Raw genomic sequence first — 975,175 nt, forward strand, 5'->3', positions numbered from 1 at the left:
CAGTGGTGGCGGACAAGTTTGTATATACGGTACCTATCTCTGTTTGCAGGTACGTGGTTCGGGTGTAACTTCATTACTTACCCGTAATGAACTTACACCTGAAGACGCAAATATCATCGGTTCGATCTTCAAGTCGTTTTTGTTAATCTGTGCCCGCCAAACATGCCGGTACTTTTCGGAAAATCGCAGTTTGCGTTCTTAATTTTAGGTAATAACTTTCGGCAAAGAGAACACCCTGACGCTCTTCGTGGACTGTTATATCAACTTGCCTTACCAGCAGCTGATAATTGCTCCAACTTGCATCGTTAGGCAAAACTGAACGAGCGCATGCACGAGGAAACAACACGGCAGCGGTCGGCCACTGAGTCAGTAGGTACCCAGGCATGTCGGTGGCGCATTTTGGAAGTGACGAAACAGTGCTGCGTGACGCACGTGTACACTATGTATACTCCCGTCCTGGTCTCAAACAGTAGAGAACTACCACGAGTATTATCAGAGATCCTTTCCTTGGCAATTTCCTGCTTAAAAGTTCGAGAGATCTCTAGTGCGGACTTCTTAATCATGCCAGTTCTGCACATGTCAGTCTCTGTTTCCTTCCCTTTCCTCTTAACCAATAGTTCTTTTTGGTTTGGCCACCTGCTGCTTTCTAAGTATTTACCAGTCAATTTCCTGGTTCGCTTCCTCAATTTTGTGTCGACATTCTTCATGTACAAGTAGCTGACAACCTTCCTAGCCCAACGCTCCTCCCCCATTTCTCTCAATCGCTTTTAAAATTTTATCTTGCTGCTAGTTTCCCTGCCCTCAAATGATGTCCATCCCATATCACCTTGCACTCCCTGATTTGGTGTATTCCCGTGAGCGCCTAAAGCAAGCCTACCTATTCCACGTTGCTTAATTTCTAATCTTGCTTGAACTTCTGATCGGTGGCTAAAAACGCAGACACTTTCACCGGATGGTGCTGCCACCTATAGCCCGATCCCACCGCAATTAGCCACCTGCTCAGTGAGCCCATGATTTTTAGTATAAACGGAAGTGGCATTTCGAACAGGCCCTTTGCCACCTATCACCCCCTCCCCCCCAAGTAAGCATATTTGCTGTTAATCCGTGCTGCGTCAGGAAACGCAGAACCTCTCTCCTTATACTGCCTCGCGCAATGAAGCCCTAGCTCTCGCCATTCGGCTCCCGACATTATGCACATGGTGCCAATTGCGCGGAAACGGATGAACCGTGATATTAGCCCTGGTGTTCGCGGTTAACTCGTATAGACGCGCTCCATCACGAGCCACCACCGATTCTTCGATCGGCTGTAAGATATACCCACCAGCTGGCGTATCCAGCAACCGCTCTCTCTGTGCCGTATGCTAAGCCTTCACAATTTGATCAAGAATATTTTGCAAACTCAGCTGCAACAACATATCATTTTACGTAAAATGGACATATTTATGATTTGGAATATAAATTAGGTGGCTTTACAAGCTGGAAGATATACGATTAGAAGGCAAGCCAAAAAGAAGACAACAAATACATGTGCCGATGTCTTTTGAAATTCCAGCCCCACGGCTTGGATCGAGGATCAGAGAGCCCCGTGTGGCCACGGGATGTGGCTTTTTTTTGGGGGGGGGGAGGGGGGGGTAGCGTGGTTTCTCATGTACGTGTTTTACAAGATTCACGGTGGTAAGCTGTTGGCGTGGTATGAAAGAACGACGGATTGAGCTTGAATGATGTGTAGACAACAGAAGAAAATTTCGCCACGGAACTAGAACAGTTTGGTGAAACAGCACGGCTTGAAAGGCAAACCACGGCGCACATGTTCCATGCATGATGCAGTGCAGATGAAAGCACTATGCAGATGAAAATCCAATATTAATTAGCAAAACGCCTATGCGCCATAAACACCGTACAGATAAAAGCGCGGTGCGTTTAAATACATTTTTGACGTATACATTTTAGTTCTCCCTCACATCTCGTGGCTATGTTAAAAGCAGGCGTGCACGTATGCAACCGCACACTCTGCAATCAGCGGGCAAGTCTCCTCCCCCTGATGTGACAGGCGTTTCATGTACTTCCAGTGCGCCTCGTTTGCTCATGCACACTCTACCGCAAAAAAAAAAAAAAGTTGTGCGATACATGACATCATCATCATCATCATCATCATCATCAGCCTGACTACGTCCACTGCAGGACAAAGGCCTCTCCCATGTTCCGCCAGTTAACCCGGTCCTGTGCTTGCTGCTTCCAATTTACACCCGCAAACTTCTTAATCTCATCTGCCCACCTAACCTTCTGTCTCCCCCTAACCCGCTTCCCTTCTCTGGGAATCCAGTCAGTTACCCTTAATGACCAGCGGTTATCCTGTCTACGCGCTACATGCCCTGCCCATGCCCATTTCTTCTTCTTGATTTCAGCTATGATATCCTTAACCCCCGTTTGTTCCCTAATCCACTCTGCTCTCTTCTTGTCTCTTAAGGTTACACCTACCATTTTTCTTTCCATTGCTCGCTGCGTCGTCCTCAATTTAAGCTGAACCCTCTTTGTAAGTCTCCAGGTTTCTGCTCCGTAGCTAAGTACCGGCAAGATACAGCTGTTATATACCTTCCTCTTGAGGGATAGTGGCAATCTACCTGTCATAATTTGAGAGTGCTTGCCGAATGTGCTCCACCCCATTCTTATTCTTCTAGTTACTTCAATCTCGTGGTTCGGCTCTGCGGTTATTACCTGCCCTAAGTAGACATAGTATTTTACCACTTCAAGTGCACTATTACCTATCTCGAAGCGCTGCTCTTTGCCGAGGTTGTTGTACATTACTTTTGTTTTCTGCAGATTAATTTCAAGACCCACTTTTCTGCTCTCCTTGTCTAACTCCGTAATCATGAGTTGCAATTCGTCCCCCGAGTTACTCAGCAATGCAATGTCATCGGCGAAGCGCAGGTTACTAAGGTATTCTCCATTGACTCTTATCCCTAACTGTTCCCATTCTAGGCTTCTGAAAACCTCCTGTAAGCACGCGGTAAACAGCATTGGGGAAATTGTGTCCCCCTGCCTTACACCCTTCTTGACTGGTATTCTGTTGCTTTCTCTATGAAGCACTATGGTAGCAGTTGATCCCCTGTAGATTTCTTCCAGAATGTTTATATATACTTCATCTACACCCTGATTCCGCAGTGTTTGCATGACGGCTGATATTTCTACTGAATCAAACGCCTTCTCGTAATCTATGAAGGCTATGTATAGTGGTTGGTTATACTCTGAGCATTTCTCTATTACCTGATTGATAGTATGAATGTGGTCAATTGTTGAGTAGCCTGTTCGAAATCCTGCTTGTTCCTTTGGTTGATTGAATTCTAATGTTTTCTTTACTCTGTTAGCAATTACCTTTGTAAATAGCTTGTATACTACAGAGAGCAAGCTGATCGGCCTGTAATTCTTCAAGTCCTTGTCATCTCCTTTCTTATGTATTAAGATGATGTTAGCGTTCTTCCAAGACTCTGGTACTCTTCCCGTCAGGAGACACCTCGTAAACAGGGTGGCTAGTTTTTCTAACACAATCTGTCCTCCATCTTTCAGCAGATCTGATGTTACCTGATCCTCACCAGCAGCTTTGCCCCTTTGCATGCTCTCCAAAGCTTTTCTGACTTCTTCTATCATTACTGGTGGGGTGTAATCTGGGTTACTGCTAGTTCTTATAGTATTAAGGTCGTGGTTGTCTCGGCTACTGTACAGATCCCTGTAAAACTCCTCCGCTATCTTAACTATCCTATCCATATTGGTAGTTATTTTGCCTTCTTTGTCCCTTAGTGCATACATCCGACTTTTGCCTATCCCAAGTTTCCTCTTCAATGCTTTGACACTTCCTCCGTGCTTTGACCTCCCACATGCTTTGACCTCCCACATGCTTACGATACATGACACTTGGGTTTAATTCGGTGTGTCTGTATCGGCATGGCGAGTAGTGCAAACGCTTCTTGAAGTTTCGGTTTTGAATGCTTGTGCAAAATCGTGACATCTTGCTTTGAGCTGAGAACGTGGCAACAGTTTTTACACTAAGAGAAGTCGTGTAATTTTCACTCTTTCCTCACTTTTACAGACACCTGACATACCATATGTTTCTCCTTTTATTGTGATAGCAATTATGTGGACACTCTCGGGACACTCTCGGCTGGATTTTGCCGCTGGCGTGGACGTCGGCGCCATACACCGTATATGTATACGTATCAATATATAAGAAAATGCAAAAAAGAAAAGATCCAGAAAGAAGACTCCGGGTCGCGGAATCGAACGTAGAACCTCCGCGTCGGGAATGCGAGGTGTTAAACACTCAGCCACCGAGGGGTACCTCCTTCAATGTTCAAACGGCAAGAAATTTATATCTACCACTTACCGCTGTTGGCGGGCATCTTGGGGTCGTGGGGAGACTATCTTGTTTTCAGCATTATTACCAAGATGGCGCTATGAGCGCTCGGCGTATGTCAACTATCACGCGTACTTTGGCAAGCGGAGAGGGGGGAAATAGACGCTCCCTCGCGTGCCCTTATTTCCAGAAGGGGAAGATAATACGTCTTGGCTGGCGTTGGGCTTGCACTGGGGCGACTCTGTTGTAGTTACGGGCGCACGGAGGTCACTGCAATCGCTGCACAGCCTCCGTTTGCGAAAAAAGGCGCGCTTTTTAGACACAGCGAAGTAAAAACTAAGACGCTTATTCGCGCTCTTCTGAACCTGTTAGTACGTTTCGTGCATCATTTGTGCGTGAGAAACGCGGGGCATGTTTCGATCTGTTTGCCATTCTGCATGTGACCTTCTAATTTGTTGATATCACGTTCATTACTTCACCTTTGCGGCAAAGCTGTGACTTTTTTTAACTTCTTCAATTTTCTTTCGGCTCAATATTGCAGTCTTTCAACGATTAGAGGCTCACCAGCTGCTATTCTACTTTTGCCATATATACACGAAGATATAACATTGATCGTCAAGTTTTCGATGCCTTCAAACAAAAAAAAAATGGGGGGGGGGGCAAGTGTGGTGCATGAGTAACTGATCACTCAATGTTTCCTAAAGCTAAATAAGCAACCCGCGTTGCTAGATAGCAGGTGCAACAAGTGGGCTGTTTGCACCACTTTGAGACGCTTCTTGGCTTTGTAGGTGCGCAATTGTGGAATGCTTCAGATAGCCTATTCTTTATGTATGCGCTGCTGGTTCGTGTGTGTGTGTGTGTGTGTGTGTGTGTGTGTGTGTGTGTGTGTGTGTGCGTGTGTGTGTGTGTGTGTTGTGTGTGTGTGGACTTTCCGCAATGAACATTTCGCTAGAAGTCCTGTCTGATTGTTCTCATTGATGTTTTTACCTTCCAAATATTATGAACCAACTCGCCCGGCACGCTACATTAGGGATGTCATGTTTCAGACATGGTTGTGACAAATCGTAATCTGTAGTTAGTCGAATGAAGTCCGCGATAGTAACGGGCGAAGGAAAGGCACATTATTTGGTTTGATAGCGCGGTGTGGAACATCACACGGAGGGCAGGACAAAGTACCTAGGAAATACAAGCCCCCAACTCCAATGTTTTGTCCGCCTTCACCATCTGTGCGTTACTTGAGACAAATGTATTTTACGGTCCCCAGAGACCGGAAAACTGCACCAGGAAAAAAGTGAGGAACGTTTGCACTGGTCATCGCTAGCGTGCTTCCAGGCCCACTGAAAGGCGCGTTGCTTCGAGCTTGCTTTTTAACCAAATCCCATGCATGCGTGGAATGTACCACAGAGGTGACTCCGGTGCTCAAGTGGCCTATTGAAAGCCAAGATTCTTGATGTCTTGGTCGTCGACAGGGCACGAAGTGCGCAGATTGGGATGCTCATAGGAGAGGTTGATTTGAGGGCCAGAATAATTCCACCGCATGGTGCTTGGGTAGCAGAGTCGTCGCGTCCGGCCATGGCCTGACATCGGATGCCAGTATAGCTGCAAACTCCAGATTCCGCGAAAATGCAAGTTCTCAGACACAAGTCCAAGCGTTCTTTGCAGTGACGTCAGAATATGAGGCTCTGAGCTTGCAAAGCGATGGTGCTCTGTTCTGTGGGATTCATCACCCTCCGTCGATGGACATCGACAAATTCTTAGATTTTATATATGCAATTTTAGAGTTTGCATCATTTCATACGTATCGTCTTGTTATTGGAGGCGATTTCAATATTAACACTTTCTCACAAAACAAATCCCAAAACGAATTTTTCAATACTATTGCTTCATGTTGATTCATTAAGAATATTACTACTCCCACAAGAGTATCGCCAACAACTTCAGCTATTTTGGACATTCTAATCATTAACGTATATACTTGCGTCAGGACCGCAGGTACAATCAGCTGCGATATTAGTGACCACTGTCTGATATTTATGGCATACGTAAGTTCAACAGAAGCAAAGAAGGCTGTATGTAGCACATTTTTCCACCAGCCTATTCGCAATGTTCATAGACTGTCGCGGCGCCTAGCGGAATTCAGGAGCGTTCTTTCAAAAATGATCAGTAAGCAGATGCTCCCAAGGTGCCTTGTTTGGCGGTGCTAGCCGCAGTGTTAACGCGTTAGCAAGAAACGAAAAGAAACCACTTTGTATGTTTCGTGCATCAGTGAATATACTGGACCATCCGTGACACGATAAATCTGATGCGTTCCTGCGAGACGGAAAGTTTTCGTGAAAATACATGGCAACTCGCGCTTTTGATTATAACCCACAGAGTACACATATTAGCTTCGCGAGATTTTCTGCAGCCACTTTGGATAGTTGAATGTTAACGTCTCACCATTTCACTTAAAACTCGCCTTGTTTTACGTGCGTATAGCATTCGTCAGTGTTTTTGTAGGTTAAAAATCTCACAGCATTCATTGCAAGTGGAAAGTAGCACATGGGGCTCGCGATTCGCACTTCCAAACCTTGACCTACGCTGCGCCGCTTGTTTTTTACGTTCGTTTGTAGATGGCATAACACTGCAAGTGATTCATTTATTGCCGGGTATCGAAGCGAAATGATCCGCGCATCTCCAGATGAATGTGGTGAGTGACGCCGTGTGGATGTTGTGCGTGGTGAATGTGGTTGGTGCTATCGAAATTGTTTGACAGAGAGAATTCCTCAGATTATTTCCTACAGTGATGTTCAAAGAAAACGTCTTGACGTCGAGAATTTTTCACTTGACGTAGATCGTTGTCAACGCGCTGTGAGTGACAGCGACGATGAACGATCGGCTGCTAGCTCCCGAGCAGAGAGTTGCACTTCACGTCCCGTCGTGCGTTATTGCTTGTTCCCGCTCGTAAATCACTTTGATTGTATTGTACAATATCATTCAGTGGGCTCAAAATAAATGCGTACGTTTTCTTGTGCCTTGAATGTATCCCAATTACGATAGATGTTACAAAGCGCCGCATGCCGCCAACACGCTCGAGCTCGACCAGCAAAGTGAAATGGTTAAAGCAACGACGTTGTCGTTCGAAACATTTTCGCAATTTTGACGTTGCGAAAAGCTTCGTTTCGATATCGGATTCGTTTCGATATCCTTGTTCCGATCGCGCCATGAAACCTGCAACATCCAAGTGCAGAGAATCGCGCACTGATAGAGTCTAATCATGGCTGTGACACAAGTGCTACCTAATGGGAAGTTGAATGCTTGTGCTCCGTTGAAGAAGCAGCTATTTGACGCTTACAGCGCAAGTAATTATGACGTAATATGTTTGCAAACCATCGCTACGTTAAACTATTCGCTAGTGGCCTATTACTGCGGCAAATCCGCAACAGGCTCGGCACAAATGATCCCGGAGGGCCGTTCAGTTCATACGTGAATTGTGGTTCGCGCAGTTGTTTGTAACACGCACAGGATTACGCAAAGCATCGTAAGTACCTCGATCAGCTCACACCACCACCCTTTGCACTGCGGCAAGAAATGAGGTAGCGAACATTCAGCAGTTCCTATTGGTTAAGGAAGTACTTCGGTTCGATATACATTTATTTGACGATCAAGATCGAGTTCATCCAGTGAAAGCGGCGCGGGGAGTACGTCCGTGCATCCTATGTTTTCTTATGCGAGTTCCAATTGATCATTCTTCTGCAGCCATCTTGATTGCATGGCGCGCCACCGTGGGCATTGCGATTAACTCAGTCATGATTCGACTTATTTCGATCGAAAATTGAAAATACTAACTGCGATTAGTTCTCAGTGAAACTACTGCAGAAGCCGCGTACAACACATTCATGAAGCTCTTCAGTGATAAATATAACAGCTGCTTTTTAATGTGGAGAAGCGCACACAGAAGCCTAGGAATAATCATTAACTAAAACGCATGATCAAAGGAAAGCACGAACTTCATAATTCATTTTTAAAAGCACGGGACTTTAATAGACTGCTGACTTTTAAAAAGACTAGAAACCGTGTAAATGCCTTACTGAAAAAAAAAACTAAAAAGTAACACTACGAAAAACTTTTCCAAACTGGCTTAAGTTGGAAACCTGACCCCATATGCAATATAACTATTTCTTTCCTGGGAACAAGCTCAGGGGCCAATTTATTGCAGAAAATCATCGTCAACAATAAATCACTGTCAGGGACAGCTCTTTCAGAACACTTTAGCGAACATTACGCGTCAGAAACAATCAGCTGACCACCTTCCATGACCTAGTCGTGCATACTAGAACGAACTAGAAGGAAATGTTCGGGAAAGGGCATTTTTTTCAGCCCATAGTTTGCTCGGAGGTGCATAAAGCTTTCACCTCATTAAATAAGATACATAAAGCTTTCTCCTCATTAAGGAACAGTAAAGCTACTGCTATTGACAAGATCCAAGTAACACCCACAAAATATGTCATCGGCGTTATCTGCCCGTGCTTGGTGTATATATTATATCTCGCGATTAGTTCAGGGACGTTGCCTAATAAAATAAAAGAAGCCATGTTTATTTAAAAGCGGTGATAAAAACAACGTCGGGAACTACAGGCCTATATCAGTCTTGCCTATATTTTCAAAGGGCCTAGAAAAGATAATTTTATATCGTCTTCATAGTTTTTTTGAAGCATGAAATCATGTATGAATGCCAGCATGGTTTCACAAAGGGCAGGTCAACTGAGTCTGCGCTGCTGGCACAAAAAGATCTCATACTCGGAAACATGAATATGGGAAGGTTAACTCTTGGCATCTTCACTGATGAGAGCAAAGCATTTTACTCACTCCTTAATGACACCCTTAACAAAACTAGAACAATATGGCATACGTGGGTCGTTCACTAACTTTGTGATCATACCTTTCCGACCTCTAAACAAAGCGTGTAGTTGTAAATGGTTCTGCGTGATCTTTTCGCCCATGAGTGACGTGCCCCAGGGAAGCATCTTGGGGCCCTTTTTCTTTAACGCACATATGAATGACTTACCAAATACTGACAAGTCGATGGATTTTGTTTTGTACGCAGATGACGCTAGCCTGTTTGTTTCATATGATACCTAATCAGACCTGTTTTCACAAGCGAATAGTGTGACGTCCAAAGTGTACGAGTGGTAATTGTGCAACACTGCAACATTCTACAACTCATCGTAAAAAAATAATGAAAAGCTGGTGTTTTCGCTGCTAAAAACAAATGTGTGTCTTACGCCGATTCCCACTCACTTGATGTGGTATAAGAACAAAATTTCGGGTGCGGTGTTTTCTAGAAACATGATATCGAACTCTCACGTAGACCTCATTGTAAAGAAGTTGTCTGCTGCACCATTTAAATGCCGTCAAATGTTCACACCTCGTGTAATGTTCCAGTACCATTATTCCCTTTTTCGATACCTTTTTCGATCCAATTACCTTTTTAGATCGCACCTTAGTATGGTCTACAATCACAAAACGAAACATTGATAGGTTATTGCTGCTTGAAAAGAAAGCTATTCGGTGCATCAATAATTTCCATTATTTACATCCGACAAAAGCGCTGTTTCAAAACAACAGAATTATTACTGTGAAATATATTTACGCATACCGCCTACTACATCCACATTATTTTGCAGATAAAAAAACTGCGCACTTTCTAAAGAAATTGTCAGCCCTCGCAGAACGAAAGAGCACCCGCGTAACATGAGCACGCGAAAGGTGGTTCATAAAGCGCAATTGAAAAAAAACTACTGCACTCAAACCCTGAGCTACAATGTACGCAAACACTTAAATAAACTAAAGGAGTGCGTATTTACAAAAACGTAATTATCATGCAATGACTTGCCAGCTTGATGTATTTCTCTTTAATAAATTAAAGATGTATGCCTAAAGCTTGCAAATTTCCCTTGTATCAATGCTTCCTACAGTCTATTCGTCACAAGCATGTTCTTTTTTCTTTTCTTTTTTACGGCTGCTTTTCTTCATATAAACTTTTTCCATTGTAGCAGAGCAATACTTTCCTGGTGGTCACATTAATCCACAAATATTCTAACCTGTTCATGATACGCATGCATGTATATGTATTTACAACAGCGAAAAGCAATGTTTGTACTGCACACATGTGTGCACTGCTGCTGTTGACTGGTCGCGGCCCCTTAGCTTCGTACAGATGTATGCTTACCGCTTTCTTGCTAGGGTAGCCTTCAACATTGGCATGTTCTAAATAAAATTCGACTTGACCTATTTTTGTCACAAACGAGCGTTGAATCAGACGTGTGCCGCGGCCTCCAGAAGACAGCATCAAATAACCGTTCATGTCGTTCTAGCAAGAAAACAAGCATCAAAATGCGCCCAGGGCATGCCCTTGCCCTCTACACAGGTGACAGCCAATCGGCACAGATCGGGAGAGTTCGAGACATCGGAGTGGGGCCTGCGATCGTCTCCGCAAACAAACCGACGAGACGAATCTCTTTCCCCTGGCTGTCACAATTACGTGGAATGTTCGCGAAACCGGAAAGATTCAAACTAGAGGTGACGGAGGGTAGCACGGAGGTGAAATTGACCAAGAGGTTGTGATGTTCAAGTGGTTTGACTGAGTGTCGTGTAGTGCAGCCAGTCGATGTTGATGATTTTGTTATTTGTACTTGGTACCTATCGAGTGCGGAACTTTGTGTGATGCTTGTACTGCTTTCACTGACATTACGCTTGTAGCCTGTAGTGGTACTAACTTAAATAAACAACATCATCGAAGAACTTAGGAAACGCGTGTCGTCCGTCATTAGTTACTGTTCTCCAACTTCTTGCTTTCCTGAGTTCCATTTCTTTTTTTCTCTTCAGTTTCTCTTTTCAGACTGGTTCGTCCTCCCCGGCTTCTTATGCTTACACCTCCTGATGTAGTACTTAAACACATTACCTATTGAAGCGCGCTCAGTTTGTCCTGATGATGCTAGGTACCAAACTGTCTTGAGAGCGCCGTTCTGAGATGCCGTTTTAACCACCGGAAACGGTCCATAAAACTGATCATTGGCAGTGCGGATTCCTTCGCACGATTAGAACTAAGTCTTTCAATTGTATATACGGAATGTCACTGTTGCGTCTCTTGTCAAAGTTCCTCTTCATCCGCGGTCGATAGGAGTTGCCTTGGCTCTCGCCTTTTTTGGCTTCTCTGAGTACAAGCTTTTCAAGGATGCCAAGCTCGTGGTCAGCGGGTAAGGTAGGGACCAATACAGAGGCAGCAAACAAAGGACTACATCCTAGGCCACTTTTCAGGATTGGTGTGACCGAAGCCGTCATGTCCCCCGACTCTAGACTATCATGATACAGACGGAGTATATTAGAAATCATTGTCAATGCTGCGTTATAATCCCCGTCAACAAACTTCATTTCCTCGGTTCCTTCCCATAACTTGGCGCAATTTATTTCTTCAGGTTGTTCGCTTGTCTTGCGAACCAGTAATCTGAAGAATGCACCTGCATCTGATAGCAGAGGACTAGGGAGATGTGATATCTCGAAGTCAAATTGTTGTAGGTAGTTCACCCATTGAGCGATTCAAGTCTTTAGTTGTGCCATGCATAGTAGATGTGTGAAAACTTTATGATCAGTAAATAGGGTGAACTTCCAGGTGGATAAGAAAGTACTGGATCGCTTTTAAAACAGCCAAGCTAGGCTTCTTTTTCAGTGGCGGTATAATTAACTTCGGCAGGCTTCAAAATATAGATGCAGAAACCAACTGCGTGGTGTTTTTGATGATGAGGTATTTGTGACGGCTTCTGATAAAGAAATGCATCCGTTGCATAGATCGACGCGTCAGAATTGAGCACAAAGGCATGGAGAAGTCCGTTATATGAAGAATCGGATCTGATGATATCAGTTTGACTACTTCATTGAAATCTTTTTCACACTCCAGGCTCCATTGAAAAGGGAAGTCTTTTTGCATCAAACGTGTGAGGCACCCGGCCTTTACAGCATAATTTTTTATGAAAGACTTGAAATGCCCAGCTAAATCAAGAAATGCCCGCAGAGAGTGGATATTGTATGGCTTGTTCAACTTCGCGATTCTTTGAACTGACTCCTGCTTTCTGCTTTTTGTAGTCCCGCCAAAGAATCGGCCGAGGAACACAACTTTGCCTTTAAAAAAAAAAAGAACATTTCTTGAAGTTCACTTTGAGGCCACCTAGAATAAGAGCACTCAGGACCCATGAAAGATTACTTTGATACTCTTTTTCTGTCTTTGGAATAATCGGTATATCTATGCATACATTACAAACGATACATAGCAAAATATTCCGAGACAGGGCTTCAGTATACCATTCATTATATCTTAGAAACAGGCTGGAGAATTCTTCCATCCAAATGCTAGGCGGTTATACTCAAACAAGTGAAATGGTGTGCATTTCTTGTGTCCCCAGTCAAAGACACCCTTGCATAAATCAGTGCAGAAAACCAGCGACATCCACCCGTTTCGTATATAATGGTATCTCTCCTGTGCATGGGGAATGATATAAGCTCCGTTGAGAGAAACGAGAAAAAAAAAAGGAAGGCAGGGAGGTTAAATAAGCTCCGTTTGGTGGTTGAGTGCCCTATAATCTGTACAAAGATAGAATGCTCAATCCTCTTTTGGGGCGATACCGATAGGTGAACCAAAGGGCAAGGCAGAGGGTCGAATGATATTTGGGTCCAACCTTTCCTGCAACTCTTTCTTCAGCTATGTCTTCTTTTATCTTGACATATTATACCAAGCTCTTTGTACCACGGTTTTATCAGCTACTTCAAATGGCACTTGATAGGACTTCCTTTCTGGAGGGTAGCTTCCAATGCAGATGAGCTCAGGGTACATGGCTTCGATGTTTTATTCGCAGTAAACAACTCTTAATGAGCGTGGTGTTGAATTCTTCGTCTTCCTGGGGGACTAATCTTCAACTAGCACTTTGTCATCCCAGTAAAGGTTAATTTTGAGCAGCGTCATGCTCGGGCGAGAAAGTAGAAAGTAGTACGTCACGTCTGGCATTGCCAACACAGTGCTGATGACAGAATTACCTTAGAATTCAATCACTACAAAGGCCCAATAGTTATTTGAGCTCACCAAGCTATCATATTCTTGTGCTCGAATGACTTTACCAGCATGCAAACGACTGATGTCGAGTCGCTCCCTGTTAATGATGGACACAGATGCTCCACTATCCACCAATACATTCATTTTGACACCATCAATTTTCACTGGTATATGGAGCAGGCTGGGCGATATTAAATACACCGTCTCCGGGCCGCCATTGATTTGATTGAAATCTCTGAGTTCAGGCAGCAAGGGGTGGAGAGTTGGGTTATGCGCAGAGCTGTAGGGAGTTTGAACACTGTCCTCGTCGGCACGCACACATTTGCCTGTAATATCTATGCAGCTACTTGCATACTGACTCGTACGTAAGTGGGCAATAATGTTGCACCTCTCATGTCTTTTACAGAGTTTTCTTTTCTCGTGACAGCCCTCCATGTTACCTTTCTATCCTCGGGACAAATTCTTAAGGCATTGCAGAAGCTCGACTAGGGTCCTTAGATCCGTCAACTCAACTTCTATTCAAATATATCTAGATAACCCCTGCATCACTTGGTCTAAAACAGTCGGCAACGAGAGGTTACGCTGTGCAGCACATGACGTTTCTCCATATATAGTATTATAGGGGGGATCTAGATTTGTACTAGTAAGTTAGCGATCATCCCATCTTTACGTAGTACTATAACTTCCAATGCAGCAAAAAAAAAACACTCGGTTTTATTGCTCTCAAGAAAATCATGCCTTGTTTAGACGCTGCAACTCGTCCCCCTTTTTAACGATGACATCAAGATAACGACGAAAGTTTTGGATTGGGTCTTCATCCTATAGCTTATCATTCTTTTGCCACGCATATTCATAAAGAAACAATAATTGTTTAGCACTCTGGGCGCTTTCATAAAGATATCTGGCTCCACCAGTCTTTGCATTGCTGGAGCTCTGCTGAGTGCATGAAAAAGCGTTTTCATTATAGCTGACAATTCTTTGCCATTTCTCGTAGCTGCTATTTCATAATGTTTATGAATAGGCTCACCTTCTCTTTAGCAGTCTCTTGCGAGAGCCGTGGACATCAGATATGATGAAGGACAAGCTCTCCTAATGCCTGTAGACTCAGATCCACCTTCACGAATTTCATCTGAAGAAGGTATACCCGTGGCCAACGGCAGCTTACTTCATCACTTTCTCAGTTCATACTGCAAAACTCAGATTACGAGGAAGGTCCGTTTTTGGCTCGTCTTGAAATTTGAAAACCGCGAAGACGACATGCTGCGACGAGGTCTAGTCAACGAAGAACTTAATCCACATGTCCGCCTTCAGCCGCGCCAAAATTGTGTAGCGGTCGTAGGTTAAATAAACAGCCCCATCGAATAAATTAGAACGAACGGGTGTCGTCCACCATTTATTACTGTTATCAAACATCCTCCTCTCCTGAGTTCCATTTCTCTTCTTCTGCAGTTTCCCTTTCAGACTGCTTGTTGTGTGGTAAACTCTTGGTTTTAACTTGGTCTGACGACCAGAACTGGCATTGTTGGTGCACTAAAATGACCTACACCTAAATTGTGCGTACTTTCGTGGTGCGTTTCGGTGGGCCGAAACGTCAGCCATTGTTATATGCCTGGAAATTGCCACCCCATAAACGGAATCCGTTACCCTTTTTATTTCAGGTGAGCCAAACGGGCAGCATTCATGGAGAGTATTTAAGCCCACTTTGTTAAAGATTGGTCTTTCTAGGAAGAACTGTTCCCATATTTGGTGTAATAGGCACTTCTAATAATGATTCCGAATCGCACCTGTAATGCGCTGCTACGAAACACTTTATTCACGGCCCACTTTCGTGCGTAGCAATGCGTGTGAAAGTGTTTCTTCTAGGAAGAGTGGTGGCGGCAGAGCGGGCGCGAAGTGAACTAGGTTCGGGACGCAGCTTGGCGGAATGATACAGGCCACACTAGGGATCCTTCATAGCCCGCACCTCCACTTTTACCCAGCAGCCGTGCAACGGGCATCCACTAGACGCGCGTTAGACGCGCTTATCGGGTTTCAACAGAAACCGACAAATGTATTTGCTTCGAAGAGGGGCGTCGACGTACGTCGACGGCCTTGCACGAAAACGTTAATGTACGTGAAATTTTGATAGCTACACTTCATAGTGCGCACCATTTCGGATAGCACAAGGTACGTTGAGGAGAGCAAAATAGTTTACTGTTATTTTACTGCAACCCAGGACTGTAGAAAATGCTGCCCACATTTTCCCACCGGGGGAACTCGAGTAAATGCGTCGCACAGCGGTGGGCGTATCACATGAATGTTGCAGAATTAGGTATGATTTGGAAATGCTTAATTGTTATTTTGTTTTTATTATTTTTATTTATTGAATGAAAAATCATTGCCTTCAACGTCAAGCGAAAGACAAGTAAAGACGCCCTTGACTGAATTCCGAACGTCCGATCCAGTGCCAACATATACGGGGAGGCCAGTGAGTGGTTGTGCAGTGCAAGCAGTCGTATTTTAAACGCGGGACATTTCTTAGTCGCACGATGCCGCAGTTAGGCGCTGGAGGTGGCACCGTCCACACCCCCACTGTGCATGATCACGTCCTGCAATCATGCACAGTGGGCGTGTGGACGGCAACAACTTCGTACTCCACGACAACTTCCTGAGGCAGCGCAGTCAAAGTTACGTGAGCGGAGCTTCTGCAGAGATGATGCTACCCAAGTAGTCCGTTTTTGGGCGATTTCGGTTTCGGTTTTGCAAGTGCATCAAACATGTATACATTTTCACACGAACACATAAAATAAATACATTTTTTGCAGGAAATCGATAAAATGTTCAATTTTAAAGGGACATCATGAACGAGAAGTTTTAATCAAGCGTTCACATTCATTTAAGAAAAGAAAAACAGAGTGAATGATGATGAGTGGGTTGAAGCGTCCGCCCCTGCGTTCGTCAGTGCATCCATCTGTAGGTCCGTCCGTCCGCTGGCTGTGTGTGTCTGTTTTCCATCCATTTGTCTGTCTTTCTGTCCTACCGTGCGTGCGTCCATTAGTCTGTCTCTGTTTTTTCACCCGCGTCTATTTATGCGAGCGTTTGTTTGTCCGTCCGTCCGTCTATCTGTTTGTCTGTCTGTATGCACGTCTGTCTGTCCGTCCACCCGTCCGTCTTTCCGTCTGTGTGTCTGTCCGTCCGTTCATTCGTTCGTCCGTCTGCCTCTGTCTGTCCGCTGGTCCGTTAGTTCGTCTGTATCTGTGTCTGTCCGTCCATCCATCCGTCCTGCTTCTGTCTGTCTGTCTGTCTGTCTGTCTGTCTGTCTGTCTGTCTGTCTGTCTGTCTGTCTGTCTGTCCGTCCGTTCATCCGTCCACGCGTCTGCTTCTGTTTGTCTGTCCGTTGGTCCGTCTGTCTGCCTATCTTTCTGTCTGTTCGTCCGTTTTTCTGTCTGTCCGATCATCCGTCCACCTAGGGTACACTCCAAATGCCTGGATATATAAATTAACACGGCGCACGACAACAAGGCCACAAAAGAAGAAGGGACAAACTGCAGTGCTGACTCGCAACTGAATTTTTATAGGAAAACATGAACGGAAAAAGAACACTTCCACCTCCACACCCATGTGACCAGACTAAGACAAAAAGAAAAACGCCAGGCCGGCACAGATGGCACAGCACAGTCACAGCGAAAGCTAGAAGAGTGGCCGTTCAGAACGTTTTCTAAACGCTCATTGGGTAACTGCTTCAAGCAACTTGCTGGGTACCTACTACTGCATTAATAATTATTTCTGGATAGTATTACAACATTCCCTATGCTATCCTTCATCATTCTTCTGAGAAGTGTGGTATCCGCTAAACACTTGCAAGGAATTTCGTGCCAATTGTTCATGCAGTGACTGACGACGATGAGGAATTATGCCTGAAGTGGATATGCCGCACAGTCAATAGGTGATCAAGAACAAGCTCTTGTAGTGGGTTGGATGACCCCCTCGTTGTGCTATTCAGATTATGTGAGGCCTTGTTATTCTTTTGCTGTTCTAAAACGCTTCATTACACCGACTCGCTCGCTGGATTCCGTGCCGACCGGTTGTGCCCTCGCAATCTCCGACGACAGCGCAGCTCTGGCCGACTGGGTTGGTCCTACGCCACCTCCTGCCGCCGGTCCCCTACGACGACGACAGCGCAGCTCTGGCCGACTTGATTAGGCCTACCCCATCTCCTGTCGCCGACAAGAGCTCTCACCAGTGGTGCCCCGTCCTCGGACTCCTGTGACCATGTTTCATCCTTCCTATCTCTATTCTGTCGTCGCTCGCTGTTCCTGCGCATTTTTCTCTCTATATATATACTCTTACTCCTATCATTTGAGTCCCTCCTTACCCCTATCCCTTATGAGCTACTGTTGTGGTGTCGCACCAGATGCAGACAGTTATGGGGCTCACTTTTCTCTTCTTTTCCCTTTTATAACCGTAATCTCTCATTACTTCTATTAACACGATCTTTTTCCCGACATCAAGCCTGTCTATCGCAAGTTTGCTAACAAGTCCCAACACCGGACTGGCTCAGTGGTAGAATACTGCGCTGGCACGCAGTGGACACAGGTTTTAGCCCCACTGTACTTTGTACTATGTTTTTTTTACTTAATTCTGCGATTGTGGATACGGACACCGGTGGCGGCGGCAGCGGTGGCAGCGGTGGTGCCAGCTGGCGGCGGCGGACAACTACAGCACCGCGTGTGACCCGAGTTTTGATCTCATAACAGTTTTCACTGTAAAACAGATCAGCAGACATATTGATGAATAAAAAAACTATGATGCACCCCACATGTACTTTACAATAGCATAAAAGTAAAGATATTGTGCTATCTAAGAACCCAACTTTGCTATCATGTAGGGCTAACGAAGGCACGCTAATTCATTGTTCGGCCCTTTTTTAGGGGCCAAGTTCCTCTTAGTCTAACCTTGTCAGGTGTAACGCGTAACCGAGAGATGAAGAGACGAGAAAAAAGAGAAGGCAAAAAAACATGGACGACCATATCTCATCTCATTTCCTAGATGGCGTTACTCCGCCGCTACTCTCCGAAGGGCCACTAGCCTCCTATTTGCTGCTGCCTGCGTTTTACCTGAGTGTGTGGAGAACGAGTGCCTCTTTCAGTCTCTTGGATAGTCGCCGTTCGTGGCGGATCATTGGTGGAGCATGGCCGAAGCAGAGCGGCGGGTGCGTCAAAGATGCTCGCGCTCATCTTCCTTGGCGCGCGTCTCGTTGGTGTTACCCGTGCGCCTTCTGCACTCTTGATTGCGATCGAACGCATGGACGCAGGCACGGACGGACGGACACACGGATGAATGGACGGACGGACGCATCGCCTCACTCATCATCATTCACTCCGTGGATATGCTGTGATTTTTCGATATCATAGGCTTAATTATTTCTCGCGTGGTTTGATCTCTGTGTGTCACTAGAACTTTTGCTTCATGAAAGATGAGTGCGCAATGGCACTGCGCGCACCTTGTTGGGATACATGTGAGTACACATTTCCTTGCAAAGAACGTCTGTGTTTAACAACTTAATGCATCTACTTGTTGGCCTATGTATACATGACCACAGGAAAACGGCAAAATATACACAATACCCTTCCTGCACTGTACAAAAAGTGCTACGTGTTTGACCCCTCTGCCTTCTTTAGTTAATCCTGAAGCGCATTTCTTAAGTTTCCGTTCAATGACGTGTTGGAAGTTATGCTCACACTGTTGGAAATTAGCTCTCACACTGTCGTCTGTTTTTCCCCCATCTTGACTGCCAAGTATCTTTCCTTCACGCTCAAACTGAGCTGTGCAGTATCGTTTTATCATGCACAAACTCGCCGAGTCAGCAGTACTTGACGGGTAAGATGGTTTGACGAATATGACACGCTGGTCAACACATGAATAATGCCACAATCTCGTCGCTTATGTCGTCAAACTCTTCCCACTCGACAGTGGCACATGACCACGGGCGCGAATGTGCCACTGGTAAGCGGCTATGTGCCACAGTTGATTGACCCTTAGTATCTACCCAGGAACAACAAGAACAATTTTAAAGCGTGAGCGTTAGGCAATACCCGACATCGGTGGCATCGACGCAACGAAGGCATAGAATAAATGTCAGTGTTAAGAAAAACCTGACATAGGCAGCGTTGACCTCCCGAAGAATGCAAATAAGTTTCAAGGTCCCAGCAAGGAAGAGAACCCAAGCATTCTGCATGGCATTCAAGCATTTTACCACAGGCCAGGTCTCGGAACTACTTTTTAAAAAAAATTGGCAGAACCCACGTACAGTGGGAATCGATGATATGCGAAGCATGAATGAGAAATGTTAATATGTCACTTTAAAATGAGCACAACGTTACCAGGTGGAGATAAATGATGCCGTACATGACTTCCGTGTCATTATTATCATGTTTGGAAGCGTTGTTTACCTTCGTCATCTATTCACGTCACGCGATACTAAATTTAGTATATGCGGAGCTAGCGAAACGGCCGCGAGGACGCTATGAGCGTGGTATGTTATTATGTCCTTACATGACACGCGTGTTAGGATTATCATGTTTGCACCAGTCACATACTTTGGTCGTCCATTGACGTCACGTTAACAACAAATTTGGTATATGTGGAGCTAGCAAAACAGCCGCGAGCGCATCATGAAGGGCCCAATATACTCCAATGTAGCATTGACGCGCGCGCACGCTGGGTACAGTGACGCTACGTTAGCAAAACGCGAGCACTCTATAGTCTGACGATAGGTGCGACCGGCGCTAACAGCGTCCGTCGGCGCGGCCCGATGGCAACCGGCGCGAAATGCGACATGCTCCATTTCCCGCCGATGCGTTACTTAGAAAACACTGCGTCTCCCTCTTTTCGTGACGTAGGGACGCCGGACGCGCTAAACGCGCATGCGTCAAAGCAACGCAGCGCGATGTGCACCGGCAAGTACATGGCAGTACCGATGCCTGGCGTACGCCAGGCACCGGTACTGATGGCGTGATCTGACTGCGTGACCTGACAAAATGAACGCCGGTGAGCTCGTGCACTGCGTCACGTAGGAATGTATTGGCGCCTTGTAGTCATGTAGTCAGGCATGTAGTCATGTTCTCACATGACACGCATCTCATGATTATCATGTTTGCACAAGTCACATGCCTTCTTCGTCCATTGACATCACGTAATACCAAATTTGGCATATGTAAAGCTAGTGAAACGGCCACGGGCGCAGCATGAGTGTGGTATGTAGTCATGTTGCATGACACCCATGTTGTGATTATCATGCTTGTGTCATTTACCTGTGTCGTCCATTCGCGTCGCGTAATACCGAGTTTGGTACATGTGAAGTTATCGAAACGGCCGCGAGCGCATCATGTAGTCATGTTGTTACATGACGCGCATCTCATATTTATCATGTTTGCACCAGTATCATACCTTCGTCATCCATTCACGTACTCTAATACCAAATTTGGGGTAAATGAAGCAAGAAAAATGGCCGCCAGCGCATCATGAGCGTGGCATGTAGTCTTGTTGTTACATGACACGCATATAATCTTTATCATGTTTGCACAAGTATCATACCTTCGTCATTCATTCACGTCCCGTAGTACCAACTTTGGTATAAGTGAAGCTAGAGAAACGGCCGACAGTGCATCATTTGCGTGGCATGTAGTCATGTTGTTACATTATACGCATCTCATGATTATCATGTTTGCACCAGTCTTATACCTTCGTCGTCTATTCACCTACCGTATTACCAAATTTGGTATATGTGACGCTAGCGAAACGCCCACGAGCGCATCATGACCTTGGCATGTAGTCATGTTGTTACATGACACGCATGTAATGATTTTTATGTTAGGGTCTGTCAGTTGTGTTCGCCACGCAGCCATGTTATACCATGCCAATTTTGCAAAATATCATGTGAACAAAACCACCGCAAGAGGAGCAAAACTATGAAGTGTAAATTATGACATTCATGACTTACATATCATGATTGTCATGTTATGACTAGTCAATAATGTTCTTCATGCAGTCATGGTGTGCCATGTCAAATTTGGTATCGATATCATTATCAAAACGGCCAGGAGAACTAAAGGTCGTAGGCGGCTAGATAGATAAAGAGATAGATTGATAGACCGGTAGATAGATAGTAGATAGATAAATAGATGGATAGATAGATAGATACGCGCAAAGTCACCGAAGTTCGCTAAGAAACGCTTCGCATTTAATAGGCACATCATCGTGAAACGTCAATAGTGATTGCAGTTCTGCCTACCCCATTTTACAAACATTACCTATGTACTCCTTTGATACAGCCGTTACGTCGGGTTAGCACCTATTGTGGTTATTTGCCATGCGCTGAAGTTGATTTATGTAGCAGTGTCCAGCATCAACATCTTTGCAAGCATGAGCGCTTCATATCAGCTTCTGGTGTAACTAATACGGATGTTCCAGTGGACATTATTGCGAAAGTGCAAACAACTGGTTGTATAAACATCTGCATCTCTTCAACGTGCCTGTGCGTGCAACATTTGTACATATATTTAGCGTAATTTCATTACGTGTCTCTCCATAGAAAAAATTGCAACACGGTCACCTTTCCTCCGCATGCTTTGCATAACGTCGATTCCCAGGTACGTGAGATCTGCCGAATTTTCAATAAATAGCGCAAGCGAGTTCTTCTTCTTTGCCCTGTCCATAGTCCTTACACGCACAACTACCATCATATTTCTTGCCGCAAGCTAGTGACATTTGCGCCCCTCCGAAAGAGGCATCGTCCCGACGCGCAACTTAGGCGCTCTACATAAAGTGGTCACACCAACACAGCAACCGGGAATTACAGTTTCATACGCTCGACGCGCACGACTTCGGGTAAATGTTTTCGGCGCTTAGAACTACAATTACTGCCGGGAACAACCTTGTAGTTCAAGTCGTTCAGACGCCGTGTCACTCTGTATGAGCCAAAGTACCGTCTTTTAAGACAGTCCACATCGACGTACCGGAATCTAGACCCATACCTTGTCGCGTGGTGTGTAGCTATATAGTGAACTTGTGTCGGGGGTCATACTGTTGTGGATCTTGATGCTGCTGATGACAGATGCGCACGCGTGCGACCTGTCAGGCTTCCTCGGCGCGTTGAGTGAATTCTTAGGCGTCTATATGAATGTCATCACCCTCAAGCGGCAACATGGCGTCCAACGTTTTCGTGACTTCACGACCATGAATAAGACTGAACGGTGTCATTTCAGTTGTTTCTTGTCGAGTGGTATTGTAAACAAAGGTCACGTACGGCAATATCTGATCCCAGTTCTTATGTTCCGTGTCAACATACATACAGGCCATGTCTGTGAGTGTTCTATTAAGGCACTCCGCCAGTCCGTTTGTCTGCGGATAGTACGCAGTTGTTCTCCGGTGAGCTGTACCGCTGAGTCGGAGAACCGACTTCAAAAGCTCGGTGGTGAAGGCAGCTCCTCTGTCTGTGATTACTGCAGTTGGGACGCCATGCCGAAGGACGATGTTGTTGATAAAAAAGTGAGCGGCTTCTGCTGCTGAGCTGGGCTGAATAGTTTCAGTCTACGCATAACGAGAGAGGTAATCCGTGGCAACAACAATTGATTTGTATCCCTGTGGTGAAAGTTGGAAATAGGTCCAGAAAATCTATACCAACCTGGGCCAACGGCTTTGCTGGTTCTTTGACTGGATGTAAAAGACCGGCTGCTTTGCTGGGAGGCACTTTGTGTATTCGGCAATCGGTGAAAGTTCGATCGTGATGTTTAACAGCAGCAGGTAGCTTTGGCCAGTAGTACTTGCATCGAAGTCGGCACAATGTTCGGGTGTAGCCTAGATGACCAGAAGTGTCTTCATCATGGCACGCGTCCATAATTTATTTTCGAAGGGATGCAGGCACGACGAGCCAGTCCGTGTTTTCAGTTGGAGAGAAGCTTTTCTCATAAAAAACATCATTCCGTAAGCAAGAACATGGTAGTCCTCTAGCAAATAACCGCGGCAAGTCTTTACGTCACCATTCTAAATAATGAGTGCTAACAGCTCAGGTTCTATTGCGCTGCTCTCCTGCAATAGTGATCGTGTTGACGACTTCCAAGAATACCGCGTCAACGTTCTCGTAATCAGGAGTGACAGGCTCGACAGTTGACCGCGAGAGACAGTCAGCGTCAGTGTGCCTCTTCCCGGATTTATAGATGATGGCCATGTCGAACTCTTGAAGCCTAAGACTCCAGCGCGCCAAACGTCCGGATGAATCTGGTGAGCCAGCATAGAGAGTGATCATCGCAACCACCTTGAAGGAGCGGCCATAAAATATGGACGAAATTTGATGACCGCCCACACCGCGGTGAGGCACTTCTCGGTAGCCGCGTAGTTCTCCTCCGTGCGAGAGAGAGTTCCGCTGGCGTAGGCTATTACTTGTTCACAGCCGTCTTGCCGCTGAACCAGAATGACACTCATTTGGTGCTGTAGCCTTCCAGAATCTCACGGGTGTCCATAACAGTAACCTCTTGGAGCTTCTGTCTTTTTATATCAAGTCGACCTTTGTATCTTTTAATGATCGTAAATACATACAGACTAGTGGTGTCTGCATCGGGTCATGCCTCGCCCCGATCCTTAGTGACATATACCTTGCATATCATGACCTTTTGCTGATGATGATATATGGTGTTTTTTGGCGCAAGGGCCATTTGATGGCCAAAGAGCGCCAGTTCATGGGACAATAGATGTGGACAATGATTGTGATTAGCGGCTGTATAAGGGCCATAAAATTCCTCGCGGTAATGCGGGTAAAGACATACAATTAATGAAATCATGACCATGCCGTGAAAGGTGTGTGTGGTGCGAATAGATGACAAAAGTTAATGATAATAAAAACGATGGTGGACATGTATGGCATTAGCACAAGTACGTGCCTCACTCGTTCATACCCTTGCGTCCAAGGGCCGTGAGGCAAGTGCTTTATTGTGTAGCCACCACAGCAAAAACCTCTCTAGAGAGGTCGTGCTACGGTATGCCCGGGTATATGATGTGAAAATTATGAATTTCCTTTAAAAACGCTAATAATGATTTGTGACTAAAAAGCGGTTCCCTTCCGACGAACATTGCAGGGTGTAAAGGTATATGTTGTCGGTAGGGTGATGGAAAGTGTTGTTTTCTTAGAGTGTCCAATTGTTTGCACTAAATTAAAATGTGAAGAACTGTTAGTGCTTCACCACACCTGTCACACAATGATGGATCGCCACCGGACAAAAGATATGAGTGAGTCGTGTATGTGTGTCCTATCCTGAGCCTCGTTAATGTTACCTCTGTATGACGTGATTTTGATACTGGTGGCCAATGGCCAAGGTGTGGCTTGATAACGTGTAGTTTGTTTTGTGTGTGTGTATCCCACTTGCTCTGCCAGTAGTCCCTGAGCTTTCGTTTGAGAGACGGCTTAAGATGAAGGGCCGGGATTGATATGGATGTAATGGCGGTGCTTTCATGGACGGATGCAGCAAGCTGATCCGCCATCACGTTGCCTTGAATCTCACGGTGCCCTGGCACCCAGCACACAACATCATGTTGGTTGAGTGTGTAGAGTGTGCATAAAATAGAGTAAAGTGAAACGAGGACAGTGTTTTTTTGTTTTTTAAGACTGTGCAGAGCCGTTACCACACTGAGGGAGTCTGTATAAATTACCGCTTTTTGTATTTGTAATTGTTTGATGTGTTTAGCTGCCACAAGTATCGCGTAAGCTTCCGCTGTGAAGATACTTGTGCCTGGGTGTAGAGGGCCAGCATCCGAAAAGGAAGGGCCAACAGCAGCGTAGGACACAGAGGAGTTAGACTTAGAGGCATCTGTAAAGAACTCAGGACGTGTGTATTTGTGTTAAAGTTCCAGGAAGTATGTTCGAATATGGGCAATAGGCGCATGTTTAGTAATTTCTAGAAAAGACATATCGCAATCTATAGTCTGCCACTGCCACGGTGGAAGGTATGCTACAGGAGCCATTAAACTGTGTTCGAGTTACACTCCAGTGTCCTCAGCTAGACCCTTCAGGCGAACTGAGAAGGGCTGCCTCATTGAAGGTTTGTTTTGAAACAGAATGGAGCTCGACAAATCATTAATAGTAGAGTATGAGGGGTGACTCTTGTCTGCTTTCTCCTTAAGGAAATATACAAAGGACACGTAAGTTCTTTGCAGATGAAGCGACCACTCATTTGACTCAATGTAAAGACTTCCTACGGGGCTGGTGCGAAAAGCTCCCGTAGAAAGGCGAATGCCCAAATGGTGCACGCAATCCAGCATCTTCAAAGCACTTTGAGTCGCAGATTGATAAACAATGGCCCCATAATCTAAGCGGGTGCGAATGAGGTTCATGAGGCATTTCCTGTCACTACCCCACGTAGTACGTGACAACACTTTTATAACATTCATGGCTTTTAAACATTTTGTTTTTAAATACTTTATGTGTGGTACGAAGGTCAACTTGTTGTCCAAGATTAAGCCTAGGAATTTATGCTCCGCATTCACAGACAGACGTTGGCCGTTCAGTTCAATGTCGGGTTCTGAGTGCATGCCTCTCTTTCGGGAGAACAAGACACACGTGCTTTTCCTGGGTTCAGCTGGAATCCGTTTTCCTCTGCCCATTTGGAGACCTTGTTTAAACCTAACTGAACCTGCCGCTCACACATTGCTAGGTTGCATGACTTAAAGCCAAGCTGGACGTCATCGGCATATGTGGAATAGAACATGTTGCGGGGGATGGACAGGTGCAAGGAATACATTTTAATAATAAAAAGTGTACAACTAAGTACACCACCTTGCGTTACTCCCATTTCTTGCACAAATGTTTGCGAGAGAATACTGCCCACACGGACACGGAATTTTCGATTGTACAAGTAACTCTCGATTATGGAAAGCATTCTACCGCGCACACCCAGGTGAGACAAGTCTCTTAATATGCCAAAACGCCATGTTGTGTCGTAGGCCTTCTCGATATCGAGAAACACTGAGAGGAAGTATTGTTTGTGGACGAAAGCGTCTCGGATCTGTGCCTCGATACGCACCAGATGGTCGGTGGTGGATGTACCCTCTCGAAACCCATACTGAAATTGGTCGAGCAGATTGTGTGTTTCAAGGAAATGTAAAAGTCGGCGGTTTATCATTTTTTCAAAAAGTTTACAAAGGCAGCTGGTTAGTGCAATGGGCCTATAACTAAACTGAGGAAGGGTCCTTGCCCTGTTTCAAAATAGGGATAACAATAGCCTCTTTCCAGGAAGCAGGGATGGTGCCTGAAAGCCAGGTAGCATTGTATAGAGAGAGTAAAGTTTTTCGCGTTTGGAGCGGCAGGTTTTTCAACATTTCATATGTGACACGGTCGTAGCCTGGAGCGGAATTACTGCAAGAGTTTAGTGATGTTTGTAGCTCAGCTAAGTTGAAAGGTTGGTTGTATGCCTCGTAATTTGTGCACTTGAATTCTAGTTTATGCTTTTCTATCTTTGCTTTGTATCTTTGCGAAGCTTCAGTGTAGTGTGATGAGCTAGACATCTGCTCGTAGTGTGCACCGAGAAAGTTCGCTTGATCTTCCAGGCTGTCACCCTGTGTGTTTACGAGTGGGAGTGAGTGTACTTGTCTTCCTGCTACCCTACGAACCATGTTCCAGACTTTAGCCTCTTGTGTATATGAATTTATCCCTGATAAAAACATGTGCCAGCTTTCTTTTCTGGCCTGCCCACGCGTTCTCCTGCTTCGAAATTTTATTTTCTTAAAGCTCTCAAGGTTTTCCGCTGTCAGCGAGTTCCGCAGCAACCTCCATGCCCTGTTCTGTTCCTTTCGCGAATTCTGACACTCAGTGTTCCACCACGGAACGTGTCGTTTGCCGGGCAGTCCAGATGTTTGTGGAATGCACTTGGCTGCTGCGTCAGTAAGAAAAGCCGTGAAGTACTGCACAGCTTCATCTATGCCTAATCCGCATATGTCAGTCCAATTTAAGTGAGTAAGCTTTTGAAATTGTTCCCAGTCGGCTTTGTTTACCAGCCCTTTGGGAACATCTGGAGGACATTCATTTATTGGTGTACTCAAAACTAAAGGGAAATGGTCATTTCCGTGTGGATTATTTATGACTTTCCACTGAAGTAATGGTACAAGTGAAGGAGATGCGATACTGAGGTCTATGGAAGAGTAAGTTTTGTTGGCAAGGTTATAGTATGTTGCCTCTTTCCTATTCAACAGACAAGCACCCGATGAAATGAGGAATTGTTCAATGAGACGACCTCGTGCATCACAGCGAGAGTCACCCCACAGACCATTATGTGCGTTCAGGTCCCCAAGGACCAGATAAGGTTCAGGTAGTTCGTCAATTAAAGATTGGAATTGAAGTTTTTCAAGACGGTGGTGCGGAGGTATGTACAAAGAGCAGACTGTGACAAGTTTGTTTGGGATAACTGCTCGGACAGCCACCGCCTCGAGGGAAGTTTGAAGGGGTAATTGTGTACATGCTATACCTTGACTAACTATAACCGCTACACCACCGAATGGTGGCATGGCATCATCTCTATCCTTTCGGAAGATTACGTAATTACGTAAAACGTTTGTGTTTGCTCGTTTTAAGTGTGTCTCTTGTACACACAGCACTCTTGGATTGTGTTCATGGAGGAGTTCTTGTAAGTAATTGAGGTTTCGAAGAAGGCCTCGGATGTTCCACTGTAATATTTCTGTCTGCATATTTAAACAAGAGAGATGCTGCTGTGCGTACAAAGAGTATCCTGTGTTGGAGTGAGCTCGTTAATTCTGGTGGCAGGATGGTCGTCCGGCCCCGTTATCGGTTTTTTGTTTTTCTTGGCGCGCTCCAAGGAGGCGCGCCGCTCTTTCGGTACCAAGGGTACCGTTGTATTCATTGCCTCCTCAGAGGCACTGGATGCCCTGTAGAGAAGCCAAGATCGTCTGCCAAGATCGAAGCCAAGAGTGCCTGGCGATCGTCTGGGCCCTTAAAAAGTTTCGACCTTATTTGTATGGTCACCCATTCGATGTCGTCACCGACCATCATGCACTATGCTGGCTTTCATCATTGAAGGATCCCTCAGGCCGTCTCACCCGTTGGGCTCTTCGCTTACAAGACTACGACATCCGCGTGCTGTACCGCAACGGACGCCAGCATGCTGACGCCGACGCCCTCTCGCGCTCCCCTCTGCCTGAAGGTGGTGTGCTCTGCTCAGTATCCCCGGCTGCTGTTTCTGCCATTGATGTTGACATCATCGCTACCGAACAGCGAACGGATAATTCGATCGGCCCGCTCATCGACTTGCTCTCTGATCCATCCGCAACGCCATCCACGCGTGCCTTGCGTCGTCAAGCTCGCCATTCCGCCATCCGTGACGGCCTTCTACACCGACGCAATTACGACGCCGATGGCCGGCAGTGGTTACTTGTGATACTCCGCAGTCTGCGGTGAGAGATATGTGAATCCTTCCATTCTGATCCGCAATGCGCGCACTCTGGAGTATTCAAAACCTACCGTCGCATTCGACAACGCTACTTCTGGCGCGGGATGTACCGCTACGTGCAGCAGTTCGTTCGCTCCTGCCTCGCTTGCCAATGCCGCAAACCGTCAGCACACATGTCGCCAGCCAGTCTGCAACCGTTACCTTTCCCTGAGCGTGCGTTTGGGCGCATAGGTATCGATTTGTAAGGACCACTTCCTCTGACGTCGGCTGGTAACCGCTGGGCCATCGTCGCCGTAGATCATTTAACGCGATACGCCGAAACCGCCGCTATCCCTGCGGCTACTGCGCGTGATGTTGCGTCCTTCCTACTGCATCAATTTATACTGCGCCACGGTCCACCTCAGGAGCTTCTCAGCGATCGAGGCAGTGTCTTCTTGTCAGAAGTCGTCGAAGCCATTCTCATGGAGTGCCATTCTGTCCACCGCAAAACAACTGCTTACCACCCGCAGACGAATGGTCTGACCGAACGCTTTAACCGCACCCTCGGCGACATGCTTTCGATGTACGTCGCCTCCAACCATACGAATTGGGATACTATACTGCCCTTCGTCACCTACGCCTACAACACCGCCTCTCAGAGCACGGCCGGTTTTTCACCTTTCTTCTTGCTGTACGGAAGGCACCCGTCACACACCATCGACACGATACTCCCGTACACGCCGGATCCATCTGAGTGTGCACCTATTTCCCGAGACAGCCAGGCTTGTTGAAGAGTGTCGCGAGCTGGCCAAGACATTTACGACGCATGAGCAAGAGCAGCAGAAGAGTATTCGTGAAGGCTCCACCACTTCTGAACCCACGTTCCTTCCTGGTTCCCTTGTATGGCTCTCAATCCCGACCTCTGTAGCTGGCCTTTCTTCCAAACTACTCCCGAAATATGAAGGTCCCTACCGTGTCATCGAGCGCACATCTCCAGTCAACTATCTTGTCGAGCAAATTGAACAACCTTCGGACATGCGCCGTCGCGGGCGCGACATAGTCAACGTGGAGCGCCTGAAGGCTTACTCTGACCCGCTCGTAGTGACAAGCTGTTAGGTCGCCAGGCGGCTTCCTCTTCGACCCCAGGGTAATTGTAGAGAAGCCGCCGAACACTGAAGTGGGTCAAACTATCAAGTGTTCTCTAGTGGGTCTACCCAAAAAAGGACGCCGCTCGCGCTGAGAGTCCGTGCTTGGCCGTTACTGTCGCCATTGTGTATACTCGCTGTGTACCTGCTAATAAACGCCATAACAGCCCGCACATGCGAGCTGGTGGTTTAGATTTTAGGCCTCGCCTGGTGAGGTGAGGCCTTGAGACCAGAGGACCCTGGAGTCTCCGGCCTCAATTTGCTTGGAGGCAGAGTAGACTGAACTACTGCCGCCTTGGGGGCAGGCGCCACAGCCGATGGCTCGCTCTGTGCTGGCCGAAGGGGTGGCGAGGGCTGGTGCGGCGTTGCCCCCTGACGCGCCGCATCAGCATATGTTGTGCCGTAAAATGGCGACACTTTTCGTCTTGCTTCTTTGAATGTGATGTTTCCTTTGACTTTAAGACTGATTATTTCCTTTTCTTTCTTCCAGTTAGGACACGAACGCGAATACACGGCGTGTTCCCCGTCACAATTCACGCAGTGAGGCGTAGTAACACAGTTATCAGATGGGTGGCCGTGGCTACATCTTGCACAAGTTTCCTGACCCCGGCCGTTCTGCGAGCCATGACCAAATCGTTGAAATTTATAACACCGTCTTGGATTGGGCATGTAGGGACGGACAGAGAGTTTGATGTAGCCTGTGTCTATAGATGAAGGCAGTGTGCTAGATGCGAAAGTGAGTATTAAATATTTGGTAGGTATTTCTTTGTTGTCGCGTCTGATGACGATTCGTTTCACATCCGTGACATTTTGCTCTTTCCACCCTTCAAGCAGTTCCTGTTCAGTCATTTCAAGAAGGTCTGCTTCTGAAACAACTCCACGTGTGGTGTTCATTGATATATGAGGTGAAACGGATACTGGGATATCACCAAATGCTACGAGACTGCCAAGTTTTAATAGTGATGTTTTTCAGGCAGCTCAAGGAGAAGGTCTCCGCTAGCCATCTTTGTAACCTTGTATCCTGGGCCGAAGACATCAGTCAGAGATTTCGCAACAAGAAATGGAGATATGGCTCTGGCTTGTTTTGTTGAATTTTCGCTGTGCGCAACATGGAATTTCGGAAAGCATTGTCTGGGTTGGTTGAAAATTGATATGTCATCGGTGCGTCCCCTCTTAGGCGGAAGACGATCTAGGAGACGGGGAAGTGCAGGTGTTCCCATAGTAGTGTACTTTTTTTCGGCAGCAATGGCGACCACCCACCATAGAGTCCAACCAGGGGACGCTGAAGCACTTAATAGCATAAGGCTGCAGACGCCAGCCGTACATTGCCACTATAACCAAATATAACTACTCAAGATTGAGTAATTACACAAGGTTAACCCTTGCCACCAAGAAAATTGGAAGTAAACAGAAGAGAGAAGTAGACAGGAGAGACTAAAAAAGAGAGTGATAAAGACAAAGTTGTAGGGGAGAGAGATAGGAAAAGGTGACTGCCGATTTCCCCTGGGTGGGTCAGCCCAGGGGTGCCGTCTACGTGAAGCCGGGGCCAAAGCGTTGTGTTGCCTCTGCCGGGGGGCCTTAAAGGTCCAATCACCCAGCATCGGCTCAACCCCCAGGATCCCCTTTTCCCCGGACACGGCAAAGCCACGCACGGCTAAGCGTGGGAGGGAGCCAAAACTTCCCCGTTAGCTCGGGTCCGTGGTGTCGCTACACACCAAACGCCTACTTGCGCAGGCGCCCCTGCGGGGCGTTTGCTGATGAGCATGCTTGACCAAAGTATTGTCACCCAAATATGTCGTTACGTAGACGACTTTTTAATTTTGATCGGCTGCAGCGACGCTGCCTGCCAGCACCTAACCGACGGTATTGTAATGACATTTAAAGAATGTTTTAAACCGCTTTCATTGACTCATGAGATGCTAGTTGACAACAGCTTACGCTTTTTAGATTAGAATTTATTTCTTTCACCTGACCATGTGTGCTGGCTATTTGAACCTGGAACTGGAAAACCTGTTTTACCCTATGACTCTTCCCATTCCAAGTTAGTTTAGCGAAGCTTCACAAATCTTTGTCTCATCAATCCTCTTAGGAAATCTTGTCATCATGTCATGCAGTGCAGCTTTGCAGCTCAAGCTGAAAGGCTTTTGAGTGCTGGGTACCCAGCAATCCTACTGGCATCTATAGCTGAAAAGCTATTAAAACAGATAAAGAAAGGCTGCAACTCCGAGGCTCAGCCGGAATCTAACGACTGAAAAAGACCCGTGGTTTTACCCTACGTGCATGACATTTCCCACCGGCTAAAAAAGATAGGGGAGAAATGCAGCGTCAAAGTGGTGTTTTCAGCGCCGGATAAGTTACAGCGGCTTTGCAAAGCAGTCAATCCTCTCAATTCACGTACCACTGGTTGCTCAACCAAGCACAAAACTTGGTTTGTGCCGTGTGTAGCGGGGGTTGTTTACGCGATTCCACTCTCATGTGGTAAGTGGTATTTCTGCCAAACGGAGCGCTGCCTTAATGAAAGGCTAAACGAGCACCATTATAATGTTCACAAAGCAATACAGGGCCACATTGGAATTCACTGCCGCGATTGTGGATGTTCCCTCATGTTTGATCAATGTGAAGTGGTTAAAAAGCCCCCGTCACAATATACTCGGGAAATTATAGAAGCGCATTGTATAGCAACAGCTGGCATCATGTGTATTAGCGCCCCTTCCTTGGTTTTATCTGAACATGAAGTGGCCTTCCTTAATCAGGATAACCGCCTATGAATCTGTGATATGTGACGGTGCCATGTTGTGTGTAATCTTGTCATTGCGTTAGGGTGGTTTTGTATGCTTGCGCCGGTCTACATATCTGATGCAGTTTGACAATAAAGCTCAGTTGGAAGTTAGCGCTCTGTCCTCTTGTGTCGGTCTGCTTGGCCGTTTCTTCTTCCCCGTAATGCGCTATACCAGTTGAAGTACCCAGACTAACATTGCCAGTATCAGTGTGAAGTGTTGTAGGGGCTTCCTGGTCGAAGCGCGCAAGGAGTGGAAGTGCTTGCAAATGTCGCCGTAGTTCGTTGAATGCCATTTGCTCCTGTTCACCACAAAGGAAGGGGATGTCCTCATGGATGAGTCGTGCCAATGGAGCCTCAATGGGCAAAAAGTCCTCGATAAATCAGCGGTATATAGGCGTACAGCCCCAATAAGAATCTCACGGCCTTTTTGTCACGTTGTGCAGGAAATTTTGCTACGGCGTCTATTTTTGCCGGGTCAGGTCGGACACCCTTGTGACTGAAAACGTGGCTTAAGAAGCTGAGTTCATTGAAACCAAAATGACATTTTTGTGGTTTTAAAGTAAGGCCGGCCGAACGTATGGCTTGAAAGACGGTGAATAAACGACTGAGATGTTCCTCTAATAATGCTGAGAATACAATAGCATCGTTCAGATAGACCAAGCTTGTTTGCCACTTCAGTTTTGATTGCACGGTGTCCAAGAGACGCTGAAAAATGGCTTGCGCTGAGCACAACGCAAAAAGAAGCACCGTAAACTCATATAGGCCATCGGGCGTCGCTAAGGCCGTTTTTCCACGATCTTTCTTGTCAACCTCTATCTGCCAGTTGCCGCTACGAAGACCCATTGAGGAGAAATAGCTTGCATGACGCAGCCGATCAAGCGAATAGTCTATGCGAGGCAGGGTATAGACGTCTTTCTTCGCGACTTGGTTCAACTTGCGATAATCTATGCAGAAGCGCAAGCTGCCGTATTTTTTCTTGATCAAACCTCGTGGGACGCCCAAGACCTTTTCGAGAATTGTAAAAAGTCATCCTCGAGCATCTTCTGTACTTGCTTCTGAATCTCTTCATGTTCTTCGGGACACGATAGGGATTCTGCCAAATCAGTCGCGTGTTGTCTTCAGTAATGATTCCGTGCTTGGTGAATTGTGTTTGCTGCACCTTTGACGTACATGAAAACGAGTCTTTGAATCGGTGTATCAGTTCAAGCAGGCACTTTTTATCAGAGGGCGGCAGCGCGCAGCAGATGTCTACCGACTAAGTATAGTCGAGGCGGGGACAGTCACATCATCCGGTTGCAAGGCAAAACGATCGCCGGCTTGGTCTACATCGTCATAGGAGGCAATTGCGGTGCCCATCTGGATTTGACGGCGCTCATTGCTGAAGTTTGTGAGGAGTAGTTCTGCATGTCCGTCAGTAAGCGCCAAGACGGCTCTTGCGATAGAAATGCCTTGCGTAAGAAAAATAGCAACTACGTGCTCCGCTTCACATGCTTATAACAAGGCCACCCACTGGACACCGACAAAAAGCAGCAGAATCTCGGTGGGAACGTGATATCGTCGGTTATATTCGCCAACGGCTGTGTTGTTCGTCACGGCTGTTGGCGACATACGAATGTGCGCAAAACGTGATCATACGTTCAGGGATGTTGATAACAGCGCCACTATCTTGAAGCAACTCTATTTACAAAATTAGTTCTTTGCAGCAGCCTGGCAACAGGACAAAAGTAGTGACGAATTGATTGATTGATATGTGGGGTTTAACGTCCCAAAACCACTATATGATTATGAGAGACGCCGTAGTGGAGGGCTCCGGGAATTTAGACCACCTGGGGTTCTTTAACGTGCACCCAAATCTGAGCACACGGGCCTACAACATTTCCGCCTCCATCGGAAATGCAGCCGCCGCAGCCGGGATTCGAACCCGCGCCCTGCGGGTCAGCAGCCGACTACCTTAGCCACTAGACCACCGCGGCGGGGCAAAAAGTAGTGACGAAGCTGCTCTCACCGATGTGAAGTCTACCAGTGCCCGTTGGAGTCTTCAGCTTACCACCAGCACTCCTTATGTGCGGTTCTGTCCACGGTGTCTTAACCTTTCTGAAGGCGCATTCACACTGAGCATTCCGGCCACCGAAAGTGCGCCGAATCCGATTCGGCAGCTGCCATTTCCACCGAAAGGGCCATCTCCGCGACGATGGCTGTCGGACCATTTTTTGCGGTGTCTGCCGCCGAATTGGTCGAGAAATTTAAAAAAATGGCGGTGAAGCCCTACTCACTGGTCACGTCGTAGTACACGTAACGTAATGTTGTAACCAACGGGAGTGTAACCCACTCTGTGCCTATACTTCAAGTCCATATATTGTGGGAGAGGTGGCCAAGCTTGTCGTTGGCGTCACCGAGTTTGTCGCGGTGTTGCAAAGCAAGATGAACCCACCAACGCCGCTGGCGTCGGCGTTTTTTCTGCTCTTCATGCATTAAAAGACGGCGACTTGCTAAGAAATTATATAGTACTGCTTCTTCTTGCTTCTTGCGTATGAGACTCATCGAAGTTCAGACCACCTGATAGCGCAGTGGCGTTTGCGAGCCGCGACAACAACCAGGTGACAGCGCATCCACGCCGCGTTCGCCCCATTGTAGATGGCATATTCGGCGGTGCGGGGCGCGTCCAGTGCGAACGACACTGCGTTTCGGCGCCAGGAAACTTTTACTCACTGTAGAAAGCGGATGCTTTAGTGTGAAATATACACCTTTTCACAGGAAGGAAAAAAAAACACCGCCATGATGGGCTGTGCGCGGGAGTGCAGAGGCTAAGGGCGCAGCGTTGTCAGTGCATTTTTGAGGGCACGCGCCAATTTGCACAGCCCAAGGAGGGCTATGGCGGCGCCAAGGGAGGCGTTTATGAAAAGGTGAATAGAGGTAAGGCGGTCGGCGAGCTCTTGTCGCATGATGGATAAGTCAGCGCCAGAGTCAGTGCTGTGACGTGATGTCCTTTTATGAGAACATCAAAATCGGCACGTACTACAACTTCATCGGCATTCGTATTCGTCATCTTATCCGCCATCATTGTCGTCGTCATATTTTCTTGCGGTGGAACTGGAGACTTTTCGGTGTCTTGATGATTGATAATCTTGCCCCCATAGGTCATAGCAGTTAGTTTCCCCGGCGCGGGCTTGGCGAATGGCCTCTGGGGATGGCCGCGTAGCTCTGATAGTTCGGGGAAGTGTGACGCGCAGGTGATGGAGATCACCAGCGACGCAATGGAGTTGCTTGGCCAGTCGACGGTTGATCAGCGTCGTTGACGTGACGGTCATCGAAGGGGAAAGAAGCGGGGCGAGAAAAGTTGCTGAACCCGAAATCGTCATGACGGCAATAGCGGGCAATGTGGCCTGATTCCCCACAGCGGAAGTATAAGTCGACGGTCGGCAGTGCGCGCGGCGAACTGGTGGTCGTCTCACAGAATTACATTGCCACCAAGGCACGGCAGCGCGTCGTGGCTCGAAGGGCGTCGCCTGAAATAACGGTGAACGTCGATGGACCACATCAGCATGGCTCGCCGGATGTGGCTGAGGACTTGGCGCGGGTGGTGTGAAGGCTTGCCTCGACTCCTGGCGGACGATTTCGGCAACAAATGCGACACGCGCTTGGGTAGGAGGAACGCAGAGGGCCTGAATTTTCTGATCATTTGTCGCAGGGAACTTTCGAAGACGGCAGAGTTTTGAGCTGCAGCACTTACTTCCGTGTCGTTCGGCAGGTGGTCAAAGTGTTGGCATTGTTGTTGCCGGGTGCGCTCGATGACAGTCACCTCTCTTATAAACTCATGTACTGTTGTACGCAGATTTAGAACGAGGCCTGTGAATACTGGTTCCTCAACTCCCCGCATTAGGTGACGCATCTTCTTTGCCTCGGGCATGTCAGGGTCAGCTCGTCTAAACAGACGGATTGTACCCTCTGCGCGCCATGGTGACTGTTTCTTTGAGTTTTTGCACGTGGGCCTCGATCAGTTGCTGTGCGTGATACCGTCGGTCCGCGTTCAAGAATATGTCAAAGAAAGAGAGAAACAACTTTATTGATGGCATAGCAAGGTCGGTAAACTTAATTTGCCGGTGGTTCGAGGGGTGGTGGCCAAAAGCTTGCCACGACCATTTCGGCCCAGTTAACCACTTCTGCCTGAAGACGGTAGTTGCATGACGACTGGAGCAATTCCCACGACTCGAGGGAGGAAGCTGGCAGTATTGCTCTTGGTGTGGGGTTACCCTCGCATTCCCAAAGAATGTGATTTTGGGTAGCTTTCACACAGCTGCAATGCGGGCAGTTTGGTGTAATCCCTTCTGGATAAATTTTACACAGCCGAAGAGGGCTGGGCAAATAATCTGTTCGGATTTGCCTTCAGATCGTGGCCTGTTCCCTTGACATATCTGCCTGCGGGGCCGCGTATGTCTTGCGGTTCTCTCGGTAATACGCTGTAATTTCGTTATACGTCGTGATCTCTTCCTGTGGGAAGTACAGGTTGGAGGGGTCCACGTCCCGGCTGAATAAACCTCCGGCTACGCGGTAGGCCGCCCCATTCCCTGGATTCCCTGTGTGAGCGGGCACCCATATAAGTTGTATTTTATTGTCTCGTTTCTTATTTTTGATAATTTTGGCAGTGATCAGCTCAACACAGCCCATCGTAAAATTCATGAGTGCTCTTTTCGAATAACTCGGGGGGAATTGGTAGCCGGAATTGAGGTGGCCAGCACGATGGCGGCCTTTTCTGCCTCTAATGCTAAGGCCGTTTTTACGGTGGCTGCAGTAATAAGTTCCCAATTGCCGGTCACCGCACATATGGTGTAATGGTCTCTCACTTGTCCAGCGGCGTCAACATGCAGAACGTCTGGGCGATCCTGAAATTGTTTTGCGAGGTTTTCCGCTCTTGCCTTTCGTCTCTCGTCATGTATTCCTGCCAGAAATTTTTTGGGAAGGGGTTTAATTATAATGTCTACACGAGTTGCCACTGGCAAGAAAACGTTGTTGTTGAGCGTGCCACAACTGCGTCGTCCGAGATGGTTGAGTGCGTGCAAGCCTGCTTTGGTTCGTGAGAGCCTTTCGTCTTGGGGCGTTAAATGCCCTTCTAATAGTTCCTCCTTTGTGTTGTGGATACCAAGGCGCAGTAGTTTTTCAGTGCTTGCGTATCTGGGAAGTCCTAGGGCATGTTTATATGTTTGTCTAATTAGAGAGTTTAGTTTTTCCACATCCTTCTTTCTGAGTTGGTAGTAGGGGAACGAGTAAGTGACTCGACTGATTACAAAAGCGTGCATTAACTTGCATAGGTCGGATTCCTTAATTCCCTATTTTTTTGTTGTCACTCTCCTTAGAAGCCTAGTCGTTTGCTGCACGGATCTCTGTAACTTGCTGATAGCTTCTGTGTTATGAGTGTTATGCTGGATGAGCATTCCAAAAACCCTGATTGTGCGAACAGTGGGGACAACGTTCCCATTTACTGTGATATCAGTTGCGGAGCGTGCTCCACTGTAGGGGTCATCCTTCTTGTTTTTGGTTTTGATTACTAAGAGCGCGGATTTGTTGGGAGAACAAGAAAGGCCCACTTTCTTTACGCACTCCTGTACAGTGTCGACGGCTGTTTGCAACGCGTCACAGATTTGCCCATCTGAGCGTGTGCAGGTCCATATGGCGATATCATCAGCATACAGCGAGTGCCTAATGTGTGAGATCTGATTCAAGAGAACAGGCAAACCACGCATCGTTATGTCAAAGAGGAATGGTGATAACATGGCTCCTTGTGGAGTGCCCCATGTTCCAAGGGTGATTTTGTCGCTTTTTAGGTCGCCAACGGTTATTTCAGCCGTGTGTTCATGCAGAAAAGTTCTGATATAATTGTAAGTGCGACTGCCAACGTTCATTTGGGCCAAGTTGTCAAGTACAGCAGCATGGGACACATTATCAAATGCTTTAGTGATATCCAGGCCCAGGATGGTCCTGGTAGCCGCTGTGTGTCTAGGATTTAATATATCATTGTGTAGTTGCAGCATTGAATCCTGTGTGGATAATTGCTGGAGAAATCCCACCATCGTGGGGGGTAGCAGGTCCCTCGACTCAGCATAAGCTGTTAGTCGTCGTAGAATTGCATGTTTCATTACTTTCCCTAAACTTGATCTAAGGAAAATAGGCCAAAGATTTTCAAGACTCAATGTCTTGCCCGGTTTGGGAATAAATATTACTCGAGCATGTTTCCAACTTGGAGGTAGTGTCCCAGACACCCAATGTTTGTTCATAAGGTCAGTAATTGCCGTAATAGACTTGTCGTCTAGGTTACGCAATATTTTGTTGGAAATTGATCATCTCCTGGGGAAGCCGTTGTACGAATACTATTCAAAACAGCTCGTATTTCCGCCTTGGTTATATCTCTATCTAGCTCATGGTTAGTATTTCCGGAGTATTCAGGCATTTTTGACGAGTCTACCTGTGTGTTTAAATACCTGTTTTTCAGTTCTTGCACTAATTCATGGTTGGTGCCCGTGTCTTTGTAAACGAGCTGATGAATTTTATTGCGCGACGCACTTTTAGTCTGCTCAGGATCCAATAAGTGCCTGAGGAGATGCCAGGTGTTTTTATTTTCTAGCTGACCGTTGAGTCTGTCGCATAGCTGATGCCATTGTGTTTGACTAAGTTTTCTTGAGTACTCCTCGATGGCGCTGTCAATTTGCGCTAGTCGGCGTTTCAAATTTCGATTGTGGTTTTGGCGGAGCCATCGGCGATGTAAGGTGGCTTGTGCTTCACACAGGTGCACAAGCTTCGAGTCCGGGACGGGGCCGTACCACTTTATTGGCGTTTCGCATGTAGCCTGTTTAGCATCATTAGTGAGATCGGTAGTCCACTCATTGCGATCTTCGATAGTGATGGTTAAAGCGCTTGTCTCTCAGGAATCAAATGAGATCCCTTTTCGTGTGTTTAGAAGTGAATTTTGTTTTTTGCAGCATTTAGTGGGTACGTTGATGGAAAGCAGATAATGGTCGCTTCCTGAATGTCGTTCAGTATTTTTCTACGTACCTGCGTAAGTGTTTTTAACAAGTGTAAAGCCGGGGGTTGTGTTGCAACTGACGCTATTCCCAATCCTGGTTGGTCGGTCGGAAAGCGTGATTAGGGTAAGACCCAAGTCACTAATCGTTTCCCATAGTTTAGTGCCCTTGCGGTCACAGTTGGGGTATCCCCCTTCGGTATGTTTGGCATTAAAGTCACCCATTATTATCAGCTGTGAGCGACCCGGTATTCCGCTAACTTTATTTAGAAGGGAAGCAACGTGGGTACTAGTATCTCTGGGTGCCCTATACAAATTTAAAACGTATACACTGCTATCTGAGCGTTTGTGGGGGAGAAGTTCTACGAAAGTGTGAGTTATCTCTGGATATTGCAAGTCATGTTGGGTTGCCGTGAGATTGCGTTGCACCAGTATGGCAGTAGCCGGTTGCTTACCGGCAGTGGTAAATTCGTTGAATGTGGCATATCCAGACAGTTTCGCGGGATAACCTATCTCCTCTAACGCAATTATATCAGGGGACGGGTCGGTGGATTGGAGGTGACATTGCAAAGCTGCCCGTTTGTTGCGGCAGCTCCTGCAAATCCACTGCCAGAAGTGCGTGCTAGTCACGTTGCCCTGACAGATTGGGTCGAGGACATTTTGGGACTTTTGTGAGCAATGGGCTGCGTGGGAGTTGAGGACGGTGTCTGTGATGTGATTACGCCGGCCGCAGCTGCACTCTCGGTCAGAGCGGGAAGCGAATCTAAGCGAGCTGTAAGGTTAGCGAGGGCCATACCAAGGGCACCGATACTCTCAGTGAGCTGTTGGTTTTGAGTTGTTTGCGCCCTAGACATTTTGTCGAATAGAATTTCTAGCCTTTCAATTCGATCATTGATTTGTGAGACGTACTGGTCTGCGGTCGTAATTACGGCTGTTGGTTCGGCAGCCTTACGTTTCGTGCCCCTGACCACATCTACATTCATTGTGGCAGTGTTTTCATTTTGCGCGGCACAGACCTCGATCTGTTTGGTACTGTTTGTAATAGTGGCGCTAGCGGGCGCTTGTTTGCGTTCCAATTGTTTAATTTTATCATTAGCGGCAGCCAATTGTTGTTGCAATAGTTTGACCTGTTCTGCCAACTCCGTCACCTGTTGGTTTTCGAAGGGTTGTGTCTGCGGCTGTCACTGCTTGTCCGTCTGCCAAGCAACACTCTTTGCATGTGGGACGGCTGGAAGTCTGTTGTGGTGATCCCGGGTCCTGGACGGGGATCGTGAGCGGGCACCGTTGTCAGGTCAGGTAGCACTGGTGCTCCTTCCGCCAAGTGACGGGAAAGAATCTTGACAGTCCTTATTGTCGGTAGTAGTACCCTCGGTCTGGTAGTCGGAAAGGTGCTGAGTTGCTTTGTTGGTGCTCTTGTCGTTTCATGGACGCTTCCTTTTCAGGAATCGGTATTTACAGTTGCGACTGCCGGTTAAGTGGCCGCCTTTAAAAACGACGCATTGCACCGGGCAAGTGAGTTTTTCGCTGTCGGTAGGTTTCGGGTGGCTTTCGCCACAACGACGACAGTTATCTTGTTTTGGCTTCGGACAAACGTCGGTCCTATGACCAGTTTGTCTGGAATTAAAGCACGCCTCTACCCGTTTTCTGAAGAGAAATATCAAGGGCATAAAAGCAAGGTAGCGGACATGCTTGGGTAGGGTATGACCAGCGATGATTCAGATGAAATATCTGGTCTTTCCCAGTCGCCAAGCGCTTACGATGTAGATAGTTGGATTGCGGGCGCGAAGCGCGTTGAAAGTCTGGTCATCCCTTTCGAAGCTGTACGCATTGAATATTATGCCTCTAACCAAGTTGTCGGGTGCAGGGGCATACACAGCCATGGCACAGGATTGGTCGGCAATTTTCACTTGGGTAATCTTCAGGCAAGCCATTGCATGGTTCACATCAGACGTGCTGACAGTGATAGTGTTGTTGGTCGGGTGAATGCGCATCTGGTCGGTGTGAAAGAGTGCGGGTGAGTCGAATCCGGCAGTGGCGCATAAGACTTCAGAGAGGCGGGCTGGTCCAAGATTGGCTTGGCGTAATAAACTCTGCGGTCGCAGGTCTACTTTGTAGTCTTCCGGCGGTAACCGTGGCAGTGGGCGTCGCTTTGAAGCGGGCGGTGGTGGTGCACGGCAAGGAGTCGGCTTGTCGCGTTGGGTGTCAGCGGTCACATTGTCGGCCGCATCTGAGCTTTGCTCGGGATCAGGACGGCTATATCGGCGTTGCATGGCCAACGCAGTATGTGGACATGATCCGTCAGTAAGCTCTTCATCAGTTATTGGCGTTCCTGTTACAACTTCCATTTTCCTGTCTGGGACGCGCTCTGGAAGCTAACGCTGACAGAGAAAGGCGGCGTCTTGTCGCAACGACCCCGGAGTAAGAGTAAGCACGGCTAGAGTGTACTAGAACTTTTGAGTGGTGGTGGTGGGTGGTAGTGGTTAGAAGATGAGAAAAGGCACCTAATTTCTGCAACCCGGTCGGGAGCACGGCGCAGTGCCTAAAACTTTTGAGTGGCGCGACCGAAACGCTTTCCCCTTGCTTTCTCCACCCCCAACTTGTGGCGAAAGTAGCGGCGGCGCTGCCATCGCCCAATCTACCCACTTGGTTTACTCGGCTGGCTCGGCGGCATGGCCGGCATCTCGGTTTTAGTCGCGAAATGACGAAGAAGCAGCGTCTAAACCATTGTTACGCGCCAGGTTGCACAACTGGATATCCGCGTGTGCAACAAATTCGGAAGTTATCGCTTTTTAAGGCCCCGAAAGACGAAGAACGACGACTTCTTTGGGAGCGGAACCTCCATCGGCTTGACAAGCCACTTGATGCCGATTGTGCTGTGTGCGAGTTACATTTCGAACAGCATTTCATTGTGAGAGACTACGTACATGTTATCAATGGTGTTCAAGTCCGAATTCCTAGGGGAACGCCGACACTTGCCCCTGATGCAGTCCCGACGATCTTGCCCAACCTGCCTGCATATTTGACGCTCAAAACTCCGGCTCCGCGGACCCAAACAAAGCGGTGGCATCAGTGTGTGCCGGCTGAGAATGACAACAGAAAACGGCGACGCATTAGCACTTCTGCACAGCTCCTTGTGGATACCAACGGTGCAACTTCTTCAGATGGCGACGAAGCTGACGAGACAAGCTCAAGTCCCTCGTCTGACGCGGTTGTCACTCTCGGTGACCTTCGTGGTCTTGTCCTACCATCAAAGTCATGGGCGCTGCACGAGTTTCCTCGATTTGACGGCGTGTCGTACGTAGCGTGCTCACTGAATCCTAGCACTCGTGAACTTTGCATTCAACGAGCCGTATACTTCACCTGTTTGAACAAGTCGCGGGATGAGAAACGAAGAAGCGCACAGCAGCACCTAAAATTGAGTAGGCTATAAAATGCTACAGTGGCGTAAAAAGGATGTCATTTTTCGTGCATATTTTCTTACACACTTAATTTTTGGACGGTACACCAAGAAGAAAAACCATTTTTCCTAGCTTGTAAGCGAGAGAACGTGCAAATAATGACGCGAAATCTCAAAATAAATCTATGATCTTGAATCTTTTTGTAATAAACCTGTGATGGTAAATTTAGCAGCATTAGGGATCTCGGTGCATAATTAATCAATCTAAGCCAATGCATTGTTACACTTCAGTGTCCCTTCAAACGATGTTTCGACCATAACATCTTTTTTTTATTTAAATGCATTTTGGAAAGACAACCTAAACTCTGTCGTTTTGTTTGCTTTGTTTTATGTTATCTTTTGTATCCTGGCTCTATATTTTACGTTTTTTACAATTTACCTAAGTCCAAATGTATTGTTTTTTAAATATGTAAACCTTGCATATTTATATTATCAATTAAGATTATCATTAGTTACGACTTTGCTTTGCAGTATTGTAGCGTTTTTAAACTCTCAAAATATTCGACTACTATGTTTCACCTAAGACATTCTTCTGCAGTATTACGTATTTGCATTTCTGTGGGTCCTACAAGAATGAATCTATTCCCATATTTCAAAACCAAAAAGAGGTTTGGAAAAACTCTGCTGTTCTTCAAATGATATCAATAAAGCCTACTTTTTTGTCGTGTGTGCACGCAGCCACAAGCAACGAGCCTTTTATTTGAGTGCAGCTGTGGTGTTTTACGTGGAATCGACCAAGAGTTCTTCGTTTTGTGTGCAGCATATTCCTTTTCTTGTTTTTTTTTTGGGGGGGGGGGGCGCTTCTGGTGTGTACCGGCCAGCTGGTTTCTTTTATAAAATATGTACACTTTAAAAATTAAAAAAAACGCGCTCGTTATATTGTACAATGTACTATGCTGCTTCGGGCTGCAGTGCGGTCAGCAGCAACTTCAATAACAATAATGTCAAATAACGTTCATTTGCGCGAAAAAGGGGAGGTATGTGAATAAGAAAAAAAAAGAGGGAGATCATCTTCACACCTGGCGCGACAGAGAGGTACCAACACGTACGCGGAACGCCTGCCAGCCATCGGCCCGGGTAGATTGGTCGACGCCAGCGCCACCGCATCATTCCACGCCCAAACGGCCGCTCCCAGGCAGCCGCTCGCGCCACTCAAAAGCTTCTAGTACACTCTAGCACGGCGGCCCAGCGTAGTCGGGCATGGTGCGTTGCGTTCAAAGCAGCAAAACAACGACTTGCCGGTGTGAAGTGGCGATTTCCAATGGTGCTTTGTGTCGTCTTAAAGCGTTGGGTCACTTTTCAGACGTAGAAAAGGAAACTTGTGGCGATGCAGCAAGGTGAAAATTATGGTGACCCCCGCTAGTAATTGCAGTGGACGATCACCGCGGGTTCACGCTTAGCGAGCCACAGGGCCGCTACTCCGTTTACTCGCGTGTAGCGCACCGCTCCGCGCGCGCTCAACTGATAAGGCGTTTAGCGCGGCGCGGCAAATAGACAGTGTTTTAATGTAACAGTACACAACACTTTATTGCCTCTGGCGGCACCCCGAACAACAGCACAACGTCCGCTCCCGGGACGCGGGTAGCAAAGGCACCCGCACGCGGACGTTCACAATAAGGGGAAAACCGCGAGCACGTCGCAGCTGGCAATGGCGAGCTTTGACACGCCGGTCGGGAAAAGGTCCCTCGCGGCTATGCTGCACACTCTCACGATGGCCACTGGGCCTGGTCGCGAGTGTTAGGGCAAACCTCGTACGCGCTGGGCCTACGGCAAGTGCGGCTCGTTGTGGTACGACCACTTCAAGCACTAGGCACCGCTGTGGGCTTAGCGTACGCTACCAAAGCTAGCACTCAAGTAAACACGCCTGCCGAGGTGCCCAAGGCCACCCCAGGCAGGCTACAGTCCGGCGATTCCCAAAGGGGACGCGGACGAAGGAAAACACGTGCTTACCCGGCGCCGACCAACGGAGAAGAGAGCGCTCCCTCGGCGCGCGCCGGGCCCGCACGTGGCGCCATCTATCGCCACGTGGTGTTAACAGAGCAGGAAAGCAAAGGGTGTGGCCATGTGGCGGAATGCCCGCGAAATGGTCGCGGGCGCGCCTCAGATCCCCACATCCTCCTCTCCTTAATTCACCCTATATACCGGTCTGCAAAAGCAGCCGGTCGTCGCCCATACATACAAAGCGTCATGCAATGGGGAACAGCTAGCCTCAGCCTCACTCTGCAACTGCTGCTGAAGAAAAAACAACAACACAAGAATACACTTGACAAGTACAATGGCTCCACGGAAGAGGGGTAACGGGAGTTCATGATGCTCACGCAAGAGCGCGTCCACGGCTCGGAGGGGCAGCGTCACGTAATGTCTGACTTGGGTGATTGCGTGGATGCGAGAGTTCAAGGGGAGGGTTCTGGTTGAGGCCTTCATGCGAGGAACGGGCTCACCTTCGTTTCGTGGATGTTGACGACAGCCCTGCGAGTCCGACGAACGCCGCCTCGGTGGATGTTCGGATGGACCTCGCTGCGACAGCCGGCCCTTCTGCTGGAATAATGGTCGCCAAATCCATTGGCTGCGAGGCGTCCTGCGGCGTCGGTCGAGTCGTGCACAGCGTCTGTGACAGCTGGCCTCGTGCAGGAGCCTCGTGCAGGTTTCCGAACACCTCCAGAGTCCAAAGTGGTGTAGGGGTCGGTGGCTTTCTAAGTTGTCACCGCACGCACACACACACGCACACACACCTCCGAAGGTCGGGTCTCTCCAAACGCGCACCGCAAGGGAAGCGTAGAGTGTCATTTGTCCCTCTCCCCACGCTAAAGCATCAATTCACAATCCCCTCCTCCAGCGGGAAGAGAAAAAAGAAAACACAAAAAAAAACATCAAGTAAACAACACTCAAATGACAATCAGCAGTAGTAGCTGGGCGGAACAGACTTCTTTGCAAGCACTGGCTGTAAAGAAGTTAGCTAACTGAGACTAGAAAGTAAAAATGAGGGCCTTCGGTTGCGGAAATAAGCCCACCGTCCGGCGCGAAATCACTAAGGTGACCGCTTCCTCAGATTATTCCGGTGCGTGGTCCGAATGCGGTCCGCCGCGCCGGGTGTGCGCCGTTGCTTGCGCGAAGAGCCACTGGGCGCTGGCGCAGGCTCGTCAGACCTCGACGCAAAGGCTTTCAGGTCTGCGATATGGGCACGGCTGAGTTTTCCCGAAAGCGGGACTTTCAGCAAGTACGCGAGTGGAGTCCAAGCTTTTTCCACTCGGTACGGACCAAGCCACTTTGGAGCGAGCGAAGTTGAGAAACCCTTGCTCGCGTCGCTAAGAGCGTGGTTGCGCTTCAGGACGAGGTCACCCACCTTAAATGAAAGGTGGCGACGTTTTCAGTCGTAGTGGGCCTTTTGCTCGGCCCTGGCCGATGCCAAACTTTGCCTCGCTCTACTGAGAGCTCGGCAAAGCCTATCCCGAAGTGTGGAAGCGTAAGCAGAGCAGTCTGCCGGTTCTTCCTCGTCTCCGAGCTGGCATTGCATGACACTGGTCACCGGATTTGCCAACTCCCTTCCGAAATTAAGGAAGGCGGGAGAGAAACCAGTAGAGCGACTCTCGGAGGTTCGGATTGCAAACGCGAGTTCACTCAAATGGTCTGCCCAGTCGCTTTGACTTTCGGCAAAGGCCGCCAACATCGGTTTGAGCGTACGATTGGTTCACTCCGTCAAATTGGACTGGGGATGGTAGGGCGAAGTCGTGCAGTGATCTATTCCTAGGGAACGGCACGTATCACCAAACACCCGAGCGGTGAAATACGACGCATTGTCCGTGATCAATCTTTTCGGAAAGCCGAACCATCAAAACACTTCCTGTAGCCTCTCTAGCACCGCTCGCGCTGTCACTTTCCGCAGCGGAAACAGCTCCACCCGTTTGGAAAAATGATCCACAACTACCATCAGATGTATGAACCCCTGCTTACTCCTGGGCAACGGCCCCATTAGATCGCAGCTGGCTACTTGCCACGGACGCTCACTGACAACCGGTTTCATCAAGCCGGGCGGCTTGCCACCCCTTGATTTCACCGTTTGACAGACGTGGCAGGAACGGCAATAGCGAAAAATGTCACGCTTTACGCCAAGCCAAGTCACAACCTTGCTCAGTTTCGCAAAACTTTAGAGCCAACCAGGTGACCGGCAATGGGCTCGTCATGAGAGGCTCGCAACAGTGCGGCTCTCAGATTTTTGGGCATAGCCACCTTAAACGGGTATATGGACGCGTCGTCAGTGGCTATATACTTCAGCAGGAGCCCGTCATGGTCCAGCAAAATGAATCCGCCGGGGACTCAGCGACACACGCTGTTTCAGCCCCCTAATCGCGCCCGCCGCAGAACAAGCAGCGTAACGGCGCGCCTCTCAAGATGGTTTAACGGCGCCCGCCGCAAAACAAGCAGCGTATACGGCGCTCCGTCCCTCCGAAACTCGGAACGGAATCACTCTGCTGAGCCTTCAGTAGCTCTTCGCTGCCGAAAGCAACTCCCATTCTCCCAAATGGTGGAGTCTGGTATCGCGCCCACTCAGGATCGCAGCAACCGCCGCGTGCACGGCATCACGGGTTCGCTCTCGGCACGGTGGCCTTCGGAAAGTTCCCCCCGCTCGGCCGCTACGCAGTGCGCCGCTTACCTGGATAGCAGCCAAGGTCGTCCTCATGGGGATTCCCCCTTTTTGCCGCTGTTTCGCCCCCGACGCTTGCCAGTGCTAAGGCACCGCGAGCGGCCGTCGCACCGGAATCCAGGTTCTCGGCAGACAGCAGGGGGCACGAGATAGCGCGTCAGCTACCACGTAGGAGTGTATTCACCACAAAAAGGGGTGACGACACAGGCGAGCGCCGAAAAGCGCCCGTCGATAGAGGTGGTGGCCTCTTTGTGCAATGCGGCATGCCACGGAGCAGACATGTTGCGACGAGCCCGAATCGCGCAGGCGAACTGGCTCGCTAAGACTAACCAAAGGCTTAATCAGCTTTTGATGCCGTGTTGGGTACCAGGCTGCTAGCCAGCGGGCAAAATTCGGCAACGGCTGAGGCCGCGGTGCCGATCTGCGCCCCGGAAGCTCCACTGAGAGCCGTTTCGGAGCGCTGTGACATGGAACTGCCATGCATTCCAAAGGGAGCAGTAGTAGTCCAATTTGCCCTTGTGCACTGTTCGGGTTGGGCTATGGCCCCGGACCCAAAACACGTTACCTCTCCAGTGGGAGCTGATACGTAGCGCCTCGTGTCATCCCGACTGGGGCTTGTGACAAGTGAGGGTGCGCGATTGTGATGCTCAAGGGGGCACTGGCCCTGTTCTCGAGCAATGCGGTATCTGCTAAAAGCGTCAGCGGACAGAACTCACGCGGAGCAGACATAACGCAGGCAAACGCGGCGAGCCTGATTCGCAAAGGCGGGCCGACTCGGTTAAGACTAATCAAAGGCTTAATGAGCCTTTTATACCACGTTGGGCGCCAGTGTGGTGACCCCGCTCGTAACTGCAGCGGACGATCACCGCGGGTTCACGCTTAGCGAGCCACAGGGCCGCTACTCCGTTTACTCGCGTGTAGCGCACCGCTCCGCGCGCGCTCAACTGATAAGGCGTTTAGCGCGGCGCGGCAAATAGACAGTGTTCTAATGTAACAGTACACTACACTTTATTGCCTCTGGCGGCACCCCGAACAACAGCACAACGTCCGCTCCCGGGACGCGGGTAGCAAAGGCACCCGCACGCGGACGTCCACAATAAGGGGAAAACCGCGAGCACGTCGCAGCTGGCAATGGCGAGCTTTGACACGCCGGTCGGGAAAAGGTCCCTCGCGGCTATGCTGCGCACTCTCACGATGGCCACTGGGCCTGGTCGCGAGTGTTAGGGCAAACCTCGTACGCGCTGGGCCTACGGCAAGTGCGGCTCGTTGTGGTACGACCACTTCAAGCACTAGGCACCGCTGTGGGCTTAGCGTACGCTACCAAAGCTAGCACTCAAGTAAACACGCCTGCCGAGGTGCCCAAGGCCACCCCAGGCAGGCTACAGTCCAGCGATTCCCAAAGGGGACGCGGACGAAGGAAAACACGTGCTTACCCGGCGCCGACCAACGGAGAAGAGAGCGCTCCCTCGGCGCGCGCCGTGCCCGCACGTGGCGCCATCTATCGCCACGTGGTGTTAACAGAGCAGGAAAGCAAAGGGTGTGGCCGTGTGGCGGAATGCCCGCGAAATGGTCGCGGGCGCGCCTCAGATCCCCACAAAATGCAGAGTCCATGCGAAACGTGTCCGTGAGCTTTGGCGACCTCAGCGTCTCCATACGTCAAGGAGCATTCGACGGAAATTTTCCGAAGATAGGAAAGTAGCCTCGCGGTTCTCACACCACACACGCGCGCTATTTTCCAGTGCGAAATATGCATGGCCAAGTTTCTGTTGTTCGCTCCAGTTGCTGGATACAGCAACGCGTTCGAACGGTTTAAGCCAGTCCTCGACATCCTCATACTCTTCTCCACGGAAAATTTCAGGAACGCGAGGATGTTCAAGAGTCAGCTGCGAGGGAAGGGCTGTTTACGATGGAAGGAAAGCTGAGGATGTAGTAGGAGCTGCCATGCTGGTAAGAGACGGTACAGGTGCGGATTCCGGACTCAGGCCTAGTAGGCACCGACTGAATCAGTGCACTGGAGTGGTGACGAGGGGTCGAGGCTCTGGACTAGCTGAACGGGTACGAGCTAGGATCTCCTGCGTCGGGCTCTACCCCCTCCACCAGTGTGAAGACGTCAAAACAGGTTTTGCCACAGAGGTAGAGATACCAGAAGCAGGTCGGTCTCTTTTACAGCAAAAGCTGTTATGAGATCACAAGTCGGGTCACGCGCCACCGTATTTGTCCGCCACCGTCGATGCCGGTGTCCGTAACCATATCGCACGAAAAAGCAAACAAAAACTAGCGTCATTAACGCAGTGGGGCTCGAACGCGGTTTCGCTGGGTCCCGTATTCTACCACTGAGCCACGCCCGTGCTTGGGTCTTGTTGGCAAACTTGCCTTAATCGGGCTTGATGTTGGGAAAGCAATCGCGTTAATACGACTCATAAAGCGTTTAAAAACAGCGAAAGAACCACCTGTCGTCGCAGAATGCGAATAGCGTAACTAGTGGGTCGTCCAATGTTCCAACCCATTACAAAAGCTTGTTATTGTTCATCTATTAACAGTGGCGCATACCCACTTCAGGCATAATTCCTCATCGTCGCCAGCCACTGCATGAACGATTGGCACGAAATTCTTTGGAAGTGTTTAGCGCATTCCACACTTCTCAGAAGAATGACGAAAATAGAATAGAGAATGCCGATCAACTGCAGTAGTTACCCATTGAGTGTTTAGAAAAGGATCTGAAAGGCTGCTCTTGTAGGTGTCGCTGTGACTGTGCTGCGCCTTACGCGCAGGCCTGGTGGGATGATGATGATGATGATGAGTCTTTAACTTTGCTGGCCCTCGCCCACAAAAGGAGATCGGCCAGGAACCGGGCGGCAGGATCATCAAGAGAGTCAGTTATGAGTCAGGCATTCAGATAGTCTCGTACCCGGAAATAATAATAACAATAAACTAACCGAGTGGGCATGGGAGCAACGCTACGAGGCGGCTCACGAATATTTTTCATCTCTGCCTGTTACAGCTGCCGTTCGTTGTCGACGCATGCGCTGTCGGTTTGCCCAAGTGGCTTCCCGGTGACGCTTATCGTTCAACGCCGATCGTCTCCGAACCAGTGCTACATGACGCACGCTCCGACATGCCGTGGGAGACCACCCTGACGCAAGTCCCTGTGGCTCCCCCTGGATCAACCTGGACATCTTCGATTACGTCAGCAACGCCGCCTGATATAAGCGCATCGGGCCAGCCGTGCCACTTTAGTGGGCATGGGAGCAACGCTACGATGTGGCTCACGAATATTTTTCGTCTCTGCCTGTTAGAGGTTAGTGAAGCTCCTTGTAAGCGCTCCAATAACGCTTTTCTTGTTTCATTCCCATGCCCACAAGTGCTCTTACAACATGTAAATGAGTGCTTTGATGTGTTGAAACTGTTACTGTCGGGGGATGTGGAGCTTAACCCGGGGCCGACTAAACCTCGACAGGGTGGCACGCAGGTGTCCGAAGTACCACCGGAGCCTACGACCGATGTTGTTATAACAATGCTGAGGGACCTCACAGCCCGTTCAAAGCTGATCGAGGATGGTCAGGCGTGCATACTCGATTCCATCGGAAGCTTAACGTCAAAACACGCTGAACTGAACGCGACGGTCACAAACATATCTGAGACGTTAAGCTCCATGGAAAACAGGTTTGAAGTTCTGGAAGAGCATGCTGAAGACATAACTACAGTAAAAGAATCTATTGGCACACTTCAAAACGAAAATACTTTGTTAAAAGTACGTTTGTCAGACCTGGAAGATAGAGTGAGAAGGGACAACCTTTTATTTTTTAATGTCCCTGATAACCCCTCGGAAACATGGGCGGACTCTGAAAAGGAGGTCAAAAGATTGTACTTGACCAAATGTTGATTAATCTTGTCGATAGCGATATCGCGCGTGCGCATAGAGTTGGTACATTGCATCGCGACAAAGCTCGACCAATAATAGTAAAGTTTGCAAATTACAAAACAAAAGAAAAAGTACTCAGTGCAAAAACCAAACTTAAAGGATCAGACATCACAATTAGTGAAGACTTCTCGCCAGCTACCCGACATGCCCGTAAAATTCTAGTAGACTTTGCGAAACGCTCAGCGCCAGATGAAAAATTCAAACTCCGCTATAACAAACTCACTTTAAACAATAAGTGTTACGAGTATTGCGAGGTAAGCGGTGAAGTAAAGGAAAAATGCAGAAACCCCAGAGCCTCTAAAGCTCTGCATTCAACTCTCTTTCCACATGCATCCACAGAATAGCTCACCGTCCGTCCACATAACGCGCCGCGGGCGCCAAGTAACATTTCAGTTCTTTTCACTAACATACGAAGTGTAGTCCGTAACCGCGATTCTATTTGTTGTGCTGCTGACACTACTGCCGCTGACATTATTGTATTAACTGAGACTTGGTTGAACGAATCTGTACGGGACAGTGAAATTTTTTCTGCTCAAAAGTGCTACAATATTTTCCGATGCGATCGCTCCTCAAAGCGTGGCGTTGGTGTCTTAGTTGCTGTTAACCACAATTTTGAATGCTCACAAGTCAATGTCACTACAAATCTTGTGTTCACTTGCGTCCAAATATCTGTTAACTTCACGAAGTTTCTACTCTGTGTATGTCATCGTCCGCCGTCTACGCCACTAGGCTTTTGTAATGATCTTCACGACACTCTTAACACCATTCACATAAAGTTTTCTAATCAGCAGATATTTCTTTTCGGTGACTTCAATTTTCCCGATGTTAATTGGCAGTCACCCGCTATCTCAAGTGAAGAAACATGTGAATCATCAAATTTTGTGGCACTCTATTCAACGTTTTCTTTGACTCAGGTTATCAATGAGCCAACAAGAATAACTGATTCCACGTCTAACACACTTGACCTATTGTTAACAACAGCTCCCGATCTTGTCACCGACATCAGCTATTTACCGAAAATTAGCGATCACTCCGTAATACACGTAATGTTAAATGTCCCAACTCGTTTGTCCCATAATAACCCTAAGGTTATTTACGATTACGGAAAGGCTAACTTTTCGGCCATTAATGATGGGCTGAAGATTTTTCAGGATGAGTTTCTTGTTGGTTTCGACGAGAGATCGGTCACTGAAAACTGGCACCTGTTTAAAAGTACAATTCACAATTTAATTAAGCATCATATTCCCCAAATTGTCATTACCACTAACCGTCAGTTTCCATGGTTCAGCCGTGCATTAAAACGCCTTGCTAACAAAAAAAGGCGTTTCTTCATCAGAGCAAAGCGGTCTCGAAAATCGGAGCACTGGTCAGCACTTAAGGATGTCGTATGTACATATAAAAAAGCTTTAAAGCAAGCAAAACATAAGTTTATGAATGTTACATTACCTGAACTTCTTTCCGCAAACCCTAAAAAATTCTGGAGTCTGATTAAGGATACAGATGATTCGACAATTTCTCTTGTTGATTTGCAGTCAAACTGAATTAGCAACGCTGATTGCGCCGCCGCTCTGAATGACACGTTTGCAAAAACATTTTCCAGTTGTACTAACTCGTCACTCCTTGCCTGTCACACTCATTATGATTTCCCCATGGACCCTGTTCATTTTGATTTTGATGGCATTGTACGCATTATTGAGAGCCTAAAATTATCTTCTAGTTGTGGTCCCGATGACATTAATACAAAAGTGCTCAAAAACACCTCGGTTTATTCTGCTATAATATTGTCCAAAATATTTAATCAGTCTCTTCAGTCAGGGGAGATTCCAGATGACTGGAAAATAGGTAAAGTGATTCAACTCCATAAATCTGGTGACAAACATTCTGCTTCGAACTATCGCCCCATTTCGTTAATGAGTATTTCTTGTAAAATATTTGAACACGTCATCGCTTCCCACTTGGCAAAATTTCTTGAATCATTCTCATTTTTTTCACCTGAGCAACATGGCTTTGGGAAATTATTTTCGTGTGAAACGCAGTTGGTAGCCTTCACAAACGACCTTCATTCTGTGTTTGATAATGGTTCCGCGGCTGATTGCTTATTCATAGACTTTTGTAAGGCATTCGATAAAGTTCCCCACAGCCTGCTTCTTCACAAACTAAGCCAACTGAATATCGACCCTAACGTTCTTAAGTGGATTAAATGTTTTCTAACAGACCGCTCTCAATTTGTTCATGTTAATGGTTTTAACTCTTCAACTCTACCTGTCACTTCAGGCGTCCCACAAGGCTCAGTTTTAGGTCCACTGCTTTTTCTTATATATATTAATGATCTGCCTAGCAATCTGACTTCTTCTGTGAAACTTTTTGCCGATGACTGTGTTATTTACCGCGAAATAAAAAAAGCTACTGACGTTGCTTTGCTTCAACAGGACCTTGACGCTATCGATAATTGGTGCTCGACTTGGCATATGACACTTGATATTAATAAATGTAAAGTAATGCGGTTCTCACACCAACGTAAATTAAACCCTTCCTCTTACAGTATAAGCAGCTCCCCATTGCTACCAGTGTCGTCCTATAAATACCTCGGGGTTATTTTAACAGCAGACTTGAGTTGGAATATGCATGTCTCCTCTATTATCTTAAACGCTAACCGGACGCTTGGTTTTATTCGGCGACATTTTTCTCTAGCCCCCGATTCTGTTAAACTTATTGTACAAGTCACTTGTTTGATCTAAACTCGAATACGCGTCTTCAGTACGGGACCCATGCAATAATTCACTAATAAATGCACTTGAAGCAACCCAAAACAGAGCATCGCGTTTCATCCTTCACGATTACGTCCGTTTATCAAGCGTAACCCAAATGAAAGCAACTCTATCTCTTGAACCACTCACACTGCGCAGGAAGATATCGCGCATGTGCCTTTTCTTTAAAATCTATAAATTGAACGCCACCCTTAAAACTGCTCTCATCTTACCCCCTGCTCATGTTTCATTGCGCATAGATCATTCTTGCAAAGTTGGTATCCCGAAATGTTGCACTGTAGCATATTAAAATTCGTTTATTCCTAGAACTACATCAGAGTGAAATCGCCTGCCACCATTCCTAGTGCTTACTAACAATATTGAACAGTTTAGGAAAAAAGTGTATGATTACTTCACTTCTGTGTAGCTTGAGCTTTTTTTTTCCACAGTAATGTGTCATATGCATGCAGTTGTCAATGTTAGTTTTGTTATCTTTTTATGCTAGAGGCAATACCTGTGTAGATTTGTGTTAAACTTTTGTATACTTCTACGCACCGCTGGATACTTGTTTGTTCAGTGCTTTTGTATATTTGCTCATATGTGTGTAATGTTTGTACAATTCGAACACCTTTCAACACCCTGATCCTGTACCACTCCCCTCAACAATGCCCTCTGGGTCATGGGGGTACCTGAAATAAATAAATAAAATAAATAAATAAATAAAAGGTAATCTTTTTGTTGCCATTATGTACGCACACACGGCAGAGCAAACCTCCCTGTGGCTATAACCTAATGTAATCCCTCCGAAGGATAAAATTACTGGCACGTTTATTTTTATACCTAGCTTCTCAATTGGTTTGACCAGGTATCTTTTCATTTGATAAGAATATCGTTGACAAGATAAAAAGTAATGATCTATTGATTCTGATTCCTTGCAAAAGAGACATAACGGAGATGCTTTGAGTCCAGCTTTATGTAGGTAATAATTCAGGTGCGGAATTCTGCATCGTAATCTGGTGATTGTAATTTCTACCTGCCGAGATACACACCACTGTTTTTTCCAGCAAAATCTTAGATGTACGAAGTCTCTGACTTTATTGAATGATAATTGTTCTATTTCAATGTGCAAGGAAGCATTTATATATCTGAGTGCGGTTACATAGGCGAAATCAGGTAAAATAGGTAAGAGTGGTCCGCTTAAACATGCTTTGGATAACGAGTCTGCCAACTCATTTGGATGAATCCCACAGTGGCCAGCTACCCATAGCAAGTGGAAGTTTTTCAGGCTCGCAGGTAATAAACTGCTAATCATACTCAATATTGTCAAGTTTTTTGCTGTAGATAGTGCAGTGCATACTGAAAGGGAATCGGCAAATATGGCTGCTTCTGATTCGCTTGTAGCAAGTTTACGAAGTGCTAGAATTATAGCAAATAATTCAGCGATGAATATAGGAGTGTAATCTGGTAATTGAACTGAAAAAGACCAGTCGAGAGAAGTACAGAAGATGCCTACTCCAGCCTTTTCGCTTAATACGGATGCATCCATCGCAATAATGTTGTTTATGGACAGATGAGCCAAGTAATCTTGTAACTGACTATTTAAATATCGAAGGGGCAGCTGTTTCGCATTAGAGGGGAAAATATTATCAAAATTAATTTCAAGTTTTGAAAGAGGCATCCTAGTTAAGGCAATCTGATAAATATTTACATTCGGAGGCTCTAGCAGCGCTTGGACGAACCTAATCTGAGGGGAGTGTAGTCTAGACCATTGCGTTTCGAAGAATGCGGTGGGTTCTTGAATAAAAAAGTAAGACGCTTGTCTCAGAGGCGGATTGTATATTTTTAAGGAAGTTTGAACTGTAAGTATTCTAAACCAAGTTAACAAAGATGGAAGACGCGCTTCCACATACAAAACATTATTTGCCACAACTTGGGAAGTCCAAGACACAAGCGCAAAGTTTCTCTATTTAAGAATATTGACTGTCTCATCTTGTACGCCGCGCTGCCAGAAAATAATACGCACCTGAATTCCATAATAGGCTGTACATACATCTTGTAAATCATTATCTATGAACTCCTTCGCAATCCAGTTTTTCTGTTTCCCAATTTTCGTAACCACCCCAAGGCACGTGACGCTTTACAGCCAACCTCGTCAATATGGCTTTTCCAATTTAGCGTCGTATTATATACGATGCCTAGGTATTTTAGGAAATCTACCTGGGAAATGAGCTCGTTACGATACATCAGGGAAATTTTGACAGGATCCTTAAAAGAGAACGGCAGAAGCGCACTTTTTTTGACGTTCAATGACATATAGATATTATCAAGCCATGCTTCTAGCATGTTATTCTGTAATGCCCGATACAATGAGTGCAGATTACAGTTTGTTGCAAAGAAAGCAATATTATCATTATACACGTAAATTTGGACATCCCGATGAGTTGGAATGGAACTTAGTAATATGCTGAATGAAACAGGAAATAATACTGAGCTCTGAGGTACACCTCGTGTCTGCTTATCTGTTCTGTTCTGTTTTAACTGTTTTGCTGTGGAGAGGTTGAGGTGCATATTGCCTCAGCTACTCCATATCACAAAGTTCTGCGACAAAAAATAAAATAATAATACAGAACAGTACCAAAAAATTAACAATACAGAAAAGAAAAAAAAACCTAATAGCACACTGAAACCAGTTCAAATACCATGCCAATACACAGTTTTCTTAGCGCAGTTCACACAGTCATAAACTATTTGCATGCACACATTGCTATTCTACTGTCAGTTTATACATGACCACATTTTATATACACCCATCTCTGGCTGTCTGTCATAGGCGCTTGTCCAGTCTGGTCTCCATTAAAATGTCTGTCAGGAAGATTATTGCCTTTTTCTGGAGATGCATCTCAGGCCATGGTCCAAGTAGTTTCTTTATTGTGAGGGGCCGTCTGTCCAAACTTGCTAATTTGTTCTTTAATTTTTCTCTTTCATTCGCGTATTTAACGCACTCCAAAAGAATATGGCGAACATTTTCTTCTGCATGACCACAATGGCATTCCGGTGAATTGGATCGATGTATCTTGCGCAGGAAGCTGTTTGTGTATGCTACTTCCAATCGAAGTCGGTGGATTAATGTCTCTAGGTGTCGTGGGAGGTCTGTAGTTACGAAAAATTTTCTGTCTGAATCAACTTCATAAAGTACCGTTTCCATTTATTTAGGGCTCTCAAACCACTTCTCCATCAAACAATGGTTAGCTCCTTGCGTTATAAAATGTCGAATATCCGCCCCAGACATAGGGGTTGCGCAATCCCGTCCTTTCTTCAATGCTTTCTTCGCGAGGCTATCAGCTTCTTAACTTCCCTTTATTCCAATGTGGCTGGGTATCCATTGGAGTACGATGTTGTGACCCTGCGATGAGGCATATTCCACAGTTTCTGCAATACATTGTGCTATTTCACCATTTTTGTAAAGTGATCTCACACTTCTGATTAGCTGAAGAGCAGGTTTGCTATCAGTGCATATCACACATTTTCGCAGATAAGCTTAACTGCTTCAAATATAGCCACCAATTCTGCTGTCGTCGATGAAGATGTGTGCGATAATTTGTACATCTTTTTCTGAATTTCGGGTATAAAGACCGCACAGCTGATGCTTCTTCAGTGCATGATCCGTCTCTATATATCTTCGTTTTTTCATTATGCACTACATGAAGCTGATGAAGTACCAACTGTTCCGCTACTAGAGGTCCCATGTCTGCTTTCTTCTCTATGCCGTCTATTTCACGGATAACGTTGAGAAGTGGCAGCATCCAAGGTAGTTTTGAAGGTTTCCATTGTTTAAATTCTAGTACTACTGCTTGAAATGATGATATACTATCCTGTAGTCTCGTTGCCATCCTTTGTGTTAGCGCACCAGATAAAAAATGACTTTCATGTTGCGTGAAAATTCTAAATAAATTTCGAGATGTTTCTTTAGATCGAAGTACTGCCAAAGGTGGCTCTCGAGCCTCCGCATACACTAAAGCACTGGAGGTTGACCGTGGTAAACCCAGACATACCCTCAAGCTCCTTGCCAATAACAAGTGAAGTCCCCTTTCGGGTGGAGGCTGGAAGTCCGTGCAGCAAAGGCAGGGAGTAAGTTACGATGGGGCGTATCCAGGCAACATGTAGGGCTAATAACGACTCTGTAGTACCACCCCATTTGGCCCCACAGAGATGCCGGAGGATTCGAATGGCCTGATTCACTTTTTGTTCAAGGGACTGGACATGAGGCGACCATGTTAGTGTCCGGTCTAAAATTACTCCCAAGAATTTATGAGTTTTAACCATCTGAATAGGCTGAATTTGCAGAATAATTTGGAAATTTTCAGGTCTTTTTAATTTAAATGGAAGTATGGTTCTATCTTTTAGAAGAGCATCCACCCAAGAAGCAATAAAATTCTGTGTCCTTCAGAAACTCAGTAATTCATGATGTTATATATTTTAGAAAGCGATAGTCTTGCATCGGCTGGATTAGAATAGGATACTCCACTTTATCGTACGCTTTAGCTAAGTCTAGAGTGTCTAGTGCACAGTATTGAATTGAATTGAGTTTTATTGACATAAAGATAGTGTACAGTATACAACAGTGTAAAAAAATGCATCTGAATCCCTAGCCAAATGCTAGTTGGGATTCATTAAAAAAAGTAATTTAGAAAAGGGCATGTCATTTACACACAAAAGAAAGTTTACAAATGCAAGTATTTTACACATGGAGAACTGAACATAACGTAATGAATTTACAGTGCTTGGCGAATGATCATGGATGCAGGCAGAAAAAAAAGAAAAAAGAAAGGTATCTAAGGCATTGTTTGAGAACATATCAAACTTCACAGCAAATAATTGAGTACATTGTGATATATGAAAACTAATCATGACATGTATCTGTATAGCATAACAATACTGAATAAAGACTGAAAGAAAATAGATTCTAATGTATACATAAATATTATATAATTGCAGATAGGCGTGTACGTAAGTATTGTAATAGTGTGCTACATAACTTGTTTTGAAAATGTATTTATAATAACTTTTTCTAGCATTTTATTATAGGGTGTCAAATTTTATTTAATAAATATTTTTTTTAGTGCAAGAGAGAAATTCTGACGTTGAACTCGTGCCGATGCTGAGCCAGCCGTATGTGACTTTCCAAATCCACATGTGCACACCAAATGGAGTATCCCGACCTAAAGCAAATTTTTCTGGGGTTTAATATTGTATGTTCATCGATATAGTTCATTATATGGCGAATCAAGACTCTCTATACAAGTTTGACTAGGTTAGACATTAGTGAAATAGGCCTTATGTTATCCGGAGTAAACTCCATTCCCTGTTTCTTAAGTATCGAAATCATTTTGGAAGGCTTCCAATCTGCCGGAATCTCAGATTTTTTCAGTGATTAACGAACTATATTACGGATTTTATGTGGGGATATTTCGTAAAGCACTTTTATAATTGTAGAGGTCACCCCATCAGGTCAAGAAGCAGCGGGGAGCTTCCTATGTTTGTCCCTGAAACACAAATCCTCATGCAGGCTTGTACCCACACGTATACCTAGATGGATATTGCCGCATTCGATCAAAACATGTTCCATCGTTTCCTTAACTCTCCCACAGCATGTACATTGCTGTTATTTTTTACTGAATCTCGCTTTATGACTACGCCTCCTAAGGCAACCCAACCTCGCTTGGAACAGTAACGCACTTCCCTTTGAATTATCATAAAACCTCTCCCGCCTTATTTCGTTATTGTCCTTCCGGGAGTTACTGAGAGCCGGCTTCTTTTCCATCACTGTCATCCAATAAATTCTTTTTGCGTCTCTGGCTTTTCTCTTCATGCTTTTGTTGTCGGGTAGCCCACACATCCAGCCGTATATTAACTGGTCAGCTTCCTAGTTTTTTTTCTTTTCTCCACATTGTGTCCACGCTCTTCCTATACGAATACCTGAAAACCTTCCCTGCCCATCTAATCTCCTTCATTTTCCGAAGCCTCTCTTGAAATCTCATTTAGCTATGAGCTTCCATTACTTCAAAGCCTGTCCATCCCATATCCCCTTTACAGCATTCGTCGTCTTCCCGTGAGCGCCCAATGCGAGACATCCCATAGTCCTTTGATTTACATCCATTCCTGACTGCACCTCAAACTTCATGCACACCACTGAGTTCCCAAATGGTAGCCCTGGAAGCATTACACCTTTTCACAGACCTCAAAGGATTTCTCACCTATTATATCCCCTAAACGCCCTGTGCTTCATTCCTTTGCTCCGGATGTTTTTCCTGCATGTATCTCCATATATGTATCTCCCTGATTTGCCCATACTCCGAGCTACTTGTACTCGCTTACTTTCTGTATTTGTTGGCCCTGTATTGAGACCGCTTGGTCTTTGTAATGATTGAATGCCATCAATCTACATTTTGTTGCTCTAAATGCTAGTCCGAAAGCTTTGCCTTTTTTCTACTTATGTACACCAGCCGCTGTATATCGTCTTGACTGTCTGCAAATAGGATAATGTCGTCTACTTAAACTAGACCTGGAAGCTTCTGCTCAACCGTCACGCCAGTCTGTTTGTGTGACAGATTAAACTCCATGTTTCTACCTTTCAGCGCTTTTTCCATCCTCACCATGTACACCATGAATACCTGCGTGGACAAAAGAGATCCCTGTCTGAGCCCCTTGTCAATTTTAACACTGTAATGGCTACCTATTCCTTCCCATTCTATGCAAACTGTATTTTATCGGTATGTTTCTCTCGAATACAGTATACAGTCGTCACACCTATGCCCACTTCCTTCAATATGTTCCACAAAATTTTCTGATTAACGCTGTCATACACCCCAGTGATGTCCAGATAAGCTACGTATGAGGGCTTTCTTCTATTTTAGATATTTCTATACACTGAATAAGAACCAACAGGTTATCGTCTAACCGCCTGTCGATTCGGGATTCATTCTGAAGTTCCCCCCAAGTATCATTTTGCTGTGCCCACGTTTCTATATTTATTTTACTGCCTGCATTGCGGGAGACGCGGCGAGCGCTGGAAGCGATCGGACGCGTCTGCACCGTGCTCCGGTGTTTTCCGATGCTTCAGTAGGAAGGCATGCCCATAGATCAACGTTTCTTATACGAATGGTTTCCTCAAGTCATACCGGTCCCGAGGATACAACTTTCAAATAGATATTGGTCACCATTTTCAAGTAAGCTTTTCATCTTTTCACGCCTCGCCGGCAAGCCCCGGCACTGGACGCCTAGGCCTAGCGACGCTGCACCGGACGTCGCTCTGGCGGCCGCCGGGACACCAGCCGACATGAAAATCAAGGTCAACGGCGTCGAAATCTCTCTCGAGGAATGGTCATAGAATTCCTGGACACCACTTCAAGGTTTCCGAGCCCAGGCGAAACGTCACCAGGCACTAAAGCCACAAGCCCAAATGAACAACGCGCGAGCAAGCGAAGCCCCAAAAACTTCACTAACCTCCCGGCCTCCACCGGAACTGAAACGCCATCTCTTGCCAAGACTGCCGTAGCACACGTACCACATCGTGGAACGCCCCAAGACACCCATCGACCTCACGCGCACATCACCTGGAGACTTGCAAAACTTGCAAAGAGCACTACTAAAGCGGCATCTCTGTGTGACCTAGACCCCACCAAGCGTGACCAAATAAATACGCATACAGCCAACGAATACCTTCACCGTTAGCGTGGCTACCACCGACCGAACAATCGCGTACCAACGCATCACGTGAATACTTCTCGGAGAAGACCGGCAGATTGAGCTACACATGTACGCCCCACCACCCGACGATGCGATACGAGGCATCGCTTTTTACGCCCACACGTTCCCCGCCGATGATGAGACACCGAAGGACCTTCAAGAAAACAACCCTGACTACCGAAAGTAGGTGGCAGACGCATGGGAAAAACGAAGAATTTACTTATAATGCTGCTCGGGGCCCACCTACTTCGATGGCTTCTACACCGTGGAGGTCTCATGCGAGTATACCCTTTCTATCCCAAAGTAGACGAATGTTTCAACTGCCGGAAGACTGGGCACCGCTCCGATGTGTGCCCTCAACCTAGGAACCGACGCTGCCCGCGTGGCTGAGAAAACCACGAGCCACCGCCGTAAGGAATGTCACCAACATGCCAAGCACGCTGTATCGTCTGTCACGGAGGAAACATGACTAACCGCTCAAGATGCCAGTACCGCTTCGTCAAAAAGCCAGAGCCACTTAATGCCGCACAAGCAGAAAAGACGCTACAAACCGAGTCACCAGCGATGCAGCCAACCTCAAATGACGATAGCCCGCCTGCCTTGGACGAGTGTAACTACCCCAGTCTCAGGACATCACAAACGCCGACGAAACGAGACAGCCGATCGAAGTCACGATCTCGTCAGGGTCAAGAAACCTCCTACTCAAGGTCCAAATCAAGAACCAGATCATGAAGTCACATTCGGCATGTCGATTTATCAAAAGCATCACCAAGCAACCCTAGTGTGGCATGGGCGCAAAGCCCAGCGTCTCCGCTTCCATCATCTCACGCGCAGCCATTGAAATCAAGCGCCTCAACGCATGACCCGCTTGTCAAGGAACTTACGCAAACAATCGGTGCGTTGAAATCTCAAATGGCGACGCAACAAGCTCAGATCAAAACGCTGCTTGCGCAGAACCACTCTCTAGAAAGCAGACTGGCAAAGGCCGGCCAGTCCATGCATAATTCAACTGCACAGCCCCAACCACCCGCAGCAGCCAAACGTAAAGCAACGACTTCCACGGAAACGCTGCAATCCAAAGAGGACATGAAGGCGAGATTTATTCAAATGGTCAAACCATCCGTTGCCGAAGCTCTCCGCACGACAGTCCATGTCACGGTCGCCGATGCTGTTCGCGCCGCCCTAACAGAAGCCTTTGCAATCGTAGACTCAGGCCTAATGATTATAGAGACACGATTCTCAAACATGAAAGCCACGGTAAACAACACCGTAGCCGGATTAGAAGCACTCAGAACTGCCACAGACACCAGTTTTGAAGTAATTGAACAGAGCACCAGCTATCATACGCAACAGAGTGTCCTCTCACTCTCCCACCCAGCCCAATGAACCCACGACTCCCTCAAGTAATGCTCCAGCTGATACATCATGGCCAGCAACCACTTGACTATATGGCAGTGGAACTGCAGGGGCTTCCGTAAAAAGAAAGCCTACCTGCAGCTACTCGTACAAGAAACACAACTGTCGAATTCCCAAACGCCTCCAGACGTCATCGCATTAGAGGAAACAACAGCTGCTATCTCACTCCCGAGTTTCATCGCTTTCCAACAATTCACTGACCTGCACAACCAAGAAGCCCCAAGTACAGTTACGCTCGTTCACAAGAGCCTCACGGCGAAACAACACGACTTAGAATTTCTGGACATACCACACACGGTTGTGGAAATTCTTCTGCGAAAACGCTCGCATCGGTCAGTCTTTATCCTCAACGTATATTGCGCACCCCGGGCATGCACCGACGACTTCAACCTGATTTTCCAGAAAACCACATCGCTATCTCTAGGCGCACAACTGCTTATACTGGGAGATTTTAACGCCAGGCACCCTGACTGGGGCTACCTGTAGGCAAGCAAACGAGAGAAGAAGCTATGGCAACTAAGTCAGGACCTCCGTCTCACCCTACTAAATGATCTGCAGCAGTCACCGACATGCATATAAAACAGCGTGTGTAGGGACATGTCACCCGATCTTGCATACTGCAAGAATATTGCGCAGGCCAGATAGGAGAACACCTGTAAACTCGCTGGTAGTGACCACTACATCATTTCCATCCATGTACAGACGTCCACTGCCAAGAGAGTACCCAAAGCACCTGCTCGAATCATGGAGTGGCCCAAATTTAGAGACGTTCGCGAACGTGAAGCCCCGGAACGCATAACAAACATCAAGGAATGGACAACCTCACTAAACGACCACGTGCCACGCACAACGCGCAAAAGTAAAGCAGCAGAGGAAACGCCTGTCCCAGACTCTCATCTTCTCCCCATGTGGGATGCACACGCAAGCCTGCTGCGCAGATGGCAGAAGCAACGCTACAACAAGAAACTGCGTCGCCGCATTCAGACCCTCTCTGAAGTAATAGAGCGGCACTGTACCTACCTCGCCCGCCAACAATGGGGCCAGCTGCGCAACGGACTCAATAGACAGCTAGGCAACAAGAAGACGTGGCACCTGTTACGCCACTTACTGAATCCCAACGACTCGAAAACAGCCGCGCGGCACAGACTTAAGCGACTTGTCCACCGACAGCCTGGATCAGACGAAGATCCACTTAACCGACCTGGCGGACAAATACATCAATCAAGCCAACCAACCAGCGACACCACTACCACCCTATGGAGGTAAACCAAACCCAACTCTTGATGCCGACATCACAGAAACCGAAGTGTATGCAGCCATTCTAAAGCTTCGCACAACTTCAGCACCAGGTCCAGACGGCGTCTCCAACAAAACAATCCGCAACCTTGAGGCAAGGTCAGTAATTGCCCTCACTGAATATTTCAACGACTGCTGGCATGCCGGCAGTATACCAGAAGAATGGCAGCACGCGAAAATAGCGTTTATATCAAAGCCCAGAAAAAGGCAGATTTATCAAATCTTCGCCCCATCTCGTTAAGTTCATGCCTGAGCACACTTTTTGAGCGCGTGGTCCTGGCTCGGCTGGAAACACTTGCAGATGAGCAATACCTTTTCCCTCCAACCATGCTCGCTTTTCGCGCCCACTTATGTAGTACTCAAGACGCCTTCCTACAAATCTACCACGATTTATTGAAAGACCCTGTACGTGCGGGCACGCGAGCAATGCTAGGCATTGACTTGCGCAAGGCGTTCAATAACGTGACACATCAAGCGATAGCCCAGCACCTGGCTTCAACAAACCTTGGGGAACGTATTTACATGTGCGTCTGCCCCTTCTTACAAGGCCACACTGTGGAACTTTCCCTGGATGACAGCAACGCCATGAAGCCACTTGCCCTATCCAACAAAGGCACGCCACAGGGAGCCGTTCTTTTACCTTTCCTCTTCAACCTTGTAATAAGCCAACTCCTACAGTTACTAGACCATATACCCAACATCCGACACACCCTATACGCGGACGACGTGATGGTATGGACCAATGCCGTCTCTGACGGACAGATCGAGGAGGCACTGCAACGCACCGTGGACACAGTGGCCGAATACGTCGCGCGTGCGTGTCTTGAGTGTTCATTGGAGAAATCGGAACTCATCCTTCTTCGTACTCTTGACTACCGTAAGGTTAAACACCCGCCACTACCAACCATCACTCTCAAGATTGCCGTATCCAAAATACCAATAGTACAGCACATGCGCGTCCTCGGCCTTCACGTACAAGCCGGTAGGAGCAATACCATTGCACTAGAGAGGCTTGCGGTCACCGTCACTTAGACTGCTCGTCTATTAGGAAGAATCTCTGCACGGAAACATGGCACGAAAGAAAATGAACTTCTCCAGCTGTTAAATGCCTTCGTAACCACAAGAATCACTTAAGCCTTACCGTACCTACGACTCCCCAAGGCTGAAAAAGAAAAAGTTGACAGACTTATTCGCACAGTCCACAAGACCTTCTTGGGCCTCTGCCGCACCACATTGACCACGCACCTCCTCAGTCTTAGAATTCACAATACACTTGATGAACTTATCGAAGCACGCCCCGCCGCGGTGGTCTAGTGGCTACCCCAGTTGATAAAGACCCCAGTTGATAAAGAGCTTACCACGATGTGTGCCGGCTCCATACGCACACAGGACCCACCCGAGGCTGAAGAAGCTGCCATAGCACTCACCGCAATTGCCGGATTTGAAACAATCATTTGTGACTCCAAATATGCCATCACCCGCTTTGCCCGTGGCACTATCGCCCCAATACATTACACAACTTTCAGCGCAAACCACGCCTGCAGTTTTCGAGAACCGTCAGGACTGTAGTAGATAATTCTGATAAGATCACGCCCACTCCGCGAACTGTACAGATTATTCTAGAACCTGCGTCACCACCAGCGATAACGCTAGAACATTCGATGGCAAGAGTATAAATGCCGACGCACTTCACCGCTTGTCAGTAGTTGATCGACGGCCGACGCTCCGTTTGCCGCAATCAGACCAAGACTGCTACTGTAGTCCAACTTTCTGTTTACTGGGCACAGATTCGCCCGAATAAGTAATTTATTATTCGATTCACAGTGTGCTGCATTCGTGCACGTCACGTCCCCGTGACATCTGGTGGAGGTGTGGGGTCGTGACATTGGAAGACTGGGATTGACGTCGAAAGCTAAGGGAGGGGCTTGGTTTCTCTGAGCAGGTTCTGCAGAATCGGCGACTGCGAAAGCACTGGTGGCTTCCACGATTTCTTTGATGTATGCGACCGTCGTTCCTTTGTTCACGTGTTTGTATTCATTGCTACAATTTGTAATCATAACCGTTGCTTTGCCTCCCCGCAGGTCTGCAATTCCTCTTGCGACGCAAACATTGCGGGTGATCAACAGGTGCTGACTGCCATCAACGACGCCTTCCAAGTCAGGTGATTTAGGGGCGCTGACTGAAATAATGACGCTGGAGTGAGGCGGAATGGTGACTTGTTCTTCCAGCACATACAAGGCATGGTCTCCTGATGGCGTGCGCGGCGGTAGTGCTTCTTCTGTGGATAACTTATGGACTTAGTTTTTAGGTTGACGATAGCACCATGGAGGCATAAGAAGTCCATGCCAAGGATGACATCTCTCGAGCAACGCTGCAGGACTACGAAGTCTGCAGGATAAATACGGCCATTATTGGTGACTCTCGCTGTGCAGATTCCTGCAGGCGTTACGAGATGACCTCCGGCTGTGCGGATTTCGGGGCCTTCCCGAGCTGTCCTAACTTTCTCCAACTTCGCGGTGAACGGCCTACTGATGATGGAATAGTCGGTGCCAGTATCGACGAGAGTGGTCACACTGTGGCCGTCGATAAGAACGTCGAGGTTGATAGTTCGCCGTCTCGCATTACAGTTAGGGCGTGGCGTCGGGTCACGGCTGCGTCGGCTTGTTCCGCTGCTTCCATGTTGCGTCGTCAGGTTACCTTCGGTAAAAGAGGTTTTGCCGTCAGGACTTTGCCTGGTTGGCGTCGTGTTGCCGTCGTCGTCGGAGGATATTCGGTATATAGTTCGTCGCACAGCAACCGCACCTCCATCGGTTGCTGCCCTTAAAGTTTCCCGGATACGGGCTAGGAGACCGACCCCGCGTTGGGCCAGAGTACTACCGGTGGTGCGGTGACATGCGGTGGCTGGGTGACGGCGAACGGGAAGGACTTGGTGGTGCTCACTTAGTTCCTGTCAAGTAGTCGGCGATGTCACGTGGCCGTTCCCCTGGCTGTGGACGTGGTGCATTGACGGCGAAGCCACGCAGTCCCATCTGTCGATACTGGCAACAGTGGTAAGTGTGCCTGGCCTCGCCGCAGTGGTAGCAGAGCGGGCGGTTGTCAGGTGCACGCCAAACGTTGGTTTTCCCTGGCGCACTGTGCTGGCCCGCTGGTGAACGGTAGGACGTCGGTGGGGCTGGTGGCGGCGGTGGAGTCTCGCGACGGAAGTGCGATGGGGTGGCGTTTTGGCGTGTGCGTGGAGGAGGGGTGTGGCGGCGGGCTGTAGCAGCATAACTCATGACTTGCAGCTGCGGCTCTTGAGGCTGAAAAACGCCCAGTGATTACTGGATCTCCTGGCGTATGACGTCCGCGATGGATTCCACGTGAGGCTGCGCTGAAAGAAGTAATTTTCGCAGCTCTTCTTGCACGATCACACGGATCGTCTCACGCAAGTAAATGGTTCCTAGCGCTTCAATGCCGGCGTAGCTTGTAGACGAGAAGCCACGTTTGTATTGCCGCGTGCGCATCTCGAGCGTCTTCTCTATCGTAGATGCTTCTAAGATGAATTCGGCGACCGTCTTTGGCAGGTTTCTGATCATCCCGGTGAAGAGTTGCTGCTTTACTCCTCGCATGAGCAGACGGACCTGAAGGGTCCTTCAAGGTAGCTACCCAACACAAGGCGTGGGACGCCATTCTTCTGTACGTGACTTTCACATACAACATGGCGGTGCAGGATACGACGTAGATATCTCCATACAAATTGGTCTACGGAAGAAGCCCAGCAACGACGCTCGATGCCATGTTACCCAACTTCACCGACGAAGAAAACCTCGATGTGAGTGAGTACCTTCAACGCGCCGAAGAAGCCCGACAACTCGCGCGTCTTCGTATCAAGAATCAACAGACGACCGACAGCTGCCGTTACAATCTTCGACGACGCTTCGTGGAATACCAGCCCGGTGAACGTGTTTGGGTGTGGACGCCGATACGTCGACGTGGACTCAGTGAAAAGCTTCTGCAACGGTACTTCGGACCGTACAGGGTGGTTCGACGTCTCGACCCACTTCATTACGAGGTTGTCTCCGACGGCATCACGTACTCTCGACGACGCCGATATCGACCTGAAGTCGTCCATGTCGCACGCCTCAAGCCGTTTTGTGCGCATTAACAAACTGAAACAGTGTCTTTGTATTATTGCTGTATCGTAATTTATTCATTGTACTTTCATGCATTATTGTTGTGCCTTCATCTTTAGTTCGAGCATCGGGACGATGCTTTTTCAGAGGGGGGCAATGCCACGTTTTATTCCTCAAGTTTTCTTGTCGCCCCAATACAATACACAATTCTCAGTGCAAACCACGCCTAAAGTTTTCGAGAACCTTTAGGACTGTAGTAGATCATCTCGATAAGATCACGCCCAGTCCCCGAACTCTACAGATTATTCTAGAACCTACGTCACCGCCAGCGATAACGCTAGAACATTCGATGGCAAGAGTATAAATGCTGACGCATTTAGTCGCTTGTCAGTAGTTGATCGACGGCCGACGCTCTGTTCACCGCTATCAGAGCAAGAAGGCTACTGTTGTCCAACTTTCCGTTTACTTGGCCCAGGTTCGCCCAAATAAACAATTTATAATTCGATTCGCAGTGTGCTCCATTCGTCCACGTCACGACCCCGTGACGATATAGATATCCCCAGGCAGTATGTGGTGCATTAAAGTCCCCTGCTATAAGTACTAGATTTTCTCCAGCCTGGCTGAGGGTTTTTTGGAATAGGTTTTTAAATTTATGCTTATGCTGCGAAAGGTTGCTATAAATGTTCAGAATAAATGAGCCACGCCCTGTATTCTTTTGCGGGAGGTGTTCCAATAAGATATTGTCAATGTGCACTATCCCCGTGTTGAGTTGCACGCACGCGATGCTTCTTTTCACCAGCGTGATTAATGCCCTTGTCTCCCCTTCGGCATAGCCAAATGATCTGCATCCTGCTAGCTTTGCAATACCGTGTGTTTCCTGTAAAATGATGACGTCCGTGTTATCTTTGCTTTTTAACTACTGCTGAAAAACTGACTTTTTTGTTTTCGTAACTTCTACAGTTCCATTGCCACATTCGGAAAGCTTTCTTTGGCCACGTTATTACGGTTGTGACCATGGAATGGAAGTGGGAGGTTGGAGAGAGGCTGATCTTATATTGTTCTGTGGTTGAGAATTTGATATGAATTGTGGCGCTTCTGCTGCGTAGGAAGAGAGTCTATTGCCTGATAACTGCTTTGTTTCTAGAACGTCTAATCTATTCATAATCGTTGCTATTGCCTTAGCCATTTGGTTCAATATTTTGTCCCGTTTTTCATTTATTTTTGTATCTACTCAAGGGTCTTTTGTATATCACATAATGTTCTATCTACCATCGTGTCATCTTGTTCCACACTTCTCGCTTGAGCTTTGCGTTCGAGAGGAGGGGAATCATCCCCTTCGTCTATCTAGTTTTCCGGGACTTCAGTTATTTCTGTTGTGCTCGCATGTGGAGTGGGAGTTACCTAGCTTACTGGGCATTTTTTTTCTCTCTGAGGCTTTTTATTTCATCACTCATGCGTGCTAGCAGTATCCTCAGCTGCGCGCTCTCGTGCTTTAGTTCCCTTAGCTCATAGGTAATGGCAGTCTCTCCGTCAACCCATGGACGCGCGCCCTCGACCACGTCTGCCCAGCTCACCTTAAATTTTGGGTCTCCTGTAGTGGGTGGCCTTGTTGTGGACCTAGGCCTTGATCGGGAATGGCTACGTATTCCCGGTTTTCTGGAGTCAAAATGGGATCAAGATCAACGGGTTGATGGAGATCTTGATTTGGTGCTCGACCTTGTTCTGGACCTGGAGTGCCGTTCCTTTGCTTCTGCAAGACCAAATTTTCCGCGTAAATCAGCCTTCTATTCTCTTGATGTAGAGTCTTCATAATCTTGTTGTCACTCCTGTTACAGCCTTAGCAATTGTTTTTGCTTCACAATGAAGGGCTTTTTGAATTTGGCCTTGCATGTCCTGTCTGCGGTGGCATGGTCCGCACCGCATAGCTGGCATTTGGGTTCGCATCGATGACCTTCATCGGGTTTGGTGTTCCACAAGCGGCACAAAACTTGTTGTCAGGATTGGGACACAAGTCTCCCCGGTGTCCAAGTCTGTTGCATTTGCGACAGAAATCCACTTGTTTCCTGTACAGTGAGCATCGGAGCAGAGATACCCTGTATCGGATAAACGTGGGCACTTTGTGTCTGCCAAAGAGCACAATCACTGTGGTAGTGTTACTGAGTCTCTTCGCTGCTATCACCATTGGATTTTCGGTAGTAACTATAGCTGCTGTGATGTCTCTTGGACCCTATTCGAGTGGGATTCCTTTCATGACTCCTTTGGCTGTCATGTCCGGCGCTGTCTCGTAAGCATTCGTGTCGTAAAACTTGTCTTGAACCTTGATACGTCTTATAGTCTGATATTTGTTGGCATGCTCCCGATCTGGTGTACTGGCAGTCAGAATATTTTGAGAGTTGTTGGGGCGGATGATATCCTCCTCCCGTTCCTCTAGAGGAATGCCTGCCGCATCTTGCATCTCCGCTGTTAGGTTAACCACGCCATGCTCAGATATTTTGATTCCTCCGTTGGTCTTATCACAATCTTTCAATATCCTCTTGGTAAATGTGGCATCCTGATTGCTTTGCGTGCTTGGGCTAGTCTTCCTTTTCTGGGTGCATCGTTGCGCTCGACAGGCCGCGTCGGCGACGAGTTGCTCTCGTGATGTTAGGATGCTTGCCGGCTTGACGTTCTATTCCAGACCTCTTTCCATCCCTCGCTCTTATCCAATTCTTCCTCTGTGATGCTGTGTCCCGCTACGGTGACTTCCATTATTGTGAGAGTGATAAGCAAATGTTGAGAAACTTGACTGCACGGAATGCCAGCCGCAGCCGGAAAGTTGCAGGAAAGGTGCGTCGCTGTTCACCAGACGCAAGGCTTGGCTGCAGACGAAGCATCAGCGGGAACGCTGGCGGCGCGCCTACGGGCGTGGGGCCAGGCTTCCTGCTACGCGTTCCTGGCACAAAAACGGCCGCATCTTCGTGACAATCGAAATTCTCACCTGGAGCTTCGTGTCCACTGGTTCCTGGTGATGAGCTCGTTCTGCTGATGTAGAATATCTGATAACGCTTGGTAATTTTTGCCACGAAAACATGCGAAAACCAGCCCGGAGTAGTGCGCTTAAAAGTTTTTCCTTCGGCCTTCTTCGAATTGAAATTCCCTAGTGCTACTTATTCCCCTGTTACACTCTTTTCCATACTTTTACTCTACGGAGAAGAGTCCTGGGCGACCTTTTTAAATGAATGTGCTGTTACCTTACGAATATCAACTCGTGCTTTGTACCCTTCCAATTTATTTCCTCCTTCATCTACCCTATGGTGTTGCATTTTGACATACTTCCTACCAAGCTCTTTCAAATTGCTTTGAAATGTTCTAGCCGCTGCCTTCTTCTTTTCGTGAATATCTGTCACCCAGCGTTCGCGTTCAGCTTTAATTTTTGTCTCGACCAATTTATGTACAAGGTTTTTTTTTCTAGATAAATTTTCCATATTTGGTTGACTTCATCTTGTGGCCGTTTCTACCTTTTTGCCTGTCTGTGCTTCCATGTTGCCTAACGTCGCTCCTCAAACGCTTCCGCCTTTCTTTGTTCCACCAGCTTTTTCGCTTTCCCTTTCATTTCCAGCAAGTAGTTTTCTCCGCTTTTCCCATCTTCCTCGTTATTACCTGTAACCGCTCACCATACTTACAGTCTTTACCTGGTAGTTTTCCTACTTCGCCCTCGACTCTTGCGGCTGTATTTGTTATTTGTGTGTCATTTAAATATGAGCTCCCAAACCTTGATTCTATGTTCAGATTTTCAGTTTTATATCCCATTCGTAATGTTACGCATTTATGATCACAAACCAAGCTGTTAATGTCTTCCTCGTCTATTCTCATCTCTAAGTGTGTCATAAATTCTGTCATAAGACGGTGATCAATGCTCAATTGCCTCTGTCCAACTTACAACGTGATCAGCCCCTCACATTTAGGCCTCGCGTTAACTGCCGTCTGTTTTTCCCCGTTCTTGGTTCTATAGCATCTTTTATTCACTCTCAAACCGAGCTGCGCTAAATCAATATCCTTTATCATGCACTAACTCACCCAGCCAGCAGTACTTATCTCAAGACTATGCTATGTTGCTCGTTGAGATCTATCAATAAGCTACCGTTGGTGTCGGATATCTGTCAAAGTACTGTATGTGAGCATTCATGTTTCCTAGATTATTTCGGACCCTTCACCGAAATCTTTAATATCGGTGCCTATGCAATTCACTATTTCCAAACTCCTTTCTTCGCATTTATTTCCCGTCCACAAGCAAGCTACACCTAGCAACGTTTTATTTACCCTTACTATGCTCAAAACCCAGAGGAGCTCTGAACACGGTTGCTTCACTTTATCTCATTTGGTTTTCCTATGGATTATCATTCCAGCACCCTCACCTTTCCTTTCTTATACGATCCTGTTGCATCCTTCCCAAGTATAATTCAGAATCTATGGTGGCTCTTCCTAAGGTTGTTCTTAAACACACTCTAAGGTGTGTTTCTGTAACCGCATAAATACCTATTTCTTCCTTGTTTAACAGCTCCTCAATTTCTAACCATTTCATTTTTTTTCTGCCACCCTGCATGGTAATGCAACTAATTGCAACACTCACCTTCTCTTTTCTTTTACATTTTCTCTGGTTTTCGCTGTACCACCTGCCATAGAGTCACCCTGGTTCTTTTACTCTCTACTAGCTATCCTGGACCCTGAAGGACCCGCGTGCCCCTCCCCCCCCCCCCCCCCCCAAAAGCTACTGTGCATCCTGCAAGTCACCAACCCACCTCATGACCTAGCCTCCTATCGAAGTGAATTCTGTCTCGTGGAAAACCACACCACCTATGTATCTCTCTGTTTATTTAGACTACCTCAAAGCATTTATTTAGACTCATCTGCCATATCTATTTGTATACATCAATGACCGCTCTTTTGTAGGTTGCCGTCACACACCGCTGTAATGTGCATATCATTATCTGTACCTGAGGGGAAATGGCACGCATTTCACCGACCCCTTTCGCCAATGTGGTCGCTAGTCCTGCCAATTATTCATTATAGACATCGTTTAGACCACCAGAAATTATCACGATGTTTCGTCCATTGTGGCTTTAGCTGTGAGTTTTGTGCTCGTTTGCCTCAACACTGCTTTCAGCTTATGTCCTGGGAACGTCCCTCATAAAGCCCTCTTTTCGCCTCTTACCCCTTCTTTGATTGCTTCTGCACCTCAAATTGGATTCGATTCCCCAGCAATTACCACTCGTTGTGACTTTTCGACTAGAGTGGGCCGCGCCTGCAGGTTACTTGCGCTTGTACCGCCGGCTGCTTTGTCCTCCCCACCCCCACACCTACTTTGTGGAAGCTGGGTCTTGTGACCAATAAACTGATTGAAGCTGTTTTTGTGAACCTGTTTCTCCTTTCTCCTCCGCCGTTCTGGGAGCCGGTGCCCTACCGTTCTTGCCGTTCGTTGTTCCTTTGTTCACCTTGCCCACCTTCGCTAGTGCCTCCTCGCCTTTCTCCCATAGCCTTCATTTTTTTTCTTGCTCTGTCGCCAACACAGTCTCCAGCAACGTTGGTCTCCAGCTCCGTGATTCTCATCATCAGTTCACTCCAGGCAACCATCATTTTCTCCACTTTTCACTCGACCTCACATTGTCTACACTTGGCTTAGCTTCCACTGCATTCACATCCACACTACCCTGCATTTTCAAACGCACCCCGCATCTTGAACATTTTTTTCGCCATTTCATTTTTACAGCCTTTTTGACATGAATTCAACGGTGAATAGATGGATAGATTGACATGACTGTACCCTTTAGATCGGGTGGCGGCTAACGTCACCCAGCCGTAATACTTGGTGAACTTAAACTATATTTATTTTTTATTCCTTTAAATAGCTAAGTGGATGACTGGTACTTTGCAGTAAAGTGTCTAATTTTCACTGGTGCCTTGATTTTAGCCACCAATCAGATAACCTCCTTACAGTTATTTCTACCCGCTTAAAGTCTATTTTACCCTCCCTATTCCTAATCCCCGGTTCTTTGAAAAACTCGGCGCCATCATCCTCACTATTAGGGTGAAGCCTTTTACTGAACATTATCAAGTTTTCCGCAATTTCCTCCTCTCCACAAGCACTATATACCGTGTCTACCCCTTCGTACTTGGCCCGGTATGTCTTGGTTCGCAATACTCCCGTCTTGACCTCAAAAAATAGATAACTACCCGAGAATCATCATAGATTGTTTTCTTGGCAATTTCCTGCTTAAAGATTTGATAGATCTCTGTTGCGGACTTTCTAATGATGACAATTGTCGACATGTCGGTCTCCATTTTCTTGACCTTCATCGTAACCGATAGTTCTTTTTGGTTTGACCCCTTGCTTTTTTTGAAGTATTTAGCCGTCAATTTTCTGGTTTGCTCCCTCCATTTTGTGTCGACGTTCCTCATATAGAAGTAGCTGAACACCTTCCTAGCCCAATGCTCCTCCCTCATTTCTCTCAATCACTTTTGAAACTTTGTCTTGCTGCCAGCTTCCCTGTCCTCGAATGATGTCCATCCCATATCACCTTGTACTCCCTGATTTGGTGTATTCCCGTGAGCTCTTAAAGAAAGTCTACTCATTCCACGTTGCTTAATTTCTAATATTGCTTGAAGTTCTGATCTGATGCACAAGACCGCATTGCCGAATCTTACACTGCGAACCATGACCTCTTACCTAAGTCCTCACACAACATCATACCTATTGTACTTCCACAGCCCAATTTTTCATCACCCCTGCATTCCTGTTACCTTTACTCGTTACGTGTATTTCGTGTTCCCTTAGGTATTCGGTCCCATTGCTTATCCATACGCCCAGATAATTGTATTTATAAGTTATCTCTAGCGTGACCTTCTGTATCCTGAGCTCACTACCTTCATAATCATTAAAAATTATGACTGCTGATTTTTCCTTACTGCATCTGAAATCTAACCTATCTCCCTCATTAATGCACATGTCCATCAATCTCTGCAAATCTTCCTTGTTGTAGGCCATTAGCACTACATCATCTGTGTACATCAACGCTGGTAGTGCCTGTTCAATGAGTTTTCCTTGTTTGACGAAAGACAGGTTGAAGCCAAGTCCACTTCCTTCTAATTTGGCCTCTAATCCTTGTAGGTACATCATGAATAACAAGGGTGACAAAGGACACCCCCGTCTAAGCCCCCATTCTACCTCTGTGGGCTTGGATACCTGTTTTTCCCAGGTCACTGTCATTTTATGTTACTTTTGTAGATATCGTTTAAAAGATTAGTGACTCCATCTTACACATCTAGTGTGCCCAGTATTCCTCACAATTTCTCTTAAACCACGCTATCGTACGCTCTCTTGATATCCAAAAATGCTAGCCACAGGGGCCTGTGTTCCTTCTCTGGTATTTCGATGCACTCTGTCAGAGAGAACAGATTGTATTCTAACCTCCTGTGTTTCCGAAACCCATTCTGCAGTTACCCCAGCACCCCCTCATCCTCTATCCATGCCTGCAGTCTTTCTTTTATATTATGCATCGCCAGCCTGTAGACCGCTGATGTCACTGTTATAAGATGGTAGCTGTTTGTGTCAGTTTTGTCCTCCTTTCCATTATAGATCATGCTCATCTTGCTGAGTTTCTATTCATCGGGGACTTCGCTATCGATTATTGTTTCGCTCGCTGCCTCTCTCAATGTATGCTTAGACTTGGGTCCTAATGCCTTTATCCGCATAAATGGGACGCCATCAGGGCCTGTGGATGTATTACTAGGAACCCTGTTCTCAACCTTTTCCCAGTATCGTTGTGAAAATGGAGCCACTGCACCACTTGATCTATCCTTGTCTATTAAGGTGCATAAGCCAATTTCTTGTTGAAATTTTCTGTCAACCTTGTTCTTATATATTCAATAGTTTCGTCCCCTTCTAGCCTAACGCCTTGAGCTGCAGTTATAAACCTCTGCACGAGGCTTGTCTCATTCTTTAAGGAGTTTAGATGGTTCCAAAATTTTGCAGCTGCCTTTCTATCTTTTAATGTACTTCTGCAAGCCATTGAGCCCCCTTTATTGTAATCTTGTCATTGATCAGAAGGAATGCTTCTCTTCTACGGCTTAGAAAGAGCTCCCATTTTATCTCAACGTTATCTGTTGGTTCACCCCGCTGCTTAGCACCTATGTGTTCCCTATAATCTTCCTGACGTGTTGCTATGGCTCTCTTAACTTCCTCATGCCACCAACTCTTGCGTTTGTGTCTCCTTTTCCGGGGTGACTTGTCACGTGCCTCAGTAAGCTCTAGCTCAAACAGTCTGATTAGATTCGTGTATGTCCACACTAGTTTTATAATCCTAAGTGATTACTTTGTCAATTTGTTTAGTAGCTGTTGCTATTTGCCTTTCTGGATATAAATTCACCTGTAGTTGCTCATCTTGTTTCCTTCCCACTCTCATTGCTCTTCCAAAACTTAGCTAGATGCGTTTGTGATCACTACTCACGCTTATGGAGCGACATTCATCTATGTTCATCCCCGGAGCCTATCATATATCCTATGTGACATCAGTGCGTAATCTATCGTCGATTGCAGACTTCCTACCATTCATGTTATTTGCCCTTCACACTTCTCAGCACTGTTGGAAATATTGAATCATGCCTCTCACACATATCCATGATAATTTTGCCTTCGCGTCAGTATACCCATATATATCTTCTATGTGCTCATTCATACCTCCTTCTATAATTACCTCGCACTCTCCTCCTAAATCCTCAATGAACTTTGTTATAAACTACACCATTGCCTGGTTTTTCTCTCTGGCCTTTGTTCCCGTTTACAACTACACCAAACCAAGGACTGTCATCTGCCTAGCTACTTTCCTCTTTAACCATGAAAGTCTGGGGCATACCTGCTTGACTTTTTGCCAACCCATACTTTTATGTATAAATGCTCCAATTCCGCCCGCTTTTTTGTTGCCTTCTGTTCTATTGGAATATTCCCATACGTAGCCCGGATCGCAAGGTGGTTGCTTCATGTCCCGAAGATGTATCTCCACAACCCCATACGACCATCAGCTCTTCTTGCCCTAACTGCTCTTCTATTTCTTCCCACTTTAACATAGTTCTGCCATCTTTGGATTTGTGGGGTTTAACGTCCCAAAACCACCATATGGTTATGAGAGACGCCGTAGTGGAGAGCTCGGGAAATTTTGACCACCTGGGGTTCTTTAACGTGCACCAAAATCTGAATACACGGGCCTACAACATTTCCGCCTCCATCGAAAATGCAGCAGCCGCAGCCGGGATTTGAACACGCGGCCTGCGGGTCAGCAGCCGAGTACCTTAGCCACTAGATCAACGCGGCGGGGCTATTTCTACCATCCTGTATGTTAATATAGCCTATGTGTGATTTAGCTCGGCCATTGTGCTTACGTCGACTTCCTCTCCCATAAACCCCATTTGTCTTGAATATTGGTGCCCCTTTAGAGTCGTCTTTGGCTACACTGTTGGCCTCAGGGCTCTGGGTCCCCCTAAAACAGACGTAGTTTGACAACCTATCCCGTTACCGACCCTTCTGCCCGTCGCCCCACTATAATGAATGCCATCTCGTGTAAAGGGGCGAGCGCCGGGCTCGTACACGTCTTGGTTCACCTCCATTACACTGTATATGAGCTTCCGGCTCATACCCCTGAGGACACAGTTGGTCTGCACTACCCTCCTTTCAATCCCACGAGACTGCCCCCAGGCCTCTGGGACGGTGCATATGATCACATGCACACTTCCAGAGGAGTCGCGGAGTCTACGCATCCCACCTTCTAACTATCTCTGAAGGTTCTGAGTCTTCCCCTTCAGCACATCATTTAGACTAGCCTGAATAATGACGAGATTTCCGCCCTCTATGATGTCCTCTACAACCTCCTGAGCTTTGGCCTGTGCATCCACCATGCACTTTTCTGATTGGGCCTCCACCTTCATTCTCCCCATCTTCCTTCACTATCATGAAAACGCCATCCCTAACCCTGGCTACGTTAGAGTCCCCCACCACTAGGACCCTCCTACGCTCCAATTGCTGGATTCCCGTTTGCAATGGCGCCCCTGTTTGCTTCACCTGTTTCTCTCTCTGCCATGCGCCCTGTGTTCCTGCTCTGCTCGAAGACTGCCGCGCCACAGAGCTGTGTGACCTCGGAGCCTCCATGCTGTGACCAGACACTGCAACTCGCTGACCTTTTTTCTCGTCTGTTCCTCCCCATCTGTCGCCTTCTCCGCTACCCACGCCTTCCATATCACACCGCTCGGGGCCGGCGCGAAGTGCCATTAGCTTCTTTACCCGCTGCTCGAGCTCGGTCCGCCCTTCTCGTTCTCTTCTAAGGACGGCCTTCATTTGCTCTAATATGCCGGCGGTAGCCTTCTCCCGCTCATGCGACGCTTTGAGCTGTTTCTGAAGTTCTATTACTCCCGTTCTACCCTCAGCTCCCCCTGCAGTTCCTCAATGCTAGCATCCACGCGCCGCATTGCCGCCTTGAGTGCCTCGCACAGCCTGCACACGAAGCTCACCTTCTCCGTGTTGGCCAAACTCGTTAAAGCTGTCTAGTCCAGGTAGCACCAGCACTTGCATTGTTCGCACTGTACCTAGTCACTTTCGCCCGTGGTTTTTCTGGCCTCCTTAGCCATCGCGCGCCCGACCATCGGACCGAACACTCGACAGCCCTAAGCTCAACCTTAATCCCGCTATCCAGCCGCTTCCGCTATCTCTCCTACCTCAACAACTACTTGAAGCTGCCGCCTACACCCTACACACACGTGTTCAACTTCACTAGTAGTTTCTCACGAGGTCCACTTCGTGTTCGGGTCTTAGTTTAACAACTAACCGTGCGCACCAAACTTCTTCAAAACGGCCGCCTACCCCGTTCACGTAGCCAGCGTCACGCAACGTTGCCTGTGGCCCACATCCACAGTACCCGCAACGCAAGTTACCGAAGATTGATTAAGGAAAAAAATAATTGTGTTTATAACAGTTACTTCAACCCCTCTAACAACAAAACGAGCGCAAACAATACAATTTAAAGGAAAACTTATCTCTCTTTCGCGCTACTCCTGTTGGCCTCTGCCTTTGTAAACAGCATGGCGTCACTGTGGGCACTCCGCCCACCATACCCTCTCGCAAAGCAGGTGCTGGTTGGCAAGAAAGTTCCACCGGTGGCATCGTTCTGTATAGCAGAGCTGTGTGTCTGCATTCCTTCGACAGAAATTTCTATATTGCTATGTTCTAAAGTCACAGATTTTTAATGAAGGGGGTCACGGAAGGGTCACTGCTCATAGTGTGGAAATTTGCTCGTCGTTGTTGGATACACGTAAAAACTTTATTTAGAGTAGCGAGAGACGTGACTAGCACGCAGTGGGCGTCACCCACGTAGATGGCAGCCTTAAAGAAAATTTGATCTTTTTCGAAAGCGAAAGTTTTGAATGTACAGGGTGACTGGCACTTTGAGAAATATTTGCATGGCGTGAATGTAAACTTATTCAATTTCCATCGTGGCATGTGCGATGCAGTTTTCAACGAGGTACAGCATTGGTGACAGTATGGTTTTGAGCTGCTGTGCGCGACGTCATGGATGAGATTCTCTCTCATTGTGCGAAGGTCTGATCGGAGATGAATTAAAAAAAAATTAGAAACACATCTTGTGCGTTAGGCTGAGGTTAACACATCCTCATGAAAATTAGAGTGAAATTCTGCCTCTGTGTTTCTCAATAACCCAGTGAAAATTCATGTGATGCGAAACCCGACAACTTATTAATATATATTATTATCTGACACAGTTGCATTTGGCACCTATAACGTGTTTTCGTACCCATATTGCTCCTTTAGGCCTGATACACAGTCTAGTAATGCTCATTGTCACTTCATAATGATCGATCCGTAAAAGTACAAGATAGATAAGAAATGAAAATCGCCGCTGTGTTCATTAACACGTATAAGATATCCAATAATACAAGTTATAGCCGTGGTGAAGCGTATATGCAGATTCGGATGCCCTACAACATGCTTATGGCTCATTTGTAGTCGTACATATCACCTGGAGATCATGTACTTTCATTTTTCTGCACGCCGCGCATACGCTGAAATGTACCTACTCGCAGATAATCGCGTCAAATATATTTTTACCTTGACTAAAATGTCAGTTCATAAAGTTCCATCGACAACCAGTTACTGCAACCGGCCCACAACAAATACCATTGTTTTCGTAAACAAGACGCATCGTGTTATTCACACTGCACACACCACGCACAATATTCCCCGTTTCACCGTCCGAAAAGATGAACCAATATTGTCCATGCCTTTCAACGCACACTACACGCCACAGTAAACACTGCACATTTTCGAAGACGATGCCGTTCCTCGCACAGGCCGCCACGTGTGTTCACTTCTCCAAGGTAAACAGCCAGCCAGCGCGGTGAATATTTCATCATGCAGTTGTTCTCTGACACATACCACAGCCACTGTGAGATGAAGATTAAGATTTGAAAAAGAAAAAGAAAACTTGCCCCAAGCACCGAGTGACTGCACCCCACTCGGTGCTCAGCCACCGGCGGGAGTGTTTTGCCAACCACCGCCTTGCACGTGCACCGGTGACGTCACGCTGTGACGTACCCCGGCACAGGTTTAATATACCTCTACCGGTGTCCACGAGAGGGGAGTGCCCACTAGAGTAACTGTATATGATCCCTACGGGACCAGAGTAGCGCATAGGTCCGCTATCTCGCCAGGCTAGCTACCAGCTATGCGGCAAAATCACCCCCTGTTTTTGAAGGCGACCCGCCGGCCGTGCTCTTTTAGGGGCGAAGCTCCTTATGGCGTGGCTTGTGCGTCCCTCGTAGTACGTAACCACCAGTGGCACATACCCGAAATAGCGGTCCTTACGATTTGGACCTCCAAGGTGGTTCCAGTGAGAGATTTCTTCTGTGCGTTGTTGAACAATAAAGATAGTGCTCAATGCACATGTTAATGGCTGCTAAGGGGGAATGAGAGACAGGAGCATTCGGCCTTTAGGTAACGCGCACGCTGCGATCCCCATTAGCAGCTATTGGCATGTACATTGAGCACGATCTGACAAGAAAGGGTTGCTACGTTATACTCGCTGGTTGTAACCTCCTTGGTTTTAGAAATGTTTAGCGAGCGTTGGGCCACATAGCAGTGAATACAGTGAACTAGTATATACCATGAACTCGGGGTGGTTAAAGGTGGGAAGTAGACCCGAAGCGCAAGCCGTAAGAAAGTGTGCGTGTGTCACCTCTCGTTTAGTCCTTTGAATGTCCGCTGGATGGCGGTGCTTCTTTATGGGGAATATATGATGAAAAGATGCGAGATGGTGGTACTTGGAGTGCTGAATAGATGGACGAACGGACACACAGACAGATGCATGGATGGACGCATGAACGGACGCAGGCGCGGATGCATGGACGAACGCAGGGACGGACGCACAAACAGACGCACGCACGGACGGGTGGATGGACGCATGGACGGTTACACAGACATACGCAGGAACGGACGGAAGCAAGAACGAATGAACGGACGAATGCTTCGCCCCACTCCCCATCATTCACTCCGTGGATATGCTGCCATTTTTTTTTTTGCCATGTTGCATGTTGACATACTAGCTGGGCTTGCGTGTCCTTTTGCTCTGATTTGATATGATATGTGGGGTTTAACGTCCCAAAACCACCATGTGATTATGAGAGACGCCGTATGTGGAGGACTTATGAAATTTCGACCACCTGGGGTTCTTTAACGTGCACCCAAATCTGAGCACACGGGCCTACAACATTTCGCCTCCATCGGAAATGCAGCCGCCGCAGCCGGGATTTGATCCGGCGACCTGCGGGTCAGCAGCCGAGTACCTTAGCCACTAGACCACCGCGGCGGGGGGGTCCTTTCGCTCTGTTTCCAGTGCTTGAAGGTCACTTTTCTGCCCGAGTTCCAACAAAGTGCAACGTAAGAGCTGACTAAATAGCGTGGGAAAAAACGTGATGTTCTTGCTCATAGTGTGGCGAAAAGTGCACAGCGAACATTATCAACTTCTTTTGTCTTGGGACATTCACAATTTGCAAATTTTCGGAATTCAGTATTCACGTTACGCTGGTGAAATATGCGATATTTGTTGACCTTGACGGTACACGAAATCGCCCGATTAGTCTCGGTAATTAAAACCCAATGAACAGCCACACCCAATTTAAGCTTTCGAAGTGAGTAAGAAAATAACAGTACATTTCTTGCACAATTCGCGTTGTGTGACGCACGGTTGTTACATCACTGTTCTAAAACAATTTATTTCACACAAAAACGCAAATTCTTACCCAATATGCAGCCTACATAAAGTCAGTTTAAAGCACGGCCCGTAGTTTTGGTGTAGCTTTGCGACAGAGTACTCTGCTTCCACGTGAAAGACCCGGGTTCCATTCGCAAATAAGACAGGTATGTTTTTTTTGCGTATGGTTTTTTTAAATTCATGCAATAGTGAAAATTTTTACCGAACATGCAGCCTTCATAAAGTCAGTTTAAAGCACGGCTTGCAGTTTTCGCGTAGCTTTGTGGCAGGGTACTATGCTGCCAGGCGAAATACTCGCGTTTGAGTCGCAAATAAGACAGGTATGTTTTTTTTCGTATGGTTTTTCTTTTTTTTTAATTCATGCAATAGTGATCACTGACACCGACGGTGGTGAACATCTACGGGACTGAAGTTTGCCCTTGTGATGTCATAAGAGCTTTCGGTGTAAAATTCAGCGACATCCACAACTGCGCCCTTATAGCTACGTCAGTGGCGAATAAATATATTTCGTTTGCATGAAGATAGGTAATCCGGCTCCCTTTAAATAGATATAAATGCGCAACAAAGAACAAGGCAGTTCTTTTTTTTTTGCACATACACCACAAACGAAGGAGCGCTGAGCAGCTGGTGAAACATGTATTATTAGTTTACCCAGTTATTGTAACATTCCGATGGCTGTAGTGGTAGAACTGCCGGCCTGGTGTGCACATAGAGCTGATCCACAGTCACCCGCACGCATACATGAACCACATTCAGAAAAGGCGCGAAGACCAACCAGATTCAGTTTGAACTTGACTGGCGATCATGGAGGAAGGAAAACTGAGGAGAGGCCCTCGCTGCTAGAAGTGTTGAGTGGCGTGACCGCGCCTCGCTGCCTGATGCCTTCCGCGTTGCCTGTAGCGGCGGCGCTGCAGTCGAATAGTACAAAAAGCTGCGCGCCGCGCGCTGGAACAGCTATGCGCTCTGGCATCCCCGGTGTGCTTTTTTGACGTAGATTTCTTTGTACCTGCCCGAAATTCATGTCTAGCACGTGACGTCATAACCCTTGAAGTATTACACGCCAATCTATTGAATTTGAGCTCCATACAATTCTTTGTGAGAGATAGAAAATTATTTAGAAAGGGCGTGTCTTATTTTGATTTCTTCTCTTAACTCTTTTTTGTTGAGCAGGCGTCTACAATATTAAAAATAACAGAGTCGATTTATTGGAAGCTGTGAGATGAAAAAAAAAATACCGTGTCAAACGCACGCAGAACCAGGAGGCCGTACGTAGAGAGGGGTGAAAAAGAGAATCTCATCCTCCTACATCGCGAAACGTCTTCGTAATTTCACTTTTCACGGTATACTAAAATAGTTACACGTATTCACAGTGACCACCAATTGCCCAAGTTAGTCGTTCTGCTGCACTCCCTCCCCCCTAAAAAAAGAGAAAAATCCTGGGTAGTTTTGCGGCAAACGTCTACAGTTGGTGAAGCTGAATATAGCGTGCTTCTGTACTAATGCGCACCGCAAGTTTCACATCTTCGACAATATGAGGTCTCAAAGCTAGTTTAAGTCTAACGTAGTTGGACGAAAAAAATGCATGGCGTAAAAATGGCGGCTGTTCTAAGGGGCATTGCATGAATATTTATATATAGTTGAAATAGATGATCACAGTTTCTTCTGACAACCGTAATAAAAATGATAAACTTCGAGAATAGTGCTGTATAGGGAAGAAAACAATAATTTATTTAGTTATTCTTAACAGTTTCGGCTGGTGGACCAGCCTTATTCGGAAGATCTAAGCGAAATGATACAGGTTCTCGCAGCAGAGGGACACCCTCACAGTTTGGAAGACCCCAAAGCGAGAAGAAAACAAAAGAAAAAAAAAACGAGACAAATGGGTTAACGTGACAAGCGACAGACAACAAGAAGACGAAGAGGAAGAAAGGAGCGAAGGAGAGCCGCCGGTAACTAGGGGTAGATAAGACGCGCCGCCAGAGGAGGTGACCAAGGAAAAGGTGAAACATACTGCTACTTACTAGGGATGCGAGTAAGCGGCAATATGTTTCACTTTTTGTTTCACCAACGCCTGCCTACACTTTTATTTGAAAAATGCTTTTATGTGAAAAGTTTTTGCTTCACCAACGCCTAAAATGTTTCCCCAACGCCTGCCTACACTTTTGACACTTAATAAAAGAACTACACCTATGGTACTTAACAGCGCCATACATTTTCTCGCTTGCAACGGCGTTACACATATATAATATTGGGAAAGCAGTAAAATTTAAGCTGTCGAAACAAAATGAGAATCGATTACAGTGAATTTACGCAGAGTAACAGACGGGCTATGTTTACTATTCTATGTTTACTATTATATGTTCAAGGTAACCCCTTTCGCACAAAGCTCTTGACTAGGAGGTATAGGCGTTCTTTCAGATCGGCTCCCTGGCTTGGCCTCCTGGAGCTTGAATAGAAGAAGCAACTTGAGAGCGAAAGCATGCGGTTGAAACAAGAAGCCTTTCAGAAAGCAATAATTATTATCTTCCGCGAAACTGGGATGATAAAACTAAATCTTCACCGATATAAATGCTATGACATCATTACTTATAATCGGGTTCCTCATGAAACAATGAAGCGCATGTGGACTTACTTATATGGGGACTTATACACGCGTGGGTTTTATACTTCCCTCTTTGTAGCACGCCGGTAGCCACTTATGATGTAGCACCGCTCAAAGCGCTGCTTGAGTGAAAAGCTAGGCTGACCCATGCAAATTCTGATTGTATATGTCTTCTTTTTTTTTTTGTCGGCAGGCTCTTGAAACAGTGAATGTTCCGACGCAATTTCTGCGTGACTGCATGTTTACTCGTGCACTATTGCACTTAGCAGGTGCACGTACACTGATAAAGACTCTGAAATACATTAATCGCGCTAAAAACAAGCAAATACACGCTTTCACGGGCTACTCGCGCGCGCTCCCAATGCAGGCGCTTCTGAGATCTTCAGTACCATGCGACTCCATTGGCGGCGCTACTGTCACCCGCCGGAGAATTAGCCGAGATACGGCGCGGGCGGCCGCCTCGTTCACTACACTGCCCCCTTCTTGTACACTGTACCCTCGCTATCCAAGCGACAGAGAAAAAAGTGTGGTAGAAGTCACGTGCTCTTTCGCACTGGTTGCTATGGCAATGTGGGCATGCCATCGATGCCCCGTCATAGCCCCGTCGTGTCGCGTCCTCGGCAAAACACCCCTTTGATTGGCTTGTTGTCTGTGAATCGGCAATTTTATAAAATCGTTGTGTTCGCGGATGACGAAAGGTTTTAGAAGTTCATCCTACAGTGAGTGTGTGTGGTCACGGCTGCGTGCACAGCATTCAGCGTGCCATAGCGAGGGGTTTTCGAAGCCCGCGACAGCTTCCCCGAGAAGGCTTCGCGCCGCAACTTCGCTGTTTGCTTTCGACACCGTACTGCTGCACTCCTCCACAATGAAAGGATACATTTCCGAGAACAGAATGACACCTCTGGTGGCTCTTCATGTTGGAGACAGTAGTGAGCCGTTTCCATGCGCGACGGTAACGATTGGTAAGCATTGGCCTGGTGCTCTCGCTGAAGGCTGCATCTTCAAGAGTAGAACAGACGTGCCTAACCCAATTGTGTTTGACACAAGAAGGCGATTTGCGAAGCTTCTTGACGTGTTCAGATTCCATTGAGTTTTGTGTGAGGTAGTTTTATATTGGCCGAAATTTTCTTCGAAGCAGTCGTACCCGACCGACCACCCCGCCTCGCTGTAGCTTGATTGAAGTGCCAACACGTTGGTGCGATTGTATGAAACTCTATGGTGCGAATGTTATGACGCACAGATGCAAGGGATAATCTGAAAGTGCAACAAGCTTCTATGGAGGAAGGCCAATGCCGATGGCACTGTTAAATTATGTCGCGTACCCTTAACTTACCCATTCACCTGAAAAAAAAAAAGGTCCACCGCGATTGCCCTGCCGATATGCATAGTTTCTTTCTTGCATTCAGCTCAATAGGCTTGAAGCGCGTAACTGGAAGTTTATTTGAAAAGTCCAATAGGAACGTTTGCACTCAATAAAACTTTGTTCCATTTTGGCTTTGAAGACGACGAAGCTGTTGCTGCTTGGCTAAGTAGCTCTGTCTGCATTTATCGTTTATTTTTGTTTATATTACGGCTCAGCACTGCTCAAGACGCCGGACGACTCGAAAAGGTACCTGCCGTATCGGCGACCGACGGGTACTGCACAGCCCGCCGCGTCGAAATGTGCTAGAAGAAACGAAACAAGCATCGAGGAGAGCGCCGCCATGACCTCCCAAGGTGTGACACCAGGTCAGAAGCACCAGCTGGCTGGCGCAAGCATACCTGACGGCAAGCGACAACACAGCATTGCATCAGAGGACGAATCAACTGTCGTCGGGGACCACAACGGGGCGAACCTCACAGATCAAGACATGGACGAGGGTGGTTTCCGCCTTGTGCGACATCGCAAAGACAGGACGGTGGGCATTCCTGTGCTAATTGCTCCAACATCCGAAGGAGCTAACTTGAGGCAAGTGAATCCTATTGACCTATACTCGGAAATTGAAACGATTCTCGGTGGAGCCCCAGTTAAGAGCCGTTTCACAGCACAGGGAGCCCTGCTCTTGGATATAGAGACAGAACACCAAGCTAATATGCTTCTAGAGACCAATACTATCTGCGGCCTTGCCACATCTGCCCATGTACCACACAGCTACATGAAAAATACATGCATTATAAAAGGGGTCCCAAGATGGTACTCGGACGAAGAGCTGTTAACCTACCTGAGACCTCAGGGAGTATACCATGCAAGAAGAATCATACGACGAGTCCAAACCTCATCCACCGAATGGGAATCAAGGCGCACTGACTCTGTAGTTCTCACATTCGCTCCAAATTCGGAACGCCCAGAGAAGATCAACCTTGGCTTCACCAGACACGAGTTGGTAGACTACGTGGAGACGCCACCACGCTGTTTTAAATGTCAGCGTTTTGGACATGTTGCTAAGCACTGTCGTGGGGAACAAAGGTGTAAGCGCTGTGGGGGGCCTCATGACTTTAAGAAGTGTGCAAGTAAAGAAAAACTTGTGTGTGCAAACTGTGGCGGCGACCACCCAGCTAGCTACGGCTGATGTCCAGCACGAACAGCTGCGCAGCGAAGAAATAAGACGTTTGCCCTCGGCCCGAAGACTGTGAACGAACCATCGCTCACAAAGAAGACGTCCGGCGCGCCACAGCATGGCGGTTCGGATAACGAGTACGCAGGAAAATTTCCGCGCCTAAAGCCGACAAGAGCTGGTACTGAGTCAACGCAAGTGCTCAACGCTGGTGGGAAATGTATCGCGAAAGAGTCCACCAAGCGCACCTACGCTGATGCACTGAGCCCACCTCAAGTACCATCTGGAAGCCAACAGCAAGAAAACTTCGAGCACGTTATTCGCGCTCTGTTTACCGCACTACGTTCACACGTCGCTAAGATGCCTGCGAGTTCAACGAAGGATATGTTGGAAGCAGTCCTGGCTCTAGAGTCAGTGTTACTTTGCTCTGCTTCCACAAACACACAGTAGAATAATGGCAATGTCTTGCCCACCTGGTCTATTTCGTCCTTCAAAAGTGCCCTTAATAATGCAATGGAACTGTGCCGGTCTTCTAAAACGCCTGTGCGAACTCAACCTTTTCCTGCGCGACATTCCAATACCGATTCTAGCCCTCTCCGAAGCCGGTCTACCGAATGCAAGGACGCTCCCAGAATACACCCGACACGGCAACCCGAGCATAACGTCGTTTGCAAATGGAAGCGCAATGATATACATAAGGCGGGAAATCCCTCACGTCGCCTTACCAGTGCAAGACCTCTGTTCCAACTCACTGGAAGTCACTGCTGTGCAAGTGTGCCTGGGAAACCGAAAACTGAGTGTGGTATCGGTGTACATAAGCCCACGAAAAAAGGTCTCTATGGAGACTTTCCTAAAGGACCTTTGCACTCGATGTCCCGCACCTCGAATAATCTGTGGTAATTTTAACGTGCACCATCCACTCTGGGGAGATAAGAGTGTCGATTTTCGAGGCAAGGAACTTCTAGCAGCTGTGGATGCTGCCGACTTATGTGTGGCGAACGATGGTAGACCTACATTTTTCAGGCCACCAGATTCATGGAGTGCAATAGACCTTGTACTTCACTCCACGGACCTTCTGGTATCATCGACCACGGCTCCAGACAAGATGGGCAGCGACGATTTCCCCTTCTTCACCAATATCCTGGGATTTCAAACTGCTGGTCGACAATTCTGCAATGTAACACGCTGGGACACCTACAGAGAAGTGTTGGACAAATCCGCTGGTGAGCTGTTCGCAGATATGTTGCAAGGCAAGTGATCAGCAACTTCATTGCTGAAACTGCCCGACCATTTTCCTGTTCCTGACTTGAAATCGAAGAACCTCTGCGCAGCACGTAGACGGGCGGAGCGGAAATTAATGAGAACAAAAGGAAATTCGTCTGCGAAAACCGAATATAACAGGATAAACGCTGCGATTCGTCGCCATACAAAAAAATTAAGACGAAATCAATGGGCCACTTTCTGTGAGAGTTTATCAACGTTTACGTCCTTGACAAAGATATGGGCAGTAATAAATAGTCTTTCTGGGAAGATCCGAACACACAGGCCATTCGAAGCACTCGCTTTGAAACAAGGGATAGATTTGCAAACCCTTGCAGAGGATTTCGCAGACGTGTGCATATCTGGTACATCAGCAGGAGCGGCGATTCCTCTGTCACCCCAGTTTTTTCACACGATGGATACGCCATTCACCTTCTGAGAGCTGGATATGGCACTTAGCAAATTAAGAAGACGCTGTGCCGTGGGTCCCGATTTGATCAGCAATCAAGTGCTGACAAATCTACCATATGAGCGAAAAAGGGCCCTTTTGGACATATTTAATCATGTCTGGAGCACGGAAGAGATCCCATTTGTTTGGAAGACAGCTTGGGTGGTGCCAGTCTTAAAGTCCGGAAAGGATCCTGCGAGCCTCGCGTCATATCGACCGGTATCTCTTACATCATGCGTATCTAAGCTGATGGAAAGATTAATATGTACAAGATTAACTTGGTACCTTGAACAAGGAAGACGATGGCCATCGTGTATGACCGGATTTCGCCCACGACTGAGTGCCCAGGACAGTGTTTTGGACCTATTAAGCCACATTGAGCACCACCGTGTCAGCGGACTCTCGACACTCGCCGTCTTCATGGACGTTGCCAAGGCATATGATTGTGTGCTTCAGGCAGGCATCGTGAACGGGCTCCAAGCCATGGGTGTGTCGGGAAATGCTCTTCGGTTCATACATGAATTTCTCAGAGACCGTTGTGTCCGTGTTAAGCTTGGAAATGTAATGAGCGAAGAGAGACGCGTTTCCCTCGGCGTCCCACAAGGAAGTGTTCTATCTCCCTTGCTTTTTAACGCTGCCATGGCCAGCCTTTCCGACACTCTGCACTTAGCTCTGAAAGCAGTTAAAATATCCACCTACGCCAATGACATCTGCATTTGGATCTCAGGGTACCAGCACAAACGTTTGGCACGGATAGCACAGAGCGCCATTTCAATCATTGAGCGTCACTTGTTGACACTCGGCCTATCTTAATTAGCGGAAAAATCGGCCTTCATGTTCTTTCCGGGAGCGCGACGGAAGTCAACACGTCTGTCGCTGAATATTCGAGGCCACTCAATTCGTTGTGCAACAAGTGTCCGTTTTCTGGGCATTACCATCGACAACAAGCTATTATGGCGACGTGCGGTTGATGGTATAGTCACTGCATCAGTGCAAAGGATCAACGCTCTTCGTCGCATGGCAGGGGTCCGTTGGGGCAACAATCTTATGTCCATGCTTAAATTAAATGATGCGCTTATAACAAGCCGCATCATTTATCAGCTGCCCCTGATATCACCATCCCCAAGCCAGTTCGAACGCCTAGAGGCAGTGCACAGAAAGGGCCTTCGCTTGGCGATGGGAGTCCCTCAGGCGGCTTCAAACACGAAGGTCATCAGTGAAGCCGAGTCTCTGCCGCTCCGCCTTTTGGCATCTCAGGCCTTATTGACGCAGCTGTCAAGACTGGGCGAGTCCTTCGCAGGCACGGCGCTTCTCCGGTGGCTAAGAGAAAGAACTGGCTCACATTTCAACGCGGCACTAAACACATTTCATTATTTAGGCCTGAAACTGCCTAAACGGCGCCCTATGGACCCGCCATGGTCTTTTGTGGATGTTGCGTGCAACTTCAGCGTACCCAAGCTACCAGCGAAGCACACCATTCCAGCCGCGGAAGCAAAATTTCTTGCGCTGGACCACTTGAGCACCATGTACCGCGGCCACCTACAAGTGTACACCGACGGATCAGTGTGCACACAGACGGATAGCTGCGCCGCGGCTTTCTGCATACCCTGCCTGGGCGTGTCATGGTTGGGCCGCCTGGATCGCGTGGTTTCGTCCACAACGGTAGAAAGCGCTGCAATTACGGCGGCTTTGCGAAAACTGCGATCCTTTTCTGCACGAGATGTTGTGCTGATGGACTCCAAATCGGCGCTACAAAGACTGCATCGTGGCCTACCTCAAGAAAAGTTCACCAGGCAATCTCTGGCACTAATCAAACACCTAAATGGCAAGAGTTTTAATATAAAGTTCCAGTGGATCCCATCCCACGTTGGCATTGAGGGCAATGAAAAGGTTGATGCCCTTGCTTGCGAAGCACGTACATCGTTTCCAAAAGTAAGAATTCCCAAGACTTACCAGAACAACAAAGATGTGATACGCAATCATTTCAAGGCGATCTACAAGTTTCCACACCAAGCATGTGTAATTCATGGACTTTCTCGTGAAGAAGCGACGCTGTTGTACCGCATTAGAACCGGCTCCGCATTCACCCCGGCCTGGTCATTCAAGACTGGGAGATACGCTTCCCCGTTCTGTGCCTTCTGTGGTGACATTGGGGATATTGAACATTTCATTTGGCTTTGCCCACAGTTTGATGTGCAAAGAGCAGCGATGATCCGCACCTTGCGAAAAGGCTGTCATAGACACCGGACGGTTAATGACATCATCTTTCCTGAAGGACCCGCGGCAACTAGGAGGAACGTGCAACGAATTTTGTTAGTCTTCCTGCGAGACACTGGGCTGTCTGACACGTGGTGACATTTTCCAAATTCAGGAGATGCTCAGGCAGAACAATTGCCGGCCATGCAGGCCAAGCTAACCCCGCCTGCTACTACAACAACAACAACAACAACAACAACAACAACAACAACCACCACCACCACCACCACCACCACCGCCACCACCGCCGCCGCCGCCGCCGCCGCCGCCGCCGCCGCCACCGCCACCGCCACCGCCGCCACCGCCGCCGCCGCCGCCGCCGCCGCCGCCGCCGCCGCCGCCGCCGCCGCCGCCGCCGCCGCCGCCGCCGCCGCCGCCGCCGCCGCCGCCGCCGCCGCCGCCGCCGCCGCCGCCACCACCACCACCACCACCACCACCACCACCACCACCACCACCACCACCACCACCACCACCACCACCACCACCACCACCACCACCACCACCACCACCACCACCACCACCACCACCACCACCACCACCACCACCACCACCACCACCACCACCACCACCACCACCACCACCACCACCACCACCACCACCACCACCACCACCACCACCACCACCACCACCACCACCACCACCACCACCACCACCACCACCACCACCACCACCACCACCACCACCACCACCACCACCACCACCACCACCACCACCACCACCACCACCACCACCACCACCACCACCACCACCACCACCACCACCACCACCACCACCACCACCACCACCACCACCACCACCACCACCACCACCACCACCACCACCACCACCACCACCACCACCACCACCACCACCACCACCACCACCACCACCACCACCACCACCACCACCACCACCACCACCACCACCACCACCACCACCACCACCACCACCACCACCACCACCACCACCACCACCACCACCACCACCACCACCACCACCACCACCACCACCACCACCACCACCACCACCACCACCACCACCACCACCACCACCACCACCACCACCACCACCACCACCACCACCACCACCACCACCACCACCACCACCACCACCTTCCCCCGTGCTGACGATGATTCGGGCAATGCAGCGACGGCGTCAGAAAACACAAAATTGGCCTGAGCATCAGCTTGTCCGCAATGCATGATTGCTGGCGGCGCCGGCGGCGTTGGAAAACAGTTGCGCTACTCTGGTCCTGTAGGGACCATATACAGCTACTATAGTGCCCACTAAAGTCCCTGAAAAGCAAAAAAAAAACAAACAAACTAAAGTAGCGCCATTTGTGTCAATGTGCAGGCTCCACTCCCCATAGAGTTTCTCACAAATACCTAGAGGGAAGTGTGTGCGCCACCATCTACGCGAATTTTTTAAGGGGCGTTGTTGGAGCACTGGGGAATGACGGTATATGTGTCTGCGAAGCTTGTGTTGGCTGGTGCTGAGCGATGCTTCAGCTCAAAAGCGAATACGACTGCGCAAATAAAGCTTCTCTAAAACAAAACGTTCATAAGCGGACCTAATTCACGTGCACTATATGCTATAATGAAAGTCCATTCTCCTTGACGGCACAACCAAACAGTGAAGGAAAGAAACAGACGGCATAAACGTGGCGGAAAGAACGCTCGCTTTGTTGTCTGCCTGCCACGTTTAGCAGTCGTTGGTTACTTCTTACGCTTCGTAAAATTGTACATCAACGTAGATGGTGCTAGTGTTAAATACAACACGTTTCTGTGCAGTGACAAAAATAAATAGCTTATTACGTGCTCTTTTAGTAAGAAATTAATCATGTGAACCTAAAGCTAGACGTGTCTTGTAGGTGTACAAATCCGAGTCATGTTCGAAGCTCACGTATTCCGTGATTTCCTAGCATCCAGCAGCTCTCTAGCACCAGATTTCCCTCTAGGTATCATTGTGAGAAACTCAATGCCGCTTTCCTCGCGAGCATGGCAGATAGTAAACGACGCTAGTTGAGAGGCTGTATTGCTCCTGGCCGCAAAGATGGGCGTGTGCTAATCTTTCCATTAGAGCTCATTTGGGCACTGCGGCTACAGGCAATGCACCAAAAAAGTCATTGAGGATAAAAAGTATAAAAAGTACCGTTAAATACAACGATCTGACGTGTATATAATCAGGTTGCATGCAGTGGCGAGAAACATCAGAGCAAGCACGCAATACTCAACGCGATAGCCCACCGTATGCGTGCAGACGTGCTCAGCGGTGATGCTCTCGATGGCACCACCACTGTTGTCCGTGTAAACTCGGCGGTGCTGTAAGAATATTCAGCATGACGCACTAGCTTTTGTGAAGGTATCGCAAACGCCTTCATGTTTGTCCACTTTCGCGAGCACGCGCTCCACGAACAGACGCCATTGGCGTACCCTTTCAGCATACCCGAGGCACGGCCACTCGATGAACACACGGCGCAGCAGTTCCCGAGCTGCCCAAACGTCTGGTACATTCGTGGCGCCCGCGTGCTTTCGCCACGGCCGCCGGGATCAGGTGCGTGCGGCGGTGTTTCTCGGCGCAAGTGTCTATGGGAGCTGCAATGCACGGTGCTTCAGCGAGCATGGGAATGGTAAGTAATACACACATTTGTATAATCTTCGTACTTCTGGCCTGCTTTTGGCTCAGTGTGTGTTCATGTGGCTTGAAGCTGTTTTCTCACGAAACAAAAATCAGCAAATGTTGAGCGTTTGCGCTTGGCTGCCCTAATCTTTGAAAATTAGTTTCCCAAATTGGGTCACGAAGTTCAAAAAGGTTGAATCTTTCTTTCAATTCAAAAACGAAACGCTGCGATAAACAAAGCCACAAGTACCCTTCGCCGCCCGCAAGTAGGAAGACTAGACAAATGTGTGTACTACCCATAATTCCCATACGAGGCCTTCAAACCAAAGCAATGCCCACGATGTTGCCAGCAAAAAAATAATGCACAATGTTGCCCACTAAGAAGTAGCCCTTGTTTTGCGCATGCGTGAGAAATCTGGGGACGTTTGCGTCATGTTGTTTAGGTACAATCGAGAAAGACGATATTTCGTGCATTTGTCCCCATAGATTTGTAGGCGCAGGCGTGTTGCTGTCTCAAGCTCGCGCACTGCGGTTCTCTGGCCTTGCTCGAACGAAGTTTTTCTTACACCACGCTTTGTCTCCACGAATGGTACAGCTCTCTTGTAGACAAGGTAGCACGCAAATCACTGCCCCGTAGCCATTTTGTCAACCCCAGGGTGACTGTACTACTTGCTCAATCGACAGACGTAGCGAGCAGCAGTGCACTGCCTTGCTGCAAAAGGTAGACAGTCAATTGTTTAGTTGTCCTCTGCGTGGTTGATGGCTATCAAATATGTATTGGCCAGAAATACATTTCATATTAGACCGCATGACATAATAAAGAGCAATGCTGCCCGGATTCGAGAACACTTTATCAGAGGCTTCCAATGTAGATAAGCATTAAAGAGCTGAATTATTTGGCGCCTGTTATAGCACCCTGTAAAATTGTCTAACTTGCTCCGAGTCATCCTTTATTCATGCTAATATGTGACAATGGCGAAATTAAATTGTGTTTCGCGTTGGCCATTTAGGATTTGAGAATAACGTTGGCGTAATTGTAATGGCCTCAAATGATTAGGTTGAAATATACATACAGACACTTTTGTGCAACTGTTCTGTGCTTAGTTCCCATAGAAAACAAAAATGATTGCTTCAAGCTCATCAAAAGAACAAACACCTTTATTCTCCGTAGCGCACGTACAAAGGCAGTGAGGCTGAAATTGTTATTATCAGTTTAGTAAATTTGTATTTACTGTGTGCCTTTCCGCAGTGCACGTGCATGACAGTGAAACCATACTTGTTATTGTATTGAATTGTTTGCTTTTCTTGCAGGAATAGAGGTGAGTGTTCCAAGTTCAAAACGGTGCGTATTTTTCTTTAAGTTAATGGTACAACTTAAATTTTTCTTGAATCATGTGGAGGCATTTGTGATTGACTTGCCACCAAAATCTCAAACTGTCATATTACGGAATAACACGTCATCTTTTGGTGCTCTCTACACACTGCTGTACCAGGAAATCGACATGGAGGCTGCCCCTCATGTGAATACATACTGGGTGACAGATGCGCCGTGGGATGAATCTGTAAACAACTATTCAGTCAAGCTGACATCCTCAAAGCCCAGAGATTGGGATGACGCATTGACCCAAATTTACTGACACACTCACTGCTACGCTCCACAGTGTACCGAGACAAGTGCCCCTGGAGCGTAGTGCCGCCAACACTTACACATAATATGTACGAGTGCCCTTCATGTCCCAGTGAGGTGAACTCAATACAGACCTACACAATACCACATTGTTCTTTAGAAATGCAACTCTCTGAGAAGGCCATGAAGAGCTTAGTCGTTGCCTTAGACCAGGCCCAGTAAGCTGGTAGTCGATGAAGCCCTCAGAGCCTTTCGCTCATACCACATTGGTCTTTAGAAATGCAACTCTCTGAGAAGGCCATGAAGAGCTTAGTCGTTGCCTTGGACCAGGCCCAGTAAGCTAGTAGTCGATGAAGCCCTCAGAGCCTTTCGCTCTGAAGAACGCTTCAGCTAGATAAACGTTTGCTCTGTTCTTGCTACAGCCCAACATATGCAAATTTGTTTGGACACTTCGCTTTGCTAACATCTGTGGCATCTCCTCCGGGTTAATTTAGACCAAAGCCTGCCAGAGACACTAGGAAGCTTTTGCTTCTCAAAGTTTGTTTATTTTCAGCTAGAATCTGATTTTTCAATATAATCTACTGAGTAAACTTGCTTTAATAAATTGAAAATATAGCATCTCAATCGATTTAACAAAACTGCAACCAAAAAGCAAATGGAACGGCGACTGCAATGTAGTCTTTCATTATTAAAGCGCCAAGTTGGGCTTGTCAAACATTGTTCTGGGGCACTGCCGCACATTTTAATGCACTAAAACATGTCTAACCAAAAAATCGATAGTTCGGCTAGTCGGTGGCTTATGCTTGAATGTAAAAACAGCACAAAATTACAGACAGACAGGTGGAAGAAGAGATGACATGGCGTTGAGCTCGCAACTAAAATTTATTATAACGAACACACATGTATCAGGCAGAGGACCTAGTCACATGGCACACCATGGCGACTGCGCAGCATTCCTTCGTCTTTGTAATTTTGTGATGTTTTACAGCAAAAGATGTTATGAGATCAAAACTCGGGTCATCTGCCACGCCGCAGTTGTCCGCCACCGCCGGTTTTCGTAACCAATATTCCGGGTTAAGAAAAAAAAACATAGTACCAAGAACACAGTGGGGCTCAAACACGGGTCCGCTGCGTGCCATCCCAGTATTCTACCACTGAGCCACGCCGGTGCTTGAGACTTGTTCGCAAATTCGCCTCAGGCGGGTTTGATGTCGGGAAAGCCATCGCATTAATATGAGTAATAAAATGTTTTAAAACAGCGAAAGAACAACCAGTCGTCGCACAATGCAAATAGCGTAACGAGTGGATTATCCAATGCTCCAACCCAATACAAAAGCTTGTTCTTGATTACCTATTAACTGTGAGTCATACCCACTTCAGGCAAAAATCATCGTCGTTAGCCACTGCATGAGCAGTTGGCACCCAACTCCTTTCAAGCGTTTAGCAAATACCACGCTTCTCAGAAGAATGATAAAAAATAGCATAGCAAATGCCAGCCTACTACCCAGAAACTATTATTGTTAATACCGTAGTGCCTACCCAGCAAGTGTGCTTGCAGCAGTTACCCAATGAGTGTTTAGAAAAGTCCCCGAAAGGCCGCTCTTCTAGCTTTCGTTTTGACTGTGCTGTGCCTTCCATGGAGGCCTGGCGTTTTGTTACATCCAAGCATGCGTTACTGTCGAAATCATGCTTGTCTAGAGTCCAAGTAGTTTATCCAGCTGCCCTTCTTTTGCAAAGGTACGCGCAGTGTGATGCCCCAGTGATAGCGCACACAGTCATATGAGAAGATGCGAAAATTCAAATGTATCAGATTTCCAAGAGCAGTAACTGGTTTAACTAATGAAAAAAAAAGAGATGCAGATATGAAATTTACGAGACAGATTAGTAAGGTTGAGAGCTGGGCTAGTTTGTGACTGATTGTTATGTTGTATCTTTAAGTAGCGCACTCATGACGCAGACAAAGGAAACAAGAATGTCGTGACTTTCTTGTACCCTTTGTCCACGTGAAGAGTGGGCTGCTTCACCATATGGTATACTGATTAGACTACTCTGTCTCATCCTTGTTGAAAATTTCAAATAGAATACGAGGCACACTTGACTTCAAATGAATCATGAAACGGTTTTTGAAGTCTTGTAAGAAATTGGGCTACATGATCATTAAACGAGTTGAACCACTAATGAAGCCACATACTGTATGTCAAGGCACCTACAACAAATTATAGATATACTCTCCTTTTTGACACTGCTTTGCCTCCTGAACTTGTCAAAGAACCAGCCATTGCTGGCGACTGCAGGGCGCTCGATGGGTCAGGCTCCTTTGAATGCGCCGTCGGGCAAGAGATTGACTGATATGTAGGGTTTACCGTTCCAAAACCACCATATGATTGAGAAACGCCGTAGTGGAGGGCTCCGGAAATTTCGACCACTTGGGGTTCTTTACGTGAGCCCGAATCTGAGCATACAAGCCTACAGCATTTTTGCCTCCATCAAAAATGCAGCCTCCACAGCGGGGATTCGATCTTTCTACCTGCGGGTCAGCAGCTGAGTACCTTAGCCACCAGACCACCGCGGCGGAGCCTATCGTGCAAGAGAGACCAAACACATAACGCGAATAAAATCTGCTCTTCCACACTACCACCCGTTCTTATTTTGTTCTCTTGAGCTACTACAATATCCAAAGGCAGGTGGACAGACAGTGTCTGAGAATAATCGGCATTAACTTGTGCTATGTAGTTGTGTCTTGAGGAGTGATGCTACCGGTGCACTAGCGTGGATCCTGGAGGTCTTGAGTGGATAGTGAGAGCCCGACACTCACTACAGCTGAGCTGAAATGACTCCGCTTGCCAGATGCCTTACACAATGTTGAAGCCTTACAGGTCACCACTTGCTAAATTTGTGGCACATAATTCAGCTAGGCCAATCAGTGGTGTCCAAAAAAGCAAATTTGGCGATGAGCACTCTCAAACACTTTTGGTCAACAAGGAGCACGTTGGAAAACAGTCGAATGACACTTGCCACCAACTATAAGTTCCAAGAATACTGTTACAAACGAATCGCAGTTATTCAAAGACCAGCAGCAGTCACTCATACTTTGTATCATGGACTGCTGCACCTAATCTCCAAACGCATTTTTATTCTGTATGTTTAGGATAAAACATCTTTTCGCAACTTCGCCATTGTCTCCCTATCTTACAGTCACACGACGAATATGAAGTTGTATGTCATAATCACCTTGCATGCAGACTACAGCCACTTGAAAATATTTGCCTTTGTAGATTTCCCCAAATTCTTCTCACTTCAAGTACACGCAACTTACTATCAGCATGTTGAAGTAAACGCTAATAGTGACTACATTCCATTCAGGTAGCCGTGTTTATCAATTGACTTGGCGAGGGAGCTTCAATGGACCTCTTAAAAACAAGTGTCCTCTTAAAAACAAGTGTAAGGAACCCTTATGCTGTAACAAGTGTTTGTGTAATGATCATGTTACTGAATTGAAAATGCTCCACTGCAATGTGTCAGCATCACTAGTTGAGATACATTTTTGGCATCAGTGATCGCTTCAAAAAACCCACCAAAATTTTACGAAATTTGCACAAAAGCACGGTGGAGCACTATGTTACAGTGAAAGCTCGTTAATACGAACTCAAAAGAGACTATAAAATTTTTCAAATTGGCGGGCAGTTACTACAATGAACAGACATCACGTCACACGGTGCGGCAAGAATCCATAGAAGGCACCATTGTACTCGTTCCGGCTGATTACGCTAATTACGCGTACACTGCACATTTGTGGCAAGTCATATAATAATTTAACTTAATGCTCTAAGAGTGAACAGAATTTGATTAGTCAGGGATACATCACATACAAACAGAGACGCATTCACGTGAGCAGTGGGCCAAAGTGGCAAAATATGCGAGGCTATTCCTGTTCCAAAACACATTCATTTACATGGCAGAGTTAATGCGATCAAAATTTAGTCTTTCTTGATTAGTTTATTTAGAACAATATTGAAATTTGTCTGAAGGAACACGGCTAAAGGCAAACATTGCCGCACTGGGTCGTGCCACCTATACAGCAGTAGCAGCAGACAAACTACATTGACAACCATAAAAGCATAGATGGAAATCAATTACTACACTTGTTTTACACAGATGGAAGTCATGAGTAATTTAAGTGATGATTGAAGGCCAATTTCTGCGAAGGTGGCCGAAAGCCAGAGCCTTTCTGTTTGAATTAGCCGTTGTTTGTTGATACCGATGCATTCGAATTATTGGAAGTTTTCCCCCATTCAAATACTTTGGGCTAATCCCGGCTGCGGCGGCTGCATTTCCGATGGAGGCGGAAATGTCGAGGCCCGTGTGCTCAGATTTGGGTGCACGTTAAAGAACCCCAGGTGGTCAAAACTTCCGAAGCCCTTCACTATACGGCATCTTTCATAATCATATGGTGGTTTTGGGACGTTAAACCCCACAAATCAATCAATCATCAAATACTTCGGGCTGCGGGAGGACCAAGGCGTCAGTTTGAATTGACTGTAAGTTTGAATTAACAGAGTTTCAATTAATAAGATTTTACGGTACTATGTGCCAGGCCAAACTGCAGTGACATAGCTTGCTGAGAGAATAAAATTTTGTGAGTGATGCAGCATCAGGTACAGTCTTCTGCTGAACTTTGTTTGCAGCTGCTGGCTGGGCACCTGTTTCGCTATCTCCCTCAGGAAAAAAAACTCATCTTCACCTTTATTTGAATGACTGTTTCTTTCTTGCAATGTTTAAAACATCACTGGCGTAAGCAACGAGCAGGACCTAGAAATCATTCCGAGAGCACAGACAAAAGTGTAATAAATGGTGTGGGATACCTATGTGTGTGGGAGAATGGAACACAAAAGATTCTGGCTCTGAAATTTTGGTTTCAGGGGACCTTTAGGTGCCACAATCAATCTATGCGCAGGCCTTGTTGATAAAACAGATGCATTTTCTCACTTCACCATTCTGCTTAACACTAAATTGGCTGGCTATGAACATCTGCAGCCACGCCACTATGGAGCGTCTATTGTTTTCCAGTGAAACCCTATTACACTACTATGTATAGACATTGTAACTGAACAACCATATGCACGAACATTGTTAAAGATTCACTAAAACCTGTGGATAACAAGCTGTTGCCCACTTTCAGCATGTATTATATGTACCAAAGTGTGCTGCTATTGTGAAATATGGTGCAAAAGATCGTTTTAATTCATGGCCTTGGGAGAGACTTTTGCAATGCTTACTCTGATTATGGACTGAAATTTTTTAACAGTTTCTATTTGTTTTTTGACGCCTTGCTCACTTGGTTTAGTGAATATGCTTGGTCAATATGAATTTTAGAAGCTTTGCGTGCAGTCTGAATATCGTTAAATATAAAAACTAAACCAAATTTCCACATTGTAATTTTTATTGACATTTCAGGAATAACATGATCAGGCGACTAAAGTACGTGACACTTCTAGATGGAAATTACATGTTCAAGAATGGTTGCAAAATCTACAAGGAGGATATTGGCATTCTCCTTGTGCCATCAGCTGTTACAACATGTGCGAGCTGCAGAGGTGAACACACTGTAATGTGAACAGGGCCATGTGCATGCACTGGTACAAGTCTGTTCAACTGTGCTATAGAGGATAAAAACAATTTTATTTAGTCATTACGCACCAACTGAAATGAACGCCAAAGATCAGCCCCACCAGTGTAAGAAGATTACTAGAAGCCTGCATATCGGCCTTGAGTCCTTTTTACTTGATCGTAATTGCTTATTGTTTTGCTCTATTTTTGTATGCATTTACCTGCCAGGCAATCGTCATCTAAAATCAGTGTAATACTTCCGTGTTCTAGCACTACCAAAAATGAAGAAATTAGGTGGGGAACTAGTGAGGGCAGCATTCGTAGCGTGTCCACGGGTCTGTGTACGCAAAACGAAAAATGACCTAGTTGGTACATTGCATGTGTACTAGCATTAGTTGCCCCTTTCAAGGTATCACGGTGACAGTCTGCTGTGTGTTTCACGGAGGCTTTGTGATTTTTTAAAGTGAAGCAGAACTCTTTCAGCGCAATGTTCTCCCATGAGGTGTTCGCAAAAACTCTATGGGTATGCACCCAAAGAAGCAAATATATGCTAAGCAGCTCCCAGCATAGCATAGCTTCGCATTGTGTATAGTATAGCAAAGGGTGGGAAAGGGAAACGAGGGTAAGGAATGATCTTAGGAGCAGTAGGGAGCATAAAGTATAGCATAGTCTATCATAGTATAAGGGGCCAGAAGTTACAAAGTCGCCCCCTAATGGATGCGTCTCGCATGCGTACTAGGTAGGACAGTGTCCGCACACTCTTCATAAATTTGACTATCAGCGCTTTATAAAAAGTCCCAGTTTTGCCAAAAGGGCAAAGCAGTGAATGCAATAGCAACATTATCCAGTGTTTTACGAAGCAAGGCTAGCATACTTAGGAGCAACATTAATTGCAGTAAACGTGCACTTGTTAAGTAACCAAGTTTCCTTCGGTGTGGTCACAGCAGATGACCACAACAAAGCTCGTGCGTAGTGACAGCAATGAAGAGAAGCGCCTCGTGTGGGCAGCGCATGCTTGTACTAAAGGCTATACGTCGTGTGTCGCCGCTGGTGGCAGTTTATTATGTGTAGAGCGCATGTATATGTAGACGGCCATTCCAGGTATTCTTTTGGCATCGTTTTTAAGTGTGAATACACTTTATAAGCGACCACAAACCATCCACCGCCGTCGGCGGCGTCCGCAGTCTTCTCTCTACCTTTAAAAGAAAGAGATCTTGGCGGGCCGCAGCGCGACGCTCTACCGAATAAGCCACGGACGCGACGCCGATATCGGTGTCAGTAACGCGCCTTATACCCCCTCCCCCTTCGCTCGCTCCTCCGCTCTCCTTGCTCGCTGCAGCTGCGCGCGCACCCCTCTCTCTCGCGCGCCCGCCTTCTCTCTCAGTCTCCCGACGAGAGCGGGTCGTGAGGGGGAGTAAAGTTAAAATCCGTTGGCATTCGTCAGTGAGTTAACGTAAACTCCCCCGTGTGATCAAATTGTCATTCCCAGGAACCATTACACCATAAAGGCACCATAGTGTGATTAATAAATACAATAGTGCGAATTAATAAATACCCCTCATAGCATCACCCCGTGTATTCGCTCTTAACCATGCTCACCCTCGGGGAAATGCTTGGGAGTTTTTTCGTGTTGATAGTGCAGCCCGTAGAAGCTCTCGCCTGCTGTGCGGGCAAGAGCCGGGTGCTGATCGTTGCCGCGATAACGCGGCGACCATGGATCTTTCTTCCCTATTCGCTCACGAAATGAGTGCGTGCGCAGACGACTCAGCGGTGTTCGCTCCGCAGAAAAAGGAAGCTAGCGCATCCTTCCCTGTATATATACATATATATATATATATATATATATATATATATATATATATATATATATATATATATATATATATTGTGAAGAAGAAAACGCATTGTTGGCAAGCAACATCGCCACCGCTTGGGTACTGGGTGCTGGGCTTCGCTCGCTCGGCTCGTGCTGATCATCGCCGGCATCTGCTTGACCGTTGCTCTTGTCCGATCGTGTTTCGTCGTAGGACCACCGCCGCAACAGTCGCCAATAAACCCTTTTTCAATTGGTGGAGGGTGCTGACATTCCCCGTCGCCTGAACCTGGGTGCTGCCATTCGCCGTGGCCTAAACCTGGAGCTGCGCAACCGAACGCTACCTCCCATCATGGCTACCAACAACGCACAACCTGGCTCTTCCACTACATCCCCCAGCAACTCCGGCGTTCTTTGTTTGCGAGAGCCCAAAGTCTTCAGCGGAGCTGATGAGACCGACGTGGAAGACTGGTTCGCTAACTACGAACTGGTGAGCGCAAACAACAAGTGGGATGACGCGGACAAACTGGCTAACGTCATCTTTTATCTCACTGACGTGGCCGAAATGTGGTATAACAACCACAAAAACGACATTACGACGTGGTCCATCTTCAAAACATCGTTTGCTGACGTTTTCGGCCGACCCGCTGTCCGCAAGTCCAGAGCTGAACAACGCTTGCGGACTCGCGCACAGAAGCCATCTGAATCGTTCACCAGTTATATCGAAGACATTATTGGTCTTTGCAACCGCGTGAACAACGCCATGCCCGAGTCGGAGAAGATTCAACACATCCTCAAAGGGATAAATGACGGCGCATTTCAGATGCTCCTGGCGCGCAATCCTGCCACCTTTGCGGAACTTGTGACGTTATGTCAAAGCTTCGACGAGTTGAGGAAGCAGCGCGCCCTGACTCGGCCATTTTCCTCACACGCTGACTCACTATCAAGTCTTACTTCTGTTCCTGATTACTCAACAACCCTGCAAGAGATCAAAGACTTTGTGCGTGAAGAAGTAGCTCGGCAGCTGTCGTTGATTCCCTTCACGCAGCAGCCGCCTTCCTCTCGTCTGCCCTCCCCACTCCGCGACGTTATTGCCGAAGAGTTAGCTCAGGCTGTTCCCATCGCTGCCCACCAGCAGCCTGTGGCCATGCCTGTTGCCCATGCGCCGGCTATGCAGCCCGTGGCCGCGCCTCTTACTTATGCCCAGGTGGTACGCAGCAGACCTCGCCAGCAGCTTTTGCCACCCATGCCTGCAGTTGCTCCCCACTCTACCCCTCTTTCGACACCTTGGGCCGCACCGCGAGTCAGCAATTCCTGGCGCACTGCTGACAATCGACCGATCTGCTACGCCTGCGGTACTCCAGGACACGTGGCACGATATTGTCGTCGTCGCTTCCAATCGCAACACAACACTACTTGGCCGTTACCGTATGACCCGCAGCCCACGCACCTACCTGCTCCCTATCCTTCACCGCAGTATGGCTACACTAATCTTCCCGAGTCTCAGTCACCCCGGCCCCCAGCTCCGACTCACTCTCCCCGCTCGCCGTCTCCTCGCAGGCGATCTCTGTCCCCAATGCTTCCCCGACACGCTTCCTCCAACCGGGAAAACTGAACGCCGCAGTTCCAGAGGCAAGAACTGCGCCGTCATCGAAATGCCCAAGTCCTCGCAGTTCACCTGCTAACGTCGTCGCCATATCTGTCGATGGTGTTTCTACCTTTGCCCTCATCGACACAGGTGCTGCCGTTTCTGTTATAGCCGCCCAGCTCTGCCGCTCCCTACGCAAATTGACCATGCCGCTCTCTGGACTATCGCTTCGTACGGCTAGCGCACAACCAGTTCGACCTCTCGGCACCTGTACAGCCCGCATTTTCATCCAAGGCTCTATGTACGTTGTCGAGTTCATCGTCCTTTCGGCGTGCTCGCATGACGTTATCCTCAGGTGGGACTTCCTGTCACATCATCATGCCGTCATCGACTGCGCACGCGCTGAAGTTCAATTTTCGCACCTGTCTGACGAACCTTTGCACGAAACTCTTGAGCGGTCCCCAAAACTCGTCGTACGTGAAGACACTGAAATTCCGCCAGCCTCTCTTGCCGTTGTCCCTGTTTGCTGCGATGACCATAACGACGCTACAGTAATGTTTACACCTTCCGACATTTTCATGAGCCGCAGAGCCGTTTCCTTGCCTTTCGCTACACTCGACGTCACTGCGGGCCGAAGCATTATTTTCGTCCACAAACCCCTTTCTGCACCGCTTACGCTACTTGCCGGCGAATGTCTCGGTCGAGTGGAGTACCTCGATTCCTCTTTATTCCTTAACATGCCAGACGAATCGTGCAGTAGCGCCTCGACCGAACTTCATGCCCTTTCCCCACTGGAATGCCCACCGAGCTCATCGAGTGACACCTTCTCGAGTTCCATCGCCAACACCTTAAGTGCCCATGAACGCGCCGAGCTTCTTAATCTCCTCCAGCACTTCGCGAATTCATTCGACGTTTCTCAGCCGCAATTGGGTCGGACTTCCGCAGTGCACCACTACATTGACACCGGTTCACACCAGCCATTGCGTCAAAGACCGTACCGTGTCTCTGCTGCAGAACGTCACGTCATCAACGACCAGGTCGAAGAGATGCTATGCCGTCGCGTTATTCAACCATCGCACAGTCCTTGGGCATCTCCTGTCGTTCTAGTTCGAAAGAAGGATGGATCGATTCGATTTTGCGTCGACTACCGGCGATTAAACAAGGTGACGCGGAAAGACGTCTATCCACTACCGCGCATCGACGACGCCCTTGACAGCCTCCAAAGAGCCGAATTCTTCTCCTCCTTAGACTTACAATCTGGATACTGGCAGGTTCCTATGGCAGAAGCTGATCGCCAGAAAACTGCGTTCATTACACCAGATGGCCTGTACGAATTTAACGTAATGCCATTTCGTCTTTGTATTGCTCCTGCCACGTTTGAACGACTTATGGACAACACACTGCGTGGACTGAAGTGGTCTGTGTGTCTATGCTACCTCGACGATATTGTCGCTTTCTCTCCCGATTTTCCTACACATCTGCTTCGGCTTCAACTGGTTCTGACGTGTTTAACCAACGCTGGGCTCCAACTGAACCTTAAAAAGTGCCGCTTTGCCGCGCGAGAGCTGTCCATCTTAGGGCACATCATGTCCAAGCATGGTGTTCGACCCGACCCTGCAAAATTGCGAGCAGTCGCTGAGTTCCCGAAACCTACTACACTGAAAGAATTACGCAGTTTTGTCGGACTATGCTCGTACTTCCGGCGCTTCATGCGAAAGTTTGCGTTGATCATGTCACCACTGACCAACCTCCTACGCGGTGATGCAGACCTTTCATCCTGGTCTTCTGACTGCGACGTCGCGTTTGCCACGCTCCGTAGTCTGCTAACATCTCCTCCAATTTTTCGGCATTTCGACCCCACAGCTGCAACGGAAGTTCACACAGACGCTAGTGGGGTTGGTCTAGGCGCCGTCCTCGCCCAACGCAAGCCGGGCTACTCCGAATACGTCGTCGCTTATGCGAGTAGCACACTTACTAAAGCTGAGGCCAATTACAGCGTCACTGAAAAAGAGTGCTTGGCGCTAGTGTGGGCGCTTCGCAAGTTCCGCCCTTATTTGTACGGTCGCCCATTCGACTTGGTAACGGACCACCATGCACTTTGTTGGCTCGCCACATTGAAAGATCCTTCTGGCCGCTATACTCGGTGGGCACTGCAAATCCAGGAGTACGACATTCGTGTCATCTATCGCAGCGGACGCAAGCATTTTGACGCCGACGCCCTGTCGCGTTCGCCTTTACCTCCCGACTCGGCCTGCGGAACCACTGGTACCAACTCCGTCGCCTCTCTCGACCTCGACTCCTTTACCAGTGAACAACACAAGGACCCGTGGATCGCTTCCCTCTTTAACTGTCTCTCTGGATCGTCAACCACTGCGGTACCTAGATCTCTCCGACGTCAAGCTGCACATTTCGCCATTCGTGATCGGCTGCTACACCGACGCAACTACGCCCCCGAAGGTCGTAAGTGGCTCTTGGTTGTCCCGTGCAGCTTGCGATCACAAATCTGCGCCTCCTTTCACGACGATCCCCAATGTGGTCATGCCGGAGTTTTCAAAACTTACGAACGCATTCGCCATCGCTTCTACTGGCGCGGAATGTATAATTTCGTTCGAAAATTCGTTATGGGCTGCCCTGACTGTCAACGCCGCAAATCACCGCCTTTCCACTCGTCCGGTGCGCTTCAACCGCTTCCGTGCCCTGCCAAACCTTTCGATCGGATCGGAATCGATCTCTATGGCCCTCTACCGACAACATCAGATGAAAATCGGTAAATCATAGTCGCTGTGGACCATTTAACACGCTACGCTGAGACCGCCGCCCTTCCAAGTGCCACTGCGCGGAACGTAGCATCCTTCATCCTTCATCGCTTCATACTACGACATGGTGCACCTCGAGAACTACTAAGCGACCGAGGTCGAGCCTTCCTATCAGAAGTCGTCACGTCTCTGCTTTCTGCATGCCATGTTCATCGCAAGACCACGGCATACCACCCGCAGACTAACGGGCTCACGGAAAGATTTAACCGCACCCTTGGCGATATGCTCGCCATGTATGTGACATCCGATCATACTAACTGGGATCGCTTTCTTCCATTCATCACGTTCGCATATAGCACCGCGACACAGTCTACCACTGGATTTTCACCTTTCTTTCTTCTTTATGGACGTGAACCATCTCACACCATCGACACTCTCCTTCCATACCGTCCTGACGCATCCGAATGCCCATCTGTGTCCGAAGCTGCCCGAAATGCGGAAGAGTGCCGTGAACTCGCACGCACCTTTACGTCACAAGAACAACAGCGCCAGAAAGAAAACAACGCCGACTCATCACAAAGCCCCAGCTATTCCCCGGGATCACTTGTATGGCTGGCTGTTCCTTACCGAACCCCCCGCATTTCCTCAAAACTCGTTCCAAAGTACGAAGGCCCATACCGCGTTTTGGAGCAAACCTCGCCGGTGAATTTTCTCATCGAGCCACTTTCCCCATCTGACGACATGCGCCGGCGTGGACGTGACATCGTCCACGTCGCCCGCCTTAAGCCATATTATAGCCCTCTGCCTCCAGACTCTTAGGTCGCCAGGATGGCTCTTTTTTGGCGGGGGCAAATTGTGAAGAAGAAAACGCATTGTTGGCAAGCAACATCACCACCGCTTGGGTACTGGGTGCTGGGCTTCGCTCGCTCGGCTCGTGCTGATTATCGCCGGCATTTGCTTGACCGTTGCTTTTGTCCGATCGTGTTTCGTCGTAGGACCACCGTCGCAACAGTCGCCAATAAACCCTTTTTCAATATATATATATATATTATATATATATATATATATATATATATATATATATATATATATATATACATACATACATACATACATACATACATACATACATACATACATACATACATACATACATACATACATACATACATACAAATACGTGAATAATGGCAGCAGAGGTGCCAAAAACCAGTCAACACTGTCCACATAATTGCTATCGCAATAACACATCGCTTGGAAGCTGTGAGTAATTTCTGTGAATACTGTCAAACAGAAGGAGTTTTTACCATCAAAATATTAATCTTGGATGAAAAAAAAGCACAGAGTTCTTTACAGGCACTATCTGTTTATAGAAGTTGTACAGTGAGTGCACATTTTGCCGAATAGTCACAAAAGAAGGCTATCCCAGAAGTCTTCTTGCATAAAATGCCGGAAATCCCTGAAAAGTATGCCCGTACACTGGTTTGCCTCAATAATGGGATGGTGTGGCCGCAGCATAAATAAGCATCTATATAACTGTATACACACACAGCTGTTTTCGCATAGACATAGTCGAAGCTTTTTGAAAATGATTTCCTTGAAAAAAATTAAGAAATTCGCACTGCCTTGTACCCACCTTTGGCAAGATTTCATTTTTTCTAATTTGTTTATTGACATTCTTTATTATTAGATTACTCAGGTGATATTTCATTCTACATGAATCTGTCTTCTCAGTAAACAGTATCTCACTGATTTTTTTATCCCGGTAGATTGAGGGTTTGGGGCTTAGACAAACGTAATATGCTGTGCCTTCTTCTTTAACTTGATTCTTATCGTTCCAGCTCCAATCAAAAGAATGTGCCAGTATTATCTATAGCATCGAAACGGGCATCGACTAAAACATACCACACAGGCTTTTGCGGCTGCTTTGAGTAGTAGCAGTATACGAGGTAAAAACTTGGCATGTTGTTTCATGCAAAGACAAAATAAAGATGACAACAATGTTTATTGAACTAGTTTGCTAAAAGACTTTAGTAGAGGAGGACCTGCATGAGCTAAATCTCAGTGAAAAACATTGAAGGAAGTAGTCGCAGAGCACTTTAGAAGTAAGTTTTATAGGCTGAAATGGAATAGTTCACCATATTTGATCATTATCAACATTTCTTGCATTAACTTTACAAAAGGGCCTGTGTTGATTTAGCGTCTCAAAACCACCACGTCCTAGGGGAGGGCCCCGAAAATTCCGACCAGCTGGACTTTTTTAACGTGCACTAAATTTGAGCACATGGGCCTACAGCATTTTCACCCCCATTGAAAGTGTAGTCACCGCCGCCGGGATTCGATCCGGCGACCTAACAGTCAGCAGCCACAGCAGTTTGCAGTCACCTTAGCCAAATGACGACCATGGCGGGGCAGCCCGCTTGCTTTCCAGACATTGTCTTCACCTCTATCTATTCTGAGCTACACCTTTAAGAAGGTCATACAATGTTATCAACTCTGGCTTTCACATATAGACAAAACCCAATAGGGCCCTCTGGAAGGCAGAGGCGCGAATCGTCCTTTGTTGTAATATGAAAACTGTTTTGTGCCTAGGAATAGTATACACTTTGACCCCATTTGCATGGGGAAGTGCCAGCACGTTGAGAAAAATTTCTGACATTTTCCTCATGGTATGGTTGTGCCAAAAGCTCAAAACCTAACCCTACCCATCTCAAAAAGACTGGGACGCAGGCTTGCGTGGCCGCTCCGACCCGACTGCCTAGTGGGTCTAGGCCATCGCTGATGTCATTGGGAAGAGGGAGCCCACCTAGTGCTTGTATGGGAAGTTTCTTGAAGGGCCTTCAATCTCCTCGAATATCTTTTCAAACACTCAAATAAACATGCGCATCGTATGTAGAATGTCATCACAATCAACGATGCCACACGTGATGGCACTATGAGCCATCCGTGTGCCACGAATTTCAAGAAAAAAAATCCGTGCCTTCCCGGCCTCCTTGTGACGCACAGCTCATTCTGACGCACATCGCATTCATGCCCTCGATGTTCGTTGTGTTTCCTGCGTGTGCCACCTACCTGCGGCAAACATTATTCTAAGTACGTAGAAACCGCACGTACACCTGCATGCCACGCGAGAGTGGAGGGGGGGATGAATCTTTTCGAAAAGACAGAAAGGTAAGAAAATGGTGTGTAGAGAGCACGATAACTACCCGTCATGTGATTACACCTCAACCGATACACTCGCGAGGGAATCGAAGGGACAGTGAGAGTGAAGAAAATTAAGGAGAGACAAACAGACAGACACAGAACCTTATTGAGGTCCTGAGGAACACTACCCCAAGGAGGTAGAGCAGCGGGCCACTCCCACGTCGAAACGTGTTGGCCGAGCCTCACCGCCTCGTCGCGGTCCTTCATTGAGCTCCATTCCTCTTCGGTTATGTGTCGAGAACCGTGTGATGAGGGACACTGCCAGAGCATGTGGTCTAACGTAGATACGGTGCCACAATCTAGGCATGTTGAATCAATGCTTTCAATAAACTGGCCTGGGGAACGAAGACTGGGGTAGAGAGTAAAAAAAAATATTGAGGAACCCTTAAGCTTCGCCTTTAAGAGTTGAACGCGATAGTGAAATCCGGGCCCTAGTGTGCCCTTCAACCACTAAGTGCATAATTATTAATATGTTTTGTTACACACACACACACAAACACACGCGCAAGTGCGACGTATCTATAGTAATGATACAGGTTTTTTGAACTGCACGTAGGTGTGACACTTGTATTTGTAAATGGTCACATTCCGTCATCCGCCTTGCGTTAGTTATCTGGCACTTGTTCGACTTGTTCTTCTGGAGACCAGTTCCAGCCAACCGCAACAAGCATCGCCTTATGGTCGGTGAAATGTGAACTGCAGTACTTCATTTCTTTAACGGTGTCGTGAGAATGAAAAGCTAAATTTATGCAAGTATTGTGGTTTGTTGAAATGGCCTTTCCTGAAGGGGTATAAAGTCTCACAATGCCTCACAGATGGCAGCACATGATCTAGCGTTTGCTGTTTGCTTGATCAACTCCCCTGGAAAGGCATGATATGTGTTCGGCTAGATGGGCGTAGTTGTACATTTTTAGAGCTGTTTGAAAGTTCCTGTGTGTTTTTAGCGGCGATGGCTGCACAATCCCGGCCTTTTTTGACATAGTTTGATTGCCTCCCAAATGTGTCTACAAATCGCCGAATGGGCTTATTTTCGTCGTGCCACCTGTCGAAGAAAATGTGTTAAGGAGACTCCTTCTACTACATGGTATTAATGTAGTGTTTTCTTCCCTAAGCAGATGCAAGTAAAATCGTGGTGTTGTGATAGGACACCTGCTTGCCACACGAAGCGGTTCGATCCTCAATGCAACGAAAAATTGAATTTTTTTATTTGCTCCTTTCTCGATTTTTCGCTCACAACTAATGGTGCCAACGGTGTAATTTGTGCCATCTCGTTAATACGAGGTAAAAAATAGTGGGTGGGTGTGAAGGGAGAGGGGGGGTTATATCAAGGAGGCCTAAAAAACAGGGTGACGGGCGGAAAAGCACATAGAGGGGTGCTCAGCGAAAGGGCAAAGTGGCTTTGAGAAAGGATACCGGTGAAGGGAAGAGTGAAAGCAGTGTTTTGATAGTCAAAATACCTGTTGACACAATCGTGAGATGGTGCCTTCATAAGACAGTGTTTTCTTACTTTTTGAAACACCATCCTGAATCAGTGGGACATACATGTCTCACATTTTTGTGTGATCTGGCCTGAATTTGACAAAGTTTATTTCATATTTAATGGAGAAAATCAGTGCCGTTCTGAAAGGCCTAGGGAACCACTCTCGGGCAGATAAGATGACAATGATTTTGTTGTAGTTTATGTCAATATACCACAGCCGGCTTTTATACCATTGTCAGAACTATAGGGGAACCTATGTAAAGTTAAATTGACAAGACGTCAAATGTGCTTGATTGGTGAAAAATCCTGAAATTGTATGGCACACAAAAACAATAGGAAATGCGACGGGACAATCCGCTGTCTTTCTTAGTCTACGTCTTTGACATATGCCACACATTTTTCCCAATGAAAAGGCAAAGTTTGTTTTTTTATTTGAAAGTGGCAAGTTGCTTTTTAACTGGTTGTTTATCACTTCTGGGAATAAATCGTTCCGCAATCGCTTTATTTCTGTCGTCTTAAATTTCAAATGTACTGTCGTTGAGAGTGATGCCTCAATATTTGTAAGGTGGCACCGCCCTTTTGGGTATTCATCCCCCCCCCCCCCCAATTTTTTTTGCAGGCTCTCTATAAAAAGTATGATGAGGAAGCAATATGCTCAGTAAGCATTCACAATGCTTATGTTACATAAGGCCTCCAAGAATCTGGCCAAAGGAAGAGCTGTGGACTCTGTGCTCTCAATTCGTGCTGTAATCTCCACAGCAAAGTCGATATTTGCTGAAGATCCAAGTGTAAGAAGCTCAAGCAGCAGATGACACCAAGAAATGATGTATGCGATTCAGCTTTAGAGGAGCTGAAAATAACAGTAGAAAAAATAAAATAGAAGGTGTATCCACAGTGTTTATGCACTTTTATTTTACTATGACAGTGTAGATTTAAATGAACCTTCTGGAACTTGGTGAATAGGTGGTTATGCAGAAAGCTGTGGAAATACAAAAAGCAGCAATTTCTTTGTATGCCCTTCTAAACAAGTGCAAGCATGCAATTTTAATTGAACTAGATCACCAAAGTGAATGAGCTAAACATAAATTACGTATTATGCTCTCAACGCCAGTGTACAAAGGAGAGTGGTTAATACATTTACACTATGAAATGTTACGCTAGAGAGCTTGAGAATATTCATAGTCTGGGCTGTTGGCAACTGAGCTGAGTGGGTGGTTCTATGCAGATGCTCTCTTCGGCAGGAATGAATGGAAGAAAAGGTTTGTGTGATAACTTGGCACTTCAACTTTGATGTGGCTACCTATTCCCATTAAGGTGTACCAAGCAGTGTGACACCCCGACTTACACATTTTCTGCATTTGCACTCCTTAAAACAACATGGTCATCGACCTCCATGCTTCTTTGACACAGTTACTAGCAACTATGCTGGCGTGTGACGCTATTGTATATGTTGTAGAAATAAAAAAAATGGCAGAATGGGTGCAGAGTTGGCATTTTGCTTTCACTACAATGCATATTGTGACGTAAAGGTGCCGCCAGTAGGAGAGATGAGAAAGCACCATTCCTTTTCAAGCATTCAGCAGAAGTTCAATAGAATCTGTGCAGTATTAAGGAAAGTACTTTAAGGGCTTACTTTTCTGTTGATAGACAGAATAATAATGATAACAAACAGAAATGGCAAGGAAAGTGTGAAAGATATTATCTGTAGTAATTATATGTCCCAAGAAACTGTCTTTTTGACCACTTCACATTTATATGATGATTGCTACAAATAACGCCCTTGAATGTTGTTTGGCATTTGCGTCTGTTAGTTTGAATTTATGCAGCATTGTATTCATGATGGTTTTACCCACTATGCTAACATTGAACCGCTTTTTAAGACAGCAAAAAAAAAATTTTTTTTTGCAACGATAGGAGACGCTAGGTGGCGTCGAGCGGATCGGACGCGTTCGTCTTGGCTCCTCAAAATTTTGCCTGTTTTTGCGTTAAACTTCGTGGCTTCTTTAAAGCAAACGCAGAGTGTGTCTGGAAGTATGACGTGATCATTTTGACACAAAGTTATCGAGACAACGACACCGATTTCTTCCCTTCTGAAGTAACCAAAGACCTGGCATGCCCGGCCGCCAGGCTAGGACTAGCGGCGGACCGGGGAGCAATGCATCGACTACCAGCAATTCTCCTGGGCGTGCCAATGAAGCAGCCAATAACCCAACGGACGACGACTAGGTAACGACAAAGGAAGCCATGGACACGGACGATCAAGATTTGAGCACAGAACTGGGCTCTGCAGAAGATTTCGTCAAATGCTCCCCCTCGTCTGACGAGGTGGTACAAGTGGAGTCAGCCAGCGGCGACGCGAGCGAACACCATGAAGCATCAAAGGGAGCTGACGACGAGTCGAAAGATGGTCAGTGGCAGCTTGCTCTTTCATTACGCGAACGTAAGAGACTGAGGAAGCAAGCGCGGGCCATGGAAGATCCCAGACAAGTTGGTGATTTTCAACAAACTTTATCACTATCTTACAAAAAGAACAACTAATGACTTAGCGTCTCTGGCAGACAGCAGCGTCAGAGACAGCGAGAGGAACGCGGTGGAAGTTACGGAACGCCTGAGCGGGCGTGCGGGAGTAGACGCGACGCGTCGGGTGCCATGAGAGGCCGCCGAGGCTCACGTGCGACGCCTCTACCCAAGAATGATATGAAAATTATTATACGACCCAAACCAGGGCTCGTGGTGAGAGACTTAAAAACATATGAAGTGGCACGAGCGATTGTACATGCATGTGGAGACGCGGAAATATGCAGAGGTGACAAATTCCGACTGCACTTCCGGAATGGATCCAACATTATCATTACAAGTACTCCGCACGAGCACGTCGCCAAGCAAATTCTGAAAATCAAGGCGCTCGACCTCAAGAACACCAGACATCTCGTGAATACCTACATTTCGACACGCGAGGGGTTTCTCAAGGGAGCTGTGCATGGACTGGAACGTGAAACACTAGAAGAACTTCTCAACAACCTTAGAGTACGCACACAGGGCATCATTCGTGCAAGCACGCATGTTAGAAAAATCTGAGACGGCAATGATAACCTTTGATGGACCCATTGTGCCGCATTTTGTGTATTACCATGGTGGTGAGATGCCATGACTACCATACCAACCCACAAGACAATACTGTAAACTGTGTAAAAGCCAAGGCCACAGGACAGACCTCTGTCCAACAACCACTGTGAATGTGTTTGGCGGCTGCAGGCTTAAAGACCCTCCAAAAGACCACGAGTGCGTTCCCGATTGTGCACTATGTGGCGGGGATCATCCAACGGTGGCAAAAGAATGCACTAAAAGGCTTAAGAAAGTCCCCCAACGGGGAAAAGAACAGGTACAGCAGCTTAGACACGAAAAGGGACAACGACTTCCAGGAATACTGAAGCGTAGGTGGTTCAGCACCGAAAGGTAGGATAAGGATTTAACGGAGAGGTCCGACACAGGATCACGCTCCGGATCTCGATCCAGTTCCCGCTCGAGATCAAGGTCCAGATCCAATTCCCGAGACCACTTCAGCTCCAAAGGCAATTGGCAAGAAGAAAGCAAGACGAAAAAGAACAAGAAGCTCAAGAAGACACAGCAGCAGCAGCAGCAGCAGCAGCAGCAGCGGCGGCGGCGGCGGCGGCGGCAGCAGCAGCAGCAGCGGCAGCGGCGGCAACAGCAGCGGCGGTGGCAGCGGCGGTGTCAGCGGCAACAGCGGCGGCGGCGGCGGCGACAGCGGCAGCAGCAGCAGCAGCAGCGGCGGCGGCGGCTGCAGCAGCAGCAGCAGCAGCAGCAGCAGCGGCAGCGGTGGCGGTGGCGGCAGCAGCAGCAGCAGTAGCAGTGGCGGCGGCGGCGTTTGCAGCAACAGCGGCAGCGGCGGCGGCGGCAGCAGCGGCAGCAGCAGCGGCAGCGGCAGTGGAGCGGCAGCGGCGGCAGCATCGGCGGCGGTGGTAGCGGCGGCGGCAGCGGCGGCGGCAGCCTCAGCAGCAGCGCCGCCGCCGCCGCTGCCACCACCACCACCACCACCACCAGAAATTTAGGGTAAGCTGTGCAGGCAGCAGCAGCCTCGCAACCTCCTCTAAACCAAGCGCAATCAACACACACACAGCTCGCGCGACTCGAGCGAGAACTAGAGTTAATGCGTGTAAGAAGGGGGGATTTAGAAAGGGAAAATAGGCAACTTAGAAGCCAACAAAAGCATCAGCAGCCACAACCACATGAGAAACCCACTCAATCTTTCTCGGCAGGACAGCAGCAGCAACAGCAACAAAGCGTATCAATATTGAACGGCGACACTGTGGTGACGATAGCTATTCCGAAAGAAGCCGTAAAAGAAATAGTTCCCTCTGTCATAATATATGGCGCGCGGGGTTAAAATATACAAAAAACAAAACAGTGCGCCATGCGGTGGCGACTTGTGTGTCAACCCTTTTGAATGTGGGCGCCGTGCGGGTGCGAATCGCGTACGTGCCGTGCGGTGGCGAAGAGGACGGTGATCGTGCGCGCGGGCGAATCGCGTATGCGCCGTGCGGTGACGAAGAGGACGGCAATCGTGTGCGTGGCGTGCATCGAGACAGGGTGAGCAGTGCGTGGGCGGTGCGCGAGGGTCGGAATTCCAAGGCTGGGCTATCCTTCGCTGGGCGTCCGGTCTATGGGAGAACCCGGAGCCCTACCTCGTGCTGCCTCTACTTAGAGCGCTTCCGCCTGTTCCGCTACGAGGAGATCGGGCCAGGGAACGTGCACGAGGCCGGGCCAAGGCGTTGATGCTGTGTGCAGACGGGTACACTCAGGGTTCGGCCCACGAGCACGCACAGGCCGAGGGCGTCCACCGTGGAGCGGGTCCCTTGGGCGCAGCGTCCCGGCATCAACTGCCGCGGAGTGGACCTCCAGGACATCACGCGGCCCGACCAAGAACTGAGCTACGGCATCGGACAGACGGTCTACGCACGATGTCCTCGACTCGGCGACCTCATCGGCTCCGACAAAAAACTGTACGCTACTGCTTGACTATTTCGCGTAGCACCCCTTATGTCAAATGTAACTTTTACTATTCGTTGAGTCCGGTCGTGTGTGTAAAGATGTCCTACATGTGTTTGTCCACTTGCGTGCTGCATCATTCTTTCGGGAGTGAATCCTGAACCCAAACATAACCTCACAAACTGGCGAGCCTGCCAAGATTCGCTCAGTAACAGTGAAAGAAAGCAGTTTCACTCGTGTAACAGCACACGTTCGACTCCAAAATGGACTTAGAAAAGCTTACCGCTGTAGGGATTCAACTCGGGCTGACAGGCACAGAACTGAGCCCGTGGATCGAGGCTCAGCAGGCAAAACAAAGGGATGATAGAGCTACAGAACGAGAGGCACTGAAAGAGGCTGCGGACATAGCGCGCTTAGCTGATGAGAGGCAACGTGAGATCCTCCAACTAAAACTACAACTTCAGGAAGGAGCTCGGAATGTACCGGCTGCAGCTAATGACGTTCTGCCTCGACCCAGCACTTCATCACCACTTAACCCACAGAAGCTACTTCCTCTCTTTGACGAAAAACGCGATGACTTGCACGCGTACTTGCAGAGATTTGAGAGAGTAGCAACCGGTCAGGATTGGCCACAAAATAAATGGGCCCTGGCTGTGAGCATGTGCCTCACGGGTGACACCTTAACTGTGATCGGTAGGATGACTGCCGCCGATTCATCGGACTACCAGAAGGTGAAGAAAGCCTTGCTGCAGAGGTTCCAATTTACGGCGCAGGGTTACCAAGACAAGTTTCGAAAGGCAAGAGCTGCGGACGGCAAAACTGGAACGCAGTTAGCCGTGAGAATTGCGAGCTATTTTGATCACTGGATCGACATGGCCAACGTGTCGAAAACGTACGAAGGGGTACGTGATCATATAATCTCCGAGCAATTCCTACGCTGTTGCCAACCGAAACTACAGGTTTTCCCGCTCACTTTAATCCAAGTGCCAGCCCAAATAATCTGCACGCCTTTGAAATAATCTGAGCGCCGAGCTATTTAATCCATGTGCCAAATATTAAATCCAAGCGCCAACATATTTAATCCAAGCGCCAACTCACTCAGGCCGCGTGCCATTGAATTTAATCCAAGTGCCACTGTGTTTAATCCAATTGCCAATGACTTTAATTCAGGTGCCAGTCACTTTAATCCATGCGCTAGAAACACACAGTTAGCCACTATATATAGTATAAATGTCAGAATAACGTAAACATGGCGTCACAGCAAGAACTTTTCCATTGGCTATACATGGTAGCGCTTATGAAATGAAGTGCGCAGTGCAACTTCCCCTAAACATTTTGGTGTCATAGCTTCAAAATAAAAAAAAACAGTCAGTAGTAATTGCATTTATGGGTACACAAATGTATTTGCTCATAGAGTCCATGTTAGTCTTTATTGAATTGCTACTGCTTCATTACACTTAACCATTTCCACCATCGCATATGCATAGATTCGTGTCGTCTGCTGAGCAGACGGCATTTGGCTACTTATGCGCTGAGGCTATCGCAGTCGCCTGCTCAGCCCAGGGAGAACAGTGACCGACAGAGGATATTCATTCGTTCTTGAAATCAGAAATAACAAATTAAAAATACCAAACTTGCATTTATTCGGGTTCTGGTGGAAATAAGTTCTTATAAAAGCATCAAAGTAGATACTCCGGTTTTCATGTAACAGACGACGCTTATTGTAGCTGAAGCGTGTTTACTTGAAACGTGTGTTTTCATACGGGGAAAATTGCAGACGAAGAGAGAGCTTTGCTTGAAGCCATGGCTGGACGCAAACGAGGACCACACTTTAACAACCCCGACGAACCTCGTCGAAACAACAGCAGAGTATCGGTGGTCGACAGGGCTAGGATTGTGGACGTTTACAGGCGTGGTGGTGACTTAAAGCAACTGGCCGACGCTCTAGGCATCAACATTAAAACAGCAAGATCGATTGCCGCTACCCACAGAGAAACATCAAAGCATGGTGGGCGTTCAAAAAGGAAGTTTGGAGATGACGTCGTGAGTACTTTGAGACGAATTGTCGACGAAAACTGTACATTTACATTGAAGCAAATAAAGGAGGCCCTAGAGAAAGAAATGCCAGGAGTAACAATCAGTGCAAGCACAGTCGACCGCTTGCTGGATGCCCACTGCTACTCGATGAAGCTAGTGACGCAGAGGCCCACAGATCGCAACCGTGACGATATCAAGCACAGCCGCATGCTGTACGCCCAATGGCTGCAGTCTGATGGACCGCGTGTTTGCCGCTTCTATTTGGATGAGACTAACTTCAATATCTGGTGTTCCAGGAACTTCGGCAGGGCAGCTAAAGGACAACCAGCTGTACACATGACCACGACGACAAAGGAAGTGAATTTGAACATTATAGCATGCATGTCCGCAAATGGAGTTATTCACTGGACTGTGGTGGACAAAGTTCATTGGGTTGTTTTTAATGATTTCCTCAGTGATGTTTCGGCCCGCGTAGAACGTGATGAGCCAAATACCGAAGCTGTATTCCTTTCTGATAATGCACCTGCTCACGCTCGAGCAGAACAAGCGGCTTTGGCTAACTTCATGCACTCTATTAAGCGCCTGCCAGCGTACAGTCCCTTCTTTAACCCTATAGAAGAAGCCTTCTCGAAATTCAAGTCACACGTGAAGGCCTACCTGAGCGAACGTCGTAATTTAGCTTCAGTGACACCGCAAGGCATGACGAAAAAGGAGCACAGGCGTTCTCTGCTGTTGGATGCGGCTTGCCACTCCATGCAACAAATACACCGCGTGGACTGCGCGGCCTTTGATCGGCACAATTTCTCTTTCGTGCCTGCCGCTTTTCGTGAAGATTACTTGTGAACATCCGTCTCCGAGCCCTATGACACAGTTCTGTTTTAATGAATACACTAACCTGTGCCTATGCTTCATTTCTTGATTAATTAGTAGTAATCACTCTTGTTTTCTTGTTTTCCTGTATATGTATATGTATGTTTGTGCACACACACACACACACACACACACACACACACATATATATATATATATATATATATATATATATATATATATATATATATATATATATATATATATATATATATATATATATATATATATATATATATATATATATATATATATATATATATATATATATATATATATGTGCCCCGCCGCGGTGGTCTAGTGGCTAAGGTAAGGTACTCGGCTGCTGACCCGCAGGTCGCGGGTTCAAATCCCGGCTGCGGCGGCTGCATTTCCGATGGAGGCGGAAATGTTGTAGGCCCGTGTACTCAGATTTGGGTGCACGTTAAAGAACCCCAGGAGGTCTAAATTTCCGGAGCCCTCCACTACGGCGTCTCTCATAATCATATAGTGGCTTTGGGACGTTAAACCCCACATATCCATCTATCATATATATATATATATATGTGTGTGTGTGCGTGTGTGCGTGTGCATGTGTGCGTGCGTGTTCGCGTGCGTGCGTGTGTGTGTAGAGATAAAAAGGAAGGACAGAACAAATAATTTAGTGATTGCACTGAATCCGCAAGCATCCAATGTGCAATGAGAGGCATAATGCCGCGCAAGAAAACACGTACACCAAAAAAAGAAAGCTAGGCCCAAGGTCAGTTGCGTGTTATTATCATTTTATTTCCTCTGTGTTCGTTCAATCGCATTCGTCAAGTACGTCACAAAACTAACAAGCTAAACGAACAATCAGTACTTTTCGTATCATTGGAGATATTTAACTTTGTTTGAATAAAAAATAAGAGCATACAATAATGTAAAATAAAATTTTTATTGCCACATCAGGATGATCAGTTTACGTTTCATGTTCACTACAGAAAAAAAAACATATTGGAATATTCTCTGATTCACAGTGCGTGCCGCGCGACGACTTCCTAATTTCTTGATTATGCAGCTGTCTTTGACCCATCCCTGCCCGCGACCATGCTTTTGATCTCTTAGTATGCGTTCCGGCACTCCAATAAACATAGTGTGTCGTTCGCAATACATGACCTGTCCTGGTCATGTAATGTTGTAGTGTGTACCAAATCCAACTATGAGCTTCAGTGACGGATACTGAATTACATTGCACTGTAAAATATTCAGTAATATGCTCCTGCGTTTTTTCGTTTTCATTAAAATTATTTCACCTGGGTCAAGCACTCATAATGCACACTTGCGCATAGCAAAGTATATAAGCACTCCAAACATGGCTTAAGCGAACCACGGCAGTAATTTTTTTCAAGAATACTACCGGCGAATACAAATAATAATGATTGATTCTACCTTCCGACTATTGTGTTTTATACTGTAGGAACTGCATTTCAATTGCACTGCCGTTTTTACGCCCCGTATTCTGGTTTTTTTTTGCGTGGATTAAACTGACTGGCACCTGAATTAAAGTCATTGGCAATTGGATTAAACACAGTGGGACTTGGATTAAACTCAATGGCACGCGGCCTGAGTGAGTTGGCGCTTGGATTAAATATGTTGGCGCTTGGATTAAATATTTGGCGCATGGATTAAATAGCTCGGCGCTCAGATTATTTCAATGGCGTGCAGATTATTTAGGCTGGCACTTGGATTAAAGTGAGCGGGAAAACCTGTAGTTATCTTCTTAAAGGAGCGAGAGGGCAAATCACTTGACGAGCTTGCTAAGCTAACTGATCGCTTCCTTGAAGCAGAAAATTTACCAAACATTGGAAAAGATCCTCATACCGGGCAGGGTTTCAGTGGGAAACGTAATGAAGCACCCCGGAAACCGCAAGTGAAGAGCATGTGCTGCAATCGATTCGGCCATTCAGCTCCCGACTGTCACAGCCAACCTAAACAAATGGTAAAGTGCAACTTGTGCGGCAAACCGGGACACACAGCTGAAAATTGCAGAGGTCAACGCGCAGATAACAAACCGACTTCGTCCTGTGCATTCACAGAAGCACAACTGACTGGACCTCGTCAGGGCAAAACATCAAAGTGCCCACGAAAGCAAGCTAGCCGCTCAAGTAACGACGACGAGAGCAGGAAACCCGCCGTACATTTCCTAAGCGACGGGATGCCAGTAGTTGAACAATGATTGCTAGGACGAAAGGTTCGCGTGCTTCGGGACACAGGCTGCAATACAGCAATTGTCAGGCGAGAGTTGATTCCTGAAGAGTGCTTGACGGGCAAAACAAGCAATGACGTTTTGCTTGATGGCTCGAGTAGTCGCCTCCCCGAAGCCATAGTACAAGTGAAAACGCCTTACTTTTCAGGCAGTATAAAAGTGGCTTGTATGAACCACCCACTGTACGATGTGGTTTTAGGAAACCTTCCAGGCGTCAGAGGACCATACGATCCTGATTCGGACTGGGAGCGAGCAGATGCAGCTGAGGAAGAGTGGAAAGAAACGAACGTGACCAGGAACCCTACACAGGCTTCAAGCGTGGCTAAATCCAAAGCTCCGCAACAAAAACAAAACAAGATGCGTCCCTTGTACGCCCCTGAAGTTGTTTCGAATGACATTACAAAAGCGCAACTCATCGAAGGACAGCAGAATGACCCGAAGTTAAAATCACTTTTTAATAAAGTGAACAAAGAATCTAAATCTGGAAAAGGCCACAGCTATGATTTCGTTGGAGAAAATGGATTACCCTACCGTCGTTATCGCCTTGCGACAGGTAGAACATTTAAGCAGGTGGTAGTTCCAAAGGCGTTTCGACGAAATATTTTAGAAGTTGCCCATGAAAGCATCATGGCTGGGCATCAGGGAATCAAAAGAATCACCGATCGTATTTTGCGAGAATTCTACTGGCCTGATTTACACGGAGACGTAAAACGCTTCGTGAAGTCACGTGACATATGCCAACGAACAACACCTAAAGGAAAAATAGGAGTCGCTCCATTGGGCAACATGCCTCTGATACGCAAACCTTTCGAAAGAGTCGCAGTGGATCTGATCGGCCCCTTTTCACCAATGTCAGACCGAGGAAACCGATACGTTCTGACCTTAGTTGATTTCGCAACTAGGTATCCCGATGCTGTAGCACTGCCTGCAATTGACGCCGTTCATGTTGCCGAAGCGCTTATAGAAATGTTTTCTCGCATTGGTTTGCCCAAGGAAGTAGTGACCGACCAGGGAGCAAGCTTTACCTTCGACTTAATGAAAGAGGTTAGTCGACTCCTCTCCGTGAAGCTTCTCAAGACGACGCCATGCCATGCAATGGCGAATGGCCTAGTCGAGAAATTCAATGGCACCCTGAAGATGATGTTAAGAAGAATGTGCCAAGAGAGACCACGAACATGGAAAAGGTACCTCGCCCCACTGCTTTTTGCGTACCGAGAAGTACCACAGGCAAGCCTCGGGTTCTCTTCCTTTTAGCTTATCTATGGTCGTCATGTCGGAGGACCGCTGACAGTATTAAGAGAGCTGTGGACGAATGAGAAACTCGACGGAGAAACACGGACAACATACACGTATGTCTTTGACTTGCGCAATCGGCTGGAGGAGACGTGCAAGATTGCGCACGAACAATTGGAGAAAGCTCGCGCCAAGCAAAGAACATACTACGACAAGAAGAGTTGTCCTAGGAAATTGTGTTCAAGCGACAAAGTTTTCATATTGTTGCCTACTGACTTCAATAAACTTCTAATGCAGTGGAAAGGACCATTCCCAGTAATTGAGCGAAGAAATGACGTGGATTACGTCATTGACGTCTTCGGGAAAAACAAGATATTCCATATAAATATGCTCAAGAGGTACGAAGAGCGGGAGCCTAGCGAGCCCCAACAGGTGTCAGTTGTCACAGAGGTTAATGAAAACACCACCGAAGGACAAGATGAAGGTAACCCTATGCCAGTACTGAACCTGCATCGCACGCGATTTTGGCACCGATGTCAACGTATCTACAGACCTCACAAGGAGCGGACTGCATGAGTCGTGCTTAACATGTAGCAACAAACTGAACCGCACAAACTGGAAAGCGTGTTGTGCATTAACTCTTTCTTCCCGCGCGTCTCTCTTAAAATAGTTGTAAACAACTTTCTTGAAAAAGAGGGTAGTGTCATAATATATGTGCGCGGGGTTAAAATGTACAAAAAACAAAACAGTGCGCCGTGCGGTGGTGACTTGTGTGTCGACCCTTTTGAATGTGTGCGCCGTGCGGGGCGAATCGCGTATGTGCCGGGCGGTGGCGAAGAGGACGGCGATCGTGCGCGCTGGCGAATCGCGTATGTGCCGTGCGGTGGCGAAGAGGACGGCGATCGTGTGCGCGGCGTGCCTCGAGACAGGGTGAGCAGCGCGTGGGCGGTGCGCGAGGGTCGGAATTCCAAGGCTGGGCTATCCTTCGTTGGGCGTCCGGTCCATGGGAGAACCCGGAGCCCTACCTGCTGCTGCCTCGACTTAGAGCACTTCCGCCTGTTCCGCTACGAGGAGATCGGGCCAGGGAACGTGCACGAGGCCGGGCCAAGGCCTTGACGCTGTGTGCAGACGGGCACACTCAGGGTTCGGCCCACGAGCACGCACAGGCCGAGGGCGTCCACCGTGGAGCGGGTCCCTTGGGCGCAGCGTCCCGGCATCGACTGCCGCGGAGTGGACCTCCAGGACTTCACGCGGCCAGACGAAGAACCGAGCTACGGCATCGGACAGACTGTCTACGCACGACGTCTTCGACTCGGTGACCTCATCGGCTCCGACAAAAACTGTACGCTACTGCTTGACTATTTCGCGTAGCACCCCTTACGTCAAATGTAACTTTTACTATTCGTTGAGTCCCGTCGTGTGTGTAAAGATGTCCCACGTGTGTTTGTCCACTTGCGGGCTGCATCATTCTTTCTGGAGCGAATCCTGAACCCAAATTTAGCATCACGCCCTCCATCGTCGAACAGGTCATGGGGCAGGTAGACAGAAAACTCGACGTGTTGGAAAGAAAAATTCAAGCGCAACAGATTGAACTCATGAAGGCGTTGAGAAAGCATACCAATGGCAGCCACATAAGGGAAAAAGCAGATGGAAGGAGGAAGCAACAAAATGGAGAAGGCAGGGAGGTTAACCAGAAAGACATCAGGTTGGCTACCCTACACTGGGGGATTAGGGAAGGGGACAAGAAAGACGAGAAAGAGGGAAGAGAGGGAAAAGAGAAAAAGGGTGGGGAGAGACTGACAGTAATTTCACTGCAGCGTGTAGAACTCTACTGCATGTCAGAGGCGTTCACACAAGCCTGTCTTTCTCAGGAAACACAGCAGGGCTTTCACTGCCTTGTGGGCTGTTGAGGCATGTGGACGTTGCTGTAATAGCACCTGCACAGAAAGAGGCCGATCATCCAGTCGCCGCATCGCGTTGGCAAGTACTTGTCTATCTGAGGCAAATCGAGGACAATGGCACAGCAGGTGTTCGAGCAGGTGTTCGTCGGTGCCGCAAACATCGCAAGCCGCACTGTCAGTAATTCCGATTAACGTGGTATAAGCTTTCGTGAAAGCAACTCCCAGCCAAAGGCGATAGAGAAGCAAAGCTGCACGTCGATGTAGGCCGGGTGGAGGCCGAAGTTGTAGTGAAGGGTCGAGTTCGTGCAGTCTTGTACGTCGTATGCTTGGTGTGTTCCACTAAGTCAGTGTGAGACTGCGGGCCAGTTGACGAATCTGCCTCGCCGCATCCGCTCTTGAAAGCGGAATTGGAACTTTGTTCGCTTCTTTATGTGACGTGCGAGCAGCATGATCTGCAGAATCATTGCCAGCTATACAACAATGCCCAGGTAATCACTGAAAGACGATGTCAGGGCCTTTTTGTGTTAAACGTTGGTGAAGTTTCATGGTTTGGTAGGTCAACTGGTCGTGGCATCCGCGTCAGAGAACTGATATCAGGCACTGTAACGGTGGTTTTGAGTCAGAAAACACAGCGCATTTACCTCGTCTTTCTTCTGAATTGATGAGTTCCAGTACCTTGCGCAGAGCCTGGAGTTCTGCTGGGAAAAAGCAGATCGGAAAAAAGCAGATAAGGCATACAACAGGCCAGGCCTACTTAATATGACACAAGAAGCTACTGACAATGCATAAGGAACTGAGAAAAACTACGGGAGAGTGTGACATATGGCAGTGGAACTGCCGGGAATTCCGACGAAAAAAGGAACAGCTTTCACAGCTGGTGGCCATGCAGCCGAGGCCACCTGCTTTGATAGCTCTCTAAGAGGTGGGAATAAGGCCAAGCATGCAGAGCTATGATACTCATGGTGAAGCTGTGAATAATAACAACAAATGGAGAGTGGCGACATTAGTCCACAAATTTATAACCGCAATACAGCATAAACCAATCAAAGGAGTCGAAATCCCCCATATCATTATGGAAATCCTATTTAAAGAGACGAAAAAGAAAAGCATTTTCATCCTGAACATTTAGAGCCCACCTTGACAAAGACAGGCAACTTTCGACAAACTATTTGAAGATTCAGCAAAACTAGCTAAGCAGAACACGCTCATAGTGGTGGGGGACTTCAATGCAAGAGACCTAAGCTGGGGATACCTCACTCAGGATGCCAAAGGCAGAAACATAGCCCAGCAAATTGAAATTAGAGGTATGACACTCCTGACGGATCCAGCATTGCCAACAAGACAAGGAAACAGTACCTCCAGATACACGACATCGGATCTAGCTATGTGCAAAAATTGTCAAGAGGTGGAATGGCACAAAACTCTAGAAAATCTAGGCAGTGATCATTACATATTATACACCACTATACACACAGATCAGATACGTAAAAAGATTGGCGTTGCCAAAATAACTAGTTGGCATGCGTTCAGAAAATCACTGGAACAAAGGTTGACTGCTCAGATATAATGAACTTGAGTGATTGGTGTGACGAAATAAAGCGTCAAAAAGACAGGTACAGTAAAGAAATAACGCGATCTAGCAATGCCCCTGAGGTCGACTCACACCTACTACATCTTTGGGAAGCAAGAGGAAGCCTTTCGAAAAGATGGAAAAGACAGAAACGTAACCGTGAATTGAAAGAAAGAATCAAAGACATCACCCAGCGCACAGAGGATTACGCCAATCAACTAGCTGCAACTAATTGGGCCGATTTCTGTGATTCACTCAATGGAACACTGACTACGGCCAAAACATGGGACATACTGAAAGCCATGATAGACCCCACGAAGACAAAAAATGAAAACAGTAAAGCCGTTGAAAGATTGCTGCACTTATACCCTGGTACAAAAGAGGACCTCATTCAAGCCATGCATAAAAAATGCTTTGGTGAAGACGGAGCGACGCCTTCATATCAAGGACGGTATAAAGGATCACCGCAACCTGATTTAGACAAGCCTTTTACGGACGCTGAGATAAGAGCAGCCATATTTAGTAACAAGAAGAACACAGCCGCGGGTACAGATGAAGTCACCAATGGTATGATCAGGAACCTAAATGAGAAAGCCATTGAAGCTCTCACTAAATACATAAACATTGGCTGGCTGGAACTGTCTCACCAGAATGGAAACATGCAATTGTGGTCATGGTGCCTAAACCAGGAAAAAACTTGCCATTGAGAACATGAGACCTATCTCGCTCACGTTCTGCTTAGGAAAAGTCTTTGAAAAACTGGTGAACACCAGGCTCCTCAACCATCTCGAGAAGAACAACCTCATGCCCGAAACTATGTATGGCTTTCGCTCACACCTTTCTACGCAAAATCTTCTACTACTTTTAAAAGAACAGGTATTAATGGACATCTCTAAGGTTGGGGAAAGTGTCGTTATGGCAGTTGACATGAAGGGAGCCTTTGATAACATCAGTCACAAAGCAATACTAGAAGGTCTGGAGGAAGCTAACTGTGGAGAACGAATGTTCGGCTACGTCAAAAGTTTTCTTAGTCACAGGACTGCAACAATCAAGCTGGGAGATTGCGAATCCGACATCATAAAACCTCCAAACAAAGGAACACCCCAAGGAGCAGTCATTTCACCGACACTTTTCAATGTCGCCATGACAGGCCTTGCAGGAAAACTCAAAGATATTGCCGGTCTACAACATGTGATATATGCAGACAATATTACGGTATGGACAACCACAGGCAGCCTAGCAGAGAAAGAAGATAGGTTACAACAGGCAGCTAGCACCATAGAAGAGTACGCAAGGATACGGGGTCTTCAGTGCTCAGCTGAAAAGTCAGAGCTCATTCGTTTCACGAAGAGAAAAGCACGGAGGATCGACCCGAATCTAAAGCTGGGAGTCAAGCTCGACGGAAATGTCATTCCGGAGAAAGATACTGTACGCATACTAGGAATGTGGCTTGAAGCTAATCAGAGATGTCTGCACACACTAAATCAACTCAAAACATCAGTAAAGCAGATCTCAGGCATAATCTCGCGAATAACAAACAACCATAAAGGCATGAGAGAACAAGATACCCTAAAATTGGTCAAAAGCCTTGTCAACAGTCGCATTACATACTCGCTTCCGTATCAAATTATGAACAAGGAAGAGAAGGAAAAAGCAAACCAAATAATTAGAATGGCCTACAAGTCAGCCCTGAGATTACCGCGGAATACTTCAAACGACAAGCTACTGGCGCTTGGTCTTCATAACACAATTGAAGAATTATCCGAGGCCCACTTATTAGCGCAAGAAAAATGCCTTCTCCAGACCCCAACGGGCAGAGCAGTCCTAACAAAACTAGGGCGCGATACTTTATTACAAACACACCAAGAAACTAAAGAAGTATCAAGCGAATTTAGAGAATGGTACACCGTATTGCCAATACCAAGCAACATGGATCCTACTCTGCATGCTGGAAGAAGAAAGGCAAGGGCTGACTACATAGACAAAAAGACAAGATTTTCGAACACTGCCAGATTCACTGACGCCACGCCTTATCAGAACAATGCAAAGAGATATGTGTGTGTAGCCACTGACCATAGAGGGAAAATTACAGCCTGCGCTTCAATAGATCAGGCGTCGACAACACAAGCAGAAGAGGTTGCCATAGCACTCGCAATAAAAGAGGGATGGACGAGAAACGCTCCATTAACAATCATTACAGATTCGCAAAAAGCTTGCAGAAACTATCTAAAGGGCAAAAATGGAGCACAAGCGCTCCGTATATTGGTTGGGACAGGATGGGACCCCACAGTGAATTACGTACAGGCTGTGACTTGGGCACCGCGGCACGAGGGCGTGACAGGGAACCTGCGCGCGGACGAGGCGGCACGAGGCTTCACAAATCACCGAGCCACTCAAGCCAATGCAAGTGATGACCCTACACACCTGGACCCTTGTTTCGCAACGATTTTAGAGTACTACAGAGAAAATAGGCAGCTGTATCTACGTCCTCATAGCAAGCTCAGCGCTGCGGAGGCAACAACGCTAAAAAAAATACAGACTAACACTTACATAAACCTGCACACTCTTCACCTGATCTACCTCACGGCGTACGGAGATATATGTTCGTGGTGTGGAGCCACCCCAACACTCTTTCACATCACGTGGGAGTGTGCAGAGCACGACGAAGAGCACGACACCACTGGCACATGGGAAGAATGGGAGGCGCTGCTGTCTAGCCCAGCCATAGTGGATCAGCTGCGACTGATCCACAGAGCTGAACGGATGGCTCGCGCCAGTGGGGCCCTGGAATAGGGGCACCACCCTGCCGGACAGACTTCGCTCTGCACCCCGTATATTCCTCGAGGCACTGGAGTTCAAGCCTGTCTGGGCTATGTATATAATAAAGTTTTGTACTACTACTACTACTTGCAACGATACTGAAGAAAGTTGAATACTGCAGTAAAGTAATTGCCCACAGTTTTTTCTGAACTGATTTCCATATCGTGTCATTGTGATTAAACGAGCATGCCGCCGTATTTTCCGCCTGTTGAGCTGTGCATGCGTACGCGCAAATTTATGAACCTGCAAAATAAAGAAAATAGACTGTGCGTCTGTTTTTTCAACCACCGCGTTCACGTGTGCTCGAGATGGTTGGCTACATTCGCTGTCCACACACAGTTGTGCTAATAGTGGCGAAAACAGAAGCTGGTTTGCTTATAAGTGCACCGAGAATACACCAACGGCTGACGCCAGTATAGTATCGACAGCATCCGGTGGGAGGCTGGCTCGCTTTTGCCGCTGTGGCGAAAGCCTCAATGGCTTCGAGTGGTGCAGAAAACATGTAAACAATGCATTTTATGCAACTTAATTTTAAAACAGCAAAAAGACGACCCACACAGAAGACTGGACAACACGAGCACTGTCTTATCTGTGTTTAGTCTTTGCGCCGTTTCAAAGAGAACCCAAACCAACTAGCCGAACTCTCGCTTTTGCTGCAGTTTATGCAACCACGGGCCACTCCCATGAGGGCGTATTAAGCATTTTTTTTCTGTGCGTAAAAAAAAAGGGGGGGGGAGGTAAGGCAATGTCTGACCCTACGCGCGAACGACTGCGATATCGTTTTAAAATTTAGTTAGAAAGTAGCCCTAGTTCGCAGGAATCGATCGAGACGTGAAGACATGCGTCGAAAAGGTACGTAGTTTGTTTCCCTGAGGTCTGTGTTTGCGCAGCTCACGTTTTTTCACATAAAGACCCAGACCTTGGTCGCTAACGCAACGTGCAAGCGGCGAAGCATAATTCATAAAATGCAACGACTGCGGTATCCGTGAGAGCAACAGATAATCGCTTTAAGACGCTGACCGCGGCGCAAGTTCGTGCAGGATACAGCGACGTTTTGCTTACCTTCTGATGACCAGTAGGCGAAGTGTCGCACATCAAATATTGACGCTAGATGTTCCGGGTGGTGCAAAATATGATAGCCACGTATGTATTCATATACATTTCACAATGTAATATAGAACAGCGCTAAAGCTTCGACGTTAAACGCACGCCTAGCAGCCAAAAAGGTAAACGGGAAGTCGCCATGACACCTATTGCAGGATGCAGGTGGCGCTTCGCGCAATCAAACACCAAAACCGAAATCGCGATTTTATAAGCATCTTTGATTGACCTGTCATTCGCGGGCACCAAGCGTACAAGCAGAAAACAAACTTTTCTATACAGGAAAAATTCATTACTGTGAACATTTGGCTAAGCTCAAGGCGTTGATGTAAGATATCTTAGTCTCAAAATTTTTCATCCTAGCTGAGGCTTTGTGACATTTTCATTTGTAGAAAGCAGCCATAAATAAATAAATAAATGAAAGATCGTTGGAATATGCAACCTCATGCTGACTGTTGGGCAGTGGGTATTCGGCGTGAAGTTCAAAAGTTTGCTCTTGAACCTTTTTCTCCATTTCATTATTCAACTTTTGATTGCAAATACAGATGAAATACTCCATTGAGATAATTTTTCAACCCCTGAAAGTTCGTGGCAATTGAAACATTACAAGCTTGTCATAATATGTGCTGCGCGGGCGCGAAACAGAAACTAAAAAAAACGACAATAGTGTGCCGTGCGGTGGCGAAGAGGATGTGATGTGTGCGTGTATGTGCCGGGTGGTGCCTACGAGGAAGACGAGAGCTCGTGAGGCGCGGCCTCGAGCGTGAGTGACCCGTGCCTTCGGCAGTGCGCGAGGTACGTCGTTCGAGGCAGGACTACCTCGTTGGGCGTCTGGCCCATAGGTACGACCCAGGCCACGTCGCGACACTCGTACTAGCCGAGTGGACAGCTCAGCCTCCGCTAGACGACCGGTCTAGGAGAGCTGGCGCCTGGTTCCTGAACCTGTCCTTGTCCCGCTGGTCGTGGAGAGCTGGCGCCGGGTGCCTGAACCTGCCCTTACGCCGCTGTTCCAGGAGGGCTGGCGTGGGTTTCCGAGGCGGACTACAGGTGCTCAAGGGCACAACTCCCCGCCGCCGGAACACGTGAGTCGTCGGCTCCAGTTCGTCGACAGTGGCGCTGGGCCACTGGAGTTCGACGCGGCGACCCTGCGTCTCCCGACTTCGTCACTGCAGGTGACGACGCCGCCCATCGTCGACTTCGCCACTGAATGTTGCCGACGGGGCATCAACGCCGGCCCAGGCTACTACCCCGACGACCTGAACTGTAGGCCGAACGTTCTACTTATTCATTTAGTTTAGCCGCGTGTTTTTGTGTTAGGAACTTCGTAATGTGTGGGTTGTCCATGTGTGAAGGGTACAATAGAAGTTGGACGTGTGTTTGTGCACTGGCGTGCTGTCTGATTCTTTCTGGAGCGGTCCTGCCCCTATAACATCACAAACTGGCGAGCCTGCCAGGATACGCTCGTTAAACCAGGGAAAGAAGATAGTTTCGCTCGAGGCAGACACACGTTCAGACTGCACCATGGACTTGGAAAAACTCGCCGCTATAGGGCTCCAACTAGGGTTCTCGGGTGCAGAGCTAAACAAGTGGATTGAGGCCCAACAAGCTAAGCTAAGGGATGAGAGAGCTGCAGAGCGAGAGGCAGCCAAAGAAGCTGACGAGAGGCAGCGTGAAATTCTGCAGCTTAAGCTAAAGCTTCAGGAAGGAGCTCAGAATATGCCTGTAGCAGCTAATGACGCTTTGACTGCGCCCAGCACCTCCTCACCCCTCAATCCGCAGAAGTTACTGCCTGTATTTGACGAGAAACGCGATGATCTGCACGCGTATCTGCAGCGATTCGAGCGCGTAGCCACAGGACAGGATTGGCCGCAAGAAAAATGGGGTCTCGCTGTTAGCCTGTGCCTAACGGGTGACGCGTTAACCGTGATAGGCCGAATGACTGCCGCTGATTCGCTGGACTACCAAAAAGTAAAGAAAGCGCTACTGCAGAGATTTCAGTTTACGGCTCAAGGCTACCAAGATAAGTTTCGGAAAGCACGAGCAGCAGATGGTGAAACTGGACGACAGTTAGCAGCAAGAATTACCAGTTATTTCGACCATTGGATAGACATGGCAAACGTATCCCAAACCTATGAAGGTCTAAAGGATCACGTAATCTCTGAGCAATTCTTGCGTTGTTGCCATCCAAAGCTGGTTGTTTTCTTAAAAGAGCGAGAGTGCAAGTCACTAGATGAACTCGCTAATTTGACGGATCGCTTCCTTGAGGCGCAGAATTTGTCTAATATAGGAAAAGGTCCTGACCCCGCGAAAGAATCCAGTGGAAAGCCTACCGAAGCGTCGCGGAAACCGCAACTCAAGTGTATCCTGTGTCATCGTTTCGGACATTTGGCTCCTGACTGCCGCAATCCACCTAAGCAGATGCTGAAATGCAAGTTGTGCGGTAAAACGGGACATGTCACAGAAACTTGCCGAAACCAGCATGGGAACAACAAACCGAGTTCTTCGTGCGCATTTAGCGAACCTGACTCTGCCCGGGCTGGTGCTAGAAAAACAGCCAAGCGTCCAGGAGGGAAGATTCCTTGCTCAAGTCACCACGACGACAAGAACGTGCAGGGTACAATACGTTTCCTGGCCGACGGGATGCCAGTGGTCGAAGGTCTGCTGCTAGGAAGAGAGGTTCGAGTCTTACGCAATACGGGATGCAACACGGCAATCGTCCGACGGGAGCTCGTTCCTGATGTGTGCCTGACGGGCAAGAAAATCAGTGTCGTTCTCCTAGACAGGTCAACTAGCCATCTCCCGGAAGCTATTGTACAAGTCAACACGCCGTACTTCACAGGGATGCTGAAAGTGGCTTGTATGGATCAACCCCTCTATGACCTTGTGCTGGGAAATCTTCCAGGCGTCAGAGGACCATACGATCCAGATTCTGACTGGAAGCAGGCGACTCATACCCAGGTGGATGAGTTACCTGCGCAAGCACACCCGACCAAGTCACCTGTCACCTCAATATCTGCTTCTTCAAGCGTGGCAAAAACCAAAGCCAATCAACAAGGTCAAGAAAATATCAGGCCTTTGTACGTGTCAACAACGCTCTTACCTGACGTTACCAGAGCCCAACTCGCCGAGGAACAGCGAAATGACCCGACACTCCAAGCTGTCTTTGCTAAAGTGAATAAAGAGTTCAAATCGGGAAAGGGCCACTGTTACGATTTCATCGAAGATAAAGGATTGCTTTATCGACGCTACCGCCTTGCCACTGGCAGGACGTTTAAACAGCTGGTCACTCCGAAAGCGTTCCGGGTAGGCATACTGGACATTGCTCATGGCAGTATCATGGCGGGACACCAAGGCATCAAAAGAACTACTGATCGTGTCCTAGAAGAATTTTATTGGCCTGACCTGAACGGAGACGTAAAGCGCTTTGTCAAGTCTTGCGACAAGTGCCAGAGAACTACCCCTAAAGGAAAAGTTGGAGTCGCACCACTAGGCAACATGCCTCTTATCCGGACACCTTTTGAAAGGGTCGCGGTTGATTTAATCGGCCCATTTTCACCAAGATCGGACCGTGGGAACCGATATGTTCTGACACTTATCGATTTTGCGACTCGCTACCTTGACGCTTTAGCATTGCCCGCAATCGATGCAGTTCACATTGCGGAAGCACTCATCGAGATTTTTTCCCGCATCGGCTTGCCAAAGGAAATCGTCACCGACCAAGGGGCAAGTTTTACCTCAGAATTAATGAACGAGGTTAGCAGGCTTCTCTCCGTGAAGATGCTAAAGACAACCCCATATCATGCGATGGCGAACGGTCTCGTGGAGAAATTTAATGGCACCCTGAAGACAATGCTAAAGAGAATGTGCCAAGAGAGACCTCGATCTTGGGACAGGTACCTAGCTCCGCTACTCTTTGCATATAGGGAAGTTCCACAGACAAGCCTCGGGTTCTCTCCGTTTCAGCTCATTTACGGCCGCCACGTCCGAGGACCGCTAACCGTGCTGAGAGAACTGTGGACAAATGAGGGGCTAGACGCAGAAACGCGGACGACTTACACCTACGTCTTTGATTTGCGCAATCGCTTAGAGGAGACTTGCAAGATAGCCCATGAACAGCTGGAGAAGGCTCGTGTGAAGCAGAAAACCTATTATGACAGGAAAAGTCGCCCTAGAAAATTATGCCCAGGCAACAAGGTTTTAATTCTGCTCCCGACTGACTCCAACAAGCTGTTAATGCAGTGGAAAGGGCCGTTCCAAGTCATCGAACGGAAAAATGATGTCGACTACGTCATCGATGTGTTTGGGAAAAACAAGATTTTTCATATCAACATGCTCAAAAAATACGAAGAGCGCGAAGTGACGGAACCACAACAGGTGTCAGTTGTTGCAGAGCTCCACGAAAATCTCCCCGAAGAAGAAGACGAAGTCAAACAAATGCCCATATTGAGCTTGTATCGCACGCAGTTCAGCACGGATGTCAAGCTATCACCACACCTCACTGCTGAACAAGTTCAGAATGTGCAAGCACTTTTTCAAGAGTATGCGGACATTTTTTCTGACTTACCAGGGAAAACAGCACTCGTGGAGTGTTCGCTACGTCTGACCTCCAATAAGCCTGTGCATGTTCCGCAGTACCCCATCCCCCTTGCCTTGCAAGAAAGAGTAGAAAAGGAAGTGCAAGAGATGCTGAAACTCGGTATTATTGAGCGGTCTCAGTCGCCGTACCACGCTCCCATTGTCGTGGTGAAGAAACCGGACAACACGATTAGGTTGTGCATAGACTTCAGAGAATTGAACAAGATTCTGGTCCCCGACTGCGAGCCAATACCACGCATCGATGTAGTTCTTGCACTTGTTGGACAAAAGCAGTTTTTCTCCAAATTTGATTTCACGAAAGGATACTGGCAAGTACCGATGGATCCAAACAGTCGTGAAAAAACTGCTTTCTCCAGCATGTCTGGGCTCTATCACTTCCTCTACATGCCTTTTGGCATTAAAACGGCGCCAGCAGTATTCGCGCGCCTTATGAGATCAGTACTGGGTGGTGTTGACAACGTTCACCATTATTTCGACGATGTCATCATTGCGACCGATACTTGGCAAGAGCACATCGACACCCTCAGACAAGTTTTTGAACGAATTAACCAAGCTCACCTCACCATAAAACCAAGTAAATGTGAGATAGGAGAGCGAAGCATATCCTTCTTGGGACATCGAATCGGGGAGACTACAGTTGAACCGCTTCTCAAAACGCTAGACAAGATTCTTGCCGCAAAACGACCTACAACCAAGAAAGCAGTGCAGTCGTTTCTTGGCTTGACCGGCTATTACAGGAAGTTTATACCGAACTACGCCGAACTGACCAAGCCGCTGACGGACCTTACAAGAAAGGGACAAAGCCACACTGTTTCATGGGGCGCACATCAAGAGGAAGCGTTTACGGCCCTCAAGAAGAAGCTCGGTGATGCTCCCATCCTCCTCGCTCCCGACCTCTCGAAGGAGTTCGTTCTTCGTACGGATGCCTCCAATACAAGCCTGGGCGCAGTATTGCTCCAGATGGGAAAGGGCCAGGTGCTGCATCCAGTTGCTTACGCAAGTCGTAATTTATTGCCCCGAGAAACCCACTATTCAACAATAGAACGGGAATGCCTTGCACTTGTTTGGGCAGTGCAACAATTTCATATTTACCTCTATGGCAAACCTTTTGTCATTCAGTCAGACCACCAACCATTACAGTATTTAAATTCCGCCAAACACGTGAACAACAGAGTGTTGAGGTGGAGTCTCCTTATGCAGGAGTACTCATTCACAGTTCATTACATCAAAGGTTGTGACAATGTTGGAGCCGACTACTTGAGTCGCGCATAACTGCCGTTTAGGTAGCAACGTGGTTCTTAATACTACTAGCCCTCAGTCGTGAATAGTTGACTCCTAGTTGCGACATAGCAACCCTACTTGTACGGTAGTTTTCCAACCGAACTGTAAGCAGCCTTCTGTGAACATTCTGCTACTATGTACATGCGACCCCTGAGACAATGCAGTGCAGTGCAGGGACCGTGCAGTGACCGTGCAGTGCAGTGACCATTCGTTCGCCCCGCGCCCTTGTAGTAGAATAGTTGCAAACAACTTTCTCGGAAAAGGGGGTGATGTCATAATATGTGCTGCGCGGGCGCGAAACAGAAACTAAAAAAAACGACAATAGTGTGCCGTGCGGTGGCGAAGAGGATGTGATGTGTGCGTGTATGTGCCGGGTGGTGCCTACGAGGAAGACGAGAGCTCGTGAGGCGCGGCCTCGAGCGTGAGTGACCCGTGCCTTCGGCAGTGCGCGAGGTACGTCGTTCGAGGCAGGACTACCTCGTTGGGCGTCTGGCCCATAGGTACGACCCAGGCCACGTCGCGACACTCGTACTAGCCGAGTGGACAGCTCAGCCTCCGCTAGACGACCGGTCTAGGAGAGCTGGCGCCTGGTTCCTGAACCTGTCCTTGTCCCGCTGGTCGTGGAGAGCTGGCGCCGGGTGCCTGAACCTGCCCTTACGCCGCTGTTCCAGGAGGGCTGGCGTGGGTTTCCGAGGCGGACTACAGGTGCTCAAGGGCACAACTCCCCGCCGCCGGAACACGTGAGTCGTCGGCTCCAGTTCGTCGACAGTGGCGCTGGGCCACTGGAGTTCGACGCGGCGACCCTGCGTCTCCCGACTTCGTCACTGCAGGTGACGACGCCGCCCATCGTCGACTTCGCCACTGAATGTTGCCGACGGGGCATCAACGCCGGCCCAGGCTACTACCCCGACGACCTGAACTGTAGGCCGAACGTTCTACTTATTCATTTAGTTTAGCCGCGTGTTTTTGTGTTAGGAACTTCGTAATGTGTGGGTTGTCCATGTGTGAAGGGTACAATAGAAGTTGGACGTGTGTTTGTGCACTGGCGTGCTGTCTGATTCTTTCTGGAGCGGTCCTGCCCCTATAACATCACAAAGCTACCACGCCCAGCAAGTAGCTCTAGCTTTTTGTGCCGTACCACAGAGACTGTATTTCAAAGCTTTATTGAGAAAAATGCAATGTAGTGAAAAGAAAGAGCCACTGTCCCCATGGTAAGGCCCTTGTCAACCTCTTTCTTTATTCGAACAAACTGAATAGATCTTAACGTTGATTGTGCTACTCCTAGTCTTTTACGCAATTGTCAACAAAAATGCTGCAGTTGAGCGAGCATTAAATTTGTATGTTAAATAAGGTTTGAAGTTTAGATTACGAAAGTCCGTGGTGCACTCGAAAAAGAAGAGTGAGAGACGGAGACTATTTGAAACAAAATGTTTATGATATTTCTTTCCCTAACCAAAACGAACCAGTTTGGGTTATGTATGTATTGTTACTAAGGCTTCTATTCTGGATGTGAAAACATCCTAAACACTTTGTTTCAACTGGCCAGTGCATCATTTTCGTTCCGTAGTTCAAATAAATTTTAAGCTAATAATTGCACCAGGTGAAAGGTAGAGTAATCTATTAGAGACACTCACAACTTCAGTTATAAAGACTGCTTTATTTTGGCACAATAAACACAGTTCACACAATTAAACTAAAACGTTTAGAACACCCTGCCTCAAAAGATTCTTACACAATAGAATGGAGTGCACGTACCTGCTGGGTTGGGTGTCTATGCTTGTGCAATTTGAAGAACTTACAGCAGGGGCACCTGCACAAATACAGGCTATTTTTTCACACACGAAACTGTACGCAAAAACCTTATTGCGTTCATTCTCATAAATATGAATCACAAGAACTGTTCATTAGTTTAATGTAGGGTTAAAAGGTAGCAGGGTCAGTACAGGTTTCAGTAGCCCAAATACAAGATACTTTAAGGCGCCACTGAAGGTTTCTTAAGGATATAAAGCACCGTTCCAAGTAAAAATTTTTTTGCAATATCCACGCTTCCAAACCAACATGGTTTGGAAACATGATTATTTACAAATTAAAAATACAAAATTAGTATTTTGCTCACACACACTTTATCAAAGCTTTGGCTGTATGGAAACGGTGGATACTGTTTGAGCTAAAAGATGTGTGACTTCACCTCGTCAGCTACTTTCATAACAGAGTTTGATATGAAAGAGTAAAACATAACAGAACTGGTTGAGGTGAAGTCAAGTCACCCAGAGAAAAGTTGTAAGTGGACCAGGTGAAGAGATGAAACTAATAGCAGGAGACAAACAAGGTTAAAAACTGGGTGGGAGCCATCACAGGAGCATGGCCTGTGCTCTCAAAGTAATCTGACAATAACTTACATATACACAACAGCTGCTCTAGTCCATATTAGAAATTATATGCGAAAATATTGAAGATTTTTCTAAGAACAAAAATACATTCAGGAAGTTAAAGGGCCGTGCAAAATTACTGTGCAATTTCAACTGTTTTCAAAGGATCCAGGCATTTGTACACACCCTGAGAAAACCACAAGCAGGTTTCAATCATTTACATATGGTATGGTTAAAAGACAGCCACAGAAATGCATTTTGTATAAATCTACATAATGGTGTTCATGCAATTTGCAAGGAGACTGAATGTGGTAAAGGTTAGTGGTGCTCTTACGCTGCCTATAAGTCAATAAGAGTGCTAGCACACCGCACGAGCTAAAGTTAAACGAAAGGCCAAGGCAGAGTAAATAATATGAAGTTTTTGTGAAGTTTTTCCAGGTATAACTGAGTAAAAAGCTGTGATTTCCTTCTTACTTTACAGAGATCGGTTTTTATTCACTCTAATAATATAGCCTTATAGCATTAGCTGATGAGGCTGGACTCTACATATACATTGCGCATACATGCATACATGGAGCAATGAACTCAGCGGTCAGTAGGGTACTTACATACCAGATGGCACTACAAAAGAGGGTGGATCACGTGGGTCACGCACAAATTTTCTGAGCAGCGACACTGGCCACCTCAGCAGATTTCCTAGTCTCTACACTTTCAAAAATCGCAACCCAACATTTGCGAAAGACCTGCTGAAAGACATTTGCTGAAAGACCCTACAAATGTACACCTCTCTTTACAAATAATTAACAGCAGAGAAGGTCATCAACAGGAGTAAAATTCAAACTGGAGTTTATATCATTAAAAAAATTAAGCCCCATGTTCTTTGTGTGCTATCTGAATTCCTGCTTCTACTGCAGAGGAAGTCTTACACTCTATTTAATTAGCTGGGGCTGCTCAAAACATCCCTCACCCTGGACACACACAGAAATGACCCTGACACACACGTTGGAGCAGAGAGAGGCGCAAGTGTTGAACGGGCGGCTAAGGCCAGTGGGGCCCTCGACTAAGGCTCCCCCCCCCCCTCCATCATGTCACTAATATTGCAATCAAGTTTGTCTGTTCTGCACAGTTTTCTCACACATAATTGTTCAAGCCACTTCTCGTCAGGTGGTCAACTCATATTCAGACATGGTACTTCTATCTAGTTTTAGGTTGAAGCTTGTGGCCATGAAAAATTAATATATTATTAACTTTTCCTGTCATTTTGACGTCTGAGCACTCTTACAGTGGTCTATATGAAACGTGCATTCAATGTGATTAAAGTGTTTTCTTTTTGACACCCTTTGGCAGTTCAGGTGCCTCCATCTCTCTTATGTTGGACAAGCCTTCTCGGATGCCTTCATCTAGTCGGCACTAAGACCGTACACCAACTTGGAAGCATATACTGGCTTGATAGAATATTTGAAACAAAAACAAATAGAAAATTGTAAGAATTTACGTATTGTTGGTCACAGTTCCCTTTAGACCACATGGCAGAATGCTGCTTGTGCAGTAAATGAGTAGATAGACCGGTGAATTGTTGAAATTTCCTGTACTTTTTTATTGCCTCATCTATATGAATGAACCTTGTTTGCACTACAGAAAAAATTGCAGCATGGGAGGCCAAGGTCATGTCTATCATCTTCCGATGGCGTGCTGTGGTGTACTTAAAAATAAAAAAAATAGGGAGGAAAATTTTGAGAGCACGGTACAATTGTAACATTCAATGAAACTGCAAGATGCAAAAACAAAGCTTAGGAGAAAGCTCTATTAAGGCTTCTTTATTCTAAGATAAAGTAGGCATAATAGCGACACATACAGCTCTCTTAAGCTATGAAAATTTGCCCAGAGTAGTTTCTACTCACTCTTTCCTCTCACCTTGCATAACAACAATCTCGCCACACAGGGGCACACAGACTTTATCATGTATGATCTTTCATGGTATTACTGTGAATGTCCTGTAGTCATCAACTACACCACTCATGCGAAGAAGTGATGATCAGCACACTCTTTTTATAAAAAAGAAAAAACTGACTAGTAAATGCAGACCAATTATTTACAAGTAAAATGTGCTGATAAAAACTTTTCCTTGTTACGTTCAGCTAACATGACCTCGGAAGCTCGTTGCAGATGCCAATCACAGAAGGACGTATGAGAGTTAAAGGTGTTTGTTTTACCACACATGCACTCGAAAGAGATGATTATGCACCTTCATAACATAAATGGTGAGACTCAAACACTTGGGCGATGGTTTTGGTCTTTGATTGTACTCGTGAAACAATAATAGGAGTTTTGGTGCACTACAGTGTAGAAAGACACAATGGACCGAATACAATTGGCGACAGTGAGCGCTGAATTTTATACAATGTTTATTGGGAAATAGCACGTATGTTGATACCATTCTGAGAAAATTGAGGACCTAGTTTACCCCACACAGGTAAGAGTCACAATGCAATGCGCACATCATCGGCGAAGTAACTTTGTCAGCCGTCGTAACCTGGGCTCCTTCCCTTGTACCGAAGTTTGCTGTGGCACTCAGGGAGTCAAGACCAGCACAGCTTTCTTTTCTACGTAAGGTTTCGCATGAAGCCTCTGACGGTGATAGTGCACGTTGTCTTCGTGAAGGTGGAAACATTCTTTACAGTCGCAAAAACATTAAACCCGACCCAACCGTTTGATGAGCGGCTTCTTTTCTACGCGACCACTCTATCCACTTTCTCCTGGCCGATAAGGAAGGTGGTTTTATGATTTTACTAAGAAAAAATATTTGAATCAAAGTCAAGAGAAGCGATTTCTGCAGTCTATCCTCACTCCGATGTTTCATTGAGTAAACAGAAGTCTTATGCAAAAATACTGTGTGACAAGCTTAACCTTACAAATTTGGTTAAGGCAATCGATAAGAGCAAAGACAATTTTTAAATTTCTTTTTTAGTGCAAAAATGCACAAGATCAACGTAACTTTTTGGGCCATTGTCTCTGAATCTGAATCAGCGTAACCTCAAGCTTTTAATGATAAATGATCCTTTGATTGTGACTAAATAACCAGGTTTTGGACGTCTTTGACACTTTCACTGACAAGTGCTATCAGGCTTTATAGATTGACATCAAAGATCTTTTTTATACCTTGCCTCATAACCTAATCCTTGAGTGTGTTGAGCATTCTACTGAGAAACACGGTTTAATTGCTTCCCAAAACTCTGCAAGGATTTCTGCTAGCGGTTTCTTAGAAATTCCAAGCTTTTATTAGCAGTCTACGTATGTAATGTTTGAAGCGATCCCGCACCTACAGAAGAAACGTATGCACTAGTTCCGACATTGCTCGGTTCTTAGAGACCCACTTCTTGTTCACTTCAATTGTGAAATAAATGGTCCGATCACCGATAAAAATGTTCCTAGCATATTCCAATATGTATCTTATGATTACCTAATTGTTCTAAATTGTGACCTGCGTGACTTAACTCTACAAAGCAAAGTGCTACTTGATGTGTTTTTCAGTGTGATGAGCCCATTCAGCCTAACCCATGAACTCGTAGTAAATGGCCAAATTAGATTTTTAGATATCCAGTTTAGTTTTGCAGGTGTTAGCATCTGCCGGTGCCGTAAACCATGCACTAACATACCACTACAGCCTCTGAAGTCCGCCTTGTTAAGCGAGCTATTGCCATGTCGTGCCTCAGACATTATGGGCAAACCTCGCCCACATTGTACTTCAATCAATCAATCAATCAATCAATGAAGCTTTATTTTCATAAATAGATATATGCAATTACAGGGATTATTTGGACCGATAGCCTAAAGTGGCTAGTGGACGGTCCAATACAATGTGCAACATAAAAAAGTGTACAGGTCAGCTCTGAGGTAACAACATAAAAAAAACAATCATGTGATACAGATAACACAGTAATACATTTTTTCTTGCAGATATGCATACTTATTAGCTTGCAGCTAGTTTCTATACATAGACACTTATTAAAAAAATACAATGAAAATCGAATCACACACACATGCTTACATGTCTTGACTCCACAGAAAAAATGATTTACATGCCATGCTGAAATTACGTGCCGTTTTAATCTCTAGGGGGACCGTGTTCCATATTTTTGTTCCACTAAACTGTATCAGTCTTTCTCCGTAAACATTAAAACATTTGGGCAGATTGAAATTACCATTCGAAGCATGTCGCGTATTGCGTTTAGGAATTGAAAAAAGATCAGCAGGCAAAGGTGAATTTCTATTAATTATGTTATTTACTGAAACAGCAATTTTGTAGTCACGCAACATCGGAACCGAGAGAATGCGTTGTGATTGGAAAATATTACTTACTGATTCACCTTGGCCTATGATTTTCAGTGTACGCTTTTGAAGTCGTTCAAGAGTTTTTAGATAACTGTTGTACGTCACACCCCACGATTCCAGACAGTAACCTATGTGACAATGACACAATGAAAAGTAGAGTGTGCGGAGTATAGCTTGTGGAAAATATTGGCGAGCTTTTATTAGAGAATAGCAGCCATAGGCTAGCTTTGCGCACACACTTTGTACTTGCTCATGCCAGTGTAAGTGTTCATCAAAAGTGACGCCTAAATATTTAAAACAAGGAACTTGTTGAATAGGAGTGTTGTTTATTGCTAGGTTAAGAGATTCAGCGTCAATATGTTTCCTACGAGAGTGAAACACCATATACTTTGTTTTAGTACAGTTAACTGTCAGCTGATTCCTGGCAAACCATTCCGAAATGTTCGATAAATCGGTCATTGCGTCATTTTGTAAATCTGCTAAGGAGTGTCCTGTGAAAACTAAAACAGTGTCGTCCGCGTACATCAGTGCCCTTGACCTTTGTAGGGATCGCGGGACATCATTAATATAAAGAGAGAACAATATAGGGCCCAAAACTGAACCCTGTGGCACCCCGCATTTAATATAACCGTAGGATGATTTGATGTCACCAATGACTACCTTTTGTTTGCGTGCCGATAGATAACTAGAAAAAAAATCAAGCGAGTTACCTTTTATCCCATAAGAATGCATTTTTTCCAGTAAAATGGAATGACTAATAGCATCAAATGCCTTTCGTATGTCTAAAAATACTGCTATTGCTATGTTGTTTTCATGTAGCGCGGAATTAATATATTGCGTAAGCATCGAAACAGCAGTTGAAGTGGACCTGTTTGCAACAAAGCCGTGTTGCTGGGGACAAAGTACATTCTGTTCACCCAGGAAGCGCCTTAATTGCGACGAAATTAGTTTTTCAAGCGTAGTGTTAATACTACTCAGAACAGATATTGGTCTGTAGCTGTCCGGAAGATTCCGATCACCAGATTTGTACACTGGTATTACTTTGGCGGTCTTAAGTATACTAGGATAAGTTTTAGAGGAAAATGCATGATTAAATATATGGCATAAGGGACCACACAATACATCAATATTCTCCTTTAAAATCCTTGATGATATGGCGTCATGTCCAGCTGCCTTGTTCCCTGGTAACTTATTAATTACTTGTCGGATGTCATCCTCAGTTACATCACATAAATCAAAATTATTGGTAACAGTACAGGATGCATTTAAATTCTGCATATGAGTAGGGAACTTCCTCGCAAGGCTGAGACCAATATTAGTAAAGTAATCGTTAAAGTTGTCGGCCACTTCACGAGTTGGATTATCAGGTGTAATGCGTTCTTTGACGTGACGTCTTTAACAATCTGCCATATTTTTTTTGAGTGACGTCTTTAACAATCTGCCATATTTTCTTCGTGTTACCATCATTTTTTTTCACTAGGTTGGTATAGTAGCACTTCTTGGATTTTCTTATCATTGCTACTGACTTGTTTCTGTAAAGCTTAAAATTTTGATGGTAGTATTCATTGCTCCTGTTATTTTTCCATTTGTCGTAGTAAAAATCTTTCAGCTTCAAAACCTCAAGTATATTTCTATTCATCCATGGACATATGGCATGGTCATAATTTCGGCGCGAACAGCTACGCGTTGATCGTTCAATGACATCCATAATGCATTTTACAATGTTATCACACTCGACGTCCACGTCTTCATCATAGAGGGCATCAAAATTCGTTCCTTGTAGTAGTTTTTGCACGGAATTATAGTCGACACGTGTTGTTCGTTTAATGGCAGGTATGGCAGGAGCACAAATGTATTTCTGGGGTAAAAATAGAAAGGTGGGATTGTGATCCGCAATAGCAACAGCGTATACGCCTGCCGATACATCCAGGTCAGCGTTACACAACACGTGATCAATAATCGACTCCGAGTGGTCTGTTATGCGAGTGGGTGATAAAATAACATTTCTCAGATTAACTGATTGTAGCAAAAACACGTAATCATCACATGTATCTCCAGACACGTCTATGTTAATATCACCGCAGACAATAATAGGTGCTTTAGAGGCCACAATGGGTATCATGGTACTTTCCATCACAGTAATGAAATCAGCCACACTGGAAATTGGTGGACGATATATTACACCGATGATGACACCATTCTGAAGATGAATAAAAAGAGTCTCTGCCGATGAACTGCAGCATGAGCTATTGCTAAGGTGAACGAAACTAAAGCAGTCTTTGATAAATAGCGCCACACCCCCTCCTCGTGTAGCACTGTTTCTAGGTTGCGAAAGCATGACGTAGCCGGGTAAATGAACTGATTCGCTTTCTCGAAGCCAAGTTTCAGTTATAGCGATGACATCATATTTAAACGAGTGCTGTGATAAGTACGAAAGCAGATGATCGAAGTTCTTTTTTATGCTGCGAATATTACAATGTAATACTGCGAAATGATCCTGCTGCAGCCATATGTTTTCAACCTCAGAAAAAGAAAACGCCATTTAAAAGTATAGGAAACTCCAGGTTACAGAAACAAGCAGGCAATCCTCAAACAACTTTGGAAAGATCCTCAGCACATGTGACGTGAAGCACACGTGAATTATCCGCCTTCCGCATCAAAATCTTTCCACCAGTTACCCAGGTGTACTTCCACTTTTTTTCCCGCTTTGTCTTTAGAGCGGCTGTTAGCAATTCCTTGTTTGCCGGACACAAGTGCTCATTTATGTACACTGGAGATGCGATGCCCTGAAAACCTAAAGCTGTCGTGTTAAGTCGTTGCTTCTTAGCAGTCTTCAGAACATTATCTTTCACAGCTCTCGAAAGAAACCTAACTATGATGTTAGGTGTTGACGCGTTCCTTGATGGCACTCGGTGCACGACGTCTATATCTGTTTCTTTGATTTCAACTTTCAGGTAGCTGGCAAGCTGTTGCATTGTGGAGACCAAGTTTTCCCCCTCCATCACAGGAACTCCCTTTATTTCTAGGTTATTCTGTCTACTATATTGTTGCTGAGCAGTGAGTTCCTGTTTTATTTCCTTAATATTCTTGACGAGGCGACTGTTTTCGCTTTTAATCGCGTGGTTTTCTGCTCGCACCGCAGCAAGTTCTTTCTTTGTTTCGCCAAGTTCCACCCTGAATTGCTCAACTTCTGAAGCCTTTGGGCGTCAAACTGAAAGGCTGACTGGTGCTGGCTACCTCGAGCTACTCTTCATGTCAGTTGCAGACAGCCTGCTTAAGAAGGTACGCCACCACCCGCAAAGTTGAGAAGCCGCCATTGCACCACGCGGGCAAAAGGTACAGATGTTAGCAAAACGAGTTGTCCAAACAAGCTTGTATATGTTGGGCTGTAGCAAGAATAGAAGGAACATTTATACAGTTGAAGCGTTCTTCAGAGCGAAGGGCTTTTATGACTTTATCGACTACCCGCTTAACGGGGCCTGGTCCAAGGCAACCACTAGGCTATTCAAGGCGTTCTCAGAAAGTTGCATTTCTAACGACTGATGTATTATTGTGTTGGGCTACATTGAGTTCGCTTCGCTGGGACATGAAGGGCACCCGTATATATCATGTGTAAGTGGTGGCACCACTACGCTCCAGAGGCACTTGTCTCGGTACACTGTAAAGCGTAGCAGTGAGTGTGTCAAAAAATTTAGGTCAATGCGTGATCCCAATCTCTGGGCTTTGAGGATGTCAACTCGACTGAATAGTTGCCTACAGATTCATCGCATGGCGCATCTGTCACCCAGTATGTATTCACATGAGGGGCAGCCTCTATGTCGATTTCCTGGTACAGCAGTGTGTAGAGAGCACCAAAAGATGACGTGTTATTCCGTAATATGAGAGTTTGAGATTTTGGTGGCAAGTCGATGACAAATGCCTCCACATAATTCAAGAAAAATTCAAGTCGTTCCATTAACGTAAAAGAAAATATGCACTGTTTTTAACTTGGAACGCTCACCTCTATGCCTGCAGAAAAAGCAAACAATGCAATGCAATAAGAAGTTTGGTTTCACTGCTATGCAAGTGCAGTGCGTAGAAGCACGAGGTAAAGTCAATAACAAATAGATTTAACTGGCATTCACACGTCCGGCTTCGCAGCCGCGCATGTGCACTACGGAGAAGCACACAGTAAAAACAAATACAAATTTATTAAACTGAAATGAACAATTTCGGCCTCGCTGGCTTTGTACGTGCACTACGGAGAACAAAGGTGTTTGTTCTTTTGACGCGCTTGAGGCAATGATTTTTCATTTCCATGGGAACTAAGTGCGGTACAGTTGCACAAAAGCGTACGTATGTATATTTCAATCTAATCATTTGGGACCATTAAAATTACACCAGCGTTATTCTCAAATCTGAAATGGCCGACGCGAAACACAGTTTAATTTCGCCATTGTCTCATATTAGCATAATTAGAGGATGACTCGGAGCAAGTTACACAATTTTTCAGGATGCGTTAACAGGCGCCAAATAATTCAGCACTTTAATGCTTATCTACATTGGAAGCCTCTGATAAAGTATTCTCGAATACGGGCAGCATAACTCTTTATTATGTCATGCGGTCTAATATGAAATGTATTTCTGGCCAATACATATTGGATAGCGATCAACCACGCAGAGGACAACTAAACAATTGACTGTCTACCTTTTGTGGCAAAGCAGTGCACTGCAGCTCGCTACGTCTGTCGATTGAACAAGTAGTACAGTCACCCTGGGGTTGACAAAATGGCTACGGGGCAGTGATTTGCGTGCTACCTTGTCTACAAGAGAGCTGTACCGTACCATTCGTGGAGACAAAGTGTGGTGTAAGAAAAACTTCGCTCGAGCAAGGCCAGAGAACCGCAGTGCGCGAGCTTGAGAGAGCAACACGCCAGCGCCTACGAATCTATGGGAACAAATGCACGAAATATCGTCTTTCTCGATTGTACCTAAACAACATGACGCAAACGTCCCCAGATTTCTGATGCATGCGCAAAACAAGGGCTACTTTTTAGTGGGCAACATTGAGCATCAATTTTTTACTGGCAACATTGTGGGCATTTCCTAGGTTTGAAGTATGGGGGCTAGAAGGGGAGGTGGCGTCAGCGCCCATGCGCCGCCGCAGGGAAAGCGATTCGTCGTTTCATGACACGGCCGCGGTAGCCGGGGTGGCGCTCCGGCCAGCTCTTCGATGCCTGTCGAAAGCGAAGCGAGGGGGTTGGCGCTGTTTCTTCCGTCGTTTGTTTACCGTTTCGCGCACGTGTTTCTTTGTGCCTTACAGGCTGAGTTCGTCGCTTTTTGTGTGACAAGTATCTCGCACAAACTTATTTCCAGTCAGTACTGAGTGCGGTGATCTAAAGCGCAATGAGATCTGGCGTGAAACGGAAAGCGTCGCAGACGCACTGCGTCGCGCCCGGCTGTTCTTCGGGCTACGTCTCTGCGAGGAAGTCCGGTCGGCAAGTGTCGTTGTTTTCTGTGCCCAAAGACCCTGAACGCTTCAAAACCTGGCAGCGAGCAGTGCCACGTGCGGACAAACCACTGGAAGCAACCTCAGTTCTTTGTGAGCTGCATTTCGACGAACAGTACCTCGTGCGGTTTTTCACCCACACTATCAACGGTGAGACAGTGCGAATTCCTCGTGACCGACCTAAGCTTACGGATAATGCAATCCCCACCATTTATCCGAACGTCCCTGCGTATTTATAAAAGAAACCGCCCCAGAAAAGAACGTCGAGGACGTCTACGGGGGGCCTACCTGCAAAGATTCCGCGGTGTCAAGGAAGCGCCTCTGTGCAGGACAACGCTGCCGACTCCCATGAAGACGGAAGCTTTTCCAACTCTCCAACCGCGCTTGATATCGCGAGTTGTGAACGACCAAGTGCCTATTGGGCGAAGCACAGGATCGCTGGGGCGAACAGTGCTACAGCATTCACAGTTTGTGCCATGAATAACGGTAACCTCGCCTTAGAAAAAGTCGTTCTCTTCACTGCAAACGAGTGCAGCGTTCAAGCGAAAGTTTCCGTTCAAGCCACGGTATTGAAGAACGTACTGGTCAGTAGCACTGCAATGGCGCAAGAGCTGCTTGCGGAAGCGGATTCTCTGATACCGTGCAAAGGATTCGGCGAAAAGGGCGAGTTCGCTGCTAATCCCAAACGCCAAGAAAAGACCTGTGGTGGGAAGACTTTCAGCATGTCTTGCCCCGGAGTGGCACAAGAACTAGGCAAAGCCTGCCCATAGTGTAGATACCTAAGGAAGCTACTGCTCAACCAGGCCTCCTACAAACGAAGGAAGGCACATGCTTGCACCCGGCCCCTTTCATACAAGCTGAAGATTCGGAGCATGCAACTGAAGAGGACGAAATCGAAAATTCTGAGAGTGAAGTTGAACATCGAGAAACTAAAAAGGAAAAATGCAAGCGAAGATTCCTCGGTGTTTGTGGATGCCATCAAATCCCTGCCCTCAAAACAGCAGCAGCAGGTAAGAGCATGCCTAGCAGCGGCGAAGCGCAAAAGCACCAAAGGAATTAAATATGACTCTGAATGGGTGCTTGAGTGTGCAGTCTTGTGCATGAAGAATCCGAGGCTCTATGAGCACATAAGAAAGCATAAGATCATGGTTCTTCCATCACGTACGTGTCTCCGGTGCTACTTAAGAAGTTCAGAAGTGGCTTTGGCCTCAGCAGCAAAGTTTTTGCTGCTGTAAAAGAAAAAACAAAGTCGATGGACCCGTTTCAGTGCCACGGCGGCCTACTCATCGATGAAATGAAGCTATCGGAAAACTTGAGTCTTGCTTCTACTCTACTCTACTTTCAATGCAGCCTTTGTATGAGTTGTGTAAATATGTTCAAAAGCGATCACCATAGTTGAAAATGTATGAACATGACTGACTTTTTTTTGTCGTCGAGATGAATTGGTGCCGTACTCAAATGCAAACGTTTTTATTGTATTTGTGCATGTTTTTAATGAAGTGAAGTGCTTTTACCTTTTCCCCCAATTGCAGACTTCATGTTTTTATTCTGCTTTCAGTAAAATGTGTTCTAAATTTGCAAAAAAATAATCTGTACTTAAAAACTGAACAGTCTTTCTTTTATTAGTTAAAGTGATGTGCTGCAGTCGCAGATACAGACGCTTTCTGTTTACGTGCAGTTATTGATTTCTTGTCAGTTGTTTGGATTGGAAAAAATAAATCGTTTTTTATGCTTTGTGTACTCATTCAAACAGCGGGTATGGTCTCTTCCTTGTATTTTATCGAAACTAACGTCGAGTGCAAAATGGGAAGTGTGGAGTAGAGCATGGAAGTCGGAAGCGAGGGATCAGTGCCGTTCGGGATTGCATCGGTCATGCGTATCGGAATAGCACACTTCGACGTGCTCAGTACGAGTTCCGAAGTATATGCCACTTAAGGCCACTTGCGTGCTTAGTAAAATTAGACTTGCGCGTGCGGCGAACTTCTAATTTGCGCTTCCGCCGCGTGCCCAGCCGTAGAGCGAGCGGCTGAGCGGGCATCGAACTACGACAAGCAGCGCCACCGTGCGCCAGGCATGAAACGGCGCATCGCTTTTGACCGGCCCTTGGCGTCACCTCCCCCTTCTTGCCACCATAGTTTGAAGGTCTCGTTCATTCCCCTGGTCGCTGAACGATCGCAGCGCCAGAGGCCCCTGTATATAATTTAGGAAACTCAATGGTCATAGTAACACCGCCGCGCCAGCTCGATCAAGGCGGCCGTGCTTTGGCATTCGTATTTTCTTGGTGGACACTCTAGAGGCGCTGCTGTGGTTGCTGGGAGGGGAAGTTGAGGCGAAGGGGTGCAGTTGGCGCTACTTCAGTTTTAAATGCGAAGCATTTCTTAGCGATCTTCGGCAACCTTGAGCGTATCTATCTATCTATCTATCTATCTATCTATCTATCTATCTATCTATCTATCTATCTATCTATCTATCTATCTATCTATCTATCTATCTATCTATCTATCTATCTATCTATCTATCTATCTATCTATCTATCTATCTATCTATCTATCTATCTATCTATCTATCTATCTATCTATCTATCTATCTATCTATCTATCTATCTATCTATCTATCTATCTATCATTACTGTATGACGAGCATATCTGACCAGTCATAACGTGAAAACCATGACATGTATGCCATGAATGTCATGATATACATTTCATGGTCTCGCTGGTCTTGGGGTTGTTTTGTTCACATGATATGTTGCAAAACTTGTGTGATATTGCATGATTGCATGGCGAACACAAGCGACAGACCCGAACATGAAAATCATGACATGCGTGTCATGTAACAGCATGACTACATGCCCAGATTTGGGTGCACGTTAAAGAACCCCAGGTGGTCGAAATTTCGGGAGCCCTCCACTACGGCGTCTCTCATAGTCATATGGTGGTTTTGGGACGTTAAACCCTAAATATCAATCAATGACTACATGCCACGCTCATGAAGCGCTCATGGCCGTTTCGATAGCTTAACTTATACCATATTTGGTATTAGAGGGCGTGAATGGATGACGAAGGTATGATACCGGTGCAAACATGATAAACATGAGATGCGTGTCATGTAACAACATGACGACATGCTACGCTCATGATGCGCTTGCGGCCGTTTCGATAGCTTCACATGTACCAAACTCGGTATTACGCGACGCGAATGGACGGCATAGGTAAATGACACAAACATGATAATCACAACATGCGTGTCATGCAACAACATGACTACATACTACACTCATGATGCGCCCGCGGCCATTTCGCTAGCTTTACATACGCCGAATTAGGTATTACGTGACGCCAATGGACGAAGAAGGCACGTGACTTGTGCAAACATGATAATCTTGAGATGCGTGTCATGTGAGAACCTGACTACATGCCGCAGTGAAGGCGCCAATACATTTCGACGTGACGTAGTGTTGTTGTTGTTGTTGTTGTTGTTGTTGTTGTTGTTGTTGTTGTTGTTGTTGTTTCTTTGTGCAAATGGGTCGTACCCAAAGAAGGGCATTGGCCGATTATAAGGTGAATTCGCCCTAAACTTTCAGCAATGCGTCATTCCTACAAATTTTTGTAACCTAATTTTGATTTGAAATACCGATATCAAGTTTGCAGAAAAAAAAGAAGAAAAATAGTGAGACAGTAATTTAGCAAGAAAATCGTCTAGTCGCAGTTATGTATTTTTGAACGGCGAATAAAACATCCCTGTGGCTGAAACCCAGTGTAGAGGCTCCAAATGAAAGAAGATCAGGTTGTGATAGTTGCAAGCCCAGTCTTTGAAGAGGTGGTGCTAGTATGCTTTGCCTGAATAAATCGAAATGGCGACAATGTAATAAAAAATGACTGATCGTTTCCTCTTGATTACAGTAAATGCACATAGGGGAATTCAATATGCCTGATCTATGCAAGTAAAAATTGAGGGAGGTAACGCGGCAACAAAATTTCGTGATGACAACTTCCATCATCCTTGAATTAGTCAGTTCACTGCACCAGGGAAATAACAAGTGTTTGTACTCTGGAGAAGCCGTCAGTGCAGGGTCAGATGAATTTTGCCTGATTTTAATTGTGCGAAATCGCGCCACCGTAATGTATACTGTATGAGGGAAAATAGGAATAGTTGGTGTCGAAAGGGATGCCTTCGCAAGATAATCAGGTGTTTCGTTTAACAACACAATTTGTGCCCTGGTGTCCAGATTAAATGAATACTTCGGAGATGACAGGGAATCAATGATTTAAAAAGTTTCACTATAGGTGAGTGACCAGATGCGGACAGAGAAGAGCACACTGATAATGAATCAGTTATGACTGCTACGACTAGAATGGAAATATTTACCTTTCGCAAAGCTTAAATTATTGCCGTGAATTCAGCCAGAAAGACAGGAATAAAATTCGGTAAGCGAAGTGAAAATGACCAATCAAGTACGGGGCAATATATTCCAACGCCTGATTTTTCATGTGATTGAGATGCATCCATTGCTATAATGACATTTGTTGGCAGAGTAATTAAATGGTCCTGCAATAAACCATTTAAAATGCCTGTAGGTAATAGCTTAGCGTGAGTTGGGAAGATATCATGGTAAACAATTTCTGGAGAATTTTGTTGCTCAGTTAAAGGAATCAGATCACGAACGTGTACATTTAGAGGCTCAAGTAACGATTGAACAAATACTATTTGTGGTTTGTGAAATCTGGGCCAATGCACGGAGAAGAATAGGTCAGGATTGGAAATAAAAATAATTTGTTCAGAGTTAAACGGTGCTTCATATAGTCGTAAAAATGTCTGCACAGTAAGAATGTTAAAGCGACATAATAAGGTTGGTATTCGTGCTTCAAGCTATAACACTGCATTTGCAGTATATTTTGGAAGTCCTAAGCAGAGCCGTAAAGCCTCTCTTTCCAACAGAACGAGCGGCCGAAGTTTGTAGGCTGTCACACCAGAAAAAAGAAGGCAGCCAAACTCCAACACAGGTCGGACATACATTTTATATATAATCAAAAGTGCCTTTCTTCTCATACCTGATCTACAATTGCTCAACCTCCGCAATACGCCCATCGCGCGTACTGCTTTTGTCGCGATGTATTCAATGTGAGGGCGCCAATTTTGATGTTCATTATACATAACTCCAAGATATTTCAATGATTGTACTTGTGGGATATCTTGAAGCTTGTAATTATTTGATATGTGCACGGGATCTTTGATAGGAAAAACGAGAATAGCACATTTACTGGTATTCAGGTTCAACATCAATCCATCCAGCCAATGTTCTATTTCATTAAGATATGCTTGCAAGATAGTGTAGAGACAGTGGAAGTGATGTGCCATAGCAAAGAAAGCAATGTCATCGGCATAAACATAGGTTTTCACATCTGAATGAACGGGGATGGTACTAAGCAATATGTTGAATAAAACCGGGGAAAGTACGGACCCCTGAGGTACACCTCGGGTTTGCTTGTGCTTACAGGAAGAGAAACCGCCTTGATAACAATAGAATTCTCTTCTACTTAAAAATTCCGTCATCCATGCTACTACATAAGGTGGAACTCCATGACTCCATAACTGATTAGTCAAGATAGAATACTCTACACTATCGTATGCTTTACATATGTCTAACGTTACTAAAGCCGCAAAGTGCTTTTTGTGACGGGCAATATGAATACGACTTTCCAGATCTACATGTACAATCCATATGGAATATCCAGATCTAAAGCCAATTTGGGAAGAACTCAACAGTTGTTTCTCGTTAATAAACCTAATTATACGACCATGAAGCACCCTTTCAATAAGCTTTACTACATTAGATGTTAAGGCTATCGGTCGTATGTTGTCTAAATTATAGCCTGCCCCCTGTTTCTTAAGCAATGGTATAATTTTCGCAATCTTCCATTCAGAAGGGATCCATGCTCTTCTAAGGGAATAATTGACGAGACCTAATAGATCGTTCGGATATTCCCTGTGAAGTATTTTTAGCATTGTATTTGTTATTTCATCGGGGCCTGGTGCTGCATTTGGCAATCTTTCCATAGCCTGATTCAATTCGGAAGTCGATATTTCTGTGTAGTCATAGATGGTTGTTGTGTAAGCCGAATTAGGAAGATGCATTGAGAAACTGTTTTCTAATTCTTTAGCCAACTGATTCAATGATTCCTGTAGTTCCTGTGAGGTGTGAACTACTGAGTCAACGTTTCCTGGTATAGGGGTCTTCTTCCTACCACGAAGGAAATTGAATAAAGCATGCTTGTTATTTGATTTAGACAGGTACTCGAAATGTTCTTGGTCATATTGCTCTTTCGCTCGTGATACAGGGTGTTTAAATGTTGCCGCAATGAACTGATAATCCTTACAATTTTTTGGACTCTGATTACATATAAGTCTTTTCCATGCAGCTTTTGTTCTTCTATAATCTCGTGTGCACTCATTATACCACCATCTACTAGGTTGGGCACTTTTGGATGACAACGAAGCAATTACAAATTCTGAAGTGTTCTTGGAGATTTTTAAAGCAGAACAGAGATTTCTGCCGAGGTCTTCATTTTGACCACTGGACACTGCCCTAATGTTGGAACGCAAGCAGTCTTTAAATTTTTTGTAATTGATCAATGTTTTCTCTGTGCTTTCAATAGGTTTCACAGCACATGAGATTTCAAAGTATACAGGAAGATGGTCACTGTTTGAAGAGAAATCAATTGTTTTCCAAGATTTTATTTAAACACTTGGGCTGCAAAACGTGAGATCTAATACCGATCGTGTCCGTCCACGAATAAATGTAGGCTGTCTATCGTTTAGGCAGGTAAGGTTTTTATTAATCATCCAATCCCACAGAATAGTACCAAAAGGGTCTGTTCGAAATCCCCATGAAACATGATGTGAGTTGAAATTACCAGTCAGAAGGAAATCATTCTTGCAATTAGCTAAGGCAGTATGTAATTGTTGAGTATTATGCAAACCCGCTGGAAAATATGCGTTTATAACTGAAAAAGGGTGGTGCCCTGGCAGACAGAGGTCTATTGCCAAAATTTCACAGCCTGTGGACATAAGCTGAAAAGCTATGCTCGCTGTGCGGCAAAATTTATTCGAGACTAGTATAATTAGACCACCTCCTAGTGATGGACGGTCTAACCGAAATGCTCTAAAATTGTTTAAATGATAATTCTTAACAGGGTTAAGCCAGGTTTCTTGTAATAAGATTATATCCGGATATAACTGATTAATTAAGCCAAGTAAGTCAGTAGAAGCAGAAATCAAAGACCTACAATTCGACTGTAGTACTTTCAAGGTATCTGTGTTGACGAGCGAAACACTTCAGCAACGGCAGCTTCTAAAATACTCTCCTTAATAAGTGCACTGGCATTTTCGCTACCCTTTTTGGGTTTTGTGTTTGGGCAAGGAGATATTAAAGGAGATCCAGTGCGCTTCTGACGCCTGAAATCTTGGCATATGTTAATTTCATTCTGATCCTCCGCGTGGGTCGACGTAGAAGGTGCGGACAAAATTGGGGTTTTCTCCTCTCGGGATTGCCGCTGTGGGGCTAAATTCGGTACCTCTTCCACTGCACAAGGTGCCGACTTGGCCATCGGTACTGCTACTGCAGAAGCCAGCTGTGTCATCTGTGAGCGAAACACTTGAGAGATGCACTCACTTACGCTCGTAACTATGTGTTCCAGCGCTTTCGACATCGCCTTTTCTACTGCAGCCTCAATAAGATTAAGAATCTTCTTTTCACTTAGTTGTTCGTGCCTCGACGCGACTCCGGCATATCCAAAGGCCCTATCCTTCACAACTTTTATTGCTTCTCGCCGCGAGCAACGACCTCTGTCCATGATTTCTAGAAGTTGCGTTTCATTAGACCTTGTGGTGCAGTTCAGATAATCGGCCGCGCGATTTCCGGCACAGAGGCCGCACTTTTCGGTTACGGCGTTGCACTCCTTCGATGGGTGGGTATCGCCACTGATGCGGCAACGTGAATTTGATTTACAGGCCCCGGCACTGTGACCAAAACGCCAACAGTTTTGACATTGGAGAGAACGAGAAGCGAGACGTTCGACTCTGAAAATGAGCGGCCATATTTTCAACTCAGATGGACAGGAAGTGCCGGCAAAGGTAGCAATAACTGACTCAGTGGGGACTTTCTCCCCGTTAACTAATCGGTTGCATCGGTACACAGCTATGACCCTAGCATCAGACAGCTTTTCCAGAGTCTCAGCGGGCGTTAATGTAGAGTCGACTCCTCGTACAATTCCCTTAGTGCACGCTGAATGAGGCGGGATAAATGCACTCACCGTAAATGTCTTGCATTTTAGTATGTCAGAAACGCACGAAGGATCTGACGATCTGCACACCAAACCACCTCTTCCGAACTGATGAACATCACTTATCAGCTGAAAGTGCGGCGTCATGGCCTGCAACTCCACCTGGATCGCCTTCGGGCTGTTGAGCCTGATAAATCCACCACTCGAGGGCACCAGCGCAACAGAGATGCTGCCAACACCACTGCGGAAAAAATATTCCAATGGCACTTCGTCATTAGGCAAGGAGGCTGACCAAGGGCTGTGCCCTTGGCCAGGAGATGAATTAGACATTATAGCACTAATTCGATTGCTTAAAGAAGTAATATGCAACGTCAGCTAGTTTCAACAGGTCAAATTCACCCAAAGCTCAGTCAAACCACCGTCCGAAAGAGTCCGAAAAGACGAGCCCGGATTTCAAAGGCGTCCAATCCAATCCTTCTTCTGACGCAGTGCGCGAGCTGGCCGGCGTTAATTTTGTCGCGTCACGCCAGGGTTGCCACGCCAGGCGCCGGTCCTGCCATGCATAGAGAAAGAAAAAAGACAAGAGAGGACACTCCGCGAAACCTGGCCTCAGGAAGTGCGCCACGACTACGTAACGAACTAGTACTCTCACCAAACGTCAGAGGACGCAAGCGCAAAAAAACAGTTATAATCAATGCAACAAAACTGTTTTTACAAAATAATAATTATACGCCCAAATTTGGTATGTTATTTATACACAAAAACAATTTATTCAACACACCTTACGCGATTATTTTTCTTCAGCCGTACTGTCATAAACACCATCCACCCAGCGACAAGCCCATGCATGACTGACAGCGGGAAGCTTTCGTCGCTATCGTCAACGTCGGCTGCGTCGGCGTTTTCGTGCGTGAGATAACAGGTGAGGCACGTTTTCAAGCGAAGCTTGTTGAACGACATGTTGTTGGGCTTGTTGGGTGATTTTTTCAGAAAACGGTTACACCTGCGCGAATAATACACCATGCAACAAACATAGAAAGATGCACACACACACGTTGCGCTTCGTGTGTGCGAGTTTGTTTCTTACGTGGCGTCTCATTCATGCAGTTGTAACCTTTTTCTGAAGCTTGTAAGGACGGGAGGATCGTTAAAAATAAAGTTTGCGGCTCTATGCGGCGGCTAGACGGGAACATTGTGCAACGTATGCAGTATAGCAAAGGCGGCACGGCGTCAAGCCGAGGCGACGCGTGCTGCGTCTGCCACGGACGCGAGCGTCTGTGCGCTGAGCATAGCTGGGCAGCTAGGTCATATGCTCAGTGGCTCGGTGCAAAATATTGAGAAGCGTTCGCTGGGCCTCGCATGCTTCACGACGCGTTTCCCGAAGGCTCGGAACACGAATAATTCTTGGTGTGCCGGAGGCAAATCTGGACTAGCCAAGTGGCCATCATCTTCGTTTCTTCGCTAGCCTTCTGCCACTAGTGCAAGCTGCCCACAATTTTTTTTGACATTTCCAATATAACTTTACCGCACAAATTTCAACTACGATTTTTCTTCCCAATGTACTGCTGATACTGCGTACGCACGAAAGTGTTCTAAAGTTCCCAGGCCGCGATACCATTGCATTACAAGGGATAGCGGCCTGGAAACTTCTGAAGATCTTTGTACGTGGTCTTGACGTCTATCTTTGTAAGTCAGAGCTTTATGGGTCAAAGATGTATCAATGGTTTTGTATTGTGCATCGATTAGCTAATCATTCAAAGGGGTTTGCTGGTACACTTATGACGTGCACATATCTTTTTCGTAATTTGACAGTGAAGCATCGACTTACTAACATTTTCAGACCGCGCTGATGCCATGCCGTCCGGCGGTCCAAGCAACGGCAGCTACTGCTGTGTATCGTGGTGCTTCAACAATGGCAGAACCCACAAGAAGCCTGGGACGAGTTTCTTCCGCATACCACGGGACGCAGGTGTGTTAAAGCTTTTGTATGGTTTGCATGTCTTTAGGCTTATTGTTCATACTTGCTCAGTGAGGGTAACAAAAAAAATCACTATTCAAGCGCTTCCCCTTTCAGCTGATAGTTCATTGCCAATGCAGTATGAAAGCATGGATGCAGTATGCTGGACGCGATGATCTCCTGAGTAAGCTAGCCAGCCTATTGTACGCGACGTAGAGGGTTTGTAGCGACCATTTTACTGCTCAAAGTTTCATGGACCCTGGGCACACAAGGCTTACAAGAATGGCTGTTCCCAGTGTGCAACCAGCTGCACCATGTAAGTGATTGACTGAAACTCAAATATGTGCAATAGCAGCCACTTGTATTGAATCAGTGGCGACAGTTAACCGCGAAGATCTTTGTAGCCGATGGAGAAACCTCACTATAGAAGTAACACTTGGAAAGTCTTAAATTTTGTGTATTGTGGGATATCACCTTCCTAACAGCAGCTTTACATTTCTGTGGTTTTTTGATGCTCTTTACCTGCGCAACTATTTTTGAAAGACTTTAAAGGGCTATTTCACGTTATCTTCAAACCTGAGTGCACATGTACATATACCTTTCATCAGTGAAAGCTGGCACTGTTGATAATTCCAAAAATCACAAAGTACTTGTTTCCTAGTTGGTGCCTTCTCTTTTCTTCCACGTTCGACCAGTTTATGCGTTTGAAAGAGCTGTTTATGTTTCCCCATGCTACAAGCTTTGTAACTTGTACGAACTGCACATTTATGCAGGTTCTCTGAGCGTCGCATCAAATAGTGACTGTGACATGACTGCAGAAGCTGCACTACAAGGTGCGGATGAGCTTCAGTTTGTGTTATTTTAAGCCTCTTACTGACACATTGTCGTAATTTCATTTTTTCAGGACCTGCGGTAGAGGCTTCAAAAAGCGGCTCCCACACATTGAGGTGCCCCGATGAGCAGGGTGCATTCAGTGTCGCGATTTCTTTTTTTACCCAAATAGACTGTTGACCAAACCTCTGCAGGTGGCAGCTCCCCTGTAGCTGGTGAAAGAATTTCCGCTGACTTCGTCTTGCCGGAGAAAACCTTAACCAGTCGTTCAGCTGTCACAAAAGGAACTTGTGTGACCGGTAAGTTGTATGTTCACTTCAACACCAGAGTGGATTGATATAGAGACTTCCGCAGGCCGCTCGCAAGACTGTTCCGACAGCACTGTCCGAGGCACTGAACAAGCTTTCGAAGACCCTCCAGAAGACGTCTCCGCCAACAGCTCCAGCCTGAGTGCCCTAGAGAAAATGGTGACTATGCTGTTATTGCAGCTGTTTTTATTGTGCTATTTTATGTTTAGGACGTTCTGAGGAAACTATCCTCAAAAGGACACTACGTGTGCACTTACAAAATGTAAGGGTGGGCTCTCAGTGATTTTCATTTTTTTGTGCATTGTCAACATTGTGAATGGTTTATTTTTAAGTAGTGGAATCGAAAACTTTGCACCACAGAAAGTTGTGCACCTTGGGTCTGAAAGAGCGAGGAAAGTGCTCGCATGGGATTAGTTGTTCTTCGCTTTTACATCCATTTTTTTGTTTATTGCAGTGCGTTCCTGTGTGCCAGCGACAATGTCTCCATCAATGAAGTACAAGCAAACCATTAAAGATCTGCAAGCCAAAGTAGCAGCACAGCGGAAAACTACCAAAAGACTGTGGAGACAGCCTCACCAAGCACCATCATCGACTTCAAAGGCCCTTGGAGTTATCCGACCGCATGTCACCGAGGAGGTTTTTAAACTTCTTTCTGCACATGTTCACTTGAGGCCCATACGCAAGGGCAAGCGGCTTCCCGTGTGGTTCAAGAAATTCGCTCTTCACTTAAACTTCCGAGGTCCGCGAGCATACTGATTTCTGGCTCCATATTTTTCTTTGCCCTCCCGGCCTTCAATAAGGATGTGGATAGCTAATGTAAAGATGACTCCAGGCATAGATCCAGGAATCCTTTCTTCCATTGCAACAAATACTCAAGCTTGGAATGAACGGGACCAAGTGTGCGCTTTAGTTTTCGACGAAATAGCACTCAAAAAGAATTTGTACTATGATGCTGCAAGAGACGTTGTCCAGGGTTTTACAGAAAAAGGCCCTTATCGCACTTCAACCATTGCTGATCTAGCACTGGTTTTTCTTCTTGTTGGTGTTTCGAGAAAGTGGGTTCAACCGGTTGCTTTTACTATAGGGCACACATCAACACCATCTTCTGTTATGCATAACTTGCTGGTGTCACTCATTTTGGAGCTTAGGAGCATTAATATTGCAGTGAAAGCAGTCATTTGTGACCAGGGCAGTTCAAATGTAAGTCTCGCTAACCAACTAAGAGTGACTGTAGCAAAGCCTTTTTTTGAAGTTAATGGTGAGCGGGTGTATTTCATTTTTGATGTCCCGCATTTCATTAAAACAACGCGCAATAATGTCCAAGCACACAAGTTATACATTGGGGGTGACATCGTTAACTGGTCGCACATTGTAAGCCTTTACCAATCCTCACACGAGTTGCGGTTGCGATTGGATCCAAAGTTGACTGAACGGCACGTTCATCAGAAACCTTTTTCTAATATGAAGGTCAGCAGAGCAACTCAGGTCCTCAGTGCATCAGTTTCGATTGCTATCACGGCAATGGTGTATGCGAAGGTGCTGCCTGCCTCCGCCATCACTACAGCTCAATTTTATGATCGTATGGACAGGATTTTCGATGCCTTGAACAGCTCGAGTAAAAAAAAGAGCTTCGCAAAAGCTGCGGCACGCAATCATGAAAAATGATTCAGAGCTGATTGACTTCCTCCGAGGCCAGCTTTCCTGGATTGCATCATGGCAGTTTGTTGGCAGACGTCAACCACAAACCATCGTAGGTTGGAAAATTACAATTCAGGCTATTTGTCAACTATGGGACGACCTCTCCAAAATTACAATTTTGAATACCTGTTAACACGCAGGCTTCAACAGGATCCTCTGGAGAACATATTTGGCCACATTAGGCAAAAACAGTTGCAACACCAACCCCAATGTAGCACAATTTATTTGTGGCCTGAAGCACATCTGCATAAGAAAACTCTTCAAGCTGTCAGAATACGGAAATGTCGAGGATGATGAATGTGACCTCCTCCAGGAGCAGCTCTCGCCATTCTCCCTCACCAGTGCGTCTCTTGTAGATAATGAGGAGTGTGCACAGCCACAGCCTGACGACTTTCCCGCTCTACAAGATTTCTCTGAACTTGCGACCAACATTCACTCCCATATTATCGATGACTCCGCTGCATATTATGTAGCTGGTTTTCGCATCAAACACTTCCTTCGGAATGCATGTGACAGTTGCAGTTGCCCACAGTTACTGAAAGACGACAGTGAGACGCTTAAGGGTACCCACCAGTATTTCACAATGCTCAAAGCATACCACGTCCCCAGCAAACTTTTTGGGAATCTCACTGTGCCATCAGAAGCAGCTTTTGCATACGTACAACAACTTGAATCTCACTTTCTTGCCATGATTAAGGCCACTGCACATCACCTAAAAGTGTGCGATATTTTGTATCACCATCTGTAAAGTGTTGGCGATTTTCATTTCTGCTCTGCTGGGTGTCGCGCGAAGTTTCTGAAAATGTTTTGCCGGGTTCGTTTATGTTAGCATGTGCGTTTTGTGAACCGAAACTTAGATAGGGTTAAATTCCAGTCTTCAATCTCAGGCATACAGCTTGACAAGTTCAAAGGTTAGCAATTAGCGGTGGGTTTACACTAAAGTATTCGAGTTGAGCCGAATCCTACAATAGCTTTGTTATGTTATTACTTCGTTACAGCAGACTTCATTATGGTCTTATATGCTTATATTCAGTTCAAGTGGTCTAAGCACTCCTTCGTTGCATGCATTGTTTTGGTTATCCGCTATGAGGAGTAGGGACACTGTGTAATCGCTCGAAGTGATTTGCATAACCTTAAAAAGAATGTTGGGTATTCTGTCTGTATTTTTGTAGCAAATGCGGGCGAACTGTACACTTTACTGTGGGTCGCTTGGTCACTGTGTATGCTTTATCTCTCCAGCTCAAGTAATATATCGACAACAAAACCGCTTGTTGAAGTGCCTTCGAGTGGGTAAGGAACACAGTATGAAGTGGGCACGGTTCACGTTATCACGCTTTTTGTATTTTAGCTTCTCATCAACCTCCTCATCTCGCCCATGAAAATTTTCAAAAGAATACCCAAACGTGTAGCGTTTGATGGGGCTGCAGACGCTGCCATTTTATTTTTATATAGCTTGTGAGTGATAACGTAGGATGTAGAGCCTTTGTGAAAAATAATGAGCCAAAGTGGTTTCCTTCTGCTATTTATTAGCCCTGTAATACCGCTCTCGTAGCACCAATTAAGGTCCACAATTCCGGATAAGTGATGACTACAATCTATTTTAGCTCGCAAGCGTCACAGCAACACCCAGACGCAAATCACTTGGGATCTTAAGTTTTTGATGAAGGCGACGCATAAGAAGAGCCACAAGATCTGCCAGTGTTGTAGCATAAAGTTTGTCTTTCACGTAGTGAGCAAGCTGCAAAGCCCTACCTTTCTGAGGACAAGCAGGCATCAAGTCTGCTTTTTTTCATTTTGGGCTAGTTTGTTAAGCACAGCCAGCACACTGCACCTTTGCCTTTCTGCTATATTGTGTCGCGTGGTTTCTGTGCGCTCTTTTTTTCTATGCATTATTTCGGTTAACCCCAGGCGTGATTTGCGACTTCATTTCTGTGTATATGTCACTTCTTCCTTCTTCATCAGCATTGTGCGCTGTGTTTTTGCCATAGATCCTTACTTACCCACTGGCCTGGTGTGTCATACTTCACCAGCTTCTTGGCTTCTGCCAACTCTAGCTATGTGTGCGTTGTCTGTGTTCTCTCTGTATTTGTTACAATATTTGTTACAATTTATTTGTAAGGCGAGATGCATTTGTTGTCTACCTTTGTCATATTGTGCTTTTTATATTCTCAGACTCTACCTTGCATTTGAATAAAACATTGCGGATACTCTGTCTCTTTGACTGATATATACATTGATCACTTGTTCAAAAAGAAAAACACAAGCGCGATGAATAAAACCGTAGTGAATTATCATTACCTGCATCTCTTTTTATTATAACTTAATCGAAATAAAAATTACGTCACGACCAATTCGCACGAACCACTGAACAAAACAAAACAGGGAATCGCTAAATCAAAACTACCTACAAAAACTATCCATTTGGGCGATGAAAAGTGGTCTGAAATCATGAACTTTCGTCATAGCCAAACGTCGGTTACGCAAAGTAATTCAAAATTTGCGCCAGTGAAACCGAAACAGGAAGCGCACGCCACTTGCTCTCACCAACCACCAGGTTTGCTAGGGTCGGTTGGGCCACTGGGGTCTACGGGAGTGTCCACTCTTAACCTTTTTTTTTTATTTCTCTGTGGGCGTGCGCCGCACTGCGTTGCTTTGACGCATGCGCGTGTCGGTGCGTCCGGTGTCCCTCCGTCGCGAAAAGAGGGAGACGCAATGTTGTCTGCGCAGCGCATCAGCGTGAAATGCAGCATGCCGCATTTCGCGCCGGTTGCCGTCGGGCCACGCCGATGGACGCTGGTCGTGCCTGGCGTCAGGGCTCGCGTTTAGCTAACGTAGCGTCGCTGTGCCCAGCGTGCGCGCGCGTCAACGCTACACTGTGTATTGGGCTCTTCATGATGCGCTCGTGGCCGTTTTGCTAGCTCCACATATACCAAGTGTGGTGTTACGTGACGTCAATTGAAGACAAAATATGTGACTCGTGCAAACATGATGATCCTCACACGCGAGTCATGTAAGAACATGTCAACAAACCACGCTCATAGCATGCTCGCGGCCGTTTCGCTAGCTCCACATATACTAGATTTGGTATCACGTGAAGTGAATAGATGACGAAGGTAAACGACACTACCAAACATGACAATCTTGACACGAAAGTCATGTGTGCCATGATTTACTTCCCCCTCGTAATGTTGGGCTGATTTTAAAGTGACATATAAAAACGTTTCGCATTCATGCTTCCCATATCATCGATTCCTACAGGACGTGGGATCTGCCATTTTTTTTTTCAGGGGCTTTATTGTCCACGAGAGGGAGCGCCTCTGTCTGTGGCGTGGGCGGCCGTGGGGCAATAGATGGTTTCGAACGCCGGCGCCAGCGTTCGCGCCGGCTCCTTCATGTTTTTCCGCAGTTTTGCGAAACGTTTCTTCTTTGGCAGTCGTGACATAGCTCAACGCGACGGCAACAAGGTTTGTGGAGTTGTGTGCTGTCACAATAATAACAGCGATTCTCCTGAAACAATGTTTATACGTTTCGCAAAGGCTCACTGGGAGGAGAGACGCGAACTTCCGATACGACTTGTTCGCTGTGACTTGTGCATTCGGATGTTCCGTAGACTTTCACGCCACTTCGCGGCTGCCAGCGTACTTTTTTCAAAGAGTATTGAAGTAGTGGTTGGCAGCGGCATTCACAGCATGTGCATGTACGTCTTGGCTGGCGTTGGGCTTTGACAGAGTGTTCCTGTTGTAGTTACTGGACGCACAAAGGTCGCTGCAGTCGTTGCACAGTCTTCGTTTGCGAAAAGGCTGCGTTTTGAGACACAACGAAGTAACAACTGAGACGCTCATTCGCGTTCATCTGTACCTGTGAGTACGTTTCGTGGCTCATTATGCGTGAGAAACGTGGGTCACGTTTTGATCTGCTTGCCATTGGACACTGACGTTCCCATTTGTTGCTATCGCGTTCATTGCTTCGTCTTTGCAGCAAAGCTGTAACGTTTTTCAAATATGCGTAAAAAATATCAGCTACAGACCTTCACGCCACAACAGGTGATGTGTTTGGAATTCAGGACCTCTTCGAGGCATCGTATCCGAGTTTCTGAAGCCTCTAAATCACGCATAATATGCGACTGCAGAAAGAGTAAAGCCATCACAGAGCAAAAAAAATCAAAAAAGAAACAGTGCAGGCCACATATGTGCTCAGCCACTCCGACCTTAACCGATACTCTCTGTGGGCGCCATATTGAACCACCCTGTGCGCCTGCTATAGGCGATGAAACTTGCAAATTAAGCTGTTTCGGGCCCTCACTTACGTTGAATCGAATTCAAAAAGTGATTCTTTAGTTCTCTTTACTTCTAAGACAGCCTTTGTAGTTGTAACACAGCCTTGGTGGAATGAAGTGGGAACCCTTAGAAAATAGCATGATTTGAAGTAGGTATTTCGTGGGCATTGATAAGGCCTGTGAACAAAAACATTCAGTCTACCACCCACCTATTTCCCCATCACCTTAGAAGAATTCTGGACACCTCGCTCATGTGAACACTACCAAAGGTGCGATAATATTTATACGTATTTTGCGCGTTTTTACGCTTCACAGCAATAACTATGGAAAGCCAGTGTTGCCCAGGCGGCACACCTACCCTTGTTCTGTGCGCGCCTGAAATTTACACGATGCTGCCCTGGCAAGCTGTCCGAGAAACATTTAGCCGCACAGAGCCGCCGCAAGGTGTACTACGGGCAAGCTTCAACGTGCCCCCGTACACGTCACGCGTGCTGAACGCATGGTGAACGTGGTGTGGCTCTACCGATGGCTTTTCCTGATGCGCGTCTTGTTGTAAGTACTTTGGAACATGCAAGACCAGCAAAGAAGTGAACACTTCGCTGAAAACTGCAACACAGCAGGCGAAAAGCGATGCCAGTGATTATTCTCCGCTATATACGGTTTCAGCGATGTGGTGTGCGCGGTCGGATATTTTCGCGAGACTGTCTTGTCGAAAGGATGGAGGTGGTTTGATGTGAAGTACGTCTATGAAGAGCAAGAAAGTGCTACCTTTCTACGTAGTGCCAAGCATTGTAGGGTGTGAACTTACAAGTAAGTGTGTTCAGATAGCTCTTGCGAAGCTCGTCGTACTGCGCAGGTCGCTCGTACTATAGTGCGCCCGTTTTGAAGTAAATTGCTTTCTCATGCAGTACTGAGGTAGCATTCGGCGAAGAGAACATCACATTGAATAAACGACAAAAGCCACAGAGCAGAGTAGTAGAAACAGAGACAGAGAGCCACGTCTCTGCTCTCTGTCTTGTTTTCTACTTCCTTGATTTTACCGATTTCGACATTTTGTAGCTTCTTTTGTAGTTAGCTAAGTACGCACCAACTTGCCCAAGCAACTCTTTTTATCACTCACCTCCTAATACCTTCAGATTGAATGTCGTTCGCGCGGTGCCATACAGATGAACGAAATGGCATTCGTCCAAATGCCATTCGTCACCTAACGTCGTCGGCAGAACTCATTCGACTAAGAAATGCGTACTCTCGACGGCACAGCTAATGAAGCAATTATATAAAACAACATTCGATTTGACTGGAAGGAGACTTTTCGCGTCTTTTATTTACACTAATCACTTAAACAAGTGCTCGAAAACGTTTCTTCAGCTAGTATAGACGCTTTGAAATAAACGCGACAGGCGCCATCTTTTTACGCTGCAGATCTGAATAGGTTTGGCTCAAGTTGCTACACGGTCGGTTGCAACGTCGTGAAACAAAGTAACGAACAAAATCTAACTGCAGCGTACCATGCTTATTTATACATTTATTTATTGTCTGTTGTGTATAAAGCTTGTAAACGCTTGCTTATTTTTTATTGCTACTCACCCAATGCTCACGAGGAAGGTGCTGTGATCGATATCATCAAGCCATATGTCATTGGACATGTAGCAGCGCCACCGAAAAAAAATGTAATTTGGGAACTGAATGCCTTCGCTACCGAATGTCATTTTCTATGCCCGTGTGGCGCAGGCATAAGACAACCATCACAAGAAAGCCCACTGTAAAATGAAGTCGACTCGCCGTCGTGTGCAGACCATTCGCAAGCATGCGGTCAGCCGTCGTCTAAGCATGATACCTAAAAAAAAGAACGCCTTTGAACAACCTAGTGTTAATTGACTTTGTGTTGGTTCCATAGTCGACATGCGTTCTGTGGTTAGTAAAACAACATGCGTAGATGATCACGGTTTTTATTGCGGTAGCGAATCATATGGGCACTCTCGGCTGGATTTGCAGCCAGCGTCGACGTCAGCATCGCCATCACTGACTGTATATGTATGGGTATATACATTTATGCATAGAAACGCAAGAAAGAAAATTAATTCATAAGAAGACTCCGGCGCGCGGAATCGAACGCGAGACCTCTGAATCGTGAGTGAGGCGTTCACCGCTGAGACATGGAGGAACAGCTCCTTGAACGTTCAAACAGCAAGCTATATTAAAGACGATAGTCTTTCTTGAGGACCTTCGACAGAAAAATTTTAATCTGTCTGTCTGTCTGTCTGTACATTTGTCTGTTTGTCCGCCCTAACGATTCATCAAACATCAAACGGCCGACTCCATCGCAGTGCCCACCAATATTGCTCAAGGTTTAGGGTTCATCGTTGTGCGATTGTCCATTAAAAAAGCGAATATCGCACATGTTTGAGGCGCCATAACAACATGTATATGTTTTGTATGTCTGCCTTTATACTAGAAGAGACACACACAAGTAACTCTAAGAACTGTAGCGTTTAACGCGCTGCGCTTACAGTGCAACGCGATGCTCAAGAAGGTGTTTCCAACGCTTTGCTACGACGGCACGGTGGTGGCACCTGCCCGTCACTTTGAATTCTACACCTTATCACCTCTGGAACTGGCGCGCATCTTTCGCCGTGGTCGCGCACGCCTTCGTTTTCGAAAATAACTGCCAGATGACGCTCGTGCCTAACGTGCCTAGGTGCGCTTGTTCACCTCCATTACACGCTCGAGGCACTCTAACGCAGCGCCTTCAGAATACCATTCACCAATTTTCTTCCGCAGAACATCCAATAAACGTTTGTTCGCTCCCTCCAGACGCAAGACTATTGTCTTTCGACGACTTTTACAGTGTAACATGTAGATTCTGGCCAATTTCTTTATCTACCACTGGACGCTGGTGACGGGCACTTGCCGCTGGTGACGGCCATTCAGTAACCAGATCGTTCTATTGACAAAACCGCCTACTTTGCGTATGGTTTCGCCGTTGTGGCCATTGGCTAACAGGTGCGATCCCAGTACACTAATGTTGTTAACTTGTGGGATTACGGTGCCGTCCGATGTTACTACTTTAATATCTTGGTCTGCGCGCTCGCTGGAAGAATCTGCGTTCTTGGGTTTAGGGCCCCTGCACGTAGGTCTATAGAGAAGGTGGTCCGATTTAGCAACGGTAAATTTGAGGCCCGTGTCGCGATGGTAGTCCTCTACCACGTCGACCGCCTCCTGCAACGTTTGCTCCATCCGTCCGTCATTCTCCTCGGCAACCCAGAGGTTGATATCGGCGTAAAAGCTGTGGTGGATGTCTTCTATCTGAGCTAATTTTCGTGGTAACCCGACAAGCACGAGATTAAAAAGCATGCGCGATAAAAGCATGGGCGACCTGTAAGGACATTTCGTACGTAGTGGTACGTTCTCTCGCCCAGTCCTAATGCTCACATGCTTTCAAGTATTGTGGCCTGTTTAACGTTGGTGAACGCCTTTTTGAGGTCGAGCCTGAGTATCGCTTTCGTAGATCGCGTGGTACTGTCTATGATATCATGTTTGAGTTGAAGCACAACGTCTTGCGTGGAAAGGTTACGACCGAACCCCAGCATTGTGTGCGCGAGCATGTCTCAATCCACGAGGTAGTTGGTAAGACGAGCGAGAACCGCGTGTTCCATGTAGGAACCATCGCAGGAAGTCAGAGATACCAGCGCAGGAAGTCAGATATATCAGTCGAAGATGGTCAATCTCTCCCCTGTTTGCCTGGTTCGAGGATCACAATTATGCGTGCCGTTTTCCTCGAGCTCGGTATAGCGCCAGCGATACAGCACTCGTTTATGTAAGCTATCAATTGTTCTATCAACTCATTGTGCAAGCTACGCAGTGTTTTGTTTGTTATTCCGTCCGGGTCTGGTGCCGCTTTTGTGTTGAGCTTGTACAGTACCGCCCTCACCTCCGCCACACTGAAGTCCTTGTCTAGCCCAGCGTTACTATCACGTCCGAATGCCGGGTGCGCGATGGGGCTTGAGGACTTAAATTAATAGCTTCGCACGTCATCAAGAAAGTCCGTGGACGTGTCTTCGTACTCGTGCAATAACTTGCTTAGCTTATGTGCGTGCGCTGTCTCCTCCGGAGCCAAGGGATTCCGGAGGAGATGCCACGTCTTCGCCAAGACCAGCTGTTTTTACATCCAGTTACACGTCTCCGCCCATGGCGCTCTACATACTTGTAATGCATGCTCTTCTATATCCCTGCTTAACCGTGAAATGCGTCTGCATAGCTTTTGGTCCTGCTTTTGGTTCTGCTTCCGGGCCGCATTGCCTACCGCATTGAGCCTCCCGTTCCACGCATTGGTTAGATGAAATAAGTCTGAACTCTCATGCAAAAACTGCTGAATTACTGCGTATTATTTTCCACAGAGTTCTTGCCAATGAAATTCAAGAAAATACTTGAGTTCTTGTTCTTTGATTTAATAAAAATAAGCTGCCATTTCTGGTTGATTACCCACAAATTGGGAAAATAAGACAAGAATAAAAAAAACATGCAAAAAGCCATCAAAAATAAACCACAATAAAACAGATCACATGAAATCCACAGTACTCAAGTTTGAAGCGCAGCGCTTTGAAATGAAGCCCATAATGCTGGAAAACGATGCACGACAAACGAAGAAAGCGCGGCCACCGGGAACAACTCTTCACCATCCCCGAAGGACAATCTATCAGAATAATTGACGACGCGAAGGCTCAGCTGTTTGCTTCCTGCATAATTTAGCAAAAAATATATGTATACACTTGAACTGCAAATAATGAGAGAGGCACGAAAACTGAGAGCACTGAAGCCGTGGACACTCGATGAATCCTATACAGTCTGTGCGTCTATGAGAAGAACCAGGTTCTAAAGCTGAACACACACACATACAAAAGACAGGATGAGCGTTCGATATCAAGAAGCAAATCCCACGTAGTCTGCTGTAATACAGCCGCTACAATATAAAAATACACCTACTTGACGCGAACAAAGTTCAAAACTCACCAAAGTTTTCTGTATACAGCCTGTTTTAAGAGATGTGTCCAATATTGTTTAAAAATTAGCAACAGACGCTATTTGCTCACTGTCTTTACAATTGCTTTATCTGTAGCGGCAGGCATATTCAGCAGGTTGAAGACATCGATTGGAACAGTAATTAGGAAAGCTAAATTATTTACTTTTTAAATTAGTGGAGGTAGGCAGTGAAGTCAATTGAGAGAATTGAAGTCCTTAATGCGAAGAACACATTGACACCTTGAGATATTGGGAAAGCGGCCTCTAGTAGTAACGGCAAAGTAATGAAATTTTCCAATATTCTGCGGCGAATCCGAAAACAAAGGACCAATGAGTGCAACAAGCAGACGAGTACAAGAAGGCCACTTTTAAAAACAGAGGTTATAGGGCTGCAGTTTTAACGCGATAGCGTTAAAGAGCTCGTGTCGCAGAAAACTCGCCGCCCGCGTCGGCCCTGTTGGTTGTGCGCGAAAAATCGTCTGTGCGTCTGTGACCGAAAAATGAAGTTACCGAGATAGCCGTCTAAGGCCGCTACTTGTCCACGCGTGCGCGCGATCACACTGAAAAAGCCGTGCATCCGAAGAAAAAAACGTGCTCAAGGTCACAAGGCGTGGTAGTTTCTTTGCCCTGCCACCCCTCCCTGGTTAGCTTCCAGCGCTTTCGTCGGGACGAGAGCAGAGATAATGCAATTGCAGCATACGACAAACTTTTGTAACTCCACTCGCACTGGACGAATTCTTAAAATTTTGCGGCGTTGAATTCGTGAGGCAATAAGCTCTGCTAGTGAATTCATTCCATGGTAAATAGAAAAAAAGTGTTTCAGGGCCCCTTTAACGCCTTTTGTTTGACAGGTGTCACGATGAAAACGAGCACATATGTCGATAATAGCCGAATGGGCTCTTTGGTGATTATTCGGCGATAATGGCCCAATCTACTCTGTGCGTGTTTGTGTGCGTGCCTGTGTATGTAACAAAACATATGAATGAGTATGCATTTAGTGGTTGAAGGGTGCACTAGGTTGAAGGGTGCACGCAGGATTTTGCTATCGCGTTGAACTCTTAAAGGCGAAGCTTAAGTGTCCTCCCCCTTTTCCCCCGTCTGTTAACGTATGTGCGTCATGCGTGCTGTAATTGCGAGCACAGCCCACACACCCGAACAACGAAGTCGCTTGATGGTTGCTGTAACAACGCTGCCTTATTTCAGTTGCGCTCATTCGTGTTTCGGATTAGCCATATAATTGGGGAGAATTTCATTATTTCGCAATTATTACTACAGACCACTTTTCCAAAACTTCAAAGCGGAATCGATTATTCGCATGGCAGACTTCAATTATCTTATTTGACGTAATGGTCTTGCTCCCCTAATTAAAAATTAATTATTTAGCACTGCTAATTACTGTTACTAGTGATGTATTCAAGCCTCAAGACACCTGCCGCCATGGAGAAAGCAACTGTCATGACAGCGAGGAAGTAGCATGTTTTGCTGGTTTTTAAACAATATAGGACACATTTCTTGAAACGCCCTGTATTTCAAAATCGATAGCTCTACGCTTGCTGAAACATGCAAAAGCAATTTTCGACCAAAAATATTTGAATCCTGGTACTCTGGTAGATGGTATCCTGAACTACCACCCTGATCATTGCGTAGTTTTATCACATAATAAGGCTGAATATTACAGTCCCAGTTTAGTGTGTGCTCATCGTCATACTTCCAGCAAAGTGGGCCCTTACATTGCATGGTTGGGGCCTGTAGTGGTAGCATGTAGGAAAGCGTAGCTTCACCTAATTTCGAAAGTAATTTTCGAGATAAATTCGCATTGATTTTGTCTTTTTACTTTGTACTACTCGCTCTGTTTTGATACTTGTCGCAGTGAACATTTTCAATGTAGTCATTGTATGAGCATGCATTTCTTCAAGACAAATGGCCTCAATCAAGCACAAATAAGGAAAATTTAACTACAACGTAACAAAATAAATAAGCAGTGAAAGGGACAAAACTACGCCACTTAAGCCACTGCATTTTCACAGAATCAAGGAAAGGCCGACCAGTTTACTCTACTTACAGGTCTGCGCTAACGTCCGGAGGTCACAGAAGCAGTGATGTCCCGTGCAGGGAATTTTTCCCTTTTCAAAGAATTTTCGCCTGTCATTTTGAGCTGAAAGAAAACTATGAATCTTTCTGATGTTGCAGGGAATTCTAGGAATCGTTCAGTTAGCCCATGAAGACCGATAATTAGTGGTCACAGTAGGCCTTCATCTGTTGTAATTGATTCTGGTGCATGCAGAACGCAAGCATAACCTTTGACATATGTTTTTGATGTTTATGTGGAGTGACTCCTAGCTTAGTGGTGTTAAACTTGAATCTTACAATATGCACTGTACTAACTGTATATGAATTAAAATAGTCATGCTTTCGTTGTGCGTCAGTGCAGAGACTAGCCATGATTTCAAAAGTCTTCAGTACTTGAGACACATGTATTTATAGTATGTGTGTGCGTGGATGGGGATAGAAATTAGTACTGTTGTGCAGGGAAGTATGCTGAGAATTTCGTCAACGTTTACAGGAAAACATATATGACATATGGAATTTTCATGTTTCTGAATGGGAATCATTGGGCGTAATAAGGAACATCACTGCACAGAAGGTGATCAACGTGGAGGCGTCACAACGTGCGTACCAGGCTTGAAGAAATCTTCTTTTCTCCTCTTCTGTTCACAGGCCAGTGTTGTTGCATTGTCCAGGTAAAAACTACGTCTCAGCACTGCTCGCACTCCCGTCTTCCGCCTCAAGGAACTCCAGTCACACAGCCGGAATTAGAAGAGAAAAAAATGCAGCAGGATAGTGCTCTCTCTCATGGTCCACTACCTCTAGTTTTTCTAAAAGGTGCTTTCTCCTTTCTCTCTTTTTTTCACTAACATGTCACCTCCGTCTGAATACTTTGTGCCAGGCTGCCATATGGACTAACTTCATTAACTTCCTTCCACAGAAACTTCGAGCGCTCCACGACACGTCCTGCCAAGCAACTCCTCAATTTTTTTTCTTGCATTCATTGTTCCCAGTATCGTCAGTTTCTTTCGTCCCTCTCTTTCTTGTCCTGAAAGCACCCCGTCCCCCGACGAGCCCAGTATACTTCTAGAATATTGTCTCAGATACCACTTATACAATAAAAATAACTTTTTCATCAGTATGAGGGCGTGTGTGCGTTCTAAAAGTCCGTATCAAGCACATTGCCCTAGCTCAATCGACTACATCTCTAAAGAATTAACGCTAATTTCAATTGTATGTGTTATATTAATTCAGATAACTATATACCAAAAATATTTTTTGCGCAGTGGTACACCACGACCGGACGTTTATTGATATGAAAAGTGGATAAATATTACCGTTTATGTGTACTTGTCTCACAAGACCAAAAAGATTTTTAACCACATATGTTTACCAATGACAATTATTAACTTTTTTTAAAATCAACCCAAAACTATCACATTTTTATTGTTGCATATCTAATTAGCGCTCGAAATAATAGAGGGACCTGATTCAATTTACCGAAGTTATTATGGCGTAAATGTAGCGCAAAAAAGACGAGAAAAAGAAAGTGAACGCTAGAAGCGCTTGTGATGTTCACTTTCTTGTACTCTACTTTTTTGTGCTAAATTTACGTCATAATGAATGAGCACCAACTCTGTCACCTATCTGCTTTGCTTTGTCGAAATCATCTCAAGAAAAAAAATCCCGTATTACAAACAACGCATTATCGGCATTCCGCTGACACTTTACTGACGTCTAGTAAAATTTCCCCAATATTGATCACATGCTTGGTTTATGAACCCAAAATCATTCAATCTTAGCACTACCTGATAAAAATAGCACAGGTAATTCAAGAAGAGCTCACTCCCCAGTTTTGTGCCACACCTGCGACCGCCGGGTTGCTCAACATTCGCGAGATCACGAAGTGCCGTTCGCTGCTCGGAACCACCTCACGATTAAGGTTCCCACCACAGCGTTCTGTCGATGACAACCTTCGTTGCCACATTTAGTCGCCTGTCATATCCCCCGGTGCGGCACTACAATGGTTGTTGAATGTATTTCATGTCCTGAAAGTTTCATTGCTTTTCTCGGGTGATAATGTAGCGTAGTGTTCTGGTCGCTACTTGGTCCCCACCGGATAGAGGATCGGCACGTACACACAGCATCTCCATAGACTCTCTCCTAACTGATTTATTTGGCTGCAACACTTTTATTTGACGTTGTACGCACTTGTACGCTACAGAACTCAGACGCAATCGCTGCAACCTGCTCTCGCGGCGTCCTCTGTGTGACGATCCCCCGGCTCTCCTGGCAACATAATCAGAGCCCACCCGGAGACTAGAAAGGACCACACAAACTACTACTAAGTGGTTCTAAGAGAGAAAGGAAGAAAAAAGTGGGCCCTGAAATTGTCTGCTTCAGCGAGCGACACCTCAACAGTAGCTCACAAGGGAGGGGGGTGAGGAGGCATTGAAAGGATAGGAATAAAGGTGTAGAGAGAGAGAAAGAGGCGTGAGGTGGTAAGCCAGAAAGTGACGGCATATCGAGGGAATAGGAGAGATAGTAAAGATGGAAACATGGTCACAGGAGTCCGAGGACGGGGCACCACTTGCGAGAGCTCTTGTCGGCGTCAGGAGGTGGCGTAGGGCAAGTCCGGTAGGTCAGAGCTGCACTGTCGTCGAAGGTCGGTGTCAGGAGACGACGTAGGACCAGCCCAGTCGGCCATAGCTACGCTGAAGTTGGAAATCGCGAGAGAAGAACCCATCGGCACGGAATCCAGTGAGCGAGTCCCACACAAACGTCTCCGTTGACGACTCAAACTGGGTGGAATGAATTCAAACAGGCACATCCAAGCGCGGGGGCCTCCATTGAGTTTCACCACGAGGACCGCTGTCAACCTAAAGTATAATGAACTAAACTAAAGTAAACACACACAGAAAACTACCGCGACGTCCGTTTAGGTTTCCGCAGTGTAGTGCAGCTCCCCCGCAGGCTGTCCGGAGCCGCGGAAAGCCGTTGGCGGCCCTCTACCTGAAAACCAGCCCCTCGTAGGAAGAAAGGCCCCTACGAGGAACGTTCCTCGCAGGCAGCTTTCTACGAGAAAAACAGAGCAAAACCACCTCAACTCTACTCCTGGGAGACCCCGCGACATTGGAACCAGCCAAAAGGTAAAAGAAAATCGCTACATTAATGTTTAAGCGACAATACGAAAACTAACCGTGACCCTTCTCATATCAAGGACGTAATGACGGAGTTAGGAAAGCTAACTGCTGACCAGTCAAAGCTGATCGACGAAGTGTTAGGCTTAAAAAGCAAGCCACAAGCAACCGACGAAACCTTATTCGCAACTTTCACAGATGGTGGCCATGCCTTGCGGCCTCCGTCGTAACTGTCGTTTGGGAGATGCCCGCGCAGCCAGCCGTTCAATCGGCCTCACTTTGGTTGTTCGCTTGTGCTTTATATTTTGTCGCAGGCAATTTTTTCTACGGAGATTCTTAATTCTGTAGTCAACTACCGATTGATTGATTTGTGGGGTTTAACGTCCCAAAACCAGTTGTCAACTACCGAAGTCTGATGATACTGCGAGTTGCAGTAGCAATGGTTTACTTTTTATTATTTGCTTACTGTGATCTACAGGTAGAAGAATCACGAAATATGATAGATGCCGCTCTGCACACGCCGCGCAGTCAAAGACGAGGTTTCCTGCTTTTCACGAGCAGTAACCGTGCAAGAGAGGAAGAGACAAAAGAAACGTTTGTACTCGCACCATTTCAGTCGAAGAATAAGCACGCTCAGGGTTTTCCTTCAGGTGGGCGCAAAGGCTCGTCGAAGTTCCCCACGTCTTTATTATATCACTGTTTTTGGGTGACATTTCCTCTCCATCTGCACTCACCCGTACGCACGCGTGTGAGTAGAGGCGTAGAAGCACTTCTTACAAATATGTTTTTTTTTCATCAATCTTTTTTCGTAGACTGTTGGACTTTATATTTATTGTGCACTCATCACATAATTTCACTTGCTTATTATGTTATTTTTCTTGCTGTGCACACAGGCCAACCATAATGGGGGGTGGCTGACAGTGATTAGTGAAGCAGCTTATCCGCCGATGTTTTCGTTGTTGTCCTTCACCTGGAAGGCTATATATGGTAGAAATAAGTGTTTCAATTGAAATTAATAAATCTATGGTTATGTAATCAGCTTCCAAACATGCTAGAAATTTCGGCACCTGGTTTACTTCCTCATTGATCATGCCTTATCACGTAAACACAACCAAGTTTCTTTTGTTCAGAAGCGCGTTAAAGCAGCTTTTCTCCCATGCAGAGCAATAACAGGCTCGAACACCGACGTCAAGACTTACTGTTTGCTAGATCATGCGAGTGGATGGTTGCACTCCTAACAGCACCAGGGATTATTTTGTAGTCGTGCATCAAAGCTAAAATACATGACAATAAGGAAGGCTGCCACTTTTGCTTCCGTGCCAGATGGCTCGGGCGCACTAAGCCTCGGAAAAGCGCAGCCATCCACTCGTATAAGCTATAAGCTAAGAGTGAACTACTGTACTAGTAAGCAACAAGTGTTTCTCTACCACCTGCAGGTAAAAAAAAATGACTACGATTCCATAGGGCCAGTCACACACGCAAAGCCAGCGAGAATAACCCGTCGATCGAAGAAACGACCCCTCCTCCCTTACTAAAGTAAATAAGTCAGTGCAGTGCGTGAACTCACCTTCAGCGTTTTGTTGGTTCTCAATTCGAACCATGGCTCGTGCATGTATTTTTATGGTTGGCAAGTCAGCAGACACAATACTTGGATAGTGTTCACAAAGCTGTGCGTTCATTCCTTCGCACCTGAGCTAACGATGTGACCGACGTTCAAAACTTCTTTTCCTTCAGTAATACACCGCACACGTGTTTCGCAACATCCAGTGTTATACATGCCAGAGTCAATGACCTTCTAAAGCACAGCTTTGCAACACAGTGGCTGCAACCGAAATTACTAAGCAGTTCGAAGTGACGGGCACCCCGTCGGCGGCCGCCGGAGCGCCGGCTGCACGATCCCCCAAACGACAACCATGTTGGACTTACACTAGCGCCCTCTTTAGGCGGTGAAAGTTGCGAATACAACCTATGTAAGTGCATGATTGATTTAGAAGAGCATTACAAAGTCATCTCTACCTTACGAACCGACCTAAATACAGTAACAGCAGATACCACTCAACTGGCAGGCCAGCTCGATCGCCTTGCTTCACAAAGGGAAGATGCCGAGAACAGGTCACGTCAGAACAATCTTATATTTTATAACATCCCCGATCCCAATGCGAGAGAAACCTTTGCTGAATAGGAGAAAATCGTTACTCGCCAGTGCAATGAGCATTTAAACGTCGTCGTTGATCGCAATCACATTGAACGTGCACATCGTCTTGGATGCCACTCAGAGCGCTATGCTCGGCCACTCATCGTATAATTCAACTGTTCCAAAACGAAAAAATTGTTCCTTCGAAACGGCCTAAAATTTGAAGGAAGCCAATACAACGTCGTTGAGGATTTCTTGCAGTCCATCAATTTAGCTCGCAAACATTTCATCGCTTTCACCAAATCGAAATCCTCGTCGTATTCTCTGCGCTTCAAAACATTGCACATTGAAACTAAATGATACGCGTTTGACCGTTCAACAGAATCTGTTAAAGAAATAGCATAGCCATTGCCCAGTCATCAACAAGCGTCCTCCCGCCCGCTGCGTTCTCCACAATCCAACTTGTCGCTTTCAGCTATATTAACTAACATACGCACATTTCTTCCAAATAGTGACCTCATTTCTATTCTGGTTTCGTCATTTCACAATAGTTTTTTTAATATCACCAAAAACGTAGCTTACAGGAGACGTAACGGACAGTAAAGTCCTCGCTGACATATCAAACTTTAAACTTTTTCGAAACGATCGCAGGGGCACGAGGGGGGGGGGGAGGGGTACTTGTTGCCGTGAGTCAAAGCATCTACTGTACATCTGTAAACTTTGTATCTGATCTTGAAATTCTGTGGCTTAAATGTCATGCGTCACCTCATTCGATTATACTAGGCGCTTGCTATAGGCCCCCCTCAAAGTGCTCCCGACTTCTCTTTCAAGCTAAATAACTTACTTAATGAGATAACATACAAATACCCTAATATGCATGTGATTCTGTTTGGAGACTTTTCTTAGTATCGTTTGGTCAAACGCGCATGCTCCAGTGGCTACACAAAAGGAATCGAAGGAGTTTCTTGAGCAGTGCTAAACTTTAATTTAACTCTTGTGGTCACTACCCTGACCCGTGTCATCGGTAACTGCCAAAATATTCTAGACATTGTCCTAACAAACTACCCTGAAGGCGTCTAATCTATTACGTATCGTCCCGAAATCAGCAACCACAAGGTTATTCATGCCGTCTTTGTGGTAAAACGTCTCTTAACCCTAACTGTTAAAAGACTATTTGTTTATATGTTAAGAAAAATTATGAAGCAATTAACCATGAATTAAGGCAGTTTTATTCCACATTTGAAACCACCTTTCCTTCTCATACAGTAGATGAAAACTGGCGTAATGTTAAAGATGAACTAAACAATTTAGTAGACACATACATTCTTCTAATTACAATATCTTCTAATTCATCCAAACCTTGGTTCGATAAAGCACCGAAGCGATTAGAAAAAAAAAAGACTGCGCTCCTGCGCAGCCCAGCCACTAACACACCTGATGCATAGAATGCGTACAAAGACAATTAAAGTGCTAACATGAAAGCCATCCGTCATGATAAACGCTTGTTCTTTCACTCTGAATTACCCAACGTGCTTAAGAACAACGGTAAACAATTCTGGCAATCTTACGCCCGTGTTATCCACATATATACCCGACGGACGCGTGCAAAGCGTGCGGGGAAAGGGCCGCACTGCAGCACATGCTTTAGGAGTGTGCTGGAAACGTTGACGTCACTACCGCCGCTCCCTTCGCGACGCATGTTAGGCAGGGACAAACTCCGAAGCCAATTGCTGCTGTTACCACCGCGCGAGAGCAGGGGCCGGCTTCCGCCACGGCTGCGGTCACCGTTGCCCATCGGCGGCGTCAGTTGCGGTGCCGCTAGGAGGCGGCACTCACCAGCGAAAAGCTGGGCGACCAGTTTTGGGTCGTCCGGCAAACTGAAAATGTCCCCCGGGTCCAAGGACTTCGAGTGGTCAGCAGAGGCGCCGCCATCATAATCGACAGAGAGTGGGAAGGGACAGGAGTAATCCCCTCTTCCCCCACCTCACCCGTTGAAAGAAAACTACCGGAATTTAAATAAAGTTTATTCAATCACTCACTCAAGTTATAAACACTCGTGACACGCGCTTTGTTACCTTATCAAACCAGTCAAGTGATGCGCTAACAGACGCTGAACGCACCCATGTCTTCAACACCGCATTTGCATCAGTGTTTACTCAAGAAACTGAAGTGTCATTTTCTGTTTCCCATGCCGCCTTTGATTGTACTATGCCACCAATTACATTTTTTTCTATCCGGTATTTCTTCCTTAATAGACTATATAAAACTCTCGTCGTCGGCTGGTGTGCATGATATTGCACCAAAAGTTCTCAAAAACGCGAAACATATTTGTGCAGCATATCTGTGTGTTGTTTTCACAGTCACTTGCAACAGGCATGCTACCTCTTGATTGGGAACATGGAAAGATAGTTCCAGTTTATAGATCCGGTAATAAGCAGTCCCTATAAACTATCACCTCATCTCAATAACCTGTGTCTCATGCAAAATACTTGATCATATCATCTATACACGTATTACAAGCTTTCTCGATTCTAACCACTGTTATTGCGATAGCTATTATATGAACACTCTCGGCTGGATTTCGCCGCCACCGTAGGCGTCGACATGGACTTCCGTGTCTATGTCATGCACCGTATATGTATACGTATCTATATTGTAAGACAGTAGCAGCGTTGGGGTCTCGACGGCGTTTATTAGGCCGAATCGCCTGATCAACGCTTCGAACGAAGACGACGTTTTTTGTGATGATGATCATATACAGATGAAGAAGATGAAGGTCAAACGCTGTGAATATTGTGCTTACACTAATTTGTACGCATTGCATACGCATTGCAGAAGATTGGCCAATTAAAGGTGAAGAGGAGAAAAAGAAGCAGAGACAGGGGACCGATGCCCTGTCCTCGCGGTCCTCGCTGTCCTTGAGGTTTCTTCCGGTGCTTCCTGAGGCCTGAGCGTCCGGTTTCAATTCGGGATTTACCCCCACTGCTACTGAACACCTTCGTGCTTCCTCCTGTGGGGGAGCGGCCGGATGGGGTAGTGCTGTTAAGCCTATCAACCTGATGTCTCTCTCCTTTCCCGGCCAGGCATATTCTGCCTGGTCGGCTTCACTTCCTAACAGTGATTTGCCAATCGATCTGTTTTTGCGTAAAGGTCTGAAGCGCGTTCTCGTGGCCCTGGTTCCAACGAACGGCGAGTCTATTCGCTTGCAAAATCTGAAACTAATTCGGGAAGAACTCCGGAATATTTCCGATTATTACCAAATGATTACTGAGTTGCGTCAATTTGAACGTGGAGGCATCCTGTGCGGCTTGCCAGACCAGGCCTGCATCACAGATCTTCCAGAATGCACAACGTTTGCCTGAAATCCGGTGAGCTGTTTCGTACCTGCCCATTTGGCCTGTGTGAATGGACTAGTTCGAGGAGTGGACTTGAGCCTTGCACCACCCGAAATACTTGAAATGTTTGCGGCCGCAGGAGCAGTCTGTATTTCGATGCTCGCGAAACGTTGAGAACAAAAAGATCCCCACAGAATCAGTGATCGTGACTTTTGCCGGCATATCTCGACGAACCGAAATTAAGGCATGGCCACTAATTTATCGTGTAGATGCACTATCCCCTCGCCCACTGCAGTGCAAAAAATGCTGGAAGTATGGGCATACCATCAAGTGATGTAGATCGAATGCGAGGTGTCGCACATGCACTGACAAACATAAACCCGATAAATGTTCAACCCAAGAGGTAAGATGCTGTCTATGCAGAGGAAATGACGCGGCTGACGATGAAAGTTGCCCCATGAGGACATGTGAGTTGCAACTTCTAGAGATCATCGAACAACAAGGATGCTCCCGGCGTGAGGCCCGATCTATTCTTTCTGAGCGCTCACGTGGCTACGCCTCCGTTGCCAACCAGGCAAACCAGATGCTTGAGTCATCGTTGCCTGATCTAATAACATCAACTGTGGAAAGGGCCATGACGAAGCCTATGGAATCTCTATTCGTGAGCCTAACGGAATCATTGGCAAAAATAGTGAGCACTCAGTTGAATAAAATCTTGCAGGGTGATTACCAACCTACCGTGCCCCCTCGTCTACCTTCACCAGTTAAGGTTACTGATATTCCATCAAAACCAGGCTCTTCGAAGTCAAAGCCAGACATGCCAAACTCTGGCCGTAAAGTAATTATGCCTCTCGTATAGGACATAGATTCGAGCTCGGATTCCGATTCTCATGTCTCACAACCAGAACAAATGGACTCTGACTCAAGAAGTATGAAAAGAGGCACAACAAAAGAGACACAACTCCTGAGGCACAACGCTCCTCAATTAGTCCTAAATCAAGAAACAAGAGATATCAGAAGGAAACCCCACCAAAAAAGCATTAATTAAAGGATAGGATCTTAGAGAAAGCAGTGAGTGCTGCTATTATCTCTTCAGAATAGAGAATTTAAAAGTACTACAGTGGAATTGCCGCTCCAGTTTTTCAGCAGCTACAGACTTACTTCAACTTTGCGATAATGATTCCCCTGATATTGTTGCTTTACAAGAAACTTGGCTTGCAGAAAATCAGTATTTTAGGATTAAAAATTACCGCACATTTCGTCTAGACCGCTCAACTCAGGGTGGAGGTTTGGCAATATTTATCTCATCTTGATACGCTGAAAGCCAATCAATGAGCTAGCGCTGAGAGGGAAAGTACAGGAATTCAGAGCCTCGCTTCAGAACAGGTACTCGGCTCTTAGTGAGGAAACCAACCTTAGCATAGATACAAGGAATGATAATTTGACGAGTATCATTACGGAGTGTGCAGTGGAAGTTGGAGGCAGAGTAGTTAGACAGGACACTGGCAAGCTTTCCCAGGAAACGAAGAATCTCATTAAGAAGCGTCTAATCATAAAAGTCTCAAGTACAAGAGACAAAATAGAACTGGCAGAGCTTTCGAAGTTGTTTAATAGGCGTAAGGTATCCTATGTAAGAAGGTATCACATGGAGAGCATTGAACACGCTCTAAAAAATGGAGGAAGCGTCAAAGCAGTGAAGAGGAAACTTGGGATAGGCAAAAATCGGATATATGCACTAAGGGACAAAGGAAGCAAAATAACTACCAATATGAATAGGATGGTTAAAATAGCGGAAGAGTTTTACAGAGATCTGCACAGTAGCCGGGACAACCACGACTTTAATACTATAAAAACTAGCAGTAACCCAGATCCCACCAGTAATGATAGAAGGAGTCAGAAAAGCTTTGGAGAGCATGAAAAGAGGCAAAGCTGCTGGTGAGGATCAGGTAACATCAGATCTGCTGAAAGACGGAGGACAGATTGTGTTAGAAAAACTAGCCACCTTGTTTACGAGGTGTCTCTTGACGAGAAGAGTACCAGAGTCTTGGAAGAACGCTAACATCATCTTAATACATAAGAAAGGAGATGACAAGGACTTGAAGAATTACAGGCCGATTAGCTTGCTCTCTGTAGTATACAAGCTATTTACAAAGGTAATTGCTTACAGAGTAAAGAAAACATTAGAATTCAATCAACCAAATAAACAAGCAGGATTTCGAACAGGCTACTAAACCATCGACCACATTCATACTATCAATCAGGTAATAGAGAAATGCTCAGAATATAACCAACCACTATACTTAGCCTTAATAGATTACGAGAAGGCGTTCGATTCAGTAGAAGTATCAGCCGTCATGCAGACACTGCGGAGTCAGGGTGTCGATGAAGCATATATAAACATCTTGGAAGAAATCTACAGGGGATCAACTGCTACCATAGTGCTTCATAAAGAAAGCAACAGAATACCAATCAAGAAGGGTGTAAGGCAGGGGGACACAATCTCTCCAATGCTATTTACCGCGTGCTTACAGGAGGTGTTCAGAAGCCTAGAATGGGAACAGTTAGGGATAAGAGTTAATGGAGAGTACCTTAGTAACCTACGCTTCGCTGATGACATTGCATTGCTGACTAACTCAGGGGACGAATTGCAACTCGTAATTACGGAGATAGACAAGGAGAGCAGAAAGGTGGGTCTTAAAATGAATCTGCAGGAAACGAAAGTAATGTACAGCAACCTCGGAAAAGAGCAGCGCTTCGAGATAGGTAATAGTGCACTTCAAGTTGTAAAAGACTATGTCTACTTAGGGCTGGTAATAACCGCGGAGCCGAACCACGAGATTGAAGTAACTCTAATAATAAGAATGGCGTGGAGCACATTTGGCAAGCACTATCAAATTATGAGAGCTAAAGTGCCACTATCCCTCAAGAGGAAGGTATATACTAGCTGTATCTTGCCGGTACTTAGCTACGGAGCAGAAACCTGGAGACTTACAAAGAGGGTTCAGCTTAAATTGAGGACGACGCAGCGAGCAATGAAAAAAATGCCGCCATATCCACGAAGTGAATGATGATAAGTGGGCGAAGCTCCGGAGGTAAACCATGAATCCTCCGTACATTTTGCCCACTCGATTTTATTGCAACGCTCCACCTAGCGTACGTCGCCGCACTATATCGAACGATGACACGCGCCATATGTGGCATCATTCCTATTTTATAACACCTCGCATCTTTCATAATCAACTACACGTACCGCCGTCTTGTTTATAACATCTTGCATCTTTTGGATGGATGGATAGATAGATGGACGGACGGACGGACGGACGGACGGATGGATGGATGGATATGGCTGTACCCTTTAGATCGGGCGGTGGCTAGCGTAATACTTAATGCCGTCAGCTACAAGTACCACCATCTAGTGAACACTGCAAGAACTGAACGAGAGGTGGCTACATACAGGGGACGCACAGCCCACGCCTTAAGGAGCTTCGCTCCTAAAAAATGGTAGGTGTAACCTTAAGAGACAAAAAGAGGGCAGGGTGGATTAGGGAACAAACGGGAGTTAAGGATATCATAGCTGAAATCAAGAAGAAGAAATGGACATGGGCCGGGCATGTAGCGTGTAGACAGGATAACCGCTGGTCGTTAAGGGTAACTCACTGGGTTCCCAGAGAAGGCAAGCGGGTTAGGGGGAGACAGAAGGTTAGGTAGGCAGATGAGGTTAAGAAGTTTGCGGGTATAAATTGGCAGCAGCAAGCACAGGACCGGGTTAATTGGCGGAACATGGGAGATGCCTTTGTCCTGCAGTGGACGTAGTCAGGCTGATGATGATGATGAAGATGATCTCATCTAAAATCACCCATAGAGCTAAAATTATTTATCAGTCAATGACTTCAGAAAGCGAGATTTTAGCACTAAGCATTACTATTCCTGGGTTCCTCCCATTCTCATTTAATAATGCTTATTTTTCTGCGGGTGTTCTAAATTCTTCCGTGCTAGATACTGCAGTTCACCATTGTCAAAAAGACATTGTATTAATAGGTGACTTGAATTCTCATCATATTTTGTGGGGTTTAAAAACTGATCTGAATGGCAAACGTTTATGGGATTGGGTGAACAAGAATAACTTTATATGAATAAACACCAAAACTCCTACTTTTATGTGTAATCAGTCCTCCTCGGTACTCGATCTAACTTTTTATAGCGCTAACGTCTCCATCTTATCATGGTCTGTGATTAACTCGGGAACAAGTAGTGAGCATATGCATATATTGTTCGAGGTGGTATGTCCAATAACCTCCAAGAATAGATCTTCCGTAACACATGTAAACTTTAATACTTTCGAGAAATTGTTATGAGGCGCTTTATCTAACCCAACGAATGATGCAAAACTAGACGCCATCAGAATAAGCGACATTTTAAAAAAGGTGTTAAATAAATCAAAATTCACCATTGAAAGCTCTAAACCGTCTACCAACCCTTGGTGGAATGCAGACTTTTCGCGGACTTATAGACTAAGAAAAGCTGCATGGAAAAAAATGATCTTTAACCAGTGTCCCAGGACCTTGAGTGATTATAAGTATGCGTCCGCTATTTTTAAGAGAACCATCGCTAATACGAAGGACAAATTTAACCACAACCGATGGGAGTTCCTGTCAAAGCCGGTCAATAGAAAAGCCCTTTTTCGCTTTCTGAGAATTAAGAAAGTTCTTACAGTAGTAAGAAATATAGAATCTGTTGTATCATCGCCAGTTTAACTAAAGGCCCTTCTATAAGATATAGCTCAGAGCCTAAAAAGTCGCTTTACGACACTTCTCTCATATCAAGACCAGTCGCCCTTAGGGCTGAGGATTTTGAAGAGGCTACACGTGCAGAATTAGCAAACGTAGTCAGGATACTACCCAATTCTGCTCCGGGTCCTGATGGCATGACGACGTCGGTGATAAAATCAGTACATAAAATATACCCACTTGGCCTACTCAAAATTATCAATCACTCACTTAGAAGCTCTTGGATTCCACCTTATTGGGGAATGACAAAAGTGATTCCAATATTAAAAAAAAGCAAGGCGCTGGGTTTACCTTAGATAATATCAGGCCCATTGCACTTACATCGAACCTAGTAAAACTCGTTTAAAGAATCTTATATAGACGTATAGATCGATGGATGTCAGAATAACTGACACTGAGCCCATGCCGAATTGAATTCAGATGTGGTTGCTCCATTTGGTGTGCGCACGTGGATCTCGAAAGCAGAATTCAACTTGCTCGATATCAGAAACAATACTCCGCTTTGGTAACCTTAGATATCACAAAAGCTTATGATAGCATGGAGCATGTGAAACTGCTAGATTCACTTCAGAACTTAGGACCGCCTCAATACTTTGTGGCCTGGATCCATGTTTTATTAGATGATAGAGAATTTTACTGCTCGCAATCTGGTGTCAACTCTTCAATATATAGGCAAACGAGAGGTATACCGCAAGGGTCAGTACAATCGCCCTTATTATTTAATGCACTGCTATGTGCCATTCCCATACAGGAAGATGTACAGGTCTATGTGTATGCCGATGATATCGTATTTTTTTTGCTGCGTCGGCGGACATTCACACACTGTACCTGATTCTGCAGACATACATGAATAGCCTGGAAAGGTGGCTGGAGGATATGAACCTATGCCTCAATACAAACAAAAGTACAGTCACAGTTTTCGCACAAAATCCCCCAGTGTAAATTTAACTAATGTACCGAGAAGATGCCATACTTCAGGCCAAGTCAGTTAGGTACTTGGGGGTAACCTACACCGAAACACCTAACTGGAGTCCCCACATAGAAAACATGGCTGCTAAAGGAGCACGTGCCGTAGCGATGCTGCGCAGGCTCAGTAATTATCGTGCCGGTTTGCGTAGAGACGTGCCCGTTATGATATATTGCATGTACATCGACCAATACTTGAATTCGGCTGTGTTTTGTTTTCTGGCACTCCGGCCTACAAAGTTCGACCACTGATTCTGCTAGAACGCGCATCTTTACGCTATGCTTAGGGCTACCTAAATATGTTGCCAACAATATCCTATACGAAGAATCCCGCCTGCCCTCTCTTATCAAAAGATTTCATATTATAACAGTACGTACATTCCTTAAAATCTATGCATCACCTCAGCGGAGGTCACAGTATGTGTTCATTAACCAGCAGACCTCATTCTTCAACCACCAATGGTGTAAATTACGTTGCCCTCAAGTAATATTTACACAGAAACTTTTGGATCCTTAAGAGTTATCCTTCGGGAAATACTTGTGCTCAACACTGTAGATGCAATCAGGATTGAATTTGACGATATATATCCCAAGAATGCCAAAAATTACCATATAAGTATATAGATGGCATTTTGGAAGATCATTTGGCCAATCTAGAAACATCCATTCTGATAGCGACTGACGCTTCTGTTTATGAAGAGAAGGCTGGCGTAGGAATCGTATCATCCTCTCTAGATGGGGCTTTCTCAATTCGATTACCCGACTTTTACACCTATTTACCAAGCTGAACTACTGGCAATAGTCTTAGCATTGCGTAAAGTGCCGCAAGATATATCAGTGGTGATTGTTCTAACAGACTGTCTCTCGGTCTGTACTGCCTTAAGCTCAACTTTTTCGCGTACCTTAGAAACTTTCTACACGCTCATTCCGACACATGTGCGACTCGTCCGACTAGTTTAGATACAAGGCCATAGAGGTTTAGCTCTGAATGAGCATGTGGATGCGCTAGCTGCATCTTCTCTTGATTTTCCTGTTTTACCGATTTTGCCTACTTCGGAATATATCACAGCAGCACGCTTTGAAAAACGCACAACGGCCAAAAACTTTGAAAAATATCCTTTGTTTGTATCAGACTACCCACAGCTAAAGTTCCCTTGGGAGAACAAGTGGTGTTCATCAAGAAAGGAAGAAATAGTGATAACCAGGCTGCGTTGTCGAGTCCCCTAATTGAACTTTTACCTTCACAGGTCGGGTCTGGCACAGTCGCCTTGGTGCCTTTATTGCAATCAGAAGGAATTTTTGGAGCACTTCTTTTTGTCATGCCGAAAATTGAAAACTCAAAGGAAAAATCTACTAGAAGAACCCTTACTAAAGTTGGGCTCAAACTTGAAACTTCCGGTGATTCTTTCATTTGGCGCAGTCGCATTTGAATTCAGCCACAGGAGCGTATTTACCGCTGTTACAAATTTCTTACGAGAATCTAAACGAATGGAATGCTAAAGATAAATAACTTCCGTTGTTTTATGTGTAATTTTTTCTTTTTTGGGTTTATTAGGTTTTTTTTCAAGGTTTTTTGTTTGTATAGGAATTTAACACCTTTATATTATTACATATATTACCTAATTAGTACAACCCTCTCTTTCAAGAAGTGAACTATTTAAAAAGCAAGGCACCGTCCCATTCATGGCATATCCCCCTAGGTGGGTTGCGCCAAGGTGTTGAGGAACCAACCAACCAACACTAATTTCCCCCTCGCACGGAAGCGGCCTATGTGGCCGCTGTTTATGACGGTGGTGTACGTCACACGAATGGTTTTAAGCGCGACACGTTAACAACCTCCGTGACACGAAAACGGCCGTCAGAAGGCATGACAAGAGGGGTTACTCGGTAGTTAACAGTAGACGTCTGCTCGACTATAGCGTAGGGGCCGATGAAACATGAGTGAAACTTATCACACAGGCCGGGAACCCGCGTTGTGGTCCACAACAGTACTTTGTCTCCAGTATTGAAGTAAACTACGTGGTGGACGCCATCCTAGCGAGTCTTCCGCTCTTGTTGACTTGCCTCTGTATTGAGGCGGGCGCGTCGGCGACAATCGGCCAGGCGAGAGATTAAGCGTTCACTCCATAACGATGACGAGTTCACAGGGACGTCCAAGAAGGAGATGTTGAGTGGAGATGTCGGTTGACGGCCATAGACGAGAAAGAATGGGGAATAGCCCGTGGTGTGCTGCGTAGCGGTATTGTACGCAAAAGTGACGAATGGCAGGATGGTATCCCAGTTGGTGTGGTCACCATTGATATACATAGATATCATGTCGGTCAAAGTTCGATGGAAGCGCTCTGTGAGGCAGTTATTCTGGGGATGGTAGCTGGAAGTCGTCTTATGAATTTTATTACATGCGTGGAGTACTTGTTCGAGTAGTTTCGAGAGAAACGGCTTGCCGCGACCGCTCAATAGGATGCGTGGTGCACCATATCTTAGAAAGATTGCCTCCAGAAAAAATGTGGCAATGTCCTCTGCTGATCCTGAAGGAAGTGCAGCTGTTTCGGCGTACCTTGTTAACTGGTCAACTTCTGTGACAATCTAGCGCTTGCCGCTAGCTGATATTGGTAGTGGTCCGTAGAGGCCAATGCCAATGACATCGAAGGGAGCGTCAGGACACGGGAGAGGTTGTAGAAGACCAGCTGTGGAGGAAGTGGGTCGCTTGCGGCGTTGGCAGAACGAGCATGACTCAACATATCGCGCTACGCAGGTGGAAAGCCCAGGCCATGCAAAGCGACTGCGGATACGTTCATAATTTTTTTGAAAACAGAGATGACCATCCTTGAGGTCATCGTGAAACGCCTCCAAAATGTGCGCCCTTAGGGAATGAGGAGCTACAGGAACCCAGCGCTGTCCTTCGGGGTGGAAGACAGAGCACTAAAGAATGGAGTTTTCAGTCTTGAAGTTCCGCAGCTCTCGATGGACGCGGGCGTTGGGAGGACGAGATGAGCCTTGAAGGCGCTGCAATATAGAGCGACGGTAAGTGTCGCTGTGTTGGTGGGATGCAAACGTCTCGTTGCCGAAGGTAGCAAGAAAGTCGAGTGAATGGCGAGTCAAGAAAGGCGAGTGAATGAACTGGCGGAGGCGCTTTGATGGGTTCAGTCACAGTTGGCGACAGGCCAGGAGTGCCTGATGAGGATGGTAAAGGACAGCGGCTAAGGGCATCGGTATCGTAGTGTTTCTTGCCGGACTTGTAGGTAACGTCAAACTCGTATTCTTAGGTACGAAGTATGCAGTGACCGAGACGTCCAGACAAATTCTTCAACGTCGTCAACTAGCAGAAAGCGTGGTGGTTAGTGACGACGGTAAAGTGGCGGCCGTGAAGATATAGTCGAAACTTCTGGATAGCCTAGACAATGGCGAGACACTCCTGCACTGTGATGGTGTAGTTTTTCTCCGCTGCTGTGAGGGTGCGACTAGCATATGCGATCACACGCTCGCCATAACACTCTGTTCGTTGCGAAAGTACAGCGCCGAGTTCGTGTCCGCTGACGTCAGTATAGAGGAGAGTGGGTGTGGCGTTATCAAAATGACAACGCACTGACTCAGACGTGAGGGCACGTTTCAAGGTGTCAAAAACTATTTGGCATTCGTCCAACAATACGTACGACGCTTCCGAAGAAGGGAGTTGGTGAAGTGGCGCAGCAATGGCGGCTAAGTCTCGTATAAATCGCCGGAAGTACGACGCAAGGACAAGAAAGCTTCGGAGCTCTTTGGCGCGTTGAGGTACCAGGAAGTGAAGAACTGCGGTAATGTTGCCGGGATCAGGCCGGATTCCATCTTTGCTGACGAGATGTCCGAGTACTTTATTACTTTTGCTAGCAAAGTGGCACTTTTTGGCGTTGAGCTGAAGGCCAGCAGCTGCGAGACACGTTAAATCTTCATCTAGGCGCTGCAAGTGCTGTTCGAATGTTGAAGAAAACATGAAGATGTCGTCAAGGTAACATAAGCACGTTTTCCATTTAAGGCCCCGCAATACAGTGTCTATCATTCGTTCAAACGTTGCTGGCGCATTGCAGAGGCCAAAAGGCATGACGTTAAATTCGTAAAGTCCATCGGGTGTGGAAAAAGCAGTTTTTTTCCTTGTCATCTTCATGCATTGGAATTTGCCAATAGCCAGAGCACAGGTCAAGGCTTGAAAAATATTCCGCTCCTTGTAAAAACTCTAAGACATCATCAATGTGAGGCATGGGATATACGTCTTTTCTGGTTACTTTGTTTAATGCGCGGTAGTCAACGCAGAATCGCACGGAACCATCTTTTTTTCGCACGAGAACGACAGGTGACTACCAAGGCCTTGAGGAGGGGCGGATAATGTTTTGCCTAAGCATATCAGCAACGTGCTTGTCGATGATCTCGCGTTCGCTGGAAGAAACACGGTATGGTCGACGACGGACAACAGAAGTTACGTCGGTGTGTATGCGATTAGCCGCCGCAGAAGTCTGGCTTAGAGCAGTGGAATGTACGTCGAAAGAAAATTTATGCTTAGACAACGACGCCAGTAGTTCGTGTGCTTGCGGGAGAGTGAGATCCATGCTGATGGCATTGACGAGAGTCGTAGTGTGTGGACCACATGCTGGTATTGAACGTGATTCCACCAGACTGGTATGTGAAGTCACTACAGAGATAGGTTGTGTGTCCACGCTGGAAACTACAACAGTGCCCTTGGTCAGCAGAATCGGCGCATTGGTGACATTCAGTGCAGCGAGAAATGCGGTGCCGTTGGAGAAGTGGACAAGACTTGATAAAGTGCAATCTTTCTGGTTAGACAACGGGCTGATGGACTGACTAGGATGTCACCGTGATCAATGGAGTCAGACATAACGATAATAACGTGCTCGTGGTTAGGTGGCACAAGGAAGTCATTGGTTATTTGTAGTCGGTCACGTGATGATTTCGGGGAGATATCATCTGTCTCTCGCATATGTATGAGTCGTCGACAAGAGATGGAAGCAGCAGCATCAGAAAGAAAGTCCCATCCAGGGTCATCCTAAAACAAGCATAAAAGCACAAGAAGCCAGCACGGCAAACTGAATATGATGCCGGATACCATCAATGAAAACTCTAACGGTGCACTGTGCTGATGGCCGTATCGGCGAGTCCTTTGCACTACGTAAGAGAGTGCCAGTATAAGTTGTGGTAACCTTACGTAGACATGAACACAAATCCGCATGAATAACAGAAATAGCAGCCCCCGTATACACCAATGCTTGAACTGGTACCCCTTCAGCATACACTAATAACAAGTGCCGGGCCCTCTGGAGGTCTTGGTGTTTGTTCGAGCGATGCAGCTTTCCCTCAAAAAACTGCGCCAGCTAGTTTTCTGAGTGGTAGTCTGAAGTAGGTGCAGCCGGTCTCAGAGGAGACGTTGAGCGTCGCAGAGGTGAAGGGGACCGGTGGCGTCCGGGATAGCAGGGGTGAGGTGCAGCGAGTGGAGAAGTCGGAGAGAAGGAATGTGTCGTAGACGGCGTCGGTACTGGTTCGGGGATGGTTCCGAATATCTTTCGTAAACGTCGTAGCAACGGCGTTCATCCTGTTGGCGCTTGCGGCAAAATCGTGAAATATGGCTTCGAATGCCACAATAGTAACATATTGGGTGAGGCGAGCGCCAGGGGGCCTAGAGTGCTGGAGCTGTCACATGCGCTGGTACCGGCACTGGGACAGGTGAGTGTGGTGCAAATGCAGCTACGTTGGACGGCGCAGGAACAGGATGCGCGTGCTGAACCAAGGCAGGTGGCATGGCAGCGACTTGCGCATACGTCATGGGTGGCGTTGGGAGCGCCGGAGTGTTCGATGGGAGAGTGCTAGTCATGGATGAGAGTTCCTCTTTGATGATGTCTCGCAGACCAGCAGATGGAGAGCGAGGCTGAGGGGCGGGTGCACATGACATCCCTTGCGCTTGAAGTTCCTCGCGAATCAGAGTGCGAATCAGCGTGCGCAAATCCGCATCTGAGGAAGGCCGGCTGTCACTGGCGTCTGGGTAGTCTGGGTGCAATCGAATGGCTTGTAGTTCATCAAGATGTCGACATGTGGTGATGACGTCCTCAACGGTGGTGGGGTTTTTGATAGCCAGAGCGTTAAATATGACATGGCCTATCCCTCTGATGACGTGGCGAACACGATCAGCTTCTGTCATCGCCGAGTTCACGCGGTGGCAAAGGGCAAGGACGTCTTCAATGTACGAAGTGTACGTCTTCCCGGGATGTTGGGCACGCCCATCGAACTTTCGTTTCGACACTTCGGAATGGATGTTCGGTTTCCCTAAAATCCTACGGATTTTTTGAGCAAAAGTAGGCCAATTCGGGAAGCTGCTCTCGTGGTTAAAAACCATGTTTTCGCGACATCGGACAGATAGAAGGCGACGTGACGAAGTTCTTGAGGCTCATCCTATTGGTTATAAACACTGGTCCTGTCGTATTCTTTCAGCCATACTTCGACGTCGTCACGTGGAAGACCAGAGAAGATGGGTGGGTCACGCTGCCGGGCGTGGACGATCCCCGCAGGAATAATTTGTTGGACAGGGATGCTGGATGTTCCGGGCAGCGGTTCTTGAGCCATGACAGCGGACGGGGGAAGCAAGCGGTGACCCGAACGAAGCTCCAGGTGAACGTGACGTCGGAGAGGACTTGAGGATTTAGGCAGCCTCCACCACTCTTAAGACAGTAGCAACGTTGGGGTCTCGACAGCGTTTATTAGGCTGAATCGCCTGATCAACGCTTCGAACGAAGACGTTTTTTTGTGATAATGATTATATACAATTAAAGAAGATGAAGGTAAAAAGCTGTGAATATTGTGCTTACAATGTATTTGAAAACGCAAGAAAGGAAAAAAAATCCAGAAAGAGGACCCCAGCGTGCGGAATTGAACGTGGGACCTCCGCGTTGTAAATGTGAGACGCTAACCACTGAGCTACTAAGGTGTTCTACCTTGAATGCTTAAACGGCAAGCTATTTATATCTTCCACTTACTGGTATTGACGGGCATCTCGGCGGAAAACTGTCGTACTTTCAGAGTTATCAGCAAGATGGTGCAGTGAGTGCGTGGTGGCTCTCACCTCTCACGCGTACTTTGGCCCGCGTAGAGAATAAGCGGATCTGCGCTAGATCGCAAGCCCATATCTTGCAGTGTGGAGAATAGTATGTTTTGGCTAGCCTTTGAGTTTCATCGGAACGATTCTGTTGTAGTTACCGGGCGCGCAAAGATGACTGCAGTCGCTGTACAGCCTCTGTTTGCGAAAAGGGCGCGCTTTTCAGACACAGCGTAGTAAAAACTGATACGCTTATTCGCGTTAATGTGTACCTGTGAGTACGTTTTGTTCATCCTTTGTGCATGAAAAACGCGGGGCACGTTTAAATCTTCCAATTTTTTGCTATCGCGTTCATTGCTTCTGCTTCGAGGCAAAGCTGTGATTTTTTTTCCTCATCCATCACAGCATGGCTTCAGGAAAGGGTTTTCGTGCGAAACGCAGCTAGCCATGTTTGTTCACGACCTGCATGGAGATCTGGATCCTAACTTACAGAATGACGCCGTTTTTTAGATCATTCAAAAGCCTTCGACAACGTTTCTCATGATCTTCTACTAGTAAAAATGATGCGTTACATCTAAGTCCTGATATTTTAGCATGAATTAAAGTAATCTAAAGCAATCGCTCACAATACGTCTTAGTTAACAACCATATAGTGCTATCCCCGTAACTTCAGGTGTCTCTCAAGGGTCTGTACTTGGTCCACTGTTGTTCCTAATTGACATTATTGATCTACCATTCCAAGCATCATCTATTATTCGTATGTTCGCAGACGATTGCGTAACTTATCGTACCATTACTAACGTTTCCGATAACGCGTCTCTCCAAAACGACTTGCGAATTGTGCAAGAATGGTGTAACCTATGGCTAATTGAGCTAAACCCGTAAAAATCTCCACCGCCATAAAAATCTACTTATTTTTTCTTGCCAAATCGCTTGCGCTAACCTTGAACTAGTTCCTTCCAACAAATACCTTGTAGTAACCCTTTGCAGTGATGTAACCTGGGCGACCCACATTACGAACATCATTTCATCTGTCAATAAAACATTTGGGTTTTAAACACTCCACCTACACCATGCCCCTCAACATGTAAGAGTACTTGCTTTTCAGTCTCTCATAAGGTCAAAATTAGAATATGCATCGCCCATTTGGAACCCTCATTAAGAATATCTCATCAATCAACTCGAGTCACTTCAAGATAGAGCTACAAGGTCTATTCATTCCAAGTACTCATATCAGATCAGCATACCGGCACTTAAAACAGAACCCAGTTTATTATTACTCGCATCTCGTCGCCGCACTGCTAGTATTTGTCTTTTTCACAAGGTATTTTACAGCTCCCTCGGTAAGCCACCGTACATTCTCCCCCCAAAACGCATCGCCAGTCACACCGGTCACCCGCAACAAGCTGCTCGCCCACGTGCCCGCACCGTCACTTTTTCGTCTTCATTCTTTTTTCGTGCAGCTACAGACTGGAACGCCCTTTCCAATGACATCATAGCCACAACCTGCATTTCCACATTTTTGACCACTTCAGCCGATCACTTTCCAATGTATTAAAACATGGCTTTTGTTTTTTATGTGTGTATCCACCCCTTGTGTAATACCCCTTCAGTGAGGTCCTTAAGGAACAAAAATGAAATGAAATGAAATGAAAGTGCACAGAACGATTTCCTTTTCTCAGAAGCGGCTGAAGGCTTCGCACAATCCTCACTGCTCTGGCTTGGTCTGTGCCATGTCTGTTTGTGGGGAAGGACGGCTGCTTGGTGGTGAGGCTGCCTGCGTCGCTCCTCCAACAGCCAATGAAAGCCGCTGAGCGATGCGACGGAGTAATTGCGGAGCATCCACTGGAGCATAAGCGATGCGTCAGAGTAGTGGTGGTGTAACCACTGGAGCATTATCGGAGAATCGGCCCCATTTTCCTATGGTTTCTTTCGTCCATCACCCACCGTAGGAAAAGGCTGGAAAATCAATCTATATGCTGCGGTACACTCCGGTTTGAGTGAGGTCGCCGGAGCAGAGCGGGAGCATCGTCCCCCAACTCCTCTCAGCTGGGTATATTTTTGTTTCGTGTGCTCGTGTAGAGGGGCACACCTACACCTCATGCGCGGTTGGGCACATTTTTCCAAACACCAACACACGCCTCCTGGCTGATCTCCCGTGGTGGATTGTGACATTCTTCCGGGAATCATCATCAACATAATTTTCTTCTTCATTCTGCCATTCTTCCGGGAATCATAATCATCATCGTCATCTTCTTCAAAACACAATGGTCAAGAATACACTCCCCTCAGATTAGGCTCTTTCAAGTGCGCCTAGAACCCATGAATGTAAATATCATCCAAACTACCTCAACAAGTATACTCAAGTCCGAACTTTACATAGTATTTGATGATATTTTCCCTTCTAATGCAAAACAAGTGCCTCTGAGATATTTAAGTAATCCGTTACAAGATTACATGACTCATCAGTCCACAAAGGCCAAACCCCATAAATGCGAAAATGCATGCGACAGCGTCGAGCGATGCTATCAGCGACGAAACAGGGCGTTCGCGCGACGTATCGCGTGGTAGTTTTCGCGCGATCGCTTGGTTTGCCAGATTTGGAAACTGTCACCCATCGCCCGGAAGTGCTGTGCTCAAAGCACCGGAACAGGATGTACATGACTGACGTATTGCCGGTTCTCTTCTTGTGCCGCAAAATCACCACCTCCTCTCATGCTCTTCTCCACCCGAGTCACGCGTGCACAATGAAGAAATAACGTAATGTTAGGCACGTGCACATAACAAAAATGTCGCCAGGCAATAATAAGCACTTTCCGTTTAATTACGCAACAATAGATTTTATTTTTACATTACATACCGCTCACTACGCAGTTTTCTTCGTACGAGTAGACGGTCTCATGCAAGCAACGGTGGATTTCGCTCACCGAAGCCGTCGCGTGAATGAGGTTTGCCTGCGCTAGCGACTGTTCGCACGAAGGCAATCTACGTCGCGTCGCTGGTCGCTGTCGCGAGTATTTTTGCGGTTATGGGGTTTGTCCTTTATCAACATCAATGCGACGGATGCATCAGTATGGAACGAAAAGGCTAGAGTAGCCACTTTCTGTCCTTATCTCAACTGGTCTTTTGGAGTTAGATTACCAGATTAAATTCAAACAAGCATTGCTGAATTATTCCCTATTGTTCTCGCACTTCGTGAACTTTCTGCAAGCCGATAGCTATAGCGCGAGAACAGAACGACGACAAAGAGACGATGACCAAGAGCGCTCGTGTCCTTCTTGTCTTTTTGTCGTCATTCTGTTCTCGTGCTATAACAATTGTCTTGTCATACCAACTAGCCCAAACTGCCACACTTCCTGCAAGTAATTCAGAAGCAGTCATAATTACTAATTCTCTTGGAGTATGTACTGCAAAAAAAAATTGAAGTTCTTTAGTACATTTACTAGTTCAATACCAGCAAACCTAAGTAAAATCTATTTGCTCTGCGTACCTGGCCACCGCAGGATTTATCTGAATGAGATGACAGATTCATTAGCCCCAGAATGTTTAAGCGGACCCCTCTTCTCAATTTTACTTGAAATGGCTAACGTGACAGCACTAAAATTTAGAATGGGTTGCTTGTGCAAGAAAGTAGGAAAATTATCGTTGAATAATCTCAGAGGCATTGCGCGTCTAAACTTTTGTTGGAGTAAGCAGTGGTGTGTATCTCGGCAGTTAGGAACTACAATCACCAGATTACACTGTAGAATTCCGCATCTCAATTATTACTCACATAAAGCTGGGCTCACAGCGTCTCCGTAATGTCTATTTTGCTGAAAAATAGAAACAATAGACAATTTCTTTTCATTCTGTCATTGATACTCTTATCAAGGAAAAGATACTTTGTCGATCTAAACGAAAAGCTGGATTTAGAAATGAATGTTGCAGTGATTTTATCCTTGGGATGGACTACATCAGGCTTAAATCGACAATTGCTTTTCATTTTGTCACTAATATTCTTATTAAGGAAAAGACACATTGTCGATTTAATTGAAAAGCTGGATTTAGAAATGAATCTTGCAGTGATTTTATCCTTCAGACGGAATACATCAGGCTTTAGTCGCATGGACGTTTGCTCTGCTGTGTTTGCAGACATAATACAAACAAAAAATATTAACTTGTTAGTATGTTCCTATTCTTATTTTCGGCTCTGAGCCTATTTGATTACCTGGCAACTTGATCGTGCAGTGTACTCATTCCTTAGTTATATTTTATTTTATGAAATCGAGTATCATTGAAAGTTTTTAGATCAATATCTCATTAAGTTGAAAGTCCTGCTGCCCTGTTCTTTGCTGATCCCCCTTGTGGGTGGGTGCCAGATATGTGAGTGGTTCGTCATCATCATCATCATCATCATATGAGGTGTACACAAAGAAGAAAATGGGTAACAGCCTTCGCAAGGCCACGACACTGGGCAGTACAGGCCTCACGAACAAGGAGCGGAAGAATGTGCGTCAAACTTGGCAGGCATTCTGTAAATCCAAGCAAGACTACGGGGTGCTGATATTCATTGAGTTCTTTCAGCGATACCCTTCGTACCTGCCGCTGTTCCCTTCTTTCCGAGACTTGCAGCTAAAGGACCTCGTCTGCAATCACAGGTGAGCACGCGGGCAACGAGCCATGACTACTGCAGAAAAACTGGACTGTGGTAGGCACCAATATTTATTTGCATTTGGTGCAATGGCCTTCTCTCTATTTTTAACTCACATTAAATACAGTTGTTCGAGCATTCAAGCACCTCACATTTCGCCTGGCAAATCAAAATATACGTCACCTCAACCCCGGTGTGGTAGGTGTAGGTGACGAAAAAAAATGGTAGGTGTAGCCTTAAAAGACAGGAAGAGAGCAGAGTAGATTAGGGAAGAAACGTGGTTTAAGGATATCATAGCTGAAATCAAGAAGAAGAAATGGACATGGCCCGGTCATGTAGCGCGTAGACAGGATAACCACTGGTCGTAAGAGTAACTAACTGGATTCCCAGAGAAGGCAAGCGGGTTATGGGGAGACAGAAGGTTAAGTGGGCAGATGAGATTAAGACGTTTGCGAGTATAAATTGGCAGCAGCAAGCACAGGACTGGATTAACTGGCGGAACGGGGGACAGGCCTTTGTCCAGTAGTGGACGTAGTCAGGCTGATGATGACGATGAACAATGACAACACCTCCTCCCCTGGATCCTCGGTCTTGCGACAGGCAGTATAATTGGGGGGCAGGAACTCTGTATCTTCAACTGATTCACTTAACCAGGCTTCTGTCATGCTTACAACATCCGGTTCATGTTCAAAGAGCGCAGCCTCAAAGAGTGATGACTTGTTACTGATACTGCGTGGATTAACATTCATAACTGTTAACTTGTCAGGAAAAATTTCTACTGCCATCCAAGCTGGTGTCTTTCTCGTAATGGCGAGCGTTTCGGCACTCTTTACACGAATCAGTGGAATTGTCCCAGCAATACGCCTTGCCGTCTACGTAGACCTTATCGTAAGCTAGGCGCACCCGCTTTCCACTCAACTTCTCGTCTTTAGCGCTTTCCCAGAGGCACTATCTGCTGTGTAGCACGCGTTTTGAAAAGTCATCACTGATTGAGACGTGCAAACCCTTTAGCTTGTAACAGTTACGCATAATTTTCTGCTTTTCCTTGAAGTCGTATAGTCGGAGAATGACAGGTCGCGTTGTCTGTCTTTTTTCCAATGCGGTGCATACGCTCCACGCTTTCAGGCGATAAACCGATTACATAAAAAAAAAATGTTCTGTACCACTATCATCAGGTATTCCTGTCTTTCCTTGTCTTGCTCATGCAGGCTGAAAATAACAAGATTATTGCGGCGTTGGGAATTTTCAATGTCATCAACCTTTCTAGATGACACTTCGACTACTTCGTTGAGTCGGGTTGCTGTTTGTTGTGCGTCATCCAGTTTAGATGGAGAGGACTCAAGTTTAGCTAGGCGGTCTTCAATATTTTTTATGGCAGTACCATTTTGTTTTACTTCCTTTTGGACTGCTCTCTGATCACGTTTAATGTCGGCTAATGTTTTTGACTGCTCCTTCAAAGTTTGCAAAATCTGCTCAAGTTTGCATTCTGAGTTTTAGCTCAGGCCCGGATTCAACTTGACGTCACCACTTGTGACAAGCTTAAGAAATATAGACCGGAAATCGCACACTATAAACGCCAGTGTTCGGGGGCACGGCACGACTATTAGTGAGTTTAATGTGAATTTAAACGTGGAAGTGTCAGTCAGCGCCACCAGTAGCCTCCACGGCGAGTGTGACACACTCTTTATGAGCTTGGCATCTCACAGCACGTGGACATTTTACGAGCTGGCAGTTCAGCAATAGTCCCTCGTATACAACCTAAAGGCACCAAGGCTGCCAGTGCGAGATCCTCGTTATTGAATTAGGGAAAGAAGTGTCTACTTAAGGGCTCGTTTTTACGTGTTTTGACAAAATAATATGGCGATCTAACAGACAATAATGCCAAGAAATGTATAGGAGAAATTATTAGACCGAATTGTAATGTGAATGTGAAGAAAGATAAGTGGGTGAGAAGACTTGCCGTGGGTAGGAACCGAACCCCCCCCCCCCCCCCCCACCCCATACACGTGTGTGTGGTTGGTTTGCTTCCTGATATATATATATATATATATATATATATATATATATATATATATATATATATATATATATATATATATATATATATATATATATATATATATATATATATATCATACTAGATGCGAGACACGTGGCATGACTCACACACCTTACTTATTCCGTTTTGACTTCTTCCTCATCTGCTTCTACTAAGCACCACTTACTTCGTACGTCACATTATTCATTCTGCCCTCAAAAGAAATCACGAGTTACGAGTAAGTAGGAGTAAACTAGGAGAGGCTTAAAAAAGAGAAATATCAAAATGCACAATTGATTTCAATGTCCCTTGGAGTTCCGTAAACTCGCAAGCACTACAGGGGAGAGGGCAGTAGTGCAGTAAATGCTTAGTTCTGGTGGGCTATTTATAATTATTTATAATCATTATTGTTCTGGTGGGCTATTTATAAAAATGAATAAATAAAACTAGTAGTGGTTTAGAAGTCAGAAATATCAAAATGCACAACTGGGTCCATGGTCCAGTGGAAGTCCGTAAACTCGTGAAGACGTCAGGTGAGAGTCCAGTAGTCCAGTAAATGCTGGAGTTCTGGTGGGCGAAGCTGGCTGTTGCATCTTGGAAAACACAAGCACACCTTGCACGGCCAAACTGCTGATGACACTGCTTGCATTCTTGCGAGGAATAAACGTGGTGTGAAGGCTTTGGGGCACCAGCAGCATCATTTGCATAGGCGTCGTGCTCTTTGTCACGATTGGTACACATGCGGCACCACCCGTTTGCGTGTGGTACACCAAGGTGGATGCGGTGATTTTTGCGTCCTAGCGGAACACAGGGTGTGGTTTCGGCCTTCTTCGTCGCTTTGTGTCCAGTTGTATCAGTAGCTTTGATTGTAGGCTGAGTTTTGATCTCTTCTGAGAAAAACTTGGATAATGTTCCATTTCACTAAAATGTCTTGAATTATGGCTTGTTTGTCATTAGCGACACATTTTGAATTTGTCATCGCTTCACTTGACCCGCTTGCAGACGCCTCTGTTTAATCCTTGAGTGTTCTTGCAATGATGTTTACGTTCATCGTCATCCTTGTTGGTGCAGCCCTTCAAGTCTCCGTCACTCTTAGACTTGCTTTTGCTGGCATTGATGATGTTGCTGGGGAGACACATCATGATGAAATAGTGTGTTGAAATACAAAAAAATAATGAAAAGTGTTAATATGACAGGGTTGTCGGCGTATTGTTTTTTTATGATTGATTGATATGTGGGGTTTAGCGTCCCAAAACCACCATATGATTATGAGAGACGCCATAGTGGAGGGCTCCGGAAATTTCGACTACCTGGGGTTCTTTTCAGTGCACCCAAATCTGAGCACACGGGCCTACAAAATTTCCGCCTCCATCGGAAATGTAGTCGCCGCAGCCGGGATTCAAACCCGTGACCTATATGTTAAACCCCACATATCAGTCAATCATTGGGTGATGGTTTACAGCCCTGAATGGAAACTATGCGGTCGGTTGTAAGCTCTAAATGTACACTCGCTTGCTGGATTTCCTGCCGACCAGTTGTGCCCCCGCGATCGCCAACAACAACGCAGCTCTGGCCGACTGGCTCGCCCTACTCCATTTACTGACGCCTGCAAGAGCTCTCGCTGAGTGGTTCCCCGTCCTCGCACTCATGCGACCATGTCCATCTTTCCTATTTTCTCGTTGCTGCCGTATGTGACGGTCCCTGCACCTCGCTTTTTTCTTCTCCTTCCTCTATATCTATAGCTTTTAATCCTTTACCCTATTAATGTTGTTTTTATTTTTGTGTTTTATTTATGTTTTCTTTTGTTTTATTTCACTTTATTTTATTTCTTTATAACTTTATCTGTTTTATCTTAATCTACTTTATTTTCGTTTTCATTATTATTTTTGAACTTTTTACTTTACTGTTATTTTATTTTAAACTTTTATTTTTTATCCTATACCTTTAATAGCTACAAATGGCGCTGACTGACACTCCCACGTTTAAATTCGCTTATGTACCCAATAAAGCGGCTGGGAAGATAGCCGCCGTGGTAGCTCAGTGGTAGAGCATCTAAGACGTTATTCGAAGGTCGCAGGTTCCGTTCATGCTCACGGCAAGTTATCTTTTCACCCACTTTTCTTTCTTCGTATTAACATTACGATTGACCTGTATATATATATATATATATATATATATATATATATATATATATATATATATATATATATATATATATATATATATATATATATATATATATCCTTTCTCCTTTCAGCGACCAGTTTGTTTGTCCCTGTCAGCTGCGCTTCACTTTCTGACGCTACCGCCATATTCACGTCATCTGACATCTTCCGTAGCCGCCACCACACATTGCTGCCATTCGCCGTTCTTGCGCTTTGTCAAGACATTACCGGAATATTTATTTCCAATCCGAACTCATTCCCCCTCAGTTTGCGCGACAACGAGACGCTCGGCCACATTCAGTTTATCGAAAAAGGTACTATCGTGCCTACCGATTTCTTCGACACCAACGCTAATATGGCTGATACGCCTCCAGGAATTCGATATACGCGTCGTCTACCGATCGGGGCGAAAACACTCTGACGCAGATGCGCTTTCACGATCACCAGTGAAATCTTATGATGCGGAAATATCAGCCCTTGACCTTCCCCTCTCTGCCGTCAGCGTCACAGACATGCCATCCGAACAGCGGAAGGTCCCTTGGATTGTCTCGCTCTTGAATATGCTTTCTGACGCATCAACTTCCGGTTACCCGCGTGCTCTTCGCCGCCAAGCAACGCATTTCGTCATACGGGATGGCCTCGTATACCGTCAAAACTATCAAGTGGTGGGTCGTAAATGGCGGCTAGTCATACCCAGCCATATGCGGTCTGATATCTGCGAATATTTTCATGCTGAAGCGCAACACGCACACGCCGGTGTGCTAAAGACGTATGAGCGGATCCGCCAACGTTATTACTGGCAGCGTATGTACACGTTCGTACGCGAACACATTCGCTCATGTTCCCTGTGTCAGCGGCGCAAGACATTTCATCATTCACCCGGTCAACTACTGCTTTCATCATGTCCTGCACGCTCATTTGACCGTGTTGACATTGACCTATACGGCCCGCTACCATGCTCTGTTGGTGGTAATCGATGGGTTATTGTGGCTGCCGACCATCTGACAAGGTACGCCGAAATGGCAGTGCTACGTACGGCTGGTGCTCGTGACATTGCAACCTTCATCTTGCATCGGTTTGTTCTTTGTCATGGTGCACCACGGGAGCTCCTGAGTGACAGGGGCCACGTATTTTTGTGCGAAGTTCTGCAGCAGCTCTTACATTCATGCCATACGGTACACCACACATAAACAGCCTACCACCCTAAGACGAACGGCCTAACAGAACGTTTCAATAAAACCCTGCGAGACATGCTCGCTATGTATATTGATTCCGACCACTCTAATTGGGACGTTGTTCTTCCTTTCGTGAAGTATGCCTACAATACGGCGATTAAATCAACAACAGTCTTTTCTCCAATTTTTCTTTTATATGGTCGTGACCCATGCAGCAAAGTCGACACAATTTTGCCATACAATCCTGATGCCCCCGAGTTCAGCCAAGTTTCTGAAATGGCCGAACATGCCGAAGAGTGACGTCAGCTTGCATGGTCCTTCACGGCCGATAATCAAGCCCCCCCAAAAAGATCGCCACGACCGTGATCATCTTGTTGAGGACACTTTCCCCGTCAGTTCTCTCGTGTGGCTTCGACTGCCTTTCCACCCTCCTGGACTGACTCCCAAGTTTGCACCGAATATACTGGCCCTTACCGCGTCATACAGAACCCTTCTTCTGTCACCTGTGTGGATGAACTGCTCAAGCCGTCCGCGGACAAGCACCGCCTTGGTCGTAAGATGGTGCACGTCAGTCGCCTCAAGCCCTGCTACGACCCTCCTGTTCTCTCGTCACCTTGAGTCGCCAGGATGGCTCGTCTTCGTCGCTGGGGTATTGTATTGGGGAATTCGCAAGGCACTGACTAGTGGGAACATCTCTGAGTGCGAAGCGCGGGCGTGCGCACGAGCTGTAGACGCTGGGCTGCTCGAGCATTTTGGTCCGTACCGGCTGCCTGCCTACTACCTGGCGTCGCTATTAAACTCCTTTTCAATATATATATATATATATATATATATATATATATATATATATATATATATATATATATATATATATATATATATATATATATATATATATATATATATATATATATATATATATATATATAGTTACGCGAAGGTACACGCGAAAGTAGGCGTTTGAAGATATATTTACACAGCACTAACGCGCAAGCCATGATGGAGAACAAGATCTCTGCCCTACACCAAAATCCCGTCGTCTTTCTCCGCCTCTATCTAACCGCTTTTGTGGGACACTGTCTCATGACATATCCCCGGGTGCTGAAGCACCGTCCCGGCTCTTTCTGTGATGTTGCCGAGTGGTAAAGCTTAAGGCGAGATACATGAACAATGTCTGTAGACAGTGAAGGGGAGGAGGAGGAAGACTCGAGCGGGGCTATCTCGTAAGTCACATCTGTCACCTGGCTCAATACGCGGTAGGTTCTCGAGTAGCGGGAAAGCAATTTTTCAGAAAGTCCAACGTGCCTAGTCGGAGTCCATGATAAACAAATGGGCTACAGCACTCTAAAATTCCTAATACCCTTGAGCACAGAAGCTGGCAGGTTTTAACTTCTTCCCAAAATTCATAAGAAAGATAATCCCGGTAGACCAATAATTTCTGGAATTGGAACAGTGACTGAGAACCTTTCCCGTTATGTAGATAGCCTCATTAACACCATTCCGTCCTGCTTTGCCTCTTAAATTAAAGATACCAATCACTTTCTAACAGATAATCTTGACCTACAGGTTCCTCAAAATTCGTTTCTCGTTACGTTTGATGTCATGTCACTATACACTAATATCCCTCACTCAGATGGCATCGAGGCAGTTATCTGCGCGTACAACGATTGCGACGCCGAAAAACCTGTTTCCGCATCTACGTTAGCTACGTTGCTTAAGCTCATTCTCGAACTTAACAATTTCGAATTTGATGGGACACATTATGTTCAAGTTAGCGGTACATCTATGGGCACAAGAATTGGTCCAAACTACGCAAACATATTTATGGGGCTCCTTGAAAACAAATTTCTTGCAAATTGTGAATGTAAGCCATTTAACTATAAGCGGTTCATCGACGACATTTTCCTAATCTGGCACCATAGTGAATCGCAACTTCTTTCTTTCATAGCAGGTCTTAACAACGCTCATCCAGCGATTTCTTTTTCGTACTCGTATTCACCTGTGAACATAAGCTTCCTTGATGTCATGGTTACTCTACGTAACAGGAAGCTGATAACTTATCTTTACAGGAAACCCACGGATGGGCAGCAATATTGTCACTTTAGTAGCAGTCCCGTGAAACGCAATAAAACTAGTATTCCCTACAGCCAAGCAGCCCGTTTTAAAAGAATATGTTCTGACAGCAGCGAATTTTCCCGCCACGACGAACAACTTCGGAGCGCGCTCGAAAAACAGAGCTATCCGGCCAGCATAATCACAGACGCCATCAAACGTGTAGAGGAGCTCGACTGTTCAGATCTGCTGAGTACTAACAGAAGACCCAAAGATTGTTCGCGGACTAACCTAATTTCGACACATGGGGCTTCAGCTCCATATGTGAACCATACTTTAAAGAAGCATTTCAACATTTCATTACAGAGCGAGCGGCTCAAAGGGATCTTTCCAGAAGAACCACGAGTGGTCTACCAATGATCGCAAAAGCTTCGCGATTTACTAACCTCATCTAAAACCACGTGTTCAGATCATGAAGGCTGTCATCCCTGCAACAAACCAAGTTGCAAAGTGTGCGCGCACATGACGACATCTAAAACAGTTTTAAGTACATCGTCCAGCTTTTCATAAAAAATAAATGGAAACTGCACATGTGGTAGTATGAACGTCATCTATCTTCTCGAGTGTTCGACATGCAAAGCTCAGTACATATGTCAAAGAGAGACAAGTTTCAGAATTCGTTTTTATAATCACCGTGCACATGCCGTAAGCCTCCCTAATCTACCGCTGTCGAAGCACGTCAGTATGCCTGGCCATGCTTTCGACAAAATTAAGGCCACTATTGTTCAGTCTGGTTTCAAGACAAATCACGATAGGGAAGTGAAGGAATCCTTCTTGATCCACAAATTTAACACCATTCGTTCAGGTATCAATGAAAACGTAGGAAAGCTCACCTGCCTCGCACTATAATAACACGACTTCTAAGATTAGTAAAATATTTTAGTGTATATTAAAATGTATATTAGTCAACCATGGTATCTTTACTTCAAAGCTCTTTTACATGTCCTGCCAACCATACTGTGCCCCACGTGTTGATGCGCAAGGAAAATTTAAACTTGTATATTCATGCACCCGTCGCATGTCAGTCATCTCAACACAAGGTTGTGACAGATTATCATTTTTTTTTCACTTTGATTGTCCTAGCTGCTGTACCGAGAGTTCATCAAGTAAGCCTATAGAAACGGCTGCATTGTATCATACCTACTTACTCTGACGAAGGCCGTGCCACGGCTGAAACGTTAGTAAAGCTTTTTCAAATGTGCTATCTGCAAGTTCATACAATAAATAAATATATATATATATATATATATATATATATATATATATATATACAATTAGGAATAAAGGAGCACACCTACGAAAATTTGATAGTTGTTTACTCTACGTTTCGGCCGTGGCACGGCCTTCGTTGGCCGCTTTTATGGGCAGGCATGAACACGTCAGTACAAAACACGTGCGATCAGCATGTGAGTGTCACAAAAATTCTTTGAAACAGCCGTGACTACACTAAAGAAACCATTAAAAATGTAATACAATAGACAAGATTGTGGGCATGTAAAAGGAATTTGTAACATTCACCATTGACGACGAGGCTCACGCATGAAAAAAATAATAAATAAACATGTGATAACCTTTAGGAAGTATAGAATCCGTTAGCGATGCTTCTTTAAATATTTCTCAAAATTGCGGACGTCAGGGCATCGTGGAAAGGCATGACACTTTGCCTACGCATTCGTTAATGCCGGATAACAGACTGTTGAATTTGTGAATCAGGAACGATTCTCGAATTTCGCGATCATGGTGCGATTTTAAGCCCGATTCTAATAGTGTCACCATAATCTTGTCAAACGAATGACCTGGTAGATGAAAATGCTTAGACAATGGAAGACGTGGCAAACTGTTTACGTGTGATTTGTGGTTGTTGAAACGGATGCGAAAAGATGTCTCGGTTTGACCGATGTATTGCAAGGGCAGAGTGAGCATTCAAGTAAGTAAGTGATGTTGCTGCTATCGCAGTTTAAGTCCTCTTTAATGCTAAGTGAAAAGTTAGATGCCGTGCTTTTAGCAACAGTCGCAGTGGTCATGTGCGCACAAACTTTACATCGCATTTTTTTACAGGGGTGACAACCAACTGGAGCAATGAATCTAGTCTTGGAAGAAGTTACCATGTCGCGCAAGTTCTTTGATCTCCGATATACAACCCGTGGCGATTCAGTGAAATCGTCCTTAAGCCGATCGCTCTGTGTTAGTGAGTTGTAATGTTTTCTGATTGTATGCGACACGCTAGGAATAGATGCAGAATGCGTTAGAGCGAGGTTGGTTCGGGAAGGTGGCGCTAATCGCTTGTCCCTACTGATGAGCTCTTTCCGATCGAAGCATTTGGCCCGTTGGAGGGCGTCGTCAATTATTTGTGAAGGATATTGTTGTTCGGTTAATGCTTTACGGAGCTGGTCCCAGCTGCGAGTGAAATACTTGTTGTACAAACAAATTCTTTTAAAACGGATAGCTTGGCTATAGGGGATACTTGTTTTGCAGTGTTTGACATGACTAATTTTAAAATGAAGATATCTTCGTCGGTCAGTGGGCTCTCTGTATAGGTTTGTCGTTAGTTTACCATTGCTTAAAGCTACATTGACGTCAAGGAAATTTATGGTGATTGCTGAATAAAAGTGGGAAAAGGAGATGTATGGTTTTACTTTGTTGAAGTCTGCAATGAAAGAATGTAATGCCGCTTCACCATGGCGCCAAATTAAGAAAATGTCGTCAATGAAGCGTTTTAAATAAAGTGGTTAAAGGTCACGGGTGGCGAGAAAGTTATTTTCTAGAATGCCCATGAAGATGTTCGCATAATTGGGACCTATTTTTTTGCCCATCGAGGTGCCGCTGGTTTGAACATAATGTTCACCGTTAAATTCAAAGTTGCTAAGCTCGAGTATCAGTGATACTCGAGCTGAACATACGACAGTGTTGTGAAATTTGTTATGAGTATTTGTGCGCTAAAACTGTTACTTAGTGGGGATGTTGAAAAAATCCGGGACCCACTAACGCTGAATTATTGCACAAAATTCTTGATAATCAGAATCTGCTGCAAAATGAGTTAGCCGACTTGAAAACTAAAACGGAAAATATGATAGCTGAGACGAGGGAGTTGTTTAAGCAGCTTCAGGTTCAGGTCTCAGATCTGAAATCTAATATGACTGGCTTAGGTTGTCTTGAAAACTCAGTAAAAACGTTTCAGGAGTCTGTGAAAAATCACGCTAGCAAACTTATCGATACTGAAGACAGAAGTAGGCGCTCAAACGTAGTTATTCATGGTATCCTTGAGGATCCAAACTAGACAGATACTGATCTGAAGCGTAAAGTTATTACCGAAACACTCGAAAATAGGCTAGGTGTTAAGTGCATCTATATTGGCCGTATTCGCAGACTTGGAAGGACTGGATTCAAAAGACCAGTAATAATGTTTATACAGGATCATAACGAGAAAGTAGCGATTTTTAAGAATGTTTCAAAGCTGAAGGGATCAAACATTTTTGTTCAGAATGACTATTCTCAAGTCACTTTGAAAAAAAAAAAAACGTGAGCTATTATGGGAAAGTGCGAAGCATGAGAAGTCGCTCGGTAAGAAAGTTTCACTTCAGCACGATAAGCTACGGATTGATAATGATATATTCATCTGGAATAACAACAAACCAATGTGAGATAACTTCTGATTTTCGTGCCAATGTACATTCTACTTGACAAGTCAAGGAAAGGCTTGTTAGATTACTGAACATTAACACACCAAGTATAGTGAATAAAACTAATCAATTAGAATCGGTTCTTTTGTCGCACTCCCCACATGTTATTGTTTTAACGGAAACCTGGCTACATGATAACGTTAGTGACAAGGACTTAATCCCACCTGGCTACAAAATAATTCGAAGAGATAGAACCTCTAGGGGTGGTGGTGTGGCCATTGTTGCTAAGTCGTCTGTTCAGGTAATTTTGTTGATCCAATCGAAGGACACTGAAAGCCTCTGCGTTAAACTAAACATTTATGGTCATGTCTTTGTTTTATGTGCCGTTTTCAGGCCACCTGCCTCAGCCCCCCATTACTTATTAAAAATTAGTGACCACAATTCACAATTCAGTAAAAATAAACTTCTGGTGGTTGGTGATTTCAACCTACCAGGCATTGACTGGGATCTTATCAAATCGGGTGCCGGTTCTGTACGTGACGCAAACATTGTTTTTGATTTGATGCTTATACACAATATTGTACAAGTAGTTTGCGAGCCTACTAGACATGGAACCGGTATCGACTCGCTCCTTGATCTCGTCTTTCTTGATCGTTCCTTTTCTAATTACCATGTATCTGTTGAGCCTGGCCTATCTGACCATGATATTGTGTCTGTACACTTTTCGTTGAATGTTAAACATACGCCTGACACGCATGCACCTGCGTTTGTGAAGGATTTTGCACGAGCTGATGATATCAGTGTAGTAGATTATCTTGAATCTTGCTTTTGCGAATTTTGCGCAAGTGACGTCCTCGAGCTTTGGACTAAGTTTAAAGCCATGTGTTTATACTGCATAGATCAGTTCATACCAAAAAAACGTGTAAACTCAACTAAACACACACCCCGGGTGAACAGACGTACCATTCAGTTAAAACGTAAAGCCAAATGATTACAAAAAAAGGAGCTGCTGCCGTTAATTTAACCACTGTTTGTACAGCTCTGTCGGAATCTATTACAGAGGCAAAGAAGTTTTATTTCTGCAACACTTTACCTAACTTTATAAGGGAAGATCAACAGAAGTTTTCGAACTTTATTAAGGAGCAAAACAAATCAATAACGAGCATTACCCACGACGGTACTGCAATAACTGACCCCAAAAGCATTGTTAACCTTTAAATGCCCACTTTCACAGTGTCTTTTCCCCGCCTACTCACCCTTCTTTTCAAATTTCACGGTCCTCCTTTTCGGATATCAATATTTCTCAACAAGGTGTGCTTAACATGCTTCTACGATTGAAGACGAAATCTTCCGTCGGTCCTGATGGCATTCCCAACTCCTTCCTCCGGCGTTACGCTGGACCACTAAGCAAATTTCTCGTCGCAATCTTTCAGGTCCCTCTAGAATCCGCGATACTTCCACCCGACTGGAAAATTGCACGCATTGTACCAATTGTAAAAAAGGGCGACCCATCTTCAGTTTTAAATTACCGTCCAATTTCTATTTTATCATCTTCTTGCAAAATGATTGCGCATATCGTTTCTGATTACATTAATAACTTTTTAAATGAGCATGACATTCTAACTTCTTTTCAACATGGATTTAGGAAGGGTCTTTTGACCATCACCAAATCAAGTACTGTCATACATTCTTTCGCTTCTGTTCTTGACAGAGGTGGACAAATGGACGTCATCTTTCTAGATTTTCAAAAGGCTTTTGATGTAGTTCCTTATGACAAATTAATCTGCAAATTAGAGTTCCTTGGTTTTCCTGGCTTCATCTTATTATAGTTATCTGCTTATTTAATTCATCGGAAGTGTGTTATCATTGACGGACAACAATCTGACTCTTTCACGGTAACCTCAGGGGTCCCTCAGGAAAGTGTACTTGGCCCACTATTATCCATTATTTATTGCAACGACATAACAGATGTCATACAAGCCCCAGTAAATATTCGTCTTTTCGCAGATGATTGCGTTATTTTTAATGAAATAATAACGTTGAAGACCGATGCTTGCTTAGTGCAGCCTTAAACAGTATTTTTAAGTGGAGCAATAAATGGGGCATGAAGCTAAATTCTTCTAAGTCTGTGCTCCTGCGTATAACTAAAAAACAGTACCCCTGATGTTTTCATACTCCATTGGCCAAGACTCATTGATTGAAGTTAAGGAGTACAAATATCTTGGAGTTACCATTACTAACAACCTCAACTGGAGCACCCATATTTCTAATACCGCCTCTTCTGCTTTCAAAAAATTATGTCTACTTCGACACAAGCTTAAACATGCATCCCAAGACGTGAAAGCTTCAGCCTATAGAACTTTTATTAGACCCTAGTTAGAATACGCCTCCATTATTTGGGATCCTTTCACCAAAACCAATATTATTTGTCTTGAAAGAATGCAGAGAAAAGCCATGTGATTCATTTTTTCTAAATACAGCCGTGAGGATCCTGTGACGGATCTTATACGTTCTAACGATTTTCACACACTTCAAACGAGGCGCAAAATATCTCGACTGTAGTTCCTCCATTCTTTGTTAATTCGTAAAATTTTTATAGATCCCAGTCCACACTCAACAAGCGTCTCCAACACACTCAAACAAGCGTCTCCGGAACTCACGCGCATTGTCACTAACCATTATGAGTCATCCGGAAAACAGCTAAGGAACAAAGAGAACCAACTCTTTGCTACGCGGAATTTCACTGTCGATGAAAGAGCGTCGCTTGATAACTACAGGCAAGAAAAGATACGCGAGCTCGGCAACAAAAAATATAAAAAGTTGATGCACGATAACATTTGCACAAGTGTCAGCACTCCCGATGACGCAACGTCTTCAGTGCATTCGTCCTCCGCAGAAGCTGTAAATATAGTAAATATTTCTAGTGCCACGTTATCGGCTGAAGAATTGAGCGTTCTTTCTCGTGGTTTGAACTTTTGTCCTAGCACTGGAGGATACAATGTATTCCAACTAATCAGTGACTTGCACAATTTTGAAAGAAGCATGCGTTTACGCGAATACTTTCATAATCGGCCACCATCTATCAAAACAACATTTTTTTTCTACTAAGCGCTGGACTCCCCCTTCCCAAAGGGATAAATGTATCGATATTTACATCCGAGCAGTGCAGCGAGATGTACTCGAAGTATACAAGAAACAATCGCCGTTTCACCGCAACCTAAGCGACAAAGAAAAACAAGCGATCCAGACCCTGGCTTGCCGAAACGACATCGTCATCAAACCGGCTGATAAAGGGGAAGCAATCGTAATAATGAATAAGGCTGATTACCTTCGTGAGGCCCACAGGCAAATAAACGACCACACATTTTACAGACATTTGAGCTACGACCCAACCGAGGAATTCAAGACCAAAGTAAAAGAAACTTTAAAAGAGCTTGTAAGAAAAAATAAATTTCCAGAAACTGCGCCTAAATCCTTAGTCCCCCTGAGTACGGTAGCTGGTAGATTTTATCTTCCTCCTAAAATTCATAAACAAGATAATCCAGGCCGGACAATATTTCAGGAATAGGAACCATCACAGAAAGCCTGTATCGATATGCAGACAGCTTAATTAGTTCAATTCCTCCTAACTTTTCTTCATATATCAAGGACACTAATCACTTTCTGCGTGACATTGTATAAATGCGTGTTCCGAGTGAGGCTCTTCTGGTCACACTAGATGTGGTGTCACTGTACACAAATATACCCCATGCGGACGGGATTCGTTCTGTACTGCAAGCATACAATGACTCGGTAAATGAGAAATCCATCGACGGTACCACCTTGGGTACTATTTTATCACTGATACACGAGCTTAACAACTTTGAATTTAACGGTGAACATTATGTTCAAACCAGCGGCACCTCGATGGGCACAAAAATAGGTCCCAATCATGCGAACATCTTCATGTTCGCATGAACATTCTAGAAAATAACTTTCTCGCCACTCATGACTTTAAACCACTTTATTACGAACGCTTCATTGACAAAATTTTCTTAATTTGGCACCACGGTGAAGTGGCAATTACATTCTTTCATTGCAGACTTCAACAAAGTAGAACCATGCATCTCCTTTTCCCACTCTTATTCACCAGTCACCATGAATTTCCTTGACGTCAATGTGGCTTTAAGCAATGGTAAACTAACGACAAACCTATACAGGAAGACCACTGACCGACAAAGATATCTTAATTTAAAAGTAGTCATGTCAAACACTGCAAAACAAGTATACCCTATAGCCAAGCTATCCGTTTTAAAAGAATTTGTTTGGACAACAGGGATTTCACTCGCAACTGTGACCAGCTTTGTAAAGCATTAACCGAACAACAATATCCTTCACAAATAATTGACGACGCTCTCCAACGGGCCAAATGCCTCGATCGGAAAGAGCTCATCAGTAAGGACAAGCGATTAGGGCCACCTTCCCGAACCAACCTCGTTCCAACGCATTCTGCATCTATTCCTAACGTGTCGCATATACTCAGAAAACATTACAACTTACTGACACAGTGCGATTGGCTTAAGGACATCTTCACTGAATCACCGCGGATTGTATATCGGAGATCAAGGAACTTGCGCGACATGGTAACGTTTTCCAAGGCTAGATTCATTGCTCCAGTTGGTTGTCACCCCTGTAAAAAAACGCGATGTAAAGTTTGTGCGCACATGACCACTGCGACTGTTGCTTAAAGCACGGCATCTAACTTTTCACTTAGCATTAAAGGGGAATTAAACTGCGATAGCAGCAACATCATTTACTTACTTGAATGCTCGATCTGCCGCATGCAATACATCAGTCAAACCGAGACATCTTTTCGCATTCGTTTCAACAACCACAAATCACACGTAAACAGTTTGCCACATCTTTCATTGTCCAAGCATTTTCATCTACCAGGTCATTCGTTTGACAAGATTATGGTGACGCTATTAGAATCGGGCTTTAAATCGCACCATGATCGCGAAACTTGAGAATCGTTTTTGATTCACAAGTTCAACAGTCTGTTATCCGGCATTAACGAATGCGTAGGCAAAGTGTCATGTCTCCACGACGCCCTGACGTCCGCAATTTTGAGAAATATTTAAAGAAGCATCCGTAACGGATTCTATATTTCCTAAAGGTTATCACATATTTATTTAGTTATTATTTTTTTCATGCATGAGCCTCGTCGTCAATGGTGAATGTTACAAATGTCTTTTACATGCCCACAATCTTGTCTATTGTATTACATTTTTAATGGTTTTTTAGTGTAGTCACGGCTGTTTCAAAAAATTTTTGTGACACTCACATGCTGATCGCACGTGTTTAGTACTGACGTGTTCATGCCTGCCCATAAAAGCGGCCACATACTCGTATTTCTTTTAATCCTGACGAAGGCCGTGCCACGGCCGAAACGTAGAGTAAACAACTATAACATTTCCTAATTATATTTGCACCGGACCCACAGAATTTTTTTTCGAATCATATATATATATATATATATATATATATATATATATATATATATATATATATATATATATATATATATATATATATATATATATATATATATATTTACATATTGTAGTGGGGAATTCGCAAGACACTGACTAGTGGGACCATCTCTGAGTGCGAAGCGCGAGCGTGTGCACGAGCTGTAGACGCTAGACCGCTCGAGCACTTCTGCACGTACCGGCTGCCTGCCTACTACCTGGTGTCGCTACTAAACTACCTTGCCAAGTGGTGGAAGTGTGCTGGGTACGCAAACCTGGAACTTCAAAGCCGGAAGCTGCCCACTGCATCAGCAATGCCTGATCAGACGACCGAGCAAGACACCACTCAGCAAAGCACGGCCCAATCTCAACTGGCCATCGTATACCTACCACCCTGCGCCAACGGGATCCCCCCTTCTTCAGCGGCACCGAGGACCTAGATGTTGAAGACTGGTTGGAGATGTTTGAAAACGTGAGCGCCGACAAGTGGGATGACACCTCGAAACTGGAGTATGTCCCATTTTATCTCAAAAGACGTCGCCAGCCTGTAATTCACAAGCCACCATACTGAATTAACCACTTGGGCCGCTTTCAAGACCACCCCTGCTGCTGTGTTCGATCGCCCCGCAGTGCTCAAGCTGCGTGCTTAACAGCGTCTACGCGGACGAGCACAAGGACGGGGCAAAAAATTCACTAGCTATATTGAAGATGTTATCGATTTATGCCGGCGCTTTAACTCTGTGATGACGGAACAAGACAAGATCAGGCACATCTTGAAAGGAATAGACTATGATGCCTTTCAAATCTTGCTGGACCAGGGCCCAAGTACCGTATTCGAACTTGTGACCTTGTGCCAGAGCTTGGAAGATATTCGCGATCAACGTGCATCAGTTCGGAGGTCGACGACAGCAGACGACTCTCTCGCTGCCCTGGACGTCGGTGGTGACACCACCCCGCTGGAGCAGATAAAAGATTATGTACGCGAAGAGGTCACACGACAGCTTTCGTGTCTCTCGTATCTGCCGACTACCGAAGCACCAACGAACCGCCGAACGCCGACAATCAGACAGGCCATTCAGGAGCAGGACTCCGAGGCATTGCCATTACCTACGTCTGCCTCTCCACCCACTCCTGTTGCCGCGTGACTGAATTATGCGGCCATCGCGGCAATGCTTCCGCCTCATCTGCCATTGTATACGCCACAACCTGTGCGACCTTCCACCGCACCGTTTCTAGCTAGACAGCAGCACCCGGAAAATTCTAGGCGCACTGGTGACAACCGGCCCATATGCTACTTTTGTGGAATTCCAGGTCACGTTACACGTCTATGTCCTCAGCGCTTCGCAGTCAATGCACCAAGATACCCCGACTACTCGTTTCGGCCTCCATACCACGTGCCTCACGTGCCACCTAAAGTTCAGGAACGCGATGCGCAAGCTGCTCCCGGCACCCAAACCTCCGGTTCTCGACATTCTACTTCGCGCTCGCCTTCCCCTTCAACAAGTCGTCATTCTGTGTCACCTATGCGTCGACGACCCACCTCCATTGAGACGGAAAACTAACTGCCGCAGCTCCGGAGGCACGAGCTGCGTCATCGTCTAATCGTTTAAGTCCTCGCCTGTCTCCCGCCAATCTTATCGATGTAATCGTCGAAGGTTAACGAATACTTGCACTCATCGATACCGGTGCCGCGGTATCTGTGATTAGTCAAAGACTCTGCCGCTCTCTTCGTAAAGTGGCGATGCTTTCTCCCGTGGTTTCTCTTAGCACTGCAAGCGCCTAAAAATTTAGCCCGTCGTGGCATGTACAGCAAAAGTGGTTATTCGAGACGTGTTGTACATCGTTGAATTTCACGCGTTGGCTTCATGTTCCCACGATGTCATCCTAGGATGGGATTCTTATCACGTCTTCACGCCACCGTGGACAGCGCTCGGGCTGAAATGGGGCTGTTACCGTTTCGTGATGCGCCTTCTGTTGATGCGACCGTATCTAGTGTGGCTAACCTTGTCGTCGCGACGGACCTAGACCTTCTTCTTTTCAGCGCCCAGTTTGTCCCTGCCTGCTGCGCTTCACTTTCTGACGCTACCGTCCTATTCACATCATCTGACATCTTCGGTAGCCGCCACCACACATCACTGCCAATCGCCGTTCTTGTGCTTTGTCTAGACACTACCGGAATATTTATTTCCAATCCGAACTCGTGCCTCCTCAGTTTGAGCCGCAACGAGACGCTCGGCCACATTCAGCTTATCGATGAAGGTACTATCGTGCCTGCCTATTTTTTCGACACCAAGCCGAATATGGATATGAACGCGTTGTTTCCTCACTTTGCTTCGAACAGCGGGACGTCCGATGCATTTCACCGTTTTATTGACAGCCATCTCACTCCGGCTCAACGAGAGCAGCTTGTTACCCTGTTGCACGAATTCAGGTGTTCGTTTGGCTTTCCCCAAGAGGTGCTAGGAAGAACGAACACCGTTGTGCACACAATTGACACAGGGAAGAGTACTCCTTCGAGCCAGTGCCCCTATCGTGTGTCCCTGCGGAGCGTCGCGTAATTGCAGAACAAGTAGATGACATGCTACAGCGTGGAGTCATCAAGCCTTCTTGTATACCTTGGTCTTCACCAGTTGTACTCGTCAAAAAAAAGAATGATTCGATCCGGTTCTGCGTAGACTACAAGCGCCTAAACAACATTACGAGGAAAGATGTTTACCCTCTTTTCCGCGTAGACGATGCTCTCGATTGCCTCCAAGGTGCAGAATTCTTTTCCTCTCTTGACCTTCGCTCAGGCAATTGGCAGGTCCCAATGGCTGAGTCTGATCGTCCAAAAATGGCGTTCGTCACAACGGAGGGTCTTTATGAATTTACCGTAACGCCATTCGGACTCTGCAAAGTGCCCGCCACATTCGAGCGAACGTTGGACAGCATATTACGCGGTCTCAAATGGAACATATGCTTGTGCTAACTTGATGACGTTGTGGTCTTTTCACCCGATTTCACTTCGCATTTCACTCGTCTGCGTAAGATTCTACAGTGCCTTACAAACGCCACGCTTCAGCATTTAACCATATGGTGTAGTAGCGCAAATTCACGGGGACGAAGAGGACAAGAAAACACGACACTCGCTACTTAGTTCAGTAGGGTTGAGAGCTGGGCTAGTTGGTGAGACATCATTTAACCATATGGTGTAGTAGCGCAAATTCACGGGGACAAAGAGGACAAGAAAACACGACACTCGCTACTCTTTTTCTTGTCCTCTTCAACCCCGTGAATTCGCGCTACTACACCATATGGTTAAATGATGTCTGTAGCGAGTGTCGTGTTTTCTTGTCCTCTTCGTCCCCGTGAATTAGCGCTACTACACCATATGGTTAAATGATGTCTCACCAACTAGCCCAGCTCTCAACCCTACTGAGCCACGCTCCAGCTTAACCTAAAAAAAAATGTCACTTCGGGGCTAAACAACTTACCATACTTGGTCATGTCTTATCAAAAGCCGGCATCCTTCCCGACCCTGACAAGCTTCGTGCTGTTGCTGAATTTCCTAAGCCGACTACAGTTAAAGAACTACATAGCTTTTTGGGCCTGTGCTCCTATTTTGGTCGATTTGTCCAGAACGTTGCTTCCGTAATTCCTCCGCTCACCAAACTCTTTGCTGGCCCTGCAGATCTTTCGAATTGGACAGCAGCCTGTGACGAATCCTTTACCACACTGCACCAACTCCTTACCTCACCACCCGTACTGCGTCATTACGACCCTACTGCGCCGACCGAAGTACACAGGGATGCAAGTGGCGTCGGCCTTGGTGCAGTACTCACGCAACGCAAACCAGGTTTTACGGAGTATGTGGTGGCCTAAGCCAGCCACGCCCTCACTAAGGCAGAAGCCAACTATTCTGTTACGGAAAGAGAGTGCCTGGTGATTGTGTGGGCGTTAAAGAAGTTTCGCCCCTATTAGTACGGCCTAACTTTTGATGTGGTAACTGACCATCCCGCACTCTGTTGGTTGGCTTCACTGACAGATCCTTCTGGTCGCCTCGGACGTTGGGCACTGCGCCTCCAGGAATTCGACATACGCGTCGTCTACCGATCGGGGCGAAAGCACTCTGACGCAGATGTGCTTTCACGATCACCCGTGAAATCTTATGATGCGGAAATATCAGCCCTTTACCATCCCCTCTATGCCGTCAGCGTCACAGACATGCCATCCGAACAGCGGAAGGTCCCTTGGATTGTCTCGCTCTTGAATATGCTTTCTGACGCATCAACCTCCGGTTACCTGCGTGCTCTTCGCCGCCAAGCAACGCATTTCGTCATACGGGATGGCCTCGTATACCGTCAAAACTATCAAGTGGTGGGTCGTAAATGGCGGCTAGTCATACCCAGCCATATGCGGTCTGATATCTGCGAATATTTTCATGCTGAAGCGCAACACGCACACGCCGGTGCGCTAAAGACGTATGAGCGGATCCGCCAACGTTATTACTGGCAGCGTATGTACACGTTCGTACGCGAACACATTCGCTCATGTTCCCTGTGTCAGCAGCGCAAGACATTTCATCATTCACCCCGTCAACTACAGCTTTCATCATGTCCTGCATGCTCATGTGACCGTGTTGAGATTGACCTATACGGCCCGCTACCATGCGCTGTTGGTTGTAATCGATGGGTTATTGTGGCTGCCGACCATCTGACAAGGTACGCCGAAATGGCAGTGCTACGTACGGCTGGTGCTCGTGACATTGCAACCTTCATCTTGCATCGGTTTGTTCTTCGTCATGGTGCACCACGGGAGCTCCCGAGTGAGTGGGGCTGCGTATTTTTGTCCGAAGTTCCGCAGCAGCTTTTACATTCATGCCATACGGTACACCACACATCAACAGCCTACCACCCTAAGACGAACGGCCGAACGGAACGTTTCAATAAAACCCTGCGAGACATGCTCGCTATGTATATTGATTCCGACCACTCCAATTGGGACGTTGTTCTTCCTTTCGTTACCCATGTCTACAATACAACGATTCAATCAACAACAGTCTTTTCTTCATTTTTCTTTTATATGGTCGTGACCCGTGCAGCACACTCGACACAATACTGCCATACAATCCTGATGCCTCCGTGTTCAGCCCAGTTTCTGAAATGGCCGAACATGCCGAAGAGTGCCGTCAGCTTGCACGGTCCTTTACAGCCGATAATCAAGCCCCTTCAAAAAATCGCCACGACCGTGACCTTGTTGAGGACACTTTCCCCGTCGGTTCTCTCGTGTGCCTCCGACTGCCTTTCCACTCTCCTGGACTGACTCCCAAGTTTGCACCGAAGTATACAGTGGCCCTTACCGCGTCACACAGCACCCTTCTTCCGACACCTATGTGATTAAACCACTCAAGCCGTCCACGGACAAGCGCCGCATATATACTTAAGGGCTCCTTTTCCCGTGTTTTAACACAATAATAATGAGATCTAACAGACCATAATGCCAAGAGAATGCATAAGAGAAGTTAATGTTATTTATTAGACTAATTGTAATGTAATTGGGAAGAAAGAAAAGTGGGTGAAAAGATAACTTGCCGTGAGCAGGAACCAAACCTGCGACCTTCGACGACCTTCGAATAACGCGTTCGATGCTCTACCACTGAGCTAACCACGGCGGCACCCTCCCCAGCCCCTTCATTGGGTTTGTATATGAAAAGAAACTTCGAAGTAGATATATATATATATAAAAATATATATATATATATATATATATATATATATATATATCAGAGTCCTTCAACATCGTTACAATATATATATATATATATATATATATATATATATATATATATATATATTATAACGATGTTGAAGGACTCGGGGGGTAGTAAAACGTATTTATTAAAGGGCGAACTTGTGCCCAAAACTCAAAGTGACTATGGTCTTAGCACGTTACAGCAGAACACCAAAGATGTCTCCTTCTTCTACTTCTACAAGAAAAGTCCCAAGCGCGTGGCGCACATTAGCAGGGGCCAGCTGGGTTCTCGTGCTATCATCATCGTCTCTGCGCAACACTAGACGGCGCGCATGTATGTCCCTGTGCGCGCGGTGATGGGCGCGTTGTTTGAATGCAGGCACTATGTCGTGGCATAATCCCCCTTCTCATACGCATCGTCCCGATGCGTCAGGCAATGTATAGATTCGTGGTAGGCGTCACTGGTCTTCCGGTGACCTTTCATAGTAAGGCTTCATCCGGACTACATGTACAGCCTATGTAGGGTTGCGGCGTTTTGAGCTCCCGTGTATAGCGGATCTGACTTGGTAAGTTACATCGCTTACACGATGAAGTACTTCGTAAGGCCCGAAGTAGCGGCTAAAAAAGTCCACGGCGATGCACTGGGGTCCATATCCATACTCTGTCACCTGGTTGAAAATGCGCTTCGGTACGACGCTGATTGTACTTATAGGAGTCGATACACTGTTGGCGGCGTATTCTGTATCTCGCCATCTGTGGTGCTTCCTCGGCTCTTTGCAGGAAGTCGTCTAGGCCAGGTGGATTGCTGCTTTCATCATTCAGTGGTAACATGGCATCCAGTGGAGTGGTGACTGTTCGGCTGAATACAAGTTCAAATGGTGTCACTCGCGTTGTTTCTTGAACGGCAGTATTATATGTGAACGTGATGCAGGGCAATATTTCATCCCACAGTTTATGTTCGACGTCGACATACATTGAAAGCATATCACTCAGAGTTCTGTTCAAGCGCTCCGTTAGGCCATTTGTTTAAGGATGGTATGCTGTAGTTCTTCTCTGGTCTGTATGGGTCATTCGCATCAGACATTTCATTAGGTCTGCAGTAAAAGCTGGGCCACGATCTGTAATTACGACGCTGAATGCACCATGTCTGAGGACTATGTTGTTGATGAAGAACTTGGCAACTTCAAGAGCTGTTGCAGTGTACAGCGAGTCAGTCTCAGCGTAGCGAGTGAGATAGTCCGTGGCTACGACTATCCACTTCTCGTGTGCAGTCGATGTCGGAAACGGGCCTAGGAGATCCATACCGACTTGTTGGAATGGGGCATGCTGTGGTTCTATTGGCTGGAGGAGGCCTGCAGGTTTCACAGATGGATTTTTGCGTCTTTGACACTCACGGCAAGTTTTCACATAGCGCTGAACTGATGATAACAGTTTTGGCCAGTAGTATTTCAGGTGAATTCTGGCGAATGTACGGCTGACACCCATGTGTCAAGATGTTGGCTCATCATGACATGCGTGCAGAATCTCGTTTCGTAAAGGTGCAGGTACAACGAGTAACAACTTGTCACCATAAGACTTGAAGTTCCTCTTGTAAAAGACCCCTTCTCGAAGACAGAATGGAGGGAGCCCTCTGGATAAAGTGCGTGGGACTTCAACGTTGAGTCCTTGGAGACGCTGTATAAGCGGCAGCAAATCGGGGTCATTTTTTTTGTTGTTGAGCGATTTCTGATGCCTGGACGAAACCTAGAAACGGGAAGTCTCCTTCCTCCGGCTCACTCGTCTCCACTGGTGCGCGTGACAGGCAGTCAGCATCGCTGTGCTTATTCCAGATTTGTATACCACAGTAACATCGTACTCTTGTAGCGTAAGGCTCCACCTGACGAAGGCCGGTCCCCGGCCGTAACGTTGGCAATAAAGCATCGTTTTTCGTTTGCTCGTTCGCTTCTTCTGGTGACTTATATATATATATATATATATATATATATATATATATATATAAGGGAAAGAAGTGTATACCTAAGGGCTCGTTTTTCCGTGTTTTTAACACAATAATAATGAGATATAACACACAGTAATTCCAAGGAATGTACAGGGGAAGTTATTAACAATGGAATGTAAATAAGAAGAAAGAAAAGTGGATGAAAAAATTACCAACTGTAAGCAGGAACTGCTTACAGTTGGTAATTTTTTCATCCACTTTTCTTTCTTCTTATTTACATTCCATTAATGTTAATAACTTCCCCTGTACATTCCTTGGCATTACTGTCTGTTATATCTCATATATATATATATATATATATATATATATATATATATATATTGAAAGACGCAGGCAGACTAGGTACGGCGAGCAGGCAGGGCGAGCAGAAGCGTTTATTCTGCGATGTCTGGCTCGGCTCAGAACCACACCAAGAGAGAGAACGATGATGATGGGTATGTGTAAGTGAGAACGATGATGATGGGTATGTGCAAGTGAGAACGATCAAATGCTTGGAATGTGCTTACAATTTCCCCCCCCCTCTGCGAAGCGGCCAACCTGGCCGCCAGTCAGAGATCGGCCGAACGAGTAACAAAAGGCTTCATGCGTGAGACGTGAACTATTTCCGTGCTGCGCAGACGGCGGTCAGTGACAGACTGAAGCGGGGTGACGAGGTAGTTAACTGGAGATGTCTGTCGTACAACGGTGTATGGGCCAACATACCGGTGAAGAAATTTCTCGCAAAGGCCCGACGCTCGAACCGGGGTCCATAGTAAAACCTTATCGCCAGCATTAAAGGCCACGTCGCGTCGTTTTTTATCACAGCGATGTTTTCTCTCCTTTTGGGTTGCTTCCGTGTTTTTGCGAGCAATTTCACGGCATTGTGTGACTCGGGCTGCGAACTCTTCTGGGAGCGAGGTACTGCTTGGAGCCGGTGCAAAGAAAAATGCCGTGTCGAAGACCGAGGAGGCAGATCGGCCGTACACGAGAAAAAACGGGCTGTAGCCAGTTGATCGTTGTACCGCAGTATTGTATGCGAAGGTGACAAACGGTAAAATGTTATCCCAATTTTTGTGGTCAGGATGCAAGTACATCGATATCATGTCAGAGAGTGTTCGGTGGAAGCGCTCGGTAAGGCCATTCGTTTGCGGATGGTATGTAGAAGTGGTTTTATGCACTGTATTGCACGCCTGCAGGACTTCATCCAGGACCTTGGAAAGGAAGGCTTTGCCACGGTCACTCAAAAGGACGCGAGGGGCTCCGTGGCGCAAGACGATGGAGTTCAAGAAAAAATTGGCGATTTCTGTGGCGGTAGCAGAATGAAGAGGTGAAGTCTCGGCGTATCTTGTTTGATGGTCGACTGCAGTGACGATCCAACGGTGACCGGAAGGTGTCAACGGCAAAGGACCATACAAGTCTATTCCGACAAATTCGAATGGTGTGGTGGGACAGGGAAGAGGCTGAAGGAAACCAGCAGGCGGGGATGTGGATCGCTTGCGGTGCTGACACAACGCGCACGAGCCCACGTATTTGGCCACCGTTGTGGACAAGCCAGGCCAGAAGCAGCGCGTCTTGATGCGATCGTAGGTCTTGTGGAAGCCTAGATGACCGGCAGCAATATCATCGTGGAATGCTTCCAAAACTCGAAGACGAAGGCAGCGGGGAAGAACTGGCACCCACTTGTTACCGGTGGGATGGTAAATGTAGCGCTTAAGCACACCGTCCTGAAGGCGAAATTGTCGAAGCTGGCGTCGCAAGCGGCTGTTGGGTGGTTTAGTGACACCGCGAAGGCGATCAATGAAAGACCGACAGTAGGAATCTGCCAGCTGAAGTGAACGTAAATCGGAGTTCGAAGATAGCTGCATTGGATCCAGCGATGCGAGCGATACGTGTTGTGAGGCAAGCTGGGTGTCAGAGTCATTCGAACGCGATGCGGTGGACGTATTGTCACGAGAGAGCGAAAGTGGGCACCGGGACAGCGCGTCGGCATCATGATGACATTTGCCAGACTTGTACGTAACTGTAAAGTCGTACTCTTGTAAGCGCAGTATCCAGCGCGCAAGACGTCCTGACATATTCTTCATTGATGAAAGCCAACAGAGTGCGTGGTGGTCGGTGATGATGGTGAAGTGCCGACCGTAGAGATACGGGCGGAATTTCTGTATCGACCATACGATAGCCAAGCACTCCTGCTCCGTGATGGTGTAATTCCGCTCAGCTGTTGACAGAGTCCGGCTAGCGTAGGCCACAACCTGCTCTTTAGAGGTGGAATCACGCTGCAGAAGGACTGCTCCAATGCCTTGTGCGCTTGCGTCAGTATGGAGTATGGTAGGCGCTCTCTCATCGAAGTGGCGCAGCACTGGTCCGGAAGTCAGGCGTTCTTTCAAAATTTCAAATGCAGATTCGCAGTCGTTGGACCATGAGAAAGGAGCACCAGTGGCCAATAACTTATTTAGCGGAGCCGCTAAGGTAGCAAAGTTGCGTATAAAGCGACGAAAATAGGACGCGAGACCAAGAAAGCTGCGCAACGTCTTTTGGTTGGACGGTCGAGGGAACTGTAGCACAGCTGCGATCTTCTCGGGATCTGGTTGGATTCCGTCTTTGGAAACGACGTGACCGAGGACTTTGATGCTTTTGCTGGCAAATGTACACTTCTTTGTATTTATCTGAAGGCCAGCCTTGGAGAGACATTGTAGCACCTCGTCTAATCGTTGAAGATGTTGGGCAAAGGTACTTGAAAAAACAACGATATCATCTAAGTAACAGAGGCAGGTCTTCCATTTTAGGCCACGAAGAACAGTATCAATCATTCGCTCAAACGTGGCTGGAGCGTTGCACAAGCCGAATGGCATTACATTAAATTCATAAAGGCCGTCCGGTGTGGCAAATGCAGTTTTTTCTTTGTCAGCCTCGTTCATGGGGATTTGCCAGTAACCTGATCGTAAGTCAAGGCTCGAAAAATAGTTCGCCCCTTGCAGTGTGTCTAAAGCGTCATCAATTCTAGGCATAGGATATACGTCCTTGCGTGTGATCTTATTTAACGCGCGGTAGTCAATGCAAAAACGAACAGAGCCATCCTTCTTTTTAACTAAAACGACTGGAGAGGCCCAGGAACTCGAAGAAGGTCGTATTATATTTCGCGATAGCATCTCGTTCACTTCTTTTTCAATTATTTCTCTCTCTGATTGCGAAACCCGATATGGGCGACGGCGTATCACACGAGAACCGTCGGTTTCAATGCGATGTACAGCCGCGGAAGTCTGACTCAGTGTTGTGGTACAGCTATCAAAGCAGGCTTTGTGCTTAGCCAAAAGGGCCAATAGTGCTTCAGACTGTTTTGGTGTGAGGTCTGAACCAATGACAGGTCGAAAAGGGAAAGAACGTGAACCTGGAGCTGGTACTGGTGACGAAGACGGGCAGAGTGTCGCGATGGAGGTCAATGGAGAGAAGTCAATCTTTGCCACTGTCATTCCCTTGGGCAGCAGCACAGATTCTGCAGTTGTGTTAGAAACGGGCAGAAAAGCGCAGCCAGAGGAAAACCGGAGGAGGCAAGAGGCGACGAGAATTCCACGGGAGGTGCAGCGAAACGAAGGAGCCACAAGTGCATCACCGTCGGTTACTTGGGTAGATGCGACAGCTATCACGTGTTCGTGACCAGGGTGCAGGACGCAGTCTTCAACAATGACCAAGTTGGAGATCGAGGGTGATGAAACTGGAATGGGCGCATCCGTTGTATCCGTTATGTGAATGACGTTCTCTTTAAAGGATATAACAGCGGAAGCAGAATGCAGAAAGTCCCAACCAAGGATAAGTTCATGAATGCACGTGGGCAACACAATCATCTCGATGTGGTGACGTATACCATCAATAGAAACACGAGCCGTACACTGTCCGTCAGGTTGAATCAGCACGTTATTTGCCCCACGCAACACAGGTCCCACATAGGGCGTTCTGACTTTACGGAGGCGCGAGCACAAGTCACTACGCAAAACAGAAGTGGTTGCACCGGTGTCAACGAGAGCTTGCACAGGAATACCTTCAATAGTCACTGACAACATATTAGCTGGGCGAACAGGAGGTATTTTTGTTGGTCGACGGGACGCAGTTTTCCCTCCAAAAACTGCAATCCTTAGTTTTCCGAAGATTGGTCAACAGGACGGGAGATGATTGGACGAAGTGGCGATGCGGAGCGGCGATAGGGCGATGGAGAGCGTCGTCTGGAGGGGCGGTATTCCTGATGTTGACGAGGGGACACTGGAGGAGACGGAGACCGGTACTGCGCGGACGGGTAGGTGTCTGGAGCATAAAGATCTGGTCTTCGGAACCGGTCTCGTTCGAACTCAGCATAGCCTCGTCGTTCCTCTTGCTGGCGGCGACGGCAGTAACGAGAAATGTGGCCTCGTATACCGCAGTAAAAGCAAACAGGACGGGATTGACGCCACTGAGGATACAAGGGTGCAGCAGTCATTCCACCTCGCATAGCAGCCAAATGGCTACTAGCAGTATCCGTAGAGCTAGATGCCCCGGGAGCAGGCGGAATCGCAGCGATCTCCGCATATGTGGGCATTACCGTTTGAACAACCGGTGCTGCCGGTGTCGACCTGGGCGTCACATCGGCGTATGTGGGCATCGGGCGTGCTGGCGGAGCGACCGGGGATGTCGGTGTCGCCATTGCCGCTAACTCCTGCTTAACAAGATTCCGCAGGTCGAATGGTGGAGACGGAGCGGAGGCGACAGTGGACCGCTGCTGTTCAAGGTCTCGAAGTTCTTCCCGGATAATTGTGCGGATAAGGGTTTTTAATTCAGAGGGAGGCATCAGGCGTGGATCACTGTCTTGTTGAAGCCGAAGGGACTGCAACTGGTCAAGGCGTTGGCATGTCGAAATGACGTCGTTAACCGTAGCGGGATTGCCAACAGCCAAGGCGTTGAATGCGATTGGGCCGATTCCTTTAAGGATGTGGCGAACGCGCTCATCTTCCGTCATGTCTTTATTCGCACGGCGACAGAGGGCCAAAACATCCTCGATATACGAAGTGTACGACTCATGTGCCAGTTGTAGACGCACAGCCAGCTTCTGTTTCGCGGCTTCGGAACGACCCGATGAGCATCCGAATATTTGTCGCAGTTTGTTGGCAAAGGTCGACCAATCAACGAAGTCAGTTTCGTGATTAAAATACCAGGTTTTGGCTACGCTGGTCAAATAGAAAGGAAGGTAGCTCAGTTTCTCTGCTTCGGTCCATCGATTGGCTGAACCCACACGGTTGTAAAGGTCAAGCCATTCCTCGACGTCGTCACCGCGAAGACCCGCGAACACGGGCGGTTCGCGCTGAGGGCTGGTGACAGTAGATGAAGAGCGGGCAGCCGCCGGCGTAGGGGCTGTAGCGTTAGGGCTAGGCGTTAGGTGCGATGTCTGCATACCTGTGTGGGTGGCTGGGTGCAATCGGCGACCAGATCGGAGCTCCAGGTGGGAAATGAACGTAGGAGGACGTCGGGATCTTACCCCGGCACTTCCACCACTCTGAAAGACGCAGGCAGACTAGGTACGGCGAGCAGGCAGGGCGAGCAGAAGCGTTTATTCTGCGATGTCTGGCTCGGCTCAGAACCACACCAAGAGAGAGAACGATGATGATGGGTATGTGTAAGTGAGAACGATGATGATGGGTATGTGCAAGTGAGAACGATCAAATGCTTGGAATGTGCTTACAATATATATATATATATATATATATATATATATATATATATATGGTTTATTTCGACGTTTCGGCCTAGAGTCTGGCCTTCATCGGGATCCTGATGAAGGCCAGACTCTCGGCCGAAACGCCAAAATAAACCATGTTTTAGACCGCTCACGGAGGATCTACTGGACTATATGCAACGCTACGGCCACTCAACCACTATGCTGTGTGTGGTGGTTGAGTGGTGTACCTTGTATATATATATATATATATATATATATATATATATATATATATATATATATATATATATATATATATATATATATATATATATATATATATATATATATATATATATATATATATATATTATAAGGGGTTTATTGAATAAAGCCAACTGCCTGGATCAAGAGGCGCCAGTCACTGTCATGAGCTCAGCTCTTCGTCATAGTCGTCTTTCAGGGGTGCTCCAACTAGATATAGTCTCTCTCCCTCTTCCCCACTACATTGGCCCCGGTGGTGAACAGGAGCCATCCTGGCGACTCACGGCGAAGCTAGCACAAGGGGATTATAGTAAGGTTTTAAGCGGCTGATCTGAATTGTCTCACGACCACGGCATTGTCTGTCCTCGGCAGGTGTCACTGGTTCGACGACGAAGTTGACCGGTGACGTGCATTGAACGATGCGGTACGGACCGTTGTACTTGGGTGCAAACTTTCGGGAGAGGCCGGGGGACTGGAATGGAACCGAAAGCCATACAAGTGAGCCTACGGGGAAGCTGTGAGCAGGCTTGTCTTGGTCAAGTCGTTCTTTTTGGAGACCTCGTGTGACGGACGTAAGTGAACGCGTTAATTGGCGGCACTCTTCAGCACACTGAACAAGTTTGGAGGCTGGGCGGTATCCTAAAGCATCTGGGCGGTAAGTAAGTATCGTGTCAAGCGTAGAAGAGGGCTCACGCCTGTACAATAGAAAAAAAAGGTGAAAACCCAGTAGTTGCTTGCGTGGCCGTATTATACGCATACGTCACGAAAGGGAGCAGCAAGTCCCAATTAGAATGGTCGGAGGATATGTACATAGAAAGCATATCACCGAGCGTGCGGTTAAAGCGCTCTGTCAAACCGTTTGTCTGTGGGTGATAGCTTGAAGTGATGCGATGAATAATATTGCACTCACTGAGAAGCTCCTGGACGACTTGCGATAGAAACGCACGCCCACGGTCGCTAAGCAGCTCACGTGGCGCGCCATGGCGAAGGACAAAGCTACACAAGTTGAACAAGGCGACATCACGAGCAGCACCGGCTGGCAAAGCGGCGGCTTCAGCGTAACGGGTTAGGTAGTCAACGGCCAGAATAATCCAGCGATTTCCCGCAGGAGTACAAGGTATTGGGCCGTAGAGGTTGATGCCGATTCCATCAAACGGCCGAGCTGGACACGGCAATGGTTGTAATTCACCAGAAGCATGACAAGTTTTCCGTCGCTGACACTCAGTGCAGGACCGTATGTACTTCTGGACGTACGAGTACATTCCACGCCAGAAAAATCGTTGACGAAGCCAGTCGTATGTTTTCAAAACGCCAGCGTGCGCGTTTTGAGGGTCTGCTTGGAAGTACGTGCACATGTTGGAGCGCAAATGGCGAGGTATAACAAGAAGCCATTTCTTACCATCCGGCTGATAGTTGCGACGGTACAACATGGCATCCCGTATTGCATAAGGGGGAATTTGCCGACGTTGTGCACGAGGTAAACGCTGGCGTGGTGTCACCGAAGACGAGCAGAGAACGTCGATGAGCGAGGCTATCCAAGTGTCCTTGCGTTGTTCCGAAGGCATGTCAGTGGTATCGATGCTGCCGATGGTAGCTTCGGCGAAGGAAACAGGTGCAACGGCTGAAGGAAGGGGCAAACGAGAAAGAGCATCTGCGTCGGTGTGCTTGCGGCCTGAGCGGTAAATCACGTGAATATCAAATTCCTGTAAACGTAGCGCCCAACGTCCAAGCCGGCCCGAAGGATCCTTCAATGAAGCGAGCCAACAGAGTGAATGGTGACCTGTAACTACATCAAATGGTCGTCCATATAATTAAGGACGAAATTTTCGTAATGCCCAAACAATGACCAAACATTTCTTTTTGGAAACGGAGTATTTGTGCTCTGCCTTGGTTATGGTGCGACTGGCATACGCAACTACATACTCCGAGAAGCCAGGCTTGCGTTGAGCAAGGACATCGCCAAGTCCTATGCCACTGGCATCCGTGTGCACCTCGGTTGGAGCAGTAGGGTCGAAGTGGCGTAAAATAGGTGGTGAAGTAAGGAGATGGCGTAATGTTGCAAAAACATCATCGCATGCTGACGACCAATCAGAGAGGTGTCCATCGCCAGAGATCAGCTGTGTCAGTGGTGCGATTATCGAAGCAAAGTTCTTCACAAAGCGGCGAAAGTGCGAGCATAGTCCGACAAAGCTGCGAAGCGCTTTCACGGTCGTAGGCTTCGGGAACTCAGCGACAGCACGAAGCTTCTCTGGGTCTGGAAAGACGCCCTGTTTTGAGACAACGTGACCAAGTGTTGTGAGCTTCCGAGCTCCAAAGTGGCACTTCTTGATGTTTAGTTGAAGGCCTGCGCTAGTGAGGCAGCTCAAGACTTCGCTGAGACAATGGAGGTGGCTGTAGAAACCAGGGGAGAAAACAACGACATCACCCAATTAGCACAGGCATGTCTTCCATTTTAGCCCACGCAAGACGCTATCCATCATCCTTTTGAATGTGGCTGGCGCATTACAAAGGCCGAAGGGCATTACATTAAATTCGTATAGCCCATCGGGCGTCACAAAAGCAGTATTTGGACGATCTGATGGTGCCATGGGGACCTGCCGATAACCGGACCGTAGGTCTAGTGAAGAGAAGAATTCAGCACCTTGCAAGCAGTCCAGGGCATCATCGATGCGCGGCAAAGGGTATACGTCTTTAATCGTGACTTTGTTTAAACGGCGGTAATCGACGCAAAAGCGAATTGAGCCGTCTTTTTTCCTCACAAGTACCACAGGTGAAGACCAGGGACTGCTGGACAGCCGAATGACGCCACGTTGAAGCATGTCGGCCACTTGCTCGGTGATCACACGACGCTCAGCAGGAGATGCATGGTAGGGGCGCTGTCGCAGAGGCGCCTGGGAGCCGGTGTTAATGTGATGGACAACGGTGTGCGTTCGGCCTAAGGACGTCTGCTGGCAATCGAACGAGCCGCGAAACTGGTGAAGAAGTTCTAAAAGCTTTGCGCGGTGTGGTTCTTCAAGTTCGCCATCAATTGAGGCGCCAAACAGATGATTGTTTTCGTGGACAATTGAATGGGCAGATGGCGTCAATGCATTAATCTGCAAATCACTTTCACCGTCAAGGTCGAAGATGGAGGAAACGTCTAAGTCTTGGAATGTTCCAATAAATTCTCCGCGACGGAAGGTTGTGGGAGACGGCAAGGGATTTGTGACAAATAGGTAGCGCCTGCCGAAATATCTACAACTGAAAACGGCAACGCGAGGCTCTTGCGACTTTGGAATGTTTGGGAAGGCATAAACAACACTGCAGGCTTAGACACATCGGCACAAGATACGGGAACAAAGACTGTGCTAGCCGGTGGTATGTCGATGTCGTCAGCGACAAACAGCTTGTTCAACGGAAATTCCGGAGACGAGGCACACAACGCAGAGAAGGCCACTTCAGCACGAGCACAGTCGATAACCGCATGATTACGAGACAGAAAATCCCAGCCGATGATCACATCATGAGAACACACCGTAGCACATGAAATTCAACGGTATACAAAACATCCTGGATGAGAGCGCGGGCGGTACAGGCAGTTGATGGTAGAATATGGTGAGCACGGGCAGTACGGAGGGACAACCCCTTTGGCATCGTGGTAACCTTCCGAAGCAGGCGACAAAGTTTTAAATCAATTACTGAAACGGCAGCACCAATCCCCACAAGCGCAAGGGTACGGTAACCATCCACAAAAACGTCGATGAGGTTTGTCGGAGAAATGCGAGGACTTGATTCTTTCGACGACAACGCAGTTCGTGCCTCCGGAACTGCGGCATCTAGTTTTCCGCATCTGAAGGGCAGGGTCGACGGCGCATAGGCGACAGGGAGCGACGTCGGGGGGATGGAGATCGGTGACTGACTGAGGGAGGGCGGTCGGGTGAAGAGGATGCCTGTTGACGTGCCGTGTTGTTAAAGCGCCGAGAGTCGTGCGACAATCTTTGCATGGTGTAGCTCTGAACGAGAGGGCGGTGGCGGCACAAGCAAGCCACATGTCCTGCGTAACCGCAAGAATAGCAAATCGGGCGGTTGCCAGCGGTACGCCACGGATTTGGAAACGCTGCAATCGGCCGGCTGAACGGAACTCGTGATGACCGAACAGGGATCGGTGATGAAGCATAAGTGGGCTGTGGAGGTGCTCTGGCTGCAATGACTTGCGCATACGTCAAGGGTGCGGCCTCCAGAGGTGGTGAACGAGCAAAAGGCAAAGCGTCCACTACCTCATCTCGTATGACGTGCCTGACGTGCTACGTGACTTCGTAGTTCCAGCTTCGAAGACTATCCAGCACTTCCACCAAATTATAAGGGGGTTTATTGAATAAGACCAACTGCCTGGTTCAAGAGGCACCAGTCACTGTCACGAGCTCAGCTCTTTGTCGTAGTTGTCGTTCAGGTGCTCCAACTAGATAATGTCTCTCTCCCTCTTCCACTCTACAATATATATATATATTGTAACGACGAGAAATAAGACACAACGCCTTTGCTGCAGGCCGGCTGTTCTTATTCTGCTTCGTCTTCGTCCTCTTCCTCCTAGCATGCGAGTCTGTGCCAGAGAGAGTTCCAGTTTCGGTTTTCGTCATTACACTCGGCCATGACTGCTAGCGCGCAAAGGGCAATTTTCTCTGGAGGGCGGCACTGGGAGTGCCGTGGTAGTCTGTCATGTGCACGCCTCGAGCTGTCCTGTGGAACTGTCCTGTACTCTGGTGGACGACCCTGGCTGTGTCGAGGTGGTCGTTGCAGGTCGCGTCCGCGCGGCAAGTTAATGTAGTCACCTGGAGAATGTAAACCCAGCAGGTGATACTGGCTGGTGCGGAGTGATCGCATTGGTGGCGGACCATCGCGATGACTACCCCTTCGCTGCTTGGATGACATTGCAGGGACACCAGTATGCAGTACTGCGGCCCACACTGAGCGGGGACGCCTGCGTTGTTCAGAGCGAGGGAAGGTACGATGGGCTATATCGATAGATATCAGCGACATCGCTGTGTAGACTTTGCGCGTAGACTTGCGACGCAAGTCGTGCTCTAGCGTCTTCGCTGATGCACTGCTGGTCGAAGTGGAGGTTTTTGCCAATCCGTCACGTGCGTTCATGTCGACATGGCCAGTTGCCTCGCCATCCGGAGCAACCGTGAACTGCACCGGAATGACTTCGATGGCATCCTCCTCAGGTGGAGTAGGCACTTGTGGCTCGTTAGGGAAGACGGCATTTGGCAAGTTACGAGCGTCCACGCACTCGGCCAATGACGGCAAAGGTGGCAGGGGATGGTGCGGCTCCTTACTATGGGTCAAACTGGCCGTTGTGACGTGTGCTTGGTCTCCGGCTGGTTGTGAAAGAGCCGCCGTCGTCACGCAGCAGGTCAATGGATCCAGGCCATTTGGGGCTGACCAGCTTGGAGGCTGGCTCACTGGCTTCTGTGCTTTATAGGCGGTCCTAAGTTGGGTCAAGGGTAATTGTGTGTCAGGTGTCGACGCGGAGTCAGAGATCTGCCCGGAGGAGTACACCGTCCAGCTTGTCTCGATGATTGCCGCAGGGTACTCTGGGAAGCTGTCCGGGGAGGGGGCACGCGGCACAGCTGTAGGGGGGCGCGGCGCCTCGTGAGGTTGATCTCCGAGGTAGGGCAGGTTGGCAGAGGGTGCAGCTGCCTCGTCGTTGTGCTTCTCAATAGCCCCTTGCTCGGTAGTGGCGAGGGTAGAATGAGAGGTAGCAGTGAGGTCAGACTCAATTCTTCCAAACGCAGCAATGAGCTTGGCGCTCCAGTCCGCCCAGGACTGCTGCCGCACGCCTTCGTACCTGTGCCACGCAGCAGCAGGATTTTGAAGGCGGTCTAAGGCCACGCACCACTTCTGATTGTCGCTCCATCCCTTGCGAGCTCCGAGAGCATTGATGGTAGCCACCCAATCGACGGCATCGTCCTGGAAGCCGCGAAACTCGGGTAGCTCGGAGGCAGCCGGTGGTGGTGTCACGGCAGGCGAAGCTCCAGAAAATAGCGACGCCACACAGCCAAGTTGGTGTGAAAGAGCCGCGAGAGTATACTGGAGCTTGCTGCGGCTCTCGGGGGAAGTTGTTGAATGGTCTTGCGAGGCGGCCGCGGCCAACGCCTCATCGATAATGTGAAGTCCCGGCAAGGCAGCAGGGAATATCGCAGAACTCGACGCTGTCAGGGCGCCGACCTCGAGGCGGAGTCGCGCAATGGTGCGCGAAAGCTCGGTGGCACTCTCGGGCGGCCCACATGCGGAGCCAGTGGGGACGTGTTCCCCGATCAGCGTACTCACTGCTGTGGTACCCTCGGCCGAGGGAGCTTGAACAGCACCCCTGAGCGGCTGAGGTGCCGATGAAGCACTGAGCAGGACGTTGTCGCAGTGGGAAGCGTGAACGGCATTCCCGGTCAACGACAGGCCATGTACTGTCGTGGTGGGGCCGGGGCAAGCCTGCCCAGGAGCCATCGAGAAGGCCTGGACGCCGTCCCCGAATGGCGGCACAGGTGCTCCCGGCTGCAGGAGGGCTGTCGGCTCCATGATCGAGGAAGCGTGAACAGCGTTTTTACGATGAGAGAACCACGCTGCCGATGATCCACGAGGGTACGGACAGGTGGCTTGTGCCGCAGGGTTCACTTGTCGACCTGTGCTCACGGCACAATCCGTGGCGAAGGACGCGTAGACGGTGTCCCTTTTCATGAAGAAATACCGGTGATGGGTATACTAAAGCCGCCGAGGAGGCCTTGGCGCCATCCCCGAACGGTGGTGGCAGTGGCGGCAGGTGAACAGCTGCTGAGGAGGCCTTGACGCCGTCCCCAAGCGACGCTTACCGCATCTGCATGTCGGCGGGCGTCCTGGATGACGAAGCCGGGACGTATGACGTCTTCTTCGTCGACTGCGCCATTGTAACGACGAGAAATAAGACACAACGCCTTTGCTGCAGGCCGGCTGTTCTTATTCTGCTTCGTCTTCGTCCTCTTCCTCCTAGCATGCGAGTCTGTGCCAGAGAGAGTTCCAGTTTCGGTTTTCGTCATTACAATATATATATATATATATATATATATATATATATATTTATATATATATATATATATATATATATATATATATATATATATATATATATATATATATATATATATATCAGTGCGCTTTCACATATTCAATGTTTATTCAGCCGAATGGGAGTCCTGTCTTTTTCAAGGCATAGTAGATTTACACATTTTCGTGTCTTCTTATGGACTGTGACTCGGATAACGTCATACAGCTTCTGGATTGTGGGGTATGTAACATGCAATACGTGGGCCAGACAGACACCGCGTTTAGAATTAGATTCAACAACCATCGGGCACATGTACGTTCTCTGCCAGGCTTTCCACTTTCAAAACACCGTACATTAAAGAACCACAGCTTTGATGACATCAAGGTTACACTATTGGAAAGCCATTTTTTAACAATTAGGGAGTGGCAATTTTTATCTACAAGTTTAACACAATAAAGAACGGACTAAATGAACACCCAGACACTCTGTAAGCATTACGATCACTAAAAGACGCAAACGCTCCTCTCTAATCAGCACTCTCCCTCTAGCCTCCCGCTACAACAATAATATTACCCCTTAACAATGCTTTTAGCCTATGCATCTGACAATATAGAAATGGTTTGCCTCTTCGAGCACAGCCGGAACGCACAGATAAGTGGTCCCGGATGTCGTACAGTCCACCCCCTTTTTTTTTCTTTTTTTCTTTTACTCTTTTTCTTCTCTGACAGGAGCCTATGCACATAATTAATATTGATACAAAACAGCCGCTAAACACGGCTGCATGAAAGAGGAGGACGAAGTGGGTTTTCCGTTGGATGCTGGTCTGACGCCATCGTGCTCGTCGGGTTCTGTGCGCTGGAAATAGATTATTAAACAAGTTACTCGTAACAATATTGGTGGAGGTGCGGGGTAAAGGATAAACGTCTTTTTTGGTAATTTTGCTAAGGTGCCGGTAATCGACACAAAAGCGCCATGTTCCATCTTTCTTTTTAACAACGACGACTGGAGAAGCCCAGGGGCTGCATGAAGGCTCGATAATGTTTTTCGCAAGCATTTTGCCGACTTCATGTTGTAATATTGCACGCTCCGACGCCGACACACGGTAGGGGCGTCGGTGAATGGGGGTTGCATGGCCAGTATTTATGCGATGGGTGACAATGGTCGTTTGGCCCAAAGAGTTGCTGGCAAAGTCGAAAATGCTACGATAGCCCTCAAGAACGTGGCAAAGCGCTGCAGCTTGCTCAGACGTGAGGTCCGATGACACCATTCACTCGATGTCGGCGCCCCAAGAACGTGATGGAGTGGAACCACTGACTGAGCTGCAGCAATCGTCAACTCTGAAGAGCTCGACATGGTCATCTTGGAGAGCAGTAATTTTGGCCAGGGAGATACCCTGTGGCAGAACTTGGGTGGTGAGTGAAAAGTTGACCAGCGGAAAGAAGGTGCGGTTTCTCTTAATCGTCAGAATCATATGCGGCACAGCAACCCCATGCGTAAGCATCACTGCAGGAATTGGGGCCACCATGTAATCACCATCAGGTACTGGCAGCGTGGAGGATAAGTCGACATGTGTGACAGAGTTAGGAGGGAGGCGCGTGAAATCAATGCAGCAGAGGCTGGTTTGCGGTGGGCCTGGCGGCTCGGAAAAGAGGGGTAAATCGAGATGGAGATAGCCAGCTGAACAGTCTATGAGGGCAGAGTTGGTGGCTAGAAAATCCATACCGAGAATGAGTTCATGAGGGCAATGTTCGATAACGGCGAAAAGAGCGACAGTGCTTCTCTCCCCAATAGACACTCGCGCAGAGCACATGCCAAGAATTGCAGCAGTTCCTCCATCGGCGACTCGTACAGCTCGGTTGAGGGCGGGCGTGACAACTTTTCTAAGTCGGCGGCGAAGGTTAGCACTCATAATGGACACATGCGCGCCAGTATCTATCAATGCACTGACACGAACATTGTCGACAGTAACGTCCAAAAGGTTCCGGTTCGTTGTTAACGTTAATCGAGAATTTCTTACGAAGGTCGTCAACGCAGCTCCATCTCCATAAGCTGCACAGCCTAGTTTTCCGGTCGGAGATGCTGCGAATAGGTCGGGGAGGCAGCACGGCGTCGGGGGGGGGGCGACCGGGGCTGACGACGAGCAGGGGACGGTGACCGGTCGTAGCGAGGTCTGCTCAGATGTGCTGTAGGAGCGGAAAATGTGGTCGGGGTTGATGTAGAAAGTGATGGGGACGACTGGCGAGCATAAGTGGTGTGATACTGAGGTGCATAATGGGACGGTGACCCCAGCAGCTGCTGCAGTGACGAGCGATATGACCAACGCGTCGACAGTTGAAACATATGGGCCTGTCATCAAGAGTACGCCATTCGGACGGATTGCGTTGTATGCGAGGTGCAGAAGGGGTACGATAAAAAGGCTCAGCAGAGTATACAATAGGAACAGGATGTAGGTTGACATTCGATAGCTCTTGATCGTTTGTCAGCTATTCTGGACGTTTTTCGTCGAGCCAGACTCCAGCTTAACGCCTCCAAGTGCCGCTTCGCTCGTCATCAAATTTCCGTGCTCGGTCACTTTGTGGATGCCCAAGGCGTGCGTCCAGACCCAGAGAAAATTCGCGCAGTCACGAACTTTCCCGTTCTGAAGACCACGTGAACAGGTGTCAGGTTGGAGCAGAAGAGCACCTATACAACGGATGCTAGCGTCCTTATGTAGGATGATCGGTGCGACCTCATCGAAGTGGCGGAGTACAGGTTCGGACAAGAAGGCACACTTTGACAGGTCAAATGCCATTTGACATTCTTCCGACCACAAAAAGGGCACGTCGGAAGCAAGCTGGTGCAGTGGAGCCGCTATTCATGCGAAGTTTCGTATAAAATGGCAAATATATGAGGCGAGACCAAGAAAACCTTGCAACTCCTTCGGCCTTTCGGGGCGCGGAAAGCGAAGCACATCAGAGATTTTGTCCGGATCAGGCCAAATTCCGTCTTTGCTCGATCACGACGTGGTCCAAAACCTTGATAGCTTTTGTGGCGAAACGGCATTTTTTCGTGTTGAGTTTGAGACCAGTGGCGGCAAGGCACGTCAGAACGTCATCCAAAAGTTGCAGGTGCTGAGGAAACGTTGACGAAAAAATGACGATGTCGTCCAAGTAGCAGAGACAGGTCTTCCATTTAAGGCTGCGCAGCATGGTATTGTTCATGCGCTCAAATGTAGCGGGTGCGTTGCACAGCCCGAAAGGCATAACGTTGAATTCGTATAGCCCGTCGGAGATGCGAATGTGGTTTTCTCTTTATACTCTTCGTGCAGAGGAATTTGCCAGTATTCAGAACGCAGGGCGAGACTGGAAAAGTATTTCGCGCCTTGTAAAGAATCCAGGGCGTCGTCAATGCCAGGCATCGGGTACAGATCCTTGTGAGTGATTTTTTTAGCGCGCTGTAATCGACACAAAAGCGCACGGATCCATCGTTCTTACGAACGAAAAGCACGGGCGACGCCCAAGGGCTTGATAACGGTCGAATTACCTCTCGTTTCAGCATGTCAGCTAAGTTTTCTTTGATAAGTTTTCTCTCAGCAGGAGACACGAAGTAGGGCGGGTGGCGTACAACAGATGTTCCGACTGTGCGGATTCGATGCGTTGTAGTAGTAGTGCGGCCCAACGTCGAGGAGTAAAGATCGAAGGAACTTGCGTGTTTCTTTAACAGAAGAAGCAGCTGTTGCGTCTGTGAAGGTGTCAAGTCGTCGCTAATGGCTGCACTAAAGGCGGAAGAAGCAGGCTCACCACTAGGGCTGTCGTTAGAGGAGACTGCATGAAGTGGCGCGATGCACGCAGGTACGGGATTTGTCACGAAGGCCACCGTGGTGTTCTGAGGCAGCAGAATTTTTTCGGATGTTGTATTCACAGCGGCGACAAGTGCAGAACCATTGAGAAACCAAACTACACCGGTAGCGAAAATGATGTCTTTACCGACGCAACTAAACGATGGTGAGACCAAGACGTTACCATGGTTGATGTACTTTGAGGTAATCGTTACAATTCGCTCTTGACCTGGTGGTAGTTTTGTATCTTCCGCAGCTCTCAAACGAAGTGGCCTCTGGGGGTCGTCGTTGCGCGTGCAGTCCGTGTCGCTGAGGTGGACGACGCGTCGGCCACAGCAAATAGCCGCGGATGCAGAAGAAAGAAAATCCCACCCTGAAATTAGTTGGGGAGAGCAGTCAGTCAGGACGGCGAACTGATGTGGTGTCGGATACCATCAATAAAAATGCGAGCTGTACAGAAAGTGGAAGGGCGAATGGTATACCCCTGGGCAGCAACCAACGTGGGTCCATTGTAAGGGGTCATCACTTTTTTCAGACGTTGGCCGAAATCAACACGCATAACAGGAAACGCCGCACCCGTGTCCACCAGAGCATCCACGTACACTCCTTCCACTACCGTCGAAATCATGTTGCACGGGCCGGGCGGAGGAATATCAGTCCTAATTCGGAATGCAGCTTTTCTCCCAGAAACTGGGTCACTTAGTTTTCCGAATGAATGGCAGTGACGAATGATGTAGGCCGAAGTGGGGAGGAGGAGCGGCGAAAGAGTGGTGGTGAACGGCGTCTAGAATTCCGGCTGTTCCGAGGTGCACTCGATGTGGGAGGAGAAGGAGACCGGTGTGGAGGTGATGAATGGCATTGACCTTGATAGTACATATCTCGTTCACGCAAGTCGTAACCACGGCGCTCGTCTTACTGGCGCTTGCGGCAGAAACGAGAAATGTGGCCGCGATACCCACAGTAATAGCAGACGGCGTAACGAGCGTTATGATGGGGAGTAGAAGGCGTTAGGGGCACCTGGAGATAGCGCGCTCAAGTGGGCCAAAGAATTGACCGGGAATGTGGCAGCAACTGACGCGTGGGATGGTTGCGGCAATGTCACGTGTACGTTGCTCGTCGGCGCGGCAGCGACTTGAGCGTAGGTTGATATGGTTCTAGAAACAGGTGGCTGTACGAGATCAGGGCCGGTCAGGGATGTAAGTTCATCCCTAATGAGGTCACGTAAAGGAACTCCCGAATACTCTGTTGAACGCGGTGAAGGAAGTGTGAAGCCCATAGACTGCAATTCTTCTCGTATAATTTTCCGAATGAGGTCACGCAGTTGGCCATGGTACGTGGAGTGGTGGTCGCCAATGTCCGTTTGGAGACAAACGGAGTCCAGTGAATCAAGGCGCTGACATGTCGTGACGACGTCAGCGATGGTAGCTGGATTTTGCGCAGCGATGGCATTAAAAGCAACAGATCCAATGCCTTTCAAGATGTGGCGCACTTTGTCCGATTCTGGCATAGATGAATTGACACGCTGGCACAGTGAAAGGACATCCTCAATGTAGGAAGTGTAAGATTCGTCGGGATGTTGTCGGCGAGTATCGAGGGTCCTCTTGGCGACGGCGGAACGAATGGCCGGTGTCCCAAAAACATGTCGCAGCTGGTGCTGGAAGGTCACTCAGTTGGGTAAGTAAATAAAGTGGTCTTCGTCACACCGGTAATGTAGAAAGAGACGTAACGGTGCTCGGCGCTATCATCCCAGTGATTAGTAACACTCACGCGGCTGTACTCATCGAGCCAGTCTTCCACGTCTTCCCTGCGAAGACCGGCGAAGAGAGGGGGATCACGCTGTTGGCTGTGTACGTAAACAGGAGGTGCGGCTGAAGACGGCGGGGGAGAGATGGCAGCAGCGATGGCAGCAGCACCGGAAGGCTCGTTCGGTGATATGCTGCCAGAGAGTGGGGGCAATCGGCGCCCCGAACGCAGCTCCAGGGAGTCGAGCGAAGTTGGAGAAGAACGAGGACCGTAAGTCCACCTCCACCACATATGACGTCTGGGTTGAGACAGCATTTATTCAGCCCAAGGGCTCAGCAGCGAACGGGCAGTCTGAGACCGAGCGTGCATGTACACGATGATGATTGTGGTGATACCCAGTGAAGATGAGGACAAAGACCCAGGCGGGCGGTGATGATATGATAATGAATATATGAAAAGAAGCTCATTACGAATGCTCACTATATATATATATATATATATATATATATATATATATATATATATATATTGTTATGGCGTTTATTAGCAGGCACACAGCGAGTATACACAATGGCAACAGTAACGGCCAAGGACGGACTCTCAGCGCGAGCGGCGTCCTTTTTTTGGGTAGACCCACTTGAGAACACTTGAGAGTTTGACCCACTTCAGTGTTCGGCGGCTTCTCTACAATTACCCCGGGGTCGAAGAGGGAGCCGCCTGGCGACCTAACAGCTTGTCACTACGAGCGGGTCATAGTAAGCCTTCAGGCGCTCCACGTTGACTATGTCGCGCCCGCGACGGCGCATGTCCGAAGGTTGTTCAATTTGCTCGACAAGATAGTTGACTGGAGATGTGCGCTCGATGACACGGTAGGGACCTTCATATTTCGGGAGTAGTTTGGAAGAAAGGCCAGCTACAGAGGTCGGGATTGAGAGCCATACAAGGGAACCAGGAAGAAACTTGGGTTCAGAAGGGGCGGAACCATCACGAATACTCTTCTGCTGCTCTTGCTCATGCGTCGTAAATATCTTGGCCAGCTCGCGACACTCTCCAGAAAGCCTGGCTGTTTCGGAAATAGGTGCACACTCAGATGAATCCGGCGTGTACGGGAGTATCGTGTCGATGGTGTGTGATGGGTGCCTTCCGTACAACAAGAAGAAAAGTGAAAAACCGGTCGTGCTCTGAGGGGCGGTGTTGTAGGCGTAGGTGACGAAGGGAAGTATAGTATCCCAATTCGTATGGTTGGCGGCGACGTACATCGAAAGCATGTCGCCGAGGGTGCGGTTAAAGCGTTCGGTCAGACCATTCGTCTGCGGGTGGTAAGCAGTTGTTTTGCGGTGGACAGAATGGCACTCCGTGAGAATGGCTTCGACGACTTCTCACAAGAAGACACGGCCTCGATCGCTGAGAAGCTCCTGAGGTGGACCGTGGCGCAGTATAAATCGATGAAGTAGGAAGGACGCAACATCACGCGCAGTAGCCGCAGGGATAGCGGCGGTTTCGGCGTATTGCGTTAAATGATCTACGGTGACGATGGCCCAGCGGTTACCAGCCGACGTCAGAGGAAGCGGTCCATACAAATCGACGCCTATGCGCCCAAACGGACGCTCAGGGCAAGGTAACGGTTCCAGACTGGCTGGCGACATGTGTGCTGACGGTTTGCGGCGTTCGCAAGCGAGGCAGGAGCGAACGAACTGCTGCACGTAGCGGTACATCCCGCGCCAGAAGTAGCGTTGTCGAATGCGACGGTGGGTTTTGAATACCCCAGAGTGCTCGCATTGCGGATCAGAATGGAAGGATTCACATATCTCTGACCGCAGACTGCGGGGTAATACGAGTAACCACTGCCGGCCATCGGCGTCGTAATGGCGTCGGTGTAGAAGGCCGTCACGGTTGGCGAAATGGCGAGCTTGACGACGCAAGGCACGCGTGGATGGCGTTGCGGATGCATCAGAGAGCAAGTCGATGAGCGGGCCGATCGAATTATCCGTTCGCTGTTCGGTAGCGATGATGTCAACATCAATGGCAGAAACAGCAGCCGAGGATACTGAGCAGAGCATATCATCTTCAGGCAGAGGGGAGCGCGAGAGGGCGTCGGCGTCAGCATGCTGGCGTCCGTTGCGGTACAGCTCGCGGATGTCGTAGTCTTGTAAGCGAAGAGCCCAACGGGCGAGACGGCGTGAGGGATCCTTTAATGATGAAAGCCAGCATAGTGCATGATGGTCGGTGACGACATCGAATGGGCGACCATACAAATAAGGTCGAAACATTGTAAGGGCCCAGACGATCGCCAGGCACTCTTTCTCCGTGACGGTGTAGTTTTTCTCGGCTCTCGTGAGTGTACGGCTTGCATATGCTACGACATATTCGGAGAATCCGGGTTTGCGCTGCGCCAGGACAGCGCCGAGGCCTACACCACTGGCGTCTGTGTGCACCTTTGTCGGGGCCGTAAGGTCGTAGTGGCGTAGAATGGGAGGAGACGTCAGCAAATGGCGGAGCTTCGCGAACGCGTCGTCGCACTCAGACGGCCACGAATTGAGGGGCCCGTTACTTCCAAGGAGCTTCGTCAGCGGTGATATAATCGTAGCAAAGTTTCGTATGAAGCGTCGGAAGTATGAGCACAGGCCCACGAAACTACGCAGTTCTTTCACGGACGCAGGTTTGGGGAATTCAGCCACGGCCCGAAGCTTGGCTGGGTCAGGAAGAATGCCATCCTTAGACACGACGTACCCTAGGATGGTGAGTTGCCGTGCTGCAAAGCGGCACTTTTTCAGATTTAGTTGCAAGCCGGCATCGCTCACACGTGCGAAAACTTCTTTAAGACGTTGGAGATGCGTGGAGAAATCTGGGGCGAACACAACAACGTCATCGAGGTAACACAAGCACGTGTGCCATTTCAAGTTGCGCAGAACGGTGTCCATCATGCGCTCAAAGGTCGCAGGTGCTATACATAGACCAAACGGCATGACGTTGAATTCTTACAAGCCGTCGGGTGTGATGAACGCAGTCTTCGGCCGAGCGTCATCAGCCATGGGTACTTGCCAGTACCCTGAGCGCAGATCGAGAGAAGAAAAAAATTCGGCTCCGTGAAGGCTGTTAATTGCGTCATCAATGCGCGGCAGTGCGTAAACATCCTTGCGAGTGATCCTATTGAGCCGTCTGTAGTCCACACAGAACCGCACAGAACCATCTTTCTTCGCGACAAGAACAACAGGAGACGCCCACAGACTGTCCGAGGGCCGAATGACGTCGCGTCTGAGCATATCATCAACCTGCTCGTTAATTTCCCGACTTTCAGCAGGCGACACGCGGTAGGGACGTTGCCGTAATGGTGGATGGGCACCAGTGTCGATACGATGTGTAACAGCGGACGTGCGACCGAGAGAACTTCGCCCGACATCGAAAGAAGATTGATATTCTCGCAGCAGGTCCAGAAGCTGGGAACGCTGTACCGACGTAAGATTGTCATCAATGTAGGGGCCAAATACATCAGGAGACGATGAATCATAAATGGAAACAGCGCTGACGGTACACGAACTGGGACAACGCGAGTCATCAGGTACGTCCAGGACTTGTGCGTTATCCACTGGTTCCACTCTGCCGAGACATTTCCCTCGAACCAAGGTAACAGTGTACGGGGATGGGTTGGTCACAAAAATAGCGGCGTTGCTCTGGGTGATTTGCACGGTCGCGAAAGGTACTAGCAACCTTTCCATTCGGCAAGCACGGTCGGATGGCGAAACGAGTGCAATTGTGTCGGAGAGTCCAGCGCAGTAAACAGATACACCCATCGCCGAGCTTGGAGGCACTGTGGTATCGTCTTTGACGAGAATCTTGCTCAGTTTCGAGGGTCTGTTTTCCGGCGTCAAATGCGAGAAGGGTGAGAGTTCAATTTCGGCAGCGGCACAATGAATGACGGTGTCGTTGCGGGAGAGAAAATCCCACCCCAGAATTACGTCATGAGAGCATGCAGGAATGATGATGAATTGGCCGACATACAGAACGTCCTGAACGACAACGCGAGCTGTGCACTCTGCTGAAGGATGGATACGATGTGAACCGGTAGTACGAAGGGACAACCGAGAAATCGGCGTCGTCACTTTTTGAAGCAAGCGGCAAAAGTTATCGTCCATAACGGATACTGCAGCTCCAGTGTCAATGAGAGCAGATGCATGAACACCGTCCACAAGCACGTCTATGACATTAGATGGGCGGCTATGAGGGCTTTCACATCGCAATAGCATCGCAGTCCTTGCCTCGGGGACTGCGACGACTAGTTTTCCCGCTCATGAGTAGCCGAACTTGGCCTCATGGGGGACAGGGAACGACGTCGTGGAGATGGTGACCTTCGAGGAGATGGACTTGGGCGAGGCAGCTGTGGCATAGACGGTGGTTCGTCGTGATAGGGACGGCTGAGGTGGCCAGCAATAGGCGAAGAAATTGGAGCCGGCTGTACACGATGGCAATAACGGGCTACGTGACCGGCGTAACCGCAGTCAAAGCAGATGGGCCGGTTGTCGGGTGTGCGCCATCGGTTCGCTGGGGTAGGTCTTGTCCATGACGCAAGAGCCGATGGACGGAACGGTGGCTGGAAAGGCTGCAGGGGGTGCTGGAGCTGAGTCTGAGAGGTCACGTCAACATAGGTAGCCGGCATAGCCGCTGCAAAGGATGGAGGTCGTGCAACAGCTTCGGCATAAGTCAGTGGGGCGGGTGGTTGAACGACTGGAGGCGGCCTGGCGACCACTTGGGCGTAACTGGGGGGCGCAGGGGCCGGAAGCTGTTGTGGTTGGTACGCAGGCATGACCTTCGCTATTTCCTACTCAATCGCTCGGCGGATGGGTGGAAGAATGGTAGGGGCCGATTGTTAAGCAGCCGGTGGGCGGGCAAAGGGCAGGAGAGAGAACTTCCGCGCGATTTCCTCACGTATGAAGGACTTGAGGTCTGCCAGCAGTGCCACCTGATCACAGCTCGCCTCCAAGCCTGCAAGCCCTGCATCTCGTGGTGTGGAGCGACGGGTCATCGAACGCTGGCGGCGGAGCTCTTCGTAGCTCTGGTACAGCGTGATGACCTCAGCTACTGTGCCTAGGTTTTTGGCAAGCAGCATCGTGAAGGCATGTTCGTCAATGCCCTTCATGACGTTCCGGATCTTGTCTGATTCGGACATGCTGTCGTTGGATTTCTTGCAGAGGTCCAGGACATCTATGTAACTGGTGAATGATTCACTGGCCTGCTGAGCGCGTTCGCGTAATCGCTGCTCGGCTTGCAGCTTACGAACGGCAGGGCGGCCAAAAACGTTGGTGGTAGCGGTCTTGAAATTGGACCAGGTTGCGAAATCGGACGCCTGGTTGTTGTACCACAAGCTTGCAACGCCCGCAAGGTAGAACACCAAGTTTGTCAACTTGCCGTCCTCGTCCCATTTGCTGGGGACGCTCACGCGCTCGTAAATAGCAAGCCAGTCCTCCACGTCAGTGCCATCGGCGCCCGTGAAGATGGGTGGATCTCGGATCCTGGGGACATCGGGACAAGGGGGTGGCATGGGAGGAGGCGTTTGCTGAGAGGCGTCGTGGTACATGGTAGATTGCAGGGTACGTGAGCACAGTTCCCAGGGCATCAAAGGGGATCGTAGCACTCTCCACCAATTTGTTATGGCGTTTATTAGCAGGCACACAGCGAGTATACACAATGGCAACAGTAACGGCCAAGCACGGCTTGTCAGCGCGAGCGGCACCCTTTTTTTGGGTAGACCCACTAGAGAACACTTGAGAGTTTGACCCACTTCAGTGTTCGGCAGCTTCTCTACAGTGTATATATATATATATATATATATATATATATATATATATATATATATATATATATATATATATATATATATATATATATATATATATTGAATTAACTTGAAGATAGCACATAAGAAAAGGATCGTATTTACTAACGTTTCGGCCGTGGCACGGCCTTCGTCAGAGTAACTTGACTTACTCTGACAAAGGCCGTGCCACGGCCGAAACGTTAGTAAATACGATCCTTTTCTTATGTGCTATCTTCAAGTTAATTCAATATAGAAAATACCCGGACCTGTCGTGCCTTCCCTATATATATATATATATATATATATATATATATATATATATATATATATATATATATATATATATATATATATTTATATATATATATATATATATATATATATATATATACCTCAAGCGAGTGTCTTCTGTCGATTCAGTGATAAATAGAAATTGGCTGGAGCGGACGAACGTACGAAAACTGTTATCAATTCCTACGTTTCGGCCAGGGTCCGGCCTTCGTCAGAGAATACATTGCAAACGAGAAATGTACTGCTTATATATATTGGGGGCCCCCAACACGTGCATATTTAGTATCTGTTATCGCATATATGACAGCTGCATGCAAAGCAACATGCGAAATATCACGATTGTAATTGCCTTTGTGTATCCTTCTTCGACCCCCACCTTATCTAATATCCCGTCAGGGGCCCTTAAAAGAAAATAAATGATGATGATGATAATGATGATGATGGAGAATAAAAGGGCTATATTACAATATAACAATGTACGTCGAAGTCTGCGCAGCAATACAGGGCTACATAAAAGGTGTTGTATGTCGAGAAAGGTTCAGACCCAGCTTGGCAAAAAGTGCTTTATGAGGCAGGTCTGGCTGCCGGTTAGCGCGTGCGCGAGCTGCTAACACAGCCACTGATCGTCATCGTCTTTTTTAGTCACTGCTGAGCATCCGTCATTCAGATTCATTACAAATACTCCCTGCGATATTAGGAGCCATTATGGCGACCTAAGGACAAGTAAACACGGGAGGGTCGTAGCAGAGCTTAAGTTTCGACACGTGGACAATTTCCTGGTCACGACGACGTTGCTCAGACGATGGTTCTAGTAGCTCGATGAGGTAATGGACCGGTGATGTTTTTTGTAGTATATGATATAGGCCATGATACCTGGGGACCTACTTTGTGGAAAAGCCAGGTATAACAGAAGGGACACGCAGCCAGACGAGCGAACCTGTATAGTAGGAAGTAGTGTTAATAGATGCATCATTGTGGTGCTTTTGGGGTCCTTGGTCTTGTGCTGTGAATGATCTTGCCAGTTGTCGGCACTCTTCAGCGTATGTAGCGGCTTGAGACAGAGTCATGGACTCGAAGAAGTCAGATCTGTACGAAAGAATTGTGTCCATAGTGCAAGAAGGTTCGCGTTCGTAAATGAGAAAAAAAGGAGAGAACCCAAAAGTGCTTTAAAGGGTGGTATTATAGGTGAACGTGATAAATGGTAGGACTCAGTCCCAATTGAAGTTGTCTGATAAGATGTACATAGACAGCATGTCAGCCATGGTGTGGTTGAAACCTGCTGTCATGCTATTGGTTTGGGGATGATAGGCACGTGTAGTGTGGTGAACGACGCGGCACTCACGCAACAATGCTGTCATGACGTCTGACAGGGACACGTGACCATGGTCACGTAATAACTCTCGAGGTGCTCCGTGAAGTAGTGCGATGTTGTGAAGAAAAAGGAGGCAACGTATTTTTGGTGTAGACGAAATAACAAATGAAGCTTCAGCATACCGCGTGAGGTGGTAGACGGCAACTATGATCTAAAGGTTACCGTTCGCAGTGTTGGGAAGGGGACCATAGATATCGATGCCGACATGATCGAATGGTCGGGAGGGGCAAAGTATAGGGATAAGGTACCGCCAGCGCGATGAGGGAGAGTCTTTCGTCTGTGGAACGTGAAGAAGGTTCGAATGTACTTTCCATTAAAAGGCTACATGCCACGCCAGTAATATTGGAGCCGTATGCGTATATGAATCTTCAGGAAACCTGCGTGATCACTTTGGGGGTCGTCATGAAACGTGCAACAAATGTCAGATCGCAGATGATGTGGAATAACGAGCAGCCACTAACGTCCACCGGGTGCGTATTTGCGTCGGTACAGCACGTCGTCGCGAGTGGTGGAGTACTCGACTTGCCGACGCAACATGCGAGTAGAGAGAGAAGCCGTCCGTCTAGCCAGGATGTTTAGAATCAAAGCAAGCCAAGGATTCTTGCGTTGCTGAGATGGCATGTCGGCAATGGTGACGGCAGTGGTATCACAGATGAGACTACCACAGCAGGCAGGGTCAGGAGGTACGGGCAAACGGGGGGGGGGCGTCTGCGTCCGAATGTTTTCGTCCGGAGCGATAGACCACGCGAATATCATTCTTGAAGGCGTAACGCCCATTGGGTGAGGCGACCACTTAGATGCTTCAGTGACGACATCCAACAGATGGTGTGGTGGTCAATCACGACGTCAAAGAGGCGCCCGTACACGTAAGGTTGAAATTTCTCTTTCGACCAAACAATGACGAGGCATTTCTTTTCAGTGACGGAATAGTATGTTTCGGCTTTGCTAAGAGTTCGGCTTGCGTATACAACCACGTACTCTTGGAAGCCTTCCTTCTGCTGCGCAAGAACAGTGCCTAGCCCGACACCACTTGCGTCGGTGTGGATCTCTGTGGGTGCCGATTGGTCATAGTGTCGCAGAATAAGCGGCGACGTGAGGAGGCGGCGCCGTTCGAAGGAAGAGTCGTCACAGGTGGCAAACCGGGGCGAAAGGTCTCTAGAGCCGGCGAGGAGCTTGGTCAAAGGAACGATGATTGTCGCGAAATTGCGGACGAAGCTCCGGAAGTAGGAGCACAGGCCTAAGAAGCTTCGGAGCTGTTTCCTGGTGGCCGGGGCGGAAAAAGATGAAACGGGTGTAAGTTTAACAAGGTCAGGAAGAACGCCGCCCTTCGAAACCACGTAGCCAATGATCGTAAGCTGTCGCGCGGCGAAATGGCACTTCTTCAGATTCAGCTGCAGCCCCAGGACGGAGAGACTAACGAGGCTTTTCTCAAAGCGGGTTGAATGGGTTGGGAAATCAGTTGAAAATACGGCAATGCCATCTAAATAACAAACGCAAACTTTCCATTTGAGGCCTCGAAATATAGTGTCTATCATTTGCTCGAAAGTAGCAGGCGGAATGGCATGACTGTGAATTCGTGCAGCTCGTCGGGCGTGACAAAAGATGTTTCTTCGCGATCGGCCTCTGCTATGGGTACCTGCCAGTATCCTGAGCGCAGATCTAATTAAGAGAAAAAGTCGGCTCCTTGTAAGCAGTCCGAGGCATCGTCATTGCGTAGCAGTGAATAGACAATCTTGCGTGTGATTCGGTTGAGACGTCGGTAGTACTCGCAGAACCTCATGAATCCGTCCTTCTTCTTCACCAGCAGAGCTGGAGAGGCCCAGGGACCGCTTTCCGGTTAGAATATGCCACGTTTTAGCATATCCTCGACCTGTTCATTGATGACACGGCGCTCGACAGTTGACACACGATATGGATGCTGTTGTAGTGGTGTCTTTTGGACAGTATTTATACGGTAAAGAACAGATAACAACAGATGACGCTCGACCTGAGGAAGGCTGATTTTGGTCAAAGGAGACTCGGAAACGCTGGAAAGCTTGATCAGCTGTTCCTACTGCCCAGGCGTGAGATGGCAATCAATGGACTTGCGAAATACATCCATAAGGTCATTGGCATCAGTTGCGGGTGTAATGGCACAAGTCAGTAGGAATTGCCAGTCTGGATACATTGGGTCTTCAAAAACACAATCTAAGGTCTTGAGGTTTCCCAGGCATTCGCCGTGTAGCAGGATGTATGAACATGGAGAAAAGTTGCACGCATAAAGTATTACCGAACCATTGGAAAAGTTGATGACGGCAAACGGGAGGACGATGGCTTGGTGGTGTGCACTGGCTATAGATGCATGGTTGGAACAGAAGCGTCGAGTTAGTGGCAGCAGGGCAGAACACAGGCACTAGGACGGCGAACAAAGGCGCGATGCGGACATCAGCCGCGGCAAACACTTTAGAGGGACTGTGGTGGCCAATATCAGGGCACAGATTCGTCAACGTGAGTTCAGCATGAGCGCGTTCGACAAGGGCCTGATGGTAGAAAGGAAATCCCATCCTAGTATGACGTCGTATGATGAACGTGGAAGAACAACAAACTTGACGCCGTAGCAAACATCTTGAGTAAGAACACGTGCCGTGGGCGCGATGAAACTGAGCCGTCGGCGTGATGACATCCAAGGTGGCAGTAGGCAGGGCAAGATTCGTAAACGGCGTTGTAATTTTTACTATTGCTATTATTATTGAAAAAGGGAAAGAGGTGTATACAAAGGGCTCGTTTTTCCATGTTTTGACACAATATTTATGAGATCTAGCAGACAATAATGACAAGCAATGTATAGGGGAAGATATTAGAACCAATGCAATGCAAATGAGAAGAAAGAAAAGTGGGTGAAAGAATAATAACTTGCCGTGAGCAGGAATAAAACCTACAACTTTCGAATAATGCGTTCGATGCTCTAGCCACCTAGCTATCATGGCGGCTATTCTTCTAGCCACTTTATTGGGTTTATATGTGAGTTTAAACGTGGGAGTGTGAGTCAGCGCCATCTGTAGCCACTGCAGACAGTGTAGAACACCGTTTCATGAGCCTGTGTGGCGTCACGTAGCACGTGAACTTATTGCGAGTGGGCAGCTGACCAATAGTCCCTCGTATAAAATCTAACGGCACGAAGTCTGCCAGTACGAGACTTTCGTTAATGAATAAGGGAAAAAGGTGTATACATAACGGCACGTTTTTCCGTGTTTTGACACAATAATAATGAGATCTAGCAGACAATAATGCCAAGGAATGTATAGGGCAAGTTATTAGAAGCAATGTAATGTAAATAAGAAGAAAGAAAACTGGGTGAAAGAATAGTAACTTGCCGTGAGCAGGAATCAAACCTACGAACATTGATTAACGCGTTCGATGCTCTAGCCACTGAGCCATCACGGCGCCTATTTCTTCGGTCACTTTATAGGGTTTATACGTGAGTTTAAACGTGGGAGTGTCAATCAGCGCCATCTGTAGCCACCGCGGCGAGTGTAGAACACCCTTTTCTGTGCCGGTGTGGCGTCACGTAGCACGTGAACTTATTACGAGTGGGAAGCTGACCAATCGTCTCTCGTATACAACCTAACGGCACCAAGTCTGCCAGTACGACACCCTCGTTAATGAATAAGAGAAAGAAGTGTATACCTAAGGGCTCATTTTTCCGTGTTTTGACATAATATTAATGAGATCTAGCAGACAATAATGCCAAGGAATGTATAGGGGAAGTTATGAGAACGAATGTAATGTAAATTACAGCAGAATTACTTGTTCTGTTTAGCCCACGGCGCGCCATCTCTGTAGTTCTCGATTGTGCGAAAATGCTATTGAAGTTGTTGTTATTAGCAGGTGGTATTGAGACTAATCCTGGACCTAGGAATGAAAACTGTGTGGTGCCTATTGACGTGCTTGATGTACTGAAGACGTTGCAAGCTGGGCAGTCGGCCATTCTTGAGCAGTTAGGTTCAATCAGATAAACCCTTGCGGCACATGAAAAAATGTTCAATGACCTGAGCTCGTGGTTGAGCGAAATAAAATCTGACTTACTATCACTTTCAAATGTTAAGTCTCAAATTGACACCATTGAAAGTGTTGCCACTAACAGCGCTGCTCAGGTAACTAGGATGTCTGACAGGATTAGCCACATAGAAAGCAGATCTCGAAGATGCAACCTGATCTTTTACGGGTTTAGTGATGTGCGAAACGAGGCGTGGTGTGTTAGTGAAGAACTGGTGATTGATCTCTGTCACAAAAGCCTGGGCATTACTATTCAAAGTCGTGACATAGAACGTGCCCACAGACTCGGAGCTTATCGCGAGGGGAAACGGCGACCGATAATAGTAAACTTTTACCACTTCAAGGATGCCCCGCCGCGGTGGTCTAGTGGCTAAGGTACTCGGCTGCTGACCCGCAAGTCGCGGGTTCAAATCCCGGCTGCGGCGGCTGCATTTCCGATGGAGGCGGAAATGTTGTAGGCCCGTGTGCTCAGATTTGGGTGCACGTTAAAGAACCCCAGGTGGTCAAAATTTCCGGAGCCCTCCACTACGGCGTCTCTCATAATCAAATGGTGGTTTTGGGACGTTAAACCCCACAAATCAATCAATCAAATCACTTCAAGGATAAAGAAGCACTCCTTTCGTCTAGCAGTAAAGTGAAAGGCACAGATTATGGCATCAGTGAAGACTCTACCACGGAAATTCGTGCAGCCAGAAGACACCTTATCGAATTCGGAAAAGCGCTGCACTCCCCGTATAAGCTCCGTTATGACTAGCTCATCTGTAGCAGTAAAACATACCTTTTTCATCAGGCTAAGCAGCTGGTTGTCGAACGTCAGGCCTAGCAATAAACGCAAAGCCACAAAGGCCAAATCAGAGTGTTAAGCATTATCTCTCGCTGCTTTACACTAACATTTGCAGCCTGATGCCAAAACGTGATCTGTTATGCACCTTGATTTCTTCATCTTCAAGCAACGTCGTTCTGTTGACGGAAACGTGGCTAACCTCTAACATACTTGATTCCGAGATTCTTCCTGATCTACCATATTTTGACATCTTTCGCAAGGACCGCTTTGATGATAACCGTAGGGGCGGTGTGGCGATCGCCACACATCGTTTGCTTAAGTGCTCTGTTGTAAATCTAAAAACTTCTCTTGAAATGGTTTGGACGTGCTGCCACGCCACTTCACCGCGCATGTTAATCGGCTGTTGATACCGTCCACCAAGCGCCGAAAGCTCCTTTCTTTCGTCTTTTCATGAAGCATTGTTAGAACTAACAACGATGTATTCCAACATTCCCGTCTTAATATTTGGAGATTTCAATTTTCTTCAATAGATTGGAGTAATGTTTCGTCATGTCTTGCACAAAATAACATGGCTACAGAATTTGTAAACATATGTTTGCTTTTTGGCCTCTCACAGCTGGTCAATAAACCTACCCGAGTAACCCAACACTCGTCAACAGTCTTCGACTTCCTTTTCACGTCACAACCCGATAATGTGCCCCCCCCCTTACGTATATCTGTGGTTTGAGCGACCAAAACATCATTCATGCAACATTTCCTTGCAACATCTTAAAAAACAAGAAATCTAAATGAAGTACTCACGCTATGCGACAAAGCCGATCATTCCAGCATCAACCTGTGAACTTTATGTTTTTCACAAGAAACTTGCCCTTACATATCGGCAGCATTTAACTGAGAGCATTTGGATACTATTCAAAGCCGAAATGCTGCGTTTAATGAATATTTACATCCCAACTATCACTATAAATGAAAAAGGGCGTTCCCTCTGGTTTAACAAGTCTTCAAAGGGCTTTAAAAGTAAAAAAGCGATTGTTTCGAGTTGCTAAACTAACTGGTTCATCCTCGGCCTGGCAAAAGCATAATGAGGTCGTTAGAGAGTACAACCTAATAAAAGCACCCACCAAGCACGACTACTATTCCGCTACCTTACCGAATATGCTGCAGTCTAACCCGTGGCGTTTTTAAAAAACTATTAAGTCTGATAATAAAAGTGCCATTTCACTATGTAATAACACGGGGACACCCACTGCGGATTCCTAAGTTTCCGACGCAGTGAATCTAGCGTTTTGTTCAGTGTTGACAAAAGAAAGTACAGATGCATTACCACACTATCCATATTTCAATTTTCCTCCAATTGAGGGTATTTATTTCATGGCAGGGGGCACTGTCAAGGTCATTGACTCCTTAAAGTGCTCTTCATCCTGCGACATTGACAGAATCAACGCGAAAGTACTAAAATGTACAAAATATGCGTGCAGTGCGATTCTTTGTATTATTTTTCAGCACTCACTTGACACAGGTACAGTTCCAGATGCGGAGGACAGGGAAGGTCGTTCCAGTCTTTAAAAAAAGTGACCGGTCTTCCCCTGGAAACTACCGTCCCATTTCCCTCACCAGCATATGCACCAAGATCATGGAACACGTCATCTACTCTCAAGTTGCTCATTTCCTAAGCTCGGTGAACTTCTTTCATTCAAATCAGCATGGTTTCAGGAAGGGTCACTCATGCGAATCTCAACTTGCTCTATTCATTCATGACATTCATTTAAACTTAGACAGTAACATTCCAACCGATGCTCTACTCTTAGGTTTTGAAAAGGCTTCGATAAGGTTCCTCATTCTCGTCTTTTGTTGAAATTGTCGCGCCCATACATACATCCGCTTGTTCGCAATTGGATTGAGTGTTTCTTAACCAACCGAAAACAGTTCGTATACGCTAACAGCTACACATCATCCACTTCATCCGTTCTGTCTGGTGTGCCCCAAGGCACTGTTCCAAGACAGCACCTCTTCCTAATCTACATAAACAACCTGCCATCTACTGTATTCTCTGAATTACGTCTTTTTGCAGATGATTGCGTCGTGTACCGCCCTATCAATAACTCCTCCGATGTTTGTACTCTTCAGGAAGACCTACTTCGTATTCAAGAGTGGTGTACCTCATGGCTCATGTCACTGAACACCAGTAAGACCGTGAACATTTCATACCATCGTCGACCCAACCGTGCACCCTCCACGTATAAGATTAATAACAGCATTATTGCTAATGTGCATTCCTTCAAGTACCTAGAAATTCACCTGTCTCAAGACTTATTTTAGACAGATCATATAACCAACATTATCAATTCAGCGAACAAAATGCTTGGTTACCTTCGCCGAAACCTTTTCATGGCTCAGTCACAAGTAAGATTACTTGCATAAATAACGTTCGTGCGACCTAAACTTGAATATGCCTCTGCTATCTTTGACCCCCACCAATCTAATCTCACTAAAGCTCTTCAATCAGTCCAGAACTGTTCCGCCAGATTTATCATTTCTGAGTACTCGTATCATGCAAGCGTTTCGTCTGTAACGTCTAAGCTGGAGCTGGTGCCCCTTGGCTCTCGTCGCCGCATCTCACGCCTTTGCCTCTACCACAGAGTCTTTCCCACCATGCCTCGTGACAGTCAGTTGATTCAACTGACGCATCGTACATTCCGAACAAGCCACCTGAACGCAGTTATTTCACCCCGTACCCGCACCACTACATTCCATCAGTCATTATTTGTCAGAACTGCCCGAGACTGGAAAGGCCTTCCAAAAGATGTTGCACTTGTCCATGATGTAGCACCCTTTCGATATACTATCGAACATACATAAATTGATGCCTTTGGACTTGCCTCTGTGAAATGGATTGCCTTATTTTTATTGCCGCCATTTGTATCTACATTTTCTATTTTAGTCCTATTGATGTTTATTGTTATATTTTTATTGTTTTTTCTTTACTTATGAGGCCCACCCCTCATATAATATCCCTCGGGACCCTTAAGGTATCAATAAATGAATAAATAAATAAATAAATAAATAAATAAATAAATAAGAACAAAGAAAAGTGGGTGAAAGACTATTAACTCTCCGTGAGCAGGAACCGAACCTACGACCTTCGAATAATGCGTTCGATGTTCTAGCCACAGAGCTATCTCGGCACTATTTATCTAGGCACTTTATTGGGTTTATATGTGAGTTTAAACGTGGGAGTGTCAGTCAGCTCCATCTGCAGTCACCGCGGCGAGTGTAGAACACCCTTTTATGAGCCTGTGTGGTGTCACGTAGCACGTGAACTTATTACGAGTAGGCAGCTGACCAATAGTCCATCGTATACAACCTAAACGCACCGAGTCTGCCAGTACGAGTTCTCCGTTAATGAATAAGGGAAAGAAGTGTATACCTAAGGGCTCGTTTTTCCGTGTTTTGACACAATATTAATGAGATTTAGCAGACAATAATGCCAAGGAATGTATATGGGAATTTATTAGAACAATGTAATGTAAATAAGAAAGTAAAGTGGGTGAAAGAATAATAACTTGCTGTGAGCAGGAATGACACCTACGACCTTCGAATAACACCTTCGATGCTTAAGCCACTGAGATATCACGGTGGCTATTCCTCCAGCCACTTTATTGGGTTTATATGTGAGTTTAAACGTGGGAGTGTGAGTTAGCTTCATCTGTAGCCACCGCGGCGAATGTAGAACACCCTTTTATGAGCATGTGTGGTGTCACGTAGCACGTGAACTTATTACGAGTGGGCAGCTGACCAATAGTCCCTCATATACAACCTATACGCACCAAGTCTGCCAGTACGAGACCCCTCTTAATGAATAAGGAAAAGAAGTGTATACCTAAGGGCCCGTTTTTCTGTGTTTTGACACAATATTAATGAGATATAGCAGACAATAATGCCAAGGAATGTATAGGGGAAGTTATTACAACAACGTAATGTAAATAAGAATGTAAAGTGGGTGAAAGAATAATAACTTGCCGTGAGCAGGAATCAAACCTACGACCTTCGAATAACGCGTTCCATGCTCAAGCCACTGAGATATCACGGTGGCTATTCCTCCAGCCACTTTATTGGGTTTATATGTGAGTTTAAACGTAGAAATGTCAGTCAGCGCCATCTGTAGCCACCGCGGGGAGTGTATAACACCCTTTTATGAGCCTGTGCGGCGTCACGTAGCCCGTGAACTTATTACGAGTGGGCACCTTACCAATATTCCCTAGTATACAACCTAACCGCACCAAGTCTGCCAGTACGAGACCCTCGTTAATGAATAAGGAAAATAGGTGTATATCTAAGGGCTCGTTTTTCCGTGTATTGACACAATATTATTGAGATATAGCTGACAACAATGCCAAGAAATATACAGGGGAAGTTATTTGAACCAATGTAATGTAGATAAGAAGAAAGAAAAGTGGGTGAAGGAATAATAACTTGCCGTGAGCAGGAATCGAACCTACGACCTTCTAATAACGCGTTCGATGCTCTAGCCACTGAGATATCACGGTGGCTATTCCTCCAGCCACTTTGCCCCGCTTGGTGGTCTAGTGGCTAAGGTACTCGGCTGCTGACCTGCAGGTCGCGGGTTCGAATCCCGGCTGCAGCGGCAGCATTTCCGATGGAGGCGGAAATGTCGTAGGCCCCGTGTACTCAGATTTGGGTGCACGTTAAAGAACTCCAGGTGGTCAAAATTTCCGGAGCCCTCCACTACGGCGCCTCTCATAATCATATGGTGGGTTTGGGACGTTAAACCCCACATATCAATCCTCTAGCCACTTTATTGGGCTTGTACGTTAGTTTAAACGTAAACATGGGAGTGAAATTCAGCGCCATCCTTGGCCACCGCGGCGAGTGTATAACACCTTTTTATGAGCCTGTGTGGCGTCACGTAGCACGTGAACTTATTACGAGTGGGCAACTGACCAATAGTCCCTCGTATACAACCTAACGGCACCAAGTCTGCCAGTACGAGACCCCCGTTAATGAATAAGGGAAAGAAGTGTATACCTAAGAGCTCGGTTTTGCGTGTTTTGACGCAATAATGATGAGATCTAGCAGAAAATAATGCCAAGGAATTTATAGGGGAAGGTATTAGAACCAATGTATTGTAAATGAGAAGTGTACCGGTGCACATCGGCACTAGCTTTGTGCCAGGGAGAGAAAAGACGACGAAGTTCGCGTGTCGCGCTCTCGGCCTCCTGCTTTCTGTGCTGCAGCAGTCTTGCTTGCCCTGGCGAGTTTCTTGCTGAAACTCCTCTGAAGAACACGCTTGTTACATTTGGTGGAGCGCTTCTGGGTCGCACCCCTTCTTGTCCTGGAGCTCCGCAGCCGTACTTTACCATCTGCCTCCGGAATGGCCGAGGACGCTGCTGCTTCCCAAGCACCACCTACGGTCATGTGTGTTGGGACGCTTCGTCAACATGACCCTCCGATGTTCAGCGGCAGCGACGAACTTGACGTCGAAGACTGGCTGGTAGATTTTGAGCGTGTTAGCGGTCCCAACAAATGGGATGACCCTGCTACGTTGACGCGCGTCAGCTTCCATCTGACCGATGTTGCGAAGCTATGGTACTGCAACCGTGGAGCCTAGTTCACCACCTGGTCAGCATTCAAGCAAATCATCGCTTCGTTTTCGGTCGGCCTGGAGTGCGCAAGTTTCTCGCCGAACATTGCCTCCGTGTCAGAACCCGAAGGAACAGGGAGACGTTTACGAGTTATATTGAGGACGTCATTGATCTATGTAAACGCGTGAATGCATCTATGGCGGATCCTGACAAAATACGGCCTATAGTGAAAGGCATGGATGACGATGCATTTCATATGCTGGTAGCCAAGTGCCCTCAGACAGTAGCGCAAGTCATTGAAATGCGCCAAAGCTTTGACTAGCTGCGCAAAGAGCACCTCTCTACCCGTCGCGCCGGAATTCCCACTGTGGGACTCTCATCTTTGGAAGCTAAGAGCACTGGCGCTGAATATTCCACCTTACTGCCGCATATTACACAATACAACCGTGAGGAAGTGGCTCATCAGCTCTCTATTGCCACGTCTGTCACCGAGAGTCCCACGGCACTGGATCACTCGCTCCGTCGTGCCATTCAATCTCAAGTTGCTGAGGCGGTTTCACCTCCTGTACCACCAACGCAGCCTGCAGCGCCTCTCTCCTATGCCGAGGCCATTACCCGTTCTTATGCTCGACCGTCGTCAACACCATCCGCCCCAGTCACCAACTTCTACTCGCCACCCCGCCCTGTTCCCCCAATACGCCCGGATTTCGCGCAACCCCTCTCGCCTCCCGGACCCCCTCACAACCCTTGGTGCACTCAAGACAACAGGCCCATCTGCTACGCCTGCGGCATTCCTGGCCATGTTGCGCGTCACTGTCGTCGTCAGCGCAGTGTTTATGGCAATGATTACAACACCGACCCCGACTACATGCCACAGCAGTCAGGATACCCTGTTTCCGCCGACTCATCGGGCGCTCATTCGCGCCGTGCCAGTTCCCCCTCACGTCGATCTCCTCCTCCCCGGCGCTGCTCCATTCCTCCTATGCTCCGCCGTACCAACCCCACGCAAGAGGAAAACTAAGAGCCGCAGTTCCTGAGGCACGAACTGCGCCCTCGTCGAAAATTTCAAGGCTTCATCTTTCGCCTCCGAACGAGATCGCGGTTATTACTGATGGTGTCGCGACGAACGCTTGTGTCGACACAGGAGCTGCCGTTTATGTTTTAAGTACACTTTTGTGCCGCAAACTGCAGAAAGTGACGAAACCCGTTTCTGATATTTTATTACGGACGGCGAGTTCGCAGCACGTTAAGCCTGTGGCGGCGTGCACGGCACGTCTTGTTATCAACGACGCATTCTACATTGTGGAATTCGTTGTCCCACCAGATGCGTCTCATGACGTGACCCTCGGTTGGGACTTCCTTTCTACACATGATGCGCTCGTTGACTGCGCTGGAGCTCGACTCGCTTTGTCCCCTATCAGTACCACAGTCATCGACGTCCCAAGCCCAGTGCCTAAATTGGTTGTCGCAGCTGACGCTATCATTTCTCCGTTCTCTGCCACCCTGGTGTCCGTTTCCTCTGACTCAATTTGTGATTTGACCACCCCTTTACACCGTCTGAAGACTGTGCACACTGATGGAACCTCATACTCCCGTTTGCCGTCGTTACCCTTGTGCATGGTGCCGGTGTGGTCTACGCGTGCAATCACTTTCCTTACTTGACAAATCTGTTACGCGGCGAATGTGTGGCACATCTAGACAGTTTTGAGGCCATCTTCCCTTTGGATGCAACGTGCGAAAAGATACCGTTGACGATAAATGCCGTCACCTCCGCCGCGGCTACAACCTCCCCTGTCCAAGACATCCTCCTGCGTAGCATCGATAACACGCTTACGCCAGTCCAGCGCACAAAGGTTGTTCAACTGCCTAAACGCTTTCGTACCTCTTTCGGCGTTGGCCAGCCATTATTGGGGCACACGTCTGCAGTGACTCATCATATTGACACCGGTCATCATGCTCCCCTGCAACCGCGACCCTTCCGGGTATCGCAGGCCGAACGCCGAGTTATTACCGACGACGTCGATGACATGCTGAAACGTGGCGTGATTCAGGAATCGGACAGTTCCTGGGCCTCTCCTGTCATGCTGGTGCGGAAAAAAGACCGTTCAATAAGATTTTGCGTTGACTCCCGCCGCCTAAACAAGATTACGCGGAAGGATGTTTATCCCCTACCCCGCATCGACGACGCCCTGGAATGCCTTCAAGGAGCCGAATATTTCTCATCACTGGATTTGCGCTCAGGCTACTGGCAAGTGCCCATGGCAGAAGCCGACCGTCCGAAAACAGCGTTCGTCCCCTCTGACGGTTTATAAGAATTTAACGTAATGCCTTTCGGCCTTTGCAACGCGCCTGCTACCTTCGAAAGGATGATAGACACCATTCTCAGAGGCCTCAAATGGTAGGCCTGTCTATGCTACTTAGATCACATAGTGGGTTTTTCTGCAGATTTCCCCTCTCATATCGCTCGCATTGAGCAAGTTCTCGAGTGCCTCACTAACGCCGGCTTGCAGTTAAACCTGAACAAATGTCATTTTTGCTCCCGTCAGCTTACCATACTAGGCCACGTCATCTCCAAAGAAGGAATCTCGCCAGATCCTGCCAAACTTCGAGTGGTTGCCGAATATCCCAAGCCCAGCACTCTAAAGGAACTCCGAAGCTTTATTGGGCTGTGTTCATATTTTTGGCGCTTCATCCGCAATTTCACCTCCATTATATCCCCCTTGACACAGCTTCTCGCCGGCAGCAACGACCTCTCAGCTTGGAGTGCCGATTGCGATGAGTCATTTACGAAGCTTCGCCTACTCCTCACGTCTCCTCCAATTCTGCACCGCTATGACCCCAACGCACCTACAGAAATACACACGGACGCTAGCAGTGTCGGCCTTGGCGCGGTACTCGCCCAGCGAAAACCAGACTTTGGCGAGTAAGTTGTAGCATATGCCAGTCGTACCCTCACAAAGGTAGAATCAAATCACTTCGTCACAGAAAAGGAGTGTTTGGCAATTGTTTGGGCAATCGGTAAATTTCGCACCTACCTGTATGGGCGTCAGTTTGATGTTGTTACCGACCACCACGCGCTGTGCTCTCTGTCGTCCTTGAAAGACCCGACTGGACGCCTGGTTCTCTCGGCTTTACGATTACAGGAGTACGATATACGTGGTATTTATCGCTCTGGACGAAAACACTCGGACGCTGACACCCTATGTCGATCGCCACTGCCTTCCGACACTGCCGGTTCACCAGCCACCACTTGTTATTCATCATCTCTGGCCATCACCAACATGCCGGAAGAACAGCACAAAGATCCCTGGATTGCTTCCCTGCTTGACATTTTGTCTCAATGGGCCCCAAACTCCGCCTCACGCACCATACGTCGTCAAGTCCAACAGTTTGCACTTCGTGAAGGCTTGCTGTATCGTCGCAATTACCTGACCGAAGGGAGCAGGTGGCTCCTAGTGATCCCCCGTCATTTACGCGCGGGCATTTGCAGTGCCTTCCACAACGACCCTCAGCGCGGTCACGATGGCTCGTTCAAGACGTATTCGCATCTTCGCCTGAGGCACTACTGGGGAGGCATGTATGGAAACGTTCACCGGTACGTTCAGTCGTGCCCTGCGTGCCAACGTCGCAAGGTTCCTACTCACAGCACCGCTGGTCCTTTACAGCCATTGCCCGGCCCTGCCCGGCCATTCGACCGCGTCGGAGCCGATCTCTTCGGTCCACTCCCGATCACTATTGATGGCAACCGCTGCATAATAGTCGTCATCGACCACCTCACACGGTACGCAGAAACATGTGCGTTACCAGCTGCCACCGTGAAAGACGACGACGCCTGGTTCATACTTCGTCATCTCATTCTGCGCCATGGGGCCCCACGTGAATTACTTAGTGACCATGGCGGCGTCTTTCTCTCAAATGCCATCGAGGCTCTGCTCAAAGAATGCCGCATTGTACACCGTACCACTTCCGCATACCATCCTCAGACTAATGGCATGACGGAACGCTTCAATCGTACCCTTGCCGACATGCTGGCAATGTACATGTCGGAAGACCACACAAACTGGGACCACGTACTTCCTTTCGTCACCTACGCTTACAACTCTGCGTCTCAAACTCCCACTGGCTTCTCTCCTTTCTCCTGTATGGACGTGAACCTTCATGTTCTATGGACACCATTCTGCCGTACCGACCGGACGTTTCTGAGGGCAATCCCATCTCTCAAACTGCTGCTTACGCTGAAGAGTGCCGTAAACTGGCTTGCTCGTACACCACGCAAGATCAGTCGCGCCGAAAATTCCGTCATGACACAGCTGCGTCTGATGCCCATTACTCCCCGAGAAAGCTGGTTTGGCTTTGGGTCCCGTCCACAACCCCCGGACTTTCTATTAAACTTTTGTCACGGTACCACGGTCCTTACCACATACTGGAGCAGACATCTCCCGTAAACTACCTCGTCGAGCCGGTCAACCCATCACCCGATCATCGCTGCTGAGGCCGCGAAACAGTCCACGTCACGCGACTTAAGCCCAGGTACGACCCATTTCTAGCATCTTTTTCTTAAGTCGCCGTCGCCAGTATGGCTCCTCTTTGTGTGGGGAGGAAATTGTACCGTAGCACATCGACGCTAGCTCTGTGCCAGGGAGAGAAAGGACGACGAAGTTCGTGTGTTGTGCTCTCGGCCTGCTGTTTTCTGTGCTGCAGCTGTCTTGCTTGCCCTGGCTAGTTTCTTGCTGAAACTCCTCTGAAGAACACGCTTGTTACAGAAGAAAGAAAACTGGGTGAAACAATAATAACTTGCCGTGAGCAGAAATCGAGCCTACGACCTTCGAGTAACGCGTTCGATGTTCTAGCCACTGAGCTATCACGGCGGCTATTCCTACAGCCACTTTATTGGGTTGATATGTGAGTTTAAACGTCACAGTGTCAGTCAGCGCCATCTGTAGCCACCGCGGCGAGTGTAGATCACCCTTTTATGAGCCTGTGTGGCGTCGCGTAGCACGTGAACTTATTACGAGTGGGCAGCTGACCAATAGTCCCTCGTATACAACCTAACGGCACCAAGTCTGCCAGTACGAGACCCTCGTTAATGAATAAGGGAAAGAAGTGTATACCTAAGGGCTCGTTTTTTCGTGTTTTGACACAATAATAATAAGATCTAGCCGACAATAATGCCAAGGACTGTATAGGGAAAGTTACTAGAACCAATGTAATGTAAATAAAAAGAAAGAAATGTGGGTGAAAGAATAATAACTTGCCCTGAGCATGAATCAAAACCATGACCTTCTAATAACGCGTACGATGCTCTAGCCACTGAGCTATCACGGCGGTTAGTCCTCCAGCCACTTTATTGGGTTTATATGTGAGTTTAAACTTTGGAGTGTCAGTCAGCAGCATCTGTAGCCACCGTGGCGAGTGTAGAACACCCTTTTATGAAAAAACGCACCGAAGAAAGTAAAATGGTGCACTAAAACAGCGCCTCACGAATGCGTTACGAGCAGGCTCCAATTGGTGGATAGGCACTGTGGTATACTTGGTGAATTGTTTCAAAGTAAGTCACCTCGCGTATGCGTTTTCTGTCTCTTTTGTGCCATGCTAATTACGTATTTACCTCCTGCGACAGAATGGTGTAAAGGGGATACTAAGTACGCTCTATGTGCAAACAAAGAATGAAAACATAGAGTGCACTGAACTGTATCTAGATCGCCAATGTAATTGTATACGCACGTTCACATGAACTCAATTGTGCTATTCTCACTGCACGCAGTAACATGCAGTTCGCACTCGTTCGTAATTGTCATCGTCGTTTGACTGCCGAGAACGCAATCAGTGATAAGCCCCTTTTAGTAATAACAGAAGGCATGATATCGCATTCAGTTGGAACTGAGGCTGCAGGTGATTGCCTCATATGTGGGGTTTAACGTCCCGAAACCACTATTTGATTATGGGAGACGCCGTAGTAGAGGGCTCCGGAAATTCCGACCGCCTGGGGTTCTTTAACTTGCACCCATATCTGAGCCCATGGGCCTACAACTTTTCCGCCTCCATCAAAAATGCAGCCGCCGCAGACGGGATTCCGTACCGTGACCTGCGGGTCAGCAGCCGAGTAGCTTAGCGACTAGACCACCGCGGCGGTGCTGAGGCTGCAGGTGCTTATTTCAAAACGATGGGGCCTACAAGTCAGCCCACTTGCAGGTTCCGAGCACATGGTTGTGCCGTGGGCCACCAGATTGCGGCTGTGGTGGACACGCTTGATGACCTGGACGTGATGACTGAGCTAATGCGCAAGATTGCAGTCAACCACACGGCTAAACCGGGCTTGACACCCGAACACTTCGAGCACCTACTGCACGTGATCCTGGTGACCATGCAGACAAGCTGTCCTGAGCAATTCACGCAGGACGTTATAGCGGCATGGATAAAACTATTCGACGTACGTAAGCTATGAACTGGGCATGTTTGATTGTGAAAATGTAACTGTTTGTTTGACCGCCTATAAAGTTTTGCTCATAACAATACAATGAGCACTTAAAGCAAGGTGAATCGTAGTACGCATTTTTTTCGCTTGAGAGGTTCAAAGAGTCCGTGGCCCAGAATATACGCAATTGGCGTCGTTGGTTCTGAGTAATCAAATCGCTCTTGTTTGGGAACTGAAAATGAAATAGATGCTAATAAATATTAGAATCATTCAGCTCAAATGGCAATCAAATTTGGCAACTCTGCATGGCGTTAAGGTGTACAAAACTACGCTAGTGCTTGACCCTGCTTCTAAAAAACTTGCTGTATAGGCATCACGTAATACCAGAGTGCTTCAATACTTTTACTGGCCATGAACCTTCGGCGAAGGTTTGATATAGGGACAGGAGCAACCGCTAGGTGTGACCTCACCCGCGGCGGGGCATCAGAGCGGCCGCATCGCTGCAACTGTATAGCACGCGCCGGAGCTGTGAAACGTTATAAATGTAGCCGTGAAGGTTTAATACGTCTTCACAGTGGTGTTAGCTTCAAGGAAAATCGGGAAAGTTCTAATACTATGAAAATTAGCGTCGTAGGAGGCCTTGAAGTTAGAAATTCGAAGGCATGCTGATTTCACCCTAAGATGTGCTGCAGCAATAAAAGCATGCTTCTTTTTCTTTTTTGTTGAGTCATTTAGTGAAAATTTGCGGACAATCCATTATTCTTTTACGACTTTGGTGGTTCTTAACAGGTCGCGGAAGTGCAGTCACAAATTTTGACAGCGCATATCCAACCTTTCAGGCTACGTATTGCTTCAGTGCTTCTTGATTTACATGGGGAGTTTAACGTCCCAAAACCACCATATAATATGAGAGACGCCGTCGTGGAGGGCTCCGGAAATTTTGACCTCCTTGGGGTTTTTAACCGGCACCCAAATCAAAGCACATGGTTCTACAACATTTTCGCCTCCATCGGATATGCAGCCGCCACCGCCGGGACTCGATCCCGTAACCTGCGGGTCAGCAGCCGAGTATCTTGGCCACTACACCACCGCCGCGGGGCATTTAGTGCTTCTATATACGAAGATGGACAAGGTGCCCCACCTTACTTTACCAGTGTTCCGAAATATGCCGACAAGCGCAATGACGACGCGATCAGATGCATGTTGCTGACTGGAGGGAGTCAGGCTTCGTGTTCTCATTATTTGCCTGATATCGTCACATTTATTAACTAAACTTTTAAGCAATGAAAGTGGGCTGAAGATACCAATAAAAAAATTGCTCATCGGTTTACAAAGCGTCCGATAAGATAGCTTCGAGTTTTATATCTGACAATTCTTAGTGATTTCCTTTTAGCTGAAAGTGGCAACAAAAAGCAAAAAATACCATGTGAGTGTGCGTGATGTTGTAGTGCTCCCTACGTTCTGAGTACGAAAGACGTTGGCACGATTGTGCTGCCTCGACAGACGCGCAACGATGGGGGTGGCTTTGGGATGAACACGTTTCGCTATCTGTCACAAGAGCGATAACCCTTGTGCCTGCTTACCGCTGTCATGAGCCGGTGCGAAGGAGGCCTATCGTTCGTACGCGGAACGTTAGAAAGGACCGAAATCATGGTACACGTAGGTGCGCCTGTGGGTTTATCACGTGCTATTTTAAATGCGAATGCAATTCTTACCCCCGTATTCAGAAACGTTAATTGAATTGAAACTGCCTTCATTGTAGAACGTTTGAAACGCATCTGTGCGTTTGTCCTGCCTTGGCACCACCTAAAGATATCATGTTGAAAATCATTCGTGCTGCGTTGAAGTAGGCGGCAAGTCAAGTTCAAGTCAAGTAGCGTTTCTGAATGCGAGGGTTAGTCGTGCTATGTCAGGCATCCGGCGTAGTCCGCGGCAGAGCGTCCGCGGCGTCCACGGCAGTTCTCCGCTCTCACTTTCTCGCCCAAAGCAACAGCTGCGGGCGCACGCGCTTATACTCGCCCATAGCAACTGAAGCATGTGCTTTGAGAAAGTGTGGAAGAGAGTAGGTGCAGTACTTCGCAACTCCGTTTCTCGCCATTGGCTCTCTCTCCTCCCTGTGCCCCACTTTCTGGTCCGCTCGCGCCCCACTCTCTACCATTCCCTGGCTGGGTGCCTCTCAAGAACACCCGGAAATGTGTGCTCGAGACGCCGCTGTGAAACGCGAGACGAGAACGCTGTTTTGTTCACTTCATAGTAGTTTTAACGGTGCACGCTAGCTACTGGAGCTGGAAACGCATACGGCATTTTTCGCGACAGAAAAACAGCAGGTTCAGTGAACGACGCTATTCGCTGCACGGCGTAAGAAAAAAAACTGGCAGATCTCACGTACAGTGGAAATCAATGATATGCGAAGCGTGAATGGAAAAGGTTGATATGTCACTTTAAAATCAGCACAATCTTACGAGGTGGAGGTAAATGATTCCGTACGGGACTCGCTCGCTGGATTCCATGCCGACCAGTTGTGCCCTCGCGATCTCCGACATCAGCGTAGCTCTGGCCGACTGGGCTCGCCCTACGTCCTCTCCTGACGTCGATCTCCGATGACAGCGTAGCTCTTATCTACCGGACTTGCTCCACGCCATATCCTCACGTCGACAAGAGCTCTCGCAAGTGGTGCCCCGTCCTCGGACTCCTGTGACCGTGTTTCCATCTTTCCTATCTCTCCTATCTCCTCGATATGTCCTCGCTCGCTGGCTTAGCGCATCTCTCTTTCTCTCTCTCTACGCCTTTATTCCTATCCTTTTAATCTCTCCTCACTTCCATTCGTTGGGAGCTACTGCTGAGGTGTCGCGCCTTGATGCAGACAGTTGCGGGGCTCACATTTCTCTTCTTTTTTTTTCTTATAAACATAAACACTCCCCCCTCCCCAAGCGTACATGACTTCCGTGTCATGATTATCATGTTTGGATGTATCGTTTACCACCGTCATCTATTCACGTCACGTGATACTAAATTTAGTATATGTGGAGCTAGCGAAACGCCCGCGAGCACACTATGAGCGTGGTATGTTGTCATGTCCTTACATAACACGCGTGTCAGGATTATCATTTTCACACCAGTCATATAATTTGTCCTACAGTGACGTCACGTAACACAAATTTTTGTATATGTGGAGCTAGCGAAACGGCCGCGAGCGCATGATGAAGGGCCCAAAATACTCCAATGTAGCGTTGACGCGCGCACACGCTAGACGCAGCGACGCTAAGTTAGCAAAACGCGAAAACTCTAGTCTGACGTTAAAGGCGACCGGTGCGACCAGCGTCTGTCGGCGCAACCCGACGGCAACTGGCGCGAAATGTGACATCCTGCATTACGTGCCGATGCGTTACCCAGATAACACTGCGTCTCCCTCTTTTCGTGATGTAGGGACGCCGGACGCACTGAAACGCACATGCGTCAAAGTGACACAACGCGGCGCGCACGTGCAAGTATATGGCAAGACTGGCGCCTGGCGTGTAGCAACGCCAACGTGACGCAACGGAATGAACGCCGGCGAGCACGCACACCGCGTCACGTCGAAATATATTGGCGCCTTGACTGTTTATTTATTTATTTACAGGCACCTCAAAGACCCCAATGAGTGGGGTTTTACATGAGGGGTGTTGAAGCACGAAATTTACACAACTGATCAACAAACACAAAAAAAGAAAACAAAAACTGCACGAGCGTATCACGAAAGGGTATCAAGCACGCTCTGTTAATAAAGAGCATACAATGCCAACCAACGAAGCATACCAACGAAGCATAAAAAGCATACAATGCCAACCAGCGAAGCAGATAACACCACTAAGGATAATCGCATACATGACACAAAAATAATCAATACAGAAGTTTTTCAACGGCAGCTTTGAACTGAGTCGGGTTTGTTTTGGTGACGACACTTTCAGGAAGGCTGTTCCATTTGATGGCTGTCAGAACAGGAAATGAATTTAGATAGGCGGTCGTGCGTGCACGAGGTGGGTATACTGCTTTTGAGTGGTTGAGGCGATTCGATGGGTGGTGAGCAGTTTTTATGTGGAGGCTTTCGCATGATAACGAGTTGTAGAATTTGTGAAAGAGGCAAAATCGTGCTACTGTACGTCGTGTTTTGAGACTTGGCAATTTAGCTTTACGTTTAAGAAGTGTTACGCTTGTGTAATATGAATAATCGGAAAAGATGAATCTGGCCGCACGGTTGGGAAGGGATTCATGGATGGTACTTGAGTTAGCTTGTGGTAAGTCCCAGACTGCACACGCGAATTCCAGCTTTGGGCGAACAAGCGTTTCGTAGGCCAATAATTTAACTGTGGACGGAGCCAGGTTAATGTTACGTCGGAGGAAGCCCAGCGCGCGATTCGCGTCACTGGTAGTGCGATTTATGTGGGATGACCATGTAAGGTCATGAGAAATAAGAAGACCTAGATATTTAGTGGACTAGACAGGAAATATAGCGGAGCCACTTAAATATTTGTACGTGGAATGGGAGTGACGCCTGTGGAATGACATGATGGATGTTTTGTGAACGTTTAACACCATGAGCCATTTGTTGCACCATTCGTCTATCTTTCTAAGGTCTTGCTGCAATGCTACGCTATCACTGGGATCGATAATAAGGCGATAAATGACGCAGTCGTCCGCGAACAACCGAATGCTTGAAGAAATATTGTCTGGTAGGTCGTTGATATATATGAGAAAAAGTAAGGGCCCAAGGACCGTCCCTTGAGGAACACCTGATAGGACAGGAGATAAGGATGAAGAACTGTTGTTAGCGGAGACAGACTGCTGTCGGTTAGTTAAAAAGTTTGAAAGCCATGCGAATACATGTTCGTCAAGGTTTAAATGTGAAAGTTTAGATAGCAAACGCTTGTGGGGAATTTTGTCGAAGGCCTTCTCGAAATCTATGAAAATAGCATCGACGGGGACGTTAATGTCTAATTTAGAATTAATGTCACTTAGGAAGAGTGCCAATTGAGTGTCGCAGGAGAGACCTTTTTGGAAGCCATGTTGATTGGGATGAAAGAACTTTGCGGATTTCAGAAAGCTAGCTATGTGCGTGTAAATGATATGTTCCATTATTTTAGAGCAAACACATGTAAGAGAGATTGGACGAGATGCGTTATCTGAGGCTTTCTTGGGGACAGGTACCACTTTTCCTGTTTTCCAATCTTGGGGAACAGAACCTGTTGAGAGGGACTGCTGGAAGATATGGCTAAGAATGATGCTAGAGAGGTGTTTGGTGTTTTTAAGAATTTTTGCATTTATGCCGTCAACGCCTGAGGCCGAAGATAGCTTCAGGGAGTCAATGACGTTTGAGATGCCGTGTGGTTGGAATGTAATGCTGGGCATGATGGAGTGCAATTTAGTAGAAAGGGACACAGGGCCGTCGTCTGGCTCTCATGTTGCATGTAGTGACGTTCTCGCATAACACGCATCTCATGATTATCATGTTTGCACGAGTCACATACTTCGTCATCCATTGATGTCACGTAATACCAAATTTGGCATATGTAAAGCTAACTGAATGGCCGTGAGCGCATCATCAGTGTGGCATGCAGTCATGTTGTTACTTGACACGCATGTCATGATTATCATGTTTGTGTCATTAACCTATGTCGTCCGTTCGCGTCGCGTAGTACCGAGTTTGGTACATGCAAAACAAGGGAAACGGCCGTGAGTGCATCATGAGCGTAGCCTGTAGTCATGTTGTTACATGACACGCATCTCATGTGTATCATGTTTGCACCTGTATCGTACCTTTGCCATCCATTCACGCCACGTGATACCAAATTTGGTATAAGTGAATCTTGCGAAACGGCCACTAGCACATCATGAGCGTGGCATGTGGTCATGTTGTTACATGACACGCATTTCATCATTATCTTGTTTTCGCCAGTCACATGCCTTCGTCACCCATTCACGTACCGTAATACCAAATTTGGTATATGTGACGCTGGCGAAAGGGCCGCGAACGCATCATGAGCATGACATGCAGTCATGTTGTTACATGACACGCATGTCATCATTTTCGTATTAGGGTTTGTCGCTCGTGTTCGCCATGCAATCACGTCATACCATACCAGTTTTGCAACAAGCCATGTGAACGAAACCACCGCAAGAGCTGTAACACCATGAAACGTAAATCATGGCATTCATGACATACATTTCACGATTTTCATGTTAAGACTAGTCAAATATGTTTTTCATACAGTCATGTTATGCCGTACTAAGGTTGGTATCGATACCATTATCGAAACGGCCAGGAGAGCGAAGAGTCGTAGGTGGCTAGATAGATAGATAGATAGATAGATAGATAGATAGATAGATAGATAGATAGATAGATAGATAGATAGATAGATAGATAGATAGATAGATACGCTCAAAGTCACCGAAGTTCGCTAAGAAATGCTTCGCATTTAAAGAAGAATCACAGCATATCCACGGAGTGCGTGATGATGACTGGGGCGAAGCGTCCACCTGTGTGTTCGTTCTTGCTTCCATCCATCTTTGCGTCCGTCCGTCTTTGCGTCCATCTGTGCGCTCGGCCATCAGTCCGTCCGCCCATTCATCCTTCCATGCGTCCGCCCGTGCATCTGTCTGTCCGTCCGTCCGTCCGTCCATCTAGTGAACACTCCTAGTACCGCCATCTCGCATCATTTCATCATATATTTAGCATATAGAAATACCACCATCCAGCGAACATTCCAAGGACTAAACGAGAGGTGGCACTCGCGCACGTTCTTAGAGCCTGCGCTTTATGTGCACATCCCACCTTTCACTGCCTCTAGTTGATGGCTATATACTTGTTCACTATAGTCATGGCACTGCGGCCCAACTCTTGCTAAACCATGCTAAAACCAAGAAGGTTACGCCCAGCGTGTTTAACGTGGCAACCATTTCTGGTCAAATAGTGCTCAAAGTGCGTCCTTCTGATACTAGTCTTTTTTTTGGTAAGTATCAAATTCAAAGTAAAATTTATTGGAGATTAAGCCAACAATACGCGTCTGTACAAGTCATTTCATCAGAAATAACTATCTCTTTATTTGTGGTGAGCATGCGCAGGTTTTTTTCTTAATTGAAAACGGTGTGCGCGCGCCGCTCCTGTAGTCCGACCGTAGATGTGGCTACCTACTACTAAGACGACGACTACATACATCGCGGACGCACGACTCACAGCGTAGAGAGCTTCGCCTCCCCCCCCCCCCCAAAGAACGCATTATTGTTCTAACCATGGATTCTCACTTGCAAAACGCCATTATGGGCGCTACGGAATGCGTTTACATTTCCTCACGATTTCCTTCGGGGAAGTGGGGGAGAGTAAAACTTTATTGAAGGGGAAAGGGAGAGGGGCGTTTTAGAGCCTTTATGGTTGGGGCCCTACGTCCAGGGCTCCACTGGCCTTAGCCGCCCGCCGGACTTGATCCAGTAGTGCGAGCTGCACTCCTGGGTCCGAGCTAGCGAGGTGTGCCTCCCACTGCTCCATACTAGGTGTTAAAGGTTCGCCGAGAAAATTGGTTATGTCGCTTGGTTTACGATCGCACCCCCACGATATGTGGTAGAGAGTCGGTCTTCCGCCGCACCACGGACATACAGCCGGGTAAAGAGTTGGATGTATCGCGTGTAACTTCAGTAGGTGCGGAAATACATCCGTTTGAATTTTTCTAAGGTCAGTGGCCTCTTCCCCATTAAGGGATCTGTGAGGTGTTCCACATTTTTGACGCGTGAAGCGCTGGTGAGCTAGAATCTCCCTAGGTAAAATTGGCATGGTCAATGAAAGAGATGGATTCTCCGCTCGGTTACAAAACGCACGAGCTAGAGCGTCCGCCCTTTCATTGCCTTCGAGACCTGCGTGTCCCGGGCACCAGATCAAGCGATGGTGGTGAGTGAGTTTGGATCCTAGCAGCCTCAGCCCCATTGCTGGAAGGCGGCCCCTTAAAAAGAGCCGGCAGGCTTCCTGGGAGTCGGATAAAATAACTGATGGCTCCCCTCTACGCTCCTGAAACCTTAAGGCTAAGGCTATGGCCATCGTCTCCGCCTTTGTAGCCGAGGTCGTGCGTACGGAGGCACTCGTTAGCAGCGTCATGTTGTTGTCGACAACAGTAATTATGTGTCTCTGCCAATCGAAACTGGCCGCATCGACGTACGCGACATTTGAAGCTGAGCCGAATTGCTTTCGAAGCCAGTTTACCCTCGCAGTACGTCGCTCAGCGTGAAAGTCGTGATGCATATTTTTGGGCACCGGTGCGATTGAGATTCGCCTGCGGACCTCTTGGGCTACGTCGACCAGCTCCTCATCAATGTGCTGTGGGTGGGGCGAAATTCCTATTCTAGTGAGTATCGCCCTGCCTGCTGAAGTTTCACTTAGACGATTCCTCTGAGACATGAGGACTGCGGCACTGAGCTCAGCATAAGTGTTATGTATACCGAGAGCTAGGAGCCGCTCGGTCGGTGTGCTGGTGGGTAGACCAAGTGCTGCCTTAAAAGCGCTTCTAATGAGCACATCCACCTGGCTCTCCTCACTTCTGTCGAGTGAGTGGTACGGTAGGCCATACGTCACTCTGCTCAAAACTAAGGCCTGGACAAGCCGGAGAGTATCCTTTTCTTTCATGCCTTTTTTATGATAAGTGATGCGACGGATCATTCTAGCTATCTGTTTAACCGTAGTCTTTAAGGTGGTTATCGTGTGACTGGCTTTGCCATTGCTTTGGACCCAGAAACCAAGTATACGGGCCTGAGTAACCTCGGCTATGGCATGGCCGTCTACCTGTAAGTTTATGTCACCGTTACTTTTGTAATACTTACTGTGTATTCTTATGAGTTCAGATTTTTCAGGCGCACAGCTCAGCCCACTTTTTCTTGCGAACTCTGCCACAGCTGTCGCAGCAGCCTGGAGGGTCTGCTCTTTCAGCGCCAGTGAACCCTTCGTAGCCCAGAGTGTGATGTCGTCCGCATACAATGTATATCCAAGGTGCGGGATTGCTTCGAGCTCGTGAGCAAGTCTGCGCATAGCTATGTTAAAGAGCAAGGGGGAGATGACTGCCCCTTGCGGTGTGCCTTTATTTGGCATCGAGAACGGCACCGACCTCGTGTCGCCTATCCCAATAGTTGCCGTCCGCCCAGAGAGGAAGGATTTAATGTAGTTAAATGTACGCTTTCCGCAGCCGATTGTGTTGAGTTCAGAGAGAATGGCCTCGTGCGAAACATTATCAAAGGCCCCTTTGAGGTCGAGGGCCAAGACCAAATGTTCGCCTCCCCTGGGTACGCAACTCATGACCTCTTCTTTTAAAAGGAGGAAGGCATCCTGGGTTGAGAGTCCGGAGCGAAAACCAATCATGGTAGCGGGAAACAGATTTTCTTTTTCAATGTAATTTTGAAGCCGTGTCTGTACTACTCGCTCGTAGAGCTTGCCCATGCACGAAGTAAGCGAAATGGGCCGCAGGGCTCCGAGCGATGGTGCTTTACCGGGCTTTGGTATAGTTATTATTTTGGCTTCCTTCCACTCCGGAGGAACGTGACCTTGGGACCAGCAGTGGTCGTTAAGAAATTGCGTTATCTGCTCAAGAACCTCAGTGCTGAGGTTTCTTATCATAGCGTTTGTTATACCATCCGACCCCGGCGCAGAGTTCCGATTGGCTGCCTGGGCTGCCGCGAAAACCTCTTCTTTCGTGATTGCGGCGTCTAATGTGGCATTCTCGCTGCCGATGTACTCTAATGTACATGGCGGAACCACATCAGTACCGATATAACGGTCTTTAAGCGCCTGGATCAACTCTCCGTCGGTGCCGGGGTAGCTGTGTACTATTCTTTGAAGAATGCGGTTCATGGAGGACTTAGATTTGTCCGGCTCCAGCATGTACCTCAGTATCGCCCACGTCTGGCTAGTCCCTAGTGTACCGCGGAGAGAACCGCAAAACTGCACCCAACCATCGGTGGCAAGTTTCGTTGCGTATTCATTCGCTTCCTCCGACAGAGCAGCGATTCGCCTGTAGAGGCAGCGGTTGAGGCGTTGTTTTTTCCATCTCTTGATCAGGCGTCGCCTACTATCCCACATGTGCAATAGGTGCCGGTCTATCGCAGGCGCCTCAACTGTGCGCGCTATTTTCTTAGAGGTGGCATCATGCGTTTCTCGAATGAAAGCAACCCACCCACTGACATCACAGGGCGTTTGCTCCGGCAGAGGGCGCTTTCGAAAGGTCACCCAGTCTGTCATCACAACGTCACCAGCGACACGACGAACTTTTGGTGATGCTATAGAGGTGCTAAGAATATAATGGTCACTACCAAGGTTTTCATCGAGGTTTGACCACGTGGCATTTTTAATGTTGAAGGTGAAGGTCAAATCAGGGTACGTGTCCCTGCTAATGCTATTACCAAGCCTGGTGGGTGCTGTTGGCAGAGTGATAAGGGTAAAACCTAATTTAGACGTGGTGTTCTCTAATAACACTCCCTTGGGTGAATCCCGGACGTAGCCCCAAGCGGTGCTCGGAGCATTAAAGTCGCCCACCACCACTAATTGATCTCTGGTGCCAACGGCTCGAACTGCCTCGTTTAGGAGTGGGCCGAAGTCGTCTTTCCGGTTTTTGGGAGGACTGTATATGTTTAAAATTTTCGTTCGTACTTTTCCTCGTTTTTGTGGGAAGACATCGATAATTTGGTGATTAATGTCAGTCTGATCGTAATGGTCTAGCGCGACTGTCATGAAGTTACTCACCAGCGCTGCAACGCGGGGGTATTTTGGATCGTATAATGTGTAATATCCCTGCAATTTGACGGGACGGTTCCCAACTTCTTGCAGGCATATTACATCAGGTGGGATTAGTGCCGAATGGATGTAATTCTGCAATGCCGCCGCTCGTTTGTGGAACGTGCGACAATTCCACTGCCAGATTTCTAGGTGGTCGGAGTTTTGCGTGGAATTAGTTCGCGCCATGGTGACTACTGCCTTTATTGGGGGGTGTCTGCTTTCTCCGTGATTCGACGGTCCTTCGGTAGTGGACTGCTCGCGGAGGTAACACTGACCCGCTTGTTGATGGCACGCTGAATGCCTACAACTGAGTCATTAACGTATCGTCTTTGTTGTTCCGTTTCTGCTGCAAACTCTTTCCTGTACTCCGAAAACATTTGATGCATTTGCTGCATCATCTGCTCTCGGAGTTCAGACGCTGCTCGTTGCTGTTGTGATTGGAGTTCTCGCATTAAGTTCCGCAAGCTCTGCAACTGTTCCCCCATCTGTAACTGGCTAACGTGGGCCTCCTCGCTAAACCTCTGAGGTATGTCTACTTTCGCCGTTCCTCCCTCCAAAGAGTGGGCTACGGTTGCCCTGGAGATAGCATGAGTGGCGTTGTTGTTCGCCTCTAAGGCGTTAAGCCTGGCTTCAAGTTTGGTTTCTAAAGATGATATGATTTTGTGGAACTCCCGGCGTTCCTCCTTAATCTGGCATCGAAGTTTCTCGTTTTCTAAAGCAAGCTGCTTATTCTCGGCAACCATTTTCTGATATTCGGGATTCTCAATTAAGGGAGCAGATGGAGACACAATCCTCGCCCAGCTCACCGTGTTTGCTGGCTGGCAGGCGGCTGCCTCCGTCCCCTCTTTGGGCGGCGTCAAGATTTGTACCAGCGCTGTCTTCTTCTGCTGCTGATGCTGCTGCTGTTGCTGCTGCTGCTGTTGCTGTTGCTGTTGCTGCTGTTGCTGCTGCTGCTGCTGTTGTTGTTGCTGCTGCTGTTGCTGCTGTTGGTGCTGCTGCTGATGCGGCTGTTTGTTGAGTCGTTTTCTGGACGCAGACTGGGCTCGACCCTTTGAGGAAGCCCGTGACTTGGATCTTGAACGTGAGCGTGATTCCACTGACGAGTCCCGCTCGGAGCTGAACCAGCGTGGATGGTGCCTCCGTTTTGGCTGATCCACTCGGGACCTCCTAGGCGGAACGTGTTTAAGCTTCTTCTTGCACATTTTGTCACCTGTCATATGGTCCTCACCACATATCACGCACTTAGGGGTACACGCGTGTCCTTGTGCGGGTTCACGTGTTCCACACGTGGAGCATACATTGGCGTCGGGCGTTGGGCACACGTCAGTTCGATGCCCTGTGGAGTGGCATACCTTGCAAGCCTGCCTCGTAGGCTTGTGGGGATAACAGATGGCTTCCGCTCCCATGAAATAGACGCACCTAGGCAGTGTGCTGCCCGTGAAGGTAATGATGGCGGTCTTCGTAGATCCGAGCATGCGTGCCCGCTCAATCTTGACCCCCTGTGTTCTCACACGGAGATTCGCCATGAGTTCTGCTTGAGAAGTCCCCGACGGAATACCATGGACTATGCCTCGTAGGACGTCCTCAGGATCCGCCACATACGAGTTGAATGAGTGCACTCGTCCCCTGATATTCAGATGCGTGATCTCTCGCAGCTCTTTGGCTACATGCTCGTGGGGCGTCGATACGATGATAATATTCGAGCCCGGGTGGACGCGCAGCATGAAGCTACCACCGTCGAAGTGTCGGTGGCAAGCGTCTATTACAGCGGTGGAAAGTTCGTAGCCGAGTATGTCTTTTACGGCGAGGCCTTTGTGAGGCCTAAGGATGATCTTTATGTCGTCCTTTGGCAGGGGCGGGAGCGGACGGCGACTTCTCGTACGACGTCGGCGCTTCACCTGACTTCCCTGCTTCGGTGGGCTGCTTGACGAGGCGTTGCACTCCACAGCTTCTAACGCGTTTTTCTGGTTTTTCTTCTGGTTCTTCTTTTGCCGGCGTGTCAAAACCGTGTGCCAGCCATCCTCCGTCCATGCGGCACCATCGTGGCGTTCCCCTGCAGACACATTGTCGACTTCTTCGGACGAACCCTGCGGTGACCAGGTCTGAACGTCCATTTGAGTGGTTTCTGTAGCAGACTCCTCATCTGTGTGAATCAGTGGCTGCTCCTGAGGAGACCTCGGTGTTTCCTGAAGAGCGTCCATCCGCCGACGCTTGAGACGCGACCACGACGCAGAAGCCGCTATGCGGCGGTGCGTCTGGCCGGGCGCGACGGTCGCTGCCTCGAAGTTTTCAGCTTGCAGAAAACCGAAAAACAGCCACTCACCGCTGAAATTCGACGTTCACTGTTCGCTGTACTTTCACGAATCCGATGCACTTCAAACAACCAGAAATCGCCGAAAAACCATAGAAAATCTGCGGAGCCGATGCGACGCGCGTCCGCACACCGTGGCCCCCTAGCGGCCGATCGAAGTGGGGGAACTTTTCTTAGGGGCGAAGCTCCTTAAAGCGGCACCTGTTCGTCCCTCGTCGTAGTCGTAGTGCGTAACCAGTCTTATGTTTTGATCTGGAAGGTGGTGCCAGTAAGAGATTTCTCCTGTGTGTTATTGAACAATAAAAAATTCGCAGCGTGCCCATTAACTAGAAGCCGAATTTTCCTGTTTCTCATTCCAAATTAGCAGCCATTGGCATGTACATTGAGCACTATCTGACAAGAAAGGGTTGCTACGTTATACTAACTGGGCATAACCTCCTTGGTTTTACAAAGGTTTAGCGAGCGTTGGGCCGCAGTGCCATGAATACAGTTAACTAGTATATACCGTGAACTCAAAGTGGTGAAAGGTGGGAAGTAGACAAGAAGCGCAGCCGTAAGAAAGTGTGCGTGTGCCAATGTCCGCTGGATGGCGGTGCTTCTATATGCGGAATATTAGATGGAAATGTGCCAGATGGTGGTACTTAGAGTGTTGACTAGATGGACGAACGGACACCCAGACGGATGCATGGACGGATGCACAGATGGCTGCACGGATGAATGGACGCATGAACGGACGCAGGGGCGGATGCATGGACGAACGCAGGGATGGACGCATGGATGGACGTGCGGATGCACGCATGGACCGTTACACAGACGGACGCATGGATGGACGGAAGCACTCTCGATCATTCACCCCGTGGATATGCAGCCATTTTTTTGTATTTCGTGGGCATTTGTTGTTAGCACAAAAACACTTCTGCTTAAGAAATATAAAGTGTGAAACTGTCTAGTCGGACGTCTTGCAAACCAATCTACAACTTTCTCATTGAAAGTTTTGGCTTATCTTCGTTCCTTCAGAAGTTAGTTGAAAGGTTCTGAGTATACAATTGGTCAGAACACAAAAAATAATCTGATTCACTCAAGACAACTGCAAGCAACATGCATTTGGTCACGTCGTAATCGCGTGTTTCGGCATATGTTTAAACTCTGGCTAAACACAGCTGGGACAATCTGTATATTCTAACATTGCCCCGTATTTAATAAATCGAGAGCCACTCTGAATGAATCAGTGCTTTTAAAATAGCAAGCAATGAGTAACAAGTATTTCATCATGCGTCATTTCGCTCGTTTTTGTATATTGTTTTGCGTTAATTTATCGATACGTTGCCGTAGCGCTTTCTAGTTTCGGTTGGCAATGCAATGTAGTTTCCCACTCATTTAGTCTGCTGTGTAGCTTACTCATGCAATATTTTTCCTATTTTTTATTGTTATCTCTGTTAAGTCGAAAGCCCTACATGTCTCCTCAGACGTGAAATTTGGCCGACGTCGTCCCGCGCTGGTGTCGTCATCTTGTGACACAAAAAGTAATCTTCTTGTGCTCATGACGCATCGATGTCTAAAGTATTTTTCATGCTTTTACAGCCTGCTCAAGTTCAGAACAGCTTTTTGTTGCAACCTGTCTTGCGCCGTCATGTTTGCAAGCTTTTATTCGTAGGAGTGAAGTTTCTGTTCCGTGCCACGAATGTGTGCTTTGACTTTTTCAAGCTGTGAGGAGCTGCATGTAGCTCCGTATGTCTTGAATTTCACCTACACACTTTTGATCATATCGGTGCCTGTATAAAAGAAAACGGCAAGCTTTTCACTTGTCGAGCTTCCGTATTACCTACAGGCATGCAACCAGAAAGAAGCGGCGAGTATGCTCACATTGTAAGATATTTAGCTCAACTTTCACTCTCGCAATGAATCATACAAACACTCACACAGCCATCCGAGTAACACACAGGACACTGAGCGCTCATATCTTACAGTATGGCGAAAACCAACTAGCCAAACAACAAGTTTTATTGAAGTATGCTGACCTTCATTTAAAGTGTCTTCATCTATTGTAACTATGTCGAAAGGGCTCATGCACAGTATCGATGCAGCCTCAACAGTCTCCAGCTTAGCTGACTGTTCTCAGTGACGCTTGGTAGGTGGGTGAGGTCTGCATCGTTTTGCACTATACATATACGCTGTGAGGTCGCGGAATTTCCTCGGCACAGCATTGGCAAAAGTGGTGACTTCTTAACAACACCTCCGATCAGCCACTGATCCACGTGAACTCTCATCGAAGTGCTTTTTGCACATGCGCACATTCAGGGAATCAGACGTGAAACCATCAGTTTCTTGTTGCGGCATTGCGTGCTTTCACTTTTATTGCGCGTTCACTTTTATGCGTTTCATTGCGCGTTCAGTGTCTATAGGCAGTGAGAAATTTTTCGTCATTTCTATTGTAACCAGATCGGCAACCAGATGCGTCGACAGACACCGAACATAAATATTTATTGATGTAGTGACTGGTCTTTTATATGTATTGCCGGCTTCATGGTTGTGAGACCAGTAACACGATTCCGATACACCCCTGTTTTTGTAGAGGAGCACAAAAAGAAAACAATATAAAATTAAGGAACTTGCCGAAATTCTCTTCCATAGGCGAGACGAAAGTGCTCTTTTCTAGACCTCGCACTACGACCAACACCAGTTTCTTCGCCGACGGGTGGCTGGTTCTCCTCAACTTCTGAGCCTAAGGGTCTTATTGCCACAGGGAGTTTCGGAGGATTCCCTGACGCATGACCTGCTTTCGGTGAGGCTGATAAAAACCACGAAGTGGATAGATTTGGTGCTGGTGATAATTCAAAGTGGGCACTGTCCTGTCGCCGTCCATTTTGTGTTTCGCGCGAGTATTGAGCGCAACGCATGTTTTCCGGCTGTGCTGCTGCAGCACCTTCCCAGTCGTCGTCATATGTATAACGTTTGCTGAAATTCTCTTGGATCTTAAGCAAGTGTTGGCGGTTTCGACGAAGGTGGCCTTCATCTTGCTTGCGGACTTGATAGGATCAAGGTGCGAGCGGTTTTTCAACCCTCGCTTTCGTAGTCCAGCCATATTTTCTTAGAATTCGTATTTGATCTTTTTCACCTAATTGTGGGAGTGGGTGCTTTGATCGGCTTTATTGTGTGTGCTTCTTGACCTGAGGAGTCTGGCTGTCAGCAAAATCTGGCAGTTGTCCTCTCAGCTTTCTGCCCATCAGTAGCTCACACAGTGCTTTCCAATTTTCCAGTGGTGCCATTCTGTAATTTGGAAGAGCAATTCATAAATATTCTTTAGCAAACAATGCTATCTTGAGCGGACGGTTCATTACTGGCGCTCCATTTTCTGCTGGGCCAGTTGGACGACAGAACCCCGGGCTTAAAAATATGTGCCTGAAGTCACACGTTCTGGAGAAGGAGCGTAATTATTCTAACACAAACTCTGGGCCACCAACTGTGCACACTTCGAGTGGAATGTCGTGACGCGCAATGGTTAGTCCAAGTTGATCAATTACATGGCTGATCGTCGTTCGTGAAAGGAGCTGAAATTCAGGGTAGTTGGAGTACGCGTCATATACTGCAAATTATGTTTTACCGGCGTGTTGAACCCGGGCTCAAGGTAGATAAGGGGGATGGCCCGTTGGCAACAGCGGTTCATCTGGCAGACGGTATAAGCAAATCGTCTGCACGTTACACATTTATGTACCGATTCCGCTGTTTGTGCGCACATGCCGGGCGAGAACATCAGTAGCCTTGTCACACTTTTGCATTTCGCTATCCCTAAGTGCCCTTCATGAACCCGTTGTAGCCTTCCTTTTCTGAGCTTTTTGGAATTACGACCTTTGATCTCCGAAGGAGTACGCCTCTAAAGCGTGTTAGCTCTTCTTCGAAAGGTGCTAAAGGTCCTATATCTCTACGGCCGCTTTCCAAAGCCTCGATCACTTGCCTTAGGTCATCGTCTGTTTTGGTCTCTTCTGCCAGGTGGTCCATTATCGCTGGTCAGACGAGGCTGTTCAGCACCGAGGTCAAATGGATTGTGGCATCATCAGCATTATATTCACTGGCGCTGTCGTCGCTGTCTGCTATCTATGACAGTGCATCAGTCAACCTCAAGTCCTTTCCGGAAACGTTCTGCAGCGAGTTGTCAAATGGCATTAAGCGCAAGATAAAAAAAAACGCTGTAGGCGAGGTAGAATGTCACACAAGTTCTTTTGGGCAACTGGGAGCAAGAGTCGGTGATCTGTTTTGACTGTCGTGTGGAAGCCAATTTCGAAATCACAGAATCTTTCACATGCGTATGTTACCCCGTGCGCTTCTCTTTCTATTTGGGCATATCTTGACTCGGCCTCTGATAACGACCGTGAAGCGTTGGATGCTGGACGCCAGTTCTCTTCATGTCTCTGTAGAAGGGCAGCGCCTAGCGCAAAACTAGACTAATCTGGTTTGGACGGATCAAAAGCCGCGAGCACAGGCGCAGTTGATAAAAGGTCAAGCAACTCTTTCCATTCTTTATTGTGCGCACTCGTCCAGTCAAACAAATGATCACGTTTTAGCAGTGAGCGCAACTTCTGAGTCTTCTCTGAGAAGTTTAGTATAAACCTGCTGAAATAATTTACAGCACCAAGCTGCTATGTCACTCCTTGCTTGATATATCTGTGGGGTTTACCGTTCCAAAACCACCATATGATTATAAGAGACGCCGTAGTGGAGGGCTCCGGAAATTTCGACCACCTGTGGTTTTTTAACATGCACCCAAAGCTGAGCACACGGGCCTACAACATTTCTGCCTCCATCAAAAATGCAGCCGCTACAGCCGAGATTCGAACCCGTGACCTGCGGGGCACTCCTTGCTTGGACGTCGGTAGTGGCATGTTAGCTACGCAGTTGACCAGCTGTGCATCTGGTTTGATGCCGTCTTTAGAAATGAGGTTACCCAGCTAGTGCACTTCCCCTACGCCGAAAACGCATTTTTGACGATTGAAGGTAAGGCCAGCCACTTGCGCTGCCTTTAAAACTCCCCGAAGACGCATCTCATGCTCTTTCTGCGTTCTGCCCCACACAAGCACGTCGTCAATGTAGACTCGCGTTCCTTCTAGTCTATCGAACACGTTATTCATTGCCTTCTGAAACACTTCACTTGCTGTTCGAATTCCAAACGGTGGTTTTAGAGGCGGCAGCGTCCATATGGAGTGCCGAATGTGCAAATTCTCGACTGCTCGCCATCGCTCTACCACATTTCGTGGGGGTGTTTAAACTGACCACCCAATTTAGATACCTTTTTTAGGTCAGTACAAGCTTTCTGATACATTCGAGCAATGGGAGGCACAGCTCGCCAGCTCTGACCCAGAGGCGCAGCTTGAACTTCTGCGTCACGTCAGGCAGGCAGCAGCAGCCAGTGGAGCCCTGGACTTGGGGCGCCACCCATCAAGCTCATGACCCCTGTCCCAAACTCTTGCGAATAAAGTTTTTCCTTCCTTCCTTCCTTGACGACGCGTTGTCAGTTAGCATCCAATTTGCTGAAAAAATTGGCTCTCGCCAGCTCTGACTCGATTTCATCTCGGGAGGGGAGTTGATGTGCTCCTGTTTTAAGCAACAATGAACGTGCCGAAAGTCCATGCAAATGCGCAAAACACCATTCTTTTTGAGGACAATGACCAGAGGACTTATCCAGTAAGAGGGCTCCTCTACCTTTTCATGGATGTCGTGTCGTTCCATGCGTGCAAGCTCAGCCCGCAGTGGCCCTCGAATGGAGTGTGAAACCCGACGCGCTGGCAACGCATTTGGTGTTGACCCTTTTTCGAGGCGTAGGCTGGAAGTTTCCTTCAAACATCCCAGGCCGGAAAACACTTGTGGAAGTTGGATGATGATCCTGGACTCCAGATGCCCTTGAACCTGCAGGCACTGTGTCCACGAGATCAGACCGAAGCGTTCACAAGTGTCCAGTTCCAACAGGGCTTGCTTGCCTTTCTTGACGATGATGAAATCCGTTGGCTCTTCGATTTCGCTGGTTCTTAGCGGCAAAGTGACAACTCCCAAATTTTTGATTATGCCACTGCCGTTTGCCTGTCAATACCGTTGCTGAAGGTTGAGTTGTCGCTTTCTTGCCGAGCTTGCCATAGAGTGTGGAAAAAGTTTGGCCTGCGTGCCTGTGTTCACCTTTAGCATTGCGTCATCATTACCTAGCTATGTGGCAGCGAACCATTCTGAGTTTCTTTATACATCTTTGACGCTCACCACTAAAACTTGAAACTCGTCATCGGATTCATCGGCTTGTTCGTGTGGCACGTTAGTGTGACGGACGATTTGTTGAACACTCTTTCGAGCCTTGCAGCAAACTGCGAAATGATTCTTTTCATGGCAGACGCCAAATGTCTTGCCCCATGCCGGGTATATTCTTGGGGGATGTTTTTGCCCACAGTACAGACATTCCTTTTTTGATGAGCTCACTTTTGTCCCTATTTTTTTCCTAGAGTATTGAGCAGAGCTTCGCTGTGTTCCCAACCTTGGTTTTGGCCCTCAACAATTTCGACCATTTCACAGAACTAGATATGCTTTTTTCAACGTGAGGTCCCACTCTCACAGAAGTCTCGCCCTCAATTCGCTGTTTTTCGTGTCGCACACCAGTTGGTCTTGGACCATGGAATTCTTCAGCTCTCCAAAGTTACAGTACTTTGACTTTAGCTGAATATCCTTCAAAAATTGCTCGAATGGCTCATATTCAAGTTGCGGGCGTGTTCTAAATACATAGCATTCGCATGTTTCATTTCGTTTCGGACTGCAGTATTCCTCAAACTTCTGGACAATAACAATATATTCTTCGCGTAACTCATTTGTCAGTTGAAGTGTGTTAAAAACATCGATTGCTTCCTGACCTGCAACGTTAAGACAAATTGCCGCTTTTTGGGTTGATCGACGTAGCGCGTTTAGAAACATAGGACAAGGGAAGGGACAGAAGGGAGCGCTTACTTCCAACAAAATCTTTATTTCGAGGAGTCTACATATATATGCTCACGAAATTCGAAGACAACAGATAAACAGATAAAAAACTCTCCATTGCCATGCGCTAAAAACTTATGATCTCAAAAACGACAATTCTTTTTCACAAAGACCGAGAGAAGGAGTGCTGACGCAGTTCAGCCCTAATCTACTAATCTTTTCTGCTTCAATAATCTCCCTTGTCACTTTATTTCTGTTTTTCCCTATTATTACCGTACCATGAAAAATGGTTTGCAGCCACACGTGCTGCAATGTAGTGCCAAAAAACCATCTCGACCATTTCTTACGTTGCAAGCGTGTTCGCGGAGCCGGTCATTAATGCACCTGCCAGTTAGTCCTATGTAGTATTTACCGCATGAAAGAGGTATCTGATAGATTATAAATTGCGCGCATGTGACAAAGAGTGTTAAGTGCTTTTTAGAGCATCCCGGTTTTGCATGTGAAACAACTTTCATACACAAGTACGAGAGCTTTTTCGAGGCAGAAAACACCACTTTTACATTGGCCCGCTCCCCAACCTTTTTCAAGTTGTGGGAGATTCCAAGCAGATAAGGCACTACGGCAAGCTTCTGACGTCTTACTGGCTCATCATGAGGGAGAGCTTGCTGCAAGGACTGAAGCTTCTTGACCAGAATACCCGCGACGGAAACCTGTACGTGAGAGGGGTAGCCAGCGTCCAGAAGTCGTTCTGCTTGTGCCTTGAAACTAGCTGCCATCAGATGTGGACAAGACCTCTGTATGGCGTTACTAAAGCACATATTTACAATGCCTCGTTTTACGAGCTTAGTATGGTTGGAGTGGTACGGAAGCAAGGGTTTGTTACTCCTCGGCTTGTGCATCCAACAAATGTGGTCTAGGTGAAAAATGAGAGCGATATTTAAAAATCTGAGAGTGTTATTAACAGGCAACTCATGGGTTAAAACAAGGGTACTAAACCGCTCCTTGATGAAGTTGAAGATATCTAGGGCACAAAAAGTGGGGTCACAGTCAAGAAGAATGAGGAAGTCGTCAACAAATCTAAAGATGCGCATGATTTTATTGTCACTAAAGTCACCGGAAACGGTTCTGTTGAGCTTGGCTAAAAACAAATCACCTAAGATTGGAGCAATACATGATCCAAAAAAAATGCCCTCTTTTTGAAGGTGGGGCTTCCCGTTCCATTGAATAAAAGTAGATTTCAAATAAAAGGATAAAATTTCTAAAAAGCTACTAGACGATATACCAGCACTATTCTGAAATGTTATGCTACCAAGCTTGTCAATGCACTCTTCTACACAACTAAGAATCGATTTGTGAGGCAACGAATAATACAGATCTTTTACATCCATGGAAAAACAACACATGTGCTGATTCGAACGAGGTCGGACGAAATCAAGAACTTGATGAGAATTTTTTACAAGAAATGGGTCATCTACTGTTAATATACCAAGCTTACTTTGTAAAAACTACGCAACAATTTTTTGCCACGTGCCATTTTCATGCAGTAAATACTACATAGGACAAACTGGCAGGTGCATTATAGACTGGCTCCGCGAACACGCTTGCAACGTAAGAAATGGTTGAGATGGTTTTTCGGCACTACATTGCAGCACGTGTGGCTGAAAACCACTTTTTTATGGTACGGTAATCATAGGAAAAAACAGAAATAAAGTGACAAGGGAGATTATTGAAGCAGAAAAGATTAGTAGATTAGGGCTGAACTGTGTCAGCACTCATTCTCTCGGTCTTTGTGAAAAAGAAATGTAGTTTTTGAGATCATAAGTTTTTAGCTCATGGAAATAGAGGGTTTTTCATCTGTTTATCTGTTGTCTTCGAATTTCGTGAGCATACATATGTACACTCCTCGAAATAAAGATTTTGTTGGAAGTAAGCGCTCCCTTCTGTCCCTTCCCTTGTCCTTTGTTTCTAAACGTGCTACGTCGATCAACTATGTCTTACAAACATGCCCAACTTTATACTCTAGTCAATTACCTTTCTAGTACAACGAGCCCTTTTATGTGTTCTTCTCCTACTCCGTCTACAACGGCTGCGTTGATAGCCCACACCACTTGCCGTGCGCGAAGACTTACGTTCTGTATGCGGAAGAAAATTTCCCCTGATGAAGTTCAAATATTCTTTGGTGGGTTCACCCCTTCCGTCGGACATGGCATAAGAGTGTGCAAGATTCTGAGGACTGAGTTCAGAAGGCAAGTGCGACTGCTAGGGTAGTGGTTTTCGCTTCAAATTCTGAATAGCAGCGATGATGCCAAGCGAAGAAGACAGCTTCATGGACTTCAGCGCGCCATTCATCAAACTACAGAGGCCATTTGGGTCTGTGATCTGGCTCGTCTGCGAAGTCAGGCTAGATCGGCACCAAGAGGGGATGATAAAGGCAAGAGTAGCGTTTACAGGCTGGAGCCGTTACAGCTGCCCCCGAAAGTGTCGAAAACCCTGTCACTAGGACCGAAGTTTGCGGTAGAGCCAAGCCTTTCCGCACCTGAAAGGCTCTCCTTGGTCCGCCAAATTTCTGGGAAGGCAACTGACTCGGAACATGACCGGTGTGTGTCAGCAGGTGTTGATGTGCTCCTTCGTTCGAAGCAACACTCTTCCAAATTGCCGCTGAGAAAAGTGGAGGCCTACCTTAGGAACAACGCCCTCACCGTACTTCCAGCCGACAAGGAAGGAGGGTTTGCTGTTCTTTCTTACAAGCTTTTCAGTTTTAAAGCAAGTGAAGCTGTTTCATCTGTTTTCAAAAGTTACGACAATGTTGTTCTTTCTAAAGTCAAGTCTCAGGCAAAAAAGATGTGTGAAAAGCTCGACCTCAGGAAACTTGTTAGTGACATACCAAATAGCAAAAAAGATTGTCTTGAGGTATTCTTGAGTGCGAAAACACATAAGGCTGAAAAACCATTTCGTGTTATTGTTTCAGAAAATGGCACGTGGCAAAAAATTGTTGCGTTGTTTTTACAAAGTAAGCTTGGTCTATTCACAGTAGATGACCCATTTCTCGTGAAAAATTCCTATCAAGTTCTTCATTTCGTCCGACCCCGTTCGAATAAGCAAATGTGTTGTTTTTCCATTGATGTAAAAGATCTGTATTATGCGTTGCCCCACAAATCGATTCTTAGTTGTGTAGAAGAGTGCATTGACAAGCTTGGTAGCATAACGTTTCAGAATAGTGCTGGTATATTGTCTTGTAGCTTTTTAGAACTTTTATCCTTTTATTTGAAATCTACTTTTATTCAATGGTACGGGAAGCCCCACCTTCAAAAGGAGGGCATTTGTATTGGATCATGTATTGCTCCAATCTTAAGTGATTTGTTTTTAGCCAAGCTCGACAGAACCGTTTCCGGTGACCTTAGTGACAACCGAATCATGCGCATCTTTAGATTTGTTGACGACTTCCTCATTCTTCTTGACTGGGACCCCACTTTTTGTGCCCTAGATATCTTCAACTTCATCAAGGAGCGGTTTAGTCCCTAAGTAAAGTGTGGGATTGGGCTAGTTGGTAATCCATATAAAACTTCTAGGCGCTTAAAACTTCAGACAACTAACATAAGAGACAAGGACGAGCGCAGACTTTCAACTGATTTTATTACTACTACGACACACATATATATATTAGAAAGAAGATAAGCAACACACAAAATCAAAAGGCGAAAAGAGAGATTGCAAAAACATCACGTGCTCACCCTGGGCCCTCACGTGCCCAGGGTGAGCACGTGATGTTTTTGCAATCTCTCTTTTCGCCTTTTGATTTTGTGTGTTGCTTATCTTCTTTCTAATATATATATGTGTGTCGTAGTAGTAATAAAATCAGTTGAAAGTCTGCGCTCGTCCTTGTCTCTTATGTTAGTTGTCTGAAGTTTTAAGCGCCTAGAAGTTTTATATGGTTTAGTCCCGTTGTTTTAGCCCATGAGTTGCCTGTTAATAACACTCTCAGATTTTTAGATATCGCTCTCATTTTTCACCTAGACCACATTTGTTGGATGTACAAGCCGAGGAGTAACAAACCCTTGCTTCCGTACCACTCCGACCATACTAAGCTCGTAAAACGAGGCATTGTAAATATGTGCTTTAGTAACGCCATACAGAGGTCATGTCTACATCTGATGGCAGCTAGTTTCAAGGCACAAGCAAAACGACTTCTGGACGCTGGCTACCCCTCTCACGTACAGGTTTCCGTCACGGGTATTCTGGTCAAGAAGCTTCAGTCCTCGCAGCAAGCTCTCCCTCATGATGAGCCAGTAAGATGTCAGAAGCTTGCCATAGTGCCTTATCTGCATGGAATCTCCCACAACTTGAAAAAGGTTGGGGAGCGGGCCAATGTAAAAGTGGTGTTTTCTGCCCCGAAAAAGCTCTCGTACTTGTGTATGAAAGTTGTTTCACATGCAAAACCGGGATGCTCTCAAAAGCACCTAACACTGTTTGTCACATGCGCGCAATTTGTAATCTATCAGATACCTCTTTCATGCGGTAAATACTACATTGGACAAACTGGCAGGTGGATTAATGGCCGGCTCCGCGAACACGCTTGCAACGTAAGAAATGGTCGAGATGGTTTTTTGGCACTACATTGCAGCACGTGCGGCTGCAAACCACTTTTTCATGGTACGGTAATGATAGGAAAAAAAAACAGAAATAAAGTGACAAGGGAGATTATTGAAGCAGAAAAGATTAGTAAATTAGGGCTGAACTGCGTCAGCACTCCTTCTCTTGGTCTTTGTGAAAAAGAATTGTTGTTTTGGAGATCATAAGTTTTTAGCGCATGGCAATACAGGGTTTTTCATCTGTTTATCTGTGGTCTTCGAATTTCGTGAGCATATATATGTACGCTCCTCGAAATAAAGATTTTGTTGGAATAAGCGCTCCCTTCTGTCCCTTCCCTTGGCCTATGTTTCTAAACGCGCTACGTCGATCAACTATATCTTACCGACATGCCCAACTTTATACTCTAGTCGCTTTCTGGATCCTTGTGCGTTCCAGCGTCGTTGTTGTAGCTTTGAAATACAGCTCCATTCGTTGGCGAAATTTTGTACAGGTTTCTGCTGGAGCTTCAGAGAGCACCAAAAGCTCGGGGGTGGCAACGATTCTGTGTTGGCGTTTCAGCTGGTGGGACGTTGGGCTCGTACTTCTGACACCGTGCGTGGACAGGCCGACACAATAGACCCCGAACAAAAACCTTTATTGATGTAGCCACTAATATTTTATATCTAATACCGGCTTCATGGCTGTAAGACTACCAGCAATACAATTCTGATACACCAGATATAAAGCAGGTATACGGCAACCTTCCCGATCTTCAGGCCCCGCACACTAGGCACATTAGTGATCATACGGTGAAAATTGCGTGATGATGCGCCACAATATTATGCAGTGATCCCATAGCGGCATTAGCAGCCAGCTGCACTTCAGTCTGCCCATGCCCCACGCAGAAATGCAGGGTGCCTCACGGCCTCCGCTCGCAGCGCACAAAACTTTCTCATAGAGTTATGGCCCAGCTTCACGACCAGTAAAATTAATAGAGGACTCTGGTAATACGTGAAGTGTGGATGACACGTATAAAATTGCAAGGCACTTGGGTAGTTTTGCACCAGACGTTACAGAATCTGAATTTCGCAACGAGTGGGTGCTTATAAGGCTGCCCCTTTAAAAACCCTCAAAAAAGAGACAAGATTATCAGCAACCACGTCAACAAAGTGTCCCGCCGCATGCATTGCCTTCCGGCGCGTAATAGGTGAGCTATGGTGGGGTTGAACACGACACTTTGCCGGCCTCCATAACTGTAAACAAGAAAAAAATTATACCCATTTGGGACGAATTGGGGGATGATACTCCTGCTCTGCTCCGGTGGCATCATTCAAACCGGAATGTACCGGAGCACGTACATTCGTTTTCAATCATTGTCCTCCAGTGGATGACGGCCGACTCGAACCGGAGGAAAACGGGGCCAATCCCCTGATTATGCTCCGGTGGTTGCTACGCAACTGCTCTCCAATGGATGCTCCGCAATCGCTTCAGTGCATCGCTCAGCGGCTTTCATTGGCCGTAGAAGGTGTGACGTAGGCAGCCTCATCACCGGGCGGCCGTCGTTCCCAACAAACAGACATGGCGCAGACCAAATCAGTGTAGTGAGGATCGTGCGAAGCCTTCGGTCGCTTTCGAGAGAAGGAAATTGTTCTGTGCACTTTCTGGACATCACAGGCGACTACAAGCGGCCATCAAAAGTTGTCATCGACAGAAGGATGGTGTGAGAACCTTAATCGTGTGGTGGTTCTGGGCAGTGACCAACATGCTGTACAATCTCGCGAGTGTTGTGCACCCTGACGTTCACTGGTGAGGCGTAAAACGGGTAATTGAGCTCGTCTTGAATTACCTGTGTTGTTCTTTTGAGTTAGTGCTAAGATTAAATAATGTTGATTGATTAACTAAACATGTGACCAATATTTGGCAAATTTTACAAGATGCCAGTAAAAAGTCAGTGAAATTTTGATAATGCGTTGTTTGGACTAGATGTTTTTTTTCTTATCATAACTTTGGCGAAGCGAAATGGAGAGGCGAGCGAGTTGGCACTGATTCATTATGGTGTAAATGTAGCGCGAAAAAAGTAGAGGACAAGAAAGTGAATACACAAGCGCTTGTGATGTTCACTGACTTGTCCTCGTATTTTAGAGCTACCTTCACGTCATAATAACTTCGGTAAACTGAATCGAGACACTGTATTATGTGAAACGCTGATTAGATATGCAATATAGAAAAATATCATTGTTTTGGGTTGATTCTATCAAACGTTAACAATGTCATTCGTAAGCATATGTGGTTAAAAATCTTTTTGGTCTTGTCACTACACATAAACGGTAATATTTGTCCACTTTGCAGATCATTAAACGCCAGGTCGAGGTCTAACACTACGCATAATTATTGTGATATATCGTGTAAGCTGAACTAATACAACATGGATAACTGAAATTAGCTTTGTTTCTATATAAATGTAGTCTATTGAGCTAGGGCAATGTGTCTGATACAGACATTTTGAACGTATCCATGCAGTCATATGGGTGAAAAAGTTATTTTTCACCAATATAAAAAGATTTTCTGAGATGCTATTCTAGAAGTGTACTGGACTCTTAAGGAGACGCGGTGCTTTTGGGACAAGAAAGAGAGGGGCGAAAGAAACTGGTGAAACTGGGGACGAGGAATGTGAAAGAAAGGGAGGGTTTTCTTGGCAGGACAAGTCATGGGGCACTCGATGATTCTGACGAGGGATTAGTGATTTTAACCTATTCCGCAGCCCAGCTCAACATTGTAAGACGGATGTGGCATGATAGTGAAGTAACGAAAGAAAGCAGACGGCATTTTTTCGAAAAACTGGCCCTATTTGACAATTTTTTATCGCTTTTAGAATTTTATCTCAATGGAACTTTTATTATGTTTGACGAAAAGCCCTTTCTTCAGCGGCAAGGAATCTGCATTGATTCCTGTGTCGCACCGGTCCTTTGCGATATTTTTTATCGGATGTAGATAGGGAGTTGGACAATGCTTTTAAAGGGGGGGGGGGAGGTTTTAAAGGTTTTAGGTACGTTGACGATTTTTAGTTCTTTTAGATAAACAGGGTGACCTTACATCCCCTGATTTTATTTTAAACGTTTTTATAAGACTAGAACGAGGGCTTTCCTTTACGGTTGAATTGCCTCAAGAAGCTTGTCTGCAGTTTTTAGACTTAAGCCTCACGTGGAACGATGAGCATCTTTGCTGGTATTATCATCCTCGTGTTGAGAAGCAGCTGTTGCCGTACGATTCTGCCCACTCAAAGATTGTGAAGAGGGGCGTTGCGTCTCTTTGCTTAGAATCAGCGCTAAAAAGGTCATGACCACACAGCATGAAACTTAGTTTCCTTAATCAGGTGAGCCGACTAGAGGCTGCTGGGTTCCCTCGATCGGTCATTACGGCCGTTGCTGAATCACTTCTGCAGAAGTTTAAACGTGGAACACGGGAAGCGATGACTGCTACCCAGCCCTTAAGGATTAGGCCACAAGTTGTGCCATATATCCATAAGGTCTCGCACAACCTTAAGAAAGTCGCGGCAAGGCTTGGCGTACCGATGGTGTTTTCCGCACCAGAAAAAATTGGAAGACTGTGCCAACGTGTGTGCGATAGAAAGAAGCGCGGCTGTCAGAAGAAACATAAGAGGGCCTTCGTTAAGTGTTCCATGGGGGTTGTGTACTCCATACCCTTATCCTGCGGAAAAGTGAACATTGGCCAAACCGAACGGTGTATTAATGACCAATTAAGAGAACACGCCCAAAAATTAACGAAAAGATATTACAAGTATGCGCACATGGTTGCGCATGTCATCTCGTGTGGTTGTGACGCACGATTTTCCGAGACGAAGATTCTGGGCAGAAGCGCAAGTAAAACTGCACGTGAAGTGTTAGAGGCGTTTTTCATTGAAAAAAATAAAGATCACTGTGTAAGCGCCCCTTCAATTTCGTTATTACCAAGCGAACTTCAGTTTATCGCTCTAAGGCTATGATATTGATTAGCTGTACGTTTTGATAATGTATGCTGTTGGCCTTCTTTGGTGTGTGTGCGCACAATGTGTCCTGTATATATTGAAGCCTTCGAGCTATGAATAAATCAGTTGGAAGTGAGCACTGTGTGTTTGATGCATGGGTGTGTGCGTGTGTGAGTGATCGTGTCAAGTTTTCGCACTCGAATTAACTTTTCGAAAGTAACTATGTAGGCATGTGAACAGAAAAAAAGAAAAAAATCTGCGAGTGGTTCTTAAGATAGAGAAAGGAAGAGAAAAGTGAGCCCCGTTATTGTCTGCTTCAGTGAGCGACACCGCCACAGGGCTCACAAGGGATGGGTGTGAGGAGGGATAAAAAGAGTAGAAGTAAAGGTATAGAAAAGAGAAAGAAGTCTCCGTGGCGCAATTGGCTAGGGCGATCGGCTGTTAACCGATAGAAAAGAGAAAGAAGAAGCAACAACAATCGGAGGGGATAGGAGAGACATGAAAGATGGAAGAACGGTCACTGGAGTCCGAGGACGGGGTACACTTGCGAGAGATGTTGTCGGCGTCTGTAGATGGCGTAGAGCAGGTCCAGTAGGTCAGAGCTGCGCTGTCACCGAAGACCGTCGGCGACAGGAGGTGACGTAGGGCCAGCCCAGTCGGCCACAGCCACGATGACGCCGAAGGTCGCGAGCGCGCGGGGCGCGCGGGCGCACAACCGGTCGGCACGAAATCCAGGGAGCGTCTCGAAAAAAAAAATCTTCAAGCCTAATAAGCACGTTGTCACGTATCCACGTGGGCCTATGTGTTGAGTAAACTGGTCGGGCTTGCCTTATTTCCGTGAAAATTCAATGTGCTTAGGTGGCGTAATTTTGTGACTTTTATTGTTTATTTATTTTGTTACGTTGAAGGGAACTTTTTTATTTCGTGCTTGAGGCTGTTTGTCTTGAATAAATACCAACTAATGCAATAACTACTTAGAAAACTGTTCACTACGACAAGTATAAAAACGAAGTGGGCAGTGCAAAGAAAAAAAAACCAAAAAACACTGACAACTCATGTCAAAAATTATTTTCTAAAGGAGCTGAAGCTACGTTTTCCTGAAGACAGGCCGCCAACAGTTAAACTGTAAGAGCCCATTTTGCTAGAAGTATGACGACGAGCACGCACCAAAATGTGACTGTAGTAATCAGCAATATTATTTGTTAAAATTAAAAAAAAATGATCGGGAGGAGCATTTCTGATGCCATCCGCGAGAGTACCGAAATTCGAATGTTTTAGTGAAAGAGTGTTTTGGAGTAATTGAGCAGAGATAAACTGTTGATTTAGAAATGAATATAATACTTTGGACAGTTTTTGACTTTGTTCACGTCAGGGTGGTGTGTTTTTATCATTGTAGCGGGCAAGAGTAGAGACGAGAGACGACGAGGAAGGCGGCCGACGGGGCCGTGCCGATCTCGCCACTTTATTTTATGCCTGAAGTGGACCCGCAGCGGCTGCAAGCGTCCGACACGCCAAGCGCGTGAGCTCGTTCTGTTCTCCCGCAGCTCGAGCTAAAATCAGCTGTGCGAGAGGCGCCGTGCGGTGGTCAGGAAATGATGATAATGATGATGATGATAAGGATATTGGCACTAAAGGGCTTCCCTTCCCTAGTGCTTTACGTGATGTGAAGGTATATGAGAAACGAAGGAGTGACAAGTACCATATGCGTGAACGGCAATCCGTGAGGTGTTCGTTGTTGCGAAGTCCAGGTTGTCAACGTGGGTAGGTCATCGGGAACTAGGTGGGCTCCGGTGGGCGGCCATGGGAATGGCGCAGCGGACGAGGGCTACGACGAGAGCACGCTTCTGGAAGGAGCGAGTGAAGCGGATAGCGTAGAAATGAGCCGTGTGCCGAGAAATTCCGCAGTGCTTCCCAATGAAATTGGCACACACACAAGCTCATGCGTTGCTGGCAATTCTTGCGCACACTTGTGCGAATGTCGGCAAAAGAGAGTGGTGCGTTTGCGTAGCATGTCTACACCAGCTGGTTTAGCTACGTCTGAGCAAGTGTCGCCGAGACTGTGGGCGACGCAGGTGGCATGTCGATGGTGCTGGTAATAGCATTGGTGACGGCAGATTAGTGGCTGCTGTTGTCTGTCGTGTATGCGGGGGAGCCGCCAATAGTGTGCGGTAGATGGACGTGACTTCACCAGTCGTAGTACGATGCCGAGAAGTTGTTGATGAGCTGGAAGACACGTCAGCGGTACTCGGAGGTTTAGTACGTGCAGGAAAGCGCGTGTCTGGGGTAGCTGGTGATTCGCCTGAGGGCGAGTCCGGTAGGGCATACGCGGTCTGCTTTACGTGTGGCAAGCCAGATGGGTGGTCCTCGAGAGTTTCGGCAATGGTTTCAGCATTCCGCACGTTCGGCCGTGGCTGGTGAGGGGCACGAACTTTTCCTGCAGTATACGTCAAGAGTGATGTTAGCGGCAGGTGGCAGGACGCGCCGAACACTGAGGTCGATAGAATGTCGCTTCGGGGCATCGTCGAGGTCAAAGCCTCCAGGATCTCGAGGTTGATAGCGGGCACCACCATGTCTATGCTCGTGGCAGACTCCAGGGCGTGCAGCGATGTTGTCGTCATGGAATCTGAAATGTCCCCGGGATTGTGGGCCGTGTAAGTCGGGCAGGACGTGCGGGTGGCGAGCATGCCTGAAAGACAGGCAGCCGAGGGCGTCAAAGAAACACGCCTCATGGCGCACTGGTCACATTCAGCCCGAATGTCGGTAAGCTTGGCGGATGAGCAGTCGGGCGCGGGACTCGCGTCGCTAGTGGCCGTTGTGGAGTCTCGCGGCACCGAGGTGTCGTGTGCCATTAATATCACGAAAGGCGTTCAGGAGGTAGGCACGTTCCATGGACCATCGTCCATAGGCTCCGAGGGATCGCACCTCTCGGAGGGGAGGTGAATCGTCCTGGGGGCGTCGCCTATCTCGTCCGTGTGATCGGGTGCAGGAATAGATGTGCTTGCTACTACATCTGATATATTTGTCGTAGCCGGGGTAGTTACGTAGCGGTCAAGGCCGGTTGATACCGCTTGCTGTGACTCGCGAAAAACCTGGAAGTCGCGGGTGCATGGACGTGAATGGTAGACGAAGCCGTAGGAGGCCAGCACCTCAGAGCAGAGGCCATCGTAAGGCTTGACTGGAGCTTGAAGTGGCAGTGAATTGACGCAGCTCTACCGGAAGGGCGTCAAAAAATGGCTTGCATCAGCGGCTGGTCCGTGACGCCATTTAACGCAAGAACGGCGTCGAGCTGCATAAACCATACCTTGGGGTAGGTACATTTAAACGGCAGCACTGGCGGATAGAGTCGCGGGGACATGGCAGCCGATGGCTCGTCGATGGGTGCCTTCTTCAGGTCACCACTGTAGCGAGCGAGAGTAGAGACTAGAGACGACATCGAAATGGGCCGACGGGGCCATGCCAATCTCGCCACTTTATTTCAGGCCTGAAGTGGAGCCGCAGCAGCTTCAAGCGTCCGACACGCCAGGCGCTTGAGCTCGTTCTGTTCTCCCGCAGGTGGAGCTCGAATCAGCTGTGCGAGAGGCGTGGTGCGGTGGTCAGGAAATGATGATGATGATGGCACTACGTTATGTAGTGGCTGTCTCGCACCGGGTTACATGAGATGTAATTCTTGATATTGAACGCCCATCCTCTCTTGTGTGTGTGTGTGTGTGTGTGTGTGTGTGTGTGTGTGTGTGTGTGTTTGTGTTCACTTTCACAAGTTGGTTCTTCTCATAGACTCAAAGACTGTATAGGATTTACTTAGTGTCCGTGGCTTAAGTGCTCTCAGTTTTCGAGCCTTTCGCATGACTTGCAAATCTCCTGCATAACTATTTTTTGTTAAATTATGCAGGAAGCAATAAGCTCAGCCCTGCATCGTCACTGAATCAGATGGATGGTTCGTCAGAAATGGCGAAAAAAGCGCGGCCTGGTGGCCGTGCTTTTTTCGTTTGTTCTGCAGCATTTTCCTGCATTATGGGCTTCATTTCGAAGCGCTGCACTTCAAACTTGAGTGCTGTTGATTTCTTGTGATCTGCCTTATTGTGCTTTATTTCTGGTGGCTGTTTGCATGTTTTTTATTGTTGTATTCTTTTCCGTAATTCTGGACGTTTGATGAAAACACTCAAGTGTTTTCTTCAATTCGATCTGCTAGAACTCTGTGGAAAAAATACAAAGTAACTCTGCAGTTCCTGCACGAGAATTGAAAAATCCTTTATCGTACCAATTCGTAAAACGATCAGCATGCAATAAATAAACAGTAGAGCAAACACTTCAAAAATGTTCATCCCACTTACTGAGAGATTTCCGCTTGGGGGCCATGGAACGCGAACGCACGTCATATCGTCTCCGCAGTTTTTCTATGATTATCGGCACGATATCGCAGTTCATAGCTCCATTTTCACAACAGTGGACAACGGAAGTTCTGGAGATCTTCTGGACACCACGTTTTCACAGGTGGGCTGCATCTTTTTGGTGCAACAACCGTGTTTTCTGAGTCACCACGTCTACGCGGCAGCTAAGCTCAGTGAACTCGAACTGGACGCTATTGTCTCCACCTCTGCGGTGGTGTGGGGAGCCTGACCGAATGCGCCATAGGAGCTGTTCGGGGTTCCCCGTTCCTCTTCGAAGGCCCGATTGATGCCGAAATTGAGGTCGTAACTGTAGATGGAGAAGATATCACCAGAAGATTTTGAAAAAAGGTCAGGCTGGTGCGAAGAGCGAGAAGGCGCCAAGACGCAGGTCGACCGGGAGCCTGGCTCTAGGAAACAAATGGAATAATGAGCGGTATGCTCGACAAATCATCAAGGCGAGTGGACTGCCCAATCTACCGACGGAAGATTACAAGGTCATTGTGCATCCGCGGGGTGGGCTTAACGGCTCAGAATACAGGATGGATCGCATATGTTGCTGCCTGTGCAACGCTGTGGGGGTTGGCCGGGAGGCGGCTGTGGAAGACAGTATGCGCATCCACAATACGCAGAAAATACTCGTCATCAGTACACCGTCTGAGGATCGAGCCCGAAAATATGGAGCCATTACCAAAACTACGAATACGTCAGCAGGAATTTCAGACCTTCACGTACATGGCAGCCCCGGAGAACACGTCTTAGGGACTGAAACAAGGGGTGTCCAAGGAAGAGAGCCCAGAAGACATTCTCAGCAACTTGATCACTCCACATAAACCAGGAGTCATTCATGCGGAAAGAATGGGGAATACGGACAATATTATTGTACTGTTCGAGGGAATTCGCATTCCGAGATATGTGAGGTATGGAGCAATGCTCGTTAAGTGTACGCCCTACAGGTAACACTTCGATATCTGCTACGGTTGTGGGAGACTTGTACATAGAGTTGACGTGTGTCCCTACCACAACGACAAAGTGTGCAGGGGATGTGGAAGTGAGAATCCAGCGCAAGATTACAGTTGTGAAGTGGAATGCAAGTTATGTGGCAAAGATCACCCCACAAGAGACAAGAGATGTAAGGCAAGGCACAAGATACCGTATCAGGTTAGGAGACGTCGCTGGGAACGAACGAGGTGAGACGAGGACGAAGCACGAGCAGAGTGCGCTGAAGCCTGCTACCAGTACAAGGAAGTCGGCGTATGACATGACAACGACTACAACACAACAACCAGCTAGCAGCTGGACAAGGACACTAACAGGCAAAACAGTGGGAATGGCCTCGCACGAGATCACACCGCACCCTTCACAAAGCTTAATGGGTGAAAAAGTCGAAGACAGTCCAGGTCCCGCTCCAAAACAAGATCACGATCAAGGCCAAGGTCCCACCCAAGAGCCACTCGAGGGACTGGGAGCACACAGATGAGCTTTGCAAGTGTAATCTCCGGCACTGCCCCTCCAAGTAAAGTTATAGGGTCTGCCTTGGAAAAGAAAATGCTGCAGATTAAAAAAAAATGTTGCAACAGATTACTAGAGAAAACCTAACGCCTAAAGAAGATATTAAGCAACTGAAAAAAGAAAATGTTTAGTATCGGGGCCTTCGACCTCGCCATCCTCTATGAGTTCTTGTGTCTCCTGCATTGCTTTTTGAACAGTCTCGCTGTGAGCGGCAGACTGGAGCTTTTGTACGAGTTCGTATTTTGCGTGAATCTGGGCCGGCATGCATTCCGTTTGCTTTTGCATGGTTTGTATCGTCTGTATGGTTTGTGTCGCTGCGAACGCTGCTGGTTGCAGTCTGCTCCCTCGCCGATGCAGAAGGGGGCTCCATTCTGGGTGTTGCTTTGCGCGTTCGCGCGGTTCAAATGGGTCTTGGATCCAATGATTGACCAATCTGTGCCCTTCAGGAACTTTTCGGGGGAGATCCCCGTTCACTTGGACTTTCATGGTTGATGGGTGAAGAGGGCGCCAGCGTCAGAAGAAACGCTTAGCGTGTCTCCTTGGGTGGCTGGCTTGTGTGAGCGCCGGGTCAGTCAGGCGCAGTTCATAAACCTCTCGAGTTCGACAAGAAATCCTTTTGCCCACCGACTTTCACAATCCTAGTAGAATCCTGGTAGCTTTCACAACATGTTGCAAAATTTATGGGCTGAATCACAAAAAATTGTTCTTGGAAGACGGAACTGACGTGATACTCATCCGCTCTCTTCGGCAACCAGCGCGTTCCAAGCATTCTCAAATCATACCGAATTACGCAAAATTCAGGCGATACCGTCATCACTCTGCGACGCATTTACTCTAGTTTCCCTGGTGGGAAGATGCTGGCGGTTTTTAAATGTGAAGCATTTCTTAGGGAACTTCGGTGACATTGAGCGTATCTATCTATCTATCTATCTATCTATCTATCTATCTATCTATCTATCTATCTATCTATCTATCTATCTATCTATCTATCTATCTATCTATCTATCTATCTATCTATCTATCTATCTATCTATCTATCTATCTATCTATCTATCTATCTATCTATCTATCTATCTATCTATCTATCTATCTATCTATCTATCTATCTATCTATCTATCTATCTATCTATCTATCTATCTATCTATCTATCTATCTATCTATCTATCTATCTATCTATCTATCTATCTATCTATCCGCTTACATTTGTGTGCTCCCGTGGTCACCCCCTTAATTTGGCGTGAACCAAAATAAGCATGGGAGGGTAAGATGGCTTGAGGAATATGACGCGCTCGTTAAGACATCAATAATGTCGCAATCCCGTCGCGTATGTCGTCAAACACTTCCCGCCAGACAGTTGCACATACCCACGGGTTGGTATGTGCCACTTGTATGCAGGTATGTGCCACAGGTGATTGACACTTAGTATCTAGTCAGGATGGACGAAAACACACATTGGCATTATTAGCGCGTAAGCGTTAAGCAATACCCGACATCGGTTGCGTCGATCCAACGAAGGCATAGACAAAATATCAGTGCTAAGAAAAACCTGACTTAGGCAGCGTTGATTCCCCGAAGAGTGCAAATAATAAATTTCAGAGTCCTTGCAGGTATCGAAGCAAGCATTCTGGGTGGCAGCCAAGCATTCTACCACGCAGCTATGCCAGGTCTTGGAACTACTTTTCAAATAGACGCTAATTTTCGTGAAACGTCAATTACGGTTGCAGCGCTGCCTACTCAATTTTATAAACATTACATATGTACTGTTTGATAGAGCCTTCACATCGGGTTAACGTCAATTGTGTAGTCGGTTGCCATGCGCTGAAGTTGATTTATGTAGCCGTGTCCAGGGTGAGCAACCTCGTGAGCGTGAGCGCTTCATATCAGCTTCTGGTGTTGATAATATGCATGCCCCAGTTGGCATCATTGCGCAAGCGCAAACAACTGGTTATATAAACATCTGAAGCTTTTCAACATATGTCTGTGCGTGCAACATCTGTACATATATTAAGCGTATTTTCATGACGTGTCGATCAATAAAAAAAATTGGCAGCATATCCACAAAGTGTATGATGGAGAGTGGGGCGAAGCATTCGTCCGTCCATTCGTCCTTGCTTCCGGCCGTCCATGCGTCCGTCTGTGTGACCGTCCATGCATCCATCCGCACATCCGTGCGTGCGTCTGTTCCTGCGTCCGTCCCTGCGTTCGTCCAAGCATGCGCCCCCGCGTCCGTTCATGCATCCATCCATGGATCTGTCTGTGTGTCCATTCGTCCATTTATTCAACACTCCAAGTACCACCATCTCGCATCTTTTCATCATATATTGCCCATAAAGAAGCACCGCCATCCAGCGGACATTCAAAGGACTAAACGAGAGGTGACCCACGCACACTTTCTTACGGCTTGCGCTTCGGGTCTACTTCCCACTTTTAACCACATCGAGTTCATGGTATATACTAGTTCACTGTATTCATGGCACTGCGGCCTAACGCCCGCTAAACCTTTCTAAAACGAAGGAGGTTACGCCCAGTGAGTATAACGTAGCAACCTTTTCCTGTCAGATAGTGCTCAATGTACATGCCAATGGCTGCTAATGCGAAATGAGAGACAGGAGAATTCGGCTTGTACTTTCTTACGGCTTGCGCTTCGTATCTACTTCCCACCTTTAACCATCTCGAGTTAATTCATGGTATATACTAGTTCATTTTATTCATGGCACTGCGGCTCAACGCTCGCTAAACCTTTCTAAAGCTAAGGAGGTAACACCCAGCGAGTATAACGTAGCAACCCTTCCTTGTCAGATAGTGCTCAGTGTACATGACAATGGCTGCTATTGGGGATTGAAGCGCGCGCGTTACCTAAAAACCGAATTCTCCTGTCTCTCATTCCCCATTAGCAGCCATTGGCATGTGCATTGATCACTATATTTTATTGAGCAACAACGCACAGAAGAAATTTCTCACCGGCACCACCTTGGAGGTCGAAATGTTATACTTGTTACATACTACAGCGGCTACGAGGGACGAACGGGTGCCGCTATAAGGAGGTTCACCCCTAAAACTGCAACACGGTCGCCTTCCGCCCGCATGTTTCGCATAACGTTGATTCCCAGGTACGTGGGATCTGCCGAATTTTTCGTCATTGCGATAGCAGTTATAGGGGCACTACTGGTGGGTTTTTGCAGTCACCGTCACTGTCATCTTTTAAAATATCGGCAAATTTGAAAACAATGTGCTATGTATCCCGAGTTGTCCGCGCGAGTAAACACGTGGGAGTGATGTGCATGAAGCTGACGGAAGCAGAGATGGAACTAGCCAGCAGCCTCCGACGCAGGAAGAGCTTGATGTTATGTGGGGTTTAACGTCCCGAAACCTCCATATGAATATGAGAGACGCCATAATGAAAGGCTCCAGAAATTTCGACCACCTGGGGTTCCTTACGTGCACCCGAATCTGAGCACACGGGCCTACAACATTTCCGCCTCCATCGGAAATGCAGCCGCCGCAGCCGGCATACGAACCCGTTACCTGCGGGTCAGAAGCTTAGTACCTTAGCCACTAGACCAGCGTGGGAGGCTAGAAAGAGCTAACGCCAGCCCACGTGCGAGGACTGCCATCGATGGCTCCTCAAGAAAAAAGCAAGCAATGGGGAAGTGCCTCACTTGTCTTTCGTTGGGTGACAGCGCGTAATAAGGGGCCGGTGAAAAGGAGGTGGAGGGAAGAGTAGTTCTCTCGTTTTAGCAGGAGCTGAAAACTTTAATCAAAAGTAAGTTATGCTCCGTTTTAGAGTCCACCTGTGACTGTCAGCATTTCTGCAGCTGCAATGAACAAATCTTGCACTGCTTTGGTGCTTTGTTTTAGATTGCCATGTTAAGGGCTAGCCTTGTGCAGTGATACACCGGCGTTCACGCTGGTATCAGAACAGCTGCAAGACAGCTATAGAAAACCACCTGCGCCGTCCGACCGCCCTTTATACTGGTCAGTGTGATGCAGGTTTACGGTTGAGTAAATTGTTACTCGGAAAGAATGCCTCGGAGCTAAGAAATAACGAAACCATTTAAAGTAATAAAAGAAAAGGAGAAACTTTACGCATAATTAAGAGAAAAAAAGAGATGAAGTTGCAATTTACAGACACCGAGTCTAAGCTGACAAACTGAAACATGTCCTGTAATTTGTTCAGCTATAATGTTTATGAAAATCAACAGTCACTGGTTGCGTTGATGGTGGCGGTGGCTTGGTGGGTTGAGGCAGCGGACGCTGGCGTTGTCTCAGCAGCTGGAGTCACGCGCTGACAGGCACGGCGACGCTTGGCGGAAGACAAGGTAGCCCTTGCCTTAGCAAGAACTGCGGCCGCTTACCGATGCTGGCTCGTTTCTAAGAGATGATCACCACCCGGAAGGTTCTACCCTCCACGGGTGGTTCGGGACCGGAGTCGAAGCTCGGACACCTGGGATGTGACCTTGAACAGTCACGGCCAGAACGAACACCTTGGACGTGACCTTCAACAGTCACAGCCGGAACTCTGCAATGCCGCGTACCTCCGAGTACACCGTGGGCAGCTGGAGCGTCTTGGCCTTGCCTGACTTCACGCGGTCGGGTCCAGAACCCGACACCGCAGTCACGCAACACCCAGGATCTTTACTCCAGCCAGCTCGATCTCGTTCTTCCCCCCTCGACTTGTCTTCCTCTTCTTCCCTCTCGTGCATTGGCAGCGCAACATTTCGCGCAAACTTTCTCTTTTTTTCGGTAGGCCGCAGTTTCATGCGTGACGTTTCGCGCCAAAGACATCATCGTCTTTCCGCCACTCATTCGAGAAGCAGCACTGCCGTCGCCTTCAAGCACGTTGAACATAACACCACGGTGCCACCACACTTCACAGACACCACCACTCCACTATACTACATCACAATAGGCCCCTTTTGGGAAAGTTTTTCTGCACGAAAAACTGCTGCTCAGTTCTTAAATTAAGACACTCAAAACACACACTCACACAGTTCACTACATCGTCCAAAGTTCCACACTCACTAACCACTATGTGCACACGAAGCAAAAAAAAGTATGAACTCATGTGGCGGATAATGAAAATCCACAAATCAGCCTGTTTAGTACACCACATTTTTATATATTTTTTTTATTTTATTTTTATTTCAAAGTACTTTACAGGCCCCATGGGGGGCATTGAGTAAGGGGGGCTGTACATATATACAAATAAACTGGAAAAAAAATATACAAGACAGACAATTGAGCAAGGGGGGAATACATATAGACACCTCAAAATGAAAAAAAAGTACAAAAGAAACAATTGAGTAAGGGACGTAATACTTATATACATCTCAAACTAAAACAAATACAAAAGAAACAATTGGAAAATAATAAGTCAAACAAAAAGCACCAACATGTACAAAAGTTCAACATGTACAAAAGATACACGCATAGTAACCGTGGGCGAAACACTGTATTTGCTGCGCATGCAGCGGCCACAAGGCAGAATCCTCGCGCACATGAATGTGACAATCACAAAAATGAACCAATACGGACCAATGAATTATGATACGGCATCTACTTGCTGAGGCTTGTGAAGTGGCTTGATAAGATATGACGGAATGTGTCAAAGTTTGTCTGGTATGCAATGTCGTCTGGCAAACTGTTCCACAGACGGATAGTACGTGGAAGTGCGGACTGATTGAACGCGTTTGTTGAGCCGTATACACGGGAATAGCTAAGATGATTGTGTAGTCTACGTGAAGTGAGATATGGTTTTTGCAGACCAGTAACGGTGATTCGAGAAGAATGAGTAATTTTATGAAAGAATGACAGCAGGGCAATGTCGCGACGAATGTTCAAGAGTGGGAGTGAAAGTTCCTGTTTGATTTGTGATATACTAGAATGCGGACTGTAGTTATTGGCAATGAAGCGGCTTGCTCTATTCTGGATTCTTTCTAATGAGTCAATTAAGTATTTTTGATGGGGAGACCAAATCGAACAGGCATATTCTAGTTGAGGGCGAACCAGTGTCAAGTAAGATAATTTGCGAATGCCTGATGGTGCAGCTTTCAAGTTACGTCTCAAGAAACCTAGTGATTTCGAGGCGCTGGCAGAGATTGCCGTAATGTGGTCGGACCAGGATAGCTTAGGTGTCAGTATTACGCCCAAGTACCGATATTGTGTTGCAGTCGATAGAATGGAATGATTAATACTGTAAGAGAATTCGGATATGCTAGGTTTACGTGTGAACGACATTACTTTGCATTTTGAGACATTTAGTGTCATCAGCCATGCACTACACCAACCATTAATTACGTCGAGGTCGTTTTGGAGTGACAGGTGATCGTCACTGTTCTTGATTGGACGGTAAATAATGCAGTCGTCAGCGAACACCCTGATGCAAGAAGAGACATGTTGCGGAAGATCATTGATGAATATGAGGAAAAGTAATGGCGCGAGTACACTGCCCTGTGGTACACCTGAAGAAACGTCAGATAGGGAAGAAGACAAATTGTTAACTGTTGTGTATTGCTGACGATTCGACAGGAAATTGCGAAGCCATGATAATGTACGGGAGTCTAATTTCAGGGCGGAAAGTTTCGATATCAGGCGACAGTGTGCAACCCTGTCAAACGCCTTCGAATAGTCGAGGAACACGCAATCAGTTTGATAATTATTGTCCATATTTGCATGAAGCTCTGTGGTAAATTCAAACAACTGAGTCTCACACGAAAAGCCCTTTCTGAAACCATGCTGATTTTTGAAAAAGAAATGATTGGATTCCAGATGCCTGTAAATATGTGAAGCGATGATGTGTTCTTGAATTTTACAACAAATACACGTAAGGGAAATAGGACGGTAATTTTCGCATGAGGTTTTATTTCCACTTTTGAATATTGGAACTATTTTCGCCAGCTTCCAGTCAGACGGTATCATGCCTGTTTCGAGAGACTGCCGGAATATATGAAGTAGTATTTTGCTTGTGACCGTTACCGTATTCTTTAGCACCTTTGAGTTGATTCCATCCACGCCGCATGAAGACGACAACTTAAGATTATTTATGGCTGTAATTATGCCTTCTAATTGAATATCTATTGGTTCCATGAATTGGTAATCGAACTCAGCTACGTTGGGTATGTTGGTACTGTTCTCTTTCGTGAAGACAGAGGTGAAAAAGGAATTAAATGCTGTTGGACACTGGCTAGCTGTGAGAGGGACGTTGTTGCAGTTATGCAATGAGATGTGTTGGTTTTCGCTGGATGGGTTTATGACTTTCCAAAATTTAGCTGGGTTGTTTTTCAGTAGTGTAGGTAGATCATTAGAATAATACTTTTCCTTAGCCTTACTTAAAGCTGTGCAATATGCTTTTATGCAGGTTTTATATTTAAGCCAAGAAGAAGAACTACCCGAGCACTTAGCATTATTGTAAAGCCGTTTTTTCTTATTCCGCATTCTCAGAAGCTTTTTATTGAACCATGGATTTGATTTACCATTGCTAATTATAACCAGTGGAACATGCTTGTCAACTAACGTACACAAAACTTGCTTGAAAAGTAGCCAGTTCTCTTCTACGGATCTATTGTGGAAACACAGCAGGAGAGTGTTTTCGGAAATTAGCCTTAGCTTTGTGTTAATTGCCTGATAATCGCCTTTATTATATTCCCGAATTTGTTTTGTATGTACACCGGCTACGGGAAGGGGTATGTTTATATCTACTTGGAGTAAATTATGGTCACTGAATCCGTCCAGGTAATCTGTATTACGTATTGTTTCCGGAGCGGTCGTGAGGACAAGATCAAGGGTGTTCGTACCACGTGTAGGTTTCAGAACAGTTTGAAAGAGGTTGAAATCTAGAGTTAAGTCAAGAAATTCAGTTGACATGTGACAGGGCGATGACAGTGTGGCCCAATCAATGAGCGGAAAGTTGAAGTCGCCTAGTAAGTAAATGATATCGGCTTGGAAAATTTCAGAAGCGTTGTTTATACTGTCACGTAGCATATTAATGAAGGAAGAGTCCGAGTCCGGCGCACGATAGCAGCAACCTACGAGGATTTTGGAGGAAGGGACTGTACAAGCTACCCAAACTATTTCGAGGTCAGAATTAGTGTTGATAAGAAATGAAGTAATGGTTTTCCTTATGCCGACCAGAACACCGCCTCCTCTTTTACCAGTGCAATCACACCTGTAGATCTGATAAATGCTGGCTGAGGTGAATATTTCGTTATCACTGATAGAAGGATTTAGCCAAGTTTCCGTGAATGCAATGACATCAGATTTACTGTCATCCAGAAAAGCAGATATCAAATCCTGCTTCGACATAATGCTGCGTGTGTTAGCGATTGACAGCGACAATGAGGTATTAGCATTGTCAACTAACGTACACAAAACTTGCTTGAAAAGTAGCCAGTTCTCTTCTACGGATCTATTGTGGAAACACGGCAGGAGAGTCGGCTGCTGTGCATCGTAGTCGGCTGCTGTGTCTGTCGTGACTGTTCATTTGTTTGAATGCAAGAGAGTCTTCGCTATTTCTCGCCACCCCCTCAGCGTACAATGTTAAGTAAAAAAAAGAACTACACATCAAGTCAATGTTACATTGCATGTAACTTCTTCAACTGTTCACATGAAACACCCTTTCGTGGTCCACAATCAAAATCCAAAGGAAACCACCAGAAAATTGAATTTGACGCTTAAGTTGTAGTGTCCCAGACAAGACGTTCAATGGCCATAACCAGTTGACAAGAGAGAGGAATTCGACGCCGGTGGAAGAATTGTAGACCGTAGGCTCCTCTGAACCTAAAGCTGCGTATTACCAGACGCCCAACCTCTAAATCACAAGCATATGCGCTGGAATGGCTGTATGCCAGTAGAAAGCGTTGCCTCTAGGCGCGCCAGAACAACCACGTCTGAATGAATTCATCCTTCCCGGGAACGCCTTGCTTGAGCTCGTAAGCCGACAATCGTTCAGACACCTTTGGAGAAGCGACCTCTTCAACCCAAGATGTCAGAGAGCACCAGTCGGCGTCCTTCCTCGTACAATGACCTGCTGGACATTACTGCCTTCGGGTACACTTTCCATCACTTCAGTTTTTATCTTGCTTGTTCATCAAAAATTTCCACCCTTCTGCCTGAGTCATCGTGACTACCCTCATCGCCACATAGACCAGACCTACATTGCAACTCTACTCTCTGTTTTTCAACAAGTGTTTTTGCATTTTGCTCCAGTTTTCTCATGAAAGCATCACCTGCAATTTCTCGAGAACTCAAGCCTTCTCTCTGTATGGGCGAGTTATATTCATCGTGAAACGCAGTGTACATAGCGCCTGTCGCAACATCCTGTGGCCCAAAACAATAGGCAGAAACTAGATTGAAGCGTTCATTACGGCATTCGCCGGCGTTAGCTAGGAGACCTTTTACTGCTCCTTCAGTGGAGCTCTTCAGGGACAATCCTACCTCTGCATGAAGCGAGCTTGACTTCTCGCAGGTTTTAACACACCCTTTACATTGAATGGAAGGTTCTTGTTCCATGCTCATGAAGCATTCCCGTGCTTCAATAAGCTCCTCAAGTCTCCTAGTTTCTTGGCTACCCACCTCCCTGTCATACTCTTCCCTAGTTTCGTTCTCTAACGAAGGGTCATGACGAGGTACAGGGTCAGCCTGACATAAATTCAAATTGCTCGTGATGTAACTGCTGTCAGAGCACACCTCAGCCACTTGTTCACTCCTCTGTATTCCCACCTGCCCCTTTTTTGCCATCGCAAGCTTGAGTCACCGCTCGAGTTCTAGCGTCTCTAATTCGAGCTTTTCTTTCGCCACCTTTCGCTCTGCAGCCCGTTGCTCACGCTCTCTCTCCATCCGCTCCTCATACCACAGTCTGAACTCCGTTCCGTTCAGACCCATGTGTTCAGCCAATTCTAATATCTCCCATGTGCTGGTCATTGCTTGCACTGCATCCGAAAATCCAGATAAAAAGACGCCTTTGTCCTGTCGCGGAGGCCGTTTTGTGATGCAGGTTTACGGTTGAGTAAATTGTTGCTCGGAGAGAAAGCCTCGGAGCTAAGAAATGACGAAGTCGTTTAAAGTAAGAAAGGAAAAGTAGAAACTTTAAGCATAGTTAAGAGAAAAAAAGAGATGTTGCAATTTACAGACACTGAGTCTAAGCTGACAAACTAAAATATGTCCTGTAATTTGTCCAGATATATGACATGAAAATCAACAGTCAACAACAGTTTATGAAAATCAACAGTCACCGGTGGCGTTGATGGTGGCAGTGGCTTGGTGGATTGAAGTGGCGGACGCTGGCGATGTCTCAGCAGCTGGAGTCACACGCTGGACAGCACAGCGACGCTTGGATGAAGACGAGGTAGCCCTTGCCTCAGCAAGAACTGCGGCCGCTTACCGATGTTGGCTCGTTTCGAGGCGATGATCACCACCCGGAAGGTTCCGTCCTCCACAAGTGGTATGGGACCGGAGTCGAAGCTCGGACACCTGGGATGTGACCTTGAACAGTCACGGCCGGAACGAACACCTTGGACGTGACCTTCAAGAGTCACAGCCGGAACTCTGCAATGCCGCGTACCTCCGAGTACACCGTGGGCAGCTGGAGCGTCCTGGCCTTGCCTGACTTCACGCGGTCGGGTCCGGAACCCGACACCGCAGTCACGCGACACCTAGGATCTTCACTCCAGCCAGCTCTATCTCGTTCTGCACCCCCCCCGCCCCCGACTTGTCTTCCTCTTCTTCCCTCTTGTGCATTGGCAGCGCAACCTTTCGCGCAAACTTTCTCTTTCTTTTGGCGGGCTGCAGTTTCATGCGTGACGTTTCGTGCCAACGTGATCATTGTCTTTTCGCCACTCAATCGGCAAGCACCACTGCCGTCGCCTTCAAGCACGTTGTACATAACGCCACGGTGCCACCACATTTCACAGACACCACCACTCCACTATACTACATCACAGTAAGCGACGACAACGTAGACATTATAGACTTTGGGGCCTAGCTTCACTCACTCGTCATCATTCACTCCGTAGAGCTCTGTTGTTGTTTTTTAGGGAGAAGCATCTTAAGGTCTCAGCGTATTGGCGTGCATCGTAGTCGGCTGCTGTGTCTGTCATGACTGTTCATTTGTTTGAATGCAAGAGAGTCTTCGCTATTTCTCGCCACCCCCTCAGCGTTCACTACGTGGGAAAGGAGAATGAACTAACTGTGGCGCGCAATCGTTTATTGGCCACCCCGTAAGTATAGGCGGTAGATCTTGACAGGCAATGTAGTGCCGGTTGGAGATTTATCTTGTGCGTAGTTGAACCAAAAACATTCGTATAGCGTGCGTTAATTAAAAGTAGACTGCGAAGTGTTTTTGCTTTGGTTAGACCCATGAACACTTCGTGCTCGCCCCTGCCCAGATTTTACGTTAGTAGACCTGGAGCACCCTTCCCTACATACCACTTCGGCACTTTTTTTTTACATTGTGAATGTGCTGCGCTCCCGTCATTTCACCTTTCTGTGGTTTGTCGCAGTGATCTCCGTCATACTTTCAAATATGTAATTCAATTTGTTCCACTGTCTCGCAGATACGTTACTGCTGCACGTTTCAGACTCATGTATTGCATTTTTTCCCTTTTTTTTTTGTAATGCTCCTTTTACTCAATGCTCCCCGAGGAGCCTGTAAGGTACTTGTAAATAAATAAATAAGTGCTACACTAGCGCCACCACAAAAAGCAGAGGCAAGCATCGCCGCGTATGCGCGATTCTCCCACGGTGCCATCTCTAGTTTATTTGTCTATATTCTTTGTCGACATACGGTGTTTACATTCAGACGCATTTCCTCACGAATACATCTGCAGTGAATGCGTGGACAACATATTCTGTGTAAAACACCTTGTATGCAAAACACCCCCGCCGCGGTGGACTAGCAGCTAAGGTACTCGGCTGCTGACCCGCCGGTCGCGGGTTCAAATCCCAGCTGTGGCGGCTGCATTTCCGATGGAGGCGGAAATGATGTAGGCCCGTGTGCTCAGATTTCGGTGCAGGTTGAAGAACCCCAGGTGGTCGAAATTTCCGGAGCCCTCCACTATGGCGTCTCTCATAATCATATGGTTGTTTTGGGACGTCAAACCCCACATATCAATGTATGCAAAACAATCTCTGTATGGGCAAACGAGGCTTTCTTGCAGCACAGTTCAAACCACAGTTTTTATATTCAGCTTGCGGAAGAACGAATGCACAGCAGAGAGCCAGATCTCCCACTCAAGTCTCTAGCTTTCATCGGGTACCGTTATGTCTTGGCGAAGCGTACATAATAAAACAAAATGTTCATGAAATGTTGAAAGGCACTCATGCAAGTATGCCTACAGGGGTTTACTCCACCCGTAGGATAAATTAAACAAATCGTTTAAACGCTTACGTACAACATGAGCTTTGCAAGTATTGTTGGAAAGCTATCAAGGTGGACTCTTTACCATTCAATAGGCGCTGCTGACGCTCTTGCGATCAGGTATTTCCCTTACGTAATTGTTCCTGTGCACGTATTATGTGATGCAGGTGGTCATGGCGGTGACAAAGCCGGCATTCAGCGCAGTCACTGCACCTGAGGTTCGTATAGATATTTTTTTATTAAAGCAGTACACTATTTTTAAAAGGGTTTTACTTGCGCTTACTGATGCGCATCAAAGGCGGGGACAAAATAAGGAACACAGAGGACCAGACGAGGCACAAACTAACAACAGTTCATTGGTTAAAAATGTGACCCTCCTTATACCCCCATCTAACTCTAATTGTCTGTCGCTCGTGTCTTTGCTTTGCTTCTTAATACGCAATCAGTCACAACCACGACGTCAGACGTCAGTATAAATAAGGTTAAATTTCTGGCCAATAAACTGTAGTTAGTTTGCGCCTCGTCTGTCCAACCTTGTTACTTCGCATTATTCGAAGGTCACAGGTTTGGTCCCTGCCCCCGCAGAGTCATCTTTTCATCCACATTTATTTCTGCATATTTACATTACAATAACTTCCAATAATATTCTCTATACTTTCCTTGGCATAATTGCCTGTTAGATCTCATTATTATGGTGTCTAACAAGGAAAAACGAGGCCTTGAATATACACAGTGCTTTCTTTATTCTTGTGTCGCCGTGTCTTGTGCGCATTCATCCCCATCAGTTCATCGAGCCTCAGCGTGTTTTATACAGCTGTGGCGTTACTGTGCACCGATTATACACATAAGGCGTGGCTGATCTCCCTACATATAAATTGGTATAACAAGAAAGTGAAACGTGTCTTTAGGAAGGTATTTCATTCATTTCATTTCATTTCATTTCATTTTATTTACCCTCAGGGCCATATGGCATTATAGAGGGGAGTGGAAATAAAGTTTACAAGGAAAAGGAAAATACAGCATGAGAATATACAGCATAGAAAGTACATATTATACAGCAGAATGTACACCAGAGAAAATACAGCTTGAGAATAAGCAATGCAGCAAACATAAAAATAAAAAAAGTAAAGAAAAACTCCTGATTATACAACAGTAGCTGTGCAATGACGGTGAACATAATACAATTTTGAGTAACGTTTAGCTCATACAATATTGAGTAAGGTTTGACGGAAAATATTGTTATTAGTAATAGTGACGATGTCTTCGGGAAGGTGGTTCCAATCTACTGATGTACGAGGTATAAATCATTGAGAAAGACACTGGGAGTTGCAGGATGCGATTCAAACCTTATGACGATGGTCGATGCGAGGGGATATGTACTGAGGATTGAGGAATAATTGGTTATGTAGGGTGGAATGATGGAATAATTTGTGAAATGTACTCAAACGAGATATTTTCCGACGAGATGGAAGGGACGGAAGGCCTAGGCTGGATTTCATTGAACTGATACTGGCGATACAATTGTAGTTAAAAAGTATGAAACGGGCGGAGTTATTCTGTACGCGCTCAAGTGAAGTAACCAGGTTATCGTGGTAAGGATCCCACACTGATGATGCATATTCAAGTTTAGAACGTATTAATGTTTTGTACAACAGAAGTTTTAGTGCAGAAGGTGCTTTTGAAAAGTTACGACGTATGTAGCCTAACATGCGATTAGCATTATTAGTAATGTATGCGATGTGGGGTGCCCAAGATAAGTTAGATGGGATAAGAATGCCCAGGTATTTATACGAGGAGACTGGATCAAGCGGGAAGTTGCTTAAGTAGTATGTTGGTGGGGTGTTAGCAGATCTAGTTACGCGCATTACCTTACATTTAGCGATGTTTAAGTCCATTCGCCATGTGCTGCACCAAGCTGCTATTTTGTTAATATCGGATTGGAGGCTTAAACTGTCAATATTACTAGTTATTTCACCAAAATTGACGCAGTAATCTGCAAAAAGATGAATGTTAAAAGAAAGTGAAGACGTGAGGTCATTATTATAAATTGGAACCAAAAGTGGACCAAGAACTGACCCTTGCGGTACACCTGAGTGGACCGCAGCAGATGACGAACTGTGATTGTTAGCAGTAACATATTGAACACGGTTAAACAAGAAACACTCAATTCACTTTTGTAAACTATTGTCAATATTTAGTAGGTTCAGTTTGAACAGTAGTAGTTGGTGACAGACTTTATTAAAAGCCTTACTAAAGTCTAAAAAATGCTATCAGCACATAATGAACGGTCTAAAATGTGATGCAGTTTGTGAGTGAATTATATGAGCTGTGTTTCGCATGAAAAATGTTTGCGAAAACCATGTTGTGCTGGTGTAAAAAAAGAATTCGATTCAAGGAAGTTAATGAGGTTGGTGAAATAGACATGTTCTAATAATTTGCAGGAAGTGCTTGTTAACGAAATAGGGCGATAATTTTTTGGAGAGTGTTTATTGCCTGACTTAAAGATTTGGACCACCCGCCCGATTAGCCATTGTGTAGGAATAGTTGATGTATCTAAGGACTGTTGGAAAATTTTTGTTAGTATCACTGAACTGGAAGTAACGGTGCTTTTCAGAAATTTGGTACCAATATTGTCATGGCCAGGAATGAGTGAATAGGCAAGTTATCTGTGAGTTTAGCGATACATGAATGATCAATGGAAATTGGTGACATGGCAGTATAATTGAAGTTTTGCACATGGGGTTGGATGACGTTAACAACTCGAGAAAAGTTGTTTTTAAAAGTGTCATTAAGTAGATCGGCGCACATGTCAGTAGGAACAGGATTGTAAAAATCATCTGCTTGAACTATGGTGCTATCTGGTAAAGGGTTAATTAAGCGCCAAAATTTACGTACGTTATTTGCAAGCATATCTGGGAGAGTTCGAGAAAGGAAATGTAATTTAGAAGATTTTAAGGCAGTAAGGTAAGCGTTGTGCGCTGCTTTGTAAATTGCCCAACGCTCTTCAGAAGGCGCTAGTTTTGCTGATCTGTAAAGTCGTTTTTTACGGTTAGATAGGCGTTTGATGTAGGTGTTGTACCATGGTGCCTGGTGATTAGAAATGATGGTTCGGTTAGGAATGTATTTCTTAGTAAGTTCGTCTACCTTTGCAGCAAAAATATCTCAGTTCGATTGGACAGAGCGATCACTGAACTGGATAAAAAAGGAAGCAACGAAGTTCGATAGTTCGTCATTAATGGCATCAAAATTTGCATAACTGTAATCGACTATGAGTTTTTTATTTTGGTTCGTTTTCGGGGTTCGTTTGGTTTGTTTATTTGAGCGTTTATTGTGCATTTTTGTCAGAAAGAGCAACAAATTGAGAGTGCACGTTAGGAACGGCAAGCATGCACCTCAAAACTTGCAACGCACACTTCAAGCAGAAAGCACGCATGAAATTAGCATATACAGGACGAGCGTGGACTAGCAACTGTCACAGCGCGACACATAAAGCGTGCTGTTCAAACAGAATGAAACCCGTAAGAAACGAACGTACGAGTACACAGAGAACAAGCCCGAACTACTGTCAAAACTTCCTGTTTCGTGTGTCAGCAGCGCGCTCCTTTCGAAAACGCTGCCGTGCACCGTAGGAATTCGCCCTTTACCGAATTACGTGCCTGATTAGCATGCTAGCACCAAAAACAAGGCTTCGTGGAGGTGACGACTTTAGAATGTTGCTTGATGTGAAACCACGGACGGGGAGGTTCTCGATGGCAAGGGGGGAGGGGATTGTTCAAGAAGTCGGGCGTAGAGAGAGGATTGTCTCAATTAAAAAATAATGTTATCAGATGGCTCGCCGCATAAAGAAGGTATGCACCTGCTCGAGAATTATACAACCTGAAACTCAGTAAAAATGCACTTGAATTGATTAACGAGCAATTTTGAACGAGACATAAAGGGCTGAAACCATTAAAGAGAGAATAAGAGAGAGAAGCAATCCTGTGTCTGTTCTGGAAACAAAGAGCACCAAATAACTTTGGCCCTTGATTTCGTCGGACAACGAGGACAAAATCAAGCGAGTTCGCTAGCAGAAAAGACGAGCACGCATTCCATTTGCTAGCTATTTTCTATTTCTCATATTTATACCAATTCCGCAAAAATGGTTTCCAGAGCGAAAAAAAAAAGCCGTGTGCAGCTTGACAGCTTTTTGAAACTTGTACGTGTGATGTATTTCTAATGGTTAAAAATAACTGTTTCTACGGAAATAGAAAATAACAAACAGAAGAGCACTCTCGCTGCTTAATTACCCTTTCAGATGACTTGCTCTGACAGTGGTGGTGTGCATTGTCAGGGTTCTAACACCACCTGGAAAAAAATATTTCCGGACAACCCCAGCTTTTTTGCATTCCTTTGTGCTGCAAGCCACGCCTATAAAGAATGCGAAGAATGCAGCTGTTTACACTCGCAAGCCGCTTGCCGTAGAACTAAAGCTCTCTTGTGCAAATAAGTTCTGCGCTATCCTTCGAGTTCGTGGAAGAACATGTTTAGAAAGAAAAACTGACAACATTCCGATTTTTCGGCAAGTAAACAGCTTCTTTTCAAGAAATCTGTATGAATTCTCTTGGGGCTTAGTGCTACAAGCAGGTTGTTGACAACTTATCTTTCTCTCTAGTGTTGCTTGCGTTACTCTGGTATTTATTCATCGTGGCTGCATTTCGTTCGGTGCTTTCACAGTATTCAGTCTGCAGTGATTTCTCGACCCGAGAAAGTGGTCGTACAACCTTCAGTACGCGCAGTAGGTACATAGATATATATTATTCGTGTGATGGTGTATTTCTGTGTTTCGTATTGCAAGTCCCGTTCGGGCAAAATGTTAGGTGTTTCTTTTCTTTAATGCTGAAGCAACGCTGAGCTGTGGGCTAAAAGACAAAAGAATACGGCGAGGGACTACCTCATCATCAAGGACAAGTATCCATTGACTGTCGTATGTTGCAGACTTTTCCCCGGTGAGGAGTGCGTGCCGCGTAAGAAATATATTGTCCTGACTCTAAGCTTGCTTTTTTCGAGGACCATTCTTCCTACTTAATTCCAAGTGCACAGAAGCCTCGCAACAATCCTGATTCATGAGCTGCACTCCTACGTCAAGCATCAAGGAAGCGAAAAGCGGAGACGAACGAACCAGATGTCGATGTGGCGGCTTCACAGGATGCTATCACTATACAAAAAACAGTGTTTGCCCTCAAACAATGAACAGCAATGCTCATCGCGTGGGTCGATACCTGGGTATAATAGGAAGATTATGCTCCCAAGTGTCTTACGTTGTTTAAATTGTGAAAATGTGCAGCGATTTCTGAAAGAAGAGGAAAAGGCGTCCAAATACTATTGCGCTGCAAGCACCACGTGTGTGTTAAAAACATGCACAGGAGGAGAGAAAAGGCTGCGGCGAGAGGCGTGTACTACATTAGATGCGAAGGCCGTAAGAAGCAAGCACGCAGGTGAAGTCTAGCCCGGCCATGGCGGGACGGGTCTAGTTCATCTTGCGCCCGCTCTGGCTCCACTGCTTCTTCCAGGAGAAGTACTTTTAAACGCATTTCTACGCGGTACAGTAGGCCGTAAATAACGCGTTTCGTAGCTGCGTATCACATGTCCAACTCAGAATTGTTATTAAGAGTAGCTATTTCACCACATATCTGAACAGTTTGCCATACGAGGGCCAATCATTCGTGGAGTATAGGCCTCAATACTGTCCGTGAATGCTGCCAGTTTGACTCGACTGAAATGAAACGGGTCGCTGATTCCGTTCATCGGGAGGCAATCCGCAGCCAGATTCCAAGGGCTGACGTATCGGTCCACCAAGTCGCACTGCGAAATCACACATAATTTAGGTGTAAATTCCTTTGGTGCATTTTTTGTGGTTTTAGTGGCTGCAGTCCAAAGACCCGGTTAAAAAAGCTACAGTTTACGACACAAACGAAATATGTATTCCCAGCAAAGGCATAACAGAAACTTGCACACTTGGCAGCTAGCAATTACAACTCGCAAAGTCACTTGGAAACTGCGCAAGAATACTAAGCAGTTCCAAATATTCACCACACGCGTGTACTCCCGCAATTCTTTGAACGTGTCTCCGAAATCTCTCTTCAATGAAACAATGAAACGAACTCCCAAGCTGCTCGTCGTCGTGGCGACACCCTTCAACAAAGTACTCCAGTGGCGTCTTAACTCGATTCTTCAACATCGACTGACTGCAATAAACGAACCACGCACACTGCTCAAACATCACAACTTCTCAGTCGAATTCACCACTCGTCCTACCCTCCGACACCTCGAGTTTGGATCCTTACTGGTTTCGCGCACATTCAAAGTAATTGCAACAGCTAGGGGAAAGGCTTTTGTCTCACCAATTCGTAGACGTAGACAATAGTGCCCATAAGAGGCCCCGCTTCGATGTCTCGATTTCTCTCATCTGTGCTGGTAGGCTGTCGCTCTCGCCTGTGTATAGAATGAGTGCAAGCCCTGGGCACCTCTTGATGCATGTTTTCTTGTTTTATTACACGCGCCGTGAAGGCACTTTTTGGCAGGGGACTGGATGCTGTCCTCTGGAGGCGGCAAAGCGCGTCTGCTTCAGCTTTCGTTTGTGACAAAAATATGAGCACTGTTATGAATATTTTGTATCCGGATACGCTTCTTGGAACTCTACATCGCAGGAGAACACGTTGTGCTTCAATGTAGCGTCTTTTTTCGCGTTGGAGGTGCTCAGCGGCACACAACAGCTCCTTGGCGTCACACCACAAAAATACCGCCTGCCACACACACGGGCACGAAAGAATCGTGATAGATCGAAGGAAACATGGGGAAAACTGCCCCCCCCACACACATTCGAACACACAGAAAAAAAAATGGGAAGATCCCATACACACTGGGAATCAATTTTATGTGAAGCACGAATGTGAAATGTTGATATGTCACTTTAAAATCAGAACAACGTAACGAGGTGCAGGTAAATGATGCCGTGCATGACTTCCGTGTCATGATTATTATGTTTGGATGTGTCGTTTACCTTCATCATCTATTCATGTCACGTCATACCAAATTTAGCATATGTGGAGCTAGCGAAACGGCCGCGAGCACGCTATGAGCGTGGTATGTTGTCATGTTCTTACATGACACACGTGTCAGGAATATCATGTTTGCACCAGTCATATGTTCTCTCATTCATTGACGTCACGTAACACCAAACTTGTTATATGTGGAGTTAGCAAAATGGCGGCTAGCGCATCGTGAAGGGCCCGATATACTCCAATGTGGCGTTGACGCGCGCGCACGCTAGGCACAGTGACGCTACGTTAGCAAAACGCGAACACTATATCATCTGACACCAGGCGCGACCAGCGTCCGTCGGCGCGGCCCGACGCAACCGGCGTGAAATGCGGCATGCACCGTTTTGAACTGATGCATTACCCAGACAACACTGCATCTCCCTCTTTTCGTGACGGAGGGACGCCGGCTGCGCTGAAACGCTCATGCGTCAAAGCAACGCAGCGCGGCGCGTGCCTGCGAGTATATGGCAGGACCGACACCTGGCGAGGCAACGACGGTGTGACGCGACAAAAGGAACGCCGGCGAGCACGCGAACCACGTCACGTCGAAATGTATTGGCGCCTTGACTGTCGCATCTAGTCATCTTCTCACATGACATGCATCTCATCATTAACATGTTTGCACAAGTCACATACCTTCGTATTCCAGTGGTGCCACGTAGTACGAAATCGGCATATGTGAAGCTAGCAAAACGGCCGTGAGCACATGATTAGTGTGGCAGGTGGTCATGTGGTTAATGGATACGTATGCCGGGATTTTCATGTTCAGATGTGTGATTTGCCTATGTCGTCCATTCGCGCCACTTAATACTGAGTTTGGTACATGTGAAGCTAGCGAAGCGACGTCGAGTGCATCATGAGCGTAGCATGTAGTCATGTTGTTACATGACACGCATCTCATGTTTATCATGTTTGCACCAGTCACATACCTTTGTCGTCCATTACACGTATTGTAATACCAAATTTGCTATATGTGACGCAAGTGAAATGGCCGTGAGTGCATCATGAGCGTGACATGTACTCATGTTGTTGCATAACACGCATGTCATGATATTTGTGTAAAGGTCTGTCGCTTGTGTTCGCCATGCAATCAGGCCATAGTATATCCGTTTTGCAGCATGCCATGTGAACTAAACTAGCGCAAAAGCTGCAGGACCATGAAATGTGAATCACGACATTCATGACATAGATATCAAGATTTTCATGTGATGACTAGTCAAATATGTTCTTCATACAGTCATGTTATGCGATAACAAGTTTGGTATTGTTACCATTATCAAACGGCCAGGAGAGCTAGAAGTCGTAGGCGGATAGATAGATAGATAGATAGATAGATAGATAGATAGATAGATAGATAGATAGATAGATAGATAGATAGATAGATAGATAGATACGCTCAAAGATGCTGAAGTTCGCTAAGAAGTGCTTCGCATGTGAAGCACGAGAAAGGACACGAAAAAGGTCACAGACACGCACAAATCCTCACGCAACCACATTGTAACATGAAGTACGATCCGCTTTGATGGGTGAAGCGTCAGCGACCTCCCCCCGCTCTCCCATCCCCCGAAAACAGCCGAAACTACCAACCCTGCCCAGTTGCGCTCGCCCATTGCCGGCGACGCGACCAGTGGTACAGTTAAAGTGGCTAGAAGAGTGTACTAGAAGGGGGTAGTGGAGGGAACGAGGCGGTGGCGCCGCATCTTGGCTGAGTCTCCGGCAGGGGACAGTAGCGGCGGCACTGTAGTCCCATGGTACTGAAGATCTCAAGAGTGTCTGCATTGGGAGAGCGTGCGCCCGAGCCTGCGAAAGCGTGTAATTGCTCGCTTTTAGCGCGTTCCATGTGTTTATGAGCGTTTATCAGTGGACCCCCTGCTACGCACCACGGTGCACGAGTAAATATGTAGGCACGCCGAAATGGCGTCGATACATTCACTGTTACAAGAGCCTGCTGACCCAGAAAAAACAAATATGTGAATCAAAATTTGCGTGGATTCGCCTAGCTTCTTACTCAATCAGTGCTTTGAGCAGCGCTACATCATAAACGGCTACTGGCTAACTACAAAGAGAGGTGAAGTATAAAAACCGTCAATAAATCATACGCTCGTTTTGTCGGCAGTCTCTACGATATCCAGATCACAGTGTTCCTCATATGAGGCTACATGCGCTCGATCGTTTCACGAGAAACCTTCGTATAAGTGACGTTGTCACTACATTAATCGGCAACGACTCTTTTTTTATCATGCCAATTGTCCAGAAGATAAGAAGTATTGCTTTCCGAAAGGCTTAATACATATTAAACTTATTAAAACCAACACATGAACATATTAAGAAGTTCCAATTGTAGATATATAGCCCGTCTGTTAATCTGCGTAAATTCATTGTAACCAGTTATCGTTTCGTATCGACAGCTTAAATTGTGCTGCTTTCCAAATATTCTATTGGCGTAACGTCGTAACGTCATTGCATGCCAGCAAATTTATGAGGGTGTTTTGTATTATAAGCGTAGTTATAATAAGTGTCAAAAGTGTAGGCAAGCAGCAGTGCATTTTGTTTGAGAAATGTACCTTCCTTGTATATGTACACATGTGAAACACACACACACACAGACACACACACACACACACACACACACACACACACACACATATATATATATATATATTTATATATATATATATATATATATATATATATATATATATATATATATATATATATATATATATATATATATATATATATATATATATATATGACGCTATGATGAATGGGCGACGTGGCCGCGCTCATACGCCATGTTTATTCCGTTCTGCACTTCTTCCTTCTCGACCTCTACTAACCATCACTGTCACACGATTCCCCCTCCCCCCGAAAGAAGGCATGGATTACGCACAACAAAAAGTAAACAAGGAGAGGTTGAGAAGTCACAAATGTCGAAATTCACAATTGGTCTCATGGCCCCGTGGTGTTCCGTAAACTTGCAAAACTTCAAGAAAGAGTGCAGCATCCCGGTAAATGGGGGAGTTCTGGTGGGCGAGGTTCGCTGTGGCGTTCTGGAGAAGGTAACCGCGTCTTGCAAAACTGCACTGACCATGACGTGACTTGAGCACCTGCGAGGAACGAATAAGGTTGGAAGTCCTTGGAGCATGTTAAGGTCGAATGTCGTAGGCGCAGAATCCTCTATCGTACGCGCTGTATTCTGTGTCGCGGCTGAGACAGAATTAGTTCTTGCAGCCTGCGTGTACAAGAACTGAAGTTCAAGGAATTATGTCTATGTTCGTGCATTGTACAAATCATAGCGTTCAGTCTCTTTTGTAGTTTTCTTTGGCGTTGGCTCCGTTGTAGTGAACTAATGGGATGGTGTCTGAATCTTTGCGTGGTAGAACTGGTGACTTCTTGTCTTGTTCGGTGTTCCCTGAGGTTTCGGAGCTGTAATCTTAGGCGCAGTCTTGATATTTTGTGCCAAATGCGTTTCTGGCGCCGATATTTATGCAAAGATGCCTGACGTCTTGAATTTGTTTCAAGAGGCTGACTTTGCGTCGCCGTCCTTGTCGGTCTATCCGTTGGAGTGTCCGCGATTCTTAGACTTGCTTTTGCTGGCGTTGCTGATGTTGCTGTGGAACGCATTGCGGTGAGATCCCTTCTTGAACATCGCGCTCGTTTTCTTCACAACTTGATGTGGGGCCCAGTCGGCAGCTGGTAGTTTGTGGGCTGTTGTCATGCACTTCGGGCAATGAAGATAATGTTTCAGAATCGGTAGAAAGTTCTTCAGAAGCTTCTTCTACCCTGTTCACTATAAGAAGCTCGTGCGCATTGCAGCGTGCGACGTTCGATGCGTCGGATCCTTTAGTGTTTCTTCCACTGTCGAGTGTGTATGGACTGGATGGCGATGCATGAACCCGTGTGGAAGGAGCATGACTCGACAGGGTATTTTCCCGATGCGCCAGGTCATCTACCATAAATACGGCGTCCTTATAAGGCAAATGGTGAGCGTTAGGAGCGCTTGAAGAACCGCGTGATGAAAACCCAGGTGGTGAACCACGTATGTCAGAAGAAGAGTGAACGGCATCAGGTGGTTGGGCGACGTCTCGGGTCATATGCTGAAGCGATGACTTCGCAAATGTGACTTTCGTGCAGAAGGGAGGCGCGCTCGATGGCTGTGTTTTTCCCAAAATACGCGTTGTCGTCTGCCACTGAACTTGTGTGCTACTTCGTATTTTGTCAGAGGTCGAATCTTGTTGTGCATTCGAATGGTTGAAGACTGCCTGTAAAATTGACGACTGAGTGCAGTTGTCTGTCGATGATGGGTTACAAGCAAGTCTTCGTTGTAGTCGTCATCGTATTTTTTAAACCAAACGATCATTTCTTGTTTTATCTTTTGCCAAGACTCATCGTTGTCGAATATGTGGGTGAGGTAAAATTTAAATGCCTCACCCACATATTCCGGTCGCTGAAGTTCGTAGTCGCTGAAGTTCGTAACCATATCCCGTTCCGACCAAGATGCAGCGGTAGCGTGGAACTCGAACAGGTCGAACCAGTCCTGTACAGGTCCATCGTCCGCTGCTCCGGTGTACTTGGGGATGGGAAGGTCAGTCGATGATTCTGTCATGGTGCTGGTCGCTGTGTGCGGCTAGGAGATGATTCCGTAGTCGGCGTATGGTCAGGGCGTCTTGTGTAGAATTGCGTCGATGATGAGACACTGATGAAGTGGCTGGGAGGTCTTCATCCTCTCGGCTCGTGTGACGCTATGGTGAATGGGCGACGTGGCCTGGCTCATACGCCATGTTTATTCCATTCTGCACTTCTTCCTTCTCGACCTCAACTAACCATCACTTGATAAGTCATATATATATATATATATATATATATATATATATATATATATATATATATATATATATTGTCACGAACAAAACAAGACCCGCAGCCAGGAGTTCACTTGAACCAGAGCAACGAAGATGTTCTCTTCTTCTTCGTGCCCAAAAACGCGTATGAGCCACCGTGGCTCGTTTATCAATGGTGGCATTACCCCCTCTCCCAAGAAGCATCGTCCTGATGCTGTACATGAAGGCAAAAAAAAAGAAAATTAAGTGAAAATTAGCATGTGAGCAAAATGAATGGCGTAAGGCGGAATAACGTAGTTGGTTGTGGGGACAAAAGTTAGAGAAATAAGAAAAATAGGAAAAATGTAAGGAAAGGACGAAACAAAAAGAAAGACGCGAAGTTACTAATAAAGTCAGTCACTCTCTGGCGATTCACAGCGCGAAAAGTATGGTTTGAGACGTGAAACGTGAATGACTTCAGTTTGCGGGGTGAAACGGGAACGTCTCGAATTGCCTTGTGGGAGAACCTCGTAAGTGACGTCACTGAGACGTCGCACAACCTTGTAAGGGCCGAAGTAGCGGCGAAGAAGCGTTTCGGAACGTCCACGCTGTCGGATAGGGGTCCACACCCAGACTTCATCACCTGGCTTAAAAATAACTTCACGGTGGCGAAAATTGTAGCGGCGCGCGTCTGCGGTTTGGTGACGTTGAATGCGGTGACGAGCAAGTTGACGGGCCTCTTCTGCGCACTGCGCGAATTTGGCGGCATCCGTGTGGTATATTCCTAAGTTGTCGGGCAGGAGCATGGCGTCGAGCATCGTCGTGACGTCACGACCGTGGACTAAGCGAAAAGGCGTGAAACCGGTACTTTCTTGAACAGCAGTGTTATACGCAAAAGTTACGTAGGGAAGTATGGTGTCCCAGTTCTTGTGATCGATGTCCACATACATTGACAGCATGTCTGCAATTGTCTTATTGAGTCGTTCAGTCAGCCCATTTGTTTGCGGGTGGTAAGCCGTTGTTTTACGATGTTCCGTGCCACTTAATCGCAAGACTTCCTGCAGCATCTCTGCGGTGAAAGCTGTCCCACGATCAGTTATGACGACAGCTGGAGCACCGTGACGTAAGACGATGCTGTTAACAAAAAATTGGGCGACATCTGCTGCGGTGGCTTTTGGAAGTGCCTTGGTTTCACAGTAGCGTGTTAAGTAGTCTGTAGCGACAACAATCCACCGGTTTCCAGACGAAGACGTGGGGAATGACCCCAGCAAGTCCATGCCAATCTGATGAAAGGGCGCCTTTGGTGGGCCAATTGGGTGCAGTAGTCCCGCTGGTCGTAAAGGTGGAATCTTACGTCGCTGACAGTCGCGACATGTGCGAACGTAGTGCTTCACAGTCTTCGCGAGACGTGGCCAGTAGTAGGAGCGTTGAATCCGTTGCAGCGTGCGCGTATAGCCGAGGTGTCCGGATGATGGCTCCTCGTGACACGCACGTAAAATGTCACCACGAAGCGTAGTTGGCACAACAAGCAGATACATAGCTTGTGTAGGATGAAAGTTCTTTTTATAAAGCACTCTATCACGGAAACAAAAGGAAGATAGTGAGCGCGCAAAGCTTCGGGGAAGGTGGGAACTGCGTCCTTCCAGGTAGTCAATGAGCGGGATGAGCTCCGAGTCATGACGCTGTTGCTCCGCTAAGCTGGTCGCTGATACGGCAGAAAGAAAAGTGTCGTCGTCTTCAAGGTCAGTGTTGGCATTTTCGACCGGTGCACGTGAGAGACAGTCGGCGTCGGTGTGTTTCCGCCCAGATTTGTGGACGATTGTGACATCGAAATCTTGTAGCCGAAGGCTCCATCGTGCTAGACGACCTGAGGGATCTTTGAGATTCGCGAGCCAACAAAGGGAATGGTGGTCGCTAACTACCCTGAATGGGCGGCCATACAAGTATGGGCGGAACTTTGTTATGGCCCAGACAACAGCGAGGCATTCCTTTTCGGTTGCAGAATAGTTTTTCTCCGCTGGGGATAACGTTCTGCTCGCATAAGCGATCACGCGCTCTATGCCATTTTGCCACTGAACTAATACCGCTCCTAGTCCAACGTTGCTGGCGTCAGTGTGTAATTCCGTGTCAGCGCTTTCGTCAAAATGACCTAGTACAGGCGGAGCCTGGAGGAGGTTTCGGAGGGTGTCGAACGCATGGCACTGATCGGGACCCCAAACAAACGAGACACCGTCTTTTGTAAGCTTGTTGAGGGGTTCAGCAATCTTCGAGAAGTTTTTGACAAAGCCCCGGTAATACGCACAGAGCCCCAGAAATCGGCGTAGGTCGCGCTTATTTGTGGGCACGGGAAAGGTGGCAACGGCGCGGGTTTTCTCGGGATCTGGGCGGATGCCAGCATGGCTCACAACGTGACCAAGGAACTTCAGTTCTTCATATCCAAAATGACATTTGTCGGGTTTGAGAGACAACCCCGCTGTTCTAATTGCCTGAAGAACTGCATAAAGGCGTTGGACGTGTTGTTCAAACGTGTCTGCAAAGACCACGACGTCATCAAGGTAACCAAGGCATGATTGCCATTTGAGCCCCGTGAGAACCGTATCCATCATTCTTTGAAAAGTAGCTGGCGCTGAGCATAGACCGAAAGGCAACACTTTAAACTCGTACAGACCGTCGGGAGTAATAAACGCCGTCTTTTCGCGGTCGCGCTCGTCCACTGCGATTTGCCAGTAGCCGCTACGCAAATCCATGGAGGAAAAATATTTAGCGTTGCGTATACGGTCCAATGAGTCATCTATCCGGGGTAGAGGATAAACGTCCTTTTTGGTGACCTTGTTCAGTTTACGGTAATCAACGCAAAAACGCAACGTACCATCCTTCTTCTTTACTAGCACAACTGGCGAAGCCCAGGGACTGGTCGATGGCTGAATGACGTCGTCCTGAAGCATCTGCTGGACTTGGTCACGTATAGCATCTTGCTCTTTTTGCGACACCCTATAGGCATGTTGTCGGATGGGTCTCTCAGTAGGTTCCGTGATGATACGATGTTGAGCAAGTGGTGTCTGTTTAACCCTTGACGTAGTGGCAAAGCAGTCTTGAAATGAGCCGAGTATATGCAAAAGGCTTTCTCGTTGAGCCGAAGGTAGTCTCTCGTTTACGTCGAGAGTGCTCACGAAGGCCTCGTCAGGGTGGCCATTCGATGAAAATGAAGCTAACGTAGATGGACCATCGGCATCGGCAAGTTCTTCACAATATGCAATGGCAGTGTGTCTCGTTAGGTTGCGATATTCGTCGCTGAAGTTCGTGACCAGCAGGTGAGCATGCTTATTGCTAGGCTGAATGATTCCTCGGGCAACACAGATTTGTTGTGAAATAAGGAGAGACAAATTGGCCTCTGCAATTACCGCGTCAGACAAGTCCTGTCCCAATTCTACTTTGACAAAGAGGCTGCTTCGAGGTGGGAGAGTCAGAGAATCGTCGGTAACACGGAGCGCTCTTTTCCGGAATTGCGTACTGTCAGTTGCAGCGCAAAAAGGATCCTCGAACGACACAAGTAATTCACGGAGGTCGATGACGGCGCCGTATTCACGAAGGAAGTCCATTCCTAGAATGACTGGCCGAGAGCACACGCGCAATACGAGGAAAGAGCCCGCAAATGTTGACGTACGTATTCGAATGCGTGCCGTGCACATACCAGTAGGCGTCACCAGATGGCCACCTGCCGTGCGCAACTGAGGTCCTTGCCAAGGCGTCATAACCTTCCTCAGTTCAGATGCCAGTGTTGCGCTCATTACGGAATAGTCGGCACCGGTATCGACGAGGGCGTTAACAGCATGATTGTCGACGAAGACGGCAATTTCGGCAGAAACAATCTTTTTGCTGTCGGAGAACACTACAAAACCGGAATCGCCCTCGTCTGGTCGTTGCGTCGAAGGAGGGTCTTTTACAGTTTGCCGGGCCGCGACTTCACCCCCAGAAGTCGCCGTTCCTAGTTTCCCCTGCGGGGACTTGGTGACCGGCTCCTGAAAGGAGCGGAAGACGATGAGGGCAAACTGGGTGACGTAGACCGGCGAGGCGATGGTGATCTCGATTGGTGGTGCCGAATAGTCGAAGGAGTACGTTGGCCCGTGAGATAGGCTTCAATTTCGCGGGGGCGCTCACCGTAGCGCGGGCATCGAGCATCAGGGTGGAAGCCGCAGAGACCTAGTTGCCGGTATTGACAGTTCCGGTATACGTGACCCGCTTCGCCACAGTGATAGCAGAGCGGACGGTTATCCGAGGTGCGCCACGTGCTTGCCTTGCTACCACTTTGTCTTGAGATGGACGGCGGATAGGTGGGTGGGCTCGAAAACCTTGAGCCGAGAGGTGGGCTTGAAGCAGTGTCGTGAAATGGCTGCATAGCCTGGTACCTTGGCCGCATAGCAGTATCTGCAGCCGGTGGCGCAGGGGATCGCAATGCCGCTGCGTATGTCAGGACTGGGGCCTCGGGAATCGGCGGTGCGATTGGGGCTAGGGGTGTGACGGCCTGTCGGACTTCTTGTCGGATTACATCCGCGAGGGCTGACACGAGTGGATGGGATCCCACTGCCTGCAGCTGTCGCAATTCGTCCCGAACGATACTTCGAATGAAGTCTGCGAGGGTCTGTCTCTCGCTGTCAGAGCCGATAGAGCATGTGGTGGCCGGGATCTGGCGTTCGTACTGTGACGACCGCTGCTGCAGCGTACGTTCCATCGTAGCCGCCTCACTGATCAACTGGGCGACTGTCGTCGGTGGATTGCGCACGAGCCCAGCGAAAAGCTGTTCTTTTACTCAGCGCATTAAATGGCGCACCTTCTTTTCCTCAGGCATGGCAGGGTCCGCGCGCTTGAAGAGTCGAAGCATGTCCTCGACAAACATGGATACACGTTCGTTCGGCCGTTGGTTTCTGCTGGATATGGCTTGTTCGGCCCTCTCCTTCCTTTCGGTGTTGCGATAGGCGTCACGAAGCTGTCGGCTGAACTCTTGCCATGTTGCAAAGGAGCCCTCGTGGTTCTCGTACCACGTCTTCGCAGAATCCTCCAAGTAGAAATAAACTCGGCGCAGCTTGCGAACATCGTCCCATTCGTTGATATTGGCAACCCGTTCAAAGTGGTCTAGCCAGTCATCAACATCCTCAAAGATGTCTCCATGGAACGGCTTTGGTGTCTGTGGCACGTGGAGAACATGGGCGAGAAGCGAATCATGGCCATCGCTGGTTTGGACCGCCTGGCTTGTGATCGCAGTTGCCATCTTTCTGGGTGTCGATGCCAAGGGACCAAATTCAGGGGGTAACCCACGCAGGCGGCGGCTGATTCTTGCTCTGGGAGATGTAGCTGTCTCCACGATGGCCGACACAGCCGAAGTACACGTACCCAGCGTCTCCACCAGTAATGTCACGAACAAAACAAGACCCGCAGCCAGGAGTTCACTTGAACCAGAGCAACGAAGATGTTCTCTTCTTCTTCGTGCCCAAAAACGCGTATGAGCCACCGTGGCTCGTTTATCAATGGTGGCAATATATATATATATATATATATATATATATATATATATATATATATATATATATATATATATATATATATATATATACACATATATATATATATATATATATATATATATATATATATATATATATATATATATATATATATATATATATATTCATGCAATGTCCTTTTGCACATCTACTAATTTAGGCAGCGCATTTCTTGGCTGACTACGTTAGACTTGAACTGGTTTTGAGACCTTATACTCGAAATGAGAAATCTAGAGTGCGCACTTGTGGAGACACGCTATATTCCGCTTCGCCAACTGTAAACTATTGACGCAGGGCTACCCAGAATTTTTTTAGTGTGTATAGTGTGCAGCAGATTGCCTAACTTTGGCAATTGGTGGTATCTGTTAATGCATGTAACTATTATAGTATACCCTGAAAAAGTTAAATTACAAAAAAATTTCGTGGTGTAGGTGGTTCACATTTTCTTCCTCTCCCCTCTTTATTTGTGGCTTTCTGGTTCTGCGTGCGTGTGACACAGTATTTGTTCTTTAGTGTCACAGCTTTTTAAACACAGTAACTTCCGATAATTCGAGTCAGTTAATCTGAATATTGTAGACGCCTAACCAACGAAGAAACAGCTAAGAGAGAATAATTCAGTATAAGACACACCCTTTCTAAATTATTTTCGATCTCTCTCAAAGGCTTTTATGGAGCTCAAATTCAGTAGATTGGCGCGTCATACTTCAAGGGCTATGGCATCATGTGCTAGACATGAATGATGGTCAGGCACGAAGAAGTCTTCATCAAAAAACCGCGACGGAAGAGCCGAAGTGGATAGCAATTCCTGCCCGCGGCTCATTCAGTACTATTCGACTGCAGCGCCGCCGCTCGGGCAACGCGTAAGGGATCACGCAGCGAGGTGCGGTCACGCCACTGAACACTTATAGTACACTCTAGCACGGTCACGCCCATGGAGGAAGGAAAGGTAAGGAGAGGCCCTGACGTCCCTTTTTGTGAAGCCGCGATGAAGCCGGAAGTCGGCCATATTGATTGGGCAAATTCTCCTCTCTTGTTTACATATGAATGCGAAGCAGAAGGCGCGACTCCCCCTCTGTCTCAAAAAGCACGTGACCTGCGCGCCGCGTGCGCCGGTGCTATCCGAAACCAACGGAACGGAATTCAACTTCTCCTGCCGCGATACGGTTGATGAAATCTCTGCGAATGGCTGTTGTACTCTTGCACTGCCGGCGTTTATAATAAATACGGCAAGTTGCAGGTTAAGCTTTTTTTGTCTGATGTGTTCTTTGTGAAAATAAAGATGATATTTCGAACATTTCCGCGCGATGAACCAGGCACCGAAATTTGTACAGCTTCTTTCAGATCACTTTTTCCTTTTTTTGCGCTTCTTTTCAGGCTTTATGAAATTTTCGGTCAGGCTGTGGGCTAGGCACAGTTTTGATGGACGCAGCCAATTTGGAGTACGTATACGCACGCTCGTTCCGTGGTGTCTAGTTCAGACGTCTGGTTACAACCGCCACCGGAGGAAAATCGCATAGCTAACAATGCCGCAAAAAGAATGGATGCTGTAGAACACCTGCAGGACGCCACAGTTAGGTGCGAGGCCCATGAAAACGTGCACACCACCGCTGGACCACCTGAACGGTTCCGCACCGCCCTACATCAACAATAACAAAACGCCGCCATTGTGTGCAGTGAATATGGCCGCGCGTGACGTAATTACCGCCACAATTTTTACGCCCTGCGCCGGCTGGGCATGCCCTCTCCTTACCTTTTCTTGTTCCGTGGTCACGCCACCAAACACTCTACCGGTTCAGTGACATGTCCATAGAGCATATGGAGACGAAAATTAGACGCGTTCTTAGCACCGTCTGGATTGCAGCGGCAGCAGTAAATATAGAAGAAAATTACTATTTTACTGACAACTGAACAAGTTTCATTATCTTCTGCACTCAAGTAGCTTTTTTGAACAAATATTAACTGAATATATTGCTTGTATAAATTATAGTTTTGTATAAAACTAAATGGGTTTCAAAGCATCAGGGCGTTTTGATAGGCGGCTGGTCGTTCGTGTAGCAGACGACACCGTCTTCACCGTCGTCGTCTGACTTTGCTTCATGGCTGTCTACCTCTCATTGGAGCAGCTCCCTGTCTCAATTCCTCTCGTTTCCATATAGTAAAATGCAGTAAACTACTTACAAGACGCTCACAAGTCTTGTATACTTATTTTAGCAAATGAGTGATGCCGCATGCAGGCCGAGCGAAATGACAACGCTGGTGCCACAAAATTGCGGCAGTAAATTGATCCATCCATCCATCCATCCATCCATCCATCCATCCATCCATCCATCCATCCATCCATCCATCCATCCATCCATCCATCCATCCATCCATCAATCCGTCCATCCATCCATCCGTCCGTCCATCCGTCCACCCGTCCATCCGTCCATCCATCCATCCATCCATCCATCCATCCATCCATCCATCCATCCATCGATCCATCCATCCATCCATCCATCCATCCATCCATCCATCCAACCATCCATCCATCCATCCATCCGTCCATCCATCCATCCAATCTTTCTATGCGCCTAGGACTTTTATCTCTGATGGACGTTTTGATTATGGCATCGATATGAAAATTTGTATGGCATAACATGACTGTATGACGAGCAAAAGAGACTAGTCATAACATAAAAATACTGACATGTATGTCACCAATATCATGATTTACATTTCATGGTCTTGCTGATTTGACGGTGGTTTTGTTCACATGACAAGTTCCAAATCTGGTAAGGTACGACACGACTGCATGGCGAACACAAGCGACAGACCCTAACTTGAAAATCATGACATGCGTGTCATGTAACAAGACATGACAACATGACAACACGCCACACTCATGATGCGCTCACGGCTGTTTTTGTATACCAAATTGGGCATTACGGGACATGAATGGATGATTAAGCTATGTGACTGGTGCAAACATGATAATCATGATATGCGTGGTACGTAATAACATGAGTACATGCCACGCACATCATGCGCTCGCGGCCGTTTCGCTAGCTCCACATATACCAAATTCGGTATTGTGTGACGTGAATAGACAACGAAGGTAAATGACACGTCCAAAGATGATAATCGTGATATGCATGTCATGTAAAGCACGACTACATGCTACGCTTATAGCGTGCTCGTGGCCGTTTTGCTAGCTCAACATATGTCAAATTTGGTATTACGGGAATTAATAGAAAAAGAAAGTAAATGACATGTCCAAACAAGATGATCATGGCATGTGTGTCACGTAAAACTTGACTACATTCTAGGCTCAAAGCACGCTCGCGGCCATTTCACTAGGTCCAAATATACCTAAATTGGTATCAGGTGACCTGAATAGATGACGAAGGTAAATTGAAATTGACCTCATTCTAAGTACACACTTAGACATTGTACAGTATGTAGAAGTAGTTTGCAAGATTAGATGCAGTAACCATAGAACGGTTGTACTCACCTAGATATACAAAAAGCAAAGACAAACAAATGATACGCAAGAATCAAATTACTTAACTGGCGGTGAGAGGAAAAATACAGGAATTCCGAGTTTTGTTTCAGAATCGATTCGAGGTACTAAATGAGATAACTGACGTTAGCGTTGACACAATGAACGATAGTATTTCTAGTATCATCAAAAAGTGTGAAATTGAAGTTGGAGGTTCAGTCACTAGAACTGGCAAACTATTTCAGGAGACGAAAAATCTTATTAAAAGACGACAAACGATGGAAGCTCCAAATGCAACCAAAAAATAGAGCCAGTGGAGCTTTTGAAGTTAATGAATAGGCGTAAACTAGATGACACCAGAAGGTATAACATGGAAAGAATTGAGCCGGCTGTAGAAAGCGACAAAAGCCTAAAGGCTGCAAAGGCAGGCTTCTGCATAGGCAAAGCCCGGATGTATACATTGAGAAACAAGGAAGATAATGTCATAACCATTATGGATAGAATAGTCTAGATTGCGGAGTAGCTCTACAGAGAGCTGTACAGAAGTAAAGAAAAAACCAGGATGATATTGTGAGAACCTATAAAGTCCAAGATAATTTGAAATCCTACGAGTAATGACAAGGGAAGTAGGGAAAACCCTAGACGGAATACAAAGAGGTAAAGCTGCTGGTGAGAATCACGTAACATCAGATCTGCTGAAAGATGGAGGACAGATTGTGCTAGAAAAACTAGCCCCTCTGTTTACAAGGTGTATCCTTACGGGAAGAGTACCAGAACCTTGAAAAATACCAACATCATATTCATCCAAAAGGAAGGAGACTTCAAGGACTTGAAAAAGTACAGGCCGATCAGCTTACTGTCTGGTCTTTACAAACTATTTACAAAAATAATGACTAATAGAATAAGACAATATTAGAGTTCATTCAGCCAAAGCATTAAGCAGAATTTTGTACCAGCTACTCAAGAATAGACCATATTCATACTATCAATCCGGTAATAAAAAATGCGCTGAATGCAACCAACGCATATAGATAGCTTTCGTATATAACGAGAAAGCGTTTGACTCAGTTGAGACATTAGCAGTAATGGAGGCACTACGGAATGAGAGCACCTCCTACATGCATACGTCAATTAACTCACGGCCCTCAGTCCCCAGTAGCTGTGAAGCAACTGACCACGGCGGTGTTCAGATCTGCAACGCAGCAGAGGGCGCTAAGAATCTCTGGATCTGGACAGGCCACCATCGGAACCTGAACTTGGCAACGTTTAACGCTAGAGCCTTATGTAGTGAGGCGAGTCTAGCTGTACTATTCGAGGTGCTAGAGGGTGTGAAATTGGATATAATAGGGCTTAGTGAGGTTAAGAGGACATATGAGGCCTATACGGTGCTACAAAATGGACACGCCCTTCTCTATTGTGGCTGGACTGACAGAATAGAACTGGGAGTGGGGTTCCTAATTCACAGAAACATAGCTGGACAATAGAGGAAGACATAGCATTAATCAAAGGTTGGTAGGTATCCTAATTAAACTCAATAAGAGATTCAAGATGAAGCAGGTCCAGGCTTACGCGCCTACATCCAGCCATGACGACGCCTTACTTGAAAGCTTCTATGAAGACGTAGAATCGGCAATGAGTAAGTTAAAAACACAGTATGCTATATTGATGGGAGACTTTAATGCAAAGGTAGGGAAGAAGCAGGCTGTAGACCAGGCAGTAGGATATTATGGCATCGGTACAAAAAATGCCAGAAGAGAGCTACTAGTAGAATTGGCAGAACGCAATAATTTACGGATTTTGAATTCCTTCTACCGACAACGGGGAAACCGTAAGTGGACATGGAGGAGCCCTAATGGCAGAAATAAGAACGAAATAGACTTTAAAATGAGTGCACACCCAGGCATCGTGCAGGATGTGGACATGGTTGGCAAGGTACGATGCAGTGACCATAAAATGGTACGGCCTCGAGTTCGCTTAGACTTGAAGAAGAAACTACAGAAACTGATACCCAAGAAGCCAATCAATGAGCTAGCACTGAGAGGCAAAGTACAGGATTTGAGAGTATCGCTTCAGAACAGGTACTCGGCTCTTATTGAGGAAACCAACCTCAGCGAAGACAAGGAATGATAATCTGACGAGTATCATTACGGAGTGTGCAGTGGAAGTTGGAAGCACGGTAGTTAGACAGGGCACTGGCAAGCTTTCCCAGAAAACGAAGAATCTCATTATGAAGTGTCAAAGCATGAAAGTCTTAAGTACCACAGACAAAATAAAACTGGCCGAGCTTTCAAAGCTGATTAATAAGCATAAGGTATCCGATGTAAGAAGCTATATAATGAAGAGAATTGAACACGCTCTTAAAAACGAAGAAAGGGTCAAAGCAGTAAAGAGGAAACTTGGAATAAGCGAAAATTGGATGTATGCACTAAGGGACAAACAAGGCAAAATAACTACCAATATGGATATGATAGTTAAAATAGCGGAGGAGTTTCACAGAGATCTGTACAGTAGCTGGGACAACCATGACCTTAATACTAAAAGAACTAGCAGTAACCCAGATGACACCCCACCAGTATTGATAGAATAAGTAAGAAAAGCTATGGAGAGCATGCACAGACGCAAAACTGCTGGTGAGAATCAGGTAACATGAGATCTGCTGAAAGATGGAGGACAGATTGTGTTAGAAAAACTAGCCACCCTGTTTACGAGGTGTCTCCTTACAAAAACAGTACCAGAGTCTGGGGAGAGTGCTAACATCATCTTAATACATAAGAAAGGATTACATGGACTTCAAGAATTACAGGCCGATCAGCTTGCTCTCCGTAGTATACAAACTATTTACAAAAGTAATTGTTAACAGTGCTAAGACAACATTAGAATTGAATCAACCAAAGAACAACCATGATTTGTCTACTTAACAATCGACCACATTCATACTATCAATCAGGTAATAGAGAAATGCTCAGCATATATCTAACCACTATACACAGCCTTCATAAATAACGAGAAAGCGTTTCATTCAGTAGAAATATCAGCAGTCATCCAGACACTACGGAATCAGGGCGTCAATGAAGCATATGTAAACATCCTGGAAGAAATCTACGTTGAATCAACTGCTACCATAGTGCTTATTAAAAAAATCAACTGAATACGAATCAAGAAGGGTGTAAGGCAGGGGGATACAACGTCGCCAATGTTCATTACCGCGTGCTTACAGGAGGTTTTCACAGGCCTAGAATGGGAACAGTTAGGAATAAGGGTTAATGGAGAGTACCTTAGTAACCTGTGCTTCACCGATGACATTGCATTGCTGAATAACTCAGGGGTCGAATCGCAACTCAGGACTACGGAGTTAGACAAGAAGAGCAGAAAGGTAGGTCTTAAAATTAACCTGCAGAAAACGAAAGTAATGTGCAACAACCTCGGAAGAGAGCAGCGCTTCGAGATAGGTAATGGTACACTTGAAGTTGTAAAAGACTATGTCTACTTAGGGCTGGAAATAACCACGGAGCCGAACCACGAGATTGAAGTATTTAGAAGAATAAGAATGGGGTGGAGCACAATTGGCAAGCACTCTCCAATTATGACAGATAGATTGTCACTGTCTTTCCAGAGGACGGTATATAACAGCTGTATCTTGCCGGTACTTAGCTACGAAGCAGAAACCTGGAGACTTACAAAGAGCGTTCTGCTCAAATTGCGGACGACGGAGCGAGCAATGGAAAGAAAAAAGTTAGGTGTAAACTTAATAGGCAAGAATAAAACAGAGTGGATAAGGGAACAAACGGGGGTGAAGGATATCATAGTTGAAATTAAGAAGAGGAAATGAACATGGGCCGGGCATGTAGCGCGTAGACCGGATAACCACTGGTCATTAATGGTAACTAACTGGATTCCCAGAGAAGGCAACAGGGTTAGGGGGAGACAGAAGGTTAGGTGGGCCGATGAGATTAAGAAGTTTATGGGTGTAAATTGGCAGCAGCAATTAATAACTGGCGGAACATGGGAGAGGCCTTTGTACTGCAGTGAACGTAGTCAGGCTACAGTGTACTAGAAGGGGGCAGTGGAGTGAACGAGGTGGCTACGCCACATCCCGGCAAATTCTCCGGCGGGTGACAGAGGCGGCAGCGCTGTTGCACATACAAAGATGCACATACAAACATGCACATACAAAGTGTTTACGTCCGCCTACTACTTGATGACCATTGAAGGGAAACGGACGAAGATTAAGGGTAAAGAGCCGACCGGCCCATTAACGGGAAACCCTTCCTTTACGCACGCCGCACGCCGACCGACCCATTACGGGGAAACCCCTTTCTTTACGCACGCCGTCACGGACCCTCCCGGCACCGCGGCGACAACCTTGGGTGGCCCGACACACGTCGAGAACTGAACAGCACGTGATAAGAACCGTATGTGGACGTACACGGACAGTGGGTTTCGTTCTCAGTGCTGACAGTGGTTCTTCCTCTTTTTTACTTTCGTTCTTTTCTTTCTTTTTCTTCGTATTTTTTCTCCCCCTTTTTGTTTTTTCTTTTTTTCTTTTTTTCCTTTCTTTTTTTAGTTCCCTCTCACTCTCGCAAACATCTTTCAAGGCGAGAGGAACGCGGCAGCAACGAAGTTTAGAAGTTCATGTCAGTATAACTCATCCCCTGATGAAGGGAGGACCCCTCACGAAACTGTTGAGAAATAAATATATTTATCCTTGTTGACAACGCTCCCGTTGTGCCATATCCCATATATATATATATATATATATATATATATATATATATATATATATATATATATATATATATATATATATATATAAATATATATATATATATATATATATATATATATATATAAATATATATATATATATATATATATATACATATATATATATATATATATATATATATATATATATATATATATATATATATATTTGTGTGTGTGTGTGCGTGTGTATACAAGTACACGCATTTAAGTCACATGTCACCGCCCCATTAACATGATCCATGCAATGCCCCTTAGCATAGCTGCTAATTTCGGCGGTGCATTTCTCGTCCGACTAAGTTAGTCTTGAACTAGTTTTAAAACGTCATACTGTCGAAAAGGTAAAATTGGCAGTGCGCATTCGTACAGAGACATGCTATATTAAGCTTCACCAACTGCAAATCCTCGGCGCAAAGCTAGCACCCAGAATTGTTTTGAGGGGGGGTGCAGCAGAACCACTAAGTTTTGCAATTGGTGGTCGCTTTGAATGCTTAGTTATTTTGTATATTGTAGACACCTAATTAACGAAGAAAGAGTTAACACAGAAGAAATCGATCATTATGAGACAGCCTGTTTCTGAATTATTTTCGATCTCTACAAAGCTCTTATGGAGCTCAAGTTCAGTAGATTGGCCTGTCATATTTCACAGACTATGGCATATGTGCTGGACATGAATGATGGGCAGGTGCGAAGAAATCTAAATTAAGAAAGCGCGACGGAGGAGCCGCTACGCATAGCAGTTCCTGAACGCGGCGCGCGGCTCTGTCAGTACTATTCGACTGCAGCGCCACCGCTGCGGACAACGCGGAAGGGATCAGGCGGCGAGGTGCGGTCTCGCCACTCAACCCTTCTAGTACACTCTAGTCAGGCTGATGATGATGATGATGATGCTGATGGTGATTATGAACCCTAGATAAACATATTGGAAGAAATATGCAGACGATCCAAAGCCACCATAGTTCTTCATAAAGAAAGCGAAAGAATCTCAGTAAAAAAGGGTACGAGGCAGGGAGACATAATCTATCTATCTATCTATCTATCTATCTATCTATCTATCTATCTATCTATCTATCTATCTATCTATCTATCTATCTATCTATCTATCTATCTATCTATCTATCTATCTATCTATCTATCTATCTATCTATCGAGCCGCTTAAGTTTGGGTGCTTTCGTGGTCGCCCTCTTAACTTGGCGTGAACAAAAATTAGCATGGGAGGGTAAGATGGTTTGACGAATATTACGCGCTGGTCAAGACATGAATAAAGTAACAATCCCGCCTCGTACGTCGTCGATCACTTCTCGTCAGACAGTGGCACATACTCACGAGCGGGTATGTGCCGCTACTAAGCGGGTACGTGCCACAGGGGATTGATACTTAGTACCTACCCAGGAACGACCGCAACACAGATGGGCTATTTTAACGCGTGAGCTTTAAGCAATACCCGACATCGGTAGCGTCGACATAACAAAGGCATAGAATAAATGTCAGTGTTAAAAATAACGTGACATGAGCAGCGTTTATCACTCAACGAATGCAAATAATAAATTTCGGGGTCCCAGCAGGAATCGAAGCCAAGCATTCTGCGTGGCGGTCAAGCATTCTACCACAGAGCTACGCCAGGTCTCGAAACTACTTTTCAAATACAGGCTAATCGTCGAGAAACGTTAACAGTGTTGCAGTGCTGCCTGCCCAATTTTTTAAACATTACATATGTACTCCTTTCATACAGCCGTCACGTCGGGTTAACGTCAATTGTAGTGAGGTGCCATCTGCTGAGATTGATTTAGGTAGCAGTGTCAAGGGTCAGCATCTTCGCGAGCATCAGCGCTTCATGTCAGCATATCAGCTTCTGGTGTTGCTAAAACATATTTCCAGCTGACATCGTTGTTTAAGTGGAAAACTGGTTATATGAACATCTACTACTTTTCAACATATTGTCTGCGTGCAACATTTGAACGTATTTTTAGCGTCATTTCATGACGTGTCATCAAAAAAAATGCAACACGGTCAAATTTCCTCCGCGTGCTTCGCATAAAGTTGATTCTCAGGTACGTAGGATCTGCCGATTTTTTTTCCTTTCCATTGCTCGCTGCGTCGTCCTCAATTTAAGCTGAACCCTCTTTGTAAGTCTCCAGGTTTCTGCTCCATAGGTAAATACCAGCAAGATGCAGCTGTTATATACATTCCTCATGAGGGATAGTGGCAATCTACCTGTCATGATTTGAGGCTGCTTGCTGTATGCGCTCCACCCCGTTCTTATTCTTCTAGTTACTTCAATCTGGTGGTCCAGCTCCGTGGTTATTACCTGTCCCAAGTAGACATAGTTTTTTAACACTTGAAGTGCACTATTACCTGCCTCGGAGCACTGCTCTCTTCCGAGGTTGTTTTACATTACTTTCGTTTTCTGCAGATTGATTTTAGGAGCTACCTTTCTGCTCTTCTAGTCTAACTCCGTAATCCTGAGTTGCGATTTGACCCCTGAGTTACTCAGCAATGCAATGTCATCGGCGAAGCACAGGTTACTAAGGTACTCTCCATTAACTCTTATCCCTAACTGTTCCCATTCTAGGCGTCTGAAAACCTCATGTAAGCCCACGGTAAATAGCCTTAGGGCGATTGTATCTCCCTGCTTTACAACCGTTGAATTTACGCGTTGAAATTACGTGTGCTCAATAAACAGTGCAATAATATGGTGAATTTTTTCGGCATTGCCGGAGAGTGTCTCCTTCGGAGCGTAATTCAAGAAGGATTCCCGGCGATCATTCATGTGGCGGCTTTTACTGCAGTTGGCCACATGAAATATTGTGCCTTTAATGTATATTTTTTGCTGTAATATAAACATGTTGCGCCATTTATGCGCATGCGCATCCCTCTGTCAACTATTTGTAGACAGAGAGAAATGAACATCCTTAGAAACAGATAAGAGTCTTCACAGGTGGGTAGTCTAGTCCAGAAAACTGTGGACTATCTCCCTCCTAAGGTTGATCAAGTCGCGAGGCAAGCCTCAAAGCTGGGCTTCTTTATTTGCTCAAGTTGACTGCCTTACCTATCGAATTGTTAGAAGCCACCACGATTGTTTCAACCTACCATAATATCGGTCTGGTGACGCTTGTGAATTGAGGACTAAAGAACTATTCATTTCTTGCACTCCCAAGTCAGGCCCCTTCAAAACCATTTCTATACGCCCTCGTTGACTCATGGCAGCTAAGCTATAAAGCAGCCGCTATTCAAGTCCTTGTGTAAGAAAGATCATTATATATTTGAGGTGGGAGCAGCACACGATCGGTACATAAAGCGTTTTGTATTTGATTTTTCCCTGCATCTGCGTCACGTGTGATGTAAATTTCAGGCCAAGCGAACCTCAATAACGGCATCACACAGTGATCTAACGTTCTAGAGGCCCTGCTGAGCAGTAGATTTATATGCGATGTCCGAGTGCAAGGAGCGAAAGCGCTGCATGAGCAACGCTTTCGATGAAGTGTCAAAATGGTTGTGATGAGGTATCCCAAGAAAGACTATCGTCTTTGAAAAACGCTGATGATGACGCCAGAACAACAGTTCAAATCCAGTATTCACCGATGCTATAAAAAAGGCACCTCACATCACGAAGGCAGTGTTCTTCGAAAGAACTCATGCGGCAGATGTACATAATCTGCCGCACAACAAAAGCAGTGGCCACTGACTTTTGCACAAAGCATGGCGCTTACCTTGGTGTATCATAAAAGGTGCATAACCATTTGCAATCTGGTTGTTATAGGCGCAACATCAGGCATAGCACCAGCACACAGCGAAGAATACAAAGCGCTCGCAACGTTCACCACAAAGAGCCGCGGCAAAAATTTTGCGTGAACGAAATAGAAAAGTACCAGCCAGACGCAATATCCACGCGCCTCTAATATTGTATTCTGATGGCGCCGTCGGAGCAATCGTGTGCCAATCGTAGAATGGTGGTTGGAGCTAACGAGATAGTCGGAGTGAATCCAGAACCAGAGCCACTTCGAGGAGCAGGATAAGTTGCTCCGCCGAAATCGCCGGAGCGGAGAGGAACTCGGCGTGACGCACTCCATTTAACACGTTTGCCTGCTCGGGAGCGTGTCACTCATTTTCACAGAAGCGGCGGACAACATCGGGGACTCGGCAAATCATGCGGCATTGCTTCCGCTGCTCGACAGCGACAGCTCCGAGTCGGAAAGCTCCAGTTATTCTTTCACGGGTGACTCATCGAACAGCAACTCTGAAACAGCCGCGTACGAGCAAGAGTTTGACAGAACTCGCCAACGGAATTAGCAAAATCTAATAACTGCACGCAAAATATTCTGGCCAACTCAAGCTGCTTCTTGCTGCCATGCTTGCCCCGGTGACGCGGATGCGCGGATTTGGACGCTTTGCTCTACGCCCGAGTTGAGTGCTCACTCACAGAGTCCATGGGCTGCTCAGACTTTGTCACTGGACTGAGCTTGTATTAGGACAGCACATATGAAACAAGGAAAAAGAAAAGACGACACAGACGTCCCGAAAGGTACGTGCTGCTACCTATCTTGACGCCTACCTTTATTGACATCTGTGTATTTTTCTGTTTTATTTTTCGTATGTGCTGCGCTAACACAAGCTAAGCCGATGGATAACAACTCGCCCGAGCCACAACAGGGGACACGCTTGCTGGGTTCCGTGCCGAACGGTTGTGCCCCCGCGATCTCCGAAGACAGCGCAGCTCTGGCCGACCGGATCACCCTCCGCAATCTCCTGACGCCGTGAAGCTCTCGACGAGTGGCGCCTCGTCCTTGGACTCCTTAGACCGCGTCCCCGTCTTTCTCTATTTTGTATTTACTTGTAATTCTATTTCTCCTAATCTCTCCTTATCCCCTTCCCTCGTGAGCAACTGTTGAGGTGTCGCGCTCTGATGCAGACAGTTACTGGGCACACTTGTATCTTTTTTCTCTAATTTAGGAACCACTCCCCCACTCCCCACAACACTTCTTTCACTGGAGTTTACCAAAGTTCGACCTCAAAGGAGACCAATCGTAGTGCAGAAACAACCGCGTATAGTGAGAGGACGCGAAAGGGACGAGGAGGGAAAGAGGAGGTCGGCGCGCAGCCGCGAGATCAGTGAAAAGCGACACTTTACTAAAGGGCTTTAGTTGCCGCCATGAGGCAAGCTGTCTTGGTGACATTAGCGGCCAGAAATGCTAGTATTCACTTGTTTATACGTACAGCGTTTCTACCGATTCGTCAGTTCGTAAAATTGAGACATCTACGGTAAGTAGCAGTAGCCTGTCCACTTATTTCTATGCGATAGAAGCGAAACGAGCTGCACGAGAGTTCTGCGTGGGCGCCCTCGTTGCCTTCGACGGAAATTTCCATGCAGCGTGTGCCACGAAAGAAGTTGCCCAAAATAGGATAATATCCCACCAACACTGAACGAAAAAGTCGGAGGGAGAGCGACTCAATCCTGTACCCACGATTCCCAGCATGCTTCTGCTTCATTTGAATGTTTTGGCTTCAAGATTGTCGCGTAGCCGTGTAGCACTCTCTTTAATTTTTTCCTTCCTCCACTCCCACCGGCATGGCTGTGTGTGGCATGATATTCAGTAAAAGAGATAGCGCGACAATCACGCTGACGTCCCTGCACTGTTTCTTTGGAGATTTTCGCAAATGCCGCACATGTATTTGTGACACCATACCCGTTCTGGTAGCTGTTTTAATCAGTGCTGTTATCACGCACTGGGCACAAACTGGTCCTGGACTGCAGAAAGCTGAAGTGAGAGCTCGGTGCTTTTAGGGGCCCTTTCCCAGTGCTGTTCTGCGCTGAGCTGCGTGCTTCGTAACGCCGGGCACTGTCAGAGCACGTGCGTGAGTGTGCAGTCATCTACCCCGCAGCTAGGGCATCCTCGGTTTATGACAACAAAAATTGGCAAATGAGCGTGGTACTATATGGCACGAAATTAGTTTCAACGTACATTGTACGGTCGGCGGTTTAGTTTTGCTAAAAATTGTTGTGAAGTGAGAAAATGAGTACATATATTTTTTACGGGATATTAATAATTGAACGGCATGCATACCATCAACATAAAACATGGTGCACATTTTTACGGTCGATTTTTTTACAATATTATTGTGCGTCACGTCTACAGATGAGTTGCACGAAAAGCTTGTTTAAAACAGACTACAGCACCTGTCACCGGTCTGTTTATAATGAGATGACAATAGCTTGGAACAACAATAACTAGAATTCCAAAGACAGCGGCCAACCAGTGTTAAAGAGGCCAGTTTTCTTGCGATAGCAATTATATAAACACCGTAGACAAGCTTTAGTCGTTGCAGTCATTCTATGCATACAGTAAAATTTAATGATATCTCCCGCGCATCGGGTGGTCTACCAAGGGTATGAATACACGACCGGGATCAACATACTCAGCTGAAGCACAGGTCGACGTCACCCGATGGGTGAATGTGATAACAGCTCCGCGCTAATGAGGCCTGCTGTTGAACCAGAGAGAAAACACTTAGTTCGTCTTGAACGAGCATGAAATGAAGCGAGGAAAAAGAAGTGGGTGCATTGATCTTTCTTTATAATAGTTCAGTGCGGTCACCTGCGCGCGTACTATCTAGGACGGGGTCAATTGTCGAGTGAATGTCACCAAACGACGAGCGAAAAGTCGCGAAAAATCTCAATTTTTCTTGAAATGTCGTCAAATAAATCAGCATTTTATTATGTGTGTGGCATGCTGGTAATAAAGATTGCATATTATGATAGCCTTGTAAGGTACACTGCCATCCAGTTGCGTAAATTGTGATGGCATTTTAATCCTAGTAGCATGTCCAGCTTCACTATGAAAGTGTATGGGGTGTCTGGCTCTCCAACTAACCTTAAGATAGACTTTTTGACACACGAATTACCGGTCATTATGAATGGAACGCACATAATATCATTCACAACATCATTGAACGTTCACAACATCACAGCCCGTTGGTTTTAAAGATGAAAAAAGTCACAGCTTTGCCGCAAAGGTGAAGCAATGAACGCAATAGCAACAAATTGGAAGGTCATGGCGAGCAGATTGAAACGTGCCCCGCGTTTTTCACGCACAAAGGACGCACGAGATGTACTCACAGGTACAGATTAACGCAAATAAGCGTCTCAGTTGTTATTTCGCTCTGTCTGAAAAGCGCGCCCTTTTCGCAAATGGAGGCTCTGGAACGATTGCAGTGACCTTTTTGCGCCCAGTAACTACAACAGTATCGTTCCGACGAAACGGAAAGGCTAGCCAAGACGTACGATTTTACCCACTGCGAGATAAGGGCGCGAAATCGAGCGCACACCCCCTTATTTTGTTCGTGGGCCAAAGTATGCGTGAGAGATAAGAGCTGCGGCGAACTCACTGCGGCATCTTGGTCATAATGCTGAAAACACATTATCCCCCCCCCCCCTCCGAGATGCTCGCCAACAGTGGTAAGTGGTAGATATGAATAGCTCGCCGTTTGAACGTTGAAGGAGGTACATCTCGGTGGCTCAGTTGTTAACGCCTCGCATTCATGTCGTGAAGGTCCCACGTTCGCTTCCACGCGCCGGGGTCCTTTTTCTGGGATATTGTTTCTTTCTTGCGTTTTCTATATAGATACGTATACATATACTGTACATGACATCGACGCCGACGACCACGGTGACGCTGACGGCGAAATTCAGCTGAGAGTGTTCATGTAATTGCTATCGCAATTATATGGTAAGCTTCCTGTGAAAAGCGCAACTACGTTGGTTGTACAGAAGTTTACGTCGTCATACATGAAATAAAAGCTTGAAAATTAAAATGAAAAGAAGCTATCAGAACGAAGTCTTAGCCTCCTGAAACCCGATAAGGGAAACTTCTCGAATATATCGGACATTATAAGACAGCGAACCATGGATTTGAAATGAACCAAGAAAAAAGAAAAAAAAAATGTCGCTTATTCGTTGGCATTACATTGAGCATAGAATGCATTACTCAGTGAAGACTATAGTCTAAAATTGCGAAACGTTTGCCATGTTGCCATCCAGAAATTCAGGTCTTGCCAGGCCCTTCAAATTCACCGATTCGGAGAAAAGTGGCAACCGCGGAAGACATCAGTAGGCAGCTCGTATACCTTTATGATTGCTGCGCTCTCAACTCAAAGAGTCTGGGCGGCAATAGCATGACTCTTTGGCGCGGTGGTAACCTCTCATACCCACATTTCTCAGCAATACGTGAGATCAAATCCAAACTAGTTAGCATTACTTCATGTAACATTACAATTTCTTGCTATCACAATTATTTTCAGCTGTGACTTTTCTGTGCACTGGGCATATGGGTAAAAGGAACTACAGCAGCTAGCATTTATATTTAACAGTTTTCGAACACGGTGGTGCTTTAATGTTTATACATACGAATAAAGATGAACGGAACACTCTCCTTGTCGAGCATGGGGCACTGCCAAACGCACCATGAACCTGGTAATTCGTCATGGAGGAGGTCTTTTTTGCGTGCGTTTGGGAGACCTCGCGTTGAGATAAGAGGGTGCCACGTGCAGTATGTAAAAACTACCATTTGCATGCCTTCTCCAACGACTACTCGCCGTTGCATTCACTGTTTCATGGTGCATGGTAGCTGTCCACTGAACGATTATCCCTCAGTCAACGCGGTGACTATCGTCAAATGAAAGGACCTGCTGTTCTCCACAAAGCTGAATACAACGAAGCCAAACATGAAGGAAAGTCCGACGTCGCCGATGCGTACAGCATTCGATGAGGCACGGTGCTGAAAAAGAGAACAAGTTACCTCAGGAAGGCTGCCTAGAGGCTTCATATGAAAATGTTGAAGCGGTACGTGTGTACCGTATTCTCTCGGAAATAACCCGCCCTACATTTAAGCTGTCTTCCCCCCACCCTCGTGTTTTTCGTCAACTACTAATCAGCCGAAAGTTAAAAAAGCTAACCAGTGGCACGAAGCTTTTTTTTTTTTTTGCCAGATTGTAAAGCAATGCGGCGAAGCCCAGTTGCACGTTGAAGCTGACACCGAAATTTCATTTTTTATCAAAACTTTTATTTTGAAATATTTAACACATCAAAGTCATTCAAAAAAATTTCGATTTTCTTATGTGCGAATTCGACTGTATGTGATCACATTTAAAAGACAGGTCATGTAAAAATGGACTCGATAGAAGTTAGTTTGATCAGCGTCTGACGTAGACCACCACTCGTGCCATGCATCACCTCATGTCTGTGCATGCGCAGATAAGGTTTTGTGTTTACCTTTAATTCAGTTGATGATGTGTGCCTTGGCAGTCGGCGTTAGTTGTGCTCTGTTTCTTCTATCCATGATTGCACGCCCTGTTTTCTTAAGATGTCTGTCTGTGCACGTGAGTGGAAATAATCGGCGAAAGTCGTGTTTATTTCACATCCCGCCTTTTGTTCTTCACAGGCGACGGGCTCCAAGCAAGGTTGCACTGACGATACGTTGCAAAACACTGGTGGCTGGAGCAGTGGCACGTCTTCCCAGCTGTGCACGGCACCGAGTTCTAAGCGCACCTCGTCGGACAGTGAGTTTACCGCAGCACCTAGCAGCGTCAGCCTGCCAACAGTTCCTCTCGGCGTCAAGCAACAGTTGTGGCGGGAACCGGCACGCAGCAGGTCTGAGAGCACGGACGCCGAAAGCACCGTCGACCTTCGTAGCCGGCCCTAATGAAACGCCGCATCGGCATCGATAAAGATTCACACACTACGGCACTTTCAGAGTACATGCATCTATCGATTCCATCTCCCATGAAGCGCAGTTGCCGTGCACACGGCCCCTTACACGTCTCGCGCTTCCTAGCTCCTGTTTTTCGTTGATACGTTAAATCGAGAGTACGAAAATAAAAGCACCATATTTACGATTGAGATACCGGCGCTTAGTTCAGGTTTATATAGTTAAAGCACTGTAAGCATTCCTATTATCGTTTCCGTTATGTTGATGTTCTATAGACTTGAAATTACAGCAATATTGATAGACCTTAATGAAAGTGAAATATACTAATGCAGTTTTTACATATGCTCAGCTCACGTTGTCATTTCAATGGCATTATTACCAGTAACTTATATATATGAATCATTGTTGAATGAGACTTGGCATCAACATTCGATACCCATCGTAAGAAGGGCTGAAATATGCACGCCGACTCATATATATTGCTACATGTATGCATATTGACATCCTATGGGGCTAACCGCGTGTATTGTCCGTAGAATAGAACGAAGGCCCGTCTTTGATCGGTCCCTGATTAACCAATCACACCGCAACTACTGCTCATAATATATTTTCGGTAAAGTCTCGTCGATCCTCTCATGTAACATATTCGGTGGAGACCGAAAGTTCCCCGTACCCGGGGAGCCTACCAGTACCCGTAGCATTCACCCTCCAGCCATGGCTTCCAATGGCAACAACCCATCACCGTCTATACCTGGAGCGGCAGTCACTACATACCGGACGATGTCCCACCACCATGATCTCGGTTCATTTTCTGCACAACCTGGCCTTGACGTCGACAACTGCCTCCTCATGTACGAACGTGTTAGCCAGACTCACCAATGGTACCCTACCATGATGGTCACCAACGTAACATTTTACTTAGACGGCACCCCGCGGGTGTAATGCTTCGACGCCCATGAGACTGAGCTTACCGGCTGGCAGATCTTCACGAAGCGACTACACGACATCTTAGTGAACTCGTCTGCTCACCGAATGGAAGCGCAAAAGCAACTTGCCACCCGTGTAACCGAGTCATATGTCTCGTACGCTCAGGACGTGCTCCCGTTGTGCCAGAAAGCGGACGAGCAGAGCAAATGACCGAAAGTGAAAATGTGGATCCACATACTCAAGAGCATCGCTGACAACGCTTTCAACTTGCTCGTGTACACCAACGCCACGACCGTCAATCTCATTAATAAGGAATGCCGTCACTTCAAAATGGCCGAAATTCGCGGTGTTCTTCGTTAATTTTCACGGCTACCCAACACGGCTATCCCATCAACCTGCACCAGTTTCGGAGCCACACGCCGCTTACAGGAGAACGTGACATGTATCATTCGACGGGAGATTAAAGCGTCAAGTCTGGCGCCACTTCATACACTTCCACTCGACCATGACACCGTCTAAACAGCTCCGGTAGTCTCCGTTATTCAAGTCATCGTGAGGTGAGAAATTGCAAAGCTCGGTTTTCCTGTTGCCTGCTCTGTCTCCCGAACCGACTCCAGACCGATGACAACAAATGCACCCTGCCGTGACCTGTATCTGCTTCCGACATTCCGCAATCATATGAAATGAAGAACTGCGGACATCAAACCAATCTGCTTCCACTGACTCCGGGCTGGTCACGTCTCCCGCTACTGCTGCAGCACTTGAACGCCTCCACATTTGAGTCAAATTTCTTATTCTCCTCGCCCATGCGAGAACCTCCGTCGGTATTCGCCCAGTCGTGTGTATCCTTCTTCCGACGCCCCCGAGAGCGGCTTCTCCACTCATTCGCCGTCACCTCAACGTGCCGCTTCCCATCGCCCCAACGACGCCGCTACCACAGCCGGCCAACTAGGGATCCTCTCGGAAAGAAAACTGCATCATACATCTCCTGGAGGTAGTGTGGCATCAAGCGCGACTGACCCCCATTGACGCTGCCTACTAATTAGAAAAATTGATTGAAGTGTATATGGACGTTCTTTCTTTGACGGCATTAGTCGATACTGGTTCTTAAAAGTTCATAATCAGTGCTTATTTGTGTCGCATACTCAAAAAGTTGAGAGATCCCACGTATAGTGGGAATCAATGATATGTGAAGCACGGATGAGGAAATTAGATATGTCACTTAAAAATCAGCTCAACGTTTTGAGGTGAACATAAATTATGCCGTACATAACTTCCATGTCATGAATATTATTTTTCCACGTGTCATTCACCTTCGTCGTCTATTCACGTCACGTGATACTAAATTCGGTATATGAGGAACTAGTGAAACGGCCACGAGCGCGCTATGAGTGACGCATCTTGTCATGTTTTACAAGACGCGCATATCATGATTATCATGTTTGTACGAGTCATGTACCTTTGTCGTCTATTCACGTCACGTAATACCAAATTTGCTATATGTGGAGCTAGTGAAACAGCTGCGAGCCCTCTATGAGCATGGCATGTAGTCATGTTTCACAAGATATGCATGTCAAGAGTATCATGTTTGGACGTGTCATTTAGCCTCTATCTACATTTACGTCCCGTATTATCAAATTTGGTAATGTGAAGCAATGTTACAATCTTATTTACGGTGCTCGAAAATTTCTCTCATTACATAATTTTCCGAATATACTTTCTATCAATGAAAGAACAGAAGTTCTTTGGCGCTAACAGCATGGAAAAACGACAAAAGAGGTAACGGAAGAAACAGACTGGCGCTAAACTAACAGCTGCTTTATTCTTTTCACAGCATCGCATATACATGCAAAAAAACACATACATTTCGAGTGCACGCGTAGCTTCGTATTGTAGACGTAACAACACATACAATACCATAATGCGTCACACCAGAACCCCTGCAGGCAAACGAGTAGTGCCATATCGCACAAGTAAAACGCAATATTCTAACCAAAAAGTGTACGCTAAAACTCTTATTTGGTGGCACGCAAAGGAATAGAGGTATCACCGCTACAATCAGCACCACCTTTTCTAGTGTGATATACTTTCAAAGATCTCCGCGCATCTTATTTTTTACTTGTGCTAAGAATCAGCCCATTATGAAACCACAGCGCACAGTCGATGCGGGGGTTCAAATGAGCAACAAGATGAGCCCCTTTGTTCACTTTGTTAGCTATTTTCTGCGGATGTTCCTTAAGTCGGTTGTTTATGCATCGTTCTGTTTGCCTGACGTAGATCTGGCCACATACCAGCGGTATGGCATATACCAGACAGACAGGTGTTGCAAAAGATACAGCAGACATCATGCGTTTATTATTTGGCAACCATCTTTGCTAGTATCGTAAGTGTGGGAGCACATCTTCGAGAGCTTGTTGGGCGCAGGAATGCCTGTTACCAACTTGCTTGAGTTGATATGGAACCTTATGTAAATAAGGCATCACAACTGGTCTGAATGGTTCACGTTCAGAGGCAAGGCTGCTGGATAAAAAAATGACAGCATATTCACGGAGTGAATGATGGAGAGTGGGGCGAAGCATCCGTCCATCCATTCGTTCTTGCTTCAGTCCGTCCATGCGTCCGTCTGTGTGGCCGTCCGTGCGTCCATTCGCCCGTCCGTTGTTCGTGCGTCTGTACATCCATCTGTGCGTCCGTCCATGCGTTTGTCCATGCATCCACCCCTGCGTCCGTATATGCGTCCATGCATCTGTCTGTGTGTCCTTTCGTCCATCTATTCAACACTCCAATTACCACCATCTCGCATTTTTTCATCCTATATTCCCCATATAGAAGCACCGCCATCCAGCGGACTATCCAAAGATTAAGCGAGATGGGGCACACGCACACTTTCTTACGGCTTGCGCTTCGTGCCTACTTCCCACATTTCACCACCTCAAGTTAAAGGTATATACTATTTCACTGTATTCATGGCATTGCGGCCCAACACTTGCTAAACCTTTCTATAACCAAAGAGGTTGCGCCCTGTGAGTATAATGTAGCAACCGTTTCTTGTCAGATAGGGCTCCATGTGCATGCTAATGTACATGCCGTTGACTGCTAATGGGGAAAGAGAGACAGGAGAATTTGGCTTTATTTAATGCGCACACTGCGAATTTTTTATTGTTCAACAACATACAGGAGAAATCTTCCACCGACACCACCTTGCAGGTCACAACGTAAGACTGGTTACAAACTACGACTACGACCATGACTACAACGAGGGATGAACAGATGACGCTTTAAGGAGCTTCGCCCCAAATACAAGGTGTGGTCTGGTGTGAGCCGCCGAAACAGCGGGGCCATGGCGGGCCAGACTGCACCTGCGCGCGTTCCTTTCCTTACGGCCTTCTCACCCGTCGCGAAAGCAATGGGAGAGAGTCAGAGTATGTTTCGCCACCCGTCGGCGGTTGGGGCCCTGCGACCCTGATCTTATATCTCTTACGCGGCGCACACCGCATGAGAATTTTGCTTGATAAGAAACCACGGAAGCGGGGTTTCTCGATGGCAAGGGGGGAGGGGATTGTTCAAGAAGTCGGGCGTAGAGAGAGGATTGTCTCAATAAAAAAATAATGTTATCAGACGGCTCGTCGCATAATGTACGACGTATGCAGCTGCTCGAGGATTATACAAACTGAAACTCAGTAAAAATGCACTGGAATCGAGACATAAAGGGCTGGCAACGATTAAAGAGAGAATAGGAGAGAGAAACAATCCTGCGCCTGTTCTGGAAACAAAGAGCACCAAATAACTTTGGCCCTTGGTTTCGTCGGACAACGAGGCCGAAATCAAGAGAGTTCGCTAGCAGAAAAGACGAGCACGCATTCCATTTGCTAGCTATTTTCCATTTCTTCATTTTCACAAGTTCCACAAAAATGGTTTCCAGAGCGAAAAAAAAAAGCCGTGTGCAGCTTGACAGCTTTTTGAAACTTGTACGTATGATGTATTTCTAATGGTTAAAATAACTGTTTATACGGAAACAGAAAATAACAAACAGAAGAGCACTCTCACTGCTTAATTACCCTTTCAGATGACTTGCTATGACAGTGGTGGTGTGCATTGTCAGGGTTCTAACACCACCTGGAAAAAAATATTTCCGGACAACCCCAGCTTTTTTGCATTCCTTTGTGCTGCAAGCCACGCCTATAAAGAATGCGAAGAATGCAGCTGTTTACACTCGCAAGCCGCTTGCCGTAGAACTAAAGCTCTCTTGTGCAAATAAGTTCTGCGCTATCCTTCGAGTTCGTGGAAGAACATGTTTAGAAAGAAAAACTGACAACATTCCAATTTTTCGGCAAGTAAACAGCTTCTTTTCAAGAAATCTGTATGAATTCTCTTGGGGCTTAGTGCTACAAGCAGGTTGTTGACAACTTATCTTTCTCTCTAGTGTTGCTTGCGTTATTCTGGTATTTATTCATCGTGGCTGCATTTTGTTCGGTGCTTTCACAGTATTCAGTCTGCAGTGATTTCTCGACTCGAGAAAGCGGTCGTACAACCTTCAGTACGCGCAGTAGGTACATAGATATATATTATTTGTGTGATGGTGTATTTCTGTGTTTCGTATTGCAAGTCCCGTTCGGGCAAAATGTTAGGTGTTTCTTTTCTTTAATGCTGAAGCAATGCTGAGCTGTGGGCTAAAACACAAAAGAATACGGCGAGGGACTACCTCATCATCAAGGACAAGTATGCATTGACTGTCGTATGTTGCAGACTTTTCCCCGGTGAGGAGTGCGTGCCGCAAAAGAAATATATTGTCCTGACTCTAAGCTTGCTTTTTTCGAGGACCATCCTTTCTACTTATTTCCAAGTGCACAGAAGCCTCGCAACAATCCTGATTCATGAGCTGCACTCCTACGTCAAGCATCAAGGAAGCGAAAAGCGGAGACAAACGAACCAGATGTGGATGTGGCGGCTTCACAGGATGCTATCACTATACAAAAAACAGTGTTTGCCCGCAAACAATGAACAGCAATGCTCATCGCGTGGGTCGATACCTGGGTATAATAGGACGATTATGCTCCCAAGTGTCTTACGTTGTTTAAATTGTGAAAATGTGCAGCGATTTCTGAAAGAAGAGGAAATGGCGTCCAAATACTATCGCACTGCAAGCACCACGTGTGTGTTAAAAAACAGATGCACAGGAGGAGAGAAAAGGCTGCGGCGAGAGGCGTGTACTACATTAGATGCGAAGGCCGTAAAAAGCAAGCACGCAGGTGCAGTCTAGCCCGGCCATGGCGGGACGGGTCTAGTTCATCTTGCGCCCGCTCTGGCTACACTGCTTCTTCCAGGAGAAGTAATTTTAAACGCATTTCTACGCGGTACAGTAGGCCGTAAATAACGCGTTTCGTAGCTGCGCATCACATGTCCAATTCATAATTGTTATTAAGAGTAGCTATTTCACCACATATCTGAACAGTTTGCCATACGAGGGCCAATCATTCGGGGAGTATAGGCCTCAATACTGTCCGTGAATGCTGCCAGTTTGTCTCGACTGAAATGAAACGGGTCGCTGATTCCGTTCATCGGGAGGCAATACGCAGCCAGATTCCAAGGGCTGACGTATCGGTCCACCAAATCGCACCGCGAAATCACACATAATTTAGGTGTAAATTCCTTTGGTGCATTTTTTGTGGTTTTAGTGGTTGCAGTCCAAAGACCCGGTTAAAAAAGCAACAGTTTACGACACAAACGAAATATGTATTCCCAGAAAAGGCATAACAGAAACTTGCACACTTGGCAGCTAGCAATTACAACTCGCGAAGTCACTCGGAAACTGCGCAAGAATACTAAGCAGTTCCAAATATTCACCACACGCGTGTACTCCCGCAATTCTTTGAACGTGTCTCCGAAATCTCTCTTCAATGAAACAATGAAACGAACTCCCAAGCTGCTCGTCGTCGTGGCGACACCCTTCAACAAAGTACTCCAGTGGCGTCTTAACTCGATTCTTCAACATCGACTGACTGCAATAAACGAACCACGCACACTGCTCAAACATCACAACTTCTCAGTCGAATTCACCACTCGTCCTACCCTCCGACACCTCGAGTTTGGATCCTTACTGGTTTCGCGCACATTCAAAGTAATTGCAACAGCTAGGGGAAAGGCTTTTGTCTCACCAATTCGTAGGCGTAGACAATAGTGCCCATAAGAGGCCCCGCTTCGATGTCTCGATTTCTCTCATCTGTGCTGGTAGGCTGTCGCTCTCGCCTGTGTATAGAATGAGTGCAAGCCCTGGGCACCTCTTGATGCATGTTTTCTTGTTTTATTACACGCGCCGTGAAGGCACTTTTTGGCAGGGGACTGGATGCTGTCCTCTGGAGGCGGCAAAGCGCGTCTGCTTCAGCTTTCGTTTGTGACAAAAATATGAGCACTGTTATGAATATTTTGTATCCGGATACGCTTCTTGGAACTCTACATCGCAGGAGAACACGTTGTGCTGCAATGTAGCGTCTTTTCTCGCGTTGGAGTTGCTCAGCGGCACACAACTCCTTCTTGGCGTCACACCACTAAAAACCGTCTTCCACTCACGCGTGCTCGAGAGAATCGTAATAAATCAAAAGAAACATGGGGCAAACTGCCCCCCACACACATTCGAACACACACAAAAAAAGGAAGATCCCATACACACTGGGAATCAATTATATGTGAAGCACGAATGAGAAATGTTGATATGTCACTTTAAAATCAGCACAACGTAACGAGGTGGAGGTAAATGATGCCTTGCATGACTTCCGTGTCATGATTATCATGTTTGGATGCGTCGTTCACCTTCGTCATCTATTCACGTCACGTCATACCAAGTTTAGTATATGTGGAGCTAGCGAAACGGCCGCGAGCACGCTATGAGCGTGGTATGTTGTCATGTTCTTACATGACACACGTGTCAGGAATATCATGTTTGTACCAGTCATATGTTTCCTCATTTATTGACGTCACGTAACATCAAACTTGTGATATGTGGAGTTAGCAAAATGGTGGCTAGCGCATCGTGAAGGGCCCAATATACTCCAATGTAGCGTTGACGCGCACGCACGCTGTGCACAGTGATGCTACGTTAGAAAAACGCGAACATTCTATCATCTGACACCAGGCGCGACCAGCGTCCGTCGGCGCGGCCAGACGCAACCGGCGTGAAATGCGGCATGCACCGTTTTGCGCTGATGAGTTACCCAGACAACACTGCGTCTCCCTCTTTTCGTGACGGAGGGATGCCGGCCGCGCTGAAACGCTCATGCGTCAAAGCAACGCAGCGCGGCGCGCGCCTGCCAGTATATGGCAGGACCGACACCTGGCGAGGCAATGACGGTGTGACGCGACAAAATGAACGTCGGCGAGCACGCGCACTACGTCACGTCGAAATGTATCGGCGCCTTGAATGTCGTATCTAGTCATCTTCTCACATGACACGCATATCATGATTATCATGTTTGCACAAGGCACATACCTTCGTATTCCATTGGCGTCACGTAGTACCAAAATCGGCATATGTGACGCTAGCAAAACGGCCGTGAGCACATTATCAGTGGGGCAGGTGGTCATGTTGTTACATGACACGTATGCCGGGATTATCATGTTTGGATGTGTCACTTACCTATGTCGTCCATTCGCGTCGCTTAATACCGAGTTTGGTACATGGGAAGTTAGCGAAAGAACTGCGAGCGCATGAGGAGCGTAGCTTGTAGTCATGCTGTCACATGACACGCATCTCATGTTTATCATGTTTGCACCAGTCACATACCTTCGTCGTCCATTACACATAGTAATACCGAATTTGCTATATGTGACGCAAGCGAAATGGCCGTGAGTGCATTATGAGCATGGCATGTACTCATGTTGTTGCATAACACGCATGTCATGATATTTGTGTAAAGGTCTGTCGCTTGTGTTCGCCATGCAATCAGGCCATAGTATATCCGTTTTGCAGCATGCCATGTGAACTAAACTAGCGCAAAAGCTGCAGGACCATGAAATGTGAATCATGACATTCATGACATTCATATCATGATTTTGATGTGATGACTAGTCAAATATTTTCTTCATACAGTCATGTTATGCGATACCAAGTTTCGTATTGTTACCATTATCAAAACGGCCAGGAGAGCTGAAAGTCGCAGGCGGATAGATAGATAGATAGATAGATAGATAGATAGATAGATAGATAGATAGATAGATAGATAGATAGATAGACACGCTCAAATTTAATGAAGTTCGCATGTAAAAGCACGAGAAAGGACACGAAAAAGCTCACAGACACGCACAAATCCTCACGCAACCACATTGTAACATGAAGTGCCATCCGCTTTGATGGGTGAAGCCTCAGCGACCTCCCCCACGCCCCCCCCCCCCCCCCCGAAAACAGCCGAAACTACCAACCCTGCCCAGATGCGCTCGCCCATTGCCGTCGACGCGACCAGTGGTACAGTTAAAGTGGCTAGAAGAGTGTACTAGAAGGGGGTAGTGGAGGGAACGAGGCGGCGGCGTCGCATCTCGGCTGATTCTCCGGCAGGGGACAGTAGCGGCGGCAGTGTAGTCCCATGGTATTAAAGATCTCAAGAGTGTCTGCATTGGAAGAGCGTGCGCCCGAGCCTGCGAAAGCGTGTAATCGCTCGTTTTTAGCGCGTTTCATGTGTATATTGCCACGTTTCATTTCCCAAGTTTTCGTTATCGTCCCAAAACACCACACGATTCTCAGCGCAAACCGCGCCTGCAGTTTTTCGAGAAGGTTCCGGACTGTAGTAGATCATTCCGATAAGATCTCGCCCACTGTGCGAACGGAACAGATTGTTCTGGAACCTACGCCACCGCCAGCGATAACGCTAAAACATTCGATGGCAAGAGTATAAATGCCGACGCGCTTCGCCGCTTGTCAGTTGTGGTTGATCGAAGGCCGACGCTCCGTTCGCCGCTATCAGTCCGAGACTGCTATCTGTGCAAGACTGCTGCTGTAATTGGACTTTCCGTTTACCGGGCACAGGTTCGCCACAATAAACAGCTAAATCCCAACAAGAAGTCTCCTGTCTTCGGCCACGTCACGACCCCGTGACATCTGGTGGAGGTGCTGCTTCGTTCATGTACCGGACGCCCTGTCAAGCCGTGAACCCAGCCCACGTCGCGGAGAAGACACCGACGCCAACCAGGAGCAGCGAACAAGCCGCCGACAGCAAGGGCTACCACCGGAGTACGGGCTTCTACAAGACAAGGCGCGGAAGACCAAGGCCATGACCGCGACTGCAGCGACAATGACAACCGCAGCGTCCCAGCCCACGATGGTCATTCATCAACCCAGGGAACCACCAATTTTCCATGGGTCATCGTTCGAAGACCCGGAGTCCTGGCTAAAAACATACGGCCGTGTGGCCGCCCTCAACCACTGGGACCATGACGAAAAGCTGCGTCGTGTGTTCTTCTATTTGGAAGACACCGCAAGGACCTGGCTCGAAAATCGGGAGTCCTTGCTCCGAACGTGGGATGTTTTCTGTGGCGCATTCCTGCAAACGTTCGCGAGCGTCGCTCGCAAAGAGAGGGCCGCTGCTTTATTAGAGACCCGGGTTCAGCTACCAAATGAAAAGGTTGGAATTTTCACACAGGAGATGACCCGCCTATTTTGTCACGCTGACCCAGACATGCCTGAGGAGAAGAAAGTTCGTTTCCTCATGCGAGGTGTCAAACAAGAGATCTTCGCGGGACTAATGAGGAATCCACCGAACACCGTCCAAGAATTTGTATCCGGGGCGACCACCATCGAAAAGCCCTGGACATGCGCACCAGACAGTATAATCGTCGCCTGACTCCAGAATGCGCTGCTGCTCAAGCCAGTGACTCCGACAACCTGCGTGAAACGATCCGAGCGATCGTGCGGGAAGAGCTGCGCAAACTGTTGCCTTCGGCGCAACCTCAAGTGGATTCGATCGCCGACATTGTGCGAGAAGAAGTTCGGCAATCGCTTCGAATTTCCCAAACACCGCTGCCCGAGCCAGAAACTATGAGCTACGCCGCTGCAGTGCGCCACAACGCTCCTCCCTTCCACGCCGAAACGCCGCCCCGTCCCACTTCCGTCGCCAGACACCACCGCCGCCACCACCCCCACCGACTACCTACTGTTCGCCAGCGGGCTAGCGCAGTGCGCCGAGGAAAACCGACGTTTGGCGCACCCCTGACCACCGCCAGCTGTGCTACCACTGCGGCGAGGCCGGGCACACTTACCGCCGTTGCCAGTACCGACAGATGGGACTGCGTGGCTTCGCCGTCGATGCACCACGTCCGCAGCCAGGGGAACGGCCACGTGACATCGCCGACTACCTGACAGGAACCCAATGGACACCCCGAAGTCCTTCCCGTTCGCCGTCACCCAGCCGCCGCATGTCACCGCTCCCCCGGCAGTACTCCGGCCCAACGCGGGGCCGGTCTCCTAGCCCGTACCCGGGAAACTAAGGGCAGCAACCGGTGCAGGTGCGGTTGCTGTGCGACGAACTACCGCAGATCCTCCGACGACGACGACGCCGCGACGGAGCTTTCCGAACACAATGCCAACCAGGCAAAGCCCTGATGGCGAAAGCTCACTTACCGAAGGTGGCCTGACGACGCAACATGGAAGCAGCGGAACAAGCCGACGCAGCCGTGACCCGACGCCACGCCCTAACTGTAATGCGAGACGGCGAACTAGCGACCTCGACGTTCTTATCGACGGCCTCAGTGTGACCGCTCTCGTCGATACTGGAGCCGACTATTCTGTCATCAGTGGGTCGTTCGCCGCGAAGTTAAAGAAAGTTAGGACAGCATGGAAAGGCCCTGAAATCCGCACAGCCGGAGGTCATCTCGTAACGCCTGCAGGAATCTGCACAGCGAGAGTCACCATTAACGGCCGTATTTATCCTACAGACTTCGTAGTCCTACAGCGTTGCTCAAGAGATGTCATCCTTGATATGGACTTCTTATGCCTCCATGGTGCTGTCATCAACCTAAAAACAAAGTCGATATCGTTATCCACAGAAGCAGCCCTACCGCCGCGCACGCCTTCAGGACACCATGCCTTGAATGTGCTGGAAGAACAAGTCACCATTCCGCCTCGCTCAAGCGTCATTATTTCAGTCGGCGCTCCTAAATCACCTGACTTCGAAGGCGTCGTTGAAGGCAGTCAGCATCTGTTGGTCACCCGCAATATTTGCGTCACAAGAGGAATTGCAGAGCTGCGGGGAGGCAAAGCAACGGTTACGCTCATGAATTTCAGCAATGAGTACAAACATGTGAACAAAGGAACAACGGTCGCATACATCGAAGAAATTGTCAAAGCCACCAGTGCTTTCGCCCTCGCCGATTCTGCGGGACCTGCTCAGAGGAACCAAGCCCCTCCCATAGCTTTCGACGTCAATGCCAGACTTCCGAACGATAAGCAAGAACAGCTCAAGGCCCTGCTCCTGCAATACGAAGATTGCTTTTCGTCGTCATCGCAAATTCGGCAGACCCCAATCACGAAACATCGCATCATAACCGAAGAAAATGCCAGACCACTCCGTCAGAGTCCGTACAGGTTTCGACGCAAGAATGTGAGGCCATGAAGAGACAAGTTGATGAAATGCTGCGGGATGACATTATCCAGCCGCCCAAGAGCCCATGGGCATCCCCCGTGGTGTTAGTGAAGAAAAAGGATCGGACCCTACGTTTCTGCGTCGATTATCGCCACGTGAACAAAATCACAAGAAAGGACGTGTATCCTCTCCCACGAATAGACGACGCACTTGATCGGCTCCATAACGCCAAGTACTTTTCGTCAATGGACCTCAAGACTGGCTATTGGCAAATCGAAGTCGACGAAAGAGACCGAGAGAAGACGGCGTTTATAACACCGGACGGCCTCTTCGAGTTTAAGGTGATGCCCTTCGGCCTTTGCTCAGCGCCTGCAACTTTTCAACGCGTTATGGATACAGTACTGGCAGGATTGAAGTGGCGGACTTGCCTTGTGTACTTGGACGACGTCGTCGTGTTTTCCTCGAGTTTCGACGAACATCTTCGGCGCCTTGAAGCTGTACTTCAAGCCATCAAGACGTCCGGACTCACACTGAAGCCAGAAAAGTGCAGATTTGCGAATGAAGAGCTCTTGTTTCTGGGGCACATTATCAGCAAGTCTGGAATTCGTTCCGATCCACGGAAAACAGCCGCCATCGCCGACTTCCCGCCGCCCACTGACAAGAAGGCCGTGCGCCGATTTCTGGGCCTGTGTGCCTATTATAGGCGGTTCGTGAAAAACTTCGCCCGCATCGCCGATCCTCTCACTAACCTTACCAAGGCTGACGTGGAATTCAAGTGGGAAACGCCACAGGAACACGCTTTCCAGGAGCTTAAACATCGCCTCCAGACGCCTCCGTTACTTGCCCATTTCGACGAATTCGCCGAGACAGAAATACATACTGACGCAAGCAGCGTAGGTCTTGGCACCGTTGTTGTGCAGAGGGCTGACGGACTTGAAAGGGTTATTAGTTACGCCAGCCGATCGCTATCCAAAGCAGAAGCAAATTATTCCACAACAGAAAAGGAGTGCCTCGCCATCACCTGGGTTACGTCGAAATTTCGCCCCTACCTCTACGGCAGGCCCTTCAAAGTTGTGAGCGACCACCACGCCTTGTGTTGGCTAGCCACCTTGAAGGACCCTTCAGGTCGCCTCGCACGATGGAGCCTGAGACTTCAAGAATATGACATTACTGTCATTTACAAGTCCGACAAAAAACACTCCGACGCCGACTGTCTCTTTCGTGCGCCTGTCGACCAACCGCTACCCGACAACGCGGATGACGACTACTTCTTGGGAACGATAACTACAGACGACTTCGCTGAACGACAGCGGGCTGACCCGGAACTTAAGGCCCTAATTGAATACCTCGAAGGCAGGACCGCCGAAGTCCCGAAGGTATTCAAGCGCGCACTTGCGTCGTTCTTCCTACGAAACGGTCTTCTACAAAAGAAAAACTTTTCACCGCTTCGAGCTAAGTACCTCCTTGTGGTGCCTTCAGCTCTGCGACCAGAACTCCTGCAGGCCCTGCACGACGATCCGACGGCAGGGCACCTCGGTGTTTCTCGCACGCTCGCGAGGATACAAGAAAGGTACTACTGGCCACGTCTTACCACCAACGTCACTCGTTATGTGAGGACATGCCGGGACTGTCAGCGACGCAAGACACCGCCGACAAGGCCAGCGGGACTTCTGCAGCCAATTGATCCACCTTGCCGACCTTTCCAACAGATTGGTATGGACCTACTAGGGCCGTTCCCGATGTCGGCTTTCGGAAACAAGTGGATCGTGGTAGCTACCGACTACCTCACCCGCTACGCCGAGACAAAAGCCCTGCCAAAAGGTAGTGCATCCGAGGTAGCTAAGTTCTTCGTCGAAAATATCGTCCTACGTCACGGCGCCCCGGAGGTCCTTATCACCGACAGAGGAACGGCATTCACTGCCGACTTAACTCAAGCGATCTTGGCATACAGCCAAACAAACCACCGCCGGGCGACAGCGTACCACCCACAGAACAACGGCCTCACCGAGCGGCTTAACAAGACGGTCACCGACATGCTGTCAATGTACGTCGATGTCGAACACAAGACGTGGGACGCCATTTTTCCGTATGTGACCTTCGCATACAACACGGCCGTGCAGGAGACGACGCAGCTATCTCCATACAAATTGGTCTACGGAAGGAGCCCGGCAACGACGCTCGATGCCATGTTACCCAACGTCACCGGCGAAGAAAGCCTCGATGTGAGCGAGTACCTTCAACGTGCCGAAGAAGCCCGACAACTTGCGCGTCTCCGTATCAAGAATCAACAGACGACAGACAGCCACCGTTACAACCTTCGACGACGCTTCGTGGAATACCAGCCCGGTGAACGTGTTTGGGTGTGGACGCCGATACGCCGACGTGGACTAAGTGAAAAGCTTCTGCGATGCTACATCGGACTGTACAGGGTAGTTCGACGTCTCGGCCCACTTGATTACGAGGTTGTTCCCGACGGCATCACGAACTCTCAACGACGCCGATCGCGACCTGAAGTCGTCTATGTCGCACGCCTAAAGCCATTTCATGCGCGTTAACAAACTGAAACAGTGTTTTTTGTATTATTGTTTCATCGTAATTTATTCATTGTACTTTCTTGCATTATTATTGTACCTTCATTTTTAGTTGAAGCATCGGGACGATGCCTTTTTTGAGAGGGGGACAATGCCACGTTCCATTTCCCAAGTTTTCGTTATCGTCCCAAAACACCACACGATTCTCAGCGCAAACCGCACCTGCAGTTTTTCGAGAAGGTTCCAGACTGTAGTAGATCATTTCGATAAGATCACGCCCCCTGTGCGAACGGTACAGATTGTTCTGGAACCTACGCCACCGCCAGCGATAACGCTAGAGCATTCGATGGCAAGAGTATAAATGCCAACGCGCTTCGCCGCTTGTCAGTTGTGGTTGATCGAAGGCCGACGCTCCGTTCGCCGCTATCAGTCCGAGACTGCTATCTGTGCAAGACTGATGCTGTAATTGGACTTTCCGTTTACCGGGCACAGGTTCGCCACAATAAAGAGCTACATCCCAACAAGAAGTCTCCTGTCTTCGGCCACGTCACGACCCCGTGACAATATGAGCCTTTATCAGTGGACGCTCCTGCTACGCACCATGGTGCACGAGTAAATATGTAGGCACGCCGAAATGGCGTCGATACATTCACTGTTACACGAGCCTGCTGACCCAGAAAAAACGAATATGTGAATCGAAATTTGCACAGATTCGCCTAGCTTCTTACTCAATCAGTGCTTTGAGCTGCGCTACATCATAAATTGCTACTGGCTAACTGCAAAGAGAGGTGAAGTATAAAAACCGTCATTAAATTATACGCTCGTTTTGTCGGCAGTCTCTACGATATCCACATCAGAGTGTTCCTCATATGAGCCTACATGCTCGATCGTTTCACGAGAAACCCGCGTATAAGTGACGTTGTCACTACATTAATTGACAACGACTCTTTTTTTATCATGCCAATTGTCCGGTAGATAAAAAGTATTGATTTCCGAAAGGCTTATTACATATTAATATTATTAAAACCAACACACAAACATACTAAGAAGTGCTAATTATATATATAAAGCCCATCTGTTAATCTGCGTAAATTCATTGTAAGCAGTTCTCATTTTGTATCGACAGCTTAAATTGTGCTGCTTTCCAAATATTCTTTTGGCGTAACGTCATTGCAAGCGAGCAAATTTATGACGATGTTTTGTATTATAAGCGTAGTTCTATTAAGTGTCAAAAGTGTAGGCAAGCAGCGATGCATTTTGTTTGGGAAATTTACCTTCCTTGTATATGTACACAGTAAACACACACACACAGACATAAATAATATATATATATATATATATATATATATATATATATATATATATATATATATATATATATATATATATATATATATATATATATATATATATATATATTTATATATATATATATATATATATATATATATTCATGCAATGCCTCTTAGCACATCTACTAATTTAAGCGGTGCATTTCTTGGCTGACTACGTTAGACTCGAACTTGTTTTGAGACCTCATACTCGAAATGAAAAATCTAGAGTGCGCATTTGTAGAGACACGCTATATTCCGCTTCGCCAACTGTAAACTATTGACGCAGGGCTACCCAGGATATTTTTAGTCTGTGTAGTGTGCAGCAGAATGTCTAATTTTGGCAATTGGTGGTATCTGTGAATGCATGTAACTATTTTAGTATACCCTGCAAAGTTAAATTACGAAAACATTTCGTGGTGTAGGTGGTGCATATTTACTTTCTCTCCCCTCTTTCCTTGTGGCTTTCTGGTTCTGCGTGCGTGTGACACAGTATTTGTTTTTCAGTGTCACAGCTTTCTAAACACAGCTAACTTCCGATAAATCGAGTCAGTTATTCTGAATATTGTAGACGCCTAACCAACGAAGAAAGAGCTAAGAGAGAAGAATTCGGTATATGACACACCCTTTCTAAATTATTTTCGATCTCTCTCAAAGACTTTTATGGAGCTCAAATTCAGTAGATTGGCGCGTCATACTTCAAGGGCTATGGCATCATGTGCTAGACATGAATGATGGTCAGGCACGAAGAAATCTTCATCAAGAAACCGCGACGGAGGAGCCAAAGTGCATAGCAGTTCCTGCAAGCGGCTCTTTCAGTACTATTCGATTGTAGTGCTGCCGCTCGGGCAACGCGTAAGGGTTCACGCGGCGAGGCGCGGTCACGCCACTCAACATTTCTAGTACACTCTATCACGGTCACGCTCACGAAGGAAGGAAAGGTAAGGAGAGGCCTTGACGTCCCTTGTTGTGAAGCTGCGATGAAGCCAGAAGTCGGCCATATTGATTGGGCAAATTCTCCTCCCTTGTTTACGTATGAATGCGAAGCAGAAGGCGCGACTCCCCCTCTGTCTCAAAAAGCACGTGGCCTGCGCGCCGCGTGCGCCTGTGCAATCCGAAACCAACGGAACGGACTTCAACACGCTGTCCTGCCGCGATACGGTTGACGAAATCTCTGCGTATGGCTGTTGTACTCTTGCACTGCCGGCGTTTTTAATAAACACGACAAGTTGCATGTTAAGCTTTTTATGTGTTTGATGTGTTCTTTGTGAAAACAAAGATGATATTTCGGACATTGCCGCACGGCGAACCAGGCACCGAAATTTGTAGAGCTTCTTTCAGATCACCTTGTCCCCCTTTTGCGCTTCTTTTCAGGCTTTATGAAATTTTCAGTAAGGGTGTGGGCTAGGCACAGTTTTGATGGACGCTGCGAATTCGGAGTACGTAAACGCATGCTCGTTCCGTGGTTTCTAGTTCAGACATCTGGTAACAACCGCCACCGGAGGAAAATCGCATAGCTACCAATGCGGCACAATGAATGGATGCTGTCGAACACCTGGAGTACGCCACGGTTTGGTGCGAGGCCCATGAAAACGCGCCCACCACCGCTGGACCGCCTGAACGGTGCCGCACCGCACTACATCAACAATAACAAAACGCCGCCATTGTGTGCAGTGAATATGGCCCCGCGTGACGCAATTTCCGCCACATTTTTTACGGCCTGAACCGGCTGGGCATGCCCTCTCCTTACCTTTCCTTCTTCCGTGGTCACGCCACTCAACACTCTACCCGTGGGGTGACATGTCCGTAGAGCCAATGGAGACGAAGATTAGACGCGTTCTTAGCACCGTCTGGATATCAGCGGCAGCAGTAGAAATAGTAGGAAATTACTATTTTGCTGACAACTGAACAAGTTTTATTATCTTCTGCACTCATGTAGCTTTCTTGAACAATTAACTAAAAATATTGCTTTTATAATTTATAGTTTTGTATAAAACTAAATGGGTTTCAAAGCATCAGGGCGTTTTGATAGGGCGGCTGGCCGTTCGCGTAGCAGACGACACCGTCTTCACCGTCGTCGTCTGACCTTGCCTCATGGCTGTCTCCCGCTCGTTGGAGCAGCTCCCTGTCTCAATTCCTCTCGTTTCCATATAGTAAAAGGCAGTAAACTACTTACAAGACGCTCACAAGTCTTGTATACTTACTTTAGCAAGTGAGTGATGCCGCATACAGGCCGAGCCAAATGACAGCGCTGATCACACAAACTTGCGGCAATTAATTGATCTATCTATCTATCTATCTATCTATCTATCTATCTATCTATCTATCTATCTATCTATCTATCTATCTATCTATCTATCTATCTATCTATCTATCTATCTATCTGTCTGTCTATCTATCTATCTATCTATCTATCTATCTATCTATCTATCAATCTATCTATCTATCTATCTATCTATCTATCTATCTATCTATCTATCTATCTATCTATCTATCTATCTATCTATCTATCTATCTGTCTGTCTGTCTGTGTCTGTCTGTCTATCTATCTATCTATCTATCTATCTATCTATCTATCTATCTATCTATCTATCTATCTATCTATCTATCTATCTATCTATCTATCTATCTATCTATCTATCTATCTATGTGTCTGCCTGCCTGTCTGCAAGTCGGTTTTTCGGTCTATCTATCTATCTATCTATCTATCTGTCTATCTATCTATCTATCTATCTATCTATCTATCTATCTATCTATCTATCTATCTATCTATCTATCTATCTATCTATCTATCTATCTATCTATCTATCTATCTATCTACTTCTTTTATCTCTCCTGGACGTTTCGATTATGGCATCGATATGAAAATTGGTATGGCATAACATGACTGTATGACGAGCATGAAAGACTAGTCATAACATGAAAATACTGATATGTATGTCACCAATATGATGATTTACATTTCATGGTCTTGCTACTCTTACGGTGTTTTTGTTCACATGACAAGTTTCAAATCTGGTAAGGTACGACACGACTGCATGGCGAACACAAGCGACGGACCCTAACTTGAAAATCATAACATGCGTGTCATGTAACAACAAGACATGACAACATGACAACATGCCGCGCTCATGATGCGCTCACGGCCGTTTTTGTATACAAATTTTTGGATTACGGGACATGAATGAATGATTAAGCTATGTGACTGGTGCAAACATGATAATCATGATATGCGTGGCACGTAATAACATGAATACATGCCACGCACATCATGCGCTCGCGGCCGTTTCACTAGCTCCACATATACCCAATTCGGTATTGCGTGACGTGAATAGACAACGAAGGTAAATGACACGTCCAAAGATGATAATCATGATATGTATGTCATGTAAAGCACGACTACACGCTACGCTTATAGCGTGCTCGTGGCCGTTTTGCTAGCTCAACATATGTCAAATTTGGTATTACGTGAGGATAATAGAAGAAGTAGGTAAATGACACGTCCAAACAAGATGATCATGACATGCGTGTCATGTAAAGCTTGACTACATGCTAGGCTCATAGCACGCTCGCGGCCGTTTCACTAGCTCCACATATACCTAAACTGGTATCAGGTGACGTGAATAGATGACGAAGGTAAAATGAAATTGACCTCATTCTAAGTACACACTTAGACATTGTACAGTATGTAGACAGAGTTTGCAAGATTAGATGCAGTAACCATAGAACGGTTGTACTCACCTAGATATACAAAAAGCAAAGACAAACAAATGATACGCAAGAATCAAATTACTTAACTGGCGGTGAGAGGAAAAATACAGGAATTCCGTGTTTTGTTTCAGAATCGATTCGAGGTAGTAATGAGATAACTGACGTTAGCGTTGACACAATGAACGATAGTATTTCTAGTATCATCAAAAAGTGTGCAATTGAAGTTGGAGGTTCAGTCACTAGAACTGGCAAACTATTTCAGGAGACGAAAAATCTTATTAAAAGACGACAAACGATGGAAGCTCCAAATGCAACCAAAAAATAGAGCCAGTGGAGCTTTTGAAGTTAATGAATAGGCGTAAACTAGATGACACCACAAGGTATAACATGGAAAGAATTGAGCCGGCTGTAGAAAGCGACAAAAGCCTAAAGGCTGCAAAGGCAGGCTTCTGCATAGGCAAAGCCCGGATGTATACATTGAGAAACAAGGAAGACAATGTCATAACCATTATGGATAGAATAGTCTAGATTGCGGAGTAGCTCTACAGAGAGCTGTACAGAAGTAAAAAAAAACCAGGTTGATATTGTGAGAACCTATAAAAGTCCAAGATAATTTGAAGTCCTACGAGTAATGACAAGGGAAGTAGGGAAAACCCTAGACGGAATACAAAGAGGCAAAGCTGCTGGTGAGAATCACGTAACATCAGATCTGCTGAAAGATGGAGGACAGATTGTGCTAGAAAGACTAGCCACTCTGTTTACAAGGTGTATCCTGACGGGAAGAGTACCAGAACCTTGAAAAATGCCAACATCATATTCATCCAGAAGGAAGGAGACTTCAAGGACTTGAAAAATTACAGACCTATTGCAGAGACCAGACTTACTGTCTGGTCTCTACAAACTATTTACAAAAATAATGAATAATAGAATAAGACAATGTTAGAGTTCATTCAGCCGAAGTATTCAGCCGAATTTCGTACCAACTACTTAACACTAGACCATATTAATACTATCAATCCGGTAATAAAAAATGCGCTGAATACAACCAACGCATATAGATTGCTTTCGTATATAACGAGAAAGCGTTTGACTCAGTCGAGACATCAGCAGTAATGAAGGCACTACGGAATCAGAGCACCTCCTACATGCATACGTCAATTAACTCACGGCCCTCAGTCCCCAGTAGCTGTGAAGCAACTGACCACGGCGGTGTTCAGATAGGCAACGCAGCAGAGGGCGCTAAGAATCTCTGGATCCGGACAGGCCACCATCGGAACCTGAACTTGACAACGTTTAACGCTAGAACCCTATGTAATGAGGCAAGTCTAGCTGTACTATTCGAGAAGCTAGAGGGTGTGAAATTGGATATAATAAGGCTCAGTGAGGTTAGGAGGACAGATGAGGCTTATACGGTGCTACAGAATGAACGCGTCCTTCTCTATCGGGGTTTGACTGACAGAATAGAAATGAGAGTGGGGTTCTTAATTCACAAAAACATAGCTGGACAATAGAGGAAAACGTAGCATTAATCAAAGGTTAGTAGGTATCGTAATTAAACTCAATAAATGATACAAGGTGAAGGAGGTCCAGGCTTACGCGCCTACATTCAGCCATGACGACGCCTTACTTGAACGCTTCTATGAAGACGTAGAATCGGCAATGAGTAACTTAAAAACACTGTAAAACTATACTGATGGAAGACTTTAATGCAAAAGCAGGGAAGAAGCAGGCTGCAGACCAGGCAGTAAGATATTATGGCATCGGTACTAAAAATTCCAGAGGAGAGCTACTAGTAGAATTCGCAGAACTCAATAATTTACGGATTTTGAATACCTTCTACCGACAACAGGAAAACCGTAAGTGGACATGGAGGAGCCCTAATGGCGAAAATAAGAACGAAATAGACTTTATAATTAGTGCACACCCAGGCATCGTGCAGGATGTGGACATGGTTGGAAAGTACGATGCAGTGACCATAAAATGGTACGGCCTCGAATTCGCTTAGACTTGAAGAAGGAACGACAGAAACTGATACGCGAGAAGCCAATCAACGAGCTAGCACTGAGAGGGAAAGTACAGGATTTCAGAGTATCGCTTCAGAACAGGTACTCGGCTCTTATTGAGGAAACGAACCTCAGCGTAGACAATGAATGATGATCTGACGAGTATCATTACGGAGTGTGCAGTGGAAGTAGGAAGCACGGTAGTTAGACAGGGCACTGGCAAGCTTTCCCAAGAAACGAAGAATCTCATTAGGAAGCGTCAAAGCATGAAAGTCTTAAGTACCACAGGAAAAATAGAACTGGCCGAGCTTTCGAAGCTCATTAATAAGCGTAAGGTATCCGATGTAAGACGCTATAACATGGAGAGAATTGAACACACTCTGAAAAACGGAGGAAGAGTCAAAGCAGTGAAGAGGAAACTTGGAATAAACGAAAATTGGATGTATGCACTAAGGGACAAACAAGGCAAAATAATTACGTATATGGATATGATAGTTAAAATAGCGGAGGAGTTTCACAGAGATCTGTACAGTAGCCGGGACAACCATGTCCTTAATACTATAAGAACTAGCAGTAACCCAGATGACACCCGACCAGTTTTGATAGAAGTCAGAAAAGCCTTGGAGAGCATGAAAAGACAGAAAACTGCTGGTGAGGATCAGGTAACATCAGATCTGCTGAAAGATGGAGGACAGATTGTGTTAGAAAAACTAGCCACCCTGTTTACGAGGTGTCTCCTTAGGAGCACAGTACCAGTCTGGGGAGAGTGCTAACATCATCTTAATACATAAGAAAGGAGATGACATGGACTTGAAGAATTACAGGCCGATCAGCTTGCTCTCCGTAGTATACAAACTATTTACAAAAGTGATTGTTAACAGTGTTAAGACAACATTAGAATTGAATCAACCAAAGGAACAAGCAGGATATCGAACAGGCTACACAACAATCGACCACATTCATACTATCAATCAGGTAATAGAGAAATGCTCAGGATATATCCAACCACTATACAAAGCCTTCATAGATAACAAGAAGGCGTTTTATTCAGTAGAAATATCAGCAGTCTTCCAGACACTACAGAATGAGGGCGTCATGAAGCATATGTAAACATCCTGGAAGAAATCTACATGGAATCAACTGCTACCATAGTGCTTCATAAAAAAGCAACAGAATACGAATCAAGAAGGGTGTAAGGCAGGGGGATACAATCTCGCCAATGCTAATTACCGCGTGCTTACAGGAGGTTTTCGGAGGCCTAGAATGGGAACAGTTAGGAATAAGAGTTAATGGAGAGTACCTTAGTAACCTGTGCTTCGCCGATGACATTGCATTGCTGAGTAACTCAGGGGTCGAATCGCAACTCAGGATTACGGAGTTAGACAAGAAGAGCAGAAAGTTGGGTCTTAAAATTAATCTGCAGAAAACGAAAGTAATGTACAACAACCTCGGAAGAGAGCAGCGCTTCGAGATAGGTAATAGTACACTTGAAGTTGTAAAAGACTATGTCTACTTAGGGCAGGTAATAACCACGGAGCCGAACCACGAGATTGAAGTAACTAGAAGAATAAGAATGGGGTGGAGCACATTTGGCAAGCACTCTCCAATTATGACAGATAGATTGTCACTGTTTTTCCAGAGGACGGTATATAACAGCTGTATCTTGCCGGTACTTAGCTACGAAGCAGAAACCTGGAGACTTACAAAGAGCGTTCTGCTCAAATAGAGGACGACGGAGCGAGCAATGGAAAGAAAAATGGTAGGCGTAACCTTAAGAGACAAGATTAGAGCAGAGTGGATCAGGGAGCAAACGGTGGTTAAGGATATCATAGTTGAAATTAAGAAGAGGAAATGAACATGGCCCGGGCATATAGCCCGTAGACCGGATAATCGCTGGTCATTAAGGGTAACTAACTGAATTCCCAGAGAAGGCAAGTGGGTTATGGGGAGACAGAAGGTCAGGTGGGCCGAAGAGATTGAAAAGTTTGTGGGTTATAAATTGGCAGCAGCAAGCATTAACTGGTGGAACATTGGAGAGGCCTTTGTCCTGCAGTGGACGTAGTCAGGCTACAGTGGTACTAGAAAGGGGCAGTGGAGTGAACGAGGTGGCCACGCCACATCTCGGCTGTTTCTTCGGCGAGTGACAGTAGCCGCGGCGCTGTTGTCACATGGTACTGAAAATCTCCGGAGCGTCTGCATTGGGAGCAGGGGCGCCGTAGCCTACGAAAGAGTCTAATTGCTAGTTTTTCGCGCGTTTAATGCGTTTCTGAGCCTTTATCAGCGGGCGCAGCTGCTACGCGCCATGATGCACGAGTGAATATGCAGGCACGCTGACATTGCGTCCATACATTCACTGTTTAATGAGCCTGCCAACCCACACACACAAAAAAAGAAAATGTCAATCGGAACTTGCACGGATCCGGCTAGCTTCTCACTCAAGCAGCGCGTGAAGCTGCGTTACATCATAAGTAGCTACTGGCGAACTACAAAGAAAGGAGAAGTATCAATACTGCTATTAAATGATATGCTCGTTTTGTTGGCACTCTCTACGATATGCAGAGCACAGTGTTTCTTATATGAGCCTTTATGAACTCGATCGTTTTACGAGAAACCCGTGTATGGGTATCGCTGTTACGACATTTATAATGGTGACGACTCAAATTTATCATGCCAGTTTAGCGGAAGATAATAATTATTGGTTTATGAAAAGCTCAATACATATTGAACATATTTAAAAAACACACTAGCATGTTAAAAAAGGTCAATTGTATATATAGCCTGTTTGCTAATCTGCATTATTTCATTGTAACCAGTTCTCATTTTGTATCTACAGCTTAAAATGTGCTGCTTTTCAAATAATCTATTGGCGTAACGCCAGTGCAAGCCAGCAAATTTATGACAATGTTTTGCATTATAAGCAAAGTTCTATTGTCAAGTGTCAAAGTGTAGGCAGGCAGTGGTGCATCTTGTTTTGAGAAATTTAATTTATATATGTACCCGCTAAACACACACACACAATATATATATATATATATATATATATATATATATATATATATATATATATGAGATCTAACAGGCAGTAATGTCAAGGAATGTACAGGGGAAGTTATTAGAACCAATGGATTGTAAATAAGAAGAAAGAAAAGAGGATGAAAAAATAACCAGCTGTGGGAAGGAATCGAACCTACCACCTTCGAATAACGCGTTCGAGAGCATCGAACGCGTTATTCGAAGGTCGTAGGTTTGATTCCTGCCCATGGCTGGTTATGTTTTCATCCACTTTTCTTTCTTCTTATTTACATTCCATTGCTTCTAATAACTTCCCCTGTACATTCTTTGACATTACTGTCTGTTAGATCTCATTATTATTGTGTTAAAACACGGAAAAACGAGCCCTCAGGTATACACTTCTTTCCCTTATATATATATATATATATATATATATATATATATATATATATATATATATATATATATATATATATATATATATATATATATATATATATATATACGTGTGTGTGTGTGTATACAAGTACACGCATTTAAGTCACATGTCACCGCCCCATTAACATGATCCATGCAATGCCCCTTAGCACAGATGCTATTTTCGGCGGTGCATTTCTCAACCGACTAAGTTATTCTTGAACTAGTTTTAGGACGTCATACTGTCGAAAAGGTAAAATTGACAGTGCGCATTCGTACAGAGACATGCTATATTAAGCTTCACCAACTGCAAACCTTCGGCGCAAAGCTAGCACCCAGAATTTTTTTGAGAGGGGTTGCAGCAGAACCACTAACTTTTGCAATTGGTGGTCGCTTTGAATGCGTGTAAATATTTTAGTATAGCTTAAAAAGTTAAATAATACAAAAATTTCATGGTGTAGGAGGTTCAGGTTTCCTCTCTCTCCCCTGTCTACTAACTGCCTCCTGGTTCTGCGTGCGTTTGAAACGGTATTTTTTTTTATTCTCACTGCTTTCTGAGCGCAGCTAACTTCCAAACTATCGGCTTAGTTATTTTGTATATTGTAGACACCGAACCAACGAAGAAAGAGTTAAGACAGAAGAAATAGATAGTTATAAGACAACCTGTTTCTGAATTATTTTTGATGTCTAGAAGGGCTCTTATGGAGCTCAAGTTCAGTAGATTGGCCTGTCATGTTTCGCGAACTATGGTATATGTGCTGGACATGAATGATGGGCAGGTGCGAAAAAATGTGAATCAAGAAAGCGCGACGGAGGAGCCGCCACGCATAGCAGTTCCTGCACGCGGCGCGCGGCTCTTTTAGTACTATTCGACTGAAGCGCCGCTGGTGCGGACAACGCGAAAGGGATCAGGCGGCGAGGTGCGGTCTCACCACTCAACACTTCTAGCACGCTCATGATGCTGGTGATGCTGATGATGGTTATGAACCCAACACAAACATATTGGAAGAAATATACAGACGATCCAAAGCCACCATAGTTCTTCATAAAGAAAGCGAAAGAATCCCAATAAAGAAGGGTGTAAGGCAGGGAGACATAATCTGCTCAATGCTATTCCCCGCGTGTTTACAAGAGAACCTTCCCCGCGTGTTACAAGAGGATTCAGGACCTTACAACTGGGAAAACCTAAAGATAAGAGGTAAGGGAGAGTAGTTTAGTAACCTGTGATTCTCTGATGACATGGCATTGATGAATAACTGAAAGGACGAATTACAGTTCATGATTACTGAACTGCACACGGAAAGCAGAAAAGTAGGTCAGAATATAATATGCACGAAACTAAAGTAATGTGAAAAAATTATGGTAGAAAACAGCAATTTCTGATACGTAGAGAGACACTGGAAACTGTAAAGGAATATGTCTACTTAGGACAGGTAATAACCAGTAATAACCATGGAGCCGAACCACGGGATTGAAGTGACTAGAAAATGAGAATAGGTTGGAGCACATTTGGCAAGCACTCTCAAATCATAACTGGTAGATGGCATGCACTATCCCTCAAGAGGAATGTATATAACAGTCGCGTCTTGCTTGTACTTACCTACGGAGCACAAACCTGGTGGCTTGCAAAGAGGGTCCAGCTTAAATTCAGGACGACGAAGCGATCTATGGGAAGGCCCTAGATGTAAGCTTAAGAGATAAAAGGAGAGCAGAGTGGGTCAGGGAACAAACCGGGTTTGAAGATATCATAGTTGAAATCAAGAAAAAGAAATGAACATGGGCCGGACAAGTAGCACGTAGGCAGGATAACCAGTGGTCATTAAGGGTAAGTGACTGTACTCCCAGATAAGGCAAGCTCACGAAGGGGAGACGGAAACTTAGGTGGGCCGATGAGAGTGAAAAGTTTGCGGGTGTAACGTGGCGAAGAAAAGCACAAGACCGGGTAGATTGGCGGATCATGGGAGAGGCCTTTTCCCTGCAGCGGGCGTAGTCAGGCTGATGATGATGATGATGAGCCTTTTATTGAAACTCACGTGAACGCATTCTTTATTGTTCAGTACCACGTCATTGTTTTTGCACCATACTTCACGTGACTGCAAGAGTTGATAGCTCGTGTGTTACCGTTCTCGTGTGTTACTGTTCTTTCGAGCACTGTCTCTCTAAGATGATTCTTCCCTAATGGCAGAAAAATAGCGTGTGTTTCGTAAAATCATCTGCGTGATACGCGATATCACAAATATGTGAAAACCAGTTGCGTTGAAATTCATCATCATCATCATCAGCCTGACAACGTCCACTGCAGGACAAAAGCCTCTCCTATGTTCTGCCAGTCAACCGGCCCTGTGCTTGCTGCTGCCAACTTATACCCGCAAACTTCTTAATCTCCTCTGCCCACCTGAACTTCTGTCTCCCCCTAACCCGCTTGCCTTCTCTGCGAATGCAGTTAGTTACCCTTAATGACCAGCGGTTATCCTGTCTACGCGCTATATGCCCGGCCCATGTCCATTTCTTCTTCCTGATTTCACCTATGATATCCTTAACCCCCGTTTGTTCGTTAATGCACTCTGCTCTCTTCTCGTCTCTTAAGGTTACACCTACCATTTTAAGCGAAGCATTTCTTAGCGAACTTCGGCGACTTTGAGTGTATCTATCTATCTATCTATCTATCTATCTATCTATCTATCTAGCCGCTTGAGTTTGGGTGCTTTCGTGGTCGCCCTCTTAACTTGGCGTGAACAAAAATTAGCATGGGAGGGTAAGATGGTTTGACGAATATTACGCGCTGGTCAAGAGATGAATAAAGTCACAATCCCGCCTCGTACGTCGTCGAACACGTCTCGTCAGACAGTGGCACATACTCACGAGCGGGTATGTGCCGCTAGTAAGCGGGTATGTGCCACAGGTGATTGATACTTAGTACCTACCCAGGAACGACCACAACACAGATGGGCTATTTTAACACGTGAGCTTTCAGGAATACCCGACACCGGTAGCGTCGACCCAACAAATGCATAGAATAAATGTCAGTGTTTAAAATAACCTGACATAGGCAGCGTTTATCACCCAACCAATGCAAATAATAAATTTTGGGGTCCCAGCAGGAATCGAACCCAAGCATTCTGCGTGGCAGTCCAGCATTCTACCACAGAGCTACGCCAGGTCTCGGAACTACTTTTCAAATAGATGCTAATCTTCGTGAAACGTTAATAGTGCTGCAGTGCTGCCTGCCCAATTTTTTAAACATTACATATGTACTCCTTTCATACAGCCGTTACGTCGGGTTAACGTCAATTGTAGTGAGGTGCCATCTGCTGAGATTGATTTAGGTAGCAGTGTCAAGGGTCAGCATCTTCGCGAGCATCAGCGCTTCATATCAGCATATTAGCTTTTGGTGTTGCTAAAACACATTTCGAGCTAACATCGTTGTGCAAGTGGAAAACTGGTTATATGATCATCTACAACTCTTCAACATATTGTCTGCGTGCAACATTTGTACATATTTTTAGCGTCATTTCATGACGTTTCTCTAAAAAAAATGCAACACGGTCAACTTTCCTCCGCGTGCTTCGCATAACGTTGATTCTCAGGTACGAAGGATCTGCCGATTTTTTTTTCTTTCCATTGCTCGCTGCGTCGTCCTCAATTTAAGCTGAACCCTCTTTGGAAGTCTCCAGGTTTCTGCTCCATAGCTAAGTACCAGCAAGATGCAGCTGTTATATACATTCCTCATGGGGGATAGTGGAAATCTACTTGTCATGATTTGAGACTGCTTGCTAAATGCGCTCGACCACGTTCTTATTCTTCTAGTTACTTCAATCTGGTGGTTCGGCTCCGCGGTTATTACCTGCCCTAAGTAGACATAGTTTTTTACAACTTGAAGTGCACTATTACCTGCCTCGGAGCACTGCTCTCTTCCGAGGTTGTTTTACATTACTTTCGTTTTCTGCAGAATAATTTTAAGACCCACCTTTCTGCTCTTCTTGTCTAAGTCCGTAATCCTGAGTTGCGATTCGACCCCTGAGTTACTCAGCAATGCAATGTCATCGGCGAAGCACATGTTACTAAGGTACTCTCCATTAACTCCTATCCGTAACTGCTCCCATTCTAGGCCTCTGAAAACCTCATGCAAGCCCACGGTAAATAGCATTAGGGAGATTGTATCCCCCTGCCTTACAACCGTTGAAATTACGCATTGAAATTGCGTCGGCTCAATAAACAGTGCAATAATATGGTGAAGTTTTTTCGGCATTGCCGGAGAGTGTCTCCTTCGGATTGTAATTCAAGAAGGATTCCCGGCGATCATTCATGCGGCGGCTTTTACTGCAGTTGGCCACATGGCTTTATATGCCTTTAATATATATTTTTTCTGTAATATAAACGTGTCGCGCCGTTTATGCGCATGTGCATCTCTCTGTCAACTATTTGTAGACAGAGAAAAATGAACATCCTTAGAAACAAATAAGAGTCTTCGCAGGTGGGTAGTCTAGTCCAGAAAACTGTGGACTATCTCCCTCGTAAGGTCGATGAAGTAGCAAGGCAAGCCTCAAAGCAGAACTTCTCTATTTGCTCAAGTTGACTGCCTTACCTATCGAATTGTTAGAAGCCACCACGTTTGTTTCAACCTACCATAATATAGGTCTGGCGACGCTTGTGAACTGAGGACTAAAGAACTATTCATTTCTTGCACTCCCGAGTCAGGCCCCTTCAAAACCATTTCTATACGCCCTCGTTGACTCATGGCAGCTAAGATATAAAGCAGCCGCTATTCAAGTCCTTGTGTAAAAAAGATCATTATACATTTGAGGTGGGAGCAGCACACGATCGGTACACAAAGCGTTTCGGATTTGATCTCCCCCTGCATCTGCGTCACGTGTGATGTAAATTTCAGGCCAAGCGAACCTCAATGACGGCATCACACAGTAATCTAACGTTCTAGAGGCCCTGCTGAGCAGTAGCTTCATATGCGATGTCCGAGTGCAAGGAGCGAAAGCGCTGCATCAGCAGCCCGCAATACAGAAAGCGTACAGTTCATGGTTGCGAGACCCGGGAAAAAAAACCTTCTCAGCAGAAAAAAATATGTTATGAAATCTCATAATAATGTATACAAAAATACGTGACTGCTTCGGTGAAACGATATTTTTTTCGAGTTATTTTCTCAATGAGTAGCCGACAATGACCACTGCCGACACTAGGAGGGCTCGATTTCCTTGCTATCTTGGGGGGGGGGGGGGAGAGAAGCGCCTCCCCTGCCCCTTCTCTCCTGGAGATAGGCCGATGACGGAAAAAGAAAACTTCAACCTTCCCACTCATGTGACCACACTGAGGCAAGAAAAATTAGACCAGCTGATGATTTGAAACATTAAAAAAAACCTTGATTCATCCCATGTGCACTATTTCACAGCAGAAAAGTTAAGATGTGCCACACGAGAAATAATTGAATCATTTAATATTTAAAAAGGGAGTGAAAAATGCATTAGCGTGCCTTCTATAGAACCACATTATATGGAGGTTAGGTTCCTAAATAGCACGATATCTTGACTTTTATGATGTTGGGGAGTACACCTGGAATGATTGTATCAAGGTTCTTTGGTTGTTCAAAATGTCAGCTGATTTTTGCTTTGATGTGGTCACATGAGTGTGGATGTTGGAGTGTTCTTTTTCTGTTCACGTTTTTTCAATAAAAGTTGAGTTGCGAGTCACCGCTTCGACTTGTACCCCTTCTATTGTGCCTGCGTAGCCATGCGCGGTGTTAAAATATGTTCGAGTACTGTGACTAACTGGCCCAGGTTTCAGTCCTTTTACAGAGACTAGCTTGTATGATCTGGCTAGGCGCTGCAAAATCGCACGTCTAACCTTTTATTATAATTTTTTCTATTCTTTGCCCTTAGGTAACCAATACATTAAAAGTGACCACCGCACTTCTCGCGACAGTCGTCGTGACGCATTCTATATAGTGCAAGCTCATTATTCACCTTTGACCAATCGTTTTCCCTTGCGCAGCCAAGCACTGGAGTGACCTGCCGACGTAAGTCGCAACCATTATGGACACCGAAGCATTCAAGCGGCTCATCGAAATCATCCCATAATAACTATCATTATACTGATAGCCTCTCTATCACCCAGCTCCTGATGTGGGTGATAGAGATATAACCTTGAAAGTCCCAAGGGACCTTCTAGGTTATAAAATGAACGAATTACTCCTAAGTGTGGATTCCCTACCCCCCCCCCCCTTTTTTTTCACTGACCAAACTTGACTTGGAACCAGCACGAATAAGTGTCACGCGTCTCTTTCTCCATTCGTTAATTTACAGCTCCACCCACTTGCAAGCATAGAGGGGAAGCAACGGGAATAACCGGCGGTGGATACAGAGAGGCACATCAGCCCAGTCCACCAACCATTCGCTTTAAACGGACTCTTAACAATGAAAAGCGCAATGAAGAAGTTTCATCATCGCACGTAACTGTAGACAGCGTAAGGCCGATTCTGTAGTTGTGCATTTCAGACTGAATAGCAGTTGCCGACGTGCGAGGTGACGGAACTTCAATTGAATATTCGGCATACTGAGAAAAACTCGTGTTTTACAACACACAAATAATCGAGAAAAAATAGCCGCGTACCTGCGTGCTTCAGTGGCAATGGTCGCCGAGAGGCGTCGTTGTGTTCTGTCTGGAGAGAGCGAATAAAACATTTGTTGGACGTTCTGCGCGAGGTAATCAGTGAGTAGGCGATGCGTGAGAGATGAATGCCATTCAGAGGTGGTTTCAAGAAACAAAAGTCTTTCTAGAACGCAGAACGATGCCGTAGGCGGTAGTACCGTATCGTTTTAGTGAAGCGTAGAAAACACCCACCATTTCTTTCATAGCGTCGCATCGTCAACGCAGCGTAATATGCACTGTGGTCTTAGGAGTTACGTATCTGAGCCTTTTTCATATAAAAACACTGCAAAATACTTACCTATTGACGTTTACCTGAAATATGCGTAATCTTTGCTTTTTAATTGACAATATTCACAAGTGTGAACGCAGCAAGCAGATCAAGATGGCTGGGCGTTCCGTAAGTGTTTTGTCCTAATCGTGCGACAGACCAAAATGGTTGCGATGAAGTATCCCAAGAAAGACTATCGTCTTTGAAAAACGTTGATGATGACGCCAGAACAACACTTCAAATCCAGCATTCACCAATGCTATAAAAAAGGCACCTCACATCGCGAAGACAGTGTTCTTCGACAGAACTCATGCGGCAGATGCACAACATCTGCCGCACAACAAAAGCGGTGGCCACTGATATTTGCCCAAACCATGGCGCTTACTTTGGTGTATCATAAAACGTGCATAACCATTTGCAATGTGGTGTTTATAGGCGCAACATCAGGCATAGCACCAGCACACAGCGAAGAATACAAAGCGCTCGCAACGTTCACCACAAAGAGCCGCGGCAAAAATTTTGCGTGAACGAAATAGAAAAGTACCAGCCAGACGCAATATCCACGCGCCTCTAATGTTGTATTCTGATGGCGCCGTCGGAGCAATCGTGTGCCAATCGTAGAATGGTGGTTGGAGCTAACGAGATAGTCGGAGTGAATCCAGAACCAGAGCCACTTCGAGGAGCAGGATAAGTTGCTCCGCCGAAATCGCCGGAGCGGAGAGGAACTCGGCGTGACGCACTCCATTTAACACGTTTGCCTGCTCGGGAGCGTGTCACTCATTTTCACAGAAGCGGCGGACAACATCGGGGACTCGGCAAATCATGCGGCATTGCTTCCGCTGCTCGACAGCGACAGCTCCGAGTCGGAAAGCTCCAGTTATTCTTTCACGGGTGACTCATCGAACAGCAACTCTGAAACAGCCGCGTACGAGCAAGAGTTTGACAGAACTCGCCAACGGAATTAACAAATCTAATAATTGCACGCAAAGTATTCTGGCCAACTCAAGCTGCTCCTTGCTGCCATGCTTGGCCCGGTGACGCGGATGCGCGGATTTGGACGCTTTGCTCTACGCCCAAGTTGATTGCTCACTCGCAGAGTCTATGTGCTGCTCAGACTTTGTCACTGGACTGAGCTTGTATCAGGACAGCACATATGAAACAAGGAAAAAGAAAAGACGACACAGACGTCCAGAAAGGTAGGTGCTGCTACCTATCTTTACGCCTACCTTTATTGACATCTGTGTCTTTTTCTTTTTTTACATATGTGCTGCGCTAATACAAGCTAAGCCCATGGATAACAACTCGCCCGAGCTAATAGGGGACTCGCTTGCAGGGTCCCGTGCCGAACGGTTGTGCCCGCGCGATCTCCGACGACAGTGCAGCTCTGGCCGACGGGATCACCCTCCGCCATCTCCTGACGCCGTGAAGCTCTCGACGAGTGGCGCCTCATCCTTGGACTCCTTAGACCGTGTCCCCATCTTTCTCTATCTTGTCTTTACTTCCAACTCTATTCCTCTTAATCTCTCCTTATCCGCTTCCCTCGTGAGCAACTGTTGAGGTGTCGCGCCCTGATGCAGACAGTTACGGGGCACACTTGTATCTTCTTTTCTCTCATTTAGGAATCGCTCCCCCACTCCCCACAACACTTGTTTCACTGGAGTTTACCAAAGGTCGACCTCAAAGGAGACCAATCGTAGTGCAGAAACAACCGCGTATAGTGAGAGGACGCGAAAGGGACGAGGAGGGAAAGAGGAGGTCGGCGCGCAGCCGCGAGATCAGTGAAAAGAGACACTTTACCAAAGGGCTTTAGTTGTCGCCATGAGGCAAGCTGTCTTGATGACATTAGCGGCCAGAAATGCTAGTATTCACTTGTTTATACGTACAGCGTTTCTACCGATTCGTCAGTTCGTAAAATTGAGACATCTACGGTAAGTAGCAGTAACCTGTCCACTTATTTCTATGCGATAGAAGCGAAACGAGCGGCACGAGGGTTCTGCGTGGGCGCCCTCGTTGCCTTCGACGGAAATTTCCATGCTGCGTGTGCCACAAAAGAAGTTGTCCAAAATAGGATAATAGCCCACCAACACTGAACGAAAAAGTCGGAGAGAGAGCGACTCTATCCTGTGCCCACGATTCTCAGCACGCTCCTGCTTCATTTGAATGTTTTGGCTTCAAGATTGTCGCGTAGCCGTGTAGCACTCTCTTTAATTTTTTCCTTCCTCCACTCCCACCGGCACGGCTGTGTGTGGCGTGATTTTCAGTTAAAGAGATAGCGCGACAATCACGCTGACGTCGCTGCGCTGTTTCTTTGAAGATTTTCGCAAATGCCGCACATGTATTTGTTACACCATACCCGTTCTGGTAGCTGTTTTAATCAGTGCTGTTATCACGCACTGGGCACAAACTGGTCCTGGACTGCAGAGAGCTGAAGTGAGAGCTCGGTGCTTTTAGGGGCCCTTTCCCAGTGCTGTTCTGCGCTGAGCTGCGTGCTACGTAACGCCGGGCACTGTCAGAGCACGAGCGCGAGTGTGCAGTCATCTACGCCGCAGCTAGGGCATCCTAGGTTTATGAGGCCGGGTGGAGGGCCGTGGTCTCCCGGTACACGAGTGGGCGTGGCCAGCAACTGTGGCGGGCGCCCCCTTTAAAGGGTGTCTAACTAGGGTTTTCCAGAACCAAATAATGGTTATTTCACCTGACCTGTTCCTAAAGCACAGTGTACGCCTTCACACAGTTAATATCAGTTTGTATAGAGTCCTCAGAGTTTACCAAACGACACGGAGGTGACGAGATCAGCCACAGAGGCCGCATTTAAACGAAGGCGAAATGTTGGATGCCCGTGAGCCTGTGGTTGAGGCACATCAAGATAACCCAAGTGGTCAAAACTTTCAGAGCCCTTCGCTAAGGCGTCTGCTATAATTATATAGCCAGCCATTTTGGGCCATAAAACCCTATCCTTTATTATTAATATCATAATTGGCTCGTTCCTCGTTCCACTATTGCAACCAGGACGCTCGGCAAAAATCAATTTCAATGAAAAGTCTGAGAAGATTACATTTTTATATGGATCTGTTGTATATTATTTCCTCATAATATTTAGTGCAGTAAAATATATGCGGATGTGATTATCATTTGAAGTTCAGAAAATGGTGGGAATCCAGGTACAAAACAAAGTCACAGCATATCCATGGAGAGAATGATAATGAGTGGGGTTAGGCGTCCGTCAATTCATCCAGGCGTTCATCTGTGCATTCGCTTATGAGCATATGTATCCGTTCGTGCGTCCATCCGTCTTATCGCACACACTTCTATTAGACAAATGCCCTCTAGGAAATGAGATGAGAAATAGTGATGAAATAGTATTTATACTGTTCGGGAGACACTGATGTTTACGCCTGGCGCAGGACAAGGTGAGTATACTAAGACGAGCTTCGCCCCTAAAGAAAAAAATGTCCTGTGAATGAATTTTTTTCGCACAATATTCTAACACTTACAATCTCACGTTTTTCGACCATCATGATTTATTTAAGTTAGTTCGTTATGGTAAGTTTCTGTTTTTTTTTTCGCTTTTTAGCACGTAAGCTATTCGAGCGAATTGTACGGTTTTCGGTACTGTTTCTACAAAACACAATTCGTATAAAATATACCGATTAGTTTTATCACGCTTGCCATGAAACTGACTAACTTCTAATATTTCTTTTGTTTTTGATAAATCAGTTTTGCTACTGGCTTAGCCTGCTTTGGAGCAGCTTTTGGAGCAGACAAAAATGCGTTTTGAAGCAGAAGAACTGGCTTTTGGAGCCGATATTGCTAGAGTCCATTTTAGGACGCCTATTGTGTTCACGAAGAAATCCGTAAACAGCAGTTCTGTGGAGCCGATGTTCCATCAAGCAGTCTTGCGTTCCTCAGAACATAGCTGTTTTGTTCTAGCCTCGAGAAAGACAAGTCCGCTTGTCGAAATGTAGGCCCGACACAACCTTTGTTTACGGATGTCTTCATCCACCCCTTCTTTACGTTTTTCGAATACCTTGTTCGTGACACACGAATGACAAATTTACAATGTGCTGCACGCTATTCAAGCATAATAGAGTAAAAAGGAAAAAAAAATAACCAGCAGATAGCCTCACCACATTTATTAGACAACGCCAATTATAAAATTTGAGACCACAGCGCCTAATTATAACATGACTGAAGATCAGTTGACTGACAATTTTTCAGAAGCCAGATTTTTCAGACATGCTTAAAAATTCGGACAATTTCACGACAGCATCACAAGCCCTACGGAGTTCTATGGAGAAGAACATTTGAAATTTTGGACACTGAAACTATTCAGCGTTCAATTTTTTGGAATTTCAGCCTACATTGCCGGTAGAAAACAGCGTTACTTAAAGTTTCTACCTTCGCTATGTCTATGACCTCATAGGCTTAAACAAACACTTTCAAAAATCGTTCGGCGTCACAGTAATGTCCGAAAGTCAGCTTTGCCACAATTGAAACATGAAATAACGTGAAGGAGACAAAAAATTCTGAAGTGACCGGTAACTACAGTGTCTGGTATATTTTTAGACACTGTTACAGTGTACTAGAAGGGGGCAGTGGAGTGAACGAGGCAGCCGCGCCGCATCTCGGCTGATTCGCCGGCGGGTGACAGTAGCGGCGGCGCTGTTGTCCCACGGTACTGTAGATCGCGTGAGCGTTTGAATTGGGAATGCGCGCCCGAGCCTGCGAAAGCGTGTAATTGCTTGTTTTCAGCGCGCTTATTGCGTTTCTGAGCCTTTATCAGTGAACGCACTTGCTACGTGCCATGGTGCACGAGTGAATATGCAGGCACACTGACATTGCCTCCATACATTCACTGTTTCAAGAGCGTGCCAACTCAGAAAAAAAATGTCAATCGAAATTTGCACAGATACGCCTAGCACCTAACTCAATCAGCGCTTTGAGATGCGTCACATCAAAGGTGGTTACTGGTGAACTACAAAGGACGGAGAAGTATCAAAACCGTGAACGCTCGTTTTGTCGGCAGTCTCTACGATATCCAGGGCACAGTGTTTCTCGTATGAGCGTACATGAGCTCTATTGTTTCACGAGAAACCCGAGTGTAAGTAACGTTGTCACAACGTTAATCGGTGACAACTCTTTTTTATCATGCCAGTTCTGTGGAAGATAATAATTATTGCTTTCCGAAAGGCCTATTGCATATTAAACTTATTAAAACAACACTGAAACATGTTAAAAAGTGCAAATTGTATATATAGCCCGTCTGTTAATCTGCGTGAATTCATTGTAACCAGTTCTCATTCTGTATCGACAGCTTAAATTGTGCTGCTTTACAAATATTGCGTCGACGTAACGCCATTGCAAGCGAGCAAATTTATGACAATGTTTTGTATTATAAGCGTTGTTCTATTATTATCATCAAAGGTGTAGGCAGGCATTCCTTGTGTATGTACACAGTAAACACACAAACACACCCGTATATATATATATATATATATATATATATATATATATATATATATATATATATATATATATATATATATATATATATATATATATATATATATATATATATATATATATATATATATATATGTACTTAATGCTTCTTAGCACAGCTACTATTTTAGGCGGTGCATTTCTCGTCCGACTACGTTAGACTTGAACTAGTTTTGAGACCTCATACTCGAAAAGGTGAAATCTACAGTGCACATTTGTAGAGACACGCTATGTTCCGCTTCGCCAAATGTAAACTATTGGCGCAGGGCTACCCAGGATTTCTTTTTTTTTTTGAGGGAGTGCTGTGTGCAGCAGAACGCCCAACTTTGGCAATTGGTAGTTGTTGTGAATGCCTGAACTATTTTAGTATACATTGAAAAGTTTAATTACCAAAACATTTCAGGGTGTAGGAGGTTGAGATTCCCTTCCACTCCCCTCTTGTGGCTTTCTGGTTCTGCGTGCGTGTGACACAGTATTTGTTCTTTAATCTCACAGCTTTCTGAGCACAGCTAACTTCCAATAAATCAGCTCAGTTATTCTGAATATTGTAGAAGCCTAACGAACGAAGAAAGAGTTGAGAGAGAAGAAATCAGTATAAGACACACTCTTTCTGAATTATTTTCGGTCTCTCACTAGGGCTTTTATGGAGCTCAAATTCAGTAGATTGGCGTGTCATACTTCAAGGGCTATGGCATCATGTGTTAGACATGTATGATGGGCAGGTGCGAAGAAATCTGCATCAAGAAATCGCGACAGAGGAGCCGAAGTGCATAGCTGTTCCTACACGTGGCGCGCGGCTCTTTCAGTACTATTCGACTGCAGCGCCGCCGGTGCGGGCAACGCGGAAGGGATCAGATGGCGAGGCGTGGTCACGCTACTCAACACTTCTAGTACACTCTAACACTGTAGTTCCAACAGTGACATTTGGCCCAGTTCGGCTTGGCTTGGCCCGGGTTGCGTCTTACAGAGGTGCACCGCGATGTCATTTTCAACTGGAGAACCTAAATTAGTTTGGTTTCTGAAAGGCGGAACACGCCTTTTGGCGCAGACTCGGCAAATTTTGAGGAAATATAGCAGCGTGTAGCAGCCAGGGCGATTCGGCAAAGTTTGGCGCAATTGGCGCAACGGTAGAGTTACTGTTAATTGCGGCGCATAGACTCTAAATTAGATTCTTAAACTTGGTGAAAACGCCACTTCATTCTATGTTGGGACGTTTGTAGCACACTAAGGCGGTCAAAAAAAAAAAAACATTCAGATGAAAAGCGCATGCTATTGGTGTCATAGTGAATTCAATCATGAAAATTTTACTAGGAGTAGTTTTTGTTTAAGTGGAGAAAAATATTTTGAAAATTTAGTGCACATGTCGCATTACTTAGCTATATGGCAGCCATACAAATCAACAGAATTTGTTGCATAAACAGAGTGGAGTGCGTTCGCAGTAGAGGCTTTTAGGTTATTTTGTTAGTTCTTTTTTTGTATACTACGTATCAATGTGATGATAAACACGTTGACGTGTTGTTGAGTATTCAACTTAACGCCCTATCCGGTCTCCTTTTTTGTTTGTCTTCTATCAAGGTTGCGTCCTTAATATTTGTCCAGGCCTCAAGTATTCTCGCCCCCATCGAAAATGCGGCCGCCGCGGCCGGAATTCGATCCCGTGACCTGCTGGTCAGCAGCCGAGTGCCTTAGCCACTACACCACCATGGCGGGTCACTCAGACCTTTTTAACTTAACGCGATGAGATTGATCCGGAGCAAATACTGCCAAACGCCATCATGCCACGTGGGGAGATTTCAATCCCGTCGGCCCTGGTCCTCCGTTCTCGGAAAGGCATTGACGCACAGTTGCGCTCGCCAGTGCTCCAAATAATCTGACTTTGTCTAAATCAGTTAAACGCGCACATTTTGATAAAGCGAGGTGAAAGTTTTGATCAGGCAATATTGAGCGCAAAGTGACACGAAAACGAGAAAGGAGGACTCAGAACTTGCGCAAACTTTAAACGAAATGAAACCAGCACGCGTTGTGTCCTGCCTTCTCGTCCTTGCGTTAAATATTCCCTTACCAACGAGGCCGTATTAGATTGCACCAGGCCACGCCTTGTAAATAGCGAATCAAAACAAGTGGAAGAACGATGACAGATTAAAACACGTATATCAAACTGAAGCAAGTCGAACGTCTTATCGGCTAGACAGCCAAGAGCGCCGCTCATAACGTGCTTTACGGCTTCTTTTCTGCCGCTGGAGGCCTTGTGTTAGCACTCTTCTGTCCAACTGACGGCGTAGGTTTGGGTTGCTGCGCTGCAGGAGGCGCACGGGAACTCGGCTTGGCTGCAGGAGGAGCTGGGGTCGCTTTCTTTTGTTGTTCGGACGGCTTCGGAGTTGTCCGTGCCTTGGCTTCCGGCTCCTTCTGGCTTGATTGCTGCTGCTGCATCGCAGTTTGCATTGCTTGTGAAATTTTAAACAGAAAAAAACAACTACGCTCTTGTTACACCCTGTAACGCCAACAGTGAAGCACACAGTATGCCTGAACCGTTTAAGAACCTGGTAGCCGGAGCAAACGTCATTAGGAAGGCTAAATTTCAGAGCACATTGCGGCGACGTCCGCTTTAAAACATTCAATTATGATTACAGCTACCGAAGAAAGCACAAAGACGGGAAACGTAGCATCGGCGTCAAATGAAGAAACGCTTAAGAAATTGTAGAGCGTGCACCATCCAGCCATCTCCGTGGACACGCGCAGTGCTATCACGCTGGCGCGCTTGTCTATGACGATAGCTGGACGGGATGCATTGTATCATTGTAATGCTTCCCGCTATTCGCATACTCCGGTAGTACACCAACACATTCGCATGTAATAGCACTCTATAGTCTGGAATATGAATCTGCACAACTAGTTTGCGCCAATCCTTCAGCGTCGGTAATGACCAGCGCGCTCCTCGAAAGCCGGCTGATTACAATCCGAAAGGCTTGAGGTACCTCTCAACCGTGAACACACTTATAGACAAAAAGTAACTGTTTGCTGTACCCACGCCACTAGAGAGAGTAAAAGGTAACCAGTTGCCTCTACGTTACTTACCACTATTTTTTTAGCACTGCAAGTCAATAACGAGCTGGCCCACCTTCTGCAGCGCTTTGCGCCTTTATTTTGCATCCTCTATCATATTTTTTCAAGCATCGTCATTGTTGCTGAAAACTATAGTTAGATGGGGTCGCCAAAGACATCCATGGCATTGTAACACACATGAATACTTTGCTCGCTTCATGCTAGCCACATTTGCGCCATTCTCACGTGTTGTGACAACATTAAATGCAGTGATTAACAGCTGCTGGCGCACTTTGTGTTTTATTATCAACACTTTTCTCGGTGATGTGTACAAATTGATGTGACGCCTTCATACTCCTATTAACCCCGAGAAGTTAGAGTGGCGTTGCCAGATGCGAGGCCTGGGTGATGCCACGGCAAGAACTTTTCGACACCCACCGTTGCGTTCCTACAAGCACTGGCTTAGTACGTGGTCCTGCTGTTCGCGTTCGCTTTTTTCCTGTCTAAAGCCACATATGAATGACGGAAACAGCCTCCTGTAATAGTCCTGGCTAAAAAGAGATTGCTTTTGCCTCTGCCAACGTTGCCCGCACTCAGTGCCACAAAAATTGGAATCACGTTTGTGTCACGCTGCTAAGAATGTGTCTCATTTCCGGCCTCGACAGCCAATGGAGGTGGAAAGCAAGAACACGTTTCTACTTAGATATAGCAAAATTATTGCTGCGTAATTATGACGTGATTTGACCTACGACACACCATCGTCACATCATAAGTTGTTCAGATTGATTTCAAAGGGACCCTAAATTAAGTTATTAAGTCGACGTTGATTCTTGAAATGGTGGTCCGGAAACCTCGTAGTGTTACTTTTGTTCCAAGGAAGGGCCTATTTTGAAATAAAATCACGTTTCAGTGGTTCGCATCAGGTTAGCGTACTTCAAATTATCCGCCTCAAGAAGCGAACCGACCGGTCCGTCTCACGTCAGTGTTGCCGTGCACAACGTTGCCCGGCTTTACTGCGCTAGTAGCAGCAGACCGAAAGCAGGGGGAGACACAGCAGCAAAAACGCCCACTGATCAATTTTCCTCCGTTGGCTCCGAGATCGCAGACGCTTTTGTTTCAACTGCACCCCGCTATATGGCACCATTTGTCCCGTGTAAAAGTTGAATTTTTGAACCGCTCACGCAATTCTCCATAGTAACGTTCGGTGGTTCTTTTTTCCTTGAATCAAACAGAAAAGAACAAGTAGCATTTTATTGCGTGTCTTGATGCACGGAAAGTTGTTTATTTAGTGCAGTCAGATCGATTTCTAGTGATTAATTGTAGGCGGTTCGTCTGAAGTCATCGGGATCATTTTAAAATGTCCTACTGCGGTGCTTGTGTTCTTGTGCATTTACCTTAATTTCTCGGTAAGTAGGGCACTGTTGTTGATAATATTGTCGTTTTAGGTGTTGTCATACATTGAGCTTTCACACTAACGTAAAATATTATTTGACTTCAGTGTCCCTTTAACAGATAGGGGGGTTTCGCCGGCACGGTGGTCACTTTTATTTAACGCAGCCGTGTATCTACGGACAGCGTTCTTGCCGGTGTGCCAAGCACAGCGCACGCGTGCAGTATTGAGTTCCGCAAAATATCCAGAATGCGCTCACCATACCACTGCAGTTGTTGTGTCACTTTTTTTGCGTATTCTTGCTTCGCCACCATATATTCTTTAGTGCAACATTTTTCTCGCAATACTTTCGGTACTTCGTTTCGCCGAAATTACTGAGGCTTGGTGTGCTTGAGGTTGAGTGCGAAAACTTTTATTGCTGTCAGATTGCGTCATCGTGCAGCATTGTAGCTATTATACGTTCATGCGTGCCGTTTTAGGTAGCCACCCCATCGATGGGTTTTGCTATCAGTTCATTAGCTTTAAACATCAAACTGTATCTATTGACATGAAGTGTCAAACCAGTCATCAGCTGAGTGAGGCATAGGAGTTTTGATTATTACGCGGGCCACGTCACTACAGGTGAGTGTGCCATCGAAAAACTTCACTTCCACCACGGCATTTGTTTTGTCAACGTTTATATCTGCGGTGCTCGCGCCTAGAGCTTACATTACGCTTTGTAGCCCGGCAGTAGATCGGACCAGCATTTCACGAACATTGGTGTTTAGGACAACATAAATTTTGGTGACTGTTGAAATTAAATTTGTGCATAGAATCGAACTACACAGACTCGCAGCATTTTCGAAACCATTGTGTGTGCGGCCGCAATTCTCCCAATTCGTTTAGTGATTGCTTATGACAATTTTATGTGAGTCTCCTGTTGAAGAAAGCACCATTTGGCGAAATCACGTGGCTACCTTGCTGAGGCAGTCGTAACATTCGTGGTAAACGACAACGCAGTTACTGAATGAAAACGTCTGAATTTCATTTCTAGTACATCGACATTCATGTTATCACCCCCCCCCCCCCAGTCTATGCCTAGTTGTATTGACGTTCTAACCGCTTAGCACAGTTGTGTAGCACCAACTTGTTGAGTAGGCAGTGAAAGCAAACATTTCGCTGTACTGCATCACGATCTTCACAGAGAATCTCCCGTTCACACGGGACATTGCCTATCCTATGCTATATTATCAAAACTTTGTACAGCCTAAAACACTTTCACTAGTCATGGAACCTTCCACCTGGTAACTTGAAACATTTGCATCGCGAAACTGAGGAGTAACCACTACCGTGTTGTTAAAAAGTGGGCCCACAACGGGCACCGAAAAGGGCGAGAAACGGTGGCGGAGCGGGCGAGTCCTTGCCGTGACGTCACATCAACATGACAGCAGGGACGCCAGAGTTCGTTCTAGGAGTTAACATCAACCCTAGTTATGATGGCTATCTGCTCTTGTAATAGTAATCAAAGGCCTTCGCTGAAGAGTGATCTTTTGCTATTGTATAATCATCTGGTCCTATAGGACTGTTGCCGATGGCTTATTTTTATCCTCCTTTCTCCTGCTATTTTTTTTTGCATTCTGTACTTTCATTTACAGTGAACTTTTTTGTCAGCTTTCTTTTTTTGCACTATTCCTAGGTTGTAGTTACTGTCAAAATATTTTTTTTTTGTATTTCACCTTCACCCCTTTACATACTGTAACTCACTTTGATTTGATTTATATGTGGGGTTTAATGTCCCAAAACCACGATATGATTATGGGAGACCCCGTATTGGAGGGCTCCGGAAAATTTCATCACTTGGGGTTCTTTAACGTGCACCTAAATCTCAGTACAAGGGCCTACAAAATTCCCGCCTTAATCGGAAATGCAGCCGCTGCAGCCGGGATTCAATCCCGCGACCTGTGGGTCTGCAGCCAAGTACCTTAGTCACTAGGCCATCGCGGTGGGGCTGTAACTCCCTTTTCTAGCATGTATTGTGCTTACATGTTCATATGTCGCATTGCATTTTTCATTTCTAATATATATATATATATATATATATATATATATATATATATATATATATATATATATATATATATATATATATATATATATATATATATATATATATATATATATATATATATATATATAGATATATATAAGTTATCAGATGAAGCAGACAAGCAAAGGAAAAGTGATGCTTTATTGCCAACATTAGGGCCGGGGACTTTGTCAGGGCATACAACGAAGGCCAGTCCCCAGCCGTAACGTTGGCAATAAAGCATCGTTTTTTGTTTGCTCGTCCGCGGCATCTCATGGCTGATAACTCGACCGAATCCAGGAATCCAGGAAGTCAAGTAATATATATATATATATATATATATATATATATATATATATATATATATATATATATATATATATATATATATATATATATATATATATATATATATATATATATATATATATATATATATATATATATATTAAACGTATTATCTGTGCCACCCCCTTCCACAATGCCCCTCGAGGGCTCTCTGTTAGGTACTGTAAATCAATTAGAAAAAAAAATAAAATGTGTTCGTTGAGTTACGTTTCTGCCTAACGAATCGTTCACACATCACAACTTTTTTATAGCAATTCTCCGCATGTTGCTTCCTATGTGCGCAATGAAAGTTCTCCGGGCACGTCTGACCAACGTTCGGAGATACGAACCCTGCTCTCGACGGGCTTGGAAGCTGGCTTCGCCTCCGGCTCTCGACTGATCGGTGGCGGGCTCGGGGGCGGCACGGTTTTTGGCTGCTCGACTGGCTCGAAGCGTTGGCCTCCGGCGGGCCTGCTCGGCCCGAAGGTCACCGTGGCGCGGTACAGCTGAGATCCCGCATCGACAAAGGGGAAGGCGGCCCAAGAACCGGGAGCCGAGGCATTGCGAGCCTCTACTGCGGCCACAAACTGACGCACGTCTTTCTCGAGCAGATCTGGCTTCTCGAAGGCGGCGAAGTGGCCGCCGCTCGGGTGCTGCTCGAAGGTGACAACATCGTGGTACACGTGACCGATGAACGACTTTGGCAGCGCCAAGAGATCTTCAGGGAACACTGAAAATCCCGTGGGCACAGTGACGGGCACCCTGCACAGCCATTGTCTTATTGATTATTAATGCGCTACATAATCTCAATACAGTTATTATATACTTTACATCGGAAAACGCTTGCATAATATGGATTGAAGCAAGAAACATTGCGTTCTAATGCTGCTACACCTTCAGGATGTTTAAGCAAGAGGTCAAGATTTTGAAGTTGTGCGAGTCCTCCCTTTAGCAAAAATACATCAAATAACATATTTATTCAAGTTAACGAGTTTCTATTTCATCCTTCTGCATTGCAACAAAAAAGCGCCGGTAGCCAAGCGGGCATTTCTGCTGTCAGCCTGAAGAGTTTAAAAATAGCATGTGACGCTTAGAGTGACTCCGTGCAAAATATAACAATGGCACTGTTACTAAAGCTTTCAACGCTCATAGGCTTAACATATTTCGCCATCTTTAAAAATAAAACCTGAACACCTCCGTGCTGCCTGCGATCGTAACGTTCAACTGCAAATTAAGAAAAGTAATTAGTGTAACACAAACATTCATTGCAGTAGCACAGATAATTGGACTGGTTGGTATTGGCTTCACATTACGAGAAGTAAAAACAAATACGTAAGCGCACCCTCCATCACGTTAACAGAAAATTAATTTTCATACTGCATCATCACCCTGAGGGTTTGATCTGAGGCACGTGTTTTATAGCCCAATTTTTTTTTGTTTTTTGTCGTTTCACCTGCCAGGTCACGCAACAGAAATGATATATATATATATATATATATATATATATATATATATATATATATATATATATATATATATATATATATATATATATATATATATATATATATATATATATATATATATATATATATATACCTACCTTTGTTTCGAATAAACTTTAGTTGCGAGTAGGCGCTCTTGGTCTACAGAATACCAATCAACAGAATACCAATCAAGAAGGGTGTAAGGCAGGAGGACACAATCTCCCCGATGCTATTTACCGCGTACTTACAGGAGGTTTTCAGAAGTTTAGAATGGGAACAGTTAGGGATAAAAGTTAATGGAGAGTACCTTAGTAACCTGCGCTTCGCCGATGACATTGCATTGCTGAGTAACTCAGGGGACGAATTGCAACTCATGATTACGGAGTTAGATAAGGAGAGCAGAAAGGTAGGTCTTAAAATAAATCTGCAGAAAACGAAAGTAATGTACAACAACCTCGGAAAAGAGCAGCGCTTCGAGATAGGTATTAGTGCACTTCAAGTTGTAAAAGACTATGTCTACTTAGGGCAGGTAATAACCACGGAGCCGAACTACGAGATTGAAGTAACTAGAAGAATAAGAATGGGGTGGAGCACATTTGGCAAGCACTCTCAAATTATGACAGGTAGATTGCCACTATCCCTCAAGAGAAAGGTATGTAACAGCTGTATCTTGCCGGTGCTTAGCTACGGAGCAGAAACCTGGAGACTTACAAAGAGGGTTCAGCTTAAATTGAGGACGACGCAGCGAGCAATGGAAAGAGAAATGGTAGGTGTAACCTTAAGAGACAAGAAGAGAGCAGAGTGGATTAGGGAACTAACGGGGGTTAAGGATATCAAAGCTGAAATCAACAAGAAGAAATGGACATGGGCCGGGCATGTAGCGCCTAGACAGGATAACCGCTGGTCGTTAAGGGTTACTAACAGGATTCCCAGAGAAGGAAAGCGGGTTAGGGGGAGACAGAAGGTTAGGTGGGCTGATGAGATTAAGAAGTTTGCGGCTATAAATTGGCAGCAGCAAGCACAGGACCGGGTTAACTGGCGGAACATGGAAGAGGCCTTTGTCCTGCAGTGGACGTAGTCAGGCTGATGATGATGATGATGATGATGGTGATGATGATGATGATGATGATGCTCTTGGTCTGTGCAATTTCCTGTTGTAGTGTCCGTGTCTGTGTGCGCACCCTTAATCAGTTGAAAGAGAAACACTCTTACCGGAAGGTCTTATGGTCCAAGAAAGCAATTATAGAGACAATTCGTTCGAACAAAGTTTCATTCTGATCGCATTAGCAAGCCTAGGGTACGTTCAAAAGGACCTTTTTTTCTGAATATGAGCTATGCTGTCTCTGTAAGCAAAATAAGCGTTGATTTGGGCGGGAGTTATCTAGTCGCACAAGCACTCGATTCATCCTCCTCACCTAGTGGGCCGGGTCATGCCACCGGCGAAGTTTTCCTTGTAGAAGCGCGCGCTCGACCCAATGCTGTCGGTAAGCCAGTACAGCATCACGTTGGCCAGCAGTTCATCGTAGGTGTATTTGTCAGTGAGGCCCCCGTCTTCTCGGTCCACGTTCGCACCGACTGTCCAGGTGGAGAACTTCTCGAGGATGTAGGCTGCCAGACCAGCCGGAGAGTTGAGCAGAGCCAGACCTATGCATAGGATGGCAGCCCTGTAGTATCGCTTTTGATTTCCATTTAGATCTCATCTCACGAGCAGGGAAAGTTACCGTGTGACACAGAACCGGCTAGAACCATTGTTTTAGGAAAACCGACGAGGCAGCTCGATCGCAAAGCAGCCTCGCGAGGCATGATTGGCGGTGGTCAGTTTCAAAGGTCCTCAATATTCTGCGGATTGGGTGCAGATGATATTCAGGGCATGTCTTGCTTCCAAAGATATTTTGTTCAATTATATCTACAGTCGTTTCTGGTTAATTCTTGTTTCGTACCTGCACGCAAGAATGCGGTCGAAATTGTGTGTGTATTAGCACGATACCAGCAGAGCCCAAAAAATTGTTATTCTGACGCCAAGAGCTCCACCGTTCGTAACAGCCTTTTTTCCCGTGCATCAAGGAAGACAACATCGCTTCGTTTTCTGCTAGTGTCCAACAGCTGGTTTTTGCTACCAGATATAAGCAGCCTATACGTACGAGAACGTATAGCTTATCTACCTTATTTCACTATGCTTCTAATGCAATGCCCAAAATTATACATATACACGCGCAGGCGTTTCGTTGGTATCCTAAAACGTATAAAATATAATTATATGATGTTTTTACGTTACTTAATGTTTTAACATCACTTGCTTTTCATCGCATGATGTGGTCTCGATAGCTTCAAAGAAGACAAGGAATTACCACTATTAACAAATCGATTGCATTAGTGACATTGTGCTAACAAATTAACATACGCACAAGTTGTATCACTTTCAGAAAATAGCTACGATGCACGGCATGCACTGTAAAAGAATAGCAAGCTTCTTCGAATGGGTGTGTTCGTGTACTGCTTCCCCTCTCTTCCTAGTATTACTTGCAAATACGTAGTAGTGTTGTTAGCTTGACAGTCCCAGCTTTTTTTTCTGTTTTTGACTAATTGTCGACATTCAATTGGGTTTTAATCAAAGGGGCAGGCAAGGCCTGCGAGTACCCACGTGGGAACAGCCGGGTTGGCGCGGGAGAGACTCTCCCCTACGTCGGCAATAGACCTCAATAAAGTTGCTCTCGCTTTCTCATAGGAATTGGTGCAAATAAAAACAAAAGGCGGAGGAAATAAAGATACAGATATATTACAATAAAAATATAGGCACAGTCTATACACAGGTGGCGGGACATAGGTGGCTAAGTAGGTAACGGGATTGAAACTACGTGAATTTTAAAGGGAACTAGAGCAGAGTGCCTACGGTAGCAAATTTCACAGCGAAATGAAGAAGCTCGATTACGAGCATAGTTATTACGCATCGTTAAAAAATGAGCGATATCATTTTCAAAAACAACGCGACTGTAAGAAATCTGCAATGTTGGCAAGCAAATCTAACTCTTCTCGTACGCCCTTTCAGTTTAGGAGTATGGATCTGCTGTGTGGAAGTCTGCCATAGTAGCGTTTGTGGACGCTCCAAAGTGAATTCAACGCCGAACTGCCATCTTCGTCTTAGAGACGTGTGGAAGGAGGGAGAGCTGCTGCACTACAGTGAAAGCTAAGCTTAGACGAGAACTGTTCTCTACCTGGCCAGTAGTAACAAACTGATATTATTATCGCATTGAATTTACTGCAATGACACTGAGCTTCCATGTGGCTTTCTCCTACAAACAGGTGGTTGTATGCTTTTCCTTTCTGAATAGCACTGGAAATTTAAAGGAACCTTACGTAAAGAAACACCTAAAAGCATACTGATCCTGGAGTACGCTGCCGAATAAACATGCAATTCAACATTTTTTGTTTGCACGAAAAGTTAACCAGTGACGCAAGCTAACTGAAAAGGAAGTGCACTGCATGAACCAAACACTGCTGGGTAATTTATGAAAGATTATTAACAAGAGCACACTTTTTCCCTCTTGCTTAACTTTCAAGGCCGAGATAAGTTAGAAATAAATTATAAGAAATTTTTTCCAACCACATATATTTTATGCGGAACAGCGAACTACTGCTATACACATAGCAAACTTGGAAAATTCTAGCGAAAAACTAAGCACATTAAAAGTACTTTTCCATTAAAGCGCCAGGTCGAATTCGAAAATAGCAGAGCTTACATAATACCAGTCCAGATTTGTATGGCGGAATGTTTCTCTTTGGCGAGACTGAGACGAGCATCAGACGATGCAGGCAGGCACCGCGAGCGCCGACTACTCGACCTGCAGTGTCGCTTCTCCGTATTTGTATTGGTATGCAGCCTCGTTGAATACCAGGCGAGGACATGCATTGGCTGGCACATTGACGCAAAAGCTTCGAAACAGTTTATTTCATTTGTAAACAGTAAGAAAAATGGCTACTGAATGCGCCAAAACTCAAATAGCCGTAAGGTAGCCATAGAACCAACGTGAAATTAAATTTTCTTCACCGTGTCGCCAGTAGCCATCAATGGCAACTCTGGCAGCTATTACATACGAAACGTACGTAACTGACGCGAAATACATACGTATTTACGTATCAAGCAGTAAATTACGTCAGTCTAGTTATTACAGCGCCATGTTTTCGGTGTGTCCAATTTTTCTTAGAATTAGGAGGATAGTTTTTGGACTTTATTTTTCGGAAAAAATTCAGCGTTTATCGTAGTTGACTTTCGTTAATTTCCAGTACTAAAAAAATGGTACTTATATTGCTTCATACTGGATTATTGATGATAATTGTGTTTTTTCATCACTTGATTTTAACCCTGCTATTAATGCAGCTGTTGATGTACACTGCTGCGAAGGAGGGATCCGGAGCTGCTCGTCAAACTGCAACTCAGTTTTCCCCAGCATCTTCTTGATTAGGGATTATTATCATTTTATTATTATTATTATTATTATTATTATTATTCTCAGTATTCGAATACTTTCGACGAAATGATAACTGAACACTTAATCCTGTGAAGCCACTGAGTGTACTTCATATGTGCGGGGAGGTTTTAACGCGCAGACACATAGAAGCGCCAATACTGCAATACAAAACACCCATACGCTGTCTCACCACTGTGGTTCAGCACTACCAAAACTACAAGGTGTAAGAAAGTCATGCACTTGCGCAGCGAAACGTAGTTCCACATACAAGCGCCTTAATATTGGCAGGGTTGGCTGCCAATATTAACGAGAGGAGCCACACGCACACTTTCTTACGGCTTGCGCTTTGTGTTTACTTCCCACCTTTAACCACATCGAGTTCATGGTGTATACTAGTTCACCGTATTCATGGCACTGCAGCCCAACTCTCGCTAAGCCTTTCTAAAAGCAAGGAGGTTACGCCCAGCAAGTATAACGTAGCAACCCTTTCTTGTCAGATAGTGCTCAATGTGCATGCCAATGGCTGCTAAGGGGGAATGAGAGACAGGAGAATTCGGCTTTTAGTTAACGCGTACACTGCGAATTTTTTATTGTTCAACAACACACAGAAGAAGTCTCCCACCGGCACCACCTTGGAGGTCAAAATGTAAGACTGGTTACACACTACTACTAGGACTACGAGGGACGAACAGGTGTCGCTATAAAGAGCTTCGCTTCTAAAACAGTCATACTAGAGCCACGAGCAGCGTCGGAGAAAACCAGCCACAAAGGGAAGTTATCCACCTGCTTAAGATTCTAGCAGTCTTCAACAGAGCAACTAACTTACGCTTCTTCAAGTTCCCGGTGTAGCTTGTGTTTAATAGCTTACTACATTTTTAAGTTGATTAACTAGCCATAATGACTACGATTCGGTGAGTAGACGCCGTGAATACGGTAGTTTAAGATTCTACCAGTATTCAACAGAGCAACAAACTTACGCTTCTTCAAGTTCCCAGTGTAGCTTGTGTTTAATAGCTTACTACATTTTTAAGTTAATTAACTAGCCATAATGACTACGATTCGGTGAGTAGGCGCCGTGAATACGGTGAGCAGACGACACGACGCCAATGAATATATGGGGAGGAGCCAAGCACCCTTCCTGTTGGCTGAGGAACCTGTAGCTTCCACAGCGCTGAAGGGAACTGAAGGAAACAGAGCATACATTTGTTGATAGTACAAGTATAAATCTTGCTGTAATAGACGCCAGAATACATTACGGGGTCTTCGTCACTGGCAGGGGCACTCTCTTTTTTATTCATGATTGTTAGCTTTCAAATTGCCACTTGAACACTGCAAACGCCCTCTTATATTCGGAGCTTAACGAATGAATGCGAAATGTTAAACTTTTACTGACGAGTGTTTATCAGTTTTTTTTTTGAAATTATCTGACAACACGGAGCCCTATTCATAACTTAGTTAAGGTGCTGTGATTTATTGTGAGCAATGACGACATGCGGCTGGCTTAATTTAGAGTGAACAAAAAAAAAAAAACGTCTGCAATCTGTTAGGATCTTCCAAAATACGAAAAGAAGTACATCGAAAATTAAGACTGTTCCCATTAGTTTCAAGCCATTGGGACGTGAACAATACTGGAAGATGTAGTGAGACAGTTGGTATAATTAGGGATGAGCGATTGGGGACTAATTGCTCATTTGACAAAATTTACTTGAAATGAGCGTTTGGGGCCCTGGGAAATGATACTAAAGTAAGTTCCCAAAAAATCATTTGGTATGGCAAAAAATGCAATTTTATACCAATTCTCTACCAATTCTACAATTTCCTAAATGCTGTAGACCTAACAAGAATACCAGCAACTTCTTTGACACAACTTTTCTTTGTGATACAAAACAAGTGGCGAGCTACCCTATGTGTATGCTACTTAATTTGCCTTTGAAAGGTGAAGCTGAGCCTCATAAAAGTAGATGAATTTAGACATCGATATCTGCAATTTGGCTTTCAAATGTTTTAAAGGGTCTGTCATACACTATTATAATTTTAGATTGTGCTGAAACATGTGTGGTTTACAAAAAAGAACATTTCTACTTTTCCCAAAAATCTTTTTGATTAATGCCAAGGACCTTGTCTTTGACACTGCCTAAAGAAGGGTTGCATTGTCCGAGTATGTGACAAATTATAATGAGGGCTCCATGGAAAAAATCTGCTAAACACTAACCGGTGAAATTCTTGAGAATTCAAATTTGTCTGACGAACTCCAATTTTAATAGAAAAGTCGTAATTCAAAGAGTATTTTCAACACTGAGAATCACCAATTCAAGAGGCGCATCTCCATCAGCGGCAGTAACCTCGCAAAATATGCTTCCATTAATTACGACAAGCTTAAGGCTGTAATACGAATAAATGTAGGTTATTCTATTCAAGTATTTATACTTGCATGTACATGTGTATCTGTGTTCGAGCCTTCCAGAGGTCTACATACAATTAGTGTGTTTTGCACACTTTTGTGTTAAGATATTTCATCTCAGATTTCCGAGTAATGAGAGTAATAATAATAATAATATGCTTGTTATGTTAAGTAATAGCAGAGGCTGGTACGAAAAGCTGAGAAGCACGCTCATTCGCTCCTACCCCTCTCCCGCCAAACAAAGAAGTACACTTTGGCCAGTTTACAAAATTGCCCACATAGAGCCTTATTATCGAATAAATAGGAAGAATGCGAAAAAAATGAATGTATAGAGAAACGTGATTATCAGGAACAATGCAAAACAATTCCTTTAGAAATTACTTTATATGAGCCCATTGTCTGAGTCTTTATTTCAGACATGCAAACAAAAATACATGACTGAGGAGGAGGGAAAAGTGCCACACAGTCGCGGCTTGACGTTGCTCCACTCCCCCGGATACATCGGAGCTGCGGTATGCACGAAAACAGAAATAACACAGGCTAATGTGCAGCCTAATAAACAAAAACTCAAAAGCAGAAAAACTCGGTGCACAATAAAACGGGCAATACTACAAAATCATATCTCCATATCTATTCAAATAAGGTTGTGTACACAAAATATAATTCAAGTGGTGCAGATTTGCACACATTAACGAACCAAGTTTCTAAGAGAGTTAAAGGAAAGTTAGCGTATCGAGGTGTGAGAGAAGCCAAATTTATTAAGCAATGAAGTCAATGCATAGTTTAGGGTTTGAAAGATGTAGTTAGTCCGCGGGTGAAGTACAAACCAGTACTCGTGTTGCATTGTATGGTAGTAAGAAATGTTGGTGTGGAGGTTAGCGACCTCACAAAAGAACAATTTGCCGTGTTCAATCTGTGATTTGTAGAGCTATAAAAAACGATGATAGTACATGTTGGTTAAGTGCATGATACGATAGGTGGTAAACAGTGGTTCAGAATTCGCTCTGTAAGGCACGCCAGCAATCCCTCGAAGGGCATTTTTCTGCATTGAGATTAGTTTACTATTCCTTGTTTTTGTTTAACTTTCCCATACTAATACGCATTACTTTAACTGTGATTCAAACAGGGTGTGGTACAACGTAAGCTTTACCTTTGCAGGCAATAAATGCTGGAATTTTCTCAAAACACCAACTACACGTGCAAGCTTACTTCGAAGATGTTCTATGTGGCCATCACTGAGCATGAATTCATTAAAGTAGACTCCAAGAGCTCTTACGGTGTTAGTAATTTCTAGGGCATTCCCTCCTAAGGTAAGTGTGGCTCTGACAGAAATAGCTTGGTTTCTTGGTCTGAAAATGATGCTTTAGTTTTTTTGGAGGTAATAAGGAAGGACTTTTTAAAAGAACAAGTATTTAACTTATGATATAATTGTCAGTTCAAGCGCACGAATAAACAGAAAGGAAGAGAGGACAAGCGCTTTCTCGCAACTAAACTGTTTATTAGAAAGGGAAGAATATATATACAGGCATTTGAAAACAACGCATGCATGTGAAGGCAAAAAAGTACACCTGGGTACATCGAGAACACAGGGTAAAAGAAGACAGATTATCTCGGAACATAATCTAGAAAACCAAACTCTCTTACCCTGTGTTCTCGATGTGCCACAGGTGTACTTTTTTGCCTTCACACGCATGCGTTGTTTTTAAATGCCTGGATATATATTCTTCCCTTTCTAATAAACAGTTTAGTTGCGAGAAAGCGCTTGTCCTCTCTTCCTTTCTGTTTATTCGTGCGCTTGAAGTGACAGTTATACCATGCATATCCAACTAGCCCAATTTTCGATTCTGTTGCTATATAACTTATTTATGACGATATTGGCCCAATCTATCAAATCATCTGCATTTGAACCCGACAAGTATAACCTTGTGTCATCTGCGTATATAATATATTGGACACTAGTGTCTATATGTATCAAATTTAGTATATATATATTGAACAACAAAGTACCAAGTTGGCTACCCTGAGTGACACCATGTTCTACTTTATTACAGGACGAGTGGTGGTTATCGATAGTCACATACTGAGTACGATTACGCAAATAACTCGATAATAAACCTAATGCATTACCTCGGACACTGCAAGCTGGAAGTTCTAAAAGAAGGTTTTATAATTAATTCTATCAAACACTTTTGCAAAATCTATAAATAATTCTAAAGTCACTAGTTTTATTTCTATATAATAAAGAATAAGTTCTTTTTGTTTGAGCAACGCAACTTCCGGAGACGATCTTTCCCTGAAACCGAACTGTGTACTGGTTACTAGCCCATATTTTTCGAAAACAATTTTGAAATACGCACAAAAATACCTCGCTCTTATTCCTTGAAAAAATTGGTAGAATAGATATGGAACTATGATTACCGAGGATTTTTTTAGTATTTCCCTTATGAAGAATAATCACTTTCGCATTTTTCATTTCTGATAGAAATGTACCAGTACTGAGGGACAAGTTATAACTATGATTTCAGAAGAGACAAATGACACCAAGGACATGTAACACAGGTCTCATCGTTGGACCAAAAGCGTCCGCACATTTGCTGGTTTTTATACGTCTGAAAGCGGCTAATACTTTATAGTTATCGCACTCAATAAGTGCCATGGTGTCCTGTGCACGGTTTTTCATGTAATCGAGTGTGCTGAGGTCATGCTCACTTTGAACCAGGGACGTAAAGTATTCACTGAACTTGTCAGTTAAGTCTCTCTCAGCGTAGCTGATACCATCAATCGTTAGAGAAATAGGTAAGCACATTCGTTCAGATTTTAGCAACATGTTTAACCTATTCCATGGAATCTTTTGATCACTAATGCTTAAATATAAGCGAATGTGATACTCTTTTTTAGATTTTTGCATTGTGCTATTCAAATTATTGCAAACTTTTTTTAAAAGCTATGAAATCGAGATGTTCGCAAATCTGTAAAAATTTCTGATATAAGTTGATTTTCTTGGATATCATTTTAAGGATGCGGGACGTCATCCAAGGCTTATGAGCCTTCTTCGTTTTTTTTCGTAACCCTGTATGGGAATGCGTTGCTATAAAACAATATAAAGTATTTAAAAAAAGTTACGTGCCTCATCTGCAGTCACGTGGATATACAGTGGCGTCCAATTAAATTTTCACATCACGCAAAGAAATTCTTTCAATAAATTGATGTTAATAATTTGTGTCTGAAATAACGGTTCATGTGTAATTTTGTCAGAAACCAAAAATACATTGCTCAACAGAAGCACGGGGAGGTGATCACTCAATTCTCTGTTAATAGCCCCTGCAAAAACATATTCGGTGGATTCATTAGTGATTATCAAGTCGAGTGCAGTTGCAGATGATGTGGCAACACGGGTCAGTACAGTGATAACATATTGAAGAAGATAATACTCAGTCAGAATCAACAACTGTGTGCATCTTTGAGAATTTTCAATAATATCAATAATGAGATCACCTCCAAAGAAAATTGTATATTAGCACTGACACGCAAATTCAAAAACACTTTCAGTATAAGAAAAGAAATCTTTAGTGCGACCACATGGGGGGGCGGTATACAACAACACAAATTATTTTACCAGAAAGCACACATAATCAGGTGTAACGTAATCAGGTGTAACAGCACATGAATGTTCAATCCTGTCCGATTGCATGTGCTTTAGCAACAGAAAACATATGCCTTCACCACATTTACCAACACGATGCAAATAAAAAGAACCATAGTTATAAAGAGCAAAATAATCATTGTCTAACATCCAAGTTTCAGTCAACCTTATGGCAACAAATTTGAAATCGAATTTGCAAAGAAACATTTCTAAAAGATCTTGTTTACCACTGATCGATTCAATGTTAATGTGCAGCACTGATAATTTAGATTGAGTAACAAGTTTGCCAATGTTATTAGGGGAAACATACTGGGAATCCATGGTGGATAAGAAAGTGTACAAATGGAATTATTGCAATACACAGCTAGTCGCCTTGTTACACGGCCAGTCGCGTCAAATCCTCTGCGTGTTGGATAACATGAGCCTCTTCTCCGTCATACGTCGTTCCGCGCATGAGTTTTGCCATCGCGGTGTCTTGCATACTTGAAGGCATTGTGATCTGCCCATTGCTTTGCGGACTGCAGCAAAATCTCATTGTGTTGTGTCATGTTCTTGGTGATTGACACTTTAGATCGCCCCTTTCTTTCAGTCTCCTATTTCCCTGCCGCCATACACTTTTTGTTTCCAGTTTTACAAAGCAAACAATGACTCCTGGAAGCTTCCCAGTCTTTGATGGTAGCCTGTACAAGGCTTACACGTCGTATTTCAAGAGGACAGGAAGATTTAAGGATTGCCCAACCACGTTAATCTTAGAGGGCAAATTTTTCTTGTCAGACTGAGCTATACCATGAAAAATTAAGTTCTGTGTGCGGCTTCTCAATTCAAGTTTATGTACCGCTAACTTCAGCTCCCTAATCTGCACGGAGTTGCTCTGGTCTTCGAGCTTACCCACACGCTTGTCTAGGTGTTTTATTTCGGCGTCCTGCTGATTCATAGTTTTTGGAATCTCATCGGACTTGTCAGACAGGAGAGAAATGGCTTTAACAATGCTGCCAACTTGCACTGGAAGGTTATCAAGCTTATCGAGTCACTCTCGAATAGTAGTTAGTGGAGCACACACATCCTGGTCATTCCCTCATTCACCACTAACCTGCTCCCTCAGGCGTTGCGAATAGCGATTTGTGCATTTCCATGAGACGAAAAGAGCTTCAGATTTGTTCTTAGCTTGTGCTTCACTAAGTCCTCAGCACTTACCCAAGTTATAGGATTTTTCACATTCAAAACATGCTAAAAAGCGACTAAGGGTGGGAAGTGGTTTTTGCAGCAACTTATAATGCAAAATTAAATAGCGAATTTCGAAGCATTGGCAATTTGCGTGGTATTAACACGAATAAATGACAAATGTTCTAAAAGAACCCGAAGATATGGAGCTCCAGGAGTAATGACGCAATTTATGACTATAGGTGCAAACAAGTGCAGCTTGCTTATAATAGCAGTGCACCCGGCATAGTACAGTAGATAGAAATGACAAATGCGCAGCCAGTTGCATGGTGCGGCAACCTTGGTCATCCGATACACTGCAAAACTTGAGAAGACGATCATCAGTGCCGGCCGCTCATGTAACGTCAGATTTGCTTCAATCGGGGGCAAGCTTCCCTTGCTTGGGTTTTCGTCAGATGATTAAGATGACGAGTGTATTGGTGAGGAAAGCAAAAACCATTAATCGTCAACAACATTCATATTAGGCCGAAACAGCTGTGCCCGTAGCATTTTAGCGAGGAGCTCAAACAGCACGCACATGTTTCTTCTTTGTTGCGATGCCCGATGACCTAAAGCATAGCCAAAAATGCTTGGCTCGTATTATTCTCTCCAAGCACATCACAATAAAGTTTTGTAGCAGCTAAATTCCCAGAGCATATAGGTAGATCTTGGACACTGATATGTTCAAAAAAACAGCTACACTAAAGCCAAATATCAGAACATGGCAAACGGAACTCGATTTGAAATTGCGACCTCTGTCAGCATAACAAGAACTTCTGGCATGGTAATTCAAAAATGACTTCTTTTTGTATGAGCTGGTGCTTAGCTTGCTTAGGTACGGATGACTGAGGCGCAAGAAACATACTGTGAAAAAGGGAGGCACAGTAGAAAAAAAAGAGCAGCGCTGACTTCAAGCTGTTTAATGACAGTCTATGAACCGCACAGAAAAAATGCATCATCGAGCCTCAAAGAAATATGCCTCATCTCTCCGGAGGGAACCCTGATGGGATGCGCAGCAGGAGCGGTGCGCACGGTGTTGACTCGGTTGAAACAGGCGTCGACGCGATTGCTGGGAGAACAGTTTGAAGCGAAACAAGGTTTAGTGTTTGCTCGAGTAAATGTTTGTTTTGAACGTGAAAACAAGGAAGGCGGGTTGGGTTTCGTGTAGGTCTCATCGCAAATGAACAAGCCGGAAGAGTAGACGGATTTAGTTGCGCGTTCTTGTTCTTGTTGATCGCTTCTTTTGCTTTTTTCTCAAAGGAGCGTCTGTACAAGGCCACAAACCCGCCTTCTTTATCGGACTGTATTAAACAGAGTTCATTGTCTCTAAAAAATGACACTACACGTTGCAACACACGCACTTGTCGTCCAGTGCCGGCCTTGGGGGCAGCCTTGTATAGACTGACAACACATTCTAGTAGGCCACGTTCGCACTGTTCAAAGGGCACCTTCCTTGCTACTTGCAGATCCCACACAAGCAGTTCCTGTACCGTAACCAGAGGCGCAAGACCATATTTCGGTCGCTTATTGAGAAGGTTAGCTATGTTGTCAGGAATTCTGGTTTCAGCAATATGTACGTTGTTTTTTTTAGGGGCAAAGCTCCTTAAAGCGGCACCCGTTCGTCCCTCGACGTAGTACGTAACATGTCTTACGCTTTGACCTGCAAGGTGGTTTCGGTGGAAGATTTCTCCTGTGCGTTGCTGTACAATAAAAAATTCGCAGCGTGCGCGTTAACTAAAATCCAAATTCTCCTGTCTCTCATTTCCCATTAGCAGCCATTATCATGTACATTGAGCACTATCTGACAAGAAAGGATTGCTACGTTATGCTCGCTGGGCATAACCTCCTTGTTTTTAAAAAGGTTTAGCGAGCGTTGGGCCACAGTGCCATGAATACAGTGAACTAGTATATACTATGAACTCCAGGTGGTCAAAAGTGGGAAGTAGACACGAAGCGCAAGCCGTAAGAAAGTGTGCGTGTGCCACTTCTCGTTTAGTCCTTGGAATGTCCGCTGGATGGAGGTGCTTCCATATGCAAAATATATGATGAAAAGATGCGAGACGGTGGTACTTGGAGTGTTGACTAAATGGACGAATGGACACACAGACAAATGCATGGACGGACGCACGGATGCCCGCACGGACGGATGGACGCATGAACAGACGCAAGGGCGGATGCATGGACGAACGTAGAAACGTACGTACGGGCGGACGCACGAACAGACGCACGCACGGATGGGCAGATGGACGCACGGACGGTCACGCAGACAGACGCATGGACGGACGGAAGCAAGAACGAATGGACGGATGGATGCTTCGCCCCACTCTCCATCATTCACCCCGTGGATATGCTGCCGTTTTTTTCAGGGGGTGGAAGTCTTGGTAATACTCCTCAGCAGGCAAGAGAGCATGCTGTTCCACGCAGTTTCTATGGAAGTACTCACCTTCAGCTCTCTTGTAACCAGCCATGCCGGAAAAATAGGTGTGACACAAGCACCTGAAAATGTCATTCAGCATCTACACTTGGTGGCCCAGCTCAGAACGCCAAATCTTACACGTTCTTTTCCTGCGGCCTCAAGAAGTGGCCCCATCTGCTCCTCCATTTTTCATGATGAGTTTTTTGCGCCTCAGTGATCCGCACCTAAGCAAATTCCGGCACTGTATTGAGTAGTAACCATTAACGAGTGGATGCAAACGTACCGATGGTGTCAGGCTTTGTGGCGTGCAGGTGCATGTATCCACTTTCTCGCAGCAGGTACTTCAGCTTTGGCCACAGGGGCAGCGCATAAGCAGCCACTTGCCGCTCTCCGTCGGCCAGCACCACGGAGGGATAGAAGGAGCCGACCAGCATCTTGAGTGCCATCAGCGGGTTGAACTCCACATCCATCATGTTCATGTGTGCCCCGAGCACTCTGCACGAGACGTATTCTGAAACATTCATACCTGTGGCATCGTGTGTTGCGACAATGCGTGCACACGCTACACTCGTTGATCGCTGGATTACCCACATCTTCATGCAGTTATTCGCAAAGGGGGACCGATATCGTTTCACTGTGATACGAGGCTCCAAAAAGCGTTAGAGCCTCTGTCACACAAATTAGAAGAAAAAAACATTTGCAAGGAAATGCTAGAGCGTTATCTTTAAAAGGGCCCATCAACACTTTCTTATTATAATCAAGAAATGAGCTTGCTATCCGAGTTTATTGCTTTATCGATCAATTGCCAGACGCGTTTTTAAAATAATTTTCAAATACAAACAGACTTGCATAGAACTGTGGCACAATTTATGTGCTCACTCACATCTTTTTCATCGAGAAGCGCGGTGGAAGCACCAGAATATGGGGGGGGGGGGGGAGTGACGAAGAAGCAGGAAACTACTTTAAAGCACAGAATTTTGAAATATGAGCTTGAGGGAACTTTGGTGCTACGATCGCTCAGCCATTATGAGAAATATGGGTAGTACATGGATTTGCCTAGTCTTCGTGTTTCTGGGCTTCGAACAAACTCGTGGCTTTGTTTACTGCTGTGTTTTGCTTTTGTTTTGAATAAAAGAACGGATCATTGAGAACTTCGCGAAACGATATAAATTGGTGCGCCTAAATAGTTAAAGTGGTGTACTGGAACTGCAGACTTTCCGAGCTCCGGCTTGCAAAAAAGCGGTTCCAAGCTACCCGAAGCCAGACAGAGGTGTAAGAACGAAGATTAGACAACTCCGTGCATTACCCGACATTCCCACGCTGGCTTAAGCGCCATGCGTTGCAGCTCCCATAGACACTGGTGGCAGAGTTCCCCCGAGTATATTCATGAGAAACTCTATGCTTCGGAGAGCCTTATGACCTCGACCGTGCTGTATCCACCATCCCTGTGATTTCGAAGAGCGCAGGATGCAAAATCGCGCGTTCAAGTAACTGCCGCGTGGTGGCAGCATCGTAGCGTTCCCGAATTACGAAACAGTCGATTTCACCGTTAACCTAAACTTCCAATATATCGTATCTGAGCGCACCCCAACTTTATGCCTTCTCGGTTCGGAGAACGGCGACTCAGCGCGGCCGATGACCCCACTGTAGGAGGGCGTTCTTGACTTCCCGCTTTTTCTTGGCTTGTTTTCCTCAACAATAGGCGAAGAAACAGGTGAATGTGCTTTGCCTGCTGCATGCAGCCACCGAAAAATCTGCCCCAGCCGAGGCTTAACACAGCTTACTCCGGTGTCCTCCTGACCTGAACTCCAATCAGACATCGCACAAAAGTACCGAATGCTATGTGAATTTAAAAGTGTGCAGCATTTCTTAGGCGCACGATGTCGCGCTTCGGCGTCGGCGCCATCCACACACAAAAAGGCAAAACTACCCGAAAAAGAAGTAACGGGGCCCAATAGGCGCGCGCAATGAATAGATAGATCATTGAGGAGGAACCACAGAGGGAAATGTGCCGCGTGTAAACAGCTTAGTCTCCAAACACGCTCCACAGGGATGAAGCACCCGGGGAATGCAGGCAGCGCGCAAAGTGTTGCCAAGGTGACTAGCCGTCCTCCTCCTCCTCTCCTGGCTCAGTTTTTCCCCGTATTTTGCTGGCGACGGTTCGCGTTGCGTCGCAGTCACTCGACCACGGCCGCCTGGATTCGACGATCTAGGAATTACGACGGGGTGCTTGTGTGTACGCTTGGATCAGCGTGGGCTGCTGCTTTTAAGTTTCACTGCACCCATTAAGTCTGGAGCAAGTCTCGACACGTCACCACGCCGCGCTGTATATCTCTGGCTTCGAGATAGTCACGACCAACATACGACAGCAACAGTTGGGAAGGCCAACATGGCAGCCGAGAAGACAGCAGGCCGATCAGATATATACTTCAGTCCGAGTCAGGGCAGAAATCAGCACTGGATTTTTTCGCTAGTAGGTTATCATTCTTTATTCTACTCTACTTGTCGCGTGTGCGATACGGATTGCACTTGCTGGCAATGGGCTCGGTCGTGTTGTATATCGCGCGCACGAAATGTACCACGAAGGTCAGCTTGGGCGTCTGCAGTTCGCCTGTGCTTTGCAGCCACCTGGAAATTGGCTGCCATTGCCGTCGGCCTCCCATACGCTCGCTCATCGAGTGCTCGCCTGTCTTCGCCGCCGCGATGAGCTCCGGGCTGACGATATTGGGCTGAGACCTCGTCGCTGTATTGGGAGTTGTCGAAAACACGTTGCGGGTTCTCGTAACGAGCTTAGTTGTAGTATGTCGCTTGCTGTAAGTGCACCATCACGGACTGGCGGTGCTTTCGCTAGCATCGGAAATCACTGAAAATTGGTCGCCATTACAGTTGGCTTTCCCGTCTGTCGGTCGCAAACAGCTTGGTGCCGTCCGCTGGCCGCGGCGGCGGACTCGCGTTTGCGCACTGCACTCGCTCGAGTTTGTGGAAAAGGGCCGCATTATCGTCGATTTCTTCAGCGCTAGCTCCAAACCAGCTGGCGCTGTTCGTGGCGGCGGCCAAGCGTACGCTCACTCTCCTGTTCGAAGTTCACTGGCGGCAGACACTCCGCGTGCAGCGCCGTGTTTGGTCTCTCGTTCGCTTGCTCGAGCTGAACGACATCGCTCGCTTAGAACGCTCTGACTTCTTGGCGGCACGGTGGTTCGCGGAGTTGTGGCTGCGGCCACCGCTCCTAAGCTGTTGCGCTACGGGAATCTAAACGAGTCTGTGATGATGTGTGACATCACGGTGATATTATTAGCATGTGATATATCACGTATGTTTTTATTTCACCTTGCACGTATTTCTCATATGCATTCGTATTCATCCTCTGCCACGTGTGACTCACTATTTTACATACTTATTGTGCAGCCGTGGGCACACGCCGAAGGCTGTGTGCGCTGGCGTCTGCGATGCCTGTCATCCATCTCTTTCGTCAGAGCAGCTTCAGAAGGAATGTACGAGATGTGAAGGTAAAGTTATTTGTGTGTCATATTTACACGCATGTTTTATATTAACTTGAATGTACTTGTCATATGCGTGCATCTTCATCTTCTGTCACGTGTGTCTAACTATTTTTACTGTGCCATTGTGCGTGCCGCCGTGGGAATACAACAGGCAGAAAGCTGCGTGCGCTGGCGGTTGCAATGACTGTCATCTAACGCTTCCGTCGGAGGAGCTCCCCAAGGAGTGAACAGGATTTGACAACTAGACTGGACTTGTACACTTTACCATGAATTCACTTAAAAGAATGGATAAACTTCATATGTAGAAAAATAAATGATTTTGATGTCTCACTTTTGTCTTTTGTTGTTGCCGTGACTGCGAAAGCAGTTACACGTAGGTGGCTAACTACTTTTTCACGTGTTTTTTTCTGCGCTATTTGTTGCTCACTGCGCAGAAAAACAGGCGAAAAAAGTATTAGGCCTGGCGGAAAATAAACAAAAAGCAATGTTTGAGCTGGGGATAAAAAGTTCATCCGATTGGAGTATTTGAGTGGATCAACCGCTCGTACGGCGAGGTGCGACTGTGAGGACTAACGGTTGCCCGGTAAGGTGTAAATGTGAGAATTAACAGTTGCCCTATAAGGCGCAAATGTGAGGACTAAATGTTAGCCCTTTGAGGTGAATTGTGGGACTTACGGTTACTCATTAAGGTGTAAATGTGGGGACTAAATCTTTGTTCTTTGAGCTAGTCTGCGGGGACTAACTGTTAGACCCGGTGCCGTTAATCCTTAAAGGAATTAATGGTTGTGGCAACCCCATTGGTCCCCAAAAGGACGAACCCCACACTCTTTAAACACCCTTTTGCCTTAGAGTGCACCTCCACTGCGCATTTTCGTCTCGTCACCCTCGGATGCGGGCCGGGTCTATATATGAGCGGCAGAGCTCGCGTTCTGAATTCATTCAAAGGCGTCTCTACTTGGCTTTCACTTGATTTGGCTCTTTGCTTGACTCGAGTAGACGCAACACTCTTCATACCCCCACCACTCTGCGACACATTTACTCGAGTTCCCCCGTGGGAAGATGCAGGTAACAATTTTTTTCAGGCACCTTTGTTTCTCTTCGTATCAATCTACTATAGAACGGTCAGTCAGTCAAATAACTTTATTGAAGTCCTGAGGGGCTGATTCCCCTAAAGGGGCAGGTTCGGCAGACAGGCCGCAACCACGTGGGGACGGGCAGGACGAGCCCCACCATGGGCCCTCTGGACTGCCCGAAGTTGGACGTCACAGTCAAAATTATGTGTTCGCCAATGTAACTGATCACAGCAACCAATGCTTTATGAAGTGAAATAAAGTTCCCACCACCTAAAATCATACAGTAATCCATCACATGATGGGTTCCAAACTGGGTTCCGTGAACGCATCTTACGGTTCCGCAAGCACCCAGAGCGAGTGCATCCCACTTCCGTTTTACCCCCATTAGCAACTATAACATTTCTTCAGACAAGCAAATTTACATTGAATTTTCACTTGAACGCACGCCTCATCCACGCATGGGGCGTGGACGAGGCGTGGTCGAGGCAACACTGAAGACTCGTCGTTTTGTGCCGCCACAGAACGTTCATAGATTACGGAGCCGCGGACACAGCACGCGTGGAGTGCTCGCGAGAACAAGTTCAAACTAAGGAGGTTGAAAGAAAAAAAAAGTCTCCTTGATTAAAACGACATAAATAGGTATCGGTGGTTTATTGATGGCTCATGGAATGTCGGTTGTCAGGCGGCGCAGTTTTCACGGACGCCTATTTGCCACTCTTGCATGTAGGTTTCGTGATTAAAACGCGCGTGTCGCTTAGTGCTGGCTATAGTCTCAAAGAGCACTTAGGTTTGCTTTACAATTGGTGTATCGGTTGATGACAGTTTCCTTATGCGACTGGCATTCCCCCCTTTCTGTTTTCTAAACCAAATAAATAAAACGGACGTTTGTACGTTCAGCACTTGGTTTGCGTGAACACATATACTCAGCGCAGTGCCTGAAGGTCGGCGAGCGCCTTTTACGTGAACAGACGAGTGGTGCCTGCAGAGGAAATTACAGGTTCTACATCAATGGCAAGATTTAAGGAAATACAATAGGCCAGCGCGGGCAGTGTTAATACAGCAGCTGCGCGCGTCAGAAACTTCAATGCATGGTCTTCTCAAGAGGAAGTATGGATTTCACTTTCGGCACCCTGAAAAAGCAGTTTGTGTTCCCCAAAGCAAAAAAGTTTGACAACCCCTGTCCTGGATAAACCAGAATGAACAAAGAAATTAGTACAATCAATTTCCGCAGGAACTAACTATATTGGTGAAATGATGCATGCGATCTTCAGCTGGGCGGCGTATTGTTGTATCAATCAATTGTGCCCAGTAGCCGCGTTTCAGAAGGGCACAGCATTATATATAACACAATGACTTTTGCGTTCCGAATACATCTTCTGGTAATGTGACGCTGTATGATCCCTAAAAAAAATTCGTTTGATTTCGTCAATTTTCACCGAAACGTACAGTCACGAGAAAATGTGTGGAAAGAGCAGACGTAGAAGAAAACATATTTGGCGTTGAAGGCTTGGTAAGAAAGGCAAACTACTTAGCAGGAAGAACGGGCGAATACACGCAAGTGTTACTTACCTGTCAGAGTAGTACGTAGACATGAGCTTGGCAATCATTGCGCCCCAGTCTCCTCCTTGTACGTAGAATCTCTTCCGTCCGAGACGGTCCATCAGCTTCACGAACACACGCGCTGCCTCCAAACTATTGAAACCTGCATACAGGTTGTGTTGTCACGGCTTGGGTGAATCCTTTGTCCGTATTTCCACAAACAAAGCTGCAGCCCAATAAACGGTTCCCATCAAAATGGCGACAACGCTTTTGTGCAGTAAAACTGCCCAGTGTCAGCTATACAAGCAGCTTAGCGGACATCTTCGTCTTCAATTGACAAAACACATAAGCAAATCGGTAATGTTTCAGAAGTGAGTGGGAGTACAGTAAATTTCAATGTCAAAATAGTGACTTTCGAAGCTCAGTGAACATCAATAAAATATGCGTTTTTTTATCTTTCCTGGCAAAGCTCTTTCATTCCTAAATATTGCAAAAAATTTGCTTTAAACGTTATATAGGATGTGAAAATGCTAGTTGCAGCACAGAGCTTGGTAGTTCACTGTAGCAGTTTCGCACAGCCATATAATGCTTCCTCGCGATACTAGGCATCAAAATATTCGGTACATGTTCCTTCAGATTACCACAACGGTTTTCCCAAACGGACCCCCCAACCCTTATTTGTTCGTTCAATTTTCAGAGAAAGCCTATTATCTTGTTTTTCATAAAGGCAGTGCCTAAATTTACTCTCTTTTATTGTAGCACAAAAAGAAACTTGACAAAAGTTCCTCCTTTTCCTTGGAAGTCATTTGTGATGAAAGCATCCTGACTGCGATAATGAAAAGTGCTAAGATCTCTGACAGACGAATTTCAATTGCCAATTTGCCATACACCAAGAAAGTCACATAAATCACCGGCTAGATTTAAGAGAATATTTACGGCATCTAAAGATAAACCAAAAGCGCGTAAATCTGTGCTAGTCAACGACGCTTCAAAATAAACAAAAAACGAGTCATTGACAACACGAGAGTTATAGCGTACAAAGTGTTGTTCGTGAGCCCTGCTCCTGTCTAAAGCATTCCGAACTGATTCATGAGCATGTTGGTTTTCACAACACTTCTGAGGACCAACTCACTTCTTAAAAAGGCGCAACATAGAAGCTTTAAAAGATTATCTTGTGCCATCATCACGCGCATAGTATAATGTGAATTAGAATTTATAGGAAGTGGTCTTGCTAAATAGGTGGACAAAGAAAGTGTAGCCTTTATTTTGTCAGTCCATAGTGAGAACCCAACCAGCTCTTCGCCGTACTTTTTTTTTTCAAATGAGTATGCAAAGGAATGAATCAGCTCACCCACCAAAATTGCTTAAAATGATTTGATAAAAGACAGTTTTAACGCACCCGTCTTTCAGTTCAGCGCCATCGTCGTTGCCGTTGCTCTCGGTAGCGTACGTAACCAATAGGCATGAACAAATAAAATGAAAGAAGAAACAATGGCATTTGAACCTGGGCCCTCTGCATGGCAGTGGAGTATTCTAGCATATGGGCGAAACTCCTAAAGCCGTGGGTCTGTCCCTCCTAGCTCCTACGTGACCACCTAGTTCGATGACTCATTCAGCAGGTTTGGAGAGACAACCATAGAGACAGACGAAAGGACGGACAGACGGACGATTCACGGTTTGCCGATAAAACCCTCCGAAGCTTCACCCCACTCATCATCATTCATTCCATGGATATGCTGTAATTCTTTCTTTAATACATGGGGATAACGCCCTCAAATGTCGCTATCTAGGCTGATGCTCATTTGCAAAAAGACAGGCGTCATGCAATGCAAGGAATTGCGTTGACCTATGTAATACAGGGTGGTAAAAAGTAAAATAACCACTCACCTCACAACGCTAACCGGACCGAGCCCGGGCACGAGGTGAAAAGACGTCGGGCTGCCGAAGCCCGGTCCACGCGCCAGGCTAGGCTCGGACTTTTGGTCTACTCGGAGTCCGCACAGACGTGTAACATAGACTACATTGTCAAAATCAAGACAAGAAGGTTCTCTGACCCACACAGTGCCATTGATGTTTCAAAGCGTGGCAAACCCGTTGCGAGCGAGCCACCGGCCTATCACGTCTTCTTCGTGTACAGCCTTCGGTATTTGAACGCGTCATGCCTTAAAGCAAGACTGGACTAAGGGCTTCCAAGACAACTCTGTCAGAGCGCTCAAGGTAACCAGCCGGCGGCTATTTTCGCACTTTCCGTCGAACGGAGTGGGTCTGGTGTCTGGAGCATTACCCCACAGGGACCAAAAGTGATAGAGTAGGTTCCCTAGTCGCCAATTGCCGAAGGTCTCGGTGCTCGCTCCGTGCCTTGGGAAAACATGGGAGCGTAGACTGCCTGCCTGTTGCTCGCGGTTGTGGTTCAAGGTTTACAGTTCGCGGCAGGGACAATAGAGGAGAATGAGATGCGTGGCAGAAAGAAAAAAGCGGCGATTATGTTGGGCAAGAAAAGCTGGAAGGTATTGAGAAATAAAATACTACCACCGTGAAGATGTTCCAAGCAGTTTTCTTTCTCCGGGTGCAAATGTTTTGCCGATTGACAACATGGGACAGCCTCAACGCCACTGCGCCGGCGCAAGTGATACCGGCAGCAAATGACGCAGGCGTAACTCGCTGAACCGGCTGATCGTGCAGTCGTTCCACTGTGAGGCTACCGAGAAAGTTCTGGCGGATTGGCCGCGCCTTACCGCAGCATTGCCACTTGCGGCTACCAAGTCGACCGACGCAACGTCATCAGCAGGCCTGAAAAGTTGCCATAGTAACTTGCGCCACTTCCGTGAAAATAGAGGCACTGCATCCGTCCTGTTCGAAACACCTTTTCGTTTATGGGTGCACGTGAGTAGAGCACCTCCACGTCACTGTAAAAAGTCGAACAATGTTTGGCTGCCAGTGCTTCCACGCTCACAGCTTTTTGCCTCAATTATATTTTAGTGTGTATTCATCGCCAGGTTGTTATTCATTAGCCTCTTGAATTGGGCTGGTTGGCATATACTGACAAAAACAGCGCTGTGTTTGTGTCTTCTCGTCTCTGTCCTGTTCCAGTGCGGTTAGTTCTTTCTTTGTTGTTCAAGTCCTGGGATGTCGAGCTAAACCGTGGTCTACCCCACCAGACGACCGTAACAAAGAATTCCTGCAGATTGTTAAATCGCTACATGGCAAATTTGATGCCAAAGGTGAAGAGGTGATCTCTGGTCTGAGTGAAGAGGCTAAGCATTCAATGGAGAAGTAAATCGTCGATATTGACAACAGACTTTCGGCAGATGAACAAAGCATTCGACCAGCTGGGAGCTGGGGGTCAACCGGGGGGGGGGGGGGGCATAGCGCTTCAGATGGCCGTACTCAACTGACGCCTTAATGAATTGGAAAGCCATTCACGTCGAGAAAATAATATTTAATGAACCCTTATATTTGGTTTTCGCGACAAATAATTCGGACGAAGAAGAGTGAACAGTATGCACGCACACTTCAACTGTGTTAACAGAAGACCAAAGCGGATCTATAAGAACAAACAGCAGCCTGACACGGCCGTACATATCACAACAAAATTACGAAGGATAATCGTACCTATAAAACCTACAGTTACAACGTCAAGACGCAGCAGATGTTTATAAACAATCTAACCAAGATACACAAAGGCATGCGCACAGACGGACACCGAAAATACAGTAGACTTTCCCACATTACTACTATAATTCGATACCTACAACCATCTAAAAACTGCAGTTCCTTAGAAATCCGTCAGCGAAGGCATCCTTACGCATTTGTCACTGCTAGCAATGAAGAAGACTTCCATAATTTTTTTTCATTTTGTCGTTTCACTTGCACAGCATTACTCTATCTCTTAAGTTCGTTGTACATCCGCATCACCTACAGAGCAATATTTCATGGCAGCGTAGATATCACTGCTGAAAGTTGGGCCCAGTCAGAGAAAAAAAAATGTGCTTGTTATTGAATTCAGCCTTAAGCGTGAACCGCAATTGCAGCGACGAGCGTAATTCTTAATCCGCAGACTTGGCCGTTTCTTCGCTAATAGGCGCAGACCTATTATCATCCAATTTTTGTCTTAGCTAAAAGAAACGATTCTGTCTTCCAGAAACGCGTTAAAATAAACTGGTGTGTCTATAACTGAAGACTTTTGTAAGGCAAATTTTTCACTCTGATGATTATTAAGCTATACATCAACGAAAAATGTTACATCTACTCGCCTGATATAGCAGGGTCTGCGAACTGCGATTGGGCAATGCTCCCACTGCTGCTGAAATGTCGTCGGTTGTTACGAACCGCTGTTCTGATGCGTCTTTTGTTTTCAAAGTTGACCATCAAGAACGCAACCAGTCTTCTCAAGGTGTATCATTTTTATTCTCAAATGTGCGCAACCTATTCAATAAACGCGGCGCTCAAGCACCTATTTTTCATTCATGCGCCGCAGACGTGGTTGCACTGATCACATTGGTTGACCGATCAAATTTTCAGTGAAGAGTTCTTTCACTATGACAAGAATTATGCTGTGTACCGCAAGGGCTGCGATCTGAAACTTGGTGGCATCCTCATTGCTGTTGCTGACCACTTAGTGTCCTCTAAGATTGCACTGACGACATCCTTACAATTGGTTTGTGTGCGTGCTGTCTTAAACTACCAAAACGCACTGCTTTGTGCTTGTTGTCAGCCACAAAATACACCAACTACTTTCTGCAATGAACTGCATCACGTTTCTAATTTTCTGGTTTCAGAATTTGCCACAAAGAGCAGCACCAGATGCGGACCAAGGCCTCCTCAGTGAAGCGTCGGAGGCTGTGATTTCCCAGCCAGACCTCGCTGACCAGCCAGACCCCGCCGCGCTCGAGTGACTGCAACTCGTCACTCGAGCGCGGCGGGCTGTTCAGGCCAGAGAGTTCCTAGAAAAAGGAACCCTCCCACCCTCATTCACAAGCTTTACTCGATAAATGATTTCTCTCACTCTCTCTTTCTTGGAATTTCCACATTCCTCATTGTCTCTTTTGGGTGATTTCAATTTGCCGAAAATGAATTAGGCCTCGCAGTTTCTTTCGGTCATTGGTTCGTCTGTTGAAAGTCAATCTTTCATTGACCTGTGCTTGCATTTTAATCTCACTCAACTTATTTGTGAGCCTACCAAAACTGGCAACACTTCATCAAATACTCTCGACCTGGTGCTACTCAACAACTCCAACACAGTACAATAATTGAACTGTTTACCCAGAATAAACTATTATTGTCTGTTACAATTTTTGTAAAGAACCACGTAACATGTGATACAAGCAATTCAAAATTTATCAGAGATTATGCGAGAGGACAGTGCACTGCAACTAACAAAAAGCTTGCACTTATCTTTAACGAGCAGATACCAGATAATTGGATCTTGTTTACAAATAAAGCCACGTAACTTGTTGCTGAATATGTTCCACTGTGCAAGCAGAAAACGTTCTCCTTCGTTTTCAACATCAAAAGAATAAAAAGAAAACTCCTTTGTCGACTTGCGAAACGCACTTGACGTTCTACGCGTTGGAATGATTACTGTAACACACTGCACCCATATCGCATCGCGTTATGTGAATCAAAGCCCGTCTTCATTTTTACATATCTACCTTCACTTCTTTCCCCCAGTCCAGCGAAGTTTTAGAGCGCTTATCAAATAAACAAATAACATATATCTTACAGGCTCTGACGATTGCACAATGAACAATGAAGATTGTCGCTCCGACCACAGCTGTGTGAGCAAGAACAAGTCGTTTAGTTTGCTTTGTGACGGAGATGAGATAGATGAATGCATCATCACCACCACCATCATCATCATCAACAGCCTGACTACGTCCACTGCAGGACAAAGGCCTCTCCCATGTTCCGCCAGTCAACTCGGTCCTGTGCTTGCTGCTGCCAATTTATGTCGCAAACTTCTTAATCTCATCTGCCCACGTAACCTTCTGTCTTCCCCTAACCCGCTCGCCTTCCCTAGGAATTCAGTTAGCTACCCTTATTTACCAGAGGTTATCCTGTCTACGCGCTACATGCCCGGCCCATGACCATTTCCTCTTTTTAATTTTAACTATGATATCCTTAACTCCGGTTTGTTCCCTAATCCACTCTGCTCTCTTCTTGTCTCTCAAGGTTACACCTACCGTTTTCTTTTCCATTGCTCGCTGCATCGCCCTCAATTTAAGCTGAACCCTCTTTGTAAGTCTCCAGGTTTCTTCTCCGTAGCTAAGTACATGCAAGATACAGCTGTTATATACCTTTCTCTTGAGGGATAGTGGCAATCTACCCGTCATGATTTGAGAGTGCTTGTGAAATGTGCTCCACCCCATTCTTATTCTTGTAGTTACTTCAATCTCGTGGTTCGGCTCCGCGGTTATTACCTGTCCTATGTAGACATAGTCTTTTACAACTTCAATTGCACTATCTCGAAGATGAATGCATGAGAACTTGCCATACTGCGGCAGCATGTGATGGGTTTACCTTCAATACTGAACACGTTGGAGGATGTGAGAAAAATATGGACGCCAAAGACGCCATTCGGATTGACGACTACATAGTGTATGAAAAAGCAAAATGTGTCTTTGCTGCTTCTTTGACAGTTTGGTAGAATTTTTCAGGTCGTTGCCAGTTAATTAGGCACAATGGTTTCTTTTCTTGTTTTCGGTTATCTGAAAAAATATGTTTTTGTTATTTTTGCTATTTCAATTCTCTTCGCGTCAACTAAGCTAAAGCATCTTCTTCTATTTACATCAGTGTTCTTTGTTTTCGTTTATTTCAGTGGCTTGCTACATTCGTTTAATGACCTTGCATAAAATATTAGGTGCGAAGTTTCTTAAGGTCGATCTCAGTCCGGAGTGCAGCGTGACCACCCTTAGTGCGCATGCCCATTCCTTCCCCTCTTTCTCTCCTCCCCTAAGCTTCCCCTCTCTCATCTCGGACCGCCCACGCAGGCAGCATCCGCTAGCGAGTTTTTCTGTAGAACCGACTGCTTGCGCTGCACAACTGTTCACTGCTACCCCGTATAAATATATTTTCTCTATGCGTTCTTGAAGAACAAAATTCGCAGCGTGTGCGTTAACTAAAAGTGAACTGCGGGCCTCTTGTGTCCAGTCGGCGTTTTCTGTCTCTATTGCCCTTTAGCAGCGATTGGCATGCTCCAGCAGGAAACACGAGTTCATCACTGCGTGCTTTGCAGCTCCCCAGGTTTTGAATGCGAAGCATTTTTAGCAAACTTCGGCCATTTTGCCCATATCTATCTATCTATCTATCTATCTATCTATCTATCTATCTATCTATCTATCTATCTATCTATCTATCTATCTATCTATCTATCTATCTATCTATCTATCTATCTATCTATCTATCTATCTATCTATCTCTATCTATATCTATCTATATCTACCTATATCTATCTATATCTATGTTTATCTATCTATCTATCTATCTATCTATCTATCTATCTATCTATCTATCTATCTATCTATCTATCTATCTATCTATCTATCTATCTATCTATCTATCTATTTATCTATCTATCTATCTCTATCTACCTATATCTACCTATATCTATCTATATCTATCTATCTATCTATCTATCTATCTATCTATCTATCTATCTATCTATCTATCTATCTATCTATCTATCTATCTATCTATCTGTCTGTCTGTCTGTCTGTCTGTCCGTGTGTCTACGACATTTAGCTCTCCTGGCCGTTTCAATAATGAAATACATGCGAAAATTGGTATGGCATAACATGACTGTATGACAAGCATAAATGACTAGTTATAACATGAAAGTCATCACACGTATGTCATGAATGCCATGATTTACATGGCATGATCTTGCTGCTCTTGTGATGGTTTCGTTCACATGACATATTGCAAAACTGGTATCGTATGACATGACTGCATGGTAAATAAAAGTGACAAGCCCTAACGTGGAAATCATGACATGCATATCATGTCAGTCATGACTGACCGCCACGCTCATGATGCGCTCCCGGTCGTCTCGCTAGCTTCACATATACCAAATTTGATACTACGTGACGTGAATAGACGACAAAGGTAAATGAGAAGTCCAAACATGATAATCATGACATGCGCATGATGTAAAACCTGACTACATGCTACCCTCACAGCGCGCTCGCGGCCATTTTCCTAGCTTCCCATATACCAAATTTGGTATTACATGACGTAAATGAGCGATGAACACAAATGTCAGGTGCAAACATGATAATCATGACACTGAGTTCAAGCACTAAGTAATTTACATGCCTACCACTGCTGATGCTAGTATTGCAAACGTTAGTGGTGCCATCGTTACGCTACTATAAACAACATACTTGCATCTTATCTAAGTACTTGAGTGTGCATAACATTTTTGCTTGTGTTTACTGTGTACTACATTCACCCGCCTCGTAACGTTGTGCTAAATATAAAGTGACATTTTGACCTTTCTCATTTGTGCATCGCATGTCATACATTCGCACTGTACGTGGGATCTGCCAATTTTTTCTCTTGCGCAACGCCGCGATGAGCGCCAGTGTCATCGCAGCCGCCATAGTAAGCATTAGCACCCACTGCTTCGCATCTACATAGGTGCCCTTTCATGGGATATGGCGTAATTTTTTATAGTACACGCTAGAAAAAATGTCGTTCATAGCTTTCCGTTTTCTGAAGCTATTTTGCATTATTTCTTCTCTTCTTCTCCTTCAGTCGTGGCATTCTCGCTTCGCTTACTATACCTTAATGCCTCGACAGTCTGATGTTCTTAAACATATGCATTGAAATATCAATTACAAAAAGTTGGCACTAAAAGGTTTCCCTGAAATCGTTGTCGAAAGACTATAGTCTTGCGTCTGGAGAGAGTGAACAAAGCGTTTATGTAATGTTCTGCGCAAGAAAATCAGTTAATTGTGTTCTGGAGCCCCTGCGTTAGAGAGTCTCGATCCGTACAGCGAAGGCGAACGAGCGCATCGAGACACGTTAGATACGAGCGCTATCTGGCACTTATCTTCGAAAACGAAGGAAGGCGTGCGCGTCTGTCTCGGAGGCGATAAGGTGTAGAACGCAAAGTGACGGGCAGGTCTCCGGACTCGCACACCTGCTGGAGGCGAAGAATGCGCTGAGAGCGCGATGGAAAAAGCAGAACCTAAACAGAAGGCTGTGACCTAAACTAAGAGAAATAAAAAGATCGAAGTACATTCCAGATAGCTGAGTGCGCAACACTGGGACGAGGTTTGTAATGAGGTGGATGCTAAAATTAGACTGGGAAGCAAGTGGAGCCTTCTGAAAAACCTATTCGCCGACAGCAACAAACCGACCACGAGCAATGCCCGGATAATGTCGATAGAGTCGTACATCTGCACACGAATGAAAGCACTAGTCTCCAGGACCTTGCTGACACCCTGGAATACATGTACCTGCCGACAGAGAGAAAATCAGTCCTCTTGCATGACCAGACACGCGAGCACAAAGGGACACCTCACGGTCGCTGGATCATCTATTCAATGTCTCGGAGATTGGGCACGCTTTTCTTGGCCTAAACAGCCGCTCGACCACTGGTCCAGATGGAGTCCCTAACAAAGTGCTCAGAAATCTAGATGACCAAGCCATCCAAATCATTACGAACAAAACAAACGAAATACGGACTGCGGGCTCTGTACCGCATGAACGGCAAACTGCCAATGTATTTTTCATCCCCCAACCCGAAAACCACTCCATGCCGAGAACTTGAGAACAATTTACCTTACTCCGTGTTTTAGAAAGGTCGCCGAATATGCCCTTTACAACAGAATTGCAGAGCACATCGAATGAAACAGCCTTTTTCGCCACAATCTCATAGGCTTCTGAAAATCACTACCTACACAGGACGCCATGCTCCTCATCAGGAGCGCAGTCATAGACAATAAAACGAGGGACGTAAAAGTAAAATTCCACAACTATGTCAGATCATTTTAGGAGCCAAGCTCCTTAAGCTGTGGGTCGTGTGTCCGCGATGTATGTATGTATGTATGTATGTATGTATGTATGTATGTATGTATGTATGTATGTATGTATGTATGTATGTATGTATGTATGTATGTATGTATGTATGTATGTATGTATGTATGTATGTATGTATGTATGTATGTATGTATGTATGTATGTATGCATGCATGCATGTATGTATGTATGTATGTATGTATGCAGTAGTAGTAGCAGTAGTAGTAGGTAGCCACTTCTCGTTTAGTTCTTGGAATGTCCGATGGATGGCGGCACATCTATATGATGAATTTATGATGAAAAGATGCAAGACTGCAGTACTTTGAGTGTTCACTTAATGAACGAATGGACGCACAGACAGACAAGTAGACAGATATACGGACGGATGGACAGAGAGACAGATTATTGATGGAGGAATAGACGGGCGCACAGACGGACGGATGGATGGACGCACAGACAAACACACGGACACACACGCACTGATGGACGCACGGACGGACAGATGGACACACGTACGGACGCATGGATGGATGGGAGCAAGAGAGAACGGACGGATGGAAGCGCGGATGGACTAATGGATGCTTCGCCCACTCATCCTTATTCACTCCGTGGATATTCTTTGATTTTTCTGACCCACCGGCCACCATAAAACATCGGACAGAACATAAGCCGAAGGCACAAGCTGGCAAACAGCGGCACCACCCAATGGTCGTTGCTTTCACCGCTTCTTCTCAACATCACTATGCACAATCTGTTGAACTAACTCTCGAAAGTCCAGGAGGTAGGACACACGACTTACGCGGGTGACATTACCGTCTGGTCTGCAAGCGGCCCACTAGTCAATCTGGAGCAGGAACTACGGCATGCGCTGGATACCACAAGAGCTTTCCTTCAAAATACGGGGATGAAGCTATCTTCCAGCAAATCAGAGCTCCTTTTGTGTAAATACAGCCCCAGGAAGGGACAGCTCCTTAGCTCTCTCCCTGTTTACCTACACATGAAGGATGGAGGCAGTATCCCAAAATACAACACAATCAAGGTCCTGGCATGGTCGTTGGTGCTGACAGCGGTGACAACGTGTAGGCCCTCAAAATTTCAGAGAAGAGTGTCCTCAACTTAACCAGGGTCTTAACAAGGGTCTCCGGTAGAAAGGCTGGTCTGAAAGAGGACAACCTCATGTGGGCATTTCACACCTTTCTCATCAGCCACGTGACGTATGCTGCCACATTTCTCAACTTACTGGAAGGATACAGATCTCAACAAAATTGCTACATCAATTAGAACAGGATTGAAAACGGTCCTGAGCCTCCCTCGCAACACTTGTACAGAACGACTCCTCCAGTCGGGCGTGCACAATACAGCTACCAAACTCTTTGAGGCAAAGCGGCATGCATAGACTAGTCGGCACTCACTCTCAGGGGTGGGCAACGAAATTTTGTTAGAAGCTGACTTTCAGACCCTCTTTATGCCGCCAGTGAAGCCCCAACTTTGCACACACGCCATGAAAGTGATAGCAGTTGATCCGATTCCCAGAAACATGCACCCGGCCTACAATGAAGAACGCTAAAAGCGAGAGCCAAGGCAATATTCGCCAAGATAATATGCAACAATGCGCAGGTTCTCTTCGTTGATTCTGCAAAATATCGGAATCGAGGCGCCTACGCAGTCTCCATGGTGGACGCCCACGGCTCGCTTGTACCCCGGTATAGTAACCAACTTCACCCATGAAGCAGAAGAAATGGCCATTGCGCTTGCGCTTCGAAGCTGCACGGGAGCGCCTGTGATTTGCTCGGACTCTAGAACAGCCATAAGAACGTTTTCGGCGACCTTGGTCTCTTCCAAGGCAGCTACGGTTGTTAACAGGCTCTTCAACCACGAGACGAAAGAAAAAAAATCCCGTCCTCACACATCGCAAGGTAAACATGGGAAACATTTCCGGCTTTCCTGGCTGCAATCCAAAAGAGCGGGCACCGAGAACTCACTTTCTGCGTCTGCGGTCCGCCACCTTGCTTCAATGCATCCAGCAAGATCCTCGACCACAAGCACCTTCTCGTATAATATACCAAACTCACCTCTCATCACAGATTAGAACGTCGAACTTTTCCTCACCCTCACACAAATCTCAAAGGAGCACAAGCAATAACTTGCAGATAGTTTCAGGCCCGTACATACACCACACCAACGACACTAAGCAGGATCAATCCTGACTTCTCTACTGTATGTCCACACTGTGGTCAAGAATATAACGATTCCAACCACATGTTCTGGCTGTGCCCTGCCAACGTGCATACAGACTTATCTGACTAGTGCTCCTGGGGCTCCGCCCTTCAAAGCACAAAGCTCATCGCTCAGCTCAAGGCTGCCCAGAGGACCCGTGCCGTCGGCGAAGAACTTTGTTTACCAGTATCGACCTGTGTGGAGCTGCCGGATTGATTGACGGGCCTTTCGACACCGCTTTCTTTCTTTTCATGACCACAGTAATGTTCATACTCACTCCCTCAGTCGTTGGTGTCCGGTATTACGCATCTACACGTGATTTCCTTTAGCGGGAGATGGTGTAATTTATTCAAACCAAACCGTTCGTAGCAATTGTCAGTTATAACAACAAAAGGTTTACGGCTCTTGAGTGTATATATTTGTAGGTTTGATCGTAGTGAAAGCGGCATACCTTTTTTGTGCGGCGCTTCGGAGAATCCGTATCCTGGGATGGAGGGGCAGATGACTTCGAATGCGACCCCCTGCTTTGGAGTCGCCAGTTCTTTGGCGATTTTCAGGAACTCGACCACAGATCCCGGCCATCCGTGGATCATCAGCAGTGTGTACACTTTGGTCTGCATCAAATGAGACATACGGAATAACTCGCAACTAGCAGCCGATGCATGGCCTCGGCTGCCGTTCCCCACGCCTTCAAACTTTGAACTACAAGCGATGAAAGAGAAACAGCACTAACATGTAGTCTTTTATGAAATTTCCAAAGCACAATATTGGCGATGCAAGTAATATCGGGGAGATCACGCAGGCATTCGCCGTCGTAACTATCAGGTGATGCTGACAGTGAAGCCACCAATGATCGCTCTCGTATGTGAACGATCAAAACGTCCTGTCAGGTCCTTTCAGGGATACCGCATCCGCTCATGTTAAGAAAGGTGGTGGTCGTATATAGGCATGTGCAGGAGGGGGGAGGCAACGGCTTGTCGCAGCGCCCCCCCCCCTCTACGTATTAGGTCTATGAATGGACATGGCCACTTGATCTCGCCGCTTTGATGAGGCCTGCCGAGTCATCTCCCGAACAAAAGAGCGCGCTTGAAAGAAAAAGTTGACTGAGAGGTCACGACAGTAGGTGAGGGCGATGCATATTGGCGAGGTAATCGCCCTTGCACTACACGTCACACAATAGTGTAATACCAGTCATCATCCCTCTTTTGTCACAGTCGTCTCCTGCCGTAGTGCGGTCAGCATACCATGCCGTTTTGTTCTTCCAGACTGCTGTTATGTTTGCAACTCCACGCCCTTTATCAAGAAGCTACTGAGCTCATTCCTGGCCGTCTGAGTGGAGGTCTTAGCAGCTCGCTAGAAAACATACTCAGACATTTACGGAAACCACTTTTTCACAAAGTCCTCCGTTCTCGAACTGTTGCAATATTTGAGTAATAAATTATGCCGTGCGTGAGACTGAGTCATAACTGATAACTGTTGTTGATAACTGTTATATATATATATATATATATATATATATATATATATATATATATATATATATATATGATTCAAAAAAGAAATTCTGTGGGTCCGGTGCAAATATAATTAGGAATAAAGGAGCACACCTACGAAAATTTGCTGTTGTTTACTCTAGGTTTCGGCCGTGGCACGGCCTTCGTCAGGATTAACAGAAATACGAGTATGTGGCCGCTTTGATGGGCAGGAATGAACACGTCAGTACAAAACACGTGCGAACAGCATGTGAGTGTCACAAAAATTCTTTGAAACAGCCGTGACTACAGCAAAAAACCATTAAAAAATGTAATACCATAGACAAGATTGTGGGCATTTAAAAGGCATTTGTAACATTCACCATTGACGACGAGGCTCACGCATGAAAAAATAAATAAAAACTAAATAAATATGTGATAACCTTTAGGAAGTATAGAATACGTTAGGGATGCTTCTTTAAATATTTCTCAAAATTGCGGACGTCAGGGCATCGTGGAAAGGCATGACACTTTGCCTACGCATTCGTTAATGCCGGATAACAGACTGTTGAACTTGTGAATCAAGAACGATCCTCGAATTTTGCGATCATGGTGCGATTTAAAGCCCGATTCTAATAGTGTCACCATAATCTTGTCAAACGAATGACTGGTAGATCAAAATGCTTGGACAATGGAAGATGTGGCAAACTGTTTACGTGTGATTTGTGGTTGTTGAAACGGATGAGAAAAGATGTCTCGGTTTGACCGATGTATTGCATGTGGCAGATTGAGCATTCAAGTAAGTAAATGATGTTGCTGCTATCGCAGTTTATGTCCCCTTTAATCCTAAGTGGAAAGTTAGATGCCGTGCTTTTAGCAACAGTCGCAGTGGTCATATGCGCACAAACTTTACATCGCGTTTTTTTACAGGGGTGACAACTAACTGGAGCAATGAATCTAGTCTTGGAAGAAGTTATCATGTCGCGCAAGTTTCTTGATCTTCGATATACAACCCGCGGTGATTCAGTGAAGATGTCCTTAAGCCGACCGCTCTGTGTCAGTAAGCTGTAATGTTTTCTGAGTATATGCGACACGTTAGGAATAGATACAGAATGCGTTAGAATGAGGTTGGTTCGGGATGGTGGCGCTAATCGCTTGTCCTTACTGATGAGCTCTTTCCGATCGAGGCATTTGGCCCGTTGGAGAGCGTCGTCAATTATTTGTGAAGGATATTGTTGTTCGGGTAATGCTTTACGGAGCTGGTCACAGTTGCGAGTGAAATCCCTGTTGTCCGAACAAATTCTTTTAAAACGGATAGCTTGGCTATAGGGGATACTTGTTTTGCAGTGTTTGACATGGCTACTTTTAAAATGAAGATATCTTTGTCAGTCAGTGGGCTTCCTGTATAGGTTTGTCGTTAATTTACCATTGCTTAAAGCTACATTGACGTGAAGGAAGTTTATGGGGACTGGTGAATAAGAGTGGGAAAAGGAGAGGGATGGTTCTACTTTGTTGAAGTCTGCAATGAAAAAAATGTAATGCCGCGTCACCATGGTGCAAATTAAGAAAATGTCGTCAATGAAGCGTTTGTAATAAAGTGGTTTAAGGTCAGGAGTGGCGAGAAAGTTATTTTCTAGAATGCCCATGAAGATGTTCGCATAACTTGGACCTATTTTTGTGCCCATTGAGGTGCCGCTGGTTTGAACATAATGTTCACCGTTAAATTCAAAGTTGTTAAGCTCGAGTATCAGTGATGAAATAGTGCCCAAGGTGGAACCGTCGATGGGTTGGTCATTTACCGAGTCATTGTATGCTTGGAGTACAGAACGAATCCCGTCCACATGGGGTATATTTGTGTACAGTGACACCACATCTAGCGTGACCAGAAGAGCCTCACTCGGAACACGCATATTTACAATGTCACGCAGAAAGTGATTAGTGTCCTTGAAATATGAAAAAAGTTAGGAGGAATTGAACTAATTAAGCTGTCTGCATATCGAGATAGCTTTCTGTGATGGTTCCTATTCCTGAAATTATTGGCCAGCCTGGATTATCTTGTTTATAAATTTTAGGAAGCAGATAAAATCTACCAGCTACCGGACTCAGGGGGACTAAGGATTTAGGCGCAGTTTCTGGAATTTTATTTTTTCTTACAAGCTCTTTTAAAGTTTCTTTTACTTTGGTCTTGAATTCCGCGGTTGGGTAGTAGCTCAAATATCTGTAAAATGTGTGGTCATTTAATTGCCTGTGGGCCTCACGAAGGTAATCAGCCTTATTCATTATTACGATTGCTCCCCCTTTATCGGCCGGTTTGATGACGATGTCGTCTCGGCAAGCCAGGGTCTGGATCGCTTGTTTTTCTTTGTCGCTTAGGTTGCGGTGAAACGGCGATTGCTTCTTGTATGCTTCGAGTACATGTCACTGCACTGCTCGGATGTAAATATCGAGACATTTATCTCTTTGGGAAGGGGGAGTCCAGTGATTAGTAGAAAAAAATGCTGTTTTGATAGATGGAGGCCGAATATGAAAGTATTCGCGTAAACGCATGCTTCTTTCAAAATTGTGTAAGTCACTGATTAGTTGGAATTCATTGTATCCTCCAGTGGCAGGACAAAAGTTCAAACCACGGGAAAGAACGCTCAATTCTTCAGCCGATAACGTGGCACTAGAAATATTTACTATATTCACAGCTTCTGCGGAGGACGAATGCACTGAAGACGTTGCCTCATCAGGAGTGCTGACGCTTGTGCAAATGTTATCGCGCATCAACTTTTTATATTTTTTGTCGCCGAGCTCGCGACTCTTTTCTTGTCTGTAGTTATCAAGCGACGCTCTTTCATCGGCACTGGAATTCCGCGTTGCAGAGTTGGTTCTCTTTGTTCCTTAGCTGTTTTCTGGATGACTCATAATGGTTAGTGACATCGTGTGAGTTCCAGAGACGCTTGTTTGAGTGTGTTGTTCCACCTGGAGAGATTATTGCTAGTCATTTCAGACGTAGCAGGCCTTAAGTTACGGCTTAAACCTTTAGGTACTGTTGATGTAGCAATATACATTTTTGAGGTGGAAGCATGCAGGTCGCAGCGAATACGCTTTTCGATTACTTTTCTAAGCTTCAAAAAGTGCACTGAGGCATCCGCAAAGGGAGTCTTACCCCGGCTAGGTGGTAATCATTCGGTTGCTTGGGTAGGATCAGGCCGCTTGCTTCTGAATTGGTACCTTGACTGGGACGACGTGGGACTGCTTGGAGGCGGAGAAGCGGCCGGTGTTGCCTTGCTGCTCACTGGATTGTTCGTAACCCTGTAAAAAGACACTGCTTTGTCTGTCATCGTCGTGGTAATTGTCCTTGCTGGTGTCTTGTTTCTCGTTGTCAGGCTGGTCGTTGCGTTGGTTGAAGGTACGCAGCTTGGCGATGTCTTTTTTGTTGGTGTCAACTTATTCACTGCATCTCTCGCCATGGCCTTGTTCTCAGAAGCCCTGCTGGTCGATGGCCGCCTTGTCGTTGGCTTGCTTGTCGTTGCCCGGCTACCATGTTTGTTGTTTACTGTTGTCGCACTTGATCGGCCTGTCGCTGAGCGAATTTTTATCGCTTCGATACCACTTGGTGGCATTCTCGCAGAGGGTGCCGTCACTTTCTCAGATGACGGAAGACTGTCGTGAGAACGTGCTTTCGTGGCACGAGGAACATTACAAATAGTTCCGCTACTTGTGCAGTATTCCCAAGCAGCCGATGACGCATCACGTGGGTTTTTGAAGCACAACTGTCGATAGTGACAGACGAGTAGCGCAAAGCCCTCGAAACTTGGGTGGAGACCATCACTTGCGAGCACGTGAGATGGCGGGAGCCATTCAAATCTATGATCGACGTGAAATACAAGCTTTGAACATTGTCCAAAGTTCCGAAGAAGCTGGTTGAAAAATCTTGCAGACTTGTTGCAACGTTGCACAAAGGTTTCGTTTCTGCTACCTTGACGGCGGTTGCACGATCGTGGCAGGACCAGGCTTGCGTATATTCGAAGTATAGCGGGGCGCCGTTTCGTTACGATATCCAGCATCTCGCGGTACCTGGCAAAAGCCACGTTGCCGGAACGCTTTGGGATGTCATTGCTGCCAACGTGAAGGATGAGCGTTTCCGTTAACGGAGGGACAAAATCCAATAGTGAACTTACATCACTGATGGTAGCACCACTCTGAGAGATGAAGGCTGGCATACCCGCATGAAGCAGATCAAAATGCTGGTATAGGTATTTCGTCTGCGGGTCACCCAAAATAGCTGTCGATATGGCACTCTTAGGGTATTTGCAGTCAACAATTTTCGTAGTGGCTTTTCCGGGACCCATAGTAGTAAAATGATTCAAAAAAGAAATTCTGTGGGTCCGGTGCAAATATAATTAGGAATAAAAGAGCACACCTAGGAAAATTTGATAGTTGTTTACTCTACGTTTTGGCCGTGGCACGGCCTTCGTCAGGATTAACAGAAATACGAGTATGTGGCCGCTTTTATGGGCAGGCATGAACACGTCAGTACAAAACACGTGCGATCAGCATGTGAGAGTCAAAAAATTCTTTGAACACATGATGCGTCATCGGCTGCTTGGGACGACTACACAAGCAGCGGAACTATTTGTAATGTGCCTCGTACCACGAAAGCTCGTTCTCACGACAGTCTTTCGTCATCTGAGAAAGTGACGGCACCCTCTGCGAGAATGCCACCAAGTGGTATCGAAGCGATAAAAATTCGCTCAGCGACAGGCCGATCAAGTACGACAACAGTAAACAACAAACATGGTAGCCGGGCAACGACAAGCAAGCCAACGACAAGGCGGCCATCGACCAGCAGGGCTTCTGAGAACAAGGCCATGGCGAGAGATGCAGTGAATAAGTTGACACCAACAAAAAAGACATCGCCAAGCTGCGTACCTTCAACCAACGCAACGACCAGCCTGACAACGAGAAACAAGACACCGGCAAGGACAATTACCACGACGATGACAGACAAAGCAGTGTCTTTTTACAGGGTTACGAACAATCCAGTGAGCAGCAAGGCAACACCGGCCGCTTCTCCGCCTCCAAGCAGTCCCACGTCGTCCCAGTCAAGGTACCAATTCAGAAGCAAGCGGCCTGATCCTACCCAAGCAACCGAATGATTACCACCTAGCCGGGGTAAGACTCCCTTTGTAGATGCCTCAGTGCACTTTTTGAAGCTTAGAAAAGTAATCGAAAAGCGTATTCGCTGCGACCTGCATGCTTCCACCTCAAAAATGTATATTGCTACATCAACAGTACCTAAAGGTTTAAGCCGTAACTTAAGGCCTGCTACGTCTGAAATGACTAGCAATAATCTCTCCAGGTGGAACAACTTACTCAAACAAGCGTCTCTGGAACTCACGCGCATTGTCACTAACCATTATGAGTCATCCGGAAAACCGCTAAGGAACAAAGAGAACCAACTCTTTGCTACGCGGAATTTCACTGCCGATGAAAGAGCGTCACTTGATAACTACAGGCAAGAAAAGATTCGCGAGCTCGGCGACAAAAAGTAGAAAAAGTTGATGCGCGATAACATTTGCACAAGCGTCAGCACTCCTGATGACGCAACGTCTTCAGTGCATTCGTCCTCCGCAGAAGCTGTGAATATAGTAAATATTTGTAGTGCCACGTTATCGTCTGAAGAATTGAGCGTTTTTTCCCGTGGTTTGAACTTTTGTTCTGCTACTGGAGGATACAATGAATTCCAACTAATCAGTGACTTACACAATTTTGAAAGAAGCATGCGTTTACGCGAATACTTTCATAATCGGCCTCCATCTATCAAAACAGCATTTTTTTTACTATGCACAGGACTCCCTCTTCCCAAAGGGATAAATGTCTTGATATTTACATCCGAGCAGTGCAGCGAGATGTCCTCGAAGCATACAAGAAGCAATCTCCATTTCACCGCAACCTAAGCGACAAAGAAAAACAAGCGATCCAGACCCTGGCTTGCCGACACGACATCGTCCTCAAACCGGCCGATAAAGGGGGAGCAATCGTAATAATGAATAAGGCTGATTACCTTCGTGAGGCCCACGGGCGATTAAATGACCACACATTTTACAGACATTTGAGCTACGACCCAACCGAGGAATTCAAGACCAAAGTAAAAGAAACTTTAAAAGAGCTGTGAGAAAGAATAAAATTCCAGAAACTGCGCTTAAATCCTTAGTCCCCCTGAGTCCGGTAGCTGGTAGATTTCATCTGCTTTCTAAAATTCATAAACAAGATAATCCAGGCCGGCCAATAATTTCAGGAATAGTAACCATCACAGAAAGCCTGTCTCGATATACAGACAGCCTAATTAGTTCAATTCCTCCTAACTTTTCTTCATATATCAAGGAAACTAATCACTTTCTGTGTGACATTGTAAATATGCGTGTTCCGAGTGAGGCTCTTCTGGTCACGCTAGATGTGGTGTCACTGTACACAAATATACCCCATGTGGACGGGATTCGTTCTGTACTCCAAGCATACAATGACTCGGTAAATGACCAACCCATCGACGGTTCCACCTTGGGCACTATTTCATCACTGATACTCGAGCTTAACAACTTTGAATTTAAAGGTGAACATTATGTTCAAACCAGCGGCACCTCGATGGGCACAAAAATAGGTCCTAATTATGCGAACATCTTCATGGGCATTCTAGAAAATAACTTTCTCGCCACTCGTGACTTTAAACCACTTTGAATTTAAAGGTGAACATTACGTTCAAACCAGCGGCACCTCGATGGGCACAAAAATAGGTCCCAATTATGCGAACATCTTCATGGGCATTCTAGTAAATAACTTTCTCGCCACTCGTGACTTTAAACCACTTTATTACAAACGCTTCCTTGACGACATTTTCTTAATTTGCACCATGGTTATGCGGCATTACATTCTTTCATTGCAGACTTCAACACAGTAGAACCATCCATCTCCTTTTCCCACTCTTATTCACCAGTCCCCATAAACTTCCTTCACGTCAATGTAGCTTTAAGCAATGGTAAACTAACGACAAACCTATACAGGAAGCCCACTGACCGACAAAGATATCTTCATTTTAAAAGTAGTCATGTCAAACACTGCAAAACAAGTATAATCTATAGCCAAGCTGTCCGTTTTAAAAGAATTTGTTAGGACAACAGGGATTTCACTCGCAACTGTTACCAGCTCCGTAAAGCATTAACCGAACAACAATATCCTTCACAAATAATTGACGACGCTCTCCAATTGGCCAAATTCCTCGATCGGAAAGAGCTCATCAGTAAGGACAAGCGATTAGCGCCACCTTCCCGAACCAACCTAGTTCTAACGCATACTGCATCTATTCCTAACGTGTCGCATATACTCTGAAAACATTACAACTTACTGACACAGAGCGATCGGCTTAAGGACATCTTCACTGAATCACCGCGGGTTGTATATCGGAGATCAAGGAACTTGCGCGACATGGTAACTTCTTCCAAGACTAGATTCATTGCTCCAGTTAGTTGTCACCCCTGTAAAAAACGCGATGTAAAGTTTGTGCGCACATGACCACTGCGACTGTTGCTAAAAGCACGGCATCTAACCTTTCACTTAAGATTAAAGGGGACTTATACTGCGATAGCAGCAACATCATTTACTTACTTGAATGCTCATTCTGCCACATGCAATACATCGGTCAAACCAAGACATCTTTTCGCATCCGTTTCAACAACCACAAATCACACGTAAACAGTTTGCCACATCATCCATTGTCCAAGCATTTTCATCTACCAGGTGATTCGTTTGACAAGTTAATGGTGACACAATTAAAATTGGGCTTTAAATCACACCATGATCGCGAAATTCAAGAATCGTTCTTGAATAAAAAGTTCAACAGTCTGTTATGCGGAATTAACGAATGCGTATGCAAAGTGTCCTGCCTTTCCACGATGCCCTGACGTCCGCAATTTGGAGAAATATTTAAGGAAGCATCCCTAACGTAGTCTATACTTCCTAAAGGTTATCACATAATTATTTTTTTCATGAGTGAGCCTCGTCGTCAATGGTGAATGTTACAAATGATTTTTACATGCCCACAATCTTGTCTAGGGTATTACATTTTTTAATGATTTTTTAGTGTAGTCACGGCTGTTTCAAAGAATTTTTGTGACACTCATATGCTGATCGCACGTGTTTTGTACTGACGTGTTCATTCCTGCCCATAAAAGCGGCCACATACTCGTATTTCTGTTAATGCTGACGAAGGCCGTGCCACGGCCAAAACGTAAACAACTATCAAATTTTAGTAGGTGTGCTCCTTTATTCCTAATTATATATATATATATATATATATATATATATATATATATATATATATTCAGCAGGAAGTTCAAGGGGTCTGGTACGTATAAAGAACACAAGCGAGTACACGTACGAAAGAGCAATACTTTTATGCCAACGTTTCAGCCGTGGCACGGCCTTCGTCACCTTTTTGACAATAGAATTTTTTCTATTGACAATAGAATAGAATTTCTATTGACAATAGAATTTTTTCTAGAATAGAAACCTTTTTGACAATAGAATTTTCCCTGACGAAGGCCGTGCCACGGCTGAAACGTTGGCATAAAAGTATTGCTCTTTCGTACGTGTACTCGCTTGTGTTCTTTATATATATATATATATATATATATATATATATATATATATATATATATATATATATATATATATATATATATATATATATATATATATGTGTGTGTGTGTGTGTGTGTGTGTGTGTGTGTGTGTGTGTGCGCGCGCGCGTGTGTGTCGCTACAAAATCGAGACATGTCGTGATCCAGATGCCATGCGTTTATTCTAATGCCCGCGCACTTCCTCTTCGTCGGCTTCTCGTAGAATCACCTTGTTAATGCGTCACACTTCCCTCTCCCCTCGAGAAAGTCTCATTTCAGAAGGTACAAAATAACGCCACAGTTTGCTAACATGCGCGATGTCAGAGTTTCTACCTAAGGGTAGCACGGAGCGGTTGATCTCATAGTTCACTGTTGAGACCTTGCGTAGAATCTTGTAGGGTCCTTCCATGACGGAACTCAGTTTGCCGTTGTTGGGATGCCATGGTGTCTCGTAAAGGACAAAGTCACCGACTTGGAACTCCATCGGAAGAAATTTTCAGTCATAAATGACTTTGTTCTTATTGTGGTAGGCAATAGAATTGGTAACTGCAGTTTTTCGCGCTTCTTCGACAGTTTCTTCTCGTTGTTCCAGTACAGTAGGATAAGATTTAATTCCATACATCAGGAAGGAAGCTGCGTAGCCGGTCACTTCGTGGGGTGATCTGTTGTACTCATCAATTACCTCCGGAAGCAGCTTAGTCCAAGACTTCTGTGGTTCGTCATTGATCTTACATTTATGTCTCGTTACGATAGTCTGGTTTGTCCGCTCGTTACTGCCTTTGCATTGTGCATGATGAGATGAGGTGAATAGTTGGTGTATACGATTATGTTTTAAAAACTGCTTGAGTTTTCTTGCAGTAAATCCTGTCCCACGATCTGAAAGGAGCTTCCATGGTTTTCCAAAAGAAAAAATTGTTTTTAAGCATGAAATGTAGGCGTCGCTGTTCTCAGTTGTATGAGCAAACGCCCATACGTAGCGAGTCACATGATCAATAACCAAGTGTATTAAACCTTTTTGACGAGCCATATCCAGAAAATTCTCCAATGGTGTCTATTGCAAAGAGGTCGACGGGCTTTTCAGCTGGAGGCAGTGATTCAAGCGTCCCAAACTTTTTTGTTTTCGTCTTCTTGCATCTCTGCATGTATCACAATACCGAATGTAAGTGGAAACATCGGTTACCATATGCGGCCAATAATATTGCGGAGACAGGAGTGATCACGCCTTCTTCACTCCGACATGCCCAAAATGTTGATGTGCATTCTTCAAAATGGCTGGGGGTAGTTCATGAGGCACGTATATTTTCCGTAGTCCTTTTCTCTTGACGATGATGATGTTATTTACCAATGAATGCGTTCCTTTTGGACGCTCATTGTTGCATCGCTGAAGGTCGTCGTCTGATAGAAAATTGACTATTGGGGCTCTGGAGAGTGCATCTACTTCGACATTACTTGCGCCCTTTTGATGTTTGATGTTCCCATCATACATTGACAGTTTCAAAGACCACCGGAAGAGACGACCTTGAGGATTTTTAACATTCCACCGGAGTGCAGAGTGATCTGTTTAAACAGTGAATGACTTTCCATGAAGGTAGCAACGCCATTTATCAATGGCATCTACAATGGCAAGACATTCTCTTTCTGTAATAGCATAGTTCACATCGTGCTTAAGTGGTTTGTGGGAATAGTAGGCAACAGGATGTTCTTTGCCTTTGTCATCAGGTTGTTTCAGCACTGCACCGATGCCTTCGCCAAATGCGTCACAGTACAGAGTACATGGTATCGAAGGGTCGTATATGCGAAGCACCGGTTTTTCAGTTATCCGCTTCTTCAGTTCACGAAAGGCTTGCTCGCATGCTTCTGTCCACACCCGCTTGCTGCCTTTGTGGAGTAGTTTTGTGAGTGGAAGAGCGTTATCGCTGAAGTGGGGGATGTACTGACGGTAGGTGTTTACAGTGCCCAGAAAACGCTGGAGATCTTTTTCTCGCTTTGGTGTCGGAAGTTTGAGTATGGCAGCCACATTACTTTGCTTAGGTGTCACTGTTTCTTGTGAAATTTTGTGGCCCAGGTATTCAATGCTGCAGCGTGCAAATTGGCACTTTTTTCGTTTGAGTTTTACGTTCTCGGTTTTGAGAGCTTTCAATGGCGCCTCAAGGTGTCGTGTATGATCATTAAATGTCTCTGAGTATACAACCACATCGTCAAAGTAATTACTAACATTGGTGAGCTGATGTCTCGCTTTTATTGATTCCATGGCTCTTTCAAATGTAGCTGAAGCGTTCTTCAACCCAAACGGCATTACCAACCACTCAAAATGACCATCAGGCGTGACAAATGCAGTTTTCTGAACACCGTCAGGATGCATTTGGACATGCCAGTATCCCGACGTTACGTCCAACGTAGTGAAAAACTCCGCCTTTTCCAAGTGGTCAAGAATATCATCTATACCTGGAATCGGTTGAAAGTCAGGTACCATTATGGCATTGACTTTCCGGTAGTCAATACATAGACGATTGCGTCCTTCACCTTTCTTTTCTGCTAAAATGACAGGTGCGGCGTAGGGCGATAATGAAGGCTTCACGACACCTTGCTTGAGGAGAGCGTCAGCTTGTTCGTTGATCTCCACTTTGTCTGCCTGTGAACATCGGTATGGTGCTCGACGAATAGGGACAGCATTCGTAAGTGCAATGCTTTGTTTCTCAGTAGTGATGCACCCAATATCTGTCTGTGATTTCAAAAATATCTCGTCATACTTGCTTAAAAGAGAGTCAAGCGCCGCAGACTCATGCTCTGATAAGTTTTCTGAAGTCAGGGTTCGCATCAGCGGGGCTTGAATGATTTTCTTTTCATTGTGATGCGGAAGGTTCATATTCTCACGTGCTTGTGTCACTGACTTGCTTTCCAGATTTACAGAAAGATTGAAGTACGAAGCGCTGTCCAGGCCAAGAATTAATTGCGTTCTCACGCCTCGCAGCCCATGTGCATTAACTTTCGTTATGACGTTCCCAATATGTAACTGAATGTTTACGCGACCCAAAGTTCGAATGCTTGATGCAACTTACTGGACCATGATGCTGGAGTCTCTCATCAACTGAAGTTTTAGCTGTTTGTACACATCCTCGCTGATACAAGTAATTGTCTCTCCTGTATCGAGAATTGTATTTACCGGCTTTTCGTTGGTGAGAGCACCGAAGCGTAATAATGAAACTCTGGGTTGCCCTCCTCGTTTCCCTGTTGAGTATCAATAGCGGACACATTGCCGCGGCATGGACATTCGTTGTGCCAGTGAAAGTGTCGTGGGAAACCAGCAGCTGAGCAGTATCTACATTCGTTTTGCGGGGCACGCGGTTAAGAAGTTATTGTTGGCTGCTGCGGTCTGCTGAAGAGACGTGGAGCTCTTGATGCGATACTAGCGTTACGAGTGAAGGAAACTCCTCTCACCCGTTTTAAAGATGTCTCGACCCGTTGAGCAGCGGTGAGCCACTCTAATGACGAGTTGAAAGACAGTCCGGCGAGCGCCAGTTCCACATCAGGAGGAACACCATCAGTCAGTCCAGAAATGATGTGGCACTCTTTCAGGTCAGCCAAGGAACCCAGTCGCCTTTTCTCGTCGTAGTAGTCCTTGATAGTCTACCCTCCTTTCAGTCGGTAGTGAATGAAGAGACGGAAGGCATCTCCGTCAGTCGTAGCAAAGCGGGCTTGCATGTCACGCTTGATATCGTCCCAAGTTGTCTCGTCATTGCCGAAAATCTCTGTCAGGTACCACTTGAACGCTTCCCCTTCAATGTATTCGTTGAAGTGACTGACCCGATTGCGGTGAGTCCATGACGCCTCGGCTGCCTTCATGTCGAAAAGAAGAAGCCACTTGTCGATGGGGACGTCTTCTGGTGTTCCCTTGAACTTCAGTATGTTGAGCGTAGGCTTTGGCTTAGCCATTGCACGTTGATGAGGTCGATCCTGTCGACTTGTGTGACGCTACAACATGGAGACACGTTGTGGTCCAGATGCAACGCGTTTATTCTAATGCACGCGCACATCCTCTTCAGCGTCTTCTCCTAAAAACACCTTGTTAATGCGTCACACACACACACAAACACACACACACACGCACGCACATATATATATATTACATTACATTTCTTCTAATAGCTTCCCCTATACATTCCTCGGTATTATTGTCTGTTAGATCTCATTTATATTGTGTCAAAACACGGAAAAACGAGCCTTAGGTATACATCTCTTTCCCTTTCACACACACACACACACACACACACACACACACACACATATATATATATATATATATATATATATATATATATATATATATATATATATATATATATATATATATATATATATATATATATATATATATATAGTGGGAGTAATAATTCAATGGGCCAGTTAGTCTTCGTGAACGTATGGAATATGGCACAACGGGAGCGTTGTCAACAAGGATAAATATATTTATTTCCCAACAGTTTCGGGATCGCGGGTTCAAATCCCGGCTGCGGCGGCTGCATTTCCAATGGAGGCGGAAATGTTGTAGGCCCGTGTACTCAGATTTGGGTGCACGTTAAAGAACCCCTGGTGGTCGAAATTTCCGGAGCCCTCCACTACGGCGTCTCTCATAATCATATGGTGGTTTTGGGACGTTAAACCCCACATATCAATCAGTTTCGGGAGGGGTCCTCCCTTCATCAGGGGATGAGTTATCCCCTGATGAAGGGAGGACCCCTCCCGAAACTGTTGGGAAATAAGTATATTTATATTGCTACGATACTGAGGATGCGCGTGGAAGAAGAGGAGAACGAGGTTGGCACGAGCAGTGATCGGCCAGATCCCTGGACTCTCGCATTGATCATCTCCTGTAAATAAAGGCATCCATCGTACCGTAACAAGATTGGTGGAGGTGCGGGGTACAGCGGAGCGATCCAAGTCCAACGATCACGGAAGCGCTACCTCAAGAACTACGCCGAAGCCGCCGACTGGCTGGTCTACCACCGCTCTCTATGGATCCGATTGCTGACGGCGACACCACGCACTCTTCGTCTGGCGCTGCGTGGCCCCGGCACATGGTACCACGGAGCTTCTCAGGGAGGGTCGGAGAAGACGTTGACGAATGGCTGAAACACTTCAACCGTGTGAGTAAATACAACTGTTGGGATGCGGCCTCCCGGTTGTCCAACGTCGGATTGTTTCTTCAAGGAACGGCGTTGGTGTGGTTTGAAAACCACGAAGAAACAATAATGACCTGGGAACCGTTTGAGAAAGAAATAGCGAGCTGCTTCGGGGACCCATTGATGAAGAAGAAGCGCGCTGAGCAAACTTTGATGCAGCGTGCTCAAGTCCCCGGTGAAACATGCACAACGTACATTGAAGAGATTTTGAAATTGTGCAAGTCTGTAGACCCACGCATGAAAGAAGACGACAAGGTAGGGCATCTTCTCAAAGGGGTTGCTGAGGATGTCTACAATTTCCTCATCGGCAAGGACACCTTGGCGTCTGTAGCGGACGTAATACAACACTGCCGCACGTTTGAGACACTGAAGGCTAGGCGCATCACTCCCAAATTCGGTAGACTTGCCAACGTCACCACCGTTGCAAGTGTCGACGTCCCTTCAACATCCCCCTGTGATCTTGCCTCAATGATCAGGCAAATCGTACGCGAAGAACTTGGACGACGTGATGCTGTCAACCCGCCGAGAGCACCTGCTATCAACACCTCCCCGCCATACGACGCAATGTGTGCTGCCGTTGATGCCACGCTATATGATGTGCCCCAATCAAGAGCACCAGAGCCCCCAACCGACAACTTACATCATCGCCGGGGTTTCCAGAACGCCTCCCGCCAACCACCTACAATGGTGTCTTCGTGGGACGATCATGGGCACATGGCCCCTCGTGGAAGGTTTCGCGACGTGCGTGAGGCCCCTGCGTGCTATAACTGCGGTTTCCGTGGACATGTGGCTCGATTCTGTGGTCAAAGGCGTCGCCCTCAGCAACGCTACTACGAGGGACCATCACCTTCCTCTCGACAAAACCGCTGGCGCGGTGGTATGCGTTCAATGCGGGACGTGTACGATGCGGACGGTTTCCAGCAAACGACCCACAGTGATACGCATGTAGGACGCAATTTCCACCGGAATTTACGCAACGACTCGCCTTCCTCCGTGCGAAGCTTGACGCCCCCCACAACACGCCGGTTCCGTTCCCCATCTCCTGGTCGACGCGTCACCTCCCCGTCTCCGGGAAACTAGGTGGTGCGGCCAATGGAGGTGAGGTCGCCGAACATTTGTCACTACATCCGCCTATGCCTCCACCCGTTTTTATGACTCAAAATAGGGTCCCCGTGCTTATTGATGGACTTCCTACGATGGCTTTGATAGATACTGGAGCAGCTGTTTCAGTAATGAGTCTTAACTTCAAATTGCGGCTAGGGCATAAAGTGATGTTTCGCTGGGACAGTTGTGCATCATTTCGTGCAGTGAGCGGGGAGACATTGTGCCCGATCGGTGTGTGTGTTGTTAGTGTCACTTTGGGTGACAAGGTCTTCGAGGCTGAATTCGCCGTCCTGACCAGCTCCACCCATGACATCATCTTGGGCATCGATTTTCTACGCGAGTGCGGGGCTACTGTAGATTGCGGTGCTGGCGAGATTATGCTATCGGCATTTACTGACGATCCTAGGTGTTGTCAAGGATCTATCACCGTCATTGAGGACGTTGTCTTGCCGCCCAACTCAATGAAGACCGTACGCGTTGACGCCTCTGCCTCGGACACCGGAAAGTTTGATGTTCTTGTGGAGCCCATTCCTCTTAATTGCGCCAAGAAAAATGTGCTCATTCCACATTGTGTTCTGTCGATCAGTGATGGGCGATCGGCCTTATGGGTGTCGAACTATTCAAATGAACCTGTTATGCTACCCGGCGGAATGCGACTCACCCGCTTCAAACAAAATGTGACTAGTTTCATTGCATCTTTTTAAGTGACGAGAGAGTAGATCCTATTTGTGCAACGTACCATACAGAAGCCAACTTTCTGAGTATGGTAAACAAGTCGCTAACATCAGAAAAACGTCAAGCTTTGGTCGAAGTCCTTGCGAAGCACGCTACTATATTTGACTTTGCGCAGAAAAAAGAGCAAATAAGTGTACCCGAGTGGCGTACTCGCCATGGGATTGACACAGGATCCGCTCACCCTATCCGGCAGAAACCATACCGTGTCTCATCTGCGGAGCGCAAGGTCATTACTCAACAGGTAGAAGAGATGTTAAATAAAAGGGTTATTCAAGAGTCGTGTAGCCTTTGGGCTGCCCCTGTGATTCTTGTCCGAAAGAAGGATGGTACATGGCGATTCTGCGTGGATTACAGACGGTTCAACTCTGTTACTAAAAAGGATGTCTACCCGCTTCCCAGGATTGATGATGTCATCGATTGTTTACATTCGGCATCGTACTTCTCATCCGTGGATTTGAGATCTGGTTATTGGCAAATACCCATGCACCCGAATGACAAAGAGAAAACGGCCTTCATAACCCCAGATGGTCTATTTGAATTCAATGTAATGCCGTTTGGCCTATGCAACGCTCCAGCCACGTTTGAGCGCTTCATGGACTCTGTGTTACGTGGACTAAAGTGGGAAGTTTGTCTTTGCTACCTGGATGACATTATAATATTTGGCCGTACATTCGATGAACACAACCATCGTCTAGACATTGTTCTCACCTGCCTTGAGAGAGCTAAGCTCACCCTGAACTCTAAGAAGTGTCACTTTGGCAGCCGCGAGACTCTCGTTCTCGGTCACCTGGTGGACAAGCATGGCGTTCGACCCGACCCCCAGAAAGTCGCAGCAGTCAGCAGCTTCAAACAACCTCAGTCGGTACGAGAGTTGCGAAGCTTTTTGGGCCTATGCTCGTACTTCCGTCGCTTCGTGCCCAGGTTCGCCGACCTCGCTTACCCTTTGACGTCCCTACTCAACAAGAACGCTCCTTTTCGGTGGTCAGCGGAATGCGAGTCGTCTTTTTCGCAACTCAAGTTTGCTCTTACGTCAGGGCCCGTACTTCGCCACTATGACCCATCTGCTGCCACAGAAGTTCATACCGACGCCAGTGGTGTAGGTATTGGCGCCGTATTGGTCCAACGCCATGGAGCTGCTGAACACGTCGTTGCCTATGCCAGTCGCTGTTTAAGTAAGCCGGAGCGAAACTATACTGTCACAGAGCAGGAATGTCTCGCGGTCATATTCGCCGTGCACAAGTTTCGCCCTTATATCTATGGCCGCCGATTCTCGATTGTCACGGACCACCATTCTTTATGTTGGCTCACTGGACTACGGGACCCATCTGGTCGTCTTGCTCGTTGGGCATTACGATTGCAAGAACACGACTTTGAAGTCTGCTACAAGAGTAGTCGTCGTCATGCCGACGCTGATTGCCTTTCACGACTTCCCCTTCCGACAACCGAGTGTGACGCTGACAACTTTGATGAATATTTGGCTGTAGTGGATACTCCGTTCCCCGACCTAACAACTTTTCGAGCAGAGCAACGCAATGACAACAGTCTCGCTTCTTTCTTTGTTTCCGGAACGAACGGTCAACGTGGTTTCGTCGTAAAGGATGGCGTTCTCTACAAAAAGAATTATTCCGGCGTAGGCCCTCGCCTACTTCTAGTTGTGCCTACAAGTCTTCGGCAACACGTACTTCGAGCAATGCACGACGACCCAACATCTGGCCATATGGGTTTTTCTAGGACATTTTATCGCACGCAAGAACGCTTCTTCTGGCCGAAGATGCGTAAAAGTGTGACTGCATACGTTGCGAGCTGTGAGCAATGTCAACGCCACAAGCGTCCTACAACTCCGCCAGCCGGACTACTTCATCCCATAGCACCCCCGAGTTCACCATTTGACGTCGTAGGTGTCGACCTGCTCGGCCCTTTTCCGCGATCAACGAACGGCAACCGATGGATTATTGTGGGCGTTGACCACCTCACACGTTACGCCGAAACTGCGGCGATTCCTGCGGCAACGGCCACTCAAGTTTCACAGTTCATGCTGTCACACGTTATATTACGCCATGGATCCCCCCGTGTCATCATCAGTGATCGCGGGCGGCAATTTGTTGCCGATGTAGTTGAAGACCTCCTCCGTCTTGCTTCGTGCCATTTTCGTCACACTACCCCGTATCACCCGCAGGCCAATGGTTTGACGGAACGAACAAATAGGACTCTCGTCAACATGATTTCCATGTATGTTGATTCTGGACACAAAACATGGGACGCGATTTTGCCATTTATAACTTTCGCCTACAACACTGCACAGCACGAAACAACGAGGTACAGTCCATTTTATCTGCTCTACGCACGCCAACCCCGCACAGCTCTTGACACTATTCTTCCTTTTTCCGAGACTGATCAACCTACTCTCGCCGAAACCATTTGCCGCGCAGAAGAGGCCCGGCGCATCGCCTGTCTTCGAACTTTCGTCTCACAGAAACGCTCCAAAAACCGTTACGACAGAAGTCACCGGCACGTATGGTTTGAGAAAGGGGATTTGGTGTGGCTTTGGACGCCGCTTCGCAAGCGCGGCCTCTGCCAAAAGTTTCTGGCCAACTACACCGGTCCGTTTGTTGTCTTGGAACGTCTAAGCGATGTCACGTACGTGATATCTCAGCTGTTGTCAACTGGACGCCGCTCAAGCAAGACCAACGTCGTTCATGTTGCCCGTTTAAAACGCTATCATCATCGCAACGAAGCCTAACTCGCCCGGTGGGCATCGTCTGCAAAGGGGGAATTGCTACGATACTGAGGATGCGCGTTGAAGAAGAGGAGAACGAGGTTGGCACGAGCAGTGATCGGCCAGATCCCTGGACTCTCGCATTGATCATCTCCTGTAAATAAAGGCATCCATCGTACCGTAACAATATATATATATATATAGAGAGAGAGAGAGAAAGAGAGAGAGAGCATCGAACGCGTTATTCGAAGGTCGTAGGTTCGATTCCCGCTCACGGCTGGTTATATGCACTCGCTTTTCTTTCTTCTTATTTACATTACATTTCTTCTAATAACTTCCCCTATACATTCCGAATAACTTCCCCCATACATTCTTTTTTCCCAAACACGGAAAGACGAGCCCTTAGGTAGACACTTCTTCCCCTTTTATTTATTTATATATATATATATATATATATATATATATATATATATATATATATATATATATATATATATATATATATATATATATAGTGGGAGTAATAATTCAATGGGCCAGTTAGTCTTCGTGAAGGTATGGGATATGGCACAACGGGAGCGTTGTCAACAAGGATAAATATATTTATTTCCCGACAGTTTCGGGAGGGGACCTCCCTTCATCAGGGGATGAGTTATACTGACATGAGCTTCCAAACTTCCTTGCTGCCGCGTCCCTCTCGCCTTGAAAGACGTTTGCGAGAGTGAGAGGGAACTGGAAGAAGGAGAAAAAAAAGAAAAAAGGAGAAAAAAGACGAAAAAAGAAAGAAAAGAAAGAAAGTAAAAAAGAGGAAGAACCACTGTCAACACTGAGAACGAAGCCAACTGTCCGTCTACATCCACCTACGGTTCATATCACGTGCTGTTCAGTTCTTGGCGTGTGTCGGGCCACCCAAGATTGTCGCCGCGGTGCCGGGAGGGTCCGGGACGGCGTGCCTAAAGAAAGGGGTTTCCCCGTAATTGGTCGTTCGGCGGGCGGCGGGCGGTGTGTGTAAAGGAAAGGTTTCTCGTTAATGGGTCAGTCGGCTATTTACCTTTAATCTTCGTCCGTTTCCCTTCAACGGTCATGAAGTGGTAGGGGAACGTAAACACTTTGTATGTGCATGTGGAAAAAAAAAGAGGGACAGTGTACACGTACGAGTCAGTCAGAAAAAAGCATGGTCTCCAGCTATCAATCTTTGTCACCAATTTTCTCCTGGCTTACTTCTCGGAGGCAGTTGAGTTTTCCAGGGTCCTCGTTGATACCGGCTACTAATGTACGAAATTTGAAAATAAAATATGCCTCACGCTGTTCGCGCTCGCGTCTGTTTGAAAAACCGGACTGCAAAAGAGTTACGCTAATATTTTTAAAACTGTGGTTTGGCAGACGCAGATGTCTAGATAAAGGTAGCTTCGGCAGTGAAGTGGCGTGGTACCGGTGATTATTGAACCGCAGCCGAAATGGCGTGTCTGTTTGGCCGATATATTCTTGTCCGCAGATGTTGCAATGTAGCATGTATATTACGTTACTGGAGTCACAATTAAGGCTTTCAGTTATGCAGAATTTGAAATCCGAGAAGTTCGCTTTGGATTCACGTGTTGTGAGCATCTGTGGGCATACCTTGCATCGAGATTTTCCGCAGGGATGGCACCCTGATTGAATTTTGGGGGTGTTTGTTTTTGCCCTGACAAGAATGTCCTTCAGATTTTTATCCCGGCGGTACACCACGTGAGGTGGCTTCGCGAAAATAGAAGTTAGTCGTTTGCTTTGCCTGATTATGTTGAAATGGCGGGAAAGTATGTTGTTGATTCGTGGCGCTGATGAGGAGTAAGTTAGTACAAGGTTCGTTTGAGAAGTCGTTTTAGGTACTTTGTTTGGTCCCTTAATTATATCATTCCTGTTCACGTTGCGAGCACGTAGTATGGCATCGTCAATAATGTCTTCCGGATAATTTTGTTTCAATAAGGAATGCTTTAGGTGTTCCGCGTGTCTGTCGAATTCCCGCATATCGGTGCATATTCTTCGGTACCGGTAGGCCTGAGAATATGGAATACCCATTTTGCAATGCTTTGGGTGGCTGCTGTTGAAATGTAGGTACATTTGACGGTCTGTAGGCTTTTTGTAAAGGTTTGTTGACAAGCGGTCATTTTCGACCGTGACAGTAACGTCCAAAAAGTTAATGCTAGTTTTGGAAATTTTGTGCGTGAATCTTATTGACGGGTGGCATTTGTTAAAATCCTCTATGAAGCGGAAAAGACTTCCCTCATCATGGTTCCATATCATAAAAATATCGTCTAAGTATCTTCTGTAGTAGAAAGGTTTCAAGGTGCGTCCCTCAATGAATGGGATTTCAAGTGAAGCCATAAAGGTGCTCGCGAAGTTTGGGGCCAAAACTCAACTGCCTACGAGAAGTAAGCCAGGAGAAAATTGGTGACAAAGATTGATAGCTGGAGACCATGCTTTTTTCTGACTGACTCGTACGTGTACACTGTCCCTTTTTTTTTCACATGCACATACAAAGTGTTTACGTTCGCCTACCACTTCATGACCGTTGAAGGGAAACGGACGAAGATTAAAGGTAAATAGCCGACCGACCCATTAACGAGAAACCTTTCCTTTACACACACCGCCCGCCGCCCGCCGAACGACCAATTACGGGGAAACCCCTTTCTTTAGGCACGCCATCCCGGACCCTCCCGGCACCGCGGCGACAATCTTGGGTGGCCCGACACACGCCAAGAACTGAACAGCACGTGATATGAACCGTAGGTGGATGTAGACGGACAGTTGGCTTCGTTCTCAGTGTTGACAGTGGTTCTTCCTCTTTTTCACTTTCTTTCTTTTCTTTCTTTTTCGGTCTTTTTTCTCCTTTTTTCTTTTTTTTTCTCCTTCTTCCAGTTCCCTCTCACTCTCGCAAACGTCTTTCAAGGCGAGAGGGACGCGGCAGCAAGGAAGTTTCGAAGCTCATGTCAGTATAACTCATCCCCTGATGAAAGGAGGTCCCCTCCCGAAACTGTTGGGAAATAAATATATTTATCCTTGTTGACAACGCTCCCGTTGTGCCATATCCCATATATATATACATATATATATATATATATATATATATATATATATATATATATATATATATATATATATATATATATATATATATATATATATATATATATATATATATATATATATATATATATATATATATATATATATATATATATAACGGTAACAACGTAAGGTTTTGTTTCGGTAGTTTAGGTCATAGTCTCGCCTTTGTCAAGAATGAGGTTACACGCTGTTCGCACTCACATTTATAGTCATCATCATCATCACCAGCCTGACTACGTCCACTGCAGGACAAAGGCCTTTCCCATGTTCCGCCAGTTAACCCGGTCCTGTGCTTGCTGCTGCCAATTTATACCCGCAAACTTCTTAATCTCATCTGCCCACCTAACCTTCTGTCTCCCCCTAATCCGCTTCCCTTCTCTGGGAATCCAGTTAGTTACCCTTAATGACCAGCGGTTATCCTGTCTACGCGCTACATGCCCGGCCCATGTCCATTTCCTCTTCTTTATTTCAACTATGATATCCTTAACCCCCGTTTGTCTCCTAATCCACTCTGCTCTCTTCTTGTCTCTTAAAGTTACACCTACCATTTTTCTTTCCATTGCTCGCTGCGTCGTCCTCAATTTAAGCTGAACCCTCTTTGTAAGTCTCCAGGTTTCTGCTCCGTAGCTAAGTACCGGCAAGATACAGCTGTTATATACCTTCCTCTTGAGGGATAGTGGCAATCTACCTGTCATAATTTGAGAGTGCTTGCCGAATGTGCTCCACCCCATTCTTATTCTTCTAGTTACTTCAATCTCGTGGTTAGGCTCTGCGGTTATTACCTGCCCTAAGTAGACATAGTCTTTTACAACTTCAAGTGCACTATTACCTATCTCGAAGCACTGCTCCTTTCCGAGGTTGTTGTACATTACTTTCCTTTTCTGCAGATTAATTTTAAGACCCACCTTTCTGCTCTCCTTGTCTAACTTCGTAATCATGAGTTGCAATTCATCTCCTGAGTTACTCAGCAATGCAATGTCATCGGCAAAGCGCAGGTTACTAAGGTATTCTCCATTAACTCTTATCCCTAACTGTTCCCATTCTAGGCTTTTGAAAACCTCCTGTAAGCACGCAGTAAATAGCATTGGGGAGATTGTGTCCCCCTGCCTTACACCCTTCTTGATTGGTATTCTGTTGCTTTCTTTATGAAGCACTATAGTAGCAGTTGATCCCCTGTAGATTTCTTCCAGAATGTTTATGTATACTTCATCTACGCCCTGATTCCGCAGTGTCTGCATGACGGCTGATATTTCTACTGAATCAAACGCCTTCTCGTAATCTATGAAGGCTATGTATAGTGGTTGGTTATATTCTGAGCATTTCTCTATTACCTGATTGATAGTATGAATGTGGTCAATTGTTGAGTAGCCTGTTCAAAATCCTGCTTGTTTTTTTGGTTGATTGAATTCAAATGTTTTCTTTACTCTGTTAGCAATTACCTTTGTAAATAGCTTGTATACTACAGAGAGCAAGCTGATCAGCCTGTAATTCTTCAAGTCCTTGTTATCTCCTTTCTCATGTATTAAGATGATGTTAGCGTTCTTCCAAGACTCTGGTACCCTTCCCGTCAGGAGACACCTCGTAAACAAGGTGGCTAGTTTTTCTAACACAATCTGTCCTCCATCTTTCAGCAGATCTGATGTTACCTGATCCTCACCAGCAGTTTTGCCTCTTTGCATGCTCTCCAAAGCTTTTCTGACTTCTTCTATCATTACTGATGGGGTGTCATCTGGGTTACTGCTAGTTCTTATGGTATTAAGGTCGTGGTTGTCTCGGCTACTGTACAGATCTCTGTAAAACTCCTCCGCTATTTTAACTATCCTATCTATATTGGTAGTTATTTTGCCTTCTTTGTCCCTTAGTGCATACATCCGACTTTTGCCTATCCCAAGTTTCCTCTTCACTGCTTTGACGCTTCCTCCGTTTTTCAAAGCGTGTTCAATTCTCTCTATGTTATACCTTCTTACATCTCTTACTTTACGTCTATTAATCAACTTCGAAAGCTCTGCCAGTTCTATTTTGTCTGTTGTACTTGACACTTTCATGATTTGACGCTTCTTAATTAGGTTCTTCGTTTCCTGGGAAAGCTTGCCAGTGTCCTGTCTAGCTACCCTGTGACAGCATTTATAGTATTTTGTGCGAAACTTTAGAGGGAAAGAACAGCATAAAAGAAAGCAAAGAAAATAAAAAGAAGATGAAAACATAAAAAATCAGGATCAGGAGTCACTGCACTAAGTGGCGTCGTGAGTGCTTATTTTCTTACAAGCACTGCGTTCAGTGTATATTTAGGTAGTGCTTTTTCGTGTAAACGGTGGGCGGCTATGGCAAGAGCTGTCCCGCTCTAAGGGGGCACCAGGTAGCGTCGCCAAAAGAAGGGAGTGGGCGTTTAAGGTGAATACTGTTTTATTGTGAAAATCCGCGTTCGGGGGCTCTTATGCTATGGTCCCTAGAATATAGTAGGGACCATACTTCTACTACGTTTCATACATCAGGTGCAACGTTGTGGAAGCTATGCAAGAAGTTCGAAAAGCAAAGCGTATAACTCCACGCGTCTCCTGGTCCCTCGCGTTAAATCTGATTAGTGCCAGTGCACCCACGCATTTCTTTGTGCTCCCTTTTGGCGTGACAGGTGAAAAGAAAAAAGCGAACCTGCGACCTTCGAATCGCATTATTCGTAGGTCGCCGGTTCGGTTCCTGCTCACGGCAAGTTATCTTTTCACCCACTTTTCTTTCTTCACATTTACATTACAATTGGTCTGATAACTTCCTCTATACACCCCTTGGAATTATTGTCTGTTAGATCTCATTATTATTGTCAAAACACGGAAAAACGAGCCCTTAGGTATACACTTCTTTCCCTTATTCATTAACGAGGGTTTCGTACTGGCAGACTTGGTGCCGTTAGGTTGTATACGAGGGACTAGGGGTCAGCCGCCAGCTCATAATAAGTTCACGTGCTACGTGACGCAATACAAGCTCATAAAAAGGGTGTGCCACACTCGCCGCCATGGCTACAGGTGGCACTGACTGACACTCCCAGTTTAATCTTACATATAAACCCAATAAAGTGACTTGGGGGATAGAAGCCGTCGTAGTTCAGTGGTAGAGCATCGAACGTGTTATTCGAAGATCGCAGGTTCGGTTCCTGCTCACGGCAGGTTATCTTTTCACCGACTTTTCTTTGTTCACACTTACATTACAGTTGGTCTAATGGCTTCCCCTATACACTCCTTGGCATAATTGTCTGGTAGATCTCATATCGCATTATTATTGTGCCACAATAAAGAAAAACGAGCCCTATATATATATATATATATATATATATATATATATATATATATATATATATATATATATATATATATATATATATATATATATATATTGTAAAAATTCATTGGACGTCATCTTCCTCATCTGTCAATAATCATCATCAGTCTTCGCCCGTTCTTCTTCATCATCGGCGCCATCTTGCTGTTGCTTGAATAAAGCGTCAGCTGAACCGTTGTATTTCAAGTGGTGGAAGGTGCTTCCCGATCTCTTCGACCTCTCTCCATCCAAAGCTAACTCCTGGAGCTCCGTTCGGGACGTCGCTTACGCCAACAGAGCACCATGGCACAAGAGCAAGCCCAACCGAACCACCCGCCGGCGCAACCACCAGCCGCCAACCCTAGCCCGGTCAACAACCCCCCTCGGGAGCCTCCAATCTTCTCCGGTCTGCCTGGCGAAGATGTCGAAGACTGGCTCGACAACTATGATCGTGTAGGTGTCTACAACAAATGGAACGAGGCATCAAAATTGGGACGCGTCCAGTTTTGCGTCTCTCGGGTTGCCAAGACGTGGTTCCTGAATCATGAGAGCGACTTCCGCAAAGTACCCACCGTGTTCCACAATGCCCCCAACCCGCTTCGTATGCACAGATCGCTTCAATGCAACCCTCGCCGTCTCAAGTACCACCACCTGTGCCTGACCATGAACATCTCGCACCTCTAGTCGCCCGTCCACCAAACCCAACCTACCATTCTTCCTGGCGGGCCCCACGGTCTATTTGCTACTACTGTGGAATTCGAGGACACATTTCCCGGGTATGTCGACGTCGGCAGCAAGATGAACGTCGTGGGTATGCCACTTTTGAACGAGACGACACATGTGCTCGAGGTTACTACCATTATGCCGACAGTCGTTCCAACCACCGATCACCGTCTCCTGTGCGCATTTCCAACACGACCAACAATACCCGTGCATCCCGACCACGCTCCCCTTCGCCACTCCGACGCTCTGTTTCACCACTTCGGCCTGTCACTCAACTGGCGGCCCAGCGATCGGAAAACTAAACAGTGCAGTTTTTGGAGGGAAAACTGCATCGCGGCGAAATGACCCAAGTCCTCCTAAACGACCGTCAAACATGTTATTGGTAACTGTGCAAGTTGTGCGGGTGTTGGCTTTGGTGGACACGGGAGCAACTATTTCAGTTATGCGTGCCGACTTGTGTTCTCGATTGCGGAAAGTGTAGACACCCTACCTTGGATTATCTTTGATTGGGGCCAATAGAGCAATAATTAGACCATCGGCCCAATGTACAGCACGTGTCTTCATTGATGGTATTCGTCATCACATCACCTTCGCTGTCTTAATTTTATGTGCTCATGAGCTAATTTTAGGTTGGGACTTTCTCTCATCAGCATCTGCATTAATTTCTTGCCGTCAACGTGTAGTCGAAATGACCGAGACCGATCACTGCAGCGAACGCGTCGACGAAAAACCATTGTGTTTCTTCACAGCTTCCGAATCCATACTGCTCCCGGGTCAGGAGCAACTCATCACCATCACTTCTCCGAATATTGCCAATGGTGACGTCCTTATCACTCCTTCCAGCAGCTGTCTAGCTCGCGGCGTAGTAGTCCCCTCCAGCCTGGTGCGGTTCAAAGACAGTGCTGCGATAATCCTTGACCTGAATCCTACCCCAGAGCCTGTCCTCCTACCCCAAGGCTGTGCAGTGTCATGTTATGTGGATACCCAACCGGTATCTTTGGTCCCTCTTGACGCCTTGACAGCTCAGCCACAACAGGACCAGTCTGTTACTTCCTTCTCCTTTGCTCTCGGGATAAATCCTGACCTTTCTGCTTCTCAACGTGGGGCGTTGCTAAATTTGCTAAAGAAACACCAGGCATCGTTCGACGCCAATGCTTCGGCACTAGGACAGACCACAGTTGCGCATCATCGCATCGACACTGACGGTCAGACTGTTGTACGCCGTCGTCCCTACCGAGTCTCCTTGGCCGAGCGCAAAATCATCGAGGAGAACGTGACCGATATGCTAAAAAGAAACATCATACGACCCTCTACCAGTTCTTGGTCATCACCCGTTGTGTTGGTACAAAAGAAAGATGGATCGGTACGATTTTGTGTTGATTACCGCGCGCTCAACAAGATTACCCGAAAGGATGTATATCCGATGCCCCGTATAGATGATGCACTTGACTCATTGCAAGGCGCCCAATACTTCTCCACCCTTGACCTTCGGTCCGGGTATTGGCAAATACCGATGGACGAAGCAGACAAAGAAAAGACCGCCTTTTCTACGCCGGACGGTCTTTACGAGTTTAACGTAATGCCATTCGGCCTATGTAATGCTCCCGCCACCTTTGAAAGGATGATCGACACTGTTCTTCGTGGCCTCAAGTGGAAAACTTGTCTATGTTACCTCGATGATATAGTCGTGTTTTCTTCCACTTTTGCTGATCATCTGCGACGCCTAGATCAAGTGCTCACATGTCTCTCCAATGGTGGACTTCAACTAAACACAAAGAAGTGCCATTTTGGCAACACAGCTATAAAAGTTCTAGGACATCTCGTTAGTAAAGATGGCATCCAGCCCGATCCTGACAAAATTTCCGCAGTCCTCAACTTTCCGCGACCCTTTCGAACCAAAGAACTACGCAGTTTCCTTGGAATCGCATCGTACTTTCGCCGTTTCATTCGCAACTTTGCCATTATTGCCGCTCCTCTCCACAAGCTCCTTGCCAGTACCGCTTCCTTCGATTAAAATGATCAATGCGAAGCCTCATTTCAAGAACTCAAGCAGGCACTGACATCCCCACCGGTGCTTGGTTATTTCGATGACAGGGCACCTACAATATTACACACTGACGCTAGTGGACAAGGAATCGGCGCCGTACTCCTCCAGCGCGACCATGCCTTTCGCGAGAAAGTTATCGCGTATGCAAGCCGCACTCTGACCTCTGCAGAGAAGAGGTACTTGATAACCGAACAAGAGTGCTTGGCTGTTGTCTGGTCCGTCCAAAAATTTCGTCCGTACCTACATGGTCGACATTTTACTGTTGTGACAGACCACCATGCTCTTTGCTGGTTGTCCACAATCAAAAAATTGTCGGGACGACTTGGCCGCTGGATTCTCCGATTACAATCTTACGACTTTGACGTCATCTACAAGACTGGAAGACAACATCAAGATGCCGACGCTTTGTCACGGTGCCCTTTGCCGCAGTTTTCGGCGCACGTCACATCCCCTTGTCAAATTGGCTATACGGAGGACGCCTCGTCGATATCAGCCATTTCTTTCCTACCTTCATCCACCCGTCCGTCAGTACTTACTACTCACCAGCGAGCCGATTCTTACTGCACTGACATCATCGGTCGGCTTACCAGCGCTTCATCTTCCCCTAATGCCAGGCTCCGGAAACAACTCCGATTATTCAAGTTGGAGGACGATGTGCTATATCGATACATTTTCCACCCGGAAGGCCACCAATGGGTTCCCGTCGTACCACGCGCACTACGCACTGAAGTTCTGCGCGCTTCCCACGACGACCCGACGTCAGGACACTTGGGTTACTACAAAACATACGAGCGCATCCGCAGTCGATTCTTCTGGCCAGGTCTTTCCACGGCGGTAGCTAAATATATCGCCTCGTGCGCACTTTGCCAATACCGCAAGCGGCCCACAACTGCTCCAGTCGGGACCCTACAACCACTTCCTTGTCCATCAGAGCCGTTCTCCGTCGTCTGAATTGACCTCTTCGGGCCCCTCCCAACTACATCAGACGGCAAGAGATGGATCGTCACCGCCGTTGATCACTTGACCCGGTACGCTGAGACGGCCTCGATCACTTCAGGAACTGCTTCGGAAGTAGCAACTTTCTTCTTGAATGCTATTTACTTACGTCACGGAGCCCCTCGTGTTCTTTTGAGCGACCGGGGCAAGGCATTTCTTTCAAGCACGCTCAGAGAAGTTCTTCAAGCATCAAAAACAGATCATAAAACAACATCTAGCTATCACTCGCAAACCAATGGCTTAACGGAAAGATTTCATCGCACGCTGTGTGACATGCTGTCCATGTATATCCGACCGGACCATCGCAATTGGGATGCCATACTTCCCTTTGTCACGTATGCATATAATACGTCAGTTCAACGAACCACAGGCTATTCTCCATTTTTCCTAGTATACGGACGCCAACCGACATCACCACTCGACGTTTCATTCTTTTCTGGCCCCGTCAACTCTTCACCATTCGTTTGCGACCAGTTTCTGTCCCGTGTTGCTCGATGCCGTCGTCTTGCCCGTGTAAACACCGAAGCTAGCCAAGAAGATCGCAAACATCGTTACGATGCCACTCACCGCGTCGTTCTCTACCGCCCTGGCGACGATGTACTTCTTTGGACTCCTGCGCGAACGCCTGGCTTATGCGAGAAGCTTGAGTCACGCTATCTTGGCCCCTACAAAGTTGTCGAACAGACCTCACCGGTGAACTACCTTGTCACACCTGTTCATGTCCCCACTGACCAACGCTGCCGCGGGACAGAGATTGTGCACGTTTCGCGTCTCAAGCTCTATCGTATGCGTTCCCCAGCGTAATTCGCGGCCAGGCTGGCCGCTTCCGTCGACGGGGGAAATTAGTGTAAGAATTCATTGGACGTCATCTTCCTCATCTGTCAATAATCATCATCAGTCTTCGCCCGTTCTTCTTCATCATCGGCGCCATCTTGCTGTTGCTTGAACAAAGCGTCAGCTGAACCGTTGTACTTCAATATATATATATATATATATATATATATATATATATATATATATATATATATATATATATATATATATATATATACGTGTGTGTGTGTGTATGTGTGTTTGTGTTATAGTGCTTTATTGCTGCAAGCGTACCCAGAATTTCATTTATGCCTTTTTCGAGGGTGTTATATCGGGGTGTTTGTGGTATGGCTCACGTTGGTCACGTTCCCGGTTTGATATAAATCCTGTTTCAAAACGTGTAGGTGACCATTTGTCGAATGAATGGCCGGGAAGGCTAAGGTGTTTTGATAGAGCTTGATATGGGGCTCATTTTGCGTGGGCTCTGTGATTATTGAAACAAATCCTGAAGGGTGTTTGTGCTTGTCAGATGTATTGAATGCTGCACACGTTGCATTCAAGTAGATATACCACATTCGAGGAATGGCATGTGAGATCACCTCGTATGTTAATTGAAAACTTGGATTGTGCGCTGCTTGCCTTGCGTGTCTCTCGCATCACTTTACATACAAGACATCGAGGCTTTAGACAAGGTTGCCATGAACCATTGGAAGCTGAAGTATTGATTTGAGAGTGTATGAGTGTGTCTAAGAGCTTTCGCGTTCATCAGTAAACGACGCCAAGAGCCAATGGGAATGCGTGTTTCTGACGTCCACTTTGTTCCATTATGATGTAATGCCGTTTATGGATTATTTTAAAGTTGGGGAAGTTAGTGCTGTAAGTTAAACAATTGTGTGTCTGTTGCAAGTTGCGTTGTGGTTATTGAGTGATAAGAAGGTCATCTGTCCCATCACGCTTCAGTTTTCCAGCGTTTTGAATAGCGTCATCAATTACATGAAGGGTATATATTTCTGTTCATTGAGCATGAGTTCTAGCCTTTGTGAGCTCACGTGGAAACCGGCGTTTTTAAGCAATATAGCTTAGAGCGGTGGAACTGGCCATATGGAATCCTGTTTTACAATGGCGTGGATGATCATGTGATTCGTTTTCTACAAACATGCCTGCACTTGAGCCCCAGTGCTCTGTGGGGCACGTTCGCAACATTCGGCTGTGGTGTCCACCCCCATAGATTTTCACCACGCGCCGAACACGTATGACAGCGATGGGACTCTTCCCTGGCACCAAATCAATGCCCGATTGCCGTGCTCATGCGTCACATGATTGTTAGTCGCGTAACTACAAGTTGCGTGATGTTACGTGATTTTTAGACGTGTGAGCATCGTTACGTGTTTTTTAGCCACGTGACTGCTTGTTACGTGAATTTTAGTCTTGTGACTATAGTTGTTACGTGCTGTTCATTGTTACGCAATCATCAATTGTTATGGTATAAGCTGTTACAATGATTATTAGTAGTGTTTGCACCAAGCGGCGCAACGACAAGCTTGAATCGTTGCGCTTTTAAAAACGTCATTTGCAGAACACCACCAGTAATTGACTTCTAATATACAATGGTTTGTTCTCTCCCTTCTTCGCCCTTCCTAAAGATAGGGTAGCAAACGGTAGTCTTCTGGTTAATCTCTCTGTCTTTGCTTTATCTTCATATCTCTCTTCTCCAGGAAACACTCATGGTAAACGGATGCTAGCAATCAAGACAAGCACAATCATGCAGGTGTGCCGTCGCACGTAATTGTTCACAGAGGAAATCGGATTCTATACTTGTGCATTTCAAATTGATCAACGCTTGCTGATGTGTGAGGTAATGGAGTCTGGACAGAATATTCAACATGTGGATGACAACCTACCTATTCTTATAAAAAACACAAATATCTGAGAAAAAGAAACGTTGATGAGCAGATAGGAAGCATCTTTTATAGTCAGCATAAGGGGATGCATTGATAAAAGCGATATGAAAGGTGCCTTACTTCGCAAAGAAGCAATTTTGTAGTCTCCGAACGGAGTTGTTTAGGCCGATGAGCAGCAATCGCTTCTTGCGCAAGCCATCACGCTTACCATAGGTTACCAACAACAATGTAAAACTATTTTCACTCGGGTTCTTGCGTGTGGAGACGCAGCAGCACGGCACAGCACCAGCGAGCAGCGAAGAAAACAAAGCGCGCGACATTCGCTACATGGAGCCTGGGCGAAAAATGGCACGAGCGAAGAAGAAAGTACAAGGATGGCCAGATGCACGCGTCTCGAAGGGCAAAGGCGAAGAACACTAATCATTGTGCACAGAAGGCGGCGGAGAACGGGAAAACGCGAAGGGAGCGAGAACTGAGAGCGCGCGGTGGCGCGTACAATGGATGACGGTATGTTTACCAAGATTAAGGGGCTTTAGCGCAGCGCCTTCAGGATTCCATTCAGTGATCGTCTCGCGCAGAACCTGAAATAAACGTTTTATTTACTCTCTATAGAAAGAAGACTGTCGTATTTTGACGACATTTGCAGTAAAATACGCTGATATGCCACCAATTCTTCTTGTATTTATAGCACTGGAATCGGCCATAAAATTGATTGATTGATTTGTGGGGTTTAGCGTCCCGAAACTACCATATGGTTATGAGAGACGCCGTAGTGGAGGGCTCCGGAAATTTCGACCACCTGGGGTTCTTTAACGTGCACTCAAATCTGAGCACACGGCTCTACAACATTTCCGCCTCCACCGGAAATGCAGCCGCCACAGCCGGGATTTGATCCCACGACCTGCGCGTCAGCAGCTGAGCACTTTAACCACTAGGCCACCGTGGCGGGGCGGCCATAAAACTGCAGGGGGTTCTTTCACAAGAAAGAAGCCTCTGCAGCAATTTATGCGGTCGCATTCGGAGAAACCACACATCATTCTCTTACAAGAAACATAAATCGATAACGTCACGTTTCCCTGTTACACCTATGTCTTAAAAAAGGCAGATGCTTTGGCGCGCTGACAAGCATTAGGTTGATTCACGTCGTCTACCACCTTAATACGGCTTCGTGAAAATCGAGCACTTCGTAATATACATCATCCCTGGACCCCCTAAAGGAGAGAGAATCTTTCTTCTCAACATATACAGCAGTTCTACGGACTTGAGAGAGCGCTGCAAGGCTCCCCTATCCAAGGACAGGGGTCTAAAAGGTCACCCCTGATCATAGCGGCTGATTTGAATGCACCATCCTTACCAAACTCGGGGCTACCCGTACGACGCTCGTACGAAGGAGTACTTCTGGAGAGAGGCAATGAGTCAGAACCTAATGCTAGTAACAGACTCTGCGTTATTCACCAGATGGGGTATTTCGTCCACTTGGGGACACGACACGACACCTCACTTTTGTGCGGAATGTGGTAAAAGTGAAGTGGATCCAGTGACCTCAACGTGGACTTTGGGAGCGACCACTACCTCCCGCTGATTGTACTGCAGGTTGAGCTCCGAGTGAACGACAAGGTCTACTTCCACAAGTTAAGAAAGGAGAGGTCTGAGGGTGACGAGGAGCTCGGCCTCGAATGCTAGACAGCGTCGGTAAGAGAGGACACCCAGCTTGCCACCAAGAGCCTCCCTGTAGAAAAAAATGGGCAGCAGACTGGCTCATCTTTTTGAGGCCAGACAGAACCTCCTGGCCAGGTTGAAAGGGAGCGCCTCCATTGTAGGCTTTCCCAGAAGATTCCCGGTGTTAAAAGAAGCAGTCGGGAATACTGTGAGGTACTTTTTAAACAGCAATTTAAAGTGCTTTGCGATTCAGTAGACGCACACATGCGGAGGGCAAGCCCTTGGAACCTCCTAAAGCAGCTGTTGAATTAGACAAACACTAAATCGAATCACAGACGTACACTGACCCGCATACTTCAAGCAACTTGGCAAAAAACCTTGGGCAATCAGGTACTGACAAATTAGGTTAGCAAGTGCCTGTCAATCACCCCCGGCCCACCACTTCCTGCCCCAGATTACGGAGAGGGCGCTAACCCAGACCCGAATGTGGAATCAGGAAGTGAGGAGATCAGGCAGGCAGTGCGTCACTTAAACGGCAGGTCGGCCCCAGGTCCAGAGAAGATCAGGAACAAGGTCTTGATAAACTTTAATGGCAGGTTGGTGGAGTACTTCACGGATATCGTCAATCGTGGCGTGGAGGAGTGGTAGTGTCCCGCAGCTGTGGAAGCCTGCCACCATCATCCTCATTCTTAAACGAGATAAACCTCCCAGCCTCGACGATCTCCGGCCCTTCTCGTTGACCTTATGCGTGCGTAAGGTGGCCGAGCATGCTACTCTGAACATGGTAAGCCGACCACATACCTGGACGAACGTGACTTTTACTCCCCCACTCTCCACACGATAGGCTTCAGGGTGGGTCTATCGACACAAGACACTATGGGGTCATTCCAAGTGAAACGTACCAGCCCGAAATTAAACCATCAGCGATTCTGCTGAAAAAGAATTGAGCTGAAATTGATTGCGATTGTGACAGTGATTGTTATTTAGGAGTGATTTTAGATAGGTATTTTCGTTCAAAAAATTGTGTGCTCACGTGACCACTCTTCAAATGTGCCGGCAAAAAGGAAGTTAGGCGGAAATAACTTATGCGTATGCAACCTTCAAACTGGTTATGGCGACACGTTTAGTTTTGAAGCATTATGAGGTCCTTCTTCTGTCACATGTCGTCACAACTAAAACATATATCACTTCTGCGGTTTAAATTGGCTTAGCGAATGAGCAAGAAAACACGAGAAATCAGGCAATTTTTGTAAAAACAGCGGCAGCACTCCAGCGCCAAAACTTTTTTCTTGATTTTTTACCACTTGATGTGCAATCTGCTGAAAATATTTTAAACATATATAAACAAACATTTCTAGAGAAAAAAAACGTTACGAATTTGACACAAAGTGACTTTTTGGGGCCATTCATTCTTAAATTAAGCCTCAAGGTCATCGTGCTAAGAATACATGCGATAGTTTATTATGTGATCCAATGCCTTTTATTTTGATGTGGAAAATTTTATTCCTGTAAATTTTGTTTAAAACGAAAAAGAAATAATTTTTGATGTGCACAACTAAGTGCGCTTGTGGTGCGACAATTTGTGAGCACCGCAAGAAACTTCATCTTCGCCGATACACTTCGAAAATAGCTTGAAAGCTGTTTTTGGACCCATTTTTTCGACATACAAAACGCTGTCGAGAGTCGACAATCATCAAAATACCCATCCTTGTCTTGACCTTGTTCCAAGAAGCCAAATCTGTTAAGCACGCATGCGTATATATTTTATATACTGCTCACAAGAATGCGCACCTTGAACAAGAGCTCAGTGCGCTGCCCACAGGAAGTGAATGCGCACCTGGAGGGCCATCTGCTGAAACAGATGAAGTGTTCTTACACGTAGATATTGATAGCGAACCGGAACTGGCGCCGCATGGGTGACAGAAGCGTGGAAAAGCAACCGGGCCAGAAAGTACAAAGAGGGCTCCTACATTGCCAGAAATTGGTCAATCAACTACCTGCGACAGGTGTGAGGACTTTGGCCTTGCTTTCAGTAATTACGTGACCTCAATGCAAGATATTGAAAAATTTTTGCAAGAGGAAATGAGGGAAAAAAGCTTCAGTACCTTACTTTGGCCCCGCAGTCTTGGCCTCGCGAGAAACCCAAGCAGTTTTTTGGCGCGTCGGAAAGTTCACGAAGCGTTGGTGATCAATGCTTGCGATGGGATACTGGGTACTGATATAAAAGACATGGCTTTAAATCAGTGAGGAAGTAAAATAATCAATCAGGGACTTATATGACGATGATTCACTGACATACTGCTTACCAGGAAGAAAGGGCACGTTGCAAGGCAAACAGAAGCGTCTTATTTTGCTTAATCTCAAAGGGATCCATGGACAATAAAAAAAATGATTTACATTTTAAAGTTCGGGTTCTCCCATGTGCCTCTCTGCGTCCCCGCCACTTCTTTGTCCTGGCTGGTGGGAGTGGCACACGCACACAGTGTCCGTGTGCATTAGCCACCAAAGCTGTTAGGTAATGCTTCATGCCAGTGGCCTCAAACAAACAACTGAAGAGCTCTTGGCTACACTGATATGCGGGCTTAATAATGAATACTGCATGTTTTGCAAAGGCGCATCGTGCCCCGGCACAGCTTATGCAGTGATTCTCCTTCAGCAAAGCTTCGCCCGTATTTTTGAGAGCACAGATGACATACATGTCCAGCAATGAATAAGCATAGTTCGCTGCTCACTCGAAACCATCGTTCTCACACAAGAATTTTCTGAAAGGTTTGCAGACATGATGAAACAGCTGAAGACGCATCATTTTGTTAGCAAACGGCAGTTTGGGCACTTCCGAGAAATTAGGTCAAGTCATCAAGGGTGCTGTTGTGGTGATGGATTTAGCCGAACATTGCACTTTTATACTTTAGCACGCGCCTCAGTCGAACCACTGTGTGATTGCACCGGCCACATTGCACCCTGTAGTTGCCTATTTTATTGATCAGGAAATCACCCATGCAGGTGTTTCTGTGCGACGTTTTGCCGTTTTTTTTTTTTTACATTGTCCGGAGCACGACACATTCGCAGTACACGTATTTCAGTGCGAAGTACCGGATGTTGTGAAACGAGATCTGCCACAAGTGAAAATAATCCACTATTTTTCTGATGAAGCTCCCACTCAAATTTAAAAAAAAAATGACTTTTTGAAGCTTTGCTACCACGAGCAATACCACAAAATTTCGTCAGAGTGGAACGTATCTGAGACTTAACATGGCAAAAGTGCATGCGAAAGTATCAGCGGCGCAATAAAACGTCTGGCAGCAAAAGCAAGCCTATAGAGGCATGACGGTGGTCATATTCACACACCATACAATCTATTTCTGTGGGCTAACAATAATGTAAGGAGAATTACAGTAATTCGGGTGCCTCATTCACCAATTCAAGAAAAAAAAAGGCTCACTTCGAGATTCGCCATGGTGCTAGCTGTAAAAGGAACCGAACGACTCCACTATTTCAGACCGTCCATTCTTTCAGCCCTTCATATTGCCCTACATCGTTCTCCAAAACTCGCGAATTTAACCGAAAAAGCCGGTATGATTGACAAGGTAGCGTATTCGATATTGCAGATTAGGGTGTCAACAGAGGTGTCACAAAGAAAAGAAAAACGTGAACGACAAAAAATTACCTTACGGAAGCCATACCTTTCTTTTTTATTATTGGTAAAACATGAAGCACTGTTTTTCTGCGAATATCAAGTACTTGAAAATAAAAAACAATTTGATTCACGCACCAATAGAATATAAAATGAAGCAGCCTCGGTGAATGGATACCGTTGCTCATGTTTTGTATGTCGGCATTACCTTCCGTAGTGCCGATAAAGCCAGTTATGAAGAGAAACAAGCAAGTTGGTTCTGATATATTTACACTGATGCGAAGCGACCTAGCCAGAACTTGATTGAACAGCTGACGTGGTCCTGATGCAAGCCTGAAAAGCCCCAATAACGAGCTCATGCTTTACAGGGAAGACGGACATCGCTACTTCCTAGCCGTGACGTTTGTCATGCACATCAAATATTATGTTTTGTCTTAAACAAAATATAGAGGAATGAAATTTTCCACATTAAAATAAACGACATTGGATCACGTATTGAACTACTCATGTATTTTGAGCACGACGGCCATGATGCTAAATTACGATTGCACCTCCTTGAAAGGGTCACTTTTTGTCAATTTAGAAAGGTTTTTCTCTATATGTGTTTGCTTATGGACGTTTAGAATATTTTACCAGATGGTACATCAACTGGTAAAAAATTGAGAAAAAAAGCCACAGCTTTGCAGCAAAGACGAAGTAATGAACGCGATAGCAACAATTTGAAAAGTCACGCACTGAATGGTAAGCAGATAGAAACGTGCCCCGCGTTTTTCGCGCACAAATTACGCACGAAACGTACTTACAGGTACGGATGCACGCGAATAAGCGTCTCATTTGTCACTTCGTTGAGACTGAAAAGCGCGCGCTTTTCGCGAACGGATGCTGCCATGATTGGAGTGACCTTTGTGCACCCGGTAACTTAACCAGCCACCTCCTGACACCTCTCCCCGACGACGACGACAGCGTAGCTCTGGTCGACTGGATTTGCCCTACGCCATCTCCTGTCGCCGACAAGAGCTCTTGCCAGTGGTGCCCCGTCCTCGGACACCTGCAACTGCGTCCATCTTTCCTGTCTTCTCCTTACTTCCGTCTTTCGCTGTCCCTGCGCCTCCCTTTCTCCTTACTCTCTCTCTCTATCTCTTTACCTTTTAATCCTATCCTTTTAATCCCTTCTCTACCCCCATCCCTCGTGAGCTATATACTGTTGAGGTATCCCCCCACCCTCTGAGAGGCAGTTACGGGACTCACTTTTCTCTTCTTTTCACCTAAATTCACTCCCCCCCAAGCAGAATCGTTCCACGTAAAGCCCGAGGACAGCCGAGGCGTACGATCCTCCCCCCTCCTCACCTCTGCGAGATAAGTGAGCAGGAGGGAGCGTCGCTCCGCTTCTCTAAGCCGGGCAAAGTGCGCGTAGGAGATGAGAGCGGGTGCCGCTGCGTGAAGTGGTGACATGTGCTCATTGCGCCGTCTTTCTGGTAATGCCGAAAACACAGCAGCGGAAAGAGGTTGATATAAATAGCTTGACGTTTGAACGGTGGAGAACGTTCTCAGGGGTGGCTCAGTGGTTGACACCTCGTTTTTACGATGCAGAAGACGCAGATTTGATTCCGTGTGCCGGAATGCTTTTTTCTAGATTTTTTCTTCCTTTCGTTTTCATATATATATAGATACGTACACGTATACAGTGCATGACATTGATGCCAACATCGATGCCAGCTGCGGCAAAATCCAGCCAAGAGTGTCCATATAATTGCTGTCGCAATAACAATAATTGCGGCTAGAGCGCTGTTGTTGTTTGCACAAAAATTGCCTCAATCCGCGTGTTTTCTTGTTATTTTCCAAGTCTATTGAGGCTGTAGAAGTAATATATGGTTTTAGCTGTGACGTCACGAAAAAGAACAATGACAACAAAGTGCTTCAATACCTGATGTGTCGCCATACCCAGCTTGAAGGTTGCATACGCATAAGTACAGTGTACTAGAAGGGGGCAGTGGAGTGAACGAGGCGGCCACGCCGCATCTCGGCTGATTCGCCGGCGGGTGACAGTAGCGGCGGCACTGTTGTCCCACGGTACTGTAGATCGCGTGAACGTTTGCATTGGGAATGCGCGCCCGAGCCTGCGAAAGCGTGTAATTGCTCGTTTTCAGCGCGTTTATTGCGTTTCTGAGTCTTTATCAGTGAACGCACTTGCTACGTGCCATGGTGCACGAGTGAATATGCAGGCACACTGACATTGCCTCCATACATTCACTGTTTCAAGAGCCTGCCAACTCAGAAAAAAAAAAAATGTCAATCGAAATTTGCACGGATACGCCTAACACCTAACTCAATCAGCGCTTTGAAATGCGTCACATCAAAGGTGGCTACTGGTGAACTACAAAGGACGGAGAAGTATCAAAACCGTGAATAAATTATACGCTCGTTTTGTCGGCAGTCTCTACGAGGTCCAGAGCACAGTGTTCTTCGTATGAGCCTACATGAGCTCAATTGTTTCACGAGAAACCCGAGTGTAAGTAACGTTGTCACAACGTTAATCGGTGACAACGCTTTTTTATCATGCCAGTTCTGCGGAAGATAATAATTATTGCTTTCAGAAAGGCCTACTGCATATTAAACTTATTAAAACAACACTCAAACATGTTAACTTGGCACCGTCACATTGAATCGGTTTGTTCTGAGTCATTTAAAAAAACTGTGTTTTCTACGAGCAAAGATGCATAAATCACTGAAACACGTAAAGGTGCTTGCATACCACACATATATTAGACCTAGACTGGAATACGCCTCTGTGGTTTGGAGCCCTCACCAGACACACTTGGTCACCAAGTTAGAACGTATTTTGAGGCGTGCAGCTCGGTTTGTGTGCTCTAGATATAGAAGGCGGGATTCAGTAACTGATATGCTAAATTCATGCAATTTAGAATCACTGGAATTTCGAAGACGGAAACAAAAACTTAAAATATTATTTCGTATAATCCAAGAGATCTTCAAAATACCTAAAGACGAGTACATACGCCTTCCCAGAAAACGTAGCACTAGATTGAATCATGATGACCCCATTGAACCTTTCAGCGCTCGCACTGACATCTTTCGGTGGTCATTTTTCCCGGATGCTATAGAACAATGGAATTCTTTACCCCAACATGTTATTAATAGTACCGATGTGCAAACTTTTGACAGAGAAATTGATGCTTGTTTTGGTAATGGTTGAAGTACTGCCCATTCTGTTTTCCTGTGTTTATTGCTTAGTGGTTTTTTTAGGTGTTCTGTTTGTACTCATATTGTACTCCCTCCCTGTTATGACCCTCAAGCGAGGGTTGACAGTATAATTAAATAAAAAATAAATAAATATAAAAAAATAAAAAGTGCAAATTGTATATATAGCCCATCTCTTAATCTGCCCGCATTCTTTATAACCAGTTCTCATTCTGTATCAACAGCTTAAATTGTGCTGCTTTCCAAATATTCTATCGGCGTAACGCCATTGCAAGCGAGCAAATTTATGACAATGTTTTGTATTATAAGCGTTGTTCTATTATTATCATCAAAGGTGTAGGCAGGCAGTGGTGCATTTTGTTTTGAGAAATTTTCCTTCATTTTATATGTACACAATGAACACACGTACACACACGCCCTGCCGCGGTGGTCTAGTGGCTAAGGTACTCGGCTGCTGACCCGCAGGTCGCGGGATCGAATCCCGGCTGCGGCTGCTGTATTTCCGATGGAGGCGGAAATGTTGTAGGCCCGTGTGCTCCGATTAGGGTGCACGCTAAAGAACCACAGGTGGTCGAAATTTCCGGAGCCCTTCACTACGACGTCTCTCATAATATTATAGTGGTTTTGGGACGTTAAACCCCACATATCAATCAATCATCACACACACACACGTATATATATATATATATATATATATATATATATATATATATATATATATATATATATATATATATATATATATATATATATATATATATATACATATATATATATATAGGAAAGAAGTGTATATTTAAGGGCTCGTTTTTCCGTGTTTTAACACAATATTAATGAGATATAACAGACAGTAATGCCAAGGAATGTACAGGGGAAGTTATTAGAACCAATGGAATGTAAATAAGGAGAAAGAAAAGTGGATGAAAAAAATAACCAGCCGTGAGCAGGCTGCTCACGGCTGGTTATTTTTTTCATCCACTTTTCTTTCTCCTTATTTACATTCCATTGGTTCTAATAACTTCCCCTGTACATTCCTTGGCATTACTGTCTGTTATATCTCATATATATATATGTATATATATATATATATATATATATATATATATATATATATATATCCCTGATGAAGGGAGGACGCCTCCCGAAACTGTTGGGGAATAAATATATTTATCCTTGTTGACAACGCTCCCGTTGTGCCACATCCCATACCTTCACGAAGACTAACTGGCCCATTGAATTATTACTCCCACTATATATATTTATTTTATTTATTCATTTATTTATTTATTTACAGATACTGCAGGCCCTACCCGGGCCCATGCAGGAGTGGGATACAAACAATACATTCAAGCAATAACTAGTAATACACTGGAGTACAGGGCATAAATGAAAGAGTACATAACTATCAAGTACAAAAAAGTCAAATATATTTTCTCGCTGTTCAACAGAACTGCGCAAAACTAAGAATATTTTCAACATTTGTAGCCGGATGAATTGCACTATTTTCAGCATACTTCACTTATATGGTGAAATTAATCTTTTCTATCTATTGAGTGAATGAAGCCGTCGAGGCAGCATTCACTACTTCCGCAGGTAATGCGTTCCAATGAAAAATTGCGCGAGGAAAGAGAGCGAACTTGTGGGCATTAACGTGGCTGGGTGGCTGCCTAAACGTTTTGTTGTGATTTGTCCTGGCTGAAAGTTTAGAAGGCTGCTGAAGGTATCGTTCCCGTGATAATTTAAAGTCCCCGTGATCAAGTTGATAGACGAATTTTAATCTGGATATTATCCTGCGCTGTTCTAGTATTTGTAGGCTTGCCCTATTACGTAGATTAGTTACGCTATGTTGTCAGGAGTAAGCGGAATATATAAAGCGCAGAGCTAAATTTTGGACCCTTTCTATTTTCTTAATCAAATATTGTTGCCAAGGGCTCCAAATAATGTCGGCATACTCTAGTTTTGGTCGCACGAGTGATTTATACGCTTTTAGTTTTAACGTGGGAGGAGTGTTACGCAGTTTTCTTTTCAAAAAGGATAATTTCTTCAGTGCACCCGGACACACATTTTCAACGTGCGTTTCCCAACTGAGGTTACTGGTAAGTGTAACTCCCAGATATTTAACCCGATCAGCTCTCGTGATTGCAGCATTTCCTATGAAATATGTGAAATGAAGGGGTAACGTTTTGTTGGTAAACGTGACGGAATTTGTTTTTGAACGATTTATTTTTAGTCCCCACCTTATACACCATTCGTTAATTGAGCGCAAGGCATCATTAAGTTTAATTTGGTCTTCTTGGTTATTTATGGATGTGTACACTACGCAGTCGTCCGCAAATAGTTTAATCTGGATCGGTGGCTCGACACAAAAATAAATATCATTAATATAAACCAAAAAAAGAAGAGGTCCGAGGACTGAGCCCTGCGGAACTTCCGAATGCACTGCCAACTCTTTCGAGAGACAGCCATTTATGGTAACACACTGTCTTCTGTTACTCAAGTAGCTCGCGATCCATGCTACAACCTTCTGCTCAATGCCTATAGCTAATAATTTTGTTATTAAATTCTGATGGGGTACGACGTCAAAGGCCTTGGAAAAATCCAAAAAGATGGCATCGGTTTGACCTTTCAAATTAAGCGTTCTAATTAAATCATCAGTTATTTCAGCCAGTTGGGTGACGGTCGACAAACCAGACCTAAATCCATGCTGCTGGGCATACAGTAGTTTGTTATTTTCTAAGTAAGTGATCATGGCCTTAAATATAATGTGCTCAAATAATTTAAAGCAAGTACTAGTTCAGGAAACAGGCCTGCAATTGTTAACTTCCAAAGTGGAGCCCGATTTCTGTACCGGAATTATTTTTGCCGAGCGCCAGTCATCAGGAATAACTGCAGCGTCTAACGATGCAGTGTAAATGCGATGTAAATATTTTGCCACCAAAACAGCATATCTACTCAAAAAAGTATTAGATAGTTCGTCCGGACCAGGTGATTTCTTTACATCTAGTTTGTGTAAAAGGCAAAGGACTCCATCCTCAGTGATTTCCACTTCTGGCATAAGGCTATCAGAGTCATATGACCGCAACTGAGCATGCGTGGCTGCCCGTGTAAAAACGGACTGGAAAAAGACATTAAATTTGTTGGCAATGGTAGTCGCGTCAACAATACTTTTTCCCGCGACCCTGATCTCTGAAATGCCTCGTTTATCTTTTGACAGATAGCGCCAAAATTTTTGGGGTTCATTCTTCATGAATGACGGTAGAGTATCTGAAAAAAAGCTTTCCTTTGCCGATCGCGTTAGTTCTCGCAACTTAGAAGTAAGGCTTGAAAAATCACTCGTGTTCCGACGCTTGCGCTGACGCTTAATTTTGCGTTTCAAATGAATCATTTCTCTCGTGAACCACGGATGTTCCCTATTAACTCGTTTCTTTTTTAACGGCACATATCTTTCCTCGCAAAAGAGAACAATTTCTCTAAAATTTGACCACATTTCATTGACATCATTAACTTGGCTAAAACAATCAAAGCGCGATTCCAAGTATTCTAAAATAGCGTTATCATCCGCATGAGTGTAATCTCTCACGAAAGTATCCGACGGTCTAGTAAATGAACGTGTTCCTGAAACAGGACATGACACAGCAAGCAACTTGTGATCGGATATTCCTTCTTCTACATTGGCTGAACAACCTTGGAACGAGCTGCTAACCAGTGCCAAATCAAGGAGGGATGATGATAAACTGTCAACCCTGGTAGCCTCAGAAACTAGTTGTTGTAAGCAGAAGTTGAATGCGGTCGTAATCAGTATATCTGCACTTCGAGATTCTTTGCCATCATAAGAAAAATCAGCCCAGTTTATACCCGGTAGGTTGAAATCTCCTGTTATTATAATCCGGGATCGAGAAATTGTATTATCTGCAAGGTAGTCTTGAATGGCTTCTAAGTATTCGGGCGAAGAACTCGGTGGTCGATACACGCCCCCTAAAAGTATTCTTTTACCAAGAAATTTAATTCTGCACCACACGCTTTCGTGGTTGTTGATGCCATCCAAAACAGTAAATGCGACGTTGTTTTTAATGGCGATTGCTGCTCCTCCCCCACGTGACTCCCTATCTTTGCGAATAAGCTTGTAAGAAGACGGTATGACTTCCGAATCTTGCACATCTGCATGTAGCCATGTCTCAGCGATTACTAAGACGTGTGGCTGATAACAGGAGATAACGTCTTCAAGGGAACTGGCTTTGTCAACAACACTACGCGCATTCAGTGAAACAACTCTGAGAATTTTGCTCACAGGCTGTCATTTTTTACTGCTGCTTCTCTTGTTCACTCGGGTTGTTGCAGAATGACCAGGATTCCGCCGGGCCTGCGCATCTCGTCGTGTAACTTCCAGCCGTTGGTTTGCAAGCTCGTCCCAGATATAAACTTTATCGTCTACTTTCAGTTTATCAAACAAGAGCGAAACCTTTGCTCCATTAGTTTTTTCCACTGCTGCCGAATGCCACAACCTGCGGCGTAAGTCGCGAACTCTCTTGGAAAAATCATCAGATATGGAAATCTGTGTTCCTTTTAGCTTGAAACAAGCCGACATAATTGTAGTTTTCTCAGAGTAATCAAATAGCCTTAACATAATTGGTCGGTGTTTCCCAGCACGTTTAAAACCTACTCTGTGGATGCGCTCTATCGAATTCGCTTCGACGCCGAGTAAGTCCTTAAATACTTGTTGTTGAACCCTGTCTTGCAGAGATTTGTTATCTTCTTTTGATTCTTCACTTAAACCATAAATCATCAAGTTGTTTCTTCGACTTCGGTTTTCAAGGTCATCAACTTTAATCGTAACCTCGTTCACTAGTTCCCTCGTCCCCTTGCACGCTGCTTCGTGCTCAACCAGCTTTTCCTCGCATTTTTGTAGCCGTCCAAGCTCTTTTTCAATCGACGCTATCCTTTCTTGAGCACCACCTATAGTTATTTCCACTTGTTTAAGGTTGGCAGAAAGCATGGTGAGCGTCTTATTGGTTTTCGTTTGCTCTTTTAAGATTTTTCTAAGAAGCTGACTGTTTACATATATATATATATATATATATATATATATATATATATATATATATATATATATATATATATATATATATATATATATATATATATATATATATATATGCAATGCCTCTTAGCACAGCTACTATTTTTATGCGGTGCATTTCTCGTCCGACGACGTGAACTAGTTTTGAGACCTCATACTGCCGAAAAGGTGAAATCTACAGTGTGCATTTGTAAATTTGTAGAGACACGCTATATTCAGCTTCGCCAACTGTAGACTATTGGCGCAGAGCCACACATGGCAGATTTTTTTTTTTTTTTTGAGGGGGTGGGGTGTGCAGCCGAACGCCTAACATTGGTACTTCGTGGTCACTGTGAATGCGTGTAAATATTTTAGAATGTCCTGAAAAGGTATATTGCGAAAACATTTCGTCGTCTAGGTGGTTCAGATTTCCTCCCTCTCCCCTCTTTACTTATGGCTTTCTGGTTCTGCGTGCGTGGGACACAGTAATTCTTTTTTTTAATTTCACAGCTTTCTGACTACAAGTAGCTTCCTATAAAGCTCTGTTATTCTGAATATTGTAGACGCCTAACGGACGAAGAAAAATTTAACAGAGAAGAAATCAGTACAAGACACACCCTTTTTTAATTATTTTCGATCTCCCACAAGGGCTTTTATGGAGCTCAAATTCAGCAGATTGGCGTGTCATACTTCAAAGGCTATGGCATCATCTGCTATACTTGAATGATGGGCAGCTACGAAGAAATCTGTATCAAGAAAGCGCGACGGAGGAGCCGAAGCGCACAGCAGTTCCTGCACGTAGCACGCGGCTCTTTCAGTACTATTCGACTAGAGCGCCGCCGCTGCGGGCAATACGGAAGAGAATAGGCGGCAAGGCGCGGTCACGCCACTGAACACGTCTAGTACACTCCAGCATAAGTTATTCCCGCCTAAATTTTTCTTTTGCAGCACATTACAAGAGTGGTCACGCGGCCACACAATTTTTGGAACAAAATACTTATTCACTCTCACATAGTTACCTTTCATCTCAGTGTTTTTTAAGCAGAATCGCTGGTGGTCGAATTTTCGGCTTGGACGCACTTGGAATGACCCTATGAAGCTCATCAAAGACCAAGTCTTTGATAGCAACACAAGGTATACATGAATCATACTGAGAGTGGCAGGGCTAGCAGAGGGCCCTCGACAAAGTTCCTCACTGCTTCGTGCTGAGTCACATCTCGAGGCTTGGGGTTCGCGATCGCTCTCACCATTTCTGACTGAAAGATGGGACATTCTCAAGATGGGTGACCTCGCTTTGTATCCAGTAAGGCTTGGCTTCAGAGGGACGCCACAAGGTTCAGTCTTATCATCGACTTTCTTTATCTCGCCATGATCGGTCTGTCTCAAAGACTCTGAAGCCGACGTCATTAAACCTACTATCACGCAGACGAGATTACCATATGGTGTACTGGAGGCAGTGACTATGGTTATGATTATTTTTAATGGCGCAAGCGCCAATTGATGGCCGAAGAGCACCATTTCGATTGACTAGAGATATGAACAATGATATTGATACACAACAGCCGGCACAGCTTTGCTGCAAGAAAGAAAAAGACGACGTTGGTTGCTGGTTGTTGATGAACTGTCGCCACAAACTTGCGCGAACATCTCTTGATCTTCCGATTGTGCCAATCATGCCTCCTACAGCCTATGTAACAGCAGCGAGGTTTAGAAAACTTTCCCTTCTTGAAGACTCATCAAAAACCATGATACCGAATCCAGATTTCTCGCACCTGCACTTCACATGGAATAATAAATGGTGTCCCACGCGTAAATTGGAAGTCTTGGTAACAAAATTACGTTGCCGTGTACCACCTCTTAATTTCTACTTAAACAGGTCTGGTCTGGTGCCATCCCCTCTGTGCTCAAGCTGTAACGAACCTGAACATATCGACCACTTTCTTATCACATGTCACCGATTCAAAAATCAAAGAAAAAACTGCTTCAAAATTTTATTCAGAAAATTAGGAATATCACTTAATACTCCCAATATTTTGTCTTTTGGGGCCATTTCATTGGGACATAGCGACAGGAACATCTACGGGGCTCTCTGCGAATTCATATATAACACAAGAAGATTACCCTGCTGAGTCAGCCATCAGCTCTCGAATTTTACTAGTCACACTACCACTTATTATTTAGCTGATACACTGCAATGATTCAACTTTCAGGAGAATTTCATATAACGATTCCACCACAAATATTCAACAAATTCTATTGTTTCTCCCCCCCCTCCCTTTTTTCTTTTTTTTAACATTGCGCCAAATTAATTTCACAGTCAAAACACGGTATTCATATTCCCCTAATCTAGAAAATCTATAGGTATTTACTTGCATTAACCACCGGCTTCTTGGCCCATCCCCCTTAGTGGGTGAGAGCCACAAAAGAAAAGGACAAGCAAGCAAGCAAACTGTCGCCATCTTGTTCGCCGAGCACGGTCCATCGTATATAATTTATTAAATAACTTACTCGTAACATTATTGGTGGAGCTGGACGACTCCCGTACCTCGATGGAGACGCGCAGCGGTCGCAACACCGGGGACTCTTCGGCTACTTCAACTGCCAGTGCCTTATCACCGCCGGCCTCTCGAGCCGAATCGACAACCTACGTCACCTTGCCACCCCTGCGGGATCCTGGCACTTTCTCCTGTGACGGTACCATCGACGTTGACTCCTAGCTGCACCGGTACGAGAGGGTCAGTGCTACCCACTGCTGGGATCCCACGCTCATGCTCGCCAATGTTGTGTTCTACCTCGACAGCACGCCGCGGACATGGTGCGAAACCAACGAAGCCGAAACCACAAGCTGGGATCTTTTCAAATCGAAGATCCGTGATCTTTTCGGCGATTCATCTGGTCGTCAGCTTGCTGCCAAGAAGACTGCCAGACGTCTACTGAATCGTACGTCTCATACATTCTTGACGTCTTGGCGCTTTGTAGCAAGGTCGACTAGCGCATGCCAGAAGAAGAAAAAGTTAATGACGTCCTCGAAGGGATTGCTGACGATGCCTTCAACCTGCTGGTTTTTAATAATGTCACGAGCATCGACACTATCCTGACAGAATGCCGCCGTCTAGAACAGGCTAAAGCCCGCCGCGTCACCCACGGCATCACGCGTCTGCCAAACGCAGCTGCTACTTCCTCTTGCGATGACGCCGTCCGCCCAGTTCCCTATGTGACAACCACACCCGCATCATTCGTCGCGAGGTCGAGACAGCTCAACCAGTAGCTACGCCAGTTCCAACGCCTGATCCTTCATCGACCACTATCTCACTGATACAAGCCGTAGTTCGTCAAGAATTATCGAACGTCGGCCTACACCCCGTTCAACCAGTCTATTCTGCTAAGCCTTTTATCGTCATCCCTCCACTCCTCGCTTTGGTTCCAACTACTATCGACAGCGCAATTTGGCCGAATGGCGTACACTAAACGACAAGCCTATATGTTTCAGCTGCCGACGTGTCGGTCATATCGCTCGCCACTGCCGCAATCACTGGGCTCCGCCGGCACACTATACGCCTCCTACCAAGGCCACTTCTGCCCACCAGTCGTCTTCAGAATTTGATTTTGATTCCCCTATGCCAACCACATCCTCTGATTCTGCCGCACCTTTCACGAGACCTCACTACGCCCGCTCACCATCCCCTGCTCGCCGTCAATCTCGTTCGCCCCCCCAACGCCGTCCTGCCTCTCCGACCTATTCGCAACGCCCCCGACCGGAAACTTAGGCAGTGCAGCTTTTGGAGGTGAAGCTGCATTGACGACGACCTCTGCAAGAAATCCTCGTGTAACATTAGCGACCACCCGAAATCTGTTGAACGTTACTTTAGACAATGTACCTGTGCGCGCGTTGATCGATACCGGCGCGCATGTGTCCATAATGAGCGCTGCTCTTCATCGCCGCCTAAAGAAATTTATTACACCCGCCTTGAACCGAGGCATTCGAGTCGCCGACGGGGGAACTGCCACTATTATTGGCATGTGCTCTGGCCGTGTGACTATCGCCGAAAGAAGCACTGCTGTTCTTTTCACCGTTATAGAAAATTGCGCTCATGAAGTAATTCTAGGCGTGGATTTTCTAACCGCTCACTCGGCCCTTATAGATTGTTCAGCCGGCTGTCTTAACCTTGAAATGCCTCTACTTTCTCATCTGACAAACCTACCCCAAAGCCGCCTTTGATGCATTGATTTCTTATGCCTTCCGCCTAACTGTGTCACACATATCGACCTCTTCTCTACGCCACCTGTACCTGACGGCGATTACATGGTGGCACCAATTCATGCCGTGATGCTTACGCACGGCGTTGCTGTTCCGCACACCATTTTGACAATTGTTGAAAACCGCACATGCCTTCCTATTGTCAATTTTTCCCTCACTGCCCAAATTCTTCCACAAGGCATCTGCCTGGTCGAAATTACTGCCCTATAAGACCATACGGTTCAACCCAACAGAGTGGATGCTTGCTGCACCTCAGAATATGAACCAACTCTATCACGTTCATTGGGCGTCGACGTTGACCACATGGTACCATCAGACCTCGCTCCTGATCAAGCGGAAGCCCTTCGTCACGTCCTGGAGTCCTATAGTGACATTTCCGACTTTGCCAGCATGGCCTTAAGCCGAACGAGTGTTGTTGCTCATCGCATCAATACTGGTGACGCAAGTCGCATTCACCGACGTCCATACCGTGTTTCCGCGTCCGAGCGTACAGTCATACAACAGGAAGTCGAAAACATACTTGCAAAAGACATAATCGAGCCCTCTTGTAGCCTGTGGGCTTCTCCTGTCGTCCTGATCAGAAAGAAGGATGGAACATGGCGCTTTTGTGTAGATTATCGGCATCTCAACAAAATTACGAAGAAAGATGTTTACCCGTTGCCTAGAATCCACGATGCCTTAGACTGCCTTTACGGTGCTATGTATTTTTCCCCTATCGATCTTCGATCTGGCTATTGGCAGATGGACGAGATGGACCATGAGAAGACCGCATTTGTCACTCCTGATGGTCTTTATCACTTCAAAGTTATGCCTTTCGGTCTCTGTAATGCGCCAGCCACATTCGAAAGAATGATGGACTCATTGCTCCAACGGTTTAAATGGTCGACCTGCTTATGTTATTAGGCGACGTTATCGTTTTCTCGCCCACATTCGACTACCATCTCGGGCATTTAACGGCGATTCTTGAAGTTTTTCGTCGAGCCGGACTTCAACTGAACTCGTCGAAATGCCACTTCGCTCGTCGTCAAATAACCATACTTGGCCTCATAGTCGATGCTGCAGGAGTCCGCCCAGATCCTCAGAAAATTCGCGCCGTCACGGACTTTCCTGTTCCGAAGTCAACACAAGACTTTCGCAGTTTTGTGGGCTTGTGCTCCTACTTTCGACGATTTTTTAAGGACTTCGCGATCATTGCACGCCCACTCACAAACCTCCTGGAGCACTGATCAAGCCTCATCTTTTTCCCAGCTCACGACGCTCCTTACAACACCGCCGATTTTAGCTCATTTTAATCTATCAGCTCCGACCGAGGTTCGCACTGACGCTAGTGGGCACGGCATAGGGGCAATGCTATTGCAACACCAACGCGGACATGACCGTGTTGTAGCATATGCAAGCCGACTGCTATCTACCACCGAGCGCAGCTATTCAATCATGGAGCGTGAGTGTCTCGCTCTTGTGTGGGCAGTCGCCAAGTTTCGCTCATGCTTATACGGGCATCAATTCCGGGTAGTCACCGACCACCACGCGCTCCGCTGGCTGGCCTCAATCAAGGATCTCACAGGACGCCTCACTCATTGGTCCCTACGATTACAAGAATACACGTTCACCGTAACGTACAAAACAGGGCAGTCACATCAAGAAGCGGATTGTTTATCACGCTACCCTGTGGAAGAAGCTGCCCATACTGACACCTTTCCAGACCTTCGGTATGTGACGCAACTACTCAAACTTGGCCACGAACAACGCCATGATGCTTCCCTGCGAACCATTATTGACAAGCTTGAGTCAATGCCTCGCGACGCATCTCTACAAATGTTCCTGGTTCAATAAGGGATCCTGTATCGCCGTAACCTCAATCCATATGGCCATGACTTGCTCCCCATCATACCAGCACATCTTCGTGCGACTGTCCTCAACCAGCTTCATGACGCTCCTTTGGCGGGCCACTTGGGCGTCTCTCGCACATACAACCATGTACGTCGTCGTTTCTTTTGGCCTGGTCTTGCCTGCTCTGCTCGACGCTACGTTGCCGCTTGTGAGCCCTGCCAGCACCGCAAAAAGCCATCTTCCCTACCAGCTGGATTCCTTCAGCCGATCGACATTCCAACTGAACCTTTTTTTTTTTAGTTGGCCTCGACCTGGTTGGCCCATTCCCGATCTCCAGCTCAGGCAACAAATGGATTTCTGTCGCCATTGACTATGCGACACGGTATGCTGTCACACGAGCACTTCCGACGAGTTGCGCAACCGATGTGGCGGACTTTCGGGTATATGATATTATTTTAGTACACGGAGCTCCACGCCAACTTCTCAGTGACCGGGGCCGGACCTTCCTATCAGCTGTCGTTGATGAAATCCTGCGCTCTTGCTCTGCCAAGCACAAGTTCGCCACTTCGTACCATCCGCAAACGAACGGTCTTACGGAGCGCCTCAACCGCACCATAACCGACATGCTTTCAAACTACTTAGCGGCCGACCACCAGGACTGGGACGTTCATTTGCCATTTGTGACATTCGCATATAATTCGTCACGTCACGACACTGCCGGCTATTCACCATTCTATCTTCTATACGACCGAGAACCCACCCTAGCATTTGACACCTTGCTGCCCTCAGTCACTGAGTATGCCGGCGAAGCCATCGCGCGAGCCGACCACGCACACCAACTCGCCCGCAGCCGTCTGCAGGCGTCACAGGAGCACCAAAGACAGCTCTACGATTCCCATCATCGAAACATGCACTTTTCACTGGGTTCCCTTGTCCTCCTCTGGTCCCCCACTCGGCGCGTAGGCCTTTCTGAAAAACTGCTGTCACGCTACACTGGACCATACCGCGTCGTTCGCCAGGTGACTGACGTTGCATACGAGATTGTTCCAGCCAATTCAACGTCATCATCGTCACCTTCAAGTGACATCGTGCACATAGCTCGACTCAAGCCTTATCACCCTCCTTTTACCGCATCCGAGTTGCTCAAGCACCGAGACGGTGCTTCTACCACAGGGGGGTTATGATACACAATAGCCGGCACAGCCTTGCTACGAGAAAGAGAAAGACGACGTTGGTTGCTGGTTGTTGATGAACTGTCGCCATCTTGTTCGTCGAGCATGGTCCATCGTATATAATTTATTAAATAAGTTACTCGTAGCATTATGATGCGTGGCTGTAAAGGGGCCTTAAAATTCCACGCGCTAACGCGGGTTAAAACATGGAATAAAATCATGACAGTGGCGTGAGATATGTGTAGTGAAAGTGGATGGCAAAATGTCATGATAATAAAACCATGATGGAGATGTATTCACCCGCAGCCACGACCACGGTACAGAGCTCGTGCTACAGATGATCTCAAGATATCGGGTGAAAGCTATGAACATCTTTTGAAAACATTAACGTGTTTGCAGTTTAATAAGCGGATCCCTACCGATGAGCATCCCAGGGTGTAGCGGGAGCTGCTGTCGGTAGGGCAGTAAAAAATGCTTTTTTCTTGGAGCATCTAATTCATTGCACTGGACGAGAATGTGGATAACCGTAAGTGGTTCTCCACATCTCTCACAATATGGTGGATTGCCGGTAGATAGAAGACATGAATGTGTAGAGTGTGTACGTCCTGTTCTGAGCCTTGTTAGTTTTACTTCTGTGTGTCATGATTTTGATAGTGGCGGCCAAATACCAAGTTGCGGCTTAATAGCATGGAGTTTATTGTCTGTGTGTCTATCCCACGTGATCTGCCAATACCCCCTGAGCTTTCGTTTTAGAAACGGTTGCAAGTCAAGTGCAGGGATTGGTATTAATGAATTGGAAGTATTGTCTTTGGCGGAAGCATCCAGCTTGTCGGCCAAAACGTTCCCTTGTATCTCGCGGTGCCCTGGCACCCAACAGACAACGACATGCTGTTTTGATGTGTACGGTGTGCACAGAGTGACACTAGCACGGGATGCTTGCGTTTTTTGGGAATTGTCAGGGCTTTGACCACATTCAGGGAATATACACAATATTACCGCCTTTTGTAATTTTATCTGTTTGATGTGTTTTACGACCGCCAGAATTTCGTAAGCTTCTCCTGTGAAAATGCTTGCATCAGGATGAAAAACGCCGGCCTCGGAAAAGGATTGGCCTACCGCTGCATATGACACCGAAGTGTTTGACTATGAAGCGTCGGTAAATAACTCAGGACATGTGTATTTATGTTGTAGTTCTCGGAAGTATATATGTATGTGTGCAAGTGGTGCATGCTTTGTGATTTTAACAAAAGAGACAACACAATCTATAAGCTGACACTGCCACAGTGGCAGATATATGCTGCAGGAGCCATCAAACTGTGTTCTAGAAAATGCACACGTGTTTCTTCGTCCAGGCCCCTTACACAGAGCGAGTAGGGCTGCCGCAACGAAGGACGGTTCTCGAACAAGCCAGAGCAAGACAAATTATTACTTGTGAAATGAGAGGGGTGTTTCTTGTCTACCTTCGCCTTCAGAAAGTACAAAAAGGACAGGTAACATCTTTGTAGGTGGAGCGACCATTCATTCGAATCCACGTACAGGCTCTCTACAGGGCTAGTACAAAAAGCACCCGTAGAGAGGCAAAATCCTAGATGGTGGACAGGGTGAAGAATCTTCAAGGACGATGGTGTTGCCGACTGATAGATTAGAGCACCATAATCTAGGCGTGTGCGTACGAGGCTTTTATATAAATTCATCAGGCACTTCTTGTCCCTGCCCCCCGTAGTGCGTGGCAACACTTTCAAAATATTCATTGTTTTAAGGCACCTGTCCGTTAAATACTTGATGTGTGGGGTTAATGTTAGTTTTGTGTCTAATGTTAGTCCAAGAAACTTGTGCTCGGTCTTCACTGGCAGAGGTTGACCATGCGGGTCAATGTCGGGGTCAGGATTGAGGCCCCTCTTTCGGCTGAACAAGACACAAGTGCTCTTTTGCGCGTTGAGTATAAAACCATTCTCATTTGCCCATTGAGATACCTTGTTCAACCCTAGTTGAACTTGACGTTGGCACATTGATATGTTGTATGATCTGTAACCAATCTGTACGTCATCAGCATACATGCAGAAAAGAATATTACATGGGAGAGACAGGTGCAATGAATTCATTTTAGCAATGATAAGTATGCAGCTCCTCGTGGCACTCCTGTTTCGTGGACAAATACTCGAGATAAGACAGTGCCTACTTGGACACAGAATGTACGGCTGGACAGGTAGCTTTCGATTATTGTCAGCATTCTACCCCGCACACCTAAATGTGACAGATCTCGCAATATACCAAAGCGCCATGTAGTGTCATATGCCTTTTTCATATCGAAGAACACAGAAAGAACAAATTGCTTATGAGCAAAAGCGTCACGAATTTGTGCCTCGATATGGACAAGATGGTCAGTGGTGGACCGAGCCTCTCGAAACCCTCACTGTATGGGTCAAGTAGGCCATTAATTTCAAGGAAGTGCATCAGGCGCCTGTTAATCGTTTTCTCAAAGACCTTGCAAAGACAGCTGGTTAACGCTATTGGCCTGTAGCTGGAAACTGAGGCCGGGTCCTTGCCTTGTTTTAGAATTGGGATAACGATAGCTTCCTTCCAGGCTGAGGGTAGCTCGCCGGAAGACCATATCGCATTATACAGAGCGAGGAGAGCTTTCTGGGTTTCAGTGGGCAGGTGTTTTAACATTTCATATGCCACACGGTCGGGGCCTAGGGTAGATTTATTGTAGCAGGTAAGTGAGGCTTGTAGTTCAGCCAAACAGAAAGGTTCATTGTATGCCTCATGTGTTGTGGGCCTGCGCTCTAATCTGTTTTTCTATTTTGGTTTTGTATAGTCGGAACGCTTCCCTATAGTCTGATGAGCTGGAGACCTGTTCGAAGTGCGCTACGAGAGTGTTAGCCTGGTCTTCCAAACTTTCCCCTTGTCATATTTGCAAGATGTTTCAGCGCGCGAACAAAGGAAAAAGGACAGGGTAGACAGAAAGAGCGCTGACTTCCAACTAACTTTATTTCACAGAGTGGCAAGAATATATACTGCTAAAAAGGATGATAACAGAGCATGAAGGTAAAATGCACACCTAATCTGCACATCAGTAACAAAACACGTGTGACAGGTCCTCTATTGCCTCAAAGCCCAGCTAGGTAATCACGTTCAGTCTGTGATAAAGCAATCGTTGATGTGCCTACACATTTATCTCCTAGCAAGTGTATTTTTTCGGCTTCGATAATTTTTCGCATAAGCTGGTCCCTGTGCCTTTCCAATATTGAGCATTGATCAAAGAGTGGGGTGCACCCACAATCTCGGCAATGAATGCCAAGATGCCCTTGTACCACATTGTGCACATTGTTTCGGTGTTCTCGGAGGCGGTCATTTATGCACCTGCCGGTTTGCCCGACATAGATGCACCCACACGTCAGTGGAATCAAGTAAACGACTCCCACTGCGCATGGGACGTAGCGTGCCCTGTGCGCGACAGAGCACGAGGCAGAACTTGCACGAGGTGCATTGACCCGTTTGCAAAGCCTCTGCAATTTTTCCGGGGCAGAAAAAAACCACGAAAACGTTGGCGTCTCGAGCAATCTTTTTTAGCCTGTGTTATACGTCGTGCACGTAAGGCAGTACGACAGGCCGGCTCTTTCTGACACTGTTTCGCTTATCCGGTTTGTCGCCTCGCTTCAAGACAGTGACCAGCTTTTCCGCCACCGAAACGAGAACATGCGCGGGGTAACCAGCTTTGATAAGCCGCTCTACTTGTAGAGCAAAGCTGTGGTGTACCATGTGGGGGCATGACTTGTTTAAGGCATTGGCAAGGCAGAGGTTAGCGATGCCCCGCTTGACCAATTTTGAGTGGGCTGAGCTGAAAGGCAGAAGAGGCTTGCCGCTTCTTGGTTCATACATCCAGCAAACATGTCGGAAGTCTAACAAAAGCTTCAAATCTAGAAACTTCAGGTTGTTATCAGTGGGTTATTCATGGGTTAGAACTAGTGGTTTCAGGCACACTCGGAAAACAGTCAACACGTCAGAGGAAACGGTCTGAAAATTTTGACTATCGCATTTCAACAACACTAAGTAATCATCAACAAAACGGCAAACTTTAAAAACTACAGAGTTGTCAAGCTTGTTTGACAAGACACGATCATGATGTGCTAGAAATATGTCACTAAGAATGGGTGCCAAGCATGAACCAATACATATGCCGCTTTTTTGTAAGTAGTTTTTGTCCTCCCATGATACAAAAGTGGCCTTCAAATAAAAACTGAGTAATTCTAATAAGCTGCTGTTGGGAATTCCAGTACGCGTTTGAAACGCTGATGATCCTAACCTGTCTATGGATTCCTCTACACATTTAAGTAGTTGGTCATGCGGCAAAGAGTAATACAAGTCCTTAATATCCACAGACATTGCCTGGAGTCCTGTGTTAGTTCGTCCAATAATGTCAATAACAGCGTCAGAGTTCTTGACCAAAAAAGGATCGTCTATTGTTATATGTTTTAGCTTTTCCTGCAAGAAAAGTGCTACAGAAGACTTTTGCCAGGTCCCCCTTTCTGTTACAATGACCCGCAATGGGCAGTCAATTTTGTGAGTTTTCGCAGAAAAGAACAGGTCAAGGCTAAGCTTTTTGGAACTATCTATCGCCTTCGAAAGCTTTTGAAACCCAAGGGCCCCGGTAAGAGTTTTTGCACGCCTCTCAAGCTTATCCAGACCAATCTCATCATTCTCGTTAAAAAGACACTGCATTGCCTGCAGTTGTCAATACAGGAAGCACTGTCGCGTACCTAAAGGCACATTCCTTGTCACTTCTGCCGGCTGACAAGGAAGGTGGTTTTGCGGTTCTTCCTCGTTCGATGTTTAAGGTGAAAGCTATGCAGGCAATGCAGTCTCTTTTTAACGAGAATGATGAGATTGGTCTGGATAAGCTTAAGAGGCGTGCAAAAACTCTTACCGGGGCCCTGGAGTTTCAAAAGCTTTCGAAGGCGATAGATAGTTGCAAAAAGCTTAGCCTTGACCTGTTCTTTTCTGCGAAAACTCACAAAATTGACTGCCCATTGCGGGTCATTGTAACAGAAAGGGGGACCTGGCAAAAGTCTCTAGCACTTCTGCCTAACCTCTGCCTTGCCAATGCCTTAAAGAAGTCATGCCCCCACATGGTACACCACAGCTTTGCTCTACAAGTAGAGCGGCTTATCAAAGCTGGTTACCCCACGCATGTTCTCGTTTCGGTGGCGGAAAAGCTGGTCACTGTCTTGAAGCGAGGCGACAAACCGGATAAGCGAAACAGTGTCAGAAAGAGCCGGCCTGTCGTACTGCCTTACGTGCACGACGTATCACACAGGCTAAAAAAGATTGCTCAAGACGCCAACGTTTTTATGGTTTTTTCTGCCCCGGAAAAATTGCAGAGGCTTTGCAAACGGGTCAATGCACCTCGTGCAAGTTCTGCCTCGTTCTCTGTCGCGCACAGGACACGCTACGTCCCATGCGCAGTGGGAGCCGTTTACTTGATTCCACTGACGTGTGGGTGCATCTATGTCGGGCAAACCGGCAGGTGCATAAATGACCACCTCCGAGAACACCGAAACAATGTGCACAATGTGGTACAAGGGCATCTTGGCATTCATTGCCGAGATTGTGGGTGCACCCCTCTCTTTGATCATTGCTCAATATTGGCAAGACACAGGGACCAGCTTACCCGAGATATTATTGAAGCCGAAAAAATACACTTGCTAGGAGATAAATGTGTAAGCACATCATCGATTGCTTTATCACAGGCTGAACGTGATTACCTAGCTGGGCTTTGAGGCAATAGAGGACCTGTCACACGTGTTTTGTTACTGATGTGCAGATTAGGCGTGCATTTTACCTTCATGCTCTGTTATCATCCTTTTTAGCAGTATATATTCTTGCCACTCTGTGAAATAAAATTAGTTGGAAGTCAGCGCTCTTTCTGTCTACCCTGTCCTTTTTCCTTTGTTCGCGCGCTGAAACATCTTGCAAATATGACTACGCACCAACTAGCCCAAGTTTCCACTCTTGTGAGTTACATTTCCCCTTGTGTGTTCACTAGAGGAAGTGAATGTGCTTTTCGTCCTGCCACCTTACCAACCGTGCTCCAGACTCTCGCCTCATCTGTGTATGAATTAATGCCTGATAAAACTTTTTGCCAACTTTCTCTTCTCACCTGTCGGCGCGTCCTCCTTCCTTGTGACTTGACGTTCTTAAAGTTTACAAGATTCTCGGCAGTCGGCGAGTCTCTAAGCAACTTCCATGCTTTATTTTGTTTTCTTCACGCATCATGGCACTCATTATTCCACCATGGGAGTTGCCGTTTCCCTGATGGTCCACATGTTTGGGGACTACATTTCGTTGCTGCATCAACCAAGAAAGCCGTAAAGTAGCACACAGCATCCTTTATGCTTAACGCTGCCATGTCCGTCCAAGTTAATACAGTCATTTTTTGAAACTTTTCCCAATCGGATTCGTGGGTGAGCCATTTGGGAACCAGTGCAAGAAATGTATTTGTAACTGATGTGCTGATAACGATAGGAAAATGGTCACTTTCATAAGGATCATTAATGACTTCCCATTTAAGTAGAGGAAGGAGTGATGGGAATGTTATGCTGAGGTCTATTGCTGAGTACGTATTGTTAGCGATGTTGTAATATGTTGCCTCTTTCTGTTTCAGGAGGAACGGACCGGAAGAAAAAAGGAACTGTTCAATCAGGCGACCTCGCGTATCGGAGCACGAGTCACCCCAGAGGCTACCATGTGCATTAAAATCCCCTAGGACAAGGTAGGGTTCTGAAAGTTCATCTATGAGGGAATTTAATTCATGCTTTTCAAGACGGTGTTGTGGAGGTATGTAGAGAGAGCAGAAGGTGACGAACTTATTCAAGAGAACTGCTTGAACAGCCACTGCCTCAAGGGATGTTTGTAGTGGTAGGTGTGTGCATGCAATTCCTTGATTGACTATAATGACAACATCACCGGATGGCACAATGGAATCATTCCTGTCCTTCGGGAAAATAACGTAATGACGTAAAAAGTTGGTGTGTTCAGGTTTCAGGTGTGTCTCTTAAACGCACAGCACCTTAGGTGTATGTCTGTGTAAAAGTTCCTGGATATCGTCGAGGTTTCTCAGCAGTCCTCTGACGTTCCACTGCAGTATTTGTGTCATTTTAATGTTGTGTGGTGCTGTTTGTACTAAAGTGTTGCGTTAGGTTACAGGGCATTTTGGGGGCCCCGTGATTCGAGGTTTTTCTTTTTTGGCGCGCTCCAAGGAGTTGCGCCCATCCTCCGGGGTCTGAGAAGCCGGAGGAGTGGGACTTGTATCCATCACCTATTCTGAGGTGATGAATGGTGCCTGCTCGGCAGTCAAATTCACCAAACTTTCGGACGTAACTGCGCTTGCAGTGGTCCGAGTTTCAGCAGACACGGGGGTCTGCTGGCCCTGTTTGTCAGGTGGCGCTGCAGTATAGGCTGCTCAAGCCGGGGGCGCTGGCGGCACGACCGCAGCCGCACACTGTGTGACATTCGCGGGTGCCGAGACATGTGGCGCAGCGCCCCGGCGCGTCACCTCTGCGAAGGAGGGATACGATGAGTTGTGTAGTCCGAAACGTTGTCATGCTTCTTGGAATGAGAGATTGAATGTGACCTTAAGTTCTACTATTTGTTTCTCTTTTTTTCATGCGGGGCATGATCGTGAGTAGGCAGCGTGATCTTCTTCACAGTTCTAACAATGAGTTGTTTCTGAGGTGCAGTTGTCAGATATGTGTTGAATGGATGCGCACTTTGCGCAAGTGGCACGCCCTCTGCAACTCTGCGATCCATGACCGTAACGTTGACACTTGAAACATCGACGAGGGTTGGGAATGTATGGTCTTACAGGGAGCTTACAATAGCGGGTTTCAATTGATTCTGGTAGGTCACTTGTTCCAAAGGTAATTATTACTTATTTTGTAGGGGTCAATTTGTTGTTGCACCTTATTGTTATTCGTTGGACTTTGACCACGTTCTGGTCCTGCCAACCTTCGAGCAGCTCACTTTCACAAAGCTCAGTAAGATCATCTTCGGACGTTACACCACGGACAGTGTTCATGTACCTGTGCGGGACCACCGAAACGGGTGTTTCCCCAAACTCTACAAGCTTAGACAGCTTTTCATACTGAGCTTTGTCACGAACCTCCAGAAGAAGATCGCCACTTCCCATCTTTGTCACTTTATAACCTGGGCCTATTGCTTCTGTGAGAGTTTTGGAAACGAGGAAATGTGAAATGGCTCAGACTGTCTTCTTTTCGCTTTGACTGCTGATAACATGGCACTTTGGGAATGTCGGCTTTGGTGTGTCAGGCAGGAAAGTGTCTTCGGTGCGCCATATTTTTAGGGAGCGATCAGGAAGGGAGGGAAAAGCTTTTGCCATAAAAATAGTATAAAGTTCGGCGGCGATGGTGGCCATCCACCACAGAGCCCAACAAGGGGACGCTACAAGGTTGATTAGTGAAAACTTGGAGACGCCAGCCAGGCATCGCCGCTATAACCGAATATAACTACCCAAGGTTGGGTAACTACATAGAGTTAACCCTCGCCGCCAGAAAGTTTGGAAGTAAACAAAAAATAGAAGACGACAGAACAGATAAAAAGTGAGAGATAACGACGAAGATGTTGGTAGATAGTGATAAGAAAAGTCGACTGCCGATTTCTCCTGGGTGGGTCAGCCCAGGGGTGTTGTCTACGTGAAGCGGGGCCAAAGGGTTGTGTTGCCTCTGCCGGGGGGGCCTTAAAGGTCCAATTACCCGGTGTCAGCTCAACCCTTAGGATCTCATTTTTTTCCGGACACGGCAAAGCCACGCACGGCTAGGCGTGGAAGAGAGTCGAACCCCCCCCCCCCCCCCCGTTAGCACGGGTCCGTGGTGTCGCTACACACCGAACGCCTGCTTGCGCAGGCGCCCCTGCAGGGTACTGGAGGCAGTGAAAGGCGAACAGAGTATGTGCTACAAGAAGCTGTGGCGGTCACAGAGATTCACCTAAGACCGGCTGGTCTCCGCTCCGGAACGTCGCGGAATTCGGAACTGATTCTGTGCAGGCTCAAGCGCAAAGGCCCCAAACCTAGAGATAGGAATCCAATAAAGGACGTCAGCATTACTCTTGGGATAGGTAGGGCTGCCTCGTACCAAAGGTCGACTCCCTACGGGTTCTGGTTATGACCATTGAATCAAACGGCTCCAATAGACCGATGGTAACAAAACTCGCTAGAAAAACTCACGGTACCATCAGAGTGATAAGGGTTGCCAAGTTGAGTATTTCACCGACGAAAAGTTAGTCCACTCCTACAGCGTTTCTAGACAACAGCGACAACAAACGACCATTGTCCACATCCCACAAAACGTACGCCCCGAGCATAACAAGTGTAAGAGATGGGTTAGGGCAAAGGATCTTCTAGAAAGCGCTCAAGAACACGCCTGGAACTATTGCTTCGTCGATGCGGACTATAGTATCCCGAGGGGAAGTCGTATGTGGCAGTACGTATCCATGGGTCACAAGGCCAGAATCACAAACTGGGCAACAATCAGGACGACGGTGGCTGATGTAGCGTAGCAAGTGGCGATTGCGTTAGCCTCGCTGGACAACAGGAGGTCCACAGTTAACAGCGACTCAAGTTTGGCAGTCAGTGCATTAGCCAAGAGCAGCATATCATAACCAGCTTTGCGGTTCCTTCGGGACAGTGATATTAATCCACAAACACTCGTTTGGTTCCCAGCTCACATGGGACGGATTGAGAGAACCCCGTCCATACTCAATCAACCAGCCCACATACCTGTGTGAGGACTAGTACACCACGTAGCTTCTGGTGAGCCCATAGCTGAAGTTTTAGAGATTCAGGATCCTCCCACTTTGTATATTGAACGGGCAAAACACTTTCACCTGGCGTGGAGACAATACCTTCCAGCACACAGAAAATTTAGCAGGCCTCAGACTCTGACATTCAGACTTTTTCAGATCGGGGCGTACCCTAACCGAGCGTTATTGCGCAAGATACATCCTGAAATTCAACCAATACATGTTTCTTGAGAGCAGCTATAGCTAACTTGAAACACGTGCTCTGGCGGTGCCCCACGTTATGCTGTGGCGAAGTCATCACGTCGCGCAAATGCGAGGCTGCCATTACCAGCTCCGAACTCAAACAACAGTTATGGGCAGTCTGACGGGTCCGCGACGCCGCAGAGAGACTTGGTCTTCCTGTTCCGACGTGGGAGCGGCCCACAACGTGCTAAAGCGCGTTCCGAGGGGCGCAATAAAATTTTCCCCTCTATTTTACTGAATTGAGCCACTGATCTATTTGATTCAAAGAGAAAAAATTACGGCATATTCACGGGGTGAATGATGATGAATGGGCGAAGCTCCGGAGGGATTCATCGGTAAACTGTGAATCTTCCGTGTAATTCGCCCAGTCGATCATCATGTAAAGACGTGAGAAACGCTGTGTGTGTATATACACAAATCAACTTGTGACATCATTCCTATTTTATAAGATCTCGCGTCTTTCATCAACTACAAGTACCGCTTTCTAGTTTATAACATCTTGCGTCTTTTCATCATCAGCTACAAGTACCACCATCTAGTAAACACTACAAGAACTAAACGAGAGGTGGCTACATACAGAAGACGGTACCGCCATCTAGTGAACACTGCAAGAACTAAACTAGAGGTGGCTACACACAGGGGACGGTACCGCCATCTAGTGAACACTGCAAGAACTAAACTAGAGGTGGCTACATACAGGCTACAGGGGACGCACAGCCCACGCCCTAAGGAGCTTCGCCCCTAAAAAGAACTGATTTGAATAGAGCTTTTTGTTTTATTTTATTACCTCCAGTGTATAGCTAACCAAAAAAATACTGGCTACGCCATTGTTTGCTAAGCCCTCATTTGAAAGGGGGCTGCTAAGGTACCGTACATCTTTATCAGAAATACGCATTGAAAGAATTATACGTACCTTCGCGTGAGCCTTTGGCCTGGCGTACATAAAATGCACGCGAATGCCTTCTATGGTGGTATGGTAGTGCTCATAGGCGTTGAGTAGGCGCTCCTGCTGACGCCAGTCGAACCGATCCTTCCAGTGGTCAACGACTCGGCGAAGTTCATGCGCGTTGAAGCCGTACTCGAAGCGGCTCTCCTGAAGGGGCTCGGCAAGCTTCGATGACGCCAGCCGGCGCTTTAGGTCCAGCAGTGCTTCTTCAGGGGCGTGTACCGAGAACTTAAAGATCACCGGGTTGTCCTCTGGGGCGGCGCGCACTGAATCAGACAAATTGTGCTTGGTCGTCACACGGTGGAGAAATACAGCGAGGAAAAATGATGAAAAATAGCAGTGCAATTTCATGCATCCCTTGTACTATATGTATTTCTAGAGATGAGCCTCAGAACAAGATACCAGACTCTTTTTTTCTTGACATTTTCAAGCCGCGCTCACCGGTAAGGACAATTTTCGTTAAGAAGCGCATACACCGAAGGCTACTCTGAATGCTACTTGACACAGACTGCATCAACGCACCATTTAACCTGAGCTCTCCATTCTCCACGTGCACACCAACGCATTACCTGGGGTGATTCCACGAGAGATCGACACGGGTCCAAAAGTTGATATTTTAGATTTCATTTAGTATTTTATATTTCGTGCACCTCTCACCAGGTAGCCCGAAAGTCAACTTCGTTTTATTATTAACGCCATAACTTACGAGAAAAAAAATATCAAACTTCACCAACACGGAGGCACCAACTTCGTCACCTGTCATTTTCGAAAATTGCAGATGCTATAAAAGGAAAAATATTTTTGTTTCAAGGAAGATATTTTTTACATGAATTGTATGTCTAATGAAGAATGAATTCATACGGTTTCGAGTTTGCAGACCTTAAGAAAATAGCTTTTAGAAATGTCTAATTTTGCGACAGTGTAAAATAAGTTACGTATCCCCCCCCCCTTTTTTTTTCTCTGAAAGTAATGCAAGCAGCGTTTTCAAACTTGACACGTTTTAATGATATAGTGTGCTCATTAGGTACATAAATTATTGCTCCCGTAAGGCAAATGTAAATTTTTATATATTGCCTCAAAGTTCTCATATTGGCAAAAGTGTACTCCACTGAAATTTGAATGATAAAAAAACCCCACCATCGTTTTTTCTTAAAATCTTGTAAATAGACAACCGAAGGCCTTAATACAGTAATATAGAAAAACATGTTGCATTATTTTGTGTTTAGCGACAATATTCGTGGTACAAATCAGAGCTTTTTGAGAATGCGCTGATAAGTGGAGAAATCTAGAAATCGGAACGGAAAAGCGGCAATGAGCTTCAAACGCGAGTAAACGTGACCGCATTTAATGAAGAAAGGCTGTTTTAGCAGATAGGAGTAACTATTTTGAACACGATATTCTACAGTATCTGAATTTACTCTTTTACGTAGAGCACTGAGACTTCTAATATGTGGTGCCTCTCCATTACTGACATACAGATGGAGCTGCTTTGACGACCATGTGTTTGCAACACGTTGGGTAAGAGGATTGAATGTTGAATGAGTTCATAAACGATTCATAACAAATTTTTATCATTTGGGGCACGAAGACTGCCGCATTAGACTGAAGAACACGCTTTAGGGCAAGTTGTCATCTGTCGTCTGCTCTACAAATGAATTGCTGTGCGCCGCATCTCGGAGGCAATGCTTTGGATCATATGGTTCAAAGTAGGGACAAAGATTACGCCTCCGGTAATTTTATCGACAAAAACATTGTGAAATTCATTTTAACGTACTATACTTCAGTTTTGCATTCGCACTGCGGTTACTTGCGCACGCTGTTTTACGTCTGCTCTCATTAAAGGTGAGAGACATAGGAACAGACTACAGTTAGATCACTTTCGTGCTGCTGGTTTCACGCATAGTTGCATTACCAGTAATTTGAGCCTGAAGGAGCGTGGCGATGGCTGACCATTTCAGCCGGGATAGAGTTTTTTGTTCAGATTACCTGATGTTGCATAAAAAGAAAATACCCCATCAAAGAAACTTCCGCAAGCTCGAAGACATCGGCCTGTTTGCCCTCCAGAAGTTTTTGCCGAAAGCTGCCCGCCATGCACATAACAACGACCACGTCTGCCAGAACTGCTTCAGACGCCTCAGAGATATGCTGTCTTCGTCTAATGGCTTCTCAGCTGAAACAGCTGATCAGTTTTTGCCGGAAGAAGAAAAAGGCAGAAGTCAAGAGTGGTGCGTAAACACGCCTGAAGCATTGTCATATATGCGACTGGAGAAGCTGCATGCGCAAAATAGCAAAGTTCATGCAGAGCCAGGAAAACTTAGCAGCAATTCTACAGTAACCATGAAATGTCACCATAACGTGTGTAACCGCCACTTTCAACCATCAGATTTAAAATGCAGTGTGTGTGCCCAAAGGTTCAAGAACTTCAAGGAAGCCTATGAAGCGTGTTCTTCGTATCAAGAGCGCATGCGTTTGTTGACACCGTTGCCGAGCGATATAGAGCGCCGAAAACTCCAAGCGCTTATACCAAACTTGTCAGCTTACATGATATACAGATCCCGACGCTGGCGCGCAAAACACGGGATATGGTTGGCACCAAATGCGGTAAAAAGGGCATGGCTGAACACAATGGACGTCCAGGCAGCTATGGCTTACTACTTTAAAGATGAGTATAGCTGCTCTCGGCAGAGTCATAACAAAAAAGATGTAGTATCTGTTATCATTGACGGAAAAATGAGCTTGTTTCAAAAAGGTTTATGACCCGTTCGGTGCAAGAGGCTTACTGTCTCTTCAGAGAAGCTAATCCGAACACGTCAATTGGGCTCTCAAAGTTTCATTCACTGAGGCCAAAGTCGGTTCTTTTTGCACCACACCAAGAAGTGTGCCTTTGTATATACTGTGCTAATGCCACGGAGTGTGTTTCTGCCCTACAAGACGTCACCGATGGTGCCTACACGGCGGACTTCTTGAAAGAACTATGTCTTTGCAGCTCCCCTACAAGTGATCTTTTTTTAGGCCTTTGTGACTATTGTGCTAAGGAGGACGCTCTGACAGCCACATGTTTAGGAATTCCTAAAGATATTGAGGTAGCCTATGCAGTATGGGAAAATTGCGATCTAGTAAAAAAAAACATCCCAGGCAAGTGCTTTTCTGCGAGAGCTAAGTCTATGGCTCCTGAAGTGGATTACCCATGATTACATAAGATACATTCAAGAATCAGCAATACGCAAGGCGAAAGAAAACCAAGAAAATGAATCTTGCATTTTCCACTTTGATTTCGCCGAAAATTGGACAGCATTTTACCGAATGAGGTACAGTCGTATTACTGGCACAAAAGACAGGTGTCTATATTCACGTGTGTTGTGACAAGGAAGCAATCAATTCAAAGTTTTGCCGTCATCAGTGATGACACATGCCATGATGCTGCACATGCCTGTTTTGCTCTACAAATAATCCACAACTATATGAAGGAACAACCTAAGCCTGATACGTATGTTACTTATGTTTCTGATGGTGCATGCAGTCACTTCAAAAACAAGTACCAATTGTTCGAGTTATGTCAGGAAGATCATATATCAACAGAGTGGATTTTTTCGGCCACAGGACATGGCAAGAACTCTTGTGACAGCGTTGGTGGCCTACTAAAACATCAGGCTACGCTCTACAACCTCAGAGCGGCAAGCTCAGCTGTGATTATGTCATCATCCCAAATGGTGGCGCAAATGAGCGCGAAGCTCAAGAATGTCAAGCTGCTGTGTGCAAATGCAGACGACCTAGAAACATTCCATCAGTTTAAGAAGAGCCAGTGGAAATTGTTGCCACGTCTTCCAGGCATTCCTTGGCATGTTTGGCTAAGCACATCCGAGGGCACTGATCGTGGTCGTGTTTTGTTAGCGTCACGTACTGCTAAGTGTGATCTGCAAAAGATGCAGCCATTTTGAGCGCATCTCTTGTTTCACGCAGTCACCACCAAAATACCAGTGAAGGTACTTCAAGCACATATGGTTTTTCTTGCGAGACCCAACACTTGCGTCGGAACATTTTCATGTTTGAGTTTATCTGCAAATATAGACAGATGTTTTGCAACTGCGTTACAGTGTCGAAGATTTCCTCCATTAGAGTTGTGTTATCAGGAGCATAAATGCGCCTTCATGGGTACGTATTTGTCACAGTGCTAAAACAGCCTTTCTTCACCAAATGCGGTCACATTTACTCGCGTTTGAACCTTATTGCCGCTTTTCCATTCCGATTTCTAGATTTCTCCACTTATCAGCGTATTCTCGAAAAGCTCTGATTCGTACCACGAATATTGTCGCTAAAAACAAAATAATGCAACATGTTTTTCTATATTACTGTATGATGGCCTTCGGTTGTCTATTAACGATATTTTAAGAAAAATCGAAGATGGGTTTTTTTTATTATTCAAGTTTCAGTGGAGTACACTTTTGCCAATATGAGAACTTTGATGCAATATATAAAAATTTACATTTGCCCTACAGCAGCAATAATTTATGTACCTAATGAACACACTATTTCCTTAAAACGTTTCCAGTTTGAAAACGCTGCTTGCATTACTTTCGGGGAAAGGAAATAGGGAATACGTAACTTATATTCAACAGTCGCCAAGTTAGACATTTTAAAAAGCTATTTTCTTAAGGTCGGCAAACTTGAAACCACATGAATTCATTCTTCATTAGACATACATTTGAGGTAAAAAATATTTTTCTTGAAACAAAAATATTTGTATTTTTATAGCATCTGCGATTTTCGAAAATGACAGGTGACGAAGTTGGTGCCTCCATGTTGGTGAAGTTTGATATTTTTTTTCTCGCAAGTTATGTCATTAATAATAAAACGAATATGACTTTCGGGCTACCTGGTGAGAGGTACACGAAATATAAAATGCTCAATGAAATCTAAAATATGAACTTTTGGACCCGTGTCCATCTCTCGTGGAATCACCCCCTGGTAATTACACAGAAGGCTTATTACAAAATACTTGGGTCTGACTCATCTGGCCTTAGGCGGAGAGTACGGGGGGGGGGGGGAGGACTTGAAGGGCTCGGGCCATCTACAGGCTGTATCATGGAGTGATCTGACCATAGGTGGAGAATACAGGGTGGGGGAAGCTGAAGGGCTCGATCCTTTTCTGGGCTGTATCATGGACGGGTCTCACTATAGGCGGGGAGAACGCGGAAGGGCTCGGGTCTTTTTCGGGTTGTATTATGGAGAGCCGAGCCCCCCTGGTATGGCCCCAGGATATATTTTTTAGAGCTTGGCTTAGGCTCCCATTCATCGCGAAATGACGATTGTCTATCGTGCCATGCAGCGCTTTAAGGGGGGACTACTTATACCCGTTCCTTTACATTTCATGCTTTTAAAATTCATAACACGAGGCAAAGGATTGGTTGACACTCACGACGTGCTAAAATTGAACACCAAAAGGCACACTGTAGCACAAGTAGGACACACACAAGTGCCATTTAACAACTGCTTATTCGATGGAAATGTGAGAAACATATATGGGGTGAAAGTGAAAAGAAAAGAAAGAGCGTAAACCTGTGCAATGCCCGCCACAAGAAAGCCACCATCTGCACGACATCATATCTGGCATTGTCATCTATTTAAAATATCCACGTAAAAAAATATATTCATCATTGGACAAACGAATAGATGGCGCACTAACACACCTGTCTTCACCGAGCCTGCGCATCATGAAAGCTTCAATAATTTCGTTTTCCTTTGTTATTTAAAAAAACAATATGTGTCTTCAGATATTGTGTCTTTGTGTCTTCGGATATTGATAAAAACAATGTTGTGTTCGAAATTTGGCCCACAATGACACTTCATGCAATGGGTAGCTAAGTTACCGGGGTGACTAATGTTCTTGCAGTTGTAATCATGCTCGTGTAAACGTGAATCAAGACACCTATCAGTTTGTCCAACTTACCAACTTCCGCATGGCAAAGGAGTACCATATACAACATTTTTTTCTTGTGGTACAAAGATGTTGACATGCTTCACAGAACATGTTTGGTTGTTCTTTTATTTGTTGGCATTTACTTGGTGCAAAAGTGAGAATAATTTGTGAGGTGCCGTGAAGCTCATGGGTATGCCATGCCTACTTGCAATTTTTTTTTTAGTCCGAGCGAAATGCCGCGAACGTACGGCATAACAATAGGCCTCTCTTTTGAATTCTCTTTTAATACTACGTTCATTTTATGCGTGTTGCCGATGGCTTTCAAGAGCCTCTCAGCCAAGACAGTGATAAAGACACCCGCGTAATCACTGTCTCCGAGTCTAGTAAACTGCTTCATCAAACTTCGCGCTACCATGTTGTCACAGGACTTTTGACAGCAGTTTAACACGACACGTCGTTTCACAAGCTTGGAGTGACCCAGGCTACAGCTCAACAAACTTTTATCCCATCTAACATCATATTCCCAGCTCGTGTGTCCCTCACCTTGTGAAATTGTGATGTCTAAAAATTTTATGTCAGAACTTAGGGACAACTCGTAAGTGAAATCAAGACCATGGTATGTACTATTGAACATAACGACAATATTGTCGGGTTTTATGCAGGCAGTTTTTGACCTAGAAAACCATAACAAAAAACCATCAATGTAATGAAAACATGCCACAGTGCCGTATCCTTACAATCGGGGTTGCAAATCGCGGTCTCCTTTCACCATGTACAAGTTCGATAAGATCGGTGCCAGGCACGATGCGATGCAGATACCGTCCTTCTGAACAAAAATGGATCCATGAAATTCCACGTGCAGCGACCGTAGGTAAATGCGCAGCAAATATAAAAAAAATCACGAACACTAGTCCCACACACATTTTGAAACCTAATAACCCCTTAAGCGTCGTTAATGGCCTCAGTTCGTGGGATGTTGTAATACATGTCCTTCACGTCCATAAATATTCACGTGACCGACTGTCCCTTCTTTAGGAATTCAATAACACCATTTGAGTTGCTCACACCAAAAGGGTCATCCCCTGCGATGAGTTTCAACGTTCGTTTAAGAAATCTAGCTATAATGTGCTGCCAAGTACCTTTATCTTCAACGTTCATCCAGAACAAATTTTCTTGCTTGTGTGTTTCAGTAGTGAAGAAGGGCCTCAATGTCGTCCCGTTACAACCCTTAAGGTCTTTTTTCAGCTTCTGTAGTCCCAGTTACTCACACAAGGTGGCGGCTTTCTTGTGAATGTTCTTCAACGATGCGCCATCGAGATCCACTATTGAGAAGTTTTTTTTTTTTTTCAACTGCTTCCCTAGCCTTATCCAGGTGTTGATCTGCCCACCTAACTACAAATCTTCCCGTCTTGGCCGACAATTCTAACGTCAGGTCCTGATATTTTAAAGATTTTACCACGTTTTTCATATTCTCGCTTCTCTGTCTACGCAAAGGATGTTCGTTGACACAATTGATACCCTCTACAATGCAAGCATATTTCACATCTTCTGGAACCCTACGTGCCACGTCGTGAACGAAGCTCAAAAGTTTTAAAGGTTTTCAATAGGGTTGCATCGCAAATTTAAGGCCTTCGTTAAGGATGAACTGTAACTTTTGTGGTAAGAAGAGCGCCAAGAGAGCCTGGCACCGAGGTCGCGTAGGGTATCGGAGGTCACAGGATGACAAACATGACGGATTTGCACGGCTCTCGTACAAAATAAGTATGGGATATGCATGTACGCATCAAGAAGATGAAAGTTATTTGTGTAACAGACATCTATCTATCTATCTATCTATCTATCTATCTATCTATCTATCTATCTATCTATCTACCGTGCTCACCCCCTTAACTTGGCGTGAATCAAAGTAAGTATGGGAGAGTAGGCTACTTTGACGAGTATGACGCGCTGCCCAGGACATAAATAGTCACAATCAAGTCGCCTACATCGTGAAACACTTCCCGCTAATAACTGGCACATACCAGCGCGAGGGTATGTTCCACAGGCATGCCGGTATCTGACATCGGTGACTGACACTTAGTATCTACGCAGGAACGACGAGAACCCACATGGGCAATTTTAACGCGTGAGGGTTAGGAAAAACCTGATAACGACAGCATTGACCCGACGAATAATGCGAACGATAAGTGTCAGGGTCCCAGCAGGAATCAAACCCGAGCGTTCTGCACGACAATCAAGCATTCTACCACAGAGCCACGCCGGGTCTCGGGAACTATACTTTTAGATTATACCCCAGTGTTCGTCAAACGTTATTTGCGGTTGCAGTGCTGGCTGCCCAACTTTACAAACATTGCATGAGTACTCCTGTGATACAGCCGTCTCGTTGGGCTGACGTCAATTGTAGTTACGTACCATGCGCTGAAATTGATTTATGTAGCGGTGTCAACGGCTATCGCGCTCGCGAGCACCAGCGCTTCGAATCAGTTTATCGCTTATGATATTGCTAATACTTGTGTTCCTGTTGACATCGTTGCACACGTGCAAATAACTGGTTATACAAACATCTGCTGAAACTCTTCAACATATGTCTGTGCGTGCAACATTTATACATATGTTTAGCGTCCTTTCATGACGTCTCGTTCAATAAAAAGATACGTGACCTTTCCTTTGCCTGCTTCGCATAACGTCGATTACCAAGGTATGTGGGTTCTGCCGAATTTATTTATTTGTTTTATTTGTATTTCTAGACTTTACAATCACGTACGGGATTATTTTTCGCTAACAACCACCAACGCCGACATTGACGTCGGCTTTAACGCTATGGCATCAAATTGACAAAGGAAAAGGACTTGCGGCCATCAACACACTAGCTGAACATTGATTGAAGTTGAGCGACTGCCAACGCCACGAAAAAACAGCTATGAACCCGCCTTCTCTTGGAATCTTTATTAAGTCGACGCTTCATACCATACCGTCATTCAGAGACGTGGAAACTCACCCGACACACCGGATCATTGCGCCAACATACTACGCTCATTGATTGATTGATTTATTGATTGATTGATCGATACGTGTGGTCTAACGTCCCAAAACCACCATAAGATTATGAGAGACGCCGTATGGGAGGTCTCAAAAAATTTCGACCACCTGTGGTTTTCTAACGCGCACACAAATGTCATCTACTACGCATATAAAGCCCTTGATGAATATGGTGGAACCGTTTAGTATCAAACCATTGGCTCTTTTTCTTACTCGTTGGGTTTTTTCTAGTTTGATTTGGATTGAGGCACGTGCTTATTATAGAAATGCACTTTGTGGTTCAGTTCCGGTAAGACGTTATAGCCTGGTACGCTTTATGGTTACAGTGTCGTTGGACGCACTGGCTGAAACCATTGCTACCCAAGGGCATAACGATTTTTCTCAACTCCAAGAGAAGCGTGCAGTGAGGGACGCTCTATATACCATAATCGGTGAAAGTGTTCGTTATTCAAAAAAAAAAAAAAGAAACCTTCGTAGAAGCACACGGTGTGATAGCTTTTTGAGCTGTTCGTTTGAATGCTTCCCCACTAGATTTCCTGCTTGCACTTTTTGTGTACGCAATTCGACTGCGTGAAAAATCCCAAGAACTTACTCGCCTGTTGCACATGTCTGCACGACACGCGTGGTGAAAGCGCGTTCATTTTTGCATGCGTGCAGTGCTCTCACCATTCTTTACGCTGGCGGTCCCCCAGTAGCCCGTCTTATTGACCTTAAACGGATCGGGGCCCTGGTTGAAGAAGCCAATCAGCACCGCAGCTACAACGCCGCACACCAGGAAGCATATGAACACCCGCCGGCACATCTGCAATACAGCGATAGCACACGTTGCAGTGAAATCTTGAATCAAGCAAAAGCACTGACACTGTTGAAATACATATTTCCTTAGTCAAATTCTCGCCAGTTCGCACAATAAACCGTGCAGTTGTTTGTAATGAACTTATTCGACACTCGGGGATGACATTCTTGGTCATTGATTGATTGATTTGATTTGTGGGGTTTAACGTCCCAAAACCACCATATGATTATGAAAGACGCCGTAGAGGAGGGCTCGGAAATTTCGACCACCTGGGGTACTTTATTGTGCACCCAAATTTGGGCACACGGGCCTACAACAATTCCGCCTCCATCGGAAATGCAGCCGCCACAGCCGGGATTTGATCCGGCGACCTGCGGGTCAGCAGCCGAGTACCTTAGCCACTATACCACCGCGGCGGGGCATTCTGTGGTCATGCATGCATGATAGCTTGGAAGGCAATGCTATCGTGCATCTATCTCCACATGGAAGCAGTCCCAATGGTTTTGACATCACTAAAGGATTCGGTGGTTCTTGGGTATTATACAATGTAGTTGCGATATAGGACACTTGGTTCGAATCGTGGTATCTTTTTTACACACTCCCTCAACATGGGAGAGCTTGATTTCTTCGATGCGCACGTCAGGCACGAAATACAAATTCGCGAGCCTAGAATGCGCCGACGCAAAATCCAAAATCAGTTTAACAGAACTTGGGGAGTCCGAAGAGGGTGAATAAGGACACAGACAAAAGAAGGCACATTCAAGACAACGTAGCGCTAACTTTTAAAAATTTATTACTCGCTGATCTTGCTAGGGTATGTACCAAGGTATATGGGAAGTGGTAGAGTCACTTCCTGAGAAGCCTATGTATCCAGTAATTGGCGATTCATTGCCATCGTCGTCACCTACGAAAGAAGGGGACAACTAACAGTAAATAAAAAATAAAAAGTGACGTCACAACACGAAGCCTTAGCGACGGCATGCACTTGCCCTACATGGCATAAAGTTATTTTTTTAATTGCTGATGTTTTACATGCCTTTTGGTTAATACGCGATTTTATCGCGTCTTAATGCAACACCTTCTTCATTCTTTTCAATGCCAATGCAAACGCGCTGTTGTCAACTGCAGCCGTCGTTCCGCCTGCCACGCTACACGGGGGAATGCGCTGCTTGCGTCACACATGCTTCAAAGCGATTTCCCATGGAGATGTGACAAACCTGTTTCACACTCCAATATACGTCTGTCAGATTTGCTCCTCCGTGCTCCTTCTTTGTATCTGGCGGACATTGACAAAACTGAGGAGGCAGTGTTTTACGGCTTTACGTCAGAGGAAAGGAAGACCAACAAGAAAAATTGAAGAAGCAAAGTTGTCTTACTACCCAAATCGTGGGCTTGCAATATACACCAAAAACTTTGACGAAATGTGATACAACTGTCCGTGAGTACAATAGCGCAATAATTCAAAAACTCGCGGTGTCCAATCGTGGAAAACCGCCGCAGTGACAGCAGCCTAGAGAATATCACTTTAGAGCATTTTGTCGCTTACCATGTCACATTCATCGTGACGCAAGACGAGAGCACATCAGCTGTGCGCCAGAGTTGGTGTTCATCGGAGTGGCTATTTAAACATTCTGTGGGATAGTTCAGCTCTAACAGGCAACGCCAGTGAATAGCACACGAATAAAAAAATTCCGCCATATCCACGAAGTGAATGATGATGAGTGGGCGAAGCTCCGGAGGTAAACCTGGTAAACCATGAATCCTCTGTACATTTTCCCCACTCGATTTTATTACATCGCTCCCCCTAGCGTACGTCGCCGCACTAAATCGAACGATTGCCTTCAACCAATGACACGCGCCATATGTGACATCATTCCTATTTTATAAGATCTCGCGTCTTTCATCAACTACAAGTACCGCTTTCTAGTTTATAACATATTGCATCTTTTCATCATCAGCTACAAGTACCACCATCTAGTAAACACTACAATAACTAAACGAGAGGTGGCTACATACAGGAGACGGTACCGCCATCTAGTGAACACTGCAAGAACTAAACTAGAGGTGGCTACATACAGGGGACGGTACCGCCATCTAGTGAACACTGCAAGAACTAAACTAGAGGTGGCTACATACAGGCTACAGGGGACGCACAGCCCACGCCCTAAGGAGCTTCGCCCCTAAAACAACAAAAGTATGCAGTGAATCCACACGTAAAAGTGAGCGATACGTCGTTGACCCGGCAAGCACCGACCTAAACACAAGCCCTGATAGCAGACCGCCTGGATACGCCTCCCGTTTGTTGTGGAAATCGGCAAAAAAAAGAGGCACTCATTTATTTAGCCAAATGTCAGATGAAGCAATTATTAGTCAACTTTGGCATTTATAAAACACGACTACTCGAAGAAAAAATTCCATTGAGTTTTTGGTTTTGGTTATATGTCCCCTCCTCCCCTCGTCGTGCTTCAATAAGCGGCGGGAGTTTATGCCCGTGGCAATGCGTTTTTGACACTTATCGTTCCAAGTTTCGTGACCGATACAGTTTGAACATATATGTACTCACGCAACGTAATACGTCACATGTGCATAGCTCCCAAAACTATAAATTGTAACCTATGCGCATACATCAACCCATAACAACACTGTATCGTACGCTTTCAAATACGAAGCACTTTTTAGCGAACTTCGGTGACATTAAGCGTACCTATCTACACTCTAAAAAGTAAAAAAAAGGAAATTGGGTATCCCAGTCGCTCTTTTAGAGGAGTAACTAACCTGCCACACCCATTTTGGGAGTAACTGCGAAGGAGTAACCGCGCTCTCGCAATTATTCTTCAAAGGAGCAACAGTTTTGCACAAAAGAATCAGGTTTCGATTGACTTAACCAGCCTTTAGAGGTACGTGCAGGCATTTGATTAGATGTACAATAGATGTGCAAGCATCACATTCAGAATTGAATGTCCAAACATGATAACCATGACATGCATGTCATGTAAAACATGACTACATGCTACGCTCATAGCGCTCGCAGCCGTTTCACTAGCTTCACTTATACCAAATTTGGTATTACGGGACATGAATGGATGACGATGATACATGACTGGTGCAAGCATGATAATCATGACATGCGCGTCATGTAAGGACATGACTAAATGCCACGCTCATAATGTGCTCGCGGCGGTTTAGTTAGCTTCACATACCTAATTTGGTATTATGTGACGTGAATGTACGAAAAAGGTAAGTGACACATTCAAACATGATAATCATGACATGCATGCCATGCAAAGCATCACCACATGCACGCTCATATCGCGCTCGCGGTGGTTTCGCTAGCATCACACAGACTAGATTTGGCGCTACATGATGTGAATGGACGAAGAACACAAGTGCCAGGCGCACAGATGAAAATAATGACATGGAAACCATGTACGGCATAATTTACATGCCTACCACTGGTGGGGCTGGTATACGCGGCGAGATCTGCGAATACCAACCTACTGCCGCGAATAGGTGGCAGCACCGTGTACGCGCAAGTGTGGATAGGCGGTTGGTGGCGCGTATACAACTATACACGCAACGGCGCTTCATTGCATGCGTTTTGAGCCGAATGTCGGCGTTTAAAATGGGTTCACTACAGTTTACTGTTAAATCTGCGCTCTTCTCTGCTGAATCGGTGCGCGACGCCTATGCAACGTTAACATTACCCGCCAGTAAAGCGCATTCTGCCTCTCAAAGGGATACTCGCCCTGTTAGACTGTCGTCGCGCTTTCCCACTAAATGACGCCTTTGATGTGTTGTTTGCACGTGGTTAGCTGGCGTTCCGCCTGCTGCGCACTGCTGTAGCGTGACTGAACTACTTATTTTCATATTTGTCATCTGCGTACTAAAGAAAATAAAGAAAGGTCGTAGAAAGCCGGCATATCTGTGCGATTATTTCAGTACAACCATCCGCACCTTTAACGCATATGATTTCTTTTCTCTCATTCTGTTCACTATGAAATGTGGGACAGTCGATGAGTCTAGTAAGGAAAGCCTAGTGGCTGGCGACGCTTTTCGCTACGCTGTGTTTACCAGGTGTACGCACATGCTCTTGCACCAGTAAAAATATAAAAATCTTATGTAAGAGTTCAGCAGAAAGATTTAATCGATAGATTACGTGCATGACATTACTACAACAAAAGCCTAGTTTAATGGAACAAGCATGTTTCGTTTTTGTTTTTTTAGACAAAAAGTTGTCACTATACCTTCTGTCGGTCACTAACAATGCCACACAAACGCTGAAGACAATGCAAAAAAGATTAAAATTTCAGTAACATTATGCGACTATATATAAAACGCATTCGTCTGATTGAATTTTCAACGTCTTGGCTCTTTAAAGCGCTGTTCAATCTAAGCACACGGTTGCGCGCTGTAACCCTTCTTTAAGTACAGGTCAAATACCGATGTGTCACTGTTTATGCAACAGTAATATTTCTATGCAGTGGTACCACTGCCAGATTGTATGTAGTGATACCACGGCTCCCTGCATGATCGATAAACTACAGCGCTGTTGTAGTGCACTTACCAACAGCGCGCAAATGCATAGACTGCAGCATGCTTTTTTTTTTATGACCGAGCCGAAATAAAACGCTGCATTGACACAGCATTTATTAGTCCTCATGCTTGGAAGGATGGCAAGAGAATTTTGCGATGTGCTTGAAACAGAAAGCGGCACCCGCTTCGAAATTATTTTGGTGAATGGAAGGTACGACGACAATAAGCAGCCCTCTAGAAAGTTGCACTCACCGATCTTATTACAATGCACATGCAACCGAGCAAGGCCAAATGCCTTCGTACGTCCTTTCAGCCCTACGTAAAAACATTTACACTCGCGCTGACGTATGACCGAACAAACCACATTTTGGGAACGAGCATGACGTACACGCATATAGAAACACGATGCGGCTTGCAGACGACGCACGGAGCAATTCGCACATGGCCTCCGAGATGGCGGGCGCACGGTGGGTATTTCTCCGGCCGTCCCAATCACACGGAGATAGCATGTTTCCAGTGGTGGGTGGGCCCCCTCTTTTCTCCGCACCACGGCGCTACCTCGTATGGTCGGAAAAGCTGCCGCGTTGTTGGCGAAAACTTGCATCCGGCGAGAAAAAAAAAATGGGTTTGCGCTATTATATAACTTCGCACTAATTTGGGAATGTCGGGCCAAAGTGTACAAGAGGCAAACTCAATGCTGGGGCGCATATATTCTCAAATGGGCTTTTTCTGCTGTAGATTGGTGCCGCCCATATTATAGCACTTATAATTGCGATGCTTCTGTATGAGATTCGCATTTGCTGGGAACTAATTGTACTTCGAAGCTTGCAGGCTATGTAAAATGAAGGGCACTGGCGAAGAAAAAAAAATGACAGCCCGATCAACAAGCGAAGTCAGAAGAGTGCCGCATTCTACTCTGACGGGTTACACTAAATTAAAAAGGTTGCTTTTTCTTTCTTGTCGTGAAACTAGTGCAGCTATTTATTATAACGCCGTTTCAAGAATCTTCCCGTTGAGCCGCAGAAGCAGGGTACAGAAAAGAGGGTGCAGGTGGTGGCCATGTGTCTAGACTATGTCTAGACTGAACGTCGCTGGTTCTGCGACGACCACAGGCTGGTTACAGGCACGTTTTGGTCGCTTATGGTCGCCCATTTTGAACTGTGAATTTTACAATGTTCAGTGGGTAATGTAAGAACGAACATCGAAATTTCTTGCTTGTTCAACAAGTACGCAACACGCATTCAGACTTTGATGTACCTGGTATAAAGCAGTGCGGTATTACAGAGCAGGGGTAATTTAGACTTTTTTTCTTTAATAGCCTACCTCGGCGAATACTTACTTTTGATTAGAAATATGCCGTTATGCTACACGTGCGATCCTTTGATTTCGATAGAGTCGAGAGTACAGTAAGTTGAACACGACACTGATATTGCCATTGTGCTACCAATACATATCCGAAATTCAGATGGCAAGAGAGGAGACGATAACTACTCAGGCACTTTCACTGTGAAAGACGTGAGGAGTGAATGTAGGTTGGCTAATCGAAGCTTTATACTAAATTCTGGCAAAATTAATTCACACGTACATTATTTCAATGACATGACCATGGCACCCTGTTACGCTTCGGTTGATCATTTCATAAATATCAATACGCGATATAATAGTAGAAGTATGGGTCAGGGTGGGAGAGCAATACGATTCAACGACGATAATTATTCCCTTTTTCCCCCATACAAGTCTCCAGATGAAAGGAACAATACTAGAATGTCTCTATATTTCTCAAACCAAGGTATTTAGCACCGAGACAAAGCGGACCGTAAAAAAAAAAGCAATACTGCCTCAGACGAATTCATAGCTCCTTACAATTACCTATCATGAAAATTACCTATCAGGAAAATGCAGCAGCTGTCATGCTTTCTTCGCAAATTGGACCAAAACCATTGCAGTAGCGAAAAAAAAAATGCTTTCCTTCAGTTCAGCCAGAAGATCCTGGCAGTAATTCCTGCTCATAGGCGAAAAAAAAAAGAGAAAAATGTGCACGCTAGAATCCCGTGCGCTCTGCTGTATGCCATGGTCTGAGCTGCCGCCGGAACCCTCACTCAATGCACCCTCTCGCGGTAGCCGGGCGGGCACGGCGATTGGGACAGCCGCAGAGAAACACGCCGCGTGCCCGCCGTCTCGGAGGCCATGAACCACACTTCACCCCTTCGGCCAGTTGGCGCCAGGCTACGACTCTGCTCGATCTCGCAGCCAATTGCAAATGTTAGTGGTGTCGTCGTTACGCGACTATAAGCAACATACTTGCATCTATTCAAACACCTGAGTGCACGTAACATTTCTACTTGTGTTTACTGTATACTGCATCCATGCGCCTCGTGGCGTATGGTGGATTTTAAGTGATATATCAAGCTTCCTCATTCGTGCTTCGCATATCATCGATTCTCCCTGTAAGTGGAATTTGCCATTTTTTTTTTTGCCAGTGCATAACCAAGGAAAACCGTTTATCTCTAATACACCCTTAATATAACGCTAGATGACGTGTATTCGCTATAAACGTTTTTTTTTTTTCGTTACGCTCTAGGGGAAAAAAGTGTTCAATACAGTGTTGTCATCTGTGGATATATGCGCGTATAGCTTAAAATTTGTAGTTGTGAGAGCTATGCACATGCGACGTATGACGTAGGAGTACATATGCTAGCGTGTTCAGCGAGTAATGAACTAATGGTGAAGGTTAACGCTGTGTTGTCCTGAATGCGCCTTCTTTTGGCCACGTCCTTAGTCTGCGTTACCATCCATTATTATGTGAGGAATCCGCCGAGCACGCACAAGGACTCCTGAACCGTACACGCGGAGGTCCCAAAATTTAATTACTTCCTTTATTGGCACCTAAACATGACCGCATGCCTTCGAAAATATTTACCACATTTAAACTGACCTGACTACAACGGCACGGTTCAAGGATAAATTTCACTCAAGCATTGCGCTACATTGCAACCAATGCCCCCGCGGAACTTGTGTGTTTTAAAGCAACTCGGCACGTTGAGAGAAAAGCGGCAATTCCGAAGTTGCGTTGGCCCGTTCGTATTGACAGCGAAGCAGAAGACGGGGAGGGAAAAGTTCTCGGGGGAGGCCGATTGGTAGCATTCACCGTTTCTTTTTCGTGCCTTACATTTTCGTGGCTTACAAGAACACAGGTGGCAAGTGCAGCACCAGTCCCCCCCCCCCCTCCCCCCCCTTTTTTTTTAGTCAGCAGAAACAAGATTCGCGGGTTATGTGTGGGCGATTGGAGCACAGAAGCGTGGCATCCGTGCAACACTAAATGGACACCAAAGTGAAGCAATGAATGAGTTACAATTAATAAATTGTACATTAAGGCCTTTAATGCACCGAACTTCACCATCATGAGTCGGTTAGTGGAGGAGAAAATCTATTTTGCGCCTAAAACGCCACTCTTGACATCACGCATTTCAGTGTGTTTTTTCGTATTGTGGAGGCATTGGCTTTACGAAATTTTCACAAACACAGTTAAGTGTGTAGCTCCCTCAGAGGACAAGGTACTTGCTTTATTTTTACTAATTAGGAACTACGTAGCGTTTAGTAGACGATGTCAACCTACAGCATCACGACGTTTGATGCAGGAATTTCCAAGTGAGGTCGCCACGCAGCATGCCGTCGTTAGCCCAATCTAGACCAAACGCCGGAAAATGACAGCAGCGATATTGCTCCCATGTACAAAAAACACGGTAGCGATACTTTCACCAACATCGTACCGATGTCTGAAATATGGCGTTCAACCGATGAGGGCTTGCGGGCTTGTCGTCAGTATTTGAGGCCGCTAAGTGTTATTGCGCAGTTTATGATGCGTGACATTGCATTTGTAGCACAGTAAGTTTGTTCCCGTTATTTTAAATACCTTCTAATTGATTTTGTGAATAGTAATTGGTAGCTGCCGAGTGTGCAAGTTTGCGTGATGCCTTTGCTCAGAATATATATTTTGTTTGTGCCGAAAGCTTTAGCTTTTTAACTCGGTCTTTGGACCGCAACCGGCGTTGTTAATGCACCAAAACAACCAACACTTGAAGTATGTGTGCTTTCGCGGTGTGTTATGGTGGGCCGGTACATCAGCCCTTAGAATGTATTCCCAGATTGCCCCCCAATGAACGGAATCAGTTATCCTTTTCATTTCAGGTGCGTCAAACGGGCCGCATTCATGGATAGTATTGAGGCCTATACTCTACGAATTATTGGCCCTCCTAGGGCAAACTGTTCACATTTGTGGTGTAATAGGTACTCCTAATAACGATTCAGAATCGAACCTCTGATTTGCAGCTACGGAACACGTTATTTATGGCTTACTGTACCGCGTAGAAATTCGTGTGAAGGCGTTTCTGCTGGGAGAAACGGTGGCGCCAAAGCGGATGCGGGGTAAACTAGGCCCGTCCCGCCACTTCGTCGGCACACAGCAGACCGTACCTTGTTTTCTATCCAGCGGGTGGTCCAGGTGTCAGTCAATGAGAGCCAGGAAGGTACTACACAGCACAGGTGCTACACAAGAACCTGTACAAATACCTTCCATTTGCACAAACAACTTGTCGTTAAAAAAATGAACGTGGCTCCAAGATGAAATTTCAACAGGGCCAAAAAACTGTCTACCTGGAACTCCGGCCTGGTTAATGAAAGACACAGACCCATTGTTCTCTATGCACGCACCCGAGTGTGGGGTACAGAATAGAAAAGTCATGGACAGAGAAAAAAAAATGTTCTACAGAGCTATTGTCCTGAAGAAACGCAATTGTATAACATGAATTTTTCACAGCGAACGGGTCGTCTAACCCAAGAGTGTTAAATTATTTCAGCAGGCAACGACTGACCTTACCTGCCACGTACTATTTTCGCTCACAATGGTCCTAAAAGGCATCTCCGGTTTGTGAGTTTCAGCGTTAAAAATGCAGACCGCTTATCTCTCTTGCACTCACGAATGCTCTTTGCCAGCCTACTCAGTCCGTACTCATTACACAAGGCAACCGCCTTAGACTTTACCTTGAGGGCGGAAAGCCTCACTTCCTTGAAGTTCTTTCGTACGGCATCAGCGGCCTTGACTTCGAAGATCCCTTTCTTCATGAGCACAAATCCACCTTCTTTATCCGAGCACGCACAAATAATTCTTCCTGAGAAAGCACACCACTCCCTCCGTGGAGTCACGCCCATTACGACGTCCTTTCAGAACCATCCTTAGCAAGTCGTACAGCCTAGAACCGTCCTTGGCAAGCCGTACAGCTTACGTACAGCCATATCAATCTATCCATCCCTCCATTCAGGCGGGCGTTTCAAACTGACGCAAAATTGTTCTGTATCAACTAGCATTAATTATACGATGCGTCAGATCATTTACGATATGATTTCGGTGTTACCAGTCGCAAAGCTACAAATTACTGTAAAATACTCGCAAACAAAACTTGCGCTGTCAGGGGTCCTTCAACTGGAAACAAATTCCAATTTATAAGAAACCCTCTTTGTCGATGATGCCAGGTATCACGGTGGGGATCAGTTCGCTATGTCGGTCGTTGACGAGGAAGGTAACCTGGTTAATGCAGCCTCTGTTTATACAAAAAATGCCCATGTGGCAGAGTAAGCGGCGATCACTCTAGCTTTTCACAGCGCAAAAGCCCCCACTGCTGTCTTCTCGGACTCACGTATGGCAGTCAGATCTTTCTCGAATACCTTTGTGTCTGAACAGGCAAATAGTATTGTGGCAAAAGCACTTCAACAAACCCAGGAGTGCAACGAAGGAGGGTACTACATCGCGCGGTTTCCAGCCCATCTAGATGGTTCAGTTAACCCGCTCGATTGTAACCGTAACGAGCAGGAACATCGGGTAGCGCACGATTTCAAGTGCCCCGCTGTCGCGGATAGCATGCTCGTAACGAGGTCGACATTTACAAAGATCGTTGTCTACTTTTCCTGAAGTTGTTTCCTACTACCGTTTGGCCAGAAAAAAAAAAATCTCCTGCCCCCTACCCCGATTTTTCCAAGCCTCAGGCGAGCACATTCAGACAAATTCAAACCCGTTCGTGTAAGCGGATAGAACCCGACCATTAGCAGTCGTGCCCCAAATATGGCCACGACTCATGTTCTTTTAATCACTTGCTCTGTATGTACTTAGCCCTTAACGCTTCTCCACCCATCACGAAGGAACAATCAGATGCATCTCTGAAGACAGCAAGCAGCCTTCATACACAACGCCGGGCAGCCAGGCCGTCCAGAGGGCCCACGACATCACGACGGAACTTCAACTTCCGGTCCCATTGTGGGCGGGGTTACCGACTTGATATGGCGGGAGGCTTGTGGCAACGTTTTTAGAACAATTCAGTTTCACAGCTCCGCTCCCAAGGCGGCCGTGGTGGCGGTCACGCGAACTAGTGGCGCTGCAGTCACGCTTTTCTTCACTTGCTCCTGATCGGGCGCGCGGACAGGCGGGTGCTTTGGCGGGCGCGCGTCGTTCGAAGCGATTTCGTTCCCCACACGTGCGCCTGAATCTTCCGGTTTCCGAATCTTCGCTTTTTTGTTGTGAAAATGCCTTCGTGTTTTGCGCCGGGATGTACGAGTGGCTACAGAAATTACGCCGCAAATCATCATTTTTTTACCCCACCACGTAAGGCCACGGAGTTTAAACAATGGGAACACATGCTGCACCGCAAGGACAGGCGCCTCACGCAAAAGTCCAAGGTATGTGAGAGACATTTCGAAGAGCAAGACATTGTAAAGTATTTCAAGCATGTTGTAAAGGGCCAGGAGGTTTTAATTCCCCGTGGTAACTGGAAGTTAGTGCCAGGAGCGTTGCCGCGTCTCTTTCCTGGCTTGCCGGAGCACATATCTAAGCCAAGAACGACGACATACACGCGAAAATCACCGAAAAAGTGGAACGAAATCGGCTTGGAAGCATCGGCGGAAAGTGCGTCTTGTTCGAGTGGCTCGTGTGGAGAGGCCTCTGTGTCCTTAGGCGATTCGCTTGGAGCAGTGGGCATCACGCCACCACCTAGCACCTCAGCAACGAACTCCTCCGGTGTTTGTCTGAACGAACTGGTGACAGTGCCGTTACCTAGTAGGGACTGGAAGCTTGAAGACATCGTCGATGAATGTTCTGGGCAAACTTGCGGTGTTTTTTTCGACAGGCGACTTGTGGCAGGGGAGCTCAAAGTGAGCAATGCCGTTATCGTGAAAAATTATGGTAGCTGTGTTGTGAACGGTTACAACAAGATGCACAAGCAACTGCATAAGACTGTAGACAGCACTGCTAGCGTCGAGCACCTGCTCAATGAGACAGATAGCTTGAAAATCTGTTCAGGCATTCAGGTAGCTCACACTGGTGTGACAGGAAAATTAGAAAATGTCCATCACAAGCTGTGTTCTGTCCTCACAACCCGACCTGTATGTGATCGGTGCCTACGCCTCCAAAGGCAAATACGAGCAAGAAAGCCAATGAAGGCAGCGGTGAACAAAAGCAAAAAAAAAATGCGAAACTTGACCAAAAAAGTTTTCCGAGCTGCAGCTGCAAGGGAGAAGGGTAAGCAAGAAATCACACTGCTCAAACAGGGGCTTGCGAAGGCTTCCTACCAAGGAATAGAAGAAGCTTTAAGTGGCCTTCCTCACTTGCCACGCCTGGCATTCCTGACAGCACTGAAGTCACTCAAAGCAAAAGCTCCGTGTGGCATGCGGTATAATTCTGGGTGGATTTTGAACTGCTTGATGCTGAGAATTTCAAGTCCACGGGCATACAAGCTGATTAGCGAGATGAAAATGTTGCCGCTGCCTTCTCTTAGCCGCTTGGCACAAATTTTGAAAGGCTTGCCGTGCAAGTACGGCTTCAACCCCGTTTGTCTGGAAGCTATACAGAAGCAGTTTCATGGAAAAGCAGATGAGCAAAGGTTGGGGTCTTTGATCTTAGACGAGATCAAGTTGCGCCAGGCATATGACTTCAACAAATGCAGCTACAAGATGGACGGATTTGTTGATTATGGAGGCGTCACGAATGAAGGAACCAACCAGCTAGCCGACCATGCGCTGGTATTGATGTTTGTTCCTCTGTTTGAATCCTGGGTACAGCCAATTGCAGCGTTCGCGACAAAAGGTGCTGCTCCTGGCAAAATTTTGGCGGAACTAGTCCTGGAAGCAGTGGTGCGCCTTCACAAGCATAATGCTACAGTCATTTCCATTGTGAGCGATGGTGCGGGAAACAACCGGTCAATGTGGCAACAGCTAGGTGTTAGTGGCAGCATGGCAGCACCATGCCATAGGATTGCCCACCCGTGTCTCCCTGATGGGAAGTTTGTGCATTTCATTTGTGATGTACCACATGCCATCAAATGTGTGCGAAATCATCTGCTCAAGCACAAGTATGGCCGGGTGGGTGGCAGAACAATAATTTTCTTTTGTGTCGCCTTTTACCTTCGCATATATTAAAATCAGTTCTTTTTGCATTTCCAGGCTGGAGAGAACCGCATTGATTTCTCCCACTATCAGCTGCTTTACGAAACTGAAAAGAAGAAACATCTAAAAGTTGCCCACAAGCTAACTGAAGCTCATGTGCAGCCGACAAACTTCCAAAAAAATTAACGTGAGACTTGCAGTTCAGGTGAGCACTAGTCAGTGATGAAAAACTTTGTAATGCTCTGACGGTGTTACTGTATTGGACAACTTCCTTGAAACATAAAAAAACTACTTTTATACTGCAGCTTTTTAGCCGGAGTACAGCCATTGGCCTCCGTGTCTACAGAGAAGAGGGCACTGATGGCTTTCAGGACACAGCTGAAACAGAGGCATTCACACAAACGATAAATGATTTATTCGATTCCTTGAATGCTAAGCTCCCTAAGGAAGGAATCAGAGCCAACTCGCCGAAAATCCAGGTGAGCGACACGTTTAAACCGTGGTTCATTCGCCTTTTCTTCAGGTTAAACTGTTTGTGCGGTATTATTTTCCTTGAGTTGATTCATTTTAATGATGTAGCATTCTGTATTTCTCTCAATTTTTCGCAGGTCATCAAGGACTTCCTTGTGATGCTTGACACCACGGAATTTAACCACAATACGAAGAACACGCTCTTGTTCGCGTCGCGTCAAACCACGGAATCTCTGCGCGTGACGTTGCTTTCTACCATCGACATAATTGATGAACTACACAAGGCCGGTGTTCCATATGTTCTCACAGCAAAGCTGAACCAAGATCCACTGGAGGTAATGTGCCCTGGGCCTTTGTACCATATGGAGTCGACTCAAATATTCAATGTCAAGAAATGTGTTAAAATGCTTTCTTTCACAAAGTGTGTGAATTTAGCGTCTTGCACTAAATACCATGGCGTCGGCAGGATTTTCCTGCCGTTGCATCGCAGAGTAAGGGGGAGAGGGCGGGAAGAGGGGAAGTGCTGGTGTGGCTTACGGTTAGGGAAAGGTGCCCCTCTTTTGCAATATACACGGGCCAATTCCCTTGTTTATACTGGGCATACGGAAATGTGCTTGATGCGAAGTTTATTTGTGTGTGCAGATTTTTTTTAGGAATCGTCTAATGGCATTTTAAATGCAGGGCATTTCAGCAACTCACGATGTGACCCGCGTTGAGTAGCGTAGTCCGCAGCCAGGCCACTACACTATAAAAAAAAATAGCAGTAACCGGCGCCCGGTTTCGATCCCATGACCCTGCGGGCGGAACGCGAGGTACATGGTGCTCTTCCCACTGCGCCACAAAACGTCAACGCAATACACCCACCCCCTATGCGACGCATTTACTCAAGTCCCCCTCGCGGGGAGATGGGTGCATACCCACTTAGGGGGATTGGCTAAGAAGAGCTGTGGTAGAAAAGAAAATGATGGTTAGGAATATAAAGCGGGTATCGGCGCTCTCTCGTCAGCAGTGTGGTTAGGGCTTCCTAAGGTTAAATGGTGATTGAGTGGGGAGAGATAGCAATGATATAACAACCAGCAGAAACAAGTGCAACAACATTAACGTTACGCAAACTACTTAACGTCGTGCACCCCCGGAAATGCTCTGCATTTGATCGTGCCCCTCGCGAGGGGGATGTCTCTTTACATTTACACTGTGCTTACGTGGTCTTTAATTTCTTTTCTTGTCTGTAAACGATGCCCTTCAAAACAGTTTTGCGCGATCGCGTTCTTTCTTACGCAAACATTGCTGCCGTTCCTTTGTCTTCTTTTTTATCCCTCAGCGATGTTTAAACGTCTTTCTTTTGCAGAGATTTTTCGGAATAGTCCGGTCATTCCACGGTGACGACGACCACCCCACGATTATTCAATTCAGCCAGATTTATCGCCTGCTGTCCCTTTTTACACCTTTGAGAAACGCCGTAAAGGGGAACTGCTCTGGACCGGCTGAGGGCGTCCTCGTTTCAATTCATGAAAGTCTTGCTGAAAAGGCGAAAGCGGCAGCTGAGCTAAAACTCGCCGTTGAAGCAAAGCTGGATAAGAAGCTTCTGGGGATGGTTTGTACCGAGGACGTTTGCTGTGACGAACGGGATCATGGGTACCAAAAAGCTGGAGCACATGAGATGGTGGTGTACTATCTAGCCGGTTATGTGCACAAGAAAATCACGAAAACAATAACGTGCGAAGAATGCTGTGCGTTGCTCACAGCTTCTCCCGATCAGTTCAACTCCGAGGAAACACAGCTCAACCAGAGGCGCCTGACAGAGTTGAGGTCATTCAAGCCAAGATGCCTTCGAGAGGCCTCATTTAGGCTGTACGCATTAATTAAGGAAGTAGAAGAGGTTGTGCACGATACGCTTGAAACGTCGGCAGTGTTCGGGGATATTTTCTGGATGGTATTGGACAGGCTTCATGCGACTGCACTGCCTGCAATTGGTTGTAATGAGCACCATGAATTCCTCACCGCAAAGATAATCAAATGCTATTCTTTGATGCGCATGCACTTCTTCTCTCGAAAGAAGAACCGTGAACTGCTTGTCACGGAAAAAGTTCAAAATGCAAGAAAAAAAGCTAAGCTGCTTTGAGCTGCCTTTCTTGCTCAGGGAACGATGCAATACTATTCTGTATGTGCAAGAAAATATATGTTCCTTCTGAATTTGCCATTTTTACTTTCTCAGTATTATTATTCTCACCATGTTATCTTCAAATAAGATTCACGGGAATAGGAAAGGAAAAAAAACACCGAAATCAGATTGACGAGTCTGTTCGGTAAACGGCGCATGACTATGTGGCATCAGAAACGAGCACTATGCTTTTAAAAAGTTTTACTGCATGTACGTTTTCTTTGAAGGGTGTCTTTTTTTTTTTTTACAGTTATGCTCGCGCGAGGCCGCCTATGCCCATATAAGAATGTACTGGCGACGGTAGCTATAGATGGAGCCCAGACACGTAATTCCACCAGATGAAAATGGGCGCAGCAACAATGAAATGCATGTATACGAAGAAACTGCTGCTTTGGCACGAACTGTTCCGCCAGCAAAGCGAAACGCTTTGAAATGCGAGCGTTTCCTCCGGTTTCCTCCGCGTTTCCTCCGGTGTAGCAGACGACGCGCAGAGTGCGGAGCAAAGCATGCCTACAGCGCCCCTAGCGGCCGCGACACGCTATGCGGCCGCGCCGGATAGTGGGCGCCTATGGGAAGCTGTGAAACTGAATTGTTCTAAACGTTGGCTTGTGGGTCCCCAAAATATCTGTCCCTCAGGACCTAAATAATGTTGTCAAGTCATGTCATTTAATTGACGCGCCAAGAGCACACGTCGGCGGTGGCGGCGGCCGCGCGCCGATCAGTTGGCGGCGGCGGCGCAGCAAAAACTGTTGGCGGCGACGCGCCGCCAACAGTTCGACGCACACCTCTAATTGTGCCCCACAGAATCTTGGCCCCATAGAGTTTCATGTATGAAACTCTATGCTTGCCCCATTCCTCTTTGTGGGTGAGCGCAAGTTATCTAAGGTCGGCGCCATCATCAAAAAACAGTGCGAAGCAAGCGCCACTAGCGTCGCCAGCAAGATAATTTGCACAGTGTCGCGGCTAAAAGCACAGCAGGGTCCCCAAGATTTTTCTTTCGGTTTCTGACGATTAGAAATTAAATTCGATGGGATTGACCCGTGTCATGAGCGTTCAGCCTGCCGATGGTTAAGATACACCCTCCGCAGGGCAATGGAGGATCGGCACTGGACAGTGGCTACTTGGCGGCCGACAACATGCGACCGCCGGACTCCATGCGGCCCGAAAAGAGCAAAAGCCCCGAGAGCAACCCGGACTTTGCCACCATCCGCATCGTCAGCCGCGTTGTGCTCTTTGTGCTCAAGAAGTGCTGGATGGTGTGCGGGGTCTCGTTCGTCTCCATATTCGTCATCTACTGGTATTGCAGCAGCATCCTAGCGCTGCTCCTGTTAGTCTTCGCAATTACAGGTACGAACGCGGCCGCGCGCTGACAGCGACGGTGTTGTGTCGCTGTTCTTGTCAACTAATTAGACCGTCATTTTTAAAGTGGTTGTCGGGTCGAAGGGCGGGAACTCGAGACATGAGGCAGAGTACTCACCGTGCACGTTGCTCAGGCGTGGAGGAAGGAGACGCGCTGCCGATCGGCGTGTCCTTGTCGCGGTGGAGAGGGCGAACCTGTCTTGGAAATGCTCTCCGCCTACTTTCCTCACCGCCTGCGCATCGCGATGTGTGTGTAAATCGCGTACTCAAAATGCCCCCCCCCCCTTCCACCCTCCCTGTCGCCTAGGATCAAGTGAACGCCGTAGACAATATTATCCGCTGTGCAAGATAATAGTGAAGATATTTATAACTGAAGCCACCCTGCTGCTGTAGAGATAGCGGGTCAGTCTCCCACACGATGCCAGCAACGCTCGCATTCAACAGTAAAACCTGGAAACTGGCCGCTCACTGCGGTTAAATTGCAGCGAACTGGATGTGAATCGAAGGACTGAGAGACGCCCCGCGGGGGTCACTCACGTTGAGGCCGTATAAGCAAGTTTTGAGGTTGTGGGTAGCCCTGGGAAAAAATGATGCTTGAAGAGGGGCTAAGGAACTTGAAAAAGAGTTGATGGGCTGAGAAAGTGTTTTGGTATTTGTATGAGAAGAACATTGACACAAAACGAGAAAAAAGTAACTAGGAGACTCAACAGCAAGTATTCGGCTAGCAGTGTAAGCGATGTGGCAGCAAAAAGTGTTAAGTGAAAAGCTATAGAGTCGCACAGGAATAATTGAATGGCAGCGACAGAAAAAGAACTGCCCTAAGTAACAAGCGAAAGGGAAAAACAGGAAATGAGGCATTTTATGATAAATCAAGGCAAGGGCTTTACTGTTTAAAGAGAGGTTAAGATGCCTTATAACACATAGTTATAAACTGAGGCAAAAAGTTCCCCTTCGTGGCTCGCAATGAAAGCTCGTAGAGAGAAATTCATGAACACGGGGTGTGTGCCAATGTTTCACCGCCAAGTGGACTTCACTTGACAAGGACACATGTCGAAACTTCGAGCTCCAGCACACACACACCTGTTTACGAATACCTTGTAGTTGCAAAGCAGGATTCAGTAAAGCAGAACGCACATGTCATGGAAAATCTCGGAAAATATTGTGGCATGTTCTGATTAATTGTGGAGGTATCCACCCAGGTGAACGTTTCGGCATGAGCCAACACAAAGCATTGGATTGAATGTACAACAATGGAAGGCTATACACGTCACCAATTGAAATAAGAAGGAAATGATTAGGTGTATTGGTGGCAGCAAAGTAAAGAGGCAGGACAAAAATCACTAGTTGGATAAATGAGAATGTTCTGCCATAAGAGGCATAGAGTAGGGCTAAGAATTTGTGTTTAGATGTGAAGCTTCTTAGGGTGGAGCTCAATTCGGTGGTTAGTGTGATCACGTTTACTGTGAATGCACGTCCCCTCCCCTCTCTCCCCTCGCAATGCCAACACAGGCAGCGTCTGCTAGCTAGTTTCTTGATTGAAAAACCCGACTGCTCGCACTGCACAACCGTTCACAGGCCACCAAGTGTATATAGGCTCTAGATTTTGACCTCCAAGGTAGGGCAGTGGAAGATTTCTATTCTGCATTGCTGAACGAAAAGTGGACTGCTGCTCTCTGTATCTAGTCGGTCTGTCTCTTATTGCCCATTAGCAGCGATTGGAATGTTCCAGTAGGAAACATTGATCCACCACTGCGTGCTTCGCGCCTCCCCAGGTTTCTCTCTTGTGCAACGCTACGATGAGCGCCAGCACCAGTGTAAGCGTTAGCACCCGCTGCTTCGCATATGCACATAGTTCTCTTTAGTGGAGGTGGTGTTATTTTTAATATCCTTATTTCTTCTGGTAAGGCTGATTTTAATAAAGTAGATTAGGTGATGGGTCTATTAAAACTTCTTGAAAATTTATGCTTTTGAGTGGTCGAATACATTTTACTGCCCCATTATAACAAAGAGGGTGCTCATGCCATCCATTCATCGATGTAATGCAAGTGCAACACTACTTTGGGGCATTCAAGTTATGTTGAAGCACATTGCCTAACGATTAGATGCTGTCCTGCCGACACTAGGAAAAGTATAGCTGCTCAAAAAAGGACGACACATTTATTCGTTTTAGTAAGGAAACGGAGTGAAGTGGTTCATAGAATTGTTGTATTCAGTACTTTAGTGGTCGTTTCAGAGTGCTTTTCCTGTGCTGTGAAGGTAATCAGAAGCTGCCTTACCTCTTTGTTATGCCAGTAAAAGAAGTAATAATACAGTATTCTTACCATCTGGGTATCTCCTTTATCCTAGCAGTACGGCTTAGATGCTGCTTCAGTGGGAAATTTGTATTAATGTCATGGACAGCGTTTCATATCAAGCACTTGAACACCCATGTTATTTGATGCCTTACATGTCCAAATCAGACTTTAATGCTAGCTGCACATGTCACAGTGTAGTCAGGTTTCAATTAACTTTGTGCCTGATCCTTGGATTCGTTGAATGCCATTGACCCTTTCACTGCCGGGTTTTTTCAGCACTGGTGCACACTCTTTGCTGTTTATTGTTTTTTTCCTGTACGTTGTGCAGGAATTTTCGGTGAGCCACACAGTAGAATGCTGCTTAGGACATCCAAACATTTTATAGGGGATTGTCTTTTCAAAATAAATGTAGCACTCATTTCAAAACAATATAATAATGAATGAAATAATCATTTCTAAATAATATTTATCCATTAAATTGAGAGTGTCTGAGACACTGATTATTCATTTAATTCGGAGTGCAAATTAGTCAAGAGTCTTCTGTCAAATAGCGCCTCCACATGGCATGTGGACTCGCCATGGCAGTGCTGCTGGGCTGGATATGTGAGCTGATGTGCAAGTGTGTGCATCCTGTGTTGTAACTACAAGTTGTATTTATTTATATGTTCTCTTAGAGGGAGACACCTACATTATTTTGTACAGAAGTGGCCTCGAGAGTGGCAAGGAGTGTTTTAAAGGGGCAAAACAAGCATAGGGCGAGTTCGCAGGGCTCCTCATCGCCCATGTGTGATTGTGGCATTGGCAGTGAAGGAGTCCGTTTGTCTCCTATGACGTATTTCACTGTTACTGTTGTAGCTCTTTTGTGGCTCAGAACATTGTATGTAATAAGAATATGCGTGATAATCGTATTCAGGTCTCGCACCACAGAGACAACAAAATTGGTCCATGTTTCTATTGTGTCATACACATACCTGCCAGCTATTCTGAGCTTTCCGTAAAGTTTATCACTTGAGTTATACTGAAATATTGTGAATAGTTTGTCAAATTTGATGCAACATAAAGTCTACTCTGTGAGAAACTTTCCAGACTATGATGCCAAACAGAGGTGTGCAAAACCTTTGACCTCTCGGTGGGTATTGAAGAGCACCAGAGGGATAGCTAGTTGAAAAGAATTTATTCAGCAAAGCTGCTACAGTCGGTAAATATGCCGAGTAAACATTGTCTAAAGACAAAGATAAATATCAAGTTTTCTTTAATAATGTGCATATGTATCCCTCAAGGGATGCTTGTCGAGAACAGATATCTAAAAGAAAAAATTCGTGCGTTCCCTTCTTTGTTACATCTTTACTGTCATGATTTGGGAAGTTTTACAATTTTTACGAAAGTTCGCACGTCGAGGAGAGGTATGCGCACCCTTGCACAGCTGCACCAACTACTCGGAAAATCCTGTGTGAAAGATAAAGCAAATAGCGAGCTGTTCTTTCTTCTTGCCTGTGCCATAACACTTCATTTATGTCTACTAGACTTGGAAGAGAACATTGTGATTTTAGGAGACAGGCCTCTTTTGCAGTCTTAATTTTTTGCTGATTGTATGCAAGTTGTCTAGGGATACTGCTGTGTAACACTGTATTTCTGCAAGACATGAATACAATAATGACACCAGGCAGGAGAATGAAATCGAACAGAACAAAGTTTGTCGTCTATGCTCGGTAAATTCCTTTTCTTAGATGCCTTATTTAGCTATTTACTCATTCTTGTACCCGCAGTGCCATTCAAACATCACAGTGTGGGAGTATACAGAGCAATTTGAAGAACCTATGGTACTCCAGGATAAACAGTGCACTATGACAAGAGTTACGAAAAATATGCCATACATCAGAACAAGCGTTGGTAGACTGAAAAAACACGATCAAGAGCTCTAAGCAGCAAAAGTGGGCACATGAGTGTACATCACCAACGTACGAGGGAACTTTCTTGTACCGAGAGAGAAAATGGTATTGCCACCGTACTAATATAAAACAAATAAAAGCCATGTAAAAAGAAATAAACTCTGTATAATATACAAAGTGACCTCAGAACAAGACTTCAAAGAGCAGCCGTAAATGCTTCATTATTCAATATGTTGAATTTGGTAGCAGTACTAGCAGGTAGTCATTTTTATTCTGAAACTGTTTTGAGGAAATAAAAACATCAGTTGTGCAACTATTTACCCAGAGATCAGGCTACAGCTAGTAGCACCGTCACTTCAGTAGTGTGAATAGGCTGCGCACATACAAATGTACGCAGTGATGCTTATTCGTGAGCAGTGTGAGTCGATTGCTAGCGAATAAAATGCATTGACTGCAGCCTACTCGTAATATGTTGTCCATTGCCAAATGGGTGTACGAAACTCACAGGATGTTACTATCGCTTATGAGAGAGATGCAGTCTGGCATTGAAAGCGATGTTCACTTTTGGGAACTACCTGTGTTTTAACACTTTGTCAGAGTTGTCGTATTTCTTTTTCTAAGTGTTGACCTTGTGCTTGCAAACTACGCACTGCTGTAGTGTGACTGCACTCATTACACTCAGAACTCGGTATAACAAACTTGGAACAGAATTAAATATTGGCTATAAAGAAGCAAATGAAGAATAGTTTTGCGTAAGAGACAGTGTTAGAAATAAACCTTCATAATTAATTTTTAGATATGACTTACATATTTTCGTATGAGATGCAACTTTGATATAAGGAGGTCTGAGTGTATTTGCTTCATGCATGCTGGTCTTAGATACTAAAAAAAAAGAAAGATACTATATTATTGGGCGATAAGCTAAACGAACCGAAAATACACATTCATATTTTTTTAGGGGGGAACAGCACAAAAACGGGATGAGGAAAGAACGACCACGCAACGCAAGCGCTGTTATGGTCATTTTTCTTTGTTTCGTTCTCACGCTGTTTCCCCCTCAGTAGTATCATGTACCAACTGGCCCTGCATGACACCCTTCTGCAGTCATAATTATTCCTATTCAGTTATTCATAAAATAGATGTGGGACAGTTGATTTGCTTATTCAGGAAGGCTACATGGCTGACAGTGCTTGTTCTTACTCCAATAGCAGTACAAAAAGGTAACAGTGCAGCACATAGCTTTCTTCGATTGATTATGTGCTAGACAGTAATGCAACAAATGTTAGGTTATTGGATGGGACAAAGGTATATTTTTTCAAGCGAATAATATCCACTCAAGATAGGGTGAAAAAAAAGGAAGTTTTGTGTGAAATTATATGACATAACTCTGAGGCACGTCAGTTGAATTAATTTTAAATATATGGATTCTTTAAAGGGAACTCAAATCTAAGCACAGGGGTGTGCCTGCATTATTTTTGCCCAAAGTTAAAATTGAGCATCATAATCATCAGCCTAGCTACGTCCACTGCAGGACAAAGGCCTCTCCCATGTTCCACCAGTTAACTAGGTCCTGTGCTTGCTGCTGCCAATTTATACCCGCAAACCTCGTAATCTCACCTGCCCATCTCACCTTCTGTACCCACCACACCTTCTGTCGCCACCTAACCCACTTTCCTTCTCTGGGAATCCAGTTAGTTACCCTTAATGACCAGCGGCTATCCTCTCTACGCGCTACATGCCCGGCCCATGTCCATTTCTTCTTCTTGATTTCAACTATGATATTCTTAACCCCCATTTGTTCCCTAATCCACTCTGCCTTCTTCTTGTCTCTTAAGGTTACACCTACCATTTTTTTTTTGCATTGCTCGCTGCGTCGTCCTCAATTTAAGCTGAACCCTCTTTGTAAGTCTCCAGGTTTCTGTTCCGTAGCTAAGTACCGGAAAGATACAGCTGTTCTATACCTTCCTCTTGAGGGATAGTGGCAATCTACCTGTCATAATTTGAGTGTGCTTGCCAAATGTGCTCCACCCCATTCTTATTCTAGTTACTTCAATCATGGGTTAGGCTCCGCTGTTATTATCTGACCTATGTAGACATGGTCTTTTACAACTTCAAGTGCACTATTACCTATCTCGAAGTGCTGCTCCCTTCCAAGGTTGTTGTGCATTACGTTCGTTTTCTGCAGATTAATTTTAAGACCTACCTTTCTGCTCTCCTTGTCTAACTCTGTAATCATGAATTCCAATTCGTCTCCTGAGTTACTTCGCACTGCAATGTCATTGGCGAAGCGCAGGTTACTAAGGTACTCTCCATTAACTCTTATTTCTAACTGTTCCCATTCTAGGCCTCTGAAAACCTCCTGTAAGCACGCGGTAATTAGCATTGGGGAGATTGTATCCCCCTGCTTTACGCCCTTCTTGATTGGTATTCTGTTGCTTTCTTTATGAAGTACTATGGTAGCAGTTGATCCCCTGTAGATTTCTTCCAGGATGTTTATATATGCTTCATCGACGCCCTGATTTCGCAGTGTTTGCGTGACTGCTGATATTTCTACTGAATCAAGCGCCTTCTCGTAATCAATGAAGGCTATCGGTAGTGGTTGGCTGTATTCTGAACATTTCTCTATTACCTGATTGATGGTATGAATGTGGTCGATTTTTGAGTAGCCTGTTGGAAATCGTGCTTGTTCCTTTTGTTGATTGAATTAGAATGTTTCCTCAACTCTGCTAGCAATTACCTTTATAAGTAGCTTGTATACTATGGAGAGCAAGCTGATCGGCCTGTAATTATTCAAGTCCTTGTCGTCTCCTTTCTTATGTATTAATGTGGTGTTAGCATTCTTCCAAGACTCAGGTACTCTTCCCGTCAGGAGACACCTCGTAAACAGGGTGGCTAGTTTTTCTAACACAATCTGTCCTCCATCTTTCAGCAGATCTGATGTTACCTGAGCCTCACCAGCAGCTTTGCCACGTGGCTTTAAATTTATTAGGAGATCAGTGTGAAGAGACTAAACTTACGTCTGCCCTGTTGAGTCCCTGGCATCATTCCAATGCCTGGCATCATTCCAATGCAGTTTCACAAGAGTTTCACTTTTGCCGAGGTTTTCATCGGATGGTAACAAAGTCGTAATTGTAACTTCAGTGACACCTTAGATTTTTCGCAGCTCCTTTGAAAGCATAATGATGCACACAAAAAGGTATTCTATGTCCACTTCAACCATGCATGTTTCCAGCAGCTCGTGTTTCATTTCGGATAATATCCACGCGTGATCACGCAACGTGGTCGCTGATTCGAATGTCGATTTCGTTCTTTCGACAGCTCGCTTGGTCTTCATAATATTATACAATACCCACTAGGATCGAGCATGTTTTTAGTTACGCTGAGGTTTGCCCCTGATAACTCCGGCAGACTTCGCAAAATCATAGAAAATTTTATCGCTGCCTTGGTTCTTTTTTTAACTCGTTCTTATAGCGGCAGCTATATATCGGGTGCATGCAAGGGTGTAATATTTTACGTGTTAAAATCATCATATTGCCAGAAGGCAGTAGTGGGATTGGGGCATAAAGCGGTAGAGGGTCTCTGCTTGTAAGACAAGTCTATGAAGTGGATAGAGAGTGGTCCCAGCCCGCCAGTGTGTCAGCCATTGCCATCGCAAATAAACGTCGTAAATATCCACAATTATATGTTTCCTTGTAAGATTATTTGTGCAGGTGCGGGGTAAGTTTACCTGGCTCTCCCGGCACACCAACATGGAACTTTGGAGTGGTCACCACTTTCATTCTCCTGCAATGGCTCGACAGGCCTACCCACAAGAGCAACAGCAGCCGCAGCAACAGCAGCCGCAAGTAGCAGCTGCCTCCTCTGGTTCTCCTGCCTCTTCTGGTTCTCCTGCCTCCTCTGGTTCTCCTGCCTCCTCTGGTTCTCCTGCCTCCACGAGACCCCGGAACCTTCTCAGACACAGGCAAGGACAAGGTGAATGTCGAAGATTGGGTCGCATTGTACGAGCGCGTGAGCGAATACTATAGGTGGGACCCCACGTTGATGCTGGCCAACGTTGTATTTTACCTGCGGGATACAGCACTCACCTTGTATGAGAAGCATGAGTCGGAGTTGACCAGCTGGGACATTTGCAAAATGAAGCTTGTTGAGTTGTTCAGCAGGCCATTTGGGCTACAGCAGGCCGCGAGGAAAGACCTTGAAGGTCGCGTGCAGACATCGACGGAATCGTATGTATCTTATATACAGGACGTATTGGGCCTCTGTCGAAAGGTGGACAAAAACATAAGCGAAACTGACAAAATCGCCCACATATTAAAAGGAATTGCCGACGACACCTTTAACCTGTTGATCGCTAAAGATTGCGCCACCATCGACGTGGTGGTGAAGGAATGTCAGCGCTTCGAGCACGCCAAGAACCATTGTAAAACCCACCAGTTTGCGCACTTGCCTAATACTGCAGCCACTTCGACCTGTGAAGACTGCCCCAGGTTCACGCAAGCGACATCATTCGAAAATGTCACCCGGATCGTTCGCCGCGAACTTGAAGCAATGGCTCCTGCAGCCATCGCTTCCAACGGCCCTCAAGATAAGGCATCCACCGTTTTCTTCGTCCAAGCCATCGTTCACCAAGAAATAACAAGTCTCGGCATCGCACCTGTTTGTGCTGTTCGCACTACTGAGAGTTCAGCTTTGGTTAACCAGATCCCGGTGTACCCTTCACGCTACCCTTCCCCCTACCAGAACCCTGCTGAATGGAGGGCGTCGGACGATCGACCGATCTGCTTTCACTGCTCTCGCGCCGGACACATTGCGCGCTACTGTCGCAATCGTTGGACGTCCAATTCATCCGGGAACACTGGGACATGTCGCCGCTTTGAAGACAACTCTCGTTGGTTTTCTACTCGGTACGATCCCCAGCCTACTGCTACTAACGCTCAGGGCCGAAGGTTCAGCTGGTCACCATCACCCCAAGGTCTCCGATCTCTCTCGCCGATGATTCCTCGATCCAGATCCTCTGCACGACCTGGGCCCTCAACCTCGGGAAACTAGACCATGCAGCTTCCGGAAGTGACGCTGCATTAACGACTTGGTCTGCAAATCCTCTGTTGACGATTTCTACACGCCGCAATATTTTGGACCTTTTGGTGGATGACATAACCGTTACAGCCCTCGTAGACACTGGCGCACAAATTTCAGTCATGAGCGCAGCTCTCTATGAAACTGTGAAAAGTGATCACGCCTCCTTTTAAGTGTGCAGTAATGCTTGCCGATAGGAGCACATCTACCGTTCTCAGCATGTGCACCTCTCGCGTGTGTATTGCTGGCCGTCAGATCGTCGTATTGTTCTCCGTGCTTGAGCAGTGCCCACATGACTTGATTCTCAATCTCGACTTTCTCTCTGCACACTGCGCTCTTATCGACTGCTCGACGGGTCTTCTTCAGTTGGAACTGCCTTTTGACGCCGCTGTTGCCCGTGATGCTCAAAGTCGCCTTTGTGCCACCGAGTTCATCCATCTTCCGCCGCAAGCCGCGACACGTGCAGCTCGTGTGGTATCCGTCTGTGCGCGATGGTGAATATGTCGTTTCACCCATTACCCACGTTGTGCTAAAGCATTCCATTGGTGTCCCGCACACCGTTGTGAGAGTACGCCACAACCAGACCTATTTGTCTCTTTGGAACTTTGGTTTCTCTGCCCATGTGCTGCCTGCTGGTATTAAACTAGGCATCGTGTCGTCGTTGAAAAAGTGTGATATCTCTGAACTGTCAGCTGAGCAACCTACTCCTCACGTCAACTTGCTCACTGCGCCTAACCTTTGAAGCATTGACATTGCCAAAATGATAGCACCAGATCTTTCGCCCTCCGAAGCATAAGACCTCCACCGTCTCTTGACATCCTATACGGACGTATTTGATCTAGACAACCGCCCTTTAGGCCAGAGATCAGTTGTGACCCATCACATCAACACTGGCGATGCCAACCCAATACATCGCCGCCCTTACCATGTCTCCGCTGCTGAATGCTCTGTCATCCAGAAAGAGGTTAAGCAAATGCTTGCCAAAAGCGGCGTCGAACAGTCATCTAGTACTTGGGCATCCCCGGCCGTGCTTGTCAAGAAGAAAGAAAACACATGGCGGTTTTGAGTCAATTATAGACATCTCAACAAGGTCACTAAAAAGGACGTTTATCCCTTACCAAGAATAGATGACGCCCTTGACTGCCTTCATGGCGCAAAGTTTTTCTCGTCCATTGGCCTTCGATCTGGTTGTTGGCAGATCGCTGTTGACCCACGAGACTGAGAAAAAACAGCATTTGTAACCATCAATGGGTTGTATCAATTTAAAGTAATGCCATTTGGGCTTTGCAATGCGCCGGCCACCTTTGAGCGTATGATGGATTCCCTTCTGCGCGGCTTCAAATGGTCTACTTGCTTGTGCTACTTGGATGATATAATTGTTTTTTCACCGACATTCGCGAGCCATCTTGAGCGACTGTCCAGTATTCTCCAAGTATTCCGCAACGCTAGTCTCCAGCTGAACTCTTCCAAATTCTGTCTCGGCCGTTGCAAAATAAATGTACTTGGTCACCTCGTTAACGCATCTGGGATACAGCATCCAGCTGAACTCTTCCAAATGCTGTTTTGGCCGTTGCGAAATAACTGTACTTGGTCACCTCGTTAACGCATCTGGGGTACAGCCCGACCCGGACAAAATTCGCGCTGACTTCGCGCTGACTCAAATTCGCGCTGACAGCCCTCACGACTACGCCAATATTAGCCCACTTTGATCAGACCGCACCGACAGAAGTTCGTACTGACGCGAGTAGCCACGGAACCGGTGCTGTTTTAGCTCAGCGTCAGCATGGACGTGACTGCATCATCGCCTACGCCAGCCGCCTTTTGTTCCCTGCCGAGAACTATTCCATCACCGAAAAAGAGTGTCTTGCTCTTGTTTGGTCTGTCACTAAATTTCTCTTGTACCTCTTCGGACGCAGTTTTACTGATGTAACCGATCATCATGCGCTCTGCTGTCTTTTGTCGTTCAAGGATCCCACGGGACGTCTCGGTCGTTGGTCTCTCCGCCTCCAAGAATACACCTTCTCGGTCATGTATAACTCTGGTCACATCCATCAGGACGCCGACTGCCTGTCACGGTATCCAGTGGATCCACCAGATGCCACAGAGAGAGCTACTGAGGTTTGCATCTTATCATTATCAGACTTTCTTGATATCACTTCTGAGCAATGCCATGACCCAGATTTACTTTCCATCATAGACGGCCTGAGTTCCGCTACTCCATCCACTTCTTTGAACTTGTATTTCCTTCATGAAGGGGTTCTCTACTGCCACAACATGCGCCCTAATGGTCCTGACCGCCTTCTCGTCGTGCCTTCCCATTTGCGTGTAGATGTTCTCCGACAGCTTCACGATGAACTTGCCGGTGGTCACCTGGGAGTCACCCGCACTTATGATCGCGTCCGGCGCCGTTTTTTCTGGCCACGTCTATATCGCTCTGTGCAAAAGTATGTCGCCAGCTGCGACCTTTGTCAACGTCGAAAACGACCAGAATCGCTTCCACCTGGCCTCGTTCATCCTATAGAGGTCCCTGCTGAACCATTCTACCACTTAGTGCTCGACCTTCTCGGGCCATTTCCGACTGCTGCATCCGGGAACAAATGGGTTGCTGTGGCGACAGACTACGCGGCACGTTACGCGATCACCCGCGCTCTCTCAACCAGCTGCGCTACCGATGTTGCCGACTTCCTACTGCACGCCATCATTTTGCATCACGGTGCTCCTCGACATCTCGTTACTGACCAAGGCCGATACTTTTTATCTCGCGTTGTCCAGGATCTTGTACGTTCCTGTTTCACGAACCACAAGTTCACAACAGCATACCATCCACAAGCTAATGGATTTAGAGCGCCTGAATCGCACTATCACCGACATGTTGTTGATGTATGTTTCTCCAGATCACCGCGACTGGGACGCAACGTTACCCTACGTCACCTTTGCTTACAACTCCTCCAAACATGACACCGCAGGCTATTCCCCGTTCTACCTTCTTTATAGGCGTAAACCCTCTCTTCCTCTCGATACACTCCTTCCCGCTGGTTCAAGCTCCCCTGTCTCATACGTCCGCGATGCCATAGAACGAGCCGACGCAGCGCGACAGATTGCCCGAGAACGGCTCACACTTTCTCAAGCCTCTCAGAAAGATCGGTACGATCGTCGCCACTGTGAAGTTTCGTATGCACCCGGTTCACTAGTACTCGTGGACCCCTTGTCATCACATCGGCTTCTCAGCAAAGCTCTTATTTTGCTATGACGGACCATACACAGTCCTACGTAAAGTCACTAACCTCACCTACGAGATACAGCGAGTCGTCGATGAAGCGCACTCAACGCCACCACCATCTACTGTTGTGCACGTCGTAAGACTGAAGCCTTATATGTCGCCCAACATTCTGCTTTCGTGACAAGCGCTGGTTCGGCGCTTTAACGCCGCGGGGTAGTGCCACAAGGCAGTAGTGAAATTGGGGCATAAAGTGGTAGAGGGTCTCTGCTTGGAAGAAAAGACTATGAAGTGGATAGAGACTGGTCCCAGCCCACCAGTGTGTCAGCCATTGCCATCGCAAGTAAACATCGTAAATATCCGCAATTATACGTTTCCTTGTAAGAATATTATTAGGAGGCATGCTGTGTTTTGAGACTCCAGATTGATTCGGGCCACCTATTTCAAGTGTAAGGCGCGACGACAACGGACAGAGGGTGAACACATGCCGAGTGCCACTTCTGTTTACATTGAGAATCATATCACCGTATCTTAAAATATGCAATACCAACTTGCCCTGTCTGCCAACTGCTGACACTGGGCAGCGATGAGAAGTCTACAGCCATCAGCTGAATAAAATACTTGCAGGGCTTACGGTGTGGTATTTTAACAGTTGTGTATTAAGCTAGCAAGCTCAGCCGCTTTCGCATTACATATGGTTGTCTTGGGAAGCTCGTGCCCAATCTCGAAATGTAGAGCGGTTATCTATTATCTGTAGCTTCAGTTGTTAAATGCACTTCCTTTTTATGAGTCTGGCCATCGCGTTTGTTCATATTAATGGTTGGTAATACGGTCCACAACGAAAAATTTCACAAACTGTCAAGACCGCGGAATTATCAACGAACTGCCATAATCTACTCTTGACGCCTTTGCTCCTGTCACTGCTTGCGTTGGAAACGGTAGAACTTCACGGATATCTTTCAGCTCTGTGACATTTTTAAACTTATTTAGCAGCTCAGCACGCAGCAGAAGTGTGTGCCTGCTTTTTAGGCGGACAAAGGAGCGATGCCCGTAGAGTGCAAAATGCGAGGTAAAAGCTCCAAGGAACAGATTTTCTGTGCGCCCAATGGGAAAACCAAGCAAGTGCGGCCCGTACGAGCAACCAGAGCTTTGCCTTCTCTTCGCTAGGGCGGCAAACGGCGCTGCGAAAACTTGAGCCTGTCTTTTCTATTCTGTGTTTTCAAAACCTGTGTGCGTGAGTGGTGCAAACTGAGGAAGATCTTCAGCTAAACTTTGACCAGGAAAAGCATCTACGAGCCAGAAATATGAGAACATCCAGATCACATGCAGGCGTTCTCAAGCAGCATCGTATAGGCAGAGCTTGTGAAGGTGACTGCACATGATTGAGACATATCTAGAAACATCTTGAAGTCAGCAAAAGTGGGTTGCCAAAAGAAAGTAACTGCCAGCAGAATAAATTTCACTTTCTGTGATGATGCGTTAGGCTGGCCTCCTTATTTCTTATGATCGTCAGCATAGTGGCATGCTGTAGTTTTAAAATATAATAATAATTGCTGAGGTTTAACGTCTCGATACCACGGTATGGTTATGAAGAACGCTGTAGTGGAGGGCCCCAGAAATATCAACCACGTGAGGTTTTGTAACATGCACCTAAATCGAAGCAGACAAGCCTCAAAGGCTTAGAAGGTTTTGTAGCATTGTGCACACAATACATCTGAGTTACTGCAGTGTAAACAGATGCTGGATTCTTTCTAGCCTTTGTGCAGTGATCGATCTACCCTGTATAATATAGTGCCATTCTATGGTGGCAGCCCTTAATCTTTCGATGAAAGTCGAAGTTCGTGAGGAGAATCAGGTTGACTTACATGATTTAGAAGTGCTGTGATTTCTTATAAAGTGAATGAAATTATTACAATTTTGTTTTCTATTATTCAAAATACATTAAATAGTAAAATTATGATGGGAATCGAATCCAGTAGGAAACACTATATTTGAAAAATACTCAGAAATCTGGATATATTTGTGCACCACTACTTTTTATATTGAAAAAGTGACTAGCTCTTTTACTCGTGGCTATCTTGATACACTAAGTTGTCTGCTTTTGTGTGCTTCATGAGCCAGTGAATAGTGGTGACTAGGCTTCAATAATAACTACGCATTGTATTGATTTTTAGCTTTAGTCTGCATTTACCAACACCATTTCACAAGCAGGAAATACCTGACATGTTGAAGGGCTGTTTGCCCAACTGGAATGAAGCAGTCTTGATCGAGCTTCTGCAAAACCATAACTTCTGATCACTGAATTTCTCTTTGTACCAACAAATTTTCAAAAGCCTTATAGTGATAAAAACATTGCTAGCTATAAACTTTTTAAAGCCATGCTATTGTGATTTCTTTGACATGGTAATTTTCGTGCATTTGAACCTTTAGAAAAGCAATCTGCAGGCATCAGGGTTTCCCGAAAATTGTATTGTTATATGTGTTCTTGTGAACGACATTCACTTGCCTTACTTAGGTGGTAAATGCATCACGGCTGACTAGTTGACTCCATTCTTGAAATTACTTGGCAGCGGCGATGGCGTAGTGGTTAGAGCATACAAAAGGTCCGTGGTTCGAATCCCGGTGCTGTGCAGTTCCCTACCGGAAAAGAAAAAAAAAAACCACGTGGTGATGGAACTGCACTAAGAGGCCTGGGGTGCTACCTCACCGGTGACTACCTCCAGTAACGCACTCCCTCACTAGAGAAGGATTGGCCACTCTCTTGCAGTATCTGGCCACCACCTCCCGCATGCATACGTCATTTAAAATTGAGCATGGCGTCTCAAGTTGAATTACCTTCATGTCCATCTCCTATTCTTTTTAACTTGAGTACCAAAGCGTCAAAATTTACTTGACACATATATCTAGCTTAAACCTTATCACACAACCAATAAGCGCCAGTGCAGCAGGTAGACTCCTAACAATAAGCGAGATTTCGTTTGTCACTGAGTTGCTAAAACGTTTCGCTTGCAGAGTATCTAATGTTCCTAATGTTCGTGACGCCGCCGGGGACACAGTATGAAGTGGTTCAGCAAGAAAGCGGCAGCAACACTGAAATGATCCTGGCAAATGAAGGTTTTGCTGACGATACACAGTACTCTCAGCAAGTGCAGGAATGGAACTTGTTGCAGTGCATGTACAGGCGAGCAGGCCCTATATTAGTGAAGATAGTGCTAGGCAAACGTACAAGAAGTTAAACTTGCGCTAACAAAGTGGGACAAATTATCCTTTGTGGATGAACAATACATATGCACACATGCTAGCCTTAGGTGTCTGCCATACAATGCAGGCAGCAATCTACACTAGGAATTCTTTAGCTAGCGACCGCCAGGTGACAACACCACTCGATCTCGGAGAATATTCTCTAGTGCGAGTTCATAGTCTATTCATCTGGATATATAAAAAGGCTTAAAAAATGGCAGCATATCCACGGAGTGAGTGATGGAGAGTGGGGCGAAGAATTCGTCCGTTCATTCGTTCTTGCTTCTGTCTGTCCATGCGTCCGTCAGTGTGACCGTCCATGCGTCCATCAGCCCGTCCGTGCGTGCGTCTGTTCGTGCGTCCGTCCCAGCGTTCGTCCATGCAGCCGCCCCTGCGTCCGTTCATGCGTCCATCCATGCATCTGTCTATGTGCCCGTTCGTCCATCTATTCAACACTCCAAGTACCACCATCTCGCATCTTTTCATCATATATTCCCCATATAAAAGCACCGCCATCCAGCGGACATTCCAAGGACTAAACGAGAGGTGGCACACGCACACTTTCTTACGGCTTGCGCTTCGGGTCCACTTCCCATCTTTAACCACCTCGAGTTCATGGTATATACTAGTTCACTGTATTCATGGCACTGCGGCCCAACGCTCGCTAAACCTTTCTAAAACCAAGGAGGTTACGCCCAGCGAGTATGACGTAGCTAACTTTTTCAGTCAAATAGTGCTCAATGTACATGCCAATGGCTGCTAATGGGAAATGAGAGGCGGAGAATTCGGCTTTTACTTTCTTACGGCTTGCGCTTCGTATCTACTTCCCATTTTTAACCACCTCGAGTTCATTCATGGTATATACAAGTTCATTGTATTCATGGCACTGCGGCTCAACGCTCGCTAAACCTTTCTAAAGCTAAGGAGGTTACACCCAGCGAGTATAACGAAGCAACCCTTTATTGTCAGATAGTGCTCAATGTACATGCCAATGGCTGCTAATGGTGATCGCAGCCTGCACGTTAATTAAAAGCCGAATGCTCCTGTCTGTCATTCCCCATTAGCAGCCATTGACATGTACATTGAGCACTATTTTTTATTGTTCAACAACGCACAGAAGAAGTCTCTCACCGGCACCACCTTGGAGGTCAAAATGTTATACTTGTTACAGACTACGAAGGGCGAACGGGTGCCGCTATAAGGAGCTTCGCCCCTAAAATGCACTGATTGTGGCCTGTTCCTGTAAGCCATAAAATATATTATAAACAGCTTAAAGGGCAAAACCTGTCTTATTTTTTTCTAAAGGCTCCCATTTTAATGTTCCTTTTATAGCAGTAATGCTAAGATTTCTTTGATAGTAAACCTTGCTGCTATGTTCTGAACTCTCTGAAGTTCATCATGATACGTACCTATGGGAAGGTCCCATACCATGGATTCGTTCTTCAAAATTGATCTAACATAGCTCTCGCAGAGGAGAATGCGGGCGTGTTGAAGAAACAGCTTCAAGTTATGCCATGGTAATCTCGACACCTTGCATGTTTTTGCTGTAATGAAATTCATGTGCCTGTGCTAACACATCGGTGGTGTGCAAAATATCCCCAAGTACTTACACTTGGAAACAGTGTGCATCGAAGAACCAGATGGAGTATAAGCTGTGGCTGGAATACACTTTTTTTGTAAAATGTACATAGACAGATTTTTGTGCATTTGTTTGCAAATGGGGTTTACTGCCCTAGTTTCCTATTCTAGGCAAACCATTTTGTAAGATAACGGCATCAGATACCCTTGTAATTTACCTGTATATTATTAGATCTAGATCATCATCGAACAATGTAATGAAAAAAGAGATGGTGTCGGTAATGTCACTTGTAAAGAACAAGGGGCCCTACACGGAGCCCTGAGGGACAACGGATGTTACCCAAGCCACACCATAATCTGTGTCATTGATCGGGGCACAATCAACACTTAAAGAACCAATATTCTTGCATCCATTTAATTATCTGTTCATTGATATTAAACCAACCTAGCCTGCATACAAAAAATTTGTGAAGGTCAAATGCCTTCCGAAAATCAACGAATACCTAATTAACACAGGATCCAGTGCACCACAAACTTCATAAATGAATTCTTTTTAGTTATACAAAAAAGGTTTTGTATGAAGCCGTGGTGTCTTGGATTGGGAATGATAAACAATGGACACACACACACATGGACAAATGAGTGCTCGTTTGTATCTGTCTAATTTTTTGCACTGTTAATTTTACAATCATAAATAACCAACTAGTCTAATTCTATCCTATTGTGGATGTGCAATGTTTTGATTGGTTGTGTGTGTCGTAATTTTACTGCTCAAGATGAGCTCTAATATTTTTCAGACTATACTTTTAGCGATATCGGTCTATGATTCTTCACCAGTTTGCAAGACCCTGATCTATACACAGGTACATGTGCCACCTTCCAATCATGCGACAGGCCAAAAAAGTCTTGAAGCAGTTGGCCTTATCTAAGCTAAGCTCTTTATTTTCCATTATGCACAAATGAGAGAATGCACTGTCTTCTTCATCACATTTGACAAGATTCCAGAATAACTTTTTGTAGTTTTGTATCAAAGTGAAAGATTGTTGAAAAGTTTTTTCTTTATCTGACAGATTTTTGTTTGCAAAAGCTTTGTGATGGTTTCAAATTTATTGCAAGATGTGGAGGGGGGCTTCTTTTGAATTTTCGGTATAATTTCTTATCTTTTATCAGTAAGGCACCGCAGCTCATCATTAAACTATGGTTTAGTACAGCATGTGGTCTGCACCCACAAAGTTAAGTACATTAAACTCTTGTTGAACGAAACCTGAAGGAATCAGGAAAATGTGTTCTGTTTTAACAGGACTTCCTTTTATGGAGAAATGAACAGGGCTGGACAATCAAAGTACGAAAGCAATTCTGTGGGAGTTAGTGGTTCCATTTAGACAGCAGTTCCGTTGAACAGATTACTGTTTACTGAGTCTATTGTGCTCTTCTTGTAGCTCAAGTATGCCTGCCTTAAAAAGGACCCCTAACTCTTGAATGCTGCTTTGCTCCGAGAGTTGCTCAAATTCTGGAAAGAATCCATGCAATGCAAGGCCTGTTTGATTTACATTTGCTGGGCTGTAATTGTAACTCTTCATTGTCTATGTTCGCATCTTTTCGTACATAGGCTTTACTAGGCACGACTGAGCTTGATGGTCACTAATACCAAATACCACCAAAGCAGTCCTAATACCAAATACCACCAAAGCAATTTGGCCAATTTGTTAAAATTAAGTCTAAGACATTATTAACACAAAAGTGTTCTATGCAGGGAACCACCAAGACTTCAGTGAATATTTCAGTCACAGAAATGGCGTCGCAAAAATGTGCACAATGCGAAGACAAAGAAAGGAGTTTCATCAAGGGGAGTCAAACCCATGACCTCTGGGTCCACGACAACACATGCCAGGCACGCTATCCACTGCGCCACGACCACATAGTTTATATGGTTTAAAAATATGCTTTTTTTATGTTCCACTGTTTCTCTCAGTGTTCTTGGTAAAGCGCAGTAATGTGTCAAGACTGTGACATCCTTGTTTAGTTCCTTCAACGCGTCATTTCTAGGTGTAAATGCTATTCGTCACACACACACAGATGGTGATCTCACCCCCAAGTGTCAGCGTCGCTCATAATATTCATTCATACCAAAAATAGTCCTGCAACGCCCACCGGCTTTGCCTGCAAGTGAAGTCGGCTATCGTGGCGAAGTGAGAAACGCGAAGATAAAGCCATGGTTTTAACTCCATGTTCCCCACTTACGTGCCCTGCACATAATTGCGTCTGGCCAAAAAGAGGTCACGCCACTCATTGAGTGTCGCTTTGGTTGGGTAGTGTCCCATAAGTCAAACATGTCGCGAGTAGGTGACCTTACCTAGCCCGAGTTCAGCGTCAAATCAGTCACACTCTTCTGGCTGTCCCATTGCTTTTTCTGGTTTTGCTGTCACCGTTAACTACTACAGCTACCACAAGCATCTAAGACCACAAGGGTTTGTTTAATTGTTAATGATGGATGTTAGTCGTCGAGATGGACATGTATGACTAAGCGTTGACGTGGATACATCCATTATAAGCACTGCTATAGCTGTTAAGCCCTAACGGGCATTGTGCAGGCTCTCTTATATCAGTGTACAGTTGGCATTAAACTAATTCTCTAAGAACTCGTTTATCGATTTGTATGATGGAGGCATCAACCATGTTTTATTTTGTTTTGCTCATTGTGGTAGCATCTCAGTTAGAGTATTAATGTGAACTAACAGACAATAATGCCAGAGTGTCAGAGAAAGTATCATCAGCCTGGTCACGCCCACTGCAGGGCAAGGCCTCTCCCATGATCCGCCAATCAACCTGGTCTTGTGCTTTCTGCTGCCACGTTATACCTGTGAACTTTTTCATGACATTGGCCCACCTAACTTTCTGCCTCCCTGTCGTGCGTTTGTCTTCACTGGGAATCCATTCAGTTACCATGTTCATTTCTTTTTTTTGTTTCAACTATGTTATGTTTTATCCCAGTTTTTCCTCTGATCAACCCTCCTCTCTTCTTGTCTTTTATTAAAGTTACGCCTATTATTTTTCTTTCTATTGCTTGCTGCGTCATGTTCAATTTAAGCTGAACCCTCCATGTAAGCCTCCAGGTTTCTGCTCCGTAGGTAAGTACCGGCAAGATGCAGCTGTTATATACCTTCCTATTGAGGGATAGCGGCAATCTACCTGTCATGATTTGAGAGTGCTTGCCCAATATGTCTGTTGAAGCTACGAGCTGTGAGCGCTTGAACAGATTCATAGCAAAAAGTGAGTGTGAGTAAAAAGGCACACAGTGCCTTTGGACTGCCTTAGGTGTTACCCAATCATTTCCTCTGCACAGCTGATCCAGGACAAACCCTTTGGCTTTTCATAAAAATTAAACATAAGCATGGAGCACATACATGGGGCTTGTCCTAGGGTTCACAGACTACTTGCTCTCAGAAAAACTGGTTTTCAGCCACAAAGTGTGCTGCTTAAGAAAAACACAAATCTGCAAAGTATGCGCAAAGAGACACCCTTCCCAAATTGCAGGGAAAAAAAGGTGATTTTGCCATACTTTGTGCACTTGACAAATCTAAGGCCTCCCAACTGCCCTTCATGGTAAATGAGAACTGGTTTTCAGTTTTCAGTTTCAGTTTTATTGAGCATTTTCTTCACAGAGTTGCGAAAAAGAAAACGCAAGGATAGGAGCAAAAAGCTGCTATATTAGCAGCTTGACGAGGCTCCTACCCCTTTTCACTTGGCATTACAAAATGAGCAGAGCACAAAACATGAAGAAACAATTTGACGTCGATTTTCAAAACTTCAATAAATTAGGAAATAAAAAGAAAATGCATCAAAATTACATCAGTTTCAGGTTTACATAAAATAAGCAAACCACATAGAGAGAAAAACAACAAAAAACAAAAGAAAACAGCGTGCGGTCAATCATGAAACAATGCACACGTTGCTAAACGGCTACCAAAGTATTACAAAAATGATTATACAACGTTTACAACACTGGGTATGCGAAAAGCACGAGTTTTAATGCACAAGGGAAACACTGACGAGTGAAATGTTGTATGTTTTACTCGTAAAAAAAAAAGCAAGGAAAAAAAAAATGTCAAAGAAAGCAAACATTATAGGATGCCATGTTACACAAGCACTATTATAGGGTGTTTCTTTTACATACAGTACTGTAGCCGGACAACTAGAAGATGCTAAACTACACGCCGCCATTTTGGATGAGAAAGTTCTTAAGTTGTTTTTTATGTATATTAAAGATGTCGATGTTTTTATTTTCAAACATGTTAAAACAAGCTGGAATACAGTGTTCAAGTCTTCTCAAACCGTGATTAGTTCGCGAATAAGGAACAAACCAGGAAGGCCTTTTCCGAATGTCATAATAGGATTGTGTATTTTTCCTGAGGTTACACAGTTTAAGAAAACAAGCGTTGTTTGATAGCAAGCTTTGTTTGTATTTAATAATAAGGTAGAAACTGTGTATGTGATCGATCGGTAAAATCTTATATTCTCTGAATAAATGACTTGTATGTGCGTCGTATGGTACGTTTGCAATATGACGAATCGCTTTTTTCTGCAGTAAAAATATTTTGTTCCGATTTGCTTTAGATGTATCTGCCCACACTAGACTACAATAGTTTATGTGAGATGAAAACAACGTATTATATAGTAAAAGTTTAATGTTTGCTGGAAGTATCTGTCGAAGTTTAGAGAGAGCACCACACGTCCTAGCTATATTTCTAGTTACTTTATTAACGTGGGCTTGTCAGAGTGGGCTTGTAAGAGTGGGCTTGTCAGCAGCAGAGAAGGCAACATGCTCAGTAATCCGCTTTGCCTTGCAATACAGGTCTTGGCGATTCTTCTTGGTGAAAGCCCTGCGGTATGCACCGTCTTTCCGGGGCTGGCTCGGGATGATGACGTCACCTCGTCTGGCTGGCCTGGCGAAGCCTGGTTATCATCACCTGTGGACGATCGCTGCTGCATCGAGGAAACAACGCCCCTTCTCATCTTAGCGTCCACGTGGAATCAGCGCCGAGTGACGTCGGTTCCCGTGATCGCTTCGGAGCCTTTAAATCCACGGGCAGTCTCATACCATGGCAGTGGGCTTGTCAGCAGCAGAGAAGGCAACATGCTCAGTAATCCGCTTTGCCTTGCAATACAGGTCTTGGCGATTCTTCTTGGTGAAAGCCCTGCGGTATGCACCGTCTTTCCGGGGCTGGCTCGGGATGATGACGTCACCTCGTCTGGCTGGCCTGGCGAAGCCTGGTTATCATCACCTGTGGACGATCGCTGCTGCATCGAGGAAACAACGCCCCTTCTCATCTTAGCGTCCACGTGGAATCAGCGTCGAGTGACGTCGGTTCCCGTGATCGCTTCGGAGCCTTTAAATCCACGGGCAGTCTCATACCATGGCAGTGGGCTTGTCAGCAGCAGAGAAGGCAACATGCTCAGTAATCCGCTTTGCCTTGCAATACAGGTCTTGGCGATTCTTCTTGGTGAAAGCCCTGCGGTATGCACCGTCTTTCCGGGGCTGGCTCGGGATGATGACGTCACCTCGTCTGGCTGGCCTGGCGAAGCCTGGTTATCATCACCTGTGGACGATCGCTGCTGCATCGAGGAAACAACGCCCCTTCTCATCTTAGCGTCCACGTGGAATCAGCGCCGAGTGACGTCGGTTCCCGTGATCGCTTCGGAGCCTTTAAATCCACGGGCAGTCTCATACCATGGCAGTGGGCTTGTCAGCAGCAGAGAAGGCAACATGCTCAGTAATCCGCTTTGCCTTGCAATACAGGTCTTGGCGATTCTTCTTGGTGAAAGCCCTGCGGTATGCACCGTCTTTCCGGGGCTGGCTCGGGATGATGACGTCACCTCGTCTGGCTGGCCTGGCGAAGCCTGGTTATCATCACCTGTGGACGATCGCTGCTGCATCGAGGAAACAACGCCCCTTCTCATCTTAGCGTCCACGTGGAATCAGCGCCGAGTGACGTCGGTTCCCGTGATAGCTTCGGAGCCTTTAAATCCACGGGCAGTCTCATACCATGGCAGTGGGCTTGTCAGCAGCAGAGAAGGCAACATGCTCAGTAATCCGCTTTGCCTTGCAATACAGGTTAGTAGGTACTTTCCTGCCCCCTGTTATCGAAGTGATAACCGATTCCTGCTGCTGCTGCCTTGCCCACTGTGTCTTAAACTTCTTTTTTCTTGCGTCACACCTATACCTGTTGATCTGTTGGTTTGCGGTGACGTTGAAGCTAATCCTGGTCCCCTTACGGAAAAGGAAATGCTATCTCAGCTTCTCGCTGGCCAAAAAACAATGAAAGCAGCTATTGAGAACGTACAGGCCAACCAGAAAGATTTAGTTGAAAAATTTGGCACGCTAACAGAACGAGTGGATGCCATTGAGCGTCACATGAATAAATTTTCTGCATTGCCTCAACAAGTGAAAGTACTTGAGGATACTATGACTCAAATGCAGCAAAAATTAGCATTCCTTGAAGGTAAAGTTGATGATTTTGAAAATCGGAGCCGTAGAAATAACCTAATCATTTATGGACTAAAGGAATCCCCTAGGGAAACACCTCAGATGCTCCAAGATAATGTCGAGGAAATCCTCGAAAATACATTAGGTATAAAGGCAATTACTGTTGAAAGATGCCACAGGCTTGGACGCATAGTTGAAAACAAAGACAGACCAGTTATTCTAAAGTTTATTGATTATCGTGAGAAGATGTCTGTTTTGAAGGTTAGGCACAAGTTAAAGGGCTCTGTATTGTCCTTTTCTGAAGATTTTTCATACAGGGTTCGTGAGGCACGCAGAAATCTGTGGAAAAGTTCCGAAAAAGAGAGAGAAAACGGTGCTAAAGTTAAGCTACTCTACAATCGACTGAGTGTGGATGGGAACTTGTTCAGTTGGGATGAATCGAAAAATGCACGTGTTAAGCTAAAGAAGAATGAAAAATGACGGGATATGTGCAGTGTACCGTCGCTGAAAATACTAAATTTAAACTGTAGAAGTGTTATTAGCAAAACCACAGAATTAGAAGGAACCCTCCTGGCCTATAGTCCCCATATTGCTATCCTAACCGAAACATGGTTGCACGATAACATACTTGATAGTGAATTTGTTCCGCGGGGCTACCGTGTGTACCGTAAAGATCGTGGGAGTAGAGGTGGTGGAGTGGCGATCCTGTTTAGACAGTCATTGCAAATTACAAAAATGCATGACATACGTAACGTCGAGGGCATATTTTGCAAAGCATATTACGGAAAGACCAGGTACGTTATTGGGGCTATTTATCGCCCACCCAATTCCTCCATGGATGTTCTGGATGAACTACACAACTACCTCGCCGCCCATGTGAAACCTGAGGATCGGATTATTCTAGCTGGAGATTTTAATTTGCCTCATGTTAGTTGGTCATCTTTCTCTTTGCAACAACCTAACTATAAAATTGGTGAAAGAATGATCGATATAGCGTTTTCTTTTGACTTGATGCAAATCGTTGACAAATGCACTCGAATACACGCGAGTTCTTGTTCAATTCTAGACCTTTTTTTCATTAGTGGCTCAATCTCTGCCCAAGCTAGCTGTTCTGTTCTCCCTGGAATATCTGATCATCAGGCTGTGATACTTACGCTTACTAATGTTGTTTTAAAGAAAAATTGCAAGGTGGTCTCGTTCCCAAACTTTTCACGTGCTGATGACACCTCAATATTGGATTTACTAGCATTTGAATTTGATTCTTTTTCGAGTTGCACTGCTGATATTCATTATCTGTGGAAGCGTTTCAAAGACCTTATAAATGAGTGTATTGATAGATTTGTTCCTCGTATTGTAAAAAAATCGAAAGGAAAGAACCCCTGGATTTCTCGGGAAACGTTGCAGTTGCGAAGACGGCTCAAACGTTTAAAAAATCAAAGACGGTGCTCTAAAGACGTAGGTATCCTCCAGCAAAAAATTTCTGAACTTGCTTCTCAAGTGAAAGCAAATGTTGTGTCTGATAAGGAACGCTATTATGGCCAACAACTTCCGAGTCTCATGTCTTCGTCTCCCGAGAGGTTCTGGAGTTTAATTTCGCCTAATACTGTGACTACTGATGTTTTTGTAATTGATGGTGTTGAAACTAGTGATTCATTTGTTATTTCTAACGCTTTCAATGATCATTTTAAATCTGTTTTTACGAGGGATAACGGTGTCCTGGAAACATTTGATGTGGCAAGCCCACCCCTTCCGGATATCATCATAAGTGAAGAGGGAGTTCTTAATCTGCTTTTAAAACTGGATGTTAAGAAATCTTCAGGTCCGGATGGAATACCGAATGAGTTCTTAAAGCGCTACGCACAATGGGTTTCAAAGTACCTAACAATTCTCTTTTCTAAATCTCTGAAAGATGGTCAAGTTCCGGATGACTGGGTAACTGCTAAAGTCAAGCCCTTACATAAGAGTGGAGATCCCCATTCTGTTACTAACTATCGGCCGATCTCATTAATTTCAACTTCCTGTAAACTCATTGAGCATATAATACATAAGCACATTTCAGACTTCCTAGATAAGCACAATATTTTGTCAGATTCACAACACGGATTCAGGAAAGGATTTTCTACTTGTACTCAGCTGGTAACAACAGTACATGATTTTGCGCTATCTATAAATTCCGGAAAACAGGTAGATGCAATTTTTATGGATTTTGCTAAAGCTTTCGATACGGTCTCACACAATAAATTACTCTTCAAACTTGATTTAATTCTTAAAAATACCCAGCTTCTAAACTGGATTTCTGGTTATCTTTTGAATCGAAAACAATACGTCTCTTTCAATGAACATTGTTCTCGTACAGTACCGGTTGACTCGGGAGTGCCCCAAGGCTCCGTGCTTGGGCCGCTCTTCTTTTTGTTGTTTATAAATGACATATCACATGATATACCTGTAAAAGTCAAGTTATATGCGGATGACTGCATTCTATACTCGGAAGTTGAAAACCATACCGACCAAATTCATTTAAACGACGCATTTCAAAAGGTCATTCGTTGGTGTGATAAATGGCAGATGTCAGTTAATTTTAAAAAGACTGTTTTCATGAAAATTTCCCACAAACGTACCCCTCTTCATTTTGCATATTCAGCCAATAATGTTTTTTTGCAGGAGGTACAACACTACAAGTACCTTGGTCTTTGGATTTCGAATGACCTAAACTGGACAAGACATATTAATACTGTAATAAGCTCGTGCAATTACAAGCTATTTTATCTTAGACGAGCTCTCAAGCTTTCAACCCCCGCCGTTCGCCTTATTGCTTTTAATGCAATTGTTCAACCTTCTTTAGATTATGCTTCCATAATCTGGTACCCTCACACCAGAAAAAACATTAGCGAAATGGAAAAAATTCAAAAGAGAGCTGTTAGATTTATTTATAACAGTTTCGGCCGCACTTCAATAACACGTTTATTATCAAAAGCCAATCTTTCAACACCTACTCAAAGGAATAAAGTATTAAGATTGAAATTTTTCTTTCAGTTAGTTAAAGGTTATTATAAGTTAGACTTATCACACATACTTAATTTCTCCACGGGATATGCCACAAGACAGAGGCATTCCCTTACAATAACCCCATTCTCCACCCGTAATAACACGTTCAAATATTCATTTTTTCCGAGGACAATCATCGAATGGAATAACCTTAGTAATGAAGTTGTTTCCCAGTCTTCCTTGAATCTTTTTGCTGCGCAGCTCCAGCAGTGAGTGTCTGATATGTGATCCTGCTTTTTATTTCTATCACTGTAGCAATTCCCCACTCGTGACTAACTTGAATATAGCGCTGATTTCATTATAAGCCCTTATGACTGTTCATTGCAAACCATTGTCTTTTTGTGTACATACCTCACCTGTTTTATATTTACTTGTTTGCCGATTTGTTAATTTAGCAAATGTGTATCCACCCTGCTAAAACCCTATGTTAGGGTTGCAGTATTCATAAATAAATAAATAAATAAATAAACGTGTTCATCCCAATTAAGATTTTCATTAAAAATTACTCCTAAGGATGAAACTTCTTTGACAACCTCAATTTTTTCGGGCCCGAGATATATATCTAAACCATGACAGACAGCCTTCTGAACCGGTGCAAATACCACAGCTTTGGATTTTTTTGTGTTGATCGTTAAATAATTTGCAGTACTCCAAATGAAGATGTCGTTAAGAATGTTGTTGGCTGAGTCTGCAAGCTTACCTAAATCATTACCATGAAAAAATATACTAGTGTCATCTGCATAAGTTATAAAGTCCACATATTTGCTGACACTTGTTATGTCGTTTATATAAATATTAAACAGTAGGGGCCCTAATATGCTGCCCTGAGGTACGCCTGACGTTAGTAGGGAGGATTGGCTGTCATTTATAACTACAGATTGCTTTCTTTGTGATAAATAAGATTTCAGAAAGTCAAGCGGGGTTCCACGAAAACCATAATGACGCAATTTTGCATAGAGTACTTCGTGGTTGATTCTATCGAACGCTTTGGAATAGTCAATAAAAACACCCAATGTTAACAGTTTCTTTTCAAATGAGTTAAGTATGAGTTCTTTTTGTGTGAGGAGAGCCAGTTCCGTGGACATGCCCCGTCGGAAGCCAAATTGATGCGGTGATAATATAGAGTACTTTTCACAAAAAGACATTACACGTTGATATATTATTTTCTCTAGCCCTTTAGATATAACAGGAAGTATCGAGATCAGACGATAATTAGAAAAAATATTTCGGTCACCAGATTTGTATAAGACACTAACTCTCGCATGCTTCATTTTTTCTGGGAAAACTCCCGTGGATAAGCAGATATTAAACAGATGGGTAAGAACAGGTAACAAAAGATCAAGTGCTGCTTTAATAGGTCTAATTTGTAGGTCATCTATGTCCCGAGCAGTAGTGTTCTTTAGTGACATAAATACAGACAGTACTTCTTCAGGAGTTGTGTTTAAAAAATATGCGGTGCTCATGTTAGGCACACCTAGAAAGTCCCTGTAATCACTATTACAGGCACGAGAAGGGTTTGATAAATCAGAGGACACCAGCGTTGTGAAGTACACGTTAAATTTATTAGCAAGTTCTTGACCCTTTACTATCTTGTTATCTATGTTTAACTCAAGTGCGTTGTTTCGAGAGCAACTTCTATTTAGAAGCTTATTTATTTCTCGTCAAAGCACGTCGCCACGAGTGCTAACCCTCTTGAAGAGAGCTTCATAGTACGCATCCTTAGTTTTTCTCAGTTGCTTCGTTACAAAATTTCTATACCGCTTGAATTCCGAAAGATCGTTGTGGTGTCTTGTTTTCACGAATTTCGCGTACAGTAGATTTTTCTTCTTAATCATTTCCAGACATTCTCGCGTCATCCATTGTTTCCGACCTTTCTTCAGGGTTTCGACAGTTTTATATTTAAAACACTTATGGTAAGTTTTTCTTAACAGGCACATGAATATTTCATACGCCTCGTTAGCGTTAACTGATTTATAGACAGGATCCCAACAAATCTGCGCTATTTCACGCCTAAAAGTGTCTAATGTTTTGTTACTAATTTCCTGTATTTTGTATGATTCTGGAGTTGATACTTTTGCACGATTAAGATACTCGTTGCGATTTTGAAACATATATATTATATTAGTATTGCACATTTCTTGAAGTGAGGACATTTCTATTAAGTGAACTGCAATATATTGCATTAGCAATTGTAAAATGATTAGCTTATTTCATGCCCACTTATTAGTACCCTCCTTGCAATCCTACTTAACTACTTCTCACACATCCTCCAATGCCTACCCTGCTAGATCATTCTTTGTCAGCCTTGGCTGGCTAGTTATTGGCTTTTTGGCTACTAAAGCTATTTACCTGCAATGATCATGGTATTGTTGATTTCATATTTCTTTTTTAAAGTTTTTGCATTGATTGAAGGCTCATGCCTTCCAAACTGTACAAAGTACTGGAAATCATCAAACCGACTTCAGTAATATTGTCACGGCGTCGTGACAATATTACTGAAGTCACGGGGAAGTAATATTGTCACAGGGTCGTGGCTTGACGGGGGCGTCCGATACATGAACGAAGCAGCACCTCCACCAGATGTCACGGGGTAGTGACGTGGCCGAAGACAGGATACTTTGTGTTGGGATTTAATAGTTTATTTGGGCGAACATGTGCCCGGCAAACGGAAAGTCCAATTACAGTAGCAGTCTTGCAAAGATAGCAGTGAATGGAGCGTCGGCCGTCGATCAACTACTTACAAGCGGCAAAGGGCTTTGGCATTTATACTCTTGCCATCGAATGTTCTAGCGTTATCGCTGGCGGTGGCGTAGGTTCCAGAATAATCTGTACAGTTCGTAGAGTGGGCGTGATCTTATCGAAATGGTCTACTAAAGTTCGGAAGCTTCTCGAAAACTGCACGCGCGTTTAACACTGAGAATTGTGTGGTGTTTTGGGGCGATAACAAAACTTGAGCAATGGAACGTCGGCCCAGAAATCGGCGCACCGCCTTCTTGTCAGTGGGCCGCGGGAAGTCGGCGATGGCGGCTGTTTTCCGTTGATCGGGACAAACTCCAGAATTCGTAATAACGTGCCCCGGAAACAAGAGCTCTTCGTACGCAAATTTGCACTTTACTGGCTTCAGTGTGAGTCCGGACGTCTTGATGGCTTGAAGTACAGCTTCAAGGCGCCGAAGATGCTCGTCGAAACTCAAGAAAAACACGACGACGTCGTCCAAGTACACAAGGCAAGTCTGCCACTTCAATCCTGCCAGTACTGTATCCATAACACGTTGAAAAGTTGCAGGCGCTGAGCAAAGGCCGAAGGGCAACACCTTAAACTCGAAGAAGCCGACCGGTGTTATAAACGCCGTCTTCTCTCGGTCTCTTTGGTCGACTTCGATTTGCCAATAGCCAGTCTTGAGGTCCATTGACGAAAAGTACTTGGCATTATGGAGCCGATCAAGTGCGTCGTCTATTCGTGGGAGAGGATACACGTCCTTTCTTGTGATTTTGTTCAGGCGGCGATAATCGACGCAGAAACGTAGGGTCCCATTCTTTTTTTTCACTAACACCACGGGGGACGCCCATGGACGGCTGGATGATGTCATCCCGCAGCATTTCATCAACTTGTTTCTTCATGGCCTCACGTTCTCGCGTCGAAACCCTGTACGGACTCTGACGGAGTGGTCTGGCATTCTCTTCGGTTATGATGCGATGTTTCGTGATTGGGGTCTGCCGAATTTTTGATGACGATGAAAAGCAATCTTCGTATTGCAGGAGCAGGGCCTTGAGCTGTTCTTGCTTATGGTTCGGAAGTCTGGGATTGACGTCGAAAGCTTTGGAAGGGGCTTGGTTTCTCTGAGCAGGTTCCGCAGAATCAGCAAGGGCGAAAGCACTGGTGGCGTCCACAATTTCTTCGATGTATGCGACCGTTGTACCTTTTCTCACATGTTTGTACTCATTGCTGAAATTCGTGAGCATAACCGTTGCTTTGCCTCCCCGCTCGACAATTCCTCTTGCGACGCAAATATTTTGGGTGACCAACAGATGCTGACTGCCTTCAACGACGCCTTCTAAGTCAGGTGATTTAGGAGCGCCGACTGAAATAATGACTCTGAAGCGAGGCGGAATGGTGTCTTGTTCTTCCAGCACATTCAAGGCGTGGTTTCCTGACGGCGTGCGCAGCAGTAGTGTTTCTTCTGTGGATAACATCATCGACTTTGTTCTTAGGTTGATGACAGCACCATGGAGGCATAAGAAGTCCATACCAAGGATGAGATCTCTCGAGCAATGCTGTAGGACTACGAAGTCTGTAGGATAAATACGGTCGTTAATGGTGACTCTCGCTGTGCAGATTCCTGCAGGCGTTACGAGATGACCTCCGGCTGTGCGGATTTCAGGGCCTTCCCAAGCTGTCATAATTTTCTTTAACTTTGCAGCGAACGACCCACCGATGACAGAATAGTCGGCTCCAGTATCGACGAGAGCGGTCACACTGTGGCCGTTGATAAGAACGTCGAGGTCGCTAGTTCGCCGTCTCGCATTACAGTTAGGGCGTGGCGTCGGGTCACGGCTGCGTCGGCTTGTTCAGCTGCTTCCATGATGCATCGTCAGGCCACCTTCGGTAAGTGAGCTTTCGCCGTCAGAGCTTTGACTAGTTGGCGTTGTGTTCGGAAAGCTCCGTCGCAGCGTGACATGCGGCGGCTGGGGGACGGCGAACGGGAAGGACTTCGTGGTGTCCATTGAGTTCCTGTCAGGTAGTCGGCGATGTCACGTGGCCGTTCTCCTGGCTGCGGACGTGGTGCATTGATGGCGAAGCCATGCAGTCCCATCTGTCGGTAATGGCAACGGCGGTATGTGTGCCCGGCCTCGCCGCAGTGGTAGCAGAGCGGGCGGTTGTCAGGTGCTCGCCAAACGTCAGTTTTCCTTGGCGCACTGCGCTGGCCCGCTGGCAAACGGTAGGACGTCGGTGGGGGTGGTGGCGGCGGTGGCGTCTGGCGAAAGAAGTGAGACGGGGCGGTGTTTTGGCGTGGACAGGAAGGAGCGTTGTGGCGCACTGCAGTGGTGTAGCTCTTTGTTTCTGGCTCGGGCAGCAGTGTTTGGGGTATTCGATGCGATTGCCGAACTTCTTCTCGCAAAATGTCGGCGATCGAATTCACTTGAGGCTGCGCCGAAGGCAACAGCTTGTGTAGTAGCGGCCCTCTCTTTGCGGGCCGCGAACGTTTGCAGGAATGCGCCGCAGAAGACATCCCACGTTCGGAGTATGGACTCCCGATTCTCAAGCCGGGTCCTTGCGGTGTCTTCTAGGTAGAAGTACACACGGTGGAGCTTTTCTTCGTTGTCCCAGTAGTTGAGGGCGGCCACACGGTCGTATGTTTCTAGCCAGGTTTCCGGGTCTTCAAACTATGACCCATGGAACGTTGGTGGTTCCCTGGGTTGATGAATGATGATCGCGGGCTGGGACGCTCCGGTTGTCATTGTCGCTGCAGTCGAGGTCATGGCCTTGGTCTTCCGCGTCTTGTCTTGTAGAAGCCCGTACACTGGTAGGAGACCTTGCTGTTGGCGGCTTGTTCGCTGCTCTTGGTTGGCGTCAGTGTCTTCTCTACGACGTGGGCTGGGTTCATGGCTTGATGGGGGCGTCCGATACATGAACGAAGTAGCACCTCCACTAGATGTCATGGGGTTGTGACGTGGCCGAAGACAGGATACTTTGTGTTGGGATATAACAGTTTATTTGGGGAAACCGGTGCCCGGCAAATGGAAAGTCCGATTACAGTAGCAGTCTTGCACAGATAGCAGTGAATGGAGCGTCGGCCGTCGATCAACTACTGCCAAGCGGCAAAGTGCTTCGGCATTTATACTCTTGCCATCGAATCTTCTAGCGTTATCGCTGGCCGTGGCGTAGGTTCCAGAATAATCTGTACAGTTCGCAGAGTGGGCGTGATCTTATCGAAATGATCTACTAAAGTCCGGAAGCTTCTCGAAAACTGCGCGCGCGTTTTGCGCTGAGAATTTTGTAGTGTTTTGGGGCGATAACAAAACTTGAGAAATGAAACGTGGCAATATATTCTATTTAAATTATGCCTGCTTGAAATGGCCCCCTTAAAGTTTCCTAGCCTCCCCTCCACCACCACCCCCCCTTTTTTTTCCATACTGAACGCAGATGCAGGAACTAGAAATAAGGTATGGCACCTTACATTGAGAGAGATAGAAATCTTGATAATACATAGAACCATGGTAAAAATAGAGAACAGTGCTTTTTTAAACACGAGACAAAGGAAATATGAGACACACATGGTGCTCAAAGCATGTCCTAGAGTAGCACAGTAATACTAATAACCGTAATCGGAAGTTTGCAGTAATGCCCTACACGCATTCTCCTTCCTGCAAGTTTCAGAAAGTAGGGGCCAGGCATGGAAATGTTAATTTGCTGTTTTCTGCTCCAAGAAACCAAGGTTGGAGCTGCAGTTCAAAGGAAGATGGAGGCATTGGAAAGAAGCAGAGGCTGCCTAATAAAACATGTTAACAACTTCATTGGAGTTGTGTACCTTATTGGAGTTGTGTAGCTGATTGAGTTGTGTACCTCACTGCAATTAAAACTCAATATTGCCAACCTGAATATAATGAAATACCAGTTCTAACGAAGTAAATGAAGAAAGAAGAAGCCTTTATAATGAGTTTTCATATATAACAAACTTATTTTGTGTAAGATGCATCTTCTTTATGATGAGATTCTAGTGTATATTCATAGGAAATGAAGATGTGCGTATCTTATTGGCAGGGCTGGTGTACCAGGTGGGTGATTGGCTGCTGTACCACCCTGAGCAGCCAGCTCATTCCCGGCTGTATGTGCCCTCTCCGAGCATGCTGGGACTGCCGGCGGAAAGCCTGCAGCTCAAGACTCATGACGGGGTCACGCTGCATGGCTGGCTCATCAAGCAGCCGCCTGAGGTGTTCAGCCAGGCACCCACACTCCTCTATTTGCACGGCAATGCGGGCAACATAGGACATAGGTCAGTGTTGCTTGCTTGGTGAGACCCATTTTTATTTCAGGAAAGGCCATATGTACAACTAATTTTTAGCAGAGTATGCTAATGGAAAGCATCTTTATGACACAGGGATTTAAGCAATTCATAGTAACGATAAAAGCTGGGCGCATGCTAATGCCACACAATAGTTTGGCAAACTGTGGTTACATGCAGGCCGAGAGGTGTTTTGCTAATGAGCGCATGCTGCAAGGTATTCTTTTCTAATAACTTTCTGCCTATCCTTGGCCCTTTCAGACCTCAACTTTGAAGAAGTTTTGTAAACCTGCAAAATAAATACATTATGTCAAGGCACTCAGTATTCTTCAACAAAAGTACAGTATTTCTCATTAGGTCTGTTGTAGTAACTTATCCTAAATAAGTTTAAGTTAAATATCATCTATTTGTATATTAATATCATTAATCCTCTGTTTTGGCAAAAATAAAATCTCAGGCTAGAGATATAGTACAAATTCAGGCATTTTGAGCAAAGAAAAATTACGCTTTTCACATGGGGCTCACAGGAAGTGGCATGTTGAATGATCCACTGAATGTCGTAATGATCACATGCACACCACAAAATGAATTTAAATAAAGACAAATTCATCTGATGCTAGATATCTTGCTCTTTCTTAACCCCTAGTTGGTCGGCTCAGACCTGCCCGTTGCATCTTCATTGATCAAACAACGTTTCCTTGTCGATAGCGGTTCCAACGCTGCTACCCACAAAGTAACCTTCAAGGTCCTCGCCCGCCGACATCTTTCGAGCTCAGTGTGATGATCCGGTCCACAATCAAAACACATGGCTCGCTGCACCTGCACATCTAGCTCAGGAGCCTACGCTGTGACTTCATTGGAATTTTGTCATCCCCGACGTCGCTGAACCAATAGTCGGCGCAGACTTTTTGGCACATTATAACCTCCTTCCGAACAGCCTCCACGATCGTCTTATCGATGCGACTACGACACTCTTTTTGCCAGGCCAGCAAACGACGATGTATTTAGCAAATCAAATTGCTCAGTGTTAAAGTCATTCCCCTTACCACGCCATCCTCACTGAATTTTCCAGTTTAATGCGTCCCAGTGGCTGCCACGCAAAGTATAGCACGCCACTCTTCACTATATCCGGGCCAGTTTTAACCCTCCACTGCCATGCCCTTCGACTTGCCCTAGACCGCATGCGCATAGCCAATACTCGAACTCTGCCAAGGCAGAGTTCGAAGCCATGCTTTGAGAAGGCATCGCCCTTCGTTCCCACGGCCCATGGGCCTCGCCACTTTGCCTTTTCCTGATGAATAAAGACCGATGGCTGGCGACCATGTGGGGACTACCGTGCCCTCAACGCACGCACCCATTCCGGAAAGGTACCCCGTCCACCACATACAGGACTTTACCCATCGCATTCATAGCATTCATGGCATTCATGGCTGCCATGTGTTCTCCATGCTCAACTTAGTGAAGGCTTACACGCAGATACCCGTCAATCCGGACGACGTCACGAAAACTGCAATTATCACCCCGTTTGACATGTTCAAGTTTCCCTTCATGAGCTTTGGCCTAAGGAATGCAGGGCAAACCGTCCAGCACTTTATCAACGAAGTCATCTGTGGCCTCAACTGATGCTTCATCTATCTTAACGACATATTGGTCTTTTCACGTGACGCTGAAGAACGTGGGCACCTTCGTTTGTTGCTCCAATGCCTCGACGACCACGGCCTGCTCGCCAACGTCTAGGAGAGCATGCTCGGTGCTTTCACCATCTATTTTCTCGTCCACGAAATTTTGTCAGAGGGAACTCGAAGCTTCCTGAATGCATCTCTAACTTGCAGGAGTACCCTCAACCCACCCCCGCTAAAGAACTTCGCAGTTTCCTCTGCATGCTGAATGTTTATAGACGCTTCTTACTGCAAGCCGCCGACTACCAGGCTCCCCTTCATGATGCCTTGGCTGGTGTCAGAGGAAACCAACCTGTCACATGGACACCGACATTGGTGCAAATCTTTGAAGAATGTAAGGCTGCTCTCTGCACTGCCACGCTCCTCACCCATCCTGTGCCAGATACTCCCTTGGGACTCTTCACGGATGCATCTAGCTTAGCCATCGGTGCCGCCTTCGTGCAACGCGTGGACAACACCTGGCATCCCTTCTCCTTCTTCTAAAAAAAACTCAACTCCAAAAACGACGCCTTCAGCCGCCAGTTCCACTGATGAAACCACCATGACCGCCCCAACAAATTTCTCAGCCTACTACAAAAAACTTCTGTCAATATATGAGACAGAGTAACACTTTCGCCATATTCTCGAAGTACATAACTGCACCATCTATACTGACCGCAAGCCTTTTACCTACGCCTTTTCTCAACGTCGTGACAAACTCCCGCCTGTTCAGTTGAACCAACTCTTGTTCATTGCACAGTTCACCACTGACATTTAGCATGTCAGCAGGAACGTGGTCGCCGATGCGCTTTTACATGCAGCCACCATCAGATTGGTGCATATAACAGGAAGCGTTCTCGGTGGGGCTGAGACCGCTGACACCAAACTGAAGGAACTTCTCAAAGGCATGTCCTCACTATAGGTACAAAAAGCCCCCCCCAATATGCTAAAACGTGTCGACAGGTCGAAGCAGGTTCCATGTACCCCTGTCTCATCGTTGTGGTTTCTTCAAACAGTTCTACAATCTCGGCCATCCCAGCATACGCGTCTCTACGAGCCTCGTGGCTGACCACTATTCGCAATGCCCACGGGCTATAAGTGATGCCACGTGCAATCCAAGATGGCTGCGGTAGGATGATCAACCCGTGAATTCTCATAGGAAAAGATAAGACGCAGGGATGTACGTCCTGTGCTGCTTTCTCCAGGTGAACTCTTGACCATCAAATAAATGTATATTGGACCAGAGCACTTTCCGAAACGATCATCATCATCGTTATCATCATCAGCCTGACTACGTCCACTGCGGGACAAAGGCCTCTCCCATGTTCCGCCAGTCAACTCGGTCCTGTGCTTGCTGCTGCCAATTTATGCCTGCAAACTTCTTAATCACTTCTGCCCACCTAACCTTCTGTCTCCCCCTGACCCACTTGCCTTCTCTAGGAATCCAGTTAGTTACCCTTAATGACCAGCGGTTATCCTGTCTACGTGCTACATGCCCGGCCTTGTCCATTTTCTCTTCTTGATTTCAACTATGATACCCTTAACCCCCGTTTGTTCCCTAATCCACTCTGCTCTCTTCTTGTCTCTTGAGGTTACACCTACCGTTTCCTTTTCATTGCTTGCTGCGTCGTCCTCAATTTAAGCTGAATCCTCTTTGTAAGTCTCCAGGTTTCTGCTCCCTAGCTAAGTACCGGCAAGATGCAGCTGTTATATACCTTCCTCTTGAGGGATAGTGGCAATCTGCCTGTCACGATTTGAGAGTGCTTGCCAAATGATATCCACCCCATTCTTATTCTTCTAGTTACTTCTACCTCGTGGTTCGGCTCCGCGGTTATTACCTGCCCTAAGTAGACATAGTCTTTTACAACTTCAAGTGTACTATTACCTATCTCAAAGCGCTCTCTCTTCCGAGGTTATTGTACATTACTTTCGTTTTCTGCAGATTAATTTTAAGACCCACCTTTCTGCTCTTCTTGTCTAACTCCGTAATCATGAGTTGCGATTCGACCCCTGAGTTACTCAGCAATGCAATGTCATCGGCGAAGCGCAGGTTACTAAGGTACTTTTCATTAACTCTTATTCCTAACTGTTTCCATTCTAGGCCTCTGAAAAGCTCCTGTAAGCACGCGGTAAATAGCATTGAGGAGATTGTATCCCCCTGCCTTACACCCTTCTTGATTGGTATTCTGTTGCTTTCTTTATGAAGGACTAGGGTAACAGTTGATCCCCTGTAGATTTCTTCCAGGATGTTTATATATGGTTTGTCAACGCCTTCTCGTAATCTATGAAGGCTGTGTATAGTGGTTGGCTGTATTCTGAGCATTTCTCTATTACCTGATTGGTAGTATGAATGTGGTCGATTGTTGAGCAGCCTGTTCGAAATCCTGCTTGTTCCTTTGTTGATTGAATTCTAGTGTTGCCTGAATTCTGTTAGCAATTACCTTTGTAAATAGTTTGTATACTATGGAGAGCAAGCTGATCGGCCTGTAATTCTTCAAGTCTTTGTCATCTCCTTTCTTATGTATTAGGATGATGTTAGCATTCTTCCAAGACTCAAAGATTCCCTAACGATACGAATCGCTAAATGTTCATTGCCTCATGTCTTGCCGCAGTGTGAGGGGTGGTGTAAGCTGATCGATCGTGCATCGACGCCTTGCATAATCCTGCGCGTGCTACAGAAAACTGTGTGAACTCAAATTCACATATAAACTGAACGACACTCTGAGAGAATTTGTGCAGAGTCTGTATGACGAATTTCTCGCAGCAGTGGGCCACTAGCGAGTAACATGTCGTTGCGGCTGCACGGGACCGCATTTTTAACGTACTGATGGTTGGCAAATATATTACACCGTCATCATTACTTGCACTATGAGCCCCATGGAGTTGCTCCTTCAACCGAACACAAGCATTTAACTTCCCATTAAGTAGCGCTAGTGTCACAGCTATGATCAGACAGTGCGCAATTCACTGCACTCGGATGTTGTAGGTTTTATCAGTGTGATCACAATAAGGATATCGAAACGAATATACACATACGCTTTTTGCAATGTCGAAATTGTGAAAATTCGTCGAACAACAAACAACGTCCTTTGAACAGTACCGGTGAAGTGCAGCATAAATTAGCAGAGCTGCGTGTACTGTAGGCGTAACTGCAATGTTTCATAGCTCTAACCATTTCGCTCTATTGGTCAAGCTTGAGTGTGTAGGCAGCATGCGGCGCTCCATAATATTTACTGTAATTGGGCTACATGCAATGCACAAGAAAAATATTGCTTTTATTTTGAACTCACTGAAGGATATTATACAATGAATACAATCGAAGTGACTTACGAACGTGCAAAAACATTAATGCACGAGAAGACGAGTTAATTTCCTCCTCCTCGACTAGCTTCTACGCTAGCTAAGGAGGGAAGATGTTTGAGGTTCGGAATGGGTCCCCTCAATCACTCGTGTGCACGGCGGCAGCGCAAAGAAAGAGCCGTAGTCCGGTAAAGAGACGCTTTATTGCAGCCACAGGCATCTGCCCGATTCCAAGCCCGAACCTCCACTCTCATTTCAGATTCAAACATTCTCTTTTCAACCCTCTGTTGAACAAAGGGTCTGCACACAAGTCAATCACACGTTTGGCTCGCATCACCACAACCAATCGTGAGAACACTTTCATAACAGGCACTGCATTGGTAAATATCATGTTATGAAGTACAACACAAGAGGGGATAGGTTGCCCGCGTGTCACACTCTCTCTCATAACAGGCCGACCTCCGTCGGTAGCCATTCTCATGCTCGAGCGCCATCAGTTATCTCATTAAATGTTGCTTCGTAGAAGCTTCCTTAAGAGCGGTGAGTACCCTGTCAAGCTCTGTGCACTTACCAGGTGTGCATGCGACAGCGAGGCACCCCGCCATCTTAACAACACTCGGTAATGACGTATAGCAGGGGAGGATAAGCTCGTCTTCGTGTGGCAACCATGCTCAGCCCAGTGGTTGCGTCCTTGCGGCATTCTCAACACACGTGCATGCCAAAAATGAGTTAAACTCGGATGGTGGCACCTGGGCTGCTTATAGAAAGACGCTCTTCCGAGTAAGCCTTCCCCTTCTAGTCCCGAATGGAGGTGACCTTGACGACTCCGCTCGTGAACCGTGTGAACGAAGGAGTTCTCTTTATTTCCCGTGCGCAAGTCTTCCGGGTTTGCCTTCGCGGAACCGATCAGCTTCGTTAGTTAACAGGTCGGGAACTGGCTCCCCGCTCTGCATCAGCCGCATTAATTGCACTACACATAACACGTTTCATACTAAATCCTCCCCCCTCAAGAGTGTTACTGGATACTCGATGTCCAGTAATGGGATAAAAAAAAATCGCTCAAAATAAATTCACTCTCGGTGCGTGCACATGCGTGAATGGATTTTCACTTCAATCTCAATGAACTTTCGCGTACTTCTGTGTAATAGACACAGCGACACATATACATAATGCTCAAATGGTCCTCCAAAAGAAAACACTCTCCTAATATACATCAATGAAGAACGCACTCAGAATGAAGTCCTCAGCGCCAGTCAGTTCGCATTAGCTTGAAACAGAGCACGCGCACCAATCATAGTCTCGTGGCTATTGTCTTTTAAATTAACCACAGCACACGGTCATTGTCCCAATACGTGAGACCCACTCCATGCGCTCTCCAGGCCCCGCATAACACCCTCAAAGAGAGCGACAAAACCAGTGCTATAGGTATACTTTAGTCTCAGTGGATCGCACCAAGAGAAAAAGTTATAACGAACGCACTTAAAAAATGCTACCTTACTTCATCTACAAAATTATTCCTACACAATACATCTGATGCACCTAAAAGCAGTTCTACCACTTGGAGGCGAGCTCGTATCTCTACAACTACAACTCAACAAAAAATGCCTGGTACAACAAACGAGACATTTTCACTTCACGTTGGAACTATTAGTCTCTTCGACCCACTTAACATCATGCATAACACTTAAACGTGCGATGCAAATCCTGTACAGTCATTGAATTCAGAGACTACCTGAGTGGCAATAGAACGAAAAGAAAAAAAAAAACCTCAACCATATGAAAGAGTCAAAACGTCACCTTGCCACAAAGAGTTACAATCACACAACCCTGTGATCATCCGACACGCGAAAGAGCACAAGCAGCCTCGTTCAGCGTGCCTTCAATACGAACAATTTCTTTTTCACATTCGCCTCTCATTCAACTGTGGACACCTCCCGTTGCGACTGTTTCAGCCTCTTACTGAAGAATGTGACCGATCCTCTACATTCACCTATCGTTTGGGTGAGGCAACCTCTCATTGCACTTTTCGATGCGTTCATATAGCCAAACAGAAAGCTTCACTGGGGTTGGTTGTCGTCAACTCAAAAATCAACCCGAAGGCCTCTCTCAACCAAACGCTACCTGTGTCTCTACGTTTCACGGCTGCATGTTTGGCACTCCTGAACCGCCGTTACCGATAAATAACTGGCTTTTCACTAAAAGCCTTTCACAATATCACCACTCTTCGGTAACACGAGATACTTAAACACTTAAAAAATGAAAAACTGCTTACAAAAATGACTTCTCGCCGTGGTGATCGTGTGAAAAAAAAGACTGTTTCAAAACATAAGATGAACAACTCAACAACATTACCTTCAAAAAAATTCGGTAGTTCAATTCTAAAGAACTTACAGCTCCACGTCACACTTAAGCTGCACATGCGATGGTCCTGGCCTAACGACTTCTCCTTTTAAATAGGGAATGCGTAAGACGTAGAATCCACTCGTTCCACCACTGTTCCGCAATGCTAGCGGCTTTTTAACGCACTTTCTTGTTTTCTTTTTTGAGGAATTACCACCGCAAGAGTTGTCATGCGCTAACATTTCGTCTCGGCGCAACTCTGGCACCACTGCCTGCCGTGACTGCTTCCCGTCAAACTGCTCCCTCCCAGCTACATTGACGTGCGACTCCTTTTTCACCTGACACCGCACACCGGCAAGTGGCTCATTGCCTTTCTGCTTTCCATGGAGAACATTTCTATCGAATGGACCAAGCCGCTCGCTGTCCACGTTGGTACAATCCGCAGCCAAAGTGCGACTTTCCAACTGCCCATGCTCAATAACTAACACGGCATCAGTAGTTTGCTGCTGCCTTGCTCAGCCATCCTGTTTTTTCATTGTGCGCTGCACAGCATTAGCGCTAGGGCTAGAACTTCGAGAAACATGTTATGGCTGCCGCATCGGTGGATACTGCTCCTGTGTAATCTCCTGTCTTATACAGTTCACCCTCGCATCACACTCGTTTAGACGATTCAGTTGCTTTTGCCGGTGATGACAGAGACATTTATAATCCTCCCGCAGGTCGCGGGTTCGTATCCTGGCTGCGGCGGCTGCATTTCCGATGGAAGCGGAAATGTTGTAGGCCTGTGTGCTCAGATTTGGGTGCACATTAAAAAACCCCAGATGGTCGAAATTTTCGGAGCCCACCACTACGGCGTCTCTCATAATCATATGGTGGTTTTGGGATGTTAAACTCCACGCATCAATCTATCAATCAATCATTCATAATCTTTCAGTGTGAGTGAAACCGATACGCTCGTAGCCAACTGATCTGTCACTGCGCATCGCTATTTCACCGGCTCAGCAACGCTTCCTGGGGAGGCTGGAAGTCCGAGAGGTACCACACTAGACGCGTGGTCACACCTTGCCGAAAAGCGTTGGTTAGCCTTATTGTGCCACTGCTCTCAGGCAAAGTCTCAGTGGATACCTCGTTCTCCCATACCACCGTTATATCCGCACCCGAATCAATTTGTGCAAAACAGGGCTTGTTCCCATGAAAATCTGTATCTGCGAATCCCTCATCAGCGAGTTTTCTATAACCGCTGAGTGTCGCGACGGTGTGGCTTGGCTCTCAAATGAGCGCTTATTCGCTTATTCTGGAAAGCCATGCACAAAACTTTGGCTGTATTAGCAGCAGTGTCACGGGAGAACTCGCAATCTCTTTGAAAGTGGCCCCGTTTTCCGCAGCCAAAACACGCTCCTGAATTACGGTTAAAGCTTGCACCAGTGAACTGTTTGGCTTGCACCCTATAATTCAAAATTCTTGGTGCCGTACCGAGGTAACTGCCCTGCCTGCCGCTATTGAGGCTTTCCTCCAAATCAGCGGCGAACTTCGTTATATCCTTGGCTTCTACCAGCCCTTCACTTCCTGCTGATTGACCAGTGAGCGGAGATCACTTGGCATTAACTGCTTTAGCCTATCAGCTATTAGCAACTCCCGAAGACCTTCAAATGTTTCCACTTCTCTACTTCTAATGTAGTAAGCAAACATAGTCTCTAGGCGAGCCGTTACTTGGCTGCAAGACTCGTTTGACTCTCTTTTGATTTCCACGAACATTCGTCAGTACTCGGTTGGAGTCATCCGCAGCTCCTTCAGCACTCTAGACTTTAAATCTGCATAAGGCATTAACCCAGCTTCTGCCTGATTGGCAACAAACGTACGCATCTTATCAGTTAGGAATGGCAGCAGAAGCGTGCCCTGAATTTCCTCCGGTATGCTTAATGCCACAAAAAGAGTGTCCACATTCTTGAACCAGGCTGGAATCATCGGCTCATTAGTGGGCATAGGTGCTAGGACTGCCTTAAGCTCTTTCGCGTACCGTCTGATACTGCTTTGCTGGTTCCGGTTGTCTGAATCCTCTGACGAAGCGCGCGGTAAGCTCATTTTCTCCAGCTGGAGCTTGAGCTTCAACACTTCTATCTCAAGCATCAACTCGCAGGTGCGATCCAATTCATTCACACTGTCACCTTCCATCACATCGTGCGCAATGTGCGCCTCCATTGGCAACAAACAAATATATGCAATGACACCATTGCATATATTTACTGAAAGTGCATCCCGCAGGGGCGCCTGCGCAAGTAGGCGTTTGGTGTGTAGCGACACCACGGAACCGAGCTAATGGGGGAGTTTTGACTCCCTCCCACGCTTAGCCGTGTGTGTCTGAGTCGTGTCCGGGGAAAAGGGGATCCTGTGGATTAAGCCAATGCTGGGTGATTAGACCTTTAAGGCCCCCCAGGGGCGGCAACACACCCCTTTGGCCCCGGCTTCACGTAGACGGCACCCCTTGGCTGACCCATTGAGGGGAAACCGGCAGTCGCCTTTTCCTGTCTCTCCCTCTTTTCATCTTCGTCTTTCCCTCTCACTTTCAATCTTTCCTGTTCTCTTCTCTCTTCAATTTACTTCTGTTTTTCCTGGCGGCAAGGGTTAACCTTGTGTGGCTATCCAAACTAGGGTAAACCATATTGGGTTACAGTAACTGCATACTGCTGGTGTTGCGCAGACATGTCCACACGCTCTGCCACGTCCTCTTGTTGGACTCCGTGATAGGTGGTAGGCGCTGTTACCAAAAAATTCACATTTTCCTATGGGATCATTGACCCCCCCTCTAATTGATCATGCCTCGAAAAGGGTACGCACCGACACAACTTCACTACTTTGGCCCTAAAACAGAGAAACTTTCCCAAAATACCATGTCCTCCACTGCGAACAATCATCTACAGTAGCTAGAGCAATCTCACCCTTCCTTGTGGCCAAGTGCTTCAGAGAGACCATTGGAACCGGTTATAAGGCCACGAAGATGGCAAGTGGAGATTTGCTTCTCGAATTAAAAGACAAGGAACAGTACACTAAACTCTCGCACCCTGTAGCCTTTGGTAACATCCCCGTCTCTGTGAGCGCACACCGTACCATGAATACAGTGAAGGGCGTGGTATCGGATGAAGGTTTGATGACACTGAGTGAAGAAGAGCTCCTTGATGGATGGAAGGACCAAGGTGTAATACATGTCCAGCGCATCAAAATCAGACGCAACAACAACGAAATAGCAACAAAGCACTTGATACTCACCTTCAGCTCAACCACTTTATCTGAGACTCTCGAAACTGGATATATAATACTCCATGTCCGAGCCTTCATTCCAAACCCGAGGCGTTGTTTCGAATGCCAGCGATTTGGTCTTGCATCCCAGAGCTGCCGAGGGCAGCTGATGTGTGCTAAGTGTGGCACAACCGGCCACAGTGCTGATGAATGTAGTCGTGACGAGGTTTTCTGTGCTAACTGCGAAGGTAGTCACCCCACATACTCCAGAGCGCGCCCAGCCTGGAAAAAAGAAAAAGAAATAATAACTATAAAAGTTGAGGAAAATATCATATTCAGGGAAGCAAGACAACGGATCTCGTCATCATTGGCACTAAAAACACCTTTCGCCAAAGTGGTGCAACGAGGAGCGGCACCACAAAGGCCCTTGGCAGTTGCCCGGACTGCGCCTAGCGTCTCGAAGCCAACGCCACAAGCCCCTACGGCGGGAGCAGCCAGCGCTGCCCTGCCCACATTCAGCCTGTCCACACCAGTGACCTCCACAAGCTCTGGCAGCAGCCAGGGCAATCACGAGGCCAAGGAGGCCTCATCGACCCCCAGCTCTGTGGGGACAAAGACTTCGTCGATCGAGCGTCCAGTGCCTCGCAAGAGACTATGGACACCAGTTCAAGCCAAACGGCACAGGAAGTGCCGAAGGAGCGGCGAGCTTCTCTCGACCGCCCCAAAAAAGACAAAACGCCGATTACAGGGCCTGACAAATTCCCTGTAAAATGAGCTAATCTCCGTCTTCTCTGCACACAGCACTTTTTCCTTTTTTTTTTACTATGGACAAAATCATACAGTGAAACGTAAGGGGAATACTTAGAAATTTAGATGATGTCCGAGAACTTCTGAGGAAGTTTAACGCGAAAGTGCTATGTGTGCAAGAAACGCACTTAACTCCTAAGCACAAGGACTTCCTATGGCAATATATTATTTTCCAAAAAGACCGGGAGCATTCTGTCGTACCATCTGGCGGTGTGGCCATTATAGCTGATCGAAGTATAGCATGCCAGCATTTGAAGCTCCAAACGACCCTTGAGGCAGTAGCCATTCGAGCTGTACCTACTTTTTAACAAACCCATTACCATATGTTCTGTGTACATACCACCGCATCAACAGCTACACAGACGTGATCTAGAATCATTATTAGAGGAACTCGCAGAGCCGTTCCTAGTTCTAGGTGATTTTAGTGCACACATTGTCCTGTGGGGCGATGCTCACTGTGATGCGCGAGGACGTCTCATTGAGCAGCTCCTTTTCTCTTCTAGTTTATGTTTTTTAAATATAAAGGAGCCTACGTATTTTAGCCTTGCAAACAACACGTACTCCTCCATAGATCTTAGCATTTCATCACCGTCCTTTTTACCTGTTTTTAAGTGGAACGTTCTTAAAAACCCTTATGGGAGTGACCACTTTCCAATCATTCTGAGTGCGCCGAACAAAGATCAACTACCCCCGCAGGTTCCTCGATGGAAGATTGACTCAGCTGATTGGGAAAGCTTTAGATCTCCTACACACATGACATGGACTGAGCTGTCTGCCCTGACCATAGATGACGTCACGTATTTTACAGCTTTTATACTTGATGCCGCATCTAAATACATTGCCAAAACGAGCGGCATGTCTTTGAAACGGCGAGTCCCATGGTGGAACGACGCATGCAGGAAAGCACGGACCACTCAGAACAAAGCATGGGCGTTGCTTTGCGATTCCCCAACAGTAGAAAACCTGGAAAATTTCAAGCGGGTAAAATCGCAGGCAAGGAGAATGTGTCGACAAGCTAGACGAGAGAGCTGGACAAAGTTTATATCGAGCATCAACTCATACACAGATGAGGGAAAAGTGTGGAATAAGGTAAAGAAAATTAAGGGCCAACAAATGTATTCCCTTCCGCTAGTAAATATCCTCGGGGAAAGCTTGGAGGATCAAGCCAACTTTCTTGGCACACATTTCGAACACATATCGAGCTCCCCACACTACTCCGAAACCTTCCAGAATTACAAAGCACGAATAGAAAAAGAAAAGTTAGAAAGAAAATCCGCAAGAAATGAGGCATATAATGAACCATTCTGCTTAGCAGAACTGCGAACAGCACTCAGCTGCTGTAATAAATCTACCCCAGGTTCTGACAGCGTAATGTACGCGATGCTGAAGGAACTACCCTCCGAAACTAAAAAAAACCCTCCTCTCTCTTTATAATCGCATATGGTTTTCAGGTGTGATCCCCTCCTCCTGGAAGGAGCCTGTTATAATTCCAACTTTGAAGCAGGGAAAGGATCCCTTTACTGTATCAAGTTACAGACCTATAGCGTTAACAAGCTGCCTCTGCAAACTATTTGAAAAAATGATTGATTGCTGCTTACTTCACTACTTGGAAACAAACAAATTGCTCGACCCATACCAGTGTGGGTTTATAGAGGGCCGATCTACCACCGACCATCTTAACCGTATCGAGGCACACATACGTGAGGCTTTTGTTCATAATCAGTTTTTGTTATTTGTGTTTCTCGACATGGAGAAGGCCTATGATACTACGTGGAGGTTTGGAATATTGAGAGACCTCTCATACATAGGTATACACGGTAATATGTTCAGTGTCATTGAAAGCTATGTCTGATAGTACATTCCGTGTTAGAGTGAGCAATGTTCTGTCCTGAACATTTGTACAGGAAACCGGAGTGCCACAGGGTGGGGTGCTCAGATGTACGCTCTTTATTATAAAAATAAATTCTCTCCGTCTGTACATCCCACGTAATATCTTTTATTCAACATATGTCGACAATGTGCAGATAGGTTTTCAATCGTGTTCTCTTGGGATCTGTGAGCGACAGGTTCAGCTTGCCCTTAACAAGGTATCCAAATGAGCTGATGAAAACGGGTTCAAACTGAACCCACAGAAAAGCACATGTGTCATTTTTTCACGGAAAAGAGGCTTGCACCCTGATCCTGAAGTGGTCGTTAAGGGTGAGCGTCTGCCCGTAAGCACAGAACATAAGTTCCCAGGTATAATTTTAGATGCGAAGTTAACCTTTGTACCGCCATAAAACATCTTAAAAATAAATACTTGAAAACAATGAATATCTTAAAGGTGCTGTCACGAACTACATGGGGCAGCGACAGAAAGTGCCTCATGAAACTGTATAGTAGCCTTATACGCTCACGCCTTGAGTATAGGGCAATAGTCTATCACTCTGCTACGCCAAGCGCTCTGAAAATGTTGGACCCTGTTCATCATCAAGGCATCCGCCTGTCCACAGGCGCCTTTAGAACAAGCCCAGTTGAAAGCCTTTATGTGGAATCGGACGAGTGGTCGCTCCATCTACAGAGAACATATTCTTCCTTCATATATTTCCTTAAAGTAAATGCAAACAGTGAGCAACCTGCATGTTCCACCATCGACCTGTCCAGCTCTCAACTTTTTTGCAATCGGCCCGCAATGGCACGCCCTTTCTCGCTGCGTGTTAGAGACCTAGCTGAAAAAACAGATGTCCCACTGCTTTAATACCACCTCAGCCCCCCCGCTCTGTGGCTCCCGCAATGGCAGTGGCAGGTTGTAGACTGTGACACATTTTTCGTAGCTGTCACAAAGCATGCCTCGCCCATACACATTCGGATGTATTTCTTAGAGCTGCAACATAAATATGACTGTCCAGAATATTATACTGATGCATCCAAGTCCCATACTGGAGTGTCCCATGCGGCGGTCGGCCCATCCTTCTCGGATGCCGGCGTTCTGTCCACCAGCATAAGCATTTTCACAGCCGAGGCTTACGCGTTATTCGTAGCCATTAAACACATCAAAGAATTGAAAAGGGTAGTTTATACACCCAGAGTGTCGGGTAGAGTGAAAAGGGTAGTTTATACACCCAGAGTGAAAAGGGTAGTTTATACACCCGACTCCCAGAGTGTCGTAAAAGCATTGAAAAATCTAAAAAATACAGAAACCCTGTAATTATATCCCTCTATTCAATACTCTGCGCAGCCTATGCTTCCAAGCAACATATCGTCGTGTGCTGGGTGCCAGGACACTGTGAGATCGAAGGAAATGTGTTGGCTGACCAGCTCGCCATGCCAATCAACGGAAGCACTGCCAACTCTTCAGTTGCTGTCCCTATAATGGACCTAAAACCAAACATACGGGAAAAGCTTAGGGCTTACTGGCAGAAGGTATGGGATCTACAAACTCATAACAAGTTACACTCGATCAAACCATACTTCGGTAACTGGCCACTCGCATCGAAAACGCGCCGTACAGAGGTCAGTCTCTGTCGGCTTAGAATAGGACACACACACAGCACGCACACACACCTTTTGTCCGGTGGTGACCCACCCAGCTGTCAGAGATGTGGCCTTCTACTTACCGTACTCCACATACTCCTTGAATGCTCTGAGCGGCTTACAGGAAAAAACATTTTCCTCTAGCGTTCAAGGAACACATACCCCTTCATCCAGCTATGTTTATTGGTCGCGAACCTCTTTTTAAATATAATGCACTGAATGCATTCTTAAAGGAAGTAAATACTTTCCATGTTATCTGCTCAAGTGATCGGTAGCACGGCCTCTGAAAGGAGGCTGCTGCTGCGGATGCTACATCCAAAAAGAGCACCTGTCTCCCGGCCCTTGAGATCAAGGGCGCTGGCGAGGCATCGGTGCTAATATAACACTCCTATTCTATAGTGTCATGATAACTTAGAACTCATTCTCACCAGGCATGCTTCACTTCACTTTCATGATTTTAATAAATATATGTCTTATGCACCTTTAGAGCGCAGAATCTTAGGTCCTTTTACAGCCATTCAACATGCCCATTGCTCCGATCCGATATCATTTCCTGGCACTCTTTGGCCATCAATGGCCCTTGCATCATTAAACAACATATATCATCATCATTACTGAAAGTGCATGGCTTTTTTTTGTTATTGTGCGGAGAAACACGTCGGATCATTGACAACATGATCACGTGTTACCATCAAATCAATTCGAAACTATGACAAGGAATAAAGACTGACAGAGTGGCACAGCTTACGAATGAGTCGTCAGACTTTCGTCGATGCGTGTGCCTAAGTTTTTGTGGTGATCCATTAGCTAAATCTGGCACAGCTAGCTATACATGATGCGTGTTACCTGCTGCATTGTCAAGCTGAGTGTCCCTAGCCAGTTGCGTGCCGGGCATCGCCTACCAAGCTCACTTCGTCAGCACTGCTTGCTGTAACATGTGTGTGTATTTATTTGCCTTCGCACAGTGACATTTTTTTTGTGCTCGATCAGCTCCGGACCGCGCGAAAGTGTGATAAGTATTCTGTAGGGTCAATGCAACGATGGCGGATCGTTTTAATTTCCCCAAGTGACGCGCAGAATATTGAAGTGTTCCTCTTCACAAGGGTGCGGCAGCAAATGGTGCGTGCTCGGCAGTAGGGTATGGCGAGCGGTAGCAGTGCTAAACCGCTAAGCCGTACATATGGCTGAGAAGGCAATTCATTATCTAGATCCTTGAAGATTGCTATGGTTGGTAGATTCATTGTGATGATGTGGCGGTGCATTTGTCGTAGTTGTCGTTAGGCCCCTGTGCAATTTTGTGGAGGCATTGCAGCACTCGCGCAGAAGTCAGAGTAATCACTGCATGGTCTATTTTTGATGCGCCTGTCGTAAAGGTGCAGAATCAAAAGTTCACTACAGTAGCATGCGTGACAGAATATTCGAAACATTTGAATATATGGTTTTTCGAATCGAATACGAATGTTACAATTGCAATAACTGACGAATATTCGAAACTTTCAGAGATACGCACACCCTATAGATAACATTCCTAGGTTTTCATCTAATTTTGATAGGGAAAGTTAAGTGGATTGAATGAGCTCTTTAACTGATTAATGGCTCTAGCCAGAGAACGGGCTTATTTGCCCAGCATTTCAGAACCAACTTAGTTCCTTTCTTCAACTTTCTTCAAGGGACTTGACGACAAAGATGGTAGAGCTTATTGCCTCGTGTATCAAAGGCCGCAAAGGTTCTTAGAATTCATCAATTAGGAGCAGAGATACAGGGATTTGTTGCTAGCTTCAGGTGCTCTCTCTTCCTTTTCACACCTGAAAGGGGTGTCAAGGGGGTAACATGATGTGTTCATTGCACGGCATGACCTGGAACACTTTATTTTCGTCTTTTGCTACTTGCTTTCTGTTTCATCACAATCGCTCGCGCAAGCACATGGCAGAATCTTGCGGTGGCCTCAGTAATTCAGCAACTCACATTGGTCAAATCAGCCTGCGGTGCATGGCATCATTTGGCAAGGGAAAAGGAAGACATTTCTTGCTTACTTTCAGGATATTGCAGGCAACGTGCTCCGCTATGCTTGGCTTACGTGTTCTGAGGAGCTTGAACTACATGTCGGCAGTGTTTTCCGACAATGATGAAGAAATGTTACGGAACCCTTTTAAAGCTATGTCGTGGTGTGGGTTGGGAGGAGGAGAAGGAGGGAGATTTGGAGCTTCATCTTCGGCCTCATGGAATGCTTGGGACAGGGGTGGCTTGACAGTGTGTTCCACAGACCCTTTTCTGCAATTGTGCGTTAGCATAAATGTAAACCAAGGGCATGTTTCCTTGGAACTATTTAAATTGCTGCATGTGTGTGTGCATTTGTGCGTGTGTATGAGAGAGAGAAAGAGTTCAGTAATAAGTAGATGAAATGGGTGGTTAGTTTATGACTAGATTTTAATTTTTTTTGGGGGGGGGGGAGAGGGTTTATGCTGCACATTTCTGAAATGTTCGATTGTGCTGTGTGAACATCTTTTTGTGTCGGTTACTTCTTTGGTTCAGATACTTTGTTATGCATGCTGACAGTCGTATTCATTGATTGCTCTATGATGGCCCTTTGGGCCCTCTTACTTGGTGTATGGTGTTAGGGTTTTGGTAACATTTAAGGCTTCTGCTTCTGTGCGGACAAACATGCACGAACTTGTGACCAGAAAAAGCAGCCCAGGGCCCTTGCTGCCATCAGACCAAAGATCAGCGGGAGCCTCGCAAACCACACTCATGCAGACATTATAACCACAGCTTTTGTGATTTGCAGCAAGCGTCTCCTCTGACAAAGCTGAAAGGGAGTTGTACTGGGCAACGATTTGGCAAAGTTGCCCAGCTTGAAGCATGCCCTTCTTGGTTGCATTGACAGCAGTGTTCCAGGAGTGAGACATTATGGGGCTTCTCAGCCTTCTTCGATGTGCCTGAATGGGTTTATTTATTTTAACGATTGAGCCGAACTGTGACATGGCGACATTATCCGTCATCATATGAACCACCTAAACAATGGGCTGTGCCTATGATGTTTGAGTCAAACCTTAAGCGAAGGCTACTCAATAACAAGTCAACGACCACATTTTCAGTCACTCGCCTGTACTGTATCTCTTTTCAATGACTCCTCTGGAGCTCTATTTATCCCACTCATGTGATCTTAGGCCACATCACTGATTGGCAACAAGCACTAAAAATTTGCTGAGTGCATAAATTCCTCACCCTTGGCTCTAGCAAATGCTAATAGTTAATGGGACTTGTTCACTGAAAATGCAATGGATGACTGTGCATGTTCCAATACTATTTATATTTCTATGACCTGAACGCTTCAATTGCTAATGTGCCTTAACGCACAAATTCGAATGAAAGCAACTACAGAGTAGTATAGTGTTTGATCAAATGCACATACTATATAGAATGTTAATGTGTACATGCACGGAATTTTATTCCGTGTATGCTGACACAGTGTTTCCATGAAACACTTAGCTTCAAGTACAGTACTCACATTCTGCAGCTCTTCCATTTTACCAATCGTTGTTTTTAATAGAGCTCTGCTAACAAGTGACCGCCAACCTTGCTGCAGGCTCCCGAACGTGGGTGGCCTCTTCCACCGCTGTGGATGCAACATTCTCCTGCTCGAGTACCGGGGCTACGGTCGCAGTGAGGGAACGCCCAGTGAGGATGGTCAGTGCTGCACAGTGCCCACCGTTACTCAAACCAGATAGCCAGTCATCCATCCATGCATGCTCTCTTTGGCCATCACTGGCTCTTGTGTCATTAACCGGTGCCATATATGTATCGGTCCTACAATTGTTCCTAGTCTCTGTAGAATCACGGCCAAAGGAGTGCGATGGGTTTTCGGGAGGGGTGATGGGCTACATATTGCTGCCGAGCTCGTGTGTGGCAATAGATTTGTATGCCTTTCAATGTTTAGCGTATTAAAGTCGTTTGAATGTTTAGCGTATTCGAGAACCATTGAATGTTTAGCGTATTCGAAAACCAATTTTCGTGTATTAGTTAACTAGAATTTTACAATCCCAAGAACACCACTCTTAGCGCAACACAACGCTTAAAGAAACCCTGAGACGGTTTTGACGATTTTTTACAAACTCATTCGGCTGGTAGACCAAGTTCCAAGGGTAATTTAGCGACTGATTTGAGCTCTCTGCGTAAACTGTGTAATTCACCCTCGCCACTGCACCTTCGCCCTCACCACTGCGCTTGTAAACCTGCAGCGTCGGCGTTTCAACAAAAAGAAAGAAAAAAAAGTCGCCCTTTTTTTTTATCCCATCTGCATTGTCGCACGTCTTTGGAGAAGCAAGGCGTTCATTTGTTTTGTTGTCTGCTTGCGTACCACTCCAATGGTCATTGACGGATTTCAGAAGATGGAGTTCGTAGTACTGAGGCGGTCATATGATACAGAACTAAATTAACGCTGGTTATTCTGAAAAGTTCGGTATTCTGCAGTACGTAGTAGTGAAATAATTTTATATTAAACCTATTAGCAGTTGGTGCGGAATTTTTTTAAAGTTTGTTCATCTGAAAATTTCGTTAATGTGTGGTTGGTTCTACTGAGATTTCACTGTACCGAGGTTCGTTATGAGCGGATTTAACTGTGTAAGGCATGGTCAGTTGAGCACATGGCATCATTTGTAGAAAGAAGACTGAACAATTTCTAGTTGACTTCAGGAATTCATTCTAAATGTAGGCAGAGTGCTGCCCTATGATGTTGGGCTCGTGTGTCCTCAGGAGCTTCAGCTACCGTTCGACTGTATTTTCTGATTATGCCGAAAAAGTGTTAATAGGACCCCTTTAAGGTTGTTCTCTTAAACTGCCAGAAAATCTTTTGCCTTCTTTAAATGAAATTTTTTTCTTTCCCTGGGGTCCATTTGTATATTCCTGCTTTTTTTTTTTTTCTTGAGAAAAAACATGCCAAACAGGAGGTGAGACCTTTTGCAGGGCTTTACCTGGATGCACAGGCGGGCCTTGAGTACCTGCTGTCGCATCCCGGTGTGGATCAGACACGGCTGCTGGTGTTTGGTCGCTCGCTGGGGGGAGCCGTGGCGTTGGACTTGGCCTCCCGGCCCGAACAGGCCCAGCACCTGCTTGGGGTCATTGTGGAGAATACCTTCTCCTCCATCCCCGAGATGGCACGCGTTCTCTTTGGATGGCGCCTGCTGCGGTGGCTGCCAGACTTCTGCTACAAGAACCAGGTGGGTCTACACACGGTGCCTCCGCTTGGCCAGAAGAGGATGTACTCTTGACTCTGATGGCTGTTCGTGTGTCAACAGGTTAATATAAAATGTCGCGTGTCAACAGTACATGTTAAAGGGCCTGTGAACTGCCTCTGATATTTTTTCAAACATTTCAAGTAAGCACGCACATCGTGTGCAGAATGCCGTCACGCTCAACGATTCTACACGAAGGGTGCGTACAGGTCCTTGAAAACTCTTGAAATTGAAAAATTTATTTTAAAGACCCTTGAAAGTCCTGGAATTTTTTGCCACTCTTGAAAATTGTTGAATTTCGTGAGCAGTGCACTTTCGTATCGACATTGTAACCTCCTAAATGGGGTATGTCAGTGTTTCAACCTGTCAAAATCCCCATTTACGAAGCAGTAATATGGCCCGAGGGCACATTGTCCTATTTTGCAAAAATGCATGTGATTAAAAAAAAGTTTGGCGGCAAGGGCAAAGCAGTAAATGCTATAGCAAGTAATTAGAATGTCACACAAAGAAGGGCAAGCAACTCGATACGTGCAAAGCACCACTCAAGCGCAAAGAACGCACGAAAAAAGCTCACACAGGACGAGTGCTAATGAACGACTGTCAGCTCGACACAGGAAGCATACTGCTTAAACACTAAAAAGGATGCCAAAAAAAAAAAAAAACGCACACATGTATCCACTGGATGAATGTGAATCAAATTAACCACTGTCACAGTTTTAACTTCTTGGTGTTTGAGCAACATGCTGCAAGTGTCAACTGTGGACAAGCCAATGCTCATATCAAATTTTAAGGCTATAAAAAGTGTCGTGTGGGTTTTCTCTGGATCCAAGGACACTCCACACGTATGGTTGGACTCGAGAAACGTTTAAAATATATTTCAAGTCACTTACAAAGTGTACCTAAATGCTCATTCTTCCAATCGAGGCTTATAGTGAGCGCATCCAACACCAACGTAGCTCTATAAAAAGGGCAACACAAGTTTTAGCAACATCACACCAGATATGTAGTGAGGTCAGTGATCTGCGAACTTCCACCATGTGCGTATCGGCAAAGCATCGCTGCTGCAACTAGCGGCATGTTTGCTTTGCAGGTGCTTTTGTGGCACGTGTGCGAGAGTGTACTCAGCACAACTCATGCAAAGCTTTGTGCGATCACGTGACTAAGTCACCTACATTGCTACGTACCTGACCAACTCGGTGCCCACAAACAGAAATTGGCAATTGTCAACATCAATCAGGTGATATTAACGTGTTTGGTGAGAGTAAATGAATGTTGGTGCGTCTATCGTGCTTGTTGGAGCTATAAGAAACGCTTGCGACAAAAAATGCGCGGGCCACAAATATTGTGGCACCACTCCTTTAAGGCCTGACTACACATATGCCTTGAAGCCCATCAGCCTGTAGCTTTTTGACATGGCATCGGGCCCTCTCCATATGGAGAGCTAAGGAGAGGGTGCAGTTTCATGTCAGAAAGCTACATGCTGAAATGCTGAACCGCTTACGTGGGGTCAGGCCTTTATAGGTCGGTGATTTCCCTGGTGGGCATGGCCAACTTTTTCTAACCGTGCACTGTTTGCGACCCAAGCATCGCCAAGGGCTTTACACACGCTGGGGAAGTCGCAGCACTTTTTGTGCGGCTTCCCCCTGTGCAGGGTAGCATACTGGTTATGTCTAACTAATAAACATCTCTGCCTTCCCTCTCTCTCATTTTGCTAACGAAAAATTTATTTTGTGCTACTGGTGTGCCGCTCACTTGGAGTGGTAGATCATTGTGTACAGCTGTAATTATTGTGCTAGAAACTGCGAGAAAACACAAATTTATTTATCTTTATGTAAGTGAAATGTCGTTATGCTGATTGTTTTGAATCTCTTCAGTAAACTTCACAGAGGTCAGAATGTAGTAATCTCAATCTCTGTTGTAAGACTTCATTTCTGTGTTTGCGAGTTTCCTTTTTTACTGTTTAGTACTTGCAGAGTGATCCAGGCTACTCAATATTAACATTATTAAGATATACATTTACTCGTCTTTACATTACTTAAATAACACGACAATGGACGATACTCGCTGATGCTATTTCAGAGCTATGCGTAGTTGTAGCACACAAAAAGCTTGCTGCACGTGCTGCGTCTGAGATCCATACGGCAACGTGGATGTCTAGAGACCTACGGAACAACTCCTGCGTGCCGAAGCCTAGGCAGCGAGACTGCACGTATTAACAGACCTTCAAAATAATACGGGGATGGTATTGCCCCCCTAGTAGATCAAGGCTCTGTGCAATCCCCCTATACTAAAAAAATCTCAACCGCTTTTTGTAAACTTTGTGTTCTGATCTTGAGACAATATTAAGACTAGATGTTTTTGTTATAATCGCTATATTCATATATTTATTGTAAGTGCATTATTGCTCGTTTCTGACAATTCTTGAGTGAAACAATTCAAACTTTGCATGCTGCTTTGAGTCCTTAAGTATCCTTGAATTTTCGCTTTGGAAACCTGTACAAACCCTTTACGTGGTAGCGCTACGAGGCGCTGGCGCATCACAAATTCTAAGAAACAATCCCTTCTTCCTTCGGGGCCTCTCGGGTTTTCGCGTGATGCGCTGTTCCAATGTCTCTGACACGCCGATCCAAATATGCTGTGATCGGTCAAGCGAGGGCCTACGACTTCTAGTCAGTCTGCAAGTAGCTGTCTGCTCTGCTTGTTGTTCGTAGTGTTCCCTGTGTGCGTGCGCCCGCTCACAAATCAGCTACTGCAACCTGTAATGCTACTGCGCGAACTAAATCCGAGTGTTTTGCGATAGGGCAAACATTGCAAAACGTACGTACCAACGCATATCATTGCCATGATCGGGGGAAGGCGGTGGTGGCGGCTCCTCATATCGTGCAGAGGTTGTCAAGCACGGTGTGTTTCTATATGGGTCCATCCCATTGTCAATTCTTTGAAAGCATGTGCACAACGCAGGGTTCATAGCAGCATGATTCGTATAGGCATGGCAGTCGCGGTTTGCCAACAAGCACGCAGCTACAACACAACTGATGGAGTTGCGACAACTGGAAGTAGATGGTGTTTCAAGCAGCACGTCGGCAATGATGTATGCCACGCGAGCTTGGGAGTGGCATGGGAGGGGCACTCGGCGAGAGGGCAAGGCGGCTTTGGGAGAGGATACCAAACGAGGGTAGCGCAGGAGAGAGCGAAAAAAGTGATCATCATGGTTTCGATAATCAAACGCATCTAACTCCGCTAGTGCTGCACCGTTTTGAAAAATTCTCGCAGCTCGGTGTTCGTTGTACACTCATGCACAATTTGCTCATCGGAACTGAATTTCGACCTCTGCGTGGTTTACGGGCCGTTTAAAGAACTTGTGAAACGTGAAGCCTTGTGCAAGTGTAGAGAACTATGTACATTTTCGACATATGACCTATTAATTATTAAATTCTGTGTGTGATTAGCAACTGTCCATCTGTTTTATTAACAAGCCTCATAAGTCAGTTCATGAAGCATGGCGTGAAGTACAAAGTAAGCAATGAGTGCTCATGCTGTACTAAAAAGCTTGAAGGTCATCGGAAATATTTTGAACAGAATCGGTAAAAAATTTATGCATTTCCAGCACTTCAAATAATGAAGCAGCAGGAAGAGCTTTATTGAATTACAATATATTTCACAAGGAAATGTTAGATGGCCTGAGATAGCAAAGCTAAAGAAGCTCATGTCTTGGCTCAGGAAGACAATGAACAGAAAGCCGATTTTTATGTTTTAGGGCATTTTAAATAACTTGCATGCATGTTTCCATATATTGATTTTGTAAAATGTGGCAGAGCTGCTCCAGCTTGGAGACTGAAATACTTGTTTTTCAAAATGTCGGACTGGTAACTTCTCTGAAAGGCCGATCATGATCCGCTGCTTAAGAGTAACATTTTAGTGGCCTCAGGAGCTGCACCAAGACATATTTGATCAATCGCATTATTGTGCCTGCCAAGATGGCTTGAGACGAGACGGTTTGGCTATTTTCTTGTAAAGAATCCTCAACATGCAGCATCAAATAAAGCAGCGAGTGTAGTGACTTGGCAGGCTTCCCTGACAGCTTTCAAATAACATTTCAACAACGTGTCATAACATGTTAGAATTGTAAAGTACTACCCAAGGACTTGCAACGAAGTTTGTGATGTTTGCAGGGCACGAAACATATTCTTTGTTTTGAGTGTGGCGATTTTGAGCATGTGTGGGGTGTTGATTATGGTCTGTACAGAATATACACCGTGCAATCACCTTGCAGTTTCGGTCTATCGACAAGGTACCCAAGGTGACTGTGCCCATACTGTTTGTTTGCGGCCTGTCAGATGCCCTCATTCCACCTTCAATGACACAGCGGCTTTACCAGGTAGGTTGCACTTGTTACTTCTGGCACTGGCCTGGCAAGACCTTCTAAAAATGTGTGAATCACCTTAAAGGTTTCAAGAAGACTACCCCCTTTGTAAAGGGAGAAATTCTTGTCTTTTAGATGAGTTGTCTCTTATAAGCTGGGTACCTTGTATGCAATTTCTTACGGAGCCTTATTTTAATGCACGCACTCTCCTGTCACTTGTACCTGTTGGTTCGTTACATCAGTGTCTTGTACATAGGGATTCAGCTGTATCCAAAAGTGTTTAAACTGCAAAACCTTGTTTATTGACTTTTTTTTATTAGGAAAATCAAGTACAGTTAAACCTGGATATAACGAAATTGACCAATTTCTTTAAAAAATTGTTATAAAGAGGATTTTGTTATATGTTAGGTTTGGTATGAAAATTCGAAAAATAGTTGCACAAAATAAACATAATGGGAACTGAAGGCAGATTTAACCCAAAACACTTTCCCCGTCGCGGTGGTCTAGTTGCTAAGGTCGTAGCACTGCTGGCTGCTGACCCGCAGGTCGCGGGATCGAATCCTGGCTGTGGCGGCTGCATTTCCGATGGAGGCGGAAATGTTGTAGGCCCGTGTGCTCAGATTTGAGTGCACGTTAAAGAACCCCAGGTGGTCAAAATTTCCGAAGCCCTTCACTACAGCGTCTATCATACTGTAGTTTTGCACGTATAACCCGCCCCTGCATATAATCCGCACCCCCACTTTCAGCTCACCAAGAAAGAAAAAAAAATTCTCGCGTATTGCCCGCACATTTAATATACAGGAAAGGCTGTACAAAAGCTACTGCTCAAGCAACATAGCACATATGTAGACAGAAAAAGCTTTATTTAGCAAGCAGAATACGCTGTCTGCAAGGCCAGTCACAATTCACTCACTGGCGCTGCTCTCGCTAGAGCTATCACTTGAGCCGCAGTCCTCACTATTATGCACAAGGTCATCCTCGGTTCCATCCATGTTGTTTGTGATGCAGCATTTCTTGAAACTTTTTCGCACCATCTCATCTGGAATGGCCTTCCATGCCTCGACAATCCACTTGCAGAATAGGGCAATATCAGGCCTTAGGACTCGTCCTGTCGGCGTCAAGTCGTAGCAGTCTTCGGCCATCCACTCAGTGTAATAGCGCTTGACATGCGCTTTGAAGGGCTTGTTAAGCGACACATCTAGAGGCTGCAACATTGACGTCATTCCACCGGGTATAACAACTAAGTCGGTGCCGTTGCGTGAAAGGCGGTCCTTCACTTCCTCAGTTGTGTGGCCGCGGAACGAATCAAGAACGAGCATGGACCTCTTTGCGAGCATCGCACCGGGCCTCTTCTCCCATACCATCTTGATCCAGTCTGCAAACAAGTCTCTGTTCAACCACGCGTTCTCGTGTGCGCGCACCACCACACTGGCAGGCAAATGAACCTTTGGTAGAGTTTTCCTTTTAGAGATGACATACAGTCGCAGTTGCGTGCCGTCGGCGAGGGCACAAAGCAAGACTGTGATGCGCAGTTTCGTGTTCCCGCCGGTCAGCACGCTCACCGAACTGCTGCCCGTCTTCTCAATCATTGTGTCCGATGGCATTTCAAAATAAACAGGAGTTTCATCCGCATTGCCGATTTGTGAGAAAATGTAATTGTGCTGCTTTCGCAGGCCAATTACATATCTCTGGTACTTGAGCAGCTTCTCCTCATAAGAAGCCGGCAAGCCTTGACACATTGTAGTCCGCTGTCTGATTGAGGGCCCTTGCCGCTTCATAAAGCGGTGCAGCGATCCGCGGCTCGCACGGAACTCGTGAGGTAGGCCTAGTGTCACAGAACGAGCGCTAAAAACGGGCGCGCCGCCAAATTCTTGCGATAACGCGCCCAGAGAGACGCGGCGAGGTCAACGGAAAAAAAAAAAGAAAAGAGAAAACAAGCATCCAAGGCTTCCCGGGCGCGCGACGCCTCTCCTCTTGGAAGCGTGGCTTCGCCGATGAACCTCCTCACCCCACAGCGGCGGCCGGGCAAGCGCTAGAAATTTCCAGAAGGAAAGGGGCGTATATGCCGAGTTGAGTCATCTGTCGGGGACGGCCCCCGTACAGTCTCGCGCCTCTCCCCAGCCTCCGCTACGCATCGCGCCGACGAAATGAGGAGAACTTTCTGGAATGTCGTGCGGAAGGTATTTAACCGAGCAGCGGAGACGAGAGATCAGGAGAAGACGGAAGTAGCGCCAGAGTGCGTAGGGATTCCGCCGTGTAGTCAGTGAATGTTTGTCCGTAGGGACGAAGCAGGAAATGAAGAGGATTTCCACCTGAGGGGTGAAGGCTCGAGCTACAGGCAAGAGCGTGTGTTTACCGCTATCGAGCGAAGACGCGTGGCAACAGCTGCGTGTGTGAAGCCGACGTGTTTCCGGCGAAGAGGTTGAAGTTTGAAGAGTGGCCAATTGAAGACACGAGGTTTCCTGGAAGAGAAACTTCAGGGGGCAGCGGAACGACAACAACGCTGGACTTTGAGTGAGTGATTCTCGGAAGAGTATCATCTAGACTTTGGTTCCAAGAACTTTGGACTGAATAGGTTTTCTATCTCTTTAGTCTTTAAGTGTCTTGGTTGTTCAATGCATGCGGCTGCATTGTAGTGCGTATTGTTGTCCGTGTCCGTTGTTTCAAGTGTGGCTGATTGTATTGTGTAGTACGTTGATTGATTGGTTTGATTGGTGACATATTGTATGCAACTATTGTGGAGTGTGCATTTTTGTGTATTGTTTTCGATCTGCCATTATTGAGAATATAATTTGTTTGTTTATCAACTCTCGGCTCTGACTTGTTCTTTGGGCCACAGCCGGCGTCCGCTGGCGCGCCAAAAAGGACCACTTCTAAATTGTCCACGCTTTCGTGGTGCGGTTCGGGGGGCCGATACTTCGGCCCTTGGAATTAGCCCGGCGATCGCCTCCCGAATTAACGGGACCGGTGTGACAATTAATCTGGCGTCCGCGACAGGACCTTTGGTGCACAGTGTGTCCAAAGTAGTGAGAAAGAGCCTCGAGTTGTTGATAGTGCTATCGGAACGATTTTGTGTGTTGCTCAGTGTTCTCGTTAACGAGTGCAGGAGAGTGTTCCGATAGACTGATTCAGGCAGATACTTTTTGCTCGTGGCAAGGTTTTATTTGCGAGACACCATGGATCTCGAAAAGTTAGTTGCTCTTGGTGAGAAGATGGGACTTTCTGGCGCCGAACTACGGAAATGGGTAAGCCAGAAGGAGAAAGAGGCGGTGGAGAGAGATAGGTTGGCAGCTGAGAGAGCCAAGGAAGAAAAAGCAGCTGAGTTGGAGCGAGAGAGGTTGGCAGCTGAGAGAGCGAAAGAAGAAAGAGAGAAGCAATTGAAGTTGGAGCTGGAGAGAGAAAAGTTGGCAGCCGAAAGGGCGAGAGAAGAAAGAGAGCAGCAATTGAAGTTGGAGCTGGAGAGAGAAAAACTGGCAGCTGAGAGGGCGAAAGAAGAAAGAGAAGCGGAGATGGCTGAAAGGGAACGGAAGCGGCAGCACGAGATGGAACTCGAGCGGCTCCGTTTGCAACAGCGAAGTGAAACTCCCGTCCAAGCTAGAGTTGAAAGCAGCGAACGGGAAGATCATGGCTTCAGCTTGAACCCAAGCAAGCTGCTCGTGGCGTTTGATGAAAGGAAGGACGACCTTGACGCGTACCTTCACCGATTTGAGACGATTGCGAAGAGCCAGAATTGGCCGGAACATCAATGGGCAACTGCTTTGAGTACTTGCTTGAGTGGTGAAGCGCTCAGTGTGTACGGTAGGCTGACGCCGACCGATGCAGCCAACTATGCAAAGGTGAAAGCTGCTTTGCTAAAGCGATTTAGATTTACTGTAGAAGGTTTCCGGGACAGATTTCGGACAGGAAAGCCAGCTGATGGTGAGACGGCTACGCAGTATGCCGCCCGACTTTGCCATTATTTCGACAGATGGATTGAACTTTCAGGGACAGCGCAGGAGTACGATGAACTTAGAGAGCTCCTAATTAGAGAACAATTTCTTTCTAGTTGCCACCCAAGCCTGTCGCTGTACTTGAAAGAGAGGAAGGCTGAGTCACTTGAAGGAATGCTTGAATTGGCTGATCAATTCTTGGAAGCGCAAGGTGGAACTAATTTGGCCAAGGTCAAGAAGGATTGTCCCGATGATTCGAAGAAATTGGCTCCCGAAGAAAAGAAGCGTGCACCAGAGAGCATTCCGCGATGTTTTCTGTGCAACCGAGTGGGTCATCGCGCGAAAAACTGTCGAACAATCTTTACGAGCCCTACGGCAGTAAAATGTTTTAAGTGTGGTCAGACTGGGCACAAAGCAGACGCTTGTCGGAACGGAGTGAGTCAAACTCACCAGGTATCTTGTATGCAAGCGGCACCGAAATCTGATAATAATGCCGTCACCGATGGATTCGTAGAGTTGAAGAATGGGGAGAAAATTCCTATTGTGGGTGCTGTAATGTCAAAACAGCCAACCGGTGTTACGAAAGGAATGCCAACGCTGCCTGGAAAAGTTGCGGGCAAAAAGATTACGGTGTTAAGAGATACCGGCAGCTCCACTGTTATAGTGCGGGGAAACTTGGTACGGGAAAGTGAGTTAACAGGCAAAACGAAACCGGTTTGCTTAATTGACCGTACAGTTCGGATGCTTCCCGAAGCAGAGATTGAGGTTGAAACTCCATACTTCAGCGGGAAGGTTACGGCTCTATGTATGACGACCCCCCTTTACGACCTTGTCATCGGAAACATCGACGGGGCGCGAGGACCGAATTATCCGGAATGTTTGGGAGAAGACCTTAAGATAGAGCCCTCGCCAACCCAACGACCGCGAGATACAGTGGAGGAGCAACCCGTGACGGATCCCACTCGAGCCCAAGGTGAAGCCGCGGTGCAAGGGACTATGAATGATAAGATGATCGTGTTGAACGAGTTCACGGGCCGGGCAACTGGACTTACGTCAGCACGACCTCAACCGACCGACAGTGCAAAGAAGACGGAGTTGGTCAGCCAGGCCAAATGTCGGGACGTGAACAAGCGGGTGACAGGATCGGTTGAGCGTTATCACCCGTTAACAGTGTCAGAAGTGACAACAATGGCTGAGACGCCGCCTCAGACCCCGTCGTTGGAGAAGGCTCGCCGAAAAAGAACAAGGAAAAACGAGAAGAGATCGAGCGAGCACCGCAAGAAAGGACGCAAGCGCAGCTCGAAATACACAGGATAAGTGCTGAAGTCGAATCAGAATGTGTTTGGCAGTGCCGAGTGCCATATGTTGTGTTAATGTTGTGTTATCCTGTGTCACAGGTGTCGAAGTGTCTATGCTGTGGTGTGATGTATAGTGTTGTATAATTGTTGTAATGAGAGAACTTTGTACGTTTGTATTGTTTGGAATGAGTGATGAAGTGTTGTAGTCGTGTACCTGTGGCTATATTTCATGTGTTGTGGAATTGAACTACAATGTAAGATTGTATTGAGCGATCTATTGCGAATGTGAAGTGTCATGAGCGACGGTTTGTGTTACAGTCTTTCAGAGTGTGTGGTGACTGTTCGCGCTCGTTTGTGTGGTTTTGAATATTATGAGATAATATTCTTAAAGTGGGGGGCAGTGTCACAGAACGAGCGCTAAAAACGGGCGCGCCGCCAAATTCTTGCGATAACGCACCCAGAGAGACGCGGCGAGGTCAACGAAAAAAAAAAAAGAAAAGAGAAAACAAGCATCCAAGGCTCCCCGGGCGCGCGACGCCTCTCCTCTTGGAAGCGTGGCTTCGCCGATGAACCTCCTCACCCCACAGCGGCGGCCGGGCAAGCGCTAGAAATTTCCAGAAGGAAAGGGGCGTATATGCCGAGTTGAGTCATCTGTCGGGGACGGCCCCCGTACAGTCTCGCGCCTCTCCCCAGCCTCCACTACGCATCGCGCCGACGAAATGAGGAGAACTTTCTGGAATGTCGTGCGGAAGGTATTTAACCGAGCAGCGGAGACGAGAGATCAGGAGAAGACGGAAGTAGCGCCAGAGTGCGAAGGGATTCCGCCATGTAGTCGGCGAATGTTTTGTCCGTAGGGACGAAGCAGGAAATGAAGAGGATTTCCACCTGAGGGGTGAAGGCTCGAGCTACAGGCAAGAGCGTGTGTTTACCGCTATCGAGCGAAGACGCGTGGCAACAGCTGCGTGTGTGAAGCCGACGTGTTTCCGGCGAAGAGGTTGAAGTTTGAAGAGTGGCCAATTGAAGACGCGAGGTTTCCTGGAAGAGAAACTTCAGGGGGCAGCGGAACGACAACAACGCTGGACTTTGAGTGAGTGATTCTCGGAAGAGTATCATCTAGACTTTGGTTCCAAGAACTTTGGACTGAATAGGTTTTCTATCTCTTTAGTCTTTAAGTGTCTTGGTTGTTCAATGCATGCGGCTGCATTGTAGTGCGTATTCTTGTCCGTGTCCGTTGTTTCAAGTGTGGCTGATTGTATTGTGTAGTACGTTGATTGATTGGTTTGATTGGTGACATATTGTATGCAACTATTGTGGAGTGTGCATTTTTGTGTATTGTTTTCGATCTGCCATTATTGAGAATATAATTTGTTTGTTTATCAACTCTCGACTCTGACTTGTTCTTTGGGCCACAGCCGGCGTCCGCTGGCACGCCAAAAAGGACCACTTTTAAATTGTCCACGCTTTCGTGGTGCGGTTCGGGGGGCCGATACTTCGGCCCTTGGAATTAGCCCGGCGATCGCCTCCCGAATTAACGGGACCGGTGTGACACCTAGCTCCCTTGAAGGTCGCCGCGCTTCGACTTGGGCCATCTCGGTCGATACGGCGTGACCCCTGCTTCTCAGATATTCGATGAACTTTACTAGCTCCGCCTTCAGCTCAGGGTAGGCACCGGTCTTGGGGCCGCGAAATGACCTACGGTCGCGGTGCGTGGCTTGTAAGCTCTTTTTCTTCTTTCTCCACAGTCGCATGCAGGACTCGTCCACATTGTGCCGTCTTCCCGCTTCGGGATTTCCAAATTCCTAGGCGACGACGATGATCTTAAGCTTTTGCTGTGCCGTGAAGGCCTGCCACCGTGCGCTACTCATGGTGACAGAACAGATCGACTTCGGCTTGGCGAATGGGTCGAGATGTGGAGAACTACTGGTATCAGCGAAGTAAAGGGCGCTCACACTCGGCGACAACTTGACAGCACTACCCCTTCTAGTACACTGTAACAGCACCCTGGAAACAACACAACCGAAATGCATGCCTGCTACCGCGTCAAAAAGTAGTACATTAATTTACTGTGTGGGGATCTGAGGCGCGCCCGCGACCATTTCGCGGGCATTCCGCCACACGGCCACACCCTTTTGCTTTCCTGCTCTGTTAACACCACGTGGCGATAGATGGCGCCACGTGCGGGCACGGCACGCGGGAAGCGCGCGCCGAGGGAGTGCTCTCTTTTTCGTGGTCGGCGCCGGGTAAGCACGTGTTTTCCTTCGTCCGCGTCCCCTTAGGGAATCGCCGGACTGTAGCCTGCCTGGGGTGGCCTTGGGCACCTCGACAGGCGTGTTTACTTGAGTGCTAGCTTCGGTAGCGTACGCTAAGCCCACAGCGGTGCCTAGTGCTTGAAGTGGTCGTACCACAACGAGCCGCACTTGCCGTAGGCCAACGCGTACGAGGTTTGCCCTAACACTCGCGACCAGGCCCATTGGCCATCGTGAGAGTGCGCAGCATAGCCGCGAGGGACCTTTTCTCGACCGGCGTGTCAAAGCTCGCCATTGCCAGCTGCGACGTGCTCGCGGTTTTCCCCTTATTGCGAACGTCCGCGTGTGGGTGCCTTTGCTACCCGCGTCTCGGGAGCGGACGTTGTACTGTTGTTCGGGGTGCTGCCAGAGGCAATAAAGTGTTGTGCATTTTGCATTAGAACACTGTCTGTTTATCGCGCCGCACTAAACACCTTATTAGTTGAGCGCGCGCGGAGTGGTGCGCTACACGCGAGTAACGGAGTAGCGGCCCTGTGGCTCGCTAAGCGTGAACCCGCGGTGATCGTCCGCTGCAGTTAGTAGCGGGGTCACCATAACTGATAATATCTCTATAGGCACTATAACACCTCATTTACCTTGCTGAAATAAATACTGCTTTATTTATTATGGAACTTTCTTAGACAGCACCACCTTTTCGGCAAGCCCTTTCCAAAAGTAAACATGGCGTCCGTGACGTAGGGACATATGGAGGGTCACTGAGCGGCCGCGAACGTCCAAAAAATATACTTGTGGTGTGACAGTGAGACTTTACACTGAACAATCGAATCGTCTCTCCCCAAATGTTTTTTCTAAATGCTTCAACGATGCAAGCAAGGGAAACCAAAATCAGCCGCAAGCTGCCGTGCTACTTGCGGAGCAACACGAATTTGCGGAAACCGCCTCCGTAGCCTTCACTACACTGTTAAGGGGCTTCACAGCACAACACGCATTACTGTGAAGCAGCACTATAGGAAAACCCCCCCGTATTATCCGCACCTCCACTTTGCCACTGAAATTTTTGGGTTTTTGGTGCGGGTTATACGTGCGAAAATACGGTAATCATATGGTGGTATTAGTATGTTAAACCCCACAAATCAATCATTAACCCAAAACACTTTATTAGTGGTAAAAATAATTACCACACATTAATGAATATACAAAAAAGGATACACAATATAATTAATATTTTAAGCGTAACCACTATTACCAGCACTATATAGTGCACAGCATTTCTATGCATTAATTTCTGAGCGATCTCTAGGTATGTGTCTTGTGCTAATATGACTGAGATCAAGTGAAACGTCAGATGTGTGTACAAACATTGAAATAGTGGAATTTTCAAGCTTTATGAAATGAAAATGTTAGTGAAAAAGAACCATCAAATATAGATTGAAATGATGTAAAATGAACAGTTCAATAGAGTCTGCATAACAAAATCTTTTATATGACATCGTGCAATTACATCTGGTGTGCCATCATGTGTAAGTAATGACGAATTCTAGGACAGTGCCTCTTAGAGGCCTGTAGTGTGGAGTGCTTGTACGGTTTAGAGGCTAATATTTTGTCTTGTGTTTTCTTTGGTTTCTGGCAGGGACTAAAAACTGTCAATTGCTAGCTTGAGTGTCCTGCAACGTTAATTTTTAAGGGCTTCCGGGCTATTAAGGCATCGAGTTCGTACTTCTTTTGTTTTGCAGAGCTGCTCTAGTCCGATGAAACGACTGGTGACGTTCGAGTCTGGCACCCACAACGAGACGTGGGAGTGTCGAGGCTACTACCAGAGCCTCTCCCTCTTCATCAATGAGGTGAGTGGAATATTGTACCGAACTTGAAATGGTTGCAGGCCAACGCATTTTATCTAAGCTCGAAGTTCGAAGTTGTCATGTTGACTTACAATCCAAACTAAAACTAGTAGAGCTAGTAACAGTGCGATAAATGAGAAAGTGGGGACGTTGTAGCGTGGTTTCATCATTGCACTGTCTACTCGAACGCTGCCAAGTTAGCAGTTTTTCTTTGAAATTTAGCTGGTTTTTCACATGCCTAGCGGGAAAAATTGTTTTAGTGCGGAAGGCAGGATTTCTGGCGCTATTAAAGCCTTCATAGCCTTTTCGTGGCAGTGTTCGTGGGTCTTTAACTAACAACACCCAGAAGAGCATGCAGAAACAAACAAGGGGTGCGCCACAAGCAAAGACAATGTCCATTGTGTCTATTCTTTACTGTGAAGGTGTATTAGACACTCTCTTTTGAAACCTTGGGTCCCCTTGGCATAGAAACCGTTTTTAAGCTTCCTTACACCTTGGGACAGGTGGTAGCGAAGCCTGCACACCTGCTAACGATTAAAATGGGGTTGTTTGCAAAGTATAGTGGCAGGATCTCGATGCTAATTTGAATTCGAAGAACAAGCAAGATATGCAAGAAACGAGAAAGCGTGGTTTTTCTAAAGAAGCTGAATGCACTTTCAAAGAGCGGTGTGTCATATTTCTGTCTGTTCTGCTGAAACAGCTCCACTTGAGACTATTTGACAATGTGCGAGTGCTGAAACAAGTTTCACTTCTCTCAATCGAAATGCTCTGCGAGTTAAAGGCTCTTTAGTGTCTTTGCCGCAATCTCTAAATGTGCGAGATGAAAAAATTTCTGCCATTGAAGCACAATCGGGAAAGCTGACTCCTTCAGCTGGAACCACCACAGGAGCACAACAGCATTCTGGGATGCAGTCTACAAGTACAAGGATGCTTCAGACAAGAATTCATTCTGCGAACTGAGCGAGTTTGCAATATCAGTGCTGGTGCTGCCCTAGCGGTACGCAGAAATAGAGCACGTGTTCAGTCAAATGAACATCATCAAATGCAAGAATTGCAATACAGTGTCCACAGAGATGACGAACGCCATATTAACTGTTCGAGCCGGACTCCGAAGGTTGGGCAAACGCTTCTCAAGCAACGAACTGCCCGAAAATGTGGTGCAAAACATTGCAATGCTCGAGACTTACGTCGGCAGCAGCGCTGACAGCCCACCTCGAACCACCAGCGCAATTGGTACGAACGAGCCATCTTCTGCTGAGTGCTCTTACGAAGCAGAAGACATCTTTTTCTTTTTTTGTAATATAAATGTACTTCTACTACAATTGCTGCGTTCTTTTGTCGCATGTAGGAAGGAAGGAATCTCCATTGGTTACGTCTTCAAGTGGACTCTAAAGTTATCATTGTTTTTTTTTTCTATTCACAGTGGCTCATGGTAGCATGAGGGATTTACAGAGCAACGCGTGCTTTAACATATAGTTTATTAGAATAATTCTAGTGTACCACATCTTGCCCGAGTAAATTTCTATAAAACTATCAGACAAGCTAGATTACTCTTCTTTCTTGTCTTCATTCTGCTTTTGGGCCGTATCACCGTCCAAGTTAAAAGAAATCACTCTGTTTCATATGCGACCATATGGACTGTAGAACAATTATTTCCTATGCATTTAGGGCACAAATATTGAACTTAGCGGGTTTTTAGGGCTCCTGCTGTGGGTTTTTCGTTTCTGACTTGGCAACAACGCTCTACTCGTTTATGACTCTACTCATAGCATATAATTAGGCTTGTGTGAATACGGAATTTTAGGTTTAAAGTGAATTTGAAGTGAATACAGTCAAACTCTGCTACAGCAAAAAATTCACAATTCCCCGTCAGCAGTCCATAGCAGTCAATGCATAAATATTGTCGCCACAACGAACACTTTTTCTTCAATCGTCCCGTTTCAACGAAATTTCACGATGCAATTCCAGGCTTAAATACTTAGTAAACCCAATATTTAACATTTTGATGCATTTTCAGAGCCTCAAAATGCGTCAACGAAGTCTAAAACATGTGTTGACACCACCAGAAACCACTGCTATACCACTGCTGTTCAGCAAGCATGGGCGCCGCCATTGCTTGATAGTGATGGCAACGAGACTACCCTGGTTTTGTTTTGCCTCTGGCTTGCTTTTGAGCCGCAGACGATCCGAAGCTGAAGCCCAGTCGCTCAGTTCATGGTTTCCTTCTCGCAGCTGCTGGGTGCAACCGGGGCACGGTGCCTTTTCCAATGCTTATCATCATGCTCGCGCTTGGCCAGTGTCGTAACTAATCAGAGCGGCTGTTTGTTCGCATTATCAAGAAAATCAGCTAGCTGTGAGTGATAGATGATAAGAATGGCATAGAATAATGCAAAGGTCGCCGCTCCACGATACTCAGCCTCCATCTCGGCGTTGTCGGATATTTTTGACAGCGGACAGCTGCTGGTGTTAATGTGTTAATGCAACTGTTTGGTTCGTTCACGAAAGCGGTTTTAGGTGTTTCAGCGTGCTTTTCACCATGGCCTCGCTATGCGTAGGTGAGAATCACGTTGTGACGCTGCTGAGAAAGAATAGGAAGCAGTGGACATGTTTTGAATTTCGAGGATAAACGTTCCTTTTTTTTGCTAGCTTAGCTCGGATATATTTTTTTCTGTTTCACTACAACGAACTTTTCGCTTCAACTAAATTTTTTCCGTGCCTCGTCAATTTCGTTGTAGCACGATTTGACTTAAGTTATTTTGGTCGAACAGCTTCGAATCGAATTCGAATAGCATATATGTGTAATGACCTAAATAACCTGCACAATATTCTTTCAAAATTGAAGTTAGGCCTTTGTGCAAGTGTCTTTTTTTTTCCAAAGGAAGTCTAAACAGCTTTGTATTGTAACAGGATTTGGCTTTCGATAGAATGCAAGTGGCCACCTAACATTTTAAAATTTACCACACTTAGACCATATAAGCCGCCATAACAAGCTCTTTAACTTAAAAGAATTATGAATCGATTTGAGGGCAATATATACATTAAAAGGAGCCCTGCAACACCTTTTTGAGTTGCAACACCTTTTTGAATTCACTAAAAAGTCTTATTGCCTCATAAATTTTTCGCTTTTCAGGATTTGTCGCATGCTGCAATTGCATTTTCTTTTCTCGTCTTGATAAAAGCACTGAAAGCTAAGCATAGGGAAAGAAAATACGTCATGCACGCCTCGTAACCTTCTCTCTTTCTCTCTTTTTTTTTTTCTTTCAATATGTGGATTTTCAGTGCTATCCCGCACGCACGCATGGCTAAGTCGCGGCCTCCCACGGCGGCCCCAGTAACGAAAGAGTGTGCCATGCTCAAATCGGCCAATGGCTGATACAATAGCTGTGGCCAGGGTTGCAACTGGTGGCTACGTTTCACCAAATTGCCAAATTTGAGAGGCCTGTGGCGACCTAAAATTATGATTTGTGACATAGCGCCTTTTCTGTGCGATTTTCGGCTTAGATCTTGACTGAGTTATGCATTCTATTCTCAGCGTCTTCAAAACGATCGGGCGACAAAATTTTTTTTATCTTTTTTTTTAGTTTTAGACTCGCCAGTATGAGGTGAAATTTATGCACAATTGAGTACGTCTATCCTGTTCCTCGTGGGTATCTCCTCAATTCACCAAGTTCCTTGAGGCACTGGTGCACAGATGCATCCACCAGCAACCTCCAAGCACAATTTAGGTCAGCAGACTTTTCGCGTGCCGCGAGGTAATGGTGTGTGATAAGTTCTTTAGGGGCTTCAAGAGCTTTAGGATTCTTTAAAGCTTGGCTTCTAAAGTGGCTAGGTGACGGTTAGGTCGCGTGTTCTGACCACAGCTCCAGCTGTTGTAAATAGCTTGTCGACTTCTTCCCTGCTGTAGTGCCCCCTAATTTTTATGTAGAGTTTTAATTTTTAATAACATTCTTTGTGGGCCGACCAAGTCTGCTTCTTTGGACAGCCTTCAAAAACTGCACTGATGCGAATGTTCAGCGTAAGCATGACAGCACAGAAAACGTGCATGCATTGCAATAGTTGTGCACTATATACTTTTAAATTTCTTACCTTTGTTGTGTAATTAAGTTGTTCTATTATCAAACACGTGATTGCACTCAGTGAAATTCTCGAAATTTGCAAGAAGGCCATACGTATGCCATCCCTTTCTTGTTGTAGCAACTGCTTCATTCGGTATGCGCCACAACTAAAACCATCGCAAACTTCTCTTATGGGGCGCTAGCATTCAGGGATACTGATGGTGCATGCATGCCCTTTCTGAGTGCGACCATGGTTGAAGGGGGTGATGCAACTGGCATTAAAGAACGTCAATATACTTAAGGGGCTACGGACAGTATTGTTTTCCACTGGATATACATAACTAGGTATTTTTATTACTAGGCGCGCCACACATGTGTAGAGTGGTGACATTTTTGGCGAAATTTGAAGGAAAATGGTGACTTTTGGCGACTTTTTGCTCATCATTTGGCGAATTCCACTCGAAAGTCGGTGGCAAGCCTGGCAGTGACAGGCGATTTTTAAGCTTGTTGCGTCATCTGTCGAAAGAAGAGAGAGCACGTTTTGGCTGACTTTAAGAATTTATTGTGCATTGAATAATTGGCCCGCCCTGTCTGTAGCCTTGACTACCGATCAACTGCATTTCCTGACCATGCTCAAAACGTGTTGCAGGGCCCCTTCAACTTTGAAGTGGGGCTTGTGGCAGTGGGGATTTCTTTTGGGTAGGTGCTTTCACGGCTTAGCAGCTGTACAATGCAGCGAAACCACCTTTACTGAAGGTTACATGCGGATTATTCTAAACCTGTTCATTCATTGGGAATACTTCGAAATTTCCAATCATTCAAATTCGAATCAAAGCGAATTTGAATACTCTATTATTCGTTTGACTATTTGAAGCATTCGAATGTTAGCGACAGCTGATGTGTAATTAGGACACTGAGCTTGAAGAATAGAGAAAGCTTTTTATAAATGTTTTTCTTCGAATTAGTCGCTGTTAACCACTGCCGAATAGAGTGCAGCTGAAACTCTTCATACGAAACATGCGCCGGGGAGATTTTGTATGAGGTGTCTTTCATAAGCAGGGTACCACGTATACATTTTCTTATCATTCACTGCAGGCACACTGGTATCTCCTACTACGGATAGTCTGTTATATAGTTATGAGGCAGTGGGCATGGGCTCGTCGTTGCAGACTCAGACCTGTTGTTGTCTACTTTACGACAAAGAGCCACCACATCCTGAATATACGAGAAATACGGTTCTGTCGATGTTTGAGCACTGATAGACAGCTCTTTATTTGCGGCCACCTTTCGTCCCATGGGCTTCCCAAATAAGTTGTGCAGCTTTTGCTTGAAAGTGTCTTAACTGCCAGTCTCCTTATAGTGATTCTCGTAGCACACCTTTGCGATGCTTTTCAAGTAGAACAGCACGTTGGCCAGCATGAGAGTCCGGTCATATCGAGTGAGCCGATAGTCAGCTGTCCAATCTTCGACGTCAACTTCATTCGTACCGCCAAACGTCCCGGGGTGTTTCGGATGCGTCAGCGCGTACGTGGGTGGTGTTGTGGCTGGTGCTAGCATCGCCTTGGTCAATGGAGTAGTGGTCGTAGAATCAGTCTCGTGCTCATGTTTCATCGTGGAAACTCTAGTTCAATGACCACTGGGAAGCTCCGTTGTATAGCGCTTCTTCTACTACCTAGCAGCTCCACCGAACGTTCATGGGATCACTAATACAAGAGAGACAAAAGCGAGTATATTTCCAATATTTGCTAGTAACTTATTTACGGGAAGGCGGCCAGCATCTCACGCCGCAAGTCATCTTCTTTGTCGATTGGTCTGCAATGGCGGGCTCATGCCTCGCTGCCTCGTTACAATATCAGTGTCCTTAAAAAGGTTTTGACTGTACTGACTCTTCTACCAATCAATGATCAACACTGTCATAACAGAGGGCACGGCAACGTCCATGCGAACGAAATGCCTAAACTGCCGCCGTTCGTCTTCCAGGTTGTGCCGTGGATTTTGACAGCGATCGCGACAAGCGGATCTGATGGGACGCCTTTCCTGCTTCCTCATCTCAACCTGGTTTTGGAAGATGCGCCGTGGATCAACGGAGCATCGGCCTCAGTGACGTCACCGGCAGCGCAGCTACTTAAAGAGCAGCACATCAGGCAACTCCTCAGAGGGCACGGCAACGTCCATGCGAACGAAATGCCTAAACTGCCGCCATTCGTCTTCCAGGTTGTGCCATGGATTTTGACAGCGATCGCGACAAGCGGATCTGATGGGACGCCTTTTCTGCTTCCTCATCTCAACCTGGTTTTGGAAGATGCGCCGTGGATCAACGGAGCATCGGCCTCAGTGACGTCACCGGCAGTGCAGCTACTTAAAGAGCAGCACATCAGGCAACTCCTCAGAGGGCACGGCAACGTCCATGCGAACGAAATGCCTAAACTGCCGCCATTCGTCTTCCAGGTTGTGCCATGGATTTTGACAGCGATCGCGACAAGCGGATCTGATGGGACGCCTTTTCTGCTTCCTCATCTCAACCTGGTTTTGGAAGATGCGCCGTGGATCAACGGAGCATCGGCCTCAGTGACGTCACCGGCAGCGCAGCTACTTAAAGAGCAGCACATCAGGCAACTCCTCAGAGGGCACGGCAACGTCCATGCGAACGAAATGCCTAAACTGCCGCCATTCGTCTTCCAGGTTGTGCCATGGATTTTGACAGCGATCGCGACAAGCGGATCTGATGGGACGCCTTTTCTGCTTCCTCATCTCAACCTGGTTTTGGAAGATGCGCCGTGGATCAACGGAGCATCGGCCTCAGTGACGTCACCGGCAGCGCAGCTACTTAAAGAGCAGCACATCAGACAACTCCTCAGAGGGCACGGCAACGTCCATGCGAACGAAATGCCTAAACTGCTGCCGTTCGTCTTCTAGGTTGTGCCGTGGATTTTGACAGCGATCGCGACAAGCGGATCTGATGGGACGCCTTTCCTGCTTCCTCATCTCAACCTGGTTTTGGAAGATGCGCCGTGGATCAACGGAGCATCGGCCTCAGTGACGTCACCGGCAGCGCAGCTACTTAAAGAGCAGCACATCAGGCAACTCCTCAGAGGGCACGGCAACGTTCATGTGAACGAAATGCCTAAACTGCCGCCGTTCGTCTTCCAGGTTGGTTTTCAAACTACTGTTGTCACTTACCGTAGTGATAATAGATTTTTGATTGTCCTGCCGTGCCCTCATAGATGTTCCTTGATTCATGTTGATTGCTGGTCTGTGTTGCTGCGGTTGTTGATGGCGGGGGATGTCGAAGAAAACCCCGGCCCTACTGCGGCCCAGCAGCTACAGACTATTTTGGAAAATCAGGCAGCATTTGACCGTCGGTTGACTGGCATTCATGATCAATTAGCCCAGATACAGACAAATACCGATGGATTGGCTGGCTTAGTTGCTTCAGTCCAAGAACTAAACGCAAAAATTGAAGTTCTGGAACATACTGTAAAAACACAGGCAGAAAGGCTAAGTGAACTTGAAAACAGAAGTAGACGCAATAACCTCTTGGTTTTTGGCGTAAAGGAAGGCAGCCCGGAATCGGAGTAAGACATGAAAGTTTCTGTAGTCGACATTATATTTGGCAAAAAACTGAACGTCCATGTTAAAACAATAGAAAGAATTCATAGATTGGGCAAGCAACGGCCGGGGCATATTAGACCAGTCATAATGAGGTTCTACGATTTTAAAGAAAAAGATACTATACTCCGAAACTGCAGCAAACTAAAGGGAACTTCTATTAGCGTGAGCAATGATTATTCGAAGGAGACGGTCGCGGTGTGGAAAAAGTTGTGGGACAGCGCAGCTGCGGACAGGGGCAGCGGAAAGAAGGTATCGCTAGTTTATGACAAATTGAAGGTAGGCGAGAGCTTATTTACTTGGGACTACAACCGAGATGAACGCCAACCATGTCGTAAGGAGCGGTATGCTAAAGGATCGCCAGCAGCAACGCGTAACTCTGACAGCGTTGGCGGCGCCCCGGTGGGAGGGGCAGTGGCTGCACCGTCACATGAGTAGCTAGTGCTTCTCCTGTTCAATGCTCGTAGTCTTGTTAATAAGGTAACTGAACTCGAACATTTATTGCTGTCGAGATCTCCCCCTGTGGTGATCGTAACAGAGACTTGGCTAAACAACGATATTCCGAATGATGTGGTTGTTCCTCCTGAGTACAGAGTGTTTCGCTGGGACAGAAATTCCCGTGGTGGGGGCGTTGCAATTGTCATAAAAAAATGTATCTCAGCAGTTCCAATTAATTGCAATTTATCGGAATCTGTATGGTGTAAATTTACGTACGCGAACACCAATTACCTTATCGGAGCCGTATACAGACCACCTGCCACTTCGCCCGAGTTCCTGGAAGACCTTCAGACGTTTTTGAACTCAAATGTAAACAAGACAACAAAATTAGTCCTGGCCGGAGACTTTAACCTACCGAATATAGACTGGATTTCTTTATCGGCCGGTAATAAGGATGCTACTAGCAGCGAAAAGTTATTTAAAATAATGATCAGCCATAACCTAACCCAAATTGTTCAACAGGACACTAGAGTAACATCGGGTTCTCAGTCACTGCTGGACCTGGTATTCCTCTCGGGCAATATGGAGGACTTCAGTGCTACGGTCAAAGACGGCATATTTGACCACAAACTGATTTCGGTTGAGATTCTATGTGGTACAAAACCTGGAAAACGACCCTTCGGTCGGGTGCCTGTTAGTGACTACGGCCGGGCAGATGACACGTCAATGTTAGACTTTTTGGAAACTGCTTTCGATGATTTCAAGCAAGCCTCTGATAGCGAGCCAGTTGATTGTTTGTGGCAGAAATTGAAATCAATAATTAACAGCTGTATAGAAAGGTTTGTTCCCATTCGATTAAAAAAAAACAAGGAAGACTAACCCCTGGATCACTAGAGATGTTATCCACACTAAACACAAAATAAAGAGATTACGCAAAAGACAAGGCCACTCTGAGCAGATTTCTCAACTACGAGCAGCGTTGAAAATCCAAATCTCCAAGTCCAAAAAAAGGTTCTTCAATGAAACGCTTTCTGGGTTCTTGCGCACTTCGCCTAGAAAATTTTGGCTATACTTGAGCGATCGGAAAGAAGCGATTGAACATATCGCGGTTGGCTCTGATGTTGTAACCCAGAAACAAGATATAGCTAATGGTTTCAATCGCTTTTTCCAATCTGTATTTACAAAGATGGCATTCACGGATGAAGATAAGGAAATGGCCGATACTTGCACATGCGCCATGGATCCAGTTTCATTTGATCAAGCGGGTGTGTTTCAGCAGCTACTTAATTTGAACGAAAAGAAGGCTAATGGACCGGATGGAATACCAACTGTGTTTTTGAGGCGGTATGCGGAGTGGATGTCGTTTTACTTAGTCATTATCTTCGAAAAATAACTCTTGACACATTCGCTTCCAAAAGACTGGCTGAGCGCCATTGTGAAACCGGTATTTAAAAGTGGTGACAGGATGCTTTTTACCAACTACAGGCCAGTATCTCTGACGTGTGTTTGCTGTAAGGTTTTTGAACATGTCATTGCCAAACAGATGGCTATTTTCTTGGAGACAAATGGGCTGATATGTAGGCAACAGCACGGGTTTAGGCAAGGGCTTTCCACGTTATCCCAACTGGTTGAAACTCTCCACGATTTTGCCGCTGCCGTAGATAATAGAGAACAAGTCGACGTGATATGCATAGACCTTGCAAAAAAAGCCTTCGATAAGGTCTCCCACTATAAATTGCTCTTCAAGCTCAAACGAACAGGCGTAAACGAAAATATCCTGAAGTGGATTGAGGCATACTTAACGAACCGCAAGCAGTTGGTACGAATTGATGGGTTTGAGTCTGAATCACTTGATGTTTATTCCGGTGTGCCCCAAGGCTCCGTGTTGGGCCCATTGCTGTTCTTGGTGTATATAAATGATGTTGTTGACATTGTTAACCCTCCTGTAAAATTAAATTGTTTGCTGATGATTGTTTAATCTATGCCCCGGTGACGTGTGCGAATGACCAAATTGTAATTAATGATTGTCTTGCTGATTTTCAAACATGGTGCGATAAATGGGAGATGAAAATAAATTATTCTAAGACAACATATACGCATATAACTACCAAGAAACACGTTTTACCATTTACGTACAGCATTGGACCTAATTATTTACCGCAGGTGTGTGCATTTAAATATTTGGGAGTGCATATTACGAATGATTTGAAATGGCGTGCACGTGTCGAGAATGTATGCTGTGCCTCCTACAGAAAACTGCGTTTCTTGCGTGCTAAATTACCGAATGCTACGAAAGACGTCAAGCTGCTTGCATATAAAACATTTGTGCGCCCTGTTTTAGAATATGCTTGTGCTGCCTGGAGCCCCCACCAAAAGGATTTAATAGGTAAACTGGAACGAATTCAGAGACTTTCCGCGCGATTTATATGTTCGAAGTATAAAAGGACTGATTCAGTTACCCAGATGTTAAAATTAAGTGGTTTGGAATCTCTAGAAATTAGACGACAAAAGCAGCGCCTAAAAGTATTTTTTCAGATATTGCATGGTCAAATAAAAATAGATAGAACAATTTACGTACACCCCCCGCATAAGCTCAGCAGCCGGATCAATCATGACACGGCAGTTCGCCCCTTCGGTGCTCGCACGGACGTCTTTCGCAAATCTTTTTGCCCTGATGTTATAGAAGCGTGGAACGAATTGCCGCGACATATTGTTGAAAATTCTGACGCGAAAAAATTTGAATGTGCCCTTGATGTTTACTTTGCCGAGCAATGAATATGCTATTGTGTTATTGTTCAAAGTTGCTGAAAATATCAATGTCTGTATTTACTTTCCATATCCTATGCTTCCCTCTCTGTAATGACCCTCAAGTGAGGGTTGGCAGTATAAATAAATAAATAATAATCATGCATGCCATTTTTTAACTGTCCATTGTTGTTGAGAGAGCTCCAATGGGCAGTGGCACTCCTTATGCTGAACAATGGCAATTCGTTTAGGGGGCACTGATAGTCAATGAAAAACATTCCCCAGCCCTTCACTTTCTTGTCTTCAATGGTCATTGCACGGCAGGCTTCAGGTGCCAGCGTTTGCTGGAGGCACCAGCCAAGTTATCTACTGTGCAGAAGTGAGCACTGGCTGCTGAGCTATGCAGTGCATAGAGCCACTGGTGGCACTGGGCCGGCACCCAGGCCATGCGACATGCCACTTTTGAGCTTGATCATTGCCATGAATTCTCTGTGGAAAAAAAAAGAATGGCTGATACCTTCGACACAGGAATCAGTGTAACATAAAAATAAAGCGAGTATTCACAGAAATTATTATAATGGTTTCTACAACATCTATTGGTGTTATAGCATCTTTTGATGTCGATGCACCCACGCTGGCACCTGGTGGCACATCTCCATCACGATGACTAATACCCATAATTGTGATTTAATCGTTGTGGTAGTTGAACTTTTTGAACCTATACCTGGACACAGCATATCATGAATCGCTCGCAAAGAAATCAACAAGCATGTAATAAACACTAATACCGAGCACTTCTTCAAAGCATAGTCAATGAAAGTCAGAAATAGCGCAGCGTGCGCTCCCTGGGGATGCAGTAAACTATGCCTGTACTCATGCATACACAACGACACTGCACTTCAGCAAAGTGGGAGGCAGAAGTCATAGTTTGCCCCCAATAGCCGATATGTCCTAAGTGATTCGCAGACAGTGATAAGAAATTATGCACAAGCCAGAATTTCGCCAGACGCTGGGCTATACTTAAAGACAACGCAATGTATATATCGTATTTATTCACGTAAATGAACTATTTTTTTGCTAGAAAAATCTGAGCAAAGTTGGGGGTGCCTTTATTATCCAGAGTAAATTTTATGAAAGCTTTTTCGGGAGGAGCAAAAATTGCAGTTATGCAAAAAAAGTTAGATTACTTAGCTTTTCGCTATTCACATACGCGTATGTACACTGTTTGGAAACAGCTTCTTTGTTGCACTTTACTCATCTTCGGTGGTTGATGGCGCTATCTTCTGCAAGTTGTCCCCGGGTCGCTCGCGCACTCCATAAAAGCGTTTTGCGGCGATCTTTTCTCACAATGGTTTAACCGCAACATCTGCTGTTATTTCGAGGGGTGCCTGGAAGCGTGCGCTACAATGCTATGACGGATTTTGCTGTCTTCGTGGCATCCTTGCCGATGACAGTGAAGACGTCGTTGACATTGTAGCAAGTAACCATCATTACAGCAAGCTACCCCTCAAGCATCAAAACGAATCGTCGATAACAAGACTAACGACAAAATACACCCGCCACCTCGCTTCTACATGAGAAGTTTTTCAACGCGAAGATAACAAGTGAAGCGAGAATCTGGGTGCTACTAAGTTGCAGAAATCGTCGCAAACTTTTCTGGACGACAAGCTATATTTTTCTGGTTTTGCAGAAACCTGCAACGCAATAGCGATGAATGACCCTTCGCAACAGCAAATGCTGCTGTTGTCGCTCGAAAATCACGTGCGCATGGTTGCCTTTTTCGTATTCACAGGAAGCAATTGCAGGTTGGCACGGGCAGCTTCGTGAACTTCGCACGCTGCGTGCTTATCAGCTGCGATGTCTACACTCGCACCATTCGTGAACCTTGCTGTGGCGCACAGATAAGAGGGGGGGACGTTTCGCGCACAGATAGAAAGACATTACGGCGTGGCAATAGGCGAAGCAAGGAAGTGAGCGAGCTGAGGTGGCCGGGGGGGGGGGGGAGGGGGGGGACGGCAGAATAATAAAAGACGGAAGAGATCCAACAGGTGAGGAGGCGCCAGTGTCGGTTAGCGGGACTGCAGTGGATGAATGTAGAGGTTGCGTTTATTACGTGGGGAAAAGAAAAATCCCAATTTCGATGACTGAAGTTGGGGGTGCGTTTATTATGCGAGTGCGTTCATTACGTGAGCAAATACGATAACCTCCGAAGAGATGGAAGAACGACATATTATATGGCTCCAGGCTCACACGTCCCTCCACAGCCCCCCGTGCCCAACCTTAATAGGGAGGTCGATCGTGTTGCACGAAGTTTCGCATTCCCTGCCTTTCTGATATTTTTTCTTCTCTCTCTCTCTGACATTCCAAGCCCGCTTAGAAAGGTCCTCTTCAGGGGACGGGCATCCCGTGGAGGGCTAGGCAGAGGGGGATAAAATGACCTGATACTGCGAAATTATGAGCTTTTATGAAAAACCTAGGCGTATTTATCCGCCACCAAGCCCCAAACTTGACAGATCCCCTAGAAGTAGGTTGGAGGCAATTGCAAACCCAGACCGTTTCCAAACCCATTCATATTAAGAGCATATAGCCAGATGTCTATCCAGATGATACTTGCAAATTGTGTGGCTGGACTCGCGCATCACTTAGGGACAATCTCTGGGAATGTGCAGTTTTAGCAGAAGAAAATGCAGTCTCCCCAGATGAGGCTGTGGCACAGTAGACAGCTTCGCTGTGCAGCTCCAACCTCTAGGATCAACTGTGGGCCATTTAGCAAGCCCGCAAGGCGGCGAGAAGACAGGTGTTTGGTCTTCCTCAGGGGCTGCGTAGGCCCAGGCCACGAGTTTGTCGGAGTTAATAATGAAGTTGTTACCACCACGAACTTTGTAGCTTGAGCCATGAACGTGCACAAGTGTTCCACATTCTGACCTTCGGCTCACTCCACCAGGGCACCACATTCGCTCGTTGACATCATTGCCTTTCTGCACAGCTTACTGCGGCAGTTTTATTAGTCAGTGCTATGGCACTCGAAGTATTCAGTGGAGAAACACCGTTAGTGCATGTGGAAGCTGCACTACTCCAAGAACAAGCCGTCACACGCTAACACGAAGAAAAAGGCAAAGAGCACAACAATAGCAATACATAACTGTGTCTAGGGCGGCTCCCCGATGCTAGCACGGAAATTGCTTGTTGCTGCTATTGATAAGCTTGAACCATGGCCTCTGAGATAGCACGTTAGCTGTGCCATGGAGGCATCATTTTTGTCAGTGCCAGTAAGTTTAATGCTGCATTACTTCACTGCTGACAGATAGTGGCACCCCCCCCCCCCTGCTAATAGAGAGCACCAAACGAGGAGCAATGTGCGAGGGATATAAGGCGCGTTTTTGAGTGTCCTTTGTCTGCTTCGATGGTTCAGTCGGTACAGCATCGGGCAAATACCACCGCAAGCCAAAGAACGGGAGGCTCGGAGGTTTGATTTCGGGCGAGGGAACATTTTACCAAGTTTTCTTTATTTCTCCTAGGCTCTTTTTATTTGTTTGGTGGTGTCCATTTTATTGTCATATTCATGATGGAACTACGGCACTAAAGTCTTAGTGGACCCTGGCATAGAACACTGTCGTGTCAAAATGTCTTTGGTGCTCATCCACAGCATCCAAAAGGGCTGCTGATGCCATTTGCCATACTCAATAAAACAAGCAAAAAACAAGTGGAAGGTGCTGCTCTGCCGGGCACTGCCAGTACCGTATTTACTCGCGTAATCCTCGCACTCGCATAATTCTCGCACCCACCACATCGCCTAACAAAAATACGATTTCTTTTTTTCCTCGAGTAATTATCGCACCCCTGAAAACTGCTGCAATAATGTCGTCTGCTCTTTCCAGCCACTGATGATGATAGCGCACGCCATCTGGCGCCATCTCTTAATCATCAAGCGTACTATTGCACAGAGATTCAATCCAATTCAAGTCAAGCCGAAGTGGTCAGTTCGCGTTGCGGCGTGTTTTGTATGTTGCGTCGGCAACCTTGTCAAGTTATGAGGCGATACTAAAGCTGTACGGCTGCTTTGAAGTTGCAAGTGATAGATCATGCACTAAAGAACGGCAACAGGGCCACCGGTAGGCCCTTCGGAGTCTACTAGTTTTGTGTTCGCTACTGGTGATGGCTGCTGAAAGCCACCAAGACACATTGGGCCTGCCGTGTGCCTAAAACTGGGATTGATGGTAAACTTTATTTCTTCAGAAGGAAACTGCGGACAATTCTGTTAAATAGCCATCAGCCCAATACTGACGTTCCACGCTTACTTTTTGACGACTCCTGTTCCGAACGCTACCGCTACGCCTGCAACGTCTGCAAGCTTTGCGTATGGTATTCTGATTCTCTACTATTTGCTTCCACTTTTTGTCTCTTAAATAAATCTTGTCTTTTGTTGAACCTCTGATTTTATTGTTGAGGCAAGTTTTAATTAGTACTCCTTAAAGCTTGCTGTTAGTTGCTGGTGTGAGAATACCGATTTGCGGCCACTTTGTTTTCTTTTTCGCTCTGTACGTTTTCGTAGAAAGTTTTCCCCACGTAATTCTCACACCCCCCAACTTTTCATCGGTTTTTCGACAAAAAAAAGTGCGAGGATTATGCGAGTAAATACGGTAAATGTTCGGAAAAAACTCGTTATTTCTTTGCTGTCCCCTTCATCCCCTTCAACCTGCCTTGAACACCTGTTGCTTTGATTGTACGCTACACACGTTCTGCGTGGGTTTTTGAGAGTTTCACATTGTATGTGGTTTTACATCGTATGTTTAAGAAGATCACCGCAATTTAAGATTTTTTTCGTGACGGCATACTGGTGAAAGGTCAGCGTCTGCTCAGCCATGTAGGAGATATGGAACAAGTGATAGCAGACAAAGCCAGAACCAAAATCTATAAAAACGTGTGCGATGGCACAATGCCTCATTGAAAAAAACTAGCGATTGTGACCTTCTAATGTGCACAGAAATATTTCTTACGAGAACTGCACGTATGAAAATTTATTTATCAAACATTTTGCATAGTGTTGAATCATTAATACTTTCAATGAAAGTTACCCAAAGAGTTTGTTGTATTTGCTGTTTGGCTAGTTGGCGCATGTGTCAATTTGGCGCCAATATCACTACCACACTTCAAACGAAGAAAACGCAGGACGGGTGCTTGTTACACAGACAAATGTAACCGTGTTCCAATAATACTCTTGAAACGGGGTGGTGTGAGGGCATCACATTTGATAAATACTATTCTATTCGAGCTTTATGGGATGATGGCGCATGTGTGTAACAAATTTTAGCTGAGTGTGAATTCAGGAATCAATATGAAAGTAGCTCACTTGAGCCATTTTTGCAGCTTCCCACAAAATGTCTGCTACAAGTTATTGTTGAAGCTTTAGGCTAACACACACTTCAATCATTGCTGCATGGATATAAAAACTATTTACTCGCATAATCCTCGCACTTTTTTTGCCGGGAAACTGATGCAAAGTTGGGGGGTGAAAGAATTACGCGGGAAAACTTTCCATGAGAACGTATAGAGCGGAAAAGAAAACGAAGTGGCCTCGAATTGGGGTTCTCACACCAGCAACTCATAGCAAGCTTTAAGAAGTACTAATTAGAACTTAGCTCAACAATAAAAGCAGAGGTTCAACACAAGGCAAGATTTATTTGAGACACAAAAAGTACAAGCAATTAGTCGAGAATTAGAATACCATACGCAAAGCTTGCGGGCGTTGCAGGCGTAGCAATAGCGTTCGTCGCTCAACAGGAGCCCTCAAAAGGTAAGCGTAGGACGTCGGTATTGGGCTGATGGCTATTTATTGGAATCGTCTGCAGTTTCCTTCTGAAGAAGTAACGTTTACCATCAATCCCAGTTTTAGGCACACGGCAGGCCCAACGCGTCTTGGTGGCTTTCCGCTGCCGTCACCAGTGGCCAACACAAAACTAGTAGACTCCGAAGGGCCTACCGGCGGCCCTGTTGTCATCGTTTAGTGTATGATCCATCACTTGCAACTTGAAGCAGCCGTGTAGCTTCGGTATTACCCCATAACGTGCCAAGATTACCGACACAGCATACAAAACACGCCGCAACGCGCACTGGCCACTTCGGCTTGACTTGGATTGAATTGAATCTGCATGCAATAGTATGCTTGATGCTTAAGAGTTGGCGCCACATGGCGCGCTGTCATCATCAATGGCTCAAACGAGCAGATGACATTATTGCGACAGTTTTCGGGGGTGCAATAATTACTCGAGGAAAAAAGAAATCGTATTTTTTTTTGGCGATGTGGGGGGTGCGAGAATTATGCGAGTGCGAGGATTACGCGAGTAAATACAGTAACCACACATTGCAAATATCACAAAGGCACACAACTTCAACTACAGTTGACTCTCGTTAAACGGAACATGAAGGAACCAAGAAAATGTGTTTCATTTAATAGAAGTTTCGTTTGCTGAGAAGTGAGCAAGGGTGAAGAATCCAGGTATGAAACCAATTGTGCTAGAGAAAGCCGTGTTCCATACACAGCCATCCCGTTCTCAAGAACCGACGCAGCTACAAGACTTCGTTGGCTTGTACGTGATCTCACACTGGTACAGTGGAAGTCAACAGAATTCACAAGTGTGCGCCTGCATAACTTGGATCCCGATCTCCAGCTTCGTCTTCCCTCAGGATTATCTCAAGCTGAGGAGACTGTTCTATACCGCCTGTGGCTTGGAGCGGCCTTCATGAACGCATACTGCTATCCTATTGGAATGGCCAGCCCTTCTACATGAACTTACTGCAGCTTCGAAGAAACCATCGCGCACCTTTTATGTGAGTGCACCCATTTCAACACGCCAAGAGAAGAACTTACTGTAGCACTGAATAGACTGGATGATCAGCCTTTGTTGGAACAAAGGATTGTGGGTCATTGGCCGAGCCCATCCTCAGCCCAGAAGGCTTTGAAAGCTTTGCTACGCTTCTTGCGGACAACTGGCCTCAGAGACAGACTTTAGTGTCTTATAATTTTTGATGTTGCCTTTCCTCTGTCGCTATTTTTTTGTATTCTCTCTCTCTCTTTGCAACATTTCTTTTTATCATCTTCTATTCCCCTCACCTCTTTCCCCAGCACAGGGTAGCCAGCCTATTTAAGAACTGGCGAACCTCCCTGTCCTTCCGCTTAAACTTTCCTCCTCCGTGTTCCTTTTGTTCTGTTTACCAGATTTTCATTTACTGAGAGTGCACTGTACTATGTTCACAACAATATCGAATAATAGTAGCACATAGTTATATATCTTTGCAATTTATGAACAGTGCTGACAAGACAAAAGTTCAAAGTACTTTGATAATTTAAGCTTTTAAGATGCAGATTTGTATCTCCCTGTATCTATATAGATTAGAGGAACGGTAACGCAAGTATTAACTCCAGTTATGGTGAATGCATCATGCATGTGCTCATTTTTATGATATTTTTTTACTTTTTTCAACGCGTTGCTGTGATATATGCCTGTCTACTTTTCCTTATATCTGTTTTGGAATCGGTGGAACTTAACTGGTGGAGTCGACCCCTTTGTGTGTGCATGACTATTGTGGCAGTTGACAGTGCAGGAGTAGTTCTCTCCTCTGTCACCGTGACATTGCAAAACAGGGGAAGTTTCACGTGCAGTGCACGCTTTGCAAATGCGTGAGAATCAAAGGGAGTGGAGGCATCGTAACCCTCAACAGTTGTACGCTTTTTCCGGCAGGGGATTGGCAAGTGCTGGTGCCGAGGGGCAAACTTGAACGGGTCTTCCCTTACAGACCGGGATGCTTTCTGGCGGCACACAAGACAAACTGTGCGATTGGTCGTTGCTTGTGGCACGCACATGGTTGGGCAAGAGGCCCGTGTTTAGGCTTCGTCAATGGGAAGGTTCAAGGCCAGTAGACGTTCATGATTACCAAAGGGAGGGCCAATTGGTTTTTCATGACTAAAAATATTGCGCTACAGTTGCTGTGGAGAACAAAGTTAGGGAGCAGACAAGAAATGGAGACAATACAAGAGCAAACTATCACCTGAAGTTTATTGAACCAACTTGAAATAAGGAAGGCTTTCAGAAAAAAGAAAATTGGTTTAGGAAAAGGGTGGGGCCTGGCAATAATGCTACACATGGGGTGATTGCGATTACCAGATGTGGGGCTGATTGAAAGTTCTTATCTGAGTTATACTGATTAAATTAGTATTTTGGGCTTCTGATGAATTCGATTCCCTTGGGGGTCAGTGCAAAGGTGCTGGAATCGACGCATGCGCTTTCTTGGTCTGATATGTGAAAGGCTTCCCAAACTACGAGTGTTCTCTTATTTTTTTATTTGGCCAGAATTGTAGTATTTTCAAGAATTGGGCTGCACTCACACTCCCTGCAGTGCATAGAAAGGTTGCCTGTGATCGCTGTCTGCTGGCATGCATAGCAGTGCTCTTTGAGCTGCTCGTTGATGCATCTTCTAGATTGCCCAATGTATTCCTTGCCACATGTTAGTAGGGTATACGATGGTTACGGTACATGAGCACATTGTAAAAAATAAAAGCTCTACATTCCTGTGTTTACAGTTTACAAAAGCTAAGAAGCACATTGTAAAATTAAAAGCTCTGTGTTGCTGTGTTCACAGTTTATAAAAGCTAAACTCACTATGCTGCCGTGTAACACACATAGATACTTGAAATTGGGAATGACGAAGCTTTCACAAGGTAATGTCCATGTGCAGAATTACCACAGGCTGATCTTTAGGGTCTATAGCCTAACTTTTTAACTCCGTGCTTTCAACCAGATTCTGTTCATTTTCGACGTGTAACTTTCACAACTTTATGTTGCATAGACAATATTGCACGAGCGAAAGTGTGTCGCACTTTACTTGGTGGCACCTTCACAAATCATGACATGCGTTACTTTGACTGCTTAGATAAACTACGCTTGCACTGTGGTACAATGAGTTTATTGATGAAGGCAGCTCACAGGGTAGACTTGATTAAACGAGACGAAGCCGTGCTTCTCCAATCTAGAGAAAATAAGCACATGTGTTCACAAGCAAAGGTTTGTTGGGCTTTAGGTTTATTCGGATCGTGACAAATGCAACATGAACAAAATATTCAAAAACGTGCCAACTTGAAGAAGCACTAACTCCCATCGAGTCCATACATTTTTATAATTGCTGTCTCAATGCGTATGTATAAAAATTTCACTTTGTCGCGCCACTAATTTACGGCAAACTAAGCAAGAATGTTACATATAAAAAGAAGGAGAAGAAATACTGGAAAGTAATCTCGGGAAGTAGAATTAGAGTTAACTAGGAAGTGTTTTCTAAGCTTTTTCTAGCATAGAAAAGGTCTGTGCGAAACCCTTAAATGAAGGCAGCAAGCTATGGAAGAAACAAAAAAAAACGGATATATCTAACTGAAATAGGTTTTGAAAAAAGGCATCATTTTCTGTTAACATTGGTCTATGAAAATAGAAAAAGAAAATTTTGAATGACTGCCAGTTGGGCATGTTGGTATAACTTCATCATGAAACAAGTTCTAAAATGTACAAACACCAAGAAAAGTTTAACAACCACAAATGATAAAAGAATGCAGTGCACCTAATAAACGGCCAAGAACCTAAAAATACTAGCAGGCTGGGAAAGAAACAGCTTTGGCTGGTAACTTTTCTTTTCGCATTACAAAGGACATTTTTCTTTTTTCACTACGAAGTGGTCAGTTCGAATAAAATCGGTGGCATCGAAATCTTTCTCGCACACTAATGTTTCCATAATTGAAGGTAAATTCACCAGCTGCCTGTCACAGTAGTGTCCCAAAGACACGACAACTGGTGCAGCACTTGTGTCTTTTCTCGTTCGTGTATTTGTCCTAACGCTGCCCCATACAATTCATTATGAATCCTAACCAACTAGCCTACTTTTCCGCCACCCAGCTTCCCGAGCCTATGGGAGTGGTCAAGAGATCTGGTGTAGTGGGGCGGGGTCTTGTAAAATTGTAAGCAAGCATGCCTTCCCCCTACACGCTCCCCCCCCCCCCCCCCCCATCAAAGCGGGAATGGAGTGAGGCTCTTTTGCAGAGGGAGCACGAGGATAAAACTGACAACAAGAATTGGTCAAGTGAGGGTATAGGGGCAAGGAGGGGTCATGGGAGAAGAAGACAATAAACTCTTAGGCCACTCTAAGTGGTCAAAAGTTCTTACGTTTCAGGGGCCGTTATACAGCTCAGTTCCTGGCACCAAGATTCTTGACAGTATTAACAAAAGTTCTCCCTTAAAAAAAAAAAAAACTTAAACGGACCACAATAGTGTTTGCTGTGAGGCCGTTGATAGTGTAGCTCATTATGTCAGCTAACAAACTCTAGAAACATTGAAATGTGAACAAACAGCATTCGGACACAGGACGATGAAAGAACGACAGACAAGGATGCTGATCTGATAGTTTATTGCTGTTTATTCTCATATTAATCACGTAACAACCCAGAAACACCTGCAAGAAACACAGTGACAGTGCAACCGGACCACGGGAAGCATGGTGCGTAAGCATCTTTGATCTTAGCAAATGCAACAGGTATGCGTTTCAAACGTGGATCTCAGAAGCCTTACTTCAGCTCATTATACGGTCTTGGGTAGCATTTTGTAATAGAGATTTCAAAAGCCATGCTCGTACTTATGAGACCCTCAAAGTCGACAGGGGTGTCTTGTGCCAAGGACAGGATAATAATGATGTTTGGTATGAGGAGTTAAAAGTGCAGTATTGATGACTAATTGTAAGGGCACGGGCTTGGAGATTGTGCGGCTAAACAAGATTGGACGAGATTCAAGCAGGCCTGTGTTGGACCTTGTGCTTTAGTGGTGTGCTGGGACTGAAGAGGGGGGAGGAGGCATCTTCTTGGAATTTTATGGTAATCTAATGAGCCTGTGGGCCCACATAGTCTATCATCAGAGGGTAAAAACGTGTGTACATTTGTGAGTTGGGGAGGAAGCTTGTCATTAGGTGATGTGTCTTGGTGAATTTTGGTGGTTTAATATGTGCATTTCCTGCCTTTGATGCAGCTGGTTGCCAACAGTCATCTGCAACGAGGTGCCTCGGAGTGGCCAGTGGGACACACATGCATACACGTGCCTGCCGAAATCATCTGAAGTTTCACTGCTCTGCACGTCTGGTAGGTACGGTTGATTGCTGCGCTGCTAGTGTCCTACACAATGTGGCCTTGAGACTGACATTTACGTTTACTCTCCCACGATTCACCTACTCACAAATGTCGCCTGTTCAGTTTTAGTAAGGGTTGCACAGGAAATGAAGCGTTGAAAGCGTCATGTGACCAAGGGTTAAAACCAGCCGCCTTCTATGAATGAATAGGTTTCAGCTAACTGCCCTTATCAACATCTGTACTTACTGTACATCTGCCTGGCAATAGCCTTGCTCCTGTGATTTCAATCATTTGCGCTTTGCCTTTCATTATGCTTCATCAGCATGCTCTGATTCGCTCTATTGTAAATTTCAGAGCTTGTCTCATTCAAAGTACACATGAATATGAGCAATAAACTGAATGCCTACTATTTTTATTATAGATAATAAAAATATTATAAAGGAGATTTATTAAGCAGAAAGGTTGATGCTTGGAAGGCTTGGAAGGCGATGCACCAGCCGCAATTTCCGAGCTCGAGCCGCTGCTGCACACTCGATGCTGCTGCCTCTGCGCCGAAGTACTTCCTCTTCTTTACAATGGCCCCTCGGAGAAAAGGGGGAGCCATCTTGGCGACTTAGTCCTGTGCAGGCGGCGTTGAACCGTGGTACTGCTTGAGCCTCTGGAAGTGTACAACCTCGCGGTTGCGACGTCGCAAGTCTGATGGTGGCGTAAGAGGCTCAATGAGGTAGTTTACTGGCGAAGTTTGTTCGAGAATACGATATGGCCCATCGTACTTTGGCAGAAGTTTGGAAGAGAGCCCAGGTGTGCGATGCGGCACTGACAGCCATACAAGAGCACCCGGAAGAAAAACGGGAGTTGAGGTCTGGGCATCATGAATTGCTTTTTGCCTGTTTTGGTCATCGCAGGTAAAGCGACGAGCTAACTGGCGGCATTCTTCTGCGTGTCTGGCGGCGTCCAAGATCGGTAGGCACTCGGACGCGTCCGGTCGATAGGGCAAAATGGTGTCAATGGTGTGGGAGGGGTGACGGCCGTAGAGGAGGTAAAAAGGGGAGAAGCTTGTTGTCGCTTGCGTTGCCGTATTATAGGCGTATGTAATGAATGGGAGGACTAAGTCCCAGTTAGAGTGGTCAGGCGTCACATACATAGATAGCATGTCACCGAGAGTACGATTAAAGCGCTCGGTAGCCCCATTGGTTTGAGGGTGGTAAGTGGTACATGTGCGATGTACAATAGCACACTCAGCGATCAATTTTTCAATGACCTCGGACAAGAAGGCGCGGCCGCGGTCACTGTAAAGAAGAGGAAGTACTCCGGCGCAGAGGCAGCAAAAGGCAGGGGAAGGGCTCTTCGGGCGACGAATATTGGAGATGGCGTGAAGAAGACCGTGCCGTCGGATATGGCGCTGCATGAAACTGGCATGAACACAAAAGAGCATGGAGGGATGTAGGTGTCATCGCTAACGACAAGTTTAGCGGCAGACTGGGTGTCGACGGACGCTTGGTCATCCAGTGAGCGAAATTCAACCTCAGCCCTAGCACAGTCGATTACGGCGTTATGACGCGACAAAAAGTCCCATCCCAAAATAATATTATGGGAGCACGATGAAAGAACCACGAACTCTATCGTATACAAAACGTCCTGAATTGTCACGCGGGCTGTACATACTGCGGTCGGTTGAACAGGTTGAGCACTGGCTGTGCGAAGCGATAATCCGGAGAAAGGCGTCGTAACCTTACGAATTGAGCGGCAAAATCCAGCATCTATAACAGAAACAGCTGCACCGGTATCTACAAGAGCGAGAGTAGGGATATTTTCGACGAACACATCAATAACATTGGTAGGTGACAAATGAGGACTTGGGCAAACCGAAACTTGCGCAGTTCTTGCCTCAGGAACTGCGTCGTCTAGTTTTCCTCCTCGTTAGACGCGGGCCGTCGACGCATAGGAGAAGGCGAGCGGCGGCGTGGAGAAGGCGAGCGAAGACGTCCCGACCGAGGGCGGTGGTCGTCCTGGTAGCGGGCTGGCATTAGAGTGGAGGAACCGTATCACGCGTCGGAGTCAAGCGGGAAGAAAGGCTCACGGCGGTTTTCATTGGTGATATGCGTCCGGCGGCGGCAATACCTTGCGACGTGTCCGGGGTATCGACAAGCGTAACATGTCGGGCGATTGTCGAGGGTGCGCCACGGGTTGGCGGTGTTAGTGCTGGTCCAGTGAACTGGAGCTGGGGGATAGCTCGCGCGAGGCTGGAACGGAGGCGCAGGCGCAGGCGCCTTGCGAGTTGGCATGGCTGCAGCCGCGGCGTAGGTGAGAGGAGCAGCCACAAGATTAGGCTCGCGAGCAGCTGGTAAGGCCTCGGCGACCTCTCCTTGAATGACGTCACGTAGAGACGATGGTAAAGTTGTGGTAGCTTCTGGTGTGAAAGGCACCAAGGAAAGCTGTCGTGCAACTTCTTCGCGGACAAATGCTTTTATTTCGGCTATTAGTGACGCTTGGTCATGACCACTGATCACACTAGACAGCGATGCCAAATCGTGCGCTGGAGGACGTCTTGTCAGAGCTCGCTGCTTCCGCAATTCATCGTAGCTTTGGCAGAGGCTAATTACGTCGTTAACATTGGTCGGGCTTTTCGCCAAGAGCATTTGAAAAGCGTCGTCGTCAATCCCTTTGAGGATGTGCTTACATTTTTCAGCTTCCGTCATTTCGGCGTTCACGCGCCTGCACAAATCGACGACGTCTTCTATGTAACTTGTGAAGGTTTCACCCGTTTCTTGTGCGCGTGTGCGTAAACGTTGCTCGGCACGAAGTTTTCGGACAGCTGGTCGATCGAAGACTGATACAATCGACGTTTTAAATTGCGGCCACGTTCGGACGTCTGCCTCGTGGTTTCTAAGCCAAAGGCTGGCTACACCCGCGAGGTAGAACGACACGCGTGTCAACTTGTCCGCGTCCGTCCATCTGTTTAAAGCGCTCATCCGTTCGAAAGTCGAGAGCCAATCTTCAACGTCGTTGTCATCTGTTCCACTGAAGATTGGAGGCTCCCGCTGAGGAACACTGCCTGGACAGGTGGCCGGAAGAGATGGAAGCGTCTGCTGATCGGCATCCGGCATAGCAGAAGGTAGCCGTCGAGAACGGAGTTCCAGGATGGTAGCGGGAAGGTTTAAAGGACGGTACCCGGCACGGTTCCACCAATTATACAGGAGATTTATTAAGCAGAAAGGTTGATGCTTGGAAGGCTTGGAAGGCGATGCACCAGCCGCAATTTCCGAGCTCGAGCCGCTGCTGCACACTCGATGCTGCTGCCTCTGCGCCGGAGTACTTCCTCTTCTTTATGATATGTATAATTGATAAATATCACTCATAATGCAAAAAAGAACTTGAGAGTTGCACCTTGTCTGCATGCGGACCTTGTTTGCATAATGAAATAAATGTGCGAGGTCTGTATCAAGTGTTTTTTAGCAGAAATACATTTTTGATTAGGACGTTCAAAAACACTAATCCTCTTTAATGTACTGTCTTTGGTAATGCACACAATTCTCCAAACCCTCGTCAATGTTAGAAAGACTTGTAGAGCGTGTGTGCAGGAACAATCGAGAGCTACATCTGGTTAGGAACTGTTTATTGTTTCCCAAAAACGCATGCAGGCACGCATGGTGATGCAAAAGAGATAGAACAGGAATAGGAGAGAAGGTCAGAATGGTCCTCTGTCTTATCCATGCCGCCCGGCCAACGGTGGCGGCCTAGCACAAAAGTTTTTATTTTGTTTCTTTGTGGTGCCATAGGTGCCAGCTTCAGGGCGCGACATGAGAGAATGTGCTACAGACTATTTGATGGCATCTTTAGGAATAGAGATCAGCTGAGTCACCACATTCTACCTGATGTCATCTCTTGACTGAGTTCTGTTTCTTTCAGCTGCATATTGTGGGCATTCGTTATGCGCTTCTTCTCATACATGCATTATCATAATCATCATCATCTGTCGGGGTCCCTGTCCTCATCTTCACTGGGTGTCACCACAATCATCATCGTGTGTGTGCGCGCTCGGTCTCAGACTGCCCATTCGCTGCTGAGCCCTTGGCGGCTGAATAAACGCTGTCTCAACTCAGAGGTCATACGTGGTGGGAGTGGATTTCCAGTCCTCGGTCTTCTCCCACCTCGCTCAACTCTCTGGAGCTGCGTTCAGGCTGCCGATTGCCCCCCCCCCCCCCCCCCCCTGTCTGGCAGCATGTCACAGAACGAGCCTGCCGGCGCTGCTGCCATCACTGCTGCCATCACTGCTGCCATCACTGCTGCCATCGCTGCTGCCATCTCTCCCCTGCCGTCTTCAGCCGCGCCTCCTGTTTACGTACACAGCCACCAGCGTGATCCCGCTCTCTTCGCCGGTCGTTGCGGGGAAGACGTGGAGGACTGGCTCGATGAGTACAGCCGCGTGAGTATTGCTAATCGCTGGGACGATAGTGCCAAGCTTCGTTTTGTCTCTTTCTACTTGACCGGTGTGGCGAAGACGTGGTACTTTAACCACATCATCGACATACCCGACTGGGCGACCTTCGAGCAGCAGCTCCGCCATGTTTTTAGCACACTGGCCATTCAATTTGCAGTCGCGAAGAGAACCCTCAACACTCACAAACAACATTCCGGTGAGTCATACACGTCGTACATCGAGGACGTTCTTGCGCTCTGCGAGTGGGCCAATTCATCTATGCCGGAGTCGGACAAAGTACGCCACGTTTTGAAGGGTATAGGCCTTGTTGCCTTCAATGCCCTGGTTGCTCATTGCTCAGAACCCGGCTACCATAGCCAAGATCGTCACGACATGTCAGCGCATTGATACTTTGGACTTGGTTCGTCTGCAACCAGACATAGGCGAACAATATAAAGACCTCTCCATGACCTCATAAGAGACTTAATACGTGAAGAGTTTCAGAACATGGGTTTCCCACCTGCTCCACAGTGTTTTCCACAATCGCCTGTAGCGGCATTACGCGACATTGTCAAGGAGGAACTGACATCTCTGAACTCTCCGGCTCACGTCCAGTTACCCTCGTCTCAGCTCATACGAACCTACGTGCAGGTTGCTGCTATGCCTCCCAGCGAGGTAAACACGACGTTGCTGCTGCCATCGTAGGCGTCGGTCTTCGCTGCTTCTCCCCTCAACTTTCGTTCGATCCCGCCTGACCCTTCCTCTGCACACCTAACCGCACTCTCTTCAGGTACTCAGCATGGTTTCTACCCTTCCCTCGGCGCTCATCTCGCCCAGTTTGCTATTACTGTGGGTATCGAGGCCAAATTTCTCGTTTCTGCTGCAAGGGCCAGCAAGACGAGCGCCGCAGTTACGACATGCGTGAACGAGATACTTTTTACTATGAAGGTCAATGCCATTCATCACCTACACACCAATCTTACTCTCCGCCCGCATCGAGTGCACCTCGGAACAACCGGAACTCCAGACAACGTTCACCATCACCCTTTCGCCGCTCCTCCTCCCCACTTCGGCCTGCCTCATTAGTCACTGCCAGTCATTCGGAAAACTAAGTGATGTAGTTTCTGGGGGAGGGGGGGAAACTGCATTCCGAATTAGGACTGATATTCCTCCACCAGGCTCGTGCAACATGATTTCGCTGGTAGTGGAAGGACTGTACGTGTTGATATAGGCCGTCTGAAAAAAGTGATGACCCCTTACGTTGGATCCACGTTGGTTTCTGCCCAGGAGGTACACCATTCGCCCTTTCGCTTTCCGTACAGCCCGCGTTTTTATTGATGGTATCTGACACCACATTCAGTTCGCCGTCCTGACTGACTGCTCTCATCAATTAATTTTAGGGTAGGATTTTCTTTCTTCTGCCTCCGCGGCTATTTGTTGTGGCCAACGCGTCGTCCACCTCACCGACACAAACTGTACGCTCAACGACGACCTCCAGAGGCCACTTCGTTTGACAGCTGCGGAAGATACCGAATTACCACCAGGTTAAGAGCGAATTGTAACTATTACCTCCTAGGACATCGACCATGGCGACTTCTTGGTCTCACCATCATTTAGTTGTGTCGATAAAGGCATCATTCTCACTTCCAATGTAGTTCGGTTTCTCAATGGTTCCGAAATTGTCACCGTTGTGAATACAACATCCAAAAAAATTCTACTTCCTCAGAACACCACGGTGGCCTGCGTGACGAATCCCGAGCCTGCGTGCGTCAAGCCACTTCATGCCGTCGCCTCCAACGACAGCCCTAGGGGTGAGCCTGCTTCTTCTTCCGCCTTTACTGCAGCCATTAGTGACGACTTGACACCTTCACAGACGCAACATACTTGCTTTGTTAAAGAAACATGCAAGTTCCTTCTATGTTTACTCCTCAACATTGGACCGCACTACTACTACAACGCATAGAATCAACACAGTTGGAACATCTTTTGTACGCCGCCGGCCCTACCTCAGGTCTCCTGCTTAGAGAAAAATTATCGAGGAAAATGTAGCTGACATGCTCAAATGAGAGGCAATTCGCCCCTCATCTAGCCCTTGGTCGTCGCCTGTAGTTCTGGTTTGTAAGAAGGATGGCGTCGTTTGTAAGAACGATTTGCGTCGATTACAGGGCGCTCAATAAGATCACTCGCAAGGATCTGTACCCAATGCCTCGCATTGACGACGCCCTTGATTCTCTACAAGGCGCGAAATACTTTTCCAGCCTCGACCTGCTTTCGGGATACTGGCAAATTCCTATGCACGAAGAAGATAAAGAGAAAATGGCATTTGCAACCCCCGACGGACTATACGAACTCAATGTTATGCCTTTCGGGCCGTGCAAGGCGCCTGCTAAATTTGAGCGCATGATCAATTCCGTGCTGCGCGGCCTCAAATAGAAGACCTGTCTCTGCTACTAGGACGACATCGTCATTTTTTCGTCAACGTTTCCTCAGCACCTGCAACGTTTGGATGACGTTCTGACGTGCCTTGCCGTCGCTGGTCTCCAACTCAACACAAAAAAATGCCGTTTCACCACAAAAGCTATCAAGGTCAAAAGCTATCAAGCTATCAGTCTTTGGCCACGTCGTGACCAAAGACTGAATTCGGCCAGATCCGGACAAAATTGCTGCGGTGCTTCGCTTTCCGCGCCCTGAAAGGCCGAAGGAGTTGCGAAGTTTTCTTGGTCTCGCCTCCTATATTTGCTGTTTTATACGAAACTTCGCATCAATAGCGACTCCACTGCACCAGCTTCTTGCTTCTGACGTGCCACTTCTGTGGTCAGAAAAATGTCAAATGGCATTTGAACTGTTAAAGTGTGCCTTCACGTCCGAACCTGTACTCCGCCACTTTGATGAGGCCGCACCGACCATCCTACATATGGACGCTAGCGGCCCCGGTGTAGGTGCCGTTCTGCTCCAACGCGACAGCTCTGCACAAGAGATAGTAGTTGCATATGCCAGTAGAGTACTGACCGCGACCGAGAAGAACTATACCATAACTGAGCAGGAGTGGTTGACTGTGGTCTGGTCAGTGCAAATGTTTCATCCCTATCTCCACGGCCGTCATTTCACGATCGTTACGGATCACCACGCCCTATGCTGGCTTTCCACGTTGAAGAGCTGGTCTGGACACTTGGTTCGGTGGATTTTACGTTTACAAGAGTAGGACTTCGATATCATTTAGATGTCAGGTCGACAACACCAAGACGCCGACACCCTTTCGCGCTGCCCGCTACCAAATACCCAGATCAGCAAAGGTCAAAGTTTGACCATCGCTTCTACTGCAGCGCCCGCACTCCCCTCAATAGACCAGCTATTATCGGACGACAAGCACACACTTCACTCCTGCCAGTTGTCTGATCCGTACTGTAGGCGTATTATGGACCAGCTCTAAGGAGCTTCCCATCCACCTAACGCACGGCATCGTCCACAACTCCTGAGATTTAAGCTGGAAAATGTAGTGCTGTACCGTCACATCTACCACCCTCATGGTCAACGCTGGGTTACCGTGTTACCACACTCTCTTCGACTTGACGTGCTTAAAGCCTTCCACGATGACTTGACTGCCGGACATCTTGGTATTAAAAAAACTCGCGACCACATTCGAAGTCGCTTCTACTGGCCCGGTATTTCTACTAGCATCGCGCGCTATGTCGGTTTCTCTGTCTCGTGCCAGCATCGTGAAATTCATACAACTGCACCGGCCAAGCAGCTGCAGCCGATTCCGTGCCCCACAACGCCATTTGAGGTTGTAGGTATTGACTTTTACGGCCCTCTTCCCGTCCCATCTACTGGCAAATGATAGATAGTGACGGCCGTAGACCTCTTGACACGCTACGCGGAGACAACCTCTGTATAAACTGCCTCTGCTTTGGAAGTTGGCGACTTCGTTCTGCACGCCATCATTCTGCGCCATGGCGCCCCTTGGGCATTTCTGAGTGACCGTGGAAGGGTGCTCCTGTCAGAAGGGCTAAATGAAGTATTGCGCACCTCTGGAATGACACACAAGACTGCTTCCAGCTAGCACCCTCAAACCAACGGTCTCACCGAGAGGTTTCACCGTACTCTTGCTGATATGATAGCCGTCTACATCAGTCCAGATCACAAAAACTGGGATACTCTCCTATCATTCCTCACCTTTGCCTACAACACGATCGTTCAGCGCATCATCGGTTATTTGCTGTTCTACCTCGTTTATGGACGTTCCCCTACTTTCTTCCTCGATGTCTCCTTTTTCAACAGTGACGTCAACTTGTCTCCGTCTTCCAGCGATGAATACATTTCAAGACTATCCACGTGTCGCGATCGTGCTCGCATCAACACAGAAGCACGACAGCAAGATCGAAAAGTCATTTATGACGCATCCCATCGCCTTGTATTCTTCCGACCTGGTGTCGAGGTGCTCCTGTTCACACCTATTCATACACCTGGTCTGTGTGACAAGTTTCAGCCACACTTCATTGGCCTCTCATAGTTATCGAACAGACTTCGCCCGTTAATTATCGTGTGACCCCACTTGTCGTCTCAACAGACCGCTGTCACCACACCACAGACATCGTGCACGTGTCTCGCTTAAAGCCCTTCAGGCGACGTTCTCTGCCACATTGACTTGCTACAGCCAGGTTGGCCGCTTTGATGTGGGGGGAATTAGTGTGGGCATTCGTTATGTGCTTCTCATATACCGTATTTACTCGATTCTACCACGCTCTCGATTGTAACGCGCACCCGATTTCCACGGCGAAAAAAAATTAAGACATCGATTGCAACGCGCACCCATTTTTCTTGCCGGCATGCACGATCACATCACTCGAAAAAACGGCTCCTTTCGGGAGCGTCTTCCATTTAAATATGAGGCAAGGGGGGAAGCTTGTGCTCATCTGACGTGTAACAGAGCATTGCCGTCACTGTAGTTTTACCGTGGACCGACGTCGGCACGCGAACTTGCTCCGCCCCCCTTTTTCTCGACGGTTGCGGTGCCAGGCATATCGAAGTAAAGAGGCGCCTGATCGGCATTCCCGATTTGCCCAAGCAGGTAGCCGTTGTTGTGCTGCAAGTTTAGGACAAACCTGTGAAAACTGTGAAGCTTGATTGATATGTGGGGTTTAACGTCCCAAAACCACCATATGATTGTGAGAGACGCCGTAGTGGAGGGCTCCGGATATTTCGACCACCTGGGGTACTTTAACGTGCACCCAAATCTGAGCACACGGGCCTACAACAATTCCGCCTCCATCGGAAATGCAGCCGCCGCAGCCGGGATTTGAACCCGCGACCTGCGGGTCAGCAGCCGAGTACCTTAGCCACTAGACCACCACGGCGGGGCAAACTGTGAAGCTTTTCATCGTACTCCTCCGCAGAACTTTTCGCATATGCCCGTTCACTTTCGGAGGGAAAAGCCTTTCCTCTTCATAAAGTTAGTTAGCCAGCACCTGCTCGCTTTAAACTGGCTCCGCATTAGACCTTTTTTAAGGCTAACTGCATATCCCGCACTTGGAGCAGTTCTGTCGTCACGGGCCGCTGTGCCGCTCGCTGCTCAAGCACATACTCGCCTAGCAGCTCTTCAATTTGCGGAAACCGACCTTGCTGTGGTCCACTGAAGCCTTTGCATGAAGCTTTGCTGTTGACAATCTTCTGCTTTTGTTTCCACCAGTCCCGCACGCACGTTTCAAAAACTCCGAACGACAGCGATGCGGCCCGATTTCCGTCCGTTTCTGCACACGCGATGACTTCTCTTTTAAAAGCGGCATCGTGGTGCACTCGGGTTTTTGGAGTCGGCCCTTCCATGCCGTCGATGCTAATGTACTACAAGATGACGAACTCCTCAGAACACGTACGAAGTGCCGCACATGGAAACACATAGGCGAAAATGGCCGACGCGCTTAGGGGGCGACCATTTTGAAAATGCCGATGTCAATAGAATGACCGTATTCATTTTTTTTCCGTACTCGATTCTAACGCGCATGCGATTTATGAACTCGCTTAACCAGAAAAAAAGTGTGCGTTAGATTCGAGTAATTACGGTATGCATTATCATAATCATCATAATCCGTCTGGGTCCCTGTCCTCATCTTTACTGGGTGTTACCACAATGATCTTCGGGTGTGTGCGCGCTCTGTCTCAGATGCCTGTTCACTGCTGAGCCCTTGGCTGAATAAACGCTGTTTCAACCAAGACGTCATAATATTTAAATTTGCGAACAGCCAAAGGTTGCATGTCGAGAGTTGAAGAGAGCCTGACAAATGACGGGAACATTTTCCAAATTTTGCGTTACCTCCGCTGCAGTGGAGCAGTTCTTGTACAAATCTTGAGTATACTACTCGCGTCACGGCACTATCATTGGTCAAAATTGAGTGTCCTCGTCTAGTGCTTACCCATATCTTGTTTGCTAGTCCTCAAGTCGCTGTAATGCAGTGGTTTTCCGTACTCAGTCTGCACTTCCTAAATCGCCTTATAATTTTGGCTTTTCGAAGGTCTCTTTGAGAGCAGCTCACTTACAAGTGATTTGTGGCCGTATTTGAAATGACTGTACTATTTCTTAGCCTAAAGATGCTCATGGCATTGTTGCCAAAAGCCTGTCGAACCTTGTGAATGGTTTGCATTCGGATATTGCCAAGCTTTTGGCAAAATTTGATGCAATCTCGGTGATAATTTTACTGCCAGAAATTGAACCAGCAAGTCATTCTGACCACCAGCAAGTTACGTGGGCACATGAAAATTTATGGATGCACATGTATGTCTCCTTTATATGTCAAGTGAACAAAGCCTCCACATGGGTTGGGAAAAAGGTGCGGTAATTTTTTATATCTGAAATTGGCCTTTTAATGTCTGGATAGCATGTAGAAGCTTTCATTTTTATTACTAAATATGACTATTTTCTTTAAGTGAGCACGATGATTAATATGAGTTTATTTTCTCATTTCAGCGTTGAAAATCTGTTCAAGAACATGCCTTGCCTGCTTCATGGTTGTCAATAAAGAAGTGCACTTTTACTTGCAATTTTGTTTACGATACCTTGTTATGTCTCCATTATAGCTGTACGTGTGCCTTAAATATTGTTATATCATTGAAAAATAAAAGGCAACACATGCTCCTCAAACACATGCTCCTCAAGCCCATATTCCTGCCATCATTAACTAGAGAGACAACCTGTTTGGCACCCCTCCCCCTCCCCTTGTGGCTTCTCTGAAGGCCCGGTTTGTACCTCAAATAAGATTTTTACTTCTAACCCATGGAAGCAAATTTGAATGTTGTCAGATGGTTGCTAATTTATATTCGAGCTGAATTTTCTTTGTTGGCTTGCAAAGCCTCCTCACTTTCATTTCGCCATGCGGCCTCTGCAGCGTCATCTTCTTTCAATTTTGGTCTTCGCCTTAAAAGGTTCCCAACTCCTGAACATGCTTCCGCACGTTTAGTTACATGCAAATAATTGTTTGTCAAAAGAATCAAGGTTCTCTTGAAAATCAATGTTTACTGAGTTGCACTTCAATTACCTGCATGAAAACTCGCTGCATTGACAGTTCAAGCTGTAACGCGCTTCACACTATTGAGAATACATGATGTCGACATTGGGGGTAGGGTTTCTAGACTTAGCTATGCTATGCTAGATTGACTACTTTTAAAAAGCTGCTGTGGCAAAAAATTACGTTTGCTACTTGGCTACTCTCTGGCTATTCAGGTGCTGGCATTAATAGCTAATACAGTGTAAACCACTTATAATGTAACCGTTTATAGTGCAGAACTACTTACAATGCAGTCTTTTTCAACTCCCGTTTACTTTCCCATAGAACTCGCTATTGTGCAGTCCTCCAAAATTAAAAGACTGGTTATGATGCGGTTGCCGCAAATTGTGACAAACGCAGTAGCGAGTGCGCTTTCATAAGGAGACGCGCTGGGTGTGCCGCTGGAGAGCGAACGACGAGGTCGTTACGGAGGAGAAGGGGAGACAAAGTGAACGAACAAAAGGCGGGGGGGAAGAAAAAGAAAAAATATTGCCCCGTATCTGCATGTAATCTGCAAATGTCGTCGAAAGACGATAGTCTTGCGTGTGGAGAAAGTGAACAAAACATTTATTAGATGTTGAGCAACATTGGTGGGCGCTGCGGGTGAGGTCGGCTGTTTGGGGTATCTGCTTGTGCTGTTTAGAGAACCCGGTATCGTTAAGGGCTGACAAACAGACTAGCCGAGCTTTTAATCGCTGGATTCCGCACCACCAGAACCTCAGGTCCTTCAAGCAAGTGCCCGCGCGAGGGCGGCACGTGGGTAGTCACCATGCAGCCACTGAAGGAACATATTTTTAATGTTCGCACTCCGCTGGGGACGTCTGTGGACGAAGTTGTAGGATAACATAACTTTAATGTTTCCGCACTCACGGTTTTACTACAACTGTCCCTCAATCGGGGCACACGCACAGTTTTCTTGCTTCTTTCGGGCGAGTGTTCTTATCGCCGGCGCCCGTGTTTGGAGGCATTGCCGGGATGCGCAGGCGTAGAAGCGACGCCAAACCGTTTCGCCACACCACCCCCCCCACCCCACGCAGATAGGAGCAGTCAGGGTTGAAGAGGTTTGGGGACCCGCACCTGGCATCCAAGGCGGGTGGTGTAGGGTGCGAGCCTAGGCATTGCGGGCTTTTGTCGGCGAATTACGGGAGGTGTGCGGGGGTTGGTAAGCTCCTGGGAAAGGATGTATGATGGCTTTAGGCGGTCGATGGAAACGCGTACATCTTTTGTACGCGACAGATGTTTTGTCGTCGCGACAGATGACTTTGTAAGGTCCGGAGTAAGGCGGCTGGAAAGGTGCGCGTACGGTGTCGTCGCGGAGGAAGGCATGCGAGCATGTTGCCAGGTCCTTAAACACGAACGGGGTTGGCTTGGTGTGGCGAGCCTCTGGTGAGGGGCGCAGCACGCCCATTGTGCGATGAAGTCGAACGACGAAGTCTGCAGGGTCCGAGCTGGTTACATCAGAGGTTGAAGCAGAGAGGAGTTCTCCAGGTAGGCGAAGCGGCTCCCTGTAGATGAATTCCACGGGTGTGGCTTGAATGTCTGGCTTGAAAGTTGCGCGCAGACCAAGAGCGACGGCAGGGAGAGCTTCGAGCCAGGTTGAGTGAGGGTGGCACATGATGGCTGCCTTGAACTGCCGGTGAAACTGTTCAATCATCCCGTTGGCGCAAGGGAGGTAGCTAGATGTCCGTGAACGCTCGACCCTGGTAGGGAGCCCGAGGAGCCTGAAGAGTTTAGATTCGAATTGCCTTCCTCGATCAGTTGTGACTCGACGAGGAGTGCCAAAGCGTGAAACTCAGCCGGAGAAGAAGGCATATGCGACGTCTTCTGCGGTGATCCTTTCGAGCGGCCACACCTCGAACCAACGAGAGTAACGATCGATGGCGGTGAGGCATAGCGGTAAGGGCCGGCTGGTGGGAGGGGGCCAATGATGTCAATGTGGACATGCTGGAACCGTTCCGCCGGGATGGGGAATTCTCCGAGTGGCGACGTGACTTGCCGGGTGATTTTGGCGCGCTGGAATCGAATGCATGTGTGTGCCCAGGTGTGGCAGTCCCGTTGCATTGAGGGCCACGCGTACCGGTCAGTCACGAGGCGTGTAGAAGCTCGGATGTTGGGATGACTGAAGTTGTGTAACTGGTTTAAGAGGTTTTGGCAATGCAAAGAAGGGACGTATGGTCTCTCTCGTTCTGTTGATATGTCACAGTAGAGAGCGTTCGTTTACCCAGGGATGGTAACTTTTTGCAGTTGAAGGGAAGAGCCCTTCTCGAAGAGCTGCTGGAGTTCGGTGTCCGTTTTCTGAGCTTCGGTGAGGGCGTCGGTTGCAACGGTTGGTAGCACGACAGCCGACACCCGAGAGAGTGCGTCGGCGACCACGTTTTCCTTTCCGCTGATGTGGTGGATATCTGTGGTGAATTGAGCGATGAAGGACAGCTGATTCTACTGGACCGGTGGAAGTTTTTCGCGGCATTGGGAGAAGGCGTAAGTGATAGGTTTATGGTCGGTGTATATGGTACAGTGCTGTGCCTCGAGGATGTGGCGAAAGTGTTGGACTGTTTCGTAGATGGCAAGGAGCTTTCTCTAGTAGGCTGGCCAGGTCGTCTCCGCAGGGGGTGAGGTTGCATCGCCGATGCTGCCGGAATGCGGGGGCGGCTTCGGGGAAGAGAGTTTCTTTGAGAAGAACGCCAACGGGCGCCAGTTGTTGCCCACACGCTGCATGAGAGGCTCCGACGACGGTGCTAGAGGCATCTGTGAAAAGACCCCGGGCCGCCTCTTGTTTGGGATGGGAGAGCAGCGTAGCGTTGCCGAGGGCAGTTTTGCAGTCTTCGAACGCTTGCATTAAGGCTGGGGTTTAAGTGACAGGATGGTTGCCGCCTTGGCCGGCCAACGCATCATGGAGAGGGGCCTGATATGTGGCCACTTTCGGCAGGAAGCGCCTGTAAAAGTTGAACATGCCCTGGAAACGGTGGAGGTCTTTTGCTGTGGCAGGCAGCGCATAATTTTGAAGTGCCAGGATGCGGTCAGGCAAGGGTCTAGTTCCTTCTGAAGCGATTTCATGGCCAAGAAACGTGATGATGAGCGCGCCGAGCGTGCTCTTCTGAACGTTTATGAGTAAGCAGTGTTCGTTGAGACGCTGGAACAGTTGACGAAGGTGTTGGCGAATGTCCGTTTCGTTGCAGGAGAAGATCAAGATGTCGTCTAGGTAGACGAAACAGAAGTCCAGGCCGCGGACGACGTCGTCGATGAAGCGTTGAAAGCATTGTCCCTCGTTGCGGAGACCAAAACTCGTGAAAGGGAATTCGAATAGGCCGAAAGACGTGATAATTGCAGTCTTTGGAACGTCATTCACGTTTACAGGAATTTGTATGTAGGCCTTTACGAGGTCCACCACTGAGAAGATAGTGCTGCCGTCTAAGCGGTGAGCAAAGTCCTGTATATGACGGATGGGGTACCTGTTGGGGACGGTGTGGGCATTGAGGGCGCGATAATCTCTGCAGGGGTGCCATCCATCGGTCTTCTTTGGTACCAGGTGAAGCGGTGAGGCGCAAAGTCCCTCCGAGTGGCGGGCAGTACTTTCGCGGAGCATGGCTTCGAATTCGGCCTATGCGATTCGTAGATGGTCCGGGGCTAGCCGACGGGCGCGGCATGAGACCGGGGGGCTGGGAGTAGTACGAATGTAGTGCACGGTTGAGTGGCGCACCTCTCGCAGACGCCCGCTAGGTCGAGTCAGGTCGGTAAATTCTATGAGGATGTCATGGCGACTGGTTCCCAATGGTGAGTGCCTTGACGTTAGACTGTTGGGTGGTCGCACGTTGGCCCGTTGTGGAGAGGCCTGTTATAGCGTCGATAAGTCGGTCATATCGGCAGTCAGGTAGAAGATTGTAGTACAAGAAGTCGGACCCGATGATCGACTCTGCGACGTCGGCGATGACGAAATTCCATGGAAAATCTCGACACAGGTTTTTGAAGTTGATGTTAAGGCGGAGCCAGTGGTAGGTCTTGATGGTCGAATGGTTCGCCACGCTGAGCTCAAAGGACGTGCAAGGACACTTGTCACGCAGGAAGGTTCAGGGAAAGCAACAGATGTCGGAGCCACAGTCGACGAGGAACCGCCGCTTTAAGACTTGGTCGGTGACAAATATGCGATGACCTCTAAGTTGGCAGCTCGCGGCCGTCTCTAAGGGCTGCCGTTGAAGTTTCCCTGACGTCCAGCTGAGCAAGGTGGTCGACATTTCCGGACTTTGTCCCCGAAGCGGCGATGGTAGCAACAGGGTTCGTTATCATTGCCGTGCGATAAAACGCTGTTGTTGTCTCGGCTTTGGGAGCGTTTTTGTGGACGCAGCTTCGGGCTTTGATCCAGGCACCTTTGAATTGAGTCCAGCTAACTGACGGGTGATTTCGTCGACACGGCGCGCGAGCTCGCTGCTGGACTGTCGGGTGTCAATGGCATTGACGGTGAGGGGCGATGCTGGCAACCAAATCTCTGCGACTTGATTGGCGATGTGAGAGAGCTGGTTCAGTGGAAGATTCGGCTGCACCTGGAGGATGGCGTGCGCGTGTGAGGGTAGACGCTGAAGCCAGATGATACGGAGGAGGGAGTCGTCGACCGGGGTGCTGCCCAAGAGGTCACGCATATTACGCAGGAGCTGCGATGGCTTGCGGTCACCGAGTTCTTCATGCTGGAGTAGGTGACGCACCTTCTCGTCTTGTGAAGGTGAAAGCGGGCGGGTCAGTTCAATCTTCAGGTGTAGGTAACGGTCATCAGCCGGGGGATTTGCAAGTATATCGCGAACCTCAGCCGCATAGCGAGAGTCTAGATGGGTGACGATGTAGTCATAGCGTGTCCGGTCCTGGGTGATGCGTGTTGGAAAACTGCGTTTCGACTTGAGCGAACCACACGTCAGGTGCCTCTACCCAAAACGGTGGAAGTTTGACGGCGACGCGACAGACGTCCGTGTCGGTGGCGGCTGCAGCAATAGAGGCACCCGAGATGGCAGGGACCGCTGGAGCGAAGTTTTGGGGGGCGTGGCCCAAGTGGGGCTGTGCATGGTCGTCGGATGAGAGCGCTTCATTTTCATTGCGCTGCTGCTGGGCCTGCAGTTGTTGTTGAGTTGTTGTACTTGTTCTTGAAGGGCAGCAAGGGTTTCCTCGTCGGCCATGGCGGAGTGGTACGTTCGTTTTCGGGTCACCAGATGTGGGATAACATAACTTTAATGTTTCCGCACTGAAGGTTCTACTACAACTGACCCTCAATCGGGGCATACGTACAGTTTTCTTGCTTCTTTCGGGTGAGAGTGTTCTTATCTCCGGCGCCAGTGTTTGGAGGCATTGCCGCGACGCGCAGGCGCAGAAGCGGCGCTGAACCGTTTCGCCACAAAGTCATTGATGCAATGGAAGCACTGCTCAGCATCTAAAAAATCTACAGTGTTCAGCACCACGGAGGATTCGACTTCCTGGTTGACGCCAACTCGACGCGAGCAGTTGAAGTGATTTTGGAAACTGGCGGTCTCCGCCTTGGAACCAAAACAGTCCCCCTTGTCCTGGCGACACGACAGGTAGCCAGCGTCACGTGCCTGTCCTGTACCTGCCTTGTTATGTGCCTGATAATGAGGTGGCAATCGGCCTGAAGTCCTATGGAACCATGTTAAAAATTGAAACGGCGCGGTATAAAACCGCCCAAGTATTCGCATGGGAAGCAGGTATCTCAAGATGGCCATACGGCTTGAGAACCTGCTCCCAAACTTTGCGCGAGTGGGAGGCCATAAAGCGGCCTTTGAGTACCGCGGAGTGAAGCGTCTCTGCTGCCATTGCAACCAAGAAGGCCAATTCAGGGCCCAACGCGATACCCCGCATCGCGCCAGGTGTGGAGTTTTCGGGCACCGCACAGACACCTGCACCGAACCGTGCCGACGCTTTGCGGAGCTCACGCCAGCGTCGACTGCACCGCGAGGAAATCGTATAGTATGGCAGCAGCGATGGATATCGACGAGTTCCTGATAGTTGGCATGGCACCCGCCACAGGCCAGACAGAAAGGCGAATGACCACCCTGCGCCCAGCGAAGCGACTGAAGTCGAGCGACGCCGAAGAATGGCCAGAACCACTTGGTACCCGGAGAAAGCGCCGGTGCAGGCCTTTACGGCACCGCAGGCGCAATAAGCAGGCAGCCGAGCGACGCACAGACGCCAGTGAGCATGCGCTGCGACGAGAAGACGGAGAAGAAAGGCAGCCATGCTGAACCTAGCCAAGCTACCAGAGAGGGCTGCAGACAGCGGCGAGGGAGGGAAGCATGATAACGGTGTACGAAGCACGAGTGGCGATGACGAAGCGGATGATGATGCCGCTAGCGCAGTGAGTTGGGCGACCGTGGAAGACACGGGTAGAAGACACGGTCGTTGCGGAGAGCGGCGCCGAGGGAGTGTCAGGTGACGGGAAGTATGACCGCCCGCCACTGGTAGGTGTTCAGTGGCCCCACGGCTAGGGTGTCTAGAAGGGGGAGGCGTGAAAAGCGCCCACAGAAACTGGTCCCCGAAGTGCACCGATGCCGCAAGGGGTGCTGTACGCAGGGGCACGACCCGGCTGGTCGTGCAAGGTCAAGCATCGGTCGTGCAAGGTCGTGCGCCGAGTGCAGGTCGTGCAAGGTCGAGCAGGTCGGTTGGTGCAGAGGCAGCGCGTAACGAGAGATAAGTTTTCCTTTATTTCTTTGTGAACAACATTATTATTTTTTTTCTCTTAATCAATAACTTGCGTTGCGGGTGCTGTAGGTGTGAAACACGGGCAACCTTGCAGTTACGTTGACCACGTGAACGGGGTAGGCGGCTGTTTTGAAGAAGTTCGGGGCGCCCGGTTAGTTGTTAAACAGCTAGAGCCGAACACGAAGGGGACCTAGTGAGAGTCTACTAGCGAAATTGAACACGTGTGTGTGTGGTGTAGGCGGCAGCTGTGGTGTAGGCGGCAGTTGTTGAGGCAGGAGAGTTAGCGGAGGCGGCTGGATAGCGGGGTTAAGGCTGTCGGGTGCTCGGTCCGATGGTCTGGTGGGTGATGGCTAAGGAGGCTAGGAAAACCACGGGTGAGAGTGAGCTGGTGCAGTGCGAAGAATGCAAGCGCTGGTGCTACTTGGACGAGACAGAATTTTTGAGTTTGCCCGACGCGCAGAAGGCGACCTTCGTGTGCAGGCTGTGCGAGGCACTGAAGGCGGCCATGCAGCGCATGGAGGCTAGCATCGAGGGGCTTTAAGGGGAGCTTAGGGCGAAACGGGAGCAGAGGATAGAACTCCAAAAACAGCTCGGAGCGTCGCCTGAGCGGGAGGAGGCTACCGCCAGTCTATTAGAGCAAATGAAGGGCGACCTTCGAAAAGAACGAGAAGGGCGGACCGAGCTCGAGCAGCGGGTAAAGGAGCTAATGGCACTTTGCCCCGGCCCCGAGCGATGTGAGACGGAAGGCGTGGGTAGCGGAGAAGGCGACAGGTGGGAAGGAACAGGCAAGAAGGGAGGTCAGGGGGCCGCAGTGTCTGGCCACAGCACGGAGGCTCAGAGAACATACAGCTCGGTGGCGCGGCAGTCTTCGTGCAGGGCAGAAACACAGGACAGACGGCAGAGAGAGAAACAGGTGAAACAAACAGGGGCGCCATCACAAACAGGAAGCCAGCGATTGGAGCGTAGAAGGGTCCTAGTGGCGGGGAACTCTAACGAGGCCAGGGTTAGGGATGGCGTCTTCACGACAGTGAAGCCGCAGTCAGGGAAGAGCATGGTGGATGCACTGGCCAAAGCTCAGGAAGTTGTAGAGGACAGCATGGAGGGTGAAAATCTCGTCAATATTTATGTTGGGCTCAATGATGTGTTGAAGGGCAAGGATCAGAACCTTCAGAGCCAGTTAGAGGATGGGATGCGTAAGCTCCGAGAAGCCTCTGGGAGTGTGCATGTGACCATATGCACAGTCCCAGAGGTCTGGGGGCAGTCTCGTGGGATTGAAAGGAGGGTAGTGGAGGCCAACTGTGTGATCAAGGGTATGAGCCGGCAACTTGGATACAGCGTGATTGATGGAAGTGAACCAAGACGTGTACAAGCCCGGCGCTCGCCCCTTTGCACAGGATGGATTTCACTACAGTGGTGCGACGGGCAGGAGGGTCGGTAATAGAATGTGTCGTCAAGCCACAGCTTTTTTGAGGGACCCAGAGCCCTCAGGCCAACAGTGTAGCCAAAGACGGTTCTAAAGGGGCTCAAATATTCAAGCCACACGGAGTCCGTGGAAGAAGAAATCGACGTAAGCACCATGGCCGAGATAAGTCAGACGTAGGCTATATTAACATGCAGGGTGGCAGGAATAGGTTAAAGTGGGAAGAGATAGCAGAGCAGTTGAGGAAGGAGAAGCTGATGGTATATGGGGTTGTGGAGACACATATTAGGGGCATGGAGCAGCCACATTGATATCCGGACTACCTGTGGGAATATTGCAATAGAACAGAAGGCAGAAAAAACGGGGGTGCAATTGGTGCATTCATATATAAAAGTATGGGTTGGCAAAGAGTCAAGCAGGGATGCATGGAACATTTATGGTTGAGAGGTAAAGTAGCTACGCAGATGACACTCGTTGGTTTGATTGAAAGGCCAGAGAGGAAAACCAGGCAATGATGGAGTGTATATCAAAGGACATTGAGGAATTAGGAGGAGAGAGCGAGATAATATACTAGGAGATATGAATGCGCACATAGAAGGTATAGATGGGTATACTGACCCAACAGGCAAATTGATCATGGCTATGTGTGAAAGGCATCATTTGATCATTTGCAACAGTACTGAGAAGTGTGAAGGGCAAATAAAATGGGAGGTAAGAAGGCTGCAGTCAACGATAGATTACGCACTGAAGTCACATAGGGGGTATGATAAGCTCAGGGGAATGCACATAGATGAAGGTGGCTCCAGAAGTCTGGGTAGTGATCACAGACGTATCAAACTAAGTTTTGGAAGAGCAGTGAAAGTGGGAAGGAGATAAGATGAGAAACCACAAGAAAATTCCTATTCAGAAAGCCAAATAGAAATAGCTACCAAACAAGAAAGGTGGCAGCTTAGGCTAGTTGGTATGGCATGACGATAGTTATAGCGCAAGAACAAAACGACGACACAGAGACAAAAGTGTCCTTCTTGTCTCCGTGTCATTGTTTTGTTCTCGCGCTATAACTATCGACTACTAAACAAATTGATAAATTAATCACTGAGGATAGTAAAACAGTGTGAACATACATGAATCTAATAAGACTGTTTGAGCTAGAGCTTGCTAAGGCACGTGACAAGTCACCCCGGAAAAGAAAACACAAACCCAAGATTTGGTGGGATGAGAAAGTTAAGGGAGCCATAGTAAAACGTCGGAAAGCCTCTAGGGAACACAGACATGCTAAGCAGCGGGGTTAACCGACAGATGATGTTGAAAGAAAACGGGACTTCTAAGCTGTAGAAGGGAAGCATGCCTTCTGATCAATGAAAAGATTAGAACGGGGGCTCAGTGGCTGCAGAAGTACATAAAAAGTATAAAAAGGCAGCTGCGAAATTTTCGAGCTGTATAAACTCTCTAAGAAATGAGACAAGCTTAGAACAGATGTTTATAACTACAGCTCAAGGTGCTTGGCTAGAAGTAGATGAAGCTATTGAATATATAAGAACAAGGGTTTCAACAATTTGAACAAAGAAGTGCCTTGTGCACATTAGACAAGGATGGATCAAGTGGCGCAATGGCTCCGTTTTCATGAGAGTGGGAAAAGGCTGACATTAGGGTTCCTAGTAGTACATCAACAGGCCCAGATGGCATTCCAATTATGCTGATAAAGATATTGGCTCTGAAGCCTAAACAGACTTTGAGAGAGGTGGTGAGCAAAACAATAATCGATGGTGAAGTCTCCGATAAATGGAAACTTAGCAGGATGAGCAAGACCTATAAAGGAAAGGCGGACAAAGCTGACATAAACAACTATTTCCCTATAACAGTGACACCAGTGGTCTACAGGCTGGCGATGAATATTATAAAGACTGCAGGCATGGATAGAGGATGAGGAGGTGCTGGGGGAACTGCAGAATGGGTTTCGGAAACATGGGAGGTTGGAAGACAATCTGTTCTTACTGAAGCAGTGCATCGAAATAGCATAAAAGGAACACAGGCCCCTGTGGCTAGCATTTTCGGATATCAAGGGAGCGTACGATAGCGTGACTTGAGAAGACTTGTGGGGAATACTGGACACATTAGGTGTGGAAGATGGAGTCACTAATCTTTTAAAAGAAATCTATAAAAGTAACAAGGTAGTTATAAAGTGGGAAAAACAGGTATCCGAGCCCACAGAGGTAAAACGGGGGCTTAGGCACGGGTGTCCTCTGTCACCCTTGTTCATGATATACCTACAAGGATTAGAGGCCAAAATAGAGGGAAGTGGATTTGGCTTCAACCTCTCTTTCGTAAAACCAGGAAAACTCGTTGAACAGGCACTACCAGCATTGATGTACGCAGATGATATAGTGCTAATGGCGGACAACAAGGACGATTTGCAAAGATTGATGAACATCCTTGGTAATGAGGGAGATAGGTTAGATTTCAGATTCAGTAAGGAAAAATCAGCAGTCATGATTTGGAATGATAATGAAGGTAGGGAGCTTAGGATACAGGAGGTCACGCTGGAGATAACAGATAAATACAAATATATGGGCATATGGAAAAGCAATGGGCCCGAGTACCTAAGGGAACATGAAATATACGTAATGACTATAGGTAACAGGGATGCAGCAGTGATGAATAATAGGGCACTGTGGAATTACTATAGGTATGATGATGTGAGAGGAATATGGAAAGGGGTCATGGTTCCTGGTCTGACGTTCGGCAATGCGGTCTTGTGCATGAAATCAGAAGATCAAGCAAGATTAGAAATTAAGCAACGTGGAATAGGTAGGCTTGCTTTAGGAGCTTGCGGGAATACACCAAATCAGAAAGTACAAGGTGATATGAGATGAACATAATTTGAAGGCAGGGAAGATAGCAGCAAGATGAAATTTGAGGAGCGATTGAGAGAAATGGGGAAGGAGCGTTGGGCTAGGAAGGTTTTCAGCTACTTGTACATGAAGAATGTCGATACAAAACGGAGGAAGCGAACCAGAAAATTGACGGGTAAATACTTAGAAAACAGCAGGGGCCAAACCAAAAAGAACTATCGGTTAAGAAGAAGGTGAAGGAAACGGAGACTGACATGTGCAGAACTGGCATGATTAAGAAGTGGGCACTAGAGATCTATCGAACTTTTAAGCAGGAAATTGCGAAGGAAAGGATCTCTGATAATACTCGGGGTAGTTCTCTGCTGTTTGAGGTCAGGACAGGAGTATTGCGAACCAAGACATATCGGGCCAAATACGAAGGGGTAGACACGGTATGCAGTGCATGCGGAGAGGAGGAGGAAACTGCCGAACACTTGATAATGTTCTGTAAAGGGCTTTACCCTATAATTCAGGATGATGGCGCAGAGTTTTTCAAAGCTCTGGGGTTTAGAGACAGGGAGGTCAAAATAGACTTTAAGCGGGTAGAATTAACTTGAAGGAGGTTATCTGATTGGTGGCTAAAGTCAAGGCACGAGTGAAAATTAAACCATTCACTGCAAAGTACCAGTCCTCAACTTCACTATTTAAAGGAAAAAAAAAAGATAAATCTAGCTGTTGGTGCACTAAGTATTACGGCTAGGTGGCCTTAGCCGCCACCCGATCTGAAGGGTACAGTCTCATCAATCTATTCATTCATTCAGCCGTCCAAGAGTGTTCCAATTCTCGGACAGCGTGGGCTCGGTGCTGTTTTCTAAGCAGCCTATGTAGTCTGTCTACGTGCTGTCTAAGAATTAGAACACAGCCATAGTGTCTAGAGGCACTGTAGTGTAGTGCACGGAGGAAGGAATTCCTCCGTGGATGCCAGCCGGCGCTACTTGTAAAGTGCAGCCATGTCTCTCTCTCTCTCTCTTTTCTCTCTTTCCTCTTTTTTCTGGTTAAAGCAGTTGAGAGCTGCCTATTCGTATCAAAGGGCAAGACCACAATCTATCATCATCATCAGCAGCAGCAGCAGCAGCATCATCACCATCGTAAAGGAATTGACATCATGACAGCCATATTCACATGGCAGAATGGTGGCGTTGCTATGGTTACGTGTTGCTAGTGTTGTGCAGTGTAGCTGGTCTAGCCCAAGGAGGTGCTATACATGTCTAGAGTAACATAGTAAACTATGTTACTCTATAGTCTAGCAGTGAGCGGCCGCGGCTGGCGGCGGCATGTGTGCCTCTGCAGATCTCGTGCTGAGCCGTGGCAGACAATATTCGTGCTCTGCGACACATCATTGGTTATGCAGTGTTCTTCTAGCAGTTACTGTACTCTTGCGTTTATGAAACCTTTCGTCCACCACGGGGCCTGAACAGTGCGTAGAACGAGCGCATATCCATGTTGTGTGTGGCGGATGATGGGGATGAAGCGTTTGAAGTGTTCAGCGAAATTGCTTTGGGCACCATGACGAAGAGGAACGACGACGACCGCCTTGCAGGTCAGTGACGGTTGGGCAGTGCTCCTGTTTGTGGCAAATGACGAAACTGTTGTGCCCAGCAAGACGCAATGAGGACCATGCGCACATATAGTTTCGTGTTCAGTATGTGTATAGTAACAACTTGCATGTGCGTAATAAAACACCTTTTCTGCTCCCCTTGTTATACTCTCCCCCAGCATTGTGATCTCAACGTTAGAATAACCGCATTCAAGTGTCACTTGCACCGGGCTCAAAGTCACCACGGTCGCAGAATGCTGACGCCAGTGAGTTTCACGCGGAACACGTGCACAGTGGCCGGGCGCTGCGTCAGCCTCGTGTCGGAATGCAACCGTAGAAGAAGGCGCACGACTGATCGTGATGTCTGTACAGTGCGTGAATTAGTGACGTGAGAACACTCGCCATTTTCAGTGCATTGAGCGCATTCTATTGTACTTGCTTCGTTGTTGGCGAGCTGTTACTCACTGTTAATACCGGGCGAAATGATTTCGCCGAAGGCGTGCTGGCCCAGAGTGTTGAGCGCCGTTCCATTACTAGTTTCGGATCCTCATGACACGCGCGCTGTGCAGCCCGTGTGCTTGGAGAATACTGGACACACTAGGTGTGGAAGATAGAGTCACTAATCTTTTAAAGGAAATCTATAAAAGTAACAAGGTAGTTATAAAGTGGGAAAAACGGGTATCCAAGCCCACAGAGGTGAAACGGGGGCTTAGGCAGGATTGTCTGCTGTCACCATCCATCCATCCATCCATCCATCCATCCATCCATCCATCCATCCATCCATCCATCCTTCCATCCATCCATCCATCCATCCATCTATCCATCCGTCCGTCCGTCCGTCCCTCTATCTGACCGGTCGCCGCGACGTAATAGATCCTGTGCACAGTGTTAAACGGAGTTCTTGCGGTTAGTTTGGCGTTGCGGGAGTTATTTTCTGTGATAGTGCACTAAGGTTATTACGAGTGGGCAATTAAAGCACCAGTTGTGAGGCTAATCTGGTGCCACATGGCGGAGATGAGAGTGCGATGCCTGAATCTTGCGGGGTTTGTGTTAATTTAACCGTATTGCGTTCTTGTTCTTCAAAATTGAACCGTATGTATCAAAAAATCATTGGCAGTGGGCTTAAGGGTAAATGCTGGAGGACTATGCACTTGAATTCAGGTGCATGTTAAAGAAACCACAGGTGGCCAAATTTTTCAAAGCTCTTTAACCCGACGTGCCTCGTAGTCGTATAACCTTAGTTATTGTTATATGATCAGGCACACAGCACATTCATCTGATGTCGCTGGAGATGTTGGAAATGTAAAGCCTAGAACAACTTGTTCGTTCCGACCTGCCGTGGTGGTCTAGTGGCTAAGGTACTCGGCTGCTGACCCCCAGGTCGCGGGATCGAATCCCGGCTGTGGCGGCTGCATTTCTGATGGAGGCAGAAATGTTGGAGGCCCATGTGCTTAGATTTAGGTGCACGTTAAAGAACCCCAGGTGGTCGAAATTTCCGGAGCCCTCGACTATGGCGTCTCATAATAGTATGGTGGTTTGGGTCGTTAAACCCCACATATGAAATCAACTTGTTCGTTTCAGATAATCCAAATTTACGATCGCAACGTTTTTTTTTTTTTTCAAGGAAAGATAGCGCACGAATTCAATAAAAGCGTGTCGCTTACAAAGCTATAAATTGCAAAATACAATGAGTTCAGCGAAGTCTTATTGAACACAATTTATTAACGCTACAACAAACAAACTGGAAGTCACTTTTGTTCAAGGGCAGGAGCTAGAGTTACAGGAGGCATGCCTTTTTGTTTGCTACAGCCACCTTTTCCTTGCTTTCTAATTGGTGGTTGAAATCCTTCGTGAAGAAATGCAGTATTTTCAAAATAACAAAGTTCAATTTTTGGCAAGTGAATGATGATACATGGGCTGGACAGCCATATGGAACAATGCTCCACTTCTCAAGTTTTTTTTCAAGTTTGCAGATTTATTTGAGTCATAGCCGTTTCGACAACCAGTGACAAAGCAGCGAGGCATGTTTTGTAACATCTAAAGACCGTCGCACGAGGCATGAGAGCTATGCAGCTAACACCCGGCACGATAACACAACAGAGCTGAGAGCAAGTGAGACACAATGTCAATTGTCACCATAATATCGCAGTAAGCAGCAGTGGGAGCACAAACTGCGCGAGTGTCGTCGATCTCGCTGCGACACACTATGATAGCGATTGCCACAGAACACACTTGTACCATACCTGCACGCTACGAAAAAGCACCTGCTGTTTTGCTTCGCCGGCGCGGTCTGTGGCGTGCGCCTAACCTTGGCCCTCATTAGACAGGTAAAAAAACTACAAGCGCGCCCCCTTGTGGTGTTGCATAGAAGGTTGACACATGCGGGCCGCGGCAGCGCAGTTTGCAAACTGAAAGAAGAATCTAGTAACGTTGGCCAGCTGGGCATGCCCTCTCCTATCTCTTCTTCCTCCATGCGATAGGGCCTCTCCTTAGTTTTTCCTTCCTCCATGTTCTTCCATGCCCCCATAAATAGTGAACTAGAATATGATCTAGTGGCGCAAACGGCAGGCGATGGCTACTGTCTCGATGGTTCAAAACGACATGGACGGCCGCTAGGATCTCTTTCGGGGCCACAGCGCCTTTTCAAGTCATGAGCGCGAGGCGAGTGCGTGCCGGTGGCATGAAAAAAGAAACACTATAGAAGAGGCCATGACATCATATTCGTGAAACTGCGACTTCGCAAACACCCGCACTACCTCCTAGCGGAGAAGCAGATAGGCACTTCACGATTTCCGGCGACCAGCTGCCGCAGCAGCCTTGGCAGTGGCGTTCTCAGCCGGCAGCGAGTCAATCCACGAGTGTTGCTTCTTTTGTGTGTTTTTTTAATAAAAACTGTGCGATGCCCAGCTGTAGTGTGTACTCGGTGCAAATCACGTGCATTGCCGGATGTACCTGGTGGTACTTTTCACGTATGTTTGCTTCACTGTTGATGGCATTTGCATGCGGAGCTCTCAGCTGTACGCTCCGTTGGTTCTTACTCATTGTGTCAACTGGGAACACACGCGAACTTACGTTTTCACTGTTCTAGGCATCGTGTCAAGTTTTTAGAAGTTGTGTCGTTCATATGGAAGGACAACAAACTTTTCTTCTTACCGAACTAAGTGTGTATGCATTTTACAGTGTGCGCTAGCTGCGTGTTAGTTGTATGCACACTGGAAATAATAACTTTACGTGCACGATCACGTATACAATACAGCTGTGCCTTTTTATCGACGTGAAGTACGTCAAGTACTAGGCTGGCGTTGCACGGAATAGCTACGAAGCAAGCTCTCAAAATCGTGCATTGCCACACTTACACTATATACGAGCAAATTACTGCTAATCGTCCCATAGATAAGGAAATATGGCTAAGAGAGAGAGAAAAAGGCCTTGCGGCGAGCAGAACGCGTGAGTCACTACCGGGTGAGTGTGAATACGATGATGCAGGGGCTCAATGATTATCATTCCGACACGTACCGGTGTTTTCTGTGCCGTTGCACAAAAACACTCCACGAAGTATTTCAGCACGCCGCGCTCGGGCCTGCCACGCAGGAACAGTCTGGGAAAGGTGTGCTCGCAACATTTTACTGCATGCAAACCATACAATACGCGTTAATGAAACAGCGCTGAGAGCACGCTGCGGAACGTCTGCTGTTTTGTTTGCCTTATACCGGATTGTTTGCCCCATAAGTTTGACGTCACTTCCGCCACACTTCTCACAACGCATTTCGATAGCATAGGGCCTCCTCCATAGCCGGTGGTGTCTTCTCTAGATAGTGCAGGAGTCAATCAGTGCGTGTGTGTGAGTATGTGTGTGAGTTTGGCGTGTTGAGCCACCATCCCCTAAGAAAATTCGTCAAGGCCTGGAAGCTCTACCGTATATGTCAACGGGCTGACGACGCTGGTTGCGTTGTGTGCTGTGGTCAACATCTTTGGATACTGTCAGTCAAGTAAACGCGTGTAGAGTGTACTAGAAGTGTTGAGTGGCGTGACCGCACCTCACCGCCTGATCCCTTCCGCGTAGCCCGCAGCGGCTGCGTTGCTGCCGAATAATACTTAAAGAGCCGCGCGCAGGAACTGCTGTGCGCTTCGGCTCCTCTGTCGCACTTTCTTGATGCAGATTTCTTCTTACCTGCCCGTAATTCATGTCTAGCACGATACCACAGCCCTTGAAGTAAGACACGCCAGTCTTCTCAATTTGAGCTTCAAAAAAGCCCTTGTGAGAGATCGAAAATATTTAAAAAGCGCATGTCTTATTTTGATTTCTTCTGTTTTAACTCTTTCTTCGTTGGTTAGGTGTCCACAATATTCAGAATAACTAAGCCGATTTATTGGAACTTAGCCGTGCTCAGAAAGCTGTGAGATTAAAAAACAAATACTGTCTCACACGCACGCAGAACCAGAAATTCATGAATAAAGAGGGGAGAGAAAGGGAATCTGAACCCCCTACACCAAGAACTGTTCTCGTAATTTAACATTTGAGGGCATACTAACATATTTACACGCATTCACAGCGACCACCAATTGTCAAAGTTAGTCGTTATGCAACTCTCCCCCCTCCCCACCATCAAAAAAAAATTATGGGTATCCCAGCGCCAATAGTTTACAGTTGGCGAAGCTGAATATAGGGTGTCTGTACAAATGCGCACTCTATATTTCAGCTTTTCGACAGAATGAGGCCTGAAAACTAGTTCAAATCTAACGTAGTCGGACGAGAAATGCACCGCTTAACATATATATATATATATATATATATATATTTGTATGTGTTTACTGTTTACATATGCAGGGAAGGTCAATTTGTCAAAACAAGATGCACCACTGCCTGCCTACACTTTTCACACAATAATAGAACTACGCTTATAAAACAAAACATCTTCATAAATTTGCTCGCTTGCAATGGCGTTACGCCAATAGAATATTTGGAAAGCAGCACAATTTAAGCTGTCGATATAAAATGAGAACTGGTGACAATGAATATACACAGATTAAAAGACGGGCTATATATACAATTGGCACTTTTTAATATGTTTTTGTGTTGTTTTAATATGTTCAATATGTAAGAAGCCTTTCAGAAAGCAATGACTATTATCTTCTGCTAAACTGGCATGATAAAACAGAGCCGTCACCGACTATTGTTGTGACAACGTTACTGATACTCGGGTTTCTCGTGAAACAATCAAGCGCATGTAGGCTCATATGAGGAACACTGTGCTCTGGATATCATAGAGACTGCCGACAAAACGAGCGTATGATTTATTCACGGTTTTGATACTTCTCCTCTCCGTGTAGATCTCCAGTGGCCACTTATAATGTAACGCAACTCAAAGCACTGATTGAGCAAGAAGCTAGGCGGACCCGTGCAAATTCAGATTCACATATTTTTTTTTGGTCGGCAGGCTCTTCAGTGAATGTGTCGATGCAATTTCAGCGTGCCTGCATATTCACTAGTGCACCATGGTGCATAGCAAGTGCGTTCACTGATAAAGGCTGAGAAATGTATTAAACGTGCTAAAAACGATCAATTACACACTTTCGCCAGCTCGGGCGCGCGCGCTCCCAATGTAGAAGCTTTTGAGATCTTTAGTATCATCCGACAACAGCGCTGCCGCTACTGTCACCCGCCGGAGAATCAGCCTAGATGCGGCGTGGCCGCCTCGTTCACTCCACTGCCCTTTTCTAGTACACTGTAACGCGCGTGGTTGCGGCCAACGTTTCTAGAACTATGTAAGTTGCAAAACTCTTCATGTCAGACGACCCAGCACACGGTGCCAGGATAGCTTCCGGTACGGTGGCACTGGTGGCGCAACAAGCTTTCGCTAGCAGACAGAAACGTGTAGCCAACGAGGCAAGACGTCGTGGCGGCTGTTCTGAAAGAGCTTTGCCAAAGGTATATTATCGGGATTTTTTGTTGTGCTGCCACAGAAACTTATTAGTGCGTAATATTTAGCGGTGTGAGGCAAATGCAGTATAACTATGGCTCCCGGAACTGCCCACGATAAACAATGCTATATGAGTCTCTCTGTTAGTTGGTAGTTGGTGTACGTTCGCAATTGATTTTTAGGCGCGAAGAACCCAATCACAATGTCTTGTATCTTCTCTTGTGACTGAGGTTTTCGAGCTTTAAAATAAATTACAACTACATGGCTCAATCCCGTGGCTGTTGTCTGGTTGTGTAGTCATGCAGCTTTTTTTTTTTTTTTCATGTCAGTCCCATTCTTTAGCAATATACACCGTCGAAAAGCTGCGCGTGCGGCCCTTTTCTCGTGCATGTCTTTCTTCTGCTTCTTCTTGAGTTCTAATGAAACCTGTTAACGCAGCTGAAGCCAAAGCGTCGAGCATGGCACCGCACTTTGAGGTACCGGTGAGCATTTCGTAGTCATTACTCACAAGGCAGCCTGCCGAGGTATTGGAATATACAAACTTCCAGCCTTTCTATAGTTCCAGAAGTTCGGCCAATCTGGTGATGGTATCTGCATTGCCAGGTGACTTGGCTAATTGATGGTGACGGCTGCTAATGGTGACTGTCATGCCTTTTGCAACGACTACGCATTTCTCCTTAAATAGTGCTCTTTTTTCTTCTTTTAGCACTATAAACACCACAAGACGTCCTGTCTCGAGATTCTCAAGAACTTTTCACCAGTATGCAGCAGGCAAACAAACGTTTTTTATGTCTTTAAGCCAAATGACGTCACTCGTTCATGGCATGTCGGGACTTATTTCACTGTCTTCGAGCACAGTTCTTGGAGATAGTCTATTCTTTTTCGCTGATGATATTCTGGAAGGTACCCAACTCCTATCAGGCAGCTTTCGCTTCTTTGTCACAAGTTTTTAAAGGTAAGCGGGCAAATTCAGGAACATCCATGGAAAGCATCCTTCGACAAGGACCCACATTCCTCGGGTGATTTGTACTTTCTTACCAGTGATGATGTGAGTGAAAGTCTTCAGGATGTATTCCTCATGAAAAGTGCATATCACACACATATGATGTGTTGGGCAGTTTCTTAACAGCACGAGCAATAGCGTGGTCCCATGCCTCTCGCTGCTCAAATACACGTGGGGCACAAAAGAAATGTAGTGGTGTCTCTCATTTCCTGTAGCCACTCGTACAGTCGGGAACGCAACATGTGGGCATGATAAAAACAGGCAACACATACAAAGCAGAGCAGGGCACGCTGAAGCACAAAACTGTTCACGCAGAAGGAAGCCTCCACGGATAGCGACCCACTGCAAGACGCACAGCCGGCGGAGGTTACGGGAGTGACACGAGCGAGCATGCAGTGCGTGAATCTGGATGCAACAGCAGTAGAGTGTACTAGAAGTGTTGAGTGGCGTGACCGCGCCTCAATGCCAGATCTCTTCCGTGCTGCCTGCAGTGGCGGCGCTGCTGCCGATTAGTACTGAAAGAGTCGCGCGCCGTGTGCAGTAACTGCTATGCGCTTCGGCTCCTTCGTCGCGCTTTCTTCATGCAGATTTCTTCGTACCTGCCCATCATTCATGCCTAGCGCATAATGTCATATGTCATAAGCCTTGAAGCATGAGACGCCAATCTGCTAAATTTGAGCTCTTAAAAGCCCTTGTGAGAGATGGAAATTAATTCAGAAAGAGTGTGTCTTATACAGATATCTTTTCTCTTAGCTCCTTCTTCGTTGGTCAGGCGTCTACAATATTCGGAATAACTGAGCCGATTTATTGGAAGCTAGCTGTGCTCAGAAAGCTGTCATTAAAAACTACAGTGTCATAAAGACGCAGAATCAGAAAGCCATAAGTAAAGAGGAGAGACGAAGGGAATCTGAACCCCCTACAACACGAAATGTTTTCGTCACTTTACTTTTCAGGGTATACTAAAATACTTACACGCATTCACAGCGACCACCAAGTGTCAAAGTTAAGCGTTCTGCTGCACACCCCAACCCCACCAAAAAAAATCTGCCTTGGGTAGCCCTGCGCCAATAGTTTACAATGTGCAAAGCTGAATATAGCGTGTCTCTACAAATGCGCAATGTAGATGTCACCTTTTTGACAGTATTAGGTCTCATAACTTGTTCAAATCTAACGTAGTTGGACGAGAAATTCACTGCCTAAATATAGTAGCTGTGCATTGCATGGATATATATATGTGTGTGTGTGTGTGTGTGTGTGTGATGATTGATTGATTGATATGTGGGGTTTAACGTCCCAGAACCACTATAATATTTTGAGACACGTCGTAGTGAAGGGCTCCGGAAATTTGACCACCTGGGGTTAGTTAGCGTGCACCCAAATCTCAGCACACGGGCCTACAACATTTCCGCCTTCATCGCAAATGCAGCTGCCGCAGCCGGGATTCGATCCCACGACCTGCGGGTCAGCAGCCGAGTACCTTAGCCACTAGACCACCGCGGCGGGGCGTGTGTGTGCGTGTGTTTACTGTGTACATATAAAGCAAGGTAAATTTCTCAAAACAAGACGGACCACTGCCTGCCTACACTTTTGACACCTAATTATAGAACTACGGTTAAAATAAATATATCGTCATAAATTTGCTCGCCTGCAATGGCGTTACGCCAATAAAATATTTGGAAATCGGCACAATTTAAGCTGTCAATACAAAATGGGAACTGGTTACGATGAACTTACGCAGATTAATAGGCAGGCTATTTATACAAATGGCACTTCTTAATATGTTTGTGTGTTGTTTTAATGAGTAATGTAATAAGCCTTTCGGAAAGCAATTATCTTTCGTTAAACTGGCATGATAAAACAGAGTTGTCACCGATTAACATTGTGACAACGTTACTCATACTCGGGTTTCTCGTGAAACAATCGAGCTCATGTAGGCTCTTATGAGGAACACTGCTCTGGATATCGGAGAGGCTGCCGACAAAACGAGCGTATCATTTAATCACGGTTTTAATACTTCTCCTCTCTTTGTAGTTCACCAGTAGCCACTTATGGTGTAACGCAGCTCAAAGCGCTGATTGAGTAAGAAGCTAGGCGGATCCGTGCAAATTCCGATTGCTGTTTTTTTTTTCTGTGGGTCGGCAGGTTTTTGAAACGGTGACTGTATTGACGCAATTTCGGCGTGCCTGCATATTCACTCGTGCACCATGACGTATAGCAGGTGCGTTTACTGATAAAGGTTCAAAAACGCATTAAACGTGCTAAAAACGAGCAATTAAACGCTTTCGCAGGCTCGGGTGCATGCGCTCTCGATGCAGACGCTTCTGAGATCTTCAGTGGATGGATGGATTGATATGGCTGTACCCTTTAGATCGGGCGGTGGCTAGCCCCACGAAGCCATAATACTCAATGAACCAAAAACTAGATTTTTTCCCTTAAATAGTGAGGTTCAGGATTCGTACTTTGCAGTGAAGGGTTTAATTTTCACTCGTGCCTTGACTTTAGCCACCAATAAGATAATCTCCTTCTAGTTAATTATACCCGCTTAATTTCTATTTTGCCCTCCCTGTCCCTGAACCCCAGCGCTTTGAAAAACTCTGTGCCATCATCCTGAACTATAGGGTGAAGCCCTTTACAAAACATTATCAAGTGTTCGGCAGTTTCTTCCTCTCCACACACAATGCATACCGTGTCTACCCCTTCGTATTTGGCTCGATATGTCTTGGTTCGCAATACTCCTGTCCTGGCCTCAAACAGCAGAGAACTACCCCGAGTATTATCAGAGATCCTTTCCTTCGCAATTTCCTGCTTAAAAGTTCGATAGATCTCTAGTGCCCACTTCTTAATCATGCCAGTTCTGCACATGTCAGTCTCCGTTTCCTTCACCTTCTTCTTAACCGATAGTTCTTTTTGGGTTGGCTCCCTGCTGTTTTCCAAGTATTTATCAGTCAATTTTCTATTTCGCTTCCTCCATTTTGTATCGACATTTTTCATGTATAAGTAGCTGAATACCTTCCTAGCCCAACGCTCCTCCCCTATTTCTCTCAATCGCTTCTCAAATTTTATCTTGCTGCTAGCTTCCCTGCCCTCAAATGATATCCATCCCATATCACCTTGTACTCCCTGATTTAGTGTATTCCCGTGAGCTCCTAAGGCAAGCCTATTTATTCCACGTTGCTTAATTTCTAATCTTGCTTGAACTTCTGATCTCATGCACAAGGCCGCATTGCCAAACGACAGACTAGGAACCATGACCCCTTTCTATATTCCTCTCACAACATCATACGTATTGTAATTCCACAGTGCCCTGTTTTTCATGACTGCTGCATTCCTGTTACCTTCAGTCGTCACGTATGTTTCGTGTTCCCTTAGGTACTCGACCCCATTGCTTATCCATATGCCCAGATATTTGTATTTATCCGTTATCTCTAACGTGATCTCCTGTATTCTAAACCCGCTACCTTTATTATCATTAAAAATCATGACTGCTGATTTTTCTTTACTGAATCTGAAATCTAACCTATCTCCCTCATTACCGCAGATGTCCACCAATCTCTGCAAATCTTCCTTGTTGTCGGCCATTAGCACTATATCATCTGCGTACATCAATGCTGGTAGTGCCTGTTCAATGAGTTTTCCTTGTTTGATGAAAGAGAGGTTGAAGCCCAGTTAACTTCCCTCTAACTTGGCCTCTAATCCTTGTAGGTACATCATGAATAATAAGGGTGACAGGGGACAACCCTACCTAAGCCCCCGTTTTACCTCTGCAGGCTTGGATACCTGTTTTTCCCACTTTGTAATTACCTTGTTACCTTTATAACTATTCTTTAAAGGATTAGTGACTACATCTTCCACACCTAGTGTGTCCAGTATTCCCCACAATTCCACTTGAACCACACTATCGTAGGTTCCCTTGATATCCAAAAATGCTAGCCACAGGGGCCTGTGTTTCTTTTCTGCTATTTCGATGCACTGCGTCAGTGAGAACAGATTGTCTTCCGACCTCCTGTGTTTCCGAAACCCATTCTGCAGTTCCCCCAGCACCCCCTCATTCTCTATCCATGCCTGCAGTCTTTCCTTTATAATCTGCATGGCCAGCCTGTAGGCCACTGATGTCACTGTTATAGGACGGTAATTGTTCATGTCAGCTTTGTCCCCCTGTCCTTTATAGATCATGCTCATCCTGCTAAGTTTCCATCCATCGGGAACTTCTCCATGGATTGTTATTTTGCTCACTGCCTCTCTCAAAGCCTGCTTAGACTTCGTACCTAATGTCTTTATTAGCATAATTGGAATACCATCTGTGCCTGTTGATTTACTACTAGGAACCCTTTTCTCAGCCCTTTCCCACTCTTGTTTTGAAAATGGAGCCACTGCGCCACTTGATTCATCGTTGTCTATTGCGGTGCATAAAGCTTTTCTTTGTTGAAATTTTTCGGTCACCCTTGTTCTTATATATTCAATAGCTTCGTCCCCTGCTAGCCAGCACCTTGAGCTGTAGTTATAAACCTCTGCTCTAGGTTTGTTTCATTTCTTAGGGAGTTTAGATGGTTCCGAAATTTCGCAGTTGTCTTTCTGTCCTTTTTATGTACTTCTGCCAGCCACTGAGCACCCTTTCTTCTAATCTTTTCATTGATCAGAAGGGACGCATTCCTTCTACAGCTTAGAAAGATTTCCCATTTTCTTGCAACATCGTCTGTCGGTTCACTCCGCTGCTTAGCATGTCTGTGTTGCCTAGAGGCTTCCTGACGTTTTGCTATGGCTCTCTTAACTTCCTCATCCCACCAGCTTTTGGGTTTTTGTCTTCTTTTCCGGGGTGACTTGTCACGTGCATTAGCAAGCTCTAGCTCAAACAGCCTAATTAAATTTGTGTATGTCCACATTGTTTTATTATACTCAGTGATTACTTTCTCAATTTGTTTAGTGGCTATTTCAATTTGCCTTCCTGAATAAAAATTTTCCTGTAGATGCTCGTCTTGTCTCCTTCCCACTTTCAGAGCTCTTCCAAAACTTAGCTTGATACGTTTGTGATCACTACCCAGACTTCTGGAGCCACGTTCATCTATGTGCATTCCCCTGAGCTTATCATACATCCTGTGTGACATCAGTGCATAATCTATCGTCGACTGCAGCCTTTCTACCACCTATGTTATTTGCCCTTCACACTTCTCGGTACTGTTGCAAATGATCAAATCAAGCCTTTCACACATATCCATGATCATTTTGCCTGTTGGGTCGGTATACCCATTTATATCTTCTATGTGCGCATTCATATCTCCTAGTAGAATTATCTCGCACTCTCCTCCTAACTCCTGGATGTCATTTGATATACACTCTACCATTGCCTGGTTTTCCTCTCTGGCCTTTGCTTTCGTCCACAAGTACACGAAACGAAGGAGTGGCATTTGCCTGCCACTTTCCCTTTTAGCCATAAATGTTCCTTGCACTCCTGCTTGACCCTTTTCTAGTGTGTACTTTTATGAATGAATGCCCCAATACCACCCCCCTTCCTGCTACCTTCTGTTATATTACAATATTCCCATGCGTAGTCCACAATGTTAGGAGGTTGTTCTATGTCCCTGAGATGTGTTTTTACAAAACCGTATACCATCGGCCTCTCCTCTCTTAGCTGTTCTTCTATCTCTTCCCTCTTCAGCTTGTTCCTACCACCCTACATGTTAATATACCTTATGTCTGAACTTGCTCGGCGCTCGTGGCTACGTCTATTTCTGCCCCGGACTGTACCTATCTTAAATACTGGTGCCACTTTGAATCGTATCTGTCCATACAACCTGTCAAAGAGTCTCCCTGGTTGTTTTCCTCGTTAATTGCTATCATGCACCCCGAAGGGCCCGCTTGCCCCCCAAAAAAGCTACTGCGCGTCCTGCAAATCGCCAACCCACCTCATGACCTAGCCGTCCATTGAAGTGAATTCTGTCTCGTTGAAAACCACCCCACCTATGCACCTCTCTGTTTATTTCCATCACCTCAAAGCCTTTCTCTCGACTCATCCGCCATATCTCTTGGTTTGCGTTGACAACCGCTCTTCGCAGGTTGCTATCACGCACCGGTACCTCCGATATCGTGCATATCACTACCTGTACCTGAGGAGAAGTGGCGCGCATGTCATCGACACCTTTCGCCAGTGTGGTTGCTAGTCCTGCTCTATCTTCATTTAAGACATAAGGTCCGTTCGATTCACCTGCACCGGTTGGAACCGGTTCACGGCTGTGCACGCGAAGTTCAGAAATTGTGCAGCGTGAGTTCAGTGGTGCAGGCACAGCACGTCACCCGAAACAAATGACGATGTGCCGACAAGGTGTTGGCCTTATTTTTTTTCGGTTAATTTACACCATTCAGCAAACACCGACCTATGGCGAAACGCACATGCGGACAGTTTATGAGGCGCAAACATCTTGGCAAAACACATCGCATTTGTAGAGGTGGGTACGGAGCCTAAGCCACCTACGTCTAAGTGCTGCGTCGTCTGCTCAGCTGCACGCGCGCCTGCACCAAGCCGGCACCGTCAGCGGAGGAGGTGCAGGAAAATTGTGAACCGGTGCTGCACTTCTTCTGCACCTTTCGAAACGAATGGCAGGGTTCAGCGGTCGTCAATGCTGCACCGCTGAAACGAATGGTAAGGTGCAGCACCTCGTGAACTGGTTCACGTGGTGCAGGCGAATCGAACGGACCTATAGTTTAAGGTGGCGGTTCTACTGTCGCCATATTGCGAGTAGTTCTGGAAAAAACACCAGACGGCGCCACCAAGTCAGGACTGGAGGCCAACATTTCGGAGGTGAACTGACACACGCGTGCCGGCGCGCCACACTGCATGACGAGGGGGTGCAAATCGCGCTGACACGGTTCGAAGAATTGAGGCACTGAGCTGGGGCTTTTTTTTCTCCCCTTCAACGACACCTCCATCTCTCTCCATGCTCACTAGCCCCTGACCTCTACGGTCGCTGCTTTTCAAGAGATCCCTCATGTAGGCTGCGTAGCCTGCTGGGCCAGCTGCTCTACGTTCCATACAGTGCCGGAATGCGGGGTTGAGTGAAAAACTCTATCGCGGAGGTCACAACAATGTATACAACGGAGATCAAAACTTGGACTATGAGTATTCATGCGAGGTTCAACGGAACAGTTCGTTCTACAAATAATTGGGGTTGCTGGAGCATGATGTGGTTCGGTGGGACAGGAGAAGGCAAATTATATTTGACTATGTATACTTCCTTCCCAGTATGACCAAAGCTTCCGAATTTTCAAAAAACAAAAACAAAAAAAACTGGTAGTTAGGCAAATCGCGTGCTAAGAAGTGCAGCCGCTGTGACTCACGGTGCCCAACACGTGCCGACTGCATAATCATTAGTTTTCCCCACTATACGTAGCGTAATTTATTTCATTAGAATTGAAACTTCAGCAGGCTAGTATGAATTCATGTTTTGGTTGATGCAGCTTTTATTTATCACGTTGCCGTACGCAAAGCATCGGACTAGTCGACAAACTATTTTTATGACGAAAATGAAGCAATTACCTCTTGTGTGTCATATGAGCGAGACTCGCACATGCGTAGCCTGAATGGTCCAGGTGCGTTATTCCCTTGTCCAAGGAACGACTTCTCTATTCGCGTACGCTATTTCAACATCATTTTTTTTTCCTGTAAAGGTCGTGGCAATAACATGAAGAGTGATCGTTTCGCCCGCATCAGTTATTGACTGCAAGCTCGTAGATTCGAGGCCGTTACCTCAAGCTCTATAAACATCTATGATAAAAACTGGGGCGGATTCACACAAACCTCCCAGGAGTGCAACAAGGGAGGGGAAGACTTATGGTACAGTGCATCTCCCATGCATCTTTCTACACAGCCGCTGCTTGTATTACTTCTATGTCGTACCCATTTCGAGTTCGTAAAGCGCATGCAAGGCAAAAACATGAGTACACAAATACAATAGTTGCAAAGGAGTTGAAGAAAAGGTCTTGTCGCACTGGATAAGGCTTTTGGATGCATGATTGGTCAATTCAAATAACTATGTCGGCTAACATATCTTCAAGCAACGAGTCTTAGTGTTGTGTATATGCTATGCAAACTCTAAAGAAGTCCTCTACGCGAGCAGTGGACACCAGAGGATGCGGCAGAAATGCGTTCTATCTCTAGTGTCTCACGCTACTACAGCACTGTCGCCTTCCGTGCTGAGCACGCATTTTTGTGTCGGTCCTCATCCTCACTCAGTCCGCCTCCCCCCTCGTCATGCTGCCTCGCACCTTCAGGCTAGCATAGTGGCTGTAATTCCACATCTCCTGCCCTCGTGCGAGGCCATCTAGACTATTCAGGTGTTAGTGGTGTCGCCTTGGGCACCCCTTCTTGGTACCTGGTAAAACGCGTTCCTCGCTCACTATTGACGGGGGACTAGCTGGAGGAGAAAGGCGCATCGCGTTCGCACATTGTTCACTGATAGGCGCGTGGCTAATTTACTTATACGTACGTGGCTTTGGAAGTCTTCCTAGTTAGGAAGCACATGGCGGCAGACACCGGCTGTGTTTGAAAGAGGGTCGGGAGAGGAGGCAGTTGTCGTTACTTTGGTAAAAGAGAAAAATTTAGTGGACTTTAGACCCGAGAAGCTCTTGCTTTCTGTCCTCGCAGCTCTCTTGTAGTGTGCGAGAAGTGGACACAAGGCCAACACGACGAGTGGTCGGCGTTCCTTTGTCGTGAAAAGTACTCTGGGTCGACTTACCCCTCGAAATCCAGACCTGCCTGGCGCATTTGTGCGATACGTCTTTCTAGCGCATTACCCCCGTTTACATGGTCGTGATGCGCAAGTTGTCACATTCGTATAAACGCTGTGCGTGCCGTGCCGGCTTACGGCAAACTGTCGATGCCCGGCTATACGCAAACGTGCTTTCTTATCGAGGAAAGACGAACTGGACCCCACTCCCAACAACCGTGGAGATGGTGTGCCGGCCTCTTGTTGAATGAAGTTAGTTAGTCGCCCAGCTGGCAGCCGACTGACTGGCAGTTGCATCGAGCTGTCAGGCTGTAATCAATTTTACACGAATGTCAGAGTAGCCCAAAAGAATTAAAAAAAAACTCATTAGCTTAGTCGTGCCTCGAGCATGGGAAACAGAAATTCGCACAATTTTCTGCGTCATCAACCACTATATAAATAGGTACATATTAGCGCGAGCAAAATAACAATGACTTGAGAAAGGAGTGGCAGGAGGCAGGAATATCTCAGCTCCCGACATTTCTGCTTCGTCCCACTTCTTTCTCGAGTGTTTTTGTTTTCTTGAGCTAATATTAATTCATTATAGCGAAAGAGGGACGCACGAAGTTCGCACAACGGGGGCCACCATTCCCCTCATCGTGATTTACGGCCCGTGAATCGACCGGCACTCGCAAAACTGCCCATTTCCTACGCATTAGTGCAATGCGCCTTCCATTGCTTACATGAATGCGAAGCGCATGTTTCGCACTCATGTAAACGTGTTTTATGCACACCGATGTCACCACACTTTCTTATAAACTTATCTCTTTCAGAAACGTTTCTGTTCTTTTCGAGCTACTAGGCGTAAGTCCAAGATCGGCTATTTCTACTCGTCAGCCTTATGACCCTCGCTAACGAGTCAAGGAGCTGCTATCTTGACGCATTGACAGTTCTCCACACGGCAGACTTCCCAATGACGAATTGTCAGCAGGTGCCGCATGCCCTTGACATTTTTCTTTATTCTTTTTCTCCCCTTCCCCCTCCCCATGTAGGGTAGCATATAAGCCTTTCATTTGCCTTTCTTTCTCTCTCTCCTTCAGGCGAAAGCGTCGGCAGGGTGCCTTGTCACATGGTGTTGTACACTGGCACTGAAGAAAATCAACAAGTTCCCTAGTCGACGTTGCAATCCTTAGATTGAGTGGCATAAACCCTCAGTGCATAGGAAATATAGATGGGCTCCACCACTGCCGCTCCCCCACCAGACCTGCTCAGTGGGAGCATAGTCAAAAGTTATCCGCCTTTCTGCCTCCCTGAAGGACCGACCTCACTTGTCGCGGGTGCTTCAAAGCAGAAAAAAAAAAAGAGCCCTGGTGCCTCATTGCTGTCCCCGCACCGAAGTACTTTCTTACACCACGGCGTGCATTCAGCAAATTTCATGCCACTTCGCTTCTTTGTTACTGGCTGAAAAATCTGCAAGATTTTCAGGCAGTAGCATGATTTTAGCCAGTTTATGCAGTGAGCAACGGAATAAATATTGCTCGGTTTTGTGGTTTATTGAAACCGATGACGGATATTCACAGCCGACTCCGAGAGAAGAGTTTGCAAGCGCCCGCGTCCCCTTAGAGCGAGTTTGCAGTGATTATGAGGAACGCCGTCATGGGGTACTCCAGAACATTGGTGTTCGCGCATTTCGGCGCTATGGAAATGTGCGCTTGTCGTATATAAAGGCGGAAAGCGAACACGCGTCCTCAACTCCTGCCGCACCATAGTTTTCCCCAGAGTAAGTAAATGAAATAAACACGCAGAAAGTACAAAACAGACTTCATCTCATTCCTGTAGGTGTGCCTCGTTTCGTGTTCGTGCTGTTTGTTCTGATGGGTTCATACCAACAAGCGCAGCACGTCTGCAAGGAGGTTATATTAAAGCTTTTGGAGTGGCGGAGAGACTCCGCGGCTGAAGCCGACACCGCCATATTGATCAGGGCAGAAAACGGATGGGCGCAGTTTAGCGTGCGTGGCTTTCGTGTTGATTTAGTGCTAGTAATGTTGCGTATCATGCTTCTAATTGAACAAGACGCTTCTGAACACGTCTGTGATCACATTTTGAGGCGACGATGTTGGGCTCTTGGGTAGTATTTGGCTGTGCGAATCGTGTGAAGCGGACACTGGGCTCAGCTTTCGATGTTTAAGTAGGCATGCTTCGCTCATTCGCTTATTCTCCCATATTTTAGCGACTATGCGACTGCATTCATAGATTTTCTTTTGGCGTCCGGGGGCACAATGACGCTAAGAATAATTTTTTGCAGGCTATATATATATATATATATATATATATATATATATATATATATATATATATATATATATATATATATATATATATATATGTGTGTGTGTGTGTGTGTGTGTGTGTGTGTGTGTGTGTGTGTGTGTGTCATATCCTTGAGTAAGTTTTTTTTTTATAGTGAAAGGTGTTACGAGATCAGAACATGGGTCATGCGTAGAGCCGTGTCCGCCGCCACTTGTAATTAGTATCGAACAAAAAAAAAAAACTCGGTAAGTTAAGAATATCAATGACACAATGAGAGTCCAACCCGGGTCCGCTGCGTGCCAACCCAGCATTCTACCACTGAGGCGCGCCAGCGCTGGAAATTGTTTCTAAACTGGTTTTAGGCAGGCTTGATGTCTGGAAACGAGTCGCATTAATATGAGTAATAAAGTGTTTTAGACCATCAAGGAACAGCGAGGCGTCACACAATGCGAATTTCGTGACGACTTGGTCGCCCAACGCTCCCATCCATTAAATAACTTGTTCTTGATCACCTATTAACTGTGGTGCATAACCACTTCACGCATATTTCTTCATCGTCATCAGCCACTGCATAAAAAGATGCACTAAACTTCAAACAAGTGTGTAGCGAATACCGCGCACGATTCTCCAAAGAATGGCGAAGGATAGCATAGTGAATGCTGGCCTACTACAGAAAATTTATGATTATTTAAGGCACTGTGGATACCCAGCAGTGCCCTTGTAGCATCCCAAAGAGTTTTTAGAGAAGGCTCTGAAAGACCACTCCCCAGCTTTCGCTGTGACTGTGCTGCGCGTTCCTTGCAGGTCTGGCATGTTCTTTTTTTTTTACACGTTTGAAACGCCAAGTGTCCAAGAAAAATTAAAGCAGATGTGCATTAAAGTCCTTTCCGTGTTCCTTCGCCTACTATATAAAAAATATTAAACAGGTGCTTTTGTAGCAATAACGAAACGCATGGCAAGCATCACGGCGCTTCAAAGCAGGCGCCGCCTGCTTCTGCCCTGAGCAATATGGCCGCTGCGGCTTCACTTCGAGACATGGGCGGGTATGCGGGACCGCCACTCCAGAAGATTTAGTATAACCTCCTTGCACGTCTGAAGCTCCGTGTATTTCACGGTAAAAAAAAAAACGATATTCACAAATACCTTACCCACGCACGTCTGCTCAGTTCGCTCGTATCGCTCGTTTGTCGTTCGTTTTTCTGCTTTCTTCTGACTGTCGTCGCACAGCCCTCACTTTTCGCTATAGTCCGTGGGGGGTGAGGAGGGCGACAAATACGTGCACACATAAAAGAGGGACTTTCCAAGAATTCAGCCTTTCTTTTCCCGTGAAGACGCTCACCCCTTCCTCTCGGAGGATACTGCCCACCTGTTTTCACGCTCTCCCGCGGTACCGCGCAGCCTTATGAGACTCTGAGGGGAGGAAGGCTTACAGCTGACGGTGCATGGTTTGAAGTTAGAAAAGACGTTTCCTCCTGAGGCAAAATGTTTTTGCACGCCGCAATCGGGGAGACAGGGAACCTTCAAATTCAGCGCTTTCCTTATTTCTGTTTAGGTGGCGCTAGGGGAAGATTTTCTTTGTAGTGATAGGAGTAATGTAAATTTCTCAATATTCCTGTAGTTCTTGTGTGTGATTCGTGTGCATAAGTGTACCAGGAGACCGTGACTGTTATATTTTAGGCTATGCATGCTTAGATTTCAGCGCTATTTCAAGATAACAACGATTTCGTTGATGTTTACGGCACGATAAATTAAGACAATTTGCGAGCTTTGTTTCGCATTTCTGCTTGCTTTATTGAAAAACGCTACGTTGAGGAAATAGATCAGGGGTTCTAGTCTATCCACGTGCAAATTCAGCTAACGAACTTCAGTAGTTCTCCGCAAAAATGGGCCACGGTAGGTCTATCTAATGAGAATATTGCCCAATTTAGATCAATATAATTAAAAACGAGCGGGCGTACATAAATAAAATTGAACACTCAAACGGAAAATGCCATCCTCTATATACACCCAGAAATTGAATTTTCTCTAGCGAATAGGTGCCGTATAGTCCGCATCGACATTTAGTAAATTTGGCTCTTTTCAAAAGCTAATCAGCAATACAGTAAAAGTGCTAGAATAATTTGCTACGTTGAGGAAATGGATAAATATGTCTTAAATGTTTTGCGCAAATAACAGTGCTGTAACTGCATCAGATTTTTCAGAAAATGGTCACTGCTGACACACAGTCAGACCAAACCATGTAACTAGCGCTTATTCTTGGCTCTCCCTACCCAAATGCTAAAAGCTTACTTATTTTTAATAGATATGTTAAAAATGTACAAAAATTAAGCTTTTCAATGACATATAAACCAACTATATAAGACAAGAAGAACAGCCGCCACGTCAGTTGGAAAAGTGACAAAAATGATGTGTTCGTGCCGCCGGAGTGAGACCGCCGCCTTAAACCGCCTGAAATTATCACGAGGTTTCGTCTATCAGCTTTAGTTTTGAGTTTTGCGCTCGCTTGCCTCATGACTGCTTTCAGCTTGCGTCCTGGAAACGCCCCTACGGCAACCCTTTTGTCACCTCTTATCCTCTCTTTGATGGCTTCTGTGCATCGATTAAATTCGAGTCCCCGGCGATTATCACATGCTGTGACTTTTCAGCGGGAGCGTCCTGCACCTGGGGGTTACTTGCACCTGCGACGCCGGCTGCTTTGTCTCCTCCCAGCCCCACTACTTCGCTGAAGCTGGGCCTTGCGACAACTGAACCGGATGAACCTGTTTTTTCCAAACTTGCTTGCTCTTTCTTCTCCGCCGTTCTGGTTGCCGGTACCCTACTGTTCTCTCCATAGGTCACTCCTCTGTTCACCTTGGCTAGTGCATCCTCTGAGAACTTCAGCCTTTGTCCCATAACCCTCGTTTTCTCTTGTTCTGTCGCCAACGCAGTCTCGAGCTCAGTGATTCTCATCAGCAGGTCACTCTGGGTAACCATCATTTTCTCCATTTTTTTCTTGACCTCACATTGCCTACACTTCGCGTCAGCCTCTTATCCTTCCGCTTTTACACTTGGGTCCACTTTCAAACCAACCCCACATCCTGAACACTTTACAGTCTTTTTAACTTTGTCTTTCCGACACCAATTGTCCCTATGACTTGTCTCACTCGATAATTATAAAACTTGAGCCCTGCCCTACGAAAAAGAGAAAGTCTAAGCTCTATTACAAAAATTTGCGTGTTCAATGTACGTGCATCTCCACCACGAAGTGGCAAAAGAAAAAAAAACAAAAAATTAAACACATACACACGCACAAATTAATAAATACCTGGTGACTGACCCCCGAAAAAGGCGTACAATAAAATAAGTGCCACAGGGATTTTAACTGCTGCCTTATAATTATAAAGACAAGCTCAAAACATGCAAAACAACTTATCTGCGCAGTCGATTGGGAGCGCTCAAAAAACACGTCCATCCACCGTGACAGTCCGAACCGAACCGTACCATGGGACTACAGCGCCGCCGCTACTGTCACCCGCCGGAGAATCAGCCGAGATGCGCTGTGGCCGCCTCATTCACTCCACTGCCCCTTCTAGTACACTGTAACAGCAGTGCCACGCTTGTCGCTTGCAGGGGCGGCGCCACGCAACATCGCTCAGTTTTGCAACTTACCTAGTTCTAAAACGTTGGTCGTAGCCATGAAGGAAGGAAAGGTAGGAGAGGCCCTGACGTCACTCGTTGTGAAGCCGGGATGAAGCCGGAAGTCGACCATATTGACTAGGCGAATTCTCCTCGCTTGTTTACATCCGAATGTAAAGCAGAAGGCATGACTCTCTCTCCGGCTCGGAAAGCACGTGGGCAGCGCAGCGCGTGTGTCGTGACGATCCGAAACTAATGGAACGGGGCTCATCACTCTGAGCTTGCGGGACACCTTCAGCGAAATCGCTTCGTCAGAGTAATAACAGGGAGCAACAGCTCGCCGACAACGAAGCCACTACGAGAGAACGCGCGCTATATGCACTGACAACGGCGAGTGCTTTCACGTCATTAATTCAGCAACTGTACAGACAACACGATCGGTCGTGCGCCTTCTACGGTTGCATTCCGCCACGCGGCCGACGCAGCGTCCTGTCACTGCGTCCGTGTTCCGCGTGAAACTCACCGGCGTCAGCATTCTGCGACCGTGGTGACTTTGAGCACGGTGCTAGTGACAGTTGAACGCGATTGCTGTTACGTTGAGATTACATGCAATGCTGGTGGAGAGTGTACCAAGCGGAACAGAAAAGGTGTTTTAATACGCACATGCAAGTTGTTACTTTACACACACAACACGAAACTACGTATGTGCACATGGTCCTCACGGCGTCTTGCTGGGCTCAACAGCGTCGTTCGTTGTCACAAGCAGGAGCACTGCTCAACCGTCACTGACCTGCAAGGCGTTCGTCGTCATTGAGCTTCGTCATGGTGCCCAATGCAATTTCGCTGAACACTAACTGCTTCATCCGCGTCATCCGCCGCACGACACATGGATATACACTTGTTCTACGCACTGTTTAAACCCCGTGGTGGACAAAGGGATTTGTAAACGTTGCTAAGAGTAATGTAACTGCCAGGAGAACACTGCGTAACTCCGAGATGAAACTATTCCCTTCTCTTGTCGCTTAAGTCTGCTTCTTTGCCTGTATTTGTCCCTTGTTTTTCACGAATTTTTAATGTACGTGAATTTTGTTCTGCAGGGAATGTATACTGCAGCGGAAGTGTATGTATGTAGAAGAATTTTGAACTGTATTGCCCTCTCCTGCATGGACCATACTTGGTCCGCAGTATGTGATAAATAAATAAATAAATAACCAATAACGCGGCGCAGAGCACAGATATTGTCCGCCACGGCTCAGCACGAGACCTGGGGAGGCACACATTCCGCCGCCAGCCGCGGCCGCTCACTGCTAGACCAGCCCCACGTGTTCTGTGGCCCCACTTCGCAACACGTAACTATAACAACGCCGACATTGTGCCTAGTGAATATGGCCGCCATGATGTCATTTCCGCCACACTTTTCACGCCCCGCGCCGGCTCAGCGCCCTCTTGAACGGGATCCAACTTTTTTTTTAGGTGGCATTGGCCGGCTGGGCTTGCCCTCTCCTACCTTTCCTTCCTCCGTGGTCGCTGCTGCGAGATGCGGCCCCCTACCGTATCCCGCGCAGCTGCGGCGCTGCTGCAGCTTTGGGATTGGCGAAGGAGCGTCGTCTGCTACCTCTGCATGCTAAACAGCAGAAAATTCATTTTCAAGTACGCGGATTTCATCTAAATCAGCTAGATGTGGGCGGAATGAATTCTACTTAGTAATAAATGAGGGGCGCACATGTGCCCAAAAGTGTATGATTATGTTTTTTTTTGCCTGCAATGAGAAACAGTGGGTGGCACACTAGGCTTGTGCCCTTCTCTCTCCCCCCCCCCCCCAAAAAAAAAATATCTTTCCGCTATTATTTACAGAGCAAAACGTGACACTCGACCACGCTTGTCTGTCCGGCACCCTCTTCAGATCAAGGTGGTACCCCTACCTCCCGAAAAAAAGCTCTGCTTGCACCTCTGCAATAAATGAGGTAAATGTGCACCTTCAGGTTGTGAACAATTCTAAGCTAACGAGTCAGTTGTAAGTTTATATCTTATAAGCGTGTAAGAATATACTTACAAACGGTTGTGCTTTTTTTAAACTAAGAAAAAAAGACAGGCCACACGGGCAGTCTTGCGCGAATCAGTGTCGCAATCAGCTGTGCTTTATGTTGGTGAGCTTGCAAGCCTCACGGCTGGTACATCTTACGTAAAGGGTATAATTTTTATGTGACGATGCATTTCATACACAAACGCCTTGGATTCCAGCTAAAATTATCCGAGGAGTTAGGAGAAGGGATTTCAGAGTGATGAAAGAATAATTTAGGAAAAATATAACACAGCCAGTATTTAAATACCTTTTATTTGGAAAAGCCCTTCCGCAATTCGTATTTCACACGTGACATGACGATCAAGGTTGCTTGAGTGAATTAGCAGTAGGATAGTAAACATGCTGACCTGTAGTGCGCCGGGCTGTTGAGGTAGCTACGCCACTGAGGAAAACACTTGCGATCGGTGGCACTTCTTCAAACTCTAAATAATCCTGCAGTTCTCAAGGCATGGACAGCTGCCATTCCACGAGAAGCCGTCCAGGTAACAGTCAAGACCTACATTTCAAATCTGAGGACCTAATCCCTTGCTGCGAGCACATAGTAGGTGGAAAAGTAGTAAAAATTTCACGTGGTAGGTTGGCACTCAAGCCCGGAGCTGTTCCTCGAATATTTCTGCACACTTGTCTAAATCCGCAACATTATAGCGCAAAACGGAACCGCGAAAACTAGAAGAAACCGCGAATTTCAAGGTCCACGTGTCAGCAGTTGGTGGCGATGTATCTGACGTTAACATGGAGTAAAGCTATGTTGATGAAGCTATTGACGTCCCCTCCGATCGAAAGTTATGTCCAGAGGTAGCAACTTGGTTGCCTGCAGTACAAAACCGAAGAAAGTTCTAGTCCAGGAATGTAGAGCTTATCTAGAAAGAAGTTCTTCTTCACAGTTGTTCAAAAGAAAGGTATGGTCGAAATCGGCAAGGTAGTGGTTTTAACAAAAGACTTCACCTCTGTCCTTAGTTGTCGGGGGAAGCTCGTTCCCTCATGCGCGTACAGCGAACAAGGTTTAAGAAGCCAGTTGAAACTCACGAGCTTGCAGATAGTATCAACTTTTCTGTTAGGTTGATCACATGAAGATATGCACGGGCTGTCATAGCAGCTTATTCAATTTTGAGTGCAACATCAGCCCTGAGGATCCGGGACGTGTGAAGGAGCACTTTCGGGCTGTCCCGGAAAGACGTATGCCCAGCATGCAAGAGCACTAGAATCAGTAAGCTTGGTAGAAGAAAAAAGCGTAGAAATCTACAAAACCATCGAAGTTTTCATCTACAAAACCATCCATTGTTACCGTTCATGGAACAATAATGATACCATAATGCACAGATAATTACATTACATTTGTGTCTGCCATAAATTACGGTGGCAACAACTCGGCGCTCTAGTCGCAGAGCGAAAATCGCGGAGCATTTGCAGTCCAAGTGAAACGAAACCACCATTATGGTGGTTGCGAACAGAGTGAACGGTCAGCTAACGGAACAATTTCTTTCGCTGCAATCGCGGCATGTGAAACAGCCTTAAAAGAGCGAAGCCAGCCCCTGCCAGCAAAGTTTGCTTGGGCCCAGCATGACAAATCATCAGTGGCCAAGCTCTCCATGCTTGGAAAGTTATTGGAGGCCAAAGGAAGTTTGTGCTTGGGAAGTGTGACAAGCCTACCATTGGCCAAGCAAAGGAAGGCCGTGCTTGGAAAATCATTGGTAACACCCCTTTACATGGTTGGCACTGCGTTGGAATACCATGCAATAGCCAAGCATGTTCTTGTCATAGGAGCCAAGCATTTTGGCCAATGTAATTTCTTGCTCATTTCTTTTAGTTTTTTGTCTTTGCTACAATTTAATGTCCGGCAACTTTTTTCTCGATTTTTGCATGCCGTCTTCCCCTTTTCCTTACGATAAATAAGAAGACAAATATTTTTCGTGCTTCAGGTTTATTTTGCACATAATATATGGAAGGCAATATGCTATTTTTAAATTTCCCGAACTCTTGTGATTCTGAAGTGTTGCTTGGGCTTCCCCTGAAGTCATCTATCGTAGTGGCATGCCTTCTCGCATAGGTGCACCTTTTTGATCTGAAGCAAACACGAGCCATCCTTTTGTTACGCCCGCAACAGCTGCGTCAGCTTTGTTGAACAGGGTATGTCTCATCTGAAAAATGGGAGAAAGAAAAACATCTTGAGGTTTTCTTCTTTAATAAGTCATCTTTTAGGCAACCGCTTTCAAAAATTTTCAACACAATTCACAATAGGAACATTTGTTAGGAAGCTAATTGGTTATCCATGATTATGAGGATGACAGCACCTGTACAGACGGGAAAATAATACTCGTTGGACTGCATGATGCATTTTTATTACTGAAGAAGTGTGCAGTCATGAGAGATCCTCATCAATACGAAGAAACAAAGACAAAGAATTAAAAATTTCTTTATCCTCGCACATTCTAGATTATATATTCTCTCAATTGAAAAAAAGGTATTTTTTTTACTGATAGCATTCTGGAAGCAGCATTGGCGTAGAAGCACTGTTTAGTGTCCTTGTTTTTTTCTTGTATGTACGTAAATTTATATTTATAAACATTACTGAGGTAGTCAATGCATCTTTATTTAGGAAAGTTATTTTGGTCGTGTAGCTACTGTTGTCAATGCTTTATTTTATTTCAATGCTCATTATTGAGCAGTCCTGCCGCTTAGTCGTGCAGCTGACTGTTTAAACGATGAAATTGGTTATGTGCTATGGCTCCAAGCTCCCACAAATCGGCAAGCTAATAAAACAGGAAATAAGACTATACAACATTTAAGTGGTAAATATGGTGACAGTGAAAATCTTCCAATGATCAATCTTGCTCCAGATGGCAGAAGTTGGCTTTTTTCAGGAAGACAGCATATATGAACTAAAAAAAAGTATTAGTAGGTGAAGTTTTTAAACAAACATCAGTAATGCAGTATGTGCAATGTTCTGGTCCTAGTGAAAAATTTTCTAAAGTACAGCAACCAAAATATCACAGCATCGAGAAGTCTACATAACAAAAGGTCATAAGGATGTTGCCAATAAAACGCGAAGCAAAACGAATTTATTTGTTTTCTATCGATGCTCACCAAGCAGAAGCAGCAGCGCATTTGCAGGCTTTTAAATTGAAAATTGTTCTTATTGGTCCAGCAGTACTTCTTTGTAACAGAGCCAGACGCTGAGGTGCATTGCGAGGAGTTAGGGGCCGTGGCCCATCGCATAGCTAAGGACGCCAAGGTGCATGATGAAGCGCTATAAATGGAGCCGCTGCGCAGCGCACGCGATCAGGATGAATGGCGTCAACGAGAGCATGAGGCCCACTTTGAAGGCCAGAGAATACGGGCTATCCACGACTGCGATAGACCCCCACCGATCGAAAGCACTGTCGGCGCGTTTGTTAGCCTTAAAGTCATCAAGACTCCCGTTCTGTGACAGGCAGAGACAGCTCGCAACGGACCCGAGGAAACGCTAGCTAACAAATCGGAAGCTTCGACTCTACACAAAGGAGGCAGCACACTTGTAGGTGAGTGTGTGGAGGCTGCCAGTATTGCGAGAAGTTCCGACAGAAAGAGGCACTGGCGTAAGCGTAACACGGTAAAGACGACTGGCGCCAAGCGTGCTAAAGCCGCTGTTAAGTGTTGCGACGTCCTCAGTCGAGACGCCAGGCTCAGGGCTAAGCGTGAGATCACGAAAGGGCCCTATATGATTTCTTTGAAGCTCAGACTGTCACTAAGTTAAAGATTAGGCGGGAAGCGCGTCGAGAAAGACCGAATTTCAGGAAATTTCGGACGCCGAGATCACCGCCTGGTCTCATTATATTCACTGCGGCGTAGTTGCAAGCAAAAGGGAAAAGTTGCACGCGCTTGAGCTGTAACACAGCCACCATGGCGAAAGGGTCACTGGTCGAAAGGGTGGGGTAAACGATGCAGTGCAGATACCCCTTTCTTCGAGTTCAGCGGCTTCGGGTCAAAAGTGGCTGCTACTGAGTTCGGCGAACAAGTTGGTTTGTCAGCCCTTTGTCCAGGCCGCAACTCTCGAAAGCTGTGGAGTGCGCGACTCCCCAGAGTTCGTCTGAGAGAGAGTCGCCTTGCCAATACCAAAAGTGTATTTAGTGCTTACTTTTGAGGATAACTTTTTCTAATTTTGTCGCCCGCCGATGAGCATGGAACGCGTATAAATTTTTGTAAGTTTTACTTTCCTTGTCATCGGAGAAGCTGACATTGATATGTTTGTTTGATTAATTTTGTTCTTCTAGTATTTTGAAAGCTTTATTTTAACAGAGAAGGCTGAACAAAAGCCCCTGTTTAGGATACTTTCTGTGTTTTGCATTACGTGCTAGTATGCACGTCAGTGTAGGTGAACTTTTACATTTGTTTTGTCTAATGCGCGCAAGTTTGATTATCAGTGTTATTTTCTTACTTTTTCAAGCGTGTTTCATCTTGTTGGGATGCTTATTGGCTGAACGCCTTGAGCGAGAGCTTATCGAATGACTTTGTTATGTTTAACAGTTTGACGCTTGCAAGCGACGCCGATGTGCTGATTCAGAAGTGCTTGCTATTCTAAATTGTCGTTTAGGGGCCGAATTGAGTTAAGCTCAGCAGCTTCGATCGTCCACAATCTGCCTAAATCACAATTGAGAATCGCTCGAAAAAAAATGTGTTTGGTTTATTGGTGTCATGCACTGACACTTAGCTAAAGGTGTGTCCGCATTGCGTATTCCTCTTGAGATACGTTGCTCGTGATGCTATTTATTACCTCAGCGTAATCTCCAGGAAAAATTTGGTTTCTGCTGATCTGGCTTTTTGATCAGCATTTGGAGGGTGCTTGCTTTGGCCAGAGTGGTAAGGCTTTGTGTTCGACTCCGTCGTTCCAGTGAACCTCTACAGGGCTATGAAAGTCTCCACAGGTGGAGAGAGCAGAATGGCTTCCGACGGTCAACCAGCATCCCTCCTTCCAAGCGGCGCTAGACGGCTCAAAACTCCGGATGCATTGTCTGGCGGCGGGGGTGCTGTTATGCCACAGACATGGTCCTCGTTCGAGAACGCTTCTTCTCACGTGATCGAGTGCTGTTCCGGCGAACTGTCTCCCCCCTCCAAGCGCCACCTTCCACGCAGAAGGCGGCACCATGCAGTTCCGGGCGAAGAGTCGCCTCCTCCACCAAGCCACCATGCCGTTCCGGGGAAAGCTTCACCTTCTCCTCCAAGCACCGGTATCTGGTCTCGTAGAAGAGACCAAAACATTACTTAAGGCCGTGCCGGCCTCATGTTTGAGGAATTTCGCCCCAGCCGACATCGTCGTGCTGGCTGGCTCTGTACAAAGGACAACCTGCTATAGTAAACGCTCCTTCTTGTTGCTGTTTTCAAATCTGACTGCCTCCCTATTTCGCCTCTGAACGTAGGCTTCAGCGAAGTCCGTTCGACTGCTCGCCGCTCTTAGCTACCACTACCATCGCGACACAGTGAATTCCTAACAGTGGTGGCAGCGGTGGGATGCCATCGAACCCAACTTTCTAACAACAGGCATCGTACCTCATGTTATGATGGTGGGAACGGTTCCGATCTATAAATCAGGGAACAATAATTCCCCACCTATATTGCCCTATCTCACCGGCGTACCTTGAAAAACCATTGAACATGTTATTTATACAGAAGTCATGAAATTTTAGACTCGAATAAATTTTTCCATTCTTCTCAGCACAGATTTCGAAAAGGGTTTTCTTGTGAAACCCAATTGGTAGCGTTTTTACACGATCTTCACACAAGTCTCGATGCTAACCTACAGACAGACACGATATTTTTAGACTTCGCGAAAGCGTTCGATAAGGTCCTACACCAACCATTGCTACTAAATCTATTTTTGGCATTTTTACAACCAGACATCTTACGATGGATCGAAGCATTTCTTAATAATTGCTTACAGTTTGTCTTTATTAACAACAGCACCTCTGATGCCGTAGGAGTAACTTCCGGAGTTCCTCAAGAATCTGTTCTGGCGTCTCTACTCTCTTTAATATATATTAACAATCTACCTGTTCACGTAACCTGTTATATTCGCATGTTTGCAGATGATTGCGTCATTTACAAAACCATTACCGACACATCTCCCTAAATTTCTCTTCAGGCAAGTATTAACAGTCTGGAACAATGATGTTACTGCTAATGACACTAAACCCCTGTAAATGCAAAGTTGTGAGTTTCTCCCGCCGACGTAATCCCCAGTTCTAATCACATTCAATGAGTAACGCATCATTAGAAGCTTCGCCCTCGTACAAATATTTCGGTGTTACCCTAAGGAATGTTTTATCTTGAAACGCGCATATTACTAACGTCATCTCATCTTCTAATAAGCCACTTGATTTCCTTAAATGCCACCTAAAACAAGCCCCAAAGCATGTCAGATTACTGGCCTATCAAACCATAATCCACCATAAACTCGAATACGCAAGCGCAGTATGGAGCCCCCACTAAACATATAGGAGCAACGCTCTTGAAACCGCGGAAAACCGTGCTGTAAGGTTTCTACCCTCACACTATTCCTATTATGTCAGAGTGTCGTAATTTCGAAAGGACTTAGGTCTGCCGACGCTTGCTTCTCGTCGCCGTGTATCATCCTTATCTTTTTTTCACCTGTTTTATCATTGTTCACTCAATAAACTGCCGTACATTATTCCCACTCATGCGAAACGTCTCATCGAACCTCACCTCACAATTAACCAAGTGGGCCGCCGCCTTTCAGTTTGTTTTTTTAAAGCGAGAGTCTTTGTTGGGGTAATTCGACGTAAAACTTTTGGTCTGTCTGTTTGTCTATCTGTCTGTACATTTTTCTGTTTGTCCGCCGTAACAATACCCCAAATGGCCCCCACGATACCTCAAACGGCATACTCCATCCACAGGGCCCACCAATATTGCGATTGTCAATTGAAAAAGCAATTACTGCGCATATCTGAGGCACCACAAGAACATGACCTGGTCTACCGACGCTTGCTTCTTGTTGCCGTGTATCATCTCTATCTCTTTTTCGTAAGTTTCATCAGTGTTCACCTAATGAACCGCCGTACATTATTCCCGCTGGCAGGACATTGCATCGAACTGGGCGAATCAACCAAGTGGGCCGCCCCAGCATTCATTCTACTACCCTTTAAAGTTCTTTTTTATTTCACATAGCCACAGATTGGAACAGCCTGCCCCACTGAATTGCTACCCTAACCAGCACACCCGCATTCACACAAGAGATATCTTATCATTTTTCAGAATAAAAACAAGTGGGTGTCATTTTAATCATATTGTTGCGCTGAAGTGGCAGCGTGTGAAGAAAGGAAGAGGAGAATGAAGTGGTCTGTTTTGGAAGCAGCTCGGTGCCGGCGCGGCTGTCCTTCGCCATTTGTTCTTCAATAAACACGCCCCATCGTAACAGTTTTGGCGAGAGGTGCTGGGTACGATAACGGCGCCCCTGACGAATGGCGACTCATCGACCGCTAAGGCGCAATACGCGGAGCTTCGCCGAAGCCGACGACTTGATGGTCTACCACCTGCGATGGCGTCTCACGACAACATTGACAACGAGCCAACTGCTTTCCGCATTCCGTGGCAGCCCTACATTCAGCCTCCATTCTTCGCTGGACAAGCCGGAGAAGATGTCGACGCATGGTTCGGCTCCTACCAACGGGCGACTCGATTTAATGGCTGGAATTCCACCGGCCAGCTCAATAATGTGGGACTCTTTCTCAAAGAAACCGCATCTGTATGGTCTGAAAGCCATGAAGAAAGCCTGACGACGTGGCGGAAGTTCGTCGATGAAATCAAGTTGTGCTTCGGGGATCCGGCAGTGAAGCAGAAGCGTGCTGAGAAAACTTTTATGCAATGAGCGCAAGTACCCGGGGAAACCTGCACGACGTATATGGAAGAGGTGCTCCAGTTGTGCAGGGCACTGGACCCCTGCATGACAGAATAGGACAAGGTTGGTCATCTTCTAGAAGGGATCGCGGAGGACATTTACCAGTTCCTCATCGCAAAAGAAAGTTTGGATTGTGTAAGTGACGTTATCAAGCACTGCCGTATGTTTGAAGCGCTGAAAGCGCGGCGAATTACACTCAAGTTTGGCCGCCAGCCCAACGTCACTAATGTCACCAGCGTCGACGTGCATCCAACCCCATCGGATCTCACGTCCACGATTCACCAAGTAGTGCGCGAAGAGCTCGACCTACGTGAGGTGGCTTCTCGGCCGGCACCTAATGTCCGAGAACCCTTTCCGCCCTGCGACTTAAGCGCTACAATTATGAACGCCGCCTCCCTTGATGCCTACAGCTATAAGCCTCGTCCTCGAGGGCCAAGCTGAACTATGCGTCCGTACTACCCATTGTATGACGAATACGCATGCAGACCACCTACCATATTGCTACGTAGCTGACGTATCAGCGGTGAAAAGACGACAACGAGGAAGTGGTCTGTCGGTTGTGCGTGCTGCTTCCATCTTAGTCGACGCCACACGCCAGTGCCATCATTTTGAATATAGATTTTAAATAGACACACCTCGTGTCATTTTTACGTAACATCTTTGTGGTGGAGGTGCTGGGTATCGATCCCAGTACCTCTCGCACCGCTACTGACGTTGCGGACTTTTTGCTCCACGACGTCATCCTACAGCATGGCGCTCCTCGCCAATTACTCACAGATTGTGGCCGCGCATTTTGTCCCGTGTGATCGACGATCTTCTGCGCTCTTCCTCGACGCACCACAAGCTGACCACTTCCTACCATCCCCAAACAAATGGCCTTACCGAACGGCTAAATCGGACCCTGACGGACATGCTCGCGATGTATGTGTCCTCCGACCACCATGACTGGGACCTGGCGCTACCTCACGTGACCTTCGCGTACAATTCTTCGCGCCACGACACCACTGGTTATTCACCCTTTCATTTGCTTTATGGCCGTGATCCGACGTTACCACTCGACACCTTACTTACAACCACTACAACGCCGTGAACCGAATATGCACGCGACGCTATTGCTCGTGCCGACCACGCACGTCAGATCGCCCGCTCTAGACTTTCGGCTTCGCAAGCCACCCAGAAAGCCATCTACGACAGCCGGCATGCTGACGTTCACTTCTCACCCGGTTCTCTTGTTCTCCTGTGGTGCCCAGTTCGTCGAGTTGGCTTATCAGAGAAGTTATTGTCTCGCTACATGGGTCCTTACCGTATCATCCGCCAGGTAACCGACGTCACCTATGAGATCATTCCTGCATCTGAGACCACAAGCCTGCCTGCAACCACAACCAGTGATGTTGTGCACGTCAGCAGGCTAAAACCTTACCACCTGCCTACTGAAGACCGTAGTTAATGTGCACCGAGACGGCGCTTTTACCGCCGGGGGGGGGGGGGGTAATGCTACGTAGCTGACGTATCAGCGGTGAAAAGACGACAACGAGGAAGTGGTCTGTCGGTTGTGCGTACTGCTTCCATCTTAGTCGACGCCATACGCATCAGTTTGAATATAGATTTTGAATAGACACACCTCGTGTCACTTTTACGTAACAATATATCAGCCATGGAACAGCCGGGCCTTTCATCCTTCTGTTGACATCAGCGTTACTCGCGAACGCCCCATATGCTTTCACTGTGGCATCCGTGGTCATGTCGCCTGATTCTGCCCCAATCGCCGTCGCACGGCAGCATCCTATGAAGACCACGCACTTTCTCCGCACGCAGCGATCAGCACGTTGATGAGACACCCTGGCCCCCAGACTCTCACAGCAGGCCAAATCATAGGGCGAACCACCGCAGTGACTCACCGGCGTCTTCACGCTACCGAAGATCCCCATCTCCTCGACGACGTCCCACTTCACCGCCGCCGGGAAACTAGGCGGCGCGACCGATGGGGGTGAGGTTACCAGTCATCTTCAGCTACACACCGGTACGCCTTTGCCAGTGAACATGCGTCATAACAAGATTTGTGTTTCTGCGGACAATGTTACAATGAAAGCATTAGTGGACACGGGAGCAAGTATCTGCGTTATCAGCATAGATGTCAAAACCCAATTAGGCCGTAAGGTGATGTTCAAGTAATGCGGGCAAATTTCGTCATATGAGGAGGAGAATTGCTACGACCACTTGGTGTGTACTGCGAACGTCTATTTCTATAACAAAGTCTATCAAGCCGAATTCACAGTGCTCGCTAAATGAACGCATTATGTGATTTCGGGTCTATATTTCCTGCAACAGTGCGGTGCCACTGTTGATTGCGGTACCGACGAGATTTTTGTCTCTCCTTTTGTTGCCGACCAACCTGCTACTTGTTCGCCCAGCCTCGCCGTCTGTGAAGATTCTGTTGTACCGCCCCGTTCGTTATACAGCGTTCAGGTTACTGTAGCTAGTACTGACAACGATGTATTCGACGCTGTTGTTGAGCCGATGCCATCAATCATTGTAAAGAAGGGTGTGCTCGTACTTCGCTGTATTGTCGCTGTGGCCTGTGGCCCAAGTACATTGTGGGTGTGAAATTCATCCAACCACTTTGTTGTGCTTCCAAGCGGTATGCGACTTGCCTCGTTTGAAGCGGATACAAGGCTTAATATGGACGCCTTAAGCAATCACGTCTCGAACGAATCCCGTGCGCATGAGACTAGCCCTGGTGTCCCCGAAGAATCTTCACCGTTTTTGAACATGATTAGCAAGGCCATACCCTTTGAGAAGCATCAAGCCCTGGTAAGTATCTTTAGCAGGCATGCTTCATTGTTTGATTACGCCCATTACGCTACCGAAGTTCGTGTTCCCAATACGGGGGCTTGCTATAGGATTGACGCGGGGTCCATGCATCCCATAAGGCCGAAACCATACCGTGTGTCTGCGTTGGCGCACAAGGTGATCGCCGAACAGATGGAAGACATGTTGGCTAAGGGCGTCATCCTAAACTCTTCTAGCCCCTGGGCTGCACCGGTCATCTCCGTGAAAAAAAAGACGGGTCCTGGAGGTTTTTCATAGACTACCGGCATCTAAATTCGGTGACGAAAAATGATGTGTATCCACTTCCACGCATAGACAACGTTATCAACTGTCTTCATTCGGCATCTTACTTCTCATCTGTGGGCCTCCGATCGGGCAATCGGCAGGTACCTATGCATTCCGCCGACAAAGAGAAAACTGCTTTTGTCACACCAGATGGCTTGTTTGAATTCAGTGTCATGCCGTTTGGCTTGTGCAACGCCCCTGCGATATTCGAAAAGTTTATGGACACCGTACTGCGTGGTCTCAAATGGGAGACTTGTTTATGTTACCTCGACGACATCTTCATTTTTGGACGCACTTTCGCTGAACACAGCCATCGACTTGACATTGTTTTAACATGCCTTGAACAACCTGCCCTTACCCTGAACTCCAAGAAACGTCACTTCGGTCAGCGAGAAGCACTTGTACTTGGTCATCTTGTAGACAAACATGATGTGTGCCCAGACCTCCAGAAGGCTGCTGCAGTGACCTGTTTCAAACAGTCACTGTCACACCTCGAACTAAGGAGTTTTCTGGGTTTCTGCTCATACTTCCGCCGATTTGTGCCCAAGTTTGCTGATACTGCCTACCCATTGACTTCACTGCTTTGCAAAGATAAGAATTTCATCTGGAAAGCGGAGTGCGATGCCTCGTTTCGTGAATTTAAATTCGTTCTCACGTATGGACCCGTACTGCACCATTTCTACCCAACTGCCATTACAGAAGTACACACCGATGCGAGAGGCATCAGTCTCGGCGCCGTGCTCATTCAGCGCTTTGATGACGCCGAGCATGTCAACGCCTACGCCAGTTGTTCTTTGAGCAAGACCGAAAAGAATTGCACCGTTACTGAACAAGAGGGCCTCGCTGTAGCTTTTGCTGTGAATAAGTTCCGTCCATATCTTTACGGGTGGCACTTCACGATCGTGACTGACCACCATTCACTATGTTGGTTGGTTGGTTGGTCTCCGTGACCCTTCTTGTCGCCTCGCGCGATGAGCGCTACGTTTGCAGGAATTTAACTTTACTATATGCTACAAGAGTGGCCGCCATCATGCAAACGCCGACTGTCTCTCGAGGCTTCCCCTACGAATCCTCTATGTGACGCCGACAATTTGGACGATTTTTAGCTGCCATCGTCAATACTGCTTTTCCTAGCCTCGATACCTTCCGGGAAGTACAGCGCAACGACCGCAGCTTGGATGATCTCTTTGACTCAGCCGCTCAACTGATTGGTAGTCATGGCTTTATCGTCCGAGATGGATTGCTTTACAAAAAATTACGCGGCTGATGGTGCCCGCCTTCTTTTAGTGGTGCCCGAGAATTTGAGTATACGCATGTACTCTATGCTATGCACGACGACGCATCGGCGGGGCACCTGGAGTTCGCCAAAACGTACCACAACCTGCTGGCTCGATTCTACTGGCCTACCATGCGACGCAATGCAGTAATGTATGTGGCCAGTTGTGATAAATGCCAGCAATTCAAGCGACCAAGTACTGCCCCGGTTAGTCTTCCCCACCCCTTGACGTCACGCTCATCTCCTTTCGAAATGGTCGGTGTGAATCTTCTCGGTTCATTTCTGCGCTCATTGAATAACAGCCGTTGGATTATAGTCTGCGTTGACCACATGACACGCTGTGTGGAAACGAAAGCGCTACCAACATCCACGGCCATCTATGTATCAAGGTTCCTCCTCTCTTCTGTGATAATGCGCCATGGACCACCTAGGATTATTCTGAGTGATAGTTTTCGACAATTCGTAGCCGATGTAGTAGAAGAACTCTTGCTTTCTGTGCTTGCCAGCTTTGCCACTCGACCCCATATCACCCGCAGAAAAATGGTCTCGTCGAGCGCACCAACAGAACGTTCACCTACATGTTTTCGATGTACGTTGCCTCCAGGCACAAGAACTAGGATGGCATCTTGCCATTTATCCCCTACGCCTATAATACGGCAAAGCATGAAACCGCTGGCTATAGTCCATTCTATCTTCTTTATGTCAGTTCAACCCACCACTTTTTTGTTTTTTACACCATTCTGCTTTTTCGTGCGCACGAGGACTCTTCCATTGCCCAGGCTCTCTGCCGCGCGGAGGAAGCACGTCGCCTAGCTCAGCTCCGTACGTTGGCATCCCAAGACCACTCCAAGTTCACCTATGATTCACAGCACAAGAACGTGTCGTACGAAAAAGGATAAAAGGTATGGCTATGGACACCCTTTCGCAAGCGTGGCCTGTAACAGAAGTTTTTGGCCCTTTACATGTACCGGTGCTTTCGTCATCGTCGATCACCTAAGTGATGTGACATATTCAAACGCTCGTCTCATATCTCGCGGCTACCGTTCTTAGCAGACGCAGCTTGTTAACGTCGCCTGCCTAAAGTGCATTCATCCTCGTGACTGATGCTTGCCCAGGGGGCTCTGTCTGGGAAAGGGGGAGTGTTACGCTGAAGTGGCAGCGTGTGAAGAAAGGAAGAGGAGAACGAAGTGGTCTGTTTCGGAAGCAGCTCGGTGTCGGCGCAGCTACCCTTCGCCATTCGTTCTTCAATAAACACGCCCCATCGTAACAATATCAACTGCTTGTGTATATCACAAATCATCTACGCATACATCCCTGTCATGTTTAATAGTATTATTCAAAAGTTATTTCTAAAAATGCATATGAACGTATGTAAACCCATCTTTTATGTAAGGCCCATGTTGGGCTTTCAAGGCTGTAAAATGAATTGAAACTCACTGGCCTAAATGAATGCATCTGCATAGGGCTCTTTCCTGGCTTTAGTAGTGATAATACCTTTCATATCTTCCAACTTTCTGTGTGCCGTTTTTTCTTGCCAACATTTATTGCAAATGTCCAACAGGTGTAATATTTCTTTCTCACACAAGCTGGCAAGTGCAATGTGTGCAACTCTATTTGGTTCTGGTGAACTTGTTCATTTCACTAAAGACACTACATATTGGAGTTCCTCTGGTGTGAAGTTGTCGTCCTGATGTGATGAACTGACTGCAGAAAACTTTGCCAATGAGGATATCGTAGAGACTGTCGAGAGAACAAACGTATGCTTTCAGCACAATTTTGATACTTCTCCACTCTTTTTCATTCACCAGTAGACACTTCTGTAGCGTAGCTAAAAGCGCTACCTTTAAGCCTTACGTCATTAAGCGAGCAGCTAGGCGGATCCATGCTAATTCTTATTGTACGCCGTTTTTTCTTGTGTATGTCAGCATGATCGAGAAACAAGGAATGGCTCGACGCAATTTAGGCCCGCCTGTATATTCACTCATATACCATAACACAAAGCAGCTGTGCATACACCGATAAAGGCTTCCGCAATGCGTCAAGCACGCTAAAACGAGGAATCGCATGCTTTCGCAGGCTACAATGCGCGTGCTGCAAAATAAGAGGCTTTTGACATCTTCAGTACAAAGCGACAGCAGCGCCGCCAGTACTGCCACTCGCCGAAGAATCAGTGGAGATGCGGCGCGGCCACCTCGTTCCTTCCTTGCCCCCTTCTCACTTTACTGTTGTGCCATGAGCCAATAAGAACAAGTTTAAGATGATGATGATGATGATGATGATGTTGATTGTTTAGTGGTGGTCTGCCCCTTTGCAACGGTCGAGTAGGATTTCTCGATGCGTGCGCCCCCTTGCAGGGTGAAGACACTCTTTCAAGGGGTGAGTGCAACTTCCGATCGGCGGCCACAATTCGGCTCTCCCACTTTCGTCGCGGCTGGTTGAGTGGAGCCAGTGCGTGGCGTTTTCTCAGGCAAAATGCCCAGGGGTTGCGTGCCACATTGTAGAAACTACTCGCGAAATGCCAATAGAATGTTCAGATTTCCGAAAAATCCAAAAACGCAACTTCTGTGGCTGGTGAAGAGTAAGTGCGATGAGGGGCTACCCATGGACCGTTTCTGTTTGTGCAGCGTAAGTTATGCCACTGAAATGGCATAACTTAAAGAGCTGTCACGCGGGCACATTTGATCGTGATCGATCCTGATGTCATTGACTCTCTTACGCCAGCTGCAGAAGGATCCCGATCGGGCCTAATCGCAATAACCAGTGCACCGGGTGCAATACACGTTCATTTGGATGCTGTGTACATGCACATTAAACTCGTTCATTTTGCATTGTGCAAAATGCGTTGTTCTTAATCGCATCTCATAAAAAAATTGCAGTACACATTCATTTGTTTTTGTAACACCATATTGAAAGCACGCATAGCGTCAGATTATGTCGCATAGCGACATAATCATTAGCATTCAGCCCGTTGAGTCGGTATATCCATCCATATTTTTTATGCGCGCATTGATATGTCCTAATATATTTACCTCGTACTCTTCTCCTAATTTGTCAATGTCATTTTTTATGAACTGTGCCATTTCTTGGTTTTCCTCTCTCGAAAACCTCTCTTTGCCCCTGTCCACAAGTGCACAAAACCCAGGAGCGTCATTTGCCCCCTTTTAGCCATAAATCTTCGTTGCACTTCTGTTTGACCCTTCGCCAGTCAGTACTTTTATGTATGAATGCCCCAAAACCTCCTCCCTTTCTGTTTCCATCTGTTCTATCCCAATATTCCCATGCGTAGTCGGGATTGCTAGGTGGTTGTACCATGTTCCTAAGATGTATTTCTACAAACTTATATACCATAAGCTTCTTCTCCTTTGGCAGTTCTTCTATCTCTCCCCACTTCCGCCTATTGGTAAAAATGGGAGTTGTGAAATACGAGTTGTAAATGGATGGATGGATGGATGAATATGGCTGTACCCTTTAGATCGGGCGGTGGCTAGAGCCACCAAGCCGTAATACTTAATGAACCAAAAACTAGATTCATTTTTTCCCCCTTAAATAGTGAGGTTGAGGATTTGTACTTTGCAGCGAAGGGTTGAATTTTCACTCGTGCCTTGACTTTAGCCACCAATCAGATAACCTCCTTCTAGTTAATTCTACGCGATTAAAGTCTATTTTGCCCTCACTGTCCCTAAACCCCAGTGCTTTGAAGAACTCTGCGCCATCAACCTAAACTACAATGGATGGATGGATGGATGGATGGATGGATGGATGGATGGATGGATGGATGGATGGATGGATGGATGGATGGATGGATGGATGGATGGATGGATGGATGGATGGATGTGGCTGTACCCTTTAGATTGGGCGGTGGCTAGCGCCACCAAGCCGTAATACTTAATGAACCAAAAACTAGATTTATTTTTTTCTTTAAAAAGTGAGTTAGAGGATTCGTACTTTGCAGTGAAGGGTTTAATTTTTACTCGTGCCTTGACTTTAGCCACCAATAAGATAACCTTCTTCTAGTTAAGTCTACCCGCTTAAAGTCTATTCTGCCCTCCCGGTACCTAAACCCCAGTGCTTTGAAAAACTCAGCGCCATCATCCTGAACTATAGGGTGAAGCCCTTTACAGAACATTATCAAGTGTTCGGCAGTTTCTCCTTCCTCTCCACACGCACTGCATACTGTGTCTACCCCTTCGTATTTGGCCCGATATGTCTTGGTTCGCAGTACTCCCGTCCTGGCCTCAAACAGTAGAGAACTACCCCGAGTATTATCATAGATCCTTTCCTTGGCAATTTCCTGCTTAAAGGTTCGATAGGTCTCTAGTGCGGACTTCTTAATCATGCCCATTCTCTACATGTCAGTCTCAGTTTCCTTCACTTTCTTCTTAACCGATAGTTCTTTTTGGTTTGGCCACCTGCTGTTTTCTAAGTATTTACCAGTCAATTTCCTGGTTCGCTTCCTCCCTTTTGTATCGACATTCTTCATGTACAAGTAGCTGAAAACCTTCCTAGCCCAACGCTCCTCCCCCATTTCTCTCAATAGCTTCTCAAATTTTATCCTGCTGCTAGCTTCCCTGCCCTCAAAGGATGTACATCCCATATCACCTTGTACTCCCTGAATTGGTGTATTCCCGTGAGCTCCTAAAGCAAGCCTACCTATTCCACGTTGCTTAATTTGTAATCTTCCTTGAACTTCTGATCTCATGCACAAGACCGCATTGCCGAACGTCAGCCCAGGAACCATGACCCCTTTCCATATTCCTCTCACAACATCATACCTATTGTAATTCCACAGTGCCATATTTTTGATCACTGCTGCATCCCTGTTACCTTCAGTCGTCACGTATATTTCGTGTTCCCTCAGGTACTCGGTCCCATTGCTTATCCATACGCCCAGATATTTGTATTTATCTGTTATCTCTAGCGTGACCTCCTGTATTCTAAGCTCACTACCTTCGTTATCATTGAAAATCATGACTGCTGATTTTTCCTTACTGAATCTGAAATCTAACCTATCTCCCTCATTACCGCAGATGTCCACCAATCTCTGCAAATCTTCCTTGTTGTTGGCCATTAGCACTATATCATCTGCGTACATTAATGCTGGTAGTGCCTGGTCAATAAGTTTTCCTTGCTTGACTAAAGAGAGCTTGAAGCCCAGTCCACTTCCCTCTAATTTTGCCTCTAATCCTTGTAGGTACGTCATGAATAATAAGGGTTACAGGGGGCACCCCTGCCTAAGCCCCCGTTTTACCTCTGCAGGCTTGGATACCTGTTTTTCCCACTTTATAAGTACCTTGTTATCTTTATAGATACCCTTTAAAAGGTTAGTGACTACATGTTCCACGCCTACTGTGTCCAGTATTCCCCACAATTCCTCTTGAACCACGCTATCGTACGCTCCCTTGATATCCAAAAATGCCAGCCACAGGGGCCTGTGTTCCTTTTCTGCTATTTCGATGCACTGCGTCAGTGAGAACAGATTGTCTTCAAACCTCCTGTGTTTCCGAAACCCATTCTGCAGTTCCCCCAGCACCCCCTCATCCTCTATCCACGCCTGCAGTCTTTCCTTTATAATCTGCATCGCCAGCCTGTAGACCACTGATGTCACTGTTATAGGACGGTAGTTGTTTATGTCAGCTTTGTCCCCCTTTCCTATATAGATCATGCTCATCCTGCTAAGTTTCCATCCATCGGGAACTTCACCATCGATTATTATTGTGCTCACTGCCTTTCTCAATGCCTGCTTAGACTTCGGACCTAATGTCTTTATCAGCCTAATTGGAATGCCATCTGGGCCTGTTGATGTACTACTAGGAACCCTTTTCTCAGCCCTTTCCCACTCTTGTTGTGAAAATAGAGCCATTGCACCACTTGATTCGTCCTTGTCTATTGTGGTGCATAAAGTACTTTTTTGTTAAAATTTTTCTGTCACCCTTGTTCTTACATATTCAATAGCTTCGTCCCCTTCTAGCCTAGCACCTTGGGCTGTAATTATAAAACTCTGCTCTAGGCTCGTCTCATTTCTTAGGGAGTTTAGATGGTTCCAAAACTTCGCAGCTGCCTTTCTATCTTTTTTATGTACTTCTGCGAGCCGCTGAGCTCCCTTCCTTCTAATATTTTCATTGATCAGAAGGGATGCATTCCTTCTGATCAATGAAAATCAACAATGGATGGATGGATGGATGGATGTGGCTGTACCCTTTAGATCGGGCGGCGGCTAACGCCACCTAGCCGTAATACTTAGTGAACTAACCATTACATTTATCTTTTTTTTCCTTTAAATAATGAAGTTGAGGATTCGTACTTCGCAGTGAAGGGTTTCATTTTCACTCGTGCCTTGACTTTAGCCACCAATCAGATAACCTCCATCTAGTTAAGGCTACCCGCTTAAAGTCTATTTTGCCCTCGCTGTCCCTAAATCCCAGTGCTTTGAAAAACTCTGCGCCATTATCCTGAACTATAGGGTGAAGCCCTTTACAAAACATTATCAAGTGTTCGGCAGTTTCTTCCTCTCCACACACACTGCATACCGTGTCTACCCCTTCGTATTTGGCTCGATATGTCTTGGTTCGCAATACTCCCATCCTGGCCTCAAACAGTAGAGAACTACCCCGAGTATTATCATAGATCCTTTCCTTGGCAATTTCCTGCTTAAAAGTTCGATAGATCTCTAGTGCGGACTTCTTAATCATGCCCATTCTCCACATGTCAGTCTCCGTTTCCTTCACTTTTTTCTTAACCGATAGTTTTTTTTGGTTTGGCCACCTGCTGTTTTCTAAGTATTTACCAGTCAACTTCCTGGTTCCCTTCCTCCATTTTGTATCGACATTCTTTATGTACAAGTAGCTGAAAACCTTCCTAGCCCAACGCTCTTCCCCCATTTCTCTCAATCGCTTCTCAAATTTTATCTTGTTGCTAGCTTCCCTGCCCTCAAATGATGTCCATCCCATATCACCTTGTACTCCCTGATTTGGTGTATTCCCGTGAGCTCCTAAAGCAAGCCTACCTATTCCACGTTGCTTAATTTCTAATCTTGCTTGAACTTCTGATCTCATGCACAAGACCGCATTGCTGAACGTCAGCCCAGGAACCATGACCCCTTTCCATATTCCTCTCTCAACATCATACCTATTGTAATTGCACAGTGCCCTATTTTTCATGACTGCTGCATTCCTGTTACCTTTAGCCGTCACGTATATTTCGTGTTCCCTCAGGTACTCGGTCCCATTGCTTATCCATACGCCCAGATATTTGTATTTATCTGTTATCTCTAGCGTGACCTCCTGTATTCTAAGCTCACTACCTTCGTTGTAATTGAAAATCATGACTGCTGATTTTTCCCTACTGAATCTAAAATCTAACCTATCTCCCTCATTACCGCAGATGTCCCATCAATCTCTGCAAATCTTCCTTGTTGTTGGCCATTAGCGTGGCCACAATGCGAGTTGTAAAGTGCGCCGCCTAGTGAGCATAGCGGACACTGACAACCAAGCTCACTTCGGCGGGGCACCGCTAGGGAGAGCTTGGCCGGACATTTTAATATTACTTTAGGTCTGTTGAGCTTCAAACGCCTTCGCCCTTTCCAGTACCCGCATCTTCGCCTTGGCGCGCGGTTGCGAATCAGTGTGTGTGGCGTGCGCTGTGATGCGTTGCTTTGCGGAACGCCGTGGTAGCATGCGTGGCGCCGAAACCACCCGCTGTTGTTGTGTCGGCGCACATTGGCGGTGACGGCTGCGTGCGTGCTGCTCCAGTGAGTGACTGGGCGCGCCTCGTGTCGGCGTGCGGCGGCGGTAAAGAAGCAGCGGCCGGCTGTTCACAGCGGTGAGTGAACCGTTCCTCGCCGCCGTCAACGCCCTGTGCCTTGCAACCCTTTCGAGTAAGGTGGCATCTTTCTTGTTGAAATATGGCTAAGTACTAGTACGAACTCGAGTACTTGTTGCTTGTGTCAAACAATATTCGCCCAAACATTTTGCTCTGATTGCATTAATTAATAAACAGTAAAATAATAAAATGCTCTAAACTGTATTCACATACTGAGAGAAAAACACCGAATTCCTTTTCAAGCAGTTTTTTTATTTATTTAGAAATCTGCCCCTAGGCAAAATAATTTTTCAAAAATACACATACAAGTTTTCTTTATGTATTAAGTCTAGTAGAGAACGCTAGTGTGGCCACGAAGCCAGTCGGGTGGTCGGCCAGGCCTGGTACAGTTGTTGATTGTGATCGGCGGAATGGAGTTGCTTTCTGAAAACCTCCTAACTCATACGGCATATATTTACGTGTGGTAATTATGTCCATCAGTTTGCTGATGGTCAATCGTCTGTTTACTTGAATGCTAAGTTTTCTGCGGGGCTAATCTCCCTTTGTATAAGCTAAACATCTTTCGAATGAACTTGGTCAAAGGCAGTCAACGGGAAATGGAAAGCGCTCGCATAAAATTGCTGAAAGTGCAATGTATAGACGGAAGGTGTGTTCGATATCGGAATACTTTATTGTTTGAAAATTTGATTGATGCCCGCCGAGAAAAAAAAAAAAACAGGCTAGAGGAATCGGACAGGACAGTTAGTGCCTTAAAGGAGCACGTCGGAGCCACGGCGATGCACCTGAAAATTAATCATTTTCTGAAGTCATCTTTTACCGGGATGACAAAGTGTCTGAAACCATCAGGCTTGTAAAACAGGTCCCTTGTCGGGACTCGTCTATTTCAAATAATCAACCACCATCTGGCTCAACTTGCCATCTTGCTACTTTTGTGCTGTAACGGCCATTTAATGAAATACACCTGCTTGTAGCATGTAGATTCCCGGTTGACATCTACCTACGGTTTCAGGTAGAAAATTCCTACATGGTTTACATCAGACGAAAAGACAGCTCCCGAAAATACACGCTCGCCCTTCTCTCCTCTTCAGACGGGATGTCTCGGTTCACAGCCAGTAATACTCAGTTTTTGAGGAAGATAGTGGGCATTTATTTTGGTCGTGTAGAGTCACATAGACAGACCATACAAGTGTATCATAGGGAACATGAAAATGGGTCCACCTGCGAATAATGGCCTATGAAGAAAACGCTGTGTAAAATTACAGCAAATATGAGCAAACAATGCTATCAAGACCGTGAAGAAGCGTGACTTAAAACATGGCGCAAACGCTTCAGTTGCTGTCTGCGTTGAAGAAATTTCCTCCTGAAACCGTAGAAACTGCTGATAACCTAGCTTTAGGAGGAGTTGTCTTGTACGTCTTTATGCAACAACGAATGCTTACAATTAATCGTGGTTTTATTGCCTTGTAGGGACATTACGCTTGGTTAGGCGCATTTTTACTCTCCTTGCAAGTGAATTTTTGGGACTTATTGTCAGAACTCGCGACGTGTCCAAGTCATTCGTCTACCCAATTTTGTGGCGCTTCTTTTTTATATTCGCCACGAATCACTACCACCTTGACGTCTAAGTCGTATTCAACGTTGTGTAAATGGCCTTCACATACTCAAAGCGACATTTGTGAGGGTATAAACTTTTCAGAGTGCAGTGCATGTAACTGCCAAGATTGCCGAGGGTGCAGGACACGGTGGCTCTGTTTTGTCGTGGTAGAATTATGGGACGGACAAGGGTATTGTTACTTCAACATGTCTTTCATACAGGTGGCTGACCATCCAGCACTAGCAGTTGCCTCTTTATCATGCCGTTTCTTTGGAACATATAACATTAAAAGCCACAGGCACAAAGAAAAATCATCACAGGATTCTATTTCCATCAACGCAACCGTTGCTCCAGAGAAACTTTTACCACTAGGTTTGTATGGAACAACGAGGGTGTGCTTACGCCGAAGCGACCGCCATCTCTAGATGCATCTGGAAGTACGTGATGTGCTCTAGGTGGATCAACTTATGAAGAATTTGAGCTCTAGAGGCGTTAGCAAGTGCCTGAAATGTATTCTCAAGTGGCAATGGACATGTCATTGGGATTCTCAGACCAACGTTACTCAGACTGCCAATTTCTGTCGCTACAGAGAAAAAGTAGCGGAATTACGCTTTCGCAGTGTACTTTACACTACTGATTGACTGATACCTAATATGTGAGATAAATGGGCACTGTATAAGTCGTAATAATAATAATAATAATAATAATAATAATAATAATAATAATAATAATAATAATAATAATAATAATAATAATAATAATAATAATAATAATAATAATAATAATAATAAAAATAACATTATTGTTATTATTATTATTATTATTATTATTATTAGTAGTAGTAGTAGTAGTAGTACTAGTAGTAGTAGTAGTAGTGCTGTTAGACGAAAAGCTATTATGTATAGAAACCGTACAGGCTAGAACTACAGTGCGTACTTGATTCCATTTGTATTGCAGTCTCGTCATATATTTTGTGGCACGGGACTAGGAAGGCTTAATTCTCGACAATCCAAAGTGTTATCAAATGCAGATATCGAAAAGCATGCATCGAGTAGTAATTATTTTTTAGTATTTATTTATACTGTTTTACTACTCCACATGCTAAATAAAGCATGCAGCAATGATTTTCGTAAAACAAGTATGGCCGAGAAACATTGCAGAAATGAGCAACTACTAATTTGTCGATAAGCATCGAGATATTCTTTGTAATATGAAAATTCGATATATTAGAACGAGTTCAGAATAGGGCAAGCCACTTCATTTCTAACGATTACGAGTATCACGCTATTGTCACGCAAATAAAGCTTGACCTTTAGGTGCAACCTTTGAGTGTTTGCCGTGAAATTGCATTGGTGACACTGGCATGCTTGACACGACCCCACTCTCCGTCACACAGGCTTCACAATCATCTTAGCTTTTCGCGCATTTACGAATAAACACGTGGATTCGATTGGTCAGTACTTCCCCAAGCTGTGTGCTGTTGGAACTCCCTGCCAGGTGGCATCGCATGTCTAGAAAACACTAATAGAATCGGCGACGCGTTGACCAGTTATTTGGTCAAGAAAGCGCAAAGAAATCTGCCGTTATAGCCGTACGCCCTTTATGTCATTGTAATCCTTGTTTCTTCTTTTTTAACTCATCATTTTAAACACCGTTAGCGTTTTTTTCTATTTTTCTTCACATATCAGCCGATTCGTTGTATAAAATTGGAAGTTTGCTGGACTACATTAGTTTAGAGATAATGCCTCCTGTGATTGTTTCCCTGTTACATGTTTTATCTTAGCTAGTGTTGTGATTTTTTTACCAGTACTGCCGTAAATGCTATCTATTGCATGCACTGCGCTTTGTCATTTGGTTCATGAACGATCTTCACGTATTTATATTTTGTGAACGATATTTAAATTGCACCTTTTGTACTGCCCTCCTTACACTATGCCTCAACAGAGGCCTGTAAGGTATCTTTAAATAAATAAATGAACATTCTTTCTCAGTCTACACATGGCTGCTACAGTGAAGAGTGTCTAATAAGTGAAAAACATATCACACTTTACTAAACCTTCGGAAGGGCGCATATGCCACGAATACTCAGTTGATTGTTGAGACGATTCACTTCTAGTCACTCCTCGGACTACATCCGAGTACGGAGCTCGTTAAATTACTAACTTGACAATTCTCACGCATCCAATGTAAAACGAATGCCCAGAAAAAGCGTATTCTTTGCAAACAGCAGCTAGCCTTAGAACAAAATGTGATACCTTTCGCACGTGCAGTATCGTTTACATTGTAATAGAGCTGCTCCTAGTAATGGAGAAGCTTTTGTCTCGAGTTCTCTTTGTCCGTAATATTTTGGTTGCACTGAACTTAGGAGTTTGCCGGAGTTTTTAATACAGTTGTTCTTGACCCAGCAGCAGCCGAGTGGCTAAAACACTCGGTTGCTGACCAGCAGGTTGCGGGATCGAATCCCGGCCGCTGCAGCCGCATTATCGTTGGAAGCGAAAATGCTTGAGGTCCGTGTGCTTATACTATGGTGCACGTTGAAGAACCTCAGGTGTTCGAAATTTCCGGAGCCCTCCACTACGGCGTTTCTCATAAGAATTAGGCAGTTTGGGCATGCTAAGCCCCAGCAATTATCATTATTAAAGTTTTTAGCAACCCTGAAACTGCTGTTTATTAAAATAAATGGTAGGGGTTGACGCCATGACTCGTTGTCATTGCTACGTTTTTTACACCGCGTTTTACTTCTTTATGAAGCTACCATCCAAGGTGCACGACCCATGTCTACACTCAGGAACTAAGACTTTTCGGAAGAGTATTTTCTTGTCCCATATTTCACATTTATTTCCAGAGTAAATCACCTCTTTTTAGGGCAGAGCATAGTGATTTCCCCAGAAAGAGTACGAGTACTCCACTTCGAGAGAGTGACATAACGCTGCCTGGAGCAGAATAGGACGACTCTCTCCGAAGGGAGTAGAAGGGTTCCTAGCGAAAAAAAAGGAACAACTCAAGCTAAAATTAAGTTGTTCAACTGTTTGGGACAATTTTCCTCGCGCACAGACCGTAATGTCTAAACAGAAGCACTGTGGCAAAAAAAAGAAGAAAAAGATATTCCAGTTAGATTCGAATTCGCAACCTCTAGACGCATATCAGATGGCAAGGCCGTCGCGATACTGCTACACCTCGCAACTTGTTTGTCTTTGATAGTATTTATTAAAATATTAGAATGCGCAATCAAGACTAAAAAAGACCAAGCAAAATCGCAATCACATGGCTACAGTAAGCGTTACTGAGAAACACTTATTGGCTAACACAGCGTATCGGCGAACACCTCACCAAGATGGACTACCAGTACGCTCTAAATCAAGGTCTTCATGAATGTCCCTGAGGTTAATAGTCATTTGAATAAATTATGCGCCAGCTTTTGTCAGCATTGTCAGCTTTTGTCAGCAATAAATAATGGGCGTGCTTTTGTCAGCATTGAAACGCCTAGGTTTTCACAGCAAAAACAAAGAACCTTAGAGTTGTACTGCACCCAGGTTTCACTGGACGACGAAGTTGAGAGTACAGCTAGCCCTACCTTCGATCTTCTATTTTTCCTTGTTTTGTGTTATTTTCCGTCGCTCTCGCGAAGGCGTTTGCAGCATCAAGAAGATTTTACCGTTCCTTGGCCCATTCCGAGAAGACGTGACCGGAAGAAGGGTCCGCTTCCGGGACTTCGGCCATGGCCCAGCCATGCGAGCGACCAGGACAGACGCCTGATCTATCCCGCACGCCATCGAAACGACAAGACCAACGAGCGGGCGAACGTAACTGTGGCGACACCAATGAACGTACAAACCGATGACGACGCATCCACAATAGTGGGAATCGACGAGAAAGTAGACGATTGGTCGGACACGGAGGACGACAACTTCAAAATGGTAAGCCACCGCAAAAGCAGAACTGTGAGTATTCCGGTGATTATGTCACCTGTAGAGAGCGAAAAAGACTTAAGACATGTGAACCCTATTGCTCTACATTCTGCGGTGACATCAGTCATTGACGCTGAGCTAGTTCGGAGTTATTTTGCTGCTCAAGGTTCGCTACTACTTGACGTGGCCACTGAAGATCAAGTAAACGCGCTTTTCAGGTGTGGCAAGCTGTGTGGTGTAGGAGTTAGTGTTCGTATTCCTAATGCCTACCTGCGAAACACCTGCTTGATCAGAGGTGTTCCAAAGGCGGATCTTCTTGGATATACGAAACCACAAGGCGTGATTCACGTCAGGAGGATTGTTAGAAGAGAAGTTTCTTCTATGAATGAGTGGAAAGCTAGACCCATGGACGCGGTGGTACTTGCGTTTACTCCAAACACCGAGCGACCTCTGACTATTAACTTTGGCTTCAGTTGACATGAAACCGCTGAATACACGGAGCCATCACCGAAGTGCTTTAAATGCCAATGCTTTGGTCACGTGGCGAAATTCTGCAAAGGAGAGCTGCGATGCAAACGCTGTGGGGGTCCGCATGACTTCAAAACTTGCAAGGCGGACTTCAAATGCGCAAACTGCAATAGTGACCATCCCGCCAGTTATAGTGGATGCCCATTCCGAGTGAGTGCGCTGCGTAGACGAAAATCCTTTCTTACGGGGCCTAAACCGACTAAACTAACTACTGCCCGGTCAGTTGCTCAATCACCTGAGGATTTTCTTCCATTGGTGAAAGAACAAATATCAACTAGTTCTAAGAATGTACGTGAGGTGCAATCAGAAGAATGCTTCCTGAAAACACCGGGCAATGCGAGTCAAGCAAAACAGGGAGCCATGCCAACTGAGTCTACTCAGAAAATTTCTACACAAGCTACCTATGCCAGAGTACTGAGACAAGAATTTGAGCAGAAGACAAAGGGACACGAGGAAAATATACACGACACTGCGGAGATTGTTCGTGTTCTGTTTGCCGCTCTACGTTCTCACTTAGCGACAATGCCACCAGGTACTGCGAAGACCATGCTGCAGGCCGTACTGGCTCTAGAATCAGTGCTGCTTGGTTGTTTCGGGCACACCCAGCAGTAGGATGCCGAAGGCCAAGCCTCAGTGTACGTTAAATTGCCGAAAAGTGTCTTTCATAATGCTGTGAAATTGTGCCGGTATTGTTTCTCGCATGAATGAACTACACCTGTTTTTGAGAGAATATCAAATTCCGATCTTGGCTCTGTCGGAGGCCGGATTACCGAGACAAAGATCACTCACTGGATACGTCACTCACAAGAACCCCACCGTAACGACTTTCCCAAATGGAAGCGCCGCTATGTATATACGGAGAGAGATACCACACGTAGCACTTAATGTGGCGGACTTGTGCACAGATGTTATAGAAGTTTGTGTGATCAGGGCACAGATAGGAAACCGCAAAGTCAGCATTGCATTGGTGTATGCGTCTCCTCACAAGAAAATTTCCATTGAAAAGTTTTTGGAAGACCTGTGTCATCGTTGCCGAGATCCGCGCATAATTGGTGGTGATTTCAATGCGCATCACACGTCATGGTGGGACAAGAGTTCGGATGCACGTGGACGTTGTCTGGCAAAGGCTATTGATAAGCTAGACTTATGCATTGCGAATGATGGCAATGTAACATTCTTTAGGCCCCCAGCTTGTACAAGTATTATTGACTTGACGTTGCATTCAAGTGACGTTCAACTCACGTATTGCACAGCTCGGGACAGAATGGGCATTGATCATTTTCCTATATTAATCAATGTTGCTGGCTACCATTTGACGGTAGCTAAATCCTGCAAAGTAACTGATTGGGACCGCTACCGAGAGCACCTGGATCACCGATCAGGGGATGTTTCATGATATGCTTGCGAGCAAAGCGGCTGCAACCACTGTACTTAATCTACCTGCACATTTTGCAGCCCCGGACTTAAAGCTCCGTAATTTGTGTGCGGCCAGAAGAAGGGCAGAGAAAAGGCTTATGCAAAGAGGTGGTGAACCTGCTAGCAAAACTCAGTTCAACAGACTTAATGCAGCAATACGGCGATACAGCAACAAACTTCGGAGGAAGCAATGGGCAACGTTTTGTGAGAGTTTAAGTGTATTTACTCCACTGTCAAGGATATGGCGAGTAGTAAATAGGGTTGGAAGCACGCCCGAGCCTTCGAGACTGTTTATTGCCCTCGCGTTATTCAAGAATACATCTATGCCGTCTCTAGCCGAAGAGTTTGCTGACGCGTATGTAATCGGAAGAGAAAATGAACCACCTTACCCACTTCCGCCTCATTCTACATCTGCCATCGACGCACCTTTCACGCTGCGGGAACTTACGTCAGCCATAAGTAGTCTCCGTCGACGCTGTGCTCCTGGACCTGACGGAATTACAAACCAAATGATCTCAAATCTGCCTGCAGAAGTGAAGATCAGGCTTCTGATGCATTTCAACTATGTTTGGGAGTCGGGCAACATTCCTCAAGCCTGGAAAATAGCCTGGGTCGTGCCAGTGCTGAAGCCAGGTAAAGACAGAACAGAACTGGCCTCATACAGACCTGTATCACTAACTTCGTGCGTAGCGAAGCTGATGGAGAAGCTGGCCTGTGTTCGGCTGACACGGTGGATGGAGAATCACAAGACCCTTCCAGCATGTATGACTGGGTTTCGGCAACGGTTGAGCGCAGAGGACAACATCTTGGACTTGGTGAGTCACATAGAACACCAAATAGCATACGGCTTTTCAACTCTGACAATATTCCTGGACGTTTCAAAATCATACGACTACGTGTTCCAAGGTGCGATAATTTGTGGTCTTGCATCTATGGGAATAATGGGACACCTTTTACGCTTTGTTCAGGCGTTTCTTAGTGATCGCTCGATGCAGGTGAAGTTAGGGACAGTGCTCAGTAGCTAAGGAAAATCACCAGAGGAGTGCCACAGGGCAGCGTCCTGTCTCTGATTTTGTTCAATGTGGCCATGGCTGGTTTACTTAATGCTCTCAAGACTGTGAGGAAGACAGTACAAATATTAATTTATGCCGACGTCATATACATCTGGCTTTCTGGATATCAGCATAAGCGACCTCCCACGTGAAGCGATGCATTAACAAGAAGAAGCGCTTTTATTCAAGAGCTAAAACCTTGCAATCTGACGATGCCTGGAAGGCTTATCGCGAACAGTCGCAGTTATGCAAAACCGAAATTGAGGCAGCAAAAGACAAATTTTTCAACCATGACATCTCCAACATGTTAACTGTCAACACAAAAAAATTCTGGAAAGTAATAAACCCCAAGCCGTCGTCTTCATGTTTCATATCGATAATGCAAGGCAACGAGTTCCTCCCGCCCTCTGAAGTCGCTACTGCGTTCAATTCCTTCTTTTGTTCTGTTTTTTCTCGTGAGCTTCCTATTACCGACAATATTCACCTCGGCTCCGTTACCTCCATCATGGAGGACATCGTGATCACTGAAAAGGGAATCGAAGCTGCTATTGATCGTCTTTCTAGCAGCTCTGCTCCTGGTCCAGATGGTATTTGTCCTAAACTGCTAAAGTTAACTAAACCTGTTATTTCTCCCATTTTTGCATGCCTTTTCCAGCAATCGATTCAGTCAGGATGCGTTCCTGACGGATGGAAAGTTTCTAAAATAGTGCCAATTTTTAAATCCGGAGACCCGTCATCTGTCACCAACTACAGACCAATCTCGCTGACCAGTATACCATGTAAATTATTAGAGCATATCATATCATCGGCAATCATGAAGTACCTAACAAAGCACAACCATCTTTTCAGCAACCAGCACGGCTTTCAACAGGGTCGCTCCTGCGAGACGCAGTTATTCGAGCTGGTCTCTGACATTTACGAAGCTGTTAATGACTCATCGCAAATAGATGCCATATTTATCGACTTCGCCAAGGCGTTCGATAAGGTTGCTCATAACCGTTTATTACAAAAACTTCGCTATTTTAATATACATAGTCAGGTTGTGAATTGGATAAGGAATTTCTTAACCGACAGGTACCAATTTGTAACTGCCAATAAATTTTCTTCCTCACGATCACTGGTCAAGTCAGGGGTGCCTCAGGGCTCTGTATTGGGGCCTATTTTATTCCTGTTGTATGTAAATGACATCAGCAATAGCATTTCATCTACAGTTCGATTATTCGCAGATGACTGCGTAATTTATAGACGAATAACTACCACCTCTGATAGTGACGCTTTGCAATCTGACCTTGCGAAAATTGCAGATTGGTGTGAACAGTGGCAAATGGAGATAAATACTTCGAAAACTAAGGCTGTAGCCTTCACTAGAGTGTCTAATCCTAAGCTTACTCATTATTTGATAAATGACTCAGTCATCGCGCGTGCGCATACAATAAAATACTTGGGAGTTCATTTATCTTCTAACATTTCATGGAGTGACCACATCGAAGCAATCTGTAGCAGTGCATGCAAAACTCTTGGTTTTATCAGGCGTAACCTTTATTTGGCAAACAAGTCTACTAAATTATTGGCCTATGCGACGTTGGTTCGCGCAAAACTAGAATATGCATCTTTTATTTGGAACCCGCACCAGTCTTATCTCATCAACAAACTCGAAGCAATTCAAAATAAAGCAACCCGCTTCATTACCAAAGATTATTCACGAACATCAAGCATAACTAACCTAAAAAAATCTCTGAATCTAAGCACCCTAGAGAATAGAAGAATCATAGCACTTCTATCTCATTTCCACAAACTTTATCACTCATCATCATCGTTCTGCGTACGCCACATCACGGCCGCCCATCGTATCTTTCCGCGCCTGGATCACCCCTTTAAAGTACAACCCGTTTTTGCTCGAACAAACTTCTTAAGTAAATCCCCCCTCTTTCTCGCAATATATCACTGGAACAAGCTACCTGCCGACGTCGTTTCTTCCCAAAATCATGAAGATTTCATGAATAAACTTAAAAGTTATTTTAATGAAAGTTAATATTGTTCCTGTGCATATCTGTTTTGTTGTAATTGTTGTCGTTGTTCTTGTACGCGGTATTTCAATGAACGTGAATTATCCTTTCTTTGCATCCTTTTGTTGTTTTGAACACTGCGAAAATTTTCCTTAGAGTTTTGTTGTCCTTTTTTTTTTTTTGTACTTTCTTTATTTTTCCACGTAGCATCTCTGTACTGTTAAGTAATAATATCTCTACATATGTATGTGCATATTTATATCAATCGTTTGTATTTGTTATTCAAATTATACACTGTAATTGTAACAGCTTTATTGTGCTACAACTCCCCTATGTAATGCCTACCCAGGCCTTTAGGGTACTTGAATAAAAAAAAAAAAAATGATTGGCCAAACAGTTCTTCACTCCGCACCAACCTATCTTGAATCTATTGGACTAACAATATCAGCTTAAAAGTCTCAATTCATGCCATTCCCCGGTATGCGAGGACGAGAAACAAAGATGAAAATATTACTTCCAGGTGCATCAATTAAGCAAGTTAAGTCCGTGAGGTTCCTTGGAGTCACACTAGACAGCAGGATGAATTGGCGACAAGCAGTAGACAAGACGATGTCTTGTCTACTGCTTACGTTACCCAACATCAATGATAAAGTTACGCGAGGCAGTAATTGTCAATCGTGTGCTTTTCCAATTGCCTCTGATCTCTCTAATTGAGTCACAGTACGAATGGCTGGAAAAAACTTCATCCTAAAGGCCTCAGAGCTGCTTTGGGAGTGCCAAAGTTTGCAGCGAGCATACAGGTGCTTCACGAAGCTCGTTTTCCGCCGTTACGTTTTCTCGCCTCTCAACGACTGCTGACACAGCTTTGCCGACTTGGCGAATCGAGCCCAGGACGAGCACTACTCAGTCGCCTTCGGCACCGCACGGAATCGCGAGCTTTCGGGGCCCTCAACACCCTTCGCCATCTTATCATCGAGTTCCCCAAAGACAACTTCGACAAGACCCACCTTGGGCACATGAGGATGTCGACTGCCAGGTGACGATTCCACGGATGAAAGCAAGCGTTCCACACCCACAGCAGAAATACTTTCTTTGGTACTTGAATATATTGAAGAAAAGTACGCCGATCATTTGAAAGTTTTCACCGATGGATCAGTCGACATAGTGCGTGGAGCAAGCGCTGCAGCGTTTGTGATCCCATCTCTAAAGGTTCCTGGGCAGCGAGACTCGAGTGCGTTGTTTCACCGACAGCATGTGAAAGCGTGGTAATTCAGGCAGCCCTGAAAAAACTGAAGTTTTGTAGGCAGCAACAAGTCTTGCTGTGCTCAGACAGTAAGCGTGCTTTGCAGCGGCTAAAACATGGATTGATTTTGGATCGATGCACTCAAAGATCACTGCGAATCCTTAAAGACCTGTATGGCATGGGTATAAACATTATGTTTCAATGAATTCTATCACATGTGGGTATAGCGGGTGATGAGGTGGCTGACAGACTTACCCGGAGTGCTCTAGAGCTTACACCAACGAAGAAGGCTCCCAAAGACAATCAGCGTATTTTACGGGAAGCTGTAAATAAGCATTTTCACTCGTTATGGCTGACGACTCACCAGCAATGTGTGACACAAGGGCTATCAAGGGAAGAGGCCTGCTTGCTTCATCGCATTTGAACGGGATCAGCGCGTACACCAGCATGGCTTCACAAGATCAGACTCTCCGCGACGCCCTTATGCCCGAAGTGCAAGGAAAACGGTGATATAGAACACTATTTGCTTAGATGTTGTGTGCTTAAGAAGGAACGACAGGGTTTATTTGAGGAACTGCAACAGTTAGGCTCACCATGCGACATCGTGACCGATATTGTGTTTCGGCGTGGTTCCTCGATCTTCGGGAAACAAGTGTCGTGACTTCTCTTGAAATTTTCGATTGCTACAGACCTCGCATGTGACTGGTGATAAGGGACAATTATGCTTGGTGTATAGTTCAGCGAGATAGAGTGCCGGCACAGTACTGCACGTTGAATAGCACAAAGGCCGCTGTCTTATGCAGGCTTACGTCGAGCTATGAACGAGTTTTATTTTACAAGCCTGCTCGTGATTAGTTAAAAAAACAAAGGACACAGCTTCATTTAGCAAAGAGGAAACCGGGTGGGGCAATTGCCTGCAAATTATGTAAGGCTAGATCCGCTGGCTACCTACAACATCCCTAACCCTAAACCTAACCCTAACCCAGGTTTCACCATAGGCGCTGGGCAGACGAAAAAAAAAAAAACAAGTTACAATGGCGCAGCCGATTCTCCGAATCATCGCATTATTCTTTAAGGACTATTACTTCGGATGAAAGTTTCAGAATTGCAGAGCCGGTCCCTGGGTTGTCGCCGGGATTAGAGGCTTGATGAGCCTCCAGAGCTTTCTCTAATAAGACGGCTAACCAAGATGTGCGTGTTTGACTGTGCTGCTCGCATCAAGGCAAGTTTGGTTAGTACGGAAGATTGCGCTTGCTCGAGGCGAGATTAAGCGCCATGAATATTTGGAGAGTGGGAGAGGAGCTAGAGGCCGGCTGCATAGGGCCGGGGTTGAGTTCGATGTCTCCCGATAGCATAACCTGCAAGCAGACAACATGAACATCTATGCATGCCAAAGAGAGGAACGTGTTAAATGCATCACGCCAACGGGTTATAGCAATCAAACAGGTCGTAGGGGCGCGATTAGGAACCGTTCACTTGTATGGGAGCAATATGCCAGTGGCAAGTAACCAACCTGCGTTAGGAAGGGCATCCGCATGACTGGATTTTCGACGGTGTCGTGCTCCAACTGGCCTTTCAACGTGGGCCGTAATTGTAGCTCTGGTGCCGCTCCCGCGCACTCTGTTTCACGCAGAAGCCAGACGAAAAAGGGGTTGAACACCACGGGCGGCGAGAGCAGAGGCACATCACTTTGATCACTCTCGGTAGGTGGTAGTTTCATCGGTTTCTTGAGATTGAAACCGTTTTTGAGGAGAGATTCGGTGTCGTCGTCAATGGCAAGAGCCGTGGCTGCCCCAAGGAGGACAACCTGCGTGGAAAGAGCATTCGCATGAATAAATTTCAGACGGGCTCGTGCCCCCTGCAGTCTGAAACAACCCGGCTTCTCTCGCCTACTTGGAATAATTTTCGGTCATTCTTGTTCAAGTGCTGAGACTACAGCCAAATTACTTTGCTCTTGCTGTACCGTATATTAGCCATACGACAGCATCCTCCGTGAACGACGTTTGTAGCGAGAAGCATAAATATTCATATAAGAAAAAAAGCAATGGTCATTCTAATTTAGTTTTGATCGTGACCAATTCAATGAGGTCATATTCACTTATTTAACGACGCAAATACGCAGCTAGAGACGCCGATATTAGGAGTTACAGATGGCTTTCAGTGCACTGAAATTCTCTTGTAGGCGCTGGAAACGCTGTTTTATTTCTAATTACTTGTCTCCAACGCCACAAGAAATTAACGTAGTTTTTTTCTACTGCATATACGCGTGAATATTAAGTAGTGGTAATCACTCGTGGTTTGCCGGTGCATCGATATATGGATCTGCAGCTGAGTATAACCACGTTTTACTCTGTCATGCCTCAATAGTATATGGGCCGTCCACTCTCTCTGAGATAGGCAGAGTATAAAGCAGCAGTTTCTCTCTCTCTCTCTTTTTTGTGCAGAGTGAAAATGCATTCCCCTCTTAACGATGCTTTGTGAGAGTAGAAGAACGCTCTGAAGAGTAACTTGTCTTTTTTGCTCGTGTGATCCTGCGCAGTGCTTAGAGTGTTCGCAAGCATTGATAGCTTAACAAAAGTTGAAAGTCGGCGATATTGTGCATAGTTGGCAATAATTTTGAGCGCAAAACATATACATTCACAAGACGGGAGTACAGGGCGCGTACCAACTTTTTTCCAACTTTACTCGATCTTTAATTCATGTAGCTTTTGCGAAGCCCGCACGCATTGCTGTCGAGCTTTGACGAGCGAGAGCGCCCGGTGTTGTCGGCTCGCTATCTATGTTCAGGAATTTTTTCGGTAGCCGAGACCTTATTGCGAAAAACTAAGCAGGCTTTGACCGGAAATACAAGCACCCCAGGAACGACTCGGCCAAGCGCCTGGTGGTGCCGTACGTTCATAAACTTGCGCACCACTAGCATAGGCAGCTTTTCTGCAGACATATAACAAGCAGCATCCCTGGCGGTCGCGGCGCGAAGCTTTCGTGTTTTGAACGAAATGAGAGTGTTTAATTTTCCCGAATAATTGAGCGTACAGGGCGACTGTGGAAAACGCAGACCACAGAGCGCTTCTGGAAACCCAAATGGACCAGAAGACTGCAGCGATCATGTTGCGGTAAGCCTCAATTTGGTTGCCCGAGCAGTTAAAGATTGCACAATGGGAACCCATGGTAACGGCTAAAAAAGTGGCCCGTTCTTTAAGGCAAACAGGCTCACTGTGGTGAAAAAAAGCAAGTTTTATTATTGATGAGTAGTACATCTCCTGAAGTTCTGACAGTCAGCTTTAGATTTGAGTCATTCGCACCTTTCCGCAATTGTTATATAAAATTGTTTCCGAAGACGCTTATTGAATGGTCGTCCTCTAGTATATTTATGAAGCGTTGCTTATCATTCGCACAAAAGCATTTTTCGTGACGGAGTCAGCTGATCGCACACATTCGGCACGCGGAATCCCCGTGCCGTCCTCAGTTGAATCGTGTACGATGTAGTAGTTGTAGTAGTAGTTGTTGTAGTAGTATAGTAGGAGTAGTAGTAGTACTCGCGTTAGCCGGCGTTTGACGCAACGAAACGAACGCCGGCGCGCACGTGTGCCGGGTCACGTCGAAGTGTATTGGCACCTTGATTGTGGCATGTAGCCATATTCTGACAGAATACGCATCTCATAATTATCATGTTTGCACCAGTCACCAGATCGAAACCACCGCAAGAGCAGCAAGACCATGAAATGTAAATCATGACATTCATGGCATACATGTCTTCAATTTTTTTATGACTAGGCAAACATGCTCGTAATGCAGTCATGTTATGCCATGCCAAGTTTGGTATCGATACCATTATTGAAACGGCCATGAGAGATAAAAGTCGTAGGTGGCTAGATAGATAGATAGATAGATAGATAGATAGATAGATAGATAGATAGATAGATAGACGAGAACATACATGGCAATTGTAAGGCGTGAAGCAATACCCGACAACGCTAGCGTCGACCCAACGATGGCATAGAATAAATGTGACTGAATAAATGTCAGGGCCACAGCAAGAATAGAACCCTAGGCTTGCCGGATTGCCCATGCGCTCGCCCTCGCCAACTTCTTTTACTTTGTACCTTATGTCGAATTCACAGAAACACAACCCCCTCAAAACAGCTCTTTGGATCTATACAAAGCAGCTCTTAACCTCTCTATCACTACCCCTACCAGCAAGCTGTTCACCTCAGGCCTCTTCCATACACTACGTTCTCTTATTTCTCTCCACCGCGACTCCCAGATTGAACGTCTTTATCTAACTCGTCAGGGTCAATGGCTATTGGGGCAAGCGGGTATACCCCACACTTTGTTCTTACGTCACCTTTTCCCACACGCTCCCTTGCTCCTTAGCTCCTATCCTACCCCTCCCGTCCAACATTTCTCCCGCTCGGCTCGTCATCTGTCATCACGCGAAGCGCGACATCATTACCCAGCTTTTTGTACACAGGGAGTCGCCTACAGGGATGCTTCGTTCGTGGCTCCTCGTGGCTCCTGCGCCATCTACCATCCAAACTTTTCTGCACCTGAAAACCACACTAGCGCGCCATACTTGCTCCCAGAAAATGTACCGTCGCTCAAGGTCCTTTCCACTGTGTATGAACTAAGATAATGTTCCTACCTCCCTTGCGTCTCTGAGTACATAATATTCTCCGACTCTTACGCCGCCATCCGTCACATACAAAAGCACATATTACCCCTTTACCCAGAACAGGAGGTCGAGTGAGTGGTATCTGTACTCCAACTTGCCACTGTTTTCGTCTCTTGGGTTCCTGGGCATCCAGGGATTGACGGCAGGCAGTGAGGTAGCTCTCTAGCTCGCCCGGGATATATTTCACCCGGCGCCATTCATTGCCTGGCCCACACCTTTCGGGGAGCGTCTTAAAGAACAATGGGACGATCTCCTGTGTGACTCGACAAGCGTCTCTACCCTGCCCCTAGTCCAGAACTCACTCTGCTGTAGACTGAAATTCTCCGGCACATCCGGTTGAATTATCTGACCATCCCCTCTAGCCTCTTTCTCTGCAAATATGAATTTGCTGTTTCAATTGTTTTATGCATTTCGCTCTGAAAGGCCGCTGTTCTAGCTTTGGCTGTGACTGTGCGGCGCCTACCGCGCAGGTCTGGCGTTTTAAATGCGAAGCATTTCTTAGCGAACCTCGCCGACCTTGAGCGTATCTATCTATCTATCTATCTATCTATCTATCTATCTATCTATCTATCTATCTATCTATCTATCTATCTATCTATCTATCTATCTATCTATCTATCTATCTATCTATCTATCTATCTATCTATCTATCTATCTATCTATCTATCTATCTATCTATCTATCTATCTATCTATCTATCTATCTATCTATCTATCTATCTATCTATCTATCTATCTATCTATCTATCTATCTATCTATCTATCTATCTATCTATCTATCTATCTATCTATCTATCTATCTATCTATCTATCTACCTACCTACCTACCTACCTATCTATCTATCTATCTATCTATCTATCTATCTATCTATCTATCTATCTATCTATCTATCTATCTATCTATCTATCTATCTATCTATCTATCTATCTATCTATCTATCTATCTATCTACCTACGTACCTACCTACCTACCTACCTACCTACCTACCTACCTACCTACCTACCTACCTACCTATCTATCTATCTATCTATCTATCTATCTATCTATCTATCTATCTATCTATCTATCTATCCATCTATCCATCTATCTATCTATCTATCTATCTATCTATCTATCTATCTATCTATCTATCTATCTATCTATCTATCTATCTATCTATCTATCTATCTATCTATCTATCTATGTAGCCACCTGCGACTTTTAGCTCTCCTGGCTGTTTCGATAATGGTATTAATACCAAACTTGGTATGGCATAACATGACTGTAAGAAGAACATATTTCAGTAGTCATAAAATAAAAATTATGACATCTATGTGATAAATATCAACATTTACGTTTCATAGTTCGGCAGCTCTTGCGGTGGTTTCGTTCACATGGCATGTTGCAAAAACTGGTATCGCATGACATGATTGCATGGAGAATACAAGTGATTAACCCTAATATGAAAGTCATGACATGCGTGTCATGTAACAACATGACTACATGCCACGCTCATGATGCGCTTGCGGCCGTTTCGCTAGCGTCACATATACAAAATTTGGTAATACGGTACATGAATGAATGACAAAGGTATGTGACTAGTGCGAACATGATCATCATAAGATGCGTGTCATGTAACAACATGACTACATGCTACGTTCATGATACGCTGTTGGTCGTTTTGCTAGCTTCAGTTATTGATTGATTGATTTGTGGGGTTTAACGTCCCAAAACCACCATATGAATTTGAGAGACGCCGTAGTGGAGGTCTCCGGAAATTTCGACCACCTGTGGTTCTTTAACGTGCACCCAAATCTGTGTACATGGGCCTACAACATTTCCGCCTTCATCGGAAATGCAGCCGCCACAGCCAGGATTTGATCCCAAGACCTGCGGGTCAGCAGACGAGTACCTTAGCCACTAGACCACCATGGTGGGGCAACTTCAGTTATACCAAATTTGGTTCTACGAGACGTGAATGAATGATGAAAGTATGATGCTGGTTCAAACATGATAAACATTATATGGGCGTAATGTAACAACACGACTACATGCTACGCTCATGATGCACTCGCGGCCGTTTCGCTAGCTTCACATCTACCAAGCTCGGTATTACGTGACGCAAACGGATGACGGAGGTATGTGACTGGTGCAAACATGATAAATATGATATGCGCCTCATGTGAGAACACTACTATATGCCAGAGTCAAGGTTCCAAAACATTTCGACGTGACGCGGTGCACGTGCTCGCTGGCGTTCATTTCGTCGCGTCACGCCAGCGTTGCCACGGCAGGCGCCAGTCTTGCCGTATGCTCGCAGGTGCACGCCGCGCTGCGTCACTGACGCATGCGCGTTTCAGCGCGTCCGGCGTCTTTCAGTCACCAAAAGAGGGAGACACAGTGTTGTCTGGGTAACCCATTGGCGCGAAATACAACATGTCGCATTTCACGCCGGTTGCCGTCGGGCCGCGCTGACGGACGCTGATGGCGTCGGTCGCGCCTGGCGTCAGAATATTGAGTTCTCGCGTTTTGGTAACGTAGCATCGCTGTGCCAAGCGTGCGCTTGCGTCAACGCTACATTGGAGTATATTGCGCCCTTCATGATGCGCTCGCGGCCGTTTCGCTAGCTCCATATATACCAAATTTGGGGTTACGTGACGTAAATGGATGACAAATTATATGACTGGTGCAAACATGATAATCCTAAAGCGCGTGTCATGTAAGAACATGACAACATGCCACGCTTATAGCGTGCTCGCGGCCGTTTCGCTAGCTCCACATGTATTAAATTCAGTATCACGTGACGTGAATAGATGACGAAGGTAAACGACGCATCCAAACATGATAATCATGACACGGAAGTCATGTACGGCATCAGTTTCCTCAACCTCGTAATGTTGTGATGCGACATATCAACTTTTCTCATTCGTGCTTCGCATGTCATCGATTCCCACTGCGCGTGGGATCTGCCAATGTTTTTTTGCAACCTGTTGTATGCTGCATTTGCTAAATTACTTATTTTTCCTGGGGAAAGAGCACATATATTGCTTCAAGCTCGAAGATTAAGCCATTTGCAAGTTCAGCGCTGTGTGTGCCTTCCAATTTTGTGGACGCGTGCTGTGAAGCTATGAAATATGGTCTATGATAGGCAGAAAGCAGCTGCTTCCATTTTTGTATTTCCGTTTTTGCTTTTTGGAAGGAGAGGAAACTTTCAAGGAGTGTCCCCCAGCCTGAATGTTGAAACAGGGCCCCCTGACCCTTCTTCTCTACCCCATCATTTATGCCACTGCAGAGGCTTCAAGGTGTCTAAAGGGGAAAACATGCTAAGTGACAAGATCAGCAACGTTATAGTAGAAGCAGAAATAACAAACTTAAGCACGTAATGGACCTTGAAGTATAGTGTCTTGAAATATACTGGCTAATGGGCGGAGCGAGCGCTAGGAGATGGCCCCGACGCTGATGACTTGTGGCGGCGCTCGCTTGGAGCGCGGCTGTGCGTGTGGTTGTAAAGTGCCTCGACGCCCGTCTATGTGGGGGCATCTAAGTTCAATATGCGCGGTCCTCAAGCGCTGCGAAGCTCTCAGTAAGCCGAGCCGCGAGAGGCTAACTTTTACTTTTTCCGTATTTCCAAAACGTTCTCAACAAACCGCTTTCATCATCATCATCAACCTGACTACGCCCACTGCAAGACTAACGCCCGAATGCAGAGATGTTACTTGACTCGTACTTGACTCTTTCTTCACTCAAGACAGTCTTGCCGGTCACCATACATCGTTCTCGAACTTGCGGATGACTTGAAGGTGACTTGGCTCGGTCGAAGTCAGGACAAGTTTCAAGTCAGCTGCGGGGCTAGCTTGAAAGCGACTTCATGCTTTATTCCAACATGGCCACCTCTCGAATAGACGTCGAGTGGAGGGTGGTGGCTTTTGAGTTTACTTGCCTCGCCGTAAGCGTAGCATTTTCTGAGGCGCACTGCCTGTCGGAGATTCTTGGACCCGCTTTACGTGACCGAGGAAATCTGATGGAGTTGTACGACGAGGAACAATTCCACGCTCAATACAGATTCACGAAGAACGCCGTGCGGCAGCTGCTGGGTATGTTGCCGCTCCGTGAAAGTGGGGACAACCGAGGACAGCCTGTACCTCCAGTGTTACAGCTACTGATGGCTCTCGGGTTTTACGGCGCTGGCACATTACAAACAGTCACCGGGAATCTCATCCGCATTCCGTAGTCGACAGTTTGCCGTGCAGTAGGAAAAGTTACGCTACTCATCGCAAAGCACCTGTTCGCAATGCTGGTGGGCTTTCCGCAGCCGGCAGCACTTTCTATAGTTATGCGGGGCGTTTATGAAGTGGCTGAGTTCCCTGGTGTTACAGGCTGTGTCGACTACACACACGTGCGTATTAATAACTTCGGCGGGGACGACGCCGAAGTGTTCCGTAACCGCAACGGCCATTTCTGTTTTTCTTAAACACGACGACAATATCCGCCTCTTTCGGTACAAAATTGGCTCGGTGCTGTGTCTGTGTGCCTCGTCTATCCTTTCGTCCCGTCTAGGGCGCTGTTTCTCGCTCAAAAAAATTGCCCGCAGCTTCCCTCGGGGGAACACTGAGGAGGATGCGGAGTATATAATTGGTTAACGGGGTGTTAAAGTGCGACTTACTTGGGTCGATGGCTAAATTGGTTAACGTGGTTGTGAAATGGGGTGTTAAATTGCGACTTACTTGGGTCGATGGCTAAATTGGTTAACGTGGTTGTAGGAGGGGGTGTTAAATGAGTGAACACGTACACACGTATGCGAAAGGGCGGCGCTGGTCGAAGGGACGTCGATCATCGTGTTTGTGGATTCGTTGGAATTCATTTCACCGCGACCTTAGACGTCGACGCGCCGTACAAACCAACCGACGAGCGGCAACTGAGCGAGCGAGCGCCGACCTTGAGTATATATACAGCGCGACGGCGCATGGACTGTCAGCTGTCGAATATTCGAGAAGGGGGAGAAGCGCAACGGCGCATGCGCGCGCGTCAGCTGCCGATGTTCTCGAAGCGCGACGGCGCATGCGCGCGCGTCAGCTGCCGATGTTCTCGAAGCGTGACGGCGCATGCGCGCTACATTATACAGCTAGCGAATGTTCGTGAAGAGGAGAAGCGCACGCGGTGTGTAGAGGAGGAAGGGTGCACAGATGGTGGAAGAAGGAGGAGGAAGCTTGCGGACGGCGCCGCACTACAAGCCTCGAGTATTAGATGCTCCGCATCTAAAAGGCATCGCTTGTAGCACAAAGCTACGTGAAATTCCACACACATAAAAAAGAGGTGCCCCTATCACGAGTTTTTTTATCCGCTTCGCCATCATGCAGCGATACACTGCTGCATCCCTGCGAGACAGAATTCTGCTGAGGGCAATGTCCTGACCCCCGCTTTGTCTCTTGTTTACCAAGCTCAACAAAATGATACGAGTCACATTTGTTCACAAAACTTGTTCTTTTTTTTCATAATAACTGCGACCTAGCCCACTATATTCCGTTTCATAGATCAGGTGCAACGCTGTGAAGGCTAGGCAAGTAGTCCGTAAAGAAAACACGAGGTGTTGCTCCGCGCGGTTTCGTAGCCGAGTGGTCTGACGCGTCGCTCCGGAGAGTTTACCGTAGTTTTGAAGTGCATGGGTTCGAATTCACTTGGTGCCATTTTTTTTATAATTTTTGCGAGTTCGATTCGAAATCTTGTTTTTTTTTCAGTAACTTCAACTTACTTACTGACAGCTTTGATGTGCGAAGCTTCGAAAAAAATTCGCGCAGGAGAGGTGGTCGAGGATGCAGAGCGGGACGCCATTTTTTCGAAGCTGCCACAACAAGTAAAAAAAAAAAAACGGCGGCGCGGGTCGCGCGGAGAGCGAAAACCTGATACGAAAGCGACAAACATATATTACCAACTCGCATATTTGGATTGTTTATCCGACAACACAGGCGTTTGTTTTTTAACCAGATGACAAATATGTATGCTTAGAAGTTTCCCGAGAAGCATTTATTGATTCTCGTACACCCCAAGCGACGCACTACTTTTTGGTCGCGGCAGTACACAGCGCAAACAAGAGCGCTAGCTTTGACTGCGTTGCACATGATGTATGAAACGGAGATTACATGCATGCACACAGGTGAACAGAAAGGCGAATACCGTGAAAATCGCGTCACCTCGTGAGTCAGGTCAGCACAAATACATGCCGTGGCGTCCGATTGAAGAAAAAAAAATGACGAAAGAACCCAACGCGATGCTTGTTTCGCCTCCAAACAAGCAACCGCGGAGAAACGCGCCACATTTGGGCGGCCACTAAAACCAGCGGGCAACGAACGCTTTACAGAAGCAACACTGCGCATCGCTGTGGGGGCAGGCACGACGTGCCACTCGTTAGCCGTAAAATGGCAAGAATATGCTTGTCGCCCTTCGTTTTTGTAGTTATTTTAAAGCATATGGTCTTTTAGGAGCGAAGCACTCGTTCGTCTCGCGTAGTATGTAACCAGTCTTACGCTTTGACCTGCAAACATTTTGACCTCCAAGGTGGTGCCGGTGAGAGATTCCTTCTGTGCGTTGTTGAACAACAAAAAATAGTGCTCAAAATACATGCCAATAGCTGATAATGAGGTATGAGAGACAGGAGCATACGGCTTTTAGTTAACGTGCATGCTGCGATCCCCATTAGCAGCCATTGCATGTACATTGAGCACTATCTGAAGGGAAAGGGTTGCTACGTTATACCCGCTGGGTGTAACCACCTTAGTTTTAGAAAGGTTTAGCGAGCGTTGAGCTGCAGTGCCATGAATACAATGAACTAGTATATACCATGAATGAACTCCAGGTAGTTAAAGGTGGGAAGTAGGTACGAAGTGCAAGCCGTAGGAAAATAAAAGCCGAATTCTCCTGTCTCTCATTTCCCATGCAGCCATTGGCATGTACATTGAGCTCTATCTGCCAGAAAAAGGTTGCTACTATATACTCGCTGGGCGTAACCTCCTTTGTTTTAGAAAGGTTCAGCGAGTGTTGGGCCGCAGTGCCATGAATACAGTGAACTAGTATATACCATGAACTCGAGGTCGTTAAAGGTGGGAAGTAGACCCGAAGCGCAAGCTGTTAGAAAGTGTGCGTGTGCCACCTCTCGTTTAGTCCTTGGAATGTCCGCTGGATGGCGGTGTTTCTATATGGGGAATATATGATGAAAAGATGCGAGATGGTGGTACATGGAGTGCTGAATAGATGGACGAACGGACACACAGACAGATGCATGAATGAACGCATGAACAGACGCAGGCGCGGATGCATGGATGAACGCAGGAACGGACGCACGCACGGATGGGCGGATAGACGCATGGACGGTCGCACAGACGGAAGGAAGCAAGAACGAATGGACGGACGAATGCTTCGCCCCACTCTCCATCATTCACTCCGTGGATATGCTGCCAATGTATTTTTTTTTTTGCTGTAATGCATACCTTACGCGAATAACTTCATTATTACCCTCGTTAGCAGGCGAGCAGCGTATTTCTGCTTTGAAGCTCGTTCTTGACTTGACCAAGCAAGACAGCCTGAGCATCTGTGAAACGCGAAGGCTGACTTGGGCGTTTTGAAGTCCGCTGCTTGCTTCACGCTGACTTGCTCAAGTTAAGTTGGAGTCGCGAGCCAAGTAACATCTCTGCATTCGTGGGTAAGGCCTCTCCCATGTTCCTCCAGTCAACTCATCATATGCTGCTGCTGCCACTTGATACCTGCAAACTTCCTAATCTCATCTGCCCACCTAACTTTCTGTCTCTCCCTCACCCTCTTGCCTTCTCTGGCAATCCAGCCAGTTACCCTTATTGACCAGCGGTTATCTTGCCTTCGCGCTACGTTACCCGCCGATGACCATCTCTTCTTCTTTATTTTGACTATGGTGTCCTGAACACCCGTTCGTTCCCTGCTACTTTCTGCTCTCTTCTTGTGTTGTTTCTGCTCTTTCCTTTCCATCGCTCACTGCGTCGTCCTCAATTTAAGCTAAACCCTCTTTGTAAGCCTTCAGGTTTCTGCTGCGTATAAGTAAGTAACAGCAAGATGCAGCTGTTATATACCTTTCTCTTTAGGGATAGCGGCAATCTACCAGTCATGATTTGAGAGTGCTTGCCGAATTCTGTTATTTGTCATCTGAAAGATGACACGTCTGAAAGTGATTACAATAGCTGGGTGAAATTTAAACTGGTGGGAGTGATTCGTACTCTTAGCTATATGGCATATAACCACCCAAAGAAGCCTGACGTCTTTTCATGAATGAGAAAAGCTCTCTTCAGAGCTACCAATATTTACACGTTTGGGTGAATGAAAAAAAAAATTTTTTTAGTAAGAATATTTTCCCTTATACTCGGCGGCTGTTTTCCGGGGTTTTTCATTATGTTTGTGAAGAAAATTTCGAGTTCATCGCTGTTCATTTATTATTGATCGCCAATTCTCGGAAAATTGGAGTTTTCCCAGTGTTTAGTCGTTACTGAAGAGAATATGAGCAGTAACGTCTGCACCTTTTATAATGGGTGCTGCCTTTAAACCAAGTAGCATTTATTATATTCACATATATTCTGACGCCCCGTGGCAAGATACGCTTTTACTGCGCAATATTACGGCGATATTATACGTTGTATTGCTAAGCCTGTATATAGCACGCGTGTGTCAGTAAAACATCGTTATTTTTCGCTGCATCAAGAACTCTTTGATCTGTACATCCAACAGAAAGCTATTTGGATTGTATATTCAAGCAGGCGCATGGCTGGGTGTAAGAACACCGGCTGTGTACGCAAGCGACCTGTGTTAAGTACTCACTCGGTCCCGGAATTTCTTAATATTATGTGCTTTATTGTATCTTTCTCGATTTTGGGTAACGCACAAGATGAAGATTTTCGCTCGAAACCAACGACATTCACGCCAACACCGACGCCGGAATTTCTGTGACATGAGCTCTTCAACGCTGTCCCCGTTAAAATTTGTTATTTTACCCCCAAAATATCCTGTTCGTACCCAAAGATTATGCTTCGTTTCTGATCAATAAGGAACTGTGGAAGCAGCATGGTTTCGCAATATGCGACAAGTACGGTGGCGTAAAAAACATAAAAAAACAAACAATGAAATAAACGTAAAACACACACACACACACACACACACACACACACACACACACACACACACACACACACACACGCACGCACGCACGCACGCACGCACGCACACACACACACACACACACACACACACACACACACACACACACACACACACACACACACACACACACACACACACACACACACACACACGCACGCACGCACGCACGCACGCACGCACACACACACACACACACACACACACACACACACACACGATTTTATTCATACGATAATACGACCTGGGTGCTTCTATAACATTAGGATATTTCGCCCTGAATGCTGTCTGGCAGATACGTCCAGAAAAACTGCATTGCCAGTCGTTACCGTCGAGATAACGCCGACACACGGCGCCCTCTTCTCTTCGCACTGAGGAAAACCAACAGTCTCAGGGCGTGTGTGGATTCTCTTTTATTTAGTGCCGCGTCACTGCATACGTCATGGCGGCACTTTTTAATTATTTAGGTCAATACGCCACGTGGTGTCGTTTCACACGAACTGAACCACTGGTTTTTAGAAAAGCTGCGTATAAGAAAAGTACCGAACCGTTATAAGGTGTTGGTGGTATTCTTTGCTCCGAAAAACTTTGCCGAGTTGTGCTGGCGTGTTTGTCGTGGTGAGGAAAAAAAGAGGTTGCCAGACAAAAAAAAAAAAAACATGACAGAAAGTTTGTTAAATGTTGCATTGGGGTTGTTTATGAAATTTCGCTGGTCTGCGGTAAGTTATAAATAGGCGAGACAGGTTGTTACATTAACGACCCGGTGCTGGAGCATTCATGAGCTGTTAAGAAAGGGGGAGCTAACTCGGCAGAGCATTGCGCAAGCTTCGGGGCATATGAGCCGAAATAGTGGAAAACAGACATTATGGGTAAAAGTAGATATCAGATTTCAATGGTAGAAGCGTATCATACCAGGAAGTGAGGGCTCATGAACTTCAGCGAAACATTGGTGAAGCTTTGGAAGGCAGAAGCTGAATAGCTCGATCACTCGTTTTGTGAAGTGAAAACGTGTTTGACAATAGATTTGAGCGTGTGCGCATGTGTGCTTCTTGCTCCTATTTTTGCGTGCAATGCCTGAAATGAAAGTGAAATTAAAGTTAGCAGCCGTCGTGTCCTCTCGTCTTGTGAATGCATGTTTTTCGCGTTTAAAACTCCTGTCAGCATAGATTGTGGTACTTAACCGTACATGATACGTTGTTCAGTGACATGGAGGGTTGGCAGGTAAATAAATGGCAGGAGAAGTTTGTGGGATTTCCAATATTTATGTCCGCGAGTGGAGAACGCCTACTTGCAGGCCATGTGCTTTCGATAGTCTGCAAGATGAGGCCCTATGTAAGTTTTCTGCGCATTCAAGCCAGGTAGCAGAAAGCCTTTCATTTTTTTTTAAGATGCAACAGTCACGAAGTTGGAAACACCCAATGGCGGCCATGGTCCGGCATTGCACAGTCGAACGCTAGCGGCTGGGTCTTGACCACGTATCAGTAGTTCGGCCCAAATCAGGGAATGAAAAAGTATCGAATGATAGCCAAATAGGGAAGCAGTTTTTTTTCTTCTGTCGCAACCAGGCTATAAAGTAGCCAAAGTTAGCAACCTTGATGCATTCTTGTTAGGCAATGTCCTCTCGTTTTCATTATCTGTCCATTATGCTGCTCTTACACATGCCATAATTGCCCCGCCGCGGTGGTCTAGTGGCTAAGGTACTCGGCTGCTGACCCGCAGGGCGCGGGTTCGAATCCCGGCTGCGGCGGCTGCATTTCCGATGGAAGCGGAAATGTTGTAGGCCCGTGTGCTCAGATTTGGGTGCACGTTAAAGAACCCCAGGTGGTCTAAATTTCCGGAGCCCTCCACTACGGCGTCTCTCATAATCATATAGTGGTTTTGGGACTTAAACCCCACATATCAATCAATCAACACATGCCATAATTTATTTCACTGATGTCCAACTAAGATCACAATTTTAGCTCTGTTACTGCACAAGATGTCCAATTGTCACGCAGCACAGTTTAAAAAAAAGAAATAGTAACGGCGTTACGCGAATGAAACCAGGTGCATATTGTTCCCGGTATTCCCTGTAAAAAATACTTGCCTATTGATCTAAATGTCAATGAGGCAGATGTTCGCATGTTCAAATGACATTTGTCAGTGCTGCTTCCAACAACGCAGTGATTGCGCGCTCATTCTTTCTTCTTAATAAAGAAAGCCCGCGAAATATAAAAAAATGACACGTGACCGCTCCTACCCGCGAAGTAAAGCAGTGCCCTCAAATAAATTTACTGTGAGCAATTGCTTTGCGTATTTTGCGATGCCAGAGACAGCGTTAAGCACATTGCAAGAGTACAGGTCAAGCGACAACATGAGCCGAAATATTGCTGTGATTCTTTTCGCTTTTCACTACCGCTTTCCATCTCACGCGGCCAACTGTCTTCATTGATAAAGCGGCTGGAGCACTGCTCTGATTACAGCCTGGCTGTCTACGATCACAGGGATCGGTTTCTTCGGGAGAGAAGTGGCAGATAATGCGATCCGTATATTTAGGGGCGAAGCTTCTTATAGCGGCACCTGTTCGTCCCTCGTAGTCGTACTCGTAGTGTGTAACAAGTGTAACAAGTACATTTTGACCTCCAAGGTGGTGCCAATGGGAGATTTCTCCTCTCCGTTGTTGAACGCAACGTGCGCGGTAACTAAAAGCCGAATGCTCCTGTCTCTCATTCCCCATTAGCAGCTATTGGCATGTACATTGAGCATTATCTGACAAGAAAGGGTTGCTACGTTATACTCGCTGGGTGTAACCTCCTTTAATTTTAGAAAAGAGTAGAGAGCGTTGAGCCGCAGTGCCATGAATACAGTGAACTAGCATATACCATAAACTCGAGGTGGTTAAAGGTGGGAAATAGACCCGAAGCGCAAGCCGTAAGAAAGTGTGCGTGTGCCACCTCTCGTTTAGTCCTTGGAATGTCCGCTGGATGGCGGTGCTTCTATATGGGGAATATATGATGAAAAGATGCGAGATGGCGGTACTTTGAGTGTTGAATAGATGGAGGAACGGACACACAGGCAGATGCATGGATGGACGCATGAACGGATGCAGGGGGGGATGCATGGACGAACGCAGGGACGAACGCACGAACAGACGCACGCACCGACGGGCGGATGGACGCATGGACGCTCACACAGACGAACGCATGGATGGACAGAAGCAAGAACGAATGGACGGATGAATGCTTCACCCCACTCTCCACCATTCACTCCGTGGATATGCTGCCATTTTTTTCTTGCTACATTTCATTCATTGATACTGGCCACCTCGTAGTGAGCTTCTTGGAGGGCGCTGCTTTCTTTTGCGGCTGGGAGCGTAGTCACGTGTTTTTATATTCCGCAAGCTGTCTTTATCAGCATGAAAAAATGAGCACGCAATCGGTACGTTGTTGAAAGTAGCAGATGCAGGTGTGGTTTCAACATGCGCACATTTGCCTCCTTACCGTTTAGATAAATAGGCTAGTATATTGAGTTGCAAATATATTTACCACTAATTAGTTGTACCAAACGAAAAAATTAGTAGTGGTTATCATGTGAGAACAATATATAAAGTAGGTTTGGTTCGTGTAACGCCCTTCTTACTAGCTTAAATCGTGCTGCGTCATAATTCGGACACCCTCTATAATGTCGCGCCATTCGGCTGTTGCCTGCGGGAGTACTGTCACGCTTAGTATGAGCTACACCACGCAAGCGCGTGGGCGAGTGCGCGGCAAGGTTGTACAGTAGCGCCGATCGTGACATATTTTCGAGTTATCGGGAGAGAGTTTGGCTGTTCCTGCGAATGTACATCACCCCCTCATGCTTGCTTTCAGCCTCGCCATATTTTATTTGGAAGATCCTTTTGCGCTTCGATTTGCTCGCTGATTCCGTCTTCTTTAAAAAAAATTGAGCACAATTCAGCTACTTCACCGACCACCAGACGTGTCTTGCGAATTTTATCGAAAAATGAGCTTAACTTCGTGCAAAAATGGATATGAAAGTGCTGTTTTACTTAAATGGAGTACGTTCAGATGGCGTCATGCTTCTGGAGAAATTAGAGAGCCGGCGATGACTCGGGCTGTGCAGTATTTTCAGAAACAATTTTTAGCAGAGCTGTGCTGCCAATGTCCAACGTGTTGCCGTTAATACCGTTTCGGTGATCGCTAGCAGCATTTATTCTATGGGCGTGGCAGCTGTTACTTGGCTTGTTTAGAACTTCGCTGACGTCACCTTTTAATAACACTAGTTATGAACATATAACACTCTCCAGTCAGTTCACCAAGAAAATGGGTAGGCAGGAAGCGCTTTTTATGGATAGGTCAACGTGAGATCGTGTCCAGTGTTCTCGAATAATAAACATACCTGGCTATCCAAAAGAATTGTGTGGTGATCAAAAGAGAACAAAATACTGCTAGAATAAAAAAGGTAACTATTGTTAAAGTGAGAACAAAAGCTGTGCTTTTTTTATTCTTGTCTAATATCCATTAGGTGTTGCTTGAAATAACAAGAGAAAGTCAATTTCTCGAAGTCAAAGAAATTAGGAACAGAATTGTACAACAAATACTGTAAAAATGCAGAATTGTTCAAAAAAATCAAAATGAAGTTACACTGAGATAACATAAGAAGCAACTACATGGGAATATCTGTTCCGGCCATTAACTTCGTCGATGGTGCTTGGCTGCGGATTCATTGCGGAACGGCTGCTGATGAGCCGATGGCGCGTCTGCACTGATAGTATTAAGATGCAAGAATGTGACTGACGGGAATGGAAAGCAGATGAAGTGGTTGCCACGCCTTAGCAGCGGGTGATGGACCCTTGCACGGCAATCACATCCTGCATTCTGGACTGTAATGACGCGTACAAATTGTCAATGAAACTGCGTTCATTTTCGAGGCGTATCCATATTCTTCGACAGCGCTCCTTAGCTGATTGGCAGATGAACTATGTAACCCTCTTTCACATAGCCTGACCCTCATTCTGCCCCATACGGCCTCAATGATGTTGAGGTCTGCCCCTTTGGGGAACCACTTCAGGCACCGCACCCCTCGCATGTTCAGGAGCTCTTCAACAACCTTTGCAGTGCGAACAGGTGACGAGTCTTGCTGAAACAAAAAGTACCCGCCAGGAAAAGACCCATCCAACGCATAAGGTATCATGACATAATCGATGATGTCGCAGTACTTTACCGATGGCAGGCGCCCCTCAATGCGGTGCAAAACACCAAGCCCATCACGGGACATAGAGCCCCAAACATTCACAGCCGTGCGTCCGCTCGATGCTACTTCTTGCACGTAGAGGGGGTCGTAGCGGGCATCGACAGGGCGCCACACACGTTGCTTTTGGTCCCAGCGTGTGGTGAACGTGGACTAATCGCAAGAGAGAGAGAGAGAGAGAGAAATAACGTTTATTGCACCCGTCTAGAATGACGGGGGAGGAGGCTTCGGCCTCTGCCCCCAATCATCCCTCTAGCCATCGGCCGGAATCCCTTGGGACTCGGCGGCGGTCAGGGCGAGACCGATGACTTGACGCTGTTCTTCGGCGTCACGGCTGTGTAATAAGGCCTTCCAGGATTTTACGTTTCTACTTGGATCATTGTAGGATGGGCAGGTCCATAACATGTGCACTAAACCCGCAGTGCTGTTGCAGTGCGCACATCTGGAGTTGAACACTTCCGGGTGCCATTCACTGTACAGGTGAGGGTTTGGAAACACCCCGGTTTGCAATTTTCGCCACATAATTTCCTCCTTTTTGCTCAGCTGTTTAGCTGCCTCTGGATATATCTTACGGTGGAGTTTATAGTTTGCGGTGATTTCCTGAAACGTTCGTAGTTCGTCTCTTGTGGAGAGGGGCTGCTCGCGCGAAGACGGCGGGTCAGCGTCGATCGACCGGAAAGTGAGCCCTCGGGCGATCGCGTGCGCCTTCTCATTCCCCTTCAGACCTTGATGGGCCGGAGACCATACTAGTGAGATTAGCTCTGCGGGTACTGGTCCTTGTCTTAGAATTTTGGCGGCTGTAGCAGAGATCCTGCCCATATCGTAGTTTTTAATGGCTGACTTAGAGTCGCTAACAATCACTCGTGTGCCTTTTTGAGCTATTGACAAAGCAATCGCAAGTTCTTCTGCCTCTGTGGTGGTTGTGTTCTTAGAGGTGCAGCACGAGACCAGGGCCCCGTTCTCGCGAACCACTACCGCTGTGTGTGCTCTCTTTCTTTTGTATTCTGCAGCGTCCGTGTAAAGCACGCCAGATCGACCTTCAAGTTTCGCCTGCAGGGCTACAGCTCTAGCTTTGCGTCTGCCTTCATGAAACGCCGGATGCATGTTTTTCGGCAGCGGTATAATTTTCAGTCTTGCCCTAGTTGATTAAGGTATGCTAGCGGTCTGCCTGGAACACTCCGTGGGCTCGAACCCCAAGCGCTCCATGGTTTTCCTCCCTGTTCTACTTCTCAGAAGTCTTTGGTGCTGTGACATCATGGCGGCTTCTAATAGTTCATCTAAAGTGTTGGAGACACCCAGCCCAAGAAGTTTAACCGTAGAGGTGTTCGGGCGAAGCCCTAGCGCAGTCTTGGTGCCTCTCCTTATAATGGCTTCAATTTTATCTTTTTCTGGTCTACTTAATTTAAGATAAGGGGCAACGTATAGTACATGGCTTATCACGAAAGCTTGAACTAATCTTAAAAGATTGGCTTCCTTCATCCCCGCATTCTTGTTAGAAATGCGCTTAAGCAGGCGGCACGTCTGGTTCGCACTAGCTTTGAGTCTCCGGATAGTTTCAGTGTTTTTTCCATTTGCTTGTATGCGCATCCCTAGAATTCTAATACTGTCTACGGTTGGAATAGCATTACCATTCACTCGTAAAGCGATGTCACAACCCCTTCCGAGGGGATTGGGTGTTTTCCTTTTTTGCGATGGTAGAAAAAGAACCTCTGATTTTTCAGCCGAGCATTTTAACCCTAGTGGTTCGAGATATTGTTCGATGGTATCTATAGCCGCCTGAAGTGCGCTTTCAGTATGTCCGTCACTACCCCTGTTTATTCACAGCGTCACATCGTCTTCGTATATTGTGTGATGCAGATTTTCGATTCCTTCCAACTTCTCAGGAAGTCCAATCATCGCTATATTAAAAAGAGTCGGAGAGAGTACGGACCCTTGTGGCGTCCCTTTGTTCCCCAATTTAATGTTTTCGAGCGACTGCCCTCCCATGCTGATAGTGGCTGTACGATTTGAGAGAAAGCCCCTCACGTAGTTGTATGTCTTGACGCCTACGTTTAGCGCACTAAGGTTCTTAAGTAAGGCTTCATGTTTGACATTGTCAAACGCCTTGGAGACGTCCAGACCCACAATTACTTTGGTGTCAACAGTCTTTTTGTCTATTATCTCCTCCTTTAGCTGTAGCATAATATCGCACGTCGATAGGTGGGATCTGAAGCCTAACATTGTATCAGGGTACAGGTTTTCATCTTCCATGAACCTAGCCAGTCTTGTTTGGATGACGTGCTCCATCAATTTTCCTACACAAGATGTGATGGAAATGCGGCTGAGATGTTCAAGACTGAGCTTTTTCCCTGGCTTAGAAATGAAGACTACATTGGCCGTTTTCCAAGCTTGCGGTATTTCTCCCTTGTCTCAGCATTCTTGCATATAAGCTGCAAGTTGACGAATGGAGCCGTCGTTGAGATTCCTGAGCATTCTGTTGTTGATTTTGTCCGGACCGGCAGCCGTTTTTGTTCTAAGTCGGTTAATTTCAGCCCTGAATTCTCCAACCGTGATGGGGCTGTCTAGGTCCGGGTTTTCTGAACCAGCGTAGTCAGGGAGCTTTTCAGATTCTGCGCAGCAGAGGTATCGATCCCTAACCTCCTTTAATATTTCCATCGTCTGACCTTCATATGTATACACAAGTTTTTGAAGTTGCTGTCGGGCCTCCCACTTGGTTTTCTTTGGGTCTAATAGATGCCGTAGTAGCATGTTTTAGCACTGCCAATCTCTCTATCCATCTGATCACAGATACTACCCCACTTTTGCTTGGTAAGTTCCAATGCATAATCTTCGATCTCTCTATTCAGTGCAGCAACTTCCTTTCGGAGATTCCTGTCTTCTCTTTTCTGACTGATTTTTCGCTCTAGGTTTTTCTTTTTCTTCCACATGCTTACAAGATGTCTATCAACAACTTCCTCATCGCCAGCATCAATCTCTTCGGTAGCATGCTGAACCGACTGGATCACCCCTTTACTCCAATCGTTAATATCATTTATGGGGACTTGTTCCGACCTGATATTTCTAAAGGTCACCCAATCTGTTGTTTTAACTTTTCTCTTATTGATTACTAGCGGGCCATTGGCAATGATAATCTCTAAAATTCTATGATCACTACCTAGGTCTTCGCCGGTATTGCACCACGTGGCGGCGGTGGCACTGCTGACCAGGGTAAGATCTGGCGTCGTGTCTTGAGATACGCTATTTCCTTTCCTCGTTGGCTGCATTGGGTCTGTTATAAGTATGAGCTCATGTTGTTGAATTTCGTTCCACAAATTTCTGCCCTTAACCTGGGTTAATTTATAACCCCATGCCGTATGATGCGCATTAAAGTCGCCCAAAATCAATAGTAGACCGTTTGCTGAAATAACCTTTGTTTTCGTGAAAAGATCACCAAAGTTGATTTTGCGTTGCCTGGGGGAACTATACACATTCAGGATAAAGAGACTCTTGTCTTTGCGCTTGCGAGGCACAAGTTCGACTAAAACATGATCGATCTGCGAGTTCCCCGTCTCGTACTGCAATGTCGTAATGTTTCTCTTAACGAAGGTTGTAACTTGGGTATCATTACCCGACCCGGCAAAAGATTTGTAACCTGCTAATTTTGCATTTTTCCCACACTCCTGGATCGCAATAACCTCCGGTCGATCGGCGTTGGTAAGAAAAGATTGTAAAACCGCACGTTTGCGCGAGAAACCCCTACAGTTCTACTGCCAAATCGTATTACTGTAAGGGTGCAGAGCCATCATGGTTTAGCTTGAGCGCTTGGCATAGCCATTCTATCTGTCGGTCCCTGCTAGCAAATTCAGCCTTAATTTGCTCAATAGCATTGCCTACTTGTTTCATCTGTTCTAGTACTGCTTGGAGCATACCTTGTAATGAATTTGTTTCCACCTCAAGCGCTTCAATTCTCGCTCCGTGATTTTCTTCAATTTCGATTTCTTTAGCCCTCTTCTTTTTTAAAGGCGGTTTGTTTGTTACCTGGGGTGTTTCCAACGTCTTCCCTGGTTTACTGGTTAGATGAGCCTTAATCTCATCAAGCTGTTTGCGTAATTCCGCATTTTGCTCCTGTAATATCCTATTTTGCTCTTTAAGAGCATTAATCATCTCTGTATTAGCATCTTAAAGAACCCCAGGTGGTCTAAATTTCCGGAGCCCTCCACTACGGCGTCTCTCACAATCATATAGTGGTTTTGGGACGTTAAACCCCACATATCAATCAATCAATCTGTATTAGCATCCTGGGAGACCTTAGTTACCCAACCCACCTGTGGTCCTGTGGATTTTGACTTCTCCTGGGCACAATCACCACCATCATGGGATGCCTTGTGAGAAACTCCCGGCTTTTCCTGCGGTGGCAATCGGGGGAAGGATTCCGAGCGGCCTCTCGATCTACTTCGATGCTTGGATTCGCGCCTCGAACGATCTTGAACCCCGTCTGTCCTGCTGTGCCGCTTCGTGCCCTCTTCGGCCTTGCGTCATTCTTCTTGCTCCCGCGCTTCTTCAAGCTTCATTTCCCACTGCCGCTTCTTCACTATATAAGGTGTCCGAAAAAGTTCTTTGCACCTCTTGTCTCAGGTCACGTGCTCCTTGCCACACAGACGGCACCTCGGCGTACATTCATGGTCCTTGGGTGGGGAGGCCACCCCACAACCTTTGCATTTTTCGTGCGGGCTGTCACATATGTCGGATCGATGTCCCAGCTCACCACACTTGTAACACACTTCATATCTCTTCTTGTAGAGAAAACATTTCATCGGCGTCCCAAAGCAGATCATCCATCTCGGCACGTAGTCGTCAACAAAGGTGATGATTACCGAAGTGAAGTTGCCCATCCTTCGCACACCAAGAATAGGACGATTCTCTTCGTGTGAGAAAGCCAGTTCCAATTCTCTCTCAGAGAGTCTGATATCAAGTCCACGTACCACACCTTTGCCACAGCTTTCAGGCGCAGCCATGTATGTCTTCACCTCGTACTCCTTGCCGTCGAGCTTTATGACTTTCAGGTCCAACATTTTCTTAGCATCATCTTCCCTGGGCGTGCTGTATATCAATGTTCCTTGCTTGTCGTTGACAACGATCCTGTCCTCCTCCCGACCTTTCTGCCATAGAATGCCTGCTGCCATCCCTACTGCTCCACCAATCACAGGTGCCGAAGCCGAGTGTCTGGTGAGCGTCAGTCCTTCTTTGGGCCTGATAATAACCTTGTGATCCGCGTTCGGAAGAAGCGATAGATGCGACGCTACTGAACGCTCCGCGAGCTTTTTTCCCGCCGCTTTATATGAGGGTCTCCCGCTTACACCATGCTTGTCGCCATTGAAGCCGGCCGGCATCATCCTTCCTTCTTTTCCGCATCCGCTGCTGGTAGACGCCGCCCTGGTGGCGCCATCGCGTTCTCGTTGTTGACTCTTCTGGAGCTCCGCCACACGTTTCGACACTTTCGTCACCCAGTCCGAGCTTTCCAATTCTTCTTGATCGGCATTTCTACCATTAACAGTCACTTCCATCGTCATAGTGCCTCCGCAGACGCTCTACGAGCCGACGCCTGGAGCCTCGAACGCCGATCCGACTGCCTCGGCGCTAGGCCGAACGGTTGAGTTGGCGAGGCGCACAACGTAGCCGAACACCGAAGGCGCAATAAAATCCTTTAAGATCTACTCACAGTTCTCAGAATGGTAGCCACAGGATCCTGAGCACGTCCGCAACCGCACACAGCACTTTATCAGCTGGCTGTTGTCTTTTCCGCGTGAAAAAGTGGTCATTTCACGGAGCCGACGTGGAGCCGTGTCTCACGCCATTTGGAGCCTCGCGCGTCCTCCGCACCGCAAAAACATTGGCACAAGTCGACTCATCGCAAAAAAATTACTGGTTTCCAGCCGCCCGTGGACCAGGAGACGTGTTCTTTTGCGAAGACGCGCCGTTATGTTAGACAAGGAGAGGCGCGGCTTCAGGGCCGCAGCGTGGCTCTGCAGTTTACCTTCTGCTAGCCGTCGTTTTATTGTCGACGCGCTTGAAGACGCTCCTGCCGCCGGACCGATCTCCCTGGCAGTACTGAAGAGGCTTGCCTTCGCGGTGTCGCGGATGTCGGTGTCCTGAGCAGCATTCGTTGCACGAGGGTGCCGTTTACGTGGTGCGTCGTTGATGGGCCTTCTTTCTTATAAGCTTGGATGATGCGTTGTATGGTCTTATTATACAGCCCCGTGATCCATGCTGTTTGGCGTTGAGTGTACTGCTCCTGAGACAATTCAACTATCCGCAGCACTCGTATTGCCGCTCGACTAGTGTGAGAAAAGCAATGGCACGCTCTGCCCCCCCCCCCAATAAGTAAATTGATCATATTATAACAAATGAAAATAAAAACTTATGTTACATCTCTCTGTTTATTCAGGTTGAATGACCTCATTTTCTCACTATTTCTGTCCTGCATCTTTACTTTTCTGCCGCCAGTACTCTAACCGTCTATTACTTGCTTCTGTCACGGACGAGTTGAGCTTTCAATGTTTGTCCCTCAAACCCAAAGCCTCATGTAGGCTTGTACCCAGATGCATTCCTAGTGGATATCGCCGCATTCAATCAAATCAAGTTTCATTGTTTCCTTAACTCTCCCACAGCATGTACATTGCTGTTCTCTTTTACTCAATCTCGCTTTATAACAACGCCGCCTAAGGCAAACCGACCTCGCTCCGAAAAGTAACGTGCATCCCTTTGATTTATTCATAAAAGCTCTTCCGCCTTATTTCGTTCTTGTCCTTTCGGTATAGTTACGAGAGCCGGCTTCATTTTCATTGCTGTGATCAAATAAATCCTCTCGGCCTCCCTGACTTTTCTCCTAATGCTTTTTGTTCCCTTGTCGACCACACATCCAGTCGTATATTAACTGGCCAGCCTTCTAGTTCTTTTTCTCCCCTTTGTGTTCACGCTCTTCCTGTAAAAATACTTGAGCCTTCCCAAACCATCTACTCTCCTCCATTTTCCTAAGCCTCTCTTGAAATCTCATTTTGTTCTGAGCTTTTCTTACTTCAATGTTTGTCCATCCCATATACCCCTTTACAGCCTGCTTCGTCGTCTTCCCGTGAGCGCCAAGACGATACGTCCCACAGTCCTTTGATGTACATGCATTCCTGACTGCACCTCAGACGTCATGCACACCACTGAGTACCCGAATGTAAGCCCTGGAACCATTACGCCTTTCCACAGACCTCGAAGCACTTCGTACCAATTATACCCCCAGAATGTTCTGTGCTTAATTACTGCAGCATTCGTCTTTACCTTTGCTGCCGATGTTTTTCCCTGTACCCCCACATGTCCATCGCCCTCATTTACCCATATTCCGAAGTACTTGTACTCACTTACCCTCGGTATTTCTTGACCCTGTATTGAGACCGCCTGTTCTTTGTGATCGTTGAATACCATAAATCCACATGTCGTTGCATGCATTGAAGCCTAGTCCTAGAGCCTCGCCTTCCCTTTAATTCATATCTACCAGCTGCTAAATATCGTCTGGATTGTCCGCAAATAGAACAATATTGTCCGCATAAAATGAACCTGGAAGCTTTTGCTCAACCAATGCACCAGCCTGTTTGTCTGACAGATTAAACGCATTTTTTTTTACCTCCAGCGCTTTTTCCATCCTCATTATGTGCAGCATCTTGAGGATGGAAGTATTTAATCATGAATTAAGCATGAATAACAGCGAGGACAAACGACATCCCTGTCTCAGCCTCTTGTTAATTTAAACGCCATCATTCCTACTTATTCTTCTCTATTTCATGCAAACTATATTTTTGGTATATTTCTCTCAAAAGCTGTATACAGTCGTCACCTATCCCCACTTCCTCTAATATGTCCTACAAAATTTCCTGATTAACGTTGTTGGATGGATGGATGGATTTGGCTGTGCCCTTTACATCCGGCGGAAGCTCACGCCACCCAGCCATAAAGTTAGGTATTATTACCATGTGTTTAAGGATTGTATTTTACTCAAGCCCTGATTGTAGCCAGCAATAAGTTAGCCTCCCCCTGGTTATTTCTACCCGTTTAAAGTCAATTTTGCCTTCACTGTTCTTAAATTGAATGTTCTGAAAATTTTCGCACCATTACCTTGGCCTATAGGCCGGAGCCCTTTACAAAACATTAGCAAATATTCAGCTGTTTCCTCCTCCTCTACACACGCTCTACATACCGTGTCTGTGCCTTCGTATTTGGCTCGGTACGTCTTGGTCCGCGATACTCCCGTTCTGGCCTGGAACAGCCGAGAACTACCCCGAGAATTATCGTAGAAATTACCTTTTGGAATTTCCTGATTGAAAGTTTGGTAGGTCTCCAGTGATGATTTCGTAAGCATTCCAACTTTCCACATGTCCCTCTCTGTTTCCTTCACCTTCTTCTTAATTAATGTTTCCTTTTGGCTTGGTGTTCTGCTGTTGTCTAAATGCGTGCTTGACCGTTTCCCAGCTCACTTCCTCCATTTAGTATCAACATTCTTCCTGTACAAGTAGCTGAAAACTTTCCCACCCCAATGCTCCTCTCCCATTGTTCTCAATCGCACCTCAACTTCTATCTTGCTACTAGATTTCCTGCCCTCAAAAGATGTCCATCCTTTGTCGCCCTGTAACCTCTGATTTGGGGTATTCCCATGTGCTCCCAAAGTAAGTCCACCTATTCCAAGTTCTTTACTTCCAAGCTTGCTTGAACCTCTGATCTCCTGCACAAGACCGCATCGCCGAACGTCAAACCCGGGACCATGACACCTTTCCAAATCCCTCTCACATCAAGCCTATTGTAGTTCCACAGTGCCCTATTTTTCATTACAGCTACATTTCTATTACTCTTAGTCATTACGTATCTTTCGTGCTCCCTTAGCTACTCCGCCGCATTACTTATACATACGCCCAAATAGTTGTATTTATTCACTATTCCTATAGTGTGACTTCCTCTATAATAGGCTCACTGCCTTTGTTATAAAGAAGCATGATTGCCGATTTCCCCCCGCTGAACTGCAAATTTAACCTATCTCCTTCATTACTACAGTTGTCTATCAATCTCTGGAGATCTTCCTTATTGTCGGCTATTAATACTGTATTATCTGCATACATCAGTTCTGGTAATGACTGTTCAATGTGTTTTTCTTGCTTGGCAAAAGAGAGGCTGAATTCGAGTTGACTCCCCTCTAATGCGGCTTTTAGTCCCTGGAGATACAACACAAATAACAAAGGTGGCTGGGGACATCCCTGTCGAAGCCCGCGTTGTACTTCTGAAGGTTCAGATACAATTTCTTCCCATTTTATGAGTACCTTGTTACATTTATAGATATCCTTTAGAAGATTAGTTATTCCATCTTGCACAACTAGTGTGTTAGTATTCCCCACAAGTGTTCTTGAATAACATTATTGTCAGCTCCCTTGATATCTAGAAATGCCAAGCACAGGGGCCTGTGTTCTTTTTCCGCTATTTCAATACACTGCATCAATGAAAACAGATTGTCCTACAACCTCCTTTGTTTACGGAACCCATTTTGTAGTTCTCCCAGGACCCCCTCACTCTTCACCCTTGTCTGTAGTCTTTCCATTACTATATGCATCACCAGCCACTAAACGACTAATGTTACTGTTACAGGACGGCAGTTTTTTTACACCGCATTCGTCCCGCTTAATAGATTATGCTCATCCTGCTAAATTTCCACCTATTGGAGGCTTCACCATCTATTATTGCTTTGCTCGCTGCCTCTCGTAATGTTTGATAGTTGGTATTACATGACAATGGTTATAACGCGACAACAGAACGATGACAAAGTGACAAGAAGAATATGAAGGAAGTAGTGTTTCGTCAAGTTCACTTGTCTTCGTCAGGGCAACAGCGTTGCATTGACGAAGAAAAGTTTCCTTGTCAAGATGTTGGCTCCAGCGACATTCGCTGAATTGATGTGCAGAAGCAGCTAGTCAATACCATGTATTTCACTTAAAGTATTAGAAGTAAAAAAACTCAAATTCTAGCTACATGAATTTCATGAACACGAAGGAACCTATAACTACTTGACATCATTTGAACTACATGATAAAAGCAAAATAAACAAAAACAATTTAGCCGAGCCAACACGTATTCAAGCATTTAATCAAACGCATTTTCCCAACAGCAACTTGGCAGGCGTATTGACCAATCAGTCAAGTGATACTGCACTTTTGTCATTCCTTTCAGGCTTGTTGTGAACTGGATTTACTCATGTACACATGCAAAATCAATACCTGCTCACATAAGGTAAAAATGCTTGCGCTCCACAGTTGTCACTAGAAAACCTCGGAAACCTTCGCAGATGTGGAAATCCTGTAGTTAACACACAGTAGAGCTGCGCAAAAAAACGTGACACCCCGATTTGCTCATCTTTGTCTAATGCATGGTTAACTGACTCAGCAGGCGTACTGCGGCTTCCGTTCGGGGCAGGCTGCCTTAAATGCCTTATTTTTGCTTTATCCATACTTGGCGGGCTGACTGAGCCTTCGCCTCCTTTATTTATTTCAATGCCAGTGTATACGTGAGCTTCTCAACGGGAGCCGTCGGTCCGCCTTAATTCAGAGAGTGGTCGTGCTGCGGCGCTGTATGAGGGGTCGCGCGTCCCACGTGCTTCTGAGCGCTTTCCCCCGGAGTCTGGCTATGTACGTGTTTCCCACTCCAATACCATACGTCTGTTAGATTCGTTCTTTCTAGCTCCCTTTTGGTGCCTCTAAGCAGTGGTGCCGCTGCATCAACGCACTCGTTGCAGATGCTTCCTCATTATTTAGGGAGCCTTCATGCACGCGCGTCTCCGCGTTTTAGGGTGGTGTCAGCCTTTGACCCACCACTTGCCGCCGCCCGCTAAAACACAATGTTGGCAGTCCCGGTTTTCATGGCAACAAGTGCCATGTTGGTTCTCGCAGCCAGGCGTTCCTGCTCCACGCCACTTCACCAGATGCATGTTGGCGCGGCTGTGCAAGCTACGGTATGAGCTGCGTTCACTACACCTTAGACGTAGCTTCCGCTACGACACGTGCATGCTCGTGCTGAGCCAACACCGCCTAGATTTTTTTTCAAGGCCTCGGCAAGCTTCCATGTCGTCACCGTGACGTCACTGCTGTGAGATCTGTGAGAAAGCAACGCTCGACTGGCTGAGGTTGGAATGGCTTGTGGCTTCTGTTCGCCAAATAGACAGACAATTTTTTTGCTTCGAAACAAGTTTTCAGTAGGCAAACTGTAGGAAGCTATTACCTACTACCTAACAAAAAAAGCTTAGCAATATTTTATCTTTCAAATGATGTACTTATTTACTTGATTTATTCACGCTTTAAACATTTTTGTGCACAGCCGAGCGAAGTTGGCAGCGCATGACAGTGCGCCTGGCCACATTGATCTTACGTGCTCGCTCGCTCTGCTAACTGTTGTGGTTGTAGGCTAGTTGCATTTTGTAACCGCTCACGCTGTTTTTTCTTTCTCTTGTGCTGTGTGAGCATGGTTGGGTAAACTACGCAATATGCCTGGATGCTGCTGTGCACCGGGGTGCAACTCTAACTATGCTCATGGACCTAAAGCGCGCGTCTATTGGTTTACGATGGACGCCGACCAAAGAACCGCATGGATGAGAGCGATCCCTCGCAAGGATTTTGCGCGAAGGGGGGGGGGAAGGGGCCTCCTAACCCCTCCCCCCTGGCCACGGGCCTGCTTCTAGGTGTAAATCTCTGAGAAAAAAAAAAATGCTACGAGTGCAACTGGGCCGCGGAACGACAAAACGCGAACGTGTGCTGGTCATTTGAGTGAAGCCAGCTTCCAGGCAGATCTCACAATGATGATGTCACGTAGGCTTGCGGAGGCCTGAAAAAAAGTCTAGGTGGTATTGGCTGAGCGCACCTACAAGAAATTTGGAGTGTAAATGTCAGGGTGCTGCTTGCCGCAATGCAAAACCATCTGGAGCCTGTTTCGCTTCTCGACAGGTGACAGAAACGCAGGATTACACAAGTGAAGCGAGATTGCTTGGAGCCGACTACTTCTTCCCGTGTTTGTGAGGTGAGCACCCGTTGTAATACGAGTGAATTGAGTATACCGTCTCATATTTTGTGAAATTAGTGACTCATTCATACGAAGAAAAGCTGTTTGAGCAAAATAAACGCGACAACTTGCAAAGTAAAAAAAAAGGATCATGCTTCGTATGTCTACGCCGGGTTATGCGAGCGAAAGCTGGTTAACTTGAGTATGCTTGTTTATCCTCGTAGTCGAAACGCAGTTCACCAATCGAATGATATGACTAGTCAAACGTGTGGTCATGCATGCATTCACTATATGCGTTTCATCGCTTTCCGAAGCCATCGCCGCATTTGTCGCGGGAAACGCCAGGCCAGTAAATCACCAACATATAAACGCTTGCGTTTGCGTCTTCCTTTGCTGGCAAATGTTCGCGTTCCTGCACTTTCACCTCGGTCTCTGAGGAAGGGAATTAGGAGAGGTAGAGACAGACGAGCCGACGAACGCGCTCCCTGTACAGTCGCAACACAATAAATTTCGTACGGCTTTGCAGAGGAGGTCGCTATCGCACTCGCAATAACTCGCACCGATGCCCAGAATATCGTCAGTTTTCTAACAAATAGCAGTCCGAAATTTTGCAAATGGTAGGATTTCTCCAGTGGCGCTGAAAGTCCTTACTAAAGGCAGAACCCGCTCTGATGACCAAAATGCATGCATTCGCTGGTTTTCCGCCCACACACCCGTCGACCATACGGAGGTCAATCTTAACGAGGTGGCGCACGACGTGGCTCGAAGTCTCATACGTTCTGGGCACCGTCCGTGATTGACACCACCCGTACGGACTCTGTTGTGGAGGAGTGTGAGTGGGGTGATAGACTTACCAAGTTCAACGACATTACCCAACAATATAGACTTCAGCGACGGGAATACTCCCCGCCTCACCCCAAGCTCAACTGGGCCCAGTGCGTTCAAAGGCGGCAATTACAAACAGGCACTTACACAAATCTCGTAATTAAGAAACAATTTTACTCCGACTTGTATATGACCAATTCGTGCAAATATTGTAGTAATAGGGCCACACTAGCGCATATTCTTTGGGAGTGTCCAGCAATTATTGGCAATATGAGAGACGCGGCCTCCAAAGAGGACCTTCACGAGCGTTGGCGGACCGCGCTGCTCAGCTCGAGTACAAGATAATCAACTCTGGGCGATCCAGCAGGTCAAGGAAGCTGCTGAGAGACATGGTCTCTCAGCCGACACCTAAACGGGAACCCAGCCTGGTAACCTGCAGGTAGAGAATAAAGTTGTTCACTCACTCACTTGCCATGGGGTATTCGTTCTTCCCTTCAATGACACGCAGAAACAAACCGAAACTCGCTCATCAATCGCAAAAAAAGATTTTGCTTTAATAATATAGAATGCGACAGATTTACTGTTCGTGTCCGTCCGTCCATCTGTCGGGCCTGAACGGTCTAAGCAAGTTGGTTGTTGGCCCATAACTCAATTATGCCCTAGAAAAGATTGGTGCTGCATCGTTATTTTTTGTGTTCTTTTTGTTTCATAATCAGCCAAAAAGATGATTTGATATCGTCTACTCAGTTTTTATTTAGTGCCCGTAAAAAATTGTGTATGCACCCCGCATATGTGGCCGGCACCGTGTATGACTTTCCGCTTTATTACTTTATTGTAGGCCCACTGCGACGACACAAGCTTCCAGCAGAGGAGACAGGACGGTTTGAAGAAATCAACTCCAGATGCTGTTTGGATGTTGTTTGCAATAAAATCTGACCTGGAAAAACCTGATTTGTCCCTTGATGCTCTCCTTTGCTTTTCTTCTAGCCTATATAATATATAGGCTTCCGAATAGAGGAGGAAGGTTGGTGTAATATGATTGAGTGCCCTACTATTTTCTGGCAATGCATACAGCTTTTAAGAGTTTTAAGAAGTTCACTGTACAGATTCGTTCGCAGGAACCAAACTTGCTACAGGAAATTATATTACGGACAAACGTAATATGTAGAATATGGGAAACAGGCTAGCGGAGATATAAGGTTTACAGAGAACACTGCAAGCTACCCAGTTGTTTGATCTGCCTTCCCAGTAGTCATGGGTACCATCATATAATACAGCGCTGTCTCCAGCCTTGCACTAAAATGCCTTTGAGGTATGTGCAGTGATAAGGTAAATATGCTTCGAAATGCCTCACAGACATTGAGGTCCGTTCACAGTGACATCGAGGTTCTCCCCCTCGCAAATATGGGCTCCCTAAATATCCTCACGCCACCAATGCGGTGGGTCTACCAGGTGGGTAGGGTAGGCTTCCTACAGGTGGGAGAAACGAACTGTTTTAATAGTATTTTATACAAACTAGAGTCACGAATACGTTTTTTCTGTTCTACAAAACGGCGGCCAACTTCAGAAAACAACCCTTCAGCTTTCAGAACTTGCTATATAAAAAAAGACCACCCCCTTCTCGTTGAAACGCACGATGCCTTCAATGTAAAGAAGTGACCGCTGAGAACCAACTTGGCGGCCCGTCAAGTACGGTGGCCGTTTTAGCTAGTTGTAGGCAACCATGGCCGAAGTTGTCACCACCCTAAAACACAGAGACGCGCGCACATGAAAGCTCCCTATCATTATTGCCCGCATAGCGCTATGAACGTAGAAACGCCATCTGAAAACACCGTATCTTTCACGGAGCCAGCATGACAGCCAACATTACGAACTTGATTAATGCAAGACACCGTCCACAGATCTGTACACAACTGAACAAAAAATATTTCTATGATTTCTATCTGGAGGCCCTACGTGGTGGGCTTTCTCCCACATGACCGCAAAACACCCACGAACGCTAGGTGATGAACGAGAGCAGAAAGGGCTAGGGGAGAGTGTGGTGAACAGCTGGATTGGGCGTATCTGGCTGGCATTGATAAAGTAGAGGAGGCGCTGACCTTGCGAGGCATCCGAGCGCGATGCAACATGTGATACACTGAGCAAGCGGCAAGGGTGGCAAGCGCTAAACACAAGTGTTTTCTCGCTTCGCCCAATGCAAAATTAAGGATAAAAAAAAACGAACAAACGATGCCTTCTTTACAGTTAATTCAAATGTCCTTAGCGTATAAACTGGGGATCGACAACAAATGCGAACACCCCGTTAAGCTCACTTCATTCAACTTAGGGTACCCGGCAACCACTACGAGCGCACATGAAACCTGAAACCAAAACTAGCGCTGAGTTTTTGGGGCCTGATTTTGACGCAAAATTCAGTATTAAATGTAGACATGCACCAACAAGCCCAACAACGAGTTCTACAAGAGTACAGTGTCTGTTGGTTTTTGACAGCTATAGCACTGTTTGACGGGGTGGCAAGCACATAGTGAAGTGAGCGCCGTCCGTCCATTCGTCCGTCTATTCGTTCGTCCGTCCGTCCGTCCGTCCGTCCGTCCGTCCGTCCATCCATCCATCCATCCATCCATCCATCAATCCATCCATCCATCCATCCATCCATCCATCCATCCATCCATCCATCCATCCATCCATCCATTCATCCATCCATCCATCCATCCATCCATCCATCCATCCATCCATCCATCCATCCATCCATCCATCCATCCATCCATCCATCCATCCATCCATCCATCCATCCATCCATCCATCCATCCAATGGCCAGATAAACCACCATCACAAAAGCGTGAATTGTCAGCCATTAAGCACTTAACTTAGAGTTCGGTTCAAGAAATGTTCCAACACTCTGGCAGCCACACCTTAGTGTGCAAAACAAGATTACTTTCAGGTAAATAATTCTAGCTGATTGTAATTATCACGGCGCAAGTGGCGTGTCATCAATGAATGTTTAAATAATAAAAGTCGTGAGCAAATAACGAAAATTAAAACTTAAGCGTAAACGTATAGCCATCGAAGTGACACTGCCATTGCGTTCAGAAAGTACTTTAGCAGTACCTGTTATTCTCTCACAAATCCCACATCAGCAACATTTCCACGTCAACCTCACTCTACCTGCGACCTACGAATGCTGAGGAAGTTTTTCAAGTTATCTCCTCACTCAGGCCTCCGGCACTCGGTCTCGACTCTGCTCACCCACTCGACATCAAGTTAGTGTTTAGTGAGCTATCTCTTATCATTGAAGATATTGTTAAACAAGATGTTTGAAGCAAGCGTATTTCCTGATTTCCTAAAAATTGGTAGATTAACAGCTGTTAACAAAAAAAAGTGAACTTCTCAGTAACTGCAGGCCCATAAGTACTCTGCTATTTTTAGCGAAATAATTGAGCGTCTTATACACAGTTAGTATCCTATCTAACAAAGTTTAATCATCATCATCATCATCATCATCATCCTAACTACGTCCACTGCAGGACAAAGGCCTCTCACGTGTTCCGCCAGTCAACTCGGTCATGTGCTTGCTGCTGCCAATTTATACCCGCAAACTTCTTAATCTCATCTGCCCACCTAACCTTCTGTATCCCTCTAACCCGCTTGGCTTCTCTGGGAATCCTGTTAGTTACCCTTAATGACCAGTGGTTATCCAGCCTACGCGCTACATGCCTGGCCCATGTCCATTTCCTCTTTTTGATTTCAACTATGATATCCTTAACCCCCGTTTGTTCCCTAATCCACTCTGCTGTCTTCTTGTCTTGTCTCTGAAGGTTACACCAACCGTTTTCTTTTCATCGCTCGCTGCGTCGTCCTCAATTTAGGCTGAATCCTCTTTGTAAGTCTCCAGGTTTCTGCTCCCTAGCTAAGTACCGGCAAGATGCAGCTGTTATATACCTTCCTCTTGAGGGATAGTGGCAATCTGCCTGTCACGATTTGAGAGTGCTTGCCAAACGTACTCCACCCCATTCTTATTCTTCTAGTTACTTCAATCTCGTGGTTCGGCTCCGCGGTTATTACCTGCCCTAAGTAGACATAGTCTTTTACAACTTCAAGTGCACTATTACCTATCCCGAAGCGCTCTCTCTTGCGAGGTTGTTGTACATTACTTTCGTTTTCTGCAGATTAATTTTAAGACCCACCTTTCTGCTCTTACTTGTCTAACTCCGTAATCATGAGTTGCGATTCGGCCCCTGAGTTACTCAGCAATGCAATGTCATCGGCAAGGCGCAGGTTACTTGGGTACTCTCCGTTAACTCTTATTCCGAACTGTTCCCATTCTAGGCCTCTGAAAACCTCCTGTAAGCACGCGGTAAATAGCATTGGGGAGATTCTATCCTCCTGCCTTACATCCTTCTTGCTTGGTATTCTGTTGCTTTTTTTATGAAGCACTATGGTAGCTGTTGATCCCCTGTAGATTTCTTCCAGGATGCTTACATTTGCTTCGTCGACGCCCTGATTCCGCAGTGTCTGCATCACTGAAGATATTTCTACTGAATCAAACGCCTTCTCGTAATCAATGAAGGCTATCAATAGTGGTTGGCTGTATTCTGAGTATTTCTCTATTACCTGATTGATGGTATGAATGTGGTCAATTGTTGAGTAGCTTGTTCGAAATCCTGCTTGTTCCTTTTGTTGATTGAAATCTAATGTTGTCTTAATTCTGTTAGAAATTACCCTTGTAAATAGCTTGTATACTAAGGAAAGCAAGCTGATCGGCCTGTAATTCTTCAAGTCCTTGTCATCTCCTTTCCTATGTATGAAGGTCATGTTAGCATTCTTCCAAAACTGGTGCTCTTCCCGTCAGGAGGCACTTCGTAAACAGGGTGGCAAGTTTTTTAACACAATCTGTCCTCCATCTTTCACCAGATCTGATGTTACCTGGTACTCACCAGCAGCTTTACCTATTTGCATGCTTTCCAAGGCTTTTCTGACTTCTATCATTGCGGGTGGGGTATCATCTGGGTTATTGCTACTTCTTATAGTATTAAGGTTGGGGTTGTCCCGGGTACTGTAAATGTCTCTGTAAAACTCCTCCGCTATTTTAACTACCCTATCCATATTGGTAGTTATATTGCCTTCTTTGTCCCTCAGTGCATGTATACAATTTATGCCTATCCCTAGTTTCCTCTTCACTGCTTTAACGCTTCCTCTGTTTTTCAGAGCGCCTTCAATTCTCTCCATGTTATACCTTCTTACATCGGTTACCTTACGCTTATTCATCAACTTAGAAGGCTCTGCCAGTTCCATTTTGTCTGTTGTACTTGATACTTTGATGTTTTGACACTTTTTATGAGGTTCCTCGTCTCCGGGTATATCTTGCCAATGGATAGCTTGCCAGTCTAAGTACCGTACGTCCATCTTTCACTGCACACTCCGTAATGACACTCGTCAGATTATCATTCATTGCATCAACGCTAAGGCTGGTTTCCTTGATAAGAGCCGAGTACCTGCTCTGAAGTGAGACTCTGAATTCCTCTACTTTCTCTCTCAGTGCTAGCTGATTGATTCGCTTCTTGCGCATCAGCTTCTGTCGTTCCTTCTTCAAGTCTAGGCGAATTCGAGACCGTACCATTCAATGGTCAGTGCATCGTACCTTGCCAAGCACTTCCACATCCTGCAGGATGCCTGTGTGTGCACTCATTATAAAGTCTATTTTGTTCTTACTCCATGTTCACTTGCGGTTTCCTCGTTTTCGGTAGAAGGTATTCAAAATCCATAAATTATTGCGTTCAGCGAGAGCTAGTATTGCGTTCACACTACTAGCTCTCCTCTGGCATTTCTAGTACCGATGCGAAAATCTCCCACTGCCTGGTCTCCTGTCTGCTTCTTCCCTACTTTTGCATTAAAGTCTCCCATCAGTATAGTATACTGTGTTTTTACCTTACTCATTGCCGATTCCACGTCTTCATAGAAGCTTTCAACTGAAGCATCATCATGGCTGGTTGTAGGCGCGTAAGCCTGTACCACCTTCATCTTGTACCTCCTATTGAGTTGAATTACGATACCTACCACAATCTCAATAATGCTATAGTATTCCTCTATGTTGCCAGCTATATTTCTGTGAATAAGGAGCCCCACTCCCAGTTCTCTTTTGTCAGCCAAGCTTCGATAGCAAAGGACGTGCTCATTATGTAGCTCCATATAGACCTCATCTGTCCTCCTAACCTCGATGAGCCCTATTATATCCCATTTAAAACCCTATAGCTCCTCTAATAGTACAGCTATACATGCCTCACTAGATAAGGTTCTAGCGTTAAACGTTGCCAAATTCAGGTTCCAATGGTGGCCTGTCCGGATCCAGAGAGTTTTATCACCCTTTGCTGCGCTGCTGATCTGACAACCGCCGCAGTCAGTTGCTTCGCAGCTGCTGGGGACTGAGGGCCGTGAGTTAATTGACGTATGCGTGTGGGAGGTATTGGCCAGATGCTGCACCAGGGTGGCCAATCCTTCTCTAATGAGGCAGTGCGTGTCCGGCGGTGGTCGCCGGTGGGGCCGCACTCCGGGCCTCTTAATGCAGTTCCATTGCCACGCGGAGTTTTTTTTTATCCGGTTGGAAACTGCACTGCACCGGGATTCGAACAATGGTTTAATCTATTATAATCTAAACAGTATGGCTTTCCGCCTGATCATTGCATTGACCTTGCGCTTCTAACCCTCGCCGATAAAAGAAAAAAAAGACAATTGATGAAGGCCTTCTGCTTTGGAGCTTATTTATATATTTTACAAAAGCGCATGGCACTACTATACACAGTATTCTGTTATGTGAACTTGAATTGCATAACAAAACTGGTCAACCACTGCACTTTTAAGCTACTCATCTAACCGCATTCAAGTTCAGGTTGACGGTAACGTTTCAGCTACTGAGAAAGTAAATCAAGCTGTTTCTCAGGGAATCATCCTTGATCCGTTGCTTTTCTTGCTAATTATTAGTGATTTAGATCATGCTTTGAGTACTGCTTGACGGTATCTTTTATGCAGATGACATGACCAATTTTTACTGGCAATAATAACATCGATGACCTACAACAAAAAATAATCTTGATCTACTTAAGATAAGTAGATGGCGTCAAAATAACTTGTTAACAATTAATCCTCCCAAAACCGTTTTTATGGTCCTCTATTCCCTACCGACAGTACCTTCAAAACCTATATCCGTATGTTTAGACGATTCGTTATTATCTATGTCTTATCGCACAAAGTTTTAAATACACAACAATTCATAGTTACGCCTACGGATAGATCTGGCCTTGGTGATGGTGTCGACCACGCTGCTTTTTAATTTTAAAAAATAGTTTACTTTTCCGCCTTCAAATGAATAAAGTTTTTCACCACCACCACCACCACCAACCCGTCTACGCATGCTATCGTTCGTGCCGAGTCTCAAGCCGCATGCTCTCGTGTCATGGCAACTGTCGCTACGTTGGCCGCTACGTTGGTCGAACTGGCAATTCACCGTGCCGCGTTAGGATGTTCGTCAAATTTCGAAAAGACACCCATCTTACGTAGATATCGCGCTTTCCGCGCCCGGGAGATTCGTTAGGCGTTCACGAATCATTCCACTGCGCTATCCGTGTAAGTGGCGCGCACTGTCAATTGTAACTGACAAGCATAGGTAACTGTATTTATGATTGAACTTAGCAGTTTCATCTATACTACTCGAGACGCATGCGCATGAACTCCGTTTTTTTATTTCTAGTTTCCCTTTTCCCATGGCGTATACATTTTACCTGACGAAATAAATGATCATGCTGTTAGCCAGTGCAAAGTCCGGTGACCTTTCTTGTTCCACGTACCCGCGCTGTTCTTTCATGATGTAACAAACGGTGATGAGCTTCAGAACTTATACATGTGCCACGGAATATAACAGAGATATCGTCAGCAGCTAAGTAAGTTGCCGTAGAACCTGTAAGATTGGAGTTGCGCGCGTGGTCGCATCGGAGGGCTCTTAGATTATATCGGTGGTTCTTAGTCAATCGGCGCGGTTTGCGCAAGGCAACACTTACATGCGTAATAGGGCTATAACAAAACCTGAGAAAGGTGTGTGGCACAGCCTCTCTCTGGCGTCTGATGACGTAACTGCGGTGTCCTGGCGTTGGCGCGGAGCAGGAATGGGGCGGCGGGCTGCAGCAGCGTAGAGAATTGCTTTTAGTTGCGACTGTGCTGGCTGAAGAACACCCAGTGAATGCTGCTGCATTTTATTCAGTACAATGTCTGCGATTTCCGTCACATTATTGATTGATTGATTGAATGATTGATATGTTAGGTTTAACGTCCCAAAACCACCATATGATTATGAGAGACGCCGTAGTGAAGGACACCGGTAATTTAGACAACATGGTGTTTAAGGTGCACCCAAATTAGTGTACACGGGCCTACAGCTATTTAGTTTCCGTTGAAAATGCAGCCGCTGTAGCCGGGATATGATCCCGTGACCTGCGGGTCAGCAGCCGAGTACCTTAGTCACTAGATCACTGCGGCGGGGAGTACATTATATCAGGCTGAGAAAAGGTGTGAACTTTCGTAGCTCTTCTCACAGGATGACGCAGATTGTTTCGCGTATGTCATCATAGGCAAGGGCGTAAACAACTGCGCTGTTTCGACGCGATTGGGGATTGTGCTGGCGGATGCATATTTTGAGTGTTTTCTGAACCATCGTCACTTCTGAGACTAATTCTTCGACTGTCTTAAATAGGTTGCGCATCAGCCCTGGGAAAAGCTCTTGCTTTGCGTATTTCTCGCATGAGGAAATGAACCTTATTCTCCTAGGATATGTCGGTGTGGCGGAACAGTCTGGTCATATCTTCTACTTAAATTGTCACATTATCGTTAGGCAGCTGCATTCGTGATTTCAGTGAAGCTGCGGCCCTTTATTTTCGAACAACGTTTGCAAACGCTGCGAGCAGGCTTGTCCGGGAAATGTATCACGTTGTCATAGTGGATTCACTGTTCTCGAACCAGTTCCTTGCTGCCTCTTCCGGGTAAAAGTACCCCTGGCACAGCTTGTTCTCGATGTTACAGTTGTCAAACGCAACGACTTTTTCGTACGTCTCAAGCCAGGTTTCGGAGTCACCACATGGCGAACCTCGGAACGTCCCTAGCTCCCTGGGTGGCTGCATCGCTGTCGCTGCAGGAGACACTGTGGCCGTAGTCGTGCCCGTTGTATTCCTCGCCAGGACTCTTGTTCGGTCAGGTAGGGGTCCGAACTCTGAGTGGAAACCTTGCAGCCTGATGCTAGACTGCTGCGGCAAGAGGACTTTGGTGTCTTCCTCACGTTGAAGGCTTGGCTCCCGGCTTTTTGTTGGTGTCCGAAACACGAACGAATGAGCACCTCCACCAAATGCTATGGAGTCGTGACGTTGACGAAGGAAGCAATCACCGTCCTCGAGGTAGAAACTTTTATTTGGCCGAACTTGTGTCCACCTAATTGAAACTCCAATAACCACAAGCAAATCACGCTGTATGCTGATTCAGTGCACAGATCGTCGGTCGTCGATAAACTGACAAGTGGTTATGTGTGTCGGCATTTATGCACGTGCCGTCGAATATTTAGGCGTTGTCGCTAGCGGCCACGTAAGGTCCAGAAAATCTGTATTGGAGAGTTTTAGTTTAGCGCGCACAACGGCCTAGCGCACGCATCACTGGAGAGGGAGAACGGCTGCGCATGCGCTGTATGTAAGAGAGATGCGTGCGTTTGCACGGACGAGGCATGCGTGCACTAGATGCCGGCTCTTACGTTGTGCACACTACAGCCGTTGGGTACCTTAGCAGTGGCTATCGCGAGATCTCCCCCAGGTGAGAGCACGAAAATCAAGATGGCCGTGACCAATAACAGCACAAGCAGCAGTGCGGTCATGGCTGCGAGCAAATCCCGCGAGCATTTTACGATTGCCCTCGATTTGGAACTCCTTGCTTACGTGAGAAGCTTAAATCCGTTCGCGGACCCCGCGCAATGGAATGTTATTGCTGTAAAAATACAGGAGCGGACGGGGATGCTTTTCAACGCCCGGAATGTCCGCAGTTTCATGCCTCTAGTCTTGACTCGTGTCAACTTAGGTTGGTTATTGTAGTTCATTGCCTAGTCACTAGGTGGAGCCAAGGAGCACTCCAAGACGAAGGTGTTGCTTAGGCGCAGTCTATGTGTCCGTTGTCGCGTGCGCTAAACTAATATTGTAGGATGCAGCCTCAGATGGAACATACGCGTAGTGCGCTAGCAGTTGCGCATACCGCCTTGCGCGCGCTAAACTAAATCTCCCTGATGTTCTCGTTCGCCCGTAATCATATCGGGAGGGTGTAACATTATCTTCTGGGTGGTTCTTAGTGCATAGACGTCGTTTGCGCAAAGCAGTGCCTTTACGCACGTGCATTGGGGCGACAAGTAAACTTGAGAAATGAGTGGGCAATATGACGAAGTTCTGTGTATTTTTCTCTGTAAGTTTTTATGTCAAAATAATAAATCTAATTGATTGAAGAATTGATTGATTAAGCTCACATATCCGAAGGTCGGACGTTTGATTCCTGCGAGCGGCAAGTTGATGGTGATGATGATCCTCTCACATTTCTGGCTCTCGCCTACAAAGGAGGATCGACCAAAAACCGGGTGACAGGATTTTTGGGTTAGTGGGATATGGACTTGAAACCTCCGAGAGAATTTAAGGTTTAAAATGAAATCGCGAATAATGAATGAATATAATAAACTGCACGGGCGAGCGGTCAGGCAATCAGATAGGTTTGGAGGCGAAAGTAACAATAAGAATGTGCTAACAAAGTAATCTTTTTGTTCCCTTTATGTACGCAAACACAGCAGAACCAAGCTTCCTGTGACTGCAACCTAATGTAATCCCTCCAAAGGATAAAATTACTGCAAAATTTGTTTTAAACCTAGCTTTTTCACAGACAAGTTATTTTTTGCTATGATAAGAATATCGGGGAAAGAATAAAAAGAGGTGGTCTATTGTTTTACTTGCCTTGCAAAAGAGACATAACAGTGACGCTGTGAGCCCAGCTTTCTGTATGTCATAATTCAGATGCGGAACTTTACAGCGTATTTTGGTGATTGTAATTTCTAATTGGCAATATACACGCCACTGTTTATTCCAACAAAATCTCAGATGTACGAAGCTTGACTTTGTCCAGTGATACTTTGTCTCTTTTCATGTGCAACCAACCATTTCTAAATCTTTGTGGTGTCACGAAAGCCGTATCAGGTGAAACGGGGATGAGGGATGCGCTGAAAGATGCCGTGGATAATGAGTCTCATATCTCATTCAGATAAATCCTGCGGTGATCGTTACCCATAGCAAGTAGATTTTACTCATGTCTGCTGGTATTAAACTACCAAACATAGGCGGCAAGTTGTTTTTCCATTGCCAGCCGCCCACTACTTCGTCTTTGCAAACATCCCACTACGCCCCAACACTGATTTACCACTTCACTGACCATGAAGCAAATATTGTTGAGAAGTAGCCAATATGAAATAGAAGATGGTCATGTACTTGTATCCAGGGGCGCGTTAAAGAACCATAGATTGTCTCACAGAGTCCATTCCTTGTTCGTACGTGACCACCTATAGTTCCACCTTCGCAAACTGCCTTGCAAACATCCCACCATGCCTCACCACCGATCCACCACTTCGCCGACTATAAAGCCTTTATAATGAAAGGGGAACGGAAGAGACGTATAGCTACCACTTACAAATTGTTGAATTTCTTGTATAAATATATACATTATTTGTATATATAGCCCTCCACTGCTTCGCCACACTCAATATAATTCACTCCGTGGATATGCTGTGATTTTGATGATGACGATGATGCCTCCACTATGGCTCTTGCCCACTCAGGGGTTTGGCCAAGAATTGAGGATATAAAATTTAAGGCCTTTCAAATGATATAGAATTATGATAAAGCACACGTACATACAGATAGAATGCAATAATTTCTTTTTGCCATCCCGACCAGACAGACTAATATATATCTTGCATTGAAATTGCAGTAATTTCGAACACGTTTAAAATTGATGTTTAGAATTTGCATAATATTACTGTAATAACAAAAAAATTGGCAGATACCACGTACAGTGGTATTCGATGGTAAGCGAAGCACGAATGAGAAAGGTTGATATATCACTTTAAGATCAGCGAAACTTTACGAGGTGGAGGTAAATTATGCCGTTCATAACTTCCGTGTCACGATTACCATGTTTCGATGTGTCGTTTACATTCGTCGTCTAATCACGTTACGTGGTTAGACGACGGCAAAACGGCCGTGAGCACGCTATGAGCGTGGTATATTGCCATGTTCTTACATGACACGCGTGTCAGGATTATCATGTTTGCACCAGTCATATACCTTCGTCATCCTTTGACGTCACGTAACACCAAATTTGCTATATTTGGAGCGCATCATGAAGGACCCAATATACTCCAATGTATCGTTGACGCACGCGCACGCTGGGCACAGCGACGCTATGTTAGCAAAACGCGAGCACTCAAGAAGACTGGGACTCTGCCTTACGAAGTCAGAGTTGCTACCGCAACTACGGGCTGTCCAGAGAGCCCACGATGCGGCGGTGAGGCTTGACCTCCCTGTTCCTACGTGGGAGCGGCCCGTGACGTTGCTCTGAAGGAGCAGTGTTTCTCAGAACCCAATAAAGTTCTTTGTCTGTCTGTCTGACGCCAGGAGCGACCAGCGCGACCAGCGTCAGTAGGCGCGGCCCAACGGCAACCGACGCGAAACGCGACGTGCTGCACTTCGCGCCAATGCGTTGCCCAGACAGCACTGCGGCTGCCTCATTTCGTGACGGAGGGACGCGGGATGCACTGAAACACGCATGCGTCAAAGCAACGCAGCGCAGCGCGCGCCTGCGAGTATATGGAAGGACCGGCGCCTGGCATGGCAACGCCGGCGGGACGCGACGAAACGAATGCCGGCTCGCACGCGCACCGGGTCACGTCGAATTGTATTGATGCATTGACTGTGACATGTATACATGTTCTCACGTGACACGCATATCATGATTATCATGTTTGCACCAGTCACATACCTTCGTCATCCATTGGTGTCACGCAATACCAAATTTGACATATGTGAAGCTAGCGAAACGGCCGCGAGCGCATCATGAGTGTGGCACGTAGTCATGTTGTTACGTGACACGCATGTCGTGACTATCATGTTTGGATGTGTCGTTTATCTATGCCGCCCGTGCGCGTCGCGTAATACCTAATTTGGTACATCTGAAGCTAGCGAAACGGCCGAGAGCGCGTCATGAGCATAGCATGTAGTAATGTTGTTACATGACATGCATTTCATGATTATCATGTTTGCACCAGTCATATACGTTCGTCATCTATTGACGTCACCTAGCATCAAATTCGGTATATGTGGAGCTAGCGAAACGGCCGCGAGCGCATCATGAGCGTAGTATGTTGCCATGTTCTTACATGACACGTGTGTCATGATTATCATGTTTGCGCCAGTCTCATACCTTCGTCATCCATTCCCGCTCCGTAACACCGAAATTGGTATAAGTGAAGCCAGCGAAACGGCCGCAAGCGCATCATTAGCGTGGCATGTAGTCATGTTCTTACGTGACACGCATCTCATGATTATCATGTTGGCCGCAGTCACATACCCTAGTCATCCATTCACGTATACCGTAATAACAAACTTGGTATATGGGACGCTGACGAAACGGCCGCGAGTGCATCATGAGCGTGCCATGTAATCATGTTGTTACATGACACGCACGTCACGATTTTCATATTAGGGTCTGTCGCTTGTGTTCGTCTTGCAGTCATGTCACACCATATCAAATTTGGACCATTTCATGTGAACGAAACCACCGCAAGAGCAGAAGAATCATCAAATGTAAATCATGGCATTCATGACATACATATCATGACTTTCGTGTTATGGCTAGTCAGATATGTTCGTCATACAGTCATGTTATGCCATGCTAAGTTTGGTATGGTATCGATACGTTATTGAAACGGCCAGGAGAGCTAAATGTTGTAGGCGGCTAGATAGATAGATAGATAGATAGATAGATAGATAGATAGATAGATAGATAGATAGATAGATAGATAGATAGATAGATAGATAAGCTCAAAGCCGCCGAAGTTCGCTAAGAAATGCTTCGCATTTATTTATAAATAACATCATATAGATAACTTCTGTAGCAACGCGCTAAAGAAATTAGCATTTTCAAAACGTATACTGCGTCGCACTTCACCTTCTATAAAACTAATACTTACAAAGCACTTATCAGGCCTAAGTTAGAGTATGCAGACCTGGTCTGGGCGCCGTATCCAAAATACCCTATTAAAACATTAGAGAGGATGCAAAACCTGGCTTTGAGGTTCATTTATTCTAGCTACTCTCGTTTTGCAAGCGTCTCTGCCCTTCGCGAGAAGGCAAATCTGAAAACACTCGCTCATCGTGGAATAGTCTCTCAAATAAAATTCATCTATCAATTGTACCATCTTCACTTCGAAATTCAATCTAATCGCTACATAACCGATCCGTCCGTGTGCTTTGATCGTACTGATCTTAAAGAACCCCAGGTGGTCAAAAGTTCCGGAGCCCTCCACTACGGCGTCTCTCATAATCATATGGTGGTTTCGGGACGTTAAACCCCACATATCAATCAATCAATGATCGTATTCATCATAATAAAACAGTTAGGCAATCATTCAGTCATCTGATCGTTCATCAGTACTCATTATTCCCTCATGCTCTGCTCTTTCATTATGGAACAAGTTACCTCAGGAGGTCGGTAATGCGGACACGACACAATCGTTCGCCCGTTTCGTCAACGACCTAACACTTGATTTTTAATATGCAATATATTATGTTACTCATTGGTGCTGAGAGTTTTTGTATTTCTGTATGAATGCCATTATTGCTATGTAATAATTATATTTTTCCTGATGTTGAGAGTTTGCTTATTTTTGTGCCTAGTATTGTATTTTCTTTTATTTTTTTATAATCTCTTTTGTCATTGACATTTCTTACTCACTGCTGCTTGGGTCCGAACAGGACCTGCAGTATTTGTAAATAAATGAATAAATACAAAGAGGAATTTAGAAACGCACTCGTTTGGTTTCATGAACATAACTGCAAACGGCATCAAAGGCGTTCCTGTGGCTGTAGCCCAGAACCGAAACACTGAAGAAGAGTATATTCTCAATGGTGAAGGGCAGCCCAAGGTTAGTGAATGGGATGACAAGTAGACGTTTTCTTAATAATACGGAAAGACGGGCTAGTTGGTACTGCTGCATAATTGAAGTTTTTGCGCACACACACAAGGACACAGAAGAAGGGAACACAAGGACCAGCGCAGACTAACAACTGATTTTTATTCAGTAAGAAAACAGAATATATACGCTTACTTGCACCCCATGATCACCGCGCATGAGCAAAAACGGCATCGTACAATCTTAAAAACCAAATATCACATGTTGTTCAGCAATTCAATTTCTTTTTCACTAAGCGATATCGACGGATGGCTGACGCACATATCTTTAAGTCTAGAGATGTGCCACGCTTCTACTGTTTCTCTTGTTGTCTGATTTGGGTGTACATACACCACCTCAGTTTGATCAAACAACGGCTTACATGCACTAAAAGAACAACGCGCACAGTGCAGTGCTAAATGTGTTTCCGGCCTCCCTTTCAAGTTGGTCATGTGCTCCTTCAATCTCACATTTAAGCATCGGCCAGTCTGACCGACATAAAAGTTCCCACAACTGTAATAGTCTGTAACGGTGACATGACCACAAATAGTGCTTTATTGATTCCAGATCTGTACAAAAGCTGCGTAGGGGAGTTATTCCCAGACCAGCCCTGTGTGAATATAGACTTAAAGGGGGCACACGACATCGTAATCTTGTTAGCACAACTTCCAGTTGTCTAGTATGACACCAGTCGCTTTTCCATCGATATTTAAAATGTATAAATTCAGTGCAAGGTGTTACTGATTGTATGGCATCAGGCCTGAGTGAAAATTTTCGATATCTTATCGCCGTTATACTGGCCAGCACCGGAAGCACAGAAAGTATTGGGCCATTTATTGCCAGTCGAGCTAACGAGTCCGCCATTTCATTTAATTCTAAACCGCATTGTCTAGGTACCCATAATAACTTCAAGAGCTTCAACTGTGGAGGAATTAGCGTATGGAATGTCCTTAAGGCATCTGATTCAGATGAACCTGTCAGTGACATACATACGGACAGGGAGTCTGTAACTATTATAGCAGTGTGGGTGCTCAGGGTTGGTTTTCGTAGTGCTAGAACAATCGCCAATAGTTCAGCTTCAAGAATAGGTGTGAAGTCTGGTAGTCTTAATAAAAACGACCAGTCAATTGAAGGAGAGCAAATATCTACTCCTGCCCTTTCGTCTATTACTGAAGCATCAGTGGTTATTACATAATTTGTTTCCACGTGCGCAAGGTAATCTTGCAAGCGGCTAGTTAGGACCCTGTTTGATTGAAATTTAGGCCTATAGGGAAAAATCTCACCATTCTCTATGATAAGATTTGTACAATACATCTACAGCAATACAATTAACGTTGCCTATACATTCATTGGCTGCGTCTTTCATAATCATATTGTCACGTGCTTGTCAAAAAGAAAGAGAATGACAGTTGTGCATGTGCCATGAAGTACTATGAAATGGATGAAAAAGAAGAACTCTCTTGCGCGTTCTATTAAAAGAACCTACCTGCTTCTGGTGTCTCAGTTTCTGCCGCAAGACCTCTGTTTCGACGTCGGGACACTGGTGGAGGTGCTGGAGCCTACACCCTGATGCAGGACAGTCTTACTCGGACCCGTTCACCTAGTCCAGAGACTCAGCCCCTCGTCACGACTCCAGTGCACCGATTCAGTCGGCGCCTACTAGGCCTAAGTCCAGAGTCCGCACCTGTTCCGCCTCTTTCCAGCATGGCAGCTCCTACGACATCCACGGTTATCCCGCCATCGCAGACCACTCTTCCCTCGCAGGTAACTCTTGAACATCCTCGCGTTCCTGAAGTTTTCCGTGGGGAAGAGTACGAGGATGTCGAAGACTGGCTCGAACAGTTCGAACGGGTCGCTGTATCCAACAACTGGAGCGAACAGCACAAACTTGGCCGTGCCTATTTCGCACTGGAAGATAGCGCTCGCACGTGGTATGAGAACCGCGAGGCTACATTCCAATCTTGGGAAGACTTCCGTCGAAAGCTCCTCGCTACATTTTTGAACTCGGACCGACGGGATCGCGCACAGCAAGTGATTGAGGCACGCGTGCAAAAACCTAATGAAACAGCCGCCATGTACGCAGAGGGTATGATCCGTCTGTTTCGACGAGCTGACCCTGACATGCCCGAGGCGAAGAAGGTGCGTCACCTGATGCAGGGTGTTAAGGAACAAGTGTTTGCGGGCCTCGTAAGAAATCCACCTACAACTGTAGATGAATTCGTAAGAGAGGCGACAGTCATCGAGCGCGCGCTGCAACAACGACGCCGACACTTTGACCGCCTGCAGAACCACACGGCAGTAAGTGCTGCAGCTCAGAACACTGCCGTATGCGAAAGTTCCCTGCGGCAAATGATTAGAGAAATACTGCGTGAGGAACTTCGGGCCCTCTGCGTTCCCCCTGCCCAACCGCCAGTCGCATCTGTTGCCGAAATCGTCCGCCAGGAGTTGAGGCAAGCCATTACACCACCCGCGCCAAATCCTGAGCCACATCCAGCGAGCTACGCTGATGTAGTCCGTCGTCCTCCACCGACATTTGTGGCGACGCCATTCCAGCCACAACCCACTGCCGTACCTTGGTGGCAACGAGATTCTACGAGACGACCACCACCAGTTCGCCGAACTGACTTGTGGCGCATGGCAGACCGTCGACCTATTTGCTACCGCTGCGGAGAACCCGGTCACATTGCCCGCTATTGCCGTCACGGCGATTCTGGGTTCGGGAACTTTTCTCGTCCCGCTTCTTCCCGCTCCGAAGACCGTCGTGCCCACGATGCCGATCAACTATCGCCTGCTCAAGCAACCCCACCGCGTCGCTGGCGCTCTCCATCACCTGCGCGTCACCGTGACTTCCCTCAGAGCTACGCGGACGTCACCAGAGGCCGTTCGCCTAGCCCGCGCCGGGGAAACTAACTGATGCGACCTCGGGGGGCAAGGTTGCCAATCGTCGACACACTGAAAAGTTCCCCCAATCATCGCAAAAAGGTATGACGACAACGACGATGAATACGACGACGAATAATAATGCTGAAGAAGTTGTACGTGCCGATCTGAGCGTTCTCATTGACGGACATCACGTTACAGCACTGGTCGACACTGGCGCCGACTTCTCAATCATGCGACAAGAGCTCGCCGACCGCCTCAGGAAGGTCAAGACACCGTGGACAGGGCCGCACATAAGGAGTGCTGGTGGTCAGCTGATGACACCCACGGGTAAATGCACCACTAGACTTCGCATCGGAGATTCTACCTTCGTGGCCACTTTCGTCCTGTTGCCAGACTGCTGTAAAGAGTTAATTTTGGGCATGGATTTTCTTCAAGATCATGGCGCTGTTATCAACATTCCTCAACGTATGGTGACGTTTTGCGCTCATCCTTATGCCGACAACAGCAGTGAAGAACCACGCGGCCGTTTGCGAATAGCCGACGATGTGACACTCCCACCGAGATCCTGCTGCCTTGTGTCGGTGTCCAGTGGGTGTCCTTGCTATAAAGATGTGATAGCGGAGCACATAGTCACTCTTTTGCTCACGCAAGGCATTTCCATCGCGAGGGGCGTCCTGGCGCTTACTGGTGGACAGGCGGAATTGCTGCTCACAAACTTCAGCAACGAGCGCCGTCAAATCCAGAAGGGTACCGCAATTGCCTACTACGACGATGTAGACCAAGCCGGGGATTGTTTTACCTTGCAACCAGATGACGCGGCTGTCCCCGCCTCGACAACTTTGTCGGTGGACATCTGCTCTACGCTACCGCCCTCTGATAGGAAGCGCCTGCTTGAACTTATACACCAATTCGAAGACTGCTTTTCGCGTACGTCAAAGGTACAGCAAACACCATTGACCAAGCACCGCATCATTACTGAAGACAACACGCGACCAATTCGGCAAAACCCCTACCGTGTGTCTCCGAAAGAGCGCGAAGAGATTCAGAAGCAAGTACACAAGATGCTCGCGGATGACGTCATACAACCTTCGAAAAGTCCTTGGGCGTCCCCCGTGGTTTTGGTCAAGAAAAAAGACGGCAGCTTGCGCTTCTGTATTGATTATCGCAAGTTGAACCAAGTCACGAAGAAAGACGTCTATCCACTGCCCCGCATAGACGATTCACTCGATCGGCTGCGTCATGCGCGCTATTTCTTTTCAATAGACCTCCGAAGCGGCTACTGGCAGATAGAAGTCGACGAGCGAGATCGTGAAAAAACGGCCTTCGTGACGCCCGACGGCCTCTACGAATTTAAGGTGCTTCCTTTTGGGTTGTGCTCGGCGCCAGCCACTTTTCAACGTCTCATGGACACCGTACTATCAGGCCTGAAGTGGCAAACATGCTTGGTCTATCTCGACGATGTTATTGTATTCTCAGCAACATTCGAGGAACATCTCAGCCGTTTATTCACCGTCCTCCAAGCCATACGTTCGGCCGGCCTTACTTTAAAACCGGAAAAATGTCATTTTGGTTTTAACGAACTCAACTTCCTAGGCCACGTCGTCAGTCACGAGGGTGTTCGACCTGACCCGGCCAAAATAGACGCCGTAGCGCAATTTCCTGCACCATGCGACAAAAAGGCCGTGAGACGCTTTTTAGGGTTGTGTGCCTATTACCGGCGATTTATTGAGGACTTTTCGTCTATTGCGGCGCCATTGACACGACTCACACGTGAGGACGTCCCCTTCTTTTGGGGTGAACAACAGCAAATGGCGTTCAATGAACTACGACAACGCCTGCAAACACCTCCAGTCCTCGCGCACTTCGACCAGGAAGCCCCTACAGCACTTCACACTGACGCCAGCAATGTAGGTCTGGGTGCCGTTCTGGTGCAGTGGCAAGACGGCTGTGAAAGAGTAATAGCCTACGCCAGCAGAACTCTCTCTCGCACGGAGGAGAACTACTCGACTACCGAGAAGGAGTGTCTCGCCGTGGTGTGGGCGGTCATCAAATTTCGTCCATATTTGTACGGCCGCTCCTTCAAGGTTGTTAGCGACCATCACTCCTTGTGCTGGCTCACCAACCTTAAAGATCCATCTGGCCGTTTGGCGCGCTGGAGCCTAAGGCTTCAAGAGTTCGACATGACCATCGTCTATAAATCTGGGAAGCGGCACACCGACGCCGACTGTCTCTCACGGTCGCCAGTGGAGACTGTCGGTCGTGATGACGAAAACATCGACGCGGCATTCTTGGGAGTCGTCAACACGGCCACTATTGCACAGGAGCAGCGCAGTGACCCCGAGCTGTTACCACTCATTGAATATTTAGAAGGACGACGTAAGGACGTGCCGCGGTTATTTGCCAGAGGACTGCCATCTTTTTGCTTGAGAAATGATGTTCTCTATAAGAGAAACTTCTCACCAACCGGCAACCCGCACTTGCTCGTCGTGCCTGCCTCTCTTCGAAAGGAAATTATGGAAGCGTGCCATGATGAAGCAACTTCTGGTCATCTAGGCTACACCCGAACATTGTGCCGACTGCGATGCAAGTACTACTGGCCAAAGTTACCCGCTGATGTTAACCATCACGTGCGAACTTGCACCGACTGCCAAAGACGCAAAGCACCTCCCAGCAAGCCAGCCGGTCTCTTACATCCAGTCCTAGCACCAGCGAAGCCGTTCACTCTGATTGGAATGGATTTCCTGGGCCCCTTTCCAACTTCCACAACAGGTAACAGATGGATAATCGTGGCCACCGATTACCTCTCCCGTTATGCGGAGACTAAAGCTATGCAGCGCGGCACAGCAGCAGAGGCCGCTCAGTTCTTCATCGAAAACATCGTCCTTCGGCATGGCGCTCCGACAGCAGTGATCACAGACAGAGGACCTGCCTTCACCGCAGAACTTTTGGAGTCAGTTCTCAGACTCAGCGGTACAGCTCACCGGAAAACAACGGCTTACCATCCGCAGACAAACGGACTGACAGAGCGCCTCAATAGGACCCTCACAGACATGATCAGCATGTACGTTGACACAGAGCATAAAAACTGGGATCAGATATTGCCGTACGTGACCTTTGCCTATAATACCGCTCGACAAGAAACCACTGGAATGACGCCGTTCAGTCTGATCTATGGTCGCGAAGTCACGACAACGTTGGACGCCATGTTGCCGCATGAGTGTGACGACATCCATGTGGACGCCGAAGAGTTCACTCAGCGCGCCGAGGAAGCCAGACAGCTCGCGCGTGTGCGCATCTGTCATCAACAGCATCAAGATGCACAACGGTACGACCCCCGACACAAGTTCATAAGCTACACACCAGGCGACAAGGTCTGGGTCTGGATTCCGATACGTCGACGTGGACTGTCGGAAAAACTGCTAAGACGATACTTTGGCCCATACAGCGTCACGCGACGCTTGAACGACGTGAACTATGAAGTTGTTCCTGACACTGACTGTAGTTATAAGCGTCAAAATCATTTACCCGAAGTCGTACACGTCGTGCGTATGAAACCGTATTTATCCAGTTGACGCGACCACTTCATACGCCTGGTAGAGCGCCTAGGTTGCGCATCGGGACGATGCCTCTTTCTGAGGGAGGCAAATGTCACGTGCTTGTCAAAAAGAAAGACAATGACAGTTGTGCATGTGCCATGAAGTACTATGAAATGGATGAAAAAGAAGAACTCTCTTGCGCGTTCTATTAAAAGAACCTACCTGCTTCTGGTGTCTCAGTTTCTGCCGCAAGACCTCTGTTTCGACGTCGGGACAATATGGTGGTTTTGGGACGTTAAACCCCACAAATCAATCACATTCATTGGCTTCATCATTTGTTGATTTTTATTGAAGTTTTGTCAATACTAATATACTGTCATAAAAAATTCCCTTCCTTCATCATGGTATGACTCTTGAACGGTAGTTCTTATTGAATCCTTCGCATTGAAAGGGAACCCGGCCGATCCCCTTCGTTCTCTTCGCAAGCCCACTGCCTCGACTGTGCACTGCAGTTCCGGAAAGGCATAACCCGAGTGCATCTCTCAATTAGGTAGTGACCCGAGAACCGCGAAGCTGCCAGCCGGCGCCCACTATAGTTTTGTGGCCCGCAGCTCCATCGATTGAGCGGGGGGCTTGATCGACGGCAACCAGACGCACCGTAAACGCAGAAATAGGGCGATGACGATTTGCCAAAAGGCGCGGTGTGGAGCTACACTCCACCCAGTCGACGCTTTCGCGCATGACGTGGATCCATCTAGCAAAGCATTAGCGTTAGCCTAGTCATTAGGAATTGATATTCGGAAAAATAATGGCATTACGCACGCAAGTTCGCTATACAAAGTGCATTGTATACGGCTACAGAAACTTAAAAGAGGCATTTGGTACGGCGATCAGCAGTCTCAAGATACTCTTATATACTTGATCCGTTCCACTGTAGGCTATATACGCAACTTTACTTTATCAATGCTTTCAGTCAATCGTAACAGCCATCCTCTTCCATGACTTGCGTGTTTTATTCCTTTATCTTGTGGAAAAGTGAACGTCGGCCAAACCGAGAGTTGCCCCAATAATTGGCTAACAGAGCACGAAGACATTTTTCAAAAATAAGAAAGAAAAAGCAGCTGAAGTACGCGCACCTCGTGGCACATGTTACCGCATGTGGCTGTGAACAATGGTTCGCAGAAGCAGCGTGACATTATCAACATGTCTGGAACCGGAAGAATATCTTATAGAGAAAACCAAGAATTGTTATGTGAATGAGCCGTCCGTGGTTTCGCATAAAAAGGAAATATCTTTTCTCGAGGCAACATGTTAGTGATCCGGGCTGGTCTTTCGGTTTTGTTGTTTTCTTTCTTACTTTACTCAGCGGTGGCTGGTTTCTGCATAGATTGTTGAACATTTGCCCATGCACATCATTGTACATGAATGCCTTTGAGCATCATCCTGTACGTATATAAAATGATCAGTTGCGCACAATATACAGTTGGTCATAATCGCTGTGTGAGGCGTTTTCTGAATGGAGGGGTGTTTGAAGGCGCGAGTTTTGCGAGGGATTTTGAAGTTGCGCTAAGTTACCTACAGGCTTTACCACATCAATGAGAGCGCACACATTCCTCGCCTCAAACGACAACGTTTTGAATGAGTGCATGTCCGGTACCAGTGTTCCGTGTCTGTTGATGCCATTATTTCCCGGGATCCAGCGCATGCACTCCAGCTTCCCAAAAAATTAACTACCGTTCTTTGGCCTTAGTCGTCGGCATAGAGATCCATCACTATGCGTCAACGTGGGCGCATCTGCGTCAGATGATTCTACAGCTCAAATCACTGACAGACGTTGTTGAAGCTCTTTTACATCAATATGAAATTATTATTAACTCTCGGTAGTGATGCGAAAACAAGACTTACTTTCCTGTTATACCGAGTCGCCAATAAACAGCTTCATATTTCCCGGCTTGTACTTTGCGTGTTTTACCGAGGGACATGACAATACTATGGCCGCCATGTAGATATGAAAACAAAATTGCAGATTTTCTATACCGAAACTCCGTCGTAGATACAACTCTAACATAAATGGCCAATTTAAAGGGTTGTGCATGACCCAGTACATGAATTAAATGGCTTTTCGGCTGGATCAAGTATCGCGGTATATTATCAGCGATGTTATGCTCATTACAAAAGAATTAGGGAGCTTCACAACAACGCTGCAGCCCTTCTCGTCACTTTAATTTTTTGTCTGTTTCTTTCGTTTTATCTCATCTCTTCGTGTGTGTCTTTGTGACCGTGATCATTTCTATTGTTTTCATTATTTATTGATGTCTTTTATTGTCTTGTCTTTGTCACTCGTTTTTAGGGTATTTGTCCCCTTTTCTTCTCTCTAGCTCCGCTTCTTTCTAAGCTACATTTCACTCTTACCCACCTTCCTTTCGTTCTCCTTACTTCCACTCCTTACGATACAACACAATAGCACACCAAATGTGACTTCTCTGGTAGCGTGCCTGGCTACCATATGGTTAGCGTGCTCGCTTTCGGATCTCGGGGTCGTATCCCGTCTCGCCCTTGTTCTCTTTCGTTATCTATTTCTCAATATCTTTCTTTTTATTTTTTTATCGTCCATAAGATATTGCATCTCACGCCGCACGAACCAACACGCGCCACCTGGGAGCGAAGCGTGAAATAAAGCCGACGACGAAGAGGAAGCAGACAGCACGGGCCAGTTCATGATGATGATAGCCTTCTGTCGGTGCGTACTGAAAAAGCTCCGCAGTAACAGACTGGAAACTATTGGACACCAGTCCGCTGTGGCAAACTGTCAGTCGTGGCGCAAACACTGTTTGCGCCACAACCTCTATGGGCCTCCTATTAAGGTCTGTTCGTAATTATAGACTGCCTCAATGACGCCACGTATGGAACCGCAAGCGTCGCAAGCAATGTTCAATGCTCTAGAAAAACACAGCTGACACACACTGCGTGCCTTAGACTAGCAACCATCTGAATGACTCACCTATACTCTGTTTCACCACTTTGGTTTAGCACTACCAAAGCTACGGGGTGTAAGAAAGCTACGCGCTTGCACAGCGAAACGTAGTCCCACATACAAGCGTCTTCAAATTGATAGCGTTGGCTGGACTTGACGTTTCTTTGGTGTTTTAGGCCACGTCAATACAGAGTATGTTTATTCTTCTTCGCATTTAATTCTTACGCATTTATTTGATCGTGTCGGTACCGGCTAAACTCGGTTTACGAATCAACATGGCGGCCCCCATGCAGAAGTGATTGCCCGCTTCGATCCGGACTTGCTCTTGCTACACGCCCACTGTGCTGACAGTAGTTAACAAATGATGAAATCAGCGATTTATTTGTTTCGTCTCACTCTGGGACTAAAGCATCAGGTACGTTTTATTGATATTGGAGAGATATGCTGCTTGCATAGCCGCACCTGCTAAGCCCAATGCGTCGAGGCAGTGGGCAGACTGCGTCGTCAAATCAAGAACGCTGCATCTTCAAATATTGGACCTACAACCTCGCACAGCATTCTGTGCGCGTCAGATCTTCCTTCGGTGGAAACAAAAAAAGAGGGAAAATGAGCGTCGCAGTGGGAGACGCGAAGCAATGCGTCGACGGAGGATAAGACACGAGAGCGACGAACAGAGTCGGACCACAAAGTGAAGTTACCGGCATGGAGTTCTACCGGTCTTCAGCTGAGCGAAAATTCACGCTTCTTTGTGTTCCCGGTGTATTTGCTTGTTCAATAGCTTTACTGCATTTTAGGTTAATAAACTAGCCAGCATAACTACAATTCGTTGAGCAGACGCCATGAATACGTTGCGCGGACGACACGGCGTGAATGAATACATAATAGAATAATTGAAAGCGCAAACCAACTGGACTCAAGAGAAGAGACAAACAAGCGCAGACTGAAACTCAGTTTATTCAGAGACGAAGTTATATACCAGAAAGATATAACTTTGTCTCTGAATAAACTGAGTTTCAGTCTGCAATTGTTTGTCTCTTCTGTTGTGTCCCGTTGGTTTGCGCTTCCAATTATTCCATTATGAATTTGTACCAACTCGCCCGCCTGTCAACCTTACTGCAGTGAATGAATACATGTGCAGAGGCTAAGTGACCTTTTTACTGGCCCAGGTGTCTTTAGCCCCCGCAGTGCTGAAGGAAACTTCTGAAACAGAGTATAGCCTGCGGACCAGGAAGTAAAACGTGCTCGCGAAGAATCTACGAAGAGGACCATGAGGCTGGTCAGTCTCGTGGACTCAAGTTCGCTGAGCTACAAATCCTCCAAATAAACGTGTTCCATAGTCACAATATGAATGCTATGCTTCCCGCAAGCAGTGTACGCGTGACATTGTACGGATAAACACCAGCCATAATACCACGAACCTTAAATTCGTCCGTGTACGTTCTTCGCATGTTCTTTTAATGAAGTCTGACATGATATTGTGATGATCTTTCAGTCCTTGGGTGTCTACGACTGTCTGGCAGATGGATTCTTGAACCTGTTAAGGTATATTACGCCCTTTTCGACTGTCTGCTATTTCAGTAAGGTTTGTTGTTTACCGACTCTTTCTACATACACTGCAACCCACAGGAAAGGACTAGCCGTCGTCTCTGTGGTATGTCAACATTTTCATATACGCATTCAACGATATATTGATTGATGATTGATATGTGGGGTTTAACGTCTAAAAAGCACCATATCACTATAAGAGATGCTGTAGTAGAGGACTCCTGAAATTTTGACCATTTTGGATTCTTTAACGTGCGCCCAAATATGAGCACACGGGCCTACAGCATTTTCGGCTTCATCGAAAATGCAGCTGCCGCAGCCGGGATTCGATCCGGTGACCCACGGGTCAGCAGCCGAGTACCTTAGCCACTAGACCACCGCGGCGGGGAACGATATATTACACTATTGTAATTATTAGTACTTTTACAATGCTAGCAATGTATGTATGCTGCTTTTCATGTGTGCTTCAAGACAATGCTACTCATAAAACACGTCAAAGGAATACTATAGACGCAGGAAGATGTTCTGTCAGCGCGTGACGAGCGTTAACACAATTTAGTTTCCCTGAATATTCCAACTGTGTCATTCTGCACAGAGACGAGTTTATCACCAAAGCACCTTGCTGATTCTCTTATATGTAAAATATCGCCATGTTTGGAGTAAGTTGTTGTTGCATCAGACATTCTAGACGTCTGCTGAAAAGTCGTGCTGTAAACTTAGGAAATTGTGGGACGTGTTTCGACTAAAAAATTCGCAGATCCCAAGTACAGTGGACATCTATGATATTTCATTTTAAAATCATCACAACGGTACGAGGCGGAGGTAAATTATGCCGCACATGACTTCCGTGTCATGATTATTATATTTGGACGTGTCATTTACATTCGTTATCTATTCACGTCACTTGATACCAAATTAAGTATATGTAGAGCTAGCGAAACGGCCGCGAGCGGGCTATGAGCGTGGCATGTAGTCAAGTTTTACAAGACACGCATGCCATGAATATCATGTTTGAACTTGTCATCTACGTTCGCCGTCTATTCACGTCACGTAAGACCAACTTTGGTGTATGCTGAACTAGCAAAAGGGCCGTGAGCACGCTATGAGCGTGGCATGTAGTGATGTTTTCCATGACACACACGCCATGAGTATCATGTTCGAACGTATCTAAGCCGGATAAATAGCATTCCAAGAAACTGGGTACGGATACGTCACGCTCGCTGGATATAGAGCTATAGAGTGCGAATGCTATGGTAGAGGCTTATATGTGTTTGTAAATAGGCAGCTAACACACATCTCTCACGATCTGGGCATTCAGCACAAGAATTTAGAGTATCTCATGGTGGAGGTATTAGTGCCGGTCTCATACAAAAATCAAAAATGCAACAGCTTATTTGTCCTCAACATTTACAGTAACCCGAAGCACTATAAGCAACAGTTCAAGATAATTTTCGAGAAAGCTACGAAACTCGCGGAAGATAGGCCTCTAATCATGTTAGGGGACTTCAACGCTGCTCAGGAACTCTGGGGATATACTGCGACAAACCCCAAAGGCAGGAATCTATGGCATCATGCTGACGAGCAAGACCTGGTATTGATTACGGATAAAGGGTATCCCACAAGAATCGGCAATTCTGTCTGTAGAGACACCACACCCGACCTAACCTTTGTCAAGAACGTAGAGCATCCCATATGGACAAATACCGGTCATAACTTCGGCAGTGATATTTATGTTCTCGAGGTTAGGCTGGAGGTTGAGAAAGGCCGCACTCGAGAATTCGAGGTTGTTGATTGGGATGTCTTTCGCAGAATTAGAACGCAAAGCGAACCAAATGCTACCAAACCAAGCCTCAAAGAGTGGTGCGAATCCATCAGGAATGATATCAAATCAGCCACCAGAAAGCTTCTCACTGACGCTAACGTGGAGGCCATGCATTCTAACCTAGCCCACTTAATTGAAGCAAAGCAGGGCATTACTAAAAAATGGCGAACTCAAAGACTGAATTGTAAACTGAGGAAGAAAATAGCATAACTGAATAAACAAATCGAACTGCACTGCACCAATCTATGTGAGCAGCATTGGGATGAATTTTATGAAACGATTGATGGGCAGATCAGGAACGGCAAAGCTTGCAAACTAATTAAGCACCTCCTAGACGAGCAAGACACCAGGTCCAACCAGAGTCTCTGTCTTGCCCGGGCCATACACACAGCCCTTAAAAATCAGGACATTGAAACAGTTACTAAACAACTCATAGACAAATACCTACCAGTCGCTAAAGATCCAGAACGATTTCTATGATTGGAATACCGGGGAGCCCCTCAGCCGGAGCTGGATCGATCCTTCACTTTATCTGAAATCAGAAGGGTGTTAAGTGAGTTAAACAGGAAGTCTGCCCCTGGCCCAGATGGTGTCGCCAACAAGTCACTCAGGAATCTCGACGAACCCTATATTGAATTACTGACTGATTTTATTAACTAAGCATGGAATTCGGGTGAAGTTCCAGATGAATGGAAACTTTCTCAAGTCATACTAATACCAAAACCGGGTAAACCTCCAAGTCTGGAAAACTTGCGACGAATATCGCTAACATCATGTGTAGGCAAAGTTGCCGAGCATGCAATTCTCAACAGGCTTAAGGATTTCTTGGAGGACAACAACATATACACCAACAATATGGTAGGCTTCAGATCCTTACTATCTACTCAGGATGCTATGAAGCAGATTAAACACCACATTCTAGACGGATACTCTAGAGATACCAAAGCCATCCTCGGACTAGATATGGAGAAAGCATTCGACAACATTAGGCACAAATACATCCTTCAAACGATTGAGGAAATTGGACTTGGATCGCAAATGTATAATTACATATATTCTTTCTTGGGGCACGTACGGCGAGGTTAAGGGTAGGAGACACCAACTCCGACGTGGTTAAACTCGGTGTTCGTGGAACCCCTCAAGGCTCGGTGATCTCTCCCGTCCTCTTCAAACTGTGCATGATCGGCCTGTCCAGGAAACCGAGCAATATCAGCAACATTCACCACACCATTTATGCTGTTGACCTTACTATAAGGTGTGCTGGTGGTAGTGAAGGGCAGGTACAAGATGCACTCACAGAAGCGGTGCAGACAGTGGAGGAATACTTGAGGCCCACTGGTCTCAGGTGCTCCCCACAGAAATCGGAGTTACTACTTGACAGAAAATAGAAAGGGGGGAGACCTAAAACTTGGAAGCCACTATGCGAAAGTGACATACATATATTGACCGAAAACGGGGTAAATATACCCAGAGTCGACACAATGAGGGTATTGGGCTTTTTTATAGGTGCAAATGGCACGAATAACATGGCGCTCAAGAAAATTATCTTCAAGACAGAGAATGCATACCGGATGATCAGACGACTTGCAGGGAGACAAAAAAGCATGAAAGAGGACAATCTTATCAGGTTGATCATCTCTTTCGTGCTATGTCATATTTCATATGTGGCTTCTATGTATAACCGGACACAAACCCAACTAAAGAAGCTGGACGCGGTGATCAAGAAAGTCATCAAGAGTGCACTGGGTCTCCCGCTTCGCACCAGCACTCAAACATTGCTCAAGTTAGGAGTACACAACACAACTAGAGAAATTGCGGAGGCTCAAGAAAGGGCACAAATAGCAAGACTCTCTACAACTTGCACGGGGAGATTGATCCTCGATAGAATCATGATCGACCTTGTCATCGACCAGGAGACGTACACCAAGATACCACAGCACTTTGCTGAGAGCATCATCGTTGCTCCGTTGCCAAGAAATATGCACCAAACCTTCAACGTCGCCAGAAAGGTAGCCAGGGCTAGGACTTTATTGAAGAAGTTGGATAAATGAGGTAGGGGGGCTTGCTTTGTCGACTCAGCCTCATATAAAGACCAAAATAGGTTCGCCGCGGTAGTAGTTGACCACCAGGGCAGGTGTACCAACTGCGCCACTGTTTACACTTCCAAACCGGAAGTCGCTGAACAGGTTGCTATCGCGTTGGCCCTGACGAATGATCGATACACCGAGATATACAGTGACTCAAAACCAGCCATCAGAGCCTTCAGCAGGGGCAGGATCCCACCACAAACAGTTATAATTATTAATAGTAAACAGGCCATTGATACACATTACATATATTGGTTCGCAGCGCACCTTGGATCAATCGATGACATTCCTATGAATTCAAATGAATCGGCCAACAGCATTGCCCGAAAACTTATGGACCGGGACGCTTTTACACATGGCTTTGATTCTGCTGGATTCGAAAATCTACAACGGGATACACCCATGACATATAATGAAATTACTAAACATTACTATTTGGGGTGGAGAGAGTTTGAAACGCCTCACAGTAGACTAAACAGAGCACGAGCGGTCACACATAGACAATTACAGACGCAGTCTTATTACTCACCGGCACAGGTAAAAGAATGGTGCGATATAAAAGATATGGGTGTTGTTTGCAAGGCATGTAAGAAAGAAGTATGCACGCTTGAGCATATGTTCTGGGAATGTGGGTCGCTTGGACGTGGCATTTCCCGGGAACGGTTTACAGGAATGATATATTCTCACGACCATATCCCCAAAGTCCTGGCTGTCCAGTACGCCCATCACAGGGCTAGGAAGCTTGACCTCCCAGTGCCAACGTAGGATTAGCCAGGCAGGTGGCTACACCCTGTACAGGACGTATAAATAAAGTTATTTCCATCCATCCATGTTCGAACGTGTCATTTACCTTCGTCATTTATTCACGTCACTTGATACCAAATTTGGTATATGTGGAGCTAGTGACACGGTCGCGAGCGCATCATGACCGTGGTATCTTGTCATGTTCTTACATGACACGCGTGTCATGATTATCATGCTTGCACTAGTCGGATACATTTGTCATCCATTGACGCCAGATAACACCGAATTTGGTACATGTGAAGCTAGCGAAACGGCCACGAGTGCATCATGAAGGGCCCGTTATACTCTGACATAACGCTGACGAGTGCACATGCTGGACGCAGTGACGCTACGGTAGCCAAATGCGAGTACCCTATAGTATGACGCCAGGCGCGACCGGCGCGACCAGCGTCTGTCGGCGCGGCCCGGCGGCAACCGGCGCAAAATGCAACATGCTGCAATTCGCGCCGATAACGTTACCCAAACAGCACCGCATCTGCCTCTCTTCGTGACGGAGGGACGCCGGGTGCGCTGAAACGATGCGTCAAAGCAACACAGCGCGGCGTGCGCCTGCAATTATATGGCAGGTGGATCGGCGCCAGGCGTGGCATCGCCGGCGTGACGCAACGAAACAAACGTACGCGCCGGATCGTGAGTTTACACAGGTGAGCGAATAGACCCCTCCACAATGCACTGCACCAGGTGGCTTCATGAGGCTCTTGGAAGCGGCGCGCTCATTGGTTTGTGCGTAATTTTGTCAGCAAACATGGCTGCGCCCATGACGATGCTGCAGGGTTCGTGTGTAGGACGCGGGCACAGCTGATGCAGACGCCGCGGCGAAGGCGAGACGAAGTCGACGCTCGCACGCGCACTGGCAAATCGCCGACGATGAATGGGAAGACGGCGCTATCAAGTAGTTGGTGCTACCAAGGTGCTACAGAAACGCTGTTCGGCACGCCTGTTCCGACGCTGCCGAAAGATTTGCCGCTCCGTTTGCAACGATTGCTGAAAGCATCGAAGTCGGCGCAGATATGCAGTGAAAAATGAAAGATGACGGCGTAATCATTTCATGTGTGGACTGTATAACAATAATTGTAACTCGGTATGCCTTGTTGCAGCTGAAAGAGCAAGTGTCGGAGCACATGAGTGCCTACGTCGCGCAAGTCACTCGATCGGCCACGCAATATTGGCTCAGCTTATACTCACTCTGGCATATCTTAGGCTACTCGTAGTGAATGGCACTGCTACTGATTGTGATAGCGATGTGAAAAGAGAACCACGAATATCTCTAGCAGAGCATCGATAGACTTGCAAATGAATATATTCGCAGTGTCCCTCTAAAACACGTCAAGAAATTTTGTTCGCATAAGAAGCGAGAGGCAGCGCTATTAACGAAAGAGAATGACGCCGGTGACAGAATATTCCTTCTAGGACAAATACACATTGAAAGCTATTGTATGCCGTGCATATATAAAGAACCTGCCTCCAGCATGCCTGTAGATAGAGCGTTGAAGCGTTGACAGAACGAGTACTGTCACACTACAAAAAGCGCGCAGGCAAGGGGTTCGCGAGATGTGAATTTCAGAAGCGAATTCAATACGAATTAAATAGCGGTGCTATAACCCAATTGAATGCTTCCAGGAACCTAATTTACGCTCTTCTGATAGTTTTATTATACTAATAATATATTGTAAATATAATCCTAGAAAACCAGTATAGTTTATTTGAATTAAGTATTCACGAACTGCCACTAAATAATACTACAATTATTAAAACAGTGATAAGCGCGTACGCAGCAGCGACAAGGACCTTCGAAATACTTTTCAACTGTTTGTCGAAATAGCACAGCAACTACATTATGCAAGCTGAAACTATGTTACCAGCTTTTAAGTAAAATTGCGGCATACAATACAAACAATTTTGAACCGAACACCATGCATTCAGCTAAAGATTTATGGGAACAGGCAAAATTATCCCAACATATACTCTGGCACAAAGAGCATGTAAGAATCAAATAAAATTGTAATTTTCAGTATCAATAAAATTCTATCTGAGAAGATTTGGAACCATTCATTTCGTGGCTCAAGTTGAGCCAAATGCCTATATGGTCTAGGTGCTTTGTCGAAAAAAAATAAATGTAAAATTTCACATGAACATTGACTTGTTGTCCTGAAACAAAAAATGCAATACGTTAGTTGTTTTCGCCAGAGCATTCTGGATATGAGATGAATAACTAAGGCTGTCAAAGATGCGGCAAAAATGGAAAAAAATTGTCATTGCAAAATGCTTGGGGAATGTGAAGTCTCCACAAATTGCTACTTCAGCTATGTGAATCGCTATGTATATTTGTCACGGCAATAACACATGCAGCACAACATACCACATTCAGACGTTTTTTTTGGCCTTTGGCCAGCACTAACATAACAGGGTCATTTTTTCAACCTGCTAGTCGTGTCAATTCACATAAGTATTCTTTATTCCCAAGGCCATTAGTTTTTGGAATAGGTTGCCAGTCAATGCTGTGAATTGTTCTACGCTGGAATCTTTTGTCAACTGTCTAGAAGAGATCGATTTTTTCTAAAAATGTATACACGTGTATCATGCAGTATCCTATGTGTATTAATTCTTCCTTTCTTTTCTTTTTGTGGAGCGTTATTGTGTTTAATGTTACCTCTATGTATCCACTCCTGCATGGGCTCGGTTAGGGCCTGCAGTATGTACAAATAAATAAATAAAAAATTAGAAGAGTGCTGTATCTCTGTATTTTGTGCAGTATCTATCTATCTATCTATCTATCTATCTATCTATCTATCTATCTATCTATCTATCTATCTATCTATCTATCTATCTATCTATCTATCTATCTATCTATCTATCTATCTATCTATCCGCGTATGACTTTTAGCTCTCCTGGCTGTTTAGATAATGGTATCGATGCCAAACTTGATACGGCATAACATGATGGTATGACGAGCATATTTGACTAGTCATTACATGAAAATGATGATATGTATGTCATGAATGTCATGACTTACATTTCGTGGTCTGCTGCTCTTGCGGTGGTTTCGTTCACATGACAATTTGCAAAACTGGTATAGTATGACATGATTGCAGGGCGAACACAATCGACAGACTCTAACATGAAAATCATGACTTGCGTGTCATGTAACCACATGACTACATGCCATGCTCATGATGCGCTCGCGGCGATTTCGCTAGCATCACATATACCAAATTTGGTATTATGGTACGTGAATGGATGACAAAAATATGTGACTGGTGCAAACATGATAATCATGATATGCGTGTCATGTGAGAACATGACTACATGCCAAGTTCATGATGCGCTGGCGGCCGTCTCGCTAGCTCCAGTTATACGAAATTTGATATTACGGGACGTGAACGGATGAAAAAGGCATAGTACTCGTGCGAACACGATAAACATGAGATGCGTGTCATGTAACAACATGACTACTTGCTACGCTCATGATGCGCTCGCGGCCATTTCGCTAGCTTCACATGCACCACAGTCGGTATGACGCAACGCGAGCGGACGACATATGTTAATGACACATCCAAACATGATAATCATGGCATGCATGTCATGTACCGACATGACTACATGCCATACTCATGATGCGCTCGCAGTCGTTTGCCTAGCTTCACATTTGCAAATTTGGTATTACGTGATGTTAATGGATGACGAAGGTATGTCACCGGGGCGAACATTATAATCATGAGATGCGTGTCATGTGAGAACATCACTGCATGTCGCAGTCAAGGCACCAATATATTTCGACGTGACGCGGTGCGCGCGCTCGCCGGCATTTATTTCGAAGTGTCACGCCGGCGTTGCCACGCCAGGCGGCAGTCCTGCTATACATACACTCGCAGACGCGCGCCGCGCTGTGGTACTTTCACGCATGCGCGTTTCAGCGCGTGCGGCGTCCCCCCGTCACAGAAAAAGGGAGGCGCAGTGTTGTTAGGGTAACGCATCGGCGCAAAATGCAGCATGTCGCATTTCGCGCTGGCTGCCGTCGGGCTGCGCCGACGGACGCTGGTCGCGCCGGTCGCACCTGGCTTCAGACTATAGAGTGCTCGCGTTTTGCTGACGTAGCGTCGCTAGGCCCAGCGTGCTCGCGCGTCAAAGGAACATCGGAGTATATTGGGTGCCTCATATAGTGCTCGAGGCAGTTTTGCTAGCTCCACATGTACCAAATTTGGTGTTACGTAACATCAATGAATGACCAAATATATGAGTGGTGCAAACACGATAATCCCGAGACGCGTGTCATGTAAGAACATGACAACATACACGATCATTGCGGGCTCGCTTCACATATACTAAATTTGGTCACACGTGACGTGAATAGGTGGCGCAGGTAAGTGACACATTCAAACATGATAACCATGACACGGAAGTGATGTACGGCATCATTTGCCTCCGCTTCGTAACGTTGCGCTCATTTTAAAGTGAAATATGAACATTTCTCATTCGTGCGTCGCATATCATAAATTCCCGCTGTACGTGGTGTCTGCGAATTTTTTATATTAGCGTCTGTAGCTTGTGTTGGCCATGCAGTCATGTCATACCATACCAGTTTTGCAACACGTCATGCGAACGAAACCACTGCAATAGCAGAAAGACCATGAAATGTAAATCATGACATTCGTGACATACTTGTAATGATTTTCATGTTATGACTAGTCATTTATGCTCGTCATATAGTCATGTTATGGCATAACAAGCTTGGTATCGATACCATCATCAAAACGGCCAGGAAAGCTGAAAGTCGTAAGCGGCTAGATAGATAGATAGATAGATAGATAGATAGATAGATTGATAGATAGATAGATAGATAGATAGATAGATAGATAGATAGATAGAAAGATAGATAGATAGATATGCTCAAAGTCGTTGAAGTTTGCTAAGAAATGCTTCACATCTAAAACGTACATGAGGCCTTTGAGCAACGAACCTTAGCTAACAATAATGAAGTGTGGGAAACAACCCAAATTCATAAACTATATTTTTCTGTAGTGAAAAAGAATGCAACATTTATAAACTAGTGCTTGATATGCAAGCTATTGTTACCATTGTGCACTGTTATAAAATATTTCGGACCACTGAAACCACAAATCCTAGCCACGAAGTCACAAAATTTTTATTTTTTTATAATGCGCAAGTTTATCCAATTATCTGGAGTGGTTCGTTATCAATGGCGTTACATTTATATTTCTCATAATCGTCTCTCATAATCGTATGGTAGTTTTGGGGCGTTAAACCACACATATAAATGAATTACATTTATATTTTACAATAACTGAAGTGGTCCGTGTATGAAGCATTGAAATGGCAAGAGCACAGCGAAGATGAAGAGGAAGATGAGGTTGAGATAGGGGGAATAAATGATTTTATTGAAGTAAGTAGGAATGAACTTGCGCACGTCGTTCGTATTCTGCCAAACACAGGTCCTGCACCAGATGGCGTCACTTCAGAAATGTTAAAGATATTATTCGACATCTCTCCTGAAGACCTCCTTAACGTTGTCAACTATTCAATTGAAAATAGTTGGATACCTCCTGACTGGAGACTTGCAAATATAATACCACTTCTTAAAAAACAGGCACGAGGAATGCAGATAGATAACATTAGGCCAATCGCTTTAACATCACATGTAGTTAAGTTAATAGAAAAAATACTTTACATTAGAGTTACGAAGTTCATATCAGATAATGCGATACTCAGTGCATGCCAGATTGGATTTAGACCAGGTTACTCCATATTGTGGGCGCATGTTGATTTAGAGGCCCGTATAAAGCTTGCTCGCCACAGACGACAATATGCGGCCCTAGTAACCCTTGATTTAGCCAAGGCATATGACAGTGTTGAACATGCTATTCTTATCAATGCCCTAAAAGAGCTTACGTTCCCGCAGTACATAACAAATTGGATATATGAATTTTTAAAAGACAGAAAATTTTACTGCTCCCAACAAGGTGTTTCCACACCGAAGTATAGCCAAACGAGAGGTGTTCCCCAAGGTTATGTTCTATCGCCTGTGCTATTTAACATTTTGTTAAGTTCAATACCACTGAGTGATAAGGTACAAGGGTATGTATATGCAGATGATATCGCGTTCTTTGCATCTGACAGCGATATTCATTTACTACATTCGACTTTACAGTGTTATTTGGCAACATTGGAAACCTGGTTTCAGAAAATTCATATGAAGCTAAACGTAACCAAAAGTGCTATAATAGTTTTTCCATTGGACGTACCAGTTACTATTTCTCTTCAGTACCATCAAGAAATAATTCCCCAGGTTAACTGTAATGAATATCTGGGTGTTCTGTACGATCAAAAACTGAGCTGGCGTGACCACATTGAACATATCGAAATTAAGGCTACACGCGCTGTGTGGATGATAGGTAGGCTTGGGCGCCTCCGTTCCGGTCTTCGCAGAGATACGCTGATCATGATTTATCGCATGTACGTTTGTCCGATTCTTGAATTCGGATGTGTACTATTCTCTGGTGGACCAGCATACAAAATAAACCCCCTGATTCTTTTAGAGCGGGAAGCTCTACGTAGTTGTTTAGGTGTGCCAAAATTCACAGCTAACAATGTTTTGTATCAAGAAGCTCGAATACCCACCCTTGCTTGCAGATTCCGTATTTTAACAGTCAAAACCTATTTAAAATTTTTTGAATCCACTTTAAGAAGGCGACAGTTTGTATTATTTGCCGAGCCTGGTGTCTTTTTTAATGTGCATTGGTCTCGTGTAATATAAACGCCATGTGCTATTTGTTCAAACACTTCTAGGTGCTTTAAATGCTAATATATTCGAGATCACACCATCTCTCAAACCAATTGGCCAAGTGTAAATAGAATTTGACGATATCTTCCCCATGAACGCTAAACACTTGCCCTCTAAATATTTGATTGGTTTATTAGAACAAGATCTGTTTCAATTAGGTACTAATATAGTAATTGACACGGATGCATCTATGAGTGGCGAGAAGTCATGTGTGGGTATTTTTTCTCTCTCATTATTCTGGTCATTTTCATTACGCCTCCCAGACTATACACCAATATTTGAAGCGGAATTAATGGCCGGTATACTAGCTATTCGTAAACTTCCTGCGACTCATTCGACAGCTGTGATAGTGACTGACTCGTATTCAGTGTGTTCATTTTTATCATCGTCGTCTGCATCAGCAGTACTAGAAACTTTTAAATCATTAATCCCAGCAAACATTCGTATAGTGCGAATGATATGGGTACCAGGCCATCGTAGTATATTTATAAATGAGATGGCTGACACACTTGGGCGAATATCTCTAGATTTTTCGATTGTGCCAATCATGCCTCCTACAGCCTATGTAACAGCAGCGAGCTTTAGAAAATTTTCTCTTCTTGAAGACTCATCAAAAATAACGATACCGAATCCAGATTTCTCGCACCTGCACTTCACATGGAATAATATATGGTGTTCCACGCGTAAATTGGAAGCCTTGATTACAAAATTACGTTGCCGTGTACCACCTCTTAATTTCTACTTAAACAAGTCTGGTCTCGAGCCATCTCCTCTGTGCTCAAGCTGTAACGAACCTGAACATACCGACCATTTTCTTATCACATTTCACCGTTTCAAAAATCAAAGAAAAAATTGCTTCGAAATTTTATTCTAAAAACTAGGAATATCACTTAACACTCCCAATATTTTGTCTTTTGGAGCCGCTTCATTGGAACACAGTGACAGGAACATCTGCGGGGTTCTCTGCGAATTTCTATATAACTCAAGAAGATTACCTTGCTGACTCAGTGATGAGCTCTCGAATTTTACTAGCCACACTACCTCTTATCAATTAGCTGATAGGCTGCAATGATTCAACTTTCAGAAGAATTTCATGTAACAACTACACCTCGGATATTCAACAAATTCCATTATTTCTCTTCTCCACCCCTTTTTTTCTGTTCTTTTTAAATTGCGCCAAATTAATTTCACAGTCAAAACACAGTAATCATATTCCCCTAGTCTAGAAAACCTAAACGTATTGATTTGCATTAACCACCGGCTTCTTGGCCGATCCCCCTTAGTGGGTGAGAGCCACAAAAGAAAGGAACAAGCAAGTAAGCAAGCAAGCAAGCAAATGGCGGACGACATCCGTCTCTATGTCGCTCAATGTATGAGCTGATTACCTTCAGGGAAAGCTACGATTTGGCGCAGTCAGCAGGATAACATGTGGGTGACATTTTTCGTTTACCGGACGTCGTCAACTGGACTAAGCTTCACCAGCTACCAAGTGCATGGTGAGCCAGCGAAGAACCTTGCTGGTGGTGTTACAACAGGCGAGCTCGTCGAATGGGTGCTGAAAGGAGCTTCAATCAGCCGTGAGGAACTACTCGAGACGGGATCCGCCAGTCTGTTTTAAGAATGTGCATGTGAAAAAAAAAGGTTTGATCTCTGATGAGCAGAAGATTGAGAATATGCGCCGCTATCTATGTGGTGTAGCTACGAAGTTGTACGACATGCAGCTTTTACTTGAACTACCAGCATATTGGCGTCACTTGAAAATAATTTTTTGTCAATTTTCCATCGTAGCACTGTTGAATGTTGGGATGCTGCTCTACGCTTTACCTAACAATGTGGTTAATTACTAGAAGACTTTCTTGAAAAAACGGCGCCTCCTTTACGATGCGGAGCCTACGCTTGCACCATAGGCAGCTGTAGCTTTAGTTGTGCAATGGCCGATGTACGCAGCCAAGTTCAAATAAGAAACCCAAATAAATTCGAAGATCTCCTGCAATGCTTAGAATTCGTCTTGGCAGCAGCTGAATCACCGCGACATCTACTACCCTGTAAAATAGAACATGTTTCTGACTCGGGTAAACTGACTACACCACATGCTGATGAACAGATAGATCGGTTGCCTTTCTCATCCTTCCGTCTAAAGAAACGCTCACAGCAATATTCTAACCGTAATAAGAGCAGTGGCCAACATGACGCACGGTCTGTTCCTCAAGCGATACCGCCAAGAAATCATGAGGGTGAAAAACAGTTCCAAATGGCTGGCGTGTACGATGTGTACGTCTTATGCACTTGCTTACTTCACGTTGATGATTGATATGTGGGGTTTAGCGTCCCAAAACCACCATATGATTATGAGAGACGCTGTAGTGGAGGGATCCGGAAATTTCGACCACCTGGGGTTCTTTAACATGCACTGAAATCTGAGCACACGGGCCTACAACATTTCCGCCTCCATCGGAAATGCAGCCGCCGCAGCCGGGATTTGAACCCGCGACCTGCGGGTCAGCAGCCAAGTACCTTGGCCGCTAGATCACCGTGGCGGGGCGCTTTCTTCACGTTCCAGTTAAAGAAAATGACGTGAAAATGAAAGCCCTCATTGACAGCGGATCATCAGGGTCAATAATGATTAAGAGGCTAGTGGATGTAAGCTGCGTGTGTGCTTGAAGAACACTGCACGTTCAAGGATACGATGGAATTGTGAGGTCACGTAATGAGTAAAGTTCTGTAATTATCGAATTTCAAAGTCACAGAATTGCAACTGACGTGTTGGTGCAATCTGACTAATTTAAAACTTGGAGCAGAGAGAACATTACATTTGGTCGCTGGTTATCTGCAGAACACCCAGAGTTGTGAGAGCATATGAACTCGGTGGCAAAGCCTATTGCTGGTTTTAAGGACGCCACTTAAGTCAGCCTGCTCGGGGAAAGAGAGGGGCTTATATGGGTGGAAAAAGGGCGCTCCTGGGGGGAAAAGAGGTGGCGGAGCTGGGTAGACGGAAAGGAAGTGGTCGAGAACAGACGTTTATTGAAGACGATAGTCTTTCTTGGGAACCTTCGACGCGAAAAATTTGGTCTGTCTGTCTGTCTGTCTGTATGTATGTATGTATGTATGTATGTATGTATGTATGTATGTATGTATGTATGTATGTATGTATGTATGTATGTATGTATGTATGTATGTATGTATGTATGTATGTATGTATGTATGTATGTATGTATGTATGTATGTATGTATGTATGTACATTTGTCTGTTTGTCCGCTCTTAACGGTACCCTAAAAGGCACTGGACGATACCCCAAACGGCCGACTCCATCCGCAGCGCCCACCAATATTGCTCAAGATTCAGCGTTCCTGCTTGCGCGATCGTGAACTAAAAAGTAATTATTGCGCATATCGAAGGCACCATAACAACACGTCAATATTCTGTATGTGTGTTTTTACTACAAAAGGCATACATAAGTAATTCTAAGGACCGTAGTGTTTATCACGCTGCGCTGACCATGCAACGCTTGGACGATACGGCAAATGTTTCCAACGCTTTGCTAAAACGACACGGTGGTGGGAGCTATACGTCGCCTTGCGTTCTACACCTTATCACCTCCGAGACGGACGCGCAGGCCGCGCGTTTCGTTTTCCAAGATAACTGTCAGATAGCGCTCATGTCTCACGTGTGACATGACTTGATTCGGTTGTTCGCCTTCGCTGCACGCTCAAGGCACTCTGAGTTTCTTGCGCAGAACATCAAAGAAACGTTTTGTTCACTCTTTCCAGACGCAAGACTATCGTCTTTCGACTACGATTGCAGTGTAGCATGAAGATTCGGAGTCATTTTTTTCCCTTGAGATGTGCGAAAGAGCCTTTGTGCCTCTAAATGTTGAAAAAAAAAAACAAGCGTACTTTATAGAACTGTGCTTTCCTTGAACGGCATTTTAAAGAAAGAACTCAGTGCATTTCTTATGCTGAAAGCCGGGAATGAATTACACACAGGCATTGGCCACATCGATCAGACCCAAGTCATACAGAATCTACAAGAACCATGAAGATGCTGAAGAAAAAGTGCCAGGTGCTTCGCACTCAAATGAACCTGTTCAACAATGAGGCGCAAGAAACCCCGGGAAATGAACGAGCCTCCGGCGTCGCGGTGATAGGGGCGTCGATCGAACGTTTACGTCTTCAGAAGCAACCGCACTTGCCAAACGATGACGGAGAAGGGCAGTTCAAAATGGTGCTGGAATACGACGATAAGATTGCCAGCAATCTCAGCTCATTGAAAGCAATAAAACCAAGTTTCTCTGAAAAAGAACAATCATGAGATGCCCCTCCGAATTGGCCAGTCGCAGAAGTGTGGATTCTATCGCAAAAGGCCAGGCTTCTCAAACTAAACCTAATTTAATTCGACGGCAAAATCTGAAATTGGCAGCCATCCCGGAAGCCGTTCGAGGCAGCAATTCACAAAAAGCCCTAACTGTAACATATCGAGCGGTTCAGCTATTTCTAGGCGCTTTTGTCATGAGAAGCTGATGGAGCGATAGCAGGACTGCAGGCAACGGCTGAGTGTTGCGCGGATGCCATCGACCTCCTAATCCAACGGTTCGGAAACCCGACGGCGCTGATTCAGGATCATATGCAAGGACTATCAGACTTCAAGACCGTGATATCAGCTTGAAATTTTCGTGGCCTGTGACGACTCCATGACAACCTGAAAGATCATATGCATGGATTAGAGGCACTCGGCTTTGGGGAAAGCAGCTAGAACGGCGTGCTCTACTCTGGGCTGCTGCGAGCTCTTACACGAGGAATGATTCAACTATCATTGATCTCAGGCGAAGGCACAGCAGGAATTTAACATTTCATGCATGAAATATACCTCGTAATCCGCCGGATCGGCAACTGAACATCAGAAGGAGCTCATCACCTTGCTTCTCTATTTCTAATTCGACTTGGACAGCTGCAAAAGGTAATAAGATCGTCGACCCGACCATTCACTGGGTAAGCCTGCATTTCCTTTCGTTCGACAGAATGTAAAACCCAGCGACTGGACTACCCACCACCGTGCACTAAGGCTCTGCATGGATCAACTGTTAAAGTCGCTTTCGTGACTTATGAGTCCAAAAGTAATGAGATTCAGTACTGCATCTCTATTTGGAACTCTCAGAAAAAAAATCACCACCCAAACACTCCGTTCAAATACTTCACCAGTGAAAGCCTAAACATGTGGCCACGGTGTTTAGCAGTGGGTTCAGACCGACAAGGCACTGAATCAGTTCACAATTATTGGTAGCATAATCGTGTTTCATAATGACTTTAGGCACACGTTTGACACAGATGGTCACGGACGTAGCAGCCGAAGCCAAAGTACTGCTGGAAAAACGCTTACCGAAAGCGGGCGTTTGCCCCAGTGAACGCGCTCCCGTCATCATGATGTTCTCGATGTTGTGTACGCAATGCCGCCTGTTCGGCGGTTAGTTATTGCAAGCGCTTGACATCGCGAGTTAAGTCAGTGGCGTGGTTCGCATGAACTGCCTGCCACGGGTGCTTGCATCCCCGTTCGTGATTCAGCCCGGCTACGAAAGCTGCCGGATCATCGGTACGCAATCGCTGCTGGCACTCAACCTCCTGGGCCTGTTTTGGGGACTGGAATGCAGCATCGGCCCTGGAATTCGAGCTGCCTTACGTTTCCACTGTCAGTGTTTTTAGAAAATTGTTTGCTGTTCGGGAGTTTGTAGGGTTCGTGGCTTACACATGTGGATGCTCTCAGTAGAAATTGATGCACGCGTGGTCGGCGCAGCGGCTGCGATGACATGGACGACGACACTCACAGAGCAGCCAATGGCGCGCCTGCTTGGATACGACGCTGAGAATGACGTAAATGATAGCACCACCCATGGCGACCGCTCGTGACACTTATTCCGAACGGGTTTTTGTTTCTGCTAGCCATGCAGAGCTTTCGCTGTAAAAGACTATTCATTCCTCCAAGGTATTCAGCTTGTGCTGCACTAAAAAATGCACAGAGCAATACAGTGCAAGGTCACAAGCGCATGCAAATGCAAAGCCACCGACATGCCACAGCAATGTTCATTGCAATCCTATCTTTTCCAGTGGTCAAAAAGACATGGGCACCAAAATTACAGTGATTGAACGAGTGAACTTGCACGAATGAAAAGCCGACGTTAGCACAACGCAGATGTTTTGATTCCAACTGTATGAACATGGAATAAGGGTCCCAAAACGAAGACATTTTCTCAGATCTTTTTTGACAGTGGCAGCCAAAGAACGTTTATCACTGACGAGTGCTTGTGAAAGCTTGGTTGTAAGCTCTTTGTAATCGAAGTTGTTAGAATTGTTTTTCTTTGGAGAAAAACGGAACCAGAAAAGTTTCCGCAGAATAGAAGAACGTCTTATTCCAAGGGATGCCTCTGAAAAGTGGTACCTACTTAATGCTCTGGAAGTGCCAGCCATGTGTGAGCAAGTCATTCCATGCCCTGACTAGCAAATAAAGGAGACCTCGTGGGAACTGTCACTATCCTTGCGAGGGCGATGATTCAATCAAGCGATCACCACAATCGATGCGCTGATTGGTTCTTTTGGGAGTGCATGACCAGAAGAACAAGGAAGCTGATAGCAAATAGCAGCCATCGAAACCATATTTGGCTGGGTGGTGCAAAGATTAACCGTATCGAAGTGTCAAGCAGTTAATTGGGCCTAAGTAGCTTCGGTAATTGAGCAGGACTGAGCAGGGACTGAGCCCATTGTTCGGATCTTCTGGGAGTAGAAGGGAGGGTGCTGGCGTGTCTTACACACCGACAGAGTCGCTATTAATGTGCTACGTGAAATAGTTCAAGAGAGACTGTAAGATGACTTACAGGTTCATAACTGAAAATTCAACTGGCCCCAAGTTGCCATCTTGCTGGCTGACGGGTGTCATAAAGTTAGGCTTCCTTGGAGGGAGAATGTACACCTATCGAACAATGGTTCTGTCTTTTAGGCAAAATTCTCGTGAAATCACCTGGCCTGGTTGGAGAGTTACAGGCTGCAATGTAGCAATTGCTGCCAGAGGAAATAGCAGAGTCAGTAGCAGATGATGTAGAAAGCGATGATCATTCATTTTTATATATGCCCCGTCAGCCGGCAGTTCGACAGCACAGCAGCATCAACTTGATCATATTTCATGCCTCTTCACATGTTGTCGACGCAAGATCACTGATTGAAAACTTGGAAAGTGCACCGAATCTCACTCCTGACCTTGTTAATTTGTTGCTTGATTTTCGATGTCATTGAATAGCGCTGGTCGACGATGTTAGCAACAAAATTTTTTTGCGACCAAGTGTGTCTCTACAGCATAAGGATGCCTTGTGGTTCTCGTGGTACGCCAGCACTCCAAAGGAAGGAAATTCCTCCCAAGAAGCTTAAACATTTACAGTGGCAAGAGTTCTATTCGGAATAATATTGTCACGGACTAGGTAGATGCCTGAGGATGACGACGATGAAGTGTTGAACGTGAACGTGCTCGGACTGCAGCAGCGTTGTACGCATTAGCTCGCCAGTATATTCGCCAGTACGCATTTGCTCACCAGTGTATACTTTATTCCCCGTAACATCATTGGTGGAAGGTGCGGGGTACCACTCGCTATACAGCCCAACGAGCTGGATCTTCGCAGCGGACGGCGCATTGCAGCTACCACGATGACTGACCAGGCTCCTCAATGTCAACAAGATCCGTCAGCCCCGCAGCCGATCGTTGTGGTGCAACCTCGTGACCCAGGCCCATTCAATGGCACAAGTGGCATAGACGTCGATGACTGGCTGGTTCTATATGAGCGCGTCAGCAGCAGCAGCCATTGGAATCCGACGCTTATGTTGGCGAACATCATCTTCTACTTGCATGGCACGGCAAAAGTCTGGTACGAGACACATTAAGAAGAGCTGACTAGCTGGGACGTCTGTAAGCAGAAATTGCGCTATCTATTTGGGAAACCCATCGGACGTTAAGTGGCCGCAAAGAAAGAGTTTGCGACTCGTTCCCAGACATCCACAGAGCCGTACATCGCGTACATCCAGGACGTGTTCGCTTTGTGCCGCAAGGTCGACAAGGACGTGCTCGACGAGGACAAAGCCGGACACGTCCTGAAAGAAATTGCCGATGACGCCTTCAATTTTCTCCTGTGCAAGGACTGCTCGATGGTGGAGTCGGTCATCGAAGCATGTCGTCGCTTCGAACAGGCAAAAAGTAGGCGCATAGTTCACAGATTTGACCGCCTTCCCAACACGGCGGCTACGTCCTCTTGCGAAGATTTGCCCACACTACATCAACCACCAGCGCCAGAAAACGTCACCAGAATAGTCCGTCGGGAACTCGAGGCTATGGCTCCCGCTATGTCTAGCGTCAGCGCGCCAGGACACAACCTCGATGCTGTTTCAATGATACAGGCCGTGGTTCGCCAAGAGATCGCGAATATGGGCATTTCGCCACCTCATCAAAATGCCCCTGCTACTTCCAGCTCGGCTCCAGTCGTTGCAACAGCCACTCCGAACCGCACGTTCGCGCCACGACGAAACCCAGCTGAATGACGCGCTCATGATGATCGGCCCATATGTTTCACGTGCCATCGGATTGCCATTGCCGCAGCCGTTGGACCTCATCACCTCGACCGAGCTTCTATGATTGGCGGCCTCACTCTGAACGTGCACCTTATGCCCCGTCCTACCGTGCTGAGACAGGTGTAGAGCATAATCCAGAACCTCGGACCAGCCGCTCGCCATCGCCCGTGCGTCGTCAGCCCCGCTCGCCCCAACCCCGCCGTTCTCGGTCTCCCTACGACCGTCACTTGGAAAACTAGCCGGTGGAGCCCCCGGTGGAGACGCTGCATACACGACTCGGACTGCAAATCCTCTGATTACTCCCGACCAGTGGTGCAACCTTCTTACAATTCTCGTTGATGGTTTACCTGTAACTGCTCTTATTGATACCGGTGCACAAATATCTGTGATGAGCTCAGACCTGCGCCGCCGCCTCCGAAAAGTTCTGACGCCTGCGATTGCACCTACCGTTCGTACAGCGCATGGGAGTACTCCTGCTGTGCTTGGAATGTGCACTACGTGATTAGCGATTTCTGAGCATCAAACTTCAGTTCTGTTCGCTGTACTGGAAAATTGCCCTCATGACCTCATTCTTGGACTCGACTTTCTGACTTCACACGCTGCGCTCATTGACTGTTCCAAAGGTCTTCTTCGGCTCGAACTATTATCCTTCTCAGAGACCGTCTCTACCAGCCCATCTCGTCTACGCTCTGTCGATTTCCTCAGACTTCCGCCGCAAGCCGCAGTCCAAGTCCAACTCTCGCCATATCCTCCAGTACCCGATGGTGATTATGTTGCTGCCCCAATTTCCGACGTGGCCATGACACGCAATGTTGCACTCCCCAACACGGTGGTTACCGTTAAGGACAACCGAACTTCATTTCCCGCCCTCAATTTCGGCTTCTCAGCGCAAGTTATTCCTCGTGGCATGTCACTTGCGCATCTGACATCACTGGTCGACCACACAGTTTCCGCCCTAACCACCGATTCGCCACCCGATTTTTCATCAACGTCGCTCTCGTCACGTTCCTGTTCCGACCTTTTCAAGCCAATGCTATGTGACAAGCTCACCTCTGAACAAGTCTCTGCTTTCTGCCGTGAGCTCGCTTCTTATCAGGACATCTTTGACTTCGGCGGCCGTAATTTGGGCCAGACATCCGTGGTAACCTATCGCATCGACACCGATGACGCTCGACCCATTCGCCGACGACCCTACCGTGTGTCAGCCCCGGAGCGTGCTATTATACAGTGAGAAGTCAATAAAATGCTTGATAAGGGCATAATCGAACCCTCATCTAGTCCCTGGTCCTCACCCGTTGTACCTGTTAAAAAGAAGGACAATAGCTGGAGATTCTGTGTTGATTACCGCCATCTCCACCATATTAATCAATCAATTTATTTGGCATTCATTACAGCAAGATAATGAACACGAGGACAAGAACAAAAAGCTGCTATACAGCAGCTTGACAAAGGTCCTTGCCCCAATTCTCGACAGCCAAAAACAACCTACCATGCATTTAAACATCTCTAATTTCACATTTCTATTAAACATTTTCGGTTATCACATCTAGCAGAAAAATCATGAAACAGTGCATAACGCAAGCGGAAATAATGTAGAATAATGGAATACACAGGTTATTTCGCACAAATGAGATGTACAAAATTTGTATGCGCAATAAAGACCATTATGCATCATGTATGTAAACATCTTAACAAACTGAGAAGCTTGTATAACAGGCAAATTTTTTGATAAAAAATAACTTAACGTAACGCGCACTACTACTTTGAAGATAAGTGCTCACCCACATACCGTTTTATTGCACTTCTTGAAGATCTTTGTATGCAAATGCCATTTCTTTCAAATTCGTTGAGCAAGCGTGGCACAAGGTATGACAGACTGCTCATCCCATATTTCGTTCGCGAAAAAGGTATGAGCCATCTGTCTCTCTCCCTTATGTTATATGAGATAGCTTTAGGTATAGTCAGCTTGCATAATAACAAAAAACTATGGTTGTTGCATCGGAAGTATTTTTGGCATTTTAAAGCGAGGTTAACGTTATAGAAATTTTCGAGGGGGCAGATCTTAAGGGTGGAAAATAGTTCTCCAGTATTGGCATCATACTGAACATTTGCTATGTGACGAACTGCTCTTTTCTGAAGCACACTCAACCTATGTAAATTGACTTTTGTAGTGTCACCCCATACTAACTGACAATACGTTAAGTGAGGGGAAAATAGGGCGTTATAAATCATGCGTTTAACGCTCCTCGGTAAAGTATAGCGCAGTCTACAGAGCACCCCACAGGCTTTCGCTAAACGGGTGGCAATGTGATCAACATGATCATTCCAAATGAGATGATTGTTAAAAACAACTCCCAAGGTTTTGACGTTTGATGCAAGTTCTATGCGAGCAGATCCAAGCTCCAATCTGAAATCTTTAAGATCATGTCGTTGCGGCGGGGTGAAAAGGACCGCCTTAGTTTTTGCTGTATTCAGTTTTAATGAATTAACGAAGCTCCATTCGGCTAAGCATTTCAGTGCACTGTTAGAGATGACCGAGAGAGTACTTATGTCACTTGATCTCAAGAAAATGCTGGTGTCATCTGCATAAACTATGAAGTCAGCGTCATTAGAAATATTTGTTATATCATTGATATAAATGTTGAATAGTATGGGCCCCAGTATGCTACCTTGCGGTACTCCTTGAGTTATTTTTTGTAGTGTAGATTGTTCTGACATGATGGCAACGCATTGCCTTCTGTGCTTTAGATACGAAATTATTAACTCAAGAGGAGTGCCACGAAATCCGTAATGTTCTAGTTTTGTAAATAAAGTGCGGTGATTCAGGCGGTCAAACGCCTTAGAATAGTCAACAAAGATACCCAACATAAATTGTTTATTTTCAAAACTGTTCAAGATTAACTCTTTTTGTGTTAGTAGGGCAAGTTCTGTTGACATTCCTTCACGGAAACCGTACTGTTGCGCTGTTATAATCGAGTGTTTATCGCAGAAAGCCGTTATTCTTTTGCAAATAATTTTTTCCAATCCTTTTGATATAACAGGGAGAACAGACACTGGCCGATAATTCGAGAATACATTTCTGTCACCAGATTTGAAAATGACGCTAACTTTCGCGCATTGCATTTCCTGAGGAAAGATTCCGGCACATATTGAAAGATTAAAAATGTGAGTAAGTGCAGGTGATAAGATGTCAGCCACAAACTTTATCGGTCTTATCTGTAACCCGTTTATGTCACGTGCTTTGCTATTTTTTAAGGACATAAAAGTTTGGAAGACTTCATCGGAAGTTGTGGGCGCAAAAAAAGCTGTGTATGCATTGCGCGGACCTAAAAATTCAGTCGCGGCAATATTAAAATCGCTTTTTTCCAGACTAGTAAAATAATCGTTAAACTGATCTGCAAGTTCTACGCCTTTTATGACCCTGTGATTATGTATTAGCTCAAGCTCAGCAATCTGGCGGTTGTTGCGGTTTAACAACTGGTTAATTTCGCGCCAAAGCAAGTCGCTCCGACTACTTATTTGACTGAAAAGGTTTTCAAAATAAACTTTTTTAGTATGTCTCAAGAACTTTGTTACCTGGTTGCGATATTTCTTGAATGCCGCAAACTCACATGGGTCCCTTGTTTTGACAAAATTATTATATAGTAAGTTCTTTTTGCGTATCATGACTGCGCACTCGTTATTAAGCCAAGGTTTGCGACCTTTCGCACATTTTTGTACGGTTCTAAACTTAAAACACTTCTCATAGATACCTTTCAAAATGTGTAGGAACGTGCTATATGCTCTATCAGGGTCATTACAGTGAAACACGGTTGTCCAATCTACGTTTCCAATTTCGTTACGGAACATGCTTAGCGTTTTATAGTTTATTTCCTGGACAAGAAAAGTCTTGGAGTGACGAGCACCCCCAGAAGATGCACTGAATGGACAGAACATATAGATTGGCAAATGATCACCCATGTCAGCTACGATAGTACCTGCTTTCGTGTCTTCGATAGTGCAGTTTGTTATAAAAAGGTCAAGGAGGCTATCGGAAGTGCTGCTAAGGCGCGTAGGTGTTGTTATCACATTTCTACAATGAAATGACTGAAGAATAAGTTGTAGATCACGCGCGCATTTGGTATTTTGCAAAAGGTTAACGTTGAAGTCACCACCTATCGCGAGGTACAGGTCGTTTAGGCAGATGAAACTTAGCAGCCTTTCGAGAAAAAGAAGGCATGCGTCGATATTTCCGTTTGGCGGGCGGTATAAAACAACGAAAACATATTTTTTACATTGCACGCTTAAAACTTCATAGTCTGGCGCTATAAGGCAGAATTCTGGTAGCATCGTGCATGACAGCTCATTCGATACCAGCTGCAGCACGCCTCCACCACGACGAGTAGGTCTGTTTAAGAAGAAAGTTTGATATCCGGGAACGCTAAGTACGTCGTCAGCATATTTGTACCAAGTTTCTGATAACATTATTACATCGAAGTTAAAAGAAAATGCATCAAAAAACAAAGTCAACTCGTCGTATTTATTCCTCGCGGACTGCGCATTTAAGTGTAAAAATTTCAGATAGTCGCCATGGTTCGAAATATCCAGTTTATAAAGCATAATTTATCACAACAACGAAGTAAAATGCAGAAAGTGGCACTCACAAGTGTGCAATTAGCTAGTAGGCGTTTGGTCGACCATTTTTTCTAGGTCAATTTCACATGCAATCCGCACAATGCGTGATGTTTCCGTTTGCCGCGCGAAAACTTTGCCACCTTTGGCCCACGCAAAGCGCCAGTTCAGTTCCCGTTTTTTTGCTATGGTCATCCCAAGCAGCTTCTTCAGCCGCGGGCAGAGGTGCTCATTAATATAGACCGGCTGCTTTTTCGTGTAGCCGATATCTGCTGCAGTGAACCTACTTTTTCTGGCCCTTTCGACGATAGCATCTCGCTTAGCACGGTTGTTGAAAACGACTAAAATGTTAGGGTCAGAATCGGCACTCCGCGTAGGCAACCGGTGGCAAACTTCAATGTCATCTTTCCTTATTGGTTCACCTATCAGATCGCCCACTTTGCTGAGTATGCCTTCAAGGCTCTCGTTTGCTACCTGCGGAACCCCTTTGACTTCGATATTCTTATTTCTAGAGTATTGTTCCTGCGCTGTAATACTCAATGCATTTTCATGGGCTTTCTTCTTCAATGCTTCAACTTCTTGCAGGAGCGCTTCCTGCGTTGCTCTGAGAGTGGCATTTTCCTTTCTTAGTTCAGTGCATTCATTTTTCAGAGACTCAAACTCTTTGTTGATGAAATCCATACTAGTTTTCATCTCCCTCATTTCTTTACGAAAATCACGCTTCAGGGCATCAAGTTCTCCTGACATCGTCAATGTTGGTAAATAACACGCAACAACAGTTGTAGTGGCAGCAAGGGACAGCAAAATACAAATTGAAGGAGTGCACTAAAAATCGAGAAAGTTCCAACCTGAAGAAACAAGTGGAAGCGTTACGGATACGCTCGGTACGCTGCCCCAGCTGCCAAGTGTCCGTTGCAGTGGCCCGGCGTCCTTTTATCCGATACCAGGGTGTGACGTAAACGCCACGTGGTACTGTACAGGCTGGCCTTTTTCCAGAGCGGTGCAGCAACGCAGGAAAGATGCAGCGGTTACGTAGCTTGGCCACGAACTTTCAGGCCAAGAAATATGTCTATCACATGTCTATCCATGTCTATCTAAACATATCTAAACATGTCTATCCCCTACCGCGCATAGATGATGCACTCGATTGCTTGCACTGTGCCAAATATTTCTCTTCAATAGACCTTCGCTCAGGCTACTGGCAGATCGCTGTGGACGACAAAGACAGAGAGAAGACGGCCTTCGTGACTCCTGATGGACTTTATCAGTTCAAGGTAATGCCTTTTGGATTATGCAATGCCCCCGCGACATTTGAGCGCATGATGGACTCTCTCCTTCGAGGCATGAAGTGGACCATCTGCCTTTGCTATCTTGACGACGTTATTGTTTTTTCGACTACTTTCGACGACCATCTTACCCGTCTGTCCACAGTGCTTGATGTTTTTCGACGTGCCCACTTGCAACTTAACTTGTCCAAATGCCGCTTTGGGCAACGCCAAATCTGCGTACTCGGCCATCTCGTTAACGCTGCGGGCGTTCAACCAGACCCTGCGAAAGTCCGACCAGTTAGCGACTTCCCCACACCCCGCTCAACCAAGGACGTCCGAAGTTTTTTGGGACTTTGCTCCTATTTCCGCCGTTTTGTCGAGAAGTTTGTTGAAGTAGCCCGTCCTCTAACCTGCCTCCTCAAAACGGATGTCGCATTCACCTGGGGCGAACAGCAAGCGAACGCCTTCTCGTCGCTCGTTGACATTCTCACCAATCCACCAGTCCTAGCACACTTCGACCCATCTGCCGCCACGGGGCTTCGTACTGACGCCAGTGGCCACGGCATACTCGCAGTGCTGGTGCAGCGGCAACAAGGCATGCACCGCGTCGTCGCGTATGCAAGCCGACTGTTGTCGCGCTCGGAACAAAATTATTCCATTACAGAACGCGAGTGCTTAGCTCTCGTCTGGGCCATTGCGAAATTCCGACCGTACCTGTATGGCCGACCATTCTCAGTTATTACGGACCACCATGCGCTTTGCTGGCTCTCCTCACTCAAGGACCCTACGGGACGCCTTGGTCGCTGGGCGCTGCGCTTACAAGAGTACACTTTTTCCGTATCCTATAAATCCGGACAACTTCACAAGGATGCACCGCTTCTTGCACCGCTACAACGCCCGCCCTGATGGTGCTGAGCTTTTATCGTTGTTCCTGTGCATCTTTGCTCAGACGTTTTCGCCCAGCTGCATGATGCCCCCTCCGCTGGACACCTAGGAGTGTCACGCACGTATGACCGCATTCGCCGCCGATTCTTTTGGCCTGGCCTCTACCGTTCTGTGCGACAGTACGTTGCGGCATGCGACCTCTGCCAGCGCCGCAAGACACCTGCTCTGAGACCTGCTCGTACCCTCCAGCCCATTGAAGTACCAGATGAGCCATTTTTACGAGTCGGCCTCGATCTTCTAGGGCCTTTTCTCGTGTCGGCCACCGGTAATAAGTGAATTGCTATAGCTACCGACTACGCAACGCGGTATGCCGTTACACGCGCCCTCCCCACCAGCTGCGCTACTGATGTAGCCGATTTCCTTCTTCATGACATCATTCTGCGTCATGGTGCTCCTCGTCAGTTGATCACTGACCACGGTAGCTGTTTTCTATGTAAAGTAGTCGACGAGCTCCTGCGATCCTGCTCTACCCACCACAAGTTCACTACAGCGTACCATCCGCAAACCAACGGCCTCACGGAACGCCTCAACCGTACCCTGACGAATATGTTAGCGACGTACGTCTCCAAGGATCACAAAGATTGGGACATCCACTAACCTTTTGTTACCTTCGCATACAACAATTCACATTATGATACAGCTGGATTTTCACCTTTTTACCTACTGTTTGGTTATGAATCGCTTTTGCCCATGGACACCATGCTCCAATCTGACGCCCCCTCATCGACTGCTTATGCTCGTGATGCCCGTCCCGAGCTGACATCGCCCACCAAGTCGCCCGGCATCGTTTATGTGCCTCGCAGCTTAACCAAAAGAGTGCTTACGATCGCCGGCACCGCGACGTACAGTACTCTCCGGGGTCACTCGTCTTGCTGTGGTTACCATCACGTCGTGTTGGTCTCTGCGAAAAACTGATGTCCCGTTACGTTGGCCCCTACCGCGTCATACGCAAGGTCACCAGCGTGACCTATGAGATAGCTCCACTCCATACCACGTCAGTACTAACTTCAGTCCCGACCGATATAGTGCACATCTCACGGCTTAAACCATATACTACTCACGCCTCGGCAATTGATCGCACCGGTACGGTGCTTCTGCCGCCGGCGGGTAATGTCACGGGCTAAATAGATGCCTGAGGATGACGACGACGAAGTGCTGAACGTGAACGTGCTCGGACTGCAGCAGCGTTGTACGTATTAGCTCGCCAGCATACTCACCAGTACGCATTTGCTCGCCAGTGTATACTTTATTCCCCGTAACAATATCAAGTCCCCTCTACAGAATCACCCGGGATAAATCAAGCTAGATTCCCCCGAAATGTTCGACCTTCCGAAAAACAGCGTTCATACATATGGCGTGATGTGTGGAGCTGAGCTGTCGAGAAGGTGGGAAAGGTTTTTAAGGAAGCGAAAGAAAATTTCCGTGCTTCATCGATGAGTTTGCACAAGTGAAGTATGATTAGTAACGAAATTACCGATATAGTCAATAAGGATGACTTTGAAGAAAAACCCATTGGGCTACCAGATAATATCCTAAAGGTTCTTGGCCTTTCCTCACCTTTGCTTCTGACGATGTCATTGACTTTGCGAAGGCAAAGAGTAACACTAAACGTTTCGTTTTACAAACAATGGCGGGACTATACGATCACTTCGGAGTCTTGTACACGATGAAAGCGAAATTGCATTTCAGGAGCTTCAGAAGAACATCCAATAAGACAAGATTTTCCGAATAAATTTCTGCAGAATTGTAGTAGGTGGTGCGCGGAGCGGCCCGTACTTCAACAATCCAGCTGAACAGAACGTACGATTGTGAAATTGAGGGAACTCCAGAGCACAACTCGCTCCATGCATTTGCTGGTACAATCTGGAAGGCCTACGAAGCTGCAGTGTATTTGTGAAGTGAAAGTGCAGCCGCACAACGCACATCCAAATTCGTCATTTCAAAGTAAAAAACAAGCAGCTCTAGTGAAAACTGTTACATTGGCGGGACTGGAATTATTGACAGTCTCTCTTGTCTCAGACTTTTTTCAGTTTGTGACTACTAATATCAATGTCACATTTCACAAAGCTGAATGTTGGACAGGCTCCATGATACACTGAACAAGATCTGAGGCACTGAATTGTGATAGCAAGGATTTATCCAAAACTTTGTCATGAGGATTCAACAGAACATTGACGAAGAGGCGTTGCGGCATTGCCTTGGAAAATTGAGACCGAAGGACCTCCTGACCCGCGGAGTTACAACTGGCCATCTTAAATCAAACCATTTAGGGTGGAACGGGCCGCTGTGGATGATGCAGAGAAAGGCGATGTGGCCCATCGAGCAATGATCCGGTAACTTCATGCCCGAGGAGCTATCGCACAAAAAGCCGCCCGCATGTAGGCTTGTACCCACACGTATACCTAGGTGGGTGTCGCCGCATCCAATCAGAACATGTTTAATCGTTTCTTTAGCTCTCCACAGCATGTACATTGTTCTTCCTCCTCATTGAACCTCGCTTTATAACAACGTGTTCTAAGCCAGCCCGACCTCGCTTCGAATAGTAAAGCGCTTCTTTTTGAATGATCATGAAAACTCTCACCTTGTTATTTTGGTTCTTGTCCTTTTGGTAGTTACTGAGAGCCGGCTTCTTTTCCATTGCGGTCATCCAATACATCCTATCACCCTCTCTCACTTTTTGCTTAATGATGCTTGTGGCTGTGTCGCTCACACATCCAGCTGTATATTAACTGTTCAGCCGTATAATAGCCGGTCAGCCTCCTGGTTCTTTTTCTCCACTTTGTCTCCACGCTCTTCCTATACAATTATCGGGACACCTTCCCTCCCCATCTACTCTCCTTCATTTTTTTAAGCCTCTCTTCAAATCTCATTTTGCTTCAACCTTCCCTTACTTGATAGCTTGTCCATCCCACATCCCCCTTTACAACCTCATTCGTCGTCTTCCCGTGACCGCCCAACGCGAGACGTCCCACAGCCCTTTCATTTTCATTCATTTCTGATTGCACCTATGACGTCATGCACACCACTGAGTTCCCAAATGTAAGCCCTGGGACCATTACACATTTCCACAGACCTCAAAAGAAGTCGTACCTATTACACCCCCATAACGCTCTGTGCTTCATTATTGCAGCATTCTACTTTCCCTTTGCTGCCGATGTTTTTTCATGTACTTCCAGATATCTATCTCTCTCATTTATCCGTGCTCCGAGGTACTAGTACTCGCTTACCCTCTGTATTTCTTGGCTCTGTATTGAGACCGCCTGATCTTCGGGATCAGTAAATGGCATCCACGTTTTGTTACACTAAATCCTAGCCCTAGAGCCTCACCTTCCCTTCTGCATATACCTGCCAGCCGCTGTATATTATCTTGATTGTCAGCAAATAGGACAATATCGTCTGCGTAAAATACACCTGGAAGTTTCTGCTCAACCATCGCGCCAGTCTGTTTGTGTGACAGAATAAACACAACCTTGCTACCTTCAAGCGCTTTTTACATCCTTACCATGCGCAGCATGAATAACAGCAAGGACTAAGGACATCCCTGCCTTATCGCCTTGTTAATTTCAACGCTGTCATTGCTAATTATTCCTTCCAATTCTATGCAATTGGCGTAAGTTCTTCAATACGTCCCACAATATTCGCTGATTAACATTGTCATACGCCGCAAAAATGGCCAGATCGGCTGCGTATAAGGGTCTGTTTTCTACTTTAGAGATGTCTATACACTGAGTAAGAACCATCAGGTTATCGTCTAACCGCCTGTCGATTCAGCATTCATTCTAAATTTCTCCCAAAGTATCATTTTTCTCTGCCCACGTTTTTATATTTAATTTTACTACCTGCATCGCTAACCTGTGTAGCACAGATGTATTGGTTAAGAGTCTATACGAGCAAATGATAACCCTTTTCCCATTGCCTTTATAGGTCAAATTTATTCTACTTTCCCGCTAAGTTTATGATATCTCCTTCTCCTGTAAACACGTTTCTACGGATTTCAGCACCGCTTCTTCAATGCTACGTCCTTGTTCGTTAGTTAGGTAAACGGGAACCCTAAGACCAAAGTAGTGCACCCAGGCATTTTTACTTCGGCCTTCTTCCAATTAAAATTCTCAAGTACTACCCCTTCCTTGGTTGCACTCTTTTTCATACTTTCATTCACCGGAAGTCTCCTGGGCGACCTCTTTTAACCAATCTGCTGTTACCTTTCGGATACAACCTAGTGCTTCTTACTCTTCCAATATATTTCCTTCGTCATCTACCACATGTTGTTGCATTGTGACAGACTTTCTACCTAGCGCTTTTAAGTGCCTGCAAAATATTCTAGGTGCGGCCTCCATCTTTTCGCCAATCTCTGTGATCTATACTGCAACTTTTGCAGCGCACCAATCGGCGGCTTTTGCATGCAGGCGTGTGGGTTACTCTTGTGCGGTTGCGTGAAAGATACTGGAGTTTTCGTGGACGTCAGATTGTGCGAAGTGTTATGTTTGCGTATGTGGTGTTTAGGCAATGCAGTACTGCAATCACTAACATTCAGTCATCGACGGGACTTCTTGCACTAGATAGGACCACGCAGGTGACTTTGCCGTACCTCTGCTCGTGAAAGAAGACGATCAGGAAGTGGAATCGTGCGTCTTACTTTTTACCTGGCGAAGGCCGTGCATCTTGAACTAATGACAGGCCTGAGTGTCGTTAGGTTTGCTAAAGAATTTTGGCGCTTTGTACCGCGCAGAGGGTTGTGCAAAGTGGTGCATTCGGACATCGCCCTTACGTTTAAGTGCGCTTCAAGGCAGCTCGCACTTTTTTGAAAAGCTCTCCGGAACCCTTCAAAAATGAGCGGTTTCGTTGATGCCAAGATAGAGTGGGAATTCATCCTCGAACACGCACTATGGCGGAGGGGTGCTTCTATGAACATTTTGTTCGCACAGTAAAAGCATCTTTGAGTAAAGTTGGAGGCCACCGGTACTGTGACATTAAACATAAATGTCGGGCGCAAACAAAATTACGAGGCATAGGAAACAAGAGACGGAATTTCTTGTGCTTCGTCGTTTTTTTCACTAGACCTTTATTCTTAGACATGCGTCAACTCGCCCAGCAAGGCATTTCATTACCGTGACTTTGTTGAGCTGTCGACAGTATTGGCCAAAGTAGAGAGAGAGATAAAGATGCAAGGAAAGGCAGGAAGGTTAACCAGACGCACATCCGGTTTGCTACCCTGCACTGGGGAAGGGATAAAGGGGAGAAAAGAGGTATCAGAAAGATGAGAAGGTACACACAATCACGAGCACACTCGGGGAGCACACACAGTCTACAGGCGGTCGCTCAGGTTTGTTGACTTTAGGTAAAGTAGCGGTGCTTTAGTTGCTTTCTGCGCGACTGAGGCAGATGCCCAAGGTCCTAGTATCTTCTGCACACAAAATGGTCCGGGGTCAAGTCGATTCAAAACCATCTGGAGCTGGCATCGCTGTGTGTCGTAGCAAGCGCAGCTGCACAGGACGTGTTCGATGGTCTCTTCAGCTCCGCAGTAGTCGCATGTAGGAGTGTCTGCCATACCAATGCGAAAGGAGTACACCTTTGTAAATGCAACACCCAACCAAAGGCGGCATAACAGTGTCGCATCGGAGCGGGAAAGTTGTGATGGTAGCTTTAGCTTGAGCGAAGGATTCAGTTCATAAAATTGACACCCTGTTTTCAATTCTAGGCACCTAATGCAGGTGCAGGAAGGCCTTGGAGGATACAGCCCCAATAACTCCTGCCAGTTCCCTTACTGGCAAACGCCTTAGAGACCGTTTCCGCATCTAGTTTGTGTGTGCAAAACTAGATGGTGCCACCATATTGAAGTGCCATGGCCTTCTCGGCGGTACGGCCACGAAGTGGCTTGTGATGGATGTTGCCCAGCAACGTACGGCGAGAAATGGTGGTGGTAGCAGTTCTAGAAAAAAGAAAAAAAAAGGCACCTAATTTCTGTCGGCCATAAGGTGATATGGCGCACTGCCTAAGAAAAGAGAGAGAGAGAGAAACAGGTGGCGTGGCCTTAGCGCTGCGCCTGCTTTGTTGGCCTTGAACCCATATAGGAGTGCGGCGGTGAATTTGCCGGCAATCGGCGATGGTGAAAAAGTGTAAAAGAGAAAGCCATTAGATCACGTGTTCTAACGGGGCAGCGCACGTTTGCCGCTGCAGAAAAGCGTCTACTATACAAGCCTTTCGTAAACAGGAACCGTAGCATGGAAGTGTAGAGACTTCCCTTTGTATGCTTTGAAAGAAGCGAAAGCAGATTCTCCACGCGTATGAGTAAGCCTGAAGGCACGAATATATTTTACAATGACGCTCGATCTATGCATCAAAGCAAACAAAGAGGACAGGGCATGAAGTTGGGAACATGAAAACATGAAAACATGGTGTCATCATTTTAGTCGTTTTCAAACAATATGAGAAGCATCACTTGGTTCTGGTCAGGATGCCGGAGTGCAAAGTTGTGAGGTGCCCTTTTCAGCGATTGTTCCCTCTCGAAGCTCCGGAAAGTTTGAATGAGCAAGGACGTCACTTCAGTCAGCCCACTCGGCGAAAGAAAGCCGCCTATATTTGGGGAAAATAAGTGATCCTGCAGTGACAAGAGGTGGCGGAGCCGGGTAGATGGAATGAGAGGTCGGTCGAGAAAAGACATACGGATCTTCGCTCAGATGTCTTTCTTCCTTGAGATGTTCGGAAGTGCCTGGGTGCCTGTAAATACTATAAAATAAATCCAGTGTCCTCCAACGATCTGTGCCTTCCGTGATGGGCATCTTTGAGGAAATCAGCACATCCAGCGTTCGCTATACCACTTTTTTACTCATTTTTGATGGGATTTCTGCAAGAAAAACCAATGCGGCGGCATGTCAAAGGTATAAAAGCTGAAAGTTTCTGCCTTCCAGGCAAAATTTAGTAATTGGTTTAATTTCTTTTGTTTGGCACAGAAAAGGCGAGATATCTGATTCCGAAATTTTACGTGAATATTACGAACAGATTATGCCTAAATTCGATGTTCAGTCAGAAGTTAAGTCAAAGAATTGCGGTTAATATACGTACACATCACACGTAGGTTCTTTATCTCTTTCTCAGTCTTGTTATAAATGAGTCTAGAATACATTTCTAATTTTCTTACCCTTTTTTCTTACCTTTTTACTTTTCTTACCAAGAGAGTGCCGAACGCACATCTCTTGGCACCGACAGAATAGTGTTCTTACCAACCTGCCTGCTGCTTAGCTGTTTTTTCACGCTTTTGACATGTCGTTAAGCGGCAAAAGTTGTGAAGGATACGTATACATATACACGTGCAGCTTCATCGTAAGGAAGTTAGCTTTATTTAAAACTTCTGACCAATCACCGCGATAGAACGATGGCCGTTAGCCATCGCCCCAACGCTTCTCAACCAACGTTGCGAATCCCCCAATTGCACTGAGACCACTAAGCAGAAAATTCCTTTTGCCTTTCGCGGACGCTCGTATTTTCCGCAGAAAAGTTTAGAAATGGGACGCGGCGAGCACAGCAGCGCGTCGGATGGAAAGACACAACCTCAGCGCCAACGGTGGTTACGCGTCGCTTCTTCTCAGCTGGACATTGAGAAGCAGGCGCGCGTGCAGAAAAGAATGCATCGCAAGCACGGTGCCACACCGGCGTCTGCGGCACTACCGTCTATACTGACAAAATGGTAAGACGCTGCTTTTTGGAGATCTCGGGCATCGTTTCGCACGAGTGTGTGTGCACATCTGAATGGCATCGCCTGTCGTGGCGTGAAATAAGGGAGTTTGTCGACAAAAGCTACATTTGATCGAAGCGCATTTCTTAAAGGGCTAGTGAGAATTCAGCCACGCTGCCGGATAAATACAGAGTACAGAGGAGAGTGAATTTGCATCTTCATGTGTGCCAAAGCAATTGGAAGCAGGTCAAGGAACTCCACGTGGCCGAAATAGCAGCAGCCCTTCATCACTGCTTCTCTCATTATTTTGAACGTGGTTCGGCACGCAAACTTCCGAGTGTTATTATTGACTAAAGCAGTCGGTATTAATATAATTGGTCACACAACAACTGCAATTTATTGATACGCATTTTAAAGGACTCCGCGTGCGTTGTGAAGCATTCTAAAAAAATGAGCTACCATTTTTGGGCGTATGTGTGAAGCGGTGCGCAGGATCTCTGTAACGCAGATCTGCATGCGTAGGTGCTTTACTTTTACCAAGGGTCGTCCGCCTCGTTGGAACAGTGGCTAGGGTGTTCGGCTGCTCACCCAAAGGTCGCGTGTGCGACTCCGGTCGTGGTGGTCGCCTTTCGGCGGAAACGAATTGGTAGAGGTCCGTGTACTGTGCGATGTCAGTGCACGTTATGGAACACTATAGATGGTCGAAATTTCTGGAGCCTTCCTCTAGCGTGTCTCTAAAAAACATTTGTTTCCAGTACCCAAAATGCGTCTTGAAAGTAGGGGGAGACTTCAACTACCTTTATTTTGACCTTGTGCTCAGATTTATGTGCACGTTAAATAACCCCAGTTGGCCGAAATTTCCGGAGCCCTACGGCGTCTCTCATAATCATATGGTGGTTTTGGGACGTTAAACCCCACATATCCATCTATCAAAGTTTTCTAGGGCAAATGTCCCAGAAGATTGGGAGAACTACAAGAGCTTATCACGTCTTAGAGAAACTGCTATTGCTAATGCCGAAAAGAATATTTTCATCTGTACCTGTTGTTCCAACGCACCGACATCAGAGGCCGCAGCAGCACCACAGCATGCTAAAGGGAAACCTACTTAAACGCGCGCGTTATCTAAATGGCGAGCATACCTTTGTTGGCCTCGAGCGTGCGTCTGTGTTAATACATTATCTGGCGACGAGGAGGGGTCAGATCTCTAGCTATCTGTGGCACCGTGCATCTCGCCTGCTATAGAGCAGCTCAAGATGTCGAAGTTTTAGGTATTTGACTCTTACGTCGAAGGCGGTGACGGAGACTTGAATTCGTATGTCGAGCGTTTCGAGCATTACTGGAAAGTAATGCAAATCGAAGACAGCAGCTTGAAGAAGTCTGCGTTCATCAATGCCCTAGGGAAGCGCCCGTACAGGACCGTGAAGGATTTGCTCTTGACTGCTAAATGATGACAAGTTGTTCGAAGACCTCGTCAGCGTCTTGCAGGAACACTACGCATCGGGCAGCCAAGTGGTTGCTGACAGGTTCAAGTTTACTGCCGGCACCAGCAAGAAGGTGAGTCAGCTTCAGCGCCCACGGCAGAACGATAGAGTTATATAAAACATCAAGAGAGAAAACTTCCATAGCACCCTGTGGCTTATTTGGGTTCTCAGCGCACCAAATGGGTGTGGTAAAACTTTTCAGCCCCAGAGATGGCAGAGCACGTAAAAGACTGTCTCGAAGGCCATTTTGTAGTGACTAGGATTACTATACAGCCTTCGCGACTACTCCTACCTGCGTGCTCATCTCTGAGGCCATACTTATTTTTTAATGCGTTGTTTCCGTGCATCGACGGGCTTCGTGTAAGCTGCACCGCTAGAGCGTCAGGTACATGATGCATTATGTGCGTCCATGCACACATTTGAATTAAAACATGAGAATCATTGGAGGAGCAAAAACTTTTATTTTCAAGTGATATTCTTGGTAATCACGTCCCAGTTTCATTAGAGTTTAATAAGCACAGGCACAAACAGACGTTCATTCCACTGCGACGCGCGAAAATACAGCTGCCATATAATTATTATTAATTACACACAAGAAATAAACATATAGGCAACAATATAACAATAAGCGCACCACGATGAAACTGCAATAAACGCACACAACTACACATACAGTGCACAACGCGACACGGCAGTAGTTGCCTCCGCACTTGATTCCCGAATGCACAAAAGAAAAAAAATCACAGAATATCCACGGGGTGAATGATGATGAGTGGGCAAAGCTCCTGAGCGGAAATCATCGGTAAAACCATGACTCTTCAGTGAAAGTTCGCCCACTACATCATCAAGAAAGACGCAAGAAACACTGTGTGTGTATATATACTCGCACTGCAGCACGGCGATGGCATTGGTGCGAGGCTGGTCGTTCTTGATGGAAGATACTGTGACTAGACTGTTTGAGAACCACAATCTGTCGCACACACTGCAACTGTGTCCTACCGTAACGTCTAGAAAGTCTCGCTTAAACCGCGCGTCGGCACCTTGGGGCTGAGCTCGCCTGATGCGTTTTGCAGACGCCTCACAAGCTCTCACTGCATCGGGGTCTGCCTGCCGATACGCGCGCTTTCTCGCCGCTTCCCATTCTCTGACGTTTTGTAGATCCTCTTCGCGCCGCACCCGTGCTGCTTCGCATACGGCAGGGTCCTCGCGCCGTTGCCATGACGCTTGGGCCTCTCGTTCTCGAACGCTGGGATCTTGGCGGCAGCGTCGCGCAGCCAGACGACACGCTTCGGCCTCCCGCTCTCGTACGGCAGGATCTTGGCGGCGGCGTCGCGCAGCTTCACTGAGCACTTCTGCATCGCGGGCTCGCACATCGGGATTCTGTCTGCTAGCACGTGCTGCCGCCGCCTTGCGCGCTCGCCGCTTTGCAGCCTTATCCATCGGGCAACTCCGAGCGCGCGCCAACAGCCAACAGATTCTATTACAAACTAGAGGTGGCCTTATCCATCAGACAACTCCGAGCGCGCACCAACAGCGAGCAGATTCTATTACAAACTAGAGGTGGCCTTAACCATCGGGCAACTCCGAGCGCGCGCCAACAGCGAACTGATTCTAATACAAACAAGAGGTGGCTACATACATACGCCGAGGATAGACAGACCCACGCTTTAAGGAGCTTCGACCCTAAAAACGGCTACGTTTTATTTTGCACCTTCGCCCTAAGTTCCTTCTACACACTTTACATCGTTCTTTCGCTAAAAACAGTCGCAAGCAGTTGCCGTAGAAAAACGCAAAGCAATTTTAGGTTTCGTGCAAGCCGCTTATGAGGCAGGAGTGTTTACTCAAAATTTACGTCCTAGATTTAGCTAGCGAAAATTTTTCGAGATTCACCACTTCTCTCTTATTGCGCTCTAAGCGGCGGCTCAATTTCTTGAGCCAGGAAAGAGTTTTCTCGTAAACGTGCTGCGAAGCATTCCAGACATTTTTGCTTCGTGTGAAGCAATCCAAGAAGACAGTACACGAAAAGAAGAGAACAAAAAGGTCTCTGTGCTGAACAGCACAATGGCAGAAACGTTAGGTTAAGCCTTCAATGACAAATGCAATACGCACTTAACATAGTATTCATGGCGTTCGTACCTATCAGCAGCCAAGCTGAGAGGAAGACGGAACAAGCGAAGACCAGGGACACACCAGGGACGTTATTGCACATCTTTTACGGCATCTCTCTGCCCGTACTTCGCAACCGCAACTGCTCATGAACACGGAGCGTGACAACGTTGCCGTCACGTCGACGCCATGTGCACTTCCCTCGCGTCTGATTCATGCCCGATCCCAGCCCGATGTTATCGCACCGTACAATCGCAGACGATAAAGACGGATTCAGGCCACTATCACACACGCAGAATTACGTAGACGTATAATGCACTAGAAAAAATGCTGTAGTAAATAACTAGTACGCGTGTTTCCTTGAAGCAGTGATTGATTGATTGATTGAGTGATTGATTGATATGTGGGGTTTAACGTCCCAAAACCACCATATGATTATGAGAGATGCCGTAGTGGAGGGCTCCGGAGATTTCGACCACCTGGGGTTCTTTAACGTGACCCAAGTCTGGGCACACGGGCCTACAACATTTCCGCCTCCATCGGAAATGCAGGCGCCGCAGCCAGGATTCGATCCCGCAACCTGCGGGTCAGCAGCCGAGTACCTTAGCCACTAGACCACCGCGGCGGGGCCTTGAAGCAGTGAGTGATGATGTTTTGCCATGTGACGGCTCGGGTGAAGCGGCGTAGCTCAGCCGTTTTATGGCCCGAGTGGCCACTCTTGTCATTTTAATGTTAGTTTACGGTAGAACTGCGACACAAGACAACCACGTAAGCGTTCAGAAATTTTTTTAGACGACGCTCTACGCGACCAGTTTGTGGCGGGGCTCAGCAACCCGGCCATTCAAGCGACGCTGCTGAAGACGAAAGAGGTGAACTTTGAAAGAGCATGCGGCTTGGCAAAGGGCGCTGAACTCGCTGACAGAAAGTTGAAAGGCTTCCGACCGCAGGGGGGAAATGCGCAAATGGGCGAAGCCATCTACGCTGTCAGCAAGAAAGGCTGCACACAGCGAACGCCTGAGGTGAGCACACCGCAAGTTATCGGTCATGGTAAAAATTGCCATATATGTGGTAATAAGCACCAAGAAAGTGACTGGGAATAACGGTAAGCTCGAAGTCACTGGTGCGAAAACATAGGGCACTTAGCGAAGGTGTGCATGAAGAAGCACGGCAAAGCTGTTCATATGCTCGAAATGCAGAACGAGATGGACCACGTACAGCTTATTCAAATTGAGTTAAACAAGCAAATACAATGGCCCTATTAGGTGGAAGTAAAAATCACTAAGAATTGCGTGAGCATGCATATAGATACCGGTGCAGCCGTGTCTATCACCAATGAGCAGATATACGCTCGATAACTACAGGAACCAGCGTTGAGAAAGTGCCTTCTCGAGCTGAAAAGTTATGGCGAACGCCTATCGAAGCGACGGGGCAAGCTCACGTGCGTGTTGAGTATGAAGATAAAAAAAATCCTACGGGTGGTTGTCGTTCCCGGAACTCAATCATGCCTGATAGTGTGCGACTAGTTTTCCCAGCTCGAGCTGATCTGGGGTGACGTTTTCAACGTGGAGGCAGAGCAAACCGTGAAACTCCTGCTGCAAAAGTATCGTTGCATGTTTAGCTCACAAGTTGGTTTGATTAAGGGTAATGGAGCAAAAATAGTCTTGAAGGAAAATGCTTCTCCACTCTTTTGTAAGCCTCGACTTTTTCCTATGCGCTAAAAAATGTCGTCCAACAGGAAATAATCGCGCTACAGGAAAGGGGCCTCTTTCAGCCTGTCCTTCTGACCGACTGGGTCACACCACTTGTCGTCCCAAAGCTTTACCACAATGTAAGAGTGTGTGGAGACTATAGGATAACACTAAACCCTTATTCCTTTGTCATAGGAATGGCCGACAACGCTCTCTGCGATGCCTGTCATTGCGAAGAGACGCTACACGACATCCTGTGTGACTGTCCGTTGTATGAAATCCAGCGACAGTCACTGGCATCCGCTTTTGCGCGCATCGACAACAACCAAATGTCTGTAGACACGATTCTGTCAAGTGCCCGAGAGAAGACATTGCAACAGAAGGCGACGAAAGCTCTGTTGAAATTCCTACGCGACACCGACTTGAACAAGCAACTGTAACAGCAATGTCACACACCGCGAAAGACAAGACTGGACTATGACTGAGTGTGCGCGCGTGTCCTGCCGAATGTGCTGTTTCTCTCTTACCTCTCTGCTCTCTTTCATCTCCCCCATCCCTCTCCCATGCGCAGGGTAGCAAACCGGCTGCCTATAGGCTGGTTAACCTCCCTGCCTTTCTTTTCCCTCTATTTTTCTTCCTTGCTTCCTTTTATAAAAGACTGATCACTACCCATTGCCACTTGTAGATGACATTTTCGTAGCCCTGGTTGGTGGAAACGTTTTTACTGTGCTTGACTTAACCCCGGTGTACCAGCAGCTTCCCGTGCATTAAGATTCTCAGAAGTTGCTTACCATTATTGCGCACCTTGGGTTGTTCAAGTGCTTGCGCATACCTTACGGCATTTCAAGCGTCTCGGCAATTTTTTAGTCTTTGATGCACGAGTTGCTGAAGGGACTAGGATTCGTATGTTACTTGAACGACGTTCTCATCGCCAGAGCATCTATCGAGATGTGCTAGACTCGAGCTGATGCTGTGCTCGCAAGGTTTCAAATCCATGTAGTTAGACTGAAGCAAGAGAAATGTAAGTTTTTTCAAACTTCTGTGAAGTATTTAGGTCACATTATTGAAAATTCAAATGTGCGCCCTTGCACAGAAAAGGTTAAGGCTGTGAGAAGCGCTTCAGCTATCACAAATATAGACGGAGCTCGAGGCTTATTTGGGAATGTTTACATTTTATGTCAAGTTAATTCCGAACATGTCTACCAAGTCAAGCTATTGTAGAACCTACCGAGAAAGAATGGTAAGTGGCATTGGTCAGTTAAGGAAGAGTGCTGTCTCCAAGAAAGCAAGCAATGGCTAACGAGCGAAAACATTTTGACGTCGGTGATCCTTCGAAACCACTAGGACTACTGGCGGATGCAGCTACCTACGGAGTAGAAGCGGTGCCTTTTCATGTGGTAAATGGTCAAGAAAAGCCAACAGCATATGCTTCGCGCTCACTGATCAAAGCAGTAACAGTTGGAAAAAGAGGCATGGTATGTTGTTTTTAGATGAAAGCGTTTCTATAGGTATATCTTCGGTCGTGAATACACAATATTTTCAGGTCATTTGCCTCTAAAAGGGTTGCTTGGACACGACAAACCAATATCTACCCCAACAGCAGCCCGAATACAAAGATGGATGCCTTTGCTCACAGCATATCGCTACACGTGGCAACACCGGGAGGGTAGCTCGATGGCTAACGCTGACGCGCTGTCTCGCATCCCACTGAAAAACATCAATGACGTTAGTGACTACGTCTAGTTTTTTTCAGCGACGGTCGAGCTGTCTGTATCAGCTGATAACGTTCACAAAGAAACTAGCCGGGACCGAGTATTATCGACGGTGTTGCTGTACACGAGGCACGGATGGCCTTCTAAAGTGCCAGAAGAAGCTGTTTTGCCTTATTTTTCTAGACACCATGAGTTGTCTATTGACGAAAACTATAACATGGCACAACCGGGGTATTCGTACCAAATTCTTTGAGATGCTTGATACTGAAACTCTTGTACGAGGGGCATCCAGGAGAGACGCGCTTGAAAATGCTTGCGGGAAGTCATGTCTGATGACCTAATCAAACTGAGGACATTGAAAAAACTTGAGGGAATGCGCAAGCTGCCAGTCAACTCACAATGCCTCTCCGCGCTTGCCTATCACTTCGTGGCAGTGGCCGACGCGACAATGACAGAGACTTCATCTCGACTTTTCGTGCTGAAATCCTCACTGGCTGCTTATTCTTGTGGACACTTTATCGAGATGAATAGAGGTGATCTGCATGTCCGTTAATATTGCAACCAAAACAGTGGAGAAGGTACGAACTATTTTCGCGGCTTTTGGCCTGCCGGAAGAGGTTGTGACCGACAACGGCCCTCAGTTCGTGTCATCCAAGTTTGCAGCTTTCCGCTCATCGAATGAAATCCGCCACAATACGACACCGCCTCATCATCTGGCGTCTTGTGGAGTTGCAGAACGCCTTGTTAAGAGCATGAATAGAAACTTAGAAAAACAGTTGAAGGATGTAAAATGAATGGGAGTGTCTAAATTCATTCAACATCACGTCGACCAGTTTATCTTTGAGTACCGGAGCACTCCATGTGCTGCAACTGGGAAAACCATAGCCGAGTTGTTCTTGTCACTGACTTCTAGGACACCGTTAAGGTTGCTGCACCCTGAGCTCCCCAACTGCCTTGAAAACCACGAGCGATGGCAAGTTCAGCTGCCTGCTTTCCGCTGGCGTGAGTTAAAAGAAGGTGACAGGGTGTGGGTGAAAGCAACTAGACCAATGACCCTGCATAGATGGTTGTAGTCATCAGATGAATTAGTGCAGTGACATACGTGCTAAACAGAAAATTAAGAGCTTTTAGTGCACGCAGATCATCTGGTAGAGGCAACGTTTCTTGTCACTGAAGATACGGTGATTCGCCATCCATTGCCACTCCCCAGAACTTGGCGGTAACTTTCCCGTGAGAACGCTAGGCCCGTTGACTCAACAATTACAACGGGACCTACCGTGCGAGAGTCTGCATCACCTCATTTTGTCGAAGACAGAACGCCAGAGCCAGCAACGCCGTGAGCAACAAGTCCAGATTGCGACACATTTACGACGACCCCGTATCAACGTCGACGCCGCGGTGAACCAGGCGTAGCAAATACAATCCACCTAGACCTGTCCATCTTCAGAGAAGCACATGAGAGTGCAGGCAGCCCGATCGGCGGGGTTACAATAAAAAAGTGAAAAAAAGGGTGGGGGAGAAAAGAGTGCTGTGCCAGCGCGCCAATATAAGTGGTCGCAGCAGCAGCAGCACCGCAAGCTAACAGGGGAACCTACTTTAAGGTGCCCGTTATTTATATATAAAGAGCGTTCCTTCGTTGGCCTCGAGCGTGCGTCTGTGTTAATACATCAGCACCCTTCCAAACATATGCTGAAAAATGACCCCAAAAAGTTTTGGCAAGCGGTAAACCCAAGACCTAATCATGCAGCACCCTTTTTTTTCTAAAAATGGCACGACTTTGAGCATTATTGATATCGCAACAAAATTTTGAAATTATCTTTCTGACGTTTTTACCGAGGAACAAACATTTCATAGTGCTCGATTGATTTGTGGGGTTTAACGTCCCAAAACCATTATTTGATTATGAGAGACGCCGTAGTGGAGGGCTCCGGAAATTTTGACCACCTGGGGTTCTTTAACGTGCACCCAAACCTGAGTACACGGGCCTACAACATTTCCGCCTCCATCGGAAATGCAGCCGCCACTGCCGGGATTCGATCCCACGACCTGCGGGTCAGCAGCCGAGTACCTTAGCCAATAGACCACCGTGGCGGGGCTTTCATGGTGCTCATACAACTCATCAACCGCTCATAGCGACTAGTCTGCCCTTTCTCTCTCATCGCAATATCAGAAAATGACATATCTCGTGCCGTTCTCAGGCTTCATCAAAAAAACGAGCCCCCGTCCAGATGCTATAAGGCCCAAGATTCCAAAATACTCATCCCATTACTCGTCTTTTTGCTATATTTATTATTTCAACAGTTGCTAGATACAAGTTGCGTACCGGAAGATTGAAAATCTGCCTTAGTATTTCTTGTCCTTAAATCGGGTGACTTTACAGACCCCACTAAAACAGACCAATTTATCTAACATGCATCTGCTGCTAATTACTTGAGCATATTTTGTATACCAACATTACACCTTATCTCAACCAAAACAACTTGCTCCTTGATAATCAACATGGATTCCGTCAAAATCGCTCATGTAAAACTCAACTGTATGAACTCGTCGCAGATATTCACACTTCAATACGCAACCAAGTTCACTGTTACAAGCTGGCACTCTAGCGTCGCCAGCGCGAAGTCGGCGACGGGAATGACAGCAGGTTAGTTCGTTCCGTACGCAAGCAGAGACAGTGACGAGATCAGAGACGTGAGAAAACAAAACAAAGTTTACTTTAGTGATATTGCAGCACACGGGATCTAGTAGAACTTTTCAATACAACTAACAAAATACATCAACACTTGATACAACTGAAAATATATAAAAAACAATAAATCAGCTTACGAGAGAGAACTATTACAAACTACACAAACTAACAACAATAGAACTACGGAGGAGAAAGTTCGAAGATATGAACAGGTCAAGGCATACGTGTGAGGACTGGCAGCGTTGCGTCCCCGATGATCGGTTGCGAGAAGTCCAAGGGAGTTCTGGCACGACTGCGATGTCGGCGGTGTTGCAACGCTGGTGCCTCCGGGAGGCTAGTGCTTGCAGGTCACTTTGAGCAGGTTTAGCTAACTCGAGGCGAAGTCCCGATGTCTACGTTGCAGACGTTAATATCGCGTCACAACTAGACGAACGGCTACGTTTAGGTGGCCAGCCGATACAGAGCCACACTAAAAACTTCTAGAAGAGATGCTTGATCTGTTTCTACACCATGTTGGTCAGCGACTAGTCTGTTTAGCAGGGCAAAATCCTGCGCTTAAATCCCCCTGGTGTCTCCTCGCTCTCTTCCTTGGGAACAAGAGACCTCTACATGGGTCCAATCATGCGCGTTTCGATGATGGAAACTCCACCCCAAAAATATATTGACCCCACCCCTTTTTAATTAGGAGAGGGCCCTCAACTAGCGAGAGTGACAACCTGTTGGGGTGTTGTCATACGGCTTGGCCACCAGAGGTTTCCCACGCTTTTCCCCGTGGAAACGGGCAGATTGTTTGGCTCTCAGCCGGTGCGTCTCGTAGTCTAACCCTTGTTCGGGGTACATCATGGCCTTCCACGACCCTGCAGGCGCCGCCGCAGTTACAAAAGGATCAAACGTCGGCGGCGACGTTCGAAGTAGAGCACCCCATTCTGCACTTCTCGGCTCTCTTTCATGCGCCCGCCGTTCCCACGGTCAGTGGGGAAGTCTGGCGCCCGTTAATTGCCGTGACGCGGGGTCACCAAAAATGGCCGTCCGCGACATTGCCCCCCACTTTCAGAATGTTATTCATAACATTTGCTCACACAGAGGGGAATTTTTCGACAACAAGGTACAAAACACCACCAACAAGGGAGACATGAGGGCTGTCCCTCTCATACACAACATAAATAGGCAGAATGCATCAAAGTAACAACAATAGGGAAAAAAACAATTGTTAGAGTACTAGCTTCAGTTACACGCAACAATATCAATGCGCCATACAAACACGAAAAAGAAATAGCCGTGTACAGCAGCCATCAATACTGAATACACTGCACGAATGTATACTACGAAACAAAACGGAACAGGTGCCCTCCTCTACTGTAGTGAAATCCTTCAATGTGCATTAAAACATCTAAAAACAACCAATGCACCAAGCAAAAAGAAGATAACTCAAAATACACTTCTTGTACAATGAAATATGCACATACAAACAGAAAACAAACGACGAAAGGAAAAAAAATAACATGCTCATAGACCTCGAGAACTATATCCGGCTCAAGTAATCGGCTCCCACGTTTTCGATACCCTTGATATGCGTTATGGTGAACTGGTACTCTTGGAGTAGTAAACTCCATCGAAGTACTCGAGCGTTCAACTGTTTTGCCTGTTGGATATAACTCAGAGGCTGGTGGTCTGTCTGGACACAAAAATGTACTCCATATAAGTACATGGAGAATTTCTGAATTCCCCATACCAACGCGAGACATTCGCGTTTGATGGTACTATAGGAAGCCTCCCGTGGAAGCAGCTTGCGGCTGGCGTAAGGTGTGGGGTAGAGCTTGCCTTCGTGGGCCTGCATGAGCATGGCTCCAAGACTTGTGTCCGATGCGTCCGTTCGAAGAACGAATGGTTGGTGCAAATTTGGTAGCCGTAGTATCGGCTCCGTAGAGACATGTTTGAGACTTCGAAAAGCCTCCTCGTGGGCTGCTATCCCTCTCCTCGTACTTTTCAGTAAGTTGGCGTGGAAGATTTTTCTGCCGCCAGCCTTGTCTATGAAGTAGTCAGCTTCACCTTTCTTTTCCCGGACTTCAAAAGGGCCTTTCCATTGCAGCAGCAGCTTGTTCGTGTCGGTGGGAAGTAAAATCAGTACCTTGTCTCCGGGGTTGAAACTCCGCTTCTTCGCCTTTCGATTGTACAGCTTCGTGTATCGTGCTCCGGCTTTTTCCGACTCCTCGTGTGCCAGGCAGCACGTTTCCTCCAAACGGTTCCGAAGGTCGATGACATGCTGGTACGTCGTCTTAGCTTCTTCAGTCAAGTCGGCGTTCGTCCACAGCTCCTTCAATATCGCCAAGGGTCCCCTCACATGGCGGCCGTAGAGAAGCTTGAAGGGTGAAAACCCCATACTGGCCTGCAGAACCTCCCTATAGGCAAAGAGGAGAGGTGCCAGGTAGCGGTCCCAATCTCGCGGTTTTGCGGCGCACATGCGCTTCAACATTAATTTTAAGGTGCCGTTGAATTTTTCCACCAAGCCATTCGCCATGGGGTGATATGGGGTGGTGTGGAGCTGGCGCACGGAAAGGAGCCGCGCTACTTCCTTCATCAGGTCCGATGTGAAGTTCGTGCCACGGTCGCTCAGTACCTCGCGGGGGACGCCAAACCAGGAAAATATCTCGACCAGGGCTTCAGACACTCGCTCAGTTTAGATACTCGGGAGCGCCACTGCGTCTGGATACCGGGGGGCATAATCCATTAAAGTCAAAATGTATCGGTTCCCATGCTTTGAGGGCGGGCGAATCGGTCCCACTATATCGATCGCCACTCGCTTGAACGGGGTGTCAATTATGGGTGCCCTCCCCAGTGGAACATGTGGTACACGGCCCTTGGGCACGGTGTGCTGACAAATGTCACATGAGGCGACGAACCTTTTTACGTCAGCTGTGATGCCTGGCCAAAAGAACTCCTCCGAAATCCGGTCCTTGGTTTTCTGCGTGCCCAAGTGTCCTGACATTATACCATCGTGTGCTGTTTTAAGCACAGCTTCTCGGTGGCAGTGCGGAACGACTAACTGGCGTACAAGCCGTCCGTTGGCCTCTGTGTACTGTCGGTACAGCAGTCCCTGTTCTTGTTTATGCTCGACGCTTCCCTTCTCATTTCGGCATGTTTGCTTCCTGCCGATCTTCTCAAAACACTGTTTGAGTGTCGCAACTCCCCTCTGCTCGCAGCCATAGTTATCTCCCGGCAATCTCGCCGTGGTCCCAGGCGTACGAAGCTTGGCAAATTTTTCCGGCTGTGCATTTGCTTGAGAACGGGTGATAGCTGCTGCTACAGGCTCTTCCCTTAACTCCTTTGTCGAGACAGGTTTTTCAGTCTCCTTTCTGGGATCGTTAGGAGGTCTTACGCCATCGATATTGCCCAGAATGAGGTGATACAGTGGATCTTGCAGGCATAGTGCGGTCAGATTGCCAGTAAAGTAGGGGGTGTCAACCTCAATCCGTGCTTCGGGCAGCATCCTCGCTGTTCCGTCAACCAAGTAGACGAGGCTGCTTGTACCTGTCAGCTTGTCTTCCTCCGCACGATTACTGTGTTGCACCCCGTATCCCGCAACACTGATATGTCTGTGCCTCGGAGGGTCAATGTGGCCACTGGTAGGTTCTCGGCCAGATTTTTCGGCGGTGTCACCCTTGCGGCGTTGACGACGGGGACTTTTTCGCCATTCCTAAGCTCGATATACCCGTCGCATATGGGATCCTCACGCGTTTCCCTTGGTGCATAGAGGCAGGATGCCTGGAGTGAGTTATTTGCTCCTGACCGGCAGTCGTTTGCCCTATGTCATTTTTTCCCACACTTGAAGCAGACGTTGGCTACATTAGCGGCAGGTCTGTTGCGACACAAGTGTGGCGGGTGATTCCCACGATTGCGAATATAGCACCGTGGTAGTGGTGCGGGGCTGTTACCTCCTTTCTCGTATTTCCCCATCTCGTCCGTGAGGAGACTATCTTTCTTTGTTTTCGCTAGGCTTGCTCCACCCTGAGCTTCCAAAAACTGGTCTGCCAGCTCAAGCATGTCTCCCAGGGATTCCGCCTTCCTTTCTTTCAAATATAATGCCAGGTTCGAACCACATCCATGCAAAAACCTCTCTCTAATCAACAATGCGCGGAGGGACTCGAATTCTGTCTCAGTTTTGGACAGCTCAACCAATCTATCGAAGTATTGTCTTAAGGGAGCCGCGTACTGTGTTGCTGTTTCACCCCCTACCGGCCTCTCCTTAATAAACTTGTCTCGGAACCCAAATGCCGTGAAGCGAAAGCGCTTCAGGAGGGTGGTTTTAACCTTGGTGTAGTCCGCTGCATGTGTAGGTGGTAGCCTGCCATAAACACTTAGCGCTGCTCCTGTAATACATGTTTAAAGCGCCGTCGCCCATTGGCTTTCAGGTCACTTTTGCCCTCTGGCGATGCTCTCAAACCGGTGTATAAACGCATCTAAGTCGTCCCTTCCTTCGTCAAAAGTGACGAGCAGTCTACCTGCGTGTATTCGCAAACTCGGCTTCTCCCCAGCATCGCCGTGCTCACTGCTGGTTCGGCTCACACTGCTACTCTCACTGAGGCGAATCTTTAATTGCAGTAACTGCACTTCCCGTTCTCCGGCTTCCCTAGCCGCTTCCCTTGCCGCTTCTTGTTCTTTCTCCCTTTCTTCGCGTTCTCTCTCCTTTTCTTTGTGCTCTCTCTCCTTTTCTTCGCGTTCTCTCTCCCTTTCTTTTTCCTTTTCCACCCGGGCCAGTGCCCGCTCTTTTCTGGCTCACGCCTGCGCCTTTTCCTGCTGCTCCTTAACCCATTTTCTCAGTTCGGCGCCCTCGAGGCCTAACTGTTTACCGTGCGCGATCCACATATCAAAATCCATACACTCGATATTGCAAACTCTCACTATAATGCCACTATAAAACCAGCGCAATCATATGCAGGATGCAACTGCTTCAACTGTGCGGCTCTATCACCACGCTGTCCGCACGGTCTTCGTTCCCCCCTCACTGTCTTACTCTTGTACGGAACGTCCTCGTCGCGGACTCCAGTTTTGTTACAAGCTGCCACTCTAGCGTCGCCAGCGCGAAATCGGCGACGGGAATGACAGCAGGTTAGTTCGTTCCGTACGCAAGCAGAGACAGTGACGAGATCAGAGACGTGAGAAAACAAAACAGACTTTGCTCTAGTGATATTGCAGCACACGGGATCTAGTAGAACACTTCAATACAACTAATAAAACACATCAACACTTGATACAACAAAAATATATAAAGAACAATAAATCAGCTTACGAGAGAGAACTATTACAAACTACACAAACTAACAACAATAGAACTACGGAGGAGAAAGTTCGAAGATATCAACAGGCGAAGGCATACGTGTGATGACCGGCAGCGTTGCGTCCCCGACGATCGGATGCGAGAAGTCGAAGAGAGTTCTGGCACTACTGCGATGTCGGCGGTGTTGCAACGCTGGTGGCTCCGGGAGGCTAGTGCTTGCAGGTGACTTCGAGCAGGTTGAGCTAACTCGAGGCGAAGTCCCGCTGTCTACGTTGCAGACGTTAATATCGCGTCACAACTAGACGAACGGCTAAGTTTAGGTGGCCAGCTGATACAGAGCCACACTAAAAACTTCTAGAAGAGATGCTTGTTTATCTGTTTCTACACCATGTTGGTCAGCGACTAGTCTGCCTAGCAGGGCGAAATCCTGCGCTTAAATCCCCCTCGTGTCTCCTCGCTCTCTTCCTAGGGGACAAGAGACCGCTACATTGGTCCAATCATGCGCGTTTATTGATGGGAACTCCGCCCTAAAAATATACTGACCCCACTCCTTTTTAAGTAGGAGAGGGCCTTCAACTAGCGAGAGTGACAACCTGTTGGGGTGTTGTCTTATGGCTTGGCCACCAGAGGTTTTCCCACGCTTTTCCCCGTGGGAATGGTCAGACTGTTTGGCTCTCAGCCGGTGCGTCCCGTAGTCTAATCCTTGTTCAGGGTACATCGCGGCCTTGCACGACCCTGCAGGCGCCGCCGCAGTTACACAAGGATCAAACGTCGGCGGTGACGTTCGGAGAAGAGCACCCCATTCTGCACTTCTCGGCTCTCTTTCATGCGCCCGCCGTTCCCACGGTCAGTGGGGGAGTACGGCGCCCGTTAATTGCCGTGACGCGGGGTCGCCGAAAATGGCCGTCCGTGACATTTACATAGACACCGTCTTCATTGATATTCCAAAGCATTCGGCCTCATGCATTCCTCACAATCGCCTAAAACTCAAAATTAAAAATTTACAACTTCAATACAACTCGACACGATGGATTGAGGAATTCCTTACTAATATGTTTCAGGTAATCAGATGGATTGAGGAATTCCTTGCTAATATATTTCAGGTAATCAGATTGCAAGATTGCTTTTGTAATCGGGCTGACGTCATCTCGGGAGTTCCCCAGGGCGACGTCTTTGGCCCAATTACTTTTGGTATTATACATAAATGAAATGGCTGTTAATCTCACATCTGAAATACGCCTTTTCGGAGATGACTGCGTCATTTATAAAGCAATAACCAGCAACATTGATGTCACTTCACTGCAGTCAGACAGCATAACACATATACAAGGCAATAGGAAATGAATATTTCAAACACCTAATGCATGTCATTCTTTTCAACTGTTTGACCGAACGCTAACCAATATAAAATACTGTGGTGCTAACATCCGCCCAGTACCCTCAACTAAATACCTTGGTGTATTTATTACGTCAAACTTAGGCCGGAATTCGCACATTGAACACGTCATTTCCAAAGCATGCAAAAATTAGGATGCCTTAAACGTAGCCTGCATCCCACAAACAACGCTAGAAGGCTTCGTGCGTATAATTTCTTCATCAGGCCTTCTTTGGAACACGCCTCCATCATTTGGCACCCACATCACGCTCTATTGTCTAGCCTACTCGAATAAGTGCGAAATACGGCAGCCCGGTTCATCTTGTCTTCATATTATCGGTACGTAAGTGTATGTGCCTCGACAAAAAAAAAAAAAAAAAAAACGCTCAATGTTGTTGTATTTGACTCGGGCAAAAAACTTGCGTGGTTGGCGTTTTTTTTTCATAGTCTTAAATTCCGTTATTAATAAAAAACAATCCTTGTTTCTTCCTTTGCTTGTGATGTTGCCTGCAATGATTTCGAACACCATGCAGTTCAGTAACTAAAACACCGCAGGCTCGCGTACAATATTTATCGTTTAAATGAGATTTTCGCCCTCCGCTGCTCCATGTTAATTCAGCCAGGGCCACAATAAACCGAAGTCCGCGAAGTACACTGTCATTTATAAGTAAGCTTCATGACTGAGTAGCTCGTAGTAAGCTCGCATCACGTAAAGAGTGCTTTGTTGCGTGTCGCTAATCGTCGAAATAATTGATCAGTCAATTTCCTAACGAGGAAAAAGTTTCGGTGGAGTGGCAATAAAGGAGGCATTCTCCTAGTCGAACGCAGTGTCAGTGGGAGCGCAGTCAGCGCCCCGGACGCATGAGGGAGAGCACAACCGAAGCAGAGCTCGCGTAAGTGAAAGGGGGCAAAAAGTGTTGCAAGGCACCGCTTCTGATTTAGATTTTTCTTTCAGCCTCATCAACAAAACTAGGATAAAACCAAGTGCGTAATTAACTAAGTTAGAACTAAGCTGTTGAAAGTTCCAGAAAAAAGTGGTAGAAAGTAACACTAAGTTAACCTAGTAGCCAAGGGAGAGAAATATATCATTCGCTTATGCAGATGAAGGAGGGCGCTTTGGGCTAGTTGGTTAGAGGGCATTTTTAGAACATTTTTCAGCGCAAGCACTTACTCAAGTGCTGGAGGGACAAAGTAAAAACCGGAACGCAAAGAGGAGCATATACAACCTCGTATGCGTTCTTCTAAATGCGAAGCACTTCTTAGCGAACTTCGACAACTTTGAGCATATCTATCCAAGTATCTAGCCGCTTACGTTTATGTGCTCTCGGGGTCAGCCCCTTAACTTGGCGTGAACCAAAATTAGCATGGGAGGGTAAGAGGTTTTGACGAATATGACGCGCTGGTCAAAACATGAATAATGTTACAATACCGTCGCGTTCGTCGTCAAACACTTCCCGCTAGAGAGTGGCACATACCAATGGGCGAGTATGTGCCACAGGTTAATAACACTTGGTATCTACCCAGGAACGAAAAAACACACATGGGTAATTATAACGCGCGAGCGTTAGGAAATACCCGACATCGGTAGCATCGACCCGACGAATGCAAAGAATAAGTATCAGGGTCCCAGCTGGAATCGAACCCAAGCATTCTGCGTGGCAATGAAGCATTTTACCACAGTGCCAAGCCAAGTCACGTAACTAATTTTTAAATAAATAGTAATCTTTGTGAAACGTCGATTGTTGTTGCAGTGCTGGCTACCCAATTTTATAAACATTACACACGTACTCCTTTGATGCAGCCGTCACGTATAGTTAACGTCAATTGTGGGTATTTGCCATGATTGATGTAGCAGTGTCCAGGACCAGCATCTTTGCAAGCATGGGCGCTTTATATCAGCTTCTAGTGTTGCTAATACGCATGTTACAGTTGGCATCGTTGCGCAAGTGCGAACGACTGGTTATAAAAACTTCTTAACTGAGTTGCGCGAGCAAATTCAAGTACAAAAGGAAGGTACCTAGACACAGCACACTTCCCTGGTTAATAAACATCTGCAACTCTTCAACATATGCCTGTACGTGAAACATTTGTACATATATTTACCGTCAATTCATGACGTGTCGCTCAATAAAAATTTGCAACACAGCCACCTACCCTCCGTATGCTTCGCATAACGTCCATTCCCAAGTACGTGGGATCTGCCGAATTCCTCGCATTCCGTCCTTTACTTCGTCCCTCCAACAGTTGAGTGAACGCTTGCGCTGACAAATTCTTGAAAAACGCTTACATAGACCACTGAAAATGTGGTCTGGCAAAAATAACTTGTGCCGCGTGGACAGAATGGAAGGCCACTTTGGGATGACACCATAGCGCATTTCCGATGGCCGGTTGGATGGCAATGACTCTTTGTACGCGCGCATAATGTCAATACATCTGGAATAGAAAATCGACTTCAAGGCATGAGCTTTATTAAGACTACTGTGCAGTATGATGACACAATCCACCTGAAACTATTATGACATCTACTGAAATATTTATTGTAGAAGAAGCTGGTATCGCTGACGACAGTATGCAGTATGTGACGTGTGTAAATTGAGAAAATTCAGGTGGCTTAGAATGCGAAGGCACAGGCAGGAAGGAAAACGTTGATGTAAGTAAGGCGTTGTGGCATGAGTGTCCGTTGACCAAGCTTTCACTGATGCAACTTGGGTGAATTAAATTCGCACGGAAAAGAAGGAACATTGTTTTTAGTACAAGTATGCCATGCCGGTATGCTAGTAGAGCACCAGCTCCGAATCTTAATTTATGCTGACGAAACTTTGTTATCTGTGGACAGCTGCGATGATATCCAGAATCGGGCTAATATATATCGGCAGAAAAGTGAACCTCTACGAGGCAAATTTATTTGCAAAACAACTATTAGTGGTAATGTTCGATAGGCTATGCCCGTCCGCCTTACATCGGCCCGCGCTTATACTCGCACACGCTTCAGTACACTAGCGTTCGTAATCTGAGGAGTCAGTTATGGGGAGTTGTGAGGGTGCTTGTGCCATCCCAAACGCTTTCTTAAGAATTTCTTCATAAAACCTCTATGTGAGTCGTGCCTTTCAAAGAATGCCCACTTTAACTGCAACCATTGATAGCTGGCTTGTGAAAATGCATGATCAAAAGATGTAACGTAGACTATCGATATTAATAATTATACGAAGATAATGAGCATTGCCGCGAAGGCCGAAATGGCTAAGTATATAATGCTACGCGCGTTTCTTAATTTCCTGATACGGGCTATAGGCGACCGGCCCCTAGTGTATTGCCGACGGTGCGGTGATATGTAGCGGCAAGGTGAGGGTAAACGAGAAGATCCCCGGGGTGTCCTATGTGCTCCGGAGAAGGTCAGCGACGTTACTGCAAGGGTTACGTCAAAGGCTTGTGGTCCTGATGGCCTTCCAAATCGTTATTTACAACTTCGTGCCACATCAGTGGCACCATAGTTAAAGATATTTTGTGAGAAATCACTGGAAGAGTGTTTTCGTCTGGATGACTGAAAAGTTGGGTCTGTCGTTCTGATCTGTAAGTCAGACGCCCGCGGTGATGTAGGAAACTATTGACCGGTTTCTCTGACGTGTTTCTTGTAAGATGTTAGTGCATGTTTTGTATACCCCTGTTGGCAAGCATTAAAGAGCATTGTTTGTTTGAGCCAGTGCAGGACTGCTTTCAGAAAGGTCCGTCTTGTGTGACGCAGCTAACAGAGTTTACACATGACTTAGCAAAAGCTCTAGATCATCGGCTTTCTGTAGACTGAGCGTTCCTGGATTTTCAGCAGGTGTTCGACACTGTGCGTCATGCTTCATTAGTAAAAAAAGCTTGATCTATACTATACACCCGCAGATTATTTCATGGAAAAGCTCGTACCTAACACCACGAAAGCAATTCGTCATAATAAACGGAGCTCCATCTGGAATCGCGAACGTCAAATCCGGTGTACCTCAAAGGTCTGTGTTGGGACCACTGTTATTTATTTTAAACATAAAAGATATATTTGATGGTATCTAATCGAAAATGCGTTTATTCGCCGATGATTGTGTGTTATATAGAGAAATGAAAGGTATGGCCGATGAAGTGGCGCTCCAACAAGGCCTGAACAGAACGGCCGAACGGTGTGCAAAATGGCATATTGATACACTCACGTTGAAATTTTGTGGGACGATGCACGTGTGTGCTTGACAAAGAGGACGAGGAGTGGTCTTCTCTCGGTGTCTGGTCAACCTGTCACGCCACTGCTACTGGTTTGAAATATATTTCATCCAAGCCTCGTCGATACGGCGTCTCCGTAACATAGTTGGTGGAGGTGGAACTTTCCCCGTCTTCACCACGAAACTTCGCAGTGGCCGCACCGTCCAGCTTCCGGCCATGGCTTCCAATAATAACAACCCGTCACCGCCTTGAGCTAGAGCGCCAGCTATTACGTACCTTGCGTTGTCCCACCTCCGCGATCCCGGTACGTTCTCCGCTAAGCCTGGCTTTGACGTCGACTACTGGCTCCGCATGTACGAGCGCGTTAGCCTGACTCACCGATGGGACTCTACCGTGATGCTCGCCAACGTAATCTTTTACTTGGATGACTTCCCGCGTGTATGATCAAGGAACGACTACGCGACATCTTTGGGGACCCGTCCGGTCGACAAATGGCCGTGTGACAAGAACTCGCCACCCGTGTGCAGTCATCAACGGTAACAATATGAAACTAAATATAAATAAAACAGTTTACATGGCATTTACCAGGAAAAGAATCCACGTGTGAGTGGTTATCATATGAATTGCGTAAGCTTAAAACAGGTATTTGAATACAAATATCTGGGTGTTTATTTTACGTCTCAGCTAAGGTGGCAGAGAGAAGTTAATTACGTTGCAGCAAAGCAGTGCTGGTATTTTCGCGACAGAATATGAAATATTTTCCTGGTCTTAATAAAGAACTATTTTCAAGATGACCAGTGTTAGATCCAATCTTGAATATGCCTGCGCAGTTTGGGACCCTCCAGCTAAGTGAGACATTGATCATTTAGAAAGGATTCAGAATTGAGGTGCTCGCTTTATATTGGGGATTCACAGTACAAATATTGGCGTGGCAAGACGGAAAGAAAGATTAAATTGGGAATGCTTACGGAATTGTCGACGTAATTTTTGATTGAAGTTCTTTGATGCTATTTATAGTTGCATGTTGGAATCGATAAAGCAAAATATTCACTCACGCCGTACTACGTCTCAGATCGCGTTGACCATAGGTTCAAGATAAGAAAGATTCCAATGATTTTTCTACCAAAACAAGAAGAGAATGGAACCAACTGCCTTCGAACATTTCCTCTATCATGTCAAATGATTTGTTTTATTTTCTGTTAGAACAAGTGCGTTGCATTTTACATTGTTATATGCATTGGTGTTGCGGATTGTGATTGAGGTGACTTTGATTATTTGTTTGGCTGACAATGCATCTTTTTTTGTAATCTACTTTTTGTAAACGCTTCTCAACTGTAATGCTAATTGACGCTGTGGCAAATAAAATGAATAAATAAATAAATACATAAATAAATAACGTGGCCATTCACAATGCTGTGGACGTGGCGCGTCGATGGCAAAACTACGTAGTCCCATCTGGCGGTACTGGCAGCGGCAGTGCGTGTGCCCGTCTTCACTCTAGTGGTAGCACAGTGGGCGGTGATCAGAGGCGCGCCAGACGTCAGTCTTCTCAGAAGCGTAGCGCTGGCCGGCAGGTGGGGGGTATGGCGTCGGTAGTAGTGGTGGCGGTGTCTGGCGGAAAAACTGCGGCGAAGCAGTGTCCTGACGCGGGCCTGCAAAAGCGTTGCGGCGCACTGCATCTGCGTGGCTCATAGCTTCTGGTTCAGGTTTCGGTGCTTATTCGCGATTTTCTGACGTCTTTGCGGAAAGTCTTGGCGATAGAATTAGCCTGGGGCTGCGTCGAAGGAAACAGCTTACGCAGCTCCTTTCGCACGATCGCTCGAATGGTCTCTTGCAGGTTGTCGGTGCTAAAGTATTCGGCGCAGTTGAATAAGAGGCAGCGGTTGTACTGCGTTGTCTGCATCTCAAGCGAGCCATTTTATTCTCCTGGCCTCGGTAAGAAATTCATTGACAGTCTTGCCTGGGTTCCGGAAAATTCGTGCAAACAATTCTTGCTTGACCCCTCGCATCAGGAGCCTGAACTTCTTTTAAACCATGCCGGCGTCGGCGCGTCGAAAGAGCTGCGTCATCTCTTCGACGAAGACGGTCACATTATTTTTGGGGAGTTGCACCCGTGTCTCCAGCAACGTGGCCGCATTTTACTTGCAGACGACGCTCGTGAAGATGCTCAGGAACATGGCCCGAAAGAAATCACAAGTTCGTAGTGTAGAATCCCGGTTCTTGAACCACGTCTTGGTGGCGTCTTCTAGGAGTAGACGGGGCGTAATTTTTCTTTGGGTTCCCAGATGTTCAAGGTGGTGACTCGGTCGTATAGATCGGTCCAGCTTTCTGGGTCTTTGACTGACGATCTATGGAACGTTATAGGCTCCTTGGGCTGCGGGAGAACGATCAGGCCAAGCTGCACGGGGGCGGTCATTGTTGCTGCTATCGATCTCGGTATTCGGGACTGCATGGTTGTTAGAGGAAGGAGCCCGTATTCTGGTTCCAGTCCTTGCCGTCCGTGGCTTGTTCATTCGCTGTTCTGGGTTAGCCTCGGTGTCTTTTTTGCTACTTATGCTGGGTTCGCGGCTTGGCGGGGTCGTTCAGAACGTAAAAAACAGCATCTCCACCAGATGTCATCGGGTCGTGATGTGGATGAAGGCAGTACACTCGATGTTCAGATGAGAAGTGTTTATTTTGCAACAAATATGGCCAGGACACGGAAAGTCAGATTACAGCAATACACAGGAAGAGATTGCGGAGAACAGAGCGTTAGTCGACGATCAACTTAAATGCGACGAAGCGCGGTGACATTTATACAAATGTCGTCGAATATTCCAACCTTATCACAGTGTCTTCCGCAAGCTCTGGAATAATATCGAGTGCTCGCGTCTAGTGGGCAATCTTAAAAGAAAGATCTACAACGATCGTGAACGTTCTCTAACAATATTACGCAGTTTGCATAAGCAGTCCTAACCCAGGCTCTGTGGGCAAAAACCGAATCAAACAAAAGTGAAAATTATAAAATTGCCCCCCGAACGCAGCTCCGACGTCGATACTTTGGTGCCAGCCGAAGACCTTACGGTGCAACGTTGAACAAGCGGTACAAAAACCTCGTAGCCGTGATCTGACGCCACGACCCAACTGCAACGCGAAGTGATGAAATAGCGACCTCAACGTCCTTACCGACGGGCACGGGGTTACAGCTATCGTGGACACCGGAGCTGACTATTCCGTCATCAGTGGGACGTTCGTCGCAAAGCTGAAGGAAGTTAAGACCGCTTGGGAAGGCCTCCGAATTCTTAGTGCTGGAGGTCCCTTATTACGCCGGCGGGAATCTGCACAGCCAGAGTCGCCATTAACAGCAACATTTACCTCGCAAGCTTCGTCGTACTACAGCATTGCTCCTTGGTATGCACTTCCTAAGCCTTCACGGTGCCGTCATCGACCTGGAAACAAAGTCAATAACACTAAGCACAGAAAAAGCAGTGCCCCCGCGCACTCCGCCAGGAAGCCAAGCTTTGACTGTGCTTGAAAAAAAAACACTATTCCGCATCGCTCAAGCGTCACTATTTCTGTCGGCACTCCGAAACCAGAAGACTTCGAATGCGTCGTTGAAGGCAATCAGCACCTGCTGATCAACTGTGATATTTGCGACGCAAAAGTAATCGCCAACTGCGTAGAGGAAAAGCAAGAGTGATGCTTATAAATTTCAGCAAGAAGTACAAGCACGTCAGTAAAGGCATAACGGTTGCCTACACCGAAGCAATATTGCAATCCAGCAATGACTTCGTCATTACCGATTCTGCAGAATCTACTCCGACGACTCCAACCCTTCAACCAGCTTTGGACGTTCATACGAGCCTTCCTAAGCATAAGCAAGAACAGCTAATAAACCTGCTTCTGAAATACCAGAGCTGCTTTGCGTCGTCGTCAAGAATTCGACAGACCCCTATTCCGACACATCGAATCGTAATAGGAGAAATGACCAGGCTACTCCGTGAGAGCCCGTACGTTGTTTCGACGCCAGAGTATGAGGCCATAAAGATACAAGTCGAGTCAATGCTCCGCCACGTTATTATCCAGCCTTCAAAAAGTACGGGCGTCGCTGGTGTTAGAGAAGAAAAAGGATAGAACACTACACTTGTGCGTTCACTATCGGCACCTCAACAAGATCACGAAGAAGGTCTTATACCCTCTCCGCCGAATAAACGACGCCTTTGATCGACTTGACAACGCGAAATGCTTTTCATCGATGGACCTCAAAACAGGCTACTGGTGAATTGAAGTAGACGAGCGAGACCGAGAACAGACTGCCCTCATTACACCAGACAGGCTCTTTGAGTTCAAGGTCATATCCTTTGGTCTTCGCACGGCGCCTGCGACATTCCAGTGTGTCATGGACACAGTACTGGCTGGATTCAAGTGGCCGACTTGCCTCGTGTACTTGGACGATGCTGTCGTGTTTTCCTCAAGTTTTGACGAGCATCTCCGGCACCTTTAAGCTGTACTTCAAGCAATCAAAACCTCCGGACTCACTTTCGAGCCAGAGAAGTACCGGTTTGCGTAGGAGGAACGCATGCACTTTGACACGTTATAAGCAAGTCCGAAGTACGCCCTGACCCACAGAAGACAACCGCCATCGCTTTTAGGGGCGAAGCTCCTTATGGCGTGGCTTGTGCGTCTCTCGTAGTACGTAACCACCAGTGGCACATACCCGAAATAGGTATAACATTTGACCTCCAAGGTGGTGCCGGTGAGAGATTTCTTCTGTGCGTTGTTTAACAATAAAAAATAGTGCTCAATGTACATGCCAATGGCTGCTAATGGGTAATGAGAAACAGGAGCATTCGGCTTTTAGTCAACGCGCACGCTGCGATTCCCATTAGCAGCCATTGGCATGTACATTGAGCACTATCGGACAAGAAAGGGTTGCTACATGATACTCGCTGGGTGTAACCTCCTTACTTTTAGAAAGGTTTAGAGAGCGTTGAGCCGCAGGGCCATGAATACAATGAACTAGTATATACCATGAATGAATTCGAGGTGGTTAAAGGGGGGAAGCAGGTACGAAGCGCAAGCCGTAAGAAATTAAAAGCTGAATCCTCCTGTCTCTCATTTCACATTACCAGCCACTGGCATGTACATTGAGCACTATCTGACAGGAAAAGGTTGCTACGTTATACTCGCTGGGCGTAACCTCCTTGGTTTTAGGAAGGTTTAGCGAGCATTGGGCCGCAGTGCCATGAATACAGTGAACTAGTATATACCATGAACTCAAGGTGGTTGAAGGTGGGAAGTAGACCCGAAGCGCAAGCCGTAAGAAAGTGTGCGTGTGCCACCTCTCGTTTAGTCCTTGGAATGTCCACTGAATGACGGTGCTTCTATATAAGGAATATATGATAAAAAGATGCGAGATGGTGGGACTTGGAGTGTTGAATAGATGGACGAACGGACACACAGACAGATGCATGGATGGACGCATGAACGGACGCAGGGGCGGATGCATGAATGAACGCAGGGACGGGCGCACGAACAGACGCATGGATGGTCATACAGACGGACGCATGGACGGACGAATGCTTTGCCCCACTCTCCATCATTCACTCCGTGGATATGCTGCCATGTTTTTTCGCGCCACCCGCCTACAAGAATGCTGGGCGTTTATTACAGGCGTTTCGTAAAAACAATTGCCTGCATCGCCGAGCCACTCACTAACGTTGAAAAGACTGACGTCGAGTTCAAGTGGGAAACGCCGCTGGAGGAAGAATTTCAGAAACTAAAACTACGCCTGCAGACACCGCTGGTACTTGCGCATTTCGACGAAGACGCCGACAGGAAAATCCACACGGACGCAAGCAATGTGCGTCTCGGAGCCGTCTTGGTGCAGAAGATTGACGAAATTCAAACGGTCGTCAGTTATGCGAGCTGGTGGCTACCTAAGGCAGAAGTCAACTATTACATATCAGAAAAGAAGTGTCTCGCGATTATATAGGCTACCTCTAAGTTTCGCGCCCACCTCTACTTGAGACATGTGAAAGTTGTGAGCGACTACCACGCCCTTTGTTGGCTAGCTAACTTGAAGGAGCTGTATAGGACTGAGACGCTGTTATACCCATTGAACAAATAACAGCTTGGAACAATAGAATAACTGCATCGAAAGGACAAGGACTCAAGGAAAGGAAGAAAAGAAGGTATTTGCATGTGGCAGCGAAAGTATGTTTGAAACCAACGAGTGTTATAGCCCATGAAGACTTCCATAGACACGTCAGTATGCTACGAACGGGTGAGGCACAGACAAAGCAAACATGTGATGACAGACTGACCACATGTTGGCATCACCATCCTGCCGGAAGAGCTACCGTATTTGGTAATCACTTCAAGCAGTTAAAACACAGATGAAAGAAGAAACTGTCAGTATATGGAGTTACATTGCTGATTTGCAACATGACTTAAGCAACGGGATGCCGAAGGTAAGTGGTGGCGAAGATGGATAAGAGGCAGGAGATACTGTTGAGCAGAAGTGCTTTGAAACTAGCACCAACGGTTCAGCCGAAATAGCTATTAAAGAAGGCATCTTTGTCTTCAATTTTCAATAAGAGCCTTCAGGTCGCCTCGCATAATGGGGTCTGTGACTTCGGATATTCTGATATGACCGTCGTTTACAAGTCGGGCCAAAGGCGCTCTGACGCCGGCTGCCTGTTCCGTGCCCCGTTTAACCACCGCCACAGGACAACGAGTACGGCGACTAGTTTTGCATTGCATTCATTGATGACTCAGAGAGGAGTTATAGTTCATGATTATTGAATTTGACAAGTAAAGCAGAACAGTATGTCTGAAAATTTATACGCATAAAACTGAAGCAATGTGCAACAGTGTCGGGAGAGAACATCGCTTTGCGATTGATTGCGAGACACTGGTAGTTGAAATGAAATAAGTATCCTTAAAACAAGTTGTGGCATTCGAGTCAAATCATGAGAGGGAAATAATTAGAATAACAATAATGGGGTGGAGCACAATCGGCAAGTATTCTCAAATCACAAATCAGAGTTTACCACTATCACCCTACAGGAGATGTGTCGCAGCTGCATTTTACCAGTATTTACCTGCGGAGCAGTAGTAACCAGGAGGCTTACAAAGAGGAATCAAGTTAAATTAAGGACGATGCGGTGAGTCATGCAAAGCAAAATCATAGGTGTACCCTTATGAAACAGGGAGAAATGAGAGTGGGTTAGAGAACAAATTGGTGTTAACGACATGTCGTTGAAATCAAGAAGAAAAATTAAACATGGGCCTTGGTCGCAGCGTATAGGCAGTATGACCGCTCGCAATTAAAGGTAACTGACTGAATTACAACAGAATGAAAACGTGGAAGTGGGAGGCAGATATTTATGTTGGTTGATGAGATTCAGAAGTTTGCAGGTACAACGTGGCAGCAGCAATAACAAGACCGGATATTTAGGCGGAACATGAAAGATTACATTGCCTTGCAATTGCCGCAGTTAGGTGGATGACGATGAACATGGTGTGCGAAAAAAAATCTAGGTCAGTGCATTGTGGGACCCGATGTGATGCTTAGCAGTTGGAGAGCAGCAACCTATACATCGAAGTTTTTGCTTTGAGCCAAGCACTACGACCATAGGCATGAGGTTAGTGCCACATTTAGAGGAGCGAAGGTTCGTCGCAGCGTCCTATACGTCTATGTATGGGGCGGCTTTGTGCCCCCCCACCCCCTCTTTGGTGGCTAGGAAGGAAGGCGGCTGTCCTCTGCTTTCCACCCCCCCCCCCCCCTTTTCAGTGCGCACGCCTGTTGCTATGACGTGTACCGACGTCCTTGTGTAGACCGAGTGCTACGCTTATTGTAGAATTGCGTGGCACAGCGGCTACGCTGGCTATACACCTAAGCTATAACCATAATTGAAACTACGTTATCAACTGAAGCTTATTGTTTATGCATAGTGCTTACTTAAATTTCGACAGGTGAGAATGCTATTGAAGTCGGCCGTGTTATTCTCCACGCAACTGTGAAATTTCAAGACTAATATCTTATGGGCTTCCTAGGTTGACCAAGAAACATTGTACAGGAGCCCAGAAACGTAGGGGTGCTCTTAATTGTAAGCCTTTTTATGATGACATCGCGAATACACAAAACTCTCGTCTACGTGCTTCAACAAAACTCAGCTGCAGATGCCATATTTTGATGGAGGTGAAGGGCTAGATACCCAAGTGCTCGTTTAGAAAGCACGGGCGTTTGAAATTTCTGCAACCGTCTACTACAGCGTCTTTCATAAATTTTTTTTGGTTTTAGGACGTAATACTAACAATTACTAGTATTTTATTATTATTAATAATAATGTGATTATTATCACCATGACTAATATTATTATTACTCAGTGCCGTAAGAGAGCCGCTGTACTCAGTTTCTGTTAGTGGACGCAATAAGCTGTTCACCTGAGTAGCACATTTATGTAGTGCAACAATAAGTGAGATCGAAGGCAACACTCATTTATAAAGCGAGTCAGGAAGTTTGGATGCAGGTTTGGGCCAATCAGCCATACTGTGGCCTGAACCTGATCGCTGTCTTCTCTATCGCAGGCGAGTGCAGGCAGTGATGACGACCTGGTCCGCCCTCCTTTCAGTGCTGCTGGTGGCCTGCAGCGCAGCAGAGCAGTGTGGTGAGACTCGAGACGGCGCTGACAAAGGCATCGTACGACCGCCTCGGCCCCTTCGGTCGAGTGACCCTCTGAACTGCACTTGGATGCTGCGCGCTGCACCTGGATTTCGGTTGCTGGTGCGGCTGGACAGTGTGCAGCTGCCGTCACCTGCGATAAGGAGTGCTGTGTTGCGCGTGAACGTGGACGGCCGCGTGAATGAGTTCACGCACGCTTGCGTTAACTGCCTCGAAACCACGATATCCGGGGAGCTGGTGCAAGTCGACTTCGCCTCCAGGTATGCCGAGTTTGAGAGCTCAACAGTCCTTGCATCGCAAAACAACTGGCACCTGTGGCACGCCTCGAGTGTATGCCTCTTTCGGTTTGAGGTCAACTGGATGTAAGCGAGTGTCGTTTCGTGCAGCCCCCTGGCCGATGATTCGGTGCCGGGCAGCTTCCAACTACGCTATCAAGCCTTCAATCCGAGCCAGTGCGAGCGGCCGCAGCCCCCGAGCCAAGGCTATGTCGTGGGCCACGAGTGGCAGCTAGGTGGTGAGATCCGCTTCATGTGCAACCCGCCGCTGGATCCTGTGGGCCACATGGGAGTGGCGCGCTGCGAGGCCGGAAGCGATGGCGTGCCGCGCTGGAGCAGCACCGCTCCGCGATGCGCTGCTACCAACTGCCTCCGAGGCATCGTGCGCAGAGACGCCGGCAATGGCGCCATAGCCAGCCCCGGGTTTTTCGAAAAGAGGCTGCCGCCGAACCGGCGCTGTGAGTGGCACATCAACGCACAGCCCGGACAGCAGGTGAGACACCTGTGGTTTCATTCGCTAGACGAGGGGAACATCGCCTGAAACACACAAGAACAAAGAATCGATGGAGACAGGGCTGGTCCGCAGTGTTTTTGTTTTGCCCTTAATTGCTTGTCTTGCGCGTTGTTCGCATCGCCATGCAACTAGCCTGGTCACACACCTTGTTTCAGTCAGCTAGACATTGCAATAAAAGAGGCCATCAACGGGGCTAAACATAATTTTAGAAGTACAACTAGGAATAGTAGTGTAACGTGTTGTGACATTGTGCATTCACGTTCATGCGCCCTGCTCGTGTCGTATGCTTGCTACGCTTGTTTTTTAAACAAACTGTACAGACCGAATGGCACAGCGGAGTAAGAGTCTTTGCTATGTGATTGTGTAGTTTTCACTGCTGCGGAGAACGGTTGTACTGCAGGCTCAACTTCTCGTTTCAAAAATTTGGTTGAAGCCACCTTCACGGTAATCGCAAGACAAAGCGTGTAACATAGAGATTGTATTATTGACAACAAGCTCAGCGAGGTATCAAGTAGCAGGCCGCTCAGTGACAAACCCATGGAGCAGAACAATTGCTTGCGGTGTCGAGGAATACTTGGCGCATAAGTAGCTCACGCCATTCAAACCTGAGCCAACATAGTTTAATACAGCAACGTAGCAACTTTGTAAGTACCGAACTTTGTTCTTTGTATTGTCCGTAAAAACGGGCTTCTAGAAAACAAAGAAAAAAACTGCTGCTGTTTCATCACTATTTGGATCATTTACTATGAAGCATTGAAGTGCGCCCATCAATACGAATTGTTTTAGGCAGTTGAGCACGCAAACGAGCATTCGACTTAAAACTGCACATTTGTAATGACGAATTGTGACGATATGTTCCCGCTGCTTCTACACAATCCTTGCTGTTGCAGGTGTATAACACGACCTTCTCAGTTTTATAGAATAGCTCGTTCAGTTGGTGCACTGGAGTATAGAGGTACGAACAGGTATAAGTTTTAATAGCACCATTTAAAGGGGTCGTGAGGAGGTCGCATTACAGCTACAGCGTGGCACGACCGGCAGCCACGCGTGCTAACGACATCAACCTGATTCACGGTGGCCTGAGTACACATGCATGGACACTTTTCCTATCGATGAACGCGAGGTCTACAACGTCTGCGAGTGCGCGGAAGGGATGCTCATCGGCCTTCTTGCCATACGCGGTCCGCGTTCCAAAAGAACGCTGCTTAAAATGACGTCAGCTGCCCAGTTCAAGTTAGGGGCCTCCTTTTCTGGGGAAACAATAAAGCTTTCATCTATCCAACCATTAAGTTAGCGGGGATTGCATATGGCAAACGTGCATTGTCCCGATTGCGCGTACCTGAAGGTACCATGAAGTTCCGCGTTCTTCGATAGGCAAAGCGTGTATGCAGGTCTGCTCAACTTATGCTGACGTCACCGAGGTTGCGCGAGTGGGTGTCGGTTGTTCCGCATTGTCGTTTCAGGAGCGAACTTTTCATGACCCTTGAGATTCACTTCACCATTGTTGTTATTTAATTTTAGGGGGAAATGTGCGCGTTTTCACCTATGAACCAATGTGTTTAATCTTTCCATGGTAGCCAGGAAAAAATAAACATAGTTGGTTCCTCAGTCATAGGGATCAGTAAAACGCAAAAGTAAAATGCGTCTTTATAGAGTGTAATGTAATCGTATGCTGTTAAAAGCGAGCTTGCGAAACATTTGTTCATAGTTGACAGCTAGAGCACCGTTTAACGTGGATGCATCCACATAGTCGTTTAGTTCTGCGTCTGCATCCCGACGACTAACGACCATCTATGATGAGTAAACAAACCCATGTGTTCACGAATGCTCGTGGTAGCTCGAGTAGTTCTTAAGGGTGAGAGGGTATAAGCGATATGACAGCCAGAAGAGTGTGACTGAGAGAACGCCGAACTTGGGCTACGGTGGCTACTCGCGGCATGTTGGAGTTATTAGACACGTCTTGTTGGGCGTACGGAGAAGTTGCGTGTGCTGTGGTAATTACGTTGTGTTCACTGCGAGAGACGCATTAAGGGCTTTGCCTGGACAAGAAATGTTCACTTTCTGGCGGCAGGGGAGTACAACAAGCGCGTCATTTCGAGCAGGTTTGGGCGACCTTCACGCAGCTGCGGCTCCCGCGTGCCGCGGGTGGTGATGGCCCGCAGCTGTACCTGTTCGACGGCGACGAGTCGACGCCGCTGGCGAACATGAGCGGCGTGCAGCTGAAGCCGCCGCATCTAAATGTGACGAGCGTGTCGAACCGCCTGATCGTGTTATTGCTGACGGGTGCGCGGCCCACAAACGATGCCGTGGTGTACATGGAGTACGCGGCACGCCCCGCAGCTTGCCCGCAGCCTGCGATGCCCACCAACGGCTCACTGGTGGCCTATAGCCTCGGCATAGGTTCGCGTGTCGCCTACCGCTGCGACAGTGGTTTCGCAATGGTTGGCGAGCCAGGGGCTGAGTGTTTGCCGTCCGGCGAATGGAGCGCCTCGCCACCGCAGTGCATGCCGCAGGAGGTGCGGCCAGTCGACAATTATCACCAGGTAAGCAGTGCGATAAGAGAGCTTTGTTGGTGTTTGAACTTTCAGGTACCATATCCCATCCCCAGTGACAGAGTTAAGTAGGAAAACCCAATTGCATTCAAGGAGTGTATTTAACGATTCTGTTAGGATATGAACGAAGTGCTCCATTATCGTGTCAATGAACATGAACAATCTTTACGTATCGCAGGGTACTAATAATGAAACCAAGTTGATGCCGTATAAATATTTTTTAGGTTAACCAAGTTGAATGGCAGAGTAATTATACTCCATCAGTTCCCTTCATAACTGTAGAGCCTAAAGGGCCACTTAGCCAACATGAACGGGGATTATTGCTTACGATGTACACATCTGCACTGCGTCGTCTGCTCAGCGTTCCCCTCGGCGTGAAACGAGGAGAAGGCTGCGTCAACAAAGAAAGAAACAAAACATAGCTTCACACATCAGACGCTGGTGCCCTCCACCTCGAACTTACCACGCTGTCTTCGTGTGCTGTGAGGCTGGCAGTTAGAAAATACAATCGCCAGATTACGATGGAGAATTGCGCACGTGAATTATCTACATAAAGCGGGACTCACAGCATCTCCGTTATGTCTCTTTTGCAAGGAATCAGAATCAATAGATCATTTCTTTTGACTCTGTCACCGATATTCTTATCAAAGGAAAAGATACCTGGTTGAACCAATTGCGAAGCTAGGTTTAAAAATAAACGTGGCAGTGATTTTATCCTCCACAAGGATTACATTAGGTTATAGCCACAGGGAGGTTTGCTCTGCCCTGTGTGCGTATATAATGCCATCAAAAAGGTTACCTTGTTAGTCTATTGTTATTATTATTTCCGGCTACGAGACTATCTGAATACCTGATTCATAACTAACTCACTTGATGATCTTGCCGCCCGGTTCTTGGCCTATCCCCCCTTTGTGGGCGAGTGCCAGCAAAGCTAAAGCATAGAGAAAGAAGAAGACAAGAGCGGACACTCCGCGAAACCTGGCCTCAGGAAGTGCGTCACGACTACGTAACGAACTAGTGCTCTCACCAAACGTCAGAGGGCGCAAGCGCAAAAAAAAAAACAGTTATAATCAATGCAACAGAATTGTTTTTACAAAATAATAATTATACGCCCAAATTTGATATGTTATATATACATAAAAACAATTTATTCAACACACCTTAGCGATTATTTTTCTTCAGCCGTACTGTCATAAACACCATCTACCCAGCGACAAGCCCATGCATGACTGACAGCGAGAACCTTTCGTCGCTTTCGTCAACGTCGGCTGCGTCGGCGTTTTCGTGCGTGAGATAACAGGTGAGGCACGTTTTCAAGCGAAGCTTGTTGAATGACATGTTGTTGGTCTTGTTGGGTCATTTTTTCAGAAAACGGTTACACTTGCGCGAATAAGACACCATGCAACAAACATAGAAAGATGCACACACACACGTTGCGCTTCGAGTGTGCGAGTTTGTTTCTTACGTGGCGTCTCATTCACACAGTTGTAACCTTTTTCTGAAGCTTGTGAGGACTGGGAGTCTGCGCTGGTCCTTGTGTTCCCTTCTTCTGTGTCCTTGTGTGTGTGCGCAAAAACTTCAATTATGCAGGACTGGGAGGTTCGCTAAAAAGAAAGTTTGTGGCTCTATGCGGCGGCTAGACGGGAACATTGTGCAACGTATGCAGTATAGCAAAGGCGGCACGGCGTCAAGCCGAGGCGACGCGTGCTGCGTCTGCCACAGACGCGAGCGTCTGTGCGCTGAGCGTAGCTGGGCAGCTAGGTCATAGGCTCGGTGCAAAATATTGAGAAGCATTCGCTGGGCCTCGCATGCTTCACGACGCGTTTCCCGAAGGCTCGGAACACGAATGATTCTTGGTGTGCCGGAGGCAAATCTGGACTAGCCAAGTGGCCATCATCTTCGTTTTTTTGCTAGCCTTGTGCCACTAGTGCAAGCTGCTCACAAATTTTTTTGACGTTTCCAATATAATTTTACCGCATAAATTTCAACTATGATTTTTCTTCCCAAGGTACTGCTGATACTGCGTACGTACAAAGGTGTTCTAAAGTTCCCAGGCCGCGATACCATTACAAGGGATAGCGGCCTGGAAACTTCTGAAGATCTTTGTACGTGGTCTTGACGTATATCTTTGCAAGTCAGAGTTTTATGGGTCAGAGATGTATCACTGGTTTTGTATTGTGCATCGATTAGCTAATCATTCAAAGGGGTTTGTTGGTACACTTATGACGTGCACATATCTTTTTCGTAATTTGACAGCGAAGCATCCACTTACTAACATTTTCAGACCGCGCTGACGCCATGCCGTCCGGCGGTCCAAGCTACGGCAGCTACTGCTGTGTATCGTGGTGCTTCAACAATGGCAGAACCCACAAGAAGCCTGGAACGAGTTTCTTCCGCATACCACGGGACAGCAGGTGTGTTAAAGCTTTTGTATGGTTTGCATGTCTTTAGGCTTACTGTTCGTACTTGCTCAGTGAGGGTAACAATAAAAATCACTATTCAAGCACTTCCCCTTTCAGCTGATAGTTCATTGCCAATGCAGGATGAAAGCGTGGATGCAGTATGCTGGACGCGATGATCTCCTTAGTAAGCCGGCCAGCCTATTGTACGCAACGTACAGGGTTTGTAGCGACCATTTTACTGCTCAAAGTTTCATGGACCCTTGGGCACACAAGGCTTACAAGAATGGCTGTTCCCAGTGTGCAACCAGCTGCACCATGTAAGTGATTGACTGAAACTCAAATATGTGCAGTAGCAGCCACTTGTATTGAATCAGTGGCGACAGTTAACCGTGAAGATCTTTGTAGCCGATGGAGAAGCCTCACTATAGAAGTAACACTTGGAAAGTCTTAAATTTTGTGAATTGTGGGCTATTACCTTCCCAACAGCAGCTTTACATTTCTGTCGTTTTTTGATGCTCTTGACCTGCGCAACTTGTTTTAAAAGACTTTAAAGGGCTGTTTCACGTTATCTTCAAGCTTGAGTGCACATGTACGTATACTTTTCATCAGTGAAAGCTGCCACTGTTGATAATTCCAAAAATAACAAATTACTTGTTTCCTAGTTGGTGCCTTCTCTTTTCTTCCACGCTCGACCAATTTATGCGTTTGAAAGAGCTGTTTAAGTTTCCCCATGCTACAAGCTTTGTAACTTGTACCAACTGCCCATATATGCAGGTACTCTGAGCGTCGCTTCAAGTAGTGACTGTGACATGGCTGCAGAAGCTGCACTGCAAGGTGCGGATGAGCTTCAGTTTGTGTTATTTTAAGCCTCTTACTGATACATTGTCGTAATTTCATTTCTTCAGGACCTGCGGTAGGGGCTTCCAAAAGCGGCTCCCACACATTGAGGTGCGTTCAGTGTCGCGATTTCTTTTTTTTTACCGAAATTGACTGTTGACCAAACCTCTGCAGGTGGCAGCTCCCTTGTAGCTGGTAAAAGAAATTCCGCTGACTTTTCTTGCCGGAGAAAACCTTAACCAGTCATTCAGCTGTCACAAAAGGAACTTGTGTGACCGGTAAGTTGTATGTTCACTTCAGCACTAGAGTGGATTGAGATAGAGACTTCCGCAGGCCGCTCGCAAGATTGTTTTGACAGAACTGTCCGAGGCACTGAACAAGCTTCACAAAACCCTCCAGAAGACGTCTCCGCCAACAGCTCCACGCCTGAGTGCCCTAGAGAAAATGGTGACTATGCTTTTATTGCAGCTGTTTTTAATGTGCTATTTTATGTTTAGGACATTCTGAGGAAACTATCCTCAAAAGGACACTACGTGTGCACTTACAAAATGTAAGGGTGGGCTCTCAGTGATTTTTATTTTTTTTGTACATTGTCAACATTGTGAATGGTTTGTTTTTAGGTAGTGGAATCGAAAACTTTGCACCACAGAAAGTTGTGCACCTTGAGTCTGAAAGAGCGAGGAAAGTGCTCGTATGGGATTAGTTGTTCTTCGCTTTTACATCCATTTTTTTGTTTATTGCAGTGCGTTCCTGTGTGCCAGCGACAATGTCTCCATCAATGAAGTACAAGCAAACCATTAAACATCTGCAAGCCAAAGTAGCAGCACAGCGGAAAACTATCAAAAGACTGCGGAGACAGCCTCACCAAGCACCGTCATCGACTTCAAAGGCCCTTGAAGTTATCCGACCGCACGTCACCGAGGAGGTTTTTAAACTTCTTTCTGCACATGTTCGCTTGAGGCCCAAACGCAAGGGCAAGCGGTTTCCCGTGTGGTTCAAGAAATTTGCTCTTCACTTAAACTTCAGAGGTCCGCGAGCATACCGATTTCTGGCTCCATATTTTTCTTTGCCCTCCCGGCGTTCATTAAGGAGGTGGCTAGCTAATGTAAAGATGACTCCAGGCATAATTCCAGGAATCCTTTCTTCCATTGCAACAAATACTCAAGCTTGGAATGAACGGGACCGAGTGTGCGCTTTAGTTTTCGACGAAATAGCACTCAAAAAGTATTTGTACTATGATGCTGCAAGAGACGTTGTCCAGGGTTTTACAGATGATGGCACTCATCGCACTTCAACCATCGCTGATCGAGGACTGGTTTTTCTTCTTGTTGGCGTTTCGAGAAAGTGGGTTCAACCGGTTGCTTTTACTATAGGGCACACATCAACACCATCATCTGTTATGCATAACTTGCTGGTGTCACTCATTTTGGAGCTTAGGAGCATTAATATTGCAGTGAAAGCAGTCATTTGTGACCAGGGCAGTTCAAATGTAAGTCTCGCTAACCAACTAAGAGTGACTGTAGCAAAGCCTTTTTTGAAGTTAATGGTGAGCGGGTATATTACATTTTTGATGTTCCGCATTTAATTAAAACAACGCACAATAATGTCCAAGCACACAAGTTATACATTGGGGATGACATCATTAACTGGTCGCACATTGTAACCCTTTACCAATCCTTACATGAGTTGCGGTTGCGATTGGCTCCAAAGTTGACTGAACGGCACGTTCATCAGAAACCTTTTTCTAATATGAAGGTGAGCAGAGCAACTCAGGTCCTCAGTGCATCAGTTTCGATTGCTATCACGGCATTGGTGTATGCGAAGGTGCTGCCTGCCTCGGCCATCACTACAGCTCAATTTTGTGATCGTATGGACAGGATTTTCGATGCCTTGAACAGCTGGAGTAAAAAAAGAACTTCGCAAAAGCTGCGGCATGCAATCATAAAAAATGATTCAGAGCTGATTGACTTCCTCCGAGGCCAGCTTCACTGGATTGCATCATGGCAGTTTGTTGGCAGACGTCAACCACAAACCATCGTAGGTTGGCAAATTACAATTGAGGCAATTTGTCAACTATGGGACGACCTCTCCAAAAATTACAATTTTGAATACCTGTTAACACGCAGGCTTCAGCAGGATCCTCTGGAGAACATATTTGGCCACATTAGGCAAAAACAGGGTTGCAACACCAACCCCAATGTAGCACAATTTTTTTGTGGCCTGAAGCACATCTGCGTAAGAAAACTCTTCAAGCTGTCAGAATACGGAAATGTCGAGGATGATGAATGTGACCTCTTCCAGGAGCAGCTCTCGCCATTCTCCCTCACCAGTGCGTCTCTTGTGGATAATGAGGAGTGTGCACAGCCACAGCCTGACGGCTTTCCCGCTCTAGACGATCTCTCTGAACTTGCGACAAACGTTCACTCCCATATTATCGATGACTCCACTGCATATTATGTAGCTGGTTTTCTCATCAAACACTTCCTTCGGAATGCATGTGACGGTTGCAGTTGCCCACAGTTACTGAAAGACGACAATGAGATGCTTAAGAGTACCCACCAGTATTTCACAATGCTCAAAGCATACCACGTCCCCAGCAAACTTTTTGGGAATCTCACTGTGCCATCAGAAGCAGTTTTTGCATACGTACAACAACTTGAATCTCACTTTCTTGCCATAATTGAGGCCACTGCACATCACCTGAAAGTGTGCGATGTTTTGTAGTACCATCTGTCAAGTGTTGGCGATTTTCATTTCTGCTCTGCTGGGTTTCGCGCGAAGTTTCTAAAAATGTTTTGCCGGGTTCGTTTATGTTGGCATGTGCGTTTTGTGAACCGAAACTTAGATAAGGTTAGGTTCCAGTCTTCAATCTCAGGCATACAGCTTGACAAGTTCAAAGGTTAGCAATTAGCGGCGGATTTACACTAAAGTATTCGAGTTGAGCCGAATCCTGCAATAGCTTTGTTATGTTATTACTTCGTTACAGCAGACTTCATTATGGTCCTATGTGCTTATATTCAGCTCAACTGGACTAGCCACTCCTTCGTTGCATACATTGTTTAGGTTACCCCCTATGAGGAGTAGGGACACTGTGTATTCGCTCGAAGTGATTTGCATAACCTTAAAAAGAATGTTGGGTATCCTGTCTGTATTTTTGTAGCAAATGCGGGCGAACTGTACACTTTACTGTGGCTCGCTTGGTCACTGTGTATGCTTTATCTCTCCAGCTCAAGTAATATATCGATAACAAAACCGCTTGTTGAAATGTCTTCGAGCGGGTAAGGAACACAGTATGAAGTGGGCACGGTTCACGTTATCACGCTTTTTGTCTTTTAGCTTCTAATCAACCTCCTCATCTCGCCCATCAAAATTTTCAAAAGAATACTCAAACTTGTAGCGTTTGATGGGGCTGCAGACGCTGCCATTTTATTTTTATATAGCTTTTGAGTGATAACGTACGATGTAGAGCCTTTGTGAAAAATAATGAGCCAAAGTGGTTTCCTTCTGCTATTTATTAGCCCTGTAATACTGCTCTCGTAGCACCAATTAAGGTCCACAATTCTGGATATTTGGGTGCACGTTAAAGAACCCCAGGTGGTCTAAATTTCCGGAGACCTCCACTACGGCGTCTCTCATAATCATATAGTGGTTTTGGGACGTTAAACCCCACATATCAATCAATCAACAATTCTGGATAAGTGATGACTACAATCTATTTTAGCTCGCAAGCGTCACAGCAACACCCAGACGCAAATCACTTGGGATCTTAAGTTTTTGATGAAGGCGACGCATAACAAAAGCCACAAAACCTGCCAGTGTTGTAGCATAAAGTTTGTCTTTCACGTAGTGAGCAAGCTGCAAAGCCCTACCTTTCTGAGGACAAGCAGGCATCAAGTCTGCTTTTTTCCTTTTGGACCAGCTGTTCTTAAGCACAGCCAGCACACTGCACCTTTGCTTTTATGCTATATTGTGTCGTGTGGTTTCTGTGTGCTCTTTTTTTATATGCATTATTTCGGTTAACCCCAGGCGTGATTCGCGACTTCATTGCTGTGTATATGTCACTTTTTCTTCTTCATCAGCATTGTGCGCTGTGTTTTTGCCATAGATCCTTACTTACCCACTGGCCCGGTGTGTCATACTTCACCAGCTTCTCGGCTTCTGCCAACTCTAGCGATGTGTGCGTTGTCTGTGTTCTCTCTGTATTTGTTACAATTTATTTGTAAGGCGAGATGCATTTGTTGTCTACCTTTGTCATATTGTGCTTTTTATATTCTCAGACTCTACCTTGCCTTTGAATAAAACATTACGGATACTCTGTCTCTTTGACTGATATATACATTGATCACTCGTTCCAAAAGAAAAACACAAGCGCGATGAATAAAACCGTAGTGAATTATCATTACCTGCATCTCTTTTTATTATAACGTAATTGAAATAAAAATTACGTCACGACCGATTCGCACGAACCACTGAACAAAACAAAACAGGGAATTGCTAAATCAAAACTACCTACAAAAATATCCATTTGGACGATGAATAGTGGTCTGAAATCATGAACTTTCGTTATAGCCAAACGTCGGTTATGCAAAGTAATTCAAAATTTGCGCCAGGGAAACCGAAACAGGAAGCGCACGCCACTTGCTCTCACCAACCACTAGGTGTGCTAGGGTCGATTGGGCCGCTGGGGTCTACGGGAGTGCCCACTCTTAACCTTCATTTCTCTATGGCTAAAGACTCATCATCGTCATCATCATCAGAGATGAAGAAGACGTTGCAGTCTTTGTCATGTGATTGATAAAGCGTATTTGTTCGAGGTGCTTTGTGTGCTCGTCGATTCCGCCCAATATAAGCTATATTTTGCAAAACATAAAGCACCATCATCTGTAGACACTTTTGGCGCTTAATAACAAAACTACATTTATGATACGAAACGTTGTCATAAACAAGCGTTTGCTGGCCTGCAATGACATTACGCGAATTGAAAATTTGGAAAGCAGCGCAATATATTATGTCGATTGAGGATAAGAACTGCTTATAGTTAATTTTGGGCAGAACAACAGACACGCTATATATGTAGAGCTGCGTCTTTTATTACGCTTGAGATAACCCCTTACGCGTGGAGTTCGTGACTCGGAGGTAAACGCGTTCCTTCGACTCGGCTCTCGGGCTCAGCATCCTGGTATGTTAAACACTCTGAGCTTGCCTAAGCGGTGCACAATAAGTGCGAAAGCGCTTGGTGAAAACAAGATGAGGCTTTCGCAAAGCATTATGATCCTGCGCAAAACTGACACGATAAAACAGAGTCGTCACCGATACAAATGTTGGTACTAAGTTTCTTGCTCTGTGGTTTCTCATGGAACAATCGAGCTTATGTGCACTCATGAGGATCCGTACTGTCGATATACTAGAGACTGCCGATATTACGAGCGTATGCTTTCATCGCGAATTTGATATTCCATTGATTGATATGAGGAGTTTAACGTCCCATAAATCACAATATATATATGAGAGACGCCGTAGTGAAGGGCTCGGGAAATTTCGACAAGCTGGGTTTCTTTAACGTGCGCCGATATCTGAGCACACAGACTTACAGCATTTTGGTCTCCATTAAAAATTCAGCCGCCGCAGCCGAGATTCGATTCCGCGACCTGCGGGACAGCAGCCGAGTACCTTAGCCACTAGACCACCGAGGTGGGGTGGTTTCGAGACTTCTCCACTTTTTTTAGTTCGCCAATAGTCACTTACGATTTAGCGTGTCTCAAACCCTTGCTTTCAAACTGCACAACGTTGACTGAGAAGCTAGGCGAATCCGTTCAAATTCTGATCGTACGTCTTTCCTTCAATTCTGTGACGGCAGGCTCCTAAAGCCGGGAATGCCTCGAGACATTTTGATACGCCTGCGTATTCACTCGGGAACTATGCTGCGTAGGAGGTGTGCATACACCGATAAAAGCTTAGCATTTCATTAAACGCACTAAAAACGAGCAATTACACACATTTTCAGGCAACCACGCGTGCGCTACACATGCAGACGGTCTTGACATCTTCAGTACAAAGTGACTACAGCACCGCCGCTGCTGTCATCCGCCGGAGAATCAGCCGAGCAGCGGCGTGGCCGCCTCGTTCACTCAAGGGTGTCTTGATGTACTCCTTTGGAATAGCGTCGAGACATTGCTGTTGTGGACGCCACATTAGCTCAAACGTTCGCGTTTACTGGCATTGCCTGGCATGCAGAGAGAGATCGCTTTCAACAAAATGCCTGGTAATTCGGCTGAGTTCATTGTTTCTGGCGGTAGGGCTTGCACATAAGATGTTGTTAAAAAATATATTAGGCGCCTAATATCATGCACAATGCATTTGATTGCGAAATAAAGGCGTTTAGAGCGAATCCATTGGTCTCTCTAGCTTCCTAGCGGCGTAGGTCGTTGCGCTCTTGCGGCCGATTGACTAAAATGACGAGTACCAGAATTGACGCGGCAAAACAAGAGCGTGTGAAAAACCTAAAAAAAATGCTCAGTACATAAAAATCATGACATACCTTTATGTCTGCCATGACATATATGACATGGTCATATATAACGCTCGTTTGGTGAACCTAATGTATAATAAAATTAACGTCGTATGATAAGAGCATGAAGAAAATATACATGACTGTTCATAACGCGAAAGCCTTGCCATGCATGTAATATAGTCCATGACATACATGACTCAGTCATAGATCTCTTACGGTTGCTTTATTAACTTGATCTGCAGTAAAACTGACACGGAATAATATGAGCGTATGGCTAACATGAATGACTGGTCAAACACGGAAATCATGTCATCCATGTTTTACGCGCCATGACACACATGGCACAGTCATAATGTTCTAACGGCCGCTTTAAACTTTATGTATACGAAAATTAAGAGGGCAGGTTAACAGTGCGAGATAAATAAAAATGGCCGGTAAAACAAAAAAAAATTCACTGCTGTCATGTATGCCATGCCATACATGACCTGGTTATGGAGCTTTTACGGCCGATTTATCCACTTGTCGTGGACCAAAATTGACACGACATAATATGAGCATACGGCTAACATAAAGGACTGGCCTAAAACCTAAATCATGCCGTGCATGTCATGCGTGACATGACATACATGACACAGTCATGATGTTCTAACGGCCGTTTTAACTATATGTATACCAAAACTGACAGGGCATGATAACAGTGTGAAATGAATAGAAATCACTGATAAAGCACCAAAAAATGTTATGCATGTAATATACGCCATGATATAAATGGCCTATTGATGGAGTTCTTGCGGCCACTTTAATAACTTGTTTTGGACCAAAACTCACACGACCTAATATGGGTGTATGGCTAATATGAAAGACTGGTCGTCACACGAAAATCATGTCAAGCATGTCATGCACGCCATAACATGTTGCACAGTCAGAATGTTCTAACGGACATTTTATTAACTTTGCGTATACCAAAATTACCCTGCTGTAATAACAGTGCGAGATGAATAGAAATGACTGGCCAAACACCAGAAAAAGGTCATCCATGTCATGTATACCATGACATATATGAGCCGGTCATGGTGCTCTAATGGTGATTTTGAGTGTTTGTGATTGCTTGGGATAAGATTAACGTGGATAAGCTTAATCCAGCCTAATGCACGCTGTTTAATGGCCATATCATATAATCCCACTGACTGGAGAAACTGAATTTGCTCAAAACGGCTGGTTCAGGACTATATTGCTCTAAATTAGCTTAATACTCCGAATGCCTAGGCAATTACAATCCGAATGCCTAGGCAATTACAACTTACTGATGACAGACTTTCTCAAGATTACCTTAATGGGAAATCGCTTAAACTAGCTTAACCTGGATGGGGCTAGCGTGACCTTGCTCCAGCATCCAATAGGCCAGACAATATCAACTCACTCCACTTCACTTGATCATGATGAGCTGAATTCGGATTAGCTTAATCCACCTTAATAGACATTGCCTATTGTGGCCATACTCAGTCATCTAACTGGCTAATCAATGTGAAAGTACTCAAGATTGGACGGTTCAAGAGAAAGATTGGTTTGATGCCGCCTGATCAAATATAATCAGATTGGCTTATCTGAACAAGCATTAAGAGAAGCAGCGAGCGAAGCAATAATGGATGGTGAAGCCCCCAATGAGTGGAAACTAAACAGGAGGAGCATAATCTATAAAGGAAAGAGAAACAAAGCCAATATACACAACTATTGTCCCATAATAGTGACGTCAGTAGTTTACAGGCTGGTAATGCAGATAGTAAAGGAAAGACTACAGACATAGATGGAGAATGAGGGGGTGCTGGGAGAACTAAAAATTGGTTTCCGTGAACGAAGGAGGTTGGAGGACAATTTGTTTTCAGTGATGCAGTGTATTGAAATAGCAGAAAAAGAACACAGGCCCCTGTGGCAGGCATTTCTAGATATCACGGGAGCTTACCATAGTGTGATTCAAGAACACTTGTGGAGAATACTAGACACACTAGATGTGGATGATGGAATAACTAATCTTCTAAATGATATCTATAAAAGTAACAAGGTAGTTATCAATTGAAAATAACAGATATCTAAACCTATAGAAATACAACGCTGGATTCGACAGGGATGTTCCTTGTCACCTTTGCTATTTGTGCGGTATCTATAGAGACTAGCAGCAAAATTAGAGGGGAGTCGACTCGGCTTCAGCCTCTCTTTTGCGAAGTAAGAAAAACACATTGAACAGTCATTACCAGCATTGATGTATACAGATGATATAGTAATAATAGCTGACAGTAAGTAAGATCTGTAGGGATTGGTAGACATCTGTAGTAATGAGGGACATTGATTAAATTTTAAAAACACATTGAACAGTCATTACCAGCATTGATGTATACAGATGATATAGTAATAATAGCTGACAGTAAGTAAGATTTGTAGAGATTGGTAGACATCTGTAGTAATGAGGGACATTGGTTAAATTTGAAGTTCAGCAGGTAAAAATTGGCAATCATGATTTTTATTGATGACCAAGGCAGTGAGCATTAGACAAGGAAGTCACACTAGAAACAGTGGATAAATACGAACGTTTGGGCGCATGGATAAATAAGGGGGCTGAGTACCTAAGAGAGCACGAAAGATACGCAATGACTAAGCGTAACAGGAATGCAGCTGTAATGAAAAACAGGCCACTGCGAAACGTCATACAATAGGTATGACGTTCTGAGAAGAATTTGGAAACGCCCCACCGCGGTGGTCTAGTGGCTAAGGTACTCGGCTGCTGACTCGCAGGTCGCGGGATCGAATTCCGGATGCGGCGGCTGCATTTCCGATGGAGGCGGAAATGTAGGCCCATGTGCCTCAGACTTGGGTGCACGTTAAAGAACTCCAGGTGGTCGAAATTTCCGGAGCCCTCCACTACGGCGTCTCTCATAATCATATGGTGGTTTTGGGACGTTAAACTCCACATTTTATCATCCGGCATTCGGAAAGGTGTCATGGTCTCGGGTTTGACGTTCGGCAATGCGGTCTTGTGCATAAAATCAGAGGTGCAAGCAAGATTGGAAATTAAACAACGTGGCATAGGTAGACTTGCATTGGGAGCAGGTGGGTATACCCCAAATTAGGGGGTACAGGGTGACATAGGATGGACATCGTTTGAGTGCAGGAAAGCTAGCAGCAAGATAAAATTTGAGGAGCGATTGAGAAAAATGTGAGAGGAGCGTTGGGTTAGAAATGTTTTCAGCTACTTGTACATGAATAATGTTGGGACTAAATAGAGGAAGCGATTTGGAAAATTGTCAAGGAAGTATATAGACAACAGCAGAACACCAAGCCAAAAGATATTGGTAAAGAAGATGCTGAAGAAAACAGAAGGGCACATGTGGAAGATTGGAATGCTTACAAAATCATCACTGGAGACCTACCGAACTTTCAAGCAGGAAAAAAAGAAAAGATATACGATAGTCCTCGAAGTAGTCTGCTGTTCGAGGCCAGAACGGGAGTGTTGCGGACCAAGACGTACTGAGCCAAATGCGAAGGCAGAGACACGGTATGTAGCATGTGTTGAGGGGAGGAGGAAACGACTGAACATTTCTTAATGTGCTGTAAAACGCTCCGTGCTATAGTCCAAGATAATGGCGCTGAATTTTTCAAAGCAATGGGGTTTAGAGACAGTGACAGCAAAATAGACTTTAAAGGAGTAGAAATAACGAGGTGGAGGCTAACTGATTGGTGGCTACAATGAAGGCGCGAGCGAAACTGTATCCCTAAACACATAGTGATATTACTTAACATTATGGCTAGGTTGCGTGAGCCGCCGCCCGATCTAAAGAGCACAGCTGGATACATCCATCCATCCATTCATCCGATGCTCGCTCGACGATCTTTCAGGCGTTTTTAAGTAGGCACGCACCCGTGATTTGCATTGTTGTTTTAATGTTTCGAATATAACAAGAACTCCGTTGGATGTTGCAACAATTTCAAGAAGGCTGTCAATAAAAACAAAAACTACACTGGCATTATGGCAACCATCAATCAAAGTATATAACGAAATAAGGTTTAAGAGCAAGCTAATATTTGACATAATTATTTATGAACAATACAAACCTGTTACAAGCCCAGGCTCGTTGTACTAGCCGTTGACTTCATCTTACACATTATGGACTTCAGAACTTAGCCTTGTCATCGACTCTCACTATCCACTATCAAGGCGTACAGAAAACTGTCATTTGTGTGTGTGAATAACAAAAATTTAGGGACCGTAAAACTTCGTCTTTATTAGTTTAAGGCGAGGGCGATCTTCCTTTTCTCGTACGCACCACAAACGCTCAGTGCATGAAGCATTTTCGAACCTTCTATGCACCAACTTCGTGGCGTTAAAACAAACAGGCGCAGTAGCGTGATAATATATGATAGCGCAGACAAGGAAAAATAATAAAAAAGCACGTTCAGTTTATTACTCGCAGATCCCGCCAGTATATGTACCTCGCAACGTCCTACGTCACTAGTGCACAGTTCTTACAGCCATAAATTGCAACCTGCGCACGCATATCTGCACATGACAGCACTGTTTCGCACGTATTTTTCTTTCTAGTGTGTAACCAAAGAATCTGTTTATTGCGAATACATGTATTTGAGGTCCTTGTTTGTCATTGTCACTGATGGAATGCTTACACAAGCGTCCCCAAAAGCTTTAATTATGACATCCTTCATTATGAACCGTGCAATCTCGTACTTACTTTTCCTGTTGATAACGTTTTCTGTAAATCTGGGTGTTCACTTATGTCTATGACATTAAGGAGAGAAAACCGTCAGAAGGCTTGATTGATTGATTGATTGATTGATTGATATGTGGTGTTTAATTTCCCCAAACCACCATATGATTATGAGAGACGCCTAAGTGGAGGGCTCCATAAATTTGGACGACTTGGGGTTCTTTAACGTGCCACCAAATGTGAGCACACTAATCTACAGCGATTCCGCCTCCATCGAAAATGCAGCCGCCGCAGCAGGTATTAGATCCCGTGACCTGCGGGTCAGTAGCCGAGTTCCTTAGCCTCTAGACCACCACGGCGGGGCAAACCGTCAGGAGCAACGTTATTGACTTTGTTATTGTGATCGCGCAAGAAATCATTCATGCATCTACTGGTCTGCTCGATATGGAACTTCCCACCAGTAAGTAGAATTAGTTAGACAACACATATGATTCATTTCTATGCTTCTTTTTGCATACCTTCTCTGTCATGTTGTCTTGTCGTGTGCTTCTCCATAGGCTCACCAATTAATTGGGTGCTGAAAAAACATTTTCCCCTTATCTTGTTGATTCTGTGAGAGAATTCACGTATGTATGGGATGATGGCAAAGCTTTTCCTGCTTGAGCTCGCTTTGTTTGCCTCCTTGCACCCTTTCTCCAGCACCTGCTAGTGCTCGTCGCATGCGTGGGCGTAATGGCGATGGCTAGACTTTAAGAGAGAGTGGCCCTCCCTGGTAAAAAGCCCACTTTTCTGGACTGTTGGCAGCGTTTTCTCGTTCCAGGTAGATGTAGACTTACGGCTCACACCCACCACGGGGGATCGGCCCCGGTGTTCTGTGGTGTTTGGTGCAGTGTGGACAGCCTGCACGGAGAGGAAAGGCTGCGGCAAAGATACCTCGATGACGCACTTTCAGATGCGATAGCATCAGCTTCTGCTGAAAACTTCCACATTGGTAAGCTTCGGACAACTCTAGACAAGCGCCGACAGTGAAAACGGGAGAGAGCTCACATTCACCGGGCCGATGGTGCAAACTGGGCACTAAAACAGGCCCGGGTGGCTGAGTGTCGGCAGCAACTGCGTACGAATGATTAGGCAGCCTTCCAAGGCGCACTAAATTGTGGACGGCAATGCAAGCGCTGGTGGCGGCGGATCCTGCAAACCACGTTGCCTAGTTAGCTCGCGACGCCAAGCGCTTGCAAGAACGCTGCTCCGAACAAGCGGGGTTGCGGCGTCAACGTGATGATTGTGGGAGCACTTTCGCCAGGGTGAATGCCCTCTTTCGGCGAAAGTTTCGCCAGCGGCACTTTGTCTGAGGCTGCAATGTCTGTCACCGCCTTATGTTCGAGAACAACTACTGTGAATAACGCATTGCGAAACGCAGTCAAGTGCTCATTAAACTCCTCCTTGACCGTGATTACACGATGTTCGGTATAAGAAATAAATACTGCGGTAAAACCAATGCAAGCTCGTTAAGGAGCATGAACACGCAACCCATGATTGTGAAAGGCTTCAGTGCAACGCCGTGTTGGAAGGAATGCTGAACACCGGGGCCATACGTTTGAGCTTTCACTGGCTAACCTTTTGTACGGAATGCTTTGGCGGTTATCTTTTTGCTACATGTCATAATCTCGCACAACACATAATAAGAGACCCTTATTTGACGAAGTTTCGCATGTAACATAAGAAATTTACTACAGCTCTTTTTTAGAGCTGTTACTTTGCAACATTCAAAGGTGGGTAAACGAATCACATGCATTATGTGTTGGCATGTCAACGTATCATTGTCTTCATTTCTAATTTATTTGGTATTAGTGCTCAAGTGAATTATATATGCCAACAAATACATACCGAAAGTAGTTATGGTGTGTAGGCCCGTGTGCTCAGATTTGGGTGCACGTTAAAGAACCCCAGGTGGTCGAAATTTCCGGAGCCCTCCACTACGGCGTCTCTCATAATCATATGGTGGTTTTAGGATGTTAAACCCCACAAATCAATCAATCAAGTAGTTATGGTGACCGGTACATGTCTGCGTCAGAGAAACACGAGTGAATTTACTTTACGGGAGCAATGTCAATGAAGCATGCGGGATTTGAAGAACATTTCATGGACATTTCTGATCTACGTCATATTAACGTGTGCTGTGAATGAAACCTTTTTTGGACGTGGGGCACAATGCGAGACCGAAGTGCATCTTCGGTCACCGTCCAGCTGATGCTTTAGTCGTAGCTTTCAGGCGCACTCTATTGGTGACGTCTAGGATCAGGAGCCAGAAATTCAATGTGAGGTTTATTTCGTATCCCATTCCAGTACTTCATTTTTTGGCCTTTCGCCTCTCGTATTTTTCCCACTCCCCTTATCAGTCTTTTGTTCTTTTTGTTGAGCTACATAAGTTGCCATGTATTGCGAATATGCCCAAGCATACGATGTTCCTTCTTAAGCACTTTCGTGCTTACGAAAGCAAATATTAAATCATTAGATGTGCTAATGCCTATACATTTCTGCTGTGGGATTAATGCGAGTCAATTCGCATCGCAGGATGTGTCAGAGGACTTTCACGTGGACACATCGGCTCACGATGACCTGGCCTTGGGTGGTCCTGGAAGTTTCACCGTCGCTCCAACTACTTCTACGGATCACATAACGACAGAGATGAACGAAAAGCCTGCAACGACCACTGTGCTTCCCTCGTCCGAAGAGGCGCTCGACCCTTTGCCGGGCAGGGTGAGTTGGTCTACCGCAACATTTGTACCAGGATCATAAGCGCACGCTACGCAGTGAACTGCTTATGATGGATATAATTTTTTTCAGTTCAGCAAACACTTCCTCTGCAGGCTGTCGTACCCTAGCTTTCGTAATCCGTTTTAGTACCTCACGACAGCCACCACTACCAATGGAATCATCGTTTATTAGTATAAAGCATTTCAGCAAGCCACTCAGGGGGCTATGGACTTGTGCACCATCGTGACGTGCGACGTACACGCTCTGGGCTTATGCACGTCAGCCCTCTTCACCAGCTATGGCTGGGTGGGAAGGGTGATCAAAGAGAATTGGCTCATGATCACATTCATTAAAATGATGAGATGATGGTGTCCGTCAACGCAGCGCTGTAATTATTCTTTTGGGCTCCCCATGCAGGGCCTCAAATTTGTAATACGGCCACTCATTAGATGCGTCATCTTAGATGTCCCGCCTTGTGCTAAGTACCGATAATAAAATCAATTTCCTGACTTCGATGTTTTCTAAAAATAGCCCGAGAAAATGTCACATTACTTAATTCACAGCTAATTCATAAGTGAAGAAAAAAATGTGCGAAGCGCCGTAGCTATAAGTTATCAAGAAGTTGCCCAAACAATGATACATTTGTAGTGAGAAAAAGGAAGACGACGAGTTGCTGCCGTAGTTGCTGGGTGCGCGATATACTTTTGGCTTTCGATCCAGATGTTCTTTATAGCAGGCCCATAGAGATCTTGAAAGTCGCATAAAGTTAGCTAAGCGTGAAGGAAAACATGCGGCGGTTGCCACTCTTAATACTGCGAAAGCACATGACAGCGTTGAGCGTATGGTGTTAAAGAACCGTCTACACAACCTTAGCTTTCAAATTTCATAGAATCGTGTATTGCGGAGTTTTCGCACAATAAAACGTTTTAGTGTTTCCAAAGTGGCATTTCGTCTTGTAGATATCTCCAAACAAAAGGTCTGCTCGAGGGGGCAGTCTTTTTGCTGGTGTAGATTAGTATTTTGATGAGCTCTATTTAACCGCCTCAGGACTTCCACACATGTTTATGTGGACGACATTCTATTAGGGGTGAAGGTCCTTAAGGCGTGAGTCCGTACTACATCCTCTGGTGTATATAGTTGTTGTAATAGTAGGCAGCCACCTTTCAGTATTCACTAGATGGCGGTAGTTGATACCAGATGTTATATAACAAGATGGCGGTACTTGGAGTGTTCACTAGATGGCGGTACTTGTAGTTGATGAATTGATGCGAGATGCCATAAAACTAGAGGGCGGTGCCTGTAGTTGATAATGAAAGATGCGAGATGTTATAGTAAGAATGATTTCATATATGGCGCGTGTCATTGGTAGCAGGCAATTGTTCCATTTAGTGCGGGGATGCACGCTATGGGGAGCGTTGTATAAAATTCGTTCGCTGTTGGCACGCCGTGAAGCTGCGCGACACCGCTACCACGATAATTCGGTACGAAACCGGGATTTTCAATATGAAAAATTGATGCCGCTCTGCTTTTTAGAAGCTATATTAAGGGATTAACTGGTACATACGCCAATACATAAAGTTATAGCGTTGGACGCACAAAGTGAAGAAAAAATGCTCCTGTCCCCCGAAAGGAATCGCGAGGAAATGCGAATGCATTTCTTGCGCCGAGAGAGGGTACCATTGCCGTCAAACATTCGCCCTTCCCGACTTCTGTCATCGCCTTGAGAGGCGACCAGCCAGTGAACGGTCGAGAGTGAGTAGCGAGCAAATGGCAGAGTGGGGCACCGGCGTTCTCATCTCGGCGTTCCCGGCTCGGCGCGACAGTGGCGTCTCGAGCATACATTTACGCATGTTCTTGAAAAGCGTCCAGCCAGCGAATGGTCGAGATTGGTAGTGGTAGTGGTTAAAAGAGGACGAAGGCGCTAAATTTCTGCAGCCCGGTAGGCAGCATGGCACAGCCTCTGCTCGGAAGGGGAATGTGAGAAAAGTGAATACAAGAGAAAAAAAGTTAGGCAAGCAGTGGCGCAGATGTCTTCAGTACGAACAGCTGTCCGGCAGCAAGTATAGGGGTGGCAAGGGCCCCGTTCTCAGCGGTAGGATTGAGAGTGAGGCGCGAGCGGATGGGAGATTGGGGCGCAGGGTTGAGAGAAAGAGCGAACGGAAATAGGAGTGGCGAAGCACTGCACCTACTCTCTCTTCACTCTCTCGCACCACATGCTCCAGTTGCTATGGGCGAAGATAAACGTGCGCGCCCGCAGCTGTTGCAATGGGAGAGAGAGTGACAGCGGAGAGATAACAGCTGTCGGCACGCGGACACCGCCGCGGACAACGTCGGATGCGTCACACAGCCCGACTAAGAAATGCATTTGCATTTTAAACGTGGAAGTTGTATTTTTTCCCCTGCCCTAGATTTGTCCTTTTCACTTCGTCTTCCTGGTTTGTGCCCATTTTTCAAACAGACTTTTTGCGATAATTATAGCTCTCCGTAAAGTAACGACAGCAGTACGTTCGGCAGTAATTTTGACGCATTCACTATCAGTAGGTGCCTCCCCTACTGCAAATGAGAACTCGCATTCTCTGAGTTCTTTGAAAGCATTAGATTACCAGAATATCAATTTGATGAAATTAGTCTGGGTTACAAGTTAAAGGCCTATTTATGAATGAAGTGGGAGATGCGCTGGTAACTCATCTTCAAATGAGCCTGTTATTTAGGTATTACCGGCGTCGAAGTTCTTCAGAGGCGTTCGATTAAGAAGAAAACTGCTGTTACACGAATTTTCATGCAACTTCATTAACGGCTACATGAGAATTCAAGCACTTTTTGTATCATTGGAATAATAATAAAAAAATGTCAAACTCGGGCAAAGGAAATCGCGATCACTAGACTGCGTTGTCGAATTCTGCAGCTAACTTTATATTTACACAGAGCTGGTCTGGCAGCCTCCCCTCAATGTTAATTTTGCGGAATAAATGAGTCAACTGACCATTACCTCATTGTCTATAATAGGTGCTTTGCCTTACGGACAAAAAACACTTCAGGTGCCATTTGCCGCTCCCTCGAAATAGACTTAAATGCGGAAAATGTACTTTCTTTAGGGGCTTAAGGAAGACAGAGTAACGTGTGTGCATTTTGTAATGGGCGGCCGGCTTTGAATCATGAGGTTGTTATTGTTATCATTTGTTCTGTCACCCGATGGCAATGCACGTTTGTACCACGTAATATCACTGTGATCTTACATCTTTTGTTGTAAAGACTGTATACTTGACGCGTGTGTTGATAAAGCATGAATGTTATTTTCACTGGATTTCCTAGCAGAAGCTATTTGCACTGTATTTTCAAGCAGACGTGTGGCTGTAGGGTAGAACACCCGCCTGAACCACAAACGGCATAGGTTCAATCCTAGTTCGGGCCGAAACTTTTTATTCATTATATTTGCGTCTTTATAAATTTTCTATTTTCGGAAAAGATGGTTTCTTGCTCACAAGCAACGTCGCTGACACCAAAGCTGCCATTTCCGCAAAACGAGTCTTTAACACTATTGTCCACAAGCACAAACACATTATTCTAGCCGGTGTCTGAAATATACATTATTGACCCTAGAACGAAGCTTTGTAGTTGTCTATTTATGTCATCTTACGTCACTCAACGCCACTCAATTTAAAACATAGGAACAATGCTGGGGTAACATATGTGAGACAAAAGTTGAACGATAGATGATATCAGTGACAGTTGTGACAGAACAATGTGAAGTACCTACAATCACAAACGCTTTATACTAGTCGGTGGCTTCAAAGTAGACATTATGGACCTGAGGACGTATTTTCGCCCACTTGTCCGTGTTCACTTTGTAGAGAGGCGTGGCTTCTTTTTATACAAATGGTGGTAGGAAAAGTGCCTTGACGTTTTGGTCGCATTTTGGCATTATTCCAAAGTTCCCTCGATTTAAACCAAGTTATCAATATCCAATGACATGGCAGTGCGAACGCGATGTCAAAACACGAGGTCAATGCGTGTTTAAAACACCAAAAACGGAATTTCGAATAGGTAGTACTCAAATGAAGATGTTTTTGAATAGGTGGCTGAATATCGAGAACAGATGTCACCTGGCGGTACATCCAGACTGCACAATATAGGACGCTTTCAAACAATATTTGGAAGTGAACAACACAATCGAAAACCCTCCTTACCCGTGTCGCTCTGCGCTCATTGACATTAGCAAATGCATGCGCGACGAATGATGTGTGGATTCTTTGAGTAAGAAAAAAAGAATGGCACTGAGTAACAGTAAAGCAGGGATTTAGGCTACTTGGTGCTTCCTTGAACACATATAACAGACCTGCACAGGAAAACAAAAAGAATGTGAAGCAAGGTGAAAGGTAAGTTCATGAAAGGTGTGAGAAACAGAGCTGAGGGTGAAGAGGAGAGGCAGAGGGAGCGCTATATAGAGATAAAAATTAAAAATGAAAGCAGAAGATTGAAAAAAGAAATCTGCTACGAAACATCAAACAATTAAAGCGGCATTCACCAGGTGGGGGCGCTTGCTTGCCAGCTAGGCTGTTTACTCAGGCTTCACTGTCGTGGAAGTAGCCTTAAGTTTTTTTAGGGAAAATGGCTTACGTAAGAAAGAACCAGTTAAGCGTAGCTACAATGTGAATCTGTTTTCGTCAGGTGTCTGTGTAGATTCTCCTGAAGAATTAGTCCAAAAAGTTTCAGTACGTTCAGTGCACTTGTCTGTCGTGTGGCTTCACAAAAACCAACAGTGTGGCCTCGCTAAACAGCTGTGCTCATTGATGACGCATAAAATGATTTAAAAAAAAGGTTATGTATTAAATTTTGCATCTTTGTCGTGGGAAGTACTCCAAGACAATAAATTTGTTTGCATCCACAACTTGGCATCGCAGGACGTAGAGTTGACTTACCACAAACTCATTACGGGCTGGATAAGAGTAAATGTAAGGAGTAAATGCGGTGGATGAGGTGGCTCGGTGATTTTGGCAATTCGTACATCTGATTGAACCACTGTAGTTCCTGAAAAACCCCCAGGGGATATTTTACAAGAGGTTGTTGTACAGCACAGCTAGGTGAAGTCACCTGGTAAGAAAGTTGGCTACAATGTCAAAGATGTTTGATGTATTAGTAATGGGTGCATTTGTGTGAGAAAGGCCATTCTAATTTGTGGCTGTTCGTGGGAAAAATGAAGAGGAAAATGTGAAGGTGCGAGCACGTAGGTGTGACACTTGCAGTTTATGTTCACTGCTACGATGAGGTATGTACGCAAGGTGAACGATGTAAGGTGCGTGGCTGGGATGACTGTAAAACTTGTAGTGCATGATCATCATCATCATCATTTTTTCCATCACCGCGCCGCGTCTCTCGCGCAGCTGGCGCGAGCTCGAGCTGCGCGAGAATGAGAAGGAGCTGACACGCCTGGCGTGGCGGACGCTCGTAGCCGACGTGGCTCCGCTTCAGGCCTGCAATAAAGTGGCGAGATCGGCACGGCCCCATCGGCCGCCTTCGACGTCATCTCACGTCTCCCTTCTCTCGTCGCTACATTGGTGACCCGGAGAACACGCCCTTCGCCGAGCGGCCCGCGGCCATGTTCCCGCCACTCTGCCCGCCAGTGCCACCGTTCCAATCGACCTACCCAAAGGTATGGTTTATGCAGCTCGACGCCGTTCTGGCGCTGAATGGCGTCACGGACCAGCTGCAGATGCACGCCATTCTTCTCGACGCCCTCCCGGTAGAGTTGCGTCATCTCTCTGGCACTTCAACCTCCAGCCAGCAGCCTTACGATGACCTCTGCTCGGCGGTGCTTGCCAGACATGGCCTCACCTACCACCCGCTGCCGTTCACCCGCGACTTACAGGTTTCGTCCGCGTCGCAGCGTGCGGTACCCTCCGGCCCAAAAGTCTTCACTGACCAGGACCTAGCTTCCCCGACAACGTCTCCCTCCGCCATGGATCCGGCCGCTGGCGCGGTGAGTCTCGCACCCGGTCACAGATCCGACGAGGTTCTTGAGGTCGTTCCTGCTGCCGACGACCTCTCCACCACGGGGTGCGTTTTTTCGAGGTCCGCGGCCGATGGTACTTCAGGCATGCTTGCCGCCGGCTCGTCTCAGCCGACCTCCATGGCTCACGGCACGGCTGACACGTCGGGTTCTGCGACGGCGGCGTCATCGAGCGCCCTGGCGTCTACAACGACTGCGGACATCGTCACGCCTGCTGTTCACCCCCCGGTCGCGAGGGCTTCAGTGTCAACGATGTCCGGGGGTGCCTCTCCACTCACCTCGGTAATCTGCGTGTCTGGCCGGCAGCAACCATCCTCGCCCTCGCGGTCTCTCGCGGGCGAGGTTGAAGCCAAGGGCTGTCAACCACGGCCAGACTTCCGAGATGTTGCGACTCTGACCGACGCTCCTGAGGACGACGTGCCTGATCTGCCTATGTCACAGCAGACCGCACATCTCACGCCTGGCATGCGGGCACCCATCTTCCATACCGACCTGCGCACGAACCGACGTGCGCCGACTACTGAGGGTGATTCGCCAGGTCAGGGTACGCCCACTGAGCCTCCTCTGGAGTCCAGGTCTGCTGATTCCCGTGACACGCCTCCTGCTGAGTTCTTGACGGAAGCCGTGGGCGAGCTGGCGTGTGACTGGACTGTGGGCACACCCTTTTACGGGCCGCATGCGTCATTCACCTCTGCCCGGCGTGTACAATCCTACTTGCTCACTGCCAGCGTGGGTGGTCAGATCCACTCATATTCAGATGCCACTCACGTCACGACACCTGCGTACCGTCATGGGCACCAGTGCTGTGCACGCCCGCGAGGGCACCGTCAAGGCCATTGCTTGTCGATGGGTGGTCTGCAGGACTTCACTACGCCACTTCTAATTGATTCGCGCGCAGGGGCCAAATCGGCTTTTGTGCACCCGTCGTCACCTCACCCTGAACGCATCTTTACTACCTGCAATGCTCACTCGCGACACCCTGTGCGCTCCCAGCTAGCCCCAGCTGGTCATCTGGTCACCCACTTGTGTGCTAACACAGTTTCGGAACGCTTACTTCTTCGTCCTCTGCGCAACTCCCAGTGTCGCCCACCAGAGATCCCCTGGCTCCCTTTGGTCACTACACGTTGACAAACTGGACTTCCTAAACGGACACCTTGCGGATTGTCGTTCATGTACATAGTCTCTTTCTCTTTCTTTGTCATATACACTTCAAATCGCGCAAAGCGCTAGGGGGGGAGCCCTGTAGTGCATGATCATCATCATCATCATTTTTTTCCATCACCGCGCCGCGTCTCTCGCGCAGCTGGCGCGAGCTCGAGCTGCGCGAGAATGAGAAGGAGCTGACACGCCTGGCGTGGCGGACGCTCGTAGCCGACGTGGCTCCGCTTCAGGCCTGCAATAAAGTGGCGAGATCGGCACGGCCCCATCGGCCGCCTTCGACGTCATCTCACGTCTCCCTTCTCTCGTCGCTACAAACTAATTTGCCGAATAAAGATAGCGTGGCAATACGGCGACGCAGACCTAGATGAGACAAGCCGTATTCCGCTTTCAATTATTATAGGCTAGCTCGGGAATGATAGATGGAATGAATGTATTCAGCAGCATGGCTTTGGACTACTTCTGGGGTAGAGGCGAGTTAGGATTGGTGTGGGCTTCAGGTAGTGGATGCGTACTCTAGATTCGGTCTGACGGGTCATTGAAAGACTAGTAGTTTTCGTGCGTGGAGACATGATGAAGCTTGCGTTTCAGGAATCCTAGTTTTTATACTAGTGGCATATAATACGATATTAGTGATATGAGGGTGCCATGACCGATCATTGCATAAGGTCCCCCCCCCGAAATTTGAACGAGGTAACTGCCTAGACTGAAACACCAGAAGTACATTGCGAAAAAAAAAGATAAACGAAACTTCGAGAGAAGGTTATAGATTTACTTTAACTAGGATTTAGAGTCACTAGCTGTTGGTGCACCAGTCTACAACGTGATTAAGATCAGTCTGTAAAGCTTATTGGTCGAGAAGGTTATTCTTAGTGGAATAGATGACGCAGTCAACCGCAAGCGTTTTGATGTTAGCTGATATTGTTGGAGGCAAAATATTATTAAAATTTAAGAACAAAAGAGGCCCAAGGACGGATCCTTGTGGAACACCTGAGGTTACTGAGAGCAGGCTAGATGCCGTGTTATTAGTATGAATGAATTGAAGGCGGTTTGTTAGGAATGCTATACTTCAATTGAGAGTATTAGTATCTGCATTTAAATGAGTAAGTTTCAGTATTATTCTTTTAAGGGCTATTTTATGGAATTCCTTCTGATAATCTAAAAAGATAGCGTCGTTGTCTACGTTGAGGTCAAGGTGAACGTGTAAATTGTGAAGAAAGATAGGTAGTTGTGATTCGCATGATATATCTCTATGGAAGCCACGCTGTGAGGGGTTCAAGGACTGAATAAAGTGTAGAAGATTCTTGATATGAGAGTACATTACGTGTTACATAAGATTGCATAGTACTATGATTAATGAAACAGGTCGGTAGTTAGGTCGAGAGGTTTTGTTACTGACTTCGTAGATTCCAAAGACCGGTGGACTTTTCAGTCCACGGGTAACGTGGCAGTGGAGAGAGTCTGTGAATATAACAAACATAGATAGGCAGCGGAAACAACTTTGTCGCGATATCATCAACGCCCGGTAGTGAGGAAAGTGTTAAGTTTTCATTCAAGAATAAGTACCGAACGCAGAGAAAACAAAAGGTGCCATTTTTGGTTCAATAAGGCACGAGAGAACTAAAAAAGGTGCATCACTTTTGATGGCATAAACAGATGAAAAGCTAGTAATAGATTGATCGGGACATTCAGCATCAGACAGAACTTTATCGAGCTCGCTGGTAAGACCTATTGTACTATTATAGTGGAGATGGATTACTTCCCGAAACATGTTCGGATTATTTCCTACTAGCTTAGGAAGTTCAACATAAAGAAAAAAAATTTGGTATTTCGAATTACTTCAAATAGATGCTCTCGTTGGCGTGGAAATGTCCCCATGCATGCGCGCTGTCTGTTTTTTTTCATCTCTAATAATTCGAGCAATCTTGCTAACCATGGTTTTTGAGAGTTAGCGTGGAAAGTGTCTTTAGGTATATATCTGTTCACAAGTTCATTCATTTTATTTTTGTACAGGGTGCAGTTGTCCTCAACGCTTCGGCGTTAGATGTCCGCTTCAAAGAGAGGAAAAAGTTCATTAGATTTCCTGCATAGTTTATAGAGCCGAATGGTCTTTATATATGCTTGGCGTCGAACTGACGCGTACTGACATGCGGCTTGAAAACCTTATGGTCACTAATTTCTTTGAGGTAAGTGATATATGATAAGCATTTCGGTTTTTGTTAGTAATAAGTCTAAAGTTTTGCCGATTCCTGCGTGATGCGGGTTGATTTTGAGACCAATTGCGTAAGTTTCGAAATTGCGGCAAACGTCAATAAAGTTGATTGCTTCGAAGTTGCTTACAGAGGAAACTCGCTTTCTTCAGTCAATGCTTGGATAGGTAAACTCGCCGAGAACAAAACGGGCATTACTATGTGCAGTAAGAAGCAGGGTTAGTATATGAATAAGTTTCTCAAAAACGTGAGGGCTGCTTCGTGGCGGTTTGTAACACACCAAGTAAGACTCTTTGTGGTCTAGCGCTACATAAAAGCCATAATATTTCTAGGTCAGTCACGAAATTGATAATGAGAGCATGAAAGCTTCTGACTATAGCAGCGATGAGAACGCCTCCGAGCTCTCACAGTCTTTCCAGAAAATACAAAATTTGGGGAAGTCAGCAAAAATTTTAACATTAGACAGCCAGGTTTCTAAGAGTACCAGCAGGTCAGTAGCGGAAGACGACTCAAGGCCTGATATCAATGGCATCACGTTTCTGCAAGAAGGTACGTATGCTTGTAAAAGTGATGGAAGGGACAGATCATTTAAAGGGGCGGTTCTTGTGTGGCAGGGCGTTTTCATTTCACGAGCTGATTGCTAGATGGTGGTTTCTATTACCGTTTGAGAAGATGCTCAAAAGTGTGACTGCAAAGGGAGCTGCTTTAGATTTAACGAACGCAAAAAGGTATTTTGATGAAGTAGGGAATGCAGTAGAAAAATCATCTCTCATGCTGTATTCTGTTTCCTTGAATTTGCGGCAACAAGAAATGATTGCGGATTTAATTTTGTGAAAGCTAAACTTCACTACTATAGGACGGGCGCGTCGGCTTTGGCTTTCTTCTTGTTGATTTATTTGTGGGGTTTAACGTCCCAAAACCACCATATGATTATGAGAGACGCCGTAGTGAAGGGCTCGGCAAATTTTGACCATCCGAGGTTCTTTAACGTGCACCCAAATCTAAGTACATGGGCCTGCAACATTTTCGGCTCCATCTAAAATGCGGTGCACGTTAAAGAACCCCAGGTGGTCGAAATTTGCGGAGCCCTTCACTACGGCGTCTCTCATAATCATATGGTGGTTTTGGGACGTTAAACTCCTCATATCAATCAATCAATTCATCTAAAATGTAGCCGCCGCAGCCGGGAGCAAGATTCCGCGACCTACGGGTCAGCAGCCGAGTACTTTAGTCACTAGACCACCGCGGCGGGGGTTGGCTCTCTCGTTTTACATAAAGTAGGAAAAGGAAAGAGAACAATGTTTAGTAAGGATTAAATTGAAGTATGCGTGCAAATTGAACGAAAAGGTAACATGACAAAGGGAAAGGGAAAACTGTTAGCAGGAAAAAAAAGCTATGGAAATCATCGAACAGCAGCGAAAAGAACGGACTTAAGAGCAGGTTCATGTTGTGCTCTTTTTCAAATACTTGAAGTTTTCTCTTTAACAGTGGAATTGTTTAGGCTGTCGGTAACCCGTGTTCCGGGGTAAACAGCGTCATAAAATCACGAACATTCACACGCTTCATTCTTTCTCTTTTTACCGAAGTTGTTCGAGCTATCGCTAACTTGTGGTCTATTGTGAAAAACTTCTCAATGGGTACGTGCTACAAGGATTGAGCGAACCCCGCTTTCTTGTAAAGCAGGTGTGAGAGAGATAAATAAAGATAAAAAACAGACATAAAATAGAGAACAAAGACATTGAACTTAAGAGAGAGAGAATGAAAGATACTGAGAAAGAAAGAATTAAAATGAAAGAGGCAGCAAAAATAAAGAGAAATAAAACAAATAACGGCAGAAATGGCTGAGTGTCATAGAAAGGGGAAAAAGAAAGCGAGAAGCAAAAAGAATAAAGACAGGAAAAACATAAAGACGCGGAAGAAGAGCAAAACTAAAAAAATATTGAAAGAGTCACAAAGCGAGACAGAAATCGACGAATAAAAGAAAGAATGAAGAGGAAAATAACTGAAAAGAAATAAATACAAAAGAAATAGAGATGAAAAAGATATAGACGATAGGCGGTGGTCGTATCGGGCCTTTTATCTTGGGAGTGTTTGTTGGTGCTGCTCGTAGCCATGACGCCTAGTGCCGGCCGCTGTTTTTACCAGATGTCGTCGCATGAATGAGCTGACCAGTCGCATAATGTCTGAAGGAATGCTAAATTGAGCGAGAGGCCACTGTGCAAGCAATGTAAAGAACAGTATAAAAAGTAAGAGAGAGCAAAAGGGAAGGCGAAAAAATTCCAACGTCTCCTGCTAAAGATAACCATGTGTAGAAGTGAAACAGCGGGTGCTAACTCTACAGCGGCGGCGGCGTTGACGCTGGCGCTCACGGTGGCGTTGCGCAGGAGAGAAACCTGGGGAGGCGCAAAGCATGCAGTGATAAACCGGTGTTGGCTACTGGAACATGCCAATCACTGATAATGGCCAATGACAGACAGAAAACTCCGATGAGACATAGTCACGCAGTCCGCTTCCAGTGGTCGCCCAGACTGCTAGTTTATTGTTGAACAGCACTCAGGAGAAATCTTCTATCGCGAATATCTTGGAGGTCAAGATACTGTGCCTGTATGCACGGGGCGTCAAGTGAACGGTTGTGCAGCGCAAGCAGTCAGTTTTTTCAACCAAGAAACTCGCTCGCAGCGCTGACTGTGTCGGAGTTGCGAGGAGAGAGGGGGGGGGGGGCGTTGGAGTAAGATAGGAGGAGGCGACGTGCATGCGCAGTGGTGGCGTAAACGCCGCTGCGACAGACGCCTAGAGGAGAGAAAGGGGAGAGCGAGCATAAGCTAGGAAAAGTTGCCTGCTTCGGCGTTGCCAGGCGAGAAAGGGATAGCTTAGGAGAGCGGAAGGGCCGTGTTGCGCTGTAAAGCTGACCATGCCGCACACCGCATCGAGCTCGACCATTATACTCTTCGAGATTAAAAAGCCCAAAAAGACCATTATCAACAAAAACGTAGCCACATCAACCATAGGACGCCTGTCACAGACAACCACGATAACTTCGTCCTTCTTCATGTAAAGCAACACAAGGAAAAGTCACGCAATGCTCAGGTTCTTTGTGAATGTGCGCAGCCTCAATTGGTTAGCGCGGTCTTTGATTTTATGGTGGACCATCACAGGAATACCATTTAAGAGCGGAGCACCATCACATTTTGTGTAATGCAATGCTAGATGATTCAGAGAATCCTCCAAGTCTAACACAGTTATAACAAGGTCTTGTTGGACCGACGTACATACGATATCGACACAGTTGTATGAAATAAACAATGGGGATACAAGGTTGTCACAAAACGAGCGCCCAAAAAAGGGCGCGCCGCCAAATTCTCGCGACGAAGCTCCGGAGAAACGCCTCGAGGTCAACAGTAAAAAAAAGAAAACAAGCATCCAAAGACTCCCCGGGCGCGCGTCCCTCTCCCCTCGGAAGCATAGGTTCGCCGACGAACCTCCTCTTATCGGTGGCCAAGCAAGCCCTGGAAAGTTCTCGATGGAAAGGGGTGTGGTGATACAGGGTTGCGTCATCTGTCGGGGAAGGCCCTCGTACCGTATCGCGCTTTCCCCAGCCTTCGCTGCGTATCGCGCCGATGAAATGATGAGAACTTTCTGGAATCTCGCGTGGAAGGTATTTAACCGAGCAGCACAGATAGGAGATCAAGAGAAGAAATTTAGCGCCAGTGTGCGTAGGGTCATTCCGCCACGTCTGTCGGTGAAGGTTTTGTCCTTAGTGACAAAGCAGGAGAAGAAGAAAGTATGTGCCAGTGTACGTAGGATGTTCCGCCGTGTCTTCGGCGAAGGTTTTGTCCTCAGTGACAAAGAAGGAGAAGAAGGAATATTGCGCCAGAGTGCGTAGGGTGTTCCGCCTTGTCGGCGAAGCCTTTTGTCCTCTGTGACAAAGGAGGAGAAGAAGAGGATTTCCACCTGAGGGGTGAAGATTCGAGCTACGGGCAAGAGTGTGTGTCTACTGCTAGCGAGCGAAGAGGCGTGGCAACAGCTGCGTGAGGTAAGCCGGCGTGTTTCCGGCGAAGAAGCTTGAAGCTTGGAGAGCGGCCAATTGAAGACGCGAGGTTTCCTGGAAGAGAAACTTCGGGGGCAGCGGAGCGACAACAACGCTGGACTTTGAGTGAGTGATTCTCGGAAGAGTATCATTCAGACTTTTGTTCCAAGAACTTTGCACTGAATAAGTTTTCTAACTGTTTAGTCTTTAAGTGTCTCGGTTGTTCGATGCATGCGACAGCATTGTAGTGCGAATTGTTGTGTGTGTCCATTGTTTCGAGTGTGGATGATTATACTGTGTAGTATGTTGTTTGATTGGTGACATATTGTATTCAACTATTGTCGAGTGTGCATACTTGTGTATTGTTTTGATCTGCCGTAATTGAGAATATAATTTTGTTTTGTTTATCAACTCTCGGCTCTGACTTGTTCTTTGGGCCACAGCCGGCGTCCGCTGGCGCGCCAAATAGGACCACTTCTAAATTGTCCACGCTTTCGTGGTGCGGTTCGGGGGGCCGATACTTCGGCCCTTGGAATTAGCCCGGCGATCGCCTCCCTAATTAACGGGACCCGTGACAAAGATACCTAATTATAAACATGTCTAACATTGCACTTATCTCTACAATTGTGTGAACGTGTGCCAAACAGGATGTTGTCTTAACGTTAGATTTCTCTGCAAGGCCACTCTAGCCTTCATCTATCAGTGCAGAGGAGTAATTGTGGCTGTGCTGGGCTCGTAAATTACACTTCTATGCTGACCTACCAAAAAATCGAAAATCACGTAAACCGATAGAAGCTGCGCACTTTCACAAGAAATCTGAGTCTTGCGTCATGGTTCCCTATGTTGCTTTACATGAGAAAGGAAGGAGTTGTCTTGGTCTGGTATCACGGGTGTGGTATGGTTGATGCGGCCTGAGTTTTGTTGGTGAGGGTGCTTACTGGCTTTTATTTTTTTTCTCTTCTCCCTGTGTCCTCTCTTGTTTTGTATCTTGTTCTTTATATTGCCTGGTTCATGCAATAAAGATTTAGTTGATAGCTTGCGCCTGTTTATGCTTTTATTTCCCTTATATTTGCATTCGTTTGTTTCGCAGTCCCATAATATATACGAAGGCGTCAAGTCTGCCGCTAATTGCTGGTAATTGTAGTTATCATCTTAGTCTATGTAGTCTCGAGTAGGACTCCGTGTCCGAAGCAGTGCCTGTAGCCTCCTCCTTGTCCAGTGGTCGAGATATCACGTAAGCCGGATTCACGGCTTCGCGAGAGCGTACAATGTGTCACCACCTCCACGAGACTCTCAAGGATGGACGAGCATGCTCGCAGCTATTGCGAAATTGTGACGGTTTTCCTCTTCAGTACTGCTGGGCGCAGTATCGCCAAATAAAGATTTCAGTATTTATTTACGGGAAGTGTACCGTCACAGTGACTTTGCTGCATCGACGACAATTCAGTTGCACGAAACAGTTAATACTGGAAAGAACCTATACGAAGGTACGCAGTTTACAGTTACTGAAAGGCTAGGAAGGTTGATGGCAGCCGCTGAAGCTGTTAGCTAGCGACGTCCACTGGAGCCAATTTCGGTACATTGTGTTATGAAAAATTGGTAAATGTGCTACCCTTTCGTCTTTGCGTCGTTTGCACTTTGTTTTCATACATTCGCATACCCTAATGGTTTTAAAAGACGTTTCGCCTCCCTTACGCACTAGCCTAAGTTAACTCGAAGGCGGAAACCATCCGGCGTGGCTTCTTCACTGTGCACTTTATGCCTCATGAACGCCGCTTGCTTAATATTAGTCGCGCCGACAACGCCTACACGATGCGAACACGTAGCTCGCGAGCACATTTACTTTGCCCGGCATTTCGCTCACATGGTTTTTTTACGCCAAAGGCCATGTTTATATGAGAAATGGCCGCATGAATGCGACGGCTATAATTGTTTATGTGTGTGTGTTTTTCGGCGCATACTTCAGATCCTGAAAATGTCTAGCCCGCATGCAGTGACTCGTAGGAGTCACTTAGGGAAGTTTTAAGGCAGGGCTTGAAAACTAGCACAGCAATTAAATTCTTTGAAGACCACTTTCGAGCGTTATATTGATTGATTGGTCACATACTTATAGCAGTAAGCATTACAGACAGGGCGCAACGGGAGGCAGGTCGTTGACCGGGTGGCATTCGCTTGAACTGTCTAAGAATGCGCAAGCGACGCCCGAGAAACTGTTGACTCGAATGCCCGCGCTTCCGGTCCGATGCCCGCGCTCTCGGTTGCGCCGGTGAACACCAGTCGCTAGGTCACTGAGCAGGCATCTGTAAGCGGATGCACCACTTCCGGTCTCGTGGCAGCCGCTGTATTGTGGCTTCGCGCTGAAAGTGGTCGCCGGGGTAGGTCTCGGCACTTGTGCTTACTGCCATTAACCGAAAAAAAATGTGCAGGACGTGTTATTCTTGAGATCAGAACGCGACACCACGTGGAAAGGTCATGTTCTTGCTGTGCGTCGCTAGGCTACGCTTGAGCAGGGATGTCGCCTAATAGACGCAGTACGTGTCATGAGAAGTAGCGAACACTGACATGTTTTCACTAAACATTGCTACATGTTTTTACATAGTGTGGTGACTGCGTTGTCATCGTTTGCTGACATGTAAAGGAGATGTATCTTCTTTGACATCGCAAGTTATCGAACTCGACGTCAGTTATTCTATTGCATTGTGTAGGGGCTATTGGCAAGCTGGATGTTAGGAGGGCACCTTGGCACCTTGAACTAAGCATGATCACACAGAATACTGGATCAACTAAAAATGGGTGCTGCAACGTGTGCATAATACATCGCCCTAATTTGTTGCAGTGATAACTGCAGAGGCTTAAACCTTGGAAGAAAAGGTTCTCGCATCTCAGAGGACACAGAGGTGCCAACGTGATATCAAATGTGTCTTATTCTAGCTCGAGTGAGAGTGCTAATGTAGGATAATTGAGCCACACTCGCCGAAGGTTCGCGTGTTCTTCATTCTCGATGCACCACGGAATTTCGAAAGTGTACGTTTGCTGTTAAACTTATTTATGGGGCCGTAGCTTTGCTCCTAAATTATAATATTTTGCGCGTGCATGTATATTACCTGTGTGCCATTAGGCTAGTGTTGGGTATGAAAGGAAGTAGTGTATTGCGTAATGTGTTATCATTCATCTAGTGGTCGTAACTGGTGGTGTCGCTATAGTGGAGGCCAGCTTGCAGGAAGTGACGGGAGCGTTGCGACTGTAAGCTAATCATCTGTAGTACCCGCATACTAATGGCTCATAATCGGTCGCGGATGTGTTCCGCTCGATGGGCGGAAAGGGTTTGACGCCGTACGCGACGGCATTGTGACACGATCATGTCCGAACCAGCGAGTGATATTCGTCAAACCATCTTACATTTGTGTACTAAATTTGGTTAACTCCAAGTTAGGAGGATGATCAGTGATCACGAGCGCATCCAGACCTAGGACGGACAGACAGACAAACAAACAGACAGACAGAGACGGAGAGAGACAGGCAGAGAGAGAAAGACACAAACAGAGACAGAGAGACACAGACAGAGACAGAGAGACACAGACAGACAGAGAGACACGGACAGAGACAGAGAGACATAGACAGACAGACAGACAGACAGACAGACAGACAGACAGACAGACAGACAGACAGAGACAGAGAGACAGACAGACAGAGAGACAGAGAGATAGATAGACAGAAACAGAGAGACAGAGAGACAGACAGATAGACAGACAGATAGATAGACAGACAGACAGATGGATAGACAGACAGAGAGACAGATAGATAGACAGATACATAGACAGACAGAGAGACAGACAGATAGATAGACAGAGAGATAGATAGATAGAGAGGCAGACAGATAGATAGATAGACCGAGAGATAGATAGATAGAGAGACAGACAGATTATAGACAGAGAGACAGACAGATAGAGAGACAGAGAGACATAGAGACAGACAGATAGATAGACAGAGTGACAGACAGATAGATAGACAGAGAGACAGATAGACAGAGAGACAGACAGACAGACAGACAGAGACAGAGAGACAGACAGACAGAGACAGAGAGACAGACAGAGACAGAGAGACAGACAGACAGAAACAGAGAGATAGACAGACAGAGAGACAGAGAGATAGATAGACCGAGACAGAGAGACAGACAGACAGAGAGACAGAGAGATAGATAGACAGAAACAGAGAGACAGAGAGACAGACAGATAGACAGACAGATAGATAGACAGACAGATGGATAGACAGACAGAGAGACAGATAGATAGACAGATACATAGACAGACAGAGAGACAGACAGATAGATAGACAAGGAGATAGATAGATAGAGAGGCAGACAGATAGATAGATAGACCGAGAGATAGATAGATAGAGAGACAGACAGATATATAGACAGAGAGACAGACAGATAGAGAGACAGAGAGACAGACAGAGTGACAGACAGATAGATAGACAGAGAGACAGAGAGACAGACAGACAGACAGACAGACAGACAGACAGACAGACCGACAGACAGACAGAGACAGAGAGACAGACAGACAGAGAAATAGACAGACAAAGAGACAGAGAGATAAATAGACCGAGACAGAGAGACAGAGAGACAGAGAGATAAATAGACCGAGACAGAGAGACAGAGAGACAGACAGACAGAGAGACAGAGAGATAGATAGACAGAAACAGAGAGACAGAGAGACAGACAGATAGATAGACAGACAGATGGATAGACAGACAGAGAGGCAGATGGATAGACAGATACATAGACAGACAGAGAGACAGACAGATAGATAGACAGAGAGATAGATAGATAGAGAGGCAGACAGATAGATAGATAGACCGAGAGATAGATAGATAGAGAGACAGACAGATATATAGACAGAGAGACAGACAGATAGAGAGACAGAGAGACAGAGAGACAGACAAATAGATAGACAGAGTGACAGACAGATAGACAGACAGACAGACAGACAGACAGACAGACAGACAGACAGACAGACAGATAGATAGATAGATAGATATAGAGACAGACAGATACATAGAGAGAGACAGATAGACAGACAGTGAGATAGATAGGTAGATAGAGAGACAGACCGACAGACATACAGACAGACAGACAGACAGACAGATAGATAGATAGATAGATAGATAGATCGATAGGTAGGTGTATAGATAGATATGCTGATGATTGCTGATATGATAGATATGCTGATGAGATAGATAGAATGCTGATGATTGATCATGCAGTAAAGTGATGTGTCTGCATGCCATATCTTGTATTGATCATGAATTTGCTAAGCGTTTTAGAAACTTTGTGATTGAGCCTGTTTTTTTTGCCTTACCCGCTGGCCCTTTGTATGTATTCTTACCTGGTTTCGTCAGCATAATAAATAGTTGGAGCTCAGCGCTCTTAACACTCTGTCCATCATCGTCCTTTCCAGTTTTGCGCTCTGTTATCGTTTGAGAAGCTCTTGTTGCTACAGTGCAGTTAACTCAACAACCATCTCAGCAATTACAGACGTTGTGTCTAGAATAAATTATACTTTTTTTTATTTACTAGTGCTTATGATCGTAAAACTGTGCTTGACTTGAGAGTTTCAATACGTTGAAATATTATATATAATATGACCGTGCACTTAATGAATGTGTTTGCGAAGCATCAGTATTTTGAATGAGTATTTTTGTATAATCATTTCTTTATCTCTATTCTGCAATACTTTTTCGTTTTTTCGCCAAAGCATTTCGGCGTTATCCTTCATGGTAGCCACAAATGTATCTCAGCATCCATATTCTGGCTCTGCAGTGCATGTATAGTGATATGTGTATTTCAGAATACTTTTCTTACCATCTCTGCTTATCCCTGCCCGAGTATAAACGTGGGCTCACTGAAATGCGGAAGCTGAGCTGATAGGACTGTCGGTCAGAAAAAGACAGGATCTCACCCAGGCTCACTCAAAAAATGTATTTCGTGCTTATGACTCACTCGCACTCCTACTTTTCACATATTTCTGCACTGGACTCACTCATACTAAGGCTCATTAAAATCTTCTCAACTGTACTCGTCCATACTCAGTCACACCACAACTTTCCTAAACCGGACACACGTATTCACTCACTAAGAATTTTCACAACTGAACTCAGACTCAGACAAACGGCTTCATGTTAGTCCCAGTGAGTCCAGGTGCGTAGACTCTCGAGTGGAAATTCTCACCTACACCAAGGCACACTGATACGGTGGTAAACTTTGCAACATGTTAGTTTCGCAACACTTGCTTGCTTGTGAGCGCTTATAGTAGAGCAGTGTGATGGTGCATCTGCAACAAAAAAAAAAAGCTAGCTTTCCTGTAGGGCTTCCATGACTCTATTTAAAGTTGGTGCCGCTTCCTGGCTTCGGCGCCAGGCACTTCCGGCCGCATCTTCTCGTGCGAGTTGAAGAGTGAGGGTGCTCATAGTTGGAAACAGGAAAGCGCTGTGGGCAGCAAAACCAAGGAAGCCGGTGAAAACATAGGGCTCAGATGCTTCAGTTTGAGTTATGAGAGGAAGCTCCGGGCATGTCCAATTTCCAGGCGAGATAGGGAAGCGCTCTGGAGTTTCTGTGTGGACGAGAGGGCTCCGAGGACTACTTGTCAGGGCTCTTGAGCTAGACGCCGCCCCCTGAACACAAAAATGCAGTTATTAACTGTTAAGATCGATGCAAAAGGCGTTAGCGCTGCAAGTAGCCGTCTGGCATTACTGTGCGTGGCAGTAGAGATCCGGTAAGTTAACGAGAAGGTTAACAAAAGGTAGCATTTCATCTAATTTTTTAAGTTGGACTTCGGTAACAGCATAAGTGGGACGCGAACGAAGATGGTCAAAATTAGGGGGGACCACTTCATTCTTACGATTTAAATACTCAGATCTCTCACAAAATATGATGGAAATAAAAAAAAGAGAGCACAAACAAGTTTATTAGCTTTGCACGCCACTCAAATTCGTTTGGAATGCTCAACTAGAGTTGATTGATTGATACGGGGGGTTAAACGTCTCAAAATCACCATATGATTATGAGAGCTGCCGTTGTAGAAGGCTCGGAAAATTTCGACCACCTGGAGTTCTTTAACGTGCACGCAGGTCTGAGCACATGAGCCTACAGCATTTTCACCTGTATCTCAAATGCAGCCAGCACAGCCGGAATTTCATTACGTGACCTGAGCGTTAGCAGACGAGTACCTCAACCACTAAGCGACCGCGGCGGTGCTGCAACTAGAAGCAATACGCAATGATTCACGTGGTAACGCAAAACTGTTTGTTCAACTGTGGGCACGCCGGCGCAATGTGAAACTTGTGAAAAAACAAAAATGCATGCGTGCATGGAACTTAAGATATGCTACCAGATAAAGCAATACTGTTTTTTTTTCTTTTCACCAGATGAAGAGGTTGTTCGAAAATCATTGGCGTTGAGCTACCCCATCAGCCTTGCTTAAAAAATCTACCTCCATTTCGATATATCTATTTAAGGTGCGTTGAATCACATGACTTCCAGACTGTGACCTTCGCCGCTTCACTTATCGCACGCATTGTTGGCGTATGGCTTCCTCCCAATGCAATTCACTGCCAGTATATGGGATCCAAGGCACACTTCTCGCTGTGGAAAGCCAAATGTTCCCCGCCTCCAGTTCGTACGTTATTTGCAAGCTTACGCAGTCTGTGATTTCCTCACTGACCGATTGCCTTGTGTAGTTTTCACCACAGGACAACGCGAACTCGTGAATGCCGCTGCTATCACATTCAATACGCGTTTTTATGGAACCTGGGATTTCGAACATTAGGAGGCCTTGTACAGGCTATAAAGCTTGGTCGGCGTTGTTAGGACGAACAAGCAAAGCTTATCTTCTGTGAAATGTTTCTTACTTTGGTATATCATACCGCGCATATCTTAACTTCGATGCACGCATGCTTCTTTGCTTTTTACATGTAATGTTTCCGTATAATGTGTCTGTGTGCGTTGCTTTGACAGCTGGGGGCTAGCTGCTCTGAGCGCTACACTTGGTTGGCTCACTCAGGAACCCCATAAACAATATTGAATCATCAAGGCATCCCTACATCTGTGCTATCATCACTGGGCCATGCGCCCAGCTCGTATTTGAAATTCGATGTCTTCTTCTCACAGCGCGTGGGAAAAAGACACCACGTGACGTTTCAGTGGCTGTCAAGTCACTGCGGTGTAAGAGGAAGCGAACACGCCGATATTGCTGCTGGGGCAGCTGTTGACGGCACACAGGAGAATCTGATACCACTTTCAAGGTCTGTCTCGCTGAGCAGTATTTCAGGGCTTCCACAAGAGATGACACTCTCTTTATTGTGCCCACCAAGCAGCCAGATCAACTGGACCAATCATCAGCACCGCCTGCACTCTTCGATATATATCCGTATGCCACTGGACTTCACCGTGGAGAGGCCAACTGCTTTCTCGTTTATGGTTAGATGTGGTAATAATGAGATCGTATACCTTTCCCGTTGCAATGGCCAGCAACGCTCTCTGCGATGCCTGTCGTTGCGAGGAGACGCTAAGCTACATCCTGCGTGACTGCCCGGTCCATAATTTTCAGAAACCGTCACTGCCGTCAATTGTGTGTCAAACTAGTTGTAGCGAAAGTAGCCATGTCAGTTAATTTTATTGCCAAGTAAAAAAAACAAGATAATTTGCACAGAGTTGTGTCTTTTGACAGTAAATACTTTAGCTTTAGATAGGCAAAAACGGAGCATAACGGGCACAATAACTTGATTGATTGATTTGTGGGGTTTAACGTCCCAAAACCACGATATGATTATGAGAGACGCCGTAGTGGAGGGCTCCGGAAATTTTGACCACCTGGGGTTCTTTAACGTGCACCCAAATCTGAGCACACGGGCCTACAACATTTCCGCCTCCATCGGAAATGCAGCCGCCGCAGCCGGGATTCGAACCCGCGCCCTGTGGGTCAGCAGCCGAGTACCTTAGCCACTAGACCACCGCGGCGGGGCAGGCACAATATCTTCCTTATTTGCTCTATAGGCAAGGTACAAGTCACAAATAAATCAATAAACATTATAATTTGAATGCACCTGCATAGTACATAAATGGAGCTCCTGTGAAAGTAATTTTCGGTCAATCAAACTGTTATGAATCTCTTTTTTTTCCTTGTAACAACGCCTACAATATCACTGCTACTAAGAATGGTTTGTTGTATCGAAGCGTGTGGATGTTTACAAACGCATGACTGTGACGTTGTTTTCGCTCAACAATACTGGAGTGTTTTTTTTTCTTCTCTTAAAATATTTTGAGTGCTGTTGTATTTGATTGATTTGTTGGGTTGAACGTCCCAAAACCACGATATGATTATGAGAGACGCCGTAGTGGAGGGCTCCAGAAATTTTGACCACCTGGGGTTCTTTAACGTGCACCCAAATCTGAGCACACGGGCCTACAACATTTCCGCCTCCATCGGAAATGCAGCCGCCGCAGCCGGGATTCGAACCCGCGCCCTGCGGGTCAGCAGCCGAGTACAGTGCTGTCGTATTTGTTGTATCTATTGTGTCGATTGAAAACTATGTAGTCAAATTATTATATGTACCTCCCCTTCGTAATGCCTTATGGCGATGTAGGTGAAACGTAAATAAATAAAATAAATAAATCAACTCAGCAGGTACAACAAACGTTGAAGGTATTGTTTCATGAAGCCAAAATATGTTCGATGATAGAACGGCCTGCTTCATTTCGTTGCGCACATCACTCTGACGTTTCACCATTTTCATAGCGCGTCAGCAGTTCCACGCGTTTTCTTACATGCGCGCCTATTCGCGATGCCCTAGGCTATAAGTGGCGCGCCATACAATCCAAAATGGCTGTGGAAGGATGATTAACCCGTGAAATCACATAGAAAAAGATGAGATGTGTGGACGGTCACCCCGTACTGAATTTACCGGATGAACTCTTGATCGTACAATGAATGTACATCGGACCAAAGTACTTTCCCTAATGATAGAAACTGCTAAATGTCCGTGACCTCATTTCTTGCCGGAGCGCCGAGGCTGGGGGCGTGAGCTGATGCACCGTGCATCATCGATGCCTTGCGTAATCGTGTGCGTGCTACAGAAAACTGCGCGATTCAGAACTGACATGTGAACTGAACGGCACTCCGAGAGAATTTGTCCCGAACATGCCTGATGGATTTGCCGTAGTAGTAGGTCACTAGCGAGTAGCGTACCGTCGTGGCTGCATGCGACCGAATGTTTAATTTAGCAATGGTTGGCTAGCATATTACTTTGTCGTCATTACTAGCATTGTAAGAAACATGGAGTTGCTTCTTCAACGGAACAAAAGCTTTTACCACCCCATTAAGTAGCGCTTGTGTCACAGCAAGAGTGCGTAATTCACTCCACTCGGATGTTGCAGGTTTCATCAGCGCAATCGCAACAACAATATCGAAATGAATACACAGGAACGCTTTTCGCAACTTCGAAGTTGTGAGAAGTCGCCGAACAACTACGACGTTAGGACAGTACCGGTGAAGTGCAGGAGAAGTTAGCAGAAAGGCGTGAGTTGGAGTCGTAACTGCACGTTTCATTGCTCTAAGATTTCATTCGCTCGTCGAGTTCGACGTGTTGGGTGGCATGCGGCGCTCCGTAAAATCTGCTGTAATTTTGCTACATGCAATTCACAAGAAAAACTATGCTCTTATTCTGAGATCACTGAGTGATTTATTCAATTAATACGATCAAAGTGAGTAGCTCGTGTGAAGAAAGATTAATGCACGAGAGGACCTGAAGTGCAACCGCTGCTCGCGAGTTAGCAGCTGATCGTTCATCGTTTCTGCCACTCTCGGTGCGTTCTACGTCCAGTGAACAATCCTCCACGTCAAGAATATTTCTTTCAACATCACTGCTGAAAGTAATCTGAGTAATTTTCTCTGCCTAGCGACTTCGATAACACCAACAAACACGCACAACAGTACGGCGTCACTCACCACGTTTATCTGGACAGAGCGAAGAATTTGCTCCGACACTCGGCAAGATACGAATAGATAGATAGATAGATAGATAGATAGATAGATAGATAGATAGATAGATAGATAGATAGATAGATGCGGTCAAAGTCACCGAAGTTCACTGAAAACATTTATAAATTACACTCTGTGGTTTTTTCTTCTCCGCTGTACCGTTCATGATACCTTTATATTGAAGGCCATGATGTGTTGGAATGAGTGCGCAAATTGTATATATCTCTGAATTCAAGAATATTCTTTAATAAACTTCATTCTGAAACAGGACCTCGTAGAACTTGGTTACGAAGAAAGAAGAGTTATTATTATCTCGACGAATATTAGCCGTCCCTGTGATGTACTTGAAGAAGTAGAGCATTGATTCTTGAGCTGCAAAGGGGCCATTCTATTCTGCAATGTCCTCCAACGAAGTCTGCAGAAAGATTTTGTAAATAATTCATACACTGTTCTTTATTTTATGCCAACATATATTTTGACGATGTGCTGTACAATATGTTATTGCTTATTGGTATACGCTGTCATGGAGCAAGAAAAAGAAAGAAAGAACAATACGTCACATGTGTGAAGCACTTTGTAGGCCCAAGAAGTAACCAAAACGTCAGAACTTGCGGTAAGTTTTAGTGCTCTCGGTACTGTTTCGTCTATGAACCACCTGCGTGATTCGGCCGGTCTGCGCCGAACCAGCGCGTTACGATTAAAAAGCTACAGGGTGCCGTACTGTGAAGTATCTGCAAGTCTCGTCGCTGGCGTGATTTCGCACAAAATGTCACGTGTTGGGCCGAAAATGCTGGCTTCAAAACGACATGGCTGCTAAGACAGACGGCGTCATGCTCCTTTCTTTGTTTTACAGCGGAAGCTGTTATGACATGAAAGTTTGTATCACGCGCGGCACCGTAGTTGTCCGCCGCCGCTGCCGCCGGTATCCGCAACCACTACCGCTAAATAAGAAAAAAAAAACCTAGTACCAAAGACACAGTGGGGCTCGAACCCAGGTCCGCTGCGTCCGAGCTACCAGTGAGGCACGCCTAACGTGCGACTTGTTCGCAAACGTGCCTTAGGAAAGGAGTCGTGTTACTATGAGTAGTAAAGCGTTTTAGAACAACAAAAGAAGAACGAGGCGTCACACAATGAGAATAGCGTAACGAGTTCGTCGTCCAATGCATTACAGACCCATTACAAAAGCTTGTTTTTCACCCCTTATTAACTGTGGCGCATACCCACTTCAGCCATTATTTTTCATCGTCGTCAACTACTGCATGAAAAATTCGCCCAAAATGCCTTGCTAGTGTTTAGCGGATACAACACTTCTCAACTTCCGCTGTGGCTGTGCTGCGCCTTACGCGCAGGCTTGGCGTTTTTTAAATGCGAAGCATTTCTTAGCGATCTTCAATATATTTGAGCGTATCTATCTATCTATCTATCTATCTATCTATCTATCTATCTATCTATCTATCTATCTATCTATCTATCTATCTATCTATCTATCTATCTATCTATCTATCTATCTATCTATCTATCTATCTATCTATCTATCTATCTATCTATCTATCTATCTATCTATCTATCTATCTATCTATCTATCTATCTATCTATCTATCTATCTATCTATCTGTCTGTCTGTCTGTCTGTCTGTCTGTCTGTCTGTCTGTCTGTCTGTCTGTCTGTCTATCTATCTATCTGTCTATCTGTCTATCTATCCCGTCCCGTCCAGTCCCGTCTGTCTGTCTGTCTGTCTGTCTGTCTGTCTGTCTGTCTGTCTGTCTGTCTGTCTGTCTGTCTGTCTGTCTGTCTGTCTGTCTGTCTGTCTCGCTCGCTCGCTCGCTCGCTCGCTTACGCTTCGGTGGTCTGGTAGTCACCCCCTTAACTTAGCGTGAACCAAAATTAGCATGGAAAGGTAAGAGGGTTTGACGAATATGACGCACTGGTCAAGGCATGAATAATGTCACAATCCCGTCGCGTATATCGTCCAACTCTTCCCGCTAGACAGTGGCACATACCCACGGGTGGGCATGTGCCGCTGGTATGCTGGTATGTGACACATGTGATTGACACTTAATATCTACCCAAGAATGACGAGAACACATATGGACAATTTTGATGGGCGAGCGTTAAAATCCCCGACATCAGTAGCGTCGACACAACGAAATCATAGAATAAATGTTAGTGTTAAGAAAAACTTGACGTAGGCAGCGTTGACCCCCGATGAATGCAAATAATAAATTTCATGGTCCCAGCAAGAATCAAACCCAAGCATTTTGCATGTCAGGCAAGTATTATGCCATAGCTACGCCAAGTCTCGGCGCTATTGTTCAAATAGACGCTAATTTTCGTAAAACGTCAATAATGGTCGCAGTGCTGCCTAACCAATTTTATAGACATGACTTATTTACTCCTTTGATACAGTCATCACGTCGGGTTAATGTCAATTGTGGTTAGTTGCCACACGCTGAAGTTGATTTATGTAGCTATGTCCAGGGCTAGCATCCTCACTAGCATCAGCGCTTCATATCAGCTTCTGGTGTGGCTAATACGCTTGATCCAGTTGGCATCGTTGCGCAAGTGCAAAGAACTGGTTATATAGACATCTGCAACTTTTCAACATGTATTCTAAGAGAACTTGTTGTTGGGCTAGTTGGTAGAGCATTTCGAAAAGTTAATTTGAGCGTGAAAACTTGACACGATCACTCACACACGCACACACCCATGCTGTATGTTTGATGCATGGGTGTGTGCGTGTGTGAGTGATCGTGTCAAGTTTTCGTGCTCGAATTAACTTTTCGAAATTTTCAACATGTCTGTGCGTGCAACATGTGTGCGAATGTTCAGCGTCATTTTATGACGTGTCGCTCATTATTAAAAAAATTGCAACACGGTGACCATCCCTCCGCCTGCTTCGTATACCGTCAATCCCCAGGTACGTGGGATCTGCCGAATTTTCTTTCTCCATGTACACAGTCTGTGAAGGACGCGCAGACAGGACCTCAACGCAGAGCTGATCACAACTTCACGCACACATGTCATATGAATGTTCATTAATTTGAAAGAAGTTTATAATGAACTTTCGGCCAGACTGGTACCTCATCTTGGTGAGGTGCTTAGTCTCGCCATTGTTTTTTTGTAGCACATGAAAAACCCTGCCTAGACTATAAGACTTTACACTTCGAGTTTCTCTCTTCTGTGCGTGTACGCCTATGGTGGCCATAGAACTGCAGCAGCGCAACTATGTGTGATACTGTCTATTTTTATATATGCATCCAATAAATGCCATGTTGAGAAATTGGCCCCTCATCTGCATGTTACACTGCAAATGGCGTCGAAAGACGATAGCCTTGCGTCTGGAGAGGGTGAACAAAACGTTTATTTGATGTTCTACGCAAGAAATATGGTGAATGGTATTCTGGAGGCGCTGCGTTAGAGTGCCTCGAGCGTGCAGCGGAGGTGAACGAGCGCATCAAGGATGGATGGATGGATGGATGGATGTGGCTGTACCCTTTAGATCGTGTGGCGGCTAACGCCACCTAGCCGTAATATTTAGTGAACTAACCATTACATTTACCTTTTTTTTCCTTTAAATAATGAAGTTGAGGATTCGTACTTCGCAGTGAAGGGTTTAATTTTCACTCGTGCCTTGACTTTAGCCACAAATCAGATAACCTCCTTCTAGTTAAGTCTACCCGCTTAAAGTCTATTTTGCCCTCGCTGTTCCTAAATCCCAGTGCTTTGAAAAACTCTGCGCCATCATCCTGAACTATAGGGTGAAGCCCTTAACAGAACATTATCAAGTGTTCGGCAGTTTCTTCTTCCTCTCCACACGCACTGCATACTGTGTCGACCCCTTCGTATTTCGCCCGATATGTCTTGGTTCGCAGTACTCCCGTCCTGGCCTCAAACAGTAGAGAACTACCCCGAGTATTATCATAGATCCTTTCCTTGGCAATTTCCTGCTTAAAAGTTCGATAGATCTCTAGTGCGGACTTCTTAATCATGCCCATTCTCCACATGTCAGTCTCCGTTTCCTTCACTTTTTTCTTAACCGATAGTTCTTTTTGGTTTGGCCACCTGCTGTTTTCTAAGTATTTACCAGTCAACTTCCTGGTTCGCTTCCTCCATTTTGTATCGACATTCTTCATGTACAAGTAGCTGAAAACCTTCCTAGCCCAACGCTCTTCCCCCATTTCTCTCAATCGCTTCTCAAATTTTATCTTGCTGCTAGGTTCCCTGCCCTCAAATGATGTCCATCCCATATCACCTTGTACTCCCTGATTTGGTGTATTCCCGTGAGCTCCTAAAGCAAGCCTACCTATTCCACGTTGCTTAATTTCTAATCTTGCTTGAACTTCTGATCTCATGCACAAGACCGCATTGCTGAACGTCAGCCCAGGAACCATGACCCCTTTCCATATTCCTCTCACAACATCATACCTATTGTAATTCCACAGTGCCCTATTTTTCATGACTGCTACATTCCTGTTACCTTTAGTCATCACGTATATTTCGTGTTCCCTCAGATACTCGGCCCCATTGCTTATCCATACGCCCAGATATTTGTATTTATCTGTTATCTCTAGCGTGACCTCCTGTATGCTAAGCTCACTACCTTCGTTGTCATTGAAATCATGACTGCTGATTTTTCCCTACTGAATCTAAAATCTAACCTATCTCCCTCATTACCGCAGATGTCCATCAATCTCTGCAAATCTTCCTTGTTGTTGGCCATTAGCACTATATCATCTGCGTACATTAATGCTGGTAGTGCCTGATCAATAAGTTTTCCTTGTTTGACTAAAGAGAGGTTGAAGCCCAGTCCACTTCCCTCTAATTTTGCCTCTAATCCTTGTAGGTACATCATGAATAATAAGGGTGACAGGGGGCACCCCTGCCTAAGCCCCCGTTTTACCTCTGCCGGCTTGGATACCTGTTTTTCCCACTTTATAACTACCTTGTTACCTTTATAGACACCCTTTAAAAGATTAGTGACTACATGTTCCACGCCTAGTGTGTCCAGTATTCCTCACAATTCCTCTTGAACCACGCTATCGTACGCTCCCTTGATATCCAAAAATGCTAGCCACAGGGGCCTGTGTTCTTTTTCTGCTATTTCGATGCACTGCGTCAGTGTGAACAGATTGTCTTCCAACCTCCTGTGTTTCCGAAACCCATTCTGCAGTTCCCCCAGCACCCCCTCATCCTCTATCCACGCCTGCAGTCTTTCCTTTATAATCTGCATCGCCAGCCTGTAGACCACTGATGTCACTGTTATAGGACGGTAGTTGTTTATGTCAGCTTTGTCCCCCTTTCCTTTATAGATCATGCTCATCCTGCTAAGTTTCCATCCATCGGGAACTTCACCATCGATTATTATTGTACTCACTGCCTCTCTCAAAGCCTGCTTAGACTTCGGACCTAATGTTAATGCCATCTGGGCCTGTTGATGTACTACTAGGAACCCTTTTCTCAGCCCTTTCCCACTCTTGTTGTGAAAATGGAGCCATTGCACCACTTGATTCGTCTTTGTCTATTGTGGTGCATAAAGTACTTCGTTGTTGAAATTTTTCTGTCACCCTTGTTCTTATATATTCAATAGCTTCGTCCCCTTCTAGCCTAGCACCTTGGGCTGTAGTTATAAAGTTCTGCTCTAGGCTCGTCTCATTTCTTAGGAAGTTAAGATGGTTCCAAAATTTCGCAGCGGCCTTTCTATCTTTTTTATGTACTTCTGCCAGCCACTGAGCTCCCTTCCTTCTAATCTTTTCATTGATCAGAAGGGATGCATCCCTTCTACAGCTTAGAAAGGTTGCCCATTTTCTTTCCACATCATCTGTCGGTTCACCCCGCTGCTTAGCATGTCTGTGTTCCCTAGAGGCTTCCTGACGTTTTGCTATGGCTCTCTTAACTTCCTCATCCCACCAACGTTTGGGTTTGTGTCTTCTTTTCCGGGGTGACTTGTCACGCGTCTTAGCAAGCTCTATCTCAAAGAGTCTAATTAGATGCGTGTATGTCCACACTGTCTTATTATCCTCCGTGATTACTTTCTCAATTTGTTTAGTGGCTATTTCAATTTGCCTTTCTGGATAAAAATTTTCCTGTAGTTGCTCATCTTGTCTCCTTCCCACTTTCACTGCTCTTCCAAAACTTAGCTTGATACGTTTTTGATCGCTACCCAGACTTCTGTAGCCACCTTCATCTATGTGCATTTCCCTGAGCTTATCATACATCCTATGTGACATCAGTGCATAATCTATCGTCGACTGAAGCCTTCCTGCCTCCCATGTTATTTGCCCTTCACACTTCTCGGTACTGTTGCAAATGATCAAATCAAGCCTTTCACACATATCCATGATCATTTTGCCTGTCGGGTCGGTATACCCATCTATATCTTCTATGTGCGCATTCATGTCTCCTAGTATAATTATCTCGCACTCTCTTCCTAACTCCTGAATGTCCTTTGATATACACTCTACCATTGCCTGGTTTTCCTCTCTGGCCTTTGCTCCCGTCCACAAGTACACGAAACCAAGGAGTGTTATTTGACCTGCCACTTTCCCTTTTAGCCATAAATGTTCCTTGCACTCCTGCTTGACCCTTTGCCAGTCTGTACTTTTATGAATGAATGCCCCAATACCACCCCCTTTCTGCTGCCTTCTGTTCTATTACAATACTCCCACGCGTAGTCGAGATTGTTCAGAGGTTGTTCCATGTCCCTGAGATGTGTTTCTACAAAACCGTATACCATCGGCCTCTCTTCCCTTAGCTGTTCTTCTATCTCTTCCCACTTCAGCCTGTTCCTACCACCCTGCATGTTAATATACCCTATGTCTGAATTGGCTCGGCGCTCGTGGCTACGTCTATTTATGCCCCGGACTCTACGTATCTTAGATATTGGTGCCACTTTGGAATCGTATCTGTCCATACCACCTGTCGAAGAGTCTCCCTGGTTGTTTTCCTCGTTACTAGCTATCCTGCACCCCGAAGGGCTCGCTTGCCCTCCAAAAAAGCTACTGCGCGTCTTGCAAGTCGCCAACCCACCTCATGACCTAGGCGCCCATCGAAGTGAATTCTGTCTCGTTGAAAACCCCCCCACCTATGCACCTCTCTGTTTATTTCCACCACCTCAAAGCCTTTCTCTCGACTCATCCGCCATATCTCTTGGTTTGCGTTGACCACCGCTCTTTGCAGGTTGCTATCACGCACCGGTACCTCCGGTATCGTGCATATCACTACCTGCACCTTAGGAAAAGTGGCGCGCATGTCATCGACGCCTTTCGCCAGTGTGGCTGCTAGTCCTGCTGCATCTTCATTTAGGACATCGTTTAAACCGCCTGAAATTATCACGAGGTTGCGTCTATCAGCGGTCGTTTTGAGCTTTGCGCTCGCTTGCTTCATGACTGCTTCCAGCTTGCGTCCTGGGAACGCCCCTACTGCAACCCTCTTGTCACCTCTTACCTTTTCTTTGATGGCTTCTGTGTATCGGTTTAAATTTGAGTCCCCGGCGATTATCACATGCTGTGACTTTTCCGCTGGAGCGTTCTGCACCTGGGGGCTACTTGCACCTGTGACGCCGGCTCTTTTGTTCCCTTCCTGCCCCACCACTACCTCGCTGAAGCTGGGCCTTGCGACAGTTGAACCGGCTAAACCTGTTTTTTCCAAGCTTGCTTGCTTTTCCTTCTCCACCGTTCTGGTTGCCGGTTCCCTACTGTTCTCTCGGTAGGTCGCTTCTTTGTTCAGCTTCGCTAGCACTTCCTCGGCGGACTTCAGTCTTTCTCCCATTGCCCTCGTTTTTTCTTGCTCTGTCGCCAATGCAGTCTCGAGTTTGGCGATTCTCATCAGCAGTTCACTCTGGGCAACCATAATTTTCTCCATTTTTTCCTCGACCTCACATTGCCTACACTTCGCGTCAGCCTCTTCTCCATCCGCTTCTACGCTTGGGTCCACTTTCAAACCCACTCCACATCCTGAACACTTTACAGTCTTTTTAACCATGCCTCTCTGACACAAATTGTCCCTATACTCGATAATTACTAAACTCGAGCCCTGCACTACGAAAAAAAAGAAAGTCCAAGCTCTACTACAAAAATTTGCGTGTTCAATGTACGCGCACCTCCCCAACGGGGTGGCAAAAGAAAAAAAAAACAACAACAAAAAAATTCAAACACACACACCCGCACTAACTAATAAATACCTGGTGACTGGTCCCGAAAAAGCCGTACCATAAAATAAGTGCTACGAAGATTTCGACCGCTGCCTTATAATTATAGAGACAAGCTCAAAACATGCAACAACACTTATCTGCGCAGTCGATCCGGAGCGCTCAAAAAACACGTCCATCCACCTTGATAGCCTGAACTGAACTGAAGGCATATTAGAGACGAGCGCCATCTGGCAGTTATCTTCGAAAACGAAGGAAGGCGTGCGCGCATGCGGAGAAAGAGGCGTGCCATTCTCGGAGCCGATAAGGTGTAGAACGCAAAGGGACAGACAGGTGCCACCACCGTGTCGTCTTAGCAAAGCGTTGGTAACACTTACCTTTTTGAGCATCACGTTGCACAGACAGCGCAGCGTGATAAACGCTACGGTCCGTAAAATTACTTGTGTGTGCCTTCTGTAGTACAGAGGCACACATACAAAACATCGACGTATTGTTATGGTACCTCAGATATGCGTAATAATTGCTTTTTATTGACAATCACACAAGTATAAGCGCTCAATCTTGAGCAATATTGGTGGGCGCTGCGGATGGTGTCAGCCGTTTGAGGTATGGTTAGGGCAGAAAAAGAGACAAATGTACAGACAGACAGACAGACAGACAGACAGACAGACAGACAGACAGACAGACAGACCACTATATTTCCATCGAAGGTCCCCAAGAAATACTATCGTCTTTAAAAAGCAGTGACATGGCTGTGTGGTAGAACTCCCGCGTGCCACGCAAACAACCTGTTTTTGATCACCACTCAAATGAGTTTTATTATTTCTTTTATTTACATCCTTTTCAATTTTTTTGTGGTCGTGAAAAATTGCTCTATTTTCCGGCCACTTACAAATGATCGGTATCAAAACCGAAATTTCTTCAATACGAGCTTTTTAACGCTAGCGCGTTAAAACAGCCGCTGTGCGCAGTCCTAAATTTGTTGTTACTCTACAGAAAAAAAAATGAACAGCTTCATCTGTAGCGTTGCCACACGGGCCACGATATCGGTGCTTGCGATGAAAAACACAGAGTCGAAGCGATGAAAACAATACGTCTACTTCGTCTTATTTGATTCTGGTCTTTGGAAAACAAGGCTGGGTTAAGCCAGCTGAAAGCAGACGTCCATGGCTGCTATCCGAACTTTAAAATGCGCCCTGAACTCGGGTTAGTCCAATACAGCACTAGTGCCAGGTGGTTTTTATTGCATGATAAAGGGCTGGGCATGCAAACACAGCAAGCGACATGTCAATATGCCACCAACGCTGACACCACCAAAAACAGTGACGCCACAAACGGCGTTCATGTTCTCTATCCGTTCACTTGCATTCATATTTGTAGCGCAAAACTCAAATGAACGGAGACACACAGAAGTAACGCATAAATAGGACGGCCGCTAGTGTGCAAGTGAACGAAAAAGACTAGCCCACATTGATGCCTTCATTCTCTATCGGTGTTTGCACGCCCAGCCTTGTAGCAACAGTTGTAGCCCAGATGTAACTCTGTCCTTACTACGCAGTAACCCAATATGACCGCCGTGCCATTGCTTGGTCGAAAGACGCACTTACCACGTTTTACTCGCCCCGCTTTCTTCTGCGGAGCCGCCACCAACACATCGTCTTTCAAACGCTATGACAGCAACAGAGCCCGCTAGCCGGGGGCGAGCTGTCGGCCAAGCGCCTGTCTGGACAGCGTCATGGTTGCTGCGGTGAGCAGCGATGTGCCGGAGCATCCGGTGGTCGCTTATCGGCTCGGTTTCCGCTTACCCACAGAGTCTGCTAAAATTAACTAGGGGCAGCTCTGCGGCTGCGATCGTTCAGCGACCTTGGGAATGATGGATAGTACAGAAATATGTCTCCTCTTAGTGCTCAGGAACTTACAACTCAGTTCTGGCTTTGTTTATTGTCGTGTTTAGTTTTTGTATTGAATAAAAGAACGGACCGCTCTGAATTTCGTGGCCCTATACAAATGGCATATCTTAATGGCAAAACAACACAAACACACAGCAAAGAAACGCTCAACGATTTGAATACGTTACTACGGGGCGACGTTCTCACGAAGGAACAGCGGAGCAGACGATGGGCCCAGCTGAACACGCTCATGCGCTTACTCTCGCACTGGCGCACAAAAAAGTCGGCGTTCGTGACGATAGCCAAAGATTTGGACGGCTGTATCAATGTCAGCAGCTGTGTACAACAGAGTGAATGAAAAAAAAGCGAGAAAGAAGATTCAAACTATTCAAACTAGCGAGCACTTTTCGCAATAAAGTTCTGCTTAAAGATTCAATGAGCCAGTATTCGAGATTGCCTTATGCACTGTGCGCGCGAGCCAAACGCAATAATGCTTCATCATGATATATGATTGCATGAAGCGCCCCTTGGTCTCAGGTGTTTATGACCAACGTATATCGATATATATATATATATATATATATATAAATATATATATATATATATATATATATATATATATATATATATATATATATATATATATAGTGGGAGTAATAATTTAATGGGCCAGTTAGTCTTCGTGAAGGTATGGGATATGGCACAACGGGAGCGTTGTCAACAAGGATAAATATATTTATTTCCCAACAGTTTCGGGAGGGGACCTCCCTTCATCAGGGGATGAGTTATACTGACATGAACTTCCTTGCTGCCGCGTCCCTCTCGCCTTGAAAGACGTTTGCGAGAGTGAGAGGGAACTGGAAGAAGGAAAAAAAAAGAGAAAAAAAAAACGAAAAAAGAAAGAAAAGAAAGAAAGTAAAAAACAGGAAGAACCAATGTCAACACTGAAAACGAAGCCAACTGTCCGTCTACATCCACCTACGGTTCATATCACGTGCTGTTCAGTTCTTGGCGTGTGTCGGGCCACCCAAGATTGTCGCCGCGGTGCCGGGAGGGTCCGGGACGGCGTGCCTAAAGAAAGGGGTTTCCCCGTAATTGGTCGTTTGGTCGTTCGGCGGGCGGCGGGCGGTGTGTGTAAAGGAAAGGTTTCTCGTTAATGGGTCGGTCGGCTATTTACCTTTAATCTTCGTCCGTTTCCCTTCAACGGTCATGAAGTGGTAGGCGAACGTAAACACTTTGTATGTGCATGTAAAAAAAAAAAGAAAGAGAGAGAAGAGGACAGTGTACACGTACGAGTCAGTCAGAAAAAAGCATGGTCTCCAGCTATCAATCTTTGTCACCAATTTTCTCCTGGCTTACTTCTCGGAGGCAGTTGAGTTTTCCGGGGTCCTCATTGATACCGGCTACTAATGTACGAAATTTGAAAATAAAATATGCCTCACGCTGTTCGCGCTCGCGTCTGTTTGAAAAACCGGACTGCAAAAGAGTTACGCTAATATTTTTAAAACTGTGGTTTGGCAGGCGCAGATGTCTAGATAAAGGTAGCTTCGGCAGTGAAGTGGCGTGGTACCGGTGATTATTGAACCGCAGCCGAAATGGCGTGTCTGTTTGGCCGATATATTCTTGTCCGCAGATGTTGCAATGTAGCATGTATATTACGTTACTGGAGTCACAATTAAGGCTTTCAGTTATGCAGAATTTGAAATCCGAGAAGTTCGCTTTGGATTCACGTGTTGTGACCATCTGTGGGCATACCTTGCATCGAGATTTTCCGCAGGGATGGCACCCTGATTGAATTTTGGGGGTGTTTGTTTTTGCCCTGACAAGAATGTCCTTCAGATTTTTATCCCGGCGGTACACCACGTGAGGTGGCTTCGCGAAAATAGAAGTTAGTCGTTCGCTTTGCCTGATTATGTTGAAATGGCGGGAAAGTATGTTGTTGATTCGTGGCGCTGATGAGGAGTAAGTTAGTACAAGGTTCGTTTGGGAAGTCGTTTTAGGTACTTTGTTTGGTCCCTTAATTATATCATTCCTGTTCACGTTGCGAGCACGTAGTATGGCATCGTCAATAATGTCTTCCGGATAATTTTGTTTCAATAAAGAATGCTTTAGGTGTTCCGCGTGTCTGTCAAATTCCCGCATATCGGTGCACATTCTTCGGTACCGGTAGGCCTGAGAATATGGAATACCCGTTTTGCAATGCTTTGGGTGGCTGCTGTTGAAATGTAGGTACATTTGACGGTCTGTAGGCTTTTTGTAAAGGTTTGTTGACAAGCGGTCATTTTCGACCGTGACAGTAACGTCCAAAAAGTTAATGCTAGTTTTGGAAATTTTGTGCGTGAATTTTATTGACGGGTGGCATTTGTTAAAATCCTCTATGAAGCGGAAAAGACTTCCCTCATCATGGTTCCATATCATAAAAATATCGTCTAAGTATCTTCTGTAGTAGAAAGGTTTCAAGGTGCGTCCCTCAATGAATGGGATTTCAAGTGAAGCCATAAAGGTGCTCGCGAAGTTTGGGGCCATTTTCGTGCCCATTGCAGTGCCACTGACCTGAAGCAAATGCTTGCCGTTGAACTCAAAATGGTTATAATTTAGTACAAGTTCAAGAAGTGTAAACAGTACCTCGCCACTTACACTAGTTGATGAGTCAGATTTTACATATTCAGAAACCATAGCCGCTATTCCGTCATGGTGGGGTATGTTCGTGTACAGTGAGCAGACGTCCATGGTCACCAGAAAACTGCCGCCTGGGATGTCGAGACTTGAAGTTTCGCAGATGAAGTGGTTTGTGTCCTTTAGGTAATAGGGAAAATTTGGGGGGATGTTTTTTATTAAGGAATTGATGAATTCTGATATATTTTCTGTTGATGTGCTGTTACTGGATACTATCGGACGTCCCGGATTACCTGCCTTGTGTATTTTGGGGAGTAAATAGAATCGACCGGGAACAGAGTGGGCCGGTAACATTGCTTTTAACATTTTGCCGGTAATTTTCTCGTCCCGGCGGAGATTGTTTAGGGTTACTTTTATCTCCCTTTCAAATTCGGGAGTCGGGTCCGTTGGAAGTTCTTTGTAGAATTTTGTGTCTGATAGCTGTCGTTCCCCTTCCTTTAAGTAGTCCGACGTATTTAGAATTACTATGCAGCCTCCTTCATCAGCCGGTTTGATCGTAATTCCAGTGTTTTTTCGTAGTTCATCGAGTGCCCTTCGTTCTGACTTTGATATGTTGTTTCGAAATGGCCGATTTTTTCCATACGCTCTGATGATATCTTTTTGAACTGCTGATATATACATATCGAGGTGTTTGTCCCTCTGCTCACCCGGACACCATGATCTGTCACCACCAATCACTCTATTCTCGTTCGTACAGTCCTTGCGATCATGAAAGTATTCACGGAGGCGGAGATTACGCGCAAAGTTATCGAGGTCTTGGTACAGTTCAAATTCATTGAATTTACCTGATGATGGACAAAAGGTCAAGCCTCTCGACAAAAGTTGAAGCTGAGCGGGTGTGAGTGTTGTGTTTGACAGATTGAGTACATTTTCCTCATAAGTTTTCGGCTGCTCTTGGCTATCACGTGGCACGGGAGTGTCAGCGTCATATTCGAGAGTAAGGATGTTTTGATTAGGATTGCACTGTGGTTCTGAGTTCCCATTTTTCTCCTCAAAGTTAGGTTGAGGTACGGGTGGTCCCTGGTGTTCTTGTACGGCCTCATTCCTATTTTCCTGTTGCAGAGCAGTGGAGCTACTGCAATCCCGCTTGAATTTTCTATCTTTTACTACTGAAATTTCGCCTCTCTTCTTTAGTTCATATCTTTCCAGTTCTCTTGCCTCATGCTCTCCGAGATTAGATACCAATTTCTGCGTGGCACGCCGTCCCGGACCCTCCCGGCACCGCGGCGACAATCTTGGGTGGCCCGACACACGCCAAGAACTGAACAGCACGTGATATGAACCGTAGGTGGATGTAGACGGACAGTTGGCTTCGTTTTCAGTGTTGACAGTGGTTCTTCCTGTTTCTGACTTTCTTTCTTTTCTTTCTTTTTTCGTTTTTTTTCTCTTTTTTTTTCCTTCTTCCAGTTCCCTCTCACTCTCGCAAACGTCTTTCAAGGCGAGAGGGACGCGGCAGCAAGGAAGTTCATGTCAGTATAACTCATCCCCTGATGAAGGGAGGACCCCTCCCGAAACTGTTGGGAAATAAATATATTTATCCTTGTTGACAACGCTCCCGTTGTGCCATATCCTATATATATATATATATATATATATATATATATATATATATATATATATATATATATATATATATATATATATATATATATATATATATATATATATATATATATATATATATATATATATATATATATATATATATATATATTGTCATGACGCACACACAGCACGAGTGTCTGCGTCACAGCGGAAGACACAGCACAAAGCGGCATTTGCCTCCCTCCAAGAAGAGAATCGTCCTGGTGCTCTGCGACAAAATACGCTGTGTATGTAGTTGACGCAATATGCAAATAATATATGCTATATGGCTCACTGCTATATGGCTCTATATGGCTTCGTCCACACAACGTGTAAGATTTCAGATTTTTGCTGGCGAGTTCGCGAGGAACTTTCAGGGATGACCTCATAGTTCACTTCACTTAGATGCCGTATAACATTGTAGGGACCAAAGTACTTCTTGAGTAACTTTGCAGAATGGCCGCGTCGGTGGATAGGGCTTAAGACCCACACTTTTTCGCCTCGTTGATGAGTCAAGTATCGGTGTCGCAGGTGTTAACGTGCGTGGTAACTCTGCTGCCGGGTGATTTGCACGCGTGCAAGCTGCCGCGCCTCTTCAACTCGTTGTGTAAAGGCATGAGCATGGGTGTCTGTATTATCGCAGTCGGAGGGCAACATGGCATCAAGCATTGTCGTCACTTCACGACGATAAAGAAGACTAAAGGGCATGATTCGGGTAGTTTCCTCCTGTGCCGTATTATAGGCAAACGTCACGTATGGTAGAACGTTGTCCCAATTTTTTTGATCCACGTCGATGTACATACTCAGCATATCGGCAATTGTCTCGTTGAGGCGTTCTGTTAATTCGTTGGTTTGTGGGTGGTAGGAGGTAGTTTTTCGATGCGCTGTTCCACTGAGCTCAAGCACTGGCTTAAGGAGCATGGCCATGAAAGCGGTACTTCTGTCTGTTACTATAATCTTAGGAGCACTATGCCTCACAACGATATTTGCAATGAAAAATCGTGCCACTTCTACTGCGATTCCGCTCGATAATGCATTTGTTTCTGCGTAGCGAGTAAGCTAGTCGGTAGTGACAATTACTCACTTGTTTCCAGTATGCGAAGTAGTAAATGGTCTAAGGAGGTCCGTTCCGATATGTGCAAAAGGCATGGTGGGCACTTGAACTGGCTGCAACAATCCGGTTGGTTTTAAAGGTGGTGATTTTCGTCTTTGGCAATCGAGGCACGTGCGGACGCAATGCTTTACAGTGCCTGGAAGCTTCGACCAGTAGTACTTATGTTGGATTCTGGCCCCGCCGCGGTGGTCTAGTGACTAAGGTACTCGGCTGCTGACCCGCAGGGCGCGGGTTCGAATCCCGGCTGCGGCGGCTGCATTTCCGATGGAGGCGGAAATGTTGTAGGCCCGTGTGCTCAGATTTGGGTGCACGTTAAAGAACCCCAGGTGGTCTAAATTTCCGGAGCCCTCCACTACGGCGTCTCTCATAATCATATAGTGGTTTTGGGACGTTAAACCCCACATATCATCATATGTTGGATTCTGGCCAATGTGCGCGTGTATCCGAGGTGACTGGAGGTTGGCTTATCATGGTAAGCGCTCAGGATCTCATGGCGAATGGATGTCGGGACGACAATTAAGTGGGTACATCCACTGCAGGAAAAAAAGTTCTTATATACGACACCACTGCGCAAGCAGAATAACGGCAGGCTCCTTGCAAATATCTTGGGAACTCTTGTAGACTAGCCGTTAAGAAAATCAGTAAGAGGAAGCAACTCTCTGTCTTCTTCCTGTTTAGACGAAATGGTGACCGTGTCGACCACTCCTAAATACGTTATGTCACTCTCTTCTGGGACAGTGGCTTGCTTTATAGGCGACCTGGATAAGCAATCAGCATTGGAGTGCTGCCGTCGCGACTTATAGACGACCGTCATATCGAATTCTTGAATGCGTAAGCTCCAGCGTGCTAGCCGACCAGATGGGTCCTTCAAGTTGGTCAGCCAGCAAAGGGAGTGGTGGTCGCTGACTACGTGGGAGGGACGGCTGTAGAAGTATGGGCGAAACTTCTTAACTGCCCATACTACAGCAAAACATTCCCTTTTCATTGTGGGATAATGGGACTTGGCGTGGGAAAGCGTCCTACTTGCATATGCGATCACTCGCTCGGCTGAGTCTTGCCATTAGACGAGTACAGCACTTAAACGTACGTTGCTGGCATCGGTGTGGATAATGGTAGGAGCGTCCTCGTCAAAGTGAGCAAGCACAGGTGGTGTCTGCAGGCGTTGTCGTAGATCGTCAAATGCTGCTTGTTCGTCCTTGCCCCAATAAAATGGAAGATCGTCTCTCGTTATGCGTGTTAAGGGCGACGCTATGCGCGTAAAATCGGCGAAAGATCTGCGGTAGTAGGCGCAGAGGCCAAGAAAACGTCTCACGGCCTTCTTATCCGTTGGCACCGAAAATTTTTGAACGGATCAATCTTGTTGGGGTCCGAACGAACACCTTCATGGCTCACCACATGTGCTAACAATCGGAGTTCCTTGAAACCGAAATGACATTTTTCGGGTTTCAGTGTTAGGCTGGTGGACCGTATTGCTTGAAATACTAATAGTAGACGTACTAGATGTTCCTCGAATGCTGCTGAGAAAACAATGACGTCGTCTAGGTATACCAGACACGTCTGCCACTTACGGCCTGATAGGACGGTATCCATCAGTCTCTGAAATGTTGCTGGAGCTGAGCACAATTCGAAGGGCAAGACTTTAAACTCGTAATGCCCATCAGGCGCAACAAAAGCAGTGTTTTCTCTGTATTGCTCATCGACCTAGTTTTGCCAATATCTGCTTTTCAGCTCCATCGACGAGAAGAAGCAGGCATGCCTCAGCCTGTCAAGCGAATCGTCAATACGCGGTAATGGGTATACGTCTTTCTTTGTCACGTGGTTCGGCAACCAGCACTACCGGTGACGCCCGAGGGCTTTTTGACGGCTGAATGATGTCATCGACGAGAGTTTTCTGGACTTGTTCTTGGATTGCTTCGCGCTCTTTCGGTGCCATGCGGTATGGTTTTTGTCGCTGTTATAATACGGTGCTTTGTCAGTGGAGTTTAATTTAACCTCGAGGTTGATTAAAACTATCTTCGAACTGGTCGAGAACATCTGGAAGACTCTGCCTCTGCGCTGCCGATAAATCTGTGCTCACGTGAACAGGTAGTGGTGCTGGAGCGGCTGGTGTTTCTGCCTGTTGCACTGCGAAGCCCTCGCGGAATCCTTCAATTTCTTCGAAGTATGCTACTGTGGTACCCTCTGTAATGTGTTGACGCTCGCTGCTGCAGTTCGTCAACAGTACCCCTGCTTGCCCAGACTCTACACTGACGAGACTTCTGGCAATGGCGATTCCTCGAGAGAGTAAAAGCGTAGACACTTGTTCCGTGACACCTCCGCCAGTATGCGGAGTGTTACACGTGACAGCGACGAGGGGGCATGATAATGGTGGCATGGTCACGTCCTCAATAACGCGCATGGGCTTGTGCTGCAGCGCTGCGCTATGGTCCGCTATCAACAAAATGCTGCGTATGTCTGAATATCTTTTTGTTAACATGCATGTCAATATTTCAAATAGTGATTATTCACAATTGGGGGCCCCCATGCTATGTCCTTAAGAAGTGCGTGTTAGTGTAATATGCACGTATGCCCTGACGAAGGCCGGTCCCCGGCCGCAACGTTGGCAATAAAGCATCGTTTTTCGTTTGCTCGTTGGCATCATCTGGTGACTTATAACTCGACCCGAATCCAGGAAGACTTTCAATATATATATATATATATATATATATATATATATATATATATATATATATATATATATATATATATATATATATATATATATATATATATATATATATATATATATATATATATGGATAGTCGAAGACTACGCAAGCCCGCCTGCTGAAACCGTAGTAACTACTGCATGCATTTTGTGCGTTTGTCCTCCCATTTTTCAACTACGTCAAGCTTCTATACAAACCGCTGCAACGAATGACCGTATCCAAATGCATTGATTCTTCATGCCTTTCATTGCTAGCCAGTTGTTCATCCTGAATGACATCGTGCTGTTTAATTTCCAGCTTCTCAAAAACCGAATGTTTCCTTGTCTTTGGCACTTGAAAGTTGTTTGTCATCTAAATATGGTGTAGTTGACCAATCGAGGGTCTAACGTGCTTTTTCGACAACCACATTTTTGTGTTTCAATGCAAGCAAATGATACATGTTCGTGCAGTGCTTTGAATGGACTACTTTCCGCAGATAGTACTTGAATTAACGGTATCTGTTGTCTTATGGTTCATTCATTGCCAGAATAGCGCGTTTTTTTTCTATGGCATAGGAAATTGTTTCAACCCAATAGAGGCTTGTCGAAGCAAGGCTTGTTCATGTAGTACAACTCTGGTATGAAATGGTTATGCTGAATTTATCTCGATGGCAGATGCTGGTTGTCCAGTGCGCGGATTGATAGTTACGTGTAATAGCATCCTTGCAAATATTGTATCGAAGTTGCGCACTTTTTGACCATCTTTCAGTTTTTTTTCTCTTCTTCATTAGCACTTCGTTATGATTACTTGACAAAAAACAGTGGAATTAGATAATGGTTGCAGGAAAAGCTTGTGTATAATTGTTTTTATTTCGAAGTTTAGCCCATTAGCATACAGAATTATATACACAGATGGAGGCCAGTTTCCGCCATACAAATCAGCAGTGCTATTTAATAAGGCCCACAGAGCCACACACCATAGTCTGATGGCCTCGTCAGATAGAGGCCCACTGCGTTCAGGTAGCGCCGTTGTATCTGGTTCGGGCTAGGGCATGTCCATAATAAATGCTTGATTGCGGCCGCAGACGCTTCAGTGGTACAAAAACAGAAAGTACACTGTGGCCAGGCATATGTGACCAACGGAGTAAGTGCCATCCTTATACGAAGTCTCTGCAATAACACCTCCTCCTGGCGGGTAATGCTACCTGGGAGGTTTTAAATACACGGTGAATTTAAGTCCTGTGTAGTGCGACGAAAAATTTCCTTGCGATGGAAGAAATTACCCCGGGAATCACTTGGAAACGGCGCCTCTAAAGTACGTGTAAGTGCACTGTGGGTGGCGGTATCAGCAGGTATGTGGGCTGAAAGAGTGTCCCGTGTTATCACCTACGTAATTCCTCGTGGTTTAAAATATGCTACTTTTTTTTTACACAAAAGGCAGTCATATGCGAAAGCTTCACTGACGCAAGTCATTCTAAACTTTGGCGATTACACTGTAATATTCCTCAATTAAAATTTTTAAGTTGCATCATACAATAAAAAGCACGGACTGATTCGTCGTAGCACGCACTAACCAGAGAATATTGCCATAATATTGCCATATTGCTTCGCTAACGTAGCGTCGCGGTGCCCAGCGTGTGCGTGCGCAACGCTACATCGGAGTATATTGGGCCCTTCATGATGCGCTCACAGCCGTTTCACTAGCTCCACATATACCGAATTTGGTGGTACGTGACTTCAATAGGTGACAAAATATATGACTGGTGCAAACATGATAATCCTGACACGCGTGTCATGTAAGAACATGACAACACACCAAGCTCATACCGTGCTCGCGGGCGTTTGGTATCACATGACGTGAATAGAAGACGAAGGTAAACGGCACATCCAAACATGATAATCATGACACGGAAGTCATATACGGCATCATTTGCCTCCACCTCGTAACGTTGTCCTGATATTAAAATGACATTCAACCTTCCTCATTCGCGCTTCGTATATAATTGATTCTCACTGTACTTGGAATCTGCCATTTTTTTCATTTGTTTATTGCGCAGTGGAAATTTATCCTAGGTATTTCTTCAAGCGATAAGGTGAAAAAAAACAAACAAATATCTTTACTTCAGGTGTTATTTTGGCTAGAACCACAATAGCACAAAAGCTAAAATTTGCTGTTGAGGTTCTTTCCAATTAAATAGAGGCGTGTCTGAAAGAAATAGAAAAAAGAAAGTGCAGTCGTATCGCTTCAAAAAAAAAAAACAGCCTAGTCATGTAAACAAAATTATTATGACGGTTTTTACTTAGGAAGCACGAAGCATGCCATGGGCTACGTTTTCTTAGTTATTGTATTAATAGAGAGGAACGCGCTAAGAAAATGAAAATGGTAAACATATCTTAACACTTAACGGAGACTTGTGTGTTTCACTCAGCCTGTCAGTCCACATAGCCTATTCACACCATAAGGTGACCACGTCAAGTCATACTGCTTTTGGAAGAGGAAGTTTTGAGGCAAAGCTTACGCACAAGCTTGGGTGTCATTTTTTTTTTTCGTACGGAAAGTTGACGATGGCCAAATTTAGCATGCCCCGCACGCACATGCACACACACAGAAAAAGTTTTTATGTCCGTCAGCAATCGCACCACGTGAAACGAAGTAGATTCTCTAGAGCTGCATTAACGTCCTGTGTAAATCACAGCAGTAGTTCAACACAAAATAAAATCAACAGCGATGAAGAGTGACAAACATGAAGTGCACCCATGACTCCGGTGAGCGAAGAAGCAAGAATGGTGTCAATGGATATATTGGAGACTTAACAGTGCGTCCTACATTATTAAAAAAGTCAACAATGTATGAGTTTGTCACTGCAAATAAACTTTGCTAAGCTTTTTGGTGAAGGCAGTTTCATTTGTTCACACTCAATGACGCAAAGTTATTAGCTTGCGACTGATTGTTTTCGTAAAGTATTTTATTTATTTTTACGGGAAACGGGCTACTTGCGCTCACTTCTCTGCTGTGCCACTAAAAAGCGCTACGTAAGAAACTGTTCACAACGCAACAACATATGGTAGATGAAGAAGGAAATAAATTTGAAGCGTACGAATCACTAGATCACATATGAACGGTATACAACAAATTCGTTTAAAAAGGTCGCCCAGACTACCCCAGTGAGTGAAAGTATGAAAAAGATTGCAACCGAGGAAGATGTATCACTTGACAATTTCTATTGGAAGAATGCTGAAGGAAAAATTCCTAACCGCACTACGCCGGGCTTAGATAGGGTTCCCGTCTGTCTCAATAACAAACCTGGACTAAAGAAGCACTGCTAAAATTATTAGAAAAGTGCTTACAAGAGAAGAAATTACCAAACACTTGGCGGAAAAGTAGAATGAACCCATTCTATTAAGACAAAGAAGAAAAGGTTACCGTTCGCTCGTATAGACACTTAAAATTTGCATTTGTGCTATACAGGTTGGCAATGCTGGCAGTAAAATTAAAAATAGAAGCGTGGGCAGAGCAAAATGATAATTTGGAGAACTTCAGAATGAATTTTGATTTGATGGACAAGAGGTGAGACGATTACCTGTTTGTTCTTATTTAGCCTATAGAAATGTCTAAAACAGAAAACAGGTTCTTATACGTAGCTTATCTAGACATCATTGCGCCGTATGACAACCTTAATAAAAAAATTTGTGGGATGTACTGAAACAAGTGGGCATAGGTGACGACTGTTTAGAGTTTCAGAGAGATGTATACTGAGAAAATGCAGTCTGCATATAATGGGAAGGAATATGTAGCAATGGCATCAATGAAATTAGCAAAGGGTTGAGACAAGGATGTCCTTTGTCCCCGCTTTATTCATTGTGATGATGGAAAAAGTGCTAGAAGGTGGCGAAATTGGGGTTAATCTGTTACACAAACAGGCTGGCGCGATGGTAGAGCTGAAGCTTCCAGGTCTAATTTTTACAGACAATACTGTCCTATTTGCGGACAATGCGCGGACAATGCGACAATGCGAATCTTTCTAAATTTGCGGACAGTCAAGACGATATACAGTGGCTGGCAGATGTGTGCGGAAGTGAAGGCGAGACTCTAGGACTAGGATCTAGTTGAACAAAATGTGAATTGATGGTATTCAATGTTCATGTGACCAGGCGGTCTCAGTACAGGGCCAAAAAATACCGTAGGCAAGCGAGTACAAGTACCTCGGATTATTGGAGATAGGTATATGGAGTTTCAAAAAAAAAAACATCGACAGCAAAAGGGAAAGAACAATGGTGCAATAATAAAGCACAGAGCTTTGTGGTGATACAAGAGATACGAAGGGCTTGGCGTAATGATTCTGGGGCTTACATTTGGGAACTCGGCGATGTGCATGAAGTCAGAGGTGCTATCAGGAATGGATGTAAATCAAAGGACTGTGGGACGTTTCACGTTGGGCGCACCCGGAAAGACGACGAATGTGGTTATAAAGGGGGATATGGGATGGACAGGCTTTGAAGTAAGCAAACCCCAGAGCGAAAGGAGAATTGAAGCAGTGCGTAGGAAAATTAAGGGGGGTGTATATAAACAGGGAAGATGCTTGGTATTCGTGATTGAAGAGCGGCGACACAAAACGGAGAAAGAAAAACTAGGAGGCTTACCACTACATCTACGGCGAGAAGTGTGTGTGACACAGCAAAAAAAAAAAGCATTAAGCGAAAAGTCAGAGAGGTACAGAGAATTTATTGGATGACAGCGATGATAATTCAAGAAGCGCTTTACTTCCTAAAGCGAATTCAGGCTGCCTTAGAACACGTAGTCATAAATCGAGATTCAATGAAGCAGAAGAACAATGTACATGCTGTTGGGAAGCTAAGAAAAGGATGGAACATGTTCTGATTGATTGTGGCAATGTCCACTGAGGTATACCTGTGTCTACAAGCCTGCATGAGGCTTTGGGTTTTCGGAACAACCATGGAAACTCAGCACGTCGGTGATAGAAGCAATTAAGAGACAATTAGAGTATTTGTGACAGAAAAGTAGAGAAAGGTTTATGCTGCGCATCTACGTCCTCAAAAAGAAAGGTTGATTCTGCGCGCTCAGAGATGGCGGCCCGCCATGCCATCTCATTTAACGCGCAGCGCTCAAAATAGAGTTTTAGACGTTTCAATGTGATGTCCTTCGTTGTAAAAGGCAATTTTCTGACCAGGGAGAAGTAAAAAATATTATTTACAGCATCAGTGTTTTCAGACAACGGCAGATGCGACAACCCGTCGGCAATGCTAATATTTGCCCCTCAGGATTTGTGTACAATGCGAAAGTGGTAGTTCGACAGAAAAATGGCCCAGCGGAGGACTCGCGTTGCTAACACAGCAGTGCTGTGGTGTTTTGCTTCAAATATTACCGTGAGTGGCTGGTGATCAGTGATAACAGCGAAGCTGCGGCTATAAAAGTACTTGTGAAATTTCTTTATGCCGAAAATGATGGTGAGTTTCTTTATTCTTGTGACATTGATGCGCAAGCGAATGTGACTGGACGTGTAACGCCATGCACAGCGTGCGATAACACTGCGCCCCGCCCGTAAGCAGAAGCTTTACATGTGAGCTGGATTTGTTTTTTTACGCCACGCGGCTCCAACACTGTTTCTTTAGTTAGCAACTGCTAACACCGCGTGAAACACTCATCACACTGCTGCGAGCATTGCCACATGCTCCCTTTGCGCATAAGCTGGTAAAGCGGTTCTAGTTGTTCAGCCAAATTAACCATTTTGCATAGAAATTTACTAAGCCCAGAAATGCCCTCAGCTGGGTAACACTGCTAGGTTTCGGTGCTTTGAGGATCGCTTTCATTTTGTCCGCTGTGGGATGCAGGCCGTGTTGGTATATCTCGTGCTCCAGGTCCTGTACTCTTTCTTCAAAGAAAACGCATTTCACCACATTTACTCGGATTCTATGTTCACACAGAGCAGTTTGAACCTCGTTCGACTGTAGCACTTATAATAGGGTTTTTCCAGAAATCAGTACATCGTCCTAATAACAGGCTGGGCCAGGTATGCCTTTCAAAACATGATCCATGGCAGCCTGAAACATTGCAGGTGCACGCGCAACGCCGTACGGCAACCACCGGTATCTAAAAAGACCCATGTGCGTGCTAACCTTTATAAGTTCTTCGGCATGCTCATGTAACTCCAACTATAAATAGGCTTTGGCAAAGTCTAACACAGTGAACACGCATAGGTAGGCACTTTCAGAGGCTCATACTCACTCACTGCAATTTTCTCAGCCTTCGCACTCACTCACGTTCATAATCACGTCTGCTCACACAGATACACCCTCCCTCAGATTCATACTCACGACTACTTACACTCATGTGTACTCACTCGCGTTCATACTCACGCCAACTTACACTCATAGGCCCTTACTCACATTCATGCTCACGACTACCAACGCTGGTAGGCGAATCACTCCACGCCAACTGACCCAGCCTTGGCACTCGACCATCTGCGATTTACCTAAAAACTTGCAGAACTATCTACGTATACCCGAAATTGTTTCTCGAAAACATTCTTCGCCAAAAAATTTTTCCAGTACCGCAAACCTCATTGGTGTGTTTTGGGAAAGCTCCAAATCATAACTCCTAAAATACGTTGTCGTAAAATCTCTTCTTTCTAAATTGGGTTACCGAAAATATTTACCTTTAAACAATTGTAGGTGTTTCAATTAAAATAGGTTTCATAAGCTTTTATTTTTCATGGTCTTTTTTGTGGCCCTGAATATGGAAAATCTGGTTCATATTGGGCATTGTTTCATAGAAAGACAACACTAAGGAAAATGTATTAGTTGATATTAGCATATTGCCAAAATGTTTAACTGTACACCAAAAATAATTTCTGGCATATACATATAGAAATAAAGTTTACAGGTGGCGGCAAAGTTGCGAGAATATACATTTTGTACAAGTTTGGCCGTGAATTCATCATTTATGCGGTCTTGCTAAATGTAAGCTCAAGAGCAGATATAGTAGCAACCTTTATTGGCTACTCACTCAGAAAGATTTATCAAATTAGACTCTGTTTAAAGCGAGAAAAATATTTTTGAATTTGTGTGTTATATTGCTTTTGTGGTTTGGGTGTGTTCATAGCCGTAACAGTGCATCGTAGCAGTAAGTACAAGCTGCATGGACGTGGGGATCATCTGGACAACGTAATAAAAGCTGTGCATGCTTATTTTAATAATTTACAAGCTAGTAATACATTTAGTAAACGAGAAACGCGAGACCTGCTAGACAACATTTAGCTGCATCCAGCCGTCCGCTGGCAGCCTGCGTATGTGTATGCTAAACGCAGCACCGGGAAGTGCTACCGATGTGTGAAACGCACCGCTACCTATATGCTAACATTCAGAAGTCGGAAGAGCACGAAGAAGGAAAGGGTCAATCGAAGTGAACACAAAAAAAGTTGTGATGCTTTTCAGGAAAGTTGCAGCTCTGCACCAACGTCACTAGTGCCAAATGGTCAATTATATACGATGATTTTGAACCTAACTGCGACTTGTCCGCAATGGAAAACATGTTTATTTTATGAGCAAGAGCACTACAAATTGAGAAGTGTAGTACGATCGCATCGGGGACAAGTCGCAGTTCAGACGAACATAATCGTACATGATTGACCGTACATGATTGACCTTAGATCACCTGACACGGCGTACCGTGTCAGGTGATCTACAGCAACGATAGCCCACCGGTTACCTGCTGTGGTCAATGGCAGTGGTCCATAAAGGTCGATTCCGACGCGATCGAATGGGCGGTCAGGGCACGCAAGCGGCTGTAGTGGAGCTGCTCCTGCATTCGGTGGCTGTTTTCGTCGCTGACACTCGTGGCAGCCGCGAATAAACTGTCGAACAAAAGTAAACATCCCACGCCAGTAGTACCGCTTCCTTAAACGCTCGTAGGTCTTGAAGACACCGGCGTGAGCGCATTGCGGGTCGGAGTGAAATGATGCACAAATTGTAGAGCGCAGCTTTCGGGGAATAACGAGCAGCCACTTCCTGCCATCTGGTGAGTAATTGCGCCGGTACAAGAGGCCACCTCGAATGGTGAAGTGCGAAGCCTGGCGTCGCATTGCTCGAGTGATGGGAAGTGTCGGTACCCCAGATAAGACGTCCAGAAGCGAAGTTATCCATGGATCGTCGCGCTGTGCAGAGGTCATTGTGTCGATGTCAAGAGCGGACAGCGCGTGTTCCATAGAAGATATAGAGGCAGCCTCAGTCGACAGTGGTGATCGCGAGAGCGCATCAGCATCAGCATGTTGGCGGCCGGAACGGTACACGACGCGGATGTCATACTCTTGAAGTCGCAGAGCCCAACGAGCAAGGCGACCTGATGGATCCTTCAGCGACGACAACCAACATAAGGCATGATGGTCTGTAACTACAGCAAAGGTGCGGCCATATAAGTATGGGCGAAATTTCACAATTGCCCAAAGTGTGGCTAAGCACTCTTTTTCGGTAACACTGTAGTTTACCTCAGCCTTGTTGAGCGTTCTGCTGGCGTAGGCGACGACATACTCAGGGGATCCAGGCTTGCGTTGAGCGAGAACTGCACCAAGACCGACACCGCTGGCGTCTGTATGGATTTCAGTTGCAGCCGTGGGATCATAGTGGCGCAATATAGGCGGTGATGTCACGAGACGGCGAAGAGTGGTAAATGCGTGATCACATTCGGAAGACCATGATGAGATGTCGTTGGCACTGCTTAAAAGTTGGGTCAAAGGGGCAATTATGGAGGCAAAGTTGCGCACAAACCGACGAAAGTAGGAGCACAATCCTACGAAGCTGCGTAACTGTTTTACAGTCGTTGGTTTGGGGAATTCAGCAACAGCGCGTAGTTTAGCCGGGTCGGGAAGAACACCATCCTTTGATACGACGTGACCGAGAATGGTGAGCGTCCGAGCAGCGAAGTGGCATTTCTTTAGATTCAGTTGGAGCTGCGCATTCTTCAGACACGTGAGGACATGTTTCAGGCGTACAAGGTGTGTTGCGAAATCGGGTGCAAAGACGACGATATCGTCGAGGTAGCAGAGGCATATGTTCCATTTCAAACCCCGCAGAACCGAGTCCATCATGCGCTCGAATGTGGCCGGTGCATTGCAGAGGCCGAAGGGCATGACATTGAACTCATATAGCCCGTCCGGTGTCACGAATGCTGTTTTTGGACGATCACCATCTGCTAAGGGCACCTGCCAATACCCCGAACGCAAATCTAACGACGAAAAAAACTCGGCACCTTGTAAGCAATCAAGGGCGTCATCAATCCTGGGCAAAGGGTATACGTCTTTGCGAGTGATCTTATTTAAGCGCCTGTAATCAACGCAGAAGCGAATTGCACCATCCTTCTTCTTAACAAGAACGACAGGGGATGCCCATGGACTTTGGGAAGGTCGGATAACGTCGCGCTTGAGCATATTGTCAACGTGTTCGGTGATAACCTGACGTTCTGTGGCGGAAACACGGTATGGTCGCTGTCGTACTGGCGCGTTGGAACCTGTGTCGATGCGGTGGAAAAAACTGGGAGTTCGGCCAAGGGTAGGTTGAGCAACGTCAAAGGATTCACGAAACTGGTAGAGCAGCTGAAGGAGCTCAGAGCGTTCAGATGGCGATAGTCCGTCGGCAATCGATGAATCGAAAAGCTCGCAAGGTGGTATATTGGAAGGGTTGAGGGCACTTATGGCGTCGCTGTCACCGGAACAATCTGGCGGCATGGTAAAAATTTGTTCTTTATCAATGGCATGCACGTGTCCAAGAGATTCACCTTGAAACAGTTCAACGGGATACGGAAGGGGATTGATGAGGCAAAGAGCACTGTTTCCTTCAGAAATAGAGAGGGTTGAATAAGGCAGAAGAAGTGATCTTCGACTAAGGAAGAGGCTTGATGGCTCAAAGAATGCAGCTTCGTTCCTAATGCCGTCACAGAACACGGGGAGCAACACAGCTGCTGTCGGAGGAATTTCAGTGCCTTCTTTGACGACGAGTTTGTGTACGGCGGGCTGAATGTGGCTGGTTGGTTGGTCGTAAAACGGGAAAAGTTCAAGCTCCGATCTTGCACAATCAATAACGGCATGGTTACGCGATAAAAAATCCCATCCAAGTATGATGTCGTGTGAGCATGACGACAGGACAATAAACTCAACAGTGTAGTGGTCATTCGCGATCATCAGTCGGACAGTACAGGCGGCTACAGGCTGAACCGGGTCCCCATTCGCTGTTTGCAAGGACATCATGTTAAGAGGCGTCGTCACTTTACGGAGCTTGCGGCAAAGTTTAGCGTCTATCACGGAAACGGCAGCACCAGTATCCACTAGAGCATATGCTCGAGTACCTTCTACAAAAACTTCGACAATATTCGACGGCAATGTCCGAGGACTTGAGCATTTCGACATCGCAGTTCTTGCCTCCTGAACTGCGGCGGTTAGTTTCCCTCGTGTTCAGGAGCTGGCCGACGACGCATGGGTGACAGGGAGCGACGACGGGGTGAAGGTGAGCGACCAGACATAGTACGCGGACATTCCCGTGAAGACGAGCTTGACTGAGGGTCAGAATTTTCCAGACGGGATGTAGAAAGGTCCATGAAGCTGTTCTGTGTCCGGGCGTCTGTGTATCCCGGCACGCGACGACGGCAGTAACGGGCGATATGTCCAGGGCCGCCGCACGCAAAACAGATGGGCCGGTTATCGCGCGTTCTCCAAGTATTGGCGACGAGGGGACCAGTCCATGCGGCAGACGGGTGTGTCGAGGCTGTGGTGGCAATGGGAGGAACGCAGGCGGTGGACGGCTGAGTCGGGGCTGAGGTATACGGCAGTCCCTGGAACGACGGGGGGTGGTGTCGCTGCTGCCGCTTTAGTGCCTCAGCGTAAGTAAGAGGCGCGGTGACGGCGGGCTGCTGCAAGGGCACCGGCATAGCCTCGGAAATATGCTCCTGGACCACATGTCGGAGCATGGGAGCCAATGGTGGTGGGTGTCGCAGTGGCTGTTGGTGCGAGAGCTCCTGGCGTTGAGCAAAAGGCAGCAGAGAAAGCTGCCGAGCCACTTCCTCTCGCACGAAGTCTTTCATTTGTGCGAGAAGGTTTGCCTGGTCAGCCATAGCGTCCAGTGCGGTCACTGGTTGGATTGTCTGGAATGAGCGTCGCGTCTGAGCTTGTTGCCTCCGCAATTCATCATAGCTTTGGCACAAAGTCACTACTTCTGCCACAGTGCTTGGAGACTTCGCGAGAAGCATCTGGAAAACGTCATCGTCGACGCCCTTCATAATGTGCTGTATCTTCGCACTCTCGCTCATGGAATAATCGACGCGCCGGCAGAGATCAATCACATCTTCTATATATGATGTGAAAGTTTCACCTCGCTCCTGTGCCCGTGTGCGCAGACGTTGTTCGGCGCGTAGCTTCCGTAAGGCAGGACGACCAAAAACGGCACGTATTGCCTCCTTGAAGGCGGACCAATTCGCGAACTCGGTTTCGTGGTTCGTATACCACAGCTTGGCCACGTCGGTGAGATAAAAATTGACAGTGCCTAGCTTAGCAGCGTCATCCCACCTGTTGGGTCCACTGACTTTCTCGTATGACGACAGCCAGTCCTCGACGTCCTGGTCTTCGGTGCCGGCAAAGATCGGGGGGTCTCGCTGATGAACCGGGCCGGGGCAAGTAGTGGCCGCGAGAGGTATTGTTTGTTGGGCAGCGTCAACTTGCATGGTCGACGGCAGGGTGCGAGATCGGAGTTCCAGGTTGTAGGCGATGTGGTTACCCAGCACGATCCACCAAATGTAAAGAGGTTGATTGGGCGAACCAAACGGGCAGGTCGGAGATTGGAGATAGCGACAGGACGAGGAAGATGAAGGAGCTCGAGCGCCGATCTCGTGGTGCCTTACTCTGCGATGATGCTTGCTGTTTCCTTTTGTTATCATCATTCCTTCATTATACTAGTAATAAAGTGTTTTAGAACATCAAAGGAACAACCAAGCGTCACACAATGTCAATTGCGTAATGATTGGGTCGTCCAATGTTCCAACGCATTGTAAAACTTGTTCTTGATCGCTTATTAGCTACTCACGACTACTTACGTTGTCAGGAACTCACTAACGTTCATACTCACGCAAACTCACACTCATAGGCCCTCTCTCACATTCATACTCACAACTACTCACACTCATGTGTACTCACTCAAGTCTATATTGACGCCAACTCACACTCTTAGGCCCTCACTCTCATTCATTTTCACGACTACTCACACTCATAATTACTCCCTCACGTTCACACTCATACCCAATTACACTCATTGGTGTTTGCTCACGTTTCTACTCAGGCCTATACTTACACTCACAGGTAATCATTCACGATCATACTCACGCCTACTCACATACATGACAACTCACACACGTTCATTTTCACGCCTTTCCACACTGATCCGCACTCACGCACGAGCACACTCACGCCTGCTCACACACATAAGAACGCTAGCACTTACATATTCATGGCTTCCAACATTGATACGCACTCACTCACTTTCATACTCACAACTACTCATCATCATCAACAGCAGCAGCAGTAGCCTGACTACGCCCACTGTAGGACAAAGGCCTGTTCCCTGTTTCGACAGTGAACTTGATCCTGTGCTTGCTGCTGCCACTTTAAGCCTGCAAACTTCGTAATTTCATCTGGCCACCTTATATCTGTCTTCCTTTCACGCGCTCGCACTCTCTTAAAATCTTCAAAATTAATCTCCAGAAAACTGAAGTGGTTTACAACAACCTCGGAAGAAAACAGCGCTTTGAGATATGTGACAGTGCACCTGAAGTTGAAAAATGGTACGTATAATTTAGGACAGCTAGAATCTGTGGTGCCGAACCACGAAATTAAAGTAACTAAAAGGACAAGGGGTGAAGCACATTCGGCAAGCATTCTTAGATGATGAATGGTTGATTTCCACTATTCCTCAAGGGTAAATCCCCATGACGGGCACCGTCTTCTGAACGCATGTCCAACAGTTTAACGCTTCGTGCATTGTTCAGAAAACGTTGTTGTTGCTGACACTTATTTTTGCCTTGGCCAACAAACGCAACGGCATACAGCTTCGAATTATTCAAAACGAAATACCGCTGCTTCTCTGTGAGTACAATGCGGAAATTAGCAGACCCTTCTCAGCGGCGTCTGCTTCACATGCCAGTGCCACCCCTGCCGCCACTCGCAGCGCGCTTGAGAAGCGCAGCTTAAAGTGCCTGAAAACAAAAACTAAAGTAGCACCATTTGTGTCAAAGTGCAGGTTCCTCTCCCCTCCGTGTGCATAGAGGACAGTAAACGACGCTATAAATGAGGGGCTGTGTATCTCCCGGCCGCAAAGATGGGCGTGTGCTCATCTTTCCGTTAGAGCTCATTTGTGTGCTGCGGCTCTAGGCGATGCACCGAAGAATAATTGAGAAAGAAAAAAATATAAAAAGTAGCGTTAAATACAATAATCTGACGTGTACATAAGAAAGGTGCATGAAGTGGCAAAAAAAGGAGATTCCACGTAATCGACGATATGCGAAGCACGAACGGGGAAGGGTGATAGGTCACCATAAAATCAGCGCAACGTTAGAAGTTGGAGGTAAATTATGCCGTACATGACTTCCATGTCGTGATTATTATGGTTGGACATTTCGTTTACCTTCTTCATCTATTAACAACACCTAATACGAACTTTGGTATATATGGAGCTACCGAAACGGCCGCAAACGTGCTATGAGCGTAGCATGTACTCATGATATACATAAAGTCCATATCAAGATTATCATATTTGGACGTGTCTTTTACATTCATCGTCCACTCACGTCCGTAATACTAAATTGGGTAAATCTTGAATTAGTGAAACGGCCACGAGAACGCTATGAGCGTAGGATGTAGTAATGTTTTACATTAAACGCATATTGTGATTATCACGTTTGGACGTGTCACTTACCTTCGTCGTCTATCCACTTCTTGTGATACCAGATTTGGTACATGTGGAGCTAGTGCAACGGCGGTGAGCGCGTCATGAAGGGCCCAATATACCCCGACGCCACGTTGATGCACGCTCAGGCTAGGCGCAGCGACGCCACGCTAGCAAAATGCGAGCATTTTATAGCGTGACGCCCGGCGGGACTGGTGCGACCAGCGTCCGTCGGCGTGGCCCAGTGGAAACCAGCGCGAAATGCGACATGCTGCATTTGGCGCCGATGACGTTACTTAGACAGCACCTCGTCTGCCTTTCTTCGTGACGGAGGGACGCCGTGTGCGCTCAAGCGCGCATGCGTCAAAGCAACACAGCGTGGCGCGCGCCTGCATGTATATGGCATGAAGATCCACAATGAAGGTTAGTGGGCAGATCCACTGATCTCTACTAGGCGTATATCGGCACCTGGCGTGAAATCGCTGGCGTGACGCGATAAAACGAACGCCGGCGCACGCGCAGGCCGGCTCACGTTGAAGTGTATTGGCGCCTTGATTGTGGCGTGTAATAATGTTTTTACATGACACGCATCTCATGATTATCATGTGTGCACCAGTCACATACATTCGTCATCCTTTGACATGACGTAATACCAAATTTTGTCATATGTGAAGGTGGCGAAAGGGCCGCGAGCGTATCTTGAGTGTGGGACGTAGTCGTGTTGTTACATGACACGCATGTCATGATTATCATGTTTGGACGTGTCATTTGCCTCTGTCGTCCGTTCGCGTCACGCAATACCGAATTCGGTACATGTGAAGCTATCTTAACGCCCGCGAGTGCATCGTGAGCTTGGCATGTAGTCATGTTTTTATATCGCACGCATCTCATGATTATCATGTTTGCACCAGTCACATACCTTCGTAACCCATTCACGTCCTGTAATACCGAATTCGGTGGATGTGAAGTGAGCGAAACGGCTGCGAACGCATCATGAGTGTGGCATACAGTCATGTTGTTACATGATACGCATGTCATGATTTTGATGATAGGGTCTGTCGCTTGGGTTTACCATGCAGTCATGTCATACCATACCAGTTTTGCAATATATCATGTGAATGAAACCTCCGCAAGAGCAGCAAGACCATGACTAGTAAATAATGACATTTATGACACACATGTCGTGCTTTTCTTGTTATGACTAGTTGGTTATGTTCGTCATATAGTCATGTTATATCATACCAAGCTTGGTATCGATAACATTATCCAAACAGCCTGGAGAGCTAAAAGCCGTAGGCGGCTAGATAGATAGATAGATAGATAGATAGATAGATAGATAGATAGATAGATAGATAGATAGATACGTTGAAAGCCGCCGAAGTTTGCCAAGAAATGTTTCGCATTTAAAGCATACCCGCAAGCATGGAATACTCAACGCAATAGCCCAGCGTTTGCGGGCAGACGCATTCAGCGGTGACACTCTCGATGGAACCGCCACTGTTGTCCGTGTAAACTCGGTGGTGCTAAGAATCTGCAGCATGACGCACTAGCTTTTGTGAAGGTATCGCAAGCGCCCTAATGTTTGTCCATTTTCGCGAGGACGTGCTCTACGAACAGATGCCACCGGCGTACACTTTCAGCATACCTGAGGCACGGCCACTCGATGAACACACGGCGCAGCAGTTCCCGAGCTGCCCAAGCGTCTGGCACATCCAGTGAGCTCGTGTGCTTTCGCGTTCGTAGTTTCCTGGTGGACACTTTAGAGGCACTGCTGTGGTTGCTGGTAGAGGAGGTGGAGGTGAAGGGGTGCGGTCGGCGCTACTTTCTGGTGCCGCACGACGGCTGCCTGGTGCCTATTAACAATGTTGTTTCATTAATAGCGTATGCTATTGAAGTGCTCACTTTGTTTCAGCTTATATAGGGCCACTTTAAGATCAGTGAAATAAAGAGCCAGGTGTTATTGTATTAGATGTAAGCTGAAGTTCGCAAGGACGTAGTTTACACACGTCCCCTTAGTTGTTGTTTTTTGTTTATCGTCATGTGAAATGGATCTCAGAACCTATCGTGATAGCATATGCTGCAGAAGCCAGTCGTCGTTCATGAGAGAAAGATAGTAGAGAAAAATAAAAGGCAGGGTGGTTAACCATTATTAAGGGGTCACCGCATCTGGACCGGCTTGCCGAAGCTCCAGTGCCACTGCAGCTGCATGATGGCGGTGGTAAAAACATTTATTTCAGAAAAAGTCTATTAGAGAGTGCCGACGTGGCCCATCGGCGTGCTAAAGTGGCAAGACCCTATTCCGGGACGCCAGTGGAGCTGGAAGCTGCCCGTGCGCGCTCCACCAAGGAGCGTTGCGCCGCCAAGGTAGAGCAGCCGAGCAGTTGCTCCTCCCAAGCCTCTCTAGTTGGGATATGAAAAGGGGATGAGAAAGGGACGGGATTAACTGGGCAAGATGCTACGACGTGATATGTGTCAGCGAGGACATGACAGGTCGAGCAGGTGCAATTGATTTCTGGCAGAAAGTGCCTGGCGACCGCCGGACTGATAAAGGTGTTTGTCTGCAGGCGGCGTAGCAGACGTTCGTCCGCTTTCTCCAAACCGCGTGCGGGGTCCGGGTAGAGGCGGCGCGAAGCCCGGTAATAAGCCAAAATATCGCGAAAGCGCGTCAGGTTGGTATTGCCAGATTCCGTCTCGGGACATGGAGGGGCAACGGCCCGGACAGGAGAAGCGTGGGCAGCGCCTTCTCCTGTCCGGCAACGAGGCGCGGGCAGCGCCTCGTTGCCGAGCAGGCCCGAGTGGCCTGGGGTCCAGAATATACGAGTGGGATGAGGGTTAAAGCGCCAAGAGGCTGCCTGTAGTGGGCTAGCCGCCAGCGGGCCAATGGAACCCTGAAGTTACTGAGAACAGGCCGAGCGCGAGTCCGTCAGGATGGTGCGTGAGGCAGGGTGAGAGGTGGCCAAAGCTATGGCAACCTCTTCAGCATGCGTTACTGTGTCTGCTCGAAAGGAGAGGCCATCGACGTGTTTGCCCTCTGTAATCACGGCAGCCGTGAAGTGACCCGAGGGGGAGGGACTCGAGACGTCCACGTAGAAAACACCAGGACGATAAGAGTGTCGCGTATGAAGGGCCGCAGCGCGTGCTAGTCTACGGCCAGGATGAAGGTCGGGGTTCACATTACGGGGTAGAGGTTCCACCCCTAGCTTTTGACGCCAGAGCTCTGGTACCGGCTGCAGAGGGTCTTGGTCAGATACCGGGTTAAGGCCAAGTCTGTGTAGAAGACGGCGCCCTGAAGGCGTCTGTGACAGTCGATTGATTTGGTTAACGCGATGAGCTTCGCGCATCTCTGCAAAGGTGTTGTGTACCCCCCGAGCCGCGAATCGGCTGTTGGAAGTTGCAATAGGTAGGTCCAGAGCGCGTTTGTATACTGAATGAAGAAGGACGTCCAGCTGGTGCTCGTGTCGACGACGCAGGTGAAGGTAAGGCAAGGCGTAGAGGACGCGACTGGTCACAAACGCGTGGGCCAATAGGAGGGACTGAGACCCGCGGAGGCTGCCGCGCTTGGTAGAAACTCGCCGTATCATGCGGCTTACCTGTTTGCTGGTGCGTCTGAGGTCTGCTATTGTGCCCTTTGGATTCAAGGACGAGGTGAGGTGAAGGCCAAGAACCCGAATATTTTGCACTGACGGGACGAGCCCAGACGGATGAAAAATTTGAGATGGCAGTAGCGGAGAGACTGAAAGAAGAGCCGATTTAGCTGGAGAACACTCCAGGCCGCATGAACCAGCGTAGGTGTCCACCAGAAGGGCAGCCTTTTGCAGGCGTTCTTCGATTTGCGCTAAGGAGCCGGTGTTGGTCCAGATTGTGATATCGTCCGCATATAGTGCGTGTTGTATTCCCTCGACCTCGCGTAGAAGAGAGGGGAGGTTTATCATCGCCAGGTTAAAAAGCAGAGGAGACAGGACTGCCCCTTGAGGTGTACCCCGCGTGCCTAATAAGTACGGGCCGTGTTCGGTAGAATTAAGACGAATGAACGCGGTGCGATGTGATAGAAAGGCGCGAATGTAGTTGAAAGTCTTCTGCCCGCAGTTTGTGGTAGACAGATTAGTGAGTATAGTGCTGTGTTTGACGTTGTCGAACGCCCCGCGGAGATCGAGAGTGAGCACGGCTTTATCGTTATGGCGCATAGTAGTCAGCTCTATGATATCGTGTTGAAGCTGGAGCAGGACGTCCTGCGCCGACAGATGCGGGTGAAAGCCAAACATCGTGTCGGCAAAGGTCCTCCTGGCCTCCAAGTAGGCGGAAAGGCGTTCGCGAACCATGGTTTCCATGAGTTTGCCTGCGCAAGACGTAAGTGAGATGGGTCTCAGTGCCTCGATACTAACGGACTTTGCCGATTTGGGTATGAATGTCACGACCGATGTGGTCCCTTCTGTTGGAAGCGGAGAGCCGTTCCATATCGAATTTATAAAGTGGAGTAGCGAGAAGTGTGCTTGGTCGGGAAGATTTGCCAGGAGCGATACTGTGATTCCGTCGCCTCCAGGGGCCGTGCCCCGTCGCATTTTAGTGAGTGCAAATCGTAAATCAGAAAGCGTGTATGGGGCGTCGAGGTCGGTGTTAGGGGCGCCGGAATACGTATATGCTGGGCCTGCGGGATCAATTGTGCGGCAGATGTAGTGATCACAAAGTCCTCGCGCGAGTTCATTCGTAGTGCCCTGAAAGGCATGCAGAGCACGATGGAGCTGGCGTTGCGTTTCTCCCCTGGTGGTGGAGGGATCGAGAAGGCTTTTAAAGATTCGCCACGCACTCTTAGAGCTCATCTGGTTTGCAGCCTTCGAACAGGTGTGTGCCCAGTTAGCATCGGAAAGTTGTGCAGAGTATGCGGCCGCCTCTACAGTGAGCGCCTCAATGCGAGCGCGAAGTTTCCGATTAAGTTCGTTGCGTTTCCAGCGCCTTACGAGCCCGCGGTGAGCGTGCCAAAGATGTAGGAGGTGTTGATCGATTGCAGGAGTCAAATTAGAGGTTGCAAGAGTGCGAGTGTTGGCTTGTTTCATATGGAGGGCGTATGATGCCCACGCTGCATATTCGGTCGAGGAGAGGACGGCGGGGAATGGTTGCATTCTGAACTGAGTCCAATCGGTGAGACGGGCTTGGCCCCAGTGTTGGCGCATTTTCTGCCGCGGTGTGAACGAAATGCGGAGTAAAAAGTGATCGCTGCCTAGGGTTTCGCCTAAATTTTTCCATGTAGCATCGCGGATGTGACGGGTGAGGGAGAGGTCGGGGCATGTGTCTCGCGTGACCGAGTTGCCGGAACGTGTGGGTTGTGCCGGATCGGTAAGAAGCGTGAGGCTCAGCGAGGAAATGAGCTCCTTGAGCTGTCTGCCCAGGCTTTCTCGTAGTGGTAACCCCAGTAAGGGCTAGGGGCATTATATCCCCGACAATCACCAGTGGTTGTCGGGCCGCTATACGCAGTGCCTGATGGAAGAAATGCGCAAACGAAGCCCTCGCAAGGCGAGAGGGACAGTACACATTTAAGATATGTATTGATGGTTGGCCCCTCCGCTGAGACAGCACTGATATTATGCAGTAGTCGTAAGGAAGATCCAGATTGAGTTCAATCTGTATCGCCGTGTAAGCTTTATGCACGAGGAGGCATGTGGTGGTGCCGCCTACATAGGAGCAGTATCCAGAAAGGAATGGAGCAGGGCCAAATTCTTGGAAGGCCAAGACGGCTGGCTAAGAGCCAAGTGAGCTGAGGAAAAGGGAAAGATGTGAATGCTTTTGCCTGTTCCCGAAGCCTCCAGGGTTCCACTGTATGATCTCGAATTTAGACGCAATGTTTGAATGGGACGTACAATTGGTAGCCATCGTGACTGTCTTAGGTTTTATATTTGGTCCTCCATGTCCCGCTCGGAATCTTCGGAAGCAGGGAGGGGCACGGAGGCCGGATTATCCGACGACGGGGTGGTGGTAGCCACCTTACGACAACGCCGTGGCGCTGTACCCTCACTGCTCACCGAGCAGGAGCGGGAACGCGATACCTTGGGTTGAAACTGGGTGATTGCCCAGGCTTGAATAGCCTGGGTAACCTCTACTACTATGCGTTGGACAGAGAAGCTGGTGAGGAGGTGAATAATCGAAGCTTCGACGCGCGTAAGGCGTTCCTCTATGTGCGGGGCGCGCTCCTCGCGAGGGAGAGTTTGGTTAGCGGGCAAGAGAACCTGAGGTGCCCCAGGAGCCTCAAGAGCTTCTGGAGTAGATGCGGCACCGGTTCCGAGTGCTGGAGTACACATGGCTGCTTGAACCGGCGGTTTAATGGGAGTGGACTTAGCGCGAGGACTAAGCTTGGACGTAGCTGGCGTAGCCGCCTGGACAGAGGAGGCAATACCGGATGGCCTTGCAGTACACTGTTGTTGGGGTTGAAGTCGCTTAATCGAAGCTTCGACGCTTTTCGAAGCTTCGACGTTCGAGTTGTCTAGTTAAAAGAGAATTTTGCTTTTGAAGTGCCGCAACTTGCTGGCGAAGGGCCGCAAGTTCGGGAGAAGGAGGATCGACCGAAGGGGGTGAGAGAGGCTTAGAAGCAGCATTCCCTGCCCAACTGCTCACCTGAGGTACCGCCGCTGGTGCTTCGAGTGGTGGGAATGCCTGAGTGTCGGCGTGGAGTGGTGGAGCCGACTGATGCAGGTTGGTGCCGCTGTCTGGCTGTGACGAACATGAGGTGGTCCCTCGAGGAGATGTTGAGGGCTGCTTGCGTTTCCGACATTTTGCCGTGCAGCCACTGGTCCCAGTCTCATGGGCGCCAAGAGGAGGCACTTGGGGTGGCAGTCGTGGGCATTGAGACCTGCAGGTGCGGGGGTTCCACATTTGGGACACTGGGTTGGAGTGGGATGAGGACACTGAGGTGGTCGATGACCGATGGTACCGCACTTGGTGGAAAGAGGGACCATTTTTTGTAGCCGCGGATATACGTCGCCACGCAGTGGTAGAAGAGGAAGCGGGGTAACTTCGTGCCCTGGAAAGTCACCACCGCCGCCGCGGAATCTCCGAGTTTGCGGACCGCGAGGATAGTACCTCGAGGCCAATGCAGTTCTGACTTTATCTTCTCCTGGCTTTCAGCAGGGTTTATGTTGATGACGCCCTTGCATGTATCCCCTGGTGCCTTGGCGTGGCCCCGAACGGGCAGCTGCTGATCCCCCACTTGCAGCTGGAAGTCCCCGAGGAGTCGCGATGCCATAGGCAAAAAAAATGGTGGTGCTACAGACCAAGATGTTTTGTTCCCAGATCGGCCACACTTGAATTTGCGTGGTAGTCCGGTCGCCGAGGTAGCTGCGGATGGCGTCGCCCGCTCGATCGGCCGGAACGAATGTGTGTAGCTCGCAGGGAACGCGAGGTTTCACTACTACGACGTAGTCGTCGCGAGAGAGGCGAGGAGTCTGACGCGGACGCCACTTGCGTTGCTTCGCTGGCTGCGAGGACGGAGCAGAGGTAAGCACACCACCGGAGGGATGGCTTGCCGGCGTTCCTTGCAAGGCTGGGGAATGGCGGCCCGCTGTGGCGTCTCGTTGTTGTTGAGACGCAGACTTCGATTTCGCTTGCTTGCGTTGCCACAGTCTCACCATGTCGTCGAAGTATTCGTCTTCTGATGGCTTAGTGTTTACGGAGGATGAAATCTCCATGGACAGTACTTGGCGTGAGGTAGAATCATAGCCCGTAACCACGTTAGGGGCCGCCATCGCCGGGCTGAGAGCCCTTAGCGAGGCGGCGTTGTAGCCGGGAGTGAAGGACGTCCTTCAAGTTGTCAAAACTGGACCCACATGGACGAAGGTGTTGTCTCGGCGAAGCGGAGAGCTTGGCGGTGACGATAAACCCAAGTTTCAGGGGTACCAGGGTGGATGTCCGCAGAAATAGCAGCCAGCTTCATGAGGGACAGCGCATTCACGTTCGCTTTCATCCATGGCAGAAAGAAAAGCCTGGAAACTATTGCACATACTTAAGCTGGGAAATTCGCCAAGGACCGGGTAGTTTTGATGAAATGATTTTATTTTGATAGCTTACGGCTTTTGAAACAACGAGAGTGATCAAGCGAAATAATAAAATACTACAAATTTTGGAATAGAATTACAGATATGGAAGATGAAGTGGATAATTTCATCAACAACAATGAATGAATAAAATAATGAAGCAATTTGTAAAGAAGTAGTTGAGGATTAAATGGTTCTACAATCTGAATCTTTTTGATATTTTAATGAACTCCTGCAATACATGGGCAACATCCCCGTCACCGAATCCTAGGGACAAAGCCCCGAATGATGAAGATAATGAGCCTTTAGCTTTGCTGGCACTCGCCCACAAAGTGGGATCGGCCAAGAACCGGGCGGCAGGGACATCAAGTGAGTTATGAGTCAGGCATTCAGGTAGTCACGTACCCCGAAATAATAATAACAATAGAGTAACAAGGTAATCTATTCGTGGCCATTATGTACGCATGAACAGCAGAGACAGTGTGCTGTCTGGGACTCACTTATTCTTCATCTTCATCAGCCACAGTTAAAAGTACACATAATGGCTTACAGATGTGCGGCGGGTATCTCGCTCATCAGCAGAAATGATGAATGGCGTAGATATAGAGCTGAATTCCTGTAAATACACAAGAGGGAACTCTGGCGCTAGTGTCTATGGGAGCTGCAATGCATGGCACTTCGGCGAGAATAGTACGCACTACACGAATTTGCCTACTCTTTCCAATTTTGACTCTGTTTGGCTTCACGTAGCTTGGAGCTGCAGGAGATGGCAATCAGACAAGGTTTAGCAGTTACGCTTCACTGCCTTAACCCTCTGACGCGATAGCGTTCAAGGGCTCGTTCCGCACAAATACAACGTCGGCGTTGGTGTAGGAGTCGTTGGTTCCGTGTGATAATGATAATTACGTGTGACCGAAAAATTGAGAAAGAACTAAATGCTGAAATGCTGGGTCTCAGTGGGGATCAAACCCAGGTTTTTACGTGGCAAGTGGGTGTTCAACCACATTTCCACATCTTTTCTTGTGAATACCTTCCTCTGATTGAAAATGCAGTGAAAGTAATACGGTTTACAAACACACGCTTCCTGTATACATGCTTTACAATACAAAATGAAATATTACTCCAATAATGCGTCGTACAAGCATACATTGCCATCAGGCGTCAAAAAATGGGATCATTTTATTGACTTCAAACTTTAAAGCCAGTTACCCACTACAAAAAGCACACACGCAACTGCACCCTTAAAGGGGTGGTGACACCAAATTTCGAGGCTATCTTAAGCATGTTGTGGGTTTCCTCAGTATGCAAGGACTCTCCATAAAAAGAGTCTGACACAACAAACACATAGAATATATTTTATTCACTTCTAAATATGTAGCTCAATGGTCACTGTTGCGATTTAGACAAATCGCTTGCGCAGCAACACTGACGTTTCAGAATAGCAGAAGCAATGGCAGTTGTCGTGATGTCACACCAGAATTGTAGTTACGGGAGTGACCTCCGCCATCTCCGAAATGCATTTTGTGTATAAGCAGAGAACTAGCATGCCTACTGTTACGATTGTGCTGGCGTCCCTACAGAGACACAGTGTGCGTCAGTCAAAGTTTCTGAATGCTCTCGCAAAGACACTCGACGCGTCGTTCAGAGACGCTGCGCGCGTCCAACAGCGGGGCTGTCTCTTCCTCCAAGAGCATCTCGGCGCCTTTAAAAGGCCGACGCATCAAGCGTCTGGCAGCTTCCTCGTTCATGTTCTGTACATACGTTGTAAATATAAATGCTTTGTTTCCTTCTTGCGGCCTTATGCCTTGCCATTGCCTCGATGCTCCTGCAGCAGGCCATGGCGACTGTCATCGCGTTTGTTTTGCTGGTGCTTGTTGTGGCACGTGTGTATGAGAGCAGATGGAACTCAACACGATGTGCGTCACAGCCTTGTGTGCTCACGTGACTAAGCCACCTTTGCATCGACGTCACTGCCCGAATGTGCAACGTGAAACCGAAGCCGGAATCACTCCACATAAAGAGAGCAATAATAAATTATTTAGCGAAAGTACACGAATCTTGGTATGTGTATCATGCTTCCTGGAGCTGAAGGAAACGCTTACAGCAAAGAACACGCATGCCACAAATTTAGTGGCACCATCGCTTTAAGGCCATGTAGTGTGCATAGCAAGTTCGGAAAGATTTCATACAATAATCAAAATACGCAGTAGGAACAAAATATTGTTATGTCATTTAACTCATAAAAGCGGTGCGCAGGGGTCCCCCCATCATTTTAGTGTGAACAATTCCAATTGCGTCACAAAACCGAAATGTTTTTTTCCTGCTTTTATTCGAAAAAAAAACCAACACTGCAATAAACAATGCTACAAGTACTTTCAAAGCCAGCAAGCACGAGAACTCGGCAAAATCGTGTACTACCCACCATTCCCATGGTCGCTGAACGATCGCACTCCCAGGATCCCCTCTAGTTATTATTTGGGAAATTCTATGGGCAGAGTGACACAGAAGGTGATTTATCGCCATTGTCATGACGTATAGGGGGTACCTTTCACCTGCTGTGCCGTCGTAATGCGTGGTGTGGAGCGCACATGTTTATCATCGTCATCGAGGGATGACGGCGGACACGGCTCTGCCCTAAGAAGCTTCGCCATTGAAGTTCACACATCTACACGAAGTGACGAGTCGGCGAAGCTGGGTCCTGAAGTACATAATACCTACGTTGAAGACGCGAACTAGTGTAAATGACAAAAGCACGGCCGAACGGAGAGACGGACAGCGCAGGTGATCATGGGTTGTGCTGCCATACACTTGATTTATGTACACAAGACAGTCGGTTTTTTACACAGATGTTCTCGTTTTCTGTTGTGCACGGGTTCAGTTTCAGTTTCCTGGAGCATGGTGCCAGCAAGGCTCGGCCTTAAAAAAAATTTAACCTCTAAAAGAACATCCATCTTCCAACACACTACCATAGCCGTGCTAAGCGCAGGCCACACTGCAAGGCAGTGCAAGCGGATATAGGCGCATCTGCGTTTGGCGTCTCGTCAGCTCTGCGACACCGGAATATGTCGAGTACACTACTGCTTTTTTCTTTATCGCAGCGTCACCCCGCATACACGTTTCGGGTATATTTCTAGGATCAACGCCCACTCACTCCCGCCAGCTAAACAGGCACCAGTCATCGTGGAGTGATTGACACACGTCGAACGTCATTCGGCTGGTTTAGAGCACCGCCCTTGGGAATTCATAATGATGCTTCTTGCACAAGCGGATCTAAAAAAAGCATAAAAAAGTACGCGTGCATCGTGAACGTGGCAGAGGTAAAACTTTTCTACACTTGCTTTTTTTCTTGCAATTTTTAGTAATGTTGGTGTATTTTCGGCCTTGTATTCATGTGCCTTTTTTTTGCTTGGCAGAGAGAGAGAGAGAGAGCAGTATATATTTCAAGGGAGAGGAAGATATTGGAGCCACTATGGCTCTAAGGGTTGCAGCCGAGTAATAAAACCAGCAGCGTCTTTCTTTTTGTTTTGCTCGTTTCATGTGTCCGAGTTTCCAGTTTCACAAAATCAAGTTCAGAATGAGCGGCGCCATGTGTTGAAAGTGAGTAACCAGTGTAGCTGACGGGCAGAGCATCTTCTCCTTTACGGCTGCCCTAAAAGAGGCGTAATTTCACGTTTTCATTGTAAAGGACAGTAGAAAATGGGTTTCAGGTTGGTTTGTTTACCCTTCCTAAACTGGCCTAACCGACCACGGAAGATTGGCCGTGAAACACGCGGTGCCTTGTCTATAAACGAATGATTTCAAGTGACATCGGCATTCCACATTTATTTTCGTCACAATCTTTAGTGCCCCTATAAAGTGCTTAGTGAAAAGCATGTGTCGCGTTTTATTCTTGCAAAGTTGAAATATTTCTGGCGTGTTTAATTCTCTGGGCGTCCTGCAGAAGCCCTGCACTTGACGGTAGATGGCGCACCATTAGGTAGCGCGAACTGACGGTGTGCACGTGCACGTGTGGTACGCTAACTTTTGTAGTTGAGTGCACGAAACAAAAAAGCCGGCCGAATATGTGCTACCGAAAGCCAGCATCACACCCCTTATTAAATGATAATGCCCTAATCATGGTCAAATCAAATCGGTCGTGCGAGCTAGAACAAAAAATGGTCAGAAACCTACTGCCGTGGAAATCAACGCCCACCGTACGATTGAGCGCCACTAGATGAAGAGCGAACAAATAAAGCGAACCAAAAGCTCAAGAGAATTTTTTTGAATAATAATAATTTTGTATAAGCCAAAGTGAAATACAATTTACTTAATGCCTTGAGACATATGGTTAATTGTTTGATTATCTCACTTTTAGGTCGAGCGCCATAACGGTTGGGGGAGGGGGAGAAAGGGCAGTTTGCTATCTGGGATTGTGTTTAGTTGGGAGCAATAACGGGTCAGAAGGCATCACTCAGTTTTGCGTCGTGGGTTGTGCGTACCTTCCGTAGCTTATTTGCTTACGTGCTGTTTACTCATCTGACTTTTCAGAGCTAAGCTGGCTCAGTGTACGTGTATACAGCCGATCCTACGCGGCGTCCCTTCGCTCTCGGTGACGGTTAATTCGACATGTTAGGGAAAGAAATGCTGTTTTCTGAGGTTGCCAAAGTGATATTCCCAAGGCTGCTTTCTCGCCTCAGGGGTTTGACACCATTTTGTGGTATGAAATTTTCATCATCTGCAAAGTTTTACAGTGAAAGCTGGATATAACTAGGAGAAATAAAAAAATGTTGGGCATCGGTGTCACGAGCGGTCTCCATCGACTGTTTACTGTCAGTTATGTCGTTCTCGGTGTCGGATCCAAGGAGGCGCGCCACTGGCTCCGTTGCAAGGGACGTCGTTCATACCGTCAGAGCCGTGGCGCCAAGCGGGTGAGCATCAGTTTATACTGAAGCATTTCACATGGGTAAGGCATGGATACCTGTAAATATGATTAAGCTTGTACTCGCCGGGCCGATGCTGCAGTTCGGGCAGAAAAACAGGCCCGGGAGGCCGAGTGCCGTCTACAACTGCGTACCGATGATGAACAGTCTTTCAAGCCATGCTAAATCACGAACGGGAGTCAAGTTCCAGTGACGGGGGGATCCTGCAAACCTCGCCGCTTAGTTAGCTCATGGTATAAAATTTTTGCGACAACCCTGCACCGAACTAGCGGCGTGGCGACGTCAACGCGATGATTGCAGAGGGCTTTTATCGTGGCGACCGCCCAGTTGCGGCGGGAGTTTATCCAGCGGCACTTTTTCTTCAGCCGCGACGTATGTGACCGTCTGTGGTTCGAGAACAACCACTGTGAATAACGCATTGCGAAATACACTTAGCCGCTCATTACGCTCCTTCATGACCGTGATCATGCGAAGCATAATGTGTGAGGCATAATGTGTGTTTTCGCTACACCGGTGGTTGAAGTTTCCTGAGCTCTCCATGACGGCGTTTATCATAATCATGTGGTGGTTTTGGGACGTTAATACTCACATAATAATCAACCACTTGTACGGAGTGCCTGGGCGGTGATCTTTTTCATTGCGTGTGTAGATTTTACAGGTAGACTGTTTGGCAAAAACAGCAGCCTTGTTTCTGCAATCTTTCTCGTTAGCCTTCCTCTTGTTTTGTGCACGTAATTGGCGAGTTATAAAGGCGAAATAAAGTCGTTTATTTTTTAAAAGGCATGTAAATGATCAGTAATAAAAAAATATTATTTTCCGCTATGTAAGGCAAATGCTGATTTTCCGCTATGCAGGGAAGCAGGTGCCCGGCGGTCACAACCGCTTTCTGTTGTGACGTCATATTTTAGTTTCGGCAGTGACTACGATGACGTGGCCCGTCAAAGAAGCACCATGGCTGCTGGATATAGGCAGCGGCCGTGGCAGTACCGTTGCTTTATTGAGGGGGCCCGTCAGCGTAGAGTCACCGTGACTACGATGACGGGGACCGTCAGTGCACTGCTATCGTTAGAGTGAGGGCACTCGTCAGTGTAATGCATAGGTAACAGTGAGGGGGTCCGTCATAATAATTGGCCCCGTATCTGCATGTTTCACTGCAAATTTCGTCGAATTACGATAGTTTTCCGTCTGAAGAGAGTGAATAAAACACTTCTTTGATGGTCGACGCGAGAGCATCGGTGAAAAGGATACTGGAGGCACTGCGTTAAAGTGCCAAAATGCGCAAAGCGGGTTGGTGCCGCCACCGTACCGTCTTAGGAAAGCGCAGAAAACACCCGCCTTTTCGTGCATAGCGTTGCAATGCCAGCTTAGCGTAATAAACGCTGCGTTCCTTAAAAATACTTATGTAGGACTTTTGTAGTATAACGGCACACGCCACAGTGTATGAACGAGTTGATGTTCTGCCTCATATCTGTGCAATATTTGCTTTTTAATCGACACTACGCACAAGTATGAAGGCAGAAACCACAGCAATATTTGCGGGCGCTGCAGATGTGGTTGGACTTCGGATTTAGAGGCAAACAATAAAATGCAAATAGACTAGCCGTTTCGGGTGCCAAACGGACAAGTTGACAGGCAGACAGCATAAAATTTTTGAGAAAGACTATCTTTAATTGCAATGCAACTATAGCGATGTGCCCCGTCACCGTAAAGCAAAGACTACGGGATGGGGGCCCGTAATCAACGTGTAATTGTAAAAGTAGAGTGCCTGTTGCCGTAAATTCCTCTTTGGTTTAGGCACCGCCGCCTAGCTGTTCTGGTGGCGTAGAGTTGACGTGTAGTTGCGGAAGTGGTCGTGCCACAGATCGTCAGTCCGAATGCTAGTTTTGTTACTTTTTTTTCTTTTTTTAAAACGAAAGTCTTTGATGCCGGAATCCGCCAAAAATTTCAGTGACGTATTTTTGTCCATAAAAGGACGTCAAAAAAATACGCACGATCAGAAGACAAAGAGAAAAGTTTCATCAGCGGGGTTCTTACCCATGACCTCTCGTTCCGCGACAACTTATGTCGGGCACGCTATCTACTGCCCCACAGCCACATGCTCTGTGTGCTTTAAAGAAAAGATTCCCTTTATATCTACCCCTGCCCTCTGACAGCGTTCGTGGTAAAGTGAATCAGTTCCTTTTACGCGTCGATTCCTAGCATCCGTCCCATTCGGCACGTTTGCAATAGCAGAAGTGCAATTTTGTCAACGCCTCAATGCTTTATTTAAGGACGATAGTCTTTCTTGGGGACCTTGGACGGAAAAACTTTGGCGTCTGTCTGTCTGTCTGTCTGTCTGTCTGTCTGTCTGTCTGTCTGTCTGTCTGTCTGTCTGTCTGTCTGTCTGTACACTTGTCTGTTTATCCGCCCTTATGGATGCTTCAAGCGGCATCAAACAGCCAACCCCATCCGCAGCGCCCACCAGTATTGCTCAAGGTTCAGCGTTCATAGTTGTGTGATTGTCAATTAAAAGTCAATTATGGCGCATATCTGAGGTGCCATAACAACACGTTGATGTTTTGTATGTCGGCCTTTATACTAGAAAAGGCACACAGAAGTAACTCAAAGGGCTGTAGTGTTTATCACGCTGCGCTGACAGTGCAACGCGATGCTCAAAAAGGTAAGTGTTTCCAACGCTTTGCTACAATGACAGGGTGGTGGCACGTGCCTGTCGCTTTGCGTTCTACACCTTATCACCTCCGAGACTGGCGCGCATCTTTCTCCGCGGGTGCGCACGCCTTCGTTTTCGAAGATAACTGCCAAATGGCACTCGTGTTTAACGTGCCTCGATGCGCTCGTTCGCCTCCGCTACACGCTCGAGGCGCTCTACCACTGCGCCTCCAGAATACCATTCACAGATTTTCTTGCGTAGAACATCAACTAAACGTTTTGTTCACTCTTTCCAGACGCAATACTATCGTCTTTCGACGACATTTGCAGATTAACATGCAGATTCGGGCCAACTTTTTTATGTGATTTCTTAAGAGAAGAGAAGAAAAAAGTGAGTCCGTAACTGTCTGCATCAGAGTATGAAACCTTAGCAGTAGCTCACAAGTTATGGGGTAAGGAGGGATTAAAAGGATAGGATTTAAAGGTAAGTAGATAGAGAGAGAAAGGAGAGAGCGAGGTGCAGGGACAGCGAACGACAAAGAACGATGGCAGTAAGGATGTGATAGGAAAAATGGAGACGGTCGCAGGAGTTTGAGGACGGGGCACCACTCAGTGAGAGTTCATGTCGGCGGCAGGAGATGGCGTAGGGCGAGCCAGTCGGCCAGAGCTGCGCTGTCGTCGGAGATCGCGGGGGCACAACCGGTCGGCACGAAATCCAGAGAGCGAGTGGAACGCCTTAATGGAAGTGCAGGTGGTAAGCTTACGACGAGCGTCGTCATCGCTCATATAGCACGCATTCATGCAAAAAAAAAACTATGCCTGGAACGCGGCATAGTTTTTTTGGCAGCACGCTCTTCAATTGAGAGCGTGCTGCCAGCACAAAATCTTGGAGGCCATGCCTCCTACCGCGTGTTGCGACCATCCGCCGCGTGGGACCGCTCGGCTCCGTGCCGCTCTGTCACGTGACATTAACTTACTGCTATGTCACGTGACATCACAGCTGCTCGGAGGCATAGAGTTTCCCAAAGTTAACTAGAGGGCACTCTGGCGCTGCGATCGTTCAGCGCCCATGGGAATGATGGGTAGTACACACATTTGCCTAGTCTTCATACTTGCGGGCGGCGAATCGTTCTTGCGGCTTCGTTTATTGCTGTGTTTCAGTTTTGTTTTGAAAGAAAGAAGAAACCCTTTTAAACAAGCTCAAACGGTAACATTTGCTAATTTATGCTTTCGTGAAAAAACAGCTCCAAGCCATACGAACACACACGGAGCCAGAAGTAGGCCAGAAGTACGAAAATTAGACAAATGTGTGTACTACCCATCATTCCCATGCTCGCTGAAGCGCCGTGTGTTGCAGCTCCCATAGACACTACGCCAGAGTTCCCTCTAGTGTATATTGAGAAACTCTATGCTCGAAGGAAACTGTGAGAGTATTGCTGTGTTCCCAGGGGCCGATCGCCACAGGCGTTTGCTTCCGTACCGGAGGGGGAGGGTAAAATCTGAGGGTAGAGCGGCGCGTTCGCGGCTCACGTTCTAGGCATAATTTTTCTAGCAGGCGTTGGCCAAGCATAGCTCTGCAAACTCTGGAACGCGCCTGTTTCATCTGGATGAGGCTAAGCGTTGCCGACTTACGCTCGCCCGGAGAATAATCACTGCCGGCAAAATGGAAGACACGACGCGCGTTGCGTACCCTCTGGTCGGGCAGTGGTGTTGAATAACTTCAAGTTGCCTTGAATGGGTGACCTTGGACCAAGTTCGGCATCTAACCATTCACGCTCTTCTGGCTGTCAGATCGCTTCCTCTGGTTCTGCTCTCACCGTGAACTACTACAGCTACCACAAGTATCTATGACTTCAAGAGTTTGTTTAGTCATTCAAACACCGCGATCATTAATGATGGGCGTTAGTCGTCGTGTTGTAGATGTATCACTAAGCGTCAGCGTAGATGCATAATCGTTAAGTGATGCTCTGGCTGTCAAATGCAAATGGACAACGTATGAGCTCTCTTATATCAACGTACTTTGCAAACTATTTTTGTAAGGACACATTTTAAATTCGTGTTTTATCTATGCGTATAAAGGTGGGATCAACCATGTTTTTTAAGGTAATGCAACTGTTAAATATTGTGTATATGAGGACGAGTGCAGTATCATCATTAAGATTAGATCATGGGTAGGAATAAAGAAGAGGTTGACGCGTGGGCTTCGCCATGGGGACGGCGGCTTATGCTTTTTTCTACATTTTGGTGCCGAAATCCGCGAGGAAGAACCGTCGGAGGTGAGACGTAGCAGACTTCACGAATTTCGACTGCATTCGTAGCCTCGAAGACGTTTGTGAAGCCGCTGTTTAAAGCTAATGTATGAGGCTAACCTCTATCAGTCACAGAGATTGTGAAGAATGACATCTCGACGATTGCCGCATCTTTGTTATGTGAACCTTTCGTGATGGATGCCGTGTTGCCTCCGACTTTGCCTCGCAACACGTCCAGCTAGTTATTTCTCCCCTTTACGACACTGCACTTTTTTAGTTTCAATTTCTGTTTATTTTTCACATCAAGATACAGTGTACAGTGATTTTGTGGGAAGTAGAGAAAATGCCTCCCAAATGGGTTTGAAAGCGTCCACTGACCTCAGGATCATGAAGGCCTTCTACGAAACGCGGAGCCAAACACGCAAGGCCGTCACGCAGGTCATCGTAGATATTGACGTCTTCGCAATCTGGTTCACCCACCGATATGGGAGTTGCACAATATCCATAAGATTCTGACTAAAGTTTACGAGCTTCTCAGAGGAATAGATGAAGAGATTGAAAACATAGTTGACATTGATCACTTGGAAGCAGAAATGGATGAAGCCGACGTTTATGAGCGCCAGATTATTCTAGCGAAAGTGAGAGCAGAGTATAAGATTGAAGATGCATTAAAGCTCAGGAAACGCACATGTAATAGATAAAACAACGGTTGAGAACAGAAGAAGAAAGGAAAATACTGTCTTCGTCTGTGTCACCACCATCTAGTCATTACGTCGTGAAAGGCAATCGTGTCGCGCAGAAGCTAGATGAGTCGGCCTCAGGATAAATAGAGGAACATAACAGCAGTATACAAATCAGGGTTCCCACAACAGAAAAAATGAAACCGAAAACCCATTACAAAAAAAAACAAGATCCAATTCTACAGACAGACACCTTACACGACTTCGGAATTCACGTTAACGGACTATACCTACGAAAATAATGACGGGATATGTACAACAACTCAGCTGGGCTTTGTGAAAGGCATTTATTTGATAGGAAACTGGGAAGCTTTTGAAGATCGCAAAGACAAGCCATTATGTCTTAAAGGTGAATGTACGCCTCAGATGACCACTCCAGGCCAAATAATGTCACCGCCAACATGCTTAGAAGTGCCTGGCGGAATCAAGACGCGACCACTTCTTAAAGCAAGTGAAAGCACAAAGAAGACCGCGAGGACACAGACGCAAGTTCTTGTACTACACTTAATTTCTCTCTTTTAGAATGCTATAAACGCCAAGGTTGAGTGCAATACGGATGGCCCCCCTTATTTCAGCGAAGAATTCCGAAAGAGCGTTAGAGCCGCGTATGATAGAGAGCAGACCAAGACAGAAAGAGACGGCTGATGCTTATGAGGTAAACGAAAACCTGAAGCTGAAGCTCTCGCCAATTAGGGAGATAGTTATTGTCATCAGCCCGTTTGGATGAGGACAATCAGAACTAAGCCGATGCGCTAAGGTAGTTAGCTTCATGATTCAGAACCAACACGAGAACACTAGATTCCAAATCGAAGCCGTTGTTGTCCTTTTCATCTCAGATGACATGACTGAAGCTCCACCAACGAACGAATTTCTACAAGGTCTCGTTGCAAAAGGTAAACTGTTAGCGGACGCTGTGGCTTTCCCATGTGTGACGTGGGAACCCCGCGTAAGTCTCCTCATTGGCTCCGACCAGTTGTGGAAGCTAATGTCCAGTTACAGCAAAGCCTAGTCGCACTTGCAGAACCGAGGGCTAATCGCTATCAACACCAAAATGGGGTGGACGCTCCAAGGACCAACCTCCTTCGCGAGACTAGGCGGGCTGTACACCAGCACTGCGTGCTACGAGTGGATGCACACGATGAAGAGGACATGTACTTCTTACAACAATTTTTGGAGCTGGATGCTATTGGTATAGTTAAAGAACCGATCATGAAGCAAGAAGACGTCGTTTTAAAAAGATTCCAAGAAACAATCGGTTTCCGAAATGGCCGTTATGAGTTTGCGCTGTCTTGGAAATCGGCGAGAGTTACTTGGCCGATAATCGCTAAGTCGCCATGTTGTGGTTGTGCTCTCTAGTTCGCAGGCTTTCACGCAATAAATAAACAATCGACGCATACGACAGATATTCGGCTGTACGAGAAACGCAGACATGCCGAGAAGGTCGATACTGATAACGTGACCGGCGAACTGGTTTGCTTCATGCCTCATCAAGAAGTAATACGCGAAACCTGCACGACGACAAGACTCCGCATTGTATTCGACGCCTCTTCACATGAAGTTGGAGAGAATTCGCTGAATGATGAACTTGAAAAAGGGCCAAACCTCAACGCGAACCTTCTGAAGATGGTTATCTCATTTCGTTAGAAGTATTGACGTTACCGCCGTTGTTCATAAAACGTTTCTGCAGATTTTCATAAGACCTGAAGATCGAGACACCCTTCATTTCCTCTGGTGCGAGGGGATGCCTAGTTCGGGGAATCACTATGCAAACTACGAGAAACAGAAATGACCAGGGCGCCATTCGGTACTGCTTCGATCCGATTCCTTTTGGCTGCTACTATGCACTATTACTTCAACTACATCAAACCACCGCTCAAAAACAGTCACTTAAATCAAGACAAGCTTCTACGTCTATGACTTGGTTTTGGGCGTTTCAACTGCTAAAGATGCTGTATATTTGCACAAACTGACAAACAAGATAATTGATCAATTAACTGGATTAAGGCGGGCACAGAGACGCGGACACTGGAGCACAAAATTACTAATACCAAGAGCGCCTTGAACCAGTACCAACTAGCTCAACTATATGTGCTACTGCTATAATGGATCTAGCTGGTGTGAAGATAGAGAAATGAATGACAAACTACGGTTTGCTTCAACGCGCCATGCCACAAAATGAACAAACACGTTCAACTGAGTCTCATGTGACCAAAGTAATAGGGCTGTACTGGGCCACCAAAGAGGATAAGCTGAGGGTCAACTTAGGCTTGGTCTTGAAAGCTTACAACCCCGAGAAGAATTCGAAGCGAGTCGTATTTCGGACCACTTCCCAGATATTCAATCATTTGGGTTTTTTAGCGCCATTCACGATAGGAGCCAAAATGCTCTTTCGAAGAATCTGGACCCAATGACTAGATTGGGATGCGTCACTGCCTGAAACAATCAATGATGAGTGGTGTAGATGAATTGCAGAAATCTGATATTAAAGGGTTTGTTTATCAGTCGACGGTCTCTGAATGGCCTTGAAGTTCTTGACACGCTATACCAGTATATGTATTTGCTGACGCGAACCCTCATGCCTACGGGGCTGTCACCTATTTGGGAGCGGAAGTTACCGATGGAAGAACGGTTGTGCAACAGCTTTTAGCAAAGGCTAGAGTGGCTCCACTGAAAAAGCTGACGTTACCACGACTAGAATCGGTAGCAGCTTGCCTCAGAGCTAGGTTAACAGCCTTTTTGAGAGACACGCTACTACGAAGCACTGCATACTGCTGTTGGACTGATTCCAATATCTGCCTAAGCTGGATACAGTCCATAGGAACAGAGATGGAGCCATTTGTCGCCAGCCGGGTAACTGATATTCAAAGCCATCTTGAACCATGCTGATGGCGTCATTGTGCTGTGAAGAACAATGCGCAGACTTGTTGACAAGAGGTTAGTCAGCACGCATGCTCAGAGAGAGTAGCTTGTGGTGGTGTGGTCCCAGTTGGCTAGCTGCTGCTCCGGAAACATGGCCAAAGAGCGTAGAGGAGACCAGAGATTCTACAGCCACATTAGCCGAAGCAAAAGATAAAATAGAGGTTGTATTGATGTCTAAATGTGCAATCTTAGAGTCTATAATATACACGAACAAGCGCAGTCGCTGGCAAAACATTGTTAGAGTAACGGTGTGGGTCAAGAGACTTACACACAATTGTCGAACGCAAACCCCTCTATGAGGGGAAGGGCCTCTGCGTGCTGAAGAAATACGTACAAGGGAAGAAGTATGTTTGAACACAATGCAGTTGCGAGCATTCTGTGAAGACATGGTCACACTGGCTGATGACAGCACAGTTCACAAAGGCTCACGCGTACAGGACGTTCATTCTTTCTTAAACAACAAAGGCATCCTTCGCATCAAAATTTACCTCAATTATGCAATGACTTCGGACGAGGCGAAATTCTCCGCATCGCTCCCAGCAGACTAACACTGTACACACTTTATTGTGAATGAATTTTATGGACGCATTCTGCGTGAAAGTGTTAGGGCTACACTAGCTGAGCTGCGTTGTAGGTTCTGGCTTCTCGGGGGACGGCAGTGCGTTAAGAAAGTGATTATTAAATGTGTTGTGTGTGCGTGAATTCGTGTAAACTGTGCTGCGACACCGTTAGCTTCTCTTACAATTGACGAGTAACAACCGTTTACAAAACCGTTGTTGCTCTTGATTTATCGCTTACAAAGCTTTCCGAGTGGCAATCGTTTCAAGTTAGCGGCGTTGACTTTGCTGAGCCTGTGTTCTTAGAAATTGCACTGTGAAAGCCTACACTATTGTGTGAACGTGTGCATTAGTGAGAGCCGTTCATTTAGAGTTATGTAGTGATAAGAGTGTGAATTCATTTCTGCTGGCCTTTCGGCGTTTGTCGCGCGGCGGAACATAACGAGTGTCATATATTCTGATAATACTCTAATGTTTAGAGCAGCTAGTAGGGAATCGGAGTCCATCTACGAGATTTTACGAGACGTTCAAGTCCAGAACTTTAGCGCGATGAGCTACTTCACGTGAAAACTTATTCCTGAACGCGCTGTATGGTGGGGAGTATCCTCGGAAAGAACGATACGAATGGCTAAAGGCTGCCTCTGGAGAACATCAGGGAAGGGCAGCTTCAACTTTGAGCAACTGAGTACAGTTTCAGCAGAAGTCGAGGTAGTGGTCAATTGTAGACCTTTACCATACGTTTATGCTGAGGCAGAAGAACCTAAAGTTCTTGCACCGGCTCATTTATTAGCTCTTCGACGACTACTAGCCTACCTTACCATGAAGTTCTGATAACGGCAACGAAACGAACAGATACACTTCGCCTGTGGAGACAACGTCAGCGCAGGCTAAACAGTTTCTGTACCGCTGGTACACCTTTGTACCGCTGGTACAATGAATACCTACTAGCTCTTGGAAGCGCTCACTTCAGAAAATATAAAGGAAGAGAAACTGAACTACGTGTAGATAACATTGTTCTGATACACAATGACAGAGTGCCTATAACATTATCGAAATTGGAAAGGATCTGTAAGCTATACGACAGTACGAATAGACACGTTAGAGCACGCAGAACCCGACTAGAAAACAACACCGAGATTACGAGGCCTATGCAACTCTTGTCTCCCCTGGAATTATGCAAGTGAAATTGTCGTGGTGGAGGATGTGGGAAATTACGGGAAGGGAAGAACAAGGGGTAGTGGTGCACACGCTGTTTGGGCTCTTGGTTTGTAATGGACGCCATGTTTGAACGGTACTGTGCGCAGCCCCATTAAAGGGTACAGAGATATTTTCGACAACATCATCACTGACGTTACAGCGCCCATGCAGTCGTAATTTCGCTTTTTGCAAGAAAGTCATGTCCCTGTCTGTAGTTCTTCTTAGACAGCCCTACTGTGTAGATTTCGTGGCGCACTACCGTCGGTGTCCGACTTGTGCTCGAATAGTGCTATATTTAGGATGAATCTCCTAAAGGCGTGGATCTGTTCCTTTATTTGTATGCATGTACGTGACCACCTATAGTTCCACCTTTGCCAACTGCCCACTACTTTGTCCTTGCAAATTACACTACGCCCTATCACCAATACACCACTTCACCGACCATAAAATACTGTTGAGAAGTAGCCAATATGAAATACAAGATGGTCGCCTACTTGTATCCAGGTACTCGTTAAAGAGCCATAGAATGTCCCACTGTGTCCTTTCCTTGTCTGTACAGAACCGCCTGTAGTTCACCTTTGTCAACTGCCCGCTACTTCGTCCTTGCAAACATCCCACTACGCCCTACCACCGATCCACCACTTCACCGAACATGAAGTAATTAATTACTAATGAGAAGTAGCCAATATGAAATTCAAGATGGTCGTGTACTTGTATCCAGGTGCTCGTTAAAAAAACCATAGATTGTCCCACTGTGTCTTTTCCTTGTCTGTACCGAACCGCCTGTAGTTCCACCTTTGCCAACTGCCTACTACTTCATCCTTGAAAACTTCCCACTACGACCTATCAACGATCCACCACTTCACCGAACATAATGTAAACGCTATTGAGAAGTAACCAATTTGAAATTTAAGATGGTCGTGTGCTTGTATCCAGGTGCGCGTTAAAGAATCATAGATCGTCCCACTGTGTCCATTCTAGTCTGTACTTGACTGCCCTGTAGTTCCACCTTTGCGAACTGGCAACTACTTCGTCCTTGCGAACATCCTACTAAGCCCCATCACTGATCCACCACTTCACCCATGATGAAGCCGTTTTGATGAAGGGGGAACGGGATGACGCACCTAGCGACCACCCACGAATAATAAAAGTTCTTGTATAAATATATACAGTGTTTGTCACGTCCTTGATGATGTTGTGGGCGATATTCGTGGATGGTTCACGGTTTAGCGATGGACCTCTCCAGCGCTTCGTTCCGCTCATTACCATTTGCTCCGTGGATACGCTGTGTGTTCTTTCTGCTTTGAGTTTTTTCTGCTTTAAGCATTGTTACTTGTTTTGAAATCATAACAATTCTTATTCAATGGGCATATAACTACCAATCTTCTTTAACGAGTAACGTGAAATGAAGATTTTCCCAATGTTTACCGATTGATACTGCTCTGGGTGAGCAGATTGCGTTGTATGCGTGTGAATTGACTTTATTGTCGCATTTAACAACTACACTCGGCGGGATTTCCGTCTCTTTGCATTCAAACCGTAGCTCCAACTAATAATTTTCTGTACATATTGTGATGTTCCCAAATCAGCTCGGTCCACGTGTCTTTCGTGTCGCGTTGTGGGAAGGGGCCATATGGGGTGATGCCAAGCGTTGTGCAGGCCAACATAGGATGCGTTCAAACACTGACGGATGTGTAGTTGGACAGTATTTCAGTAAGTCCTAACACCACAATACATACGACTTCAATACATGTGGCTGCAACTTCGGACCTACAGCGTCTGAAATCGCACACACAGACTGACTTCATGTGATCGAAGCGGTTCCTTCAAACAAGGAGTTAAGCACGTCGTTTTCCTCCCATGAATGTCTGCTATTGTGATATAAACGTAGATAGACTTTTAAGCTGTGTCGCTTTCAAGCAGCTTGGCTTTCCACTTCAGAGGGCTGCTGACCCCTGTTTTATTAGTGCTTCATTCACGTGGTTCGCACCTATGGCTGCTACCCACCCTAAGAAGTTGTGTTAGGTTATAACTTTAGTTGTATTATTTTGTACCTTCATCATCCACTTACTTTACCGCTAAGCACGCATTGGAAAGATTGATTCAGCCTCCCTTGCTTCCAAATAGTGTAATCACTATTAACTCCGTTCATACATCTTTACTGATTAAATTTTATTGCTACATTTTCGGAGTGTCCGTGGGGCCTGTGGAAAAAGTTGCTATGGTAACGCGATCCGTTGTCGTTGTCTTGATGACGGAAAATTAACATAGAAAGATGCAAATAAAATAAATATTAAAAATTGTGTATCCGAGTCGCTGGCGTGTCAAGGAGGTTTTTTCCACAAAGTCAAGCGTTCTTTTTTTTGCGGTTGGACATCACACATATTACATGTTACAATACAACATGTAATATTGCAGTAATATTGCGTGGTATACAAGCGTGCGTTGCCATCGGGCGTCAGACATCTGATTATCATTCTGAATTCGTGGTGTAAAGCTGGCCACCAACTACAAAAGGCACACACGCTGCTGCACGTATTCCCTGAAGACGACGTAGTGCGTTCATTACAAGCTTGAAAATATTGCACACGGCTAATTGCCCGTGTATTACAGCGTGCTACCCAAAAGAGAGTGATTAGATTCATACAAAATGTCGATTACTGTTCACACACTGATGGTCATTAAGCGCTTTAATAATATTGCAATTCAGAAGCTTTGCGAGTATTCTCTGGCAAGAAGATATGAGCGATCTTTTTTATAGCAATCATGCCTTTTCAGGTATTTTCATACTGGAAAAACATGCTACTGCATACCGTACTCGTCACCAACAACATCGGAACCTTGCATTCTGAAGAACTAATTTTGGCGACAAATGTTCTGTTTCAGTGTTTCTTTGGTATTATTTAAATTACTTCAGACAAAAATGTTACTTGAAGAATGTAATGCACGTGAAATTAGGTGTGTGCGTTTATTGTTAAAGACCCGAAATGGCAGTTCAGGTATTCATGTAATTTTATTTATGTATGTATTGATATGTGGGGTTTAACGTCTAAAATAACCATATGATCATGAGGGACGCCGTAGTGAAGGGCTCCGCGAATTTCGACCGCCTGTGATTCTTTAACGTGCACCCAAATCTGAGCACACGGACCTACAACATTTCCGCCTCCATCGTAAATGCACCCGCCGCCGCCGGGATTCGATCCCGCAACCTGCTAGTCAGCAACCGAGTACCTTAGCCACTAGACCACCGTGGCCCGACTGTATGTATGTATGTATGTATGTATGTATGTATGTATGTATGTATGTATGTATGTATGTATGTATGTATGTATGTATGTATGTATGTATGTATGTATGTATGTATGTATGTATGTATGTATGTATGTATGTATGTATGTATGTATGTATGTATGTATGTATGTATGTATGTATGTATGTATGTATGTATGTATGTATGGATGTATGTATGCATGCATGCATGCATGCATGCATGCATGTATGTATGTATGTATGTATGTATGTATGTATGTATGTATTGTAGCGAAGCCTCCGAACTATGAAATGGGTCGAACTCTTGAGTACCTCCTAGTGGGGCTACCCAACAAGGACGCCGCTCGCGCTGAGAGCCCGTGCTTGGCCGTGACTGTCGCCAATGTATATTCTCGCTCGTTGCTGGCTAATAAACGCCTTAACAATTTGGTGGAGAGTGCTGCGATCCCCGTCTATGCCTTTGTAGCTACGATCACGTACCCTGCCATCTACTATGTACCACGACGCTTCTCAGCAAACGCCTCCTCCAATGCCACCCCCTTGTCCCGGCGTCCCCAGAATCCGCGATCCACCCATCTTCACTGGCGCTGATGGCACTGACGTGGAGGACTGGCTCGCCATTTATGAGCGCGTGAGCGTCCTCAACAAATGGGACGAGGACGGCAAGCTGACCAACTTGTTATTCTACCTTACGGGTGTTGCCAGTTTGTGGTACAGCAACCACGCGTCCGATTTTGCAACCTGGTCCGATTTCAAGACCGCAATCATCAACGTCTTCGGCCGCCCTGCTGTTCGCAAGCTGCAAGCAGAGCAGCGCTTACGTGAACGTGCTCAGGAGGCTGGCGAGTCGTTCACCAGCTATATTGAAGACCTTCTGGACCTATGCAACAAATATAATCAAACCATGTCTGAGCCTGACAAGATCCGAAACATCATGAAAGGCATTGACGATGATGCCTTCACGATGCTGCTCGCCAAAAACCCTGGCACAGGGGCTAAGATCATCACACTGTGCCAGAGCTACGAGGAGCTCCGCCGGCAGCGTTCGATGACCCGACGCTCCCCACCACGAGCTGCAACGCTTGATAGCTTGGAGGACAGTTGTGACCAAGTGGCGTTGATAGCAGACCTAAAGTCCTTCATCCGTGAGGAAATCGCACGTCAGTTCTCGCTCCTGCTTTTTGCCCACCAACCGACTGTTCAACAATCGCCTACTACCCTTCTCCCTCCCATCCGTCGACCGATTGAACAGGAAATAGCGGAGGTAATGCCGGCGTACCACCCCCCACAGCCTCCGGCTCCTGCGCCCCTGAGTTACGCGTAAGTGGTCGCCAGGCCGCCCCAAGTCGTTCCAGCACCCGCCCCTCTGACCTACGCTGAAGCTGCTGCTCGACCTCCGTCCTTTGCAGCGGGTATGCCCGCTACGTATGTTGACGTAACCCCTCAGCCTCAGCTTCAGTCCACCATGCAGCCACCGTTCCGTCCATCGGCCCTTGAGACATGGGTGAGACCTACCCCGGTGAACGGATGGCGCCCACCCGACAACCGGCCCATCTGCTTTGCCTGCGGTTACGCCGCTCACGTGGCCCGTTATTGCCGTCGCGTACAGCCGGCTCCAATTTATTCTCATTTATTCTCCTGTTGCTGGCCAACTCAGCCGTCCTTATCGCGAAGAACCGCCGTCTATGCCACCTCGGTCTCGCCCAGGTCCATCTCGATGATCGCCGTCTCCACGACGGCGTTCCCCGTCTCCCATGCGGCCAAGTGTGGCAGCTCATGAGCGGGAAAACTAGTCGTCGCAGTCCACGAGGCAAGGAGTGCGACGCTATTGCAATGCGAAAGCCCTCAGAGCAGCCCATCGAATGTCATTGACGTGCTTGTGGACGGTGTTTGTGCATCGACTCTTATTGACACTGGAGCTGCCGTATCAGTTATGGACGAAAAACTCTGCCGCTTACTTCGAAAAGTGACGATGCCACTTTCTGGGTTATCCCTCCATACTGCAAGTTTGCACGGCATTCATCCTACAGCAGGGTGCACAGCTCGCGTTGTCATCCAGGACGTTCTGTATGTCGCCCAGTTCATCATCATTCAGGCACGCTCTCATGACGTCATCCTGGGATGGGACTTTCTGTCCCGCCATGACGCCGCCATCCATTGTGCCGCCGCCGTAATTGAGCTCTCACCCTTCTCGCATTTGACGCCAGAAGACAGTTCCTTGACACTGAGCAAGATTCTAACGAAAGACGATACAACAGTGCCTCCAAACTCGACGACGGCTGTGTCTGTCTACTGCGCCGGTCTCTCCGACACCATTGCACTCGTTTCGCCATCTGACCGCGCTGGCAGCAGGAAAGGGTTGCTAGTACCTTTCGCGACCGTGCAGGTCAACCAGGGCAACGCTGCTATTTTTGTAACCAACCCGTCCCCGTACACTCTTACCTTGCTTCGAGGGGAATCTCTCGGCAGAGTGGAACCAGTCGACGACGCACAAGTCTTGGACGTACCCGATGACACGCGCTGTCCCCGGTCACGTACCATCAATGCTGTTTCCACTTCTGATTCGTTATCTGCTGATGTATTTGGCCCCTCCATCGCTGACAACCTTACGGCCGTCCAGTGTTCCCAACTTCTGGACCTGTTGCAATAATATCGTTCTTTTTTCGATGTCGGGCGAAGTTCTCTTGGTCGCACGTCCGTTGTTACGCATCGCATCGACACTGGTGCCCATCCACCTTTACGGTAACATCCATATCGCGTATAGCCTGCTGAACGTCGAGTAATTAAGGATCAGGTCGACGATATGCTCCGACGCGACGTTATTCGGCCCTCGGAAAGTCCATGGGCGTCTCCTGTTGTTCTCGTTGCGAAGAAAGACGGTTCTGTGCGGTTCTGTGTGGACTACAGACGGCTCAATTAGATCACTCGCAAGGATGTTCATCCACTGCCACGCATCGATGACGTGATTGACAGCCTTCATGCATGCGATTTTTTTTTTCTTCTCTTGATCTGCGCTCGGGGTACTGGCAAGTACCCATGGCTGACGACGCTCGACCAAAGACCGCCTTCGTCATGCCAGACGGCTTGTACGAGTTCAACGTCATGCCGTTCGGTCTATGTAATGCACCTGCGACCTTTGAGCGCACGATGGACACCGTTCTGCGCAACTTGAAATGGTACACGTGCTTGTGTTACCTTGACGATGCCATTGTCTTTGCTCCGGATTTCTCCACGCATCTCCAACGTCTGAAAGAAGTTTTCGCACGTGTGAGCAATGCCGGCTTGCAACTAAATCTGAAAAAGTGCCGCTTTGCAGCACGGCAACTCACCATACTGGGGTACGTCACGTCCAAAGACGGCATTCTTCCTGATCATGCCAAGCTTCAGGCCGTTGCCGAATTCCCCAAACCTGCATCTGTCAAAGAACTGCGTAGTTTCGTGGGCCTGTGCTCATACTTCCGACGCTTCATACGGAACTTTGCCACGATCATATCACCGCTGACGAAGCTCCTTCGAAGTAACGGGCCCCTCAATTCGTGGTCATCCGAGTGCGACGACGCGTTCGCGAAGCTCCGCCATTTCTTGACGTCGCCTCCCATTCTACGCCACTACGACCCTACAGCCCCAACGGAGGTGCACACGGGCGCCAGCGGTGTAGGCCTAGGCGCTGTCCTGGCGCAGCGAAAACCCGGATTCCCTGAATATGTCGTAGCATATGCAAGCCGTACGCTCACGAGAGCCGAGACAAACTACACCGTCACGGAGAAAGAGTGCCTGGCGATCGTCTGGGCCCTTACAAAATTTCGTCCTTATTTGTATGGTCGCTCATTCGATGTCGTCACCGACCATCATGCACTATGCTGGCTTTCATCATTGAAGGATCCCTCAGGCCGTCTGGCCCGTTGGGCTCTTCGCTTACAAGACTACGACATCCGTGTGCTGTACCGCAACGGACGCCAGCATGCTGACGCTGACGCCCTCTCACGCTCCCCTCTACCTCAAGACGGCGTGCCCTGCTCAGTAACCTCAATTGCTGTATCTGCCATTGATGTTGACATCCTCGCTACCGAACAGCAAAAGGATAATTGGATCGCCCCGCTGATCGACTTGCTCTCTGATCCGTCCGCAACATCATCCATGCGTGCCTTGCGCCGTCGAGCTCACCATTTCGCCATCCGTGACGGCCTCCTACACCGACGCAATTACGACTCCGATGGCCGGCAGTGGTTACTCTTCATACCCCGCAGTCTGCGGTTGGAGATATGTGAATCTTTCCAATCTGATCCGCAATGTGCGCACTCTGGGGAATTCAAAACTTACTACCGCATTCGACAACGCTACTTCTGGTGCGGGATGTACCGCTACGTGCAGCAGTTCGTTCTTGCCTCACTTGTCAACGCCGTAAACCGTCAGCACACATGTCGCACGCTGGTCTACAACCGTTACCTTGCCCTGACCGTCCCTTTGGGCGCGTAGGTATCAATTTGTGTGGACCACTTCCTCTGACGTCGGCTGGTAACCGCTGGACCATCGTGGCCGTTGACCATTTAACGCGATACGCCGAAACCGCCACTCTCCTTGCGGCTACTGCGCGCGATGTTGCGTCCTTCCTGCTGCATCGATTTATACTGCGCCACGGACCACCCGAAGAGCTTCTCAGCGATCGATGCCGTGTCTTCTTGTCGGAAGCCGTCGAAGCCATTCTGACGGAGTGCCATTCGGTCCACCGCAAAACTACTGCTTACTACCCACAGACGAATGGCCTCACCGAACGCTTTAACCGCACCCTCGGCGACATGCTTTCTATGTACGTCGCTGCCAACCACAATAATTGGGATAATATACTGCCCTTCGTCACCTATGCCTACAACACCGCCCCTCAGAGCATGACCGGTTTTTCACCTTTCTACTTGCTGTACGGAAGGCACCCGTCGCACATCATGGACACCATACTTCCGTACACGCCGGGTCCATCTGAGTGTACACCTATTTCCGAGACAGTCAGGCTTGCTGAAAAGTGTCGCGAGCTTGCCAAGACTTTTACGACGCAAGAGCGAGAGCGGCAGAAGAGAATTCGTGATGGCTCCACCACTTCTGAGCCCTTGTTCCTTCCTGGTGCGCTTGTATGGCTCTCGATCCCGACCTCTGTAGCTGGCCTCTCTTCCAAACTACTTCCCAAATACGAAGGCCCCTACCGTGTCATCGAGCGCACCCCCACCCGTCAACTATCTGATCGTACCCGTTGAACAATCTTCGGACATGCGCTGCCATGGCCGAGACATCGTCCACGTGGAGCGCCTGAAGACTTATTATGACCCGCTCATAGTAACAAGCTGTTAGGTCGCCAGGCGGCTCCCTCTTCGACCCCGGGGTAACTGTAGCGAAGCCTCCGAACTATGAAATGGGTCGAACTCTTGAGTACCTTCTAGTGGGGTACCCAACAAGGACGCCGCTCACGCTGAGAGCCCGTGCTTGGCCGTGACTGTCGCCATTGTATATTCTCGCTCGTTGCTGGCTAATAAACGCCTTAACAGTATGTATGTATGTATGTATGTATGTATGTATGTATGTATGTATGTATGTATGTATGTATGTATGTATGTATGTATGTATGTATGTATGTATGTATGTATGTATGTATGTATGTATGTATGTATGTATGTATGTATTAACAATCTCTGGGCATAACCTTACCATACCTGCTGTATATTGTATTCCGTCGCACTTTGCATTGAACTTCCGAATTTGTGCGATAAGAAAGTCCTTACCTATATCAGTTGCCGTGAATATAATTACTGTTTTCCATTTTTCACTTGCACTGCATGTAATATTTACGGTATAATTTGATTGTCCATGTTTGATGATGTATGTTCACATGTGTGCTGGTTTCTTACCGTGTGTCAGGGAGACTCGAGTTCTCCTGAAGTGACAAACGTCCCTTTTCTCCTTAGCCTACCCTCATTCTTGAGATGAAATAAAATTGAATTAAAAAATACACTCATGCGAAAGCTTGACTGGAACAATCTATTTTGAACTTTATGAATTGCATTGTAGCAATACATAATTTAAACCAATCGAGTAACATTATACAATAAAACGTATGCACTAAGTCTTTGAAGTACGTACCAAGGATATAATAACGCTACCGCGTTCAAATTTTTAAGACAAAGCTTAAGGATTACCTTTTTTTTCAATATATTCATACATGACCTGTGTATGCCCCAATGGCTCAATGCCTGTCAAACTGCTGCAGTTTTCACTCTTTGAAATGACTTTGCGGAATCTATCAAGGATGTATACAATGGTCCGCGATATTCCACGCATTTATTCATCACGTGACGGATAGTGCAAATATAGCAGGAGTATACTGTTCAAGGGTTCTTTAATAAGAAATAGTGAGGCAGGCCTATCATTCTCACGTCTAAGGCGCTACTCGGGCACGAATGAGTAACCTCTTTATCCCTAGGAGCCAGCAGTCGTGCGATATCTCATGCACGCGATTACAAAGAGCTCGAGTGACTTGTCAAAGAATTCAGTCAATTTTTCGCAAGGTGAAGTAATAGTGTATAGCACGGTATTGTGTTGGAGTAATAGGCTAATAAAAAATCGGCGCGTTTCTCTGTTCATGCGAAGATACTATTGTAGCACTTCTCGCCCATATCGGCATTCGCCAATACAATGGCTGTATTATTTCATAGAGCAGCACCGTATTTTGGTCACCAGGTAGTTTTTTCAACAATATTTTCTCATAAGGTCATTTTGCAAGAATGATAGTGCTGCTTGTTTCTGAAGCTTTATTATTCATCATATTTGGATATGGCTCCTGGTCGCTCTCAAGAATATACACGTAGCAAAATTATCGAGTGCTGATTCCATATGCCTCGCAAAGAACATGAAAGGGAAATGAGCCGCCATCGAGGTCAATAAAGAGGACTGTCGCCGTGTATGTTGCTATCAGGCCGCCATGATATAGCCTTCTGTGTGTAGGCTATCAATGTGGATGCACTCAGGCTGACAGCCACTCCTGCCTCGCATTTCGAGACGTGGCCCGCTCACCATAGATATGAATCCGCAGTATCTCCGGCAAAGCACTAGGTTGCGTCGTGTTAAGATTCTGAATGTCAGAGGCGCGGGTCGTAGTGTGAGCTTTGAAAGCGCAATGGCGTAGCGCCAATTTGCTACGTTTATTGCATATCATAGGCATACAGAGAAAAGCAAAAAGCAACAAGTGAGCGAGCCTTATTATTGGGCGGAAAGAGGTCTGTTAGTGCCCCCCATAATTATACTGGCCGACAGAACTCCGCTTGACAAATTTTATTGGTTTTGGTGTGATTGTATCACTGTTTTTACTCCGCCCTTTTAATGCTGCGTAGACAAACGTGACGAAAAATCAGTGCATGATCCCCTAACCGAACTCCTATATCTTATATAGTTTCAGCTTTTTTTCATCTTTAAGACTACCCGCTTTTTGGCCGATCCACTAGGATGGCGTCTTTTATCACAGAGATTTGCGGCGATGTTGAAGGAGGCTGCTGCCCCGCGTGTCTCGACGGCGCCCTCGTGACCCTGTGGCGCTCGAGGCGCCTCCTTGCGAGATGCGCGCCATTCCCCGCGTGTTGGGTATCACTCCTCGTGGAAACGAGCAACGTTGAAAGCGCGCCCTTTCAGCGATCGAGTCGAGATGATCCTTGATGGGGTCAGCCGCTTCGTCGCCACGGAAGATGACGTTGACCAGAGCGCCTACATGGGGCACGCGCTTCGCGTATGGCTGCAGCCTTGACGGCGCCGAGCTGAGCTTGCAACGCATCCTCGCGAGCAGCGAGAACATCAAGTGTCGAGCACCGTCTGCCGCGTGCAGCGCAAAAGACGCAATTGCAAGCGCAAATATGCCTTTGAGCATTCATTTTCACGTTCGACATCTTAGCTGCACTCGCACAAAGAGACGAGGGTGGTGATTACTGCCCACGTCGTCGTACCTACCTCTGTCCTTTTGTGCGCTCAAGATGTGGAAGCAGGGCGTGTCGTGGGGCTAGTCAGCTCATGGTTTGGTGAAGTTTTGAATTCCGCAACGACGACGCAACAAAAACAGGAACACAAATACACACACAGAAACGGCTCTGCGCTTGTGTGTGTATGTGTTCCTCCTTACGTCCCGACTTCGTTGCGCAGTTTTAAACATTTATGATACGATATGGTGAACAGTAACAACCAACTAGGCCGACTTAAGTTATCCTGTTGTCATCTTTAAAGATTGATCCATGGACGCCACTCTGAAAGATTAGCGTTGTTTATCGATGATAGCGCATGTACCGCATATACATATTTTAGAACACCCTACAGAAAGAGCCCGCGAAAAAAAAAATTGTGTAACGCGAATTTTGTTTTTCATTCCGGGTACCTACTTAGGTGAAATTGACAGGCGCTGCACGGCATAGCAATGAGCTGCGCCACGACAGCGACTTCATTCGCAATATTTGTCTGCCTATTGTTCACATGTGAGCTTATGCAATTTTCGAGCTATTTTGCTTATTAGTGCCTATACTTATGTATACAGTGCGCTGACTTTTTACTAATTGTTGTTTTGCCCCAAACACAGATTATTTACTGTTATAACCACTGTGTTTTCTTGCAGGTAATCGGTCAAAAATAACAAAGCTTGCACCTGTAAATATGATTCCTGATGTTGCTTAATTTTTATTTGAAATACCTCACATAATATAGCAGTATAGCTAATACAGCAGTATTACGAGGCGGGAAGCATACGATGGCTTTAGCTAAAATACAAAATAACAAACAGAGGCAAAAAAGGCCTATAAAAATGCGAAACAGTGAGGGATTGAGAGAAAGCACAGTAGTTGCAACGATGTATTCATACATTAGCATGTGATATATATATATATATATATATATATATATATATATATATATATTTCAGACATGTCAGAATACACCGTAGAAACGCAATTTTGAGAGGTTATATTAGGCAAACAATCGCAAATTGCCATTACGTTTTCCTAAATGCCTTATGATTGTAAAGTGACACTGAACCACTAGGTAGGTCTTTCCATCGAGGGGCTACACCACGTGATAGCAGAGAATAAATTGAATTGAGTTTACCTGAAATAAGGTTGCGAGGATAACCAGGAGAAAAAGCTGCATTGAGCAGTTTCTAGGAAGACTGGCCACCTCATACACTGGTCAAGCCAAAGGTCACGGTAGACTGGAACGCAACTTGTATTACTTCTAACCACTTGTAAATGCACCGACTACAATAAAGAAATTTTGATGTTCACTGGCCCTGCGAAGTGAACTTGAATGACTCACCGTGATTCATTTGGGAGGGACCATTCCGGAATTGCAACCGCGGAAGGAAGGCGGCTGTGCACTTGATGTGTCTCGCATGATCGTACCTTCGACTCTATGTCGGCGTCCAAACCAGGTCATGACAAGTTATTGTGAGGAAAACGTTTAATTGTAGTGATTTCAGGGTTTTTAGCATGAAGGAGGGTCAAAGCTTCTTCTCTTGCTGCCGTGAGAATCACGACTCGTGTGCTTCATAATACCCAACCACGGTGTGTGGAGAGTGTACGCACCCGACTCTTGAATGCTTGAAAACTTTTACTGTCATGATGCCGTTGATCCGATTTGTAGCACATGATCAACTTGAGGAAGTGTCGAGTCTTCCATTGTCAGTCTGGCTGTCTTCTCCACAGCCAGTGGAGGTATTCTAAATCCTTCAATCGTTACCACGTCCCCTAGTGCCACCAGATCATCGACGTAGGAATACAGTCAGTCAGTCAGTCAGTCAATGAACTTTATTTACAAATTGTTTTCAGGAGCCGATTCCCCTCAAGAGGGAGGGTCGGCTGCGGGCCGCACCCACGTGGGGACAGGAAGAGCGAGCCCCTCCGCCAAATTGCGGGCCCTCTGGACAGCCCGGATTTGGACCTCTCGGTCCGAGCTGGTAATTGCCGTCCTCCAGGCAGCTTCTGTGCTGAGAGGCTCGCCATCGCGCAGCGCCGCGCATTGCCAGAGAATGTGGGGTAACGTGCAACGTCTCTCTTCGCAATGAGGGCATTGCGGCTTTACGCTGTCGATAAACTTGCTGTACACTAAAGGCGACGGGTAAGTACCCGTTTGCAGCATTCTTAAAGTGACTGACTGGGCCCTAGAGAGTTGCGGGTGCGGGAGCGGAAAGCTACGCCTGGCCAATTGATAATTTTTGCAAATTTCGTCAAAGGTGAGGAGCGAATCAAGCTGCCGGATGCCATCCCCAGAATTAGATGCCGATTGCCCGTCACGGTGGGACAGTTCGCGTGCTCGGGCATGGGCAAGCTCATTGGCATTGGGGATAACCCGGTCATAAACGCTCGTGCAGCAGCTCGAGAATCAGTGAAAATGCGCGTGCGCATGGGAATCGCCACGGCCATTGCTATAGCAGCCTACTTTGCCCTAGCCGGCGTGGTATCTCGAAGAGATGCTGCTGTGAGGATTTTACCGTGAAGGTCAGTGACCGCAGCCACGAAATTGGATGTGCCGGGATACTGTGCTGCGTCAACGAACGCCACAAGTTCAGGGGTGGCAGCGGCGGAACTGAGGAGCGACCTAGCCCTAGCGGCCCGGCGGCCGACATTGTAGAGAGGGTGAACATTTCTAGGAATTTGTGAGACCGTAATCTGCTCCCTCAATTTTGGTGGAAGCTGTATCTTTTTGTCTGCTACCATAGTTGGTTCGCAGCCCAGAAACTCCAGGATGCGTCTCCCAGCTTTCGTAAAGGACAGTCGTGCAGCTTGTGCTGTTTGTTGCGCTTCTGCAATCTCACTAAATGTATTATGCATACCAAGAGCCTTGAGCTTTTCCTCATTTGTGTTGTTTGGAAGGCCCAAGACCCTCCTAATGCACTTTCGAATAATCGCATCCAGTTTCCCTTGTTCTTTCTTTTCCCACCTATGCGCTGCGGCAATGTAATTAATGTGACTCATAAGAAAGGCATGGAAAAGCCTCATGAGGTTGGCCTCACAAAGCCCTCCACGCCTGTTAGACACCCGAAGTATAAGCTTGACCATGCTCTCCGCCTTTGCCGCAATACGAGTCAGAGTATGAGAGTTACTTCCGTGCTCCTCCAGGAACATGCCTAATATCCGAATTTTATCGACACGGGGGATGGCCTGCCCTGACCGTGTGTGAATTTCGATCCTGATCTCTTCCGGCGGAAATGGAATAGGGGTGAACTTGCGTTTCTCCGGCTGTGTGTACAGGAGGAGCTCCGACTTGGCGGTCGACAAGTGCAGCCCCGTGCTATCCAAAAACTCCTCCGTGCACCTGAGGGCCTGCTGGAGGGACTCCTCAACGTCTCCGTCCCTACCCCCAGTGCACCATATAGTAATATCGTCCGCATACAGCGCATGTCCGATGCGGTCGATACGAGAGAGTTCGAGCGAGAGTTTCCTCATCGCGATATTAAAAATTAGCGGCGAAATGACCGATCCTTGAGGGGTTCCCCTAGGTCCAAGGTGAAATTCCTTGGAGCAGAGGTCCCCGAGCCGAATGGTGGCAACGCGATCCCTGAGAAAAGAGCGGACGAACCCGTAAAAGCGGGCCCCCAACCCCAACTCAGAGATCGAATCCAGTATGTGAGGATGTGAGATATTATCGAAAGCTTTCTCCAGATCGAGTGCAAGAATCCCTCGGACATCTCTGGTGTCTATGTCGAGAATTTTATGTTTAATCATTTTCATAACGACCTGCGTAGAGAGCGCGGGACGAAAGCCAATGAGATTGAAAGGGAAGAGCTCGTTTTGTTCAATGTGATGGGAGATTCGGTTAAGGATTGCATGTTCCGCGACCTTACCCACGCAAGACGGGAGCGAGATCGGTCGGAGCGTGCCGAGCCCGAGAGGTTTACCAGGCTTTGGAATGAGGACGACAGAGGCCGTTCGCCACTCCTTCGGCACCTGCCCCGACTCCCAAACCAGGTTGACCTCGTCAGTTAGTAGCTCAATGGATCTATCGTCCAGATTTTTAAGTAGCCTGTTAGTGATACCATCCGGCCCGGGAGCCGATTTTTCATTGAGATCAAAAAGGACCGCCCTGATCTCTGCCGTGTTGAAGGGTAGTCCAGCTCCGCATCCTCCAGACCAGAGAAATCCGGGTAGTCTGCATCCGTGGTAGCCCCCAGGGGGAGGTACCTATCCGCCAGTTGTTGTAAGATTTGATCATTGGAGAGCCCAGCAGACCTCTCCTTGTGAATGAGCCGATCAACAGTGTGTTTCTGATTAGCTTTAGTTTGCTTATCTCCCAGGAGGTGCTTGAGAATGTTCCATTTCGCCCCTGACCGCATCTACCCATCGACAGCGTTACAGACCTCATCCCATTGTTGTCTGGCCAGGGTTTGGCTGTACGATTCAATCTCCTGTTTGAGCAGAGCAATTTTCTTTCCGAGCCGCCTGTTGAGTCGCTGCGTACGCCATCTGTTGAGTAAGGAGTTTTTGGCTTCAAGGAGCCTCGCTAGGCGGCTGTCCATGCGTTCCGTTTTAAGATCCGTCTCCACCACCTTCGTGGCAGCTTCAACATCTGCCTTAAGACGCTCAAGTAGCTGGCCAAGGTCATCGTACTCTTTTTCATCGCTTTGTCTGAGTTCCCGAAAGGCATCCCAATCAACAATTTTGAAAACCCGCGGCGGCGGTGCTTTAACATCGAGGGAGATAGACGCGATAAAATGGTCGCTCCCCAAGTTCTCATGCAAGTTCTGCCAGAAAGGGCACTCGACGTTCCTGACAAAAGCCAGGTCCGGCGTGGTGTCCCTTGCTACAGAATTGCCGAGACGTGTGGGAAAGTTGTGATCAGTAACTAGTAACATATTAAGATTGGTAGTATGCTGCAGAAGCGCCCGCCCTTTAGCCGTATTATTGATATAGCCCCATTGTTGTGAGTGAAGTGCGCGAGTCAAGTGACTTTCAAATTTGGCGCGTAAGATGAACTACTGACAATGTGTGCAAGATGGCGTATTGCGCCAGTGCGGCGAACACTGGCGATTGGAAAAAGAAGAAAATTCAAGGGAATGGGAGAAAAATCCAGAGCCAGGGCATCGAAGAACGAGGAAGAGGAGATTCGGGCTCGTGCTTGGAAGAAGAAGGCTAGGGTGCGGCGTGCGACCTCGTCGGGTGCGAGTACCTCCTGGGCGTCAGGGCATCCACCTAGCGGGCGACTGTTTCCACGGGGTCCTGGTGACCATTCAACCGCAGCGGCTATTGGCGAATCCTTGGCAAGACCTTGGTCTGATGTTCGAGCGGAAGACAGCGCAGCAGATGACGTCTACCGGGAGCGGGAGCAAGCCGTCGGGCTACGGGCCCGAGCTTATGCACTCTCACCACGGCAGCTTCCCCAATGGACTATTGAAGGGCGTGAACCGCTGGTGAGCCGTATCCGTCTTCTCTCGCGTCCGGACTCAAACACGAGGACTTTAACGAAAAGGACTGTTTAGACTCTTAGAGGTTTCCGCTCGCTAACGAAACTGACAGTGCTAATTAGTTAACATTTTTCTGATCTTAGTATTTTCCTTTTTGTGGTTTTTTTTGTGTGTTTGTGAAAGTATAATTTTTTTTTGCAAATCAAACGCTCACTTCCTTTTCTCGTGAGAGATTAACGTTTCACAGCTAGCTCGACTGGCTTTATTTACTGAACCTGTCACAAATTGGCGTCCGCGACAGGACGTGAGTGTTTGCCACTAAAAAGTAGATTTGAGTAAGGCTAACTAAAAAAGTAAAATGGGCTCGCGAGAGTTGATGGCGCTGGCAGAACGCATGGGGTTGGAGGGAGCAGAATTGCAGGCTTGGTTTGACGCACGAGAAGCGCGTGAGCGCGATGAACGAGCCGCGGAGAGAGACGCGAAGAAAGAACAGTTGGAGCTGGAAGGCCGCAATTTACAGCTACGTCTTGAAGTAGCAAAAACGGAGAACCAAACCCGAGAAGCAAGCCAGCGACACTTGGAAGTAGAAGAGAGGACGCTGCAACTGCGCCTGAGAGTAGCTGAGGCCGGTGTCGGTCAGCCTATGGTGGCTGACACGGGCAACCAAAGGAACGCGCCTATGGTAGTGAACCCGCATAACTTTATACCCGTTTTCAACGAGGACAGAGACGACCTTGACGCCTACCTGAAAAGGTTTGAGAGAGTGGCGACAGGTCAAGATTGGCCACGGGAAAAGTGGGCCACGGCTCTTAGTTTGTGCCTTGGCGGAGAGGCTCTGAAGGTATTTGGACGGTTGTCACCGAACGATTCCCTGTCATACGACGAAGTCAAATTGGCACTGCTCCAGCGTTTTCGCTTCACGGCTGATGGCTACCGTGAGAAATTCCGGAAAAGCAAGCCTGAAGACGGCGAAACTGGAAAACAGTATGCCACGAGACTCCAAAGTTTCTTTGACAGGTGGATAGAAATGTCTCAGACAGAGAGGAATTTCGATTCAGTCCGTGACTTGATTGTAGCCGAACAATTCATGGCGAACTGCAGTAGTCAGCTGGCGCTCTTCTTACGGGAGAAGAACTGCAAGACTCTGGAAGCCATGGCAGAGGCAGCTGATATATATATAGAGGCAAAGAGATTGAAGAACTTATTAATAGTTCAGAATAAGAGTGAGGACACAACTGGGAAGGCTAAATTGATTTCAAGCCCAAGAGCAGAGATGCAATGTTTTGTTTGTGGCCGTAAGGGGCACAAGGCTTCTGACTGTCGAAGTAAACCTAAACAAGTATTTTGTACAAACTGCCGTAAGTGGGGGCATGATGTGAAGGGCTGTCAGAAAATGACTGGCACTTCGAAATCAACTACATCTTGTTTAATGCTACCCAAAGAAGAGACCGGTCCACAACAATCCATGATTGATGGCGACGACTCGGACCGAGACGACAATGTTATGGGCACGGTGAAGACGCAAGCGCAATGTAAGAAACGTCCCATGCCAGTGTTACCAGGGGAAGTGAATGGACAGATTGTTCGAGTCCTAAGGGACACCGGAAGCAACACGTTGGTAGTACGCCGGTCATTAGTACCTGATGAAGCACTAACTGGCACTACCGCGACGTTGTGGTTGGCTGATGGCAGCACCATCGTAACCCCTGAGGCGGAGATACGTATCAGATCTCCATACTTTTCCGGCATGGCCATCGTCAAGTGTATGCCGTCGCCACTGTATGACGTCATAGTTGGGAACGTACCGGGGGCCCGTGACGCCAATGACCCCGACGTTTCGCGGAAACTTTCTCAAGATCAATTCATTGAGAAAAAAGTTCATTCTGCGGACGAAGGTAACCACCCAAATTCTCAACTGGTTGGTGCCGCACGTCTCAATAGTTCGCGAAGGGCCATCTCTGTTGGGCTCCCTGGCCAGATGTCTCGCAAAATGTTTCGCGAAGAACAAGAAAAAGACCAGACGCTTGACATCTGCAGAGCCAGAGTGGGTAAGAAGTTTGTTAGAAAGGGCTCGACATCTTTTTCTTTCGTAGCCAAGAATGGTATTCTTTACCGACAATACTTCCTGTCCCCTGGTAAGATCATTGAACAAGCCATAGTCCCGAAGTCCCTGAGAGGCCAAGTGTTACGTTTGGCTCATGAAAATGTCATGTCAGGCCATCAGGGTGTAAAAAAAACAATAGATCGAGTTCTGGACGCCTTCTACTGGCCCGGGGTACAAGAAGATATCCGCAGATATGTCCGATCATGTGACGCCTGTCAAAGGACTTTACCGAAAGGCAAGGTGGGCAAGGTGCCTCTAGGGCGTATGCCGTTGATCGACACCCCTTTTGAACGTGTGGCGGTCGACATCATTGGACCGATAACTCCAGCCTCGGCAAAAGGCCATCGGTATATTTTGACTCTTGTGGATTTCGCCACTCGCTACCCTGATGCAGTGCCTTTGACAGCAATTGACTCAGCTACAGTGGCCGAGGGACTTGTCGAGATGTTTTCTCGCATTGGTTTTCCACGAGAAGTCTTGGCTGATCAGGCATCGTGCTTTACCTCAGATCTAATGAAGGAGGTGAATGAACTACTGGCAGTCAAGCATCTTAGCTGCGCTCCATACCATCCTATGTGCAACGGGATGGTAGAGAGGTTTAATGGAACACTCAAGCAAATGCTCCGCAAAATGGTTCAAGAACAGCCTAAATGTTGGGATCGCTTGCTAGCACCTCTTTTGTTTGCTTATCGTGAAGCCCCACAAGCAAGCTCCGGGTTCTCACCATTTGAACTTATTTATGGCCGACATATTCGAGGACCTCTGAGCATCCTGAAAGAGCTATGGACTCATGATCAGGAGAACGAAGAACTTAAGACGACGTACGGATATGTCCTGGATTTAAGAGAGCGAATTGAGAAGACACTAGAGCTGGTACGACAAAACCTGAGCCGAGCACAGGTGTCGCAGAAAAGGTATTACGACCGCCACAGCAAGCAACGGGACCTGAAAGCTGGTGACCGTGCATTGATCTTGCTTCCCACAAGCAACAACAAGTTATTGATGCATTGGAAAGGGCCGTTTCCAGTCATAGAAAAGAAAAACGACTATGACTACTGGCTGGACCTTGGACACAGCAAAAAACTTTTCCACATAAACATGCTGAAAAAGTATGAAGAACGCCGTGAAGAACAGCTTCCTCAGACATCATCTTTTGTCGTTCTGGAGGAAGAGGAGTCTGAGAAACCACTACCAACTTTCAAAGTACAGGGTAGCTGCGGTATTGACTCCATAAAGCTTGGAGATGAAATCGGGGAGCGACAGCGGGTGGAGATACGGGACATCTTAAGTACCTACGAAGACGTATTCTCGGAGATCCCAGGTAAAACAAACCTTGTGGAGTGTCGGTTACAAACGACCAGTTCAGAACCAGTTAACACCCCACAATACCCATTGCCATTCTCTATGAAGGAAGTCGTTGAAAAGGAAGTGCAAGACATGTTGCAACTTGGCATTATAGAACCCTCAGAGTCACCATATAATTCTCCTTTGGTACTAGTCAAAAAGCCAGACAATGGCTACAGGGCCTGTATAGACTTTCGCCGTATAAACAATGTTCTGGTATCTGATGCAGAACCTATACCCAGAACTGATCACTTGTTTGCCGAAGTGGGAACAAAGAAATGGTTCTCGAAGTTTGATTTAACTAAAGGATATTGGCAGGTTCCTCTCGCAAAAGACTCGCAGCAAAAGACCGCCTTTTCAAGCCAATCAGGGCATTATCATTTCCTGTATATGCCTTTTGGCATCAAGACCGCATCCGCGGTCTTCACTCGTCTGATGAGAAAGTTATTGCTTGGAATACCCAACGTCGTTCATTACATAGACGACGTACTGGTGGCTACCACTACGTGGGAAGAACATCTAACAACTTTGAAGCAATTTTTTGCCAGGATACGACAAGCCGGACTAAGGATCAAGCCACAGAAATGTGAAGTGGCTATGAGCACAGTCACCTTTTTGGGACATCGATTGGGAGATGGCAACATACGGCCAGTCGAAAGCACGATACAGAAGATCACCTGTGCTTCTAAGCCTGAAACAAAGAAGCAACTCCGGTCATTCCTTGGACTGGCTGGCTATTACCGTGACCTGATACCTCGGTACGCCGAGAAAGCACAGCCGCTCACTGAGATGACGAGGAAGATGGAGAAAAACAAGATTACGTGGACCACGGATAGAGAAGAAGCGTTTGAATCACTCAAAAAGGCTTTGTCTTCTGGGCCAATCGTCAAAGCACCCGATCTGAAAAGAGAATTCGTGCTTCGGTCTGACGCCTCTGATTCTTGTATAGGCGCTATCCTTATGCAAGAGCATGATGGCATCCTCCACCCTGTGTCATATGCCAGTCGTCAACTTCAGCCTCGCGAAAAGAGATACTCAGCAATCGAGAGGGAATGCTTAGCGTTGGTCTGGGCGATAGAAAAGTATCATGTTTTTCTGTACGGAACGTCATTTGTCGTACAGACCGATCACCAACCACTGCAGTATCTCTTAAGGGCAAAACACCTGAACAGTAGGGTATTACGGTGGAGCCTCGCGTTACAAGAATATTCATTCCGAGTCGAGCACATTAGAGGCTCTGAAAATGTCGGCGCAGATTATATGAGCCGGTTGTGAATTTTTACGTTTTCTCGAGACAAGCGACTACTTCAAGTTGTTTGTTTGTTAAGGACATCTTGTGAATGGACGACGCGTGGTGACTTCTCGCGCACTGAACTGCAGTTTATTTTTCTTCACAAAAGAAACTTTTCAAAGGGGGGACTCTTGTTGTGAGTGAAGTGCGCGAGTCAAGTGACTTTCAAATTTGGCGCGTAAGATGAACTACTGACAATGTGTGCAAGATGGCGTATTGCGCCAGTGCGGCGAACACTGGCGATTGGAAAAAGAAGAAAATTCAAGGGAATGGGAGAAAAATCCAGAGCCAGGGCATCGAAGAACGAGGAAGAGGAGATTCGGGCTCGTGCTTGGAAGAAGAAGGCTAGGGTGCGGCGTGCGACCTCGTCGGGTGCGAGTACCTCCTGGGCGTCAGGGCATCCACCTAGCGGGCGACTGTTTCCACGGGGTACTGGTGACCATTCAACCGCAGCGGCTATTGGCGAATCCTTGGCAAGACCTTGGTCTGATGTTCGAGCGGAAGACAGTGCAGCAGATGACGTCTACCGGGAGCGGGAGCAAGCCGTCGGGCTACGGGCCCGAGCTTATGCACTCTCACCACGGCAGCTTCCCCAATGGACTATTGAAGGGCGTGAACCGCTGGTGAGCCGTATCCGTCTTCTCTCGCGTCCGGACTCAAACACGAGGACTTTAACGAAAAGGACTGTTTAGACTCTTAGAGGTTTCCGCTCGCTAACGAAACTGACAGTGCTAATTAGTTAACATTTTTCTGATCTTAGTATTTTCCTTTTTGTGGTTTTTTTTGTGTGTTTGTGAAAGTATAATTTTTTTTTGCAAATCAAACGCTCACTTCCTTTTCTCGTGAGAGATTAACGTTTCACAGCTAGCTCGACTGGCTTTATTTACTGAACCTGTCACACCCATGTCTGATGTTGCGCATTGAAGTCGCCAGCAACTGTCAACGGAGCCGAGCCCGCGATTTCGGAGGCTTTGCAGAGAAGCGCATTAAAAGTCTCCCGAGTATCAGATGGTGAGCTGTAAACGTTGAGAATGAATAGGTGCTCTTTAAGCCGAGAGTTTGGGAATAACTCAATGAGTATGTGTTCCACCTTTAGGTCTGGACGTACATCGCGAACCTCAAAGGAGAACACTTTGGATATGAGGGTGGCGACCCCGCGTTTTCCTTCCCCCCAGCAGGCCACGGAGCGAAAACCCCGGAGGGCCACCTCTCCTTTAAGGGTCTCCTGGAGGAGTATTATGGCTAGCTTATTCTCCTGTGAGCTGACGAACTGCTGCAAGACTGCCTTCTTCCTGTGGAAGCTCGCGCAATTCCATTGCCAAATGACAAATGTTTTATTTAGCTTCGCCATGATTGCTACTTAGGTTTTGCTCCACCACCACCACCCTTGCAGAAAGGGACCGGATGACAGAGCTGACACCAGCGATGGCCTCCTTAATTTCATGAACCACCCCCATAATTTCCTGTTTAAAGTCACTGAACCACTTCTCGATATCTACCGGAGGGTCAGCGGCTTTTCGCTTACCGCCTCTAGGTTGTGCCTCGGCCTGCTGCACTTTCACCGCCCCTTCCGGCGTGCGTTCGCGCTGCCTAAGCTCCTCAACTAATGCTTTAATCTCCTGAAGCTCACTCTTCAGAGTTGCATTCTCACGCTCTAGCTGCTGTATTCTAGCCGTAGCTTGCTCTGGCAACTGGCGCTGCACGATAGTGCGAGACTCACGTTTTGGGCCCACTCGTTCAGCCCAGGTAGGTTCCTGCTGAATCCGGGCACAGGAGGCAGACCTATCCCTCGAGCGAGAGCGGTGACCCGCACCCCGCCCAGGGTTATCAAGGCCACCCCCCTGGTTGAACCCAAGCCCGCGAGCTTGCTATAGCACGAACTCCGCGCGCTGCTTGTTTGCTTTTCTCCGTCGTCGCCTTCTACGCCGAACGATGTAGGGAACCTGGTACCTGCTTTGGCAGGCCCGATTTGCCGTCGGATGTGCTCCTCCACAGATGGAGCACTTCGGCTGGCACGTATGATTCTCAGGGGGCGATGAGACCCCACAGTCCGGGCAGGTGATGACTGTAGGAGTGGGACAAACGTCCGAGCGATGTCCCAGCTTTCCGCAGGTTCGACAGGCGTCGATTTGTCGTCGGTAGAGCGTGCACCGGATCAGGTTCGTCCCACACATGACGTAGTTTGGAACTTTCATACCGTCAAACAGGACGATCACCGTGGGCGTTTTCTTGATGCGCCGTACTCCAAGAACCTTCGGATTTCTTGCGTGCACGAAGAGCTCACCAAGCCGGTCATCAGAGAGCTGAGGGTCGATACCGCGAACAACTCCTCTGCACGTATCCCCGGGTGGCGTCACGTAAGTAGAGACTTCATGGAGCGTTTCTCCCACTCGAATTTGCTTCACTTTAGCGTAGGCTTCTGCGTTCCTAGCGTGTGGCGTGCTGATCACAAAAATGTTCTGCATTTCATTGGCACAAACAATATCTTCCTCAGCCTGCGGCGGGCCGAGACAAGCAGCCATCACCAAAGCTTGGGTGACCTTGATTCCACTGACCTTGCGCACATCCATGCCTCCCTTGGGACGTACGACAACCCGGTAGTGATCTTTAGGCAATCGTGGCAGGCGCGACGCGGCGATGAGCTTGTTTATCGGCCCCTTCGGGTGCGCTGGACGGGCGGCACGATGACCGGCACTGGGGCCAGGGCTGTCGCCGGGCGTAAAATCCTGACGCTGCTTCTTCCGAGAGTGGGCAACAATCCATCCGGAGGCTTCATCCTCCTGCCTGGAGATTTCTTCGCCGAAGACCATCTCCTCGAGCGGCATCCTCGAAGCGTCTCGCTCGGCAGGCCGAGCTGAGCGCCAACGTGGCACAGGGTGAAACACCCAAATAAAAGTTCGAAAGCTTGACCTACCCGCAAAAGTCGGGTATCCACTCGATCCTTGAAAGAAACTGGATCAGATGAGTCGAAAAACCGAGGTCGATCGGCAAATTTGCGGTCAAAAACATTTAAAAAAGCAGGAGCCGATGCGAGCGCGTCCGGCTCGCGTCTAGCAAGCGGTGTTCAGAGGAAGTCTACTGAGCGCATCTGAATTCTGACGTCGTTTTCCTTCTCGGTACACCAACACGCAATCATAAGCACTCGAAATCACGCACCAACGAAGCATTCTCGGTCATAAAACTTGCTGAACCTTTTTGCTAGGGCACATGATTCGGAGAAGCCGCTTATCAGCAGTCACAATAAGTGCATGCCGACTGGCAATATACTGGTGAAAATGCGTGAATACAAACCCAATTGCAAGTCCTTCCCTGTCAAATTGAAAGTAAATTATCTCGTATTTTCTGAGAATTCTGGATGCAAATACTACTGCTATTTTTGTCTGTTTCCGTCTAGCTGCGCAAGTACTGCTTCTAGGCTGTAAAGCGAGACCTCACAGCTAATCATCAGCGGACGAGAGTCGTTGCAATGAGCAAGGACCGGACAATCAAGCAGAGTGTTCTTAAGTTTCTTGAAAGCAGCCTTTTAAGGAGCTCCCCATATTCAAGCAGTGTGTCCTTAAATTTCTTGAAGGCATCCGTGTGCGGAGCTTCCAATTTCCATTAGTTTGCTTGTCCAGTAAACGATGTATAGGTTCAGCGATGGATGCTTTGTCACAAATGAAGCGGCTGTAAAAGCTTATCATTCTTAAGAAGGACTGCAGCTCGGCCTTCTTTGTTGGTTCTGGTGCGCTAATTGTTGCTTTGACCTTTTCGGACGTTGGCTAAACCCCCTTAAAGCTCACTTTGTAGCCCAGAAACTGCACTTCGAGCAAACCAAATATGCACTCTTCTTTGCTGGCCTTAAAGCCCTCCCCCCCCCCCCCCCTTTTCAAACGCTTCATAACTGCTTTTAGTCGATCTAAATGTTCTTTATGTGACGCTCTCGTGATGAAGATGTCGTCCAATTAGGCACAAACACCTGGCAGTCCAGCGAGCAGAGTATCCATGAAGCATTCGAATGTTGAGGATTACGCTGAAACGCCGAATGGTAGCCGCTTCACTGCGTACAATCCTTTACCTGTATTGATGGTGAGCATCTGTGAAGGGCCTTGTCAACATGCAGTTGTTGAAAAAACCTGTGTTAAATAAACCTTGGCGGGTATCCTTTTCACTATACAAAGTTGTAAGCAATTCTGCTGCCGTTGGCTTCGTACTCGCACTCAGGGTACTTCTGTATTCCCCGCACAACCGCAAAGATTCATTCTTTTTCTCATCACTACCACGGGCGTAGTGGACTACCGAGGCGGCAGTGGAGTCAATTATGTTTTGAGCCTGAAGCTTGTCGAGTTCTGGACAGTGGGAATCGCGTAGAGTAAGTGGCACTTTCCGGCACTTCAAAAAATTGGGTGTCGCGTCTTCAGCCAAGTCGATAGGTACAGGTGAGCCTGAATGTCCAATGAGAACATGGTCGAACGCCGCAGAGGACATGGCTAAGGTGTCGTCAGTAGTTCTTCCAGTGAGATTGTGGAGCTCATGTATCGTAACTCCCAGTTTTACAAACAAATTCCTTCTTAACAAACTGGCTTCCACTCCTTCAGCCATGAGCAACGGTAGTTGAGCTTTGTTTTTGAAAGCAACATCAATGAGGATGGAACCCTTGATGTCTAAACATTCTCCTGACTATGTCACTTGAGCAAGCTTGCCTTCTAGTAACACCGAGGCGTCCTAAGACCTGAGGCGAGCGAAAGACGCTCTACATATTATCCAGAATGCCGCTGGCGAGTCGACTTCCATCTTGAGGGGCTGACCAGACAATAGAAACGTCACGACGAACCAAAGTGTGGCTGTCAGCTGTAGTTTCATATGAAAAACTGCATCAGTCGTCATGTTCTTCGAACACTTCGTCTTCCTCTTCTAAACAATGACTTCCCTGGTACGTATGTGCTGCAGCCTTTCAGAGAGACAAGTTTTGGCGATGTGACGCATTTTACGGCAGATGTTACACTGCATTTTGAAGAAATACTTTTGGCCTTATAATCTGCTAGACATCGGAAGCACTGAGACGGCTTGCTTTTATAGCACTCCTAAAACGTTTGACGATTCACACTGAAAGCGTCAGCCGGCTGCTGACTGCCTTGTACCTGCCTCTGCTGGTCTTTTGCTAATTCACCCGTTAGCAGGCTTTCTTAACGTTAGCTCACCCTTCACGAGGAACCGGTGTTGAAGATGAGTATCGTGGACTCCCTATACTAGTCTGTCTCCAAGCATTGCTTCAAAAGATAGCCTTGTGCTCGCAGCTTGAAATTGGACTGACGCCCTACCACCAGACGCTTCCAGTCCCATCGTCGTGGAGTCTACGTTTCCAAAGTTGATGTCCTTTGCGAAGGTTCACAGAGCTGTCACATAATCTTTGACGAACTCATTGGGAATCTAGTCTCATTTCCAGAAACAATAACGTCCAAGTGACTCAGACGCCTCGGGATCGAAGTGCTGGGTGACTAGCTTGATTATGTGCAGCAAAACTACCCCGCAAGCCTTTTGTGGGACCAACCGTTTCGTAGGTTGTTTACCACAAAGCGTGACAAGCGCTGCTCGCTTCTTTGACAATTCTACTATGTCGTTGGCTGCATATTAGATCTCCAGCGCTATGCGCAAGAGGACTAGTTGGGGCCGAACACAAATAGTAGTATATTGCCTTAGGGCATCGTCTTCAAGGTGAACCTGCTTCGAGGAGTATTATTTTCTCGTCGCCAGTATTACACACTCCTTTTATTGCATTTCCAGAACAGTTAATGCAGTAGCTTGGTCACTAGCTCAGAGTCCCCGACGGCACCACCTTGTTCTTCTCGCGTTCACTCTCTTGTCTTAAAGCTGATAGATAATAATTTGGTTATTAAATGCGAGGCATTTTATGTGACCTTGGGTGGCTTTGAGCGTATCTATCTATCTATCTATCTATCTATCTATCTATCTATCTATCTATCTATCTATCTATCTATCTATCTATCTATCTATCTATCTATCTATCTATCTATCTATCTATCTATCTATCTATCTATCTATCTATCTATCTATCTATCTATCTATCTATCTATCTATCTATCTATCTATCTATCTATCTATCTATCTATCTATCTATCTATCTGTCTATCTATCTATCTGTCTATCTATCTATCTATCTATCTATTTATCTATCTATCTATCATTCCATCTATCTATTGTTGCATCCATCCATCCATTCATCCATCAATCCGTCCGTCCGTCCGTCCGTCCGTCCGTCCGCCTGCCTGCCTGCCTGCCTGCCTGCCTGCCTGCCTGCCTGCCTGCCTGTCTGTCTGTCTGTCTGTCTGTCTGTCTGTCTGTCTGTCTGTCTGTCTGTCATCTAGCTGCCTATGACTTTTAGCTCTACTGGTCGTTTTGATAATGATATCGATACTTAAATTGGCATGGCATAACATGACCGTATGACGAGCATAATTGATTACTCACAGCATCAAAATCATAATACGTATGCCATGAATATTATGATTTACATTTAATTGTCTTGCTGCTCTTGCGGTGGTTTTGTTCACATCACATATTCAAAAAGTGGTATATTATGACATAACTGCATGCCTAACATAAGTGACAGATCCTAACGGGGAAATCACGACGTCCATGTCATGTAAGTCACGCTCATTATGCGCTCGCCCTCGTTTCGCTGGCTTCGCATATATCAAATTTCGTATTATTGGACGTGAATAGATGACAAAGGTATATGCAAACGTGATAATCATGACACGTGTTTTATAAAACGTGACTACATGCCACGCTCATAATGCGCTCGCAGCCGTTTAACTCTCTTCACAGATATCATATTTGGTATTACGTGACGTGAACGGACGACGAAGGTAAACTACACGTCCAAACATGTTATTCATAGCATGCGTGTCATTGCAACAAGACTACAGCCGAAGTTCGTGGTGCGCTCGCAGTTGTTTTCCTAGCATCACATATACCAGATTTAGTGTTACGTAATGCCACTGGATGGCGATGGTATACTACTGGTGCAAACACGAGAATCATATTATGCGTGTGATGTAAAAACATGACTACTTGCCACGCTCATGATGTGCTCGCGGCTGTTTCGCTGGCTTCTCATACAACAAATTTGGTATTACGTGACGCGAATAGACGACGAAGGCAAATGACACGTCCAAACATGTTAATCATGGTACACTTGTCCTGTAACTCATGCCTACATTCTATGCCTATAGTGCGCTCGCGTAGTTTCGCTAGCTTCACATATGACAAATTTGGTGTTTACGTGACGTCAATGAATGACAAAGTATATGGCTGGTGCAAACATGATAATCACGACATGCGTGTCTTGTACGAACATGACTACATGCCACGCTCGTGATGCACTCACGGCCGTTTTGCTAGCTCCGATATAGCAAACTTGGTATCACGTGACGTGAATAGACGACAAAGGTAAATGACAGGGCCAAACACGATAATCATGATATGCATGTCATGTAAAACATGACTACACGCTATATACGCTCATAGCGTGCTCGTGGCTGTTTTTCTAGCTCCACATATGCCCAATTTTGAATGATATGTGCATCATGTAAAACACGATTACATGCTGTGCTCAAGGCGCGCGCGCTTAAGGCCGTTTTGCTACCTCCTCTTATACCAAATTTGGCGTCACGTGACGTGAATAGACGACGAAGGTAAATGACACATGCATTAATGATAATAATAACATGCGTCTCAGTTAAAACATGACTGCATGCTATGCTCATAGCGTGCTCACGGCCGTTTTGCTAGGTCCACATATACCAAAATTGGTATCACGTGACGTAAGCAGACAACAAAGGTAAACGACGCGTCCTAAGATAATAATCATAAGATGGAAGTCATGTACGGCATGATTTATGTCTGCCTCTTAACGTTGGGCTGATTTTAAAGGGACATATCAACCTTCCTTATTCTTGCTTCGCATATTATCGATTGGCACTGTGCGTAAGATCTGCCATTTTGCTATTTCTTCAATTATCTTTTCAAATGACATGCAGTGGATGAAAGAATCATAGTAGGAGGGAATGCAGCGGAAGACATATTTTTACATAAAAAGAGTAACCAATAAATGAGGATTAACAACAAAAACAGAAGAGAAAAAAAAGATATCGTTATGTGAGCGTAAGAGTATGTCTCCGAACGTTGTTTCGGTGCGATAGGCATCATTGAGCTGTGGAAGCTCATTCTACTGCGACATTGTGTGTTGAAAAAAAGATTAATTAGGAAGGAAGCAACAAGATATCGCAGAGGAAAGGCAGGGTTGTTAACCAGTCTAGAAGGACCACGGGTATCATGAGGGAAATGAGTGGTAGAGTATTAGATACGGCAAGATGGAAGAGATACCGCACACACACAAAACCACAATTTGTGGTCATTATAATAGCATAAGTCTATATTAGCCGGTGTAAGTCTTCAGCCTTCAAGTAGTTGAGCACCGCCTTCGTCGCGTTCACGCGCGCTGACCTCTCAAGTCGACATTCGAGAAGGGTCTCTGCCGTCATCGGTCTCTGAACTATGCGAGATAGAGAAGCAGTTGCTAGATACGTTCTCTTTGAATAGTAGGGATGTCAGTAACAGATGTGCTGTGATGCCTACTCGCTACCACAGTTGTCGCAAGCAGGGTTGTCAGCCATCTTGATTTGAAAGGAAGATGACTTCGCGAAAGCCACCCTCAACCATAAATGGTACAGTGGAGTGGCATCGTTTCGCCATTGTCGAATAGGTGTCTGAAGACGTAAAGTTTTCGGGCAGTGGTTCCGCAGTCTACTTGCTATATTGCAGGTAAGGAAAGTGACTTCTTGTGTGAACACTAGAAGTTGGCTAGCAGCATCGGCCCTCTAAAAGGGTACTGCGTCGACTCTTGAAAAGCTAATCAGCATTGAAGTTAGTGCCAGGGCACCTGAAGTGATACGTGGCCAATATATGTTTATCCTTAAGCAAATATGGGCAAGTCGAGTGCTTTTAATTGAACATCATTACTTTTCATTTCTCAGCGGAACCCTCATTTATCAATTTAATGCACCAGATTGTTATTATGGAAACATTCTGGTGAGTTATCAGATGTTCTGCGGGAGTTTTAACCTTACGGTGTATTATGCAACCGTCAGCGAAAAAACGGGTGTTTGATGTCATATAAAACTGGAGGTCATTATTGCAGAAGTGAAATAATAAAGAACCCTTGAACGCTGTTTCGTGAAACACGAAAAGTAACGTCAAATAATGGGGATGGGGCAATTTAGACCGACGCAAACTGCTTGCGTGTGAATGGGAATTTCGGAAGCCAAGATAAACAAAGAGAATCAAGAAGAGACAGTTTTGTATTTAAACAGTCATGTTTGGCACAAATGAATGCTTAGGAAAAATTGATATACATGTAGTCTGCCTGTGTGTTACAAATAATATCAAAAATTAGATCACAGGCGAATGCTAGTTGTTGAATTTCACAATGAAAATGCTTTCTGAAACTATGCTGTTGATAATGAAAGCAATGTTAACTTTCTAAGAGTTGGCCACTTTAAGATGCAATTATATTGTAAGCACAATATTCACAGCATTTAACCTTCATCTTTTTCATCTGTATATATTCATCACGAGGAACATCGTTGTCGTTCGAAGCGTTGATCAAGTAATTCAGCCTAATAAACGCCGTCGCGACCCCAACTTGCAGGGTGGTGGAGGCTGCTTCGATCCCCAAGTCCTCTCCGACGTCACGTTTCCTTATAGCTTCGTTCGGGTCGCCGCTTGCTTCCCCCGTCCGCTGTCATGGCTCAAGAAACGCTGCCCAGACAATCCAGTGTCTGCCCAACAAACCATTCCTGCCTGGATCGTCAACACCTGGCAGCGCAACCAAACCTCTGCAAGACAGTAGCAGCGTTGGGGTCGCGACGGCGTTTATTAGGCTGAATCGCCTGATCAGCGCTTCGAACGAGGACGACGTTCCTCGTGATAATGATTACATACAGGTGAAGAGGATGAAGGTCAAATGCTGTGAATATTGTGCTTACAATGATTTCAAGTACCTCTCATGAAGTTCTGGTCAGAGATATCAAAGCGGTAGTTACTTAAATCACTTTTATTTCCAGATTCGAAGATGGCTGTGATGTGGCCAATTTGCCGATTGCGTGTGAGTGCACCAGTGTATAATGACTGATAAAAGAGATTGCAAAAGATTAAACTGCAGGGCATTACTGTTAGTTTGAGAACATTATTGTTGACACCACCAGCACCAGAGCTTCTGAACACTTCAAGATATTACTTACTGATGCGATACCATATACTTAATTCAATACAATTCATATACCTATAAGTAGCGTCAGTAACACTACACTCTAAAAAATATCGAGTAAAAAGGGTATCTTTTGTCCCACAAAAATAATCGCCATCAGGCTTGCGTGCGCTTCCTTTTTTGAAAACTCAGCGCTGGCCACTTTTCTATCGAGAATGCAATGTAACCCTGATAATGGGCATGTCGATCGTGACCGGAATGTACCGGGCGCGGGGCGATAGCGCAAGGATGGAACGCAATATAGATGACGATTATTGTTGTGGAACAAAAAGACACCCTTCTTACTCGCTCTTTCTTTAGAGTGTAGAAATATTTGATCAGTCTTATTTATTGAATTCGTGTGTAAACTATTGGTTTAAGACTTCGTCACATTGCTATTTCTTCAATGCAATTACCTTTGCTACGTTGTAGTGCTACGTTGGTTGGGCAGCAGGTCGGGAATATGACATATCAACATTTTTTTTCGACTGTTAGGGACCAGAGACTATAGGTCATACGATCAGAGTTTCTGTCCTTTACGAACGACCCGAAAACATGCTGTGTTGCGGGATTTTTGTTTTGACCAACATGCAAGAGTGTTTAGTCGCTTAGCTGTTTTTTGAAACAGCATTTCTTCTTTTTTTGTAAAGTATGCATTGATCCGCCATGCAAAGACTTTGACACGTTGATTATGACTCATATGAGGGATGTATGAGCATACATTGGTGCAAGTAACTTGGGTTTTATAGCTGTCAAGTTTCAGTCGAGCGTAGGGAAACTTCGACCACCTGGGGTTCTTTAACGTGCACTCAAATCTGAGCATACGGGCCTACAACATTTCCGCCTCTATCGGAAATGCAGCCGCCATAGCCGGGCTTCGATCCCGCGACCTGCGGGTTAGCAGCCGAGTACCTTAGCCAATAGACCACCACGGCGGGACCCTGACGAGTTCTTAGATGAACTTTTCTGATGAAACAGTTCAAGTATTACGTGAAGAAACTTTGTGGTGAAGCTTGGGGCCATAAATTCACAAACTTCACCCCTTGAGGTGAAGTAGGTTTGAAGAGTATGCCAATCACATAGCCCCATGTTTGCCGTATTGATCGTTTTACTCGCTCACATGTGCTCAACAGAAGAGAATTAACGTTGATCTATTTCACGTTAGTGACTGGTGACATAGGTGGTGTCGATAAAGGAATATAGTGAACAAAACAGGATAACCAAAACAAGCAGCCGGCGATCACATACGTGAAGACGCACACTGTTGAGGCTGGAATTTATTCAGCACCGTAGTCAAGCGCGTCACCAGGTATATGAAAAAATACTGCGTCTGAACACTCTTATCGTGCACACAAGGTGTTGACTGAGATGAAACTTTCGAGTCACGAGGTGGGGAATAGTCGGAAACACTCGGTGACATTCGCCTTAGCATGCTCCTCGGCATCTACGGCTGCAGTGTTACCCACTTTCTCGTGTTCGGTGATATAGTCCGTGTAAGAATTCAAAGACAGTGTGGTTGTACTTTTGTTTCAACGGCATTCATATGAAATGTTAGTGGTGGGAAAAAGAGAGCTCGTAATATTTGTATTGTGGTGCTAATGGGTTTAGGACGCCTACTGAGGAAATTGCAAAATACCTAAAGCTAAAGAAATGATGCCTGGAATATCTTTAGGAAAAAACTGCGGATTTGTAAAGTAGCTCAGGTGAAGATAATAATATTTATTCTACACTACCAGTTTTTTTCAGTGAACAGTACGACATAGGGATTTTACTATAGGGAGCGTTACCTATAGTAAAATAGCGTCGGCCAACTATGCGAGTACAACCTTTGCGACGGACAAAGCTTGACAGATTCGCGCTTTTTCTTTCTTTCTTTCTTTCTTTCTTTCTTTCTTTCTTTCTTTCTTTCTTTCTTTCTTTCTTATTTTACCTATAGAGAGCGTTACCTGAGCAAGTGGCGCCGTCTTTCGAGAGTAAACGAAACGAACAGGCGTGCTGCGTACATGAATCAGTGCTGGACCTTACTGAAGTTGCTTTTTTAGGCTTGCCCCGCCCTTGTGTAATTTTGTTGTCCTTGCAATATTTGGCGTTGTTTACCAACGCGTCCAATTCGCAAGATACATCCATGCTTCATCTTTTGATTATTACTTTCTTTCATCTTATTTGCGATATTGATGAGAAAATAGTCTAGTTCGGGCTCATATTATATATTTGTGTTGGAAATTGAAGAGCTGAAATCGCTTGGGGTTTTCAGGGGAGAGAAAGGCATATGCCAGCCATGCTGTGAGTAAGTTTCATGTCCGTGAAGCCAAGCGCTGATATTATGGTCCCACAATGGGGTCTCTTGTTCGCGGCCTGTTTCCGGCGCTCTTCAGGCAACTTGATTCGCCGCCAGACACCAGACACCGCCATTCACGCGCATCACAGCAACAAAGGAGCTGCGTAGTGTTTGAGCGTGGGTTCCCGCAGTGTGTCTGTAAAGATGACAGTCTCAAATCGGGACGGCCGCGGCGGGAACGAGATGACAGGGCCGACATCGCTGCCCCTCCGCTTGACGGCGGCAGCAATGTCGCTGTCATTAGGGGTGCGTCAAGATCTCCTCGTTGTATGCTAGTGTGCTGTTTGGATGTATGTCACACTTGAAATTATCATTTCTTTGCGGTGGAATAGAATTAGAAAGAAAGAAAGAAAGAAAAACGAAATAAAGAAAGGAAGAAAGAAAAAAAGAAAGGAAGAAAGAAAGAAAGAAAGAAAGAAAGAAAGAAAGAAAGAAAGAAAGAAAGAAAAAGCGCGAATCTGTCAAGCTTTGTCCGTCGCAAAGGTTGTACTCGCATAGTTGGCCGACGCGAGCAATCGGTACGAATAGGCGCAATAAATTGACTCAGTTTTTGCTCCGCCTCGGTGGCCTAGCGGATAAAGTACTCGGCTGCTGAACCGCAGGTCGCGGGATCGAATCTCGGATGTGGTGGCTGCACTTCCGATGGAGGGGGAAATGCTGTAGGCCCGTGTGCGCAGATTTGGGTGCAGGTTAAAGAACCCCAGATGGTCAAAATTTCCGCAGCTCCCACTACGGCGTCTCTCATAATCATATCGTGGTTTTGGGACGTTAAACGCCCCTTATCAAACAATCAAATCGCGTGAATTCGATGGAGTATATGGGAAGCTTTGTACGTATGTGGTATGTCACATAGCTTAACAAGGAATAACATTTTCGAAGCATTGAAAGACTACAAAAGAAGATTGACATGCGGCAAAAAATGGTACAAGAATGTGGCACCGATGACACATACGACATGCAACAAGAGCCTACACATATGGACAATGTATGTTCGTATTGTGTGCATGTACTTAAGCTTCTAGACACCCTCGTGCATGCAAACCTTATTTTAAATTAAACAAATGCATCTAAACTGACGCATTTCGCACGCGGATGTCGTTATCAGCCTCCCACGTGTCGTGTGGCTTGTGCGCCTGACTACAAGTGACTGATCAAAGCCGTGGAAGTACAAGGTCGCGAAAAAGTACGCATAAAACACTGCGCCAACCACCGGTCCATAGTGTAACCCAGCCTAATATAGTGAGCACGATTCTGCCAGCAAACCTCCAGCTGACTTGGCTCGCGTAAATTCTACCAGATAATATGTGCAATTTCTTCCGTTATTTGAAAACCTACCTAAAGAGGCATTGACACAAAATTTCGCGGCCAAGATTATACTTGATATGTAGTGTTTAACGCCCTAAAACCACTATATGATTATGAGAGACGGCGTAGTGGACGGCTGCAAAAAACCTAATCACCTCGTGTTCTTTAACCTGCATCCAAAGCTGAGCGCACGGGCCTACAGCATTTCCGCCTCCAACGAAAATGCAGCCGCCGCAGCCGGGATTCGATCCCACGACCTGCGGGTCAGGAGACAAGTACCTTAGCCACCAGAGCACCACGGCGGGGTCACGGTTCGGATATTCTGCGGGCTCGATTCCCAGGAACGTACGTATATTATCTGCAAAATGTCAACAGTGAATACAGCTGGGAGGGTTATTTAAATTAATTTCAAAATTTGCGTGATCCCTCGACTGCATCGTGCCATTGACACTCTTGAAGGAGACCCTTTGTTCCCGCAGTGTATATTTATCGGTGGCTCGTTGCAAGTGCGTGGCCGTAGCACACGCTAAAAAGTTTTGTGTTTGGCCACATTGCAGTCCTGTTTTCTATTCGAAAGTAATTCTTGATGTTGACCGTGCGGAAGTGTGTGACAGCTCTGCGTGCTGACGTGGTGAAGAGCTGCACACGCCAAGTGGCGATAGTTGCACCCATTTTTTAGAGATCTCTCCAACTGAAACTGATGGATAACGAGGGGCCTGTAATTAATTTCTCGTCGTGTGCAGCAACAAACTATGTGTCGTGCTATGACTAACAGGCCTTCAGTAACACATTAAAGCAGTAAAACGCGAGGCCGAAATTTTTGTGTCAGTACGCCTTTAATGACCTTTGTGTTCAAGAAATTCTGCCGAAGGAAAGAAATATAAAGTTCAGGGCTCCTTTGCTTTGCTAGACACAATATTAATGAGAACTAACAGGTAATGAAATTATTGTGAATAACGTAAAACATATACCTTACCGCCACTACACTTCAATTCAGTTATTCTAAGCGCTCACCTATATTGTAGGTGTATACTTGTTTGTAATATTCTAATTCGTGTGTGTTCTGCATTTGGAACTGCAAAATTATTTTTAAGAGGAACTGCGGATTTGTGAAGTAAGGCAGCTAGAGTGGCGCAGAAAACAATAAACTCAGTAGTTTGCAGGCAAACAAGGAAGGTGGTTGTGTTGTGGTACAAAGAGGGGCTTTTAACAAAAAAGTGGTGATGCTCTCGAAGATGTGCTCCTGTACTTGCGGTAGTAGCAAACATAGGTGCCAATAAACACTGTGTATGCTATATCTCTAGCAACACCAGTGCGGTATATTCCATATATACCGTTGGTATGTGGCAGAACTTACGTTGGATAAACGCGACAATGCATAAACGACCTAGTTAGGACACATCTTGTTGCTCATATGAACTCCTGCATCTACTGTGCACCTTAGTTTCATGATACGCTGAACTTGGCAGAAGCAAAAATGAAAACGCGCTGCTTGCTTTCGAAGTAATTGACATGGAGAAAAGTGGAGCTGATTTTTCAGCGATACCTCTAATTTTTTTTTGCATGCCACCGAATGTGAATTTTTGCGTACACCTTTTGGTTTCAATCGTGTTTTACATCTGCAATATGACATTACGTGTGCGCATATATGGGTTGCGGTATGACATATGTTATGGTTCATTATGTGTTGTTACGCGTAAAATACGGAGCTCTGCGTGCGCATGCAATGCACGTAGTTTTTGGCATATATATGCAAGCGGTGAAAAGAAAAACAGCATTTGTCTGTTTCTTTCCTGACCTTTTTACGTTTTTCCGTATTGTTTGAGTCAAAAGTTCTCTTCTTAATTACTATCGCTTTCGTGCATGCAGACGCTTGCATACAGCGCGGGCGTATATATGTGACTGAAAGGCAATGATTAGTAGCACACCAGTTGAAACTGAAGTGGCGGCAGCCGCCACTTGTGCCGCTGGCGGTGCATTGATTCTATAGTGTCGCTGTATATTCAACCGCAGGTAGAAGAGAGGTGCATATTTTTTACATGCGCCGCTCGCACCTCTATTCGGCGAGCGCCGTCACGTTGAGCAAAATGACGCCATGTTTTGGATTTCGCCGCGGCAAATTCAAAAGTATGAACATGACGACGCTGTGCCCACACCGACTTGTTTCCGTAAGCTCCATTGCCACTAAATATTTCAACAGTGACGCAGTTACGAATAGTTGTCAATAACCGATGTCACCTTGTCAGTCCAGCGTAACCGTACGCGCAATTGTAGTCTGGCGATGGCCACTGATCGGCTCGCTTAAGCGGTCAAATTCACCCTTACGATTATCGACCACATGGGCGTGAACTTTTTTCAAAAGCCCTCAAAGTTGACGCCTCCCAGCCGGGTGAGACAACGTTGTGAGCATGTAGAAAATAATCGCATCATTCTTAGTTGCAAGGTGAAAATCCCCTTCTGAGCTGTCCGATGCATGATAAAGCTCTGGTGGTAGGATTACCCTTCAATGTAGTATATTTGAGCAGGCTACAAAGTTTAATCATCATCATATTCATCATCGTAAAATGACGCACTTTCGCTGCAAGCCCAGCCTTGTAGCTTCACTAAACGCCCTGTGTTCACGTTGGGAACACCTGAATAAATTTGACGTTTTAGTCGCTTATAAAGTGTATTTACCTTCGTCACACTTAGCTGCCAATTACAGGACCATTGGTTCCCTTGTTTTGCGTATGGGTCACAGGTACATGAGGCCCTGGGGTTGAAAGAACGCTGTAAAATTCCTGTCGTACGTGTTGTTTTGGCCGTGAACGCAATGCTCGACAACGTATAGCCACATGCAACTTCGCTGTAAAGTGCAGTCTTGCTCAACGCGTGCTTAGAGTAAGTCAGCGACATGTCACCCGTTCCTGAGCATCGTGCCGTATGTGTTTGTTTTATGCGCTATGAGTGGCTTCACTGCAGAGCCGTTAAACACAATGGCGGACCTATGCGCAACTCTGCTCCCGTAGTGAGCATATACAGTAGCTATAATTGGTGAGGTGGATTGTGGTGCCACTTGTAGGTACTGCACGTTTCCCATACACTGTAATATTCAGCATTTATTTACGTTGCTTCCTTATTGTAGCCGCAGTAATAAGCATTTATTTCGCGCTAAGTTGAAGACGTGTACTTGCTTATTTAGTCAATACGGCCAACGTCTTTGTGAAGTTGTGGGTTACGTATCTGTACATTTATTATCACATTTCGCAATGCAAGAAAACAACAGTATTGGGAAAATTTTCACAAAAACAGTGCGTCGCGAAGAAAAAAAATGCAGAAGAGTTGTAAAGCACAAGCTTTGAACAGATGAGCAATTCAATACAGAAAGAGCGACATCTGCTTAAGAAGGCAGGAACAACTAACGCATTATCTCAAAGGGCAAAAAATGCGCTTTTTATAACATACAAACAAGGTAGCGCTGAACATAGCCAAGAAATACAACTCACACACAAGAAATTAAAGTGGTGCCAGTGATAATATTATTATTACCAACAAAAATGAATCAAGGGATCGTTGGCAGATTTGCAATCGCATTCGTGAATAGAGAAACAGTTGTCCATGACACAACTTTTTCGCGCAGGGAGTTGCGATGAAGTATTGCTCGAGGAAAGAATGCTTTTTGGGAAGTAGTGGTCTTACATGAGAATTTCTGAAACTTCTTGCTATTGTGCGACCGCGTTATTCGCAATTTTGACGGTTGAATATATTGGCCTTAACACCAATTCTTATTTTATAGAGATAGATATCATGAAATAGGTTCAGTCTTTCATAGGTGCACCTGATTTTTTAAGGTTCTAAGTTGGAACTTTCAATGAGATATAAAGGGGACGTGCGCTTACTCTAAGCGGTGTAAACAAAATCCAGGAATTTTTTACTGCGAATTCTAGACTTTTCATTATTTGCTAATGTAGGAGACTCCCATACAGGCGCAATTCATAGTTGGTCGTACATAAGTTTTGTACGCCAACATTTAAATTTTTTTGCTAGTCTTCCCAATGAGTCTTCGTAAATATTCGAGGGTTATGATTGCCTTTTCTGTGTGTATATTATGTGTTCGTCCCCACTTAAGACGAAGTTAAATATAACACCTAAATATTTGTATATAAAAAAGAGAGATATACTCTTATTGTTGATACAATAGGTGAAAGGCATTTTTTTCGCGGAAATCTCATTGCGGCAGTTCTTTTCAATGAATGTACAGCTGTCTTGTGAAACAATATGAGTATTTTATATCCGGAGATTTGTTTAAGGTTGTGGGATCGTTAGGGTAATTGAAGTTATAGTAAAGAATGCAGATGTTTTAAAAAGTCCTATTTTAGCGGGTATGCCACTGACTACATCATTAATAAATAGTAAATACAGAAGAAGGCTAAGGATGGAGCCTTGTGGTATCCCGGAGTGGACTGGTTTTAGGGTGGAGCTTACGTCATCTACAGAAACACTTTCGTGCCTATTGAAAAAAGTATGCCCGATTCTATGCCACTAAAAGATCTTTTAGATGTGAAGCGGTTTTGACTAGTCTGTGTAACACTGTCCCTCCATGCGTCCGTACGAAGGTGCCGCAACGCGCTCCTCTCACCGCAGGTGTTGGAGCAGTGAAATATAGGTCACACAACAGCTGCGCGTTGATGTCACGCTCCCCTCACTTTGTGCGCTGACGTGGCTCTATCTTCTCACCTGCCGCGCTCGCCGCAGCTCCCGCAGCCGTTCACCCGCAAAAATGCCTAAACGAGTCATCTAAAGCTCACCGCAGCACTCGCGTTAGCGCCTTTCAACCAGTCACGCCCCCCGAGCGCAACGCCTCTGCTTCTCATTCCGTCGGAATTCCCTTTGAGAAGCAGGTGAAATCTTTAGGATTGGGTTTACTTTTGTAAACAACTGCAGATGGTAAACGAGATCGAATGCTTTTTTTCAAAATCAATAATAGTGAAAAAATTGCCTGGCTCGCGTAGAACGCACAGCGCAGTGAAAGCGAAAGCATAAAGAGCGGCCTTTCAGAGCCTTTTCTAAACACTCTTTGGGTAAATCCGAGATGTGCACTTGCTGAGTATCCAGTACGTAATAAATAATTTATTTTCTTCTGTGCAGTAGGCCGGCATTGATTATGCTATCGTTCGTCAGTCTTAGGAGTAGCGTGGTATCCGCTAAATAATTGCAATAGATGTTGTGCAAATTTCGTGTTGCAATCAGCGGCTTACGACGATCAATTACACTTAAGTGGGTATGTGGCACAGTTGATAGGTGATGAAGAACAAGCCTTTGTGATGTGTTGGAGCATTGGACGGCCCACTCGTTATGCGATTCGCATTGTGTGACGCTTGGTTGTTTCTTTATTGTTTTAAACGCCGTATTACTCATAATACCGCTATTCCTTTCTTGACATCAAGCCTGTCAAATGTAAGTTTGCGAACGAGTCCAGAGCAGCGGCGTGGATAAGTGGTGGAGTACTGGGCTGACACACATTGCAGTCGGGTTCGCTTCCCACCATTTCACTACTCTCTGGTGCTTTTGTTTGCGTTTTTTTCTTTTTCGTGCAATATTAGTTACGGACACCGTTGGCAGCGGCGTAAAACTACGGCACCGTGCGTAACCCGTGTTGTGATCTCATAGCAGCTTTCGCTGTCAAAGGATGGACAAGTATATCAACAAAGCTATAGAGCAAATCAACACAGGTAGTTGTTATGTAAATGGGAAAAAAAGTGCACTAAAAGATGAATTTCTGTGGACAGAAACCGAACCAGCGATCTCCGAATAAAGCGTCCGATGCTCTTTACCTACTAAACTACCATGGCTGAAACCTCACCCTTCCCCCACACACCTTATGGGGTTTGTAAGTTCATTAAACGTAGACGCGTTAGTCAGCTCTGCCTGTTGTCATTACACCGAGTGTGGGACACTCATTTTTTGCCTATTGTCATCACGTTGCACATGATATAATTATGATCTGGCAGCTGACCAATTATCCCTCACATAATGCTCGTCATGCTCCGTGTTATTAGAAGGTCGCAGGGTTGGTCCCTGCTCAAGGCAGGTCCTTTTTTTCGTTCACTTTTCTTTCTTCACATTTATACTACAATTAGCTCGAAGAGAGATTCGGCAGATCCCATGTACCTCGGGAATTGACTTAATATTTTTAGTGAGCGACAAGTCATGCAATGATGCTGAATATATGTACAAATGTTGCACGCCAGACATCTTGAAGAGTTGCAGATGTTTTTAGAACATGTTGTTTGCACTTGCGCAACGATAAAGACAGGACCATGAGTAACAGCAACAACACCAGAAGTGATAAGGTCAAATGAAGCGCTGGTGCTTGCGAGGATGGTAGCTAAAAGACACTGTTACATAAATAAACTTCAGCGCATGGCACCTAACTACACTGAGGGGAACAGCGCAAAAAAAAAAACGGCACGGAAAAACATTGAACACATTCTCCGTCCCGTTTTTTGCGCTGTTCCCCACAGTATCATGTACCAACTGTTCCTTCAAGAATCCTAACTACAACTCACGTTACCTGGATGTGACGAGGCCCCGCCGCAGTGGTCTAGTTCCTAAAGTACTCGGCTGCTGACCCGTAGGTCGCGGTATAGAATCCCGGCTGCATTTTTGATGGGGGCGAAAATGCTGTAGGCCTGTGTGCTCAGCTTTGGGTGCACGTTAAAGAACCCCAGGTGGTGGAGCTTTCCGGAGCCCTCCACTACGGCGTCTCTAATAACCATATGATGGTTTTGGGACGTTAAACCCCACTTATCATTAGATGTGAAGGGTGTATCATAGGTGTACAACTATGGCCACATCTCTGTAAAGCACGCGAGCAGCTGGCGTTTTCTCTGTAGGACAAATCCTTTTGGCTGTTTCGGGTTTCGACGTGGTCAGCTTTACTACTAGGTCACGCATGCTCCAGAGTAGCCACACCAGAGCCCGAAACTGCCTCAAATTGCACCACGCAGAGCGAAAACTGGATGCTCGTGCTCTTTTCAAGGAAGTGACCGCGGCTGTACACGTGTAATGTTTATAAAGTTGAATAACCAGTACTGCAGCCACAATTTACGTTTCCAGAATATTAGGGTCTCTTTGAAAAGTAGTTCCAAGACCTGGCATGGTTCTGTGGTAGATTGTTCGCACTTTATTCCCGCTGGGAGCCTGGCATTTATTCTTGGCATTCGTAGTATCAATACTGGCGGTGAACAATATGCCCAGCCGTGGTGTCTAGTGGCTAAGGTATCTGGCTGCTGACCAGCAGGACCAGCAGGTCACGGGATTGAATCCCGGCTGCGGCGGCTGCATTTCCTACGGAGGCGGAAACGTTGTAGGCCCATGCGCTCAGATTTGGCTGGATGTTAAAGAACCCCAGGGGGTCAAAATTTCCGGAGCCCTCCACTACGGCGTTTCTCATAATCATATGATGATTTTGGGACGTTAAACCCCACAAATCAATCAGCAATGTACGGTTTTTCTTAACGCTCACGCGTTCAAATTGCCCATCTGTGTTCTCGTCGTTCATGGGTAGATATCAAGTGTCAATCACCCGTGGCACATTTTTATCTGCCACTAGTATGCGGACTAGTGGCAGATGACCGCCCACGGGTATGTGCCACTACCTGGCGGGAAATGTTTGACGACGTAGGCGACAGGATTGTGACATTATTCATGTGTTGACTAGTGCGTCATATCTTCGTGAAACTATCTTTTCCTGTCCTACTAATTCGGTTCACGCCAAGTTATAGGGTTGATCACGAGAGCACCCAGACATAATGATTCGCCTTTATTATCCCTTACACGTTGCTTGGCTTACCGTCCGTTAGTTCTCAATATTATCGTTTCTAACAAAGAAAGCGAGTTCTTAAGTTTACCCTTGCTTCCTTTTTTTTCCTAAATCGAGGAATATTAGGTGTTTTTGACTGTGGTTATCTGCACAGTCATGAATTGTATGAAGCACTTGTGTCGTAGTCGAGAGCTCTTTTCGGAAACCGTGCTACCTTGGGTCGACGATGTTATTAGCCTCAAGGTCGGCTGAAATGTGTTCAAATGTTATGCGTTCAAGTAATTTGGCACGTGCAAACAACAACGATATAGGCCTGTAAGATGACACTAGTGACTTGTTGTTGGATTAAGGTATATGTATTGTTTTTGCACATTTCCATTCACTCTGAACTGTGCCACTGGGCAATTATTTGGAATATTTGAGTGTAAGATAATTGGCGCGCCGTTCCGCGTAACGAATAAGAAACACTTCGGGTATAGCACAAGTTCCGTATGATTTTTTTGTGTGCGTCAATGTTCAGCACCGAAGAGCTCTCAAGAAACGCTAATCTTGTCTATAGGAGCCATGCTGTTTAGCGATGGAAAAAGAGGGGCGATTCTTTTGTCGTTTGTGAGCACCGAGCTGAAGTAGTTGTTTATCAATATCTGCACTTCCGGTTGCATTTGTATTGTTTATTGAAAGAGTAAACGGAGTTTTTTTTCGGTGCAATACGATGCATGAACTTTGCAGGCGATAAAAAAAAGATAGAGAGAGAGAGAAAGATAAAGATGCAAGGAAAGGCAGGGAGGTTAACCAGACTCACATCCGGTTTGCTACCCTGCACTGTGGAAGGGATGAAGGAGAGAAAAGAGGTTGCAGAGAGATAAGAAGGTACACACAATCACGAGCACACTCAGGGGAGCACACACAGTCTACTGGCGGTCGCTCAGGTTTGTTGTCTTTAAGTAAAGTAGGAATGCTTTAGTCGCTTTCTGCGCAACTGAGGCAGATGCCCAAGGTCCCAGAATCTTCTGCACACAGAACGGTCTAGGGTCAAGTCGAATCAAAACCATCCGGAGCTGGCATCGCTGTGTGTCGTAGCAAGCGCAGCTGCCCAGGACGTGTTCAATGGTCCCTTCAGCTCCGCAGTAGTCGCATGTAGAGGTGTTTGCCATACCAATGCGAAAGGAGTACACCTTTGTGAATGCAACACCCAACCAAAGGCGGCATAACAGTGTCGCATCGGAGCGGGAAAGTTGTGATAGTAGCTTTATCTTGAGCGAAGGATCCAACTCATATAAGTGACGCCTTTGGAAGCTGGTAGACGACCGGAACGTGCTTGTAAGATCTCGAGCCAGCAGGTAAAGTTGTCTTGCTGCATCATTCCTTGATATAGGAATCGGGACCACACGGGTTCCTTCATGGGCTGAGCGGGCTGCATCATCGGCTAATTGATTTCCGGTAATACCGATATGTCTAGGCAGCCGTTGATATATAATATCATGCCTTCGCGCTAGAGCTTCATGATGGCTATGTCCTATTGTATGTACCAATTGTTCATGATTCCTCCTACGCATGACAAATTGCAAACTCTGAAGTGCTGCCTTCGAATCACAGAATATGACCCATTTTTCTGGATGCTCTTGAACGAGATATTGTAAGGCAGCCTTTATAGCAGCAAGCTCTGATGCCGTAGATGTAGTCATATGCGACTACTTAAGTTTGATTGTCATTGCTGCAGCCGGAATTGCAGCGGCACCTGATGAGCTGCTGGACGAGACGGATCCATCAGTGTATATCTGCGTTTGGTCCAAGTACAACTCATGTAGTAATAGCAGTGTTACTTGCTTCAATGCTACTTTAGAGTGATTTGTTTTCTTTTTGATGCCCGGAATTTCTAGACATACTTGCGGCTGGTCGAGGCACTACAAAGGACATGAAATTCTCTTAGCTGGCGTATCTTCTGATGAAATGCTGTTTAGGTGCTTGGCTATGACGTCTGAAAACGTAGCACGTGGTTTTTTGGAGGGTAGAAGGGCCAAGTGGTGGTCGGGGACACGGCTAGCATGTCGAATGTGCGCTCTGAGGCAATCCACAACTCAATATGTCCTGACCAGATGGTCTTTGGCAAGCACGATTGTCGCAAAAGTAGAAGCGTATTGGGGCAGTCCTTGGCAGATACGCAGCGCCTTACCCTGCAAATTCTCTGATGAATGAGTATTGGATTTGCAAGTGTTAGTCAGTACCGGCAAGCTGTAGCGCAATAGACCCAAAAATAGGGGGCTGTACAGCTGTAGCATGGAGGCCACAGAAGTTCCCCATGCTTTCCCGCACATGAATTTCATTATATGCACAATAGATAACAGTCTCTTCTTCAAGTACGCACAATGCGGGCTCCGCGAAATACTTCTGTCGATTATTATGCCCAGGAAACGATGCGTCCGTGCATATTTGACACTCTGCCCATTGATGTAAACAGGGTATGGCGTCATTAGTTTGTGTGTAAATGCCATCAACGCGCACTTCACACTTGATATAGTCAGGCCTTGTTTCTGAAGGTAGGCTGTTGGGAGGTCGCTGCCCGCTGTATCGTGCACGCACCTGAGGGCGAGTAACTGCAGCACTCCAGAAGCAAATATCATCGGCATATATGGATATGCACGGAAACTTTAGCAGAACCTCCGCTAGACCAATGAGGGCAACATTGAGCAATGTGGGGCTTAAAACACGTCCCTGAGGTACTCCCCAGTTGGTGTAATGTTCAGTAGTTTTACGCTCATCTGTTTGCACAAAAAAAAACCTTGCCAGTTATATAATCTTTCATCCATTGAAACATTCGTCCACCAATGCCCATTGCTGCGATAGAAGTGAGGATGGCATCGTGAGCTACATTATCATATGCACCTTTCACGTCAACAAAGAGTGCTACTGATATACGCTTGTGACTTTTTGCTTGCTGAACAAATGTCGATAAGTCAAGGACACAGTCGATGGAGGAGCGGCCCCGACGGAAGCCTGCCTTAAAGGTGTGGCAGCTTGGGCTAGTTGGTATGGCATAGCGTAATAGACCCTGCTATACAGGAAGGGTAGTTGGTGTATCGTTCCAAGTACCACTCGAGACGAAATAGAACCATTCTTTCCATCACTTTTCCGAGGCAGCTTGCGAGGGCATTAGGGTGATACGCTGGCAAGTCCAATGGTGATTTTTCCGATTTCAGAAGTGGTATTAATCGACTTATTTTCCATTCTCGGGGAGCACTGCCGCTGAGCCAGGAATTTTTGAAGCATGTTAAAAGTTCTCTTCTGGATTTTGTCCAAGGTGTCCCAACGCACTATAAGTAATACCATCAGGACCTGCCGATTACGTGCGCTTAGAAGCGGCTAACGCACCTTCCAGTTCTTCCATAGTGAATGGAATGTCCATTTCTGGTAATCGCGTCTAAGGATCTAAGGAACGATCACGGCGTCGATGCTCTCGTTCATAATATTCCCGGAAACTCTCGTGCGAAATTCTTCAGCCTTCTCGAGTTCTGTTTTTTCATGATGGAGTGCCAAAGCTTTAAAAAGGTGCCGTTGTTGTGGAGAGGAGCGAAGACCACGAACTGTTCTCCAGATATATGATAGCGGTTTATGAAGGTCTGAAAATTCGCAGAATGCTTTCCAGCGTTTGCTCTGCAGCTTGTAAATGCGTCGTTGAATCTTTTTCTTGAGCCGTCTTGCTTCATGTAGGTCGGAAATTGATCTTGTGCGTCTGTATCGTTGTTCAGCACGCCTTCGTATAGCTCGTAATCTTTCCAGTTCGATGTCAAACTGTGTTATTTTAGACGAGAATGATAATTTGCAATTGGACGTTTGCATAGCTTCCGCGATGGTATTTTCCAGGCTGCAGGCAAGGCCTTCTTGGCAAGCGTCTTCAACACGCGATGTAAACATCGACCACTCAGTGCCAATTACAACCCCGGAAGAGAATTTTTTCTGATACCATCGATCTGCACGTAGGTGGGTATGTGATCACTCCCATAAGTCTCAATATCGCAAAACCATTTAGCTTTGTGAGAGAAGCACCGTGACGCCAATGTCAGGTCAAGGCAACTGCCATACGTGAAACCCCGCAGATATGTTGGGGTACCATTGTTCATATTGGAAAGGTCGTAGTCGGAAGCAAATGTAGCAATATTCCTGCCCTGGCATTCATCCTAGTGCTCCCCAAAGCATATGATGGGCACTGAAGTCACCGGTGATAATCCAAGGCCCATCGGTCGTCATTAGGCACGGCGGCACAGCCGGCGGCACAGCCAGTATGCGGTGGTTTGAAAATCCGTTTGTCTTCCTTCTACAGTTCCTTGGATTGCTGGGCCCCCTTTTTGCCGAACCTTTCGATCTGCGAGTGGGAGATGCGCATGCGCCGCACCCTGCGACCAGCCTCATCTTTCCTTGCCGGTCATCAACTGCACACCCGGACCACCTGCCTCTACAGCTATAAGCCACGTGGGCATCACTGATACCAGAAGCCGTCCAGGCGGCGCCGTTGCAGATTCCGGCTATATATGAGCGTCCTGTTCACTCCTCGGCCACTGGGCACGGCGGCACAGCCGGTATGCGGTGGTCTGAAAATCCGTTTGTCTCCCTTCTACAGTTCCTTGGATTGCTGGGCCCCCTTTTTGCCAAACCTTTTGATCTGCGAGTGGGAGATGCGCATGCGCCGCACCCTGCGACCAGCCTCATCTTTCCTTGCCGGTCATCAACTGCACACCCGGACCACCTGCCTCTACAGCTATCAGCCACGTGGGCATCACTGATACCAGAAGCCGTCCAGGTGGCGCCGTTGCAGATTACGGCTGTATATGAGCGTCCTGTTCACTCCTCGGCCACTGGGCACGGCGGCACAGCCGGTATGCGGTGGTCTGAAAATCCGTTTGTCTTCCTTCTAGAGGTGAGCAGGCGTTACGGAAAATGCTTTCGCTCAGGCGACCCGTTCTTACTTCTGCTGCCGTGCCCACGGTCTTCTGGTGTGTCTTATGATGTTTTTGGCTTGTTGCGACAACTGCTCCTTCTGGGCGGAGACATTGAAACCAATCCTGGTCCTGATTTGGCTAAAATTGCTAAACAACTAGAGAGCATAGCTACTGACATAAAGGACATAAAAGAAAAGCGACTAACCGATATAGAGAAAAAAATGGAGGCCTTGACGATTTTAGAGAACAAAATTGCTGCTTGCCAAACTCAAATAGCTTCTATGAGCACCATAATCCATCAACTAGAAAAGCAGGTTGATCAGCTCGAAAACCATAGTAGAAGATCAAACCTAATAGTGTACGGTTTACCGGAAAGGGACAACGAGACCAGTGACACACTTGAACACGTTGTCAACAAAGAAGTAATTCAAGACTTATTGGAGCTTGAACCAATTAGGATTGAGCGCATCCATCGAATCGGTAGGCCTGCACCAAACAAGGTTAGACCGGTTATTTTTAAGCTGCAAGACGCACACGACAAGATATCAATTCTTAAGCAAGGATCTAAGCTAAAAGGTTCAGATTTCTCCATTGGTGAAGATTTCTCCCGTAGAGTGCGAGATGTCAGACTTAAACTGTGGGCAAGTTCGAAACCAAACCACGACAAAACAGAAAAAGTGTCGCTAGTTTTCGACAAACTATTCATCAATAGCAACGTTTACACTTGGGATACCGAAAAAGATGAACGCCTACTCCCACGAACAAACGACGAACGAAAGCCCAATCGTCCACAGATGAGGCAACAGGCTCAGGCATTAAACAACGCATCATGATCAAAAATACTTCCAAAAGTCCAATCAACCGAATATCCAGGAACACCCCTAACAGTAATGCGAACCCAACCAAAGAAAAGCAACTGTGCCTGCTGAACCTGAATGCTCGTAGTCTAAAAAATAAAACTGACCAGCTTGAAATTATCTTGCTTCAAAATGACCCGCACATTGTCGTAGTGACAGAAACTTGGCTCCGAAGCGACGTATCAGATGACAGCGTCTTTCCCGCACCCTATCAGATCTTACGTAAAGACAGGGCTTCCAGAGGCGGGGGCGTGGCTGTTCTTTTGAAGAACAACATACGGGTCGTTTTGTTGCCTGATATCAACGAACTTAAATGCCTGTACATGAAGGTTTTGTGCTGGGGGTACTCTTTCATTCTTCACGCGCTTAACAGGCCTCCTGATTCCCCATCGGAATATCTAACTAGACTTCGAGAGCACATGTCGAAATAGGTGAACAGCAAAGTTTTTCTGATTAGGGACTTCAAGCTTCCAGGGATTGACAGGAAACGATTGATGGCTGGTTCAGAATTTTTGAAACACACAAACATAGTGTTTGATATCATGCTTACACATAACCTAATACAAGTTGTAAACGAACCAACTCGTGTACAGGGCCCTTGTAGTTCCCTTCTGGATCTTGTATTTATTCCCCGTAATTTTGACCGATACTCTGTTGCAATAGAACCAGGGATATCTGACCACCACTTAGTATGCGTTACTTTACCCCTTCTCAACTTAAGCTCCCAAGATAGGTCGACGACACGGCGCTTCAAAGATTACTCACGAGCTAACGACAAATCTGTACTTGACCATCTGGAAATATGTCTTGCTAATTTTGATGGTGATGACGTTTGCAACCTATGGGACCGGTTCAAGGACATGTGCCATTACTGCCTTGATAACTTTATACCGAGCAAGCGCAAAAAAATTCACAAGTGTACACCCTGGATAACACGCAAAATTATTCACTTGAAACGCAAACTTAAAAGATTAAAGAAGAAGAAGGCACAGTCTGACGTTATCAGTGAGATTAAAAATTCTTTGCAAAACGCAGTGCGCTGCTCACAGGACCACTACTTTCAAACCCTCCTACCAAACTTCATAAAAAATGATCCTGATAAGTTTTGGCATTACATTACTGACAAAAAGCAGCCTGTAAGGGAAATGAAAATCGATGGTGACCTTGTTTCTGACCCTGGATTCATTGCTAAATATTTTAATCATTATTTTCACAGTGTGTTTTCTCCTGCGCAAACGTATCCACTGTTAATATCAGATCCTGGCATTTATGACGCTGATTTTGTATCTTACTCTGGTGTACTATCTATGCTGTTAAATTTGAAAACCAAGTCTTCATGTGGTGCAGATCAAATTCTAAACGCCTTTTTACGCAGATATGCCGAAATACTTGCTAAGTTTCTTGTAGTAATATTTCGTACTTCTTTGTCCACTGGGAAGCTGCCGAGTGACTGGAGGATGGCTCTGATTGTTCCCGTTTTTAAAAAAGGTGACCGGTCCAGCTTTCGAAATTACCGTCCGATATCTTTAACATCTCAATGATGCAAGATCATTGCACATATTATTTCCAAACAGATTTTTGAATTTCTAGACGAAAATGCCGTACTAACAAATTTTCAACATGGTTTTAGAAAAGGTTATTCCACGGCAACCCAATTGGTGACAATAATTCATTCGTTAGCAGTGTGTCTTGACAATAACGGCCAAATTGATGCTATATTTTTAGATTTCAAAAAAGCTTTCGACAACGTACCACACGACAAATTAATAGCAAAACTTAAAAACATTCACATTCCGGATATTTTTGTTTCATGGATTGCAGCCTACCTATCCAACCGCCAACAGCTTGTAAAAATTAACGAAGAAGAATCTCGGTGTCTTCCTGTCACCTCTGGGGTTCCACAAGGTAGTGTTTTGGGACCATTGCTTTTTTTGTTGTATATTAACGATTTAGTAACTGTTGTTGACCCTACTGTTCAAATTCGATAGTTCGCTGATGACTGTGTTTTGTTTCGGGAAGTCACATGTACTAATGATCAGAACGAACTCGAGAAAAACATTGAAAATGTGCGGGAGTGGTGTGTAGAATGGGGAATGAAATTAAATTTGGAGAAAAGTGTACATCTCTGTGTAACGAGAAAGAAGAACCCTAGTGAACACGTGTATAAATTAGGATCGTCTTCTCTCACACAGGTTGACAGTTAGAAGTACCTCGGCGTTACGCTAACAAACAACTTATCATGGAACATGCACATAGATAATATTTGCTCGTCTGCCTTTCGAAAATTATGCTTCCTAAGATATAAGTTCAGAAATTCCCCTCCAAACGTAAAGTTTGTTTGTTATTTCACTTTCGTTAGGCTGAAGCTGGAGTATGCGAGTATCGTGTGGGACCCCCATATTAAACAAAACGTTAAAAAACTTGAAAGGATTCAGCGGAAGGCCATTCGGTTTGTTTATTCTAGGTTTTTGCGAACGGACTCCCCCACAGACCTAATGCTAGCTAATAATATTCCTTCCCTTCAGGATCGTAGAAAGAAGTCCCGCCTTGATTTTCTGTCTCTTTTATATAATCGCAAACTTTCCCTTGATCTAACCCCTTTTCTTTCTCCATTAAACACAAGACCGACAAAACATCGCCAACCAAATGCACTAACTCCGTACTTTGCGAGAACGGACACGTTCAAATTTTCATTTTTTCCACGCACCATTTCAGACTGGAACCAGACAATCGAATGTAGTACTTGCGATACTGAGTAACTGTGCACTGTTTTTTGTTTTGTTTTGCGTGTATTGTATTTCTCTTTGCATTACACCATGCCCTCCTGCTTGGACTGAAGTGTGGTCCACAGTATGTATTAAATAAATTAGGATGTCTTTTAATTTGTCGCAGTCAAATCGCGATGACGGAGATTTATATCCACCAATAAGTATGAACGAAACAGGATTCTTCTTTACACGAAGACACACGTACTGATTGTCGTCATTTGAACTTATTGGGTGCGAAAGATAAGTCAAGTCCGAGCGGATGTAAACAAATACATTGCTTTGTTCTTCGCAAGCGCCTGAACAAAAAGCTTCATAACCGGACAATCTATAAGGCGTTGATACGTTGGGTTCACATGTGACAAGTATAGGGAATTCATTTGCCCGAACGAATTGGCGACAGTCCAAGATACGGGACTTCATGCCTCTGGCATTTCATTGAAAAATCGATGCACTTTTAACTTCAGTGTGGAAGATGACATTTTGTTGAGCCATTGTGCTTATACGATGTTAGCAAGCACTGGATTCAGTGCATCGAGTATTTGCAGTGCACTCTTAGCACACGGAGATTGTATGCTGCTCAGTAGCGTGCGAATCGTGGCACTTAATGATTGCAGGATTGTAGTAACTTGCCTGTCTTGGTTGGAGAGGTCTTGAACCGGGATCGCGGGCTGGCCGGCATGAAACTCCTTCGGTTCGTTTGATGCTGCTTCCCTTTGAGGTGCAGGCCACTCTGTCGCAGTTAGGGTATGCTCACTGGCTTTTTCCTCTACAGCCTTTCCCACAGCATGTGGTCAAGGATGTAAATAAGGTGGTAATGATGAGGGAGCTGGCAAACGGATCGAGGAGGTAGCGGGTATCCTTGAAGACTGACGTGAACGTGAATGTTTCTGACTTTAGCTGCGGCTTCTCAATGAGATGAGTGATCGCGCATCATCTCCTTCAATATGGCAATGTTGTTCTGAATACGTGGGCAGTCCTTCGATGTGGCTTCATGGGATCCATTGCAAGTAGAGCATTTCTTGACAGTAGCGACGCACTTATCCGCTGTATGAGGCTCGGCGCAGTGGTGGCATACCACCGAATTCTCGCAGACGCTGCTCACATGTCCAAGTTTCATGCATTTACAGCACTGCAGACGCTTTGCAATGAAAGGCTGCACAACATATCTCAAGTGCCCCACCTTCATATGAGAGGGGAGGGATGTGCGCTGAAACGCTATCTTCACGCAGCGAGACTTGCCTAGCGTAAACAATTGGAGTATCAACGTTAGAGTTGACAAAAATTGTAAGTCATTATTTGAAATAGCCACATCTATGTCGTAGATAACACCGGTTACTACATCACATCCCACGGGAACATGAGAGCGCACATGATTGCCGTCCAAGTCAGTTACACTGCGCAGAACGCCCAAAGCACTTGCGTGCAAAATGTCAACAGCCAGTATATTCTTTCTGGCGCTCACTCTGGTGTCCGTGATCTCATTTGGCACGAGCGCTTCCAGAGACCTCAACACAGACTGTTTTTTAAGGCCTTTCATGCTGACGGTAGGAAGTGCAGGCAGAAACAGGATGGTATAAGTGTTCGACTTAGACGCTTCACTTACAGTTTGGATCCTTGAAGATGAGGATGTCCTCATATTCCTCCTCTTCGCTTTGTGGCTCCGCACATGTTGGAAACCGTCATCTGAAAAGTCATCACTGCTGAGATAGTAGGCATGAGTATCTTCACTGTCGCTGTCACTCGCTTGCCCAATCCGCTTCCTGGAGGCGGCCGCCGCGGACGCCGCTGGTGCCGGCAGGCGCCCGGGGTGGTCTACATTCATCCCCTCCAAGTGAGCAGCAAAAACTGATCAACAGACTCAAATTGCCACTGAAATACGCCGGAGTTAGCAGAAGTAGTTTCTACTCAAAACACACTTCTTCGTTTTTGCTAACATTGTCGTCATGAAACAAAAAGAAGTTTGTTAAAGACAGTTTATGATAAAGGGGTTAAGATTTTGAAATTAGTTTTTTGAGCTGCACGCGCAGGCTTTGCATTTCATCGGTGCTCTTTTTTGAGGCACGTAGTTTGTGCTCTTTTCTAGCTTTGTTCAGCTTATGACATAATCGGATAAATTATTTTGTTTTGAAGCATTAGTTTTTCGCTTACTTTTGTTTGCTTTAAATAAAATCATGGTAGCATTTGAACAATAATTTCACAAAAGCCACACTAATAAAAAGCCGTCAGTGGTAAAATGAATGTTCAGCAGACTTGTAAAGCCAGGTAAGCTCAGAAAAAAATTTTCCATGGCACCTAAAATGTCAACATGACTGGCACAAGAAAACAAAGAAAATCTTCCTTCTTGGCTTTTTTTTTTCATAAAACCTATTTGCCTAGTCAGTAACACTACTTTATGATCAGATATGCCTTCAAGTATCTTAACCTGTGACTTGCAACGCATAATTGCGCTGTTAACGAGAAGGAAGTCCAGAACTGAGTAGCTGTTCTTTTGAGTTCAAGTGGGCTCCTTCACCAGCTTCGTTAAATTGTGAACGAAAGAAACGAAGTAAGCAAGTGGTTCGGAAGCTCTGCAGAGTGGATGAGGTAAAAAATTTAGCCCCGTTCAATAAAACCATGTTCAAGTCGCCGGCTAGTAATACAGTGCATGCATTGTTGCTACATCGGCAAAGAGTGAATTATTTTATCAAGGAGCGTGTAATCAGTGTTTGGGGAGAGGGGTAAAATCCTCCAATAATGAGATAATATGGTCAATTAAAATATTTCAATTACACACCAAATTCCAGAAATGCCTGGTAGTCTTAGGACCTTTAATGATGCCGGAAATAAAATAGCTACTAGACCGCCTCAGAAGCGTCTGTTGTATGTATGCTTCTTGTAGTGAGCAGGCGTGATTTCAGTGTAGGTGCCAACAAGGTTTCGTTTACAATTATAACATAAGGTTTATGCGCTGTATTAATGCTTTACAGGTCATCTGTACTATTCAATACTCCCTGCGCGCATTTATCTTGACCTTCTCGTAAATAAGCAGCTTTTTGCTTCCAAATGCTTTTTTTTGGCGGAAATTTCCCACAGTTTTTTTCTAATATGCCTTGTGGCAGCAGAAAAGTCTTCGAAGACAGTAACTTTCTCTGTTTTTGTTTTTTAGCTACATGCAATTTGGTAGCACGTTTAGCTTACTGCGGTAATAAAAAGAAACGCATGAATACTGGGCGCAGTTTATCTCTTTCTTTACGCCACATTAGTTGCAGCCATTCCATTGATAAAACCTGTACACCAAATGTTTCTTTAAGTATTTCTTCAATATTGTTTTTCTCTAAGAGATTCAATTGTCTCAGTTTCATTGTCTGCAAGCCAAATATAATGAGAAAAATTGCGCCTGTTTTGGTTATCAAGATTAACGAGTTTTGTCTCTAATGGTTGAACACTATCTTATATTCTGTCATTTCTTGTTGCAAATTCTAAGCAATTCGCCGCAGCACTTTCAACGCTCTTTTGTCTCTACTCTGTGTCACCGAATCGTTGTACGAGTTTACTGACCAGCAAGCATTTCCGACATTGTTCTCGGTCACTTGAACCTGGATTTGGTTCCACAACGCCAGAAGCAATAGCAATAATAGTACATACTTTTGTGCACATGACAGAAAAAAACTCGGGTTGTGTGTGTGCGTCAGCTGGACAAACAATGGATCGCTAGTTTTGACAGTAAAATAATTCACCAAATAACTCACATGCGCGAAAAACTGGTTGGGGTTCACAGCATCCGCCGGGAGCCAGCCGACGCAGCCACTCACCCACCAGTCCGAACAAATATAATGAGGTTCAAAGAGCGCCGACTCGTACAAGAAATATACGCACACAGTAAAAAAATGGTGCCTTTCCACACTTAGCAAATGGGAACTCTGGGAAAATGCAAAAGTATGAATCACGGGTGCTTGAAACTAGGAGCGAAAAAATTGATTTTGCGAAAATAGAAATGTTGATCTACCTGCAACGTTGTTGAAGTGTGGTGGGAGTCAAATGACAGTTTTGCTCGATTGAAATGATGTGGCAGATAGGCATGCTCTATGCTCTCTCAGTATTTAGCCACTCACTTGAGGTGTCGTAGCGCCTCAAGTGAGTGGACATGTTATGTGCAGGAAGACAATGTCTGCCTGATATCGCCTAATAATTTCATGTCTCTAGTTGGGCAAAATACATGTCAGCCACGGAAGAAGTGCATCCGCAGTCATTGCAATAGATGACCACGTGCCTGATTACAGTGGGTCAGCTCGTGTTCTCTCATTATGGTGTTACCATGCCTTCTACTTGGTTCGACGTCAACTGCCACAGCTTACTGGAACCCTTTACAAGCTCGGCACGATCGTTATAGATCAGTGCTGTTACATTACGGACTCGGTGTCGCAAAAAATTAGGGGCGCGTATCGGCGGCCTTGTTACTGAGCGAGAACACCTGATGGACGTCAAGTGTTGACATTAATTGTTCTAGCCTCAATCGAACTCAGGCGCTCTAACTGAACGTCACCTATTCTAACACAGATTCACGCAGTTCTTCAAGCTACTTGGAAAAAATATCCTAGAAAGGCGTCATGTCGTAGCGACGTGAATCGCCGTCGCAATGTTCGCCATTTCCTTTTATAAAAATGTAATGAATAATGCATACCTAGTCCGGTGTTTCGACAAGCGTAGCTCAAACCTGAAAAAAAAAATGCGTCACCGACCATTGCTTGGTACATGCAAATCAACGCGCCGTATATTAGCACACACGTACTGCGCGTGAATATTTGCACACAGAACTGAGGTGATTTGATTACCATTGGGACGCTACATCAGGCGATAAGCACCTTTCTGTGTGAATTAGCTGGTAAGCCCGTGATATGCGCGCAACTAATCGATTTACATTCACATGTGGCTTGGCCGAAAGTCGTTTCGTGTACAAATACAACTATTCAGCGAAGCCCCTTAGAATCGGACGCAAACCACACTGCGGCTCCTCTCGCTGCTGGGTTTCATGAGGGTGGTAGAGCGGAAAACGGGTGGGCAGAGTGTTGACTGCGCTCGGGGGTGGGAACGAATGAACGAATGAGTGACTGAACAGCGCACATAGATCATTTAAAATTTAAAAAAAAGCGATAATATGCTGCAGCTTCGCATTAGTGGTGCCATGCATGCAAGAAGTGTGCAGCTGGGCAGCTTTCTTTGTTTCTCTTTTTTTCCTCTCCCTTCAAATATTTTCGTATTTTTTCTCACTTTATTTCTCTCACTTTTAAAATTGTTTCTAGTTTTTCTTAATTTCTATTTCCCGCCTATTTTTCAATTTTCTACGTGATTTTAATGTTACAAGTGTATCGCTCTGATACCACCGCCAAGGCCCTCGAAGAACAAGAAAAGGGAGGCTTCTCTTCGACGCCAGCTTAGATGGCAGTGCCATATATGGCTTCGCCTGCGTTACACCTTGCGACGACGACGGTCTGCCCAGAGATGACTCAAACCCACTCCTACATTTGCCCTGTAGTACTCCGCGCTGAAAAGGCCGCACGCGCAGCTATTCTGCTTGGCGAAAAGTCGATTACCCCAGTGCGTAGGTTCCGCCGGAATTTTTAGAAATGTATCTGAACGAGCATTTTATCTAAATGCGTGAAACGTCCTTAGTCATGATGCAGCAGGGGCCCATTGGCTTTTGGGCATATCACGTTGCCTAGTTTGCACATCGCTTAGGAGACCCTTCGCCTGTCCATCAATGGACTACATGATTTACTGCAATGGATGAGCCGACGAAGAGTTCCTGCAATCTACAGAACACTATTTTATGTGTCCATTGTGCTGCATTGCCGCCTATTCATAATAAAATACGGTTATCTTTGTTCAGGGGAAATGTTTATTTCCGCATGTGTTCTAAAAAAACGGAAGAAAAAAACTTACCAACTTTAACTTTCATTGGGTGTACTGGTGTGGCCGACCTCAGTTACCGCGTTTAATGGTTCGTAGCGTGAAACATTGGCTTTGCCTTCGAATCGAGTGCTACGTACATGTTAGATCTGGTAACGTTGGCTGTGTATTTAAACAACATCTATGCAATTCGAAGCATGTTTTGGTGTAATGTGATTATTGCGTGAGTTGCTAAAACTTTATTATCATTACGTGGCATCGTAGAATTATTACTTATAGTATTCGGTATTTTTTCGCGTTGAAGGATATAAAAACAGCGCCAAGAAATTGGCGTAGACTAAAGAAAACACGACACAGATGCTGAACTCGCAACTAAAAGTCTATTAGATAGCACAAGCACATAGACTGAGCAACCGACATAGTCACGTAGCAGACCATGGCGTCTTCAAAGCAGAGCATTCAGGGGAAAAAGGTTACCTAATAATGGCGAAATGCAGCCATTCTGTAAATACCCGTCAAATAAGAACAAACTATCTACTGGCAAAGACATGTGCTACAAGTCAGTCAGTCAAGAACTTTAATATATGGTCCTGAGGAGTTTAAGCCACCAGGGTGCCCACGTGGGACATCCTAGCAGCCGCTACCGTAGGCGACGCCCGAGTCGGGGCGGGAACGTGGTGGCGTTCCGCCAGTTCTTGGGCCCTCTGGACTGCCTTAAGTTGGTTTCGGAGATTGGGGCTCCTGAGTGCCTCCTCCCAGTCGGACTCACTGGTGAGAGGTCCCTGAGGTAACGCGGGACATTGCCAGAGCATGTGCGCGAGTGAACAGTACACTTCTGTGCAATCTGGGCACTGTGAATTTATGTCTGAGTTATAATGGCTGAGTCGGCCCCGTGATGGGTACGATCTCGTTTGTAACATTCTAAAGGCTACTTCTTGCGCGCGTTCTAGTTTTGAATGGGGTAAAGGGTATCGGCTTCTGTTGTGTCGGTAGTGGGAGGTAATTTCATGGAAGGTGAGTAGTGGGTCATTAAACTGCACGTCTGGGCCCAGCTCTTCGGTGGCTGATTGATCGTCACGGCGGGTCAGTTCTCGTGCTCGATCATGAGCCATTTCGTTGAGGTTGGGTTGTTGTGGGTGAACGTCTTTGCCCATGTGGGCAGGGAACCAAGAGAGGTAGTGCGAGCCCGTATATTTCCGTGTTTGTAAAATGCGGGCTGCTTCTGGAGCGATGTTGCCGGTTTCGTAAGCCCGAATGGCGGCGCGAGAGTCTGTGAAGACATTAGTGAGTGAGGGGTCGGTCATCGCTAAAGCTATAGCAACTTGTTCGGCTATGGCGCTTGTTGATAGCCTAACCGAGGCGGCTGAGCGTAGGGCTCCGTCGCCATCTACTACCGCGAGTGCGAAAGAGGAGGAGTTACCGTATTGCGCTGCGTCGACGAATGCGGTAGAGTTGCGATTCGCGGCGGTACGGTTTAGGATCGCGCGAGCGCGGGCCAGCCGTCTGCCTTCGTTGTGTTGTGGGTGGACATTTCGCGGAAATGGGGTTACCATGTAAGTAGCTCGGACAACTCTGGGGAGGGTTACTGCGCGTTCAAGGCAGGGGTGTGGGGACATGCCGGCCTCGCTTAGAAGTCGGCGGCCTGCCTTGGAGGAGGAGAGGCGGATCACTTGGGCCGTGGTCTGGGCCTCGATCACTTCATCGATGCCGTTGTGCATGCCTAGTTGGTCGAGACGGGAAGTGCTCGTGTTTTGAGGCAAACCAAGGACTTGTTTAATGCTTTTGCGCATGAGTGTGTTTAGTTTCGTCTTTTCTACCTTCGTCCAGTTGTGGGCAGAGGCGACGTAATTGATGTGACTCATTAGGAACGCGTGGTATATTCTACAAAAATATTTGCTTTTACGTAACAGCGCTGATACCAAGTATCGAATTTCCTTTTTATCAAAGGCCGCCGATGCTTTATTCACGCACCTGTTCCCTTTCAATGTAAAACTCTTCCACCATTTCTAGTGCATTTCTCCTGATGGCCAAACAAACGATTGCTTTCTTCCGCCATTGGCTGGTAGCCGTAGTTTCTACAAGGAGTGCACAAGTGCAAACCGCCAAAAGGCTTGTACAGCCACCACAAATGTTCCTCTTCAATGCGCTTAAAACTGAAGCTCTTTTCTCTCAAGTATTTCGTAGGTGATCTCCAGCTTATGGCCAGAATCTCGAAAACTGTTTAATATGCCACTTTTCACTGCTATAGTGACTGTTGATATTGATTAAAATGAAAAGAAAACCTGATTTACATATTTTAAAAAATCTGCAAAACAACTTGTGCAACTTCTCGGCAACACACCTGATAACTTGACCCACAAAAGTATTACGTAATATCGGTGCCACTCTCGATCAAACGCAAGCCAAGAATTTCAGGGCGAAAATGCTCGCTTTCCATCCCATAAAACGACCACAAGTAAAACGTCAGCAGCTATGGAAAGTTTCGCAAGGAAATACCAAAACTGTTAACGAAGCCTTCTACATTTTTGATGGAGGCAAAAATGCTGTAGGCTCTCCTGCTCAAATTTGGATGCACGTTAAAGAACCCCAGGTGGTCGAAATTTTCGGAGCCCTCAACTACGGCGTCTCTCATTCTCACATGGTGGTTTCGGGATGTTAAACCTTACATATCAATAAAAGAAATAATCAATCAACGAAGCCATTTTGGTTATTGTCCTCACCAGCATAAGCTTTACCACTCTGCAGAAGTTTTTTATGTCGTAAGGAGTAAAACATGTCTTTGATGTGGAACATGAACAAAAAGCCGAATATGAACACGGGTTGCTGTTCCTGACAAAACCCAGCTGATTGTTCCAGTACGAAATCATAGTAATAAGGGCTGCAGCGCGAGCACGAAGGTGCTAGAAGAAACAGACGAAAGGCAAGGCAAGAAAAGCAAGGAGGGCAACACGAGCGCTGCCTCGCCTTTCGTCTGTTTCTTCTAGCACCTTCGTGCTTGCGCTGAAGCCCTTATTACTATGAATTCAAACCAACTAGCCCAAATAGCCATTCTTCTCCAGTACGAAAATTGAGTAGAAAATCTAGCAGATGGACAAGTCAGTAAATGATTTGTTGTTTTTTCTCGGGTGTTTAGACACGAGTTGCATTTCGTCATGATTGGGTGACAACTTTTTTACAGTGATTGCTCTGTTGCGCTGATGCCATTATGAGCCACGAGACTAGGTCGGCTACTTGATATATGTGCGTGTGCATTTCAATAAATTAATTGCGAGTCCAGTGCCTGTGTCATGTCCACCTTGAACATATTTTAAGACAGTGCACGACTACGCGAGCACAAGAAAAAAAAGAGATAGACCTTTTCTTCTTATGTGTCTGCGTAGTCATGCGCTGTGTTAAAATGTGTTCAAATACTATAACCAACTCGTCGAGCTTTTAGTCCTTCTGCGTGTCCATCTAGTCTGTTTTTTGCGCTGTTTTTGCATAACTACCAACTTGTCCAACGTATGAAGTTTAGGATACCTGCGCATAGGTGTATTGTCAAAAAAGATTGATGAGCGATGCTGTGGTATCCTCTTTCAGGATCACTGGGCACCTTACGAACAGGATGTCAGCCGTGATGCCGTGCCGGCGAAGGCGCCTCCGCGCAAGCCTTCGGCACACATGGATCCATGGCCGGTTTCAGACCACGCCACCGTATTTGTGGGTGAAGAGCTTCTCCCGCACGGCACAGAACGCAGCGACACCATTGGCGGCCGTGACGACGTGCCGGTGCGAACTGGAGGCCACCTAGAGGATGGGCTGACGGTCACCATGGTGGCTGTGATCGTCGCTGTCAGTGCGCCTCTGGCCATCGCCCTGCTGCTCCTTATCGTGCTCGTGGCCTACAGGCGCCGCTATCCGGTTCGAATGGGCATCGGGCGAAAATTTCCAACATTTGAAAACCCAGCTTATGTGCGCAAGGATGCCCATCACCCCCGGGAACTCACCAGATTTTCGATCGCTGACCGGGATCGCTTCTGATGTGGTGTGGGACCGCAAGGCGACATTTCGTCATCTGTTTTTTTCTGACGAATGGAAGTCGACAAAGTACGATAGGATGAAACAACGAACTGGTCGTTGTCATAGCACTCCTTGAAAACAGCTGATGCCTTACTTATTTCTGCTCCATGTTTTTTCCCCCTTGCCAGCTCAATTTTTTGTAGGTTAAAGCCGTGCCAACCGCAAAGGGCCTTCTCTAGTTTTAATGTTACCTGCGCATGGGACATATCGTGGCTTGGTGACAAGGTTCTGCTCGTAATAAGGCCCACCAGGCGAAATGTTGTTTACACACTGCCACTTTTCAATGGACTTCTTTACAAAGTATGGCAATATCATGTGTTTTATAGAGACGGAAGCACTCACCGCTGTCTGCTTAATTCGAACGGCGTCTAAGTGTTCCCGTTGTGAGTGCTTTAGGCGGTCTAGCTTCGCATCTTTTCGTAAAATGACATCGAACACTCAAGGTGACAAAACGTCATGTCTTCCGGTAGTTAAGAAACTGGTTGTATGGAGCGCTCATGAATTATCGCGTCATCGAGATAACGAGATGCTCTTGTGTACTAATGTTTGTTCCGGACAACTGCAGCTGAGTGCTTTCGCTCACAACAAAAGTAGTGTCGGACTTCTCCCGGTTATAAGTGTTGCTCCTAAAAAGCCAAGGAAATAAAAAAATGATTGATTCGACGACGCATTGTTGCCATCCTATTCTAATGGGGCTCGTTAATCAAAGAAACGAACATGTCCCTGGCCATGACGGTATTGAACAGTGTGTAAGACGCCTTCACTTTAGTACGGGACAACAAATGGGTGACTTTGTCGCTGCCTGTGAGGAAGGCATTTTACCTCTTCGATGGTATAACTTGCCTGAATTCGTAATGATCTCTAGAAATATTTATGTAATCCTAAATAACGGGTACAGCCCCTGTCTCTGTGGTAAACGCAAAAATGAAAATAGACAGATTACAGTGGCAATGATTTTTGTTTGGCATGGGCTGATAGTTTTTTGTCGAAGATTTATTTCTGGCGTGCTCCGTGAAAAGTAGCGACGGTGCGAAACGTCATAAAATTTTAGTTCAACCAGATCCGCTTTGCTATGGCGTGCTTAGTGCATTCACCTTGTTACGTCATAAAGGTATTATATGCTGTAAAAATGTTCAGTCGGGACGTGGCCATTGATAAAAGGCCGAGAGAACATGTAACATTCTGACAAGCTTGTCCGGACCGCTGCAAAAAAGAGATGACTCAAAAGCACACCTACGGACGCTGCTGTGCCTAAGAAGAGGTAGGCAAGACAGAGTCGACTAACCAAGCCTACAAAAATTGCGACAAGAACTAACCCTTGTGGCCGCTACAAAACTCGTTTTAAGCTTTGCAATATTCCACACCAGACCCACAACCTGAACCTCGACCCAGGTGGGGCAGTCTTCCAGGCACCACAACGAAACGACCAACGCTACCACTACCACCACTCAGACCGAAAACCCTTAGCTATTTACACGCGCTCTTCTCTAAAAAGCCGCCCACGCCTTCCGAAGAACCACCACGAAAGCAGCTAAGCCAGTCTCCAACAGACAAGGTGAGTCTGTCGTTCACTCCACTGGGTCACAGTGCTATCAAACAACATAACACCTTTACCCACTCATTCCCCTCTACTTCATCTTCCACTGGTCTACAGGTGTCAGCACCACCGCATTATTTTCTCGCGTATAAGGCCGAAAATTATACCCGGTTAGAAACAATAGAAAGACAACCTTGTGCAGTAGCAGCAAGACCAGATACAGACGCAACAAGTAGAGGTTCTCAAGCAACTATCAGCCCTCGCGCAG

At 46.3% G+C, this 975,175-nt stretch overlaps 5 protein-coding genes and 1 long non-coding RNA gene across 11 annotated transcripts; 4 read left to right on the forward strand and 2 right to left on the reverse strand.

Annotated features, from left to right (window-relative positions):
- The first annotated feature begins 200,263 nt into the window (after positions 1–200,263).
- Positions 200,264–317,907, forward strand: LOC142817613 (hemoglobin subunit zeta-like). The gene is made up of 4 exons (XM_075894668.1): positions 200,264–200,504; positions 267,473–267,710; positions 314,700–314,750; positions 317,878–317,907. Exons 1-4 carry the CDS (start codon positions 200,287–200,289, stop codon positions 317,905–317,907), a joined length of 537 nt encoding a protein of 178 aa, XP_075750783.1. The 5' UTR covers positions 200,264–200,286.
- A 72,081-nt stretch (positions 317,908–389,988) lies between these two features.
- Positions 389,989–520,197, reverse strand: LOC119174060 (epoxide hydrolase 1). Of its 2 annotated transcripts, none has more exons than XM_037424843.2 (9): positions 520,058–520,197; positions 502,859–502,994; positions 493,204–493,502; positions 429,097–429,259; positions 416,436–416,568; positions 410,577–410,788; positions 397,583–397,811; positions 395,031–395,442; positions 389,989–390,277 (listed from the first exon to the last, which is right to left on the reverse strand). In XM_037424843.2, exons 2-9 carry the CDS (start codon positions 502,992–502,994, stop codon positions 390,074–390,076), a joined length of 1,788 nt encoding a protein of 595 aa, XP_037280740.2. In that variant the 5' UTR covers positions 520,058–520,197; the 3' UTR covers positions 389,989–390,073. The 2 variants fall into 2 exon arrangements, with proteins under 2 accessions (XP_037280740.2, XP_037280739.2); XM_037424842.2 differs by having other exon boundaries at positions 389,989–390,280.
- Positions 519,519–663,001, forward strand: Bem46 (abhydrolase domain containing 13-like protein Bem46). Of its 4 annotated transcripts, XR_012895527.1 has the most exons (9): positions 519,519–519,927; positions 553,525–553,756; positions 572,204–572,304; positions 573,580–573,833; positions 578,122–578,226; positions 587,418–587,525; positions 609,424–609,533; positions 657,414–657,523; positions 662,511–663,001. XR_012895527.1 is itself a non-coding variant. In XM_075896299.1 (8 exons), the coding sequence occupies exons 1-7, from the start codon at positions 519,645–519,647 to the stop codon at positions 609,508–609,510; spliced, it is 1,170 nt and encodes a 389-aa protein (XP_075752414.1). In that variant the 5' UTR covers positions 519,519–519,644; the 3' UTR covers positions 609,511–609,533; positions 662,511–663,001. The 4 variants fall into 4 exon arrangements, 3 of the variants coding, with proteins under 3 accessions (XP_075752414.1, XP_075752415.1, XP_037280742.1); XM_075896299.1 differs by lacking the exon at positions 657,414–657,523; XM_075896300.1 differs by lacking the exons at positions 657,414–657,523; positions 662,511–663,001 and adding an exon at positions 615,668–620,985.
- On the reverse strand, positions 659,644–693,288 carry LOC142818058 (uncharacterized). The gene is made up of 2 exons (XM_075896301.1): positions 690,999–693,288; positions 659,644–659,780 (listed from the first exon to the last, which is right to left on the reverse strand). Exons 1-2 carry the CDS (start codon positions 691,203–691,205, stop codon positions 659,661–659,663), a joined length of 327 nt encoding a protein of 108 aa, XP_075752416.1. The 5' UTR covers positions 691,206–693,288; the 3' UTR covers positions 659,644–659,660.
- Positions 677,485–974,036, forward strand: LOC119174059 (seizure 6-like protein 2). 2 transcript variants are annotated; one of them, XM_075896298.1, is made up of 6 exons: positions 677,485–677,793; positions 811,321–811,674; positions 811,801–812,182; positions 814,306–814,746; positions 831,792–831,977; positions 972,891–974,036. In XM_075896298.1, the coding sequence occupies exons 2-6, from the start codon at positions 811,337–811,339 to the stop codon at positions 973,329–973,331; spliced, it is 1,788 nt and encodes a 595-aa protein (XP_075752413.1). In that variant the 5' UTR covers positions 677,485–677,793; positions 811,321–811,336; the 3' UTR covers positions 973,332–974,036. The 2 variants fall into 2 exon arrangements, with proteins under 2 accessions (XP_075752413.1, XP_075752412.1); XM_075896297.1 differs by having other exon boundaries at positions 677,485–677,738.
- LOC142818059 (uncharacterized) lies at positions 818,327–822,306 on the forward strand. Its single transcript, XR_012895528.1, has 2 exons — positions 818,327–818,441; positions 818,738–822,306. It is a non-coding gene; the product is annotated as an uncharacterized LOC142818059 (long non-coding RNA).
- Positions 974,037–975,175: the final 1,139 nt, after the last annotated feature.

Source organism: Rhipicephalus microplus, chromosome 5 (assembly GCF_043290135.1).
Source record: "Rhipicephalus microplus isolate Deutch F79 chromosome 5, USDA_Rmic, whole genome shotgun sequence".
Classification (NCBI taxonomy): domain Eukaryota; kingdom Metazoa; phylum Arthropoda; class Arachnida; order Ixodida; family Ixodidae; genus Rhipicephalus; species Rhipicephalus microplus.

Coding starts and splice junctions, on each gene's coding strand:
- LOC142818058 (XM_075896301.1), bottom strand. CDS start 691,205: ATGAAACTACCACCTACCGAGAGTGATCAAAGTGATGTGCCTCTGCTC. Junction 659,781..690,998: donor GGATGCCCTTCCTAACGCAG/GTTGGTTACTTG, acceptor CCCATTTTTCAG/ATGAGACATACCCTGTTCAA.
- LOC119174059 (XM_075896298.1), top strand. CDS start 811,337: ATGACGACCTGGTCCGCCCTCCTTTCAGTGCTGCTGGTGGCCTGCAGC. Junction 811,675..811,800: donor CAAGTCGACTTCGCCTCCAG/GTATGCCGAGTT, acceptor CGTTTCGTGCAG/CCCCCTGGCCGATGATTCGG. Junction 814,747..831,791: donor CAGTCGACAATTATCACCAG/GTAAGCAGTGCG, acceptor TTCGCATCGCAG/GATGTGTCAGAGGACTTTCA.
- Bem46 (XM_075896299.1), top strand. CDS start 519,645: ATGGTTAAGATACACCCTCCGCAGGGCAATGGAGGATCGGCACTGGAC. Junction 519,928..553,524: donor GTTAGTCTTCGCAATTACAG/GTACGAACGCGG, acceptor TCTTATTGGCAG/GGCTGGTGTACCAGGTGGGT. Junction 572,305..573,579: donor GGGAACGCCCAGTGAGGATG/GTCAGTGCTGCA, acceptor GACCTTTTGCAG/GGCTTTACCTGGATGCACAG.
- LOC142817613 (XM_075894668.1), top strand. CDS start 200,287: ATGGGTAACAGCCTTCGCAAGGCCACGACACTGGGCAGTACAGGCCTC. Junction 267,711..314,699: donor CATGGATAAAACTATTCGAC/GTACGTAAGCTA, acceptor TATGTGATGCAG/GTGGTCATGGCGGTGACAAA. Junction 314,751..317,877: donor GCGCAGTCACTGCACCTGAG/GTTCGTATAGAT, acceptor CATTTTTGTCAG/AAAGAGCAACAAATTGAGAG.
- LOC119174060 (XM_037424842.2), bottom strand. CDS start 502,994: ATGTGCCGGCGGGTGTTCATATGCTTCCTGGTGTGCGGCGTTGTAGCT. Junction 416,569..429,096: donor CGAAGCGCCGCACAAAAAAG/GTATGCCGCTTT, acceptor ACCTGTATGCAG/GTTTCAATAGTTTGGAGGCA. Junction 397,812..410,576: donor CACAAAGCCTGACACCATCG/GTACGTTTGCAT, acceptor TCCTATGCATAG/GTCTGGCTCTGCTCAACTCT.